Raw genomic sequence first — 1113614 nt, forward strand, 5'->3', positions numbered from 1 at the left:
TTTTTGGGCAGTGCCTCCTTCCCTGCTGGAAGAACTGCTCATATGGGTCAGTCCTGCTCTGAGTGGAGTCTCAGGGACCACCAGTCACCTGCAATATCCTCTGATTTCATGTGAAAAGTGAAAGGATATGGAATTTAGATAAAGAATTGGTTAACAAAATAATTTTACTGAAAGCAATAATCCACAAATAAAAAATATGTTTTCTAGCCCTAAGAATGCCCTTTTCCAGTTTCACCTGCAAGAAAGGCACAACTGGCTAATACAAGTTCCAGACTGGAAAGAAATATTTTCCTTTCTAAGCATTTCATTTGGATCCTGACAGTTCTTTCACAATCCTTTGGGTTTTCATCCCTCCACTTCAAATATATTACTGCAGGTAATAACTACAGTATTTAGAATTTTTATCTCCTCTCAGTGGTGCTGTGAAAGTACTTTTTGGAGGTCTAAAATGTTTTTTGCAGAGCATCTGAGGGGCACTGCAACCCCTCTCAGGTGGAAGTGGGTGCTCGAGACACTTCTGACCTTTTTACCCTTTTATCAATGAAACTTTTGTATACTCACTTTAAAACTGGACCATCCATACCAGCCTTATTTGTGTTTCTTCATAAAGTCTCTTTGCTGCTGAATCCCTTAGCAGTGATTCTTTTGCAGCTGGCCTTGCTTTTTTGGGCTGCATGTTCTATTTTCCTGGAATGAATCTCATATCACTTCTAAAATGTGGAATACTGTCAAAGGGAGGGACACTGACTGCATCCTCACAAAAAAAACCCAAAAAAACCCCCAAAAACTGCTGAGAAAGACACATAAAATGGATCTCACCCCTGGCTGAGGAGGACTTAGCCCCATCCCAAGACTACTAGACTAAACTAGGCCTACTAATAAAAAATGCCAAACTGCCTCCCTTTTAGGGGTTCTACTGCACGTTTATCCAGGGATGCTGCTCTTACATGAGCCTCCCTCAGCTGTTCAAATGCAGGCAGGTGATGCCTCTCTTCATTCAGTCTTCCCAGGTGAGATGCACCTGGATGTGGACAGGTCTAGGAAGCCCCAGGTGAGAAACCTGTGCTGCAGTGTGGGCAGCATGCAAAGGACTTCCCTCTTTAATATCTTACACTTGTTTATTTTAAGTGGATGTGTCCTTAAAAATTGAGTCATTGAAGGTGTCTCCTCACTGTACAGTTTTGTATCCCAGACACTCAGGAGAAAAGCTAGAATGCAAATAATTGAAGTCCACTTTTTGAAAAAATTAGGGCTTGGGTTTGTTGTCGTTTTTTCTTTCAGTTGTATTACATTATCATGGTAGGTCTCTTCCAAGTGAAAATTTTCTATTCTGTCCCTTTTAATGAGTTCAGTCTTAAGCAACAATTGCACTACCAGCCCCTCAGCCTGTCTTCACTGCTGAGTGATACTCTGATCAACAGGAAAAAAATAGAGAAATGGACAACTTCCCCTAAGCCATCATAAATATTTCCTGCCAGGACCCCCGTGACAAGATGGAGCTGCTGATTTCATATTGCAGCTGCATCCCAGAATGTCAAAAAGGAATTGCATGGTGCTGCTGCTTAGGGAGCCCATAAAGTCCCAGCTACATCTCTGTCCCCACACCAAGGAATGTATATGATAAAGCTTGGACCTCATCCAAGCCCTGCTTTCTGTCTCCAGCTTTCTGTTTGCAGCAGCCCAGCCTTTCAAATTTATACTGGAATAATGCGACCTCGGGAGATCTTTATTTAAACAAATAGAATTAGGTTGTATAGCTATGCTGTTAATGACAGTTCCTGAAACACATTCAGCAGCAATTTGATGTTATTATTACAGCTAAGTAGTTTCCATAAGGTCTCAGTTAAATATTTCTCCACTAACTCATCAAGACAAAGAGTTGACCTTAGCTTTCTTTCGGAGTCCATCAATACAGCTACTTGGGAAGCAGAGGGGCTGTTTAAAACAAAAATAAATCCAAGAACTTCCACCTCCTCCTGTTCCATATTAGCTAAACACACTGAGTCGGCAGGGCTGCCCATCCCCTGATGGCCCATAAGAGCTGTTTTCATTCTATTTTTAAGGGTAAAGTTCTCTGTAAAGGTGGGCTGCCTGCTGGGCTCATGATGGATTTAAGATGCTGGTATTCAGATTAGGGCAGAAGCAGCTAAAAAGGAAGGAAAATATGTTCTAGTCTTGCTGTTGTGTTCAATGGAAGTCTAATCTCATCAGGCATTTTTTTTCAAATTAGCATTATTTGTGTTTAGCCTTCATTAACACAGTTTAAATTGAACAGTTGGTTACAGTAAACCCTACAGAAACAGGGACATGCTTCAGCTTCTTTGCAAAGGGGCCTGGGGGTTGCATATTTATAGAGATCCATGGAAAAGATTACAGATAAAAAAACCACAGATGCCTTTGTGTGAATCTAATTCATATTAGTAATGTGAAGCTATCAACATGAAGGAAGAAGATTCTGTTAATAAGGGAGAATCTCTTCACTTGTTAGCATGACAGAACTGTTCTGTAGATGGGTATTTTCTTTAGAATATGCCTGTTGTAAAGCTCACCAAGCCTGACATTGCCCCAGAGTCTGGGTTCACATTCAGGGGCAGATGAAGAATGGTTTGGGTGGAAAGGAACCTTAAAGATCATCTTTGCAACCCACTGCCATGGTCAGGAACAAATTCCTGTCCCAGGGTGCTCCAAGCCCTGTCCAGCCTGGCCTTGAACACTTCCAGGGATCCAGAGGCAGCCACAGCTTCTCTAGGCACCCTGTGCCAGGGCCTCACCTCCTCACAGGGAACAAGTAGAAATACAGACATTTATTTCCCACAGAGCACAGCTACATGAGACCTGCAGGGATACTGGAGGGTGAAATACACAATTTTTTTTGCTGGTTGGCCTCTGTGGTCTTGGAAAGCTCTCCTGGATCCAGGGATTGGTGTGGGCTGCCAGGCAGATCTCATGCCCCAGAGGTGCCCAGCAATTTCTCAGAAAAGTTACCTGAGAAAGAGCTACCCGAGCTTTGTCCACTGTCTGGAAAAGTTCTCATGTCCTTCTGTCAAGTTGCCCTGTTATCCCAGATGTCCTTGTCCATGCCTTCTACTTGTCCTCTATACTTTTAAGCCTGAACTAATGTAGAACCTCATCCACCAAAACGTCAAGGCCCATTTCCTTCAATCTTCCCTTCATGAGCATTAACTCCTGAACAGTCTGGGATACAAGCAGACAGGCACACAGCCCTCTCTTCCAAGTCCAGATAAATTACCTGCATGAGCTGCTCTTCCCTCTGTTCAAGGTTGTGGTTTTGCACCACGCCCTCGATGTCTGGGGGCTGAAAAGGTCGGGGGATGTTGGAACTCTGATGGTTCACCAACAATGGAGGCAGTGCCTGTCCTGGGGCCCAAGGACAGTGCCAAAGTCTGCCAGAGCCCCGTGAGGTTCTGCCCACCCAGCAGCAAGAGAGGTGATGGCACTGCAGGAGTGAGCCCAGCACTGCAGGAGCAGGACTCACCTCTGTGTGAGTCCCCACTTGCTCTCCGTGCTTTAAAAAAGTAACTACAGAAAAATAAACAAGATTTTGCTTACAAATATGATCGAAGCACCTCAGTGGAGGCTTTTACAGCAACCAAGGGAGCACACTGTGAGTTTGTAATCAGGCCATGCTGTACTGTCAGAGACTGAGTCCTTTCAGCAGCCGTGGCAATGACGTGCAAGTGTTGAAAAGTGAAAAAACAACTTTATGTTTTTCCCCGTGGGGGAAAACACTGAAAGCCTTTTTTCCTTTTTAATATACTAAGAGGTGTAAAAGATTTCATGCTATCTTCAGATGTCAGTGTTAGATTAGGATGTGATGACAGAGGACATAAGGTATTGCTGGACAGTAAAATGCCTCTGGCCACAAGCAAGCCTGTCCTCGTTAATTTTATCTCAACCTCATCTCTCTGATTTGTCACTGGCTCTGAATTCTTCAATCCCTTCTCTCCATAAAAATGTCTAGCTGTCTCTTAAATTCATTTATGTCGTTGCCTTTTATGACCTTTCTTGATAACTTACTCTTTGTATTTTCTATCCTGAGTAAAAAGCTCTGCCTGAATGAATTCACTCATTGGTCTTAATTTCCTACTTTTGAGGGTTTCTGGCTGTCTGTCCAAGTTATTCAATTCTGCACCAATAAGAACTTTATATTTATGGAGATTTAGTTTTTTCACTATCTAAAAAGCTTGGGGAGTGTTGGGGTTTTTTTAATTTTTATTTTTCTTTTTTTTTATATAGAAGTTTTTTTTCTGAAACATCCATGGGCAGCCTTTTTAATATTTTTAATATTTTTTTTTTTGCCAGATGTAAGTTTGGAAAGAGTTTTAAACCTATATATATCTATACTGTACCTGGAGCAGGGACTCTTTAGCAGGGTTGGGTGTGAGCCAGATAAACACAGCCGTGACTCAAGTTGCTGACTTTGGCAAGTTCCTTCCCAACCTACTCTTCTCTTCCCCTATTCTATGGTTTGTGTGTTTTAAACCATCATCCTCTACTCTGTCAACTGTGAATGCAGCTTCTGCAAAAATGTTCCTCTTTGCTGTCTTGATAATTTTTGCAGTACTTGGAATATTAAAAACTTTGAGAAACAGTAAAAAAAATACAATGTTCACATGTATCTCTATTCATATGCATCTCTATTCTTTACACCTCAGCTTGGGCTACCTATAAAAGTCTCTCATATGCATTTTCCATTTCCAGACTTTGTGCTCCAGACCAGTTCAAAAGGCTTTATTATTAAAACTTTACCCATTTCATTTCTGTGCAGATTTCATTGTCCGTCATGGCCAATATATCTTCTCTTAATTTTCACAAAGTCCAGCCAGGTAGGTCATGACCAGATTCTTCTATAATCTTTTTATATATTTAGACACTGTAATGAGATCATCATCCAGTGTGCTTTTTCTTTCAGGCTAAATATGCTACACTTCTTGTGTCCCTTTCTCATCCATGGCATAAATTTAACTCCTTACCTTTACCACACTGCTGCAAAAACTGACTGAAGTCTCAAAACTCTGGGTGGCTTTTCAATTTTTTTGAGTTGGTACACTATTTTAAAATCTGGTGGGTCCAGCCCCTTCCCTTCCCTTCCCTTCCCTTCCCTTCCCTTCCCTTCCCTTCCCTTCCCTTCCCTTCCCTTCCCTTCCCTTCCCTTCCCTTCCCTTCCCTTCCCTTCCCTTCCCTTCCCTTCCCTTCCCTTCCCTTCCCTTCCCTTCCCTTCCCTTCCCTTCCCTTCCCTTCCCTTCCCTTCCCTTCCCTTCCCTTCCCTTCCCACACTGCTAAGTGTTGCAGAAGCTGCAATTTGGAAGCACTAGTGAAAAAAAAAACCAAACCCAAACCAAGACCCAAAAGTTGACTGCTTTTTCCCAAAAGCTGGCTGTTCCATGGGTTATTCTTACCAGCATCCAGCCCCTGGCTTGGAAAGAAGGATAAAGGATCAAGACTTTTTTGTTCCTGTACTATAAACCATACATGTAACAGAGTTGGGTAGAAAACTGTGTAAATTCTCAGCAAAACAACTCAAGTTCTGCTCTGGAATGTGCATAATGCTCTTTTATAAAGAGAATTTTTTTCTTCTGGACTTATTAATGAGAAGAAACTGTGAAACACTGAACACATGGATTGTTCTGCAGCACTAAATAATTACAGCAAGTTCTTCTAGTCCTGTCTGTGAGCTGGCAATGAAATGACTCTTTCTTTCCTCTCAGTGTTTAGCTATATTAATTCCTATGTCCCTGAGTTATTTGGCAAGAGTAAGCTGAAAATTCAGAGGAAATGCTGCATTTATTTTTTAGTACTGCCTTCAGTCTCATGGGGCCAGCATGGCTTGTACTGAGGAAAGACATAATTTGTTCTGCTTGCAAGGAAGGAAAAAAGTAATTGGGGGGTGTTATTTACCATTGTTGTATAAATAAGAGCAGTTTGATGTTGAATTTGGAGGAAGATGTGATTGGAATTGTCAGACAGGTAAAAGAGTGCTGGAGCTGATGCTCAGCAGCCAGGACAGGGAGCACCAGGGACAAGGTCCCACAAGTGCAGGGAGGATGGTGGGCTGATGCCTCTGTTGCCATCCCTCCCTGCAGGACCAGCTCATAGGCATGCACTCTGCATCACTTCAAAATATTTGTTTCCAGCTGCAATTCTGTGCATGAGCTGCTTTGCTTGCAGGCTGCATATCCTGCTCGGGTGTTTCCATAAAGATGGGAAAGTTTCTCAGTAGAAGAGGATCATGTAACAGGTAAAGCACCACAAGCAAATATATTTTTTAAAATATAATCAGACTAGGACTAAATGATAGATTAAAATGATAATTATGAGGAAAAATAAATGCCATGATAGGCTTGATTTGTTTGAGTCTGGCTGATCATATGAGCACAGAGCTACACTTCCTCCAAAGCATGCCTGAGATCTATTCCTGAAACTGGATCCAAGTGATATTCATTAACAGCTCTACCCTGCATATTTATTTTGCAATGCACATGATAATGTGTGAACAACAAAAGGGATAATGTCATTATGGAGGTGCAAGTAGCAGCTCTGTACTTGTGAGCAGCTTTATGTTCTCATCCTCTCATTTTCTGCTCTGAAGATCTGTCTGCATTATGTTTTTGGTTAAAATAGCAGACAAAAAAAAATTAGGAAAAAAAAATTGTTCCAGGAAATTTAAATCCAGATTAAACACATTTCTATGCTGATTATTAAAGCATCATTTAGGTATCATCTTATGCTGTGCTTTTCACACAGACCTCCCACACTGATGAAAATTTGGCAGAGATGGACTTAGAGCCTCTCTTTGCTTCAGGAGCAAAAACAAGAGATGCAGTTCAGGCAGCCCACCCTGGAGATGGCAGCACTGGCCAGGTTTCCCGAGATTATGAGTGCTCTGTCCTCTCATGCTTTACTTGGAAAAAGCTTTGGCACAAACCTTGGTGCCAGGATTTATATCAGAAAGTGTGGAAAGCTCACAGGGCTCCTCTGAGCTGCCTTTTGCAGCACTAGTCTGCTCATGAGCTCCACAGTTTCAGTAGCTCAAAACTGCATGAAGGAAGATGTGTTTTTTGAAGGAAATAAAAGTCGCACCTAGGAAAAAAAAATCTAAAATACCCCTGAAAATATGAAAAGACAGAAAAATGTTAGTATTTCAGGATGGCTCTGAAGCAGATTTTGAAGCAAACAAACAGTGAAAGAAAGTTACAGGGGAATTTTAGAAAGGTGTTTCTGTAAAAAAGCAGGCTGCTCCTGTGTTTGTTGCACATGAGAAGGATGCAGGAGCCTCGTGCACGCCCAGGCTCCTTTGGTCACAGCAGGACTTGTTCTGTCCTGCCTCGAGCAGAGCAACTGCTGTCACCCAGCCCTGAGAGCCAACTGCACAAACAAACAAACAAACGGGCTGGTACCCACCACACTCGGGAATTTCTTTGATGAATTGCCACCAGTGGAGAATAATTTATCATAGCTGAACCATTTTTTGGTAGAAAACACAGACTGAGCAATGAAATATGTCAGGAAATACTTTTTAGCTGGAGGTTCTGTTCAGGATGAAAAATGGCTTCCTTGAAGGAACCAGCACACTGATCCCTAGGGCAGGAAACAGGGATGTGCAGGGAAAGGTCCTTTATCCCAGGAGTGCACTGTAAGGCTCAAACAATGGAATCCCAAATGGAATCCCTTGTCTGCACAACCCCGTGGTGAGGGATGCTCTTGGAAGACACAGAAATGGCAGTGTGAGGACACGAGTGTGTGTCCTACACCTCCAAACAGAACTTGTCACCTCTGCCCAGGAAAATTATTCAAATCTCAATACTTCCTAGGAAAGGAAAATTCTCCTCATGAGGGAAATGTGTCTCTCTTAGGAAGGATGTGCTCGTTCTGGAGCAACAGCCAGCCAGCACTGCATTTCCACCTTTCACCAGAAGTCCTCAGGAGCCATTGTCTAATCACTTCTTTCTTGTGTCATGTGTGGTTGCAGACTTTCCTCACTCTAAAATTAGTTTGTGTGTCCTAGAAAACCTGGGCACCAGGAAAAAAAATACTAGCCTTTTGTTGGGGCTTTTTTGGGGGGGCTTTTTTTTGAGATTTAGGAAATATTACTATCTACCCTAGTGGTATAATAAACAAAGAACCTATTGGAACAAATGGACAGCTTTCATTTTTGTCTCCTCTCTCTAGTAAATAACAGCTCATTTGAAAGCAGCAGGAATTAGCTGAAACTAAATGAAACAACTATCCATGATAAAGGTTTGTGACAACCAGGCAGGAAATGGTTTTCTGGTTTCACCCAAATTTTGTAAGTCTGGGACATTTGTGGCTGCCTGGAATGGGTGAGGGCTGAGATCTCACTCTCCATTACAAAGAGGATGTGAAGCTGGTGGAGTTCTCATGAGTCCACCAAAACTTTTATTTTTCTCAGGTTTCATTTCAGTTTTGATTTTCTTATGTTTATACTGCAGTAAGGGAGAGCAAAGTATCAAAACAAAACTCATTTCCAGCCTTCAGAAAACGTGTAAGTGGGTTTAGAAAGGGTTGGAATGAAATACTTCAATAACATGCAAGCCTTTCTCTCTGAAGAGTTTCACATCAATATCTTTGTGGAAACAAACATTTTCCTGATTTCAACAGGCCAGTGCTTCTCCTCAAAACACCTTTCAAGGCTCTCACCTAATACAGAATGTTACACAGACACAACTCCAGAAATCCTATGACTTTCTTTAGGCTTTTTGAACTTCCCTAAAAAAAAGGCACGAGTTTCCATTCCATTTTCTGGGACAGAAAGACCTGTGGAAAATTGTAATTGTTTAACATTCACTGGAGTTTTGCGGCAAAAGGTGAAACACAAACCTTTATTCCCAGGTTCTCCAAACCCCTACACTTTACAGCTGGGGCCCAGAAGACAGCACCTGACATTTCCTCAGTGTCCTCACCTGGCACTGGCAAAAAGCTCCATGCAATTGGAATTTTGCTTTGAAATCCATGACCTTTTAGGGAAGCTGAACATGTATTGTTCAAGCTCCACCAGCAGAAGGAGGGCAACCAGCTGCACCCTCATTTTCCTCCCTGTTCACTCCTAAGGATCCCAGTGGGTAACAGAAATTTTGCTTTATTACAGCCCCTCTCTGTATGGATTAATGCACTCACTGCAGCCTTCTAGCACTCCACTGCTCAAGTAATAGACTATAATATCCCTGACATTCAGGATGAAAAAAACCAGAGTACAATTAAAACCAGAATACATAATATTCACTGAAATAAAACAGATTTCCAATCAATTAAAACAGACTCTCCTTCCAATAGCACCAGACAAATAATACATTTACAAAACTAATCGGTTCTACACAAGCTGAGATAATGAGTGTCATTTGGGTCACATCCTCAAATTGCAAATAAATGTTATCATTTATCAACCTAACACATTACTCAATAAATCTTCTGCACCACTGTTCATACTTATCAGCTGTGTCATTTAATATTCCTTTCTGGTTTAGAAAACTATTTCCTCTGGTTCCTGACCCTTTGTAATGAAAAACTCCTGAAAACAGACAGTAGCTAATTCAAGAATCATATAATTTGGAGCTAAACAGAGCTGTGGCTGGTGTTGAAATGCTCTAATATTAATTTTTCAATGGGTCTCCTCCCAGGCTGGAAATACTATGATCTGTTGAGATGAAATTTTCATTTAAGGAAGGTCAGACTGCAGTCAATGCCATAAGAGGTTTCACAGTATATAAAAGCATGAAAATGATTTTCTGTTTTTTCATTTATGCAAGAGCAGTTTGGACACTCCCAGTCCCAGGCATAAACCCTCTCCATGTCAGCCACCTGATGCACAGCACAGCACCTCACATGCAGATTGGTGATTCTGGTGATTTCAGCATCCCTGAATCCCTGCTGGCATGGAAAGGAGAAAGGGGGCAGCTTCCAAACACTGCTGACCAACTTACCTCCATCCCTCTCTGACAACCATGGGGAAAACAGGTCTTGGTACCTGGGGGGTCCTTTCCTTTGTCCCAAACTGCTTCCCCAGCAGTGGCATCCTGTCAGGCTTACACAGAGAGGCCCCTTTTCCCAACACATCCATTCCAGAGCTGAATTACTCAGATTCATCTTGTTCACTGCCAGCACATAAAGCACAGGCCCACAGTCACTGGGACACATCTGAGAGGGACATCCAGTGAGTGCCCTTCTCCAGGAGCGTGCTTGTGTGTCTCCAGAGCATGGCCTGAGTGGCTGCTAAACACTAAAGGAGCCATGAGCTGCTGTGTCCTCTTTGTGCACCTGCTTTAGAGCCCACAGCACAGCTGGACACAATCCACAGCTCCACATTTCACCAGCAGAGCCCTCACTAGCAGTGCTCGGGGTAGTAAATTATCTGTTTGATGTCCATGGCTGAGCTGGCCATGCTGATGGTCACCTGGCTCAGGTTACTGTGTGGATCTAACTCATTCCTCATTTTCAGTTCTCTTTTTCCTACCTCTTTCTGTTTCCTGCTATTTCCCCCATCTCCTGCCCCTCTGCTGCTCAGAGAAGTGCCCTTGCATTGATTCCACTCCCCCTTTAGCACCATCAATGCTCCTATCCCATCATCTTTATGGCTCCTAATGTTCTCATCAACTTCCTTACTTTTACTTTCAGCTCACACCCCACCCATTTCTATTTCCCAATGCACCACAGTCCATTTTCTGTCACCTCCTATGGTCTCTCTCCTTCATTTCCCTACTTTTCATTCTCCTCTGTCCTTACCTTTCATCATTTGAGCCAGATATGTTTTGTGATCCCCTGCCTGCCTCTGGCACCTGCACAGCTAAAAGCAAGGATGAGAACATTTTGTTGTCAGCTCCAGCCTGGTTGTGACAGAAACCCCCAAATGCAGAAAGATTTGACTGCTCCAGCAGCTGGAGACCCAAACAGAGTCACAGAATGGTTTGGGTTGGAAGGGACCTTAAAGATCACCTGGTTCCAAACCCCTGCCAAGGGCAGGGACACCTTCCACTAGAAATATGGGCAGGCTGTCACCCCTGAGTAGGAGCAGTGGAAGTATGGACTGTGCAAAGCTCTGCAAAGCTGGGACACACACAGAGGTGTGCAAAGATCTCCTCTTTGTGATTGCAAAGTCAGCAAAAAGCACCTCTGGTACAAGAGGATCTGCTGACAAATAACATCTCTCATAGCAGGAGATTTAATCAAAGTAATGTGGCTTAAATTATGGAGCCAGAAGCAAACATAAGTGTGGGAAGTTATAAACAACTGAAAATTAGAGGTTGATTATGGGAACTGTTAGACAAATGTAACTAAAATGTAGAATTCTCACTATAGATAATACTCCCATATTGTTTATAAACAGGCTTAGATCTACTGAAATATCCCATCACAAGGAATTCTGCATCATCAAAAACTGGCCACTTTTCTGACTTCACTGAGAATATATGGAAACAAGCAAATCTGCCATTCTGTATTTCCCTATCAACAGAACTCAGATAAACATCCCAACACCTCACCTGCTCCTTTGAGCTGTAGTTTTGATGTTCCTGCTTTCAGTGGGAGCCCTGGAAATTTAACGGCACTGGAATATCCAAACTGGATTCTGCTGTGCAGGTCTGAGGGGAAACTTTACACTTGACTGTTACATTTATTTTAATGTTTGTTTATATAATTTAATAAACAAATCAGTACTATAGATGGAATTTAGCAATGTGTAAATACCTCAAAAATAGTATGCATAACATTTATGGTACAGCATAGTCATAACACATCAACCACTATTAAAAACCCATTTACTTGAATTTTAGGGTTGCACTTCACACTGCTAAATGTCCTAGATAAGTTTATCCAGCCATTTCTAATGTAACATGCAACATTAAAGTAAAGGCATTTGCAGTGCCCATTGACCACTTTAACCAGTTTAATAAACCTTGAATAATAAGGTACATGCACAGAAGTGTCGAATAAGTATCAGGTGAATCTTCTTTTTTTAAATATTCATCTCCCCATCTAAAAGAAACACTTTTTCTTTGAATGACAGTGTGCTGAACTCCTGAGAGTTAAAGAGTCTCTTTGTGCTTTCAGTAAATATTTTCCTTTGTGAGCTCAGCCTGTGTGTATTGTGTGTGGGGGTGCTTCAGATGAGTATTTTCTGGCAGTATTTACATTTCTATAATCACATCACCTGTAGTGACAACGAACAGTTGTTAAGCATCTTGTAGAGCTTTGTCTTGCTCAGAACTACTTCTTCCTCTTGTGCATAAAGAGATGCCATAACTGTGTTAGAATGTTTGCATTTAGAGGAAACTTCACGTTTGTAATCTGGAAATGTCTTGACTGAGTCACGTTCCAAAAGGCAACTTTTAGGTCACCTGGCACTGGGTGGACATGCAGCCTGTTCCATGAGAGCACCTATTTTCAGAGACACAGCAGTGAGACCTGAGAGAATTCACAAACCACATTCTGCTCTCTGTGCACATTGCTGCACAGAAGTAGCAAGCAGATTTTCACAGGGATGTGAACTTAATGCAAATTCCTTGCCTGTTTATTCTGTGAAGATACATTCCATGCCTTTATTCCTTCACTAAAGAGTCCTTCATTTAACTACAACTTTGTGGCACATAATCCTTTCACCCATGCACAAACTCCTGTCTCTGTGCTTTCCCTTTGTCCTTCTCCCATTCAGCAGTGTGCAAAGCCCCAGCCTTTCTCTGCATTTATCATTCCTCTCCCTGCTGCAGCTCCTGCAGAACCTGGCTTGCGTGCTGAGGAACAGCCAGAAAAAAACACCACCCAACCATTTAACAAGACTTTGAGCTCCAGTCATCTGGATTTACTCTGTGGATCTTGCAGCTGGTATTGATCTCAAGGAATAACTCTGAAATAGTAAGTTCTGGGAAAGTAAATAGAAACAGCCACTAGGGTTTTTCTTACCCATGCTCCCAAGTATTGAATGCTCCATTATGAAAGCCATTCTGGTTATAATTCTTCCCTTATCCCAACTTCTTTCTGCTGCTTGCTATTTTCAGGAAAACCTAATAAATAATTTCTCTAGGGTTTTGTTTTCAAGAATACAGAATAATGGTTGTAACTTGCCTCAGGTGCCTGTTCACCATGGTTACCACATCGAGGTTCAGAGAGCTGCAGAACTTTGGACATCAGGGACGTGGGCTGAGGGAGTGAGCCCCTGGCAGGACAGGGAAGCAGCTTGGAGACTCCTAAGGTGGCAGAATAAATTACAGATTAATTACCACTGTCTAAGCAGCGACAATCATAATTTGTTTTTCAACAAGAGATGACATCAGAAGTCCTAAAAAAAGCTCCCACATCATTTTAAAGCCAGGCAAATTAGTACAGGTATGTAATATGTCTCATCCTATGGTTATTTATAATTGCAAAACTTTCTTGACCTTCCCTTGAGATGTCGAAACTTTTACTCTGAGCTCTGTCATTGCTAAGTTTTGCCCTTCTTCAACAGTATGCCTAGATTTTTAAAAGATTTGTCCACAGCACTAAGCAGCAATCAAAGGATGATGAATTTTAGACTTTGATTGCATGTAAAGTAGAGAGACAACAATGCATCAATATGCTGCTGCTCTGAGCAACAACTGAAGCCTATTCTCTCACCAGCTTTATGGCTGTAGGAGTCTGACTCATAAGAAGGTATTTCATTTAGTTATTATATCTCAGAGCAGGCTGTGCTCTGTATAGTGCAGAGTCTGCTGACTGAGTCTTCAAGATTAGTAATTATTCTCCAAAGATGAGGTTGAGAAAAGCATCACCTAATCAGTGTGCTGGCTTTATTGCACACGTTCGTTGACATTAGCAGTCTGTTTTACTCCAGGCTCTGCAGCATTTTGGACATCTTTTTTGCAACTACTTCAATAAAGTTTTGGTAGAGAGCTCAGGGTGTTAAGCACATGTTCAACATTAACAATAATGGCAGTAATGCACATATTGCTATCAGGACTTCATTTACTAATTACCTCCAAGGCTTTATATTCTAAACCACATACATTAAGTGTAGCATTTGCCAGAATGCACTTGAGTTTCTTCCATTCATACTTCTGTTCCAGGCTCCAGACAGACCAAATATTCTGATCATGTCACTCTTTGATGCTAAATTGGATACAAATGTACTGGGGTAATTAATCACACTCAGTGTTTATTGTGCATCTTTCTTATTATTATGCAAGCAGATTTCTCACAGCTTGTAGTTCATTATCAGAGTGCATGAAAACAGCTGATTACCTTTCTTCTCATATAATTACATTAACAGCAAGGCCAACTTCCTTTTTTCCATGGTATCTTTGACCATGTGAATTATTTGGGAAAGAATCATGGGGAAAAAAAAGAGCAGTTTTCACAGGTTTCAACTACCACCAACAAACAGAAATAACAGAAATACCCAGCATTCCCATCCTCATAGAAAAAAAAAGCCCACAATAATACAGGAGTGCAAACAAAAAAATGAAAATACCGAAGAATAAGTCTAGATTTAGACAGATTTAGCTGAAGAAACATTTTTAATGGATCTGTGGTTTCATTATAAAATGATTAAAAAATTACCATGACCCAAGTTGCATCAGTTCTCTGACATTTACTCATCAACCCTGACCTCTGGGTCACTGGGGCTGAGATTTTTTTATCTTATGCAGGTATTGCTTTACTCTGTGCCTATAGTCCCCAGAAAAAAACATCTTTTGGGACCCTTCTTTGGAAATGGGTGCTCATTTTCCAGCCATCCCACAGCTCCCTCTGTTGGTTTGGCATTCCCACCTTGCTCAGAGCTCTCTGTATTCCCCTTGGCCAGCTGCCTGTGTGTTCTGAATAAGATGTGGACATTCAGATCTGCAGCAGCTAAAAGAGAGGTGGATCCCGTTTGGATTTAAGTTCAGCCTTTTAATGATGGACAGCATCTAAATAGCTTCACCTAAACTTATGCTGATGATGGATATTTTTAAAACAAAGTAAAAGTGTTATTTAGTTAACATTATTTTTATTTCTTCTGGAATGGATATGCAATTTTTCCCATTAAATTACAAGGAAGTGTACTATGAGATCTTGCCTTCCTTTTTCAGTTCCTGTAGTAGATATTTTGCTTTGCATTGAATCTGTATTGCATTATTCTTCATAATTGCCCCATTTTGTCTGATAAATTACAGGGAAATGAAGAAGAGTGACTTAAATTCTACAAGGAAATTAGAAAATTTGCTGGCAAAAAGATTAACACCATATTGACTCACCTCAGTGTTTTTTTAAAGATGATTATTAGGGGAGAATTCATCATCTAAACTTCCCCTAAATATATCAAGCCTCAACCCGTCTCTGATATAGAAAAATACCACTCTTATGAAAAGTAATGGTAAACATAAACCAGAGAAACCTTTGTTCAAGGTGCTCTTATTGGCCCCATCCACTGAAAACAAACACAGAGCTGCTGTGTCCCAGAACAGGGGGTAAAATCAGCCTTGTTCTCCCCGTGCAGCTTCTGCAGGGCTGAACAAACAGGTGAGCAGATAGATTTTCCTCACTCAATACTTCCAAGGGGAAGGGCTGCCAATCAAGGAGCTGTTCCAGGTGATGGATGAATGATGGCAAGGGCTGCTTACATCCAATGCTTTTTGTGTGTGTAAGGAGGGTCCTCACTCCCGTTCTGCCCCACAGTGCAATTACAAATCCTCATTTTGTACCATGTACCTCCTTTTGTTTGAAGAACAGGACGCTTGAGCAGTCACTGTTCCTGTTTGCATACGGGCATTTTACAGCACTTATCATCAACCCTGCTCCCTTGTGTAATTACACCAGCCCAGCTTTTTCCTGGGGCTTTCTTCTCCTTCTCATTATGCCTTCACCAGCACTAAAATTCTCTGTGCCTGCCTCTAAATTATCTTCTGGACACAATCAGTGTTTAGAGCTTTAATCAAACTGAATTTAGACTCTGCATCCTTTCTCATTAGTTTGGTTACACTTTAAAAAGTGTAGAGACAAATAGCAGTATTTCTACTGTGCTTTGGAATTATTTCTATTATGCTTTAGAATCACTTCTGGGATCAAATTATCTTTCACATCTGGATGAAGCTGTTGACTTCACTGGGACTGCATGTGCAGATATCAAAACAGAGTACAATGAGACCAATGGATGCTTAATAAATTAATACTTTCAGAAAAATAGCTCTGTTCTCTGATGGGATAAAGCACTGGCACAAAATCAACCACAAACATGTACTTACAACACAGAGACCTCAATTATTTTCCTAACATTTATTTTTATTGTCTGTAAATTTACCAGGAGGGTAACTCCCTCTGGTAAACCTTACGAAATTTCATAAACATGTTATTTTCTTATTAATGACTTCCCTCTAGAATTTAAGGTGGAAAAAAAAAAGGGGGGGGGGAGGTAGGTCATGCACTGTACTGCTCTGGTGCCATATACATATTTAAATACTTACTGCTTGCACATGTGGATCCCACTCCAACAGCAAGTAAGGTAGAGAAACTTTCAATCAGCTTCTACAGTTCCAGGGTTTCTCTCATCACTGCTTTTAGACTTTTATGCTAGAAAATTTTCTTCACTGTTAATTTCACATATTAATTGGAGTAGCCTTTGAAATTTCTGTATGGTTCCTGTACACATTTCCTATGAATATGCACCATATTTTCACTGCTGAAATATTGGAGCTTTTTCAGATGGCGAATTGTCCCTGAGATTTATTCTTGCAAACAAGAGCATTATTAGTTCCTTCTTTCATTTTTCAAAAATTGGTATATGAAAAAAGAGAGAACTCTGCCCTCAGATAATTATTCAAGTAAACTGGTTTCATCTTATATCAAAAGCAAGCCAATAACTACTGTGCAACAAGAGACATAACCTAGCATAAATAAAAGGGGGTTTAATTGCTCCTATGATTATATGAGATGAAGGTAAAATCACAGGTCTCTGATGGGCAAAAGCTGCATCTCATCTTGTCATTTGTGGAAATTCAGGATGTTTCTACCTATGCTGTTTGGGGCCACTGTTTTAGCTTTCAGTCTTTTCCCCCCTTTGCTTCCTCCCATTTTTATTCCTATTTTATGAAGAGCCCAAATTTAATTTCTGCAGAAGGCCAGGTTAGAGCAGCTCACCCTCTACAAGTGTTTGAGTTCATATGCTGTGGGGCACTTTGGAAACATGAGATAAAAAACTTTTATTCTCTCCTGATATTCTCTGGGACTTAGCACACTCTGACAAATATGTTCTCAGCCCCAAATTATCCTATTTGGATCAGCAGAGCTTGCTGCATCCCAGAAGGAATGGAGGCAGCACAGACCTGTCCTCCTCTTCTTCCTGTGTAAGAAATAAACCCTGGATCAAACATCCTCACAATCACCACCCTTGTGAAAGAACAACAGATGGACAACCACAATTTAGAATCTCTCTGGAATTCCACTGGAATACTTAGCAGTGTTTCTTTTGTTGTTGTTGCTGCTGCTGCTGATTTATGGAACAGAACAAGATTAAAAAGTATTGTCTCACTGGAGAAGCTGAAAATTGTAATGAGTTTTGTGGTCAGCGGTGATCATATTAGCTTTCCTTAAAACAGGATATATCCAAATTCTCATCTAATTACAGTTTCAAAATGAAGTAAGGGAGAGAAAGGTCACAGCATTAGAGCCAGCATATTTTGTTTTCCTCTGGAAAGAGTACAAGAATAGTTTCAATGGAAGCAGTTTGTGATTAGGCTTGATAATTTGTAATTAACTCTCCAGGGTGCTGGTGAGGCCTAATTAATTACTTATTGGAAAGCATTTGGAGATCTTTGGATCAACGCTGTTATAATAATGCCAGGAATTGTTGTTATTGTTATCATTAGGTATTTTCCATCCCCAAATGCAGTTAGGTGGAAAATGTACCTTTATTACTTTATGATGTCTTACAGGCAGGACTAATCTGCAGAAAAGCAGTATTTAAAAGCTGAGAATCATTTTCTCTGCAGTGTGAGGCTGGAGATGTTTATTCCAAACCTGTGAATATAATTTATGAGTAAGGCAAACACATAAATTGCATTCAGGAGTTTCACAGTAATAACACACTTTATATTCTCCATCTGCAGATAAGCAGGTGCATCTATTTGCAGGATTTGTCTTAAGTTATGGAACTGTCTCCAGTGCTGTGAAAGTAGCATAACATGAATGCCTCTGTGTGTTCAGCATCCAGCATTCATTCTCAGGCCTGTCAGCAGGAGCATGCCACCTCTGCAATTAAACCAAATTAACACAGAAATGGAGGGTCGTGAAGAGATGAGGATCTCCATCCAAACCAGGATTATACCTTGCTGCAAAACACCAAGAAACCAGTCCATACAATATTTGTTTTTCACAGAGCTTGGGTTTGCAGGGTGGGACAGACTCACGTGTAAAAAAGATGACAGATGCTGGCTTTTCTCCCAAAAGTCAGAGAAGAGAAGGACAGGTCCAATAAACAGCACCTTGCAGGAGGCTTGAGCTGGAGGAAGGAACTGACTTTGGCAGTCTCTGCTGTTCAGACGAGCTGTGGAGGAGGGAGGTGAGCAATGGAACAAAAGCTGTGTGCAAGGACTCAGGAGCCTTCCGGTGTCTCCAGACAGAACTCCAAAAATGTTCAGTCTTGGTAGAGAAACTGAGGAATCCATAGAGAATTTTCTCAGAATTGTAGATATTTTTCTCCCCCACCCCAGATCTTATGTTTTATGGTAGGTAAATCTAAAGCAAATGGTTCAGTTATGCTGTGTGACTCCTAATCATAGCTGCAGGTTTATCTTCAGTATCAGAACCCCATGGAAATACCTGCAGTGAAAAAGTATCTAATTGTGTCTCACTGAAGAGTCCAAGAGATAGGAAATATTCCTGAGGTTTCGTCGCTGTGAAGAGCTAACAACCTGGGAGTCTAAAGCAGGATGCTTTGCTATACACTCTTCAAACAAAGCAAGGCTGAAGTCTGAAGATACTGAGTGTCTTTCAAGTACAGAGCGACCCTGGAGGAACCTTGACAGTGCTGGGAAAATGGGGGTAAAACCAGACACAAATATGCATATGATCTATGGAACTCATAATAATTACCCAGAGAAATATGGTTTACTCATAGTAAGTATTCATGCTTCTTTCAGAAGAAGAAAGATCTCAAAATATATTGCTTTCAATATTTTGTCCCATGCAGCAATACATTCATGAATAAATCTCTAGATAACTATATAACACTCCTTTTTTTTTTAATATTTATTTTTTATGGTGTTGAACGTGTAGTTCCCTCAAGCATTAGCTGTCTCTAACAAGCAGGTTGTGGTGGCTCTCTGTTTACCTTGTCAACAGTACTCATTTCTGTTATCACTCTTCTGGAAGAACAAAGTTTCTAGATATGCCTCAAAGGTGAACATAATTACGCTGTTTACATTGTTATTCCTACAGGGATCATGAAACAGTACTTAGAATGATGTTTACAGTCATCAGCGAGGCAGAAATCACTCTGTAGGTAGGAGAAAGGCAGCAAACAACACCCCATCACCAGCTAATTACAAATGGGACTGTGCTGTGCAAAGATCCCCTGCCTCACACAGGATCTAGGTGTGGGTACAGCAGTAGCCTGAAGCATCCAGCAATTAATCTGTCCATCAAAACAAAATTTCTCTGAGGTGTTTTCATTGGGGCCCTGCAGACAGTGTGACTTACCAGTTTCTAACCTGAGAATCAAGGCAAAAAATACCCAAAAAACCACATATAATGATGTAAGCTTTAATGTACCAAAACTCCCACATCCTTCCTCTGTGCCAAACTTTCCTGGTTTTCTGCTAGGCTCAGCAGCAAAGTAAACTGAAGCCCACAGAATAATTTCTTTTAACTTCAGAGTGGTTTGGGTCAGAAGTTTGCAGAGGAGCTCATGAAAAACAGCAGCGAAGTGGAAATTCTGCTGCAGGGGTGTTCACACCGAGGGAGCACAGCTGCTGCTCCTGCCCTGTGAGCTGCCTGTGAGATCACAGACACAGCAACACTTTTAAAGTTACTTCTCTAAAATATACAAGAAATACTGATTTAAGACAGCTTTGCAATGATCGTTCATGCTTTGCTTGAGACTAAAACTTCGATTTTTGCACAAAACCAGATGTTTTCCTTATTTCCTTGTTGCTAATCACCAACAAGCCTGTTCCATTCAACTGTGATGTTATTTGATATTCACAATCTTCCTGCTGTAATATGAAGTTTATCCTGGCTGACACTTTCCTTCCCTCATTTGGTGGCTTGGTAGTCAAACATTGTTGCTGTTTGTGGAGGAAGAGCACGGGGGAGGCATCAGCTCCATTGCACATCCGTGGCAACATCAGCAACACAAGTTCAAATTAATCAGCCAACATCATCAAATACCTATCATAAAAACCCAAAAGCTATCATTTTGGAGAGAAGAAAAATAATAAAAGAAGTACAGCATATGAAATGCATCGAGGATGCAGCAAAACCAATTTTTGTGGGAATCCTTGGACCTTGTCGACACAACTCTGTTGTTTATGGAGGCAATTATGCCAGTGTAAGCACACTGCTGAGAGAAAAGTGCAACTTTTGAAGTTAAAGAGATGGAGGATGTACCTTTGCCCTGGTTAACCTGGATGAAGGTCTGGGATAGTCATGCTGTGCTCTTGGTCACCTGTGGGTTGAACTGGAAATTCAGCATTGTCCTGGGGTGCCAGTGGAAGGACACCAGGGCACTTTTGCTACATCTGGAGAACATAACCCACAGAATCTGTTGCTCTCTTCTTCTAAGCCTTCTGATGTTTACCTTTTTGTAATGGAGTTCTCACACACTTTTATGTAAATAATTATTATTTTTACATTCTTCTCTGGAGGAGGAGAGAAATTTGATGGACTGTTGGTTTGACCAGTGTCATTGGAGACGTGGCACTTTCATCCTCCAACCCAGGGTCACTTTTGGAATTCTATATGTATCAAGGCTGAGAAATAAACTTCATTCTTTTTGCCTTGAAGGTTTCAGAGTGTGTGTTGTTCATGTCATGTCCTGTTGAGACAAAATCATGGAGTGGGGTGGGCTGGAAGGGACCTTCCAGAGGTCGCCCAGCCCTGCCCCTGCCATGTGCAGGATGCCTTCCATGAGACTGGGTTGCTCCCATACAGGCTGTCCTTGAATCTAATAATGCTCTGGAAATTGCTGTCCAGAGACCAAAAAGGGTTTTGAGAGGTTTTCAGTAATTTTTTTTTTTTTTTTTCCTTTTGATTGTGTGTAAGAATGAGAGCTGGTGAAGTCACTGAGCACATAACCATGGATGACAGTGAGGTCAGGGTTTCCACCAAGCTGTGAAGTTTGTTCTTAGCACAGCACTTCCAGCTGCAAAACACAGGCCAAACTCAGGGTTATTGCTGTCACATATATTTAAGAGGTGACAGTCATGAAAGAAAGGGCACAGAGTCCACCAGAGGTACAGTTCATACATTAACAATTTCACAACCCATCTGTTAAATTCTTATCTCTTTAGATTTATCACCAGCTTGACAAAATAAAGCTCTAAAAAGATAGAGGCATCTTCTAATCACTCAGAAGGCTGAAATAAAACATTTCCATATCTTTTTTGCTGTATCTTTTTTTTTTTTCATTTTTACAGCATGTTTCAGTCTCAGTTACTCATGGAGTATTTAAACTATTTAAAGTGAAACTGGGGACAGCATTGTCTGCTTTTCTCTTGCAGAGTTTCAAACTAAAGAACTTACCAGGTCTCAAAAATTTCAGTGTTGAATCTGGTCTCATAATATGAAAAAGAGGAAATTTTGGTGTTCTTATCTTTGTAGAATACTATTAATACTTTCCTCTGCAAATGGGGCGAAATTTAGAAGCCTGCACCACCTGTAAAGCATTGACAAAATTTCTGACATTTCTGGTTGACATGTATGTTTTTCTTAATTATTTCTTATTTTATCATAGCCCAAACTCTCCAGGTTCAACAGCCATTCATATATAAGGACTCTCATTGATTGTGATTAAATTCTTTCTGCATCTCAGTAATGAAGGATAAGTGCTCCAATTAATTATAGAATTAACTGTTCTCAATACTATTATAGAACTACTTTTTAAAAACTACATTAATATGATTTAGCAATTAAGAGCAACATAATTAAAAAAATTAAAATTGTGCAAAATTGAGAGGATCTGCTCACCAACTCTCAGACCCATGAACAAAACACAACTGGAAGCTGAGGTAGTGCAGATAGAAGGCTTCACCATGTTGCTTTCACAACTTGTCATCCTCTCTGAACAGCCATTCTGTTTAGAAAAAATGTTTTTGTTATGGCCCCAACCATATCTTCAAATTAAATTTGCTATTTCCATTCCTGGTTTAAATTCTGACTATTTTACTTTTCTGAGTAACTCCCTAAATTTGTTTATTGTAATAATCTTTTAATTTATATGTGGATAAATTCATGCACAATTTCTTAGGATGAGGAGGATGAGAATATATTTTAGTAATAACAATCAAGCCTGTCTCATTTCCTTGGGATTAATGATTAGCTGGGAGAGCTGATGGCCTCAAGTAGGAGTCATTATTTTATTAGAGGTAATTGTTTTGTTTTGTTTTTAATTAGGCAACAATTAGAAAAAATCCTGACTTCTCTGTGTGTAAGACAAATGAAAGCATCACAGGAGAAAAAAAAATACAATTTCTCAGACAAGGGAAAAGGTTTCTTTAAAGTGTTTGATAACCTTTGGTAAGATAAGCAGGTTAATACTGCAACAAACCAGTATTTTCTGTGGGTTTCATCTGTTCTCTCGAGTGTTTGTGTTTCTCTGTTCCCAGTGGGGTTTTTTGTTGATGTTTTGAAAAATGAAGCATGTAGATTTTGAGGAACATCTGTAAATCTATAGTGCATGCTTGGAAAAGGTTTTACAACATAATCTTTTATGATGAGTGGCTCTGTCTGACTTCAAGTCTGTCAGCTGAAATGCATTGTAAGTGGGTGAGGAAAAGCAAAACTGGAAAATGTCAAAGACCTTTAAAACTTAAAAACCTTTAAGCCCCTAGGGAGATAAAAACATAACCCAAACCAAAGCAGAAAAGAAGAGGCAGAGGTTTAAAAACCAGTCAATATAACCTCTCTTACCAAGAATAAAAAATTATAACAAATAGTTAACTATTTGCAACTACCCAGAAGACATTAGAGAAATGGGTAACAACCCACACAAGTTCATCAATAACTGTGACATGCTTGTGACAAATTTCTTCATTGTCAGTTGTGCCAACTATTTTCCTATATCACAGTAAAAGACTCCTGCTATTTTTATGTGCTTTTCTTACACTAACACAACTTAAATGAGCTTGTTGGGATGGAGAGTGAAAAGCTGCCAGCAAACACACACTGAGAGGGAAGGCAGGAGGGGCTGGAGTGTCAGAAGGTCAGACCTGGCAGCTGCAGCACCCTCAGGTTCCTGTAAGAACAGGTTTTATCAGTGACCAGGGAAGGTCAGAGCACAGACTTACAAAATTTACACCCAACATGAAGCAGAGGGGAACTGCAAACACATTCGAATATGAAAACAATTAAAAAAAATCAAGATGATTTTGAGTGGTGGAGTAGATCTGTAAAGAAAAATAAAGGAGGAAAAAATCAGCAGGAACTAATTTTGTGCTTAAACATAATTATCTGCACAACTACAGAATGGTGAAAAGCACCCAGTTATGGGTGCTGTAAGTCAGAAAAAGTTGTGGAGGTCAAGGAAAAATGTCTGAGAAGTGCAGAAGTTATGACCAGAGGTTTACACAATATGCAGTCCACACAGGCAGCCACACAGAGCTGCCATCCCTGATTGTGGGGAAAGAAGAGGCATGGCACTGTATGACAAGGTGATGCAGGGATTTCATAGATAAAGACAAGGGCAAAAATACTTGAGATCAGATGGATTCTGAAGAGAAGTTTTTCTAACTATGCCTGACCACGTTGCTCTTGGGTTCCTTGGCAGTTTTTTGCACTTCTCAAGAAACGTTGTCAAGAAAAGGGAAGGGAAGAAGCCTTCTTGGTGTGTCTGACAAGCAGGATCACACATCCTGAATAAGAAAAACCTGAACCCACTAGAAAAACCAGTGTGCAAAGTTCAGATCAGTTTGATCTTCATTTTCCAAACAATTTATAAATTAGCTGCATCTTGCAGGTTTTCACTCTCATTAAATGTGTCATTTATACCTCTAAGTGTTGTAGCTGAGGAGAACCAGTGCCCATGACAATGCTGTTTTCAGTTCAAGCACACTCTTGATGACTTTGTCTTTGTTAACTTATTTGTCTTTGCTTTGTGAAATTATCTGCCATTTGCTCATCATGTTCTGCAAATCCTCTGCAGTAATAACTACATGCAGCAGCCCTTCTGTCTAGTCAGTCGAGATTTGACAGCCTCTGTTTGTTAAAGGAATCACTTCACTGAGACTTTGGAACACACTTTTCATCTCCCTCCATTCTCATTATCCAGCTAAGGTCCTTATAACATATGGTCCTATTTTCCTAATTGCATCCTCCGTTCCACGTCAAACCAAGCTAATCTCTCAAACCGTCAGGCTAATCAGTACAAAATGCATGGCCACTGTTTGCACACATGTTGGAAACAAGAGGGGAACAGGACCTACACAAATCAGGAAATGCCACCGAGTCCCAGCTGCCTTGTTTATTCCTCCCTCATTTTCTAAGATTATCTGAAATGCATCTTCTTTCGCATTTACATTTTCCGAGTGATTTTCTCAGCAGAGAACCATTAGCACTGGTGGCTGGTGTCCTACCCAGCCAGACCTCCACCATAAAATACAGCTTTCACTAGTGATTCCCATGAGACAGATCATCAGGTGAAGGAGTAATGCTGCATAAAATGTTCCTATTATCCACAAGAAAAGACAACATATTATTTAACTACATTTAAGGTAGCAAAAAATGTAGTTTGTGTGGCAATTACCACTCAGTTGCAGGCTTCTTATTTGGTAAAAAATAAAAGGTAACATGCAGCTTGTAATCTACTTTATCATAACTTTGACATAATCCCAGCAAGCCTGATCATTCCTCTAAAGCTGGCTGGCTGGGCAGCTAATGCAGAGAGGGGCTGGAGAGATGTTGTTTTGTACATTTAAACACACAGCTATATACTAAATGAAACAAACTCCTTCCTTGCAGTTTAAATATATTTTTGGTATCTGAGCCAGCTGATACATCAGAGACAATTCCATCAAAGCTGTATGAATTCAGTAGACCTGATCTAACTCCTAGTGCATCTTCAGACTGAATTATCTTTACTCATGAATAAATGCAACAGAAACATGAAGACTGAGACAGTTCTGAATTAGGATTTTCGTCAACTTTGTTTTCACTCCTCAACATCCCACCTGACACATTTGTGCCCTGCGTCCTCACATATGTGTGGGGCTGAGCTTTTAACCACACACACAAATAAAACCCACCCATTTTCTGTGTTTGATCTGTGCTTGTGGAGAGCATTTCTCAGAGAGTTGTTCCACAATAGCACAGGAAAAACTGAGAGCATCTTCTCAGTGAGCAGCATAAGAGGTGTAAACCCTCATTAAATTAAAATATGGGTGCCAAAGGGACAATCGGTTAATATGATCCGAATCTGGACTATCTTTAGGTATTAGCAAATGTTTCAAATATAATTAGTACAAATCCTCATAAGCCTACCTCGAAAATTAGTTCCTGTAAGAGCAATTTAGCTGTCACTCCCCATTCCTGCATCGTGGACAATCCTGTGCAAGTCATTATGTGACTTGCTCCTGGTTACTCAGATTCTGGTTTACCTGACCTTGGAACATCAAGGTCTGTTCCTAATCCAAGATAATGAGCAGCGAATGAAGGCAAAGTCTGTATTTTCTCATACAAAGGGAAAAAATACAGAATTCAAGGGTCCCGCTCTCGTTTCATTTGCACCTTGTGTGTCTCGGATGTGTCTGAAACAGGAATTGTGGAACTGTCTCCTGTAAAAGACACCTAAGTGCTGCTCCATGGAAATGCATGTATTCACACTGGGGCCCTATTTAGTGCCTTGGTTTGATCTACAGTCTAAAGATACCTCTGAAGTAACATCAAAGCATGATTTTAGAACAGCTTTCCTCACATGTATTACACGGAGTTGACTTTATACAATCCAACTGATACAACTCAGACTAGAAACCAAGTAGGGAGGTATTAAATGTGAGACACATGGCAGTGCTGGGAGAGGCACACAGGAGAGGGAAAGGCTGCTGGATCTGTGTAGCTGTAGATACAGCCTCTGAGTAGGGAGAGATTAAATGGGCTGGTGCGCAATCTGTTTGGGAAAGAGATGGCTCAGGTGGGATGTCGCAGAGGAAAGTTATGAACAGCACAGGAAAAGTTAATAGGGAGCAATTATCTGCTGCTTCTCAACACAGAAGGGTTTGGGACAGTGCACTAAATTAATTTGTGTAATTTAAGAAGAGGCAAAGGGCAGCATTTTTTTCATGCATTCGCGATTAAACTGTGGAACTGGTAATTATAGGGTGTTACAATTATAAAGAGGTTCAAAGGCAATTAAACTAATAGAGAGAAGAAACACACTTCTGGGGCCAATCTACAATGATGTGGATGCTGTGTGGGTGAGAGCAGGGGAGCCAGGCTGCAGGTGTGCTCTCCTTCCTCAGGCAATTCCTGACAGCCACTGCCAGGGATGAAACCCTGAACGGGATGACTCCACAGCCCAGTCCATCACAGCCAATTTTCTGGTTTATATTCTGAGTTTTCCCATAGTTCCAACCCTAGCCACTCCAGAGCCTCTGGTAGAAGGGGGCAGTCACATCCCACAGCAAAAAGAAACCCCAGGCTACAGTGCTGGGCAGGCTGTAATGCCTGGCAGTAATTACTACAGGTCACATAAACAGAAAATAATTTTCTTCTAAACACATTACTAAATTTCACCTAATGGCCAAAAGAAAACAAAATGTAATTAAGTAAATTATGTTCTCCTCTATATTTCTGAGGCTTTCTGAAGAAGAGACGGGGAAAAGGATGCTTAGGATCTTGAATTTTCAGTTCCAGATAATTAAGTTCTGCATTTGAGGCTTATTAAAATATATTGCCCAAGAGACCAGACAGACTGTGAGATGGCTGGGTACAAAACTTTTAGAGATAAAGAGAACAAAGCTGCGAGGCCTAAATGACCTTTTATTATTCCTGAATACCTTATGATGTTGGGGAATGAGGACTGTGAAACAGATGGAGCTGTTAACGAGTTTAGGCAACAACAAGACATATGCTCAGAAAGACTGTAGCAAAAATGCTTGAATTTTGTGTTAAAAACTGTGGGTCATTTAAGATCAGTCAAATGTAGAAGGGAAAAAGTAAAGAATGATAACTTTTTTTTTAATTTTTAAAAGCCAGAAAAGCTTCTCTCCAGATGACTTGCCAGAGGATTCCCCAGCTGCCTCTGGTGGGCAGGATAGGCTGGGGATATCTCAGGAAAAGGGACCTGAAGCCAGTCTATACTGGAGCTACCTGCTGTGGTTTATGCCTAAATAAGTGAATTGAATCATTCAGCAGAAATCGATCAGCAGAATTCAATCAAATCCAGCACAAAACTATGGATGTTGCACCTGCAGACAATTGTTGCTTGAGAAAAATAAAAGCACTGAGTTTTGTTTGAAAACGAAGGGCCTACTAAGAGTTGAGATGAGTAGGACAGCCTGTGCCTATGCTTCTTGCACGTGTCTGAGCTGCTGAGCTTGGTCTGTCTCACCAAACTGCACCTGACAGAAAGGTTAGATAAGCTTTCTGTTACATTTCATACCCACCACACACAATATAGAAACGTTAATAATTTATTACCGTTTGTCATTAATATTGCAAAGTCAAGCATTCATAAGCTGGGTTGTCTGGGCAACCTTCTCTTTTGCTCTCTCGTGCACTGTATTGATGAGTTCTGTAATTACAGCAAGACTTGCCATTATTTCTGCAGGACCCTCGACTCGTTTGGTGCACGGATCAGCCTCAGCTCCTTTAATGAGCACAGCTCGTCAATATTTTATTTCAGCCCCGCTGTTAATTGTGTGCCTGCATCACATTTACTAGCCTTGTTTAAACACAGTGCTGAGGACTGACCTGCCAGGCTCCCCACTGACTTTTAAATCACATTCATGATTCCCCCACTTTTGTGCAGATCAACTGCTTGATCCCGACACCAACACCACAAGGACAGGGCAGGAACCTGCTCATTTCATTGTGGGAAACTGAAATACCTACAGATGAAGGTCAAAACAGTGTCCTAGTTTTCAATGTCCAGCCTGGGGCCTCTGGGAGGTGAATTTTTGAGAGTGCTCAGCATTATGTGACATGAGGTACATGTAGTGCACCCCTCCTATTGCCATTAGCTGCAGCTACAAGCACTCAACATTTCTACATGTCACAGTCAAAAACAATGACCAAATGGTAAAAATATCAGAACTTTAAGATGCTGCAAGATTTGCCACATTAGGTTAAATTAAATAGTCTTTCTTGTTGAAATTGTGGTGTGTTTTCTATCTTGTAAATATTTTACATTATTTGGACTTTCCTTCTCTTGTTCCCACACAATCCCAGGCACTGATGTCCTGACGCTGCTTTCATGGAATAGCAAACCTTTCAGTGGTTTCAACAGAGCCAGGCTTGGCCTGAAATGAACAATATCTAATGCTCTGTTCAATTTGGTCAATGATGTCACCTCACAATACTGGAAACAAGGATGGACTGACCCGTGCAGTGACCCGTGCCCTCCTCTCATTCCCCTGCCTTCCAGCACGCAGCTGAACAAATTAATACAACCTCAAGGCAGCCGAGTTCAGGAAGAACAGTAAATGGTGTGTTCTCTTCCAAACCCCCAAATAATCTACATTTGTTTTGGAACACTACCATGAATCACTTTAATCTTTCCTTTCTTGAGATATTTTTTTGATTTCTTTCCATGAATTCCATCCTTCCCCAGCTGAACATGTCTGTTCTGGGTGCATTTGAAAACTCCTCAGATGAGGGTTTTTGTCATTTGCTTTTTGGTGAGTAATTGTGCTCATTTTCAGCCAGAAGGCAGTTAACCTTTTGAGACAGTCAATTGCCCTCTCTGTGTACCTACTGCTGCTCTTATGGGTGGTGGAAGGCTAAAACTTAATAACCTAGAAAAGATGAAGCATTAACTCCGCTCTGACAAAAAAACCCCATTCTAAGTTTTAAGGCCAGAAATTTTCAAGAGAACCTGAAGGATTTGGTTCTCAGAGAACTATTGTAGAGTTGGAAACCTGACTAACTTAGTACTTACTAAATCACAGTCTGTATGACTCAGACAGCATCTGTGACATGTCCTTATGTTAGATTGTGATCACTTTGTGAGTTTGAAACTATTACTGAAAGATAATGTAAAATATAAGGATTGCATGTATATATATATACTCTTTATCAATTAGAAAATCTTGCTTTGCTTCAGAAAAAGAACCCTATGCACTTAAATTAAATGATGGTAATCTTTAACAAACACACCAGGAGACTGTGATTACCTATAAGCACATTAAACTGTGCATATCTCTGTAAAAATCCCATTTAAAAAGCGCTATATGCATTACATATGCAAAACAAATATTGCAACATGATACTCTTAGAGTAATACCTGTGATAGCAGCCAAGTTATAAAAGACTGGGCAAACCCAGCAATAAATCTTTAACGCTTTATAAGTGAAATTCTACCCCACTTTTTGGAAGGGCTCACAGTTATGCAGGCAAGCCCCAGGTGGCCTTTAAAGATGAGAACAAGGGGGAGGCTCTTTATCTGTGCCCTTGAAGGTGGGCTTTAAGCACCTACATTTCCTCCTTGTTCCTCCCTCTTTACCCTGGGGGCCACCAGAACTGGGACAAGTGGGACAGAAGGAGACTGGGGGAGGTCAGAGGGGGATTAGACCCATCCAGCATCAGAGATAAAGTGAGGGAAAAGAGAGGGCAAGAAAAGCAGGAAGGGACAAAAACCTGGCTTGGGGAGCTACCCTCTGTCAGTCTGGGAGTCCTGACACAGAGTGGGCACAGTCAGAAATCCTGGGAGGTGGTTTTGAGGGGGAGGAGGTGGGAGAAGATGATGTTGAGGAGACACACAGGCAGAGCTCTTCATCTGAAAGTCAAAGACAGAAAAATAACTGGTTGTGGCTTTGGGGACTGTTCTTTTTTGTTTTGCATTTATTTTTACTTGATAGAGGAAGAGGAAACAGGGAATTTCCATTGGGCTTGGATTTAAAGTGGAGCTGTAAAATCATTCTTCACTTGACAGACTTGGTCTCCTGGGTGGGAAACTTTCAGAAGATGGTTCAAAAAAAATAAAAACCAAAAAAAATCAACAAACCACCAAAACAACCCAAGACAAAACCTGCTAAATATCCCCACAAGTATGAAATCCAAATAGATCTGTGTGAGAGATGCTCCTACCCCTGGCAGAGTAAGCTAATGATGATGTTGCTATCTCAGAGAAGAGCAGATGTAAAGTTGTAGAGTGAAGGGAGTCTCTGACTCACACACTTCATTATTTCCCTGTGCATCATGAAAAATCAGGCTCTATCTATGCCATACAAAGCAGGTGTTCTTTCACAGCTCCTCTTCTGCCCTGGTCTGATCTCAGTGTCCTCTCCCCCCACCCCAGCTTTGCCACCAGGTGCTTTCCCTGCTCCAGCAGCAGGAAAACAAACCCCAAACTGGAACATCCACAGCTCTTTCCTCATCCCTGTTTGTAGGAAAAGGTCTCATTTCTAGAAGCTTTTGTGTGGGCTTGAATAACTTAAATACAAGTTAATTCTTTTTTGAAATGCTATAAATTCTTAATTCCTCAAATGCTAAGAACATTTGCTGCTGAGAAATGCTTTATAGAAAAAGTTTCTTACTGCAAATCCATCTGTCTGCTTAAAGGTGAAAAATTACATACATTTCTTGACAGACCCCAAAGGATATGCTCTTCTGAGGGGCCTATTTTCAGGTGTTCTGTATTTTGCTGCAATCAAAATCACAAAACTTTTTAAAATGATAACTCAGAAAATTATATTTTTGTGACTTTGTGATTTTCCTTCAACTGACTACAAAGTCAAAATTCTTTAGGCAGTCATTATCTGGCAATTTTTAAGCAATTTCCTTGCCAAAACTAAAAAGAAATATCCCTACAAAGATACTTAAAAAGAGACAATACCTGCTTTGGTGATGACTCCATGCAAAGCCTTTGTGAGAACTGAATTTAAGCAGACATGCTTGGAGCTGGAAGTCTGTCTTTGTTGAAATAAGAATGAACTGACCTGAAACAGCATTTTGGCTCCTTTTCAACCCCTCAGAAACTTAAAGGTGTAGCTCAAGGAATGTCCTGCATGAAAGAATAAAATGGAAGCTTTTACAATGCTCAATAATTTCTGCCCATACAAAGGAGACACAGCCACTGAGCTCAGGAAAAATTATAGCCCAACCTGCACATGTTACAGCATATTAACTAGGGATGACCTGCTCCTGCTGGCATGGCAATTCCATGGAAACACTGGGCAAATGAAAAAAAGTTAAAGGAGTGAGGATTTTTAGCAGCCAGTGCCTGGCAGAGGTGATGTCTCATGCTGTGTGGTACGTGGTGGTGCCAGGTGAGCACAAACATTTCTTCCAAGAGCCCTTGTTTTCATTGTTTTCATTGATCTGATAAGATTTAATTGAAAATTCAGCTTTGACCAGTCCTAAAACTGTTTATTTCAAATGGTTTAGTATATCAAGCATAGTTCCTGCATTTTTTCATGAAGTTATTCTGGGCATGGAATTCTTCTTGATAAATCCATGTTCCAGGAAGTGGGAAATTTAGTTGCTATTTGGTACATCATCTGTCTTTGCAAACCAATAAAAACACATGGATTATTTATTTATAAACACTTTTTCCTCTCTTAGATACTGAGCCAGGGAATGGCTTTCTATACTGTTCTTTTATTGAGAATGCTGTCACATTTTTTATTATTATCAGTTGGGTTTTTCCAACTATTCCTCCTCACCCAATGCCTGGAAATTCAAAAAACATGAAATATACTGGTTTCTCTTAAGAAGCTTCAAGTATTTCTCCAAATTCCCAGCAAATCAGGCAACAATTATTAAACACTTTTCACAAATCATAAACTATTCCAGAAAAGCTCCCTTCCTTAATACAACCATGATTTAAGAGAAGCAATTATCACTGCAAAGGCTTATTTTAGGGCTGCAGCTGTAACAGAGTGAGAGCACTGTGATTTCATTAATAATCAATAAAAGAGGCAATAGAAGCCTTCCCTTTAAGCATCCTATTCATCGTGAAGGAAACTTCTAGTTTGAAGCAAAAATGCAATGCAGATGGATGATGACAACATCACTGGAAATATCTTGAGGCATTTACATATTTTTCTGATTCCAAAATCCATTAGAGAAGTCAGGCACATTTTGCACTCACTTTTGAGCACTGTGAACACCAGGAATTTAATAACGAGAAATGTTCCAAGTCAGTGCTAGTGTAGTGTTAAATGCAACCTGTATTTCTCATATTTTTTTCTCCCCCTAAGTGACAATCTTGACAAGTCTAGACAGGCTTTTTCTCCCACATGTTCACTGAATTTGCCACTGAAAATTTCCAGCAGCCTCCACAGCACAGCAGTGCAGCCAAAACCAAACATAAAATGGTGTTACAAACCCTTGGTGGGGAGTGGTGGGGAAATAAATTATGTTTTTGCTACAGAACTGGTATTTGTACTTTAAAATCTTCTTTTTATGCATCCAAGTTAAAAAAAAAATCATAGTCCCTGATGGTATCAGGGAATGGTTTGCAGATGGATAGATGTTTACCTTTCCCTGCTAATATTATGATAGTAGTGTAAGAGCTGGAATATAAGAGAGATGAGGTTTTCAGGAAAGGAGGAAATACCTTTTATTAAAACATAGCTGGAAGAATCATGAATCTCTATCTGTGGTAAAAGTTTTGTATCTGAAAGCATCTATTGGGGTTTTTCTCTCTCTACTGAGAGCAATTTTCTTCCTACAACCACTTATAACTCATTTACACCACCTATGTCAGGGAATCCGCCAACCTTCACCATCTCTGACATTGCCAAAGACAGTAAAAATATTACTCCAAAGAGACGTTCAGAGCTCCTTCACTGCCTTTGGGGTGAAAATTGTCCAAAAAAAAAATGGGGAGAAAAACTGGACTGCAGTTCTCTGTCCTGCCTTACCTACCTCTGGAAGTGACTGCCACATAAAGAGGAATAAACAGAGAATCCAACATAGAATATTCTGTGTTGGAAGAGACCCACGAGGGTCCTTCCAGCCCAGCTGCTGGCCCTGGGCAGGGCAATCCCAAGGAGCCCCCATGTGCCATGGTGTGATCAGCACAGAGCACGGAGGAGGACGATGCCCTGTGCAGTCTCTGTGTCCTTGTGCAGACCCAGCTGAGCTGAATGCAGCCAGGCCTTTGCACAGAGGAACATTGCTCCAGCAGCTCCTGGAGCCCCCCAGCAGCCTGGTCCCCAGCAGGGAGCAGGGCTGGCATGGACCAGCCATCCTGGCTCAGCTCCTGCAAAACAGGGCAAGGAGGAGGAACACCACTCCAACCAGCACAGCCTTCCCTCGCAGGGAGGTCAGTGGAGAAGAAGACTAAGGGATCCCTGTGCTTGTCAAAAGTGCCATCTTTTAATGAAAATGGCAAGCACAAAGTCACTTATTTTTCGTGTACTACATGGCAACGCTTGTCTCGCAGTCAAGTATCGCAGGCATGCTTTCAGCAGGGCTTTTAATGAGGTGCTTGATCCTTATGTAAAATCAGCACCAGAGTCCTTATCCAGCAGGAACTAACAAGGAGCTATAAATGGCCCAATTACCAGACTGAAATGTCATTCACACATTTGTTATCTCCCACACCAACAAGGAAAAATAACGCAGAGACACAGTAGCTGAAGGGGAATTGAAATTACTGTTGATTGAACTAGAACTTGTGAAGCTCTTCATGCAATTCAAAGCTTTAAAATTTAATGTGAACTATATTTAGTTTCAAACATTAGCTGGGTTCATTGATATTTTGTTTTAGCCTTGCCAAAAGTCACAAAATCCTTATTAATAATATTAGCAGCTTTGAGTGTTGCCTACATGATGATGAGCTCTCTAGAGAAGTTCTTTAGAGGAGTTACTTTGGGAGCAGCAGCCCTCAGCACAGAGGATTTCTGGGACATGTAGTCTTTGAGGCCAAATGCTCTTCCTTCAAGCCAACATCACTTTTGTGTGAGGCATGATACCTGAAGAAGGGATTTTGCATGTTTGATTTTTTTTTAACTCAGCTTCTCATCTTAATCATTCTGTTGCCAAACCATTTGCTGGCTAATTTTGCAGAACAGATGTTAATCCCATATTATTTAGATCTTTATATTGGCAGTACTATAATAGTAGAACAACTAAATAATTAAATTATAGAATGGTTTGGATTTAGAGGGATCTTAAAGCTCATCTTCTGACTGCCTGTCATGGACAGAGACAACTTCCACTGGACCATGTTGCTCTGAGCTCCATCCAACCTGGTTTAGAGCACTTCGAGGGATGGAGCATCCTCCACCTCTGTGGGTGAACAGTTCCAGAGCTTCACCACCCTCACAGTAAATAACAATAAATAAAAACTACCATGAAAGAAAAAGAGAGCTGCTGATAACATCACAGTCTTTAATACTATAATATAATTTTAATAATTGAGCTCTGTCAGGCAGTGGGAGCGCCTTGGCCATGGCACAGCAGCCCTCAGCTCCTCCCATCTTCCCCTCTTTCACAGGCACATCATCTAATTCAAGCAGAGCTCTGAAATAAATGTTTCCCACTTCAAGTTAGCACAGGCAGCTCCCAGCAAGCAGACATCATCTAAAGCCCTCACTGCTTTCTACAAAAATAAAGCTGTTTTTCCTCCTTCCTTTCCTGTGTGCTGTGGGACACCTGGCTCCAAGCCCATGGGGGTTGCTGTGATCCCCTACAAAGCCCTTTGGATGAAACAAAGCTGAATGTCTCATTCCTGAGGTGCTCAGGGAAGACACAGGGCGTGTTCAGATCCCAGCACTGTCATGTTTAAAGAGCCTGCTAAGAGAAGGGAAGAGTTTTGCATTCCCCTTCTCACTTGGAGCTGTCAGTAAATTCACTAATTGGGGCTGTGAAATTGCTCATTTCTGGTGTTACCTGGAAGGCAAACAAGGGCTGGGGGTCAGGAGCTGGAATGGAGGGTGCAGGTTTGGGACCCACTCAGTTCTAGACACACCTTACACGGGTGCATATCACACATTTGCAATATATTTCTGTTGATTCCCAGCCAAGAATTTTCAAGCAGATTTAAATAAATGGGGTTAAATTTGCTTGCAGGAGCACGCCTATATTGCACTTTAAATAAAAACAAATTATGATAATGTGTGTTGCTGAATGCAGAGGGCTATAAGCACTGAAAAGAATAAACATGTCTTATCTTCCTGCCTTTGTAAGTGATAATACTTCAGGCTTTTAATAGTGAAATAGCTTTTTTTTTTTACCTTTGGCGTGGCATGTTCATCCATTAGATTTCACTGAACTTCAGTGCAGTGAAAGGAGACAGTTTAATTTTCAGTGATTTTGGTAAATCTCAATTTATCATGTATTTTACAGAAAATACTGAACACATCATGTTAGGGACTTATTTGAGTCACAAAAAGTGCATTTTTTCCTATTTTTTTTTTTTTAAGTAAAGGTATCAGAAAAAAAGGAAAAAAAAAGTCTGATTTTCAGCACAACTATATAAAACATGAGCATTTTCCATGAGAATATTGCTATAAAACATCAACATCCTAACACAAAAAAGGATCCCCAATTTAATGCTATTTCTTCAATTAATATTTAAAACACAAGGAGCTACTTACTTCCATTGAATAGGTCTTTCCTTCTTTTCTCTCATTTTTACTTCTGTTTTGTTCTTTTGGCTGTTCTTTTGGAGACTTCTCAGGTGATGAGGGGGTGGTGTTGGCTTTGCCTTTTTTCTTCCCTTTCCAACTATTAGGATGGAAGAACAAGATAAATTACTTTTTCTACCCATCATTTTTCTCCTGGAGTATCCTTTGCATCAGCATTTCCCTCCAGCTAAACTCATGCTTCACCAGCATTTTGAGCACAAGGAACCATCTCTGTGTTCCCACCAGAGTCAGCCCAGCCTGCAGGAGAGGATATTGCCCTGTGCTCCCCACCCTGCACACATCCCTCCCTTGGGAACATGAGCTATTTTTTAATTTATGTGGGAATATACAGCTTTTTCCTGCTGTTGAATGAGGGAAGATTTGGCCTTTGGGCCAAATGTCACTTGCATCACCCATTGGAACAGTTGTGCATGGTGGGTTTGCTGCAAAGCTCACTATATTATGCAAATTTTCCTTAGCAATACAGTGGTCAGAAAGAAAAAAAACCTAATAAACCACAGATAGAAACAGAGGAAGTCACTGGAGTGGGCAAAGCAACTTCACTTTATTACTTTTTAAAGATCACCTGGGTGAAGGTGCCTGCTTTTGGTTTGGGAGGGCTGGACACTGTGATCATGGCAGATCCTCCTGTCAAACTCTCCTGTGATCTGCTTGTTTTTGTTAGTTTGTTCTTTGGTGTTTTTTTTTTGTTTTTGTTTTTTTTTTTTTTTTTTTTTTTTTTTTTTTTGTTTTTTGTTTTTTTTTTTTTTTTTTTTGTTGGTTGTTATTTTGCTTTTTTTGATATCATAGAACCATAGAATGGTTTGAGCTGGACAGGACCTTAAAGATCCTCCCGTTCCACCCCCTGCCATGGAACACCTTCCACTGGACCAGGCTGCTCCAAGCCCCATCACCATGGACACTGCCAGGGATGAGGCATCCATAAGGATTGTCACAAGTTTTGCCTCTAAGCTCTGAGAGCTTACATAGAATTTTAGTTATAAGCAAACAAGCAGTAGAGTTTAAAGTACATCTCTGCTTGAGTCAAACAATAACTTAATCCCTGAGCAGGAGCAGTTCCTACACTACAGCCTGACTTGTAGATTAAATTTGCCACAGGACACGAATTTTCAAAGGGAGTAGATAATCCTATGGACAGCCAAGGTATCCAGAGACATAATTAGCAGCTCCTGGAGAAGCTGGAAGGAAGTTCAAACATTTATATTTCAGATATTAGTGGGCTGGATTGCTTTTTGTATCGTTGCATCCTGAATTTAGGGGAAGAGCTTATTTTTTACTTTTTTTCAGGCATCTCACAACTGACAGAGACAGATTGCAGAAATGTGTGGTCTTTAGGTCTCATTCAGTTCCTAATCACTGCATCCTCAGATGCAGTCAGGCAGCATTTTTCTCTGCAATCACATTACAATTTGTAGGTGAACTCAGTAACGCTTTCTAAACTTGTTTAATATTTCTAGTGCAGTTGTCAGCCGGCTTATGAAATGTTTACCTGTGCAGTGGTTTTCTTGTTCCTCTCACCGAGTTTCTTCTTTGGAAATTAAAGCTATCCATGATCTTGTGCAAAGATATTGCCAGTGCTGCTGACCAGAAGGAGCACGGAGTTTCCTGAGGCCACTTTATAATTGCATTTTGGAATACAAATGAGTTTACTCTCCAAAGCAGATATTTCATTTGAATTCTTCCCAACTTAATTTCTTTTGTAAACTCCATCATCCAGTGTTCCTGCAGTCTATCCACAAATTAAACTGCACTTTGTGACAGTGCAAAGTGGCTCCTGTGTGGGATTCTGACATGTGATTTTGTCCCTGGTTTATAGCCTGCTCTCTGTGAGGATGAAGGACGGATGAAGCAAAGTGGGCACAACCAAAACCCTGTGTGACGTGCATCACTCTGCAGTGATACTGAAATTGCAAATCCAGAGCCCCTGACTTGCACAGCTGTGAGTCAAATCAAAATAAAATAGGCAACAAATTGCAAGTGAATGCTCTCTCAGACCACCCAGAGACTCTGTGATGGAGCAACGCTGAAATAACGCTGTCAGGTGGTGGCAATTGCTATTAGAGCTGCCCCACTGTGGGGATTTGGGTCAAAAGTCTCCTGAAATGCCAGAATGTTCTCCATTTCATATTGCTGCTTTCTGATTTCAAAAGCTGTGCATGCTAAACCCCCCAGAAGTTTGGAAGGGAGACTTCTATAACTCGATAAATGTCTTGCCAGAAAAAATGTTGCCGCAAATAAGTGGTGATTCTGTCCTTCTTGTATTCATTGTTTTTCTCTAGCTTTTGTGGCATTTCCTCCCTCTTCAGTACTACAACACACACTTTTGCAACGGGCAAGAGCTGCTGAAATCCTTTGGTCTGTCTCCCTGCACTGTGGTGTCCCAACCAACCCCAGCTGGCCACCATAAATAAATACCTAAAGAGGGATTTTCTACTTTGTGCTTTGTGCTCACATTACCTGTGCCAGCCCTTCAGCAGAGTTTTAATGCACTGAACCATTCCTCTATCCATTTTTACAACCTTTAAATATTTCTAATCATGGTTTTCCTGCCAGTCTAGACATTGATAGCTCATTTTATCTTTCCACACAGTGCCTGCTTTGCCGACCTGCGAACCATTTTTAGAGCTTTTCGCTAAACTCCTTCCAAATTAGTCAACATCTCCCTGCTAATGATGCATTCAGAGTTAACACAAAGGTGAAAAAGCATCACTAAATGAGCTCCTTTCTACATTAGCAGTGACTTAAATGAAAGCAAGTTCAAGTGAAAAAGCTTATTTTAATGGTAGTGGTGTCTGAGCAAAGTCTGCTCGGATGGGGAGCACCAGGCAGATGAATGGCTGAGTGAACCTGAACAGGCCAACATGCTAATGTGGGAATGCCAATAAACAGAACCATTTGGATGAATATTTGATGGGTTCAGGAGAGCTTCATAAGGATTTAAATTTTATCATAAAGGTCTTGGAAATTAGAGAATGACTGAAATGTGTTCCCTTCCTGCTGCTTAAAGGGAGTTGTGGTGGTTTTTTTCCATTCAAGAATATAAATTTTTTTAAGAGAAAGAATAGGGAGCATGAAGTCTCTATAGCTGCAGACAGATCAGTCTTCAGGGACAGCCTGGAATATTGATTCAGTCTGTAGCAGGAGGGAGATTTGGGGCAGGGGGCTCGAGGTAGAGAAGGAAACTTTCCAGAATATCAGTAGGGAAAGCACTAAGCTGGGATGAACCACAACCACATGCTGCTCCTCTGCACTCACAGGCCACATTACAGATTCTTTGGTGTTTCAAGTAAGCAGTAGAATGGACTTGTGTGGAATTTCTCAGCCTACAAAAACTTGGTTGTACAGAGAGATACCTCTTAAAGTTAAAATTGCATATTTTCCTGTACATGCCTTGAATGTAGCACAGTGTAGAAATAGAAGAAATTAAGTATTAAAAACATCTGCTCATGAAACATCTTTTCAACAGAAAAGAGAAAACTAAAAGTTGGAGAACATTAAATGCCAGCAGCTAGATCCACAAATGGTAAAGCAAATACTTAATCTTTGCACCTTAATTGCATGAATACTAAATCCATGACAAAGAGTCTCTGGCTGGACTAAGAAAAATACAAGTAAAGCAACTTAGATTCAACATCAAATAATGAGAAAACTTGTGCTTCCCACAATTAAGTTAGGTTAAGCTCAAAGCATTTATGGAAATTCATAAGAAAATATAACTCAGTGAAAAGGAAAAAGGTTCTTGTAAATTTTTAATATGAACTATGCAGACAATTATATTAATAAGATTTAATTATACCATGAAATATTTAGTGTTTCTCTCTATGCTAAATATTATTTTGAACACAGTTCTAGAAAGATTATAAAGCTTAAGTGATACCAAGAAAGAAAACAAGAACAAGTATTAAAAAAAAATTTTGAAAATGCATTAACTGTAAAGACCATTTTTTCAGTCTTTACTTAAAACAAGGGAACATTTTGGTCAGCTATTGCATATTAATCTCTTTATAAATACAGATATAAGAAATACTTTGTGTGCTATGTTTAATTAACAGAAAAAAACAGCTCATGTCTTATAGGTCACATTTAACAAAATCTACAATTAACATCCAAGTTTTGGCAGAAATGCATAACTATTTATTAGTGTCAACATTTACTTTTTATTATGCCAGAACTAACCAGCCATATGTTTACTATCAACCACAACGTGACTGGCTAATTAACCAACTTGTGAAATATTTCCTAAATTGTCTGCTCTTGCTATCTTCATTCTATGGCTCTTTGGTCTCACACTACTTCATAATTAGTGAAGCCAAATTTCCTGCAGGAAGTGCACTGGATTCTGTCCATCCTCAGCCCTGGTTCTGCTTCAGGGTAGGCTGCATCCCTACTGACCCCCAGGATGGGCTCCCATTGCCACCCAAATGCCCTGATGCCCACACACCTGGTGCTGGGAGTTCAAATTGTCATTTAAACTTATTGCCAAAAGCAGCAGAATACCCCAGGACAGCTGCAATTGTATAAATAAATTATTATTCCTTAAAATGCACATTTCTAATGCCATGGAAGTCTCCCCTGTACCACCCACCTGTGCCTCAGACCCACTGATTTCACTGAGGTTCATAAGGAATTAGGTGCCAGAACACCACCAAGTGTGGTTTTTCACCCTAAACATGAACAAAATGCTTTATGCATCTAATAAGACCAATATTCAATAACCAGAAAGGGACTCCAAAGGTTTACCTGACTTCCAGGTGAGCATAGGGCAGGTGGAGAAGCCAGGGAAGTGTGCTGGAAACCTGGGCAGCCCAGAAAAACATGCAGAATAAGTTCTTCCTGGGGCTGCTGTCTGCTCCTGAAGGGGAATGAGTGCTGTGGAGGTGGGCCTGAAAATATAAGCATCATTTTTTGTAAAGGGGATGTTTGTCTTTACATTTCATAGAGCCAGAGAGTCACAGAATGGTTTGAGTTAGAAGGGACCATAAAGGTCCCTTTAACTAGTTAAGGGATCTTAACCTTTAGTTAAGGTTAAGGGATCTTAAACTAATCTTAACTACCCTTAAGCTAGTCCCAGCCCTCATGCCATGGTCAAGGACACTTTAATGGAGTTAATTAATGTGCTAAATCTATGCATATTTTTAATAAGGATACAATACAGAACATATATTTGCATATGGATACAGAGCTGTCTATATGTACACACACACACACACAATTTGTATGGAAGCAAAGGCTGCACCCTCTGCTCTGCCCTCCCCTCCCATCTGTATTTAATTTTTAAATACAAATTAACCTTATTTCTGCAGGGCATGACCACAGTTTGAGGAAGAAAGAGGTGAGGAGCCTGTGCTGCTGCTGGCACAGGGCGTGTCCCTGGGAGGACAATCCCTGCTTCCCACAGCCAGGGCACTGATTTAAGGAGGGTTTGGAGCCTGCTCCCTCACCAGTATCACTTGACATATGGAACAGGGAAGTGGCACTCTGTATATCCAGCCCCAGCAACTCCTAATGCTTTATTTAATAATTTGTCAGAGGAGGAGGTGCTATAATTAATTCTGAGTGCAGAATGCTCACACTGCTTCAGCATGGTGAGCTCTTTAAAGGATCTGCTAGAAGCAGACTCCAGTTGTGATTTCCCATCCTACCTGGTCTCACCTCAGCTGGGGCACCACAACTTCCAGACCAGCCCTTGGTGGGTGGTGTCTGCCCATGGCAGGGGGCTGGAACTGCATGCTGCCTTCCAACCCAAACCACTCCATACTCAGTGATGTCATTCTATTCTGTTTTAAATGGTTTCTCTGCCCTTCACCACTTTCCCTGTTTTTTTTTTTTTCTTTTTACTTTTAATTCCCTCACTTTTATCTCTCTTCCCTTTTGCCTACAACACCTTTTTAGCTTTAACACACTATTTCACTCTGCTGCTCTGCCAGGGAGCAGCTTGGATTTGTTTTCCATTTTATTTGGAAGCCCATAAGGGAGGGAGAGGAGCAAGTGGTCCCAGGTGCACAGGGGCAGCCACCTGCCCCTTGTGGGGCATGAAAAGCAAAGTTACAGATGGGGAGCACGTAGCTCAAGGAGAGAGGCTGCAGGGGGATGAGGAGCCAAGAGCCTGGGCCCAGAGGAGGGGAGAAAATGAACCTGCCCAGAGATGAGAGAGAGGAGGGCACACTTTGCTGCAGCTCAGAAAGAGAATTAACCAAAGCAAATCCCACAAGCCAGCACAGACCTGCAAGTGTGGCAGGGGAGACTGGAGGAGGTGCACAGAAAACTCTTTTTTGCTGTTCTTCTGTCACTGCTCAGCTCATTCCTTTGAAGATTTCTGTTTGTTTTAGATGGAAAATACCAGGCAAAAGTGAACTGAAAAAAATATTTTGTAGGTGTTTCTTCTGTCTTTTTTTTTTTTTTTTTTTTTTTTTAATTTAAAACACTCCTTCTGGAGATCTCAAAACCCAGAGGAGGCAAGTGCAGACCATCTCTGACTGGTTTGGGGTCCCATCACATCTGCCCTGGGAGACACAGATAGGAATGGGCAGGGCTGGCTCCCTGCATAGCACACCAGGCTGGAGAAGACATTAAATTTTATAAGATCAGAAAATAATTTTAGATTTGTATTTAGTGTTTTTTTGTTGGGGTATTTTTATTCCTGTAAGGGTTAGGAATATCAATCCCTCAATCTTTCCCATGTCTAAGCACCTGCTGGGGCACTGTGTCACAGCTTGTATTTAGTGAAGAATAGGATTTAGGTATAAATCAATCCTATTTCCACTTCTCCAAGCAGGAAACTGGTCACAATGGACCTCACCTTTTCTTTTTAAGTGTAGGAAGATCATCCATGCAGCTCTCCTCACTGGCATGCAGGAAGGTTGCCCACTCTGGACCAGAATTCTGTGGGTAGAAAAAGAGGCCACTTGCTGTCAGCACAGCATCAGGCTTTGCAACAAATGTCACCATATTAGGCACCCCCAGAAACTGAATTTTCTCACCTCAGACACACTGCCATGCACATGGGCAGGAGGAGGGAGGAAGAAGAAGCCTCTGCATTAGGCCAGTTCTGGAGAGCACCAGGTTAAAACTTATACTTTCAGAATATATTGATTTCAAATTAAGTATCAATTTACCTTGCCATCCTACAAGCTTTTTCTAGGACACTAATTAGTGTTACACACACACAAAATAGTTGAGAAGCCAGAAATAAGACATGCTGGTTGAATTTAAAATTATTTCTGCCAAAACAAAAAAACACCAAACAAAAAAAAAAAAAACAAAAAAAAAACAAAAAAAAACAAACCCAAAAAACCAACCCTTTTTGGGGGACAGATTCTCAGATAAATCTGCACAGCTCCTCTGGAGTGAACTGACCCATGATGTTTTGTACTCCAGCTACAGAGTTTGTCCATGTCAGATTGATCCTGATGGACACAAAGTCAGCCATCAAATCCCCTGTATTTTCAGCAGGGAAGGATTGGTTCCATTGTATAAACATAGTCAAGTTGCTGAAAATATGAAGGAAGAAAAAGACATCATAAAGTTCCTGGTTTCCTAAGCAGATGGGAGAAAGAATGCCAATTATAGTGTAAAGCATCATTTCACCAGGAGAAGTGTCCATGCTGGAAGAGCTCTCAACAGAGAGGATTTTGCTTGGCCATGTGTGGTCTCTGGGAAACAAAAGGAAGGGTGTGACTGAAATGAAGACAGACAGAATGCAATATTTCCCTCTGATGTGTAAACAGATTTAATGCAACAAAAATCAATGAGGAAACTCTCCAAAGGAGAGTGTTTTAATGTGTTATCATATTTCACATAGATTTCATAAAAATTCAATTTCAATTATAGCACAGTTTACAAACAGAGGAAAGCGCTGTGCCTCCCTGGAAAACATATGGCCATCAAAACTTCAAACAAAACACTGCCAAAGTCACTCGTAAAAAACAAATAGCCATAAGCCAGTGTGTTATTGTCCTTTTAATGCCTGCTGAATGCCCATAACTCTTCCCGTGCCCGCCTCGGCTGTCAGCTCCCTGACACTCCAGCCTCCCGTTCTCACAGCTCCCCTTGACGAGCTCCCGGGGCAGGAGCTGCATTGTGAGCAGGGCTGGATGGTTCTGGTGTTATCTCACATCTCCAGCTGGCTGCTGCAGAAGAGGATCCAATAAATAACCCCAAAGAGCCCCAGCGTGGCGGTGGAGCGGCAGCAGGGAGAGGCTGAGCCCAGCCACGGGCCAGGGATGCTGCAGGAAGAGAAATGGGCTCTGTCCCAGGCAGCAGCAGTGGTTTCCTGAGAGCTCCTGGCTCCAGCCACCAGCTCCTGCTTCCCCAAATTAAAAACCCATTTGGTTTGCCAAGCTGGATGGCAGGTCTCGGTGTGGGGCACCTCATTTCTGGCTTTGCTGCAGGTGTACGGAGGAGCTCTGGTCCTGTGCAGAATCAAAAAGAGTGCTGTGCATACAAGAGAGACCTATTTTGCACTTTTGCCAAGGGGCTGGGATAGGAATGAGAGGAAAAGTCCAGGCTGGAAGGCAGAGGTGGCTGTGAGACACCACTCCCTTGGCAGAGGTGCAGCTTTGTCATCAGCACAGCCTGTACCCCAATGCCCATTGCTGGGACACATTTGTGTGACAAACCCCTTTTTTCCTGCCACTGGGATACAGCTAAAGCTTCATGGAAAAGCAATAATGCTTTATCCCCACCTTTAACTGCTAGAAGGATCACCATATCCCTCTCTGAATTTTCCATCTGATGGAGAGAAAAGCTGCTTCTATTAGCAACCAAACTGCGCCCTTTTTTCCAATATTTTGTCCTTTAAGAGCTTCCTGCTGTTGGATGGACACCTGCAGGGTTGCCTGGCTGGGGGAGGAGAACGTGTCCCACCCCTCTCTGAGGTTTTGGCCCTTTGCAGAGGGAGAAACGGAGGGCAGGGAGGGGGGAACTTCTCTTGAGACAGGGCCAGGGGACAGCAGGGCAAAGGCAGCATTCAGGGAAGAGCCAATCTCCAGGGCAGCACTCCCCAGCCCACTCACATCCCAATTTAATTTGGAAATACAACAGACACCTACTGGTTATGTGGGTTTTGCTCAGGCTGGAGGGAAGTGAATAAGGAGCAAGTGCCAGGAATGGAGCAGAAGAAATGAAAACCAGAAATACACGGAAGAAGGAAGACATTATTGATGGCATTAGGGAATGTAAGTGTGGGGGAAGAAAACTTGATGTATGCTGGCAAGGGAGCTCACAAACCTGATGTATTTTATCTGAAGGAGAGAGGACAGGGCTCAGAGCTGACACTTTTCTCAGGGCACACCTGTCTGGCACAGCCTGGGGATGTGGTGGCAGCAGCAGGGCTGGCTGCACCTCCATGAGCTCCTACAGCTGCCACCTGCAAATTTCACTCTGCTTTCACTGGAGCACAGGACAGACACCCCACATAAATATAAAGAAGAAGAAAAATAATTTCTCCTTTCTTAATAGTAGCCTGCACCTAGGTTAGAGAATTCTTTTTCCAGAAAGACTATAAAATGTATCATCCCTACCCTCCCACAGGCATTAATGTCTTACCTCAAAATACCCCCAATCTCGGCTTTAGGATGTGTGGCCCTTGGAGTAAGGCCAAATATCCACACATCTGCCATTAGGATTTTACAGGAAACCATTTAGTGGCAAGGTTTTCCCACAGGCAGTTCATCTCCTCACTAAATGAGCCATTTTGACAGCTTCTGGACCATCTTTCTCTGTGAGCTCTTTGGGGCAGTTTGGTTTTAAGGCTCCTGAGCATAAACAGCCAACAGCTCAGGTTTGGTCACTTCTAGAACAATAAAGACAAAAAGGAAAGGCTGATTTTTTCTTTTTGATTGTTTTTTTTTCCTATTACAAGCAATAGTATCTAAGCTCGCAGTGGGTATCCAGGAATATTAAAATAGAACATTCTCCAAGGGCCTGAGAAAATAGCAACAATTAAATGCTAAATATAAATGCATGACCCTTTCAAGGTAGTTCAAGCCAGCCTCATCAATAAATAGCATTACAGGGAAAGATGAGTCTCACAGCATCTCCCAAAAGGAACTAAAAATGATGGGAAAACTTCAGGCACAGTCACAACAGCAATAGCATCAGGGTGCATAGGAATGCACGTTTCTGCACACTAAATATTCTCCTTACAACTTTCCATCTGGGTCTCTCCTGTGGGGGTAAATTTATTCCAATGAAGTCCAATCCTCTACTTAGAGATCTGTAATGGCAAGGCAGCCCAAAGCACAAATTCACAGAGACAAAAGCCCTGGAGAGCATTCACAGCTGTGTGCCTCCACTCAGCCTCACCAAGGAACACAAAAGCCCAGAATCTGCAGCAGTTTTGGATCAGATATACAGTATTTTTTAAGTTTATGTTGGTTGTTTTTTTTCTGTTTGGTCTTCTTTTTGGGTTTTTTTTGAGGTTTTTTTGGGGGTTTTTTGGGGCTTTTTTGTTGGTTTTTCTTTTGGTGCTGGCAGCGGTGGTTTGGTTTTGGATTATTTTTTTTTTGTTGTTGTTTTTTTGTTTGCTTAGGGTTTTTTTTTTACTTTTGTTTCCTCCTGCCCTGTTAGCTGGGTGACCTTCCTGAGGCTGAGCAGTGTGGTGGGGTGGGATGCTCAGGTGGGAGAGCTTTGGGTCTGTGTGCAGACAAGGCAACACATATTTGGAAGTGATCTATAAAGAAGCCTCAGGTTAATACCTAAATTCTCTTAAATATTTAACTAATGGCCATGAAGAGAAAAGTGGCCACCTTGTTTAACCTATGAAGCACTGGGCTGTGTGAACTGGCTCTAAAATGTGTCTAAAATGCCAAGAGAAAGGGGAAAATAAAGAAATACAAAGACAGGGGTAATTGAGACATAAAAGCACCTCTGCCAGTGGATAATTTGGTAGCTTTGCTCTGCATGGGAGGTGGGACTGGAGCTTCCAGGGATCATGCTGTGGGTTTGAAGGGTGATGGTGTTTAGAGACCACTGCCTGTCCCCAGGACAAGGCTGGAGGGGAGGAGAGCAGCTCAGACATGTCACCTCCAGATTTCCAGCTGCTTCTGGCTAAAGCAACAGAGAAATATATCCCCTTCCCTTCCAAGAAACTCTCCAAGGATCCACAACAGTAAAATTAGAAAGCTCTAACCTAACATTTATAAAGAAGAATATAAAAGAGGAATAAAAAAATATTGCACTGGTGGGTAAGCAGTTGGTTAAATCAGGCAGGAAAGCCAGGAAAATGCCATCCCATGTGATGAAGTGCAGCCAGGAGGACACAGCAGTGGGAGGAGGAGTGTGGAGCTCTGTGATGGAGCACAGGCTGCTTGCCTGGGGTGCTGCAGCAGCCTGCAGGCTTGGGCAGTGCATCCATGCCTTGGGCATGTTCAAGGGGAAGAGAGAAAGGAGTGAAGGATGTGGTTATGGATTTTCAGGCAGGGTAAGGAGGAAAAAGTGGCGAGACCAAAAGGATTCTGGTGAAATTTGCAACCTCTCGGCATGCTCAGGGATGACATTGCTTTGCTGCTGAGGGAATCACTGCTGGAGCTCCCCAGCATGAGGTGACTTTCAGAGAGCTGCAGTAACCCCAGGAGAACACTGGGCTGGTGAAGATCAGCCTCGGGATGGCCCTCCAGGAGAAGAGCAAATAAATCTGGGCCACAGCTTGCCCACTCTGCCCAAGGAGCTGGGAGAAGTCGCAGTGCAGGAAAGTTGTGCTGGACTTTAATGAGGCTGCCTGTGGGCGAATGTGAAATGAATAAAAGACAGCTGATGGAAACTAATCACTGCCTAAAAGAGCTCAGTACAGATGTGTTTAAGACACAGTTATGAAAGACAGGATTGAACATCTCCTCCAATAAAAGCTGTGTCAAATGACAGCCAAGGCCGACGCAGTTAATTAAAGCACAGCGTTGAGACACTCATGTATAGAAAGCAATAAACAGCTTTTGCAGTTGATTAAACAGTGAAGACTGGGGGTTTTAAATTGGCACAGGAGATATTTGCTGTAAGCACACCTCAGAGTCACAGGTATTCATGCTCCAAAAAGGATGGTTTGCTCAGCTTACCTTCCCCAGAGCAGGAGCAGCAAGTGCATGGACACAGGCAGATGGATTTTCTTCTCAGCAAAGGTGGCTGTGGTCATGGGGGAGGCTGGGGAGAGGCTGCTGTGTGGAGCAGAGATGACCTGAGCCTCCAAAAGCAGGTAAAATGCTTGATAACAGACACTCATTTTGTTGCAGTTCATCTTTTCCATTTCATGGATGCCCCTGTTGGTTTTTAGACACACAAAAGCCGTTCCAGAGCTGAAAATTGCTCTCACTGTGAGAGCACCTGGCTTCTGTGGCTTGCAGCTTGCAGCCATCCCCAGCAGCAGCAGCCAGACGTGCTGTGTGACACTCAGGATACACACACACAGCAAAGTGCCTCACCCCAACTTATTTTTATAGACAAAGCAAGAACAATAGCAAAGCCAGAGGCACATTATATGAGTTTCACAATGCCCTGCCATCAAACACAGCCTCCTGCAGCCTTTCCTCCTGAGCAAAGAGTTTTACAGAACAGTTTACCAGGGCCACAGAGAGCTAAAGCTGGGAGTGGGTGAATATTTTGCTTTCCACCTCACTGGTTCATTAAGCACAATTAACCCTGCACTCGAGTGTGCCACCAGCTGTGCCTTCCACTGCTCTGTCCTCTGCTATGCCACACCCACACCCACTATGCCACAGTGGCCAGGGATTTGTGAGCAAAGCTCATATTGGGCATGGAGAGTCCCACACTTGCAGAATATTTGCAAGAATCAGGCACTCACAGCCCAGAGGAAAAAGGGTAAGGTGGTGAGGCAAAATATTTGCTGTGAAATTCACTTTTCTGTTAAGTGGCAGCACCGTGTTTCCCAGCTGTATCTACATGACAAGCAGTGTAGGGAATTCAATCTGAGGAATTCTACTTGAAATATAATCTGAGAACTGTAAATAATGTAATTAATATAATGTAGTGCAATGTAATTCAATGCAAGGTGCATATAGGTGTCAGTTGACAGCAAAGAAAGAGAAGGTGCTGGATACAGGCTAATTGACAGTGCTAATTATTCTCATGAATGGACAACATATATAAAATATTATAATTTGTATAGGATCCTGAGTGCTGAAGGAAGATAAAACCATGAGGTTATGCCAGGAGAAGCAAAGGGACAGGATGGATTCCAAGGAAGAGACACAGAGGAATGCCCTGTGCTGCTTTCAGCCCAAGTTCTCCAGGCTCAGGAGTCAAGCAGGGCCCCCTGTCCATTCTGTACTGAACTTCACAGTGCAGGGAAAAGCAGGAGCTCAAAATGAGTTTCAGTAGTGAAACTGCACTTTACTTTTCATAACAATGGATTTTTAAAAGGTATGTCAAAAAGAATTGAATTTGGGCCCATGAATACAGCAGTAAGTGATGTAACTCAAGTTAATTGCATTCTCTGTCTCCCAAGAACTGGATTTTTCCTTCCTCCAGCAGATATACTCTGTGTATTGTAGGCTTGGTTAAAATCTAAGTGTTCACTTTAGATCAAGGTGCTTTCCTAGTGAAATATACTGAATACATTTTGGATTTATAAAATACTCTCATGAGCAAAAACTGTTGAAAATGAAGATGGGAAAGCAGGGACCGTATGAAACAGTGTGTAAATATTTTCTGTGACATTCTGGTGCATGTGGAGGAGTGCCCCTCCTGTGCTCCAGGGGGTAGAGTCCCTTCCCTTTGGCCAATACTTTCTATCAATATACTACCTATAATAATATCTATACTTTTCTAGAAAAAAGAAAGGAAAAAAAACCAAAACTCCTTCAATGTATGAAAGAGCCCCTGGGACCAGGAAATGGCCAAACTGTTTCTTGAAGCATTAAATCATGGAATGCCCTGAGGTGCACATTGAGAAAACAAGGTTTTCTCCAGGCTATGTGGAGAAGATGGTGCTGCTCTGACAGAGTGATTGTTCTTATTTCTTTTTGGCCTTTGGCATGTGACTATCATTTCACATCCTGATGCCCATCAGCAGTGTCCAAACAATGTTCATTGCTGTGACATTATTGTTATTGTTGTTGAAAAATGGAAGTAAACAAGGGGCCTGGACATATCCATAGGGCAACAGGATTTTACAAGCACTTTTAAATACACAATTTTTCAAATTTTTCACTTGAGTACTCTCAATAGCAATACTGTGTGCTCTTACAAGGGTTTCAGCCTGCAGATTTATGCTCTAGTGTGAACTACATTGCTACCTTCAGCTGTAAACCTGGTCCAGGAAAAAGAAATAAACTCATATGCCCAGACTGCACAGTGAACTTAAAAGAAAAATCCCTGTCATTAAGAAGCAGGTTTGCTATACAGAATTTTGAACAGCCTTTAATTTCCACTGAACATTCACACACACACACTGGACGAACTGCAAGCTCTCACAGGAAACATCCAGAAAGGGATTTTAAATTCTAGAGTATAAAGAAACTGATTTAATCAGCTTAAAGCATGTTGATAAAATAGTTAAGTAGATTAGATTAGATTAAAATTCAACAGTTTCAATGCTTCATGAGTAAAGCTGTTTAGTCCCTATGAGAGTGGCACTTTTTTTGCCATCATCTAAGGAAAGCAGTGGACACTGAATACATGTCACATCACAATAAACGCTCTTTCCTGGCAAACTTGGAACTCAGAGCACTCTTAAAGAGCAGGTTATGTAAATAATCCATTTCCTATTAGAAATTTAATTATGTGGTACCATGCTATGAAAATCAGAAATTCACTTCCTGCCCATGTACCTGGACTTTAGAAGACATCCATGTGTTTCTGCAGCACAATAATCTCAAATATTCTGAAATTCCTAAAAATTCCTAAAAAACCCTAAAAATCAGTGTCACCACATCACACAATGACACAAAAAATACTTACAAAAGTGATTTTGACATTCTAATAGGAAGCTATACAGCACCATGAGCAGAATCAAGTAAAGCAGATCCATCTCTGTGGTGGCTGCTGCCAAATTCCCCCCAGCTTAGCAAGCAGAACAGGTACAGAGAACTCTTAAAAGCAATCAAAACTGAAATTACAAGGGGAAAAATGTGGGATAATGGAGCACTTTGCTTTGCAAGGCTGCTGTAGGTTAAGTCAGGCAGAGTTTTCAATGGAAACAAAAAATCTCTATGCAGTGGCAGCAAAGAAAACTGAAATAGGCGATGCCCTTATTATCATAAATGCCTATTTCCCTCTGTATCCTTTAGGATATAACTTTTCATGGACCTCACTGCTGTGTAAGGTTATCATGAGCCCTGAGGGAAGCCAGCCAGTGCAGCCAAGCTGGCTGAGATGTCCCTGCTCTGGAGGTCGTGAGTCTGGTGCTCAGAGTGGGGCTGAGAGAGAGCTCAAGAGCCATCAGGAGGAGAAATGGCAGAATTTCAATTCCTCGGGGCAGAGAGCCTGGTGGCAAGGGTGAGGAGTGAGAGGAGGGAGCTGGAGTGCAAGGTGAGGGCTGCTGGAGAGAAATGCTGGAGAGAAAAGGGGTGTGATCATTGCAACTGCACAGAACAGACACAACGCCTTGCACAATTACTGCCTTTACAGAGAAGCATTGTTCTGCCCTTCATGAAGGAAATGTGGGGTCAGGGCCTTCCTAGGATTGCTCTCTGGTGTTCACTTCTCTTGCCTTCTTTTCTGTTTTGTGAAATCTTCCCTTTAGCAGCTAATAGTGCTGAAAGGGTAGGTAAGAGGAATCCCAAACAAAAAAATCCCACCTCACTAGTGCAGTTGGCAACATGACAAGACACCAGCTATTTGAAATGCCATCCTGGGGAAAGTCTCTTCTTCATTCTACCAGCACAGACCTTCCTTCAACCCAAAAAAAACTCAGAAGTTTCTTCAGCAGAAATGATTCAGAATGTTTGTAGGCTTTAACAGGCATAATGAAATTAGCTACATTGGCTACATTATCATAGAATCATAGAGCATCCAGGGTTCAAAGTAACCCACAGGGACTGAGTCCAACTTCTTAGATACATTAAATACTATCTGCAGGACTCTCTCCTGCCCAGAATTTTGCAGAGGTATGGATGCAGCCTTGTATATTTGGAATTTTTCTCTGCTGGAATATGAAGATATCTGCTCACAGTGCTAATTCAATTTGGGGGTTACAGATCATGCCTGGCATCAGCAAGGGATCAGTGCATGTCTTCACTCACAGAGCAAGATTTACCAGCAATGAAGTGACAATTCAGAGCTCTGTGATCACTTGGACTGCACTAAGGAGGAGACAGAATGCAAAGAGTCTCCTTGAGTATCCCTGCTCAGATATCACACACAGACCATGGGGTGCAGCAAAAGAGAACAACCAGACCCCTGTGGCCTTTGTGCTGCTCCACAGCCTGGCTGGAGGTGACATTCCAGCAGGACCCTCTGTGCTCAGGAGGTGTAGAGCAGGTCCCACCACAATGGGGTCAGCTCTGCTTCATTTTAACTCCTCACCTTCTTAAGGGCTGTAAAAAGTAGGGTAGTTTGTCCAAGCAGCTTTAAACTTCACCAGTGGAAACTGAGACATGTGCATTAAAAAAAAAAAAAAAAAAAAAAAAAAAAAAAAAAAAAAAAAAAAAAAAAAATAAGGACAGCAAGTGCTGAAATTGGCTGTTTAAGGATATTGCTGTCACTCTTGAAATTGGCTGTTTAGGGACATTGCTGTCACTCTTCAGAAATTCTGGAGAAATGCCTGTGGAGGCTGCCTGAGCTATAGCTGATGCTGTTAGAGAAACGTGGAGAGGGCAAGAAGAACCCCAAGGTACTGTCAAGCCCGGTGATTCTGTATTTCTTATTCTTAATTAAGTAGTTCCCTCCCTCGGTGCTGTCCACAGGGTTTCTGTCATCTGTAATGAGTATGATTCCATTTTTCTGTCATTCAACTCTTCCAAAACACCACAAGTTTTTAAACTGCAATTTGAACTCTGAAATTGCAGGAAGTATAAATAAAAGGAACTGCTCTGTACAAAGAACTCAATTTCATATTATCTGTACCCATGGAAATCCAGTTAATTTCCCTGACTTTTTTCAACCTGCCAGGGAGTAGGAAGAAAAACACCCTATGAAAACATTAAAGAAATAAAATTGCATTTGAGTACTTTGGAATAGGAATAAAGAAGGGTTGAAAACAATTTAAGAAATAAGAGGCTTCCAGTAACTGAGTCCTACAGACTTTGGATACACATAGTATCTATAGTGATAGTTACTCTCTGAAATAACTGAAAACAAGAATTCAAAGGATCCTATCAGATATGTAAGGTGCTTTACTAGTTATTTTCCATAACTTCCTGTGTGGAGTTATTATCCTGAGCTTTGACATCCCTCAAAGTCCTCTCAGCCAGCTAAGGTAAAATCTAAAGAGAATTATTTCCTCATAATATCCACATTTAAAATACACCACATAGCTGCAAATGAACACCACTCACCAAAACCCATAAGTCTCATTATTTATCTTTTTTTTTTTTCTTTTAATTTTAGGTAACTTACATGTAGCTTTCCATGTACCTCTTGGAATCTTCATCATTTTGCTCCACACCTCTGGAGACAGTTCCCTCTCCCAGCACTTGTTCATGGAGCCAGGCAGATTTTGTGAGCTCCCCAAAGGCTCGTCCCAGATCTAATCTTGCTCTCCATTACAAGACTGTGTAGGTGTTTTATTTTTTTTTTTTTTTTTTTTTTTAATTAAGAAGGGCCTCATTTCCTTCTCTCTGAGACACAACTGCTGCTTTGTTAGGTCAAGAAATATTTCCTCTCCTGATGGACTAATTAATTGCTCCTTGTCCCAGGGAAGGTAATACTTCTGTCCCCTCCCTTCAGAGAGTCACTGGGCTGGTCTGAGGGTGAAGTGTCCTTTTCAATGAACTTTCATATTTTACATCAAGCTGTACCAATAAACACACCTGGCCCAGCAGTGCAATGGAGTTTCAGTGTCCACAGGTTATCACCTGCTCCTGGCTGACATGGGAGCAATGAACCACCCCAGGCTGACTGACATCAGCATTTTTCTCTTTGGTGGACTGTAGCAATTGTTCTGATATTAATGATGCTAATGAAAATAGGATGTAATGCAGTAATATGTGACAAGATCCAGGTTGTCATACTGTATTTATGGGATATGGCTATTTGGACAGACAATACGATTGCTGCTTTTCAATTTTCATTATGGTAATTGATTTGCTGTTTCATTTACTGCTAATGGGCTTGTTAACCTAAATTATTTTATTCCTTCATTAAAATGTTAATTTAGAAAAGCATCTTTCTGAAAGTCTACTTTTAAAAGATACGTGAGAAGAAAATTCCTTTAAGGTATTTTCAAATATTGAAATGTTATCTAAATTTTAAAACACTTATAGAAGTAGACACAACTTGTAATGGATGTATGAATTTTTTACTACAAAAAAGAGGTTTGAGCTGCTTAGAGCCTTACAAGTAATTTAATATTGTTCCATTCAGTTTTGATATTCCTTAAAGAAATACACTGTTGTCAAGTCAGATGTGCTTAATTAGGACTTTTTCAGTGACAAGTTCAATCCTTTAAGACTAATTAATTCTACAACAAAATGCATGAGAGCTGTCATGTAGTTTGCCAGATATTCTTAAATCTGGGTAGATAATATTTGGGTAAGGATTATGGAGAACTGTAAGTGTTCAGCATGACTCAGTCTGGGCTAAGAATTTTGTTGGGTAAATAATATTTGGGTAAATAATATTTAGGTTTTGTTGGGTAAATAATATCTGGGTAAATAATATTTGGGTTAGGATTATGGAGAACTGTAACTGCCCAGCATGACTCAGTCTCAGTTAAGAATTTTGTTGGGCTAAAGAAGTGGGGCCAAACTCAGTGGTGGTGCTGGTGGTCCTTCACCCCACGAGTCCTTCAGTGGGACACAAGGATGTGTAATCCCTATTTCCCTGCCAGTCCTTCCATGCCTGACATTCCTTTCCAGCTGCTGCCACCGCACTCGGGGATTACTCTCAGCTCTCCCAGTGCTGTGTCCCCGTGCCCTTGCATTTTTAATCATAATTGGAAGTCAAGTGACTTTTACGAGACATGAATGTTAATTACCTTTCAAATTGCTGGAGAGGGTACTTTGTCTGGAGTTCCTCTGATTGTGGTAATTAATTAGTTGTGCGAGGTCAGCCTCCTGTCTTGCACAGTTCATTGAACAGCGTCTTTTCAAATATTTATAAAGATGTTTTAGTACCTATCGCTGAAAGCTGCATTAATGTTTTAATTTAAGCAGAAAAAAGCACAACTTAATCCTGTCAGACACAACTGTGGTAGTATATCTACATAACAGCAATCTCAAATTAGGCATTGTGTTTTATTTTACTCATGTTCATTAGGGCAGAAATGTATCTGATTCTGCATTGTAGGAAACAAACTAGAAAAAAATGAACTAGAGCTAAAACTGTAGAAAAATTTACATTAAGTTACTTTTCAGGGCAATGAACTACTAGGATTTCAGGAATTTCAAAATTATTAAAATAGCTAATATATGCAGAAAATCATCACAGATCTTCCTCTAAAGTTTAATATCTTCTGAAAGGTGTCAGACAACACACATCAGGGCAGAGCAAGGGCTGAACCCAATCATGCACACACTGACAAATCCCAAAGAAGGTCTATCTCAATGACAGACCAATTTTCCAGCTGCCTGTTGAGCTACAGAGCCCTACAGGTGAGAAAGGTTTTGTTTGCACTGCCACAGCTCACCACAGCCGGTGGAAAGGACACCAAAAGTCCTTGGGATCCCCAGCCTGGGGGAGCAGAGGCTGCACACCAGCCCTGGGGAGCTCACACATGGCTTTTATTGCACATTTTATCGACTCTGGTTCTGCTGTACAAAGAGCCCTGCTACACTCTTACTGCATAAAACAAGTTCCAATGGCTGCCAAGCTCTAACTGGAATATTGTGACTCCTGAAGTAAGGACAGACATGCAGCATTGCTAGCCCAGCAAATCTGATCACTGGGGAAGGCACGGGACGCCTTTACCCAGTTCTACTCCCCAGTGCACTCCTCCTGCTCTGAAAAGCAGCAGATAAGACCAGGCTTTTGAAGTTGAACAATTACAAGTGTACACAAAAATTCAAGATATACTCCATTTTTGTGTCAGGTAGGAGAAAAGAGATGTCCAGAATTACAACTTACCTGGAGAACCTTAACCTTACACATAAACCAGACCACTCATCCCATCTTGTTTTATACTTCCTAAAGGACATCTCTCCTGATGTATTATTATAAGACATGGCAGACTGCCTCCCAGTATGTGGGAATATTAATTGAACATTTCTTCCTATTCCTTTTAAAAAGAACAAATTTCCTTTCTAAAAAGATTTTTTTTTATGGACCTGTAGCACCTCAAAGTAACAGCACTATAGCTGCTATACTTACATTTCAGTAATCACTTCCTGATTTACCAAGCAGTTAATCTCATATTTGACCAAGTGTGCAGAATTTCTGTTGGGCAGCTCTGGGGATAGCTGGCCACACTCTGAATGTGTGAAGGAAAGGCAGTGTGTGATGTCCACAGCACAGCAGAGGGCAGAGCTGGAGGGCAGAAAGCTCCCCCTGAGCTCCCTGCTGCAGTTTTCTATCAGGGGTCACTGCTCTCACACCCAGCAACCTCGTGCTCTTCAGAGCTTCATTCCTGCTTTTCTAACCAACCAGGGCTCCACTTTGGGATACCCCAAACCTCAGAGTCCTCCATGGAATTAAAGCTTTGCCCTAACATTGGCTGCTGCTCTTTGGACAGAGCAAGCCCAGCGTGGCTCCTGCCCTGGTTCAGGTGCTGGTCTGACACAGAGCTCGGTGAGCTGCTCACACACACAGGGCTCACACACACAGGGCTCACACATCTAAACACCATCAGGTGGAAACTCATTCCCCGAGGCTCAAATGCAATCCTTGCCACCCCCTTGAGCTATTCAGGAGCTTGGACACTCACCTGTTGAGCAGGTCATCTCTTCAGCAAGGGTTCTCATGAATCTGCACACACTTACCTTATTCTCTTTATCACTAACAAATCCTCCAACACCAACTCATGTGACAGAATGCTGCCTGTGCATTACAAACAGTGAGAAACTATTGGACTACACAGCTTGTTTCCTGAAATCTTCTGAGGTGCCAACTCTTGTAACATTCAAAATTGTTTATTTAAGAAACATTTCAAGAAAAGGCCAGTGGGCAGTTTCTATAATCCTTATTTTTTTTTCTCTCCAGCATGAACAGACACTTAAAAAGAGCTTTAGCAGTAATCCTAAATTAATATTTCATTTGAGTTTCCATGGTAGTTTCAGCTCTTCCTATTCAACTGTGAAAATTATTTTTTACTCAGAGTAACTACAGATGAGTTCTGATACTATACTAATCACTGTATACATTTTGTATTTGTACGTATTGTGGTATTTTAAAGGTTTTTTTTTTACCAAAAAATGGATCATTAGAAGGCTCAGTAGCAGTAGTGGAGGTCAGCAGTATCATCATCTTCATTCCAGGGTAAACTGATTGAACATCCTTTGAGGCCAGCAGACAGTTCCCTCTATACAAGTTTGACTTTGAACATCACTGCCAGAGGTCACAAGAGGCACAACACATACCAAGTGATGTGCAGCTGGCACAGGGGAGCACAAAGATTCCTTATGCTTTTGTCTTCCTTTTTGTCACCTTAAAATATGGGCACTGAATGAGAAACCCCTGCCTCCACGAGATCTGTATTTCACATGTGGAGATGTGAAATACAGATAAATTAGTGACCTAGGATGATAAATTATCCTTCCTTCCATCAGCCATCCTTCTGTCCAGCATAGATTTGAAAAATTCCAAATGCCCCAGTACTTTTGCAGAGATGCCCAGGGTTGGACAGACAAGATTCATTGATGGTCTGCTTGTTCCACGTGAAAAATATTTTCACTTTTAAGGCTGACAACCTTGAGAACCTTTTATCATCACTGACATTGTTTTCCTAGATCATCTTCTCATCCTCTACAAAGGGGACGGCATTGGTTCTATTCTGATACATTAGGCACTTCCACAAATTGAAATGTTCACACAAAATTCGATTAATATATGTGGCTACACTGATTCTGATAAAAACATAACAATTGCTGCTACATTAGGAGTTTCTCAGCAATCTCACTGCTAGGTAATAGACTGAAGTAGGAATTTTAGGCATTCCACTAGGGAGCTTTCCTTCTGCAAACATCAAACACCATGACTGTCTCAGAAATGAGAAAGAAACAATTAGAATATGCTCAGCAAAATAAATATTCTCAAATCTGCTTCCTAATGTTCATCAACAGGACTGCATTGATGTTGGCAATCTCAATTTTGTGGAGTGAGTAATCAGAGTACCAGGAACATCACCCATCTCAATTTGTCATTTAGAGTTTTGTTGTCATCAGAGTTTATCCAAACTCTTGTATAGACCAAGAGAACAATCACAAGGCAGAGACTCCACTGCACTATCATGTAAATAAACTGGAATAACTTCTGTGAGGAAATATAAAATTGATTAGATGGAACTATAAGATTTTCAACACATCCTTTTTTTTTCTCATGTTTTGCATGGAGATTCTCCATTCAGCAAAGAATTTTAGAACCTAGTTTGTGATGGAGTACATCATGTCCCCCTTCAAACTTAGATTTCTTTCTGTTGTCTATTGAATGAAAACATGGGTATTCCTTAGCCTAAGAGCACAATGTCAATGAACAGTTCAATTTCTGTAAATAATTTTAATTCCTACTATTTGTGGAACCCACAGACACCTTCCCATTGCTAAGCAAAATCATTAGTACTGTGAGAGAAAAATTTTATCTCAATGAATTCTATGCAATAGTACAAGACTGGCATTTCACCTGAGTGTTCACTGGATGCTTTCACAGGAAAACAACCGGGAAAAGCCTTGCAACTACACTCTGAAGAGACAGATTCCTCTATCTGTGTTGAAGCCAATTTTTCTTTTTACTTCTAAGCTTGTGTCAACTTACAACACACATGAACCTGTGCCCTAAATAACAGCAAAAAGGCTGTGGGAATGTGAAAAGTTAAACATTTCTCTTGTCCCTTGTAAAATTTTATAGAATTTCCTGCCCAAAACCATTTTACTGAACTTCTGAGGATGCATGAATAAGTAATTGATCAGGTTCTCAATCTTTCACCCTTCAGCTCCTTGTGTGTTCTGCCCACCTACAGAACCTGGGGATTCTGGGGCTGTTGAAGGATTGTGGAGAGAGTTCCTGTGGAGAACCTTGGTAAAGCAAAAAAACAAACAAACAAACAAAAACCCCTTGTGGATTGTTACACCTATGTGTAACAATTAAGTATGGCAGTGGTATAGCTCAGTATCTCCATCAAAATTCTGCCTACGTACTTATGACCTCATTCTGATCCAATATAAAATATTTAATAGCTCCACTAACATCAACTGTGTATTTATAAGGAAATAAAAATATTATTTATAAAGTGATTAACTCTCAAGCAGGTGTAAAGTAAATAAAATGTCTCAGTGAAGGGAAACTGAGACATCACAATAAGTAAAATTCCTCAGGCCTGTGTAAGTATTCTTGCTTTAACTCATGTTACTTCTATACCCACCAGATAAAATTTAGATCTACCTGAGTTTTGAAGATAAGAGATTCTCTTCCAGAAAATTAATGGCAAGTTTCTGAAATTTCCAACTACTTACACCTCATAACAACTGCAATTTTGGGAAAAAAAAAAATAAAGGAGGGCCTAATCCATCTCTGATGATGTCAGCAGAACAAAGGCAGAACCTGTGGAATCATAGCTGTGTGGTATGAAACTATTTAATACAGTATTTTTATAGAAAAAATAATAGCTTTAAAATTCTATTGACATTAATATACAGCTATACACCTAAGTCATCCAAACACGTGCAGAGCTGCAAAAACATTCAAATAGAATTTGTATAAAAAGCAAAAATTCTCATTAAGAAAATGGATTTAGCCATTTGTACAAAGTAATATTTTTTTTGCTTCAATTTGCTCTTTCTTTAGCTTTCATTTTATAAGTTAAATTTAAAAATTAGTCAACACACTGAATTAAGTCTGTAGATTTTCATTTAAATAAATCAGTCAACAATTTTTTTTATAAAGTATTTAACACTTCATTGTAGAAACATAGGCAAAATGACTATTATAACCAAAATGAAAAATACTGTTCAATTTAAAAAAATGTACTTAAACAAGAACCTGAAAAAGTTTATGATATGCATAACATTGTTCAAGCAAAATTGCACTAGTATTACATAAATCAAGAGTTTTATAAAGGCCCCAATATGGCAAAGTTTAGAAATAGGTAGTATGCATGCACAATAGTACAACAAAAATCTCTTATAAAACAGCAGTTATTTTTGTAATGCTTGTACAAAGGGAATAAAGAGCAACCACAAACATATTTAATCTGTTAGGTTAATATATTATGATAGCTAAAAGTCAGTCATGTCTAGCAGAGGAAGGAAGAGTCCTCCACAACATATGTGTGAATACGTCTTTTGTGCCTTTAAAGTTATGTATAAAATATTTTGATTCAGTTCAAACCTGAAAGTAATTGTATTCTTTATTTCCATCAAAATTAAAAAAAGAGTCAGATTTTGCCTCTTAGCAACAACAGAAAACAGGCCAGGTCAGAGAAGTGCTGGAAACTGATACTGATGCTTTTCACTTTTGATACTTGGACTTTGATATTGAACCCAGACTACAGAAACTTAGGCTTTGCTAAGGTCACACTAATATGCAGCTTTTACCTCCACAATACCACAGTTTATCTTAATTTAAAGAAACTGCCGTGTTCTGAATCCTTTAATATCACTAAAGAGGTGTGAGGGGTTTTATTTATGATTGTCAAAACCGAATGCTGTGATCATCTGAGTGTGCTTAAGGTTTGGGGTCTGGCTTTTTCCCTACTGCTCTGTGTGAGCTGGGGAGTTATTAATCCATAAGAACTGCGTGTGATTAAGTGAATAAACATGTAAAGCATGTGTAGGCAATGCCCTCTTGTGCTCTAGGGTGGCTACTGTCCTACAGGACTGTTGGAGTTTGTATGCTTTGTCCCACAGCAAGTAAGGTTTCAGCTTCCAAGATATATTGTTACTATGTTCTATAAGGTTTTAATAAATACAAAGCTTGTTTACATGGTATATATGTTTAGTATATCATGTACAGTCACTGAATTTCTGAAACATAATCATTGTGTTCATGCAGATCATTAGATGTTTCACTTCTATAGTCTTGTTTACTTCTTGGCAACCTAAAGCTAATTCAAAAGCAAAGTTATGTTTGTTTGTGAAAAGTTATCTAGCTTCATCAGGATCTGAAGAGAAGTTCTAATGGGCACAAAGAAGAGAGTAGACCATTCAATCATTCTTTCACCATTTAAAATAAACAAAATTACACACTGTACTACAGCTTCCAGACTACATAATGAAAAAGTGCAGATACCATCTTCATCGATTAAGTAGAACCAAAAAAGTTCATAGAAAATAGATTGCTCATTTTCACGCTACAAACGAATATGTTGTTTGCCATTTTAACAAATTTAAAGGTGTGTTATTTCAGCAGCATTGTTGTAAATTGTACCGTAGTGCAGTTTCTTTTTCATAAAAATACCTTACAAATGGTCAGTCAAAAGTCATCAGCAAAAGAAAAACCCAGAAAACAATCAACCAAACAAAAAACAGAGGTAATGCTGATGCCAAAACAATTATAATACTGTTGGTACATAGAAAAGTAATCCTTATATTTTTATACATTTATACAGAGTATAAAAGGTAACAGCAGATTATGCCACAGTCTCCCTTATCCCAATATCTATTTTCTTTGGAAGAAGTTCTCTTCTTTCATCAACACTTGCTAAGGAGTTTCGACAGTTTTGTCCATCCACGTATAACTTTGCATATACTGGATTGGCGTAATTTGTTGGCTGCAGAGAAATTAAGCAAACATTAGACCAGTCAGACAGAATCAAAATTAGCATTTATGGAAATGGAAATGGCTTTGTTAAAGCAAGAACAAGTACACATAAAATACAACAGGACGTATTTAATAGATACCTGGACGTCTGCAAACCTGATGATGAGTTAATTATTTAGTTGAAAATTAAATTCATGATGGGACATGCTATTAAAGTAACCAATGACATGACATGCAGCATATTATGATATTAAAACCATAAAAACATTGACAAAAATTAAATTAAAAACCTTGAAAAAATGTCTCTGAGGTTGACTTGTCCACCTTATTACACTGGAAGATTTCAGAATAGATATGAAGGAGTTTATAGAGAAGGTGCACTGTGAGACCATGTGACAAGTTTAACAGTAGAAAACTGTAGCCAACAGTTTCCATATATTACCTGTTCTAAGACATCAGCATCCCATCAATAGCTGACCATGTTTTCGAATTCTGTGGCCCAAATACACAACATGATTTGACCAAAAAATTCAAGACTTTCGTCATGTAAATTAAACTTTAATAACAAACCAGCATAACTGTTAATATATCATAGCAGTTACAAATTGAGAAATCTTTTCTCAGCAATTTTGGTGGTTTGGACTGTAATGAAAAAACATCTGTTGAAAAGAGTGGCACTTCAGCATAGGACAAGTCCATTTTTAATGCCTCAAAGTGCTTCATTGTGTGAGAAATCCCCTGAGTCTCCACTGCTTCCTTCATACTTTGTACCTTTATTGTCTCTAGAAAAACTTTGCTGTCCAATTAGAGTTCAGCTTTTACCATGATAACATGAAAAGGCACCTTGTGATCAAAATCCTCCTCTTTTTATAACTAATTTATCAGCACTGCTCTGCTTGCACAGATACTGAGTGGAACATCAAGAAGCTCTAAAAAAGAGAAATTAATTTGTTTGGTGTAATTTGAAGTGGCTAAACTTTGAATTGGCCAAACCAGAACTGAGGAGGTTTGCCTGACTTGAAAATATCCTGAGTACACCCTGGGAAACAAGGAATGAAAAATGACTTTAAGTCTTAGTTCTTCCTTTCCTTGTTGCTTAATTCTGTTTCTGAGCCCAGGATTCAGATATTCCCCAGGCTGGACAGCTACAGCAGCTGCTCAGTTAGTGAGTTAAAAGCTGCCCATTCCATCTATTACAGATGAAAAAGTGATTCCTCATGGTCCAGACTTTCCTGGAATGGAGGCAGAACAAGTTGAGCCACATCTATTTAATTAAAAAACAGGAAAAAAAAAAAGCAAAAATAATAATAATAACAACACGCTACTCTCAGTTCTATCTGTCTGTCTGTCCCCATCGACCTTTACTTTTGTGGTCATGATTATAATCAGAAATTTAGGTCTCTTACAATTGTCAGGACTTTTTTACTTCATTGACAACCATTATTAAGGATGATAACCGCAACAGAAGAGAGATCTTTTGCATCTATGCAGTGCCTTATTGAGTTATTAAATTATATCTAATAGTAGGGTCTGCCTCATGATACCCCTTTGAGTACTGATTACACAAGGCAGCAAAGTGAGGTTCAGAAAGAAGCTGGAGTGACCAGAATTTAAGAGAAAAAGTTAAAGATGAGTGAATATTCTGGCTTTTATCATCCATGGTTCTGTGCTCCATCAGAAAAAACACACCCCATAACAATTATTACATTTCCAAATACAACATATTACAATCATGCAAGAACGTGAATGGCACAAAAAATGGATATATACTGAGGCACATGAAAATGAATGTCATATTGATGTCCTTTTTATATCTTAAATCTTAATGTTTGCAAACCTCCTGCTAAGTTGAAGTAAAAATTTTAATATTTGAGAAGTTCTTTTATGATACAAATCCATTGAAATCTGAGCAATTAAAATGTGCTTTGCAAATACTGAAGGAAATTGTTAATTTTTTATGTGCATCAAATTCCTCTAAAATAAAGTCACTTGTTTCCATTATTTGGGACCATCTTTCAGTTTGATAAGCTTCACTAAATGTCTGTAATTACATACAAATTGCAAATATATCAGGATACATGGCTGTGAAGGCCATGCTAAACTTATATAATGTTGTGGCAAAGCATGATATTGCTTACTGTTTTTTTTTATTCTTTTGCAAAGACATTTGCAGTTTTATATCATGTTAAGATGATGGGTACAGATGAAGTTTTGTGTGCAGAGGGGCACCCTTTATTTCAAATAGAAAATGTATTATTTACTGTCATTCTTCATTTCAGTAAAAGAAGAAAAACAAAATTAAAAACAAACAGAAAATGCCTCTACTCAAAAATGACAGACAAACTTTCTTTAGAAAGGGGCTGTGGTGGAATGGAATGGACTTGGATCGTCATTTCTCACCCCTGTTGATAGTGGTCCTTTCAAGTCAGAGTTTAAGTAGATTGATGGAGCTGTGTGGGGCAGCTTGAATGCAGTGGACCCTCCCCCTATGTATCTGGCCTGTATAAACAGAAAATTTCAGTTTCTGTGCTAATAGACCATTTTCCACGTGTACTTATCAACACTGTTAAATAAACAGTGCACCAACTGAAAACATTATTTTAGAGTGATCTACATTTATAAAAACCTCCTTCCAGGCAATCCTCAGCACAAAAAATTCTTACATTCAATATGTTAATAAAATTCAGCATTTTCCGACCATTTCCCACTAAGGATTAGGGCCAGGCTCCACAATAAGCATTGGCTCAGCCACTCTGCCTCCAGTGAGTAACTCCATTTTCAGCTTACCTCCTGCACTGAGCACACTGCCTGTGTGATGCAGTGGTGACATTCCTAGAGCTATCAGTAATCCCGTTATTGCTTTGTCAGGAACGCCACGGAGCGATGGCTGCCCTTTGGTGTGTGTCTGATTACGGAGCTCCGGGAGCGATGCCGCCGCATTACCCCGCTCATCCCGCGGCACATCACTCAGGCACTTCAATCACTGGAGTGCTGCTGCAGGACTGACAGCATCTCTCACAAGGAAATGATAATACTTGCTAGCTTTGTGCAAACATTTAATCTGTCTGCCCCGTCAGGAATCCCAGTTCCTCGCGCCTTGTCAGGTTTTCACACGTGAAGTAAGTTAGTTTCCTATGCATGCATGCACTCTTTTGTGCTTCAGACAGGACAATAATGTGTTTCCAGTTTTAAATATTTGCCACTAGGTTGTGGTTTGCCAGCTCATAGACACGTCTTCCTTGACAAAAAACCCCAATCATATTGTAGTTAATTTCTAACTCTATTTTGATAAAATACAGGCACTAGGAAAAATGACCATCAGGCAGCATCAGACTACAAAACAGCTGTTAATATATACATGACATTTATTCTAATGAAATCTAACTTGGTTTTATATTCATTGACTAAATCTAAATGTCATTGTTCTACATTTCTATTTGTTACATTTAAAGACAAAACCTTTGCAAGAGATAAAATGGCTTTGCCACCAGAAAGAGAAAAGAAATTACCTTTTCTGCATTTAGAGTAAAATCTGAGGCTAAAAGACCACCTTCACTGTGGTCATGGCCCACCTCATACATGTTATATGATGGATTGCCAATTTCTACATTGATTCCTCCATTTATCATGGGTTGTCTTCTGATAGTTTTTGTCCTGTAATGCAGAAACATACAAAAAAGAAGATAGTGAACTTTCAAGCAAGCTGTTGGGTATTTTGTTTCTCTTTAATCTCTAAGATCAACAGGATGAAAAAGCATTTCCTGCAGAGACAATCATAAAATCCTTCCATTTTCCAAGCAAAGTAGCAATCTGAGTCTACGTATAGATCTTACAGAAGCTGGAAGCAGAATTTGATTGTTTTTCTCCATTTGACTGTAGTGGTATGAATCCATACAAAGTGCTAACTCGCTGTCTACAACCCTGACTTCCTCCAATTATTTCCAGATTTCCCTCACTTCCAAGGAAAGCCTTGTAAAGTTATTGCCAATTCCCTGCAGGAATGAAGGCAAAGAGAATATGAGTCATGTCCTCTTGCTCATTCATTTCACTTTTGTTTCAAACCAGTTGCCCAAAGTCAGCTGTAAACTGAGGACAAGCAAATGTTTCCATCACGATGCATTAAAAATGTATGAACTTCTCCTCATTCCAGTTTGCATTCCCTGCCGGTGGTGATTGGAACACTGAAGTTCAACTTGAATTTTCTTTCAAGCTTTAATAAAAGACAGAGCCTTATTTTTAACCTTGAATTAGGTATCAGTAAAGATAAGTGATTGAGTTGAATTGTTTCTGTTGCTGAATTCATTTCTTTTAGCTAAGGAGGTGATTTCAGCCTGAGCAATTGAAATAACCTCAAGAGGGTAATTTTTTCCCAGTGCAATATGTTCTCTAGAATTACAAGGGAATAATAGGGAGGTCACAGTCAGGATGATAACAGTTGAGTCCTCTTGTTGGCTGAGTAAGATGCAGTCAGTATCTGAAATCCAATATACTAAATGATCTGTATTTTTCAGAAATGTCATTGAAAAAATATTTCCTAAAATAGGCACTTAACAGTAGCATGCAAGTGCTGAACAGCTATACCTGGTTTAATACTTGACAGTCTTCTCTGAAGAGGTAAAATAGCTCTAAAATACATTTTCAAATATAATTTTAAGAAGAAAGCCCTTTATTGAGGCTAGTTCTATTTCTCCACTGAAAAATCTATTATTTAACAAGTGATTCTCAGTAACCTAAATAATTTACAGAGCAGCAACTGGTTTCAGGATTTGGCTATCACTAAACTTGGCATTTTAGGTGCAGCAGCACATAATGACATCCATGGAGTCTGGCAGGGTCAGCACTACTAAGAGTATGGTCAGGAAATGTATTTATCTTATTGGCTTTACAAAAAAGGTTTTAAAAATTGATGCTCACTAGTTTACACCAGAGTTGGCAGGGGAGAGAGACGTTGCATGTGATGCCAGATCATAGTAACTTAAAAGATTCTTTCAGCCTGAAGCACTGAAATAGCCTCACAAATGGCCACACTTGCAGAAACAGCAGCTTCATCACTTATTTTTAAAGGGCTTAACAAAGAGACATTATCTTGGTTTCACATGTGGGGTAACAAGCCCCAAGAGGAAGGAAGACAGCTGCTCAAGGCCAGCAAGCAGGACAGCTACAGGCCTGAAGTAAATGGTTTGCTCTCTGATTCCCACTCCGCCTTCCCTAGTGGGCCACGTCCTTATTACCAGGAATCTCCCCTTGTAAATCTGCATCACCATCAGTGTGATGTTCTTTGAACATGTGAAGGGTAGCAGCTCTCTCAGGTGTCTCATACAGCAGAAACACTCCTGCCTCTCCTGGCCACCAAAAAAGGCCTTGGAAGAAATGCTGAAAGTCACAAAGTCGAACTCAAGCTCATTATCAGCTCTAAGGCAGGTAAATTCAAGAGAACAAAGTATTCCCTACTCAGTGCTGGAATTTTTCTTCCTGTGCAAGATACTAAAGGAATACAGTAATGAGGAAAAGGTTTGGGACTCTACAGTAAATATTTTGAGTATTTACGTCTTCAATATAACTTGAAGATGTAAACAATACTCAAAATTTTAGAATGTGGCTTCAATGAAATACATTAATTCTGTTAAGTTCTCTAAGTGTCTGGATAAAGTTAAGTATTAACACTTATACAGCCTTGTCAGGATTGAGCAAAGTGGGTAAGAACTACAATTTTTTTAACTACTGCTCGAGGAACTCGAGTATCAATAACAGATATGGTTGTTCCAGCAAGAACCAAAATGTAACTGATTTGCTGCCTCCAGAAACAAGTCATGGGTCATTTGTTGCATTTTTGTTTCTCACATAAAGGGATTTTTTGTATATCAGAAAGGTGCAAATACTTTAAAGATTTATTTTTTTTTACTACATAAATGAACATAAAATAACTTACCTTCGTTTTCTTTTGCAAAGAAATAGTCCAATTACAAGAGTAGTGATCAAAGTCACCAGTAGAACAAGAGGAACAATGATTGCTATGCTTCCTAAAACAGAAGGAAATATCATTGAATAATCATGGCTTCACAGTTAAATTAATTAAAAGAGAATAATTTCCCACACCAACAATGAAATTTCATGCAATGAGCTTCACTCATCAGTTTGAGATTTTAATGCTGATCAATAAAAAACCCAACTTCATTACAGTTAATAGTGTACACACAAGTACTTTTATAAACAAATCAGCAGTTTTCTCTTTTTGGATACCAGTATCATTTGGATTAATTCCCTGCCCTCATTTGCAGCAACAATCCATGAAAATCTGGAATTGCTGAACTATTTGGACTGGAGCAGCACAGCCAGGATCTTGAGCAGTTTATAGGTCATGCAATTATTAATTTAAAATATCCAGTAGGCCTAGCTCTGGTTGAAGAATTAATTAGTATTTTTAGGTACCTATTATCTTTACTTGTGGGAAAATAAAAAGCAGCCAGTAATCTTCATTTGTAGATAGTTGGTGCATTCCTGCATTTTGCTGCATTTTACTGCATTGTACTCGAGAGCCAACAATTTTGTTATGTTGATATAAGCAATCACAAAAACTACAATAATGCTTAATGCAGCAGAAAAACAGTGCACAGATCAGACAGCAATGTTAAAGGAGAGGAGGAGCAGGGAAGAACAAAATGGCTTCACATTATTTTGGCAGATAATTTCACTGAAATGAGACTATCTGCAAAAATAAGGTCAGTAACTGTACCCTTATTTCTGAGCCTTGCTTTAAGTATCTGCTCGTAAAGAAATACATGCAACAAATAATTTCATGTTATAAATACAGGACTTATAAAAGCAGGAATCCAGCATAAAGCCAGTGTGGAGTGGCATGTATTTTCTTTAATATCACAATCCTTAACTGGCGCAAAACAAAAATATTGCTGGTTGTTTCACTGACAACATTTATTGATTTATTAAAAAAATAAGCTGCTGGCAGTGTCTGCTCTACATTAAGTCTAAATAAAGAATTGAAAACTGCTTTGAATTCTGCCTGAAGGCTTTCTGCCTGAAAGCCAAGTCAGGTTGTCAGAGACATGAAATAAAGTACTGAATAAAAACTGGAAGCATCCTGAATTCACTTCAGCTTATAAAGATTCAGCGTGTAAAGGATATTACAACAAGGCTCTTTTAAGAAAACATTTGATAAATAAGTGTGTTAAGTTCTACTTAGGTGCCAAAAAAAAAAAAAAGAAAAAAAAAAGTTAATTTTGACTTGGCATGTAAACATTGAGGAAAAAAGCCCTGAAAAACATCCCAGCAGGCATGAGTTACCATTTGGTGGCCACGGTGCAGCCTGGGGTCTGGGAGAAGCCCCTTCCCCAAACTGCAGCTGTTATTCCCTCACAACGAAGCAGTGCCCCAAGTTCTGCCTGCTTTTTTGCCTATTTCCAGCTTGTTCTCTCTCTCGTGTGGATGGCTGGGAAAGTTTCATCCAACCACCAAGCTGACCTGAATAGCAGGCAGCTCATTGTGCTGCTCCACTTGGGCTAAATGTGACCAGGGCAGGTACAGCAGGGCACCAGCAGCACACTCAGCACTCTGCAGGCAGCCTCGGCCACTTTCAGCTGCCAACACTGCAGCAATGCCATCCTTTTATGCTTTCAGAGGTGTTAAAAAACATTCAGCAGGAGCTATTCTTACTTTCAGGATGATTTTCGCAGTAGGTAAAACTCACCCCTCTGCAGATGGCCAATACAAAAGTTGTGCACCACTTACAGGTCTATTTTTGATGCTTTCAGTAGGATTTAAATGGTCAGAGGTCTCCCACTAGTTCCCTGCACAGGGCTGATATGGCCAAATGCTTGTCACTGGATATTCTTTTCTTAAAAAAAAAGTGCAGGTAGTCCTTGGAGCAGGGAGTGCAAGGCCTAAGAACTGCCTTGTGCAACACCAAATGGCAACCTAAAAGTCTAGAAATATCTACATTTTGGGGTTTTTTTTTAAAGAAAAAGATACCAGTAATGAGCATTTTTTATGATATAAACTCACATTTTAAGATAGCACAAGGCTTATATTTCTAAAGTGAGCGAAATTTGCCAAGTGACAGCAGTGGCTGGAAGTACTTACTGGTGCTGATGTTGTCAGACTTGCTGCTTTTGGGAGCTGGCCTCTCACACTGTGTGCCTGACCAGTTGGCTGAACATCTGAAAGGATCCAGTTACGATGGGAAAGTTAATAAATGTCAGCTATTAACCCAGTAACCCATGAAAGAGACCACCAGCATCTTCTCAAGAGCTACATGAACGACAGAAGTGCTTCTACAAAACCAACAAGAATCCTCATGGAAGGAGTCAGCTGGACCCTGACACAGCACTGACAACATTCAGAGTAGGGATTTAGTTTAAACCTACACCTTTGTGTGTTTGATTCCTGTTATTATCACTGCAACCTTAATTCTAGAGTTCTTTTCTAATCTCTCAAATAACAAAACAAATTTAATCAAAGGTATATTAGCATTTTAACTTTTGAAACGTTGAACTTTATAGCCAGATATTTATTTGCAGAAATATATCCACATGTGTGTGTGTAAGCAGGCCAGAGAGTCAAAGAATAAAGAGTTGTCCTACAGGGACAGGAGCATCTCCTGGCCTCAGAAAGCCCTAAATACTATTTATATTCAGAATATGTGTTCCAGGAGCCAGGTGCCTGGATTATGCACAGCTATTCTGCTATAATTTCCTTGTGTGAATATCAATATGCAAATAGTTCCTCAGTTGGGATTCAGAACACTCTCCATGCACACAAGGAAACACAAGGAGACCATGGAAGCAGACTCAGCAAATCCATCAAAAAGGGAAACAAATACCTGAATGAAATTCAATTGCTTATTCAACCTGCTGTAAATATGATTAAGTTTACTACAGACCCTCAAACTCTCCTTGTGGAAACGGCAGGAAGTAGTCACTTTTCATCTGTCTCTCTTGCATATTGTGCAATGAATCATGTTTTTTTCTAAGTATTTTTGAATTATTTATGAATTTCAACATCAGTTATCTTTAGGGAGGTGCAATAGAGCGTTGCCCTCATACAGTTCCAAGAACTACTGCTATCTGATGCCTTCCTAAGGATTTAATAAATTGCCAAGTTTAGAGCTGGTTATGCTTAACAACTGATATTGTTCTATAATAAAAGAAATTTTGGAAAGACACCAAATATTCCAGACAAAACCAATGCCATTCTCAGAGAGGAGCCCCAGGCAGCTGTGCTGGTGATGCTTTGGGCTCTCTTCTGTCTTTGCAGATCACTGCAGAAGACTGGCTCTTCTCTCTCCTTGCTCCTAAACCTACTCCAGCACAACCTGACATTCAGATAAATCTCTTTACTGGGTTTCATATTAATCTTGAACTTCTTTAGGAAAGTTATTTTAATTTTTAGTGGGATACACTATGAAAGTGCTTAAGCTCTACAGAGGGAAGGCACAGAGGGTCTTTAGAAGCATTATTGATTTTTTAAATGTATTGATTATTATTGCTAGTTGATTCATATATTGCCACACACTAGCTAAATTGCATTATAATTTAGAAGTTCTTCATGTTTACTGAAATAAGTTTGTTTACTTAAATAAATATAGTTAGGTTTCCTCACTGCAAAGAACCCCCAATTCCTAATTACACACATGCTTCACAATGATATATTTTATAACTGAACCCAACTGACTTTTCCACCTGCTTACCATCACTTCAGCACATTGCAAGTCACAGGGAGCACAACTTTAATCTTTCAAAAGATGCATCTGTTCCTTTTTCTTTCCAGATTTCTTTTTAGCAATTATGTAAGATAAAAATGCTTGCACTGACAGCTTACCTTACTAAGAACTGTTCAAGGAATTTGCTTTTTAAAAATATCAATTTTCAACATACAGCTGCAAAATAAGTGTCTCAATTCTTGTAGAGAAACACTATACATCTTTACACTTAGAATATTCTATTCAGCTCCAAGCTGTTGGCACATGACAAACATGAAACAAAGTCTTTCTATTTCTTTCTGATATTTTACATCATTCCTGCTCAGCATTCAGCTCATGTAATTAAAACTTGTGATGACAGGCAATTTGCATTTAATACTACACTACTGAAGGCAAAAAATATTTTCAAGTTAGACATATCTAATTTTGCAACTAAATTCTTATGTTAAATGTTTCAAATGCTTCCACTGCATATAAAATCATTATGATAAATCTGTCACAGAAGTAGATATGGCAGTGAGACTAGCAAAAGGATCACCATGAAGCATTCAAGTACCAGCTCATGAGAAAATTGTATAATGTACAATTACATTCTTCAAAACCTTTCAGCAGACATGATATCACAACAGCTGGTGAAGAAAAAAATCCTAAAGCTAAATATGCAGTAAACAGAGGAAAAAATAAGACAAACATATTAAAAGTTCTTTACCTATCTTGTCATTCTAACTGCAAAAAATCAGCAATATTGAAACACCTGAGGCACTTGATAGAAGCCTCATAAAAACATTGTTAGTTGCCACTATATTTTAATTTTTTCCAAAGGCTTGCTTTCTCCAGTAAACTTTAAAGAGGCTGAAGCTGGAAGGATGGCAGTCATTTCCTTCTGCACTTTGAGGTGAAATGACTGCCTTTTGATGGTCCAGCAAGGTACTAAAGGCTTATCTTGGGCAGACACAGGAGGAAAAGGGATAAAGCCCAGGGGAAAGGGATGTTTCCTGCAAGGGAATTTGACACAGCAAATCAGCCATGAGCAGGCACATGAATAATGGTGGGATTGGGACATGGACAACTGTTCATGCAGAAACATGGGAAATGAGCAGATCTTCACCAGTTTTAATTCTCTGCAGAGAGAAATTGCTCTTAATAACAGCATTTTCTGGTGTCAGGACATTTAAGTTCAGACTGCTCAGTTCCTAGCATGGGAACTGGCTCCTGGTTGAGCTTAATGGGCAATGGTTTGTCCTTTTCCAAACTCTTTGGTACCAGGAGCTGTTCTGTGCCATTTTCAGGGGCTGGATGGTCAGACAGGACATTTGCAGTACGAGCAAACAAAAAGCAATTGACAAAGCAGAAGCACATAAAGCTGCTTTGTTTCATCAAAGACGTTCCCATCATCACAAACTCAGGAGAAAAAACAGTGGAAATGCCTGATTTGAGTCAGCCCCAGACAAATACAGATGGAAACAGATGGGGAAGCTGACAGTGAAGGACAGGCTGGAGTCAGCTGCGTGGTGCAAGGTGCTGCAGAGAACATCTCAGGTGCAAATCTCCAGTTCCCGGCAGAACCAGGGAAAGATCAAAGAGCAGCAGTGCCACAGGGGATGCCCACATGAAAACTGAGAGTCAACGTAATAAATAAAGGTTGCACACGTTCTGCTGCCAAGGTCATTAATAAAACTGCTACAGCTGTCTCTGTAACCATTTAGCTCCACATTTATAAAGAGATGAGTGCTTGGGAAGTGTCTCCTGAGGTGCTGAATTCCTGTGCCATTGGAATTATCTATTTTGAGAAAATAGCACTGCAAAGAGAGAAGTTTTAACAAACTTTCAACTGAGGTTATGAAGGTGTTGCACTTGGAGTGAGGAATGTTTAGAATGAAGATATTTACATTTCTGATCATGTTGTTGAACGGAGTCTGTTCATGACAGAAAATGTCTCTTTCTTCTACTTCTGTATAAGCCTAACAGGTCAGTGTGATCAAACTCTCTAAACTCCCTTATACAGGTACTTGACCATTTGACTAAAAAATGACTGAATAAATAAAAAAATAGTAAAAAAAGAGCTAATTTGGTGGCAGTGTGCAATTTAAAAAAAATTGTTTCTCCATTTTTCTCCCTTTTTGTGCCACAGGCATTGTCATAAAAATATAATGAGAAGGTGTAACATGCAGTTAAAAGTGCTTTTGTAGATAACTGTTTTCCAACTCAATATACCAGTGCAGATCCAAAAATGACAACACTGAAAGATTACTTTAGAGGTGTAACAGATACTGTGGAAAAGTCCTTACAAAACAGAGGTGGAAGGGGAACTGAAAAAGTTTCTTAGGTATAAATGATATTTCTTCATTATACAAAGTATTTTTTTTAACTTTTCCCTTTGGTCATGACATAACAATATATACTAAAATATCCTAATGAAAGTATCTAGCCTCACTATTTTAAGAACACTTAACATTAAAATTTCACTGGAACTTGTCTTATTATCTTCAAACTGCAAGACAAGAGAACATCTGGATTACAGTTATTTACTATCTATATTAAACTGCATTGAAAGAGAGAAATAAAAATTCCCTTTTTCCACATTAGTTTTTTTCTAATGAGCATCCCTCAACATCATAAAAGGAAAATAATATAGAAGCTAAGGGATACAAAATTTATACTTGTTACCTGAAAATGAAATACAAATTACCTTGCAATCCAATACATTCAGAATAGGACAATGACATCATTCAAATGCAGGCAAAACAATAAAAAAATTTCTTTTCAGGAGCACCAAAAAACCCCTAAAATTTAGTCAAAATATACATGGAAAAAAAAAAAAGAAGCAACTCTAAAAATTAATTTTAATTTGGGCATGAGATTACTATGCACAAATCATTATTCACAGCTGCATGAAGTTCACTGTAAGGAATTTCCATGTGAAACTCAGCCTCACTCATCCCAAGGTAAGAAAAAGAAACTGAGAGTTATTAACCACCATGCAATATGTGTACAGTACAGAAGCTATACAAATACTAAAAATAATAACAGAAAAATATATAAAAGCATGTCCAGGTGACTACTACTGCAGCTGAAATTACACTGAACAATAAAACAAAAGGAAAAGAGATTGAAATGGTAAAACTAAAAAGAAAATATGAGAAAGTAAGTAGGCAGATAAAAACCCAAGCATGTTTTTCCCAAGCAGTGGTACACAGCAGCAAATATTATACAAGTTTTATCTAAACAATTTTAAACTCATGGACAAAGGATATCTGCATTACAGCCTAGTTAGTAAATGCTCCATGAAAAAGATACATATTCCTCTTTTCCAAGATCTTAACATTTCCTCCTCTGACAACCACTCTTCAAACACCTGTTTTTATTTGGTTCTTGAACTACTACTAGTTCGGGGTACAAAGTGGATAAAAGATCTTTTATCATACAAAGGTATAACCTGCGGATTATATTCAGTTTCAAGATATATATAACAAAGATATTTTTAGTTGAAAAAGAAAGCTCTCAAAGGACTGGCAGAATGCTGTGACATTCCTCTTGTAATTGCAATTGGGGAGCTCATTAAATATACCCCAGGAAATCACATGGAAAGCATTTATTGCAGGATACTTGATAAAATTTCCTGGTTTGTGTTGCCTCTCAGGGTTACCAGGGCCTTCTCTTAGTCAGGCTTTTCAAACTTGTGACTGTTCTATACCACAGAGGCTTTTTCTACTCAGCCTCCAGAAAATGCCAGTCAGGGACTGCAGGCTGTGGTCCCTTTCTTGTCCACAACTGGACCATGGAAGTACCTGAACCCTTTCTTGAGCAGAGCTTTGGTTTAGCGATGAGTTTTTTTATTATAAACCTGTGTGTAAATGTAGAACCTGTACAGGTGCATTGGCACTTAAATAAAAACTGTTCATATTGGAGGATTTTTCAACAGGAAAGGAATGTCAGGAGGAAGGCACAGCATCACAAGCACTTGAGCTGCAGGGGAGCTCCTCCATAAAGAGGAATGCACTCTTTTATTTCTGAGTTCTGGGACCTAAACACACACACAGAGGTGCTCACCCCCACTCTCCCCTCACACAGTGTCTCTCTCCAGCCTCCTGGGTATAAAGCTGGCAAGAACAACCTGGCAACACTGGACCAGGCTTCCCAGAGAAGCTGTGGCTGCCTCATCCCTGGAAATGTCCAGGCCAGGCTGGGTGGGGCTCTGAGCAACCTACTCTAGAGGAAGGTGTCCCTGCCCGTGGCAGGTGGGTTGGAACAAGATGAGCTTTAAAGTCCCTTCTAACCAAAACTATCCTAGGATTCTGTAAGAATAGCTCTCCTGCTCGTTTCACTCCTAATTTATCCATGTCTGCACTTCCAGGTTCAAACTTTGTTATCAGTTTTAAGTAATTCCACGACTTTTTCTCTCCTCAGTTGTTCATGGTCCTTAATCTGTTACTTGACCAAAATTCTCCATTAAGAAATGAAGTTATTTACTCCTTCTCCACCCTTCACTTTTCAGTCTCCTCTGTTACCAAACTTAGGCTTTCTTCCAAGCTCCTGCATGGTCTGTGCCTTCTCATTAACACTCCAGGATGACTCGTTATTCATTACAGAGGAACTGATGTTTACTCTAACATTGAAATACAACACACTCTTGAATCCCTCTAAACAGTTAGCACATCCAGCCACAGGCAACTAATGTAATGCTGTGCTTTGTCTTCTGGTTTTTATATTTCTAGAATGCCTAAGGGGGTTGTGTAAGGGGATTATGATTTGATCACATTTATTCTCAGATAATAATAATAGAACACATCCATGTACAGGTACAAATACAAATAGTAATAAAAAAAAATAGATGGAGTTCTAGCAACTTATAGATATAGTGAAGGTATAAAAGAAACAAAGCTGAGAGAGAGAAATATTCTGTGCTAAAGATTCCATAATGAAAGCCCGGCCCATTCAACAACCAGAGCCACTTTTGAGTACTTGAAAGTTTTAATTCTTTCCAGTTCTCTTCACTGGTAACATACAAGGTGTAATCTCTCTCTAAACCCTGCTTCTCTTGCAGGAATGAATATACAGGTGGGTAATTAGTGAGAAGGAAACAGAGACATAAATAAAGGTATTTATTAAAAGACAGACTGATAGAACAGATGGAATGAACAGTTTGTGAAATACACAGAAAAAAATTTTCTTGATTATTTCCCATATGAATCTGATCTCCTGATCATTCTTTTTTTCAACTCATTTGTGAATTTACTGGGGCAATTCAGGCATATCTCACATGCCTCTCCTGTTATGCACATCACACACAGACCCCACCCATTACTGAGTACTAAAGAGATCCTTGAAAATGTAGAATGTGAATACTAAAATGGCAGTAGCTATACATAAGATTATGACTACTATTTAAGTAGTCAAGCTACTTTAAGACACCCTAAGTGGAACATTTTTCAGAAAAGGTCATTACCCCAAATTTTAAAATTCTGAAATTCTCTCACAACCTTTGTAACTGCGCAAGAACAATAATGGGGGGAAGGGGGAGTAATAATCATCATATATCTAAAAATAATTTGAAGAATTAATAATCTAGATTGCACAGAAGTCCAAAGAGAAATCACAGCCTATTCTGCATATTCGAAACTGTGACAGAGCTTTCACTGAAACTGGCAATAGCCTTCATAAAACCTTCTTTTTTTTTTGGTGGCTTATATGAAGCCACAGCAAGGCCTTAATTCATTCCTGAAATGGTTAGGTGAAAACCACAACTCCTCCTTCCAGAGTGCAACGGATATTCAGGTCATTTAGTGCATTCAACATTAAAAAGACACCTTGAGACAGGAAGATAAAATAAAAAAGTGTGCTAGCAGAAAGCTGTTGAAAGGAGAGTCTGTTCTTACAGGCTTAGAGTTGCTCTATAATTATGGCTTTAGGATTGCCCTTTGGAACAGCTAAGTCTTATTCTCTGTTGTCTTTACTGAATGATAATAAGGGCATGATTATGTGTAAAGTTTTCATTCTCAACTGATGCTGACTGTGAGAGAGAGCAGAGCTCCTGCTGAATGACAATAAACCCAGGCATCTCCTATTTCTTCTAAAAATCACCCACTCCCCAATTAGAGACTGGTTTAGAAAAACATTGACCTATGGACAAATGGCTCATGGAGCATTGGAGAGAAAAAGCAGGAAAGGTACATCCAATATGTGACTTTATAGGCAGCAGTATGTTCTTAGGGCTGCATGATTCTGAAAACACAAGTATGATACATGGGGATACAAAAAGTTCCGAGCACCCCTGTCCCACACACGCTGACCACTCCACGCTCTTCCAGCTCTCAGAAGTGGTAGTTAGGACACTAATCTTGCTTCCAACAGATTCATGGTACCTCAAGACAGAGAGTTTCATTGCATGAGAACAAAAAGCATCTGAGACCATGTTAAAAAAAATAATTAATTATTCACCCTAAGCAGTCACTGCCTTTGCTACTCACCAGACACCCACATCACATCCCCACAGCATTCTGTGTTTCCATAAACCATTCACTGAGACAAGTCAAAATCTGTGTAAATTTCACATTTTCTCCCAGGTCTGGGTCTTTGGCTCATGATTTCACTACTGACTTTTGCATCACAACCACTGAATGAAGCTTGTTCATCTGACAGGTATTTTGTATCTCTCTGTACATATGCCTTACAGGATTTTCAAAGGCTAAGGTTGTTTCTTTTCCTGATGAAGAGTAAAATTTTCTCTTTAAGAAACAGACCTAAAATCCTTTAGAGAAGTAGAGAATACAAATGTAATTTTCTTTTTTTACCAGAGAAGTCAACATTATGATGTAGCTCATATAGTTTTGTTTAACAGTTTCTGTTGTACAACATTATTTCTATAAAATTAACAACAAGACTTATAAATACAAGGTAAATTCCTGAAGTAGCACCTAAATACCTGTTCTGTTCCTATTTCTTATCTGAACAGGGAAAGGAAGTCAGACTTCAGAACATGTGCAATATCATTGTTGACTAAACTTTATGCTATGTAGGATTAACTTTGTAAAATATCTCAAAACATGAGCAATAGAGGCCAAGTGGCATTTTCAGTTTTCTTCCAATTTATTTAGTAAAATAAAGCCTTTTATTTCTTCCTCTGATGATACACACACTCCAAATGTATTTTTAAATACACTCATCAGTGCAACTCTCAAAGGGTAAGTGTGTATTATAGAAATGGTCCCCCAGATTAAGTATATATTGTGAAATGTATGTGAATGTGCATGACTTGAACCAATGAACTGTGGCCTGGAATGATGTCACAGAATGTGCAGCATTAAGTGGAAGGTTAAACCTACTTGCATCTCGGTTCATTAAACGTGGTTAAAGTGCAAATTCCCTCATTCTGACAGTAGTAATCACAAGGGTTCACTTTCTGGTCACAGCGCTGACTTTTAAACCCCACAGAGCATCTGCAGAATTTCAGTAAAATAGACCTACATAAATATTCTGCCTTGTGCTGGACAGATTTTAAACGCGTTACAGACAACGACGGCAAGACACGCACACACACACACGGGCACACACCCACAGAAGACAAAATCAATATTTTCTTTTCCTGGAAGGTCCATCTGACAACACTGAAAAGTTTGCTCATGAGTGATGATCAAACAGTTTTTAAAACAATGATCCTATGCTGCCTGAAGGGATCTCAGATTATTGTTGTCAGATGTACATTTCTATCGATTGATCCAGATTGCAATGGCCTTAAAAATGGTCATCACCATTTTCTTGGCATTGTTAGAGGTGTTGGTGTATGCTGCGGCATTTGTGTCTTGTAAATCCAAACAGAAAACACAAAACCTTTTTTTTTTTTTCCTTGAGATGCTATGGTGTTCCATATGAATTGAGAAAGAATATGAGAGTTTTATAAGAAAAAAATTAATGAAAAGTCGCAAGCTTCCCAAATAGCCATTCTAGGTGTTTAAGCAAATGAATTACCAGGCTTAGTCAGCATATTTGGGCCTTACATATCATAGCTATGATGAGAGTATGCTATGAGAGTATAGATACTCTCCTTTTCTCAGGATTTATCAGTCTCTAGTCCTCAACTAAAAACATTTAAGGAGGCACAAAAAACAGGCAAAATGGTAAAAACAGGTAAAAATAATAACAACAGAGAAAAATAAACACCTAAAGTATTTCCAAATGAATAAGGGCTACGATGCAAAACTAAATTGCATTGTCTTCAGCCCCAAACCTGCAAACATACATTGACAATTTTTCAATGGTAGTGCCACTACAATTGTGTGTCCTTTTTCTCAAGCAGAAGTGCTTCAGGTCTCACAGGGAGGAACCCTTGGCATGTCTCTTCCACTGGTCAGACTAATGAGATCTAGGCATTTATGAAACTCCTTTGAGAGTCCAAATAAAACTCTCTTTCAAGATCACCTGCATCAACAAAATGAAGGAATGACTGCATCTTTATTTACAAAATTGTGGTGACAGATTCCTTTGGGCAACCATTTGCTCATGTCACCCAGGGAATGAGACACTCATGTCCAATTCTGTCTTCCAACACCTCTCTCCTCCAGCCTGGAGGATGCTCTGAGCTCCAGGTTGTTTGGAGAAGCAGGAGATCATTGTGAAATGAATATTTTAAGAAAATAAATTAAAAAAAATAATAATAAAAAGAGTGTGACTAGGTAGCTCAGAGTAACGGAGAGCAGGAAAGAAATTAATTTCTTGCTACAGTGACTACAGTATTTTGTATTGAGCATCTGAAAAAGAAGATACACCATAGCTCTCAAGAAAGGAGTAGAATGTAGGCTTTTCTGCTTGTAACAGTATTTCACTTCTAAGCCACAAAACACATATTTCTTTTGCATTTTATGTCTGAGCTTAATAAAAGCACCCTGAATCACTCTCTTGACCATGACACAGGAGGGAGCACAACCTCACCCCAGAACAGCCACAATACTCTGGGCAGTGGGAAGGTTAGGGCAGAAATATGAAATACATGAGCATATCTCCTTAAGGGAAATAACACTGACATGATTTTTCCCATTCTCTAGCTACCAGGAGAAGGGTTTTGCCTTCAAATCTGACCATCTCTGTAGGAAAAAAGACTTAATCCACCTCTGAGAAACAGGACAGGCAATCTTGAGTTTCCATTCCAGAAAAAAATGCCTGAACAGATCTAAAATTACTATAAGTCTCCAAAGATATATCTTTGTATCTATATGTATTCACAATAGAGCCCTTAGTTCTAAAATTCAACACACATTTTGCAAAAAGGTATGCAAAGTATGAGGTTACACAAATAGCTAGAAAAAAAATACTGTAAGCTGAAACTGCAACCAGCACATTATTCATCCTAGAGAGACCAAAAATGCAGACACATGCACAATAATTGTAATATTTGTTGTCACACAGGCATTTTAGTGATCTGCAGGATGCAGGATACTCACAGACAGACAGGTATATTTGTCTCTGGGTCCAGCTGACAGGTGCCACCATTGTAGCAGTAGCCATCACACAGCTGACAGGTGGAGGCAATTTTTCCATTGGTGCAACTGCCATGGTTAAAAAAAGAAAAGCAAAGTGTAATCAGTATTTCAGTAACTCGGAGCATTTAGTTGTAAACTCAGTTTTTAAATATATTATTATAAGATCTACTGATTGAAAGAATTCTAGGTTTCTGGTTTGAAAAGCTAGCACAGACAATGAGATTTTTGCACAAAATATATTTTATCTTTCTTTTAATGAAAATAAACTATTATAATACAAAACACTTAGTAATAGAGCAGCACATGTTACCTATGCCTCCAACACTAGTTATTATGTCTCTATCACTGTCACAGATAATGCAGAATTTTCAACAGTGAAGAACAATGAAGACATTTCAACAGTATAGAAGAACTCCATTGCTAACTTGATTAATTTCAATGTTTCCAAGTGAAAAACCATTCAGTCTCCTACTACATTCTGTTTCCTCCAGCGAGGAGTGCTCCATGAGTTGGTTTTGAAAGCCAGGAGCCATGGGTTTGGTATGAGCAGGAGCCACACAGAGGCACTGATGTGACATGACCGCTCCAGGAGCAAGCTACGGCGCGAGACGGGTAAAGAACAACGCAGCGAACTGCTGTTAAACGTAGGATTTGGAGCAAAACCTCTCCCCCACACACACTCACTTGCACACTACATCACTGCTGCCCTTGTTTGTGATGCAGTGTCCCCCGTGGCAGCGGGTGCACTTGTCCACCTCGCACTTGGGGCCCTCGAAGCGCGCGGGGCAGACGCATTCCACGCGGCCGTCGTCGGAAATCGTGCACGACTCGGAGTTCACGCAGTAGTGGTGGCAAACATCTGAAACAACACCTGACCTAATTACTAAAAGACGTTAAGGAGCATTATAGAATTAAATAATACATTTCTTTCATGTTTTAACAGGTACTGTAATAAAAACAAAATGGAAACTGAAGCTGGTGACTCACTGGCAACCACAGGAATCGAGAATACCCCATAAAGAGATATATAATATATTAACAATGTAATCTTGGGAAGTGAAATGGAAGTATAAACTAATAAGACGGGTTTTTTTTCCTTTCTAGTTGTCTAACCATTTATAGCATCATTCCATATAACATAAAGACTCTTGATGAGAAAAGCAGAGCAATGTTAATGTATTTAATGGGACGTTGGCTGAATAAAAATCTTCTGATACATTCACATTACCATTAACAGCATTATGCTAAACTGAAATTGAAACGATATTTTGAAATAATTAAGTTTTATTTTCATTTATCCACATATTAAAATTTTATGAAGTTCTAATAATAATATATAAAGACATAATCCATAAGTTCTACAAAGTACTACAAACATGCATAAGCTTCACAGACTGTGCAAGACCCCATTATGGTATTTAACTGTTTAAATACCAATAGGATTGAGATTTCAAGGAGTGTATTGTTTGACTCTTCAAAATCACCAGTAACTGTCTCAGTTTTCATCCCTTTTAAAAAAGCAAATTGCCTAACTGAAGAGGCTTCCAAGGGCTACAATATACTGGTATCTTAACATTTTGGTTAATTTTTATTTACGTGGTAGTTACAACTTTATTTCACGGTTTGTTTTTTTGCTTTAAAGTAATCATTTATGCTCTTTAATGGGCAGGGACACCTTCCACTATCCCAGGCTGCTCCAAGCCTCATCCAAGCTGGCCCTGAACACCTCCAGGGATGGGCAGCCACAGCTTCTCTGGGCATCACCTGTGGGGGTATCTCAAAGTCAGAAACACATTTTGCCAATGTTACTCTGTGCTGTTTTTCCTCCTCTCCAAGAAGTGAGTACTGCTGGAAGAGTTTTGCTGAGGGACAGATCAGGGCTGTTGGAGGAGTTATTTCTGTTTGAATATTCATTTTATGTCTCCACTGTCTGTGCAGGCTGTAGGCTCAGCTGCTTAAGGAATTAGCAACAAGAGCGGCTTAAAAAATGCTAAATGAAGTTGTTGATTGTTTCTTGTTCCCCTGTTTCCAGGTATGGAATGGCAATTTGCAGCAGGGGGCCTGTTTTTGGAACAAAAACTACTGCAGTTTGAAAGCTAATACTGAGAGTGATTTTATGTAAGAGCAGTGCAAGGGGCATATGTTTGCGTGTACATTATGATTTTAAAAAAATCCAAAACTGAAAAACACAAATGCGTAGGAGTAGGAATGTCATATGTCAAAACAATTATTAGTTTTTAGGATTGATTTCAGGCACAAACATCTATAGTCATCTGCAGTATCTAAAATGTTTATGCTACATTTGGGTTGAAATGACACAAAATTATTTCTTTTTTCTCAAAAAAAAGGGATTTCAGTTGCAGAAAAAGTCACAGCTTGTGGGATCACTGTATCCACTTTGAATGATTGTAACTGCAAATGTTTCCTATTTTTTAGGTAGTTTGGGCCTTAAATGATACAAGAAATGAACTTTAGCTACTCTGTGTGTCTTTTTCTGGAATTTAAAACAGGGAGCTACATTCAAATGCATCAGATTTATGTGTATTTAATAACATGCACAGTGTTAGTAGAATTCTATGTAAATTCAGTCACTTAAATTTATTTCAGCCATGCCAGTGCCTTGACACGGAGCGCTCATTTAGGTTATTAGTCCTTATGTGAACTAATCACAGGAGAAACTCTGCATTGGGTAATTGGAGACGATAAGTGTGGGGAAAATGAGGTCTTTGCAAGCTGGTAATACTGCAAGCAAATGTCTTCTCCCTGCCATAAAACCCTACTAATAATATTTTAAGCTTCCGAGCAGGAGTAAAATACCTACACACATTCACGTGTCATCCTTTGCATATGAACTACCTTCAATCACAGCAAGGACAGACTGAAAAAGATATCTGGGAGGCAACCAATCTTTGTAATAATGCCATATTAAAGTATTCCAACTGGCATAAAAAGTGAAGGTAATTTAAAAAGCAAAAGATCATCCACATGTGTGAATAAAACAAAAGAAAACCCAGATATGGCTCTATATTCATATTATTAACTGTAGACTGCTATAATATCACAAAACTTATTGGGCAGCAAAAAATACTCTAAAAGATTGTGATACTTTTTTTTCCCCCAAAAGACTTAAGTTTTAAATCAGCAAAAGCTTAATTTTATTTTGTATTTTATAACGTCTTCGAGTCTCTGTATTGTGGCAGTTTCCCAGATAAGCCAAATCTGATAATAAGCACTGTTTAAAAAGTACCCCTAAATTCCTGAATTTACATTTAAATTAATTCTCTTAAAAAAAAAAAAAAAAAAAAAAAAGATGTTTGCAGAAGCATTCAACTAGAAACAATTTGTTTGGTTTTGGGTAAGCCTCAAGTAAATATTTTTCCTTAATCTGTGTGTCTGTCTGTGCATGATTTATGTGCTATACTATTTTCAAATACCCAATTGTGTTTGCAGATACTTATTTGTGGATTCATGCAGTTTGTTTAATACCAAGGGGGAGAGAATCACAATTACTGCTGGTTTTCCATTCAAAGGTTTCAATTTATTTCATAGTCTCCCAACTGGAAATATATTCAGTTTACTTCAGTACAAATCCCATTTAAGATACACACTATCCCTTTCCTTGTCTGACAGACCTTTCTCTAAAACTAAATGCTTTTTTTATATTGTAGATAATTCTAAACCAGTCCTTTATAACAGCTAATTTCCCATCCCTTTTTTTCTTAAATCAAGCCTTCTTCAACAAATTCACTGAAGGTATATAAGTGATGATGGCTTTCACATTTAATGTTCTATGACAAGCACTATGACAGTCTTACTAGGCTATGACAGTCCTTGCCTTTAGAATGTTACAGTCAAATAAAAGCAGGAGCAGAAAAAAGGAGATGATTAAAAAACATCAGTCATATCTCAGTAAAATAATTGGTTCTAACTTAAGGAAGGTTGCTTGTGAGTCATCATTTTGAAAAGACATAGGGAAGACAGACTCGTTTTTAAATGAGTGACCAAATGAAGAAATTCAAGATTTTGTTCAAATGGCTTGGGTTACTGAAAAGAGATAATGGTGAAAGAAAACAAAAGCATGGCAAGAAAAGTAATATAAATGAAGTAAGAGCAAAATGCTTATTGGTTGATAATCTACTTTTCTTATTCTTCTGTTAAAGAAGTGAAAAATTAGAGGAAGTTGTAGAAAGTGAGTAGAGCCTTTCTAAGGGCATGGAAACCTTCAGAAAACTATCTAAATGAGAAGAGACTGATGGGTCAGTGGAATAAAAAAACAGGGAGAAATGCAGACACAAAAGATAGAACCTAAGACCTGAGATTTAAACAAGAGTAACATCCAGAAATTCTTTACAATTCCAACATCAGGATGGGGCAGAAATCATATTCAGGGTGATCTTTAAGTAAGCTGAATGAATATAGCATTGTGAAACTCTAAGCTATCCTCAAAGTGTTGCTTGCTGGGGTTAGAAACAGAAAACAAAGGGAAAGGACCAATTTAAAAGACTTTTTTGTCTGCAAAGATTAGGGACACCAGAAGCTTCTTTAACCAACTGTGTCAATTCATTACCAGCATAACAAAACACATGACAAGTTGTAGTAGAAGATTTTAACACAATTATCTCATGGCTACTGACAAAGTCATCTGTCTTGTACCGCTCCACTCTATGGCTTATTCATGAAAAAAACAATAAATCATTCCCAAAAAAGCTCTTTCTTCAGCCATGTAGAAGGGGAGAAATCTGCTCAAAGATCACCTGAATACACCAGCATGAATAATCCGAGGCCAAATTTAACAACACCGCAAAAAAAAAAAAATCACCCACGCGGGCTTTAACCTTCCATTGCGTGGAGCTTTTCCTACAACCCCAGATGGGATAATTTGTGGAGATTACTTACAGTACTGGCACCTGTCTCCTGTGTACTCGGGCAGGCAGGTGCAGAAGGGCTGGTTGCCAGCAGTGACACTGCAGGTGCCCCCGTTCTGGCAGAAGCGCTCGCACACGGTCTGGTTGCAGCGCGGCCCCGTAAAACCCAGAGCGCAGCTGCAGGTCGGCCGGCCTGTCCAAAACAGGGAAAGCTATTTTATGATAAAAATAAATACAAATTGAAGCAATAATCAGCAATTTCGCAGCACAGGTTTATTGCAAGAGTAGGAGGTTTCAATGTTCCAGCCCAACTGGAACGTGGCTTTGCAAACATTGCTTGAATGCAGAACCTTTGAAAAACTATATAGAGTTATGGAAACTCAAAAACTGCATCTGTACATTTTTATGCTTCTGCATGTAAAATCGACTCCTTTATGAGAAAATAAGTCATTATTTAAAAATATACAATAATTTCAAACGTGGTCTTAAGCAGGAATTCAAGATATGACTGAAATCTTCAAGTCATCCTGCCATCCTGGGTTCCTCCTGTTGCATAGGAAAACTGTGTGATCACCATTGGTATCTCTGGAGAGTGCACTACATTATTCTCAAATCTACAAACCCTGAGATATAATCACATGAAAACAAATATTTAGTAATGCACTAATAGCTATACTTTACAGAACAATTTTTAATAAACCACAAGTCTCTGTGCCTGTTTGTTGTGCCACCCCTCTCAGATAATGAAGACTGTTACACAAAAATTGCTGTCTGGCGTCAGACCAAAGATGCCTGTAACACCAATATTCAATGTCTGAAAAGCAGCTAACACTTGGGGATGAACATTTGCACACAATGAACTCCTAGTCTACAGCTTCTTCTCAAAGGATTTTAAAATAGGCTTTAAAACCCAATGCATTTTCCCCCTATGATTCTTCTCTATTGTAGTTTTCCCATTTTTTTTCCTTATCTAAATCTCATGTCTAAAGGATTTATAGCTTTGTTACCATTCCACTGTTTTATTAAACCCTTCTACTTTCTCATCTTATTTTCTTAAGGGTTATCTTCTTTAAAAAATCTTCTAGATCCCATTAATGTTTTTCCATCTCCTGACTTTGCTTTTTTATCTCATTTATAATCTTCAGGCAAATGACCTGATGTGTCCAACCAGCCATCTCCCTTCTCACTTCCTAATAAACTATTCTCATTCTTGATTATCTCTTGCAAGACATTATTTTTCCCCCACCATCCTCTTTGCTTTCATTCAGCTTTAAGGATTTTCCCAAATTCACGGAGAACAAAGTTTAATGCTTTTATTTTTCCTGGCTTCCTGGGAAGGAAAGAGATGAAAATTAAGCAAGACCTGAGGACCCTTCTGAAATAAAAGGGCAGACAGGATGGATTGGAATAAGATGAGCATTAAGGTTCCTTCCAACCCAAAACATTTCATGATTTGGTGCTTATTAACTACATGTGTGATGCAGAATCACTGGACTGGAATTACAGGCATAAATAGGAAAAATAACCTCTCAGATTTTACCATTGACAACACAATGTATCCACTTTCCCACTTGCCTCCTGATGCTCACCACAGCTGCATCTGAAACTCGGAGATGTGCAACCCTGCTTACCTTGGTGGGCTTTCTTCTCCACTTAGCTGGCTGTGTTATTGAGCAATTAAGATTAAACTGAGTATTCCACAAACCCCACAATTTGATTTTTCTTCTGGTCTGCTTTTCTTTTAATCCTGTGCAATCATTTAATATCAAATTCCTTGGAGAATTTTTCAATGCAACTGAAGTACCCTCATTTTGTCTCCTCTGTCTGACTCATGCAGAATGATTTATTCAATCTTTTTCCTTCATGTCTCACCCTTCTAACACGACACACTTCATGTAATTCTTTTCTGTATTTTCTATTTTAAGCTATGCTAATTTAAAGTGTTTTGCAAATCATCCTAAGGGCCATGAGATCAGTTAGTCTCTTTCTCTAATGAGTACAGCAGGAACAAAACCATTGACCTAAAAATAGCTCCAACTCCTTTAATATGCATCAGCCTGGTTATTCATATCTGTCCCCTGTGATCTAAACATTAAATCAAAGATGTTGAACTCAGATGTTAGCACAGATTCCACTTGTTTTTCCCCATGTATACAGATGTATTTAAATTTCTGCCCCCAAGACAGGGGGTTTCACATAATCCTTCATCTGAAGCAGTGTTTCAGTAAAAAAAAAGAAAAAAAAAAAAGAAAAAAAAAAGGATAAAATAATGATAGAACCTTGATCTGGAGGTCTGAAATCATTTACATTATAAATACTCCTCTATCTGTTAAAAGGATGAGACAATGATATTTTTCTAGTTTATAGAAAAGATTATTCTGTTCTTTACTAAAGTAGACTTATAAATATGCCAAACCGCTGACAGCTAAATGAAAATTTAATACAGTATAGCCTAAACCCCATTTTTGTCACTCAATTTAACATGACTTTCAGTAATGTTAACAGTCCATTGCCTATTTATACACAGACTGTTGACACCAGAAATAATACTAATAATGACATTTTCATTTGCCTTATTCTCATAAATTATTTCTGATACAAAAAAAAAATGGTTCCAAGAACAGTTTAACAAAACAGCAGCATTAAACAATGCCAAACAATCCCATAAGGTTTTGTATCACGGAATCAGAACATAAATTTATGTTTACAAAGGAAACAGTAATGTAACCAAGATGTCACATAACCCAGCTAGCAGAAACTGCAGGATGAGCTCATGCACAGAGAGCTCCAGCACCTTCTCTGACCAAGAAATCTCAGGATTAGAACTCTACAGACACAGAATTAAAACTCCCTCTGAATTCTTGACCCTCATCACCACAGAAAGATTCACAAAACTTTAGCATGTAGAAAAATATTCACATGGAAAGTGGCTTATGGAATGCTAAACTGCTTCAAATGCAGAATGGAATTTAGTAGAATAAAGGAAGATCTATTCTGGTGAGTCTAAGACGTAAGTTATTTTTGGCAGTAGGATATGAAAAAATAGATGAAATTTTTGACATAGAAATGAAATGTAGTTTCACCTTTTCTTACAAAAAATAAATCATTGAAAAAAAAAAAAATTATCCAGGGATTAAATTTTTTCAATGTTCAATTATGTTTGGATACAGAGGCTGTAGCTTCTCCTGGTTTGTCAATTTAATTTGCTACATAATAACTTTGTCTATATAATAACTTTTCAAATAAACTTCAAAAATTTCAGAAATATCTTGGTTTACTTGCTTTGTAATATGTGGGTGACTTCTTTTGGGAATTCATTCATATATCTTAAGCTTATATTCATATATATTTTGCAAGGATTCTAAGGCGATAAATTTTCTTTGCAAAGAATTCTAAGGCGATAAATTTTCATTCACTATATTGCCTAAGCAACAGAGAAATACTCTGCATTTTCAATGACCAAATAAAGTTTAAAAAAATTAAAAATAATTAAAACCTAGGTCAATAGCATTATCTTTTAAGCTTTCTGCAAGTCTTGAAAACTGAGATCATCCAGGTGAATGTCTTCACCAAAAACTTACACTATTTCTTTCTTCCATTCACTGGTAAATTCACTACAAGAAATTTGTGTTTTGAACATACGTTGTGTTATGTGTGAATATGCACAATTAATTTCAATATTTAACTTGCTGTCACTAGTTAAGAAAAGGAAGTGGCTCTACATGAGCTTTCTATAAGCAATATCATGTCCTTGGGAGTTGTTATCAGCAGTCTGTGGGAATCACAATATTCATTTCTGTGTGGCTGATGAACCATAATTAGCTTTACTGAAACAATAGGAGTGGAGAGAAGCTGCATTATTGAAGATAATTAGTAGGTGAGCTGATTGGGATCTATCCCAACAGATACAGAGTCTCTCCGTGTTATTGGAAAGGAGAAAAGAACAATTTCTAAATATCTCTGAGGAGTCTCAGGGACTGCTTTTTCCAGTGCTGGTGGTTCTGCTGGGACCAGCTCCAGGGAAACACCACCCTCATGCTTCCTTCAGCCCCTGTCCTGGTGAGAACACCATGGGAAACTCCTGGGACTCATGTGGCATCAGCAAAACAGGTTCTTCACTGGCTGTTTTCAGTAGGCACCACATCACCTTGTTTTGCTCATAAAATAAGATACAAAATAATGTCTGCTTCATACACAATGATTCTTTCAGAATATTTCATACATTTTCATTTAAAGGAAAGACAATCTTTTTTCACTCATTTTGAAACAAACATCCAAATTCTGTATGATTAGACATACCTTAGACAATCAGCAAACTATTCCTGAAATATTTTTACTTTAAACTACATGGAGAAACAAAGTGTGTTTTATGGTGACTTTTTTGCCCAAATTCCCATTAATTTGGCTTACTGGAAAGTGTTCATTATTACACCCAAACTTTTAATTACATGTCTCAGATGTGTACTTTTAATTAACTGATGACATTTTCTTTGTTCAATTATTGTAGTTCAATACAACTGTCGTAAACTTATAAATTTTAATTAAAGCTGCTCCAATCTCTGGCTATATAACATTCACATAGGAATTTGCCAAAAGGCTTAGCAGTAAGTAAGCCAACAGTGAATAATCCCTGAATTGCCAGTGGGATTTGTTTAACAAATTAACATTTGTGTGCAGATAATGAGGTTCTACAACTTAACACATCCAGCAAAGATTTAGCACAATCATGTTTAAAAAAATTAGTAATACTCTGCAATTTACTTAATTAGTTATCACATTACTATTCTATATTAGGTAGGGAAAGAGAAGAGGATTTACACATTCGCTGGAACACACACATTCAGCACAAGAGTATTTGTATGCTGCATTATTTTATTTAGATCAGAATATGAAGCAAGGTTCATTCCCAGGAAATGTCCCCATTGTTTGAACCAGAAATGTTCAGTAAGGAAATTCCTTGACTCTGGGGAAGCTTCCAGCTGTGGGGACACTTTGGAAGCATCATCTCATGAGGCTAAATCTGCTGGCAGCCCCTAAGTTCTCCAGAGGCCACGTGTACAAAATGACACTTGTGAGATCGACTGCATCAAAGCTGTTTGACAGGGCAATTCAAGCCTCCAAGAAAGAGGGGGTCAAGCAAGCTGAAATGATCACAGGTCATTTGTATTTTGAAATGATAACAGGTCATTTATATTTTGCAGATGGGTTTAGATTGGCACTGGTACACATAGGGCTTCTGCAACTTCCAGAGGAAAAATTGTCATCATTTTGAACATCATTTTGAACAAAAATACACTTGAAGAAAAGGCAAAGTTGGGAAAACATGTACAACTTGATTGCATGAGTTTAGCAGGTCAATTTGATGAGTCAGATGTATAATGGATCAGAAGGATGACTCCTGCTTGTTGAGGAGGAGTTTGTGAGCACAGACAGCAACAGCACAGCAGATCAAAGTCAAATGATACCGAGCTGACTTAATTTTAAAATAGCAATCTTATACTTCACAGAGATTGAGGGAGTTCTTTACCAAAATCAGTTTGCAATGTATCTATTGGAACATGGGGATTTGAAGGATGTGCCACTTGTAGATCTGTTTTAGTGGGGCACGGGCAGAGCTGGGTTAAAGGCTGGACTCAGCCTCAGAGGTCTTTTCCAGTCTGAATGATTCTATGATTCTATTGCTGTCAGACAGACCAACCTGGTAGGACAAACTACCAATCTAGGCAAAATGTAATGCTGAAGTTCTAAAACCATTAATGAGAAACTGAACAATTCCTGGTGATAAAGGAAATTTTCATTCCTACGTGTAGAAATGTGCAAGACTAAAGTAAGGACAGACTAACAACTCTCACATGAGCCTGGCACAGCAGCTCAGCTTTGCCTGGAAGGCTGAGACAAGAAGTCTGGTCTGGATCTCACATCCTCTGTCCAAGTGCAAGGGGCTTGTCCATGCCCTGCAGATAAACGTGTCCTGCCCTATTCAAGGGCTGTGTATCCAACCGGAAAGACAAAATGGTTGCTGCAAAAACCCTTGAGGAATTAAGCTTTCTTGCTTTAATTACATTTTTCAATGATTTTGGGGAGACAAGTGTAACTTCTCTCTGTAAAACATGTAACAGCCTTAGTACATCATGGGCTAGATTAAATTGTAATAAGGGGCATCTCACTGGCATGCTGGTTTGTTTCAATACCCCATGATTTATGGACTGATAGAGATAAGAAATACAGCCTGATAAGAAATAGAGATTTCCTCTTAATAGAATATTTACCAGGTCCAGGGGCTAGGCATGCAAGGAAGATGAGATGCACATCAACCTGAACATTTTATCTGGAATATTGGATGGAGTCACTGTGATTTAGAAAGATACAAGGTCTTTTTTCCACATTTCCAGCACAGGAAAGTTATGGTGTGGGCTCCAAGGCACAGCTACCCTCATGAATTGGAAATGGCAGGTAGGACATCTGGTTAACTTGAAATATGGCTGTTAAAAATTTGATGAAACTAAAGGGAGCCAGCACAGTAGAAGAATACTCCTATCAGTGGGTGTGCACAGGTACAGCCATCAGAACCAGCTCTGTGCTCATCTCAGCTCTTAAAGGCCTACTTTGGTAATTTGGGACCAAGCATCAGGCTGATACCTGCCCTCCCCAGGCTGATTCCTGCCCTCCCCAGCCTGGTTCCTTCATCCCTATGCTGATTTCTGCCCTTCCCAGGCTGATTCCTTCCCTTCTCAGGCCCATGTTAAGAATTCAACAAAGTGTACTGTAGACCCTGCTCATATCTTGCCTCTACACACTGGTGGCAAAACTCGCTGCACTAATTGTTTTAGCAAGGCTGAGAGATTTCAGAGGCTGGATTTAGCAGGAAAATGAAAATTAAAAATATCCATGCGATAGCATAGCTGTGTGAGCACAGCAAGTGTGAGCTGCCTGGGAGAGGGAAAACAAGCTGCTGGAGGTGAGTGAGCCCTGTGGCTACTGCCAAAAAAAAAGGATTACATAAAACCCTGGGGTCTCTGCAGGACTCACAACAGAGCTCAGTTCCAGGAGCCAAGTTATTAATTTTATTAAGCCTTTTAACCCCACAAAAAATCAATTAGATGCCAGACATGTAAAAATGTGGGAATAAACATCCTCTCTTCAGATGATGAGGAAGCTCTGCACACCATTCAAACCATCACTTCCACTCACTCGCACGTCCTCACTTAGCATTTATTGATCTCACCACATTGATAAAAATCGCTGCTTATCACTTGTGCCAGTAGTTCCATCAGCTGTTAGGAGCAGTTTAAAGTCTAATTCATCAACTTCCAGTACGAGTAATTCTCATTTTCTGATATTTAGTCATTATTATGAACAACATTATTAACCCTCAATGACTCAGAACTGAAAGAATAAATTACTAGACTTGCCTTTATTTGGAATTTTGCCACCACGCCTCAGTCAATGGGAGGAGGCTCCAGAGAAGCCAGCAAGTGGAGCTAAATTAGCAAATTACACAGGCTTACATAGGTTAATTAGTAAGGAATGTAATGGAAATCTTTACAATCTAAGCCCTCTCTGCCACAGAGACTCAGATGCATAATTCTGCATTACAGGGAGGAATCTGTGATGAGCAGTCACAAATTTCTCAAGGTCAGGTGCCTGGACTTTTTTCAGAGGGTGGTGGCCACTTCATCACACAGGAGAAAATGATTCACAGCATCTTAGGCAGATAAAAGCTTCTGAGAAAGAAGCAGCAAACTCTTCTCCAGCTCTTGTATTTTGAGTATTTAAATATTCCTTGAAGCAGAAAATAGAGTTCTACTTCTCTTTTCTCACAGAATTGCTACATTTTAGAGGACTTCTTTTTACACTTTTCCACTCCAGCTCAAACATTAGACCAGATACAAAAGCTTATGTGTTAGGGACAAAGACCAATTGTCAAATTCCTGCTTTTTAACAGGATAAACCCCCTGAACCCGCGAGATGTAATTTCAGATTCCTTCAGGGAAAAGAAGGATCTGAGTTCTCATCTACAAAGTCTTCCTGAGAATTAGGTGAGTAAAATTCCTGTTTGGTGAACTCCAGTAGGACAAAGGTAAAGGATTGAGGTCAGGTATTTAAGCAAATATCTCTGTGTATGCACATATAAATTTAGGGCATGAATTGATATAAATGTAAAGAAGAAAATGTCTGGACTTGTAGATGTAGTTTGACTGGACATTTTGCTTTACAATTCCACTGCTACACCACAACACGTGTCATTACATTGAATATTTACTTCTATTCTTCCTTTTCTGATATAGATTTTAACTGTGCTCAAACACCCAGATAAGTGAATGAAAATCCCTATTGATTACAAAGAATACGTGGGGAATATGCTGCTATTTTTTTGTATATTAAGTACAGACAAAGCAAATAAAGAGAAAAAGAAAACAATTAAAGGGAACAAATTCAAGCATTTAATGCAGGTACAACAGCAAGATAGAGCTGTTCAGAAATCCTTACCAAGGAGAGAGGCCCCACAGGTTCCTCCGTTCTGGCAGTAGTTGTAGCAGTGGTTGGTTTCACACCTTTCACCAGAGTAGCTTGGCCAGCAGTGGCACCGGGCATCCCCCTTCTCATTTATGATGCACTTCCCTCCGTTCTCACAGGTTAATTTACAGCTGTCATCTGCAGCAAGAACACACACAGCTTCAACAACCCCAGCTCCGTGAAATGGCAAAACAGAGCCTTGCCTCAAACTCAGCCACGGATCTCTGTCAGTGAGGGGCAGAATACCACTTTTCAGAATGGAGAAAGTAAACTGTGCCTCCTGTTTGCCCAGTGACAGAAAAACCCCACAATCTGGGGACCATAAACCCTGGCAAGGCTGCCAGGAGCTGTAGGGCTGGTGGGAACTTTCACATGGCACACAGAGAGGTTGGCCCCCCTAGGATCTTAGTGAATAATGATAGTATGAACTCTTGTTTGAAATTAGAATTCCTAGTTTGAGAATTGGAAAATTGAAGGCTGGTTTCATCTGGGAGACCTTGGAAAACTTCAGTCATTTTCTTGTGACTTCAAGCCCCTTTTTGTTACCTTTTTTTGATTCTCTTCCACACTCTCTGCTAACTAACATCCTTCTTAACTAAGCCTTGTCCAAAATATTTAAAAGGAAATTATGTAGCCTGTCATTTCTCCTGTTATTTGCATACAAACTTGTTACTCCTAATTAATATTTTCTGCTAATTTATTTTTCTCTGCTCAGACTGTAAAATCCCTGAAAGGGAACCTGCCTGCTGCTCTACAATCACATTTCTTATGGTAGCAGTGCCACCCTCTTAGTGATGAGGCATAAGGGGACACAAACTCTGATGAGGCCAGATTCACTCTTCATATAAAGATCTTTTGTACTTAGAGTCGTGCCTCTCCTCGAAACACTTTGAACAGTAAACCTCTATTAATTTCAATGAACAAGGTACAAAATCACTCAATGATAACAACAGCAAATTAATTATAGGTAAACACACATACAATGCTCAAACACACAATCAACTGCAATCCTAAAGAAGCAGAAAAGCACCTTTCCAGCCCAAATCACACTTTCAGCAGTGAGACTTCATTTGTCACGTAGCAAAACAATTCTGTGAAGCCAGACTGCTTCCTAAGTAATCCAGGAATTTAGCCAACGTGGTTTTAAACAAGAGAGATGCCACAAGAACCAAGAACTTTTCAATAATACATCCACTGCAGGAGTGTTGCTGAATTTATCTGCTTTATTCAGACAAGTAATGAAAAAAAGCCAAAGTTCCTGTTTGTCCCTTTCTGGTTGAGGTCTAACATTGACTGGCACGGCACAGGCACAGCACCACCTTTGAGTTTTAAAGAAACATTGTTCTGCAAGTGTAGAGTTTAGGAATGTTGATACAAAACCTGAGAAAAAACCTATTTAAACAAAGCTTCTGGAAACTGTCATCTTTCAGATACCTGTAGCTTTCTAAAATTAAGCTGCAACTAGGCAGCAAATCTTTAATTTCCAGACTGACTGGTGCCTCATAATTTCATGATTTTACAATAAAAATATGAAATCCTGTTTTCATTTGATTTTTTTAGTATCCACCCTGTATATATACAATTGCTGTAAGAAAGCTACTTTGTATTTGGGAGTTTGAGGATGCTTCAGTGTTTTATTAATTTGGGTGGTTCATTAAATCCTTTGATGTTCCATGAACCGTTCCTCAGTTACTCATTACAGAAGTTGTTTGAATGGATAATGTAGCATATCTTATTGGAGAGAAGGTCTATTTTTGTTTTGCTTATCTTATCTGTTTTACTTATCATTAGTCATGAGTTTATGGAGCAGAACTTGGGAAAAACAGAATAAATAACAGTGACGTACAGACAACTGCTCATTTTTATGAACCTTTCTGATAGTGCATTAAAAACATGTTCTATTCCTCTTTTAGAGCAATTCCACAAAATTAGGATATAAAATTTGGGAGAGAAAATGGAAATTACTACTGATTTTGTTCTCTATGAAACATTTCAAATTCAAGAGTTTCAGTACAACTCTAATATGGAACGGAGAAATGGTAATACAGCAATTTTGGACTTTCAATAAGCTGAGAAAGAGGACTGAAAGATGCAATGGAAAAGGCAGTTTTAAAATAGTGTATTAGACTTGAACAATATATGGGCTTTAATGCTGCTGCTTTGTTGTCTGGAGGTAAATACAAGAAACAAATTACACTGATTCACATCAACTGAGTACAAAAAGGGGATGACATGCCTGCCTTTGTGTGGGAAACATGAGCAGAATGGTTCTCTAGGAGAAGACAAGAAGAAAAGGAATACAGGAGAAAATATTGAAGAATTGGTAGAAAAAGCTGAATACAATTAATTGGAATTACTGAATAAAAACCTCAGAAAGAAGAAGCGGGAACAGGTCTAGCAAGTACCCACCCTTGGAACAAACTTGTTAAAAAGACAAAAGCAGAAAAGTTTCTAACTCCAGTCATCAGTGCTGCTCTGAGCTTGCTAAACCCAGACTTAAACCTCTCTCAGCTGCTCCTTTCACTTCTGAAATGACAGAGGTATATAATTTCACTTGTTATCCTACCTCCAGTCTAGCCACTGAATCTCTCTAACATGAAATAAAAAAAGGATTACAGATCATGTAATTTTATATATTCTCCCCTAATCTGGATATTTAGTCTTCTGCTGCCTTGTTTTGCCTATTTCAATCTTAACATCTTTAATACATAATCAAACAATTTTGATTTGCCATTTCTCTTACGATTTTCTTCCCACTGAAATTGTTTGACACAAACATTAATAGACTTTGTCTTATCAGCTTCATCATTGATTCTTCCCTTTTACTGGAAGCAAAGCTGAAATCTTACAAAGAAGAAACACTGATAAAACAGCAAATCAAAGCTTTGCTGGTATTTTTTTCTTTCACTTCTTCAATTTTTTGATATTCCATTCCTCTCCCTCACTTACACAAGACACACCTTTTATTGGCATTTCTCTAACAACTCTATTCTTTCTTGAGAAAAAAATGCACCTTTTTTGCTATTTTCTCCTTTTGGAGAATTTCTGGACTAGGCAAGTTAAATGGGGAGATGATGTTATACAGCACAAGGTTCGGGACTGACATTCTTTGGGACAAAAACAGTTTCCACCACAGTGGGAAAAACTCATCCCATGGGGAAGAAAGTTCTTTGCTCTTGGCTCTCCCTTGGACAAAGATGTAGCTCATCCTTTACCGAGCTGAATGCACCTAATAAAGACAGAGAGCAGAGTTATAATGTTGAGGTGAGGTTCTATAAATCTTCCTTCAGATGAGAGTTGTACCACACCTGCCAATCTGCCATATGCTGAAAAGTATCAGAACAAGTTGTTCTCCCCAAATTTTGTCTGAAGGCTGTAAGACAGATGCTCCTCTTTGTTTTCCCTTCACTTTTTTTCCTTTTAAAACATCTGTTTTCTTTACAATTTTGAAAGGAAGAGAATGGCTAAGAAAAGAATGCAGAGTGTGAAAATCTAACTGGCATCCATTCTCTTCTGCACTGGGAAACAACCTCCCAACAAGGACCCCTTTGTAAATACAGAAGAAATGCTGTAAAGAGACTTTTTTTTTTCCAAACCAGAAGCAGATTTCTTTGTAACCCTTGTTTTTCTGAAATCTAAGAAGTCTGGAAAAGCAGCAGAACCCACAGGAAGATAGTATGGACCAAAGTGCTGTAGCTCCTCCTCCCTGAGGCAGACTTCGGGGTTGAAAAAGAAGGAACACAGGAATGAACCTTTCCAACCCCAGCCAAAGCACCTTCTCTGCCTGCAATGCAGTGGGCAAGTCCCCACTGAGATGTGCTGAGGGAAGCAACATAATAAATGTTTCATCTCTATTCAGAAGAAACAACAGTTCCGACTCTTTGGAATTCTTTCCTCAGGCTTTCCATTCAACCAAAAAGAACAGAAATGCTCCCCTCTTAAGAGGAAAGTGATAAGTGTGAGGCTCCAGAACAGGGAACTCTTGGAAGTTTTCATTACTCCTGCTCTTTCAGCTGTGGGACTCAATGTCTTCCTCCAGTGCAATTCTCTCCATTTTCATCCTCTGGGTACATTTTTAGCTTCATTGTGCTACAGACAATTAGACACAAGAAACCCAATGGATGCAAATGCAGGGGTCTCTTTTAGGAAAATGAGGTGCGGTACTCTGCTCTATCCTGTAGGAAAATTAAAGGGTAGCTTCTAAACTGAAGAAGTCCAGCCTGTTTCAGTCAATAAATAAACCCCAAAAGAATCTGGTCTGTCAGTCACAATCATCTAGGGAGAAATGAGATGGAAGCTTATCTCATAAAACACTGGAACTTGTACTCACTCTGTTATAATAAAACATTCTCAATTATGCAACACACCCATATGTTGTAATGACTCCAGCTTGAAAACTCCAGATCAAACCCAGAAGCTGTTTCTCCTCAGTTGCTTGAGGTACTGGGGAAACAGCTGTCTGAGACAATCTGGATTCAGTCCTACAGAAAGCCACTGAGGAGTCAATATTTAACATCCCTCATGTATGCCTCATGAAGAAAAAAAAAAAAAAAAACAATGGACCAAGCCAGGAGGAGCAGCATGCAGAATTTTAGGACATAGCTAATTTTCTTCTGATTAAATAAAAAATAAAAAAATTAAAAAAGAACAAACAGAGCAATCCATTGAACAAGAATCTGAGTCACTTTTTGGGATGTAGCGCAAGGAGCAGAGCAAGACTGAGATTACCTTGCAGTCACCAACCTTTATGTGAGACAGACTGAGAAGAAACTGAATTGAAATGGAGATGGCTGTCCCATTTTGGCTCTGCCAAGTCATGGGAATCTACCAGTAGTTTCCTTATTGCATTTAAAAAGACTTAAAAAACACTCAAATGGATTAAAAATATTATGATTATTCAAGATCCTACTATTTTCTATTGTAACTTGAATTATATATTATTCAAAAAGTACAGTTCAACCCTACAAGTTCTTGATATCCACAACTGCTATTAATTTCTAAGAGTAAAAAGCTTCTCACATGACCTAAAATAGCTGTGTGCAAGTATAATAAAACCAGAACATCTCAAAAGCCAGAATACCACCAAAATCAACAAGAATATTTTGACTGATTTTGAATCAGGATTTTATTGCAGAGCAACAGAAAAAAAAAATGTCTGTATAGCCTCCCTTCAACAATATACAGTCAAGTAAGGCAGGATTTTCTGTTTTGGGTTATTGACATCCTTAACAGTCCCAGAAATATTCTGAATATCTTTAAACAAGGTGAATGTGTGGGGTCTGGACTACTTCACATACATTTTCTATGTCTTCATCAGAAAAGGAAAACTGCAGCTCCTAGGTTTTTATTCCACACTGTATAACCTCTTAAAGGAAAAGGACCTGATTTATAAATTGATTTTTGGTTTGTTTTCCAGGCTATTAGTGAACTATTAATTGCAAGTGACTATCAGTCAGCCTTTAATTATAAACCTGTATCAGGTCAAGATGCTGATCTTGGGGTCAACACTGATCTTTCCAGAAATCTCTGCTGGTCTTTGGGAGCTGAAGTGGAGTCTCAGCCAGAGACAAATGTTTCACATCCCCTTACACTTAAAAAAAATTTAAAATAGCGTGTAAAAATTATTAGAGTACTACAGAAGTTTCAATTAATAATTTGTAATCTGTGATACTACAAAACTTGCAGTATACTATTACAAAAATAACAGAGATGAAAGAAAAAGTAAGAAAAAGCCTACATTAGGCATTACTTGAAATATGAGTGTAAACACAAAATTAAGGAAACACTTATTCAGCAGCCCTTTAAAAAGTCATAACAGATATTGCAGCCATGGGAAGGTACTGAAAATTATCAATATATTAAAAATGCTTCTCTAGGCATTTTCTGTCTGCCCATAAAAATTTATAACAAGTCATTTAAAAACCTCTTCAGATCTCTCTTTAACAAAAACACACATTCCTGAAAACGTTACCACAGCATAATCCTTTGCCCACCAGTAAAAACGGAGCATTACTGAAATTATGGGTACAAACTGGTACAAGTCAACAGTGAAAACCAAATTTCTTCTATTTGTCAATTCTTCAACACCTAAGTAGTGACTATGGGTAATTTGAATTAATTTTTAGGTGGTGCTGTAACAGCAGAAATTCTTGATATGTGTCCACATAAGATGGACAAAGAGCTGACACTTGGGCAGGGAGGGTGTTCAGACTGATTTGTGTCCAGAGGTGGACAGTTTTATTAATATCACACCATGAACCACTAAAACACAGTCCTGCTAATTCAATATTTAAAGCCTAGGCAGTATAGATCGGTGAGATTTTCTCCAGAGAATTATGACATTTCAGGTAAATTAACTTAATTGCTAAATTGAGCACTTTAAGCACTGAGGATCTCACCAAATATCCATCACTTGCACTTCTGAGCCTGGAATTAAACATCAGAAAAACATCATAATACACATAATAAACACAAGAAATGCTATTCTGTGATTTCTAGAACACTTATAACATCAAGCTGGCTAAGAAATCATTCCAGCTGTGTGACCAAGCTAGGTTTGGCCTAAATTAAAGACATTTTAATACTATTCCATGGAAATTATTTCCTCCCTACCCTTAAAACACATCTTTTCTCATGAATTCTGGTTTCCTGTGTCTCAGTATTAGTCATTACAGAGGTTCCCAGAATATATAATTTTAGATAAAAATGCCGAAGGTATTTTTTTCTTTCTTTGACTTACTTCAAAGTCATTATTATTTGCTATGTTGCTCTCACTTCCTTTTCACCATTGCTGCAGTGTTGTTTTTTTTCTTCTGAATGACTCACTTTTAATTTGGGATCCAAAACACCTCAGTGCTTTTCAAACTTCTTTTGGTCAGTATTTATACCCACTCACTTTTAATCATCTTGTATCAGTTAAACTGAAAGCTCATTTTTCATTTTGATGAATACTAGCAGGGGAGGTATTTTTTTGAATCAGAGATTATTTTTTCTTTCACCTTTAAGTTTCAGCTAATTAATGTGTTTATTGAACATCACAAAACTCTGCACTCACAGCCAGCCTGGCCTTTTGCAGTGACCATAACTGACCAGCTGTTTACTTTCTGGTTTTCCTGCAGTTCTCAGTACCTACCTAGGAGGCTCTGATCAATGCATGTTCCATTCATCAATGCCTTTCCTTCTGGACAAGCACATGTTGCACCAGAAGGGTTGAGTAAACAAATGAATTCACACGTCAGGTCCAAGCAGGGGTTAGGCACTGTTTAAAAAAACCAAAATATTAGAAATATTGATATTTATTATTTATTTAATAAATTCAGAGCTATGTTTTAAAGCTAAGAAAAGATAAATAATCAGATCAAAAATTCTGATACACTTCCACTTCCCAGGATATCAACAGCCTCAAGTCTGTTTGAATACATTCCCCCAAACAACAATGCAAGACCCACAGAAGGACAGAACTTCTTCCATTACCAAAAAATCTATTGGTAACATGGAGTAAAACATTTCATCTGCTTCTGGCTAGAGGGATTTTCATTCACCTCTCTTCTAATTTTCTTTTTATCTCAGTTGCAGTGCAGGTACAAAAGGCATTTCTGTACAAATTTGTACAGATCCTTTCAAATGGGTACAAACACGTCAAAACTCTATAAAGAAATATGACAAAATCTATTTTCAGTTTGTATAATCAGGCTCTGGTTTATATTTATACAACTTGGTTACTTTCCCCCACCCTGAGGTTGAATTTAAAGTATTTAAAGTAATTATGCTTACTCACAGTCCGTTTGTTTGTAGCGATGAAAAATCAAGGCACTTTTTGCTTTATCAACATCCACACTCAGATATTCTACAAGGCTCTTGCCAAATTTGTGCACTCTAAATGCACCATTTTTAGGGCCTGCTCCATATATGTAATCCTCAAAAATGTCAATTCTATGTGGATGCAATAAACCTTGAATAAAAATGGATAGTAAATACAAATATATATTCATATTCAAATAATGAACAACTTTTTAAAATAAAAACTTCATTACTGTGATTAACACCTAAGGACATTATTTTTCAGACAGCTTGTTTGGTCCTCACAAAAATTACTTTAAAAAAAGCAATCTTCCCCAAAGGAACCCTTCCCATTTTGCAGACAACTTAAATTGCAAGATTTTTATCAGTTTTCCACCCAACTGAGCCTCAGAAACTGGCTGATCATGGAAATAAAGGAAACTCTGCAGTAACAACTCACTAATTAGAGCAGACTTGTTCTACTTGTTGTACCTTAGGTACAACACTTTAACTAGATCTATGTGACAAGGAAGAAAGAGGTCATTTTGCTTCACATGAAAGAAATTATTCTGACAAAAAGAAATTATTCTGACAAAACATTTCTTCAGCTCCTTCCTAACATATTTGAAATGCTAGCTTTTGTACCACAATGTTTTAATTCATAATTATAGTAAATTAATGCGAAATGAATTGTTAACTCTACCAACTCCACATTTTTAAGAGCTCTGAGGGCCTCAGCCCACGAGTTGGATTTCCTGTGTACAACTGGCTGCAGAATTTCACACTTGCCCTCAATAAGGCAATGGCTTCTAACTAAAAGTTTTTTGCCTGAGGTACATCTTTTCCTGAAGCCGCACAGAATCAGAATGTATTCCCTGTGATACCTTGTGCCTTTTCACCATTTACTCTAAAAATGTTTTGTACTTCCCTTGTATTTACTTAATTTCATCAATCAGCCTTTATTTCTTCCTATTGTTCTTACATACTATCAGTGCTTGGTACTCAGTATTTCATTTTCATAAAAATATTAATGAATTCTAATTCATTATTTTAGGATTGCTTAATTTAATGGATTGAAGGTTTTAGTCTCATTGCAAAGCAATTTCTAAACTGCCCCAATTTTCCTTTGGTCCAGTGCTAGAGAAGGTTGTGGTCAGATCCCTATACCCAAAGTGATCTCTCTTCAGATGATTTTCTTCATGTATATTGACACAAATTGGGGAATAAAATGCTTTTAAACCAAAATAAGATGTTTTCAATCTTGTCCTGCCCAATTAGGGTTATGGGAGATTCCTCCTAGTATATTCCAGAATATCCTGGTGAATTCTGGGTTAAAACACTCAGTAGCACCAGGTATAATACCCTGACAATTCTCCAGAACCAGCTGCCCACTAAGCAATTCTCCCCAAAAGGCTGCTTTCAAATCTTTTTTTAATGTGTTCCTTTTATTTTCTATTCAAATTTCATACATTTCTTACTTAACAAATTGTTAAAAAGCCATAGTGCAATTGAAAACAGTTTGCTTCACCAGAATCTCCTTTTTTATCAAAAGGAACTTTCTTATTCACATTCTGTTAGCAGAATTCTGTGATTACTTACTGACCTAAAAGCCAAGCCCATTATTCTCCCAGAACTGATTCAGATCAACTGTTCTACAACCCCTAAAACTCCAGTTCAATGCAGGCAGCTCTAATAGAAGTCCAAGTGAGATCAAGCCTAAATATTAATCACAATGTTACTCAGTAATACCTATACTTGGAAATCTGACATATCATTGAATCTTTGTTCCCCTAAGGTAATTTTATTAGATTATCTTAAAGCTGAAATTATCTTTATCCTATCTAAAACACTTGCTTAGATAATGTTTGAAACATTGTCTAACAAAAGCACAAAAAATTACTCAATAATCACTGCTTTTTGTTAACATAATTTGTCTGAATAGTGAAACTTCAGCCAAAAAAATAAAATAAAATGAGAATCATGTTATGCCACGGCTCTCCATACCTTGTTTTGTGCTCACAGACACAACTGAGTCGGACCCATCAAAAAGAACACTGCCAATAACAGACAACTCAAAATCAGCCCAGAACAAGCGCTGGCTGAACTGATCAACTACGAGACCTACAAAGGAGACAAAGTTCAAATAGGAACATAAAACCTGAAAAAAAAATAGTATTTTTCTATAACTCTACATTTTTATGTCATTCATAGTCTTATGTGCACAAAATATTGCAGTAATGAAAAGATTTGACTGGAAAACAAAGAGAATAAATTATAACAGCTCTCACTTAAGCCTTCCCCTTGGGGCAACCATGGTTTTTTTACTTTCTTTACCTTACTCTGCCAAAGGTCAGCACCTTTTTCTAACCCATTCTCCTCAGCAGGTAGGGATAGAAATACCAGGTGGGAATTAAATACAGAGTCAACTCCTCTAACCTGTTCTCCCAACCAAAATTTAATATGCCAATTGCACCAGTGTGATCCTGTGTTAAAAACAAGGCATTCAGAATTCATGGAGACTTTGCACCCTGCTTCCACACATATTGAATTCTGTTCTCATTTTTATCACTGAGACTTCCCATGCAGTCTTGCAGAATTAAAAATGAGATTATTTTAACTACATTACTTCTGCAAGACTTAAACAGCAATATTGGAAGATATATAGTTATAAATATATTTTTTCATCTGTATATGAAAAGAAAACAAAAGAGAATAAAAGATCAATGACATTATAAATACCCAGCCTCTAGGCAATAATTAAATAGTTAAATCAAGTAGTCCATGCTTCACAGAGGAAGATTAAATGGTTAATATGCCATTTTAGGTCATGTCAAAAACTTCAGCCTGAAGAAAATATTGGAACCATAAAATAATTTCATTCTGAGCTTTTGAAGTCTCAGTGCATCTTTAATAAGAATGGGAAAAGGTATTTTTCTTCCTATTTATGTAAGTAGGTAAGTCAGAAAAAATACATCAAAAGAAATTATACATAACAGTGAAAATACTCCTCTTAAGGTCATAAATTAATCAGCTACAGATAGATGAGAGGAAGTGGAGAAAATCTGACTCACAGACCAGTGAAATATGTTTACATTTAAAACTCCATTAAAAAAAGCCCTCTTTTAAAGAAACACTGGCATTCAGGGAAAAGGCTGAAGACAATAATTTCAGGTAAAAGGCAATCACAACGTATCATTTCTGTGTGAAACATGGGACCTGTAAGGGGCATGCTTTAGAAGCAATACCCACTTTCCAGCTTCAAATTATTCTTTGCATTTTAATGAGAAGATTTAAATATAAATTAATACATAACTAGCATTCTCAATGTACTTTGATGATATCAGAGATAAAAGTATTTCTATTTGTTTTATACATATAACACTCCTGTGACAGCCATTTCTGTGTGAATCCTATGAAGTCAAGCCCAAATGCTCAAACTCTCACTCCCTCTTATTTGAAATAGGAAAGCCACATGTGGTAATCAATTTAAGAACATCATAAATAGTATTAGTAAAATCCTATTTGGGGAAATATTAAAGGTTTGAATTCTTTCTTTGCATTCCTTCTACATGGACCTGCGTTAAATATCTGGCAAAAAAATTTTAAAACTATTTATTTCCTACATGAACATCTACTTTCTACCATGAAGTAAAGAAAGAAAACACAGAAGGATGGTACTAAAGTATTTTCAGGCAGTAAATACAGGAAAATGCCCATTTCTTGGGTGTTTGGTCAGGTTTTGTTGTTGTTGTTGTTTGCTTTTTTGTTTGTGTTTTTGGTTGTTGTTTTTTTTTTAACTGAGAAACTGAAATCTTCCTGAGCTAGTGAGTAGCAGGTATTTGGGAAAAATAAGGTGTTTACCTGTAGGTCTTTGCAGGTTCTTTTGAACCAGTATCCTTCTCAGAGTACCATCCATAGACGATTCCTCTATGTGAGACCGATCCCCAATAACTGTCCAGTACATCATCCTGAAATAGTCAACACAAAAATTGAGCTGAACGCCTGCTCAGAGCCTCAAAACACTTCACTGATACTCAGCTGTTGTGAGCCTTTCAACATTCCTGGCAGAGTGGAGGTGTTGGTTTACATTTAGGTAAGTTGAGCAGGAAATTAAATAAACAACTTGGAAAAGTTTAGACAATTGCAGACATAATTTTCTTTCCCTTGCTGCATTTTGCAATTTTATCTGAATTACGAAATCACAGTGATGTTGAAGGATACATACCCCTTTTTTGGATTTACAGCAATTGCATATGGCTCTCCTGCAATGCTGGTGAGGAGCCTGGTGCAGTTGGGTCCCTTCAGCTGCCCCACATTGATGGAGTACCTGAGGCTGGTCCAGTGAGTTGTGTAGTAGCTGAACCAATGCATCCGGGAATGATCAGTCCAGTAAATGTTCCCAGCCACCCAGTCCACAGCAATGCCCCTGGGCCTTTTGAACTCTGGACACTAAAAAGAGCAGATGGTGCAGTCAGATTTGTGGAAATGGCCTTTCACAGCAGCTGCATAGCCACAGATTTGCGTCATTTTTACAGAAATACTGCGTTGGAAAGACTTAAACTGCACCTGCAGGAGTTCAGCTCTGAGGGTTCTGCTGACACCTCTATTCCATGCAGAAGAACAAGGCAATGCTTCCTTCTAATCTGTTATCTCAAGTTTAAGGCTACCCACATTAGGGACAAGTCACTTTGACATCAGCTACTTTAACTATTAACACTGAAGCAAACAAGTGTTTTGGATTGTAATTTGAAACCAAAGAAAAAGGAAAAGATTCTGCAGCTATTTTATTCCATGGTGTTCATCCCAAAGCCCTCAGTGAAAACAGCATGAGCCCATCCTGAGGAGTGGGTAGAGAAAATCAGTGCATTTAGAAAACTGCATAAAATTCCCTCTGTATTCATGAACGTTCATCTTCACACACAAAAGATGCTTGGCTGATTATAACATTAAATTTATCAACTGGAGGATCTCTATATTTATATTTTTTCCCATAATCATTAAGGCTTAGCTCTGGAAGATGGTCCCAAGGACAGGAGTTCATATTGCAAATAGGAGATCTATATGAACAACTCTAAAGATTACTGGAATTCCTGTGGAAATGAGTATTCCCTGTAAAACAGGATTACCCAACTCTTTCTAACATGAATGCAGTGTATCATAAAAACCTCAAGACCAGCATGATATAGATACACAAACAGTTGTTTGCCTATTTCCTTATAACTATATCAAGTTAAATTATGAAAAAACCCCAGATATTCCTTAAAAAATAAAGCAATGAAATGCTACTAAGCCACATAACTGAAAACCAGGAAAGAAAATCCTAAAATAACTTGTTTTCCCTTAAGTGTCAAAGTTCCCTAATACCACAAGACATTTGTAGACTATTTTCATCATAAAATAAAGGTAATTTCATTCTCTAGGTGAAATAATAGGACCACAATGGTGAATTTATTGAGTTCATTGCTCATAAACTTCTTGATTCTGCAAAAATTTCATAGAAGGTATGTGTTATAGATATATAGAACCTTGATTTTCTATTTAGGGGAATACTAAAGCAGCAAAATCAGTCACTGCATTTTAAAAACAGTAATTTTTAAAAATAGAGTCACAGTTGATTTTTAAAGTTAAATAAAATATTGTGCCATCATTCTTTGGTATGAAATGATGACAATGGTGGCATATGCTTCCACAAATAATACATTTTTTTAAGTGTGGCATTTCTATACAAATAACTTTTTTCTTTGTTACTACAAGCAACATTCATAGAAAGGACCAGATACCAAAAAAGGGGTATTTTCAGATAAGACAAACTGTATTTTTAGTCCAACCTGCTTTTAATTCTGGGCAATATTCAGGCACCTGAGTCAAGAAACCTCTTGTACCTGGAGATCTCATTGGATACCACAAGGATTAATGGCTTGCAATGCTGGAACCAAATATTCTTTTAAAAGGAAAGCAGCTGTCATGGCCAGAAAAACCTTGCCTTTTCTTTTCTTTTGACTGTTCAAACCCACAGTTCACCATAAGACTTTTTTGAGGGCCTGGAAAGACCAAGATGGGAGTTGCCAAGCAGACTGAGAGATGGTTCCCAAAAAAGGTGGTTCTAGAAGCAGATGAGACATCCTAAAATAGACATCCTACGAAAATTGGGGGGTGAGGATGAGGTTGTTGAGGAATACTGACCCTATCTCCTCAACTAGACAGAAAAGTGGAATTCCAGTAATGCTGGGGGAATATTAAAGATCAAATGAAGAAGGAGATGAACAGAAGAAATGTCAAGGAGCCATCTGGTGTAAGAGATTTTTAAGAAAGAATTTAAAAACCACTAGCTGATGCTGTGGCTGTGCAATTTCCAGTTGTGTTCATTAAGTTGCAGCTACATCATATTTCTGAGGTCTTCTGCATCTTCTCACATTGTCTAGTAAAATTGCTAACTGGAAATGAGCTCTGACCTAATAGCTTATTTGGATTATGTTAATTTTGAAGAATAATTCTGCATACAAAATAAGGATGAAAATACAGGAAGAAAATCACATTAATGTTTTCTACAGTGATTTTAGCACTCTTTGATGGTAATTATAATGTACTACAACTTATTAGAAAAATTGGGGTTTGAAAGCTAATTGCCTTTCACAGTTTGGAAGTCTCTGCACAGCTACAGACCATTTTTGATCAGAACTGCTGTCTTTTGTAAATTCTGTTTTCAAGGTAAAGAATTAGTAACAAAAAAAAAAAAAGAAAGAAAAAAAAAGAAACACAAACAAACAAACATAAAAAAAAAGAAGCTGCAGTAACAACTTGGATCTGGAAACCTTTTTCATATAATGGCAGATAACAGATTTTCAGCCCCTCAAGTGGAGTTTAACTGAAGAAAATATGTTGCACATGCAGTAGGAACCCACCCTTTGCAATGCTTAATAGGAAGAATAAATGACAAATCTAATTTGTATCATAAGCACAGGTGAAGCAGTATTTTATCCTATTGATTTTGCAGATATTATGGGTAAGGAAATGCTGTGGAACAAAGTAAAGGAGTGTTTTCTTTTGCCTAAAATGTCTTCTCTAAAAAATAATACATTATCTAATGTTATATTAGTAGAACAGTAAAAAGAAATTAAAAATAATGAAATGTTTAGAATTTTTACCATTGAAACACAAAATTTTTTTGATAGTCAAGTATCCCAGTGGATGCAGTAATTCACCCAACCACCACTGGTATTCCATAAAGTAGGATCATTTATAAACCCCAACCAGATGTTTCCAGAAAGAGTCTTCTAAGTATGTAAACTTCATCCAGACAGAGCTGTAGCTCTGAGATAAAACCATAAATTCCTGCTGTTTAGAGAAAATGGGCTGGAAGCAGTTTCCATTCACAGGGGTGCACTGGGGCAAATGTTGGGAAACACAAGAGGACTCATCTCAAGGGTGATTAAGGGTTCTTGGGAAGCTCTCAGAAATCTGGGGCTGGAGCAGGCTGCCAATAAACTGGATACAGCACAAAGCCTGTGCTTTTCTTCCTGTTAGCATCATCATTTTAATGTTCATCCTTTTGTCCTCTTCCATGAAATAAAGCACTTGAGCTGGAGTGTGGGGTGGCTCCGTGTTCATTGTTCACCTCAGATAACTTCTGCAGCTCCCTCCAAGGATCAGGCAGCAAACAGCTGCTCCAGTTATCACCAATTCACTTTGACTGCCTGAACTCCGTTGGGATGAAATCCTCTTCTGCATCTGTCAATAAACTCTGAAGAGCTGATATTTACTATTTCCTTTAATGCTTGAATTTGTACCAGTCTTAAACCCCTTTTCACAGAAAATCAGGAGAGCTACTTAAAGCTATTCTCTGAGGAAGGCTCTTGATATGCTAATTCCGTGGAGCAATTTTGGTTGAGATGGATTTTTGCATTAATGTAATTACCTGAAAATGCAGGTGACTTTGTTCAAGTTTACTGTCCTGATTTACATATCAAAGTCTAGATATAAAAGTTATAATGTAACCTTTGAAAACTTACCTATTAAAAAAAAGACTTGGGTTAAAATTAAGGAATTCTCAAGCCTTTTAAAACCAAATTTCGGTGACAATATTAAAGCAACATTATAAAACCAATTAACCTATTGATCAGCTGCAAATAAGGCAACAATATTTGAATATTAATGAGATAATGCTGGGAAAATAACTGAACAGTTAAGTACAATGAGAAGCAAAGGCTTCACAAATATAAATGAGAAGTGTCCAAGATATATTCAAATACAGTCTGTGCATTTTTCACATTCAGATTTGTAAAAATCTTTGTCTAGCTTGGATCAAGCATTGTCATAAGGACCTACCTGCACTGAAGAGACAGGGGAACATGGCATATAAAGAAAAACACAATTTTTTCAATATCTTTGAATAGAAAAGGAAGTGACTGAGATATATTCTCAGATAACAGTGAAAGGGATAGAAAAACTGAATACTATGTCAGTACATTAAGAAAATGTTAATTCTAAGAATATTTTATCTCTATTAGTTTAAACAGGGAGACAGTGACAAATGAGCTGTGAAAATTTCAATCCCTGGACTATGAAGATGTCTGAAGGAAGCTTATGCTCCATTTTATGGACCTCTAAGAAAGTATTCAATCTATTAGAGAGGCTGCAGGTCAGCAAACTGCTCTTGCTGCAGAATGCATCTGCAGATTACCCCCAAAAAGAAAATAAATAAATAAATAACACCACCACCTTCTCAACATTAACTTCACAAGGCTTTACAATTTCATTATTTTCTAATGAATAACTCAATTCAGAGATCTGTTTATCGGGATTTTTTAAACAGAAATGTACACCACATTGTTAAATGAGAAAAACTCCATAGTAGAGTTACTCCACATCTTCAATACAAGTATCCTTCTGCAAAACTCAAACGACAGAGCTGACCTGTTAGAGATCCTGGCCATTATTTTGTACTTCAGATCTGCTTTCCATACACTTTCTCTGAACAAAACCTAGATACTTCTGGGCAGGGGGAAGTGCTGCTTTTAAACCACTCTTATAAAGATGCAACAACAGATTCCAGGTTTCTCCAGGATCCATTGGTGTCTACATCAGGAGGCTTTTTGCCCTGCTGGTGTCAAAGGTCAGGAATGTCATTCATTTGGAGAGGAAATATCCTTGGCTGGGATGTACTCAGAAGTGGTTTCAGAAGTGTATGAATTATAGATGAAAGATCGGGCTACTATGGTAATCCTGTTTATTCTGGGTGTATAAAAGCAGGCATGTGATGGGAGGTCATCACGGTTACCTCTCCTAAGTTTAAGGAAACGTGAAAAAGTCAGAGAGGTGTTTTTTCTAACTGGCCAAGAAAAAATTAAAAACTCTACTCTGCTATCAAATTCAGTGAAGACTAAAAAAACCCAAAATCTAAATTTATTGCATTATAGAAAGAACAATATAAAGACCACATAATTATTCTCAGTTCAGCAATATCACTTCCTAGAGAATTTTGTAGAAATATTTTAGGCAAGATAACCTACATTTATTTTATTTTCAAGGAAAGACCACTTAAAATAAACCAAGCTTATGAAAATCCACATTTCTGTTGCAAAGTCCAAACCTACATTTATGCTTATTCAAAATCAGATAATATGCAGTTCAACAAAAATGGGAATAAATTCCAATTGTTCTAACATTTAAATATATGTCATAACTTTTTTAATATCATTGTTTATATGATCACTGTAGAATTAAGCTTGTGTTTAATCTCCATTTTCTGTCTTCCAAAGATTTGAAATTCATGGCTTTCCTCTTCTATATATTATATTCTTCCCTTTTCTCTGTTGAAATAAAAAATCTTGATGGTATACAGCCTTCCCAATGTTCTAATATAGTGTTTACTTCTCTGCAGGAAAGTTTTTTAAATCCTACAATTGTGTTGTCTTGGAGACTCTACCAAATCTGTCAGAGTCTTGAACAGGAAAGCTTTAGTAGCCATATATATCACTGAAACAAAATCATTCTCAGATAGACATTTTAATTTACTGAATCAGCCAATGCTATTACAGAAGAGTCAGAATAGAAAAATAAATTGAATGAAATTTGTGTGATTTAATCTTCGATTTTGATCACTTACTATCAAGCCACTGTTACTCTGCCTTCTCTCTCTGTCATGAAGTTTTCTGTAGAAAATCCCTCCTGGATTAAACTGAGTGCTCCAAACAATCATATCCCCTTGAAAATATGCATCCATTCCAGTTATCCTTGAATTGTGTTCAATATGTGATATTTGCTGATGAGCATCGCTGTAGTTGAATGGATATGCAAAACCCAGGATGTCAGTGTCATTAGCAACATAGAGAACTTGATCTTCAGAGCCTAGGGATTATTATAATGAAACAAAAATAAGGTAAATGTCAACTAATGCAAAAATCAGTGCGTTTTACTCAAGTAGCTTTTTGGTGCTCATCTGATATAATTTCTGAGGTTAAAATTATTTTCTGGTTGTTGAAGCCTGCAGAAACACCTACATTCTGGGCAATGAATGCAACTCTTGATATTCTGATATCAACACATCAACTTCAGTGCTCTCCAAGCACACAGTGAGACAACCAGGACTACATCTTAAGGTGTATGTAATATTAGAACTTGAATATTTTTAAGCAGTATACTAAAAAACCAGGATATTATGCATTCAGCCCATATGAATCCCATATTTTTATATGCATGCTGACTTTAGAGGGTCTTAAATGTATATATTAAAGGAACACAGAGCTGTCAATAAACATGTTTTTAAATTGCTCTATTGGAAATGAGAAGTGGAATGATTTTATCTTTAGTGAAGGCTGTGAAGTTTTGATGGCAACAGAACCTGTGTCTTACATCTCATTTCAGATAGCCAGATATCATCTTAATCCAGATGTTGTAAAGTATATTATTCATAGGAAAATGTTCCCTAATATCAATACATTGGGTTTTGAGAAAGTTAAAGTCAGCTTGATAATTTCAAATGAATTTGGATAATTTTTATTTCTCCATTCATATCTCATTTATCCATAGAGAATCAATTTAAAATGTCACACTTCCCCCTTATGAGTATGAAATATCAAACATCATTTGTTCCCTTCCTCCTGATAAATGCAAGAACAAAGAGGAGGTTGCTTAAAGCAAATATCAATGAGGAAAGAAGGCAGCATGAACTGTGTTACAATGGAATTGAAGCTTGTGGACGATTCAGATTTAGGACAATGACTCCCAGATTTTTAAATTATAAACTCTCAGAATTATGTCTGTGTTCCTAATAACAAACCATTACCTTCAATTAGCAACCCTATTTGTTCCCATGTCATAAACTGATTTCTTTAGTAACAGGCAATGATGCCAAACCCTGAGAGAGTCCACATTATGCATGAAATACTAATGACTCATTAATATGATCTTCCCATGGCAAATTTGCTTCAAAATTATGGACAATCTATACAACAAATGACAGCACTGTCTACTTTGATTTTTACAGCCTCACCTTTTGCTATGCAACTGTTGTTCCTCTCCTTGTAATTTTTCTCACAGGCACATCTGTAAGAGCCCTTTAAATTGTGGCAGTGTTGGGAGCACGTACCAAATACCATGCACTCATTGATATCTATGAAGAAAAAAAATTGTAATTTATATACCTGTAATTTAATGGACTATTATTTAAAATGTTCTTAAAATCATGGAACAAAGCAGATGAACAAAGAGAACTCATAAACATTTTCTTGTTAATTAGTATGGCACCATCTACATTTTCTAATGAAATTCACTTATTATCCGTTCACTTTGATTTCAATTTCATATTATGCATCTTTATTATTTTATGCATCTCAAAATATCCTCATATGTCAACTTCAACACCAATGTTAAATTATCTACTAGACCTTAAAAAATCCATTTAGTGCTTAAATTATTTAATAGCCATACTTGAACCTTTTAACATTCTAACAACTTACGTTCAATTAGCTGTTCTTAAAAACTAATGTTAAATCTTTGATAACCTCTCCAGGTAAAATGTATGAATCTACATTTTGTAAATACTTTCCGGTGTTTGGTTTTGTTTATTGCTGATTTTTTTTTGTTGTTCTTTGTTTTGTTTTAGGTTTTTTTGGTTTTGTTTTTTATTTCTTGATGCCATAGCTATCAAACAGCTTTTATTCTGTGGAAAAAAAATCCCAAATATGATATGCATCTCTTTCTTCAGCACAGAAAATTGACTTTTAATACTTCACAACAAGGGAAGATGGAAAATATTTGTACCTTCACATTGTCTATTCCTCCTGTTTCTCTGAAATCCAGGTTTACACTGACACAAAAGGGATGATTTTGTTTGATTACAGAATGCATCATCTCCACAAGGATTCACATTATCTTCACATGTATATTCAGCGGCGCCTAAACATAAACAAAATGTCTAAAAAATCCCTGGTAGAATTGTTCAAAGGGTTAATAATTATACCTAAAGTGACAACAACAAATAACAAATTCATCTTTCTTTTTAAAGAGGATCAGGTAAATTTTTAACATATAAATGACATTATAATGTTTATTTAAATCTGCATGATTTAATGTATTATATTTTATGTAATGACTGTATTTAACTGAGATACATTTCCCATCAAGAATTTCATATTACAATTTTTCTTGTTGCAAATATCAAACAATACAATCAATTTGTGCTTAAATTTTGGAAAGAACTCGTAACTACACCAAAAATCCTCTACAACTCAAATTGCTACCAAATTTGCCTTGCTCTTGTGGTACAGAATTCCATCCATTTTTAACTAAAAGAAGGAACTACATTCTGTATTGTTCAATAGGTCTTGCACAGATAAATGTCTTGGTTAATTGTTTCTTTTCTGCTACAATCAAGAGAACAGATCTTGCCAGCCCAACTCACTTATTTTGCAGTCTTGCTCATCTGAGCCATCTCCACAGTCATCAAACCAGTCACACTGCAGCTCCATGGGAATGCACTTCTTGTCATTGCAAGCAAACTCATCTTTTTTACATGGTCTGGCTTTGTATGTGATTTTATCTACATAATTACAGATTAATAAGAGAAAAAATAAATCAGTATTTAGGATTCTCAGATTATTTTAGACATGTACAAATGGGAATGACTGCCAAGCATTAAGCAACTAGAAATTATTTCAGGCTTAATTTCTTTGGGTTTCAAATTGTGCTTGGCTAAGTTAAGCCTTACTGAAGGACAAGCAGATCTGTGCAACAAAGTTTGCCTTCAAGGTGTTTTGTCTGATCTGAATGCCTTGAAAGGTGATATCACCTACCACAGTGATCCTCATCCGAGTTATCTCCGCAGTCATCGACCTCGTTGCAAATCTGCTCAGGCCGCAGACAAACCCTGTTGTTCCTACACCTGTAGGGCCTCGTTGGAGGGCAGGGAAACTTCACTGCACAGCAAAGAAAAGAAGCAGCTGTTAGCCAGCTATTAATCCTTTTTTAATGACACATCAAAGCCAGATATGTGTTGGCACTCTAAGTTCTTCGTTTAGAGGTTTTGTGTCATAAGGGTGATTTATAGCTTTTTTTTAAGAACTAGTAAATATGGCAGAAAAATAGCAAAAGAAGGATGAAGTGTAATGATGCTCAATATTACATCACACAAGTAACTTTTTCCTCCCTCTGTGGGTTTCCTACAGAAAAGTTTCATTTCTCAAAAATAGCAAACATCAAATATCTGAAATTACATGAAAAGCAATAACAAAAGAAAACTATATCCCCATATTTCAAGCTTATCTTCTAAAAGCAAAACAAAATTTAAGACACATGTGCCTTTATATATTTGTGCGTCTCAAATGTCATTCTTGCTTTATTATACAAAAAACTCTGAAAAATATAATGCCATACCACACATTTCAGCAACTTCATCAGAGTTATCTCCACAGTCATCCTCACCATCACAAACCCAAAAATGCAGTTTGCAGAGGGAATTGTTACACAGAAATTCATCAGCTCTACAAATATTTCCCCCTGGGAAGATGAAAAGACAACAGGGAAGAAAAAAAAAGGCAGGAAAACAAAAAGACAAAAGAAAGTCAGTTTTTGATAAAACCACTGCAACCACTTATCACACACTATTTGCAGAGTAACACAGGTAGAATAACTAAATTTACAGGTCCCAAAGGAACAGGTTGGAGAGGCAGAGGAATACTCATTCAAAAACTCTTCCTTGACCAAACAGCTCCTGTTCCTGACTGTTAGCTGGGAATTACCAAACCAGTGACCAGCTGGTCAAATGTTCCACTTGCATTTAGCCAGGAGACGTTGAAACTCCCTGTCTGCAACTCTCCTTGGTGATGCAGCCTCTTAGCAAAGGCCTGGCTGGCACATCAGGAATTTGGGCCATCAGAGAATGAGATAAACAGAAATAGGACCAAACATGTGAAAAGCCACTTCAGTCCAGGTTTGTTTCACACCAAGGTCTGATTCTCCACCTATTCCTGCTCCACTCTCTGAGCCACATGTCAGAGACAAAGTGCTTGCAGCCCATCAGCCATGAGGCAGCACCTTCTTCTTCTCCTGAGGAGCAACAGGCTTGGTCAGGCTTGTAAAACCCCCACCACCTCCAAATGCTGTATCCAGGAAAGGTCCGGCCATGTGGGCACAGAACAGATAAAATTAAGGGACCTCTGACAGGATCTTCCTTTCTGCAACTTCTGAAATGCCTCATCAGGATATTTATTGAGCACAGAAAGCAGCAAGGATAAAATCTTCCATGTGCTCTGAATCATCTAACAAAAGGGAACATGGGGTACGGGCAATGGTTTAGGACAGAATGCTCTCAGGCTTTAAAAATTAGTTTAAGATAGATTCAGTTTTAATGTGTGTTGTAATAAGAGAGAATTTGTTTCTCAATTATGACTAAATTTTATCACTACCAATCAACAAAGTTATGGAAAGTTCTTGCAATTAATTTCCTACAAAACTAATTTTTTTGCTAACTGGATTTTCAGTTTCCTGAGAGGAGTGGAGTATAAAATAAATAAAGCTGTGTACCTGCAGAGAAGGAAACAATGAAATTTTATATGATAATGCCAAAACTCTCACTGTGGTTTACCTCAATGCATTACACCCACACTAAGAGCTAGATCAGGCTTCAGTGGCTTTTTACTCATTCATTCAATGCCCTGTTCACCCCTCATTAAAATCAACAGAAGCCTTTCTTTTGCTATAAAGGTTCAGAATGGCTGAGCTTTTTTCCCCCAAAAACTAATTTCCATGAAATGTCCATTGCATAAAAGGATGTTCGAACTCTCACACGATGCTACCAGGTATAATTCACTCCCATGGCAAATATAACTTATGAACATTAACAGAAATATCCTGTATAATTATCCAAGGAAAATATATAAAATTCAAGTACTCTTCATGATGAAAGGCATGAATCCAAATAATAGTGTGTGCAATCACAATATAACCATCATTCTAGTTGTTTAATAAGATTGAAGAGAGTTATTTTTATAAACATGCACAGTGGGCCACAGATAAATATTATGGATATTATTTTAGAATCCTGTAGAATAAAACTTCATTTGCGTTTGCTGTATTTCCAAAGATGAAAAAATTAGTTATCAGTGAGATAAACTGGCATTTCTTTCATGTGGTTGCTCTGGCTGTCATAATTCCTTTATAAAATAGATTTCTGCAACAGAATCACAATTGTGACATAAATACAAAGTATTATAGCAATAACCAACTAGGAATAGGCTTCTTATTGTATTGTAAGCAATTTGCAGTTCACAGAAGCTCCATTATGCTGCCCAAAGAATAATGTGGGCATCAGATAAAATAAGTGTATTACTATTTACTTACAGTCCATTGGGCTTTAAAGAGATACAGTCCAGATATTTTAAAAGCAGTTTTAAAATGGACTAGATGGTTTATATTTATTTATTTATTTATTTATGTCTTATTGCACCTAAACATCTCTGGAATATTCTCCACATTCTCTGAATTTTCTGGTCTTTCTTTCAAACTTAATCATCCCCACATGATGTCTTTGTTTCCTTTTTTTTCCCTTTAGTCTTAACTATTGTGTAATAGACTCAAAACAAGGAAAGGGAAATATACTATGATTGCTTTGTACCTGATTATTATTCCATATAACTGTACTCCGTTATGTTTTGAATTTATGCACAGAACATGTGACTGTAGATGGCTAACCCACAGAACTATCCACTTAAAAAAGGAAAAGAAAGAAGAAAAATCCAGGAATAACCCCCAAAACAGAAGACAGAATGCCAATTAAAATTATTCTTTAGGAAAAAACTCCTTTAATTTGACTTAGAGGAGGGGCTGGTGAGGAATGTGGAGCTCAAGGCCAGCCTGGGCTGCAGGGACCATGGAATGGTGGAGTTCAAATCCCTTAGGGCTGCAAGGAGGGTGCAGGGCAAGCTCCCTGCACTGGGCTCCAGGACAGCACCCTTTGTCCTCTCCAGGATGTGCTTGGGAAAGCCCTGGAGGGAAGAGGGGCCCAGGAGAGCCTGGTTGGTGTCCAAGCATCACCTCATCCAAGCCCAGGAGGGATGTGTCCCAACAAGAGAAAGTCAAAATGTGCCAGAAGAACTCTGTGGATGAAGAACTTTCTCCTTGACAAACACAAAAAACAAGGTGAAGCACTGGCACAGGCTGCTCAGAGATGCCCATCCCTGGAAGTGTCCAAGGCCAGGTTGGATGGGGCTTGGAGAAACCCAGGATAGCAGAAGGTGTCCCTGCCCATGGCAGAGGGCAGGAACTGGATGAATTTTAAGGTCTCTTCAAATCCAAAGTGTTCTGTGATTCTCTGAAATAAACAGAAACCTGGGCTCTTAAGATGACTTATTTAGCAAATGTTCATTATATTGCACAGCTGTGTGATTTATTGTGCATGGCTTTGTAGTTTATTGGGGCCTGTAAAAGCCTGAATTAACCAGATTTACTGCTGATTTCCTTAATGAAAAAGAACATGCTTCCAGTAACAACATGAATTTTCATCACTGGGGAGGGAAACAAAGGAGGAACAAGTAATAAACAACCCAAGTTTTGCTTATTCCTGCAGACCACTTGTGAAGCTGCTCTACTGCCTTTGTCAGGAGAGGTCACAGAACTTTCCTTTCTCCACTCAGAATGGCCATGGTACCACTAACTTGTGTGTGCTCATAAAGCCCAATAAATGTTTTTAGAGAGGTGTCTCTTGCCTTGGTCACAGTTTTCTTCATCGCTGCCATCCACACAGTCGTGGATCCCATCACACAGCCATCGCACAGGGATACAGTAGGCCTTGTTCCTGCACCGGAACTGATCTTCTCTGCATTCTGTCACACAATCCATCTGAGGGAACACAGACACCAGCTAGGCATTAATCAATGGCAGCAGCAGCAACTCGTCCATGCTGCCAGGAGGGAGCAGTTCCTGATGGAAACCACCCCAGAGCCACGCTTGGGGGTTGACTTTGAGAAAACAAATTTCTGCACTCCAAAACCTGCCCACAGGGCACAGAAACATACAACCATGGGGCTAAGTTATCTGACAGCACTCAAAGGATGCAAGAAAACCCTATTTGCCTTTTCAATTATTTTGAGACCTAAAAATTTTCCAAAAAAAATATCAGGAAGAAGAAACAAATGACCAGAAATCTGTCAGGTACCTCATCAGATCCATCAGCACAGTCCAGCTCCCCGTTGCATTTCAAGGATGCTGAAATGCAGCCTCCACTTGTACACACGTACTCACTTGAAGAGCAGGTTGGAGATGCTGGTTACAAACACATATTTTAGCATTAAGAAAAAGACAATTTATGAATAAATTAATTTTTAATTTAAAGTTTCCTTCTGGTTAATAATGAACCAACTTGTGTCTAAGCACTTTCAGGAATTACAATAAATCAAATTGACAAATCTGAATTGTGGCATCTTAAATAAATAGCATAATGATAGTGAAAAGGTATTTGTGTTTTTTCATTTAGAAATTTAATTTTATTTTCTCCTTATGCTTGGTAACAAAGGCAACTATACAAATGCATATATTCATAGAATGAGTATATTTTTTAAATTGCATTCCTTAAAATGGTCTTAGAGTTTAGCTAAATGAAAAAACAAACAAAACAAAACAAAAAAAAAATCCCCAACAATTTAGTATACAAAATCTTTGAGTAAGGACTATTAAACCGAGAATGAAGACCACAAAACAAAACATGTCAGAACATGTCAAGATTTACTGACATTTTCAGAGCAGAATTTTATATGTTGAGTATTTATTATCAAATTACAATACAAAATAATTAAATACCTATGCCCCAACAGGCTTCACACTGCAGAGTTGTACATAAGTAGGATTTTCAAAACACCAGTAGGAAGAGACAATGATGCAAACTCAAAAGGTAAAGTTTCAGGTTTTTTGCACTTTCTCACTAGTAGTAGTACCCAAGAAATCTTGATTTGATAATTTATATTCTTCCTTCACTCTGATTCATTCCTGACTTCATTTTATAATTCAGAATTACTTAAAACAATACCTGGTTCACAGTTTTTCTCATCATCCCCAAGTTTGCAGTCCTCGTGACCATCACATTTCCATTTTGCTGAGATGCACTGACCATTGGAGCACTGGAACTGATCCCTAGAGCAGCCTGTTTCACAATACCTCTGGTACCAAAGAAACAACCAATAAACAAGATCAAGAGTTTATATTAAACATTGGTAAATATGCAGCTGGTGACAGAAATTACAGCCCATGATCCTCCATGTTATGAAATATGTAGTAATTAAAGTCTTGTGAGATGAAATATATTTGTGGATATGATCCAAAATGGTGGCTCACACCCTCTAAATAGCTGGAAACACCTGAGGTCCAGTATTGACAGGAAAAGAGAAAGGAAAAAAGGGAAAAAAACCCCAAAAAAACCAAAACCAAGAAAACCAGTGAAGTATTATCCAGTGAGCTTCTGATACAAAACAGTCTTCATTGCTCTCTCAAAAAAATCTCTCAAACCAAACCAGTGCTGTGTGTAAAAAGAATGGTTTCCCAATCAGGACACAAAGTATTTATGTGATGGGAAGAGGTTCAGATAACTGCTGGGACAAGAAAATGTAGAATACTCTTCAACTTTATTTGATTTATTTGTATGTTCTCTTTATTTAAGGAATAATTACATCACGAGGTTTGGTTTTAATTCAGTAATGAAATTTGCATACAGGGATTCATTGTGTAGCGTTCCCTCTGCTGCCTTTTAGAAAATTTCTCTGCAGGAATCCATTCTCCAACAATTTTAAACTACTAATTCTCTGAAGAAATACTTTTTCTGGAAGATGCCTACCTCATCTGAGCCATCTGCACAGTCATAGTCTCCATCACACCAGAATCTTGCTGAAACACAGTCTCCATTTGCACAAGGAAAGTCTTTCAAAGTGCATGTTTGAGGCTCTGAAGAAAGAAAAGAAAAAAACCACTAGGTTTATTAGCATTTCCTTTAAATCAATAAATATAAATAAATACAAATCCCCCAATCAATAGATATAAATAAATATAAATATCCCCCAAATAATAAATATGAAAAACTCAAAACAATTAGCTTGCAAATGATAAGGAGTGATTTTCTGTGAAATTTTATTCCACAATATCTTTTAACTAAATTTCATTTACATACAGTAAGATAGTAATGAAAATACTTCCATTTCTTTCATACATTTGGGTTCTACTAAATTTCTTTGCAAAATAACATGATGTTGAGTATATATATATATTTTATGAATTTCTACACATGTACGTCATTACAGGGTTTGTGAGATATGCACCAGAGGCCAGAAAAACATTTTGCATGTCAATATCCAATGAAATTGGAACTAAGCAGATTTCTGACTTTCCATCACACAGTAGCACATCATTTATCACATATCTTTTAGAGTGTGTGTGCCAAGAGTCAGCTTCCCCCGTGCTCACCATTCAGGGAAACAGCAAATGGAACACAAAATTTGGTGTTTCAAATAAAATTTTTCACTACTGCTGACGCAGAAACATTGGCAAGGGGGCCCTCTGGGGAGGAGACCCACAGGAGAACATCATGTGTTTTCCTCCTGAGAATGAGAACCACTCCAAAAGATATTTTTTGGATGCTGGAGCATCAGACTAAGCAAAGGTAAAAGGTATTGGGGATTTAGGAGATGGTCAGCAAGTCTCTATATGCAATTTAGATCTGCCAGTCAGAGGGCTTGGGGAAAAAAAGGACTTTAAAAGCAAAGATTATTGGTGGGATTATTTCCACCACAGGAAACAATGCATTATAAAACCAAGAATAAGGATTAATTAGTAAAACCTTTTTAGCAGAGAGATGGGAAACAGCAAATGACAGTGACTGAACCAAAGGAAGAATGGGGGGGGGGAAAAAAGAGGAGAGACAGAGCAAAGAGCAGCAATGGAAGCAGGAATAGACAGCAGTAAATTGAGAAATCCTGAAGGGCTCTTTAGTGAGTTATGGAAGGTGCAAGCATGAATGCTTTTCTAAAATCTACCAAAGTGGTAAAAGCAAACACAAAAGTAAAGGCCTCAAACTGAGAAAAATTTGGTAAATACCAGCATGAGACTATACCACACATGAGTCACATGGATGTAACAAACTTGACTTCAAGTGTTTTGTTTTTTGTTTTTGGTGGAGTTTTTTCCCCCCAGGATTTATAAAAATCAAAAACTATTCCAGGAAAGACGTAGTTTTAACCAACTTTTCCACTACCTTTTTTCCACTCATTACTTCATAAAAAGACTCAAAATTACTCTGTTTGAAATTCTTTAAGAGAAATTTCATTTTTCATGCAGGAACAAATTTTAATTTTGAAGTTGTAGGAAAATAATTTTAAAAGCACATTTACAGGAATTGCATCAGTTCTCCAGAAATGTTATATTTCAGCAAATCAAAGGTTGGCATTTATGTGGACTCAGATTATATGCACACTACCTCAAATTTTTTTTCCAAGTGTAAGCTCTAGCAAATCCCTGACGTTTGATTCTTTTTGTTTTCAACAAGCCAAGAAGGAGAATTTAATGATATGATAAAATATATAAAGGAAATAATTTGTGGGAAAAGTAATTCACAAGTAAAAAAAAAAAATTGTCATGTTTCTATATTCATTGGAAAAATTCAAGCAAATAATTTTTCTATACTACTAATAAATTATTTATAAGCAGAGATTTGATACTGGAAAAAACGTACACAAAGAGCTAAGTACTCAATTCTCTGCTTGCCAGAAATATTTTTTCTGCTGCTGGGATCCAGCTCTGTGATTTACGTATGAACACAGAAAAGTACTTTTTCCATAAGAGCTCAGATTGTTAGAAAGGAATAATTATTAATACAAAACAACATTAAAGGAACAAGCATTAATTGACTTCTGTATAACCCATGAAGGACAGCATTCTTTAGCTTCTGCTTTACCAAAACACTGAAACTCCTTCCCGAGAAAAGCATTTGAGATATAAACTTATCCTAGGACAAAATTAACTAATTTGTTTTCTTGGCAACGTGTAGAAGCAACAAAAGAGCATTAGGAAGAACTTGTAGCAGCATAAATATTTTTACACTGATTGAATTCACGTCTTGCTAGAACATTATTGTGCTTCCTTTGCTTCAATGGCTGCAGTATCTTAAATTTTCTTTAACTACATTAAATTAAAAAAAAATACTGGTGCCTTCTTTTTAGGTTAGATAGATAGAATAAGATTCATTCCTATGGAATTTTCCTTTTTTGGACTTTCCTGAAAGAGCAAACACTATCTTTGCGGTAATTTGTTTTTAAAAATACAAATCTGAAAGCAAATTCTCCCTTCAGACAGATATTACCTCAGAAGAGTTAGCAAGGTATCCTACATTTCTTATTGTGGACCTTTTATGTACCAATATCCAAGCTAAAAATTCTTATTTCAGTGTCCAAATAGAAATAAAAAAACAATAGACTCTAAGACAAAGAATGACAAACGCACTTATAGGAGCTGTATCAGCTATGAAAAAATGCCTGACCTCCCACTGCTTAATAATCTGGTGAATTAAAAATAAATATTACAATTAGTTTATCTTTATCAGTTAGTTACATATCACATTTCTTATCTCTGAAAAAGAATCATAAACACTGTTCAGAGGTAAAGTGATAAGCATTTGTTAACAAGGGATTCGGATGTTAAAAAAAATAAAACCTGAATGGGTGTGAAAAATGATTAGTGTTGTATCATTTAAGCCCTTTAAGACTTTGTTTTGATATGACCAGAAGAGTGAATTTCTTGCATGTGAAGAAACTACAGAGAAAAGTGCAAATGCTTGAGCTGAATTTCTGTAATTCAGTTGATTCATTCCACATTCTTGAGAAACAACTCATTTTCTGATATAGTTCTCTGACAGCCCTTTCTATATTATATTCATGGATGCCATGAACAATTTATCTCACTGTGCAATGTAACTTATTTTGTCAAATGCTTTTGAAGTTCTAATTTCATATATATTTGTTTCATTATGCTTTATTCTGTAAGTGGCTTGATGCTCTATAAAAATTTTATGCAACTATTTCAAACAGCTGAATGTTATGTACTGTCCCAGTGCTTCCAAGATTTTGGATTTTAAAACTATGCCAGCCTACTGTGTTTAATATAAACAGTAGAATCTATAGCTAGAATTTCATTATGCATATGACAAGCAAAAGTAAATTTTAAAAAACCCTAACACCTTTTTTACCTGAATACTGTCAACTCACTAATTCCATCCATTACAATTTATTACAAATTTCTTTATCTTTAAGTTTAGAGAACAATCAAGAACTGAATTTTTAACTTAGCTACTAATATGGACACAAAGTTGGCTAATGCCATGGTTTTCTTTTTTTCTTAGAAGCTCCAGATTATTTCTCTCATTATTTGAACTTTTAAATATCACTTTGTAGTGTGATGATCTGATCTTTAAGGAAGAGTATTGTTACTGCTGGATCATACACATGGCTAATTCCAAACACAATACTCAGCACTTATTTTGCCAACAGCAACAACATTTTGTGGAAGATTTTTTTTTTTCATTTTTTTCAAATGTTCAACAAACTGCCCAGTCCTGTAGATTAACATCACCACAGCAGAACTATCAGTCTCTATTTGATTTCTACATGAGAACAAAAACATAAAATATTTTCTTGCTACTTGCAGTACAGAAAACTGACACTAATATCAATTCCTAAGTAAAATCTGCCACAAATCTAAGAAAGCTTTTGTGTGCCACCCCCCCGGGGTATAACAAGAAAAGGCTCTGAGTGATTACTGAGCCTCACCACATTTTTGCTTTTTTATGTAACACTTGCATATGAAAACCACAGCACTGCTGCTTGCAGTAATAAAACTCACAACAATTTTCAAGTGCAGGGAGTAATTACCAGGCAGAGAAATCCACTTGAACCTCCCAAGCTGAATGAGCCACCCTGTACCCATGGACACCACATCTTGGACTGGAGAAAAGGGCAGCAGCATTCACTCAGCATTAGAATGCCTAATTTATCCATCTTTTTAGATCATTACCTTGAAGATACTAAATATACACTCATGGTATACAATCAGGAATGTGTATTCAAGGTTATGTGCAAGAAAAAGATATGAACTTTCCTCATTTATGAGTAAAAAGGAAAAAACAGAGCAATTGTCAAGAGAAGGCACTTCAGAACTATTTTGGGAATGTCTCTCTTGAAATATTTTATAAAGACAATAATTATTAGATAAAATTATTACAAATTTTTCATTTCCTCCTGAGAGGCAGATGGAAATTAACTCCTTGAAAGTGGTATTACAGAGATTTATTAGGCCTTCAGGTTCCTCATGGGTAGGAGAGAACTGGGTAACTGAGCTACTTTGAATAACCACATCTACTTCTCAATGCAATTAAATACTACAGAAATTGACTTCTCCATATGAAACACGGCAAATCATCTCAAGAATACAATGAATATAATGGCAGTGTTTGATCAAAATTTCTTGTTACAAATGTTTATTCACTTCTGAACAGTGTTTATGATTCTTCTTTAAAGATAAGAAATTTGATATGTGACTAACTGATAAAGATAAACTAATTGTAATATTTATTTTTAATTCACCAGATTATTGAGCAGTTGTGGGTCAGGCATTTTTTCATAGCTGATACAGCTCCTTATAAGAGTGAACAGAATTGGAGAATTACAGCAAGGGACATTTTCAGTTGTGGTCAGCTGATTTTCAGCACATCAGAGGGTGTTGAATGAAAATATACACCTTTGTTTTATCAAAATTCAAAAGTTTCCTCTTGCACGTTGCTAATCTGACTCTGTTCTAACATGGACCAAGGTAAAATTACTTACTACAGTTTTCTTCATCAGAATTATCTCCACAATCATTCTGGCTGTCACATCTCCAGTGATCTGGAATGCAGTTGTTGTTTTTGCACTGGAACTCATGAGGTCCACAAGTTTTTTTATCTGTAATTAGGGAGTATAATTACAGCATTGCAAACAAAGAGTCAAAATGAGAAAGACTCCCACTAAATGCATTATAAAGTTACTGGATACATATAAGGACAAGCAGCCATAATATTTGAAGTTTTCCTTTCACAAATAATTTATTTCTCATAACATTCTTTAAACTTCTATTTATACATTCACACATGAATCTTAAATTTGATTAATTTAAAATATGCAGTGTATAAAGTGTCATATATAGTTAAAAAATATAAAATTCAGAAAGGGTCACAAGAGAGGGTATTATTACACTGAATCTCAGGAACTGAATTCACTTTTCCTTGAATATATCTGTAAGATTGCCCCAAAAAAGATCAGATCACAGTAAACCACTAAATACTGATTTGAAAAATGTATAAAATATGTATTTCTCAAAAGTTATTTTTGCATAAAATAATTTAGAACAGAAATTTTGCACTTTGATTTCAATTTTTACCTACTGATGGATTGGATTGGATGTTGCTCATATGAGGTAAAACATTACAAAGCCTGTGGTGCTGACCTGAGGGACATTTCCTCATTTCATTCAGGTTCTATATTTTCAATGAGCTTTTCTATTTACAGAGAAGCATTAGAAGCCTTTAGAGATACATGAACACCTTGAACTCCTCCAGCAGGAAGGAGCTGCCTCTGTGTGTTCTGTGAGCAACTCTTGAATAATTTGTTCAGCTTCTAAGGACTGAGATGAAATGAAGTAAATTAAAAAGTTATCAGTGACATTTTCATTGGGGGAGGGGAAAAAAAGAATTTGCTTTGTAAAAGCTTCAATGACATATTTAAAATTACATGTCACTGTGATATTGCACTAGAAAATGTCTAAATTTATGTTGGGAAAAGTCAAAACTTGTCAGAGCAGCTTCACTCTGCTCTCATGGCAACCCCTGGGGTGGTAATGACTGACAAACAGCAGCTTCAAGCACCTGATTCCTCTGCTGCTGAACCACAAATCAGAGGTGCTAATTTCATGCTAGGGGCCAAATGTTGCATTTTCACTTTTGTTTTAGGTGTGGCTCTGGAACCAGACTGATAAAACTACATTTGAGTACCAAGACTGGTGTTGCAGCTCAGTTGTGTGCACTCAAAAATCTGGTCACTGCAATTCTGCCTTTTGTGCTTGTTTCTTGTTCTCCTTGTTCTTATTGCAATGTCACAATTGCAATAAGTTTTCTCCCAAAGTATGTTTTTTTCCATAACATTTTTTTAATATTAAAGTCTATGATACTTGCATCATAACATTTCAAATACTTGCACTGGTAAACAATTAAAAATATGTAACATTACAAAACATTAAAATATTCCCACCAAACTTATGACACCCTTGCATTTTCATTCTGTAGCTCTGCAAAGGATAAAGTTTCAAACCTGAAATCCATCCTATGTTTATTAAAATACTTCCAGTAAAGTCTGCAATCTCCCACTAGAGTACCTGCCCACAAAATGAACTGTCGCACTAATGACAGATAACATCACAGCAACATATACATATTCTATTTATCCCTCCACATTCAGTAGAAATACCAAGATGTAATCAGTAATACACAGAAGCCAGAGATGACACCCATTCATTTCAGTTACCCCAACATGAACTATATCTTTCCTTACTCTTCATAAAGAATTATTTAGTTCTCAAGCATGCTAAATCCATTTTGTAGCATTTCCTTTTCTAAGCATGTGAACAAAATGTAGATTTCTTTAATTTATCCAACCTTAACCTCTAATTGCTACTTGAATGTTAATCTTTCTCTTCATACTTGATTCCTATCAAAAATAAATAAATTCTTTTAATACAAAATATTTTGCATTTTTGTAAGGTTCTCCCTTCTTAAATCTGAAAACTTTATTTTTCCTCTGATCTCTAACAGCTGACAATGTCTTACAAACCAGATTTGCTTGCCTTGTATTTCTTTCTTTGCTTTATTGAGAACTGAGGGAAAGATTGGGATACCAGAGATAGGACATAGCAAAGAGGAAAATTTGGGAAAGTTGTGTAACAATTATCTGATCTTTGAGAACGATGCATTCGTTCACCTCAAATAAAACAGTGCAAGACCTTCATTATTGGGAATTGTGCAACCATGAAAAGCACATGGGGGCCCACGCTCTTTTTGTCATCTCTGCCTTCAACACTAAATTGCTTTCTCATTTTTCTTAAAATAAGACCCCCTTAAAGTGTGAAAGTTCAGCTAGAAACGGTGCAAAGGAGCAAGCAGTGATAATTCCATTTTCATATTGCTCTCTTCAAGTTGTCATTAAGAGATTGAATGATCTGCTGTAACAGGCACAGCCCTTCCTTAGAAATTTGTGTGACCTGAGGGAGCTGCTGCAGAGTTGGATTCACGTTTTTGTGCTGAACTGAACTAGGATTTCATTCTAGAAATGCTTCTAAATGATCATGAGGAAAATGGGATGAAGGCTGAAACAGGGAAACAAAAACAAAACAAGGCAAAAAAGCCCATCTGTACCCTAAACACATTTTCATTCAGATACCAATCCCTATGAATGAAACCACTAATTGTATGCATTGCTCTTTGGGATTTTAAATCCATATATTTTCATGAGTGTGCATTTGTGTATGTGTGTGTGTGTCTGACTGGGAAAAAAATTCAAAACTAAAATGAATTTGCTTTTGATCCATGATCAGCTGGCTGTCCTAGAGCTTGGCAGGCTGTCACCCATGCTGGAGACAGGAAATTATAAGCCTGTTGAAGGAAGTTCAAGATTATATAATGCATCCTCCAAGTGCCTCAAAGAAATTATCCTTTATCTTCAAGAAAAAAGCCTACTTTTTTACTTTCACAGCTAAAAATAAAATCAATATTTAAAAAGTGAGAAGGAAGAAAGCAGTCATGCCAGTGTTGACACATCAGGGAAATAAAGACCTGAAACACACATAACCTTTAAAGAATATTATAAAATCATTTTTCAAGACCACACACAGCTTTCTTCAGATTCTAACTCAAACTGGTCCATTTTGATGTAAAGTACCAAAGTTGTGAGCAAGGACTAGCATAATCTAAAGGCTTTCTTTAATTGCCTGGACAGTTAGCACCAATGAACTCCACCTCCTGTTCTCTGAGAAACACCAGACACTCCTAAAGAAACCCAATTTCCTGATTCTGCCTCAACTGTCTGAGTTGGAAAACAACCACAGAAGAATAAAGACATTTACACTGCTTCTAGAAACGTACTCAATGCAATATTTCCAATAACACACAGCAGCAGAAGTTGACTAAGCAAAATACATATGGCCATGCAGCACTCAAGCAAAAAGAGATTCTTGTACACAAGTTTTGCATTGCAGACATTTTAGAATTGAACTCCAAACAATAACAAATTAGTGTTATAGCAACATATGTAAATCCTTTTTATACTCATTCATATACTTCATAGAATTTAATTCTATCAAACTTTGTATATAAAAATAACAATCTTTAACTTGAAAAATAAAATGTAGAAGAGCAAATTGTGTTGAAACTACTGCCATTGTAAGGTCACTTAACCATATTTTCAAATGTTAAAAAATATGGAAAACTTCAAAATGTGATTAAACACACCCTGTTCTTGTCAAGGCTTAGCTGTTCCATGTGTACTCAAACTGTGTTTGGCACAGAGATTGTGACTATGGATAAATTATTCTGTTTCCTCCAACACAAAACCCAAGAGCAGTGTATGCAGCCAGGAGATTAAAAATAAAGATGTGGGTGTTTTTTCAGTAAAGTGTGTGGTTAAGCTGTGGGACACCTCACTGCAGCATGTTGTGAAAACTTCACAAAGGCAAAAAAAGTGAAATCGATGATGAATTATTGTACACAGAGACATATTTGACTGACAGTATCTCTGATTCTCCAGTTGTTAGAGGATGGAAGGGTATCCCAGGGAGGTTTCAGTATGGACCTGCTTTGCTCACATATTTCTGCCAGAGACAGGACAAAAGTCAAGGTGAATCTCAGATATGAACCAACACCTCCAGCTGGAGGTGATTTAAAGGTCTGATTTAAATGTTGTGATTTAAAGAAGCTTTTGAGCTTGGGACTGCACACAGTCTCAAATTTCTTCTCTATACTTTTTAGTCATATGAGTGATTTTTATTCTATCTATTGTAAAATGATGGCTCAGAGTGAAGTACTTAATTCTAAACACATTTTTTCCTATTTACTGTCAGTATTATTTATTTTTCTCTTAAAAAAAATAAAATTGTGACTCGAGGATATTATGACCATTTGTGCCACATCAGTTGGGTGTGCACAGGTTGGCCAAAATGTGAATCCACAGTTTGGAAGCTTGGAATGCTGTCCCAATTGGAAAGCCACAGCATGCTGGAGATGCAGGTGATGTGGAATGGTGGAGGAGAAAGTGGCTGTGATGTAGATCAGAAAGTGAGCAGTGCAGGGCTGCTTCAATAACAGCCCAGACATGGATGTGAAGCTTCATCTCCTTTTCATTCACTGTTTCTTCAAGACAAATGATTCCTTGCACTGTAAACTTCTCACCAGTTGACAGGAGTAATTATTTTCCCCATCCTGGCAATTCAAACAATGGTCTTGGATTTCCAGTGTTGAGAAAGTTCAATTTCCCAGCCATATTTGCCATCTTCAGCATTTTTTATATATGCTCATGTGTCAATTATTTAAAACACATCCATGAAAAAGCAGCTTAGTGCTTTGTCCTTGACTGCAGCCTGTAGTTTTGTTACTCTGTTGTTCCAGAGATAAACCTGTCCAGACACAGGTGTTTCATCAAACCATTCACTGATGTGTGGATGAATAATGGAGACAGCTTTAAATGTTCCATATTTGTCTTGTTCTCCTCCACCTCAGACCATTTTTCTGTATTTTTCTTTATAGACCAGTCTTGGAAGTTTCACAAGTGTTTCTGCACATGGTCAGTGTGTGTCTTGCACTGACACACATCTTCAGGGATTTTCCAGCAGTACTGATCCATTACTCTGCCTCTGATTGTCTGTAATCCATTTCCCAGGCAGAACATTTATATTTATTATTTTCTCTAATTACAACAATAAGAGCTGAGTCATAACTCCCTGGAGCTCACACAGCTATGTCAAGTTAGAAACTGCTCTGAACCTTTCTATACCATCAGTCTTAACTACCAGGATTTGCAAATTATTGTATTTTCACTATTTTCCCTACTTATGAACTTCAGCAGCAATTAAGTGCAGGCTGAACTGATAGAAACTGGTTAACACTGTGAGAAAAATAAAGAATATCACCTTATCCTATGACAGCCACTACATTCTGTGACACTTCCATGACTCTAAATGCCAAATGAAAGCCTCATTTGCAGCTCCTGCCAATAAATAAGTGGTACAATAGGAATTTTATGAAGTGCTCATACAAAGATTGCCATTCAGTAAGAACTGGATGAGCCAGAGAGGTTTCAGATAGGTATTACCAAACACTGAAAGAGGATATGAAATGTGGTATGATTATTTCCTTTTGCTAAAACAATTTAAAGCCACAGCAACAGATGTGCAGCAGAATCACTGGCATACTCACCACAGTTTGCTTCATCTGACCCATCTGCACAATCTGGGTCCTCATCACACACCCACAGCTTGGAAATGCAGTGTTTGGTTGTTTTGCACTGGAAGTGGTCTGGAGAACAACTGTTTTCAGCTTTAAATAAAAGAATTCCAGGTCAAAATTAGAAATTTCTGCTAATATTTACAATATGCATCTCAAAGAAAAAAAAATTAAGGATTCAAGAATCAGAAATTGGGTATTGCTAGCACAATTTATATATCTGTAAGAAAAAAAAAAAATTCAGGTTTATACTGCTTATAGTTTTGTCGTTTTCTTATATATTATTTTATATAAACATTAAGGTAAAACAAATGTAATGAACAAAATGTCTATTGTGATATTCTTTTAACAGCAAACAGACTTACTATTGATAGAATCAAACCACTTTAGCAAAAATCAGGCAAGTTTTTTACCTTACCTTTCTAAAATGCCAGTTATAAATTCTGAGAGTCAGTTTATAAGACTGAGGCAGCTCTGGATGCTTTGATCAAAAACAGAATCAAAATTATGCATGATTTTTGTGAAATTCTGTGTTCTGTTAAATTGGGCAAATGTTGAGAAAAGTTTGACAAATATTTCACTTTATCAGCTTGGAACAACAATTTTTGAATGAATCCTGCAGCAAGAAAAAGATGCAAAGATGCAGCTGAGCTTTCAGCCTGTTCTTTAAGGATGGTCTAAGTTATAGTTTAGCTGCATTAACCTTAGAACAGCCATTTAAAAACAAAACAGATCCTCAGAGCACACATGTGATTCTAGATGTTCTTTAGAGATATGGACTCTAAATAATTTTGAACTGAATTGACCACAGGGTAAAACCAGGAAATGTTTGATAAGGTTTTCGCACATTAATGTATGTCTCACCTTCACCTAAGGAATTTTCTAGTGCTTCAAAAAACTTTCCTACCCCTGTTGAAAAACAGTTTATTCTCTGATATTATCATTCTTGTTCCTCAGGTTTGGCAACGTGAAAAACTTTAGGTTTGCTAAAAGTTGGTGTATTATTTCATTCAATGTCACATTTCCATAGACTTGGGTATGTTCCTAACTGTACCACAACAAATAATTCTGATCCTCAGCTTGGACACATCACCAGGGGATTTCACAGTGCTTCACAAGAAGGACACACAATGGCCTCCATTGTACATTTGGAAAGAATTCAGTATGAAATGTGACTATGAAAAATTCACCTGGTAAGCAAAACAGAACAGTGGCAGAGCTAAAAAAACAAAAGTATTTTATGGATCCCAGACTGGTGACATTAGAGTGAGAGAGAATCTCACCTGTTACCTGTCTGTGCCAGGAGCCCAAGTCAACATGAACTCACAGCTCCTGAGCCTTAGACTCTGCTGCTCTGATTTAACTTCTGCCAGCTACACCTCAAGGTTTTTGGGAGCCTTCCATGTACCATGTGCAGTTCTTTCCAAGGGAAAAAAAAATAATCTCCCTTATCTTTCACAGGAGCTTTCCTGATCCTACTTAATCAGTTTTTAAAGAAACCCAACATGTAAACCAACACAAAGAGATTTCTGCAAAACTTGTATTTACATCTGTCCTGAGCAGTTTGGAAGACAGCCACTAAACATGACCATCCACAAAGCCTTTCTGTCCTTAGCAGCCCTTCTCCCCTTGGAGAAGGATTTGCTTTTTGCAGAAATGCAGCACATGCAAACCTTGAGAAAGCTGATCTGGAACAAGCAGCTCAGATCAGCAGCAGATCTGAGCAGTGAAATCAATAAAAGACAGAGCTACATTTCAAGGCAGCCCCATCATCTTTGTTACAAAATGATCAGACACAAACTTATTCAACAAATTTCCATTATAAATCTAAACATATTTTCTCCACTTATGTCTAAGAAATGTAAAGTGAAAATAAATGTGTGAAAAGTAAGTTGCATAAAAGCTGAGCAAATGGAAATCCAGTTACATAGATAAATTCATGAAATCCCCAGAGACAGTGGAACAGAAAAGGTAAAAATAATCAATGAAATAAAAAGAATGTAGAAGGAGCTTTGGATCTACAGCTTTTCCAACAAAAGATTCTGAAAAACATCTTTTTCCACTGAAATGTATTGCTGCAAGGCATGGCAGATGAAAGCCTCAAGAAGATGAGTCATTTGTGAGGTTTTTCAGAGTCAAATACGTGTTTCAACCTCAGTCAAAAACCCAATTAAATGCCTGAAATTTTATATGTTTATACCTCTCTCTTATTTACAATGACTTCAAATTGGAGTTAATAAATGGCATTTTAGTTTGCTCTTCTGTATATGAAGCATTGCTCACCAGTCCTGTGAATTAACTGTTTGCACATTCTCAAATTGTTTTAGATAGAGGACATTTACAGTGCTTTACTCCAGTTCCCTGCTTAAAACCAGCTACTGAGCAAAATTCTCTAAGCAAAACTTACGACAGTCTCTTTCATCTTCTTCATCACCACAGTCATCCTGGCCATTGCATCTCAGGTTTATTGGGATACACTTCTGGTTCTTTGTGCACTTGAATTGCCCTGACAGACACACGTGTGTGTCTGTAAATTAAAAGAAAACAAAAAGAACAAATTAAAATGATTACAAGTTGAAGAGATTCAAAGTTTCAAAGGTGGATGAAGAAAAATGCCTTTTGTTGACAGTGTGAAACATGACATTTAAAGAAATTTGGCCTGTTTCTGAAGCCTGCAGTGCATACAAGCACCTACCACAGTTCAGTTCATCAGAATTGTCCCCACAGTCGTTCTCTCCATCACAGATAAAGGCTGGGAGAGCACAAAGCCCAGTTCCACACTGGAAACGTCCTGGCTGACATCTGAATTCAGCTGGGAAAAGACAAAACTGCTTATGAATACTACCAGAGCAATGGTTAAAGTCTCACTATTGCTGTTCTTACCCTGTGGACTAATCCAAAATACCTATAAACTTGTATTTCCTTTATAATCTCAATCTGAGTAGACATTAGTAATTAAAGGGTACACATATGATTGCAAGACTAATTTCAAAGTCTTATATCTTTAATTTGTGCAGCTCTAGTTACAGTGCTAATGACACAGAGTGAAAACCCCCTGCAGGCTGAAGCTTACCAAAGGCTCAACAGAGACCTAAATGCTCAAGTCTGCTTTTAAGAAATTCCCTATCCCACTGTAATTCTATTTCCCAAGAAAGGAATTGTTCCTTCTCCAGCCACTGTCATTAGAAATAATGAGCAATTATGTACCTCTATAGTAATATTATATATATGCATAGAGTAACTTAAAATAAAAACTTATGTAGAATGATTACATATGGTAACATTTGCTTCAGAGGCCTTTGCAGCAGGAGAAGAGAACTAATTATAAAATTGTAAAAAATAGGGGTGAGGGATTTCAATACCAAAAAAAAAATCAAATTAACTGTTAATTAACCAGAAGATTGTAGAACACACAGAGCATTTTTTTTCAAGTATAAGCTTAAGGAAGGATGGCAAGGACGACAGGGAGAATATTGTTACTGCTCAGAAAACTGCACTGAAGAATGTGTATCTAAATGCCTACAATTGCAACAAAACACAAGCAAATGAAATTAGAATCCCACATTATTATTACACAGGAAAAAAAAAAAAAAAGCCAAATAAAACTGTCAGAACTTTGTGTTCGTGCAAAGAATCCCAGAACTTCAAAATTAAAATCTTTAGCGAAAACGTAACCGGGATGAAGTAAAGGTTTGAAAGATGAAAAACATGTATGATTTTCCAAAGCTCTTAAAAGACTCAGAGACCAAAGAAGATAAAGTAGTGCTGCAAACTAAAGTGCCCGCAAAAATCCTCTTCCTAAACTTATTTATAAAGTGTTCTATTTGGCTTGGGCCCTGGCGACGGAGCCGGAGCCCAGAGCCAGCGCGCACTCACGGCACTCGGCGGGCTCGTCGGAGCCGTCCCCGCAGTCATCCACCGTGTCACACTTCCACCAGAACGGGATGCACTTGTCGGTTTTGCAACGGAACTGCAAAGAGGAAAGGCCAGCAGGAGTAAAAGATTTCATGTTGACATTTATCCATTTATTTATTTATTTATTTATAAGCAGGAATGGCACAGTTTATGAAAATCAGCTACGGTGTGAGGGGCTTAACTTAAGGTAGAAGCCAATTTTGGATTTAACTGGAGTCTGCTGTTTGAACTTGTTAAGTCTGTTAACTTGTGCTCGTAACAGAGAAATAGATATTCTCTGCAGAGAAAACAATGGAGACTCAAAGCTACTTGGAAAAAAATGCAAGCATCCAAGCTGAAGAGAGATAAAGTGGGTCCCCACCGACCTTGGGGCTCAAGCAGACAGAAAAACTGAATCTGGGTTAAAAGCACCACATTACAGCTATGTGACTGAAAAAACGTGCAAGCTCATAAAAATTGGTAAGAGAGTTTAATACATATGCATATGTCTTTTAGGCATGTGCAATAGGCTGGGGGATAAAACAGACTCAGGAATTTTTGGAGGTACACATGTCCTTTAAAGGAAGCTATCCCACATGTGTCCAGCACTAAAATAAATCATATCGACCACAACTTTTACACGTTGTGGAGTGGTTTTTTCTGCAGATCAGCTGCTTGAGGCATTGATGCATTGAACATTTTCTGGCTGTTAATTTTACAAAACTTGTATTTTAAATATTGGGGTTTGTTTTTTATTTGGAGATGTTTGGCATTGAGGTTGCCAAAGTGATAAAAATCACTGAAGTTTCAATGACTGTGTTATGCTGGCTTGCAATGTCCCAACACAAACTGCTCATTACATTTTGCTGCATTCTGTGATTTCATTCTTGAAGGTCTTATTCAAAGCAAACACTTCAATTCTCAATTTTTGCAGACTGTTGAAGCAGACATCATCATTTTTCCAGATAAACCCAAACATCCACAGTTACAGAAAAGAACCTTAATGTTTGGTGTTGTGTACAGTATTGCTTACATTGTTTGAATTAAATGAACAAACCAAATGTAAAGCCTTTCAGACTTCAAAAGGATAAAATATCTGTAGAAAAAACTGAAAAATCCTTTGTAAGAAGGCTGTGCATTTCCTTTCTACTCAGGTGACTGTACCTTTGTTCTGACTGAAAGAGGAATACAAACAAAACAAACAGTACGAGCTGACGTAATTTTCTAGGGCTAAACCTAAAAACTGAGTACATGATGTGGCTAATGTCAGAGATAAAAATCTGGGTAGATTATCAGTCAGCTTTTAAGAAATGTTGGTTTTCCTACCTCGTGTCTGTGAGCACAGAAAGGAAGGAAACCAAAAAAATTTAGAAGGGCAAGATATTTCCTTTTCTGTTTCTGGGCAGCTTTTTTCACATTTTAAAAATTGTTGATTATTCAACAAAGCTGTTTTTAATTGGTATATTAAATTTGGTACCTTAGCTCAGTTTATATTTTCTGCCAAGAAAAATCAGGGTTTCAAAGGCATTTATGAAATAGAATTTATAGTTGGAGCTACATCATTCCTGTAGCACCTTGGGGGACCTGCTGTGTAACAGGCTGGGCTGAAGGGCAGCTGTTACTGCCCCACACAGATCCGCAGCTCAGAGGGGTCAGCAGGAGGATGCCAAAGGCAGGAGACAAACAGAAACTCAGACAATTGTCATTCTGTGTGTTCTCTACTTGTTCTGCTCACCACAAAGGGACTTCAGGCTGTCAAAATGGCATTAGAAACTTATTTCCAGGAAATAAGTACTAACTCTTAGATGTTACGAAGTTACTTGTATTGCCTTCTAAACTGAAGACACAAAACTCTGCAAAATCAGGGATCAGGGTCATATGGGTCTTAAATGGATGGAATTTTGATGTTCAGGAATCTAATGGGATTTGTATTAAAAAACTACTCATTCCAGATGGTCCATCACAGGATAGTCTGGAGAGGCAAGGTCAGTTTATGGACCATCCAACTCCTTTCCATCAGAGATAGCCAAGGGTGGCTGTGCTGTCAAAAATGATGACATCGTAGGAGCAGCTCTGATTTGACAGCATCATCTGAAAATCTTAAGGAGAAACAAAATTTTGCCACTGATCTCTGCGTCTGATGCCATCAGACTGATGAGTTATCAAACAGTAAACAGATTGCAAACCTGGAAAAAAAGAGATGAATAACCAATGTCAACCTCTAACTTCCTGTCTCTGTAAAAGCTACCTCTTTTACATAATTCTGCTGTCCACTCTGTGGATTCCATAGGTGATAAAATATTGCTCCTCAAGTATCCAAGATATGATGCTATTTCTTCAATTCATACTACCACTGAATTAATTAGACTGGAATGGAGCCATTCAGCCAACTGGTAGTATATAATTCACAGTGGAATAAGCTTCTAGTGTCATTTAAAGAAATATTTTTTTTAAGTGTGGGCAGGTCTCTTCCATCAGCCAGCTCCTCCCGGCTAAGCCGAGCAGGGAGATCACCGAGAGGTCTCAACCTCACAAGGCTCCAAGTGCCCCCCTGAGTGCTGAGCTCCTTTTGAAGCTCCCCATTCCCTGGGTGAAGCCAGCACTCCCTGTTCCAGGAGCAGGGCAGTGGAACCCCCTTCCCTGCAGTACCTGGCTGGCAGTGCAGTTGGACAGGCACGTCCTGTTGTCCGCGGCCAGGTAGAAGTTGGTGGGGCAGGCACAGGAGTGCAGCTTGTCAGGGGCCAGCAGGCACAGGTGGCTGCAGCCACCATTGTTCAGGGTGCACACGTGTCTGGACACTGTGGACAGAACAGGGAGGTAGATCAGAGCCTCTTAGCACACTTTGGGGTATCTGCTTTATGGATGAAGAAAATCGTGCTCCGTGTACTGTCCTTACAATGCAATGTCTCAAATCAAAAACTCACAGAGGCAAACTCTTCCTGCTGCCTTTAAGCTATTCTCTGCAAAAATGAATTATTATCATGGCTGTAAGTTCAATACTGAAAGAATAAGAGGAAGAAAAAAAGCTCTTTTTTTTATAATGGGAGAAAAATTAGCTTATCTAGGTCAATTGCCAAATAGCATTCAGTTACAATTCAAATACAGTGATATCAGCAGATAAGATACAATCATACCACTCACATTCTGACATTCCCTCATCGTAGCAGTATTCTTCAGCAATATTAACATTTTCAAAGAAACAGGTTAAAAGTTTTCATAACACTCTGTTCCTCTCTTAAAAAATAGTAACTTGTACTCTAATGCAACTTAACAGTTCTTTACTTTCAGCCAGTATTTGGCTTAATTTTTAAGCACATAAATTATTGCTCCACTGAACAAGTTTTGTTAGATGTATTTATTACTGGATGTGCTTAAAACATTAATCACAGATTTATGTTTAAAAACGATAATTTGCCAACTTCCACAGAACAGAAACAATCATTGCAGATAAATGAGCATGCAGTACCACAGCACATGGCTACTCAGTTAAATACATCCATGTGCTGCTTGGGAAGCAGAGACAGGATAATTACCATCAGGCTGCCTGTAAGAATGATACACCTGGATGTCTGTGATGGTGTGCCACGAGTTAATCAGGGAGAGCCTGTCTGAGCCAGAGGTTTTGTGGGCACGGCTGAGGGATTTGGTTTTCCCATCTGTCCAGTAGATGTAGTCCTCAAACAATGTCAGTGCAATCACCCCTGGGATGTCTTGATTAGGGACTGGAAGGAGAGATGCTCAGATTAATGTTCACCCTTGGGAAACTGCCAGTTAAAATATTCCCCACTGCACAGTATTAAAATATTCCCCACTGTAACTTTTCCCACTCTTTGCATAAGCAACATAAATTGGCTCTTCTACAGCAACACAAGTTATTAGAAAACTTCCATAACATAACATATACATCCCTGATGCACTGTGTTTAATATCCTTTCATACAATTTATAGCATTTTATTTCATCAAAATATACTGACAAGACAGGAAAAAAATAACAAAAAAATTGCATTAAAATAATCATTGCAGTAAGGGGGATTATTGATTATTTCTAGCATCACCAACCACACAAATAAATTTAGAAAAATCAACAAAGTGATGATGATAGTCCATATCTACAGTATCACAAAATTATGAACCACCATTATTTGAAAAAATGATGGAAGGACAACAGGGAGAAAAAGCTTTGGAGCATTCTTTATCCTTCAGTAACTCCTTAACCTGAAGTATTTGTTCTTGGTAAACAGTAACTGAATGCCACCTTTCTTTTTTTCTCCTTTAAACATCAATAGTAGCAATCATAGATGTCACAGGAGACTATCTGCCCACAATAATTAATTTGTAAATGATAATCTTTTGCTGCTGAATCACCTAATTACTGATAAAGGTGAAAAGGCAGAGAAGCTGACTGTCACATTTAACTAGCACATCTTTAACACCTTTACCTTGTTTCCTGCATCTTTTTACCTGAAAAGAGTTGACACAGAGTAGGTAAATCTCAAATTCCTGTTGGAACATTTTATAGCTCACTGAGATCTGATGACTGGTACTGAGTATATGGAACAACAACTTAGAAAATTCAATTTTCTATCCAGTAATCCTCTCTGTACTGAGCTCCAGTGCAGGACATGTTGCCCTCTGGTCAAGGAGACCTTGCTGCTTATGCCTGAAATTATTTTCCCTTCTTCTATGTCTCCATGAACTACATCTATCACAATGAAATAAGAATATGATATTTTTGAAAGAGCTTCAGAGCATTTCTGAGAAATCAGTCAAAGTCCAAAGACATTTTGGCAAATTTAATCTTAATTCTCACAAGAGAGGCAGCTTTGCCACAGTTCCATACATGGTACAGTACAAGAAAAGCTCTTATGATTTCTGTGATTTGTAGAGTCCCATTGTGTGATGTTTCCAATGAGAAATACAAACCAGGCTGGCAGGAGAAGCAGGATGGGACCTCAGAAGCTGCTGCCCTGAATGAAGCCCCGAAGCTTTCCATAAAACTAATTATTTTATTTTTGCTTCAGTTCTGAGACAGTATTGGTTCATAAAAATTATAACCCTTGCTTCTACTTTTGGCACCAAATTAAAGATTTCAAAGGTCCCACTCCAGTCTCTCTAAAGACAAAATATGTCCTATTTTATCTGTCTGTTTTCTCCTTTTCTGATCAAAGTTAAGTTTAAAATCAGAATAAAAGGGCATATAAAAACATTAACATACATGAAGAGATTTAAATAGAAAAAAGAATATTTTGATTTCATCATCTTTATTATTACCAACCAATGAAAAATAACCCAATAGTCATCCTTATTTTGGATATCCAGGAAGTAAACCCCATATCCTAAGCATAGATACATGAATAAATGCTTATTCTTTGGTTTTGTGGATGTTTGTGGGTAGCCAGACAATTTATCCTGTCTTCATTGGATTAGACATACATCAAAATCCAGATGAAACTTTATATTCATGAGCTAAAGAAGACTCAGGAGATTACCTTACACTGCCTGAACTGGCCCATCACACTGCATTAACAGGGAAGCCAAGTGAAGTGTGTGGCACAAAATATTAAATATTACAGTTAGAACACTGCACATCAGAAAATTGGTCACTGACTCAAGTACAATTTTCTTTTATTTAAAAGAAAAAATAAATTCTGCAAGTACCAGGTTTAAAAGCTTAACTCTTTCAAACTTCTTAAAAATAAACCAACCTTACCAGGAACAATGCAACAACTATTAGACTCTCTTCTTTTTATGTTCTTTAAAAGAAGAATGACAAAATTTATTTATTTCTAAAAATTGGGTTTTCTATTATTACCATTTATAGGTAGAAAGTTGAAACTGTCAATGGCTTAGCACTCACAGATTCAGGTTGCACTTTATCCTGTCACTATTTTTATTTCTGAGCAACTCTGTAATTTTAATGGGCTTCTGCATTAACTTTCCATTAGGTCACAATCGAAACAAAGTTGCACCATTTAAAGCTGTAAAAGCTAAATGTATTTTGTTGTGAAACAAGGTTATTAAACAATCAATTAAGAAAGCAATGAATAGTACACATATATGCAAATGAAAATCCATTTGAAGAAAATTGAATATAACTACAGAATCACCGGACAAATATTTCTGTCAAAAATTCTACACTGACCTTAAAAATATAAAATTCTTATAAAAGAAGAATAAAAATCACATAACAGAAAAACTTATAACATTCTTCTAAGCTGACCATAAAACTCAATGTATTTTCTTGTAGAAAATGAACCTGTAAAGCCTAAGAGAGTTTTCTAAAAACAGGCATTTTTCAGAGTGGCTACCAATTCTGACTTACTTTATTTTTAAGGAATAGTTCTACCGCAGCTGAATACAATTCTTCTTTGCTTTTTAATATGTTGTAAGCAAAGAAACATCAGAACAGTTGACATGCAAGAGGTTACAGAATTTACAGTTCCCATTACTTGTGAATGACCAAACAAAAATGAACAGAAAACTGAGGTCATTTTTACATCTGATTATCTGATGGAGCAGTAAAATAGTCTCTCATGCTCTTTATTCTTTGCCTTTGAGGACATCAGTGTTTCACATTTCCAAAACTTCAGGCAGTGAATACTGATTTTTTAGAAATTATGGAGTAGAAGAAACACTCACTGCCTTTTTCACTCTTTCCTCTAATTCCAAAAAAGCTTTAGCTGATTGATCTCATCATAAATGACATACAGTACTAATACTCTATGTCTAATACTAATTATTAACCCTAATTAATACTAATTATTAACCCTACAGCAAGCTGTGTGGTGTGAATTGCAGTTTTAAACAGGAGAAGAAGACACATTGCTCCTCTTTCTTTGGCAAGCACTGCAAAACCAAATTATTTTGTATGAGCTTGAATTAAAGGCAGGTTAGTCATAAAAAACACCTCTGTTTCCTCTGCATCAGCTATTTGAAAACATTTTATCCCATCTCAAACCCATTAGTAAGAAAGGAATATATTTTGTTAAAGCTAAAAATTTTACTTTGGTGATTCCTTTCTCCTCCACAACCTCCTCCTCTCAGGGCAAGTTCCTTACAATTCTTCCTCTTCCAACACACCTGCTGCCAACTCTGATTCTCTAGTGGTTCATTTTACGCACGAATTTTCTGACACTGAATGCTAATCCCAAACAGGGCTTGACCAAACGGGCAGATGAGAGAAGGGGCAAGAAAGAGGAGGCAGAAAGGAGAAGGAATGCACAGGCCTTCCATAAAGCTGCAGAAAACAGGAAGAAAAAACACAGGCTGGTAACAAAAGGAAAAAACAAGGAGGCTTGTCACAGATCAGAAGTGGTGGGAAATAAAACTTATTAGATACTTGAAGACAAAAATTACACTATATAACACAATAAAGGAAGAGAAAGTGCTGCATGAACTTAAGAGAAGAACCACAGGAGGGAACATGGTTATGTAGACACATAAGAAACATGACAGACTCAAAGTATATCTCTCTCTCCTGCATTTTGTATCAATTTTGATGCAAGAATATAAATTCATAGGCTGTAAGTCATATTTGTGATACAAATGTTTACTTTTCTCTGGAAAGTGAACTCTGCTTCCCTTATATTTTCTGAGCACATTTACTTAAGCATAAAAAAATGTTCATTTGATTTCAGGAATGAAATCATTCCATCTAGGATTCCTGAGCTACAGAACTTGAAGCCACACAGAAGTGAAACCCAGCTCCCTTGGCTCTTATTGAAACAGAAGTTTTTCCAAAAGTAAAAGCAAATACAATAATTCAAATAATAATTTAAAAGGTCTCACTGGCGGATGGTAAAATCAATGTACCAAGAAAAAGTGTCCTTTAAAGGACAAATGTTGACCCCTTGTAAGAAAAAATCAAAACCAAAATTATCAGTGCCCTATCATGTCCAGAAAATGGTTGATCACTTCCAAGACAGAAAGAGATGTGTCCCTTCCCTTCCAAAAACAAGGGACTGCAACCTTGCCCTGCCCTTGTGCAAACATTACAAAAACAGAAGGGGTGAAAGATCCCTGTTAGGCTCTTCCCAAAAATTCACCCTGCTAGAATGCTAGTGCTGGGAAGCTATGGCTAAAGGTAATTAATTATTGTTGAGCAACAATTTAAATTACTTTCCAGCTCCCTGTGGCATTAGAGCAGTTTCTGTTCAAGAATTTTGGCACCCAAACACAGAAAATTTACATGGGTGACCCAACGAGGTAAAACAGGCTACACTATTTTGAATTCCACTCCCTGAAACTTGATTTTCTGAACTGCAATAAAACAGAAATAAAAAGCCTACTGACATCTCGATCTAAATGGAACCAGTGGTAATCTCCTAGGAAGGATTACAAACCCTCCAAAGACAAATTACATCAAAGAACAACACTTAATAAGAAAATAGCAATTAAACCCACAAAACCAAATAAACTTGGAGATTGCTGATTTCTTCTGCAGCAATTCCTGGCCCCCACTGTCCTCTTGCCAAGTGAACTTCCTTGTAGCTGTTTCTGTCTCATTTTACATTCAACTTGGAGCCTCTCTGAGACACAGTCAATACCTTTTTATTTCCTATACTACTTACTTCTGATGCTTGTTCCCTTTGATAAAGAATTTGAAGTGCTTAGTCCATAAAATTAGTAATGAATAATGACAATAAGATTATCTTTATTAAGCTTGTGACAAAGTGTGTAGTTCTGACAGATATAATTAAATTTAAGTATATTACATTGTATTATATATTACATTAAAATACAGTATTTTAAAGATATTTTATAATCATTATTACATTTATGAAATTGACACTTGGTTTAGAAACCTAAACCTGTCAAACTCAATGAACAAAAAATAAATATTAATGGAATATATAGATTAAGTCTATATATAACTATACCGACTTAACTATATAGTTATATATAACTATATAGACTTAACTATATATAACTATATATATAGTTATATACTGAGAGAGTTTTATGATGTTATTACTCATATCTTTAATAACATGTCCATGCATAAATATTTCTTTTATACATCACACATCCAGCCTGGGTTAAGTATGGAAGATAAAAGTCCTAGCATTCAGTGGTGGGATATTTTGCCAGTATAAAAATGTAACTGAAACAATGAAAACTGAGAGTATTTCAGTACAACAAACTCACACAGAACTTGCTACACATCCCCAAACTATTACTAAAGAAGCAGGAAATTTAGCCTTAAATCTAAACATCTTAAGGCATTCATATATTTGAGATATTAATGCTCACTATTAGATATAACAACACCATTAGAAAACATGCATACATTTTTCAAAATATGCCTATAAAACCAATTGATAAAAACTAGGAATGCAATATTTTATTGACCCACTTTAAAATGTTTTATTACCTTCTTTAATTCACTGTGAGCAGCTGTTTATATGCCAGTAACTCCATGGCAGTACACAGCAGTAATAAATTACTCTCAAATATGCACAAGTCATTATTTGAGTGGAACAACTGTGTGTGTTAGTGAGTTTCAAAGGATTTTTTAATTATTTACAGAGACCTTTTACCTGCCCGCCAGCCCCTCATCTTAGACTCCTGTCTTGGTTTTGGTATCCATTCCAGTGACCCCCCCAAGCTATTCCTTTTATCTTTCCCTCTCCTGCCACCATCCAACTGTGAGGACATAAACCACTGGGCCACTTTGCTTTATCTCATTTATCTTCTACTGGAACCATGGGAGCTGTCCAATACTGCAACTCCCTTGATCAAAATCCACCTGTTTTCCATTGTGTTCATTGGAACAGGGAGAAAACAGAAAATCTGTGGTTTATATTCTCTGTCCTGATTGTCCCCTGACAGGAGCAGCTGCATGGAAAATAATGTCCATCCCTTAAAATTTGTGATGGCACAAGTCCAGCTCATGGAGAAGTTTCGAGTATAGTGAACTATTTTCATAAGTTTATAATCTAATTTAATTTGAGTACATTTCACAAGACCAGGGGAATATACAGAAACCAACCTGCTGACAACCTTTGATGCCTCAGATTTTAGCTTTTATATTTTTCAGATTCTGTACTGCTTCAGCATGTAGTTCTGAGCTTCAGGTTAGGGGATGGTGAGCTCTCTGCACAGAGTAGGGAGATGAAACAATCCCTTCTCTAGCTGGGGACCAAGCACAAATGATCCAAATCTCCGGCCCAAGAGCATAAACAATGGTGGGCTGCAGAGAGAAAAACAAGCAGGGTGGGACTGCAGGGGCTGCAGCTGGAATTGGCCACTGAACTGCAATGTGCACATGGAGCAGAGCTGAGCCCAGGGAGAGACCCCGGCAGCGCTCGTGCATTTTGGGGCCATTTGGGTTCATCCTGGGGGCAGCCCTGGCTGGGCTCTGCTGCTGCCCGAGGTGCATCCATGGAGGAGATCCTTTGAATAAAACCCTACTTTATTCTTTAGTCCCATCTAGCCTCTGTTCTTGGTCAGCCTTCACAAGGCATCACCTTCATAAACTGGAGATTGGGAACCCTTAGAGTAAAGTAACTGTGTGAACTGCCTGTAATATAGGTGAATCTGAACAATTTCTCCTGAATAATATCCTTTAAAAGAGAAGGACCCCAATAAAATAAAGTAATCAGATTTGGGAAGACATATAGTTTGGAGAATTTTATAGGAACAATTATGAAAAGTGAATCCAGAAGTCAATAATGGAGAGGAAGCAATTATCAGTTTGCGTTATCAGATGTGGCTACAATGAATAATTCTATAGACTCCTCAAAAATTGGGGGAGAAAATGCCATATCAGAACTACTTCTCATCTGCTCTGAGAAACAAACCCTCTTTCAGACTTCTCTAATTTTTCAGCTATGAAAACTTCCAATATAAATCTGGAAGGAATTGGCTTCTGTAATCTTTTAGATAACTTCTACATTAGGACAATTTTATAAACAATTGGGCATGTTCTCTTTTACAAAACTCTAGTGCCAGAGTTCAGAATTAGACACAAATACTCATCTTCTACCTACGAACTGCTGACAATGAGAAACTTTTGAAATTACAGGCACTAAAAATTAAAGTGGTTGCAATCTCCAAACCCCCTGTACTCATTACTTCAAAACTTGCATATATACTCTCCAATTCTGAAAATTTAAAACATTCAGGCAGAAGCTGTCTCAAGAACAGGGTGTTTTTTCAAATTGAGTGACTCCAGGAAAGCTATTCTCTGTTAACTATATTACACCTAAAGAAGTAATTTAATAATAAAAATTTAATTAAAGTGCAACACTTTTCCATTGCTTAATTTCCATCCCCCTGTCAGATGAAGGAATGAAGTGCCCAACTTTTTCTTTTTTTTGCAGTATAAACCAACAACTTGACACAGTTTAAGGCCTAACCTCAGAGAAGGTTGTCTACGTCCTAAACTGAAATGCCAGATTTCCTGTTTATAGTTTCATTTTACTGAAATGCTCATCTTCAAAGAGAAATGGGGCAATGCAGCCAGCTCTGGGATTTAGGAGCCCTGAAGGTTGGGAAAACCTGCATGGAGCAACCAGATACCCAAGGAACTGTGAAGCCTGCATCTCGTCTGAGCTGTGGGAACAGAAAGCAGCTAAGTCTGACAAATTCTTGAATTTTTTATTTTTTTTTTTTAATGCTCACATAAGTAAACCAGCTTAGTGCTTAGCCAGATTAGTGCTTCAATACTTGCTTAATCATTTACAGGGTATAACATTTGTGAATGCTGCAGTGCTGAATTGGCTAAGCTCTAAAGACAGTTTATATAACCAAGCATTAAACTTCAAACAGCTCAGCAAGGTCATCGCTGCCCCAGCACCAAGAAGAGCTCCCAAGCACTCTAAGATTTCTGGCCTAGTTAGCATGTTTTCAAAATTCTTACTAGGAGTCTCTTGGCAATTATAAAACACAATTTCTCTGCTGAAATGCAGAGGAACTTTACAAGAAAAAAGCAGCAGATGTGCCCCTCAAAAAGCTTTAAGGTTCAGAAGAAACAAACAAATTTTGAAAACTCCATACTTGCTGAAGAAATGTTAAGACCAAGATCTAAATACATGTAAACTCTCGTTGCATGTAATAAACACTCCCTGTTTAGCAGACAGCGTGTCAATAATTAGCCTAAGATTGTTGTGTTATCCTAAATTATCTGATGTGGAGCACAGAACACTGCACACTGTCTCATACCATCCCTTAATGATATGAAATCCACTAATTCTTAAAAGTTAATTATTTGCTGAGTCTTTTGAAATCCCTGTGGCATTTTCTGACACATTTTGTGTGTCAGAAATTTAAAACAGACAATTTAAAATCCAAAAATCATAGTGTCAGGAAAAAAACCTTAGAGCAAGCCAGCCTTATCCTCAGAGGTCACAGAAACAGGTGAGAAAATGATTAGCTTGCCATTAGGAGCGCTTCAGATTTCATCACTCACAGCATTCCTGTTCAGACTTTATCCTCTCCTCCATGAAAATGTATTTTGTGGTCACCATATCTGTGCCTTTATCCTTCTCCATTCAAAAACACAAAGGATAAGAACAAACACAATCATCTCCCCCTTAGTTAATTGACAATAAATAATGTCCAAAATGACAAAGGAAAACAGACCATGAAATCTATGTGAAAAACATTCCTTCAAGGAACACAGTTATCACAAGAGATAAAATCTAATCTTTCTCTTTTAAGTGCTCATCAGTGTGGATTACAGATATCAGAAGGCCAAGGGGGATCACAGTTCCAAACACTGAACTTGAACACTGAGTTTCCCCTATTAAAATAATTATTTTACAATGGATAAATTTCATTGTCAAAAATATTTCTAGTCTTGTGCTGAATCACAAAGAAATTAATTTTTTTTGGTTGGTTGTTCCAGGAGAAAGCAGGGAGAAAGGGAAAAGACTTTGATTAAAGGCAAATTGATCATTATGTGTGAACTCTGCAAAACTGTCAAAGCTCCCCTTGGAGCACCCACGGGGCTGTTTCATCTCTTTCAGACACCAAGAATTCTGCCACTGTTAAATCCAGAGAAACTTTTTACAACTTCATTTTGATTTGTTAATGATGTTTTGAGTGGAACTCCTGACAGCAGAAAGCGACAAGAGGCATTAGGTGTGGGCAGGTGGGAGAGGATCCAGACAAGGGCTACAAAGATGATCCAAGGCTTGGGAAGCTGCCATGAGAGCAAAGGCTGAGAGAACTGGGCTTGTTCACTCTTGAGAAGAGAAACCTCATTACCACATCCCAGCCTTTAAAGAGGGCTGCAAAGAAATGGAGATTCCCTTTTTACATGGAAAAGGTGAGGAGTGATAGGAACAGGCTACTCTTGGGAAGATTCCCACTGCAGACAAGAGGAAAAATTTTCACAATTAGAATATTGGAATATCTTCCCAAAGAAATGGTGGATTGGACACTTATAAGATGCAGCTGGACATGGTTGTGGATCATCTAGACCATGCTTTTCCCAGAAAAGATTGGACTAGGTGATCTGTGAGGTTGGACTAGGTAATCCATGAGGTCTCTTCCAACCTCATCCTCCACAATGATTGCCTAAGGGAAAAATCTGCTTTCACATCATTTAAATACCTCAGGATCTTTCTCCCAAAGCTCAATTCTTATGGCTTGAATATTTATACACCATCTGGACTTCAAAGAGACATGTCCTCAAAAGCAGCAGGATACCAGCTTTACACAAAGTAACTATTGCTTTTGGAGCTTGCCTCAGATACTTCACTGGTACCAAATTTGGAAAAAATTGCTGCGGCATTGTGACAAATTTCCTTATTCTACAGGATCAGATATCCTGAGGAGAAGACATGAACTCTGTGGATATAAAGCAGTTGAAACTGATTTTACCCAATTGTGCAGGAGAACCCCACAGGCTGGAGACTGAGGCAATGAAGATGACCTGGCTGGAATTTTGCAGCTATCTCCTCAATTTAGTGACAGGAGGACATTTTTAGGGAAAAAAAATTCTAAAACTCTCAGGCTGAAAGGGAAGACTGTGAAAGGTTTGACCACTGCAGTTTAGGGCTATTATTTACCTCTTTCCTTTGAAAGTTTCAGAAAGAAGAGTAGGAGGATGATTTTATGGGAATGAAAATAGCAGGATAGCAGCACAGGGAATGACATCAAGAGGAGTAGGGAACTTTGCTTCCTCTGTCAGAAGAGCAGAATGTCAGCAGGAATCCAGCTCGGGGCTATGTCTGAGTGAGTGCTGCTTAGGTGAGCAGGTTACAACTGACCAGTGTTTATCCAAAAAAAACCATGGACATTACGCTGAGAATTAATGGGAATGTTTACAGCTCTCATAGCTACTGCTAGAGTGTCTCCAATCTACCATCTCAGACAACTGCCACTGAATTATTCATGATGTATTTATAACCAACAATTCATGAATGTAAGGGCTAGAAAACTTGTTTTGCTTTCCTTTTTTTTTTTTTTTTTTAAATTTCATGATGAAGCTTTGATCTGAAAATGAAGTAGTTATTTCATCATTTGGATTTGGAGAAGACCTGAAGGTACCCAGTACGAGATAAAAGCCTAAAAACGCCCAGATCAATGAAGTTTTACCAGCAGTACAGCAGTGCTGAGGTTTGGGTAAAGCTTGAGGAAGGAGCTCAGGTAACAATTTTGTCTCAAATAAAGCCCCAACAAAAAACTTAGTAGACTGATACTATTTAATATATTTGAATTTAAATGAAAGATCTTTAATTATACCATTTGGAATATGAGAACAATTCATCATAGTGTAGAATTTTTTTTTGAATACTTTACAGATAAATGATACAAGCTTTTTAATTACCTGTCAGGTGAGAAGCAAAACACAGGGATAAAGATTAGTTCATTACAGAAGTATTTCAAAAGTTATTATTTCACCCATCTACCAGGAAAGCCCCAATTACATTTGACATACTGGTCTCATGCTGAGCAGAGTAATAGCATTTCCAGGCTTTCTGAAGTGGGAGAAAAGGCTGATTTTAGCCCCCTATTCTGACACATGGCACAGAGGATCTATCCCTTCTACTTTTACTCACTTTGTAACTTAATCAAGAACATGACTATATAGGCCAGAGTATGAAATTGAAAGGGTGCCTCAGATTTCTGAGTGTGTTCTTGGAGCTTCTTTTACTATTTGACAGTTTTCCCACAAACACATAGTACTGCATGTTTGAAAACTATTCATATCCAAAAAAAAAAAATAAAAAGGAGATTTTAAAATATTCATAAAAGGAAAAAAATAATCTCGAAAAACGTTGGAAAGAGGTTTGAAAGGACAGTTTTTATATAATTATATATAACATGGAAAGCCTCAAAAAGAAAAAAAAAACAACTGGAGTGTTCACCAACCTTTATGTCTGTGAGATCCATCCATGTCAGAAAACTCAATGTGGTTTTCATCAGCCCAGTACAGTCTGTGGTTGACGTAGTCAATGGTGAGAGCCATAGGTCTGGATATCTGTGTTTCTATAACCACAGCTTGCCTGGATCCATCCATCCCAACACGGCCAATGTGAGGGGACTCACAGCAATCAATCCAGTACAGGTATCTGTGGAACAAAACACAGCAGCTGAAAAACTGTGATGCCTCAGATTTTATCTTTTCTATTTTTCAGATTCTGTGCTGCTTTAGTGTGAACTCTTGAGCTTCATATTAGAGGATGGTGAGCTCTCTACACAGAGCAGGGAGACAAAACAAATCCTTCTCTAGCTGGGGACCAAGGACAAATGATCCAAACCTCAGGCCCAAGAGCACAAACAATGTGGACTGAAGAGAGAAAAACAAGCAGGATGTGACTTCATGGGCTAAAGCTGTGATTGGCAATTCACTCCAATGAGCAAATGGAGAACATATAAATGTGAGAGACCCCGTGAGCGCTCGTGCATTTTGGGACCATTTTGGTTCATCTTGGTGTAGCCCTGGCTGGGCTCTTGTGCTGCCCAAGGTGGACCCATTGAGGCCTTCTATTAAATCCCTACTTTGTTCTTCAGCTCCATCTAGTCTCTGTTTTAGGTCAGCCTCCACAAGGCATCAGCAGTAATAATTGACCAGAGAGGTTGTGGCTGCCCCATCCCTGGAAGTGCCCAAGACCAGGCTGAATGGGGCTTTGAGCAACCTGGGATGGCATCCCTGCCCATCTTGGGGGTTTGAAACTGGATGATCTTTAAGTCTCTTCTTAATCAAACCATTCTGCGACTCAATGCTTAAATTATTTAGTTGATCTCAACAACAAATCAGTAATTACTCTACAATATTTCCACCTTCCAGATAAATCTTTTCATTTTTCTGGGCCTGTCTCTAAATAGGTGTGCTGAATGTAAAGGGTTTGAAGAAGAATCCCCATGCTAGATGTGATTTTATGAAATTGATGATGGACTAGTAAAATGTGCATTTAAATGGCTTAGTCTTGATACCTTAGAATTTGAAGCATCAGCCAAACTGGACTTTGTAAATCTCATATCCTGCATAAATGGATCATTACTAAATTTATCAGAAATATGATATTACATCTACTTCTTTTTTTGACACATATTACAAAACTTTTTTTGCGGTTAACAGCCACATAATGCAAATTGAATTGCTTCAATAAGTACTAGCTCCAAAACATTAAAACAGTTTCTTGCACAGAGAGTTTAAAAATGTGTGAAACACTGAGAGACACTGTCAGAAAGCTGAACAGAAATTTCCCCCTCAATATGCTACTTAACCACAATGCAGAGCATGTTTGCCATAAAGAAAGAAAAATCCCATTATTTAGCACATGGATGCATGTGGCTGCTGTTGTGTGCCATTACTCAGAACCTCAGGACAGATCTTTCCAGCTGGGAAGCTGATTCTGCTCTACAGGCTTTGGACAGGCTCTCCAAAATCCGTATGCAGCTCATACTCTTAATAACCACCTGGAACAGAATTTGTGTGCAGGAGGAAATGGTGGCCCTAAGAACAGTTACAGGTGTCCTACAACACACAGGTGCAATATGCTGGCACCCAGCCTGCTCCACACTAGCAGCAGAGAGAGGAAACTTTCCCCACTCTCTCCAACAGAAAATGTTTTCTTTGGAAACAAACTGCATGGCAGCAGCAGGATAATTCACTGAGCATTTCTCATTTGTGAGGAGAAAACCACAAACCCAAGATACAAGTAACACCATTACAAATTATAACTCTGAATTTGAGTTCGTATTTTCAGTAAAATTCTCTTTCAAAATAAATGAACAAAAGCTTATGTTTAGCAATAAAAATGTAAAAAAAACAGCTTTGGAAAGCTGTCTATACACACAAAAAAACCCCCCAGCAAGTTATTATGTCTATTTATTTATATATCTAAGCCTTCCTGAAAGACTGGGACTCTGTGTACTAACTTTGCAGAGTGATTTTTGCATACTCAGGGATGCCCAGGCAACTACAGAAAGATCCCATGAATTCATCTCTTGAAAACATTAAACAAAGGTCTGCATCCTCCCTCCCCAATTTTACAGGGAAGAAATGGCACAGTTACAAGCAAATTAAATTCTAGTTCTAAGAAATAGTAGAAAACAGCTTTTATCTTGAAAAAAATAGTAAACTAGATAGGTTATATTTTTGTGCAAGGAAAAACACTGCTTTTCTTTGTTTAGGTAGAATCCAGACCAACACAACAATTTTCTCCTATCACTGAATATTAGATTAAAAAAAACCCAAACCAACAAACAACTCAGTATTATTTCCTATGCATTTTTTGAATAAAAAAATATTTTAATATCAAATAAGGATTAAGTAGGAAGTACTAAAACTGGCTGCTTCATACCCAGCTTGAGGATCTAAAGACAGATCTCTGGGAAACTTCACTCTCTTGCTCACGAGGACGGTTGGGTACAAGCCATTGAGTTTAGACACCTCAATAATTCTCTTTTCAGTATCAGACCAATAGAGATTCTTCCCAATCCAATCAACAGCCAGGGCATTGGGAACAGCTGTATTGTGGACTACCTGGAAAAGCAAAAGCGACATTAATTATTTATCTAAATAATTGGGAAAAGGAACAATAATTTGAGAGCTACTGATGCCAGGATATTGAGAGACTGGATATTTGATACGGTGACATAAAACATGTAAAAATTGGGTATTATTTAGTGCTAAACATGGACACTTTTCAGGTAATGACACTTCTTAAGTAGCTACAACAATGTGACACTTTTGTCCTAGTAAGGGAGAATGGAGTATACTATGGTATTGTAAAGAGGAAATTACCAATGTCTCTGTATTATGAACTTTTAAAAACTTTTTATCTTTCATTTTTCATCTTAAGCTTCTAGTTTTCTCTTAATGTAAAATAAATAAATAAATAAATAAATAAATAAATAAAACCAAACTTTTCTCCCTTTCACTATTTTATTTTTTTTCCGCAGAACACAGTGGAGATGAGGCTGCTCTCCCCACAGCGTGCCCTTGAGCACATCTGCTGCTCATCTCCCCATTTCTCTCAGCAGTCTCCATCAGCATATCCTTCATTTTAATGTCACAGTAGTGCCATATGTCATCGAGACAAAGAGACCATGAGAGCACTCAGAGTTGCTGGCTGGAAAGGAAATACTGTGCTCTTATTTCCAGCATTCATGCAGAAGAAGAATTAGAAACTTCCCAAGAATTTGTTAAATTTCAAAAGGACTACATTGTTAAGAGACAAAAGCAATTTAGTCACCCACTGGAAAGCCTACAGACTACTGATAGGGATGTGTTATTCTCAGGGTTTTTGATGACTTGGATAATTCTGGAACTTGAACAAATTCCTCTAGATATATGTGATTACAAATCTCATCATGGCATGAATCAGTCTGGCTTGTCTGGGTGTACTTCATGACAAGTGTTCAGTAATATTCGAATGTTCACAATCATTTGAGTCCAATTTCTTCTAGGCTTGAAAATTCTATTCCTGAGAAGATCTATCCTGACTATTCCATTCCTGATTAAGTCCTGATTAGGTTTGTGCAACTAGAACTTCAGGAAAAAAACCCACAAATCAGAAAGCAATACTTGCAAATGTATGAGATTTCTTAAGCACTAATAATGGGTTTATTACTCTGGTGTACATTCTAATTTACTGTTATCTTTATCACTAACAGCATGTGCACCAGAGTATAAACATGCATAAACCTGTATTATGTATAACTGAATGTGCTAGTTTTAAATTTATTTACCATCTGAAGACATGAAAAAGCCTTCAAGATAAGAAGGGATATGGTGAGATGCTTTAAATCAATTTTATAGTTATGAATATGTAAAAGCACCTTCTCAGGTTGTTACATAATTTATCACCTTATAAAATCTTTTTAAAAGTTAAATTCCAGGATACATTGCTTTCCTAATGGAAATAAGAGGTTCTGTTTTCTAAAACCTCCACACTACCAGCTTCACCAGTTTATAAATGAGTAATTGCAGCAACTGCTGCACTGGCACAAGGGACATTTCATGCAGAAATGGATAACTCTGAAAAAGTAGGTAGTGGTTTAGCTGTGTAAACACTACACCAGAGCACCAACCAAAATAATTAGTCTCTCTTTCTGATGACTTTTCCTTGGGAGAGTCACTTCAACCTGTCCCAGTCACTGAGACCACCAGTGTGGCACTTCATGTGCATGGTCCAGCTTCTGACTGCATTTCCCAATAACATTTGAATCTGAACTCTCCATAAAACACTGCTAACAGCTGACCACAGCCATGTGAAAAAGCTGTCATTTCAATTCTCTAAGTATCTCCTCCATGAGCAGAGCCAGAAGAAAAATGAGATGCCATCAGGCTCCCCAGAGCTGGTGTGCTGAAGAAACACCATCTCCTGCAAGGGGAACCCGAGGCAATACATCAAATAGCATCACTTACACTGAGAGCAGACCTATTTATAGCAAAGAATTACACAACAAGGGGGAAAATATTAAAATGAGAGGTTCATCAGGGGAAAAAACACAAAAACACTCTCATGAGAAAACAACCCCATTAGAAGATTCAAACAGGTTTGCTAGATAATGAATAAATAACACAAGCATTTAAATAATTAAATAAATAATCATAATAATTTCATTTGAACTAATTTTTAATAACGTCAGTTATTAAGTATTTCCTATAGCAACCTAATAAGAAAATCAAAGAGCAACAAAAATTTGGCACTGCCTAAAATGTTACTGACAGACCATTCAGGTTACAGACAGACTACTGATTAGCTGCAGTATATAATTCTTATTGATTTTTTCACCTTTTTTTTTTTTTTTTTTTTCTTTCAGAGGCCAAATCTGGGCCAAGTTTTTCACAGAAAAAACCCCAGGTTTTTGTATAAAAATTAAATGGACTTATTTTTCTGATTATTGCTTTCAATATGGCATCCTTTATGAACAAAATTTTCATCAACATTACACTTGTACAAATTGCAAATTGATGGAAAAATGAAATATCCTCCATGTCCTCATCCTAATTTTCTTCTAGTGATTTTTCAACTTTCTGATCCTTTTCTTAAAAAATGAAATTAGTAAATCAGTAGAAATCAATTTTTTATAGTCTTCTACCTGGTTATTGGAATGTTTTTAACTGGAAAAAATTCTTTGTTCTTGAAATAGCGAAAATTAGAAATAAAGAGTCTGAATAATCTCCAGCCCTTATATAATACTGAATCATCCAGAAGGGACAGAAGCTGAGGAGGATGCTTTGGAAACTGTTTAAAGACAATAAATATGATTCAAGGATTTAATGGATTTTGAACCCCACACTTGCTAGTCCTCTATTTCTTTCCCCACACAGGTAAAACTTCTGATTTTTTGCTGGGCTTTACTTTTGCCCCAATGCAATCAGATTGCCAGAAGCTGCTCATCCACTAGCTTCTTTTTTCTTTTTAAGAACAATTATTTTGGTGTGAAGGATGCAAAGACTCACTGGCTCCAAAGGTTCCCTGGAGCCAGTGAGTTTCAAACCCTGACTCATAAGGAGCAAAGCTGATGTGCTCTGAGGTTGTCAGTCCATGCACAAGCTGAGAAGGAAAACCACAAATCTTTTCTCTCTGCATGTTTTTTGTTCCCTCTTTGCACACCAATATTCACAGGCTATGTTGCTGCTCATTTAACTCTGTGTTTCAGAAGGTCAGACATAATAGAATAAACAAAGCATTCCTTACTGCTTATCATCAGTTCTGGGAAAACGTTCACACAAGTCAACAAATGTGCTTTATAGTGGATTTGTGAACTTAATCCACTACAGAGGCAGAACAGGCTGTGCAGAAATGGGAGTGCACTTTTACCCTTCACAGCAAAGACAGTGAGTTATTTTAATTATCAGTGTAGTGGAGGTGAAACAAAAACAAACTGAAGATCACAGGAAATTTTATATAGGAAGAAATAATACACCAGTGTATTTACACAGCTTACACCTAATTATAGCTACTTTCTTCTTTGGCATCCTGAAAGCCACATGGAACTGCCAATTCAGTAAACTGTCAGATAAGTCATAAGGAATTTAGCTCCTAAATACTCAGTTCTCCTTGTCCCTATCTTTACTTCAAATAAGATACAAATGCAATTAAATTTTACTAGGACTTGCTAGCTCATGCTGTGTTGGTATTCATACACCAAAGCCTCACAATCTGGGTTAAATGTATGAAGGAGCATTTCCCAAAGCACTCAAAAAATTTAATTCTAGTAGTGACATTATTAATCCTCAATTACCTTGATGTCACTTCCATTTAAAGACATTCTGTTTATGCGACTGCCATTTGGTCTGCTGGAATCAATCCAATAAATGAACTCTTCTCTGTAGTCAAAGTCTATTGCAATCACATTGTTCAGCCCCTAAAAACAGGAAAAAAGGTCCATTTATTCAAACGTTTGAACACAAACTGCTGGATAGCATTCAGAATGCAAAACATAGTTAATATTCCTAATGCTTTATTTTACTGTCTGCATATTTCTGAAGCACTTCCCTCTCATTTCCATACATTACTTGTAAACAGAGTCAGACAAAGACTGTAACAGAAATAAATATGGTGACAAATTAACTGTGTCACTTCAAAAAATGCAGATGATACATGAAACTAAGTGAGGCTCCTGTGTTTTTCTATACTCTGATTTAAATGAAATTTAGCAGTAAATACTTCTATTTTTTGCTCAGTTTCACTGCTGATTACTACCTTTAGCCTTTCTTTAGCAAACTAGATGGGAGGATCAGAAATAATATAATCTTTATGACATTTAAATAACAAAAAAATTTCCTTAATAATATAAATTAATCAGGAATTCAAGATGGTGGTGGTGCAAAAATACATTAATGTTAATTCCCCAATGAGGAGGTTTTGCCTTCTTAGGTGTATTATACACATACTATACTATATACCTATAGTATTATAGGCACACATTCTCTCTCTATATATATACATGTATTTATATATGTGTGTGTGTGGATACACGCAGACACAGTGGTAGATACAAAAAGCATGAAAATTGGAGATCCAGCAGGAACCTGGGAATCTCCTATGGCTCCAATTACAAAGCCAACACATTTTGAGAGAGTGGTGATTATATCTGAGGTACTCCAACACCCTGGGAGGAGCAGTCATACAATAATGGCTTTTCATCCCAAATGGCAGATAAGGAAGAAGAGGGTTGCATTCAGATGATGCCTCTTATTTCCTTATCTGCCCCATAACCTGCTGAATGTTCTGATATGTAGTGAAATCACAATTATCCTTAATATGCCAGGTTGTTGTTATCAATGAAATACGGAGCAGCAGTGCTGAAAGGAACGGATGTGGTCTGTATTCCCTCTATAAATTCAAGGTCAATTAATCAATTCTCTTATCAGCCCAATGGCATCCTGCTCCCAGGTAGATCAGCAGCCTCCCTGTTTAGTGTAATTCATTGCTGGGAAGGGTATGCAGGACCAGCCAGCTCCAAAATAAACAACTAAGGACAACAATATTTAACCATACAGAAACTGATACACGGCTTATCCGCCACCTACTGCTGTGTAATTACTGTAAATCTACTTTTTGATCAAAATGTACAGGAAAAGAGGAGTTAGGCTGCACAAATCATCATTATAAAAAGCCTGAAACAATTCAGTGTAGGAAGACCATTCTCATTTTTCAAAAATATCATATACATGCAGACACTTTTCACAAAACCAGCTGCAGCTCTCACTTGTAACTGGGCTGCAAAACACTTCTCCTGTCTCTTTTCCTCCTGTTAGTGTAATTGAATCTACAGAGAAAACACCACCCCAAATTCTTAACCAAGGAGACAACAGGTCAACGAACACAAAATATTATTTAATACTATTTTATAACATTCTATAAATCAAAGACAGCAATTGGTAAAAAATATGGCTTTATCTCTACATATTCCACAACACTGTAAAAGTTTCCTAAGGACCAAGACCAATACAGATAATTGGCTGCCTGCACTTTGGTTTCAAGTTTTATTTTGGGTCAGCTTAATTTCAATTTTTATCAGAACATCAACTGCAGATAAAAAATTCTGTACAACTGTAACAGAGTTTTCTGTCCAGACATAATTTCCTCTTTGTCATATACATATCTCACTTAAGCCATCCTAGCATAATTCTTTGTCATTTCACAAGTAATCTGCTTTTTAGAAGGGATAGGGAAGATTTCAAATGGCATCAGCTGCCTTCGTCTCTCATCTTAAACCTGTGGGTTTGTTTCTGTTACACACAGCACACAATATATCCTTGGCTGTGATTTGTGTTCCCTTGGTGCCCCACTTAAAAACATGGAGATAAAAATCACAAATAATGAGGACAAAGATTATCTACTCTGCCTATTGAAACCCTGAGGATTATGATGACTAGGAATGAAGGAAATGGAAAGCAAAGACGATACATGAGACACAATTCAAACAGTTGTATTGTTTATGTGTATTTGAAAAAAAAAAAAGAAAAATAAAAAGAAAATAGAAGAAAAAGCTGGCACATAGAGAAGACTGAAGGAGCTCCTGCTTTCAGTTCCTTTATTCTGAGTTTATATGAACAACTATTAGAATGGTAATCACAGATCAAATACACAGAGAGAAGGGTGGGTTTGCTCCTCTGCCAGAGCCACTCTGGTGTTTGCCAGATGTGCAGGAAAGAGCCAAATCCATCATGGCACGACAAGGACACAAGGATGTCCTTATGAGGGACACAACCCCCCTGTCCTGCTGCCTCTTTGGCTTTCACATCAAATGTTGCCTGTGCAGGAGCAAAGACCAGTGGGTTCAAGAGCAGAGGTGTTCATCAGCCCACTGAAGGAATGGAACATGGAAAACACATATTTTGTTCAGTGGCTGGAGCTGCTCCCTAATGCACTGAAGAGGAGCCCATGGAATTCAGGACCATCTGCCAGCACCAACCACGAAGAAAATTTCCTGTTGCTCCCCTCTTTTCACAGGCTTCTATGAACAGATACACCAGCAAAAGAGAGAGGCAGTGAGATGCAAATGAGAGGGAATCAGAAGGACTTCAGGAGAACAGACAGACTTTCACAATGTCTAAACTTAAATAAAGGCAACTTTTTATTCAAGCTGGCTAATTTCATAATTACAAAGTTACAAAAAGCCCAATGATATTGATGGGGAGTAAATAATCTCCTAGTTTTACTGCAATTGATCTATTAGTATTCAAGGAAATCAATATTTTTATTAAAACATATTTTGGAAATCTAATCTGTGGTAAATAACTACACTTGGGTGAAGCATAGAAGGACAGCAGACTGCTACAAATGGCAGCTCTGTATTTACTGGGTGACTTTCTATTTTTGCAGCTTTTCATTTTTTCTTTTCTCTCTTATAACATTTTAGAGTAATTACTTTCAAAATTAGATTTACACAAATATAAGAGTTCACATTTTGTAATACCATAAGTATTGGGATTGCCTGTCTGAAAATAGATTTAGATTATGACAGTAAGTGGCCCAAATTATACATGGCCAAATAGGTGGGGATTTTTTGTTTGTTTGTTTGGTTTGGTTTTTTTAGCTGAAATAGACAAATTGCACAAAACACATTGTGATGGAAGAGGATCACAAATAACATAATTTTTTAGTACATCAGAATGACTGACAAAACAACTGCCTGAGCTCTAATCATGTCAAATCCAGACAAAATAGTCAATTAAAAGTATTGTAATTACTCTGAAGGTACTGCAGTTGTTCTGTGGTGCACACAATGCCAATTATAAGATGATGATTCTGTCATTTGCAAACTTTAGAAAAAAATAAAAGTATTGAGTTAAACTTAGAGCATGGTACTATGGTTATACCTGTTTCAACAAAGTGTAGTTGGATCCATCAGTGCTAATTTTTCTTATTTCATGATGATCAGCCAGAATTAAGAAAGGTTCCTCATCTAAACCCCGGGAGAAAGAATATATTAGACTAGCTTTTACGTTAATTTATGGAAAATCAGGAATACAATGCTGAAATACAGATGGCTTGAAAAATAAATGTTACATGCTCTGATCAATGTTATGGATGAAAGAAATATTTAAAACATTCAAATGCTCCAAGAAAGATCAATGATGCAGTATAAAAATGAACAAAGCAATCAATTAGTATATCTTTCAATGCAATTTAATTCTTTTGCCTTTGTAATATGGGAACCACACTGTATTTTATCTTAGTTTAATGTCACTGATTAAATGGGAGATATATTTCATTCCATATGTTTTAATTTCAACATTTCCTTTCAATTTAACATTGACTACTAATTATGGTTGCAAACCAAGCATGTTTTGACCATTGCTTTTTGAGATTTCATTAGTCTTAATGGTACAGTGAGAAAGGAACCTACTCATAAAAAACTTGATTTTTTTAAGTGTGAACTGAAGCCAATTTGACTTTGTGTAACCCTGGCTTTCTAGTTTATAAAAAATATTTACTTTCAGATACTCATTCACGACACCACTGAAACATCTCTGACACTAACATACATAATTCTAAAAATATTTTTTTAAGGCTGTCTTTATTTTAGCTCTATTGAGAGACACCTTGACTAAAAAAAAAAAAAAAGAAAAAAAAAGATTACCAGAGATAACTAAAAATGTATTAAAGGCTTATCTTTGCTCTTGCACTCTAGAATGTAATGTGCTGCCCAGCCTACTCTGCTCCTGTACCGAACACATTTGCATGTTATAACAGAGTTGCATTTCCTATTTTTTTTCCTCCTCCTCCTCCTTTTCAGATGAGGAAGTTTGATGTACATTCTAATATTCTAAAGGTGATGAAATCTTATCATAACCATGCTATTATCATCTGACTCAGAAGCAGAACTAAGCGATGTATTTTAACTTTTCTAATACTTTTTCTAATAAAGTTAATTATTCACACTTTCGAAAACCACTGTATCTACTTGCTACAAGTGAGCTGAGGAAAACACAGCCTAAAAATATAACTTATTATTGCATTCAGACACAGTCACATTCCTATTTATATTAAAAAAGTATCAGATTCAAAGAAACTCTGCTTTTATCTTGCATATAAAGGTATCACAGACCTCGGGGCTAAGTTTTTTCCCCACAAATTATTTGGATACAGCTGTGGATAATAAAAGCATTAAATAGTAATACCTGAAAGGGATTTGCAGCCATTTGGGTTATCAGGCTGTGTTTCATACCCTTCTGCACACAAGCATTTGTAGGTTCCGTAGGTATTGATGCATTGCTGGCTACAGGGAAATCCAGATGAACATTCATCAATATCTACACACGTTTTGCCATCATCCTTCAGGAGAAATCCAGGCCAGCATTTGCACTGAGAAAGAAAACCAAACACATTCATTTTTAATTCTGTTTATCACCTGTGTGTACTTGCTTCTGAATATGTTAGCATCATAAACTTTTTATGCATCCCATTTTTTCAAGTAACATCCTAATTATTTTGCTGCTTGTATGGTTTACAGGAGGCATGCCTACTTTTCTTCTCAAATATTGCTGATGTGATCCTAAGCATTATTTCCTCCATAAAAACCCAAACAAAACCCTGTAGAACGAGTAATTATTCTTTCTACTTTAACTGAAGAAAAAGTAAAGCACAGCTTTTCAAAAATATAGAAAGGATTTTTTCTTGAAAATAATGATGGATGGACCCTTTGGAGATCTTAAGTTTCAATTATACATGTGTTTTTTGGTAAAGACAGACAGTTTTAATTATTTTCCCTGGAATCATTGATATCATTGAGCAATCTGTGTAACCAACACAGGAATGTGAATGAGAACTCTTGAGGCTGATTAGGAGCTGGACATGGACAATTCTTGTAGATCCCTTCTAACTCAGAATAGTCTCTGTTTCTCTGACATTTATTTGGGTCTGATGATGATTCTGGCAACTTTATCACTTGCAATGTGAAAGGCGCAAAATACAACTGCGCAGAGGGGTTTTGAAAAAGGGGCATAAATTTTATCTACAGAAGACTTCCTGTCATGTTCCCTCCTGTATTCCCTATTTCTCTCTGCAGAGAGCCAGGACGTGCTTTCTCCACCTCTTCAACAAGGTTTTTGTTGAACCCAACAGCTCCTGAGTCTCTGTCTCAACCCTCACATTTCCAGAGGGTTGAGTACCTGGGATCTAAGCTATGCTGCACAGATTTTATTTAGTTCTCAGTGGGCCAATGTTCAGCTGAAAAGATGGAACTTTGGGAGGGCAGTTAAGGTTACTTCAGAGTTAAAACCCTGAAAAAAGTATTTCTATTTTTAGCTGCTATTTACAGGCTACTGCAGGCTGTTCCTGTCTACTTGTCAAGGCCAAAGAGCAGAGTCAAAAAAACATCCTCACATGTAGACAATGAAGAATTTTATTCTGCTACTAAAGTGATATTACTTTGTTTAAATATTTCTGTAAGAGTCTCTGTCTTGGGGGAAAAAAAACCAACAAAACAAAACAATGGAGAAAACCACTATTTCTGCTGTTCATTCCTGTATGTTGTAAACTCATTGATTTTCAGTGTTCTGTATACACCAGTATGATTTGTTGCATTTAAAGCACTTTTCCATAGGTTTAAAATACGTACTGTACCATTTTTTAAATACAATTGGCAATTGTTTGCTTAGAGGAAATGAAAATTTGAATGTTCTTATTTTGGTACGCAAGCTACTTCACTACAAAGAGGTAGCACACAGTGGGGCTTTATTATAATCATGCAGTAGTTAAACACTTGAGAGCTAAAAACTTGCATTATATTAAACCACATTTTGCAATTTTTCACCTTGTATCCAACAGGAAGGTCCTGACAATCTTGGGAACAGCCACTGACTTTCTTACTGAGGCACTCATTAATGTGGCAGCTTTTCTCATCAGACCCATCACTGCAATCTTCTTTGTTATCACAAACTTCGCTTTGAGGAATGCATTTGCCATTTTTGCACATAAAAAAAGAGCTGTTACATGACTGCTCTGGAAAACAAAAAAAGAACACACAACTTGGTGTCATCTCAGTATTTGGGATTAGTTTTCTCATGGATCAGCTGCTGTGTGGGTACAAAAGGAAAAATTGTATAACAATTCTTTATTGATAGCTTTATAATAATGTCTCACTTTTCAATGTCTTTGAAGGTTACTTCTCTCTTGGAAAAATGGGTGAAGACATCAACTTATTACTCCCTCCTACATATTTTTTTTTCATATAATGGAGAACCCTCTACATAATCTCTGCACAAAATACACTTTTAATTTCCAAAAGTTAAAAAAAACTTATGGGTTCTCCCTTCTGTGTGTGCTGAGGTGTTTAGGAACACAACTGGCTGAATTCCAATGCATTCCTTGTCTAATGACCTTATGTCATATGTTCTTCCTTGTTTGGCAAAACTTCAATACATCATTTCAGCTACATTCAGATCCTTCAAATAACAATTGGAACATTTAAATAAATATAAGGTAGGTGTGCTGCCTCACTGCACAGCAGATGAGTGTTTTCCATCAAAACTGGAATAAAGAACCAGGCTACAGAGCAATGAAGACAGAAGAATCGGTCTTTCAAAAAGCCACAGACTAGAACAACAAATGCAGACCAGGACTAATTTCCCTCTCAAAAACCAATCAGACCTCATAAAAATTATTAATGTAAGAAGAAAATATCAATAAAACCAATAGCACTGGGTCAATAATTTACTAAAAAAAATTAAAGTACTGTTTATTATTTATAGTGGGATATATTATTTATATCCCCTTTTATATGAACTCCTGTGTGATGAATATCTTGAACACAATAACCATTATAAGAGAAAGCTAGAAACTTTGGAAATTACAATATGAATATAATCTTATTTTAGCATCAACAGGAGTTATGCATTAAGGAAGTGTCTGCTATTTTATGCCATAGGAACTGGTGGCTTGGACTTTGTGAATTGAAGTTTTGGATGCTCAGAACAATTTCTCCTTGCAAGACATGAGCAAAATAACCAGGAAAGCACTGAAAATTTAAGGCACGAGGTTTTTGCTGACTTAGGACTCTAAACCATCGCTCTCAAAAAAGAAAGATCACACGTGCTCTTCAAAAAATTACAAACCTGAACTTTTGCACTTGGTGTTGATAGGGGCTTCATCAGAGTGGTCTGGGCAGTCAAAGTCCCCATCACATTGCCACTGGGAATTCAGCAGGCAGCGCCCATCAGCACAGGTAAACTCACCAGGTCGACAGCGACGATACCCTACAAAACCAGCAACCACTCACCTCATGCTTGCTCTCATAGTTTCAACATAAAATTCTACATTTTTGAAGCAACAGAAAGAAAATTATTTTTTGCTTCATTTAGAGATGCAGAGTGTTATGCTCATACACCAGCAAAGAGAGAAATCAAAATAAGGAAATCAATAATATACAGATATTTTCTAGATATTTGCTGTTGTGGTTCTCATTTATGGAGCAAATTTAAGAGTAAATAACCAATATAGATTGTAACAGCATAAAACCAGGCATGATAATCACCAATTTGTCATTTTGAAGGGGATATTTGCTCTGCATTTTCCATAAATATTATTTACATAGATTAATGTTTTTGAGTATGGCCCAGATACTTTGAACAGACACTCAGAACATATAAGGAACCCTAAATTCATGCAAATGGCGAAAATTAAACATTCACATATGGTTGTAGTTGATATAATTTAAATGCAGTGATAATAATGACAGATGTGTGTGATTCCTTGATAGAAAAAACCCCCATATATGGAGACAAAGACAAAATATATATAATAAATATAAATTTATTAAACAATAAATTCTAGGACATACTTTTAAAATTCTTCTAAAGACTATTAGCAATCAACTGCAAGACTCTATGGAAAACAATTTGTCACTGTAGCCCCAGATTCAAGTTAATTTAAGCTGTATTAATTAATGCATAATTTAAAAGTGAGAATTAAAACAATTAAAAGAAAAATAACTTTCTTTTTCAATAATGCCTTAGAGTAGCAGACCCTGAAGAATGCCTTACAGTTAGCAGTGTGAAATTGTTTTATTTACTCTATTTTTGTTATACTTGCCACATTCCAGGGATTCATCTGATCCATCTCCACAGTCATCATCATGGTCACAAACAAACTGTTTGGGAATGCAGACTTTGTTATGGCACATGAAAGCATTCTCATCACAAGTGTTATTGGGAGCTAAGGAAAATACAGCACATAAAATAAAAAAAAGAAAGAAATTGAGAACAATCAGATAAACAGCCGTTTTTCTTGCACAAAGATGAAATGAGAAGTGAATTTGAGGGAATTCAATGGAAATAACCATAACTTTTTAGTCAGATAAAAAGCACCACGCAAGTCAATACCAGAAAAAGCTCCATTTCACTAAGAATGCTACAGAAGTTACGATAGCTAAAATCTTCTGTAATGCAAGAAAGAAAAGCTTCAGAAGTCGATGCTGTCTATGACTAAGCTAAGGTCTGGCTCTGAAGAAATAATATTTGGGAAAAAGAGATGTCCTTATATTGGTCTGCTCCTGAACAAATGCTTTTTGAAGTCCACAAACACTCAAAATATATAGAATATACTTATGTACCATTTTTATATATTCATAAAACAACTCTCCGAGGAAACTATTACTGAACTCTTGACACTGTTCATGGAAATGTGTCTCCTGGAAGTAACATTTTATAAGGCAAGAGATGCCAGGATCTGAACAATTAGCCAGAAAAAACTGCAGACAGAACTTGCATCTCCCTTCTTGATGCACAACCTCCGTAACATCAGCAGCAGCATTTTCTTCAGGAAGGGCAATAAAACTGCAGAGCCACTGAAGTGCTGATTTTCACCAGTGAACACTGCAAAATGCCTGTGGCGTGCCACACATCCTGATCTCCAGCTGGGCTGCCTCGCTGTGTCAGCCTGAGTAAAGCTGTGAAGGATCCTCCCCATGTGCTCACACATGCTGCTCTTTCAGCAGCAAAGTGGACATGAAAACAACATGAAATAGCATGAGAATAACATTTTTTTGGACGTGCAAACCTACCACAGCCCGCTGTGGAGAGCTCATCGCTTCCGTCGGGACAGTCGCGCTCCCCGTCGCAGAGCCAGTGCTGGGGCACGCAGGCGTGGGAGCCCAGGCAGCTGAAGGTGTCTGCAGCACACGTCACTGAGCCTGGGGACACATGGCAGGGGAGCCCTCAGCACTGAACCATCCCAAATCCCCAGCTGGAATACCCTAGCCCATGTTGGTATGCTGACTGGTAATGATTAAAGGGGTTTATTTTAAAATCTCAGTGACTATTTCATTCTGCACATCATGATAAACCTACTGGCTGGGATCATTTTACAGTCAAATTTTCACAGAATTCACAGAATCACTGGGTTGGATGAGACCTTCATCATCCAGTCCAACCCAACCCCAGCACCTCAACTAAACCCTGGCACCCAGTGCCACGTCCAGGCTTTGCTAAACACATCCAGGAATGGTGACTCTACCACCTCCCTGAGCAGCCATTCCAGAACTTTATCCTTTTTCCATAAAAAACTTCTTCCTAATATCCAACCTGTATTTCCCTTGGTGCAGCTTGAGGATGTGTGCTCTGTTTCTGTCAATGCTGTCTGGAGAAAGAGACCATCCCTACCTCACTAAAACAACTCTCAGGGAGTTGTAGAGAGTGATAAGGGTCGCCCCTGAGTCTCCTTTTCTCCAGGCTAAACAACCCCAGCTTTTGACCATCTGCTGTTTCTTTCATTCTTTTCATTAATACAGCCTCTTAAATTCCCCACACTTAATGGAAACCATCCAGCAGAACAATTTTTCAAACCAGTTTTGGTCAGTAACTTTGGCTGCACGTGTGGACTGACTGGACACAGGAACTGATCTTGCAAACCACATATTCCCTGCATCACGAAACTATGCCAGGAAACCAAAGGCACTCCAAGCTTTTGTTAATCAGTCCCACAGAGAAGAAAACAATGTGTACCAAGTACAACAGTAGTAGGAGCAAAAAATATCTGACAGCTCTGATCCAACTAACTCAAAATATTATTTATCTGACTAATTGTTTTTGGGCATTTTTTAGAAAATATTATACCCTAGGGTTATACTTCCTCCATTTGGAAGTAAAAAAAAATACTGATTTTTCTAAGATTAACATGAAGTTTAATTCCAGAAACATCAAAAATGGCAAATGAGTGTAAGAAAGCAAAAGTTGTCCCTTTTGCATAAGATAGAAAATAATTTTAAAAATATTTTAATATTTTATTGAATTCTAATTAAAACTAGTAGAAAACGCACTGTCTCCATTTTAGTGGAATATTTTTAACTTATCTACGAGGGAAAATAAGAAAGAGCTAGAAAAACCCCAAACCTAACACAAAAGTACAATAACAGTAGGGTCTTTGAGCACCTGGCATTCTAAAACTCAAACAGGGGTTTTGCATCAAGGGTAGGAACTGGAGAATAGGCTGGCTGTCCTTTTACTCAGTTTGTCATTCATAACTTTACTGATAATGATGCCTTAAGTTTTAGCTTATTTTTCAGATTTTGTGCTGCCTCAGTGTGTGACTCAGAACTTCATATAAAGTGTTAGTAAGTTCTCCTCACAGCTTAGTCAGACAAAACAATCCTGTTCCAGCCTGAGAACCAAGGACACCATTGCAGCTTCTGGCCCAAAAAATGTAAGCACCAGCGAACTGAGGAGAGCAATCTGGGTGGATGGGACTTCATAACTTGAAGCTGTGATTGGACAATTGACCCCAATATGTAAATGGACCAAAATGTATAAAAGTGTGGAAACTCCTGACTGATTGTCCATTTGTGTGACTATTTTGGGTCCATCTTGGGCAGAGCCATGGCCAGACTCTCGTACTGCCCAAGGTGTATCCTTTGAAGGCCTTTTAATAAATACCTACTTTATTCCTTTAACTCTGTCTAGCCACTGTTCCAGGTCAGCCTCTTTAGGCATCAGTAGAATTACACAAATCATACAGTTCCCATAAAAATGAACCTCTCTGCTGGATCCCTCACACCCTTTGGAGATTCTGTCCTTGTTCCCCTCCCAGCCTCTCCTTGGAACAGCTCCCCTCGCTCAGCACGACCTGACCCAACCCAGATCTGAAAAGATCCAACTCACCGCAGATGGCATCGCTCTCATCTAACCCATCTCCGCAGTCGTCCTCGCCATCGCAGGTCCACTGCTTGGAGATGCACTTGTTTGCAGAGCAAGCAAACTGATTCCAGGAGCAGGACGAATCTGGGGATGACACCAGGCCCTGCATTTGTTAGGTTCACAACGTCACTGCATTCCCTGCCGTTTCAAGGACAGTTTAGGCTTTTTTGCACTACTCCTTTCTCTCCTCCCAATTTCCATGTATTAAAATGTTCCAACTCTATACAATCCCAATCTTATTATTCAGCATATTATCAGTTTGTCCATGAGTTTGCATTCACCAACACATTTTTAAAACTAAACAGTGAAATGTTCCAAAAGGCATTCTGATATTTTCAAATATTTTGTAAGTGGGATGAGGATAAACAATTTAAAAACCTGAAGCCTGGTTTGCATATTTAACAGGTGCTACAACTATGGTGAACTGCTTTTTTTGGGTAGTAGGACAGAGAGGGCACAGATCAAATTTTCCAGCCCAGCCTTCCTCCTAGTATTTCAGAAGTTAACTCCATCTTTAAAAGATGTTGGGTCATTTTTTCTCACAACAAATATTTCTGTGTGTTTGCGTTATCTTATTTACACTTTTCTATGCACTGAAAATAAGAGCTTAGCTTCTACATTTCAAAATCAGACTGCAGAACTGTCCTAAATCAATGCTATTCTTTTCTGAAAAATTCAGATCTTGCATTTTTCCCAGGCTTCTTTCTTTAAGAATAAAGTTTATTTTGTTGCAACTGATTTTGATGACAATAAATTTTAATATTAACACTACAAATAATGTTTTTAAGTAATAATAAATAAATAATGTTATTTTAAGTAATAAAATCTGAATTTAAAGGAGAACACTGTAACAGGTATCTCAAAATGGGAAACAAGCATTGACTTAACCCCCTTCCATTTTGCCCATAAAAATCAGCTAATTCAGTTTGCAGTATTGTACACAAGAGTATAACACCTGGAAATGTAAACAACAAGTTATGCTTGAAAATGTGGCCAACAAAAAAGACTCTGATTGTCACAGTGCATAGCACTTCCTAATTTCAAAGTTATGAGATAAAATATACAATGTAAACTGCAAATCAAATATGGAAGCCTGTCAGTGGGAACTGGGGCATGAAGAGAGTAATAAAATAAGTAATAAAATGTTCACGCATGGTAAGAAGTAAATGAAAAAAAAACCACAAAAAACTGAAAAAAGCCCCGAATTTCAGCTCTTATTTAAATTGGGAATAGAAAAATTTCACACTGCTCTCTGGTACAATTCCATGACAAAAATAATCCATTCAGGTAATCCATACAAACTGAAAAGACCAGCTCTCACTAGGAGTAAAACCAACCTGCTTTGTATCTCAATTACATAAAATTTAAGAATATGAAATTATCTGAGACAGAACAGTCCCTTAACCCAGTTCACAGTTCATGCTGTATTTTATTTACATCACTTTTGTCATTACTTTAAACAATTATAACTGTATGGCCTCTGATGCAAAGCAATGCCTACTTTGACATTTGGGTATTTCCTGCTGGGCCCCAGACCCTGATTCAAATTCATTCTATGTGTAAAACTCTTCTAATCAGGAGTTATGAAGAATTAGTGGAATTGTTAAATATTCAATTAATAGAAAACCCTGTATAAAAATATATCTTTAAGAGAGAAATAAATAAATTAAAGGGCTTTCATTCTGGCATGAAATAGAATTGAAGGTTTTGGCAGCATGAAGTATTAGAGTGGAATCTGAAAACACAGCATTAAAGACTTTTTCATAGAATCTCTGAGATATAAATGCATACTTCTTTGTTTCCAAAGTGCATTGGTGACTAGAGAAATACAAATAAGACAAAATGCTCACCACAGTGCAATTCATCTACTCCGTCCTCACAGTCTTTCTGCCCATCACAAAGCCAGGTGGTCAGAATACATCTTCCACTAGGACAACCAAAATAATTTTCTTCACATGTGGGTTTGTTTTGAACTGTGATAAAATAAAGAATGTAATGTAAAATGGTCTCTACTAGTATGATTAGGAGCCTAATACATTTCTGCTAAATTTCTGAATACTGATGGACAAAGTGTTTATGTCTAAAAATGGAAAAAAAAATTGTGTTTAAAAAAAAATAAAGTGATTGCTAAGTAGTTTAGGGAGTTGAAATAATATTTTTTTATTTTTTCAGAGAAGAATCAGAGCACAGCTTCAAACTCAATCAAAAGGCCTAGAGAGGAAAGTAGTTCAGTTTACAGGTTTTGAGGTCAGGCAGGTCAGCATTGCTTGTTGTTTTACACCAGCTGAAGAAATTGCCCTTCTGAACTTTCTGCTGTCATTTACAAGATAATCTAATTGTGGCAGTATTTTTGTCACTGGGAGAAGCCACAAATCTCATGCATGCACTGACTAACAGGAGATAAACCAGTGATGTTGGAGCCAGAGGTTTAGACTTAGTCAGAAATTAAAAAGTTCTCCCTTGTCTTTTTAATTTTGTTGAGTCAGAAAGTAATTTAAAATTTTACTTTTATGAATGATTAAGAAAACAGGTGTGGGAAAGAAAACATGCCACATGTAGAGTTTCATGATGCACGCAGAAATATTAGTCTAATAACAGCTTGTTTTCAAAATCATAAGCAAGGTCCTGGGAAAACCCAGGATGGAATGCCTAGCACTGGAGACCACTAAAACTCTCTGCCATGGTTTTCATTATTCCTTCAGTGTACTGGATTTGTTTTCAGCCTCCTCTCTTTTAAAAGGAAAGGTAAAGTAAATATCTGTGGCTTCTACAGCTGTATGAATGAAAAAAAAAATACCAAAGAAAGAAGTGGAACATCTGTGATGACTTGGTAGATATTAAGGATTCCCTAAGCAAAGGTAACCTCCATGGGTATTTTGCTGTAATGTTCTGTAAGAACAATGATACTGAACCAAACTGCTAATGGGAATTGCAATATTCATAACAGAAACAACACTCAAAAACTTAATGTGCCAGAGCTGGTCAGTTTTGAATGAAATGGCAAAGGAAATCACGTGTAGGCTGAGTGGGAATGGTATTGCTTCCAAGTAAAGGGAGGAATGATCCAGGCAATTAGTCACACATTAAAATGATGGAACATTTTGGCACACATTTGGAATTCAGAGAGAATACAAATAAATGGACAATGGAATAAAATGCACATTAGTGTACTTATGCAACATTAGTTTACCGAAGCTGTAGAACACTGCTCTCAACATTTTCGTTGGTATGGAAAAAACCCCTTTCTTTGTCTAAAGATACAGCAAATTAAACTATTTTGACCTTAATGAAGTGTTATATACAATAAATTCTTCATAATTAAGAGAATCTAGAGAACATAGAGATTAGAATGAAAACTCTAACTTAATATGCATCTATTTTAAAGGACTAATGGAAGTTCTTAAAGACAGGTTGGCTGACAGTTCTGCTGAGGTCCCAGGTTCCTCTGGATCCTGGTAATATTTTTGTCAATAAATTTGGCACAATGTGTATGAGAATTCTAATAGAACCTTCTGGTGACACAACAGGATTATCACACAGATAAAGAGAATATTAAATAGAAAGAATCAGATTTTGTCCACTACTATGCAAAAATTTGATGGCATTGAACAAGAAAAAATTAGAAGTTTTAATTTTACAAATGAATAAAATTTATTATCTAGTAAATATTTATTTTTATTTAACACTAGTTCCTAGAGGAAAGGGAGTTACTGGTCAACAGGAGGTCAATTTCAAGCTACAATGAATCAATTATAAAAACAAATAGAAATAAAAAATGTTTTTGTTTTGTATTTAATATTCTCAAACTCAGATGAGGAGTTCTAGATAAAAATGGAGCAAACACATAAATGCCCTCCTTCATTAGATAAGAATTGAATATTATGAATAATTCAATGGTTAACATTAAATAGAACTTCAGTCCTGTGTCTGGGGCTAAAGTTGTCATGATCCCTTTCTCCTGGCTGCTATCATAAAAGCAATAACCCTGGATTCTACCCTGGCAGCCTATTCCAAGGACTCCACCAAATAAAAGAGAAAGTAAAACAAGTCAGCAAGAAAAGAAATACCACCCACTAAAGCAGCAGCTAATAAAAGTTTCTGAGTGATTATGCTGATGCTTGATGAGCTTGACATTTTAATGACTTGTGTTTTACTTAAATAAAAATGATAAATGGCAGGCCTAACCTGGAGGAAATGGAAAGCTAGACATTACCGTCTGCTTCAGAAAAAAAGTCAGTATTCATTTGTAATAATTTGCATAATCCCAGGAAACACAAAATAAAGGTGAATATACTGCATTCAACATTGTAATAATCTCTATGTTAAATAAATCAGTATTGACCAAATAAACATTTTGCAGCACAATGAGAAACATTCTGCCTCCCCAAATAGGACTTTTTAAAATTTGTTTAAAAGGTAAATTAATGTTTTGCATTTGGTTTTTTTAAAATTTCTTTTTACAGTTACCTGGGCATTTTAATTCATCTGTATAATCTCCGCAGTCATTAGAGCCATCACAAATCCATTCTGGCAGTATACAGAGAGAAGTGGAATTGCAGCTGATAAATCCTGAAGACTTTATCCCAAGTTTATAGAAGTAGGCACAGTTTGTATTATCTGGAAAGAGACAGAAGATTACCACACACCTAACGCAGCCTGAGAGCCTCAACGTTTAATTTTCATGTGAGGCTGAAGGAGCCCGCGCAGGTGTTGGAATCCCAAACAGCAACACCCAGGAACGAACCACTCCATAACAAGGAATAATCAGGGAGCAGCTGCTGGGAGGGAGCAGGAACACAAACTCACTGCAGTTCTTTTCATCCGAGGCATCTGCACAGTCAATGATCTGGTTGCACCGCGCTGATTTCCCCACGCAAAGCCCATCTGCACAGCGGAATTCTGTCGGGGCGCACGCCGAGTCTGCAACATATGGTTATAAAGGATGTAAATTTGTGTGCTAAACACACTCTTCAGATGCACATCAGACACATGATGATGCTTAAGCCTTCTGCCTTTCAGAATGAGGCATTCAGAACACACTGTTCCTTCCAGCAGACATATGATTTGGAGTTTATTATACCTTAAAAGTTGCTAATTTTTTAATTTATTTTTTAGCCTAAAACTGTCTCTAGGTAATTCAATTCATTTTGAGATAATCAATTGTCCTGGCTCTGCATGATTGCAGATTTCCCCGGGCGGCTGCTATTCATGAAAAAAATTGTGAGCCATGAGAGAACTGTTTATTTCTTGTGGAGAAGTCTCCACAACATTAACAAGAGGGACTTCTCTCCCTAAGAAAACTGAAGAAAGACTTTTCTAGAAATGGTAAACTTACTGAAATTGTAGGTTTTGTTTCTTTACATTGTCAGTGGGAAAGAAAAGCTTGTGGGGGAAGAAGTGCTCTGAAGGTTTTGTTCTGATTCTTATTACTCTTTCTTCTAGTTACTGCTAATAAACTTTTCTTTATACCCTTTTAAAGTTTCGAGCCTGCTTTGCCTTTCTCCTAATCCTAGCTCACAGCAGGAAGTGAGTGCAATGGTGATTGGCCAGCACTGAATCCACCACACTCATTGATGTGTTGGCCAGGAAATCTCAAAATTGACAAAATCTCAGATTGGTGAACCAAAACCACTACAAGAAATTGGTGTTTCCACCTGATTTCGAACTGAAACCACCACATCATCATTTGAGGGAGGAAGAAGCATTTTCAGGATCACCCATGAATCTCAGATTTATTTCTTGTAAAACCAGCTTGGGGTTCTTGCCTATATGTTTTTCGCTCTACTTACATCTAGATAAATTATTAAAAATAATTTGGTGCCTTCAGAAAATGCTTATTACTACAGCTATTTAGCTTTTAGTTATAAATCACGTGGAATAATATCCCTGCCAACCTTTCTGAATTGTAACTAAGGATTTGTGTGGTCTGCTTGCTGATCTACATGCATTGGATATATATGCATATATCCATTGCACAGATATAAATATTCATATTAAAAGATATAAATCAAAAAACAATTGTGATATGAAGAGGAAAACAATTCTAGCAAGAATTGCAAAGGACATGGACACTGTCATGCATTTGGGAAGCAGAGAAATAGAGCATTTCCTGTTTCAGAGAAGAAGCACATCCAGAGAAGAAATCACATCTTTCAATCTGTCTGCAGTAAAGTGACTCTCATTATTTCACAGAAGATACAGAACCCGTATTTTATATTTTATACATATAAAACATAAAATATTATATGTACAATGCACATGTATATTTTATAGTCAAAACCACTCTCCTTCTAGAAGACCGTAGGTGCAAACCAAAATCAGCCTTTGCATCAATCCCACCATTTGATTAAATCACACGTTATTTTCCAGCTACCCCTATTTGCATAATGAGTATTTACAAAGCAATATTCCGAAATCACCTTGAAAATAAGATGCCATTTACCTTTGCAGTCGAATTCATCAGAGTTGTCACCACAGTCATTGGCACCATCACAGACTTTGTCGCTGGGAACACAGCGGCGATTGGAGCACGGCTTGAAGCCCTTCCGACAGCCTCTGTTTTCTGGAAAGTTAAATAGCAGCTCATGATTGGATTGACACCTCATGAAAACAGCCTTACCCTCAATCCAAACAAACATTCCACAGCAATGTTTTAATTGGTGATGCATTCCAAGCTACAGGGGAAAAAAACCAAACTTCAGAAATAGTTCATCTATTATGCAGCATAACTTGGACTTATATAGGGATAAAGAGCAATAAATGAAAGCATGATGAGAAAGAATGACAAAAAAAAAAAAAAAGAAAAAGCGTGGCCTGATTCCCAGCTTTCATTACCTTGGTACAAAATGCCCATGTATTTTAAATGCATTTGTTTTGACATACTTGTTTGGGGAGAATGTTTGCATGTAGCAGCACTCAGAATGAAGCATACCAAATTTGGCCTAAACCAAAACAGGAATAAATGGAGAATAAAATAACAACAAATATTGGCAGAGAGGTTTCTGGATTTCTGAGCACCAATACCAACAGCATTTTGCTCAAGAACACTATTGAAGAATGCATGAATTTTACATATAATTATATGTTTGAAAATTCAGGACTGATTTACTAAAGCCCTAATTATTGCAGAAGTTACAATAATAATGTTCCCTGCATTAGTTATTCAAAATAATGAGTCCAGCACTTTGTTCTTTATCAGATCCAGAAAGTAAGACCCTGTATATGACCCAGCGCATGAAAGTGTGTAGCAAAATATTTGGTAGAATTGATTTAAATGAGGTAAAGTGTTCACAGTCACACTGCAAATTAATAGAATGTTCTTCATAAAATTATGTGGCAAATCCATGCAAAGACAAATTGTTGGTTCTCAGAATCACAGAATAATGGGCAGGGACAGGGCAGGAACTTCTCCAAGCTCTGTCCAACCTGGCCTTGAACACTTCCAGGGATGGGGCAGCCACAGCTGCTCTGAGCAACAAATCCTGTATTTATAAATCTATTTATAAATTTAATAGCTAGAATTCGTATATTTTACAGTACTGTACAATAAGGTATCTTCCATCTTTAAAAAAAGCAGTTAGCCATGTTTTTCCTTATTTTTGCTCTAGAGACAGGAACATGAGAACATTTTAGATGCTTTTTATTAAATATGTTATTTAATACATGAAGTTTGGAAGAAAAAAAATATTTTCAGGTAATCTTTTCTGTGTCATGTCAAGGTTTTCTTAATGTGTGTTGGCATTTTCTTCCTGGGCAGCTTGGCCGAGCAGTTGGTGTGAATAAGAGGAAGAAAACTAAGCGTGTTTAACACCAAAATGACAACAGGAAGGTGAAAGATATGGAAATACCTACCACAGTAGAAAAGTTTCTCATCAGACTTGTCCTTACAGTGAGCAGTGCCATCACAAGTCAGCTGATAATCAATGCATTCACCATTCCCACATTCAAACTCTGAATAGATGTTGCAAGTAGAATTTTTACCTAAAAATAAACCATATTAACACGTAATTTTTAAAAGCTTTTACAAGTAGTGAAAATAAGAAAACATGCCGGCTGCATTTCAATTTTGACCTACACAAATTTTGAAAACCTGAGTACAAAACAGTAAAGCACACCATGGCATCAGAATTTAAAACCTTCTACAAAGAGAACCTGTAAAAGAAAATACATTGACAAATACCCATGAAGGAACATGCAGTGAAACAATCCACAAGCACTCATTCTGATAAGGTAAGAACTTGGGAACTACTGTGCTCAGCTTCCTTCTACTCACCTATGCCTTCCCAATGCCCAGCTTGAATGATACAGCGTAAACCCCAAGGCAGAAAACCTGCTGCTTCCATTTTATTTTTTTCTTTTATCCACAAAAACCCTCCCCTTCTCATCTAGTGGATGTTTTATCTGTTATTTTAGAAAGGCCCAGGTGAACATTTAAAATTTTTCCTCTTTTACTTAAGAAACAAAAACATTTCACAAACTGGATACAAGAGTTTGGACATGAACTTCAGGATAAGTCATACATCTGCTTTGTGAGCACGGTTCTAACCAAAATATCAAAGTGAAGAGAAATGAGGAGCATTTAGGACAACTCAAGAAGAAGAACAATGGAGAAATTATATCCAATTGTTATGCTTCTTTCTTGTTTTCATTATAATCACTAGAGCAAAAATTCAGGAAGAACCAATGTTATATGCAATAGCCAAGCCAACATAAATTGAAAACATTTCTTGATTTGATTGAAACATGAAGAAAAAGTGTTGAAAACAGATTCTGAACAAGGTGATATCTGGTCTTGAAAATGATTTATTTAGTCCTTTACATTTGAAGTATTTTTATCCCTTTTCTCTCCATTTTCTAGCACTGTAGGAACTTATGCAGAATAATTATAAATTGCATTTGTAATTCATGTAGTTCAGCATCTTAGACTGCAATCTTCAGAAAAAACATTAAAATAGTAAAAGTATGTATAATATAACCTGCCCTCAGTTCGAGTCTAACTGGACACACTTGTAGAGATTGCTTCAAACTCCATCTTGCAGAAACAAAGAATTTAAACGCCTTTCAAATGGTTTCTTTGATGACAAGTAAGTAGTCGGAGTAGTCATTACCCATATCATCATCTCTCCTCTTAGAATTTCACTGCAGCTTTGTCTCAAGACTCTTGACTGGCAGTAAGTTATACAGCCTAATTACACTGTGAAAGGACAGTTAATTCCTTTTCTCAGCTGGAATTGCTAACTTTCAATTTTATTGAGTATCACTTGCAGTTCTGTTATGAAAAAAGGAACTTTTGATCTCAAAGCTAAACTGAAGTCTGTCTTGTTTCCATTCTTTCTGTGCTACTCTACCCCATCATTTAATGTCTTCGTTTTTTTCCTGATAGCTGAGATCAACATTTCCTGCAAACACTCTACAGAATAATTTAGCAGATTAAATCTTATTTCATGTCCTAGATGACAATTTCAACATGGTTTTACCTAAGAGCAGTTTTAAGAGTTGTGATGCATTTGGAAAATATAAATGCCATATAATTATAAAATAAATTGTTAGGCATCTGAATTAATCTGCTGAACCTCTCTCACTTCCACTGCCAATCACCAGTTTGACAACATAGAGAGGTAGGTGAGAAAGTGCTTTAATTAAGGTACAACTTCAGTAGCTTATCCCACATAACCCTAGGGAAGGATACATACAGAGATTTCTATCTATCTCAGCAGTAATTGTGATAAATACATAAAAATCCTATTAATAGGAAACAGCAACCCACTACCATAATAGGAGTTTAAGGAGAGAATGAACACTTTTTAACCCTCCAAAAAGCTTACAAGACAAAAGAGTTAAAAGCCTGGTTGGTGCTGAATAGCCAGATCAATTTCTACAGTATACAGAAGAAATAAAATTAATGGCTTGGGCCGTGTCCTATGAAAGCCAAGTGCCTCACAGCACAGAAAAGCATCGTGTCAGCCACCATTACTTACTCACACATCTGTTATCATCTATCAGGACTCTGTCCCCTCTGCACGAGCAGTTCACTCGTCCATCAGGCGTCAGAAGGCACAAATCATGGCAGCCTCCATTCATTTGTGCACAGGGAGATAACTCACCTGGAAGACAAATGACAAGAGATGAACTCTATTTTATTAAATTTGCTTCAGTGGCCAATGTCTTTGAGGGAGCAAAAGTCACCATATCTCAGATTCATGGGCAATTGATTCGGGTTTTATCAGTCAGATGAAAATGTCAACATCCCTCAGATGCTGGCATGCTAAAGGTAAACAAACACCTGAAAAATAATAATTTTAAAAACCTGCTACATTCAAAACTGCAGAAATTTGACAGGAAAGTATTTAACTGCTATCCACTGAGCTCAACGCCCATAGCAGAACTTTCCAAATAATGCTTATTTACTTGGTGTCCTGGGCCATAAGATATATCTGTATTCTATTTGCCATCTGTTAGAGGTGGGGCAGTTATCTTCTTAATTGGGTAGTTTTCTTTATCTCTTCCACAACCAAACCTCCCTCTGGGAAATATCTGCTGTTCATGGGCCATTGAGTGTCCCTGCAAGGTTGATAAAATTCCATCATCCCATTGGGAGATGCTCCGCCCAGGGGAGGAGCCAAGCATTCCTACCTGGATACAATCTGAGCCTGGAACACCATAGCAGCCTTTGCCCACTGCATTCCCAGAGGAGCAGCTTTCTTCTCCCCTGCATTCCCAGAGGGAGAGCAGGCCATCTACAGCATCCCTAGACATTCAGAGGAAACTGCAGACTTTTCCAGGATCCCTGCTCCACCAAAACCACAGCTGGCACTGCAGGAGGGCTGAGCCATCATGGAATGGGACCTGCTGCCACCACCCTGACCCACAGGGTGTCAGGTTGTATTCTAACTCTGTGAGTGGTTTGTTTGTTGGGTTTTTTTGTTTGTTTGTACTATTGCATTTGTATTTTAATTTTCCTGGTAAAGAACAGTTATTCCTATTTCCATACCTTTGCCTGAGAGCCCCTTAATTTCAAAATTATAATATTTTGGAGGGAGGGTGTTTACATTTTCCATTTCAAGGAAGGCTCCTGCCTTCCTTAGCACACACTTGTCTTTTCAAACAAAACACTTTGGAAAAAGTTATACACCATCTTTTCTTAATGAAAGAATTTATGAAACATCATGAAACACTTTTAACTCAGGTAAAACTAAGTAAAATCCCTGAAATGAATGATACTGGCATTAAGAAAACTGCTTTGTAGCTTACAGCTGTTGGTGTCGTTGGCAACAGCGATGATTCCCATGGGCTGGTGCGGGATGTCGGAGCGGAGAACTTTGGTGTCTCCTCCCGTGTATTTGCTGGAACGCAGGATGGCTCTCCTCACTCCATCTGACCAGAAGATGTACTCGTCATACACAGCCAGGCTAAGGAACGTGCCTGGGCCAGACTTGACAATGACCTAAAATGCAAAAGTGCAGAACAGAAACAGGAGTGGCTGTCACTGAATGAGAGGATTTTAAAGTGCAAACTTTGACTCCCGTCACGTTTAGGCAAAACACTTAATACTTTTATACCTGCAGCACCGGGGGAAATGAGATAACAGCATTTAAAATGTGTTAAAAGGATGCCACAGGCACCCAAATTTCAGGAAAACAGGCATCTGTTCCTTAATTAAAAAAAACACAGTTTATCTAAATGTGCCTGTAAAAATACCTACTCAACACTTTACCTGCTTAATAGCTCCAACAGAAGAGACAAGAGATTCTTTCACATGGCTGAAAGTCTAAAAATTCAGTCTTTAGGAATCAAAGTGAACTGAAGAGTGCTCACCACATCATCACATTAGAAACTTGAACCCTAGACAATAAATGTTTCAGGTCTCCCCATTCAGAAAAAAATATAATCTCACCACAGTAATAAGTAATTTAAAACCTAGAAGGAAAAATGAATGGAAGGTCACTATATAGTAAGGTTTGAAAAAAAAATCTAGAAATACAATGAATTTCATCCTAATCGAAACCATGGCACCTGTAAAATATTTACATATGTTCTTTTTATTCCATATATCAGAATTAACAATTTCATGTGAACAGTTTCCCTTCTGAAGAATAGGATGTATTTATATCAGTTTTTTAGTTGAACGTTTAATTTTGGCTGGACAGAAGTACTGGAAGGCAGTTAGCATTTCCCTATTAGATAATGGACGTAAATAATACTCTTCCTATTTTTATTGAATCATATTCTAAGTTTTTCTGTGAAAAAATAGTAAGTTATGTGTATTTATGAAGTGAGAACAGTTCTCAACCAGGCCATGGAAAAAAAAAATCCTGTGTCTAACTGCTATTTATCATAGGGAAATTGGGATAAAACTGGAAAAATAATATCCTTTAACACATGTACTTAGATCACCATGGTTTTCCATCTGCTTTGTGTGCTTTATCCCCTTTCCCAGAGGGAGTTTATAACAGCGATGAGATTTCATGGAAATCTCCATGAATCAGCAATCTTTTGTGCTTGCAAGGGGATGCTGTGTGACAGCTCTTCAAAAAATGCTGAAATGAGAACGGAGCAGTAATACTCAATCCCATATTTAATTATTAAATAACTCATTGTGGGTGTGTAGGAAGTCTTTCTCCAAATAACAAATGCACCGACTATAGAGGACATCCAAATTTCATTTTGTGAAACAAAAGCCCCCAATTTTGATACTGCAGCTATGCCTTGGAGAATAAGAAGGTGTCTCAGTTCTGCAGGATTCAATACCAAGGGATGCTCCAGGTTTGCTCCCACCTGTGCCAGTTCAGGGTATCTCAACAACCTGCTAACATAAATAATTCTAGTCCTGTGCACAGGAGCATTCCTGTCCATGTTTAAATTCACTTATACAGACAGAATGTCAAAATTGCTTACATTAATCAGATAATTATAACAAATTCTGATTCACTATGTATTTCTGCATATTTTAAAGAGGGTTAGACAGCAAATCATTTTACCCAGTAAAGATTTTTTCCCCATGATAAATATCCCAAGAGGACAACTTTTCTCTACCCAACATTTTTCCAGAACAAAAAGTATTAAAAGATAAATGGGAATAAATTAATGGCAAAAGATTTCTTCTCTAATTGTGCACATTTCCAGTAAGACACTTTTCATAATACACCCTTAAAAGCTTGCAGTATTAATATTCAGGCATTTCAGGGAAAAAAAAAATTAAAAATCATCTATGTTTCTGGAAGATCTTTATGAAATCTGGCCATGCAGATTTTGCAGCCCCATGTTCTTCTCCGTGATAGTGTGAAACTGTCCCAGTTGGAAAGATTTTTTTGTTAAAACCAAGACTAAAGCAATGATCTGCTCAGCTTTTTGTGCTGGGGAACACTGTCCTAATTTATCTCAGACTGTAACAATAGAATGCAAATTCACTACAGAACTGATCATTGCTGTACAGCCTTGGGAGAGCTGAGATCCAAATACAGTGCCACAAAACCAAACATTATTTTCACTATTGCTCATTGTGAGTCTCTGTATTATGTCACAGCCCCAGCCCCATCCAAGGACATTGGTTTTATTCAAGCAACCAAAATAAAGACTTCATATTTCTATCAGCTTTTGGCCACCTTTACAGCTCATTGAAATTCTAATTTATATAATAACACTGAAAGTTGTGACAATTTTTTATTTCTATTTTTTCAAGTCTGAATTTATACTAAAATTTGCAACAACACAAATACAATTTTAAAACTTTAAGGAATCATGAAAGGACATCCCTACTATCCCTTCCACCTGCAAGAGTGGAAGTCAGACACATCCAAGAGTACATCCCATGTATCTAAATGATACGAAACTTCTGTTACAGAAGATATTCCAAGCTCAAAGTAACAGATTAAATTTTTTCTCTGGTTTCTCTGTTTTTTCATAAATTCACAACCAAGCCTAAAGCTTGCACTTCTGCTGTAGACTGAAGAAGACATCTGATAAAATCTAATTGAATAAAACAGAAGTTGAACACCAACTGTGGAACTTATTGAATTGCATTAATACAGAAATTCAACTGAATAAAAACAAGCATTCTGGAAACTGAAAGTTACAATTACTGGCAGGTTGCAATTACATGAAGGTTATAATTACCAGAAATATCTCTTAACCCATATTGATTATAATAATCACACCTATAGGTCTTCAAAATTATAACTGAGAGCAAAACATTCCTCCAGCATGTTAAAACATAAATGTTTACAGGACATGAACAATGTTTCTAGTTTTTCACACATAAAATGTTACAAAATATTTCACACTGAAGAAGAAAAGGAAAAATAAATCAAAACAGCTCATGATTTATTAAAAAAATAAGTCCAAAACTGGAAATTAGTTTTATTTGCTGAAGGTTCTCTTTCTGTGTTCATTAAAAAAATGTTGGATTTAAAGCACTAAGCAGCCAAAACCAGGTGTAGCCATAATATTTAACCCAAGTAAGGGCAGGAGAAAAGACAGAAGAAAATGGGAAAGAATAATAATTTAAAAAAAAATGCAACTTCTGATTTTAAACCAGAAGATTTGACAGAACAGAACAAAAAATGTTAAAAATCCAACCCCCCAAAAACTTCATATATTCTATGTAATAAGAAGGAACAATAGTAAAAAAGAAAAAAATCTTCCAAACTTGAAGGAGTATTGCTGAAACCAAATACTGGTATTAAAATATCAGCTCAACACAAAAATCGATAAACCCTCACTTTAAAGAGTGAGTTCAATATTGCTAAATGATTTTCTACTAATTCATTGCACTAGATTATTGTGGTGAGCAGAATGAAGAAAGAAGCTGCTATCTGGAAGGAAATTAATTACGTTACCATTAGACTTTCATGTTCTGCTACCCAATTTCTACCCTTGTTAACCTAACTGAAACCAGAGAGCAATGAAGCAGAGATGCTGGGGGAAAGGCTAATCTGTCTAAACTATTTTTGACAGGTGGTTGAGGACTGAAACACCCCAAAGAATCTGAGATCACCAGAAGAGCAGAACAATAATTGGTTGCATTGATGCCACAGAAATCAAAGATCTCATCCAGCTGGACAGCACATGAGCAAAGTGAAAAAGTGCCCTGGAAATACTATTTTTCACTAGGTTAATAACAGAGCTAGCAGGCTGGATTCTGGCATTGCTTGTGTCAGTAACAATGAAGTAAAAATGATCTACAGCATGATCAGCCACTCTGCTGAAGTGCTTCTAGAGGCCAGGCAGCCTGCTGGCTTTTCCTTCTGCCATAACAATCCTCATCTAAGTAATGCAGGAAGAGTGAGAACCCAGATCAGTACTTCTGACAACAGAAACAGCTGATTATCCCACAACAGGTATTGGTGTAACACACCAGAGCTCCCAAAAAGCTTCAGAAGAGTGTGCTGGGTTCAGATCATTGTGTTCAGGAGGTTTTGGTTTTTTACTGCAATGGAGAAGAAGAGGTAGATTGTCAGAAAGCCAAACCAACAGGCAAGGTACTCAGAAAAATTGGAAGTTTCAATGTTCAACTGCTGAGAAAACTCAATGATCCCTTTCTTCTTGCTGCTGCAAAGTGAAAGCCAAAGACCTGATTAAAAAAAGTATTTTAGTAATGGTTTCTGTGACTAAGTGGCATCATGCCCTACTTCATGTCTGTGATGCCTATTTTGTTATACCTTATGCAATGAAGTTAAACTGTTTAATCACAACTTACTGATTACCTTGTACTTAACTAATCACCTTGTACTTCTGTTTTGTGTTAATGAGTATATAGTCAGAGACTGAAAACTTCAGATTCCATTTGGTTGGTTTGCCAAGTTTCTGATACAGTTACTGCATCTGAAAGCATTAGTGAGCTGTGGGCAATTTTTATAGAAGGAAAACAAAAGGAAAAGCACATGCCTATCCATGCTGACTGTACTTCAGTTCTGCTCTTACAAGCTTGGCTCTCCTATTTTATTCTGAAAAAAAATTGTCTAAAAATAGTGTGGGGAACTACTGGATAAGATTCCAAAAAGCCATGTGGTTTTCATTTAAGAAGAAAAAAAAATATTTCAAAGTTCATATATTGCATATGAAGCACTTTTTAAAAGTTAATAGTTATCAAAGTGAGATGATGAAAACTCTTGTAGAGCTGGGAATTGAATACAAGCCAGAACATGCCCTTCATTCATTATATCCTGAACTTTGGGAGGTATAAAGTCCCTGAAATGAAGATTTCATGAAATACGAGAAATGTAGTGCTAAAGATGTAACAAAACCACAAGCACAGATCAACTGCCTTCAGCACATTCCTAGTAAAAGATCTGCTTCAGCTGAAACTAAAAGAGTGTTCAAGGACCAAAATATATTATGATGAAATACTAATGGAGAGCAGTTCAATATCTGAAAATAATATAGTTAGAATATATTAGAAATAAGGTTTGAGTAACGCTCAAGCATTACACAAAAGAAATTCTGAGCAAACAAAGCATTATTTGTATTTCAATAGAGTTAAAAGTCTAATATACAACTAATATTAGGAGAAAATTAGGCAATTATTAATCTTTCTGTAACAATTTCCCTTTGAAGATGGTAATGAATGCAAACAAACATACAATGGGTATGCACTGAATTTTTGTTTTACTTACATATCTTTGTGATCCATCGTATTCACACCTCTCAATTTTTCCCAAACTGCCATCTGAAAAGTAAAGTTTCTCTGCCCTGTGATCAATGGTGAGTCCATTTGGTGTCAGAATATCAGTGCTAATGATAACCTGGGCATTTTTGCCTGAGAGGGTGGATCTCATGATGCTCGGGAGCTGCTCATTCCAGTTAGTCCAAAACATTAAGCTGTATTAAAATCAAAATAACAAACAAAACCATAAGATACATTTTATAATTTAATTCTCTACTAAATGAGCAACAGAGGAAAAAAATGCCTTCATAAACAACTCTGAATGGCATCTATAAATAATTGTGATAATCAATAGTGAATAACAAAATGCAACAGCTTATAAATAAATTATACATATAAATTATAGCAGTTTTGTAGTTCATTAATTTGGATAGAAGTACAATTTTTTCTCTTACAGATCTGTTCAATCCTGATCTTGTCTCTGTAGTAATTTACCATTAGAGAGAGATACAAGCTGTGTAATGGCATAAACTTAATTCAGCTAATGTGTGCATTAGTAATATTTAACAGTGAAATTAATCTGCAGCTTCTCCCATGTTAGAGCTGTAATAGAGACCCAAGGACTGGTGTGCAGAGAGTTGATAATGGGAAGAAAAGGACCTTAATGTGCTCTGCAGCAGGCTCAGTCAGGCCCTTGTTGCTGTTAACAGTGGCAGAAAATGTTATGGACTGGGCTGCTGATGGAATTCTAACCCATGGACTCACAGACCCTGCTCCTCCTCTCATTGCAATCTCCATCACAGCTTTGGGGTTTATTGGTGGTACCTTGGTAATTGTATTTTACAGTGCAGCATAAATTCTTGATTTGCATTAAGAGGACATGAAGTCACACATGGAAATATGCTCCACTATTCATGCAGCTTTGTACATTCAGCTAATACAAGTTAAAAATAGAATATGGCAGAAATGTTCCCCCAACTCCCCCAAAAGACAGAGACTGTTACACGAAGCAGAAAAAGCAGACTGCCTTCCTCCTAGAATTAACAGAGAAAATTTAAAGTACCTCAAATATGTAAGACACTGAAGTGAAAATAACAATCCTCTTGCTAACACAGTATTTTTCAGAGTGGTGGGAAGGAATGAAGTTCGGTTTCTTTGTAGGATTTTGTCCATTGTTACATACTTTTATACAACACTGATTTCTCTGATAAACACAAGGGCCTCTATGTTGCACACAAGAAACTCGGACTTCTTTTTGTAAGTGCTTTAATTTTGGGGTTTTTTTAAACTTAAGCAGTAAGAGTGATGATGCCTTTTGAGGGCTGAACTAGAACAGGCTAGAGGGAGTTAAAGAATAAAGTAGGTATTTATTAAAAGGCCTCCATGGAGGCACCTTGGGCAATACAAGAGCCCAGCCAGGGCTGCACCCAGGATGAACCAAAATGGTCCCAAAATGCATGAGTGCTCACAGGGTCTCACTTTTATATGTTCTGCTCCATTTGCAGATTGGAGTGAATTGCCAATCACAGCTTTAGCCCATGAAGTCCCATCCTGCTTGTTTTTCTCTCTTCAGCCAATGTTTGTGCTCTTGGGCCTGAGATCTGGATCATTTGTCCTTGGTCCCCAGCTAGAGAAGCAATTGTTTTGTCTCTCTACTCTGTGAAGAGAGCTTGCTATCCCCTAATACTAAGTTCAGAACTGCACACTAAAGCAGCACAGAATCTGAAAAATAGAAAAGCTAAAACCTGAGGAATCAGTGGCACGCCTGAGAAAATGACCATTCAATAATTTTCATTTAACTCACCCTTAAGAAAAGCAGCTTGATGTTTTTTTACATTCCATGAAAATGAAATTATTATTTGATCTGAAGCATAAGAATATATAAACTATTGAATCTTACTTCTGCAACTTCTTTATAAGAGCAAAACAACAAAAGATCTCAACAATAAAACATGTTAACATTTGCCTCCTAAACAGAGAAATCTAACCAGCCTTTGTAGGGTTCAGCAATATTGGCTGACTGAAAGAAAGAAGTGTTGCTTGACACCAGGCAAGAATTAGGATTTGCAGGAGGGATGTAACACCTACTTTTGGCATTCATCCAGGGCCAGCACGTGGGGATGGTCGTCCTCGGCCATGGTGATGACGGCCTCGCGGTTGAACGCCCCGCGGCGCCGCTGGTCCACGCTGTGCCTGGTGATGGAGGACGTGGTGGAGCTGGTCCAGTACAGCGTGTCCCAAGCTCTGTGATAAGCCAGGCCTTCCACTGACCCAACATCTGCAAGAGACGGGGACAGACAGAGCAAGTCAAACTCCTGCCAATGGGCTGGTTTTGTTTGTCCTCGGAGCTGAGCCTGCAGACTCGCAGGGTTCAGTTATTTCAGCTTATTATTATTTTTATAATTTCTTCTGTTTACTTTTATTGTAATCAAAATATTATAATTTTCATAAATTTAAATTAAAACAACATAGAGGGCACGACCACTTTAATAACACTTTACAATATTTATTAATTCTAACAATCATTAAACCGATAGTACCGCTACAGTGCCCACAGATAACACTTTAGAAATAACAAACATCTATTCAAGACAATAATTATTTATTCTCATGTTCAAATACCATTTAAACCAAGTCTTGGCATTTTTTAACAGTTGTATTATTTAGCACCATCTCTCAATGTATTTTGTAGCACTGACACGCTCTACTAATAGGGATCAAAGTACCCTGTTGTTAACAACTGTATTGGCTTTTGCTAAACACCTGAAAATTACTGAAAAAATATCAGCTCTGAAGGTCTTGGCATCAATATATAATTTTAATAAGCCATGACACCACGCTCATTCATTCAACACAAAAAAAAGTGAGCTAGGAAAAAAATATTAATAAGCAACTAAAACACATATTTAATGGCCTGAAAAGATAAATTGTATTTAATCCTAATATATAAAAGTGACAGACTGTGAGAAATAGGAATAATTATTTTCTACCACTATTTGTGAATTACTACAAAAATATGTATCTTGATAACTTCACTTATTATTTTGCTAGAAACAAATATTTTTAGACCAGAAGGTTCATGCAGCTTATTAATGAGCTACAGAAGGCAAAAATCTAGAAATATCATTAGGATTATATTATGTTGGCTATTACAATTTACATTCAGCTTGGTGAAAGATGTAATTTTTACTATGTAATTCATATACACAGAACAAAAAGTCCCAACTTTTTGACTTTCTGGTTGATCACTTTGAAAGAGCAAACACTGAATCAAAATTTTGAGGCACATAAATAAAAATAATGAGGCCAATAATGATGTATCAGTTTTTTGTATTTTTCTTGTTAAAGCATTTGGCCATCTTCTGATGTCACATTTTGTGACATACCTGTGCAGAAGTAACAATGACTTGTATTCAAGAAGGAACAAGAGAAAAAATAAATGAGATGACACTCCTTAAAGGGAGATGAATATGTGTAAAAAATAGTTTGCCTACTTATGAAACAGAATTTATGAAACAAACCCCATTTACCTTCAGCTCACCTACAAGTAACTCAAAATATTGAAATATAGTGAAGGTTTTAGAAATCACCAACTGAAATTCAAAGATAATCAGTTCTTTTAAATATCGTAACAGAGATTTCCATTAAATTTATATGCTGAATCCAAATTCAAAACTACATACAATTCCCTAAACTAAAACAAATGTTCTTACATATATGATTTAACTATTAGGTTTCCCTTCCCTCCCTCATGAGGACCATTGAGAACAAGAACAACTTGTTCTCAATGGTCCTCATGAGTTCTTTCCAACTCGGACATTCTGTGATTCTGTTAAAAAATGACATAGGTATTGACATTTTCTGACCAATTCTACACTGCATTTGTAAGGAACAAACCATCAAAGTATTGATTACTCATCATTTTTAAGATGACAGAAAAAAAATCAATTTCCTGGTGTAACTTCTTGAATTTCTATCAATTTTAGATTTTTTTCTTGTCTGAATCTGTCACGAAATTTGAGAGCAAACTGATTACAGAACATAGTCCAAAACTCTTTTGTAGCAGACAAAAAATAATGATGGTCTTCCTGTCACAGCAAGATGCGATCAACTAAAACACAACTACAGGGATGAAAGTGCTCTTCAATACCAGGTTTGTTGTTTTATGAGTAATTCCTGCACTAAAGAGTGAAACTCAATTTTCCCAGGGGTATCAGAAAGCAAGGTTCCCCCTTCTTGCATCATACTGCAGCTCCATGTTTAGGCCTGTGAATGGTGACAGAGGAAGGTTTCATTTCAAGTTACTGTTTACAAAATGGTAATTTCTAAATTTTTAGACAACAGCTACATAGGAAGTTATGGCATGTATGGAGACAAGTGAACTTTTAGCACACAGATGAAAAATGTCTTAATAAATTATCTCAAATGTACAGTTTTGCAAAAAAAGACCTTTGACATACAAATTATTTAATACATAATTGAAATAGAAAAACTCAGAGTAAAAAAAAATATGCTCTTACAAAAAAAAGAGAAGGAAAAAGAGTAATTAAATTACTACCAGACAAGAAAAAATAATTAAAAAGAAAACTGGCTGCTGCAGACACACACCAAATGCATTTTCTTAACTCCACCAAAAGCATTTATTCTGAAGGATTTACACCAGGCACACTCTTTTATTTGCTAATAAACTTTTAGTTTTATCATGTTCTGTACTTATGGAATTGACAACTCAACCAATATAGAAGTGACTCATCTAATAGCTTTAGAAATCTATAAATAAGGTGGCTTTAAAGTCAAGGGAAATTATTTAGAGAGTGATAGAACTTTTAGATAAATACTTACAATGGATAACACAAGTAACGTTTTTCTTACTAGCATGTAGTGTGAGCTGGATATGCCAGCAGTGCACTTTTTTGCTAATTTATATGTTTCTAGATTAAATTTGTTTGTTTTATGGCATTTTGGGGTCTTTTGTTTGTGCTTTTGTTTTGGCTTTCTTGTTTGTTTGTTTAGTTGCTGATGAATCTCCAAATTCCTGTAAATCTTGTTATCAGTGATAAAACAGTGACCAAGGACAGATTTATCCTAGAAATGGTCCTCTAGACTTTAGGCTGTTCCTTAAAACATTTCAGCAACTTTATATTTCTAAAGACAGGACACTGGAGAAGATTCCTAAGCAGTGTTATATCATTACTGATTTGCATAGATATAATTTATTTTTATTTATTTAATACTCCTTTAAAGAATATTCTAGAGCACTTTTTTCCTTAAATTTAATTTATCATTATATACTTAGTTACTAGAAAATACATCAGAAATATGTACTCATCCTCTCTGGTGCTGCAGTTGGGGGATTTAGTCCCAGGGTTGAAAATTAGCAATTTGTTTACGCAAAGCTTCATATTTCTGCAGCATCATGTAATATTCTGAATTGGTAAAGCATAAAGAAACTGGAAATGAAAAGAATCCCATTTGTTTCACTGACATATTGAATTAAAACACTGATGGCATTAGATGCCTACAGCACTGATTAAATTTATTCTATCCATGAAGCAACAGTTTATGATTTTCACATGAATAGCACACTTAAATGAAAAGAACATTAATACAATATGATATTAATATACAAATACTCACATTATTCACCTGCCACTGACGTTTGGAATTAAATCAGTAATGGGGTGTATAACTGATTAAATATCTACACAAGAGAATGCAACAGCCTATGATTTACAAAGGCAATGCCAGAGTGATCACATCATTACGTTGCCAAATGCTATCTATCACTTTTACTGAAGTTAACGAAGATAGATTGCATCCCACAGATGAGATGCAGCCTATAAATATTGCCATGCTGATCTTCAGCTGACTTTCTCGGGGAACAGACAAGCAACAAATCAATAGCTGAAGAAGTCAGAATATGCTCCCTTATTAATGCAACCAGAAAGTAAAAATACTAAAGGGCAAAGTTTAAATTATCCAAAAATAGTTGAGTTTGGTAATATATATACACACAAAGACACACTAGTTCTCCAGTTCCTAGATTTTTACCTCTTATCTTCTGTTTTGAAACAATCTAGAAAGTTTACAGTCAAAACTTTTCCAGCTGCACCACTTCAATTACCTTGTTCCTTTAATTTCCTATTTCAACCAACTCCTTTTCTTTAACAATAATGTAAAGCAAGAACAACTGTCAACATCATCATTTTTTTAACACTGAAATGCCATCAAAGTAATAAAATTGAGCATAAACAGCACTTTGCTATCAGAACATTGGCCATGGCTTTAACGATCAGTATTCATTCTCTGGCTCAGTTTTGCAATTTCCTTTTCAGGATTCAGCCCGTGGATGGTTGCAGCAGGCTGGTCACAGCAGGGGGCCGTGGTTTCTGTCACTGTGTTTGTGCAGGATTATGGTGACAGGGAACGGGTGGTCACCGTTTGATCTGGGCTGAAAGTGAAGCCTCACGAGCAACAAGGCACCTGAAGGAAAGTGTTTATTTTCACATCTCTCACTGGCTGCACAATCAGAACTTCACGACTCCCACCCTCGCTTTGCTCCTCAAGTAACAGAAAGCCTTTTGCTAAACAATAGTTCTAAGACAGAACTAAATTCATAATAAACTGCGATAACCAATTATAACATCATTCTATTTAGCGTGAGAATATAATTTAGTTTCAGAGCAGATGTAAAATCTGCTAAAATTATACCAAAAATGAGCAAATATCTGTATTATTTTTCTTTGTCTTGAAAAAATAAAGTACTCCTATAAGCTATTGCACATAAAATATTTCTAAATGCAATAAGACAGCAGGAACAAAGGCTTTGGGTTCTTCAAGGTAACAATTAACTTAATTTCAAGACACTACAAACATCTCCATAGATGCAACCTTACTATTCAAACTTCCTGAGATAATATTGGAAAGAATGAACATTTGTTGGGAATGATATAAAGAAATATAAGACCATCCTAAAAGCAGAAAAATCCCTCACTCTTTTTGTTGTTTTATGTTTTGTTGGGTTTTTTTGTGGAAAGTGTAATACCAATATCTCATATCTAGCAAAACATTTAGTGCCTGCCAAAACCATCAACAGCTTTTTGACAAAATATATATCTACCTCCAATTATGTCTTTCCAGACAATGGATATAGCCCTTCCACAAATGTTCCCTGATTACTTACCAAGGAAAATCACAAGAGAGATGCAAACCTGCAATACTCTGTGCTTTGTTATCTGAGATACAACTTAGCCCTTTAATAAATCTTGGGATTGTCTTCGGGTCAGCAGGAATAATGTAGCAAAGGACTACAAAAACTTAAGAAAAAGCAGGGAACTCAACCATTTAGGAAGCCAGTAGTATTTTGTATAACTGGAACCCTCCCAGGATGTTTCAACAAATCATTACTAGTTAGCAAGTGTTATGATATCATAACTTCAATGTAGTTAAAAGTATCCATATAAAAGAAGTTTTACAAGCAGAAAGAGATCTGGAATGGAAAGCTAACACATAAAGATGGAAGTGTTTTACTAGATTATTAAAAATATCAACAATTTTTGTGGAAGAAATGTTTTCCCAATTATAGGAGCTCACATTTTCTTTTTATGCATTACATGTGCACTATTTAAAAACCCCAAAACTCTTCACCCTTACCACCTTCAGAACAGTATCACAACAACCCTAATAAGCTTTCTAATAAATGTGTATAATCATACACTTTTACTGTTGCTGTTGAAAAAGAGCTATTTGAGGCATTAATGACAGAATAGCCTAGTAAAGCCTCATGATCTAATAACATTTGCTAGATCACATTACCCTTTAGAAAAAAACCAATAAAATTAAAGGGATGTTCCTCTGCAGCTTTTCCCTGACAATTCGCCAAACACATTTTTACCTTTTGTGCAACTAACTCACATCTGCTGATGGAAAAAATAGCAAATGTGTACATCAATATAAATTGAAGGGATATGTTTAAAGTTGAATAAGTCATAAACATTGTTAATTCTTCATGAACCATCTCAAGTGCAATATGCAGAAACACCTTTCCTCAGTAATGAGGCTGGGAATGCTCAGGACATACCGAACTACGAGATCAGTGTGAGTAAGCTCCCATCATGAATATTTTTCAGAGCTTCACACCAGGAACACCTAAACAAAGCATGAAAAGTGCAGGAATACATATTTCTAAAATTAAATTTTTTAAAGATTAATAAAAAATTAGTAAATTTCATTAACCTATAACAGCAACTCATAGATTTTACCCACTGATTTTCGTCTAGTGGAAGGTATCCCTGCCCTGGCAGTGTCTTGGAACAAGATGATCTTAAAGGTCCTTTCCAACCAAAACATCCTGTGATTGTCTGATTCTCTAATATGCAGCAACATACATAAAAAAAAAATTACATTGACAAACAACTCACTCTGGTTTCCTCTAACAATGTTGGCATTGTAATAATAAATATTATGTTTTACTATTTAAATATCCTAGACTTAACAACAGCCTCTCACTTTCATTCCTTTAAAAAGTGAAAAATCACTGGACCTCTATTCCAACACACACAGTTATCATGAATCCCATTAATTTATGAAATGAAAAATAGCAATATTCAAGTATTTATTTTTAACAGTTTAAAAAGTTCTTTTTTGGAGAAGAAAGCTCCAAAACTAAAGGGATCTCACACAATGTACAAAATGTAACGCTCTGTAAGAGAAATGGGAACATAAACGCCTTTTTGACAGTTAAATTGGACCCATTTAGTTGGGAAGAACAGTAGCACACATTGGAACATCTTTAAAAGATTCAGACTGTAAAAAGCCTTAAAATACATCACAGGATCTGACACTTTATGTTAGCAGTGAAAAGATTTTTGTGTTCCTCGGGCATGAACGCCTCAGGTTCAAAACAGGAGCATTTTTTTCACAAAACATTTCCTTTTTGTGCTGTGAAAGACACTACATTGGCAAAATGTCTCCGTGCCATTGTTTACAGAGGCAGGAGAAAAAACAGCTCACTGAGTGTATCTCATCTTAATACTTTTCCCCCTTTCTCATTTGATTTTTTTGGTTTTCCTTGCCTCCACCTTTTTTCTGTAATTTTTTAACTTTGTTGGTCTTCTGTCTACTGTTGTACCACTCTATAAACCTGTTGGAACACTGCACTGCTTTTCTAGATACAGTGAGACAGGCTTTGGCTAGTGAATATATTACTTCAAACTTCTCCCTATGATAATTAAATAAATAATACCACTAATGGACTAGAAACTGAAACTTTAACTTCTAAAAAGGCTGCTTGGTATAAACATAAGCTTTGAAACAACTTAGATCAGCCAAAAGATCATTTGTGGAAAACCAGAGGCAAGAACAAGGTTCTTGTTTTTAAAAAGTGGTAATAAGAAAGATTAACCTGAGAGAGTTACTTAGGGAAAAAAAACCAAAAAAAAAAAAAAAAACCCCAAAAAACAACAACGACAACAACAACAAAAAATAAAAATAATTTAAAAACCAACAAAAAAAGACAAACAAACAAACAAAAAAAAAAAAAAACCCAAGATAAATCACTGCTGATTGACCGAAGGAGTTTAGAGACATGAAAGAATCTCCTCAAGAAAAAAAACCCTATACTGCACAAAAATAAAAGTGTTAGGGCATGGCACTGTGCATATCCTGGACTGGTTTGTTGTTGCTGTTGTCATTGTTTCTTCCTGCTGAAGACAGGACCCCACCAGGTACAAGAATCTTGGTGAATTTGGAATCTGTTTTTAGTGAACCGGAACAAGTTAGATAAAGTTGTTTAGACGCTGTAAATCTACTTTCCCTGAGCCTAAAACGTGTTAGCTAATGGGTTGTTTATGAGTTGCAAATCTGTTCAGTGAGGTGAAAATTTGTCAGATAATGGCTTGTTTATGAATTCTAAATCAATATTCAGTGAGTCGGAACTATGTTAGATAATAGCTTGCGTATGGGTTGTAAATCTGTTTTCAGTGAACTGGAAACATGTTAGATAATGGGTTGTTTCTGGGTAGTAAATCTGTTCTCAGTGAGCTAAAAACATGCTAGATAATGGGTTGCTCGTGAGTTGTAAATCTGTTTTTAGTGAGCTGGAAACCTGTTTTACAAAGAGCTCTATGGGTCTTAAGGGTTTTTAGTGTGCAGAAAATTTCACGGATCTATTAGATTTGAGTGGCACATCTGATTCCAGGGAGGGAGAGATCCATCTGATAATAGATCCTTTATGAGGAGATTTACATTCAGGAAATAAAAATCTGGGACACCAGTGTCTTGGATATATTATACCCTATTTTCTCTACTAAAGTCAATTACCGAGTAAAGGTTTGCACTATTTGTAGACTTCCACTTAATGAAGCAGGAAAAGAATGTAGAACTGATATAACCACACCAGGGATATAACCACACTAGGTATTTCCAGTGTGGTTTTGAATCCCTTCCTCATAAAGGAAAACTTCCTACAGATGCATTCTAATAATTTTGGAGGAAAAATAGCAAAAATCAATATCAAATATGTAACTTTTCAATACTTAAATATTATTACTTAAATCTCTCAGCAGGATTCCACTTAATTTCTAGATCACATATTCTTAACACGGAAATAAAAAAAAGTTTAGAATTTTTCATCTTCCAGTGAATGGAATTTCTGGTGTCAACCAATCTTACCGCCGCTTTTCTCCTTATAGGTGGAGGTTGAACAAATACCTCCACTATATCAAGCAGCTTCATGAACTGTCTGCTGTTTACAGTGAGAGAAAAGTCACGTGCAGACTGTGGGATGGAAGGCTACAAAAATAACAGCTGAAAAAGAATGACTCAACATAAACTGAAGAGGTTTAAAACACATGAAAGAGAGCAATAAACATATTATTGTACATTATATCCCTTCTCACTTACAAAGAAGCATTTCTACAGAAGTATTTCTACAAAATGCCATAGTTCACATGTACATCCCAAGCATGAACAGTGAAGGTTTTTACAAGGATAAAAAATTTCATCTGACATTCAATTATTCAGAGTGCTGACTCTGCTAATGAAAAATGAAATCTGGCATATTAAGCTACAAGTAGAAATACTTCCTTGCAATTTCTTAAAACTATAATTCCCAGCTGTGCTTTATGGAATGTCTTTAGCCCTTGTAGAGCAACCTATAATGAACTAATGAGGAATACTTTATTGTTCTTTTAAAAACCAATTTCTATCTGCATTAGTCCTTCACCAGTATTTATTTCTCCTCTTTGTCTGTTTCAAATGTTGAAAGTTTCATTGGCTTTTCATATAATACTGTTAATCTCTTCTTATAAAAGAAGAGTTGAAATTGTGCTTCCATGTCATCACTGCATGCTTCTGTCTCTTGTGCAGCTAAGCTCAACCCTGAATCCCTGGGTGCTTTTCTGGGAGTAGTGGGAACATCCTGACAACATTGCTTAGTTTATCTTCAACACATCTCAATACAAATGCCATAAATTCCTCTAAGATATCCACACATAGGAAATCAATGGAAAAAATCCTCAACACCTTGTATCATATAAAATCACAGAATGGTTTGTCCACATCTAAAGGAACAAATGCTACATAGTACATAGGACATTTTAGAAAACAATTACTGAAATTGCAGCCTTCAAATAAACCAGACAGTATTAAAAAAGGAAAAGAGAACAAACAAATTACATATCGGCATCTGATAAGTGACTACAGATGAATGTGGTTTGTTGCATATTTTAGAAAAAACTAAGTAGAGCACAAATGAAGGAGAGCAGTTTTTGCAATTAACACATATAGTCATACAGATATAGTCACACATATAGTCAATTAACACATTTAGTCATACAGATTTATGCATGTTTAGCATTAAGGATGTATTCCTTATGTATTCACATTCCGAGTTTCCTCAAATTCAGATTTTCCCATACCAAACCTGGTACCTTCCTACATATGCATCATATTACAGTTGTGTCAGACTTGACTGATAAACATTTTATGCCAGATATTGAGAATTTATTGAGACCTCAGATGTAAAATATGTTTTGTATGATCCTGAAGACTTTGGTGAAGATGCTGGCAGAAATTTCTTGATAATAGTGCCAAGCTTCAAGTTCCAAAGGCTAGAAACAGGTCATATTTAATGAAATTTCTCCTACTACTGTGGTGAATGAAGGCATAATAAACATTAGGAGTGAATAAGTACATTGTCAAGCAAGCTTTTATTAAAACAAAGCAGTCCTGTATGTTGGAATTTGCCTCTGATTATCAATGAGCACAAATCCCTTTCTGGGGCTTTACTTCAAGAAGGCTGAATCAACTGAGCACACCAAGGTCTTAATATTTTATACTGAAAAATGGCTACAACAGAGAATTCACCCTCACTAACTAGAAAAATAAACAACCAAATAGTTTATTTCCAAGCAATTCATAGTAAGGTTTTGTTTCAACAGTAAAGCTCCTAAAATCACAGTAAAATAAATTAAGCATTGCCACCATCACTTCTGTTTTCTAGTAATACGCTTCACACCTCATAAGCCCATTTTAAAACAAATTATTTTGAGGTGGTTAATGTTTAAATGTATCTTACAGGGGTAAAATATAATAATTAATTATAGCAACATTTCATTGATTTTTTACTCTATAAAGCCAAGTGATCATCAACTTTTCACTCAAGTTTATTGAAATAAAACTGGAATTTTGGGAAATATGTTTGGGTGGTTTTTTTTTTACTTACTTTCAATTAGCACTTTTCTGCCAGTCCAGTTGTCTTTAATAACTTGGATGTTTCCATAGTGGGCATCACTGAAGAAGATGCGATTGGTGCCCCTTCCCTTCAGGCTGTAGTCGAAGGCCAGCGCTATCACATTTTTGAAGTACTCTGGGTTTTCGTAGGGCCTCACTGGAGAATTCAGGTTGGTCTCATCTGAAAGGTGGATGCTTTTTAATATTGTCCTTCCCGAGTAGAGCAGGTAGCCCTCGTGCCTGAGGCAGCTGACCCCATCCTCTGCCAGGTACCCATGAGCACAGGCACAAGTTCTCCGCGCGTTGCCGCGGTAAAGGCAGAGCTGGTGGCACCCGCCGTTGTTCTTGGCACAGATGTTGGTACCTGGGAAAAAGCATAATAAATCCTGTCTGTTATAAATAAAAATATACTTAGTTAACTTAAACAGAAATAAATTTTTTTTAAACAGAAATAAATTTTTATGTCTTCTGGGAATTCTCCTCTTAAAAATTATTTAATATGTTCACAAGGAAAAAAAAAAGGCCAAAAGAGCAAATAATGCAACTTTAATCACACTGAAAGATAATGTTGAAGAATAATTATACAATTCTTATTGATTTTAATGTCCTTTTCAATTCACAGCAGCACATATTTTATTAATAGGAAAAGATAAAATGGGTTATTCCTCCAAAACCAGCTGAAGACTTAGAAAATGTTTCAAGTCCCTTGAGCTTTAATTTTTTTTTTTTAAATATCTGTTACTGGCAAAATTCAAGTGTAGCTACAATCAGAATATAGTACTGCTTTAAGATATTTTCTACCAAGTTAAATATGCATGTATTGACTGGTAAAAAAACTGTGAATCCAGTTCTCTGTATTTAATGAAGACATTTCCCAACATTTTGTTCTAATTTAATTCAAAACCTGACTTTAAAAACTTACTCACTGACAATTGCACACCATTAAGGAATCACTGTCAAATTAGTAACTACACTTGTTACAAGTTATATTTAAAATAACTGTAATCATCAATAATTGGGAGCTATTTGTCTTTTTTATTTTGGACTATCTATGAATTACGATTATAGCTAGTTGAGATAATTCAGTTTCTGTTTCTGACAGCCCTTTCCACCTAACAACTCAGCTTTTTTAGTATAGTAATTTTCCCATTTCTGAAAGTTTTCCACATAATGAAGGTGAATAAAACATTTTAATAGAATGTTTTGAGGTACAAAACTGTAATTGTTGGGAAGATGTAGTGTCTGAAAGTACTGTTGATTGAAATCTTTAACTGATACATTTCAAGCTGAAAATCCTTTTATAAAAAAAAATCATGGCAAATGAGAGGTAACTTGTTCTTTAAAGCAGAAATATTTAATTTTGTTCTCCTAGGAAAAATTCCATGAGCTAGTCCTCTGGAGTTATGTAAAACATGTGAAGATTCAGGTACAGACATTTTTCCATTCCATTTGCTTAAAAAGATACTTTAAATGTTTTATTAGGCTAGAAAAGTTAATATCTGTTTGGAAGGATGAGAGGTCGAGAAGAAAAAGAAAATATATATGAAATAGATCCTCAAGCTTCTAAAATCTATTGGAAAACTTCAATGCTTCCATGGTTCACGAGCTGTGAACATCTTTAAAAATGGCCAGTTCTGAAGTCAGGACAGCCAGGGCATGTCCTTGCACACCTGTAAAATTGTACTGAAGGATGGGAATCTTTGCAAGTCCCACTGCAGGACAGATTCATCAGAAAGGGTAAAAGAGGTGTTTGAAAAAAAACCAAACCATCAATCACAATCAGCACAGCTCATTAGGGTGTTGGGGTTTTTTGGTTGTTTGTTTTTTTGGTTGTTTTTTTTTGGTTTTTTTGGGGTGGTTGTTTTAATAACAAAAGTCAGGAAACTATTTAATTACATTGTTTTTTTAAAAACACTTAACTACTTCTAGTTCAATAAACTTTAGAAAAAAAAAATAGATATATATATAAAATAGTGTGAGAGAGAAAAACATTCCAAAAATATTTTTCACCTGTTTTTTCCCTTTTGTCCTTCTGGCTGACTGACATCCCCTCCCAATGACATTAACCATTTGTACCCTAGTAAAATTTGAAACATGTATTAAAAAATCATTCAGGTATGTTTTTCAAACTAACATCAGTAGATTTTTAGCCTGAGTAACCATTTCTCCCATTCCTTATGTGATCAAGTCTATAAATCCATCAATAAAAATTACACCTAAAGAAGCATTGTTTTATCCCATTGTTCTGTTTTCCTAGTTCTATAATATAAAGCCCTTCCAAACCAGCAGACATTAACAATTTCTAGCCTAGTTCAAAGAAATGGAATTTGGTGTGGATTTTTATCCACAAAATATGATGTTCTGAAATTGCATGCAGAAATCCATAGCAAAATTATTATGCATATATGTTTGCAAATTATTTTTCTAAAAAAAAAAAAAAATTAAAGTGTTTTATTAATTCATAAATATGTTTCCTTTCAAATTGCAGATTTATTTAACATATCACATATAATGCAGTTATTTGGAGAGATTTAAGTAGAAGACACAGAATCTTTGGGTATATAATGCTGTGATTAAAGCAAATTTTGAATGCTATAAATATGTTTGCATTAAAAATGTATAAATATATCTGTATAAAAAATTTATATATAATAGTGTTAACATTATTTTTTCCCTCTCTTTTGAGTATATTTCTTGAAAATTTTGTCTGGATTACCCAGTAGCAGGTTTTTCTGAGGAAATCATCACAATTTTTTCTCAGTAAAACAAGTTTTTCAAGGTCTTGTCAAAACCAGAATTTTAGAAGTAAAAAGACAGTTAAATAGCAAGATTTTTCTTAGTCAGGTAGTGGAAAATAAAATTTAACCATCAGTACCATAAATCACAAAGAGTCTATAATAGCTTTTGTCTCTTGAGCTCTTGAGTTTGCTAAACTAATTGAATATAAAGGAAATCTGATTATTTACAAGGTCTTTTTCCACAGAAGGAGCAAAAAAAAAAAAAAAAAAAAAAAAGAAAAAAAGAGACTCAAACCCAAGTATTGTCAGCAAATATATATTGAGACACATAGGATGGGAATTTTTAATAAGAAAAAAAACTGGGTTGCTTTCCAATAGAAATCTGAAACTCCTGAATTACTGCTCTGTGAAGCACAGGTCAAGGTCTCCCAATCCTAAGACTGTCTTTTAAGAAAAACAAAACAAAAACCATAAAACCTGGAATGATAGGAAGTGTTTTGGTTTTAGGCTTTCTTTTTGAATCACTCTGAAGGATTTTAGTAGGATTTGTACTATATGTTTAGTACATTAATTTTAGTTTAAAAAAATACTTCAAGAGAAAAAAGTAGTGATAAAATAATTGATGACTTAATTTTTGATATGCTTTAATATACAGAAAAAGTAACAGGTGATATTAAAACAATCAATAGCATCCTTAAGAACAGCCAACCTTTCTCTCGTGCTCTATTAAAGATTTTCACTTCCTTCAGGTTTATTCCAAGGCCAGTCCTCATGGTCACAGCATCCGTGGCCTCATTCTTGTGGCCTCTTCTAATAGAGCCATTTGCATGTGCTCTGCCAAAAAAGTTGAAGATGTCTCATCAACAATCCTCAACTAATTCACACCAAACAAATGACTGAAGAGCAGAGTTCACTTAACAGGAGGTGGAGAAGCCTGTTCTCATCTATGGCACTGAGGCACTTTTCATCTTTCAGAACTCCCTCTCCCTGGAGACTGCGCGGGATTCCGCGATCCCGCCTGCGACCTTGCTAAGGAATAGCTAATCCTACAAAGGTGAGGCACCTGGCACCGAAACAACGTTTTGAGATTTTAAATACTTATGAAAAATAAATTACCTGTCAGACCAGTAGATGTAAGCTCCGAACACAGCAACTGAAAACATATCCACATTGCTCCCTGACAGCACAATCTCCCGACTCCCTCCACTCTCAAGGTCAATCCTTTCTATCTTGTCGGTACGAGCATCACACCAATACAATTTATTTTCCTAAAGATTAATTTCAAAGGAAACGTCAACAGGCTTGTCCAAGTATTTAATTAAGAGTTATTAAGATTACATCAAGGTGGAACACCAGCTGTCTTTAATGAAACATAACAAATACTGCACATTCTTAGGCATGCAGGAAGACAGAGGAACCAACCTCATAATCGATGGAAATCCCGTTAGGCCATGCAATCCCCAGGCTCACAAGGACAACCTTCTCAGAGCCATCCAAGTGTGCTCTGCCTATGCAAGGGCTCTGTCCCCACTCTGTCCAAAATAAATACCTAGAATGTTGTAGAAATCACCAATTAAAATTGCAAACAAAATGCGCTATTACCATTAAATGGATACCAAAAAAACCCCCATACGGCACTCATGTCTCTAAGTTGTCTTAAGAAGTTAAATGCATGATAATACTTGCTTATTGGACAATTTGTTAATATATTGTTTTCAAATTATATATATGAAGAAATTATTAAAATTGTATTTCTTGAGTCCATATGCAATTCTATTCCTTAAAGAATTCAGCTTTGGGCTTGGGGAAAAAAAAAAAAAAAGTGAGTTAAAAAAAGAAAAATAAATTCTGGAACAGAGGCTCTTACATCTAATCACTAAAAAATGCTGGGATAATACAAGGGATATGTAATTCAAAAATGTTTAAGATATGAAGAACTGAAAAATACTGTGGGAAATGGTAGAGAAACAGGACCTTTTTGAGAAGAAAATATTTTTCAAATTCTGCCAAATGTTTAATGGGAACAATCTGAATCTTACTTATCTAATCTCATGTCCCCTAACTGCCACAGTTGCATCATTAATTTGGGATAAGATGCTTTGTCAAACTTCTGCCTTGGTAAACTTTTCAGTCTTCTGCTTCAGGTATAGCAAAATGAGGCCAAAAAATCTACACAGATCACTTCCTTTATGAACAGTAACCTTAAAGACTACAAAATCTTCTGGGCACTACTAAACAGTTCTCCCCTATGTCTCGTGACATTACACCAGTATGCACTTAAGCAGCTGTATTTGACTAGATGACTACAGATATGTGAAATAATTAGGGATAATAATGTGATAAAGGTGAAAAAAATATGAATCCTATAATTTGCTCATCAAGTTCAGCTTCTGAAACAACCCACTTTGGCTCTCATTGTAGAGCTTTATGGCTCCAGAAAAAAATGAATCTGTTCTCATAGTTCTTGATATAACAAACAATACAATTTATACTAATATAAAACTCATTCAGACTAGGAAACAGAACAGCAACATGAGATAAAATAAAAATATGTTGAGGAATGCCAAAATAAGCAGTATTAATCAGCTAGATTCTAACAATCACTACATAAGTTTAACGCAATTTTAACCAGATCATTAACAGCACTGCTAAACAGAACTGAAATTGCTTTCAGGCATCTGGTCAGAGGTCAGAGAGTTATTTGAGACTTTCTTAATAAAGGATATGAACTAAATATTGACCACAGGAAAGCAGACATTCAACATAATCAAATATTCCTCAAATATTCCTTCTATATTCCTATACTCAAACTATTCCTTAAACCAACCCATAATTAGCAGGTTAAATGAATCAAAAATTCTCCAAAGAAAGCCATAAACATCTGCCAAAAAATATACGAATAAATATACCTGATGAGGGACAAAGACACCCTTTTGTAGGGCTACACGTTCCTCACTTTTTCCTCAGTGACAATAAATAATGTCACCAACCAGCTGAATGCTGCCTGCTTCCCATCTTGGCACAACTGGCAGATTCAACGAGCTCTAATAACTGCTATTTTCTTCTCTATTCTTACAGCTGTCAACTCCAGCTTCCAGACAAATGCAGAATGTGAAGTCAGGGCAAAGGGAGGGAAGAACACCTTTGAAAGTTTTACCTCAAAAGGGGAAAGAGATTTAACAATAATGCAAAGGGAAAAAAGGCCTTAATCTTGGCATAGAAAGGCAGCCCTGTACTTCCCTAGTAAAACGCTGCTGTGCTTCTCCTGGAAGAACTGACTGGAGACATCTCAAGTTATCACAATATTATAAAACAAATGAACATTTCCTTCCTTTGTAGAATATACACTCTTCTACCAGACACATAAAACTAGTCTTTGGTCCTCTAATTCTCCTTAAATTCTCCTTAATTCTCCTAAACAACCCCCACACCATGGGCAGGGACACCTTGCACTAGACCAGGTTACTCAGAGCACCATCCAGCCTGGCCTGGAACAACTCCAGGGATGGGGATTCCACAAAATTTGTGGAGGTGGAAGGGGATGGTACATTCCATATTTCTGTCAATGCTGCAGGGTAGTCCCTGCCCTCAAAAATCAGCTGGGTGAATACAGATGCCACTTTTGCCAGCTGTTACTCTCCAATCCACAACTTTAATCTCACGTGGCTTTCAGCTACCCTGGCCACTCTCCCTGGCTGTTGCACTGGGATGTTACATGATCCTGGAGTTCATAACTACCAAGGATTACACTGCTCTGGGATTTCATCATGAAGTCCTTCATCAGCTGACTTGGTTTCCTTGGATTTGTTGGGCACTTCAGATCGAAACATGCTTCCAAGCAAGGCCTAACCTTCCGGTAAAAAGGATTCCTCAGAAAACCAAAACTATTTTGCAAAGAACTTACAGAACGTTATGAATACAGAGAGCAAGGCAAAAGCCCTGTGTACTTTAGGAACAACATGTTACCCTTTCTCTGGGTGTACCGCGATAGAGCGTGGCTGGTCCAGCCCCTGGGAGATCACCACGTAGCGGAACGAGCCGTTCAGCCGCGCCACCTCGATCAGGTTGAAGCCATGGTCTGTCCAGTATATGTTACCTGGAAAAAACACCCTGAAGTCACTGCTTGAGGGAAAAGGGTACTTGAAAACTACTGCTTAAACAGACTACTTCAGAACCAGAAACTAACTGCTCTATTTTCAATTGCATAGGCATTATATTTGTAATTTGTAGTCCTAGCCAGCCTTATTAAAGCATAAACCACTATTGAAACTGTTCATCTAGGAAATTCCATCATACATATATATATACATATATATTATAATTACATCTATATATATTATTATAATTATATATATATATATTATATATATATACATACATAAGTAATTTCCAGACATTTACAATACTAGAAATTAGAGCTGAAAGGAATCAAAGTTATTTAACCTTGGGCTAAAGAGGCAAGCCTTTCCTCTCAGAAACGATGACAAATGTTGCAGTAAGATAGAAAAATCATAGAGAAAGGCTTCATAAAATTAAGCCTGCTCTCCTGGAATCAGTGGCTGGCCTTGTGAAAGCTATATTTTGCAAGCTCCCATGTGAAAGGAATCCTGTTATGAGCGATTCGTTAGTATAACCATCTATTCCTGGGTAAAAAACAGCTTGCACCTATATAAACTGTTTTTGCACCCTTAGACAGAAAAATGAAAACTATCTTTCACAAACAACTTCCCTGCACATACACACTGAGAGTCTGAGTGACCAATCAATACAGAGTAACAACTTGTTAGTAACCAATAAAGTAATTGGCAAGAAAACTACTAACCAACTGGAGTCCCACACGAGGTCTGTAAAACTGTATAAAAAGGAGTTATGTGAATAAAGAATGGGCCTTTTCCCACCGTGAAGAAAATGGAGTCCCATGTGATTTATTCCCCATGCAGACACATCCTGGAGCTCAGACCTACCTGCTATCCAGTCCACTGCAATGCCCTCAACTCGCCCCAGACCGTTTGTGACAATGTCTTCTTTCCAGGTTTGGTCTCGCTTAGCTCTGCTGATCTTGTTGAAACCCATGTCTGTCCAATAGATTGTATCGTTTCCTAGAAAACACATGCCAATGATTCTCAGATTAATTCACTTCAGTCCAAGTTTCTGAATTAACAACTGTAAATATTGCCACTTATAGCTTTAACATGTATCAAAATTATCAGGTTTAATTCCTCATTTGTTTGCCTTTCTTGAATTTTGTTTAAAATAATTCTGTCAGAATTCTAGGTTGTTTAGTACAGCACATGTAGCACAATAGGGCTATGACAGGAAGCTACTACCTCTGTTAAAAATCACAAGAAATATGCTGCCTTTACCTTTTCCCTAATGGAATAAATGCTTCAAAAACATACTATTTTGTTTGTCACTATTCTAAAATAGTCAGGAGTCTGAAAAGCTACAGTGTAAAACTGCTTGTACAGACTTTTCCTTCAGTAATCAGACACATTGAATTTTAACAGTGTAAGGGGAAAAAAATTAACTTGGGAAATAAAAAATGACATTTGACAGTGATATGCTGACAAAAGAATAAAAAAATATATTCCATCCACAAGTCAGTTTTTATTTTAAATGTCCTGACAAGCTTCCACTTTTTGTTTGGTGTTTCAAGACATCCTAGCTGTCTTTCCTGCCTTTCTGCTGCAGTGATTGTCCATAAAGTGGAATAAAGGGACTGCTTGACCATTTAAACTCAACAGCCAGATGCAGAATTTGAAGTGGCTCAAACACAGACGCAAACTGCCCTATTATGTGCCCTCTGTGGCACATAATAGTCTCAAAAAAGAGGTGGGGCAAACAAAGTGAGAACGTCCCTCAAGCAGAATTGTCTCTATTTTCACTGACAGGGTTCTGTAAATAAGCTGTAACCAGCATCCTGCTTGCAAAGTAATGAACTGATCACCTCCTTACTGAGATGCTTTGCAGAGAGATATTAAATATTTGTTCCTTTATTATTTTTTCATACTTTGTAAATCTGCTTTTAATTCCATAATAGTGTATTTATAGAATACATATTTCTATATACAGCATAGAAAGGTTACCTATATAAATATAAATATTTCATACCTACGTATTTACACATGTATCTATATATATGTATGTCTGTGTGAATATTTGTGTAGATTGATAGATATATTTATAAAAGAAGATAGTTATTTGTGACCAAACATTATTGGTATGCTCAAGAATCTTACCCTACCACCAACTAAACAAATGGCAATCCTGACTTCAAGCAGTCAAAGCAAATATGAGAGTCATACATTTTGCTATTTGCTAACTAGAATTTAGTTAGAATTATCAAAACATAGGGAGAAAAATGGTGTATTCATCTTCTAGCTTGTTCATCTCTGCAAAAACACTGTCATTAGACTTTTAATTATGATACACTGTACTACTAGCATATGTAAATATATTTTATACACATTTCATACCTAAATTACAGAAATAACAGCAAAATTTGGGAATCTTTCTTGATTAAGAGTGAAATGAAAGCAACATTCATTAAGTGGAAAGCAAAAAAAACCAAAGAAATCTGAAACTACCTCCATTTGCTTTCTGAATCATAGTTGATATATGTAGGTTTTAGAAATGAATTTATACAATTCAATGTAAGTTATCAAACTGAGAAAACCAGATGTTTTTGAAGCTGAAATGCTGTTGAAAGCTATAACATTTTTATAACACACTATCCCCTTGTGATTTCACTGCTGCACATCATTTACATTTATCTTTGCAATGCATTTGTCACTGCCAATTCTAGTCATGTTCCCTGTGCTGTGACTTCACCAAGCCAAATTGGAGAACCTCAATTTCATTCAGCCTCAAATTTCAATTTTTCCAAAAAGTCAAAAATTGCATTGTCTTAGTAGTCCCTCTCATGACCACGTGTGGTTACAACTTCTCTCTCACCTTTGTCTTTTTCCAGGAATAGATTAAATCTCTGTAACAGAGTCTTTCTCATCTCAGGTGTGTGTACAAAGGTTCTGGCTTTTAAGTGATTTAACTTTATATTTACCTGCATGGAAGTCTATGCCCACAGCAAATGAAGCCCCAGATATCGGCATTAAAGCATCCATTTTGTCATTTGGGTCAAGAGGAATTCCTCTAATTCCCTCATGAACAGAGTACATGAGAAATGATTCAATACCTAAAGAAAAAACAAAGCAGCCAATGAGAGCAAGGTGGAAACTTCCCAAATAATCAAGATTAGGGGAGCTAACATACATTGGACATAATTTTCCACAAGTGCTCCACAGTTTTTCAGAGTGACAACTCCAGATCTTTGAAAAGACATCCATGAGTTATTACAGTGCATTTCTAATTAAATTACAAATGTGGTCCAATCAAGAGAAGGGAATCACTGTCCATTTCAAACACCACCTTATAATCAGGTAATTAACAGAAATGAAAATTGCAACTTAGGAAAAAAAATGGGTTTGAACTATGAGAAATTTAAGAATATTTTCAGTGCACATCTGTGTTTTGTGAACATATTCAACAAGATATAATTTTAAAGAACTCGTGGAAAACAGGAAAGTAAATTGTCTTTTGAGGTACAGGTTTCATCTCACTTCAGTTATGCACATTTCCTCTGCAGAGAGAATTACGTGGTTTTAGTGATGCATTTTAAATGCCTACTTTTGTGTTTGATTAATCAAATTCCAAATGCATCTCTTTATTTTAAGTAGGAATGAATTCTACTGTGTAGACTTCTTCTTACATAGTAACTTTCGTGAATTACTTAGTTCTAATTAATAGTTATAAATAGTATTGAACTTATAAAACTATAAGACACCTTGACCATAAGGTTGTTTTGCATTATTCAGGCAAAGAGCAAGACTTTGTGAGCTATGTTCTGACTTCTGCCAACTTAAAAAAGAAAAAGATTTAAGGAAAAAAGTGGGTTTTATTTCATATTAAGAGCAATACAATAGCATGAGATACCCAACCATTCAGATACTTGTAGCCTGTAATCTAAAGATAAGTTATATGACCTTGACAAATATTTATGAATGATGGTTCATATGGTTTGCTTTTCTGTCTACATAAAGAAAAAATAACTGGAGTTACCACAGAAATTTATTTATTTGAATGATATTTATCTAAATTAATGAAAAGCTAAATTTAACTCTGTCCTAACCACAACAGACATTTCTGTGTTACTGCTTCAATCAAGCATATTAACCATAGTTATTTAACTGAAAATGACTAAAGTAAGTTTATTTACTCATTGCAATGTTCTCCTGGAACTTAAGGTGGTTAAAATAAATGCTGAAAGCCACTTTACCTTTGCAGGCCATACGGTTTTTTTGGAGGTTGTAGCCTACTGTGCACACACAAGTTCTGGTGGTTTCTGATGTTGGCAAACAAAGCTGGGAGCATCCTCCATTGTTTAACTGACAGGAATTGCTGCCTATGACAAGATAGAAGAGACAAGAGAAACCAACACTTGAGCAATGCAACCCTGGCTAAAAAGTGTTGTTGTCAATATGTTATTATTATTTCCAATTTTCTGTTCAGATAACCTATGTGAAAAATTGAGACATGCATAAAGTATTTCATCAATTCATATACCTTTCCATGCTTCACTCATGCATTCAATTCTGCATATTCATGCAGAATTTTAACCCCACATTTTCCCTCGGAACATAAATAATCCTGTTTTATGAAAAATCTGCCTATTTTAAAGTAAAAGCATATGAAAAACCTGAACATTCTCTGTTGAGTTAATGATGAAATCTCACTGACATTAGTGTATCTTAATCTAGACCACGAACAAATCATTGGTTATGTCCTATTCAATCATCAAATATTATATTAGCCTTGTTATCTTCATGAATGAGCCATTTTTAGTATATTTAAGATATATTCTAAAGTGGTATCACAAATCCATGCTCCTAACTGCCTGAGTATTACAATAGTTAAGTAATGGAAAATATATTTTAAAAGGATTTATAGCAGACATTATATACAGTAAACTAAACACATCTCAGAAATTTGAAACTTCATGAAGACAAATTTAAATTCACTAAGATACTCAAGGAATTAATTGATTACAAGTTATTGTTTTCTTCACATTGGGAGAACCACATAAGAAAAGATACTGTGCACTCTAAAAATAGGTTAAACATCCTTCAAATGTGACTTACCTTGCTGTGCTGCCTTGTCATACACTTTCATGTGAACCACACCTGCAGTTTTGTTTCTCAGGACAGTTGGGTTTCTTCCATCTTTTTTATTACAGGTGCCAATCTGAGCCAAGTTCTGATCTGCCCACCAAAGCTTTTTATCTGTAAAATTTAGTTTCAGAAATTAGGAGGATCACTATCAAACAGTATGTGGTTGAGACCTATGGTGGGAAAAAGCTTTTGATGTTAATTCTGAGATCTGTTTTAAGGGAAATCACCTAAAGAGGTTATAGAGAAAATCTGAAGAAATTGTGTTATTTAGATTCTGCAGACATGAAAGCAGTTTTCACCAGTTTTACTTTTGCTGAGACCACTGCTGATTTAAGGCTACCTGCACAGAAAAATACCTCATTTTTCATATATATATGGAAATTCTAGTGTTACCCTAGGGAAGAGATTCATTTTCACAGGCAAACAAAATTGATTGAAATATTAAATTGAATCTTTTATTTTAAAAAGTTACAATCAGTTGTTACAATCAGTTATTAAGAAATCCTGAAAAAAATTGAAAAACAGGCACTGCCTCCCAATGTTTCAGAATTACAATTTTAACAGCTTTGATTTCAAGCTCAAACTTCAGTGAACTAATGGCTGAAGACTGTAGCCAATCTTGTGATTGTCCCTGCCAGGAGTCCTCACAGATGAATAATGGGATGGGCTCAGGGCTCTTCATTTGCTGACAGAAAAGATAATTAATGTAGAGGAACCAATAATAAAAGCTTCAACTGAAAACCTTTAAACTTCAGGAACACTGCCTTCCCAACAAATATTGTGCATTAGCTTCACTTTGAGTTAATTCTCTTTTCAGTAAAAAGAATTTTTGCCTACACTACAGTTTTAATATTTAAATAACAGATTTATAGAGCCAGAGAGTCGAGTGATTTGTGATAGACAAAATCAAAGTGCAGATCTAAAAAATAATTTCCACTGTGGTAACTGTAAAAAGTTACAGCAAAAAATAGAATATCCAGGAAAAATCTAAAACATACTCTCCACAAGTATATAAGACTAGAATCTGTGGAATGAAAAATATTTTAAATACCAAGATTTGGAGACACAAATTGAACTCTCTATTAAAATTTGGATAAAATTTAAAGAAAACCTATAATTTCTTACATTGACTAGTCAGTCTAAAATTGACTGATTCAAAACATCATCATGCAATAATGATCAATGAACAGCAGCTTACATCTAAAGACAATTTTATCAGAAAATGCTTAAAATAAGTGCCTGTGTCCAATTTTGATTGTGTCAATTATAACAAAAAGGCACATTAAAGCTAAAAATGGGAAATCGTCTGTGTGCTATAATCCATACATGAAATATTGTGAATTGGAGTTGTTTTTTTTTCCTGTTAGATAATGACCCACAATCCTTATGGTTTGGTGAACTTTTTCAATGAAATGTTTGTATGTGAGGAAGAGTTTTTGTTCTTCACATCCTCTTTGTGACCACAAATTAGAAAAGGCCATTAAATAATTTTGGTTAATTTAATTAAATTAACCAAATTAAATAATGACTGGTGTTTTGTGCATAGTAACATGAACTTACGTTCTACATATCCAAATCCATTTATAAAAATGAGTTGTTTTGTAAGACTAGGGTACAGAAGAAAGCAAACTACATATGGTTTTGGTGTTTTCATCCTTTATTTCAAGTAATCAGACTGTTTTAGTAATTTCTTTAGTATTTCGTGCAAAACCTCAATTTTGGCTATGGTTTCAACAAACTCCCGGACCTGTCCTTGGCTGACCTGCCTGTCTCCTTAGGAAAAGAAAAGAAGCAAAAACTCCAAATAACCAACTTGTCATATTGTTTTACCAAGAGATGAACACATGGCATGTACTTAATCAAGGAGTTTAATTACCAATGACTATCTACACCACAAATATTTTCATTCCTCCTTTTTCGTAATAAATACAGAGCCAAACTGATTTTTACATGAGCAGCTGAATGTTCCATCAGGAACCTCTTTTGTTTATTGAGGTACTCAACGAGACCACATCTGCTTCCATGCACAGTTGAGAGTGTATAAACAATTTCCATCAATGGTGTCAGACTCATCAGATCCTGAAGTTGTTCTCCTCTGGTGACAAAAATAACACTTCATAAACTCATTACTAATCCTAAGGTACTCAACTGCAGAGGTTGAGGCATCTCCTACATCCCCTACACCAATATAAAGGACAAATCACAATTCACAAGTGAAGTATCACAATACTCTTCAAAATTATAATTTTACCTTCCACTTCCATTCTTGTTAAGGTGAAACCAGGATAAACCTTTAAATAAAAGTGTAACTTACAAAATCTTACTGAACTAGTGTTTATTCCTCTCTTACATGGAATGGCACACTATGACTTTTAGAAAGAGACAAAGAGTAGGGGGATTTATGTGAGAAAGGTCATACAAATCCTGAACTAGTATAGTTAAAAATAAAGAAAAAAACATCCCAAAAGGTAAAAATATATAATAAAATCAAAAAACCCCCACCAATCTAAAAAAAAAACCAAACCAATATGCCAGAACAAAACAACACACAAATTCTGAAGTACAGACACCTTGAGGTCAAACCTCTTATGACTACCAAAAACTTGCCAGTTATGCCCTAAAACTGAAGAAATAAATGTTTCAATTCTTCAGAAACTGCTAAGTGACCAACAAACACCACTACAGTCTCAAATCAAGGGAAAAAAAACAAAACAAAACAATTACATGTCTATTTTTGACCATAATTCTAAGTTAAATTTGGACTATTTCTCTCTGCATTATTGATATTCTGTCAGTAGACAACTCATCTATGATGTCTAGTATTGAGGATTAACTAATTATTTCTGTATTAATTTTAAAATATAGTAGATTATTTTACAAAAAAAACCCACTTCAGCGTAAGGACAACTTGCTTTCACACACAAGGGAAGAAAAAATGCTGTTTTGGACCTTTAAGCATCAAATGAAAGTGATTTATTTGCTTGATTATGCTAACAAGAATGTTGCTTGATCACTAATTACAATCTTGTTGCTGAAACTGGGTTATAATATATATTAAAATTGTTGTATTTATCCATTCTGTTGGGTAATTAGCATTAAGTGCAGCAACATATTGGGAAACAGCAACTTCAGATGCCAAAAATTGCTACCCTAGCTTTGTGGACAGTCCTTTGGAGACTTCAAGTAGCACTCCGAATGCAAATTGTGATGGGCCATTAGTTTTCATTAATGGTGGTTTGAGTATTTATGGAAGACAACTATGTACTGCACTTAGAACCGGGCAAATTGCCTAGATATATTTCATATATTAATGCTAACGTAATGAATGGTGTTATGGCAATTAGAAGACTGATGACTTGGAAAATTAAGGTGTGTGTGTTTGAAGTCCCCTGATCTGAGCAGCCCTTTCACTTTGCAAACAGGTCCAGCAAAGTCACAGCTCCCTCCATCTGAGCTACTAGGAAAGCATTGTGGTGTTAGTTTTGAAACTTTATTTAGGATGAAACAAAAATCAAATAACCAATATATCATCTAATGCACGATGAAAGTAAACAGGAGCATAAATATATTTTGGTAATATTAACCTACATTTTCTGTCTAAAATGAAATACTATAATTGTTACTTTCTTTTTTGATGGTTTGAAATACAACTTGATAGCTATATTTATATACACTTTTTGTTCAAAAAGTGTTCTCCTAATATCTGCATCCTCATTGAAAAACTATTATGTATATTTGATTTTGTTGTATTGCCGATTGAATTTTTTTGTATGAACTTCAACAGAAATAGCACTTACACATAAAATCATTCACTACATTGATTTACTCTTCTGTATGCTAAAAAAAACCCAAATGCACAACAAATTATATCCTCATTATATTCCTATTTTGTAGAGACATGAGCTGAATGTTGTGGTTTTGTGTAAATTGTATTTCTGTGAGGACCTGATACAAAATCCAACAAAAAGACTTCACCAAAACTGCTGACAGAAGCCTTCAGCATCCCTTTCTTCTCAGCTACAGACTTACAGTAACTAATCAATACTTTTCTAGTTTCTCATTGAGAGTCATTTGTCATTCAAGAAACAACACACCCGTTTGGAAACACGTCAGATGTTGCTGCGAGCTCCTCTGCAACTCAGCTTGTGTGAAATAATGTCTCTGCTCACCAACACAGAAATACAGCTCTCACATCAAAGGAAAATTTCTAACCAGTTTCAATAACAGTCAAGGGACCTTTTTCACTAAATAACCTGGAAGGCAGGAAATGAGACTTTATGCAGAATTCCAAATACATCTTTATCATTTGATCTCACTCAAAACACTGGCTACAAGGAAAATGGCTAAAATCAGATATTGAATGGTAGATTAAACTCAAAGACAAATATAGAAAGTATTTTATTATTGTTGAAAAGAAATTTGCTATACTGTATAAGATATTCAGAGATTCTTTCACATGGAACATGATGAATATCAGAACAGGGGATCTATTTGATACCAACTTATAAATTGTGCCAGCAGCAGGTGTTGAAAATTATGTAGGGCACAGGGTGTTGTGAATCAGATAAGCTTTTAAATGACTAAAAAAAACCAGCAGAGGTCTTTGAAGACAATAAAATGTCAAGTTTGCATAGTAAAGAAGAAAATTGCTATGACCAAATGGAAGACAATAACCATTGGGAGGTACTAGACAAAGTGTTCATGTGGTTTTTGACTGATAGATTAATTAAAAATGGCTGATGTTGCATACACTGACATCTTGCAGGGTGAATATGGATTTAAACAAAAAGTGGGAAGAGTAGAAAAGCACGTATGACTTCAGAGCTTTACAACAACATTTTTGTAATACAGAATGGCAGCAGCAAACTTTTTTTTTTTGTATGCTTAAAGGCATGGAAAAAATAGCCATTTTGTACATATGAAATGGAATATTATTTTCATCCCATGAAAAAATGGGGATGAAAATAATATTCCACTTGATATGTACATGTTCAAAAAGGTTTAGCAAAAGCAAGCACCAAAAGACTAGGAATTTTGCTCAGCATATTGGAAAATAAAGATGACTGACACTGCTGAGTAGAAAACCAATAAATGAAAGACCCAAAATACAGAAAGATGTGAATTATATATTGTTTCCATTCCCCTCAAGGATAAACCTGACAGTTACCTTGGCACCAGCTTGTTTGCTAACATTATTTTTTATGTCTTATCATTACCTTCTCTAAGCTTCCACTAAAGAATGCAATAGCAGGAAAATGTTAAACAGAGCCTGGAAAGGACCAAACAACAGCAAACATCTGAAACAGAAGTGGCAACTTCCAAATGGTTTCCAACAGCTAAACTGCAATGCTACAATAGAGAAATTGGAAGCAATAAAAACAATGTGGAGATTGAGGGGTTGTGCTAAAGGAGATCCTCATTACTGGTGAAGCTCTGAACCACTCCATAAATTGCATTACAAAGCAAACCAAAAACTTTACTGACTTCACTGGCAGTGTCTATAGAGTTCAAATCATAGAACACAACCATGGAGGGCCTAACTGCTTCTCTTTTCCAATACTGAAACTAACGGAATCAAAGATCAAGCAACTCAAGCTATCAGAACAGCACACAGATTTCCAAGGCAAACTGAAGAAGTCTTGGTTGGGCCAAGCCTCTCCCAGTCATCACTATTTTTATAGCTTTGAGAAATCTTCTGGAACATGAAGTGTAAGATGCAGCAAAAGCCACTGGGAACCATCAGATCTGTGAGTTTTCTGTGCAAAATTCTGTCCAGACATGGGATGGAAGGCATTAGCTCTTGACACAGGCTGTGGGATTCTTTTGGGGTGTCTCTGAGACAAGGAGACTGATGGCTGGGGAAGATGCTTTCCAAACTGATAAAAAAATTTTCAAAATTAACAGCTGAGGTGCTTGAAGAGGCATCACCGGTGTAGTAAATTTATCAGAAATTCATTTTTTCTGAAGATCTTTCCCCCTTCAGAGCACCTAGCCTTGGCAGGGAATGGGTGCACGGCAGCCAGGGCTACCTCAGACCACATTACCATCCCCTCAAATCCACTGAAGTGCCCTCCACTGTGTCCTTGTTTCAGCTCCTCAGTCCAGTAAAGGTCCTGGTGATCCACAAGTGACCAACTCTGTGACCTGGTGACACAACTGTACAGAGGGAGTCTCAAAATACCAAACTTCATCTCCTTTTTTTGTTCAGTGAAAACACAATGCAACAATATGACAAGACCATATAGTAAAATATACAAAAAAAAAAAAAATTAGCTGTCCAAACCACTGATTTTATATGGGAAAACACTAAATGCAAAAGACAGAATAATGCAAAAGAAAGCTGAAGATTACAGAACTCTCCACCACTGAGCAGAAATTAAATCCTACAAAAGAGTTAATGGTTTGGGCACAGGTATCATCTCTCTCTTCAGTCACTGATGAATTCAAACGGTACAAAAAAAAAAGCTCAGTGTATTCACAGAGGAGAAATTCTTCATTCATGCTTTATTGTGTTTACTGTGTTTTTAGATACAAGCAGTCAAGAAAATTTAGTAATAGGAGCGAAAATGATGCAATAAACACTGCAATTACTGTGATTCACCTGCTTAAACCTCTGATTAAACTTGTAGACAAGCAGATCAGCAGGGGTAGTAAATTTTCATACACTATCGCATTAAATCTTTCATTGGAACAAATTAGTAATTCTTTTTTACTTTTATATTATTAGTTATGACCATTTATCAATTAGAGTTCTCTTATCTTGCTTCACATGGCACTGGATTTTCTGTTCTGACCCACTACATGCACAAAAGGCAGCTTGTAAGAAGCTGAGGTGCATCCAGTCACTCTTTAGGAAAATAAATGGCATTTATATTACCATGGTGTGTTCCACAATATGGAAACTTACAGGAGAAATGAATGCAGGAACTATTAATGTTTCTCAATCAGCACAAACAATACTGCTGATAAAACTGTACGTGCTTGTGCTTTTTCTCCAGCAGATTTTTATGGGGAATCCCACTGCAACATCAAGATGCAGTTTAGCACAATTATGATTCTAAAATCCCAAAGCAAAACAAACAGAAAGCCCCAAACTCTTTGTAAGTTTTGTTCACCATTTTTTGAGGAGAAAGAGTTGACATCACCCATAAAAAACAAGCATCCCAAACTATGAATAGTAGAGGTACATGTGATAAAACCTACACAGCAGGTATTCTTCCATCTCCAGATGTGCAAAAATTCAATTACTTTCATGCACTATTCTTTACATGGCAGCTATAAACTCTTTATTCCCTGTCCCAGAGGGATCATCACTGTTGTAGATTCTGTGAATGGCAGGTGAGGAGGACCTGACACCACCACCAGCTCAGTACAAACAAACAAAACACACTTTACACCTCCTGGTAAAGACTTCCAACAGCTCCCCAGAGTAATGGTCATTTATTCAGTCTACTTCCAGTCACAATCCAATCAATGAAAAACAATTTGTCCAAATTAACATTCATGATTCCTTCTGACACCAAACCTGCTCACGGTTATGAATGCATATATGAAAGCATAAAATCTCCAACAGATACTGACAGCATTTACAGTTCAGTACTGGCCAAATGGGTGTATAATAAATCTAATTTAATAATTACCACTTTAAATATGATACAACTTACACCATGTGCTTAAAAAAACCAATAAATCTTATTTAATCTTCACTAGCATGCCACCTATATGTACATAATTATTATTGAATTAATCAAATAAATTATTTCCTAATAAGAAATATAAAATAATAATAAATATAAGCATTAATAAAAGTATAAAAATATTTAATAAAAAGACTGGTAGTTGATAACCCACTCATCCTAACAAAAGTCTGCTTACCAACTGAACTTTTTTTTTTGTTTGTTTTTAATACCCAAGATAAATACAAGTGATTTTTAAGTGAGTCAGAATAGAGGTCAGTAATTTGCAGGAAATATGGAAAGCTCTGAAGTTATCTCTAAAAAAGAAGAAGGAAAAATGTAAATTCTGAGTCAAACTGGAATTTCTTACTACACCCTGTCCCAGCTACAACAACGACCAAGAGCTGAAGGTGCATATGAGAAAAAGTCCATTTGAAGCAATATTTTTATAAGATTCAGTGATCAGCAATTCACTGGGTTTTTTTGGGGAATTTTTCCTTATGCTACCATTCTTTTGATTTTTCTGATAGGTATTTTTGAACATTCTAAAAATTTCATATTTACAAACTGTAACAAATAGAATATTTTTCTTTCAATCAATTTAATACATGGAAGATGAGCAGACATCTGAACATCCAAATCCTCAATCATCAAATCATAACCCAAAGAAGTCTTCCCAAAGTGCCAGGCAATCCAACAAACTAGGAATATTCTGAACTAAGTAGGAGGGATTGAGCAGAGGAAACACATCATGGATAATTCTGTGTAATAAACAGTGTAAAAGCTCCTTCCCCTTTCAAAGTTCTTTACACGTGACTATAGTAAATATAAGCCACCAATTTGTTACCTTCATTCCTCTCATTCTTTCTCTCTATATATATGCAAGTCTACAATTAGAAATATCCTTGTAATAGAGATTGCAAATTGTTCAATTGAACACAAAGAACTTTTCATGGACAACACAGTTTGACTTGTGAATGCACTGTATGTATAATTTACATAAAACCAACACTAACATCCCTAAGCTTCTTATGTTTCATTATTAATTAGCTTTGAATAATTAAAAAATATATTATCATTGGACTTACCCATAATGGTTAAAGCTGTGGCTTTTGTTAAGTCTTCCTTCATTGATTCAATTATTTCGAGATTACCACCATCCAAATTGCATCTACTTATAGTTCCATTTCCTGAACTGATCCAGTAAAGCTTGTTCTCCCCATAATCTATTGATAAACCTGTAATTAATGCATACAACTTTAACTGTGGCTTTAATGCACGATCTACATTTCTTGTTAGGCTGTTTTCATTATGAAAGTGCATTTAAGGAATATAATATATATATCATATAATATATATACACACACAATTATGTTATCTAGTCACTCATATACTTACACTAAAAAAAAAAAAGAAGAAAGAAATAAAAAAGAGAAAACCGTACTTGATCATTTCCAATGAAAAAAAAACAGGCTTTTGGAAAGATTACTGCCTTTTATTTCTTTCATCAGTTACCAAAACCAGTGACAGACTGATGAAAGAGCATTATTTGGCATGAAGAATTACTTGAATAAGCTGAGGTCCCAAGCAAGGTTATTAACAACTTGTAAATGCAAACCAGAAGCCATCATTTATATTTTAAAATTATGAATACACAGAGACGTGGTAAACAAGGTACTTTTTGTGATTCAGAACTATAAAAAAGTCTGGTCTCTCCCTGCTTAGGATGATGAAATAGCAAAATCTAATCCAAACTCCTGATAAATTTATAGTATTACTTTTCATTTTGATTCATAGTGAACTGACCTCATAATCAGTTCTTTGGAGCTTGAAGCAAAAGAACTGTCAACATAAAGATACTTGCAAAATAAGCTACTAAATGAATAAAGTACAGAGTTTTCTGAAAGTAAGAGTAAAGAACTAGGAGATAATGTATTTCAGACTTCTGTAATCCTTTAAAAATGTTCAAGTGGTAGCAGGAGATTTTCCACAGTGAAATATTCTTGGCATGGCAACAATACCCGCCATAACAATTTGCTTCGGTGCTCCAGCTTTCCCAGAACTCATGCTAAGTATCCAGCAGCAAGCTGCCAAAAAATAGTGTATTTCACTGCACGGGTCAAGCTCTGGATATTGTACTGTAGTCTTTTCCATCCTGGAAAAGCTGTTTTGGAAAAGCTGACAGGAGAGAGCAGTGCCATGAGCTGCAGCCCTTACGGCTGCCATCGTGTCACTACTTCTTCATGCACATTTGACACAGCAGGCCAAAGGTGTCTGCTCTCTGAGCTCCTAAAAAACACCTTCCCAGTCCCTTTGCAGGAACTGATATTTCCTTCCACCTCTCTGCAAGTGTTTCCCCCAGGAGGAAACATCACACTCTGGGGGGGAGGATCTGGAGCAGTGCCTTCAGGAGGGACTCCTCTCGCGGTTCACATCCTCGTGTTTGTACAACCAGCTTCCCTCCGAGCACAGAGCACCAGGGATCCTGGACACGGGCACAGCACAGGGAATTCCCAGCACAGGGAACTTCCCTGGAAATATCAGTGTGGGTTAAACACCAGCAGGAAGGCCCCCTGCTCCAAGATGTGCAGCTTTTGGGATCTGACACATCTCCTGCCCACAGATTGCCCCTGGATGGGATCAGTTTGTGAGGCACTACCAATACCAGCTGAGCAGCAATCACAGTCCAGTCCTGCCTGGTTTTATACTTCAGATATCCAACTGGTGCTTCTTCACACAGGCATTCCACCTACACAGCACCAACTGACATGAAAAACATTCCTGTCTCCTTCTACACAATTCTACCACATTATTCTCCCCCAAATACTTTCCACCTATTACCAACCTTTGCAAAAATACATTGTTTCTAATGTAGGCCGAGCATGTTTAATATCTGATCTTTTTCAGGAATTGTCCTGCTTTACTATGAAAACAAGTGGTTTATTGGCCATAAGCATCACAGGTATTCATGATGAATTCAAGTGTAGGTGACTGGTTTAAACCTTATGAGCTGCTAAAGTGAATCTGAACATGAGGACTGGACAACATCGGTCTCAGAGAATTCAAATGAGCAAATGATTTGCCCAACAAAGTATAAAATGAAGCATGAATTCCGAATTCCTAAGAATACAGATTGTTGGCACTCCAACGACCAGTTCTTTTATCGACAAATATATGTGTTAGCTAGCACTGGTGACTTTTAAAACTGCAGAATGGACCAGCAAAACATAACTAGTTTGTACTAGTTAAGATAAAAATAAATTATACCATCTGTCATCCTCAGAGTACCAGTTCTCAAAATTTCCAAACTAAAAATACTCTTGGTAATAATATAAAATACTGTAATTGAAAAATTGTCTGCTTGTTTTGATGGAGCTCAAATAGGAAAAATAAATCCATCAGCATAACTCAGGTCACAGACTGGAAAACTCCCTCATTTTATAAGTTCTGAAATTTTACATCAAGAAAACTAAACAGCCCATCAATTACCAGGATATCCAACTCTAATAAAACAGATATTTGTCTTTTTCAGCAATCTACTGAGAACTCCCCAAACACTCAAAATTAGCACTGTATGAACCAGAGCTTCATTAAAGGGAAAAGAGTTTTCTCAAAGCACAAATGAAATATTAAATTAAGGTTTTAAGACTGCTACTTCCTAAATCTTTAGAAGAGTTCTGTTTTTCTTAGCATGGGACTGTCTTATGATAGTGGTAAAAAAAAAAAACCACAAAAAAAGCACCCCAAAACATTTAAACCATTGAAACTGGCATTTTGCCTATATTTTAATTCAGAGTTTGATATTGGAAACCCTAAGCACTGCAATTTAGGACCTTGTGACCTCTGATCACAAAATATTCAGTGCAAAGTGTTGCCCACAACTGTCCTTAATATTTCTCTAATGTTATTACAAGTGCTTTTTCTTCACCTTAAAATTAGTTGGTTTGCTACTCTTTTCTCTCCAGATAAAAAGGTAATTGTCTCTTCAAGTGGATAGACAGATAATCTTATCAACAGTAAAACAGTTATCAAGTAATTTCTAGAAAATTCATTGAATTTAGGCTGTAAAATGCATGTCATGTTGCTCTTATGTCAAATTTGTTGAATTCTTTAAATCACTTTCAGTTCTGCTTGCTTGATGCATTCAGTTGTAAAAAAAAATAAATGTTTTAAAATCACTTTACTGGTGGGCCACTAATAAGGCAGCAACAATTGTCATATCCACTTTAACTCTCTAAAAATGAAATTATCTACCAAGAGAGACTTGAAGAAAACCAAAAAAATACACAGGGAAAGAGATTTTTTTCTTTTTTTTAATGCCATAATTTATCATCAACTATGTGAATCCAAAAATAATAAAACTGAGGCTAAGTCATGATATGAAACGGATGCTTCAACTGTGGCTTTTTTTCACTGTGTGAAAAGTTAAGGGCCAGTTTATATTTTGATTATGCAGCTGAGATTCTGGCCAGGAAGGATCCACATTTACAGTCAAAGCATCCTCTCACATATATCCACAACTTATTAAAACCCTGATCTCCACATTTTTGGAACCATGATACAAAAATTTACAAATACAGATGGGCTCTCCTTTAGTCTACTGTAGTCCTAGAAGTCAATAATTCTCCAATAAATCTACAGTGGATTTCAAAGGGCCAAAAACATCTTAAATTGTGAAACACAACAATAACACAAGTGTTGTTCATATCTTTATCCCTGTTCTTATCACTGTAAATGAAAAACATCCTCATACATTTGAATTAAGAGTTCAAGATAATGTCCATAATAAATCACTCTCAGTTAAAAAAGAAACAGGAAAAAAGGTATTTACCAACAGGATCTTTTTGGTTCTGAAAGAGTATTTTGCTGTTGCTGCCATCCATGTTTGCCATGTTGATTGTGTTGCCATCCGTCCAGTACAGCTTCCTGAAGAGGAGAATTTGCATATTAAATATTGCTTTGTGCACACAGTGTTACCAGTGAGCCAGTAGTGAAAACATTCCTCAGTTTATACCAGACAAAGTACACAACTAATAAATAATAAATAAAATGCTAGTTACATGATTTAATCAGATTTCTAAGGGAAGTATTCAGTCAAGATATTTTCAGTAAAATTTTAAAATTCGTTCTTTTAAGTTTGAAGGAAAGCAGAATGGCCAAACTTAAAATACAAATGAAGAGCCACCTTCTGATGAGCTTTACTGCAGTTTATTTATCACAACCATGGATACCTTACCCTTTTACTGGGTGAACTGCAAGACACTGGGGTTTGTCAATTCCATGGATGATTGAGGTTTTCAAGGAACCATCCAAATGTGCCACGTTAATTTGGGTTTCATCAAATTCTGAGCTAATCCAATATAAATTACGGGATATCCAATCCACTGCAAGACCTCTGATACTCTGAATATCTGCAAAAAGGGAAAGCAGTTTGTTTGATTTTCTTTCTGGATTGTTGTCAGTGTTAGGGATAAAAAAGAAAAAGAAAGAAAAATTTTACAGTTTAACAACCCTGTGCAATATGCTCTTCAGATGGATTTATTAACTAGTTGCCAAGAATTAATAATCTTTATGTTTCTTCATAGGCCTGATACACTAAGAACATTAAAATCATACTGAATATTCACAGCATGAAACCTATTGTCCCAAAAAAATTAATCAGAAATGCTGAACTTCTGCATTGTATACTCCTACTTCAGAAAGCATTTATTGCTCAATGGCATTCTAAACCAATGCTCTGCTGAAATTTAAAAGCCTCCTTCCTTCTTCAGCTCCACCAAGGCTCAGTGCAGAGGATATGGACTAAAACAACTGGTCTATAGCATAGTTCTGTAGCTTATAAGTACTTGTGTCACTGGTTTTACTTTTGAAGGCTTTGAAGACTTCAAGTTACTCCCCTGCCTTCTTCGATATGGCAAAAGATCTGTCAGCAAATGGGAAGTAGGGAATGAAGTCTTTATTTTGCTTTCTTGCTGTTCGCAGCTTTTACTTTTTGTATTAATTTGTTTTTATAAGATACACAAGACTTTTCTCACTTTTACCCTTCTGATTCTCTTCCCCATGAAGGAGCAGCTGTGGGGGGCTGGGGGTCACAGCACCACTCGTACCTGAGGCAGCAAAACAGGAATATTATTTGAGTGGTTTGGTAACTTGATGGGCTTCCTGAGCAAGGTATTTAAATAAATGTCAATCTGTGTTAAAATCTGCCTGAAATACCGGGTGTAAAGTCACTGCTCCATCTCTAGGTACCAATACACCCCTCCGCCCTGAGTTAATAGTGGTTGGCATCTTTGTGGAGAAGGGAACAGGGCAAGGGTGATTGAATGATTCATTATAGTTGATCATTTATACACATCTCCTGTCAAGTCAACATGGTAATTTGCCCTGACAGGATTATTGCCCTTGACAAACTGACATGGAAGTGGCTGAGCACTGCTTTGCACATCCATAAGGCTGAGCAGTGATTGGGCATTAGGAAGTTTGCCAACATCACAGAATGCAGCCAAGGACACCAAACACACAGTCCTTGACCCATTTTAAATTGCTCCCCTGCCCCTCTGGGTGTCTTTTTGTTTGTAGGAACTAGTAAATAAGATTTTCATACTCTGAAAAAGATTTAAGCATGACTTGGCATCTTTGTGACACTGGCATAAGTCTTCACCCAAAGAGAATCCCACCAGCACATGCTCACAAAGCTTCTTATGTTCTTATAAGAAGTATAAAAACATAACTGTAAGCAAATGAGGTAGTTTACACATAATAAATAGTCTTTATAATGTTTTGATATGCCAGAACATTGTCATTTTCTCAAACTTACAATAAAAAGTTACATCTGGAACTAAAAAAAAAAAAAAAAAAAAAGAAATCAAAGCAAAACAAACCAACCACAAAAACCTCTACCACAGAAGCTACCATAATAAAAGGAATATGAAAGAACAGTATATTTCTTTTGGTTTCATTAAGTTCCATGACAAGTTCAGTGGTTTTTCTATAATAAACAACTTTTTTATTCTACTACTTTTTGAAAAAAAGCAAGCAACAAGTCCCTCTGTTGAGCACCTGAATACCTGATATAAAGATCTCTAGGAGGCATTCTAAGCCTTGCTCTCATTACTCGGAGTGAAAAACATATCTGATTGTTAATAAAGTTGTCTCTGAAATAGCAGGAGAAAAGAAAAAGCAGCCATACAAAATAAATTAATTCACAGTCTACAAAATTGGAAAATTGCCATATTTGTCCAAACATTTCCCAAAATGTGCTTACACAGAAGTGATTTCTTCTAAAGTGACACAAGGGGCAGAGTTTGAACTATTTATTTCCTAAAGTCCCCAGACAATCAACTATATGATTTATTTCTTCTCCAAGTCATAAAAGGTCTGATCTTACACAACTGAGCTATTTCTTTTCTCTTCTCCCCACCAAATATTCATTTAACTGTTGGGGAACCAGAGCTAGCAAAATTTGCTTTCACATAGTCAGTTTTTCTTATTTTCAAGCAGGTAGGTGCATGACAAAGTAGAACAACAAGTGCTGCCAGGAGAGGAAGTGACAGTGGTTGGAAACAAAAACCACATGTCACCAAGGACAAAAAATGGTTTTCACTTCAGTACCAGGGCTACTAAATAGTGTTGAACCAATCAGATATAGACTTTATTAAGTTTGTGCTTATGTACATATTCTGTACAGAAAAAAAAAAGAACCACATTACACCAGTATGACCAAAATTACAAGGCTGCCATATTGTGGTTTCACCAGTGGTCCCAAAGCTGAGAGATTTACATGGACTGGAAAGAGAAAATAATCCTAACAGAGCCAATTGCACTGCTAGGTCAACATAGGTAGCCAAAAGACATTCCAGTGCAAAGCTGTGTCAGGATACTGTGCTTCTCCTGCTTTTTATCTTTATTCTTTCTACCTTCAAGACATTAATTTCCTTTTTCTACTACACATTTCAATCTTGCACAAAATCAATGCAAAATTACATCCCGATTTGTTTACATAAATTGAATTATCAATCAATAAAGTGAACTAGTATCCTAAAGAAAATTCTGCTCGCTTATTGTTTAGATCAATTATCCAATACCAGGGCAAGTTACACATCTCAACAACGTGCATGTTCCTATTTTAGCATGCTCATTTCCCTAGAAGGAATTATTTTTACTTCAATGCTGTACTGTTTACCTCTTGAAATGATGGTTTCTAAGCCAGTCCCGTTGATGAAGGCACGTTTGATGGTCTGTGTTTTCACATCAGTCCAGTATAAACGCTCCTCAACAGCATCAAAATCTATGACTGTCACATCATCAATGTCAGGAACAGTGAAGGCTGTGATGAAGTTGAAATATGGGTTCTCTATGTCCACCCCTCTTATTTCTGAACGCCTTGCATAAAGAAGAAATTTCTTTCTTTCTGTTAGAAAAAGAGAAATGTCATTCCTCATCCCCTTCACAACATCTCTAACAGAAATAGAAGTCATTCATTTGAGAGCACTTTACAAATGTGTAGATGACATTTATATATGTGATTAAACATCTCCAGAAAACCTTCAGCCTAGTGACACTTGAGAAATAATGTTATAGAGCATAAAAATCACAGAAAAAAATATAAGACTCTGTATATTGGACATTATTGCCACACCTCTAAATCAATATGGTCTTATGAATGCGAAAGAAAAAAAGTTAAAAATGTTATTTTAAACATATCACCCTCTTTACTCCACTCAAACAAATCCTGTTTCACCTGCACATCATAAGAGATATTAGCATTTGATATCTCAGGGTATCAGATTCACTGTGAAAGGGAAGTTTTGCAAACAGCAAATGTGTGTGTGTGTGTGAAAAGCAAACAGCTGGAAGAAAAAGGGCAAATTGGTTGTTTTAATCTACACCTTCACTAGTGAAAAAGGATGATAAATTAAAGGCAAAGCAGAGCTCTTTTTAATCTTAAAACTCTGAATGATTGGAGAAAGCGTCTGCAAATGAACAGTGAAAGTTACTTTTACTGCAATATCACTGACATGACAAAATATTATTTTCTTTTCTATTTCTTGAATGTTATTAATCAACAGTAAAAAGGATAATTCAGTACAAGGTTTTATAGATAATACACACAATTATTTGACATTTCAAGGGCTTTTAGAGCTTAAAAGTGCATATTGCATTTTTTTCAATAAAACTCCCCTGCAAGGATGCACTTCTAATATTTACTCATTGTTTTTTAATCCTTGAAAATGAAACTAAGACAACTCCAGAGCAGGTAGAGATTTAAGGTATTAAGCATCTTTTTGTTATTCAGCTTACCTGACTCAGAATGTTGGGAGGATGCACATTTCAGTATAAAGCTTTCTGTTTTGCAGAGATAAATTTTATGAACACATCACACACACCAGCAGCACAAAGGAACACAAATATCAAAGCACCACAGACCTCAACTATTAGAATAAGTCATCGATTCTCTAAAAGCAGCTTCTCCTTTAAAACACACCATTAAAAAGCACTGTACAGATTTCATTTTTAACATTAATTTGTTCATTGATTCTAAAATCAATGCAATTGCCAGGCTGTGGGAGGAAAACTTACCATAACATGTTTTTTTGTCTGAAGAGAGTTTCATCAGGTGTGGACAGGCACAGGCAGCACTTCTGTTGTGATTGATCAGACACATGTGAGAGCAGGGACCCCTGCCCTCGTTAGCAGCACAGGGGTTGGGGGCTAAAACAGAATCATTGAAACACACAACATGTAAAAACACTTATTAAAAATTAGGGTTTGTCAAACAGCTGGAAGAAGGCAAAAATTCTGTCTGAAGACAAACCCAATCTAAGTGATTGACTGAGCTTGTGCTCTAATAATTTTTTATAGGCTAATATTCAACACTAGTCCAAGAATATATCTATAAAAATATATATATTCACCCCATAGAAATACCTTTAGATATATCTATATCTATCTATACATACAATTTTGGTTTTGTTAATACAGCCACAGTTTTTAATTGCAACTTTAAGAAGTAACTGGATATAATTTTCCCCGTGAGATATTTATTTTGCAGCCTTTTCATAAGATTTAAATCATACATGCCTAATCAAGACACATGGGATTAAGAAAATGTCAATATCATGTGGACCTGAAAAACAGATTTAATTGTGTGAAAGCAATAGTCAAAGCTTAGATTATGAGATGAACTATGGCAAATTCAATTTTCTTCTTAATTTGATTTCCCTGCTAGAATATTAGTTGGAAATCTAACACAGAAAGAGAATCTGAAAGGGGAAAAAAACTCAAAAAAAAAAAAAAACAAACAAAAAAAAAAAAAAAAAAAAAAAAAACAAAAACCAAAAAACAAGAAACAGACAAAACAAATCACAACAAAACCACAGCAAAGTATTTCTGCTTTTCTCAAAGAAAACCTCTCCTAAGTGTAGGTTCCTATAGCTCACTGATTGAATAAGATGTGCCAAAATTGTTTTAAAGAGCGGGGGAAAGCTGACCAGAGAGGACCCCCCTTAGTCTTACAAAATCTGGAAATTGTTCTTATCATCTTCACGCCTTGTTATAAACCCCAAAACTGCAGAACACTGCTGAAGAGACATTTCAAGCATAAACACAAAAATAATGTTGATTCTTCCTTTTGTTAAAAAAAATACCCTTTGAAAATGAACATTGATGAAAAGGGAAGTGGGATTGACTGACTCAAACACAAACTTATAATTAACAAAACCAATTAGCATAGAATATATTCCTCTAATGCTGTGCTAGGCTGCAGTACAAGTAATTAGATAACCACAGCAATCTAATGTATGAATTTCCTTAAAAAATAAATTTAGCTCAAACTCAAGCACTCAATCACTACAATTTAAGGATAAAGTTTCCTTCATTGAACCATTCTTTTTTCTACTAGTGCATGCTTCCTTAAATTTATCCAACAGTTCCTGAATCCTTTAACTACATACTTACTTGTCTAACCTGTGGGAAGAAAGAAGCTTTCAAAATCTTGGAAAAATGGAAATTACAATCATAGTCATGATTCTATTAAAAAAAACCCAAAACCAAACAAACAAAAAAACCCAAAAAAACCTCACAAAACAAACAAAAAACCCCCACACTCACAAAACAGGCTTTTACTATTTTCTATAAAATCATCCCATTTGCCCCTTTTACGCACTGTCAGCACTGGAGGCTAACTCAGCCTTTCCCATGAACTAAAAATTAGGAATATTGATTTAACATCACTTTTATCAATAGGAACACAGGGAAAATCTGGGTGATCTCTTACAATAAGTTCACAATTTCATGTGGAAGACAAAAAAGATGTGAAATTGAAGAAAAGATACTGAAGTTAACAAGGCTCAGGAAGCCTTTCCAATTATTAATACTCCATTAAGAAAGAGAAGTCATCTATTCCTATGGAACGTACATCAGGAACACAACACAACTTAGAGTTCTGAAAATATTGTGAAGGAGATCACAGAATCATTTATGTTGTATGAGATCACAGGAAAGCAGCTAGAGATTCAACCTCCTGCAATTTTTTGGCATTTTTTCCACAGGTGCTGGAAGACTGTAAAAATCTAGTCCTGTTTTGGTGTGGTGTTTTTTTGGGGTTTTTTTTGTTTGTTTGTTTTTTGGGTTTTTTTTGTTTGGTGTTTTTTGTTTTTTTTTTTTTTTTCAGAGAAGCATTTTCTTTCATTTATTTGCCAATACAGAGTGGTAATTTCTGCGGAATTTCAACCTCTCTGTATGCATACAACCATCTGTGACAAGGATTTACTTTGAGCCTAAGAATAATTAATCCCTGTATTGTCTTTCCATGAAAGTAGTGTTTTATGGAATGTAATTTAAAAAGAACAGACAAAAGAAAAAAAATAAAAGACATGTTAGTTAATGTTTGTTTTAAATAGAGTGTCGTAGTTCAAGCATGCTCCAAGCATCCAGCAAGAGCAGTCAGTGCAATTTGTGTCCTGTTCAGATCACAGCTCCCTCCATATTGCACAGAACACAAAGCTGGTGGGAAAAGAAGTGTTATAAAGCAGATGTGTTTGTTTCCACCTGAGTGCACAACTCTAGGAGCAAAGTACCATGATCTAAACATTACTTCTAGCAACACATATTTATAGGTTCCTTTCATATTAATGGAATAACAGCTAAGCCTGCTCTTTATTTCCTAATAAAAACTAATTCTCCCGAGGGCACGCTGTTATTGCTCCGACTCTCAAAAATTTGGTGCTTTTATTTTCTTGTGCTCATTCTAACACTTCTATTTCTATTGTGAATAACCTCATAAGCATTTGTTACTCACCTTTTCTGTGCCATTTATTATTTCACAGACTGCCACCATACAGAAGCCTGTCTATAACTGGTATTTCCAGCAGCACCAGCCAACCTGTCCCCAGAGCAAAACCTGTCCCATCCTCTTGATCAGCCTGTCAGGCCTTCTTGATGTGCTGTATATGATCTGTATACAATATTCCAGCTGTGGGAGTGATATGGATTTATACAGCAACACAGTTCACTCCCTGTGCTGCTTTATTCCTTTCTTAATCATTTCCACCAATCTATTTTCCTTTTGATCACAGCAAGCCACAGAACTGGCATTTTCCCTGACTGGACAGCCTTTTTCATTATTTGATTGGTTTCCAGTGCTGATTGCTTGTCAATCTGTTTGTCTCACAGTGCTGTGCACAGGTGTACACATGTCAGCATTGTCACATTGTTTCTTGACTGCTCTCTAAAACTTCATTTAAACAAAATACTTATTTTTCTTGACCAGCAACCCTTAAAAACAACCCCCTCAAACATTCTATCACCAGCTGGCAAATGAAAACTTACTCTGACAGCCTCTCAATATGCATTTCCTATGGCCAGCTTATGCCCTGCATTAACTTTATACTGAGCTTGTCCTGTCATGGCACCTGATTTTAGCAAGACAAAGTTTGATCTTACACTTTAACAGTGCACAAAAATCTTTGAATTCTGCCTAAACCTTCAAATATCTGCACTGCATTCACATTAAAAAGTGCTTCCAAATTGGTGGCAATTGATTCCCACTCATATTTAAAACCAGTTACAGATCAAATCCTCTGCTCCCTGTCAATACCTTCAATTGAATTGCTTTTCCTAAGGCCAAAATACTCAGCCAAGTTAAATCTTTGTACTGCCTGATTATATCTGGTTACTTTAACAGCAATCTTTGAAATTTGCAAGTTAGGATTGATCAGATGTGTAAGTTCTAAAGTAAATATTTATTTTCTCTAATCACTCTGCTTCAGTTTTTAATCATTCATTTCAAAAATTAATCAGTAGAAAAATTTGCATCTTCACCATGAAAGTAAATAAACAGGAATACTCTTAGAACAAAGCAAAATTCTTGAAAAAGCTTAGACAAAACATATTATTTTATATATATATAAATATAAGTAAAATAATAATATACATTTTTGCATTATTTATAATACATATACCAAACTTTCTGCTCATTTTGAAGTAAAAAGAACATATACAAGGTTGAGATATGATCTCAAAGTAATACAATTTTTTAGTTCTCCTCATTTTCAGCTACATTTCTGTAAGGTTTTATTATTTTAAACAGCTGGCAATCTGGGCCTCAATAGAATATTGTAATAAGACAGTACTATGAAGTTAAATGTTCTTCATTTTATTAATTACAAAAGAGCCCAGTGGCACCAATATACTATATTTCTTATTGTACTGTTTGTCCTGATTTCTAAATAAAAATTTCATCTGCAGAAAGAAAAATAATGCCATGGCCATGTTTGGTTTTTAATTTTAATTCAAATTAGTACCTTGGAGAAATGGAAAAAATAATAAAGCGGAAGTGTGAGAAATTCACAGAATTGTGTTTTCAAGCTGTGATCCTTCCAATGCTCTATATTTACCCCTCTTACCACCATCCTCAGTAGTGCACTGCTATAACTTCTCATGAATTAAATAGACCTTGTTCTTTACAGCAGGTGGATTTTTAAAAGACAATGATAGCTGAAAAAAAAATTTAAAGTCTTCCTAGAAACCCTGTGTTTGCCGTCTTACCAGCGCTCCTGACACACAGCTTTGGTTCTGGGAAGACAAGTGGGGCTCAAGCCCACATTCCTGAGAAAATTCTGCATTAGGAGAGAAGCTTCCCCAATCCCTGTGGATTGCTGAGAGCTGAACTTATCATCCGTATAAATATCTCACTTTAACTTTGCTACCTTCAATTAGCATCTGTCCTAGATTGACTCAAATGAAATGGCTTTAGGCTAGGAGAGTTTATTTAGCTCTGCTCTACTTCATTTCAATCAAAATAACTTCCTTGATATATATATTAAAAGCTAATAAGCTTTCACCCACGTAGATGACCCAGATGGAGATGAAAATGCAAAATGTTCATCCTGCAGTGCTCTACTCATACTGGCAATTTGCAGTGTAAATCTACTCCTAATTTTATTTTAGGATTCTAACCTGCACACTGTCTTGATCATTTATTGTAAAATAGCTACAAATTGAAAGGAAAATTTAACAAGCAATCAGCCAGTATCATCATTTCTTCAGCTCAAATAAAAAGGTACTGCAGATTTGAAGTAAAAAAAAAAATATATATATATATATGCTCCTGCTGGAAGACAGTAATTTAGAGCAAACCCAGAATGCCAAACGTAAATCAGAATCCAATGCTTTCTACATCATAAAATAAAAGCTGCAATTACACAACTTGATCCTTGAACTTCTTGATTTTGGAAAAAAAAAAAAAACAACTGAAGACTTCTCCACAGCTTTTATTTGCCTGGGGGCCAAGATATCTGTGACTGTGGAATACTGCCTGATGTCTCCCTAGGCTACAGAATCCCTCTGAAGATGCTGTCTGGCCCCAGTCCAAACAGAAAGGAGCTGTTCTTTTTCTGAGAACAAGAAAAGGCAAATGGCAACTCTCCTGCCACTTTAGAAACATCAAATATGGAACACTGTTCCTCAAATCCCAAAGTTATGAGCGATTAAATTAAAAGAAAAATTGCCAAATTAATGAAAAGAAAATTTCCAAAAGCCCCCAAACAAACAAAAGCACCCAAAAACCTGAAAGAAAAGAAAAAGAAACAAAAAACAAAACAAAAAAAAAACACCACATCTGAAAGGTGTGTGCAGAGATGCATATTTACATCACTGTTATTTTAACTGCCTGAGCACACATATTATCTTCAGCAGAAGTCAGACAGCTTTTAAGAACCCTGCCCCAAAAAATAACTTCTGAAGAATATGGGAAATAAATGCCTTATTTCAGAAAGTGATGAAGTCCAAGAGACTTGACATCCACTGAAAACCTGCAACATTAGTCTTCAATATACATTCTTTACTGTTTTAAAATAAAAGTATCAGAAAAATGAATCCTGACAATTTCTGTCACATATTGAGAGGTCACAGCTGTCACCACACTTGGACACGCTACCCAACAATGAGTGGTGTTCATTGCTTTTCCTTTATTCCATGTGAGAACATTCCTCAAATCCTTGGCCTTCTAGTGTGCAGTGGAATGTTCCTTGCTGGTACTCACTTACATTAGAGTTTTAACCATGGTTTTCTATGTATAACTAATGCAGAACTGGGTTCCAATATATTTACACTATCCAAAATTGTGAGGATTTGATGTTTTCAAATCAAGATTGCTCACAACCTACTAACATAAATGTCTAATTTCCTTACTTAGTTCCTACAAACCAGGATGAAGAAAAAAACAAATTATCATTTCTCATTATTAAAAAAATAGAAAAAAACTATTTATGAGATAAATTCTAAAATAGTATCAACATCAACTTCTTGCCAGGAAAGTTGAAATGTATCCAGAGAACATGGAAGATTCTGTAACTAATTGGTGGTCATCCTCCAGTGGTATCTTTCACTTTGAAGTATTTCTCTATAAAATATTCACTATCTTTTGTTATATCTTACAACAAAAATTCATGATTTTTTTTTTTTAGCATTGCTATTTTGCATGGTGCATCCTAACCTATAGATATATATATATATATTTGTAGCCAATAAAAACTTCTGCCACATGAATTGTGTGATTTTGACTTCATCCAGTGCTGAATACAACAGTTCAAGACAAAATAATACACAGATATTTATGTATAAAAACAATATGGATTTCCCTCCTCAGGGGAGGAATATTTAATTATTCTGCTAATAATCCAGATATTTATATATAAAAAGAATACTTATTTCCCCCCTCAGTAATAAATTATTGTATAAATATTCACCTTGTGGCTGACGACTTGGATGATAAATCTGGAGATCAAATGGCTGAGCACTTGTTTTTTGTATTACACTGACATTTTGGCCAGTCCATTTATTGGCTTTGGCAAGGGTATTGGTCCTCCAATCTGTCCAATAAACTTCACTCCCATACAAAGAAACAGCAAAAGGGTGAGAAAGATATTCGTGACCCCGTATAATCTCTATCATGCTGGTTCCATCATACAATGCAGAATAAATGGCATCCGATCTACAAGACAACCCCAAATTTAAGATTACGTAAAAATAAAATAAAAATTTTATTTTATAAATAAAATTTTATAAAAGAAAATAAACAACCATTATGACATTTGGCAAAAAGTGTAAAAAACTTACTTGTAAGAGTGGTAAGACCAAAGAATTTTTGCAGTGCAATCATTAACTTTATAGATTATAAAGTTCTTATTATTCATTTAACTAGACACATGAAATACTTGTTTGTATAATGCTTTAATTTACCTCAGTGCTGTGAGGAATGCAACAGAAAATTCAGTTTTCTTTCAGATGAACTTTAAAAATAATGAACTAACTTGAGCCTTGCATGGATGAGTGTCAAGGAGGACACATGGAAACGCACAGGGAGCCAGGACTATGGGTGATCCCACAGCTGGCAGGGAAATTAAAGCAATGTACATTTTATACATGTGCCTGCCCAGAGCTCTTCATGTCCATAACTCATAATGTCCATAACTGCATTCCACTTAATGCAATTCTCATTTCTGCATGGAGGAACGAGGATTTCTCAGTGACAATAAGGATGCTGTGAGCACTTTACCTGGCATCTGTCCACACTATTCTTTTTTCAAAGTGATCCACAGTGAGGCCGTTGGGCCAGGCTCCAGTGTCCATGTCCTTGTAGATGATTTTCCTCTCTGCTCCACTCATGGAAGCAGACTCAATGCGAGGGAAATTTGCATCCCAGTCTGTCCAAAACAGAATTCTGGTGAGAGGAAAAGGAAAAAGGAAGGGGGATAGAAGAAAATATTAAAGCATGAAGAAAAAATCTGAAATGGTTTATGAGACAACATTTGGAAAAAAGGTTGAACCATTTACATGCTTTAAATTAAAGGATTAAATATAGATCAATTTGGGTCTCTATATAAATTTCTTAGGGTAACATGGAGGTAATATTTCATTATTATTTAGAGCCATAACGAAAATAGAGAATTAAAAAAAAAAAAAAAAAAACAAAAAAACCCTAGAGGTTCAATGGCGTTCCCTTTTCCATGTCCATTTACACAGTGGCAGCTTGCCTTGTCTTCCCTCTATAATTAGAAACCCAGCTCATTAAAAGAAATTATAATTAGAGCCTTTGAAAGCAATCCACAGATAGAAGGACGAGAAGGGGAGAATGGGAAGAAAGGTGATTTGAGGTAGCAGGGATCAAGGAACAGGATAAACAAGAGATTTTCAGCTACTCTTAAGAGTGTTCTAATAAAGACCCCTGGATTTTGGTATGTCACTAATGAATTTTATACAGATTAGACTTGCTAAGAAAACTTCAAAGACAGGTTTTATTGTTGTCTCTCTCAGTTTTGTACCATTTCTAATGTTTTTCTAATAAGGAGAACTTTCATTGTTATAACCAAAGAAGTGTCTTGTTAATTAACAGAAACAGCATCACCAAGAAGACAGAAAGAAACTCTAACTGTTCTTAGATTACTGAATTTTCAACAATGCACAGACTTGTTCAAGGAAAATTATACTTTTAATAGGGAAAACTTGTAGTTAGTTGCAAAAAGTTAATTGCAAAGAGCCAGACTGCAACAAAACTTCTGACAAGTTTTTGTATTTCCCACTACAACACCTTCAGCCTTGGCAGCCAGGGAGGTTCACAGGGGATGTTTTTATCTACAAATATTTATTTTGCACACATCTGTATGGGTGAGAATACCTGCTCAGCCCCACTGCAGGCTGGAGTGCAGCTCTGCCTCCACTGAGATACAGGATTTGTGCACTCCTAACACAGCCCTTTTCCTTGAAATACCAGTGTTTATTCATATTTGTTTGTGAAAGGATTGAGGAGCTACTCCTGTCTAGGTTTAAAGATTTTTTTCTTTCCTGACTTCTAACATAATGTATCATCAATTGCCTCTGGCTCTTCAAAAGGCAGATTAAGCCTTCAGTTTCAAGGAGAGTGGTGATTAGATTTTTTTTTTCCCTCCCAACCATTTAATTTGAGCAACTTCTCTGCCAATTTTTCTGCCAACAGGATACCTCTTTTTAAAGATCTTTATAGATAAGCGATGCACTCTGTAAATAAGCTTTCTAACAGCTCAGTTGAGAGGGCTAAAGCCTTAATGATTAAGGCATGCACATCCTAATTCACAATGTAGATCCCAGAATTTGGAACCTTTATCAATCTTTATTTTTTTATTCACAGCTTTGCTTCTGAGAGAAATATTCAGTGAAGACACATGACAGACCACAGCAAACTCTTAAACAAAATTAAATACCATGGCTTTGAAAACAGGTCAGTTATGTTATTTTGGCCACATTTAATTTGTGATTGGTGGCTTGTCGGTTTTGTTGTGTTTTTCTGAATGTTTTTGTTTGTTTGGGGTTTTTTTTCCCCTCTCTGAAAGAGCGGTAATTTTGGGAAGAGGCTGGAGCTATTGAATATACATAATATTCTGGTTGATAGCATACCCCTAATGAATAGGTAGAAAAAATACTGACAGGAGCTGGCAAGCATTATCTCCACTTCGAGATGAAAACCAAACACAGAAGGTGGCATTTACCTCACCCAGCCATTAGGCTTCCAGCAACATCTAAGCTGCATTTTTATAGTCCCACCAAAAAAACCCCAAAAAACAAACAAACAAAAAAACAACTAAAAAAAATTTTAAAAAAAGGCCAACAACAACAAAAAATCCCCAAACAAACAAACACAAAAAGGCAAAACATAAAACCAAAAAACTGGTCTCTAAGTAAGAAGAATCACCTAAATCTGTCCATTAACCACACATAAATGTTAGACCAAACATTCCAGTCATCATCCACAGCGAAAAAAAAATAAATGAAACAACATGGCAAGATAAGTAATTTGCCAACAAAAACATCCCTGTATCTCCTGACTTACCATTTTTTAATCATTTTCATTTAGAAAAAAAACACATTAATAATGGATTCTTTATTATTCAAATTAGACTTTCAAGAACTATCAGAAACTATAACTCACCACAAAAAAGGAAATGAAACAAATAACACATTTAAAAATTTTTAAGATACTTTGCAACAAGAAAAATAATGCTTTTGTAATTTACAATTACCCATATCTGGGATCCAAAGCAATAGCCCTCGGGTGCTCCATAGCTCCAGCTATTAACGTTGTCCTCAAAGTGCCATCGAGTTTTGCTACTTCAATTTGGTCCAAATTGCTGTCTATCCAGTAAATGTTTCCTGCTATCCAATCCACAGTCAGACCTTCAGGGGTGGCCAGGCCATGCTGCACCACAACCTCAATGGCACTAACACCTTAAAGCAAAAGGAAAAATAAGACGGAAAATTAATTAAAAATGGAAAAAAAAAGAGAAAAAATAGATTCTTAAAGAACTGATGTAGAGACTGGTAGAATGAATGTGGACATACAAGTCTATCAGATATTCTTGGAGTAATTTCTGGATTATTTGTGGTTTTTCTTTTAGATGAAAGCACTGGAACATACACTTCCGCAAAGAACATTTTGTAGAAAGTCTTTTGTATATATTATGAGGTTATATTGAGTTATAGGCCATCATGATGTCACCAGAGCAAAGAAAAAGTCTTTCTGGATGCTATAAAATTTTGAAGCAGAATCTTTCTCCTAGTGAGAGGAGATAATTTATCACACATCCAATAAATTCTTATACTTTTTTAATAAGGTGAAGATAAACTGCAAAAAATGAAATAAATCAATATTGCACTCATTGAACCAGGAAGAAACACCAGTTCTTTGCATTTGCCATTTTCTTCCCCTTAGAGCATACCGAAAAAAGAAACTTTGATAACAAAAGTCTTTTTCTGCTTGGAAATGAAGCACAACCTCGATATAGGCCTTGTGAAAGGCAGAATGCCATCATAAATTCTGTTTCTGAGAAAGGCAGCTCAGTTACGACTGACCAGGTCTCACACCCTGTAACTGCAGGTGCTCTAACTGTTAAGGAAATAAAGATTCAATCCATACCTCCAGTATCAGAGAGCTTCCCTCTGTAAATTTTGTCCTCCACCACATCTGTCCAGTACAGTAAACTCTGACTGAAATGAAAATCCAGGGCTATTGTGTTTCTTAAACCAGGAACTAAGAGGCTGTAGTCACGCTTGTGAAGATCAATTTTTCTGATCTCGTGTCGAATAGAAAAAATTATGAAAGCCTCAAATGGATCTGGAAGACGAAGATCAAACATTTCAAAGGAATAATGAAAAAAGATATTGCTACAAATTTATATAAATGACAAGTGGAAGGTGAACAACAGAATACTTTATCAGGAGAAAGAGATGATTAAAACAATTCATCTTTTGATAAGGAGTCTTTCAATTACTTTTTCAGTCCAACAGACTCCTTAATTCTCCCTTCTAGCATTATCTTTGATCCCAACTAGAGATATTAGACATTAAATTTGGGAATATCAGACTCAACTCTTGAACTGTATTTTGTAGCTCTAGCACTACGAGCCCATAATTAGAGCTTTAAAAAGTCACATTATCAAATTTAAAATCTGCTTCTCAAAAGGTTCAGAAAAAAAAACCCATTAGAATATACATTGTTTCAAAAGCCAACCAGCTGAAAGTATTTACTAATACATAAAACTAATACAAAAAGTACTTTTTGAATATACAGTGTACCTTGTGTTTTCAATTGAAGTGCATAGGAACTAACAAGCAAGAAAATGAACATTTATGTCATGTCATCACAAATCCAGCTACCAATGACTTTCTGCTTCCATTTTTAATGAATTAATGCTACATGATTTGTGCCAGTGAGTTGATATCAAAGTGCATAAAAATATCTGTAAACATGATCAGCATTGGTCAACCATGCTATGAAATTCATTTTATCTTTTATTATAGTTCTTACAAAGATCAGGAAAGGTTTTTCAAGCAAGGAGCTGTGTTAATAACACAAACAAGGAAGACAAAAAATTGCATTCTATAAACTGTTGAATCAACTCAGTATATCCACTTTGATATTCTTTTTCCCAGCAAGCCTTTTCTGTGGGGAAGTAGTTGTTCCCACCAAAATACTCTGAGTTCCTTCTCCTAGAGTGAAACACAGATTAAGGGAGATTTGCTTTCCATACAATTAAACTTCTTTATGTAAAAGATTAATGGCAGTTTATGGCAATGGGCAATACTTCTGCTTCTCAAGGCTCCTGAGAGCTCTGAAAACACCCAGTTTATCCCTTCTCATTCACTTGAACACTTCCTCCTGCAGCTCCTCTTCTCCTGATGCCCACTGCACACAGATATTAAATCATCTGTGATGTTTTAGGCTAATCAAGCACCTCAGCAGAGCGGTGTTTCTACTCTTGAAGCACTTCTTCACAACCTGCCTTGAACTTCCCCATGACCCTCCTATCTGTTAAAGCAATGAGTGACTTTCAGCAAAGCAAATTATTCAAACCTCTGCAGTGGTTAAATAATTTAGTGCAGAGCAGGATCACTGATATTAGGAGCTGTTTCACAAGAAACAGTTATCTAAACTGAGACACACTCTAATGGCACTTCCCAAATTCTGATAAATTGGCAGCTATTATGCTGCCAGTAGCAGGAGGCTACTGATCTCTTTGGTTTTTTGGCAATTCCAATACATAAGAACACAAGTCGTAATCCTCACTAGGAGCTTTTTTTTTTGTAATTCTCAGCAATTAACAACACAATAGGAGAAAAAGAAACCTAATAAATCTGTGCTATGTTAGATTGTTTTTTTTCATTCAAAGTAGAGGAAATACAATTTAAGATAAATAACCTACAGTGCAAATTATCTGTATGAGAAGTTCAATGGGATTTTGACAGGATTTAGAACTGAAATAAACATGACAAAACCCTAAACTTGGCTGACAATAGCCTGCAAAACTATATCTTCCTCTGAGCACAGCTCTTGAAGAGTGTGAATCAGTACAGAAATACAAGAGGAAATGAGCAGGTGTTCCAAGAGGTCTAGAAATCATGGCCTGCAAGGGAAGAATGAACCATCTTGAACTGCTTAGTCTAAAAAAATGGAATTAGAAGATGAGTGGAAGCACATGAAATTCCCTTAAGACATAAAAGGCTTATGAATTGAAAACAGGAAAAATCCTGTTTTCTGTATAAATAACAAGTAGGGCAAGGATTAAAGGCTCAAACTGGACCAGGAGGACTCAGAAAGCCCAGAAAAACAAAAGTCTTCAGCAGAGTGAGTCAACAAAACATTTCACCCCTGGGAAACTGGGAGTTTAGCACTGAAGGTGTCCTGAAGGTTTTGGAAAGCAGATAACAGCAGCAGTATTAGCTGGGCTTTGATCTTCCTTCCAACCTGATCACTCAATGGCTCTAAAACTCCAGCTACATTACAGGGAATTGGGATTTTCAGCCTCAATCAAAAACTTTTTTTTTTTTTTTAAATTATGCTTCCATTACCTGATAAACCCAAAATTTGATGTTATTTTCCTGATAATCTTCTAGAAATTGAGGTAAAATGCATTTTATTCTGAAAATTGATTAAAAGAACTTCTCTAAAGTCTCAAATCAATACAATAGTTATTGATCACATTCTTTGAAACTTCCAGGAAAATTAGCTGTTACCAATTTGTTGAGAAAAATCATACATTTCTGCACTCCGTGATTGCATAAATGCCTCAAAATTTTTTATCACAAAGGTTAGGATATAAAATATATGAGGCAAACAAAGTATAAACTACATGAAAAGCTGTAAAAAAAAAAAATCTCTGCTACAAGAAAACTGCCCACACAATGCCATCAAAAAAGATTCTATAAAGAATAATCCCTCACATTTTTCAGTGATTAAATTTAAAATTCTTTCTTAGGGAAAATTCTGATTGAACTTAATTGTTTGATTGAAGCTCACTGTAACAACAACAGCACAGCAAGAAATCTACAGTGTGCTTTTATGAAAATTACCTCAAAGAAAAACAATAACTTGATAAAGATTCGGAAAAGAAACCTTAATTAAAAGCTTGACTAAGCTCAGAGAGGATTGGAATATTCCCTTCTCCATTTTAGTATTGAAAGGTATCTGGAAATTATAGCAAAACTGAGCTTCAAAGCAGCTAAGACAGATCAAACAGATAGACACAACATCCTCTATTTAAAAAATAAATAAATAATATATATATATATATACATATGAAGCAATATAACAGTTTCCACTGCTTGGGAAAGACTGACAATCAATTTTAAACAAAGTGTTTCTGAGCTCATCTAACATTTATTAGACCAAAGTCTGAAAGGTTGAATTTAAACATGAAATTTAATTATCTTTTAAGAACAGTATTTTTTTTTCTGAATGCTTATTATCATTTAAAAGAGCAAGTGCAATATATCAGCACAACTTATTTTGAAATGTGTTTTAAGAGAAACCAGGAACACAAGTATGAAAACATATAATTTGTATTGACTTTCCATCTGAATAATGGAGCTCTGTAACACACTCTCAGTTCAATCAATACAAATTTAAATCTAAAGGAAACATTTAAAGTTTGGGAAGTCAGCAATGTCACAATGCCAGAAAAGCAACAAGCAAAGGAGATGAAAACAAGAGACATGGAAAGTGCAGAAGCTCTGGAGGACAAAAAAAGACAACATTTAAAACCCTCAAGAAATGAAGACAACATAAGCAGAAATGAGATACAACAAAGGAAACTAAAAAAGGCTTGGAAAAAGAAACTGGAAAGAGAGAAACTGCTCAATTCAAGCATTTTAGTTCTGTATAATTATTACTCTGTAACTCATTATATTTCTCTGGCAATTCATTAGATTACCCTGACAAGCACACTTTTTGATACAGGAAAAAAAGTCTGAATCACATAATTCCTGCATTTTCAGCACTCATATTCCCCTTCTAATGGGCTCACAAACAAATGTTTTTACCATATTCTGAAAACGTGTTGCATACTAACTTCACATGTTATTGCTGTGTACTTGTGAAATGTTTCTTATACATAGGAAAATGCTATTTCAAGTAGAGGAAAAAAAAAGGTAAAGGGCAGTGTTCTCATTTTCTTCTGAGTAATTCATTCTTTCTTCTGGAAAACAGATTACAAGTTACTGTTCTAATAGAACACATACCTGGTTCAAGGCATCTTAAATCACTATGGCTATTCTAAGAATTACTTCATAACAACTGAAATTGTTGAAATAGTAGTTTGGCATTTGGGGGACAGCTTGTCTTCATAAGGTCACTTTGAACTTTATTTCTAATAGTATAATACAAAAGTTTTTTCTTCATTCTAAGTTCATTCAAGATCTCATGCTCAGAGACTTAGGTGATGGGGACATTTTGAGTCTCACAGATTCACAAAAGGAACCAAAATGGTTCTCACTTTCCTAAAATGCTCTTCACACAGTCAGCAACTGAAGTGTCTGAGGACCTGTCCTCCAGAGAACTTCCCATGCCTTTTGAATTAAATAAACTGAAAAGGGCCAAGATGATTTGTGCCTTTAAAAGCAGATGCCATATTTAATTTGGAATAATTTTGTCACAGCTTTGATGGCATTAGGGTAGCATCATTACTGTTTGTATAGAAAAAGATCATTTTTCTTAATATCAGCTGACACCACAGGTCTCAGATCATATATTTAGTATTACATTCTTTGAAAAAAAATCTGGAGAAATCAATTTGTAACTTCAGATTCTCACTAACACCAGTAAACATTAAGCAGAAATATCTCCTGGGCTTAAGAAACCCAGGAAACAGTAGTCTTGCTTTTCTTATTTTATGCTACAAGTGAGTACACTTCACTTTTTCCCCATTTAGTTTCCAAATATCAGTTATTCCTACCTGATTTAAAGTTTGTTTCAAGCTTTTCTCATATGAGTTACTAACACTGTCTTAAATTCCTTTAATCCTCTTGGTTCTCCAACCTAGTAAGAATGCACTTTTTTTCAGTTGCTGGAGGTGTCCATAATATAGCAAATCAGATTGATCAAAAATCACTGAGAACCAGACCAAAGCACTGACACAAAGCAAGAACTTAAACAGCAATCACTGCAGAGTAAGAATAAATAAAGAATATCCTAATCATATTTACTGAAATGTGAAATATCCAAATAAGCAAAAGAGAATGTGGAAGATATTTCTGTTCAGAGTTGCTAAAACTCTATGGAAGAACAGAGATAATATAGAATAAAATTATCAAAGAATCCTGAACCAAAGAAAAGTGAATTATGAAAATCTAGAAAAGAAACTCAATATTATTTTAAGTCCCTAGCAGGGAGGTAAAGATGTGATAACAGTTTATATTGCACATGCATGTTTCTGTTTTGTACACAACACTGCACCTGAAAAACACACTCCTAACATGGTTTCCAAATGATGCCTCTACTTATTAACAGTGAACAATGAGGGGAATACATTCCCCTCTCCTGTTTTGGCTCATGTTGGTTTTCACCTCAATTAGTGAGCTGAGCAGGCTCTTACTGCTGTCAAAAAACAAGTGTCAGAATGCCTTAGGGGAAAAAACATCTTAAATATTGAATGCTAACTGGCAGCATGTAATTGTACATGCAAAATTAACCTTCTGAACCCTCAATCAATACTGATCAATATCATCATTGATCCGTTTCTTAAAAATACATGTTAAATCCCCCATATAGAATGTAAAATTGTGTTTATACGTGTATGCCCATTCATATTAACTGCACATGAAAAACTGTATAAAACTTCAAAAAGGTTTTTCATTACATTACTATATTTAATTATATCATATTACCATTCCTAGAAACACCTGGTATTAACATTCTTAGATTAGCAACAGCCTAATATTTCAATAGCCCTTTTTACATCAAGAATAGGGAGAGTTTTAATGAGTCCTTAGATTGCAATCAACCCCACATTTGGACAATCCCAGCCTGTATTTCATATACAGAACAAAACAAACAAAAAAAGTGAAAGAAGCTCTCAGTAAATTGCCATCACAGCTATTAACATCCTGAATATTGAACGTGCATCAAATTTCAACTTACCAGTACTAACACAGCTCTCTCCATCCTTACTGAGCTTCCAGCCTTCGTAACATGAGCACTTGACAGTATTTTTATGCTGTTCACAAACTTGGCTACACTTGAGGTGCTTGGTGCAGAAATCCATAATCTCACAAGTTTTGTTGTCCGTAGTGAGATTGAATCCTGCAGGGCAGGAGCACACAATTCTTCCTCCAGGAACCACAGAACACTGATGGCTACATCCACCATTGTTAAGTGAACATTCGTCTGAAATAACATGGAAAAAAAATAATTAAGGGCTGCAAAAGCTGTCAGTTAAATTGTATATAGCAAAGTCAACTAAAATACCTATAGAAGCCTCCAAGATGGGCAAATAAAACTTTGTATTTCTAAAACAGATTTCTATATTCATTATAAAAATTATCTGATGTGCAACCATTAATCTGGTAGCTTTACTGAACCCTTCAAGGTTTTAGCATAGCTCCATGTCCAAGTGGTGATCCTCAGGAGTCAGTGTTGGGATTGATACTGTTTATCACCTTTATCAGTGACGTGGACAGTGGGTTTGAGGGCACCCTCAGCAAGTTTCTGATCAGAGTTGCGTGAGTGATGCAGCAGGGAAAAGATGGACCAGAAGGACCTTGAAAGGTGGGGCCTGTGCCACCTGAATGTTGATGTTCAACAAGGCCCAATACCAGCACTGAGTCAGGGCAATCACGGGCACAAATACAGGCTGGGAAAACAATGGATTGAGAGCAGCCCTGAGGGGGAGGAAGTGGAGGTGTTAGTAGATAAGAAGCACAACATGACCTGGAAATGTGAGCTTACAGCCCCAAAATCCAAATGTGTCTTGGGCTGCATCAAACAAAGCTGTACCTCAAAAGGAGGAGATTTGTCCCCTCTGCTCTTGTGAGACTCCACCTGAAGGAGTGAATCCAGCTCTGGGCCTCAACATGAGGGGAGGATGGGGGCATTTTGGAGCAAGTGCAGGGAAAGCCACAAAAATGCTCTGAGGGCTGGAGCAGTTCTGCTCTGTAAACAGGCTGGGAGCTGGAAGTGCTCAGCCTGGAGAAGAGAAGGCTCCAAGGAGACCTTGGAGTCCTTTCCAGGGCCTAAAGGGGCTCCAACAGAGCTGGAGAGGGACTTAGGACACAGGTAGTGACAGGACAAGGAGGAGTGGTTTAAATTGACAGAGGATAAATTAGATTTGTCATTGGAAAGAAATTTTTGACTTTGAGAGTGCTGAGGCCCTGGCACAGGTTGCCCAGGGAAGCTGTGGCTGCCCCTGGATCCCTGGAAGTGTCCAAGGCCAAGCTGAAAGGGGCTTGGAGTAATTTGGTCTAACAGAAGTATCCCTGCCTAAGCAGGAGGTCAGAACAAGATGACATTTAAGGTGCCTTCTAAGCCAAACCGTTCTGTGGTGTGAACTCAGGCTTCTGTAGTTGGAGAGAACTGCAAATGAGCTAAAGTCCTTTCCTGCACATCGATGCCCTTTAAATTGTTTACTTCCAGGAATGTTTTAAAGCGTTTGAAAGACTTGTCTCCTTCACCTTATTCGAAGAAAGCTAAAACTTCAAGCACAAACTCAGTATGACTTTAACTTAACTAAAATCCTCACATAGGCTCCAGAGCTAAAATTTCAGTGCAAGAACCTTTTCCTCAGCAGGAGGCATCACAACAGGCAGTATCATGAGCAATCAGAAAAAGGTGTCTAAAAAGTACCACAAAGATCGCCTTCATCAGATCCATCAGGACAATCTCTTCTCCCATTGCAGAGCTTCTCAGGCTGTAGGCAGATGGAGGTATCATTAGCACAAGGGTATTTTGGTGGTCCACACAAATAGCCCTCGCAATTATCCTCATCAGACTGATCCTCACAATCAATATCGCCATCACATAGCCACGCTTTGCTAATGCATCTCCCTTGGGGAAAAGAGACAATAAACACAGGAAATCAGACTGGAAGCAAACTTTAGGAGGAAAAAAAAACCTTCAAAACAATGTACAGATTTCTTTTATTTTTTTTTAATAGTAGTATTCTTTTCTATTAATACTGTTTTCCTCTTTAATGAGCAGAAAGAAATCAACTTGCGCTTATACTCTGAAGCATTGTTCACAACACTCTGGACAATCTAATTTTCCAAACAACACCAACCCTGCTCATTTGTGTGCTGCACAAAAGTGCATACAGGCAGAACACAAACTCAAAATCTGTTAAACACACCAAATGATACTAAAATTTTCTAATTATTTTTAATTTTTGCTTTTCTTCATCTCTCATCTTCTGCTGCAACAGCCCTCCATGGAAACAATGTCTCAATATATGACTTTTAATTACCATGGGTTTGCAAAGCAAAATCTTCCTAGGAAGTAGACACAACCATTCCCCAGTGATGTCAGACAAAAGATCTCTTTTAGGCAAAATAACTGCAGCAGAAAAAAATTCTTAAATTACTTCAGTTTTGTCAAGTAAATGTTCAGATCATGTCTCAAAAGGGAGAAAAGGAATTTGTGAGGACCATCAATGTTTAGAGAGGCAAGAAAGCCTCTTGATTAGAAAAAGGGTTTCAATCTTTAAAATCATGGAGGTATTAAATTAGAATCAACAATGGAGGGATTTACATGAAAAGAGCCAAGACTGTGAATGCTGACACTTACAGGTGTGTGTGTGTGTGCTCCTGTCCCAACCTATTTTTCTACTTTCTACCTACAGCCAGGAGGGTTTAGCTGTAAATTTTGATAACACTGAGCTTGAACAGAAATGTCATGCACTTTATTTTCCAATTAATAGAGAGAGAACAAATACAAGCACAACTAACAAAGCTCATCTAGAATTTTTTTTTCCCACGAATTAATGATGCAGAGAAAAAATTCAGTTGGAATGGGAAGGAAGATCCTGGGAATGGTTAGTTCCATTAACAGCAGTTCTGGAGGATGCCCAGGCACTGACTGGCAAAGCCTGAGACTTCTAAGTTGAAACCTGCTCAGCATGAAGTGACAACTTTCTGCCCACCCTTCCCAGCTTATACAATATTACATTTCAGTTTTCTTAAAAGGACACATTTGTTGAAGATTGGTTTAATGCACTCAGTTTGACATTTTAGTCTTCTTTTGATGCAAAAATAATTAATGTCTCACAGAAAGTCAAGGGGATAAAAGACGTTGAAACAATACACTGAAAAAAACCATGCTTCTGCAGCACTCATGAGGAAAATGTGAGACTGTTCTCACTTTTGGTGAAGAAAAGCAAGAAGTGAAACTTCAGGATCATATTACACTGAATGTGAGGTTTAAACAACAGAACAACATTTTTCTAGTGCAAAATCAGCTTGAAAACAAATGTGGAGGGGTGGCAACTAGAATGAAAAGCTTCCACCATTTTCTTTAGTGGACGAAGTCCCAAACATCCCATACTGAAAAGACAGAACTGCACAGACATGAGGAAACAAAATAGTATGCACGATATGTATGCAGCTTATCATTGCATGTAATCACAAGTGTTTCAAAAAAGTGTCCCTCTTCTTTATTATCCTGAATGATCATTGATTTTATATATTACTACAACACAGCAGTAGAATGCAAGCTAATGGAAAATACCAACATGAACCAAACCAACCATAACCCAAAGTAAATTGAAGTTGCTTCCAGTAGTGCTCCTAATCTGTTATTTTAATCTTTAATGCATTCAAATGTTTACAGAGAAAATCAGTTTCCCTGTCTTCCTTGTACCTTAGTGAAGATATGTTTTATAATGAAAGATTCATCTTTCATTATGATAGATATGACAAGTTCTTAAGTAGAATATACTTTCAAGGAATTAATCTTTGCCAAGATTCTAAAGAGATGGACTTAATGAAATATTATGAGTGTCCTGAAATCATTATTTAAAATTCACTGAAGTATTTTTCCTTTATTGCCCCTCAGTGAAACTCACACTTCTGGTTTCCAGGAACCTCTTTAGTTAAATTCCATCATAAATTAATTGCATCAATAGCTGTATCTGCCCTTTTCCAAAGCACTTTTGTGTAACACAGGAGGCCTGAGCAGCAGGTAGGTGGGAAAGCCTCATCCAAACGCTTCTCCAATGTTTTTGGTTTTTTATTTCCTACAAATATTAGCAACAGAATTAACTATTTATACACCCCTTCAGTCTTCCTCAGGATATTGAACCCAGGAGGTTTTTTGACTGAATACATCTTAAACCATAGGAAAACTACTTTGGTGGAGCATTAATTGCACTTTCTCCCCTTACAGCTAATTCTTACTGCCTAAAGCTGTAATGTAACACCTTCCTAAACAAGAGCATGGACTCAATCTCCATCCCATCAACATTACAGAATGTTCCAACCTGAACACATTTTACAAAATGTTGTGGTGGTCAGTGATCTCACTTGTTCTGTAGAACACACATGGGACTTCGACTGAATCACATTGTTTCAAAAATATGGTCATTTCTCAATTTAAAGATTTTAGTACAAAGGAGATGTTTATAAATGACTCCTGGATGAGACAGGAGGAAAAAAAAAAAAAGAAAAATGTGGCCATGAACTAAAATGATAAATGATAAAAACTCTACCAATTTCCTCATCACGTTTCTAGAAAACCTTTCCTTTCCAGCTTTCCTCAGCAGCAGGTTCTTTGCTCACAAATCTAATCTGGACTCTGACAATACACATCCAGACAGCACCAGGGTTGCTTTTGTTCTATTCTTCCAGCATCACTGTGATCTGCACCCATTGATTTGATTTCCTCTATGTGTGTTCCTTATTTTCCATTCCAAACCAATACTGCTCCTTTCCTCAAAATCTTTTCTCCCCTCTAATATATTATTACATGTAAGGGAAAAAAAACAAAAAAAAAACCAAAAAAAACCCAAACAAAGTATAACAAAAAATCCAGAGTAGCATCAAAAATAGGTGAATAAAATCAACTGCTGCTTGAAAAGATTAAAAGAACATTAAGTATGACAAATAAGCATTACAGCTCAGATGTACTGCTTACTAAACTGAAGTATTCATGGCTCTTTTGCATTTGTCTTCACAGAAGTACTTTATTATGATCGTTACAGTAATTAGATGACATTTTAAGTGAGATTGCACAGATTCTGCTCTTGGTGCAGCACTATTAACTGAAAAGTAGGGAGAGGGAATAAAAAGGGTAAATTTATGTAGTACATAAAATTTAGCTGAAGTACATGCCTGTAATAATTTTTGGAGGACAGAATCAGAATTTAAAATAGAAAGTTGGACCTTTGTACAATTTAAATTAATCTAGTCTAATTTAAAAGAAGCCTAATCTAATTTAAAACTAGAAAATAATGGGCTAGCAGCAGCCCAAGAGTAGTCAATCTCAATCAGGTAATGACTCCTTCTCACATTCTACTGCTGTGCAACCTCTAGTATATTTTTCATCACACATCACTACAAACATGAGATGGTTTTGAAAAAAAAATTAGAAAAGCAATTCTGAAATCTGGTATCTCCAGTACCTGCAATATTTTGGCTGACTTTGGACACAGCAGCTCAAGGACTGCCCAGGCTGAACAGTTCCAGCAAGACCAACAAAAATAATAAAGGTTTAAAAACATACAACAGAAATGGAAGATGTGCAAGGAGAGAAGAAAAGTATTTTTTTTTATTCAACAAATAATGGTTTTAGGGACCCATAAGTCATTCAATATCAAAAGGAATCAGATGACTTGTTAGGAATAAAATGTTCAGCTACTAGAGGCAAATGACAAAAGGCCATCCTGTAAGTTTTAGAGTACACTCTGCCATAGATCCTTAACTGAGTATTGGAAAAGGAGCTGGGTATGATGGGTTCTTGAGATCACCATCCCTGTAAACAGGAAAATCCCTTTTGGCTAAATGCTGACAAATCCTGGTTTTGTAGCTTGGCACTCATCCCTGTGGCATTGTGACACATCAACCAAAGCCACAAAAGCCACAGTAAGGAAAGACCCTGCAGCTACTAATTACAGACATAAAGTGGAAAGAAATAAGCAAAAAATGGGCAGTTCCACCTCACTATCACTGTTCCCACCAGCTGCCACTCCCATCCTGAAGTACTGGCTGTTTCAGCTCCCTCCACACACATGCTCCTACACAGAGCCATCACATTCTGTATCAGATGTCACCACCCAGCAGTCTCTGAGGGGACAATTAGCCAGTGCCTCCTCTCCAGAACAGCTGCCAGAAACAAGCCAGACAGCATTGTTTCTTTAGAATCGTGCACAGAGAAAATTACACTTCTTCTGAAACATTCCAGTAACTATTTCTCATAAACACCTTATTACTTCTTTGTCCAAACCACACGGAACAAATGAAAAAGTGGCTAAACAGAAATTTGCTTTTGCTGTTTTCTGCTACAGTGCATTACTACATGCCTCCTCCAAATTTTGCTCCTTCCAGAAAGAAGCAATATTGCAAAAGAAAAAATATGACTATCATAACTGGTTGCTCCTGTGGTGTTTCCACACAACAAACAAGCACAATTGCATTTTCCCTCAAATCAAAGCCAAATACCCTTGAATTTAGCAAAGTTTTGATGAAAATTTTTGGTTTGGCCAGAGAAGTAACCTTTCACTTGTACATTGAGACAGTGCCCTCCTTTAACCTGACTACAAGCATAGGGAAGTAAATAATGAGGGAATGCAGCTTGGGCTGTGGACTTTGAAGTGGGGTTCTAGTTCTCTGTTGAAAAAACAACTCATTCAGACAATTATGCTGAACTAAATCCTTGCTATTTCCTGTTATTATGGCAGCTGTATTTGGAAACTCTGACCTTACCACCAGAAGGGGTTTCCATTCTCTCTATCTAAAAATCATTCAGGACAAGTAAGAAACCAAAGCCCAGCCTAAGAAGCAAGCTTTTCTGGAAGGAGTAAAGCCTAATAACTAACATCTACATTCCATTTTGTATTCCACACTGCCCCTAAACTATCTCTGCTTCCTCTTAACTGAAGTAGTAATATCTTGTCTTATTAGCTTTGCAAATGCAGCTGCTGAAAATAAACCTCATCTATTGTGATTTATTCACCTTTCTTCCCTCTAATATTTCTGCTCAGGACACTTGGACTGGTGTTAGCTTTTTCCCATTTAGGCCCAAGGAAATACACATGCTCCTGGTGCTATTTCCTGTATCTGGGTTTCCATCACTCAGTTTCAGGAAAGAGACCACTCTGTTGGAATTGAATAATCCATTTTTACTTATAGAAAAAGTTTCTTTTAACAGCTGCTTATTCTACACATCTTTAGGGACACAAAAGGAAATGGTCTTTTTAGACACAATTCAGTATTCCATATTTCTTTTTCAAGACATCATGATTTTTATAAATTTAAAATCCAAGTAACAGCAAGATACTTTTGGATAGAGATCACACAACCCCTCTGACACATTTATTGTGCTTAACTGTAACACAGGCATTAGAATGGGTTCTCCCTTCCTTCAATATTTGTAGTTGCCCAGTGGCAACAATATTCCTACTTCTTATACCCCTTAAATATTGCTGTGAAAGTCATTTTAACCCTAATATCATACAAAACTTTGATAGAAATCACAAAAATATTAATACTGTGCTGACATATTAATTATTTAACCGGACTTTCCATTTAAAAAAGGTTCTATCTAAACATTATAGTTTATGTCATTGCATATCCTCATGCAATGATTGCCACATTCTTATCCCACTTTTTAGTGTAGTATACTTAGAGAAAAAAAATATTTTAAACACAATCAAAGAATCTATTTTTCTTCCAATACTGCACCTCAAATTTCCAGTGTTGTAGTTTAATTCTTCAAAGTATTCAAGGTACTTTATACTATTTTATTCAACTTGTTTCTGGGGCCAGAAGGGGGAAATAGAAGAAAACACATGAACTTTGGATTAATATTAAATGCTTTATTTAAGTACTTGGTGTGATGTACTACCATAGAGAGTGGTCTCAGCTTTAAGTAATCTCAAAACTCATCCATTTCATATTGTAAATCAGAAAACAGGATGTGTAAACCAATATTATTTCCCTGGTAGGAATACAATGAGTAACCTCACCTCATTAGTATTAAGCATTCGTTAAAGAGTAGATATGTGATGAAACAACACAAACACACACCGAGTAAGTGAGAGGAAAATGCATCTGCAAGCCCCTACCTGTACTCCTGCAGGAGAACTTAGTTTTCTCATCACACGCCCTCAGAGTTCCATTGCAGCCCTTCTCATCACTGCCATCCTCACAGTCCTTCTCTCCATCGCAGCGCCACAGCTCAGGAACGCAGCTCCCGTCAGGACTGCACTGAAATTCCCTCCCACTGCACCTTCCAGGAGAGGGAGTTTCTTAGAAAAATAAGAATTACATTGAAGAATTTGCTCATGTGAGTTTTTTTCCCATTCCAAGTCTACACTGGCTTAGAATCCTCTTTCTAACCCAAGCCAAAATCAGAGTTCTCAAGTAGAACACTCAAAATGCCCTATTCCATCCTATAACTCATCACTCCAACACAGGCTTCAGACAAACTCTTTCTTATCCTCCTCACTTCTTTCACTCCCCCTCCAGCACATGCTCAATACTGATTTTTATTTCTTTTTTCCACATCTGTCAGACAGGAAGGAGTTTGGAGGTATAAGGAGGAGGAACAAGGCCGATGAAGTTTTCCCTGGTGTTTCATAAACCCTGCACTTAATCCTCAAGCTGCTTTCCCTCATTCTCCTTTTTTACCTAACAAGGTCCATCTCCTAGTGGACAGAACCTGAAAGGTCCCAGCTGTGCTCTCACAAGGCCCCACACCTCCTGGTTTGTGCTGCCACAGCACTGCAGGAGCAGCTGGAGCTGTTCCAAACCCCACGGCAAAGGGGCTGCACTCAGTGCAGCCTGGAGTCTGTGCTGACTGCTTCAAACAATAATTACTGGGAGGTTTTAATTATTCATCACATACATAAATTCTCTAAGCATTTTCTAGCTTATGGCCATTTCAATTTTATTCTTGCTTTTCTTTTCCCAAGCTATTACAACTGTATTTCTATTATTTAATAACCTACTAATGACAATAACATGAACTTTAAAGTAATGGCATACTTCCCTGCTTGTACCAAGAAGCATTATTTGAATCAATTCTTATAGCACTGTTTATAAATATACCTTTTATTTTATTTAACATTGCTTTGGTGGTTTTTTTCCCTTACATACTCAGCATTCTTGTATTCTATTGTAAAAGCTTACAGCAAGGCTTTAAGTTTAAAATGGAAATGAACAGGGGTAAAAGTGGGTTGTTCAGTTCCAGACTGATCATTTTGATAGAGATAGATAAAAAGTTACTCTTGTGAATATATAAAATTAATATGGTATTCTGATAATTCATGCATTTGTATGAGGTATCCAACTAGATTTAAAATATAAAGTTACGAAAAGGGACCAATAACATTGTGTACAATTACTTTGTTGTAGAAAAAATGTTAGGAGGGAAATATGAAAGATATTCCCTCATTGTAATCTGATTATTCTTTATCCTTTGCCATAAGCATCCTTCCTTTCTCTCTCCAGTCAAATAAATACAATGTATGGCATTTAAATACGGCTGCAGTTTGATAAAATGCTTTCATGTAAAAAAATGCACAAAGACTTGCATCACACAAAAACAAGAGTACCAAAAAATATCAATAATAACTTAAAGAATGGTTCTTACTGTCTTTTCACCTAGACAGCATGCATCTATGCAATAAGACAAACGTCACATCTATCCTAATTCCCTGTAAAACTTATCTCTCTGTAATACCTGTTCTGTTTCCAAATGCATTCCTCTTCATGATAGACTTCTGTGTTATCACATTGCACTTGACATATTTCCCATTCCAGCCTTTACCAAGGTTAAAGGCATCTCCTCTTTTCCCATTGGCTGGAGGTCAGGTATTTATAACAAATTATTCTCTGTGTTTATAACTATTAAAAAGTTGGAAGACAAAAATAAAAGAAAATAAAATTTTCTAACCTTCCCTGCTGCAGTTTGTTTTGGTTTCATCACTGAAGTCTCCACAGTCATTGTCACCATCACAGGCCCAGTGACCTGGGATACATCTGCCATTCTGACACCTGAACTGCTCAGCAGAACACGAGTGAACGCAGCCCAGCTCGTCACTGCCGTCACCACAGTCATCATCTGCAAACAGCATTTTAAAATATTTTGAAAGATAACATTTCTGAATGAAATAGGTAAGGAGGGAAAATAATTTTGAAAAAGGCAACAGAAAACAAGTAAATAATGTAGTATGTTTTATGCCCATAGGTATCAAATTATTTCTAATGCACGTAATGCTTTAAATGTTATTTACCAACAGGACTCAACTCAGTCATTTTGGGTAGTCTAACCCCTTACTCAGTTATTCAATCAGAGACACCAGCAAGCATGAGAAGGCTGTAGATTTTTTAAATTTCTTTATCTGTATGTGACTACACAGGCTTTCAAACACAGTTGGTTTACTTTATTCTCTGTGATAACCTAAGATAGTTAATCACAGACACAAACAGCATCATATAAACCAAAATGAAAACCTGAAAAATTTATTTTCAATGCTACTAAACTTTGTTTCCATGTGCTTACAAGAGTGCAAAGTGGAGAAAGCAAATAAATAATCATGGACTGCAGTTTCTCATTACTCTAATGTTGCAGTCATTACACCAGTCTTAAGGCAATTCCCGTAATTTGATTGTGGTCATCAAGGGAAGAGGGAGATAAATATGTTAGGTACACTCTAAAGGGTCTTCATACACCGAAATTCATCAGCACACTGTGATAATTTCGGGAATTTGTCCATTTACAGCTAAAAATTCCTGTCAGACAAATAAAATTATGGAAACAACAAATGCTTTGGACCAACCCAATGTTATTAGGACTGGAGCAACATCACTCCCACACCACAAGCTCTGAGAGGAGATTCATTTTAACATCCAAATATGTGCTCTTCCAGCCAAAAGAACTAAATACATTGTAAAGTTTTGCTGGCCTTCATTCTTCAAGGATGCTATTTATTTAACTGAACTTGTCCACAAAGAGCAAAAAATCAGATATATTGGTCACCGAAATCATGTTGTTTTCTAAGAACAGAAAACACTTTCATAAACAATAGCTTTGCTTTCCTTTTTTTTAGTAATCAATCATCATACTTCATTCTACATAATATAGTATTTGTACCCATTACAATATCCAATGCCTCATTCCTTATCTGAACCTTCAGTATTGCTGATTTCTATGTCAGGTCAGTAATTCTAAAATGCTTTATTTATTCTCTGACCACTTACAAGCCAAGGTGACAATTTAAGTCTCAGAGAAAAAGAACATCAAAGCAGTATTTATGTGATATCCCTCATATTTATTTCAGATACAGAGGACTTGATACTTGCCTGAATCACAGAGCCATTTGCTGCTAATGCATCTTCCATTTCTGCAGATAAACTGAGTTAGTGGCTCACATGTTGGGAATTCTGTGAAAGCGTTCAAAAATAAATAAAACTATTTAACATAATTTTACATTTCTCTTCAGTAATATTCTGTCACCTTCCTGTATGCATAAATTACACAAGTGTGCTGTAGCAAACATTTGCACCTTCCAGGTATTTAATCTGGAGAGGAGAAAAAGGTGAGAACCAAAAAGAAAATATAAAATGGCTTCAAACTTTAAATACTGTCCAAACCCTACTTTTCATCAACATGGAATTCATTCCCCTGTGATAAATGGTCTGGTCCTCTATTCCCATCAGATCAAGGCTGGTTTTCCCACTATACCAATATTTAAGACTAACCAGAGCTTGATGACCGATACAAACTCTTTTTTCCATGTGCTTATTTACAGAAGGGTTCTCCAATTGCAACAGCACTGCCAGGCAGAGACAGGAAATGGAGCACTATAAAATGGGAAGGTTAAGTACCCAGCTAAAGAACAGCCAAGAAATAAAGTTACTCCACACTGGCATAATAAAATACAAGATTAAAATGTCAGCCTTCACAAGCTATTCCTCCCAGCATTCCAGTAAAGCAGTAGAAATCTGAGATAATATAATTCACAAAGAATCATCTGTATTGAATACACATATTTGTTTCTATAATTATCTAATTTTCTTCTGAATAAAGTAACTTAAATGTAGTCTGGATTGTTCCGAGCTTCTTTTTCTTCTAAAGCAAATTACATAGGTAGATGTGTGAATTTATTACTAACCTGCTAAACACTCTGAGAAAAACTGAAGAGTTTTTTCTAAATTTTTTAAACCATGCCATTTAAATATAAAACTCTCTTAGGATGAGAACTGAAATCACTCTGTTTTTACTGAACCTGACAAAGTTTTGGCCTAAAAAGAGTCACACTCTGATGAAGCACTAAACCAAACCAGCTGCATCTAATAAGAGATTTTTTTTAAATAAATTTTTATTTAAAAATTACATAGAGAGCACCAAGAACTTGATTGAACAGAGGTGATTATCATGCTTCAAAGTTGAAAAGGTTAAGAAATAAAAGTTAGTATTGATGACAACACTTTGTCAGTTACGTCCAGAAAGTTCTTGCTTCTTTTTTTTTTTTGGTTGGTTGGTTCTGGGTTTTGTTTGTTTTGGGTTTGTTGGTATAGGGGTTTTGGTGGTTTGGGCTTTTTGTTTGTTTGGGGTTTTTTGCTAAACATAATCATTAAAATGACAAAAAAATCTGTTCCAAGAAAAAAATGGAAGTGTACAACTGCAGTAGTTCTTAGCCACAATGTATGCCCCATGTGCTTCAAGCAAAGCTGAAAGCAATTTTTAATTTTCCTTTTTCAAATAATTTTTCCACAAATTTAACTCATTTATTAAATGCAATTTTCCTCTTTTCCATATATGAATGCCTCTACGACTTAATTTTCTTTATGTTCATCTGCACAAAGGGACAGAAACTGTTTAAAATAAATTGTGATTACCCTCACCACCACCAGCCAGCTCACAACTCCCAGCACAGCTTTTCCAATAATGTTTTGTAGCATCTCCAGAGTCTGCCCCAGCCTGTGCGTCCTGCTCACATCCCAGAGGACCCCAGCACTTCCCCTTGTTGTCCCTAAGGTCCTTTCCTACTTCACAGAACAGAGATGCACATCCTGCAGCTGACCCACACCCAGCCCTGCCCCGAGTGCCCTGGAGACACAGAAATGAGCAGAGGGGACTCTTGAGCTCCCAGTGGGGTCTCTCACAGTGTATACACCAATCTCATTTCTCTCTTGTATCCTTATGGATACAAGAATTTTAAACTGTTTCACAGCAGGAAGTATCTCCCACTAAACAGAACACATGAGTAAATGCCATTAGCATGCCCATTAGTGACCAAATTATAGGGCAGGATGAAAAATGAAATATTTGACATATTTGCACAGCCACAGTGTTTGAAGATAACAAAGCAAGATGCTAAAATATAAAACATGTCAAGTTTGGCTACACGGAAAAACAGCCAGTGACATAAACCCTGATTAAAAGATCTGAAGAAATATTCCAGGTCAGCTGAGAGGATGCTGAAAAAATATCACAGGAAGGATTTCCAAAGATGCCAGTAACATCTCTGTGTTGCTGACATGCCTGAGAATATGGGGTAGAGGCAGAGAAACTTCTAGCACTGAGAGTCAATGCTGTTCTATTAAACTGAGAGTTAGAACTTGAGAGATTGCAAAATACAAACCCCCTGGTCACTCATCCTGCCTCTGTACACAACTGAACTTATTTGATTTGAAGCAAGGCAATTAGAACCCTACCTTAATAATATTATTATTTTTATTCATGTAAAGACCTCATTTATTGCCCCATCCCTGCAAGTGCTCAGGGGCAGTTTGGATGGAGCTCTGGCCTGGTGGGAGGGGGTTGGAACAAAATGGTCTTTAAGGTCCTTTCCAACCCCCACCACCCTGTGCTTCTACACTGCAATACATCATGATCTGTGATTCTGCATCTGCAGACAGCCCACTGACCCTCGTGCTCTCAGACTCACAGCAGCCACCAGTGCCCTGCAAAACAAGTGACTATTAAAATCCATAATTGTTTGGAAGCAGCTGATTAGAGAGAGCACACCCCTCTCTGCAGTATCTCAGCAAAGCAGCAGTCAGCACAGCTGCTGATACTCTCTCATGATAGAACCAAGTTTTGTTATTTTTTTGTGGTTTTTTTTTCTGAAAAATACAAGATCAAATATACTTCAGTTGAGGTTTGAAACAGGCTGATTTTATTGACAACTAGAATATGCTGAGGGGGCCCATGTGGAGAGGTATGTGGCAGAGATAAAGAATAATTTTTGAGAGTGACAGCATTTGATAATGGGCTGTAAATTAAAAAAAGTCTTGATTGAGCTGCGTATTTGGCATTGTAGTTAAAAATTCATTAAATAGAAAATGCTGCATTTGCTTTGGATTTATTTATCAACCAAACAAAGTCTATTTGCCATTTCAAAAACAGTATTATAATTTCATTTGACAAGAGATCCCTATATGCTCTATATGTTACAAAAGAATTTTTCCTTTCCCCCCAAAAAACAAAAATCCACTTACCACAGGATGTCATTTCATCAGTTCCATCTCCACAGTCATCCTCCCTGTCACACAGCCACGACGTTGGAATACACCGTCCATTCCCACAAGAAAACTGATTAACCTGACAAGTTCTTGCTGTCAAGACAAAGCACTCCAAAAATACAAGGGAAATGGACTAGATCCGTTAGGTCTCTTGGTGGGTGTCTGATTTTAGAAGCTGCAGGGCTGGAGGGCACCTCCTGGCCTGCTGCACCTTGCCCTGCTCTGACTAAACATCATTCACCTCCTTTGATCTCAGAGAAAACTGAGGTGATCTGCAGGGCTGTGTTCTACCTCTGATGTGTGGGATTATTAGTGGTTTCTCCTCGTAAAATGACATTAAATTCTAGATGCAACTGTGCAACAGGTGATAAGAAGAGAATTAATATGCACTAATGCTTGAAATAAACAAAAATATCAGGTCATAAAAATGCCCACCAGTTGGAATATTAACAACCTGTATTCCACAACATGAACAATGATCTTGTGAATTTTGTATTTACACAGGAAAATGGGAATTAGCCTGTGTGTGACATGCCTGGCCTCACTTTCTTGGAATCCTTGCCTTTGCAAACACTTAACTGCAATCATCCATTAAAGGAATCAATGCACATCTCTCTCCTGAAGAAATAAGGATAACTAAAAGAATTTTTGTTATGTAGCTACAGAAATTACTTTGAAAGCTGATGAATATTAAAATGTCACTAAAAAGCTAACATAGAAAACTGTCATTACGTATAATTTTGTTTATTTAAAATTTGAACCCATACCAATGCCAGAGATAGCAACACAGATTTTGATTCCAAATTTAAGCTTTTAGAGCTCACCTGCATGTTACTCTACACATTAAAAAATGGCTGATATGTCAAAAACCCCAGTGACTGCAATAATATTTCTTCACTTATTATTTTCAACAACCATTTTCCTTTTTCTTCTGAAAAGTAGCCCAAAACACAAAAGAGGAATCTAATTTTAAAATATTTCCAAGTAATTTTTAAACATTAACTGTGTTTGCCACTGCAGGAATAAATGGAAAAACAAGAATACAAAATTTGTTCCATTTCCAACCGACACAGGGTTAAAAAAAATGCTCTGCACATTAGACTCTCACCTTTCAAGCAAACAGTTGGATATCAAATAATATCAAGGCAGTAAGGCAACAGGGAATATTTTAATAGACAATGTGTGTTGTCTTGCACTGCACTTCAGTTCAAAACACTCATCAGCTTATTGATGGCTGGCATGTTGCATATTTGAGATTTAATGCTTGTTTAGAGTACTCTGACAACAAGCACTAAACACCACTTCCACACAAGCAAAGGACAGATTTGGGAATTCTGTGATTTACTACAGTGGAATCAGTAAACAATCTTCATCTTGCTATTTGCTTAAAAACCCACTCACCAGTTAATAACTCAGAAATGAAAAGAATTTCAAGGCACCGAGTGGAAACTGAATAACTAATTATGCATGAACTAAATCAGCATAAAATAAAATTTGCTGGTGACATGACACCATCACAGCACATTAATAAAAAAAGGTTCTAACTGCCAAAAGAGATTTGTACCTCAGAGTTTGTACCTGAGCATTGCTTTGACAGTCGACCCATATGGAGATTAAGAGCTGAATAATTTTGGAAAGCACAGCCAAGCACATGGATTAAGTAAAATATAATTTGTGTTCCAGCCTCAGTGGCATCAAAATCTGAATTCATTTAAAATTTCAATAATCAGGTTAAAAGTAGCAGCTTGGTTCAGTTTAGTTCAAATCAGTCTTGAACTATTAATGGAACTGAAGTTAGAGAACCTGTTTGCATAACCAAGTAAAATTTTTACCTGCACAAGTTTTATTTGATTCATCTTCGTTATTACCACAATCATTAGCTCCATCACAAAGCCACCTCTTGGGAATGCAGCGATTATTTTGGCACTTAAACTGATCATCAGGACAGCTGTGATTGACTGGGGAGAAAAAAAGAGAGGGTTTGTTTTTTTTTTTTCCCTAAGAAGATAACCTGAGAAAAACAGCTGTGAAATCTGTGAAAAGAACACATTAAATGCTGCTCCCTAGAGATGCATTTAGTGTGGTTATCTTGTACGTATAACTACCATGACATAAAGATTGTTCAGCAAACCAGTCAATTACAAACATTGCAGTGCTTCAATCATAAATTAAATAATATCTAGTAAAGATGCCAATACAAGGATCCTCTTCTATTAGGTGATAAAAGGTAGCAGCATTTTATAGAGTTGTTTCCTTAAAGAAACATGTTCTTAATCACTTTTGGGCAGTGTGATGAGGTTTGCAAACTAAAGTGCATATAAACAAAGGAAAACACCAAAGGGAACAGCTGCAAGCTGCTAAGTGCAGATCCAAAATATGATACCACAGTGAGCAGGGATTTGGGCAGGTCGTAAAATGCTTCTAAAATGAGGCACATTACTGTCAATGGCCACATATAGATCTGCTGTTTACTCACCATGAAATTGTAGGTGTCAAAAAGTGAAATATGCAACACGGTGTAAAACTAACAAAAAAAAATCTGGTATTCAGGAGTGAACAAGGTATCTCTCAAATATGTTTTTGCTGGCTACCAATTCTCAAGGAAAGGATGAAGCTGAGTGCACAGGATTTATGTAAATACTATTGGCCTGCTCTTGCAACTGTAGTAAGTGTTTATGTTCTGCTTCTTTCATGCTAATAACATCTATTATTAGCAGATCTTGCTCGTCTCAATCTAGCCAAGAACAGTAAACTGCACACTGTTCCAAACACTGGGTTAAAAATAATCTCCAGCTATTTTTCAGCTACTCAGCCATCCACAGGCTCTTTTTTAAAGTTTAACATACATCTGGAAACAAAGGGTATTTAAAATGAAAGGATGTCTTGCAGGCTTATCCTTGACATTTCAGTAGCTTTTTTCTTTGACCTTTCTGCCTATTCTTGCAATTGAAGACGACACAGAGCGAGGGTGATATCAAAAGCACACGAGCCCTGGTCTGTGTGCAGGGTGCAGAAGCACAGGAAGCAGAGATTAATTAATAATCTGAGCAGAAAGGTGTCCCAAAACTCGTACTTCCAAAGTTTGCAATGTGACTGGAGAACAAAACTGGGAGCATCCAAGTAATAAAATCACAAGTCAATGAATTAAGTTTTTTTTTTAATTTAATACTTGACATAGACATTGCTTTAAATGGTCGTTAAGCTTTTGCTAATATATATTTAGTAATGAGTATTCTACTCATAATTGCAAATATTTCAAACTCATAAAGGACTATTGGAGTTACCATGGCAACTGCTGAGAAGAGATCAATGTTATCACACTGGCCATGTAAACTATAGATCACGTTCAGGTTTAAGACCAGGTTATTATTTCATTTATATTTGTATAAATCCTCAGAGAATTGCAAGCTTTGATCAATGAACTGGTCTTCTTTACACTAATTTAAAAGACAATCAAGTCAAATCTGCTGAAAGATTTTCCTTCTCACTCTCTTTATTAGCTGAGCTCTTCAATTTAAGTGCAGGAAATGCTGGTTTCAAAACAAAATGGGAGTAAGCACTACAATTCAGAACTAGGAAAATATTTTAAAAAATAATACTGAAGTCAGCAATGGCTACTACATGGAGCCACCAAAATCCATAAATGCTGTAAAAAAAAACCCCAAAAAACCACAATAAAATAAAGCAAATCCAAAACCAGCCATTTTTCAGCCATATGGCAAAAGGTCTGGGCATTACAGAGATCACAAGATCAGTTTGTATCAGCAGAATCAGGCCTGTGTGAGGCAGGCAAGATTTACCCAAGGATGAATAAACAATCACCCTTCACAAACACATTCTCTCAGCCTAACCAGCTTCACAAAGGCCTCAGCAGAAATACACACATCCAGTTTTGGACATCCAACCCCTAGAATCACTTCAGAAAAGAGCAATCAAATCTAAAAAATACCTGCCATAATCCACTAGGGAAAAAAAAATAAACCAAAACAAACAAAAAACACAACAACAAAAAAAAACAGCAAAAGACAACAACAAAAATCTAACAAAAGCCCAGAACAGTTTAGAGTTGTTTGGTCTCAAAGAGATAAGAAAGAGAGACTATGAGAAGGGTTTTCAGACTCAACGATACTGCAGAGCAGAAGAGTGTTCATGTCTACAACTGATTGGGAGAAGTATTGTACTTTCATTTCAGTAAAGGAGACTTGGTTTAGAGAAATGATCTAAGGACAGAAATAGAAAGCATTGTGACAAACAGAGTAAGGAAGAGGATTCTCAGTGCTGCGACACTAATTTTAAAGCAGGCCACTTAAGAACCTTCCAGAAATGACAGGGATATAATTGGTAGATTTTCTATTATTTTTCATTTCAACAGTGGAACTCCTCTACAGCTAAAAAATACAGTTCTTGTAAAACTGTAACTTTAAAGACAACGTACATTAATTCAATACTCCAAGTCATGTAGGGATTTGGGTTTTGGTTTTGTTGCTGGTTTGGTTTTCTTGGGGGAGTTTGGGGAGGAGGTGGTTTGTTCACTGTGTTGGTTTGAATACTTGTGGGGTTTTCTGGTTTTGTTTGGTTTTTTTTTCCTTTTCTTCTTGAAGATTTTAATGTGGTTTTTTTTTTTTTTTTTAAGAAATGCATTGTACAATCTCAGAAATTTCCATGGTTGGAAGGAACCTGCTAGAATCCTCTGGTATAATCCCCTACTTGAGCAGGGCCAGGTAGAACAGCTTTTTCAGGACCATGTCCATAGAAATTTCAAGCATCTCCACAGACAGAAACTCCACAAGCAGTCTGGGCAATCTACTCTAGTGTCTGACAGTAAAATGTGTTATGTTTCAGATGTTTACATAAAATTAATGCTTTTCAGTTTGTGCCCATTACCTCATGTCCTGCTAGTGACATTACCAAGAAGAGCCTGGCTCTCTTTTTCCACTCCCTATCATTTGGTGTTATACTGTGACCAATATAAGAAATAGTGAAAAACAAAGCAAAACCCAACAATATTTAAAGAATCAGGAACGACAATGTCAATCCCAAAAGATGACTACTCTGGCCCCGTGCTATGCAACAAGTGCACCAGCGAAATGTGAAAGGGTGCCATTACTGCACGCAGCAAAAGAAGGAAATTAAAGATTTGCATGAAGTTAAGGATGATTGCTTTAGTTTGGCTGCACGGTTTGGTTTGCAGTCCTTGAAGCTGAGCATGGATTGTGGGGTAAAGGGAAGTGCCTACGTACAGCAGATCTCCGAGTGCTCGTCGCTGCCGTCCAGGCAGTCGTCGTCGCCGTCGCAGCGCCAGCGCTCCTGGATGCAGCGCTTGTTGCTGCACTGGAACTGCTCCGCCTTGCACAGCTGGGGCAGCACTTCTCCCTCTTTAACTGGGAAAACATCCAACAAGAACATCTCTTTATCTGCTTGATACACTCAGAATGCAATACTGCCCCGACATAAATACATATCACAGAACTCACAGAATCCCTGGGTCGGAAGAAACCTTCAGGATCATCGAGTTTAACCAGCCCCAACATCTCAACTAAACCCTGGCACTGAGTATTTTTTCAAACACACCCAGGGATGGTGACTCCACCACCTCTCAGGACAGACAATTCCAGAACTTTATCACTCTTACGGTGAAAAGCTTTTTTCCTAATATCCAACCTATATTTCCCTTTGTGCAGCTGGAGACTGTGTCCTCTGGTTGTGTCAGTGCTGCCTGGAGAAAGAGCCCAGCCCCAGCTGAGCACGGCCACCTTTCAGGGAATTATAGAGTGATAAGGTCACCCCTGAGTCTCCTTTTCTCCAGGCTGAGCACCTCCAGTTCCCTCAGTCATTCCTCACACGGTTTGTGTTCCAAGCCCCTCTCCAGCCTCATTGCCTCCTCTGGATGTGCTCAAGCATCTCCATGTCCTTCTTAAATTGAGGAAAATATCAGTTCTTGTTCTTGCACTTCAGAACATTTCTACCTAAACTCGGTGCATCTGAGGTAATCCTACCTGAAGCCTGTACTGGCACACATATCTGAGTGTGCAGTTGAAGGAATGAATTTTTAATAAACAAAAAAACTCTGAACAGAATGGCACTCAAACTGGTTTTCGAATTGATGTTTCGATCGCAGTGTAAAGTATCAGTTTAAATATTGCAATACCTCATCAACAGCAAACAGGAAATATTCTGACAGACATTGGCCAAATTCTGGTGCACATTTAGAGATAGGAAATGATTACTAAAAAGCTGATTCTTGTATCCAAGCAACAACTCAAACACCTGCATTATGTACTGGTACAGACTCGGCATAGAAGAGAGGATAAAATTCTGCTGGGGTAGAGTTAAGTAGCAAGCTAGAAGCTTATTAATAAATCCAGGCAGATGTTTTCCTCAATATCAGGTTCAGAATGCTTCACGTGTAAATGCCACACACGAGCCCAGGACCCTGTGAGGAATATCAGAGTCCTAGGAAAGAGCCAGGCAGGGATGTGTTTTGGGAAAAAAAAACAACAGGAGACCTGCCCCATTCCAATCTCAAAGTCTCTAAACTCTCTTCCTAATGCCTACATCTTACCAGTGAGGAGTTCCCATTCCAGTTACTTCTGCTAAAAAGAAAAATAGCTTTATTTTAAACCAAAGTGATGGCTCTGTCTGGTCATTGCAGGCTCCATAAAGTTCATCATGTTATGAAATAATACTTATGCTTTACTCATCTCTACTAAGCTTATTGCTGGAGACTTTCTGTTTAAGATACTTAGAATAATCTTAAAACTGTTCATATATATGCAATTTTATAATTATATGGAGCCATTTATGATATTTTTAAAATATTTCAGCGAACTATTTAAGTGCTTTATCATATCATATATGCTGAAATATTTTCCAATGCATTTTATCCTTACATAATGTACTTAATGTACGGTTTTCTTTGCAAAATCTTTTATATTCTGTAAACTGAAACTAGAATATTTATTCAAGTAATATTCCTTCATCTTATGGACCCTCTAGGAGGCCACAGTTTCTGGTTTTATTTTCAGGTCTGACGTGATCCCTTAACAGCAGCATCAACTCAGATATTCTGTAAGAATCTTACTCATGCAGGTTGTACTGTTTTCCTCCAAAAGCTGATTATCAGCGCAGGCACAAACTCTGCCTCCAGGAATGGCCAAACAAAGAGTGCTGCAGCCTCCATTATTAACACGACAGGCATTATCACCTGGGAAAAGAAATAAAAAGCAACTTCAACAGCCATGCTAGGACTAAACAATGGGGGTTTTAGTTGCCCTTTTTTTTTTTCTTTAGAAACATAAACAAATGAAGAATTTTTAGCAATTACTTTCCTCTTGTGTTAGGAGCACATTATTCTCATATTTTGGTTACTGTGGGTTATAATATTTAAACATAATTAGTTACAGATCACAATACTATAATAATAGTACCAACACAAAAAACTGCACCATCAGCTCTCAGCATTTTATCTGCCTGTTTATGAAAGGAACAAATACTGCAAAATATTTGGCACAGCTACATGCACGCAATGGCTTCAAGGAATCAAACAGCAGATAAAGGAATGTTCTGAAGTTAATTGGCATCTGTACACATTAAAACAACGTGGCTACAAACGCAGATTAGGAAAAAAAGAGAGAGGAAACAAAAGTATAAAGAGATCTATGGCAGATAGAATATAGGCAAATATTCCACTACTCTTTTCTGAGCACATCTGCCATTGCTGTGCTTTGCTTTTCTGTGTTATTGTTCCTTCCCCAAGCTGTTCCCATGAAAACACTGACAGCTGTCAGGTGTTTCACCATCCACCAAGGGCTGCTGCACCCTCACCACCTCATTCCTGGGAAAACCAGACTTCAGTCACTGAGAGCCCACAATGTCCCAATTTCTGTTTGTGTCACTTTGGTCACTTTGCTTAGATCTGCTCTGCTGGGGACAACCAGCTTCCCATGAGCAAAGCTCTGCTGATTTCAGGTGCTGCTGAGAAGTGATTATGACCAATAGAAAACTTCATGTCTGCTAAACCTTTAAATGAAAGCTGTTTTCCTTTTTTTTTTTTTTTTTTTTTTTCCCCATCTTCCTGTTCTAGCAAAAAAACAGTTCCTCCTTTTAAAGGTGCAGAAAACATTTACCAGCTTCCTGGCCTAAACCAGACTCCATACAATTCCCTCTCTTCAAAGCTCCTCACTTCACTTTTCATAGAAAATATAATATTAAGTTCTCATGGAGCTATGAACATGAATATTAAACTGTCCCACCAGAGCCCATCCTGCAGGTGCAGAGAAGTCTCTTTAAATTACCAAATGAACATCAGACAATGAACAAATAATTTAAGATTTTGATTTTTTTTAATATTTTAAGATGTACATTAATATGTCTCGCAATATTGAGCAATGTTTAATAAACATTTTCTATACTTTTTGTGATCCATTATACACAACATTTCTTAGAAGAAAATGTGTCAACAATCCATTAAAACCCCACTGAACTTTTAAATAAAATTGTGCAAAATGATTAATAGAGAATGATGTGAAAGGCCATTGTAGTACTTGTACTTTCAGTGGACAGGGTGTGAGTGAGATGACAAGAACACAGCTCTATAACCAGGGAAAATCAGAATTCTCTGAGAAGTCTGAGGGCTTGATCACAATTTTAGAAAGAGCGCAGACTGGATACTTAATACACATTATTAGATCCTGACTTCAAGTCTGAGACAGTGATTAAACCACTAAAAAAATGAACTGTTACAGCTATGCTCACCAAAATTGAAATATTATGAATGAAACATCAAAAACACAAGAAATGTATTTGAGTCTAAATTTTGGAAAACCTCAGGTAAAACAAAGCCTCAGAAAAAGTAGCCTTGAAAGTCTCTCCATTATACAGGGCCATCATTATACAAATCAAAGACTGTCAGTTACATGAAGATTTAAAAAGTCATCAGAAGCTGCCAAAATAAACAAACCAAAATACAATCTTCAAAAATTACTCCAAAATTACATGGCACAAGTCAAAACATTTGCAGTGATTTAATTAAAGCATGTACATGAGTTTGTCACCTCACTAAAAGAGAATAAACTTACAGAATAAAAGACTATTTCAGCCAAATATAGAAAACACATGATGATTCTGAAGCTCAATGAAAGCTGAAAATAAATACTATCAAAAATTAAATCATGAGATCAAAGTCAAATGGTCCATCTTGAAGATGAAAAGTTCCTACTTAACGTCACAATTGGGATGACAAACTCCTGCACAGTGGGTTATGTGCTAGGTAAAGTGATAAAAGAGGGGATGATGACAAGGAAAATAGAAGTACCAAGAGTTAAAGCAAAAAGATCCAAGATAAAAGGGTTTATAAAGTGCAGTCTTCAACCTGGAGGTGCAATGAGACCTTCAGTCCCATCAGTCTTGCTGAAGTGACTCCTAGCCTTAAATGTCTCCCAAAACACAGTACGAGTAGGTTAAGCCTCTTTATTGAACAAGCTGTAGAACCTGTAAAGCTATCAAGTATTTGGGGAATTAAATTTCCTCAACTACAGCTCCTAACAGCTATTTTATATGGTTGTTCTTAAAGTAGTCCCAACCTTTTAAAATACTTTCTAAGCTATTATCATATTTTTCATATTTTGACAGCTTTTAAAACAGTTGTTGCCCTGTTGATCACATATGAATAAATCAGGCCAATTCCATTTTAATTAGCTAAAAAATTAGTCTAGAGCTAAACCAATTACAACAATGTAATTGCATTTCAGTCATCGTTCTCAGAAAAAAAAATGTAAACCACGCACATCTGTTTAATTTTTTCATTTAAGCGATACACTGAAGTATTTATTGCATTTATAGCTTCTTATGAACCTAACCTCAAGTACTGTTAAATTGGGTAAGCCCACTCTTAGGATCATCCTCCACACATGAGGAGCAGCAGCCTGGTGCTCGAGCTCTTTGCAATCTGAGGAGTTAAAACATTAGCTGATTTCAAAAGAGGCTACTTTAACTGCTGTGAATGCACTTACTCCAGAATTATTTACACGGAAATAGCAATCCAACCTTTCAATGCAGTGGAAATACCTGCAGGGTCATATTCTGAGTGTAAATCCAACTCCCATAATTACTGTGCCTTACCCTCCCATATTTTATGATGCACAGAGACTCAAAAACTCAGCCTAAGAAAGTAAGGGAAATTCTAAGCTCTGAAAGCAAGGAAAGGGGGATAAAAACCCCCCAAAAAACCCCAAAAAAACATTCTTCCTCAAGAGGATCATGCCTCATGAGAGAGAGACAATGAAAAACATCTCTCCTTGAGAAGATCCCAAAAGCTTCATGTCCCTACAAAAAGCACAAAAAACAGGGTTTCCAGGAGCAGTATCCTGGAAAAGGCCCTCTAAAAAATGCCAGTCTGAACTGAACCATGCCCAAATGAAATTACAGTTTCTGCTTGTGTGACAAGACCAGCAGCAAAGCAGTCACCTCAAAAGATCACAGCCAAAAGTTTCTGAGATATGTTCACATAATCTTTAATATACATCTTGTCTATAAAGTGGTTTTCTCTGTGCAACAATTCAGCCTCGAGCCTGCTCTTTTACAAGGAAAACATGCACACACACACAAATAGTTTCTTTAAAAGAAATTTTTATGCTCCTTTGGGTGCAATGGCAAGATCAACCTCACTGAGCATGACAAAAAGGGGAGTTCCTAAAGGCTGCAGTCAGCTTACAAAATTCCAATTACAATTTCAAACAAAGAATATATTAACAAGCCAAATTCCCTCCCTTAAGACTTTAGCTCATTCAGCAAAACTGTCTAAGAGGCAATACTTTCTCTCTCTGGTGTTAGCTTATTTGGAAGCCAACAGCAACTGCATTAAATGCCCCTTTTTTTTGAAAAATAAAGGAATTTCTGAGTACCAAATAAAGCAGCAGTCATATTGAAAGCAAACACTGCATCTTTTATTAGCAGGCACAGAACTCTGAAATTTGGCCACCTCGAGGGTAGATTTGGGCCCAGATTTTGCCTAAAAACACCAACCAAACAAAACCCACACTAAATACAAGAAAAACCCCAAACAAACTATATTTTTACATGTGTTTGAATGTCAGAGAGAGTGCCTGAAAAGCAGCTGTGGTAAGAGGAATATTGTTGCAGCAACCCTGACATAGCACAGTGCTACAGAGACCAGCTTGGGTCAGGGAAAGGAAATTTAGAAGCTACAGTATCAGAAAAGAGAAAATTTAAACATAAAAAAAAAATAATTTTTTAAACAGTATTTTCTCTATATTTATTCCTGATGCTTATTTTTACGTTTGGTGGCAGACCAAACAATCTGGTAATTAGAAATATGTTTTAATTAAAGCAAGCAAATAAATAGTCAACAACTCCTAGGAACACTGCATGTAGTAAGTGGAATTCAAAGTTTTCTTCAGTAAAACACATTTTTATCTTTACCTGTAGAGTAGCAATTCTATTTTCAGAATTCTAGCCATGCAAACCTATGGCTTTTATCTCATTTCTCTACTGATACAAGTAGCAACAACTATGGATTTTTCCACTACTCTCAAACTACTTTTATCATGTGCAGCATACAGTGTTGATTGTAGACCAAGATGGGGGAGCAAATTAAAAAACAAATGCAGGCAGGATCTATAAGCTCATTTAAGAAAAGGTAAATGTAATCACATATTTTACATCTATGAATCAATGCAGATATGTTTCCCTCTGTAATTGATACTTGCACAGCATCTCTTGGTCACACAAGGAAAAAGGGCAGTAAAGGCAGTGTGAATGCACAGAAGGAATTCAGAGAGGAATAATGCTGTGATTCACTTTTTAGTATTTGTGATAGAATCAATTTCTACTTCAATGGACTGAAACTCTGGAGAGGAACTTTCTTGTGCCACAAGCCATATTTGTTTTTCTATTTTTGTTCATCCAGTCACCTCAAAATGCTTGGAGACTCAAAGGGAAAATGTCCTTCAACAACAAAACTCTGGAGAAACTCTATAAGTACCTTGCTGTTTGCGTGGATCATAAATCTGGAGCCCAAACAAAGGTGGCCTTTCACTTCTCAACAGTGTCACATTCCTTGATACCAAATCCAACTGGAAAATTGACCCATTCATGTAATCTGTCCAGTATATATAATTTCCATGGTGTGACAGTCCAAAAGGATGATTCAAATCTTTTCCATTGTAGACTACCTGCAATTAATTAGTGGTAGGTGAGCATCAGCAAGGTTAAAATAATCTTTAACTTTTAGAGAAGGCAAAACAGGAAATAGGAAAACTGAGACAATTACTGTCCAAACATAACAACCTATTGCAATAAAATGAAATGAAAAGTGCAAAACCCTTCTGTGCAGCAGAACCAATATCTAACTAAAAAAAACCCCTTCATATAAATTCACTTTAAGTGGCCCCTACCAGACAACACAGGAAGTGGTGCAGTCTCTAACCCTGGAAGGATCTGAAAGATTTACAAGTGGGGTTTAGGGTCATGGTTAGTGGTGAATTTGGCAGTGCTGGGTTAAGGGTTGGACTTGAAGATCTTAAAGCCTTTCCCAACACAAAAAATTCTATGACCCTGTGATTTTATCCTAGCAGATGCCATTTGGAGTCATTGGTCTCCTTCTGGCTGGGATCCTTGCTTGAACCAAGAGCCTTTTTTCTACCTTGCCTCTAGAGAGAAGGAAGCAGCTCCTCACATGCCCTACCTTCTCTACTTCCAGACACAAACCCAAGAGAACAGGGAGATAAAGACAACTAAAATACTCTTTTGAGGTGATTGACAAGCATCACTCCCTCTTGCCCATTAAATTTTCTCTTTGGATGTGGAATTCTTACAGTCAAAGCTCCTCATCTCTGATCTACTTTTGATCCAAATTCATCAATCAGTCAATAATCTGACAGCTAGTGGTGGAATTAAGTACCTCCCTATCCCCCAAAATCTTTACTGTATTAAAGAATTAGAGGTGTGACTGATCCAGTTCAATTTTGATCAAAATAACCTATAATTAAATACAAATGATTAAACATCAAAAATTAGTATCTTATAGTTATTTTCAGCTACATAAATTCAAGTCGTTATGCATTTTTAATTACATCTAAGGATTATAGAAAACTCACTTTAAAAAAGAAAAAAACATTCTGTGACACACTTCAAAATAAAACCTGTAGACATGTTTCTTATTATTCACCAGTCACTAATTTTATGAAGCAGATGGTAAAACTTCCCCAAATTATCAGACTCCAGTTTGAGCCTTAACCATTGTGAAAGTGTCTTATTCTGTGCTTGTTGTTTCTACAAACCCACACAGAATATCTGCACAGTCTTGTATCCAGCTAGTACAGACATTAGTAACAATTAAAGCAATCTCTGTCTCTAACAGTGTTAGTTGAGGACTGCCAATATTACAAATGCTGAAAAGAGGCATAGAGATTCAGAAAAACTCATCCAGCAAAGTTCAAGGAAAAGCCTATCTTTGGCAAAGCCAAAAAACTCGTGTTTTTTTACCAAAAAGCACTTTGTAGCTTCATGGCTTCCCTCAAAATATAACTTATTGCCACAAGAGAAAAAATTGCTAAAAAAGAAAAAATAAAAACCAGGTTTGGTGCCACTTAGGACAGAGGAACACCTTGATGTGTGTTTCAGCCTCTCACTCAAGGCTGCCACCATCACTCCAGCAGAAGTGATGCAGGACACGCCATGGATTCTGCAGACTTTAAAAACCTTGGGAAGCATTTTCAACACAACCCAATAAAATCCAGAGACCGAACACGCCTGAGGCAAACCAGCAGCATTTCTCTTTTACCTTTCTGTCAGTCCCATTCAAATAGATCCTTTCAATGTGATCATAATAGGCATCACACCAGTACAGCACGTTAGCACGGTAGTCCAGAGTTAAACCATTTGGCCAGAGCATCTTTGATGTGACAAAAACCTGCCGGCTGTAGCCATCCATCCAGGCCTTCTCAATCCTCCCCACGCTGGCATCTATTTCATCTTCCTCCCAGTCTGTCCAATACATCCATCTGGGGAATTACAGAAATGAGCATTCAGATCCCATTTTAATCAGGTGAATTGTACCGCAGGCTTTTAGCAGCAGCTCGTGCAAGCCAGAGCACTTTTGACTTTTTCATATTTCTCTCCATTGCTGTTTCTGCAACTCTATTTACTGTCCCTGACCACTGGATGCTGCTGAAGTGACACTTATGTTATTTTGCTCATATTGTGATAAATTACATGAATACCAAAGAATCAACAGACAAGAAAAGTGAAAGAATTAAGACCTTATTTATTCCCACCAGAACTATAGGGTTTCTTTATTTGTTGTTTTCTTTTTAAACCATTACTTGTATTGACTTTGTAAAAAAAACCCCACATCATTACAGTGAGCTGGTTCTGTCCAGGTCAATTTGCCTTCATGATGAAAATCTCCTTTTTATTACACCTAATTTATGAAAGAAGTTTCAACACAATAAATATTTGCACTCTAGTTTTAGAGCAAAAGGATAACCTTGGCATTCTGTGAACTTCATGAAAGCAGCTAAATCACTCAGAAAACAGTAAGGTGCACTTTGTCCATCACAAAAATGTTTTGCTTTTTTTTGTGAAAATTAGTTGAAAAAAAGCCAGTAGGCAATTTTAGCATAGTTTTATGGCTTATAGTGCAACAACATAGATTTTAAAAAAACCCAAACAAAGTCTGAAAGAAAAGCACCAGTATTACTTTGGAAAAGTTTAAAAAATCTATTAACTCCTCTAAAAGTATTGACTCAAAGGAATTCTATGGGCCATTCTCTACTGGAAACTATAGAATAAACCTTTGAATTGAATATTCTGAATATCATATTCTATTAATAAATTTGCCCTTGAAAACGGTGATTTTGACCATTTAAAATACAAAACGTGAACTTGTAAAAAACAGAAGGTAGCAAATATGCTAAGGAACATCACTTTTGTTTTTTCTATTTTTTTAACATGTTTTTCACTAAGGAAAATGAGTTAATGGGAATAAACACTTAGAAACCTGTAAGCACTCTGAATCATCTCAGATTGTATCACATACAGTCACATCATTTCATAAATGAAAACATTTGCCAGACAGCAGATGTTTACTTTTAGTCAAACGTAGGACTTCAATTAATAAGCATTAAAGAGAACAAAAACATCATGCCAACCTTATATCCTATTAAAGTTATCATGATTTAATTGCTATTAATGTACCTCACCCTTTCTTTCACCAGGTTTATGTTTCTGAAATAACTTCTGTGATCCTAACCCATCAACCATTTTATGGGCCTGTACTTTGAAGAATAAAGCCCTGGAATTTAAATACTGAATTTACAAAGGAATGGTACACTGAAATGAAAAATTATTTTATCACACCTATGCAAATTATATCAAATCTACTGGTTAAAAAATTATTCAAATGCACTTTTTTGTATAAGCATAAGTTGATATTTATGAGAAACTGAAAAAAAAGAAAAATTGCATTACACAAGGCTGCAGGTATGCACATGCAGCATTGTTTGCTTTTAATTTCTCTCAAAACACCCACTAGAAGGTTGTTTTGGGTTCTTTTAATGTTTTTGTAAATATGTGCCAAGGACATCAGTCTATTTTTGATCCACAAGCCTTACAAACTCCATTTCATGTTTGACTCTAACAGCACTAGGTTTAATCACAGAATTATAAACCTTGCACATGCCCTGAGGCTCAGGTCAATATCGCACTTATTTTATTGGGAGACAAAATATGTTTTACAAATATTTACATGACTTCTCAACAGCAATTACTGAGCTTTTCCCCATTAATTTTTTGTATGTCCTTATTCCATTTATCCTGTCATAAGCTAAAACCTGCTCATGGTGACAAGCATTTATGTCCATGTGCTTTAATTGTATCTCAAAATGCAGTTAATGCTCCAACACCGGTTAAATCAAGACTAAAATTTTGGAAACACAATTAAAAAGCCATAATAAATGCTATCCCTCAGGAAGAGCTTCCATGAGAAGTATAATCATGAAGGACACGCTATTTTATTAGAGAAGTGTTTTATATAATGGCCCTTTTCAGGCAATACATCTTCATACCCTGCTTCCTGTGCCATGCATTTACTGAGCTGGAAAATTTAACAAAGTAATTGCAGGTGTGGTTATGGCTCGTGGTCTCATTTTATACCCTCACTATCTGACCTTAATGAATTGTAGCCTTTCCACAGCCACTTCCACTCCTCAAAGGACAGACTCAGAAGGGAAAACCTGAGAGGGTAAATATTTTCTGTAATAGGAAAATAGCAATCAATCCAGCCACACTGAAACTACCTACCTACATCATTCTTCAGTGATTTTTTAAGTAAATTACCATCATACCACAGTAATATAATGTGGTTTTCTTTATTATGCAGCCTACCAAAATTAATTTAAGCTAATAAGTAATGAAGAGTACCTGTCTCAGTTTTATAAACCAATGTGTACAAGAATATGGTCATAATTGGCTCCAGAAATTGAGATTACAGAGAGAGAAAGACAGGAGAGTATCTTAAAATTCCCTTAATATTAAAAATTCATGCAGGACTTACACCTTCAATTTGTTTGAGAAAAAGGTGAGTCACATTCACATTAACAGGACAGACATGCAACAGTGACAGGCATACAAATTCTCCTGAAGGCTTCCGGGCAAGAATTCTGGGCAGGAATTACAGATATTATGGACTCCTGAAGGATTACAGATCCCTACATGACTCTACAAACCTCACCCTGAGCAAACTGAATCCTGTATTTATGCCACAAAGACAATCATCACAGAAAAGTCAGTTTGCTTCATACCCATTGACAGGATCGACAACAATTCCTCTGGGGTGGGACATGTCTCCCTCCAACAACGTTTTCCTACTCTGAGCAGCTTTTTCCAGTCTGGCAACAGCAATGGTTTTCCTGTGGCCATCATTGGTCCAATACAGATTATTTCCAATCCAGTCCACTGCTATGCCTTCCACATTATCAAGATCTGTTGAGAGAGAGAGAACAGTAGTAAGAGATTAATACTATTTATGCTCTACATGTACTTACCTTGACTATTTATTATGTGATATCCATGTCATATTTTTAAAACTGCTTTTTTCCCTTATCTACTGAAGGTCCAAAGCAAATTACAGATATTTGGTACCAACCAAAGGACCAACTAAACTTTGTTCACCTAAGAAACTAAACCTAAATTTTGTAAATCAATCACAGGTGTAGAGATGACAACATGTCCTGTGAGAAAAAAATATGAGAAAGCTATTTGGAAAAAAAAAAAAAAAAAAAAAAGTGGCATGAGCTCTGGATTACTGGAAAATGTGTTTTAACATTTTTATCCATATTTCTGATATACCTGAACACCACTGTACTTTTTGGAAACTATTTTTCTCCGTGGCTTAAGAAGCTGGAGGGAAGCAAAGGTGTCAGAACTCTCTGGGACATGAAACAAGAGGATCATGACACTTGTAACCCAGCAACCACCTGGTCTGACCAGAATCACCCAAAGCACAGAACAACTGTGGCTCAGGCCGTGTCTGAGAGCAGTGCCAGCAGCTCAGCCAGCTTCCCCAGGCTGATGGACACTGCCAGTTTTACTTTTCATCTCTCAGTGCCTTTGCTACAATCTTTGGAAAAGACAATGTCGGAGGCAGCTGAAAGTTCCTGAAAGAGGAGAGTAGCCTTTGGTCTTGGAGTGGACCTGGAGCCCAAGGCTCAGAGGAAAAAAAAAAAAAAAAAACCAACACCCAACAAAAAAACAAAAAACAAAACAAAACAAAACAAAACACCACCCTAAAAACTTCTGAACAGAACAGGCAACACAGGGAAACTTGAGCTGTGCAAGAAATGTCCTATTGAGCTCTGAGAGGCCTCAGCAGATTTTGCTCAAATCAAGAAACCACTGACATGAGTAAAATCAAGCTTGAGGACAAGGAGCTATTTTTTCAAAACCCATTTTATTTTTATCCTGTCTGATATAGGCAATTTGAGCTAAACACACTTTTTATATCAATAAGATCAGATTTTTTATATTAATAGGATCATCTTATTAAAGAAAATATTTAGCTGATTTTTTGGTTCTTTGGGAGTCAAACCAGTTCAAATATGGACTGTACTTTTATCAGCAGCAAAATTGTTAGATTAGAGTGCTGGATGCCTCCTAAAATTTCCACATCTATTCAGCTTCATATAATAATGTCTTTGAGCTACCTTGCCTTCTGCAGGAATTTTGGGGCAAATGTGATTCTAAACTAAATACAATTTATGTTAAAAAAAACAAAAAAAAACAAAAAAAAACAAAACCTCATAGTAACTAGATAGTAAATATATCAGAAAATTTGGAGTTTTTAAAGGAGAATTCTACAGCATGACCCTATAGAGATAACTTGCATTGGTTTTGTGGAGTTATAATTAAAAAGTCACTTTTATTTCACTAAAAGCTTTAAATACATTAATTACTCTTCAAATGGGTTTCACATCAAGTAGTAAACAGGAAGAAAGCAATGGTCATTGTGCCATTCTTGTCTTGATTTGACTACAGTAACTCAGTCCTTCTGCAGTAAAGCCCTTTCAGCCTAAAAGGGATGAGGTGATAAAATACCCTTGTGATCATTCTTCACTTTTTAACTGAAAAGTTAGCATTTGTAATTCAGGAATTTCCAGCAGAATTTTCCTAGCAACACTAATATGAGAGCTCCAGATACGTTGAATCTAAAAAGGAGGTTTTTAAAAACAGTTATTGAAGCAGCAGTTTGCCACACTGCTTTTCAGTATGAAACAGAGAACAGGCACAACATCTAATTTGGTACAGAATGGCCAAGCTCACCAATGCCATGTGTAATAAATAGTGCCTCAAATGCCAGATTAACATAAAACCTGGTGGGAAAATAGTTCTTCTATATACCAACCATCTAAACAGCTTCCAAAGAGCTCTACAGACTTACTTGGCCTTGTTTAAGCAACAAGTTGACCACCTTGACTAATATTTACAAGTAAATGTTATAAGAATTTTAGGGTTACAGCAACTCCCCCCCACCCCAGAAAAACAGGGGTACAAAGACAAGTAAAAAAAAAAAAAAAAATCCTGAGCTTTTGTTCCTGTTACATTCACTGAGCAGTATTTAGATCCATTTAAAAATGTCTGTGGTTTTTAAAATCACAGACATCAAAATTGTGGGGTTTTTTCCAATTTTTAATGTAAAAGACTGATTTTACATGCCAGTTTGAAAGGTTAATTATAATTCTTGTTGCTGGTGGAAGTACAGTACTGCTGCAGCTGTGCCACCAGCTCTAAGCCAGGCTGTGCTGGGGGCTGACAAATTGTTATCAACACTACCCAGCAGTTTGCTTCCCAAAGTGAAGAAACAGAAATCACAGCTGAAACTATATGGGAAATCAAACTCCAGCAGTGTGAGGTGCTCAGTGATCTCAATTCCCAGTGAACAGCTGTAGGATCAGGCTCTTATGTAGGCAAACTGTAATTATCTGAGCAGCAATACTGTCTGAACAAGTGTATACATTCTCAAAAAAACCTGATAGTCACCAAAAAAAGGCAATTTCTAATCTGAGAAGTGGCACCTACCACAGCTAGAAGCCCTTAGCAGCACGCTGCTCAGAGCAAATATTAAACCACCTCCTGACACACCTGATTTTCTGTAGTAGCCTTCCACCAAGGAATGATTTAATCTGTCCCTGCTGAGTTCGTGAGAGTTGACAAGAATAAAAACTGAGGTGTTATGGCTGGAGGCCATATTAAATTTTTAAATCATGAAAAATACATTAACAAGTGTTCTTTAAATATACTTTAAAGTTATGAAACTACACCAGGTTAGAACTAACAACATAAGCTCCTGGGGAAGAAGGAAGGGGAGAATGACAGTGACATATTTTTAGTCTTTGTAAATAGTAGAATCACCAATAATAAATCATCAGATAATCCACAGCTCTTTCAGTATTGCATTAATATTTTTTGTACTTATGTTGTTGTACTTATAAATGTTGTACTATGTTGTACTTATAAAGAGGAGACACTGCACTTAAACATTATTTACAGGAATACCACAAATTTTCTGGTTTGGCCTGCAAAGTTTATTCATTTTTGAACTGTTTGAACCCAACCTGTCTGACCACAACCTGACACCTTTCAGCCAGGATGCTCCTTGCTGTTCCTTTATAATGTTTTAATTTACATATTTCCTGCTCCTTCCTCTACTCCACATTTGAACTACTTCCCTGTCAAATGAAATGCACAGTTAGGAAAGGAAATCCAGCAATGGAAGATGTGAGATGTACATTATCTATTCCTGTGCTGGCAGTGAAATGAAGAATTACCAGACTGACAGCTGAGTATTTGTTATTTTCTGAGACAAATGCCCTTTATTAACCATTCACCAGAGCAGGGTAAAGAGCCTGTCACTACTCCTTGCAACTGCTGCTGAAGGGATCTTCGTGCAGACTCTGAGGAGAGACCTTACACTAAAAGAGCATCATATCACTGCACAGAGGAGATGGCTCCTCAGAAGTGTGCATTAAAACATGCTTATGAATGACAGGCAATGAACATCCTCCTGCTAAAACAATCGTATTTTAGTTACTTTCAGTGTTCTGAGCTTCCATTCACAAGTAAAGATATTAAGCTCTCTCTGAAGGCTAAGATAAATATTTATGTTTCTTAGACTGAGGACCAGAAAATAATTACTGTAGAATGAATTGCAGCTGAGAGAGTTGCTACCTCCTGCTGAAGCAGTATTTCAGAGAAGGGTCCATAAAGGAAAACAAAATATCAATTGACAAACTGGATGCTTTTTTCACTACAACAACATTTGGTGCAATGAGATATGATTCTAGACCAGGGAGATTCAGTGTAGTGGGAGATGTGGAAACTAAAGACTTGCTGGCATTTTCCCTTATTGCTATAATAAATGCTACAAGTATCTTAATTAAGGTTCTAATAAATGTTTAGGTCTAACTGTTGCTTCCACGTTCACAATGGAAAATGCATCAGGAAAGACAATGCTTTTTTCCTAATGAGTTTTCAAGCACTACAGACAGTCTCATTCTGCCAAACTACTTGAATAAGCTCCAGAATCCACAGTGTGATGCAGGCTGGAGAGAAGAAGTTTTGTAAAGTCTGCAAGGATTTGGGATGGCTCAACAAATATCCAGCTACTGGAAGGACACAGTGGAGAAATAGGAATTAATGACCAGTAGTGAGCTTAAATAGACACAGTAAGAATTCACAACAGAGTGACTTAACCAAACTTTATACTTCTGCCCTCAGGAAAAAAAAAAAAAAAAGAAAAAACGGGAAGCTGTAAAAAAGTATCTCCAATTCTTTTCAAGGTCAAATTTGTGTCTGTTTTCTATGGGAGATCCAAAAAACCTTTAAATTATCTGCAAATGTCAGTTCAGCTTCTAAGTAGAGAGCATGTCTGAATGCCACCACCACTGAGCATCACCCACCATCTTTGAGGATTGTTTCTCTCTCTGTGCCATCAATTTTCTGCCGTCCAATCAGGAAACTGGTGGTATCAGCAAAGTAAATGTAATTGGTTTCAGCGTGGAAGTCCAGAGCACGAGGATTGACCAGGTTCTCGATGGGGATCATGTACTCATCAGATATTTTGGTATTCAGGTCCATTCCCCGGATTATTCCCGGCCGTCCCTTCCCATAAAAAAGAAACAATTCATTCTTTGGTCCTGCAAAAGAAAGATTACAAACATAAACAATTGATGCTGCCTAATCTTCTTCACAGTGCATAATGTCCCTGTTTAATTAACTGGCATAATTAGTGGGGAGCAGGAGCCTTATTCAATACTGAAAATTAAACTTCCATATATTCTGAAGGTATCTAGATTAAAAAACCCCAAAAAAAAGCCAAAAAACAAACAAACCAAAAAAAGAGGGAAAAAATAGCTAATTACATTACCTTATTCAAAACACAAGTTACTTCAGTGAGCTGTTTACATCTAATTATTTTTTTTGTGTAAAAGTTCGCACTGAAAAAGCAGTTATCGATCGCAGAATAACTTTGCATCTGCTGTGAAGTGGACATATATAGCTCTGTAGACATTTAATTTTACAATTCATTAGGATCCATCAAGGTAATGTAGACCACAACTGAAGTAATCTTAAAATCTAAATACACCATGAATGCCAGCATATACAGAATGCTTTTTTCCACCTAAAGTTTCTCAGAATCAAACAAAAAAGATTAAATTTCTTTAAGACTGAAAGGAATAAAAAAACCCAACATACTCTGTTCTTTCTAGCTGTGGTAGAAAAGACAGATATCACAATTTCATATTTCTAAGATTTTTACAATTTAAATAATTAAGCTCCCTACAAACAACTGAAGCTTAGCAAAGTTATTTTCTTTCCTTAAAGATATTTATCCTTAAAGCCTTAATGCTATCAATATACTTCTTGGAATTCTCTACATATTTTTCCTGCTGGCTCTCAGGCTTTTTTGGTGGAATTGTCAGTGAAAACTGCATCAGGTTTGACTGAGGTCACATAAATCCATCTACCAGCATCCATCAGAGTATCTAACTGCATGTCTTTTACCTGAACTAAATCAACACCCTTTGATTGAAAAAACAGGCAATACCCAGGCATTCCCCAAAACTCCTGTTGGCTGCAAGTGACCAACAGATTGTGTACGTGTAACCTGAGGTATAACCACAGCTGCACAAATCACATTTGTTTTCACAAAGTATTCTGAGAAAAACCTCGACTTGGTCACATGAATGTTCTGCTTTTGCGCTCTAAGTTGATTGTATGGGTGGAAATTGTAGCAGTACCTGTGTGCTGTGAAAAGCCATGGCATATAAATAAAGAGTGAGGCTGATTAATGTACAGCTTGTGATAATTTTAGTATTCTTTGAGCATTCCAGGTTTAACCTGTCACTCCTGTGAACTGATCCAAATCAAATAACGTAAAGGGAATGAAAGAAGCATGTGAACAAAGCATCAGGTACCCATTAGAAATGTGTAATATATAGTGGAAAACTTAGAGTTTAAGGCTTTAGAATATAGTAATATATATATAAAGTAAGATAGAAGTTTTAGGATAGAAGTAAGATTTTTCCTCACCTTTTTTAATGAGTTTAAGTAGTATTGTAATTAATATATTGCAATTAAATTATAATAAAATTACCATTAACAATTGTAAATAAATTTTAAAAGTCTATATGATAGGTTATAAGTAGTTATTTATTAGGTTAAAAGTAAAAATAATTTAAGTACTATTTTTTACTTAGTTTATCTTTAAAAATGTTATTAAAAATATAAATCTATTTTTAATTTATTAGAGTATTGTAAAATTCACAGTTTGTGAGACTATAATATAGATAAGAATTAATAAACATTTGAATTTAAACAAAAAACACTGTCCCACACATTTAACTTGAAACCAACTTTACCCCAAAGCAGCCCATGTGATTTGCTAGAGAACACCCAGAACCACCCCCGGACGATTCCTGGCTGGCAGACTGATCCCAGTGACATACTTTTGCATGACCTGCCGTCACTCCCCAGGATGAAGCCAGTCCTGCAGCGACAGGTCCGTGCTTTGTGGCTGCTGCTGAGCAGGCAGAGGTGGGAGCAGCCCCCCGGCATTCCAGACGGATCCAACTCACACGCGTGGCTTCTGACTGTGGCGAGGGGAAAACAGCTCAGATCATTGACAGCCAGGCAATTCCATCAGCATGGAGAGAGGTTAGGAGGGAAAATATAAAAAAAAGGGGGTTTTTGTCACAAGAAATCTTTCCCCAGAATATAACTGTGGCATTCACATTCTCTGGAAAAATCCCTTCACCCAGGGGTTTTTCTCCTGGGAAACTGAGAAGCCTCAGAGAAAAGGCAAACACTTCTTATCTCATTTGTTTCTTCTCCATTTTGCTCATGTGCAATGTGTTTGGAGGTTATTTACCCACAGGTGATTGTTCCATTGGATTCTGCTGTGAGTTGTTTTCACTCTTTGGCCAATCAGGGCCAAGCTGTGTTGAGACTCTGGAGAGAGTCACAAGTTTTCATTATCATCTTTTTAGCATTCACTAAGTATCCTTTCTGTATTATTTAGTATAGTATAGTATTCTTTAATATAAAATAGTGTTATAATGTAATAAATTAACCTTCTGAGAACGTGGAGTCAGATTCATCATTTCTGCCTGCATCAGGGATCCCTGCAAATACAATAGATAACTTCTAAGGAAGGTGTTTTTTAAAGATGGCATCCAAGCCAGGCCAATAATGCCCAGGGCTATGGTGCCATGCCCGTGGCTGTGTGCAATCACCCCTTTGTGAATGAGCTCCTGCACAGCATTTGCTGGGCAGTGCTTCCCTGGGGGAGCTGACACTTCTCCCCTTTTCCATTTGCTGCTTTGGTTCACGTGCTTGGATGGGGTTTTCTGAGGACAGAGTGCATCCCATGCCCACACAGTCTGGTATTCCTTCTACTCCATTGGACAGCACCTTTCTGGGCAGACACATGTGCTGAAACTAAGGAACAGAACAAGCCTTGTAGAATTCTTCCATATTTATAGAATCCCAGAATGGTTTGGGTTGGAAGGGGCCTTAGAGCCCATCTTATTCCAAACCCCTTCCATTGGTAAGGACACCTCCCACAGGATGTTCCAAGCCCCATCCAACCTAGCCTTGAACACTTCCCGGGATGGGGTACAGATTTGTACAGCTGGGATATAAAACCAGCTGAAGTCAAAGAATTCCTTATCCTTGATTTCACATTTCCAAATGCATCGTTCTATATTAGCAGCCTAATTTTTTTTTTTTTTTTTAGCTGTTTAAGGCAATATACTGAGGAAACAAAATCTATCAGGCTATCTTACATTTATTTTCTAAGCTGGCTTAAACCAAAAAAGAGTAGTCTAGTTCAAAAAATGTTCTGTTCTTCCTACTTTACCTCAAGCTTTTCAGGTTTGTTTCTTTTAAAATAAAGCAATCAAGTGGCTTAGGGTCGATAAGGTTAAAGGTAATACAGCAACTCCACCAAGCTGAGACAGCTGTTACAGAGAATCTTGACAAGCAACAAACATGTCCATTCAAAACAAAAGGAGTAGTGGAGTAATCACAGGATGTAATAAAAGATTACACTGTGCTCATGTCTCTCCTCTACTCAACCTCTCCGACTCCCTCAGGAGTATGAGAGGGATGATTATAGCAAAGAAAGAGTCTTTGCAGCCTCCTTCAGACATTGACATCTGCAAATCAATGTCCTCAGCTCCAGGGTGAAAATTAGTTCACCCACTCTACATCAATTTAGAGTTTGTTCCCACTTCACAAACTTCTTCAGATGCAGCCATTCTGTTTAGAAACATCGACATTGAGAATTGATGTGTTGGCTTTTCTGTCCAAGCAGTCATGGCAACGATTTATTGTTATCAGTCATGCCAAAAACATTCCCATAAAGCGTCACGGTAAACATTTTGGATCTTGCTACATTTGCAAAAGTTCCCAGAACTCCCACTGATGTTCTGCATACAGAAAGGATGTGAAATTGCTGTTTTACCAAAAAAATTCTGAGATAAAAAAGAGTTTTTTCATTCCAGATGAAAATGAAGATTTCTTTCACTGATGGCAAAACTGATATTCACACAAAGCAAGGACACCCTGTCAGCATTTCCCTCTCTCACCAGGGCTGTGCTGGCAGCTCAGCTGCCCACACTCCTGTGCAAATTTTGGCAGCCCCAAAGACAGGAGCTCACCTGAGGGGTGGGTCTGTCTGAAAAGCAGGCCCAGAGATATCAGGAATCTCTGAGGTCTGAGACCCAAAGTATGTGGACAACACTGGACATCCAACAATCCTGAAGGTGTAAAATTCTCAGAGTGCTGAGTGCCACAATGTGCAGAGCAGGGCTCTTGAGCAGCTCTCCAGACTGAATTCTCTGAAAGTGTTGATTTGGAGCTTAGAGACATGGGAAAAGTGGAACAACCACACAAAACTCAAGGAAGAGAAAGCTGTGCCACAAGGACAAATTTTCATTCCGTCTTCAGATGCTTTTTTCTGGTAGGACCTTTTTGACTGTACAAACACTATTTGGTTTTGTGCTTTCTAGAGACAGGAAATTTGATCTTACCTGCTGCTTGAGTTCTCTTCTGGAACACACGGATCTCTTTAGCATCATCCAGCCTAGCAAGAGCCTGAACATCAGTACCATTGTATCTGTGTATTCGTAAAATGCTCAGGGTGTCTGAATTAATTGTATATAAATAGGTTTCAAACACTGCCAAACCACAGAGATGCCTAATCTGGAAAAGAATAAAATGGTATCATTGTTTTAGCTCATTATTTTAGGCATTTAGGTGAGTTGTAAATGCCAAACACTACTGTGGATTGTATGTGATAAACTGCACAAAAGCCTTTCTGAGTACTTGTAAATAATAAACACATATTACACTAAAAGTATAGTTCACATTCTTGTAGTCTGAAATTTATAATTAGAAAAGCTTTGTACACAAAAGGTAGAAAATTCAAATAATTTAGCAATCTAAATTCCTTTAGTCTACAAATTACCCAGTTTCTCTTTTTATTAAATTAAAGTCTTCTACATTCTTGAAGTGCAACAGCTGCATTAGTATTAACTAATGATCCTTAACTAATAGTAACTAAGATAGATTAACTATTATTAACTAATAAATATAGCAAAATTAGAAATTTAAAACACAGTCCATAGGTGTAATTGATCCACTTTTAAAAATTATTTTATGATCAAATCAGGGCAAATAGTGCAAGATATACCTGCTGAATATTTTATTGAGAAAATATTTTATGAATGATAAACAAATTCTGTCAGCTTTGCTGTGTTCCTTTTGTGTTGGTGCCTCTGAATATGGTGGTGGCCACTTGGTACTGCTTGTCAAAAAGTAAATTCTGAAATTGTGATAATCTCTGATGTGTCCGGGCACATTGATTAAAATTATTTAATAGCTGGTAGTAAGACAATTATAGATCAAATACAAAGTGTCAATAATTTAGAGGCTGTGCTTGATTTATAGATTTAGAAAATGTAAAATATCTCACTGACAATTCTGAAAACTGAACAAATTAAAGATAATTTTGTTGGCAAACATTCAGATATCCATAGGCTGAATATCTTATTACTTTAACCATCAATTGTTCACCACAAAGTATTTACTTATCTCATTCACTCCCAAATTCAGACATACATCACCAAAACCCAACCCAAACAAAAAACCCTGTTGTGCATCAATTATTTCAGTCATTCTGGAAATTACACCACAATTGGCCAAGTCTTACCATTGTATTCTGCCTTCACCCAGGAAAAGGAACAATTAATGACATCATTGGAAGAGTTTGATTAAGACCCAATAGAAATTCAATGCAATTACAGTAAGATGGAAAAGAAAACAGCCTTGAAAATAAAGCCACATCTGCAGCAAACTGTGGAATTCTCCCCTGAATTACAATCCTTTCTTCCCTATTTCCATTTGCACTCAGTTTAAATCTTTATCATTTAACTCCCATGAGAGATTTTCTTCATTAAAACTATTAAAGCTATGTGGCTCATCCTGCAATGTTTTTTATAATGATCTAATTATACATATTTATTTTTTAATTTGTTCGGTTTTCTACATCTCATGAAGCTTTTTAGCAACCCTGTACAAGAGTGAAAACATTACTGGCTTGTCCTTTTAAAGCCACCCAGGCTGTTAATCACAGAATCTGGTTTTGTTTGGAAAGCACATCTTTGATGCATTTCTACTTACACAATAAACTTTACTCCCTAAAAATTTTTGGGAACATTTTCGTGGTCTGCTGTTTCCTTGGACTAATGAGGAGTGATTTGGAGAAACAGTCATTCTAGGTCATAGCATATGCAGCACAAACACACTGAAATTACCAATTCTTCATTGGAGTGGAAAGACAATCAGTACCATTTGTGACAACAGGGAGAGGCCAAACTTCTTAATACCCTTCACCCATATCAAAAAACAGAGATCTCATTTCTTAGCTAATCTTGAGAAGAATCCCTCTGAACTTGATAAAGTATCCACTTTTGCACCTAAATTTCAGCAAGAAGAGGAAGAACAAGCATCTCTCCTACGACACAAGTACAGCTCAGTTAGAAGCCTGTAGAGGTTTTTTTTAATGGCTTCTGAAAATGATTTTAGCTTTTTAAGTATCTAGTCCAAAATGGTACTTTAAAAAAAAAGCAAAAACAAAAAACCCAAAAGTTTTCAAGACCTCTTGCTCCAGAACTGGTTAAAGACTGGAGAGATTGGCAAAAATAGGAAGGTGTTTGCTAAGCCACCACTTAGACTGCTTTTTGTCACATTTTCTGCCTATTTTTAGTTAACAGTCTCACCAGTTGCATCTTGCTAAACACTGATTTCTTGGAAGCAACGAATGACAGAAGAACAGGTAAAATGTTTATTCTACTTGCACATTTTTACATTCCCTGTTTAACCTCAGGCAGAAATATATGCAAACTTGGTGCTCACACCTGGCAGTCCAGGTAGTGACCAGAACAGTTTGGTCTTTGCTGATTTTCCCTGGATTTACATAAGATTCACAATTGCCACAGAATTCTTCCACTCTCCAGGTTAATGGACCGAAATGCTCCTGCTCTAAGACTCACAGGCTCAGAGTTTGTATTTATGACTCTGAACATCAGGATCAGCTGTAAAAAACATCATTGCCACCAACAAAAATAAGATTTAAGGGTGTCCAGATTAGTCTGAATGGGTGAAGAGCTTTTGCTATTCTATTTCACATTATTGTGCCTGTTAGTCTCTCCTTCCTGAGTGGGTAAGGACATCTTGTCATTAATGATTTATCTCCCTGCACCTTTCCACCCCAGATTTTCCCTCCTGAAGTCTTTAACAATGGTGACTTACAGGGTGCATTGTTAATGAGACACTGCATGGAAATATTGATAGGTTGCACAATTGCTAAATTGCAGATAAACCAAAGCATGTAGATGAATCTTCTAAATTCTAACACATCTGAACCAAAAAGGTAAAAAAAATTATTAAATTCCGGTAGCTGCTAGCATTATGTGCATTCATTCATTTATATTATTACTTTTTATTGATTTGCAAATAAATACCTACTTGTCTGCCTTTGGTTATTGTTTGCCTCCTTCTCCCCTGATAGTCAACAACTTCCACACTCTCCAGATATATGTCAAGCCAGTACACATATTTATTGATGAGGTCTAGTGCCAGAGCAGTTGGCTGTTCAATTTTCGAGTCTACTATCCACGTCCTGTTCATTCCATCCATGTCACATCTCTCCACCTTGGCAGCATTCCCGTAGTCTGTAAAGAAAAGCTTGCTGTTGAAAGAAAATAAGATGTTGTAAGTTTTAAAGGGTGTGAGCAGAGTGCAAAGCTCCTGCTGGCTCTGAAAAAAGGGAGTTTTAATTCTTGTGATTTCAATTTCCTATATACCCCATATTGATAAGCACATAATTATTTTTTAAAATTCACCATATCTTCTAACAAGTTAACAATTACACAGAATTATCTTTCAAATGTAAAGCACAGAAGTTCTAAATGCATTTTTCTTACTAAACAGATGCACCACATAACACTCCAAAATTACAGTCTTAAATTAATTTTTAACCATTATTTGTAAAAAATGGTAGGATAGTTACAGACACCAGTGACAAAAGCACAAAGCACTCAGGTTGTCTGGAGAAAGTTATTGCACATAAGCTATACCAAATACAGGGATCCCCACTGTCAGTGGTTTTAACATCCATTTCTAGAGGAGTTGCTTCAGTCTGTAGTACATTTGTCTCCAGCCTTGGAAAGGTGTTCAGGCTTCAAAATGCTTCCACAAATCCAGTGAGTCATTCCATGCAGGAATAATGGGAAAATATCAAAGACTTAAAATTGCTGCTAAAGCTCCCTAACCCAATGCTTGATTAGCATTCACTGGGTTTAGCAAATCAATTCTGATTAACCTGACAATATTTTAACAGGATTACCTATTTGTGAGAACAAATTGCACTTGCAGGCTGAAGACCACCTTGCCATGACTTTAACAGGCTGTAAAGAATAATCTGATTCCAGGCTGAATGTTACCAAAGCCACTTTGAGAACCAGGATTACATTACCCAAATGAAGTGAATTATCTCCTAGTTATTACCACTAATGGGAATAACTTTGGATCAACAGCATATAAAACTTCAGATATCTTTATGTGACAGAGCAGTAATTTATAGCCTTGTAACTTCTCATAAAAATCCAGTTTTAGGCTATTTGCTGAACAGCAGAATGAAACCCATATCCTTTACTTTTATTCTTCAAATAAATAAGAATATATTTTAAAGTGTTTCAAGTACAAATATTACAAATAAAATAGAAAAAAAAATCAACACAACAACTTTTTAAAAAAGTAAAGGCATTAGAATCATCTATAGTCTATGTGCAGGAGCTGTCAAATGCCAAAATGAATTGATCTTAGAATCATAAAATAGGGTTGGAGGAGACTTTGAAAGGTCATGTAGTCCATCACCAGACCATAAGGCAGAATAAACTTTACCTATAACATTCCTGAGGGATAACTTCATTCCTGACAGGGATTTCTATTTATCACAATAATTCTGAATTCCTGTCCTGCCCTTCATTATCATTCTTAATCTCAGCTGTACTCTAAGAAAATATTTTAAAACACACACTTAACATCCAGGTCTATATAAATCAAAATGTCCATAGCACAGAAAAAGTAAAGTAAAAATTTTGCAAAGTAAAAATCATGAAAAGCAAAATTAATTTGGAATGAAAACAGAAAGGAAAAAAAAAAGTGTGTATCTAGCAGTATATACACTTATTTATGTATGTATTCATATCATCAGAAATAACAACGCCAACACCTATATAGATTTAAAATAAGTTGTTAAAATGTTACATGTACTCCAGGATAAAATCTGTAATTCTGGGGATTTGATTTATGTTTTTAATGGAACTTTGTACCTCAAGATTCAATAACTCAAATAAAGCTCATTTTGGAATTATGGAACCAACTGGCTTTGCTGTGATCAGACACTCATATAGAAAAACATATAAACACACATTTATGTAAATACACATCCAGACACACAGCAGTTAAAAACATCTGAAGTTTGACTTCAGACTGACTCTACTGCATAGTGTTTGGTTTAATTAATAATTTAACATTTCTAAAGATTAAAATAAAAGTTAATAACTTTTACAATGAGATTATCTTTTCAGATCAGACAAGAAATAAAATATTTGTATGTCAATAACAAAAAGATCCAGTCGGGAATATCAAAGAATTAAGAATATTTAAGAATTTAAGAGGTTGCTCCATCTTTGTGGAATAGGGGGTCATTTCTCTTTTTTTCTCAATATCTGTTTTATAATAACATCATTTGTACAAGTTATCATGACTTCATGTGTAAATTACACTCTTTTTACTCTAAAAATCATTATTCTTCTCCTTGGGACTGACAAAAATGAAACTTTATAATTAAAGGAAGAGGTAAAAGACAGAACAAGAAAGTAGTTTCCTAAATGCTGTTGCATGATCAAAGTGCTCTGAAAATTAAATTAAGAAAATTAAATGCTTTACTGTTCAATCTTGAAACTCAATTCTGTATTAAAAGACTAATGCAGATTTTAGAGTGAGGTTTAAACTGGAATTGCATTTCTAACACAAGAAGTTGACCCACAATTACACTGTATTGCCTCTGCCTTGGGAGATCTAAAGGATGCACTGTACAGTATTTATTTCAGCTCTAGGCTTATTTTTGTGCTCACAAATGGTGCTGGGTTTGCCTCTCCACTTTCACCAGAGGGTAATGAAATGTTTTATCCATTCACAGAGCAGTTTTGGGAGGAAAACTGACCAGTGCATGTCCCTGCAGAGCCCAGCTCAGAGCACTGGGTTTGACAGAGAGAGCTGAGCCCATTCATTTCCTGAGACTGCCAGTGAGGCTAATTGATTGCTAATTGAGGCTGCTGCAACAGCAAAAATGTTGGCACTAAACTGAATTTTATTAAGGCAGGTTATCATTTGAAAAGTGTAGACTTCACATGTGGAAATTCTGAATTCTGCCTCTAATTAAACAACAACAAAATTTTCTTCATCGAGTCCTGGAGCTTTGCAGGCATTTAAACTCAAAAGTATTCAGTTGTTTTGACTCTTCCAGAATGGTTTCATTGTGCTCCTAGCAGTTAGGAATCTACATCTTATAACTGATGGTGATATCTTCCAGGCTGAATTACACAGACTGATTTCTGCAGCAGCTTATTTGGCTTAAACAGCTATTTTCACCTGTGCTCCTCTCCAGGGCTATTTCTAGATGGAAATCAAATTCTTTCACTCTGCCTAGCAGCTAGAGATAAGCAAGGCAAGGCAGAATTCCTCCTCTCATAAGACAGGCCCTTTCTGTTGCCCTCCTGTGCAGTTATTCCAATTTTAGGTCAGTGATTGAACAAGCATGGCCAGCACTGGGTTTGCTGCTCCAGACCGAGTTCACCGGGGTCTGCACAACAGCTCAGGAACCTCCCTGCACCAGCTGGGGACTCAGCCACCCCTGGATGACATTTGCTATTTTCACAGCTCTGTTACATTGCTGATATAAACTCATCCTTCCCTCTATTACGTGCACCCTCCTCAGTCTAACAACTGAGTCTTTAAAAGTTATGGCTGGAGCTTTTCCAGCTAGGAATAAATACACAGGGACTATTCCATCCACACCTGAGCAATGACAACTCTCCAGCCTTTTAAAATAATCCTCCCTGACAAACCCACTGACTAAAAAGAGCAATAAATGTTACCAAATAGAACTAATTCCAGAGGAAACGCTATCATGAGACAAAAGTGACAGAGAACTTCCCAGTCCCTCTTCTCACATTCATCTTTCCTTCATTATCAAATCTCAAAAATACGTAAGGAGTGCCTCAAAAGAGCTGTTGTTCTTTCCTTACAGAGACATCTGTAAGATAGTTTCTGCCTTAGCTCAGCAGCCAAACCCTTTATCACCACTGATTTTGCACAGAACTTTCTCTCTCCTCACTTCCTTTTGTTTTCCAAGCTTTCAGTCACCTCCTTCATAATACATCTATTTAATTAGCTGAGAAAGAATTGTTTTCCCTGTAAAGCTACATTTGGGCACTTTCATGACTGAAAACTCCTAATTTCTAATGCACCTAAGATGGTAAACACTGTACACAACAATCAGAGTTTGCAGGGCAAAAATACACACTTCTGGATCTCTTTGACAAAAAACCAATTAAATATTATAGGAAGCAAATTAGTAAAGTATATATAGAAAAAGAGGCAAAGTTACTGCTATAAACAAGACCTAACTAGAATACAGTAAAATAACTCCTAGCACACCTCAACAGCAGCTATGAGTAGAAAGGACAGGGTTTAATTTTCAGAAATTACACTGACAGGGTCATTTTCAATACAGAAGGCAACTAAAGATATTTAGTTGATCTTAGCAAAATGAACAAGTCACAAAAAGTTAAGAGGCTTTTTACCAATTTGGGAGCAAGACTATGATGTGGGAAAAAGTTTGAATTGGAATGAAAAGAAATGCTGTGTAATTTAATTGGTTTGAAGCATAATGAGAGCAGCATTGGCATTGAGTGGCACCATCAGATTTACTGTAGGACAAATAAGATAACTAAAATTGTAGGGACTGTGGTGAACAAGGAACCTTCTTCAGAGGAGTTGATCAAAACAGCTAATTAAAAGGATTGTGTGAAAACACCCCTGGGGTTCTCCTACAGCCTGTGCTGTGAGGTGATCCACTGACTGGATTCTCACAAGGGGACTGCCACACAGTCCTGTGCCTGATTTCTACTGCACTTAAAAAAAAAAAAAAAAAAGTGAGTTTCCATCCCATTTAATTAATAATAAGCTTTATAGCATGGTCCAGGGGCATTTTTAACTCTGATGATGTTTAGGTTGGTTTCTGGGTTCAGCAGTTTTCTTTTTCATCCACATCTAAAGCAAAAGAAATTGGCCATGCTCAGATTTGGCCCATTTTTGGGTCAAATAATCCATGATCCATGGCCCTCAGTGTCCCAGACAGATTTTAGGAACTTCAAGAACACAGTTGGCTAGAACACACAAACACACACATTGAAAACAATTCTCAGGTTTGGGGCAAAGGGAAATTTTTCCCCAGAGGAGGAACTCAAATACCACTGGATTTGGGCATTTCAGTTTCTCCTTCCTCTGCTTCTTTCCAGCACAAGGCAGCATCCATCACTTGGAGGAATTTCCACGCTATTTTGGGGGGGTTAGAAACTCTTTGGCTCTCCAGCAAAGTGCCTTATTTTTTTTGTAACTGATATTGCAAGGAAATATTGAGTGGATGTTTTTGTGCTGCACGGGAGTGAAATTCTATTAAAGTTCCTCTGTGATTTCTGCAGCGTAAAGGAGGACATATGTTCCAAATGTTCCTGGCATTTTGGAAATCTAGCAATGAGTGCCTGTGAGTAAAATAATAATGGTTTCTTCTCCTAGAGAGCTGCAGATTTAGTGCCAGGCAGGAAGCAGCACAGGGTCGAGCTGAAGATAAAAGTAAAACCCAGTCAGACAACTCATTCTCAGCACGCAGAGCCCAGCTCCACTCACTGCCTGCTGCACAACAACAGGCAAAAATCAGCAAAACTCAACCCCAGGGGGGACATTTGTAATGAATTACACTTCTCTTTACAGGGAAATCACCAATTCAAACCAAAGTTTTCTTATTTGAAGCAACAGGGGTGGAGGCCTGAGCAGCAAATGGGGAAAGTAGCTGAGAATTTGGGGATGGATTAAAATCAAAGCCAACCTGGTTCACTGCTAAAGAAAATACACTTTGTCATATTTGTTTGTTTGTTTGTTTCTATTTAAACTGTCCATCATCCACTTATAAAAATATGCCTGTTAGAAAGATAAATTGATTTGTCATCAACAGATCCCCCCAGCCCCCAGTTCCTTACAGACATAGAAATGTGAATTTTCAGGTGTTATAAAATGAACCTAATTTGGAAATTCAGGATGGTTTTTTATTATATTGTCATGATTATACTCCACAATTGTTTTAACAATCCTGCATGTTATTCTTCAAGTTTGATCCCTTCCACTACAGAAGGTATAAAAGCCTTTATTTTATTTGTCTTAGGGGTGTCAATCAAATATACATATTTAAAGTTCATAATAATCCTTAAAAGTTTTTACCCCTCCTTTTTCCACCCAAATATGTTTTTCTTCTGTGGCGTGAGAGTGCAGATGCCCCTCCTGTGCACTCATCTGCCATCTCTGGGTCCTGCAGGGATGATGTAGGATAGAAAGATGTACAGCTGAATTTCTGTCTAATGATGTTTTGTCATAGTTGCAATTTTCTCATACAAGCTCTACTTCTTCTTATACAGAGGAATATGTAAAATATGTAATATTCTATATGACATATATATATATATATGCACACACATATAGCATATTTATATTACATATTTTATATTTAAATATGTAATAAACGCACCCATCAATCCTACCATGTTCTATTTCTTGCTCCATTTATGAGTAGTTGTGGCTGTACGTGCTCAAAAAGCACATCTGGAATGTAACAGCAATAAATCAAACACACTGAGAAATGGAAGTTCAGATCCCAGGTTTTGCTCGTGGATAAAATTGCGGAGAAAGTTTGTCTTGCACTCTCATCACAAGAATTGTCTGGTTTTTCTTTTTTCTCATGTCAAGACTACAGCAATGGGATTTGCTCTTGAAAAAGTGCATCCCTTAGAATATATCAAATTCATACTTGCTTAAACCTGCTTTCTGTCTACGTACAATTCGATATCTTTTCATTAAAATAATCTAATTACCTTGAGTAATTTTGTGCACAAAGTAAATTTCTGAATAAAAAGTATGTTCCCTGAATTTTAAAAATTTATTCCCAATATGAAATTTTAATAAGTAAATCAAATATTACCTTTTCAGTCACATTTTTTCCATAAATACATGCAAAGTTTTAATAACTGTCAGTTTGAAATCAAAGACACATTGCAGATGTATTCCTAGATTCATTAAGGACCCTGTATCAGTATTAATTTGTCAAATTACTGCCATTTATCTGAAAATGTAAGGATGCAGACTTAAATCAGATGCAGAAATTTGGAATTAAGAGTCCTTTCAGACTAAATGTGTTTCTCCATGTGCAACTATAAGCTCATCAATTGGAACAGAAATGAAGAAACATTGATTATTCCCATTTTATCACAAACCAGCTGTGCCAAATCGATGTGCTGATCCACTGAAAAAAGTCATTTTATAAACAAAGTGCCATGTTACATGGCTTTATATCAACATTTAAGTAGTCTTTTAACGTGACAACCAAATAATACCATGAAGTCTCTATCATATTTTTAAAAAGTAGATATAACCCCCTCCCAAAAGTAAATAAAATATTTAGCAGATTTTATATAGTTATAAAATATATGTTTACATTCAAATATGTTAGAGATGTCAGAGATACTGAAATCTGGAACGTGATGATGGATTATCCTGAGAATTTATTTTTGAGGGTAAGATGGTTCATTTCCACTCCTTTACCAGATGTACAAGATGCAGGGAAATAATTTTGCCACAGAAAATTAAAATTCTATTTCTTCATTGGCAACTCAGGCTCTTATATGTTCATTATCCCTCAAACTCAACCCTAGATAGCTATTTTAAGGTGCAGTTTTTGATTATTCTGCTTTGAATGATTTCTGGAGCATCAAAATGGTGCCACATGACCTTCTATACTCTTTACATGCACACTTTTATGTACAGAGCAGAATACACATATTCATACACTGATTTGCAAAGATTTCCTGACTATTGTACCAAAGCTCTTTCACAGAAGAAATAAATGCAGCACTTTCCCTGAAGGTATTTAATTTTCACAAGATATTATTATGTGCAGTCAGGCTCTATTGCTTCTTCCACTTAATAAATAACCTTTTCCCTCAGTTGAAAAGCGACAATATTAAAAATTACTTTGAAAATAGGATTTTTTTGGGGGGGGAGGGGGGAGGAAGGGGAAAAGTTTTCATTAATTGTTCAGTGATTGTAGGGCAATAAAGGCAGAAATAATGAAGATCCCTGAAATTGTGTTTGCCTTGCAGCCTGAGGAGCTTCAGGCTAATGCAACGTGGAGTTTGCAGGGTTTAAGTTTTGTCCTAGAGCTAAGCTCAGGCTCAGAGCAAGTTGGGACAGCCCCAGCAGCAAGTCCTTTAAAAATGACTGTCTAGACACAGGAGACCATCATTTCCCAAACACAGCCTCACTTCTCCAGGGCCTTTTCCTTCCCAGAATTTGAGACATGGCCTTTTCAACCCAGCCTGAGAAATGATGGTTCCATGGAGCACTTGGCACTATGAAATGTGGAAAATGGGCCCACTCAGTTTGTCAGGGATTTAAAATCGTGTTTTCCACACCACCAGCATCAATCACAACACAGGATGCTTTGTCTTCAGCTATGTGATTTCTGTCAACCTACTTTTTTCCACTTAGGGACAAGCAATGAAAAGGGAAACATTTTTGCAATATTAATTTCTTTTAAATGTATTATTAATGAGAAAAAAATAAATTAAAACAGTTCTTCCACCCTGGTATTTGATGACCTATACCAGATTAAATGTCAGTAATAGCTGGCATTTGAGAACCTGTCTCATCCATCTTATGCAGAAAATGCTGCGATAATCATCATTATGTAGGATTACATTAAATTAATCAAAAATCCACAGTATCAAGCTTTAGGAATCTCAGGGCTCCATCCCAGACAGACCTGCAGAAAGGCCAGGATTACATAGAGACTTTAGATCCCAAAGGCTTCAGACCCTGAAAACTGATGATTTTAAGTTATAATGAGTTAGCAGTCAACAGGAGGAATGGGGATGTTTTTTTTTTTCTTTCCAGAAAATTCAAGGAAAGATGTATCAGTGCTACTAAATGCAATGATGTTTCAAACTCTGAAAATCCCAGCATTGCACACAGCTAGAGTTGGCAGGCTTGCTGTGGGAGCTGCTGCTGGACGCTGGGTTATTCTTTCTTTCTTTCTTTCTCATCTAAGGTGTGTTTCGGGCTTTTTTTTTCCTTTCTTTGTATTTTTGTTTGTGGTTTTGTTGTTGTTGTTTTGTTTGTTTTGTTTGTTTTGTTTGGGGTTTTTTTGGTGTTTTTTGGTTTGTTTTTTTTTTTTTTTTTTGTTTTTAGTTTGTTTTTGTTTTTGGTGGGGTTTTTTTTGTTTTGTTTTGTTTGTGTTCTGCTTTTCTCTGCATGCTGTGGGAAGCAGCTATGCTTGTACATCCCTTAGTGCCCCTGATCTCAAAGCTCTTGGGTTAGATTTAAGTCATTAAATATAATCAATGACATCAAAGCTGAAGATGATCTTGGATGAAGAAACAGGTGAGGCTGTAAAATAGACTATTCTGCCAAAAGATTACACCTGAAATTTATATTTCAAATAAATATAAAGAAATATTTTGCATAAAAAATACTTCAAATTAAGTTTATGCATGTTAATGATCATACCTTATGGCAAAGAGAAGCCAAACCATTTAATGTTTGATCTCCACAAGCAAACACTACTAACACAATAAATCCTTAAGCTGGTTTAAATTGTGCCAGTGGTTATTTATCACAGTGTGGAACAGAAATTTGACAGCCTGTGCTTGGCAGCAATGGACAGAACTGATCTGTGTCCTGGCTTTCCTTTGGGGTGATGCAGTAAACTTTGCAGAATTATTATAAACTGAATTATTCCAATTCAATTGATGATTCCAGTGGTGAACAGCAATCAGAAATACTCAGGGCTCAACAAGAAAAAAATGTATCTAGGCAAACTATAACTGCAAAAAATGAAATAAAACCAAGATTCTCATCCAGCACTTCAAAGCTCCTGTTTAGGAATCTCTGCTCTTTAATTTTTGTGGGGTTTTTTTTTATAAAGTAATAAGTTCTGAAGTAAATATTAGAACTCACATATTGAATTTCTGATGTTTCAAATATTTTTCAATATTTGAAATATTACAATATTCAAATATATTTCTGGATTTCAAATATTTTCTGCTGCAGAGGTTGGTTTGGCTGCTGCTGGTCCACACCAGGCTCAGTGATGGCACATCTCTGTGCAGAGATGCAAATCTTCCCACTACAAATTCCTACCTGGAGCATTATTTAGTGTCAGCAACAAGGGAATTGGCTGATTCCATGTCTCATCCTGGCATTTGACAGTAAGTAAAAATAAGCAGTTTTTCTTCCTCATTAACTACTGAATAAATGAGTCATTTTCTCCCCAAAACTGTACTTGCATATTAAATTTATAAAAAAAAACAAACCCCAAAGTCTTGTCTAAAATAAAGATCATAGGCAACAAGTTATCAAGTAAGTAGAACAAAAAAACAAAGCAGGATTTTTACAGAACTGTACTATTTGAAATTAAGTTGGAAGTATTATATTTGCATTATTGTAGGTCTTCTGAGATCACACACTCTTTAAATCTTCATGATATTTTTTCTTAAGGCACTACAAAACAGAACTCAATTTCAGTTAAGTGTCAACAAAATTGGTTTTATTCCACCACAGAGGAGGCTCTTCTGCTTTTGCTGTTGTTAATCTATTCTTGATCTGTTAACCTTTAATTTACAGCAGCAAGGCCTAGTGGGAAGGCAGAATTATTTATGATGCCACTAGTAATTAGTGCCTAATTAGTAGAACTAATATGAAGCTGCTAGAAAGCTGTGCATATATTCAGGATTTAAAGTCAAGGAGTGCTGATTTGTAACACAAACATATAAACAGCAGAAATATTTCCATTTTGACTTCCAAAAGTTCCCCAGCAGAGAGCTCATCGACGATCTGCCACATTACTTAATAAATTTCTACTTTGGCAGAGAAGTTATACAAATGATTGTCAAAAGGAGTTCCTGCTTTTGGCTCTAGTTAGGAAATATTTTCACAGACTTTTCCTGAGAGATTTACTGAGTGCCAAGAAGAACACAAAGACAAAAAAGTTTCAGTATGTGGTGGTATGTAATGATATGGAGATACTGACTGGAGTGTAACAGCAAACTGCTGGAGGTTCTGTATTTTGATGTTCAAAGTGATAAATATGCATATATTTATTTATTTCAGTCGCTGGTTTGAAATTTCCCTTTTCATTAGAGCGGATCATTCCAATAATCCTTATTTACTGAATTACCTGCTGCTACTTTCCACATGAACTTTGTGTCATTTGAAGAGCAGTGAATACCTGTGCTGGCATGACAAAGTACTTTATAGAAAAGCCGTATGTGTAATACACTCGCTGTGCTTGTTACAGAGCTGTGAACATAAGTAATGAATTAAATAAGAGGCTGCAAGAAGCAACGTGGGAATTGTGGGATTAAAGAGGCTGTCAGCTGATCCAGAGGCACAGCATCCACTTCTGCTCCAAACACATTTATATATATATATATATTTTTATTTTTTTAAGCAGTTGGCAAAATGTGGTAGCAAAAATTTATGCTTTGTTTACAAAAATGATGAAGGGATTAGTTGAAATCAAACAAACAAAGATAGAAATAAAATAAATAAAATAAATTCCCTCTCACCTCCCAGAGAATCTGCAAAACCATGGTAAAAATTGACCAAGATATTCAACAACAAAATAAATATTATTTCAGGGGATTATTGGGTTATCTATCTATCTATTCATATCAACCATAAATTTTCTGCTATGAAATTTTGACTCCTCCTTGTTCTCTGGGGATAAAAGCATGGAGCACACTCAGCATGGAAAGAATTCCAGAAAGTCACAAATCATAAAAGATTAACTGAACAGAAAAAAAAGGGCACTTTAGCCCTTCCCCTCCTGCCCTGCTCCACTCTGTCTGCCCTGGGCTGTCCATGTTCCTGAGGAATGGGACACACGGGACCATCCCACCCCAAAATTCCTCTGCAGTGCACACTGAACCCATTCCTGGATTTCCTTATTCAGGGAAGGAATTTCACAAGCAATTTTGAAGCCAGCAAACAAATCTTCCTGATTACTCTTCTGCAACACCAGAAATGTAGAGAGAGATGCATTAGCAGCCCTGGCTCCAAGCAGAATGAGGAGAAAAAGGAGATTTGGACACCCCAGTGATGGCTGCATGCACCATCTCTGTAAAAACGTTTCAAACACCAACCTACCCCACACAGAATTAGATAGAAAGACAGTTTCTGAAATTTACTAAAATGGAAAAAGGAAAAAAGAAGAAAGAATTGCAGGAAAAATAAAATAAACATACTTTTCTGGCCAAGAATAGGACTATGTTAATGCACAAAGCAGGCAGATTATGCCAGCATGAACTGATAGCTGGGCCATCCACACTACCTCACCTATTTTATTATCAATTCTGAGACAATTTCAGAACTCAAAGAATTAAGTTATGGCTGATGTCATTAATACCATATGAAAAAAGGAATTCTAACATATTTATGTTTCATGCCACTCAGTCTCACAGGCTTTTGGTCACACCAATGGTCACCAAATCACTTTTTCCTTGCTCAAAGTAGCACTGCTCCCCAAGTCTCCAGGCCACAGGCCCACAGTGATGAGTACAGTTGCATTTTAGAGCTGCTTAACTTATTTGTTTTATTAATTAACTAATTCTCTCATTTTAGGAGAAGAAGAAACAATATGAATCCCAATACAAATGCTGAGTACCTGGTATCTCAAGCACTGAGTGACAGCATGAAAGGAGGTGAAGCTACACAAGGAAAGCAGCTGCACCTGCAGCCCAAGAGGTATTGATGGAGATGCTTTTATTAAAACACCAGATACAGTCTGAAAAGAAGATTCCCTCTGCAGCAGACAGCCTGAAAGCAGATCATGGTGTGCCTGCCTGTCAGGAAGGCTTAACTTCTTTATTTTAAGACAAAACTGATATACAGTGACATGAGTGAGAGTGGATCAGCAAACAGCCTGGTGGGATTTGGAGGGGAGCAGGGCACTGCCTGTTTGCTTGATTGATTACAGGACAAAAGCAATAATCTATAGGCATCATTAATGAGATGTATTATTTTAGTCTGATGCAAGAAATATAATTAATACCTACTTTGCATGTTACCTGCAATAGAAATGAATTTACTCTAATCAGCCTGAGGTGAAGACAGCACAGATTGACTTGGGGCTTTCTTCCCCTCCCTTTGCTTCACCATAATTGTCCTCCTCTGACACACCCCAGTGAATCATCTCACAACCTCCAGCATTTTATAATCACTCACATTCCTCACTGCCCTCTTTGAAGAGGCAGAAGATAGCTTGGGTTGGGACACACAGGCACCACCTGCTGCAGAGCAGTCATTTCCTTTCTTACCTTATTAAAAGATCTGCTCCTGGTCTTTTCACATTTTTTTTCCAAGAGAGGGAAGACTGAAGAGCAGTAAGGATACTACTTTATATTCCTTAAGAGCTGTTCCTGTGTTCAGCAAGCAGTAATTGCTTGATTCAACCTTCTTGATGGCACCTGGCAAGGGAGGTGCTTACTTGTCAAAGCATAATGGGGAGACAGCAGCAGTGACAATCAGCACAGCAGATCAGATGGAGCCCAAATCCCTGCGAAACCTACACCAATAAAAGGAATAAACCCCTGGGATTCAGTTCTTTTTGGAAATCCTGATTGCTTCCCAAGTCACTGAGATCCAGTCCCATCCCTGTTAAGTCAGACAAGGTTTCACCACACAAGTGATGAACCCCAAAAACTCTGAACACAGAAGAACCACTCAATTATAATTCAAAACTCCATCCTCCCTGCTATTATTTGGTTCCTTTTTTTCGTTTTTTTTTATTTTCTTCTTAATTAAACTAGTAATTGAGGCTGTGCTATGAGCTGAACTCAATTAAATAAGTCAGGGTATGTTCAACACATGCTCCCAAAACTCTGCCACTCAAAGCCCAGGCTGGAACATCTAATCTGCAAGCATCAGACAGCTGTAAAGAGGAAATAAATTGCCATCTGAGCATCGTGCTATTGAACATGTCTAGGAAAAGGCAGCACTCTCCTCAGAATCTAAATAACAGCTGAAAATCTAAGGACAATTCCAAAGGTGAGGAGAAATTCAATCAAAAAGAGGTATTTACTAGAGAGAGCGGGGCATTTCTTTGGTTTATTGAGTAATTACTCTGCATTAGGGATTTTGCTTTAATATTTTATCAAGAACAGTGATTTCAACATCACATGATGTTTTCTGGTGAGAGGGTAGCAGAGTGCACCAGATACTCCAAGGGCTGAGATAAATCTGCTGCTGACTTGATGAGGTCTTCAAATCTCCATCAGAGATCAAGTCCTTCTACATCAGAGAACCTGGCCCAGCATTTCCTTCTGAAACTTTTCTATTACTATTTAAAACAGAAGAGAGAACAAAATCAGTAAAACCAGGTATGAGTGAGACAAAAAGTTTCTCATCTCTAATGAAAAGTATTTATTTACATGTTGAAAAAAAGCTTCAAAAAGATAATATTTGGTGGCTAAACACTTGTGTGGTGTGTTGGAGGAGTGGAGATACTTGAATTTAGAAGTACCAGACATTACATGAGGATCTCCTGTGGCCGTGGTTTTCCCAAGTTGTTTCCTTTTTTATGGTAACTGTGAAAGTTCCCAGGTTCACCTCAAAATAGAACAGAATATCTTTTGCAGGACAGAAAAAGTTCTCCCTATCACCTCAACTTCTGAAACATTAAGAAATAAAAATGATTCAACTTTCTTTGTAAACAAACAAAAAAAGCCTAATCAATTTTGATGCTAGAAATCCCAGATATCAGGTGATTCCTTACAGAAAATGTTCTCTTCATACTTAAGAGTAGCCTAAACTGAAGGGCAGTAGCTGTAGTGTTTAGTGTTTATTTCGTGTTTTCCTAATCTGTTAAGGATATCCAGCTATCCTCATATCCAGAAACAGAAAAGCTGCTTCAAATCCATGCTCAGAATGTTTTAAACTGCACACTGCGATCATATATTTGTGAAAACACCAGCTATTTATAGAAATAAATAATTGGACATGAAGCTTCTGCATTGTCATAACAGATCACTGGCCATCATGAGATGTTCATTAATCTTTGTTTCAGTTTGAACACATTCTGTTCAAGCACAGAAATGGAAGCAAAGGAGCAGAATACAATGTGCTTTATTAGCAGCTGTTTTTCAAATGCATCCTCTAATGCCACATAACAAAGTCAGTGATCCAAAGAAGCTAAGAAATTCACAGGGTAAAAGGACTGAAAAGGATGATATTATTAAGCCTCTTTTCAGGTTTTCCTAATAGAAATCCCATCACTAATCAGTCATTCGTAACAAATACTCATTAATTGTAATCCTTCTCAAAGCACTCAGCAACAGGCCGGCATTTTAGAGGTGGGGAGGTTGGAATGTAGAGCAGTGAGCTCACAAAACTGACAAGTATGAAAACAGGAAGAAAAATCAGTGTTTTTTTAGCTCTTACACCTGTGCCTTCCCCATCTGTCTATAGCTGGGTCTTTACTGAGCACGGAGCAGGCAGCGTGCCCGGAGCTCAAACACATCACGGGAGACAGAGACGTATTGGCATCTCCTTGTTTGCCACGTACAGCAAATATTTGCTTTCATTTCCCAAGCCCTGCATTGACATCAAATAATTTATAACTCTATTGAGTATAAACCTCAAAATAAGCTCATTTGGCTCACACAGAATTAAGCTCATATGCTGCAGAAGACGAGGAAGACTCTCTATGCGTGTGACACACCCCAAGAATTTAGAAACACAAAGTGCTCAGTCTTGCCTTCTGCTGAACACATGTCTAGAAAACTTGATAAAAAATCAGTTTGCTAAGGTTTTATGAAAGCCCCCTCTACATCTCTGGTCAAGGTTTTAGGCCTCTGCCACAGAGCCACAGTGGCAGCTGCTGTAATTAAGGCAAGATGCTTGATTTTGTCAAAACATTGTTTCAGTTTCTTTGGTTTCACCTTTTCCCAGACATGTTTCTGTACAAAGAATTCTCTCCAAGGGACTTAGATTTTACAACTGAATAGCCTTGTGCTCATAAGTCCTTGTTTCAATATTTGGTGAGATCCTGTTGGTTTTTGCATGCACGAGGCAAAGTTCACTTTTCAAGAACGTGCACTTGCTATGAGAGAAAGATGCACAGGCTCTCTGTGGGTTCTCCCACAAAACCACTGTCCCATCACTGGTTACAGTAAATATTCCAATCAAAATATTAATATTCCACTGTAAATACCAATAATGGGTGGAGCACAGTTTCCCAAGAGTGTGGAACACTTGAACAATCAAGCTAAAAACTGAGATTGTCCCACTTTGCATAAGGCTTCTTTTTTAAAAATTGTATTTAAATATTTAAATACATTTCTTTGTATTTTCTTTATAACTGTGACCAGAATAAAAAAAGACCCATTCTACTTTTCTTTTTTTCTTATTGTCCCCTTAATTCCCACCTTTTCTTCAAGTCTCTTTATCCACCTATTTTTCACACTACTGCTCAGCTCCTTAACTAGATATTTATCCTCACCTCCCTGTTTCAGAGCACTGCCCCTTGACTGGAAGCCACAAAGGTTGAGCAGTCTCAAATGTCCCCATTTGGGAAATAAAAGGTTTAATTCATCCAGTTTGTTTTTGAGATCTTAGGGTTTGGCATTCAATAAAGAATAATTGCATATTCTTGAAAGGAGCTCATTGTGCACGCAGATAAATACACTGTATTTTAAGCACACAATGAATTTTAAAATGCATATAACGACATGAAATATTTCTTCATTGCTGTCACAAAACTGTTTAATTTTTTTTTCTTTAATCTATCATGACTGTAGCTATAAATCCAGTGATGGAAAATAAGCATTTTCATTTGATTAAGCATTTTGAAGCAGCACTGAGTTTGGGGAACACTCGCTTGAAGCACAAAATGAGAAATAAAATGACACAATGAAAGGTAAATGTCACCAATCTTATGATTAAAAATACAATTAGGGAAGACTTAAAACTAATTCTGTGTATGATTTCTTTTATTTTTTTTTTCCTTTAAACTGTACCACATGTGCAAATATGCAACACAGACAGCTTCACCTACAGAGGCCAGCCCGAGGGCAGCCAGTGACCTCTGACAGGTGCCCTGCAAAACACTCCTGGTGCCAACAGAGCTGTGGTATGACCTTTGCTTTATTTATTGTGAGGAAGAACGGTGCTAGAAACAGAAAATAGGAGTTAAAAATCACATAAACCAGAACTGGAACAATCTTCTAAGCCTTATCTAAACTCAGCAGCAACACAGGAAGCATTCTCCACTGGAAATTTTACCAGGTTTTTATGTGTGGTTTTGGTTTTTTTTGGTTTTTTGGGGTTTTTTATTTAATTAAAGAAATTAATTACAGCTGGCTAAGTTTTCATGAGGCATTCTACCCAGAAAAATAATATATAGCCACAGAGAAGATATAATATATACCTGCAGGAAAACAGAATGGTTAGATTCTCCTCCCAGATAAAACTTCAGCATCTTTCCTTTTCTACCCTGATTTTACAGCAAATTCCTGTTAAAGTACCTTCCATGAACACCAAGTTCTTCAGAGAACCTGAAATTTTAACTGTTTGCCTAATAATCAGTTTAGGGAAAAGGGGGAAGCAGAAAATCCCCCAAAGCTTGAGGGTGAGCTCAGCATCCCCAGTGTGAGCCTGTTCAGTGCTTGAGTGGCTTGGACCTGATGGTGCTGGGTTTAAATAAAGATATTTGAATTAATTGTGCCAGGGGACACAGTCTCAAGCTGTGTCAAGGAAAATACAGGTTGGATACTAGGAAAAAGTTTTTTACAAAAAAAGTTTTTTACAGAAAGAGTGATAAAGTTCTGGAATGGCTGCCCAGGGAGGTGGTGGAGTCACCATCCCTGGGTGTGTTTAACAAAGCCTGGATGTGGCACTGGGGGCCAGGGTTGAGTTGAGGTGTTGGGGCTGGGTTGGACTTGCTGTTCTTGAAGGTCTCTTCCAACCCAGTGATTCTGTGATTTCTGTGAATATTTACTTTCACAGAGAGGTAAAAAGAAATGGGGAAACCACAAGGCCAAGCTCAGCACTGCACACAAAACACCATTAGGGCTGGACTGAGTGCCTGCACTACCCCAGCTAAAGGGGCTGCTGAGCACCCTGAGAGCCAACTCACCTTCCCTTCTGCTCCAGAATTCACAGGGCTGGCACTTCCCTATGTGCACCTTCCCTGACAATATCTGTCCCAGGATGGTGCTGGTTTCAGGAGTCAGGTGTATTGGTGTAAAAAGGGCTGGAGCAGCTCTCATTTTACTCATTTTGGTTGCAAACAAGCAGTGACTGGGAAGAGTTAAGTACAATTTCTTTCCTCCCCAGTCCCTCCCAGCCCAAATCGAAACATCTTTCCCCAGAGGTTTGGCACTGACAGTGATAGTCGTTACTCCTAATACTGAAAAACAGTATCATCTCCAAAACCTGTAAGAACTCTGCTTAGAAAAGAAAGATTCTCCAATCTTCATCTCAGGGTTTTCTTACCATTTACAGAAATCCATACTACACTGCAGTGGCAAAAGCTTCCTATCAACACCTGTGGATTTCAAACTGCAAATTAGGAGCTCTATTTCTCTGCAGTATCACAACAGCAAAATGAAGCACCAGCAGGACACCAGATGTGAAATAGTAGAGTTTGACTCGTCAAGAATAAATTGGGTCCCATCCAAGAGTAAGGGAAAAATCAAAGCTTCTACAATTTCTGTAATTCTGCTCTATGTGAAGTGGCCCATTCATGGCTCCTATTTTCTCTTTACCTAAACAAAAGCAGGTTGCTCAAATTAAAATATAATTCAGCCATAGACAGTTAACAAATGGAGATTTATGTCACAGCACTAGAGCAGTTATTTTCCCACCACAAAAACATATTTCTTTCATTTTCCTTTGGGTGTTCAGATAGGTGCACATTTAGGAACATATAATCTGTCTGACTCTATGTAGGAAGACATTGAGTAAAAATGTCATTTAAATAGGATCAGAGCTGCTTTTGAGCTGCTTGGAAGACTGAAAAAATGTTACCTAGGATTATTTAATACATGCACACTTTGTAACTGCACATAATTACTTACCTGACAGTAAGACAGAGCCTACAACTTCATAAACATAGGAAAGCTGCTGTCATAGCTCTTCTATCTCCACTATTTCTCCTTCAGCAGATACAAAATGGCTAAATTATCTTTCTCATCCATGGCAAACCTAATATGAGCTCTCAAACCCACCACATGCTGAGGAGAAAATACAGTTCAGGTGCCCCTGGTTATTATTAGCTGTCATATTTTTTATTCTAAGAGGTCTGTAAGACTTCATTATCTGATTTTACAGTGGTACTTTGCTGCTAACGAGTAAAACCAAGTAAAGAAGCACAAAGAAATGGAATTGTGCACTTGGGGAGGTGCAGTGGCCACCCTGGAGAGGCTTCTCCAGAGCAGACAGAGTTCAAACAGCGGCCAGCTCACCTTAACACCTGTAAATCAAACCCAAACTTGTGTCCTGGGAACCATCCACAGATTGCAGGAATTTATAGCAATGGGCAGGATCACAGCTTTTCTTTGTTCTAATACCTCTGCCTGTCTGCAATAACCTAATGATGTCCTTCATGCCGAAGCTTTCTTAGCTTTGTTCCTCCTTTCCTTTTTCTCTTCTTATTTTTTCCACAGCTAAGTTTGTCCACTCTTCACATACTTTCGTCCCCTCTCACCCAATTTGCTCCTTTTGCACTTTGAATTGTATCTGCTTGTCTGACCTCAGATTATTTTTACTGCCCTTTCTACAAGTTGGCATTTCATATTGTCTTTTCCACGTCTGTCCATACTCATTTTAAGCACTAAATTGTACTTTCCTTTCTACAGCTTTCCAATGTGATTTGAAATTGAAGAGAGAAGCAATAGCCTCAAGACATTCAAACCCATCCATTTAAACTTGATCATAGAGAAGGCTCTGTAACTGTGAAGTTCACATCTTTTTTTATGGTCTCTTTTCCCCTGGAACACCTATGCAGAGAAATATCATGGTAGAATAAAAAAACTCATCATTAAGCCCCAGTGTGTGTGAATATGGAGGCAAGCCAAAACATAAATAGATATTTGGCTTTTGGCAAGATAGTGTTTAGCATTTAATACATCAAGCAGTAATCTGCATTGTATTTATTCAGCTGAGTATTTAAGGTGCATTTGAATGTGAGAGTGATAAATAGAAAGGAGTTACACAAACTGCAATCAAACTGTGTGCTATTCTAAGCCTCAGAATTACCAAAATGAAAATACAAAGAGAAGAGCATGGGGGGTGTTTCTATAAAGGATGCTTTAGCTAATACCTATAAGGGTTTATTTGTAGGTGCAATTCTTTTTCTCTCAGTGGAAAACTGCACCTCTGAGGCAGCTCTCCCAAAATCTCATCTGAGTTTGGTACAATAGTCTGAGACTACTTTTCCCATTCAGCTTTTACAAATGTTCAAATGCAATCCAAAAATTTCCAAAGCTGCCTGGTAACGAGCCAGTTCAACCATCACAAAATCCACAGATCAGGCACTGGCTCAGGCAAAATTGTTTTGATTGTAGCTCATATTTATTTTTGGAGTGTTGTACTGTCATTTATCTCTGGGCCAGCCCCAGTAACTGGGTTGCAGCTTTGTGTCCCTCCCCATGGCTCCAGGTGAATTAATTGCCAGACATTTACTTGTTGTTTCTCATGTGTTTCTCTCATTACCTTCAGGGGACAGATGTTGAACAGCTATTGAGGTGGACAATCTTTTGTCTTGTAAGCAAATAGGTTTGCAATTCTGCCTGGGATTTCAATCCTTATTATTTTGTGATATAACATTTGCCATTTAATATATTAGAGGATAATCCATGTTGTATTTGTTCACAAATACAAGTTTGGGCTACTTGGAACAATAAAATGAAGGAACTTTTTTCTGCAACATTCTCAATCAGTTGCAGGGGCTGAAAGCAGAATTTTCTGGTGATCTTTTGGCAGCCGTTATTTCTCTGGTTTTCTTTCTCTAGCTTATTATGCATTGCAGTCAGTCCTACAACCACTTTTACTTGAATGAAAATGCCCACACTTGTTTGTGTGCAACTTTTTAACAAGTGGAGGTTGGAACCACTGAGGCAAAAGGAAAGTGTTGATACACAAATCAGCACTGTATTTCTCTAATGAGACAGAAAGGAAACTGCCAGCTGACTGGAATCCCAGTTTGTCCTTGCTGGTGCTAACAGCACCTGGATTTCTGGAACTCAGAGCTTTACTTTGCAGGAGCCTAAAGGTCAGACCTGTTGCTGTGGGAATGGAGCAGGCTGCTGGCTGCTCAGCAAGGTGTGAGACATGGATAAATTCAGCCCTGTCCACAAGACACTTCCATGGTGTCTGTGGCAATTTTTGCCACACAAGATGACTGCCCTGGTGTCAGTGACCTCAATACAGCTGTGGGACCTTCAGCTGTGACTTCTTACACCCTCCTACAGCCCTGTTACCTGGTGATTGTGTTTAGCTAATACATCTTAAACCAAACACCCCAACAGGCATCCACTCCATATTTAAAGCTGAGCACAGTTTGCACAGAAATGGAGAAAGGCATATTTGAGAGCAGCACATTGTGAGATGATTGGAGCTGGCCTGAGAGTGCCTGCAGGAAGGACGTGATCACTTTGCTGCTGCTATTTTTAATTGTATTCTTGCTAAAGCAAAACTCTACATTAGAATATGAACATTTCATCTACAGCATCACCAGCTGCCTTCATCTGGTAATGCTGATGCCTTCAAGGTGATATAGCTCATTGGTCATTGGGCAGTAAAATACCCCAAAACATTCAGCAGTAATGATCTCAGAGAAGGCCAAAGCAGCATCTGGCAGAGCCCAGAAAGTGCCACAGGGCACAGGAGGCACCAAGAGCCCTGCCTGGGGAGAGCTGCACTGGCAGCATCACAGAGCACTCACTGCTCATAAGTCCTTGTTTCAATATTTGGTGAGATCCTGTTGGTTTTTGCATGCACGAGGCAAAGTTCACTTTTCAAGAACATGCACTTGCTATGAGAGAAAGATGCACGGGCTCTCTGTGGGCTCTCCCACAAAACCACTGTCCCATCACTGGTTACAGTAAATATTCCAATCAAAATATTAATATTCCACTGTAAATACCAATAATGGGTGGAGCACAGTTTCCCAAGAGTGTGGAACACTTGAACAATCAAGCTAAAAACTGAGATTGTCCCACTTTGCATAAGGCTTCTTTTTTAAATATTGTATTTAAATATTTAAATACATTTCTTTGTATTTTCTTTATAACTGTGACCAGAATAAAAGAAGACCCATTCTACTTTTCTTTTTTTCTTATTGTCCCCTTAATTCCCACCTTTTCTTCAAGTCTCTTTATCCACCTATTTTTCACACTACTGCTCAGCTCCTTAACTAGGTATTTATCCTCACCTCCCTGTTTCAGAGCACTGCCCCTTGACTGGAAGCCACAAAGGCTGAGCAGTCTCAGATGTCCCCATTTGGGAAATAAAAAGTTTAATTCACACCCTGTAACTAGTTCATGATGTTAATTACAATTACATGTTCACTGCAGAACTTTATGGCTTGTATGGACAGATGAATAGAGACTTGATTAACAAGCTAGGGACTAAATGGATTTATTTCTGAGGCTGATGTTTCTGAAAACTACTAATGGGGTTTAGTAAAGTAATATTTCCTGTTACTAACTGGCAAGAGGGAAGCAGATCATACACAGCCATATCTCCAAGGAGTACGTGAGATGAAAGACATGAATGTCCTTATCCAGCCCTGTGGTCTGTGTGGGGGTATTTACAGTAATAAATCTCTTGTCAGAAAGCTTTTGCATTCAATCTCTCAGCATCTGTACTTCTGCTACAACAGTCTTATCCTGTATGTGGTGGTTTTTTTTGGTTTTTTCTTCCCTTTTTACAGAAGGGTCAAAAACCAGCTTACACATTATTCTGCTGAGAGGCAACTCTGCCAACTTCACCCTCCTCTAAGCCGTGTAACATTGAGGTGATGACAGACAGGAGTTCACACTCCCACACTCTGGCAGCTGTGTCCCTCTGTCCCTTCCAGGGTCACTTTAAAAATGGAAGTGGAAACACAGTAGAAATCATTTTCTGAAGTTCTGCTGGGCATCAGAAAACTATCTTTTAGAATAATGAATAATGTGTCGAACACATCTTGCTTTGAACAGCACCAAAAAAATAAGGGATGGCAAGGAATATGGGGAAGGGAATTAGACATCCCACTGTTCCAGCTGAAACAGGATGCAGTTGAGCAGGATGGATAGGAAAAGCTGTCTGTATAGTGTGATTTCAACAGAAGCTGAACCATCCCAATGGCTTCCCCTGTGCAAAATCCCCCTTTTATAATCCCTCTTTATAATGATGAGTGACTCATCTACACAGATACACGACAAGGAAGACCTGGATCTGCAAGAGCACTTCAGGAAAGGATCTAAAAGGTGAGGCAGTGACAGCTGGAAGGGCACAGAAAGAACAGGAGCAGAAAAATATGTAACAGGAAGAAGAAAATCCAGATCATTAAATCACTTTTACCAAGGTAACACCTGACCAGAATCTAGACTCAAGTCAGTTTTATCACAGTGCCAAGGAAAAAACTCCAGATAAACAGCAAGTATTACACTCAACTGTTTACAACAGGAAACAAACTTTCTTACTTCCATCAACTTTCCAGGAAAATGGAGACCAGAGACTATATAGAGTGAAGCAACTAAAAAATTAGAAGTTTGGATGAAGAAAATGTTAGTGGAGGGGAATATATAAAAAAGTTAAGTTGCAAGAAGTGAGATTTCTTCATCTAGGTTAAAAGAAGTATCTGCTAGTTGTCCTGAAGTAGCTAAAAAGTCACCTCAGGAAAAGGCAAATAAACTGTTCTTCATGCCAGCTCACAGGATAATTAGAGACAATAATCTTAAATTGACAGAGGCAAAGATGTATAGTTCATGAAATCGCCTCTCTGAATATTATGGATTATGAAATTTAGACAAAACCTGCTTGTAGAATGTCACAGGCTCATTTATTCTGCCTTCAAAGAATGTGATAAAATAAGCAACCTCTCAACCTCTACCTCTAATCTCTCCTCCTTTTCCATACAAACTGGACAAGGTAGAGTAGGTGTGGATCTATGCAACTTATCTTCAGGGTGTGAGATAAAAACAAAAATAAAAATGCACATAAAAATGTTACAAGTGCAAATCCAAGCATTCTCATGCTAGCATGCATTACAATTCCCTTAAATTTTCCCATGATATGAACAATCAGAATTCTCTGATTACATCCATGCTGGTTATTATTTCAAAACACCCTCCTCATGCTCTGAGGAGTGACTGCTGCTTCCTTACATAAGTGCTGCCTCACACCCTTCCACAGAGATGCATTTTGTTCAACTCCTGCTCAGAATGCAAAGCTGCTCATTTCCAAACAGGCACTTACCAGTGTTCACACCTCTGTCTCCCACTGCTTCCCAGACATTAATGAATTCTTCTTCACAAAATCCTCCCAAGCTTAAATGAAGTGAACCTCACACCGAATTTAAACCACAATTTCAAGCCTACCCAGTAATTATGACTGCTCAGCTTCAGCTTGATGCTGCAGAGCCTGATTCTGCCTGTGACTGAGACTGTTATTTTCAAAAACCTCATCCCAAATCACAGGCAGTTCAACACAGCCAAAACTTCTGCCTGAGGACACAGGTGGCTCATCAAATATTATTTATATATATACATATGTGTAATTATATTAAAAATACATAAGCAGTGTCTTGTAGAACATCAGGCTAAAATAATTCACCAGTAAAAGACAGGAATCCTCTCCTGAAGTCTTGGAAATCATAGAGAGACGCAACATGTATTATGTAAGCAGCCTCACTTCAGCAGTCTCAGCTGTTCCCTGAATTGGGTAAGACCTGTGGGCATTCAAACCTTTCAAAATAAAGCTGCCAGCATATTGAAAGTTTAAGCACGCATGCAAATTCCAATATTAAGATTTCACTTTTGAAAATGTTAGAATAGACATCAAGTTTTGTGAAGTGACAGCTGCATACACCAAAGTATTGTGATCTACTAAAGTATTACAGCATTCAGAAAACTCCCCGTGACAAGTAACAGAACAGTAATTTAACAGAGATTCATACATAAAACAAACAAACAAATAAATCCTTGAACTTTCAGAAGATGCAGTGTTTTCACATCAGTAAACCATGTCAGGCACTCAGGAATCCAAACAAGAGCTTGGCTTGGTGCAGTCAACCGAGTTCTGTTCCAATTTAAATATTTTGGTTAGAGGTCTGATTTTCTGTTGAAGGCAGTGTAATCCCTGTTGGGAATGCAGTTTGCTTTTTCTCCTCTCCTTCTGCTCAGCCCCAGGAGCTGTGCCAGCAGAAAGTACAGTGCATTTCTGTTCTGCTGGAGGAGAACAGCCAAGAGGTGGTGCTGTGCAATCCCTGGGTCTGGAGAAGCCTGTCAGCAGAACCCTGTGTTTGTAAAACTTACAAAGCTGTCCAACTGCAAGCAGTGGTTTCTCAGCATGTAAAAAAGGCAGTAAGGTTCAAATACCATCCTATTAATAGGGCATTTTCATTTAATATCAGTTGAATAAAGATCCCTGAGTATTTTGATTTGGGGTTTGTCGATTTGCTGTCAAATCCTAATGAATAAAAATGATCTAAACCAAACTGAAGCAGAGTCAGTGAGATTATTTTTTAACTCAATGGCCTTTTCCTAGATTTCCCTGTGCTAAAGGTTTGCCTCCTCAGTGAGCTAATTACCCATTGATTCAAAGTAAACAAGTTTTCAAGTGCCAGCCTGGACACTGCCCAAACTCCTAAATTCTGCTCCTTGGAAACACCAAGACTGAGGCCAACTGCAAATCTGGACCAAGTTTTTTGTGTGCACATGAACGTGTTGGTGTGGGAAAATGAACCAACTAACCGAAGCTAAGTGGTAATGAGCAAACTTCAAAAAGTTTAGAAGTTTCTAGCACAGATCATGTTCATTTCAGAGCCAAGACAAAGCCAGTGGTCCCACACCTTGAGGAATTTCGCTGGAGTTTTCAGGATGGTGAAGCAGAAATTGATTCTCCTCCCACAGTCGTGTTTCAATAGATAACTCTGGACAGTTTATTTAACAGCTCCGTGGCTGATCAAACACAGCAAAGAGATTGTGTCAGCACCTCCAAAGAAAAGCTGCTCCTCACCCCCAGTGGCCATAACTTTCTACCCAAGGCAGCAATTTGCCTTCTCAACCACCAGGTGAGAAAGCTGCTCATGCTCCTTTATGATCACAAAACTAAACAATTAAACTCACAATTGAACCACTCAAATCAAGGCAATTCCTAAAAAGCAAGGATGCAGCCCGTGGGTAGGAACTTATGTATGTGTTCCAGGATAAATTTTTGGTATCAAAATATCTTTAAAATGTAATTTTCAGTTTAATTTGCAGCAAATCCTCTAAAAGAAAAAACCAAAATTTCTCAGAATTTCTATTTTGACCCATTTTCCTTACATTCTCTCAAATTCCTTCAAGTGGAGAATAAACAAAACAAAAGGTTACTTTGGTAATGATTCAGCCATATTTTTGAAATAGCAGCACTGAAATGTTAGTAAATAGAATTATTGACATTTATTCTTCTAGCACACCATTCTTTGACATTATAAGCCTACAGACCTGCACAGGCATACATCCTGATGTGAAATCCAAGGCTGAACCTTGAATCCCTTCCAGACAGAAAACCCAAGTGTCCCTAATGACAGAGGGGCTTCTACATCAGTTAAATGCTAAGATTGCCTCAGACTTGAATATTTTTCGTCCATTTACCAATATGTGCTAATTAAATTTTTTTCCTGTTCTTTATTTAATAAGAATTAAAATCTACCTTGCTATTCTACCAATCTTTTTATAGGAATAGTATGGATACTCTTTTCTAGAATAGGTTACCACAGTTCCTGCAAGTTTTACACAGGCAATGAGACTTTTATAATTGTTTATTTCCTATTAATATCTCCAGATTTCCTCCAGCTTTTCTCTATCTTCCACCAAAAGGAGTCATGCTGCAGCTGAGCTCCAGCAAGGCATGTTCACCCTACTGAGCATAGCAACGAGGCCACTGACATGCAAGGAACCTCAGGAAAAAAATAAAATTGGAAAATCAATATATATTTAAAAAATAGCCATCCATGTAATCAGCCCTGAGAAAACAGCAGCTCCATCAGGATGATATCATCACTCTGCTGATGAATTAACTGAATTGACTGAATTCATCATTTTTGTTTCTCTGGGTGGTTCTGGTTAATCCAGAGCAAGAGTAATGGACTCAGTGATCCTTCTGGGTTCCTTCCAACTCAGAATATTCTGTGATTTAGTGGTTTTATGCTTCAAACATGGCATCTACACAGGCGGTTATTTATCTTGTGGGAAGAAGGAAAAGAATGGCATGGCAAGAGATTATTGGAAAATTCATGGTTTGCACAATTTTGCACTTCTTCAATGCTAAGACTCAGTTAAAAAACACAAGAAATATGTGGGCTGCACTAGGAAAACAGATTTGGAAAACTTTATAACAACATAATGCACTATCTGTGTTAAACGTGAGCTTTTTCTTCCTGTTTTAATTTTCTTCATTTTAGAGGGAAAAAAAAATCTCTATCAATATCTATCTATATACACATGGATATTTTTAAGCCCAGATTAATACACGAACACCTAAAAAGAAAAAAAAAAAAAAAAAAAAAGGATCCTGAGCAGCTATTTCAATTCTGTTATTCCACTTATGCAGTGGTCTAATTCAAATCAGAACATGTCTTCAACATAAATGACCTTACAGGAGCTGGTTAGATAATGAGATAACCAGGTAATAAAATGAAGGAGAAAAAAAAAAAAAAACCAAAAAAAAACCACCAACCAAAAAAAACCCAGGACATTTCAAATGGACATGAACATAATGTCCATGCATTATGGAGACTTAAACTCCCATTTATATTCTCATTCAGAAACAAAGTGGCCTCAATTGTCTCCAACTTAATTGCTTTCAACTTGAAGAAAATCACTGATAGGGAGACATAAATCATGTAGCTTTTTCCTGGACATCACTTCTATTCCAATGAGAATAACATGTCCATTTCTGGGTCTCCTTCACAAAAAAAAAAACAAACAAACAAACAAAAAAAAAAACAAAAAACAAACCCAAAAAACAACAACAACAAAAAAAACCAACACCCAAAAAACCCACAAAAAACAACCCACAAAAAGCCAAACAAACAAAAACACACACCAAACAAAAAAAAAACCCCACAACCAAAATTTAATTCATAGATCTATGGTAATTTCAGTACAAGAGCATTTTGAGCAGAAGCTTAATTAGTGAAGGGCTGAGGGTGAGGGGTGTGAGGAGCAGAGTAAGGACTCCAATCCCACAGGAGGTGTGAAGCTGGTGGGAGGAAGTGTTGGATCAGCTGTGGATGCCCCCAGGCAATGCACTCAGAGTTTTATTTGTGCTGTTCATGTGCTCAGCCTGGCTTGCTGAGCCACTTCTGATGTTTAGGGCCCAAAAGCAGAGGGCAGAGCTGGTTTGGGGAATGAAGATGCTGAGGTTTGACAGCTCAGCTCTCCAGGAGAACCTGAGCCCCTGAGAGAGGAACCATGCTGCTTTTGTGTTCCTCTGCACCAAACTTGGGATAAGTGAAGAAAAGTTTTACTGACTTACAAGCTATTTTTGGGATTTTAATATTTGTTTTTTTCTTTTAACAAACTGCAGCTATTTGTAATTCCATAAATGTTTTTGTATTCCCACTGTTTGGTTTTTTTTTCATACTTGCTGACACTACTCAAATGTTGTTTCTCTTAGTAGCAATATATGAAATCCATTAGTGGGCACATGCTGCATAAGAAAAAAGGCTCACTTTAGTTCATGCTTCACCAGTATTACTCTAGTTAGCTTTTTATTCTCCAGGCAGTGTTGTTATTATACCAAGTCTCAGAACATCAGTTCTGAACTATTCTAATAACATTGCCAGTGTTCACTTTGCCAGCTCTTTCACAAAGGATTATTATAAAAAATACATCCTTTGTCACTGCTATCAGTATTTTTTTTCTCTGAATGAAGCTTGGTTTGAGCACCAAATACAGCCCAACTTCAGGGTAGATACAGAAGACTGGATATTAATTATACTCATCCATCTTTATTTTCAGCAATGTTTGATTAATGAAAAAGTATGCACAATAGCAACACTCATCATTACTTGAGAACATGCATGTAGCAAACCTGTTCAAACCTATTCTATTTTTATTGTTTTGATTATATGTGTCACTTCAATCCAGACCAATAACTTGACACTGTTAATGAGCTCCTTTTTAATGCAGTTAGGGCACATGCTTGGTATTTTAATTCCTTTAGATTTGTCAGTGACTCTGAGTCCTTTTCAACTGAATTGTTTCAACAAGTCCTTTTCAAGCTGACTTTTTCATACAAGCTCATATCTTTGCATGTTCAAAAAACAAAAAATATTTATTTATTTTTTAATTTGCTGTTAAAAAGAACCTTAATTTCTCCTATCTTCAGTTTGCACATGAATGCAGAATTGTTGTATCACCTTATTTTGGGAAGGAGAGCACATGTGACAATACCCCTTGCTTCTTTTTCTTACCAAGAGCAGCAGCCACAAGGTTTCCAGTGAGCAGACCTGTGCTGCTGCACTGGAATTGAAGTTTCAAGGGATAAAAAATCCAGGGGGAAATGCAAAGATGAAAGAGTTTTCTGTCTCAGTTTAGTTACAAAAATTAAAATTAAAAGATGGAAGAACATGTAACTGGAAGCAGTTCTGTAAAACCTGAGATCAGAAAAAAATATTTTTTTTTTTCATAATTTTCTAGCAAGCATTTGAGCTAAAGGGATAAAAAAAGACGTGGAAATAATTTTAAAATGATGGGTTTGGGTTTTTTTCATCTGTGTAAGTATCTTTACTTCTCTCATCTTATTTTGGCTCCTCTATTACACCTTCTCCAACTGTTCACAGGCTGAAAGAGGCTGTGGAGGAAAGGATGAGCAATAAAATATGAATTCTTAATGAAAACTTTCATATTATGATTAGTTACTACAAAGTTTTTAGTGTTTTTTGGTTTCAGGGTTTTTTTGTTTGTTTTGTTGGGTTTTTTTTTTAATGATTTTTTTTTAAGATTCTTTTTCAGGCCATCTTTAAAACTTTTTTGAAGTGAGTAGGTCTTATATGTATCTTACAGCTCTTTGAAAATCTTTGTGACAAGAAAAGGAACTGAGCTCTTTTAATAATGGCATGTTATTAAACCACTAATGATTTGGCTGTTTAAAAGTGAGCGTTAATGATTATAACTCTCCTCTTTGATCAGCAGAAAATGGTGACTAATCTGATAGGGAAAAAAAAACCCAACCAAAACCAACCCAAAGTTTTAAGTCTCAGAGTCCCTCCTAAGCCCAATGGCTGCTATAACAGCTCAAATGCAAGAGAGTAAAAAGAGAATAAAATAGGCAGCAGACAGTAAGTGCAGCTGTTTTATTTTTATCCTGAACTACTCCCCTGTCTAAATAACAAAGAAGCAAACAAAGAAAAAAATAGATGGTTTGACCTCCCCTCCTTTTTGAATTTCTACTCCTCTTCTCTGCAAATTTTCCAGTTCCTCACTGATACCTCCAGGCAAATGTGAGCTGGATGCAAACTATTCATTGTGCCCAATACAAATTGCATTTGTGGTTTGATTTTTTTTTTTTTTTTTGGAAATGCATAGGTAGAGAAAGAGAAGAAAAACAAAATGTCTGTCAATAAATCTGTTTCAGAAAGGTCTCTCTCCACCCCTCACCAGCTGATTTGCTCTCTGCTGGCTCTTGTGGATTTATTAATGCAGAATTTTAGGGCTGGCCTTGGGTTCTGTCCCATCAGGGATCTCACCCATCTTCTGTCCAAAATCCCACCAAGCAGGACAGCTCTTGCTGGCTTACATGTCTACCCATGGTGCCAAAGAGGTTGAGTTGTCAGCCCAAAACTCTTTTTCATTTATATCTTCAATCTCTTTAACTCATTAATGGCTGTTTTCCATCCTCTGGGATGTCCCAGACCCCAGGCACCATCTCCTGTGCATGGCTCTCTAATAAGGAAAACTTTTCATTCAATGATGTGTACATTTTTTCCATTCCCTTCAAGTTTTTGTGAAAAGTGCTCAGTGGACTTTGCATTGCATTTTGGTCTGGCCAATAAAAGCAAACATCCCAAGAGGATGGCCACACACAGCTTAAGAAAAAACATTTGCAACAGCATCTGAACACCCTGATCACAGCATGGTGATGACCAACCCCCAATTTCTATCTCGTACCTCTACCAGGTTTGAGAGGTAGAATAAATTCAAAAGTAAATCTTAAAAAAAAAAATAGAAAGGCAGAATTAAACATTTCTTATGATTTTTCTTCTAGATCCTTCAAAAATGGTATTTTAAAGCTGCTGTTCCAACTCTGTTGTTATATGGAAGGATGAATTTCAAAATTTCTTTTTGCTTCCTCCTGTCTTCTGAAATTTTAGACTGTCTAAATTTCCCCACTGTGTTTTACACAATGACATTATGTATTTTTAATTATCATTATTGCTTTCATACTGTGGCTTTGATTTGAGCCACAGAAGAAATCTGTGCTTCCCATCTTCAGAATCAGGGAGGAGGTTCATAGAATAATATTTTTATATTTTTTCCTCAGAATAAATTGCTGATATGATAAAGTAGACAACTTCAGCTGTTAATTCTTCACTTGTTTCCCATTGCTCCCCTTTGTTAATCCCAGAGGTATCAACTGATTGCCATTACAGATTCAAAATACAACAGAGTATTTTTTTTTTTGCTGTTGTGCTTTTGTTTGTTTTTTCCTGACTCACTAACATTACCAAGAAATGGTACATAACACCATAACACTTTTATAGCTGTTGTTCTTCAATCATCACAACACAATCTCTTTTTGAATGCATTCACAAACGTTGTGTGGAAGAAATAAGCAGAGCCTGTGGTTTTTTTTGTATTTCTACACCATAGCAGAAAGAAAAGCCGATTAAAAGATTTATTCAAATATTTACATGACACACACTATTGCAGTATTAAAATGTGAGCTTGCTCCTTTTACAAATCTCTTTAGAAGTATTTTTTCCCCTTTGTTCCTAATACAACTTTTAAATGGCAGTCACAAGTTTGAGTGACTCCAGCAATGACTCAATTGTTCATCCCCTCTGGTTCTTCTCTTCTCCCCCTCAATCCACCATCTCTTTTATTGGCCTCGTGTGCCCTGGCAGCCCAGAAAGCCACCCAGGTCCTGGCTGCAGCACAAGAACAGTGGACAGGTCAAGGTGAGACCCCATCTGCAGAGCTGCCTCCACTCCTGGGATCCTCAACACAGGCAGGACGTGGAGCTGCCAGAGCAACTCCTGGGGAGGCCACAAAGATGCTCCCAGGACTGAGCCCCTCTGCTCTGGAGCCAGGCTGGGAGAGCTGGGGGTGTTCAGTGTAGAAATGGGAAGGCTCTGGGGAGACCTCAGAGTCCCTTCCAGAGCCTAAAGGGGCTCCAGGAGAGGGACTTCAGACAAAGGATGGAGGGACAGGACACAGGGAATGGCTTCATACTGAAGGAGGGCAGGGCTGGATGGATATTGGGAAGAGATTCATCCCTGTGAGGAGGTGAGGCCCTGGCACAGGGTGCCCAGAGAAGCTGTGACTGCCCCTGGATCCCTAGAAGTGTCCAAGGCCAGGCTGGACAGGGCTTGGAACAACCTGGGATAGCAAAGGTGTCCCTGCCATGACAGGGGGTAGAACTGGCTGAGTTTTAAGGTCCTTTCCAACCCAAACTATTCTGGAATTCTGTGATGATTCTAGGGAGGTTCATGTAGGAGGTGTCTAAAGCATTTCCTTACTCCATTACTGCTCCTCACATCCTTCCATGCTCCAGCCTTGCTCTGCACATCCTTTTTGCAATGTCACCCTGTGTAACCTCTAGTCACACATCTCCTCATGTCTGAACAGTTGTGTCAGTGGATGCTACATCAATATCATCCACATTTCAAACCTAACCCTCTTGAAGTTCATCTTTTTCCATCAGCCTGGGAAATAAAGTAGAAAGTTATGGCTGGCATCCCAAAAAGGCATCACAGCCATTGGTACAAGCTTCACGTTTCTGGAACCAGAAGCCCCAAGGCTGCAACCTCATCTGTTCCTCCTGTCCTTTCCCCAGTTTCTGGCATTCCCAAAGAAATCAGAAAATGGGTATGAAGAGAAATTAAGACACCCTGGTATTTATATTATTCCATATACATCAGATGTCTGAGCAGCATGGCCAGGACTGAAGTGTTGGGAGGGCACTGCAGCACATCCCCCTGCTCCAAGGCATTTTTGCTCTGTAAAATGGTGCAGCATGTTCCCCATGGCCATTGTGGTGCAGTGGAAGGCAACAATTTACCCAGAACACTGGAGGCAATTAAGTAGACATATTTACCTAAATATAATTAATAAATATGAAGATGTACACAGTTAGCATTCCACAATATTAGTTCCTAATGTTACTGAATGCATCCAAATATCAAAAAGTTTGAACAACAGGCATTGCATGCTTCTTATTAAATATAAAGAGATGCAGAGCCATAAAAAAAAGTAAAATGTGTGGAGGCATTTAGCTGGTTGTGGCAGAGCTGGGAGAGAACCTAAATCTGATCTATCCTCTTGTGAGCTTTAAATGTGTTACCTTCCCCATCATCAATGTCTGGTGATCAGAGTCTCATGAATATGCCAATGTAATACTGGCTGAAATACTTCAAAAAACCATTCCCTGTGAGTACAGCAGACCTGAACTGAGGATCTCAGCTAAACCCATTCTAACCCAGCTTGTATTTGTTTCATGTTGACAGTCAGCAGCACCATCATCAATTTTACACCAATTTCATGGACCAGCAAAAGTAATTGCTTCTGTTCCTTGACCACTGAAGAAAAGAAGTCCCGTATTAAAATTTATCAAAGCTATCAACTGCAGACATATGGAGCCAAACATCTTAGTTCAAAGGCATTTGATAGATAATATATTATTGTAAAACAATTTATTCTCCCTCTGTTACCAATTGCCACTTTATTTCCTACTCTCCTTGTCCCAGCTTTTCCTTCAATCCATGTTTCACTGCCACGTCTGGGCTCTGAAGCGCTCCCAGAGATCAGTGCAGGCACATTCTCTGCTCTTGGAAATGCTCTCCTTAACACAGCTCTGATACTTACACTGTGCTACCCTTAATTGATAATTAGTTGATGTAACAGATGAGTACCAGCACTGCAAAACCCCTAACTGGGTAAGTTACCAGCTCACTGGGGGAAGCAGGTATTTTTCTGGTGGTTCTGCATTAGATCTACTCTGGAATAACCAAAACGTCAAACACAGTTGTGATTGATAAAGTGCTGAAATCCTGCCAAAGTAACATGCTTGGAAGAGAAACATAACAAATGTGGCTCTTCAAGAGCTGTATGAATAGCAAAATCTTTTTTTTCCCTTCAATTTCAAATTCAGTTTTATGAGAATAAACTTTTATGAAACATTCTTTCACTCCCTGTGTGATATGAAAGAGTCTTAGTAGCTCAAATTCCATTGTAAGCTCACAGGAGAATATATCAAACATTACCACTAAACATCTAACAGAACTTGCAGGCACACAGATGTAAAATTAACCACACTCAGAAAATATATTAGTGAGTGCAGCGAGGGGAACCATTTGGAATGAGCAAATTTTCCACCATGACTTGGCTGTTTTATGGATAAAAGCAGAATTTCTGGTTCATGACACAACTAAACTCCTAACACATCGATGTGAACATGCAAGAATAGCAGGGCTTGACCCTGTGCTACTACAGGAAGTTTATCACAGACATAAAGGCTTGGGATCACACACTGAACTTCTTAGAATTGGAAATGATCCCCTCTGGGTGAGCAGCAACTCATTTGAAGCTCAACTTACAATATAGGTAATTTAGTATGGATGGTTTTGTGATTTTCTTAAATCAATAAACCCACCAAGTTACCCAGACAGAAATACCACCCTAAAACTCTGACACCAAAATAAGTCTCAACTATGATCATCATGAAAGGGTTAAAAGAAAAAAAGGACAGAAAACAAAAGACAAAACAAAGGATCAGATTTTTGAAAATAGCCAGAATGCTTTTTGTTTATCTGTTTGCATTGTGGATCAAAACCCAGTCAAAAACTAACATAATTAATATATAAATTGGGGGTTAGCAGTTAAAATGTGTGTTAGGTATCTTATTAACAGAACATACATCAGATAATTAAGAAAAATGCCCAAAAAAACAAGTAATGAAATAACTGCTGAACTTGCACTCTGATAAAATTTTACACAGTGTTTTCACCACAAGATAAATGGAGATTGCTTGTGGCCTTTCCTACAGGCCAGCTCTTCCCTCTCCCCACTCCTCCCCTTGCACGTGGCACTGAACAGGTGGCTCTGAGCAGGAATGGTTTGTAGCCAGCAGATAACAATTGAAATCTCTTATTTTTCTGTCCCTCCTCACAAAACCAAAGGCTTGGGCACAATTCCTCCATCCCTGACAGATAAGATTAGCTAATGACAAGCTTTGGATTCATCCAAAGCAAAGAATATACAAGTAAAGGCATAGAAAAAAGGCTGCTGTCAGCAAATTTGAAAGCTTCAAGTTCTTTCAGATCAGAACGTGCAGAAAATCAATTTCTACATGAATTTTTATTTTTCTTTTTAAACAACTCTGCAGTCAGATCAAGTCAAGCTTACCATCTGCTGCAGAGAGAAATACAGCTAAACTCAAGCTCACATTATCAAACTTCTTTGTAAACTTTACATGCAAGCTGTTCCTGTCAGAGCTGTAGTCATTGTGATAATGCTTCTTAATATTCGTTCAGGCTTTAAATAAAGACTGACAAAAGTCCACATATGGATGGCAAGCTGTTCTACTGTAAATATTTTTGTATTTGTTGAGAAGGGGCTTATGGCAGTTTAGGACATATTCCACCAGGGATTTTGGTCTGAACTACTTACTGACTAATAAAACCAAGTTAAAATGCTTGTTCAAGACCCTTACCAAAATTTAGTTATAAATTAATTTGATCCTATTTCTACTCCTATTTAGTAATGCTTTTATATCATTATTGTTTAAAAACTTTTCCCAGCTGGTGGATGTTATAAATTGGAGGACATTTAGTACTCTGTATTTTAATCAAGGCTTAATTCCGAACTGGCACTGAATGTGGAACAGAAAATGGTAATTTTACCATTTTACCATTAGAGCTGACCCTCTAAAGAATAGTAAAATTTCTTCCACTTTTTTTTGTGTAAATAACCTCAGTGAACTCATTTCCAATATTCCTGTAAATGAGGGGATAGAGCATAAAAATCCTTCAAAAACTCCTTTCCCACATCCTTTAGTTAGAAGCACAACTTACAGAAAAACAAACACAAAAGCAAATGTTGTGACAAGCAGGGATTAAATTGCTTTCTCAGTTTTGATTCCATTTTGAGAAGTCACAAGGCACATGCTGCAATAATTATTACAATTAACAGTTAAGTATTTGCTCCAAGTTCATTACACATTATTGCTTTAGTATAGCAACTATGCAAGTAACTCAATACAGCAAGATAAAAATAGTTATTAAAACACCTGCATGGAACAGATACATGATGTGCAGTCACAGAATCAAGTGCAATAAATCCTAGAGCAAAGAAAGAACCTTACCCTGACGTTGGATCGAGAGCTATGGCCTTGGGGTTGCTCAGGTCCAGCTCGATGAGGGTCACACACACTGACCCATTCTGGCTGCAGACAAAGATCCTGTCACTGACGTGATCCACAAAGTAAAAATTCCCAGTGATCCAGTCCATTGCTATTTGCTGCACATCTGCCAAAAAAAAAAAAAAGGAAAAAAGAAAGAAAAAGGAGCTCAGGAGTGCAGCTTCAATCCAAGTAAGCGACTGCTGACTGCTCTGCCAGCAGATGCTCCACTCACCTAAAGAGCTCCAGCTGCTTTACATCTATTATAGGATTTCTAATAAGGAATCCAATTCTCAGTATACAAATAAGGGTTGGAGAAAATTTTTCCTTTTTAAGTACAGACAACTGATTGCAACCACATTGGTATGAAAGATACACATTTGTTTTGAGCTCTGTAAAATATTTTTAAGTCTGTCGTGATTTTTTTTATGGTCTCCTCAGAAGCAGCACCACTGAATGATGGTGCACCTGTGAAGCAGCTGAAACACTGGTGGTACCAGATTGCTGGGGGAGGGCAGCTCTGAAGTCACTCAGATTCTGGATTTAGTGTTCTAGGATGTCTGTCAGACCCTGGGGATGGCACACTGGTAAAGCTTAAAGGAGTTTGTTGGTTATATTTGAAAGGGACTAAAAGCAGACCAGAAATATGTAACAGAAATTTTTAAAAATGTGATATGCATGTCTAAAACCATATTATCTATTCATTAATTTTCATTTAAAAAACCTCTTTCTTGTAGTTCTGGATGCTGCTAGATTTCTGATAGCTGCTATAAGAAGTAGCATCAAAGTAAGTTTTCTGTGATAATATTCACTAACATTCACTAACAACCAAGTTTTCCTTCTCAGACCTCTGTGGCAGCTTCACAGCACCCTAACTACTCACTCTGTTCTTTTCCTCGTGGGATCCTGGAACCACACTCTGTAAATGCCCTAAAAATCCTCAATTTTTCTTATAAACTAGCTGACCTGCCCATACACCATCTTAGTGTTACAGTAAGCAAAAGTACAGGAAAGTGCAAAGAACATAACTTTATCAATATTATTTAACTAAGATTTCTTCCTCTTCTTATTGACAGTATTGTATTGATACTACTCTGTAAGACATAATTAGTTATTCTTTAATAAAAAATGCTGCAATTAATAGACAATATATATGATGTTAAATGTTCAATATAAATGATTTTTTATTTAAAAAACTTAAATATGTTTATTATATTACAGCGTTTTCAAAATAGTGCTAACATAAGCCGAGATTCTGTCATGATGAGAGAAGCCAGATGTAATAAAATATCATTACACAGAGAAGCTGGTTTGGTTTTTTTAACTTCTAGTTTTCTGTATGCTTGTAATCCTTCAGATGGGGGATTTTCAGGTTTGCTTTCCACAATCAAAAAAAAAATACAAACTGTTGCCTCCATCACATCTACACTGCACTGGAGAATAGTAAGTAAACTTGATCAAATAAAAATTGTATTCATTGAGTTTTTGATGATAACTCAGGGCTTATGAGCCTTGTACTTAAAACAGACATGGAAGTTCATTTATTGTCCTTCAAAGTGCAGGTAACTTAAATAAGATTTATTCAGTGAAATACCAGGAACACCAACTGTATCCCACCTCAGCCACCTCATTACACAGTTCACTGCTGTCTTCTGTCTCTCCCATTCCTGCCCTTCCACCACTCATTTCCCTTTTAATTCAAAGTGAATATTGGGCCTGATAGGTCCTATTACCAAGATCTGCTGAGCCAGAATAAAGAAATGCTCTATTTAGTCCAATATCCAAACTCCAGAGAAGGCCAATGTCAGATGCACTGTGAGATATGTGAGATATTTATATATTTCAGACAATAGGAAGAAAATACATTTTTTTTCTCCTCCCTTTTTCCAAGTAAAATAGGACATGCTTTTAAAAATGCCAGAAGAAAACTCTGTGCCTCTGGAAATCAGTAATACTTAAAGCATTTTCAACGTGCCTGCTCACCATTTTCTAAAGTTGGACTCATGGAATGAAAAATTTATGGTTTACTGATTCAGGAAGACTTTTGAAAATTGCAGATAAGCTTCTGTGTTACAGAAACATTTCAGAAAATATCTTTTAAATGGGACAAAAGGTACAAAAGGGATCCAATTTCAAACATTTGTAGAAATAAGACTAGTAATTAAATTCCTGCAATGAGAGCTCTAGAAGATTGCTGTACACTGGGAAGTGGATGAAAAGGAACAAGGTTAAGTAGCAGCAACTTAGAGGAGTTTTTCTTATTGTGTGAAAAACGTACCTATTTTGAGATAAAAGTGATATATATGTGAAAGGCCCATCACACACAGGTTGTTCTATTTGTTAACATGACAGTACTTACAGTTATAAAATGTTTGCTCTGTTCTTTCCTTAGGTTTTTGGTAAGACATCCCAAGAAATTGCACCCAACAGCTTAGGTTGATTATGGAAACCAAGAATAATTCATTCAAGGTCATTAGGGATAACTATTTGCATTAGGTAGTTAAAACTGAGCTCAGCATTCCAGGAAAAGTGAGACATCCAGAAGCAATACCACACCATAAACAATTAAGAGTATAGCAAGAAGAAATAATAAGGGATAGTTAATTCTTAGCAGATGGGATAGTTAAAACTAAGACATAAATCATGTATTTGTTTTTACTGTGTTTAAAGAAACATAATAGGATGCTGATCTAATTGTGAAAAAGAAGAGGACCTGGGCTCTGAAACTTGAGCTACAGCCAAGGGGACCAAAGCCTGTCTACAAGGCAAAAGTAAAGGGTCACCTTGACCTCAGAAGAGCATCGACCCATTTCAGAACCCATGATCCATTTCAGAACCCATGCCCCATTTTGGAACCCATGCCCTAGTTCACAACCTACCGACCCATCTGAGGTGATGGACTGCACAAGTGTGAAGGAACTTTGGACTCATTTAAATACGTTTGAATACTAAGAGGGGGTAGGTGGGGTCAGGTAATGAAAATGTACTGGGTGTTTTGGGAATTATATGAATATGTAAGACTTTTTTAGATAAACAGAGCCCGTGATTATTCGCACACGCCTTTGGAAGTTGTTCTGCTTGTGCTTGGCGCTATAATAAACACACCACTTTTCAACTTTAATTAGTTGAAGAGTCATCTACCCATGCTTCATTCCTGCTATGCAAAGAACACTTCCCTCCAAACCAGCCCACCACTGTCCTTAGCAATTCACGTGGGCACTGAGCACATTTGGCATTTGTGTGTTGGAGGCACCATTGCTCTGCTCTGGGGTTCGTCTCTGTTCCTGCCCCTGAGTTGGACACATCCACTTTCTCATGAGAGAAGATTGTAAAGAATTTTCTGGGTCCATTCCCCCACCAAATTAAATGCTACGTGATAAATCCCCTCGGCTGGCAGAGAATGGGTGGTGTGAACCCCATTCTATCCCATGGTTTGGTAGCAGCTCTGCACGAAGCTGCTGTGAGTGGCTCCCCAGTCGCATGCATTGTAAACCACAGAGGAAAGGCTCTGGTTGAACTGGGGACTTTTAAAATATATATAAAACTTTTTGTACTCAAGAAGTTGCTGAATTCATTTCATGCCTATTTCATCATATATAAACCCCACTATGTGCAGATGTCTGGTCCACTCACATCTTTAAAGTAATTGATCTTTTTTTCTTTCATTTATACGGTTTCAGAAGTCTCTAAAAAGAAATGTTTCCCCTTGAAAACACACATATTTATTCTGAGCAATCTTCTATATAGTTTTGAGGGCTTTTCCTACATTAATAACAGTTTCCTTGGAGCATTTCTGCCAAATGTGATCATCTTTCCTTTATTACTCTCTAAAAACTAGGATTTCCTCTTAAGGACTTCATAAAGAATAGTTAAGACAGCATATAGGTTAAATTCTTCTCTACTTAATGACATTATGTAGACTGTGGGCACAGCAAAAGTGTGTCTGGAAGTGAACTTTTCCTATGTCTTTTAAACACACAGACATTATTAGACCTTTAGAGAAAATAATAATTTCATATAATGGTGGCTAAATCTTCAAAGGGTTCTGGAAATATATGTCTTATGGCCAAACCATAGTTTATGGAAATCTGAGAAAAAGAGAATAGCTCTCTTTTTTCACTTTGATTTTCCAACATATATCTTGTATGAATTATTACGTTTATTTCCATTTCAAATCAAGACTAGCACAAGACTTCAGATTTTTTGTAGAAGAGAGGGGAAAAGCAGTGACATATTCTTGTATTTCTGTTACTGCTGAAATCATGGACTATCTATTAAAGTCAGTATTATATTAACAGATTTCTTTTTTCCCAGATGTAGAAACAAAAATTAGCAAGATTTTTCCTGTTAAAAGCTTCAGTATAAACATTCCTTGTTTTTAATGTAAGAACTGATCTGTGCAAACTACTCAGTGGAATTCTGGAGTTGTTGGACTGTTTTTGATAAACTTCTGAGTAAACTGGGGAATGGTTTTGGATGAAATGTAATTAAAATTTGAAATATTCCTTGAACTCTCCATATGTTTCTTGTCAATGAAGAAAGAGATAGACCATTTCTCACTGTTTTAAGGGAAAGAACTTAGCTTCTACTGCATTATGTAGTCAATTTTTCCTTAGTCTGGACATTACTGCAATGAAAACTTCCCCATATATGCATATATAAATCTGTATTGGGTTCATATTTAGATTTTCCCCATATTAATATATATTTTAAATATATATATTTGAAAGTCCTTAAAACAATCTTTGTTTTGGCACAGAAATGTTAGTTGGTTTTTAGAGTTTTGTGGGGTTTTGTTTTTTCTTCTTTTTTTTGAGTTTGTTTTTGGTTTTGTTTTGTTGGTTTGGTTTTGTTCTTTTCAAAAAATTGATTATAAAGGAAGAATTATTTTGTTGGTTTTAAATTGCCAATTTTTCTTCTATAATCCCTACATCTCCTTTCTGAATACAATGTCCAAACTGGCATGGCTATACTTAGTTTAATTTATTATCTTGTTAGAAAGAAAAAAAGAGATAAAATTATGTATTTATCAGGGAACAAACAAACTTTATTGCAAAGACAAGCAGAAAATCACTTGGGAGTAGCTTTTGCCTCCACTGAGTAAAAAGCCAAGTTTGGAACAAGACAAGGAGCACCAAGTGTTTTTTTCTTCTTTTTTCTCCAATAGCCATTGATGGTGAGAGCAGGTAAGAAGTGTGAAAACACATAAATGACAAGCTGTGAAACCCTGCAGCAGCACAGCCTTTGCTGTGCCACTCTTTTGACATTAATGCTCCTAATTAGCAGCCCAGACAGCCTTGTACTGACACTGTGCCTTGGGAAAGTGAAGCTGGAATGGATTTTCTCTGTGCCTCTTACACTACCAAGAATTTGCCATAATTCTGTCTGCAATGCCACTTAAAAGTATGATTTTTATTAAAGATGTCAGCATTCAATAAGTCAGACACACTGGTGTCTCAACTTTTAACAGCCATGTCCGGAGTGATTATTACATAAGTTGAAAAATGAAAAATCAAGTGAAAAATATCCATCCATCTTTTTCAAATTACTCATCCTCAAATATCTGATTCCTCTGAATTAAATCAACCTTCACAGATACTCTTTGTTAGAAGCACAGTGCTGAACCTAAAATATACTAAATTTAAATAAGCACTTTAAAGCATCTAGACTTCAAGTTCCTCAAAAGAAGAGAAAGCTTTTCCTTTTCTTTGTGGAGTAAAAGCATTTCAATTTCAATCAATTTGGTTACTGACAAAAATATTGTTGGCTTTCTTTCAATCGTGGAGCAAAATATACTGCATTAAAAACCTATAAATGTGAACACTGAGACAATAGCATTTTCTCCAAGCTAAAGAATTTTCAAAAATATAAGAATAATCTAAATATTATGAATACTTAATGAAAGCATCCTGATGGCTCAGAAAGACACAAAGTCTCTCAGAGACGTATTGGATTCAGGTGCTCTGAGATTCAGGCATTCAGCTTCCCAGCAGGTGCAGAAAAGAAAAATTCTGGGCATTTGGTGAGGAACTGGAACAGGTTGTGGCTGGAAGTGGTTGTGGTCCATCCCTGGCAGTGTCCAAGGCCAGGTTGGAAAGGGCTTGGAACAACCTGGGACAGCAGGAGGTGTCCCTCATGGAATGAGATGATCTTAGAAGTCTCTTTCAACCCAAACCATTCTGTGATTTCACAATTCTGCATTGGCTGAGGTGGAATATTGAGCAGTTACTGAGAGAGGAACATGAAAGTGTGGCTTTAATAAACTTCCTTCTTCTACTGAGGGTCCAAAAAAACCAATATAACAACAACGACAACAACAATCATCAGCAACATCCTCTTCTAACAAATTCCTTTACACAGCACCCAGTGGAAATGTGATGATGCCCCAGATATATTTGTGCCTTTCCCAGGAATTTTACAACAGGGTAGCAAAATCTGGCCCTAAATTCTTAGGCATTTTTAAGCATATTTCTTATTTTACTTTTATTATAGAATGATTCTATCAGGAAATGCATCGAGCTTCTGGAACGAGTAAGAGGAGTGAAATTTCTGTTACTGGGCCTTGCATCACAGAGCTGGCTGTGATGCCAATGGGTTAAAGGAGCAAGGAGAAAGAGTGAAGCAATTAAATAAGAGCCCTGTGAGCGGCCCTATCTTTTAATCCTGGCTGTTAAGATTTTTGCAGAGGGTGAATTTTCTGACATCAATCTCATGTCAGAAATTTGTAAGAATAGCTGAAAACCGTAACATTCCTAATTTCTGCATTGCTGAGTCTCAAACACATTGCCCAGTGATTGCAAACCTGTAATGGGGTCCCAGTGGCCCATGTACATGCTGAACAATAAAGACAGATTTATAGAGGTACATAGCTATAACAGTCCTATTTTTTTTTTCTTTTTAGCTGCACATTCAACAGCTCCTTATAAATCTAGTGAGACTGTAAATCAAACCCAGTTATTTACTTCAAAGCAGTTAAGTCACCCACTGTTAAAATTAAAGCATAATTCAGCTGCAACAGGCATCCCACTGAGCACGTGGCCTCGAGAGCTGCTGTGGGGACATGGTGTGGCTGCTCCAGGCTGTGACATTCCCCTCCTCCAACCACCTCCCACCTCCCTAGGACTGCCCCCTGCATGGGTTATGAACCCCATAAACCATCATCACACAACAATAAAGCCACTTAAAGCGTTTTTCCACAGACAGCCTAAGCAGCAGATGATTACAATGCAAAGAGATGCCAATAAATTTATGGAGTTGCTTTCAAAATGCAAAGTATTTAAGAGAAATGACTTCCAGAGAAAGTTTGAACAGTTTAATACCAGAGGCAAGCAACAGTGCTTTAAGAAATGCTTTTTGGGGAAACATTGAGAAGTGAATTATGTCTGACAACTCTTAAAAAATGGGTTAGGCAACCCAGGAAAGGAAACTCACTCTGCATTTTTTTTGTAGAAGGTAACATTTGTTAGAGAACTCTCATTCACAGGATCCAGATGTGCTGTAGGTTCTTGCAGGTACTATGCAGGCCATAATTTTGTAGGATAATTTCATCTGCTGCCCACTCTGGTTGCTCTTAGCAATAAATGGTCTAGACAACATGAAATGCAGGACATGCCATGACCCAGTGGTGTAAATCAATCCCAAAGGACATTATTACACTCAGTTTTAATCAGAAAGTAATAGTGGTCCTAGAGAATTTAATTTTGTTATGCAGACACATTCACACTGGGCACAAAAGTCTTTGTCTTCACCTCAAACATATTATGGGAAAAATGGAAGAATAACTCTTGCAACAAACAAACAAACAAAACACACCACCAAAAAAAAAAAACCCACAAAAAAACCACCCAAAAAAACAACCAACCAATTAAAACAAAAGAAAAGAAAATAAAAACCTCCAAAACATTGTTAAAATAAATAGAACTTGCTTTAAATATAATTAAAATCTGCATACGGAGTCCATTTTAAATCCAGCTGGAGAATTACAACTTAGACAATCTAAAAATATTCTCCATATTAAAAAATATGACCTGTACAGTTTGCAAACATACACCTCATTTCTTCACACAGTATTTTGGTAACAAAACCCTACCATGTACTTTATTAGATAAAAAAAACCATCTTTATTAGGGTTGCTACAGGGAAAGAAAAAAAAAAAGCTTCTTATATTCAGGACATTGAGCTTTTTTTCTTCATCTTTTCCTTTCCCTCGAGCAGAGGGATCCTCACACCATGCCATCAGCAGGCTGCCACTCCTGCAAGACTCTGAAACCACTGCTCAGCACCTACAAAAGTCATCTGAGAAAATCAAATAAAACCCTTCCTGCCTACCATTGCTGCCAACAGACAATAATCAATGCAATCCATGCAAACATTACCTCATCCTCCCTTTCCTCCTCTCTATCCTTTTTTTTTCACCCATTTATTACATATTTTCAATATCAAAAGAATAACCTTTGAGGAGAAGACTGTTATTTATTATATGTGACCTGACCAACAAAACAGACAACTGCCCAGACTTAAAATATTGACATTGTTACTGCACTTAAAAATAATAAAACAATTCCCTGTGAACTTATTTCCAGTAATATAAGAAATAAAAATAAAACATGGCTTTAGATTTATACATAAATTATTTTTCTATTCATTTTCAACCAGACATTGGGACACTGCTTTTTTGTTGTTGTTTATTTATTTCTCTCATCACCCATTGGTGCTCTTATTGGTCTACCCGAGCATTATCTTAAACCAGAGTGGCACCACAGATCCCATTAAAAGTCTCATCAATCGCTCACACAGCCGGTGCTCCCAGAAATATGACTCCAGCTCAATGTGATTATATGTCAGAACCTGACCTTTGCTTTCAGAAGGCTTCCAGCCCTTCCCAAAACTGCCCACTCCAGGAAGATGTGAGTCCATAATCCCACCTGCCCACAACCCCTGAAGCTCCAGGTACCTTGTGCCAACCACTCCCACCTTGTGTATCCCCCAGCATTTCAGGTTCTAAACCTCACAGTACCTGTTATTTGTTATTCACAGAATCCCTGGGTTGGAAGAGACCTTCAAGACCATCGAGTCCAACCCAGCCCCAACAGCTCAACTAAACCCTGGCACCCAGTGCCACATCCAGGCTTTGTTAAACACACACAGGGATGAGGACTCCACCACCTCCCTGGGCAGCCATTCCAGACCTTTATCACTCTTTCCATGGAAAAGATTTTCCTAATATCCAATCTCTATTTCCCTTGACATATTCTACATTTAAAGGGGAAAAAACAAAACACAGCATATTGCCTTTCTTTCTACATCACTGTTGCTTTCATGTAAACAGTTAAAACAAATTGTCCCAACCCTTGCAAAGTGCAGACGAGAGACAGAAATCTGCACTGCAGCCTCCTCCAGGTCCACTTGGATTCCTCCTAGCAATAATTTTTACCTATGAAATTTTTGCCTACCCCGATGTGAGCTCAGTTCTGTGCTGAGGGAAGCCAAAGGCAGCACGGTGTGACACTGAGTGCAGCAGGGGCACAGCCCCAGGGGCTCCTCAGACCCTCGTCCCTCCAGCAGCTCTGCTCTGCAGAACACAGATCTCAACGCATTTGCAGGCTGTCATAAAATACATTTTCTATTGCTTCATCTTACTTGAGTTGCCTTTTCTCAGTGGGTTTGTTTCTGCAGGTAATGCAGGGTTATGACTGTTTAAAGAAAATCTGAATTCTGCAATCAGTTGTAGAGACTCAGTGACAAAACAATAGCATCTCTGAAGTATCTCTTTTAAAAGTAAAGTACATATTATCAGTATATGCACAGGGAAAAGGCACTAAGAGAAAAGACACTGATCTTTCATAACACATTATACTTATCTCCTTATATGTCAGTAGAAAAGCTCCCCCAAATTAAAAAATGTGATCATGCATTTAAGTAAAAGAGCAATAAATGACATTCAAGACAAGTCCAAAATTGTCAAAAAGAGTGAGGGTGTCCTGAACTGTCAGTTGTGGCACAGATCCCCACACACTCCTCAATCAGCTCATTATTTTTGCTTACACAGTGTGACAGAAAAGTTATGGAATTACACATGCACGGAGAGCCCAAACTTTGTCCCCAGCTCAGAACTGTCACAGTGAATGCCTGGCCCAGCACATGGAGTGGCAGCTGCTGGGTGACATGCTGATAACACTCAGGGCATCAATTTTATGCAAGCGAACTGACCCTTTGCATATCCTGTCCTTATCACTTCATTGCTTACAATGGTCCCAACATTTTATGTCCAGAACAAAGAAAATCAGATTTTGCCTTTGCCTTTAGCAAAAGTTATCTACTTCAGATAGAACATTTGTTGCATGCAATTTGTCAGTTTTAGAAACATGCCTCACTCAACCATTGAAAATGTGCAAGAAAAACTAAGATTTTATTATATTGAATTCAACTGACAAATGGTGAAAAGTGAATAATGAGAACTTTGTTGTTACATTTTATCTATTCCATGATGCTGACACAATCGATAATGTTTTCAGCATTTCAAGTTCTATTCCAAAGCTGAAGTCACAAGAAAGTTTTAAATCAAATTTTCTTCATTCCAATTAGAAATCCACAATTTTATGTATTGAGAGCAAAAACAATATTTCCATGATCTGAAGATATTACTTGTTGAGCCAGCCATTCCTTCTGCCAGTCAAAGGAGTTAAAAACTGAATAAAGCAATCCTATATTAAATCCCCACAATCAGATGGTGGTTTTAATTTGTCATGTCCATCACCATGTAAATAATAATCACAACTTTACAAAATATGCAATTCATCTTTTTGTAAGGGCTCCTGATAAAGTGATAAGGAAAGAACGAGTCCTTTATTTATTCTGACACACACACAAACTTTTTGGTGTGTCTCTGCCACAGACTCCAGTCCAGCACAGAAACACCCAGGCTGCTGTGAGGACAGAAAGCAGAATAGGCAAGAGCCTAAGGTGCTGTAGCAGCTGATTTTAATTTCATCACATATGTACCTTCTCTTTCAGATTTGCTTCCATTAATGCAATTATTCATTATTATTCCCTTCTGAAAAGCATGCTCTCTATTTACCCTTTTCCCTGCAGTAGAACAAAGCATCAGATCAAAACCTGAGTTTCAAAACAGCAATTTCCAGAGGCCACAAGTTTGATCAGGAGTTGCATATTTGTGATTTTAGTCTATGAAAAGATTCATAGACACAAACAGATCTTTTTTTTTTTTCTTTTCCTGCTGCTTCCCCAAGATTTACAGCAGGTGGAATGTGTGGTTCAGCTGTGCCATCCCCTGTGGGTCACTCCCCTGCAGATCTCTGTGCAGCACAGAGAATTCCTAACCCTGCTCAGGCTCATTGCTAACAAAATACTGTTCCCTCAAGGCTTTAGCTACTGATAAATCCCTCTCTGGGATGGACTTTGGTCTGCAATTGCTCAAGTGCTTCATTTTTATATCTAAACATGGTTCCAGTTATGATGTTGGATGTAAACAAACCGTATTTTGGAGTTTATAGTTTTTATGTCCCCTTTGGTCCTATAAAGACAAAAGTACTTTCAGAGAAGACACAGACTTTTTAAAGTTTCCTGAAATGTTGGTCTGTGCCTCAAGAAAAATCTTTAAGAGGCAGAAGAACTCATTTAACGACGCAATCCAAAGTGCATTACGAAAAAGATAAAAAGCCCAAAACCAAGAATTCTTGACTTCTTCAATTGAATTTAGTAGTGTTTTTTAGGTTTTTAATGAAGTCTTAATTAAATATTTGCATTAATAAATAAATATCTGTATGGAAAATTTGCTGTTGATTAGTCCAAATGAAGCAAACTTGGTTAGCAATGTATGTGAGTTGCATTTACAAAGATATTTTACCACTCAAGAAGACAACCACTGGCTAAATCATAAGAGATGTGAAATTTATAGAGACAATAATAAAGTACCAGTAGGAAGCAAAAAAAGTTATGCACATGTAATTAGCATATTGAAATACACTGGAATATTAATCATTTATTTTACTGCCATTAAGAAAGTTTCCAAGAGTGCATTTGAAGCCTCAAGTCCATAAACAACTTTACTGAAATGGGCAGCAAATAGAGAGATAAATAAGTGATAAATAAGATAAGATAATACAAGTGTTTGTCTCTCATTTATCTCCTGTATCTCTCCTCATTGGAAGAAAGGCAGAGGACCCTGTGAATACTGAGGAAATGTGGAATAATTCCAAGAACAGTTCAGTAGCTACCAAGAACAAAATGAAGCCAACATGGTGCATGTGGATGCCAAAGTTTTGTGGAAAAATGTGAGTCGAATCCCATAAAACATGCAATAATTAATGCCACATTTCAGAAAAAAAATAAATTACTTGTGAATATGTTTTTTGTTTAATCAGTACTTCACTACTGTTGCATATGAAAATATAAATGCTTTTGTAAAATATTCACTACAAAACTGTGATTTACATTAGCAGAAACCTAGTTATCTACACATTATATCTCTACAGCCCCCACAATTATTTTATTCCTTAAAAACATTGTTAACAAAATCAAAATGCTACTGTTTTACAAGAAGCATAATAATTCAATTTGACAGAGACAAAGAGTCCCTCAGAATTCTGATGGATAAAGATAAATTTATGTGGTGACTGCTACTTTGACAAAAAGTCCTTTTTTCTTTACAAAACCCTTCTGCTCTGTGGGAATTTGCTTGCTTGCTCTTGTATTTCCTCCCTGGTGCAAGAGCTTTTCTACCCAGGATGCATTGGATCTAAGGAAGACATAAAAAGATCCAGTCATGTCCCACTTTAGGACAACAACAAATCTGGAATTAAGAAGGAATTCCAAAAATGGTGAGCTAGGAAATTGATAAAAGAGGGAAAAGGGAATATGGCAATACAACACTGATAATTTTTGTCTCTATGCAGAGAGAGCATTCAGGAGACTGATCCAGGCAGAGCCTAGGAGTTTAGAGAAGGGAAAAAATACAAAACAAAACAAAAGCAATAAAAAATTTGCATGGAGAAATGCCATTGAGATAAGGCTTTTTATTTCCTGTACTCAGTCTGAGATGTAACTGTCCAGGATACAACTACTGAAGAGTAAATAAAAGAAGAACATACATCATGCCAGCTTTGCTAGGAACAGAAGCCAGACACAGGGTTTTGACCAATGTCAAAATGTCAGCAAGATCAGTTGTGGAAGCTGGATGAGTAACAAAGCTTGCAAAATAGTAACATCACATCTTTGAATGACTGAAAAAATCTGTTTGTGGCAATTAACAGTCAGTTAATAAGTAGCTCTGGTGTCAAAAAGGATTAAGTGCAGATACCCTAGCTTTGGAATGAAATGCCACCAATTCAGGCTCTGCCGTGGGATCTTGTGCCTCAAAGTGACACCACACAGTGTTGTGGTGACAATACTCAAACCAGCAGAACAATTCCCAAGCCAGATGGAGAGGCCTATACCCAAAAGATGCAGCAAAACCAGACAGATCCTTCACAACTAATATTTGGAACCTCTTAGGAAAAGAAAGGCCCTCTTAAGGTTTCAGCTATACAGATTATATCTTAACTTCTGTGCAAACACCATTGAGAATTGAGGCATAGACCTCATTATATGCATATTATTCACGTTAAAAAAAGATAATAAATTTGCAGTACACACCACAAAGGATGATGCCCAAGTGATTGTGCTTATTAGAGCAGAAAGGTTGAATGAAGAGGTGAACTACCCTCATCCTTCCACTAACCCTGAGAACAATCAAAAAGGGTGTGCAGAACGAAAAATCAGCAAAGACAAGGAGCTAAAGAGAGGAGCACCCTGATCAAAGGAAGTTTCTGTACAGGTCTAAGTCTCTAAAGGAGTCTTGGCATTACAGGGGACAGAAGAACTCTCTGAAAAAGGACAATTATCAGATAGCACCATTTCCTGCACTAAATGGAAGTCCATACTGCTCTAGGAAAGCACCTTATTGAGGCTGTATCAAATCCTGGAGCACATGGAAATAAAAATGTAAACAGGGAAACACAAAAACCCCAACAGACACTGAGGAGAACTCGGGAAATATGCAGCCTGACACGTAGGACAGAGGTGGACCAAGGATGACCCAAGGGGATCAGTCCTGGTTCTCTGTGGAACAGCACCAAGTTCCAGAGCAACAGGCTGTGCTGGAACCTGTGTGAGACAACATTCATGAGCCACCTGGAAGATGACATGGATAACAAGGTGATGAGGTCCAATAAAAATGAGATTTCCAGAACAGCAAAGAGGATGGTCTGTTTTGAAGAACTGCAGGACCTTAGGAGGCTGACTGGCTGGATAGTGAAAGGAGATGGGAAATTCAAGCTGAATAAACAGTTAATGAGAAAAATATTCTAGTTTTGTACATTTACTCATGGCTCTGTCTAGAGCACTTAAGAAGGAGATGCTGACACTTAAACAAATTAAAAACCTAAAGCCAAAAAGCAAGAAAGCCCACCTTTGGACAAAGCAAGAAAGTCCACTATCCCAAAACCAGCATTTGACCAGTCTTCTCAGAAATGCAAGGACAGCAATGCAAGATCATCCAGAGCTTGAGAAGCCCACATTCAGGAAAATTATTCTGTGAAACCCCCTTAGGACACTCTTCTCCTCTCCAATTTGGGCGCCCATGACTGATTCAGGTGCTCTGAACACCACAAAGGAACCATGTGAGGTATAGATTGCCTTTGACATGAAACTTTCTCCTTTCTGTGCATCTTCTGGGCTGTCTATCACAGGAGGAAAAGCAAACCCACATTCTACAACTGTGTGACAGCTCTTACTGCCTGTCTGGAGGCAAGTTTGGGGCAGACTTTGTAGGAATAAACACTTTCCCCCAGATCTTCACAGTTTTGCTCCTGCAGAGTAAGCCAAACTTTGCTCTGATTTGCCATGAATATTCATGGCACTTCAGAGGAATTGCTGACAGGAACACCATCTCCAGTGCTTGGGGTTTCCTTCAGTGACTGAGCCTCATCATTGCCAAGGGAAATTACTGCAGCTACTCTGAGCACAGCAGTGTTTATGGAAAATCACTGCTGAGAAGTGGTTCAGCTCAGGAGGTGGAGGAGCCATTAGGGGGACCAAAATCAGGGAAGGAAACAGTAATGTACCCAAACAGACACTCCTGGCTCCTGGCCAAATTCCCTGGGCCTTGATGTTCTTCATGGCACTCACATCCAGAAAGTGGGAGATCCAAAAAGCCAGCTTGGATTGTACCCAGCAGGTCAAGTAGAAGGTTCTGGGTCCCACAAGCAGAGAGGCAAATCCCTCTCTCTCCAGAGTCCACCTCCTCCTTACCCACCCCCTGCTCTCAGCCTTGGCAGGTAAAAACTGAATTACTACAGAAGGAACAAGATATTTCTCTTAATCCAGAGCAGTCCTCTCCAAACACAGCTGCCAAAAAGTCTGTGCCCCTTCCCAGGTGAGGTGTGATCAGCTGTGGGCACAAGGCACAGGTGGCAAAGCTGAACACAGGCACTGCAGCATTGCTTGTGGTGTGCTGAGATAACCGAGTGCCAAGAAAAGCTGAATCAAATGTCAGCCAAGCAGAAAATATCATGCATCATCATTGAGGCATCATCCCAGAAGAGATTTTGTTATATTCTGTAGAAGAATAGCAGCTAAAAACCAGGTTGTGCTGCCTGGTGCTGGTTTGTAGAGCATGAAAGGTGCTTGTAATGATGAAGACACAAAATGCCTCCTAAAATGAGGAAGAAGGAGATTCTTGCATCCAGAGGATGCTGCTCTGGCCACCTCTCAGCTCCCACACACAAAAGCATTAATGTAAGACTGCACATCATGGCTTTGAAAGGACAGAAAATTGGGAGATTTTCCCCATTCATACCATTAGAAAGAACTTTTGTTAGTTTGGGCCTAGAGATATCAGCTTAAATAAATGATTGTTCCTGAAAGTCTTGCTGTACTCACTGAAGTGGGCTGTGAGGTGTCAATGAGCACCCCTGTTACCATGGACAGAGGTTGCATCATCCTCCCTTACAGGAGAATCACCTCTGAAAGCCCATTTGGCTCCAGTGCTGTCTGCATAAATCTTCCCCAAGAAGAAAATTTCCAGCTTCTCTTCCAAAAACTTCTTGGTCTTAAAAAGACAAAGGTGAAACAACGCTGACAATGCCTGGCCTTGGCTGAGACCAAAATGCCTGTGCCTGCAGAAAGCTGTCCTTATGTAAGGGGATAAAACTTCCAAACAAGCCCTGAGATAATAAATATTTTAAGTGAAATTAGCCTAATTATGCAGCATGAGGGGGCATCTCTGGAGCTGCACCCTGTTCTCCAGAGCAAAAAGCACCCAAGGGCAGGCTCAGCCTCTCCTCAGCCTTTCCCCCTCTGCAGCATGAGACACCGACCAAGTTCCCCAGTGCTTCAAACGATCTGATTCCATCCATCTGGGACTCATCCTCTCCAAAGTGAAGTCACATTGGACTCTCCTGAGAGTGAATGATGGAAACTAGAGGAGTGTAATTTCCTTTCTTTTGTGAATCCAAAGCTTACGTTCAGTACCTGGAGCTGGTGCTGTATGACCCATCATGAAAACGAAGTCATTTTCATAGTCCCTGCTTTCCTAGATGGAGTCTTTCATCTTTAAAGATGATCCATATTCTTTGTTCCTAACTACAAGACTTACTTGCCTTCACTGAAGAAAACACTTTGAATAAATCTACTTCAAGCAGTCCCAATCACTTTGTTTAACTGACTTTTCTAGCACTTTTTGTGTCAAATGCAGATTTTTTTTTTTTCCACTAACAAAATGATTAGAAGATTGGAATAAAAAAGATAAATTCTACAAACACTGCTAAGAAAGCCTTTTATGGTTTTGTGGTTTTTTTCCCTAGTACTTTTAAGAATAACCAATTTCATGCAAACACAAAAGAAAGCTTCCTATGAATAACAGAATATACAATTTTATGTAAATCACCCCATGGCCCTGACCATTTATTTGGCTTGAGGTGGCAGAGAATGCAATTACATTGGGAAACATTTTCCTTGACAGAGTTACAAAATTAATTTGCCTCATCAGGTGTAGTGCTGTATGATGAAGAGAAACAGCAGAAACGACCTGACAGGTAACAGAAGGTGGAACAAAGAAAAAGGAGAATTTAAAATTAAAACTCAATTTTGCAGCAGCCACAAGATTATCTGGCAGATATACCAGGTAGAGCAACCTGAGATTCCTGCCATGCCCTGGCAGGAATAACTCCAGGGGTGTCTAGAAGATCCTAATTAGGTGAACAAAAGCAAGTTTCGTGCTGCTTCTTCCTGTGAGGAAACATGCCCAGACCATGGGGATTGCTGCAGCTCCACTGAGCAACACAACAGAAGTGTCTGTGGATGTGTGTGCTTGGGAAAAACACTCCCACAGCTACAGCTGTGAGAGTGTGTCAGTCAGAGCTCCCAGCAAAGTTGTTTTATTGAAGTCCCTAAGCTCTATTTCCCAAATCAAAATCAAAGAAAAAAGTCAAAGCAAGTCTCTACAGTCAGTTCATGTCCTAGGGAATTGTTATTCTTCATCTAAATAAAATTGAGTGATTACCATGAAGTTTGAGAAGAATATTAGAGACCACAGGCTGGTGTGTGCTGGCATTATGAAAAATGAGCAGCTCATTAATTCCAGCACTGAGTTCATTTCAAACCCATGCCAGGGACTCGGTTTTTCAAGCAGATGCAGTGCTGCAGATCTGGCCAGCACAGGATCAGAAATTCTATGGACATGAAGGAAACAGAGGGGCAGGAACACAAGGGGAAGGCTGAGGTCCACTCTGATTGTGCAAACATCATGACAGAACACACACACACAGAGTTCAAAACAACATTTTGCCCAGGACTGTGGTTAATTTGATTTTTCTTGCTAAAAGGAAAAATAAAATATCAATGGCTAGGTGAATTGAAAATGCACAATGAAATACTACCACCATGATCTTTAGGGTATTTGATGTCTAAAGTATAAAAAGCCCTCTAAAATACACTTAAAACTTGTTTAAAAAAAAAATCCCCAACCAAAAAAAAAACCCCAAAAACCCCCAAAAAAGACCAACTGAATTGAGGAAAAAATAAGAAAGAAAAAAAACAAAAAACCCTTCAAATACATATATTCATGCCTAGGATAAGAGTGCTCACTAAAAGTATATTCACAATGAGTAGTGAATAAAAAGATCCCCAAAACCCAAACACTATTTTCAGAGATTTTTTTTAAAATTCAATTTACTATTATAATACATAAAAAATCAGGAAAATAGGTTAAAAAAGACCCTTACCCTGCATCAATGAGCATATCTAAAACCAGCTATCTTGATAGTCCAAAGCACAATCTCAATGAAGAATTTATCATTTTTGCACCTCTAAGAGTTATAGCCAAATTTATGGTTTAAATATTCCTGAACTGGTGGTCAGAGGGTTTAAGATCCTTTCAGAGATATTCTTTGATGCACATCCCACCTTAAAAGGATTTTTCCAAAGCTTAGATCAAATTTTAGTCCATCTCTGTGAAAGAGGAAGAAAATCCCACTTTTTTTTTTTTCATTCCCTGCATGCCATTTTGCAGTCTGTTCACATGTTAATGCTGATGCCTAGAGAGGCTAGCTGGAGCAGGGGCTAGACAGAGTTAAAGGAATAAAGCAGAGATTTATTAAAAGGCCTTCAAAGGATACACTTGGGCAGTGCAAGAGCCTGGCCAGGGCTACACCCAAGAGGGACTCTGAGTCACGAGTTTTCACACTTTTATAACTTTTGGTCCATTTCCATATTGGGGTTAATTATCCAATTACATCTTCAGGTTATGAAGTCCCATCCTCCCCAACTGCTCTCCTCAGTTCACTGGTGTTTACACTTTTTGGACATCTTTTGCAATGGTGTCCTTGGTTCTCAGGCTGGAACAGGATTGTTTTGTCTAACTAAGCTGTGAGGAGAACTTACTGACACTGCATATGAAGTTCAGAATCACACATTGAGGCAGTACAGAATCTGAAAAATATGAAAGCTAAAACTTAAGGCATCAATGTGTCTGTGGATGAACACCTTGCTCTTCAGGTAACTGTCCCACAAATTGAAAAGCTGACTGAGGAATAACGCTGTAATGCAAAGATTAATTCAGTGTGATGACTATTAAAAAAATAGAGGCAGCAGTTTTTTTGCAGTAAGTCAGGAAATATTTTGGTATTTTTAAGAACTAACATACCTGATAGTTGGTGTGCTAAATACGACTCCATTTCATTATTAGTATTGTCCCAGTAACAAAGAATGACTCTCAAGCTTTATGTAGCACTATTTTGCCAGAGAAAAAGAAGCCTTTTACATTTCTTCTTCCATTGCACTGCTGGTTTTGTAACTCCCATGCATAGTCAGTCTATAAAACCACACATCTTAAAAACCTTTGCACAGATACAAACACTGCAGCTCAGGCTGAATAGATGAGTGAAAAACCACAAAATTGCTTCAGTGTGAGCTGCAATATTTAATGCCTCAAGACTGTTTTCAGCTGCAAGCCCAAAAGCACTTCTGCTTTTGCCAGGACAGACACCACTGTTGTACCAAACACTGACAAATACTCACTGTGAAGGTTCTGGGCGATGTTCACTGCCCACTCCTCTGGTAAGGTCCCATCTCTGGAGATCTTGGAGCACTTGAGCTGACTGGAGAGGTCTCGGGACTCAAGCCAGCACAGGGTGTCCTCCCTGTAGCTGTAGTCCAGGGTCACCACTGCAGATCCCTTCACAGGGCTCCGGGCAGACATTCTGCTGCCATTCAGGTACAAAACCTCAATGCTGTCAGGGCTTGCAATCAGAAGAAGAGGAGGTCTCTCAGCAGGCTCTGAAAACAAAGTGAGGAGAGTTTAAAGGATTAACAGGCTGTGTATTTCATTTTTATATTTTCAGTTTTAATGTAGTTTTTAATGTTCTTACCTGCTTGTTTTAAGATATGTAATAAATTGGTTTTGTTTTTATTTTCATAACTATCATATATTCCCAATTATTAGTCTATTTTATCCTGCTGTTCCAACGGTTCACATCATTAAAGAAAATTAATTACCCCAGCCCCACAACCTCTGTTTAATTCCAAGTATCATTATTGCAACATTTTTCATGCCTAAGTCATAAAATGAAATACAACTTATGCAAATTATCTGTATCCAGATTACTGGAATTTCAAAAAGAATTAAGGCCAGAAAAACCTGCAGAACTCATGAGGACACATGAAATTGTATGATGCTGTCCATATAAAAAAAAAAAAAAAAAATTGTGTTGCCACATCAGGAGCTCTCACCCCAATGTAATCTGCTTGTTTTCAAAGGAATACATCAATGTTTGAACACTGCAGCACTGTCAATCAACATTTCACCTAATGGAGTTCTCAAATTTTCACTAAGCAGTTACAGATGTCTAAATTGTGGGAAAAAATGGCATAAATAAAAGGATTTGACAAATGGTACTTCATCAGCAGGTCTGATTAAAGAGAAAAGAATATTTCAGTGAGTACAGTGATCAGTGGTCTCACCCAAAGCCACAGCAATAGCTGTTCTGTTCCTTGGTAATATCTGTTTTTATTTAAACATCTTGCTTTAGCTAGATATTTATTTTATCATGTAAAAACCCCTTATTTTTAAAAAGTTTCAGTGCATATTCTTTCTAATGTAAATTTCATTTACTCCTTATTTATTCTCATTCCATAATGTATATTCTGTCTTGTTACACTTCTTGTCCCTCTCCAGTAAATCCCACATGAACATTTGTAAATCCACACTTCTGCAGTGTTACTTTTGGAACTTACTGCCTGTCCTCATCCTCACATTCATTTCCACCCATCAGATCAGATCCAAGCATTGTTTTTCTTTGAATTTCAGAAGATACTCAAGAACTGCAGGGATTCAATTTCTTTGCAAAACAATCCCTTGAGGTGGAAGCCATGAGTGAAGCTCTCAAGTGTTGTTTGTTTTTCCCTTTCCAAAAGATAAAGTAGTGGGGGGAAGGGGGTTTCTCACTAAGCAATTTTTTGTTTGAAATGTGCCAGGTAGGTCCCTTTGCAGTCAGTGCCTGTGAATCTCTCTTTCCCCTTGTTCTTAGCAACTTTTGCAATCCTTGAGAAGAAAGGCAGATTTAGGAACTTCTGTCCCTATCACCCACTCACCCCAGACTGGTACAAAAGCAGAGTTTCCATCTGCATCCTGCTGAGTCTGGGGATTTATTTTTACATCCAACAGCTCTGTGCCCAGCTTCTCTCTCCCCACAAAATAACACCACTGCCTACCTCTGGATTCAATCACTCTTTCCCCAGCTCCCAGCAGTGTGGAAAGACCTTTATTATGATTTTTTGCTCTTATTCTGTGTGTTAAGCCGGATATTTCCACATTCTGCAGTATCTAAAGCCTCAAAGAGAAGGCAGCTCACAGGAGCTGTTTGCAGTTTCAAAGCCACCAGGTGGTTTAGGGCTGGGAGAGAGAACCAGATCTTCGCTTTGAACTGACCTCTTGAAAACTGTAACGAGGATTTAATACCTCACTAAACTCCAGAGAAAGGCTGTATTTTGGTATTAGGGTCTAAGACATAAAGGAATTCTTGAAAGGAATTCAGTTCAAACCTCTTGAGCAGCAGTTGTAATCAAACCTGGCTGCAGACAAAGGTGTTGTAAGGACCTGTGGCATTGCCAAGGGGTTCTGCTCAGCAGGCACCATTACACATTAAAAATACAGACTGGATTACTGGGCTTGAAATTGTAGTTTTAAAGCATAAATACATTAAATAATTCAATGGATTAAAGCAGTTAATCATGGTTTTGCACAGTAGGGTAGATTACCTTTTTTTTCAGTGTTACTCAGATAAAGGTTGATTTCATAACTTGAAAATTATGATGTATTGATAATAAAACTGTAAAAATATTAACATTTCATAAAAATACATAAATCAATTTACTGTATAGCATAATGCAGATGAAAACCAGGAGATACTAAAAAAATCATGTCTTCACTCCCACAAAACCTGCTTGTCTGTTCCTGGAGAACAGATTCTACACAGTTTACAAGTTTACTGGACAAATTTAGGGTGCGTTCCAGTGAGTTGACAGCAGCTTTTCAAACAAGTGGACTTCATGTGTGTCATTTTCACAAGTTTTTCTTTTTTTTTTCTTTTTTTTTTTTCATTTTATAGGAAAGATAAGATGTGAATAGCTCTTTAATCTGGGGAAGTTTTATGATTCATCTTTCTTGACTAAAATGAAAGCATCCTCCTTTGAATTATGTTTAAGATAGAGTAGTGGAAAAGATGAAAGGCTTGCATTTCCCTCCTACCTGATCTTGTCTAAAACACAGATCAATAAGTGATGCCACAACAAATCAGAAATGAAGGTGTTTTGCACTGCCAACAGACTTCTCATCTGAAAAAACCTCAGAAATGCCAGCATTTTCTAATATTTCCACCACAATAAACCCCAGAATTCAGGGTTTACAAACAGCTTCAACCTCGTTTTCCTGGGGTATACATTGTAAATCATAACAGCTTTGCTGTCACCAATGTAAGTATTGTATAAATATCTGAAAAAATACAGAGAAGTCAATTTTTTTTTTTTCATTATTTTTAATGTTTAACCATAATGTACCTCACAAATGGGCTGTTTTATTTCTAAAGTTTTAAAACTTGATTTGGTGAGATTTTACAAGAAAACTGTATTATTAAATCAGTTAAACAGGGCTGACATTTTTTTTTTTTCTAAAAGCTAATTTTTTTTTTCTTTAGTCATTATCAGTTCATTCCACTTTATCTACATGACAAATGTTTCTTACCACACAGCATTTCTCTCTAGATTGGCTTTGGAGATATACCAGAAACTTTTGTAAAACAGGTGAATTTCTTTTCCTCAGCTATATATTCCCAAATCTGTAATTTTCTTTCATTAAATATTCTTCTCATCACATGTAGACTTTGCAATTTAGGCATAAAAACTTGGTAAACAAGTAAGTTCTTAAATTCTGTTCAGCAAAGCTGTATTTTGTTTCATTTTCACCTCAGAAGAAACCATTAACTGCCTCTTTATTCATAGAAGAAAATATGCTTTAAAAATCTGGAAAAAAACCACTGTGAGCCCCCAGCTGTTTTGATACCCATTTTAACATCCTTCCCAAAGGGAATGTGCAGCTGAAAGCTTTCAGCTCTGGAGTTATTTAATTATGCTGAGGAAGAAAATGCAGAATTTAATGAGGGACAGACCTCACCACCTTCCCAGCCGAGTGTTTGGCTGCCTGAAGGGCAGCAAAGAGCAGATTTTGGGGAGTTCTCTGCTAATTGTGCCACCCACACGGGCAGAGATGGTTGAGAGGGGACAGGCTCCGAGGCCACCCACAGCTGATGGACCTGTGGGGTCATCACTGTCCTCAGGGCAGGGCTCCTGCAGGTGTCCCCTGCTCAGCACCTCACTGCTCCTTGTGGGAAAAATAGGAAAGGTAAGATTTCCAGAAAGCTGTGAAAGTAACAGAAACAGAAAGAGTAAAGAACTTATAGCTAGCTGTAGTTGTAGAGTCTGAAAGTAGAAAAGTTACAGTAGTACAGCAAGCAAGAACATAAAACAATAATTTGAGTTTTAGGCTTGGCTCAGATAGACCTTTAAACTACAGAAAAACAGTCTACAGAAGAGTAGAGAAAAAAATTTAGAAAAATATGCTCAACAAGATACTAGAAGGTTTTGAGCTTAACAATGGAGTATTATATACTGTTAATAAAAGGCATACAAGCAAGCATTGTGTGAAGGAGGTGCACATGTATTTTAGTGATTGGCCAGAGAAATGATCTGTAAATTTTAGCAATATGCTATTGGCTAGAAAGCATTTTAAATGCTCTAACAAATCTTTGAATATTTTGAATCTTTGGCCGCTTCTGGCAAGACGTGAACTTTTGCCATCTTCCTATTGTCTCAACCATGTAATGGGGCTGATGCCACAATAAAGCTCAAGGAACTTATCCCACCCTGTTTGTGCAAAGCTCCAACACACTCCTCAGTGCTCAGAAACCTCCCAGCTCATTCCCAGAGCCAGTTGGGGTGTTTGGTGTTCTGGGTTGTGTCATTGCCAGGATCTCAGCATGGATGGCAATTCATATTCAGAGCAGATCTGCTGTTATTAATGTTGAAAGCTCCACAGAAAGCCCAGCCTACACCTCTAGTGCTGCTTCTTATCTCTCACAGCTTTTGCACACAGAGCTGAATGTTCCTCAGCTCATTTTCTTCATCTGTTTGACAACTACTTTTGCCAAATGTCGACAAAGCAGAGAGGTTGCTCTTTTTCCAACCTTATTTGCTTTAGGTTCTTTAAGGACAAAGATTGATAGGTTTTCTAAGGGCTGGGTTTCTTTTTTCCTTAGACACCTCATTTTGTTTTTCTTGGATTTTGTTCTTCTGATCCACAGCTACCTTTTTTTCAAAAAAACTCAAGTAATGGGGAATACTCATTTCTTTGCAGCCCCATGACCCTGGTTTTATTGTCATACAGGGATGTCTTTGATTAATGAGTAGTGATTCCTTTCTGAGAATACCAAAAATGTGAAAACTTCCGTCAAATAAACACATAAAGTAGCAAAAACTACCGAGAAGTTCCTTATTAATGAGATTTGTTTCATCTTGACACCAAGAGCTAGCTACAATGCTCGGCTGTTACTCAGTTTTCTGTGTGTAAAAAGGGAAACCAAAAGGGTCATCTCATTTCCTGATCTAGAATTGCATTTTTGATTTTTATGAGCCGGAGAAAGAAGAATAATAAATTATTTTGACTTTGCATGGGCTTTCTTATCTCACAAGACTTCAGGGTCTTTTTTTTTTTTAATGTGGATCAAGAAAAACCACTATAAGCAGGGAAACACTCTAACTCTTAGTGGTGATCAATTAAGGACACATGTAGTAATGCTCTTTAGGTGAGGAAGCCTCAAAACCATCACTAGACCTTTCTATTTTCTGATGGCAAAATACAAAAAGGAAGCCTTAAAATGATATACAATAAACATGACTTCATACTCAGCTGCACATGCTTCAGTATTGTGGCTGTTGAAGAATTCCTTAAGGAACTTTTTTTGTGTTTTAATATGAAAGCATTGTTAATTCATTATGCTGAATAAGAAAACACTGTGTACTATATTGCCTCATTAAGCACAATTGACTAATTTCCTCAAATACCCAATCCACTATAAGTAATGAAAACATGCACTAAGCAACAAAAAGCCTCATGTGAATATGTATATCAGGAAATTCACCTCTTGGGATGATGCAAGGACAAAGCAATCTCATGTCTTTTTTCATCCTAAGGGTACAATTACCTCATGATCATTTCCCCTGTCTCCATTGTCTTCCCAGAGTAAACAGCCTTTTTTGTTTGTGTGAGGAAAATCTTTGATTTATTTATGAACGGGGAAACTGGGAACTCTTCTAATCTTGGCTGAATTGAGTATTTTGCTTTAATTAATAATATCCAGATAATAACTTTTGATATTTCCCTTGGAGTATTGTCTTAATAAGTGAAAAGTTTTTTTCTAAGCTTGTTGTGCAGCTCTTTGTAGTGGAGTGAGGAAAGTTCATCTCACCTGTGTTCATCTCTGTCTTTTCACACGAATCCTCCAGGACCAAACCACAAAATATTTTCAGAAAGGTAAAAAGAAGTTAAAACTTACTATTTTTTGCCTTGCAGGACTTGTTATCAGGCTGAAGCACATAACCCTCCACACAGCTGCAAGTGTAGGATCCATCAGTATTTACACACGTCTGGCTGCAGCTTCCATACGTGTCACATTCATTCACATCTAAAGGGACATTAACAAGATCTAGTTTAGGGATCAGGAAACAAAGAAATTCAATAAAAATTGACAATTCTAAGAGAGATTTTCAAGTCATGAATCATTTTGGTGGGAGGCCTGATGTTTTTCCTTTCTCAAACCGTGAGTTTATCAGGGATGTTGGCTGTTGAAATCACTCAAGTAGCCAGAAAGAAGGGCAGGGTTTTCAAGTTCAATAGCTCTTAATTTTGAAAGATAAAACCTTCATTATTTCAAGTAGTCTCCAATGCCTGCATCATGTTAGGGAGACATTTGGGTCCTTGTTAGCAATAGAGATCACTAGTTATCAGGGTTGATGAATGGAGCAACATTTCAGGAGAGGAAGTAATTGATTACCCCTCTTAACCCATTTATGCTGGCAATGTCTTACAGTTCCTTAAATGAGCTGTCACCACATCTCCATTAAACCACCATCCACCATCAAAAACTATATACTCCTCTAATAAATACAATGACTGTTTTTCTCAACTAGGGTGTATAAAAATAATACCATAAAATCAAGATATGCTATTTAACAGTGGCTGAGGGTTTAAGTAATAAATTGACATTCTAAAAAACCTGCTGTTTAAATTATTTCCTGAGATATATTTTTAATCACAAAACATGACAACCATAGAGAGAAAGAACTTATAATAAATTATATTTATGAAGAATCTGGCTCAATACTTTTAGTTGCAGAGAGAAGTTATTGGTAGTGAGAACATCCATAGGGTCATAGAACTCCAATATGATTATTAATGGAGAAAAAAAAATCAAGAAACAAACACCTGGATAGAGAATGAAGAAGTCATATATTTCAAAAATGGAAGAGAACAGTCTACAATTTAAGTCTACAGTTTCAATCTACAATTAATTACTCCAAGATAACATTCCCAGCTAGGGTGCATGACCTTGGGAGGGTTTGTTTGTCAAATTCTAATCTAGGTGTGACTTTATGGCCATGAGGTGAAACACTGCAAGTTTTAGAGGCTCTCCTGGTGGGGAGGTGTGGAGAGAGAGCAGCTCACACAACTGAGCTGTAGCTCCAGAACTGCTCCAGTCCAGCTGAGCTGTGGGAAATAAAGGTTAGATGATGCTTAAAGCAAGCATTGTTTGAAGCAGGTAAGTTGTACTTTTAGTGATTGGCTAGAACAATTGTCTGTAAGCTTCAGCAATATGCTATTGGCTAGAAAGCTTTTAAAATACTCTGTAACAAAACAAAACAAACAAACTTTGGCTGCTGTCAGTACGTGAGCTGTTATCTTCCCATTTTCTCAACCATGTAATGAGGCTGATACTACAACAAAGCTCAAAGAACACATCCCAACAGCCCCATCCTATTCATGAAAAAACTCAACACACTGATCCTTCAGTGACTTCAGGAGAGCTGCTGCTGGGGCACAGGAGCATCAGAGAGTCAGGAGGGAGGTCCTGACTTTCATTTTAGGGGCACTCATTTCCTGCCCCAGAAGCCCATGCTGCTCCCTGACCAAAGCCTTTGAAGAAGGATGAGGAAGCAGCATTGCTGTTCTGATTGCTCACCAGCTCCCTGCCCCTGAGAGCCAGCAGGGAACCATGGAGATAGCTGGGTGTTGATGTTACACTGAATTTCTTGTTTACCTGTGCAGCTTCTCCCATCACTGCTGGTTTCGTAGCCATCCCTGCAGTAACAGCGGGTGCCGTTCCTGGTGATGGCACATCTGTGCTGGCAACTCATCTGCTGGCACTTGGGGAGCAGCTCTGGGAATGGTAACACAGCAAAATGTTACTAAATATTTGCGTTATTCCTAAATCTCAGACTTTAGAAACACTGAAATATATTTAAGTGCACGGCTCAGGAAGGAAGCACCACCACCATTTACATTAGCTGGAAATATATCTCACACACGCCCTGTAAAGAGCTTGTTATGAAAACTGCATGTCAGCAAGTTAAACATTAGAAATCAACATTTTATTTCTATCAAGAGTTGGTCACAAGTTTATAATTGAGGTGTAATGTTTTTCTGCCTAAACATCCGTTTTTTGCATGTTAGTCATAACAGTTGGGAAAAAACCAAACCAAACCAAAAACAATCCTGAAATGGTAACAGTTATAAAAAACAGATTATAAGAAATGTTTCAACATCTATGTCTTTATTATTCTTCATACCAATTGATTTTGTAACTTTTTTAAACTTGTTTTGATTTAATGATGCACACAAAACCTTCACACCAAACAATGGGGATACATTCTAACTCAATAATTTAATATTGGACATGTAGGCTGGATAAACCCGTGGAGATTATAGATGTCATTACCGCAGACATCCTTCATAGAATCTGCTTAAACACACACCATCAGCACAAGGCATGATGCAAACAAACTGTAGAAATCATGTAGAAATACAGACTGCAATGTTTTCCAGAATGAAACAGCACCAAACCAAACAAAAGCTACTCCAACTCTTCCCAGCCTCAAGCTGCGTTCCGTGTTTCAAGAATTTTGCTGATCAAAAAAACCACACTATTTTAATGAACAACACTTTTTTCCCTCCAGGGAAAAAAAAAAAAAAAAAAAAAAAAAAAAGAAATTGAGAAACCCAGCTTAAGGAGATGCTCTGAGGGTATTTTTCAAAACTATGCAGATGAGTCAGAAAATAACCTGCAAACAGACAGAGAAATTTCTGCTACAGGGCTGGCTTTAAGTAACTGGGTATGACCTAAGGAAAAAGAGAAATCTGTATCCTAATATGTGAACAGTTTTAATCCATCTGATCATTATTCATCGAGTCCTACTTGGGAGTAGAACGAACATGAATATGAAGAAGAGTCTCTATCAGCATCTGAGCCCTGGAGCTTCCACTCTGGAGCGACTGCCGCTGTCAAAATAAAGCTGAAATTTTGGGAGAAAAGTCGATGTGGCTGGCACACAAAGTTACTACTTACTCTAATGAAACTATCCTAAAAAGAAAGTGGTTTCACACAATTTTCTCAGAGCATTCCCTAGAACCCTGTGCCACACAATCTATAGACTGCCCAGAGGTCAATAAACCACACACTGTCTAAATCTGCCCATTTTCCCTGTGGTTTCTGGTATCTTTCTCTAACTTTTGGGCCCCTGTGCATAGCAAGATAATATATTTTGTGGCTGTAGATGGTTTTGTTGTTTTTCTGTCCCTAGTCCAGTCCTTAAATCTGCTACACTTTTCAAAGAACAAGTCCCACATAGAGGATAAACCAGAGAACTTCCCCAAAATTCCCTAAAATGGGTCTGCATGCTGAGATGCAGAGCTGTTGATTTAATATATCTATCTGAGCAAAATCAACACATACACCTCATTTTCTGAGCAAAAATGGATCAACCATCCTTTACCACCCATAATTTTCTTCCCCCAATATTTGTCCGATGCTGCACAGCCAGGAGCTCCTGCTGGATGAGAAATGTTTTACTCACAAACAGAACTTGGTTTGTTTGCGCTCTTTCCTTAATGGGTGCAGACAGAGAGCAGCTTTAACCAGAACAGACCTGCACATGGCCAGGATAGCTGAAGAACTGACAATAAATTGGGAAGTGAAGTCCGTTTGGGGAAAATTAAAACAAAAACAACCAACAACAAAAAAAGTCTTTCTGCCCTTTTTTCCCCACCAAAAACTGTTGTATTTCATTGATTTTAAGTTATTGCAATATCATGTGAGTGATTTTTAGCAGCAAAAGGATTGCATTTTCCTCACAAAACCATTAAAGAACCACTGTTAGCTGCCACTTCTTTCTGACTTCAGACTGACATTTTTTCCCCTCCTCCCCTAAATTATACATCAGATCATTTCAAATACATTTTGGTTTTTTTATTGTGACAGACATTTTTTGGCCTCAGAAATTTTTGCTCTGTTGCTGATCTGCTAACCCTGCCAGGGGAATATGTAAGCGAAAAAGCAAAAAATACAATAACAATTGAGGGTAAGAATAGATAAAATATAACAAAATAGAATAGATTAGGAAGGAATATTTCATTTGAAAGGGACTTACAATGATCATTTAGTCCAACTGCCTGAGCCCTTCAGGACTGACCAAGAGTTAGGGCATGTTATTAATGCCTCTACCTGATGCCTTTAATAAATAAAACATGAAACACTAAAACAGCAAATGTATTTTCTGCTTTACTAGCTAGTTTGTAATAGCTGCAATAGTGATCCTGAAAACCTTTGGAAGAAAACAGAGTTTGACTGCCTCTGGCACTGTTTGAAATATTGAAGGACAAGCTATGGAAGACAGTGTATACATTTAAGGCTTGGTTAGATTTGTAACAGGTTTCTTGGGAAGTGAGGAGGCAAAGAAAAATCATGAAGCAGAACACTGATATTTTTAATGCTCCAGCTAGGACATTTAAAGAGATAAAAGCCAGGGACTGTCATTTCTTGTCTTTTCTAAAATTCTGCACCCACTTTGATCTCCCTTTCTCAGCTAGAACTGGTTTACAAAGTACACAGGCAGTGAAGAATGAGCATCACTGAGCTTTCCACTTTCATCACAGCTACAGAAACCTCTGCATTTGTCAAAGCCTGGTATTTCTGCTGCAAGATTTAAAGGAAGGAGCTGCACTGAAGGAAAAAACAGGAGAGAGCTTTACAGCTATCTGGCAGAGCCACAGTTCAAGACAAGGAGCTGCAGAGCAAGCCGTGAGATTTGCAGAAATGCGGGGTAGCAGAAGCAGCTGTTTCCTTAGGATGATCTACTTTCCCCAAACCCAGGGAGCAGTGACAATTCATCCAACTCTGATTTAGGTCATTGTGTTCAGTGTTTTCTTTCTTCCACGGGAGACATGAAGGGCAGCATTTTTTACTTCCCTACATCTCCATGAACTCTCTGAAGTTGTGGTCCAGGTCTGCCACAAAAGCCACCCTGCTTTCTCAAAGACACCCATGCCAATCTTGTGCTTCCTGACTTTCATGCTGCTCTAACTCCCAGGCAGCTGGTCCCACAGGAGAGCAGTCAGTCAGGGAAAGATGCTGCTGATCTCATCTCCCCTAAAGTGATACACCTTTGACAATGACTCAGAGGAGCTGTAAGCTTCCCGGACAAACTGCTCCCACAGGAATTCGCCATAATAAAATCCTGCCTTCATTTATTCCTTCTGTGTTCAATGAAATACACTGCTTATCACAGTTCATTCAAGATGAATGATATAAGGAACTAACTTCTCCTGAATGGCTTTTTAATGAAAGACTTAAGCAATTGATCTGACTATCCTTTTTGTCAGCTCCTCCTGAGCTGACACGAGGTTCACAAAGGGTTCACATCAGGTTCTCATGCTCAGATGTTTTGGCTGTTTCTACAAAGGGGAAAAGAAGCTCAGCTTACAGCTTCTTAATATTGAATTTGTTTATTTGGTGGCTATTGGGGACTGCCAAAAAAAAAAAAAGCCACAAAAAACCCCGCATTTACCAATGCACCTGTTTGCACAGTTGAGACAGCCACAATACAGAGTATCACAATTCCAGAAGGCTTCCACCCATACAGAGCAACACCACAACTCATCAGAAGGCTTCAAGCATCTGCCCTTCCTGTTCTTTAGCCCAACCTTTTATACCCCTCATGTTGATGCACTGCCCCTGTGTGCCCTCTGCTCCCTTTGTGGTTGGTCAGTGCCCCTGGGCACTCCAGGGCTCACTGCTGTCAGTGCTGCTCACCTGCTGCTCACAGCTGTGCCCACTGGGGATGAGCCTGGGCACAGACCATCCCCAATCACCACAAAGTGTGTGCCTACGCCTGTTGGCTTTGTCTTTGGGAAAACAACCAAGGCCAGGTTGAGCAGCCTCATCAAGTGGAAGGTGTCCCAGGCCTTGGCAGGGTGGTGTGGGAAGCAATGGGATGGACTGTAAGGTCTCTCCCAACCCAAACCTTTCTGTGATTCTGTATGACCGTATGACCACTTGAGGCACACACGCAGAAAAATATATTTAGCTGTCATTATTTCTGAACCTCCTGCAGGATAATAAAGCCTTTTAGCTGCAATGGGTTCCCAATTATGTTTCCTATGTACTTCTGTAATATATAAATCCTGTCCTGCTCTTTTTGTAATGACAATATATACTGGAGAGTACTAACAACTTTTCAGTACTCTGTGAATTAAAATGTACTGACTATGCAACGTTGATAAACATCAAAAATACAGAGCTGGTGCATATAAAGGAAACTGGCTGAAGTTTATATGTTGAAAGTGCCAGACAATACACCAGAGGGATGAAAGCAGAGCTTCTGTTGTCAGTTCAGGACTTCCCAATTTGAAACAACAAAGGATCCTTGTCACATAGTTCATCAGAGAGTGACCAGGAGCTACCAGTGCAATGCTGCCTGGGAAAATGGGAAATGCATCACTGAGAGCACTGGGGGGAATGTTTCCCAAAGAGAAGTGTTGATGTCAAGGCCCAGGATGCTCCTGAGTGCTTCCCTTGCAGGAGGCATCCTGCTGGCAGCTGTGCACACCCCGATGGATAAGAGGAGAATAAACTCAGCTTTAAGCAGAACCACAGCCTGAGGGATTAGCAGAGGAATGGAGAGCTGCAATCTGATGGGGAGACTGTAAATTTTCATCTTGATTGGTGCCAGGGGATGAAAATGAAGAGGAATTAGGACTGCTGTCTATGAATATATCAGAGGATCAACAGCAGGGAAAGAGACAATTTAAACTAAAGGGCTATTGGCAGAAGTACAAATGAGTATAAATTGCCCATTAATAAATTCTGGCTGAAAATGAGAAGGTTCTTAGCTATTACCATAATCAGGTTCTGGAACTCCTCTTTGAGCAGGAAGAGCAGGGACAGAAAAGAAGTGTTTGCTTTTGACATGGATCATGATAGACCAAGGAAAACCAGCATATGGAAAGGGCCCTGAAAGATCAGAAACCATTTATGTGACCCAGGAGGCTCTTTCACTGTGTTCCTCAAGCAACATTATACCTGATGCTAAAACACAAGTTTCCATGATGGAACTAAGATAAATATTTTTTGTCTTTTTTTTTCTTTTTTTTATTTTTTTCTTTCTTTCTTGTTGTTGTTGTTGTTTTTGGTTTTTTCCCTTGTATCTGAAATATACTAAAAGGAAAACTTACAGGATCTTGTTACACTACCATTTTTCAAATTGAACTCTCTGCATTCTCTTTTTTTTCTTTTTTTTTTCCTCTTAAATATTCAAGTTCTTTTTGGCACCTTTGTGTTTCATAAATTTACTTGATTTTATCTCTCTGTTTTATTCAGTTTTTGTGATTCAATATTCATACACTGATGTCTAGACTATTCTTATCACACATATGCCATAAGCCTTGTTTTTCTGGCTTATGTTTTGAGTTTTTGAAGAACAACCCTTTCATAAATTAGACTTTGTTGTAATCTGCTGTAAGTTTTTGTTTGTTTGTTACTGTTGATGTTAGAGAGACAATATAAAGCTCCATGGATTGCTTCTCTGGCAGAAAAAGGGTGGCTTGATTGATAGAATTCAACTGCTGGACTGAAATAATGCAGCATGCTTTTATCTTACATTTGCTGGTCATGTTATTAGTTTTTAATATCTTACCATAAAAACAAAAAAGACAGAACTGTAAAGAACTTTGTCAAACACCTCAGCCCATAACTCTGCTATGGTAGATGCAGCACAGAAAAAGAGACATGGAAATCAGAGATCATGACCTTACAGCCCTGCTGTGGGTGACCTCTGTCAAATTCAGCAGAGAAGCACAAGGAGTCAAATTTTAAAATGTTGGGGTTTATTAGCTCCTAAGGAAAAAAAAAAAAAAACAAACACCCAAACAAAATTAAAAAACCCCACCCATTCAGAAAAATAAACTGGGAATGTTAAAGACTCAGCCATTTACAGCTCAAGTCTGTAGCCAGCCCCAGCTGCCCTGCCCCAGGATCCATCAGGCAGCACAGGATTTCTGTACAATTCACAGACAGGGCAATCAGGCCCCAGAATGACAAGTTAAAACTCTGCATCCTGAGCTCTGACAGCAAGCCAAAGCAAATTCTATGTCCTGGGTATAACCACAAGCCTTTTCCTTCACACTGCTGGCATGTCTAAGTTAGGACTGCTGATAGGTAATTCCATGTGCTCACACTCCTGAGGGCAGAATCTCTTCCTAAGGCTGGAGTGTTACAATAATATTTTTAAGACATAGGGAAAGAAATGATGCTTGAGGATGGTGCTTTGTCCTAGGTACCAGGCTGCTTCTAAATTTTCCACAAAATATTTCCTGGATAAAATGTATCAACAGATTGCTGTATTTCCACCCTTTTTCATTGCTATCATCATCATGCAAGTGAGCCTTTTTCCCAGCAGTATTGATTCAACCTGAGAACACATGAAGCAACAACTGGTGCATCCTCTGGAGGAAAGGATGATGGGCTGTGATGTCTGAACACCCCTGAGGCTCAGGAAACACCTGAGCAGTCGTGGTTGCCCCCTCCTAAACAACTGCTGTGAGGACAATGCTGTCACATAAAGGCTGAGCACCTCATTTTGTCATGTTAGTTATAATTTATCTGTAAAAATGACCTTAATATATTGTGTCAGAGCTCAGCCCCATCAGCAGGAGAACCTTGGCCTGCAGCAACAAGTGATGCGGGAAGTTTTCCTTGGAAAAGAGCAGCTCAAGGCAAGCATGGTGGATTGTGCTTCACAATTCTACCTGATTTATCTCAGCCCTCTATTGTATCTTTCCCCACATCACTGTCTATGTGTTGGCAATCAGTCGCTGAACAGCTTAATTTGTTATTTTAAATAGACATTACAGCGTGTTTGTCTGTTTTATGATTACAGGAAAATTACATATCTTGTTTAATCTGCCTGTCAGTCTGCACACAACCAGAAATGTCTCACTGTGATTATTGTTCAGTGAAAATGGGCATGTCTTGCTGAGTAAGTTCAGGCAGCTTCTGAGTAACAAGGTATTACTTACAAAAGACAGATTTTTTTTCCCCTATTTTTTTCCCCTGCAGTCATTTCCAACATATCAGAGAGAAGAAGGAATGTTGCAGGAAAAAAAAAAAAACCCAAACAAACAAACAAAAAATCCCCACATTAAATAATATGTTTCCATAACATTCGGCAGTTCTTTTCAAAGTATAACTACTTTAAAAATGATACTGAACAGTCTTTCCCTACCCAGTTCATGGATAAATGTATTTTTCAAGGATGTACTATTGAAATTTCTGCCTGCCTAAATCCTGACCTACAATATTTGGCTCAGCTTCAAAACAATTTGTTTTATGTGGTGCTCTTCAACCATAGCATCACACAACACTTTAAAAGATGAGATCAGCAGGTAGGGGGCATGTAGAGAAATATTGGCTTCACCCATGGAAATGGCTCATTATCCTGACCTTTTGCTGTTTTAGTTATACCTTGGCTGCGATACACAAGCATAAGCTGAAGAAAAAGTTCACATGGGAAAAAACAAACCGGGTAAATGATTTCATGGCTGAAGAGAGTAATTTAACTGTTTTTTAACCTGGATACAAAGTATAAATTTAAAGAAAAGCTATGAGAAGAATACACATTTATTTAAGTTTATATAAACCCATTCTTAGTTTTAGGCATATTCAATGCTATTTAATATACAAATCTTCATGGTATTGAAGAATTATAGAGGTACAGATAATAATCTTTAAGGGTGTCTAATGAGATATGAAGCCTGACAATACTGCACATGGTAAAAGGCCAGAGATGAAAGCAGGGAGTGATAAAGTGTGTGAATGGCAGAATGGACAAACTACAGAGGGCTCCAGAAGTCAGCAGGAATAGATCACCTGGGCATTGTAGTAGTCTGGACTTAGTTGTATAAAACTCATTTCCAGAATTAGTTCATAATTTCTCAGCCTTGTAAGTAAATAGCAGTTCAGTGCCTGAGGAATGCTTGGACACCAAGCAGCAATTTGCTGGCAGGAGCAGAGCAGGCTCTGTTGGGAAAAATGCTCAGGAATAGCTTTTGGCAGTAAAGGATGTTAGGAAGCCTCTCAGGGGGAGCTCTGGAAATCTAAGTAATTTTGGGGAGACTGTCCCTGATTGTCTCTCCTGGGTTGTCCCCTCACCTATGCAGCATTCACATTTTCTGGAAAAATCCTTTTGGCCAGGATTTTTCTCCTGGGAAGCTGAGAAGCCTCAGAGAAAAGGAAAACAATTATCTCATTTGTTTCTTTTGTGTTTTCTCATGTGGAATGTGTTTGGAGATTATTTACCCACAGGTGACTGTTTCATTGGATTCTGCTGTGAGTTGTTTTCACTTTTTGGTCAACCAGGGCCAAGCTGTTTTGGGACTCTGGAAAAAGTCACCAGTTTTCATTATTATCTTTTTAGCATTCTGTAAGTATCCTTTCTGTATTATTTAGTATAGTTTAGTATAGCATTCTTTAATATCATACAGTGTTATAAAGTAATAAATTAACCTTCTGAGAATATGTAGTCTGATGCATCATTCCTCCCTGTCACAGAGGCCCCAGCAAATATAATACACCCAGGCACACAATTCCACCCAGCTCATCTGGTCACTGGATGACAAGGACTTCCAAGTGGAAAAAGTGTGGCTTCCTGTGGTTATATACATGTTCTCCAGCTTTATTTATGGAAAGCCAGCTCACAGCACAGCATGACCAATGCTCAGTGTCTCTCTTAAAACAGTCTCTCACAGGAGCCTCTCACTCCCTCGTGAGCTCAGCTCACCCAAAACTAACAGTGTGTTTTCATACGTGGATTTCTGGGCATGGCCCAGTCCAATGGCCCACAAAGATCAGCTAAAAATCTCTAATGTGCCTCAAGTGAATACACCCCAGCCCGGCAATGCCCTGTCCCCATCATGTGGCACACCAAGATGTCTCAGTCCTCTTCTGGAGCAACAATATTTAGAGATAAATAACAAGTTTAGACTCTCCTTGTTGTGTTGCCTTCATCTAGTGCTATAGATATAATGGAGCTGGGAAGGGTGTGGAACTTTTAAAACATTGCAGAGAGGCCAAAAAATTATTAATTTTCTTTTACTGATACTTGATGGGGAAGGAGTTGAAGGAAAAGGGGAAAAAAAAAAAGCTGGCGACTTTATTTACTTTGCTCGGTTTGTAGTTATGTGGAAAAACATAATTAAATCATTCTGAAATCACAAAAGTCACCTATAATAGCTTTTCCCAATGCCCAATTTCATGCCTCTTCATGGAAGTAGTACCTCAGAAATTGGTTCTCTTCATGAACACAACTACACTTGACAGATAAAATCCTCAAAAAATTGCCAAGCAGAAACCTCAGGCTCATGAGGCAGAGCCTTCCTGGAAACTCAGCCAAGGACTTGGAATCAATTACAAAAATAGCAGCAGGTTCCAGGGAACCAAACATGAAATTCAGTAAGTGAACATTGTTTATGTGCAAACTAAACCCAGTGAAGGCTAAAAGAAAGAACTTTTAAGTTATAAGCAAAATTAAAAACTGGTAGCAAGGAAAAATTATACTGGAGAAATAAAATCCTTATTCACTTGTTGACTGGTTTTATCCCAAGGAGACAGACATATGCAATCCTGGACTCTGGCATGGGCTACAATAAGTGATACTTTCCCTCACAAGCAGATGGTCAGTCACCTAAAGAGGCTGAATATTTAAATTTCCCCCTGCAGCAAGCAGGGTGGGATTCAAGTTGACTTTTGGAGCGTGTTTGTCCCATTGGAAGTGAACACTTCATGACAAATTCTACTTTAAGGTGTATATTGCTGCTGCTGCCTGGAACCACTCACAATTGCCAGTTCTCAAGGTAGTGCTGGCAGTGTTTTCCTGAGCATTTCTCACCCATTTTATCCAGTAAATATCTGTGTCACCATCTCACACACGTGTGTCAGGGTACACAAATGGAGATGTCCAGAGAGCCAGGCAATGGGATCCATCAAATCCCAATGCTGAGGAAATCACTGTGACTCAAACCTGCTGTCCCGGTGTTTGGGAGAACACTCACAATTCCATCTTTGATGATTTGATGTCATCTCACCTGGCATCCAGCTGGGATTGCTCAGCAACAACTTTTCTGGAAGCACCAAACTTGGAGCAGCAGCTGCAAACACGATCAGCAGCACCACTGCAAACCATGGCAACATTTGCTGCATTTCCCCATGAGCCATCTTCCCTTGCTGCACTTCTTATATTTTAGCCAGCTAATGAGCCCTTAGCCCTTGGCAATGTGTGACTGACTCAGTGGCACTGAGTTTGGAGGCAACAGAAGGCCAAGAACTGCTTTTCATTCAGTTCTTCATGCAGCTGCAAGTCAGACACCTACCCTTGCATCCTTGCCCATGCATGTTATTGCCATAGCCACACATAATATATGCAGGAAACCTTAATTTTACTGACTATTTTACATAGGATTACATCATTCTGTATTTTTTCAACTCCAGCAGTTGTTTCAGGATTTTTTTTCCCAAAGCATTTCAATCTTTAGAGCCCAAAATAAAACCCTTCACTTTTCCAATCCTATAAATCAAAGAACTGGTGAACAGAAAACTCCAGTGATGAATCATTTCAGCCACCTGTAGCTTTTATGATCAAGTACAGTTATATTTTTATGTAGCTGCATGTACCTTTGCATGTAAAGGAAAAGAAAAATGCAGTTTTTCACAGGAGACCTCATTTACACATTTTATTAGTGGCCATAATGTAAATAAATGTAATCCCTGTAACCTGCCCCTTGCTTCATCCTCCGGGCCACAAGCAGAAAAGGCTGAGAAAAAAGTTAATAAAACATGGTATTTCTCAGTGCCAATTTCAGCATTCCAGAGCCTGAGATTATTGGAGGCACAGCTGCAAAGGATAACATTGAAAATGAGAGAGTCGGGTGATGTGCTTTGGAGGCTGAAGGGCACAAAGATCAGCCCTATTTTCAGCTCCTGAGAATAAATGTGGAACTGCCAAGGTATTTACACAAGGGCTCATTGTGTTACTTTATTTATTTATTTATTTATTTATTTATTTATTTACTGACTTATTTATTTACTTACTTACTGCCTTACTGACTTTTAATAAAAGCCATTAAATATCTGAATATCAGAATGATCTATAAAGAAAAAAAAATCTGAATAGATGATTACTGTGGAAAAAAAAAAGCAGTTAAAGAGGGAATGAGTTAGAATGGGTTCAGGACAATTAAATTCTTTGTGAAGAAAACAGAAATTGAAAATTAAATTGAGAGAGCATTTATGGCAACAGCAAAATTTAAATGTGTACACTTCACCTTCATTTTTTCTAACAGCCAAAATATAAAAAATGTACTCAAATTTAGGAAAAAAAGTCTTGCTTTATTCTGCAAAGTCTATTAGCATTTATTTATTTATTGCCCTGTTTGACCATGCCTTTTTGATATCTCCCAAGCTTTTAATTTTGCTCCATGCTCCTCATTGTCCCTCCCTCCACCAGACTACCAAACATTCTCCATTTGGAACACATTCAATTATTCTTCAAAAAGCAGCATTTTCTACTTCTCACAAACTTTTTCACTGCTCTCAGTCCAGCATACAGAATAAAGAACACCAGAAACAAAAGGCTTTTCTTTCAACTGCCTCTAAAAGACAGGGCATGTCCTACGAGAAAGAAAAATACACAATACTTGCATAACTGTGAAAAACAATTCCACTGCCACATTTAAAAGAGGAGAGGTTTCAGAAGGCAAAATTGTTGTTTTGCAGCATTTTTCCTTTCTTGTTTCTGTTGAGGTTGTAGAAAAAGTCAGATTAGAAAGTTCATTACTAAAAACTTCTCACTGTTACCTGACTACACCTGTACCATTAATTGAAACTATTTAATATACAATAAACCTGATGTATTTTTTTTTGTTTCGTGCTTTAATAAGTGCTGTGAGTGAACTCCAGCCACACCTGCTCCTGGCCTCCCTATGGCAGCTGTGTGACCACATCCCCTCAGAGCAGGTTACCACCAAAGGGTTCCATCCTGCCATCATCTGAAGCTTTGCAAATGCCACAGTTTTCATTAATTTAATCAGATTTTTTTTTCTGTGTGTTTGTACCAGTGGTGATTTCAGAGCAATGAGGAGACAGCAATTCCCATTTCCTGCCACAGCTTTTTCACAGTCCTTCCACATATCTCTCTCCAGAGGGAGAAGGACAAATCCAGTGGCCTTCAGTGGTTAAATGCCAGTTCACAAGCAGCTTTGGTGATTTCTTTGGTGTAGTGTTAGTAGTTGTTGTGCATGCATTTCTATTAACATGAGACAGAAAATTGGGTCTGGGGTTGGAAAGTAAAAGTTGCTGGTTTGTTACTCCAGTTTTGGTGCTAACTTGCTTTTTCAGCCCTGCCATATTTCCCTTTCCTAAACTGATCCATTTTCAGAAGCACACAATGGGAATCACCAGGTAAGAGACCCACGTTTTAAGAGAATACAGGAGATCACAAGAGGAATCTGCATCAGGCACAAATCCACAGAGGGTTGTTTTCTTCATTTGACAATTAACCTGATTGTGGCATAGCACAGCTTTTACAGTTTTAATAGTACAACTTAAAGTAATATTTAAAATATCTGGAGAAAATCCTCCACCTCTGTCCCACCAAGCCATCCCCTAAGGAGCTGTTCCAAAGTGATGCCATTATCAGCTCTCTTCTGCACCCCTCAGGTCTGTGCTACAACACACGGTGTGGCTGTGCCCTGTGCAGGCAGCAGTTCCAACTTTAATGAGATGAATTTTGAATTTACATAAACCCAGCCATACATATTTAACACACAGCTCCAGAGCTCCTTCCCAAGCCTCACTGTCTCATGCAAAGTCAGCCCGATGTAGCCTGCAACACGCAAGGAATCCCAAGGCAGAACACAACCCAGAAACGAGTCTGTATCCTCACAGTCACATCCAGTTTCAAGTATTGTCCTTTAAGTGGCTGATGAATGGACATTATTATAAAGATGTCTACAAGACAGGTCTATTGGAGAATCCTGAATAAAATAAAGACTTCAAATACCATTAAAGTTAATGAATTAGGTCAAGGCAGGTAATTTATCACCTGTCTGAATTGGAATCCAATCTGTGGCATCCTTTAAAAAAAGACACATTCAAATGAGATGGTGTTCCCAGGGAAGTTCACAGTGAAGATAATCATAATTTAAATGAGAAAATGCGTCCATACTTTTTGCAAAGCCTGACAAGGGACTCTGTGCAAAAGCAGCATGGTAAGCAAAAGCAAATTTCCTCAAATTAATTTGACCTTGATGAAAGGCACATATTTTTATCAATCAGCCTTAACAAATATTGACTTTAGGCATTAAGTGAAGATATACATAAACATTCAGGTTGTTGAAACAGTTGTCAAGTTCATTTTCCTTCTAAAATCACAGTTTGCTGCTGAAGATCAAACTGAACTTAGCCTCTTAAAAAAACCTGTGGTGTCTCATAAAGCAAGAGTCGCATGGATTGGTCTTCTCTGTCTATCAGCTGCTAAAAAAAGATGTGTCACAGAGGCAGACTGAAACCTGGAGCCAGAGTGCTGACTAGGATACACACAGATATGACACTTGGAATAACTAGAACCACACTGGGCCCTGTGCCACGGCCCATCCTCCTTCAGCAGCACCAGCTGGAGGCTGTGAGGACATTTCCCCTTCACCATGGAGGTTTTATAGGAGGGGCAGCAAGGAAACTTGCTTCCAGGAGCATGATTTATGGGTCGCCAAGCAGAGGACTTGCTTAAGGAATGACTAGCACACAGGCACTTCTTAATTTTGCAAACATCTGAAAGATGAAAAAAACAATTTAACTTTGTATTCTCTCTTCTTGGACGAGGGAGGGGAGAAGAGCAGCTGCTGTACAACGGTGCTGTCTTCTTTCAAGCCACTCTAACAGAATGTGAATGAAGAATCAGCCCTCACCCTGGGAGAAACAGGATTCCCAACACGTGTCCCCAGTGCCCGGGCAGGTACAAGGTCTGTCCTGCCAGGCAGGGCACAAACCCCAGGCTGAGGCTGGAAGTCCCTGCAGGAAACACTCCCCACTCAAGAGCACCAACACATCTTCCCTCCTCTGAGCCCAAAACCTTCTCTGAACTGTTAGATTCCCTGGGAGAAGGCAAGAGCAGGAGCCACAGCAGCAGCCAAGCATTTGCAAACATTCCGTAAGGTGAGCGCGAGACTGGACTTGAGTACAAAAAGGCTTTTTCTGCACCACAGTATTCAGGCATGTATTTTGTGTCACACTCAGACTTCACCAAAGAAACACCTTGAGGCATTTCATGACTACGTTGACATTTCAATTATGCTGCATTTAAATAGATTTTGTTGTGCTGTGTCTTGTGTCTTGCTAAAATACTTCCCCTTCTAAATATAGAGTTACAGAGTTATTTACTGAGGTAAATTCTGACAGGGAATGTACCAAGGAAGCAGAGAAGCAGAAAGTCACAGTATTTGCCTCCCCTTTTTAAAAATCCTCTCTGTCTCTCCATTTTTCATCTGCTCCATGACTGTAGGCTGTGCACAGAGAGCACTCCAAAGATAGAAGCAGGGCTCCGTAAGGAATCTTCAGAACGGATTTCACATGAGGAATAGCAAAAGAAGGTTTCTTTTCTCCTAGAACTGGCTGTAAAATGAGCTGGAGATCAGCCTACCTGCTGAAGTGGCCAAAAAAGGTCCAGGCCAACATAAGAAATCTGTGAACAGCCTGAGAATGAAAGGCTGTAAGTAACTCAGGGAGCCACTCAGCCAACCATGTATGCCAATACTTTTCCTGAAGCTTATAGGAAGCAATAGAAGTGAAGAACTGGCAGATAAAAATTGCCTCCATAATTTAGCAGCCTGTCTGTAATGACTGACTTCTCCATGAGCCCTAGAAACGTCAAAGGCTCTGCTAGCAGGGTTTGTAGAGCTCCCTTAAACGCTCGTGCACAGCGAGCCCTCCGGAACCTGCGGCTTCCTGAACCACGGAACAGCCTCACACTCTTTGAAGAGAGAAGAAAAACTAAGACTCAGTTAAGTTTTATCACTGTCTCCTCTTCCACCTATTCCTGGCTCAGGAAAGTGACAGTTGGCTAATTCCAGACTAGCTAGGTATAAAGGTTTTTTTTTATTTCCCCAGCAAAGGCTGTGCCTCTCTGCTGCCTTAGCTCTTCTGCAAGTGACAAATGGTACAGAGCCTGAATATTTCCCTACATGTACATTTAAGATTTGTGCTAACTGCTGTTTATCCAGAGAAAGTAATGGCTTTCAATCCTGATGAAAATTATAGCAGATTCAGGCCAAGTTTTTACCGAATCTGGTTTTATGAGAAAGAATAAAACAAGTGTGCAGAGCTCTTCAGCAAGTTATACTGCTCACTTTCTTCATGTGCCTAGAAATATTTGAGGCAGTGTGAAGGTGATCTCTGGAGGATATATCCAATACCCACTGTTACCCTTACAATCCCATGCTGAAACATCACTGCCAAAAATAGCCTCATAAAGGTGACACTTCCATATAAGATGCCACAAGTTGCAGCAAGAGGCTCAGGAGTATATAAATTATCTTTACAGTGCTACTGCACAGGTATTTCATGCATTTTCCTTTTCCTATTTGATATCCCTTCTCCAATTTTAGAGGAAGTTTTTAGGCTTGGAGCTTATTTTCAATACATGCAGTTATGTATGGGGTTTGCTTGAAAAACCTCATTATTATATGGATGCGAATATATCTACAGAACAATGGGCTTGAGCCAAAAAAGGAATCTGGATATCAAAGAGCAAGTGACCACTTTGTACATTTACAGGGCAAAGAAATCAGCTATTGCAAAAAAAAAAAAAACAAACAAACAAAAAAAAAAACCAAACAAAAAAAAAAAAAAAAAACAAAAAAACAAAAAACAAAAAAAAAAAAAAACAACAAAAAACCCACCCCTACAAACCAAAGCACAAAACCAAAAAAAATTTCCCCATAATTTAATAAAAGAAGCAAAAATGAAACCATTCCTTACACAGCTTCAAAAGAAACAAGCAATAAATGGATGTTAGCAGAGATATTTGGGCAAAAATTTTCACTTTTTGAAAGCATCAACACCATCACATTACTTTTATTGTAATATTTCCCAAAAACTCAATTTTCTCTACAGTGACCATTAATTCTGCTTTGTCTTGTCCTTCTCAGCACAGCGGAGGCTCCAGACCTGATTCAGATTTTGAGGAATAACATCTGTCCACCAGTGAAATCCGATGGAATATTTACATAGAAAATGCTTATTATTATTCAGGTGACATAAAGGCTGTTGTGGGACCTAGAAGTGATGCTAATTTTAGGTCATATTTCCAACTGCAGCGAGCAGCTTCTTTTATTTTTTATTTTATTTCACTTTCACTTGCTCTACTTGTCACTGCAGTAGGTGATTCAGGTACAGGATGCAGATGAGCTGCAGGATATTAGCTGCTGGTGTAAGAAATATTTCTACACTTTTACTACAATGCTTCAGACTCATTTCACATACACAACCATTACAATAAAATATGAGGGGAAAAACAACCCTGAATGGTTAAATTAATAAAAAAGGAATTGTGTAAATGAGGTAGTATAAGCATATCCTACCTCCTACCCTTTCTGCAGGGAGAGAATTACAATTTTTTAATAGCTTTTAGTGAAACTAAGGAAAAATAGCTTTTTTTTTTTAAAAAACTTGACAAATTAGTCAAGAAAGAGAAATTTTAGCTTTCCTTCAAACAAAAGTTGCTCCATTATTCAAAGAAAATTATGATCCTACTAGAAGTCCCCCTCAGTCAAAGTTGTTGTGGGTTTTTGGTTTTTTGGTGTTTTTTTTGAGATACGAAACATTTAATAAAAACAAACAAGGAAACAACATCAAAAAAAACTCCACATAACCAAGCAGGTTTTTTTTTCTACACTGATGTTAGTTTAGGGTAGTTAATAGAGGCTACTTTTGAGGGGAAAAAGAACAAATTCACAACTTAAGACACAAGTAGAATTCATACACACCCTCTTGATCCTGATAAATAAAATTAACTATCATCAAGTTCTTTGTTTCTGACAGGGCTGGTTTGCCAACAAAAAGTGCAGATTGTTCTGAGGGGATGCAGGCTCTGCAGTGACAAAGGGAAATATCTTCATATCTTGTGACAAGTGGATATATCCGTATACTCTGCTGAAATGCTGTGGTATTAAAGCCATGTCTGTTCACTCTAAGGTCAGATTGGCACAGTTCATGTGCTTTACACACCTGGGGGTGAATGTGATTAGTTATCCTCTGTCCCAAAACTCTACCACTTCCCCTCCATCAGGATCCTGGAAGGACATGTAATTTTATGCATATAATAATATTTTGGCACATGTTCCTACAGTTCTCTCCTCTTGGCAGAGCAATTCTTATCTTTAAAAAGCACAGCAAGTCTTGTGACAGCTACACAGGCATTGAAATGGAGGGTAAAGAATGAAATGTTCTTTACTACTCCCTCTACTACTCCTAATACATCTACACTACATTGCTGCTGCCATCTGTGACTGCACTATTGTGATCCACCCACTTGTAAAGAAGGAGAACTTGGCTGACCTCTGGGATTTACCCTAAAATATTTAAACAAATTGCTAATTACCATAGTAATTTTAGCTCCTAGGAGTAAGGAAAACATAAAAAGGAAAGTCAATTTCCTTGTAGGAATGAGGTAGAGTATCAAGCAGAGATGTGCCAAAATTCATGCTTCACCTTTTAAAAGCAAACCCAGGTCTTTATTCCAATATAAGTGAGAACAAAACTGGGATTATACTTGGATGAAAGGACTGGGAACAAGACTCCCAATTAAAATCATACCAGCAAAACCCAGCAATGCATCAACCAGTAAGAAATCCAATTGTTCTGCAGCCCCCAGCTGCCTACCAGGCTCAGCTATAAGAAAAATAAAACTATGTCTAAAACTATTTCCAAAAATTCGTATGGAGAACTTCTAAGGGACCTATGTTACTTTTCCTAACTTTTTACAATGTATCATGTTCTCTGAAGTGCCTTTATTAGTGCATTCAGGGTTTTAATAAATTGAGAGACTATCCAAGATCAGAGATCTAGTTCCTTTCAAGCAGCACCTCCAAAAACCCTTCCAACATTCAGAAGTTCAAACCGAATGCTGACTATCACAGTGTGCTCTTCCTGACCTGAATATTTCAAATTCAGTTTTCTAATGAAAATCTCCCATCAAACACTTTTTTTTTTTTATTGACAATGGTGCTCTCCTCGGAACAAAGAGAACGACACCTCGAGAATAAGAAATGTGTATCTGCAACCCCTCCATATTTTACTGGCGACAAAAGTTCTCTGACTTCATGCTTTCTCCATACAAAAAAAACCCTACAGGGAAAGCTGAGCCATTAAAATCATAGGAGAATCAAGAGTGCACTAAGAGCCCATTATTGCTGCTAATGAGGCTGATACCGCTGCGTCGAGTTGCTCTTTGGCGGCTGCTGCTCCACAATTGAGGCAGCCTGATGGACTCGGAGCCAATTGTCAAACACCCAGAAGGCAGCACAGGGAGGTCACGGGTCTGTGCAGCACCAGACACGTGGGGAAAGCCAGGAGAAGGAAGATTGTTTGGAAAATGGGAAGTATGCAAATGCCTTGTCTTTATCATAGCAAAGTGTGTGGCAGAGGAAAGCTCTGCTGTTAAACCCCAGGATGGCTCCTGTGCTCCACTCAAGTCTCTGCAGCCTATTCCACTGCAATGGAGCAGGAGGATGACTTAAAGGAGCTTTCAAAGTGCCACCACTTCCCATGAAGGTCCTGAGATATGGCACACCCACATCCACATCCACCCAACCTGTGCCGCGCCCAGCTCGGCGTAAAACCGCGCGGTTTAAAACACCACAATCATAACTCCACATTTTCAGATGGCACCGTTTGTTACAGGGTTCCTGTTTTATCTTCTGCAGATGGAAAATCTATGGTTGCTCTTGAAAATGTTTCAGAGAAATTCAAGGAACTCGCTACCAAATTCCAGGGTACAGCAGCTCCCATCAGTTCCTGGCGGTGACACGAGGACAGCGGTGCTCGGTGAGGGGAAGCAGAGTTCTCACAAGCAGCCACTGACTGTGCTCACAACCAGCACACACAAAGCAAATCAACCAGCAGAGTATAACCACTTGGGCAAGGCTACACTGAACTCAGCTTTCCTGTTTTCACTGGAAGAAAAAGACAGGACAAGCGTGGCTGTGTCAGGCAGGTCAATGAACTAAGAAAACGGATTATTGGATCATACATACTAGTGCAGCACCTGTATAAAATACTGCTATTTATAACCAAAGCATGACTCAAAACTGGAAAAAAAGAATCCATAAATGTTTAAGTCCATTTTAAAGATACTCATATCTCCCATGATTCCAGAAATCACTTCACCTCTGCTTTTATGTTCCACATCTAATGGACATATAGCCATTGATAAGCAAGTATTTGTTAGCCAAGCTTACAATTTAATTCCATATTTAAATGAATTACCTTCAGATTAAATTATTTCTTTTCATTCTTTGGAGATAGAGACAGCAAATATAAAATATTGATGTTCATAAAAATCTGTGGGAAAGCAACTGAAAACTGTAAAAAAACAACTAGTAGAACACCAAAAATTCCAAGTTAGGAGACCTAGTAAGGTGACAATTACAGCTGAAAAATAAAGAAGCTAATGTATTTCCATGATCTCCCATCTCTTGCAAGAATTACTGTATCCCTCAATACAATCTTTTTTTCTTCCTTTAATGAAATGCCATTCAAAAGCCCTTCAAGAAGTACAACTGCCAGCAGCTGCAATATTCTTTAGATTTTTAAAAAGAGATGAGATGACCTGATTGAAAAATGCTGGTCAGTAACAATAGCTTTGTCCCATCTTTCTTTTTTTTTTTTCCCCCAAAGGAGAAAAGTGCTCCCTGACTGAGAAGAGTGGGCACAAAGTGTGTTCTCCTAATCACTCAGAGGTAACAGGTCCCAGCTGAGCTCTACCAGGCAACAAGCTTTCTATTTTCTTTCAAAGAAAGGGAGGTAGACCTCATTTAGAGAATTTAGAAGTTGGATGATTTTTTTATTCCCTCTTGTGAATAGAAATGGCTGCAAAATAGGCTGACTAATGCTTCAGTGGCTCTTCAGAGCCATATTGGGTTTATTGTGCAAAAAAAGAACTTGGTACCTCTTCTGCAGGAAACTAACATGTGGACATCCAGGGGCTCTTCTCAAATTGGTCAGTACTCTTAATGTTACAGTCAGTATGAATAAACCTGATTTTTGATCTGTTTAAAGTTGTTTCTAATGAACCATCAAAGTTGTTGGGTTTTTTGTTGGTTTTTGTTTGTTTGTTTGTTTTTGGTTTTTTTTGTTTGTCTGTTTGGTTTTTGTGTGGTTTTTTTTTTTGCTTTGGTTTGTTTTTTTGTGGTTTTTTTTTCTTCTTTTTTGTTTTTTTTTTGTTTGTTTTGTTTGGGGTTTTTTTTTGGAACAGATGAGAGATATAGTTCTATCCCTGTTTCAAATACTCTAATCTGTAAGGAAAAAAAAATAAGCCAATGGATAATTTGGGCTGGTTTCCCTTGACCCTGACAAGGAATGACACAGAACACAGAGCCTGGGGTAATTTGGATTTCATCATTTAATGACTGGGCCTGTCAGTCAGAGAGGAAATGTGTTAATAAAATCCACTGAAGTGCTAGGGGGGATTAGGACTCCTTTCTCTGTGTGGGACTGTGGTGGCCAAAGGTTATCGTGGGGAATATTAAAACCAAGAGATGCTGATAAAACAGCTTAGCATGTTTAGCAGCTGCTGCACAAACACAATAATCATTTCCACACTGAGCACAGAATCGATACAGAGAATTACTTCCCAATGCCTCCCAGTTTGTTCTCAATGTCACCAGGGAAGGTCTGTCTGAAATGCCAGAGTGCCCATCCAGCACCTCTCCCACCCACTGCCCTCCCTGACACCCTTTTCTGTCTCTGAAAACTCTGTTTGACATCCTGCTCTTCTTCAGCTGCACTTCTTCATCTGCCCTGGTCTGTCCTCTCCACCCCACAGACTGAACCAGCAGAATTATTTAGTTCTCAGGCTGCTCACAAAAACAGAGACACAGGTATTGTCCAGAAGATTTTCAGAATAACTTAGTCAACCATCTTCTCTGTCACACACATCCCCCCCTTAAAATGAATAAAGAAAATTTCTGGCCAGTTTCTACTCCTCTCTCCAGCTTTGTAATTTTTTTTTCAAAAGTTTTCTTTCCAGTAAATAATTTGAATTTTTTCTTAACTTTTTATGCTTCAGTGCTTTGCCCTTACAGAACTTCTGGGTCTGCTTGTGATTTTGTCTGAGTCTTTTATTTTTTTTTTTTTAATCTCTTTGACTACCATATCTTGACTCTTAAACAATTTATTTTATCTATTTTTATACATTCTTTCAAATGAATATGCTGCACTTAACAAATCTACAACTCCGTGTTCAGTGCCTCCCAAAGCAAAGCATCAAGAGCCAACAAGTCAAGCAAATAAGAAGAGTAATTACAGAATTAATCTACTTTTACTTTTGATTTGAAGTAAACTAAAGCAAAATTAATGTGGTAAATAATTCCAAAGGAATGTTGGATGAGCAAATTCTAGGTCAGTAAGTTAAAGAAATAAGAAAATGAGACATTAAAAGAGAATGAGTAATTGAGTGGAAAACCACTGGGCATCTACAAAAAGAAAAGAAATGGGGAGGGTTAAAGAACCTGAGCAGGGATAATGTGCTTATATCTAACACTTGTTAGCAGAACTATTATAATCCATATTTCATCCTTAAGGAAAATATAAAACCAAACCCGTCACCATTTCCATGCTATGTTGCAACATTTAATTGCCAACTCTAAACTGTTTACAACAACTCATTCCTTAAGATCAGAGGTAAAAAATTTGAAAAAATAAATAAATAAACCACAAAGTCTATAATATCAGGTGGCATGATATTAAATTTCTTTTTTAAAAATAGTTATAAACCTTTTGTAAAAATCTTTAAGAATATTGAATAACTTTAAGTAAGTCTCTTAATATAACCATATTTTTAGCTTTTTATAGATTTTTATTCCACTACATCACTACATCTGAATCATGCTGCAAACAATGCGTGTTCAATAAAGAAAATCAGGAGAATATTAATTCCAGAAATCCAATGTGAAGAACTAGAGAAGCTGCAGAATAATGTAAGTTCTAATGCTTAAATTTCAATATCTTTTTAAAAGATAGAGAATATGTTCACTTGCTTGAACATCATTTATTGAACTCTAGATCACACTATAAGAGCTACAAAAGATAATAATTACTGTTGAAGATACAACAGTGGTCCTGAAATAGGAATAGAGATAGGGAGAGAGAGACTGCTCAGTCTGGGAAGATCTAGTACACAATTTGAGTTCTAGTGTGAAAACTACTGTTTGGTGACTCTTCAGCCAATCCCATACAAACTAACTGTTAAAGCAATGTTTATTGTTGGCATAAATCTGCTTTTCTGCACCTCTGTACGACTGAGTTTCTAAATCAGAGGTATAAAATGTACAGTTTCTCAGCCAGCAGCTTCCTATTTTTAGGAAATGTGCAAGCTCCTGAACTTTTACTGATTTTGAGATCCCTGCATGGTCCAGGCTCGTAAGTCAAGTCAGACTGCCTGGATTTTCAAAACATTTATAATTTCAATATTATTTTAGGAGATCAAGATTTAGATTTGAGTGTGATTTTTTTTTCCCCTCACAGAATACCCTGTCCTTCATGGCTGGAATGGAAAAATGACATCAACCATCCAGCTGGAATATTCTTATAACCCTAAAAAATAAGGGGCTGGACAAACCTATGGAAAGAGGTAGAGATAGAGGTGGGTTAGAACTGGAAAGAAATGAGATTTAGAGGATAAAAAGGGCAACTTTAATAGTCAGAAAAATATGCAGCAGGCAGAGGAGGCAGTTAATACACACAGATGCAATCAGAGCCCTGTGGTGTGCTGATACCTGCCCATGCCTCCTGATAACATGAGCTCATCATCAAGAATCCTCCCAGGAATCTCTATTCCTGGGATTTTGAAGTCTGGGACAGTGGCAGTGCTCTGTGACAGCTGTGATCCTCTGGGAGGGTGACAAAAGGCAGCCCTTGAGCAGAGGCAGCCTGGCAGGGCCAGGGGCTGGGGCTGAGCTCAGCTGGAAAGGCACAGGAGCTGCATCAAGGGAATGTCACCACACCCAGCATCCCTGCAGAATGGCTCTGCCCTGGACCCCCCTGAGGATTGTCACTCTCCTGATGAGAATTCCCACAGCCCTCATTCCAAGCTGCTGTTGGCATTTTTCTCCTGGTATTTCAGGAATACCAAATGCCAAGTCTTTCCCGCCTCTATCAATATGTTTTTTCTGCACATTCCTTTGTTTCTTCATTTGGCTCATGGTGCAACTGGCTCCAGCCTAGACTCAAGCCCTGTTTTTCTAACAGCTTCTTGAGTTTTGATTTGTTTTACTGAAGAGTAAGATTTCCTTAAATATAGGCATCCATATTTCACAAATGACATGAAATCCTGGAACAAATAAAAATACCTGCCCAAGAAGATAAGTGCTGAGACCCAGCTTTTACCAGGAAAAGCTGCTGCCACTACAAATTCCTCTTTGTCACAGGATTCCAAACTAAGAAGCCTAAATAATTAAATACTATTTTAAAATTTTTAATATTTTATTTTGATAGCTTTATTGTAAGGCTTTGTGTTTAATTGGTATCAAAACCTAAAAACCACAGAAATATTCTTTAAACACTAATAAACACTCCCAAAGGTTGAACTCAATAGTCTTAGAGGTCTTTTCCAACCTTAGTGATTTTACTATTCTATATCACATCACGTTATAATTTTTTTTTACTATATAATATTTTGCTTATATTTGTCCTTGTGGTAAAATATTTTCCCAGCTGGCGTCACTAAAATAATTGTCATCTACCAAGAAAAGAGTCCTTTATTCTGAGATGGTATTTTGGGTTTTGTTTCAATAATTATTCTGGCCACAAGTTGAGATCCTTGCAATAAGAGCTCAGATACTGGGTGAATTATGCAGGAGCCTCACCAGCACAAAATATATTTTCCCATAAAAGAATATTATAACTTATTATCCACGTTTCTCTAAATTTTAGTCTTTGGGCAAGGAACACTTTGAAAAAAATTAATTCTGTGTAGTAAATATTTTAAAATGTGTAATGTGCGCTACCCTGTGGCTACTCAACATAGATATAAGCTTATTATATAAATTATTATTTTTTCTGCCAGTAACTCAAGGCAGAAATCCCTTTTACTGTAATTTATCCATGTTCTTGTTGATGCATGAATAACTCAATTTCTCTTATGCTGAAAATATTCTGGAGATGCCCCTCGATGAAAAAAAAGCAGCAGGTATTTTTTCTTGACTGTATTGAATGTAGGTAGGGGGCAGGTTTAATATATAATCAGAATCCTCTTTTACAGACTTGGATTTTATAACAGACTCCCTTTTGAAGTTGGTACTCTCTGATGAGGCATGTTGGATCTACCAAAAAGTGAAGTATGAAGTGTTAATTAACAGAGGTGATGCTAATGAAATATAAATATTCTAGCAGCATAACGATAAAGAAAATTACTTTCAGATAATTCTTGGATCATGCTTGCCAGTACCACATTAAACTGTGCTATACTTTAAAATTGCCCTTTTGCTTGCCTAGATGTCTGATAGCAGCTTAATTAGTGGCTTACACCCAGTGAAAAAAACATAATTTCTTATCATTTTCTTACTTCTATTTTGTGAAATGTTACTTGTATTAAAAGTTCCTTTCTAGTTTGGTGTTTGCAGCCTGGAAACTGAGAAGTTTGACCCAAGCTCCAAGTGGTTGGGACTGAAGATGAATGAGGAAAACAGGAAGAAGCCCAACCAGAAGAAAAACTATCAGGAAAGGACACAAAGTGCACGTTTTTCCTCCTCTTTCTTCCATTCACACAAAAACCTGTTCTGACATTAAAAGAAATCATTGCAAAAAAGCAAAGGGTCCTTGTTACTTCTGAGGTGTGAGCTGTCTAAATTTGGGACAAATGAGCAAGTTGAAGACATTTCAATTTAATTTCAAAAGGACTAAGGACACTCTTTAAAAAGGTCTTCTATTATTTGAAAAAATTCCCTACTTTGCTAAAAAATATAAAAATTTATATATCATTATGGTTTTCACTTGGTACATAAGAAGCAGTGAAAAGTAAAGCCACTTCAGCAAGTTCGCTTTTCCATCTGCTACAATTTATGCCAGTATTTTACAATCTAAGGGAATTTTTAAATGTACCATTAATGGCTATTTCATTTTCAAGTGAAAATGGTGGAAGGCTCATCAAACTTACACTCCTGGGAGCAATCCTGAACTAAAACACGGATGACCAGAAGATACCACGTAAATATTTCATCTCTAATTTCTTAGAATAATTAATAAATAGCTCTATGAGTTGATCACAGTAATTGTTAAGAGTTCTTTATAAATGAGCTCAGCAGTGCCATGCCCATAATAAGCCAGTAAAAGAATTCTCTACCCTTAGATCAAAACCCAGAAATTAAGATTTATGCTTAATAATAATTAGTGGGGAACCACAGGTTCTCACCCTGCTTGATCAAAAATGGTCACTATCATTTTGAGTGAGGAAATGTTTACCTCTGTACTGGCTGCAGTAGATTACAGAATAAAAAAAAAAAAACCAAAAAAAAAACCAAAAAACACAAAAAAACAACAACAACAACAAAAACCTTAAAAAACCCCACAGAATATTTGATAATTTTCAGTTTTTAATTGAATATTCATTTTGCAATTTGTCCAACTCTTTGGCAGATATACTAAATCAAAATTCCTTCTGGAGTTCTACTGAGTGTGCTTAATTGATAACACCGGCTAATTAAATTTACAACTTCTATGCATATTAATTCCTCATTTTTATTTTGGCACTCTGAAATTCCATCAAGCTCCTGTTAATAAAGGATGCAAACATGGGTATGTAGCTGTTTCTGTTGCTTAGTGCATACGTGGAATTTCAAAGCACAGAATTTAGAACTTATAATAAAATGGACACCTTTTGAACTCACTTGGAATATAAAAGGCAGCCTCAAAAACCCAGACGTTTCTGAACCTGTAGCAATCAAAGTTGTGGTTTACTTAGGAAAGATAATTATTCAAAAATCTTTTAGATCAAGGTACATATATTAAAAGCCTTAGGGATATGGTTTAATGTACAATATCCACCTTACAGTTTCCTTCCCCTACACAATTTACAGAAATTATAATGCACAATTTTCACTGGCAGTGATGGGCACTGTCTTGATTGACCCAAGTATACTCACTCAAAACATTTTGTGACTTTGATTTTTAAATCTTTGTACATCATGAGATTCAGAAAAAAAACTTCCCAATCTGTGGATTTGTCCTTAGAATGCATTCACAGGTGGTTGAATTATTTTTTCCTTATTGATCTGAGGCTTCTTGTATAGAGAAGAATTCAATGAAGAGGGCCACATCTGTATCGCTATAATTGTCACAATCACTCTCATTTTGCAGCCACAGATCTGATTGCACAAATTTCTGTTGGATAAAAATAAAACTTTTTTTTTTTTCCTTTCAAAAGCTCATGCCTATTTGATATCAGCATCATCTCACACCATCTTGAAGGAAAGGAAAGTAATAAAGACCAGAAAGGACAAGGAACTCTTGGGTTCAGAGCACTACCAGGACTCCCTCTCACTGGTGCTGTGCATTTGGCCACCCACCAGCACAGTCCAAATCTGGGATTATATTACTAACACAAGAAACAGATATTTTACAGCAGTTGAGGAACAGAAAAAAACAAAAATTGTAGGGTGAGTGGGAGATTCAGTTTTCCTTGGAATATTTTCCTCTTTGATTTATTTTCCTATTTCAAAAGATATTTTCTGGGCATTAAAAAAAAGTATAACTACTACAGCATCCCAAAGCAAAGAGATGTTTTCAAAACTGATTTAGACCATTTAATTCAATGAACTACTTTATCTGAAGTCAGAGAAAAGTGGCTTTGACAACCAAGAATAAAACTTGGATCTTTCAGAATGTTGTGTTAATAAGACTTGAATTTGATGGATGAATTTCGCTGACCTCACCGTAAACCTTTTACATTATGGGGCTGTCACAAACAGCACTCAGCAAATGTGCTCGTTGGAGAGGGGGATTGAATGTGGGTATATTGGCTCCTATTGGCACATCACTGCATTGTTAGATTTCACTTTTATTTTTGAAATCCTGATGCACTTCAGGTCACTGATAATAACCAGCAGTCATTCCCAAAGGATTTCTCACAGTGTAATCCCAGTGAACTCGTGCTGCTGTCTATTATCCACTCCAGATGTGTGCCACTAAATAAGCTGAGATTTACGGCCTTTGGAAGTAGTTAGTAAGTGGAAATTAAAAGCAAATAAACTGTGTAGTTTTCTGTAGGATAAATTAAATCTAATTGAAGGAAGACTTTCATTATGACCAAGATTCTCCAAGAATATGGCAAAATATACAACTGTTTGTCAAAAAAGCTGCTTCCTGTCTTGGAAAGGATGAGGCCCACCCTGTGTCAGCTCCTGAATTAGGCAGCTGTACTAAGCTATAGTTAAAATCCTTCTGAGAGCCACCAAAATTCACTCCTTCACAAGGGAAACCAAGTTTAACATAGGCAAGGCAAAAGGACAAGGAGGAGAAGGAGGAGCAGGAGGACGAGGAGGATTTTCCTCTGTCTCAGAGGGAGCTGCTGCCAGCTCCTCTAGAATTTCCACAAATCCTCCCTGAGCTCAGGGATGCCACCAGTGCAGAGCTCGACATCTCTCACTCAACTCCATCTGTCAGGTGGCACAGTCCAGGCCCTAAACACAAAGCTGATGAAGCCTGTGGATCCTGCAGCTGTGAAGAAGTGTAGCACATTTAGTGTGGGTCTCTCCTGTGCCTGGCCTGGTTGGAATTATTGATTGCATTACTAGGAACTAATAGACAACAAACAGCACGGCCATGGTGTGGCCACGGAGGAAAAGGTTGTGATTATGGAGGTCATGGAGGAAAAAACATAAAATTTCACAAATGGATGAAAGAAGTTCATAAAACTAGGTGTAAAAGGACATCCAGACTCAACACTGTGGGAGATGCTTATCTTCCCAAAACAAAGGGCACACACTCCTTGTCTCCCCACCAGCTCTTTTTCTAATATTTTCCCCAAACAATGACTCCTGGCTCCTGGCAGAGATTGGATCCTTGGCCAGCTGGACCTTTGCAGAGAAGTTATTTTGGGGTCAGAATTAAAAGGGAAAGTTTCTCCCCTTGCCTTCTAATCCCCCTTACATTTACCTTTCTCGGTTACAGTACATAAAGCTATTGAATTAGCCAATAAAGGCCAAGTATTAAAGCTATTATTTCTGCTCTTCTGAAGTTACACTTGAGAATAGAAGGCTTGGAAGAAGTTCTGCTTGATCCTTAGGGGGAGAAAAGGCTTATTTATAAAAAGGAACAGATGTAGCTAGATGAAAAGAAGCCAACCATATCACTTAAGAAGAAAAAAAGAAAGAAAAAAAAAGGGAGAGTAATCCTTCACTCAGCAAAAAAAAAAAAAAAAAAAAAAAAAAAGAATACTTGCAATATGTGAAGATGCTATTAAAATGCTTCTTTTAATAGAATTCTATTATGCTTCTGAAATTTTCAACTTAATGCTCATAAGTAAAATGAACTTTTTGGGGAAAAAAAATCCTAAAGTCACTAAATCACTTGGGCACAATTTTTTTAGAGAATCATGAATGTAGAAGGCTTTCCCTAGTTTTATTGATAAATGTTTCTTTTCCTCTTCTATTATAATTCTTATATTCATTAAATGAGCTTCAAAATTCTCAGTTTATGTTCAAAATTGTTTATTCTGCACCTAATAATTTGCACTAGTAGGCCATGGTAGGACATGGAATTGCCTGCTGGCCCTTACGATGTATGCCTGAGAAGAATTTAGGCTAAATTCAAATGGTGGGGAAGACAACAGAATGGCACATGGCTGACAAATGTTTGCCCCTCCTGCTCTCTGGGCACGTTTACAGCCTGATTTGGAGCCACATTTCTTTTTGCACGAGGCTGTCCAAGTACCATGGCATGGCAGCATGTTCCCTAACAAGAGCCTTGTGGCTTATAAACCTTAACATATGAGCTTATTTTAATTCCTTCATCTAAAAGCAATTCTCCCAGGTGGCTTCTAAAGACCAAGATAACTTATATTTGCGTGACAGAGAAGCAGAGAGGAAGCACAATATTTTATTGATGATTTGAAAAAGTCATCAGCAAGCTGCAATTTGTATCCTAACTAATATAAACTGTGTTGTTGCCATCCCTTAAAATAACTTATCAACCAGCCAAAATTATCCTAACTCTGGTCTCTTAAATTCTAGCACACATCCATAGTAAGTGGAGCTCAATGGGCCTCATCTAACACTATTTTTGCTAACAATTTGGTGAGCAGTACAGAATTAATTCACAGCAGTGTCACCACAGACTGTGCTGGAGGAAATTCATGGTGCTAAGGATTAAAACCCAATGACAATGATTACCACAGGTATGGGGTTAGTATTTGCAAACTGCTTTTTGTGTTTATCTCCTTACAGGAATAATTAGGCTTGTTCTTGGAAAGGCTGAATAAAAGCCAAAAAAGGACATAAGCACAAATAGCTGTGGGTGGATATTAGGAGGAACAGAACAGCTATGCCACTTGATTTATAATAGACAAGGCATGTTTTGTGGAATAAATAGAAGAAATTTGAATGGCAGGACCAAAGGGTTGAGAAAAAAGCCTCTTCCATTGCTTATTCCAGGATGCTCAACTGCAGCAAATGTTACCTATGCTGCATTCAGTGAAAGTAAAAATCCATTTCCCTACATTCAACACCAGTATGCCTTTCAGAAGTTGAGAGTTGATTTTTTTAATGTTTTTGTTTCTTTTCTTTTGTTGGTTTCTTTTTTTTTTTTTTTTTTGGTAATAAAACAGAAGAACGTTTAGGACATTTGAACTAGGACAGTAATGTCACTGTAATTCTCCAGTTTCTTACTCAGTTTTGGTCCTGTGTGAGCACCACTGATAATCCTCCTCAAAAATAAACAAACAACTAAAATCTTTATTGAAGTCATAACACCTCTGACCCTTTTTGATCAGAAGGCTCCAAAGGATGTTATTAACACAAGCTTTACATGTTTTTGTGCAACAATTTTGCAGAATTTAATGTTTTCTTCTGCATATTTACAATTTAGAATTGATCTGGGTGCTGGAGGTAATTTTCCTCTCATCGCATAAGTACAGTATCAACAGCTACACCCAAGGGAATATTTCCTTCAGAAGGGAAGCCCAGGCCCATCCATTTTCTGTAAGAGCTGAATGGGAATGACTACTCAAAGTAATAGGTTTTAAAATGTTTTCTGAGATAAAGCAGCAGCACTCCAGCACTTTTTTTTTCATTGTGATTCTGTTAGGAAACAGGTAGGCAGCAAAACTTCAGGATGTAATTCCATTTACACACAGATCTGAATGCAGACTTGAGACTCCTTTGTGTAATTCAGCGCTCTGGAATTGTCACATTGGGTGTATCTCACTAAAGCCTTGTATTATAGATTGCAAATGCAGAACAGTTGTTAAGTTCCTATCCCTGGGGAAAGTGCAGGCACTGCAGATTTGGAGTGCTCTGTCTGCAGGCGAGAGGAGCCAGCCAGAAGCTCTGTGCATCAGCTTTTCTCCTGGCCAAGGAAAAAGTGACCTTGTTCCTGTCCTTCTTAGCAGGTCTGAAAGACATGCAGGAAGCTGCATGAGAAGTGGGCAGCAGCAGAGGAGAGGAAGGGGATATCTCACCCCTTGGGGCTGCAACACAAATAAGGCTGCAAAATAAACACGTGTCTACATTTCACTGTGCTTTTTTCCTCGTATTTTTTCATATTCACCTTCTCTCTCCTGCCTTTGCTCCCAGGCAGGCTGTTCCTGTCTATCACCCTGCCATGGGACCAGGTGGCACTGACACGTAGGAGAAAGCAGCAGCAGCACTGATGAAGGATGCAGGAGCCACAGGGATAATTATGTGTGGCACAACAACTGGCAACCAGCTCCTGTGTACCCCTCAGCAGCTGCAGCAAGAATCTGTGGAACCAAACCCTGGGAATGCAGGGGCAAAATGATCAAAGGGCAGAAAGGCTGGGCAGCTTCTCTGCTGTGGTGGTGCTGCTCAGCTGGGCACTCTCACATGGGGCTGAGCTGATGCATGCTCACACACACACTGAAGAGCCCACAGGTGCACTGTGAGGTTGTGTTATGTGTCTGATCTCTATAATAAAGTCTGCCTTGCCTGAATCCATGTGTTCAGGTCAAGCTCCTGTCCCTGAGTCCTGCAGAGATGCTCCTGTCCTCTCTAATAACACAGCTCCCAGAGCAAATGTTGTGTGTCTCATGAGCTTCAAGATCACGAGGCATTTAGAAAAAAATGTGCAAGGAAAACGCTGGGATTTGACATGATAATCTTTTCAAGGCAGAGCCACTGGACATACATTTTTGTTCATGTATAATTCAGAGTGGGAATTCAACCTGAAAGGAACACATTGTGTGTGCAGTTAGGCACTCACAGTAATGAAGAATTTAGGAATAATGTTAAAAATGAGAAGAGTATTGCTTTTCAGAACACAGCTACACTTTTGAAGTGTGTTTTTCCACTTGAACAGACAGTTTACAGCTCTTGAAGTTGTTGGACTATTTCAACTAAGCAAAAGGCTGACTTTTAAAGATATTATATTCTGACAAGATTTGTGCAAATCAAGAGCTTCACATGAGAGAAACTTATTTCCAGTCTCCATTACTAGGGAAGCTGTGAAAAACCTCTCTCCTTGGTTTGCCTCAGTGACTTTGGCAATTACCTCACACACTCTGCTGTGCCAATGAACCCAGGACAGGGCTTTTAGGATAACCCCATACAGGGCTGCCCACTGGGGACAAGGGAGGGGGACAAGGGAGGGTCTGGGGGGCACTGCAGAGAGGCAGGCAGGGAGGGAGACTGTGGAGGGAAGGATGGCAGCAGAGTCAGGCCTGGAAGGAATGTCTGAGCTAGCTTAGGAAGGAGAAAGGAACACTTAGGGGTTTACAGCAACCTGGCTTTTCTGGGGGAAGGACAAATATGCAAGATACTATTCAGTTTTTTAATGTATATTCTGATTATGTAAGAACTCTTTTTTTTTTTTTCCTCTTGGTTCTTGGTGATTAAGGCTATTTTCACTTTATTCACTATTTCCTTGGTCTTTGCACTGTTTCCAGTAGTTGAATCCTTCTTTTCCCCCTTTCCAGAAGGCTGCTGCATTGTTGCCTTTGAGAACAGCAGCATCTCTTCTTACTGATTCCTGCCTTTAATCCCTCCAATCCCCCTACAGTGCCTTGATTCACATCTTACATTCCTCTCTCTGGTTTCCAGTTCTAGCCCCACATTCACCTTCAATTCCTATCCCAGGTGTTTTCCTATCTTGTCCAAAGACCAGACACATAATTTCCCTGCCTCTTGCACTGTGTCTTATTCTCATTTCTGTCCTCTGCTCTGTAGCATGAAAGGCACAGTGCCCCTGCTCTCTTTGTGTAAAAGCAGTTTACAGGCACCTCCAGGACTTTCCCTGCCATCAAACCCCTTGAATGGCCTGCAGCCGATTTTCAGCTGATTTTACAAACGTCTTGAGGTGTTAAAGTGAATACAATTCCCCTCAGCTTGAATGGCTTAGAATCAGATATTTCTGCTCTATACCAAAAGGCAAATGTGTATTTGATGTCTCTGACGGGTGCCTTTGTTCAGGGATCTATATGTCTGCTGCTGTGGCATGATAAAAAACCTAAGAAGCAGTAAAAACATTACCTGTATTTCAGCTGACAGCACATACATCTCAGTATTAACCATGAGCACATAAAGAATATCAGCTTGTTTTATGAACAGGCTCTGCTGCAATTGCAGTAATAGACCTGGTGCTATTAAGGAGTGACAGTTTGTTGTGTTTGCATTACAACTGTCAGTTCCAGGCTTGCACAGACCTCACTCGGCTGCCTCTGCCACGATGAGCATGAGAGGCAGAGCGGAAAGATTAACTGCAAATCAGACTCGAGGAGCTGCACAGGTGAGGCAAAGTTTGTAGGAGGGTAATGGCTCTGTTCTTCTCAGGAAGAGACAGGCTGTGAAGGGGAAAGTGTTGTTTCCCAGCCCCAGATGACATCAGGAATGTCAGAGATTTAACACACAAGCTATTAACTTGCACATTCTCCAGCGGGATGTGATGAAGTTCAATTAATACTTGCAAAATATTTGAAAATGAAATGCTAAGAATTGACCTTGCTATCATAAAAATCAGTCACAATTATGGTAAAATCCTGTTTCTCAGCTGTTGATAATTTCTCCCATAGATTCTCTTTTAGAAAAGAGCTATAATCATATCTTGCTTGTGATAGTCTATTATCCAGCTACCAGCTCCTTTTTAACAAAATCTTTTTAGTAAATGGTTCTGGTTTTCACTATTTAAAATCCCTAATTCTTATCCCTCTCTTATGTTGTATAGCACAAATCCAAACCCCAATTAAAAGAAAAAAGTAATTGTGCTGACAGATTTTTATCAGTATTTTTCAAGGAAAAAAAAAATCCTTAGAAATGACTACAAAGTGCAAATATTGTTTACAATTAAAATGCAAATCCTAGGCCTTTAAGATGAAACTCACAACATTAATTTTGTACAACAGAAGCTGGTCAAAACAATATTACATTTTGTTTATCACTTGACATAAACAGACAAGAAGGAATCTGGTAGTCAAGTCTTTCTCTCTCAGATGTATGAAGCTTTCTGCTGAGATCTGACACCCATCAGGACGCCCCAGGAAAACTCATTGTAGTGCTAGGGATGATTTATAGTGCGCTGTGAACATTGTTGTTTCGTGTGGTGAGGTCTTGTTAGAATGCTGATATATTAAAAAAAAATAATAAAATGTATCATCACCTCTTAAACTCTGTGATAATGTATTAAACCTGTCTTGGTGGCCATCCAGCCTCAGCACTGCCAGCTGTAAGAACCAGCAGCTTTCCTCTCCGAGGAGCTTTTCTAAACACAGCATTCCCTCAGTCTGAGGGTTTCTGATCAATCCTGAGCATCCAAAACCACATCAAGGGGAGACTTTTTATACTTCCATCACCAAACAGAATAATCCCTCCGCCATTTAAACCATTGTGCTTCCTGTTAGCCCAATTCTTGTTTAAACATTTCTTCCTTAATACTTAAGGACCCAGTATTCTGGGTCCTTAAGCAATGAAGAATAAACAGTTCAGCTGTTGTGACTCTGCAGTGGTTTCCAACTTGATAATTAATGTATTAATTAACTCACAGAGCCTTAAATGTAGGGGATATTATTATGGCAGCTAAAACTATACAATGTAGCGTTTTGGCCAACTTGTATTTCCATGATGGTTTAAACCATAAAGTAAGAAGAAGAAACAAACTATAACAAAACATTCCGAGTACTTATGGCAGTACCCAACCAAATTTCCCTTTCCCAATTACCCACATCTCTGATATTTCATAAACAACTACAAAGCAACATAAATCTCCCTCTGATGCATTCAGGAAAATTACAGATTTCAGCCTCACTGCATAGCAGATATTAGAATGCAGATCAGCAGACACTGCTGAACTGAAGCAAGAAAAGAGTTTTATTCCAAAGAGATGTTATATAGATGTTGAATGTAGGCCTGAATCACTCTCTGCTGATGTAGAGGCTTACATCCAGCCATGGAAAGTGTCTGAAAAAGCCTACAGCAAAGAGAGAAATAGGAAAGCAGCCCAGATTTTGCTCACTCCCATTAGTACAGCAATCAATGAATGGGATAAGAAGCTTTTTTTGTTTTGTTTGAATTTAGCAATCAGACTGCCCCAGCCTACGTTCGAGCGTATATTTAGCAAAATTACACACAAAGCTGGTCATCAAGTAGCTGAGAGGGATCCTGCCATGCATCCAAGGAGGCACAGAGGTTTCCACCTCAAGGAGTTCATGACAGGATCTGTATGCACTGCGGGGAAAAGCTGCTGCAGGGACAGACACCATGATCACCCGTGCCTGCAGGGCCAGCTGATCAAAGGAATGGCTAATTGATGGGTTAATTATGATTGGGTTGCTCAGATCTTACACATTTTTAGTTAAGTAAGCTTCTGCCTTGACAGATGGACAGTAGCTTGGTGTCTCTGAGAGCTCAAAGGGTTGAACTTCTAATGGGGGTTATAGGAGGAAATAATGTTCCCATCTGCAGCATTAAGCATCCCAGATCTGATACAGAGCAGGGTCAAGAACATTTTTTACATGGATGAACTATTATGGATGAACTATTATGGATGAACTATTGAGCAATATTTTCAAAAAATGCATAATTTGATGAAAATTAGTTTGACTTTACTATTAAGGTAGCTGATGAAAATGCCTTAGTGCCAAAGTAAAGGAGGGAATAAAGATATCAAAATGGGATTGGTTGGAAGAAAGAAGAAAGAGGTTACAGGCAGTAGATCTTGCAGTCACAGGGTAATAACACTCATAGCTGAATATTTTTTACTGCCACTTTAAAAAGTGGTATCTTACATACTGACTATTAAAACTACTCTGTGATTAAGAAAAAGAATCAGAGTAAAGTAGTTTTACAGAAATAAAAAAGAAGTCCTGAGTAAGAGGGATCTTCTATTGGATTTTTACTAGATTGTTAAAAATTGAAGAAAATGGAGTGATATTTTTTTCTTCACTGGTTGGTAGAATGAAGTTCTCTTGAACATTGAGGAAAAAAGTGAACCTTTCACTGGCTTTACCAGATGAGAAAGAGCTTCATGGTAACAATTTCCCTTTCTTGTTTAAGATCACCTCATCCAGGCAGCTTCAGTCTATCAGAGCTCCTTTGAAAGGCCTTGGCAGCACACCCACAAAATTCACCAACGTCCCCTTTGCCCTTCCAGCTGCTTTCAGTGGAAGTTACAGCTCCTGTTGTGCAGGATTTGACCACTCTGACATGAAATTCCTGGGGAAGTTACCACACATTCCTCCCTAAGAGCATCTGAAGCCTCAATTTCCACCACTTTTGGTGCTACAGTAAACAGTGCAAAAACAGACAACAGTAGGAAAAGATGCTATGAAGCAGGAAGTTACAATGGGATTTCAATCCATAAGTATTCACATTTTAATTGATCATTTTAACAAATGCCCAGATATAACTGATTTTCTTAGCCAAGGGCATAGCCAGACAAATTAAACAAAGCTGAAGGAACTGTTGTTATTTTTATGTTCAACAAACATGTAAGAAAAAGACCCTGTTCTAGGAGAAGCTACAGAAGAGAACATGATCATTTGCCCTCTATTCTTACCTCCTGTAAATAATTACTTGTATTAAAGAATAAAATTTAATGACAAGTGCTCCACACATCCAAATCCAATTATTTTATTCTCTGATGACTGTTTTTTTTTTTTTACGTACTTGTTAAAAGAAATGTGTGAGGTGAACTGTGATCTTTCTCAGATGCAGCAGGTCTGATTGCTGTGTTTCTACAAGGTGTAGCCAATACAGCATTCGTTCAAGGCCACAGCAAACCAAATAATCTTATTATTGTCAGTCAACTACAATCTTTTATTTACCTGGACTTGACACTAATTATAGTAGAGCTTTCATAGTAAGAAATGTCTTCTGATACATTTAGCAAGGACAAAATAACAAATACTGTAATAGGAGAGTAACTTTGGGTCAAATTAGAGTAATTTACATTGATCTAAATCAAGATGAATTCTTTGGATTTCTATCATAATAATGAAACAAAAAATGTTCTTGTTTTATTTTTTGATGTTGTGCTTCCTGCATGAAGCTGTACATGTCAAAGCCTTTTATGTTACACTTTTAAATACAATAGTAACCATTCCCACCTCAAAATAACCTGACCAAAAACAATTCCATGAAACAATAAGGAAATCAAAGTCCTCGTTGTTTGTTGTCAATGCTTCAAAATGCCTTTTGAGAATGGAATTTTCAAGAACAGCTTTTAGATATGCAACAAAAATAACTTCTGCAATTGTACCAGCATTAAGATTTTTAGCTGAGTGCTCTCACAACAACCTGGCCTAGCTCAAGCCCCTGCCAGAGCTCTCCTCACCAGATGTGCCCCAGGTGTGCTGAGATCCAGCTTTTGGGGCAGATGCCTTCCAGGGTGAAGAATCTGATTCTTGACAGTGGCACAAGAGTCTTTTAATTTCCTGCACCTGATGTTTCCCAAGGCCAACACCAAAACCTCTGAAGTGACTTTCAAACCCACCCTAGAAATGTGATGCCTGGGGGTTCAGACTAGAGAATTTGAGCTAGCACGTGGTGTTTGCACTAAAATCTAAAGAATCATGTTACAAACACAGAGATGTTGTTATTATTGCTGTCAACATTTTCAAAGTTTGCTGCAGACAGTTATAGTAGGGGTAAAGGAGATCTGCTGCTCCTTCTGGCTCAACTTTGGGTGCAGCTCAAGGGGCATGAGGGAAATCCAGGATTCCTGTACAAGTGACCAATACGATTAAGGAGAAGCCATTTATGATTTACATTACACACATATTTATAGATTCTACAAATGACTAAGTACACCAAGCACACACTTCTTAATTGGTGACTTTTCTGCCAGCATTTCTCAGAGTTAAAGATTGGTTACAGTCCAGGTGTTTCACAGTCCTCTGTTATCTAGTTCTTGCAGTCTTAATATTTGGTTTCTCAGCCTCTTCTTTCTTAATTTAGCACAATTTATGTTCCAATAGCCTTGATGAATTCCTGAGTCTTTGATAACAAACTTAGAAGCAGGCTGTATGGTGCACACTATGACCTAAACCTTGTAAATACATTCCAACAGGGGCACTAGTCCCTGTTCCCAAACAAGGATTTTTGAAAGGTGTCTGAGTCTGCCCCAGCTCTGAGGAGCCCTCCCAGCAGTGCAGAGCACAGCTGATGGCAGCAGGCAGCAGGCAGCAGGTGGGCAGGGTGGTGGGGGGTCACCCCAGGGCAGCCAGCCAGGACATGGAGAGCAGCCCTGTGTGATCAGCAAAAGCACCAAACAGCAGAAAGGCTTTGGCTCTCCGGTCACCATGAGCCATTTATCACACCTGTTGGGTTTTGTGAATGTCTCTTTTCTAAGGTATTTTGAGGGCATGGCCAACCCTTCTCCTCACTGACAAAGCACAGCCTAAACACTGCACATTCCAGCAGTGCCTTTTTGGAAATATAGATCTTAACTTAATCCCGTTTGAAATGAAGGTGTGGCTATTGTACAAACTAGAAATTGGAAAGAATTGCTGAAGATTTCTGAATTGCTGTGGCTGTGGCTGTAATGACCATTGAATTGAGCTGTAAAAGCTGGAGACAAGAAAAGCAATGAAAAAACTTAAAAGAAACACACAGGTAACACTCCCCTGTTGACTGTCACTTGTGAGGCATCCAGCTCAAAATATGAAAGACATGAGTCCCCTAAAGTTTAGGTTTTTTAAATTAATTAAAACAGCACCATTTTGTTTCTATGAAAATCATACTAATGGAATAGAAAATCAATTTTATCTGAGGCACTTCAAATCCTAGTTGTTGGTTGGGTTGGGTGTTTTTGCTAAAGCACAGCACACAGATAATCTGGTACTGGCTCAAAGCACAGGAACTAAGGAAAAGTATACCCGAAAATAAACGGAATTCTTATGCATGACTTTGGACTTGAGCTCCCATGTCATGCAGCATTTGTTTTTTTTCTGTAGAAGTGCACTTTTGCATTCCCTGTTATACAGAATATTTCATCTAGTTTTATTTGAGTTTTCTTTCTTGGTGATACTTTGGAAAACTGAAAAACTTCACATCAGTGGCACTTGGTCTATTTTAGACAGCAGACATTAATTCAGACAATAAGTGTCTAATCTGCATTTTATCAAAACAGAAAAAGAGAAGAAAACCTCCACCAATTCAGTTTCTCTGTCTGCTCCCAGCCTTCTTCTCCTCTCTTGCTGCCCTTTCAGACCTTTCCCAGCACCACTGGAATTAGTCCATCTCCATACACACCTTGGACAGACAGAGGCTCTCATCATTTGTTTCTTATCAAATTAACAGGAAAAAATTTAAATTCTCACCAAATCTCATTAGGGACCAACCAATTACACTCACTTGAACTCCCAAGAAGAGATGGGTAAATAATTAACAATTTACTAGATGATTTAAGATCTAATTTTTACTTGTAACGAGATTGCAGAGGTTTGGGGTTTTTTTCAAATATTTTTATTATTGCCTTTGGAAACACCCTGTGAACTATTTCTGTAAATAATTCTTTGTGAGCAGTTTCTAGTTGTGTTTGACTTTCTCTGGGGGATTTGTTACTCAGCACTTACAGGCTGAGATAATTGTCTGAAACCACAGATCCCATATTATGTTTCTATCATGTTTTTGCATGGCTGCATTAACTATAATTATTTCCTGACGTGAATATTAAATCAGTGCATCTGAAGCAATTCTTCACTATTATTTTAAGAACTGAGTTTCTACAATCATTCTTGTAGCTAAAACTCAAGATGGTCTTGAGAACACCCCCAAGTTCATCTGAGCTACTGGAATTATGTGTGTGAGAGTGGTTTGCAATATTTCTGCGAAGTCATTGGAGAGCAAGATATGAAACAGATCCATCACTGCATTCACTGAGGGCTCCTTCTATTCTGGTACTCTTCCAGCCTCGGGGGCAAGAGAGTCAAACACCAGGCTCAGATCTGGAGTCTGAATGAGAGAAAAAAGGAGAAAATCTCAATAGGCAAGAAGCCAGAGCTGGGATAGGTAGAGAAGAACAAGGAGCTGTGTTAAGAACAGAAAAAGATATGGAACTGACAAGGAATGAAAGCCAGCATCCCCTGATAACAATGTATGGAATATTTAATGGTTTAGTTCCAGACCTAAACAGCTTTTTCTATCAATAAAACATGCCCCCCTCTGCTGCAGACATTATTCTTCCTGGTTTTATACTTTTCACAAGTCTTTAGTCTGTCCAGAAACCATGAAAAACAAGAGGGAAATAAAGATATGGTTATTCAGGCACATATAGGTTAGAAAAAATGAATATATGTAAATTCAGAGGGCTCTCAACTTGTACAGCATGAACTATCAATGAGTGGATTTAACCCATATTTAATTAACTCTATTTTTAATTATTAAATCACCAAAACTAGAACAGTATAAAAAAAATTTCAAAAAAGGTGTCTGAAAACCATCCTTCTTTCCAAACTGTCTAATTACAAATTCCACAATATTGAACTCATCCTAATATACTAAATATATATATATATTTATCTACTAACAGAACATGGTTTGAATATTTCTGGATAACTAAAATTGTGCAAAACTAGTCACTTATCAAAAGAATTAGGAAGATATTCACACACATTGCTCCTGCTAAAGAAAGGTCAAGGCAGACTTTTTTTCATGGGGAAAAATACCAAGAAATAAAAAGATGTACTAACACATCAAAGAAAAAAACAGTGAAATACTTCTGGAGAATAAACAGTGTTAAGAAAGGAAACCTCAGCAAAATTTTTGTTTGTTTCTTCTAAGACAAGGATTTCTTTTTTCCCTTATAGCTAAAATTAGAAGGGGGGAAAATCTGTTGTAAATATACATCAAGAATGAAACTAATTCCCACACTCCAAAAGAAATCTCTTGTTTTGAATCTTTCTCTCTAATGTCTTTGAAGACTTCCTTGTCTGCAGCCTATTTCCAGTGGAGTTAAATGCCAAATAATCCAAAAGTGAACTGCTTTGGTTATAACATTTCTGTGCTCGGCTCCTTGAGTGCACAAGAGGTGTTAGAATTAACTGTGAATTCATTAGAAACGCTGGTCAAAAGCTGGGAAGCTCCTTTGGGGAAGCAGGTAGCTGAAAAAAAACATTGAGAGTTCCTTAAAAGTCTGGTAGCTGCCACTATTCAGCCTGATAGGGCAAGGACAGGACATTTGGGAACAGGAGCTTCACTGTGCATTATTTTGGGATTGAGAAAGAAGTACAAAGACTGGTGAAGAAGAGACCAAAAAAAATAAATAAATGAAAAGCTGCAAATAACCTGGGGCACAGCCAAGGAGATTCTGGAAGCTCTGCCCTTAAAAACAAACAAAAAAACCCAACAAAACAAAGCTAAGCAGAAAAGCTGCTGGGCTGAATGCTGGAGAGCCAGAGACATCATCTGTGCTGCAATTCCTGGCTGAGGGAAAAGAGCTTTGCATGTTCTGTGTGACTAAATAGGACTGAGTAAAAACCAAAATACAAACTAATTAAAAAAAACCCAACAAGCCCAAAACACGCATAGAGACCAAAAAAAAAAATTTTCAACATCATTTTTTTTAATTCCTTCTGGAAAAAAAATTCTTTAGAGATTCTGGATCCAGTTAACAACTTCAAATAAAAAGGTGGAATGTAAGTAACTGTTGCAATGGAATTCAGTTTCCAAGGGAAGTATCAAGGAACTGGTCCTCCTGATGATCCATGATGGAACAAACAGTGCAGGTACTTTCATAGCTCACAGATGTCTCAGAAAAAATGAAATATATGATTTAAAACAAAGGCTGGACACATAAAAATGAATTAAAGCTGTGTCTGAAAGGTTTCTAGAAAACAGCAGAGGGATGTCTTGCTTTTGGAGATGAAACATCTGTTAAAGCAACAACCAGACTGTCTAGACAGATTATGAAGTCCATTTGTCTCGCAATGGTAAGACAAATCAGGACAAAGTGACTAGTAATGCAATTACTACTGACAAAAATATTTTTCATTGTAAAAAGGTAGAGAAGTTAAAGGATATTCTTAATGGAAAAGAGCTGCAGCAAGGACTTCAGCACCTGGGAGAGGGCCGAAAACACTGCAATGGTAATGTTTGGAATGTTGACAGAAAAAAGATACAGCCCAGCTCTAGCTCCAGCAAACAACCAAAAGTGCCAAGAACTTAAAACTTCTATCAGTTATATTACTCATTTATCCCAGTTTAGAGCCTGGTCTTCTTACAAGGTTTCATTGCAGTCATTTGCCAGGGACAGGTAAGGCACAGTTCAAAGCTGAATAAAGATATAAAGAAGAAATTCTATCCAGGCTGATGTGGGACCTTGGGAAAGTTGCCTCCTTGGCATAACAGATTAATTACCTCTGGCATAAACCAGAAATGACCTGGTTTATAGCTCCTGTGAAATTTGTCATGAAACTTGCAGTGATAACCAGGAGAGGCAGAATCTACCAGGGCAGGGAAAGAGCTTTTCCCAATAGTCCCCAATACATCCTGATGTCTAAGATGTCCATAGGATAAAGGGTTCTCATCTGCTCCATGACACTCCTGAAATATCATCAGTTTGTAAAATAAGAAAAACAAAAAGTAGTGAAAAAAACAGAGGAAAGTGGCTGGGGGAGATGTATGCAGTCCCATATTGGCACAGTCACAAAATCTATCAGGGCTGTGTCCTCTTCCTGAAAATTGCCAGGAGCAAATGCTTAGGAAAATATACTACCAACAAGACATGTTCAGAGTCATCTTTCCTCTGGTTTATCTTCCCAGGAGCTGACAGCCAGAGGCCAGTGAACATCTCCAGCTGATGGCTGTGCCAGGTGTATTAGCTACTGATCAATAGTGCTACCAGGAATGTGATTATTCCCTTTTTTTATTGTTATTATTTTTCCTTTAAATTGTAGGGATAATTTAGCCATATTCTGAGTAAAAAAACATATGAAAGGAATAGCCACAAAACCCCATGCACCATAACTATTAACAAATCCAGTTACACAGCAGATCCAGCACCACATACAAAGCAAACATGAGCTGAAAGTCACTTTCCTGTCGTGAGAACAAGAGGCAGCACAACTTGGAGGCAGGCAGCAGTCTGTAAGTGCTGTTTACCTCTGCACCTTGTTTTCTTTGCTTACTGCAAAGTAATAATAATGTTAGTAATGCAATTATGTACAGGAATGGTAGATATTTGCTGAAATGTAATAGTTATCAGATCTGACATGCTGAGACAGCCCAGGGGGGTATTAGCTGCTAAAGTTCCTGTGGATCTGGAGGAGAAATGTTGTACCTACCTATCACTGCCTGCTAAACATTTTAACTGGCAGAAAATGGTACACAAGGAGCAAACCTGAAGTAGAAGCCTTTGAGAAAGAGAGAATGCAAGAAGGTGGCATTTCACTACAAATGAGCAAGACTTTCCAGTCTGGGACAGCCTTTGCACTCTACAACAATCAAAACTTAACTGGTCCAGCCAAACACTGAAACTGGAAAAAAAACTCAGAAATATTTCTGTGAGACTCTACTTGAGTGTCTAGTAAAGACAGAAGAAATTTCTCAGGCTGATTGCTCATTTAACAAATGGGTGAGTGAGCTTTGGGTTTTAGAAGTTTTTACCCCAAACTAAAAAACCCCACACTTCACTCAAGATACACTCCAAGAAAGTAGGCAATGCATGTTGATCTCAGTTGATCTCTGATACTTCTGACCTATAATTACTGATGTAAAAAGGTGTCTAATCTTTATTTTGCATCCAAGTGATTCATTTCTATTTACGCCACTCAGTATCAATGCCGCCTGTATTTCTAACTTGCGTAATTTCTTACACTTGCTTTATTCCCTGATCAACAATTTAAATAACCTTTGTGGCTTATCCAGTAACTTGTTTATATCAGCATTCCCACAGTTCGATCCACTTGGGTCAGGCAAGAAAAACTTCTAATTAACTACATTCCTCGAGCATCTAAATTGCTCTGCTTGAATTTCTGCAAAGTTAAAAACCTCAATAGGGTCAACAGCCTTTTAAAGGGCTCTTAAGTCACCAACACCCTGGATGCAACAGCAAGTTCAATCATTTATTCCTCCCCACATTAAAGGCCAGTATTGGCAGCTGGAAGTGGATCTGAAGGAGAGGGAGAGATTCTTGCAGAGAGAGCCAAGGCCTTGTAATTTAAAGTCATGGCTTTTGAACCTGGCCACACTTAGCAGGCTAATGGTGGTGACAGTGCATGACCTTCCTCATCACTTTGTTTGTTATATTAGCCCATAGATTACTCTTCTATTGCATGCTAAAACCCTTGGAATGTCTGAAAGATGTGTGAAAAATCTGGCAAAACCCTGAGCTACACTGTGAGCTGAAGCTGTGAGTGAGAATTCCCAATTCTCTCTCAATAAATGAAAACACAGATGCTGTGGAACTGTCTGTGGCCAGACACCAGCTGCACTGAGGTGACCCTCCTCTTAAAAACAACCACAAAAATGTTAATTTATTGCTTTCTTGGTTCAGATAAAATATTCACTATATGCACTGATAAAAACCTGTATTTCAAAGTTTGCAAAGTTTTGGCATTATGACAAAATCTGCCATGAAAATATATAAAGCTATTTTCAAAATCAGAACTCCCAGTGGAGCAAAGCACAACAAAAGTGCAACATTTTGAAACTCCACAGTTGAGACACATTCTCTATATGTTTTTAAATGAATGATGAAGTCAACTGAATTATTTTAGCCGAGATCTGATTATCTTCTCTTAAATTTAATCAAATCTGAAGATCTGTTGTAGATTTACACTGGGACACAATGCTACTGTGTCACTTAGTCGGTGGCACAACGGTAAATTAGTAATTTTAACTATTTTCATGAGTTATTCAGCAAGGTGATGAATACCCAACCTTTTTTCCCAAAAAGACCATATTTGATAATATTAAGAAATATGCAGCAATGGCTGAGTGCACTGAAATTCCCAGCACTGCTAGAAGCATGAGCAGTAAAAACCTGCCAAATCCAAACACGGTGAAAAGGTCAATTAAGAAAGGCTGGTTCTTAAAATAAAACAGGCAAAGGTGTTGTGTATTTGAAATGCAAATAAAGGAGAAATGAAAAAAAATAGTGCAGATGAAAATTTCTTACTGGTAAACACAGATTTTTAATTTTTTTTTTCTCTTGGAGGACACAGTGGACCCTGCTAGAATTGTGAGCTCTTGCAATGCATGTATAATTCAGCAGGTAAAGTGCTAACTGTTGAAAGCATTAAAATCCAAAGGGTATGTTCCACTGGAATAAAGGGAACAAAATTCTTAACCTCATACACATCCACTCACAGAGTTTAACTGTACTTCCCCTAGAATATGTTTTTAATAGAGAAAAGCTCTCAAGAGAGTTCTGGTGACTAAATACTACTTTGTAAAGAAGATCACATTTCATTTATATTGTGCACTCCTGAAAAATTATGGGCTCCTCGTACACAACATAAAGGTCAAGTCATTAGCCTGGAAAATTTCTGCATTCAGAGGTGGAGAGAGGAGCTGTCTGAGGCTTCTTATTCTCTGCTCAAAGGTCTGGCTTGGTATTTCATCAGATACCTCAGAAATCTTCAGGCTGGCAATATGTTCCCTCCAGCTTCATCATACAGTGATCTCTAAAATACAATATATTTGATTCTCATTTTGTTTGCCCTGAGATGTTTCATGTTGAGCACAGTTTCTGTTCCAGCACTGTGAGCACGTCTTTCTGTATTGCTTCTATTGACAAATTATCTGCATACAGTGATTTTAACGTCAAGATGAATTATGTGCAGGGTCATCGATGGCTTGCACCCTTTTCTCCCCTTAAAGAATCATAAAATTTTGACCTACCAACAAACTTTCCAAACTTATTTTCACTGAATTGTTTCAACCAATCAACCAAACAAAAAAAAACCCAAAAAAAAACCCAACCAAACAAACAAACAAAAAAAAAAAACAATCCACCAAAAAAAACCCCAAACCAAAAAGAAATCCCCAACATTTCTGGATGAACTGGTTCTGTCAGTTCTTTAAAATATTATATCATTATCACTATCTGAGGAGATTTATGTGGCACAGCAGATAGATGGGGACATATATCAACTGGGAGATCTATGATGCATGTTTGCCATGTATTGTGACAAAAAAAAAAGATGGGACAATAAAATATTAACAGGTGTGGTCACTGCAAAGCACGGAGGTTTTTTTGTTAAATGTTTTAAGGAATTCCACAGAGCAAAAGAATTAATCTTCATTCTTATTTGTCAAAATCAGAAGCCAGCCAAAGTATGTATATTCTAGTAATTCAAATAACTTGTGCTGGCACCCAATATACAACTTTTTTAGGTTCATTCCTTCATAGGAAACTACATGTATATATTTAAATAAAAAGGAAAAAGAAAACCTAACTTAGTAGAGTTCTCTTTAACTCTCTATGTGCAATAAATGGTGCATTCCTTGCCATTTTTACTAATTCTTAAAAAAAAAAAAAATACTAGTCTGTGTTTCCTGCAGTAATTCATAGGGATAAATAAATAGCTTATAGGGGAAAAAATAAAAAGTCTCTGAGCTCTGTTCCTCCCTATCTTGTTCTTTGACAGAGTTTGTTTTTTGGTTTTTTTTTAGTTTCTTTATCACTGATGACTCAGCTCCTGAACTTTCATTTCCAGTTAATACCTGAGCTGGGGTTGGTCCTCAGCCTGGGTTGATTCTAGAACTGAAGCTGAAACTCTTCACCTGGAGCTTAAAAGCATGAAGAAGCCAAGACTCTTGGATCAAGGGGATATTTTTAGAGCAAACCTCTCAGAGCTGCAGATACCATACCAACGTCTCAGGTTTTGGCCTCTCTGTCTCAATGTTTTAAAAATCTGGGATTGTTCTGTTCCTAAAGGAGCATGGGAAAAACAAATCATGCAGGCTCACCAATTTGGTAGTGCAGAATGCAGATGTTTACATGCTGACTTTGTACCCTTGCTGTAGTTTCATTCCTGTTTTATTTTCAGAATTAATTTATACTGCATCTTGATTACATCTCTGTGTAGTCCCTTAATCTCACTGTGTAATTTGGAACATTGAAATTTCCTTTGAACTGGCTTCTCCCAACTGCTTAATGTCATTAGCAAACTTTATCATGTTACTGCATTGTTCTCCTTGGAATTAAAATGCAGAAAAAAACCCAACATTATCTGAAGGCACCCTTTCAGTCAGTGGCTTGCTTTGGAAAACCCATCTGTCATCAATATCTTTATCCACTGAAGTCCCTCCTAGTTCTACCCTTGATGCAGTCAGCAATTATTGTTTTGCATTGCACTTTAACAAAGCTTTCCAAGACCATTTTTTTGTTGTTGTTATCCTTTGGGGTTTTTTCCCATTTATATAAATGTTACTGTCTGGAAAAAGACACTTCATGATGACCAGCTCACAGACCTCTTTAACATGTGCTGATTTCTAAGTTGTTAACAAGAGTCTCGTGTAATCCCCTCAGTAATTAATACAGCTACACACTCAGCAGAGGTGAGCTCCTGCTTGAATGAGTAAGAAGGAAGAATGTGGAATTGCTGAATTACAGTCCCAGTGCTCCAGGTTGGGATAACAACAATACAATGAGAAAATATAAAACAACCATCAAGTTCTGTGCTAATTTTGTAAATAACACAGTTACTGCAGGAAATAGAGAAAAAAGAGAGTAAGACATAAGTTGATGCACAAACTACTGCTGAGTATTGTGTTGGATCCATGTCTAGGAGCTTCCCTAACATCAGAACGTTGGGACAAGCAGTGGGAGCTGAAGGGGTGGGACTGGACATCCCACAGAGACATCCCACAGACCCTGAGCTGGTCCTGATCTACATCCCCTGAGCATGCTGAGATCACACATCTGTGTGTAAATAACTCCATCCTCACCCTGGGAGCAGAGTGACCCTTGGAAGGCACACAGGGAACTCCCTGCCCTTCACACTCTCCTTCACACCCCTGCAGAGAGCTCTGCAGGCAACTCTGTGCACGGGACATTGCTGAAATTGAGCTGACTGATTCCCCAGGTTTGCTTTTGTGTTTGGATACAATTTACTGCTCAACATAAAGCAGTGTATCACCAGTTAAAATCACTGACCAGGCAGCCTAGCACATTTAAAATCTGTCATTCTCTCATTAAAAAGAACGCTTGATGAACATGAAAAATTTTATTCTAATAGATTCTTCTTTAAATTTTTTTGTATTTTTAATAAGCTAGCAAACACTGTGTTTTATATTCTGGAATGTTTTAGCAGCTCAACTTTAAAATGCCAAGCTTGTATGTATAATGGAAATGCTCACACACATTTATTGTTGCCTCGTTAGCCGAGCCGATATGATAAAAGCAACTTCATCTATCCTGTGATTTTGACCTGATTGTTTGTGTCAGCGAGCCTTGTAAGAGCAAGGGGGAGCACAGCGTGCTCTCCTGGTCTCTAAATGGCAACATGAATTGTGGTCATTAGAGCATTCATGACCTGTGTACAAAACAAGGCATCAGTGTTAGCACAGGCTGGAGCATCCTGCGGGACCAGATAATTGTTCCTCCTGCTATGGATCAAACTCTGCCCCCGCTGCAGCTGGGGAGCTTCAAAGCTGAGGGATCTCTCCACTCTGAGCTTCAGGACTGATACATGTTAGAGTCTATTTTCTTTCTATAAATGTAATTCATTGCTAATCCAAGGATAAAATAAGCGTGATAACAACAATGGAAAAACAAAACAAAAAACAAAGGGAAGAATTATCACAGCTCAGAAAAGGCCTAATCTGACCACTCTTAAAAGGAAACACATCTCAAATTATGTATCTTTCTCCTGAACAATGTGCCTTATTTATTCATGAATACACATCAGCATGTGAAACCTATAAGCCTGTATATACATTTAAATGAAGTAACTGTTACTATATAACATTCATTTTATTTCTTTCACCTAATCCCCTGAGCAAACTGAAAACAAAGGAATTATAAAAATGTCTAGGTCAGCCAAAAATGTGTATTCTCAGGCATTGATTAATTTATTTTTGGCAGAATCACCTTTTCTCCAGCTATTTTCTAATTCAGAATTAATAAGGCACTTGACCAATGGTGGATTTGGCTCGGTTGCTGAGAGTGGTCCTGTCAGATGTCCAGAGAAGACCAAGCTTGCTCCACTAATCTTAAAAACACATAACTCCACCATTCTTGTTCAGTAAAACTTGCTGCCCTACACTCATTTCTCCCCAGTTTTGCAGAGTGGGGGAAGCAATCTTTCATTCCCCAACTACATTGACTGAAATCCACTTTGTGGGAGATGAAAACAGAGATCCTGCTTGCCTGTCTTGGAATTACATCTCACCAGGACAAGTCTCGGCTAGGATTTTCTACTTTACAAGTCAAATATAAGTTTTATGCAAAAGATAAGAAGATAATTTCTCTAGAAGTCAGTACTTACCCTCCCGAGATACAAACCTAGGTTCCAGTTTGTCGCTGAAGAATATCCCATATTAAAGTATTTTAGGATAAATCAGCACCAATGGAGATTGAGAGCTACCTACTCAAAACACTTCCCAGAATGACAGTCTAGTCAGCTGTAAGAAATTCAGGGAAAAGTTCACATTGACTCAAGCAGCCAGAGTTTGAAAGTGTCTCATGCTTTGTGATGAAATTTGAACCCTTAAGTTAAAAAAGGGGGTCTTCTCCCAAAATTCTGTGCATCTCAGGACAACATGTTCTGAAAGTGTGATTAAAACTCACCACCACTTTCAAATTACTCAGAAAAACCTGAAATGTTAAATAAAAACCACCAAAACCAATCATCAAGTCCTAGTCTGTTAGCAATCTCTGCTTTTCAGGAAAAAAAATGTACTATTTTTTTAAAATTCAGATCAACACAGCAGATGCATCCCTACAATGCTTTAGAGCTTTACAAACCTCAGTTTGTAAACCACAATGTTTTCACACAAAGCCCTTTGCAGGGCAGCAGCCAAGTGAAACAAACACTGTCTCTGAACAACACATCTCATCTGGTGCTCAGAAAAGGAATGGCTTACCAAAATTGAGTTTGGAATACTGGGTGACAAAGAAATGAGTGATCAGGATATACAGTCATTACTGAGGGATGAGTCAACTGACACAAGAAAATGAAGAAATATTAACACCAGAAAAAAATGGGATAAAATGGCTTTGGATGGACACAAATGTCCCCCATTGCTTGGATCTGGTTTTCCATTTTTCTCTTTTCCCCTAACTGGGTCAACAGCACACAACAAATGTCTCTTTATGGGGCAAAAGACACAGGTAGAAGACACAGGTAGAAGTTTAATGCTGTTTGCAGGTTTTCTATTTCTGTTCATTTCCCTGTATCTATTCCATGTGGGTGCAAATGGATGCTGGGTGTCCCAGAGCTCAGAGGATGTTCCATGCTTGTCCAGAAGTACTCCCACCACCCCTGTAGTCAGTGAAGAGCTTCCTTGTGTCATGTTTAGAAGATGCTTTAGAAAAAATATCTAAACTGCATGAACTGCTTCATTTTCTTCCTCCTTGTTCTGCAGGAGTATTCTTGCACAGCTTTTGTAGCCATGAAGAAAAAGCAAGATTCAATAATATTTTATTTTGCTGCTCTTCCAAAAACCTTTTCAAAGTGTTAATTTGAATGCAAAATTTTTTTAGAAATAGTTCTAACAGCTTGTTTTACTGCAAGTACTTTCCAGAGATCAATAGTGAGATCCCCACAACTCATTCTTAGGGAGTCTCTGTCCTGCAATGTTTCAAATGCCAATGCACAAAAGATGGAAGGATTAAGAATATACATTACATCTATCATGTCACTGGGAGGAGGTTAAGACTTTTACTATAAATAAGTGTAGGAGTTTTACTATAACCAATATTATTAAAAATCATTTTGGATAAGAAAAGAAGGGAAAATGTCATGATTTAGGTCCATCTCTGTAAATGGGGTCCTCACCTGTGACTTAAGGGATTTGCCTTCAGATGATGCAAGTTCAAAGGAACTATTTGAAAGGAACTATTAGTTCCTTTCAAAAAGGAACTATTAATTGTGCCAGTGTCTGGTTACCCAGCTGTAATCACACCTGCCTTCCTACAGGTAGATGTATAACCATAAAACACCACATGGATATTATTCCAAAGTGTTGCTATTATTATTAAGACAAAAATAACACTGCATGAATCAGCTTATTTTATCTGTGGAAGCTGCAGAGTGAAGGCAGACAAACAGAAATACCAAATGTCTGAGGCTGTCCCTAGGCAGAGACTGGGAACACGCAGGAGTTTGTGCAGAGCCTCAGGAGCAGGATGCTCCAAGTGACACCGCTGTCGTTATGGCAGAGGTCACCAGATGGCACTGTTAAACATTCCAAGATTCAACCGATAAAGATTTATTCTATTTTTTTTAATTTATTTTTTTTAGACGAGCAATGCTTTAGTCTTAAATAAAATGCTATTTTGTCGCTTTAGGGACACTCGAGGTAAATCTCTGACAATTAATTAAGAAGTTTTCTGTTCGTCTTGATTTGTCTATTTAGAGTCAATAACAGAGAAGGAGTGATCTGAGAGCTCTGGCTTAACTTCTGCAATGAGAGGCAGCTCCATGTGGGATGCTTCTGGCCTCTTTGTTTCCAAGACCAACACACGTAGTGTAAAATATACTAATCATACAAACAGCATAAAGCTCTAGAGATGCAGAGTCTTTTTTTTTCCCCCCACCCATTTGGAAACAACCCACAAAGTTTTGCTGTCCGGTACCTTGTGTCAAGAAAGGGAAAACTACAATCTCCATGGAAAGGGGAGATAGGGAGACTTCTCCTATTCCTTAACAATGATTTCCTCCTATTTTTGTTCATATGTACAAATAAAAAAAAAAATTTTCTGGAGTCTCCATGGGGCCTTTTGTAAAAAGAGGAGAACACACTTTGTCAGAAACTTCTTGGCAATGCTTTATATTAATTGATACTTTATTCAGCAGGGAAAACCATGCAGATCACCTCTGAATATTACTTTATCCTGTTGGGAAATTCAAAATCTTCCCAATAATGAGGATCAGTGGAATTCCACCAACTTGTTAACCTGAAATCTTTATTTTCTAGCAAGGGAAGATATATTGATCAGCACTCTTGCACAGGATACATCGATCATACCTGTCTACTTAGATCTAATAGCAGTGGGGAGGAGTGGGAATGTGTACAAACTTGCACATGAAATGATAAACAGCACAGTCGTGTCTGACACAAATTTTATCACCTGGCTGGATGCTGAGGAGATTTATGGAGACAAGTTGTCTAACTGGCTGAAACGACACATAAAATCTCTAAACTGGTCACTTAGGCAGGGAAAGCTCTGAGGAATTTTGGCCCATGCTTTTATATTTAGTGAATTCTCTTGTCACTTAACATGTTCGTATAAATAATATCACATTTTTAAAATTTCGACCTCAGGAGCATAAAACTGTCAGCCTGTATAAATTGCTGTAATAATATATGACAGCACAGTTTGGGCGAGTCAGCAAAACTGGGGTTAGAATTAACCCAGTGATTAATTTCATTGGCACCAATTGAAGAGAAAGTCAGCAAATACAATACTTTTACAGTGCCTTAATCATAAGGGAGAGGAAGGACTTATACCTACAAGCTTTAGGTGCTTTGAAATTTCAGTTTATTTCCCTGTGAAGCAGCAGACTTCATGAAACACCACTAAAACTCTTTTGGTTTTCATATTTATCTGCAAAATCCAAATAAAAATATTGCCTGATGCCCTTTCAGCTGTGGTTTGAAGCTGTGGTCTGGCTGTCATCTCTGTCCACCCAGTGATGGTACCACTGAGAAGGATGCATTCAGCTTTTGGGTGTTTTAGGGTATCACTATGGTTTTTTGCTGAGAGGAAAAAGTGAGAGTCTCAAAGACATTCTAACATAAAGCAGAAACCTTTTAGAAATCTCAAAAAGCATCCTTAGAACATTAACAGGACCTTGTGCCCTGCTGATGTCTCTAGCCTAGATAAGGCTATTTATTTACTCCATTTAGTAAATAAATAGCCTTATCTTAACTTTTGCATTGTGGAACATGCTTTCTCTTTTTTATTTCAAATGCAGACATGCTTTAGGGAAAAAAAAAAAGTGTATTTCCTTCTTTGTAAACTTAAATTTGCTTCAGCAATTAGTTCCATCTTCATTTGGAATTCTGTCAAGAGTCCAAATAAAAGTGGCAAATACAATCAACTGAATATTACAGAAATAAATACAGACCATGTAATAAATCTCCAGCTATGATAATCTCACTGAAATCCACTGATTTACACCAATTCCCAAAATTTTTAATTTAAATTTTAAAAAAATGAGATCATTACAGATTTCAGTTTTGTCCCATGGTGTTTTCCTGTGCATATTTTTTTGTTAAATCAGTGCACAGCTAAACAATAAAGCCTAAGGAAAGAAAAGAAGACAATGTTATTTTAATCTATTAATTCAAAGGAAATGGTTTTGGGTTTGTTTTTTTGTTGCATCCTAATTAAGTTAAATGACATTAAAATAACTAAAATGCACAAATTTTTGACCAGGGAATAGTTGGCAAGAGTCTAACATCTCTTAAAGCTGGGGAAATAAACTAAATTTAGTTTATATACCTATAATTGTCATTTAGGGGGAAAAAGAATCATACCAAAACCATACATCCAAAACAAAAACCAAAAAAATAAAACAAACAAACAAAAAAATCCCCTAATACAAAACCCAAGAAGCTCAAAGGGAACATTTTTATGTAGGACATCTATTTTTTCTTTACTGTCCTATGTAATATTTATTTATTACAGACCAACAGGAATGAAGACTAAATTTAAATTAATATTATGGTAGGTGTCTCAGCCTTTCATCCACAACCAAAGTTCATAACCCTAGTCTGATTTTTAATAAGAAATCTATGTTAAATACATATTTGCTGCCTTCCTTACATTAATTTACAGCTATTACTGGCACTTGTCAGCTTCCATTGTCAGAAATTTATTTTCATGGACAGAACACTTGTGGGATTCTTGTAAAACTAAGTGGTGCTAGGCAGTGTTGTGGAAAAAACCTAAAACCTCCCCTTAAAACCAGCTCTGTGTATAGGATTTACTTCTGAACATGCACAAATTCCTGGCTAAAGCCACTTCTGAAGTTCACTTTTGAACAGGACAAGAAACACATCAAATGGATGGTCAGGGGACAGACTGGCATTTGCTTGTGATCTAAATAGGCAAATCTGCTTTGCAATCAACTGGAAAACATAAACCATGATGTTCTAAAAAAGTATTTTTCCTTGTGAAGAAATGTATTATTCACCAAGGTTTAGCAGTATGGCCAAGAAACTCCAAATGAGAACGACTGGACAGTTGGCACCCAGTAGGCACTGCCTGGAAGTGTGAAAGCAGAACCTGGATCATGTCCAGCTCAAGGGTAGAGGTCATGGACTGGAAAAACCTCCTTTTTATTAAACAAATTCAGCGTAGACACTCCAGTCATAGTAGAGTTCTCTGTTCAAGAACATGGGCATGTTCCAAGGAGTGCTCTTGATAGCGCACTTCAATCCTGTGCCCTTGCCCCCAGGAGTTTCCCTTAGCATGAGCAGCAGATTGCAAGATTTTCCATAGAGTAGGAATAGTGAAACAGGTTTGATTTCCCTTCTAGAGTTCCAGCTTTGTACTAAAAACCGTCAGAACTTGTGAAGAGGAATGACCCTGCAGCTTGGCCTTAAAGAAATCACATCTGATATGATGAGCAAGTGTCAGGGTGGACACAAGGAAGAGGGAACATCATTAAAATGGATTCTAATTCTGTGCAGTATGGAATATTGGAGCTGCACATTCTCCATTTGTTCTCCCCTTTGTGCTGCAGGGGTCACCCCCAAGGTCACCCCTCCTGCTCAGGACAGACGGTGGCTCCCTGCTGGTTCCACTGCTCCACAGCCAACTGTGACTGTGTTGGTCACTCAGGGGCAAAGAGTGTGAAATATGGAATTGTCAAGTTCTTTTTATGGAAGCAAACAGTCGGGAAGATTGAAAAAATCAACACAGAGATTCTCAGTCGTTTAACTGCTCTTCTTACGGCACATAAGTGTCTCTGGGAGACTGAAATGCTTTTCTGGGTTGTCATGTCACCTTAAATTTTGGTGACTCAAGCATCCCAAATGACTTCCCTGAAGTACATAAAAAACCCAGCAGGAAGTGTTGAAGTAGCTACTGAATGTCTTTGGATATTCAGCACAATTTAGACTCCATGAAATATAGATTTTTCAGTACACCTTGTCCACGGCAATAATGTGCTGATGTTTATAACAATACATTTGATAATTTGTGAGCACTGCTGTAAAAAAAAGGAACAAAAAAGCCAGGAAATCTGAATGTCGATTAGATGGTGGCTGTTTTCAATGCCTTGGCTGTTCTCTGCTACCTTTATTATGCAGCTCAACACAGTGCAAGATCAAGAAGTCTGTTTCCACCTTTAGGCTGGGGTAGTTGGGCTCTAGGAGGGTGCAGTTTCTTTAGGCAAGCATGTGAATTCTTATCACAAACTACAAATCCTTCTTTTGTGGATTATTATTATTCTCCCCCAAATCAATACCAAGGAGTAGGTGGAGAATGCAGAAGGGACAAAAGCACAGACAGTGCAGTAATGAACAACAATTTTGTTTAAAACTGTAAAAATGGCCTACTTTCATTTATTGTCTTCCTAATATGCACAGCTGGGCTTCTCTCATATTTATGCACTTTTGCTGATATAAACTTCTTTCCATTGAAACTGTACACACCTTTGTTGTACTGCTTCTAATGTGCAATTTATTTTGGCTATAATAATCCTCAGCATTAGGCTAAGTCAGAATACAAATAAAACCAACATAATGAAAGTAATTCCTTTTCTGTTTGATTTCCATGCATAAGATTTAAACATGTTTTGGGGAAATGCATGAGGACTGAAGAGACTGTTCAGAAACCATCGAAGGGAAGGTGCAGCAACCTGAGAGTCCTCTGTGCTGAGCCTTCCTCCCTCCAATGTGTGCCAAAGGCTGCCAGGAGGAGAACAGCAGCTCCCATACCACACAAATCTTATGGCTGGGCACAGGAGCAATGCATCAGCCTCCGAAACATCAAAAGTTATGAGCAGCACATTAGGATTTCACAACTGTTTCCCAAAGCCACTTCATACTACAGCTCCTTGGTGTGGGAGGTTATGCTTTTTTATTCCTCAATTTTGCTTCAAAGTGCCAAGCAGTTGTATTAACACATAAGAAAAATATTCAGGTCAGTGCTGAACAGTAATAATCTTCCATGCAAAAGGATCATAAAGTAATTGTGAGCTATCCAAGAGTCATCCTCAAACTGAAATGCATCCATGTCTGGGATGGAAGGAAGGGAATTTGTTACAGCAGCCCTGGTGCTAGTAGTAGCAGCTCAGGATAAAGTAAAATAGGGCATTTAATAAGAGTTCAGTCTGTGCAGGCCTCACAGAACGAGGCCTGTAGCCAAGATAATGAAATCAGCACACTGTGACTTTGGGATAAAACATCACCAAGTGCTTCCCTAACCTGAGCCATGGAGCTCTGGCTCTGTGGTGGACACATCCAGAGTGCTTGTGGGAGAGGCAGAGCAGTGCCAGGCCCAGCTCCTGGCTCCTCCAAGGCCCGCGGCATGACCATCCCTCTCCATTCCCCCTCTCCCTCCTGGCAGCTCACCTTTAGCATCAGGAACAGGAACTTTTTGGTGCCCTTTCGGCAACCAAGGCCATTGATGCCAGGTACCAAACTGCCCACCCTGCACACAGCCTTAGGAACCAAACTGTGTAACATGCACTGAATCACACTCAAGTTGCCACTGTATCAATAACTGAAGTTTCCTAGACTACCTACTTTTGGATCTGCTTTGGCATGTCAACATTCCTACTTCAGCCATTACATGAATGAAATAAAGCAAAAACTTTAAAGCCCTGGAAAGAAGAGAAAAGAAGAGCTGTTAAAAGCAAGCATTCCTCTTTCACTGTGCTGTTAATTTTGTCTTTAACAGATCACATTCCCAATGCCCCCTGAGCCAGGAGAGGGTCTCAGTGGTGGTGTATTTTGCAGAGCACTCAGGAGCACACATAAAACCCTACCTATGTAGGACACAGCTGCTTGAAATTTCCATGCAGCTGCCACATTTGTTTTTGTTTGGGAGGTTCTCGCCACAGTTGATGCACAGATGGAGAAGGCAGCTAACTAACAATGGTAATAATCCTCCTCCATGACAGGCCCAGAGCTGGGTCCAGATCTCTAGTGAGTTTTTGAGGCATGGAGTCAATGCCCTGGCCATTAGTGAGGGCACAGTGTAGGAGAGGCACAACCCTCTGTTCCTGTTGGGGATGGAGGCTCTCTTTAAGCCACTAAGCCCAGACAGAGCTGTCAGGCAGAACTATTTATGATCAGGTTATTATCCTGCTGCAGTGCAGGACACACACCAAAGAGAAGCCACTGTTTGAAACCACTATTAACCTTGGTGAACAGGTGAGTTCTCTAATCATAAAAACGTGTTATCTTGGAGGCATCAGGGCAGGGAAGGACAGTCTCTCTCATCTCCTCATCTCTGCTGTGATTCCAACAGGAATGATACAAAATCCCTCAGAGGTGAAAGGTTTTGATATTTCTTTTCTTCTTTTTTACTACACAGTTCCATTATCCCAAAAAAAAGTTTATCACACGAATGTTGCATCCATTATCTTATTGTCATTATTGTAATGTTAGTTGTGGGTAGAAGGATTGAATAGTTTGGTCTGGGTTTATTCATTATAATATATGAATATATTTAACAAATATATTTAATTTGCAGCTGAAGTGGAAGCCCTCTGAGGCAGACTTTACAGTATGTCTGGCTTCGCAGAAGTGTAAAATATGAATAGTGGGTGAAAATTATATCAATGTGCCAGAGTAACCATGAACTATTAAAAATATTGGAATTCAAACACTTTGAAGTGCACTAAATTCCTGTTTTCAAAATGTTACATCAGCTTTTTACTATGTAGTAGGAACTAGGGCATAAAAAGTTCTCCCTCACCCTATGAATACTTATTCTATAGTATTAGTTTTGAAGTGCTCTAAAATAAAATAATCTTAAATTTTCAGTCTGTAGCACCAAATTAGGAGAGGAAAGGTGTAGCAGACATTTTGCAGTTAAACATAAGCAAATTCATTTTGCTGTGAATAACTTTTGAGGCAATATTAGAAATATAAAAATATGCATGCATATATACAACATATCTGGCTTTTCAGTTTTAAAACAATCCAGACCTCAACAGTCCCCGAAGTGCAGTTTGGGTGAATTTATGATGGAGGAGATGCCTGGCTCGTTGTGCTTTCTACCCACCCAGACACCCTCCAGGCTGGATTGTCTCATTGTTTGGTCCCTTGCAGCAGTCATGGTGCAACCACAGCAGAAAATCAGCTGAACCTAACTGGGATTTTTGCTCCGTGCAGCTTCACTGGAAAACAAAAGTTTGGATTGTTTTTTATTCTGTCCAAATGGCATCAACCACCCTTACACTGCAATTGCATGAGCAGAGGACAAAGAAGGTCAAAGAATAATGAAATTATATCTCAGTGACAAAATAACAAGCAACAAATGAATGCATTGGCAAATCAAGCCCAACGACAGAACATTAGTCAAACAACAACAAAATGATTAATAGATTTAAGTATTCCTGGTGATGATTAAAATACCTAAATCCTGTACTTATGGACTTGATCATTCCCGGGCTGTGAGGAACAAAAGCCACATGGTAATTGCCACCTTCTTAAAGCCACTGGTGCAGATTTAATGTGCTCAGACTAAAGTCCTTCGCCTTTAAAGCCATGAGGAATGATTGCAACCTTTTCTGGCACCTATCAATAAAAAATGTGTTTGTAGTGATATTAAAAGATGAAAATCACTTTATTTTACTTACTGACATCTCCTTTTTGAAGTTAACTTTATGATTAAAACGAGAGCAGGCGCTTTTTGTCACCTCTGAAAGATGGATGGATTAAAAGCACATATCACCACTGCAAAGAGGCTCCAGATCTTCATCAATATAAATCCACAAAGCATTTGACTGTGCCAGGGAAACATATTCTCAAATTTTCATTCCACCAAGAGATTACAGGGACTTAAAAGGCAAATAGCCATTGATTCTTATTACACAAACTGCTAAAGCAAGGAGAAAAAGCAAACATTTAAACCATTCTTTTAAATCTCTTCCTTAACTTCTGCTTCTTCTCACTGAAGTGCTAAGCACTGTTAAATTTTTTGTGCAGTCTGTGCTATGTTTTCCCCCTTGAACTTTCTTTCATTTTGCAGATCAATCAAAACTCTTAGAAAATATTTTGTTTTTCACTGAGACAGAGGAGGCAGCATTTTCCCTACTCTTGGTAGGGTATTTTGTCACTGAAGGGGCTGTTGAGTGTTCTGAACAGCCAGGGTGCTTGTACTCCACCCTAAGGTCTCCTCCAGGCTCATTGATCCCAGCTCCATGGAACAACCACAGGTTTCCCTTCTGCACACACTTCAGTGTGTGATAATTGTCTCTGGGGTGATTAGCCATAATTATTATAAGGTAATCATTATTACCTCAGTGCCCAGGAGTTCAAACTACACAACCAGATCCCCTCTATCAAGTGAGGTATTCCTCTGTCATGGGGAACTTCCTGAAATTGCCTTCCAGGTAATTAAGGAGGGAAATAAGGAAATTACAGCCAATACCACGGCCAGTACAAGAGGCAACTCCATCACATGCCAAGGACTCCATTTCACATTAGGCACTTCCATGTTTCCAGAACATCCCTGAGTTTAAAGGTATCTAGTATCCACAATTTTTAACACAAACATTCTTTTTAAAAACATTTTGACAAGAAATGTGAGTTAATATTATGATTCTAAAAAACCCTTGAAAACAGTTATAAAAGCTTTATCCTGAAGGCTTTGGATTGATTATCTTTTTATCCTTGAAAACATCCATATTTAGATGACCCTCTGAGGAGACTAAAGAATTTTTTGCATGATATTCTGAAAGTAAATTACACTGCAGCTGGTGACACACATCTCTTTTTTTAAAAAGCATATATAGATTGAGGTAAAAACAATTTTCATGCTGCTTTATCTGGCTGTTTATTCCAGGCAACATTAGATGTGCTTTCAAAGCTTCTGACCAGCCCTACTCATCCACCAGCTCCAGGTGATTTCCTGCTGCTGGAAAATCTGTCCAGAGCACACAAGAGGAAAACATCCAGGAAGAAAATATTTGAACTCTGTGATTTTGGAAAGCACAGTGCTCTCCTTCTCCCTTGGGCATTTTCCTGCCTGGATCCACAGGTCTCCTTCATCTCAGCACCAGCTTCACCTCCTCCACATCCAGAAAGTTCTTGATCAACTGTTGTTTTCCCAATTTAATCAATTATCTGTGCTTTGCAAGCAGCACAGAAGAGTTTCCGTCATAATATCAAAGGGACAAGACACCTCTCATCCAAATGCAGGGACTTTTCAAATTTTAAATTAAATTTTTGAAGAATCAAGTATTATTTGCTCTTAACTTCCAGTAATTATTTTAGATTTTTATCACAATCAATAAAATCTAATTTTTAAAAATTCTTAACACTAATTCTAGAATGTATTGTCTGACCTTTCCTAAAGTACAGCATGGATTTAGTGGAGGTTTCTGCAACTCTCTTCTTAAAATACATCAGCATGGGAACACAACAAAACCTATGCTTGCAATTAAATCAGGCAGTGTCTGTGGTGTTTTGCTAAAGTGCTAATATCAAATTGTTTTTAAGATTCACCTTCGACTTTTTAATTTAAAAATATTCTAGCTTTCTGTACACAACAAAATTAAAACTATCTAGGTCAATTTGCATTAAAAACTCCACAATTTGTTGGCTAATGGCTCTTAAGAAAAAAAAAATCAATTATCACGTTATATTTTGCCACACATATTTTTTCCCCAAAAAATGTCCTTTTAAACATCCAGATGCAAGTACAAGCAATGTTTAGCACTATAATCAACATTTCCAAGCTACCTGCCAGCAGAACTCACAGTGCTGAACATCAGCATTGTCAGCTCCTTGGAAGCCTCAGACATATTTTACATAGTCCAAACAAATTATGGTCTCCATTTATAATCCTTGCATGCAGGGAGGGGAGCTCCTGAGCAGAAATTGAAGCTAGAATGTGCATTACAGCTGAAGAAGATCACTGCAGAGCAGGTTCTGTGCCCAGAATCAGCACAGGATGCTGAGCTGAGCCCACCTCTCCTTGAGTCAAACTCCACTACCAGGGATGAGACAAGAAATGGCCAAAAAAATTCCAACCAAAACAAAAAAAAAACCCAGTAATTTTTATTTCAACTAATGTTTTCAGATTTTACAGAGTCCCACCTGCTCATCCAGACCCCAACACCAAATGAAGCAGGATACAAACTCTGGCCAATGCAAAGATTCACTGAACTGCCACAGCTTCTCTGTGCTTCTACCTCCAGAAATGCCCTGAGCACAAGACAATAACAAATCTCTCCAAGAATTAGTCGCTAACAACAACTCTCTTTGAAGGCAGATAAACTATTCTGGAAGTCTAGAATCCCTAATCACACTCTTTGTCACTCCCTAAATGCACAGCTGTGCCTTCATTAGGGGAACAAGCCCTGTGTGAGCAGCACTTCCACAGCTGAAGCCAGCAGCAAAGGCCTGCAGATGTGTCCTTAACCACAATTGTATTTCACTCACAGTCCTTTTAGTTAGATCCTAACACAGCAGCAATTCCTACTGTTATTTACAGTCCATCTATTGAAAAGAGCTTCCTGGGTGCTTTGGTGAGTGGTGAGACCCACAGACTGATTTTCCATATGCCAGTACTGGAGGGATCCTTGCAAAGCTGTCTGCCCCTGTTCTCAGGATGTACATTTTCACATTTGGGGTTCAAACCCAGCCAATTCCTGTCCTGTGTGCCTTTACATCCTGGTCAGCTTCCTTCTCCAGCTGCCTGCTGAGAACTTGGTATGATTTGTGCACATCCTCAGGGATGTATCATATGGAGCACATATATCCTTCAGATGCAGCAAGGGATCTTTCTGACTTTGTGATGAGTTTTAGAAAACCTGAGGCATTCTCCAAATGGCTCCTCTCAGCTCTAGACACCTTTGGCATCCTAAGGAAAAAATAAAACATCCTGGACTGTCAGAAAAAAATATATATTACAAGTAATGAATGGACTCTTTAAGAGATATAAATAATGAGATTGCAAATGTCTGCATTTAACACGAAATTCATATCCCAAAATCTTGACTGTTTTTGAACTGGAATGATTCATGTCCTTGCTGCAGCTTCCAGACAATATCAAGAAATTGGTGGACTTCAAAATAAAAAGTTTTCAAACAGCAGAAAGGCTGTTTCTTTATGGGAATCATGTAAGGGCATTTGTTTTGCCTTTCATCTGGTTCTCCTTTGGAGACCCAAACAGGACACGTTTGTAGGACCCAGCAACCTTTTCAGTCAGAGAGGGACCCTCCATGATCCCCATTTTCCTCCAGCTGAACTGTAACCCACACCATGTCACTAAAAGCCACACTGCTATTTAAAGCTGGGTTTTTTTCCCTCCTCCATTAAGCTCAAGAGAGAGAAATTACAGTTTGAAGAGCACAGTGCTTTATCCTTTAATAGCAGACATTATGACCAACATCACATTTGGTTTGGGTTTGTTTGGGTTATTTTTTCTCTTCACTAAAAATCAAAACATCCAGCTCTCATGGGAAGGGCAGGATGTATTCCCAGGTTTTCCTGAAGGGCTCACTTCACATTTTTTTGAATGCAGGACATTCAAAGTTTACCACAGAACAGAAGTATGAGCTCCAAACTGTGTCCACTTAAATGTATAACTAATTAATTCATTGTTTTTTAACATAAATTGGAAGTGTCAGCTCATGGCAGAAAGCAGAAGAGTTGTGCCTCACAGAAGTATTTTTAGTGTCCATGTACCTTAAATGCGAGTCCTCAGGATGTCTGAATAATTTTGTTTTAATGTAACTGCTCATTTTATGTAACATTTTGCAGAACAGAACTTATTCCCATTCTTTTTTATCCTCCTGATGCCACTGTGTGCCATTAGTCTGAGAATGCAAAATTATACTCATGTCTTTCCTGTAGGAACCTAAAAGTTACCTGCACATAAATATTTTGTGTAGCTCTGCTTCCTTGTCTTTCATAGATTTAAAAAGCTCAATTTGTTAAAAAACAACCAAATGTTCTTCTACTTCAGTATTGTGAATTCTCTTTTTCTTTTTTATTTGTAAGCTGGAGTTATCTCTGCTAAAATTCCAGTAGATGCACATCATTAAGAGAGGAAAAAAGTCAATTAAAAAAGTAGCAGGTCCTCCATCTGATGCATGGTTTTGAAAGAGGCTATGAAATATGCAAGACCATTAGAAAAAAGAAAAAAATTACCTTAGACAGCAACTAATTGTGCTGAATTGCCTGCTGGTAATTAAACAGGGCATTTGTTAAAAAGACCATATTTAGTTCTTAATGAGTGAGGATTTTGACCTTTATAGTTGGGCTAAAAAATATGTTTGGGGCTTGAATCACTATGAATGATTCTTTTATTGCAAAACACAGACATTTTCTTCCTTACTGATCTTGCTCAGAGAATGTGACATCAGCTCTTGTGGAATCTCCCTCATATGAGTGTGAAAACCAAGCTGAAAAGTCAGAAAAGTGTCACTGTGCATGGGATGAATCCTTTGTTGGAATCATAATCTGGACTGCTGCTAATTTTTCCTCATTTTCAATCCCAGTGGCCAACACTTCCTTGGAGAAAGAGGGCACTGGTACTTTGTTCCACTAATCCATCCCATGTACAAGATACCCTATCTCCCAAAGTGTATTTTTGGTACTTTGCTGCATGTTAATGGATTTTAGGAAGGATTAGATTGACAGAAAATATTTTAGACAGATGTTAAATGTAGTCTCAAAAAGGATTGATGCTACAGGATTTGTTTCACCAGGATATCCCACCCTTAGAAAGAGATGCTCAGAGAGAAGCCAATGCAACTGCAGCAGCCTTTTTCAACAGCTGAGTGTCAGAAAATACTGCTGATTTGCAGAGAGTGGGTCTGGTCACATCTTGAGCTTTAAATATGGCTTATTTTTTCTCAGATAGAACAGTTACCTAGAGGGTTTTTTTCTTCTTTTTTTTTTTTCACATGTAAATGTTTAGAGTACCTGAATAGAAGGGATTAAAAACCAAACCAAACCAACCAGCCAACCAAAAAACAACAACAACAAAACACCCAAAAACCCCAATTTTTTGTTTAGGTTGTTTGTTTGGATAGGCCCAGTCCAGAAGCCCAAACCCATGGAAATGCTGCCATTCATTCCACTAGGAACTCAGGTCTCATCATAACTATATTTTTTTTTCCCTTCTTCATATCCTGTCACCTGAGCACAGCAACAATGCTTTCAACACACTCATTTTCACAAGAGGTAAAGTTTTTTTAGATTATGGAATCTCCTGGAAAACTCTTTACTTTCATATTGGAGTCAATGCACTGGGAACACGTTCCTATTCTTTGATGGACATAGTCCAGAGAACACTGATTTAAAGTAGTTCTGTTTGACAATCCCTCAAATAAAATATCATACTGAGCCTTGATATTGACTGGGCTCTGTGTTCCCACAGTTTTCTGTTTTACTTAATTGCTTCCAGGTATTTTTTCCCCTGTTGCCCACAATTTTTAACTTATTCTGTTTCATCTCATAGTATTTTAATCTGTACATTTGTCATATAACTAATATCATGAGCATTACTGCAGTGAGTTAAAGATTAAGTTACACTTTCATAGAGTTTTGTGGAGAAAAGATGACTGGAATCTGAGAGGGTATAATGAATTCTGAAAATCAGTTTTTGTACGCTCTGTGCATGTTCCTGCTTCTGAGTGGAAGAGCAAGAGTAATTTCTCAATGTGTCAAAGCAAACTTCACACCACTGAGTAGTATCAATCTCACTTAAAACTGCTGGCGACATCTTGACTTGTTTATCATAGTCTCAGAAATAATGGCAAATTTTAATTTTTAAACTATATTACACAGTTTGAGAATGACTTAGGCTTTTGGATTTTACAGTTCCATGAGCTTAAAATTGAAAAACGCAAGAAGCAGGGAACAGTAGGGAAGCAAAGCCCTTGTCTGGAAGAAAAAAATAATGGTTTCTCCTTATTTCAGCTATGAATTGGAGTGTGTGAAAATGCAGAATCTGCTGTGCTCTGTGTACAGGTGGTCAGGCAGGTGGATGCTGTGCAGAGGCATCTGCATTCCAGGTAGGAATAGTCCTACCCCAGCTCCCAGAATTTACCACTCTGGTTAACAACACACAGCTAATTGCTGAGATGGGAACAAGTGAGAGATCAGAACTCACTCTGCAGATGCAAATGAACCCTCCTGCAGCTTCAAGTATTTGTAGAATAAATGTTTAACTGTTTATGGCTCCTGGAAAAGAGCCCCGAGGAGCAAAAGTACCCCCTTCACAGAACAGATGTAGTTTCCTTATTTGTTTATTCACCTTGGGAAGATCGGGAGCTGGGAAGTCAAATCCCCCCAGGCAAGGAGTGGAAGAACTTGAAACCAAGTCTTACAATGTAGCTTGGCTGAGGGCTCCTGGGGCAGAAAACTGACAACTGCACTTCTGACAAATTATGTGATGCTAGCCCCAGAATTTGCTCTTTTCTTTCTTCTTCTCTGTCTCCAATTTGATACCATTCTGTAAATTTAGGCTGACATTATAAATTGCTCTAGGAGGACCAAAATCACGTTTTTCAGCACACATGCCTGTCACTTTTTTTTTTTCTCACTTCAAACACCAGGTTGCCCAATTATTTTAACACTGTTGAATGGAGCAATGAATAGGCAAATAATGTCACTGGAAAAAGAGTACATGGAAATTTAATGACATGTTTTATTGATGGGCAGATGCCTCAGATGTGTTTTTCTTCAGCAGATATAATTTTACTATTAGTTAATGCAGGAAATAGTAATTAAATTCTCACACTAAATTCTCAGTGTTATAGTTTATGTATATCCTGGGAAAAAAAAAAAGGAAAAATGTCCAAAAGGAAACTGAAAAAAAGCATTCTTCTAAATAAGATTTCAGGATGTCTAAGCTATCCCATCTCCTCAAATATAGGTGGTGATAGCTGAAGACAGATCCCGCGCTGTCGTTCTCCCTACGCCTCAAGGTTACCAGAGCTTCACAAGCATTTGGTGTCAGGTCCCAGTCCATGCTCGGTGAAAAGCTGTCCCTGAGGCCGGGATATTGAAAATACACTGAAGATTTACTCTGTGATGTGATCTAATGGCAGCCAGGCAGCAGCTACACAGCTACAATTCCTGCTCACGGGCTGAGTTTAGGAGCGTCAGGGTTTTTTTTGCCATGCAAATATGTCTGGAACTCCTGATACAGAGATTATGCCCAGAGTATTTATCTTCATAAAAATCCTTTGAGATTTATTCATACAAAAAGCTTGCTGCATTTCTTAGTCCTTAAGGAGTTTTATTAGATTATTTGTTTGTTAACAGGGACAAATTAACAGGTAACTCTGCACACTAATCAACAGAAAGGTAATAAAACATCTTGAGTAAAACTGGAAAGGAGATGCTCATAGTATGAGTTTAAATGTTTGTTTTCTCAAAAAAGGGCAGCCACAAAACAGTACCAGCAGGCAACAACAACAGCAGGCAACGATAAATAGCATTTAACCTAAATCCCTGGCAAGCAGAATAAAGATTTCTCAGATCATTCCTTGCCATCCCCTGAGTCACTGACTGTAGCTGCTTTCCTCGGGTTTCTGCAGCCCTGTCCATGAACCAGTTAACAACCAATAACTGGCCCTCTTAACCACCATCATCTCATCTCAAATATGATACATTAACATCTCTGCTACACTTTGTGCATTTTATTGGGCAACAGGATCATTGGAAACATAAAATATTTGAGTTATAATCTTTACTCCTCTTTTTCATAATGCAGAATTCCATGGATTAACCATCCAACACTGCATTTGCTATTGCATGGTTTCTGTGCCCTGAAGAAAGCATATGTATTTCAATGTGTGTGCTAAAAATACTGATCCAAATTTGTATTCAGGGACACCAGACCTGACCAACACTTGATTTCACCAGCAAGGAACAGTAGCCAACATTTTCTCTCAGGAAAGTGGACACTGCAACTGAAATGGGAGCACTGGCTGGGAGCAGACAGGACATCCACTGCTCCTCCAGTGGACAATATCAGAACACTCTCTACGAGCCATGAACCAATTAATGATCTGCTGTCACACATTATCATCATAAATGGCCAAACATTTAAATCCTACACTTAATTTGCCACAGAGATAATGCTGGTACCTTCACAGCAGCCTTCCTTTGTGAATTCTAGCCTAAAAACTCCTCAGCAGCAGCCCATCAAGGTAGGGTGAAATCACATCACTCAAATGTCTTCCACTGCTCATTCCCCCACCAGCCTCCTCTAATTTGCTTTGCTGCAAAAGGATTTTGTGATGGAAAGTTATTAAATCACCAAGCCCATGACTTCTTTGTCTTGACAGTAGAATAGGCTAAATGACCTTGGCTAATTTAAATGAGCCACATCATGCTCTATTGAGGCAAAAATATAGGAAAGACAGTAATATACAAGAAATTGGATGTTTGGATGCTGAAATGAGAAGAAATCATGATACTAAACTATGCAAATTGAGCCTTCAGCCAGACAAATAGAGCTCTTTACTAGCAGCTCTGTTCCAAAGCAAAAACAGAGAGCTTTTTTTTTTTTTTTTTTTTTAATACCCCCACTTTTTCCTCTTGTCTGCCTCATAATCCAAATGGAAACCTTGATGCAGAATGCAGAGTGGTCACAGTGGAATCATTCCAAATGTTACCTGATGGTTTCAGCAGCCCCACTGGTCCATCAGGAGCTCTGGGAGATTTCCTGGGGGTTCAAGGATTCAGTAACCTCATGTGAGGCTTTGTACATCACAGCCTTAAAGGATGAGTGATTTAAAGCTTGTCAGAATAAATCAAATGAATTTACAGGGAAGTCTGATGCAGGTGAGCATTACTTCCAGAAAACATCTCATGAGAAAATGGAGGGACATTTATAAATCCTGACTGTTTCAGGGGGTTTCTGTTACCTTGTTACACAACCTCACTAGGACAAAAAACAAAACAAAACAAAAAAACCCAAACAAACAAACAAAAAAGACTAGGACACTAGGATCTAAATGTAGGTCCATATCTTTCGGTTTTATACCTTTGCATCATTCTTGAAAGGTCTGAATTGTCCTTAAAATTCTGAAATTTGTATTTCCCCTCTGGCAAACACTATTTAAAATTTCCCACTGTTTCAGCTGTAGAAAGACCAGAACAAAACATGATTGAGTAACAGCAGCATTTATCTTCATCTTCTGATAAGAATTCATTCAGAAAGCCTAAACAGAAAAATAATACCCTGATTACAGGCTGCTAAAACAGAACAGCTTTTGGCCAAAAATTCTCAATGTGTTATCTGCAGTTTTTTGATTTTTCTGGATCATCAAAATGATCCAAAGTTTGCCTTTGAATATTTTATTGATTGGAGACTTCAGAGATTATGGTTCAGCTCACAGTTAATAAAGATCCAAATAATCTGGAGACTTGGAAGGATTCTATTTGCACTGGTATTTTTGCAGTATTCTTTTAACATTTTCTGTCTGGAAAGCTAAAAAATTCCAGGAGCTACTAAACTTAAAATAATACCTTAAGATAGTTAATTAGAAAAGGAGATCTCCATATTCTGTACAAGTTTTAGTTCCCTATAACTCTAACTCAGACCAAATCCCAATTTTGGCATGCCACTTCAATTGTGTGCCATATACAGCACTGATTTATAAAACTGCACAGCTCACCTCTGCAGCCCCATTAAACAAAACCTAAACAAAACAAAACAAGCCATCTTTACTAGATTCATGTGATTGTGACCGCAATTCTCTAGTAATTATCTTAATAATTATATCTAATGGTGATAGATGTGATACTCAAGGCCAGGTAACTCTAACTACCCCATGAAAGACATTTACCTGAGCCTTTAATAAAACTTTCAGGAGGAAAAAAAAAAGGTATTTTAGCCTTCAAAAGACCTCAGAATCAGTCCGGGACAAGCTGCAGCCACATGAGCCCAGCTTTAACCAACCAGAGCCAGCCCCAGCCCCAGCCCCATACTGGGATAAACCCTGTGAAGGAAAGACTTGGAGCTGAAAAGTTCAGTTTGCAATAATTTGGCAGCTCCCTGGGGCAGGAGAGTTCTCAGCTCATTGCTCAGCTGAGCAGTAGAAGTGGCTGCAAATGCAGATGAAATAAAGGCCTGGCTCTCCAAAGAAGCCTGGAGAGGTGTGTCAAAGAAAGAAGCTTAATTGCCAAGAGCAGATCTGGAGCAGTCCTCAACTAGAACTACTCAAGTTTGGCTCCAGGTTTGGCACTGGTAAATTCTATCTGAGCCTCAGCAACCCTCCCAGGAGCTGATGGGTGTGAACCCCCCACTCAGCAAGGCTGGATTGTGCTGGAATTGTTGGGATTTTCAAAAGGATGAACAGCCCCAGTAGAAGCTTTATAGGAAGGCTTAATATATATTTTGATTTCTCACTTATTCAGCCTCTCTAAAGCATTCTTCAATTAGATAAAAAAATGAAAAGAAGTCCAAAATGACCAAATATAGATGTCTTATCACTATTGTATGCTCTGAGGTTCAAATCCAGTGAATCACACACCCCTTTCTCCTCTGAAGGACATTGGAACACATAATGTGAAACAACCATGCGTAATAAAACATTTTTTATTTCATATTGCCACAACCTCTCCTGAATTTATGCATTACATTCACCTGCAAAAATGCATATGTGCCTGAAATAAAAGATGATCATACAGGAATGTCATTGTATTTACTACCATTCCCTTGAAATTTCCCATACATTACCATTTCACACTGGAGCAATGACCATATTTCCCCTTGCCAGGGAAAGGTGCAGGCCAGAATACAACTCTAAAGGTCATTAATAATGAATTAACGTGAGAATGTTACATTTAGAGAAAGAAATTAGAATAATTCCACCTACTGAATGCATTTTCTCCATTAGTTCTTAGAGATTTCACCCCTTTGGAGTTACCTGTGCCCTGAAATAGGCTTTGCCCTGGTGACACCCATATTTCAAACCATAACTGATTTTCCTTAAATCAGTTATAATCAGACTGTGATTTATTTACACAGCACTGTCAGTGTCCCCAGCAAGAGGTGATTTTAACACAGCTCTGTGACCAGCTGGGCTCCTTACAATTCAATACTGAAAATTGCTGTTGTCTTCCTCAAACACAAATTTCACATGACCACTGTTAATTACAGCACAATTAATAATGCCACTCTTGTGAGTAATATAAAGAAAAAAACTAATGGTTTGGGTGGATTTCTGACGTAACTTTGCAACTTTTGGCCACAAAAATGAGTTCAAAATATGGCTTATGTGTTCAAGACTCAGAAAGTAATGAGGAATGACTCAAAGGTCACCGAAATATTTTTCTAATAAATATATGTGTGTATATATATTTATATATATATATAGAGAGAGAGATACAATTATCACAACTATAAGGAACTCATACCAAATATTTGATATATAGGAATGTAGCATAATGACACTCTAGTTGCAGCTGTTTGCAATAAACTGCAGGATCATAATGTAAAATTATGGTTTTCTGTATCCTTTGGCTCTGTTGACAGAAATGTGTCCACTGATATTTTCAATTCTGCCCCCATTAAGCAAGTGAAAATATGAAACTGCCAGAAAAATTAATATTAATGAGTTGTTAACCATTTCCTAGACAGTGACATTTCATTATGTAGGTGTTCCGTGTGGTCTAGCAGAAATATTTATTTCAAATGTTTTACCAAATTCTATGGTGATTTATTAAAGCAGACATTAATTTTTCCGCTGGGAAGCTTTCATATTCATGTATGATAATAAAGAAAGGAGTGGGAATCAACATGAACCTTACAAAGAGTATTTGAGCATAAATTAAAAGGATGTGAATACAGATTGGGTATTTTATGTGCTATCACATTCCAAAAGACAGGACACACATACAATAAGAAAAACATATTTGTCTGTCAGTAACATAGGATTTTACTTTTAGTCTATACTTTTTTTCTGATTCCATTAATCTTGTGGTTTAATGACTTAAAACATAATAAAATTATAAGAGAGTTATAATACAATAATTATTCAGCACTGAAGATTTTTAATCCTCTGTCACTTAATCCAGAGTAATTTACAGAAAAACATGAAATATTGAGGAATGCAAATTTAAACAGAACTTAATGAATCAATACTATTCTCTGAAAAAACACTCATCTGCAACTTCAAGAAGTTTCAGTATAGGCCAAAAAGTGCTTTGACCAGTTTAACTTCTGGGGTTTTTTTGGATGCAGGGCCCAGTGCTAAATCCAATATGCTGGCACAAATTTTGATTTTGTGTAATGCTCATTGAACAAGGACTATAAAACAGTTGAGCCTTCAAGAAAAGAAATGATTCCTATCACTGTGAATAAGAATTTTCATCTATTTTATGACAGCCTGTATCCTCACCTGGTTATATAAAAATAACTATTTGTAGTTTTGTGAAGTCAGCAGTATTGCACTGATTAATTCCAGATGGCTTTTTTTTTTTTCTAATTTTAATTTCTTTTTTCAATGTGGCTTATTTTTGGTGTGGGCTTAGATTTTACTCTGACAGCTCTGAAAATATGTCCACATAAAATTTTAAATTCTAATTTAACTTTCTGAACTCTACCATTAATTGTATCTTTCACTGTATATTGTCATTTTGCATTGCAGCAGAAGTCCCAGCACCTGTCTTCTGGTTTGGAACATCAGATCTGTTGAACATCACCAACAATCATTCATCTGGAAATCTGCTGATTAAAAATAACTGATTCAAGGTATCCAAGATTTGGCCCTAAAGCTATTCCCAATGCAGACCTCAAAATTCATCTCAGTTGAGCTATCAAATAGTTGACCTTCACCAATTTCTATTTAAGATTTTTCATTGTCAGAATTTGGTGAGTACATTATTAGACAGTAGATTATTTGCATAAAACCCTCTTGAAACAAAGTTTCCATGCAAAATACTGCTCGTAGCAAATTTGATATATTTTATTTATATATTTGATGTATTTATTGATATATATTGATATATTTCATTGATAATGCTCATAGAAAATTTGATATATTTTTCAGTGGTTTTCTTTGATTTTTTTAAAGCAGAAGTTATAAGGAAAAGAAAATTCATCATGGCAAACACTGTTTGTGCTGCCCACCTTTTGTTCAGTAAGTTTCCTCCTCCTTCTTTTGATAGAAGATTTCCATCATATAAACTTAGTAAGTAATGCAGTAAAAGTCCCAAAAACTGTGTGTTTTTTGCTTACATTTCAATCACACAAAATATTTTTAAATTAACTTGAAACAGGCTTTAAATTTAAATACACTTCTCTCATTAAAATACACTTCTATCATTCTATCGGTTTGCTTTTGGATGTTTTATATAAATTCACACACACATATACACCTATATGTATTCCCAAGGAGTAAATTCTGGCTCTCTTTGAACTCAAAAAAGAAAATGCAGTGGAAGATTTGAGGTTTTTCAAGGATTTAAGTAATTTTCACTCACCCCTGCAATGAACTCCTTCGTCGTAGCCATCGGAGCAGTCGTAGACCCCGTTGCAGAGCTGGGACAAGTGGATGCATTTGTTGGTACCAATGCAGCTGATGAAATTCGGGCTGCACTTGAAATCTGATTCCTCAGGACCTAAAGAACACATGGAAAATTTCTTACACGTGTTTTTACATTCACCACAAGGCAAAGAAAGTTCTGCACCTTGTTTCCTTTTTAAAGTTAAGGGTGACAGTCTGTATTAGTTCATTTTGAAGAATTTCTTCATTTGGCAGATTTTAGGGCCTTGTTACCACACATAAAGTAATCAAAAAACAATTAGTGTAATTACAAATGAAGGCTCAGAGGATTATTTCCTAAAATACAGATGTTTTGCAGTTGCTAAAATAATCTTTGCAGACACTAAAAAGCATCATAAGATTTTCAATTGACCTGTGAATATCCTATCAAGAGTCCTATCAAGAGTAATAGGTACCAGTATTACTATCCACTGTTGTGCTGTGCAGATAATTGTAGATATTTATGAAAATACATATAGTTGTCACATCTTTGTGGCTGCATTAGATAAGAGAAACTGTTGCTCCAGCCCAGGAGACTGCCTCAGAAACTGCACAGTCCAGGATGGAAGTGGGAGGACAAGGATGCTGTGATTGCTCCCTTTGGGATACCACCCCAGCTGCAATCACTTCTCTCTGTCCCCTTTTCCCTGAAGTGTTTGGTTCAGGGAGTTTTGAGGGAGCTTAGGGACTCCTGAGAATCACTTTTGTTATCTCTTAGAAATGGTTCTGACTGATAAAATTCCCCCATAATTCCACTACAAAGACTTGGAGAGTTTTAACACAGCAAAGAACATTTAGAGGTCTGAAGGGTTTGGCTCAGTTAGAGGTTGAACCATAATTTACACATTGTATATCATTAGCTACTCACAGACCAAAGGGGTGGAAATTTTTTAGGAAAACTACTTGAACCTCCTTGATTTCTCGTGTTGGAGCCTTGGGTCTGTGCAGCTTGTCCTTTAGGGAAAATATATCCTTGGATGCACAGTGCTCAAGTGCAAGATGCGTTCACCTCCCTCAAGGCACTAACTCAAGGAGGAAGGACAGAAATCACTGGCAGTAGCTGAAAGCTCTCTAATTAATAAGCTGGAAAATCTCAGCTTTCTCAGGTCTTGTCTCTTGGAGTCAGCAGGACAAACCATTTGAGGGGAATCTACAACTTCTATAACAAATGTGCTGAGATGCCTCTCAGCACAGACCACTAAATAAAAATCTAATATACAAAATTTCTCCTAATTAGAAAACCCCCATCAGCACAGGGCAGTGCTCTCTTTCCCCAGGCAAAGCAGGAGCCCCTAGCAGGGCCCATCCCTTGTGCAGGAAAAAGGGATTTGGTGCCCTGCTCCCTCCTCTGACCTTCCAGCCCCACACCTGGTACCCCTGAGGGACACCAATGACATCCTTGAGGAATTCCTGATTAACAGGGACACAGCATGCTGGCTCTAGGCATGGAAAGGTAATGCCTGTGGGATTGAATGTGCCCTGTCTCAAAGGATTTGTGTGCTCTCAGGATGAAGCACAAACTCTCCTCACCATGCTCCAGGTTAAATACACGCAACTCAAATGTAGATGGATTAAAATGTTTCACAAAGAAAACATACTCCCTGCATTTTTCAGAAAAATATGTGAAGAAATTAACAACAGGAAGTTGGTCAAAATTTATCCTAGATGTCAGGATTTGCTGACTATGGTAATGAGAAAGAGAGAACCAGAGAGTTTGGGTTCTAGGCATTTTATTCCTCATTTTGCACCCTGTAGGCAGGACACTTCAAGCCATGAAGCATCCCATGTCCTTACAGCACCTGCAAGCCCTGGCAGTGCCAGGCACTCCTCCAGGACTGCTCTGACCCTGCAGACCTTTCAAGGAGAAGCATAAAAATAGCAGCCAGCCCAAAGCTCAGTGTCAGGTGGGTCATATAAAACACAAGGTGGAATTTGATTCCCATCTCAGCTGCATCAGTACTTGAAGGCACCTGACATGTGAATAAAACAAACTAATTCTCTGATTTGCCAGCAATAACTTGCTTACTCTTTGTGTTAGAGAATCTGTGATAGAATGTGAGGAGTGAAAAAGTCTTTTCTTCTAAAACAGAGAATATTCTTTGAAAAAAAAATTAGATCTGTGAAGCAGATCAACATGGTGCCTGCCTGACTATAAACCTTAGATGACTCGTGGGTTTTCATACTTTAGCAAACAGAAAAATTTGGATCTGTGATCAAAACTACAAAAACATATTTACATTTAATGAGTGAAAGAAGGAACTTCTTATTAACACTTAAACCTTTAATAGACTAGTCTGACACATTCCTGTCTGTCACATTTTTGATTTGATGCTACTTGCTTTTAAAACACAAGATTCCTCCAGGACACAAACATTGTGAAATTCTAAATATATTCTCTAACTCAAAATACTAATAGAGGAACTTCCTAATTAAGATTTCTTTGATTGGGAACATAGGATGGGACAGTGAAAAACCATTACAGGAAGTATTACTCTAGTTGTTTTGGTTTTGAGAGAAACTTTGTGCACCACTTGTGAAAGGAGAAGACTGGAAGTGATTCCCTTATTCATGTGATAAATTCATTTGTACTTTGACTTGTGACAAATATCATGCTTTGGAAGGCAACTTGACTTAAAAATGAAGATGAGCTTCAGTCCCAAAAAGTCCTGTTTTGTAGAAGCTTTGTGACTTATTTTGTCTGCCTAATAAATCTAAATGGTAATAAGTCTCAACCATCAACACCAGTAGAATAGGACAGCAGGCCTCCCTACCCACAATTTCTGACCCCTATTGAAAAAAACTAAAAAAATTAAAAAGTCAAATCAAGCTACATGTTGTGATGCCTTTGAAGCAGCATTTGCTTCTCCCACTGAATCCCTCCCAGCTGCTGCACTTTCTGAAATGTCTAATGCAAATAAAGAAGAGTAGCTTTTTATCTTGTTTACTCCTCTTCACTCTCCCTTTAACAGACAGCCACTTCTGGCAGTGTTATCAAGTCAACTTCAGGAAAAGGAATTTAAAAGTGTTCTTCCTCAAAATAATCTCGGTGTATTTTACATCAGTGCAAGAATGCTAAGAATATAAAAGACTGATGGTGTCTTTTCTTCCCTTCAAAAGACATAATAATTCTTAGCCTTGCCAGTTGGTGGAAAAATAGTCAAAACTACTGGCTGCAATTATGGTAATACAACATCTCCATGTTTCAAACATTCATCCTGGGACGCTGCTTGGAGGGCAAAGAGGATGCAAGCAGCTCAAGAGAGTCGGCTCAGCCAGCAGAATATCCAAGTGTTTCTGTGAGTAATTGTCTGGGAACAGATGGCTGAGGAATGGGAAAGGAGCTAAGCTGCAGAAGCTGAGCCAGGGGTATGGGGGAGCCCCCCAGGGTCACAGGGGAGACCCCCAGGGCTGCAGGCAGGGCTGTCCCAACCCTAGGGAGGGTGTTTGGCCACTGGGTGCTTCCCTAGGGGCAGGGGGTGATGGTCAGGATTGTTGAGGGTGCCAAGGCCAGGCACATTCCATGCCCAGGTGCACAGATTGTTGCTGCTTTCCCTGAATCTGCAGAAAATAACCTGTGCCCAGAGGCAGACAGGCTGGAAACAGGAGAGAGATTCATTTCAGATCCAGATTGCTTTGGCTGTCAAATCACCTAGGAAAGCCATTTCTGATTTGGTCACACCAGGTCACACTCACTGGAAGGAAGCTGGATGGTACAACATTTCCACTGTGGACTCAGAGTGTGGAATATGACATTTAAATCTGTAGAATTGATTTCAAAACTTTATTCTTTAAAATCACTCTTGGCAACAAGAAACAACCTCCAACTTGCGGTCAAAGTTAAAATATCTGACACAATTTTAATTGAGCAGTCTTCTCACAGGTGGGGTTTTTAATTTATTTTCTGCCCAGTTCATTGTCAAAACCGAGGAATTTCAAAAGTGCTTATCTTTTAGAAAACTTATAATTACAACATCTTAAAGTAATGTCTCTGCCCCTGCCAAGACAAGACATTTTGTAGCTTAGTGAAGACTTTGTTTTTATGGGAAAATTAGATGGCTTTGTATTGAATTTTGCTTTTTTTTTTTTTTTTACTTAAATGTTTTAACTCTTACGAAAGCTTGAGTTCTATGTATTAATTTCTGTAGTTATGAGTCCATGTAAGTGTAAACTAAACACATAGGGGATATCTAATGGTATCACAACTGCTTTATAAAGTCAATTTTTACACAGACTAGAGACACATTTCTAATACCAAGACTTTGAAAGACTGAGAAAAATGTATGGAAGTTACTTAAAATCCTTAGTCTGTGCTATCTTATATATATGCAAAGAAAGAATTTCATATTTAATAAGGATTTATGCTGCATAAGTAACCCCTTATCCATAGTTACTTTTATCCATATGCTTCATTCAACCATGCAGACTGATAATTAATATAAATTTGAAGTCACCTTCAATCAAATCAGGTATTCAGCTGCCCATGTAAGGAGAATAATAAACATTTACAGCAGGATGTGGATAACTGAAAAGAAGAGCAAAGCAGAGGTATTGTGCTGTAACAGCACAAGAAGTGTAAACTGTGACCTCGCAGACACAGCATTTTATCTCCAAAATAACACTTCAAAGAAACAATAAAACCAGTGGCAACCAGTGGCTTTGTGAGTTGGCAAGTGAGCAAATGCAGCTCCAGCACACAAAAGTCATGGCTTATGACAAAGCTAAGAGAGGAGTTAAGACTCTAGAAACCAACAACAAAACAAAGAGAAACAAAAGAGAAAATAAAGAACTTCAGAAATCAGAAGATGCCTTTGAGTCACCACAGTCTGACAAGCAGTCATCTGTGATGGCTCCACTTGTCACACACCTGGTGACAAGTGTCTGCTCTTTACCTGGGGGATGTCAGCAGCTCCTTCTGCTCTGCACAGCCAGCAGAAAAACAGCTACCCCAGCCAAATATCTCAAATTCAACCAAAACAGCTACCCCAGCCAAATATCCCAAATCCAACCAAAACAGCTACCCCAGCCAAATATCCCAAATCCAACCAAAACAGCTACCCCAGCCAAATATCTCAAATTCAACCAAAACAGCTACCCCAGCCAAATACCCCAAATCCAACCAAAACAGCTACCATATCCTAAATCCAACCAAACAGCCACCCCAGCCAAACATTCCCAATCCCATCAAGGACTTGCATGGATCAGTTTAAGCCTCCTCTTGAATCCTGTGCTCAGTTTTGTGCTCCCCCTACACAACAGACTTTGAGGGGCTGGAGCATGTCCAGGGAAGGGAAGAGATCTGGAAAGGGTCTGGAGCACCAGGAGAGGCTGAGGGATCTGGGAAAGGGGCTCAGCCTGGAGAAAAGGAGGCTCAAGGGGGACCTTCTGGCTCTGCACAACTCTTGACAGGGGAGGACAGCCAGGTGGGGTCTCTCCCTTCTCCAAAGTGATAAGACAATGGGAAATGGAGTGATAAGACGATGGGAAATAGAATCAATTTGCACAAGGGGAGGTTTACATTGGATATTGAGAAAAAATTTCTGCCTCAAAAGGCACTGGGACAAGTTGTCCAGGGCAGTGGTGGGGTCACTATCCCTGGAGACATTTAAAAGACAACGTGACCCTTGGAAACATGGGTTAGTGGTGAACACAGTGGTGCTGGACTCAATAATCTTAACAGGCTTTTCAGACCTAAATGATTCTGTGGTATATAATTTGGTCCGTCAATAACACATAATAATAAAAAAATTTTTAAAAACCACATTAAAATTCCCTTCCAAAGGTTAGTTCCCAATTCTGTGCGTTACAGCAGGCAAAACAGCTCAAGGTGTTATCTGGCTGTAAAGCTTAACAAGGCTCACAGTGGCTCACAAAACTCCCATTCCTGGACTCCTGTGACACCCTTAGCACCAGAATTGTGCTCAAATGAACTCACAGGTGCAGCAGACAGCAGATGGATATTGGCTTTATGAGCATCACACTTTTCCTCTGTGTGGATTTATACACACCAGACAAGCAAACAGCAAGACAGTCTAAATCTAATATCACACAACAACTTTGATTTTTTAAATACTTCATTTCAAACCACGATAAAAAAAAAAAAAAAAAAAAAAACAGAGCTCTGTCAGCTCTATTTGAGATGGCTTTTCAGCAAACACTTCCCCTCTGGCTCTGTTTCCTGCTCACTGCTTTCTGTGTGTCAGACACTTGCTCATCTTCACTGCACAGATGTAAATAATTAACAGAGCCACAGGACTCATCCTTTCTCCTGTAATGGAGCTGATGGCCACTGGAGACGGGGAAAGCTGCGCTGAAGGTTGCACAGAAGCTGATGGAGAGGAAAAAAGATGCGGAGGAAATCCTTCTGAAGCAGCTCAGTGCTGAATCATTACCCAAAAATCCCTCTGGGCAGTGTCAGGCTGCGGTGGGGCAGGAGGCAGAACAGAGCTCTTGGTAGGGTCAGGACAAGAGCCCCCAGAATTGGGGGCCTGAATGAACTGGGGTTTCCACCTAACATTAATGATGCCACCAAAACTATAAAAGCCATGCAGGTATTCAGACTGACAATAGTTAAAATCAACTCATTAACAGTAAGTCCATCTATACTCCTAAATGAAGTTGGATGTTTTGCATCCTTAAATTGTCTCAAACTAGAACATTTACCTAGCAAAGGGAGAAAAGATCATCTCCTCAGCCAACCTCCATCTAATCCTACCATCCAACAAGACTGGGGTATTTTTTCACTGAACAGCTCTGAATGTAACCATTTCTGGATTAAATACAGTGACAAAGTGGGTTTTTTTAGGTTTGGGGTTGGGCTTTTTTTATTTTTGAAACAATGTTCAGGGTGATCAGTGAAATCCATGACCACAACTGGAACACCAAACCTTACCTCACCCTCACTGCTCTGCAGCCTGTCTGGTTACAGAAACAAACAAAGAACAAGTGATGGCAAAAAGGAGAGGAACTAAAACTAGTGTAGCCCTGGGAGTTCCAATATTCATTCCCTCAGTGTGAGGAGATCAATGTAATAAATAAATTAATAAATATATAGTGCTGAAACACTGCAACACTGCACCAGAATTAAGTTAAAATTAGAATTAAGAATTAAGTTCAGAATTAAGAATTAAGAAAATTAAGTTCAGGGGAGAGGGTAACACAACACCTAACTTTACTTTATAGAGGAACTGACAAGCACCAAAAGTACACAGTATGTTTGTGCTTGCATTTTTTTCTGATGTCAGTGAAACTTCCCACAGAGATGAGAGAATTTGTGCTCTTTGCCACAGACCCTAAAAATTAAAAACCTAATCCTAAACTCTTGAATGTAGCATGTATCAGAATATAAAGGGAGGTCCTTGTATGTAGCAACATCAGCAAAGCCATTGCTAATTGATATTCCCTGGTTATTTTTAAGGAATGGCTTTGCAAACATTTGTCAATGATGAGGAGAAAGGAAAAAAAAAAAGTGTGTTCTCAGGAAGGAAAAATAATTAATATTCTTTGTACTTGCAGGGACAAAAAAGCTTTGCTAATGGATTTTTTGGTGATTTACTACAACACACCACAGCAATAATTTATGATCAATGAAGTAAAAAATGAATATTGTCTCATGTAGATGGTCACTCCTCATTAGTTATAAGGAACCTATTTTTAATTTGGAGATTTTGATTTAATTAGTGTCACACATCTCGAGGCTGCCTTGACTTGAAGTCTGCGTGTGGCACAGCAGTGGCTGCTGCTGGGGTCTCACTGAGAAAATGGCACGAGGTGAACGGAAGTGTTAATTACCTAAACAATTAAAGTACCCAGCACCAGCTATGGTGTAACACATCAGCGCTCACGTTAGGGATGTTTACACAGCCAAAGTGGATAAATGTCACTTGTAAATGTTCTTTGTAAAGCAGCGTAATCGTGCAATAGAAGAGCTGGATGCAGCAGCCACCCAAAGCTCTGCAGCAGCCCAAACAGACATTTTAAAAAGTCTGTTTGACATTGTAAAATGTGTGTGACACATTTACACACATCATCCCTGTCTGTACAGATCTTTCCATCGAGTTCCAGCTCAGCTCTTCATTAGACACAGAAGTTGTATCAAAAGAGGATCCCCTCAGAAAAAGATTTTCAGTGGATCATAGCAATTCCAACTCTGATGGAAACCCAAGGCCTGCATCTTACGAACATTGATGCACTCCCACACAACCTCAGAAATGTCCATAGACTGAGAAGGAATTTACCAAGCTCACTTTTCCATCAGCAGAACTGGAATTCAAACACACAAACAGTTTTCAAGCCCTACATTACACAAAATTTCACATGGTTGGATGGAATTTGTAACACAAGACATTTTTAAAAACAAGACAGGAGTAGAACATGCATTGATACTTTAACTCCTAACTTTAAGCAGCAAGACATAAAGTTTTCATCTAATTTGCAATACTTTAAGACTTTACAGTACATGATGTTAGTATCAACATGCATGTTTTATTTATGATTTTGGGATAAAAATTTACCATCAAAATGCTGTGTTCTATAATCACATGAAAATTAGCTTTGAGGGCCAACACTGTCTAAGCATTTGAGCTTTAAAAAAAAAATCTGTATTATTAATTTTAAAGATTATCTTATATGTTTAATTCAGCTTTAACACAGAAACTCCAAAATAGTTCTCATGCATTTTTAAACCAAGCTAGGCAGTGTGCAATCATAAACTTATTCATTTTTATTTTGTACACAGACATATAAATTGCATCCAATTAAAGTAAGTGTTTTACTTGTTTTTTTCTTACCTAGTCATGCACTGAAAGGATGAGAACCAATTTCAATTGCTCTAAGTACAAAATATAACACTGTAAAAGATTTAATCAGCTTTGTTGGAGTCTACAGTGTGTCAAAAAGAGAAATGGCAGGGCTTTGTTTTGTGTAGACACTGAGAGTCCTATTTGATTTAGTATTGGCCCATAACTAGAAAGTGACCTGGAATTTCTTTCATTTGGAACAAAAAATAGCATATGTTGGTGTGTATGTCACAGCAAAATTTCCATCTCTCACAACATCTCTGTGCTTTCCCTTCCTTAGTAACAAAAATAGGAGAACAACATCTCAGATGGGAAAAAAAAAAAAAAAAAATTAGAACAACTGGTAAAATAATGCTGTATTGGTTACAGGACATGTGAGATTAATGGTTCTTAGAGACTTCTAAAAGGCTTTGTAGTGTTATAGGTGCTACAATTCAGAGAGAAAAATAGTTTCACATGTTTACCAGCAAAAAATTAAACAGCTTTCCCTGCTCATTTTTGTGCTCTTAGAATAATTCTGAAGAGGCATTATTGAAGGTGATTCAGTCCTGGCTGTATCACTTTCCCTACACAAAACCCAAAATGCCTCCTGCTAACAGCAGACAAAGAGCCTGTGTCAGACACAGCCACGGCGTTTTTTAGCCCTTTCAAGGCAGATCTTCCCCCATTATTGGGCAAGTACTAATGAAATTCAGGGGGAAACCTCCAGCTCGTCCATAAACTGAAAGAAGATTCTGCTGAACTCAGGCCAGGAGCAGGAGCACCTCCAGACCTGATCTTCACCCACCTGCCCAGCAGCTCCTGCAGCTTTCTGCAGGTGCAAACTGCAAAGAGCTGGAGTGCTCAGGATGTGTCTGAGCTCTAAAATGTCTTTTTCAGTCCAATTCTGTATGTTTTAAACAGAAATTGGTGTTTCACCACTAACAGAATAGCCCAGAACACTGGAATTTCCAGGAATTCATGCCTGGCTTGTAGCAGAATCCTCACCAAGTGAAGGAGACTGGGGCATTAAATCTGAAGAAGCAAGAACAATTTCATGTGAAATGCAAAGAGAATATATTGGGGTTAAAACTATTAATTGCCTGCTGAGTTCTGCAGAGGCACAGAGACATTTCCCCCCTCATCACCAACAGCACAGCTTCTCAGCTGAGCATGTAGATATTCACTATTTATCTACTGTTTGTAGATATTCACTCTTTATAGGATATTTTCATCTTTCCATCATGTCCTAGAAGAGCTGAACACTTCAGAGGACTCAAGAGTAAAGGAAGTCCAGAAGTGCAGAGACTTTGACAGAGAAAAATGAATGCAAACATCCAAAATGTTAGAAGACAATAATAAAAACCACATTCAGCTTTCCATCTTTCACCATATCTGGCACCATTTTCTCTACAACTTATAATGCCAAAAAACTATTCTATGATCTCAGTCTTCTGTCTCTCCTCTCCTCAAAAAATAGTGCTGCTAAGCCATGAGATTCATCATTTCTGACTAAGGAAATCACTTCCATCATGGGGAGCTTCAGAGAGTGTTTACCAAGAAATCCAGACTTTATTGGTACTCATCAAGGTCTATCAGAGAGGTGTGTGTCACAGAATAATCTTTAAAAATTATACTCCAAGATGAGAAAACATCCTTTTGGCTTATTAAAAAAAAATCTTCAAATGAATCCAAGCCCTTATTAAAATCCTGTGTATAACTTAAATCACCATTAAAACAAACAAACAAAAAAAAAAGAAACAAAAAACAACAAAACTTGTTATGAAATTGAAATAAAATCAAACCTCTTCCACATAAATCTATGAAATGGTAATTACAATGGTAATGATATTACTTGTAAAATTACCAAGTAAAATAGACATGGAACAAACACAATGTTTTTGTTCTATGTACACTATTTTTAGAAAGTATTTCACGTACCTGAACTAGAAGTTTATGGTAATAAACTAATTGTGAGGTAAAATTAGTGTGTAGAAAATAGAAATGAAGATATGCTTCTATTTCTAAAAGGGATAAAAAACAGTTTATGGAAAGTATTTCCTCTCTTTCACAATAGGACTAGTGGTGGAAAGATTTCCAGATAATTGCAACAGAGTGTACTGAGCTGGACTGATGATTGCTGTTAAGACTATTTCCTCCAATATTGGGCTTTAACTGTCAAGACTCGAGATTTAAAACTATATTCAGGTGAATAGTTGTAATGTTTTCAAATATCAAACCCAAGAAAGTGTCAAAATGGTTTATAAAGAAGATATATATTACACTGGTTTTATATATAATATTCTAAACCTTAGAACATGCTGCTTTGTCAAAATGAAAGTGGAGTTTCTGTCTAAAACTTTTTTTACTGTCTTGTGCTAACACGTTGTGGCTCAATAGCTAAAGTTCAATACAGACAAAAAAAAATATTCCTGGTCCTATATTTAGCAAATATTCTAAAGTTCTTATATAGATCTGTTAAAAAAAAAAAAAAAAAAAAACAAAACAAAAAAAAAAAAAAAAAAACACCCAACACCAAAAAAAAAAACAAACACACAAAACACAGATCTAGACAGAAAAATCATATAATTGTCCTTATAATTTCATGATGGTTAAAAAAAACCACAATCCTTTATATTTTTGTTGAATAGAGAGATAGCAACCTTTCCTCTGATTTACCTGTAACAAACAGACCTGGACCATGTTGGTATGGAAATTTCTGGTATGAACTTGGTATTTTCAAGTCCAACTTTGTAATGAGTCCTCCTCTTCCAAGAAACAGATTACATGAATGACATCAAACTGATTATTTTTCTATTTTATATATAAAAAAGCCTTACAAAAAATTTAAGACATGGTTCCAAAATATTACCAGTGACTCAGTATTCAGTAATTCTTGCTGAGAATCAGCAGTGCCTAAAAAAATGGATAGGCTCAGTGCAGCTGGGAATAAGTGCTGCAATTTAAGTATCTTTAGAGTAGGGACATTTATTGTTCACTTGAAATAGAAAGCAGAAATTTTCCAGGAAAATGACAGTACATAACAGATATTGGTGGGGTATTGGTGTTTTTTGGGTTTTTTTCAAGTCTACAATGGTTGACTAAATAATGACAGAAATTCTATATTTGATAACTACAGAAGAGACACGGGTGAGTCTGAGTGCTGTCAGAATCATTTACACCCTTTACAGACAGGTTCTAGGAGAAGAAACTCATTTACTTGAATATAATCTCAAGAAATTCCTTTTGTGTTTAGTGAACCCATCTGCTGTGCTCTGGCATTTGGTGAAGCACAAAAGTCACTTCATTCTGATGAGAGCAGCTCAGAAAGAAAAGACTGTAATATTCATATTTTACCTGAATACATTCCTAAGCACTTTTAGGACACATATATTTAAAGGATTCAATTTAGAGCCTGCTACATTGACAATGTTATCCTGTTAATCTCCACAGTTTGCCTTTGTGCTTTATACTTCTGGGCTAGAACCTAAAAAGTAACAGAATTGTGTTCGTTTTCTCAGCACTGCTTAGTTTTCATCCATGCTCAACTCCTATCAACCTTAGGCAGCTTCCACAAGAGCAGGATGTGATTTTAGTTATCACCCATTCACATCTTTTTAACATTCAGCTTCTCACAGATAAATGTATTTTATTTCTTTCCTAAGTAAAGCACTCAATGGTATCCATAGATATTTTGCTTTAAAAAATATATATCTATATTTTGCAAATATTTATTTTTCTGTCTGTTTATTACCTCTCACACCTACAAAAAGTTCTGGGTCTAGATCCAGAGCATGTGGAGTGAAACTGGATGAAATTTGGACAGCTAAATTCAATGTTAAGACTAGAAAAGTCTCCTAAATTCCATGAGTGAAATTTCCTTTCAGTTCAAAGCACTATTATGCAGAAGCACCTTGAGGAGCTGGAAAGGGAGGTGTTTGCACAACACACAGAAGCATCATGGAATAGATGAGAACTCAGCTGCCACAAACTAACTACAAAATAATTAATTTCTCTTTATCATTAATTCCAGCTGGGATCAAGCTGGGCTTTGAGGGCTGTATCTACACCAATGGCTCTTATTGCTCCAAGAGGAGACTGAATATTGTTTGTTTTTTGCAGGGCAAAGACCTGAATTGCAGGTTAAGGAAGCTGGAGTGTAGAATTTGTACTGTCCTTCAGTGTTTGACTGCAGAAGGAGTAGGTGCATTGCCACAGTCTCCTTTTCCAGACCTCTCCCATTGCTGCACAAACACCCCACAGCAGTTTGCTCTGTGAAAAGACCTCATTTGCAAGAACAAAGCCTGTAGGGATCCAGAGTTGTGCCCAAATATCCATTTTTACCTTGCTAGTCTTGCTTTAAAAAAGGAAAAATGTCATGGCCTCTTCATAGTGAAACTTGCATTTGTCCTCTGACTAAAACCAGACCCAAAATCAATTGTGCTGGTTTCACTGTCCATCAGTGACGGTGGAGTCACCCCTTCTGTCTGAGATTTTTCTGATGTCCTTCTAAGAAGATCAGTAGCTGGGATAACATTTTATCCCCGTTTTGCTGGTTCAAAAATGATGTTTCATTCTAGTGCCATTGAAATTTGTTTCAATTTTAAAAGAAGTAGGAATTTTTCTCTTTTTTTTTTTTTTTTTATCCTGATCTTTGACCCAGATGTCTCAATTATAAAGAGTTTAAGTAAACAATGGAGTTGGAGGGAAGCATTTTAAATGTATCTTTTATTCATGCCCTTTCTCACAGATGCTTTTTTTCATTTTTTTCCCATGCTAGATATGATTAAAAAGTAGAAGTCTACACCATAAAGAATGGTCTCTGTCTTGGGACCTCTTAACTACAACAAATATTTAAAAGGTGATGTTTCCCATTCTCTCTGCTATTGTGCCTTGGATGCTTTTATGGAAGAAAAAAAAAGTTTTTATATATATTCAATATGCTGTTTGGAGGACCTTTCTCCCATTTTTGTTATCTCTGCCTCCTGGTGGTCTTTGTTTTTTTGAGTTTTATTTTAAAAAATGCACTTTTAAGCATTTCTTTAGTCCTGACTTATGTTCTGCTATTCGCATGCCTTTGCCTGGCAGTCACAGGCTTTACCCTGGTGCATTTATTTTATACATTAAAAGAAAGTTATTGAAGCTGAGATCACAATATCAAAGAATTGGCCCCGTTTTTCCTAGCAGATATATTGCCTGCTTTTCAGATGTATTCCTTGGAATCTTATTCATCAACTTTGCCTGTCTCAGGTTTGCTCAAGGTAATACTCTCTTGTCAGAGGAACAATAACGAGTGACCTTCCCATGCTATGAGCCAGTGTCCAAACCCATTTCAAGGCCTTTATTCTGCAGTTAAACAGAAGTGCTTTTCCCACTCACTTTCATAAAACAGTTGTGAGGCTCCTTGCTCCAGGCAGTGCCTCATGTAAATATTAGTTTACAAAGTTTCTCCCCCTCACACTGCCTGCAGAGCAGCTACAGAATCCATCAGTCAGTACAGACATCAAGGAGAAAATAAAATGAAAAATGGTGTTACTTTGAACATATCTGCATAGACAAAGGAATACTGGAAGCATAACCCAGGATCAGAGGCAGAGAAAAATCACAAGATGTTTTGGGTTGAAAGGGACTTTAAAGATGATTTAGCTCCAACCCTCCTGCTGTGGGGAGAGATGCCATCAAGAGACAAGAAATTAGGCAACAGACACATGCAGCAAATGGGGAAAAAATATAAAAACAAAGCCAACCCCCTCAAGATCTTCATCTGCTATAACATTTTTGTGCACTTTTTTTTTAAAGACCTATAGTGCTTGCTGAAAGGCTTTGATTGATGAGTAGGAAAATAGTTTCTTTCCTAATTTAAATGAGTTGAAAAAATAAGGTCTGACATATCTATATATTCAATGGATGTATTTGTATGTCCACAAATAGATAAATGGATCATTTATTTCCTTCCATGAAGGCACCTTTATGTGTTGGAAGATAAACAAGAGGGAGATTTGTAGAGCTCCATAAAAGTCCCAAAGCCCTGTCAGTACTCACATTGTTTCCCTGTGTATTTACTGGTGTGCAGACACAACCAGCTATTACCTGAAAGATTTTCAGTCACAGGTCTAAGTGAACTTCTTTAGTTCCCAGTTGAGCTTTTAGAGAAATTGTCATGGCTTCTGAGCAAAAAGAAAAAAGTCCTAGACTTAAGTTCCTCAAAGCAGAAACCTATTTTTAAGCTACTTAAAGTCTTGAGGCATTCTCAGTTCCCAAAAATCCATTGTTCTCAAGAAATTATTCAAAGTTTAAGTTTTACATCTTCAAATTTAGTTTATCAGATTATTAGAATTCTGTACATCAACTGCCAGGATTTGAACTGGTTTAAAAGGTGGATTTCAAGACAGGCACAGCTTTTGATTCATCACTGGGCTCCTTTTTTGGGGGGGTTATGTTACTTGCTGACTAATTGCTGTGCTGAACATCCTCCTCCCTGTTCCACACTTTGACTTTTACACAGTTTTGGGCAGTGTGCAGCGAGCTCTGCTTTCCGTGCCATGGGGATAATGGAATTCATGCTTGGCCTATTGTGCAGAGCTGCCAATTTCGCTCCTGCCCGGCTGTTTCATAGCATGACTTTTAATTCAGAGCAAATCTCTCCCTTTTCTGAACATGAACTGTGAATTATACAATTAGTGTCCTTTTATATCTGAAGAAAGAAATCTAAATGTTAACTAAATACAATTTTCCTCTTGATGTGTATTCACAATGGTGGCTCAGTCTTCTCAGTCCACCAACCACACACTATTAATAGCCCTTTTTTATTTTCCTTCAGACCTATTTCATCTCACTTCTAAAACTCTATTTACTGCTAAGATTTCATTTTTTTTTTCTGAACACTTTCGCATCTTTGTTTTCAGCAGCTTCAGCTAGTGCCTGTGCCACAGCAATTCCAGGGAGACTCTGCATTTTACCATCATTCCCTCATCTTCTAGAAAAGCACATTTCCCAACTGAGCTTAGTAAAAGCAAAGGAGATTTTTGTAACAAAATGTAGGCACACTTTGGTATGCCCCCTTTTGTCATTTATAGAATTGTATGGCTTTTTTAACTTGTCTATTTTTAATGAGAATTTTACTAGGTTTTCTGTTGCTAATATTCATTAGCCGATTCATTATAACATTTTTTTAATTATTATTTTCAAGTAGAAATGCAAAAGGAAGAAACTTTTTGTTTTGTTTTGTGAACACTGTCCACAAAATGCTGTAATCTAATAGAGCTGTCTCAACTGGAGCTGAAGAAGCACATGAACTTGAGTTATCCACACCTTTGATGAACAGTCACTGGATTATTCCATGCTTTCTGATTTCATCATTTGCTCAGTAACATTTAATTAAAACTGATATTTTCCATGCACAGTAACTACTTAAAAATGCAGCAGCTCCTGTTCACTGAAGCCCATATATTCCAGCATCCCAATGTAATTTTCTCTCTTGCACCAGTTCATATTTGTGAGACTATACCCAAAGTGCCTTCACTGCTCATTACTGCAGCTCTAGGACAACCTTAGTAACATCAGCAACTAAAATAATTTTGTTTTGCTTTGTTTTTAATGGGCAAGCTGAGACTCCTTCAGCCTGTAGCTTCAATTGTTCAGCATTTCAGATACCATCTGGTTGGTGCTGGACACATGCCACAGACAGATAAATACTCTTAGAAAGAGATGTGGTTGTTATTGCTTAATTCATCCTTTGGCTCTGCTTTATTTACACTGCAACTCTTTCCTGGTTTAGAACCATATTTTCTGTCACTTTGCAGGAAATCATCATCTTTTAATGAAGTTTGGGGTTTTTGTTTGGTTGGTGTTGTTTTGTGGTTTTAGTACAATATCAAATGAACTTAAGAAAACAAATAATCAATTTTCACAAGGGCGAGGAACCTTTTACCTCCCATCACTTCTGATACAAAAGCAGGTGCTGTTATCAGGTAGGCAACTTTCAGACCAAGAACAAGTGATGTTCCAAGAGTTATTCCAGCCTTGACAGACAACTCCAGCTCCTGGCCCATCACAGCCATGTTACAACTCATTGAAATGAAAAGCAGTTTTCAATGGGGAGAAATTGAGTTTATGCCTGCATAAAAATTTGCCTGCCTTGGCAGAACTGCCTCTTGAAGAAAGGAGTATTGTCTTTTTCTTCCAAGTTTGGAAAATTACTTAAAACAAAAATAAGTTTTTCTTCTCTCTCCCAGCTGTTTGCTTGTTTATTTTTTCTTTTTTGTTTTTGTTTGGGGTTTTTGAGGTTTTTTGCTTTTTTTGTTTGTTTTAGTTTTTGTTGTTGTTGTTGTTGTTTTTTTGGGGTTTTTTGAATGGAAGAGTATTTCTTCCAATCACAGCCTGTTAGAAAACCAGAGCACAGTCATGTGTGTGCACTCCCAGAGCTGGCAGTCAAAATCTCCTCAATTCCTGTTATGTCTTCTGAGAGTTCCCCAGTAGAAAGCTGATTAATCTCCTCCTCCCTTCCTTGTGCAGTTCTGTAGGCACCCTGCCTACTGGTTTTTGGTTTGTTTTGGGGTTTTTTGTTGGTTTTTTTGTTTGTTTGGTTTTGCCTTTTTTTTTGTTGTTGTTGTTTTGTTGTTTTTTTTTTTTTTTAACAGGAAATTGGTAGCAGTGTGGTGATGCTGGGGAGTCAGGGCAATCTCAGACATCCCTCGAGCATGACAGAGTTTGATCGTGTTCATCCTGGAAGGCAACAATGCCCCACGTGTTACAGAAATGGATTATCACTTCTGATTTGTGTAAGCATCTCCAGCTCAGCCAAGCATGCCATCCTCCAAACCCACATCAGGTTTTTTTGGTGGCAATGCTATAATCACCAGTCCCATCCCTTAGATGAAAATTTTTTTAAGCAAGGCTTCTTGTTTGAAGGCAGCATCGTCACAACAAGCTTCAAAAATTCAAGTAGGAAATTTTAAATTCTTTCTAGTTACTGATGCTGTGAAGGAATTGAATCCTTTACAAGCTGCTTTTCCAACTCCTATCTCACTTTTTCACCTAGATCTCCCTGTGCCCTCTCAAAAGTGGTTTTGGTTGTTTTTTTTTCTCTTCACCTAAAGTGATTCAGAGCTTATCTATGTTCAACAACTGGGAAGACTGCTTGAGTGACCTGACATCAGCTTCCATCCAGCCAGAGATGTCCCTGTCACCCGTGACCTGGGGACAGCTGCTGCCATGCCCAGAGATTCCAGTGATTGTCAGATCTGACTGGAATCACTCCTTGGCAGAGCTTCAGTGAGCTGCTGAGCACACACAAGCTCAGGAGAACAAGTCCCTCAGCTCTGACATTTATTCCTTAGGCCAGCAGAACAATCAGGCTTTGACCTGTTTTGGGACTTGATTTAAAGCCTAAACAACCCTGAATAAAAACAAGAAAGTCAGTAAAGAGGGAAAAACATAAACAAAAACAAAACAAACAAACAAACAAACAAAAAACTGAGAGAGAGAGCAGAAAAACTTATCTTTGTTTTAAGTCATTTTCCAAACTTGGAAGAAGAAAAAATTACCCCTTTCTCCATGAGGCAGTTTTGCCAAGGTAGGCAAATTTTTATGCTGACATAAAATCGATTTCTACCCATTGAAAACTGCTTTTTGCCCTTCTCTTATCTAAACCCCACATCTTCAGCAACAAATAAATGATAAATAAAAGCAAACTAAAAAGGACAACATAAAAGCCAAATGAACTCTATAGATAAGGTGCATCTGATCAAACTTAGTGAGTTAAAATTATTCCACATTCTGACAAGACTATGAGACTTGATTCTTATTGAGTTCATTAACCCAATTTTATCAAAACCCACGTACATCTGACACAAAATGAGCAAGGCAAATGTTAATCCTTGCAAAATCCAAAGTGTCAGTGTCACAAGATATCACAGTGGTCCTGAGGACTTGGGATGAGCCCTGTCCCCACTGGTTAAACTGGTACAGGTGGGATATTTGTTACTTGTGAAAGGAAGGGAGAGCACAGGGTGGATAAAGAAGCACACTCACCACTGATTTTTCTCTTTCTGCATTAGCTAAGGCATGAAGAAAGCGTGTGAAAAACCATTTTACATTGACAGCGACTTCAAAAACAGAAAAGGCAAATGCCAGCAAAAAGATACATTATAATATATGTGGAATCATTTTAAGAAGACAGAAAGAACTGGAAGGCTGAAGAACAGTATTTACATTCACAACAGAAAAAAGCTTGAGAGCACTGGTTTGATAAGTGTTTCAGTGGATATAAGAGCAACAGCTGCTTTTATGCTGCTGACCCTTTAATGAAAAGCTACCAACTTTTAGTGAGAGAAATCTTTTCTGTTACTAAATCACTCAGCAAAAGCTGCTCCTCGTGTATTTGTAGTTGATTTTTTTTTAATGCTTTTGTAGAGACACACCTGATCTGGGTTCTTGGCAGAAAACAATCTTTAATCTGAACGAGCAATGTAATCAAAGGACAAGCTGAGAGAAAAACAATAGTAAAAATACCAGCAGACATCCAAAAAAGCCAGAGTGGAGTAGCAAGTAGAAGACACAACAACAAAATGCTGCTGTGATGGCCTGATTAATTATTCTACTTATGCAAAACTATTTAAAAGAAGTTCAAAATAACAACTTATCAGCTTGAAACAACATACACAACTCCTGGACAAATCATTCACATCCATGTGGAATACACAGATTAGAGATGAATGCCTGCAGAACCACAGCGCATTTACCTTTAAACTAAATGTTGTTTTAAATTAAAGATATAAATTAAAGTACAATTAGCTTTAATTTTTATGGAATAGAACCTTTCTACACTAAGGTTCTATTGAAATAAGAACATGAAATAAGGACAAATGGTTTAATACATTTATGATACTCACAGTTGCCACTTGCTTCAAATAAAATGTTTACTGTACTATGACACCCTGTAATTCCCTCCACAAATGCATATAATTATACAAATCGTCCAGAAATATTAATGGAAAAATGTGAAAGTTGTATTTGGGTAAAATCTTCCAACAAAGTGTAGCTGGAGATTTCAATGTGAGTTTTATTCCAAACCCTGAATTCCAGGAGGAGTTGTCAATATTGGTTGGTCCTTCTCATTTTTCTGAATTATATATTTAGCTTCATTTAACATAACCAATGAGGCTTTAATTTGGGAAACATCACATGAGGGTTCCCAAGGGTGTGTTGATGGAGAGTACGTAAATTATTAAATTCAAGTAATCAAATATAGAGGAAAAGCAAAAAAATGCCTGCTAGATCATGCATAATTCACTGCATACTAAGAGCACACACAACACAACTTTGGGTAATTTGTTTATTAGGCTCATAATTGAATTTTTTCTTCTGTTTCGAGCTATTCATATTCTCTAACCTTTCTGTAAAACACCTGATGTTCTTTAGTCCAGACTTTCAAGTGGGATGCTGAGAGGCTAATCCAGCTCACATCTATATAATTGCATGGAGATTGTCTGGCTGTATTAGTTAATATTTGTTCTTTATTTATTTATAGCAACATAAATCACGAGTAAGTTGACAGAAATCAAGGCAATTATAGGGCTATAAAATAGATGCAGGTAAAGATGACCTACACCATTAAAACTGAGCCTCATTAAGGCTGCTTTTCAAGTAGGAAAAGCTGATGGATGGCAGGGGGACTGTTTCCCAGGAGCAAAGTATCCCAGAAATATAGACCCTTTTACCTGGCTGTAATGATCATATTTAGTCATTACTCAAAATCAGAGTAATCATTAATGCAATGCACTTGCCAGCACACGCCTCTCACCAGCCATTTGACTATTTATGCATCCCGTGGTGCTGCACAATTAGGTCCTCAATTCCAGTGACATTCCTGCCCTGATCTGATCTCTCCTCAATCAAACCACCTATGAGTATCAGGTAACTGGGGTGTTCCTGCCATTCCCTATGCACAATTTTGTGAATAAAAGCATGATATTCTTATTGTGGCAAAGTGAAAAAAAAAAAAGGCAAAAGGAGAAAATAAAATAAATTTTAAAAAACAATGGATTTTCTTGCAACTTGGACCAGTAAAAAACTTTTTTGCAATATTTGCTTTGCTCTAATTGCTAGCATACCATGACATTTTTACTCAAACTAAAGATCAAATCAAGGTAATTTGCAGTAATTAAAGCTGCAATCTCCAAACACCTACTGGGTGAGGGGGAAAAAAAAAAAAAGGTGTACTGCTGAAGGAATTGCCTTCAAACTTCCCTGGGCTCTTGGCTGTTCATTCTGTAGCTCCACAGGTGGAGTAAGCAGCCCAACATCCACCCTGTGTCTGAGCCTGGAGCAAGATTCTGTCCACTATTATTCAGATTAACAAGAAGACATGTAAAAATACAAAAAAAAAAAAAAACAAAAAAAAAAAAACACCACCACCCCTCTATCCTCCTTGCACCCCCCATTTCCATTCCTTCCTTCCTCCCAAATTTTGTAAAACCTCTTCTATATGATAATCACAAAATATTAGTAAATTAAGGAACTACGTAAATTTGTACCAATTCAGCATAATGTCTATTTAAATGTCCAGGGCATTGGAAGATCTTTATTTACCTAGGAACTGCACCATAAACCTTTTTGCTTTTCTTTTTCATTCAGTAAAAATGTAACCTCATCTGTTTAATGAGACTCTAACTAAAAGTAACAAGGTGATATTTTCTAACCATATTTTCAAGCGAATGCTGATTTTCAGTCTATACTCTCTCACACAATTTGTTTAACCACTTTTAAATACAGTTCCTGCCACTGAAATCTAAATTCTTTGTAGAGTATCCATGAAGTAATAGATAACTCAAATTTCTATCCATGTACACAGTGACACAAGATTCATCAAAGTCTTACTTCTTGCTTATTTTTCTTAATTCAAGTTAGAGACACTAAGACAGGAAGCTTTTTCTGACATTGGTAGCTGTCAAAAAGCTTTCCTAAAAAAAGAACCTGGGAGACAGTGCTGCATTTTAATTTCCATCTGATTTCAAAACAAGATATTTTTCTGTCCTACAGGCAAATTGAACACAATGGTGTGAAAGTGCCATTGTTTCAGCCTGATAAATGCTCTGCTCCCAGATACTTTTTCCACTCCTTCACTTTGGCTTTAGTGTTTAGCTCCTGTTGCTTTTGTTACTATTCCTTCAAGCTCAGTATTTCTCAGATTCTCCTGGTCTAGGCCTCTGCTCTTAGTTTTGATGTGGTTTTTGTTTGGTTTTGTGGGTTTTTCCCCCTCCTGCTATCTATTCTCTTCTTTAATATATGACCAAGCACATTTTCTCTCCATAATCCTGTTGCTTCTTAGGTTTTTCCCCTTAGTTTCCACAACAGAATTTTAATCCAAGTTCTGGCAGTAGCTTGACCACTCACTTTGTATTGAGGACCATATTTCAAGGCTATTACTGCCCAGTTACAAAGTCCATATTAAATTTACCTAAAATATACTACGGGCTAAATAGAAAAATCTTCACAGGTAGGCCCCTGACTTATATGATAATCATTCACTCTAAGATTTTGTGTGAATAAACTCAAAAAGGATTCAAAACCTTGTCTTGAAGAAACTCTAAAAATTGCATCTGACAGTATTCATCTCTCATTTTACAGTTTTTTTCTCTCAAGCATCAATCTGAGTAGCATTTGGTTTCCACAAGTGTTTGCAGAGAGAAAAAACTTTTGCATCTTTTCAGTGTTTTCTAAAAAAATTATTTGTTCAACAACTTTAAGGTGCTCTTTATCTTCCCTCTATTCGTGAAAGTGTGGGATTTCACAGGAATTAAAACTATTCACAGTTCATTACTCTGCCAACTAACAGCGTTAATTGGTCAAATAATTATTTGCTAAGAACGTTTCAGCCAATTATCTTGAAGTATGCTGCTGGGGGAGAGGGAGGGTTATTTGTCAAGAGCATGCAGCTGCCAAACACATTCTGCATTATCATAAAATAATCTGAGTCTGGATAGGCTGAGGAACACTTTTTTTATAATGCTTTCTTTGTTAAAAGGAATCTAAAGGAATCCTTATGCCAGCTCTTCTTTTTATCCAAATTTCACAATAACTTTTCATCTTACAAATAGGGAAGAAAAACCAAACACCAAAAAAAAAAAAAAAAAACACAAAAAACCACAAAAACCACCACCCACAAAAAAAACCCTCCAAAAAACTTCTATGGGAGGCAGTCCTACTAGAGTAGAAGAGGTAAGAGAAAAATCTGTTTAACCTTTGTGTCCTGCAACACGAAACAGCTGTAATTGCACCACAGCTCCACTGTCCACAGGAGAACAGAGAAATTCTCAGCAGCTGGTTACAACCAGAATTAAATTTCTTTAGAATAGGACCCATCTCTAGTGGCAACACAACCTTATCTCTGCAGCTTTATTTACTTCTCCCATTGATTTAGATCCAGAAGATAGGACTTATTTCAGTGATAAACTGTGAACAACGTAGGCATACTATTTATCCTCTTTTGTGCCATCTTTTCAAAACCTCATAAATCTTTTTATTACGAGCACACCTTCAAAATGTTACTGATTTCCTGAGATGTGCCCCTCAGTGAATGTGTCACATTTCATGAGACAAGTAGAATATGAAAGTTCAGACTTAAAGAAAACATGCTCCACGTCTCAACTTTGAAAATATTAAGATCTTGTAAAGGAATAATGGGGGGAAACCAATCAGAAGAGTATATACTAATCTCAAAAGACAATTTGCCAATCATTTACTCAACTCTCAGCTTCTGTGGGGAAGTTCTCCTAAATAACAATAATTTGACTGGCAAATTGTAGAGCTGCAAAAGCTCATCTTTGGCATCCCCATTAAAAGGCTTTCAGCTACTCCTTAGCTCACTGAATGTAGTTTTATTTTGTTTACTTGTTTGGCTGTAATTGCATGCAATTTGTAGTTGTGCCTTCCCTCTAATTACACATGCCACTTTTCCTAGTGAAAAAATGATGCAGCAACGTGGCAGTCTAAAGATATATGTGGTGAAAATTGACAGATTTTCACTACTACACGTTTTTGATGTGTATAGGTGTCATGGAAAAGAATGAAGTCCTAGCAGTGCACACAGATCAAAGATGCTCAGTTTTGCAATGGAAATCTAAACATGCATTAAAATTCTTTTCATCTTAATGATCATAGTGTAATAAATACTTTGCTAAATGAAAACCCTTTCATTGTTTCTTTTTTTTCAGATAACTGTGTAGACTCACAACACTATAATTAGCTGAAATAAAGATATTTTGCAAACTTCTATAAGTTGCCCAGTGACCCGAGGGTTATATAGTGCAGCACTTCATATGCTGTATTTCATTAATTTCTAAAAATAGGGCTAAAATACCCAAGTCTTTCAGTCATCAAATGGATGCTTTTGATAATCCTTTCAGAAATAAATGGAAGAACACTTGGTTTATACAGAAATGAGGATGAGTTATATAGCAAAATTGTACAGCAATACAAACAGATGTTAATGCAGTTCACGGAAATGAAAACATAATCCAGATTTTAAGAATTCCAAACCTAAACAATCCAAAATTCGACTCTGAACTAAGGTTACTGCAACTGTGGATGAGAAATGATGAGAAACTAGAGGAAATCCTCATTGTCCTTGCCCCACGAGATGAAGAGAAGACAACACCCTAAATGCCAGCTCATTAAAAGCATTTGGATTCCATTAGGGTTAACAAAAGAGAAGTGAAGGAGTAACACATCCCAAGCAAGTGGTCACACTGACAACACTTCAGTCACTTAGATAAACAGCTACAATTTTAACAGCAGCACTGCTAACTGCATAAAAAGGCATGTGCATGAAACCTGCAGTGTGAGTGTATTGCAGCCCAAATGCTCTCCTCCTCCAGTACACTGGATATTGGGAAAATAAGGATTCAAAAGCTGGCTCTACTCACGAGTCACTGGCCATGTTCTTGTGATGACAGCTAAATTACAGTTTATCTATCACATCACAGTCACTCTTCTGCATGTGTGTGGATATCTGGGTGCAGGCAAAACACACTTCATTTCCCAAGGGTAATGCACATGGGTTAAGTTTTCACATTTTACTCTCAGAAATGATGGAATATTCATGCTGTTTTTGCTGCTCCTTTGACAAGCAATAACTGCCTGAACTATTGCAATTTGTGTACGTGACCATGTTCTGACCAACCCACCCAACAGACTGTCCTCATTTTACAGATAAAACAGCTGAAACAATGGTGACAGATCAACTTCTTGTTCTTCATCTCAAATCTGCCCCTGCTGTTTCCACACTGTCTCAAATTTACAGCCAAGCTTCAGTAGTCTTCCACACTTTGCCTTTTTAAACAATTTTTAATGATCTTTTTAGTACTGTAATAATTGTAATATATGTCTGTGTAGATCGTTGTGGGAAGTAAAACTATTAAGAAATTTTACTAAAATAAAGCATGTCGGGTATTATAGAAGCCTCACTGATGTGACTTTTATAATTTTCCAATTTTATTCATATATTTTATCCCTCCCAACCCCAATTGTTATTCAGAACAGACTTTTGTAATTCTATGCACAACCTTTTACTGTCTCCATCAGTAGCTGGAAATGCTCAGAATGGGTAAATATAAAAATGCAGATGAATTTCTAGGCAGTGCCAGTCCATCAGTGTCTAACATTTCCATTGGCCACTTATTCCTGTTGACTGGGAAGGTGGAGGGAAAGAATGAAAAAGCCAAGCCTTATTCAAATGCCTGAGAATATTCCCTTCAGAAACAAATCTCAATTTATTTCTCCATCAGCATTTCAACTGATCTCACAGAACAAACCTATTTCTGATTCCTCTGTCATCGACTGAGCATGGGAACAATAGATGTGATGGACAATGAGCATTTGTGGGCAGGCAGGAGAGGAGAGCAGGAGTTTCCTGCTGGGCTCCATCCCCACTTCCCATCCTGTCCTTTGCAACGCCTGTTTGTGAGCTGGGCACAGTTACTACTCCAATACTCCTGCTCTTATTCAGGCAGTAACTTAGTGATGAGCTGAAATGAAGTTCCACCCAGTGTGGCACCCTTTTCCCCTGGCTCTACCTCCCTGGCACAGGGCACCACCCCTGCTGCTGCTGCTGCCAGCTGAGAGGGTTTGATCCCACCCAGAGGTGGGGCTGTGATCAGGGACTCCCCCCTTGTGCCCACTTAGGGCTGCTATCCATCCAAAGATGTTTTTTGCACTAATGAAAAACATTTCCTCTGAGTGGCAACTCACCTATGTTCTAAAAACTGGCATTACAACAAAAAAACCCTCACACATGAAACTAGTTTAAATATATCCAAGTTTTTATCCCATATAGTCTAGTGAATGTGTAAACAAAAGTAAACTTTTCTCCATCAGATCGTGGGTGTTTGGCATTCTAAGCTCAGCCACCTGCGGTGCCTTTCTCAGCCCATTCTTTTGCAGTTGTGGATTTGCAGCTTTCAGAGCCTGTAACCGATATCACAGAATGGTTTGGGTTAGAAGGAACCATAAAGATCATCCCATGGGCAGGGACGCCTTCCACCACCCCAGGTTGTCCCAGCCCTGGCCTTGGACACTTCCAGCCTCACTGAGCCACCTGTGCCAGGGCACCTGCCACATTCACAGTAAGGAATTTCTTCCTGATATATGATCAGGAATATTTGAAATCTGGATAACTGAGACAAAATTTGTGTGTTACTTCTCTTCCACGCCAACAAACCCACTGTGGGGTGAGCTAGCTCTTCTCCAACACGTTCTACTGCTGCAGATGGCCACAACCTACTGAAGGTCCCCATTAAAAAATCAGTTTGCAACAACAATATCACAAGACTTTAGTCCCCGATTTTCCTCCAGGTACAGACATGTGCAGCTATGACTGTGGGAGTACCGATGGAAAAGAGGAGTTGCTAGTACTGTATGTATTTTTCATTTAAACTCAGTAATTCCTTAGAAGGCTTATTATGTCAAAATAAAAGTGTTAGTTTCATTTATATCCTTCGAGAAATATATTACCTTATATATCAAGAAAACTAATTAGAGCCAAGAACATTGTTTTCTGGTCCTTTCTAAATTGTACACAACCTTTTTATTGGCACAGTGAATTGTCCCTGGTTGAAAGTGATGATTCCTTCAGAGCCAAACACTTAAATCTTTATTTAATAGTGGAGCAAGCCCTGAAGAAACAATATTCCCATGTGTCAAAGTAGTGTATTTTTGAAAATACAACCTTCTGCAGCAACAGATTTCAATTACACTTCTTTCATGCTTAAAATACAGTTACCTCATTGACTAATTTTCCATCTAGCATATAACTATGGAATGTATAACAATTTCAATATAAATGTAGCTGGCTATAACAAAAAAAAAAATTACTTGAGAAACAAACCACTGCAAATCATTGCTTAATTGACTCACAAATGTCACTAGCCCCAACCATGTCACAGCAATGACAAGTTACTATGGAAACTAATGTATAAATTATGCTTTGGAATAATTAAAATGTGCATTACTTCAGCATTGCAGGAGCTATGTAGAAACAAACCATCTTGCACAGAGGCATCCACCACCCCAGAACTGACTCCTGAACCCCATGGAAATGAGAAAGGATTCATTTTCCTGTTCATGACATCCTTGAGACTTGAGCTAGCTACACTTGTACTCTTTCAGAGGAGCCATCATCTGTGTTTTGTATCTCCATCAGGCACCAAACTAAATGTAGAATTCACAAGCTGTGTACTCTATTTCTGCTTTTTCCCAGGGAGACAAGGGCAAGGCAGACTGGAAGAAAAGACAATCGTGTTGGATGCTCTGAACATTAGATGGAAAACAATTCTGAAGTGGATGTAGGTGTAAATGCATCCTCCTGATCTGTGTCTTCACAGACAGCAGCAAAGTAACTCATTGTTTTCCCTCACATGTTAACACTGTGATAAGCAAATGAGAAAAAAAAGAAAAGAAAAAAAGAAAGAAAAACATTCCAGCAAATTATGTTCCCCAAAGATCAAATCCTTTGTTCTGCAGAGCATGTCAGTGTATCTGAAGAGGGATCCATGAGAGGGGAGGGAGTTAATTGACTTGTGAGTCCAATGCTCTGTTAATAGAAATTTCTTCTGAATAAATAATGTGGAAACAAGAATATTAAACAGCTCCAGAAAACACACAGGCTCTACATAACACCATTTCAGACAGCTTTGTGTTGTGAGAGCTGCTGGGTTAGAACACATTTCAGTGACAGAGAATCATGATTTGACACTCATTTGCAATTTCTCATTGCTGGGAATTTATCTGAGAAAGACAATGTACCAAAACCTTTTTTTTTTCCCTGGCTTAAACTTTCCCAGAGAAAAAAAAAATCAAATTTTGCTGTTCAAAAGACAGTGCAAATGAGTTTGGAAAGTTGGCTTCTAGACAGCAATGGGAAATGTTCCTTAAAGGAAAGCCTAGCAGGACTTTCTTCTTCCTGCTGTCTTGGGGTCTGCACAATGTCACATTTTAACTGTTAAATATTGAATTTTCTTAATTTTCTTTCCCCCATATAAGTTGATTATGGAAAACTTCATTTAGAGATGGATTGAGAGTTTCTAAGTGAGTTAAAATTCTGTTTCACTATATTCTAAATTTAATCATGAAGGCTAAATTTATATAGAACAATTCTTCAGAGGCAAGTCATTATCATAATGTGAGCTCAGTAAAAACCCAGATTAAAAAAAATTGCTAAGGGAACCTCTTTTTTTCCTCTTTATGTAAACAAATAACCACAATCCAAACATCCCCCAAAGTAAAATCAATGCAATGCACTACAAAAATTAAAGTATTTCTCTCGATGTCTTTTTTTTTTCAGGACTAATGAACAACCTACATGTGATAGATCATACTCACATCCCTTAGTAGTAGGAGCAGTATTGCAGCAATTAGTGGGTTATTAGTATTTACATAAAACAGAAGTTGTAGAGACAAAATGAGTCTTCCAATCATAGAAAACAGGTGGAAATTGTATTTTAAAAAAATAACTAAAAAACACATGATAAGATAATTAATAAGATACAAAGAGGAAGCTAAAAAAAGACATAGAATTAAAATAGAAATAAAGTGTCTCTCAAGTTTACACAAGCCTATGAAGACAGTGAGAATCTTCTGGAAAAGAATAATGACTATAAGTCATATCTATATGATAACCTTTTTTACTAGCGTCCCTTACCTAAATATCTTAAAATAACTATACCACGACGGGGAAAGAGAGAAGGTCATCCTGTGAATTCAAGAGTTTCTGAAAGATTAAAAGCATATGGCAGAATTTTTATTTCCCCCCCCTGTAATAGATGTAGGTTGTTTCAAGGATCAGGGCCCAGAGCTGTGCTATTCAACATTTAAGTAAATCATGTGGCAAGCTGGAAGGTTTGTACATAAGTTTGATGGAAAAGGCACAGACAACACAGACTGGTGATAAAATGGCAGATCCATCTAAATGGCAGCACAGAAGTAAAAATAACCCTACCCAGAGCAATAATAAACCCTAGATAAGACATTGCCACTCATACAAGACATCTGGTGTCGTGTCAGACAGTTCCCTAAAAGTGTCAGATTAATGCTCAGTAGCTCTCAAAAAGGCAAATAGAAACCTATTAAGAATATCTCAAAACCATCATCACGCCATTGTGGAAATTCATGATGCACATCTGGAATTTTCCATGCAATCCCAGGCATCTCACCTCAAGAAACCCTTAAGGCAGAACTACGAAAAAGAAAGAAAATAAATTAATAAATAAAATAATATATTTTACAGATGTTTCTAAACAGGAAAAAAAAAACACATGTAATGGAAAGGGAAAAAAATACATGTAGAACAAAATTTTTCAGAACAATAAAGAAACAGAAACAAAACCAGACAAAATAAAATACCAAATCATATGAGGACATTAAAAAATTATATTTAATGTGTTTCAAAGAAACAAAAGAAGATAAATTTAAACAGAATCTTGTAAAACTTCCATTTGAAATCATAATTTTGCAACAGTGCTGGGGATTTGATTGAAGTCAATGTGCTCAAAAACAGGTCAGGGCAAAGTCTGTCACTGCCAACCAGTTAGGACAGTGCAGATACAAACCCTGGCTCAGGAGGGGTTTTTTGTTGTCCTTAACTTATCTGTTAAAATCTGTGAAGTATCCCAAGGCTGGGTAAGTTTCCCTGTGTCCTGGATGCTTTATGTTTCCCTACTGGCCACTTTCCAAAAGACTTTATTGAATTATTTGGATGCTCCATCTTAGAAGTTTTTATACTTCTGAATCCTTAAGCTTATTTGTTGTTAATGCACACCTGATCCAATTAAACTTTGATTTAGCTACTATTTTATTGGATGTTTTATTTGGATGTTTTATTTGGCTGTTTTATTTTACTATTACTGGATAGGAGTTATCTCGTTGAGACACGAGATTCCTCTTTATAACAATTCATTACAAAGTTATTTCCAAGTATCACACATTTTTCCCCTTCCTTATTTTCCGTTTACTTTTTTGTGGTTGCATTCTCACAGCTTTCCAAAAAAAAAGTTATTTAAACAGCCAGACAGCATTTAAACCAGTGTGAACCTCCTCACACTGAACTATTAGCTAACCCAGAGCTGAAAATTGGTTGGAAATTTGCTGTACTGCAGAAATTGAAAGACAACTCCATGGCAAAGGTCAAGGACTGAAATAAACAGGCAGAGATTCTGTCTGAGTCAGTGGACAGTAACATCTGAATTTTTTTTCTAAAACACAACAACTTACCCAGCAAATTGCTAAATTGCTGCCATTCAAGGCACGCAGGACTCAGAAAATACACTGGGACTGCAGTTTAAAATATCTGCTCCTGCTCTGCCTCTGCTCCCCAGGCTTGGCTGCTCTCCTCCTCTGCGCCAGCACTGGCACTTGTGGGATCCCAGACTGCACAGAAAGCTGGAGTGTGCCAAAATTATCCCATGATGGAACAGCACAGGCTGCACAGAGCAGCTCCCAACACCAGAGTTATCCCAACTGATGGAACAGCACAGATCAGCTCCCATCATGGCTCACTCTGCTCATGGGTAGATTTTAAGTGATGGAAATGAAGGGAAAAACAGAAACTGCTTCTGGAGGAACCATATGCAAATAGTCTGACTCAATCTATTTTTATCATCATCAACATTGTTATTCAGCATAAAACAAGAGCAAATACTTCCATAACATCTTATTTCCATTAAAAAGTCCTTACTAAAGAGGAAAAAGCAGGAGTTGTCCTCATCTTTTCAGAGGACTATTCACTTCTCTCTACAACGATCTTTTGCCAGAGAGATTTAAAATGCTTTCAGTCTATGGATAAATAAAGACCTGCCAGCACTACAAGGAGATTCTAATGGATTACCATTAGCAACATGTCCAGATACAGAAAAATAATTGAATTGGTCAGTGAGCAGTTCTGCTTCCTGTGTGGTGGCATTAGGGAGGCACAGGAGAACTGGGAGGATGTGCTGCTGGTAAAGAACCATGTCAGCTTCTGTACTCTCAGCATTATTAGCAGACCAGATCTTGTAAAATCCCAGCTGATAAGCAGTTAAATGTGGTGAGCGCTGGTACTTCCCATGCACGGCACCTCTGGAATGTTTCTGTGGGATGGGATGCAGACTCACAGTTTGAGTATGAGCTCTAGAAACCCATCCTGAAATTGGAGAAATGACTCTTCTATCATGACAAGCCATGGGACACCAGAGTGAACAACAACCTCTTAAATCCATTTTTTAATAGTTCTTTTTAGACAAAACCACAAACACAGGCAGGCAATGAAACCCTTGCAAGCCTGTGCCAATACTTTACCGTAACATTTTAGTATTTCAAAACCTATGGTTGGTCTAAATTGAGAAAAATTAAGTGTTTTGAATGGTTACCCAGACCTGGCAGGTTGAAATATTATTTTCAAAGTTATTCTCCTTTCAACATCAATATTCAGGATGGTATTTGAGAGGAACATAAAGCCCATCAGAACCCCTGCCCAAGGTTCTGCTCTCCATGGTCAGAACATTCAAACATTCAAACACAGTCATTTTAGATGATTTCAGCACAGTTCTTACACAGTATTTTGGGAAGTCCTTCTTCCCCTTCCCCTCTTCACCCAAAACATCAAACTGACAGATCCCTGCAAAATATTTTGGCTGTACAAAGCCAACAAGCTCTACATGTAATATTTGCTGTTCACCAGCACCCTGTCATGTCAGAGAAACAGATGTTTCCCTGCTTCCCTTCTGACAAGTGTGTACAATGTGCAGCAAACCTCCATCTCCCCTCCTTGGCACCAACCACGCTGTCAGTCACAAGCACAAAGTATTTAATCACCTCCAAACAAACCTCCCAGACACGAGCCAGGCTGAGAAATAACAAGAGTGCCTCGAAAGGGGATGCACTTCTTTCAAAAATAATAATCTCTCATCCCATCATTTTTCAATAGCTTAGATTTGGGATTTCTCTGCCAGTTCATGAGGCTTCCAGATTTCCTTTCACATCTGCTTAGAGCTGGAAATCCTACATGTAATGAATTTCATTCAGCTTCTCCAGAGGGAATTTGTGTAATCATTTAATTAAGGCTTCCTTTTGTTCAGCTGGCCAGCCTGGGTCAGGGGCTGGAGGGATCCCAGGCCCAGGCAGGATGAGTTTGAATTATACTGATGGTGAATTTCACCAGACTTTTTAATATCACTTTAAGGAAAAACGTAAAAAAAATTGAAAAAAATACTTTTATCAAAATATTTGTTCAATACCAGCTAGAGACACAGTTCATTGAGCCTGTGGCTAATTTATGAGAAGGTCCTTCATGTCTCGGATGTTCAAAAGAATCTCCATTAAGAGAGAAGATCTGGAAAGTCAGAAATCCACTTCCAATGGAAGATTTCAAGCATTCCTCACACTTCTATCATAGCACAAATGAAAACTTGCCTCAGATTATATTCAACAACTTTCCCCACAATCCAAAATGAGATCATGAACCAAAGGGCAGAGTTCTGAAAAAAACAAAATACATTGCCACTCTGTAAAGCATTTAGGAATATTGAACCAATATTAGCTTTAGGTTTATTTTAGTCTGGGGTTTACTCATGTTTCTGTTTTATTATCCTGACTACCTTGAAGTTAGAGTAATGCACACTAAACAATGAGGCAGTTCAAAATATCTATATAAGAACAGCATGGCTGCCTTGAGGATGAGCTCTGCACACACCTCAGCACTGATTTACACCTCTTATTATTTAACCATATCAACAGTGAGGGAACTCTCTTCATTTTTATGAGCTCACAAAGGTAGCAGCAGAGAAGAAAAGCAATTTTAGGTGTGCTGAAAACCTAGAATTATACTATTTTCTAGGATCCTTTCAGAGACATATTTCAGTAAATTTAGCCTTTAAAACAAAAATGAATTTGTCACAGAAATTCTAAGTCAACTCTATATTAAAATTAGCACAAACTTTCCTAATGCCAGTTTCTCCAGTCCTCCCTACATGATCATCTGCTTTTTCCCTTTCCCAAAAAGAACTTCTCTTAATTCTACACCAAAACTGAAAATAAAACTCCATTTCATCTCCTCTCATACTCTCAATGTAGTTTTACCAGATACTTCCAAAAAAATTATACATAAAATTATGATTTTTTAAACTGAAACATTTAATCACCTTTTTCATTTGACAAATGAATATGTGAAGACCACTTCCTCAAGAAAGATCAACTGTAATGGCTTCTTTTCATTTGCATTATGAAATGCTGACAAAATTTCAGCCTTCTCTGTCCTATTTCATTATCCTTTCTCAGATTTTAACAACATATGCTTTGTCAGCACTCTTCATTTATAGCATATTGCTCTGTTCCCTACGACTGCTTTATCTTACTAAAAATAAAATTGGGAATTTGTCTTGCTTAACTTGGCTATGGGGCTTGTTCTGTCTATCTTCCTTTCTTTCTCACCCTCCAAAAATCCACTTACTGTCATCCTGTCTTGAGGCTTCTCAAATAATATCTATACCAGTAAGGTATATATTGGTCTTTCTTGACAGCTGATTCTTTAGTTTGATAAAGATTTCCCCAACCTTACACGCAGCACTAGAGCAGCCAAAATTTACTCACCTTTCTGTTTATGCATGGAATTTTATAACATATCTTTAGCTAGAAATTCCCACTTCATTGCTATGAAGACAGAAATGTGACAAGTATATTTACCCATATTACTGTGAGTGGAAATTTTGGCTGAAAAAGGTTTTGATTCCCTCACTGAGCAAAGCTCCAGGGTCCATAATTCTTGAAAGTTTTGGTGAACAGCGACCTCACAAGTACAGCACTACCACCAGACTGGTCATAATCCTTCAGAGTGAAATGGAGAGCTTCACTGCAGTCAGATTGTTCAGTCAGCTCGGTAATTAAGGCTAAAAAAGGTTTGGATTTTGTACTCTGAGGTGCCCAAATTGTTTAAATCTGAACTGAAAATACATAATTTGGTTATTGTTAACCTCCAACCCTGTGTTCCTGAGGTAGCTGCTGCTCCTGAGGTAGCTCATGCTACAGATATTTTTTCCAAGGCTCATGACTAATGTCAACATCTTTGTTTTATCTATCAACTTTTAATCTCATCAAAACCAATACCAAGGTACCTTGGTAGGATCTATTTTCCCTCAGCCAATGCTAATAGGCATTAATTACATTACATTCCTTACATTTTTATTAAGCAAGCCTTGCATTAACCACTGCATTATTTTCTTCTGGATCAATACCAGGCTAACAGGCCAGCAATCACCAGGACCAGCAGTGACTTTTTAAATATCAGCACAATGTTATCCTTCTGCTGGTATCTGAACCTTCCCAAGATGAATTATTTTACTTATTACAAAGAACAATTCTACAAAAAAAAGAGAAAAATGCCATTGCTGAAGTAACTTTAATTTGGTATTTTTGGTATAAAACTATAAAATACATTTTCAAGAAGCCTTGGGCATCTAAACATAAAAACTTTAAGATCTCACATCCAAAACAATGAGGACCAAAACTGTTCAAGTTTATGGTCAAGACCCATTAGGGCAAGATGACATTCAGCCCTTTCACCTGTCAGGTTCATTGTATTAATGAGCTCTGGTTATTTCAGGAAAAAGCCAAAAAAAAAGGCTCCCCTTTTCCTACTGCTGCCCCCCCTGCTGCAGAACATTCCTCATGGGAGATCCTGCTCCATATCCTCCTCCAGCTGAGCAGACTTTAATCCCTGTTTCACCTCCCTGGAGGGTTCCCCACTGTTCTACTCTCTGTTATTGGGCAGCTCCATCAGTTTCTGCCAGCACGATTTCTATGGACTTTGTAGGCAGAAATTATTGATTAAAAACAGTATGTTGAAGGTATTGATTTAAGAACATCCAGGGGGAAATTTGCTCTTGAAATTTCTTAAACTAGGTTTGCAAAGCTGCATTCATATATATATATGTGTGTGTGTGTGTGTGTGTGTGTGTGTGTGTGTATGTATGTATGTATGTATATGTATTTATATATAAATACACAATCACACAGATATTTATATATTTGAAATTAAAGACCACACTGAAATAAAAATTAACATCCCTATAGAACATGAAGAGTTCTGAAAGTTCTGGAACTTGGAAGTTCTGAAACAAATAAAATGTCATTTCATTTTCCTTCTACTTCTGCATATTGGGACATAGAATATGCACCAATTTACTGTCTTAGAAAAAGTTTTTACAGCAATGATTTAACATAGTTTATTCATCTCAAAAAAAGAAACAAAATTGTGAAGCAAAAATGTAATAATGTGGATGTCCAGAAGAAATTTTAGATACTGTCAAAGACAAAATGAGGAGCTTATATAAACTGACTGAAGTGAAGACAGCTGGGAGCTAATAAAAGATTTAGGTCTTGTAAAAGTTCATACTCTGGTCAAAAACACTGGACAGAAAATTGGTGTAATTATATTCATATCCCTTTTTTTTCCCTGGGAAATAAACAATCTTCTATAAAACTATACAGTATTTTGAATCAGTACAAATTATTTAATTGCTTTTCCCCAAAATGTTCAAATCAGTGACATAATTACAATAGTTCTTTTATCAATATTTTTTTCCAAATATGGACTATTTTGCTTATGACATTCAACTCTACAGTGCCCAGCAGATTTCCTTTTCCTCTTTACAAAGCTTTTGAAGCAGCAGTACTAGAAAACCAAAGTACACAGTACCCAGAGGAGCAGTTTCTATTCACTGCCTTTCTACTTCCCCACAGAAAGTAACCATGTTCTTAGGCTAATCTATGCCTAAATATTTTATTATTTCTTTTATTCATTGAAAAGAGCAGCAGAAGTGTATAATAACTCTAAACCACATCAAATAATGTTCTGCCCTGGCACAAAGAACACAGCATCTTTGAAACTTGTTTCCCAACTCTGCCTCAGAACATCTGAAAGAAGCATGAGGTGATGCGCAAGTCTCCCTGGCATGTCTCCCAAAGTAAGAGAACTGCTCATTTTCTAAGAAATGCCCAGTGGTGTATCAAAAAGGAAAATTTTGTATTGTTTCCAAACCTTTTCATCCACACAATGTAACAATGACAACTTTGCATTGAAGTGAGTAAGTGGCACAGGAGCAATTGCAACACTTTTGAATCCTCTTCTACATGACTGTGCTCAATGCAGTGGTAAAACCCTAAATGCTTTTCCATTTCATTCACCACCTTAGCAAATACACATAAATAATGCACAACAAAAGATTACAACAAAAGATGCTCCATGGAAACACTCTGTTTAATAGTTTGGGGCTTTTTCCTATTAATTCTTAATGCATAATGAAATAGTTGGTGTTATAGAGTAATATAATAGCTGACTCTCACAATTAAGGGGCGAATATTATGCGTATGTTGAGATGTTTAATGATGTTATTGTCCTCCCATAGGCCTCTCTCCCCTCCCCCTTGTAACAGCCTCAGCAGTCAGGGCATTTGGAGAGAGCCAGTTTGTTACCAGGAGGTGCAGCATAAAAACACTGATCTCCAGTCAAGGTGTAAGAAAGTGATCTCCACCAATGAATGGTAGAAAAAAGAGTTGACTGACAAAAGTTTGGGAGGGCCTCAAGGTATAAAAGGCAGAACATCCACTTTGTAGATGAGCCCATTGCTGGTAATCCCAGTGCTGCAATTTTCCTTATTCAGTCCTTTGTTGTATTTTTGGTTAAGGTTTAACAAACCTTTTAAAATGTTAAATGTGAGGGTCGTTTCTCACAGCTGGCTTCCTACAGAACACTTTGTTCATCTAAAGAAAGTGGAAGGTATGACCTGTATTGAATCATGGAATGGTTTGGGTTGGAAAGGCCTCTAAAGATGATCTTATACCAATCCCTGGTATTGCCCAGGACCCTTTCCACTAAACCTATGATGTCAATCTGCTGCCTCATTTTGACACATATATTCCCACCATATTCTGAGCAATTCAAAATTTGGCTTTACAAATCCATCCAATTTTGAGAACATTCTTATTTTGAACATCCTGACCAGGCTGGGAGGAGGCAGAGATTTAAAGAACATCTCTGGAGGCTGTGCAGCTGGAGCTCTGCAGAGGCAAACCTTGTCTTTGTGCCTGATACAAACACATCAACAGTGACAATATTCCATCTGGGCTTTCTGTTTTCTCAGTCTTTCCATTAAAGCCTCTGTTTCTTCAAAAATATTTCCATTTGCCTACTGTCAAATAAACTGCAGCTGAGCTATGGGAATTCCAGGTATTTGTAGCTACCCAAACTGATTCATTAGTTCTCAGAATAGTGTGGTAGGCAGCTTTAAAAATTACATTTTCATCAGATGAAGGTTGCCTGAGCTTCAGGGGGTAGTTATATATCAGAAATAAAATGTATTCTAAGGCATAGTTCCAGAAACTACAATAGAGAATTAGTTGAAAATTGCTGAAAAGTACAAATTAAATGGCTCTTTTGGTAACACGATTCTAGAAATAAGATTGCATTAAAGGAAACATGTCACAGCTTGACTTTGGGTGGTTTTGATAACTCAAGAAAAGAGTTTTTAGAAGATTACATTTCTTAAACATTGCTCCTCAAATCAGAAACACCATTTTTATTTATAGATATATATTTAAAACCCACGTGAGCTTTGATACAGGTTCTGTATTTTGCAGAATTCAGAGCTGGAGGAGAGAGGGCAAAGAGGAGATAGACTCCAAAACAAAACCCAAATCATGTTAAATAATGATGCTTCAGTGGCAGAAAACCATAGAAAATTAATATGCCTTTTATCTGAATAAGCTCTGTAAAGAAGAAAAAGCTGTAATTTAAATTCCTTGCCTAATAATTATATATGATTATAACCAGAAACAAGACTCAGATCAAGTTTTGGTTGTTTGCTTTTTTTTTTTTCCTTGACTCAGCCAACCCTTCTTTCCAAGAGGCAAAGTTTGGAGAGACCCACTCGCAGGCTTGGTGGCAGCTCCATGTGCAATGAAGCACTAAACAATCCAAAAGAAAAGTACATGCAAATTTTTGCCAGCAATTAGCGGGGTTTATGAGCTCACTCAGAATGTTATTCTGTGAATTGATGGAAAAAAACTGTTATTTCTTTCACGAGCAGTTGACATTTGTGAACAACAAGGCACCAGACCATCAGGTGGCTAATTTAAGCATTAACAGTCCTTGGCAGGAAAGACAGCCAGACTGCATGCAGGCATTTATGACAGCATTTCTAAATGTAGGTTTTGGTCTGTAATCCTATAAATGAACATTCTTTTGTGCAATATTTTGACAAATCAAGGGAAAAAATGCCAGGAAAAATCCAGCAGATAGCATGAGTCACACCTTTCCTAAGCCATTTCAGGCATCTGCTGCTAGGGAACCATATGGGTAAAACAGAAGATGCAGGTACCTTTTCCAGTCACAAGTATTCTAAAGATAAACATATGGGCAGAAAAATGCTAAAAAAAATAAGAGACTGATTTAATTGTTTGTTAATATGATGTACTATGCTTGCAACAGCTTTTCTTTTATCACTGTTACAGTTAATTGTGATTCACTGTTGCTCTTGGCACTCTGACATCCAAGTGTCAAAACCAAAAGCAAAACAATTTTAAATTTTAAAGTTGTGGGGTTTTTTTTGGTTTTCAGGGTTTTGTTATTGTGGTTTTTTGTCTTTTTTTTCTAATTGGGAGTGGGTGTGTTTCTCTGTCAACTCTAACCTCATTCTTCACCCATAATTTAAACTTTTCTCATTCTTCTACAAGTTTATTGTACTGTTAGAAAATGGAGCAGCTGAACAGACTAGGCTGTAATTGTATTTATTTTCTCCATATCAGAAGATTGCTGAATGATGAATGTGCAAATAGCTTTGGCACCAGGGGTTAATGGATCATTACCCGCATTTGCATAAGAAAGACTTAATAATGGTTTGTTCTTTTGTTTTAGGGTAGAAGAAGATTCCAAGATATATCACCACCAAAAAAAAAAAAAAAAAAAAAAAAAAAAAAAAAAAACCAACCCACAAAACCCATCAGACATTAATTGCTATAAATAACATTTGCTTCCCTCATGTGTTTCTATAAATGGGTTCCAAAGTGCTGGCAGACCTGTGAAGACACAAAATCCTGGATCCTGGAGGCAGAGTAGCCCCTGTTGGCACTGCATATGCCCAGCTGCACTTCAGAGAGAGCTGCCACAACCAAAATCCCACCTTTTAACACAGATATGTGAATCGAGGCACAAACCATGTCAGGGTAATTTATCTTGTTCGTACTGATCATAATTAAGACGTGACAGTGCATGAATTGATCAATATTACTACTTTTGCACTTTGTTCATAATATGATTTCAGATTAAGATATGCAAAAGTACAGGTTACTTTTACTGTATTTTCCCATTTTGGGTGCCAGAATTTCAGACTGGTAGGTAATTTTCAAGCTGTTCTCAAGGTGTGAATGAACTTGAGCAACTTCCAAATCCATGATAATTCATAAATTTGAGGACAGTGCAATTTTCAGGCACCTAAACAGCTCCAAAAACTAGAGAGCAAAGTCTTAAGTAATATGCCTTTTCTAATGAAAGATGACCTGTATTTTTATACATATATATATATGTATGTATATATGAAATATGTATATACACATATGTACCATAGAATGGTTTAGGTTGGAAGGACCTTAAAATTCATCTACTTCCCCCCTTCCTGCCATAGACAGGGACACTTTCCACAAGACCAGGTTGCTCAGAGCACCACAGATATACATATATAGATAAAATTCAGTATATCAGATTTTCAGTTCCATTCAGCTCAGTTAAACTGACTGCAGAAGGTGAATTGGACAGCAACATTTAAAGATTTTATCACAATTTTTTGAGGAATATCCAAGCCTTAGAATAATTTACCACTATGTTGTGGGTTTTATATGCATTTTTTGTTAAAAAATGTTGCTTTCTTCCGGATTTCAGCTCTTTAGTTTGTATCCATGCTTTTGGCCCTGCTGCAGGACTCTGTGCTGATTTGTATCCAGCAGAAATGTTAACACTGTCAAAGCTTTCACCTTCCTTCCCTCTTCTCTTCCTTCCATCCTGAAGATTTTTTAAAAATACAATATTTCCTTATCAGCAAACCATATGCAGAGCTAATCATGAAAGCTGTGTTATCACCTCCGCTCTTCCAATGACAGTTCTAACAGAAATCAGCTTTAAATCAATTACAGCATCAATCAACCTCCCTGCACTCCAAATTCAACAGGACCTTGTGTTTGAAAATATCCACTCCAAAGGAGGGTCTGACAATATGCACAGCTGACTCTTCTTTCTCTCAGTGGCAATGTCTTTTTATCATAATGATAAGCAATGACACTTGAAATAAAAGTGCTGGAAATCTGAATATCACAGCCTGAACAATGTTAGTGTCTCAGGACATTTAAAATGAAAAAAGCTCAAATCAAAGCCTAATGCTGCCCGTTTTATCTTCTCTGCTTCTTCCTGTCAGGTGAAATAAAAGCACGAATCCACAGAATACACAAGGATTATGAAATGCTCCTGCCTCCCCTGAACACCCCTTGCTGGCCTGCACTGAAGGTAATTGCTGTTGAGTCAGAAACTGCTGAAAAATAAGAGAAGAAGCTGCAAAAGGCAAGTGCAATTGTAGGCATAACACAGAGGTGACAGGGCCTGCCTCAGAATGTGCTCTGTTGCAAGCCAGCATCCTCCCATTTGCCCTTCCAAATCTGGCTAGAAAAAAGGATTTCTTTTCTGTTACAGTTTTTTTTTTTTTTTTCCCAGATCCAGTACACAAATACCACTTCTCTACATTGAAATGTGCATTTATTATCTGTCTCTTAAATTCATATTTCATTGAAATTTTATTTCTGTATTTTTTTAATTGGTAAAATGTATATATCAACAAATAATTTTGACTTGCACACTGCTCGGTGTCCCACCATACCAGTGCTAGCACCAGTCAGGTTTCAATTACAATCTCAATACTGCTGAGAATATTATTCACATGACCATAGAAATCTTTCAGGCAACCTTCACAAGCTGCTGTAATGATATTTTACTTTGAGATTTCCATGTGTGTAGCCCAACAGTAAATTTTAAGCAGAAAACAAATACAGTACTGAAACATATCCTAACATGTGTATGGAGGACTATTTTAGTTTGGTTAAAAGTGGACCCAGACATACATGAATATAAATGCAAACGGGTTGGCTCTTTAAAAATCAAAATAAATTAAGAAAGATGATTTTTATTCCTCTTTTTGTTTGCTCCAGAGGAAGTAATCAAGATTCATTTTCAAAACTAAAGGATATTATAGCAAAATTATTTTACTAGGTACAATTAGAAAATAATCTGATTTCAAATTGTCAGTGAGAAACATATGCTCTTACTAAAACATTAATTACAGATAATTTAATTATTACTTAGTTTTTAGGGGTTTTGTTAAACTTTTGTTTCTATTTAAAGCAGTTCACAAACCTTACTCTCATAGTGGTTAGAAAATTTCTTTTTAGACACAAGCAAATAATAGTATGAACACATTATTCAGTGAGAGCCTTTGACCAAATCCAATTCCCAACCTGAACTGAAGGCTTTGTAAACATTCTCCAACATTTCATTAGGACTATTTGCATATCTTTGATCTTCTTGTTTCTCTCTGGGCTGAGTTTTAAGTGTCAAAATAGAAAGAATAGAACAAAATACAGACAAGTCCAAAGTTGGAAGTGTCTACAGTGACCATCAAGTTCAACTGCCCAACCACTTAAGGGATGACCAGAAGTTAAATTCTATTTGTTATTCAGGGAATAGTTCAAATCCCTCTTAAGCATGGACAGGGATGCAGCAAACTCAGGCAGTATTCCAGTGATGGTCCCAGAGAAAGAGGACCTTCTTTCTAACAGGAATATCCAATTATATTAATTTTCTTCTGGGAATACAACAAAAGAGTGGTCAGTTTTCTTGTTAAACCTTGTAAACAATTAGTGTTTACACTAGTATTACACTTAGTGAAATAAGAAAACACAGTTTGGGATAAGAAATTAAACTTTGTATCATGGAATAAATATTTTTTCCTCCCCTTTATATATTCCTCTACACAGAACACAAACTCCAACAGCCTTTTTTTGTTCATTTAACAATTTACAATAATTCTTTGAAGACTTTTCCCCTTATTTTACCTCTGTGTATGTACACTGCCTCTGTAGGCACAAGATCTGCTCAAGTCAGAGGCAGAGGTGATCATCCTGTAACAAGCAAAAAGCCATGGATTTAACCAGAGATGCATGGGAAAATCTTACAAAGGGCATTATCCCCTTGGGAAAGGCTCCATTTCCTGGTCATTATCCCAGAAATCTTTCCCTGGTATTATATTTAGCCATGTATTTAGGGCAAATCAGCAAAGATCTGTGTGCCTACACTTAAGGATGTGTGGAAGCCTTTCTGTGCTCAGCACAGGCCACTGACCCCAGCCAGCAGAGCACTCAGACATCTCTGCAGAAGCCTGAAATCACACACACACTGAGAAACTGCAACGTGCATTGCCACCAGTTTTGCTTAAAAGCAAGTAAATTGCCTACAAAATACTTAAATCATTGCCATGCATGTAAAATACTCTTATTCTTGTTCAGTGTGATAAACCCCTCTCCCAGGAGTTAATAGTTTTGCTATATTCAGAGCTCTGCAGACAGGCAAGTGCACAGAAGAAAGCCAAGTATGAGTTACTCCGTGCTGATAGCAAATGTTGCAATTTTCCCCAATTTCTACAGTCTGGTCCACAATGCAATCCTAATTGGAATATGGTTAAACATTGAGCAGCTCAGTGTGTTTGTCACTCAGCCTCTTGGCTCTGCAAAACCTGAAGAGAAATAGATAGGCCACTTGAGGGATTCACACTCTGTGTGTGTGGTAGAGAGATAATTACTCTGGACACAAAAAAAGATGTGCTGCCCTGCACCAAAGACACTGACACTGCTGTGGTGGCATCCTATGAGTCCTAACCCTCCCAATAAATACCAAGCTTTGAGAGAAAATACACAAAGGAGAGGAAAACAGGCACAACAAGGCCAGGTTGGATGAGGCTCTGAGCAACCTGCTCTGCTGGGAGGTGTCCCTGCCATGGAAGGGGTGGAACTGCAGGGTCTGTAAGGTCCTTCCAACCCAAACCATTCCATGATCTTAAAATCCAGCTCACAGTTGTGAATGACACCACACAAATATCACAATGACAGTCTTGACCTTTTAGAATCTGCTGAAAGACAAAGATCTCTGGGAAGGCTGTAGGTTGAGGGGTTTTCACAGAATTTCCTAGGAAATTGATCAGAAATAGATTCTATACACTATAATAGATTGTGCTTTGCTCAAGGCTCCTAAGTTTGTACGTGTTACTATAATTCAAAGGACATTTACAAGATCTTTTCTTCAATTCCCAATACTATGGACCATTTGTTTGGATTTTTTTTTCCTGAACTTGTTTCTTGGTAAATCAATAGATCTTAAAAATAAAAATGGTCTAAGAAGTTTGCTTTGAAAAATTACATCAGTAAGTTAAAAAACACACCAAAAAAAACCCCAGACTTCAAGCACAGAATTTCCTAAAGACTCTACTGGGAAGACAAAACTGCACTTAGTATGTGAGGTTATTGTATAGAAAGCCCTGGGGAATTCTGTATTTGCAGATCAGACAACATTTGAATGCTGCTTTAGGAAGGCTGGTTTCTGAGAGGCAGTTGTCGCCCAGAGGCTCTCTGATATTAACAGCAAATCACTCCTGATGGTGTGTTTTGAATCAGAAGCAAGAACATGGTTATGGCATTTTGATCTTATGCTAAATATTCATGTAATAGCCACGAGGGTGAATAGTAACTATTCTCCAATGAAATCACTCTTTGGATACAGGTGTCAATATGAAAGAGCCAAAGATTAATCTTTCCTTTTGGATGCCACAAGAGAGCGTGGCCAGGATAGAGGAGTTCTTAAAACTCCCAACCCAGAGTCCCAGGTTAAGCCTGGTTTGTGTTGCCCTGCCATGAACCAGAGCTAAGGTCTCAGTGTTTCTGAGTGTCAAAATGCTCCTTTTGTGTTCCATTTCTGTTTCAGCAACTGCAGTGATCTAACACCACTGACTTTTTGAACCCTCTCAGGTTTTCTTCTGTAACATTGAATTAACATGGTGTTAGGTAGAAGGCAGAGATTTAAGAAGCTGTGATTCCATCATAACATGGTTAAAAGGGTTTTTTTTTATCTTCCTTTCATCTTGTTTTGTGTTATATTTAAACAAAATAAATCCAGCCTTTGCTAATCAACCAGTAGAACACAATGGTCTTCACCCTGTTTGTCTGATATGGCTTCTTGATGAGATAAAGGCTGCTAATAAGGAAATTATTACACTACATTTGTTCTAATTTTGGATATTAGTATCTTAGACATGAAAATAGAAAACATAATGACCTGAACTGTAATTAAACCCAGTATTGAAGGTGTTGTGCAATAATGAATGACTGATGATGACCCTGCTACCACTGGCGAGAAAGCAGACTGCAACCTAAAGCTCTTTATCTCCCTGTAATGGGAACATTTCCTTTCCCTTGATGCCCTGCTAGAGGTTTAGCCTTTCTGACATTGTGGTTTGAGTCAAAGCTCCACACAAAGGCTAAAGAGAAGAGCTGATCTATTGAGCTTGCTCTGATATTCTCCTTCACTGCTTATATTCCCTGATAAGCATTTCGACCTCCACCAGTGTCACTGCAAAACACCTGGAGCTGAGGAGAGAGAAAAGGTGAATGAGAACGGGCTGGGTGTGGATTAAACTGAATCTGATCCTGAGGCTCCTGGCAGCCTGTCACCACAGGGCAGTGACAGAGATCAGGACCACTGGGCAAACCACAGAGCAGGGCTGGGGGTGCTCAGGGTGTGCAGGAGAACAGGGACATCAGGAGTGCTGATCTTCCAGCTGCCACCTTCTTCACAAGAGAACAACAACCAAAGCCTCAGAAATACCTGAGCAAGACCAAAAGGAATCTTTAAATACCTTCTAAGGTGATTTTAAAGAGAATTAAATACGAGGCTGTGCTCCTGGAACAGTTCATACCCCAAAGCTAACTTACTTCTATTTCATGCCAAATAAAAGCTTTATGAATCACATAATAAAATGTTATGGCTGCTGGCACAATTAATTAGAGATGGAGGACAGCACAACTTTCACCTCAAACAGAAGTGTCATATTAAAGAAAGAAAGCTGTTAAAATACTATGACCATTTTGAACTGATTCAGTACAGAAATTAAGAGATGCTAAGAAAATATTAATTTAAAGGAGATAAGGACAATGTATCACCGTAATGTTTGTAAAACACCTGGAGATCATATTGAGAGGAGGGTGGATCAACACTTCAGATGACAAACCTCTAATTTCCCTACTGCTACTTATGGCTGCAAAAAAAAGTGTATCAGCATCTGTACATGGGCCAATAAAGTCCATTTACACACTTGGCAAAAGAAACTTTCACAATTAATGCACTGATGTCCAGCTTAGTACAAGATTCTGAATCTTCCTTCTAGACTTAGACAATTATACTCCTTCTAATATTTCAGAAACAAAAATCAAGAATTATTCAGGATTGCTCAAAACTGATTACCCTATTGAAGGATGGCACAAGTGCTCATGGAATGGAAACCCCACTGTGTATTTTATTTGTGGCTGGGCTCACAGGGCATCATCTTTATGCAATTCAGTGCATGAAGTCCATACACTATATGCTGTACTGACCTGCACTGCACAATAAGCTAGTAAACACCTTAAAAATACAGCAAAGCAACTGCTTTGAATCAATGGGAATAAATGTGACATTTTTTAGAGGATATTCCTATAGCAAGCATAGGTATAACTGTCTATTAACTACCCCTTTAGTTACATTCAAAAAGTTTCAGGTGTGACCACTTAACCTGAACAGAAAACTTGCAGTCCTTACTCTATATCTCTGAAGTGGCATGGATGGTTCTTTCAGAAGAAATGTAAATATTACATTACTCAGGTACCAAAAAAAAAAAGCTAGAGTGGTGAAAACATTCCTTCTGGTCACCAAACATGCTCAGTCACCGCTCCCAGAAGAAATGTAGATTTGGAACCCAAGTTTTGGCACTCAAGGATTACCCTCCCCACATCCCACTCCTTATACACAGAATGAGCAGTCACCCTTTGCAGTAAATCATTGTGTGTGACTGCACAGTGACAGCTGAGATGTCACTTGTAACCTCTGATGCCTGATTATGTCACTTAACAGAAACACTATTTTAGAAGTGTTTATGCACACAGTGCAGTGCAGCAGAAATTGGGGATCCACTTTTGACAGAAGCAGGCAGTGGTGACACAAGGGCTCATTAATAATCTGCCTGCATGTGTCAGCTCTAATTTTTAAAAATGTCTATTTGGAAGACCTAGAGATTATATATAAGTGTTTTGATTATAGGTCATTACTAAAGATGTCCTAAAAGTTTGTTTCAGCATTTTTAAGAGTGGTGCTCTTTACTAAACAATCTGGGAAACTTTCTGAAGAACAAGTTGTTAGTAAATAAAACTTTTCTTAGTCTTTGGCTTTTGTTTTTTGGGTTTGTTTTGGTTTGGTTTTTTGGGTTTTTTTTTTGTTATGATGGTTTGTATGGTTTGTTAGGCAGGAGTTCTGCTCTACTGGTCGATGCAAATTGCAGCTCTGCTCAGATGCAGAGTGCCACGCTTCTGTCTGCACCAAACCTGATTAACAACGAGCATCCACCAGGAGCTCTGCCTCTCACAAATGAAACTTAACTAGGTTGCCTTCTGTGATGTTTACCCACAGGGAATGAGGAAAAATTTGTATTCCTACTTAGAATTTCTTCCTCTTTCCATGTAAGAGGAAGCAAGTTTCCCCTAGGTATACATCCTTCTATGTTTATGAACAGATGTAGGAAGGAAGCAGGGTTTATAGTATACTACTTTTAAATTGACTCATTTGTGATTTCATTAAAATGCAGAATAAATTTGATATCCCCAGGCAATATTTCCACAGAATTCTTTAGGTTAAGATTTCCTATTTCTCTAAAAAGCAAAGGAGATTTTCTAAAGCTTGCTGATTTTATATATCATTAAGAGGGCTGTTCAAAGAGGAAAGGAGAAAAGAACAAATTTTATTCCTCAAGATTCATCATTACTTCTTAAAACAGCATATATTTCATGAAACTTAGAAACTTAGTCAGAAAGTTAGAGAGCTTCCACTTGTGGAGCACCTATGAAGAGTAAATATCTTTGCATATCTTACACTTTTGAATTCTCTTTTTCTGTCTTTCTGCTAATGTATTTATTCTGGATTAGATTAACATGATTTTTAGGCACTAAAAAATGAAAGACAGCTGTTGGTATGAAGTTACATAGAGCAAGAAACTACAATATTTTTGCCTTCATCTCAGGAGTCTGTATTCTCATACATGAATATTTCCTAAATTCTATGATCAATAAAAAAAAGTTTCTATAGTTTAGCATTCTACATTCTATATAAAATTTATTCTTACAAACTACTTTGATGATGAAAAGTCAACTTTGGTGAACAAAAAAAAAGTATTAATGTACTTCTGGTTAAATATTCATTAGGCCTAGAAAATTCTTATCTTTAATGACATGTCTAAAAATGCCATTAGTGACCCTATATGCCATCCTCAGCCAATTTTTGAGGTTTGAAGATTTGGCACACGCCGCGTGCATCTGAAACGCCAAGATGAAAAATCATTTCAAAATTTTGTCATGGGAGATTTAGTCACAACCAATTATAGCGAGGTTCTACACAGGCAGTAAAAGACAACCCCAGACCTGTGCTGCACGTGATCAAGGGGTATAATTCTTTGAAATATATCCATTTCTGCAGTTGCAACCACAGTAATGAACTGAGGAAGTGACAGGCAGATACTTTTGATAGAGCGACCAAGTCTCGCAGCAGAGGGTTTGGAGTCCTTCAGCTGCCAGCTTGTGTCGGCCTCCTGGCATCACCTTTTCTGGCTGAATTCCTCCTGACTGGAGTATTCCTTACACTACAAAGCACTGAACTGTTGGATACATGGATTTTAGTGGAAATTGTGCTGTCTTTTAAATTTGACTGTCTTACTAACAGCTGGACTTTTAGTTGAGTACCAGGAATCACTTAATAAATGAACAAATTGCTGCTTAGGCAGGAGACATTTTATACAGGTTATCTGAAATACTTCTCTGTCAGTAAAGCCATAGGGCAAGCAACACAAAACAGTGTTTATTCTACTCAGCTTATGGTGAAGATATAATAGAAATGTGGGGGGAAATAATTAAGAGAAAAGCACCTTTATTTTTGCATAACTTTCCCACCTTACAGATCCATCATTACAGCTATTATTCTGTGAACAAGGAATTAAACCTAGTTTTGAAAGCTTAATTGAAGCTTTTTGGCTTTGTGACAGAACCAGTTCAGGTCTGCTTGCTTCAAATAATCTCACTGCTCCTTCAGAAGTTCCTGGACTTGAACAACACCAGCAGCATAAGTGATGTAACAAATTCTACCACTAAAACCCTCTCCAAAATTAGGAGATACTAACATGAATGCCACATTTCTTAGTCTCACGTGCTACTATAACAAAAAAAGTAGAATTATTTCCATGAAGCATTTCTTGTTAGGGTACACTGCTTATTTATAAAGCAGCTATTTGAAAATCCTGATCCTTGGGCTGCTGCAAACTATTCAGGGACAGCAAGAGAAACAAAGACTGAGGGATGAGGAAGATCATGAAACTGGGTCAGGGTTCAGTCCCAAATTAATGTGATCTGCTGAGACTCTTGAACTTTTCAAAAAATTGAAATTCATGGGGAAACATGCAGCATGACCTAAGTATCTGTGACTGGCCTGAATTAGACTGCAAAAGCTGTGGGGACAGCCAGGCAAACACTTTTCTGTCCTGCATAATCCAGGCAATAAGTGATGTAAAAGAAGGCAGCATTTCCCAAGTGGCCACCAGAAGGTAAGTATTGTAACGCAGGCTTTTATTGTTTCTGTCTGAACTGCTTATCTTCTGAAAAAGCATTTCTCTCAGAAAGAGATGAACACTTCATTGCAAAGTTAGCTGGAGAGGCAAATGTGGGACCCACTGGGAACCCGAGGCTGGAAATGGAAGGCACTGTCACTAAGTAATAAGTCCTATTTACCACATTAGGGGATTTTCTTTCATTTTGGTTTTGTGCTAAACAACTGTAAGAGAGGGGAAAAGCCAGGCTCCAAAAACCTTAATTGACAAACATTCATGTACTCCAGGCAGGGTAGGGGGAAATAGATGTATTCCACTTGATTAGGTTAGAACTGCTCTGAGAACAATATAAATTGAGTAGAAAACAACTATGGGGTACAGAGTGATGCAGAGAATATCACTCCTCGAATGTTAGCTTCCAGTTTCAGCTCAAATCCATAAATTCCTTCCTACTAATAAGTGCATATCTTCACTATTTATCTACTTAATGGAATAAATTTAACTCTTCTGTAAACAGATGTTATACCAGGTATTTGAAGAATTCAGAAGACTATATTTGGCCAAACACACACACTCAGTTTCTCTCTGACCTTGCAAACATTGACATTCTTGTGAAAAACCACCTTTTCATGTCTTGTGCATTGCTCACTTCCAGCTCACCAAGTCTAATTAAAGATTTGTTACTTTTGCAAGGATTCAGCTCTGACTAGCAACACTGAAAGCACGAGAAGTTTAAATCCTCCTGTCTAATAGGCAAAGTAATGTATATCAGTTTTGGTGAAGAATCCCATTATGGCAGGAGACCTTCCCTGGGATGACGCCTGAGGCTGTGCTTTACATAAAGCAAGCCTTTAGAGGTGTGCAGCTAGGAAGGAATCTGTCCTGTGCTGATGACAGAATGGGAAACAAAAATCAAAGAGAGGGGAAAATAAGACTGCACTATTTTCATGGGTGTATGGAACATGCCCTGTGAAAAAAGGCAAAGGACCAGCAAAAAAAGTAGGTGCTAAGATGTAGGAAAATACAGTAAATGGGAATTTTTAGATGTTTATACCTTGGCAAAATACAGACATGAAGAATACAGATACAGGTGTACATCATGGGCAGGAGTAAGAACAGAACATGTTCTTCATTAATGTTTGAATGAATAAGCTCATAGGCTACTAAAGGAATGGAGGGATAAAGGAAATTGGGAAATGCTTCCTTGCTTCAAGGAACCTTTACAACACTCCCCATGAAAGGCTGTACCATTTGTATGTAATAATCAGGCAAAGAATATATTTTCCTTTAATCTCTCTCTGAAACACTGGATATATTTCATAGACTGAAATATCCTGGTATTTAGCTTAGCTCATTTAACTGACATGAAAGTTTCTGCAATACATGTAAAGCTCAGCAGAAGAGAAACAACCCCTGAGAGCAGGGTTTGGTCAGGAAAGGCAGCAAACAATCCCCACAGGAGCCCCTGCTGCGAGTCCTGCCAGGAACAGAGACAAAGCAGAGCTTTTCCCATAAGCCTCCAAAGATATTACCTTGGATTCTTGTCAACTACCAAATTCTGAAGCTGTCTGTGACTGAACTTAGCTGCCACCTGCCACATCTCACGTGGCAGAGGAGACATTGCTTCCAAGAGCACCGGCAGGAGCTGTGACTTCTGACATCTCTAATGCTTGCTTGGAAGAGTAACAGGAAAATTGGTCTGTCTGAACAGTATTCAATTCAAAAAGCAATTTACATAGCAAAACAACACACAACAACAAAAAAAAATCACTTTTGAAACAGAAAGGGCACTTGCAAACCAAGTAGTCCACAGAATTTCTGTTTTAATTGTAGCTATACATAAAAAATCCACACTGTAGGCATAGTGAATGGCAATTCTCAGTCGCTCTCATCTTTGACCCAATTTCAAAACATCAGATAAGATGTCAGAAAACCACTTTGAGGGATGGTGAACATTTGCACCTCAGGACTTACGTAATACTATTTTCTTCAATATTTCATCTGCCTGTCTTATGCCTTCTTAGTTGGAATGTTCTTTATTAGGCCTCACATAACATGACTGAGTGTCAAGAATACAAGCACTCTAAATGCTCAGGATATTTCTCTCTTGAAAATGGTAAAGGATAATTGAATACTACTTGCCTGGGGAGATTAGACTTGCAATATGCTTTATATATCCTAGTTGATTGGGTAATATACTTAATGGAACATACCTGGGAAGATGAGCTGCTTATCTGGCCATAGCATTCCTCCAGGAAAGATAAGACAATTGACTTTTTTTTTCCCTCCTGAACCGATAGTTCTTGATAATTCACCTGTTTGTTCATTTGTATGTACCAAAAGTTTTATGGAGCCTTTTACATCCACTCATCAAGAGGAAAATGTGGAGAGCAGTAGCAAGCAAGCAGCAGCTCTCTGACATCTCTGAGCAGGTCTCTGTGGGTGGAGCAGCAAATCAGACACCTGCACATGCCATGGTCTGTAAAAGGACTGTGGCAGGAAAAGCTGCAGCCCACTGAGATCAATCAGCCTTGAAAAGGGTCTTGCCTGAATTTTTAGCCCTTAACATAACAATTAAGCATCCTGGTATGAAGCTAAATCAGATCCCTTCTTCACCCACAGCCTCCACTGCTTGTCAGCAATGCCAGAAAGACACCTGTGGCCAACAGGAAAAGTGCAGGTAAAAACAACAGAGATGCTCTTCAATTTCTTCTGCAAGCTCTCCTTTACCTGTCTCATCTCAGATCAAAAGAGCACCAGGCATTAGCAGTTTGTTTTATGATCCTTCTTTTCAGAATTTTTTTTTTATAGAGATGAGATCTATTTTTCTGTGACAGGATGCAGTCAGCCACCCCTGACTTTGGAGTCATTACACCCCAGAGCTTTCCTGAAAAAAAGTGGGAACAAACAGCAGAGAAGTTGAAATGGTACTTGGCAGGCCAGTCTTTGTTTTGAGAAGGAATTTTAATCACAAGTAATCAGAGTGGGGGATCCAGCTTGGAACTCACCCTTCCTTCTGGTGGATTTCTGTGGAAGCTGCAGAGCAAAGGTTGTGCCCTGTTTGGCTCTGCCAGCTCAGCAGGTGGGTGATCACCAATAGCAGTTTTCTCTCAGGCAATAAAGTCAGCACCTCTGGTGAACTGTGGTAGGAAACCAACTCAATAAACACCATTTCTGCAGTCATTTGGCTGACTCATGGCCAAAATCAAGAAAACAGTTATATGAGCAAAAAGATCTATAAAACTTCAAAAATTCTGCAGGGGCTTTGGTGCATTTTGCTGTGCCACGTGTAAATCCCAAACTACCTATGCCTCTAAGGGTCAGAATTCCAACCTCTCACTTTCAGTACTCCACAGGAAGATCTACTTTGGGAAAGCAAAAAGGCTCCAGAGAAAGATGTTGACAAAGGACAGAGAAAGAACATGGCTTTTGCTAAATTCCTTTTTACTTTCATTACTAAAGCAAGGGAATGGACACCTTTTACTGCCAACAACTCTGCTAGCCAGTAGCTCACAACAAAATTACTTAATAGATTTAATAAGTGAATCATTTCCTATATTAAGTTACCAATAACTATAAATACAGTTATGACAGCTGAAGTTCCATAGTCTGGGAGAAGCAGGTCACCCTAGGGCCATGGTTTTTTTTTTCACAGTAGCTGGCTTCTGATTTAAAAGTCAGTTTTAAGAGCTCAACTTGAAAAACTCACTGAGTCACCATTACCAAGGCAGGAACAAAAAGTTCTTGGTTCATTACATCACTTAAAATTGCTGATGCTGCTCACAGCTGAAAAGTAAATAAACAAACAAACAAATCCAGACCAGAAAGAAGTGGTATAAGCTTACCTGCAGCTCTTCATTTAGTCAGACTAGGTGTTACTACCTTCTGTCGTAAAATATTGGTGTAAATCATTATAACCCCAAAATAAATTCAACAGTGTTCTCTTTGAGTTTAGTGAAAAATTGGATTGAATTTATACTACATTAAAAGATTACCAGACTAAGAACATTCATAGAATCATAGAAGGGTTCGGGTTGGAAGGGATTTAAAGATAGTCTCATTTCAAACCCCTGCCATGGGCACCTTCCACTACACCTGGTTACTCAAAGTCCCCTAAACAATCAGGGAATGTCTTCCTGATACCTAAAGATCTCTCACCTTTAAACATTTTAAAATAGTTTATTTTTATTTGCAAGCTATCAAATGTTGTGCACAAAATAGTTGGGAAAGGCCCAGTACAAGATGCAAAATGCCTTCCTACTTTTAATACAGGTCAGTCTTTTAAAACAAGGTAGAGTTTATGAAAGAAACCCTCTTTTCTTCTGTTCCTTTCCTCACTCCTCACTGTTGTTTTCCTTATCTTTGTGGTGGTTTTCCACATCAATTTCTATCAAAAGAATTGTTAAGTTTTACTGTCTACATCTCAAAATGCCTTTCAATAAAATGAACCCGCAGGTGCAGTGCTTTGAAGGGAGTAACTTTTCCAGCTGGGACAAAATGATACCATTTTATTGACAATAAAGAACAAAACCAAAAAGAATGGGGGAGAGAAATAAAAACACACCTAAAGCCATACCTTCAATCAAATAATCGTGGCACTAAAGATGGGACAGTAAAAGAGAGCAAAAGCAGTATTTAAGGGAAGGAGAAATCCACCTACTTTGATATCCCTTATTTGGGGTGATATTTGAGGAATTATTCCAGATATTTTGCAAATGGAGAATTTAACTGGACTTTTCTCTGGGAAGACTGCTCTTCAAAACATGTAATGCATTTCTATTTATATTCTTTAGTGTCTAGCAGCAGTGTGACAAATGGAACAACTGATTCACTAATTCACAAAAACATATTACTCAGAGTCCGACAGAAGGCAATAAGTAGTTCAACATTAATTGCATTTATGAAAATGCTTCAAAACCAGTCAAATTGATACACAGCCCTGATACTCCTAGACACTTAATGCCAGCATAAAATGATGAGCACCACACCAATCCATCCTCAAACCTACTATTCAGATTTTGGATTTCAGTATGGCCTTTCCACCATCTAAATATAAAGCCTAACTGAAATATAAACTTTAAATTAACAATAAATAATAAAATAATTATAAAGTAGTTAAGAGTAGTTTTGTGTTTGCTTGGAATGGTCAACTGCAGAAGCAACACAAGTCAATGCCTGCCAATAAAACATTTTGAATATAAAGTGCAATGAATGCTTTCAGTCTTGTTCTATATATTTCCCCAACACTAAACTGCATAACAGCTTTATACTTTCAGTCCTTTGTCTTTCACAATAAATCTTTAAAAATGTCTAAAGAACAGAAGTTCAAGGTCCAGCTGCTCTCACAATCAACTTTATCTTTCAAAACAGTTGAAACAAATTAGATTAAATTGATTATCTTGAATTTTATTGTGATTGGGGAGCATGCTGTTTCCAAGCATTTGGATTAATTGCATCCCTTTGAGGCCTCCTAGGCCCTGCTGTGGTACCAGGAACCCATAAATACTAACTAAGTTTGTTTTTATAAGGTGAAATATGCCAAGCTGGAGGAAAAAAAGAATACAACTGGAAGGATGAAAGCAAAAGAAAAGTATAAATAACCAAATAGTTTCTGTTCTATTGACTGTGAAGCATGTTAGCTGTCTGGCCTCATACCATTCTGCAACCACAGAGAGAAACTTAGGCTTCTGTTCTCTTCTTTAAGAGAAGTATTAGCCAGAATTTGTAGTTGAAAGTCTTATTCAAGCCTAGATTCTCTGCTCCTGGTTAAAAACAACAAGATCACATGGATTCATATGTCTTGACAGAGCTTTCAAGTAAATGAAACTAATTTGGATGAGTTTACTTGATTAATAAAATCCTCAAGCTTTAGAATGTTTCATTTTGATGGACAGGAAAGAAAACACACAAAGCTGTGTGAGAGAAGAAATGTTATTGAGCTGGCAAGAAGCTTTGCATCACCAGAGTTGTGATAACCATGCTCAGGATGTCACCTTGTGTTTGCCTGTATGTGGAATATCTTGCCCCTCCCTAATTCAATGGCATGCAATAGAAATAAAACACTTATCAAAGAGGTGCCATCAGTTAATTTTTCAATGGTCTACCTTGAGTTACACAGTAAAATCTAAAGATTTGTAAAAAAACTGAGCTCAATAAGAAAATGTATTAAAAATTCCAGATGAAAGAGCAGAAGGCCAGATTTAGAAATATCCATATCAGGATATGGCACATGACAGCTCCCGAATACTGATAGTGAATAAAAACATAACTTATCTTAATGACAACATTTTAAAATTGGTTTTGAAGTACTACTGTATCTCCCTACGTGAAACTCAAAAATTGAAAACTGAGTGAAGTTATATGCTAACATGTTGCATATTTCAAATCTTCCATCAGTTTAGCATGCACATTCATACATCACTGACATTCATTCATAATTCATGAAACATTTCCCCACATTATCAGATTCAAAAACATGTTTCTCCTTTTGTTTTGCAAATGCTACAATGAGACACATGGAAGGATTTGAGAAACTGCAAAGGGGAAATCACTGAACCAAATTTGTTACAATAACCAAATCCTACCTGCAAAATGTGTCTGACTGAGCAGTTCAATTGTTCTTCTGCTGCTCCCTTGGCAAGATAAACCACACAGAAACAGGTCAGGACTCCAGAAACTCTTATCACTTGTCAGCTTCATGCAGGGATCAAAGCTTCACAGCCACACACAGATTTGAGAGAAATGAGAAGGGGCTCCCTGGATTTACAGCAGCAGTGCCTACAGGATCACCAGAATGATTTAGGTGCCTACACTTGAATGATGGAAATGGTTCAGTCTGCAGCTCTGAGGTGCTCTAGGAACACCTTCCCCTTCAGACTCACAGTCTAGCAGCAGTGCTAGAATCACCATGGGGTTTAAATTTGCAGTCTTTTCTCACCTACAACTGGCTCAAAACCTGTTTTGACACACTACAAACTTGAAGGACATCTGCCTTCACTAAGTCACTTCCAAGGGACTCACTCATTTGGCATCAACTACCATTTGCAGTAACAGAGATGGGAAGAGGCAGGTGACAACAAAGTATCTTCACATCATCCTTGGGAAAGGTTAAAGCCAGAAAATCTGATGTTTCCCCTTTTCAAAGAAACCTCGTGATTTTAGTGGTAGGAGTTATTAAGGTTGCTCTTTGTCTTTGTTTGTTAGTAAAGCACAAGAATAAGAATAAACAGAGTAAGAATATTTACAGAAGTGTGCTCATTAGAATAAAGTCACCATTCCTTGAAAATTTCCATCCTTCTGTGTAATAATTATAGCTCAAACCCCAAGATCTACCTGAGTAGACACATTACAACAAACACAACACTTTAAGGATCAGCACCAAATCTCTCCCAGTGAGCACCTCCAAGCTGAGTATGGACCAAAATGAGACAATCCACAGTTACAGAAAGGAGGAAATGGAAAACAAAAGCAAATTGGGCACTAAAAGTATAGAGAAAGATGTTTTCTTGTGAAGTATCTGTGTGGCCTATTATTACTCTAAGAGACACCTGCAGACAAACCTCATCACTAGAGTCACACGCTGCTGTTATTTCTGGTTTGAATTTTACACAGCAAATTACTCATGTAAGATGCAAACTGTTTTCTCAGTAATGTGATTTTAACCCGTCTTTTGAGGCTTTTTTCCTTGATTAATGGTAAATTACTGTGACTATTCAATGTCTTTCAGTAGGCTACTTCTACATATTAACAACAAGATAATGATGGGTAATTCATTTTAACAAAATTAAAAGCTTTCACATGTGCTACTTTCAGCCCAAAGATGATTTGCATTTATTCCAATAAGACTGCAGCACATGGACAGGTGCCAGTGCTTTTCTTATTGCCACTTTACTCCTGGATTTTTGCGTGGATTCTATTTCTTAATTCTGAAGTCCTTTTCTTCAACATCCACACCCAGAACAACTTCTGGAGCTTTTGAAAGGAAGCCCAACATCATCAAAATCAACGCAAGCAATTTCTGTTCCAGCGAGGCAGGCTGCACCTGGCATTCAGCAAATACCCTGGGAAGGCCTGGCAGGGGGTGCAGCGGCTTTTTAATTGCTCCAACCTGTCCTGCTGCCTCGCACCTGAGCTGGCAGCAGCAAAAGTGACTATTCAGCCTCCTGGAAGACCTTCTGTGGTAGGATGTACTCTGTAAGAAATGCCCACTCCGTGTTTCCTCCTCTCTTAAGCTTTTGTTCACAGTCACTGTTCCGTGTGAGGACCAAACCTTGCCATTAATTTGTGCACAGCACTTCCCCATTGATCCCAGGAGGATCAATAAAGCAGGAGCTGCCTGCTGAGCCAGCAGAGCACGGGGAGCATCCACCCCCTGGGAGGCAGCAGAGATCTCAGGGACCACAGAGCCACCCCTGCTTCCCACAGTGCTCAAATTGGCTTCCAGGAGTCCCCACCACCCTCAGTTTCTCTCTGCGGAAGAAACACACCACAGAAATCAGACATATAAATCATGCGCTGAATAAAAGATGCTTTGAGGGCAGGCTTGGCAGAAAATAATCCTTTAAGGCCCCCGGCTATTTTTTATTTTTACTGTGTCATTAGACTCACATATTCCTATCCTGGATTACCTAAACAGAAATGCACACACACCTGCATATCCCATAATCAGTGTCTCCTGCTTGTTTGGGTTTACTGTGGAGCACAAGTGCTGATCTGTTGACCCAGTGTGGCTCAAGAGCAGACCTGGATTTTTCCAGTCTAACCAAGGCACTGGCTATGGCACAGCTACAGGATGTCTGTCCTGAAATTTTCCAGTTCAGCCAGAAAAGATATTCATTAGGAAAGTAAACACATCTGGGAAATACAGTCACACATCAGTTCTATTTTGCCCAGTTCTGCCAAACTAGAATGCAGAACATATAAAAATAATTAAAAATAAAAATTCAAACATACTTCTGTGGTGAATCGTCAAATTGCGCTACAAAATGTTCAGGAAGAAAACCAGATAACAAAAACCAAAATCAAGAACAGAAAGAGCTGAAGAATATGAATTAAAATAAATTTAAACCCAAGCAATGGAAAAACTTTATGTATATCAAATAATTCTCTGCCACAAAATGTAATTGAGACAGGCTGCTCAGTAACATTGGCATCTATATGATGTTTTGGCATCTATATGAATCCCTAAAAGATTTCAAAGTCATCATAACTATGAGTTGCAAGTTTGACAAAACAATATAAAAAGCATCTACCATCAGCAATAACTGTACTCATTTGTACATAATGGTAGAAGTGAAATAGCTGACACTTCATTACAATGTTCCCGAACTATCAATTAGAAAACTACTAATTTCATCAATAAACAGTTACCAAGAGATGACACTTTCTTAAAAGTCTCCAACTCATATTGATGCCTCAGGTTTTAGCTTTTATATTTTTCAGATTCTGCACTGCTTTAGTGTGTAGTTCTGAGCTTCATATGAGGGGATGGTGAGCTCTCTGCACAGAGCAGGGAGACAAAACAATTCCTTCTCTAGCTGGGGACCAAGGACAAATGATCCAAATCTCAGGCCAAGAGCACAAGCACCATGGGCTGGAGAGAGAAAAACAAGCAGGGTGGGACTGCAGGGGCTGCAGCTGGGATTGGACAATGAACTGCAATGTGCACATGGAGCAGAGCTGAGCCCAGGGAGAGACCTCATGAGCGCTTGTGCATTTTGGTTCATTGGACCATTTTGGTTCATCTTGGGTGTAGATGTGGCTGGGCTCTTGTGCTGCCCAAGGTGGATCTATTGAAGCCTTCTATAAATATCTACTTTATTCTTTAACTCTGTCTAGCCTGTTCTGGGTCAGCCTTCACAAGGCATCAATGTGGGCTGAATTCTGTGTCATTTACTGGTTTTTTCACACCTTTTGTTTTTAATGTCTATTTTAGCTGTCTCCAGATGCAGCAGTTATTTTTAATTTTCATAGAATTATTAAGGTTGGAAAAAACATTTAAGATCATTGACAGCAAGCAGCAACTCTGCACTGGCAAGGCCACCACTGAACCATGTCCCCAAGTGCCACACCTACATGGCTTTTAAATCCCTCCAGGGACAGGGAGTTTGCCACCTCCCTGGACAGTTGTGCCAGGGCTTGACAACCAGTTCAGTGAAGAAATTTTCTCCAATATCTAATCTAAACCTTCCCTGGTACAACCTAAGGCTGTTTCTTCTTTTCCTATTGCTTGTTACGAAGGAGAAGAGACAGATCCCACCTGGCTGCACCCTCCTGTCAGGGAGTTTTTGGGAGTGAGAGGGTCTCCCCTGAGCTTCCTTTTCTCCTGACTGAAGCCCCTCAGCTGCTCCTGGTTCTCCAGACCCTCCCCAAGCTCTGTTCTCTTCTCTGGACACACACCTGCTCTTCAATATTTTTGTCACCATGATGGACCAGAACTGACTCTGGGATTGAAGTGTGGCCTCAGCAGTGCCCAGCACAGGTGACAATCACTGTCCTGCTCCTGCTGAGCACAATATTCCTGACACAATCCATGCTCCAGTTCAACATGACGAGTCAATCCTGTACACTCATGCCATGACCACCTCTGGTTTTGAATCTTTCCACTGCAAAACCAAGCTTGACCTTCCCAATCAATCCTAATTGATGTTGTTGAGTCATTTGCAAAGAGAAGGCACTAGGGAAGCCTAAACCTTGCTAAATAGACCATTTATGAGAGAATATCCTGAGGAAATAAAAGGTGAAAATGCATTGTTTGGGAGCATTAAAACACAAAGTGACAAAATCCATTGTAAGGATATCACCTGGAACATCATTGCCCTGGAGGGGAGATTAACTCCTCTGTCTTCTCTCCAGCGAGCCCGAGCTTATTTGCTCTGTATTGAGCTCTTCCTCATCTGCTATTCAAAGCAACTTGGAGGCAAATCACTTATCACTAATTGCTATCTGTTCACCGTGCTACAAAAATGTACACATCAGTTTTTAGGGCACTTCTCCTGTATTTCATTTGTAATTTAAATTAACTCTCAAGTCAATATGAAACATCCCTCTTTAGCTCAGTGAAATGCTCTTAATTATTTTTGTAGTTATAGGAGCTATAAAAATCAATGTCATTATAAAGACAAATACATTTTATGCGAGTCACAGAGACTACTGTTACAGGCAAGTCCCCTTTTCAACATCTATTTTGTTTTCTTTGTAAGAAAAAAGCTCTTCTATTTAAAGCACAGTTCTGTCCATTCATAAATCACAAGGTAGCTAGAAAGTTTTCTAAGTGAATTAACCAGACCTTGCAAAACTCCAGATTTAGGCAGTGGAAAAAATGATTTTTCAAGTGAAGGCCATGCTTTTATGCTAAAGCAGAATTTAACTGCACAAGTTTGACTAATACCCAAGCTGTTTATGAATCAGGACGCACAAAGCACTTCTGAGTCAAACTCATTGAATAACTGTCAAAAAAAAAAGCCCCACTGATACTTCTGAATATTTATGCCATGTCACACTGATGGGCTGCAGAAAAATCACTATTAGTTGAGTTAATCTACTATGGTTTTATGAACCAAAGGAGAGATACATTCTATGCCATGTTCTCAAAAACCAGTTGTTTCCACTTTTACACAACTGCACCACAGTCCCAAGGAGCCAGGCTGCAATGAAATGATTCATAACATCTGAAGAAATAAAATCATGTGAATGAGAACAATAGAGACTGGGTGAAGACCATAATAAAGGAAGAGAGGAAAACCATACCACCATGGACTAAAAAAAAAAAAAAAAAAAAAAAAAAAAAAAAAAAAAAATTTAAACCTTCCATTTTAAAAATAGAAAAATGACAAAGTGTAAAGAGTCTGAACCATGGTGGAGGAAGAGAGTAGGGAAGAGCTTTGGGAGAAAGAAACTGTTGTTGTAGTGATCAATCTGTATCTGTCCTAGGCCCTCACACTGACCCATGCTTTCATTGAAGAGGGTTTATCCATGAGGCTGAAAAAACTTCAGAGGAACAATTTTATGTATTTATTTCTGGGCAAGCAGTGACTCAAAATTCAAAAGTTCCTAACTTCCCAACAAACTGGAGAGTGAAATAAGGAGCTGACATTTATTGGGATTTGCCTTCCCCTTTTTGTTGCCTGGTGGTGACATTATCTCCCTTGTTCTGTTACAATTTAAATGTAAATCTATTTGGTGTGTTTTGTGGTAGTAACTCTGCAATTTAGTATTGTAATACAGAGAGTCCATTTAAAGCTCTAAGTGCTCCCAAAAGGTATCTGTCATACTGCCACGTTTTATTATTCTCAAACATCATTGAGAGCAGGGAGAGGGCCAATTCTCACACATTATGCTGCTTTACACCCATTTTTTCCCCCTGGTTCTGCAGGAAACTGCAGATCTATGCACTTTTGGATATGCTCTTGATCGTATTGATGCTCATAAAAAAAGAAGAAAAAGAAAAAAAGAAGTAATTTTACTTTTAGGGTCATTAATACTGAAATGTAAAGGATTTGTTTCAAACCACCTCCTTTAAGATACCCAAGTCATTTAAAAGGATCTCTTTGAGCACCCCTTTTGTCTCACAAAAGTTTCCCCAACTTCAGCATTGTACATAAAGCTGGTGCACAGAGGCAGAGCAGCCTGCCTTGAAGGGGTCAGGTAACTCCCCATCAGCCAGGAGCTACCATCACATGCAGCCTCTTATTAGTGATTCTAAAATCCCTTCAGCCACCAGGGTCAGCAGATAATGCTCACAGTATCCATTTCAATGACAGCATGTACAGGGTGATTTCAGCACCTCCTTTGACTGAGGTCCAAGGCTGCTTTGGGGAAGGATGACTCCCCTGCTCCACACAGCATCACTGTGGGAGATGGCTAATCAAAAATAACTGCAGTAATTACATGATCAGCAACACCGTTGTGACAGAATTTGTAAGATGCAGTCTCTGATTTAACGCCAAGTATCACATAAGTATTAATGTGCAAATAGCAGAGCATTTATCCCACTTGGTACAAACATAATCTTGGGAATAAAAGACTCAGGGAGGAAATTTACACTTAACAGAATGCAGAGTTTGAAATTTCTCCCTATGACTGCAAATTCTACTGTTATTTCCTTCAGACCACATTAGGCAATTGTGGGGAAAAAATGTTTCTGTAGTTGATGCATGAAGCAAATTCTCAAGAAAAGCTTTTGAGAAGATACTTCACAAATTGGTAGGTAGTAGGAAATGCTGGGATGTTTATGCATCTCCTTGGAAAATACATAAATTTAGAACAGGAGAACAACTCAGGAGGATATGCTCTTACGAATTCCTTATACAGCATTTTAGTCCTATATACAAGTTATAAACCCATAAAGCCAAGTTTATTTTCTGATATAAAATGCCTGTGGTCACATGATGTTCTAAATTGTGTGGGATGACCAAAACTTGCAGCACCACTATTGCAAATCAGATCAGTTTTCATGTTCTTTACCATCCAGAGGATGGCAGATCAACTGATATTTTTTATCCCATATAAACATTTTCAATTAGATTATTATTAAAATTATTTGGTATTCTGAAATCTGTCCTTCCAACCCAGAGCATTGTGGTTTCAATAAATACTCACTAAGACATAAACAGGTTTTGCAGCCCCAAGGTCCATATTTCATAGGCTGTGCTGAGTTTCCACCTAACTTTTGTTAAAGTTGGATTTAGGTGTTTCAGTGCTCATGCAACTCAAAGCAATATCTTCTCATTTGTATGTGTCTGACCTCATTGAATTCCATTTTTTTCCAGAACCTCAGAGGTAAGATACAAATGTCAATACAAATTAAACTCTGGCCAGTGTAAATCTCTTTAGTCTTTTATTTCTTTATAAAAGAAAACAAGGTGCAAGAAAAGAAAGAAACAAAGAGAGAAGCAGGCTTCAATCTCCCGTGACTTCAGTTTGAAAATAACCATTTAAGTAAAAGTAAGTATTATCCTGAGTATAAGCAGCCACATTACCTTCCACTAACTGCTAAATGTGAAAATTACCATTAATGGTCGAATGCACACAACTGAAATTTCCCTAGCCTATGAAAATTCTACCTATGTCTTATAAACAACCAGTCCAGCTTCTCATTTAATGCCTTTAAACTCAGTGAGTCTATAGAGGAGATTTGTAAAATGGAAATCTTATAATAAACATAGATTCAGTATCTTTATTGACAATTACTTAAAAAAGGACATAGATTTTCTGTGCAGCTAAGAGAGAAACTGATGGCATTTTCTGAAATGCCTGTGTAGCATTTCAGCCTTCTCACTGTTTACTGAAATCAGAACTAAAAGGTATAAACAAAAATCCTATCCCCATCTTTTTTACCACAGCACTCCCTGCCTCCAATTCATAAATATGTGGGATGCATTTAATGCACATTGGGACAGGGAGGTTTTGATATCACTTCTTCCAATTTTTGTTCAGCTTCCAATAAACCTTAGCAGAACAACCAGACCATGACAGTGAGAAATCTGGGACCAGCATTATTCTCTTCTTCCATCCTCCCTCTTGCTCTCAGATCTGCTGTGCTGCCTCCCACCACCCTCTTGTGCCCACAACACAAACCAGACTCATCCAGGCTCCTGTATTTATTTCTCAAGCTTTTTAAGAGCCTTGCAGGAACTCTTCCCTTTTCCCCCAAGGATTTAATCACACTACAGCAGACATTCAGCAAGTGTCAGCTGCCATGCTCCAAGTGAAGGATATATTATAGGGTTTTTATCTTTATAAAGTTTTACAAAAACTACATGCAAATTTGCTGCCTGCCTTTTCCATCAGTGCTGATAAACAAACAGGGACAAAGCAACAGCTTTGTGCTGTAGAGTTTACAGCTGGAACTCTCTAATGAATGAAAATTAAATGTCTGCGCTGGCAAAGGACGAGACCTTCACTTCTGATTCCCCTCAGCTTCAACTTTGAGCTGAAACCTCTTCAAACTGAGCCCAGCAGAGCACTGCCTGCTCCAAGGCTCAGAAATCCCCACTGCTGAAAGCTCCTAATCCTCCTGCTTCCCCTCTCCTCCCAGCTACCTCTCCACATGGCGTTATTTTCATAAAGAGTTGAATTTAACAGTAACAACTGCTGAACCCCACTCAGTTAAATGCCAGGGCTGTTCTTAGTTCCAGATTAAATCATATTTTCAATTTTTATTTCTTGACATTGGGGGAAGAAGAAAGAAAGGAAAGGGATGAAAATATGCTCTTAGCGGATTTTTCTAAAATATGTGAATAACATTCATTGCTCAGAAAACATGAAATAAATTACATTCTACAGCAAACTGTTAGTAGGAGCTTGAAACAAATTCTGCTAATTGTACTTTTCAGAAAAAGCCCTGCGGTTAAGATAACTAATCAGCTGGGAATATTGTAATCTGGCAAAGAAAGCTGTCAATTGGGGGAGGAATTTTTAGCATTGCTTATGAGCCAGAATTAGGACAGCTACAAATGGTTCCTAGTATTTGGAAATATTTGAGGAAAGTTTAAGTAGGTTATAAAAAAAAAAAAAAAAAGGAAAGAAAGAATGAAATTTAAAGCTATGACCAGCAAAACAAGATGGTTGGGGAAAATAATATATATTTTTAGCACTGCACACAAGCAGTGCAGACACACACTGTACATATATTTAATGATAAAATCCAGGTTTCTAATATTCCACTATTCTCATTTTCACTGCAGAAAACCACATTACTTGCTTGTGCCCCAGTGTAAAATCAAGTAAAGAGCGAGGAAAATAATTGTTTCTAAAAATTTGAAGGGCACTTAGAGATTTCAGTGTCTAGGAATTCTCAGGAAACTAAAGAAAAAGTGACTGATTGACAGTTAAAAAAACAGCTCAGAAAACTGATGAGACATTATACTCAAATCTTTTAAAAAAATCCCTACTGCTGTTTTCCTGTCCCTGGTTCCAGCTCCTATGTCCTGTTCCATGTTCCATTGAAAGAAGGATGGTTCAAATTTGTCACAGGGGCTTTTCTGCCATGTTATAGAGCAATAAAAACCTGAAAATAATGTTTACCCTGATAATGAAAACAAAAACAAACAAACACCAAGGAAAGCTCACATCCCTGTTAAGGAAATTTCCCTGACATCACTGAAGGGGATGAACCCATTCTCACACAGAGATCACACAGCAGAGACCCAACTGATGAACTTCTGAGAGCAAAATGAAAACTATTGAAAAGTGTTATCAAAGCTTCTGGGTTCTAATTTATCATTTTCATATGCTACCTAGTTATATATTATTAGCATCTATCATCACAGATTGATAAAGAAAGTGTTCTTGGACTACACTCGGTCCTTACTCTAAACAAAATACAGTTACAGCCCAAGGAATTCAAATGGATGGAAGCTGTACAGAAATTTGGTGTCTCTTGCTTGACTAGTTAATATAATTTTGGGGTAAAGCTCCACAGCAAACAGATAAAATACAGAGATTTTGTCAGATAGCTGGTATGTACAAGGCTTGTATTTTCTATCTATATCAAACTAAAGACATTCCCTATTCCTACAAAATACGAGTATTCAACCTTAAAACAGTAAAATTAGTGAAGATGATGGTATATGACAGTGTCACTTCACTTTATTTCCTAAGAAGAAGAAAAAAAAAAGGGAAATATGCATATTTAAGGAGTTCCTCAGACTTTTAGTTCTTCACTAGGGTAGATGAAGTATTTGTACTCAAGGCTAATAAGCTCATCAGGGGAATAACCACTAATGATTAAAAGTCAGAAAACAAAATTTGCAACATTGAATGGCACTCAGGCTGAAGTGATCCGGCATATTTAGGAAGGATCACATCCCAATTAAGTAGAATATTTAAGGCATTTATGGAAATGTGTAGTTCTCAAACGTTAATAAATAGATTTCATACGATTACCAACTGGAGCATTTGCCTGGGTATATGTTATATGATATCTTTGTTAAAAAAGAAAAAAAAGAAAATAAAAGAATTTTTATAGGATCTATACTAAGACTGAAATATTATTGAAAGAAATTTAGAGCTTCTAAATTAAAGGTAATAAAATAATGGCTAACAGATGAGAGAGAAAAAAAACTAATGGATTGCATTAAGTAAACGATGTGTGTTGGTACAGGCATAAAGCAAAGGAGGAAATTTACTTCAATTGACTTTACTCCAATCTAAAAGCAGTAATGCAGATCTATAAGAAAAAAAAATTACTCAGACTGGAGTGAGGACAGTGCCAAGCAGCACTGATGTAACAGGGAAATGCTGATTAGAGAAAGAGTATCAAGGTCATTCTCTAATTGAAGACTAATTGATCCCAGTCCACTGGAATCAATGAAGCCTTTCCCAGTGACTTTTGTGGCAGCCAAATGCCAAAGGAATCCCCCAGGGCACACTGGGAGCCCAGGGCCAGCAGTGTGGGCTCCTGGCAGGGAGGGGTACCAGGGCTCCAAACCCAGCCACAAACCATTCCTCCATCATGGATCACACCAGGTGGCCCCTGTGCTTGGTAGATTGACTTACTAAACATCACAGAACTGTAAACTTCCAGTCAAATCCAAAAATGATACGGCATTCATGCTGGAGATTTAAATAAAGAATCTACAGGATATCCAAAGAAAAAAATCTGTCAGGCTACCATGAACAAAAAGAGAATGAGGTGACACAGCAAAAGAGGTGTGATGCACACAATGATTCACAATTACCCCTAATGAAAGATGGGCCATTACAAGCAGTGTCTTCTAAATGCAATGTTTTTGTTCTGGATTTCCCATACATTGGCATAGTCATCAAAGACTTAGATTAGGACTGTTTATTAAAAAAAAAAAAAAATTAGTCACTTCTAGACCTACTACCAGAACACCTTTTCCCCCCGTGTAATTATTTTTAAATCCATCTCCTGCTTTTCCAGCAATTCATTGCTTTGACTGTGACTCAAATGGTATTTGAGTGACTCGAATTTGTGACTCAACTCAGCTTTTTCTGAACACACTGAACTGAAGTCCCATTGTGGGGATGAGTTTGTTGCTTTTGTTGCCTCTCTCAGCGAGTCCCCTTTAATCTCTCACTCCGCTCCTGGTGACAATTTGTGGTGCAGCTGGAGGTGCATTGAGCCGTCACCACAGGACTGTCAGTCACTCCACTTCCCAAGAACACCTCCAGCTTACTGAAGGGAAATACACCGAGCACAGAATTTAGGAACTGCCCACTGACAATAAAGTTGACACTGCACTGGACAGGAAATGTATTTGACATTGCATACAGTGACACTGGAAGCACTTTGGCCATTAAAGGAGGGTCTATGTCCATTAATGCTCCATCCATCAATGGGGATTATCTTTACTGTATCATTGTGTTTCATCTCTTTCTGATTTTCTGTCACAGCAAAAAAGTTTCTGTAAAGGCTGTTTCAGATCCAAACTCAGAACAGGTAAAAATGCAATGTCAAAAGAAAAACCAAAGAATTAAACCCCAACACTGCACAACAGTCAGCCCAAGATGAACCATTCCCACCTATATGCTCTGCAGCCTTGTTTTTCAAAGAATTTGATTCCTGTCTCTGTTGAACAATTACAATTATTTCTAATCCCATCTTCCACTTAGTACCCTTAATGGTGATACAGAGATAATTGAATCACCTCGGAAATGTATTCAGGTTTTACTACTAATTCAACATGAACACAAGAATGTATATTCTGAGTCTTTTTGACAGAAACATCTCTGTTCTATCAGAATTAGCAGGTTTGGATCTTAATACGTACAAGATGTAAACTTCCTCATCCATGTTCCAGGTCAGCTCTATAGAGCAGAGCCCTTGGCATCTCAGGATTGCATGGAAAAAGTCCCCACGTTCTGAGGGAACAGAACTGGCTGAAAAACCAGTAAGAAACTTATGAAGGAATTGGAAAACAACAAGAACAAAATAACCAAACACAGGGACAGTTAGAGAGATTTAGAGCAAACTCTTACAATTAACATGTTCCTATGTAATTTCTAAATATCTGTTCTAGGCTGCTAAGAAGTAATTAAAACAGGAGATATTACAAACCATGGATAAAGTGTTTATACAGAGGCTACTGTTCACCCTCCTAGACAGAAATAATTTCTGGAGGGACCGGGGCATGCAAATGTATGAGCTCTGAATCCAAAACCACAGCCAGATGTTGCAGACTTGTCATTAGAATCACATGAAGAGGCACTGTTTGCAAAACATTTTCATCCCAGAATCTCTTGACTGATGCTTGAACAGCAGCCCAGTTTGCCAACTGGCACCAGGTTAGGGAGGCTCCTGAGCAAACTCATTTGTGTCATCTGCTGGTTCTTATGGATGCAGCACACTCCATTTCCCCTTCCCCACCCCCAGAGCACAGGGACAAACACAAGCTTTTTCTGGAAACAACAGAACCACTTTAAATTTAATCCCTTTTCACCCTTTCCACTGTCTCCCCAGCAAAGCCCAAGTTCTGAATGTTTTACAGCAGGAGGAAGGCAGTTCCTGATGTGCCCTGTACCAAATCTCTGTGTATGACAGCAGCCTCAGCCTTCCTGCTGCTCCTCCCCAGCTTGCCCTGGTTTGCTTTGCCTTTCAGGACCTCAACTTTTAAAGCATCATTGAAGCTCTCCCAGGCCTCTGTGGACAGCAGCTAACAACCAGGGAGTGGAACCTGCTATGTTTTATCTCCACCCTGTTCTCCTTCAGAAGATCAGCTTTTACAATTTTGTACAGCAGATGGACTCTGGAAACTCCTTTCTGCAGGAGGTCATAACTTATTTTACACAACAGAGTCTGTGTTCAAGTCCCAGAGGTGAAGAGAAATTATTGTGTGCCCTTTCTAGTTTAGTGGGGACTCTAAAACTACTTGTGCTTTGTTCTCCACAACCTTCAACCAGAAGTAATAGATAAACAGGGCCAGTTTGTTTTGGAAAAGCCATCATCTTCAATAAAAACTAGATTTTACTGATTTGGAAGAAACTATAGGATTAGTCCCAGCCAGGATTTTCTTTTTTTTTTTGAATCATTGTCCTTTCTTCTTTTTACAAAATGATAGCTGTAAGTGATATCAGTATGGCAAAGCCACCAAGAGAATCATTATCCCACAGATAAAATATTCAAACTATGTCTTTAAAAATGAGAGACATTAGTTGTACTGGAATAATAAGTTTTCTCTGAATCTAATATAATTCCCACTGAAACAGATTTCCTGAACTGAAAAATATGTAGTTGAACACTATTCCACTTGAAAAATTTTTGAAAGCAATTCTGTAAAAGGAATTCCTCCATAAACCACATTCCTGCTTCATTAACCCTCATATAGTTACAAAAAATTATAATGTAATTATTAACCTTAACAAAGATTAAAGCGTGTCTGCAGAGACCCTACGGTATTAAGTGTGGTACAACTGAATTTTTTTCATTTAATAGGTTCAATTCCTTTTCAAAGATTTAATATCTGTGATACAGACACATTACAGGACACAAATACACGAAAGGGATCTACGAAAGGAAAAGCCAGAGGATGAAAATATTACACTTTGCAGTTTACAAAGTGAACTTCTTTTGTTTCTACATTACATTGAGAAAAGCTGTTTTTTACTGAAGCACTGATCCTTCTTTTCCCTGAGCACCCCACAAGCACATTGGGTCACCCAGAGCCATTGAAGGGGCACGATTTGGGCTTTCAGTCCCAGAGGGTGAAGGCACACACCACAGGGTGTGTCAGTAATTGCCCCAGCAGAGATGCTCTCTGGTCTGCAGCAGCACAGGCTTGGCTGGCCAAGATACTCTGCAGAAACCAAATTTCAAACCTTCCTTTGGCCCATTCCCATCTCCTTATCCTGACAGAGCAGGATGAAGGGGAAGGCAGGATCAAGAGATTCCTGAGTTAAAAGTTGAAAGGTTCTAAGTCTATCACAACTGAAAGGAGATCAGTAGAATGTGAACTGAAATGTTGAAGGAGGTGAAAAGCCATTTATGATTAATAAGCTTTTTATTTTTCATCTTCCCATAACTTTAATTAAACACAAAAAGCAGATATGAAATGCAGCCCTTTACTTTGCGGCACTAAGATGAAAGCATGCTGCTGCTTTTCATTCCCAACCCATGGCCCTACACCACACCTCTGCAATAAGTCTGTCTTTCAAAAACTGTCCTGGGCCACATTAGAAGGGTCGGAGTGTGCATCTCCTGTTCCTTCCACTCCACAGGCTGCCCTGTGCAGCATCTCTGAGCACGGCACTCTCCTCCTGCTCGCTGGCACTGCTCCATGTCACAGATAATATTCACTGGGTCGGCACCAAAAGAGTCAAAACTCGCATTCGAGACCCAGCCAGCCAGGACAGTCAGCTAATGATGACTGCCTCACTTGGAGTCCTGCTCCAGTGAGTGCCAAATACTTACTCTCCAGCTGCCACCAGCGTTTCCTACATAACCCAATCCGTCACGCACCCTCCGCAGAGCTGAGCACGATTCCTGCGAAAGCAGCTGGGGGAAGCTGCCAGTTTGAGTGGCAGCTGAGCTGAAGATCTGAAGCCTGGACTCACACTTCTGAAGTGACAGGCATCTGTCTTAACCCTGTGGATGCAGCCTTTAATGGCTGTGGAGCCTGGCAGCTCAGGCAGACAGGAAAATGGCAGTGTCAATGTCCCGCTCCAGCGGAGCCGCGCGCGAGGGACGGGCTGGGAAGCACAGCGTGCCCAGCACGGAGCAGCCAGGGAATTTCCCTGCCAGCTGGAGCTGCTAACCTGTACACAGCAAGGAAAGGGAGTCCTGGGACAGCAGAGGGAGGATCATCTCTGCTGGAAGATGTCCACTTGTATCTCCAGAGGATCATCTCTGCTCGAAGCCGGGGAGTGGCTCCAGTTGTAGTTCCAGAGGGTGAAAAAGCAAACAGGGATTGTCTGGAGGTGATGCTCTCCCCACTGCTCCCCGTTTGTGTAATTAGATTGATAAAAAACTTACTAACGCAACACAAGAGATGTGCTAAAAATGGAAAGGTAAAGTTCCAGAAGACACATCTGCAAAACCACTCAGGTCCTGTGACCCATCAGGGCCTAGGGCTGCAAGCCGAACTTACTTTTCCCAATCCAGTCTGTTCCTTCTGGAGCCAGGACACTGGATTGGGAGACAAAGCCATTTTTGCAATAACTTTCTTTTCAATTACATTAATAACTTTATTTTCAATTACATTATCCCTTGCATTTTTCAATAAAAAAGAGGGAGCACCTTGCTGATACATGACAATTCTTTTTGTAAACCTGAGGTTTTGGCATTGTACTTTCAACAGCAGCACCTGGGAGATCTGCATAAAAAAAGTGCAGGAAAATCAGAGTTCCTCAAGGGAGCTTAGACTGCAAATTACTGATGTGCTAATAAGATTCTTTATGTACAAACAGGAATAAAGAAATGAAGAATATAGGCGATATCAGTAGGATATATACAGATAAAATTAAATAACACTGTGGGAGTAATCCTCTGTAAAAGACATAATTTGGGACATTTTATTTCTCTCTGCTTAGTTAAATAAATGAATTGCCTAATAGAAAGTCAGAATTATAGTCTTTTTTTTTTTTTAATTTAACTAATGCTTCATTTTTTTTAATTGCTTAAAGAGTCTAATTTTTTCCAAAAGTACCTATGCAATCAAATATGCTGGAGCTACAAAAATTCATCCTCATATTATTTTAGAAAGTTCTCCACATATGATCTAAAATTTAAAAGCTAAAAATATGAAAAAAAAGGGCAGGAAATGCTGCCTTTTAATCTACTGCAACATGCTGCATGCTTAGTATTATTCAATGTACTTAAGACAAACAAAAAAAAAAAAACCCAAAGGCACATTTGTGTCCTTTTTAAATCTGGTTTCTCAGTTCTGTTGTGTTTATTTTAGTTAATCGAGCCTGTTCATAATTCATTTTGGCCTTCTGTTAAGAATATCCACTTTTCTAAGAGCACATGGACTCGGGATACTGAACATGTAAACCCATTTTTAGTTTTTGTGGTGCAGGGCAGAAACCTGTTTCCAAGCTTAAGCAGCACAAACCCTAAAAAACTTAGTTTTCATTCTGAAGAGTATATTTCTCATGTAGAAATAATGAGGAGAAAAAGTTCTATATTGATAACTAAGAGGAGTTTCAGACCAAAAAAAAAAAAAATTTGGAAAAAAAGAACAAAGAAAAATCACAGTCTGGGCTTAACACCAGATAGAATCTGATGCACAAGTTCAAGGGGGCAGGTTCACCCAAAATTCTGAAAACCTGAGATGTTTCCTCTTGCTGCATCCAAAGTGATCTCTCTTTCTGCTTTTAAGTAACATCATTTTCCGGCATTAAACATTAAAATAGTATAAAAAAAATAAAAGAATTAAAAGACTGATTATGTTGTGGGTTTTTAATCAGCATAAGTGATTTAAGTCATCCATTGGCATCAGAGAGAAAAAGAAAAGAATAATTTACAGGACCTTTCTTGTGATATTTTTTTCTTTTCATTTCTTTCCGGAATCACACAAAGATTAAACCAGGAGTGATTGGGAAGTTGAGGCTATATTTCAAAACAGAGGAGTTTTAATTTCTGAACTAATGTTTCAGTCACCGACTGTTACATAAAATCCAACGTGCCAACTCGAAGATCAGAAAGAAGTCTCTCTTTTTAAAAAGGTTTTCTTCTTTTTCCATATAATTTCAATTTTTTCCTCTTTGGAACAGTGTAACAAAGAGGGAGTATCTCTTATTTAATTGGAAGCTTGAAAATAATGGATACATTTTATATGTTACATAAATCAGAGCAAGAGATTAGAGTTCCTCTCTACAAGATTTTTTTCCAATTTCCAAGTGTTTCAAAAGATGGAGTTTTCTAATATATAAAGTTCTTAGAAACTATCTGACTTTGACAAAAGATATTTTTTTTAAATTCTGGGATAGTCTAGAAGACAAATAACTTTTAATATTGTAAGAAATTCAGCATAATTCAGCACACTAACCCACAGGCATATGGTCTTTCATAGTATGCTACACTCTACTGATCTCAATGTACTTGGGACTCATGTCTGAGCACATTCCTCCAATTTATTGGGAAAAAAAATATTTTCCCCCTTTTTAAAATAAACCCCCAAAATTAAAAATCCTACTAATTGCATTTAAGTACCTGGTAATATTTTCCTAATTATTCTCCACCTTCAGTCCTTTGTAGCCTCATACCATTGCTAGTAATGAGTCATAATAACAGCATAAAAACGGTATTAAAATTTCCTTTAGATAACAAGAGCTTCCATCCACGTGGACAGTTATTTGGTTATCCTGTGTGGAGCATTTCCTGAAAAATATATTTTTTTTGGTTCCTCAACCAAATACTGCAAATCCTGCTTGTGCTTTTTCTGCCTAATAAAGGGCAATTATCTTGGTGGAAGGAAGGCATCTTGGGCAGAAAACAGACTTAAAAGTCTTGCAAATATCACTTTTCTGAATTCACAGTCTTGACTTAATGCTGGACTGGAGATTTTTTTTTTTTTTTCTTTCAATTCCCTCCCACAGCCAGGTTCCTTTTTTTTCTTTTCTGGTCTTGAGAGAATCCTCCCATTTCAGCATCCTGTTCCTTTTGCACCTCCTTTTTATTTTTTGGGGGAAAAAAATAAAAGAAAGGGAAAAAAGCAGTTATGCAGTAGTGGGATTTCAACAGCTACTAAGTGCGTGAAAGCAAAGAAACAGCAAGCAGGCAAGGAGCCAGAAGTGAATGGATTTAGGATTTGCTAGAATGCTGCTCAGGATCAGCTGCTGTTGGTGTGGGCTGGAGGAACAGGAGTTTCCAGGCGGTCACTGGGGACAGGGAGCTGCCCATTCCCTGTGGGATGCTCCAGGCTGCAGGGGCTCCCCTGCAGCAAACCTTGGCAGGAGCCCTGGAGGCAGCTCAGGAGCCTCACACAAGAGACACAATTGCTCATTTGCCTCCCTTGTCTGAGCTCAATATCCCTCTCCAGGAATGCTGAGAGCTCTCCCGGTTCCAAGGCAGTGTCAGCACGGTCAGAGCCTCTCTAACACAGCCTTGTTCTTGCACTGCAACTCTCCTCACTCACTCTGCCTTTCCTCGGGATGGACAGGGGCTTTATCCATTATTCATTAGAATGAGACAAGGACTCCCCAAGGCCTCTCCAAAAAGGACAGGAGATTAAGGGAACAGGAGAGGAAAGCTGGAGGTGCTAAAAGAGCCTCTCAGAAAAACCAGCAGGATCTGTGTTTGTCTGCACGGTTGTTCAGAGGGATGAAATTCCTGATGCATTTTCCATTTTCTTACATAGCTTTGGGATGCAACTTTCTGTGTAATTAAGAGATCCAAAAGCACTGCATCACTGGTTTCACCAAAATTTAGGTCAAAACCATTATTGACCAAAATACCCATCACACCAACAAACAATCCTCTGCCCTCCTGTGCTACAATGTAGTGTAAACAATGAGTAGCTACAATTAACAGCAGAGCATCTACACAAGACTTAAAATTGATGTTTGGTTAACACGGCACTGGAGCTGCAGATGATGTATTAAAGACTATTGTTACAAAAAATTCTGTACCAATCAATTTAAAATAACCTTGTAAAGCTTAATTGCTATCTTACAGGAGTAATGAATTGAACAAATGTCAGATCCTAGTAAAAGTGCCTTTTATCATAAATCAGTATTCCACATACAATAATTATCCCATTAATGCTGAATGAAATGCTTATTGAGTTTGTTTAGCATGCACTGTAAGTGGATAAAGTGACCAGGAATACCTAATAATTTCCTGACAGGCATATTCAAATAAATATTACTTTGAAAGGGAAATTATATTTTTTTAAAAGTACTATATAGAATATCATTTAAATAGAAGCAAAAGTATAGTGTCCTAAATTCTCTTTAACATGTTCTGACTTTAATAAATAAAAAAGACACCACCAAACTCCAGCATCTTCCTAAAGCAAGAAGGCTCAATGTTTCATTCTGGTTTAGTTCTGTCTTATGAGATAAAAAATGGAGCAGTTGCCAATTTATCTAACTTAAAAAGTCCCAGACTTGCCAAGAATGCTGTGATAAATAGTTTTAACTACCTTCTGCTCATATTTTATTATAGGACATGACAAAGGGATTTGTAGATTAAGTCTTCTACTTTACTTGTGATACTTTGCAGAAGATAGATAAGAAGGGCACTTTAGAGGTCTAGCATGAAAAACACAGTTTAAAAGGTAAACAAACAGCAAAACTATATTTTACATTGAAAATATCTACAGGTTTAGAAAAGCCTTTAAAGAAAGCTCAGTGTTGTTGCAAGCACTGAGCAATGCCCTAAATAACCATGATCTTCTCGCTTTCTGAAATCCATCTGTGCAGATCCTGTCTACCTGAGGAAGCCACTGGAAGTACACGGCTGTCTCAGCCTGGGACTCTGAGGGAAGCAATCCTCTGCTGTGATATGTGAGAGGAAATGTAGGCAAACACACAAATGCTCCAATAATCCAATTCAATGAGCTCTGCACAGCTGGAACACTCCTACACAGCTGGAACGCCCAAACACAGCCTCCCACTGCCACAATGAAGGGACACCATCAAAGCTGCCATCTCCTCTTCCCTTTCCCTTCCCAAACTCAAGCCCATCACACAATTTTCTTGCGTGGGTTTCAAAGTGAGAGCTCCTTTTCACATTTTTCTCTCTGAAAATCACTGTGGCACGAGCCTTGCCTTTCACTGAACCAGTTTGCCTGCAGGCCATCACACACCCTGCAACAGCCTCTTCACGCTGCTGTGACCAGTGAAAGAAACCCATGCATCTCTCTTTGCTACCTTGGAAATTAAAGGCTTTCTAGAAAGCCCAGGAAAGCTTACAAGTGTGCCTCCTGGTTCATTAGCAATTTGTGTGCACCAGTGATAACCATCATCATTAAATCATTAGCATAAATCATTACCATTACATGGTCCTTGCCCTCATACTCTCGAGCACCTGAACTGATCCTGCATCATGACAGAAAGCTTTTTGAACTGTTATTATATTTTGCAGAACATATCAGGTAGAACACTTCATGTTTTTGCCTGATATAGCAAACAGTGTCCAAGTTATTAGGCAGCTTAGTTTACCTTTTACCTGCTACAAGCTGCAACCCTTCTCCCACCACCTCAAGCAGTGGTTCTTACCTGCCAGTTTTAACAACCCCATGTCCCAAATGATAAGTCTGGAAGTACATGATGATTGCAAGACAAGAAGAATAAATAATTTAATTATCATATTATTCTGTCATCCTCATGACAGAAGCCTGGCAGTTGCTACAGAACCATCATCTAACAAACTACTGTTCCTGAATCAACCCAGATTTGAAAAACAGTGAAAAAAAACCCTCAACATGTTTGTGTAAATGTGGAAAGAAATGTAGATGGGATAGAAACTTGCCAAATATGAAGTCACCACAGGCTCTACCTCTGCCTACAATTTCTGGCACACAACATACTTTGCTCCCCTTACATATGCTTAGATCATTTTGAAACCTGTTTTATTTTACAAGATAAATATCACTGTGATCTTATACATTATAAAATAATAATTACTGGAAAAACATTGGGCAAGTGTTTTACTGATACAGTTTATTACATTTCTAGGAAAAAAACCCAGAAAACTGCCTTAGAGAGTAGTCCTGTAACAGCAGAGGAGAAAGGTCTATTTGCGCAGAACCTTGTGCAGGGGATGGAAACAACCCCTTTGTCTCACCAGGACGCATTTTCATGGCTGTTTTTCCTGGTCTTGCTTCATGGACTTCAGTGCTCTCTCAATGGTTACACTGCCATTTCAGGCTATGGGTACAGGCAGTCAACTTTTATCTTTCTTGAAACCCCCAAATACTGAATTTGCTCAAACAATTACGTGATTGTGATCTACTTGCAAAATAACTCATCACCAAGGGATAGAATCATTCTGAAATATATTAGTCTGCTGACTCAACTCAGAAACCTCAGTGGTAGCTCAGCTCCTGTGACTCCCTCGAGCAGCAACATCACTTTTTTCACACCTTGCTTTCTTCTTGGTGTTCTGTTAGAATTATGCCAACACACCAGACAAAGCACCTGCTTCTCTTCCCACACCCACACACTTCATCTGAAACACCACAAAAAACTTTTCCAGGTTTTTTAAAATAATAATAATTATTTTATAAGCTACCAGTACAAGAGACAATTTTTGTATGTAGGTCTGGCTCTTGTGTGCCCACATGTGTGTATCTGTCAATCTGCACCTGAATAACCTATAAAAGAAACTAAATTAACTTTGCCTCTTAGCTACACCTCCCATGTGATATCTGTGACATCTACTGGCTAAACTCCACCGAGGTTCCATAGCTTTTTATTTCATATGAGATTCTTTTCATATAGGATCTTCTCCAACAGATATTTATCAAATGCTGACAAGTTGATAAACTGATTATTCCACTGCTCACCACAAAAGTTGTTTATATTCCTTCTTTCACCTCACTGCTAAACAAAAAATAAAACAAAAAGGGGAAAACATCAACCTTTCTTCCTTCCAGAAAAAACCTGGAAATAATAAAATATCAAACATTGTTCCTTTATAAATTTGTTTTCTAGACAGAACAATATTCTTTATGTGCTACTTTACATTTTGAAATCTACAAGTTATTTCTGTTTCTTGTTTTCTACTCATGCTTCCACACTTCACAGATAAAAATCCTCAATAAATGTGGGACTAACACATTTCTTGTCCTCCCACAATTTGTGGAACTTCTCAGAGCATCCTTAACTTGTGAGAATCTGTGTAAAAAGTCTCTGGGAAGAGTGTGAAAGCTCTGGTTATGTTATGCCAAAGCTAATATTGCAATATACTGGCCACATTTATATGGCCACACCTAGCCCACCTTCCTTCAGGCCCTTCCTGGCTGAGTGATTAAAGAATAACATTTGTAACTCTACGAGGTTTTTAATGGCATGACTGAAATTGAGCCTGTCACAGGCTATGCTCTCTCTCAAAATGGTGGCATGAAAATTCTGTTGAAACAACAAACATTTTCCAGGTGACTCACATTAGAAAAACAAACTGTAAAAGTCAAGAACCACAGAATCAATTACATTGGAAAAGGACTCTGAAATCATTGAGTGTAACCTCTGACCAATATCAGACCACAGCACTGAGTGACACATCCAGGCTTTCCTTAAACACCTTCATGCACCCTACAACCTCCCTGGGCACCCCATTCCAATGTCTAAACACCCTTTCTGTGATGAAATTCTTCCTAATGTCCAACCTAAACCTCCCCACTGCAGTCCATATAAATGTGAAAAAATATGATCACTATCCTCTGCTACAGGTTGTACAGAAAGGAAAAACATAGAAGAGATTCAGGGTAATGCAAGACTAAAAGGAGCACTGATCATGAATGAATCAGCCCTAAAAAATAATTAAAAAGTGTTAAATTTAAGGACCAGAATTCACATTAATAGACAATGTTGATAAAAATGTTGGGGGTTACACAATATTCAATCAATGCACCCCAGGCATGTCTTGAGGCTCTGCCCTTCACCTCCAAACAACCTCCCTTGGAGAGGGGTCCAGGCAGCTCTCTTCCAGAACTGGAGGTTTTCCACATTTCCACCACTTAAAGCACAGCCCTGGGCTCAGTGGTTGCCCTGACTTGCAGAAGCATTCTGGCCCCCAGGCCAAACCCACAAAAGACAGTAGAAGCTCTGGAATTTGTCAAAAAAAGCAACGTAAGAACCAGAACTGCATCACTTTGCAGGAGTTTGGATGGCATGGCAAAGCTCACAAAACCACCTCCTGAGAGACGAAATCCTTCACAGAAGTAACTGGTGATATTGCAGCACATAATGAATTGACTATTAGCCTTCAGCAAATGGAGTATTTATTATTTTTAAATCGTGCATTAGTGCTCAAGCAGCAATGATATTTATACTGCACATCAAACCACAAGAGCAGGAAAGTGGTGAGCTAAAACTGAGGACTTAGATTAGTGATCTTGTATGCCCTGAGGGAGCACGAGACCTAAACAGATGCACACATAAAGTAAATAGGATGCAGTGATATGGGGAAATGATGCCAACTGAGTCAGCAATATGAAAACCCTACTGCACAGAAATGTCCTGTGGACATCAGACTCCAATCTGAAAAGACAGCTTGGGAACTGGAGAGATGCTATCAAAAGAGGGAGCAATGCTGAAACAAGAGCTAAGAGCACCTCCAGGAAAAGCACTGACTAGTTCCTTCACAGTGCAATGTCTAGAAAGCAGCACATAAAGCTGCTTGCAGAGCAGAGTGAGCTGGCACACACCAGAATGCTATACCATCATGTTATATTTCTGTCTTCGGAAGTTCTCCTCAGAGAGCAAGCCGAAACATCAACATATCACTATTAAAAATTCCTGTTATCCTCCTACAGCTTTTAGGTTGTGGATATTAACAAAGATGAAATGCTTATCTGTTCAAATAGAAAGGCAATTTTGACCTTAGTGCATTAGTGTAAAAACAAAATGTGCTGTTTTGATATTTACAAGATGCCAGAATTAGCTGCAGTTCATAATCAGCCTCATGGCATCCGTGCTAAAGCAGCCTTCCAAAAGTCTCTCTGGAGGAGGAGAGAAGAGAAAAAGCAAGAAAAAACAGTTACCAGTAGAGGATTTACAAACCAGACTTTTAAAAGACCAAACTGAGCACTTGAGCTCTGCAGACAAAGGATTCATGAAGCCCAAACTAAGAGCAGGCTTTGCATTTATGTCAAACCCTTCCCAAGCCCAGCTAAAAGCCTGTGATTGCCAGAGCTGCTACGGAGGATGAATCCTGCTTTCCAGGGACTACTGGAGGTGCCACGAGGATTAGGGAGAAAAAGCTGGTTTGCACAGGCCACATTTATCCTGATCTGTCTGTACACCCTCCCAGTCCTCTGGCAAAACACGAGGCAGAGGATGTTTACCTGGAGATTTTGGCCAGCGCTGCTGTCAGTGAGCCACCCCGAGCACACAGACATGCAGAAAAGACTGGTTTTAACTAATCTAAGTCCTCAGCTACAACAAGCAGCAGCACCAGGGTGAGCACTGCAGTGCCATCAGTGACTGGCTGTGCTGCGGGGGGCTGGAGGAGGCCCTGACACCCAGCAGGGAAACCATTCACACCAGTGCCAAGCTTTTTATTAAACATCTCCCAGCAATACACCTGGCACAGCTCTGAGAGATTTCTAGTTTTTCTTTTATTCACTCCTTATTTCATCTGCAAAGATCCTGTGTGCCTTTAGAGGAATATTAATGAGCAGAAGACCCAACCCTGAACCCTGTGAAAGCTATTACTGTTTGCTCAGAGTAACTGGGCTGATGCCAGCTCAGTTGATTATATCTCCTTTGTTTGTTTCCCTGAAAACACGATGCTACAGTGAACCAGGGGATGTTAATGTATTTCCATGCCATGCTGCATTTGTTTTTATAGCCAGGACTCCTTACTTAATATAGCTGATACCTTCTTTGAGGCTGAGACATCTTAATGAGCTCAGCACAACCATGCACGGAGGCCACACCAAAGATCACTGCCTCGCGAGCACTTTGCTGGGGAGGGCATGGATCACTTTGCAAATACTACTGCTGGCTGCAGACTAACTAATGCAGCTCTAACAAGCTAAAAACATCCTGCTATAACCAATCTGTCATTACAAATAAGTGACAATAAAGTGGGCACACGGGCAGTGTGTGTGCCGAGGCCGTTGCACAGCGATGGGAATTATGTTTGGTACTTGGCATGGAGGGTTTTGCATACACTCTTTATTCTGGTAATTTCAGTTAATAAAAGAGATCTCACTGTCAACCTGATGCATTATAAGGCAAAATCCTTTCAGCACCCGAGGTTCATTAAATGGTAGCACTAACAAGGCTGTGCCTGAGAGGAATCCTGCCCACCTGTGTGCCCTGGAGCAGCAGCACCCCGGGCACACCCTGTGATCTCAGCCTTTCAAAGATCACACAGTGCCGGGCTAGGGGCATGCCAGGTGAGCCCTGCTCTGCTGACCTGCAGGGCTACAGGTGCACCACGCACAGATCTTTGATCAGGACAGCGAGATGCTCTCCCTGAGGGATGGGGCTCAGTCCCAGCCCAGCAGGGCAGCAGGAGATGTGCTGTGAGGTTTAACTGAACCCTGCACTCTGCAGCTCCAGGAGCGGGGCTCCTTACACGGGTAGAATTGTCATAGGAACATGCAAACACACATTAATGACAAGGCTCTTCCACACTGTTCTAAGAGAAAGAAACCTTTAAATTCAAACATAACTAAAAGTACATCCAATGAAGCGCTGCTCTGCACAGCCACAAAAAGATAAACAGAGATCAAAACCAAAAGAGACATCCCAACAGATACCCATATTAAATCCACCTTAAATCCAACACCTCCTCCTGCCCTCAGTAACTTTTCACATTGATTTTCCAACTATTAGGAGTTTTGCAGTAAAAAAAAAAACCCTTTCAGTGAGGGTCTTACATGAAAGGAGTCAAAACCTTCTGATGTTCAAGACCAGCTTGGACAGGGCTTGGAGTAACCTGGTCTAGTGGAAAGTGTCCCTGCCCATGGCAGGAGACTGGAATTACATGACTTTTAAGGTCCCTTCCAACACAAACCATTCTATACTCCTATGAAACATGGATTTCTTTTCAAAAAAATGGAAATTTGAGGTAATTATGGGTGCTGCATCACTGTCTTTTCCTCACAATACATTCCTCAGGTACAATTTTACATGTCTCTTAGCTTTCTTCTCCACAATGGAAAAGAAACATTTCCCTTGACTGTGCATGAAGTTTGTCAGCTCTTTACTGTCATATAAAAAATCAAGCTGAAAAAAGTAAAATCTCCCTAAAGAATCTCACAGTAATTTTTTATACACTCAAAATTATAAGCCTGCTGGCAGCTAAAATGTAGCCACAAATGCAGCTGAGTCACAGAAAAAAAACAGAATAAACACACCGTGATTTATAGCTTTATGATTTACCCCAGAAAAGCCACCGGGCTGTCTGGATGACTGCAATTTTCTCTTCCTTTCTCCACTTGGATTGCTCCCAATTAGAGCAAACTATTTTAAGGCCTTTGAAAACAAATCCTTTAAAAAACAAAAAAAAAAAAATACCTCCCCCCCCCCCAAAAAAAAAACAAAAAACAAACAAACAAAAAAAAACCACAAAAAACCCCAAACCCAAAAAAAACCCCAAAAAAACCCCAAAAAAAACCCAAAAAAAAACCCCAAAAAACACCTGTACGATATAGACAGGACAAGATAAAGCTGTTTGACTGTAAGAAAAGGAGCTGAAAAGTGCTCAGTGATGGGGCAGTGACTCAGGAGTGCCAGGCTCTGTGAGCTGTCCCTGCCTGGCAGCAGCACTTCATAATCCAGGCTCAGGTGTGAAGGCTGCTCCACTCTCACTGACCTGTGTAGGCTGTGAGAAGCCTTGAAAACTGCTCAGATCCTGCAGCTCCTCCATCTCCAGCCCGCCACGGGCTCCTGCTGAGCCATTTGTCCTGCTCAGCCCCAGGAGGGTTTTCCAAGGGGCAGCAGCAGCAGATCCCTGCAGCAGCAGCAGCTGTGCTCCCCGCTCCTGCCTGTGGCTGCATTATGGATGCTGGAGGTGTAACCACGGCCTGCTCTCATCTTTCTGGGTGCTGCTCCTGACAGCAGCATGCCAAGAAACAGAGCCCAGGCCTTAAAGGTCAAGGAATATAATATGCATCATTTCAACCTATCATCAGCTCAAAAAAAAGCACCAACCACCGAGCCTCTTATTCTTTAAGCTTGGATTAGTCAAAGCTGACCTTCTTCTGGCTTATTAAGAAACATTTATCTATTTCATGTTTCCAGTTCTTGTAGGAAAATACAAAATGTTAAAAAAAGTTTAAATCCATATACATGCCGAACCAATTAACACCACACTTCACAGAAACATTAAATTAGCCAAGTCCTTCTTCCAGCATCCCTTTCTGTGGCAGACTAAAGAACAGGGCTGTGAAATGGCTTCTTTTAATATTCTTGCTCATCTGCACCATCACTGTGAGCTGTGCTGGTAAACAAGGAAAGGAACAGTCCTGAGGCAGCCCTGTGCCCAAGCCCAGCACAGGACTGTGCTCTCTCCTTCACCAGCAGAATGGAAATCAAAAATGGTCCCATCTTCCCCACAGCCCTGCACCCTACCTTGCATATACATGAATTCACTCTCCCTCTAGCTAACTCCCATTCTTCCTGCTTTGGTGACTTGACCCCAACAACCCAATCTGAAAACTGGAGGAGAAATTCCCTTTTATCTAAAAAAACCCCAAAAAACAAAAAAACAAACAAACAAACAAAAAATCAGTAGCAATTTGGGGATATTCAGCAGTGTGGAGAGGGTACTATATAATACTTCCTGTCAACAACAGCAGATGTGTTTCTAGTAGAAACAATTGGCTGGATATTTATTTATTTATTGACATTTAGGATGACTGAACATTATCTTTTGATATTAATAATAATTTATACAATTTGCTATCTGAGTGAAGATGAAGGACCTTCCCTGACCCTTTTTAGAGGTATCAGCAGTGTTTATTGATAGGTTGGAATCCTGAATATGATTATGGAATATGGATATGTGGAATATGAAACACCAGCTGAATTAATATGGCCCAACAACAACTAAACAGTAGCAAAAGCTGCTGGTTCAGATCAGCATAAAACACTTTCAGAAAGGAAATAAGCGCACAGCTAAATCTGTACCAAATTATCAATTTATAACAACTTAAACCCTCAATGCATCAACTATTCCTGCAGAATATATTCCTAAACTCCTGCTCCAGGCTCTATAAAATGCTTCCAGTGAATGCAGGATTTTTCTCTGTCACACAGCCTTGGGCCAGTTCTGGACAGGTAATTCACAACAGCCTGTTCCTCTGGCCTGGGCACAGCAAGCACGGCTGAAAGGCCAGAGAAAATAACTTCAAGGACCAGCATTTAATGCACAGGGACAGAGGAGGAACTGTTCATCACTTAAATTGTTCCAAAACCCATCCTGCTCCTTAGGCTGGACACAGTGGCTTGCTCATACAGAGCAAATTTAAAGATCAGGGTTCTTGACATGGTAGATTAGGCTCTCCTTCCACGCATTTTGCTTGCTGTGTAATTTGATCGTTAACAATCTTTGTGCCACTTCCAGATAAGAATGTATTTAATGTCTGTTAAAGGCAGCATTTTTTCTCCTGAAATAAAGAACCTTTTCAGGTGATTTTTTAAAGCACAAAAAACTTCTTGCTGCTAGTATCAGTAATGTATTAATTATTTAACTGAAATAAATGCATCTGTTAATGTGTTTAATTAAGCATACAAAGCTCTTTATTTGATGTTATTTGTATTGAAAATTTCCTGTTTTCCCTGAAGTATTTATTATCCGAGGCATGATTTTTCTAATCTTAGACATACTCTGGGACTGAAGTACTATTTTATATCAGCATTTCTCAGCTGCTTTTATCATGAATAAATATATTACAAACCATGTTAATGAGCTGTTTAGCATTCATATATTAGACTTTTCCTCATTTTATATGGAAATACCACTATAAAAATTCTAAGAATACTAGTTTTATGTGCACGATAATGATGAGATTCAAAGCAAATAAGGAGGAGAAAATCTGTGGTGGCAGTGAATATGAAATGGATTAGTGCATCGTCAATGTGCTTTACATTGGTATAAAATTATTAAGCATGTAATTAAGTAGGATCAATGGTATTGTTTGTTTTAGGGGTAATGTTTTAGCTATTTTAGATGTGTCATCTTTAAGAATTTAATTTCACACTTAATGATCTTCTTTGTAATTTCCTCCTCCTGCCACGAAGTCACACAGTCAGGGTAGGCACGACATCCACTGCAGATCAAGGAGTGACTTGGGTGGAAGGCCAGGCCAAAGCCACCGTGAAGGAAGGTGAGAACAAGGCAAAAGAATAATTTTGTAAATACAAAGGTAGTTCATTTCAAGTGATCTTATTCATCAGGCACATTCAAATCCCTGGGATTGTTAGCAGGAAAGAGGTTTTATGGTTACTTGCAGAATCTGCAGCTTTGACCTGGCTGACCTCGGAGATGTCTCCAGTGCAGCCAAAAAGAAATGAGACTTGGTGTTAGAGGAGCCTAATGAGTCAAACCACAGCCTTCAGCACACTGACATCTGCAAGCAAAAATTAAAAAAAAAATAAAAAATCCCAAAACCCAGCTTTGGGCAAAGAGGAACAAAAGAGAGAAGATTATTCTCTGTCTTGGACAGAGAACTTACTACTGGTCACTGAACAAAAACCCAATGTGAAAACAAGGCTGCTACTAAACTGAATTGTCTCATTTCAAACTTGGAATTCCAAATCAGTGGAACAAAGCCTTTGTTATTATGGAAAACACAGTGTCTGAACATGTTCCCTTATGAATTTTACATGCTGGACAAAGCAGATGCTGATGCTGTGGCCGCAGCTCATATCCTCCTGCATTTGACTTGCAAGGGACTGACAGCAGAGCCAGGGACTGAAAAGGGTTAGGAAGGTGGAGACAAATCCATTGAAAGGCAAAATAGCAATAGCTGCTATTTTTTTTCTATGAAAATACAGTCAGATTTCAGTAGAGAATAATGTGTTTTTTACTTTGTTATTGAACCAAACAGGTGTTATACTACATAACAGCTCTTTTCATAGCAGAGCAGGCATCCATTATTTATGCTATTCATTATTTGTACCTGGGTTTTGCTACCTGAGCTCATTGGCTTCAGGTTACACAGCACACTTTAAAGGAAGCCACGTCTTGCAAAAAGAAAACCACCTTAGACAACTTTAGTCTAAATAGTTTTTAAAAAATGCCTCAAAGATCAATAGCCTGGTGTAGAAGCAGAGCAAAAAAAATAGGAATGAGTTAGAAAATGCCATCCCAATATTCTCCACAGCCTGAGCACAAGGGCAGCAAGAGACACTTCTAGCAGCCCTGGCCTATTTATGAATGCTTAACAAGTGAAGGAAGAAGAAAAACTTCAGAGCTAATTTTATTATACTATGAAAAAATAGGTTTCTCCCCTCACTCCTAGATTTTGTTACAACAGTTAAATAATGAAAAGTAAGTTTGCCACATCTTTAGTGTGAAGTAACTCATGTTATTCTACATCTACCATTAACAGCTATACCTGTGCCTTTAATGAGGTTATAAATGACAGATGGTAAAAATTAATTTAGCATTCTCTGTGAGGAAGTATAAACACAAACTTGTGCCCAGTCCTATAAATGGCTGCTCTCATGAGTCAAACTAACTTGAAATCACCTCATAGTGGGCATATTCCAAGTTTTACAAACAGTTTAAGTCCCAGTTCTGAGGGCACAGCTCACAGTCCTCCAAAGTGGTTGCACATGCATGCCAATGCATCTTTGAATAATGTGACACAAAGGTGTTTAGCAATACAGGCTTGAAAATGTTTCCTCTGACACAGCTAAATTTCCCCCAGAACTACCTGGACATGAGTAAGAGCTGCTAAAACATGGACTCTCTGTATTAGATCTGTACATCTGTAAGTTAACATAAGGAATAAAATGCTTATTAAACCTCAATTTGTTTGAAATTATTTTTTATCTTTTCCTTTTCTGCTTTATTAAGTTCCACTCCTCTGTCATATTTATACACTCCTCTTTGTGAGCAGAGGTTTTGGTCTTGCACTCTTTCTTCATCTATGGCAAAGTGCCCTCTTTGCTGACTAAAATTACTGTGCATGTCATCACTAAAAACATATATAAACTCTTACTTTAAATCAGAGCCCTATTTTCAAAAAAAGCAATTTTACTTTTCTTCCAGAAATTCATCTGCTTGCTAATGAGAGTTGTGTTCATGGGTAATTTCGAAGGAGAAGAAGAATGATTATTACCCTGGCAATTTCAAGTGACAAATAAGAAATCCATCCAGCCTCTATTTAAGTCCATGACATTTCTCCCAGTGTAGGATCTACAGGCCAGATGCATCATTATAATTATAAACATTTCTAATGAGCCTCAGTGCAATTGGGTGAAGTAGCATCACCTCAGATAAAAAGCTTTCAACAAGCCATTTCATACCCAAGATTGCTGTAATTTCTAAATCCCTGTGTTATCAAAAATTACCTTTTGATGTCACCAGAGCCAAGAAGGGGTTTGATGATGCTATATTCTTATGTTTTCTCCTAAATATGTTTCTACATTTTGTCAATGTCTATTGATTAGACATTGCTGTGATACAGCAATTTCTCCACTTCCCTTATACCAGAGCTATTCCTGGCAGAGAAAGCCTAAATGACAGCCTAAAAATCAGCACCCTCACAATCAGCTCTGGGATTTGGCTGAATTACCCTGCAAAAGGTGCATTCCTCATTTGCCAAAATATTCTCTTTTCCTGATGCTGACTCTTGAACAACAGCAGCATCACAGGGCAGCAAGGCACACAGGACTGTTAATGGGAAGGTAAAAACTGAGACAGAAAATGAAAGAGTAGGTTTGGGTATCAGCAAAGTTCATGAGACCTATGAGAGGGAAAAGAGATCCTGTGGATAATGATGAGAGAGAAAAAAATAAAGGAACATGGAAAATGAAAAATAGTTTTCATAGCAGTTTTAATAGTTTGTCAGCAGAACTAAGCAAAAAGCAAGAAAAGTGTGAAAGTAATGAATAAAGCAACAGCAAGGATTAGGGAGAAACAAAATACTGAGTGAAAATGCAGTGCTACAGTGAAAGGGCTCAACTGATGTACAGAAGGCCTTGAGAGATTGCAAGAACATAAATATGAAAGAGGAGAAAAGAAAATAAAAAAATAAAACTGTTGTTAAAGAGAATGCAAATTAAATGGATTGTAAATAAATGTGCATAGAAATGGGGACCAAAATATCATAAAGGGTTTCTAAAAGAAGCCAAACAAACCTCCCACACTGTAACCTCACATCTCTGGTCCCTGACTTGCCCAATGACCAGTCCTGGCCCTTTTGGGGGCATTTTCTGCCCCAGTGCATCTCAGAGGTGCAGTGCTTTGATCCACAGAGCTCCTGTTTAGCTCGGAGACAGACACATCCCTCCTGTGAAAGCAGAGAGCACAGCCCCTGTACCTGACAGAGTGCCCACACTCAAACCATGCCTCACACTGAAACAAGCGTCTTACTCGTGGCCAAATGCTGTCAAGAAGGTCAATTCTTAGAAAGAAAAACTAAAGCCATGAGGCTCAGCTTAACAGCCAGCACAATCTCAGGAAAGACAAACCGTGCCACGTCTTTCCATCTCTTCTCTCCCCATGGGCAATTCATTTTTAGGGTTTTTTTGGGGGGTATAATTTATAGCTTAGCTATGAAAATAAAATTGTTTTGGGTTAAAAAACTTAAAAACAAAGTCTTCCTCAAAGTATGAATTAATTTTATAGGTTTTTCAAAAGATTGATCTTTTAATTTTCTCGTCTTATGAGCATATATCACATTAGGTCTGCTTCTGTGTAGGAATTGCAATTTTAGCAAGCAATTAATCCATAAATGAGCTGTTTCAGAGTTTTAGGTATTGGGTATCACCCTTCAAAGGCTCTGTGCTGGCCTTGGATTACATCTCCATGTTTCCACAGACCTCAAAAGAAGCTCATTTTGCTGGCAGTCATTTAATTGAATTCCCCATAAATCACTTTGGAAAAATCATGCTCAGGATAATCAGGCACAGGCAAGAAAAAGGAGGTAGTATTTCTAATAACTGTGTCACTGAGAGATACAATGACCTTTACATCCTTCAACACTGAACTTCTTGTTGCTTACTTTATTCCAAAGGAAAATGCACAGCCATGGAAATTACACTTATTTGATCCTGGACCTCTTGCCAGGGCTGCCGAGTTCCTGTGCAATAACAGGTCCATGATTCCCCACCATGTAGTTCTTATCTTTGACACAGAGTAGGAAAGTTGTGGTTCTGACATCATCAAGCCCCCAAATTCATAATTAAAGGTTTTGAATATTTTTCACCATGTGCAAAAGCAAAATGAAATCTAATTTTATGCATTACACTGCATTTTGGGTACTCAGATGGTGACAAACTCAAGCACTTTGTTGAATAGAAGTGAAAATCTTGTAAAAGGTTATTCTCTTACTATGCACTGAAAGCATTTAAAGAACAAAGGAACTCTTCTTTCTTAAACTTTTTGTGCACCATATAAATCTTCTGCTATATATTTGCAAGGAAAAAATCATTCCTAGCACACCAGAAATGAGCTCACCTTACCAAAACCATTTCACTACAATAAGAGTTAATGTAACAGTTTATATTTGCAAGGTATAAATAACTGTCTAAATATCTGCATATGTAACACACCAGCTTTGGAATGATAATAAAATTCAAAGTCTTCAACTATTTTTTAAGGTAATTATATTTGGCTAGAACAGGTTTGAGTGTTTGGATGACGTAAAGGACAATGTTAAAGAACTTTCAGACTGGAAACCAAACTGAAATGAATACACAGAATAGAAAATAAAGTAGGAAGAAATAAAACCAACAAAGCACAAAATGTAACTGAGCATTTTTAGTCTTTAAAATGCTTTAAAGAAAATTAGCAGAAGCAAGTAATTCTATTCCCTGCCAAATTCCAATGTATACCCGAGTGTAGCAGGACTTATTATTATTTAAGAAAAAAATGCTTTTTGTTCAGAAAGCTGAAATTGTAGCCCCTTGCTTAATGAAGCTGCTGGGGGCTAGGCTGCTGTTGAGCCTTTTAGAGCTCAGGCAGCAGAGCCTGACTCACCAGGAATGAGAATCTCTACATTTCTGACTCAAGTTGCACAGACTCACACACCTTGTTCTTCCAAGATCCTTATGTTCAATCTGATGTAAATTTTAGTTCCCATGGTGTTACCTGACACTATCTAATCCCACCAAGTATTTAAAGCCACTCCTCCTGAAAAAAGTGAATAAACTACTTTATGTAGAGAAGGCAAATGTTGTATCCCAAGATGGGACAATGCGCTCATGCTTCAGAAGTAGCATTAGACCCCACTGGGAAATTATAAAATGGAATTGCCTCTAAATGTTCTCCGGAGCCTCAACAGCTCTGCCTATATGCTGGCTGTGGCAGGAAGTAAATGTAAAAGCATCAAAGTTATCCCCTGGCCCCAGGCAAGTGCTCCCCAGCAGCCAAAGATGGGGAGCCCAGAGGGAAAAGGAGCAGCATCAGTGGAGAGAAAGGCAGGAACATCCTCCAGGAATGATCCCCCTTTGGATGACAACTGGGCATCATCAAGAGCAGCCCAAGCACCCCAGTGGAACAGGCTGAGCTCCTCCACACTGATGGCAGTGCAGGATTTGTCTCACTGGGGTGCTTTGGGTAACCTTCCCAAAGGGCTTAGAGGGCACCATGGACACCCATTCTTTCCAGGCTGTTTGCTCTAATACCCTCAGAGCATCAGCCATCCCATCACACCAGCAAAACCACATTTCCTGGAAGGGCTGAGCTCTCTGGTTTTCCAAATGATGCAGTAAGGAGAAAAAAGAGAGGTCAAAAGCTGCAGCCCAGGTCACAGTCACTGAGATATTTTCCAGCAGCAATCTATATGGATAGGATGAAGCCAGCAGCCCTGACAGGCTATGTGCCAGTAAATAAGGCTGTGGCAAAGGCTCCAGACAGAATAAAAGTGCCTTTATAAGTATTTTTTTTACCAGTATTCACCAACCACAGAAGCATTGCCAGGGTAAACTGCAAGAAGAGACTAAATGGGAAATGTGTTTTGTTTCAGGTCTGTAAAAATTGTATCAGGAAAGTTAATATTCCTTCAAAACATTCATCTTGTTCTGTCAGAAACACTTCTCACCAGCTAACATAAAAGCTGGCAATATTGTATTGCTGCATTAAGCATTTAACTTAATTTTACGTAAACTAGCAGCAGTTGGATAAAATCTGTTGACATTTGTCATTTTGCTGTGGTTCATTTCCTACAACAGCTTCAGGAGTTTTACACTACTGATAGGAACAATCCTGATGCAGAGGAAAAAAAGGGAATACCCATTCATCATCTCAAACTGGATTAAATTAATATCTGGCCAGTAACAAGTTCAAATATCTTGCTGAAAAATAGGTGTAAAAAGGTATTTTATATAGCAGATTCCTTGTTCAACAGTAACTACACACACCAAAATTATAGTGAAAACACAAGACCACATTTCCCCCTCAGGTCCAGCATTTCCTTCATTTACCTTTAGCAGCCTCATGGCAGTGCACCTTCAATGTATGCACATTATTTATTGAGCTGGGATTTTCCAAAGATACTAAAGAGTGGTTTGGGATCCCAGCTTCTATTGAATTTCAATGAATCTACTCATAAAAGAATTAGGAGCTTTAGGAAATTTTATCTTTATTGTTTCATACCACAAGAGCAACATTGCATCCAATTATCTTATCCTTTGCTGGTAAAAGAACTACAACAGAGGTACCCAATTAACAATTTTTAAGCTTCTGAAACTAGTCTCCCATAATTAGCATCCAGAGAATGAAAGACACACTTTTAGCAACCAAAGTGAGACTCAAGCTTTTTAACAAGGCACTTCTTGTTGCTGCATTTCTTTTGCTCCTCCAACTTCAGTTTAATCATGATTATAGACACTGACATTCCCTAAAATCCCAGAGGAACATAATTATCAGAAATACTTTCAACATGTTACAATAAGGGTACATCTACTCAAACTACCAGAGACAGGGACCATTCAAATTTGATGATTTATTAATGGCAACCAGAATTGCTTCAATGCAGGGCCACAAATAAATTGTGTGGGTGGAAGGTATGCAAACAGTACTTGGATAACATTTAGGAAAGCTCAAATACCAGAGCAACAGTGTCAGGATCACAAACAAAGGGCAGCTGAGGACAATAGGAGACAAGAGTTGCAGTCTGGCTATGAGGAGTGAAATGTTTTCAGGATTTTGTTGCTGCTAAAACAAATGAGCATCAAGAACTTTTGGACTTGGCAGATCCTTTTAGAGTGCTGCTCTGTTAATGGGAGATCTGATATTGTAGGATTTTATTCCCTCTGGGTGGGAATAAAATGGCATTCAAGCAGTATTTGGGGTCATAGATGGCTCTAATGGGAAGCTGTGCTGCTGCAGAGCTCAGCTGCCTGTTCTGCCACAGATGGAAATGAAAGGAGCTCAGGGGAACCTCGTTCCAGACCTCAAGTGTCTCCTCACAGGGCAGCTGTCAGGTACTGTTACAGCATCTTTCTCTTCTATGGCTGAGAGACAACAAACAGCCTTTGCTGGAGCTGCTGCACCCAGCACTACAATACCCAAACATAATCAGTGTGCACAGTTTCAAAAAGAAGCTGCAGGAAATAAGCAACTTCTCTCCTTGCTCCTTTGTTTCACCTCGCCCTAGCAGAATGCATTCTGACAGAGAGGCATTGGCGAGCTGAGATTTGAAAACAACATGCAAGCCAGATGAGTTCTGAAGCTGCAAACACACAGAAAAAGCCTTAAGTACTAAATGGAAGGAGTAATTTGCCAATGCACCTTTCAGATCTCAGCACTGTTAGGAAGAGGCTGAGGAGAAAAGCAGGTAATAGCACATCACATCAAATACTTGTCTGCTTTCAGAAACCACAGTATTCCTCAGGCATGGCTTCCTTAGGATGAATATGTTATTGAGAGGTACAATTGTGGAATACAAAAGACACAGGTAAAATACATGTTAAACTGGATCTTTAAGAGACAAAAAAATTAGTGAAGTTGTCTACTTACAGTTGCTGAGACAGGCAAATACTTATAGCTTAAGACCAACACAAGTGGCAAGAATGGTAAAATAAACTAAAAAGTCCAATGAAAACACCAAAAAGAAAAGAAACAACCAAAAAGCCCCGCAAAAAACCACTAAAACCATCCCCAAGGAAATGAGTATTGCATTGATGTTTTTAAGTGGTAACTGCACACAGTAGTGGAGTCAGTTGATGATACAAATATACAAATTGTTGTCAATATTATGTTTTTTAACTCAATGCTTTTCAACAATGGATTTGAGTTTTGTAATTGTCCCACCAAAATCATGTGTCAGGTGAGTCTGCAGCCAGACATTTTATTTTTCCCTGTAACAGAGCCCTGCCTCTGAACATTTGCATCAACCTCCAGACTCACTCACAGCTATCTGTAAAAGCCAAACTGTCTGGCCAGATTCTGGGCTCTCTGATAAAGTTCTATTGATTTTGAGTGAGCTTGCTGATTTAGCCTACTGAAGAACCCAGCATCATCTGATTAGGTTGAGTAAATTGATTTTTGAATCCTGACTATTTGCAAAAAACCCATGAACAACTGAGATACCACCCAAGAAGGTGTAAAAATTACTTGGTCAAGAATTTTATTAATAATTTTTTTTTTTTAATCAATTTTTTCATGAACAACTCTGGAACAGAAAAGCAACAGAATTTGTTCACTAAATTATTCATTATAAGTTACTGAGGTACCTTGGTACTGTAAAAAACATCTTCAGAGAGCAAAAAGAACTATGGCTGCTAAGAAATGGGAGAGAACATGAGTGTAGGTGCTGTAGGAGTTCACTTATGATTTTACCAAGCTGTTTGTGAGACCATTTAGAGGAAGGTGGGAAGTAGAAGGGGAACAGACTGGTGCTGGAAGCTTTCTGCTGACTGAAAAGAACACACAGGCACAGCCAGGACACCCAGCACACCCCTGACAGCTCCAGGAAGTTGTGCCTGCACAGAGCCCTGCCAAAGCCTTTTCCAACAGACACTGAATTCAACAACAAATAAGGATGCCACCATTTCCCCCTTTTCTGTCCCGTGCCAGATCTCCTTACAAACAATAATAACTTACTAGATTGTAGGATTTCAGGTAGGTTCCTAAGGGAATTAGTTGATACAGGCATATAATGTGTGCTTGTACAACCAAATAACTTTCAGGTTCCATTGTAAAACTTGGTTGAAATGCTATCAGGAGACTGCCCACAAAGATATTTAGTTCCTGGATATTTTCTGTAAATAGATGCTTGAGTGATGAGACTAATAAGACTTCTCATATTCTCACCATGGGAAAAGCTGCAGCTTGAGACTTTCTCTCCTTTTCTGTACTTTAAATCCCCACAGGACAGAAGTTAAGAACTTCCACTTGCAGAAAAAGCTTTGATCAATACCTGCACATTATTAGAACCCAGAAAACCCTATTACTAGGCACAAATCCACAGAAAATCAATCAAAATCCATTTGTATACAGCTATAGGAACAACTAGCAATATCTGTCAGGCAACACCAAATAATTCATCATATGCAAGTCAAAAAAGAGCTGACAAATTCATCTAAAACAAACAGACACATGACTCTGTGCACAAAAACTGAATGTGCTGTGTCCCTGGCATTAGCACCAAGGATCAAACATATCATAAGAATATTTTTGATGCAATTTATAAGTTTCTACAGATACCGCGGTGCAAAGTATCAGCACCAAAAAAAAAAATTCAGAAGCATTGTATTAATTTTTAATGAGAAACAACTTACCTGATGAAGCCAGACTAGGCACACATATTTCAACAATTTGACAAAAAATTGGGCTGACTAAAAAATACAGGACCATCCAGTGCAAAACAAAATTGTGAGCAATTATGTAACAGAGTTTCACCCAATGCCCCAGCGCTGTCACTTGGTTCTCACTCAGCGCTGGGCTGAGTTACACTGAGAGGGTGAGAGAGGGCAGCAGACCTAAGGCAATTATTGTCTCTCACACCCAGCAGCTCCTCAGCAAAGGGCCATGGAAAGTGCAAAAGAATAAAGAACACCTTCCTTCTCTATAACCAGAAAGGCCACGGTGCTGACTCCTACCTTTGGCTTAGGACAGCCCAAGGAAAACATCTGACACAAACTGTTCACATTTGCAAAGGGAAAGGTCTTTCCAAGAGGACTGTGCTGGTTGATTTTGGGAAAAGTGTGGACTCTCTTTCCCAGTACCTCACCATTTCCTCCAGCCATCAGTAAACTCCAAATGCCAGGTTTTTAATATGCCACAACTTTAAATGGAATTGCTGAATACACATCTCACAAACCATGTGAGGTTCTCAAGAGGAAAACACCTGGGCATCCAGCAGGCTGTTTGGATTTGGAACTACATGGAGTTCAGGAGGCAAGTTAAAAACTCTGTGTGTGACCATTTGTGTGCTCCTATCTCGATATTCATTATTAGAAAAACTTTTACCTGCACATACTAACACCGTGCTTGAAAACACATCGGAGAAGGGAGCAGTCAGCCAGCAGTGCAGTAACAAAATCCCAGCTGTACCCAACACTTCCCACTGCAGGATGTTGTGGCTGAGAATCCCAAAGTGTGTGGAGGGTGGTTAATCAGAGCACCCTCGCCACAGCCCCCGAGGCAATTTTCTGATCAGTAGCAGAGAACAAGCTCTGGAGCAGGAAGGCTGCAATCAGCACTGCAGTGTTTGCCCAGACAGAAATGGCTCCCAGACATCTTAAGCTTCTGTCCTTCATTTTAAAGATTAGACTCCTAAATACTGTCTGATGTTTGATATTTTCTTTTCTTTGAGCAGCAAACTCCATTTCCAGCCTTCCTGATTGTCAGTATTGCTTTGATACAAAATACATGGTTCTTCTCTTACATTAAGTGATTATCCTGGGGATAAAATCAGGAAATTCCCTCATTTTCCTCAGAACACAGGAAACAAGGGAACATTAAGATTTAATAACACCTCATCAGTAGTCTACAAGGCTGATAAGAAAAAAGTCTGTAAGGTTGTTACTCTGGTGTTCAAAAGCTCTTAGCCACATTAAAAACCAAAAAAAACCAAAAAGGTCTTCACTATAATTAAATATGTTTTATTAAAGCTTTCCATCATCTTCCTTTCTTTGTTTATTTCCCCCCTCACAGCTCTCACATAGTCTTTCATTCTTCCCTTTGATGTTTGTATGCTTTTCATATTTGTATTGAAAATATTTTGCACTCTTCCACCCCAGCTCCCCCTAAATGTACCTAGAGGAGCAGATTTTCCTGTGCCTGTCCCCTCTCAGCCCACCCACAGCTCGGGGAGAGCAGAGGGCACACATGCTCCAGTGCCAGTGCTCATGACAGAGTGGCACAAGGACAAAACACCTTCCATTTCATCCATTGCTTCTGTCTCTCACACACACTAAGAATGCAACCTGCTCTCCTCAACAAGAAGATTCATACAGGATTGATAAAACAAAATGGAATCTGTCCTTCCAGTTGTATAGTCAGTGTGACTGAAAATGTTTCAGTTTAAAGAGAGATAAAATAAAAGAGCAGCTCCTCCTTTACTTACAGGTGTCTAAGGACTCATCAGAATCATCAGGACAGTCGGGCTCCCCGTCACACAGCCAGTGCCAGGACACACAAGTGACACCATCGTGGCACAGGAACTCCCCTACGTCACACAAGGGATGCTCTTCTGGAAATGAGAATGGATTAGAGTGAAATGGTTGAAGGTGAAGGGAAAAAAAAATGGCACAATGAAAATCAAAAGTGAAGATGATATGATTCAAAAAGCAAAAAATCAAAGCAAATGATAGGAACAACATGAAGCAATAATTTAGTGGTATCTGATACCCTCACTTAGGGAACTCTAACATCCAGCTGAGGGTGGAGTGGGAGCTGCCCATCACCCTTCCAACATGACAGGAACAACATCACCATGAACTACTTGTATGGAATAAAATTTTAAGAAAATCTGCTTTTTTTCTAAATATTTCACCATGAAGTAAATTTGCTCACTAGATAGAAACCAACAAGCTTTAATAACCTGTTACCAGCAGGGAGGTTCCTGATTCACCTCTCCTGCCACAGAAAATAGTTTTAAATTGTTTCAAGTAATCAAATTTTCAAAGATGTAGTTCTGCAAGTAGTCAAAGTTCTACTTAAATAAACATATCTATTTTCAACTATTTCCTTAGACACCTTTTAATGACCAAATCCTTCCTCCATTTTGAATAAAAATATTTTACAGTTCACATGACAAATTTGCAAAGAAAGAATTTAAAGTCAACACTGGGGCACCTTGAAAACAATGTTTTTTAAAAGAGGGCATTCTGGAAGTTTGGCACACCCACACGATCTGCTGCATTCAACCACCACAGGCTGATGTCCTTGAGATCTAGAGTTAATTAACTCAAGACTATTCCATCATTATTCAATGTAAAACTATTCTAATATTAATTAAAGCTCACAAAACCTCTGTGCAATATATTATATTCATTTTATCAATATATAAATTACAGTAGTGTCTTCCACAAGGTTACATTGCAGATTGCTGGGAAAAGGTTTCCTCATTATTCTTACACTGGCACAAGAGAGAAATAACTTCACTGGAGTCAATACTGCCACAAAGACATAAAACCAAGAATAAAGGAGGAGACAAAACCCAATCCACTCATAGATCTCTCCATTGGCTTAGTTCCTTCAAAAGCCATGGGATGTATTATCACTAAAGGAAAAAAACAACAAGAGTCCTTTACTAGACTAATAATTTAATAATTTCCTGTGTGCAGCTCTTATTTCCGAGGTCAGGTTCTCAACTACTGACATCACTCAATTTTACAACAGGCCAAATGTACAACTATGTAGATATATTTCCTATTTCTTAAAATAACTGTATCCCAACTTCTTTTCAGCCTGCAAGAACGAAAGGATTTTTGTTATATCTTAATTCCTTCCCCTCAACAGCAAAAATGAGCAACTGGATAATTAAGAGTGCAAGTTTACATGGACTGGTTTTGCTTAAAGCTTTCAGGGAGATGATTAAAGGCCCTGCTTTGATAGCACATCTTGAAAAACCATCCTGGAAGTCAGAAAGAGGGAGAGAGTTTGGCAAGTTTTAGCATTTCAAAGATGTAGAGTAGTGTGAGAAACACACAGAAGAACTCTATAATATTTGGTTTTCGAGTATTCTTGAAACCCATGATACATTTCTGCTTTTACTACAAGATGAACTGCAATTTTCTGTGTATTGCACATCTGCTTCTAACAGACCTGGAAATATTAAAACTAGCATTGCCAAACATGTCCACTTATTTATTCAGCTCAGGAATGATTATTCCTCAGAGCAAAAAAATATTGAAAATGCTTTCATTTTTAAGAGTAACAATTTTATTTATTTAGAGAGGTTTCTGAACTGACAGCTAAGTGAAAAATATTACTGAATAAATATAGAAATGTAAAGTTGTGAAAACACTTCCACAGTCAAGGTCACACAAGTGTCTGGCTGTACATGAACCTCCCCAAATATCTCCATGTCCAGCACCTGTGGAACAGAAATCTTGTCTGAAACAAAACCTGGCAGGGTGATTATCCCTTCCTTAGTGCAAATGCTTCTTCCAAATCTGCAGATGGTCACACATGTCTACACAAAAAAAATCTTGCATTTGCTTCTCTTTTGGGCAAAGATTATGAAAACAGCCTAAGTTACTGCATGTACAGGAGTTCTAAAAAGCAATTTCACATTGAGCTCAGAGCTGAATATTTGTTCTTGAAAAAAGGCTTGTTTGCTACCTTTTTTGAAAAATGGAAAAAATTAAGCTATTTCCATACTATTAAATTCTTGCTTTCAATTTTATGCAACAATACAGAAATTACGGAGATCTAAGCTTTTTATATTCTCTACCTTGAGAAAAACTTAGCAGAGTGAAAAAAAAAAAACTTATAAAACACTTTGAAAAATAGATTTTGTTTAGAATAAAGCAGTTTAATATTACCTCAGGGTTTTATTGGCTCTGAAAGTGCTTTCTCAAATGTTTTTATTTTGCATAACCACAGAATTATTTTTATTTTCAGCTGTTTTCTTTACAGAATGAATTTGACCAGTTAATTACGAACACACACTAATTAGTGGGCTTTAAAAAACAAAACAAAAATCACAACAACCCTCTTGCTGAAAAATAGTCATCTATGATGGCCCAGAAGTAAAACAGCTCTTTTCTGTGACATCTTTTTCTTTCTGCAATACGTGAGCTGTGCAGGAAAGCTCCCAGCGGATGGGAAAATTCACGTTTTTAACATCCCATTTCTCTGAGATACAGAGCAGATGGTGAGAAATCATCCCTCTATGGGTAAATGAAAGCCTTGCCTCCCCAAGGATACTACTCCTATGCTCCCATCCTATGCTGCAAACACCTGGCAGTGCCTCTTAGAAGGAAAGTTTAAAAAAAGGAATAGAAAACCTGGTGTCTTTGTTTAAAGTCAATGTTCTCACAGCCAAAAATGTGTGTTTTTTTTTTTTTAAGATTAACATTTTTTAAAGAAGATGGAGCTCAAAGTCTGCATTAGGAAAGCAACTAGAATTACATTGTATGAAATTACACTGAACTTGGAAAACCAAAATTCCATTATGATGATAAAATAAAAGAGAAAAAAGGGAAGAAAACCAATCAGCTGACCAGCACACAAGGCAGTGAGTGATGTCTGCCTGGACCAGGAATGCTCCTGGATTAAAAAGGCATTTGCCCCTGTAAACTTGCATTCAGCTCCTAAATAAGTAGGGATGAAGATCGCTGCCTCTGATCACTGTTTGGGGTCAAAGGGACCTGGATCCTTCTTATTTGAGGGAATGCAATGAAGACAAGCAGGTCAACAGGGCTCTTGAAAAGAACCAAATGGGAGATAACATTTATGTTATTGAGTGCTCTCCAGCTCTGTCACGAGACTGGAAATATTCACTGAGAATCTAATGAAGAACTGCCTTGGTCAAGGAACCAGGTGCCCAGAGAAGCTGCTGAAATCCAGAAATGTGCTTCCCACTTCCAGCAGTCCCCTTGCTTGGGCGCTCTGTGGATCTGCCAGGCTCCTGCTGTAGTCCTGGTGACCCCCAGCCGCTTGCATGGGAGTTGCTTGGTGCTCTGTCTTCCGAGCGCTTCCAGCTCCATCTGCCAAGAGCACCTGAGAGAGCCCAAAAAAAACAAACCTCCCATATGGCAACGCTCTTCAAAGGGCAAAACTCAGCCTAATAAAGTCTTGATCCACTAGAGCAGGGAGCCTGCTCATTAGGCTTTCACTAAATACTCAGAAAAACCACATGTGCACGCTAACCCAAAAAGCACATTCCTAGAGAAGCTTTTGAAGGATATGATACAAGCACGATGGGAATGAATGCTGAAGGATTAGAGATCATCAGAACATCATATTTAAAAGCTTCTATAGCAATACCTTAAGATCAGTGTGAAGTAAGAATACCTCACTAATTGATTTACTTCAATTTCACACTTAAAAAAATTTTTCCACTGTATTTCAAGTGAAACAAAGCTGAAATTTTTAATTCCCTCTCAATTTTCAAGGAAGAGGGCAAGAAAAGATGCACATGGACTGGGGGGGATGTATGTGAACATACTTTCCTTTTCCACTTGAGAATGGTTAGATCAAGGAATGCACCATGAAATCCATGAATAAAAAGCGTTGGACCTCAGCTGGTTTGTCCCTTAGCTACATACCCAGAAAAAACTCCTAGGAGAGAAAAGGAATTTCCTGCCAAAATAGCAATTTTTGTTGGTTTTTTTTTTGTTGTTGTTTTTTGTTGTTTTTTTTTTTGGTTTTTTTTTTTTTTTGTTTTTTGTTTTTTGTTTTCAGAAGGAAAAGAGCAGGAATAGTGAGAAAGAGCAGAAAGCCCAAAGGAGTGGTCGGAAAACTGCAATCCAGCTGTACATTTCCATTGGGATCTACTGGCATAATCTGTCTGTATGACCAGGAATTCTGGCGGTGATAACCAACCCATCCTGCCATGTTTCAGGGATGTTATGCAACCAAAAAACTTCCACTTTTAAGTTCTTAATTAGTTTTGCTTTGATTTTAATTAAGTTATTTTCATTGCAAGAATTTGAAAACTCAGAACTATTTTTCCCTCCTCTCAAAAGCATGTTTTCCATTTGGGATTTTCTTTGATCTCTCACTGAAACATGGGAGGGATTCCATATTAATTTCAGCAAAATTTACTCCAAAGCTGAAAAATGTATTCTGGTAGTAATTTATGACAGAATTCATCATACACTAAAACCTAAATTACTGTAACTGAAAGGGAGATGTGAAGAAAAAGCATGCACAGCATTTCCTACTTATGAATTTCAGACTTTATGTAATACTTTTGAAATCTTTCATACCTTTGGAGTTAAAACTACATTTTAAGAGCCCAGCACAGAGCAAAACATTTACATTTTGGCCACACTAAACTACAGACAAAATCCTTGAGATTTTTCTTGCAAAACCGTAAACAGAGTTTTACATTCAGGGTATAAAAACATTATTATGATACCATTTATTTCTGCCCTACCTGGTTCAGTGTAATGCTGTGTTCAAAGTAATGAAATTTTATTTACAGAACCCAAAAATCTCTCACAAGATCTACCAAACCCTGATTTGTGCTTCCACAATGCAAAGAGGCTTAAAGAGCTGCTGGTATGTTCACATGTAGCATTCTAAACAGGAACGTGGATGTTTTATGTGTATTTATTCAGCTCTAGCCACAATAGTTATCACTTAATCAGCATTTACTAATCAGCTAATTGCTTTCTCCATAAGCAAGGCACACGCACAGCTACCTGTCAGTGAAAGCACCATATGCTCAGTTTAAGCCACACATGTTTAAATTCCATGTGCAAACTTTCCTCAGTCTGCACATCTCCCACCCAGGAAGGTCACAGGCATCTTGTTTGGAGTCTGCGGAGTGACATCAGGCATCCCAGTTCTCAGTCCATAATATTGATGCTCAAATTCCTTATTTACATCACAGAGTTGCAAGTATTCCTCATATTTTCGGACTTGCTGTTGGCTACTATAATTTATACATCAGACTAAGCAAACATTGAGAGAGATCAGTACTAACAGGAAGCTGAGAAACATCTACTGAATGATGAAAATCCTGGAACATTTTTGCTAAGTTTAGGGACTGTCTTGTTTCTTGTTCTTTTTGGCTTTTTTTTTGCAAAAACATATTTCCATTAAGAGCAGGGACACCAAGTTCCCTCCTGGATTTGAGCAACAGAAGGTTACTCAGATTCAAGAGAAGGTTATTTAGCTTGGAACAATCTATGGACAGAAAAATTTAAGAAATACTCAGATAATGAGAAACACCCAAATATTCCTGAGCCAATTTTTATCTAATCAACAAAGGGTCACAGAATAATACCTATCTCAGCAAACTACAAAATGGCATGATAGTTATGTTCCTTAATGGCACAAAAATACCACAGAATAGCCAGGTGCCTTCTCTAGCACAATAGAGAGCCCCTAATAGAAACACATTACCTGCAATCCTGCCATTTGCCAATCCCTGCTCCCAGGAGCCCTACAAAGAAAGGGGGCCGGAGGCCAAACAAGCTCCCTCTGAACCTTTTCTTCACAATTATCCTTCACCTTCTTGAAGGATGGAGGAAACATGCAAAGACATTCCCCAGGGTGAAGTGGCCCTTCTTTCCAAACAGCCTGACGTGGATTCAATGTAAATGTCAGGGTGGAGGGTCAAAGTGACCATCACTTATCCCTCTGTGTGTGAAGAGTGACAAGCCCTGTACCAGAGTCAACAAGGTGCCCTTTCAGCTGCTGACAGCCAGTGCCAGGGTGAACATGAGCAAAAATGTTCTCACTTGTGGAAAGCCTTCAAAGGCTCCCACTGAAACAACCCTTCTTTCTTTCCCACGTCAAAGAACAAAATGACTTTGAAAAGAGCATTTATATGGAATGTGAAAACCTCTGAGCCTCTCCACTACCTTAGCCTGTATTATCATAGTGTACTCATAAGACTGTAATTTCATTTGTTATTTGACAGGAAGAAATGGTTGCAACAAAACTTGAAAAAGTTAATAAATATACAGGAATAGGAAACAGGTTTTTATAAGGAATTGCAAGCATCTTGGAAAGACCCTTCCCAGGAGCTCTTGTATAAGAACACTTCCTATACACTTGGATAAGCAACACAAACTTTCACATGAAAAACGAATTCTAGCAGCCATGACTTGAATAGCACGTTTCTCGTACACAGACGTGTTCCCTGCTTCATCAGGAGGCTCAGTGGAGAAAAGACTGAGGTTTTCAGCTGCTCCCAGGATCAAACCTCCAGAAGGTCTGACAGGCAAACTCCTGAAGAGCACAAGAAAGGAGCAGACGGGTGGGGACTGAGGACAAGTCACCCAGTGCCGATTTCAAACCCAGCTCGCCGCAGTGCGCCACTCACTGTGCCTCCAAGCAGGACTTCAAATGAACCTTTTTCATCTCCCAGCTCTTGGAATTCAGATATTTCCAAGTTACACTTCTTCCTTCACTGAGCTGTAAAGCTTCCAAATTCAATTAAAATGTTTTCACAACAAAATTGCTTCTTTTTCTTAAAGTGGGATGGAAATCCCAACTTGAGACAAATTATTTAAATAAATGCTACACAAAATATTTTCTCTTTTGAAAGCTGAAACATACATTACATAGCTTATTACAATACCTTTGATAAGCCTCTGCTGAGCAGATGTTCTATCATTGTGAATTTTCACAAATGAACATTTTTAGCAAATACTAAAAGATAGTTAATTTAGATAAATTTCATCTATCAAAGGGTAATCAATGATGTCATTGTTTTAATTTGGTAGTTTTCTTACCATGTAAAACATAACAAAGCCATTTCACTTGAATATTGCAAACTGTAATAGAATGACATCTGTCCACACAAGGAAGGAAAAGCACATAGACTGTTGAGATATTTTAAGATACTGGGAACATTATGGGAATATTAAGAAAAAAAATAGGCTCTGCTTATCCTCACTTTGAATAAAAGTAAAGTCTTCAGTTTTCTTTTAAAGCACAGATAACTTCATGAGGGAAAGATACAGATAGGTAAGATCTAGGTAGCTCAGATGATTGCATAACAGGGAAAACACAGTTACACTGAGAAAACAGAGAAAATAAGTTACCATAAAGGATTAAAAAATTAAAAGCAGTATGGAAAGAACTATAAAGTATCTGGATTGAATTGAAGCATCTTCTTTACTTTTTTTTTTTCCCTGAAGGAGGATGTTGAGGCTGGGTCAGCATTGGTGCTTGATTTGCTTGCTTGTTTTAGGACTCAAGAACAAATTTTATTCCTTTTGCCATATCCAAAATTACATCTTGGACAGGATACCAAAAAAGGTTAATCCTGAAATCAGATGATCTTCTATTAACTAAATGGTTTGTTCTCATGAAGTTCCCCAGCCCAGCTCCCTCCGAGGTTGTCAATGCAGCTCTTGGATGCAGCAGTGGAATTCCCGCCCTGCCTGGCTCCTATTCCAGCAGATCCCGTATCTGCCCCGGCAGGCTCTGATCCCATTTACCCAAATCCTGCTCCAGTGCAGCAGCACGGGGCCATCCATCTTCCCTGCCACTGCAGTGTCACTCCACTGCCACCACTGAGTGCTGCCTGCTCTGCTAAGCACCATCAGTGTCCCCAGACCGGTGGGGCTGATGGATGGCAGCGCGGAATTATCCCGCAGGAATCAACACACAGGGCTGGGGGAGACACGGGAAGGACACTGTGACATGCACACAGTTTAACAGCACAAATGAAGCACAGAGTTTTGCAGAAGATGGCAAGGCTGGAGAAGTGAGAACCAAACTCTTGGAGAAAACCTCCTCAGAAGGCAAAGCATTCGTTTTTGAAGCTAGCAAGGAAGGAAGCCGTGTCCTACCCTGCTCCCACAGCCAGGAAAGCCAAGCCTGCTGTCACTAAGCATTTCTCAGAATGCTCCCACTTAAAATGACACAAAATAATGATGAACAGGTTTCAATAGCAGATGGAAGCCTATTACATAATTCAGTTTTAATGACCAGAGAAATCTTAAATATGACGGGTTTGCTTTGTGCAACAAGAGACTTATATTAAATGGAACAGCCAGATCTGCTTCTGTAAGCAACTGTATATGTTTAATACACATTTGTTTCATATTAGGATAATTAATCTACAGGGAAATGGGGTTAAATACTAAGATAACTTTAAACTATACTCAGTTATTAAAAGGATGAGAGAACTAAGGGAAAACCAAGCTAAAATTCCTTTTTAAATAGTGTCTACATAAAGAGCTAAAAGGAAAATCTTATTACCAGGGTTAACTATTTTATTCAAGTTGGATGTCACCAAATATTAAAAATATAATAGTAATATTAGAAACTTGTAACTAAAACAATCTGCTTCTCATATAAAGCTTTAAAAATTGACTCTAATCCTACAAATGTCTCCTCATTTGTGCTGGGCCGTACTGAAATTGTATCCATCATTTTAAATAACTACAATCAACAGTTCTAAGTTAAATTGTAAGAATTAAGAAAAAGGCACACCAAAGGGCCACTTAATATAGGTTTAATTGCAATTTAACAGTTGGCAAAGTAGTTATAATTGTGATCTTCTGCAGTTCATGTCTGACTTTCTTGACAGCATGATCCAAGACCAATAATTTAAGGTGTAATTGGAAATGCATACATGGAATAATAATTTTCACACCACTAGAGAGCAATGTATTGTGATATCAGCTGCTGCTGTCAGTAGGTCTTCAATGTGATTTTCTGAACAGGCAAGCATATTATTCACAGGCAGCAAGACACAATATTTAGCAAAAGGTTTCTGCTAAAATACTTAAAATGGTATTTCACAGGGAAGCTTGCATTTCACCTAAAAAGTCCATGTTACAAAGAAGGATCAAAGTAAAAGATATATGTGACACCAGCCTGGTGCCACCCAGCCACCTACAAACAAGTGGTGAAACCCTCTCTGCGTGAATTTATTGCCCCACTGTGAGTGACCACACAGAGGATTAATGAGCTCATCCTCCCATCAGCTCCTTGGAAACAAGGAGGAAATGGCCAAAGCCTCGACACTAAGGAGAAGAGCTGGATTGATAAAAGGATGAGAAGACTATTACAGGCTTCAAGTCTGGACTGATAACAAAACCCTTTTTTATTTTAATGGAGTCAAGAGTCACCTTTCTCTGTCAAGAGCTTTGCTGCAGGAACAAGCTCTTGTCCTAAGTTGCATTCTGCAGTCACCAGTGTTCATCATGCAAGGAAAAGCAAGTACTACTGCTCAAAATTATCAAAGGTTACTAAAAAAAAGTCAAAACATTTACTTATTGAATGTTTTAAAGCTTTTTAAAAAAAACAATTATATCTAAATTAAACATTGAATTATTCAAAGGCAAACAAAATCTAAGGAACCATCAGTTTAGATAATTACTCCTTTGATTTATTAAGGTGATATTCTATTATGATTCATAAGTATTGACTACTATTTTAAAAAATACTGTAAAAAAAACCCAGAAAATCAGCTATCAAAACAGATACAAGGGAAATAAAGACAACTTTGGATATAATGTTATCAAACAACTTGGTCAAAATAATTTTAAAAGTTTCTTGCCAAGACATTTGGACACTTGACAAAAACCAAAAGACCCCCACATATCCTTATGGAGGAAGCATTTAATTCAAAGACAGCATTCCTGTGGGAAGGCTTTCCTCAGCTATTGCTTTTTCAAATCCCTGCCATCCCTGAGGGTATTTGTGTCACACAGGATAATCAAGAGAAACAGTCAATTAGAAAATTAAAGACAGCATCAGGAACAGAATCGATTGGATGGTATGCAGGATTACACACACAGAGTAAATGTTTTAGTTGCACAAAAACCAAGGAAGAAATAATTTAATTTTTAATGTAACTGCTTTCTTCAATCAATCCTAGAGTCTGAGGACTGAAGGGTGGCCAAGAAAACTCTAACTTTTAGGAAATTTTTAGGAAATCCACCGCAGTCATGGAAATGAGGCTCATAACCCTGATGTGCTGAACAAGGAGTTGGTGGACACCTGAACAAATATGACATGCCTGGATTTCACAGGGAAAGTCTCACCACAGAATGGGGTGGAGGAAATTAATCACAAATACAGACTCAGCGTCCTCTTTGTACCCTCTCTATCCGAAAAAGTTCAAGTTATTTTTGAGACTTTTCATATGTGCAGAAAAGAGAATTACAATTTAAATAAAGGCTGAGGAGGCAGGAGAGGAAATCAAGAACTTCATATTCAGAAAAAATCAGTCATCTTTAAATAGAAACCAAAAGGCATGGGACAGGTGGTAAATTCAGGATCAAACCTGCAGATGGAATAATTTTAGCAGGTCAAAAGATGATGGATGTTTAACCTTTGTTAGCAATAGCAGATCTGACTTCATCAGCAGGGGTGCTGAGGATTTTATTACCAGCTTTGTGAGCTGCTGAGATTGTGAAGAGAAAATTAAGCCCTGGTTTTACCACACAAAAAAGTGAACAAAGACTCTTTCTGCATTGAGCTACTTTGCCTCTAAATGCTGATTCCAGCTCCCCCATAAGCGATTTCATGTGTATCAAAGGTGAGCCAATGCTTTATACTGTAAAATAGGTAAAATCATGTCAACTGTCACTTCTGTGGCTGTCCCCAGCTACATCCAGGTGATGCAAAAACTCAAACTATGTCTGCTGGGATTATTAAACAAACAGAGTGCTTGGTAGACTAAACCATAATTAGGTACAATGTTAGTATTGTAAAAGCACAGTAATTATGGCCCTGCTTGTTCTACTAATTTCCTCAGCACTAAGAATGTAAATTCTCACAGCTAACATGAAAGTGGTAGTTTTCAGTTCAGAAGTCTCCTCTCTTCTGATGGGGAAAAAAATGCTTCTGTAAAAATAACAAAACCAGCAGACTCCACTGTACATACATATATATATGTGTGCATATATATATAAATTTAAAAACTCCATGGGACTTTGGATCAGGCCACAAGTAAGGAGCTTTTATATCCCTGTGCAATATGGACCACTTAATAGAGTTAAATGACATTCATCTTTATACCATCTCCTCCCCTGAGAACAGAATAACAGCAGCCGCCTACACACAAAAAACAATATCAGAAAGCGTGTATTTTTAGCAACTTTAATTATATTCTAGCATATTTAATTATATTCTAGCAGCAGGAAAGAAAGAGATGCAGAAGCGTACAAGCAGGCAATTTTCCCCAGAAGACAGACACAGCTTCAGAGCTCTGCAGCAGAATGATTTCACTTGTGAATGGGCTCGAGTCAGATTTACTGAAGGGACTGCTCTCTTGATGCTGCACTGGTTTTTCCTTAACGATTCCTGAAGAATGTATGTACACACACTCCAGAAAGAGATGGTTTGGCCTGATCTATGACCACAGTAATAAAAATACTTATACTTCTTAGGTGGTTTTTTTCAGTGGCATCCCATTTCTATGTTTCCCCCAGCTGGTGGTTTGTTAAGAACGGTCCTCTGTACTTTAGGGCACAGGTAAAAAACCAGTTTTACCTCTCAAATCCACTGTTGTTGAGAAGCTGTAGACCTGAATGCCAGCCTAGATTGTGCAATATTAATATTTTTAATAATTATCCAAAGCAACTGATATTCCAGCCATGTAATAATCCAAAAACCCAGGGGCGAACCAGAGCAATGGGGTTCTGAAGTAACCCACCTGATGAACTCAAGGAATTTTTTTCAATACACTAAAGCAGCAGCTTTTCTGGGCAGTAGGCTGAGGGAAGATACAGGACAAAACATTCAAATCACTACTGCTGCTGATTACATGTAATCAGACTTTCATCATACCTATTGCTTTTGCTGTGTGCAGGGCATGATGGATCATTTAGATTGCATTTAAGATGCAAGTGAAGAAAAGAGCTTCATCCTATTCATAAAGAACACATTTTCCTGCTGCAAAGTCCATGCCTCTCGCTGAGCAGCGCAAATAAGGGCAGGATTTGAAAGAAGCTGAGCTTAGGAAATATTTACGTCACAAAGGTAAATGTTGAGTTTGGTGGTTTAGTGCCATATTAGTTTGGGGAAATAAAGCCTCATTTCTTGACTGTGAAGGGAGGTAGTTGTGGAGGTGCTGAAGGGCACCTGCATTGCTCAGCACTGTTGCCTCTGTGTCCAGCCCAACCTGAGAAAGCTCCACATTTTCAGGATATCAGAGATTTAAAACCTGTAGTAGAAAATTACTTTTGTAGCAAGCAACAGAGCATCCCATGCATGTTACATTTTCAGGGTGGATGTTATCAGTGTAGACAAAATTATACCCACACCAGAGACTTTCTATTGTAGAGATAAATAACCAGTGAAAGAAACCCTTGCTCAAAATGCCATCGCTTTAAAGAACTGCATTTAAATGCATGAGTTTTACAACCACTATTAAAATAAGTGTTAATAAAAACCACACACTTAGAGCATATGAATATACATTCTTGTGGGGGTGTCTATTAGAGCTTCAAGAACCAGGACCAGAAGTAAATACTCCCCAGGTGGCTCAGCCCACTTGCAGCTGAGACAGGGGAAGGATCTGTGAAGATTCATTCCCACTCTTATTTAAGCAAAACAGAAAGAATTTGAAGCCTGGCAATCAATAACCCAGACAGAGGCCTCCTGCACGACGGGTATAAACATTTTACAGTGCCATTAACACATCCCTGTGCACTTCAAAACTGAACCTTGATGTATTCTTTAATAATCCAGGAGGATTATAACGCTGACTGCAAGTTCTTAGCAAATGAAGTTGTGCTCACTCAGGAATACTTTTTGTCTAAAACTCTGCCAGGAACACGTGCTCTACAATATCCAAGATGATCCCCTTTGCACACTACTGCTGGGGCCAGATGAAGAACCAACTCTCATATACCAACAACAGCAAAAAATAAAAATATCAAATTATTGCTCATTTTAGGCTGACAAAATCATACACAACATCATCCGCTGAATTTATTACTGGAAGACGTGTAATAAATATTTTAAATACTTTATTTCTCCAAAATAATTGCAATAGCTCACATTATGGTGTGACAGTCAAAAATATTAACTTTTGTTTCACTTCCTGTATTTACAGAACAAATACAAGCCTGAATTAGGGCTCAGGGAATGGAATATTTAGTTTGTACAATCTAAATATATTTCCCAGGGAAAAACAATTAATTATCTTTGTTACTGCCACTACTGCTGAGAACAGCTGCAATTTCTGGCTTGCCAAGTTCACGTCATTGAGGGTTATTCCTATTAATATCAATTAAGATCTAAACTGTTTGAGTCTGTACAATAATGATGTTCAAGTAGATTTAAAGTGCCATCTCACAGAAAGCACACCTGTGGCAGATATTCTGTTCTATCTAAAAAAAATTAAAAAATAAAAAAATATATCAAGAATTATAGCTATGACCCACTGAAATGTGTTTGAGCACAGGTGAGGCACATGAATTCATAGGATGGCCCCAACGACCTGTGTACTTACTTTCGCTTCAGAAAGTGGTAAAAATTTAGTTCCTGGGATGAATCAGAGACACCATTACACCTTCACTTCACTGCCACTAAAGCAGCCCCTAAAGCCATGTCACACTGGCCATGTGTTTATGTGTTTAAAAAGAGATTGGATGTGTTTAAACAAGGATTGGATGTGGCACTGGGTGCCAGGGTTTAGTTGAGGTGTTGGGGCCAGGTTGGACTCGATCTTGAAGGTCTCTTCCAACCCAGAGATTCTGTGAAATTGAGTGACTTCACTGCTGAGTGCTCCTGGAAACTCCTCCCTGGTCATCCCAGTCCTGCCCCGAGACCATCTATTTGTAAGATATTTAAATCTATTCCTCATTAAGCAACTGAGGGCTGATGAGTAAAAAGAACAATTCTCTCATTGCAACAAGTTCCTTTAAACTCTGAGAAAACAAGTTCACATAGCAGAACACTGGCATTGATTGAACCAAGTCTAACTAAACTGAGCTCCAGGAATTAATAAACAAATATTTTTTTGTCATTTGCCTTTAACTGACTGAAAACATACAGCTTTTCCCCCCCGCCCTTAGATCAATTTTCTTCAGTGGCATTAAAGGATGGGGGGAAAATGACCAAAACAAAACAAAACAACCCAAACAAAAAACAAGAAAACCACCACAATGATTTTGAAGATATTTCTAAAGATTGCATTGTGAAACTAAATTTATGGTGGCTTCGCAGGCAACTTTAGTTCAGATTTAGAAACAAGCCAAGGCTGTTTGAAAGCTGTATTGTGTATCTGCACAAATAAAAAATATTTTTTCCTGTCATTTACTTCTGAACACTATCATAAGTATTGAGATCGTTTAAGCAAAAAAAAGCCTTCCAATCCTGGCAGATACAAATACCAGAAAAAAAAAAAAAAAATCCAAGAGATTTTAAGGGCAATCTGACAAGAAAAATAAACCATATGCTTAATTTTGAAGAAAACCACATGTTATCACTGAGGACAAAACCAGCATTCCAGGTAGAAGACATGAATATTGAAGATGACCTAAGGTGATGAATGCAGATGGATACACAGAGGAAAACTTTTTTAAACTCACACCACCTGTTTAAAGATATTTCAATGATCCCTTGAGGTATTCATTAAAATGACTGGATATTTGAAAGCATTTTGGAAACGTGCCTTTTGAGGAAATAGAAAGATGACATTGTAGTATTGTAAACAGGCATCAAAATTGTGAAACTTTTGATCAATGAAAATCAGAAAAAAGCAGGATAAGGTGCTCTAGTCAAACAACATTTTCTTAACTGCTCTGCTAAATGGAGTGAGGAATATTTTTATCATAATTACTAGAATTTGACAGAAAATATGGTAAATAAAACTAGGTATTCATGAATTTTCCAAGATCTCCAGCTGGGAACACTGAGGTGTTTTCACCCCCTGAAAGGGCAGGGTGAGGCCTCCTGAGGACCAGGAGAGCTCTGTCCCAGAGCCCCAGCAGGATTCAAGGCTCTGCTGAGGTTTCTGCACACCATTCCCATCACACCCATGGACCGAGGCACCAACAGGCAAACTACCACACTGTGCTCCACAAAACAAAGGATTTTTCAATTGGCATGGACACTGTTTCACTTCTCTTTCCATCTCCTGCTGTGCTGATGGAGATCCACATCAGAAGAGCGTTTTACCCCAGCCCACGCTTTCCCTTGCTTTTGTTCCATCAGAAACATCCCACTGGGAATGATTTTAGCTAAAAAGGGACATGACACAATGCGGTATAAAGAGTGAGGAGGTAGAGCTGGATCCATAATTTCCCTCTTTAGGTGGACATGTGAGTAGTTTCACCTCCCACAGAGATTAATCTGCCAGGCCAAACAAACACTGCCTTCTGCAGCAGAAAGATTTGTGAGCACTAAGGGAAAACTGTACAAGCTCTCACAATTTACAAAGATGAATGAGTTACAAATCCATGTTTCCAGAGCTCATCTGAACTCCACTGATCTTACCTATGAAAAGGCCTTTAAGGTTTTCATTGGACACTTTCACGAAAACCACTTTTCATGGTTCCACTCCCTGACTGTGCCTGGCCTCAACAACGACATTGTTTGCTCCTCATGCTTTTATGTGCTGGCCCAAACATCACTGGACACCATCTCCTCTCTCATTTCTACCAAGTGACACTATTTGTCATTCAGGTGCGGTCCAGAGGAGACCACAAAGGTGATTGACAACTGGAGAACCTCTGCTAGACAGAAGGGCTTGAGAGAGCTGGAGTTGCTCAGGCTGGAAAAAAAAGAGCTAAAGTAGAGGAATTTCTGACAAGGGCCTGGAGTGGCAGAACAAGGGGAAATGGTTTCACAGTGACAGACAGCAGGGTTAGATTAGATATTAGGAAGAAATTCTTCCCTGTGAGGGTGCTGAGGCCCTGGCACAGGTTACCCAGAGATGCTGTGGATGCCCCATACCTCAAAACTCCCAAGGTCAGGTTGGAAAGGGCTCTGAGCAACCAGATGCATTTGAAGATGTCTCTGCCCTGTTCATGGCAGTGGGGTTGGACTAGATGTCCTTTAGAGGTCTCTTCCCCAACCTATTATGTTATCTCAGGATTTAAGAATGCCCCAGACAAATTGATGGGAAGAAAGAGCTCTCCCTCATCTGAAAAGGGAAAAGGAAGCAGTCAAAGGGCTGCTGTTAAGGAAGCAAAAACTAGATGAAATTATGTTAAGATAGACAAGAAAGAGATAAAAATAGTCACAACTAAAAATATTAAAAATTAACAGCATGAAAGCAAAACAAAAATCAGATCAAGGAGTTACTAGCTTGTGTGAAATGAATTTCATACACTTAGAAACTGACCTCTGCACATCCAAATCCATGGAGGGACCAGGTGAGTCAAAGGGATCCTTTTATCAGTGGTACACTGAGTTTGCATCAAGTAGACAGAGAAAATAACCTTTGGAAGTGAAGCCTTATTCATCATTCAAACCCAAATGCAGGATTGTTCCTGTTTAACTCAATGCTGCTTCTAATAAAAGCAGGGGAGACTCACTTTATTGGCTTACAAGTCCATTTTTATTCTGATCAGATTCACTGATAGACACTGTTGTGCTGCCACAACTTGTCAAAGGAACACAGGACCAACACATTCTCAAGGCTGGCATTTCAGTATATATCAGGACATTTATCACTCCAAAGCAAACTTTTTATTTTAAAAATGTTCCAATAGTATCCTGTGACTGGGTAAAATCCTTTCCAAGTTTTTTCTAGTCATGGTCTGGTTGAACAACACCAACATAAAAGCGACTACTTCATGCAAAATTCTGATTTTTTCCCCCAACCCTGAAGGTAATTGCCTTAAGTACTGCAAAAATTAAAATTCAACAACACCAATTTTAACACAGATAGTTACTTTATATAACTTAAAAGTGACAACTAGCAGAAATCTGAGGAACTACAAAAATTATAAGAAAATAATTTTATGAGTTACCTAGAAGTAATGACCTCTTTGAAAAGTTGCCTTTTTTTCTTTACCAAACCCAAGCTAACATTTCCATCTTCTCCATTTTCTGTTATTTTTTCTAATAGCTCATGAGAAATCCTGTTATCATTTTTCATAATTCCTGGCCAGACTGTTCCTGCTCTAGGCATGGAAATACATCATTAATCCAGGCAGGCTGTCTTCCCTGAGTTTTCTGGTGTGCTTCCCAGAGAAGGAATTCTGTTCCTACTCCACCTCTATTTCTGCTTGAAATTATGCTACACTGGTATCACTCAACTGCATTTGTATGAACAAAACTCATCCATGCACCAACATGAAGCATAACTTCTTCCTTATATTATCACACCCACATAAATAATTTAGAATTCCAGCCAGCTGAACTATCATCTGGGGAATAAAGATCATCAAGAGAAGAGATCAAGTGAAAGTTATTTATTTACAAAATGAAACAGAGGTTGATGGGAAGATCATCAGCTCTGAAGAAGGTAGAAGAGAAGCAAGCAAAAGGAATGTTTATGCAGGTGTCCTTGCCTTTAATATCTAGACTGACCATGATTTAATGTAGAGAAAGTTTCAAAACCTTAATTTGGAGAATTTTTTCCTAATGACCAATAAAGGCATGTAATAATAAAATACAGTGGAGCTTTAAAAAGTGATGATTAGTATATAAAGCTATAAGTTGTGTACAATACATTCTCAACATTCCTCACCCATAAAGCACAGACAGTATGACCAAAACTTTCCTAATGACCATGTTTATACTTTATTTCCATGTGTTTACCTCGACCCATGATCAAAAGCATTTTTTCACTGCAATGCCAAGACCAGGAGCTGGCACCTGCCAACTTGCATTTAAAGACAGCAGCCAAAAAGGAAGTGTAATGGCAACCCTTGAAAAATCTCTGTCCTCCACTTAATTGCAATGACCCCAAGGTAATGAGCATTTCCTGGAACTTACAAAGTATTCTTTTCTGACGAGGACAGAATATATTTGTTTCCCAAATTAGGTAGAACCCTACAGATGTTGGCATTAAGTGTACTGATGGGAATCATGATCATCTGTCAGGAAAATGTATAAATCCTCTGGGCTCTATAGCAAGTTGATGGCATTCCTGTGAAATATTAACTAGGCACAGTGCAGACATTGACATTTAACTCTGTTTCCACTGGATTTTTCTTCCAACTCACCATTGCTGTCTCCAGTTTCCTCAGGCTCTGTATTTTAGAGAAATGGCCATATGTTTACATTTGTATTTGATTACATAATTGCAAAACTGCAGCAGCTTGAGCCCTGCAAAGGAGCTGCAAAGCTGCAGAAACATTCTGCAATGTGGTGAAAGCCACGTTAACAGCTTCCAAATATCAGCAATTAAATGGATATTTACACGGGTAGTTATAGCAGAAGCAGGAGACCAGGCAGCCCTTTACATAAACCAGGCTACATTTACAAAAGCACCAGAGGAAACGGCAAATTTGAATCTGTCTGGGTTTTTGGGTTCTGTGGAAAAGAGGGGTTGGCCTTTCTGTTAGATCCGTCATCATTTACAAAACAGCAACATAGGAAGACAGAAATTTTATGAGTGTTTTTTGAAGTTGTAGGTAGTAGAAAACAGCTTCTGTCTCAAAAAAGAAAGAGTCTAACTCCAGTTTTTCTCCTCAAGAATTCCTTCATGACCCTAAGGACTCTCTCCTTCAGGAAAAACTTTCACTGCAAGGGGTATGGCTTTCCAGATATGGCCAAGAATACTCAGTTTATAAAATGTCTGGGTTTTTTGTGATTAATCTACTTAATTGAAAGATTTTCCAACCAGCAACTCCTGAAAGACCCAAAAGAGACTCAAGGGACAGCAGCACAGGATGGGCAGGGGAGATCTAACCTCAGCTCCATCCACCTGTCCTGATGTCTCATTCTTCCCTGTGTGGGTGGTAAGGCCTTGGCACAGGGTGCCCAGCAGAGCTGTGGCTGCCCCTGGATCCCTGGAAGTGTCCAGGGATGGAGCTTGGAAGAACCTGGTCTAGTGGAAGGTGTCCCTGCCCATGGCAGGGGGTGGAACAGGATAATTTTTCAGGTGCCTTCCAAGAGTGCCACCCCTTCATAGCTGGGGACCCTTGAGCATCTTCAAGCTGTGCTGGACATCAGATCATGCACACTGGGCTCTCCCACGTAGGAGAACTCCATGCAGTACTAGAAAACTTTTGCTTGAATTGATTTATTCTTTCTATATATTTACTTTCTATATTTAATAGACTTCAAGATAACAACTGAAACCAAAGTAAGTATTTAACTTGATGTGGTTGTAAAATACCTTTATACATTATGGTAGGAAGCGCCTAATTGTATTCCAATGCTACGGAAAGCCAAACTCCAAAATCTGACATAGGACAGAAGTTCTGTCTCATTCATTCTCCTAATCAGAATGTTAAAGTAAAACTCATCCAATTGAGGTAATTATCATTTCAACAAAAGCAGAGCTAAGATTTAAAAAGGGAAGTCTATTAAAAAAAATACAATCAACAAAATCTTGTATTCTCTAGAAAAACATAATTGTTCTAACTTGATATAGATGTACATTATTTCTTGGATGCAAAAAGCAAAGCTTGATTACAGCAGTAGAGAAAGCTACCGTGATTATCCTAATTAAAAATTTGCCAAGTTATTTATAGTATAATACAAGGAAATGACATTCATTATCCTATAAACTATTCAACAAACCATTAAGCACTGTAATAAAATCAATTGGCAAAAAGAAGTGCAATTATATATATACTCATGTAAACTCCTTAGCAAACTAGAACCAAATCATCCTTTAGACTCAGCAGTCCGTCTGCAAGCAGTGCAAAGAGATTTGGAAATACAAAAGGAGTTCTTGATTAGTATGTGAACAGTTGTTTAACTTGTAATTCAGTAGCCAACTGCAATTACAAAATAGGTTTTCAGACCACAGAGTTCAGAAGAAGAAAAAGAAACTTCATAAAGCAGGTACAGCTCAAGAACCATAAACACAAGTCGAAAACTATTTTGCCACCTTTTAAAATATGTTGATTTACTCTTAATTAACTGATGAAGCAGCATTCTGAAGTCTTTCTTTCACTACACACACAATTAACTCATAAGCAATCAGGGAAATTAGAGGAAAATTACAAACAGGGTTGTCATAAAGGGTTGATCATCCCCACCTGCAATACACACCTGCTGGAATTTAACTTGCATCAAGAAACAACTGGTTTGTAAAACACCACTTTATTAATTTCTTTAACATATTTTAAGCACAACATCGTCCACAACCTGGACTGTTTAAGCTACAGAAAATAACTGCCCTGTAGGCCAACCTTTCTGATTTGTGGTAACAATAAGAATGCAATGAACATTTCCCAAAGGAAGAAGTGAACACGCCATAATTTGCCAACACCTCTCCAGAGCCAATCCTATTTAGGCCAATTTAGAAAGGCATTGCACTACATTTCTATCAGCTCTGCTGCCCCTATCAATTTCTCAAGCTAGACAATAGAAGTTGATCACCCTTATCTCTATCAGCATGTCCTACATCAGCCTCAACACCCAGCAGCACTCACAGAGAACTGCTACCTGCCAGGCTCTGCCTTTGTGTCAGCTGAGCTGCAGAGGAATCCCTCAACCATTCATTTGGCATAAAGTGCAATAAAACAATTCTTTTTTTTTTTTCTTTTTTTTAAGCTCAAAGGTTAGTTAAGCACCTGCAATAACACAATGAAGTTCTGTGACTTTGCCAACATACATATATATTTTTTTTTTTTTGAGAAGCAATTAATACCTTTAAGGGAGTGTGTTAGTGGAAGGGTAACTCTTGTGCTTTGATCTCATTAGTGAGACTGAATCATGACTGGAATTCACCAGGGTGAATAAAACCAGGAGACTAAGCTTACATCCATCTCTCCTGCTGAGGAAAAACATGAAACTAACTAACTAGAACTTCCTTACAATAGTGTAGATTATTTTGCAGAGTCATCCTTCCGCCTCTTAAAAGGACTAATAAAATAGGAGCTTTGCTATATTTTCAAAGTAGCTTATCTCTTCTTCCTTTGATCTAAGAGATGTTTGACAATTCCCATGTATAGGAAATGTCTGTACCACTTCTCACACATTCTTAGTCCTCTGAATAGCAATACCCCCAACCCCGATGCACATATTTACTAAAGACTTTGAAATGAGCATTACCTGCAGTGTAACTTCCATTTACAAAAGCCATTAGCTCAAATAAATCCAATATCCTGCATTGAAGGTATCATTTACCCACAAAGGCCAGCTCACCCCACACCATGCACTCTACAAACCACTGGCATTTGCAGGCAGAAAGAGTCTCAACACAGCAGAAAGATTACTGGAAATGTGGACTTGGAGCTCATGGAAACAGCTGTTTTCTCCCTGGTAATGCACAAACTAAGTTTCACATCACTCCCTCTCTCATGAGAAATGAGAGCAATGAAAAATCCAGTTTGTCCCTCTGCAGCAGGACTCTGGTTGAGAACAGGAACATCTGTTAGAGCTGAGAAACCTCTGCCAGCTGACAACCTGAACTGAAAAGCACTCCAAGGACCAAACACCAAATTTTAATGTTTTCTTTCTCTATCATTGACATTTCTTCCCTTACAATAAGGTTTTTGGTTTTTTTTTTTTTTGTTTTTTTTTTTTTAATACTCAACATAAGAGTCAACATGAGGAATTTTAGAGGGAAAAAAAGCAGCACATCTTTCCACTTATTTGTGATGCCCTTCAGGTTTATACCATAAGCAGTGATGCATATTCATGCCAGCAAAACAATAATTAGAGGGGGGAAATCATTCAGCATAAGAAATTGAGGCATCAGATACAGAAGTAGGGCTACAAGTAAATCCAGGAGAGAGCTTCAAAGCCCCTGACACCCCCTCAGAAATGTACCTGCTAGTCAGCTCCCTCCTTCCTCCATGCCCTGGCAAATGACTCAGGCACAGAGATGCAGTTAAAGATGTTTTCCTGACAAAAAAGTTAAGGATTTTCCAGGAGGAATTACTGACCAAATTCCTACATTCATATACACACACACTTTTATGCTGCAGCTGGGGGCAGTGACATAGAACAGTTCACTTGGAAGAGACCTACAGCCCTCATCTAGTCCATGTACAGCACAACACAGCCATGACCAGCTGGGCTTAAATCCCCACAGTGCACAGGACTCAGGGGAGCAGGATTTGGCCCTTCAGAGCCATCAGTGGGGTTCGTATTTCTTGTCGTGCATCTTCCTGTGTGTATTTCAGCTTCATGCCCTCTCCTGCACTGACAGCACTGTTAATTTCCTGGAGAAACACAAGGCAATTAAAATATTACCTTCTTCCTTAAGCCTTCTGGGACTCCTGAACAGTGCCATTTTGGAAAGAAGAGGAGAAAAGTTCAACCCTGCTTGCTTCTCCTCTCACCAGCTTCAGACTTACATGTTTTAATATCCACAGTGAATATAAGCGAGTTTAATGGCCCTACAGGACTACTCTTTACAGGGCAGATACAAAGCAATGTGGGAAAACAGCAAGGACACAAATGAAACTCCAACAAGCAATTAAATCTGTTTATGATCCCTCCTTTCTGAATTTACACAGTCTGGGACTTGCAGATGCACCCAACCAGTGCCCTGGCTTGAGGGGAGGCAGGGTTTGGAGCACCCAGGGGTGCCATCAGCACAAAGCTGAGAGAAGAGGATGAATTTGGGACATAGGACAATGAGAAGCCATGCTGCCTTAATTTGTAATTTTTATTTTTTTTATAATACAGGAACTAATATTTAGTATCACTGAGAGAAAAGATGAAGGGGAGGATGAAGAGGAAGAATGTGGTACATGAAGAATTTATTAAGAACACACTAGAGTGAAAAATCTCACTTTCCTCCAAATTCAACCTTCACAGTCCCATAGAGCCCTGCCATTTTTGCCCCACGCAAACTTCATGTCTGCTTTCTGGACAACTGATGACCTGTTTGCAATTGCAGCTAATTGTTATAAATCACCAAAGGGATCATATAATATTTTCTGAAACTAGACTCTGGAAAGGACTTTCATGAACTCTAAAAGGAGGATTAAGTGCACACACACAGAGTGCTACAAGCACACACTCCTCCTGTTTTCAAACCCAAGTTTGCCACCTCTTTTTACTTTGTGCTGGACAAGTGCAAAGCCAGGCAAGAATGTGTTTTTCTCCCTTGAAGTAGCCCCTCCGGTAGGATTATGTCTCTTCATGTGTATTCTCTGTTAGCTGAATTGTATTTCCTTTTTGCTTTTTGGCTTTTTAGTTATTTCAGTTCTTATTTAAATAGAAGATAAAGACTAACAGCTTTTTTTTTTCCCTCAAAAGAAGGCAGTTCTTGTCAGACATCCTTATGAAGTGACCACATTTTTCTGAAATCTTGGTTTGGTAATGGGAACAGCTAGGGGCTGATGTTCTTCAAAAATGTACACCCCAAATTACCTGCTGCTGTCTCTAAGCCTTCTAAAGAGATAAAGAAAATGAAGACAGGGAAATATTTGATCTTTCACTCTATCTCCTGGTAGAAATTCCTTCCTATCTTTTAAACACATTTAAGGCAAGTCCTGGAAGTAAAAGCGCATAAGCAGTTGAAAGTAATTGTATGATACTGCAGAAGATCTGGCTTTGAAGAAAATTGGAGTTTTTCAGTGTATAAATAGTACATGTGCTGCATTTTGCCTGGTTTTAGTGTTCTGTAAAACTTGCATGTGTGTACTGAGGTTTAGTCAAAGTCACAGAAAAATTTTCTTTTCTTGTACAGTTGATACATAGAGGGTTAAAGGCTGAACCAGTCAATGGCATTTTGCCACTGACTTCAAATGGTTGGGATCTTCCCCTTAGCAAAATTACATTCAGAAGAGCCACAGAGTTGTTACTTTTCTATAACTTTCACTGGATTAGCATAAAATAAGCAGAGCTTTTTGCTCAAACTGACACTAACCTTTGCAAGCTTTCAGAGCAAGACCAGCAGTGTCCTGTTTCCAAAGAACAGAAAAATACATCTGGCTTCTCAGACTGTTTGTCACAAGCTTTATGAAACCAAGGGTGTCAGCAGGGCACACACACTCACATTCAGTCAAGTGCAGCAGGTTCTGAGTCCCACTTCCAGCTCTGCACCGTGCCTGGAGCCAGCACAGTCATTCCTGCTGTATCAGGACGGCACAGCAAGGTTCCAGGAACAGGAGACTGAAACCCCCAGCAAATGGAGCAGGTCTCTGCCCAGGTACACCTAGAAAAGGCCAGCACTCTTGCTCCAAAGCACACATGCTGGAGGAAGACTGGCCCAGGATCAAAGCTGATGGAATGCTGCCTGTGTGGGTTTGAAATCCTGCTCCTGCCAGGTACTTCTCTTGAGTCAACTGGTGTGTACCTTGATCCTCACCACAGATTCAGACCAGATCGCTCTCCTCCAGCCTGGTACCAACATCCACCAAACTAATATCAAGAATTATCTCACTGTTTCCCTTCCAAACCACCTTTTTCTTGGGAGCCTAATGGATAAGAGCAGGTACATCAAAGCTTTTGGCCAACTGCACAGATTCCTCAGCTAGAGCAGACAGTTCACCCAAAATTTCCATTTCCCAGGAGACCAACCAAAGGAAGGCTTTTGCCTATGGACCCCACACTCCCCCAGTCAGCTGTGAAGACCTCTTTCTCCAGAGGAGAGAGCTTTTGCACCAAGGATCCCATCAGACAGGTCAGGATGGGCTGCAATCTCTGTTTCTAGCAGGGCTCAGCCAGTTTTGCACTGAACAATTATCGAGCAACAATAAAAACAACTCAACAGTCACCTTGAAAAATCTAACTTCTTTTCCAATTACACCTCTTCATCATTTCTCCAGGAGGATGCTCAAACCTCCCTGAAAAAAGTTAATGGAAAAGTTTAATAAACCTGTGAAATCTATCTTGAGAAATCACCCAGAATTAATTGCCAACAAAAATCATCTTCTGTTCAAGATGGAAGGGAACAAACCACCTGGGCATGGCATTATGGACTGCTTGCAATAAAAGATACTTGATTAATCCTTCCAGAAATTAAAATGAGGGAAACACTAGCTGATGGTAAATACTAGCTGAAGAAAAACTCAACAAATGGTTTGGGATTTTTTGGTGGGATTTTGATTGTTCTGTTTTCAAATCTTTCAATCATATCATGTTCTTCTAAAGAAAACCTAAGTTTATGTTTTCTTCTTAAATTTATAATATTGGCTGGCTGTGACACACCAAGACCATGATTCTGTGGAGTCACTCTGTGCTCTATATCTTCTAGAAAAGTAAATAAATAATTTTAGCAGTTTAGCCATGTGACAACTGTTGGTAAAAAAGTGCAGGTAAAGTGCTCTAGAATAACTGAACTACACCACAGAATGATGTTATCAGCTTGTTTGGAATTGCCACTGGATACAGGCCAGATACCAAGATTTTAATTAGCAGCTAATTAGAGACACAGTCTTATCTTGGAGGTTCTCAGTAATCTCCAGATCTCTCAGTGGTGGTTATCACACCCTTTACAATTGTTTAGAGCAAATTGGAGGGATCCTTTGTCACGTGTAATGTTCCACCTTGGTTTTTGTGAGCACACCAGTCTCATTAAGGCCAACAGGTAAGTAAGATCAAAAACGACCTAGGGGAAAAATAATCAATTTACTTAAAATTAAAATCTATTGAAAAGGCTGTTGCATTCTTTATTTAAAAAAAAAAAAAAATATCTGTGCTTCCATTTTCTGAAAAGGGAGTTTTGAAAGTTTGATAAGCGTCCATTTTTCAAATAAATAAAGATACTTGTATTTGAGGGATGTTTCTTTGCAACAGTGCACAAAACAGGAACTTCTTACAGATTTCAGATATTTCTGTGAAGGAATGCTCCCGTCACTATTTATATAAAAATTTAAACAGAAGCAATCAGTCAAGCTTCTTTAAAAGGAAGGAAATACTTGATACAAAACTCACCCTCTCCCTTGGGCAGACACATTTTCCATTAGCCCTGGCCTACAAAACTCAGCCCTGAATAGCACAGGTAGGAAAAGAGAAGAACAATTTAGATTGTTCTGGGACTTGAGGGAACACTACAACATCCTGAGACGTAACCCTGGCATTTTAAATTGCACAGCAGCTCTGGGGCTGCCACTCAGCCTCCAGCTCCATATAGTGCTTCTCAATTCAGATTAAGAAGGGATCCACTGTGTGATGCTGATTACATGGACACATTTTGCTGACATTGTCAGGAACATTCATTTTAATACAATGGAGGAAGTGGCTGAGGCAAGTTTAATTTTGACCTTGAAATAAGATATTATGCAACAGAGAGAACGCTGAGTCTATGATGAATACACAAATATGGGAAAACTAAAGCAGGTAAATCATAATGTTGAGCTATGGAAGTCAACAAGATTTACCTTATCTAACCAAATTTGGGGCAAGGCCCCACCTGTGATCCAGATTGACTAAATAATGCCATTTCAGCAGCCTCTTTGCCTGTTCTCCAAATACAGGGAAATATGAATGAGATCTTTGCTGAACTTTGCACAGAACCAAAGAGTATCCCAAACTGGAAAAGCTGTAGTTATTATCTAGGCATGTGGATACAGAGCGCTGTGCCTGAAGAGAAGAAATATTCTATCTTTGCTTTCCAAAGTGGCTGCATCAAGCCTCAGGGAACACAACTGATAAAACCCAGACACACTTCTGTGTGAAATCACTTTCAAATAACGAGTCAAAACCATTTCTCCATCCGTTTACATCCAAGAACCTCTATGATTCTCCCCTGCTTTCACCAGGGACAGGGCCTGGCTTGCCAAAAGCTCTTGGACATGGCAGAATAACACATGCAGGTATTTTTCAATCCAAGTTGCTCTAAGGGTTATATACCTTGCATATGGTTTATTCCAATTGATAGAAAGACAGCACTGTTTATCAAAAGGAGCTTTATCAATACACAAATAAACCTCTGAGCTGGTTCATGCCATGAAAATCCACTGTGCTTTCACATCCAATGTAAAAGAAACTGTGAAGCATTTCAGAGGTTCCAAAATCTCATCAGCTCCCACCCAGGTTTCCCTCGTGGCACCAGGGCAGGGTTTTCTCTTCCCTTTTGCCCTCCTGTGTCTCTCAGTCCTTGCAGCATTGCTGTGCTCCCATTTCTGTAGAGCAATTAGCAGTCCCAGTTCAACCATGGCTAATAATACAACACTTGGGTGTTTCTCTATTCTCTATTTAAACTTGCTTGAACAGGTTTTCCATAAAAATAAACCAACTCATTTCACCCCCTACATATTCTCTTCCACAGACTCCAAGCAAGCAAACAGCAAATTTCTTTTACTGACCGACCTGAACAACACTTTACTGGTTCTGAACACTGAAAACAATCCTTGCTCTTCCCCCAAGTGCAACCCAAGACCCAGTAGCAAGAATAATTTATAATATGGGCAGAATCAGTGCATAAATCCTCAGCAGAACAGCTCACACACCTGACATCCCTGGAGCCCCCAAGGGCAGGAAAGCTGGAGACCAGCCCCAGGGACAACATCCCCTGCCTCCCTTCCTTATCTTCATACAATTGCATATTCCTTCAGTGTAATCACTGCCTCAGGGTTTCCTGTTGTTTCCCTTTCCTCTTCCCTGCTCCTTACCAGCCTCACCCTCAAGAAGCATAAAAAACAACAATTTTTCCAGGCTCAAAGTCCCCCCTTAATTAAGATAATTTTCCCCTTTCACCCCCAAACTGTGTATTTTATCTAAATATAATTATCACTCACCCAGTTCATTCCTGCACCGCTCCATATTCTAGATTATTCCTTCTTCCTAGATTAAATCCCAGAAGCTGCTTTCTCTTAGAGCACCATAAAAATGCTGCTTTTCTTTGTCCACCCTTGCCTCCTAAATCTTTATTGGGTTCAGGTGTTTTCTACCAAGTCCAACGAGGAGGCAAACGAGTCATCACTGCTGATGTGAATTCTTCTCTTTAATCACACCTGACCTGAACTTTCATGATCTTTACAAAAATCTGAAACCCAGCTATATGCTCTGTAGCTTTATGTATGGTTTTGGGGGAAAAAAAAAAGTATAATAGATCATAAATAAAATTTAAAATGTGTAACTATAGCTTGTTCTATTGCAGTGGTGTATTTCTGGATATGGGGATCTCAGGGGAAATCACTACTTCTTGTAGTATTTTGCTCAGAATATGCAGTGTCCCCTCACAGCCAGGTCTTAGGGATTTCTGGCAGGAGAAGAGGCAAATAAACCAGTTCCTGGAATGATCCTAGTATGTTTTATAATGGTGTGGGGTCCCAGCACCTGCATGCTTCAGAAAGCTGGGCAATTCTTACATCCCCTCAGAGCCTAGTGTCTCTTTCAAAAATAACAGGGGGTTTCTGCAGAATGTAGGTGTCTGGGTAACCTGTGGCCAAAAAAACAGCAGCTGCAGGGTGGTTGTTGGATCTCAGTTCTAGAGCAAGTACTTAAATACTTCATAAATCTCCCATTAGTGTCTGGGTCTCTCAGGGAGGATCCAGTGATGGAGTTTATAAAGTTATAATTACTGCCATCAGACGATGCTCAGAAGGAAATGATAGATATGTGCAGGCTCACCTGCCAGGGGGGCTATTAAAGAACAAAACAAACTGGACTGGAAATTATATTAATATATGGTGTTAAAATAAAACTGATTCCAATTTCACCCAGCTTTCCAGTAATATTACCTAATGCACTGCCTTTCTTGTGCTGTTTTACTTACCTCCCAAAAAAAACCCCTTTTAAGTAACATGTCAAAGTCACACATCACCAGGATGGGGTTTTGTGGGTCTGCACATTTGAAAAAGCAGCAGGTTGCCAGAACCCTGGTTAATGGCTGAATTTCCACTCTTGATTTTGACATCACTTTTTATAACTGCCTATTGATATTTCCAACAAATTACTTTTACACCACAGCCTGTGGATTCATAGAGCCCAGGGATGGACAACTCAAATTAGCAGTTGGAAACACTGTTCCTCCTCTTCATATTTTTTCAGGGGTTTTTTTTGCACATGTTAATTCTGTGCCATCTGCACTCATTCTGCGCATACACCCTGTCCAGTTTCCTTGAAATTTCTTTTCAGTGATTAAAGATAGGTACTAAGTTAGCATTTATCTGAATGCTTTAAAATTTCATGTGTATTGAGAAGTTAAAATTTACCAATACAAATATTATAGCAGACTGTGTGTTACTGCCCTAGACAAACAGGAGTATTATTTTAAAACCAATTTTATTTAAATATATTGCAAAGTAGAGCAAATCAGACAAAATCACAAATCTGAGGGTCAATATGATCTTCTGATTCAATAGAAAACAAATACATCACAAACTACTGTTTTCCAGGGATCCTATTGATAAAGTTTTGCTGTCTGAAAAAGACCCTTGCCAGTGGCTTACCCAGAGGACAAATTCTTTTTTCCAATATTTTTTTTTTCCTTTTCTCCTGTCTTTTGTCACTGTTTTGATGAACAACAATTAGGCTCATAATTTTTTATTCATATATTTTTTTTATTTTTTTTCTAGAATAGTAGGAAATACCATACACAAAGTAGAATATACTGATTAGATCTATGATTTGACATCATAATTTTGTATTCTATTTGCATATTAATGGTGCTGATGGGAAGAACAAATTGAAAGCAGTTATTAGAACATGTAAGGAGAATTTTCTTGCATAAGCCATTTTTATATCATGTCGCCATTATAATAAAAAAAAAAATTGTGATGAATGTTCCCCCTGAAGCTGACAAGTTACAAGGGCTTGTACTGAGGGAATAATAACTCCAAGATTCATAAAAACGGTAATTACTTTATCAACCTTCTAGTCACATTGCAGACGCACACACTGAATCACTCCAAAATAACACTGACAGAAAAATTAGACTTTATGTTGATATTACACTTCTTACCTGAGGTTTCCTTCTAAAAACATACAGGCCCAATATATTGCTAATTACCCTGAAACCAAGAAAATCAGGTTTATGTCACGGATCTTTAAACACCCAGGCAAGGCTGGACAGGACAGGGAGAAGGAGGAGTAGATATCAGGAGGAAGGAAGCATTCAGGTTCAAGGATGACACTGCCAAGGTGTAAGGCGCCATATATTTCCTCTAGGAACAGCAAGGCTTAGCTTGACAGCTCCTTGTAAGACACCATCATCTTGGACAGTGTCCCAGGAAGGGCAGCAAGAGACAAAAGTACACCATAAACTGAATCAGCTTCAGTGATGTTTCATGAATTAATGAATTTATTAAAGAGATTTTGTGCTTATGACACAACCAAGGAACATCCACATCCCTCTTGGCTTCGCCCATTACCACACCCACTGTGAATGAGATCCAAAAATGGTCCCAAAAAAATCCAAACCCTACACCTTATTTCTCCTATGAAACTGCCCAAAATACCTACAGCTGTGCAGGTTCAGCAATGATGAGGAATAGCTCCATGGATGGAAGTAGGTATTCCTGTGTCCAGAGGCACAACTTCCCCTAGCACAGCTGGATCCCCCAGAGCAGACAGCTGAGAGAAGCGCTACTCTTTGCAATAAAGACAAAATTGTGATCCCAGAGTTCATTCCTGAGATGGGGATTCCTGTGCTCCATCCCAAGCTGCTTTTTTGTAAAAATGTGGCAGGGTCCTGCTGACCCTTTGCCTCCCAATTTAATCCTCATCCCTGGAGCAGCAGAGCCCCTCTGACTCCATTTCCAGCTCTTATCTGTCCTCGATGATAAGGACAGGGAACCCTTCCCTGGGGCTGTGGGTACCAAAGGATGGGGGGATTCTGGGCTGTGCAGCACTCAGGTCCTTCTGCATCGGTATCCCTGTGAGATAAATAATATTACCATTGGGGTTTGCAGGTAGAAGCATTTAATGTACTTCTCAGAGATGAGTGGATAAGCAGCATTTGTTCTGTGTTCCAGTAAAAGGGTGCAACTGGACAAATAAATGCTCATTACTTCTTACCTAACTCATTAATCACTATGTGCTGTTGGAGCAACCTGAAGGGATGATAACATCATTAGGCTGGAAATTAAAGGGATAAAGGGATCCCTCCGACTTTTTTTTTAATTATTATTTTTATTTAGGTGAGGTTTTTTTTTTTTTTTTTTTTTTCCCCCCAAAATTTTAACACGCAATTTGTCTCATCCATCAGACTTTAGAGGCTGGAAGATTCAGGGTAGTTCTCCCTTTAAAAGGTGTCAGTCGGTTCTCCATCAGAGAATCACTGGGTAACCAAGCATAGATTCTGTTTTAGGAGGAGAGAGTGCGATTAAATGTATTTCAGTGTTTCATGTCCACGCAAATGCATGAGATTAGAAATGTGCAAAATTAGAAATGTAAATACTATTATGATTTTTTTTAAGAATGCTTTCAGTCTGAGGCAGAACACCATCTTCAAAATAATGCTGCAGTGTTTCTCTTAGATACACACTGCTTGTTCTCTCTGTAAGAGCCTGAACTACTCATTTTTAAACTCTTAATCACATTATTTTAATTTCTAATGAGTTCTTATGTGTGGCTGGACATTCGAGCCCTTTAAGAAGAGTGCCTTGCAGATGGAAATCTCTTTGCAGAGGGACTGCATCCTCCCTGTGAGCTCCCAGGCTCAGTGTAGCCTGAAAGGAGGCAATAGCTCAGCCTTTGTTCCAGCTGGGTCCTTGACCTCCTTGTTTACAGTGCTAATGGGGACAGCAGTTAGTCAGAGTCAAGATGGCATTTCTGAGATGTGAATAATCCCACAAGAAAACAGGCTGGAACAGTCGGCACATTCACAGCTCGGCCTAACCCAGCCGCTGGCTCGTTGTGATGTTCAGCCACCACCACTGATCCGAGCAGGAACAGAGACAGTGACCTATAGGAAATATAATCTGTGTCCCATTACCAACTCCCTGAGACATTTTTCTCCTTCTAAAGCCCAAGATTGTCAATGCCATCCTTCTCAAAAGACCCTCTTTCATGTCGCTTTTATCATCCTGACCTTGTTCTAGTGGGAATTTCCATTCTGCCTTTTGAGACGATTTTGCAAGCGATGCAAAATTTCACTCCTCTGTTGCTGCACAAAGCTCCAAAGAGTAAAACCCCAGCTTGGGATGTGGCTTGTCTTGCCCAGCCCGTGTGGCCAGCACAGATTGTGTGCTCCTGGTCACGCTGCACAGGCTGCCTGTTCCCACCATGGAGCCACAGCTGGCCCGTCCCTGGAGCACCAGCTGTGCTGCCAAGAACATGCAGTGTAAGAAGATTTGATCTATTAAATAGTTATTACATACAAACTCCATTTACAGAACTTATTTTTGCAGAAGAGTGAATCGTCCTGTTTGACAATACCATCTTTACAAGTGGGGAAATGTGTCATTCAAGACATCAAATACCCATCTCGACGTTTTGCTTGGCAATCAAAGTCCCAGATACAATCCTTGAGAATTTATTTCATCTCTTCAGCAATTCCTTGTAATGCTACTTGAGTGAGCATAAAACACTCTGTGTTGAACCACTGTGGCCTGGATTTCCTTAATTATATTGGAATAAGATGAAGATTTCCCCAAAGCACAGCTGTGACTCAAATGCACTCAGCTCTGCCCAGCTAATGGGGTCACACCCTGTGCAGACACCAGGTTCATAGGTATCATGGCTCAAGAGCTGTGGCCTCAAGCCCAATGCACTCAGCAGAGTTGTAATTATAACACTTAAAGCTATTCCAAAGACTGAACCCACACATTAAATAAAACCAGTAAGTATAAAACATTACATGGAGAGTACTGTTTGCACAAGCTCATGGTTTTAAGCTTCCCAATGCAAAACCTTCAGCTTTTATCACTTTACATCTGACTGTTTTTATGAAAAAGCTGTGTTTGTATCTTGAGGCCAGTAACACACAGGAAAAAGGAGAAGAGTGTCTGAGGAGGTGATCGAGGCTGTGTTAATCTACATTTTTCATAACACATTCCTTACTATTCTTTAATATGTCTTTTAGAAATGAAGGCTCTGAGGAGAATTAAGAAACCCTTCCAGGATCTAAAGGGGCTCCAAGAGAGCTGGAGAGGGGCTTTGGACAAAGGTCTGGAGGGACAGGACAAGAGGGAATGGCTTCAAACTGACAGAGAGCAGGGGGTTAGGTATAATAAAAAATTCTTCCCTGTGAGGGTGCTGAGTCCCTGGCACAGAGTGCCCAGAGAAGCTGTGGCTGTCCCATCCCTGGCAGTGTTCAAGGCCAGGTTGGATGGGGCTTGGAACAACCTGGGACAGTGGAAGGTGTCCCTGCCCATGGCAGGGATGGAACAGGATGAGCTTCAAGGTCCCTTTTAACACAAAGTATCCCATGGTTCTGGGATCCTTGGTAGGTGGAGGACTTTAACCACCAGTCTTGGGGTGATACAGGAAGAATAGTTTTACAATAAAGGGTCCCAAGTATTGCATAAAAAAGGGATTCTTTTTTACACTTTGCTTTTTGAACTTTGATCAACAAGAAACAATCTCATCTAGAAACCTCAGAAACCACTTCTCTATGTTGGTGGAATCACAGCCCCTTCTAACTCAATTCACAGCCTTAATAGGTTCTGTCATCTGTTCTTCTGAGTCTCACTCCAATGTGCAGGAGAGCCTTATTTTAATTTATCTGTGGAGGAAATGCCAGAGTGTAACTTGTACAGTACATACAGCAATCGATTCCCTACAACAGTGCTACGATTACACAAATAAGAGCTATCATTTCCTGAATTTCACAGATGAAGAGAGGAACATCATTCTGTCTACTGCACCTTTTAACTTGTGAGCTGTATAGAAAAATCATAAATAATATCCATAGGAAAAAAAGAGCCATTGCTTCACCCTCAATTTTCCTGTAACTTCAATGCATTGAATTTTCAAATTAGTTTGATACAAAGAAAGGGACATCAATGAAATGCTATTATCCATCTGACTTTCTAAGTAGAGCTGCAGTCATGAAAGATTACTGGAAATGATGTGGTTAAAGCACTGCAGTACATGTAGAAAATGTAGCAAGTAAGGTCAAACTTGCAAGCAAATTCACAGATAAGAAAGAATTGCTTTGATGATTTTTAAAACATCATAGTCATACTATATTGGGTCATCCACACTAGCTTGAATCTTTTTAAAAGTCATAATAAATTGAAAAATCCAATTTCTTGGATGAAATATTTTTATTTTTAAGTCAAATTCAAGCTTGATTGAAATGTACTTGCAGGATTTGCAAAGTAAGCCAAGTCTGTAAAGCAATCAAGAAATTCTGATGTAGGTAGCTGGAATAGTGTCATCCGTGATCTCCAAGTTCCCAACACAAAGTTTCTCTGCGATGAATGAGGGAGGGGAGCTCCAGGGTTCAGAGTGCCGGGTAGATATATTCTGTTCTGGTGGAACTAATGCATTTAGTTGCTAAAACTAAATGGGAAAGTTTTAAAGGTGAATTTGAAAATGCATTAGCAAATCCCCTAGAAGACGTTCCTGATCAGACGAAGTTGAAATAAAATATTAAAAAATTTCCAAGTAATTTTTTGTGTTTCACCTACTTCTCCTACCAATTAATAATATTATGTTTGCTATGGAAACTCTCATTTAGGCAGAGAACTATGTAATTTGCTACAAACAGAATTCTTGGACCTATTTTTCTGAGCCATGTCCAGGAGTGGATCTGTATCCACGATTGCACAACCTGTTCTGCCTATGACACAGAGGTAATACACACAAAGTGTTTTCTGCAGAATATACCTTGGGAGGCCTGTCAGTACAGTGCACTGTGCATATAATTTCATACCACTATTTGTTTTAAATCCAGCTACCTATAAACTAAATAGGCAATGCCACGTTTCACCTTCTAGTGCCTACTGGCTGCTCCTTGAGGGTTTCTGGATGGCAGCATATAACCAGCATAGTCAGACTTTTTTCTTGAGAAGTAAAAGTATTTTGTTCTCTGCTACCTTCTGCTTGAAATGTGATTATCAGGCCAGGGACTCATTGTTATTTTATTGTCTGACAGCTTCAGAATAGAGTTAAGATATTACATATCTGTTGCCCTGAAAGCCTTTGCGAGATTTTGTCTTTGAGAGCGTGTGAAGCTGCATTTCCCTTGGATCTCTGGCCAGAAAGGGCTCTGACCTGTCTCTGCAGCAGCCTCTGTGCCCTGTGCCTTGAAAAGAGGCCGTGGCACAGCATCCTGCAGCCCAGCCTGCAGGGTGCTCCAGGCCAGGCCTGCAGGAAAAAAACACCTGGCAGATTTAGGATCTCCCCCACAGAACCAGGGCAGAATGTTAAAATAGAGAGCGGAGAGCTGGGCTAGGAAGGACTTTAGACAGCAGGCTATTTCTGGGTGACATGAACTGGAAAGAGCTTTTGTTTCTCTAACAGTTGGTAGAGTCACAGCTCGCTGTCAGAGAAACCCCAGAGCAGGAGAGGAGATTCTGGACAGAGGCAAAACTCGTGCAGAATTCCTGTTTTCCACAATGCTGTACAGAGAGGGGTAAAGGGAATCATCCTCCAAGGAGACCCCAGCTTGCTCACTCGTACAGGTTTTCCATGTGCTGTAACTCTTAAATAATATTGCTCTGTTTTCTGTATGATTTTAGGAAGGTGTAAAAAAGTTGGTTTCACTCACACTCTCTGCAATGGCACTTCAGGAGGCAAAACCACCCAACTTCAAATGCAATTCACATATACCAGTGTTGTTTTCCTTGGATGGGCTACCAAAGCATAAAGCAGTATTAAAAAAATCTTTCATGTCATCAGAGAGATCCTCATACCATTAGGCATTTGCTGGGATAAAAATATCTATATATTGCTAGAGGGAATTTTTTCTGCTCTTCCTGTAAAAAAAATTACTGCCAGAAGTTCAGAGAAATGAAAACTTAGTGGAGCTCATGGCAGGTATGACATACAGGATCAACACAGAATCTTCACTGCTTTTTACTCTTAAAACTATTTTAAATTGTCTTGGGTATAAACTGATTTTCCTCAAACCATGTCTCCAGCTCTGCCATAGCTTTGAAAACGAGACAGTTGGCAAACAGTAGGAAAATGCCTGCTGTGTCCAAGGCTTCCTGCAAGGCTGGGAGCCAACTCCACTGCTAGAAACCCACCTGGAAAAGGCTTCCTGAGGGATCGTGTTTGGCTTAGGGCAGAATAACTTCTGCACTGTGGGCATGGAAAAAAAAAAAAAGGTTATTACACCTCCCTAGACCTTCCTGTCCCTAATTACTCCTAAGAGGGAGAGTCCTCTGGGAAGAGGCTGGGATGTTTCTCACATCCTCATCACTCCCCAAGGTACCCAGGGCAGGGAACTCACGTGCCAAGGCCATCAGTATGTGGGCTTAGCTTTAAATTGCCTGTCACTGCCACAGGTAATGGTACAATTACTGGCATCCCTTGACATTAAACTCCGTTTCATATTGATGCACATTGCTGTGGAAGGATTTCCTCAAGTTCTCTTTAAGGCAGAACATTACACTTTTTCCTTTAAATATCCTGATCCTAAATGCAACTCATGACAACATTATTACATTTTTTAATTTTTTTTTTAAATCTACCTGCATTTTCTTTTTTCTGCTATACCACCACTCCCAACCCCTGTACTCCTTGGCTCTTGGACACTTGCACCAGGAACAAAGGAGGTCTGTACTGGTCTGAATTTGCTGAGAAGCTTCAAAGGCAGATTTTCTTACTTAAAAGAGGCTCATTTGATTTGATGTCAGGGGATTGAAATGAAATGATATGTAAGGTCACTCCCAACCCACATCATTCTATAATAGCTAAAGAGCTACAGAATCAAGAAGTATGAGATCAATTAATGTGGGAAAAGTTGATAATGTGACTTTTTTTGTTGCTGTTAAACAGCAAAACAAAGTTAGTATTGAACAGCCTACTAAAAACATGAAAGTGAATAACTAAATGTGAGATTTCAGGGAGCATTTATACTGCTGTTAGATATTGCACATAAGAAAGAAAAGGCCATTGACAGAGGTGACTGATGTATGTAACCCTGAAAAAAATCTTAGCAACAGGTAGAAAAGATTAAGAATACCTATGAAATCAGAAAATGGATCAGTCTTATAAATTTTGGCTTAAGGTGCAGAAACTTTACTCTCATATACATAAATGAAAGAGTGAAACTTTTTTTTTTTTTTTAAATGCAAACTTTTAAAGATATTATCTCCATACACTTGTATTATACTGGCAGTAAATAATTAAAATACTCTCTAAACATATTCCCCCATCAGTATTATGGGAAAGGCATAAGGAGAATTTCTGATTTAGATGTCATGTTTGTTTTTATTTCCAAGTAAGACCATGGAAACACGTGAGGAATGGACCCTTGTTGGAGACACAGTTTAGGGATGGCTTCTTGTGTCTTTTGATTATTGGAATCTTCCACCACAATCCCACCTAGCATTGAGACACCTTATGAAGGACTAGAAAGCTCCTACACTAAACAAGAGGCAACATTGTTAGATATTGTTAATAAAAATTTGGTGAAATGAAAGCTCTAGTACCCCCTGTAGTGAAAAACTCTATCCTATGATGGCATAATCTCTGTCCAGATAAACAATAAGTGAGCTATGATTTATCAGGGCAGTAAAAGACACTCCAGCTGTTGATTCCTCAAGCAAACTGTGTAAAAATGGTGGGGAGACATTTCAAGGAGAGGGACTCCATCTGAGAAAACTGCTCTGGTGTTTTGTGGAACCAAACGTGTCTGACTTTGGGATGCAGGGCAGGTACATTTGCTCTGGCAGCCTTTTAATTGAATCTCTTCTCTGGCAGAGAGGCAGTTCTTGTGTGCGACAGTAATGTAGATTTATGGAAAATAATAAGGTGATCAGCTGCCCTGCAGAGTTATTATTTGTTTCATTAAAAAAAAGGAAGGCACTATGCCTAAACTGATGGGTTGATGAATGCGGTGACATGCGGTGCCTGTTTCATAGTTCAGTGCAGTTAATGGAAAAACTCCCATTGCCTTCACTTAGGAATCAACCAGCAAGTGTATAAACAAGGCACAACTGAAACAGAGAGAAAAAACCCTAAAGTTAGGTAAGTGCCAGAGCAGGGACTGTTATATAAATATCCACATAGTTAAAAGAATTTCTTTTGACTCCATTCTTGTCCCTTTGTGTTCCCTGGGTTTCATATTTTGGCAGATTTATTTAAGGCAAGATTAATCACTAAAGCAGTGAATTTAAAATTAATATCCCAGAATATGAAAATAACATAATTAGAAACATTAATTTTAAATTTATAATCATGTTTATGCATAAATAAGTATTAATTTTTTCACTTATCTACCTCTTCAAAATTATCTCATCCTAATAATAACTCTGTGAGATCAATGGAAGTACTTTCTTTGACTTTGCTGGGCACAGGAAAGTGCCCTAACAGATTCTTAACCAGAAATAAAACACCCTACATGATCCAGTGCATCCAAGTAAAGCTGCTTGGGTTTCAAATTTCAATCCACAAAATCACTCAACCCTTGTATTTTGTCCTCTGCAAAAAAATCTCTGAGAAAACTCTTCAGTGCAGTGAATACTAACAAGAAATTGCCTGGGGCAGAAATTACTTACATGTACATACCCCCTTCTTTTCTGTTAAAATTTCAGCTAGACACAGCACTTTGTGTCCTTCCCCTTTTTGGTTATCAGACCAGAAACATTTTCAGGAAACCAAACATTCTCAGTTTTTCAATTAATGTTTCCAAATCTTCCTTTCAGGGACTCAAAATTATGCTGAAACAGCTGGAAGTACCAGAAGAATCCAGCTGGCCTCACAAGAAATGAAACTGTGGTTTTCACCACATACAGTATCAGCTAAAAAATATCCTTTGTTTAACCACAAGGAAAATATCGTGGTGGCAGGCAGGCAGGCCAAGCTGAGAAGGATGCACTTTTCCACCAGGATACAGAGGACAAGATGCATCCCAGTGTGTCACTGTCAGCACCCAGAAAACTCCCTCAGCTGAGCCCTTCTCCAGCCAGAGCAAACATTTCCATCGCTCCTTTTCAAATGCAGTAGTGTGTGAAATGGTGATATCACATCCTTTTAACCAAGAACTCCAAATTCCGCTCCGTCCTTTGAGCCTTTTTATGGGTAAGAAAGTTTCTAACTGAAGAAAGAGCAACCTTAGTGGTTCTCCAGCTGTTACTTCAGCTTGCCTGCAAAGGTTTTTCTCCTTTTCCCCTCAGAACACACACAGCACATTTACTGTGAGTTCCAACACCGGATTTGGTTAGTCTTTGTACACTTAATTGGGGCAGATAAGACAAAGTAAAGAGAGTAAAGTACATGAGGCAGAAGGGTAGTGGGAAGAGGAATGGTGCTCCTGATCCCAGGGGCAGAGCTGTACCAGGTTATTTCTTGATATTTTGTCCCTTGTCTCACCCTGGGAACATCAGGCCATGGCACCACCACAGAACTGTGAGACAGAGACCAGAACTGAAGAGCCATCATTTTCTGTTCACCCTTTCCCATCAGTGCATAGCTTCTTCATGGAAAAATCCACTTAGGAATGTCTAACATTGTTCCCTGCTCCTTTTTAAGGGATTGTGCAGCTGAAACTTCTCTGATGAAGAACGTCAGGGATGAGCAGCTCCCTGGAGCACACTGTGACGTGAAATATTTTCCCCCTCTCCTTTGCCTGTTTAAAAGGCAGTAATTATTTGGGATTGACATATGGCACATTAACTTATTCCTGTAATTCTCACACAGTCAAGCACCAGCAAAACGTGGAGGTTGACACTTGAATGCTTTGCTTGGTGCAGCAAGTCCTACTACACAATAAATTTTCTCATATTCCTCGTGGCAGTGCTACTTGTGGGAGAGGAATAATTTCTCTCCCTTTTCACTTGGCTTTTGAGTCCAACCCTGCCATTGATCAGCTCACCAAACTCCAAGCGACTCCAAGACGAGTTCATATACAGCTTCCTGGAAAAGTGGGATTTATTAACACTCTGCTGGAGCTCCCAGGCTGCTGCTGCTGCCTTATTGATCAGATTCTGTGAAATGGCATGTCCACCCACAGAGATTATGGGTAGAATCAGCTAAGGGCCATCAGGCTGACTGATATTTTTAACAAATTTCATGTTGCTTGTTATTTTCCTGGTGCTGCGTGTGGGGAAACAAAGGTGCTAACAACGTAGGAGGGAAATAGTCTCTAAAAAGGGAATATCAAATGAACTTACAAATGTAAGTGGCATTTACTTTAGGCAAGAAAAGATTTTATCTGTATCTTTATGAATTCCTACAATGGATATTCCTGGATTTGGTTTTTTTTTTGTGTTGGTTTTGTTTGTTTGTTTGTTTGTTTTTTTCTCTCTGAGTTTTAATCTTTCCAGCTAATCTTACCCTATTTCTTTTTTATTTTTATAAAAAAATCCCAGCTGACCCATGCCCAGGGTCTACCTAAGTCTTCTGGGATTTAAAAAACACGTTTGCTTTCCCATTCAATACTCCCAGGCTCAAGACTTTGGGTGGACTTTAATCAACTGCACATTGCCCTTTGCTTGATCTGAACAATCAGCTCAGAAAATTTCTCATTATGGCTTTTGTAAGAAGAAATAATAGCCTGTCTTCTCGCAAGCAAACACAATTTGAATGAGCAAAATTAATGGCTGCTTCTTATTTTTTTCCTCCTCCTGAAGTGATAGCTTATATAAGAGGTGTAATAGCAATAATGTCAAAGTCGCTGCAGAAAGAGTTAATCTGCAAGGAAAAAATCCCACCAGGAAAAATAAAATAATCTTTGGTATGCAGATGAACTGTTTACTCGATAGCTCTTGTGTTATCAAAATGAAACTGAGCTGAACTGCTGAAACAATAAAAGTAAATTGTTACTGGGGTTTTGCAAACCTCAATTAAATAAATATTATGCAGTAAACAACACAGTGGATTTTAGTTAGGATAAAACAACTGAAAAAGGAGTTACCAACCTGTTGTGTTATCTCACAGTAACCTTCAAACACTTCTTTCAGGAGACTTTTCCATTGTAAAGAGATTTAACGAAACACCCACTCCCACTTTATTTTTATAAGTATCAAAAGTAATTTCATTATATATTTTCCCTCCTAAAAAAGTTTCTATAAAACTTTAAATTAGATAAATATGGGTATTGATGGTGGTTTTCTGGTCCCAGCTTTTCAATTACTTTTAAGAAAGCAAAGCATTTTGAAAATAATGTGATCAATTTGTTGCACTTACTCTAACAAAACGAAATCACCATCTAATTATCCAGTCAAACAAAAAACGAGTGCTAACTGGGGGGGAAACTAATTTTAAATGGCAGGTACCAGAATGGAAATCATGCCTCATTTTGCTTTTTTTTTTTTTTTTTCTGGTAGGTCTAATGCAGTGCAACACAGTATTTTTATTATTCATTTGCTTTTTTTTTTTTTTTTTTGGTAGTGCTGTGCACTCTGTAACAGAGATGAATTCCTTGCTGAGCTACCAGATCCCGGGGTGCCTTTGGCAGTAAAGCAGATTTCTACAGAAACTGAAGCACAATCCACACTTCCACTCCTCACCAGTCTGTCCCAGCCCTGAAACTGGGTTCCCACAGCAAACCATGAGTTTTTCATCCCAGAGCACAGCGTGGAGCACGTGTTAGTATGGCTTAAAGGGGAATAACATGTCCTGTTACTTCTTCTAAAACAAACTTCACCCCTGTCTCCAGCAGCCTGGAGATCACCTTCATAAACAAATATATTTATGTATGCAGTCTGTTTAAGTGTCAATTACTGTCAAATTAAGCTGTCTTCAAAATGTTAAAATTGCAGCCTTCTTATAAACATTATTCCATTAATCAGCAGAGAAATAGCCCATTCTCAATGGAGACAAAATTATTGGTCTAAAAATGAAAAGTTGAGCTTGTAAAGAAATAGCAATGACATTTGTAGGTGCTGACATTTCTGCACAACATGGTGAGTTATTAATTTGCTAATTACGCATGTAACACTATTTCAGTGCATATTTTAAGGAACAGTCTCAATTGAACCTGAAGATTTAAAATCTCACCCTAAAGGCTTGGATTTCTCCCTCCATTTTGCACTATAATCTCTGAAGTAAATTAACAGGCTGCTTTCTTTGTGACTCTCTCAGGAGGGAAAGTGAGAAGCTCAAGGGTCAGACGGCAATGCCCTGGGGGAACAGTCACCACTGCCCTGTAGTGTCCTCTGTACCTGCAGAATTTGTACATTTGATTAACCTTCCTGCTCTTGAGAGTTCCAGCAGTGCCCAGAACCACAGCTGGGCTTTGCACCTCTCTCCTTTTCCCCTGCTGTTGGCACAGCTGCATTCACACCTGGAGTGTGGCAATGGCTCAGGTGCTCTCAGACATCCTCCCTGGCAGGAGCTGCGCAAGGGATCACACCTGGGGGTGTCAATACCTTCTGCTGCTGCTTCTTTAGGTGATGATTCCCTTAATCAGCTCTTAATTCCACTTTATTAAAGAGACTATGCCTTACAAAATGTCATTACCTCCGACCTTTGCTGCCAGGTAATTTTCACCCACTCAACATCCTGATAGGGAGTGTTCATGTAGAAAATAATTATTATTTTTTTTTTCCCCAAGAAAATGTCAGAATGACCTGCACACAGCAGGCTAAAGAATCAGTCAGATTTCCAGTGCCATCTCCAGCTGTTCTTCAGCCAAAACTCAGAGGCCATCTGTGCCAAGCTGAGTAAAGTCTTACCTGATAACAATCCTCCTGGCTCTCCTTTCACTCCCTACATCTTATTTGCTCCCTTTACCCTGCCAGGCTCCTTGCTAGTTTTTTGTTCCTGCTCAGAGAAAGATAATTTCCTTAAACAGGGCTCTTGACCCTATTTTAGAGATCTCACCAGAGACTTTGGCCATTCACAAGACCTCAGCAGTTTTATTCTGGTTACTCAAAGGACAACTCTTGAAGGTCAAAATGAAAATTTTCCACTACCCTCACACATCTGGCCTTCCCTTCCATATGACCAACAGCTTCCAGGTTCACAGAAGGAAGACTGACAGCTCTGTGATGTGGAACGCACAGAAATCCAACCTAATTAATTTAAAAGAAAATCCATCTTTTAATGCTTCTGTTGGTTGATTTTTCTACCAGCAGAACACAAAGCTCAGCTCTTAGTCAAATTCAAAAGTGACACTGGGCCTGTTCCTTTCTCTCTTTGTCCCCACCCCCTCGATATCCAAACAAAGATAAAGTGTGTAAAAAAATAACTGAAAAAGCATCAAGAGAAATCAGGGAACTTCAAGTTACCTGGCAGTATGGTACATGGCACTCTCTGGAAATCAGCTCTTCCTAAGTTCCTGTTATACCTCTGTCTTAATTTCCCTGAAGACATTAATCATTAGAAGAAGAAAACCTATGCTTAGAGGATTTAGAGCCCTTCAAGTATTGTTTTTTTGTTTGTTTGTTTGTTTTTAAATTTTTGTCTCACCTTTGAGGAATGCTGTTCCCTGTGTAAATTATTTTCTCCCCCAGCAGCCACCTCCCACAGCTCAGCACTCAGACAGCCAAAGGCTCCTCCAAGCTCCTGAGAAGGGGCACTCGGTGTCCCTGTGAGGACACACAGGCTGAAATCAGTCACTCATCTACAAATGGGGTTTTAAAGGCCTTATTTGACCAAACTCCTCAACTACATTCCTTAACGGAAAGCTTATCCAAGCATATATGGATGTGTATATATGTTTATGTATGAGTGTATTCTTTCACAAGTTTTCACTCATCCCCAGCCTCATCCCCAGCCTATATTTTCTCTCCATAGTTACATGTTTGGGTTCCATTAGAGAAAGGGATGAGTCTGAAGAAAACCTCCTCTATCCAAGCTATATTCAGCTGGTCGAGGACACCTCCACTGCTGTAAATTCTGCTCTAAGAGAGTTCTTTCATAATGTACCAGAAAACTGGGATGTAACCAGGCTGTGACCAGCTGGCTGATTTTTTTCCCCCAAGATTCTAGCCAAGCACAAGCTCAACCAAAACCTTCCTGTAAAGAATCCCAGAATGCTGAGATGCTGAGATTAACAGACTCTGAAGAGCAGATGCACAAACCTTGTTTATGAAGACAAAGAAGAAAGTAGTTGAGCTTCACATCAAATGCATCTAAACAGCATGGTAGGAAAAAAAAAAGGTGTTTACAAACTCTAACCTGTGAAAAATTACTGTTTAAGACAAACATGTGGAACAGGAAGGTTGGGTGACTGTGAGTATGGAGAAGCAGGAATGACAAGAGTGTGATTTTGGGAGAGAGCAGTACAAATTTTTAGAAAAACACTGGAAGCTCACAAAACTGCATTTAAAAGTTGACTTTTCAGTCTCTCCGAGGAGAGAGTGAGATGTTGCTGTGACATCTCACTGCTGCTAAGTGAACAAAGAAGCCCTGAATATGTGGTTAAATCACACACCACAGCAAACATTAATTAATTGATATTTGAATAGCATATGGAGAGCTTAAGAGTTGTACAGCTGGGACATGGGAAGCGTTCACTCAAATGTGACATCTCTGGTATTCCCAGTTCTCCCTGCAGCTCCCAGGTATGGCAAGAGCTGTGATTTTGGTGAGACACAATGCCTGGTGTCCTCGTTCCTGTGGCTGGGGGGTTACGGTGGGGATGGTGGTGCCTTTGTTTTCCATGTCACTGCTCTCTGTGCTCATGCTCTCTGTGCACAATGAGAGGATGTAGGTGATCTTTTACTTTCGAAAGTTTCAAAGCATGTGTATTTTTATTCAATTTTTCTGAAAGGTCAATATACTACAGATCACTTATCAGTGATCCTTCCTTGCCTAGGCATCATTTGTACACTGTAGCATCGGTTTTCCTGGTTCAACAGTCAGCTCCTAATAAAAGAGGATGACATGTATAAGAGGTAAAGAAAAATAGCTGTAATAATAGCACTCCAATCCTACTTACTTGTCTCTTAACCTCTTTCTTTCAAAGGCTCCCACGCTGCAGTGCTCAGAAGAAAGTTGCCATTGAATTATCCACCGGAAATCCATTGGCATCTATTGCTGCTCTGGTGCAGCAGCATTCAGGGCAACAATAACTGATAACACTTCTCACATCCCTGCCCCTCCTCCGGCTCAAACTGCGGCTCTAGAAATAAAACCCCGTGCAGACAACGAATATTTTTTAAATTAAGCTCACAGCTGCAGACAGAAATCAGCTCCATCTGACAGCTCAGCCCCCCAGGACCCCGGTGCTCGCTCACTGCCCCCCTGCTCCTCACAGCATTGTTCTGGGGAAGCACTTCTACAACAATTCTCACTGATCATGAAAGGCAAATAAACCAAATCCCAGAAGCAAAAGCAAAAAGCATCAATTCAGTTTTCTCCAGCAGCCCACTGCTATTTATACAGGTGACTGTGAACATTCACACATCAAAAACAGTGGTATTTTGGCATCTCTTCCAGGAGCAATCATCTCCCTAATGGATAGCACGGTAAATACACTGTCCCTGATGAGGAGAAGATGCTTGAATCATTACAGCAGCAGTCTGTAATGAAAAGGATGCAGATTCAGTTCCCTGTCAGATTTCCTGATAGGAGATTTTTTTAGAAATCTCACAGGTACCTTTGGATTTCAGTACAAGGATCTAGGTGGCTTTTAATGCCACAATTAAAATTTCTGTGCTTTTCCTAACTTCACGGAGGAATTATCAAGATTGATACATTAAAGAACAAGGGATTCATCAGGGAGCTTGCAGCACACAGCTTTGGTATCTAAAGTGGATGGAAATTCAAATTGGGTGAACAAACCCTCCAGCCTAAAACTGTACTGGATCCACCAGTGATTGGTTCAAGGGGACAGAGGAACAGCCATGATCTGCTCCCTTTTTAGGACACAGTAGCCACATAACTGCTGAGTTACACCTCTGTCCCCCAAATGCCCTCTGAGAGGGGCCCAGAAAACTTCCCAGATGGTGATGTGGTCTGTCTGCATGGTAAAATCCCAGAGTGGTTTGGGGTGGAAGGGACCTTAAACACCATCCAGTTCCATCCCCTGCTATGGACAGGCACATCTTCCTCTGTTCCAGGTTACTCCAAGCCCATCCAGCCTGACCTTGGACATTTCCAGGGATGGGGATCTTGCTGTTTTTACTGTAAAAGTGGCACAAATACATTCATCCAATATTTTCCTTGGACAGGCAAGACAATTTCAAACACTTTTTTTTTAAAGCACCTCTTGTGCTGATCTTGCAGCCCAGGCATTCACACAGCAATCTGGGCTATCTCATTTCTAAGATTAAGCAGTTAAATAGTCTTGGCCTGGATCTTCTTAATCACACTAATACCACTTTTACAGTGATCTGGGCTGAAAGGTTTAGTATGAAGGACAATCACCCTCCTTTATTAACAGCCAATGCTGAGCCAGTGCATTTAACAGGAAAGTCATTGTGGGCTTCAGAAAGAGTAAGATCAGAGTTAGACTCCTGTTGACATGGAAATACTCTGAAAAGTCTCTCAGAAGTGTCCCAAGCACTGAAGTTCTCTGTATTCCTCATGCCCTAATGAAGTTGCTGCCACAAGTCTGAATTTGGAGCTTTTCTTCCTGTTGAATGTTAGTGTAAAGAATAAATAAGATCTATTAGAGTCATTTTGGCACTAAAAAAAGCCAGTGTACTCCATGTCCTTGCCAGGGCTCCCCTGTGTATCTGACAGGAATAGCTGCAAGGACTGGAGAAGCAGTAACTTTTGGAAAGGACTATATCTCCTACAGAAGCACCACATTAAGTAGACCATTTCCAATGAATCCCAAATGCTCATGTTCATTACCTTTTTGTGAAAGCAGAATACCATGTAAAATGTGCATTGCACAGCATGACTTGTACTGGTGCCCTATCCGGAGAAAGAAGTCAAATGACATCCCCAGATTAAACATTTAAAGGCAAAAGAAATTATCCCCAGATTAAACATTTAAAGGGAAAAAAAATCTGAGCAGAAGAAACATTGCTCTGTAGAACTGCAGTCAAACAGAACTGGGAAGAATACAATTTCTTTACACCAGAGCATGAAGTACATGTATCTTAAAATCAGCTAATATCTACTTACTAGACCTTTAAACCAGAAAAAAATGTATTTTGCTATTTAGATAAGCAGCACAATATGAGTTTGGGGACTCTGTTCAGCATGGAATGAGATATTAAACATCAGTTGAGTCAGTTGTATTAATAAATCAAAATCCCAACGTTTATATATTATCACTTTTCTTTTGCTTCTTTTTTCTTTTTTTTAACCTGAGAGGCAGTGCCTTAGACAAACAGTTTTCTCCATGAGTAAGAGACTGTGGGAGCTCTAAGGCTCTGCTCAGACATGGGATCTGCTGGCAGCTCCAGTTCCTAAGATGTATGTGGCAGGATGAGGCCTGCCCTATCCCCCTCTGGTTCACAGCTAAAGAAACTCTCACCATGTGGCCCTGAAGGACCTGCAGCTTGTACACATGCTGGGAAACTTTGTTCTGTGGCAAGTGTCAGGTATTTCTGCTTTTTACACAGACAAATCAATGTGTCAGACATCAAGGATTTCACAAACACCACTGTGAACAAGTAAAGAGATTGAGTTCACTAAATGGGATATGACAAATGTCATCGTTGACTGGAACAATTACTGGTTTTCCTCATATCTTTATAAAAGGTGACATCTAGCTCATAGCTAGAAGAAATATTATTTGCCATGTAGGTGAGCCAGATCAAAGCAGAAGTGGATTTAAACTGGAATATTCCCTTGTTTTTAGTACTGTATAAATTTTGCACGTGATGTGCATCAGGATGCTCTTGCCTACTGTGTGCTTATTGCCAGTTCTTTTGGTTCATTTATATGAAAGTAAAAATGAACAAAAGTATTATCTAACTCACTGGGGAGTTATGAACTGTCACTGCTATTGATAACAACAGGAAATGAGATCTGTGCCTGTTCCCCTTGCTCAGCATCAGCATGGTAAAATCATAAAACAACTGAAAAACCTAAAAAAACCAAAAGCCATGGCTCTGTTTGCAAGGCAAGGTGAGGGAGCAGCTTCAGCACTGTGACATCTCTGTGGCTCCAGTCACTCCAGCTGGCTCATAATGGAGCAGTCAATCACAGCCCTGGGGCAATTCCTGCCCCTTCCTCATCTTCAGCTCCCCAAAGGACTTTGTCTAAAGCAGTCCAGCAATACATTTTTGCATGTCCTGACTCCAATAAAACACCTCAGTGTCTGCTGAGCTGGTGTCCAGATCAGAGCATCACTACACAGTAAAGAAGATGTAAGTCATCTATTTAATCAAATCCAGGCAGCCAGGATGCTGCACTCGATGGACCATGGCCAAGGACAAATGCTTCAGACAGAGGCAGACTTTGCAAAAGCAGATTAAGATCTGATTATCGATAAGAAGTCATGCTTTAAGTGTGGCAAATTTACCTACAAAAATATTTTTTCTATTAGTACTTTTGAGGGGGTTATAAATCTTTCCCAGCAGAAGTCCAGCAGTGGGTTTTCTGTGGAGGGGAGACAGTGCTGGCTACCAGCATGGCCCATTGGCTTCTCCCATCTGGACACCTCAAGGTGCAGGACAGACCCTGCTCTCCCTACAGCTACCAGCACCATAGACCTGGAGCACATCCTGCACATTCCTGCTGTGATTCCCCAGGAATCTGTTGAAAACATCCTCTCAGCCCCTGGACAGCACTGCAGACCCATCATGAATTCCAGAGAGCACACAGCAGGGACAGAGCAAGGAAAAACACAGGGAAAGGACAGTGAGAAGGAGAGGTGTGATTTTGAGAACAGAAGGAAGCCAGCACTGATGAAGGGAGAAAATCCCTTTTGAGTCATCAGGTGAGACAACTGCCAACACGAATAGCAAAAATCAGTGGCTGCTGCCAAGGACTAAACACTCCACACACACAGGATATTGGCCAAAGTCCTCAAAACAGCCTTTAAAAGCAGCCATTCCAGTTCCTTGATGCCCTCTTGTTTTCCAGAAGGAACTGTCTTAACTTGCCCTGGACTACTGAAAATACCTGACAAGTAATACAAGCTCAAGACAAAATCTAATGTCGAGTCCCTTTAGGTTATCCATACTTTGCAGCAAATTCTCTTGCCTCTAAAAAGATCAGAGAAAAGCATCTTCCCTTGGTTCTGAAGGGCTGATCACCTAAGCAAGATTTATGTCAGGCCATGGACTCAGAGTGATGGAATTTTGCAGTTCTGGAAGGAAATGCTATCGGACAATCTGTGGCAATCCAGGGCAAAAATCTAAAGATGAAGACATACACAAACCTTCCCTAAAATGTTAGTCCTTTCCCTCACTATTTCCTTGACTCCCTTTCCTTATGATCCTCCATCAAGCTGAAAGCCCACAATGGGAACAGGTTGGTTTGCTTGCAGGCAGAGCTACAACTGTTCCTATCAAGTTTATGTCTTGATCGAAGAAAAAAAAATACATTTTATCTCAAATTCTGCCAGAGGACTACATCCTTCAGCTTCCATTTGAGAAGGTTCCTTGTGGATCTCTCCAACTGTTCCAATGCCCATAGCCTGCATGTCTCCACAAGGATGATACAGGAATGGCACGAGTGTGGGTGTGTGAGGATGCTGCCATTCTGCTCCACAGGCAGAATGAGGTTCAGCTCTGCACAGCAGAAAGGGAAGCACTTTGCTTCAAGTTACATTAAAAAAAAACCAAGCTTGGAAAGCTGTGCTGCCAGACAGCTCTAGGAACACAGCTTTTACCCTTGTGTAAGTACAGCTGAAGAAAGGAATCAAGAAACACAGATAAAATGGAACAAGCACTAGATGTTCTCAGCTGCTGCCTGGTTCTCAAGCACGGCCACTCCAGCAGGCACACAGGTACTGGGCTGGGCTGGTTCCAGTTAGCAGGGTCCTCACAGCAAAACTACCAGTGTCAGCTTGAACTAACTGCTGGAAACGTGTGAGGTGGATTAAATGCAGCAATTTCACCCTCTCCAGCACCTTCCAGCACCTGCAAAGTTCTTTGTATCCACATGAGTGAGGGGAAAGGCGCAGATGCAGCGCGTGCTGGTCCTGCCATGATGCTGGAGTTGGAGCACATCCTCTGCCACATCCCTTGGCCTCACAGAGGGTTTTGGGGCCTTGCTGCTGTGTCCTCTGACAGCTCCAGCAGCACGAGGCTCTTGGAGGATGATGTGCTGGTACTCAGCAGCTTGTTCAGCTGTTCATCAGGGAAGCGAAGCACTGGTGTTGCTTCTATGTGTACTTCAGCCTCTTGAAATCAAATATTGCATTTTTCCCTTCAAATCCAACTCCCTTCAGAGAGCCCTCAGTTTTCCATTTCCCATCAAAACCACAGCGACTCATGCATAAAAATTGGTCACAAACTCATGCAGTGTTAGTGTAGTTACACTTGATGAATGAGGCAAGAATTTGTGAAGTTATTATTCCATAAGCACAGTTTGCCAGGTAGCAACTGTAAATTCAGAAATATTTATTCAGATAAGATCTGATATTGATCTTCATTGCATTTCCTTTCTGGCAGGTATTTTTAAGGATCCTACCAGCTATCTCCTCCCAGTGATACCACCAAGGCTCCACCTATAATGAAACAAATCCCCTCCATTTTAGCAAAAGCACATGTGAATGTGAATTCCACAATAATCCTTGAAAAATGAATACAGTCTATGCAGTGTTAATAAGGCAATTATCACACAAGTGGCACAGTTTTTTCTGTGATTTCCTAATTAACATGATTATCAACTGCTTGTTATTAAAGCAGTTTCCTATGCTTTGACTTACAGCATACTGTAAACAAATTTAAGATGCCATTTCCTGCTCCATCGTTTACATCACACTGTTCATTCACACTTGCATTTGTTTTTCCTATCTGTTAGTGCATTTCAGAGAGAACCCTACATTGTGATGGGGAAGAAAAGCGATATTAGAAACAAAGCCACAAAAAACAGACTGGTGGATTATTTCCAAGTAAATCATGTGCCATGGATTTTTTTAAATAATTTGTGAAACTACATATCAATAATCTGGAAAAACTACCTCCTTGTGCATCAGTGTTTTATTTGCCTTTCTCCAACAGATGCCACTGACAGTTTACTAAATGGTACACTGCTTAATAGATTTAGTGGAGGAAAAAGAGCACTTATTTTCATACAAATTAAATCCTGCACGAACCTAACTGGAGCATTCAGGAGAAAAAGGCTTCAGTCCAGTAAAGTGGGGGAGCAGAGTGGGAGAGCAGAATTTCTACTCTTTCTGAGGTTAACATCAAGCAATTTCCAACACGGCACATTCTTCTGGTTTGCTGTTTCCTGTAAATGCCATCCCGTGGCTAAATTTTTCCAGAACCAGCAATTTAAATATCCAGCTCTTTGAAATGACATCTCTGTGGTGGTGCAGCTGTCAGAGAGTGCTGAAACCCTCAGGTCCCATAAACATCCACTAATGAGATGAAACAAGATCTAAAGTGCTCAAATGTTGATAAGTACAGAATGTAGCTCACGATGTACTCCTCACAAATTAGTGAGGGGTTGCTATGACTCCTTAATGAAATGTTATTATGTTTTAAAACTGAAACCAGACATCTGGGGACGGGGGGAGGAAATGGGAGCAAGTGTTTGAACACCGTTGTCTAGGCTTCCTTTCATCAGCCAGCTGAATTTGCTTACTTGTCCTGAATGAGTGGATCCATTCCTTCAGCTGGTGCAGTGCCTTGCAATAAAGCCGAGCAGTGTGTGCCGAGTTCCGCTCCCTGGGAAGTAGAAATCACTGCTATGGGAGAGGAGGCTTCTGGAGGAAAGGCTACAGGAGCTGCTCTTTCCCGGCTGTAAAAGTCTCCTGTCTCCCTGCAGCATCCAAGGGATTTGACAAATGCAAACATGCCAATGTATGTAGCACGTTCTCTAAACAACATGTCAGATCTTCAAAAAATTAAGCACTAAAGTGGTGAGAATTGCTTGTTTCATTCTAGACTCAGATGGAAAAATATTTAATTTAAAGTTCTTTATATGAGACTATGACAATTTCTTTCCTTACTAACCCTAATATACAAGCAGAGAAAGACAGAGAGAGAGAGAGAGGAATACATGTATCTATATACACCTACCTGAACACAAACTTAAGTGACAGACAAGGATGGATCTGGCTCCAGCTACAGATTTCTGACCTCATGGTAAGCACTGGCTTTTTCAACAGTGCCAAGCACTCACAAAGCTATTTCCCTCCTGAGTCACAGAGCAATCACTGTATTACCAGCCACAGTAAGAACTAAATGCTCCATCCTTGGAGCTGGAGATGATTCCAAAATCACACATGGAGAACCATGGGTTAAGCTAGAGCTAGCATGCACCCAGGAACACACTTCCTCCAGCGAATCCTAAAAACATTTCTTTAAATGCATCCTTTAAAACTTTCTTTTGAGCGGATGAAGTGAGGGAGGACCATGCTGACAGAGATTAAACGAGCTGGCACTCACTCTGGGCACTCCAGGACGCTCAGCCTGCTGCTGGCACTGCATATCAACACCTCACGTGGGCGGCCGGCACAGCCCCCACGGGTGGCTCTGGAAACTGACCCCATCTTTCCTAACAAACAAGCACACAAATGTATATCCATTTAAAATCAGATTCAGCTTAAGTCTGATCCACTGAACCAATTTAACTGTCCTGCTTGTCTTGTCTACCTTTCATGTGGCAGTACCTCCAGGCTGAGGGCCCCTCGCCCCATGATGGGGCTGTGGCTTGAGATCCTGCATCACTATTACCTCCCCAGGGTCCCTATTTTCCAAACCAAGGGTACTTTTAATATTGGCAATTTTGGTAATAGCTCTTGTGGGGAATTTTTTTTTAAAAAGGAGACTAAAGACATGCAGTTCAGACGCCTGACAGCTACTCCTGGCCTTGGCAGACCTACAAAAGGCACTGGGGCCCGTGCCGCAGCCAGCGGCGTCAGCCCAGCCTGCAGGGATGAGTTCACACACCTCCTTATCCATCACTCTGGCTGCTGGATCAATTGAACTCATACATCAGAGCAGAGACTCAACCTGCTTCTTAGTACAGTCAGAGAGATATTTCTTACATTAATTACTGAACACAGAATCATAGAATCATTTAGGCTGGAAAAGCCATCTAAGATCGACTCCAACCATTCCTCCAGCACTGCCAAGCCCAGCACTGAACCATGTCCCCAAGTGACACATCTACACAGCTTTTATAGACCTCCAGGGATGGTGACTCTGCCACTTCCCTGGGAAGCTCATTCCAGTGCCTGAAAACCTTTCAGAGAAGAATTTTTTCCCCAATATCCAACCTGAACCTCCGCCAGCACAACTTGAGGCCATTTCCTCCTGTCCTAGTGCTTGTTACTTGGGAGCAGAGACCGACCTCACCTCACTACAATCTCCTTTTTGGGAGCTATAGAGACTGATAAGGTCCCCCTGGGCCTCTTTTTCTCCTGACTGAGCCCCTCAGCTGCTCCTGGTGCTCCAGACCCTCCCCTAGCTCTGTTTCCTTCTCTGGATACACTCCAGCCCTTCAATGTTTTTCTTGGGACAAAACTGACCCAGACTCAAGTGTGGCCTCACCACTGCCCAGTACAGGGGACAGTCATTGTCCTGGTCCTGCTGGCCACACTGTTGCTGATATAAGCCAGGTGCCATCAGCTGGCTCATGCTCAACCTCTGCCAACAACTTCCCCTAATACACTTCAGTTGGACATTGAACAACCAGATGACTTTGGCTGAACCCTAAGAACTTGAGTATGACTTTGTCATTTGAATATAAATGTGAAATTGTAAAACACCAGTCAACCTACTCAACAGGACCCAGCTCTCAGTGCCTGGGCAGGAGCTCTCACCCCCAGCATCAACATTTGCAGGAGGATTAGCACATCAGAATCACAGAGGCAGTTCATCTGATGAGGCTTGAACAGAGACCTTCCTGAAGGAAAAGCTCTGTGTGAACACAAGCACTTCAGTATGTAGACGGAGGAATAAAATCTTGCCACTTAAAATTCATGGTAAAAGTAATAGATTGGATTAAAACCAGCTTTACTCCTTGCTAATTATATTATTTCCTTCCCCTAATTGCTATGTTCACATCATAAAGTGCCATGCATGGATTTTAAACATTTTAAAAGAAGAATAAAGAAAAATGAAGGAAAATGTATGTATGCACACACATATATGTATTTATAAATAGACTAATTACTTTCAAGCCATTCAAATACTGATTTCAACAATGTAGTACTGGAAATCCCAGGCTGGTACTACAGTTCTGTAATCAATACTCCCAGAGTAAGTACTTTACATTTCCACAAGAAAAAAATAAAAATTAGAACACTCAAAGTGATTTAAAGGGAGTGATTCAGATGATATATTACATGATTTCTGTTTATTACTACCTACTCTTTCTGATTTTTAATACCAACATAGAGGTTTCAGGACAAGATTTCCAAACAATTTGGTCTTCTTCCATTTGGCAAACACTGTGTCTAATGGAGCTTGAAATTAAACCAGCTTTTTTTGGTAATTCCCTCTTTGCAAAATCCCAGCAGTGATGAGGGACTCTCCTGTTCACGGGCTGCAGCAGAGGATGCTCGAAAGAAAAGAGCATCTCTCACACAAACAGCTGAACTACTCTGTGAGTCTCCAGTCCATGAACGAGGTCAGTAGGAGCTAACACCTTAAAAATGGATAAAATGTAATAGCACACTGTATTTTGATTTTTGCTGCAAGTACAGAAGAGTGTGATTTATGTCTTTGACCGCCTATGCTGGGACAAATGCAAGTGATAAACGGCCACTATAAATGACAAAGCAGTGGATGCTGTTACCACCTCACTGGGAAACTGACAATATCCCCTTGGAAATCCCTGTCTCACTAGATTAGGAGTGCATGCGACTTAATTAAAGAGACTTCTTCAACTCTTATTGAACATTTCAGTGACTCAAATAAATGCACTCACAGGTCTGTTTGTCTTTTTCTTCTTAAGGGTACTTGATCTTTTCCTGCATTTCAGAATCCATTTGGACAATCTAATCTGCTTTAAGAGATGAGTGGTTATGAAAGCCCTGTTTTGAAATGTCTTGGAAACACTTGACAGCCACAACCTGAACTTCTCCTTGTCCATTTGGGAAATTAAATATGTATTTAAGTTGGAAGTTTCTCATGCTGAGCCTTTAACACATTAGTCTTCATCCAGACTTTTAGTTTCCACCTTCAAAGTAACAGCCACATCTCCACATCCATACCAGCTACAGCTACTCAGGATATTTCATTTTGATTTATAGTCTGGCACTAGGAAAAGTATTTTGCTAATTTTTCCATTTGTTTACTCTGGGCCATCTGTTAATTCTTCAGGAGTACTTCATTCCAGTGCTTCCTACACTGCAAATGTCCTCCCCTTTTTCCAGTGTACCCTGTGTGTCAGTGTTGAAAAGGGACTGGGTTTTACCAGAGCCACTCCTCATGGAATACAATCAGTGTCCTGAACTGATCAGCTGTGCTCTCTCAAACCATACAAATCTGCTGTAGGGCAGTGACAGATTGACATTGCCCAAGATTTATGCTCTATTTTCCAAACAATTCCTGGGAGATCGTGACCTTGTTGTGGATTTTCTTTGAGGAGAAACTTAGAATTATTAACTTCAGATGATATGTAAATATATGGATCAATGCTCCTCTCAGCAGGTGATTGCCAGAGTATTCAATGACTGCTTTTTTTTGGTACAAAAGACACCTTCAACTCTCTCCTTCCCTGAAAATCTCCTCGTAAATGTCTCTGATGGCAGATCGTTAAATGCTGAGCTGTGGCATTTCCCTGAAGATATAATTATAAAGCTGTGGGAGGAAAAGAGACAACTCTTTAGACCACACTCTTCATTCTTTTATGGCTGTGTAGTTCAGTGGCTAATGTGTATATTGAATTTAATTTAATCACTTCTGTTATTCTACCAGTTAGATAGCAGCCATTTCATCCAGACATATTATTAAATTATTTATATGGGATTTTCTACTAGCTCAACCTCATTAAGATGGAGTTAAAAGTTTATAAGCTCCAAAATAGCATGGCTGGCTGAGGTCATGGCGAGAAAGCCACAGAACGAGAACATTACATTTCCATGTTGGAATTCATGAGCCTGTCTGTGAGCCAGATGCCTAAAATCTACTGCCACTGGAGATCCAGCATGGAGACACAGGAATTTGCAGAGGAACACAATGGGCCAGCCACTCCCCAGGGCTCTATGGCTTCATCAATCAAGTCTCCCCTGGCATGGTAGCTGAGTACACTGGCTGCATGTAGATGCTGATATTTAGGTTACTCTCATATTGAATCCCACCCAGACAACCTGGAGGTGAATCATCTCTTAAGAAGTTTTGAAAAGTTTGTTAATTTATTTTATTTTTTTTATTTTTTTTCCTGGTAAAGAGTTACATTTTTTCACAGAGTTTTTCTGAACTTGTTTTTTCTCAGTATTTGCTTGAATAGTGTTTGATTCCATGGAGGATAGTTTGGGTATTATTGTGCTCATTTTTCCTAAGGGCATCACAGCTTGGTTTTAGACACTCAAAAAAAAGCCAGGGATGCTAATCCATCCTACTCCCCAGTACCACACATTTAATGTAATGCCAGATTCCCAGTTTTACCTGTTCAATAATTACCTGTCCCACAACCACATTCTTCCCATCACATGCTCTAACTAGACAAAGCACATGTACATTTCCATAGGAGAGTGAACTTTGAATATGAACTTTCCACCCACAAATCACGGGACTCGTGCAGCAATATTATGGTGCCAACCTATTTCCCTTCCCAAATGTTGTACTGCTGAAGTCAGTTAGGTTTCAGCAAGTTATCAAAACATGAACATAAATTAAATCACTGTGTTCTGAATTTCAAAGACTGAGACATTTCCTAGACATTTAGCTGACTGGGCATGTGGGGAGTTTCCATGAGCCTTAGGTACTACAAGCACTATTTTTACAAGAGCAAGTTGCAACTATCTTCTTTCAAAAACCTGGCCATTTCCTGCAGCTTGCATGGAAAAAGCTCAGAAGTTCTTGCTGTCAAATTATACCAAAATATGTCATGCAATATACATAGTCATAAGAGATTATAAGAACAAGGGACATGTGAAAGAGAAAGATAGGGAAAGAATAAGGCCTTATCTACCATAAGTTGTTATTTGACTTAGCATGATTTTAAATTAATCTTGCTAAACTAGTGGAAAGACTTTGTAAACCCCATAAATCATTTTTACCACGGTTTAAATCCATTTTTTAAAAAACAGATTAAAGTCGTGGACACAGGAACTCGTTACTACGAGTAACAGATTTGTGCACCACAGGCAATCTGCAGTAAAGTGGAATATGTCACATGAACTGAAATAACACTGTCTGTGGAGATGCTTGTTTTAATTTATCTGAATCACCTAAGCCTGTAGGAAATGGAGACCTCCTGTAAAAAACACCACGACTGTGAGAGGCAAAGCAACAAATGTGTGAGAAAAGAGCATGGATTGTGTTTCGAATTATACACTACATGCATAGAGGTCTGGAGATAAACATTCGTGTAACACAAATTTATAGCACTGCTGAGGGCTTTCCATCACATCATAACACCAAAGAACAAAGCTGGAGTGTTTTCTTGCCAAAATGGGATTTTCTAGCACTTTGCTGATTGCTTGTTTTTATAGCACAATCGGTTTATTTGACTTGTTTCAGTCTTCCTGCATTGCAGCTTCTGAGCCTGACCTGCAGGAACAACAGCATTTGAAAACTTGGTTAAATATTGCCAAGCGCATCAAAGATCACTGCAGTCAGCTGAAAAATGACTGCTGACCTCCATGATCTCTGGTGCATGTGCTCACCATGCTCCGGTGTCCAGCATGGAAAGATGCTGTTTTATAAAACATACTGAAGCTTGGGAAAAAGAGGCAGGAAAATTGAGCTGCTCTCCATCCTAAAGACAACGTTGTCACGTTAAAGATAATCACATTTACCATTAGAAATGTACAAAAGAAATCAAAGTGAGGTTCTTACTTAAGGATCAAAAGGCTTCTGTAATTCTGTATCACCAAGACTCTGTTAAAGTCACATTAATAATGGTCTTAAGAACTGAGCAATTCAGTTTAGAAGAACTAAACTAAACTAAGACCCTGCACAAATGTCTTCAACTACTGAATGCTTGCCATTCATTTCCTCTGCTATTTATATTCCTAATTTATAAATAATATGGATTTACAAATTCTTTTAGCACAGGTGGCTGGTTTCTCCCTGCTTTCCAGTTGTACTACAAGTTGGAAGAATTAGAAACAATTTTCATGACAATGCAGTGCCGCGCCAGCATGTGCCACTGCAAGGTTTTCTAAGCAATCTCTCCCTCTCCTTTTGCCACAAAATTGCATTAAAAAAAATACTAGGAATCCCATCAGATCAGGTTCTGTCATACAAAAAAGTTTGCAGATATTTTTTTCTAGTCTGATTCCCACTCCATGGAGTTCAACTGGACTTCTTGGAAAAAAGCAGTGAATATAGGGGTTTTTTTTTGCTATGGTCTGGCTCCCAGCCACAAAAGCAGGGACACTGAAAATTAAAAATGACATGCATGGCTTTTATTCACACTACCAGTTTCTTTCTTGATCTTATGCAGCAGCCTCGTTTTTACTGACCTTTGTGGTGCTGTAAGAAGAAAGAAAGGTTTGACACAATAAATCATGATGTCACTTTTGCTGTAATTGTATAATACGTGACCGGGATTTTTTTTCTTTAATCAAGGTGAAATATAGGGTTACCCTCTCTTCAGTGGGCTCAAATCAACTCTAAATCCCAGTAACAATTAATTTTCTTGTCCTAATCAAATCCCCAGTTGATCTGGGCTTGTTCATGGCCAAATTTAGTTTAGTATGATAATACTCAGAAAATTGTGTGTTGGGTACATTACAAAACAAGCTAAAACTTTGCATTGCTCGAGCCAAACCTGTCAGGTTTACTTGCATCTATTTTTAAGCAAACCCCTTATGTAGGGTTTTAGCCCTTAGGGTTAAATGAGCAACAATTTCAAAGCTTATTACTTTATTTCTGACTCACAACTCTATGGTAACTCCCAGGAGAATTCCACCCTTCCGGGATTAAATGAAGTTGGAAAGGATTGGACTGGGACTAAGTGTTCCGTGTCCTTTAACATCTTTGTAAGTGTTTCATTCTATGAATATTTCATGGTGAAGAAAAGCCTACTTTGTGCATGCCAGATAAGAAAGGTTTCAAGGATCTGCCATCTAGCCAAGAAAATAAGAAAATCCATCAGAAATCCTTACCAGGGAGAAAACAGGAAAATGCAGCTCCAGGAACAAGAGTCAGACACTTGAAAATGTTTCATCCTCCCAAATTTACATCCTTAGCCAGCAGAAAAATGGGCTACTGCTGCTGCACATTACCGAAGCCTGAGATCAATAGTAAGTGGGTAATTAAAAATTTAGTTATGTTTAAGGGACTTCTGTTGCTTGTTTGATAAGCTCAAAATTTTGTCTCTGGGTTTAAATCTCATATTTTTAGTTGATTATGAACAAATGAGCAGTAGAAGGTAAATTCCTTTTTGTTGGTTGACAGGGAACTCTTATAGACACTGGGATCCAGGCCTTGGAAAAAAGGAAGGAAACAATCCTAAAAAGCCCAAAACAACCAGGAGCAACTAAACAAGAGGAGCAGGGCTAACAACTGACTTGCACCACGGGCACAATGATGTTTTCAAAAAGCCACCCCAAGGAGTCAGATTATAATCCATTTTGCGCAGATTATTCTTCCCTTTGCTTTCTCAAATTTATTGAAGTGGATCGGTTTATTCTCCAACCTGTGAACAGAGCAATGATCACATGAAATCCAAACTGGTTTGTTTAGGAAAGTAATTAGCAGTGAAGAGACAGAGCTGCCAGACTGCCTTGGTCCTAGGTTAGGAATTATATTTTGATGAAAAATTCCTCCACACAGGACTGAAATGAGTTGTGTGCATGGGAAAGGCTGCTCAGTACTGAGAAGTGATTCCAGGTCTCATTAACTTGATCCTGGTGTGATACTTAAATACTACTGCAGCATTCCCACATCCCCTTCCTAATAATCACAAAATAAATATATTTATACTTATTAGAAAGGAGATGTGAAGATTTATGGCGCATTTTTTGAAAGCTATTTATATATTTGCAAAACCAACAACCCTCATCATTTTTTAAAATTAATAATGTGTGTCATGGCCTTGATATTTATAGGTACAGGTTTTTAGCAAGAAAATGTTAATTACATTCACCAGACATGAGCAGAATGTATAAGAAGCAATTTATAAATTAAACACAGTAATTTGGGGTTTCAGGAAATCAGAAGTAAACTGAAATTATATTTAGATTCAAGGAACAGAAATAGGTAGTGATTCACTACATCACAGTAAAACATAATCAACAGATGGCAGAACAGTACTGGTCTTGGGGGGGTTTGTGTTGGTTTATTTATTTATTTTTTCTTAGTACACATTAATCTACATTAGGTTTATAAGACAACAGTGTCAGTGCTTAATAAGGGTTTGAGAACAAATTTGTGGGTTTGAAATGTAGCAATTAGAACACCTAAGAAATACAAAAGGGGTAAACCCATGCAACTGGTGATTGGAAAAATAAAGTTTTAACTTAGATCTGGAGGTAACAGTCCTCGAAACCAGAGAGATTCAGAAATATGAGATTAACTTTTAAATGAAAACCACTGGCACATGAACAGAGAAAAAACACAGAGGACAAGCCTAATTACTGTTAGCTTGTGCTTGTCCCAAAACTGAAGTTAACCTGAGACCATTAACCCAAAAAACTGTTCCACAGCATCACAAATTAAGAGAAAACCAACTGTGGCACCTGAGAAACCACCAGCAGAGCTAAATTCCTTGCCTACGTGTTCATTGAGGAAAACAAATACAAAACCAAACCAAACCATCAAACAAAAAACCAAACACCAACAATGACAAAAAGGAAATAAATTCACCTACCCACCTGCTTTGAACAACTCAGCATCAGAGAAGGACCTGCAGGTAAATTGACCTTCTCATAGGAACAAGGCAGGTTAATGAAGAGAAACACTTTTTGTCTCCATCTATTGGTCAGAAACCCCTTTAGCTGCTGGTTGGGTATGTATTTTGCAGTACTATTCCAGAAAGGACATCTGTGTAGCAAATACCCCCATATCCCCATCTTTTCTATCTTGTGATGAGTCTTTTTGATGCCCAGGAACACATTCTCCATCTGCCTGATCAAAGCCTTTTTGTACAGAATGCAGGTGTCTGAGTTCATTATTTGCTTGTAAGGCTGCAATAATGCAGCAGCCTCTGACAAACCACCTTCCTCCCGGAGAAATAAAGTATGTACCTTCACAAAAGGAGAATATCACAGAAAGACCAGAAACTGAAGAGGCAATTTGAGTTTTTAACTAAGCACAGGAGTTAGAATAGCATATTGACATGATTTCTCGTGACCTTGAAACCAGAATGGTTCAAGGATTTTTTTCTTTTACATAATAAATAAAAATGTAAAGGTTTGAGCTGAAAAAAAAAAAGCTTTAATGTTTTAGGAATTCTTCAGTCAGGGAAGTGCATTACCACTTCAGGAGAGAAGATGCAAAGGGAATAAGTAGCTATTTAAATGTGAGCAGCATCCCTTGATTTTTTTTCCTTATTTTTTAACATTAGCTTCCACAATAAAACAACCTATATATAAGTTAATATTGGCATACTGTCCCTGCTCAGAAAGCATTCCTGCTGCATTACAGAAGGCAGCTGGGCGGCACAGTAAATGTGTCATTTGCTATTTAACATCTCTGTGACCTGGATTTAAATTCAGAGTCACACAAAATGAGACTTCAGTTCCCTCAGAGGACTATTAAGGCACACACAGAAAGACTTGTGAGGCATCCAAATCCAGAGGGAATGCGCTCCCTGCGCTCGCCCCTGCGGACACACACCCTCAGAGCCCACGGGGGAAGAAGGAACTGGATAATTTTTATTAAAAGGATGCCTTCAGTTTGGAACAAGAGCACCCAACTACTGTGAATAAATCTTCTGTTTATTTAAAAGTTTACCCACAAGGCTTCAACCTCCCCGTGAGAAAAGGCATTTGATATGTCGTTTTATCCCAGAGCCTCACACAGAGCTTTGCAGGTCTAATTGTTTTCCTGTCCACAAAGAACAAAAAGGAGAGCTGTGAAAATTCAAAAATGTTATATTCACTCCCTTACAGCATCATTACCCACCATCTACTGCATAATACTCCCAGCCTTGCTGCTGCTTCTGTGAACAGAATGAGCTGTGTGTCTTACCTTCACAAGGCAGGGCAAGTGCTTATGATGAGGCATGTCTTTAAATTCAGCTCAAAACTCACCTTCTTTACTAGTTTTACATTCCCCACCTCAAAATAATTAAACCTTCAGCTTTGGCATGAGTCGGTATTTTAGGCTCAGTTGTTATCTTTTTGAGAACTGGCCCAGCAAGACCTGGAGACCAACACAGAGGTGAGGTGGCATCTGTGTGCATCACACAGCCCAGGTGATGTGAGCCCAGCACCTCTCACCCCACTGCTGTGCCCTCTGTTCCTGACCCCACACCAGTCTGGATCCCTGCAATGATCCTGCTCTGCCCCTGCCTCCAGCTCCAGACTCCTGTCCTCTGCAACCAGCTACAAGCAGCAGCCCTCCCAGCTGAAATAGATTCTCTTTTATTTTTTTCATTTTTAATATTATTTTTTCTTTCTTTTATTTTTTTGGATGGATTTAAACAGATTAATTCCTTGGTCCCCTGACTACCATGGTAATATTGGCACAGAGAAGGAGGTACAAAGGTATCATCTACGTACAGACTTAGATTAAATCTGACCTCCTAGACATGAACCCCAGAAACTCAGCTGCAAGAAGAGATACTTATATCTAATATCTTCCATAGAGTTTGATTTTTGCCATTGTTTCTTTGAAACACTGAAACAAAAAAAAAAAAGTTGCAGAGAGCTAAAGTTTAACAAAAGCATCCCAAAGTGTCAATCTAAATCAAATCACTCAATATTAATGCACACCTGTCTGAACCTCAACATGGTCTTTTCACTTTCCTTAAAAAACAAAATATTGTCAAACCTTTCTGAATAAAAAGATGAGGATGAACTGAGTCATAAGTAATGCTGAAAGGTTCCTGAGAAGGAGCAACCAGAAACAGCAGTATCTTTCTGCACACTTTAAATGGTCCTTTTCTAGGCAGAAGACAGATTCAAAGTTGAAATTTAAGAAGGATACCTGTCTGGTATGTGACAAGCCAAAATTAACTTTTCAAACCCCCTTGGCCCTCTGATGGTTGTGTCACACAAAGTACCAACGGCCCTGCCAGTCATCACTCCCCCTCACTGCCACCCTGCCCCACTGCAGGGACAGGACATTGTCCATTTTTAGCATGAATCTCCTTCTCCAAACCATCTTATTATTATTTTTGTTATTATATGAAGGGCCTTGCAGAGCTCAGGCAGGTCCCAGAGCAACATGAGTCTGAGAGCACCAGACCAGGCTGTGACCCAGCTGTCCTTGTGCCCCTCTTCAGGTATAAAGGTGCCACCTCCATCCTCTGTCTCACTCTCCAAAACTATTTTCTTATTTAATTTTACTAACCATTTCAGAAGGACACCTGTTTCCAACCTTTGGCCATGCCAGGCATTTTCTGCTGGCAGCAGCAGGAGATCCCAGTCCCACAGACTTCGAGTGGACCCAGTAAAGGCTTCTGCATCTCTCCATAGTTTGAGTCATACACACACAGAGTTAAACCATGTATTTTTCTATTTACGTTCTCAGTTTTATCTGTATTTTGTCACTGTCACCAAGAGTTACATGTGCTAAAACACCTATGAGCCCCAGGTTTCATCAAGGATCTCTTTTTGGCAGAATTTCCTTTATTTATCTTATTTCCCTGCAGAAAACTCTAATTGGGATGTTATCTGCTGGCTTTATTCAATTCCAACAGGACTCTTCGGGGCTAGGGATAACTATAAATCGAATGCTTCAGAATAAATCAAAGCATAAAATTACATTGTCTCTGGCAAGAAAAAGATTTGATTATCTGCATTTCCGTACGAAGAAATTACAGAAGGACTTGCTTTGGAGTTTAAAGGCCTGACTTGTTCCCAATTGAAATGTAGCAAGCAAACAGGTTTGTCCCTCCAATCTTATCCTGACAGGCATCAGTTTGAGCTGATTTGTCCCCTCCCTGGTGACAGGGAGGGAATGCAGAGCACTTGGCATTGCAGATGGAGCTATTCCGGTCCACACAGACCGGTGGGGATTTTATGTGTAGCAGGAATTGAATTGTGCATCTCTCCCAAATGATGGGAAAATCACTCCCCATGAAGGTGAGGCTGTGGAAGGAATCAAAGAACAGCACAAAGCACACTACAAATAAAGGTCAGTTTCTTGCTGTATTTTCTTCAGCAAAAGACTAAACCTGGGGATATGTTGGAAACAGGTTTTCATCATTATCTGATGAGTATTTGTCGTCTATACAATCTTGTATCCCAAAACTGTCATCAAAAGCAAAAATGGGCAATATAAGGATTAGCTATAAAAGTCAGTAGTTAATGATTCACCATAATGCATGACTTAGCTGTAAGCTAGGAAAGAAAACTCATAAAAATAGCTCAAGAAACTAATTTCTTATGCTTTTTCAGGCATACAGATGATTTAAACTCAGGCATTTCCATATTCTTCAGATCCCTGAGCAATGGCATTTGATGAGAAACCGATCTGTTTAGACATTCTCTTTTAGGGTGAATAACGACACTTTATGGCATCCTAGAAAAGATTGTGTAGTTCCATAATTGGTAATTTTGTACAGCTTGCATGAGGTCCCTTGTCATTTCACAAATTTCCCAAAGCAACTGCTGTGACTGGGGTGCTATAATTGATTACACAGAATTGCTGGGAGAGAGAAACAAGCACACAATCAATTACATTGATAGAAAATTGGTGGGGCTGAAGAGTGATTTATAGCAAGCACAGCTGAACTCCTAATGGCAGAACAGGTGCCATGCTTACATTACTGTGTTAGATTACAGAGCACCTCAGGAGTGATTCTGGATCACCCTGGGTTAATTCCAGCAGGACAGCCCAGCTTTCCTGTGAGAGAAAAGGCAGAGCTCAGCATTTCAATGCCTGCATTTTGCTCTGTTAAGCTGAACCCTGAGTTGTGTCCTTGGCTCTCTACAGCCAATGCCAACCTGATATGAGATTTGCTACTGGTGTCTTCACACTCCTGTTTACTTTTCTCAGGATTACAGCCCTCAGTCATCAGAAAAACTTCGGGGAACACAAGATCTGCTTTCAAATTCCTTAACATTTCTCTTTGTGAGCAAAGCTGGGTTTTAGCCATCAAGTGCTGCTTGTGTCAGACTTATCTCTAAGTGAGCAGAGTGCTGGTGATTTCACGGGCTCAGCTGATGAGGCTCAAATGAACTCAAATGGTTTTCCATGTGCTACAGTGAGAGAGGTTCTGTCCTGCCCTTGCTTCACCACAGCAGCTCAGATCCTGTAAGGATTCTGCTTCCCACCTACAGCAAAGGGAAGACTGGACTGACGACGTAACAACAAACCCTCGGTCCTCCTCATGTCTTTTGGTCCTCCTTCTACATCCAGTATTCTCCTGGGGTTTGTCCTTGTTTCTGAAATTTCACCACCTAATGCCATTAGTGGTACAAGAATGATAGATTTTCTGTACAAATAAAAAAGTTCAGCTGAATTCATGTCTGACCCTCTGGGCAGAAACATTACTGCTTGTGTCAGAGCACAGACCCAGACTCCTTCCCTTGCCATTGCTGGGAGCCTCATGTGCTAACTGAAGCAGCCTTCAGAGAATTAATGAGCAGAACTAATAAAGAAAAATCTTAATGAAAAAAATCTGTACACTTTTTTTCTTAATATATAAAGTGGCTATGTAATTTTATGGTTTTGTACATATACACACACACACACAAGTACTTCATACTTATGTATATGTGTGTACTTTATACTGGTGTCTTTCAGACTAATGTCAGCAGTAGATGTGCCAGTTCTTGAACTCAGACCCCAATGTTTTTGTAAACACCACAAAAAACAATCTGAAAGTGCTTGTAGTATCAAATTCCTACACTGAAACCTTTTATGTCACTTCAGAGCCTCCCATAAAGACGTTAAGCACAGTTATGAAAAACAACAGTCTTCCAGGAACTACACTACAATGACTCTTTTCCAACACCAGCCATCAGAAAAATCTCTTTAAGATGTTTGATGTGGTAAAATATGTAAATGACATACAGTTGCTAGGAGATAAAAAACTACATGAACTTGTGAAAACATTGCAATCTGCTGCCTTTGAATCTGCAAGGTCAGCTGTATTTTTCATGAAAATAACTTATTTATATTGTCTCCTTGCTAAAAATGAGCCTCTATGCAGGTTACCTCTTTGCTTAATACCAGCTGACCTACTGTACCTATAAATTGGTATTTATTACAAGGCTGGTTAACTTCCTCACAGAGTTTATAGCCCATTAATTACATTCACCAGACTAATTAATAAATACACCATACACTACTCTTGGAACAAGCAAAGGGTATACTCAACACCTCTGTATCCAATTATTTATTTAAGCATTTCATTAAATGTTAGATATGTCTCTTTTTAATGAAAAACACTGGAAGAGGAGAATGAAAGTGTGGTTTATTGTCCAATTAACAAATCTAGTAGCTTACTCTGTCACTCAATGAATGATAATGTCTGGCTCATAAATCAGGAAGAAAACTACTTAGGCATAGACCTCGTAATCAATGCTACAAGTATTGGCTGCTTTCCACATAATCCAGCCTTAAATGTGCAGCATGATTTTATTCCAGTAACACATTAACAGAATGTACAACCATTTTGACTTTTGAAAATGGGCTAACGGTGTCGCAGCAAAAAGCATTTGTCCATTTTTAAAAATAAATGTGTCCCAGTGATGAATGTGTTCAGCAATTTTAGTGATGAAGCATGAACATGAACTAACTGTGGCCTCACAGCAGAGGCTCCTTCATCACCATGTTTCAGATGGGATCTCCACCAACCAAAGTGTGCTGGCTGGGATTCAGTTTTCACACGGACCTTAATTGTTCTGTGTTCCCATGCATATTCTTGGGATTCGCATATTTCGGTATCTGCTTTTCTGGGCAGCATCACTTGCTCTCTTTGAACAAACGAGTGCCAAAGCACTGTAGGTTGTTGAGGCAGTGGCCAGAGGCTTTGTCATACCATTGTGCCAGAAAGCTCGGAATGAAACCAGCAGCTTTCCCACTTCCATCCCACTACTGACTCCGAGGCATTGTCCTGGTCCAAGGACTTGCCACTCTGCTGTGGAAAGATGGCAACATTTCACTGTTTGTACTTGTTAGAAACCTCTCCTGATGTAAAGCTGCCGTCTTTTGAATGCTCAGAGGGTATTAAACAGGATAAGTGCTAAAAGCATCTCTCAAGAAACATAACAAAACCTTACTAAAAGACTTCACAAATGCATCGACAGAAAGCAAAGGGCAAGATCCATGGCTTCTGTCACTTCTTGGTTGACAACCCATTTTTGCTGACGCAGACACTGCAGGAAAGCCAAGGAACTAGAGACCCCAGCAAAATGACATGTGGCACTGATGTGTCAAACATAAAAGCCTGGTGAATCCACAATTTTTTGTTGTTTTTGTCGGGTTGTTCTTTTTTTTTTCCTAAAGTGAGCTCACTTATTTGTTAAGCAGCTTTGCCTGAGCTTTCACAGCTAGAGTTGTGGAGCAACGGTAACAGAATTATGAAAGATCCCCCTGGGATATTTGAAAGGGTGAGAAGGTTCCAGAGTAGTTGAAGAATAAATCCTAATTCTCATCCAAAAGAGAGATAATGGGATAATCATGAAAATATTAGCAGAATAAGCAAGTTGACTAACAGCCAGAGGATCTTTAAGAGAGTCATCCCAAGCAGCATTGAGGAAACACTTAAATTAATAACATGTGGATTAGTACAGTTTTAGGATGAAATGGCGTTTATGTACCAAATCCTTCTGATCACACAAAATGGGGAAATAGAGCCATTCTGTGTGATGTTTTCTTGCAGAAATTTCTTCACTTAAAGAAATGATCAAGATGTGCAATAATGGAAAATCTCTGAAACAAGAGAAAACAGGTTTGACTTTGTTCCACTGTAATGTCTACACATGTACTGAAGCAGATGATTTAGATTGTTTTAGAAATATAATGGAAATATATATTTTTTCCTGTTTTCTTCTCTTCCTGGAAGTTGTAACATCTTTCCTAAGGGAAATAGTTCATGTACTGCCATGATGATCTTGGCACTACCAGAACAGAACAATCAATGCATGTTATTGTGAGAATTAATGGGAAATAGGACAGAGGAAAGAGATGGATCTGAAATATATCTGAAAAAAATACTGACAAAGAAAATAGATACTGTGCTAAAACAAAAACAACAGATTATTTTTGAGATAATGTGAAATGAAATCAGAGAAAATTTTCAACAGAAAAAGCCTCTAGCACTGGTGAAGGACTAAGCCTTCCTTCCGCAGCAGAGGAGCTGTCATGCAGACAGAAAAACTCACCCACAGTTCAGTGAAGTAGCAGAACTGAGTCTTATCATCAGTGACCAAACATGTATGCGATGAAATACAGGCTTTCTGCAGTGTTTTAACAGCTCCAATACTGTTGGAGTGTTGAGGAATGACCCCATGCATGTGTCTGACCTTCCCAATCTCAGGCCTTATTCCAAGCTCTGGTTCAGAGGGCACCATCATGGATTGCATTGGAACAGCCCAACCAGTGCACTATTTCAGAGAACTAAAGAGTTCTTGGGAATGAGATGAGCCTCCATTTGGCTTCTCCAGCTGTCTTTGCCACCCTCCCTTCTCTTAACCCTGCTAAGGTATCATCAGGCTGGCTTTTAGAGTGCTCTCCAGTTGCCAGATCTGATGGACATGGCTACACAATGAAGGTGTGTCATTGCCTCTCTTCTTCAGACTATGTAATTAAAGAAGTTTGTAAATATTATAAGCCAAGGGTAGGTGGTTTATTCAGGCACCGGTCTTAATCACCTGCAGTTTTCAGTCTTGTGACTGGATGCCTGTGAGGAGAATATGCTGGGGCTGAACGTGTTTGGAATTAGTCTGCTTGCTTTAATGGGACAGCCAAGAAGAAATACAACGAGGCAGAATGGTAAAACTGGAAAAAAAAAAAAAAAGAAAGAAAATATCTGCCAAATCAATTTAATTTCCATCACAAATATCATGAGCAATCAAAACCAGTGGTCCTGCACAGGTAACCTCTGTGTCAAAGGCTTTCAGCAAGTTCTAGTTGGAAGCATCTTCTCCAGTGTACCACCACAGGAATCCAATTCACAAATGGCATAGTGTGCAACACTCGTAACGGAGCACTGAGGGCTGCAAATTAAACCCATAAACAAGAAAGGACTCCTTAGACTTTCTGACCTTGTCTACCTCTGTGATTGCTAAACTGGCTGTAAAATTCATGACCTCGCCTGATTTCACACAACCATCCTTGCTTCTGTCTGCAAAGGCCTGCAAAATATAAAGATATCATTTTTGTTTGCCCCCATTTTTTCCACTTAATAATTTAACTTCTGCAATTGAAATTGTCAGTATGCTTGGAAGTACAAAGCCTTGCAAAGTTTTATGTAATTACGGTACTTTTGTAATCAGGTCATTCACACCAATGAAGGTTTTTTCCTTACTACACAGTAAGAGCAGGTCTGTTTTTCTTTTTCCTATTTTCAAACAAAAGACAGATTTAATACTTTACCTAAACAGACTAATTAGTTGGTTAGATGTTTGTAGGCTGACTGCTGAAGGAATAAGTGGATTGCATTTCATTAATCAAAATCAGCTTTAAAACCCTATTACTCATAAAACATTTACATTTTACTAATCAGCTGACACATTCCCAGACTATCCATTAGAGATTTGCTTGTGCTTATCTAGGATTCTACTCCTTCCCAAGGCTACTGTGTATCTAATGAGAACAATGTGTTCCAGTGACCTCCACAATGTAAAAAATGCTGCCCTTGTTTAGACACAAATTATTTCCCTCTACTTTACTTGGTGAACATGAAAGTGTTAGTGCACTATTACACCATGCATAATTTAATGTTATATTTATTATTCTCCTGCTTATATGGACTTGGGGTTCAAAACTTCAATATTTATGTATTAAACTCTAAAATAGCACAAGGGGGAAAAAAACCCCAAAAAACCCCCATAGCACATGCATATGAAGTAAGAGAATGTCTTTGAGCAGTGGACTAATATATATGGGACTAATATGTATTGAACTTTGCAAACGGGGGGAAAAAGTTGTTAAGGGTTTTAAAGAAGTTTTTTTATTAATTGAACTGAAACACTGAATATTTCCAAATAGCAAAGGTAGAAAAGGCACAACTTAAAATGGCAGAATAGTTCAAATGCAGTTAACAAAGTGTCCGCTGGATTTCCTCTTTGCTTACTAACAGCAGTGCAATGCTCTGCCTCAGACTTCCCATGAGCCATTTCCGAATTGCTCAATCTCTCTAAATCTCTGAAATGAGAATAATAACAATTCTTATCTCCTGCTCTAAAACTCTGCTAAGGTCTCTTGTCAGGTGTTTGTGCAAAGACTTCCACAGCAGCTCTGAGCTCAACTGAAGTCTCTGGGCACTGCTGAATTTTAAATAAAATTATTTCTAGTGACTATTACCAGTGATCACCATCTCACAAAACTTAACCGTCAGCTGCCATACGAATGGTCGGTCTGAACACGGCAATTGTAATTTTCCCTATTCCAGAAGTGATTTCCATCTATAATTTATGTGGCTATAAAATTTAAATGGCTCAGCCTCTCCTCCTCTGAGTTTGTGATTCACCTGATCGAACAGACACAGTGTGCCTGACACTGAAGGGATGCTGTCTCATCCACATAATGGACTTTTTTCCTTCTTTCCTTTTTTCCTTCCTTCCAGAGCACAGTTCTACAAGGATTTGATCCCACTCCTGAGGAGCTCTGCTGCTGCTTTCAAAGGGTGAAGGAGGAAGCAGTGTGGGCTCTATCCACAATAGCAGAGGCCAGAATAAGCAGCTGAACGTTATATCCAACTGCTACCTGATATATGCAGCTTCTCCCTCAAAGCCAAGCAAACCCTGAATTCATTACAGTATCATGAGCTTTAAATAAATTAACACCCAGCTTGTGTCAGGACTCTGTGCGTGCTGAGAAATTTGCATTCTGTGCTTCCACGGATGTTTCTTCTCCTTTGCAACTCTCCTGTTGGCAGAAATCAAATCAGGACACGATGGATTGCACCTAATTCTAATTCTTTACATATTTTCCTTGAACTGTACTTAAAACTAATATGAAAATTGTAAATTGAAGTTTCAATAAAAGTTTATATTAGGGCAGAAATTAAATCAAGCAAGTGTGACAGAACACCTGTCAGACTGGACTGAACTTGGCCATCCTGATGGCCTGGGTTAATGATCAGTGCCCCTCCCCAGGCAGGCTGGGTCATGCTCTGAGAATCACAAGGAGTTTGTGACTCTCCAGCAGCATGGAAACCACAAAAATTCAGCTCAGGGATGAATGCTGAATGCCACTGCAGATGCTGGGACCATTCCTGCAGCACACCTTGGTGCAGCCTCAGTGTGAGGTGTACATCTCCCTTTTTCAACCAGCAGTATTTCCTCACAAAGCAGCCCTTGAATACTCCAGGTGTGGTTTAGAACTGAACACATCTTGCTGCAGAATTTTTGTATTTATGATACTCCAGTTTTTCCCACTTCAAATATTTTTTACATGCTGCACTAACTTGGTGCAGTCTTGCAGAGAAGGGAAAAAAGCATGAAGAGTTTTCACCTGCAGGTACTTCTATGCATCTCACATGTTGCACACATGCACAAGCATCTTGATCCTGTCTGCCCTCTGTTTCTTATACAGAGAACTTGACAGCTCCTATTAACTTTCTGAACAATGTTATTAAAGAAAATTACTTCCTAATTATGAAGAAATAAAAATAACAAGGGAATAAAATAATATTTAATAGTTTTGTTAATTTAGGACCTAGCCTGCATTTTTGTAATAAAATCTCAAAATATATAAAATCATTCCTTCTTAATTTTAAAACCAAATACAACTGTCCTTGCAACTAGCAAATGACCAAATTACAAAATTATGCAAGGCAGTTTCAGTGTTCCTCTGACAACTCATCTAGGACACCATGCCCAGGACTTTACTGATGAACGAACCACAAAGAGATTGATCTCCAAAAAGAAATAGATGTTCCCAGTTATTCATACTATTAGGGATAAAAACTGAACATACCTTCCTTGCATGTTAAAATAATAAAGGTATTTAGTGTGAGGACTTGTTTTACAGCCAGCCCTAATTTCTTATTGCATCACAATCCCTGTGTGCTGTGTACTACTCCTGCCCCTCCACCTTCCACCTCTAAGTGGTAAATTCAGAAAGGAAGGTGCTTCTTCGTGTCCTGCCCCCTCCTTCAGCAGTTACAGAACCACCAAATAACCTGAGTTGGAAGGAATCCACAAGGACTGTGGAATCCAACTCCTGAATAGCCACAGAACAACCTCAAATTTTTGGTAAAATTCTACCACTATCAAAAAAGTTCTGCCATGGCACTAAAACGCCTCCTTGATCATTAAGTCTTGAGGTTTTGGAGAAACATTTTCTTCTTTATCTTAGTTTGAATTTAATTGAATTCAGTTATTTATAAACTCTGTTACCTTCTACCCTGCTCGCCCTACTGTACCACGGTCTGTTGATTAAAGATCCATCTATGGCACAGCAAGGTCGTCTCACCCATGAAAGCTGTTTATGTATGGGATGCAAGCTCAGGGCATATTGATCCATAGGATGAAAAGAGATCATAGGGCAAAATGCCCTGACTATTTTTAGTTGGGTTAATTTTTTTCCGCGGTATCAGATAAAAGGAGATGGCTGCTTTAATGCATTGTGCTGGCTCCCTTGCTTTTCAAAGGAAAAGCCATATATGCCTGTGTGTGCTGCAGCTTCTCTGTCACTTCTGTTCTAGTTCAGTTTGCATTAGTGACACTAAGAGAGGATCTGAGTGCTGGCCATCAGGTCTGATTGCTGGCCCACGCTCAGGAGCTCAGTCCAGCTCTGTGGTGAAAGAACACCAGGCATTTCTAGCCCCTGACACATTCAGTCAGGGATGCCTTGGTTCATGATGTTTAAATTGTATCTAAAAACTGTTTGCAGAAGCTACTCAACCATAGGGTGAATCCATCTAATAGAAAAAAATATATTTAGAAAAAAAAAGCTTCAGTTGTCCCATTTACCTTCTGTTTGCAAATAAAAAAACACTTCAATTTATTTGCTGAACAAATTTCCATAAAATATTAAAGGAACCACTGGCATCAATTTTTCTCCTATTGCATAAAATATTTTGCAACTTTATACAACTCCAGTCAGAAAGCTTTTATTGCATCTATTTCCATAAGATAAAATCAGAATCTGCTCTCTTTTACAAATCTGATTGCTTTTGCCTTCTGGTCTGCTTTATCTCTTTAATGTTTATTCTTTCAGTCAGCACTTTGCAGTGCTGATTGCTTCAGCTTTTTTTCCCCCATTAGACAAAACTTTTCCCAAGTCATAAGCTCTGAGCTGGGCTTGGCTCTAGCACGAGCTCTCACTTGCATCTACAGGGCAATTCCAGCCATGTTCAGAGCAGGAGTGCAAGGGCTCTGCGCGTCCCATGTGCCAGGACGAAAAATGCTGGGTTTGGGAGAGGGGGATTTAAGAAAAGGATTGTCAGACAGAGTGACTGAAGGCTTTGGATGAGGAATACCATCCATGCCATCCTCTTCTGTTTCTCTGACTCTGGTTACCTGCCTGCTTGGACTTCAGGCTTTGCTCCCTCAAGGTCTCTCATGCTTCTTATGAAGACAGCTGACATGGACCAAAAAGTAGCCTGAAAAAGCAATCCTTGGGAGCAGCTCTGCCATGAATCAGCCAGGAGGAAGAGACACGGAGAAACTTCCAGGTGAAGGAGCGTAGAGAGATTGTCATGTCAGCCCTGGGGCTGACTTGCTTCCAGGCTTTCGGGCACGTAATTCTGAAGAAGTTGGTTGCAGATATTGTTTTATGCTCTGCAGAAAACCCAGCAGAGGTTTAGATTTCCTTTGAGCACCTTGGTTTAGAGAAACAGTAAATACTGCTTGAACTTGAGCAAAGAAAGAAGTAAAAGAGAAATGACTTATCAAGAGTGCTGAATACCTCAGTATTTCAGTCTGGGAATGGGTGATATGGAGCTGAAGATGACACTGCCTTCCTACTAGTGGATGCTAACAAATGTTTACAAATGGAAAAAGGAAAATCCCCCCAGCTTTCCCAAAACCTGAGCCTATCTAGAGGCCTGAGCACAGGAAATCACTGAAATTGTGTTCAGCACAATTCACACATGAAATATATGCACATTTTCTGGTCTGAAAGATGTGAAGCAGAATTCCTCTTCCTATTTGTCTTTTATCTATTGCAGCTATTTAGGGAAAGTCTTTCGAGGATGAAAGGTTAATTATCTTTTCTGCTATTAGCCCCAATGATATTATAAAAGTTCTTGAGATGTTAAGAATTAAACCATCTGTGCTTTTCAGGCTCATTGCAACCTCCTGCTCTCTCTGCTTGTGGGGGGAGGATTTGGGAAATGCTTTGTAAAACATATAGGAAAAAGGATGGAGATGGATGAAGTGGCTGGTGCCCACTCAGCAGACACAGAGGGGACTGGTGGTACTCAATGGAAATCAGAGAGGTTCTCAAGTTGTGATAAGTGCTCTAGGAAGGAGCTAAGACAAAAGTAAGGAATAAGAAACCTTCTGCTATGCTGCAAGTCTCTGAAACACAAAGGCAAGAGGCACTACAGAGGAGTTTGCTTTGGTTTTTGAGTATAAAAATACCTGACATTAAGCAGCTGAGCAACCACAAAGGGAAAGTCAAAGAGCATTTCAAATGCTCTGCTAAGTTATGTACAGCAGAGCCTTCTGCATTTATTACAGACCACCTTTTGCCATGCATCTGCTTTACTTATTAGTATAATGAATCCCTAATTTATTAAAAAACCCCCACAGAACAATCCAAGTACATGACTCCCTTTGCATTTGCAGTGTGAAAATCACGTAGCTGGTGTATATTCAGTATCAAAGCTCTCTCTGCTCTCTGTGAATGTATCTCAGAAATCATCCCTTGCATCACACAGCCAGTGATCCTGATGCAGAACAGTCTCTGAAAGATGTTTTCATTTGTTTCCATTTTCCCCTTTGTGTGTGTCAAAGCTGCTGCTTCAGATGGAACACACCGAGTCTTGTTTGACTTTTTCTGAGCTCCACGTTGAAGCTCCCATTCATGCAACAGCCTTGGAGAGGGGGGAAAAAATCACTGACAAGACTATGCATAATCAAATTGAAACAAACACAGGAACGTGGTGAATTGTACCCTGACAGCCCACGACCCTTTGCCAGAATCAAATGCACATATATCCTGATGTTCAGAAAAGCTCCATTATCATTATTCTCTGTATTTCTGCCTTCCAGCTCAATTTTGAGCCAGAAGGGATGGAATGATTGCATAAGTCTTGCTGCACAGTGTTTTAGTGTGCAGCTGGATTAAGCTGCAGCACATTTAGGAGGCAGCTGAATTCTATGCCAGAGGCAAAGAGGGCTCCAGGACTTGTGTAGGAATTTGGGGTGAGCTGTGGAAATGCTCTTTGCTGGTGCCTCTTAGTGGGGAAGGTCCTCCTGCCATGGTGAATCTTGGTGAGGCTGCTCCTTGAGCAGAGGCTGTCACCACTGGATGTGTTTATGCGCACGCAATTCAGAAAAACACTCAGGGATCAGTTTCTGAGCAATTCAGCCAAATTCCCCCAGCAAAAATCTGCAAAAATAGGAGCCTCTGATCTTTCTGATAATTGCAAAATGAAAAATAGATATGTTTTCTGCTGCAGATTGTGCCAGAACTTGCAATCTGTTCATAAGCAGCATAAAGTCATAGGATGGAAAGTTCTTCTGTTATTGTCTCTGCATTGCCCTCTTTCTGTCATAACATTTCCAAACCACTATGAATTTACTAAACTCTAAATTCTTGCTCCTCTATTACCAGCCATAAAGAGCTCAGCTTCATTATGCAACTGTAATTTCGTTTAATTTTTTGAGACTTCAACGTGATTTTCTTCATGCAGAATAAGAAAAGTTATTGAAAATGACAACATTTTAGTTAGGTTGAATGAGCTTATCTCAATCACTCTGCTAGGATAATAATTTTTGTTGCCTAATGTGAAAACCTACCTAGTTTCTGTTTAAATGCAAAAAGAAAGGAACATTTACTCTGGGTTTCGTATACAGATTTTAGGTAAAACAACAAAACATTCTAGCTATGCTCAGATATTTTCAAAGTTAATTTGTGTATGAGCTTCTGTATGGAATAGTATAAGCAGAAATAACTTTATGTATATTTTCTAGCAACTTCTAAGAGAACCTGCAGGTGTTTTCAGAGAAAAACAGATCTTTGCTCTTTGTAGAAAATAATTATTGTAATTAGCTTCTGTTATTTATGGGGACACTTACATTTCACAGAACCCTGGGGCCAACCCAGCTTGTTTTAGGGTGATGGTCTAGGTACACAGGGCACAGTGACAAGGACAAGAGTGTCTCAATCCATCTTTTGGCCAGTTCAATTCAGGCTCGGTCTGCAGAATGCTTTTAAGGTGTTTTATGAATGCTCCATGCCACAGGTAGAGCTCCTCTCTCACAGCACAGGGTGTGGACTGGCCACAAAAATGACAGTGGTCTGTGTTTTGATGGAAACCTTGCCTTGAATCTTGAGCCTGTGGCTATATCAGGATTCATTCATAAAAATAAAGATGAGCTGATTAACCTGGACACCTCTCAGTGCCAGTGGAGTGATATTTGTGGGAGAGAGCCTGCCACAACCAGTGCTGCACGAGCAGCCTGAGAGCCTCTACATCTCCCCAAAATCTTGCTGAAGTGTTATTAAACTCTCTCCTTCCCCAGAGCAACCTGGCAGCTGAGGATGTTTGTCAAAGGGGGATTGGCTTCAGCCAAACAAGTCACCTCTCAAACTGGAAAACTTTTCCCGAGCTCTGCTGGGGACACAGAAGTTAATCCCTCAACTGCTCACAGTGGTGGCCACCTCACCTTCCACTGCTGGAACCTAAAGCACAGCGAGACATTTTGGTAACTATCCCACCCACTTACAGGGAGCTCACACCTAAGGGAGAAGCAAGGCTTTAACGTGTTGTAGTGTAATGATGAATTCCTTTTTTATTATCCATCACTAAAAAACAGTACAGGAAAATAGAATTTTGTTTCTTAAAACCACACTGTTCCCCAAGTCTTTTTATTAGAAGCTACAATTGCTCATTCATTATCATCCCCACAGAAGCAGGCTACAAGTAAATACCAGCTTTTTGGAACACACACACGTGCAACATCCTAACAATTCCCAGTGAATAAAGGGAAATGCTGAAAACATGTTTCATAAATAGGATATTCCCCAAAGTCTTAGTGGTTGTTGGTTTAGTTTTAACTTCCCTTAGCAGCTCGTAAAAACTCCTGGGTCTTCATGTGCAAAAACCTTGCAAACAAAATGTTAAAACATTTCGAGCTGGGAAAAAGTCAGGAAGACAAAACAGTCACAATTCTAAAGTGCCAGCCTTTCCCTTTCTCCATGTTCACTTTGCTCATAAGAGAACATGAGTTTCAGGGTAAAAGGAAAGAGAAAAAAAGGCTAAAAGTAGGCCGAGATGTACAAAGCAAGATAAACCACTTCAGCCTAATGAAGCCAATTGAAAACTTGGAAACTGTCTTACAAAAAGGAGTCAAATGAAGCCAAACTGTTGCTCTCAGACTCCCAGCGCTTGGCATGCCTTTCCCTGCCTCATCTCCCAGTGGTTTTTAATCTATCAGACCACATAAGCACTGCTTCCCTGTCTTTAATATATCTTTATTTTTTTTCTCATGAAAAAGACAGACAATATATTGTGAGTAAGTAAAGTCTAGAATTTTAACTCCATTCGTCTGCTTTGGTTTTTGAACTAATGTATTTTGTGTGAGTATCATCTATGACTACGCTGGCAAATTGAGACAAATGACTCTCAGAGCCAACAGTAGAAGGGCTGGAATATTGGATCTTCTTTTTCTGTATCTTGCAGCTCTTCAGAGCTCACCTGGAAAAGCAGTAAGACCTAATTTACATGTATGCAACACGCGAGGTTCTGTACAAGGCCGCTCTCCTGCAGACCTCCCAAACATCACTGGGTGGACACAAATACTTCCATGTCCTCTGCAGTTATCTTGACTGCCTTATTAAAAAACTGCTACATTGCAGGAATGCAAGTCTGGCCCCTCCAGTCCATTATGCTTTGAGTGTAGCATACTTGCCAGCAGTCAGCATTTGCAAGCAATTAATATAAAGCACTGCGAGGTTCGAGATCCCATTACTCTTCCTTCATTAGCCTTAAAATCTTTCCTATGACAAGTCTGTGGTTGGCAAAATCTGACTTTTAAGAGCTTCTGTAGCCCGCAGTTTTGCCTTCTAGCATGTTGACATCTCCAAGACAATCAGTAACAAGGAGCATCCTAGGATGCTGAAAGGATTTCTGAGTGAGCATGGAGGGGCTCACAGGCTGCATGGCAAGACCTGACACATGTAATTAGGGCAGTCCTGGAATACTGTGCTGGTAGGACACACAAACCTGACATTTCAGAGAGATGGATGTCTCTGAAGAGAGTAGATGAAAACTTTAAAGGTAGAAACTTAAATAAAAATGACTCTACTATTATTTTCCCTATGTATTTTATACGCACATATATATATATGTATATATATTCCTATATAGACAGCACAGTTTCACTTACTTGAGTCCATCACTACTGACATAAAAAATTGTCTTGGAAAGAAAAACAGAGAAGCACAGAGAACAAACACAGGTCCATTATTCATTCCCATCCCAAGTAATGGCTACAACAGATAAAAGTAGCAAAAGATTTCAACATTTCATGCCACATTCACCCCAAGCTTGCTTATACTTTCTATGTTTTTGTTAAACCTCCTAGAACCAGTGTGTCATGATTAATTAATAATGAAAATTTGTTGAAATAAGTCCTTTGGGGAGTACAAATACTCCAAAAATTCTGTTCCAATCAGCACATTTCTAATTTGAAGTACATGGTTATTTACAATACAAATTTATACAATTTATAGGTCACCATGCAAATGGAAATATTAGATTTCATTAGTTTACTGTTATTAAATAATGAAGGCATAGGTTTCAACAGATAACTCAAGTGGCACTGCTGCAATGGTCAGTGATTATTTCTGTGTCAATATTCATCAGGTCTCATGTCTCAGAGAAGGGCACTGCAGACCCTCAAGGAAAACAGATGAATAACACCTAATTTAGAAGTCTGCATTTATTTCCCAGTTGTTTACTTAAAGAAAGCTCTTTCCCAAAATTAAAACACAACATAAGCAAAGCAGAAGGATTCAAAGTCTTATTTATTTTTCTGAACCACCATGAAAAAGGCACCGAGATTGCAAAGGCTGGCTCTGTGCACAGGGATGCAGAATAGAGTATCAGGCAGAAAGAGTGAGGAGGAGTGAGTGAAATGCTGATTACTTGACTGACAACAGGGGCGATGCTGATGTGTGACCTTGAAATTATGTCCAGAAAGCTCAAATTGCTGAAAGAGCAGAGCCTCTGGATGTTACAGTGAGTCTCTGTGCTGCTTCAGAAAAGAGTTATTGACACATAAGAGCATTTTTACATATAAAATTACTGTCTCCTGCTCTTTTTCAAAGATTTGATGAAAATCTGTGATACTGCTTGAAACTTACCTGCATGTATTCTGCTGTTTTCTGACTCCACAGCTGATTATGCCCCGTGTTTTTCTCTGCAATAATCTTTTGCCCATAAACATGGCTTTATTTACTTTCTTTAAATCATCCCAGCAATGATATAGCAATGTCTATCATTACCAAGTGACAAAGTTCATCCTAATTCTCCACTGCCTTTCCAAAAGACAATGCTGAGGTGCTTTGCAAATTTTGCAAACAAGCACCATCAGGTCGCTGGGATGCAGCACCCATCGTGAGTGACTTGGCAGCCTCTGAACTGGCACAGCAACACCACACAACGCTGACAGCAACAACAACAACAAGTGCCTGAGCTCATTCCTGATGGCTCTATGCAGGCAGAACAACAGGAGGAGTTATTTTTGGATTACCACTGCAAATATGTTTGTGTTATTATGCTCTCCTTTGAGGCGCAGATAGATTATGATCAAAGACAGTCTCGGGTGATTTCTGCCTTTATCCAGGTTCCCATTTCATCACTTATAATAGAGATGTCCATTTGTCCACAGTTGAACAGGGTTTTGTTGAATCACACTAAGGCTGATCAAACCTAGTCTGTAGAGGAGTATTACAGATAATAGGTCACTGCCTTTTCCCCATCCCTGAAGAACTTGATGTTTGAGATAAGAGATTCTCCTCATCTCATCTTAATAATACTTAGCACTTTACAAGCTCTGCTTCAAAGTGTTATACAGACATGAATTGTCACAAAGCCCCAGTGAGATAGCAAGGCATTATCTTCATGTAAAAGATTTAAGGAGAAAAATATAACCCAGACCCAGCGAGCTTTAGTGACATCTCATGATGGACAGAAAGTCCGGGTCAGAGCTGGAATTAGATTGCGGCGGTTCTTTGCTTTATCTTTAATCTCTAAATATAATTTTACCCCATCTGCCTCCTCTGGATATTAAGTATTTATAGAAGTATTGTCTCTTTCTCTCTCTACGCAGATTCTTCATTTTCAACATTACTAGCATAATAATTACACAAAAATTGAACTATTAGCACCAATTTCTATACAAATCTATAAACTCTGAAGCATAGCCTCAGTGTCGCATTGTCTAGAAGAGGAAAAGGGCATGATTTAATTGAATAAGACTTTTCTTCTTTATCTAATTAATTTTGTAGCAACCTCACTGCACTGGCAATAATTCTTCTCTCTAACAGGTAGATAAAGTGCCCATTCCTCTGATCCCACCATTTTGCTTTCCTCTTGCAGCAGTAACTTCGTACAGGATTGAGGCTGCCCAGCCAAAGCAGACAGGCCCTCCTTGGGGACTGGAAGTGATCAGAGGAGATCCAGGCTCCCATTCCCACAGCTGGCCCAATTGGCAGCATCTTGCATCTGGTGCCCTGCCTTGGCCACCAAATTTATTGGCAGTAGGGAAGAGAGCAACAGGATGATAGAATTCCCCAGCCATCTGGCTGTGGTGCTGATTTTCGTAACCTTGTATATGCTAAATAGCATAATAAATTTTGAAATAAGATTTTGAGAAGGCTCAAGGGAGCCTTTATGATGACAGGATGAGTCTGTTCTAAACAAACATGACCAGCCATGTCTCACATATCTCCATGTACCTGCACGCTGTTATTTTATCTGTAGGTTTACTAGCTAAGTAACACCTTGTGTAAACTTTTGTTGCTGTTGCTGTTGTGTAACCCTGCTCTGTGCACTCAGAGCTGTGGCTGTAAAATAAACACATCAGTCTGGGAGCTGTAACCACATCATATACAGAGAGCAGCCTTCTCAGGGAGTCAGGAAACTTGAAAGTAATTTCTGCTTTCCCCACTGATCTGACCCTATTACTTCAGCAGATGAGAAAGCAAGTGAAATGAATTCTCCTGCACGGTGAGACTTGTGTTTTGGGCCGTGGAAAGGGGGGAGGCTGTGCCCTGAATTCCTTCAACTTCATCAGTGGCAGAGCGTGCCCTCCACAGGCTCTGCAGCATCCCTGGGGGTGTCACAGAGCCATGGTGTTCATGGCCATGCACTGCCCAGATGCCAGGTGGGCGCTCTCAGCACCACCAGCTCAGATGTTGAGATCATGGAAGGCAAGAGGCAGAGTATTGAGAGAGGGAAGAGCACACCAGCCCAAAGGGAGAGGGTTCTGGGTTTGTTTTTAACTCTGTCACTGACTTTGGCCTTGAAGAAATCAATCTTCAACTGACTCCTTTCCCCACCTCATACACTGGTGAGCAGTCTGGGCTGAAAACTCACATCTAACATTTGCCACAACATTTTAGGATGGTGCTTCTTAGCACTTCTTCAATGCTGATAAACAACTGACTCTTCAGAGCATGGAACCGGAGAGAGAAGGACGTGGAAGAAGTGCTCCCAGTCTGACTGTCTCAGTCCTGTTCCTGTACCACAGGACACAGACCCCTCTGAGAAACCTGCCAAACCAGACAGGTCTATTTCTGAACAGTTTCTTCAATAGCAACTCAAGAGGGCAAAAAAAAGAGCCTTCCATTCTTTTTACTAGTGATTCAGCATCTATTTTAATCTAAATAAAACCCAAAGTCATGGCCCAATCTCATTTAAAGTCACCCTTTATTTGTGAAGTGCATTGGGATAGTCTTGCTCCCTTCATCCTGTACAGAACTGCTGGTCTCTACTTTCCTAATGAAAACATTCTGTTCTTTCCACCACACCACCCCAAATGAATTCTCAGCTGAAATCATATTTGTAAATTGTCTGAGTTAAGTTTGCAAACTGAACCTACTCAGAGGGGAGAAAAAAAAACACATCTGCAAGCCCAGGATTGTTCCATATGAGTTTTTCCTTTTTTTGGTGTTTTTTTTTTTTTTTTTTTTTTTTTTTTTTTTTTTTTTTTTGGTTTTCATTATCAAATTCAAAGCTACTGTTCAATGCAACAGCACTTCACAATTAATTGCAATTAATTAACCTTTGAGAAAACCTGTAAGTTGCTACTATACGCTCCTTTTTTCCTGGTCTGTTTTTCTTATAAGGCTGTTTTGGGGAGATGTTAGGCTAAGGAAGGATTAAGAAATCACAAATACTAAGGCTGAATACTAATTCATTGCATGTTTCATCTGAATTTCCCAGCTCTTTCTGAAAGCATTTTAACTCTCAGAAAGCACAATCATGAAGAAAAAAGAAGTAATTTATTTTTGTTGCTTTCTTTATCTTTCCATAACTAACACACCTTATGGGTTCACGGTATTTCTGTAACTGCTCTTTTCCTGTGAAAGAGCCTAATCAACAAATACAGACTTGGTGGAAACCTGGCCAGGAGCAGAGATTTGAGGGAATTGGTGCCATTTACAGATAGCAGAGCCCATGGGGAGAAATCCTGCTCAACACAGAGCCCATGGACCTCTCTGAAAGTGGGACATGATGACCTTTCCTCATTTGTCCTGTTGTGTGCTGGGCTGCCCTTCAGCAGCACTGCCGGCAGATCCTCACAACCAGAACTTTCCCGAAAATCTGCTGTCCTGATGAGCTCCCCCAGAGCTCAGCTGTGTGCACAGCCCTGGCAGGGGCTCTCACCACAGGCACACCCTGAGTGAGGACACAGCAAGTGTGAGGCAGCAGAGTCTCTCACAGCACAGAGGAGAAGCGTGATCCATCCCATAACGGGTGTTCTACAAACCCTAATCATGACTGGCATTAGCTGGCATCATCACTTACTGCTGCCGTCTGTGATATTCCTCCAGGGGAAAAAAGTTTCCTGTTCTTTACTCTAAAGGCTCAAACCTGCATGTGTGATCCCTGTCAGTGCCCACACAAGTCAAAAGGTGCATGGGATTTTCTACGGTAGTGGAGGGAAGTGTACAGCATTCCAAAACTCCAATATTCCCAAACTTCCTCTACACTGGCCCATCAACAGTCTAAGCTCAGGAAAGCAATTCCATTGGAACAGAGGACACTGGAAGATCATCAGTTTTCTACATAAGATTGCAAGTGGGGACACTTCTCATTTGTCTTTCCAAAACGGATCATGACTTGTGGCAGAACAATGAGAATTTAAGAGCTCCCAGGCATGTTTTTATGTAAATCAGACTTTGTGTTTTATGTAAAGACACATTTTGTAATGTAATTTATTAGTAGCTATATTTTTTTCCTTAAAGTTGAGATTTTATTTCATAGAAGACTGGCTTTTCTCAAAGCCTTTTTGTGTATCTCAACTTCCACTACTGTTTTACCTCCCTAATATGAACAGAAGGAGATGAAGGCTCATTAACAAACATAAAGAAATTACAAGAGACAATGCTCTCAGTTTTAAATTCACCAGCCATTCCAACTAACCTTTTCAATTATGGTAGCCTGCAAAGGATGCTTCAAAACCCAGGGGAAAACAGTTACTATGCACTTACAGGTGCACAAAGGAAAAGGAATCATTTACCCATGATTGCTGGTATGAGGATTATCCATCACAACAGCTCCACTTGTCCACAGCATCTCCATGAGGTTTGCCAAAGGTGTTGAAGGACAAGGACCCAAGGATTCTTCTGAACCTCCGCTGTGCTTCCTGGCTTGGAGACATCATTGCACAACGTGGAGCACCAGAAATAAACTACAAGATTAAGATTAATCTAAGAGAGAAGTTGCTAAAAGCCCACAGGGCTGTAGCACTGGAGACGGGAAGAATCATAGAACACTTTGGGTTTGGAGATACCTCAGAGATCATCTAGTTCAAATCCATGTCCCATTGCAGGGACTCCTTCCACTATCCCACGTTGTTCCAAGCCCCATCCAGCCTGACCATGAACACTTCCAGGGATGGGGCAACCACAGCTTCTCTGGGTCACCTGTGCCAGGGCATCACCACTTCCACAGGGAAGAATTTTTTCCAGCTAAGGGCACATAAACAGCATTTCTCTCTGTAAGTGAAGGGCACTGGCATCAACGCAGACAGACGAAAGGTGGCTTTAATTTTCATAGCATCTGGCCTGACCTTGTCAATATATTTGTACTGCAGCAACAATTAAAAGCTCTGGTTTGGGATTAGGACTGGAGCAGGCTAAAAGTGCTGTACAAACAGCCATCCCAGGCAGATGATCCCCACAACAACCATTTCACAATCACAGCATAAGGTGAGGCACAGACAACAGATGGGTATAACAAAAGGTTAAAAGCTGCACACCACGACAGAAATGATGATGATCACTGCCACCATCAGCATCTAAAGCATGCAAATGCACATTTCTTATACAGGATGCTGCAAATACTCCGCCCCAGGCAAGTGAGAGGAGTCATACATACATGAGTATGAATCTCTAATTGTGGCCACAGGTCTGCAGAGCAGCCAAGGTAAAAGCTGAGAATTGCTTTAAGAAAAACTGAGTAAGACTTAAGGGCAATGATATATAACTAAAGACATAAGAGGGGGCAAAGGGAGGCAATGACAGTGCATGGGGAGTAAGAAAACCCCTTAACGATGAATAGTTGGTATTCCATTACCTTATTTCCTTCTGCTGTCAGTGTTTCTGGAACATTGGAACACCAGCCCAGGAGCTATCTGGTGTCTTTTATCCAGGAGGTTTTCAGTGGAAAATACACCACTGTCAATATTCAGGAGAAAGTTACCACTAATAACAGAAAAGAAAGCCTAACTGCTGTAGTATATTGGTTGTCATTCTTTGACACTCACATAACACCTGACCAAAAAATCCATCTAATAGCAGTGTATTTTAGTCCAGAGGAGACTACAGTGCCATATAATCAGTGTATCTATGCTTAGAACTCAGTCTGTCAATACGGGCTTTCAAAAAAGTATTTCCAGGGGCTGCTTTCAGCCTGAAGGCTTTGGCACTTAAAGCACAGATGCTTTCTGTAGAATTTTTCCAATTGTAGTTCCACAAAGCAGCCTTCAGATGTATTAAGCACACAATCATCCACGTGCATCTCTGGGGAGGTGATTCCAGGGACTGCAGTTATGATCTGGAGGGGGGGAAATCCATCTTTTACTGGTGTTTAAGTAAATGACATCATCTTTACCTATAACAGGCATTCTCTTGTCTTGCACACATCAAAATGTCAGGGATACAGGAGAAAACAGAACCATCCATCAAGTGAATCGTGCTGATTTCCATCTCCAACATATCTCACCTTCAGATATGTGTTTACAGAGATTTCTGTAACTGTTTTTGCTCAACCAACACCTACTGCCCTGCATGTCCCAAAACACCTTCTTATCTGCATTTATAGCAAATGAGATAGCAAAAAATTCACACTTCTTAAGGACTTCTGAGGCATGTAGTATATGATTAACTTTATCAAAACAGAAATCCACTGCTATAGAAAGCACCTTCACTTGTACCTCCTATTCAGCTAATGAATTTTGAATAAGGGAGGAATTTCCTAATCAAGAGTGGTTCCAATTTCCTCATAACATGTCCTACAAACAAATTACAGTAAAGTGGCTGCTTTCAGACCGTTTAAGACAAGAGTTAACGCCTGTTGAAAATTAATGAGCATCCTTCCACTGACTCTGCACAGCAGAGAGGACAGGGGATGGCAGGGAAGTGGCCACTTGCCATAATGGTGGCATCCAAGCCAGGTAGAGGGAGCCCCAGCTTCGTGTTGAAAATGCCTCTGCTCCCAGCAGCTGACAGGTCAGGACAATCTCTTGTGGCCTCTCACTGGTACAGAACTGTATTGATATTAATTGGCATGTATTGGCTCCGTCTGAAGCGCTAAGGAGTAGTTTATTTTTGGCAAAGCAGCATTCAGCTTTTGAAAACACAGATATAATTTAAAGCACTTTTTCTATCTCTAAGGGCATGAACACAAAGGAGAGCTTCACTTAGTGCCCATCTCTAACAGAGAAAAAGAACAGAGCAAAAGAAGAAGAATCTCAGTAATTCTATACCTGTACTCAGTCACCAACTATCAACGGCTTGTGGGTGACCTTGTGGTTGCCCACAGCCACCTTCCAATGCTCCCAGGTGTCCCTTAGCCCAGCACACAGGGGCAGACAGTCCATGACACTGAGACAGACCTGCCCCAGAGGAGGATCCAACACCTTCTGTTCATCCCAGAGGTCACTCCTTTGAATCCTCCTCTGAGCCCGAATGGAGCCCTGAGGAGATGCACAGCCAGAGGTTAAAGCACAGGGCTGGGAGTCTGAAGACATTTTTATATAAAGACCTGCCTCATGTCTTGGGGCAGTATCATGAATCTGGCACCCCTGCAATGTGCTCCTGCAGGAACTGATAAAATGCCCCATATTTGCTCCGAGAGCCGCTCGCCACGATAAGCTCGACTTTAGCACAAAGAGCACCGGGGTCCAGGTGAAGAGACCATGAGTTATCATCTCAGCTCTCCCACTGACTGCCTGCACTATTTCTCTGCTCTTCCTAATTCTTAATAAGCAAGGTCCCTCGCCCCTGCCAGGGCCCAGATAACTGTAATTTACCAAATGTGCAGCTGCGGTGACGGAGGGGTTGGGCAGGTCATGGCAGGCAGACCTGCAGCCGAGTCCTCACTGCTGCCAGACAGACTCGCCTCTTATCCATTTGCTCTTTCAGGAGCTGACAGAAAATGATAAGATCACTGAAGGGCCGTCGAGCTGGCTGGCAGGTCACCTAATCACCACCAAATGAGGGCACGGAAGGAGATTCATCAGTGCCTTTTTTTACGCTGTACTTGACATCTGAGATTTTAATACTCATTCACAAATATTTATGCAGTCTGGAACAATATAAATGTTTTCTTGCACTGGGTCAAATCCCAGAGGGCAAAAGCAGGACTACAGTGAATGCTGTCTAATCACCCAATTAGTAAAAAATTGTATTTAAATAAATTTGATGAACCAGGTGAGATGTCAAAAGGAGCATAAGATGCAAAATGAGCAACAAGGAGGTGAAATTGTAAGTTTATGGATCTTATCACAGGCTGAAGAACTTGTACTGTGCCATGGCTGATGAAATTAAGGAGGACAGCACAGAGTTGTTTTTCTGTTTATAGCAACTCTAAGCCTGCTTAGGATGGCTTTAGACCAGTCATATTCAACCTAAAAATTGCATCCCTACGATGAAGATGCCTTTTTCTGGAATGGAGAGCGATAAAACTAATTAGAGAAATTTGGGTTCTCAGAAGCTTTTGCCTGTTTGAATGCAAAGGCTTGAGTTTAACCCAAGCAATTAGGTGGTAACAGGCACTGCCATCAAACAGATATTCAGGACTCCAAAAAGAAATAAGTTTTTAAAAATTAACTTCCAAGTACTTTCTCTTATTTGTGAAATTTGGTAACAGATAATTCCTGCAGGTAAGTTTTAAGCAGAGGCTACACTGCCACAGAAAGCATTTGCAACATGAACCATTCATTGGTTTGTGAAAGTACAGCCAAGTCCCGGTAGGATGATTAAGGAGGAGGAAATTAAAAAGAGCTTGGACTGTTTAGCCTAGCAAAATGAAGTCTGAGAGGGGATGCAATTATTCTTTATAGTTACATTTGGAAGTAAACAGCAGAGAGGGAGAAGAATTATTTAAGTTTGAAGGCTGATACTTGTACAAGACCAAGGGGCTATAAATTGTTCATGAATAAATTTAGACTGGAATTTAAGAGATTTCTGACAATTTGCAGACTTCTCAGAGAAGGTGATATAGGCAAACTCATTTGAAAGGAAGCTTGGTACATTTCTGGAAAAAAAATAAGATAGAGCAGAGAGGATATTGGAGGTAGAAATTAAAGTTTTCAGTAGAGGATTCAGGAGTTTGATTTGTTGTGATTGTTCAGATTTGTCTAAAACAGACTTGAAAGCCTTGTGTGACCCTTTATATGGAAGTCCCTGAGAGTCTGATTTTCTTGACCACACAAGACAGCTGCTGTGAGTATCAAATGCTCAAGATCAAGAAAGAGTTTTCAAGGTGAAATGCTGTTTCTGGCATGAAAGTGGCAGGTTAGTTTTGGAAGTCATGTTTCCTGGGATTTAGCAAGCCAACTTTCTATCTTTGCAAAGATGTATTTTCCTCTACTGCGTATGAAATTTTTCTGCTTTTAGTGATAAATAAAAGCAGACTGGACAGTTCTGTATTGGCCATTTGTGGAACAAATATAGGTTTGGTTTGGGTTTTTATTATGGTTACGTGCACCTTTTCCACATATGTTAATTAATATAAGGAACCAAATAATAGCAGCCAATGCTACATTTGCCAACAAGAAATTTTAGGATCTAAGAGCTCATTTACTCTGATCCTGTGCTTTGTTCCTCTCTAATTTCTGGACACAAATTATATAAAAAAGCTAATTTTTCTTCTACAAAAATGGTTGCATGTAGGATATTCAGGACTACTCAGCTCTAAGTACTTCTAAGCAGCTCCATGTTTTAAATTTACTGACAAGCCATTTAACTACCTCTTCTAAAGGCTTTTGTGTGCCAGACACCACTAAGGCTTTTCCAAAGACTGTCCACAACACATTTTTTTTTTGTTATAAAATACAAAAATTGAATTTAAAAGTATGCATTTGCTTTTTTTTTTTTTTTTTGCCAACTCCATACAGGTTTTGCTCTCATGATTTACACATTTGTTCAAACATATGCTTTTTTCCTAATATTCCCTCATCCTCTACAAACCCAGCATGTCTCACCACAACATCTTTAAATATTCTTGCATACCCTTGCACTAAACCTGTTTTCTCTTCCAGCGTGTTTCAAAGTGCACCATTGCCACAGCAAGGATTTTAGTGCAATCCATCAATCTCACTACATTATGAACATCAGTAACGACAGAAAAACCTTCATAGAATTTCTCTTGCTTATTTGGAGAGGGGAATTGATGAATACCATGATATGTTTGAGCACAGTGTTCAGGAATTGATTAGGGCAGCCAGACAGAGGAGGCTGACTCAGGTACGCGATGCCCCCCATGAACCTCCAGGAGAACTCAAGGACTACTCCCTCAGCTAGTGGAAATTCTGGCACTACAGCTGAAATTCATTGGTTAATCTAATTTATATGGCATGAGATTCCTCTGTAACTAAACTTGAATGGAGAAAAAACAACAAAAATAAGAGAAACTTAGGAAGAGGGAGAGTGACATTGACTTTGTGCCATTCCCTCCTCCGGCAGGAATGTGGGTCACATTGGGCTGAAGAAGCCTCCTACGCGAGCGTGTGCTGGGTGTAACACCCATCTGTCTTCCCAGGTTTGCACAGCCATCCCCTGGAAACCTTGCTCTTGCTTCCTCCCCCCTCTCATTCCTCCAGCTTATTTAAGGAGCACGGAGGCACATAATGATGGAGATAACTCTCCCGTACCCTGTGTGGCACGTTCGGCAGACGTCAATGTCAGCCCCTGTGTGCTCAAGGACTGCGGCTCAGACACTGAAGAATGAGTCTCGTGGCAGGATCTAAATATAAAATTATAAAAACCTAAAAAGTGTTAGCATATTGATAGCAGAATCTGACTCTTGCACCTATGAAAATGTAGTAAGATTACTGTGAGTTTAAAATGTAGGCATGCCTGCAAGGTTTATTTACAGATGACCAGTAAATACACAGACTTTTATTATTTTTAGCACTGTAGCTGAGAAATTCAAAATAGAGTAGAAGGAGAGAAAAAAATAATTGTGATTCTAACTTTTGTTTCAAATTAGGTATAAACGGATGTCAGTCTCACAAAAGAAAATAAATCCAACATCATTTACTACTCCACTGTAGAAAGAAAAGCAAACTAAATGCAGCAGTAACAACATTAAAACAGCAACATTTTCCTAGACCTTATCATTACAGAAAGCACATCCCTTTCAAGTATCAGCCCTCCAGCACTGCAGGTCCTTCTATCACGTTGTTACTACTAACCTCTGATCCTCCTGGATGCAGCAGCATGATAAAGAGAGCTAATTAAGTAACAACAGATCCATAGATTTTTTCCCTGCTATCATGTTAAGACGTGACATCATACCATCACTGCACAAAACCATCACTAAATAAGCACAGGGAAGAGCCTCATCTCCCTGGCTCTGCGCACTTAGTGGAGAGCAGAGACCCCAAATTCCCTAGGAAGGATGATAGGAAGGTGGAAAATACGAGTGTTATTCTACCTGCCTGAATAGGTACAGGCACACCAGGTTTTATTTTTTCACACAATTTTATTGCATCTTTTTAGTTTCATTAATATTAAATATCTAATAAGCTGAAAGTTAATGGTTGAGACTCATTTACTTTAAAATAACCACTTAAATAGTTTTTCTCATTCTGCATAATTACAAATTTCACAGAGCTGTATTTGAAGCTTTTGTATGATTATTAAGCTTACAGAGAGCCCTGTGCAGAGAATCACAGAATCGCAGACTGGTGTGAGTTGGGAAGGACCTTAAAGATCATCTTGTTCCAGCTTCCCTGCCATTGGCAGGTACACCTTCCACTAGACCAGGTGGTTCCAAGCCCTATCCAACCTGGCCTTGGGCACTTCCAGGGATCCAGCTTCTATGGGCACCCTGTGCCAGGGCCTGCCCACCCTCACAGGGAATAATTTTTTTCCCCAGTATCTGGTCTAAACCTAATGTCTGTGAACACCCCCAGCTCTCCCAGCCTGGCTCCAGAGCAGAGGGGCTCCAGCCCTTGGAGCATCTCCACAGCCTCCTCTGGATTCACTCCAGCAGCTCTACATAGACACAGTGCTGGACACAGCACTGCAGGTGGGGTCTCAGGAGAGCAGAACAATTATCATCCAAACAGAACTACTCAGCAGCAGGCAATCCATGCTCAGAATTCATATTTTCTCACTGGACACTAGCTCTCAGGAGACAGTCTCCTGAAAAAACTGCCAGTTATCCAAATCCCAGCAATCCATCATTTGTTCCAATACTACAAACTGCCTCCCATCACTTAGATGTTGCTGTGACAAACCACTAGAAACTGCATGTTTTTCAGTTGCCTATTAATATCATATCACAGACAAAAAGGCATTAATCTAGAAATGGTTTCAAATGGGTAGGACTATAGGATCTGAACTAATGATTCATAAAATCATTTGCAGCTATTAGTCTACAAGGATAAGTGAAGCTACTGCTTTTATTTCAGTGCTTGGTGTGGTACCATCAATTTAAAATCTATCTCTTCTGCTGTGATGGATTTATGTATGCAGTGGAACCCGGAGCAGCCTTGTCAGGATTTTAAAGTCTAGATTGCTATATACAATTACAGGTGTCACAATATGAAATAACAATTGGAGGCACTGGGAGGAAAACTCAAAAAATTCCCGTGCATGCACCCGGGAAGGCAGTTGTTTAATATTCCTGTATCACACTGTGATTATTTCACTTGATGGAAGTGATGTATTTTTACATAGCTTGATCTAAGGTTACATCTCTCATGAAAATGATTTGCAGTCTTGAAATCCCCAGGGATAAGGAAAAGTAAGAGGGATATTTTTAATGGGCAGATGTCATTTTTGTAAACGTTTCACCAGCTGTCAATACAAAATGTGTCAGCTGGACTCTATCTTGGAAAAACAGTAGAAAATACCTTAGCTGGCAGATATTTTTGTTCTTAACCTTTTTCTTTAGCAGCAGAAAGGCAGAAATATGCAGCGCTAGGCATAACTAGCAGCGAACGCATTATGGAGGTGAAAACAGTCACCGAGCTGAAAGGAATGAGCAGGTTGAAGGACAAAACTCTTGGAGGACATGGCATGGTCCCTCTGGGTGGAGGTTGGGTCTCTGAGACCTCACAGCACTTTGCTCCCTCTCCCCTGTGCAGCAGTGACAGCAGCACTTCATTTCTGTCTACAGAATAAATTAGATTAAATGGTTGGGGTGTTGGGAGACCTGTGAGCCCCAAGGGATTGCCAACTTGATGAAGGCCTCATTTTTAAGTTACTAAAAGACATACAATCATGGGGAGTGTAATGAAGAAATCAAAATTGTCTGGAGAGCACACGGGGCTGACTGACAGGTTCAATCCATTTTCTGTAGGACAGATGTGTCAAACACAACACAACAACACAATACGCACAGTTATTTGGGGCAAGGGCAACCTGTCCAGGAGAGCACTGAAGGGGCAGAGGGTGACACAAATCATTTCAGGCTTTTCAAAATTATATCCATCCAACACTTGTCTTATGGGAAGAACACTTGACCCCCTTCTTACATGTGCAAAGGGCTCTCACCAGGGTTTGGGTTTTTGGTGGCTGTTCACATTCTCTGCCACTTCCTTGCGCTGAGTATGCTGAAAAAATAATCTCCAGCGAAGACAGAGAGAGTATGTCTGGCATTATGAAAACAGCAAATGTGCTTTATGAGGACTTTAATTCAGCAATGTTTAAACTTAATTAAATTATTTGTATTGTGCAATTAATTATGCTAAACTGCCTAAGCCTTGAATGAATGTACTTTGCCTTTTAATCTAAATAAAACACATGCACAGAAAACCAGCAGCAGCAGGGAAGTCCACAGCTGCTGCCAAGACCTGCAGAATTTGAGACTCACGTGACCTTTCAGGAGCACTGCTGAAAAAACAAACCAACCAGGGGAAAAAAACTTAAAACTGCTAAGAAAGGAGAAAGTGAATATGACATTTTGTCAGGATATAAAACACCTTGTTAAGTCGACAAGTTAAATGGGCTTTACCAAATCCTTCAAGCTGCCCAGAAAGATCTTTCCAGTGTCAGTTAAAGAAGTAGTAAAGAAAACAAACGCTCATTTTGAGGTTCATCAACTTTGTGCCTTACAACTTGACCAGTGAAGGAAACCCAGAAGGCCAGAGCCGCTGAGCTGCCTGGTTTAATCAGCTGGTTTGTTGGGAAGGAGCCACCAGTGATTCACAGTTCATCTGGATTATAACAAAGGACTCAGGTTCTTATTTTGGGGAAAAGAAAAGATTTGGGAAGTCTCCTCTTTTTTGAGTAGGTGGAATGAATCAGTCTATGCAGATCTGTATCCAATTTGAAATTACAGAAGAGCTTTATACACACGCAACCTCATTAGCCTTTTACAAGAGTAACTGTCATTTTTATTCTAATATTATGACTGTAATGCTGAGGCTGGTTAATGCTTCTGATATTTAATCACAGAGTACAAACCATAATTGTTCTATTTCTAATACGCCTCTAACCTCTGGCCTCCAATGATAAACTGTGTGATTGGTTTTCAAAATACATAAATGTGCATAGATTTTAACAGTCACTTACTTAAAAATAGATATTTGAAAATACTAAGAACTTAAATTAAGCATTTTTGCTAAGAGAAAAATATTCCAAGATTTTGAGCTATATATGAGGACATTCTTTCCATTTTTTTAAGAATACTGGCAAAGAAATTGAAGTACTATTTGCATATTGAACTGGCCATTTCCATACAGGCAGTGGGGGGATGATATTAAAATGCTCCCTGGTAGCTCTAAAAGAGACACCAATGTTAAGATCCAGCAAAGTCTTTCATTTTCTTCGGCACATTTGGATCTTGCAACCAGTTCTGAATCAATGTTTGTGTAAAAAGCCTCTCAACATCTCATTCATTTGATAGGTCCTTTGGGGCATAATATTGTTCCTTCTGCTATAATGGACCATTGCCTTCAAATACTGTAACATCTGTGGTACATGATTACCAACTTCCTGGGCCAAATTAATCTCTGGTGTAAATTCCTCTAATCTGATCAAATCATGCCAGGGTGAGTCTGACTCTTTACCTCACCACATATCTTCTCAAACTTTAAGAGTGTAAGTGGTGTAATCCTTCACCTATTTTTTTTTTCAGTCCTAAATAAATAAGCCAAGAAAATTTTAGAGGCCCGGGAAAGATCATTCAAGTAAAATGCATTGTTGTTGTTGTTGTTGTTGTTGTTGTTGTTATTATTATTATTATTAATTTTGTATTTAATTCTCTGTTTTCTACATGGGAACAGTCGTAATTAATTTTCTCTATGTTGGAACATAAAACAGGAAAAAATCAAGAAGTTTCAGACTAATTGGAGCTTGATATTTCTTTAACTCTTTTGGAAAGTAGCCTAATACCCCAACTGTGCTTGTAAGTGTAGATTCTTTGGGAGGCAAAATGAAAAGCAGAAATCCAGATGGGAAAGAAGAGGAGATGCTTTGTGCAGCCTTAGGGAGTCTTACACATCTCCTTAAAGAATACCTTGGGAAGAAGGCTGTATTTGGAACCAGACAATGATTTAGGTTGTAAGGACCTCAGGAGGTCCAACCCCCTGCCCCTCCCAGAGCTGACTTCCCATGAGATCAGGCTGTAGGGCTTTGTCCCCGTGTTCAATCCTACCCTAGGGTTAGACAGCACAAACCTGCAGGGAGAATCCTAAACAGGGATGTAATTGTCATTAATTGCAATGGCTGGCTTATCAAGAGGACTGTTTTCCACAGCTGGAAAAGCGGCAGAAAACACTTTTGGGATTTATGGCAAAGCTTTGCCATGGCTGCAATGGAAACGGACCATGGTGAAGGGCAGGAGAAAAGAAATACTGCCCAGGGCCGAGCACAGCCTTGAGCAGTTCACAACTGGAGAAAATATGAGAGGCTGAGGAAGGCAGCATTCATCCAGAGGAGGAAGGAAAAATGAGAGAAATAAAGCACAGTGGAGTGGAGAAATTTGTCAGAAATGGCAAAGAAGGATCACAGAGGAACTAAAAAAACCTGGTTGTAATGGTGGAAAACAGATTCTCTGCCACACAGTATCTGCTGACTGCAAGTGTCTCATCAGTCCTGATTTCTACCAATTTAGAGCATCAAAGAAGGAAAGAGAAAGGGAAAAAACCTAGAACATAATTCATATGATTAATCCAACTATATGTATGTGTAGAGCAGAATATATCAGTGATAGCACAGGCAATCATAAACCTGCCCCAGTCAATGAGATCCAACTGGACCTTTCGAAGATCTCATTTGTATAATCCAGCAGATACCAAAGGAGAATCAAAACCTTTGGATGTGAAGAGGGTGAAGGTGAGTAAATGGCAGGGAGGGAAGTGGACAGAGATGAGCCAGGACTTTGCACAGCAGGTTTTGAGCTGCTGCCACCAGAGCTCTGTGACTCTGTGAGGAGATTTCTGTCTGGAGATAAATTGTCTCCATTGCCACAGGCACTGAGAAACTGCCCCTTCTCCTGCTACCAAATGAATATGAATGGAGTTACAAATGAGCAGCACTGACGAAAAAATCAGACTGATAATCGATAAGACTCTTCTGTAGTGGGCACACAAGGAAGGCTTATAAAATTCACCCATACTGCAGTTTATTGCTCCATAAATTGCCATAACGATTTTTTTCCCCAAATAAATACATACTAAACATTGTAAACGATGCAATATTTGAGAAATACATTTTTCCAGCAAGTATATCCCACCTTATTTCCAGCAGGTACAGTTTGTAGTCCCCATTACTGATGCGAGATTCAGGGGTCTCTTTAGGCTACTGTGATATTTTAAGTGTTATTAACATAAATGATGGTTTCTCACCATCACTGACAAGACACCAGCTCCTTGTTGTCTCATAAGAGTGCCTATATTATTCTATAAATTATTTAATGCTGTCAGATACTCTCATAGAGGACTAACAATTATTGCACTCTTGTAATGATGGATAAAAGTAAGCTATGATTGATTAGGAATTACAGAGTTATTGATTAAATCAGGCTACTGAAATCCCATGACTCATTTTCTTTTCATGGTATGCAGAAAATAATTTATCAGTCGCCCAATCTTGTCTTTTTAATACCTGTAGCGTAATTTAACTTTCATTGTTAAGCAGGAATCTTCAAGAGCAGTTTATGACCTTGGCTAGCTATAGCTAGAAATAAAACCACTTAATAAATTCCTAGAATTTACATTTTTTTTTCCAAAAATAGGCTATATGCTATATAATATGCAGATAATATATGCTGAAAAAGATTAACTAACATAGGGAGAAGAAAAGGGGGGAAATGAGAAGAGACTTTCTTTTTAAAAAAAATAAAATGGGAAAAATTATCTTCTCAAAGATATAGGACATAGAACAGAGGTTCATAACTTCCTCATGTTTTTTTTTTTTTAACTGATGCTTCCATTAATAAGTTATGTGGAAGGCACAAGGACACAGAGGAAATGAGACAGAACTGCTCTGCTGAAAATTCAAACCTCTTCCAAACAGCAACACTTCCACTTGCACCAGTGGATGCAGTCAATTTTTCATTACTAAGAAATGATCATAGGTCTTTCAATAACATTTTTTAAACATTATTTCCTTGGAATCAAGTAAGAGTTAACAAAGTAATTTCAATAAAAACATTATGCATTTGCTTAAAATGCAAAACTTCTTCATGACAAGCTGTTCGTCATACTTTTGGCAAGGTTATCCATGATTGCCTTTTTATTTTTTGGCTATTACAGAGGCTAATGGCATACTAAAAAATCTCCTTTCATGTACAAATTAATTGTGTCCTTTTGCAATTCATATCAGCCTGCCTTACTTTTCGTTCAGAGGCTTTTAAAAGGTTTATATGGAACCAATGGATGTTCTCCTTTGTTGTGCACACCACTTCAATTACCCACTTTCCACGAGTTGAAAGCGAAAAGACTGTAAATGCTGGATACAGACCATTGTCAGCATGCAGTAATTTGGAAGAAAAATTTTAAAAAAAGTTATCTTCAAAATAATAAAAAAAAAACCCCAGTAAATTTAAACTCTCAGCCTTGGAGATTGCCGGCAAATTATTTTTATATTTAGCAACTACAAAGATGTGTGTGCTCCCTAATGACGGAACAGGATGTTAACTATTTGCAAAGGTCTGAGTTTCACTCCTCCTGTTCCTGAGAAAAATATATTATCCACTCTTCCCTCGCCATTAAATGAAGTTCAGCCTTCTCTGTTCTGTCAGTTCTTTGCAGAAGTAAAAACTTGTGTGTGTTTTTTTTTCCTTTTTCTTTCTTTTCCTTGTTGAAAACACTGTTGGGCACAGAGCCGAGCATGGCTGTTCTCCACACATAGCCAGGGACCCGAGGGACACCCTGAGCCCCCATCACCCCATTTGGGCTTGGGAAACAGAGACATTTGGTATGAACTTACAATTCCTGCAAGACCTGATGGCATTTCAGCAAGCAGACAACAGAGGGGGCGCAGGAAACAGGACAAGGAATGACTTTGCCACCACAAACAATTTTGAAATCTGAAATTTTAAAGTTGCACTTTAAGTTGTCCTGTCTAAAACACCTGCAGGAACACACACACGGTGTCTTTGCAGGTTCACCTCTATCACTGTAATCAGATTGAAATCACCCTTTATTTTATGCTGGTCACTGAGATACTGCATCTTGTAAACACTGCTAGAAAAGCTAACAAGAAAAAAGTCTATGCTTATAAGATATTTTTTCTCCTTGGATTCAAAGCACAAATTCCTCAGGCAGATACTGGCTGTGTTGTAAGCAAGTAAAAAGAAAATAGAATAAAAAGAAAACGAAAGTTTTGGGGGTTTGGGTTTTTTCATTTCCTTTATTCCTAAACAATACCTTTTATGCTCTATAGGACATTACTACTTTTTCAGCAATAGGCTATGTTTTTTTTCCTGTGTTTGATATTACTATTACCAAGCAGAGAGTTGCAAGAAGAGATGCAGAAAGTTTCCTTCCATGCAGCCACCACACCTGCAAATTCATCAACAGATTTAGTGAACTGAATTCATTTGGGTAGAAGAAGGCATTGCATATCAACACTGGCAATTACGTGTCAGGGTATGAGATTCTGAGTAATAGATATGTGTGATTCAAGGACTCTTACATTAATATCAGCTAGCACTGGCTTGTCTCATTTCCTGTGCTCTGGAAAACAAGAACTTTTTAAAAAGTAAACAAAATTTGTATATATATATATAACCTCAGCTTCTTGTTCTTATCTCAAAAAAAAAAAAAAAGTAGGTTTTTGTACAAGAATGCTGACATTTTTAAGGAAGGAAAAAATAATTTTCTTTTTCCTTCCCTTTTAGCATTTCATGCTTTGTGTCATTTGATAATATACATGACTAGGTTTAATACTCAATCGTCTCCCAAATCCAATTTGACTACCTAACACGGTTTAATTTACATGATGATACAATTTCTCACACCAGAAAGCATAGTAACCCTTCTTCTTGGGAGGTTAATGGTGATCTAGCTTAAAGCCCAAAAGATAATTACAAGGAATGTGCTTCAGGTGACAAAGTATTTTTGACAACCCCAGACTGTTGATAGCTTTTTAATTATACTTCTTCCCACTATAGGAAACAGTATGCTTTTTCCTAAATAGTTTGCAGGCATTTTGAGTTTATTTATTTATTTTTTAGCAAATTGCTATGCACTGTAATCAATATTTTAACTGACTGCTACCCCAGGCTCTGCTCTCTTTCTTTCTTCTGTTTGGAGCAGAAATTAAACTTGGGGTTATTTTTTTTTTCCATAGAAAATGAAATACAAAAGAGCATCAAAAGAAGAATACAAACATTTATTGACTTGCTTCTTATCTTCTCCACCCATTTGATATTTTGTGACATTTAGAAATTGAAACTTTGCAGGATTTTTAGGTGCGAGCTTTACTAACAGAGAAGGTCAGGCACTTAAGCAACAAGGAAGTTTATTATTATTAAATATGACCAACTAAAAAGGAAAAAAAAGGAAAGTCCTGTGGCTGTTTTTGCATTTCCTGAATATTTTCTGCCCCTGCATTACCCTGTGGGTAATAAAAGGGCTGGTTTGGTTGAGAGCAGAAAGTAATTGTTGTAAATAACTGTGATACACGGCAGGAGCAATAATGTGCAGGGGCACTTGTTTTCCATTTACTTTATATGCAAGTGTTGATTGTTTTTTATGCCACTGAAATTAGTTTCCCACTAGTATTTATGTGTCTTACAACAAATTGTTTGTCACTTTCCCTGATTAAATGTGCTCTTAATAACACCCAACTTTAAAAGTCTTTTCAGTTTGGAGCCCACAGTTCAATCATGATGTCTGCCCCTCCCAGCACTTCTCACTTGTCCGTAAATAAACACCTCTATAACTTAAAGAGAATGGCAGAAAAGTAAAAAAATGAGACCTGGGTATAAGTGCTCCAAAAAACCAACACAGGTTCTTGGAATAGAACCAAAAAAGCAGAAAAACTGTAATTGCTGTAAAAATTAATTAAGAGTGTAACAGTACCTGTGCCCCCAAACATTCCCTCATTTTATTAGTCCACCTGCAGGTTCTTATTAACATGCACAGAGAAGACTAAGTTCTCTGTCAGGGCAGATAGGAAATTATGGAACTCCAGCACAAAGTAAACCCTTGGACACACAAGGATTTTCTTGCTTTGGATTTACACTTTCCTTAATTTCACCTCTGGTTCAGCTCAGCCTCAGATCTATTCCCAAGCCTCAGTTGGATGGAGCTCCCAGCAATCAGGTCTAGAGAAAGGTGTCCCTGCCCATGGCAGAGGCTTGGATGGAGATGACCTTCCAACCCAAACCATTCCAGGACTGCACAATTCTGTGAAATACATAATTTTAAGATAATGCCAGAAATTCTGGCAGCTGAAACAGTACAGCTCAATCTATTTTTGTCCTATTAATTGTCAGTCGATGTAATTAATCCCTGGGGTACCTGACACCAGCAGGGAGACCCTTTAGGTTGGGTTTGGGGGCTTTCCACAGGGAAGCTGTGCAAGCTCCTGTGCCCTCATTCCTGTGCTGGAGCAGCTTTACAGTGCCCAGTCTTGTTAGCAACAATGGCAGTGGTGCAGCTCTGCTAGCAAAGCCTCTAAACATCACTTTAACTTATCTAAATTCTGTTCTATTTTTCTTCCCCCCCCGCCCCGAATGTAGCTCATTTTGCCTCACTGAGTGAAGTAAGTGCTCCTGAAATAAAGAAGTTTAAATATTGAAAAAGCTCAACCTCCCCCCAAAAACCATTATCCATCTAGGCCAGCTCTCCCTATGCTGGGATTGCACAAGATCAGCTTAAAGTGGCCACAGACAGTGTCTGCTTGTGCAGACAAAAAATAGGGAGAAAAACTTCAGCATAGTATGAAATTTATGAAGAGTAATAGCTGTTGATAAACAAATCTTTTAAGCTACTCTACCCTTACAAAAGCTAGACTGGAATGAACTCCCCTAACTAACTCCAAGGCATATTTTTGCTATGGATTTACCATATATTTATATTCTTGTCATAAATGACCTTTTATTTTTTTGTGTGATGTTTGCTCTTATTAAAGCCTAGTAACAGCGGAGAGCAGATACTAAAAGCACGTCATACAGAATATTCAGAATTTTTATTTCTTAAAAAAAAAAAAGAAGCTTTGCATCAGCATTGATCACACTTCAAAAGATGTGTTATTGCCTAGGGTGTGGTTACAAGGCAGTGCATTATCACTGATGCTACATTTTAATCTGAAAATAATAAAAAACCGCTTTTGTAAACACATTGCAGCTACTTTGAATGCCTGCAATGAGAGCCCCACTACTTTCTCCCTGTGAAACCCAGCTCTGTGCAGTGCTAGTGGAAATCAGAGTGGTCTTATTCTGTCTGATTTATTTGAAGTTTCAAGGGCACACAGAAATAGCAAGTGGCAGATCTGCGCTCTTTTCCCCAGTATGGACATATGTAGGTTAATAGATAGATAGAGCAATTGGGACTGAGACACATTATGTAAGTTTAAAAAGTACTGAGTGCAGGTTTTTTTCAGGGCCACAACAAAAAATTCAGTACAGAGGGCTGATACTGGAGTTCACATTTCCCCCCTGACTGTAGATCAGAGCAGCACCTCTGAAGTAAGTAACACTTAAATTAGTCTCCACTAAATTGCAATAAGTAGAGCAAATGAGATCCAGTTTAGGCCAGGCCACTGAAGCACTTTTTTTTTTTTTTAAATTCTCACGTAGTCCTTGGCTTCTCCAGCAAGCTCTTTATCACTACTGAATCTTAAACAGACTGAATGTAATATAAGAATTGCAGGAGTTAGGAGTTGGGATTTGGTTTTGGTTTTTTTTTTCCCTAACCAGTCTAATCTAAAAGCAGAAAGTCAGAATTATAAGGATTTCCTAAAATCATTCCAGTTCTCCTTTCCTTTACCCCTCCTCTAGGTATCATTTTCTCTTCATATATCACATTGTCAAACACTTTCCTGTGGTCATCACAAGAACTACACTTGATTTACTTCCCTTCAAGAGTTGATTTTCTACACAGGTCAACATTTTCACATTTATTTTTTCTGTCACATTATCATCATGTTTTCAAATAACTAAATGACAGTATACTCAATGTATCATCTTGCAGCAACAAAACTCCCTTCTAAACCAGACTTCAAATATGATGGCTTTGAATGTCACTTCTCCCGACACCCAGCAGCTGTGAAATCTGCACAGGATGTTTCTGCTCTCTCCAGACAGCTGTACACTTACAGAGCTCCATAAATCAAAGCAATACACAGTGAATTGTAAGACTAATACAGATTTCTAACCACTACAGGGATTTTTAATATCAGGTATTTGTGTAGCTGCTTTGTCTTATTTACACGGAAAATAAAATTTGCATTATCTGAGCTGTGAGGGATATAAAAGATGCTGACAATTCGTCCATTTACTCAAGGTCCTGCTGCAAGCCCTACATTCAGCTCCAGCACAGCCCTTTCCTTTGAGACCAACTGCTCCTCTGATCCTTACTGACTTGGAACTTTGCCTTCCAAAGGTGCAGACAGGCAACAAGCTACAGAACAAACTCCTTCTAGATATTTCTCCTTTAATTTGTGTGGGTTAGGTACAGGAGCTGTACCTGTTGATACAAACACTGCAAGACAGAGCTGCAGTCTTACTAAAAGAAGTTGTTTTATCTGTGACTAAATCATGAATGGCATCAGCAGCACAGGTTCCATGAAGGAACAGAACCCCTCACACCCAACACGACTGATCCAAGGCAGCTGGACAAACTCCGGTGATGTCTGATTCCTATTTTCATCCCTGTTTCCAATGTAGGGCTCACATCTGTTGAGCTACAATCCTTATGCCTGCACAAATCCATGTTTCAATCAAATTACATCTTTTCTATTCTTTCTTTTTTTTCTTCTCTCTGCCATATGCATAATGATGGGTGACAGCTGAGAATAGGCTGACATGTTCATCACTGTGAAGGATGGCCTCCTGTCACCTCAGCTGTGACAGAACGGTCACAGCCTGAAAGGGCCTGATGAATAAGGAAGGCTGGATTTTGTCCTTCCTCCACGAAAAGTTGCAATAGTGCCTTTTTCCTCCTTCACGCAGCAACACAATGTCACAGTGAGCAATCCTGCTTGGATCTGCTTCAGCCAGACACTCAGTGTCTATTTTTACAAAACTGAAGAGTTTAGTAAAACAAAAGCAGCACATTTCAGGCTGCCCCTCGGCAGAAGAGAAACATATAGCATGAGTATGTCACAAGGTAGTTTTAACCCACACCACCCAAAAGGCCAGGAGAAAGGTGCAGTGCTTGCCCATTCAAAAGGCAACTGTAAACCCCCACTTACTTTCAAGGATACCCTTCCTGGAGCTGCTAAAGCCTGGGAAAGGTCATTTGTCAGGACACAAGCCAGCAGCACATCTTGTCCTTCTAACAAGAAGGACTTCTTTCCCCTCATAGCAGCGAGAGAGAAACGAGTACTGAGCTAAGTTCCTCAAATTGGCAGTAACTAGAATGTTTATGGGTGTGCTAAGAATATGATCTGCACACTGGTAGCAGCTAGAAAAGATTTTGCAATTCATTTGGCAGTGCAGAAGGTCACCCCTTTGCAGATGGAGAGCATTTGCTGTGTCCTTATGCACACAGGATGGTAACTGTGCATTTGTTTGCCTGTGAATGCATTCTGATTTATGTGGTTTATATGTACTGTGTGCACGCTACCCAAAACTGGGTTCATTGCCACTGTTAATGACTCATGATGTGCAGCTCCACGTATAAATCATGATTAATTTGTGACAGAGGGATGGCAGGAAAGAAAACCCTGTATTACCTGATAAAGCAGACATATGATTCTTCATTGAAATATAGGAACATTCTGAAATGTTTTTATATGTGCAATTTCTTATACTTTTGCTTTTTCAATTAAGTAGCAATTCAGTCTCAAGGCTACAATGAGTTTAGATGGAAGTCCAACATGACCATGACCAATGAGTTTTCCTCTTCTTGATTAAAAAAACCCAACCTAAATATATAGCATATTCAGTAAAATGTTACAAATATATAAGGCTCAGACTGTTTTATTAACTTGCGTGGTTGGAGGGACATAGAATATTCTGGACTCAGCATAATATAATTTATTCTGATCAGATACGAAGCACAGAACTAATACCCTATATAAAATAGGTACTGTTTTGTTTGTTTGGGGTTTTTTTTCCAATTATGAACAAGCCCTAAAACTTCAAAATGTGCATACATGAACATTCTAAAAATTATTAAGTGGTTCCAAATAATTTATTTTAAATCAAGGCTGTCCTTGTTGTCTTATATCTTCTTGTAAACACAGAATAAACCACTTAGAAAGTATAATTTCCAATTAAAAACCAATATCAGTTTAAAAAAAAATTATCAATTATCAGCTGAGACTCACAGGAGAAATTTCCAGAATTCCCTCTGAAACAGTGTCCCAACATAGGATAAATCCACACAGCCCAACTGAGCAAGTATCATAAAAACTGCTTTTGGAGTAGCTTTCAGCAGTAGCTTGAAATTAAATAAAATTAATAAAGCAGTTGTTTGGAGTTCTTAGCCTTACTGGTCTTTCTCATTTGAAGTAGTCCAGGGCATTCAGTGTGAAGGGTAAGTTCTTCACCACACAAAGTGTACTATAAACACACATTGTGCTCTAAATTACAAACCTTTAGTGTAAAGATCTGAAAATCCAACCTTCCTCTCTTGCAGAAGTTTGCACCAAATGCAGGGGATTTCAGTAGGAACATGGGTATGGTGGATCACTATGAAATACTGCTTTAAGAGTGTGAAAAGGTGGCAACCAACTAAAAGGATAAAATAAAAGAGTCAAATTTTATTTTGCAACAAATCATGGAAAATATGCCTATAAAGAAATTACTTGCAGATGTTGCTTTTAGGATGGGAATTAAAAAACAGAGGGCATGCGGGCAATATACTGCTCAATGTGTGAATTACATATGTGTAATTTAGTAACTTGCTACTACATAAACTATGTAATTAAAGAGTTAAATTGCTTCCAAACTTACACAATAAAGTCCAAGTAACCCATATATCTCCTGAGCTGAAAATGCCAGGGATTACACAGTACTGAAAGGTGTTAATGTTGATTTATAAGTGCACACCAGTTCTATGTACAAGCTCTGTACAGAGGGGGCTGGGTGCTGCTACAGTCATTGGTTCTTAAACATGCAAGAGGCTGTTTTGCAAACCTTTAATGTGGCAATTACATAGGAGCTCTATGAAAACTCCCAGACTGATCAGCAAGTCAGTAATTTTTGCTGGAAGACAAAATTATGATATTTAATCGCTCTGTAGTCTAAATGTGCAGAATGATTCCCTTCCCTAAGCATCTCCTGTCAGAGACAGGGTGGGTGATGCTGAGGGATTCCCATGCTCCCAGTAGACAGCAGCTCTTCTGCTGGTCCACAAGGAAATCTGGGAGACACTGCCAGAAAGCAATTGCTTCTGTCTCAATTCCACCTCCATTTCCTTGCAGTCAAATTACTGCTGTTATATGTTTTCATCCTGACAGTTCAGTCACCTTCTGCTAGCATAAAACACACTAAGTGAGTAAATTCCCAGCTGCATTTTGTCAGGACTTGGAAATCTGGATGATTTGGAAGTTACCCTTTGGGATTACACTGCTGTTGGCTTAGTAGGATGATTAATTTAAAATAAACAATGTGTTTGGAAAAGCGTGTTTGGCATCAGGAATAACCACTGCTGGACATCAGACCTGGGACAGCAGAGATTTTTGTTTTCCTTAAGAGTTAATACTGCATTAGGGGGAATATTTTGAATTACATGAGACAGCTTTCTGAAACACTCTGAATTTATTGCAATATGGAATTTGTCCATGGATATTAACATACTGATACATCAGTCAATTATTTTGGGGTCAACAAGCTGACTGGAGTCCAAGACCCAGTTTAGATCCTAAGTTCTTTTATAAAGGAGACCATAACTTCTTTTTTCTGTCATTTTTATTCTTTATTTTCCCTAATCCTTCTTGATGGAGGGAATGATTTATTTTTTTTTCCCACTTCTTGCAGAATACTGGTAAACAGCCTATCTATATAAAAAAAAGAGAGGAAGAACCTTTTGATGGGACATATGGACTGTCAAAAGTTACTTTGAAAAATCACGCTGCAAATGGTTTAGTATAGAAAGTTCATACACAAAGGGAAGTCTGCAAATTAACTGCAAATTAGAATATTCCTATTATATTTGTGTACAACAAAAATAATCTTATGACATTTCACTCTTATTTGGAACACGGTTCTAAAAATTAATGAGGGCAATAGATGACAATAATCCTCAGTGTACTTAAAATTTTAGAAAATATTGACAACACTGGTTTTCACAAGATTATGCCCCAAATTTTGATAATATTATAATATTGTATAAACATCTAGTATGCACCAGACTGAAGCTTTAAGATTTGAAAGTCACATTTTTAGCAACACCCAGAACTGGTGTTGTTACCCACATCTCTGCAGGTGTGTGAGGTGGCAAGGTAAGTGAGACAGGAGCTTTTTAAACCCCTGATTAAGAGCAAAAAATGTTGAATCCAACAGCAGCTGTACTGGAAACAGTGGCATGAAAGCAGCAACAGCCATTCCTGCAATGGGCTTGGTAGGAACAACATGAAACTGTCCTCTCCTCCCACACTGCAGACAAAGGCTTGCAGAGAACCTTTGGCACAGCGTTGCAAATTAAGCCTGTTAACAAGTATGTATCTGAGCTTTTGTGGCTAATTAAATGGAAAAAGATTTCCTCGGGAAGCAAAGAGCACAGAAATGCAAATGGAACAAACAGACAAAAAAAGCTAATATGCTGTTTCCAGAAACATCAAAGAGTTTCCTAAGTGACATTTTGTACACTATTGAGATTTTGTGCTGGTGCTATCAGAGTTTTACTGCTGTTTTCTGCTCTGTTTTAGGTACAAATCTGAACCTAAGTTAGTATAGTAGTATAGGTAGTACACACTACCTACAGTGAAGAGCAGGAAGTCAAGAGACCTAATTGTAGCCAACACAGCTCAGACTTTTATCAGATCCTTGATAAAACAAGTACAAGTCTTTAACTAGTACAAAAATCTTGGGCTTTTGTAAAGAGCAAATTATTCCCTTTTTTTCCATAAAGCTCATTCTAAGGAGAATGTAATTGTTATTTTTTGCACCACTGGCACAACAATTCTGTAAATTTCAGAATTGAAGTTTTAATTTGGCAATTTCTGGTTTGTATCTTAAAAAAAATATATAAAAAAAAATTCTTGAAGTGTAAGTGCCCATTCCTGGAAGTGTCCAAGGCCAGGGTGAATGGGACTTCAAGCAAACTGATATGGGAGAAGGTGTCCCCACCCATGGCAGTGGATCTTTAAGGTCCCTTCCAATCCAAACCATTCTGTGATTCTATGAAAAGCTGATGACATCATGTCAGTGCTACCTAGTCTTTAAAGAATACTTTTTAAACAGTTAAACATTAAATAATGGAATTTTGAAACTCCAAAGTTCTGTTTAAAATACACTGTGAGCTTTGAGAAGTTCTTTATCAATTTGCTCTGCATCCTGTACACAGGGATTGGACTAAAGTATTTTGACCTACAATGAATTCTGTGCACTACCTTCCCTGCAGGTTAATAACCAGATCTGACTGACAGTTCTTTAAATTAATGGCATTTTCACAACAGTAGTGAAGATGATCCAGCTTCAAAACAATATAAAAATTAACTGGCAGAAAGTTCAGGCTGCTGTAGAAGCCCCATAATGGCCAATATGGACATCCTTGCTTCTGCTGGTGCTTGAGCTCACTTGCCTGTTATTCTACAGACCATTCCGCAGCACCCTTTTGGCCAAGATCTCTCTCTCTCAAGGGCTTTCCTTCCACAGCATCTCTTATTTACCATTTAATAAAGCCTTTGTAACATTTGACAACCAGAGGCCAGGGGGAACTTTGTTGCTGCCACCAAAATCTTCCGCAGGAGCATCACCTTTGACACAAAAGTCGAGAAGAAAAAGCAGAGCGAGACCTTTCTCAGCGCAGCCGCCCGCCCCCGGCCGAGATAAGACAACAGCCCCATTACTGCTGACTGTGTAGGGCCTGCAGCACAGGGAGAGCAGGAGTTTAACATCACCTCACTCTGCTGGGAGAGCCCAGCCTGCAGCGTTGGCATTCAGCATCCCCGCTTTGATCTGCATGGGAATTCTGCACGGAAAATGCCTCATCCCCAATGAACCCCAACATGAGCACCTCTCCAGTGCCCAAGGGGATGGATCCCCCTCTGTAACTCAGGTTCCACCTATGGTTTGCAAGGAATGCTTCTGTTGGATAAGCACTGTTTGACATTCCCCTTTTCCCCCCAGCACGTGCCAGCCCATCCCGCTGGCAGCATCGATCGCAGCTGCCGTGGACGGTTCACGACTCTGAGCCGAGCCCCTGCTTGAGTCATTTGCTAAAACACGGTAAGCAGCACACTGGAGGAAACAGCAAATCCAGACAGTTCAGCCAGAAGTCAGGCTTTTCTTCCAGCCCTTTGGACAGACAGGGAAAAACAGCTTGTATTGACTTTTTAAACTTGTTTTTTTATCTAGTTCATCACTTTTCCTAACTAATTCAGCCTTCAGAATTTTATAAGCAAATTAAGCTCTGTGAGGTCACTACTTCCTAAAGGGATTTTAATTTTTAAAATTTACGGATGGTTATTCAGTTCAGACCTGTGAGTTCATAAACAATATTTGAGCTATATGGTTTATGGTTGTATTCTAATTATAGCCAAGATGAAAAAGGCCTGACTTCCTTTTTTTTTCCCTATAGCTTCAGGCAGAATATTTTTCCTTTCAGCTATACATTTCAGTCTTTCTAAAAGCATCTGAAAGGTAAGAGAGCTAATATAAGAAAGATTTTCCTCCCACAAGTAAAGTAGCATGTCCTTCTACCTGCTGCGAGATGTGTCATATTAGAGTTTACAGATATTTTGAAAATATAGCATCACTCTCTCTCTTCTCCCTGACACCAGCAGACACCTGGATTTGTGGGTTAATTGCAAGTGCTTTCAGTTTATGTCAGCGTGTAGGTGTGAGTGGGGATCAAGAGCTTTAGCACCAGGAGAAGCTCACAGACAATCCTTATTCCAATTACACTCTCCACCTCGCCCATCTTTGTAGCATTTCAAAGAAATGCTGACCAGGAGACAAACGATCCAAGAATGCATTAAAACATGTATCTACATTTACTACACTTGTTACTGGTTTATTATTTTTGCTGAACTTGTAATATCTTAATTAACTGTGGTCACTTACAAAATTCTCCTTGGGTTCAATTTCCCCTAGTGGGAATGCCATTGCTCAGTTACTGCTCACCAGGGATGACATCCAACCAGCTGAGGCACCCCAAAAAGATCCAACCACAGTGATTTATGGGCTTTAATGATAAACAGTCTTTTGCTGCTACTTTTCCTGACCAACTGCACCCAAGTTGTTATATGTGACACCATTTGGTGTCCACTGAGTGGAAATGTGTGGTCCTTTTGCCAGCAGGCCGTGCAAGGCTATCTCGTGTTTGGCAATGGAGGCTGGTAGCACAGAACTGAGTATTTTCATTGTGAAACATGCTCATTTATGAGAATAACCTCTCTCAGCTCTACAAAGGATGTATCTTCTTTAAGAGTACTTAATTTAGGGCTTCTCCCCAAATTATTTTTTCATTTACCCAGATTTGCCTTGATCTCATAATCAAAATGATCAATCCACTCTCATTCGCGGCACTTATTCCAATCTCTCGCTCAAAAGCACATCAAACATTCCACATTTTTTCACCTTTTTTCAGACATTTCCAAAACAATGATCTCCACAACTTGAACAAGTATTAGTGATGTAACCTACTTAATTTATCTTCTGGTACTTTCAAGAACTTCAGTTTTTTGAAGAAGAAATTCTTTGCTCAATAGCTACAGCACTTTAGTTTTTTTTCTAATGGAAATTTAATACTCTTTATTTTTAACTGTATTTTATACATTTATTACTGCATATGTTAAAAATACATTCAAAGCAGGATTCTGTCAGCAGTTTTTGCAGTGAGTCACCAACTTCACAGCTGCTGTTCTGAAATAATATATTTAATCTCCAGTTTTTCCAGCTGTGTCCAAACAGACCACTGCTCCTGTGCTGAAATTTCTTCATTTTAATGGATACTCTGCACATATTCCCATCAGGAGCAGACTGTAGAATTAAGTCTCAGTCTGGCTGCCAGTTGCACATGTCAGGCTCTCATGGAGCTGTAGAAGTGAACATTTAGAGAAGGTGAAAAAATTACATTCTTGACACCCTGGGCACAGTTATAGCACATGCAAGTATGTGCAGAGTATTGAAAAAATATAATTAATTAATTTAATTTCTGGCAGATGATGTCTTTTAAAATAGAGGATAGAATCACAGAATCATAAAATCACAGAATGGTTTGGGTTGGAAGGGCCTTCCAAGACCACCTAGCTCCACTACCCTGCCATGGTCAGGGACACCTTCCACTAGAGCAGGCTGCTCAGAGCTCCATCCAACCTGGCCTTGGACACTTCCAGGAAGGGGCAGCCACAGCTTCTCTGGGATACTTGTGCCAGGTCCTCATCACCCTCACAGGAGAGAACTTTTCCAAATATCTAATTTTATTCTACTGTCACTTTGAATACATTCTCCCTTGTTCTGTCACTTATACCCTCTTGTCAAAAGTCTATTTCCCCTTCAACCAACAACAAGGGGGTGTCCTGATCCCCTCTCCACCAAATTCCTTCCCTTGCTCTGCAGAGCAAGCTGCATGCACAGACTCTGTTTCCTTCCTGCAGAGGATGAAATACACCCCACAATAAAAGTCAATGAGGCTGTGCAGCACAAGGCCAGTCCAGGGGGGTTGTGATTGACGGAGGCAATCGGAGATGCTGATGGCAAAAGGCTTACACAGTCCACTAGGAATATTTACTCTGCATTTCATATCTGCCACACAAGCCTTAAAACCTGTTTGCTGAATGTCACTGTTTCACTCCATCAACACCCAACACAATGGTCAAACTCTCTCCAGTGGGGATCTGGTGTTTGCTCTGCCTTCCCTCCACTGAGCAGCACAGGTAAATAAACTGAGAAACATCTCATGGCATCCTATCTGTGAACAATAATCATCTCTTTGCTTTCCTGAATTTTGAGTTTCAAAATTGGGCATAATTATAAATCAGTATTGAAGAAGTGATGCTTCCATCCAGGTTTAAACATTCTTTTTTTCTCAGCTTCCTTCTAAGTCATTAGACTTCTTAGAAGCCATATAAAGGAGACTGTTTCAATAGTTGCAATTTTAAAAACAGCACTCCCTTTTCATTTCTATGATTAAAAATTTTGAATATTTAGACTCCTAAGCTAAATAGAATTGTCAAAATATCTGCTGCTCTTTAGGAAGTTCTACAAGATTAAAAATAAAGGCATTTAGAATATTGATTATTGCTGTTTTATTTACAGTTTCCCTTCTTATTTACAATTTCCCTTCTTATTTACAGTTTCCCTTCTTATTTATAGTGAGTGCAGTAAGAGTTCCCTTCTTATATTACAGTGAGCTACTTAGAGAAATCTGGAATCAAAAATCAATTATTCTTGAATGTCTATTGAAAACAAGAATGATATGGTCAAGAGGGCTGGGTTTCATTCACCCAACCTTGGTGTCACTCCTTCACGTGGTGATTCAAAATAATGTTACTGACACCATGTCTCCCTTGTGCAGTCAATGCCATTTGTTTTTAATTTGGGATCTGGTAGCTACAAGCACATGTTTGCTGCCAGCAACCCCAGCTCCAAAGGGATCTCGGTATGTGCTGGTGCCCATTCTGTATCTGAGTGCCAGGAGAAATGTGTGGGCTTCACTGCCCATCAGCAGCTTTTGCTTTGTGCCTTCTTGAACTGGAAGACTTCCTGTTAATAAGCATCTACAGGCAGATAAATGGGAATATAATTGACTTTTCATGGAAAAAACTTGATTTATTTCAGTGTGGCAAGCATATACAGACCGCTTTGTGAATCTGGGCCAATGTGGGCAAAACATGCTGGAGGCTTCAAGAGAGGTTCCCGAGAGGATGTAGAGCTGCTTCAAAGCAGGGACAGAAAGCCCAGCACAGAGCTTGGAGGCACTGGGCTCTCCTGCTCAGAGGAGACCAGGCCTGGGGCCACCAGGGCCCAGAACCAGCTGAACTGGCAGCAAATGAGAGAGATGAGCCCAGCACCTCTCCCTCACCGTGCACACACAGCTATTCCAACACAATTCTCCCCAGGACATATACATGTCCTAGAGAACATCCACCTCTTAACAAAAGGAGGAGACAAAAGAAAGAAAAACAAGTTGCAAGTGCTCATAACAACACAGCCTAGAACTAAGCCTTTTGGAGCCACTAATTATACAAATAAAGCAATGATGCTTTCCTTTCCATTAACACTATCTTCCCCATCAATACCCAAGGCTGGTATTTCTTAGTGTGGGCTGTAAGAGCAAGTTTAAAGGCTCTGAAGTCTCAGTCCCCAGCTCCTCCCCTGCTCTGGTGCACTGACTTGGCAGGTTCCTGCACCTCAGGAACCCCCTGTGAACCGAGGCACTTTGTGGATGCCAAAAGCTCGCTGTGCCAGTACCGCTCCTGGGGAGAATCCTTGAAGAAAAAAGGTAAGGAAACCCCAGGAACTGTGCTAATTGATTTTCCATATAAACAAATAAATCATTAAATAAGCAACTCAATGGCTTTACTCGCATGAAGTTAATAGCTAAATGCTCAAAAGGAATTATACTTAAGTCCTGGTTAACTCTTAAATCTATATATGCTGCTTATGCTGAAGACTTTAATAAAATAGTAAGGAATAACCACAGCAAATGAAAATATTTATTTCCTGTATTCATGTGAAACAAAAGCAAATGGAGCTATTTGTCCTAACAAACCTACATGTTTCAGAATAAGCAAAGCCAACTGTTTATATTTTAGGATTGTTGGGGGAGGTATTTCAATAAAACACACTCTGCTTTTAAGTACACTACACATGAAAAAACATATTAAGTAAGTTAAATGTTGTCTAGCAAAAAGGAGCTCAATGGCACTCTGAGCCAGGGCTGTCTAATGTCCATGAGATCTCTGGAGCACAGAGATATTCTGCATTTACTCCCCCAGGCAAACCTCCAGCACTTGGGAGTTTTCACCAAAGCATTGGCTCGATCAACTCACTGCAAACACAGTCACACTAAAATGCTTTTCTTCCCAACCCCTCCTTTCAGTCTTTTTCATCCCCACAATTTTCCAGACTCTCAATAATCATAATTCTAATTTTCTATTCTCTAAGCTTCCAAGACTCTCTTGGACAAACCACAAAATTCCAAGCTACTAACCCCTTTGCTGAGCACAGTGTTTTCCTACTAAATGCTGTTCTTCTCCAGTTCTTTGGCTTGCCTCCAGTTACCAATCTGCATTTGCAATGCCACCTATCTCTGTTTGCAGTGGCCCTCTCTATCCCCCAGGCAGTCCCCTCCTGCAGCTCCAGCTCCAGCTCTCATCACTTCGAGCCTCAGCATCCATGACCAGCTTTCCCACATCTCTTCCCCAGTAGTATTTTATTTAACTCCAACGTTTTGTCTCTGCCAAGATCTAAGTAATGACTCCCTGGAACTAGCAACAGTTTTGCTCTTTGTTGTAGGATATGGTAGCCAATGTTGTATGTAATTTTGGGAGTCAGTCTTGTAACTCTTACCAACAAGACAGGAGATGAACCAAAAGAAGCACAGCAACTCACAAACACACACACACACATATATATATATATATATGAAATACATATGTAATTTTAAGAGATAGCTACAATCCCCTGATATCTGTTAAGAATATCAAGCTCAGTCTGTGCAGCCACTAGGGCAATATTTTGATGCCAGGGGGCAAGTACTGAACTTGCTGATCTGAACTAAAGTGTCACAGTCCAAGTGAGAGCCAGTCCTGTCCTCAAACACTGGGAAAATCACACCTTTTCCACTTAAGAAGTAATAAAGGAACAAACGGAAGCAAAAATATGCGTACATTAATAATTCACATAAGTAACACTTGGCTGAGATCACATATTTCATCACCACTGAACTTTCAGCACTATTGTTCCTGCACCACCACTATTTGTAAGACCAACATATTTCAAAATTGCAAAAGGCAGTCACAAAAAAAAAGAGAAAAAGCAAAATGTTTCTTCATTCTAATATTAATAATGTTTCTAATAACTGTTTTCATTCTAAGTATCTTGAGATAGTAACTTTTATACAAAACTCATTAATTTTATGAATTTTAAATTAATGCAATAACTTCCAAATATCTATCTTTGCTAATTTCTACTATATTACCAGTATTTCATTACTTTAACATATTTTTTCATTGACTGCAACAGCAACAGGCTAAGATTATAAATTTTTAAAATACTGGGTACTGGATTTTGAAGAATTAAAACCAAATGGAGAAGCTTGGGAATTCTGATGAGATTGTTGCTTGGGCACTTCCTACAGATATTCTGTTCCAACTGTAGGCAGTGGGAGGATTATTTTCAATCCAAGAAAGTTATTATGGTGAGTAACACACAAAATGTCTGTCTTCAAAAATCAATGTAAATTCCTGCAACTCCAAAAAGAAAAGAAGGGAATGTGAAAACCCCAACTCTCTGTAGCTTGGGCTTGTTGCTCAAACACAACTCTGAGACTTACAGAAGACCTAAAATAATGATGGTAGTCCAAAGCCATAAGGTAATGGATACAGAAGGTATTAAGAAATAAATTGCATCTGAGCCCTAGAGGACTCCCCTCTGCTGTGAAATTTCTAGGACTGGCTTGCAGAGAGCACCAACCATTCCCAGCCCAGAACAGCCTAGGATCCCAACAACCTGTGCTCAGTGCTGCTCACAGAGGAGACCCTCAAGGGCACCTGGATGTGGATCCCAGAAGACATCTGCTTATTGCAGGATTTCTCACAGGTTCACTGGCCTGTGGCATTTTTCACTGGACTCAATTCTTTCAGATCACTTATTTAGGCAGAATGTGAATGTCTGGAACCTACTGAGGTTCACCCACCATTGCTCTCAGTGCTTTTCAAGGATGATGCTCTAAGGCAATCACTCTTAATTTGACAGGCAGGGTCTTTCTTGTATTTTCCAGTAAACACTGTGTGTTACAGGCCTTCATGTTCCTGGCAAAGAAGTGTGGCATAAACCTTGAACAGACCTTTCACTTTTTTAGTCTTTAGTACAAAAATGGGGGAAATACATATTTTCTGTGTGAAAAGTTGTATTACAGCAGCAATACTAAAGCAAAAATGGTGATAATACATCAAGTTTAGTATGTCAACAATAAAATCCAAATTCTGTTCTCCTCGGAAATTCTGCAGTGCCTAATTGACTGGAATGGTAGAAGAGGAACCATGAAGAGAAGAATAAAAAATAGAGGTTTAAATTACAGTTCAATTTATTACAAATTCTGTTTTATTTAACAGTCTATAAACTCAGGCAAAAATTCTACAACTTTGGTTCTGTACATTTTTAAAATTAATTTCTAGAAAGATTGTGTTACATAGAAATTCTAATGAATTATTTTTTGGTTGAGCTCCTCCTCTGTTACCTATCAGATTTTCTGATCATTAGGTATTTCTCATGCATGTCGGACCTTTCATTTTTAATGCTCAGAATGATCAAGGAGCCTGATGTTTTGTCATTTATTTTAAATTAAGATGACCCTGAAAACTAGCTCAGTCAGTCATTTCTGTACAGCAGTCCCTTATCATTAAAGCAGCAACATTTTCCCAACCTCCATAATTAACCTTTTTGTACAAGCGAAAGCAATAGCAATCTATCCTTTGAAAGCCCTTCTGGGTCTATTTAGCACACTTCTCTCACAACTGAACAGAAATAAGCCAGCAAAGATGAAAAAAAAACCCAAAAACAAACCCTGAACCACCCTGCTTAGAATAAAATTAGATACTTTGTTCTATATCAGTCATAAAAATATTGCAAATCAGAATTAAAACCTCATTTAACTTCTTTTTTTTTTTCCCCCAGGTCATAAATGTCCTGCTTTATTTTTCATCTCTACGCACTCATCGGTTCCTGGTAAAATGTGTATTACTCAATTGCTTTCAGCATACGATTATTTCCCCCTTTATGCAATTGTTTGCTTCTACTCCCTATTCAAAAATCAATTTTTATTGATCCAGTCAGTGGCACATTGTTTCCCACAGAAAAGGAGAACTATGTCATACTAATTCATACACAGAGGCAAGTTCCATGGCTGTATCTGCCCTTCGTTTTCGGAAAGAATATCTTGGGTTTTTCTGTTTGAAACAGAGAGCTGACAACAAACACTCTTACTCCATGAAACTGGATGCAACACTAAAGGAAAAATTACAGCAGGAGCACTTGGGCTTAGGTTGACAGGCCTTAAAGCAGAGGGCTGATTTACCCCAAGAGCTTGGCTCTCGTGGAAAGAGGCAGGACAGTGTTTCTGGCAGAGGTTGATGCATCACTTCAGAGCTCTTGGTGCCTGAGACTGCAGAGGTGCTCTGATGGAAACACGGAGATTAACGCCGGGCAGCCCAGAGCACGGCCATGAGACACTCCAGCCTCATTCCACAGACTGCAATCTTGCCCAAATTTTCAATTTTCCTCTTGGAAAACAAGCTACAAACACAGGAAATTATACCTACGACCTATATTTTAAAGTTAGTATTTGAAGACCTATCCATTTCATACAGTTTGGCTGCGAGCCTCTATTCCTGTTGCTGCAGGGAATGGAAATACCCAATGTATAAATTTGCCACAGTGGCAGAGATGAAACCTGTGTTTGCAGGAAGAAAAGGAATCAAGGTCTTGGCAGAAGGGTTTTTATTTGTTTGTTGTTTGCTGTTTTCATTTTTCTGGCAGCCACATGAATCAGTTGAAGAGTTTTGAACGCCAGAATAAATCTCAGCAGAGATACAGTGAGCAAAAGCAGGTGAAGTGAACAAAGCTGAAATTTAATCACATTTCTATTATAATCAAATATGCATTCACAGTTGTGTACAACATATTATACAAACACACAATGAGCTAAACTGTGATTTCAGCAGTGCAAATAGCAGAGAAAATGCGTTGATCTCAGGGGAGTACTTGTGGCTTCTCACTGGTATAACCGAGAAGAATTCTGAACAACAAATGCTAATTACATACAATATCATATGGCAATCTGTACAGCCATCACTGAAACTCAGCTCTGATCACCCTGCCAGGAGGCTCATTGTTCTGAAACTTTGCTGCAGGAAGAAATATAACCCTCGATTTTCATCAGGCAGCAAGTCAAACTTTGAGTCCTGCTAAAATAAAAACCATCAATAAACATGTAACAAAATATCTGCATTCTAGTTTGCCTTCCCAATTCAGTTTGTGGATAAAGTATGATTTTGTAACATAAAGACTCACCAAAACCATGCAGAAAAATATCCTGAGAATTTATTTTTCCATTCTCAATTTTACATGATTTGCCATTCTATTAGTAGAAGCATGCAATTTAAAACAAAGCCCATGTAATTAAATTAGGAGCTGATTAATTTCTAAATTGTATTCCTCATTGTTATAAAGCCAGCAACAAAACTCATCTGACATATAGAGATAATACCCCTAAGGAACAACACCCATAAGGACACCCATTAAAAAAATGTAAGAATAAGTGGGAGAGTGAAGGCAGGCAATACACCCAGTATTTGGGATTTTTCCTTTTCTTTTTTCTGAGCTGTAATATGCATTTATTCCCAGTTTATCAAGTGCTTAACAGGCAAAACCAGCCCAAAATATTAAGACTGAGCCATCCGTCTTTTTCTCCTCAGTCCCAATCTGGCTTTTAACACACTTAGTAGAAGTGAGTGCCTTGTCTCATTTTCATCAACTCTAACAGCAATCACTGTGCTTTCACTGATACATGAACTACTTTACCACCCAATCCCTCTTACCTTTAGTAAGAAGAAGGGATGTCCTGGCCTGTGGAGACTCCTGCTCAATCCTGTGGAAAGCCTCTCCCTGCCTCTCCCTGCCCCATTCAGTTGGCACCTGGCTGAGTCCAGCAAACTTGGAAAATTGCTTTTTGAGCACGCTGGACTGGAGATTTCAGGTTTAACTGAAATCTGAAAGTCAATTCTAATATTCATATTTCCAGATGTTGTCCAAGGCAAGTGTAGAAAACCATCCTGCAAGCATTCTGCTTCAACATCTACTAACTCTAATGAGCAGAGTCTCAGTATCACCCCTAAGGTTGCTATGCAAAAGTGCCTCCTTCCATAAATGCATTTTAACATCTTTCCAATGAACTCTTCCTCAAAATCATCTGCTTTGAACCCGAGGTCACAAGTAAACCATAGTACATGTGATAATTTGTTGCTCCTGACACCTTCCATTTTGTCCTCATTTGAAAAATTGATCATCTAAATACCAAATAAAGTTTGTATTAACGTAAATCTATTTTACTTAAGCACTGGCTTGGACAACGAATTATTAAATCCTGACAAAAAGAATATTTATGAGATACAGAAGAGCCTTTTGACACAGAGAAATCAATATTTTTTTTTTCTTCAGAATTCTCAGAATCATCAAAAAGATAATATTTATAGAGAAAAAAATCCTAAGGCAATGACAAGCGTGGTATTGTATATTTTTTAAGTCAGTGCAATAAAATAAACAAGAAAAGAAATTAACTCTAATGAACGAGCCAATAACATGTCACAAGGGCATGTTATGTTATATGCTAGGGAAAAAAGGAAGAGTTCACATGTTTCCAGAGGAGATGCTGGTACAGGCACACGGAGTCACACCCACACACTCAACTTCAAAAATCACATTGTCATGGGGCACACAAAGCTGCTCTTATGGGATTTGTACCACCACGTTTTGGCACTAGGCATCAGCACAGATCCCTACATGGATGGTTAAGATATGTACAGAACGGTCTAAAATCTCTCTCATTGATAGCAAAACCTCCCAGAAAATCCCCCACCTCATGAACAGACACGTGCTGAGGCCCCATTTTGCACCAGACCTGGGACAGCCACCTGCTGGCTCTGTGCCCCTCCACAGCTTGGGAAGATGGATGTCTCCAGGGATTCCTTGATTTTCTAGGATGTCTTGCACACAAAGCTGCGCCCCAAGATTTGAGCACTTGCCCTTCCTTGTACTCCAAATGAACCCTTGCAATTTTTGAAAAAACCCAGCCAAGCTCATCTTCCCATATTTTAGTTACCAGAAGCTCTGAAACGGGAACAGTATTACTTTCCTCATACTTATTTTTAAAGGTTAATTAATGTTCATACAACATCCTTCGACGACTAAATTCCATTATTATAGATTTGCTCATAGATCAGTGCACAAGACAGCAGATTGGCATTCTTTGCTTCAAACTGATGCACTACAGGAGTCACAGAGTATTGATGGTCATGGCTGAGATGCTGTAGAAGACGATGTTGAGAACTGCATATATTACCTTGCTAAAGTAAAGCTGACCCTTGCCAGCTCTATTGATCCTCCATTAAATTCACCCCTTAAAAATCAGAGGTGAAAAAACCACCTAGTTTCCTCACTTCTAATTCATTTTGCTCTTATTTCCTTTTGCCTAATATATAGTTTAATGATTTTAAAAGGTACCAGGTACCCAGATTATGGCCATTTTTCAAACTTATTGATTTACACTCAGGTGAAAATTTACATCCAACTTCTCTTAGGGAGATTTGGGCTTCTGTGAAATGCAGGACGACTCCCAAAATGGAAAGGGCAGAAGAACAGCCCGCTGAAAGCACTCACCTACCAGGAAAGGAAAAAGCCCTTTTGGGAAATGACAAGATAAATATTAGATCAGGCAGCCTGTGGCATTTGTAGTGTTTGAATTTGAACGAAAAGAAAATTAATTTCTCCAGTTTCCACACGCTAGAGTGACTGACGACACCTTGACTTTATTCCTAGATTTACCATTCACCTTATTTCTAACCAGGGATAAATAAGGAAAAAGAAACAAAACAAAAATACCACATGTTTCTAGCACTTACAAAAAGACAAAATCCAATCACCCTTGAAAAGATATTAAAATTAGTTGCAATGTTTAATTATTATTTAAAGAAAAACTCTTGGAGATCTTCCAGTGACAGGCAGTAAATACCAGAGAACAGTATTATTTTTACAGTATTTGAGTGCATTCATCTGCCACTGCCTTTCCCTTTAGCCAAGAAAAGCTCAGAGGAGCTCAGCTGACCTAAGTGTTCTGAATTTTCCACTTATGCTCTGTGGTTCTGTTCAGGTCCATTATGTAATTGAAATGCTAGTTTTCATTGTTCAAACAAAACTGTACTTCTGAGATGCTGCTGATAGGAGATTATTTTAATTTCATTTTGTGGTAGTTTGAATTCTGGTCAATCTTTTGTGTCCTTTCTGTTCGGTGCCAGCTGCTTTGTACCTCAGCTGGCAGTGAGTTTTACATTCCAGGGTTATGGGAATGGACTGTAGGAAAAAGCTCATCGTCCTTTTGTACTGCAAAGGGAACAGCATTGCAACTGAGACAAAAAGAGCACACTTTAAAGACAAGTATCAGTTGATAGTGTAGCAGAAGATCCAATTTTTTTTTTAGACATCGACAAACCAAGCCCCTGGGAGCATGCAATACTTTGCATAAGAGGGCAGTAAATAATTTTGCACTGATTTACTCTATCTTAATGCAATACTATAAATAGAAAAAATAATGCCACTGCATTCACCAAGATTGATGGAGTAACATAAGTATAAATGGTTTAAAAGCCATTCTAAAAAGAAGAATTAATTTATAAAATTAAGAATAAAAGATAAGGAAACACTCCAAATAGATTCCTTTTAACTCGATGTGGAGCTGGATGAAGAACAGCACCATGACATTGCACCTGTAAGGGGTGTCAGAAGAAAGAAGGGTTGTTGGGGATTTTTAGCTCTCTCTCTGAAAAACATGAATTTTTATATCACACAGGCAAAGGTTTACAGTGATCCTATTGTTTGCAATTTCTAATATGCTCAAAGCAGAGTGTCACTAACTTCAAAAGCGTCATTCTGGACATGACATTAAAAAAACACATTAGGTACCTACCCAGGCACCCCTCCAGGGCAGCAGCAGAGTCCTCTCACTCAGTTCATGGACCTTCCTGCTCTGTGCCCCTCTGGGTCTTTAAAAACCTTCCCCCTGAGATCACTCACTGCCGCTATGTTCTGAACTGTTTTCAAACTCCAGCCATCATTCTCTGAATCAAAAAGCCATATACACAGAAGAGGTCCATGGAGAGAACAGTCTGTGAAATCCTGACCTTCTGATTTCCCCTTCAAAGAAAGACTTGGATGATGGGCAACAACTCCAAAATAAGCATTTGATTGATAATATCATGAAAGCCAAGTTTATTTTCTTTAAATGCTTTGAGGGAGCCACAAAACAATCCCCTTTGACTCCTTTGAGAGAATTTCATACAACACCTTAAATAAATTCTGGTTTATCATAATTGTATGCAAAGAGGGGAAAAAACCCCATAAACACAATTGGATGCGTGATTTTGAGTCTGTCATTAAACACTAAGATGTATCATCTGGAGTTTGTAAAATGCTGCCTTTCATACATCACTGCTCTTACTCTTTAGATGTCAATACTTTCAAACATTATTCACACAAAGCTTGACAATGAAGCAAACACAGGTCAGAGGAGAAGCAAAAGGGCATCTGTGGCCCTGGCAAATTCAAAGATGTTCCATGTCATCTGAACTAGCCATGACCCCTTTCCCTGCCCACTGTCCCATGGGTGAGAGGACAATCCGCTTCTTTGGAAAGATCATTTTGATCAGCTTGCCAAACTCCTCCAAATACATGAGGGTTTAAAAAATTACTGTTTAGAAATCTTCTTCCCATCTAATGTGTTTTGCCTTAAGCCACTCTTGGTTTGGTAACGGGGTTTAACGACACTGGCCTCTAAAATCCATAGATGGGAGAACAACACTGGGATGTTGAGATGGTTTTATTGTCAAGCATGCTGTAGATGAAGCAAATGCCTTAAAGAATAAAACCCTATCATTCCCCCACAGAGGATAAATCAGAGCTGTCTTATTTAGACTAAAAGCAAAATGCAGGGGTGAAAGGAGAAATCTGTGCAACTGTTTTTTCTGCTTTACTTTGCATTAGAAATTGTGCCCCTCCAGCACAGACTGGCAGGGTGGAGATCTGCATACTGCAGATACAGAAGCCTCCCAGATGTTCAGAGGGTGCAGCCACTCTTGGCATCACCCAGCAACCCTTCTCGGATCCATCCCATAGTGAACAACATCTGAGATTTCACAGTGTAGGCACTTTTAAAAAGGCAGCTTTCTTGAAAGGCTGTCTAAAAATTGTGAGAAAAAATGTTTTTCTGTTCTCCCATGAAATGCATCCTTTCCATGGTTATTAACATAATGAGTCCTCTGCTCATGGGGAGCAGAGCTGGTCTGAGGGCACCAGCCTGTGATCATTCATATTTCAGGAATCTGAAGAGGAGTGCAAACATGAAAAACTTCACTGAAGCTGCAAACTCTGAAGCTATCAGGGAAAGAAGCACTCAGTTTGCATCAGTGCAACCCTGCAGCTTCCTTGAGCTACCCCTAATTTACACACAGGGAATTGGAGAAAGCAGAATTCACTCTGTGGAAGTTAAGAGGATATGAGATTTATTCTACCCCAGCACTAATACTCCACCCCACAAAACAGCACAGGGCAAACTCTTCACCCTCTGCTCCTGCCTTCTAGATTAAGTCAGAGTTTGCATGTTTATTCGAGGCCTGGGAATAACAATTAAATCAGAACTTTAATTTAGATTAATCCCACACAACACAACAGCCCTAAAGCAATCTCTTATGCTGGTCACAAAGAACTGACAGATGTTGTACCCAAATGTGACCCCCACTGTTAAACATGATCATCACATTTCTATATGCAGTTTTGTCATTCATATGCTAATAGGCAGATGTACACATGGTGTGTCTGTTTTGATGGTAAAACAACAAACATTCCCATAATAGGGAAAAAAAAATCCCATATTCATACAAAGGGGCCTGCAGAAAAGATGTAATTCTTCCTAGCACTGAGCCACTCACTCTTCTTCAGGAATAATGATAATGAAATTAGAAATAAAAATACTTCTCATTCACTCCACAACAAGCCTGCAGATGTGGCAGCTTCTGATCTTCTTTCTAGTTACAACACATCACACAAATCTTCTTTCCTTAGCTGTTTTATTACAATTCTGAGTACAGTTGCCACACCACAGGATCCCATTTTCTCCCATTCCCCTCCGAATGCTGATGGCAAGTCTGTATTTTATAAACACTTCCCAATTATTTCCCTTGGGCTGGATGAGACACACACCAGTGAGCACTTAAAAGTTCAGCGTTTTCTCCAAGATCTGCAGCAAGTGCCTACATGAAAGCTCTCTCTGCAGGGCACAGGGTATTTGAAACATAGATTTCCTTGGCTCCCTGTAGGATGTCACAAACACATCTGACCAAGGAGCTCAGCTCTCCACCAACTGACAAGGTTTAGGTGTGCCTGTGAGGTCCCCCAGGTGCCTCAGCTCTGGTGGCTGGTCACAAAAGGAAGAAACCCTCAACCACCTAATTACAACCCTGGAGCATTTGTGTGCCTCAGGGCTCTGTATTCCTGGAATATTTTAATAACATCATCATCCGGTGCAATGAATAGTAACATCATGTTATACTTAAATAGTCATTTCAATCTGCATGACCCCGTGTGTTCACACCAGACAAGGAAAGCACACCCTACACAGGTGTTTCAGCTGTGCCACACCAGGCCTAAAAGCAAATGTGGATCTGGAAATACACTGCATATCAGAGGGGAAAAAATGCTGATACCAGCCTCAATTTGCACCACTAATTTACATTCTGGTTTTGCAAGGTGATTTGAGGAGCCAAAATTAAGTATTTTAAGAAGTCATACTGTGAAAGTTAAATAGGTGAAATCCATTTCTGTTTCACAATTCAATTACTCCAAGAGCAGCCAGAGACACACCTCAGAGCTCAGTGTTCTTAATGCTCCATTCAGACATCTCTGATTAACTGAAGTAACTGCTGAAACCCATATATCAATACAAAAATGTCTGGGAATGTAAGAAAATGTTTACAAACACCCAGTCTCGTACTCCCACTGTTCTGAAAGGCAACATACATCTTGCAAAAATAAGTGATCTGCAACAAAAGAAACCTTTTTTTTTTTTTCAAATAAGACAAATCTTTGAAAAATACTACCAGATTGTAATGTGTATCCTTATCTTCAGAAAAATCATATACCAGATGAAAAAGGGTGTCTAAATGTGGACATCTCTGTTAGAGTGCCTGAGCTTACTACAACAAAGAGATCAATGGTATCACTAAATCCCATTCTGGGACTCATTTTTTGGGCTTTCAAATTATCCTGGAGCATTCAGTAGCCAGAGTTCAGAGCTCGCCTTTGATTCTTGCGGAAATAAGCAGCGATTGTACATTCAGAACAAGTACAGCATATGCACAAATTTATCTTCATTATCAGTCTCTTTTCAATGACTCCAACAGTTGAAACATGCCAGATTTTGGGCTTATTTATGATACTCATGAGAGTGCAGATATGCAACTAAATATTCACATCTGCATCACTGAGACATTGCTAACTGCATTTCTTCAATTGTAAAATGGGAATAATAATGCTTAGCAGTCCACGTTGCTCATTTAATGAAATAATTAACCAGAGACAATTTATGTTCCAGTTTAGATACTCCTTAAAACTGCAGCAGAAATAAGAGACATAAGTCATAGCAAGGTATCTCCAAGGCCATTAAGTGCCACTGGCATCTGCTGAGGCACAGTGCCACAACAGAGGGGTTCATGATGCCTAAAGAGGCTGACCTGGAACAGAGGCTAGACAGAGTTAAAGGAATAAAGTAGGTATTTATTAAAAGGCCTTCAAAGGATACACCTTGGGCAGTGCAAGAGACTGGCTGTGGCTCTACCCCAGACAGACCCAAGATGGACACAAAATGGACGACCAGTCACAAATTTTCACACTTTTATAAGTTTTGACAAATTGGGGTCAAATGTCCAATTATACCTCCAGGTTATGAAGTCCCATCCACCTAGATTGCTCTCCTCAATTCGCTGGTGCTTACATTTTTTGTACCAGAAGCTGCAATGGTGTCCTTGGTTCTCAGGCTGGAAAAAGATTGTTTTGTCTGACTAAGCTGTGAAGAGAACTTACTAACACTTTATATGAAGTTCAGACTAAGGCAGTACAGAATCTGAAAAATATGAAAGCTAAAATTTAAGGCATCACTCAGGTTGTGACTTTGAATCTGAGAAGAGAAAATGAAAAAAAAAAGCAGCAAAGCCACTTGAGTTAGCACAGAAGCTTTTTCATCTTTGTGAACACTTGAATGTGTTAAAACAGCAGAGGCTAAAATTATTGACTGGTTGACCTTTATGCAGATTAGAAAGTTTCATGCAGACTCAACTCATTAGGCTACAAAGCTCAGCCTGTACAAGTTATTGGACACTGGAATGTTTCACATTAATCAAAAAGTTAACTGTAATCAATTATATTTCTAAAAGTCTTCAGGGAGTCACACACCTCTGCAGAGCTGTGGCTGCCCCATCACTGGAAGTGTTCAAAGCCATGTTGGAAGGGGTTTGGAGCAACCTGCCATAGTGGAGGGTGTCCTCAACCAGAGAAGGGGATTGGAACCGAAGAATCTTTAAGGTTCCTTCCAATCCAAACCATTCTATGGTTCTATGAAATGTGGCTTTTGTCCTGAGAGACTTTGGTTGGTTTTAATATTTAGCTTGGCAATGAGAGGAGAGGCTGCAGAACCCTTAAGGGTACCACACAAGGAGCATTAGAGAACATGGACCCTCATGGCAACCCATGGAAACACAGCATTTCCTGGATAAAGGTCACTGCTCAATGTCACCTCCACTTTGGCTTCCCAAATCTCTGCGGAGCCCATTAAAGATGTGTCCATGCACATATTCTTTATCCTAACCATCGACAAAGCACTTTGCCAAGACTAACCTGGAACTCATCACCTAACAATTTCTTCTTCTGATTCTTTGTGAGCCATTTACAGCAACAAACATTAACACAGGAGTTTAGGGATATTTCAGGAGCCATTAGCACAACACCCTGGTTAGGATCCTCAAATACTAGAGTCCAGAAATGGCCTTTTTCAATTGTAAGGTCAGAACAAACATGCAATCAAATTGCTAAAACTGTCATGCACAGGAGCTACACATCTGTGTTCCTATGGAAACTGCTTTGGTAATGCTTGGCGTTGACATTTATTCATTTTTCTATTGTTTTACCAGTTCTCAAAACTCACCTGTTCATCCAAAATTTTGAATTTCAGAGGCTAATCTCAGTTCTGGAAACAATTTCCTTGAAGACAATTTAAAAAAAGGCTTTTCATTCATGAATATGGAATGCACAGTGGTTTGGTTGGGATTTGTGTTTGTCAAAATTTGTGAAGAAACAGAATGCCTAAAGTTGGCGATTTACAACATCTTGCCTGAGTCAGTCTTGTCCTCACACTTCTCATCTGCATTTTCAAAAAGGATGTTGTGCTACTTCAGCCATTAATTTACACAGCCTTTATTTCTCTTATTTTTATTGCAAGCTGACTGCTCAGCCAGGATTTTTCCCCTTGATGTACCCATCTTGTCTGATTTTCCTTGCCACATTTACAGAAAAGTCTGTAGACATGTTATGCTTCACAAAGCTTTTTCATACGTGCAGGAATTCATATTAGTGTAGCTTGAGAAGACTGAACAAATAGCTAAATCCAGAAACTGACCTAAAAGTGCTGTCAAAACTCAAAAACTGAAATTCTTTATTCTTCTAGATGAACATACTAATTTAATGATGAGCTGCATTCTTCTGAACTTCCATACTGCCCAAAAGAAAATGAAAACTGTAGGAGATTACAGGTCCAAATGAGGAAACAATCATTTCAATGGGTGCAACAAAACCATCACTCATTAAACAGCTCAATTTTACACCATCATTTTTGATTATTGGAGAAGTACTTCTGATATTCAGATTACCAAGAAGTATTCATTAAATAATTTAATATTTTCCAATGACTACTACAGTAATATATTAGATAGGCATTTCTAAACAAGGAAACAAACACATTGAAACAGATAAATTCTGTAATTAGATGTTAGTTATGAGATAAATGACTTTCCAACTTTTTAACTTAAAATAAGAAGCAAGAAGTCAAAACAAGGCTGCTGTTATTCCAGACTATAAATACTATATACTACATGCAGACTATTCCAGAAGAACATAAAGCTGGTATTTCTTAACCTCTACAGGATTTCAGAGAAATTTATTAAAATTTGCCCATCTCATTAGCATTCTTGCACTGGAAAGAATGATATAATTTACAGACATTTTCCTACATTTCTGACCCATCCCAAAGAAGTTTTTCCTTCTCCAAAACATTGTGGTCCTTAAGCAGCCCCTGCAACTAAGCAGAATTGTCCATAAGCTTATGGGTATCTTATTGGTTGACCCTGCCAAGCACTGTTTAGGAACTGTTTGCTTTTATTCTCCAATTTCTCTTTTTATTTCTCCCCACATCAACCCTCAAGTTAATTGCTACCTCTGGTCCAACAAGAAAGTTGGAGACACCCTTTAATTTTTGTTGTGCAAGTGCATCAGGATAAACATTGCTACACAGACTTTAATACAGACCCAAGTTCACCACTATTCTGTGTCACATTCGGAGCATTGGCAAGTGAAATTCAAGGCCCCCTGTGCCTGGAGGGTCAATCCCACTTCTGACAAGCCCAGGCTGAAGTTACATTGCTGAAGCTGAACTTTTCCTGCCACTCTTTTTATTCTTTTCCAGCTGTTTTTGTGTTTGCAAGGCTCAGTGGCTTTTGTAACAATTCCTGCAAGGATCAATGTCACTGTGTAAAGAAAAACCTGCCTTTCTCCACCTTATCAAGCCACTTATCATATCCACCTTAACCAGCTTAGCAACCCAAAGCTGGGTTGCTGCGAAAACCCACCTCTGAGGCTGACATTATGATGCCATCACGGTATTAGCAGCTACCCTGTGTGTGTTGTAGCAATAACTGCACTGGTTAGAAACACTTTCACAGGCAAAACAGCTTTTCTAAAGAAAAGCCTTTTGTATTCTGAAAACTCCCTTTGCAAATTTACATTGTGGCTCTTTCTTGAACTTTTGATATTTTGTGCTATGCAACAATAATGGCTTGCTCAGACACCATAGCTTTCACAAATCTTTTTTCAAACAGACCGTGATTTAGGCTAACTGTATATATGTGTATATCTGGCCTCAACTATGGGACTGTCTCTTCAAGGAGCTCATTATTTTGGTGCAATTTTAGGCAAGTTTTAAAGGCTTCTTTCATAGCTCTTGCATTTTGCAGTAGCTGACTGATGTACCTTTATCTTTTAAATGTATAATAGGGGAGGTGATTCAAAACCTTCCAAGACTATAATACTACTTGGACCCTCCTGTTTTCCCCCTGTAAGTTGGGACAGACCTTCAAAGGTCCTGGTCCAAACCTCTTGCTCAAAGCAGAATTAAATTCAGAGTTAAATCTGTTTGCCCTGGAGCAGGACAGGTTTACTGCTGGACGTTGCTGGACAAGGATGGAAATATCACAGCTCCTCTGGGCACCAGTACTAACACTGAAGATTCTCTCATGATGAAAGCTTTTTTTTTATAGCTGGAATTTCCCTTGCTGCAAGTCATGACCACTTCCTAAGGTCACCAAAACCAGAGAAAGTCTCCTCCCAAACACAGGCAGAAACACTATTCCTCTCTATCCAGTTCCTCACTGCCCAAGGGCAGCATTCAAACCACTGAACTTCATTTTTCATTAAACATACACATTACATATTGGGAGACTGGTTAACAGTTTTATTGCCTTTTGTTAGTGTTTTTGGGGTTCTGTTTGTTTTTTATGAGACCAGGCACAGGTTACCAACAACCATACTGATAATGCTTTGAGACAAACCATCTCCACTCTTCTGCTATCTTTGAGGCAGATGGGGAAAGCCCTTAGTTAAATTTTCCTTTATCTTTTTAATGAGCTTTTTACTAATTATTACACTGATGATTCAGAACTTTCAAGATAATTTGAGGAGTGTTGACAAGCAGTGGTAGAGTGACTGTTATTACTGCCAACATAAAGTAAGAATAGACTCTGCAAGACTTCTAGGCCACAGTGCCAGCCGTTGGTTCCACAGGACAGCAGAATTGTGTCACCAAACACCAAAACATCATCAGACACTGCAGGTACCCTTTGAGACAGGACAACAGACAGACAGCCTAAGTCTACTGACCTGGCAATAGTAAGAACCTGGACCAAGATTTTTAAAACCAGAACCCACCTACCCCACCCCACAAACCCAAATAATGCACAACTCTTCTCTGACTTTGCAGGAAGTGCAGACAACTTTGCAACATTGATGATTAATCTAATCACTTATTCTGTGAACTCATATGCTAAGTCTTAGAATAAATTTCCAAAAATTCATGTTCCAGATCAAGTGATCCAGGTTACTTGTACGAAGACAGCTGGCTTGGGGTGTAAAGACAGAGAACTGTGATGTCTAGGGGGAGAAAAGAGAAGAAAAAGGTTTAAATGTAAAACTTAATGAGCTGTACTGTAGAACAGCAGAGGGCTAACTTTGTAAATAGCATAGAAGATAACATTGGCTCTGAAATCCATTTGACAGGAAAACAGAGGCACAAAGAACATTAAAAATATGTGTTGATATGCTCAAAGCAACATAACAAGTTTCCAGAGTAACATACATATGGATATGTGTTTCCTTAGGATTTAAAATTAACTACTTGATAGATTGAGGGGAATAACAATCTGTCATAAAGAGATCTTTTAAACAAGGCACATATGCACTGTAATAATTTAATTGTACATCTCTGTATTTTAGAAACACATCTGACCTTCTGCACACTAAGAATTTATTGATTTTCAATAATTCTTAATGCTCAGCAGGATCCTTGATTCTCAGAGCAAGCCAACAGCAAGTGTTTGTAAATATGTCTCTTAAATTATAACTGCCTTAACAAAAGATGTCTCAGCTCTTTCTTAGCAAATTTAACTTTTGAAAATTTAGCAAAGTTACGTGTGCATCTGTCAATGTTGTGCTCCATCCTTGTGGTTACAGTTTTATGAAAATTGCAGCCAGGCAGCCACCCAATTTCTTCCCTAAGAATGGAGGCAGAGGCTGGAGCTGTATGCAACAGAGGGGCTGGAATGTGTGGAGCTGGCAGTGGCATGGCTGAGGGTGTCTCTGGGTAAGGACTAACTCAGGCACAGGAACGGAGGGAACCAGCCAGGAATGGTGCCCTCCTTGATTTGCTGCCTGTTAGCAGTGAGTGCCTCATGAGTGAAGTGTGGTTGGTGGCCATCATGGCCACAGCAGTCATGAAAGAATCGAGTTTAAAACATGGTGACAGGAAGGAAAGCACAAACGAAACTTGGGCACAAGGAGAGCAGATTTCAGGCTGCTCAGGGAGTGAGTAAAGACCCCTAGAAAAACACTTCTGCTGAGGTCCATCATCATTGGTTGCCTTTCTAAGAACACTTCCCAAGAGCAGAGGCTATTCCAAAATGTCAAAAGACAAGCAGACAATGCAGGATTTAAAGCCTACAGCTGGTTTGGCTGACCAAGGATGACTTTCTGGAACTAAGGCAAAAAGAAAAAGAAGGGTAGAACCAGTGGAAGCAAGGTCAGGTGACATGAGAGGAATGAGATGCTGCTCACCACTGTAGGGAGAAAGTTTGTATGGCCAGGGTTCAATTATAGCTGAAGTTGGCCAGAACTGTGAGGAACAATGAGATTATTTAAATGCATTGCTAGCAAAAGGCAGTGTCAAAATAACATTGACTGTGGGAATGGTAAACTCCCAGTCAACCCTGAACTTGTGTGGGATCTGCTGCTCCAGCTGGATCCCTGTAAGTCCATGGGGCCTGATGGGATGCAGCTGAGAACACATAAAGAGCTGATCACCATAAGGCCTCTCTCAATGATTTTTGATCAGTCTTGAGAATGTGGACAGGTCCCTGTTGAGCTGGCAAATGTTGTCCCAGTTTTCAAGAAGGATGACCCTGGAAATTACAGGTCCTTCAGTCTCACTTCAGTGCCTATTAAAGAGGGCCTGCAGAGAGGCCTGGACAAATCAGAGGGCTGGCAAACAGCAGCTCTACAACAAAGATAACAAAGACACCTCGAGTCCTGGGGGCAGCTTTGGGCATCACAAACATAATAAAGAAATTAAGCCATTAGAGATTGTATAAAGGAAGGTTACAAAGAGGCTCCAAGGCTGCCAGAGCTCAAAGAGTGTTTGGACAATGTTCTCAGGCACGTGCTGTCATTCTTGGAGCTGTCCCATGATAGACCAAGAAGAGCTGGACTTTGACGTTCCTTAGGGTCCCTTCCAACAAAGAATATTCTATAATTTTATTCTACGATTCTAAATTATTTTCCTTATATAACTTTAGGATCAAGAAGTGGCTTAAACACACAGGTTGTTCATAATGAAGCAGAGATGGAGTCAATAAATTAAATAAAATCAGCCCCATGCATGGTTTCTTGAATTCTACTGAAATACTCTTCGTTTCTCAGGCTGGGCATCCCATTGCAGTGCGCATGGCAAAGGAAAAATGACATCTCAAAAAGTTCTCCTTTTTGTCCTTGACAGAAATGATGGGGCTACAGGGGATGCATATCAGCAGAATCAGCTCTTGCCTTCAAGTTCAAGGGTTTACGATGACTGGGAAGAGGTTTCTAAAAGATCAAGATGTCAAAATACTCCCCTTGCTTTTCTTATTTTGCTTATACCGTTCCTTTGATTGCTTTTGTCAATCTATTGTTTGTCTTCCCCTTGGTTTGATTCACCTCCCATCATGAATCCCCTTGTATTTCAGTCTTTTAAAGAGAGTATTTTGCACCAGAGGGAACATCTCTTCAGAAAAAAATTTTGTTGGATTTAAAGCCTGCATATTTTGATTTTTGAATAACACTCAGATCTTGCTTTACACATTCTCTTTGAACAGTTACATTGTTTTGTTCATTTTATTTCTTATTTTCATTTTAATCTCCAGGTATCTAAAAGTACCTAGAAGTCTTTTTCTGTAATCATGCATTCATAGTGCTGAGCAAACACTCCATGGTGAACATCACAGTCCATTTTCCCAACCAAAATTCAAAGAAATGTCAGGACTGGGTTCAAAGCCAAAGGACAGGTACATGCTTTAACATATAATTTCCCAGTGGACCACAGCACACACTGCTGTCTCACCAGTAAACACATCCTGGCAGATATTTTTCCTTCATTAGTAAAATATCACATTTTCCCACCAATTAAGAATATTGCTATGCACTTTTTTTTAACCCTATTTATCGACTGGATGAAGCATGAACATTCTGGCACTGAGAAAATATAATTCTCAAAAAATTGTAACAACACTACTGATTTTTTTCCTCTTTCTTGCCTTAAGAGCAGCATAAATTATTCTTCAGCAAATAACATCAATTAGCAACAGAAGTAAGATGTGCTTCTATAAAAGGACATTATCTCCCCTTGGCTAATATGACCTTTTTAAAACCAAGGTAAAACTTTTAATTAAAATCTGAGTTGCTCCTAGGACTTTTTAAAACTAGGAATTTTTCATTTAATTGAGGTAATTATGAAGTACCAAACATGCCAGATTGAAAAGTAGTTTATACATATCGCATATTGATTCATATAGGCTACATAAATTTGTATAACAAGCAGATTGATGTAACCATATTTTATTTAAAAAGTGAGACATTAAATCTATGTCCATTTGCTTTGCTGCATATTGGTTTATGAATAAAATATGTTGTTGCATGGCTGTTTTATTTGCTTGTATATAAAACAGACGTTCATTTATGACAAATTGATTAATGCATATAATAAGTTGACTTCTAGTTGCAGAATATTAAATGTGGCAGGATTGCTTTTGGTTTTGTAAGTCATTAATTTTTTGATAGCCATACTAGTAGGATTTAAAACACATAAAAGTCTATTTGCCTTTCTTTAACTGCAAGTAACAACCATTAGAGTTGATAGGACTTCTGTATGTAGCTGGAGTCTGAAAAAATATTCTTAGACTTATATGAATTAAAGGGAGAATAAACAGAATTGGAATCTTACATGAGATTTTGGGGTAGTTTGACAGCCAAATGCGGAAAAATATTCAAGTTCATAAGACAGATGTTAGGTCACAGGTTAGATAACATTTCCAGAACAGGCAAGTGTTGTACATCTTATCCAGGTATTCCATCTTAGTATTAGGCACAAATGTTGTGGTTGGCCTAATTATGCACATTTTAAGCAGACTTTGAATCTCATGTCATTCTCTTCAAGCTCAGGTCACAGACTGATCAGGGGGATGGGTATTTGGCAAGAGAAAGAGAACAAGAGGAAGGTTTCTCCTCCCTCCCACACGTGGTCAAACAGCAGAGAGCACAGCAGTTTGCAGCCACCTCACAGATACAGCTGATTACAGAAATATTCGCTTTATTGCATATTGCACCACAGCCTGCTTGCTCCATCTGTGGCAGAGCTGCTTACATCCAGTGTGGAAAAGAACAACCCAAAGAACACAAATAATGTATTTAATTTATGAACCCAAGACCAGAGTGGCAGGCATGGGGCTCTGCCCAGGCAGTGAGGCAATTTCAGTGCTGGCAATGGAGCGGAGGTCCATCAGAGCTCCATCTGCTGACATGAACAGCAAGCTCAGCCAAAGCTCATCCAGAATTATCATATCCATAATTTGCACAGATCTTTTAATTCTGTCAAAAACTCTGAGCTAGTGACAAATCACAGAGAAGGGAGTAAGACCAAGGTTTTTTCAATGGGAGATGACCAGAGCAGAACTAAACGGAGTGGGGGGAAATGTGGAAGAGGCACTCTCCGAAAAACAAGTAAACATTTTCTCTTTGACAGCCTGATGCATGAATTTCAACATGGTAAGAGAAAATATTATTTGTATATATGGTTTATATATACTTTAGTAAGAATATTACGATTTTATACAGAATACAAAATTACAAAGAAGATTATAATTGCATACATTAAAGATATGATGACCAGAGAACGCTCTTTCAATTGTCAGAACATTTCATGTTAGAAGTAATGGCAGGTTTGAAAATACAGCACCTGACCAATTAATGCCCATTTAATCTTTTCAAATGTCACATTTACTTTTAAATAAAAATGTATTTGCTGAAACACAAGAGCTCTACTGACTCCAGTGCACTCCTAACCAGAACAAATGTATCTACCCCGAAGCCCAAATATTTCAGCCAAAAAAATCAATGCATTTTAACACAAGCCAATAAAATTACATCTGAGACAAACTATTCTTATTATAACCAATACATTTCCCCTGGAATGTATGTAACACTGCTGAAACCAACCTGGAATCATTGCAACTGATTTAAAACTGGTTAAAAGGCTAGTGAGTAGGAAAACACATACACAAAAAAAATTTACTAGTGCCCCAAATCTCACTATGCTCCAGAAAACTTGGAATATTTCTATTTTCTTTATCATGACTCTAACCTCATTCATCTTGAGCCATTTAATGCACTGTCAACAACTCCATGTCCCTGCCCAAATGATACTTTAGATTGTAGCAATCTCATTTTAATCAGGCAACACACATCCTTAATACAGGGGACAGAAAGCAGGATGGTGCAGACGGTGTCATATTACTACTTTTTTTCTTGTTTTCCTAATTTCCCTTTTTATTTACCTGTGGATTTTAGAAATTTCATTTAAAAACAATCCCCCAATTCTTATCTCTGTTGCCTGAATGGCATGTTGTGGCATTTCCTGTGATGGGGCAGGGAAAACACCGAGCCCAGTGGGAATCAACACCTCGCCCAGCAGAGCTGGCAGATGATGTTGGTTCCTCCTTCTCACATCCACCACTGCTGATTAAATCCAGCCTGAAGCCTGTCTGCACTGCCTGGCCACTTTGCACCTGATTTGTATTTTAAACTATGCTGGAGAACACACGGTGCCACTTTTGCATCACAGAAAATATTAGAAAGTTTTTTTTTTTCTTTTTAGAGGGTTTTTTTGAAAAACCTGGCCTTTATATTTTTTGTGTTTTCTCCTCCATAAATGACCCAAGATATAAAAACGTGACTACTAACATTAGCTATAACATCAGATCTAGCTCTGTAGTGCCTGATTAGATCATCCTGGTTTGAGCTAAAACTTCCTGAAACAATGTGTACTCCCTCTAGTGTTCACAAAAATCCACTCCAAATGGTGACTAAAATGTATGAAACCAGTTTTAAAATAAATGCAGATGAAAATTAATATATCTTGAGAATTAATAGTCACTGAATTAAATCTCACCCATTCACTTTTCAAACAGGAGCTGAAAATTGATGAAGAGTTAAGGCTGAATGCAGATCTCATGTGGAAAAGACATATAAAACTAGGAGGAGTGTTTCACTGTTAGGCCAAAAAAAGTATCTGCTAAATTTCTCTTTGGTCACAAATCAGTGCGTTTACCCTGATACACCAATCAAGTAATTTGCCTCGGAGAAAACCACTAACACTATAAATTCACAATTAGATTAAAATCAATTATTTAAATCAAAGTTTTCTGCTTGTTGGTTTAAATCAGAGTTAAATCACTTTGATTTATGCCAATTCACCTTATTGAACCCTTTAATCTTTCAGTCGATGACAAAGCTGCCATTGACTGGGAGTGGATGGTTCAGGAGGATTCCCTTAGGCTGCACAAACCAAACTCCTGCCTGCTCTGCCAGAATCACGTTCAGACAATTATCAGCCCCATCTGATAAATTAGTTTTATAGACTGACACAGACCATGTCAAGAATTACAGCACCTCGTGCTGTAACGCTCGAGTAACGTGCAGCAGAATCTTTGCCCGTGTCAGCCCCTGCATGTTTATCTCTCCACCAGCCCTGCTTCAAAGCTAACTTGTTTTTCCTAGGCCTGGAAACCCAGCTCCAGCTCCATGTACATCACTGGTTGAACCAGTGCAGAACTCTGTTTCCATCAGATCAGGCCCCATCTGTCAACTCCTGGAATACTGGCAGGTCAGGGTCTAAAAGTTTCCTGCATTTGATCTGTTGATTTCTAGGGGGTAATTAAAAATGCAGCACTTTTAATAAAAAGCTGGATAATGTTATACTGCCTTTGCATTGGAAGAGAAAGATCCTGCATCCGTTATTCACAACCCTCTCTGAACTCATGCTGGATTTTGCCAATATATTAATTTTCACCATTTTTTTTCCTAAGGAAAAAGAAAAGACCTTTGGAAGAGAATCAAAGTAGTGAGCATACAAAACAAGCACACATGCAAATCCAAATCTGAAAATGCTTTCGGCTAAAAAAAGGGCTGCAAATAAAAACAGAAAGGCAATTTAAACAATCAAATTAAATAATCCAATTAAAACAAACTAATTCATATATTCCCATGGGTGTCTTGATGAGCTCTAAATGGAGGCCCGAACTGAAATAGTACCATTAATTTAACAAAACAAAATTATTCTTGCACTCCCCTTCCCCAAAATGGCTGTTTTGCTAAAAATCCCATCTTTATCTATTTGAACTATTCAATTTTTAATAGCCTTTTCTGGGCATCCAAAGGGCTTTTGTGAGTGGTTACGTCTTTCTGGGAACTGCATGTAGTTCTGATTAACACTGATAAAATAAAATCAGAATCTACCACCCCTAATGAGGCAATTATCTTGCAAGCTAAAAATAAAAATGAAAAATCCAATTAAATTACTTCATTCTCACTAATACTGACCAGTTGTTTTTCCCAGCACTTTTGACTCAGGAAACATGCACAAGTGATCATGTAATTTGCACCCAGAAATATGCACTTATGTCACTCTAGATATATATATATATCTAAAGTATATGTAATATTGAATCTATAATATTATAATGTATAATATATATATATATTACATAGATTATATATATTTCACACTTCATGGATAGATATTTAAGAAAAATGGAGCTCTATGTCAATAAATATTGGGTTTTTGCATTTTCTTTACCTCTTTTGGATAGCATCAGCAACAACAGCATTACCACATGGCCAAGATGGTCAAGAAATCAGTAGCTTATTGCCCATGATCACACCAAATAACAGATTAATTATATAATTTGTCTTTGTAGGCCACATTATGATGACCACACTGGCATTGTCCCCATGGTTACACCTTGATTAATTCCTGAATTATGTGCAGAATTTCAGCATAAGCAGCTGCTGGGCAGGAACCCAACGCAAACACGGTACCCTGCTTAACTGGGCTATCCTACTGAATTATCCTTTATTGTGCCACCAGGATGCTATTAATAGTGACACTTTCAATAAGCTGCATTTTTGAAAGTGAACTAGAAATTACCACAGTGGTAAAGCACTTAGAAGTTATTGCTATACCACTAAAGAAATACAAACACAGTTATTAGATGTATTTTTAAAGGAAGACTTTTTTTCTCCCCATATGATTTACTACACTCACAGTTCTTACGTCTTAAGGTGTTGCCTGAACAAAACAAAGGTTTTGCTTACTTGGCAAGGAAATTCTAAATTGCTGATGCCAAGCAGAGCACACTAAAGACAAAGCTATTAGGATTTTTAAGAGTATAGTGGGAAATAAACAGCTAAACACAAAGACAACAGCGTGGGATGGAAGAGGTTCATCAACCAGTTCCAAAGGCAGGCTGGTCCGGAAGCAACTGAAAACAGCAAAGAAGGAATGGGAGTTTGCAAAGACAGAGCTTTCCACCATAAAATCATGGGTGCTGTGTTAGAAAGGGATCCTTTTCAGAGCTGCTTTAAAACATCTGTCAAGAAGATGTGAAGGAGGTTTACACCAAAACCACCTCAGAAACTTCTGCTGCACGAAAACATAAATAAGGGTATGCAGAGGTAAAAGAAAACAAGAAAACAAGGACAAAGTTCATCTGGTGGCTGCCCTCCTTGTCTTGCAGCAGGTTTTGCTCTGCATCTGTGCAGAATCAGACACATGGATTTGGGCCAAGGAATACAGTTATGATTTTATTGAACAATCTTTATTGGAGGAGAGGGGTTGCTAAACTTCCACTTAGAGCTTTTTTCAAAATGTATTTCAGTAAAAAGGCTGAAGCTCCAGGGATGGTTATTCCAGGATAAATGCAGGAACTTTACAAAGTGAAGCTGTTAATGTAGAACAAGGAAAGAAAAAGAAAATAGTATTAAGAAATTAAGGTCATCTCCCACCTATCATTCATGCTTTTTTCCCTAAAAATACCCATCTCACCCTGATATTTTTTTGATTCAAGACTTAAGGACTCCTCTGGCCACTTTACCCACTACAAATTGAGTAAGACTTCCCAGTCTTCTTTGCTATCATGCTAAAAGAAACCTGCTTTTTTTCATTTGTTTAAACACCTACTCCAACAGTTTTCTGGTCTGTTTACCTTTAGACCCCCCTTCATCACCAGTTAAGAGGTGACATTTTAAGTCTGGCAGTTCCTCACATTCACAGAGTGGGTGTCTTGATCTCATCTGAGAACAAATTTTTATTTATCTGCATGTTCTCTTCCCAAAAGCATCATTTTTCCTTTACCAGATAACCCATAAATCGACATACACCCAATATACATCTCACACTCTTTTGGTAACTAGTCCTCCACTTAGGAAGGAATTCAATTTTGCAGGTTCAAGAAAAATCAGCTTGTAAAGGCAAATTAAGTGAAAAATGTATTATACTTGAGAATGCAATTGTTAAGCAACCCCCTCATTTAAAAGATTCTTCACTGAATAATGACTTGGGGAATATCTTGTGAAGATGAGTTTTACGTGTCTATTAGCTGCCAATCCTGAACATTTTCCTTCACCCCATTCCCTAATAGGCAATAGCTGTAGTAGCAGATTTGTCTTTAGTTTTGGTTAGTCCTGGCTTACCATGCAAAGGGAAGAGGAAGCAATTGTTAATCTGCTGTCTAGCTAAGAACAAAAGGAAATAATACAAGTGAAGCACAAGCGAGTGAGCTCTAGAGCCCCAGTGCCCTGCCTGTGCTCAGCAGACCAGACATAAGGAGACCAGGGGGAAGAAAATCCATTTCCAAGCAGGTTGCAGGAATAAAGATGCCAGGTGGAGGGATGGCATGCTCTCACCGTGTTTGTTTGCAGGTCTGTAGCAAAGATGGTTTAAGGACTTGGCATGGGAAAGATGAGAGCTCCCCCAGGAGCCTGGCTTTGGGCTCACCTGGGCACAGGCTGCTCCAGAGAGGGCTCTGCCTGGCCAAGGGACAGCTCACAACACCACCTCACCTTGAGGAGTGGTGGAGCTTGGACTGTTTTTAGCAAGGAACCAAAACAAACTCAATTTCCATGCAGGCAGACTGCCTCTCCTGGTGGCCAGGGCCGGGAGAGGCCTCTCTTGCCTGCAAACAAGTTATAAATAGCAGTATTATTCATGCACTGATAGCAGGTATTCCAACACGTCTCAAAGACACAGACTGCAAACCAAGGCAGGGTGATGCACACCAATCCATAGCATTCCTAAAATAACCTCTTGTTTGTAGCTCTTGGACAAGGCATGGCTGCATCCTCCTGGTGCAGCAGAAATGTCAAAGGCAGCCTCCTCTTTATCCATGTGGATGAACTTGCTAAGAGAAGCCGTGCTGCCGGAGCAAATCAGGTACAGTTTCAAACAGAGATTAAGTGGCTTTCACAAGCTGGAAAGAATAAGGAGAATGAAAGGGAGGAAAGATTAAAAGAAAGGTGAAGAGGTGACGTCCTTTGATGAAAAAATGAACAGGTTAAAAAATATGAAGAAAGCACATCCAAAACCCAAAAGCTCAAGCCCTTTCAGTAGTATTCAGACAAATAGGAACAGATTGTTAAGGCTTCTGGAATCAAGAGATGTGATTTTTGTGAAATACTATTTAGTGATAGTTAATATTCTAGACATATTTGGCAAAATGTTTTTCCTCTCAGACTTTAAAAAATACTCTTTTTTAAAACCTAACTATTAGTATACATTTTATATAAGCGAGACAGACTTATGAAAATTAGTTTCTAATTAAATAAAAATCAACAGATGGCACACTATAGGCATGTCTTTATTTTCCTCATTAATTATATGGCTTTGCCTGTAAATTCTTGTGTGATTTAAAGAGTTTGCAATTTGGACACAATAACTCTGAAAAAGTCACCTGAAATCTGTTTAAACTGGATTGTCCCTAACAGTGTCATTAATGACAGATGAAAACTATATATACAAGGAAAAAATCTGAACAACTCATATTTCTTAATTTTTACACGAATAACAATTTTTTCAGTCTTGGAGATTGTAATTACCTTCTGTCAACAAGGTATTTTAATTCACATACACAAACCAAAGCCTTCCTGGTGGCAGCTACATGTTGCAGCTACATGCAACTTTGCACAGGGAATCACAGGATTATTTCTTGTTAGGTGTGAAGTGCTGGAACTCTCTGTATGGAGTATCATAAATAAAAATGTCAGTAAACTAAGATGCACACAGACTGCATCTTAGTGAGGAAAATATGAGTGAGTCTTCCTCACCCCAGCCCTCCAAAGCAAGTTAACCTCAATGCACTTTTCTTACATGACAAGTACAACTTCTGTCTTGCTAATTTTACCTTCCCTAACCCTTGGCTGGAAAACGGGATAGGCTGGGCCTGACTTCTGGAATACAGGACTCAGACACAGAGGGAGTTTTGTTCTGGGCTGCACAGGACACGATTTCAGCAGTGTTTTCTATCCCAGGAACTGTCAGAGGCAACTTCAGCCACAGCAGCACTGGCAGAAGCCATTCTGTACAAAAAAAACCCATCAAAGAGTGCTTCAGACCATACTCTGGGAATTTTTAACTAGCACTAAATTAACTCCACACCCCCCTGGACTCCCCCACAGCTGTTTCTGGGGGTAAACAATGAGTACAATAACTCAGCAATATGTTTTTAGTTGGTTATCACACATGAAAGGTGACGATGCTGAAACTCAGAGTAGACTGACATGTAAATGCAGGGGTTTTGTCCTTGTGCAAATACGGCACAGTTTACTGTAGGCTGATTTTTCTCTGTGTGATATCTGGATTAGCAATTAACATTTTAATTAAAGATGGATTAACAAATATTAGGAAAATTATGTCTGGAACTGTTCAATTTAAAATCTACCATATATACACAGATAAACATGTCATTAAGTGCAAGTCATTTTCTGCTCTGTGTAAAAATGATGCGATTTATGTCTTTGAGAGACAGCATAATAATTTGATTTTATTATACATGGAGATAACTACTGAACAAATATAATACATGGTGAATATTTTTTGAGAAGCTATATAATTACCATTAAGTTTCAGATGTTCATTTAATGGAAGCTCTGACTGCAGTTCAAGCTATAGACTAGTTGAACTTAGCTATGTTCAAACAGAGCATGGTGGTGAAGGAGGACACACTGTTCTAAATGTAAATTGTATTAGCAACAACATATTGAGATTTCTGTACTCTTTGTTCCATTTACGAATTTTTTGCCACGAGAATAAATCACAGCGTGCTTTCTGTTCTTGCAGCAATCTTTGCAGGGAGAAGCCAGAATCTGCACCATGTGCTTTTCACTCTGCATCTGGTCTCCTTTTGTCGAGGCACCCTGGGTGCTGGGTTTGCTTTTTCTGCTGTGTTTTTCTGTGAGGGTAAAAACTCCTAATCTCCATCTCACCTTCTTAGCAGGCAAGGTAACATTATGATCTGAGAATAACTGGGACTAATGGCCAAGCAAGTCAAATAGAGAATAGGAAAAAAGAGCATAATGTGAGGAATATTTGGACCTATTTACTAGTCATTAAAATTACACTTTCAGCATGGTCACAGAAAGGAACTGGAACAAGCACAATTATGGCAAACAGTATTATCAGAACCTGCAAAAAACTTAACTGTTCTCATCAGCACCTTTTAAACCAATCTGGATACAGCTGAATGATTTTGCATTTGTAAAATTTTACTATACTTGGATGAGTAGTAAATAGCATAATACATACAATGAAGCATTGATTTATAAAGCCAGCCTTTTACTCTTTAGTCCCAAGGTGTTTTAGCTTTCAATAAAACACTCAAAAGAAATGAATCCAGATCATTATAGTGCACAGTTTCTAAGGCAGTAGCAAACAAAACAAAAAAAAATCTTTTAAGCCAAATAGCTTCAAAATGGCAAAGCTTTCTGGTTATACAGTTACTGAGCATCTCCCTGGGTTTAACTTCATTGACATGAGCAGCGACAAAGAAATTTATTTCCGACAGGTGCTGAGGAGGCAGAGCACCCACTGGAGGTAGAGACATATCCAATGAGAAGCAACTGCAACAATGCACAGCTAAGCAAACAAGAAAAACTGAATACCTTTGGAAAGGGAAAAAGCCTTTTCATCCAGGCCAATGTTTAAGGCAGTATTTATATAGGTCATGTCAGAATTGACTATGACTCCTTTCTGTATGTCAGTGTCATACATCTAAAAACTCACATTCAGAGCTTGGAAGGAAGAGAAGACTCAACAATAAAGTCTCTTGTGTCTACAAAGCAACTAGAAAACACTGAGGCAGCAGAAATGCATTTTAGAGCTGCTCACTTATGTTTAAACATGACATTTTGTCACTCCATGGGCAAGCAACAACAGAGCAATACTCACAATACAGAGTGCTTACTCTGACACCATGTGTCCTAAAGGCTGTTCCAACATCTTCATGGAATAACTTTGTTAAACTGTGGTTAGGACTTCTGCTATTTCTTTGGTTTTTGGTTTTGTTTTTTTTTTTTCCGAAAACACTAGTATCAGTCTTTGTCTGTACCACACTGAAGTTCAAAGCCTTGAGCTTGGAACTACCTTATCCACATTTAACTGTGCAAAAATTGGCACTGGACAAGAGCAGAGCCCGTGTAGAAAGGTAGGGAGGGGGTGAATTGGTTTCTGAGAGGAAAGACTTTTCTCGCCTTCCCAAGCAGCCTCATGATTCTAGCAGACAGCGGTGGCAAAGCAAATACAACCTCAGAGTGTTTCTGAAAAATACAGCTGTGTGATTTAACATGTTTGAGGTACTGAGAGCCATTGCACAGCCTGGCCACAGACCACAGCCAGCTCCTCTGCAGAGGCAAATCCCTGCCGCCACCTACAAGGCTGTATCCCCACAGGAATTGTATTCCTACTGGGTGTCCAAGTAGGTAATAAACAATTTCCATCCATTGTGAAGTTCTTTGATGTGAATTTCAGAAGCGCAGGCCCCGTACATTTCCAGTGTAAACACTGTAGTGTTTGCACCTGTTCTTTCTGTAAATGTTTTGACTTGTCCTCAGAGCATCCTTTGAAATTGCCAAAGAACCAACACCTCCTTGTTTCTTTAACTTGTCAAGTCATGCACTGCTATTAACATTGCAAGAATAAAAGCAGAAACAAACACAAAACCTCAGCTGCATTATTAGGAGAAGAGAAATAAAAAGTGCTGGTCATAAATTACACTGAAAGGGAAGTTCTAAAATGCCCTCACAGAAGTTGCTGCAATGTTTTGAGGAGAGAGAAGGTATTCTGAAGTGGCACATGTGCTACCTGAAGCTGAGCTGTCATAGCAACAACCTCATTAAAGCACCCCTCTTGGGAGTGCTAACCTGTATTCCAACTGTGGAAAGATGTCATTTATAATGTGACTTAATTCAGTTAAGAGTCAAAGTATAGTAGACAGCAGAAAAGTGAAACTGTTAATTTAAGGAATTCATAAATGAACACAAATACCATATCAAACAGCTGTGAAAAAATCTAGCTTTTGCACTCATCATCTTCCATTCCCTGAAACCACCACACCACTATTTCAGTCTTTAAGCCTATGATTTACAAGTTACTGGCAATTCCTCTTTCCTTGCCACCAGGGCTTGGAGGGAGGGGTCAGGGATGGAGCTGTGACCAGGGCTGAGGATGTGGCTCTTTTCTAATCCTGCCATCCCTGCACAGAAGGCATTGCCATCTCAACTGCTCACCCTGATTGTCTCCAGCTCTCACACCGAGCTCTTACCCCAGCAACTCACACCCCACAAACAATCCCACAGCAGGATCTGCTTTGCTCCTCTACTGCACCACCCTCAAGGTGCTTCCTTCAGCATCCATCCTTCCCCCAGAATCCCTCAAAAAAGGACAATTCAAATGAACATTATGATCCTTATTAAGAAACATCTGCCAATATTCAGAGCCGCCTGGATATGATACTCATCATTTCTCTAATGGAGTGGCTGTGCAGCAGCCGAATAAATTCATGCATATTTGGATTTCACTTTTAAAGATCTATGATTTAATAACTAATTGACAGCAATAATGCATCAGTACAATATGTTTTGGAAGGGCCTTTCAGTTTTCAGAGGAGTAGAGATAATTGCAGATGAAAAATGAAAGAAAATGGCACTGCTTAGTAAATGAGTCGTTAACCTTTCAACCCGAGAGCTCCCACTGGAAGCCTGACCAGAGGGACTGCAAGAGCTCCAGCAGCTGCAAGAGAGAGAATAAAGTTAATTCAGCTTTGCATTTCTTTTCATTTTTTTAAACGCTTACAAAACTTGGTCTCCATCTCCCCAAAACAGTTGCTTGCCACAGCATTTTATGCATCACGAGGCAGGCTCAGATATTTTCCCCTTTGGTAGATCTCACAGTCAAGGTGAGCTTTACATATCCTTGCCCATAATGTGCTGTCTGCAGCATTTTAGGCTAAAACACGAACCAGTCGTTTGGTGTGAGTGCTTTGACCTTGAGTGATAAAAATCACAATTTTCCCTTTGTGCTTGCAGCTCCCCAAACAGCAGGAGCAAGCTCCTCAAAGGCCAGGGAGATGCAGCCTGCAGGGCAGCATTCCTCCCATGGGAAGCTGGGAGAGGAACCAGCAAAGCACACAAACTCCCAGTTTTAACTTCTGTGGATCCCAGAAAGTGTCTGAAGTCATGATCCATAGTGCGATCTCTCAGTCAAGATTGCTTGGACAAATTACATGAATGTTTACATAAATCAGCTCTCCAAAAAATACTTTTCTTTTAACTTCATTAAATCTTGTTAGGCCTTAATCCACAAACATGATTTTGGATTTTGGTAGAAATTTGAAGACTTGCAGCTCTGTATTTGGATCACAGCTTACAGTGCTATTGCTTAGAATAACAACACAATACAGAAATGAAGCAATAAAAGTATCTGGGACTTGCAGAAAATAGGTTATTTACATCAGGCTCCTGGTATGGCTTCAGTTAAAAAGAAAACACTGCTCATATTTGCACTGATTTCAGTTATCCTGCACAGCCACATTTACCAAGATTACACAAAATACAATTATTATCTTCTGGTTTGCTGGTTTGTTACAACAAGCCATCTCTGCAGTTCAAGGTATGGTTTTATTCAGTATACATGGATCTCTACAAGACTTTCTGTATTAATGTGTTTATTTGTTAACTGTTGGCAGAGTTGCACAAGAGTACTTCTGCTGCCAGTTGCAACTTACAGATTTTACAATAAAAAGGGAGAAATATTGGCCAGATAGTTAATTAAATGGCACCAAAACAGTTTTTTTCCCCTTTCACAAATTCCAGTTAGTATTCCAAACCTGTCTTAGGTGCCCCAATGACACAAAAACCAATAAATCTTCATTTATTGTCAGTAGATTTCTAACCTGGCTGTTTTAAACAGCATGATGAACACATTTTAGCAGAATATATTAGCTGTGCCAGTTTAATAAGAGGGAGATTGATGAAGCCTTTCCTTTCTTCCTGTGTACGAAGCACAGCACTCAGGGAAGAAAATCTTTTGGATTTTCCTCCTTCAGCAACACTGTTGCCTTTCCTGGGACACCATTTCTCATCCTTGGGCTATTACTAGCCAGTCTTCTCCAAAAGAAATTTCCAATAAAACCCAGGAGGGATCTCAAGCTTTATCAGCACCTGATTAGAGAGTGGAGGAAGAACGACCTCAGCCTCAAGGACTGTATTGCCATGTCCAAGCTCTGCACAGGTTTCCCCTCCCTGTTGGGTTCAAATCCAACACAAAACTGAATGTGGTCATCTGGCCCTGACAAGGAATGAGGTCTGAGGAGGGGGCATCTTCCCCTGGGGAAGAGCCAGGGTACAGCCCAGCTGGGCCAGGGACAGAGCTCCATCCCTGACCCCTCCCTCCAAGATCAGCATAGCGGCACCACCAGCACAGAAGGCATGTCTCAGATCAGATTCCCTGGCAATCAAAGGCTTACTAAGGACAAAATAGAGATTTTCTTCCCCATTCTACAACACTCAAGACTATCCAGAAAAATACAAATATTTCCTGGTTTTAGGTTTGTGTTTTTTTGGTTTTTTTTGGTTTTTTTTTAATTAAGGATAATAGTTAGCTCACATTTAAAATTACACCAGGAACTAATTCTGTTCTTGATGCCTGCATCATTCACATGAAGAAGCAGAAGACCACACCATGAGCAACCCTTCTCCACCACCATCACAGGAGAAGCAGGAGTCCAACCCCACTCCTTCCAGATGTATTTTACCTACTCCTAACTGCTCAGGTATTTTCCTTGCAAAATAAAGATAATTTACCAGTTTTTCCAAAACTTTGCCCAGGCCCCTGTGTAGAAAAGTCTGCAGAGGGAGGCAGGAGCTGTGACCTTGGCAAATGTACAAGCCCCAGAGGTCCAGCAGGAAAGAGATGTTTTGAGAGGTGTTTCTCCCCAAGTATGGGTATGCATATTGTTACTGGCTAATGAAATTCATACTCATACCTCCCACTTACTCCTTCTGAAGGATATCCTTTTGGATGCTTTGTGGTCCAACAGACTTTGACATCTAAGAACCTGTTAGTCTGCTTTTTATTCCTCTTGTAATTAGAACAAATGTTCAGGTTATTGAGAGAATTAAGAAAATCAATATTAATGAGCTTTTGGACTATGTTATTAGATGGTTTCAGCCGACAGCTGCAGTGCTCTGGCTTACTTTGACAGGGTTTTGGGATTGTCTGTTGCTTTTAAACACTAACAGACTTCTCAGGGCAAAAAAATGGTAAGACTGTGCACCCAAGCTGGCCAAATTGTAAAAACTCAGTTTATACCAGTCATTACACAATCCTGCCCCTAAAAACAAAAGAGCTCTAAAGACCAGAGCACTCCACCAAATACAGTTTTGAGGTATGTACTTACATTAAATATAGCCAATTGCTTTAAAGGGCAACCATTCCCACAGCACAAAGTTCACATAAATTTTCCCACAAGTCTCAAATGCAAACACTATCTGCAAAGTCCACACGCTTTGTATTTCACCAAAGCTTTGCAGAATACATTTAGCATAAGAGAAAACAGAGTTAGGTTTTACTCTTCACTTCATCTTTTCTGACAGAAAGATGTCAATAGAAAGGTGCTGGCAGGAAAGCTGACTGCAGCCCATGCAGCTTTATTACTGAAGTATGGGGGGATTACGTGGTGTTATTGAAACATCACTGCACTACTGCTGACTTCTTTTTTTTCCCTCCTTACAATGCTAGTGATTCCTATTGGGATGAGTTACTTTTAAACTTCACTTATTTATCAGTGGGGAAAAAATAAAAAAAGAAAAAGAATTCTTTAAGTCTAGAATAAGGGAGGTGAATGTAAAATACACCCACGCAGACTTGAGGTCCCACAGTGGGTAACCCTTCATTTCTATAAAAATTAGATCTGGATCATCCATGAACTCTTCACTAATACACTCATTCCCAAAAGCAAGTGCTTCAAGAAGCCTCCTGTATTTTCAGGAAAGAAAGAAAAGATGTTGATTTCCCCATGGCTTATCAAAGACAATACTTGCACATACCAAATGTTGCTGCTTAACTCTTCATGTATTCAGCAACACAAGTTCTTTTTGGTTCAGCACTGTGGAGATTGTTAGGGGTTTTTGGTGCTGGACATGTCTTTTTAGCTTCCCATCAAATAAAATAATGCTGTAATTTAATAAGTAACCCTCCTCCATTCATTTCCAGTTTGTATTTTTTCCCCATGGCTGCAAACTCCAAATGAAAACACAGCATTCAACAGACACCTATACCATCAACATCTGTGACTCTCCAATGAGCTCAGCAGCACCTGGCCTCCTGAAGCTGTAAGGGAATTTCCCAGACATGAGATTTTATAAATTTGATTGGGAAGAAAAAAAAAAAAGGAAAAAAAAAAAAGAGGGATATCCTACTTGAGATGAAACCAGAATTCATAAGGTGAAAAATCAGATGTAGGAGTCACTACTCTGGCAAAACACCCGTGGCCAGCTTATGCTTCTCAGGTGTCCCACAATACACAACCCAAGATTTCCACTCAGGTGGGGCAACTTTTCCACTCAACAGAAAACAGGATATGAAAATAAATGAAAGAAAGATGGTTTTTAATACTAGTAAGGGGAAATTACTTGTGTGCATGCATAACCAGGCAGTGGCAAGCAGTTCAAGATGACCACCCACAGCAGACAAGTCTTCCCTCCCCAAAAATCAGCACAAGAATCAGCAGCTGAATTCAGAACAAGCACTCTGCTGTGTTAATTTACTCCTAGTACCACACCAAGGACATGCTGTGCTATCTTTAGAAAAAACTGGCTACTGTGGGGCGAAGCAGACTGTTGATATATTACGCTCTGACATTTTTCATTAAGATATATAAACTTGTGGAAGATGCGCTCTTGAATTTGCATATTTGCATCATGCTTTTCATAGCCACGTAAACAGCCTTTAATGCACTTCAATTTCTTGGAGCTGCTGGATTAGCAAAAGGAATGCAGCGGAAGGATCTGATTTTTGCCACACCTACTGCATCTCAGCACTCATTTTATGCAAATGCTTTTAGTTATGCTCCTAAGGCTCACAGCCACTTATTAAAATCTCCTGAATTTTCAAGTCTTTTGCTGTTAAGTCTTCAGAGCAGCAGTCAACAGCAGAATGGCAATCACTGAGAGTTTAGTTATGTTACAACTTTTTGTGAGGCACTTCTGACACAGTGTGATGCCATTGTGGGAAGACAGGCCACCAATTAATGTAAATCAGCATGGTTTCATCAAGGAGCATTTAACAATTCTAACTGACATAAAATCATAACATGGTTCATATACTCATTACTGAACACCACTAATTGGTGTGGGGAGTTATGCTGTTTTCAGAAAAAAGTATGGAACTTATGAATTGTTCCGAGAATATTCTGCAGCAAAGGTAGCAATAGCATTAGAAACACAAGCAGGCTTTATACACTTGAATGTGCTTCAAACAGGCTTTAAATACTCAGCCTCACAGTTTGTATCAGAGCCGTATTTCAGAATTTTGTCATCATCTGTTGACAACCATCTGCTTCAAACTTCTTACCGCCCTAAGAGTGGCCAAAATTGGATACTGACAGAGAGAATTTCTGCACAGAAAGCAAACGATTCACAGGACAAAATAAGTGTCAAAGGCTGGAGACCTGGACACAGAGGCCCAGAAATCCGAGGTAAATAAGAAAATTATAGAAATTTAGATCTGACACTCTCCTGCAATACTACTGGAGATGCAGTTCACAGGGCTCTGAAAATGCAGAAGTAGCAGATTAGCTGACACCAATTCTCCAGAGGAGTATAATCTACAGAGTAAACAGGTAATATTGTGTACTGTCAACTCTGTTCAACTCACAGCCACAGGAAACCCAGAGAAAGAAATGTAACACAGCAAGTGCAAGCTGAGGAATTCATTCAGGTGGGTCTGTACACACACACTGACCTGAATAGCTTGCTCCACTTTGAAGAAATGTGATAATGGGCCACTTGGGTCAGGGCATCAGATTCTATCTGCTGAAAAAAAGCCCTGGCACTCCTGGCTTTGCTGTACTTAGCACAGCACCTTTCATGGCTCCCCCTCTACAGCCAAGCCTCTATATACACATTTATATATGTGCAATCTATTCTCACAGAAGTGGTTAACAGCAGCCCCACAACATCACCTGCTCAGGTGAGCCTCCAAAACATCTTTTTGCTCCAGCACAGAACATCTTTGTTTCCAAAGGCATATTCAAACTGTAGGCCTGGGATAAAGTTTAAGTTTTCACACTTCTATAATTCAGACCTCCCCTGCACAGGATTTAATGTTGCAGCCTCAAGAGTTTTGCCTAAGACTCCTTACTGTAAGGTACCACTATGGAGAGCCCATTTGCTGCTCACCATTCTTTCTGAAGTCTAAATACAAAAATAAAAACATTTGGCTTAGGAGTTGGGCCCGAAGAGCAAATTCCATTTTACAGCTTTCCTCCACTCCTTGTACTCTTAAACTCCCACTGCCTCAAACATCCCTCAGAAAAAAAACAACTTCAGTAGTTACACAAAATAAACCTATTTTAAACCAAGTGTTTCTGGTGAATTTGGAAGGCAGGCCAGTTTCCCTCCAGGAGATATATGACTCTCAGCACTGGAGAATACACAGGCTTGACCTACCCCTCATTATACTTTACTAAATACTGCTGGAAAAACAGCTGCTTTAGGACAGGTTCCAAAAGAAGGTCAAGCATGCTCATCCTTGGATAAATCTGCAAAGATTCATAGGGAACTGATGTGCAGAGTGAGAAGGTGCCACCTTTATAATCCTTCTACATCTCCAAAGCCAATATACATTTTTTTATGAAGGGTAGTGCATCATGTAGAAAACCAGCAGATCCTTCTGTATAGCAAAAAACTAGGTTTAACCAAGCCAATGACTTGCAAGTAGCAGACCATACACATCTTAGCATATTGAGCTGGATGGAATTTCATTTCTGGAATTTTCTCTGGTTTTCTGACCTCACAGGAAAGCAGTTTCCTTGCAAAAAACAGATGGTTTTAAAAAAATCAAAGTAACGTTATTAAAATAATTCATGCAATAACTCCTCTTCTACAGGATTATTACAAATTCTGAAATGAGAAGTAATCATGCATGTGATGTGCATAATTTAAAATTAGATATGAGAAATATAAACATGGGTTTAGTTTAAGAAACCCCACAAAATTGAACCAACTATTGGAATATAAATATTTCAAGAAATAGGTATTCTTGTATAAAAGTCATAGTGCAATACAGACAACATAATTTAATTAGAAGTCCTCTAATAAAGAATTTCCAGTGAAATTTTAATAAAAATTTTCAAAGTTCCTTTACGCTTAGATGCAACCTGATTCTATTACATCAAGGACAAAAGAAAGAATCCATTGACTTCAGTGGTCCTGATGAAGGTCTGAAATCTATTTGTTTACAAAACATAAAAAATGTTTTGCTCCAGAGAAGAAACAGTCTCATTGGCAAATGACACACTTTGATTTCCTAAGCACACAGCTTTACACAAATACCAATATACTTTGGGTAAATCAGTGTGTGTTTGCATATGCAAAAGAGCATCCAACCAGCAATGAACTTACTTTGCTCTCTCCCCTTTTATCTTCCCTGTATTTGCAAGCAAGAAGAGGCAGGTGTTTTGTGGAAATCTACCTATCATGTAGAAAATTGCTGTGATTTTTTGTGATCTTCTGGCATTACTGTAACTTTTTCAAACTCACATTTTTTTGACAACACTACAGCATTTCTCTAAAAAAAAATTATACACTAAGAGGGATGTATCAGAAATGGTGGGGTTTTGGTACTTCCAGTGCTTTAGAATTACTGAGAAGAACTTTGCTTGAGGAAAACTACCTTCCTGCATGTTAAGGGAGGTGGAGACCCAAGTGTTCTACACTGTATTACAGCCTCTGAGAAAATTATAAACAGCAGCCCAAACTATTTGACAACATCAACATTGTATTTTACAAAGTATCACTGACAAGATACTTTTGTTAGTTTCCAGGCAGGTAAATTACAATCACAAAGCTTTATAAGAAAGCCACATGGGAATGTTCATGGGAGCATGTCCATGAAACAGAACAATCTTCTAGACAGAGCACCTCAAATCAAAACACTGCATTTGCAGAGCATTGCATCAGCGTTTGTCTTGCTTGCACATGACCCGTCATCAAAAAATACCACTGCAAAACCAAAACTGCACCTTTTCATTCGCTCTGCTCATTCGAGGAAAACGAGGAGTGACTCTTATGAACTGCTGTTAAAAACAGAGCTCTAGAGCAGTGAAAATTTGGAGGAATTGTAGATATTATTTTGAAAGCTTACATTTTATCTTCTAGCACTTATTCTACTGCTCTTACAGTGTAAGTCACTTAAGAGTGCCATGCCTAAAAGTTACCAAGGGATGTCCTACAGACAACCAGGCAATAGATAGCCCAAAATACATGGATATTTCCAAGAAAAGGAGATAGGTACATCCTTGTTTCTGAAGTGAAGCTGAGTTTCAGCTGTCTGGCTCCTCTGGAAGGCCTCATCACTCAGCAGGAAGCAGCAGGAGAGGTGTTTAGGAGCATCAGGCGGGTTGGGAAGAGCATTTCAGGACGCAACGTACCATATCTAGAACTCGTAATGCTGTAATCTGTTTTTCCGCCTCAGAGAACTAGGCTGTATTTCCAACTGCATGGAAATAAAAATCTCCAGGCGTACCTCACTTCCAGACTGGCATTACATCATCTCTAAAAAGCCCTATTACTTAGCAGCACACTCTGCATATTGCAGTGTTTTGTTATTAATACACCATTGCGATTTATAGCAAAATGGTCAATAAAAATATGGTTTCTGAAGAGACAAGCAGCCTTCTCTCCAGCATGCAGCCCTGCCCTCAGACTGCCAGGGTTCATAACCACCACACACAGAGCCCAACCCCAATTCTGGATTTACACACTGCTTGGGAAGCAATGACAGGTACAACAACAAAATATAATGGGCTCATATAACACTTCGCAGGTACAGAGAAAAATCTTACTCCTCCAATGCGGATCTTGCAAATTAAATCAGATTAATAACATGGTGAACGTATTACTGGCAAAAGCATGTGTTTATCTCTAATGATCCTTCCCAGTTGCCATTAAATCTAATTAAAAGGCACTGACTGAGTTTTATTGGAATTCCATTACCGAGGTCCAATCCTGCTCTCCCACAGCCCAGCACCCATGGGAAAATGCCCTTCCCTCCTGCAGAGGCTCCAGAGCATCCTCACCAAAGGAATCCTGTCAGCAGAACCACGGCTGGGCTGGGAAGCTGATCCTACAGCAACAAGTCCTGGTTATTTCACTTTACCAACTGCTTAAAAAGGAAGATTTGTATCACTTTACAGCATTATGTTTTGGTACATCTTGGGAATTTGTCCCATTATGGTCAACAACTGGCTAGCTAGCTGGGATAAATTTACAAATATTTTCATCTCTTCGGTAGAGATAATTTAAGGGGGAAAAAATTCAACTTGTTCAATTAAAAAGCAAACTAGTGGGTTGGACAGAAGGTGCAAAGTCATTATTTGACTAATTATATTTTTAAAGAAACCCAATTAGTTCCTAATTGCACTTACAAATTTAAGACCTAGTTCTCCAATGTCTACACTTAGCCCAAACTGACATTAAATACAGACTCAATAGTCTGTATGACTTGCTTAGAAGTAGCCAAGTTCTGCTATTTTCATCTTCACTGTTCATCATTAAGAATGTTTTAAGGAAGTGCAATTAAAATGAGTTCTCTAAGCAAATTTTTTTAATTGCATTTGAACAAGTCTATTAAACGACAGATTAATGCATAAAAACTAGGAAAAAAGCAACAACACGCTGGGATTCCAAATATGCTACTGTAACAAAAACAATGTTCTATTATCTAAATTGCCAGCCTTTCTAGAGAAAGCCATAATTCTAAATTCAGGAGTTACAATTACGTAAGTCCTTTGAGCCAGTGAAAATCAGAGAAACCAAATTTCTTCAACTGCAAATAACCAGCAAAGGACCTGCTGGAAGGTGCTGGAGGAACACTCACTTCCAACCTGCAGACTGAAGTCAATGTGAGTTTTGTGAGGTTAAATGCAGAAAGATCGGGGTCCATATGAACCTCAAAGGTATGGCATAGAGTCAGATTGACATAGCAGCCGTCACACAGCTCTTCAAAGGAAGCACTGTGTGAAGTGAGTGGGGGCTTCTCTCCAAGCCTTTGGAGGACAGCTCCTTCAACCTGCCACAGCTCCAGCAGAACTGCTGTGATAAATTAGTAAAAGGCTTGCTGCAGAACAAGTTTACACATAGTCTTTTCACATCAAACACCTAGTTTTGAACTTTGAAATGCAGCTTAGCCTTTAAATAGTTAGTGTGTTTCTACCACTTTCCTTTTACGAAACTACAGCTCTCAGAAACCACTGAAAGAACAACCCAGGTAAGAGAGAATGTGCATGTCAGCTCACAGAAACCCACACACAGAGCTCAGGCTCCAGCAGTGCCAGGGGTTTGTGTGTGCACTCAGACACTCAGCTGAGGGGAGACAGACAGCACTGAGTGCCTCCAAAACCAGCCAGCCACTGAAACTGCACTTGTGGATATCTCCCACCATTCCTGACTTTAAACAACCCTTATCACACATCCTGAAAAAAACGGTCCCAATTTCCATTATATATTTTCACCCTCCTCTGTAATTTTGCCTCTCTAATGATAGGCACGTTTATTAAGTAATAGGTTTTTTTTAGGGTAAATAAATAAACAGCAAAGTCACTATGACATTGGAAGCATCTCTTTTGCACATAAGATACTAATACTTATTGTGTATATTCAAAACATAACAAAGTTAACTATGGGAACACCCACCTCTGTAATACAGCACAGAAAGAGCTTTTGTGGGTTTTTTCAAGAACATTTTCCAGCAGATGGCCAAGCTGGAGCTCAGTCTAGTGAATTACAGCAGTGCTGGTACACCCAGTTTCCAGCATTAAGCTGCTAATAATGACAAAGTTGCATTGTAAAGGCTCCCAGTGCACAGTCACCTGCTGTGGCACCTTACTAGGGAATGAAGGCCATCAGCAGTTGTCCCAAGGAGACAAATTTATTTTGCCTGGTTTGTGTTTCTGCCACAGAGTGAGAAATCCAAACTCCCACCAGCCTGACCTTAAGCCTGAAAATTCCATTTCAAAGTAATTTGCTTCCAGATTTCACTTAAATACAGTCAAAGGACACTGTGAGAACAATAAATTCCCTGCTAAGTGGGATGAAGACAGAAGTTTTGGAAGTGTTTTTGGGACTTCAGAAAAAAGTAAAATTCATGAAGACTTGTCATTCCTTTGAAAAACCAGTTTTCAAACTAGTAAAAAAAATATAAAAAAATAATGTGTGATATGCCATCACTCATGAACTTGAGTTTTAAGTTATGTGACAACATTTTCCCATCCCATATCAAGTCTCCCTTTGCAGGAGCATCTCTTGCCTGCAAGACTTTGCTGAGAAGCTGTTTCACCATGCCAGCGCCTGCCTGGGAGCTCCAAAACACTAAAACCACACATGAACGAGTGGGAGAAGACAGTGGCTCAGCGCTGCTGACAGCAGTGACGTGCCACCAAAACCCAACACAAACAAGCCTCAGCACAGACAGCAAGTCGATTAATAACGAGCAATGCAACTCATTAATACTGGTGTGGATACACATCTCACTGACAACACCGAGATTATCCAGTCAAACTCCCGTTATCCGGGCCATCTCTGCAATTTGGATCTCTAATTAGTGCAGTGGATCCATGTAACGACGTTCACAGGAGCAGACACAGAAATCCAGGATGACAAAAAGGATGTAGGAGCCCAGGCAGGGAGCAGGGTGAAGCTCCAAGGCTGGGAAGGAAACACCCACAAGAACCAGAGAGCACCGATGGGACCTGAGAAGTTCCCTTGAGCGTCTCTAGGGAGAGCAGGTAACAAATGTTTCCTTCTCAGCTTCCCAAACTGTTTCCAAGGTTTTTTCTCAGGCTCCATAAATTCATTTGTTGCAGCTATACCGTGAAGGAGTTGCAAGTGTCGCAAGGAATCTGGGTCCATCCATTTCCTGAGGAAGAACTGACTGACTGGAGCAGAAGGAAAGGGAATCACCTCTTTGTGGCTTCAGTGGCACAACCTCAGCTGCAGCAGGACTTGGCCCTTATCCTGCCACACTCTCCTGGCTGGATTCCCCTCTGCTCACTTCCCCTTTTCCAGCTCCCCCTCTCCATATCATTTTCTCTTCACAATTTTTTTTAAATATACACGAATTTAGAGGAGCTGTAACCTGGCTGAGGACAGACCTGATAAGACTGAAAGAATTTAATTGTATTTCAACACCAGAGAAAAGGGCTTAGATAATTCAAACTTTGGTGGGGTTCCCCCCGCCTCTTTTTTTTCCTCCTGATGTTGCCCACTGATCTAAGAGAAAGTGTTACCTCTCCCTCCAGCACCTCACTCGTATGTTATATTACCATGGCTACCACAACAGTGCTATTAACACAAGCCATGACATTTTCCCAATTCTCTTATTACCTATGGCCAACCTCAGTGCATTCCAAATTTCAGTGCCTTTCACATACAGTAAGCTTAGCATGCTCCAGCGACTCAGAATTTCCTCCTGTAAAGGAAAATCAGCTTGGTATGGACAATATTTTTTGCACTGTATCATAAAGTTTATCTGATGTGCAAATGTAATTCCCTTTCTGGATGCCTCATCCTGAATCCCTTTTAGGTTGAGACCACTTGACTTTTTTTTTGTGAAACAAAATGCCTTTTAAGTCATAATTTGTGCAGTGCTCAGTTTTGATAAGACATGACATTATGATATGATGAGTTAGTTGATTCTAAGTAAATTTGATTTATCCCACTTTTGGGGCTGGTTTGATTTACAAGGATGCTGCCTTTTAAGATAGGATTGATTTTAATATAAGCTGGCAGCACCTTTTTTTTTTTTAACACTAAATCAGAGCAAGGTAACTATAAAAAAAAAAAAGGTAACATTAAACAAAATTTAAACACCAGAAATTAATATTCATGAATAATTGGCACTTGCTTACCGCTATGAAGGAATACAAAGTGACAAATCAGTTTCCAAAACAATTCCACAAAATGTTTGGAAGTTTGATTTTTATTCATAAAATCAGATACAAGCTACAGTTGCTGAAATCTAATCTGACCATTCTGTGACTACCATGGAAAGTTCTTGAAATATTTTCCATCAAACAAGCACTACCACGAGCACGAATCTTTGTGAACCAAAGCAAAAGCATATGTACCCTTCATAAAGCTGAAAAGATTTCCTGAGACCCTTTCCTCTCTGGCTGTTCAAGCGCCGTTCTGGGAAACACTATCCTCATTTCCTCGCAATGTCCCTGCACCTTGTGATGCAGTGCTTTAAACATGCAAGTTTGCGATGCTGCAGCAATACTTTCCTCCTTGATAGGTAGTTATTTCTCATTTTCACAGCATGAATCACCTATGTAATTCTGATGGCTACATGGGAAAAGGGACGGGAGAGGTTTGGTACTTCGATTGAAGCAGAAATCTATACCCCAGACCGACTGTGCAGAGGCATCCGCACTCACCCAAACGAGTTGTAAGCAGTTAGTAAACAATTAAGTAGGTAATGTGTACGTGATGGAGAAGAGCCGGGTGTCTAACAGCGAGAATACAAGGCTTTAGAGAGTTACATTTCTACTGAAATCTACTAAACCCTCGCAGGGTGCGTACACCACCCAGAGCATCTCATTCATGAGACCACGCAGTCTGGGAGCTGAAGGGCTACAACAAGGCGACAGACAATTTTCTGGTGAGCGGGGTTTTCTACAGCGCTAAGAAAACCTGAGTCAGAGCAGCGCACCGCCGTTCCCGCACCTGAGCCACACAGAAGGCGGACTTGGGCTATACTTAGAAAATATCCAATTCAAACACCTCGCAGGAAGATGAGAGCGCTCTGGTGACTGTGCAATAAGCGACACGAAACCCAGAGCCCCGCTCGGGCTGGGGAACCGCAGCCCTCTCGGGTTAGGGACTTCTCGGGGCAGAACAGAGTTGGAAGTTCCGTGACCGCCCGCCCCGCGGCTGCGGGACCCCGAGCCCCCGTGCCCAGATCCAAGTTCGGGTACTGGGCGAGCGGCAACTCGGGGACATTGAGGAGGGAACTTTTGGAAGGCTGTGGGAAGCGGAGGGCGCTCGCCGTTCCTGCGGCACATCTCCGCCGGCCGCAGGGCTGGCTCGGGGACCGCGGCCGGGACCGCGGGGGTCGCGGGCAGCAGCGGCTCGTCCTCCCCGTGGCGGATCGCACCCCGTGTGCTCCGTGCCCGGCGAGGCCACCGGGACCACTGGGGACATCATCCCGCTCCTGGCTCCCGTGTACTCGCCGCCGCCAAGGCTCGCCCCCAGCGCAGCGCAGCGCAGCGCGCCCGCAATCCCGGCGTGCGGGAGCGCGGTGATGGAGCGCGGTGATGGAGCGCGGTGATGGAGCGCCGTCAGGGGTGCGCTCCGCGGCCGCGCCCGTCCGCGCAAGGCGCAAGCGAGCAAAACTTCCCGAGCAGAAGCGGCGGGAAGTTCCGCGGCTCCGCACCCCGCCGCGGAACGCGCCTTACCTCCGCGGGCTGCCGCTGTCAGCGCCTCGGCGACGGGCGGTAATCCCCAGAGCGTCGCCAGGGCCAGGAGGAGCGCGGACATCGCGGCGGGCGTGCGGGAGAAGAGGCAGCAGGCGAGCCTGGCGGCCGCGGGCGCGGGGCGGCAGAGCCCGTGCGGGGAGGAGGCGCGGCGGCACCGCCGGCACTTGGCGGAGCGCGGAGCGCGGAGCGCGGCTGGGCTCGCCGCACGCAGCGAGCGGGCAGCGCGGGGCGCCGGCGGCCGGCAGCGCCGCGCTCCGCCCCGCACCGCCCCGCGCGCCGCCCCGCGCCGCCCCTCACGGCCCCGCGCGCCGCCCCGCGGGGCCCCGCGCGCCCGCTCGCGCCGCCCGCTCCCACCCCACACACACAGACACACACACGCGCGCGCGCGCGCGCACAGCCGCGCGCCCCGCACGCGCGCGCCGGAGGCGCGAAGCCGCCTCAGGGGAAGGCGCCCCTCACGCCTCGCGTGGGAACGGGGGGTGTCTCTGAAATTTGAGGGCTTGTTTCGGCTTTTTTTTTTTTTTTTTTTTTAATAATTCGCAAAGGCGAGTGAGGGTGAGAGAGGAGGAGTGAGTTAGCAAAAATTAAAAAAAAAAAAACCATGTATTTAAAAATAACAAATTGAAAGTCCACAAGCCCTTTTGCCGCGTTGCTGAGGGATGGCGATGCTGAGGGAAGGAGGTGCACGCCCCTCCGGCTGCGAGCGCGGAGTCGTCGTCCAAAGATGCCCAGGTAAATTTGGCTTCGGCCGATGATGCTCCACGGAGTCGCCGGATGATTTGTGGTAAACACCAAAGCCCAACCAGTTCCAACCCTCCGCCATGGGCAGGGACGCCTTCCAGTAGAACAGGTGGCTCTGGAGACTCTGCCAACCTGTCCTTGAGCAGGGCTTTGTTTTTAAGCAATTCACAGACAATGAAAGTAGGGGAGCACGCTAGTTTGACAACACAACCAATGACCGCTCAATGTTCTCTAAGTGTTTGTTTTGGTTTTTTGATGTTTTTTTGTTTATGGGGGTTTTTTTGGTTTTTTTTTTGTTTGTTTGTTTGTTTTTTGGGGTTTTTTGGGTTTTTTTTTTTGTCTTGAGGTAAGTCTGAGTTCACAGTCGATACTGTCTGTTTAGACTTTATGTGACTTTAAGTAGGAGTATTACCTTGAAATGGCCCAATACGAAAACTACAGTTTATCACGTCTTCACACATTTGTTTTCCTTTTTAAAAAAAAAAAAAACAAAACTAGACCCTTTAATAGGTGAAAGGTGATAAAGCTTCTACATCATCCTCAGATATTAGTTTTCTCCAAAGACAGCCGGGTGCTGATATTGATGGCTGAGACCTTCACATTCCAAGGGTAAAGCCTCGGCTCCTTCACCTTCACGTTTATATCCACAGCACAGAACCTAAATACCTTTTATATGAAGCACTACGGCCAAGAGGCTTCCAGGACCAGACAGACCAAGCAATGCTGAAGGACAGAAAAGTACACAACGTAGTATGTCAAATATTTCATTATATCTGTTGAATTGGGGAAGTTCAGCTGCCCAAGAACTGAAGAGCCCAGTCTGGGTCCCAGAATCGCCTCTGAGGTCAAGGACTGTCAGGACTCACAGAGGGTTGCAGGTTTGCTCGTTGGCAGCAAAGAATTTACAGCCAAAGGGGGAAATCCAGTTGGATCAAATTCTGCTTTCATCTACTGCCTTTAAAGCCTGTGTAATTCACCTACAGTCAATTAGTATTTATACAGCCATAACTGAGCAGAATTATGGATCCCAGAGTAGAAAACCTTTGCTAATACAGAAACAGGTCTGAATAAAGATGAAAAAATCTGGCAGTGTCTGTGGTCTTGGAAATCGCTTTTATAACCAAAATGAAGTCATGCTGAATGTCACACTGGAACATCATTCCAGCGGGTTTATGGAAGAGATTGCTCTTTGTCCTGCCTCAAACACCCCCAGCCACCTATACGGCTCTTAGGCATTAATTGTGGCTTTATTCGAGCAACCTATTGCATTTCAAATATGAAAATGTGTAAACGCTGGAGCAAAGTGAGAAAAATGTGTGAAGGAAAACAAGGGAATTCCAAGTTTTAAGGAACTCCTCATTAAATCAGTGACATTTCCCCCGTGCCAGGACTGTCACATGGTATAAAGGCACACATATTCACAGCGAACACGCTGTCCCGGCATTCTCAGGATGTGGAACTGTCTTTGCAGAATAGCCTTCCTTCATCTTCACTTCTCGCATCCTCTGCAAAATTTTCAAGGTCTGCAGGGTTGCAAGTGGTGATGCTTTCTCCCCAAACATTATCTGTTAATTGGCGTGCTGCCCTTTCGTGCCTCCTTACAAAAGCACTAACATCAGCTAACATCCTGCTTTTCAACCATCTAATTTACTCCTTTTCATTCTTATTCCATACTTATTTAACAACAGTCTTCACTACTGTCCATGAATAATTTCCTTTAATGATACGGTGCCATTTAGTGCCCATTTTAAACATTAGCATTTATGAGAGACTTTGAAGAACTGATTGATCTTGCTTTCAATACTGCTGATCACATATGCACATAAGCTTATTAAAATATTTAAATTATATTTATAATAAAAGTCAATGGCCTCCTTGTTTACAGGACATAAAGTTTTGATACGGAGTATGCAGTAAGAATTATGACTTAAAACACAATTACTGATAAGTAATTATTTTTCAAATTACCTAAAAATGTAACTTGCTTTAAGATAACACCATGAGGCTAGAATTCTTATACAAGTCTCATTTTTAAAATACAGGCTGTTGAACAAATAAAAGTTGACCTTTGATAAATCATTCCCCTCAGCCTCATTTCCATGAAACATCAATTGCTTTGAAGTGTTGGAAGGATGGTGCATCTCTATATGATGGAATGGGATGACCTCAACAGTACAGTAAAAATACACAGAAGTAACTGCCACTCTCATCTCTCCTTTCCACATCCAAAAAAAGGCTGCACCAAGAACTGTATGAAAGTTTTAATGTATATATTCTATGAATTAAAGAAAAAAAAAAGTTTGCTGAAATGTTTGCTGAAATGACCATAATCCAAGGCAGTATCTCTACATGTATTATACTGCAGGTCCTTCAAGCCATCACCTGCTGTATGACAGGCTTTTAAGCCTCAGACTTGAGTTAAAAAAGGGAATGGCAATTTTAGCTGGAAGTAGTTTCTGTATTCCTAGCCTCGCTGTTGCTGTTTGAATGCACACAGCTGTGCTCAGATTTCTGTGTGGTGTCTGAATGTCGAGACATGCAGGACCAGTGCAGGTACACAGCTCAGGAACCAGCCTGGCTTGTCAAATATTTATTGAAGTCTTCACTCAGTCCCTCTTGCAAAATCCAAATCAGAAGCACTGGGGAGTTACACAGAGAGCAGATACAATGGAGAGCTACAGAAAAGAATCCAGGGAATCTCTTTTCCTTGCTACAGCCAAAAAAGGAAGTTAATTGCATAGGAGACTAGACTTAAATACTTGTCAGAATTAAATTCAGAGTTAAAACTGCTGTTAGAGATCTGTTTGCACTTACGGTACTTTATAACTTCTTCCTCGTAATCAGAGTTATTAACACTGACAAGTTAAATAAATTAATTCATCAAGCTATAGAATATTATGAAATCTCTTATTTAGATAAATGAAACAAAGTAGAACCAATCATTCATACTTGCCGGTATAATACAACGCAGGAATATTAATTATCACCAGAAGGTAACTCTGGCATTAGTCACTATGAAAATGCCTGGACTGCATCACTGAGACCTGCGTCGTGCTCTTGTTTGTTGTGTGCCAGCCACGGCCTTCGAGTGGTTGTGTGGGTGGGCAGGGATGGTGGCATCAGTGACTCCCCCAGTGCCTGGTGTGGCAGGGGCAGTGGGGACAAAGGTTGCTGGCTGGTGTGCAGCCCTTTGCAGAGCATCACAGCGCCTGGCCTGGTTGCTAGGGGATGGGGCTGGCAGCCAGACCAAAGGCGGTCGGGTGCCCTGCCCTGTCCCACCACACAGAGAAAAGTTGCCAGGCAGCAGCTGACACAGGAGAAGAAAGAAGGGAGAAAGTATTTGAGAGGATCGAGAAGAGAAGAAAGACCAAAGATTAAAAACAGAACAAAAAAAACTCACCCTGTCTGAATTCAGAAGGTTGCATTACACGCTATCCCTGCTGCAGAAAACATCCCTGAAGGAATTTTTCATTATTGCAGTGCAACATTGGTTTCATTATTAAAGACTTTCTGAATGTGCATCTCCAACAGCTGCAAGGAAAAGTTCTCCATGTGTGAGCTGTAATGTGGATATTTGCATACCAAGTGTCATGGATGGGAGTTGCTGCCTGGCATTCCAGATGATTTGGCCTGGCTTTAGTACATAAATTGGGAGGTATTAAAAACCACATAAAAACACATCAGTGTGAAGACCCTGCCTCACAAGTGCAACAATAAATGAGACACAAAGCAAGACACAAAGTCCTGAACCTGGAAACCACGACCTTGATCTGCACTAAACTCCATCTTCCAGCTATTGTAAAGAAATCCTGACTCTTTTTTTCTTGCAAGACTCTTGAAAAGTGATGCTGGCCCACACCAGGGGAAATGCAATGAACTGATGCAGCTCTGCTAAAGAGCAGCTCAATGCCAGCTTGTGGTACCCAGACATCTGCTCAGGACAAGTGACATTTTGCAGTTAACTGGACATGCTTTAGCGAAGGCATAAATGGGAAATCTTAATGCTGATTGCAAGGTTTGGTTCTCATAAAAATAGCCTCATAAAAGTTATTAGAACAGAAAAGAACTCATCACCTTTCAAGTCTGTTTAAAGGACAATTTTGAGACACACACACACAAAAAGTATTTCTTTCAAAAGAAAGTTCCAAATCATTCTATTATCCAATAAATTAAGATGTTTATATAAAACAGGCCAAATTCCTTACCCACCATCCTGCTGTACTCAGAGGTGCTGCATCTGCATGCAGGGACAAATGAAATTTATTTCCAAGGAGTGGAATAGAAATGCCTTGTCCAAAACAAAAGAAAATGTTCACAGTCACTGCTCAGAAAAAGTATGAAAAGTAGAAAAAAAGAGAAAAATATCTGGTTCCATCTGTTTCAAACTCCCATGGTAAAATTTGTGACCAGATCATGTTACATATTAGCCAGTTCAAAGTACTTCCTTCACCAGTTTATCTCAAAATAAGTATACTAGAAACTCTGAATAGCACAATAAAATTACCTTTGTTTAATATAATGTGATTTTCTGAGACGGGGGATAACTAGTTCATCTCCCAAATACCCATGAGCATGTGCTTGATCATGAATTTGTTCTACATCTTTAGTCCTGAAGGTCTAGTTACTGAAATTGTTGAGATTTGGACAACTAAGTGCCTCTCCAGTAGGACCAAGGGGTAGCAGAGACAACCAGTCCTACCATTAGTAATTTAGGATTAACTCCATAATTTATGGAATTCACACAACACCTTTTCAAAAACTCACATGAACATTGCCAAAGGGGAGAACTCATCTTTTTTTCTTTTTTTTTTTTTCCTTTTAAAATTAGATCTCGATGCAACTTATTTATTAAATTTTCAATTGCATCGTGCAAGTGTTGTGAGGTAAAATGTACAGCTTTATCTCCCTCTTTTATTTTTCTAAACACGGCATCAAGAATAACCTACTAGGATCTTTTTTAGTGATGGCAAATGATTAAAATAATAATAATACATAATGCATAATGTCATTGACAGAAGTCATTATCCATTTCCACAATCTCCTATTATGTTCCCATATCTTACTGCTCTCAAGGATCATATATTTGCCATTTGCCAGAAGCACAGAAGGGATATCTAAAAAAAAAGATATACCTGGTGGTGCTGAAATTGGAGATACTTGTGTTGTAAATAGATGCTATTTGACAAATATCAATTGTGTATTCCCAGTCATGCAGCCTAAGAAGAAAAGATGATATACCTCAGAAACAGTGGGGTCTCTCTTGACAAACCTGGGGAGCTCATGGTTGTTTGGCATGCTCAGGAAACACATAAACCATTTCTCCTAATGCAATAAAATCAACTATAGTAAATGTATCTATTATTTTAAAAAATACAGTTGCCACTCTGTGTTGCACACTGGCTCTTCATGCCAAAATGATCCCAGCTTGAAGCAAAAGAGTGATGATGCTTCACATTTGTATTTTAGGTGATTTTCCTGAGGGAAGAGCCCTTCCTTTGCACTCCAAACATACCTCCACAATACTCAATTCAGCAGCCTTATGAACGCAGAACATTTTCCCTTCTTGATAAACCTTAGACACTCACATTACTGAAGGAGCCTGTACGAACGCTTTCCTCCTGGCACAATATTTTTCTACAGAGTAGTGGAATTTTACTATTTGGATGAGGTTTAGCCCCGTGGCTGGTGGTGCATCAGGCCAGGCTCTGTCCCACCCCTACTGCAGCAGCATCAGCACTGCCTGGCCAGGCACGAGAGCTTCTGTGCAGAACTGTTTGCTATCCAAACTTCCTTTAACTTTCCCTCTAGGAGAAATTAGTGCTATTTACCAGTCTGAGATGTTTGGAAAATTATCCTGCTGACAGCTATTATAGTGACTTTTTACTCTCTTCCTCCAAAATGTATCAGAATGAAAACTTATGAGTCTGCACCACAGCGTTTCAAAGGCTAAACGAGCCTCCCCCCCGACTACAAAGCAAATTATTGTGCGACGGCAGCCAGGTGCCAGAGCAGGGTTTTCATTCTGGTTTTGGGCTAAGTCTGATTAATCATAAAACAGATCAAATAAAAGAACATCTGGTACAAGATTTTTGCCATCAGATAAAGGCTTTACGGTGGCGGTCCAAATGACTGCTGTGGCAAACAGCCACCACTACAACAGTAGGCAAAATTTTCCTTCATGGCAAAAAAAAAAAAAAACAACCAAAAACAATTTGCATAAATAATTGTTTCACTCCATAAAGCCAAGAACAGAGCATGCAAATGCCATTAAAGTTTAAAACAATACCAAAAACTCGGTAGGCGAACAATAATTGTCTCTACTATTGAAACATCATGTAAAAGGTATCTTGTTTAGAATTTAAAAATGCAGACAAGCTCCACAGTCTGCACGATGCTCTTACGCTTTTAGCATAATCAGAGTCTGAATGCCATTTAAATGCACCTTTTAATATAATTTTGTCTTTCATCGGGGAATAGTGAGACTGCGACAAAAAAAAATGGTTTCGTTTATTTTCCTCACTTTTCTTCCTTTTATAAAATGTAATGTGAAAATGTGCCCCAGGGTCTGCCCCATCCCGGCGCAGACGAGCTGAGAAGTTTGGGAGGAGCGGGATCTGTTTGCAGTCCTTGAGTGCCCCCCATAGGCTACTGCTCAAATTGTCGCTTTAAACTAGGCTCAAACCCAAAAATCTTTCAATTTTGGGGGAAAAGCAGCGTAAAATCTTAAAATCGAAGCCGTCCCCCTACCGCAATAAAATTATAGCTCACAAAAGAACATTACAGTGGTTTACACAACTGTAGAGCCGGTCACTATTTACATTGCATTTTTTTAATGTGTTTAGTAGGGTTAAGGCTTCAGATAATTCTATCATAATTTATTTCAATGTGGCCATTCAAATTGAAAAAAAATCGATATAGGATATTTTAAGAAGCATAATAGTTACTTTTCTAACAGAATTAACAATGAATTCAAATTTTTATGGGAAAAAAACTGCAAAAGCATTCTGTAACTTGAAATTACATTGTTCTCAAAATAAGATAACATATAAATTCATAAATTCTATTAGAAATTTTTTTAAAAAGCTAATTGTGATGAATACTTAGCAAGTAGGACTTTTAAACTTCTTTAAATAGTATCTCTTTTTATAATTGGCATTAAAATATGTTTTCCTTTTATCTGTGGTTGATGTTAAAGTAAACCTCACACTTTGTAGATAAAGAAACTTCACAGATATGACCTTGGCAGGGTCAGACACCTCCTTGTCACATACCCACCCACCTTTGGAGCATCTCATGTCTGCACAAATGCACTTAAGGAGCATGAAGCAGGAAAGTGGTAGAAGAGGAAGGAAAGGAAAGGAAACTATTGAGAGAAAAAAAATAACTAGGATATAAAAAAAAAGTTCAGTGGGTGCAGTCATTGAATAATATGTTAGAAGGTGATTCAGAATGGAGCATAAACCCTCTGAGGGGTTAATTCCCCCAGGCTTATCTGGCTAATGCTGTTAGGGAATCACAGCATTTACTCTGGTGTCTGTAGATGGAATAACAATGAAATGCAGAAATTGCTACATGGAGGAGAGGGAGAGTTGAAAATGAGAAACTATAGTGAACAATGCAGAGGGAAAGTCCAAATTCAACTTCTAAACAAAGATCACGTTCATCTTTATTTATCTCTTCCTTGTAACAGAAGCAGGTAGATCTGCTACCAGTGCAAATGCACAAATCAGAATAACAGAGCTCTGTACATTGAATTTAATCCCTGACCTAAAACTGCAGAGTAACTGCTCCCATGGAATGACTTTGACTCTCCTGAGTGTGAAGTCCAGCTCATTTGCTGTTACCCTTCTCTCACAGGAGAGACTTCAGCTCAACTGAGAGACATCAGCTGTAAGTGGTTGATGCAGTGGGACACTCAGCAGCCTGTTTGTCCTCCCAAGCTCTGCAGTGCACATTGAGTAGGTCTGGAAGAAGTTTCCTTAAACATGTTCCTAGACAGATCTTAACTGATAATGGTTTTATAGTCACTGCTTGAGCTTTTAGAAGGATTCCTCTTGAAAAATATTATTCTGATTCAAAATGCTTATTTGCTCCCTTTCCTCTCTCTCTGTCTCCTCTAAAGGATGGGTATCCCCCTCCTCTGGCCAGGACAAATTGTGACGCTTCTTTACCTGGAATGAGGATACAGGTAGTGCTGGTGGGGGGAAAGGAGAAGACAGAGAGACTGAAGACCTTTATGTTGAAGCAACTCTGTGTCGGTGATCCTGGTTAAGGTGGGAACTCACGTCAAAAACCTGAGCAGCTCTTTCATGGCTGTGTGCTACCTTACCCATCTAAAGGGGGAGCAGAGCAAGCTGTGCACTCATGCAGAAATGAAAGGGCACTGAATATTAGGTAATGTCTAATGACAGTTACATGTGCAAAAAAAACTTCAAGGGCTTCAACATCTTTTTCAATACAAGCACAGCAGCAAAAGAGAGCAGATGATGTCAAAACACACATGGATGTCTGTGGGTGTGAGGGACCTGGCCTGAGGTCATTTTCAGCTCTAATCATGAGGATAAGAACATAAACCTCTTCTTCTCCAGTCCTTACCCCTTGATAGGAACATACAGTTCTCTGCACATGTAGAAAAATGGACCTCAGCTCCTCTTCTCCATGCAAGAGTTCAGCATCTGCCTGTACCTTTGCAAAGGACTTTCAAGGATTCTCTCATATGAATCTGAAAGGCGACTTGCAGCGGGATGAGAGAAGAAATTTCTTCATGGATAAATAGCCAGATGACTAGAAACAAAGGGTAGCAGTAAATTATTATTATTTTCTCAGTAAGGAAAGTGGAAATCATTCCAGGAGTCCCCAAGGATATTTCTGCAGCATCACATGCAAGCCAAGAATATATCTCTTACATTGGGGTTTATACTTTGTCCTAATACATGCAGAAGCCTTGTGTAAACCAGTAACCTGGTGCCCTTCCTCTGAAAGAGAATGCAGAGGATTTAAGAGTGAGGAAATGATACAGGGAGCAACAAAAGACTGAAAGGAAAACCCAAGAAATGCACAGAAGAGAAAGTCACGGGCAGCTGGGCCAGTTGGGAATAGTGTTCCTGAGGGAAACATTCTCCAGCTGATCTGAAAAGCTTATTCAGATTTTTAAAAATATTTAAAAAAAAAGGAAAGGAGAGGAGAGGCAGGAATGGGAATTAATTATCTGATGGAAAGAGATATTAAATACCATTGGTCCACAGGAGGATTATTGAATGAAGGGGTGCTGCAACTTTCAAAATCAGACCTTATTTACCTATTTTCTGTCTTTTTCTTTGCAGCAGAATACACCCTGAAGCTGGCACTAGGCAAATACTTTCAGATTATAAAAACAAACTTAAACTAGCAGATTCCTCCCATTAACTTGCTCTGAACACTATATTTAAGGGGTACAAGTGTCTGCAAAAAAACCCAAAGCAAACAAGCAGAAAACCGAGACACGAGGGATGGTACTTACATCTTTTTTCAAAGTAAACAAAAGTATCTCTGTAAACACATAAACTAGGAAGGAGACAAAACCATTTAACAAGATCTCATACTAAACACACTTTATAGAAAGCTTAATTCCTTCTTTCTGGAAAAAAAAATCTACAAGGGTAATGCTGTAGCAGGACACGTGGCTGGAATTATTTGAAATGAAGGCAGGAAGATCTTGTAGTGCCCAATGGCAATCCATCTGGGGAAGATTTCAAGAATATCCAACACTTACTTTAATATAGTCTGTCCCAAAGGCAAAACTATTTGCTTTTCACAAGGATTTTTATGAGCTACATCTTAAAAGTAATCACTGGCAGAGATAATTTATTGTTAGCCAGGGAGGATATTGAAAGGCAGGGGAGCTATTAATCATCTATGCAGATATGGGTGAGATGCTGGCCCTATGGAAGTCAATAGTAAAATTCCCATTGACATCTGTGAAGCTGGGCTATTACTCTCCATGCTGGAGGTTTAAGTGTTTGCTCTGTCTATTAGGTCAAGTTTCTCGTTCGCATAATTTTCTGATTTACAGAGTTATGCCAGGGTTTGACCGAGGGAATATCTCAAGTTTGCTAGAATGAATGTTTTTCTGCAGGAGGACAGCTTCAATATTTATATTAGGAATTGTTTCTGTGTTACAAGGTGCAAGCATGCTGTAAACATCTGGCTGTAGGGGTACAGTCAGTCTTTGTTCAGAATTGTGAGGAGGCTGTGGCTGAGATTGTGTTGAGTGAGACATTGTCACACTCTTTTCCTGGCAAGTGCATTGGTGCTTAATTTTGATTTCCTTGGGAGGAGTTCTCAATGGAGCTGTGAAGTACAACAAACCAACAGCAAGTCCAATGAACAATCCCAGAAATACCCACACTCAAAATGCTTTCATACTATCACCAGTGTCCTTCAGGATAATCCATGCCTTTTCTGGAAAGTGGGTATATGCGCCTCAAGAGTTAACTGCATAAAAAATGAAGAAAAAAGCCAGAAAAAATGCACAGTTTTAAGCAAAGCTCTTCCCTTTTCTGTTGAAGAGTGTGATATCTGATATGTTTCATAGCAGATCACTTGGTGACATCATGCCACTTAGATGTCATGATCAACACACTCTCACTCCTGCTCAATATTTAGATTCCTTGTGAAATGTGTTGCCGATGCTTCATAAAGCTCCATCTCCTCTGCAGCCATAAAGGATGTGATCAAATTATTTCTACCTGCTTGTAGACAAAGTGCTCTGGAGGCATCATTTTTAGTCTCAGCCCATGGGAACAGAACTGATTAAACAATTGCTGTTTAAAAATAGCATCACACATCACCAGCAGTCCATCGCAGAGTCAGCTGTAAACCAGCAGCAGCAGCAGAGATGTTTGTTTTTACCCTCTTCTGGGCTGTCATTTCAGACAAAATATTCTCTTTCTCCAAATTGATTTGTTCTGAAAGCCCAAGTATATTTGTTTTCCTGAGCAAATCCTTATGATTAATAATAGTAGGTGAGAGTTATTCTGTGTGCTTTATTTTAATGAATAAAACCCAAATCACAGGGAGGTTTGTGTTCAAACAAGGCTGGAACAAAATTCAGTGAGAGATTTTTGCTTTTCGCATGTCTTCTCTTTGGTGTTCAGGATTCAAATCTGTAGCACCACACTCTAAATCCCTATATGGGAAAAGCAGGGTCAGGCCCCAGTGATGGATTAAATCTCACTATCCAGAATATTTGAAATTGCTGTTTTATTCAGAGGCATGGGGCTGATAAAAGGAACGATAGCCTTATCTATGTATTTGTTTTCATGTATATTCAAAACAGGATGAAAAGCCTGGTCTCTCTTAATTAAATCATGAATAAATATGAGATTTCCTCCTGTTAAAGCCCAGCCTGCTTCCTGAGCTCAGACTTTCCACACCAGGAGGGTTTGGATCGTGCAGGTTCAGCTGGCTGAACCCTGTTGTCAGCAGTTTGAGTGATACGTTCAGAGTGCACGATCTGGTTTGGCACATAGAGAATGAGATCTATTGAACACGATCCTGGTGCCTCAGAGCCTGAAATTCAGATTCAGAAGATGCACTGGCCTCCTTCCCAGGACTGTGGGATGTTAGTCCTGGCATTCAGAACAATGATCCCACTTCCTGGGACCCACATTCCTTATTTCTACCTCAGAGGGGATTGTATGCTCCTCTCTAAGGAGTCAGGCAGCACAAGGTGAAACCCTCAAATTGGGAACTCATCTGAGCTTCCTAAAAATACAGCCCCACCTCATTATTCCCTGGGGGAGCAAGCACATGGAGCAGCCAGGAAGCTGGGACAGCAGATCGGGATCAGCAACCAAACCCACCAGGAGCAGACCCAGATCTCAGAGGTTTTAGCAGGAAATGTTCTCCCCACCCTCAGGTTCCATGCATGAGCTGCTTTCTGTCTGTCTGTCTGTCATCCTGTGGCTGGCCATCCATCCACCCCCAGTTTGGGAAGGGAGATGCTCCTGGGTATGGAGCACATGCTGCTCTTCCCTGCACAGGGCAGAAGGCAGCCAGCAGCAGCAGAGGAGGGTGGTGGATGGCACGGGAAGGAGCAGGAGGACAGTCCAGGCCATGTGATCAGTGGCATCAGATGAAAGGCACGCAGAAAGGCATCAGATGCAAAAAGCATCTTAATTATGGCAATTCAAGACAGAAGTAAAATTGCCTTCCTAATTTTGGAGAGTGCTGATAGGAAACTCCCACCCTGCTAAGGCTGGAGCACAGATGGAGCCGGACTGCCAGCGATAAGGTCATTCAAGGGGGAACGTGGAAAGGGCAATGCCTTTGGGGCAAGGTCCTGCTCTTTCACTGAATGCTGGCTTTCTGCTAAAACCTTCTGCAATGCCTTCCATTGCCCCGATTTACCAATTCCTTCAGGAGAAGAGCTAGTGAAGAGCATGCTTTTCTGGATCAAATAATTCCCATTTGTCCAAGCTTTTCCAAAGAGCAGCTGATTTCATTGCCTGTGTGGCTCCGTGAAAAGGCTGTGACAGTTTGTTCCTCTAGCTTTTCCATGCAATGCACAAAAACCTTTCCCACTTCCCCAAATATCCGTATCCCCAGAAGTACATCACAAGCCAATATTCATGTAGACTTCCAGAGCACTGCAATATCCTTAGAGGTGAGGGAAATGCCCAAGGGAGATGACTAACCCTGATTTTTTAATCAAACAGCAGAGGGTTGTAATGCAAACAGAAATTCAGATGCCATTTTCACATCCCATTCCTCTCTGTGTTAACCGTCAGTAACACCTGATCTGCCCACAGGCTGTGGAAAGAAGGGCTGGCTGTGTCCTGCCTGCACTGCCCTCAGCTATGGAAGACAAAACTCGTTCTACTGGATGGCAGGGAGAGGTTTCTGAGCCTGCCATGAGCCCATAAAAGCCAGCACCTGAGCAAGGGACCTGGACAGACTGAAGAAGACATGATGGCAACCTGAAGAAAAAGACTGAATCAGGGTAGGAGCTGCCTTTTGAAGTGCATTGAACACACAATGCATGAGGAATAGTTATAATTCTGAAGCCAGACCATAAAAGCCATGCTCTGCCACTTGCTATATCAATTTGGGGCCCCTTAAATTGTGCTGGGGAATCAGTGTGCATATGGTGAAATGTGAGCATGCAACCATGCAAGTGCATTTTTGGTAGAAATGGAGGCAGGGGGTGGGGAACCAGCTAAACATAATTTTATGCTACACTGAAATACTGAACACAGGAAAATGAAGGTCATATTTTTTTGTGTGCATTTGTCAAGTCCAGGCCAGATTTAATGGTCCAATTTTGAGTTATTTTTCTCTCTCACTGTTCCTGTGTTAGAAATCTCACACACATGTTGCAACAGATTGTGTAACGGCTTTATTTTCCTGTGGACAGAATCACTTTGGTGCTTTGAGCCCCATCTCCAACCCCCATCTCCTTATCAGGTGAATCTCCACCCTGTCGTGATGCTTCTACATTAAGTTGCATCTCTTGGGCCAATTCAGGACACTCGCTGTCGGCAGCACAGTACACAAATTTCAAATTAGCTTTCAAAGTAATCAACAATTTATCATTTATTTATATGTCCTTTTTATATCTAGCTTAACATTTAAGCATTAAGATGAAAAAAATAGTCTTTGAATTTACTATTACTTTTCACTCTGCATAACTGGGTGTATGAATCCTCTTTTGTTTGATATACAAAACTCTTGTGATGGGGTGTAATTCAGCTAACATTTCTGCTTTTAGTACATCTTTCTTCCTGAATTTCACTAAAAGGAATGGAAAAAAAAAGTAGATGTGTGTCATACAGAGCTTTTTACATTATGGAATTCATAACCCTCAGAGGACAATAACATAAATGATGCATCATCGAGTTCTGCATTGTCTGAGGCACATACCTGACACTGACAGTGAAGGAGCTTTTCTGGGTAATGCTTTCACACCATCAGCCTTGGATGGGCTCTGCTGCCCTGGGCAAAACTGCACCCTCGCCAGTCACCTGCACAAAGGGGTCCTGAATGTTTTGCAAGAGTCACTAACAAGACTTCATAGTTCAGCCTTTTTCTGTCACTCTTGTGACATCTACTTTTCAGAAGAAAGCCTGCTGCTATAGCTATTTTTTTCTGACAATGGAAAAAAACCCTTTAGTTTTGTGCTTTGTTACTGGTGGGGTTTTCTTGTTGTTTGTTTGTTTGTTTTTAATAAAACTTGTCCTGTTCACACCCCATTTCCCATTCTTGTTCCCATTCTGCTCCCAATGGCCCAGCAGAGGCTGGCAGAGCCCCTGCTAGTATGGAAGGAAGAGGCAATGACTTGCCACCTTGCAGAAATCAGTCCACCTGAAAATGTCAGGCCACCAAAACTGCTCCTTGTCAGCTGCAGCAGGAACCATGAGCTGCTCAGCTTCACAAAAGAGCAAAAGAGAAACAAGAAAGAGTGGTTTGTTGTGTGTCTTGGTGGCTGTTTCTTGACAATGAAGGAATTTTATTAAATTCAGAAACTTTGAAGTTAGAAGGTATCTGGAGAGAAAATAAAACCTTGACCCTTTTACAGGTTAAAAAAAGAAGAAAAAGGAGATCTTGGAGAACAATATCTAAAACAAACAGCTTGGAATACTGGGTATTAAGGATTTATTTGGTGATGGAGAGGAAAACTTACTAGATATGAGTTCCAGTAATAGCTTTCTATAGCAACCACAGAAATATGAGATCTGGGCAAAAGGAGAGAGAGAGAGAGAGAGAGAGAGAGAGAGAGAGAGAGAGATATTCCTTTTGCCTCTGCTGATGAAGACAACAATTTTTCCTTGAGTGTGTCTGGAGAAATATATTAAAAGCCTTTATTCACCACATGCTCAACGCAGGAATATGAGAATACCTCATAATGTGATGTATAGGTGCCTTGTTCTCTCCCAATATTCTTAGCTATCCCACCTAATGATAGTAGTGAGAAAAAGATTATTTTAAGTTTTACTTCTTTGAACAAATATTTGCTTACTGAGTGGGATTTGCATTTTGTTAAGAAGCCAGGGCACACCTGTACAATCATATACTGAAGGTCTTAGATGAGAAGATTAAAATGTTCAATAATTTCAAGATGGAATTTACATGCTTTGGCCCTTAAATTACAAGGCTATAGGCATAGCTATGGCAATTATAATACCAAACTAAACAATGAAGGATGCAAAAAAGTCAACCTAAAAGAGGAAAAATTTATGTCAAAGCTATCCGCTTCAAGTTTAAAGATATTTAAATTATAGCTGTGTTTGAAATTTCTTTTATAGTCAGAAGTAAGCTGATTTATTTTTGGTTTACTTACAGACAAAACCTACTTAATTTGGCACTAATGATTATTCGTTACCTTATGCTTCCTTTCAACCATATTTTAAATGTCAGTGAAATTATTATAAGTTATGAACATGGAGATGAGAAAAGGAAATCTGGAATTCAGAATTGTTAAATGCTTTGCACTGATTGTTTATTGCTCAGACACACACGATTTCTGTTGATCCTCTGCTGCTGTGGAGGGATCCTGCCTGGTTCTGTCAGCCTCTTCACCTTAGCACCTATATTTGTACTTCCCTGTTGCTGCCCCAGCCTGTTCCTCTTACTCCTTTAGCCCAACCCTTGCTCAAGCCTAGGAGAAAAAGAGTTTCCAGCCCTAAAATATTTGCTGCTACCTTACCCAGTCCTGTCTGGCACGACCTTGTGTAAATTTTGTATTCCATATTTATGGCATCATTCCCCTCTTCCTCAGGTCTTGAGGTGCCGCTAGGAATAGACGTGAATCCTGACGGTAAAAATGAACAATATGAAAGAACAAGCTTGCTCTATTTTCCCCCCTCTCCATCTGAATCTCTGTTCTAGCCAGCAGCACCAAGGGCTTTGCTTTCCCATTGCAAATGAACCTGTCTCGGCTGAAAGGAGGCGTTATGTAAGATTTATATGTTGCAATTATGAAGTATTATTTTTAGATGTTTCTCTGGCGTTACAACATTTCAGCCAAAAATCTAAAGTTGCATAGAAGAGCACTTGAAGTGTAAACTTTGAAATGCGGTTTTAATAGTGCCCTAAGCTTGGCAGCAACCCAGTATTTCACCAGTCCTGTACCAGGAAGAGCAATAAACTCCCTAAAGGCTCTAGGCAGGGAACATCAGTCAGGGAGCACCTAAATATTAATACTGGTTTGCATTCAGGAATGCCAAGGACATCCCATTCACAATGGGATGGCTCAAGCTAAAGATTCAATCCTGAAAAAAAATCTTTAATCCACACTCCAGTGTTGGGGGGCGTCAGGATATATGTCTAAACTGGCTTGGTATGTTTCTTTTGACCTGATGAACCAAGAATTACTAGGTTTAAAACTGGGTTGTGGTCAATGTAAACACAATGAATCAGAAGTATATTGATAAAGGCAGATTACTTACAAAAAAATGGCAACCTTGTTGCCCTATATCACTTCTCCCCTAAAGGTTCCCTGTTCCTACAAAAAATGTTATTGAGAAAAAAAAGGGGGGGGCAGGGGGGTGTGAATCTGTTAGTCCAAACCAGAATTCCTCAGACTTTTATCCAGTTTCTTCTGTGTTGCAGAAAGTTCTCAGGGATGCCATCAGTGATGCCATTCGTGCAGAAGTAATAGACTTACCTTACAGTACCCATCTCTTTCTGAGGAAATAAGCCTTTCAGACATCTCAAAATTATGTCTTTTTTTTTTTTTCCCCTGTAATGGTTGTGTCCTTCTGTTTTATGTCTGATAACGCTCTGTTAATCAGAGGTATCTCCATGTATCTGATAACTATTTATAGTATAAAGGGAACAACACATGGAGCCAGGGCTCCTTTCTACCAGCCAAGAGCCCTAAATTTTAAACCCAGAAAATCTTGTTGCTCCCCACTTCTGGTCCTCTGGCAAGTAGAAATGGGAGATCTGGAAGGTGTCCCTCCAGCCTGGCGCCCAGAGGCACAAGAGTAGAGGATTCACATCTCCTTAGAGATGCTTCATACTTCTGAGGCATTCAACTTTTAGTCCAAGTTCCTAATTCCTACATCTTTGTGTTCTGCTATTCCTGACCATATTTTAAACCTAGACTGAGGTTACTTGTGGCTGTTTGGTGTGATGTGTTTGCATTTCCACAGACCTGCTGCTGAGCCATCCTCCCTCACCATCTCAGGCAGAGAGGCCTTGGCACTGTAGCAGCGCTCGAGCACTCCCAGGTCTCGTGTGTTTGCATGTGAAAGCAACTTCCCTGAAATTCATCCTGCTCCTACATAATGGCTGTTCTGCCTACTGCAGGATAAAATTAACTTCAAGGTGAGAGATTAAACTGTGTGCATCGTCACAAAAAGAACTCACCCTAAAGTTACCAGCAGGAATGTATTTCAAGGGATCATGCTGCAAGAAAATTGGTTCCATCCCATTTCTGATCCAATCTCATGTTGATTCATGTAGCTCAAATTTGTTTAAAGGAATGAGATAATATTGTGCCAGTGATATGCAGTCATGATTCAACTTACACCTCTGTCTTCTGCTCATTGCAAGAACCTAAAAATGTTTGCAAATTAATCATTAGCATGGATTCAATTGTATTGATTTATTTTAAATTTATGCAAGGTCTTGCTACTATGGGCCTTACAGATGTTATCCATTCATAGCAACACTAAATTCATGTAAGTCTGAATTTCAGGGCAGGACCAAAACTAAAAGATATTATTGCTTAGAACAATGTTAAATTTAGAAGTAGGAAAAAGGGACCCATAATCATCACAAATATTTTTAGTACTTTCTTGGACAGGATGAGTATGTGGAAATAAAGAAAATAGGTTTGGTACTGGTGATTTTGAGAAGACACATCTTTAGTTTTATAGAAGTGAAAGACTCTACTGAGCAGTATCAAATATAGCTCCCTACATAAAGTGTTGTTAGTTTGCCTTGTCAGTCTGCGGATGCTCCTGAGCTGCTGAGCTTGGCATGGAGGGGAGCTGTGGGTGTCTTGCTCGAGTAACAGAGCCACAAGTGAATATGCTCACAGTTTTAAAGTGTTCATTTTTATCCCCTTTCTCTTTAAAGCTCTCACTGGAAAGATCTGATGTTTCTCTGAACTTTTTCAAAGCTGACTGTTAGGACAATAGGGGGTTTTAATCAGCTCCATGATTCTCTCACTCCTCTTTCCTCTCTTGTTCACCCTGTTTGTTAAGCAGAGATTTCAGGATATTTTCTTTTACCTCTCCTTCTTTTTGTAATGATTTTAGATTAAACTCCAAATCAGGATAGTCTTACTAGATAAGTCAATAAATATCTAGTGAGTAATATCTATTTTGATCCACAATGCAATGGGCATTTAGATTTACATCAAATTTATTCATGATAACCAGTGATCTGCTGTAAAACTCACCAATATTTGAAATGGAAAACTGGGTTATTTTGCATATTTTTTCTTTAAAAAACTTAACAGTTGTAAAAACCCACATCCAAGACAATAATTTGATTTGAGCCATTATGAATACAGATATGGTTTCTTTAGTTTTGAATTTAAAATCCTGTCTATTTTTACCTCAAAATATTATTCCCATAATTTAGGAGTTATAAAATCAGTGGTTAATAGATTTTTATTTTCCATTCATTTAGTGTGAAATAGAGAGCTGTGGGCTAAGCCCATTAATCCAGGATAGCTGCTGTATGAAAACTACAAATATTCTGAAGTTTCCAAAACAAACAACCCTGAACTTAAAAATTAACTTAAAAACTCAGAAATCAGCCTGAGGGAAGCTCAAGGAAATGAATAAAAATATCCAGAAATAATTAGAATCAACCGTGGAGAGAGAGTAATTGGGTTGATTTCAGGTTGACTAATTCACACACTGAAAGTCAATGATTTTGGGAGTTAAGATTTGGGGTTTTTTTAAGACTTGTCTTGTCTTCATCCTCATTCTTGGCCTTACTAGAGAGAACCACAAATGTATGTATTTCTACCTGCTTTTCCTTATTGCCACAATATACACACATATAGGTATGTACATATGTGTGTATACCTACTATAAATTTCCAAATTTCTATGGAAAAGACCTTCTTTTAAGTGAAATACACCACAAGCCAGCCAGGAAAGTAATTACTGCCCGTGGTAGGCAGGCTGCAGTGCTCCTTTGTGATACTGTGCTGGAAATTGTGTGACACAGGAGCTAAAACGTCTACTTCAAATGTGGTGCTAAGGCCTCCTTCTTCATCATCAAAAAGTAATTTGTGATATCCTTCCTTTTTAGTAGGGGAAAAATGCATAATGGTGGTATGTGGCTGAATTCTGAGCATTTAGCTCAAGGTAACACAAAAATAAATTCACTTAATTCAATGAAATAATTTCAGATGTAAACCAGAGTAACTGAAAATTTTTATTTGATCTCAAACTTCTTTCCTAACTGAATTGTTCAAGGAGATCCCATATTCTCACCCAGCACGATGCAGAGAAATATTTTTTTCCCTCTTTGAAAAAATAAAACCTTCCCTTGCTGTATTAACCACCTAGATATTCATATGGTCAGCACAAATTACAGGGATGACTCTGCCAAAGGGAGATGTTTTTGCAGTCAGCAATCTTTCCTCCTCAGATGTCAGTGGACATATCAAGAAAGTAAACAAAATTAGATATTAGGCTGAGAAGAAAAAGAGCAGCAAACATCTCCAGTTTTGTGCTTCCAGTACACTAAGTCACTTTCCTATGAAAAACTCTGGGCTATTTGTGCAGTTTCTTCAGGATCAGAGAACCTGACACTTTTTATATCTATATATATAGATATATATGCATATGTATAGATATAGACATATACAGATATGTACAGCTCATGGTCCTCAGACAGCCAGTGCTCTGCAGAAAAACACACCAGCACAGCCTTAAAAAAGAAATGAGATCCAAATTTGGCCCAAGGAATGTGAGGAGTCAGATACAGAAGTGAGACCTGTATCTTGATTTTGTTAGTGCTGCACTGCTCTTCCAGAAAGAAATGAGGGGGCACTCTGCAGGACATCTGGAAAGCTGAAAGTAGGAAGGGAAAAGGTAATGTTAAGAAAACTGAGCTGAAATTTATCCTTTGCTGTTAAACAGGAGGTTTCTTTCCCAGACTGGCTCGTGGAGTCACAACTTATGGTTTGCATTCCTGGATTTTGTGGATGAAATAGATTCAGTGGAAGCCTCCATGTGAACTCCCATCCATTCAAATTACTGCCTTCCTCCAGGTTCTCCCATGCAGCAATATCCTGCCCGTGCAGGCTGACACAGCTTGGCCTCTGCATTGCTCCAGGAGCTCTCTGAATGATTATGAGCCAGTATTTCCACTCCTAAGGTCTGGGAGAGTCAGGGTGCTTATCAGCTTAAATGATGCTACAATTGCAAAAGACCAAAAAGAATCACACAGTCTGCACCTTTTAACCAGAAATACCTCTTAAAAGCATTCTAGTTTCTGGTGAAAGTACAATATCTACTTTAATTCATTCTTGCAGATGTTTTGAGTTGTGTAGTGGAATATTTAATACTATCCCTGCCCATAATAGTAGAATAAAAGGCAAACAAAATACTTGACTATTTTTCTACTGCATCTTTTACTCCTGAAGAGGTTACAGTATCAGCAAATCATCTCAGTGTTATGGTCTTACCTGCAATTATGTCTTCAATTTTGGTTATTTCTTAGAATGTGTAACATTAATAAAGGGATATACTGAGCAAAAACATAAACTGTAAAAAAATAAAAGAGAAACCTTGAGATAATTTTGGTTTTATAATACAGGCAGTAATAATGGTTTAACTTCTACAGAAATGATGAAAAATGAAGCAGTAAATAAAATCCTAAGTGCTGTATATTACTTATGAGGAGGTAAACTCTGTGACCGTATCAACTTTCTTAGTGTAAGAGGGATAAAACATTCAATAAAACTGAATACTCTCTCCTTTCAAACATATAAGAAAATGAAAAATTATACATCTCCTCTCGCCTCTCTTCTTCTCCCACTATTGACCCCTGAAACTCAAGGTTAGTGACTGTTCGGGTTCTAAAGAGAAGAGTAAGGGTTTTTATCGATAGTAAAAGCATTGCTGACAAATGTACAGTGAAAACTTCTTAAAATTCTCACACTTAATGGAATTAGTCAGTCACATGGTGGAATAAGGAAAATGCTCCCTTACTGTCCCTTCTGAGTCGTTCTTGTGTCTTTCTTGCAAGTGCTTGAGAGAAGAAAACACCTGTGCTTTGACCATGCCAAGGTCCATAAGTGCCATTACATCTCCCAAAAAATAAAATACCCTTTTACTTTTCCTGCTTCCAAACTAATTAACAACATTGCAGAGGGAACCTCAGCCCCTGTGAATGTGAATAATTTCATATTTCATAGAATTCAGGTCTTCTGTTCTAAAAAATCTTTCCTCCTAACTTTTTCCTCTAGCTCTGTTTCTCACTGGAGGTCACCAGGGTGTTATCTCTGCAGATGAGGGGAAAACCACAAATAAAGAGGAGCTGAGATGCAGTGTTTGAGTGAGAGAGGTCTGGGCACTGCACTGATACAGGCTCTGGCTCCCACATGGATTGATGGATCTTTCACTACTCTTCAAAATACATCGTACTCTATTCCTTAATCCCATGTGAATTCGTGCCCTGGTGAAATAGTTCTCCATCCACTTGCTGGTTTTGCTGTCAAACCTAACGTGTGCTGTGAGCATCCTGTAAACAATTCCAAAAGGCAGGGCAGGGAGGAGGATTGTGCATGTTGTAGTTAAACAGAACTTGGACCATTTAGAGGTTTTCCAGTTTTTCCAAGCCGTTGGTTGTGGTAGGTCAATGTGATATGCAGACACTGGGGTACACCGGGTCCTGTCAGCTTCAGAAATGTCACGTCCGTATTCACCACACCTGAGTGGTGAATGTTGTACACTGAGCCGTTGGGTCTCTGGTGCCACAATGACATTGGCATGGTGTTTTCCTGACATACAGGGAACAGGATCAATGGCAGCTTTGGGTTACAGGTGCCCCTCCCTCTACCTGACACTCATGCATAGCAGGGCAGATGCAGAAATGTCTTTAGGCACACATAAACCTCTCACAGTGAGCACCCAGGGGCAGTCCCCTTCCCTGGAGAGGGCTGCACGTAATTTATTTTCATTCATGCTCTTTTCCATTCATGCTAGCAGATAAGTAATCTTCCTCTTCTCAAATACATCCTTAATTATAGCAGACAGAATATTATTTACCACATTGAAATTTCTTTCAGATCCATTAGTTTGCTCAATGTACAGCTAACCATGGCATTTTTTTCTTTTGACAGTGTTCTTGCAAAAGAGTTTGCTAACACACAACAGCAACACATTTGTCTAACAATGCTCAAAACACAGCATCCACACTGGCTGTGTTTTAAAGGGTTAGGGAACCATAATAATATCTCTTGGATTTGAACAGTCCACCCCCCAGGACCATCAGAAGGCTTTAATAAGAGTAATTGATACAATAATCTTGGAAAGCACTTTTGAAATGGGAAGTATATTAACTTTATTAGCATATAACAGAACTATATAATAGATCAAGTCATTAACTGGAATATTGTTATAGACTGAAGAGAGAATATGATTTAAAATTTTAAAAAAATCCATTATTTTTACTTTTTACTATTATTTTAATAGTCAAATGCCTGTTATAAAATGTGCCTTGAAGTATTTGAGGATGGATTTGATAATCCATCCAAAGTGGGCACCTTCAGCACCCATCAGCTGGTTACTTTCATGTATTTCCTTGCCCTTATTCATGGCCTTGATGGTTACCGAAAGAAAAAAAAATCCATTCACTCTCTTCATTTTAAAAGAAATGCTTTTCACATCATTCCCCAAAGTGGGGCATTCAAGTCAGAGACTGAGAGAGTTCACACCACTCCATATGAAGCAGCAAAAGGTGGATAGAGTGGACAAGGAGTACCCAGGCAGTGCTCAGAGGCAAATGGACTATTTCAAAGGGCTGGAGCAGAGCAGAGGAAGAGGAGGAGGAGTGGGAGAGGAGTGTCAGCACTTGGCCTTTGCTGGGTCATATCATAAAGTGAATAAAGGATTAGAAAGGCTCCTTAGGGTCTGTGCCACAGTGCCAACAGCCAGTCCCAGCCAAACCTAGCAATCAGATTGCTGGGCTTTTCAATCCCATTTATATTTTCCAGACAACTTTTTTTGCAGGGGACTTCATTCCTCTCTACAACTACCTGGAAGGAGTTTGTAGTGAGGGAGGGGCCAGTCCCCTCTGCATTATCTAAAGGAAAAGGACAAGAGGAAACGATGAAATGGCCTTAAGATGTACCAGGGGAGGTTCAGATTAGATATTACAAATAAGAATTTCACTGAAAGAGTGTCCAGGCTGGTGGTGGAGTTGGTGTCTCTGCCAGTGTTCCAGAGGTGTCTGGGTGTGGCACTTAAGGATATGGATTAGGCATATTTATGTTGGAACTAGGCTTATAATCGGACAGGATGACCTTGAAAGCCTCTTCAAACCTTGATGATTCTGTGATTCTGTATATGTTAAAAATTGAAAACTGCTAGAAATTTTTACAAATCCTGTTAAAAACTCAAAAAAAAAAAAAATCCCTGAACACAGCAATAAGACCCCCACAGGTGATACTCTTTAAATTGACAAAAAGAAAGTTGAAACAACTTTTGCCACCCTCAGAGCTTGTTCTCCAAGCAGGGCTCCTTTCTGGTGCCCCCAGCCATCTTGCAAAATTATTCCCTGGTCTCGGAAGATCATTCAGTTCTTTTTGCAAAACCCCTCACGAGTGCTGAGCTGTTCCATGAGGAGAAGCCATACAAGAGGTTTATCTGTTCCACCTTCCAGCTGGGCTATGGAAGCACTCCCCTGCATTTCTCAGAGCAATTCCCTCCACTCCATATCCTTGCTATCAGCCGAGGTTTTGCTGCCTGGAGAAGGAGGATTATTCTCTCCGGGAAGCACAGCCGGCATCCTCAGGCAGAGAGCGCATCCCTGGCGGCGTGTGATGATGTGCTGCAATGCAAGGCACATCCTCAGGCTTTTCCCACTATCAGCACTGACTCTCCCTCATCACTTGGTTTGTTTTATGTTTTTTTCCTTTCCAATGCTAGATTTACTTCAACAAATTAGAATTTTTATTTTTTTTTCTTAAACCTGACAACAAGCACCTATTCTTCAACACCACTTTTGATCTTGCATGTAGAAGTAGTTCAGGTGATAGATTAGTTATTGAGGCAGTAAAATGAATGAAATCTCTGCTGTTTAGTTTCATGATAACAGGGATATGGCCAAAGGGGAAGTGGAGTCTGAATGGAAAAACAGAATATCATGCAGTTACAGCAACAATTGTGTTACATATTGATTTGGAATCCATTGTTTCTTTAGATCCCCACACATCGAATTCTCTTACAGCTCTTACTCGAGGGTCTGGGATTTAATGAGCCTCTCAGATAAATGCTTCATTCCTGCTTCTCCCAAACTCTATTTCAGACTTTGAAAACTCAGGGATATGTTCTTACACTGTCTTACCTTCAGCTAAGTTTTTCAAGCTCTTCTGTGTAGCCATCGCGATTAGTGGCAGAACATTTGAAAACCACAGCCTGAGATACAGAAGATAATTTCAAAGTGAAGAACAGTTTGCCATGCAAATTCTAGAGCCGGCCTAGGCTTTGTAATGTTCTATTCAATAGTTTTGTTTGCAGCTTCTTAAAGTTATTAGGGTGACTTCAGGTGACTTCTGTAGCCTATGTCTCAGGCCTGTGTATATTAGCTACCTCTATGAGTAGCCAAACTCATGTTAATACTAGATACCCTCATCATTTGCAGTGTTAAATAATTATTGACCCATTGGTTAAGTTAAATCTAAATCTGAACTTCTTCTAACATCTTAATTGAAGAATTAAAAAAAAAAGGAAAATCTAATCGGAGCAACAACAGCTGCTGTTAAAGCTCAAGAATAATTTTCAGGAAAGGTTTTAAAAAAATACACTCATATTATATCTGACTTCTGATTTTTTTTTTCTTTTTGAAAATATAGCTTTCTTTTCAAACTTTTCTTTCTTTGATAAACCTCAGACCACTACTGTTAACAGACATTCTGAATCAACATATCTGTCACTGATTTTTTTTAAACATGAAGCAAATAAATTAAAGATCAAAACGAGTATTGGAATAATAAAACACCTTTCTTTTGCATGAAGGGGTGACCTCGCTTGCCACTCTGCTTTGCAGGAGCGATGTGCCAGTAATGCTAATAAAGTGCTATCAATTCATGTGCTTTCTCAGTTAAATAATGGTGACTTTGAGAAGTGACACATCTTGAATTGTGTGGTCCTGTGTGGGGCACAACACACAGAACCTTGTGTGATGCAGAGCTTTGCCTGCTCCGTGCAGGAGTGACCTGGCAGTGGGATGGAGGTGGTGCTGGGACCGTGGCTCTGTGCTGGATGATGCTGCAGCTTTCTCCAGGACTTGCTTCCTGTGGCAGAAAAGGATTGAAATTTTGCATTATGATTCATGAAAAGAAAGCTCCTGCCCATCGTCACTGAGGTAAAATAACATGTGGCTGCAAAATGTGCATGAACTCATGTTTAACAGGTGAACCCTGGCAGGAGAGCCGGGGCAGGTTTCAGTGGGAACTGGGAGATTTGGGCTCCCAGTTACCAGTCCACATTAGGTTGTCTTTGCTCCTGTTGCTATCAGTGGCTGCTAAAATAGAGTTAACCTGGATGCGTCTTCTTTGCTGAAATTCTAATTTAGCTTTTCTGTGTAAACACCCATTTAGTATCTGTATCTTGCTCCCACCTTTGTAAAGTGAAATAATAATATTCTTCTGCCTCATATGGTGTAATGAAGTTTAATACATTAAAGATTGTGAGGCACTAGTTGCTATAGTAATGTACTATTTAAATAACTGAGGGGAAAAAAAGCCCCTCAGAAGTGTTTCAACAAATGCAGCTTATTGAGGGCTACTTATTTTTCCCAGAACATCTTTGGGATGGTGATCACACCACAGAGAAAGTCTCCGTGAGGCTATTCAGCAAAAGAATGGATAAGGGCAGTGTGGTGTTAATCAGTGCTGAGAATGGAGAAGGCTTTCCCAGCCTGCCACACCCAGGCTTAGCTGTCTGCTGGCCAAGTGGTGGCTGAGGTGGGGGAATGGTTCACCTGAGCCCCTCAGCCTGGGAGAGGCACCTCTGACCATCCTTGCACATGCTGACAGGGGTTTGTTTTAGAATGGGCCAGCAGCAGGCCCAGTGCCTGTGAAGCTGCCAACTCTTTGATCATTTGTACAGCCACAGAGCCTGGAGTGCAGCTCCCTTCTCTGCTGGAAGCAATTAAACTCTCTGCTGCTAAATTAAACTGTCTTTGGAAAATACCTCTGGTCCCTAGATGAGAAACCCACCAGCACTGCTTCAGGAACTGCACTGTGGGGCTGGGAATGTGGGCTTGCACCTTCCCTGGCAGAAGGTGAAATCAAATATATATTCTCCATTTCTTGGGCAAACACTGTAAGAAATAGCGTATATAACACATGAGCACTGCCACCAATCATTCTCTCAAGGGCCAAGTTTTAAAAATAAAGCCACTTCATCTGTATTCTTCACATGTTTGTTGGCTGTGATCTCTGAACAGCTATTAGATCAAATTCCTCAAGAGACTTAAGGAAAAAAAAAATCTGATTTCTGAGTTCTGATCAGCTTGATGGGTGCAGGAGAGAAGCTGTGGGTAGCAGAGGAGATCAACCCCAACCAATGCCCAGGGCACCTCACAGCTGGAGGACATTTTGAGCAAAATCTTCAACTGAGATGATTCAACTTCATAATTTTTACGTCTTGTCCACAATCACACTGAATAATTTCCTAAGTCAGGGAGACAATATTTGTAAGCCTAGCCCATTGTGTTAAGATGCCTCTAAATTATGATTGCAAGGATACTAATTTTAATTCTATTTCTGATCATGATACAGAAAAGATCAATATAATAATAAAAAAGGTGGGTCTGGATGAACAGTTTAAAAATTGCTTATTTTCTAATTTAGCTTTAAATAAGAGGGATTTTTTAAAAATGTGTAGATATATATAATTAGATGCTCTATTCCTTTGTAAAATTTTGTTTGAATTAAAATGCATGGTCAGAAATAGAGAATATGGGTAAAAATGTATCTTGGTAATAGGTCAAATGTAAAATGTATAACTTGCAAATCAAACCTTGAAGCAAGTGAAGCTCTGTTGGAATCAATAGAAGCTGAGATGGTTGACTGAGCAGAAGGTGGGAAAAATAATAGTTTGTTGCCTCTCTGCAGCAAATATAAGTCAAGTCAGTCCATCATGACCTCAGTGTGAAGCAGACCTTATGCTTAAATGGTTTATTTTACATATTGACAATGCTCTTCTGAACTTTACTTCAGATTGCAACAACTTCCACCAGCTTTACTGGCGGAAAAAAATTACAGTATACTCAGATGGGATTTTTTTTATTTTTTTGCAGAATGTTTGATTAAAAAATTCTGACTGTAACTAAGCAAATTGTTTTATGGGAAAGTAACAACTTTCAAAAAACTTTTGCCTAAAATGTTTTACAAATTAGGAGTGAAAATTCTAATTCCAGTAATATAAAGAGAAAACTGCACCTATTTTTGTCTCATGCAAACTACCTGAACACAACCTTCCTCAAATATATGAACTCCTATCCCCACTGGGGTGTAGAACCATAAGATCATTAAGATCTCCAAGATTCCTTTTCCAATATAGCATTTATACCAAGAGGAACTACAGTGATAAAGACTTTCTGAGTGTTTTGATCCTCACTTGGAAAGAGGATCATGCCATTGTTTTGAGTCAATTACTTCTTCAGCTTCCCTTCCTCAACTTACACATTTATTTGTACAAAACCTATTTATTTACTTGTGAAAAGCAGCCCCATCCAGCAGACGATCAGCAGAGGAATATGCAATAGGCTGGGAGGCACCGATGTCCAGAAACCTGAAACCCAAAACCAGACAGGGGAAGAGCCAAGCTTGACTCGGTCACACCTTGTGCAAATGCCTCCAACGAGTTTTTATAATTTTGTTTTATGGTGAAAATTTCTGAAACCTCTTGGTTCTCCCTCACCCCAGAATGGGACTTTTGTAATCTGAAAGTGTTTTATGGCATGAGAAAAATGCTTCCTGTCTCGGGCTACTTTTCAAATTGGACCCAAACTACCATTATTGAATAGTTTTCAGGTTGTCCTTGTTGGTAACTGCAGTGACTCCATCATGATGAAGCTTTCAGGCCTTTTAAAAAAAATTTTGGCAGTGATTGCCTAAATTAACTGAAGGGAATTTCAGGCCTTGTATACTCCCATATTCAGTGAATTATAGGACTTTTTTTTTTTCCAGCGTTCTGCAGGTATTAATTAGTTAGGAAAAAAAGCATTAACACTTTGCTCACATTCTTAAATATCTGTTCGTGCAAATCAGTATCTGCTCACACAAATCAACATATTGATCTCCTTTCAGCATTTCAACTAAACAGTTAACAAAAACATCTCTAATTATTTTATGGTCCTTCATGTCAAACACGTGTTCTCCCTTTTTTAAGATGAAAGCATTTGAAACATCATGGGGTAAAATTAAGTTATTTGACTGAGACCACAGAAAGGCACTTTCAAAGGCCAAATCATAAAGCAGCAGACTTTACTTAAATCACCTCCATAGAGGTTTAAGCTAAAGTGTTGTGCTTGTCATTGTAAAAAAACTCCAACCTGTGTACAAAGTCAGCTGCAGTCACTTGGCTAATAAGTATAATCTGTTTTACTGCTCTAACTCAGCCTGGTTTAATTGTGTGCCCAGCAGTGGCGACTCTAATGCTTTTTAGCTGGGGAAGGAGGGGTCAGCAAAAACCCTCTAGAGACTCTGTGTGCATGGAGGAGAGCTTTGAGAGAACAGGACTGTGCAAACAAAATCACTGTGAATGAGTAATTTTCATGACATTTTGAACAAGACAATATTTAGTTATATTTGAGAAAACAGAAGATGGCTGTCTGTAAATATCCTTGCAACATCCTTCTCTGTAACATCCTTCTTTGCAGCACATTTGGGGTAGCTGGAGTTGCCCTATGCTTGCCTTTGTAAGGTTGGGGCAGCCCATGAAACCCTGTGTGTTTTCCTGAAGACACCAGGATCCACTAAAGCATTCTCAGATCTTGTTTTCCAGCACAAAATATCATAAGTAACAGGATTCAAGTGCAAAACTGCCCAAGGAATTTGCACAAGTGGCCGCACAAATAAAAGAGGAGTGTGGAGGGAGTCCTGCTCTCTCCCAGGTAAGAGCTCAGGCTGGTGCACAGCCTGAGTTCAACACCCACCTCACACACTCTTAGAAATCCCACCACGATCCATTTTCTGTGGAGCAAAAAAGGAGGAGGGGGAAAACAGGAGAAAGGACTGCTTGTGCTTGTACTGCTTTCACCAGAGGTAAAGTGACTCACTGCTTACATGCTCACAGAAAATTAAGGTGTGTAATGTTGTATTTTTCCCAATTTCAGAAAGGTTTGAGCTAATTTTAGGTGCAATTGGAAGCTTTGAGCCAGTGCAATCACTATATATAGAACAAGATGGAAACTTTTTTAAAACTGAAATTATCATTAGGCTTTATGATCCATGTGTCAAAGGCAGGAAGTTGCAGCTACTGGATCTTGGCTTGGTGGGCAGTGCTGTGAATTGGTGTTAGTCTGGTTCTGAACTGAGAAAAACCCTAAAGGTCATCAGGATTTAATGATATATAATTCTTCTTCAAAATGCATAAGCATTGAGAATAAGTGATATTTATCACTATTATTATCATAATGCATGTCTGTTTTTGAAAGATGCTCAGGTGGACATGGGAAATATATCTGCTGTGATCCCTCCAGCCCCTCACCTGCAAAGAGGGGGAGGTGACACAAAGGAGACTAGTCTGGGTACTTCTATCACCAAATAGCAAATTTTCTTTCCCTTCTGGAATATTGTGGGTCAATTTCATGCTGAATTTAAATATCTGCAGAATCATAGGTTTAATCTAGATAATGTATTTTGTAAGTTTTCCTGATTTAATTTCCTGGCATTATTTCTCCATTGTGCACTGTAGTCTTTGTTACATAGAGCCACGAGATGATTGATAAAAATAATTTTATAATGAAATGTGAATTAACACTAATTCAATTTGGTGGGTTTTGGAGATGACAACTATTGATATATGGATTTCCTTGTTCCTCAGGAATAATAGTCAATAGCACTGAAATTGGGATTGATCAAATGGATTTTCTTATTTGTGTATGCCGCTCCTTTCATTACTCACAATTTTCCAAAATATTCATAACTTTTAGGGATAACACTTGTCACAATAACTTAGGATCAGTCCACATTTTGTCCAGAGGAGCTGTGGCTGCCCCATCCCTGGAATTGTCCAAGGCCAGGCTGGGCAGGGCTTGGAGCGTCTGGCATAGTGGAAGGTTTCCATGCCCATGGCAGGGGGTGGAATGGGAGCTTCAAGACTTTTCCAACCCAAACCATTCTGTAATTATATAATTTCTTAATTCTATATAATTGTCGTTGTAGTTATAGTCAGCAATTTAGCTCAGGACTTACAGTTTCCAGTGAATACCCAGAATCACCCAAGGAAATGCAAGATAAACTTGGAACACCACCTTTTGGTAGCTGAACTTGTGAATAGCTTTATCAGTTTTTGGAATCATTAACACTGGAAAACCAACATAATTCTCAGAGTAACGTGCACATAAAAGCAAAATTTGGAAAAGGAGAAAAAAAAAGAAATCAGGTCTAATTAACAAGTTGTCCCAAAAAATTGCATGGGAAATTCATACTTAAGAAGGGTGCAAAGCCATTTAAAGAATGCATTTATCCATGAAAAAAAGAAAGCAGAGTTAAATCCAACCGTGTCAGCTGCAACAGTAAATTATGAACAAGAGATCATCTGTGCCATTTATACAGTGAGTACCAAAATGTGTTTCTGTGATGGCATAACAAGGTGTTCAAACTCAGGATTCTATCCAATGTCCTCTAAACTCAGATTTAAAATAACTCCTCTAAAATCTGACTTCCTTGAGTCACTGTGGTAAAAAGCAATATAAGAAAAATATATTAGCATTTAATAGTCTAGTTAAGAACAATAACATGCAACAAAGCACAAGAAATATGTTATGATCAAGGGAACTGAAATATTTTTAATAAGGAGACTATGGGAGAAGAAGGAGGAAGAAGAGAAAATCCCACCTGGTTTACTTGATTTGTTTTCAGTGGAACCTAAATAACGTACAGAACAGTACACAGACAACAAAAATCTTTACTTTTCAGAGCTCCATATGGTGAGACACTGCAGGAAAGGAGAAGCTTCCCACCCCCATCAGTAATCCATGTGCACCAAGTTATTTACCTGAACCTTCATCCTCAGATAACTTTGGCAATTACTTGGAAGTTGTTAAAAATATAAGCAAACCCCAAACTGATCGAATGATGGCATTCACTGTGAAGTGAATAATTGGGTCCAGGCAATGCCCCACTTCTTATTTTGTTCCCCATGTGATGTGATAGTGTCAGTAGTGGTGCTGGCCTGGCTCAGGGCTCCTGGGCTGGGCATGCCTTCTGGCTTGCCCTTTTGGACTGATGGGAGTCAGGGAATTGCTGCTCAGCTCTATTTCTTCCTTTTTCCCCAAAGAATGGGGCCAGTGAGCCTCTGAAAAGGCTTCTGAAAAAGGAAGCAGTTCTGTAAGGCTGGAAAAGAGAAAGAACATGGGACTTACATACACTTGTTCTCTTTAAAGATACACTTTTGCATGCCTCTCCTCATCCAAATAATTTTCCATTTTTTTGGACGATTTCCCAAAGTTGTCACGACAGAGGAAAAGCCTGAAGGGGATTTAAATTATGAGATTTTTTGTTGCCAGATCAATACAGGGTTGTCATTCAGAATGTAAGAGGAAAAGTGCAAGTATGAGACACTTGTGAGGGAACTGGGCAGGCAGAAAATAGTTGAGGGGATAGGTAACAGGAGAAGAATTTGATTTTGTAACAGATGTCCCCATCTTTTTATTTGCATAGGGCTATAACCTAAAATGTAACAAATCTGACAAATTTATGGCCAAGAAAAAGGCTTTAGGTAATTTTATCTTACATGACAAGGAGAAAGGTGAAACTGGTCAGTCCAACACTTGTGGTTTGGTTTAGTTTTTTTTTATTTCTCTTTTTCTTTTTTCTTTCCTTAATGTAAATTATAGCAGTCCAGAATGGATATCCATGTTCAATCGTGTATAGGTGCAATTCACTTGAGGTCTTGCTCCAATCTGGTCATCTCTGTTGCTGAGGGGAGGCTGTTATTACCCCATCTCAGGTGATCCTCCGTGCTCACTGCTGGTGTACACAGCCTGTGTGATGATGGAGAGGTGTTTACACCATATAATCACTGGTGGCCAGCCTTGCAGAAAAGGGAAAAGGCAAGAATTTCCTAGCCAAAATTACTTTCTCTCTGCCTTTGAGATGGATCCCATCAAATCAATGTTGTGAGAGGTAAAAGAGCGTGGGTGGCCTTTCAGTGTCACTGAGCAAATTGTTGCTATTCTTTGTTGTAAAATGACAATGCCATTTCCAGAGCTCTCAGTCAAGGCAGCATCGTTCCCAGACACTGAATCCTAATTGTTAGATTCCTTCATTTTATTTTGAGCTAAGTTGATGACAGTGAATAGACAGGAAACAAAATATGGTAATTTCATTAGTAAAAAAATGCATATTAAAACTCTAACATTTCCACAAGTGGGGAAAAACATATATCAGACACTTGTCAAACTACCATGATCTCATGATTTGGCTATAGGGAAGGACCATGTAGTTCATCCTACTCTCACTTCCTAAAAGGAATGGGCCACAGACCTGGTGCTGAGCACAGAACCTGGTTATAAACACAGATCCATGCACGCACTTAGTGGCTGTCTCTGCATCAGCCTGCAGTGACAACCAGGAGCAGATCCCAAAGCAGCAAATTGACCTCAGCTGAGGGAGAGGAGCTGCTGGAGGGTGAGGCTGCAGCAGAGCTGCTTGGTTCCCCGTGGTGCTGGAGCCTCCCTGGCCTAGCAGTGAACCCAGAGTCCCAAGGGCACTCCCTCATTTCGGGTCCCACTTGAACATGCGGCTGGAGACACTCTTGAGATCAATTTTTAGATTAGCTGAATACTTACTCACTGAAGCTGATTATGAGTGGAGGCTGATTATAGTAATTTTGACATCTCTGAACAAGTTTTAGATGCCTCTGATGAGTGCACATCCCTTCCTCCCCAAAATGGAGGCACTAGAAATCAGTGAGCACTCAACAGTGTGAAAGATCTTCCCTTCTGTAGTTTGTTTTTAGATGTAGGCTTTAATGCACTTTTATGTCTCACAGATGTTGAAAGGATTAAACAAAAACAAGGCCTGGACCAAAGTAACCATTTTAGGCCGCAGAGAAACTTCTGATGTGACCCTATATCATATTGTTCTTCTGCTGTGGGTCAAAATCTAGTACAGCCACTGAGTTTTTAGAAGGATATGAATGATTCAGAAGGCCTTCTCCTTCCTAAATATCTGCATTCTATGTCTCCCAGAAAAATTTCATTCCTAAGTATTGACATTCTGTTATACAAAACAAACTATTTGACAAAATACCCAAAAAACCCCTCAAGCAAACAAAAAAATCTCAACAAAATATTTTTAAAGCCTTGATCTAGATGCATCCCAGTCCTGAATCTACCAAAATAATAATGTGCCACTAGAAGACTAATTGACATTGCTTCCTTATAGATTTTTGTCCACTAGACATTGAGCAGGCAGATAAATCATAATATCCTTTTACACTGTGCAAAAATATTCTGTCACCAAATAAATAATATATTTTTATCCCCAAAACATCATTGCAAGTTGTTCTACATTAAAAACCCGTTTGTCAGACTCACCTTACTTCTTACCTCCTCACAGGCACAGAACATTCTCCAAAGCCTTCCTGCCTGCAACCAGTTATGCAAGATTGGGGAAAATATAAACAGTTTCTCAGCTTGAGAATAAGGTGTGAATCCACTACTTAAATCAAGTTTACTAAATAAATTTAGAAAATTGCACAGAAGTTCAAGATTTAGAATAACTTTAAAATTTTGAACTGGTTCATTTTCTTCGTGCTGGATTATTGAAGGAAGTTGAAGAGCAGCTTGACAGGTGTTAGAAAGGAGAGAGATAACCTGTTTATTCATCACGTCTCCCAAAGTCCAAGTATTGACTTCTGGTTTGCCATGCTCCCTGAAAAGATCTCTAGAGACTGAAAATATAAGGATGGGCTATAAAATCTGTAATCTTCTAGGACTGATTCTAATCTTCTTATCCCTGATTAATGAGAGGATGACATGATGACTCCTAGGCACAAGAAATTCATGTTTTATATTTCCCATCTGCTCTGCCCCAAAAGGAAAGAAAAGTTATATAGATAACAATACTCAACAGGTTTTGGAGACCTTTAATATGTGCACCATGGAAATGAATGTCCAGAGATCCCTGTAAGCCTGGTCGACTGCACCAAACAAATGAGAGAGAGTTTCCACACACAGTTTGGAATCTGTTTCATGCACAGATTTCTGTGCATGGTTCATTTTATATTGTTTCTGTCTAACTCTTGGAAAATGATCCATAGTGATTTCTATCATGTACTTTGTTGTCCTTAAATTTAGACCAGATATAATATTAGATATATCATGTGTGGTGATTAAATTTACTCTTTTAATATTGTGGGTATAAGAAGTGAACATTAATTCAGGAATACAAAACTAACATTTTCTTCCTTTATGTTGCTGTTTTTCTTTTGGGTCCTTTCATTACATCTACAGAATTAATAAAAACAAGCTCTTTACTTTTCCTTTTTTCTATAACATCTGTTCATATGGAATTGTGAACCACATTTTGCAGAAATGCTCAAAATATTCCAAATAGTTGATTTAGCTTCTTCCACCTAAATTAAATTTTTAGGATTTTATTTTTTTATGTATTTTTTTTTACTATTCTTGTACAATGTTCTGCTCCAGAGATTATTACAGTTTATCTTACTTATCAATAGCTCACTGACATTTATTGAGCTGGAAATATTGTTTGCTCCTCACTGTCAATCAAAATCTTGACTCCTACGTCTAGCTATCCATTCTGCTTTATGTTTCTGATTGATACTGGGAAAAAATCATTACTGGATATAACTTAACACAGAAGTAACTGGTGGGTTTGCTGAAGAGACAGCACATGTAGCAACTACTGTCAGAGATTAAAGAAGTAACCCAACAGCAAACAGGCTGTGTTACTTAAACTTACCTACTTTCAATTAAAATGAAAATTTAATGCTGGGAGAGAAGCAAGGCAAAAAATATCTAGAAATAATTGGCCCAGTTAATTTACATCTGATTTTTATGGTGTCAGTGAGGCATCCCTCGGCTTTGGTTTGAAGAGCATCAGACTTTCTGGTTGTTAATATTTCAGCTGTAAGAATAACAGAATAGATCAGGAATGGTTCAAAAGTGTAACGAGACAACAGTGGCAAAGCTGAGGTGAAGGCATAGCTCTTCCCAAAGTTAGAGAATTTGGGTGGAAAGAGTAGTCTATGCAATTAATCGCCTAAAAGATCTAACAGGATGTATCCTATGAATGCTAGGCAACATCTGCTGTTCCTCAGAGTTATCCATATAAAAATGCTTTAATGCTTTAAGGTAGCCAAGGAATGCACCAAATAAAGCAACATCAGAGAGTGAATGTGGAGCAAACTTGCTGATGTGAGAGCTGAGAGTGCCCACACCTCCAGGGAAGCAGGAAACACCACCCCAGCTCCCCATGCCTTGCTTGGGTACTCTGAGCTCTCTGCCATTACTGAAGGATTATCCCATGGACACTCAATAATCACCTGAGCTGAGCTCAGTGTATTTTCTCACTCCCGTGGGCCCAGCATTGCTGAGTGACTTTTACACCAGCAGATGCTGATGGGACAACAAGGGGGAATGGTTTTAAACTAAAAGAGGAGAGATCAGATTAGATGTCAGAAGCTCTTGCCTGTGGGGGTGATGAGACCCGGGCACAGGTTTCCCAGAGCTGCGGCTGCCCCATCCCTGGAAGTGTCCAAGGCCAGGCTGGCTGGGGCTTGGATAGTGGAAGGTGTCCCTGCCCATGGAATGAGCTGGTATTTAAAGTCCCTCCCAACCCAAACCATTCTATTATTCTATGATTATGTATACAAAAAAGCAGTTAATTTTCCTTTTGGGTATTGTATGTACAGTGCGCTTGATTGGAATCCTCCTAACCTCTCCTTTAAGGCTCATGGACACAGGGAATAAATAGGAGCAGCCCTGAGCTGGCTGGCTGGAAGGATAAGCAGGAGAGGTGAAGTTAGAAAACAGATATTAAGTTAACTAAACATGGCAGATCAAGACATATTTCTCTCTTCCATACCCACTCATCAAGAAAACTGTAGTGCTTTTTGTAATAAAGGCATCTATTCAGTTGGAGATGGTCAATTTAAAAACAAATTGTCAGTCTGGGAAGGGCTCCTACCTATGAAAAAGTGGGACCTTAATTTTTTCTTCAAATCAGACAGCTTTTTTATGCAGCTCAATTTCATTACCACTGAGATGACTTTCAGGGTCACTCTGAGAAAAAAACTAGCAATTATATTAAATAGGAGAAGAAAATAAAAAACCCTGACTGTTCTGTTTACTTGAATCCTGCCATTCTGTCATTCCAGCATGAAAACTGTCCTTGAAGTCTAGTACAACCTACAAAGACAAACAGTGGAGGGAGTTTATATAAATCAAATTGGTGTCATATGATCCCTAAGCCCTGATGTGTTTCTATAAAGTTAGAAGCAAACTCTATTTTAAGCACCAAAGGACTGTGTGGCATCTCTTCTTTTTGTTATTTTCATTGCTAGGGGCATGTTTCTAAATAAAAATAATATCTTTATCAATAAAGGCATTCACCACGTGGTGAGGCACAGCCCAGGCTGAACCCTAATAAATGACCTGCTTGTAAGTGGTGAGTGCAAAGCCTGAATTGTTCACTTGTCATACTTGGATCCTTCACTGAGAGGAAAATCCTCATCCATACAGTCTTGCAAAACACAAATCCTAAAAACTCAGTGGCCAAACTCACTGTGTTATCCCAGGGAATGGACTTGGACCACTGTTTGTATTATTTCTGTCTGGATGCAGAAAAACCCTCAACAAATAACCAAAAATGGGTACTTTTCTTTGTCCACAGTGATAAGGTGCTAGCAGAGGGTTCTTTTGAAAGGGAGAGATGTTTATTCAGAGGTGAATATTTCTTCCAGTACTTCTGGGACCTAAGTTTCAGGTGGAAGAATTAATAATAATGACAAAAAAAAAAAAATATTTTTATGGTCTTTCTCATTCTCTTTTGTTCTGCCTTTCATTCTTTCTCCTCCCATCTCAACATTTATTTTTAGACATAAAAATATTATTTTTGAAGTCTTCAATTACAAAGAAGAACAAAAGCACTAAGAAGCCTAAGTCACTATTGCTTCTGAATCAAGTTGTGTCCTTAGATGTGCATTGAGAAGAAAGCCTTCCTATGGAAAAACAAAAAACCCCAAAAACCTAAAAAAACCCCACAAACAGAGCAAACAACAACAGCTACAAAAATAGGGGGGAAAAGCCTTTTTCTATCAAAATTTAAAAAATAAAATATCCAGCTTCCTAGCAAGAGAAGTGGAGGCACTAGACTTACATTTTTTATGAAAAACAAATATTCTAAGCACAGCAGCCTATTATCTGCTTGGCACTGGTTTCATTGTCTATAAAATTATGTGACCTTGGCTATAAAACCCCTATGAGCTGGACCGCATATAAAAATCCCCTTCCCTTAAAAAGGATTTGTGTGCTGTTCTTGTAGAAGGTGCATTTGTACTTTCTGTTTCAGCATTGCTCCAAGAACTCTTCTGCAATGACTTTTGTACACTGAGTGCACTGGTTAAAATTCACATTTGTTTCAGAGGGACTTAGAATTAAAATTCACAGGTATATTATTTTTTTTTTAATATTTACCTGCAGATAGCATCAAATTCACTCTCAGCTTTAGTATAAAGAGTCTTTGCTGGTAACCTTTCGGTTACAAAGAATTCAGCATTCAGACCTATCAATCTTACACTGCAGAGCTGCCAAGTCTCGTAACAAAAGAGTATTTTGTTTGAAGGGCAAACCAAATTGACTTGTGTTTCCAATAACTGTAATGTCCGGCTTCTTATCAGTATTAATAAGAAAATGCAAATTGCATTCCTGTCAAAAAAAAAAGAAAATGAAAAAAAAAAAAGTTGAAACGAGCAGTACAAGCAGTAAATTGCTTGCAATATGCTATTATATTCAGATTCTCATTTTCAGCTATACAGTAGTTTACTTAAGGTGAGCAAAAAGAGCAATCAATGCAAAAAAGGACCAAAATGTTCCAAGTCTTTTAAGTATGAGCAAACAGAAGAACATAATGGATAATTGTGGCAGAAATAATAGCACATAGCAATATGTAAATCATCAGCAGGTTAACCGTTAATCTCTTTATTGGAATTTTTATTTAAACTAAAAACAAAATTCCTATTACATATGCAGTACTTTAGAAATTCTGAAGTACCCTTGGACAATGATCAACACTTAATTAATCAATTTTCTGTCTGCGTTGTAAAAACAACTTCTGCTTTATTGCTTTTTGGAAACAAAATTAAAATGAAGCTGTATAAAAACTATTATACGGGAGAACTTGTGGCTTGCAAAATGTTCTTCTCTTTGACTAAATTGTGTCATCTCTGTTTTTTGTTTGATTACCTAATGTTAGTCAGAAAGCAATGGGTTTACTAATTTTTTTTCTTGTTCAAGTACAATATCTGCTAGATTAAAATACATGAAATCTCAGTGCACCAGTATTGGATACAAGGGTCACACGTGGGACAAATGGAGCTGTCACCAATGTGTGACAGGAACCTGGAGATGTGCAACCCAATGATGGGTTAGAGGCTAGCTTTAAAATCTTCTAGAATTGATGATGTTAAATAAAATGTTCAATTCATTAACTGTTTACCTTCTTTTCAGGTTAATCTGCAATTTAATTTGCGTTAGTTACAATCATCCTGGTTTGCAGAGTAAGTGTGGAATGAAACATCACTGAAATATCTCTCTGATATCAGCATTACTTTGGTAAATAACCCATCAAGGGGATCTGTGTTAGACCTGCTCTCTGTTACTTGTGAGGAATAATATCTGGGTACATTAAATGTTCTTAAACATGGAAATTATTAGGAAGTCCTGGTATGAATGTGAGCTCAGAAAATGACTTTTGAAGGGTTCTATCCTGTAGGACATCCTCTCAGGAGGAGCTGCAGCCTTTCCTATAGGCAGATCCAGTAGCATTTGGGAATTAATAGATGAAAAAAATTCCATCCAGGATCCAAGTCAGAAGCCATTAAAAAAACCTGTACCAGACTCATACCACTCAGGAGCACATGTACCTTCTGCAATTCCGTCTCTTACCCAGGAGACTGAAGGAACATTTGCATGGGGAGACCTTGTGGCAGTCTAATCTCAAAGTGCTCATGGCAGAGAAGTTGGAAACCTGGATCTTACTTCATAGTAGTGTGATGCAGATGTGAAAAACCCTAAATTCATATCACAGAGAACCTCTGATAAAGCCTCTGTAAAGGCTCTTTAAGTCACAGAAGAGAAAAACTCACTAAATTCGGCTCAAGCTATGGCATCAACTATTCAAAGTTCACTTTTACTACCTCTGATTTTTATGCTGTCAATGGTGTGGCATCCCACAAATAGCTTTGACTAACAGTGCCAGCACTCCAAATGACACTGGCCACCTGCTGCCAGCCTTTGCCATGAGTAGGAGAACAGAATAAAAGGCATTTTTGGTCAGATCACAGGTTTTGTTGATCTTCACACAGAAGCCATCCCATTTATTAAACCTCCAGTCATCTTCAAACATTTCCACTCCAAAATGCCTTTCCAGCATTTGTTCAGGACGTTAGTGCTGTGGATTTGTGAGGTGACATAGCACTGCATGACTTTGCTTTTTCACTTTCTGTGCCTTCCCTAACACATCCTGGAACTTTGTTGGCTTTCCTGACTCTGAGTGAGTAGTGACTTCCCACACCACTTCTGCACCTATAGTTTCTTTAGCTATTTTGTTGCTGTTACTCAGAGCTGTGAAATCTGCTCCCTGCAGAAGGCATTCACATTGCCCAGGTCTGCCTGACCGTGCTGCCACATTTAAATTGACAGAACCCATACTGTTTTCTATTATTTCCATTATTTGAACTTGATTTTTTAAAAAGATTTCTTATTCTTTCTAATTATCTCCTGTGCAGTGTTCTTTAACTAAGCCCCATGATTTTTTTTTCTTGACCTTTTCTGTAGATGCTTTTGCTGAGGGTTTGCCTGATGTCAAAACCAAATTTAGTTTTGTTTTTTTTTTTAAATTAAAAGTTGTCAGCTCACTGTAAATATTTCACTATTTTGTCTTCTCCTTTTTGTTACTTTTAAAAGATTTTCTTCACTTTCTATGATTTCCCTATGTCATACATTAATTTGAGATCTATTGTATAACATTTAATTATTAATTCAGTACGTTGCCAGTACAGGTAGACATCCTATTACACGGTGGACTTTAGGACAGTTGGGAGTTGTTGTTCTTAACTATCTAATCAATTAATTTTTTTTGGTTTGCTTTGTAGCAATGTTCATTACTTTTCTTTCTTTACTTCCTAGCTGATATGTTTAATATCCTTTTTTGTGTATTTTGTCTCAGGAAGGGCTGATCCCTCCGTCTCAAATATCTGACATTTGTTTGATCTCACAAGGCCAAAAGGACCTTGATTTTGTATGAATAGATTATAGATGTTAATAACAAATCTGAATTTTCCTTAATTGAATGAAATGGGTAGTCAAAATTACTACTCCTAAAATTAATCTTCTAACTGGTTTGAATTATATTCTGTGTAAAACTGAGGTCACTCTTTGTCTGTTTGTATTTTATTTTTTTAAGACCTTAATGAGGAATAAGCTTCTAGAAATTCACAGTGATCCAAGTTAAAAGAAAAAAAAAATAGTTCTTGCTTTAATTCCAAGTAAGTGCAGGTAAAAACCACTGTCAGACTTTCATAAACATGTGAGCCCCCACTCCTGTCCCATTCATCCTCTGGCCAATTTTTATACACGACTAATTTATCTAAGTTAGAGACCTCTAAAATCCACTGTGATAGAGCCCAGTAAAATGAAAATGAATTTTACCTTGGAAAATGAACCCAGATGGAAAACTTGGAAAATTGAAACCAAATGAGTATTAGTGTAGCTGAAAAGCTAAACTTAAATTAATTCATTTATCCCTCACTCAATTCTTATTCCTTAAAAATAACAGAGTATAATTGATATCTTGATGCTTTTGAAGTCAGTGGATTTAAGTGTGCTGAGGGTTTTATTTTATGTCTTTCAAAATAGCCTAATATTAGATAAAGTGATTGAAAGAGTATCAGGTAGTTATAAATAGTTTAGCTACATTGGCTTTTTAATTCCCCATGCCCTGTGCCTTAAAGCTGATTTTAATGAGGAAGGTATTGTCACATTTCCTCATCACTTGTATATTCATGACTTTAGAATGTTCAGATAATTCATTTCTCACTAATCAAAAAGCCCAGGAAAATATCAATAGAATTATTCAAATCCGTAAAATTTCAGGAGCATTTCCATGGTAAATGCCAAAATTAATGGCAGCACTTCACAAGCAGAGGTTAATGACAGCTCATTGTTCAGCTGCTCCCTGCAACAACAACGCTCATTCCGAATGCATGTGTAGATGGAATCTGGAATTTTCACGGATCCCCTGCTCAGGTATTGCAGTGAGATGCTCACAATCCTTGCTGTTGATTTCTGTTTGCAGAGGAACCAATTAATGCACCAAATGCTAGAAACCATAGCTACAGTGGATTTCTGCATCCACTGAAATAATTTTTGAAGGCTAGTTCCTGCAAAGGCAGGCATGGTGGAGTGTTAGGCATGACTCAGAAAGGGACAAAACCTCTCAATTCTGTTTGAAAATTATTCCTTGGAGAACCAGAGATAGAATTTGGAACTACATGACCCATTGTGGCATTTTGCATTTGTGAACTTGTCCATATACAGGGTGCTTTGGGGGCTTGAACTTAGTTTCATGTCTAGCATTAAAAGGGAATTTATCTTATTCTTTAAAGGTAAAATTCTCTCTACTGTGGCCCACACAAAATATTTGCATTCATTTGCATCACTTACCATGAGTGAGTAATAAGCCCTGTGCTTCTCTCAACATTGCAAAGAAAAAGTTCTCCTTAGAAAACCTAAAAGAATTCATTGCTCTCTGAACCTGTGGATTACGCAAACCCGCTCACCCCTCGATGATTAACTGTGCCCACAACACATCCAGAGCCCAGTCCATTGGGGCTATTTGCTGTGCTTGTTCACACATCAGAAAGCCTCCTCTCTGCAGCCTGAGAGTAAATTGAATTTTAATTTCAGTTTTGATGTCTGGTCCCCTATTTCATGTTTAGGATGAATTGTAGATTTTACTGGTCAAAATATTTCCTGCATCCCATCAATTGCAGTGATGGGATCTCAGGATATACACTGCAGTCACTGCTGTCAGAAAAAAAGGTGAAAATATCAATTGTCCTACAAGAAGCTAATGCACAATCTGTGACTTCATGTGAAATTTTCTAGTAGGACCTATATTCACAGGACATATAAACTTAGTCCAAGCTGGTGAATCAAACTGTGTGAAGTTACTGTGCATCTCAGCTGAAGATTTATGCTTTTATTATTTTTCTTTATAAAAATTGTGGATGTGACACAACTGAGCATTGCGTTGAGCACTGGGGATCCTTGTGAAAGAGACCCATGGTCTTACAGGCAAACAGAGTTGATGCTTGTTAAAACCCTAAATAATTCCAAGCAATCTCTCCATTCAGCTCATGTGCTGTGCAGTGCTAAAGGACATCTCACCTCCTTTAGTGTCCCTCCTGCTTCTGCCAAAATGCCCCTGTCAGCACAAACGGCAGCGGGCAACCTGCCCTGACTATCTTGGTGACCAAGGGGAAGTGATTGATTACTTAGAGAGAGCTCACCATTCCACAATGGCCACAAATATCCCTGTCCCTCCACGTTGACTAGTAAGGGGGAGAAGGTTCTCTTGCCAGAAGGGAGAGCCTTAGAAAAAGGAAAAAAAAGAAAGAAAACCAGAAGAAATAATGCTCCTTGGTACTGCTAAATTTTTTATGCAGTTGTCTTCCAGAAGAAGTCGCAGATGTCCTCAAATATTAATACTTGTAATGAAATGCCCAGATTAGCAATTGCATAAATCCTTCTCTCGGACGGAAGTTGCAGCCTGTGGGATCGCAGCCGATTAAAAAGATTGTTCTAGCCACAGTCACCTTTGCCTTAAGCTGATGCCAGGTGCTATCAGCCAAGTTAGAAGTCAACACAGTGTGCAAAATATGATCCTCTGTGGGGCAAAATCTGGCTCATCTCGCCCTCAGTGTCCCAGCGTGGTGGATGTGAGTGAGGCACTGTGGGACAGCAGAATGAAGGCAAATTGCAGCAGGGAGGATAAAACTGCTCTGTGATACCTTTTAATACATTTTAACGAAGAGACTTGGGGCTGTATCTTGTTCTCAATTTTGTATTGACCTTTATGGGGTTTTAAAAGAGAGCAGATTTTCCCTGTTCTTAATTTATGCCACTTACCAAAGATCCCTGGAGTCAAATCTGTACTAATTTACACAATGTGCAGATCCTCTAAAGGCAATGGGTTGCAGTGTAAATTAGAGCATAAATCAGGTCAGAATTTGGCCCCTGATGAAGAGCCAATGGAAAGATGTTGTCTTAAATGATTCAAAAGAAGCAGCTAAGCCTATTGATTTTTATTTAAATGAATCACGCTTGGAATAGATCTCAAAACGTTATTAAAAACTGAAACAGAACGCTCTTTATTCTACAAGATGGAAATATTTAGCATATCTACTCTCTTGTGACCTAAAGGGAGAAGCTGTACTGACAGCAAGAACCAATTCCTAAACAGCCCCTAAAAATTAATATATTCCATGAATAACAGAATCAAAATTTGGTGCTAAATACCTACCTAAATTGGAAATAGCTAAGTAAAGGGAGCATAAAGAGCACCTGTATTTTCTTGTTTGTTTGTTTGTTTTTTAATGCTAGGATCTTCATGATTTACTACAGCATTTCTTCCAAGGCCCTGGGTATCTTTGCTATCTCCACATATCCATAATATATCATTTTGGAACAAATTCATGGTTAGTTTTCACAGGTGCAGTCACATTAATTTCACACCTCTGAATTTAGCTCTTTGCTGTGTATCTGGAGACCATTCATCAATATTCTCTGGAAACTAGCTTGCTCCCTTCTCAACAAATAACCATATCAGCCTCTGATATTTCCAGCCAGAACAAATTCCACTTGGTGGCTTTCATTTTTATGTGTATATTATTCTAAATATAGGAAATATTCTAGCAGATGGGAGGCAAGGCATATAGGAGCTTCTATGGCAAACTTTAAATAAATTGGCTTTGTGAGGAGACCTTCTCAGCTGGTTATTACATCAATAAATCAAGAAGTATCGAATGTGGAAACATTAATCAGATTTTGATAACGTCTTCTGGAGTCATTCAGAACAGCTGACATAAAATAGCTGTAATTACATATTGTGGTATTGTGTCATGTGTTTCATATTTCATAACATTTATTCTTAGGGAATGTCTCAACAGTCTCCTATTAGTAGGAGAGCGTTATCCATTGGCAAAGGCCTATTTTTCTATTCTATGGACATTAACTCTTAATTATCTTTTTTTTTTTTTTGAACAACAATAAATTAAAGTAAATGAGGATTATGGAAATCTCTCTGACAAATACCCTGTGACTGTTACCTTAAATGCTCAGGGCTAGAGAATGAAATTAAGTGTGCATGAGCTCAAAGACGCTATTTACTACTTTAACATTTTACAAGTCATACATTAACATTTAGCAAGTCATAAAAAATTTACATCTTTAAGCGATTTGTACTTAATAGGTTAGTGATATGCATTTCATGCAGGACGCTGGGGAAAGAATCTATAAAACAAAGGCATTTTGCATTGTCTGCAAATAGTTTATACTGCTGGAGGATCAAACCATCAAACCCACAGAAGTCTGGTGTGCTGCTCCTCTTTAGATGAGAGATATTCTCAATATCTCAATATTCTCAATATATACCACGGGCAACAACATGCCCATGGTAGCAGACTGGTACAAATTCTCTTAAAATTACTCAGCTTCTATTAGTGTGGTTGCAATTTGAGGAAAAGATATAAAATAATCCAGTGACCACTACAACAAAATTAGAGAAGTAGATTATTGTGATTCCACCAGGATAAATATTTCCGTACGATACCAGTGGATATTTGCCCTGTTTATTTTCAGAAGATTCCTGCAGTTATTTTTGCTCACATTTGATGTGCTCTGATAGATCAGTTGATGAAGACACAAACTTCGCGTCAAGATCCCGATAACCAAACCCTGGCTCTGTGAATCAGTCACATCCATCCTTAACCAAGCTGGTGCCACTAGGTGGTACCCAAGAATGTGAACCATAGTCACTTTTCCACGATTTCCCTAGTTTTGCAAGGAAAGGAGCTTCCTCTGGGCTTCAGGAAAAGACTGTCACATTCTCATCATCTTTCAGGGGGATGTCAGAGGCACAGAAGAATTGATGCCAAATCCCTGCCAGATGTGATCCTGTTCTCCTAGTTTCCAGGCAGCAGCACTGAGTGCAGCCACAGCCTTTCCCTCAAACACAAACTGCTAAAACCTAATGAAGAGGTATTCAAGATGAGACTACAAGCTGGAAATTCTCCATACAAAACCAAATGGTGAATTAATTTATATAAATTCTGAACTTCTCTCAAGTATATTCTGAATAAGAAAAACACAGAGATAGGTTTTCCAGATACATAGTGCCTATTAAATTATTTACTCTGCTCTATTCATGATTATATAAGCTAATTTGGACATGCTGCTGTTTCACTATTTGCATGTCTCTGGCAGTGACAGCTGAAAAATGAGAGTGATGACAGTACAGAGTAGGATGTTTAGACAGCAAAATACAGCAACAAGAACTGGTGAAATGTTTCCTTCAAAATATCCCTATTAAATATTGTGGTTTCTTTTAAAGAATCCATTTTAGACATAACCCCTACTTCTCTAAAGTTTCTCTCTTCTATGATACAGCTGTTAATTACCTATCCTTTAAATAAAACACATCTTTAAGCCTGGAACAGGGCTCTGCAGGATAGTGTGGCTTTTCCTTTGAGAGATCTCCTGGGGAGCAGCTTGGTGTTACAAAACCTCTTCAGCGTTTACCCTGTGGAGTTTCTGTCACGTTGCACTGCTGCAGAGGGATCTGCCAGCATTCATGGCATGGAGGGGAGCAGGCAAAAGTGTAAAATTACTGTGAAATCAGGGAACATGTGCTCCAATCCTGCTGCTGTCTCAGGAGGAGCATTAAAAAGTGTTCATGGAAGAAATATTAATATCTTCATGTCACAGACTTTAAGAGATGTTTTTCTGTTTACTTGATGATATTAATGCTTTTGAAAACTAATTTTTTCAGTTAATCTTTGAAACAGAAATATTGGTTAAATCATTCCCCATCTCCAAAATGAAACCCTTTATAAAGAACTTGGATCAAATCTAATCTTGTTCCCTTGTTTTTTAATATGAGTTGCTCTCTTCAATCTAGTTCATCTTTGGAGAGGAGAGGAAAAGGATTTTATAAACACTGTATATTTTTTCCCTGTATCGCTGACACCTTCTGGATTAAAAAGTGCTCTGTGTCATGAGTAGACAAACACAGAAGTGCTTCTAAGGTTTTGAATGCCATCAGTGCTGTTGATGCTTCTGCAACAACTTTGTCAAAAGTGTTGGGTCCTTCCTAGGTCCTCTCCAATCTTCTCCATCTTTGATAAAAAAGAATTACAGAACCACATATTTTGGAAAGGACCTTTAAGATCATTGAGTCCCCATTCCCCCAGCACTGTCAAGACCACCATAAACCATGTCCCCAAGTGTCTTTTAAATGTATGTGACTTTTAAATCCCTCTGGAGATGGTGACTCTGCCACTGCCCTGGGCAGCTGTGCCAGGGCTTGACAACCCTTTCAGTGAAGAAGATTTCCCAATATCCAATCTAAGCCTCCCCTAGTGCAACTTGAGGCTATTTCTTCTTGCCCTGTTGCTTGTGACTTGGGAGAAGAGATCAACCCCCACCTGGCAACACCCTTCTTCCAGAAAATTTTATGAAACAAGAAGATCCCCCCCTGAGCCTCCTTTTCTCCAGGCTGAGCCCCTCTAGACCCTTCAGACTTATGCTCCAGACCCCAGCTCTGTTTCCCTTCTTCAGGAAAGGAGTGTAAATTCCAGCCTTTCCAAACTATTCCTTTATTAGAGGGGTAGGAGTGCTGTTTCATTGCTCCAAATGCTTGAAACAAATGCTGTTCTAAAATGTTTCTAAATAACTTCTTTTTCCCCTACCAATTAGAGAACAAGTAAACATTTGCATGTTTTGATCTTGATCTAGCCTTCCAGCTGCCAAGTCTAGATATATATATATAGATAAATATTCATTTATCTATATATGTGAATTAATATCTGCAATCTCCTTTAGGGTTAGAAAAACTTTTTGCTCAGCTGATCCTTTTGGGCATGGCCTGAAGCACAGGCAAACCCAGGACACAAAAATCCCGCTGCGTCCCATTGAGAGCAGCACACGGTGCCATCTGCAGCGCTGCTGTTCTCCAGGTTGCTCTTTTCCCTGGGGTGCCATCCCCTGCCTCCTGAGTGGATGGCAGAGTTCAGACCTGTCACTCTTTCATCCCTCGTGGGCAATTCAGCACCTGCAACTCCCAGTTTAAAAGACCGTGGGGACTTTGAGCAGCCCGCAGAGGAAGAAGTATCGCGGTTAATGTTCCAGCTGATATCAAAGCTCCTGAGGTTAAAGCTGCTCATTTGAAATGTGGGAGTAGTAGCTCTGGCTCTGGGTGCTTGCAACGTTTTTTATGTCTTTGTGTAAAATGGAGGGGGGGGGAAAGGGCATGGAAATATTCTATTTGGCTTGTTTTTAGTAAGGGGTTTTAGGATACCCTGATTGTACAGTCTAAAAAGGTTTTATTTGGTGGGAGTTCTGTAAAATTCAGGCTTGAGGAAATAGATGTAGCTATCTGCATATCTATTTCTGTGGTGTTAGAGAGAGGGAAGAAACAAAATTATTTTCAATAAATTTTACACATAACTTGACATCCAATCAAGCGCATCAACATTAGCAATCAATTAGAAGCTCAATGCATGGTTCTGAGTAGCTGTAAATTACTGCACACTAATGGCTCTTAAGAAAACCTCCAGAGCAGGTTCAGCTGGTTTTTTTTTTCACCAATAAATCAGTGAACATCATAAAGCCACAACAGGGGAAAATGTTCAAATTAATCTATTTTAATTTTCAAATAAACAAATCTTACTTATAGAGCAAATAGCAGCAACAAAAGCAACATGATACATTCCAAATCCCTCTGGACCATTTAGAATTATTCTCATTCATAGTATAGCACAGGAATTACTTTTCTGCATCCTTTTCTCTCTCTCTTTCATCTGAAAAGGCTGTCACTCCAGTTGTGCTGGGAGACTTCTGTGGATTTTTTTCTGTTTGATTCTGTTTTCTCTTTGCACTAAAACTCTACCATATTTAAGGAGTAACAGGTCTGTTGACTTTTCCATCCCCATAAACTTATCTCATTTTCACTAGAGTCACTAGGAAAATATACTATGAAAAAATGATGTTAAGACCTTTTATTTATTTACTGCCTTTCTACAGCTCTGTATGAGGCACCTATGTTTTGGAGTCAAACATATTTCTGACAGCCTCCCTGAGATCATCAGGATCAGATCTGCTAAGTAAGAGGATGCAATTTTTAAGCCTTTTCTCTAAGCTTTATCATCATTAATGGTACATACTTTACTAAAAGTTTCTTCAGATGTATTATGTCAAATGCTGACTTCATTGCACATATGTCACACACTGATATCATTATTATTACTCAAGTCTTACTGGAAAGAAGTTGGGGCCAAAGTACTTAATTTACTTAATTAATTGTTAACTGTTTGACCAAGTATGTCTTCCATAGAGAAGATGGGAGTACAATGAAGTGAGAAAAATTTCCCAGGGCTTTAGATCAGGCATTAAGTAAAGCAGTTATATCTTTTGGAAAAATGAGTGTCAGCTAATGCAGAACTTCTTTCCTTTATTCAGAAGATTCATTAATATTCTTGCTTATGATGGAATATGAGCAAAAGTCGTTCACACAGACACTCAGCCTTCCTTTCCCCTGGATTTCCAGTATGCATAATTCACCTTTAAAACCGGGTCTTTTAGAAAAACATCATGATATTGATAAAAATTCTCCTGTCTTGTGCACTGTGATAGTAAAATCTGAATGAGTGTCCCTTGCAGTGGTGCTGAAGAGAAATATCAGGTGCCCGATAACACTATTTTGCAGTTATTTACAGAGAAAGTCATTCTACTTTCTCTGAGGATTAAATGTTTGCATTTATTCAGGCAGTTTTACTGACATATAGTGAATTGTGATTGTGAATGGAGCTTTAGCACATTTACATGTTTATGTCTGTCTATTCCTTTCTCTTGTCTCCCTAAAACGGCATTAATCCTCTGTCTATCCAGTCAATATTAGTTTACTCATATATTCTTTTGTTAACTTTAGGAAGTGGAAGAGAATGCGAGTCTTCATTATTACAATGTATAATGACTGAAAATATAAAACTATAGAAAGGCAAAATCAGAGAATCATAGAATGGTTTGAGTTCCAAGGGACCTTAAAGATCATCCCATTCCAATCTCCTGCCATGGGCAAGGACACCTTCCACTATCCCAGGTTGCTCCAAGCCCTGGCCTTGAACACTTCCAGAGTGAGGCATCCGCAGCTTCCCTGGACAAATGGTTCCAATGTCTTATCACCCTCACAGTCAAAAATTTCTTCCCCATATCCCATCTAACCCTGCCCTTGTTCAGATTGAAGCCATTCCTCCTTGTCCTGCCACTTAATGCTTTTGTCCAAAGTCCTACAGCTTCAGGCATTTGAAGGGTCTCTAAGACCTCCCCAGAGCCTTCTTTTTTTCCAGACTGAGAAGCCCCAGCTCTCTCTCCCAGCCTGTCTCTGGAGCAGAGGGGCTCCAGCCCTCAGAGCATTTTCATGGCCTCCTCTGGACTGATTCCAACAGCTCCATGTCCTTCCTGTGTAAGGGGCCCAGAGCTGGATGCAGGTGGGGTCTCACAAGAGCAAACAGAGGGACAAAATCACCTCCCTTGCCCTGCTGGCATTCAGAATATCCTAGAAAGACAAAAAAATAACCAAAGGCTCCTTTTCCCTCTTTTTTCTGAATACACATCCTACCTTCTTTTACAGCTTAGGGGCACAAAGATTCCAAAAATGCAACTGCTGAGACACATTGGTTTGCTTATTTAGAACCTGCAAAGGATCACATGGGGACAACGGGGCTCTATGTAGGTAATTTACACAACATCTAAAATGCATTGGGAGCCAGTTCTGCTCCTCGAGGCAGCAACTTTGTGCTGTCTTGAGAAGCATGTGTGCCCTTTAGCACACGTCAGTATGCAAAAATATGGAGATGAGCCACTGAGTGAGCTCATCCCAGGAGTTTCTCTTGGTTTCTCCAGTGGCTGCTTTTCTCTGTGCTGCCTGGGATGCCCAAGGCACTGGTGATGTGAGGTGCTCCTCGCTGCCTGCCAGTGTTCCCTCAGCATTTCTTACCTCTTCTTTCCATTTATTCCCAGAGATAAAGCTGTGTGAAGGCTAACTTAGCCAAAACCTCCTATTTTGCAGTTAAAGGAGAGGAAGTTCACTTACAACATGCTGCTCTATTTAAGTTCTCTAATCTGAACTATGAAGAGGAAATCGAATTAAAGGTTGAGTCAATCAGAATTATGCATTACAATCACAAGAAATAAAACATCCCAAATCTCTATATTACATTAAAAATACACTAAAAGAAAGTTAAGTTAGCAAAATCAAACACTTAGAAGCATGAAAATACCATAAAAAATCATTGCTACCTTATGCCTCTTCAAACTAACCCTCCCTCTGCATATAAAATAAAATACTGTCTTTAACAGCAGATTTGCATTACTTTTTCCACAAAACTTCTCCCTCGCTGCTTCACGGTATTAGTCTCCCTTTGCTTTATCTCATGTGCTCTTAAATCTTCTTACTTCTTCATTTACTCCTACTTTTCTCTCTTTATCCTTTCTTGTCTCTGAAGCCACTGAAATCTCCTTTTCCAGTGCTGGTCAGTTCTTGTAAGAATTAATTTTTTTTGTAAGAATTATTAGATGTGGAGTTGTTGTTGAAGGGCAGAATTCAAAGCCATGGGATGTGATGTCCCATGAGGGATTAGGCTGATGCTGTAGAAAGTTTGCTTTATAGTTTATCCTTTATTTAAACTACAAAAGAACATCACCTGGACAGGCAGTCATTTATGTAAAAAAAAAAATCTGCTTAGAGCTGGAGAAGTTACATTGCAGCCCAAGTTCCCCATGGGGGCATCAGTGCATGTCTTTGGCCTGGGCAATTAGAGAGAAAAACAGTGAAAAGATGATACTTAAAATACCCAAGGAGATCTATTGTCTCTTATGCCTTTCAAGTATCCAACCTTAGGGATCACTTCTAACAACAGAAGGTAAAACATTTTTAAAAAGACATGCAGTTTTGAAATGGACAGTGTCCCTTTAACAACTTCAACATTTGGAGGATTTTATGTAGGTGGGTGAATCTGATGGTAAATAGTTAAACCTGTTTTAACTAAGAACTTGTGACTTCCCAAATAAAATCTTGCCTGTAGAAGAAAGTAACAGCAATTGGGAACAAGGCACAGAGGAATGGTCCAGCTCTAATTTATGCAGGTCCAAGGAGGCCCATCTATGTGCTTTACTTTTTATTTGTTTTTTTAATGTGAATAATTTAGCCAAATTTCTGATAACTGTCTCTGTTGGAACAAAAAGTTCCCAGTACTGCTGCGCAGCAAGTTCAGCCTCTCATGGGTCAAAGACGTTGGAAAACATCTACTGAGCACAGTCTGAGGCCTCCAGCACGGGGTATCTGCCGCGTTCTGCATTGACCAGTGTGTCCTGTGCTGCACCAGCACATCTGTGTGCACCCTGTAAAACCACTGTGGGCTGTTTCTTGGCTTGCAAAAGCTGCTAGATCTGCAAATGCAAATGTATTCACATTAATTAGAATAAATGACCACGTGGTTGCATCGTTAACTAAGTTCCCAAACTCCCAGGGAAGGAAGCTTCTGCACAGTCAAACACTGCAGAATTTGCATCTGAGGGAAGTGTTTTAGGTTTCTGTATATTTTACCAACAATTAAGCAACTGAGCTGGCACTTTCTTTGCACATTTGCAATTTAAATCTAAAATTTTGGGCCACCCCAACATGTTTTAGTTCCCATCTTGGTGGTCAGTTCACTGGGGTGAAAAGAGTGACCTTGTGTGTGATGATGGTAGAATTTAGAACAAGAATTAGCTACATTGCCTCACAGAAATTGTTTGGCTGGCAAGGATAATTTTTTGGGCAGCCTCTGCCACTGTACAGCATAAGGTGATATTTGATGTATCTCTGTGTGTAACCAAACAGAGAGAAGAGGGCAGCAAAGGAGCCAGGCCAGCAAAGCCGGGTGAGGAAGCCACGGGGCTTGGATTCAACAGCACACAATCATCTCCTCCAAAGGAGAGTGCAATTAAAACCTGGCTTGAATTTTTACATATCACCCTGCAGCAGATCAGCCAAGGAAGGCTGGTGGCACAAACAGCAGCACTGCCAGAGACACGCTGCTCCTTCTAGGTCAACAACAAACCCCTGCCTAAATTTTCAAAATATTTTCAGTAATCATCATAATCCAAAATTACAACAGGCAGTTCTATTCCTTGTGTCAGAAAAAGAGCCCAAATTTCTGTTCATCCTTGCTATGTGTACTTGGGGAATTACCACTGGCCATTGGGGAAAGCCAAGAGAATAAACAACCACTGAGCGCAGGCAGCTCCTACAGCAGAAAAAATGATCATCCCCAGGAAGGGAATTGGAGAAGTCTTTAAAAAATGGAAATTCTCTAGACCACGCTTTCCTTGGGGCCAGTGCTGCAGGCGGTTTGATCTGCTGTGTACAGGCTCCCCTGTGCAGGGATGTTCCTGTACACAGCATTAAGCCCTTGAAAATGATCTGCCCTTCTTACATTTAATAGAAGAACTATATATTTATATCCAGCTTTTTAATCTGCTTCATCTCTGTGAAAGTACTGCATCTAGAGCTCTCATGTCCATACTGTTTCTGCTATACACTTTTTGTATACTTTAAAATCTTTTGACCAAATTGCATAGAAGAATATATATTAGGAACAGTGTCCACTTGAGAGCATTAAAGATAATTATGATTTCTGTGTTTCAAGATTATTGGTTGTATAGACTTGTGCTGTGTCTTGGTAGAGCCCATGAACAGTATGGGCAGAGGTGAAGTACCTAATTAAAAATATGAAAGCAATAAATTATATGCATTTGAATATTATGGGCTTTGCTTGTAATCTACAACATGCCAGTGGTTTTAATGTAGCTGAGATAATATGATTTTTAACCTTCCACTCAGACCAAATTTAATTTGTATTTCTCAAGGCTGGCTACCAAATCCTCCCCCTTTCTTGGAAGTCTCCTAAGAGTAAAAGTCATTACTACACTTTTAGCCAACCAGATATGTAGAGCTATGAACTTATTTGAAGGTGTGGCAAAAGTTATGCTTATTAGTAGCATGTTGGAATATTGTAAGTAAAGAGACCTTATTGAGTTCCCTGCCAAAATGTAACATTTTGGTGAGATGTGACAGAAGGTATCTGTCTGAAGAAGAGAATTGCTGCTGTTAGTTTAGCTTTGTCCCTGTTAGAATAATTTAATACTAATATCAGAATATACCCCCCCATAGTAGGGATATCAAAATGATAATCCTTCCTCAAAGAAGGAAATCTTGCAGCCCTAATCCTGCCTGCTGCCTCAGAGGGACAGGACTTGTGCCGCCCCACGTCCATGCACACATCCCACTCCAGCCCAGGATGAACCTCCACAGAGCAGCTTGGCAGGAGCAGATTTAAAGCTTTTAAAAAAAACAATTGCATGACAGCTAATAGAAAACTCAATTATAAGTCACATCACATTAAAAAAAATATGACAAGAGGAGAAAACAACTCATGAGACAACTATTATCCAAAGATGTTTCCAATTACAAATCGCAGCACAGCTTGAGCACCTGGGCTATTCATCCTGAGAGCTGATTACAACATCATGATATGAGTGATACAATGACTAATACAGTATCAGGACCAGCATCTCCCACTCTATTTTTTCAGTATCATGTAAGTGGAAAGTGTTTAATTAGAAAGCTTTCAGTATTCATTTTCTATCTTAATAGGCTTTTCTGGTTGATAACAACCTTATTATGTGTTGGGAATAGATGCTTAGCCAACCCAAAAATATCTTTTTTCCCCCTTCTTGTCTTTTAAGAAAAACAAGCAGATATCTTTCCTATCCATTGAAACGCTGTTATTAGATTTGACTCATTTTAATAGAGCTGTGTCAGTTCAATTAGTGTAAGGGCAAGAAATGACAAATTATATTCTAGTTTTTGTGAGTGTAATATCATGGATAAAACAGTGTAATTCCAGTCAATAGATGCAATTTTTCTGGTGCTTTATGGTGAGTCTGGGGAAATGTGTGAGGCAACGAATCTGTCTATAAAATTCCATTTTGTATACAGCAATGCTTGACCAAAGTATTAACATTTTATCCAAATGAAGCTCTCTCATTGCTATTAAATAGATGTACTAATTTCTTCCAGTTTCAGCAAAGTCACTGGTTCCCCACCAGGTACTTCCTGAGTAAGTTACAAGTGTTGCAGTAAATTACTGGAGGATTTTATGCCAAAATTCCTCTTTTTTGTTTGTGTGACATGAGATTTAAATTATATCACATAGAAATTGAAGCTTCTGGTGCTCATCAAACATAAAGCTTTCATTTTTGTTCCAAGGAAACTTGTAGTGAAAGTGATGGGGCTTGCATCCTTTATGTTCCAATAGCTTTCCTTTGCCTTTCTTAATAGCTACTGGGAAGAAAGACAATTTACGTAAAAAGGACTCCTTGTCTTCTTAAGTGTTAATTAACATTTTCCTCAGAGTTTCCATTCAAGATATGGCCTTATTTTCAAAATTGAAAACCTGGGGCTTGCTTTGGGTTGTTCTTGTAAGTAAAGACAGAGAAAAAATATTATCTACCTTACTTTAGAGGAAAATTTACATAGTACATTTTTTAGTACTTTAGGAGGGCTTTAGTATTTCAGAGGATTTTTATATAATACCTGAATCAATTTAGTTAGATTTTGGTTTATGTGGTTCTAGCAAGCTCTGGAATGTGTAACTTCAACTGGAAATCTAATCCCTGCCAAATACCATCACTGAACATTTAATGTGTAAAGTAGTTTCAGGTGCCCACACATCAGCTGTGATCCTACGGTCATCACCTAGGAGTAAAATCTTATAACATGAGAATAGGTTTGACTTTCACTTCTCTTTCATCTGAGGATAATTACTCTCAAATTTTGCAGTTAAATGGCAAAAATTGGTAAAAAACCAAACAAATAAGAAGAAACCTTTAAAAACTTTTAATTTTGTCAAAGCAACATAAGGTGCTAAAAGTGTCACGAACATATAGGTGCAGGCCAACCTTTGATAGCTGGAAGAATTGGAGCCAGGCAATAGGGGAAGGAGGCACCAGAAAAGGGGGAAAAATGCCTTTTTGAGGGTGAGATAGGTTTTTATTTAATGACTGACATGCGCTACAGACATTGTTTTGTTAGTTATAACTCCCCAATCTCAAACTTCATTATTTTCTTCCAGCTGAGTCATGGTCCTGACAGTTTTTCTAACTGAGAAGCTAAATAACGTTCAGTTTCACAAGGATCTCAAATTCTCATAGTATCTATATGTGGAATTTTGGTGGTGATTTTCTTGAAGAAAAATCATTACCCTTGTTATTTTTTTTTCTTTAGGGTCCTGGAGGAACATGCATATTGGTTTTCATCTGCACTCCTGCACCACCTCCTCCTTCCTCATCCTCACCCTCAGCCTTTCCTCCCTCTTCAGCTCTGCTTGGCCCTGTGAGTACACCTGCACCTTTGTAATTCCTCTTTCAGCACTATTAGTGCCTAAAACACTGAATTATCCCCATTATCAGCTAGCACTCTGTGTTTTCCAGGGAAACTTTGTGTGCCAGAAAAAGGGCTATTTTGGTTGCAGTTAAAATATTAAACCATAACTTTATGTCTGTAGGGTGAAATACTCCTTGACAAAATCTGAAAGCAGTGAAAGTGAGTGCAGTTGTTGGGTTTTTGTTGGCAGTTTAACTCATAGGAGTGCTTTGCTTATAAGAAATCAAGGGCAGTGGTGATGAAATGTTCAATCCCTAATCTCCAGTAAGAATAGAATGCATAAGGTTATTTCTCAGGTGTTTTTGTTTTTTTTTTTAATCTGGAACTATTTTAATGTCCTGTTTTCATCATCATTATTGGGATGGTAAAAATATAAATAATACTCCATACTTCTTATGTTGCTGTTACCTTAGTGTTAGGAAAACTGGTCTTTTGGATGTTTGATCTGTATTTTCAGGGCAAACTGACAGTGGGTCAAAGTCCGAATGCTTTTCCTAAGAAGCATATATATATTTTTATATCCTCTGAAGCAGGCAACAGTAGATGTAATTAACTGTGGGTTTGGTGTTTGTTTACAATGCACTCTGAAAGCAAGGGCTGAAACCATCTCAGTTCTGCTGGTTTGCTTGTCAAGTGCTTGTTCTTTGTGATCAGGACATAATATGACTAGATGGGTAAGGTTTCTTGAGCTCCAAGTTCACTGTGCATGAATATGTAAAGATAAAATATTGTAATTTGTGTGGCACTGAAGAGTATGTATCTCCTTACAACTGCACTCAACAAATGGAGAGATCTCATGAAAACTCCATGTTGCTGATTCTTGCCTGTTTATTGTAACTCTTGCCTCAGTTGATACTCCCCTTAAACAAACTTCCTTTAGGAGCTATGGTTGCTTATGGAGCTGAGTTTTTCAAGAGGGAAAAGAATGAGAAAGAAAAAGGAGAAAAAGAAATGCTAATTTTAAGTTTTGGTGAAGAAGATCTTGAGAAAATTGATCTGAAAGGTTTAACATCAGACGTCAGTTCTGAGAACTCACATTTTTAAGTCACTGTTTTCAGGCTAATGTAATGATCAGGCCTGGCTTAGCATTTTAACAGCTGCATCTTTCCTGACACCCGTGGAATTATTCATAAGGCTGACGTCAGACTATGCCAAGGTAAGGAACATCAGTGGGATTAGACCATTATGAGCCAATCTTATGCCTACTGGAAGCATAATTTTGCCATTAGTATGAAAGGTGTACAGACAGGCCTTCTGATTACATGGAAAACATTCAGGTTTGTGTTTATAATTTGGTGTGTGTATGTTCTACTTTGTGTAAATCAGACCGTTTTGTAGTGTCTGTCCCTGTGACTATGATGTGCCTTTATGAATGAAACATAATATTTTGTTTTGAATGCATGACAGTTTGCATATTGATCTATAAGTTTGAGATTTTTACAAGTCAACATTGACTTTCCTCATGAATTCTTCTGAATATATTAAAACACGTAATTTTGTATAAGAATCCCACTTTTTTCCACTTGATTTTTTTTAATTTCTTCTTGTTTTCTTTTGCATTGCTCCCCATTTTTTTCTCTGCTTTTTGTCTGCCCTCTGCATGCAGGCAGTCTCTGAAGGCAAACAGCCCTGACACCCAACCCTGGAAGGTTTCAGAGTATCACAACCCATATATAGGTAGCATTATAATAGAGCAAAAACCTGTGATGCATTATTATTGTCTGCATGACCTCCCTCTGAAGAAAAGCTCAGCTCCAACTTTGATATGATTATTCCTGAATGTGCCAAAGCAGTACTTTCTGAAATAGCCCTGGTGTCAAAGATGATGAATGGCCAATTCTGTAATGTCAGTCCCAGTGGTAACTCCAGCAGTGACACAGTCCTGGGCTGTCTGGAAACCAGGATGGGGAGAGGGACTGGGAGGCACTACGGGAATCAGCTCCTCCTGTCTGCATGGCACAGGGAGCTCCTCAGCCTCAGTCCAAAGCTGGGGCAAGTAACCCATGTGGAGCTGCTTTTACACCTGCTGTCAGGTGATACATGTGCTTGTCAGACTCACCAGAAGGCAAAAGAAGTAATCAAAAAACGTAGCTACTATATATAAAAATAATAAGCACCAAAATATAACCAGGTGTGAACAACTGCAAAATTCCACATCTCTTCATGGTGTTTTAAAAATGTCTATGGATATTTTAAATGGGGTTTGGTTTTTTTATGAAGAACTTTACATAAAGTTTAAAATCCTGCATGTCTGAGGGCAATGTTCAGTAGTTTGTCTGGCTGCAAAGACAAAATTTCCTTATTCAGCGGCAGCTTGCTCTTCTGCCACTGAACATCTACTGCTGCAGGGTCCCATCTCCAGACTTACTGCACCCAGGAGCTAAATCCCACAAAATCACCTCTGTGCTGTGGTGGGAATTTCTGACAGAGTGAATTAGTGCAGTGCAGCTCTTCGTCTGTCAAAATGCACCTACCTGCAGTGACTGTGCTGCTGCTCATCAAAGACACCTCCCATGGGGTTTAAAAAATAAGGTATTCATCTCATGGTGATGACTCACCTTCATCTTTTAAATGTGTATGTTGTCATGAAATTTCTTTTTTTAATCTACTCTGAGCTCCTGTTTACAGTTTTCCACTCCAGCAATGCCCCATTTCCCTTTTACTTCACCTAAAAAAAACTTTGTACTTCCAGAAAAACACACAGGATATGTGAAATATATGGTGCCTAGCAGGATTCTTAAAAAAAAAAACAAAACACCCAAAACAAAACAAAAAACCAAAAACTTTCTCAGTCTTGGCTTGGTATTTACTTTGAAAATTGTTCTTTTTTGTTGTGCTTTAAAAAAAAGTCAAGCCCAGTCACAAAAATATTGTATCTTTATATGCTGAACTCTTTCAGCTTTATATTTCATAGGAATTGCCACACAAAGCATATAATCAATTAAACATTAAATGCTTAATGCAGTTATGTTTTTGGAAAGTTGATTTTTTTCATGAATTAAATCTTCCAAAGCCTCAGCTTAAAATACAAACAGAAAGGCATCATAATAAAGCTTTATTTGGAGTTTAAAAGCTAAAACTCTTCTGTTCCTCAAATCTAAATGAAAATATATTTCTTTTCTTTTGCTTACATGTCCAGTTTGCAAATCTCAGCCTGAAGAATACCTGTTCCCTCTGCTGTTCTCCTCCCACTCTTAACCAATACTTGAGGACCATTTTTAGACTTGCACATTCTGACTTGGAGGTTTTATTTAAAGAGTGAAAGCCTTTCAAGGATTACTTTCTCCATAGCCAGTGGTAAATATCACATTTGAAGCCTGCCAGTCAGATATAACTTTTAATATAATATTTCAATCTTAAGCCATCATTGTTTCAAAGAACAATGTAATTTATTAGAGTAACAAACCAGGCTATAATGGACTCAAATCAATATAATACAATTAAAGCACATAAAATATGCAGAGCACAGTGGCATTTTGGCTCTTCTAACTACTTTATTCTCATGCCCATATGCAATCCTGTCTCAAAGCATGGGCCCGTGGGGACCATCTCATGGTCCCCTAATTTGAAAGGGATCCTGCAAGCAGAGCACAATATTTAATGTACATGCATCAGTGTCCATCTCAGTTCTCCTGGTGTTGAATATGATATGCAGCTTCTACAAGAACTCAAAATGCTTAGGAGAGCCATTCTTGGTCATATAAACAGAAGAAGATATTGCTATATTGTTCTTTGGAATAATGGATTAGAAGCAGTTTGGTAGATGGGTGGGAGGAGAAAGATTAAAAACAAGACAAAACCCATTTCCAGCAGTACAAAAGCAGTTTTAAAGGCTTAAAAATAATGCTAATTATTTAAAATAATGCATAACACTTCCCACTGTCAAAAACCTGCATAAAGCAAGTGGTTCATGCACAATAGTGAAATGAAGAATACTCTTATCTGGTTTCCAAAGGCACTTGTAGCACCTCATGCTTTTAGGTTCTGGTCTGGAAAGGTGCACAGGACCCACAATTGCTAACAACACACCAACACTGAGGATCAGCCCTTTTTTCTTTAATTCCCTCCTGATCATAAGACTGCTTTCATTTATGCAGATTACTCCTGGAGTCTGATAACTGCGCTGTGGGATTTTCCAGCATGAATAGCTTTAATTCTGTCAGTTTAGCTTTGTACATATGAGATGCTAAAGCCATAGATACAGTCTTCTGTTATAAATCTACTTAAAATATCTGACAGATTTCAACTTTTGGTAATTCTTTAAAGTTTCTGGATATAAAAGAGCTTTCCACTACTTAATTTTACCACAGATGTTTGTAATCGATGGTAAGTACTTCACAAATATATTTCTTTTTCTTTTGATAGAAAGCACATTTGAACATTATAAAAGGAGAAGCTTCTGCCTGAGTTTCTTCTGGGAATAAAGATTGGCATATAAATTGTTCATGGCAGCTTCTAGTGGTAATCCAAAGGTTGGAGGGCAGTGTTATATTTAATGACAACCACACAATGGAGGCATTATGTCCATTAAATATGAAGGACCAGAGAGTACACACTACCCAAATAACTCCTGCAGATTTGAAAAGCAAGAGCTGTTTCTCGAGATGAGTGTCTCAATCCAAGTATCATGTTCTCACAAGTTTCTAAAGGAAAACATAAACCTCTCTTGAACTTAGCCTTATCTTGAGCTGGCCTAAAGGCTCACTCAATTGGTGCAGCACGGCTGAGTCACCATGCCTGAACTTCCAGTCACTAATAGAATTTCCCAATGTCCCTAATGCCACAATAGAGCAGGGGACAAGGGTCCCAGAGCATTATCTTTTTTTTTTTTTTTTTACTAAGTTTGAAATTTTTTTTTGGAAGTTGTACTCTTTTGTAAAATAAGTGGTTCTCAGAACTGTTAGGAGTGGCTTAACCTCGCCTGGGTTCTGTTCGTGTGTTTGGCATACTTGCAACAGAGCTTTGTTATTTAGTTTAGTGGAGATAGAACTTTCTCATTTCACCTTTTTCATTAATTTGAGGCAGTGTATGTGGTCTGGCTTTGGTTCAGAGCTGTCTGACAGGTTCAGACAGTGGAAAAATTAGGAAATATGCTGCTGATGAGAAATCTTTAAAACCAAATTAAAAATTGAAAAATCATGAACTGAAATGAATACCTATCATTTTCCTTGCTGCCTAATACATTGGTGCCTTGCTGTGATAACCCAAACCTGACAGTTCAGACCCTCAAAATAGGTCTTTACCTGAACTCCTGACCCTTTGCTCTCAGCAGAGTTGGGGATTTGGTGCTCAGAAATTTGGAGCCTTTATCCAGCACATGACATTTCAATATTTGCTGCTTTTTTGGGTTTGCTGGAGGGCAGCTTTGAGAAGGATGTGTCTGCATTGCATAAAGCCCAGTACCACTATGCTTGGGCCAGAGAAGGGACTTAAGGAGATCAGATTAAGCTCAGATCTCATTAAGCTCAGATCTAACATAATCCAACACATCAGTGACCTGACTGACACCCATATAAATCCACACTGATGCATCGTTTTGACAGACTCAAAGCCACACACATGTATGGCCCAGCAGAAGCAGGAGAAGTGGCTTGGTCCTGGATCTGCCCTGCTCTCCACACATTTTTGCAACCACAAACTGCTTCAGAACTTCTGCAGAGCCAAGAGCTTTTGCAGTGTTTAGGCACATTATGTTTATTCCTTGGGGTTTGTGTCACACATGTAGGCAAAGTCTTTTTTACCACAGGCTCACATATTTGTTCCCTTCCCATGATTGCTTTTGTGGGGTCTCTTATTACTCTGAGACTTCTGGCTGAAGGGGCTTTGCCTTGCCTGGAGCTAGCTGAGCCTTCCCTGGTGCTTCTCCTCTGTTGCTGAGCTGAATCATGGCGTTTGTGCTTTGCTCTAACTATATAAATTTCAATCCTTCAAATTATTTTTTTATCCATTCTATTCAGTTTTGTGGTTTGTTTTATTTTTGTATGTGCTTAGGTCTCTTTTTCAGCTTTCCTGAGGGGAGAAAGAACAAACATAGGGGCCAGGGGAATGGAAATTATTTAGGGAGTTTCCAAACTATTTGAAGGGTGAGACCTTTCTCTGAAGTTATAAATTTTTGTAAGGCTTATTGTTGTGGCACTAAGGGTAGGGGTCCATGATTTTTAATCTTCTCACATGTTTAATTGCTTATTTGCATCTGTTTATCCTTGTATTACAGGGTAAATATGCACTGCCAAGTGCCTTTGAATCTCTTCTCTGCCTTAATCCAAACTGCATCTGACTCCCCCAGCATGGGGAAAATCCCAGCCAATTATTCATGATCCCATTAACATTACTGGAATTGCTTGATTTCATATTGTACTCATTTGGTAAGAAAAAAAAAAAGAAAACAAACCCAAGCAACCAAACAAAACCCAAAAAATTATGTTTTACTTTAATAAGTTCACAATTAGAATGCTACTCCGCTTATGCTAGAATGTTAACATCTGATGGCTCAAATGTGAAAATGAACATTGTCCGTAGCTGGGGTCAGGTTGTCAGATGTCTTTTAATGTAGCAGAGGGTTTTCACACCTTAATTTCACTAAGAAAGGTCAATTTTCAGAGGCAAAGTACTGGTGAACCGTGTTGGCTTCTCTTTAAGCACTGGTAAGCACAGTTTACTTCAGGGCAACGTGACATTTGTTCTCACTTCTCTTACTTTGTTAAAATAATGGAAAAATATTATCAAAGAAAGTTTATAAAATAGTTATTTCTGTTTTTCTTCTTCTAGTTTGTAATATTACGGGGCATTTCCTCTCTGAGTGTGGAATTTCAAACCTCACTTCTCTTTCCCTACAGGAAAGGAAATGCTGTCAAGGCAGCAGCATTGAGGGCAATATCATGATTTCCTATTGTGCTGCACTCAGACTTCATTAAACAGCCTCTCCTAGGTTTAATTTGTAACTTTTGGACAATATAGAAACCTGCCTGATCTGTCTCACTGCTCATTATTAGATTTGGAGGTATGACACGCTCGAAAAGAAATTTTCCTTCCTTCTTTCTCTTTTCCCTATATTGAAATGGCTTGCTGAAAGATGGGATCTGCTGGACTCAGGCCAAAAGCACTTTGAGGCCATATATTTATAATGGTTTTGTTATGAAGAATGGCATCTGGCTAATGGACCCGTACAACTGCTAGAAAAATATTGATATACATGCAAATCACAGGTCATATACGAGGGAATAAAGCCGTGAAGAACCCTGCAGAGGTTAGTTTGTTGTGTTCAGGCATTTTCTTGCCATTTGTCTGTTTATTCTGTTTGCTATTTTAAAGTCGGTTTGGTAACAGAGAAGATATGTACTGTATTTTTCTGAGATCTTTTCTGTTCCCTCTTTTGGTACAAGATAAACTTCTTGCAGCTCTGTCATCCAATTCAGGCTTTCGTTGAAATGTTTTAAACCTTTACACTGAATTCACGTCTTCTGCCAAGGATGCTTCTGTGAAGTACATTTTCACACTTTTTCCACCATGGCTCTTCGTAAAGATTGGGTCATTTGTGTCAACTTGTAAACAGTCTTTTGGCTTATGATTCTTTTCTATTATTACTATAGATTAAAGTGGGTTTGGTAGCACAGCACTGTATTGTTGAAAGATAATTAGAATGTCCCAGTTTCAGGAGCACAGAAATTCTCATGTTAAGCTGGAGCGATGCTTAAAGTAGGATTTTGACAATAACCCATACCAGATGCTTCAGAGAAAAACCCTATACAGCACAACAATATAATAGCAAAATGGGAAGTTTCTTGTTATACCTATTGGCTGGCAGCTTGAATGCCTTCAAGCATAATACAGGAAATGTTTGAATTCTTATTCTACCAGCAGTTGTTCTTATATATATTTGAAAACACGTACTAATCTTTATCCTGCCTTTGCATTACAGCATGCCAGCTTTTCCTGAGGGGCTCTCAGTGCTTTCCCCAAGTTAGAAACAATTCTGAAATACTAAGTAAGCACAAATCTCCTTTGATTATTCAAAAGATTCTTCCTTCTCCGTGATTAGGAACTATTACCTGCTACTTACCTTCGTCACAGAGGGCCTATAGCACATCCTACTAATGCTTTTTTAAATTTTTTTCTTTTTTTTTGAAAAGTGCCCTATGACATAGGTTTGATATTAGAGATGAAACTAATGTTATATTCTAAATTCCCAATGTGTGCCATGCATCTCTTTACAAAACCACCTTGTTTATGTACATGAAAGAGCTGTTCATCATTAGTACATAACAAGTGCCACATAACTCCCTGCACCTGCCAATAAAAAATTGTAACCTGAAGGAACTAATTCAAAATCCCACTGCTTTGTCTGCTTTATTAGGGCATGTACTCTGCCTGGGCACATAACTAAAGCCCCAATAGTCTGATAAAAATGTCCCCAAACACAGATCTTTTTCCTTCAACTGCATTTGTTCCATTTTCCTGATAGATTGCTTTCACTTCCTTCTAATTTTTTTGTGAGTGGCACTCAATAGAAAACCAGAAGGAGAATGTTTGGAAAATATTTCAGCAAGTTGTTTTCTGTGCTTATGACTAGAACTTTTGCTGAAGAGCCAGACACACTGATAGATCTCATGTCAAGTATATATATTCCATAAAGTAATATGACAGGAAAAAAATATGCAAGGGATGACAAACACAATGTAATAAGTGCAATGTAGGAAAAAAAGTTTGCTAGGCATTTGGATGCATTGCTTGTGATTATTTTTTCACAAATTGCAGTTGTACTGGATGGTAAGAAACAATATAATCCTGGAAGCAATGGGAAGAAATATGGCCATGTGATGTGTAATAGGAACATTCTGAGAGCAGTTCCCCAGGAAAATCCAACAAGGTGGTTATTTGAACATGTCTTGGCCTGGAATATATGCAGAAGAGAAGAGTGTATTCAGTGTTGTGGCAATGGGACAATCTGAGTTGTGGGGTTTACTGACAGTATCTGCAGTTCTCCAGGTGAGGGGAAGAGTCACCCTGAGCTCACAAAGTGTGCCCCTACCTCAGGGACTCATAGAGACACAGCAAGACCCAAACTTCCCTCACAAGAGCCACTTGGAACACAACAGAAATAAAGGCTCCTACAAATTCTGTTAAAATCCATCAGGAAGGAAGCTGGAAATGTACAAGGAGAAGGAAAATATGTCTACTGAAGGTATGCAAAGCAGATAGTTTTGTGGGTGGGCTGATTGCCAATTCATCCACTCTCACAGGACACAGAGCAAACAAAAATGGCTATTTGTTATCAGTTTTAGTGCACAGACTGTCTGACCTATGCAGAACAAATATATTTGCTCTCTGTGACTTCTGACATATGGATTTTCTGGAGTAATGGAGCCCCTGTACAGGATTTTTCAGGATACCTTACTTCCTGATTGCCTAGGGTGTCCAGGAGACCCTGAGAAAGTTCTGAGCTGGGAGGACTTCTACTCCCCTTGTAGTTGCTAGTTAGTGTTGTCCTGATTGTGAGGAGAACAGAATACAACACAGGAATCTCACTGATTCCTAAAGAGATCTCCTATGAAGGACATCATCTGAAGGGCTGTGCTGAGGGTCCAGAAAACACAACAAAAGCATGAAAAGAGTCTTGTTCCTTCCTACTCTCCAGATAGATTTGGTACATACACAATTGTATGCACACAAACTGAAAAAAAAGCCAGAGATATAAAGAGGAATTTGCAAGGATGAAGAAAACAATAATTTTACCACAAGTGTCCCTGCTGTCACTTGGGAGGTCGGTGGCTTTAGAAAATGAATCTTCATTGAGTTATGCAGCTTTTGTCCCCAGCAGACCTTTGTGTCAAATGCAATCAACAACCATTCAAAAGGAATTTGTATCAGTCAACAAGGAGCTCGAAGAAGAGCACAGTCCTAGCAGAGAAGAGAGGTTCAGGGGAATGAACACATCTCTGCATTGCATGTGGAGTGCACAGCTCCTCTGTAAATAGCTAGTGGAATACTAAAAATTGTCTAGTTTTAGAAACATGGAGTCAATTCAGGTTGTTATTAAATGTGTGGTATGTGAATCTTCAGAGGGAATTACAGCATAATGTCTTCGTTTGGGTTTGAACTTTCATTCATATGGAGATATTCTTGCCTTCAAAACTCTATGAATCTGTCTAACTCGTCTAAAATGTGACATCTTCTAGTTAATGTTCAGATTATGGAAGCATGCTAAAAAAGAGAAATAAGGATGGAAATGCTTTTTTTTTCTATATATGGCTTTTGTGAGAAAACAAACTATAAATAATAAAAAAAATCCCTCAGCAGCAGTATAAATCTAGGTTTGCTTTGAGACTTAGGCTAAAAATTCTTTGGTAGTCTTGAAAAGATAACTGGATGACTTCTAAATAGGAAGGATTGTGGTTATACAATTTCCAGCAACTTTCTGATTCATAATCCTTTCTTTTTGATTCTGTTGCTTTTTTTCAAAGCTTTAAGAACTCAATAAAAATCTATTGGTAGTTTAATTTTGTAATTGTCATGTCCCCTGACTAATTAGGCATGCAATATAAATGAGTACAACACAAAAGTAAATGTGTGGGAGGCTGATGAGATCATAGTTCTACTGCAGATAGTTTGTTTAATTCTCAGCGAGTCTGTAGTTTGTGGAGCTGTCAAATAATTCTTTTATCGGGTCAAGGAGAAAAAATAAATAGTTGGAATTCATACAGAACAAACAGTATAAACAAAATCTATTGATGAAACTTTATACTTCTGTTATCCACTATTTATAATATCCAAGTGGCATTGTAGCTGGATTGCTATTTGGGAATTGGATGCTCATCTTCCAGAGGAGAAATGGATTGTGGCCACTGGATATGAGAACTTGCTCTGGTCTCCAGGCTGTCCTCAGAGAGGAAGGGAAAAAAATTACTGTTATGGACGCTCAGCAGTAGCACATCCAGCCTCTCTGATGTCCCTATGGAATAAGCATTGGTGGTCTGGAATAAAGGATGGAGTCCCACAGTCTGAGCAAGATGGAAGGGAAGGAGAGGAAGAGAAAGAAGCATTGGTGCCATGTTTCAGTGCTCAGATGAAGTTCTGCTCTGTCGTTTATTTGTGTGGCACCCGATGTAAATCTCAACAGTGATCTCAGACAAATCAATGGAATGATTGTAGAGAAAGGTGTTACCAATGGGACTAATGATTGACAGCATTTTGCCCTTAGAATTCAATTAAAGTTATTTACCAGATTGCTGTTTTCAGCATCTTTCTTATGAACTAATTTCAAGAAACAATAGCAATTACATATCTGTCAAGAAGTGTGATTTTCAGAGCAGTAAAGAGCAACAGTCCATGTGCACTCTTTTGCACATCTGCAGGAATTGATTCAGTGATTAACGTGGGGGGATGGGATCCCACCAACTGCCCTGCCATGACTTCTAGAGGTGTGTAATGCTTACCTGTATGCTCAGGAATAATTAGCAAAATCTTGATAATTTGTGACCTACCTTGTAGAACTGCTTTTTCTTGCCTCAGCTGAATAATCCCTACCTTTACACCCAAGGTCTTTCCCAGCTAATTAAACTGGTTTCTTAGGAAGAATGTCCCGGCCATTTGGCACATCTGTTTGATACAACACACAAGCATAAAAGTCACTTCAGTAAGCCATGGTCATGGAATCTGGGAGAAATCTTCTAAAATGAATACGTGTTTAAAGAAGTGATTAAAGACTGAAATTATTCAATGGAAATTCCATATGCCAAATGGTGAGATATAATAGATATCTGATCTGTTAAAAGGAAAAACCTTTTAAACTGATCGATCTTCTGCGCAACAATTTATGTCAGTGCCTTTTAAGATGATCCCGTCTTAAATGGGTGGCTGACAAAGAAATATGTCTGATACAACTGCTAAATGAATAGATTTGCAATGTACTAAGGCCATACATTTTAAGAGGTCTCTCTTGCATTTTGAGATGAGGTTAAAAATCCTGGCAGCTTTTAAAAAGCAGATTCTTAAGTAGTGTATTTTTTGTGCCATAATATTATGGCTCAATAACATAGCAGCATTACAGCAAATATGGGTTTTCTCATTCTTCTTCTCAAGCCTTTGTTTTCCAATGAACTAGACAAAAAAAAAATACGAGGTTGTGTATGCAGTCTGAAATAATAAAAAAGGGACATTTTAAAAAGGGACAGTCTACAGCCGTTTGACAAAGCCTGGAAGCAGTAACTTGTTCCCATTCCTTCATCCAGCCCTTCATGGTCTTGTCCAAATTATCTTGCTGGCCTCCAGGACAGACTGATGAAGGTTTTGTTTGCATGATTTTCTATTTCATTCCATCATCTTTATATGTAAGGAAGTATTAAAAAATATCTGAGCTTACCACTTTTTTTGCCCTAACAATAAAAAGGAGGTGGTATCATCACCAATTTAACAGGGGCATTTTCATCAATAACACAGTGTAAAGTTTTGTCTCTAAAATGTATTACAGTGATGCATCCTGTGTCTCCTGCCATGCCTATCTGTATTAGTTATTATGCAGAGCAATGTAAGATAGGAAAACAACCACAATTTTTCATCCTAATGGTTGCAGACAGTGACTGGTTAAAGGTGGGGAGCCTTGTATTACTTACTCTTCCATATTCAAGTACGTATGCTACATTATATGTAGTATTCAACCAGGAAACATTTGTCCTGAAGAAGAGGGAAGAAAAGCATTTTGGGAATTTGCTTTCTTGTCTGCTTCCAGAAATAAGCACTAAAGTATGACCCCTTGTTGGGAGAAATGTTGGGCTCACAGAGACAGGAATATTTACCTAGAGATGAATCCTATAGAGGGTCTGTGCTTTTCTCCTGTAAAACATGAGTCAAGTCATAGCTATAACTCAAAGTATATCTCTATACTTAATGAAAAACCACATGCTGCTCACCAGTACATCTCCATCTGAGTCTGGGTGTACCATCTTTTTAAAATTAGAGAACAGTTGAGATTTAATGTTCACCAGTAAATTTCCACTCTGCTCCCTTTAGGAGAGTGCTTCTGATTCGCGGACGTCTTTATAAGCCTATAACTCTTTATTTTTAGTGTCACTATATTGCCTATGAGACCTCATCATAGAGGTGGGCAGCTATCTAAATAAGGTGAACATGCAGGACATAAAGATGATTTTCTAATCTCAAAGTAAGACAGGCAAACATGTAGAAATAAATAAAAAAGAATGGTGAATGCGAGAAAGCAATGAGGTAATATTGATTAACACGGTGTGTAGTATATCTCAGTGTGGCCCTAGCCAATGAAAAACAGTCACTTCATGAAAAGAGAGGTTTGAGGGACATTCTGGAGGAGGAGTAGTTATTTTTTCTCGTGTTTATGGGAAGCTCCTGCAAAGAGGGAGTGATAGTATGGGAGAAAGCATCAAAGTGCCAACTTGAAAAATGAATCCTTTAAAAATGGAGTCCAGCGGTACGATCTGGTCAGAGATGGGGATACAACATGGCTTCGGAGGAGGAAACAAGAAGTTTATGTTTGACATAGGAGAGAAAGCAGGAGGAGTAAGATGAGAAAGGCAGGGGATTAAGAACAATATTCTGCTTAAGACAGGCATGTACTCATAAAGGCAAAGAGGAGAGGGCTGCACAAGCTGAAATTCATTATTAAAAAAAAAAGTCTGGGTTAATTTCTAGCTGTTTTGATATTTATAAAACCTATGCATACAAGACATGCTGGGTAGAAAATATCTGCAAGATTTCATCAGAAGAGCTAGAAACTGATTAACTGATGGTGTCACCCACAGTGCTCCCAGACAAGAAATGTTCACTCAAATCTTCACTCAAATGAAGAGTGAATTCAGGTTAGGTCATCTGAGGCCAGAAAGTGTTATAAGTTAATAGAAAATTAGAGATGGAACATAATGTGTGGGTAATGTGGTTAATGCCAAAGGAAATCATCAGCAGCCAAAAGGAGAAGAGCCTGTTGTTCCCCAGGCACACCCTAATGAATGGAAGTTGCATTTGTCAGCTGCTGAGTGAGTTAGCATGTAAAGTGATGTTTAATAGCCCAGTTTTTGCTGTTTATCACGTTGTTTGTTGTAAGATCTCTGCAGAGGTTACTGCTTTGCCCAAGCTGGTCCCAGTGTCATGGGAAGAGGCACCAAGGCTCATTTGGTGACAAAACCCCATTGCTGTCTCCTGACCAGTTGTGGTCCCCAGGAGTCTGGAGGTGACCTTGGCCCAGCACTGCTGCCCTCAGGCCTCATCCTCGGCGCTGTCATGTCTTGGCCAAGAATAGCAATGCAGATGGTTTAATTTTAATCCATGGATAGGACAGATGATGCAGCACTTTGAAGTGCTAGGAACACCTTGCCAAGGTTACGAGGACTTACAGGCTGAGGAACAAGTGGAGAGATATTCCACATAGCATGGATCATGCATGAAATTCAGATAACCCGATGGACACAGCTGGGAGTGTGAAGAGGACACTGCCAGGAGAAAATTAATAGAGAGGTTAAAGATAGCATCTTGATTACTAAATATACTGCCAGCATGCTAGAGAGAGGCATTATATAAATTGACATAGAAGATAGTGCTGAAGAGCAAAGTAAATTTAAAAATAGAACAAATAAAATTTCTCACTTTGTATTTACAAAATTATATAGGAGACCACAGATTTCTTCACCTTGAAGAACTCAGCTCATATTAGCCGACAAATGGCAATGCCTTGTAGTGAGATTATGGGAGCAAGAGGAAACAATGTGTATTCTTAGTGGATTAACCTTGATATTTGTCTTGAAAGAAAAATTAAATATATTGCAAACTCAGGAGTATCTGTTTTACCTGGAATAGAATGGCTTGGTCTGGAAGGTGATCTGGAAAGATCACCCAATTCCAACCCCCAACTCCAAGTGGAGAGGGAGGGCATCCTTGGTCTGAAATTTTTGTCCAACACTTCATTTTTCAAATACTGCATTATATTAGGCAGATGAAATGTGGGAACAAAGCAGTGCCTAGATGATGTCTTTTATTTTCAACATTTTTACAGGACCCAAGTTGTATTGTAGATGTGTGTTTCCACTGCATACAGGTTTTTCCATCAATACAAAATCCCGTGTTTAACATATTAATACACAGGCTCATCATGCAAGCTAATAGTTGTATTCATGCCAATAAAAATTGATTAACAAGCCACATTTATTTCTATGTGAGTGTTTCCACCTTCACATGGAGATGTTATTTTGGTGTGTCACTGGACAGGGGAAGATCTCTATCCCCAACAACACAACATTCCACCACTGGAACCCATCTTCCGCTGCTACCTTTGGAATCCATAATGCAGAGATGTGGTTAAAAAATATGGGAAGGGGATGGTTCCCAGTATTTGGTTTGGAAATTTTAGCAGACGCCAGGCACCTGAGTAGCCTGTGGGCACATATCTGTGTGGGTAGGTGTGCTCAGCCATGAGCAGGCACTGGGATGCCACAGGAGGGATGACAGGACATCCCCCTGTGTCTGTCCCCCTGTTGTGCCATTGATCACATCCCGGAGCTGCTTCAGCAGGAGCTCTCAGGCTCTGTCTCTCTTCAGGGGAATCAGGCTCAAAAGCCCACATATGAATATTTAAACAAAGGCATTAGCAAACCTGCCTGGCAAATGTAACAAGAATGTATTTTTGAAGAAAATACACTACCAAAATGACAGATAGCCACATTTTTCACTTCTTCCATTCTAAGTGCTCTTAGTGTTAATATGTGAATTAAGTTCCTAATGAAAATAGTGCTTTATGCAGTAAGGGTGGTATTATATTTTCTTAATCTATTTTACAGAATCCCTTTTGCAGTTCAGGCTGTTCTCATTTAAAAGCTAAGGCTTGTTTTGTATTTCACTGCTTGTTGCCAGCTTGCTGACAAAACTAAAGGCTATGAATTTGTTAGACCCTACTTTATAATATATTCTGTTTATCATCATTTCTTTTTCATTATGGTGGTGTTATTTTCACTGCTGTACTGAAGGTGCTGTCAAAATTTCCATTATAAATACTGTTTCTGAGGGTTTGTGAGTCTAAGAGTTCTGTATTAAAATCCTTTCTGGCTCAAATTTGGCATGCAAGTCTCAGCAAAGAACTGTTTTCTTTACTTTCAGTTTAAATTGGCTTCGTCATCTTTTTAAAAGAAATTTGCATGTAAGTATCAGGAGCCACACATAGAGTACAGTCTCATATATTTAAATAACAGTAAGATAAACATATATTTACAGAAAATATTTCTGAATTTCAATAGGTTTCAGTCTACAAGCACTAAACTATGTGGAAGAAAAAAGCCCTGATAAAATAGACCTATTCCATAAATACACATTGACAATTTCATGACTCCTGGGTTACTGCAGCAGATTTATAGGGTAATGAGTAAAGATGCTGTGTTCAATGTTTGACAGAGACGCAAAACAAAAGTGTAGAAGTTGCAGTGGAGGAATAGATATATCATCCCACCAGCACTAGGCAGGTGTTTGTGTTTGGTGGGATCCTATCAAGAGAATCAAGAACAATCTTTCAGTGACCTCTTATTTCATGAGACATTCAAGATGCTTAGTAAGAGTTTCTCTCCATTTGAATTTATAGAACATAATTTGTCCTGTCACTCCTCTGCTTTCACTGACTTCTTGGGGATGATACACCTGTCTGATGATTCTCCCTGCTGTAATGCCTTGTAACAGGGTCTTTTTGTGGTTTAGTTTATCTAGTCACCTCAAAAGTCTTATGGTTACTGCTTTTCCTCCTGTAAACTTAAAACATCTTACAATGGCAGGAAAAGTAAGCAGTGCTTGAAAATTCTACAAGAAATATCTTTCAATTAAAAAGGTGCAAACAATTTTAAAAAAAAGCGTGGGATATGCATCAGACAGCACTCAAATAACAGTTCTAGAAAAATGAAAAAACACAGATGTTTCTCACGCTTTCATTTCTGGCAGTGTGCAGTTTTCTTAAAACAAAATAAGGACTGAAAAGGGGTGATTTTCCCCCTGATTTATTTTATGCCTCCCCTGCCCCACACTGAGGCTCAAACTCTGGGGGCACTGTCTGCGGAGCAAAGCTCTGCCTCCCTTCAGTCTTGGACACTAAACATGTCTAGAGAGGACCTCTCTGGAGCTGTGTTGTGCTAAAACCTCCTGAGAAAAGGCTGCAGAAAGATTCCTAAGCACATTTGCAGCTTTTGTTTCCAAGCAGATCAACAGTTGCAATTCCATGGGATACTGGTTTGTGTAGCCTCAGTACCCCTCAGTGCCTCCTGAGTGTGGCACACAGCTGGGTGGAGGGAGCACTGTGTGTTTCCTTTGAAGGCACCCCTGCAGAAGCTGTGCTCCCCATTGCCTCCCAGAGACCTCCAGATACCCTCAGAAACCTCTTTCTAAAGCCTTGACAGTTTGAGGTTCTTGTTTTCTTTTTTCTTTCTTTCTTTTCCTTTAATAATGATCACAACATCTGTAACTGCCCTTGGAGACTAAGACATTTCCATGGCTCGGAGCATATGCAATATCTTGTCTGATTAATATCAGTAGATATCACTGTGTATGTGTGTGAGTCCAATTTTTTTTTTATTTTCAAATATGGTTCATTAGAGAAAAAAATCCCCAGTGATTAAAGTATGTAAGAGATATTATGTTTGTTAACAGAAGCAGAAGAGAATATCGTGGCAATATCTGTAAGGGCTGACACTACTACCCATCCCTGTGGTCTATCCCCCTCGTGTTCCTGTAGCCACAGAGACACCCAGCAGGTAGAGGGGTAGAGCCCTAAGGAATCCAGCAGCACCCAGTGGGGTGGCAGATGCTGTTTTTGCCTTGTGTGCTTGCTGAAACAGATCCAGAAATCATGGCAAGACATCAGACTCCGTTTCGATATTCCCAGCTGAAATACCTGCAGGAGCTCCCAGGTCCTTCAGTCAAGTTATATTTCACTGGGTATGAAGAAGAGTAACTAAAATAATCCTTCAAGCACAAGAAGCAAAATAGCAAAGGTGCAAAATTGCCCATTTGCTGAATATTTATTTAGTGGAAAACAGTTTTATATAATGGCCCAGTATTGCAGAGATGTATTTTGCTTCATGTATATACACAAATGACTGTGCTTCAGGGAAATGCACAGGTGAATCTTAATCTTTCCCCAGAACCATTTTGTGGAATGACTGATAGTGTAATTCATTTTTCGTTATATGTCCTAAAGTAAAAAAAAAAAAAAAAAAAAAAAAAAAAAAAAAAAAAAAAAGTAGTCATATGCACAGTCAGCAAGGTGTGCTGCTGTGGTACCCTTTTTATGGACTAGATAATAATAGAGCATTAGAGAGTCTTTCAAGTTCCTTCTCCTTCAAAAGCCTTTCTATATTAACATATCTTACAAAAAAAAAAAAAGGCAAATTCTTTTACTTTTAGAAACTACATTGTAGTATTGAGTTTTGGTGAGGAGCCTGGGAGTATAAATAGAATTGTAGTGTTGCCTTTTGAATAGCAATTTATTTAATCTTTGAAAGATATTGCAGCAAGAATATAAGTAAAGGAAAAAAAAGAGAGCAAATGTGCAAATCTAAGAGTAACATTGAGGTGAATAAGTGTGGAGCTGTAGCTATTTCTCAGCAGAACATGGCAAGCTTGTGGGACTGACATTATGTCAATAGTGCATTTCTCTGATTCATTTTTTCATTTTAAAGAAAGGAATGAAAGAAGTCAGATAAATACAGCAGAGGCATCTCTAGGAATGATTCTGCTGATATGTAGACTTATATCCAAACATGTTTTTATAACTTCACTCCTGTAATAGTTAAAATCCTTCTGATTTTCAGCTCTATTCATTAATGAACATTTATTCTGTTTGTTTTCCTCTTGTGCTATGATTAAGTTCAGCAGTTCCTCCTCACTCCCAGTGTTAAGCTCCATGCTGTATAGAAGGTGGAGATCATGTCCCCTCTCAGTCTTCCAGAAGTGGTGAATTGTTCCATTCCCTCACCTGTGGGCATCCTTTGAACAGGAGTACAATGAGCTTGTCCCTTCTTTCCAAGCACTCACTGAAAAGTTGGCTTCCTGCCACTTGTCACTCAAGAAGCAAAGAGTGGTTGAAATTGCACAAATGTCTCTATTATTGTTCAGCTTGCTTTGCCTATCCCTCTGGTGACCAGAGCTGCACAGTAACTCCTGATAGAGCTGACAAAAAGCTGCAGTACACAGGAAATAATGGTCCAAAGGTAACACTCAGGTACACTTGGGCCCACCTTAGCAATCCCATGGATTATTATAAAAAAGATTTTCACTATTTCCACTATTAATCATAACAGTATGGACCAATCGGTTTTTTATTACCTATGGTTTCCCGTAGGAGGCCAAGATTTCCATTTGGATGTTCCTACAGGGAAATATCTGAGTGATGTCCAGCAGCTCTGGAGGACCCAGTGGAGGGTGCAGAGGGCATCATTTTCTCTTACTACAGGGGAGACATCAATAACACTGTTCCCCTCTCCAGGCTGCTCTTTCCTTCATGGAGGTTGCTCTGCTCATCCCCACAGAGGCACAGGGCAGTAAGTTCAGTGCAAGTGAGTTTAATGTGGTGCAGTAAAGTCAGGGCAAAACAAATAATCAGTTTTGGATGACAGACAAAAACCCCTCCAAGAAACACAAACCCCAGGCCTCATTTACACAGTCCTCATTGCCATCAATTATATATGTAGCATGTTAAATATTAATTGCTGCTGTGAAAACACTTCACTTCTCTTTATTTATGAATCACAGATAAAATGGCCTGGGTTGGAAGGGACCTTAAAGACCATCTCATTTCAATCCCCTGTCATGGGTAGGGACATCTTCCACTAGACCAAGTTGTTCAGAATCCCATCCAGCCTGACCTTGAAAACAAGGAAAAAAATTAACATAAAACTACTTTTGCTCCCCACATAGCAAAGAGGTGCAAACCAAAGTTGTTCTTCTGCACAGAGAAATTGTGCATCTTTAGGTGAATGAAAAATCAAGGATCCAGATCTTTCAGATGGAAGTTTGAAATTCATATCCAAGAGGAACATTTTTTATGTTCCACTGCCCTTGGCTCTTAGAGGTAACTTTGATAGCACCAAACCTGGATTCAAAGCTTGAGTTTCACATCCAGGCTTTTTGGCTTGAGACCATCTTTTAATAGTAAAAATTAAGTGACCCCAAAATATACAACCTCTGTTTCTGCCACATGAGTTACAACAGGAGAGAATCCTTCCCTAATGACCCTGACCTAGAATAAGTGAGAGCCTGTTTAAACACTGCTTGCCCATTTAGGAAAATTTATGACACCCTAAGTGCTGAACATTTGGTCACAGCGCTTTCACTACAGGTTGGCCTAATGAGTCTGTAATCATCATCTTCTTGTTGAGGGTTTTCATCCCATCAGGGTTGGTCTGACACTCACCAAAGTGCTCACATTTTTAAGGGGGAGGAACCACCAAAGGAAAGAGGTGCTCGAAGCAGCAATTTGGGAATGGTGGCAGGAGGGTGGGAGAAGGGATGCAGCGGGGGCTCAGCACAGCCCTGGGACCCTCTGGAAAGGACAGTGGGGCTGGTGGGAAGAGCTTTTATGCTACTACCACTCATATAGCTCACACTGCCATGTGAAACTGTATCTAATATCTAATTTTGAAAAAAATACTGAAGTTCAGTGAAAAAAAAATATTCCATTTTAGTGCATGTAGATATGCAACTGGGTAGGAAAAAGGATATTTAAACTGTGATGTTCAAAGATGGTGAGGGTGTCTAATTTACTTCCTCACAGTCCTGACTCCCCTGAACTGCTGCAAATATATTCCAAATATTTGGGAAACTGCATAGAATTGTTGAAAGTAAATTTTGTAGAAAGGTGACCTCAAAGGTAAACCATTGCTACAGGCAAAATCATGTTACCGGGAACTCTTCAGATATGGATGTTGAATTCTTCCCTTCCTTAGTATGGTTTTACACCAAAGCATCTCTATTTCCTACTGGGGTTGTGATTTGAACCAGTGCAGGATGGCAGAGACAACATCCCTTGGTAAGAAGGATGTGCATAAAATAGGAAAGTTGTGTCCCTACCCTCATGCACCGGGTGCCATTTCCAGTGGGAGGCACAAAGCACAGACAGGGAAGGGAGCACTCCTGTCCTGCCCAGGAAAAGTTGCAACATGCTTGTTCATTAGGGAGAAAAGACGACACTGGCATCCCTTCTCCACTAATTTTTAAAGACAATTATCTTCTATATGAATTGTAATTCTTCTATTCTGCAATGGTGGAGAATATTCCAGCATTCGAATGTTATTAGGAAAACATTCTCCACTGAGAAAAATGCTGTAAGAGACAGGGGGTTTTTGTTGTTGTTGTTGTTTTCTTTTGTCTTTTTTTTAAATCTAGGTATAGTGTCTTTAAAACATATTCTTATTAAATATCTTTTGCCCACATGCACTTCCATTACACAACAGTAATGCTCACTAAGATGTCATGCTATGATTTTATTGCTGTAAAGTCAACACAAACCTATCTGCTTTTATGAAATTTGTTCAGCACAAGTTCCTCAGAGAAAGCAAAGTAAATTTGTTAAATGTTTCATGTCACCAAATTTGATTCCTCTTCCCCCCAAAAAAAACCCATTCCTGTCAAGAAAATATCACCCAGCTGTCAACAGATGTCACATTTCATGTTGGAAAGGAAGAATGTAACCTGCAAAAAAATTTATCCAAATTCACATCAGCTTGAAGGAAGTGGAAGAAAAAGAAAAAAAAAATCTGTTTCAAATAATTTCCATAAAGTTTCAGAGAGGGTGGCCAGGATCTGAGTTCAGCATGCAGAGAGCACAGCACACAGGGCATTGGCTCTCCGTGGGTCCTTGAGCTGAGGGAGCACAGTGTGAACATTCTCCCCCTTGGACAGCCCTGGGATTTTACTTAGCAGCACCCACAGGATGTACAATGATTAGAATCACAGAATTATTTAGGCTGGTAAAGACCTCTAAGATCATCAAATCCAATCCATGAACCCTGCCAAGCCCACCACTGAATTCTGTCCTCGAGTGCCATTGACAACTCTTTTAAAGTTTTAATTTTAGAGGATATTACTAAAAAAGCCCTTAAATAATCATCCAACACATTTGATATTTTAATGGATTCTTCTGAAGTCTGTATCAGAGTAAAACTCAAGATGTACAGGCGTATAGATTAGAAATTTAGAGGATAGACAGGAGCTTTAGGCTACCAGCTTTAAACAAAATCAAGGCATATGAGAAGTTGCTGAGGATCAGCTCCTGTGCAAACACGTGAGGAGGGAGCTGAGGGCTGAGCAAGCCACACTGAGAGAGAAGAGATGCCTCAGAGGGTGCCAAACCTGTAACTGGGATGTACAACACCCCTGTGAAGGAGATGATATTATTCCCATTTTTACAGATGGAGAAATATTTTAGGTGTGACTTTTTTCATTTACTCACAACATTAATTTCACAAAGAAGAAAAGCAGAATGAACAGCTGTGGCTGCCCTGCTAGAATGGAAAACAGAGAAATACCTCTCTGAAAACAACTTGCAAGGAGAACACACCACTTGCCCTTTCTGGGTTTCAGTTACAGAGGTGACTTCCTCAATGGCATCAATATATCCCAGGAGCCCCAGTGGTGAAGGTAAGGAAGGAAGTCAGTGTGTTAGGAATTTACAGCTTCTTCTTTCCATTTATGTCCTGTAATATCCTCCCCCAGTCTGGTCTGTGTCCCCAGTGGTTTACCTCTTGGGGTCACTTGTCATATGGTGTTGAACAATTTGAAAACAAACAAACAAAAACAAAAAAAACCCAAACAAAAAACCAGAAGAAAACAAAAATTAAAAATCCAGAGCCTATGTGAAGAATAATCCAGCAGGTATACTGGGCTGATGGAAGTTGAAAATTAGGTTAATCCAGTTTCTACAAAATTGTGGGGCTTGGTTGAGTTGTTAATAAACAACTGAGCTGATAGTTAGTTCCAAGTTTGCAAGACCACCCCATCTAACAGGAATTTGACATTACCACAGTGTTGTACTGGCCCCCTGGAGGGGTCAGAACAGACTTCAATATTAACATGTGAACTCACATCATATAATGAGATTTGGGTCCAAAACCATTCCAACTAGACTTTCACAGTGGTCTATCCCATTTCAATGGATCTCCACCCACAAAAGCCTCAAAGGCAGGCATCCACATCAGCTACAGGCTGCCTCAGGGTTTCTGCAGAAAAAGAAATCTAGTGCTTTTCTACACTTTTTCTTGGTTTGCTTATTTGTCTATTCTTTTATTTTTGTCAAAAACGCTTCCTGATCCTACCAGTCTTGCTGAGGAGAAACCTTTTCCCACAATTCTTCTTTGTTTTTTAAAATCATACTAGAAAATTCAACATTTATCTCTGTCCATTATTCAATTTCTTCTCTTTTCCAATATCCAATAGAAAGATGCTGTGACTATCAATACATGTTGGTGCTTTCAATGTTTGATTTTTTTTTCCTCCTTCAATACAATTATCTGTGTCAACTTCTTTCTGTTTCAAAGCTTTGACTGCAGGATTGCCACATTTACCACATTTGTGCCCTCAGAGCGAATAGAGCAAAATATTTCTGGATAGCCAGGGAGCTACTAGATGATCAATTGCTCTGTGTCCTTTTCCTCGAAGTCTAATTGCAGCCTACCAGCAAAATCCTCCTTCCTCATTGATTACCTCTCTTGCTTTATTTCTTACTGATTCGTTTCTCCCAGTCCCAGCTTTAATTAACAGGGCTTACTCTTCTTTTCCCAGACATTCAGAAACTCCTGGACCAGCTACAGGTACAACCTGTTCCTGGTCACATCAAGAGATCACAGCTCTGCTGGTATAAATTCTTGCAACTGAACTTTTTAGCTTTCTGTCACCCTTCTGTGTGTGTGTGTGTGTGTGTGTATTTTTACAGCACTTCTAGAGAAAGCCCTTTATCTTTTCCAACCAATAACAGGTCAATGAAATTATTTTACATTCTGCAGCTGCAATCTTCCTATCTCTCATGGAGTGGCAATCATTTGCTCTCATGATTGACTCTTTTTCTCTATTCTTCTAGTTTGTTGGAAAAATATACTAACAGCTTTGCCCTTTTTCTTTTGTTTTGGCTCTTGGCTGTGGGATGGTGGCAACTGATGTTCTCTGTCTGGGTGCATTTACTGACACAGGAGCTTGTTAGAGTGTAAATATGCTGCAAGGAGAATGATATAACCAGCTCTCATGGATGATATAAATGTTACTGTAGAAATAGTATGGGGAAAAAAATAAATCTAATTAAAGACTTTTATCTGACAAGAGTTTTGATTGTACTCAGCTAAACCTGAAATCAAGTACTTGTGTTCGACACTGACTTAAATCTTCCTGAGTGCATGCATAGACCTATTGACTTTGAGCCAGTTTTTCTTTTCATATTGGTGTGTGAGTCTGGAAAAATCAAGGCTGGCTAAGTTGACTTCAAGGTTGGACAGCTTGACTCTGTTATTTAGGCACCTTGGGGATGTCAAAGAAAAGTTGAAAGGTTTCTTGAAAGCAAAATATCCTTTCTTTTGGGTGTGTGGGAGAAGGTCATGGTGCTCTGTATCACACAAAGCCAAGAGAAGCAGATTTGGAGATAGATGATACCCTCAGAAGTTGTTTTTGCTGCATTTCTGAATAGAGCTCAGCTTTTAATTTGTTGGTATAGAAGCTCCTTCCTTAAATGCCTAAGAACTGCATTGGACTTGATGAAATTCACAGCTGAGCAGACAGCAAACATAAGAGATGCTTGCCTTCTCCTTAAGACCTACTTGAAATTACAGGAATAGAAATAAACCTTCTTAGAGTGCTGATAACAGCATTGCCTATCTAGATTGTCAGCTGGTACAAACCCCTGTGTCTCAGGCTTTTTGCCCCAGGGACTCTCCCAGGTTCACTAACACTTGCAGGAATTTATGCCAAGTTATTCAGCTTTCCTGTTCATCTTCTCATTTTCCATTTACCCATTGGCCATAAACATCAGGGCAGAAGTCTGGAACCAAAGCTAAGCACACTGGAAAATATCTCACCAGCCTGAAATAATCTGAAAGCAGATTTAGGAGCCCCCTAAAGTCTACTTTGTCATAAAAACAGTGCTGTTGGTGTGGCTACTAATATTTCGGTAATAACTAGGTGCATTTTTTTTCCTGATACATTGGTATTGAAATTCTGTACCTTCATGAGCAACTTTATTACTGCAGGGATGCCAAGCCTGTGAGAGAAAAGCCAAACAAGGTAAACAAGAAGGTTCAGGGAATGGTAGATCCATCTTAAAACGAGACAAGGAATGGGAAGGGCAGTTTAGCAGACTCAGAAGTGAGTAGTCATGACAAAGAGCTTGTGGAGTTTGCACTGTGTGCACGATGCACAGGCAGACAGCTGGGTTAGACTGATTTGTTTCCAAGCTCAAGCATAATTTCCCAGTGTAACCACATTGTGCAGATCATTGAGCAAAAACTGCAGAGCATCATTTCATCTCTAACTCTGCAAGCTCTTGCTGGGCTAATTAACTGCACCAAAGGCAAACTCTTTGGACTGTTCCTACCCAACAAATATGTCAGTGTGTTGAGGTGCTCTGCTCCTGGGGTTACTCACAACATGATTTGACAAATTTTTTAGTTTACTGTGAAAGAACTCCTAGGAGAACAGCACCCACAATTGTCATCCCACATCAGCAGCTCACAGTTACCCTCCCATTAACTCCCAACAAGGTCAAAACCATAGTTTCTAATACGTCCTTGTTTCTTAGGTAATGTTATCAAAGCAAAAACAACCCAACCAACCAACAAAACAAAAAAAACACCAAACAACCAAAAAAAGCCAAACAAAAAAAAAAAAGATTCCTGGCCTTATGTCTACCCAAATGTTTTTCAAAGGTGCGTTTGCTGACTGGTCATGATTGTGTCACATCATCTACCTGCACTTTTTGTCCTCTGGGCAACACTTTCTGCCTTGATGTTTCAGAAATGTGGGTCCATTATACCTTACTGTGCCACACTGAGAATGGTTTGAGTTTTGTCCCCTCACTGTGCATTCAGAGCTGAAACAACGCCCAGTTGTCCCCTGTGTACAGTCTGAAAGGGCCCATTTCATGATGTGAAAATGCTCACTAAGGATCAAAACAGAACAGCAAAGACTGAGCTCATTCTCCCAGTGTAGCAGTGAGACGAAGCCTGAGAAGCAAAAATGTCCTTGCTGATTTCAGAAAACAGCCTTCAGTTGATAAAGATCTTGCCAATATGGATCTTTCTTTTCAATTTGGAGAAGTCAAGCAGGCAAAATCCTTTCTTGTTGATAAACTTTTCTCTTTATCTGCTTTGTGAGACAATGAGTACATACATTATCTATTATTTGACAGCTTTACAGGTGTAAGATTCTCAATATTGCTGTGTGCTGCCAATCTTTTTATGATCTGGCACCATGGACTCCCAAATGTTGCCTGTGACAACAGTCCCTACAGCTGATCTACCAACACCAAATTAACAGTGCAATATCAGCAATCCGAAGTGATGCACTTTAATTAAAGAGCCAGTGATGATTGTTGGTTGGTGATTGGCCATGAGCTTCTCCAAGGTTTGGACAGGTGTGTGGATTGTCCACAAAAACAACTGGGCAACCTTTTGCTGAGCTCTTCCCCTGCTCCGTGTGCTGCTGCCATTGGCACAGCTGCGCTTCCCCCACGCCACCATCAGCTCTGCTTTGCCACTGCAAGCCCTGACTGAAGTCCAAATAATTCCTTTCTTCAGGATAGGGAACTGCTGTAAACCACAGGTCCCAGGTGCTGAGCACAGCGTGCATGAGGTGTTTGGCAGGGGAAGCTGATGAAGGGAAATTTTCAGTCAGTGAGCATAGCAATACACGGGTACTTCTGACTAAAGACATTTTAATTACAAAAGTTGAGATAATAGGCAACCTGGTACTATCAGGCCATGGAAAAAACCTACAGCCAGCTTACAGGGCAACCAAAGTTCCCACAGTGTTGCACATCTGATACCAATTCTGTCTTCCCTTTCTTGTTGCTATCTTCCCCCTGCTGAAGAAAAAGGAGGAAAAGAAGTGAAGCATTTTTACAATTCTGCCTCTTTGTGCCTCCATGTATGGCAGGAAATGGATTCTAAAAAGCTGCCAATAAAACTGTAAAAATGACATTCAGAAGTACTTCTGAAAAATTCTGATTACACTTTACATCTGGTGAAAAGACATGAAGGCTTCACTGATATCAGAACAATCCATCAGCTTTCACTCTGCATAATTATTCCTTGCCAAAATGGTACTCAGGGAAGAGGCTGAAAAATGCCCTTAAGTTCTTATGACCTCCAGCTGTGGCAAGTGTTGCTCTCTGTGCTAATATTGCCAGCAACTATTTGTTTGAAATCCCAGTTACAATAAGATTAATTGCAATAACTAATGAACTTAATTAATGGAAAGAACATATATTTGTTTTTAAATGAGATTTTTAGATTGCACTTTCTCCTACTCTTTCAATGTGCTATTTGCTAAAGATGAAGTCAAGCACCACCAGTAAATTTTTACTTTGCAGCTCTTGTAACATTCACATCCACGTTCCACTTCACCAATATTTTTTAGGATGCGCTGTCTGAGAGGGAAAATTAGATCTTTCCAGAAACTGAATATTCAGAATGAGATAATTGCTCACCTGGTTCCCATCAGCTCATGTTCTGGACATCTCAATGGCTGCTGAAGGGTGAGAACTGTGTCTTCCACATCTGCTCCAGGAAGAGAGGGAAACTGTAAAAACAACAAGGGAGTGATCCTCATTGGCAGAGGCTGGTTTAGGGCATGCACTAGTTTGTCCTGCTTTTGCTTGCCACTGGAATGGTGTACATCAGCTCAAATCCAGAGGCAAGAACAGTTCCCATCTCTGGGGTGGGAGCAGAGCCTGGTGGCATCTCTGTGCCACCTACTTAGACATGCTTGGCTATTGGATATTGCGTGTGTTCATTGGAAATTTCAGGTCTGTCAGCTGAACTACAGGAGGGATTTTTGATTTTTAATAATATTCTTCATTGTTTTCAGAGCAGCATGGTCTTCATTTTGTGTTCTAGAAGTTTTGATTTCATCTCAGTGTAATCAGGAGACATTTAATGCATCATCCCACTGAGGGGCCCATCCCACTGTGTGGCTGCTCCTTTCCCCTGCTCTGACTGGGGAGCTTCTGCTAAGAAGGAGAACTCCCTGCAGCTGTAATTTTGGAACCTACTTGCACATTAGAGAGAGAAGTGAGAAAGAGGTTTCCTTTCAGGGTAGAGTCTCTATCTTCAAGCCGCATTTGCTCACATACATTTTATACACACTCGAACACAGATAAGTGTTTATATACACTGAAGTGTAACTGCAGCACTTATCTCCCCTCACTGACCATCCACTGACCCTGAGCACAGTTACATCATTCCACAAATTAAAGATAGATCATTATGTCATCCTTTCTCAAACAGATAAAGAGAAAACACCAAACCCTTAGCAAGTCAATCCTACACATTTCCTTATTTAAATATGTAACCTTAAAAGTATACTGAAAATCCTATTGCAGTGTTTATTTGATGTGAGGAATTTGTGCTCTGTGTGGAAGCTCCTGCCTGTGAACCATCACGCCCCAGGCTCTGGCACTCCCCAAAGTGTTCTCTGCACTCAATCCATGTGTCCATGCCCTGTTGGAAACACAAACTTGTACCCTGGGTATCTGTTTGAAAGGCCTTTAGAAGCACAGCATGTTGTATAAGAAAACACAAGTTCCACAAGCCAGAGATATTTCTTCATTTTATAATTTTCACTTTATTTATTCCTATCTGATTATTTTGGCCAAGAATGTGTTGTCATTAAGTGCCCAGAAGGAAAAGTATATTTTACCCGTGTCAGGATTTTTTCATTTCCAAGATATTCCAGATACTTTGTAGAGATTTCCAGAATCAGATGCAGTATCTGTTCACATTGTCTTATCATTATTATTCTCTTTTTTTTTCTTTTCTTTTTTTCTTTTTTTTTTTCCTGTGGGACTACAGACATCTATTTACAAATGATCCGCCTACACATTATGCAATGTATAGAAGAGGGAAGGGAGCCATGCAATTTAGACCAAACTACAATGTTTTTGATGATTCTAAATCTGCACAGTTGCTGAAACTGTTGCTATGTTACATGAAGACATTTTGTGGCACCAGAAATTATTGAAGAGATTGAAGAGCAATGCCAGATGAAACACAGGGCGTTGAAATTCTAGTACATCCTCTTATGGCTTTGCAAAATTTGAAAAGGTTACTACAGAAGTTTCCTTCAAAGTAGGGAGAAATCCCTTGCTTGCAGCTTAATTGTGAGAAATGTAAGTGTCAGGATATTCTCTCAGTGTTATTTTTCAGTAGTTTGTTTATGTTTGGTAGGTTTTTTTTTTTGACCCTCAAATACTTTTCTTTCAAAGGCTTCTCCTTAAGAGCCATGCTAGCACAATTTATTGTATATGTAAGAATGCAATAACAAGTGATTTCCCTATAGATTTATCAGAGTGGGCTCCAGTGAGCCTGTCAAAAATCCATTGTATAATAGCTCTCATGTTTTCAATGAGACTGAAGCTTTCCTGGTATAAAAGATTATTTATCAAACAATTTTAATAACAATTTGGATTAGGCTGTTATTTGTAACCCACACTAAGAGTAGCACACAACACGTGATTTGAGAACAGTTTAGAAATCAGAATGAAAAATGGGAAAATCACAGTTCCTGCTTTGTCCTGTTTGGAGATACCTGTTCTGGAGGTCATGTCTACTCACTGTGACGGCTGCCTGGGCTTGGATAATAGTTCTGAACATTTGCCTTGGGCATTCTGCCCTCATCCTGCCTTCTCCTCCTCATCCTCTCTCCTCTGCTCTCTCCTTCTTTCCCCTGCCTCACTCTTCCTACCTAAGCAAAGTCTCCTAAAGGTCAGAGTTTAAATAAGAGCAGGGACAGCAATTAAAAAGAGAAGGACAGACATCACAGGATCTGATTTAAAGCTGTTATCGCAGGATTAATAATTTGGTGCTATGTCAGTCACCAAATGCTCCAGGCACCAGACACTTTAGGCTTCTCCCTGTTTGCCTGTGAGATTTCTGCACTCCCCTGCAGCATATTGGCCTCAGGTAAATACAGCAGGGAGTTAAAATCATAAACCCAAGGAAACTCTGCTCTTCCCAAATTCCCAGGAGAAATTTGAAACCATCTTACAGTGCATTTCAATTTTCATATGAATTTCCAGTGGTACTACGAAGGGATGAAATTTGAACAATGCAGATTGTCAAATAATTGGGATTTACATGAAATGTTCTCATCTCCAGAGGATATCCACATATTATATGTCTTGATTTAGAAGGAACATGTGAGCATTCCAGAAGTACTGATGAAGGTCTGTGAGCCTCATACTGATGTCAGGAAGTCTTGGAGGTGCCCAAGAAACCAGAGGATTTACCCATGGGTTTGTGGCCTTAAGAGAATGGCATGGGACCAAATAGAACAGCTGCTGTGGGCTCTTGTAAGGGGCTGCAGGAGAGCTGGAGAGGGACTTTGGACAAGGGCCTGGAGTGACAGGGCAAGGAGGAATGGATTCACTCTGAAACTGGGCTGGTTTAGATTGGATAATGTGAAGAAATTCTTCCTTGTGAAGGAGAGGGAGCCCTGGCACAGGATGGATAGTGGAAGCTGTCCCTGCCCATGGGAAGGAGTTTGGATTAGATGAGTGCTAAAGCCACAGCCAAACCAGACCCTTTCATGAATCAATGATTCTGTGAAATCAGCAAGGACCTGAAAACCTTTTCTCCTCTATTGCCATCACCAATGATTGACCGTTTCCAAATATAGAGTAAGACAGTAAGCTTTTTGTTTTGTTTTGTTTTGTTTTTTAGCTGCATAGGAACATAAATAATTCAATTCATTTTCCTATGTTAGCATTAATAAAGGCTTTTCCCCTCACAGAAAACAAATAGCTGCAATTCACAGGCAGTGGAGATAGGGTGAGAAGAAGAGTGATATTGGTCTGTATAGATCCTTATATAACCACTCTGTGCAGAAAGTGCAAAACAAAAGTTGTATATATGTATTAAAAAATCCTTTGTGGACCAGAAATTTTGCTTTTGATGTACTTTAGATTTACAGTGCTTCTTGTAAGTTTTGTTTGTTCTGTTGTATTTCTTAATGATCGACTTGCTGCAGTAAATAATTCAGGAAATCATCCTGTACTCTATTGTTCTTCAGGCATATGGATTTTTTTTTTCCTCTTCAAAGCTCCAGTTTCTACTGTATGTTGAAATTTCAAAGCTCTCTGAGGAACTGAATACAGGTTTGTAATTATAACAATTTCTAGCCTAGTACCTGTACATCTGCTGTACCCTTTGGGGAATAGAGCACAACAAAATGTATCAATTCCCTCTGGAGAAAATGTGACAGCCTTTCTATTTCCTTGCTTTCCAGACCACCTAGGCTTATTATTTTTAGAACATTATGGATTGTTATTAAGCAGTAGTGGATTGTTGTGGAAACACAGGCAGACAAGGTGCACAGCATCGCCCTTCTGAAGGAAACCAACCCCACGAGCACAGCTCCTCCTTCTGCAGCGCTGCAGCTGCATTTCCCTGGTCTGTAACAGACACAGAGACAAGGACTTTACAGCCTCAGTCTTTTATAGAAAGATAGCTGGAGGTCTCCAGCAAAAAACTGCCATTAACAGCTTTTGGTCACATAGAAACATCTTTCATGGGAAACCGCTTAAAGGTGTTCGAGTCTGATAAGTGTAACAAATACTGCAAATTTCCAGTTTTTCTTGGGTTTTTTTCTTTTTTTTTTCTTTTTTTCTCCCTGAAATAAACCTTCCCCTGTGCAGGCACATATGCATAGCCAATATAAGCCATTATGAGCAATTGAACTTTGGGAAATGTTTTTTAGCACACTGTTCTGTATCACTCCATTGCATACATATTATTTCATGTAGAAGGCTGAAATGATGCTCTGAGATATCAAATAAACATTATGCTCTAAAATGAAAATATTATGTTTCTGGAAGACAACTTTATTGCCTTTTTTGAAGGTATCACACAATGATGATGATCTAATTGATTTTTACCTGTAGAGCTCCTATTAAATAAAAAAATTAGGACACCTAGGCAGATGTTAAACTTGTAGGGAAAACCCAGCTTCAGTAAAGTTAATGGCAAAAATCCCATTTCACCTTGGTACTTTCTCAAATCACCTTTGAAAACCAGTTGCCTTTCTGCCTCCGTTATCATTTTAATTATGCTGCTACTTTTTTTAATTATACCCACACACTGGGTTGTGTCTCTTGTGCTGCTTCTTCAAATCCCTCCATTCAGGATTTGAAAGCTGGAGAGGACCACCTGATTAAAAAAGGATATCTTAGTGATGCCTTCACTGATCCCACTCTGGTTCCTTGAACATTTCATTGTGAGGGTGCAATGGGAGCATGAGGTTTCACTGTAATTTGTGCTGTGCTGCTGCTTAGGTAAGAGCAGGAAGAACATGGGCACCACACCAGCCCTTCTCCCCTGTTAATCCTTGGCCTAACCTGCTCACTCTGACCCAAGACAGCCCAAGATAAGACCAGATCAAACTGGACACATTCATGATATTGTGTGGGGGCACAATTATGGGTTTTTTTCCTCTTTTTTTTTTTTTCAATTACATATTATTATTGCAGACTAAATCAGTAGGTCTCTGAGGTGGTGAATTCATACAGTTACGGGGGGTGACCAGCAAAACAGGGATCACCAACCACACCAAAGACATGAGCACACTCCAAATCTAAAAATACAAATCTAAATTTGGGGCAGAATTTATGCAAAATATTATTATTTCTATTTCAGATCAACCCATAATGTTGCAGAAGTTTTCTTAAGGTGATTGTGTGATGTTTAATTTATACAAAATAACTGGACAGACCAAAGTTAGAGGGACAAATATCAATCTAATCCTTACAAGAGCTGTTGATAATTTTCACCACAACACCAGAATCTTCACAGTTGCTTCTCCTCTCCAGGTGCTCCCCTGTGTGTCTTTAACCAAACAGTTGATGTTTTTTAACCCTGGATCAGGCTTAGAACTCACACACATGGAGGAGGAAGAAGAGCAGCTGCAGTCACATCCAGCTGTGCCACCACTCTTTCAAAGTCCTGTTCCTCCCCTGCTGCCAGAGCCCCTGGTCCAACCCTCATATTTCTCTGTTCTTTAAGTACCTTTTTTTTTTTTTTTTTCCCAAAAACCAGAGAATTGGCCTGAGCTGTTCCTGAACAAGAGGCAGTTGGATGGTGGATTGAATGACAGAGTTATAAAGAAACAAGGAGATAAGAATATCTAAAAGCTAAGAGGTGTCAAGGACAGCTTTATAAAGCTCTCCTCAGCTGTAGCTGGTATGACTGTAAACTTGTATGACCTAATTCACTCCAGTTTGGTTTAAATGACTGCTGAAGAGTGGTTTAAACTGCTCTGCTCACCTTTGCCCTGAGCTGGACTCTCATCCTTTACCCAGTCAATCACTGCACTGCAGCCAGCAGTGTGAGGGGTTCAGGGCACACCCCAAACCCAGACAACTCTCCGAGCTGCCATTAATGCCTCCATACAAAAACATAAAATTATCCACCGCTTGATAATCCAGTCCAGAGTCCTCATTTTCAGAAGTCTAGAAATTGTTTGCTTATATTGATGATTTGATATGATGATCTTAGAGGTGTTTCCCAACCTTAATGATTCCATGATTCTCACCCACTGGGAAGCCCTGGGATTCCCATGGTTGCCCACCTTGCCTGTGTGCTTGCCTAATCCTGTGATCTTTTCTGGAGTTTAGGTTATTTCTTGAGCTGTGTGGATGTGCCCACAGTGAGCTCAGGTACTGCCTAGAATACAATAAAACCCTGTAGCAATGGTTGCATGGACATGGCTTGGCTAAACTCTCCAAATGATTGCAACATCTTTGGTTATTTTAATTATTTCCTGCAGAGAACAAGAATTGAAGGTGCTGAGTCCTTTTGCAATATAATACATAACTTTCTTTTAAAGTTCAGTGAAAGTTATTTGTAAAAACATTTTCCAAGCAGCACCTCTAAGAGAGAAGAAATCAGTGTTATTTACAAGCGAGTGGGATTATGCTGGTAGGTTTGCTGCAAAACTGGGTGCTAAGACAATAAAGAACTGGCTGCTGGTTTTATATACATTTAAAATAGATCATGTGGCTGTGCAAAGAACGATTTTTTGAATGCTTTCTCAAAAAATCACAGAAATTTGTAGAAGCTTTTGATTTATGAAAATGCTTATTTGCTTTGTTCCAAACAGGGTCTATGTTGTCTGCATCCTGCTTTCTTCCCACGATCTCTGCTTGGCCACAGGAGTCATATCCAACCCATGGGGTTGCAAACCAAGCATTCTACCATTTAGACCTTGCCAGTCTGCTGCAAGGAGCAACAGCTCTGAACACCCTGGGAGTGAGGTCACCCACCTCCATGACCCAAGGTCAAGGGTCTCTCCTTGGCATGATCTGTCAAGACAGGGAGAAGGAATTTTCTCTTTCCTCCATTGAGGTGAACTCCAGGAACAGCCACGGTTGGCATGGTATAGACCGCAGTTGCTGCTTAGAACAAGTAGGGTAGAGACATCCTGGGTTTTAGCAGTGCTGCTGTAGTCAACTGTCTTGAAATGTGGAGAATGAAAGCACTATCATGTTCCTTCTCACCAAGGCTTCATAAAGAAACTCTCCTCTCTGCCTCAGAGGACACTGCACTTGAGCAATTGCTTTCTAATCTATGTTTTTCATATCATTCCTGTCACTTTGACATTTGGAATAAAACCCCAGGACATTGTAAACAAACATTTTTGCTAAAAGAAGATGGTTAAATGGGATTGATAGTATCAAAAACTGGTCTTACAGTGATGCTCTTTATCTTTTCCCTTCCTCTGCCTCACAGCCCTTTATCTCCTGCCTACTTAGAGCACAGAACTTCTTCGTTCCTGCTATCTAAATTGCAGGTCTTTCTGCAGTTTGTTAAATGTGGGGAGCCATGGATCTTTTGTGAGGTGCAGTAAAGCTCTCATTCTGTTGGTTACTAAGTCAGCACTCACAGCACACTGTGATTTAGGGCTTTGTCATGGTGCTGCAACATTTACAGGCACAGCAACCACAGCACCAGTGTAAGAATGAAATCTATGACTACAGAGAGCCATCTGGGTAGAGGGAGGCTTGAGAATGTGCAGAATGTTTGTACACAAACTCAGAGAAGATGTTTTTAACCTTATCACTCATTTTGAAATGTTTGCCACAGATTTGTGGTCCCTGACAACAAATAGAAAGGTGATGCTTTGGAGAAGTGCATCAGATCAAGAGTACAGCATTGACAAGTTAGTGATGAAAGCTTGTGTTCTTTTCAGAAATGAGAGATGCCTTAGACATAATTTGCCATGTTTTACTAATTGAAAGTGTTTCAGAAATGAAATGCCTTCTAAAAATCAAAGTGGAAAATAATACTGTTCTGTCCTCTCTTAAGCATTCAGACAGAAAAATTTGCTTGGAAGGAGGACGGGTGGAGATGGACCATTAACTCAAGGTTAGAAAAGGCCAGCAGAAATGGAATTTGATGTAGGATATCAGGGGTTAGATAGCAGCATGCCAGGCAGAAATGATTTGCGGATTAATTGTTGACATAATTTTAAGGTTTTGTTAATTTGTATTCCTCTTCCTGGCTTGTCAGTGGACACAAAATAATTATAGGTAACACAGGAACTCTCTCCAGCTCTGAGGCACTGGAAATCAGAAGGACATGGACCTGCTGGAGTGAGTCCAGAGGGAGCCACAGAGATGTTCTGAGGGCAGGGAGCCCCTCTGCTCTGGAGACAGGATGGGAGAGCTGGGGTTTTCCAGCCTGGAGAAGAAAAGGCTCCTGGGAGACCTTAGAGCCCTTTCCAGGGCCTAAAGGGGCTCCAAGAGAGACAGAAAGGGACTTGAGACAAAAGCTTGGAGTGACAGGACAAGGGGCAAAGGCTCCAAACTGACAGAGAGCAGGGGATTGGTTATTAAGAAGAAATTCTTCCCCATGAGGGTGATGAGGGCCTGGCATGGGTTATTCAGAGAAGCTGTGGCTGCCCCTGGATCCCTGGAAGTATCCAAGGCCAGGCTGGATGGGGTTCTGAACAACCTGGAATAGTGGAAGGTGTCCCATGGCAGGGGATTGGAATTAGATGATTTTTATTGTCCCTTCCAACACAAACCATTCTCATCTGAAGAAAACAGCCTCAGGTACTTCACCAAGAAATAAATTAAACTTTCCATGCCATTTCTATGTATATAGAGAAGAAAGGGCAGAGGATTCCTCCCCTGGATTGTGTTGGCAGCAAGCGGATGGCAATCACTCTCTCTTTCTGCAGAGGATGATGGAAGTTAATCCACAGTTCAGAAGTTCTTGGATAGTTTTAAACTGATTATCTCATTCTGAATGCACACAATGCCCTGAGTACAAAGCACATCTCCCCCAGACCGGCTTAGTGGCTGAGCACATACACTAATATTCAATCAGTGCTGTGCTCCATTTTTATTAATCATTTTCCCTGTGTATTTGCAAAATGGTATCCTTTGCAAAAAATAGAAAAGCCTGTAATTCTCTTATTGGGGTTTTAAAATGCAAACGACTGCACGATGATTTTGACCAGTAATAGAGAAAAGAAAAAAAGTAATGTTTTATGCTGAATTCCTTCTATTTCTTTGGATTTAAGAGTTTAAGAGAAAAAATATCACATCCAGGAAAGAGCAGAAAAAAATCTCTGTTTTAATTCTACCTAAAACAGAAAAAAAAATGCATGTCTCCAGTATAACAATCTCATTTAATTTTAGTTTGATCGTGGTAAATGTGATTCCAATTAATTTTACTTAGCAAGTGCAGATGGAGCCAAAATCATATTGATACATCTGAAGATAAAACTCAAATTTTATGTCAGGAGAAATAATAATGAAATTGCCTTGGCATGTTTGATAAAGTCGCAGTGAATAGTCTAGAGTACAAAAATAACTTCAGACTGCTCGTATTTAGATGATCAACAGATACATCTGATGACAGCAAAGAGAATTTAACATTGTTTTTCTTACACACCAGATTATGAAGATGAGCTCTTAATGAATAAATTCTCAGCATTTCCAATTCCTTTTCAAAGCCCAGTGGAATATATTAATTGAAATTTTTAACAGAAGTCAAGTAACTGAATTAGTTAAGCAATTATGTAGGTCCCATTAGTACTTGTGTATATATTTTAGGCTGTTGAATAACTTCACAAGTCTGACCCTAGGTCATTTAAAAATTCAAACTGGGGCCAAGAATATGTGGAAATATCCATGTGCTTTTAAAAATCTACTTTGATCCTTTTGTATGTGTTCAGTCACTTGAATAAATTAATGGATTTGATCACCAGGTGATCAGTTTTTGCAAAACTTAGGGTTTTTTTTCTGTGTAGCAAATGATTTGTCTCAATCCCATTAATAATCTGAATTACAAACCCATTCAGTCACACCTGTGTTTGAGATTATTGGGTCCATTTCTTGGGATTACCTTCAAAATTTGTTGTGCTTTCATTTTCCTCTGTTGTTTATTGGCTCTTTGCTGAACTTTGCTAATGCTTCTTCTTTAGCAATGAATTCGTATTTTTCATTGACTTCTTTGAGAAAAAAAATCCTTTGTGTCTGTTTTTTCTGCTCCCTGCTCTTAAGATTTTTTTTTCTTTCTACATAAACAACCTGTATTGTTCAGAACCCATTGATCTGGAGATAAAAACCCCACAAAAATCTCCTTCCTGGTTTTCAAGGGCACACTTCTCCCCTCAGTCATAGAAGTTGTAAAGGTTTTTGTTTTTTCCCCTTCTGTGGTTCCCACCTCTGTGATCCAGAACTTTACAGGCAGCAGCAGGGCTTAACTCTTCTCGTCTGTAAAGGACCTGCCAAGTCTCACTCACTTCAAATGAGAGATGTCCTCAATTTGATTTTTAAATTGCCTTAAAATTGAATCACTCCACTTTTGTGGCAGATGATTGTGTAGTGTGTTTCAATAAGACATCCAGAATAATGTTCCTAATACTCTGAAATTTCATATATTTCAACTGTCACATTTCGAGTCACGTGTCAGGCTTCCCAGACTTGGAGCTCTTGCCAGTAATAAACCATCTTCCTCTCATTTCTCCATCTTCCTCTTTTGCTGTTGTTTGTGAAGAAGAGCTGTGAAAAAAACTATGCTGGCACTGTCTCCTTTTTGCTGCAGCATGGATAATTCTTGGTATTCCATGCCTTATCCTTCATGGTTTAAGGTGCACTCAGAATTACACGGTAAAATCTGAAGTGAAAACCATGGACTTTTTGTTATCTCTTTTTAATATGGGAAAAATAATAAAAGAAAAAAAATCCACCTTGGAGCCTTGGAGTAGAAGTTTGCTATATTTTTTTTCCTTTTTATGCAACACTTCCTGTGTGATTATGTTGTTATAATATACAAAATTAATAATATTCTCAGTGGAATCCTAACAATGTAATTGAATTTATGAGCTGGTGTGTTACTGTTAGCACAAACTCTGCTCTTCCCATGCACTAGTGCATCCCCTGAAGATGGAACTACACTGTTTTGCCAAGACCTGAAAAAGATTGTGCCAAATTCAGAAATATTCAGAACTCAAGTATTGATGCCCAAAAGTGCTGTCATAATGAGAGTCTTTCCGACTTCTGCTGACTCCCATCATTCACCTGTACATTAAAAAATCTAGGTGCAGCAATATACAGCTTTGCACTCCAGAGTTGATCTAAAAATAAAGGAAATTAAAAACACAGAAGGCACAATATCAGCAAATTGTTTAAGGTTTCTTGACTTTTTTGTGTCACACAATGATGATACCCAGCCAAGGCAACCTTTGATGTTACCAGTCTTTTTTTTTTTTTCTATTTTTCAAAGTTTAAACCATGAAAATTGTCCATGAGACTCCAGTGCAGAGGGCTATATTCAGGCAATAGATGCTTTCTTTTCCTTTCCCTTTATCCTAAGGAGAAATAAAGTTTAGGTAGGGAAAACAATCCAGTTCCTTTCAGCTTTCTGATAGCAAACCCCATGATTGCAAAGAGCTGGGGAGAACAATTTTCTAATGCTTGTGACTGTATTAATGAAAATTTGGCTAATCCAGTGACCTCCAGACCTCCCCAGAATGGGAATGGCTGAATCCATTTCAGGTGGGAGCAGCAGTTGTTCGAGAGCTCACCCTCTCCTGGGTCACAGCTGCCCTTGCTCAACCAAGAGACCCAAAGATTTCCCAGACCCAGGGGACTTTTCCTGTTGTTTTACACAGAGAAATATGGGCATGCCAGAGGCTTGTCTCAGAACCACTATAAGATAACAGAGTGCTCATTTTTGTCTTAAAGTTCACAAGACAGCTGTGAGATTCCTGACTTTTTTTTTAAACAATAAAATATTATTATTATAATTATTTTGAGATAGTTTGAATCAGGAAAGACTAAGAGTTCTAATTTGGGTAGCAAAGCTGATAGCTTTGACTATCTCATGCTCCCAGGATAAGCCACTGCAATGCTAATTACAGGATTAAAAAATATACACTATAAACCCAGAGAGATTCTTCTCTCCCTTTTTCATATTTCTCCCCCTCAAGGAAACTAATTAGATTAGGTGTTAACTTCTGCTGAATATTATTGTTGTGGGCAGCTAGAGAGTGACCTGCAGAGTTCCTGCTGTTTATCCACAGGCTTAAGTTATTCCAGCCCTTGGATTGCATTAAAAAGTCCAAATGCCCAGTAGCTTCCTTAGGTAGTTGTTATATGAATGAGATTAGTGTTCATGCTGGTGATAACAGTTCTCACATAACAATAACAAAAAAAGTATATTATGACTAGGTGACATTGTGAAAAGCTTTTTTATTTTTTTATTAGTTTTAAAAGTAGCTTTTCAATGAAAGTTTAAAAAAACCCAGGTATAAGTGCATAACAACAGCAAATATAGAGACATATGGATCTTGGATGAGTTTTGTTCATGTCTGAAAGATCATGAGGGATACAAAAGAGAATTGTGACATATGGAGGAAGCAGATTAATTAATTTGAAAACAACCTTTGTTCAAGGAACAGTTTCAGCTCAAGTAATTAAATGTAAAATGTTGTATGGTTGTCAAGGTTTGTGTAAGGAGAGGGAGTCAGGTTCTGGGAGAGCGCTGTAAAACCTTGTAATCTAATAAGGTAAGAAGCACTGATGTGCAATACTTAACAGCCCATTTTGCTTGCAGAACTATTCCATGTAACCAAGAACAAACACATCACCTCGCCTGTAGCACAAGCAGTGATTATTTACTGTTCCCTCTGCCCTGCTCCGAGTTCAGCTTTGGGGAAACTTTCATCACTTTCTCTAGCACCAGAATGATTTTCGCTCTTCGTCTCTGACAGCACATTTGAAATCCTGTTTTCCATTGCTGATAGACTCAAACTGTGTTGTCTTTCTTTGCTGCCACATCTGTCACAGCTGGGGAAGCTGTGGCCCAGCTAGGTCCTGTCAGACACTTTGCTGGACAGTGACAATGTTATAATCACCTCTTTGCGTATTCTGCAGTTTCATGACTTAATCATGGGACTGTAAATAACCCTAGAATGAAAAGCTATTATTTTAGATCTTCTTGACCATTATTTATTTTGAGGAAAATATCCTCAAGCTGTCTAGCGAGGAGATAGTCCAATAAAATATTAAGAACAATTTTGTCAATGTAAACTCTGAAATATTGAAAGGGTTATGGTGTCAGGTTATTTTTTTACCTTTATAAATCTCAGATGCCAAGTAATCCTGGACTGGAGCAAAGAAAAATTGTTGTCTGAGCAGAATGGTAGCTGGGGCACAGCTCTCTCTGCATTAATAGTGCTTTAACTGTGTCTCACTCCTCTCCAGCAAAGTGAGATTTGGATTTTTTCCCTAGGATTTCAGGGAAAAAACAGCACCCCATTAAGCAAATATTGATGGGTCTTTCTTGAACACATCTTGGAAAGAATTTAGTCTGCCTGTGAGGGAAGGTAAAGAGAGCACTTTGTAGCACCTACCATGCTCAGCAAAAGCGATGTTTAAGACACAAAGCCTAGAAGCCTCTTGGGTTTCGTTTGGCATGTAGTTGGGACTTCTTGAAACCAATTACCAATCCAAATCAAAAAAGAAAAAATTCCAAAGTCCTAGTATCTGAATACATAAATTTTATTTCCTCTGAATTCCCTGCCAAAGTCACTTCAGTCATCAAACACACCCACAAATGATATGCATGCATTCTTACAAGCAATTGCCTTTTCCTTTCAAATATTCCTGAAGAAAAAAGTAAACTTTAATTATGAAGAGATAACCAGAGGTGTTACCCTCAGAATTTAATTATTATTTGATTAAATTTCAAAAAACCACAACTAAGCTATGACAGGGGCAGAAAGAATTGTAAAATGGTAATTATGAAATAAGAGATATGAATTAAGATAAGTTAGAAAACATTTTTGCAAGTGTATGCTTGTGGGAAGGGAAATAAAATAAGTGAATGTTCTCTCAGTCTTATAAAATATTAACATTTGGGGTTAGAAGGTGTGTTAATTGATGCCCTCTGGTGAAAGGACATGGAAACCCTTCTGCCCTTTACCTTCTAAAATAACTTTGTGAGAGAACTGGGACTGCTGCTGTTGTAAGGTGGGCTGTGTTTTGTACTTCACAAAATTTGACAGTAATGATCAAATAAATAAGGGTGGGATGAAACATCAATAAAAGATGGAGACCCAACTTAGCAGCACAGAAGCAGCAGATGTATGAATCCACGTGGCTTCTACAAATTCCCTCTCAGGGCCCTGCAGTTGCAGCCACTGCTGACATACTTTGAGCAGCTGGAATCTTGGGCTGCTGGTTTCCTGAAGAAAGCAAAATTAAACATTCTTTCAAGTCTTCATATTCATGATGGATGGTCCTATACACTTCTTTAAACTGTCAAGCTGTTCCTCAGCACACAGAGCTGCCTGCTTGCAGTGTGAAGGATGGAGAGCTGAGAAGTGGAAGTGGGGGAGCTGAGGGTTTTTATGTTGAGGGCAGCCCCCCAGGGAGGAAGAAAAGCAGAGGATGAGCTGAGCTGGGGAAATTGCTGAGCTCTGGGTGCAGGATGGAGCAGCAGGGATTGCAGTCCTCACTGTCTCCTCCCTCTCTCTGGCATGAGAACCGAAATCTGTGTCTTGGCCCATCTGCACATCCCTCCCTCTGACTTTTGCAAATACTCACTGTGGGTTCCTCAGAAACCCCCAAAATTCAATATTTAACTTCCAAAACTTGATTTAAAGGTACTGACTTGGGAATATGTGCTGGGAGCTCCATCTTGCAAACCTTTACCCCAGTGATAATATACACACACTGAATATTCCCTCTAAAATTGGGATTAATTGCACACAAAGTCCTGCTTTTGAGATGTAATTAATAAGAAAACAAACTTCTTTTGTTAGATTTTACTTTCTTAAGAGGAGTAACCCCTCAACGAAGCACTTATCCTTGTTTCTCAGTTTTTTAGCACTTTAACTTTTTCACTTTGGAATCTGCATTCTGCTGTGGTCTTAATTTTATTCCCAGACCATGAAGATATGTCTAAGGGAAGCATCTAATCCTGAAGTCAATTCACAAATCCATCTAAACAACAATTTTATTAGAACTGAGGAGAAGACAAATACCTTTGTGTGTGTGTGTCTACTGAGAAACCTTTGTATCGTCCTTTAATTAAGGATTTAACAGCTTACAATTATCCAGGTGAATTTCCCTTGGATTTACTAGTTGGTTTACTACCCTTAGGAAAATACCAGCTCTTTCCTCCTAGCACTCCTACTGGGAAGTTTCCTTGAGTGCAAAGACAAACCTGCCATGGAGGCTCCACCTTTATTTTTCCAGAAGGATGCACAAGTGCTGCAGTCTTCTGGTACAATTTTAATTCCAATCACAGATGAGTTCTACTGATACTTTGTGTTTCAGTGGAAGCATGAAGCTTTTTTGCTAATGACACTTTTTCTCTGTAGGCACTGTGCCTAATTTTTAAAGGAATAGGCTTTTATGGGCTGAAAGGTAGGAGGGAATAATGGAAATGATGCATTTATTATATTTTGTCTTATTTAAGTTGCACATTAAAAATCTGTGAGGGTCACATTCTAATATGAAATTTTCTGGTCATATGAGACAGGAGCTCAAACACATATTTGCAGGCAATTTCTGTAACAGTGGAAATTAATTGTAAATACAAATGTTCCATGTCCAAGAATGTAAAAATAAAAGTCTTACCTTGATTTTCACTTTTCCTTTGAGATTTGCCTAGAAATTTACAGAATATATCCTATAAATTGCTAACATTGGACCTGACATCCTTTGAGAAATGTTTTAACCAAGTGATCACTGTGAGTTTCAAAGCCAGTTGCTAGAATTTTAAGAAATTACTTTTGCCCTCCCTTCTGTCATGCCACAGAAGCTCTCCTAACCCAGTTACTTATGTCAGGAATGTATGTACAGAAAAGTGACTTAATGCCAGAGACCTCTGTGTGCACTTACAAAGGGGAAAGTAAAAATCCCAGTACTTGACACCACACAACAACAAAAAGAAGTTTCTTCTGTGGCAAAGTGCTCATGGTCTCCCTTCCTTCATCTGTTGCTGAGAAACCTTTCTGAGAATTAATCAGGGACACATCACAAATGCTGCTAAATCATGCACCACACTGCAGATCGAGCTGCTCCAAAGAGATGAGAAAACTCCCTTTTCCTGTTAACCCAGCACAGGCTGGTGTGCAGAACATTTCCTCCAGTGAGTGCACTGCTGTACAAGCGCAAAACATTTAGTCTGTGTCTCCAGCAAGGCTGACAGTCACGTCTCACCAGGAACCACTCGTACAACAAGGACAAACACAGGCACACCGCACACTGAGCATGGGAGGAGATGCTCAGCCAGCTTCAGGGCATGCTGGAAGTTCAAGGTTGGACTGTGGATTTAATTTATTTTAAATAGACTTGTGGACATTATAACAGAGGTTTGATGGGCCCTGTCCACCCTGGAGTGGGGGTGGGAGGTGCTAAAGGCGACCAAAGCAAAGGTGGAGCTGTCATGGCAAGGAGGGATGCAGCAAACTGGAGAAAAGCACTGCCAGCACCAGGAAGTTGCACCACTTTACCTGTATTGGCATGGATTGGTTATTCCAGTGGAAATGTGCCTTTTAAGAGCATTGCAGTCCCTGTGTGGAAGGGGAAATAAGTAATTCCTGTATCAGACACTGCAAATCAGTCTGGCACGTAAAGGGATTGCGGAGAAAAAGCGTTCTGGTTAAAACACACACAGACTTCAACCAAATGCTTTCAACACTGCCAAGCTCATATTTAGAAGGGAGATGAGATTGGGGCTGGCATGGAAAGGAGGGAAAAGCTGGCTCTTTGTGCACAAACTGGGACCCGAGGGCTCAGGGAAGGATGCCGGGGAGCAGGAGGCTGCAAAATGCTGGAATGGAGGGTCAGAAACTCTGTTCTGCATTTCACAACATATGCTCCATAGCTGCTCAGCCTCAAATTGCAGAGATTACATCTCAGATCCTGCCATCAAAAGCCAAAGTCTTACAAAAATAGCTTCTCTTGTGTGAATTCAACCCTTCCTTACGTGAGGAATACATCCATTGTGGGTTTGGACTTAGGGCTGGGTGTGTGTTCTGATGCGAGACGAATACTTTGGCCCTACATTCCAGTTTCAGGAATAATTATGTTTTTGGCTTTTTTTCTTTTATTCAGAAACTTAAAATTTATATTTTTTGTCAGACTGTGACTATTACAGGGACTGAAGTTTGTTCCAAAATCGTTTAGGAGAAGACCTTGGAGAAAAGCCTGTGCATAGGCTCAGTGGCAAGAACTGGCTCTTTTGCTTTTAAAGCTTTGTATTGCATTCTGGAGCATTTATTATACCAAGTGCCAAATAAAGAGCAGTTTTTAGATACAGACAGGAAATTTCATACCAGTGGTAACACAACTGAAAAAAATCCCAACTTCTCCTTTAGTCCATGGCTGGCAACACCAGCTTGATGTTGGCACGTGGGACTGTGACTCTGCTCTGTTGCTGGTCTTGGTCACGTTGCCATCAGACAGATGTCTCTCCTGCAAAGCCACCACAGTACCTGGCAACCTGGCTGGAGATTGTTTGCTGCTATTCATAAAGCTGGTTTTGTTTTGCTAGTTGGAGATGCTGTTAAATACAAAGGGAGGAATTAATCTTAGTGAAGGAGCCAAAAAATGAATTGGTGTGGAAAGAGAATCACTTGCACTTCTCAGTAGGTGGTCTGTCCTCATCAGGGCAGGGACACGTTCACAGAATGAGCAAGCAGAGCCTGCAGCAGCAGCTCATACTCCCAATGTGCAGAAAGAATTGTTTTCTGGGGCTTGCAGCCTGCTCTCTGGAGTCACTAAGTACATTTTCAACCAAACAGAAAAAAAGCTCTCCCAGCACAATCTTCCTCCCTTCCTCTTCTGTCAGATCATTCTTTTGGGGGTGTTTGGTGAATGGAATGGGATAAGATGGGATGGAATGGAGAATAGAAAGAATATTTTCAGTTGGAAGGGACCACCAGCAATACACAAATTCAGCTTCCTAACATTTGTCCTGGCCTTATGATACTCTGCAGGAGCCTCTCATGAGCAAAGTCACCAGAGAACAAGAAAACGAGGTTCCATTTCCCCTCCATGTGCTCCAGGTGCTTTCTTCTGTGGGCAGAGCAGGGGGGCCCTGGATCCTTTAGTTTGCTTTATCCAGCATGTCAGTGGGAAGAGGAGCAGGTAGGAGAAGAAGGTAGTTCTTTAGAGGATATTTGGAGCTACTGCCACTCCTCTCCTCACCTGTGCCTGCCGTGCCTGCCAGACATGCAGCTCTCTCTTGCACACCTCATGCTCCATGGCTTTGATCATGACTTCCTTGCACCTTGCCCAGAGCTGTTAAAATCCACACCCTCAGGATCTCCTCTTTGTCCCATGTTCAGCACCAGCAGCAGTTCCCTGATGTCAACAGGAGCAGGAGCTGATGTCTGTGCTCTGGATTTGCAGAGCAGTGTGTCCGGCTTTATAAAAGTTGTTTTCAATGAAGCCTTCTAGGTAAACACATGGAGCTGCAGTGACAGCAGCTCGGCCTAAGAGTTCATCATAGCAAAGATCAGTAAGATCCAAAGATGATGAGAAATTGCATTTGAAAATAAAATAAAAATACCCCAGTAAAATATCTGCAGTTACACTGAGAGAATGGAAATATATAAGCGTCATAAATCTCTCTTGCACATCAAGAGAGAAGTTATCTGGTTTCCCAGGGTCAGGGTGAGCAGTTGTAGACTGCTCAGCCAAGAAGTGTTTGACAGTATCAGACATCAGTATTGGCCACTGTTGTTAGACAGATCTTGTGCTGGGCCAATCTGATCTGCCAAGGTGAATCCCATATTCATAAATACCTGAAATAATATTGGCTGTTCATGTAAAAACCTTCAAAACTAAAGCTATCTCCCTTGGGCTTCAGCGTGAAATCTCTTCATTTCCATTGGTTAAACCATGAATCACCATTAAGACAGAGTGCTAAAACTGGAAAAAAAACTGGAAAAAACCCTGGAAAAATGGCTCTGGCCATTCACAGACAAGGAAACCCCCTTTCTGCCATCAGGAAATCCAACCACTCTGCTCCACCAGCATCCCATCCCTCACCAGCACAGGCTCCATTTTCGGTGGTGGGTTTTGCTGTGTGCCTTTCAGGAGGATTACTTTCTAGTTTTTGGTTGAATTTCTCAGTGTTTCTTTTTTTTCTTTCATGCTGGTCTGGGCAAACAGATGTCTGGAACACCTTGGAGTGCCCATTCTCACGCCCCATCCTCCCTCTTTCCAGGCAGTAATTGTTGCAGCATCCAAAGAGATAAAAAGGCATTAAAGGAAATGACCCTTGTTCTGATTTCACATATGGCTGGGCCTTACCCAACAAAATCCTAGTCCCTATTTTACAGATAATTATGTATCAAAAGTGATAAGTGTTCTGTGACAATATATTACCCAAAAAACAGTAAAAGCCTGCTGTAGCTGGGAGCAGCCAGATGTGTATTCTGAACGAGGTGCTGTGACAAACACACACACCTAAGGCAAGATTTGCAGAACTATGTCTCCTTTTGGGAAGTGGATAATAATTTTGGATAAGTCTCAGCTTATTTTGAGCAAATTCTGTGTGTGTTCAGCACTATTGCATTTCTGTAGCTAAATCTTTGTGATGACACATGACCCTTAGATATCTATTAAAAAGAATTTGCAATTGGTTTGTTGAGAGATGCCCACAAAGATGGCACAATGCTGCTTCAAAATGATTGATTAAATCAGTAAAAAGACATTAAACGTAAGCATGAATAGAGAGCTTATTAAAGATGTTGCCATGCCTCTTTCAGAACCAGCTCCTGAAGTAACTTTTAAGAAATGTAAAATGCATTAACACAATACTAATTAAAAAAAAAAAATAAGAAGAGAGCCCACTTTCAATTCAGAAGGAAAGCTGATCAAAATTAACAGGTTGTGGGGGTCAGGAACCAAAAGATTCTAAATGTGAAAGCAGAGAAAAACAAGAAAAAAAAGGAAGTTATTTCATTATTTCAGCTTTTAAAGCCCTTTAACAAAGCAGAGTTCAATCTTAGAAATTATTATTGTTCCAGAAAAATAATTGACAACTATAACTTCAGCATATTTAAAACAGTTTGAAACCAATTAGCTTCTCACCTAGACTTGAAGGAAGGCCAGTGCTACTTCTGTAACATAATGTAATCAAAATCACATTGAAGTATAACAGGAACTATCCTGATACAAGTTGGTTTTTATTCACATTTAGGAACAAAATTAATTGGACAACTGTAGAGAAAGAGTCACCATCCACCAAGTTCATAAGTGGAAAAATCCTTTGTACAGCAGTTCAAACTCAGCCACATAAAGCAACTTTGTAAAAGATTTAACTTATTATACAATAATGCACTGATATCGGAAGAGAGTGGCAAGTATCCAAAGAAACCATAAAGGTTGGATTAAAACACATTAAAAATTACTAAGATTTTATATGCAATTCTGTATGAGGGCACACGGCTGTTTGGCTCTGGGAAAAGTTTTGCTCTCAAATTCTTTGATTGCGCATGCAATTGTTTCAGCTCCACAGCAGACACACACCTACACCTTTATACTTTTGTCTTCAGAGAATCTGTGCTTCTTAAAATCATTTCAGCTTTTATTCTTGGGGTTTGTCCAATTGATCTCCCCCATGCTTGGGTTTGCAAGATGCAAGGTGAGTATTGCCCCAGTGCATTGCATTCTGACAAGAGCAGGAGTGATGTTTTGCAGTCTAGGAGAAGGGTGAGACCATGGATATGGCAGATCATGAAGATCCCCACTCAGAAATCATCTGGCAGGGCTTCTGCTACGTGGTTACAACCCCTGTGGCCCCCTCATAACAGAGCCTGGTCTGAACCCATGCAGCTGATTCAGGAGGTTTTGATGGGTTAAATTTATATGAGGAGATGCCCTGCTCATCATTGCCATTGGATGCTGAGACTTCCAGTCTTTCTCCAATGACACAAAATCCATGTTGTGCGCCCACATGACTGAGAGAAATGGAGACACCAGATCCAACCCTGGTGAAGATCTGGCATTGACAGTGCTGATGTGAGCCTGGCAAGACCCAGAGTCCATCACCACTTGAGGGATTCCTCTGGCAGGACCCAGAGTCCATCACCACTTGAGGGATTCCTCTGGCAGGACCCAGAGTCCATCACCACTTGAGGGATTCCTCTGGCAGGACCCAGAGTCCATCACCACTTGAGGGATTCCTCTGGCAGGACCCAGAGTCCATCACCACTTGAGGGACTCCTCTGGCAGGACCCAGAGTCCATCACCACTTGAAGGATTCCTCTGGCAGGACCCAGAGTCCATCACCACTTGAGGGATTCCTATGGCAGGACCCAGAGTCCATCACCACTTGAGGGGTGCTTCTGGCCCTCTCCACCCAGTACCAAACCCTTGGGACCATCTCAGACAAGAAGATTCTCCCAGGCCCTGCACAGGCTGCAGTATTTAAGGCTGATTTCTCTTCTGAAACATTTGTAACTCTTTTCCATGTGGTACAAGCTCGGCTCGTTCCGTCTGTGCCTCCGCTGAGCTCAGACCACCTTTCCCTGCACAATGACAGATGTCTTGAGACCGTCGATGGCAACGGGGCTGGGAGGCAACACCTGCTTCCCACAGGCCAGGCCCACTCCTACAAGCATTTCATGTCTTCCCCACAGCCACAAAATTCAGAAAGTTACTTTTATGAAAAATTAACTTTTTTTTGCTGAGTGAGTCCATAGAAGAGCAGCCCTTTGCATTGAGCTCATGTTGCAGCTCCCAGCACACTTATGAACAGCACCATATTTTACCCAAAAATAGTGGGGATGTGGTGGTTTGGGAGTGCTGCGGCAGCCAGGCAGGTGTCTGCTGTCCACACCACAGCAGCTTTTATCAGCTCCCCCTGATTGTGTGCCAGTGGATATGGGGACATGAGGAGTCCCCACTGTGCTGGGAAGCATTGCTGCTTGCTGGAGCTGGAGACTTGCACCTTCCCAGGCATTTGGGCAGGCAGGGAAGTGAGGCAGAGCTAAATCTGCTCCAAAAACAACTCAGAAGAAAATAATATATAGAAAAAGAGCAGCTGCAGTGCTTCCTGGGTGGTGGGGATGCACACAAGTGCTCCATGGCGCACTTCTGGGGCTGTCATGTCCCCTGCCCTGGGATATATAGGGCTGAAAAAGATTTTACCAACAGGAATAAGGATAGTGGTGATGGACTTCACTATCCCAGGGAAGAGCTGCCTCTGCTACACTCCATATTTAATTTAAATGCTGTTAGTAATGTGAATATTACATTTGTATACTATGTCATAGCTTGGTGCTATGAATAAATATGAAGACATAAACAAGGTCATTTATGGGAAGCCAACAGCAATATTACTGCTGGAGAAAGGCACACACAAAAATAGAAACCAGAACTTTTAAGTGGCTAGAGGATGTTGCTAATGAAGAAATAAAACATTTTTTCCAGTATTGTCAGTGATGCTTTAACTTCTGATATCTTAAACATATCTTCCCTTGAATAATATTTTCACTTCCTGAAAACAATTTGTTATCCAGAAATGTTAAACACCAGCAAAACCAGGCAGTACTGACTTTGATGCATTATCTACAGACTTACAAGAAGCATGGATACTCTAGATGTCAGTAAACAAAAAGATGAACCTTCAAAAGAGTAGCTATTAAAACAAGCAAAAAAAAAAAAAAAAAAAACAAACCAAAGTGGCATTTGATAGATAAGAATAAAAACACAAAGAAAACCAACCCAATGAGACACGGAGCTTCCTGCTAGGAGTTGTGTGCCAGTTTGACAATTAATTGATTCAGACTGATTGGTGACTTGGCAGGTACCATCAACACAGTTTCCTGCAATCTGCCAGTCCAACCATCCAAAGGATGTTACTGGATTCTGCCCCACTCTGTTCTCTCTCCCATCTGCTGTGTTATGCAAGATGAGATACAGCAGTCCTAGAGAATTCAGACAGCACTGCAGAGGAGAGAAAAAGCTTCTTCCTTACACCTTACACTCAGCATCACATTGAAGGATGAGGATATATTGAAAATGAAGACACAGTAAGGGAAATTCCTCTGGATATCTTGAAAACTTAAGGAGATTTTACTGTACAGAAATTGGAGAGCAACAGCTGCACTTTTTCAATTCAATAATCAGACAGTAATGCAATAATTAGTTGTGTAAGAATCCCTACAAATTAGTTGTGGCTTCTTAGGGGAAACTGTGCTTTACATTTTTAAAGTACATTAATACACTCTTTTTCTTAAGGTGAATAAATATCCTCTGCACAGATTTTTAACTACAAGGTGCATGTGCAGGTCTCAAGATCATCATGGTTCTGAGAGGTCCCAAGGAGCAGGTACCAATCTGCTCCAGGACACCTGGAGAATCCCACACTGTGTCAGGGCAGTGCAGAGGGAGGCAGGACACTCCAGAAGTGACCTCAGCCCCTGACCTGTGGGAGTCTGATGCTGCAGCCTCTCCTGGGTGATGGGGACCACTTGGGGGTGCCACTAAGGACCAGAGTCACCTTAGGCAGGAAGATTTTCCATCAGCTTTTACAGCTTGATACTGCTCAAACATTATTAATATTTATTTTGGAGGATTTCCTAGGAGTCTAGAAAAAAATATGGCCACTATCAGCTGCAGACTGATATTCCAGTTGTATAGATAATGGAGTTTAGGAAGGAAGAAATGAATTTGGCATTTGGTTTTGGCTAAAGTTTTATCCAGCATAGATCAAAGATCAGTTCAGAGAATAATTCACCCTACCGATCTTTATTATTTCTTGCCTGTCCTTGTTGGCATTTGTCTGGAAAGTATTTTCCATGGACAATGTATCTAAATCTTGTTTTTCAAAGAGTGAAACACTGATATCTAAAATTATCCATGAAACAGCTGAAAATGCAAAATGGGAGAAATTTTATTGGTAAAAGGGATGGGTGGGTGGGCAACACTTGTGTGGCTGATGGAAGACAGCACGGAGATCTTGGCTCTCTTCCACTGAAGGGAAGACACGGCTCCTTCTAAAACTCCTTCTCTCATCTACTCATTTCTTGTTTCCAGAAGATGTTTTTGTACCTTCAAGAAGTTCATTGAAGCTGAAAGGAAGCACTGAGGTGCCACTCTCAGTCCTGGGCTGAATGAGCCTCTCAGCCTCACAAGAGGTGCAACTATAGAGGCACAAATTTATTTAGCAGAACAGGCTTAAGATCTGGGCAACTCTTGTCATAATTACTCAAGCAATTACCCTGCTAATGAGCAGCTGAGATGGCTGCTGTGTCTGCATGAGCAAGGATCAGGATGCCCCATCCCTGGAAGTGCTCAAGGCCAGGTTGGACAGGATTTGGAGCAGCCTGGTCTAGTGGAAGGTGTTCCTGACCATGGCAGGGGGTTGGAATGAGGTGTTCTTTAAGGTCTCTTCCAAACCAAACCATTCCATGATTTTATGATCACAAGTAAGCTTTAGAGAGCCGCTTCTTCCTACAAAGATTTTTAGCTTGCAATTCTATCCTTCTGCCTCCTCCTGTACCGTTTCACACATGTGTGATCCTCATTAGTATTCAGTTCTGGATTGTTTGCTGATTTTGCTAAATACATAATGAAGTGTAATAAGCTGCAGCAATCTTCCTGCTGAAAAAAAATGGGATTTGGAATTAAAACTTGCTGTTCTACATTGCACATCCTAATGGACAAAGTCAACATTTAAATGACTCCCTGCTTTATGTTATTTGTATTTTTTGTACAGAATTTTCAATGTCCCTACAGAAAAATGATGAACATTTCAGCCTCTTCAGCCATGTAGGCCCACAGCTTGATTTAATACATTAGTAGATAAATGGGCAACTTTTGAGCTCATCCGTTTATCCAAAGAACTTCTGTGCCAATAACAAAGATGGAAGGCAAGTATTCCTTCTGTTACAAAACTTTTATATATGTGGAGTAAGCTTAAAGCTTCAGCCTAATTTAAACTTTTCTAACTATTTCCACCCAGGTCTGGGCATCACCATGTCTGGTGATGTTTGTATGTTCTCAGTCAAATGTTTTATTTTCCAATTAAATTTAACACAAGACTTAAATGCCATTGAATAACTATTTTAATTTTTTTCTTTTTTCTTTTTTTTACTTCTTATCTGTGTAGTCTTCTATCATTCTGTCTGTAATCAGATGGAATCACCAGTTTGCTTCATTGAGGAAGATTTTCTCAGAGAGACAGAATCCATCATCTTTCTACTTCTTGAGCAGCTGAAAATCTACCAAGGGAGAGAAGTCACCATGCCAGAAATTAAATCAAGCAACACTCTGCATAAAAAAAATCCAATGCCAATTCCAAAAAGCCAGGAGAATTGGTCCTGGAGAAGTAATTCACCCTTATCAAAACAGGTGCTTTATATTTTCCCTAACAAGATCAGAGATTGATTCAATAGGACATGTGGAAAATCTAACTACATCTCCATTATTTTTCACATTTTGCAGAATTAGATAATTAATTTTTAAATGTTTTTTCCTAATGAAGGTCTGCTGCTTTACCACCCAGGCTCAGTGCACTGAAATCAGTGCTTTTGGCTGTGCAGCTCCAAGTCACAAGAATTGCAGCACACAGTAGAGGCACATTTCTGCTGGAAAAATCTGTCATTGATAACAAAAATTACCTGAAGAATACCTGAAAAATTACCTGAAGTTGTTCTCTAACAATTTTATGTAGTTGTTCCCTTACAATTTTATCTTGCTACCACCACAAATTTACCTCAAAATGGTCTGAATTTTGGGCTCTGCCTAAGGAACTCAAGGAAAGAAAGAAAAACATGCACTCGTATCCAATAAAAATCCCAGTTCTTCAAAGATGTTTTTATCCCTAGCCTGTCACTCAACAGGAAACAAATAAAATTGTTATGAGTACATGAAATTGAACTTTACTAAAAATTTCAGAGGATAACTGAAAACAAGATCCCAGCCAAACCTTCAGTTTTGTGACAAATCTTCAATGCTGCACAGCTGAGGTTTGAAACCCTTTCAGAGACAAAGCTCGTGCAGTATAGTTAAATAAGAGTGAAGAAAAAAAAAATCAAAAAAAAAAAAAAACCACAAAAAAAACCCAAAAAACTCTATGCTTTTATATCATTAACAGATCAAAATCCCTCACACACCCCTCTTCTCCCTTACAGAATGAAGCAAGCATGGACTTGAGCACAGGTTTCTTGCTCCTTGAGGAGCAGACTCTGCCACAGCTTGTTTTATATCCCACCCTGCTCATTCTGCCTGACTCCTGCCCTGCTGCATCCTGTAACCCCACAGCTGTGCAAGTACTGCCTGTCTGTGATGCTTTCTGGGGTGAAAAATGCACATTCTGCCTGCTCACCCAGAGCAGGGCGTTGAGTCGTGCTGCTTTTGCTTGGCTTTGCCACTGAAGTTGGGACTTCTGCAGAGTTAAACTTTTTGAACTTTTGATTTAAACCCTCGGGAATATACTGCAGGCTGGGGAGCCTGGAGGGAATGGGAATGCCTTTTTTTTCAACCTGATTCAGCCTGGCATTTAATCTCCAGAGAGAGCTGAGGCTTCCAACACAGTTATGTGTTTAGCATTTCCTAATAGCTAGTTGCTAGTAATGGCTCCACAATGTGAAAGCCTTCTAGATTACTCTTACAGCCTTTAGCTGTCTAAACTCTTAGTTTCTTAGTTTTGATTCTGAGTTTTAAATTCTGTTCTCAGTCTAATTCTTGTTGGTTTCTTTTTTTTTTCTTAGGTGATACAGTATCTAATTTAGACCTGATTTCTTCTTTGGAAACAGAGCCTGGTCTGCTCTAATAAGAAGCCAACTCTAAAACTGAAATAATGCTTTTTCAGAAAGGTTAACCTATTGCCTAGTCCAGGCCAATCTTATTGACTGATTGGTTACTCTTCCTACTTCTAAATATACACAAAACCAGGATTTTTGTTTATTTCTGGGTAAAATCAGCAGTCCAGTTCAGCTAACGTCCACTGATGATGTCTGTGTTTAAAAAAAATAAACAAATATCTAGGAAAAAGCTGTTTGGATTTCAGGATATCAGGCTTCTTGTAAACATAATATTCCCAGTTTCCACTTCTGGAATTCTGAGTCTAATATCTGCATTAAAAAAAAAAAAAATCAGTTCCTTCCCCACAATCTCCACAGAGATAGTTAGAGAGATGTTATGTGGTGTAAGATGCTCTTCCCATCTCGAAGGATCAGATATTACTGACAGTAATATACTCTTAATTCCCTAACGATCACTTCATTTTTAGGAGCTTAAACAGTGATTTATGGCTTCAAATTACTGAGCAGAAAACATATCAAGCAATCAAAGCTGGAGTTGTTAATGAAGCATCTGAATGCAGTAGTTTTAATGCGAGAGCCTTCCAGAAACTGTTGTAGATATTTCAGCAAGATCTGCCTCTGAACATGTGACAGAGTGACTTTACAACCTTTTCTCTTTCTCCTTTTGCACCAGGACTGGCTGCAGAAGTCAGACTCGATGATCTCAGAGGTCTTTTCCAACCTGAATGATTCTACAATTCTTTACCCTCAGTTGAGCTGTAAGGCCCTTCGTGCCCATCGTGACCTCATTTTACCAGCCCTGGAAAAGCGAATTTCATCCAGGATAAAAACACAGCCACATTCCCTGTTGCTTTCAGAGAAGGTGGTATGACATCCCTTCTCTTCATAGCTTATGGAGAGCACCTGCCTGAGGGAAAACAACATTCTGAATTCCCAACTTTGCCTGGAAAAACCTGGAGCTGCCATTTGTGCAGCACAAGCCAGCCACCAGCACACAGACTGTGCAGGTTGAAGGCACCTCTCGCTTTCTCGAGCTGCCTCACTCAGCATCAACTATTCAAAATATATTGTGAGAAAGGATAAAAAACATGAAAGAAGCTTTTGTAGGCTTGTGGTTGGGATGTTAAGGAGCAAGAGACCTTGGAGTGCAGTCCTTGCCTCAAAGAGCAGCTATTTCTGCTGGGGAGTTTCATGTAAAATGTGCAATAATCCTCCTGGAGCAGAGATTCATGTTCAAGCCTAACACAGGATGCAGAGCTGTAGCAGCCAAGCGGAGACCAGGCTGTCTCTGATGCAGGTGATTAAAGGCATGGAGCACCAGGAGTGGGAGCTACTCTGCATTTTGGGGAGGAGCTGTGACACGTCTCTCAGCAGGAAGATGGGTCATTCTATCCTGACTGTGATTTTAACAGTAATAATAATAGTAATAGTAATAGTAATAGTAATAGTAATAGTAATAGTAATAGTAATAGTAATAGTAATAGTAATAATAATAATAATAATGTGAGCTTTTGCTGCCCTCCTCAAGGAATCCAGCTGAGGTCCCTGCAGAGGAGTGTGTGACATTAATGACACCAAATGGGGAGCCCTGGCTGAAGGCAGGGTGGCTCCATTGGGGATATGTCTCCCTCTTGGCAGCCTTAGACTAAGCACAGCAATTTTAGGCTGCTCTGCTGTGCAGGTTGTTTCCAACCCTAACAAAACAGCTTTAGGAAGGAGCAGAGTGGAAGGTATTCCAGCACCCATTAGATGTCTGTGGGAATGAGGTGGTGAGCTGACAAAAGAGCTTATTTCTGCTGGAAAGAGCAATATTACCTGATATTCCCATCTCCTGGTTACATCCTCCATCTCTGCATTTTATACTAGCTTTGCTGCCCTGCAGACACCTCCACGAGGTAATTCTACAATTCTAATCCAGTTATACATGGTGGCAGAAAAAGTACCCAGCAAAAGAGTTGTTTCTGCAAGGTGATCCAGAGCAAGCTCACAGAGAAGCCTAGGGGGAGAAGAGCTGGCAGGAGGGATGATGGATCCCAGAGATGGGAAAAGGCAGAGACCAGACCACCCACCTGGGAGCACCAAAGCATCACAGCCATTAACTTGTGCACAGCCACAGCCCTTAGTTATTTTTTAAAATAACTCAGGATCCCATAAGCAGGTGATTCAAAGCACTGACCTAAAACTCTGCTAAGTAGGAGAGCAAAAATCTCGAGATCCCAGCGCCAGACTGGCAGTGATGAGCTCACAGCTGCATAGAAGCAGCCACAGAAGGGAGGGGAGTGAAAAAGTCACTGCCAGGAGTCAAACAGCCACTGCAGCTCCTTTTGTTAGAGATCTGATTGGGTTTTACTGAAATGGTTTGGAGGGGATCAGCTCAGGTTAGGGTAGACTGGACTTGCTTGTCTGTATGAAAGCAGCACTTCAGAGCTCACAGGAATGCGAGTATTAGCAAAGATTTTGTTAAGAAACTGAATTACAAAATCATAATCTTCTCTGGATGTCCAGGACACTACTTTTAAAAGACCTTTTTTTTTTTTTTCTTACCTTTCAAAGTTTATTTATTTTCATCAGTTGTTGTCCTGAAGCTGCCTGGTTTATCCCATATCGCAATGTTATACCCTACCTTGTAAGCTAAAGATTCTTTTTGTGGAAAGAACAAAGCTTGAGCAACTACCACAAAATTAGAAGGCCTGTTCTTAACAGTTTTTATGTAAGGATGATCCTCTCCCATAGGAGTCTCTCAAGACAAGCCATCAGCTCAGACTTACCTCGTTTCTTTTTTTACCAGCTAGCCACACAGTGTACTCTTTCTCTCGTATCACTTTCTGACTCCTATTAAACATTTTCTAAAGTCAGTTGCAGTGAATAGGAAGACGAACACAAGCACTTTCTGGATCAGGCCTTATAATGAAACAAGTGTGATTTTCCAAAATATTCCAAGGAGCTAAACCCTGGTTCTGCAGTTCATGAACTATCCTATGGCTAAAGAAGAGTCAGGATAAGTCCAAGACTTTTCAGGACATTGTTTAACTGCAATAAGACTGAATAATTTGACCTCACATGTTATAATTCCTTCCTTCAGATAAAATTCTGAATACAACCCTGAGGCAGGTGACTGCCAGCAACTTCAGTTTAGTGCAAATAAGAAAGGTAAATTCAGGTGGATTACAAATATTTTTTTTTATTGCATTAATTTAAACAATACTCATTTTCATCCTTAATAATTGTAAAATTCCTATTTCCTCTGCATTTGAGCTCAGGTCCATATTTTTCATGTTGTATTTGTAGAGTGGCAAAGTAGGAAATACTCCTGTAAAATCAGCCACAGAAACTGAACCTCCTAAATGTGAGTCGCACCAATGTAATGGGGTGCAGGTTCAATTATTTTTTTTTCTATTTCAAAGAGTATTCAAGATGCCAGAGAGTCCTCAGAAACTCTGCTTCCTCACTATATTATTTCCTTGTTTTCTGGAAGTAGTGCTAAAAGGTAGATTAGAAGGAAACTGTTTGGAAATGAAGTCAGGGATAATGCTGGATCCTGAAGGCACCGACCGAGGTGTTGTGCTTCATTTGCTGATTGCAGGAATGTTAATAATGCTTCAGTGTGCCCTGACAATTGCCAGGAGCAGAGATAACAAAACCTTATTTGTGAACTCCAGTTAATATAAAGCTCATCTGAGTTAGCACCTCAACAGAAACGCTGCTCTTAGAGATACCTTTGGCATATCAGCACATGCTGTAATCACAGAACTTGATAATATTTCTGCAGCATTTTCACAGGGAAGGAGGGGATAAAAAGAATCTTAATGAACATATATGAAGCCACACTTGTACATCACCTACATAATATTTTAAATAGCTCCTTTGGAGTTTGATCCTTTACCACTAAAGTCAATGGAAATTTTTCCTGTTCATTTAGGTAGGATCAAATTCAAAGACTTAATGTCCCACTGTGTCACTTTGGGGAAAATCTCTCCTTATTATAAGAGAGTCTTGTAATTTGGTTTCCAGCTGTAGGAGATTACTTCTTTCCCTTTCCTTTTGTATGCACTTTATGACAGAAATAAAACACTGCACAATCACAGTGCAAAACAGAAGCCCCAAGGGCATCTTACAGACACTTGTGGCTCCTTAGGAAACCTTTAAAATCTCTAAAGCCACTGTGATTGCTTTGTGCTGTTACTAAAGAACACTTTCCCACAACTGGTAAATAATGTGATATTTTGAAGGGTATTGGAATTGCTTATGGAAGGTCAGCTGCGTACACTCACCTGGAGTCACTTGTTACACTGCAGCTGAGATATAGTGGAAATATTACATCTTTAATAGCCTATGCTTCACGGAGGGATGACAAGTGCATGTGCTGTCCCACTGTCTGGTTAAAAAAAAGCCTTTTTTCATATGTGGTTTCCTTGGTTTATGTGTAATCTTTAGTAGAAGCCCATCTGGAGGAAAAATAGAAAATGAAAGCAAAAATCTGCAAACATTGAGAACTATACAGAAAATCTCAGGGAAAACAACAACAACAACAAAAACCCTAGAAAAACCAGCCAAACAAACAAAAAAACCCCAAACAGACCAAAATCCTGGAGGCCTTCTCCTCCCTTTCCTGGGGCAGCAGAGGGCTGGGTGGATGCTCTGAGCAGCCCTGGCAGCACGGCTTTCCAACCCAGGAGCTGGCAGCGCTGGTGCAGGAGCTGCATCCAGCCAGGTAAATCATGCATAAAACTGGCAGCTGCAGGAACAGATTGGCTGATTCCTGTGGATGCCACAGAGCCTGCACAGAGCTGCTGCATCCCAACAACAGCTCCTCCCTCCTCTCAGCCCTGGCACCAGGGCTGGCACTGCTGCCATGTATTTTCCCTCCCCACCACACGGGTCATTATAAAAAAAGGACAAACCCAGAATTCTACAGACAAACTTGGCAGTCTCCACTCCCTCAGAAGCTTCTTGCTGCCCATGTTCATTCCCGATAACAGAATGCACTGTGTAGTACTCCAATTTTTCTTCTTATGCATGAAGATTTTGCATGCAAAACTAATTTTCGGCATATTCTAGCCTTTAAAAATGGAATGTTTGTTGAACATTGTTCTAACAAGCAGTGTACATAAAGCATATGTATTTGACAGGAAAAATAATCTCTTCTTTCCAATCAGAGACAGTTTGCATATCTTGTGTTACATGACATCTCAGAAAAAAAGCATTCTGCTCTTTTCCTGCATTCACTTTGGTGAGATGGAAGGCATGGATTGCATATGATATTAGCAAGTCAAGATGAGCCCAAAATGAGGTATATGCATATACTGAGGTTTGAAAGGTATATAAAAAGCAAGGCTGGGGACAGAGAGAAAGAAAAATAAGGGAAGGGGAAAAAAAGGAAAAGAAATTATGCAAGGGGTTCATTTCTCATTCAGAGAGTTCTGGGTTATTCCTCATTTTGTAGCATGAAAGTGAAGAACTGAGGGGTTCAAGCTGCTTCCAGTAAAGGCACAATTCAAGTTCAGTCTCTAAACTTTGTACAAATTTTAATGGGAGCAGTAAAACATAAGCAAATGGAACTGTGAATATTGTGTCCCTGGATAACACCTGCAATAACTTGGGAGTTTCACTGAAGGGAGGAGAATAAAAAGGAGGATTAACTGATCATTCAGTGGGCAAGAAATACATCCTTGGAAGGAAATAGGTTATATTGATATTTAGGTCCAACCTCCCTGGTGTTCACACTCAGCTTAACCACATAAACTCTTTCCTCTTCTGCTCTTGCCTCTGCTTTTTGTCAAACCTACACTGTGCAGTCCTGCTCTGCAGAGTCAGGTGTCCAGAAACTGAATGAGGAGGTTCCAGCCCCTGTGCAAAGCATTGGGCTCCTGTCACTGGTAGCAGTGACCAGGAGTGGGGACTCCCTGTGACTGTGACTTGCAGGATGCTCTCACAGTTTAAAGTTGTCCTGGATGAGCAGGGAGCTGACGGCCCTGAGGAGCTTTGCTGTTAGGAGTTCCAATTTCTTGCAACACTGAGGTTTCCCTCACTGTGTGGATGCTGGTTTTGAAACTGCTCCAGCTCAGATGTTGCGTTGTCAGGCAGCAGGGACTGACATGGTCTGGATGAATTCCCTCAGTGTGTTGGATGGACACCACAATGTGGCTGCTGGGATAAACCCAGCTCATCCAGATAATCCAGTTATTTCTCTCTGGAAACTAAGAACCTCTACTATGAGGTGCTGGAGTCTGCATACCTGTCTGCATGGTCTACTGTGGCACCAAAAATGCCCAAGGTACAAAATTAATGTTTTTCACCTAGATGGATTTATGTAGCTTACCCCACACAGTTGTATTCCTTTCCCATGAGTTTAATTCTTAGAGGAGATCTAAGATTTTATCCATTACTTGATATTCATGATAGAAAATATCTTTTTTACCTGGTCTTTACCAGGCTTTTACCTGGTTTAACTCATCCCTCCAGCTCGGTGTGCAGGCAGTGTCAGCCTGAGACACACTCCATCCTGCTGTGACACCACATTTATTAATGTGATGGCTCTTTGGAGATGAGGGTGGGACAGCTCTGTAGGACAGGGGCAGGAATTACATCTCTGATGGCAGCAAAGCATTTAACAGTGAAGGAGAGGAGGGGTGATTGCAGCAAGCCTGGTGGTGAGGCAGGTGTGGGCTGAGGGTGGTTGGGCTCCCTTGGAAACACACTGCACATTTTTAGCCTTAATTGAGGAAAATTGGCAGTGCAGATCCCCTGGTGGGTTGTGTCCCCCTCCAAACTGTGATTGCCCAAGGACAATACAGCCAAGGTCGTGTTCACCTTCCTCCTGCCCTTGCCTCCTGGGGGTGGAACAGGGGCACAGAGGCTGCAAGTGCATCCTGGGTTACTTGGCTCTGCTGTGCCTTTATCCTCCGCTTTTTGCCAGAGGCGCTTTTAAGAAAGAGACACTTCGGAAAAAGCTGCATCAACTAAGTATGTTTAAATCAAAAACTCCAAAGGACAAAATATTTCCTGAGGAAAGTGCTCAGTTTGCCAAGCAATAATGAATTCACCCAAGCAAACCTCTGCAGATTCTGTCTCACTGGTGCTCTGTGTTGCCTCCCACTGATCCTGATATTGCTAGTAAAGAAGCTTTAAAAAAAAAAAAAAGCTTTCAAAATGTATACACTTACATATTCTGTTTTGTTTTTATTTAGGAGAGAAAATGATTGTGGCTGCTTGTTTGTTATGAAACTTGCTTTAGGTGGATTAACATAATAAGGGCAGTTTAAATGAATGAATTGTTCCACAAAGAATAAGGTTAAGAATTACTTAGTTGATCTCTATATTTCACAGTTAATTCCCCCCAAAGGAGTGCCTATACCTCTCTTAACATTAGCAAAGTCTACAGCCACCTGCAGCCTGGCTGGCTGAGCTTGGCTCACAGGGATGAGGATAAACGTTGTGGAGGTAGGGATATGGAAAATACTTCATTATTCTCCAGTGCTCAAAAGTACAGGTTGGCTGAGAAAAGCTAATTATTGCTTTCCCTGTGGTGCTGGAAGAATGCTTAAACCCTTTAAGAGCCCTTTGAAATTCCCAATTAATCCTTAAAAAAGGCATTTTTATCCTTTAAGGCGCTCCAAAATTATTTCTTAGTGTATGACAAGAACTTGCCAAGTGAAATGTGAATATTTCTAGTTTACTTTTTCTGCTGGTCCACCTGGTTATGGGTCCCTCCCTTAGAAAGACCTGCTGCATCTTGGAGCATTTGGCACAGGATTTTTCCCAAGCTCTCTGCCTGCTTCTTGTCAGCTGTGACCCTCCAGCTGGAGCAGGGGGAATTAAAAATGGAGATTCTCCAGAACCAGTGTGACCTTCCTAGTCACACTGGCAGGTCCTTCTGCAGCTGTTGGTAGCTTGTCTGCATAAATTATTTGCATTAGTTTCTTTGTGAATGCAACGATGGTTAAATCAGGAGACTGTTTCTTCAGAGATGATAATGCCTTCATCAAGTGGAGCTGTGAGGTATTAACTGCTTTTGAGGATCTGTTCCCTTCATGTAGACACCTGGCTCAGACAAAGGAGCCTGAGCAACACAGAAAATATGCAACAGCACAAGCATAATTACTGAGTGATGTTTTCCAAGGACACACAATAAAAAAAATAAAAAAAAAGAAAAGAAAAAAATATTATAAGCTTTTCCTATTTTTCAGAAAGCTGCATTTTCCTGTGGCTGTTACTGGCAGAACCAATGCCTCATTGCTTTTTTTAAAAAATCAGTTTAAAGTACAGAACTTTATACTTTGGAGTTAAAAATGGTATTCAGAGAGGTTTGGTGTCTTTATAGGTTAGTTGCCACTATTTTTTGTGCTCTCCCTGGGATCTAATTCTTGTATTATTTTTTGTTGTTTTAAATATAATGAGGGCTAGCTCTGATTGCCAAACACTCTGTTGGCAGGTTTGCATTCTTGTTGTATACTTTATTTATAGCTGCTGGTTCTGGGATGCATGTGAGGGGAGTCAGCTCCCTAGAAGCACAAGGGGGAACAGGGGCTGCTCCAGATCACACAGATTTTTTGGGACACAGCCAGAGTTACAAGCCGCTTTTTTCCACTCCAACATGTTCGTATTTTCCTTATCACTTGTCAGAGTCAGAACTGAGGCTTTCTTTTCCTTTTTATAAAGGAGAAAACCTTGAATAAGACAAAGGTGAAATAATCTAATTCAAGAGTGATGAGAACTTCCTTTATGCAATTCTGCCTCTATTATCACAATTCAGTCTTGGCCATTGACAGCTGAATTGCAGCCCTGACACCTGGTACACTGTTTATGAACAGGCAGAAACTCTTTCCTCCAGCATTTATGGCTCAGTACAGTGAAAATCTCACCTAAATACACACATAAATACAGAATAATCTAAATAAATGGGAAAATAGGCTGGATAGACTGAGGAAGAGTGCATGTCACCCCCTCCAGTGTGGGGATTAATTTCTCCAGCTTTGATTAAGAGAGGTCATGTGTGTCTTGTAGCATCATTGCACTGACTACTTAAGACTTGAATTAAATTAATTAACTCCAGCTCTTCTGGTTCTTCAATACCTTGCCAGATATGGGGAACCTTGGAGAAGATAACAGCAGGAGCTGAAATTCTACCTTCTTCACCCAACCTAAGTTTCCCTAGGAGAAACACCTTGAGGTTTGTTTTTTTTAAATTCACATTGGATTTTTTTTTAATCTATTTTTTTTTCTTTGCCTTGACATGCTTAGAGCTGCTCCATCTGCTTGCATTTCTTTCCCCATGTCTGAGGTTCTTGTGCTTTTGACCCCACTTGCTGTGTTTCTGAGGTCATAGCACAGCACAACAGTGCATTACTTCTTTTTATTACATTTATTGGAGGCACAGTGCACACAGAACAGTATTGGAAATGCACAACAGCAGCTTGATACTAAAGCTAAGTATTTTTCCCAGGTGTGAACACTTTTATTGTGAGAAGGAATCAACTCCAGGCTTAAACAGAACATCCAAGGTCTCCTCCCATGGCAGTAGTGAGCCTTGGTGAGTTTTGTGAAGTACTTTTGCTATCTCTTTAGGATTCTTCTTTTAAAGCATCTATTAAAAGGCTGTGCAGACTCTTTCTTAGATAAAAGAATTCTAAACCCAAGGAATTTTGAGCAACATGTTAATCTGGGGTGTTTTTCAGGAATGCACAAAAGGGAAGATGTTTTAATGAGTGAGGTTCCTGCTAATGTGACGACAGGAGCAGCTGCTGATACAAGGTCAGTTGTGCTGAGCATCAAAATAGGAATTCAGTGTTGGTTTGAAAATGTTATCATGTCAACCTGTAGGCTGCAAGAGGTGATTATTTCAGTCTTCCTCTCTTGGATTTCAGTGGACTGACAATGAAAAAGGTCTCTTTATTCATGCCCACCTTGCACAATGGTTTTGCCCATTTTAACCAGGATGTGGTTTCTTGGGGACCTGGGGTTAACTTCAGTCAGTGCATCCCCTGAAAGGGTCAGGAATTCTCTGCCCTCCTGCTCCATCCCTTTTCCATTTTCTTTTCTTGTACCTGCTCTAGGCTAGCTTGGGTCACTGATACAAAGAGATATTACCTGGCTTTTGTGGGATTGGTTTCTGACTTTTATCTTGTCTGTCTTGCTGGCTGTGTAACCCAGGATGAGGAAAGCACAGATTGTATCTGCTGGGAAGGATTACACAGCATGTGCAGCCATGAAATGGAATGGTCAGAAATTAATTCTTTTCCATGTGTCTGAGCTTCTTCATAGAGTTAATTACTCTAATTATCCACATTGGTCTGAACTTCAAAGATTCATAAGCTACTCTTGCTGAAAACAAATGCAGCTCTGAGATAGAGTTTAACTTCTTGATCTGTTTTGTTTTTTTCATTAATGCATTTGGGGTAGATCTCAGGATTCCTGCCTTCTCTTAGATTGGCATCTTAGAAGAAATCCATAAATTATGAGTGTTCCTTGGGAATGTTTAATATGGACAACTCCTAAAGTCATCAGAAAAGAGAATTGATTGCAGCTGTCACTTTTAAAAGTGTAAGAAAAAGCCAAATACATTATGTGTGGTGTAGAGTTAGTCCTTATATTTTAAAAGCTGCAGTATAAAAGTGTGGTGAGACACTTTGAAAGCAGAGTTTAGCAGGGATACTCTTTTGTCTCCCAACATTTTACAGTAGATGTGAGTGAAGAGCTTGGTCCTGAACTCTTAGTGTCAGCTCTAGTTCCTTTATGAGTTTTTAAATTTAAGGGAGTTATTTTGAACCAGAAATTATTCAATATTTGTTGAATACACACACTTAATGTGTTACACACATTTCTTGTGTGTAAATGAGAGGATGAGTGGCAAAATGTATGAGAGTTCCTACTGAGTATTTTTAAATTTCCCCTAAAGATTAGTTTCCTAAAAATAGCCACAAGAAGATGGGTGATAACTCTGAAGGGTCAAATGCAGGAATGGCATTGCCTAGTTTGACTAAGAAAATAAAAGAAGGGTGAATTGGCAGAACAGATATAGGGACAACATGTGAAACCACACAGGGAAATCCATTCTTTGACTTTATAATCAGCCTCTGACTAATCAAAGCACCAGCAGAGCTCATGCTGGTGGCCTGAGCTGCTGGGTCAGGGTTTATTTTACCTCTCTTTAGCGTAACTTCAGGGGCAAAAAGTCCTTGCACAAAAGTGTACAGCAGTGCAATTGGAAAAGCAAGCGTGGGCCTGACCTGGCGACACCGATGTTTATTTCCAATACTCTGCTTGTTCTTTGTGGAGAATGGTTTATTGATTATGTCAAGACAGGTTTGAAATGCCCCCGCAAGGCTACAGCTGCACACCACTGGTGTGCTCAGTGAACCAAGGCTGGATGTTTGACCAGGAAGTGGGATATGAGCATTGAGGGTTTGACTTGGGAGAGTTTTGATATTCAGACCAAATTCTATGGTCTAGAAAATGCTGACTTGGAATGAGTCTCTTTGCATGCATCTCATTTCTGTCCCGTGACAACTACAGAGCTGAAAGAGTAAATTAATTAGACCAGACAGCTGATAAACTAACTTTTCTAGCAGAAACTCATGTGTCTAGAAAAGCAGTGTGGATCAGCTCACTATAACAGGCTATGCTGTTAGAACCCTAAATACTGAGAATTTTAGACTTTCTATACTGACAAACACTAACTCCCCAAAGAACACTACATTTAAGCCAAGACCATAAAAAAAGCTTCCAAAACTAAATAATAAAACTGAGTCTGTAATTCAAAGAAAAGTATATTGTCTTATTTATTTAAATTTAAAAATAAATAAAATTTAAATAAAATTATTATATCCTAATTAATCAAATAAAATATATTATCACATAATAAAAAAATTAACATTTAAAATTTTGAAATCTAATAATATATATGAAACAGAATAAAATTTTTAAAACAAAATTAATCCTCCTTCTTCATAAGTTTAAGTAATATTATATAATTAAATAAAAAAATCCACATTACAAACCACAAATAATTAGTCATTAAGTTAAAAATAAAAATTATTTAAATATAATTTCTTAATTAAACAGTTTATCCTTTTAAAAACTTATATAAAAATAAAACTCAATTTTTAATTTATTAAAACAAAATACTGGAAATGCACCCACTCCCCTTGACTTGACAATGCAAATACTTCATGTTGGAGCTCTTTGGTGAAATGGCTTGTTTGAAACCTGAGCCACTGGTTCTTCTGGCATTGATCACTTGACTCTTTGGACAGGGGCTCAATTTCCTACCTAAATCCATTCTGTATCACAAGGATAACTTGTGTACCTGCTTGAAGGCTGCACTGCTGCATGGTGCCTCTATGACATGAATATACAAATGCACAAAGGGTGTTTTGGATTGTGTAAAGTACCCAAATAACACTCCAGGGTTTGCTCAAGGATTTCTTGTTCTCCTCTGTAATTTTATTCAGGATGTGTTTACTACAGTTACTGGATTATGACCCATACATATATATGTTTATTTGGAATTCCATTTTGGTCTACTCCAGATCCCATTAGCATAAAAAGATCCCCAGAGCTTGCTAGAGTAGTTCATGGCATGTAAATTAGCAAACGCTGCAATTCTGTCAAAACTCCTAATATTTTACACCATGAATGTTATTACACATGCCAGCTCTCTTTCAGCATTTTAATTCTTTGATTTGGTTATGTCCAAGACTAAGATTATGCACCATCCATTTTCCCCAAAATCATTAATCAAAGCTCATTAACTATATAAATGGGTTTAAATTTTACAGATTTCTAAACTATGATTTTTAGTTTCCATGTCAAAGTTTTCTGTGGCTGACTGGAACCATTCAGCACTTAGGTTTGTGAATGGCTTTAACAGGTGAGGGAGCCTTTTCTGGCTCAATGGAATTCTGGTTTTCCATCCATTTGAATATGGAAAATGAACTCCCAAAGTGAAATCTATATTTTCAAATAGGTGAAGCTTTGAAGGGAAAATAACTTTCTGAACAAGTCCAAGAGTAGGAGAGATAAGATGTGAATGAATCCCCAAGAAAATGGCAAATCAATCCAAAATGTGTGCCTTTGAAAGCAATCCTGAGGATAGGGATTAAACCTAGGCTCCCGCCTACTTTAGATTAAATTGGAGTCTAAAGTTTGGCTGCTAAATTCAGAAAAGAAAAGGCGTTTTATGCTTACGTTGGATTGAGCATATTAAATAAGCTTGGTTGTATTTCCCATTTAAATTCTTCTGAAATTTTGATTTTATCTGGACTTCGAATGCTTCCTTCATTTAACCCAGCCTCATTAAGATAGGAATAAATGGATTTTGGAGTGTTTAAAAGAAAATATTTGAGGTTATGGGATTTATAAGGGATCCTGCTTGGTATGAAGGTGCTCCAGGAGCTGGTACCACAGCTGGGAATGGAGGAAGGGCTTTGCAGTGTCCTGGTGTAACATCTACACCCAACAGCATCAGGGGAGTGGGAAAGGTGTTTGAGCTCTAAGGGGCTTCAGAAAACCTTCAATTCCTGAACTAACTTGAGGCAAACTTGCCACACAACCACTCCTTCATATCTATAAATAATTTACGTAATCTTCTTTGAAAAAGCATTTGAGGAATTTGTCAGGGTTGACTGTAGAGCTTTGTTTTCAGGTACAACTTTTTCAGCTGCTGCAGGCATTTCTGCTCACTGCAAAGCTTTTGGATGACATTATTTTTATATCTGTTCTAGCTCAGGTAACACAGCCAAGGTGCAACTCTAGGGCTGGACTTGTGATCTCCTGGGCTGCCTGAGACATGCTTATTCTGGAAGTTCATCAGCATAATTAATTGCTGTAAAATACAGTGTGTGTTGGCTGGTGTGAGATTGGTTTTCAGCATCTCATGGACAAGAGTAAGAATGAAGATTTCTTATGAGGAAGAATTCTTGTTATATTAGTAAAATATATTGGGAGATTGTCAGCAAGAGCATAGATAATTTGGGATTGAACCCTGAAGTGGCAGATTTTACTGTATAACTATAACTGGTGGATGAAGTATGTGACTCTCTCCCTGTTCTGTCTGAAATTTGCTTTATTTCTCAGCATTTTGTTGTTCAACACTCAAAACTGAGCTGATGTAACAGCAAACAATATCTGTGTATTTTATATATTGCATTCCAGGCGAGAGGAGAGGAAAACAACACTGGGCAGACTGTGAAGCAGGCAAATAGAACTGAAGAAATATGAAATAGCTTTGATAGCTGCTCGCTCAACAGATGTAAACTGAGGGCTGCTATCTGAACAATTGTATGATTTATGCATTGTGGAATGGTTTATGATTTAAAGTTTTCACAAGCCTGTCTTAAGATCTTTTCAATCTTTCTGTACCTTGGTGTAACTTAAAAAAAATAAACTTCCTGACAGCATATGGTATCTTTTCACATATGCCCAGCTAAATAATCCAGCCCTCAAAGAAAGAGATGTTAAGTGAACAACGTGAAAAATGGTTCTGGAGACTTGCAGTGTGCTGGTATAAATTCGGTCAGCCCATTCTGACTTGTAAATTCAAAGCAACCGACAAGTTTTGACTTCTTAGGAAACAAGAACTTGAACTGAAATAAATTATTCAGGATGCATCCCATGCTTATCTTTATGTACATAATTTTCCCTGTCCAAATAATTTAACAATTTAAAGGCCATGCTTGTATTGCTGTTTTTAGGACATCATCAGATTTTTTTTCCCTTGGTGTACCAGTTAACCTGCTGTGCTTTTGATGAGTTTATCCCAATAATTTATATACATGTCTATAAAAATGGATTTAGCCATGCTTACTGCTGTGTGCTTCCCACTCAGGTAGCTGTCATAAAATTGGAGGCAGTTCAGTATTTTTGTGAACCTACCAAATATTACCATTATTATCAACTTGTCTACATCTTCTATGACCTTACAGCAAGAATTATTTAAGCACAGGGCAGCCCCCCCTCCAAAATCTAGTTACTATTCCAAGGTGCTTCATAGCAGGTGAATTATGATGAGTTTGGAAGGGGAATAGTGAAGTACTTTTAAAGATATTTCTAAAGTGTTACTCCCAAGAGTACAATGTGATCTAGAAGTGCTTGTTTGGAAAACCCAAGTGGTGGCAACCAGTGTTGTGGAGCGAGCAGGGTGGGTTAGTGAAATGTCTTTATAGCAGCACTGTGGCTGTAGATCAGTGGAGCAGGAATGCTTTGGGGGCTGTGCTGTACCTGGGGCCCAAGAGCTGGGAGCATGGCCTTAGGGCAAGAGGAAAAGTCACATCCCCAAAATATCCTGTGGGTTAGTTTGTGCAGAACTTTAATTTTAAGTCTACAGCTGGTTTCTAAGCACATTATGAGGTGGAATTGCACTGTATATTTGAACCAAATTAATTTCAGAAAATACTAGGCTCTCTTGCTTTATCATCCCAAACATCTTTTGAGAATAAAACTCTGAGTCCTTCTAACATGTAGAGTAGCCTTTGCCTTGGTGTAAATCACCTCCCATGCTGTTACTGAGCACTTCCCACTTCTGCCAGGCATCCCTGCAATCTGCAATGGACAGGAAAATAAGGGGTCATATTTTGTAAATAACTATTTTTATTCTTTAAAACTTCTTTTAACCATTAGTCTGATATTTTTAGAGAGCAAACACTCCTGTCAGCAAAGTAAATCAAAGTTGTACCTTGATACACTCCCTACTTTCTATTGAGAATGCTACAAAGTCACTTTTTTGTGCATGATAGATGAGGAATCTGAATATCTGAATCCCCATCTATCTTCAGTGTTTACAATAATTGTACCATTATTAATAGGTAATGACATACGTTGTGTGCACTCAGAATTTCTTAAAAATTGGAAAACCAATGCAAGTAAAAGATGTACTAAAAATGAGGAGTTTGGAATAGCTCTGGTGGCAGGGATAGAAGGAACTGTGGCTACAGGCCAATTTTGAATAGAAAACAGCAGTTTATAAAAGGGTTTTTTCAATCAAAATGTGAATATATCATAGCAAGGGAGAGAGTTGTTGGGGAAATTCAATACTGGAGTAATTTAATGGTTGAGAGAAACTTCAGAAAATATTTAGTGCTGCCTCTGAAAAGGAAGAAAGGATACTGGTCCTATCACTAAAATAACATTTTTTCTCCCACTTGTATTTTCTAAATACGATATCACTACAGGAATAACATGGGTGTAGCAAAGGATGATTCTTTCCTTGTGGATGACTTGATATCGTGGCTAATTCGAGATGTTTTCAGCCAGTATTTAACATCTCATTATCTAAGCCTACTGCAGAAGATCAAAGGAAACACTTAACAGCTAAATGAAATGCTTCCCAAACAACAGCAAAAATAAATCCAGCAGAAAATGAACGTAAGACATGATATTTCTGCTTTAGAAAGGAATCAGGAAAATATCAGTTTAATGAAATACCACAACTAGAGTGCTGAAAATCACCCTCACTCAAATCAATGTTGTCTGTCTGCAACCCCCACCGACACTTCTTCAGCTGCAAACATTTTCCAGAGTGGCTAAGGAGCTGATTAACAGTGCAGGTTTATAGAGACAAGCTCGTGTCAATTAAGCCCCAGGAGGGGCCATCAATTAGTGTCAGTCAGGCAAACCATTTACCACTTAAATTAACATAATGAAAAATGGTGCTCAGTCATTCAAGGTTCAAGAAACTTTTTCCATCCAAAAGACATTATTTTTCAGTAAAAGCCTTGCAGCCATGAAGAATACTTTTTCTTGCAAAATAGTAAAATAGTTGTATGAAGAGTTGTCTTTTTTTTGTTATTGTTGTTGAACTATTGTTTTTATAATTTTGCATTTTTATGTCTTAAGAGAGTGTTCAAGAAACCTTGGCCAAGTTCTTTTTGTTGGTTAACTTGGTTCTCCAAGGTATAATGAGGTGCTGGAAGTCACTTTGGTGACAGGATTAAAGCAAATAACCTGGCAAGATGAAAAAAAAAGCAGCAATTAGACCAAACTCTCAGCACTCGCATTTAACTAAAGTTCAGTGTTTCATAAGCAAATATTAAACAACCAGAAACTCCAGTGCTTCTTAATTCATCATCCCCCCCAGCTTCTGTCTTTGCCAGTTGGCTGGAATAATGAAGATCAGTTTTAAGTAGGAAGATACTTGAAAAGGAGTTAGCTGGACTTGTTGCAAGAGAACAGACTAAGCGTTTTGAGATTTCCTTTGAGAAGTCCATGATGTATTTTTAATTTATGTGCAATATTGAGGGATGTGACTGTCAAAATCACATCCTCCCCTACAAATCACATGCACCGGGGGATTGCTTTAAAAATCAGATGGTCATCAAACAGACAGTGAGGATGGATTTGTGTTTCCTTTCCACGCTGTGATCGGGTGAACCCTTGGCCATGTTGTGTGAAATTAGTCCCGAGGTGACAGTGAACAGAGGTGAGAAGTGCAGGAGGAACAAGGCCCTTTGAAAGCTGTCAGAAATGGAAGTTGTACTTTTTTAAAGTGTTAGTTTCACCTTTGCACTGCTGTTGTTTGCTCTCGGAAGATCCTGGGCTGTTGGAGGGATTTGCTCCCCTTGGGAAGCTCCTGCCCTGCCCCCGGACTGGGAGGCTCCACTGCAGTCTCCCCCAGGAACCCCCCAGGAGGTTCTGGAGCTGCCCCAGCCCTGAAGCAGTGTTGGAGAATACGTTTTTCTTAAGTTAAAGTAACTAAAAGACGTTTAAAAAACTTTTATTCCATTTTCAGTCTCATTAAAAAAGAGTGAAACAATACAAATATCATAATTCATGCCATCACAATCAAAATCCATTTACTAATTACAATACACTATAAACATTTCTTAACCTATCAATTTTTTACCACATTTTATTATAAATACCTTAAGACCAAACATCATCTAAAACAACCCCTCATAAATCCTACTACAATACATCTTTCATAATTCTATTTCTCCAAAATATCTAACCTTATTTACAAAATCATCCTTTGGAACTTTTTCCTAACTCTATTTCTCTCTCAACACTATCTATCCTATTCCATAACATTTCTAAATCAACATTTCTTATCTCAAAATTAACATACAAATACACGCTGTATAAACTTTCTATCAAACCCTAAAAACTCTCTAAAAATCTATTTCCCACAATGCAGAAGTGCATCCCCTGTCAGCACTGCTGAGCACTTCTAGTGAGCATCCCTGGGCTGCCTGGTCTTTCTGCAATAGAGGAAACTTTACCTTTTTTTTTTTTCCCAAACGGCTTTTTTATTCCAAAGCTAGCCTTGAAGATATATATTATTGTATACTCACTGGTGAGGTTACATGGATTTTCTCTTTTTTTGGGGCAGATATTATGTTTTCTGTTTCTTTGGGGACACTTTATTTTTGGAATATCTATCATTTTATTGAACTGTGTTGCATTGAAGATGTTTACCTTATGTATATTGCATCCCATGCTGCAGCCTGTGGCTAAGGCACATATTAGTAAGCATATTGCTATTGATTTTTCTTTGTCCCTGTTTTTCTGTGTGCATAAGAAGTTGAAAAATTTGTTTGGAATCTGTCCCTTACAGTGATCTGTTTGTGACTTCTATGGTTTGTGAAAACTGATTGTGATGTTAAGGCACAGAGAAAGTGATTTTTTTTGGGTTTTTTTTTTCATGAGTTCTGTGAGATGCAGAGTCCCAGGAACTGGTAGGGGGTAAGGATTTGGTACAAGAGGAAATGTCTGAATCTGGAGAGCAGGAGCTAGCTCAGAAATTATCCCTATCTGTAGTGCTGTGACCTTCATTCATAAAATCAGAGTGGCCTGGGTTGGAAGGGACCTTAAAGAAAATCCTTTTCCAGCCCCTCTACTCTGGACAGGGACAGCCTCCACTAGACCAGGTTCCTCAGAGCTGACACCAGAGTGGAATCCAAATATTCCTAGCTTTTAATTGAGTCCCATAGAGAGCAAAGGGGAGAGACTGTGTATGTATATATATATATATATATATATATATATAAGTAGCCAAAACCACTTCTGTCATGAAAGGAAAGCTCCTCACCAGGAGATGGTAATTAGATTTTCACCTGGATACACTTGTATGCAACTTTTGCACTCAAAATGCCCAAACCCAGGTTTACCATAAGGGTATAAGTACATTTACAATAGCCCCTGTGCTTGCAGAAGGCAGTGCTGCAGAGCAGGGTTCCCCTGCGGGCAGGTAAGGTGACTTCTTGTCCTTCTGAACAGCCCAAAACCCGCCCAAGCTGAGCCTCTCTCCTGCTCCTTAGTGCCTGCAGTCATGTCAACACAGTATTGATATAACACTCCTAAAAGCATGCACAAATTTAGATTTTTCTGCACAGCTGTTCAACTACGAAGGTTATTAAGTATTACATGGCTATCATCAAAACATTTTTTTAATTAGCTTCTTCAGCACTGTGTTTAATTACAAGCACTTAGCCACAGGGAATGTTTGTGCCTCCTAACCTCTGGCTGAGGGAATACACGAGCTCTAACAGGACACAGCAACCTACACGTGTCAAATCCCACCAAGGGCCACCAGTTTTTCCCCACTGAGAGCTGTGTTGATGTTGAACATCACAGGGCAGGACCTGGAGGAACACCCCTGAAGAAATTCCAGTGTGAGGTGTCCAAGCTCCTCACCCAGCAGATATTTGTCTCAGGAAATCCTAGGAGGTAGCAGGCTGAACTTTATATTCTTAATTATGGCTTGGTGAAAATGATATTTGTGTTAAAGTTCAAAATTGAGGTGTCTTGTTTCTTTAGGCACTCGTTTGTCCCAGGATTGTGGGGTGGACGATGAGTCTTAAACTTGAGTAGTACAGAGAATAAATAGTTTTTTGACAGCCTTTTGAGGCTTCAGTGGAAAGTCAGTATCAAAATCAATGATGTGGTGCTGACATCCATGCTTAAGAGTGGGAACTAAGTGTAGAGATTCAAATGCATAAGGCCTGTAACACATCCCCCACCCGATGTGAGGGAAAAAGTAAAAATGACTTCTTACCTTTTCTCCTTTTCTCCTTTTGCCAACTGTTTCTCCCCTTGACTTTTGCCAGATTCCTGAAAACTTAAGAGCAGTGTTGGCCGTAATTTGAGTCTATTTTTAACATGATATTATCTGTTTAATGATAGGAGGTAAATATGCCTTAAAAAAAAATCATAAAAACCTACAGTGACTATTTCTCAGTTTGAAGCTTCCCTTTTTAACTGGTGGTTGTGGAGGAGATCTGGGAAATGGATGACTTTTCTGAGAGGGCTCCTGGGCAAGAGCCAGGTACAGCACTGATTATGCACGAGCCTGAAATATATTGGCTGGGAGAGTAAAGTGAGGATTTTCTCATTTTGTTCGGGGTGTAAGAGCTGCAGCATTGTGCTGGAGTCATTAGTCACAATTCAGTGAGCTCGGGTAAAAACGCGAATGTGGGAAGTGCTCACTCCAGGTTCTGCTCCCGGAGCCCTGGGAATGCATTCCTGGGGCTGCATGGCTTGCATGGGTGTGGCAGGAGAAGCAGTTGGACAGAGATTTCTCGTCCCCAGAGGGCATTTGTCCTGCTCTGACAGCTGTGAGGAAGGGGCTCTGAAGGTGAAGAAATAATCATCTCAGCAGTCCTTTGTGAAAAGATGTGGTGTCTTTTCCTCTCAGAAGCACCAAATCTAGAAGTTGTGTTGTGGTGGACAAGATATCCTTGTTTCTCTACATCCTGTTTCGGGTTATTTTTGTGTTTGTTTGTTTGTTTGTTTGTTTTGGTTTGGTTTGGTTTTGGTTTTTTTGGTTTTTTTTTAATATGAAGAGTAGAGTTCATGACACCTTAAATTTCAGACTCCCATTTCAAGGGAAAAAAAACAAAACAAACCCAAAACAAAACACCAAAGAAACCTTCAACTCTGTTGCTTATTTCCTTCTGTCTTCCAGACTGTGATAGTGCTTGTATATTCTTCTTTATTATTTCATTACCTCTTTCAACAAAAGCGTTGAAATCTGCCCATCATGACCTTGACTTTCCTCTCTGCCTTGGACAATACAAGTCTCTATTAAATAATGTTAGGATGTGAAATATTTTGGTTGGGAAATAAACATGTTGTTTGCACATTGGAATAGTTGTTGTATTTATGTTTATTAAAAAAGGCCTGACAGATATTCAGTCTTATCCATTTTATGGATTATATCTAGCCACATTTGTTCTTATTTTTATTTCTTCTGATTTTGCTTTCTCTGTGCTTTCTCAAATAGTCTACTTTGTCTTTAATCTCCCCTAGAGCACCTTATGAATTACATGATGTTGAGTGGGCAATACAGGCTCTGCTGGAGCACTACAGGTGGACAAAGCAAATTCTGTGTAGATGTAGACTTTTTCTCTTACATGACAATTTTTTTGCATTTCACTGGTGGAAGTGGCCAGGTGAGGCGTAAGGTGGATGAAAACTGAACTCTTTTTTTCAGACATTAGGTGCAGTGGGTTTTGCACCTGACACCAGGCAGTCTCCTGTGCTTTCCTGATCCTCCCCAAGCCCTCTAACACATCTGTCAAAACAGTATTTCAATGAAGCTGGAACTAATTTTTTAAATTTTTCTTTTAACATTGACCTCTTATGTGAAATCAGAACTTAGCATTTGCAATGGCTAATCATTTTTCCTTGCTAAATAGCCATTTAATTCCCATACTGTTTCAGTTCTGCACCAAACCTTGCTGTGTAATCAATTTTCTATTAGAGGAAGCACCTGCTTAGCCCATTACCATGGATTGAGGGTTTAGAATAAAGTGCAGCCTGAAACCATCAGCAATATCTAAAAGTTGATCTGCGAGTTGATAGGAAAGCTGTGTCCTGTTCTCTTCTCATGTTATGCACAGACTCTGGAGGTTCATCAACCCAAGCAGAACCACAAACAGGTTGATTTTCAGTCTGCTGCTGTTACCAGGAACTGTTTCAATAAGCTTTGTTCCTCCTTTGATTCCCTGAGGCTCCAGCAGGCTTCGCCCTTTGCCACTGCCCCCTAAAAAAGCCATTTCTGATGCTGTGAGGCAGCAAAGACAGTGTGAGCCTCGTGGGCTCTGACACACACAGCTGTGGGCAGGTGTGGCTTGACCTGCTCCAGAGGAGCCCCGGGGCAGGGACCTCTCAGGGTGAACGGGGCTGAGGGGGAAGCAAGGATGGCTGAGGAGAAAGGGAAGGAGAATCAAGTGCAGTGCCTAAAACACCCTGCTTTGCTTCTCTCTTCACCAAGCTCTCTTTCCTGTATGGTGTTTGTTCGCCCTGGAGGTGTTGGAGTGGTGTTGAATTCTGATGAGGAAACTTGAAACCCCAGCACAGCTTTTCTGTGTTTGAAGATTTTTTTCCCCAGTGGAAAAGAACACCTGTCTACATTCAGCTTGCTGTGTCCTGTCACCTGTGATAGCACTTCTTCCTTTAGCAAGTGAGTACGTGGGGCTAATTTAGGATGAAATATAGAAGCATCACCAAACCAGCACAGCTGCATCCATTGGTGGCAAAAGCAAGGCAGACTCACCAGAAGTATGTGCTCAGATGTGTGGTGCATAGTGGGCAGCTTGTCCAATGCTCCTGTGGTGCAACTGTGCTGTAAATTCTGTACTGTTGGGGCTTTTAAATTTTCTAAGAGGCAAAAATCAATTTTGAAGCAGGAGGTTGGACAATCCTCAGTGGCAGCAAGCGTGCCCTGAGGGGTTGATTTGTGTATGGTGGAGAATAAATGAAGCATTTCTGGGCACTGCTGTCCAAGCATCTTAGATGAATGTGAAGAATCTATTTTTCAAAAGGACAGACACAGCCACGAGCCATCCTCATGGCAGCTGGGCAACAAAGAGCTCCCTGGGGTCACTTGATTGACACAAACCTCCCTGATTTCTGCAAGAGCTCCATCACCACTGGTGTGTATTATACCATCATCTACCTGCAGGAAAACGTGCTTTGTGCAATGGAACAATCGCACAAGTTGTCTGTAAGTGACAGTGAAATGTTGAAAATTAAAGGAGTTGCTGTGTGTTGGGAATTTGAGAGGTTAGTTGTAGATTGTAGTGGTGTAATGGGAAGCTTTGCTGATGGGGAATAGGAGATTGTCTTGAGCATTTTGAAAATTCTTATGAAGTTATGTGTGTCCAGCTGTCTTTAAGGCAAATTGATCTGGCAATACTCAAATCAGAAATTATTCCCCCTCTTTTTACCAGTACAGGAATCAGAAATAAGGTAGAGTGACAAAACAATGTGGACAGGTCAGTCAGTGGGTGAGTGGCTGAGGTGGAAAAGAGCTGGAGTTTCTCTACACCTAGTCCAGAAAATAATGTTTTCCTTAAGTAAAGCAAATTACAATTAATTGTCATTTTGCTCCAATTTATGCTTGTTCTAGTCTTTGCAAGGAAATTATTCAGGAGACCACTGATAGAATTTCATTCATTGCGTCCTTAAAGACAAATGAGGAGCTGTTTTTTTCTTATAAGTTAATTCCTCACACATCTAAACTCGATGTAATTCTGGACATCCTTATCAAATAACGGGTGTGTGCTCCCATCTCACCTGTGAGGGACAAATTGCCAATCCCACTGGGTGCCCACATTTGTGTTTCAGCAGGAGTTTGGCATCACTGGACTCCTGAAGATTTGTTTGAAGAAACAAACCTGGCCTTGATGAGAGATCTGTAGTCTCAGAGGTGAAAAAGGCCACCAAAAAGTGTTTTCAATAGCAGCTTTTTATCTGTGAAAAGTGAGAGCTCCTGTCTGCCTCTGGGGTGGGGGGATGAGGGGCATAATCAGCTGACTTTTATGTTCCTGTTTTCCAAAGTATGTTTTGTTACGGTTGTTGTTATAAAAGAAAGCAGGAAAACACTCTGGAAATGAATACCAAAACAGCCTGGGAACCTGCCGAAGAACTCTGGTCCTTGAATATATGTTAGCATGACTTTTCTATAGAAAAATAAGTGAGTATTGCAGACAGATGTATTTTATTTTTTTTCAGTCAAGTAAACAGATGCAGATAGGGCTGATCTTGAAATGGATTTTAAATATCATTAGCACTTCTTAACTTTGACCACAGAAACTATATCTGCAGTATGATGGCAGCAGAGGTGAGTAGAGTACAGTGTACTGTAGCACTGCTAGAGTGAGAGGAGAAGATGCATCTCTGCAAGAAATATAGATTTTCAAGTTTACTTTTAGGTGTCAGACCTCTGTAGCTGCTCTTGGTTTGCAATTCAAGGCTGTGCTCAGGAGGGAAGTATATTCATCTCTTTCTTAATGGGTTTGCACAGCTCTCCTAAGCGTTGGTGGGAATTATAAATGGACTTTGAAAGAAAAATATACCTTTTAATGCTGTATTGCAGTTTGAAGTCTCGGTGCCCAGTGGGATCTGTGCATGTGTGTCTGTGTATACAATGCCAGGGGGATGTGGCTTTGGAACACTTCATTACTTGGACAAAAAGGGATGGTGACCTGGCTTGATGCTCTGTGTCAGGGCTGCAATATTTCTGCAGGATGGGGGGAGAACTCTGCTCCTGTTTACACCAGAAGTTTGGTCTCAGTTAAAGCTAAACTACTCTGTAGTGACAGAATAGCTGCTGCGGGGAATAACACTGATGACAAAAATAGAGCATTTTAGGCAATAACTTAATGATTTTTAAGCAGTGTCAGAGGTTCAATGAGTTTGTAGAAAATACATCTTGCTAAAGTGAACCTCTCAACCTGCCAATCTCCTTAAGACAAGAGCATTCCTGCTAAACATCCTTGTTATTCAGGCAGACTTAGGAAGGCTAATCTTAACTCCACACAGAAAGAATTTTCAGAAAATACTTTCAGAGAAGGAAAGAAGCACAAGCCCATTTCCCTCCTTGCTGTTTTCTTTCCAAATATCATGTGCATGTACCCATACTGGCTTGCTGAGATATCTGCAGGGAAAAAAGTAATAGCCTTAATCTTATCCATTCTTCTTTTTTTTTGGCTGGTTTTGCTGCTGCTTCACTCCTGGTCCTCGGGCTTAGAGTGAAAGAGCTTTGGTAAGGAAGAACTCCTTTCACACTGTTCATGCCCCTCTGTGTGAATCCAATTTAGCTCAATATGGAAACCTCAGCAACTCTTTGGTTCAATGAATATGCAACTATCATATCAACAATTTAAATTTACTGTGTTGTCCTTAGTTTTATCTTCAGTTCTGCTGCCAAGGTATTCCTTGAATTAATATTCTTCTGGGTCAAGCCATATTATACATAAAAATATCTGTGATCCCCTTGGTAGGGGGAAGAGGTGTACAGGTTTGTTTTTAACAGTAGACATGCAAGGAAAAATACACCAGGAACTGCAGTGACAGGACAAGGAGTAGTGGATACAAATTCTAGGAGGGAAAATTTAGGTTCAATATCAGGGAGAAATTCCTCCCTGTGATGGTGGTGATGCCCTGGCACAAAGTGCCCAGAGAAGCTGTGGCTGCCCCTGGATCCCTGGAAGTGTCCAAGGCCAGGGTGGAGCACCCTGGGATAGGGGAAGGTGTTCCTGCCATGGCAGGGGGTGGGACTGGATGAGCTTTAAGGTCCCTTCCAAACCTTTATCCTTCTATTATTCTACAATATCTAACACTGGGCCCTTTAAGGTGCATAATGTGTTTTATTTCCTTTTACGAAAGGGCCAATCTCAAGAGTTATTTTTCCTTTAGGAAAAGACAGTTGTAGAGTCTGTTTCCTGTGCTGTATTCTCTTACTGTGACTCATTGGTCTTTTGTTACTTGTTGTGACTTTCAAACTTTAAGGTTTTGAGGAAGCACCTTCAAGAGGTATTTTGATTTCATGAGGGAAAGTGTGTCCTTTATCTTTTTCTGCAGGGGTCTGTGGAGGAAATCTAACAAAAGGGATAAAATATTTTCTGATTCCGTAGTAAGATGTGCTTTGAGTACCAAGAGCAATATTGCTATATTAGATGAGCACCCCCTACCTGGTCTGCCTGGTCCTTATACTTGGCTGATCTCAAGAAAAATATTCCTGCATGTGTTGTGTTGTTCTGTGGTGGTGGAGACTCTAAGCTCCTTGTATTCCCAACGTCAGAAATAGGGTTTGATCAAACTGCATCAAAATGGCTGCTTCTTTGTAATGGCTATTAATATTTTTATTTTTCTCTCAGAATGAGTTATAAATACAACTGCATTGCTAGTGCTTAGCTTGGGAGTGAATTGGAGCTGATGATAAATGCAGCATTCCCAGCCATTTGTAGCTTGCTTTGTCCCCCCTGGTGTGGAGGAGGAGGAGGCAATGCAGTTGCTCAACCACAGTGACTGTAACTAATGAGGAAGCCAAAGCCCCTTATCTCAGCTGATAAATCCTCATCTCCTTATATCTGTCCTCAGCACTGTCACTCAGTGCCTGGCTCTGCTGCAGGATTCCTTTCAGAAGCAGGAGGTAACTTAGGCTTGCTGAGCACAGTAACTACAAGCAGCATTTCGTGGAAGACAACCTTTCCAGAAATGCCTCCAACTTAAAATAACTGTTCCCAGTCCTCTAGCAAAATGCTACTCTATTATCTGTTTGCTACTTTGGGACCACACAAACAGCTGTATTTGTCAAAACATGCATCTCTTGCTAAAGAACTGTTGTTGCTTAGCCACAGCTGCCAGCTAAGCCCTGCACAGCCACTCACTTTCCCCACAGTGGCTTGGGCAAAGAATTGGAGAAGTGAGAACCTTGTGGGTTGAGATAAAAGTTTAATAGATAAAGCAAAAGCTGTTCATGCAAGCAAAGAAAAGCAAATCAAGGAAATTCCTCCACCACTGCTCATGGGCAGGCAGGTGTTCAGCCATCCCCAGGAAATCAGGGCTCAGAATGGTCCCAGTTCCCTCTTTTTTCCCCCCCAGGTTACATGCTGAGCATGATGCCAAATATTCCAGGATGTTCCTTGGGTCCACCGGGGTTTTCTGTCCCAGCTGTGCCCCTTCCCAGCTCCTGGTGCCCTTCCAGCCCCCTTGCTGGTGGCTGAGGAGCAGAACTGTCCCTGGCTCTGTGCAGTCCCTGCTCAGCAGAAGCAGCTGTGTCCCTGGGTCATGCACAGCTTCCAGCAGCTCCACACGGGAATCAGTCCTGCCCCAGCCAAAGCCAGCACGAGAATGCAGAACAAAATCCAGACCAGACCTTCCCTGGAAAGTCCCTGGCAGCATCTTTCCATTTTAGAGGCTGGTCAAAGGTAAAAGCTTTGAGTGCTGTTTTCAAACCAGCTGTCTACACGCTTCACAAGAACTTCTCTTAGACCTTCCTTTCTGAGTTTACTTATGAAAGTGATGAGAGTTGATTTTGCTATCAGCAGTCTCACCAGACTGCATCTGCAGCTTTCCACGTGCTCCTCAGTGTCAGCAGTGTCTCTTGTTGGTGACAGGGTTAATCTGCTTTCCAGACATTCACACACTAAATGTTCACATTTTTATCTCCTCATTTTAAGCACAGTTCTAATAGACTCCAAAATACAAAAGCAAGGTTGTATGATCTTTAAATCCTTGGACCTTCTTTCTGTCTTCTCTTCGCAGAGCTGGTGCTCTCTCTGCCCTTCCCCAGTCCCCCAGGACTTCCCTGCCCTCTGAATTCTCAAAGATAATTGCTAATGGTTCTTAGATGGCTAAAGTTAATTCCTTGAGTACTTTACAGTGCATTTCATTTGTCTTTAGAACTCAAATATGTCTAACTTAAATATTCTTCAACCTTTCCTTTTCATATTCCTGTGCTATGCTTTTAGCTCCCAGTTAAAATTAATTGTTTTAGTATCTGGCTGTAATTACTCTAAGTGAAAACTGAAGAAAGGCAGGTTTTGGCTACTTCAGTTTTCCTGCATTTGCCATTATTATAACCAAAATAAGGGAACTTGTTGGCTCTTTATCTTCTCTTATGAATGTTGCATTTCTAGAACTGTTTTCCTGCTTTTGTTTACATTAGCCGGTCATAACTTGCTTTGTGCCTCTGTCTTTTCAATTCTATGCCTACATACTTGTACTTTTCATTTACACTTGTCCTTAATTATATATCCACTTTCAGCACAACTCCACTTTAAATACAATTCCTTTTTGATTATCTGGGTTGTTAAAGAGGTCCTGGATCTCTATTTCTTCCATTTTCCCTGCATCAGGATTATTTGATACTATGCCCTGAATAAGCTGTCCTTTAACAACAGCTGTCCTGAATTTTAAAGAGTTTTTTTGTTTTGTTTTAATTCCACAGAATGTCTTGACAATTTCTCCACATGTGCTGACATTTCCTTTTAATGTAGATTTTCCTTTTTCTGTTCCTTTGGAATTATAAACATAATTGTTCTGTGAATCTTTACATCTTCTGCCTTCAGGTTTTTTAGCTAACAATTCATATTCTCATTCTTTTGTTTACCTTATTGTGAGCAAAAATAAAGCCAGAAGTCCTAGGTGTACCAATTCAAACTGTGGCAGCTGAGACTGCTAATGGTGACCTTCAAAATCTGTTTTGAAGGGCAAGTTCATCTACAGCTTTGTCATACTTGCCCATTGATAAGAATCTTCATTTTATATAATTAAATTGGTTGAGAAACATGAGTGACAGGTGGGTCAGCACACACAGGGTGTGAAATGCTGTCCCATGAGTTCAGCAAGGGTGGCACCTCCTCAGTGTGATGCTCACCTTTATGATTGCTCTGCACAGATGTCTTTGTTTTGCTTGTTTTATGAGATACTGAGGCTGCTGGTTATGCGTAATTCTACACAATATCTATTGGAATTATACCAAATATATCTGTGTACAATAAATGTACAGAGGACCATGAACAGGTCAAAGAGCAGGATGGAGCAGGAGGGTGAACTCTCAGCCTTGGCTCTGACTTAGACAAGATTTCTTAATTCATTAAATAGGAACACAGTGAAATAAAGCCTGTGCTGATGTGCATCACCTCAGCTTCTCTTGGGGGCTTCTCCTGATGTGAAGTCTCCTTGTCTTTCCCTGCCTTTTTTGTGTTTGTCTCCAATCAGCTCCTCTGCACTGCAGCTCCTCCTCTCCCCTTCCTTCTCCACCTCGCAGCCCTCACCAGCAGAGACAGAGCTATTTCAATAAGTGCAGCTGTGCTGCTAAATTGCAACTTTCCTATTTTTATTGGAAAACTGAATTGAGATATTTGTAATGATCCCAGGAGAAGGCTGGCCCAGCACAGAACCTCAGAGAGGCAATGTAATGGGGGAAGCAAATGAAGCAGTGCTGGGAATCCACGGTCACAACAACAGCTCAAGTTTCAAACATGTCTGGCTCCCTGCATCTGCATTTCACACAGCTATCAGTATTGGCTTGTTCTGTGGGCTTAGCTGGCTCTTCTTTATCTTTAAAATCCCTCCTGGAAGCTCCTTGCTGCAGCCCTGTTTCCCAATTAGCCTCCTGTTCCTGTGTGTGATAACATCATTTTAGGAAAACTCAATGCTTGCCCAGGCAGGGTCTGGACCTGCCAGGGCCTCAGTTCTGCACGGTGGGCAGCTTGACAGAGCCAGTTCATAGTGGGCCATTTCACAGTCAGTCCTTCCTGATAACCCACCTAAACAGGGCTGCTCTGCCCCTCAGGGGCTGGGACAGACACATGGACACAGCTGCACCCAGATGTGGATGATCAGATCCTTGTGGATCCAGGGCCTCATGGTCTCACCAGCAGGAAGAAGTTGGACCAGATGGATGGGAAGGGGGAATATTAAAATAAAATTTAAAAAAAAAGTTTTCATTTCTATAGGCTGGAATAGAAATAAGAAAAAAAGGCCTTTTTTTTTTTTGTTAAATCCCCTAGAAGGTGAAAAACCTTGTCCAGTCTCAAATTATATTAAACCACAGAGCCAACCATATATCCTCCTGTATTCTGCATTTTTTTTTACTTTTCGCTCAAAATCTTCAATCCAGTGTTATTAATCAGCTTCCCAGCTGGGCTACTGATAGGTAAATTTGTAGCTGTAATCCCTTGGTGTTAAAATTATCTTTCCTCCTTGCACCTGCATGTCATCCAGCCACATCCTACAGTAGGCTGCTACCAGTAGGCCTGCATCTATAATCTGCATGTTGAAAGATAAAATAGGAACATGTTTAATGTTCTGTTAGGTTTTTTTTTTTTTTAATTAACAAATGAAGATGGCAAGCTAATATCTGAAATATGATGTCTATGCTAAATACAGATGGAAACTGGTTTTGAATTTTTTTTGTTAACTCTGAGCCCTGTATCTTTCCCATTGCTGTCAAACAGTCCTGGAAACAGTAATGTACCTGCAGGATTTTACTTAGGTGAGAGGGTTGGATTGATTGGAATTGACACTGCATTAATTTAGTGAGTCTGGAGCACCAAGTCAGAAATTCTTGGAAGTAGAACAAATTTTACCTTACATTTGGGTTTCACTGATGTAGGAGACATAACTTTTCTTACCACCTTTCTGAAAAACAGTGTTAATTTTTATAGTTTAGTTTGTTGTGTTCTGTATTAGTTTGTTGGTTGGTTGGTATTGATTTGGGTTGGTTTTTTTCCCAAGCATAGTCAATATTTTTAGATGGTAGGGCAATATAGTTTAGTATTCTTTGCATCTTTTCTAGGTTTTCTTATACATGTGCACTGAAAAACTCCTTCTTAAATTCTAAGCTTATTATTCTTTTTTTTCCCCCTATAGTCTCTGTGTCGATGTAAATGTGTGGGAAAAGGGAAACTTGTGAAATTGTACATGAATTCATCTGGAGGTGCCTGAGCCATACCAAATCAAACTAATTAGATTCAACCTTCTAATTATCTGGTTTGGTTTGGTTTATGACAGAGAACAAGCTGGGTGTATTCACTATATCTGAGAAACAACAACTATTGGTTTTGGTGTCTGCAGGTGGAACTATGACACAGATTTTGGAGCATGATCACATAGAAAATTTTACACATGCTGAGACTAAGCTTTCCAAGGAGACTTTCTAGCATAGGTGGCAATTGTCATTATAGGTGACAAATAGAACCACTTAAGCCCAGAAGTTGGTATTTTTAGCATATTTAAATTATTCAAATCTAGTTACTTCTAACTTTAACCTGCTACCATGGCAATAGTGGTAAGTATTAATAGACTTAAGTGTGGGGCTGACTAATCAGCTCCAAAGTCTGTCTCCAGAGTGGAAGGGTTTTGTTCAGCTACCTCCTTCCACCTGAGAGAAAGAAGACACCAAGGTCAGGTTAGCAAACCACATGGTCATTCCGGCCATCACAGAAGTCTGTGGAATTTGTAGGGAGCAATTTCCAAATGGAGATACCTTAACTTCTCAGCATATTAAAAAAGAAATAAAAAAGGAAAAAAAAAAGAGATAAAAGTTCTTCCACTACAAACTTTAAACAGTTATTCATGCTTTTCACCTTAATGGGAGTTGCTTTTACGTGTTCATGAGTAAAGGGCACCTGATAGAAAATCAGACCTGCTTCTGAAAAAGTCCGTTTTCAGTAGGCTTTATCTTTAAAAATGTAATATTTTGATTACTATACAGAGATGTTGTCTTTATATTTAGATATTGCATGCTTAGCACCTGCTGTAAGGTTCTGCAGCTCATGTTTGTACTGTTGGTAAAGAACTGTCTGGGTATTGAAACCAACTTACTGATTAAATCCCTGCCCATGGCAGGGGGGTTGTAACTAGATGATCTTTTAAGGTCACTTCCAACCCAACTCATCCTATGATTCCATGGAGAAAATTCCAATGGGTCTTGATTTTTAAATTTTTTTTTTCCCCATTCAGATGATAAAAAATACTCTTTTTCTTCTTGTGCCTCTTCCCTTCCTATTTGTTTTATTGACACTATGGTCATATAAAATTTAAACAGTCACTAAGGCCATAACTTGTACTGAAGAAATTAATCCTATCCTTGACCTTGCTTGGTTTTAGAGCAGAAAGCTGAAATCCAAGTTGAAATTGCCTCTTTACTGCCAATTTAGTTTCATGGATTTCTGAAATATTAATTATTGCAAGCACTGTTCTATTTAGTGCATATCTTCACTAAATGTTTGTCCTCTTGGCTGTCTCTATTTCCATTGTAATAATACCTGTAAGAATAATCCCCAGTGTAGACCCAATTAGTGTTAAATCCTGTCACCAACTTAAATAGCTCTCTAGCCCTTCTCTTCATCAGAAACATGCCATGCATTCAGGAAAACCATAATCAAGACCTTAATCTGTGAAAACCTGAGAATATAGCTAAACTAACAATGTTTTTCTAAAAGGAGAAAGACCTGCTTATTTTCTTTCTTAAAAAAATCCCACAAATGAAACCACAAGTCAGTTGAAGTCAAGAGATTAATAATAAACTCCTGAAAGACCTGACCCTGAAGTCTTAGGTCATTAGTTGGAAATTATTTATGCCGTACACTACTCTAACCTTTCTTTCCTTCTGTAAAAAATAACAGATCTAAAGGAGTGCAGTCCTTAAAAATCTTCCAGTGTTTTACCTAGTCCTAGAAAAGCTTCTTCACAATACTCAAAATCATTTGTCAAGTAGGTGGAATCGGGAACTTTTAATTTCAAAATATGGGAATAAAAATTAATTGGTGCCAAACAAAAGGCATCAGTTTAAAAAGTTTTTTGAACTTCTCCAGTGGTGATCAATATTTATATGACCTTCACCAAAACTAAGGCACTAAACAATCTCTTTAGTTCAGGCTGTCCAGGGTATGGGAAATAGGGGAAATGTATATGAAGAAAAAAATTTTAGGGCTGTTTTCCAAGTGATATCCCTGGTCTTTTCCCCAGGGAGACTTCAAAGAGCCTGCTTGACTTCTTACCTGCTCTGGGCTCTCAAACTGAGCCTGAGGCTCTCGCCCTATTTACTTTAATAGGTCTTTCATACCAGCACAGATAAAAGTTTATGAACTAAGGCATTAGCTGATATTTGTGGCTTCTCTGTGAATTGATTTCTTGCAGGCCACGGCCAGATCTGGTTATGCTGGGAAATGTCAAGCCAGCTCTGATATTAAGACATTTCTCCTCTCTTGTTTGTTCCAGTGAATAGCTGCATGATTTTTTGACAGCTCCTGACTGCATATTCATATGTTCAAACAGTGAACTCTGCATCTCAGATGGAAATCTGGAGGTGGTTATGTGAATGTTCCCCTCTGCCCAGCTGAGGGACGAGGTGATCTAGGCCCTCATAAGCAAATCTGGAGGTGTTTAGGAATGAAAACACAGGTTCTGCTGCTTGACTGAAGGAGCCCTTGGAGTACGTGGTGGCAGCAGGCTGGGTGTCAGGAGACACTCATGATGCTGAGTCACAGCCATAAGTGGCTGTGCTGTTTTCACCAGTCTGTGTTCACAGCCAGTGCTTCCTGAAGCTGCTCCAGGGCCACGCTGGTGGCACACGTTCCAAGGCTTATGCAAAACAAATCCAGGCTTTCTAACATTTAACTTCGTTTTCAGATGAATATATTGATGTTTCTCACCCACCTGCCTCTGAACTTTCTATAACGTGTAGGTTTATTGATGATAATACTCTCCAGAATAAAACCTCTGTCATAATTTAGCAATATATGCATGAGCTTCTCTGTGGGATTTCCATTCTGTATTCAGCATGGGAACCTTAACTCTGAACATCACCCCAACAAAGCAAGGGAACAACTTCTTTTATGTTTTGTGCCTAAAGGAAAGGGAAGAACTTTGCCAAGTGAATCAAGAATTCTGAAATTTATTGCATGAAAAATAATTTCAGGAATTCTTTAAGGCCCTTTACTGTATTATATCAGTAATGTATTGTCTAACTGGGTGAGAGCAGCAGCCTTTGATTTAAAACTGCAGAGCCTTTGGACATGCACAGCCCAAAGAAACTGGCTGTTCTCTTTGCTGGCAAACACAGACCCATGGCTTGTGCTCCTCACTGAGCATTTGCTCTGCTGTTCTGCAAGGCTGTAGACCAATACACTGGCCTTTATTTTTGTCTCCTCTGCTATCCTGTTTCTGTACAGTTTTTTCTTTAACCTTCATCTTATGGCACTGATGCTGAATGCAGATGAGCCATTGCTTCGCTCCTCTCAATGATTTTTTTCAGAAAATTAGCTGAAATCCCAAATAAGCATTCCAGAATTTTGTGAATTTTTTTGGCAAAGAGTCTATCCCTGATTCAGCTCTGACCGCAAGAAAGTATTAAGAGGCTGCCATGCAGTTGATTCAAAATCTGTATTTTAGCTGCTTTTGAGTAAAAAAAAAATTAAAAATCCACAACTAAGGTTTTAGATTCATTTTATTCTAGTATCTGAATCTTGGTGCAGTACAAGTGCTTGGTGTAATTATTACTTGTGAAGTGTTGGTAGCAAGTATAGGAGCAGCAGCAAATTCTGCTGGGGGATGTTTGACTCCCTATACAAACCACAGGTGAAAAAATGTTGCTAATTAATGCCTGTGAAGTATTTACTTATAATTATATCTGTCTCCAAAGACTGCATTCTCATTGTGCTTTGCAGCGCTGGCTCTGACTCTAGAAAGGAAGGGAAAATGTGCTCTTTATGGCTAAAAGTGCTTTTCTAAAGTGGATATTTAGTGCTGCTCTTGACAGGAACTTATTCATCCAGAGAAAGTCAATAGGACAACTGCAACAGACCCAGCAGGTCCCTCACACTCAATACTAGTGGCAGGGAGGCTTATTTGGGGAAAGCAAAAACACAGAGAAAGCTCTGTAATATTAGCTCTGTAATATTTAGCTCTGAATTTTGCCTTTTGCCTCTTCTACACCCCCCTGTACAAAGCTGAGTGTGGTTAAAAGCAAAAGAAGAGTAATGAGTGTAGAAAAAGGGCAAATGTGTCAAAATTCCCATTACTGCCAGCCACAATATATAGTTAAAGGGGCCTTTCCATTAGGGAATGGTGTGTGTTGAATGAATTTCCTTTTCCCTGAAAAAAACTTACCAAATAAATCTAGAAATATTATTCAAATGCTATTTTATCCATTCCAGTAGAAGAAAGCTCTCTAATGATTGTTGACTTTGTTTCCTTTCTGTGCTTCCCCTTGCCTCTTTCAGTTAACAGCCTGGCTTAGTTCTGCTTCTGGGCATGCAGCATGGTCATAGCAAAAGCCAAATTTCCCCTTTCCTTATTTTTCCCTTGTGCTTGTGGTGATGGAACCATGCTCTGCACGTTCCACTCAGAGCTTTGAGAAGATAAAACTCCCAACACGAGCATCCTTCCTCATGATTTAAACTCCAGGAGCCTGGAAGGAAGCAAAGGGTCAGAAATCAATTCTGCAGTCAAATGGCTCAGGGGACTTGATTTCTCTGAAAGAGGTAAACAACTCTTCCTCTAGTGGGGTTCTTGTGGTGGGAGGGTTCTGCACAGGAGAATGCAGGGGTCTGAAACTTCACTCCTTAGGAGAAGTACCCAAACATTTGCTTATCCAGCCCATATATTCCATTCCACATATTTCTTCTTTCTTCTCCTGCAAGAAGAGACCAGAGCTGAATTTTTGCTTTTTTTTTTTTTTTTTTCACAGTGGGTTAGAGCTTCTCCTCACTGTTGCAGCCATTGGGATTGGCTTGTTCCCTGCTGTGCAGGGACTAATTAAATAATGGGCCTGTGCAAGGATGGTCACACTTTAAATATCACCAATTCTGGTTGCAGGGATTCCTTATGTGCTTCAAGGGAGTTTGCACCCCAAGGTATGAGGGGGTAAATGGCTCAGTGGTGCCAGGGTTGCCCCTTGGAGCCAAGGAAAACATGGGGAGAGGGAAAGGGAGGGAAGGAGGCAGTGGAGATGAGCGTGAGGATAACGGGAAGTGGTTTCCTTAGCAACAACAGCACTTTGGATGGTTTCAGACAAGAGTACAACAGGGTACAAAGTATCTGATTAAAATTTATTGCAAGGGATAGAAGCAGCGCGAGCCATAGCAGATCCAGCGTGTGTGCTGGAGATGTGATTTGAATGATTGCTGCATTGTCTGGGCCATCTTCTGTGCTCAAGGAGAAGAAAAGAGGTTTGGGAAGTGGCAGGTGTGTGAAGGTGGCGTGACCAAGATCTGAAGACACAAAAAAAATCAAAATTAAATGCATACCTTGGGTTGACACTTAGGGAAAAGATGCCTCATATCTAAAAAAAAAAAAAATTATTTAAAAATGTCCTGTTGTTATAAAAAATTACAAAAATTTTCTTTAGTAGCTATAAGACCTATATTTTTCATCATGAGATGGACCAACTATTGGCAATAGTAGTAGGTAAATGTCCTATGTGCTTTTATTTGTGAATTGAAGTTTCTAGCTTTTTTTTTTCTCATTTACCAAGGTGACAAATAAACATCCCAACCATACACTTTTAAGCCAAAAATAATCACTTTTCTTTATAATAATAGTAGGTCCAGTGGCAGAAATTCTGTTATTAATATTTAGATCTCTGCTTTCCCCCAGGGCTGCTGTTTGGAAAGTCACCAGGTAGAAGTTGTAAGTCTTTAAATCAGCCTAAGATGTTAACTAGGTTATTTTTAGAGGTTTATGTATTTTTATACCTGACAGCTCCTTTTTTTTTTTTAATTGGAGCAAAATGCTCATTTCTGAATGTGACTACTTAAGCCATCATTTAGATGCCTGAGAGTCCATTTTAGACACTGAAAGTAAATGTCAGTTTCTTAGTCATGCACTTTTCTCTGTGCTTAAGTTTCCTCATCTGTAAAATAACTATATTTAAGTTTCTATCTCACACAGATGTTGCAAGATTTATTTCTAGAAGAAATGTAAAATGTTATGAGTTGCTTGTCTGGCTGTGTAAATATAAATTACTAACTACAAGGAAGACTTCAAAATTTTGAGCTTTTATCTGAAGTCTTGAGTCTTCAACAGTGGTCTCAAAACCTGATGACAACACCCTTTCATGCAGTATTCCCATCAGATTTGCCTTTTGTGTGTGTGCAGTGGTGCATAGAAAATCTCTGAAGTGAAATGCAGCTCAAAGTCAAACATTTCTTTGGTTCACATTTGGGTTTAGAGCTCTCAAATGTTGCAGCTCAGAGTGTACAAGACAGGTAGATAAAGAGCTCAGCTGACCTGTGAAGCAAAGGCTATAACGTAAAGGTCTTTGTGTATTCACTGTACCAAACTCTCCAGAAATTGTAGAAAAACTCATCTGGTCTTTTTAAGCTCTTAACATTCAGTGTGAAAGGAAGGTGGGTTTGTAATGCTGTTGTTGTCCTGATGCCAAACCATGTGTGCTTAGAGAAATATAAATTATTGGGAAGCTCCCACAACAGTGAAAGTCAACAGGTGTAAGGAGAGACCACCATCCCAGCCAACACATGTTGGAATTTCAGACAAGGAAGGGGAAGGTTGCACAGCCAGGAATACTTGGAGATGGCCAGAGGTGTAGCCCTTTATGCTGTCCCACTTCAGGCACTTCCTTGGAGTCATTATCCCTCTTTCCTTTGTGTTAGTGGAGAAACAGCCTCGGATAATGGGGATCCAGTACAGTGGATCAAAACCAACACCTCATTTCACCAGATGGCAGTGAAGTTAAGTGCCTGAATCCAGGAGAAATACATCAGGCAGAAATGTAAAATAGTAATGGAATGGCCAGGCTTGGATCTGAATGTTTTCATTGTATATTGCTTGCATAAGAATAGTTTGGTTAAAAAATAATTAAATAAATGTTCCTTAGAGTTGCCACTTCCTTTTTTTATTAATTCCAAGAGCTTTGAAAGAAACTATTTTAATTTTCATTATTTAGGAAATAGCTGTGAGCATGCTCCAAAAAGAGTTCATTCTTGTCATTCCCTGAATTAGTATGATAACCATAAGCGAGCAGAGTTCAGACTTAGCAGTGTGCCAGCAGCAGACTAAAGGGTCTCTGTGCTTCTCAATCTTGTTACTAACGATGGGATAACTAACAACTGTAAATATTCCCCAAACTGAAGGAGTATCCTGTTCCTTCTGCTCCTCAAAGTAACTGGAATGGACTGCTCCTTTCTATGGCACTGTCAGCCTCTGTGCCACGATGGGAACCTTTATCAGAGTCCCTTTTCCCAGCGAGGTGCCAACATCTGGTTCTTCCTTGCACAGGAGTTGTGACCTCTCCCTCCTCTGTCCCCTGCTGCAGCTCCTCTCCCACCCGCTGAGCTCTGAGGGAGATGACTTTCATAAAGCTTTTAGTGCTGCTGCTCGTTGCGCTGTGCCACCACCTATGATAGATTGATACATCAGGATTAAGAAATAATTTATTATAATCTCCATCAATTTAAAGTCGCCATTTGATTTAATGGATTGAGGGTTTATCGGAAAAGCTTTTATCCACGGTCATTGACTCGAGTTCCCTTGGCCTGGCTGCTGAAGGAGATGCACTCTGATAACTGGTTTGAGATCAGAAGTGGCACAGGTCAATTCTTGTTTGCATTTCTAACTAGGGAAAACAGCAGGCAGGGCTGCTGTCTGACATGCCTGCCATTTATCTTCTGGGGTTTTTTTAACTGATATGATATAGGATAAGATCTCTTGGGAATGCATTGGTGTTTGAAAAGCTGGAAGATGCATATTCAGTCTGGATCTTTACCTCTGAGTTCTTAGATCCTCTTGGGCAATTGAGTTTTCTGTTAACCTGTTTCCCTTGTATACAGTGATAAAGAAAAATAAAAGAGCATTTTGAAATAATTTCCTTGTCAAGGGCAAGCTAATTTTTGAGGGCATGTCAGTAAAATCAACCTGGTATAGGACACACATCAGAAGATGCTTTGTCTATACATTTTACAAGTCATCTTAAATTATATCTCCTGTACTGAATGTCTATTTTAAATAAGACAAGTGCTAAAATTCAATATAAGTGAAGCCTAAAAATTTAAAAGCTTTAAATTTTATGAAGTGGCATAAAGTATGTGAGATAAAATTAATGTTAAAATGCAAAATTAATGTTTTATGTTTTACTGTCCTTTATATATAAATGCCTTAATTTTGGATTGTCACGTGAACTGAATATTAAAAAAAATATTAACAACAGAAGTTGAAAAATATTAGGATATACAAAAAAAGTTGATCTGTTTTGTGTGTCTATTTATGTATTAAAAAAAGTAGAATAAAATAAATTCCTTACCGTGAGTGTTGCTTACATGCTACATTACTCATGTGTCATTTTGACTGTAGGTCTATAGATATTGCATAAAAAACTATGGCTGTTATTTAAAATATGCTTAAGGCTTTCCAGTAGTTATTTAGCAAATTTGATTTCTGAGTGAGGTTTGAGGTGTGTTGCACTGTTAAAACATAACCTTAACGTCATAAGTTAAACACCTTAAAATTGTAGAAGTATTTCTGCTCCGTAGGGAATATCACACTATTTTAATCAATGACTATTTTTAATGTCTTTTTTTATTTCTGGACTCATCTGCTTGGCCTAACAGCACTCTCCTTTCCAAAGGCGTACCATGGCCTTCCCTTTTCCTGCCTGTGCGGTCCAAGGAGAATAGATGAGAGGAACATATTTTCCCTCCATCAAAGCAGGAGTAACCACACATCCTCCAGTTTGCACCAGGGGTCTGTGTTGCATATTTTATGCCTCTCTCTACCCAAAGTCAGCAGAGAAAAGCAGAAGTGTAGAACAGGCAGAGCTGCTCTAAACCGCGCCTGAATGCGGATGAGAAGGAAGATTTATCCTCGTCTGTGGCCGTGTTAGTGATGCCAAATTTAACAATGACTCCAGGGTGGGTGAGGCTGATCCTCCCTCAAGTACAGTGCTGTTGGGTATTAAATGCATTCTTTTCCACTTCTGATTATTGTTGTTTAACATATGAAGAAAATTCGGGTCATTTTGTGGGGTTTTGATGTGTAGCAGGGAAAGTCCTGTTTAAATTTAAACAAGATCCCTCATTCTTTAACAGGCTGAGTGAAAACATCCAACCCAAATTGTTTTGTGTCATGGCAAAACTCAGTTTAAAGGTAAAACATAACTCTGAGCGTGTACCAGAGGTTCTGCCTGATGTTTGGGAACCAGGAGTATTTGGATGATTCCCACAGGAACCGCTTTATATGAGAGGCATGGAAATGAAATGGAGAAAAAGTGGCTCAGGAAAGGTGTGTTTTGGCAGGAGAGGAGGGAGATGAGGGTGAGAAGGCGTAGGTAGGAGGGAGTGAAGCCTGCCAAAATAGCAGAAGACAAAGTTTTTCAGTGCAGCAGAAGAAATACCTCGTTAGCAGAGGATGAGCAGAGCACCTGGCTGTGCAAACAGCGGCTGGGGCTGGCAGCTGAAGGAGAAATCCCTGAGCCAGGGAGCAGGAGCTGCCCCAGAGCAGGAGGATGACCTGCAGGAAAAGCCAAAGGGCAGCTTGGGTGGCTGAACTCCTGCACAGTCGATGTGACTTGAAGGGACTGGTTATGCTGAAGCTCCTATTTGAATTTTTATCTTTGCTTTTATTAATGCAATACAATCTCTCCCCTCAAATCACATTTTTATAAGTCTGTGTGGCTATGTATTAGATATATGCATATAAATTGCCTCCTGATTAATTTCCAAAGGGGAAAAAAAATGTATTTTCTCAATTTACTGGGTGGATTTATGATATTTAAATGAAAACTTGCAAAATAAGTTTGAAATCAATGGCTCTTCAGGCCCTCTCCCTTCTGAATAAAATAGAGGAGATCGTCCCTGTACAGCTCCTGGTTTGTGCAATACTGTAAAGTTACTGTTCAGTGTGGAAATTCAACTTTCAGGGTGTCACTTACCACCATCAATAGCCCTAAATATTGAGTGGTTTATTTATAATTCCAGCATTAATCCTGATATTAAGGCAGCACTGTACTGTACATCAAAATCCTAAGGGATGGAAAGCAAAGAAATTTTTCATGGGACTAGGAAGCATTTGATATGACAGATACTTCATAAAATTAGAGAAGTCTTATCATTTAAAAGATGAATCACACTGAGTTGTAACTGCCCTGCTGTGCTTTGCATTCTGTCTGCTGATATCTGGTATTTCAAGTGTATATATCATCAACCTCCTTATCTGTACTTTACAATCTTTTTTATTTTTTTTTCTTTTGGTGTTGTTACAGAATTTTTGCTGATTCCTCATCTTTAAATTTAGTTTTAGAAGTGTAGGGTGGTTAATTTAAAGTAGGCTTACGGTAACATTTAAGCTCAAATTACTGCTTAGGGATTTCTGGGGAGGGAGGAGGAAAACTTTATTTTATATACTGTCTCTCCCTCCAAGAACACCAGGGAAAACAGATCTGTGGTACAAGCCACACATATGACAAGAAAAGATACTGTGTTTTTCTCAGTAATTTATCACCTTCTGTATGATGGAAAGCCTAGTTTTCCAAAAGAAATATCACGGAGGAAAAAAATACCCTGAAACAAACTCATATTTAGTACAGGTGAGGAATTCAGTGGCTCAAACCCAAGCTTATTTCCTGTATTTCTGATGGGCTTTGGTCTGCTAGTTACAGATTCTAAAGGGGATGCTCAGGAATGACCCTGCTGTGCAACTGTTGCCTAGTTTGGGCTGAGTTTGGGGGGGAAATTTGTTGTTCCATGACAAATCTGTTTAGATGTTTCATACATATCTCAAATGAGCACCATTTTATAGCTGTTTTCAGCCAAGCAAAATGTGATATGTCATTGTGACTGTAACAGAGAACCGAATTTTTAAACAGATGTCATTTTTTCTCATGATTTTGGTATTCCATTATGAATCACTGCTGTTGGAGGGAGGAAAATAATCTTCATCTCTAAATGTACAAAACCTCATACCTGGAATGCACAGAGTTCTGGAAACAGCAATAATAGGACACAGTAGTCCTCCTCCTGAATCAGCCTCGAATGCCAAGAGCTCTTCAGAAAAGAAAAGCTGAGGCCTTAAAAGATATTGCTGGGTATTAAAGATATGAATTTTTATATCAAAACCAGCATATTGTAATACCAACAAAGCCTTTCAGTATAAACAAACAGAATTGATAGCATTGGGTATCAAATTATCTATAAAGTACTTTATTTCATGTAAGATGGTTCTGGAGGTTTAATATCCAGGAGAAAGTTGCTATAAAATGCCATAATGTTGCACATAAGAGAGCTGCTAATTAGAATTGTCAATCAGAGATTGATCACTGCCTCATAAACTGCATAAGATGCTGTGCATCCAAGCAATTGTGTTATCTTAAGGGGACAAGGAACTGCAGCATTCCGCTCGGAGCTGTCAGCAGGATTTCACAGAGTGAAGGTCTGTTCTATCCCTGCAGTCTGTTGAGCAGCCTTGCAGAGAACACCTAGAGCAGCCTCAGCTTCACAGCCTGCTGATAAAGGAACACTCTGCTGTAATGTAACAGATACTTGTAATGTCATTCTTTTTTAATGCAGAAAAATATATTTGTAGCGTTATGTTCGCTCGCCCATTTTCTTCTTTTGTATTTCAACACATACAGGGAAGATGTAAATGGATAGATTCTTCTCAAAAGTCAGACCCCCACTCAGGGCTCTGCACCCAGCTGGGGGGTCCCCAGCACAAGAAGGTCTGGATGAGCTGGAGGAGGTCCAGAGGAGGCCACGGAGATACCCGGAGCGCTGAAGCCCATCTGGTCTGTAGCCAGGCTGGGAGGGTTGGGGTGTTCAGCCTGGAGAAGGCTCTGGGGAGATCTTGGATCCCCTTCAAATACCTAAGGGGGCTCCAAGAGAGCTGGAGAGGAACTCTGGAATATGGGCATGCAGTGACAGGGCAAGGAGCATTTGTAGTGTTTTGCAAAGCAATTCTGAAACTGTAAGTGCTAGGAAGGTTAATTTAATACAGAGTTAACAAAGAGACTCCATAACTCATCCTCCCTAATACTAATCATTCAAAACATCTTTACTTCTTAACTGACTACTGTCAATTACCATCTCTTAGAGATGCTGAATAGGTAATTTCTTGTATACTGATTCTTGTCAGTATTTTATAAAACAGCATCTCATTCAGAAAGCTTGAATTTGGAGAGAACAAAAAGCCCTGTTAGAACAGATGGTTTCTGTGACTGACGCCCTAATGCACAGTTTCAACTCTGTCTAGTCTTTAACAGGAAAGTGTTTTAGGATTCACCAGTTGGCTTGTCAAATTAGCATCAGGGATTGGTTTGGATGTAAAATCATAAATCATTTGGTGACCTGAGGGTGAATGAAGTCTTGGCTAAAAGGAAACTTTTAACCACCTTTAAGTGGGAGGTTGGCCCCTATGAGCTGACCTCTCCTCTGCAGGGTCTGCATCCTTTTACCATGAAGCCATGGAGGTGCCTACTGAGCTCCCATGAAACAGCAGCAAAGAAAGGATATTTATGAGTCCTTAATGCCAGGGTCTGATGCCCCCACTATCCAGCAACTGCAATGGTTTTGACTCCAGACCATCCTTAATGGAGAGCTGCTGAGAAAACCAAGTTTAACTGAACTGACAGTGGGGTAACACCTCACAGACAGATGTGTTCATTAAATCAATCATCAGGTCCTTTGTGCTGCCTCCACCACTTTGTTCTCAGGAAATTTGACTTCTGTATAAGTGCTTGGCTTAGGTCAAGTTCCATTTAGGTCTTTCTGTCATGTGAAAAGTCTTTAGCAGTCAAAGATCAAGGAAAGATGTGGCAAAGAAAGGATGTGGCAAACCATCCACTTCACTGAAGAAAGTGTTTAGGAGTTTACTCAATACAATTCTGAATTTTGAATAGTGTCAGAAGATTTGTCTAAATAGAATAAGACATGTAAGAAATCCTGCCTCTTAGGGAATATGACTTTCCAATTCCTCCTTAATTTTGCAGACAATATTTTTATGCCAATATTGCGTGCCTGAAACAAGAGAGAGAGCTGTAGAAACTGGAGAGAAAAATAAATGTAGAGAAGAACAGGGAAATGGTTAGGGGTAGAGTGAAAGAGAGAAAATGTAAGCAAATAGAAAGGAAAGGGGAAAAGGGCAAAATAAAAAAATAAAATTTTCAAGTGATGGGAGATAGAGGGTTGAGTAGGAGGTGGCAGATTCAAAACAAATAAGCTATGGAGTGTGGGATAAGCTTTGAAACTCCTGCTACAGAATGTGGGGAAAATTTGTGCTCTCTCCATTGCTTTTTCACAGTCACTATTACTTCCATATGTTGTACATGCTCAGCTTAGGTGCCTTCAGCAGAGAGGAGAATATAAAAAGGCACAGAAAAGAGACTTTAAGTTCAAATAGAAGCTGGACACATTGATTAAAGATGAATCCTCTGTGGGCTTGGAAAGAGCATCCAAGCTGGGGGGGTGGGATGGGATGGGATGGGATGGGATGGGATGGGATGGGATGGGATGGGATGGGATGGGATGGGATGGGATGGGCAGAGGCTTTGGCTTTTCCCTGCTGTTGGAGTTGGGATGTGGGATCTGGCACTGCTGCTCTGGGCCTCTGTGGCTGCTCCTATATCAGGAAAGAACCAGGCTGGAAAGTTGTGGTCGGTGCATGTTGCAAAAGAAACGTAGCCCTCAAAAAGCTGGATGTCAGCAGAGAAGGAAGATTTCCAAAGGGTTAATATCCATTTGCCTTTGCCCTTTTCATGGCACTGGACTTCTCTGGCTTTCATCTCTCTCCCATCCTCCCTATGCAAAGGTTTCCTCTTGCTGCCTTCTTTCTGACGCTGCTGAAAGCCATCATTCTCTGTAAGCACACTTTGTCCTGATGGCTCCCCAGGCAGGTATTATCCCTCACCACTCACTATTTAGACTTATGCTCTGCTCAAGTACAGTATGTACTAATCTCTCTCACTCTGAGGAACTCCTAATATTTATCTAGAGCATATGCAAGGATTTCTTTGGGAAGATGAGTTCTCTAAGAAGTGAGGTACATCTCTGTTCAGATGGGTTTTGAACTGCACAGTTGAGCTGTGTGAAATGGTCATTTGGAGTGAGAGGAACTTGTAAAATTGCTGTTTGCTTGGTGCCACAAGGCCGTGCTGGTGGGATTTACAGCACATCCTCAGCAGAATGATCACTGGAAACTGCATCATTCCCTGATGTTTGGCTGACCACTGCAGAGGTGTGAGGTGGGACAGGAGAGTGGGTGCACATCCCAGGGTGAGGGTGGAAAGGACTCAGTCCCTGACTTTGTGAATCACGGTTTTGCTTTTTCCATGGTAGTAGACCAGCTCCCTTTTTATGCATCCTTTACTAAGGAAAACACTGTTCCAAGTCCTTTTCTCCCTCTTGTAGTTCTTTCCCATGGTGCAAGGTGTTGCCTTGCAAGTAATGGCCAAGCTTTCTTTTAGCCTGATTAATTTTTTGGTTGGTGAGCTATTGAAAATTAATGAACACATTACATAAGAATTTTAAAAGTCCTCCTACAGTGCTTTGCAAAATGTCACCCCTGCTTAGACTGAGAAAAAATTTACAATGCTCCAAATACACTGAAATGTATTCCAAAGTTCCATATCTAAATGCAATCAAAATTGGGAGATTATATGTGCCTATAAAACAGAAATACTTTTATCTGCTTCTCAAAGATAATTTTATATAATTTAATATATAAGGGATATAATGATAAACTGGGTGCTTAATTTCAAATCTGAAATGATAAAACCCCACACAGTTTTAAAGTGAATAATCCGTGTAAGTTGGCAGTTTGTAATCCTTTCTAGCCACTTCTTTGAACCAGCATTGCATCACAGACACAGCTTATCACCCGTTGCATAAGGGAATTAAGTCAGTTTTACTGAGAGTATAGGGGACTATTTACCTCTGACAAAGTTACAGGGTAATAAATACAAGTAATGTCAAAGTTTAACTACCCAAACCATTGTTAATTACCCATTTCCAGATGATTATTAGAAGAAAAAAAGAAATAAAAAAAAATTACTTTTTCCCTACGTGAAGAGCTTCTGAGAAACTTCAAGTAAGAATAGTATAAGAGTGCCTCCAAGTGGCATCTATCTAAATTAGAAAAACAGTTAAAGCAAGCTTTAGGTATTAGTTCAGAAAACCAAGCTAAACAAATCCAGCCTTTTTTGATTTTGGTTTGTTGGGTTTTTTGTTTGCTCTCCTTATTCCATTTAATTCTTTAGGTGTTTATGTTGACTAGTCAGTGGGGTTTGCTGTGTGCTATCAGAAAACCACAAGAGAAGGATATTTAATCTAAATCACTGCTCTTAGAGGCTTATATTTATATCCTACCTTTGCAGAGGTCATCCTTAGATTAATTTTAATGGTTAAATTAAATTTATTGACACATCATGTCACTGCATTGGTGTTTCCTGGGAACTGCTGCTTTGACGAAATAATTTTTTCCTTTGGTTTTGTTGTGTTTGCTGCTAAAGGGTCTCCAGCAGAGCCAAGTTCTGATCCACACCCCACACCCCCCATGGGTTCTCTGCTGCAGGCAGAGGTTGCACCACTGCCATGGATGTCCTTGCAGGGAGAAAGGGAAGGCTGTGCAAAGGGTGGGAGACTTTTTACTGTGGGACTGGAGGTAAATGGAGAGACTCAGAGAAAGAGAAGATGTGAAAATTCTGTGATTTGATAGAGCTGGAAGGACTGGAAGAGTCTGTACCCTCACACAGGACAGGGGCTTTCATGAACACAGTCATGCGCTGGAAAACCCCAGGAAAAGAGAGAAGTGCTTTGCCCTGTGCTCTTGGAGTTCTGGGCTCTGGAGAGACCAAAGGAGCATTTTAATACAAGGCACACTTGGTTCTGAAACTCATCAGAATGAGAAGAAAATCTTCCAAACCTACAAAAGAAAGGAATTTTTTGGTTGCTGTGCAGGTGAGGTCTGGAAGTGGCTGCCTCTGGAGGTCAAGGAGACAGACAGCATCAGCCTGCTCAAAAAGGGTTAGAAAAATCCATGTTCATAAAAATATACTGATGGAAGGAAACAGGCAGAGATGTCAGCAATTATATCCCTAACCCAGGAAATGTGGATGTTGGAGAAGGCTGTGAACCACAGAAGTCATGCAGGCTCTCCCAGTTGGATTCGATGGATCAAAGGTCTCACCTAGTAGGGAATTTTTTGCCATTAAAAGAGATTGCACCCCACATGTTGAAGACAATTGATTACAGAATGGTTTCTTTTCTTTTTTTCCCTGTGTACTAGAAAATTTGTAACTGTAGTCCTGAAGTTTTAATCACCATAAATGAAAATAACTCCTATAAAAGAGACTTTATATGGAAATTTAAGAATAACACCAAATTATACATGGGAACAAACCCACAAGCTTCATAATCTTCATGTGTTTTTTTCCTACAGGTGTCTCAAGTTATTGTATCCTTTTTAAGAAGGAGATAACTCGATATCTGGGAGAAAATCAGTGTCTAAGAAACCTACGAATTTAAATTATCTTGCATGATTGACAGGTTTTAACACCCACAACTAATATGGAGCTACTTGATGGCAGACTTCACAGTTTACAGATAGATTAAAAGGAAGCAGAAAATTTGTTCTTACTTTAAAGCAAGCCTGTGTAGCACATAGCCAGCCTTCCTTTGAATAAGCAATCTGCTTTTGAGAGAGAAAACCCACTGATGCACATTTAAGAAAAACAGAAAATAAGAACCAGTATTGCAGTCACTGGTTTGTGTTTTTGTAGAGGTCTTTATAAAGACAGTAGCATTTAGCAACACCTATTTTTACAAGTCTGTCTACACATTAAAGAGTGGGGACTTAGGTTTAGACACGCAATTAATAATAACTATAATCCAGCCTAGGAAAACACAAGCACAAATATCCAGTGCTTGTAACCTGCATTGATATTTCCCTTTGCTCCAAATGAATGCCTGTTCTTTGTTTTTTCCTGACTGTATTCTGTGTCAATCCAAAGACTGTTGGGGTTTTTATTTTTGTTTGTTTGTTTGTTTTGGTTTTGGGTTTTTTCTTTTTAAAGATAAATCATGTTTAGCTCACTTTGAGGTTTAGGCGTGAAATACTTTCAATAGTGATTTGCAGTTTAGTAATCCTTGGAATGGCTTTGTTGAGAAAAGAGCTTTGTCAGAGATCAGTCAGCAGGAAACAGAGATTTAAGAGACTAGCTGAAATAGTGGGGAAGTTTGGGAGAGCAAATCTGAACAACCTATCTGAGAGGAAACTGGTTAAAGAGAAGAAGCACTGGCAGAATTTTCTCAGATCATAATATGCAGTTTATGCAGCTGGCACAGAATTATAGAGTGTTTTTTAGGTTGGAAGGATCCTCTACTTCCAATTCCCTTGCCATGGGCAGAGACACATTCCAGTTATTCTAGAATAACTCCAGATCTTGATCCACAGGAAGAACAAAGGGAGTCAAACATGGGAAGGCAGAACTAAGCTGACAGGAGCTGAAGTGTGTTGGAAAGAATGTGTGCTATTTATCACTGTCATGGGGAGTACTGCCCCAGATTCCAAATATTTTAAAATTATTTTCACAGAAAAAATGTTAGTAGACTCCTATTTTTGCCCTTAGTTCTCTTAAAACTTTAAAAGTAGTTTTCCTGTCTTTGTACTTCACTACTAGTTGTTTTTTTTCCTTGCTTTTCCTAATGAAGGGCCTTTTAATTATTTTAATTCTTCCTGACCAGTGGTCTGTCAATAAATATGAACAAATTATATCATCTTAGCAGTATGCAATGTGTTTTGCAGGAATGTCTAAGTGCATGTGAGACTGCATTCACTTTAAGGACATCATCAGTTTAGCAAGAAAAGGAAAGAGTAAGCTCCATAGCTGGTGAGCTAAACCACATTTTCAAAATTCATCCATGGGAGCACAGCAGTGCCTCAAGAAATGAGAGCTTAGAGGAGAACTCAGGTTTTGTGCAGGCACAAGCAAAGAAGCAGTGAAGTTGTGATGGAACAGCTGCATCTTAAGCTCCATGCAGTACATTTTGCAAGGTAAAGACAATGCTATTTCTCTTGCAATTTTTAAATTAATTTTTCACTTTTTCCTTTCAAGTCCCCTTCAGTAAGTGTTTGCTGGTATCACCCCATGCTCATGATTCAGTGACAAGCCAGGGGACACATGGAGCCAGGATGGTGACATAGCTGATGGCAGTGGCCATGGCAATGGTTTGACATTTTATTTAAAACCTTGAAGCACAATGAATCATAAGAGCTTTGGGCCAGACCCAGCACAGCTGATTTAAGGCAATGGGATTTATGCCCCTGTCAGCACTTGTCTTGGTGTGCCTGGGAGGACAAGAGTTTTCTCTCTCTGGATGTGGAATCTCTTTGGATTATTGTCTAATTGAAATTACTGCAGAAAGAGAGAGAATCTGTTTCTCAGTGGTTAGAAAACAGGGAAGACAGGCCACCCATTTGAAGCCATCAGATTTTGCCCTCCAACCTATTGTGGAAGAGGGAAACATTTTTACCATCTCTCAAAGAACAAAAAGCAAAGAAATTTTTGTGATGGTTGCATTCCACCTCCAGCCACTGAACTCACTCCTCTGGCTTTTAAATCTCTGTATTTCAAAAGCTTTCTTTTGCTAGCTTTAGCTACTAACTACCTGTACCTCTCTAAACTTGCAAAAATCAATTGCTCAGAAATGCTTTAGGAGGTAATAATTCAGAATTAGGTAACTCTTTAGAGGACATCTAAAACTCGGAAGTATAGAATGAGTTATATTTTTGTTTTGTACACAAATTGATTTTAAGTCATAGTTTGGAGAAAGTGTTGCTTGTAGCTTTTCTGCTAGAAAATTATGAAACAGCATTGCCAGCATGATTCAGCATTAGTCAGGAGTGACATCATTGCCAAAAAAGTGACTCAGGCTCTACCAAGTGTTGCAGTTACAGAGGAAATGGACCTGTAATTCTGAAATTCCATTAAGAAGTACAATAGTTGACAGGCCATGACATTCAGAGATGCTTTTTTTTTTTTTCCCCCTCTGGGCAAATAGAAATGTAAAGATTAGTTAAAAATATAAAGAAATAATTAAAAGTAATCTTATAAAAAATTAAAAAATTGTGGTCCCTTAATATTTGGTGTTTTAAGATGGTTTCACAGCCAGGATAAACACAAACTTCTAAGTGTTGGAAATAGCAACAGCAGATTGTCATTCTTCCAGATTTTCTTTAGTGATCTGTTCTCTCAGACAAAGGGAGAATTCTCATTTCTTCCCCCAAAGAAAGCAGTCTCTCCCTGGATTATCTCTGCTCCTCCATGAAAGTGAGTGGAAGTTTCAGGCCTGAGATTTCTCTCCAGCAGTGCCCTTGACTTCAAGTGAAGCTTGACTTCATCTTCCCATGTCTGTTCAGCCCTTCTGTTTGTTTCACTCAGAACGTCTCAGGGATGAGGGGTGGATATTTCCCCTGCCATGGCAGAAGGGCTCTGGCAAGGTCGGATGTGGCTTGTGCAGAGTTTTGGAGGCAGCACTGACAGCCAGACTGGTCTGTCACCTCTCTCTTTAACAGGAATTGATATTTTAAGGAGTGCTCAAACCTCCTTCCCAGGTTTTGTCTTGTTTTTTTCAGGTCTGTAGAAGATGAAAGATTCATAGGTTAGAATCAGAATCATTGACATCAGAAAAAGCCTTTAAAATCAGAGTCCAGTCATTAACCCAGCACCAAGTTCACACTAAACCTTGTCCCCAAGTGCCACTTCTGTCTCTTGAACACCTCCAGGAATGGTGATATCCCTGCTTCTCTGGGCAGCCTGGTCCTGTTCTCCCGTTCAGAAGACATCTCTTCCCAAAGAGAAATCCACTCGAGCAGTTTGCTTAGGCAGTCCCACACATTCCATGCCTTTCCATATCATCTCTGCTCCACCGGTTTGTGACCATCTGCTCGTGCTGTTTGCATCTATATTTATTTGTATGTGTTTTTGTTGGTGGATACATCTCACATGGGCACCTTTTCCTGAAGCAACGTCCCCCAAAAGGCGGCAGCAGGAGCCTCACTTGTTGAGATAATTCTCACCCACCAGTGTGGAGGAAGAACTGGTCCTAGTCCGTTGCTATAGCAATTTTCAGAGGTGTGAATGTGGCTTAATAGTGTCATCCTGGAGCACTATAAATCTAAAGTAATGCCTGCCAAACTATTACATTCTGAAAATTCCATACTAAGGGAGTTAATAAAATTGATATGTGTGCAAATGGCATTTATAAGTTGCACATTACCAATACTGTGCTCGGTCCCATTCCAATAAAAATCAGTTGCAAAACTCTCGTTGATTTTATGGTGTTCAAGATGAGGCCCAACATCCAGCTGTGATTAAGTATGCAGTCTTGACAATTCAATGAAGAAAAGATAAAAAGCAATGTTCCTATGGAAAACAAAGCTCCTTTTCTGTTTATCAACATATGTGTTCAAAATCTTCCATCGTTTAATAATACATCAATAATATTATAAAATGGAACGGAAAAAAGCAAGTGTCAAACTGAAATCTTTGATGCATAAACCTCTGTGAGATGATGAAAACCAGAGCCCAATATAGCTGCCTAATAAAATCTGCTAGGTGTATAAAATATGTGTACTTCTCTACTATATGACTTTATAATTAATGCTAAATCATTTATTGTTATAATTAGCATGGTTAAATAATAGTCTTCAGCAAATTTGTAAAATATCCACTGACAACGCTTCTGCAGTTTTTATATATAAGTGTAGTGAGACCAAAAGGGATGTAAAAACATGTTCAGCCCATGACAGTTTTAAGGCAAATGCAAATCACCTCAATTGTTTAGAAAACAATAATATTATGGGCTATTGTTGTGAAGAGGGAGAAAACTGAGGACACAGTAAGTTAGACTGCCACATCTCTGTGGTCTGTTTATAAACAGAGAGCCCAACCTAGCAGAAAAAGGAGAATGAGTTGTTTTTCTTCTTTTCTTGTGCATAGTTTTAAAGTAGATGAGAACTCTGTTGTATTTTTTCATATCTAAGGGAGGTTATTCCCTGTTAGTTCCTTTAGAGTGATTGTTTTCCCTGTATGGGGCTCAGAAGTTTGCACTCAGTAACTGAGGTGTTCCAGGAATGGTTTTCACTCTTTATGAAGTTGATGGTACTCACCAGCGTGCTCCCAGCACAGTGCTGTGAAGCATCTCAGTCACTGTAGGTGGGTGGGGATGGGGATTAGCTGGAATTAATGACTATTTTCTGTAGCTTTAAGGGTAGAAAAGGTTATTTGTGTTCTCGCAGAATGTGTTCAGTCATGTTTCCATACAGTGAATATTGCTGCGCCACCAATCAAGTTTTTCAAATTCAAAACCATAGAATGGTTTGGGTTAGATTAAATCTTCAAAATAATCTAGTTCCAGTTCCCTGCCATGGGCAGGAACAACTTCTACTAGTAGATGCAAGACTTGTGATTTTAATCTAAGAATCTAAGAAAAAACAATTTTTCTACCCTACATTGCAACTTCATGTTAAACTACCAGACAACCAATATATTTGTTATGTATCAAGGTCATTCTTATTGCAGCAATCAAAGACTTCAAATTAAAAAAAAAAAGAAGAGAAACTGAAAGCCTGAAATATTTTGAACAGATACTTTTTAAATATATGAACTTGATCCTGTCTTTTAAAATTATCTGTCAATGCATCATGGTTGCTTTGCAGTGTTTGCTTTTCAGGGGATGGAAATTGAGGACATGGCTCTTGTTGCAGTGGAAAATGAATTCAGAAAAGAGCAGCACGAGGCACGGGGGAGAAATGCTGTGACCACCAGTCCTTCAGCAGGGAGGTCCAGGGTCACCAGAGTGGGGGTGTCTGCAGCAGAGAGTGAGGAACTTCATCTCAGGAAACCCTGAAAGATTTTGCAGCAATTTCAGCAGGAATTGCCTGCCAGGTTGTGTGGTTTAGTTCGTGCTCTGCAGTTCATATAAATAACACAGATTTGCTTTCACTCAGTTTTCCCTTCTCATCCTCTTTCTTCCTGTGCAAGTACAAACCTCAGTCTGCCTTTGTTTCTCCAGAAAGGGCTGGAGCTCCTTTCCAGCAATTATTCAGATGTGAAGCAGTTCAGCATAGCAAAATTCAGCTATAAAAATAACAGCACAGACAGGAAAAATATTGCATGATGGATTCTGATCTCCTGTGTTTTAACATTAATCACAGTATTGATTTTAACAGGGATGACTTCTCAGCATAGTGACTGTAGCTGCTTTTTTTCCTCCTTATTTTACTGTGGCTGATTAGTTTCTGTCTGATGTCCAGTGTAGAACCATCCTCTGGAGAGAGCACTTTCAGAAATACTTCTATTTTTTTCTTAGTAAAATAATTACTTGAAGAGATTAGACCTAATAACTGCAGTTGAGTCAGCTTGTGTTCTTATTGGATTATTATGTAAAATTAAAAGATAGCAAATTCAGGATATATTTGTCTAAGAGGCCTGTTCCATTGCATGCCCGTAAATTGTAGATGATTTCCATTCAAATAATTTGGGAAAAAGTGTTGCAGGAAAATATCAGGCTGTGATGTAGGTCACTTTTCTGTTCATTCATGATCCTTGTTAAGCTTTTTTTTTTTTTTAAGAACTTTCTAGGAAATGTCAGTCTCATTTTTTATTGACTTCAGTGGTGCTGCTCAGAAATCAGATTGCTCAAAATCTTAATGTTTGAGCTGGAGCTGGATAATCAAACACTGCTTTCTGCAGGTTTCATTGCAGCTTTACCTCTGCTCCTGATGTTTCCTCATTCCCTGCACCGCACTGCTTTGGGACAATGCAGGAATTTTGCTGTTCAGCAGATCTTTGGGGACGAGCGTCACAAATCAGATGCCCAAGGCTGGGGGAGGGATGCAGGACATGATCCTGTCAGTGGCACTGCCAGCTTAAGCTGAGTGCAAGCAATGATTTCTGTGTATGTGAGATTTGCTGATGCGTATGAGGGTAAGTTTTTGCCAAAAACCTGTTAATCCTCCCAGAAAAGAACAGGGGACTGACTGGGAACTAGGAGAGTTGAGAGGGTACACTGAACCATGCTGGATCTAGCAGTGGGTTCTGGGACAGCTCCCCCATCTCTAAATTTATTTAGTGTAGAAGATAACTGTGAAAGTGATAGTTCTTCATACACAAACTGCTAAAGTTTCATTTCCTTTACCATAAGAACAACCACAGCCCACTTCAGTAAGGTGTATTTTACCATTATTGAGGCTGCCCATCTGTGTTAGCTCTTCTGCTGCCTAATCACCATTCTAAATACTCCTGCAAATGTATCTTAGTTTCCCTGAACTGGTACTTTAACCTCTGGAAAACTATATTTCTTGATGTAATGTGCAATTCTCATTCCATCAGGGGTGACTGGGCTTGACTTTGTGACCTCTTGACTGCAGTAAAATCACAATAGTAATGCTTAATTACACACAGGGTTGAAAATGTATTTTTTAAGATTTGCAGGACCGTTACTTTCTCAATTTCAAATTTATCAGACAATTAAAATAATTAAATATTCAATCTCTGTTTAACTTAACAGAGAGAATGGGCCTACTTAACAGACTTTATTAAGCTCACGGGTCAAAATTAATTTGTTAAAACTACTCAAGGCAAGAGATAGTGTCCTGTAATACATCTATTTAATGCTGGCCTACAATGAAGCCACATACCAGATTTCTAATTCAATGCTTACCAGCCTTTAGAACATTGTTTCAATCCATTTTACTGAGTAAATTTGACTGGGGAAAAATCAAATAACAAAGACAAATTAGTTGCATCTTCTGTTAATCATCGATTATAAATTAGACATGCTAGCTCAACTGAAATGTCTCCGAGGGTGTGAATATTAGAGTTAATTGTTTAATTTGGAAAGGAGCTGGAAAGTTTGTTTCCATTTGCACTGGTTGTAATCCTCTGAGATTAAGGTGTTTGGATTGTCTCTTTACTCAGTAAGTGGCACTGTCTTTCAAACCCTCCCTGATTTCATGGGCCGCTGTTCAGAGAGGAATTGGTACCTGGACAGCCAAAGTATTTTTTCACTCTCATGCTCACTCTCATTTCTTATTGTTTTCTCCATGATCACACTTCTTGCATAGAATTATTACACAGAAAAATATTAATTACTATTTAAACATGCACCATTCTTTTCTTTTTTTGTTTTCAGCCATCTTGAAAGTTCTGCACAGAAAAATTTTGCTTTAATTTTGTGTTAATATATGCCTAACACTGTGGAAATCAGGTTCTTGGCTGATAGCCCTGGGTGGTACTGTGCTATAAATTTAAACACTTACTTTATATATAGATAATTTCTATATATAATATATTAATAATTTTGAATTTCTATAATTTTATAATTTATAAATATTAGAGAAATTAGAATGGTTATAATACTTTATATTATTTAACTTTACTTAAGATCATCAAAGGTTTTGGGTTTGAAGGACCCTAAAAATCATCCCATTCCACCCCCTGCCATAGTCAGGGACACCTTCCACTACCCCAGGTTGCTCCAAGCCCTGTCCAGCCTGGCCTTGGGCACTTCCAGGGATGCAGGGGCAGCCACAGCTTCTCTGGGCACCCTGTGCCTCGTCACCCTCAGAGCAAAGAATTTCTTCAGTTCTTTTATGTTTATATGTTTTTATGCAATATATGAAATGTATCTACATTTTATAATTGTTACAGCAATTTTGAACCGTTTTAGACATGGTTTCTTATAGTTCCTACTTCAAAGACTTAGTCAGTCTTCCTCCAATCTTTTAATTAATAATGGAAGGCAATAGGGCTCTTGGAAACATTATTGGATGCATGCAGAGCGTTCATCCATAAAATTTTAATGACAGGAGTGATAGTCAACTGGGGGAAAAAAACTTGGAGGAGTCTTTAATGCAAAGAGATGGTGGTGGCTTTGTTGACTCAAGAGCTCAGTCAGGGGAAGCAGAGAAAGGAGGCATCAAAATGAGACCCATCACCAATTCAGTGGCAAACTCATGGGACAGACCTTTTCCTTAGCACTTGAGATGAGGAAATTCTCTGAGGAATCTTATGAAGAGCATTTAGCTCTGTGAATCCCAGAGGAACAGTACAAAAATGAAAAAAAAAAAAATTGTGGAGCTCAGAAAGGAGAACGGGTAGCAGCAAGAATCAGGAATATTATTGAAATGAACTTTACTCTTCGGTAAATAGCAAAGTTTTCCCTTTTCCTCTGCTATTTCTGGCAGTGTTTAGATGAGTGTAGGTTGACATGACATCTGAGTGTACCAGCCTGCCAAGAGGCACCACTTCTAACTTTTGATAAACACATCTCTATAAATGTTATATTTTCTAAACAGCTGTATAATTAGGACAAAAAACTTTTGGAGCACCATTTATTCTGCTGCATAGCTGGAGCACATGCCACCCATTAAACTCTGTGAAGGGGCTTTGTTCTTTTTGTGAAACACAACAAACCAGCAGATTCCATGAAAGCAACATTTTTTTTTTCTGATTGACATCATGTTTAAGACTTTTTTCCAAATATTTTTCTGTTCTGCAAAACATACCTTCAGTTTTACTAGTGCATCTCAAACTCAGCCTGTAATTGGAAGATGTGAAGGTAATGAAGTGCATTTTTTGATGAGCTGTACACATTTTTACAGTGCAAGGGGGTACACGACCTGGTGAGGGTGGAGGTGGCTGGAACAGGTGGGTTGGGTCAGAAACTGCAGGTGACAGCAGGTCCAGCTACAATCAATTCTCTAAAAATTGCTGATGTTGAGGCAAAAGACATTTAAGTGCATTATTTAAATGCTTAAACTCAGAGTAAAGTGAGTACACGTTTAACGCCACGCACAGATGGCTTCCTGGGCTGGCGCCTAAACCTGAGGGGAAAAGAAATTAAACATTAAACAATGCTTCTAATGGCAAGAAATATTGTCCTGGTGAAATCAATATAAATATTGGAATAGTCACAGTCAATATTCACCAATGCTGGACACTTTTAAGAGTTGTCTGGACAGGATGCTGGGCCATGTCTAGGATGTGCCTTTGCCAAGAAAGGTTGGACCAGATGATCCTTGAGATCTCTTCCAACCTGGTATTCTGTGATTTACTTTGGCATTTCAAATTATTATAATGATCAGAATGAACAAGCAAGTTTAGAAAATGTAACCTATCTGTGCTATGATAAATTGGATGGGCTTCAGAATATCTGGTCAGCCTTTCTGGTGATTTATGAATGTCAGAGGCCTAATAACTGAAAGAAATTGGTTGAGTCTTTCTATCTGATCATGTTTGCTGTGCTTTGTGGTTTAAAATAAACTGTGTATTTGTATCAGGATTACAAAACATTGAACTAAGTGCAGAGATAAATCTATGTTGATGTAATTTTCCTCCATTTTTTGGCCACTTTCCACGCAAGCTTTTCCAACTCAAAATCCAATAAAGGCTTTCTACCACAGTACATATATGATTGCTTTTGTATGACATTAATTTTTTCTTAATTGTATACTTGAAATGTACATTTCACTCCGAAACTCTAATCACCTCTAACAGCAACAGAAATATACCTATAAAACAAGCATATGTGATATAAAAAATAGGAAAATGAGAAATTACACTGCAGATACATGAATCTCCTTCAGTGTATGTGTTCAAACACAAAATTGTTAAATTGGGTTTTACCCAAGCTGTGAATGATACAAAATAAACTTAGTGGAAGATTTCACTGCATTTCTGATAGTGAATATCATGATTACTGATAATTAATCAAGATTTAGTCAAAGGTTTGATACTGCTGTTTTCTTGCAAAAGATCTTTCTCATAACTTCTACAGGAATATTTCACTGGCAGCCATGCACTCCATCTTAATATTTTTTGCATATAAATATTTATATGATATTAAGCAATATGTGAATTACATTCAACCTGCCAAGGTGTACACCATAGCAGAGTGCAAAATATGTGATCCAACATTTAAATAAAATTATCTCTTTATAAAACTTGAGAAGATGGATTTAAAAAAATAATAATAAATTTACCACCAAAAAAGATTTCGTTTGGGTCACTTTCACCTGTTGCAAAATTGGGGTAGTTAATAGTCCTCTGTCTAGACTGGAAAATGTGGCTACAATAGTGCTGAACTCTGAAATGAAAATTGCATAATTGTAGCTAGGAGATATTTTAGTCTTTGCAATATATAGGTGCTGCAAAGTCAACATCAAAATGGGAGTTAAATCTGATGGCATCGTGTCTTCTTCCCTACTTCTTAAATTTTGAGGATTTTGCATAAAGTTTGCATTCGTTTTTATATATTCCTCACAATCTGATATGCTCTGCCACTTTTCAGGAACTGAGATTATTTCTACAGCCTCATGAAGATCGGCCCCATATAATCATGTCACACCATAACAGGTCTCCATAAGATTATTTCCATTATTTCCAAACTTATTTCCAGTTTTCTATACAAAGTTGAAGCTGATCCACTCCTTCTGTAAATTAGACACAAAGCCTCCAGGAAATCAAACTGAATAATCAAGCACTTAATAAAAAATGCATCATGGTACGTCAGCCTATGTTATCAACTTGGAAGAAAAAAGCAGTATAAAATGCTCAGACAATAATGATTTTCATGCATATAAACATTAATGCTAACTTCAACCTCATTGTACTTCTGAGATGTTTAAAGCTTTTTACCAGACTAAGCTTTCTTCAAACCTTTCTGACAAAATATTTTGTTAAAAAAACACACGAGCTGATAAATGATTATGAACGAACAGATTGTGAATATGGAGGGAAATTAGGTCATGTCAAAGATATCTGTTCCATGCACACTTGTAAATGTTTATCCCAACCTCACTGGTAGGTCCTGGTCACTGGTGGGGCCCACTGAACAAGGTGGTTCCAGATATTCCTGCCCCCACTTGCAATTATTCGTTTTAAAACAGAAAAAAGAGCAAGACATAATCTCTCAAAAGGTTTTTTTTCTTTTACCTTACTTTTCAATAGAAGTCTTTCTGTGTTTCTTCCACAAAGGAAGACAAGGACAAAGCATTTAGAATTCAATGTGGTGATTTATGATAAAAACCCCCAAGCAAATAAACAAACAAACAAAACTAAACATGTACTCTCCCAACAAAAAAACAAACCCCAAAATTATTCTGCTTACTTTGGCAGAGAAAAAGGGAGTTTTAGTCATTGAAAAGTCATTGTTGTGTTTAATCATATAAATTTCACAAATATGAAATGTGAATATCAGATTGGTACTTCTCTCTCTCTCATCTCCTTAAAATATTTCTCTTTAGAATCAGTTTATTTTCAGATTTTGACTTTAATTCCCGTTATTTTGGATTGTTTATGAAAGGACCAGAACCTTACCCAATATATTGCATATATTTATATGTATAATTTAGATATACATTTATAGCAATAAATTTACAGAACGGAGTCATATGAGCAACAACAAATTTATCTTTATATTTGCAAAGTAAATATTGTGGGTTTATAATATTTGCCTGCTCTGTAATAGTTTATTGAAGCACAAACAATTTGCTGATCTTGTCAGGAAATGGCTGAAAATGTTTTTAACAAAAGACACCATGATGATGCTTTAGGAAGTGTGAGAAATCACTATGAAATTAATACATTTTTGTACTCTATACATGACTTTTACACCCAGACCATCCCAGGGTGGCCCTTACCCTTTGCTGATCTGTGGATAACAACTGTAACAAGGAAACAAGGAATTTTAATTTATCTTTTCATTTCCTATACTCAATGATGATGGCCAACCTTTAAAAAAAAAAAAAAAGACAAAAAACTTATGTATGACCCATGTGCTGGAAGGTCATTTTCCTCCTTAATACAAGGTTTAATTTTCTTATGTTTAGTCAAGCCAATTTCTCAAGGGTATCCACGGAAGCTTAATCCTACTGAGGATCTAAATTGCAGTGGATATCCCATGTATAATATTCAGTCTTGCATTAACTTTAATGCAGTGTTTTATAGTGCAGTTTTTTTACAGGATATAGTTTAGTTAATGTGATAAAACATTAAGTTAATGCTCTGCTCCTCGGAATTTATTTTACAACTGTTTTTTTGTTAAAAAAAAAAAAAGTCACTTTACAAGGATATGAAACTTGAAGCGCCTGGCTTGGCAACTACATTTAAGATGGCCAAATATCAGTGGCCATCAAATGACTGGTGGTAAATGTTGCTTGGAAAATACTTGTTTTACAAGGAAAAAGAACTGTACAAGCATAAAAGTTGCTTTCTACTGCACTGTTTGTTGTACCTGGCAGCACTTTGATGCCTGTCATGCAGCCCCTTACAACAATAACACCCAAGACAACGTCAAGTGAACAGGTACACCATTAAAGCACTAATAAAGTTCCCCTATCTTCATTAATGTACCTTGTAATAGACCAGTTAGAAGACAATTTGTTCTTTCTTTCATGCAGATAGTTCTATTAATGGAGCAGAGAGAATGATGACAATTTAAAAGGTACACTAAAACACTCTGATGAATATATGGGCTGAGTGGTGCTCCTATGGCTGGGATGTGAAGGAAAAGAGAACATTCCTTGATGTTGCAACTGCTGTGAGTCACTTCAGCCCTTGATCCTGGTTGGTTTAGATATTTAGCAGAATAAACTTACATTGCCAAAAAATAGTTTCCACTGTCAATGTACAGGTACAAAAATTATTTGAGTATTAATCCAGATTCAAATACATAGTACACATTGGATTTAATTCCATCCAGTTTAATAAATTTGCAGTGATGTGGAAGAGTGTGGGGTTTGACAAATCATTTCTTCACCACAGGGTTCACCATGTATTTCATCACATTTGTCCACCATGAATACATGGTTCATCATGTATTTCATATTCTCTGGGCATTTAACTGAGATAATTTAGCTATCCAAAGCTAGAGCCCCAGCAGGCTGTACAGGAAAGACAGGTATTTAGACAGTGATTCAAAGCACCTCCATGAGATACCACAAGTTAAACCATGAGGAAAAGCCCATGGTCACAGGTTTCAGAAGTACAATAATTGAGGGAATATTCCAGTGTCCAGTCCAGCAGATCATTGACGCTTTCACTTACCTTTGAATATGATTTTGAAGTAGTCATTCTGAGTCTCCCCATTGTGAATTTCTTAATTGTGAAAAGGAAGTTGATTGGGGGAGTTCTACTGGTGTTTTACTGATTAACATTTAGCCTAATCTGGAAAGGGATTTGTATGCATAATATAGAACTATTTGCACACTTAAAATTCAGCACTGGCTTTATTATCTAGCTCAATCAGGATTAAATAAGTCAAAGTCTAAGTTCTTACTGCCTGTAGGTAAGTTTGGATCAGGACCTATGCTATCATCACCTCTCAAACTTATTAAAAGGTTTTAAGAATATCATTGAATAGAAATGAAATGAGAATAACTTTGTGGTGCTCTTGGTGTTAGATCTTTAGTGAGTCATCAGCTCATCAGCATGGGCCATATCAGGAAGGAACCCTGCAGAGATAAAGCTCTCAAACTGTGACAGAGTGTGCAGGCTGATACCAAAGACCTGCAAAAAGAGTTGTGCAAAAACCTAAAGCTCTTTCTTCTGGGATTTCCTTCCTGGAGATAAATAGAGAAGTACTGGTGGCTGGATGAAGGAGCTGTTTCACCTGCCTATTCTCTGAACAGCCCTGGTGCAACACAGGATCTCAGGAATTGCTTTGGAACTTTAACACTTAGTGATCTCAGACTGTCTGGAGAAAAAAAACTCCTCAGCATTCCAGTATTTTCCATTTAATATCATTTTCCCTTTTGAAGAGTCTGGACACCCTGGAAGAGTCTTCCATGAGTTCTTTGGGAAGCAAGTCCTCCTCTGAGGGCTGAGCTTTTGCTGTGCTTTTATGTTCAGAATCACAGTGACACCTTCCCTCCCTCAGCACCTGTTAGAATATAACACAACCTAAGTAACAGCAAACAAGCTTTTTTACCTTTTATTTTTATAATTATTAGCCTTCTTTCCCTAGAAAGAAAAGCCCTATGGAGGTATAATCACTTTCTATTATATCTGATGGTTCTTGGAGTGATTTTTGTAGACTCCTATTACAGTTTCATAGTCTCCTATTGATTTGGTTTCTCTTAAGGGCTTTCCCACCAAAAGATTGTATATAATACAAAGGACAATAAAAGAAATTGCTAAGCATAAGGATTATTATTCTCCATGTTTACTGCTGTACCAACTATTTAGAAAAAAAAAACAAAACCAGAAAATAGGCTGAAGTAACGAACTTATGACCACTGGGATTTGTAGTATTTCCTGTGTAAATGCATGATGACCTCCAACTGCCTGGGATGGTAAAATCAATAACAAGAAATCCACCCACCGTTTATTACACTGAAATTGTTATGCAGGTTATATATTAAGAGAAGGTTTCATCTGCAGTGTAGTGTATCATGTTGCATAGCTGGACTTTTCTGAAAGCACCTATCATATCTGTGGGGATATTATATTACTCTGGCATAATAGCATTGCACTGGCAATCCAAATTCAGTATTTTTTCTTCTTAGAGGCTATATTTATGTCCAAAGTAGCCACAATTTTCTTCACGTAAAATATGAAGTGTAATCTAATGTTTCTCTTCCTGACAGAAGAGTATTGTAATTCTAATCTTTCTCTTCCTGACAGAGGGGGTCATAATTCTATTCAGTCCTCAGCCATTCTTTACAAAGATTAATGATGGAATTTTGGAAAAAAGACAATAATTTCTTTTGAAAATAAAACTGAACAATGTTTTCTCAGTTATGAAAGTAATTGTACCATGGTAACAAATATTACTGCCAGCCTTCCAACTTGTTTTAGTGACACAAGTAATTCTTACTTAAGTAAAGAATCTCGCTCGGTGTGTACTAGCATCAGTCTTGCATGTAACAAATATGATTTTGTGTTTCTTTTGCAACAGAATATTGTTGGATAAGAAATCCTTGAAAACTCTTTGTTATTCATCAGTTCATGATTGATGACATCGATGGAATTTAGACTTTCCAATATCACATGAATTTATAGACTTGAGCGTGGTACCACTGACACGACAACAGAATCCAGGCTGACGGCGGTGATGCCAAGAAAAAAAGGAGCTTGGAATCTGAAAACTGATGAACACCTCCAGTTTTAAATAAGAGCAATGAATGTCCTCCACAGACGTATCCAGCATGTTTGGCAAACAAACAGTGATCAAATAAACCAAAAATAACTAGATATTTTTGAAAATACTGTTTTTAGTATGAAAATATTCCTTTGGGTATCTTATGAAAAAAATAATTTTTTTTTTAATTGTTTATAGGGCTTTGCAACTTTCACCCAGCTAAGAAATGGAATGTACAATGCAATTAAGTAACACATTGTAATGCTAGAGAAAGAAGTTCTTTTAACTAGAAGAAAATGTTGCATTTACGTATGGGCTACAAAATTTAAACCCCTGTGGCTGTTGCAAATTATGATGTACACAGAATTTGCCTTTTCAGTCCTTCAGAAAAGGAAGTAGGGATAATTTAGTTTCAGAGTTCAGTACCCAGGGAAAGAAAGAATAAAGCAGAGTGGAGAAATCGCAAAATGACCTCATTTACTGAGATAGAAATGAGTTGTTTACTCTTTGATGTAAGGTATCTCCTCCTCCTTTCAAACCAGGACATATTGCTTATTTCCAGGTTTATGAAGACAAGAAAGTAAGAAGTGGGCAGGAAAACTCAGGTATTACATAACAGGAAAAAATATCAGTTTCATAAAAAGAGTTGTTTATCAAAAAAGTTTAATTCCAGTCAGAATATTTTTTCAGAAATATTGTGGCACTTAGAATTTTTGCTTTTGAGGGCCTCATTGTAGCCTCTGAATAAGGTGTAACTCAGTTCAGGAATCAGAGGCATCAAGATGATATTGCTATGGATTTATACCCATTTTCTTCTCTCTCTCTCTCTCATTCTTTCTTTTAATTGGGTAATTGAGTACCTACTATAACCAAACTGGTATAAAAGGTCAGAGCATGAGTTAGTCTCCTCTTGGGACACTTTATTATGTGTCCTTGCAGTTTTTAAGGATAATTCCACTATGTTTAAAGAAATACATCACTAACTCGGGCATCAACCATTTATTTTTGAGGAATCTGCCTCCTTGGTTTGTCCTCCACAACACATCAGGAAACACAGGCTGTTGTTTGCCTACAAAGGAACTCTGATAAATAATGTTTGCTGAATTTGCTTGTTGCAAGCAGGAAATGCAAAATGAATAAAGTGTAAAGAAAGGGAAACCTTTAGAAATGAAGATTAAAATAGGGCCTAAGGTTAATGATCTATTACCCAATGTTTCTCTCTATTCACTAACTCATATCTTGGCTTGCATACACTGCAGTTATTGAAAATATAATAGAAGAAAATATTTTGGTAGAGAGATTATTACCAACATTTAGATTTAGAGGGAATGCAAAGCATAACATCAATTTAAAACTCATTAAAATTATCTTACTAGTTTATTTCTTTTACAAAAGGATTTGGGCTGGATTAATTATAGCATGAGCAAATGTAGAGACACCAATGCAATGTTTTGCTGATATTGTCCTTTATAATTATTTACTAAGTCTTGACTTCTGATACTCTGTATCCATCCTCTTCTGAAGTTTTTGCTTTGAATCATGGCTTTAGTTTGTGAATTCTGTAAGTAAGAATGTACTCATTATTACTATGCTTCTTTCTAGGAAAGAATTCTCAGAAAGACAATGTGTTTTTATTTATTGATGTGATGTTCATTACAGGAGTCCACCTTCCCATACAATGACCTGCAAGGCTTGATGAAATCTGGCCTATGACCTGCATCCAAGGCCTTCCTTGTGGACTGGACAATTCTGTGAGTATTAGGAGGACTTTGCAAACTCGTTAATGGGTTTTATTGTATCATCCCCATGTAAAAAGACAGATGAAAGAAAAGGAAAAACATGGCTTTGCTGCAAATGCTTTGGTAAGGAATGCAAGTAGGAGTTGAGCTGGTGGCCAGCAGAGATTTCTAGAGAAGCTGGGATGGAGGAGAGCTCAGGAAGTTGGCCAGGTTTGTCTGTCTGATCTTCCCTCAGCAGCTCAGAGCTGAAGAGCCTAAAACTTGTAACGTCAAAACCTCTTCACTTTGTTACCCAACTTGTTATCCCAAAAAACATCAAAATCTTCAACCTAAGAATAAATCAGGTTAAAATGTGGGGAAAACTTGTGCTATACAGCTGCTTCCATGTAAAACCCAAGCAGCATAGATGAGTCACTGTGGAAGTCTTGTAATTTTCTGCCAAGCGATAAATTATTACCTTAGCCTGCACTGGAAATGGGGGAAAAGTTAGCTAAAAGTGTTTGAAAAAGCAAAACCTCCTACCTTTTTGCAGCATAATAATAGATATAGTTATCTCTGATGACTCATGTTATGGGAGGTCATGGTGGGAACTGCAGAAGCATTTTGGCATGGAATTTAAAATGAAACAGCTCAAATTGTTCTAAATAAATATGCTTTTTTCCCCTCCCATTTGGGAATATTCTCAGACATTCTTTTAAAAGCAAGTATTTCACAAGAGATTCAAACTGCATGAATAATAAGTTGTCATTAACTTTATATTTGAAATCTGAATGGACAAGAAAATAAGGCTGTTATTATTCAGACTTAAGTTTAGAAAAACAGACTTTAGGAAAGAGAAATAATCTACCACTGGAAGTGGTAATGTGTGGCTGGTTCAGGAAACCATGGAAAAAAAATTGTAGTAACTTTAAATGTTCATGAAATATTTATCTGCTATAAAAATAAATATTATTAAGTTATGACATTATGATTTGTCAGGGAAAGTTCTCTACGCTGTCATTCAGAGTTTAAAAATATATATTTTTTGGCAAAATTTTACCATGATGGGGTTGATTAGTTCTGAAAGGATCCTCATCCAGTTTAAAAAAAAAAAAATTGAAAAAATGAATATACTTTTAATAGTTGAAGTCATCAACATTTGAGGTGATTAAAAAAAAAGGGAAAGGAAAAAAGACAATAACTCCAATGATGGAAAAATTAAGTCCTTTATCTTCACTTTCACATTCCTGACTGACTGAAGAAAACCCAGAGTCGGATGCAGACAGTGCCCTTTCCCAGCACTGATACCCTGTTGAGGCTCTGCCCTTCCAAGCATAAATAAAGGAAAGAGCATTGGACTGTGACACTGAAAAAAGTTTAAATGTCTTTACAGAAGGTATCAAAGTGTGCAGTGCAGGCTTTAAATAATTTTTAAAGTTGTCAGGAACATTCAGTTCAACAACAAAAATTATAGAAGCTCAAAAATATCTTGGTTTGTACATTTGTGCAAGTTTATTGGAAAAGCAATATATGTGCTGTCCTCTATCGTTAAGAAAATTGATGATTACAAGGTAACTTCTATGGGATACAAAAATTTGTGTAGAGAGTGAGTTCAATTATTATTCAGCACATTGACCAAGCATCAAAAAAAAAAAACAAACCTAAAATGCCAAGCAAACCATATTGGACATCTGTCTCAAAAATGTTTAAATCAATAGGAAAAGCAAACTTTATTTGACTTGTAGTCACAGTCTAATTCCGTTCCCAAATTTTCCACAGGCTAAGTAATTACAATTAACCAATGATTAATGCTTTCACTAATAAGAATTTTCTTGAGGAGCTGAATGTAGCATAATTTCAAAAAGCACAGAAAAAGACAGGTTAAAAGAGTATGTCACAGGCAAACATATAGAGAAATCTATAGCAGAAAATGAGTTATTGTTTGATCAGTTCTGAAATTTGTTTTGTATTTGATTTATGACTTCATAGTTTACACTTCTAGTTTATCAGTTTTTCAATATTCATAGAAGAAATTATTTCCTCATTTTCTGAGAGTAAAATCAGGCAATTCTTTTTTGAGCTGATGGACAAAGAAAATTGATTTTTCTTCAGCAATACTTTTTGTATTTACTAATATTTCTTAAATATTGCTATGCAATTTTATTTAACTTTGTTCTTTACAGCTAGAGTTTCTTGTTTCATTTTTTTTTTCTTAGAAATATTTTGATGAAAAATTTGCTGCAACTTAATAATATAATATTTAATTTAAAATGAGGTCAGAGGTCTCTAATTTAATTCAGATAAAAGCAGAGCATAGAAATTTTAGAATTTTTTTTTCTTGGTCATCCAATTTATAATGTTCTCATAAAATCAGAAAAAGTAGTTCAAAACAATGAACAGATATATGACAGTGCATTTGACCTCATAAATATAATGGGGTTTAATTATTTTCTTTCTTTTTTATTTGTACAGTTTACTCAGAGTTTACTCACAAAATGCATCGATTTCCAGAACTGAACATTTTTTCAATAGAAAAGCATTTCCATTACAAATCTTAATTGATTTTATTGCCTTTCTATAGAGTATTTCCTGTAGTAACTGGCTTTACTGTCTTTCAGATACAGAAAACATTCCTGGATGTCAAATAAATGCCCATGTTAGTAGTTTACTGCGTCTGTCAGCCATTTTTCACTCCTCAGGAACTTGCCAGAAGTTTTTATGCATCCTAGAAATATTCACTCTGGCAGGAAAACACATTGTCTAGAAAAATCAAAAGCTTTGCCATGCAAAATGGACAAAAAAGGGGCAGTTTCTTAGCCATTATCTCTGCCTTGGGAGGCTTTAGGACTTAATGTTTAATTAATTGAGGACTCAACATGACAAAAAATCCGGAAGGTGAGGGACTTGCTCACCTGGTGAATTAGGACTTGAGGTCTGTGGCCATGCTTTGTTTGGATGTGATGAACCCCAGAAGATTTTCCAAAGGAAAATGTCCCAGCTCCAGGCTGAAGGACTCTGGCTCTCCTGCCCTCTTCCCTGCCCGCTTTCCCTTGCAGCCTGGATTTCCCCTGCCAGACGTGGGTCTTGCAAGCGGCCAAGAGGATCCATCCCATTTGCACACACCAAAGGACACGTGGGGACAAAGCAGTGGAGGTGAGATATTCCAACACTGGTGGTTGAAGTCCACCTGCTGGAAGTCCTGAGGGAATTTCCCTGTTTAACTCAGGGATTTAACAACACTCAGTCCAGTCTGTCATCTCTGGGACTCCTTGAGATAATGCAGAATTCTGGAACTGGGAGTTCATTAGGCACAGATAATGGGGCTAAAAGGAAAAACACATGGACTGAGTTCTGTTGTCTTTGTTTCATGGGAGATCAGGCAAAATTAGCCCCTGCACATGGTACACTGTGCATTTACTCAGATATTTTATGTGTAATAAAATAGCAGTTTCCAGTGGCGTGGGCAGGCTTCCCTATAGACAAAACAAACCTGCTGGGATTCTTATTACTTTGGAGCCTACTGCTACTTCTGAAACAGTTAAAATATTCTACCTTCTGCTTCCAGTAATTGCTTAATATTTACAGTAATTTTTATTATTATTATTTTTTAATTCTGTGCATACTTTGAAAGTGCAATCAGTATTCTAACGAGTTTCCAGATTGCTGATTCCTCTGCTACAGAATAACTTGCACTGGAGGACTTAAAAGGCATCTCTAATTTCCCTCACTGTCAAAGACCAGGTAGGTCCAACATTTTACTTTGAAATTATGTTCTTCTTATGAACTGCTTATTAGGCAATTAAATGTGCTGTTTAAGCTAGAACCAGCTAAAATTGAAATGAAATTATTTCAAAAGACTCGGTGGTAGCTCTTGTTGAAAGACAGTTACGACTGTGTGGCTGTCAGATAGGGTTTAGAGTAATGAGACACACAGGTAATCAGCATGAGCTGGCAGGAACAGTTTTTCCATGATTTCATTCCAAGGGGACCTGATTAGAAAAAATATTGCACTTATTACTTCTGAGCGAGCATTTTAAGTAGGCTTGGCTAGAAAGAGAATTACATATGGCATTACTATTTCAGGCATACAAAAAACTCTAAAGTATGTGTAAAAAGAGGAAAATTGCTATTTCTGGGATTAGCACTTTAGAGGCCCTGCTAGCCAAATGTTACAATTTACAGCTTAAAGGTGCTACTCTCCAGTTGTGGAAGAGTCTCCAGATGTGACAGTCTCCAAAAGTGGTGAAACAAATTATATAAATTAAATATGTGAATTAGGGATAAGGTTGTGATTTCCGTCTTGTCCCTACAGATTGGTGCTTTCTTGTGTATTCTAAAACCTTCAGGCTAGCTTTTAGCTATTATTTCTCATTATATAAGGGTCCCTTCATTGAAGTGGACCTCAAAATACTCCACAACCTTCTTTGTGCATTGAACACCACTTCTCTGATGTATTAGGGAGTTCCTGTTATCTTTGAGAAAACATAAACCAGATTAACATAAAATTAAATAATTAGAACATCAAAACAGACATCTGACTTTGAAAAATGTGGATAGTTACACACAGTACAGCAGAATAGGGAAGATGGACTTATCTGCAATCTCTTCTTCCTCTCACCACTTGTCTTGCAGTGGAACTTAGAAGTCCTAGAAGAAATAACTAAATTATATTAGAAGATGAAATTTTTGCATTTCAATAAACCCCAGTTTAGACTCTTCACCCATTTTTCATTTCTGAAATCTGATTAAGTTTTTGCAAGTAGCTACCAGGTACTGCCTTATCACCACAGTAGGTCCAGTTCATAGGCAGAGATAATTCTCACTGATGTAGGTAACAAAAAAGTCTGATCATTCTCTTTTGACTTTTCAAAGAAAAAAAAGTCATGATGTAAGGAATCACAAGAGCTCCCACAGATTCTCTTGAAGTAGTCCATGACATACTTGGAAAACATAAAGCTGAGCTACAAAGCCATACACTTTTTAAAATCTGTCAGTGGAACACAACAATGCTTTTAAAACTGAAATTGTAATTATAAACTAAATAATCAGCTCACAAAGGGGAAAAAATTGGCTGTTCAGCATTAGCTAGCTACCTGGAGTTATGGTAAGTAGTGCCATCATTCATTTTAGGACATAATGAGATGCCAGGTTTGAAGGCATAATGAGATGCTGAAGTTGAAGGATATTTATTTGATAGTCATCTCCTATATGCTCCCTGATTAGTTTAAGCTGAATAAACCCAACAGCCCAGCATTAGTGACAAGCCAGCAGAGCTCCAGCTGCCTGGAGCATCATATGGGTAATGGATTATAAAATTCATCTCAATAGGTAAATCTGTCGCCATTCCACATTTTGTCTGAAAAACTTGGTAGTGTCATTGCTAACAAAGAGCTAATCTCAAAGAACAAAAGAAGAACAAAAAAGAACCCAAAAAAGCCACAAACCCCACTCCAAACTAAAACATAGGTCAGGCTTTGGAACAGGCTGCCCAGGGCACTGCTTGAGGGGTCACCATCCCTGCAGGGATTTAAAAGAGGTGCATTATGAGGCACTTGTGGATGTGGGTTAGAGGTGAGCTTGGCAGTGCTGGGTTAATGGGAACTTGATCATCCTAGAGGACTTTTCCAATCTTAATGATTCTATATTTCTTAAATTTCTGGAGCAGGACACTTGGGAAAGAGGGTCTGACCTCCCTGGCAGAGTCAGTGACATGCTTTGCGCTGTGGGTTGTACAAAAGAGAATTTTCAGACCCCAACTTCCTGACACACCAACAGAACACATTACCCTCTGCTTGTGTGAATGAACAAGGCTGAAATCACACACAAGAAAACACTTTGTGGCAGCTGGACACAGTCAGGACACTGTGGATTTAAAAATCCCATGATTTGGGAACTGTGCATCCAGAGAGGAGCAGATGGATAAACTACAAACTCTTCTTAAGCAGGCAGCACCCTTTGGAGAGCAAGGAGGGCTGCTGACATCTAGTGTTTCCCACTCAAACACATCTCCTGCTCGTGCTTTTCAGGAGCAGAAGTGCCTGTGGGAGGTGACAGCCCCTGGGCTGCTCGGGGAGCAGGGCTCCAAGACATCTGTTAGGTGAGGGGCTTGTGGAAGATGCTGGGTTGAAATTCCCTGACCCTGCTACCTGGGATAGCTGTGTCTCCAATATCCTGATCCGGGGCAGAGGGGACTGCAGGGGGAGCTGCTTTTGAACATTTACTTTATTTCTCCTCCAGTCTTATTTTCTTGAACCGAGACGCAATTTCTAAAATCAAGATCAAAAATTATTTCAAGAAAATGCCAAGAAAGGGCAGTAGGAAAATGGGGGGCCTCACTTCCTAAATCCAACAACAATCAAATTTACAGTGTTTGCTTTTCATACAAAGTAAAACAAACTAAAAACCTGGGAAAGAAGGCTTTCACTGGTATCGTAGATGCAGTCAGAGCACATAAATATTGCATGTCCTCACTGTGATTGTCACTATGCTTCCTTTTAACCAAACATAATTCTTCTATAATAGTTTCATTGGAGAACATGTTTTGCCTCCCTACACAAGTTCATTCTCTTTACTCTGTCTATTTACAGTTTGTGCACACTGTCTGATTACGTTAGGACTGTCATTCTGTGCTGTCATTATTATCTGGATTGTTTTGTTAGCTCTGTTGCTGTTAGACTCATTATTTTCAGCCTGCTAAATGTCCTGACCTAGATTTGATTGCCTACCAGGTGACTCATTATTTAAATTAACTGGTAGATCTACATCAGACATTACAATCTAATTCCTTGAATTAGATTGCCTGCTGATTCTTCCTCTCCAGATGATTGATAGTTTGAATGATCGCCATTTATGGAAATAAAAAAAGAACTAAGCTTTTGTGTATGAATCCGTATTTAACTATTCATTTTCTTTTATATTTTAGACTCAAATTTGTCCTTGAGGCCTCAAACAAAATCATAGAACAATTTAGGTTGGAAAAGACCTCTAAGATCATTGAGATGTAGGGACGTGGATGACAATGATTTTACAGCAGAAAATATTTTAATATTTTGCCTGCAATAGCCTTTACTTAAATATTCTAGAAAGATATTTTCTGGCTACTGTTGAGGTTGTCTTTACTTATATTGCAGATCCTTTGACATGGCAGCTGCAGGGAGACCTTTGTGCTAAATGCAGGAGGAGATAGTGACTTCCCTGAACACCTCTTTCAACCTAAAGGTTACATTGAGAGTGTCTTTTTTGCAGTGATGGATGAGTGCCTGCATGAGCTGTATCATTATTTTGTATGGGGCAACTAGTGCAAGTGCTACTCATCAATGAGAATAACTGGTTCACAATCTGTCTCTCAAAGATAAGACACGAAAAGGACACAGACCTTGGGAGTGACTCCCAATCTGTTACCTTACCCACAAGACCATTATGATGAGGATATCAGGGTTTTTCTTCTTGTGTTTGTCTAGAGAAGACAGTTTGCATGAGGAAATTAACTATTTAAAAAACTCTGTAAGCATTGCCCTGAATAAAATGAATTCTGAATTTTTTGCCTCTATAATTAATATTGTTTCCAGCTGACAGTGGGTTTTTGCCTCTGAAAGAAAGAGTTAAATTGCTGCAGTCACACTGAGCTCTAAGCCTGTTAGTGTTTAGCAGGATGGGAATTTCTTCCCTTGAGTTTTTGCTTTTCACAGTGGAAGGTGTGAGATTTTGTGACTCCGCTGAAGTTTGCTCTACCTCTTCCTTTTCACCAGAGCATTTGTTCTCTGGTTTTCAGTTTGACAGTTTTGACTGAGGTTAGAAGAGTTCATCTTGTTTACAGCTTCTCTGGATGGGAGTAATGCATGTATATATTCATGTACCAAAGATGTAAAAGGTTTGTGTTTTGGAGATGGTTTGCTCACCCTCTCATTGAGACAGCTCTATCTGTTCACTGTCACAAGGCACTGAGAAAAGGAGTAATGGTATTTTTATTTTTTAATCCATCATTACCATGAGGCTAAGAGAAACCTCTCAGCACTGCCAGTGGAGTGACTTCTGTAACTCCAAAGGAGGGCAGGGCGGAGTAGACAAGCACGCAGGTTCATTGCTGGTCTCAGCTCAGTGAACATGCAATCACAGGCCTAATTGTAATCAAATCAGTGATCCAGGCCCCAATCCATAAACCACGTAAGGGTGTAATTAACATTAAACAAGTACCGAATCCTATTAGGTTTAACAGAAGATGAGCACGGACTAATGTTAAGCATACACTCACCTACCCAATCTCCTGTACTTCAGAGCAGCAGCCTTAAATCTCTCGTGTGAAAAGTGGGCTGCTTGAGTGTGGATTCTAGCAGACAGCAAAGCCCGGGGTGTGTAAGAAGTGTAGGTGTTTGACATGTACAGCTGTAGGCAGAAATATGAAAAATGAAGAAAAGCATGTGCTTAAGCCAGCCTAAATTCTCCTGGGGACGATGTATCAGTGCATAAGGCACCCCATGGTTTATTCTGTCCTACATGAAGGGTGAGAGAGGCTGAATGCATTGTTTCTGCTTGTTGAAACAAGAACAATCCCTGGGTGAAGGTCTGCTCTGTGGGACAGGAGCTATTCACAACACTAAGGGCTGGGGGGGCTAAAGCCCTTGGTGCCCAAGGGACACCCCAAGGCCAGGCTGGATGGGGTTTGGAGCAGCCTGGTCTAGTGCAAGGTGTCCCTGCCCCCAGCAGGGGCTTGGAACTGGTTTTAAGGTTCCTCCTAACCCAAACCATTCCATGACCCACAGAAGAAAATAAACCTGCCATGCCCACAGGTGCCCTGACCATCTGATTCAAAAACATCTCGAGAACTCCAGCATTCAGTGAGGAGCCAGAGATCCTGTGTCCTTCAGCATTTTAATTGCTGGCTCTCAAAATTACTTATTAATGAAAAATCAAGTATCTTAAACCAGGTAGAAATTAAGGGGGAAAACCCAGGAAAAAATTAGAGTGTGAGAGAACAGCAACTTACTATCAGTACAGTGGAGAATACATCAATGTATGCTAACTACTGATTGCAAAAGACATAAACTATCAAACTGTTCTGCACAGCCAGGGTAAGGGCTGCAGAATTAAACATTAATGCTAAGCTGCTTAAGATGAATGCTGTGACTCCAGATTGTGTACATTAGAGAGGTTGACAGAAGACTAATTTCTAAAGGAGAAAATGTTTTAAAAATTAAGCACAGCCATCAATAAATCAGCCAAGCTTAAAATAAAAATAAGGGTTTGGATATATTCTGACATTTGAATATAATATAGCTGTGAGAATAAAGGTTTTAGAGAACCATGTTCTAAAGTAGTCAACTATTTCTTTCACTTAATATCTTTATGCAGGAGATAGTGTTTAAAGAATTGTAACCAATGGTATAGTTCATGGATTTATATCAAACTTCATATGGTACTAATGCTACAGTAATAATTTCTCCCGGAATATATATACCAGTGCAGATATTCAGAGTGCTTTCCCAGCACTATTTAATGACAGGCACAATGGCCCTTTGAGGTATGTATTGTAGGGATGGAAAAGCTGAGGCACGCCAAGATATTCCTTAAAGCTATTTTGTGAATAAGCAGCAGGGTAAGAATTAGAATTTAAGAGGACTTAGTTCCTCAAAATGACTGGGGATCGTCTCTGCACAATGCTTTTCAAAAGTGATTAAATTCTTAAAATGCTTTCATTCCAAATGCAAATAACACATGTGGGCTCAAGCCCACTCTGATGTCTCTGGCCTGAACTGTTTCTTTTCAGTGCTCGGGGCTAGATCCTCAAAGAAGCTTTGTAATCTGGCCCCTTTTAACCAAGTGCTTACATCAATAAGACTACACTCGTACAAACTTTAAGTACCTGCACTAATGCCTCGGGGGATTAAAGCCATGCAGTTCAGCACCTTAAAAGAGTGAGCTGCAAATTTAAGTTTTAGTGTCACGCTGCTTGAGACAATTAATTTTTAATAGAAAGGCATTGGTTATGACACACTTCCTCCAGCACAAAAAAATTAAGCTCTTACTAGTCCAATACTTTAGTTTATGGGCTCATTCAGTACCACCAAGCTGGTTTGGGTAATGCACAGGTGTTTTGGAACATCACCCGAACAAAAAATGTCTGAGGATCTTTCTCCAGCTGGGCTGAGCCACGTCCCTGGGGACTGGGAAAATTCCTGAGGGCTCCTGTGGATGGGCAGCTAGACCCAGGTTGATGCAATTGTTCACTCAAAGCCTGTTTGAACAAAACAAGGTGAAAAAAAGAAGAGGAAGGGTGGGATGAAGAGTTTTCAGGTACAGCACAGAATCCCTTTTATCTTATTTATGGCTTCCTGTCTCCAGGCCACTCTTCATTGTACTAATGAAAAGTGTTTATATATATATATATATAAACACAAAAAAATGTAATTAACTTATCTATTTTCACAAGTAAAATGTATTTGTTGCTGTTTACACTCAGTCCACTAATGTATCAACTGAATATGTGTGTCAGCATTTCTTAAGCAGCTCTCAACCTGGTACCTAAGCAAACATATGGGTTCTGGCAGGCAATGAGAGCTGCCTCGAAGGCACTCACTCCTGTGCCTTGAGTTTTAATTACAGCAAGCAGACATTATTTCTGATGTTTTGATTTAATTGTGGTTTTAATGATGAAATGTTGCGTTTGGTTGTGATTTTTCTTCTGTTTTCCTTCTCTCTGAAAATTAAACAGCAGAGAAGTGTGCCTTTTCCTCTGACTTGCAACTTGAGCAATTAATTTCTTATTTCCTCTTTCGGTAAGATTTTTTTTTCACAGCTTGTATCTTGCATTTGAGAAGACTTCACTTAAAAATTGAATACACTTAGGCTCCCACTGCAAGATGTCCCAAGAGTGACAGACCTAGCATACAAGATGACAGTAGCTGTCTTTAGCTCTCCACGGAGATAAAAACTAAGAAAACACAGAGTCATTCTGCTCTTCAATCAGAGATGAAAAATTCAATTCAACAGTACATGAACTTGAGCACTTCAGGAATGATTTTATTCACTGGCTCATTTAGAGGATGATCAGCTGTGTTGGAATTTACAAGTTTCCTGTTTAATATTCAGCAATCTTAATATTCAGTAAACTCTAGTCTAATTTAGGGTTATTAGCATGTCTGCTTAGATCCTGAGTTCAGTAGGCTCCTCTAACGCTCATGAAGCTGGTGTTTGCAGTGATCCTTACAGTAATCACTAATATTTGATTAAAAAAAAAAAGAAATTTATCTTTTGATCAGGGATTTACACTGTTGTGAGGAGCTGTGTTTCCATGTTAAATGCAAAGAGTTTGCCTTTGACCGATGAGCAACTTTTTTTCCCTGTTTTGTAGTAAATTCTTTGTACTTGAAATGAGTTCCAAATCAAAGTAAGAAAAGAAAATTCAGATGTTGAAGTGAAACAAAACAAGAATATTCAATTGGAGACTATCAAGCTGTATTGCTGCTGCATTTCAAGACACATTGATAATATTATTCCAATGAATTCTATTTTATTCATATTTCAATATTGCACTGAATTTCCTACGTACATAACATGTTAGTTCTCTGATAAACCTCTCTGCGAGTCTGATGGGGTGCTCTGTGTCTTGCCTGTTGCAATCTGGAGGACAGTGATGAGCAGTCATATTCTGAAGGTGGAAACTCCTCTCCTGGGAGCTTCTCCTGGCACACATGACCTGCCATATGGCCGTGTGTCCAGATGATCACCATGCTGCTCCTGGAATTCAGGACATCAATTCCTCAGTACAAAGAGCTCTCCCATGTCTTTCCCAGTGCAGGAATGTCAGCAGACAAAGTGACCAGCAAGACTCCCACTTTTCCTGTCCATTACACATGTTTGCAGTGAGCTGTGGCCCACATCTGCTTGTGGAGCAGGGGCTCTGCTGAAAGATTCTCTGGGATGTTCCCAGATGCAGTCCTCATTAGGTTAGGCATAGCTACAGCTGAGCATAATTCCATTATAAATTAATGGAAGTATTTCCAGGCTTCCATGCCCTCCTTGTTCCCTGTGAATGACAGGACAAGGTTTAGACACTCAGCTGCTCTCTGCCCCTTGACCTTCCATGAAGGGAAACCTGCACACGCCCTTTGGAACGGAGTAAAGGAGAATTCTATTTTGCAGTTTGAATGATGAGGAAAGCCAGATCCTGGGCACAGCAGCACTATCAGCTTCTTAGTGACCTTTTGCTGGATCTGGGTTTCCATGAGGCAATCCCAAAGCTCTCTGTGCTCCATATAGGTGTGATCTGCTGGGACTATCCTGTGAAAGCAGCTCAGTGAGCTTTGTCCTGGGGCAGGTCCAAAGTGCAGGCTTTGCTATACACAAGTGCTAAGGGCACAAGGAATCCTAGAGGTTGTCCCTTATTTTCTTGGCTGTATCTGGTCAATCCCTGCTATCTCAATCTGCTCAGGAGTGATGATGCAGTGCCAGACATGAATCCAGTGAGATGTTGTCCCAGTGTGTTGCTTTCTCTGTACAAGCCTCAGCAACACCAAGCAGAAGCAGTTTCACAACACATGCAGAAACAGAAGGACTTAGGAGGAGGGAAAATAGGAATATTTCAAATTTTCATAATTTTTCTTCTCAGACCTAAATCTTTCTGTAGCATCCACACCTGGCAGTGTAATTAGCCAAAGTCTGCAGCAGTAGCCACTTAAGCTATGGGGTTTCTGAGGGCTGAATGTTTTTTAGCCTCCTCAATCCATTTCTGCAAATGTGCAAAAATGGGATTACTGGGAAGCTTTGTCTGGGTTGCTTTAGATGTAATTCCTGAAGAGTTTTTAGAGCTGCTAATCTAAGAGCTTGTCTCCGAAGGCTGATGACTCTTAAATCTATCTTGCCGATTTAAATACCTCACCCTTAATATCCAGCGTTGGGGTTAGAAATGCCACTTACCCTTTCCATCCCCTCTCTGCTCTCTGAGAAGGATGATAAAATTACCAGGAGAGACAGATAAAGATGAGCAGAAGGGTTAGGAGGAAGGAGACAGACATTTTTCCTTGCTCAGCTCAGCTTGCACTCTAACAGGTATTTACAGTCTCTGGCTCGTGGTGCTTGTACTCAACTGTGTCAATCTGCTTCTATCCACAGGCTGACTGTAGCTAGGAGCAAGATAATTTATCTTTCTTGCTCTTACCCTTGTCTGTGTCCCCACACATTAAGGATGTTTCTCAGGCAGCACAAATATGTGTGAAATCTCTTGATTGCCTTTGCCCCTTGTGAAAAGACATTGTGTGCTCCGTCCTTGACCAGCTATTGTTATGCCTTCAGAGCTGCCTGATGGATTCGCAGAGCACAAGCACAAATCCTGATGGACTGGAAAAAAAAGTATATAAATATATTAAAAACATCTATGCTCTGTAGTGGAAGGGCACAGCTCCTGGTGACATTGCCTGGCAGAGAGCTGCCACTGCTCCGTGAGCTGGGTTCTCATATTTATGGGCTACTTTCTAAACAGCTGGCTCCAGGTTTATGGACTCTGTGTGTTCCTCCTCTGTCTTTCTAATTTAGTGTTTGTGGGTGCTGCTGCTCTTTGCAAAGGTCACTGCTCCCAAAAGGACCAGCAGCATCACTGACACCACTGCACTTGCACAAGGTGTTCCCAAATCTGCAAAGCATACTGGCTCACAGTCATTTCTTCCTTGTCAGCTGCAAGGATAAAAATCTGTGATTTTTTTCCCCTCTTCTTTTCAGTGTACAGAACTTCCGTGAGCATTTTTCACAATAGCTAATTATTTTTTAGGAAAAGACTAAGACTAAGTAGAGGCTGGGGGAGAGACACAAATTATTTTCAAGTGGTCAAGTTCCTCATTCTCTATTTAATTCCTGATACAAATGGAGCCTTCCACAGATATTTTTCAGGCTAAAGAGAATTTTTGGTGCTGCTAGACCTCACACAAAGCTGAATAATGCAGGTTGCAATTTTATATTCAACATCTCTCAAGTGATAAATATAACATCTTCCGTTTTCACTACCAGAAAAATATTTAGCCATTACAAAGGAATAATCTGTAAACAAAACTGTGACTGTAAACCACCTTTGGGAGACCAATATATCATTCTGGAATTGCCTCAAAATATTTGTGTTTAAGGTTACTGGGGTAGTTTGTGCCATGTCGTTTGTGCTTCTGGCCCTCATGCATAACCGGGATTCGCAAAAATACATCAGAAAAACTAACTGAGAATCAGAGTGAATCTGTGATTATTTTAGCTCTCAAAGTAGTTATTCAAAACAAAATGGGTCAAGTACAACCAAAGCTAGGAGATAGAAAGCTTTTTTTTTTGTCTGTATCGATGTCAGTTAAATGTTATTTTCTATCAGGGGAACATCCATCTATCAGTGACTGGAGATTCAAAATCCAAGTTTGATTAAATTAACCATTTTTATTTTGGGGAAAAATGTCTGTGAAGTGTCACATAACACAGACATTAGTATGCTTTATATCTCTGAAATTCTCAATTCTGCCCTTTTCAAATGTATTGGGAAGAGTGTTATAGATTAAGTCCTAACACTGTCTTCAAGAAAATTGAGAGCTAATCTGTATTTTACAACTGTAATCAACGGATTTATAGGAATACAGGAAAAGTATTGGGAAGCAGCAAAGAAATACCTTTGCATATCAACAAAATATACAGGAAAATAATATTGAGGCTGAATAAATTCACCTTCTATTTCAAATACTTAATACAAATATTAAACTTTTAATTAGGAGAAAATCTTGTAAGTTCTGCACAGCCCCTTCAAACTTTGCAGGCTTTTTTGTCTGGCACAGGATCTTCTTCAGGAGGCAGTTTTGGAGAGCAGCTGCTGACAAATGATGCTGCATGAATTCCCAGAAAATCCACTTTGCAAATGTACAGCCAGAATCCAAATTCAAGACAAAAACAGAGCATAATTAATGCCAAAGCAAAAGCAACAGGAATATGTGGAATGCCTTTTTCAGTTAAGCAGGGAGATAATCAAATGTATGGCAGCTGAAGCCAAAGAAAAAGAGAAGAAAAAAAATGAGAAGATGTGTGCTAAGCAATGTAAAAGGGGTAACAGATATGGTGTAAGGTCAGAGAGAAAGAGCCAAACGGCTCAGGTCAGCTCTGGGACCTCCCTATCAGGGAAGTCAAGGCTCACAGCATGGAGGAAGTCTGTGAAATCTTCTTTTTGACTTTATCCATTGCTGTGACCCTACACACAGGCTGAGTGCTTTGCTGTAAGTCAGTGAGAAGCTGATCTCAGTCCTGTGCTGCCTGTGATGCTTCATTATTGCTTGGAGGATCATTACTGCATTCATTTGCCTTGGAGGCTGGAGGTTGCTCACAGGCCAGAAGATGATGCCAAGGCAGCAGAAGAGGTCCTGCAGCACTTGCTGGATTTGCAAAGAGCTGAAATGGGATCCACCTGTGTCTGCCAGAAGTGTGTATTCCAAAAAACTCTTTATTCAGGTTGTCATGAGAATTCCGTCATCTCCCTATGGGAGATTATTAAATTGTATAAAACCCTTGACAAGCCTCATTTTTAGGTCTGGAGGATGTCAAAGCTCTTGAGCAAGCAAGAATATCTTGATGTAGCAGCAGTTTTCTTATTCTTTGGACAGGAACAAAATTTAGTGACCCAAGGAACACTGAATTTGAATTCCGAAAGTTCTATGAGTTATATATAAATATGCATACAACTTTCCTCATCATAAATGGTAGAAGATGAAGGGCTACAGCTGGTGAAACATTCCAGTACTTTGTTTTTGCCCAGACCAGACCTGAACAAAGGGGGACTCTATCTACAAAGCAGCACCAGAGAGAGTGAATCACAAATTTCCACCCAAGCTTTTTATTTTGGAAAAAGTTTGGTCACGCTGAAAATATTTTAGCTTCAGTTTATGGTTTGTTTGTTTGTTTGCTTTTCACCCCCGATTTTTTATTGTAACCTAGAGCTTTCTTTTCCTGTTGTTCAGAAATCTTCTGCTTCCACATCACCTTATCCAGGCTCTGTCAAAAGCCTGTGTTGGCTTCAGATGTATGTGCAGCTCCTATTGAACTCAATGGCTCTTCTTAACCACAGGTATTCAATTATCTGCTGTTAATGGCCCATCCATTTTGAAAACACCTATTGCTTTCTCTAAGTATTCTCTTAACTCATCCTAATATTGACCAGATTCCTCTGGAAAAGGCATCTGCTGAGCATGTGTCAGGACATCACTTACCAGTGTAGTCTTTTCTTCACAGGATGCTCTCTAAGTCTTATTTCCACAATTTTTTTCTCTCTTCTACAGTGGTGATTCTGTCTGTGCATGCAAAGTCCAAAAATGTGCAAAACTTGAATTTCAACGAGAACCTTTAGAAAACAGTGTCAAAATTTAAAGTTTATCTCTGGGAGAAGCCAGGGAGGTGGTGGTGAACTCCAGCTTGTAACCAAAGCACCACCAGCTCTTAAATGGAGCAGACAGGATTTTAACATTTCACCCCAAAGGGTGCCAACACCTGTAGGACAGAGCCTTAAAGGATTTTCTGCTACAGAAAAACTAAAAGCAGATCAAATGCTCCTGGGTTTGCAGGAGAGTTCTTTTCTGTTCAGAGAGTTCAATCCAATCACAGTGGTGCTGTGGGTACCTGAGTCCCAGGTAAAGAAAACCTGCTGGGTGTGGGACAATCCTGGCTCTACAGAGCAAGGCATGATTTTTATCTTGCCTTAGCAGCAGCCCCTCCATGCGGGTACCTGCGGGCAGCATCCTCACAGGGCACAAAAGGTTGAGTAAGTTGTGTATTCAGGAAGTTTCCTGACTCCCTGGCGGCAGCAGCTTAGCACGGACAGCCCAGACTTCTCCTCCTCCACCCAGCCTATGGAGAGCTGAAGTCTCTCACATGTTCACCTTGACAGATCTGGGTTAGCAGCATCCCTGACAGCCCAGCTGTCTCGTGTCCCGATGTCTCTATTTGGACGCAGACAGCATATTTTAGGAGGGGCAGGAAGAAGAACAAGAACAGCTAATTTGCCCTTCTGAAGGAGCTGTGGTTTGATGAAATCCTGCCAGCCGAGCGGTGCCACGCTTTCCGCTGTGCCTTGTCACTGTCAGGCAGGTTCTCACTCCCGATCCGCGGCTGACAGCCTGAGATGCAGAACAGGAGATGTCCCTTTTTCTCTGCTTACCAGCTTCGTGTACTTGCTAATTACTACAGAGGATCGTTAAATTTTATCTTGCAAACCATATTATGCCAGGTATTGTTTTTGCCTTTGTTCCTGGTAAATGCGGTGTGTTGTTTTCTTTGGCACATCATGATGACAGTAGTCTTGGGTCTGGTTGTTATTTATTTATCAGTTCAGTGACTTCACTGTGCTAAGGCAAATACAAGGTATTGTCTCTGGCCATAGGGGACAACATTGCATTTGGATGCTTTTATTTACTGAGTGATCCTTATTAATATAAATTTCTAGGGTTTAGTCAGGTCATTTTCACATTCATTAAAAATGCATGGTTAAAAAAAAAAAAACCAAATTGCACGTGGTACTTCAAATCAGAAATTTTTCTGATTTATGTTTACAAGGCAGGCAAAAGTTTTCATGGAATATTTGTTCACCTTGTGGATACCAAGTAGGTACCTTAGGTCACAGTACACCTATATGACACACAAAGGTTTCCTTCTGAGCAATATAACTCTCACTGTGAGCAATGAGCAGTGTTAATATAAACTAAATCTAATTTTGGCCTGCACAAGGTTTCTGTACCCAGATTAACCAGGGCTGTGAAAATCTCCATTTTTGGCACTGCTGGCACAATCCCAGGGCATTACACTCACCCAGATATAAAAGTCCTTTATCACACAGTAGCACTTCCCACACAGGAATAAGCTCTTCCAGAACATGTATGTGGCAGCTTCTGTTTGTTTGCACTTTCCCCACACTTGTTTTACTTCCCTTTGAGAAGGTGTGATAGAGGCACGTGAAACCTGCTGGGGAGAGGGGAGACAGGCTCGTGTCTGCAGGGATGGGCGCTGGGAAGATTTAGGAAGTGCTGAGGGTGAATTTTGGGTTGAAACCACGGGCACCAAGGACTGATATAGATGTATCTTTATCTTAACCTCCATGGAAATATTGCACGTCCTTTTAATTTTTTTTCCTCTCTAATTGCTGTAATAGATGGAAGTGAGTAAGTCTCCTTTGTTATTCTAGCATGAAGTGTATCTCACATAAATCATTGTGTCCCCATGGCCCACTAAAGTCCCTATGCTAATTTGAATTAATCGCTCTGTTCTGGGCAGGTATCTCATGGCACAGTCTTTCATTATTCATATAATTTGTTTTGTTTTCTTGTTGTTTGGGTTTGTTTTTTTTTTCCTTTAAATAGATGGGAGATGCCAAACAGGAGCTGGGGGTAAACAGGCAGCCATAGAGCACACAGGTATTAGTCTCAGAGCTCTGTTTATAAATTGCCAAATAACCATCTCATGCAAGTGAGATGGTGCACAGGTGTTCGGGCTCAAACAAGAGGATGAATTTCTGTCTGCTATTTCAGCAGGATGCTCCAGCTCTCTACCTGTTGTAGGAATGGCAATGGGATGAGATAAAGATGTTATTTATATTTTTGATAGTGCTGATCTGAGGTAACTTATTGGGGAGACAAAATGGCTGAGCTCACAGATGTTGACTGGTTGGAAAGAATGATGGCACAAACTCTCCACTGGTGGTTGAAATTAGGTCTAAGAAGGTCTGTTTGCTTAAAAGACCTTTGCTGAGCTCATCTGTGTTTTGTAGCAGCAAAAGGCTGACCTAAGGCTTCACCTCACATAAAGCAGGGAGTTGCTCTTTTCATCTGAAAAGAGATTCCTGGCTGCGTTAGTAGGAAACTGTGTTTAGAGATCCCAAATGGGTACAATTAGGTGAGAAACTCAGCAGCCTGCACTGATCTATGGGTTGCAAGGTAGAAAAGCCTGGTGGAAACATCAACTCAGCTCTGCAAGGAGCTGCTGTAGGTGTTGTGGTTGTGCCCTTTCTCTGGAGTGAACCCACATGGAAATACAGCCTGGCTCTGCTTGCAGGGCAAACCACTCTGTGCCCAGGTGGAGCAGGAGGACGGGCAGGTTCTGGCTGTCACCCAGAACTCTGCCAAGCATCTTTGAGCCCCCAATGGCAGTGGCCACCACATTGAACACCCAGAAGTATTATCAGTGTGTCAGGAAGCCAACAGACCTTTCCAGTCACATTGCAAAGCACTCTCCTCAAGATGAACCTTGAGGTCTGCTCTGAAAAGCCTTCCCAGCACAGTCAGGGCTATTTTGCTTTGTAAATTTACTGGCATAATGCTGAGTAAATGTGAAGCAGATTCCAGTGTATCTTTTCTACCTCTTTATTCTCTTCTCCTAAGGAAAGGGGTCTCTCCTGTGAGGTGTTTTATTTGTGGAATGATGTACCTGACAACTTGCAGGAGGGTTTAGGCCAGTGTGCTGAGTGTGAGACCTGGAGAGGGGAAATGAGCAGGAGCAGCTGGGAAAACAGGAGGTAGCCCCATATCTGTGAGGGAACAAGGCAACCACATGGTAAATGAGGGGATTTCATGGGTATATTTAAATTCAAGCTCTGGAAAAGAAGGAAATCAGATGTCACATATCTGGAAATGAGTGTCCACATGGATATTTTTGTGCAGCATTTAAATTTGGTGAATCACACAGTTAATGACTGCGTGGGATATTTCTGGTGTGGGCTTTGAAGGCCCGTGGCTCTCCAAAATTTTACAGGAACAAATAGTTATGGTGAATTAATGCCTGCTAATTATTGCATGGGAGGAAGCAGTCTGTCAGGGAAGCATCCAGACAAGGGGATTCTCATACATTTCCTCATGTCTCCTTGCAGAGGTGGAACTTCACTAGGACTAAGGACATTTCATGTGCATCACTGAGGCAGGATGTGAGCTGCAGAAATCATGGCTGAATAAAGCTGGGTTTGAGGATTTGGCCCTCAACTTGTCATGCTCTTCACACTTTGCACCACCACTCTTAAATCACATTATATAAAACTGTTAGGATTGTCTTTGGAGAACTGGATGAACTTTTATATCTGTGTTATCTAATCCTTGCTCAGAAAGATCTGGCAGTTGTGATTATGCAGAAAAGTTTTTAAAGACTTTCAGGTGACAAACTCCACACTTTCTCCACCATGATCTCTTCACAAAGGTTTGTTAAATAGGGCACTGCACTTTCATAGCCTTTGTTGTTCTGACACTTCTGAGTAATTCAGATTGAGTTTCAGTCTACTGGACTTAGTGATTTGCATTTCAAAGCCCCAGAAAGTGAGCTGCAGAGCCAGAGTCTTCTTGAGTTTGGGACTTAAAAAAAATACCCAAAAACTTTGGCAATTGTTAGCTGAAATGCTGACTCATCAGTTGTGTCAATTTTTTTTTTAACCTGCCTCAGTGGCTAATTAAGGATTTCCAAAATGAAACACGGTGTGAAATGGAGAAGAGCAAGGAGAATTTGGCTGACAGGAGATTAACAAAGAACAGAGTTGGATCTAAAGGGAACATTATCCTCTGTGCATCCCTGAATTGAGCTGCAGGGGTGTACCTGCTGCCTGGGACTGCTGAGGAGTGCACAGGATTTGTAATAAACTGCCAGGTCTACTATATCTTTCATGAGCTGACTGAATGTTTTTTTGGTCTCAAATGAAGATGACACGGAGCTAATTCCCTGCTAACCTGTATCCTGCCTTGGAGCTGCAGATAAGCTGCCAAGACTTGATGAAGGGCTACAAAAAAACCCCAGTTAAGCCTATGTTCCAGTAAGAAACAAAGAAAAATGAAGGCAAAAGACTTTAGTTCTGTTAATTTGTTTCTTTTTACCTTTTTTTCTTTTTTTTTTTTTTTTTTTTTTTTAATTTGCAAAACTGAACACGAGCCCTCACTGTATTTGGGTTCTTTTAGGTCTCTGGTCCCACATCTGTCTCTTGGAATGTACTGGCTTCATAGGAATTCCCACAAGTGTAGGGAAAGAATTTGCCTCTGGATTTCTTAAAGATTAAATAGTAAAGACATTCTTATTTATGCATTTTATTATTTCAAATACCTTCATGGACAAAGGAAATCAACCATATTTGAATTTGTCAGCATAGATATTTAAATGTGTCTGGCTATTGGATCTCAGTGCAGTGTTGAGCTCTCATCAATTTCTTCACATTATCATTGCTACAGAGGGATGGGGACTGTATTAGTCAAACCCTCAATTTCGGTGTCATTAGAGAATAAGACTGAGCCTAGAATAAAAGGCTAAGAAATAGAATTACACAGATGATCTTGTGCATTCTGTTAAAACATTGACAAGGGGGTGTTATCAGGTATCTTCTGATCATTTGGAACATCTCCAGATTATTCCAACAATAATTTAACAATTAATATTTACAAATAAAAGCTCTATTAATGGTTATGACAGCTGTTTTTCCAGACATTTGGAAGTTCCAGTGTGGAATTAATAACCCCCCATTTTTTCTAATTTTCTTGTGTACTACAGGCATTAAACAATTTGCAAATAACTTTCAGAAAATCAAAGGATGTCTAATCTTAGCAATAGTAGACAAAATTATAGCACTCAGAACAAAAGCTCTTTTCACAATCTTCAGAAAATGAGATGACTTATTTTGGAAAAAAGAATGTTTACTAAAATTCATATTATACAACTTGACTATCAGTGGAAGTTGTTCTTTCTAGATGAGGTATACTTTTTTCTAATCTCTTTTTGGCATGTAAATTAAAAATAACAAATGTCTCAAGAACATTTACTTTATATTAAACTAAAAAATTTACTTCCATGTTTTTAATACATTTGTTTGGAGTTGATTTTTTTTGTTTTGTTCTTTTTCTTTTTCACTTTTTCAAATCCTTTGTTACAGTATAAAGCTTAAAAAGGTATTATGAACTAGAAAGATGAAAGTGAAAAAAGTTAAAATACCTGGTCTTCCTTATTGCAAGCTTAAAACAAGTGTTAAGTTATTAATAATAAAAGCACTCATTTGAAAATACATTTGCATTTTTGATATCAGAAGATAATCTAAAATATTTTAAAATAGCAATGATATGTGAAGAAAAACTGGACATATATTTAGATATGAATTTTCCTAAACTATATTCAGTATCTTCTCCCTTTTTTTTTCCTTTTTTGTTTGATTGTTTTGGGTTTTTGATATTCCTTTTGCCATCTCTCTGGTATCTGATAATGAATGTACAGACCCATCCACTCTGAGCATGGATTGAGATATTCCAAATGAGGAGACAGGCACAAAACTGCTGGGGAACTGTTTAAAATTTAATTAAAGAAGGAAACTTGAACTAGAACAGGTGCTATAATTTTAAAGTGGTATTTAGAGTTCACTAACTCAGGAAGTTTAACTAAATCCTTGTAGAAGGCAAGATAATCCAACATTCAGTAACTAGACCTCTCTTCTTGAACATGAAAGTACTGAGAGAGTGACTTAGGTAAAAAAAAAAGTCACTATTCAAGTATAAAAAGACTGTATATGAGAAAAAAAATATTCCTTTATGCTTCTGAACATCATACATTTATTTACAACATGTCATTATTATCTCACAGTCTCATGTACTAAGCAGGAGAAGGAGCAAACTGAAGAGGAATCAAAGACATGCAGTAGTAAAATAATTCATCTTTAAGATTTGAGGGGTCTGGCTGGGAGGTTTATCCTGACTAAAAGAACATTGGTGCTACTAAACTCTGATTGTTTCTGGCCCCCAGTTCTGAGCTCTGCCACCCCTGGAGGCTCCACCAGGAACCACCTCTCTGTCACCACATTTCTGTCTGGTTCCTTCTCAGATAACAAAATATTTAAGGACTCTGGTTTTATTAGCATTGAAATTATTGCTTTTCCTCTCCTCTTTCTGGCTTGTTTCTTGAAACAACAGTAGAGTGTATTTCCAGCACCATTGCCTTCCACTTCCCATGAATTACCTGGAGAAAGCCAGTTTAATTATTTCTGTCTGCACATTTCTTGTCTAAATTATGCCAACTTTTACCCAGAATCTCACCAGTTCAGGAAGTCCTTTCCAGGGCACACCAAGCACAACTCACAGACTACAACTGATTTTCCACAGAGACTTTTATTTGGTTGTTTAACTGCTGGAATTCTTGAAAAAACCCTCCTTTTTCAAGTACAAATGTGTTATTAATATTAAAGGAAAAAAACATCCCTATTATGTTGACATAGGAAAGATGAGTATTATGAAGAAAGCATTCATGAATTTGCTTAATGGTCTTGCTGCTCCGACTTTTGGATTAGGTTGCTCTCATGGTGGGATTAAGAGACAGCACAGAAATAAAGGGCAGGAGCACCTGATGAATATTAACAGAGCCCAGACAGCTCCAGGTATAAGCAATGATTAACCTGCCTGCTTTACCTATGCCAAAGCCCCAGAAAGCTCAGCTTACTGCTCCTGCCACCCAGGTGTCAAGGTTTATGCAGTATAAATTACCAGTGAAATCATAGTCAGACTGCATAAAATACAACATCAAATGAAACAGGGGTAGAGTGCCTGCAGTGCCATGTGAGGGATGGCAGGAATTATTTATTTATGAGTTTTAATCATTAACCATGTTATTTTTTTAACTATAGGTTAAGTAAAAAATTGTAGAACAGAAATTTAGGTTTATCTGTAGCTTGAGTTCTTTTAAAGGAACCTTTTTCTTTGTCAACTCTTTTTTTTTACTTCATCAATTTAATTTTTGCAATTTATTTGCTAACAAAATTAATAGTGATTCATAGACACAATTCTTTCTGCATGGGACAAGTGGTTTTCCTGTTTTATGCACTGCATTACAACTTTGCCATAAATTTTTATTTACACATACAATGGTTCTCTGAACTAAATTATAATTTTATGCATTTTATCAAAGAAGCAAGGAGCTGGAAAAGGACCATTTTCTGAAGTTATCTGAAAATATCCCCACTGTCACTGAGAATTTGGCTTTGAGTTTTTGAGGTATGTAGAGTGAAACCTTCACTTGCCAAGGGACTTTTGGTATGGAATTCAAGTCTTCTCCTTATACAGCCCTGCAAAGGGACAAGAGAGCTGGGATTGTTCAGCTTTGAGAATGCTCCAGGAAGATTTTATAGTCCCTTCCAGGCCCTAAAGAGGTTCCAAGAGAGCAGGAGAGAAGCTTTGGACAAGGGTTTGGAGGGATAGGACAGCGGGGATGGCTTCCCACTGCCAGAGGGCAGGGTTAGATGTGTTTTTAGGAAGGAATTGTTCCTAAGAAGGTGAAGGTGGAGAGGCCCTGGCACAGGGTGCCCAGAGAAGCTGTTACTTCCCCTGGAAGTGTCCAAGGCCAGGTTGGACAGGTTTCTGAGCACCCTGGGATAGTGGAAGGTGTCCCTGCCCATGGCAGGGGCTGGGATGAGATGAGCTTTAAGATCCCCTCCAGCCCAGCCTGTGATTCTGTGATGTACATGAAGAGAAAATTAGAAGAATAGCACATCAGGCTGATCTGCATGGGGATGCTGTAAGGGAAAGAGTAAAGAGGTGAATGAAGAGCCTTTTCCCTCATGGGGTGCTGAACTGCCTCACCCCACCCTGCAGAAGGCCCTGCCTGAGCTGTGTTTGTGCTCAGGGTGCCTCGCTGCAGTTTTGGGTAATGCGCTCCTGCCCCAGCCCCTCTCTGTTCCTCATCCACAGGAACCGTGGAAGAGCAGCTGCCCCCCTGCACGGGGAGCCAGGAAAAGTTTCAACTGCACTTAAAATTCATAACAGAGCTTGTTCTGTGCTGACCTCCCCGTGTAGACAAGCCCTTTATGAGATCATCTGCAGTTTTGATGATAATGGCGGCTTTATTTTCTTCTATTAGGCCTTGGGGTGCAAGAGCTATTGTAAATCCTCTTGCACTTGTGCATGCTGTTGCTCCTTATTTCCCTCCTAATTCACAATTCCTATCCCCTAGACCAAAATACTGATGTAAATAAGCTTTTTATTTTCATTTTTCAAAGTTATAGCTCTGCAGAGTAAGAGACAAAAAAATCCACACATTTTGTTTTTTTCGGGAAAAGCGTTTTTTTCGAGGAGGGGAGCTTTACATAAGAAAGGTCAAATGCTCCCTCTCACATTTGATTCATTTAATAGCAGGATGCTCTTTCTGGCCATCTGCTTATTGTTGAATTAATTGTCAATTAATTGTCTCTTAATTGAAGCATTTGTTTCCAATTTTCAATGATTAGCAGGATATTAAACAAGAGAGGTCAACACAATTTAGGAGAATGTTTTAAATTTTGCATATAGAAGCTGGGAATTGTAGCTTTCATTAAACATCACTCTAGTATAATTTGTGTCATTAAAAGTGGCAATTTCAGCCAATTACCACAGCTGTTTTGAGCTTACTTGCTTGAACGATTCCTGATTCCAGGATTTAAGAAATGCTGAACTCTCACTGTTCTTGCTGCTGCTATGTCTGTTTAAAAATTGAAGTAGTCATATAAAGAATCATTCAGAAAGTTGGGGTTTTTTTTAGTGGAAAACATAACTCTTTAGTAATAAAAACCACACAGATACCTATTTATAAAGGCAGACACTAAGCCCTAATTAAGTTTTAAACTAAGCCAGGCTAAAAGTGAAAGGCTAATGGTGGTGGAAGCAAGAGCCAAGCCCTGACTGCACCAAGGATGGTAAAAAGGTCTCAAATGCCTTAAGGTGATCTGTAGGGTCCAGAAGTCAGCACAGAGAGAGCCTGGGTGCCATGGAGTGTAATTACAGCAGGCAGGTGATGAAAACTCACAGACTTCACAGAATGACTGGGTTGGAAGAGACCTTTAAGATCATTGAGTCTAGCCCAGCCCCAACACCCCAACTCAACCCTGGCACCCATTGCCACATCCAGGCTTTGTTAAACACACCCAGGGATGGTGACTCTACCACCTCCCTGGGCAGCCATTCCAGAACTTTATCACCCTTTCTATGAAAAACTTTTTCCTAATATCCAAGCTAAATTTCCCTTGGTGCACCTTGAGGCTGTATGCTCTGGTTCTGTCGGTGTCTGGAGACAGAGCCCAGCCCCAGCTGAGCACAGGCACCTTTCAGGAGTTGTAGAGAGTGGTAAGGTCACCCGAGTCTCCTTTTCTCCAGGTTGAGCACCCCCAGCTCCTTCAGTGGTTCCTCACAGGGTTTGTGTTTGAAGCCCCTCTCCAGCCTGATTGCCCCCTCTGGATGGGCTCAAGGGTCTCAATGTCCTTCCCAAACTGAGGGCCCAGAACTGGGCACAGCACTGGAAGTGTGCCCTCACCAGTGTAGGGACATGGGCAGAATGATCTCCCTGCTCCTGCTGGGCACTCCATTCCTGATCCAGGCAGGAGCCATTGGCCTTCTTGGCTCAGAGCAGCTGAGCCCTGAAGTGTGTGTGGAGCCCTCAGGGCTGGGCTCTGCACCAGGCACTGAGCCCCCCTCAGCCCTCGGGTGTGGAGCCCGGCTGTGACTGATGGATATTGCCCACAGAGAGGTCGATTAAGCCCATGGATGCTCAGGGCTGCCATCAGCTGAAAGTTTTGCTTCTGTTTTACTTTCCATTAAGTAATTTAAATGCTTAGATTGAATAAGGCCTTGGTCCCCTAATGCATCTGCTTTATTGAATGGAAATACAAGATTAGGAAGATATGCTTTTTGAAAGACCCAAACTATTGTGTTTTATTCCCTAGAAAGTCAGATACTAAAGAAAAAAAATAATGCTTTAGTTTAATTAAATCTATAACTTTATTAATCAGAGATTGAGCAGGTTCTGGGGAGAATATTTTCTTTCACAAGTCGGATTTGATATTACATGTCTGTTTGTACTGAGAAATTTTAGATAAATTTTGGTAAATTTAGAGCTGGGAAAGCAGCTCTAATTCAATGTTGCTTTATTAACACTGCCTTCATCCCAGATTTCAGGATGGCTACCAGGAGGGATCTGTTTTCCCAGTATCAATGCTAAGACAGAGGCAGTTGTGTACATGCACTGATACAACCATTCTTTTCTTTTGACCACATTATCCCCACTCTCTAATCACAGAGAAAAATCTTCCCAGGGCCAGGCTAACAGAGTTTAGGAGATCAGAAATATCAGTGCCTGAGCAGATAACACTGATTACTCAAAGAATACAGCATTCTCTGTCTTATTTGATAGAGGACAAATGAAATTTGATTTTGATGTTTGCACGCACTCGAGCTGTACGAGGTTGGATGTACATCCATCTGTCACTGTGTGGGGACAATTTACAAACTCTGCCCAGGCCTAGCCTTGCTCGTCTCTTCTCAAAGTATAAAATGTTATATTCAGAATAATCAATACAAATGTATAGGATAAATAAGGCAGAAATAAATGTAAAGTGCTGTTTGATGCTTCCATCATGCCTCTTCTCCAAACTCTGCCAATTTCTGGGACAAGCTGGAAAAGGCAGCTCTGAGGCAGATGGTGGGACAACTGCAGTGGAAGAAAGGACCAGGTACTTGGAGGTGCTCAGAGTTTGGAATTTCGGCTTAAATCCCGAGGAAATGAGTCCAAAAGAATGGTAAAATTGCTTCTCCCCCGGCCCCGCGGTTTGTCAGTGAATTGCCGCTATTGTGTGTGGGTAGGATAAAGGGAAGGATGCTCAGGGAGAACCGAGGTCTGAGTCAGAGCCTGAATGGGATCACAACTCCTACTCACGGTAATTAGCTCTCTGTAAGCATTCAGGGAAGGACAAAGTGACAAAACCTGTTAGAAACCCCCAAATTCCAGGCATGTCCTGTAGCCAGGAGCAGAAATAAAGCTGCTCTTTACTCGTTTTAGCGCGAACCACCGAGTCCAACACATCTTTCCTGCCTAAGCCCATGCTGAACAGCTGGGAACCTGTTCTCACTGGTCACGCCGGCTGGCTGCAAATGATTTATTTGTGATTTACATAAGCATGAGTGGAAAATACGGCCTGATTGCTCTCACTGAGCACTGCTGAGGAGGTGAGTACAGTAAAGACAATTTAGTGGTTCTACACCAAGGTCTTAAAAAAAAAAAAAGTCGTATTTTAATGACATCTTCACAAATTCAGCAGGACTAAAGCCCCGAAGTAGAGGATATTTGTTCATTTTTAAACAAAATGTTTTGTGGAGGTCCTCATCAAATGCTGCGCACAATGATCTTGCAGAGAAAGAGGAAGACAATGCAGCTGAAAAAGAAGCATTATTTAAACTGAAAAACACATTTTCTATTTGGTTGAATAGTCATAAAAGTTTGTGTTCATTTAGATATTTATTTATGTAATACAAAAATAATTTTATATGATATGCACCAAAGTTCAGGATAAGCCTTCCACTACAGAAAGTTTGTTTAATTTAATTATCTATCAATGTAATTATCAACATTGTATATTTGTCTCTAGAATAATTTCTTCCTGAATAATTTTATAGCTTAGAATGACCCTTTTTGTTAATGGCTTCCAAGTAACATTTTGTTACATTTAAGAATTAGAGTGGAATAAAACTTTAACCCCAAAATCTGACATTCTTCCTAAAATAGTGGGTTCACCCTCTGGATTAGTTCAGATGAGAGAGACAGGCTTGACTGCCAGCATTTCATTGACTAATTACAAAAATTTATATGTTCACCATGAAAAATATCTAAATAATTGTTTTGCACCCCATGTACTAAAACCCAAGCTGTTGTTTACATCAAGTCGTTGAAGGAAGCAAATAAGATGAACTTCAGGTCTTTTCTTTTTTTTTTTTTTTTTCCATATTTACGCCATCATCTGGTCTACTACCCTGAGATGCTGTTGTGTCGCTAGAAAAGCAAAGCTGTGTCACCAGGAAAGCTCCAAAGGACTGCTCTCAGATTCTTTCATTAGCTCAGTCCAAATAACTCTTATATTTTACTCAAACTGATATCAGCAATTTTCATCTTATTAGTGGAGCTTTAGCCTGGAGACAGTTTCTAACAAAGGCAATTCCTGCAGGTACACTAAATATCCTAAATGCTTTAAAATATCATTGTTTTCCTTTAAAACTTATCAGACAGGGTTATTAATAAATTCCTTATAGACTTTGATTAATGAATCTCTACCACTCATTCCCTTATGTCAAGCAAATTTCTGAAGCCTAGTTTTTTCTCCTCACAATTTTGCAATACCAAATCTTTCAGAAAATCAATGCACACCGCTGTTAGTCTAATGTTGCTTCTTCCTGACATCCCTTTGAATTGGCAAACTGTTCAGCAAGATACAGAGACACGTAGGGTAATTCACTTTAAATGTTTAGGACCTCACTGCATTTCTTGGTAAATTGAACACAAAAAAATGTGCGAGTTTTACCCAGGATGATATTAAATAGGTGTTTTGCTCCTGCTGTGAGTAAAACCCTTGCAGAAGAGAAAAATGTGGGATGCGCTGCCACAGTGTAAAAATTGTCTGGCTTGTGTAACAAAGGGCTTTATCTGTTTCAAAGCCATTGAGGAGAGAAATAGTTTGAAATTATTGTACAGCACAGTTCTAGTATATGAAATCAGAAAAGTGTCAGCTACAAACTGCTGGATGTAACAAGTGACTTGCTCTTCAGACATCTGTCAGTAATATCAGGGCTGTGTTGTCATAAAGTTTGAGTGACACAATAGTGGTGGCTTCCTGCTGACAAGTTTGAAACGTCCTTGAAATTTACAAATCTTATCAATGGCAAATTCCTATTAAAAAATGTTAAACTGGGAGACATTCTATAAGAAATCTCATTTTGAGAAAGAAATTGATATTCATCACAAATAAAAATTAGTTCTGGGATTGCTGAAAATAATCCTAGCTTCACTGTCCTGAGTATGTGCAAAAAAGCCAAATCCTGAATAATGTTAATATTTTCAAAAACTTAATCATAACAGACACTTTTCAAGGATGGACTTCCTGATTTTAATCAGTCATGAGCCTGATCAAAGCAGGACAAAGAAATAAAAAATAACCAAGGTGGATCATAAAAGTGAGATGAATAGCTATACACATAGAGATTAAAAGATCCACTGGCTTCATTTAATAACAGAAACAAATTAAATATTTTTGAGAAGTTTACATTGATTTTATTACCATAGCTCCATATATATTCATAAAGCATATATCAGATACAAAATAACCTTATTGGATAAGCAGTATTTTAATTGGGAAGGTAAACACTTCAGAATTAAGAAATGCTAAGTGCGTAATTGTCTGTAATTTAACTTTGTCCTTTACATATCTGTTCTATAATAGCTCACCAAGGTGATGCTGTGGGGCAGCAGCAGTGGTCAGAGTGTTTAAATTTCAAATTGGAGGCTTTTTCTTAATTCTGACATCTCAGGTGCTGATGATAAGGCTTCTTTAGAAGCACCCTTATGTTGATCTTTCACCTTTCTGCTTTTGTGTTCCTCCTGTTCATGATGTTCTCAGTCTTGGGAAGGATGCTGAGAGCTACAGCTCCTCTGTGGATGCTCAGGTTCTGCTCTGGGAAGAAAACCAAATCAGGTGAAGTTGCCATGGTTTTTATCTTTTTTAACATGTTTTGTTGGAGAGTTGTACGCCCAGTGAAGCTGCTGTGAGGCAGCTGCTCTTCTCACTGTTTGGGTGAGATCCAGAGGATCACAGATCCTTTTAGGTTGGAAAAAACCCTTGAGACCATTGAGTCCAACCATCCCCCAGCACTGCCAGGGCCACAACTGCCCCATGTCCCCATGTGCCACATCCACACGGTTTTTTAATCCCTCCAGGGGTAGGGATTCCACCACTGCCCTGGGCAGCTGTGCCAGGGATTGGCAACTCTTTTGGTGAAGAAATGGTTCCTAAAATCCAACCTAAACCTTCCTTGGCACAACCTGAGATTTAGATGGATAAGCTTAGATGGATATGGGGATAATATTGGGGTAGTTGCATAATTCCTCCCAACAGCTCATCTTGGAAAGGGAACAGTGTTGCTGCTGGTTCAAGAAAGGGTGCAGAAGCGTGTGGGACTTTACTGCACAGCTCTCTAACTCCTCCTGACTCTCTGATGCTGTCACTGTAACTTGTAGATGTGATTCAGCTGCAGGCTGTGTTGTATGTGCTGGCTAGGTACGAAGGTAACATGCTCTACCTAACGTGTACTGTACAGAAATTCATTTTTTTTCAGAGAAAGAGGTGCTGTTGCAAGCCGCTAACTAATTCCCAATAGGATTTAACAAAAATGTCAAAAATACATATTTCTTATATTTTATTTAGTTGATAAGAAATTTTATTGTAATTACCGCTGCCACAGCAATAAAAGCACTGCATTATAAAATAACTCACCATAAGGAAAAAACCACCTATGAAATAAAGGCCCCATAACAGCACAGCTCTTTCTCTCTGTCCTGAGTTGGATCACTTAGATTACACAGAAGGCTCTGATTTAAATGCATGTTTATTGTGTTTCTTTAATGTCATTATAAAGTTAAAGAAAAAAGTCCAGGAAATTCATTTGGATAGAGCCAAAGAAGACCAACCTGAGAAATGGATTCCTTTGTAGCCCTTGTGATTGATTTTAAATTATGCTAAAGGAATCACCTCCATTCCCTTCATTCAGGAGTAAAGACTCATGTTTCCATCACAGACACCTCAGCAGTGACTGAATTTTTAAATTCCCAGACCCAGAAGGTAACAGGGAGGAGTAGGCTGATATTTTTAGCGAAATCCTTTTTATCTCTACTGAGTGCCAGGCAAAGACATTGTTGGAAGGATTTAGAGACTCTGAGAGGAGTGTGGTTATTAGAGCTGTTCACTACCTGCTTTTGAAACTCCACAGAAAGTTTCCTCTGAGAAGAGTGTGAGTCTCTCACACTCACCACCCAAACTGGGGAGAAGTGGAGAGTCCAATGAACAAAGAGGTTCTTTTAAGATGGTGTTAAAACCTCATTCTGTGGCATGGTCATAATAGACATCTATGGATATACTACATTTGCAAACTTACAGCAAAATATAGTCCTGTCAGCAGAGGATTTTTAAATACGGAACGGAAAATACCTAAAACCTTGCAGCTTCATTTAACAAATTGTAAAGAATGAATCCTAAAATGTTTGAAAATGTTTAAGGGTAAAATAAAGAATTTCTCACTGCGGTAAATAATGGGGTGTTTCCTCTGAGGCTGCCTGGCAGCTGCTGCAGTTGTTTTCTGTTTTTCTGGTTAATGCTAAGCCAGTGAGTTCCCTTGTGTCAGTAAGATGGAGGGCAGGGAAATATGGCTGGGGGCTCCATCCAGCAATCTGTGTTATCCCTTGCCCAGCTGGCTGGAGCTTGGGAATGTTTTCTGCCTGTTTTGAGTGTGATTAAACCCAAATTTCACAGTGCCAGTCAATGTGCACTTAATTTCACACACAGAGAGCAATATAAAACATGGAAAACTCTTCATGTACCAACAGAGGACCCACATGCAGAAGTAGCATTAAATAGGTTGGATTTTTTAACCTTGTCTCCTGCAAATTTGGCAGACCATAGTTCTCAGAATGTGGTTGCTGAGACTCAACCCTTTGCATTGGCCCTGGGAATACAGAAATCTGAGTTATTTGCTCTGAGTGTGGCTATGTGAATCCCAGAGATGAGCTGGAGCTATGGGTTGTCCTCTGCATTATGGTTTTGCCTGATTTTTATGGATCAGTGGTTTAGTGGTGATATTATATAAAGAAGGACTTACCTGGTCCTGCAATTTAATAAAGAAATGTAAATAAAAGTGGCTATGGACAAAAAGTGATATAAAAAGTGATTTATCTTGCCAGTTAGTAAGGAAGTGGTCTTTGATTTCATTGCTATTTGCAAGACTCACTTTTGGAAACACATGTTGGAGGAATGAGAGAATAAGTGTGCTTAAAAGGCACATCAGATGGTAGTAAATGCCATGCAGCATTTTGTCAAATCACTTGTGGTTTATTTTTCCTGTATTGCTTTCTCTCACTGAACACTAAAAATTCTTTTTTTTTTTTTTTTTGAGCATTTCTGGGAATCTCAGAAGTTCTGTGCACTCTGGGATTGTGTTATAAAGCAAAGTGGCGCATAAACACCCCATTAAAATCAGTGAGAGCACTGTATCTCACTTTCCTCCCACCTGTTGGATGTTTTCTTTTGTGTCCTGGTTACACCAGGGTAGCCCATATAGCCCCTATTTTATACCTTTGCAATTAATGCCTTTTGATCACTAAAATCACCTGAGCAGAATATGTTACTTCTGAAGAAAATTAAATAACATTTTTGCTGCATCTTAAAAAACCTCTCAGCATGTGTCTCTGTCTATTTCTTCTTCCTGTTCAATAACTACCCCCAAAGTACCACGTGAAAAGCTGTGTTGCAGATATATTACTGTTGTTCCTGCAGGGTAGGTGATTGCAATCTTTTAGAGTAAATTCCAAAAAAAAAATAATTGCTCCAAAAAATTTGGTGTTTTACAATGAACATACTCAATATTTTCATCTTTTACATTGTCATTGTCTAGAAGAAATATCTGTGGTGGGTAGTTAAGACACTCCTGTAAGGCACTAGAGCAATATGCTTTCTATTTCAAGTTAGGACAGCCAAGCACTTTTATTCTTTAAGGCTGATGTAAAACTTAATAAAAAAAATCTAAATTAAAAGTATTAAATGGTGAAGTTACATAAAGGTGTGTTTCATTAAGATCTTACTGGAAAGTGATTCTGTTTTTTAACTCTTAGAGCATTTCTGAAGGTGTGGTATAAATCTGAGGGATTTCTACTGGCACAGAACAAGCCTTGCACATTTATTGCTTAATTGAAGATAATTGGCCTGGCTGTAGAAGTGTACACCTGGCCATTCCAGGATCATGACATCTAAAGGTTAAGTATCACTTCCAGTAAAATCCTCTTAGGGAATTCAGAAGTTGCAAAGCAAAGTTTGGTAAGATATCCAATTTTCTTGCTGACTGTGATTTTTCTGTTTTTTAATTTAAGGTTAATACAGCATTTGAATTTATTTATAACACATCTGCCCTGACCAAAAATGATTATTAAAGCACTTAATGTCACTTTAATAACTGCATTCATTTTGGGCTTTTTTTCTGAATGGTTTGTGAATTGTTAAAGCTATCTCAGTATAACATAATTATTTGAAATAGAATAGGACAATAAGGATATTCTTCCATTAAAACAGAAGTAATAGGAAAAACATAAAATGTTTCCATCAGCAAATTAATCAAAGTAAATTGTGAAATAACTATTATTCAAAATCACTATTCTAAGAAATTCATAAATATTTATTTAGCATTGCCACCTCAAAACTATAAACCATAATTTTATGGCAATACAGATATGATTTAATTTATTTTCTGTGCTGCTGTAATAAACATTGGGACTGAGTTAATTCTCAGCTGGCACTAGATTGAGCTTGATCCTGTGCAGGTAAACTGTATAAAAAATAACAATAGCAGCTTCCAGCTGTATGTTTGCCATGGGGACACATCGGATTTTCTACTTCTTCATGTGCCACCTAGAAACAAAATATATTAACTCGTATCACAGTTCTATTAGAAAGCAAGATTTTTGGGTATTTATGGCTAAGCTGTAAAGCTTGTTTCTGAGTGAAATGCAGAGATTTCCATCTTCTCTAACAAGTTTATCTCACCCATTTGCAGACAGAACCAATTTGTTTTATGATATTGTGTGGTTTTACACTGCAGTTAATGGGTGCAAACACACCATGAAAGATTGCAGGGGTCCTTGTGTAATATGGGCATCTCTGTTACCTCAGGTGAGAGTAAATCAGCAATTTCTGGTTTGCAATTAGATTGAAAGGTCCAAGTTAGTGCTGAATTTGTCATCTCTTCACCCCTCTTCTATCTGTGCAAACATCCACAGTTCTCCCACATAATCCAGCAGCCCAACTTTGGAGTGATCTTCTGGACACCTGGATAATAACCTGAAAGCTAAGGTAGAATAAATTTAAAAAAAAAGGTAGAAGATTAATTTTTAAACAATTTTTAAACAACTTGATAACCGGTATTGGCATGAGAGAGGTGCTGGAAATATGTGGCCAACACAAGAGAAGACTTTAAACCTTCATAAAACTGTGTGTTCAATTTTATTTCTTTGCCATAACAAGGCCAAAAGTTTCATTTCAAGGGAAACGGGAAAGGATTTGCACTCTTTTCCCAGGGGCATGTACTGTTTATCTTCAGTTTTCATCACGTTAGGAGATGCCAGGGATCCTTTGCAGCCACGTGAATAATTAGAAAATGTTCCTATGCAGGTGTATGTGTTTTGTGCTAATCACATTTGTCCTTCTTTAGTCAGGAGAAAGAGAGGATTAGAGAATGTCATTTTCACAACATGCTGTTAATTGCTTCAGCATCTGATAGCATACATTTAAAACCAAAACCCCCCTCATTACTGAATTGGTGTTAAAACATTCATATTTAAATATTAAATTCCATTTGTATGCACATATACATGGGCTGTTTCCATAATGAATATTTCCCCAGAATAGAATTTCCTTACTTATTAGTAGGATTTTAATTCAGAATTTATTATCCTATGGACTCCATGACTCAATTTCTTTGTGCATGGGGTCACTGCTGCTTCCTGATGGGAACCCGCCCCTCTGCAGGGCAGTGTCTCCTGCAGGAGCAGGGACACCTGGCTTTGTAGCTGTGCTGAGTGCTGAGCAGCCACTCCACCCTCAGCACAATCATGAGTGGTATCACTGCAGCCCTCAGTGGTTTCAGACTGATATCATGAGTAGTGCTTGCTGTGGTATTGAAGATTTTTAGCTCAACATATATATAAATATATTTATTTATTTATTTATTTATTTTATTTTTCCCCCATAAAAAAATAACCTTCTGGAGGATGCAGGGTATTACTCCAGCAGTGAAATCCCTAAGACTTGCACTGGGAGGATATGAAAGAGTTTTTATTGGTGGTATTTATAGATCTTTTGCACTAGAGGAACTGCAGAAAAAGCCTGTGGTGAGGCTGAGAGCTTGGCTGGCAGGACTGGCTCTTACCTGGCAGATGCTGCATCTTAGCTCTGCTCTGAGAGGCTTGAAAATAGTAATATTTCTGTGTGATACAGAACAAGATTAGGTATTGATTAATAAGAGTTAGGGATAACCTGCAGGGATGTGTTTTTCCAATCAAACCTGAGACATCAAAATTATGGTGCTGTCTTTAGTAAAGCTCTAATAAACTCTATTTTCAGGCTTTTGTAATGGAGCGCAGAGGAATATCTGAGGACATTTTTGGGTTAAGCCTGATATACTGTAGACATACCTCAACATGCATCCAGCCAGTTTTCAGATAACTGAACAGCAGGTTTTTTGGTCTTTTTTAACTTTGGTTTTGTTTTCTTGTTTTTTTCTTTTTCTTTTTTTTTCCTCTTAAATGGGAAATACAGTAAGAATTGCACCAGCCAGGTATTTTATTTTCAAAAGTAGGTTAATACATATACCAGAGTGGGACAACTTGAAATCCCGACCAGAGCTTCACCGCCTTTTATTAATGCGATCATTCTCTTTTATTTTTTGTCATAGCTTATAGAGGCTGTGGGGACATATTGGGATCCTTTAGGATCTGAACTTCCATAATGACAAGATGCACCCTGCTGCAAAAATTTTCTCTTAAACTTAGTTCTGCAACTGAATGTGACTTCATGGCCTCATTTTTTCAACACTTATATAGGAGAAGGATGGTGGAGAGCTCACAGCACTACAGGTAAAGCTGGTGGAAACATACACGTGGATGAGCCCTTGGTGTTAAATTGTTGGAAACTCTTTCCTCCAAGGTCAAGTGAGACTTGCTTTCTGCCAGAAATGTGCAGCCTGTGCACATATGTCAGTAAACCATTTTTATGGGCTCTGGCTCTCAAAATCTCTGTCTGGTATAAACTTCTTCAGCTTCAGTAGTAAGCACATTCTGCCTTTACTTCATTAAAGTAAAATTGTAGAGTAACAATAATTTCTGGGGCAAAAACTAGCAGGGGAATGAAAGAGGCTTTTGTTTCTTCATGTTTTAGCAAAGTGTCCTCCACTACCTCTTGTGCAAAAGATGTTGTGACTGCATGGAGAGCAGCATCTTCTGGAGCTGGATGGAGGGACATGACAGAGGGAAGGGGCTCAGCCTGGAGAAAAGAAGGCTCAGGGGAGACCTTGCGGCTCTGCACAGCTCCTGACAGGAGGGGACAGCCGTGGGGGTCAGGCTCTGCTCCCAGGGAACGGGGACAGGAGGAGAGGGAACAGCCTCAAGTTGCACCAGGGAAGATTTATACTGGATTTCAGGGAACATTTATTCCCTGAAAGGGCTATCAAACACTGCAACAGGCTGCTCAGGGCAGTGCTTGAGTCACCATCCCTGGAGGTGTTTAAGGTGTGTGGTTGTGGCACCTGGGGACATGGGTTAATGGTAGACTTGGCACAGCTGGGGGAATTGCTGGACCCAATGATCTTAAGGTCTTTTCAAGCTAAATGATTTAATGACTCTAAAAACCTAGTTTGAATTACTCTGGACATACCTGGGGTCATCCTAACCTGACCAACAAAGGATGGGGCCTTGCAAGGAGAGAAGGTCATCCAGGAGAAGAAAGCCTGTATCCAAGTTCAGGATACACCTTACGAAGGAATAAAGACATAAAATAACTTTATTGTGGCCTGAGTATGGGGTTGGCCAAGAGGAAAAAAGTGTCTGTGTAAGAAAATTATCTCATAAAGGAAACAGCTTGGGCCCCCAGCCTGGATCTACATCTGTGTCTGGCTGTCACTAAAGAATAACTGCTGGGACACGGTTCCTGAGAAGATCCATGAGCAGGAATCAGGTGGTGGACAGCTGGGGCTGTGGTCACCAAGCATTTTTCTCCCTCCCAGGAGATGGTTGGTGAGTGTGGCAGGCACAGGCTGACCGGTCTGTCCCTCAGGAGCAGCCAGCAGATGGCATTCCCTCAGAGCCCTGGGAAGGCTGGAGAGTGTCCGTGGGGACAGGAGGTTTTAGGGATGTTTCAGCAGGGACCTGCCCTGCTCCAGCTCCTCTGACGATGAGTAGCAGTTGTTCCTGCTGAACCACAACTGCCTGGACTGCAGAGTGGTCTCAGCAAAGCTCTCTGTGCCCCGTGTTAGCCCAAAATCCCTGTTTGCAAAAGGCCTTTCCTGTTCTCTGGGTGTATCTTCTCCCAGCTCTTGTCTCAGCTGTCAGGACTTACAAAAGCCTGTGCTGATTTGGTCAATGGTGGCCACCAGGCCAGGGAAGATGTCCTGGTTTAGGGCAAATTTGGGAGAGAATTTCCAAAGAGGTTCCTCAAGAAAGCAGATTGAAGCAGCCTCTCCTCTAACTTGTTCGGGAAAAGATTTCCTTGAAGAAAAGTGGAACAAACCGGTTTATTTAACAGCCAAAGCATTCACCAGCACAAAAAAATTGAACAATATTAAACAATAAAACCTTTTGCTGCTATAAAAGAGATGACAAAGTCACAAAGTCCCCTTGGTGGGCTGTAGCTTGGCTCACTCAGTCTCTCATCAGAAAATGTCAGGTCCCAGGCCCGGCCTGCCGGGCCACGGGTGTGAGCTGCCAGTGATCTGCAGTCCAGAGCAGGTTTAAACAGCTCCAAAGAAAAGAAAAACCACACTCCAGGGAACTTCTCTGCCTCAGCTAGCTAAAAACTCGCTAAAAGCAAAGGGGAGCTCTGTCCTGCTGTCTGTCCATGCTGCAGACAGCACAGCCCAGGAGCAGGAATGTGGAGGAGTGAGTGCAGCTTCTGAAAACAAACTCTGCTTCTTCTCTCCTCTTTGCTCTCAGAACCAATCCTGAAGGTGCAAAACTTATTTCTGGGTTAAACAGAAGGTAAAGCTGACCCAGCCTCCAGCAGGTTGTGCAGCTCCCATCTGGAGCATTGCCCAGCATTTTCTGCCCACCAGCTGCTCTGATCACTCCTCCTGTGCCTGCTGGTGTTGCTGCCTCCCACTCGAGGTTTTGGATGTGCTCAGTTGTTTGAGAATCTAAAACTCAGCCACCTACAAATTCAATCTAAATCTAACATCAAACCCTTGGATCCTGCCCCAGGCCACTACAGTGCATGGGATGCTCCCATCTTTCCCTTTATTACAATTTGTATTAAAATAATTTTTCCAGGTATCTGGACATCCAAATAGATTAATATATTAACCCAATAGATTTAGCATATAAAAATCATCAGTTGTGCATCTTCAATGTAATCGCCTGAGTTATGCAATTTATGCAATTTCACTGTTACCTATTTTTAAAAATATTTGGTCTTTTAGGTTTAAAATCATGTTAAAATTGAATGTTCAAAACCTAGCAGCTTTCAAAAAGCTCCTGCCTTTTTTATTTATGTAGAAGAAAATACAAGGAACTGTGGCAAATAATTAAACATTCTAATTTGAGATAATCTTTGATTAATGAAGAAGCTGCTTTCAAATGCTCTTCTCTGGCTCTAATAATTGATCTCTAATTGTCTCATCTAAAGGTTATATATTGCCTTTCCTCCTGCTTGTGTCCTCCTAATGCCTTATAACTTGGATCAAGCTATTAGCAATGTTCATTAATTCTTCTGGAAAATGCTGTGAACTTTCCAAACTGAAAAAAAAAAAGTTCTTTCTAAAACCAAGTTTAATTTTGTGCCAGTTTTGAGACTCTTGAGAAAATCACACCAAATGATGTCACAAACATGATGTGTAATTTTTCAGTTCTAAATTATTTAAGAATTTACATCTAAACTATTTGAGGATGTTGGACAGAGGAGGTGTAGGAGGATAAACTAATTAAAAATAACAGAACAGATGCTTTTTGTTCTCTTACTGCACGCAAACAGGTGGTGGATTTGCAATAAGTGCCTTTATGCAAAAATTGGAAAACTGTGGAATTTAGGATCTGGTGAAGTGTTTGTGAGGGTAGAAAAACTCTGGGTTGTTACAAAGGAATTTTACTTGGATCTCTAACCAGTTAGAACATGTAAACATTTATTTCATTGTTTACCTGAGAGATGAGGCTTTTCATAAACTTTAAATTCATTTCTGGAATAAACTGCACTTTAATCTTATTCTACTTTAATTATAAACCCTTTTCACCTGTTGTTTAGCAGAGTTCTTTTTGTAAAGCCAAAGGAATATAGCTAAACTTCTTTGTTGTTCCTACTAAATATTAAATTATGTTCCCTAAATATCTGTGTGTGTCTGGTGCTTGACCTCAGCAGGACAGCACCAAAGGCTTGTGATTATCCAGCACATTTTCTTCATCATTTGATATTAAAATATGTATAAGGTACTTGCATGAGCACAGGTTTTTACAAATCTGTCTAATTAATACAATTTGAAAATGTTGTTGCTTTCTTTGCTCCTGAAATTTTCAGTCTAATTTCATTGAAAAGTGAAATACTTATTCATGTGCTGCTTTCTCCAATTTTGGCTTAATTGTTTCCAGTCTGTACAGCCTGGCTGTCTGGAGATGTTTATTACCAAGTAAATGTATTCTGCAAGGAGAGAGCCTGGCTAAATTGCTGGAAAGAAAAATTCTACAGCCTGACCTTATCAAGGCAGGATCCAGAAGGTTCTTATTTTTCATTTTGACTGCGGACTGTTAGTGAGACAAAAAACAATCCAAAGAAGTTAACTAAAGTCTATCACAACAGTCAGTGGTTCTGGGGGAAGGGAAAAAAAAGAAGGGGAAAAAAACCCAAAAAAGAGTACTGTCAACCACTTATAATCCATTCAGCAGGATAGCAGAAAAAAGCATTACATATCCTGAATGATACAAAGATATTTTCTTCTGGCTTTGGAAAACACAAATCTCTTCCAGGCAAATGCACTTGGCATTTAGGGAATCTTTTAATATACTTTAAGTATATGATAACACAAAATGAAAGTGCAGCATCAAAGTGTTCAATAATCTATTTTGAGTGATCTTTAGCAACTCTCGTAAGCATTTATAGCTTGCTAGAGGGAAATGCATTTTTCAAAGATCATGAGCAGTCCCTATGGAGACCTGTAACCTTCCTCAGAGCAATTCACCACATCCTGATAGGTCTGATCACAGCACAAGGGAGACAGCCAGTGGAAAGGAAACGCTCTGGGAATATTAATGGAGCCCCGTGCCTGCTGAGTCACAGCCTGGAACCAGGGAGGGGGCAAACAAAGGGTTATCTGGGGATTATAAATATCAATATGCAGTTCAATGTTGGCTAAAGCTTTGTTTAAACCTTGGCCGGTTTGTGGTCTGATCTGCTGCCTAATCAGTTTATTAGTGAATCAAGCAAAGATAAAAGCTGTGCTCAGGGAGGGCTGGGAGGTTGGCCTCTGGGGCTGGGGGAAGGAGGAGTGAGTGTGAGGATAGCAAAAACCTCCTCGGAGCAGCACAAGAACCTGCTTGTTCCCCGGACAGAGTTTGGTGCTGCTGTGTCCCGTGCAGCCTGCTGGGTTTGTGAATAAAGCTCAAGGTTTTCTCTTCACCTCTGGCCCTTTGCAAGAGCCGTGCTGTGCCCTGGTGGCCTTAAAGCTTGTTGCTTTTCTCGTGTTATTTGGCGTTAGAGTTTCCCAGGATGTTCAGCTGTGCCAAGGAGAATGCCGCTGTTTCTGTGTGTGCTGTTAAACCCTCTCGGAGAGAAAGCTGCAGAATGAGTTTCTTATCACAGGATATGTGTGACTATATCCCCTTCCTAAGCCACTGATGGACTCCCTCAGGTATCACACACCGCTTTGTCACCATCCTTTATGTGCTGTTGGTACCTCTGCTCATTCCAGGCCATCCAGAACAGTAGCATGCTATTTAAATCAGGCAGAGCCCAGCCTGACAATTCCAGTTTTTGGAGGGACCTAATCGATGTGATTAACCTTTATTGTGCTATGTGTGGCCTTTGGATTATATTTTATTATTTTATTTTATTTTATTTTATTTTATTTTATTTTATTTTATTTTATTTTATTTTATTTTATTTTATTTTATTTTATTTTATTTTATTTTATTTTTTATTCCACTTTTCATAGACCCTGCATGTAGTACAAGCTCAGCTTGTTATTTTCTGTCCTGCCCTTTCTTCCTTTCCCCATCTCTGAGCCTTGTTCCTGCTGCAAGAGCTTAAAAACAAGAGTGAAAAGTGTGAAGTGCATTCACTTTTATGGAGCTGCAAACAAGGGAAGGGGGAAGGAGGGGAAAGGTACAGGATCGTTTGTCTGCCTCAGCTCAGTTCCTGTCCTCAGCTATTTGTCAGCCTGCAGTGGTGTGAAGAGCATCATAAAAGACGTGCTACACAAACATTTAGGATAAAAGTAAAGTTCTGGTGTTGTGGGAAACCTTTCAGTGAGGTGTTGTTGTTTTCCTATTGCAGCTGGTGTCTGATTTCCCCTTTCTCAGAAGCCCTGTGACCACAGGCAGGAAATGTGCCACAGGCAGATGGAGAAGTTGGTGGTTGTGTTGTTCTGTGAGATCTGGACATGCAGCTGGTCACTTGGGAGATGAGCAAACTGGCTAGGTAGAAAGAGGCTACATCTGATACGGAAACATCTTTGGAAGCACCTTGCAGAAGGAGCAGTTAGGAGGTTTGCTGGAAATCCATCCCCAAGGTGCTCTGTTTGATTTTTAGGGTTTTATAACACACAGCAAACAGCTGCCATGAGAAAAGGGAATGCTGCTGCCTAATCATCCCCCATTTTTCTTTCAGTCTCTCAAATGCCTCCTTGGCCATCACACTACTGCTCCTTCAGGAAGGGACAGACACATTCCCCCTCCTGTCCCTGCCTTTGGTGTAAACCGCTCCAAATGTACTTGCTTGTCCTTATCCGGAGCAAACATTGAACCAAATATTTGAGCAGAGGTGGGAGAAATCTCTTATTCTTTGCAAAATATTAAGATCAACAACAGTGATAACCCATTTTTTATAGCAAGAGGCTTTAAAAAACTCAATATGCGTGTGCATCCAGCCTGGAAATGCAGGTGAGGGCACCCAGGCTACAGTCATCTTTTATTAGTAGCAGCTAACTTGGAGACACACAAGGAAATTTCATCTATTCAAAATGTGTTCTCCTGCTGCTGCAGCTACCATGGAGTTATCAGAGCCGTGGGGAGTTACTGCTCTTGTTTCCTTTATGTGGAAATCACTTGACTCTCATTCCCTTATTGTCCCTCTCTGGGTATTACTATTATCAGTGCAGCAGTGCAATAGTTCTCCTTAAATGTTACTGCAGAAAAGTAAATAATTTTGTATTCCTGTGATTTTTTTCTTTTTTCTTTTTTTTTTTTTTCATAGAGGCGCTACTTTGCAAATAGATTTCAAAGGACAAATATTATGTTTAATGACTCAGAAAGAAATGAAAATTATTATTAATACAGAGCCTGAAAAAAAACAATACTAGGAGCAGGTGACATAACAGTAAAAACCCATATCTGTTTAGATAAGATGTGCCTAACAGTCTGACTGAAAAGAAAATAGGGAAAATCCACTCAGACAGGGAGGAAGGTTTCAGGAGCTCATTTTGGCTACTCAAAGAGCAATTAATTATTTAGCAGGAGCTACTAATGACTGCTTCATAAATAAATTAAAAAAGTAAACACTGGATCATCATTATAGGGTGTGAAGTCTCTATAAAGTAAAGTTTAATGGACTGAGTGAGGTTTTTTAGTCTTAATCAGAAGACCAAAACTTAAAATCAGATGGCCAGAGCTATCCACTCCTGCAAAAAGGTCAGATATACATGTTCCCTTCAAATAACTTCAGAGGGAAAAAGCAACTCAGCTGGGGCTGAGAGGGCGGGAGGAGAACCAGTTAAGTGAGGTGCAGGTGTAGGGCATCCTTATCACACAGGGTTTAAATGTGACATGAGGTAACAGCGGAGTTTTCGGTGGGAGCAGGGCTGTTGATGGAGTGGAGAGAAAACAAAAGTGATAAGAAAGTTGTTATAGCAAGCTCAGCAGGGAGGAGACCAAAGGTTTTATGCTGTTGTTTACTGAGCGATTGCTGTGAAGCCTGAGGTGAAATGCATCGCGCCATCACACGGTGCAGATGGCATGCTTTAAAAAATAGCTGTGGGGCTTGCCTTGTAAATACAGACAATCCTGGTTTTTCTGAGCATCTGTGCCTGAGCAGAGTCCGTGCTGCAGGTGCAGCGTGTGCTGCTTGGACAGTCACTGCTTTGCTGCTCCTTTCCTGACTGTAAGAACCACAGTTTTCCTGCCTGAGGGTCTTCCAGGCCGTCTCATTGTGGGTAAGACCTGCCTGTTCCTGTTACAGAGAATCCTCCTTTTTTTGCTGGATCATTTTATCCTCTTGACAGCAAGGAGGCTCAGGGCTAGCAGTGCCAAGACAAGCTTTCATGACCTGGTGGACCCAGTGTCCTGGCATCCCATCTGGCACGGGCTGACTTTGCTTTAGGGTGCCCTTGGTTATTTGTTGTTGTCACATGCCTTCAGAAGAAGACATATGTTTTGTTAAATGAATTTGTTACAACTTTTACTGGTGTTCCTACGGAAAAGCTCACACAGTTCCTTCTGGTCAAGGGACAAAGCTTGAGTGGTCTCTGGTCAGTCTGGGAGGGGCAGTGATGGATGGCAGATGGGCAGAGTAAATAACTGGGGGCAGGCTGAGGTAAAGCACTGTCAGCCCACCCAAGGATGTGGCTGGCAGTGGGTGCTCAATGTGGTTACAAGGCAAGGGAGCTGCTGGTATGGGAAATGTGTTTTCCTGCCCACCCCTCAACCCCTTCTCTGACACATGCACCTTGCACAGCCCTTAGTTACAGACACACAGAGCTCCTTTTATTCTTCTTTTTCCTCTTCTAAACTGTCAGATGTCCCTGCCTTCCCATCATGCTCTTAACAGCTCCTTTGAGAGGGTGAGAGCTGAGCTGCCCTCGGTTTCATTCTCTGCCTCATAGACCTGAGCCCCCTGGGACTTTGGCCATCTCGTGTGGCCTCACTCCCCTGTACATTGGTCTTGCTGTAATTTACAGCAGGTCCTTCTCTTCTTCCTGTCCTCTGGCTGCTTCACAGCAACACAGGGGAAAAAAAAGGAAAAATAAAAAAAAAACCAAACAAACAAAAAAAAACCCAAACCCCAAAAAGCAACAAGAACAAAAAAAAAAAAAAAAACCAAAAAAACCAAAAACAAACCCACCAAGAAAAAAGAAAAAAAGATCCCAGACCATTTTACTTATTCTGCAGCTAAAAAAATATGTATCCAGGCTATATGTTTGCTGATGTTTGATCCTTGAACTTAGGGGCAAAGGATTTTCTCTCTGTTATCCTTTCATTCCAGCAGAAGGGTTGAGAAGAATAGTTGGGAAAAAGGGGTCAATATTCCAATTCTCATAAAAGTCTGCCAGCATATGGGCTTTGCCAGCACAGCTGCTTTCCTGCCACCATCCACAATCAAGATTCAAATGCACGATGCTCATTCAAAGGGAAATGCAGTGTGGAAATTTTCACTCCACTGTTTGTGCAGTTTTATTTCCAAAGGCAAATTGAAAAGTTGCAGTGTATTTCAGCTTGGTTTGACCTAAATGGCCAACCAAACAAGAAATAGAAACCCCTTTTGGGCTGTGTTTGACTTTGGTTCCCTTTTGCTTCAGTAGCTGAAGTGCCCCAATCTCCTGCTTCTTTCCCAGACCGGACTCCTGGCAGGATAAAGTTTCTTGAGCAGCAGTCCCATTGTCTTGCTGGTGGAGTAAACAAGCTGAGTTAGTGAGAAGCCCCAGAAAAAGTCATTTGACAGTGCAAAAGAGGGCAGTGATACTCCAGGAACTGATGGATAGAGGTCAGCTCTATTTTGGGTCAATATTAAGTGCTCTGTGTGGTTGTTTTGTTGGGCTTTTTTCTAGCAAAGAAGATGAAATGTTACAGTTCAAGAGTGTCACATCTATTGGTGCTTACTGAAAATGGAAATCCAGATAATAAACAAGCATTACTGCAGGGGTCTGGGCACACAGAACTCCAGGATGGAGATGTATCTCTGAATTATATTGTTAGCCCACAACTCTGACCCTCCTGCCCCTATATCTCTCCTCACAGTTCCGTTATATGTTTTGGTGGGTTTTATTGCCTTTTTTTTTTTTTTAACCCTCTTCTGAAGCTTGACAGAGGCCGGATGGAAACATTTTTTCTTGTCCCATATTCCTGTGTTCTAGCCGCGTGTAGCAATAGGTGTCACTCAAGCTTGAATGGAGGGGATTGAGCAAACACGTGGCTGGGTTGAGATAATGTTTATAGAGAGAAAAGAGAGATTTCAACTCTTTTCACTCCTGATTTCACCTTCAGTTCTTATGTTTTCCACCCTGGCAAATCAGCATTCCATGTAAATTCCCACCACTCCCTCTGCCATGTGGTTGCAAACACTACTGGCTCCTTGCTGTTCCGCTATTGATTGTCTCGTTCATGAAAGTAAAAGAGTTTGGTCTAAAACCACTTTCATTACAGCTGTGCTTATTTTCCCATGCCCATATGGAAGAGGGGTGCCTTCTTAATTTAAATTCCACCATGGTGGCAAAGGAAAAGATAATAATAGGACAAATAATTATTGATACACCTGGTTTTTGGTTAACTCGGAGATCATGTGGCTGGTGGGGTCAGAGTCTGGGGAGCCAGGCATGTGACTGTGGCTGTTTCTCCATGCAGCAATGAGTGTTTGCTCAGGAGTTTCATCACCCCTCCCAGGAGCGGTTGCCAACCACAGGGTAATGTGGTTTCACTGTAGAGGAGAAAAGATGAGTTTTCTATGTAAAATTACTTTTAGCACCATAGCGCTTCTTGACACGAAGGTCAATAAGTGCCTAAATTACTCTAAGTAACTGAGGTTATTATAATTCCTCTCTGTCACATTCCCTTGCTGCAGCTGTGACACTGTGCTGTATAACTTATTTAATTATACAGTGGTGGTTGCTGCTGCGTGTCTGTTGTTGGGGATGTTCTGAATATTTAGATTTTTCTTTCTCTCCGATTCCGTAATTTAAACAAATTCACTGAAGTGTATTTAACCTGAAGTAATCTAGGCTGCATGCTGTTTTGGGCTGTGCTGTTTCAGAAACTTCTTTCTGCACAATCATACTCAAGCAAAGCAATTTCTTTGGTGTAAGGATGGGAAGAGGATCAGCCCTTACGCTGCGCAGCTCTGGAGTTCCTCTTTTGTTTGTTTTCCAAACCAGCCTCAATTACGGTGCTATTGGTGCTTTCAGTGGGTGTATTTTGACAGCCTGGACCTGTGCTGCAAACTTCCCCGCTCACACGTGTGCACACCCCCAGTTTTCCTCCCCAAAGTGTGCATTAGGACACCAGCCCCCACATATCAAAGGTCTGTGGGCTGAGCTGTGTTTGCCAACCCGGAGAGCAGCTATTGGAGGGCAGAAAGGGCAGGACATTTCCATGATAAACCCTTTTCCCTCGAAGACACAGCGTAAAGTAGGGATTCATTGTGTGCCTGTCAGCACTGTGCTGGGTAGGAAGACTGTGAGTAACATCTTGGAATATTTAAAGCAAATGTTTTTAAGGGGAGGGTTAAGGCAACTTTACTTTTTCTTTTTTAATTTTTTTTTTACAAAGACATCAAGACAGAGGGGAGATCCATAAAGATATAAGTGGATCTAAACCAGGACAAATTATCATTCTTATAATTAAGCATAATGGACCTTCCTGAGGAGGTTTGATAAGATGACTTGCTCACTTTTTTTTTTAATTTAGTCAGTAAATTATGCATAAAGGACAAAACTGAAATAATCACCCAGACATTCGTGTCACTTGTGCCTGACTAATTCTCACCCATTGTCTTTCATAGCTTTAAAATGGGAGATAAGTAGTAGAGGCCAATGTTTGATTTGGGCTGATAAATTATGGAAAAATTACTTTTTTTCTTAATATAAGTTGCATGTGATCTTTTTGAATATGAAAGGTTGCCTACAGTCATAGCTGAGTTTTTACATTGAATCAGGGTGTAGTACAAGCAAGTCCTGTGGAAGGGCAAAAGAACAAAGAAAGAAGAAAAAAGTAAAAATATACTGACTTCATATCATCTGTTAAGTCAAAAATTGTAATAAATTTTCAAGGAAAGAAAACCTGGTCTAGTGGGAGGTGTCTCTGCCCGTGGCAGGGGTTGGAGCAAAGTGGCCTTTAAAATCCCTTCCAACCCAAACCGTTCGGGTATTATGTGAAAACACCTGAACAACTTTTTTTGGAGTAGGTAGTGGAGACAAATTGTTTCTCTTAAAATATTTGGTTTTTTCTCTAAGTTGCATTAAAAAAAAAAAAAATCGGTTAGGAGCTATGTTTATCAAAGTGGGAAGTGCATTTTCCTCTGATGGGTCTGAATTTTAGTTTGAAGATGTTACTGAATATTGTTTTCAGTTATAAGGAGATAAAGTGTGCTGTTCTTATACAAATGTGTTTGTTCTACATGTGGAAAACAACAAATGACTCATTAATTACTGTAAAAGAATTGCACAGGACTCTGGAAAAGAAAAATACAATAATGTCAGTCAGAGTTAAGTGGGGTGGAAAAAGACAACCCCAAGCATTTCTGGGATTTCTCTCTGAGAAGCCTAATTCCCACTCAAAGGGCAAAAGTACTTTCTTATGCTGGTCTCAGAATTGGATCTCTGGGATTTCATTCCCCAAAAGGATTTTGATTGATTTTATTTTAGTAGATTTACCTTATTTAATAATATTTGTATTAAATCAGATACCCCTGAGCACTTAATCTTCTTTTATCTTCTCGATCTCTATATTTAATATTATATTTTTTGTCAAAATCTAATATCAATATGAATCACAATAAATTTAAGTCATTGATCAGATGCAGCAATGACAGGGAACCAAGAGCCTGATCCAGGAATTGCTGTCTGTAATAGAGACACTTACTGATTTCAGTGAGGTTTGGGTCAGGCCTCAAATGGAACCAAAACCCACCTGTGCTTGCCAGGTGGGTCAGTGGATGACCTGAGAGATGATGGCCACAAATCCACTGCAGTAACTGGGTGTCCTTGCTGAAAAATGGTAACTCCTGAGATAAATCATAGGGAGCTGTGCTGTGTTCTTGTGGTGTAGAGCACGGATTCCACAGGATGGATGACAAGAATGGGGTTATAATAACAAACAGTCCTTCAAGCACCCTTATCATCCACCTCCTGATCACAAATTTCAGGGCAATTGCCTCAGTGGTCCCAGGAGATGAACGCTGGAGGCTCTCAAACCCCCTTTAGGCTGTTTTCAGAAGAGGACAGAGGTGATGGCAATACTTCCTAGGGACCGTGGGGGCTGAGCATCACTTAACAAATATTCTTAACTCAAGATTGATCTGTTTAGAGAGCTGAAAAGGCTCCTTACCTCCAGGAGGTATGTCACCAGGGAGTAAAATAAAAAAACTAAAAAAGGAAAAATCCAGGCATTAACTTGAGTCGGAAGGAGATTTTACAGAAAATACTGCACTGGCAATTATTTTACCTAGAAGGAGACAGTCAGGGAGACATGGGTTTCAACCCCTCATCTAAGGATTTTTTTACATAATTTAGATTAAGTCCTTGTTATTAAAAATAGAGGGCTGTATCTTTATTATGTATGTGCTGGACATGCCTTGATAATGGCATCGGGATATTCATGCTGGAGTTGTAAATCAAATAAACAATCTTTGGAAACAAAACCTAGTTCTGCTTTCCAAGTGCTGATCCAAGTATTGCTTGGAAAGACGCTCTCATTAATCCTGTAATTTGGAGAAGTGAAACTTAAGTTACTTTATGTGTACAATGAGGTGATTGCATTAGTGATGTGACCATAACTTGCTTTACTTGTTGGTTCACAACATCTGGAGGAACTAGAGATCCCTAAGCCATCCTCCCTGGTGTCTGCCAAATCAGGCGCAGAAGGCACATCTGTGACTGACATCCCAGCAGGGAGCAGAGGTCTTGGATCTGCTGCTCAGCTGTGGAGGAACTGAGGAGCAGTTCCCTGGGGCACAGGGAGCCTGGTCACACCTCCCTCAGGGCTTTCAGTAGGGTGGCACTTTGGGAGTTGGGGACACTTGAGCATCACACACAACTCCCAGTCTGAATGTAGCCCTCTGCCTCCTAGAAACCTTGAAAAGCACTCTGAAAACCAATATGCTGAAATATCTTTTTTTTTTTTTTTTCCTTTTATTTTCCTTTTATACCTATAATGATGATTAGGTAAATGAATGGAAATGAAAAATTTGGGAACAATAGGATAGGATGTGTCCAATAACTCCCAGGGGAGGGTGTACATTAGCTAAATGAAAATTTATTGTTTTAAAGAACTCTGCTGCTATTATTTTTAATTTTTTATAAATCTTCATGCTGGCGGGAGGGGAAAAATTCTTACTGTGTAAGATATCAGATCTGGAGAGGTAAAAGATTATGTTCTCGTCATAAAACCAAATGATAGCAGATTAAAGCAGGTGAGTAGCATCATGCTGGCTGTTTGGTCAGAGTATAAACAGGTTTGGGTTAACTAGCACTGAGGAGGCTGTGCTGTTTGGGGAGTTTATATTTAAATACCAACCGTTGTCCTTCCCATATGTGTTGACAAAGCTCTTCTCAATAGTCATCTGTTGTTCTATCCACAGCTTGTTTCTGATAGCTATATGTAGGATATTTTGGCTTTAAGAAATGAGAGCTTATGGAAGATTAGTGCTTGAAGAGTTTTCTTTCTGAAACAGAGACAAAAAGTGATATTCTCTAATGGCCCTGCGTTCCTTGTTATGTGCTAATCTATCCTATTTCAGTTTATCCCCTCGAGGATTCCTTTGCACCAAGACTCTTGGGGATGTTAAAAAGGCAGAGAATGTTGTGTAACTACACTTTCCCTAAACTGGGGCAGCCACCAAGAACCTCCCTGAGCCTCTTGGCTGCCTGCTGCCACAAAACACAGCAGGGAAGTCTTGCCCCAAAGTGCAGACTATGTGCTGCAAACCTTCTCTGCCAATTGTAAAGCCAAGTGCACAAGTGTTGTCTGGAACACAGTGGTGTCTCTGAGCATTACAGCTACAGGACTGTTTTCATATCAACATCAACGAGCTTGTAAATTTTGCAGTTAATTTTGGGTGTTCTCTTAGAATTGATGGTCTGTCATATTTCTGATTTCACTTGGGCTTCTCTCATTTGCCAGAAGAAACAGATCTAAACCAGCAGGATATTTGGTGTAGCTGAAAGGAAATATTAATTCAAGGCCCTGATTTTGAAAGCTGTGTTTGCCTGACACCTGCATCCTGCCTGCTCTGCCCTTGTACACGAGCACGGCTGTATACAAACACCCCCTCCAATTTTTGAGGCAAAAAATGCTGAACATTGCACAGCCTGGAAACAACTTCAGTGTATGTATGCACCTGCTATTCTTAGGAGCTCAGACTGCAGAAACAATAATGCTGCCTCTGGCTTTGACGTCTCCAGACTGTGAGTGACACTTCAGCATTTGGAGCTGCTGTCAGTCTGGTGGGAGAACTTAGAAGAGGCTGATAAAGTTTAAAAAGGGAAGAGCTTTGTGTCTGTAGAAGAGAAGGAAAAAACCCTTTGGGGGTTACAGCAATACGTTGCCTTGGAAATATTTGATCAGGTTTACCATTCTATTCAGACACTTCACTTTTTAAAAGCTTTAAATCAAGTAAGTTTGGATCTTGAACGGTGCAGCTTTAGTGGCTGCTTATCAGCCACTCGTGACTATGCAAACTGCAGAAGCTAAACTGCCATTTCTGATTTTCAGGTGAAAGTGAATGACCTGAAAATGGATCCGTCTTCTTCTATGCACCCAGCAAGCATTTTGGAACAAACTGCCTTGCAGCTCGGATGCAGTCCCACGGACAAAAAACTTGCTTTCCACTTAGATGAAAAAGACGAGTTAAAGCATTTTCGGGAATGTTTCTATGTCCCCAAAGTCAAGGATCTGCCTCCAAGTGAGAGTTGTAATTGCTATTGAGGGTGAGGGAGGGGGAAAGGGCTGGGCTTCACATCTTCGGCATGTGTTTATCACAAGTCTTTGGAAATCATCGTCACTTATGAGATAATTGAGCAATTGTAGTCATATCTGAGCACAGAATGTCCCCGCTGTTGCTAAATCAATCCATCAGCTTATTCTAGCACCAAAAGCTCTATGTTCTCGTTGCCATCCTGAATCAAATGTGAGGATACAGTACTTATGTGGTGCTTATGCTGTCAGTCAGCAGCTTTGAACAATGTAGTGACTGATTGAAAATTATAGGCAGGAGCTTTTCTGTCTAATGGCTCGAAACAGCAGCCTCGCTTGGGTAGTTCAGAGCAGTTGCTTCCTTGGTGTGATTCAGCTTGGAATTATCTGTCTGGTTACAATTATTTTAGTTAATGAAAGAGGCAGTATATATATTATGTGAACATTTATGTCTTATTGCTGGTGGTGGAGCTATTTTCTCACTGAGGCCAAATGGAAGACTGTGCCTCAGAACAAATAATTGATCTGAGCAAATAATTCATAATGAAGCCTTTTATTTGAAGATATTTTCCACTTTCCTCATGAATTGCCTAAAAATAGACAGCACCTGACTTCAGTGAAGCTATGTGAAATTGTTCTGGACATTTTTCTCCTTCTTTCCTGTTTCACAGATTGCTTTGAGGAGCCTGTGGCATGTCTGGGCATGGGGAGGGCTTGGTGTGGAGGCAGGAGGGGTGGAAAAGGGGGTGGCAGGCTGAGAGGGAAGCATTTCCTTGGGGTCAGTACTCCCAGACCATCAAAACAAAAACCCAACTCCAACTTTTTTTTGGTACCTGCAATAGCCACCATGTTTAGCCAAATTAATGCAGGGACACCTGGGAGCAGCCACCTATGGAGGCAGCAAGGTCCTGGTCTCTCCTCCTGCTTCCCAAGCCCTGTCTGGGTTTATTTTTATCTCCGTTACCTGGAGAGCAAAAGCTGTGCTGGCTCTGCAAGCCCTGGTCACTGCACAGTGGAGAAATGTCAGATTATTTCCTTAGATGATGAACACACACAGGCACAGTCATTCTCCTTCCTTCCTTCCTGCCTTGGCAAAATGTATCTCTTGAAAATGAAAGGAAAAAATATGATAGAACTTCCTTGCAATTTTTTTTTCATTTTCCAATGAATGCAGACAGAATTTTCTGCAGATTTTCTTTTTCTGAAAGGACATTACTGATGGTAAATGAGAAATTACAGGTGCATTCACCAAAGTGTGTCCAGAAAGGGATTATGATAGAAAATTGTGTCAGTAGTCTGAATTCCTGGACATCTTTTGAAACAGTCTGTCTTCAGTATCTTCCTGCTGAGCTATGATGAGTGTTGGGAATGCAGTCTGCTCCTGCCCTCAGGACACAGGGATGATAAATCTTAGTTCTCTGTGTTCTGGTGTATTGACTTATCTTTCCCTACATTTAAATCCTTGAGTTGTGCTGTTTCTATTATTCAGAGCAGGACTGGACACTTTGCAAATATTTAAACTATGTGTTTCATCCGTGCCCCTGTAATTTTTCTTTTTCATTTTTTTTTTAAATTTTTCACATTTTTCAATTTTTATTTTCATTCTTTTTACCTGGGTCACTTAAGAGTATTTCCTAAACTTCTTCTGTTTGTTTGGATATTTGACTATTCTGTACTCAGAGCTCCTTGAGCTGCCACCACGGTGCTGCAAGATGTGCCACTAAACCTGGAAAGATGCAGGAGCACTGTTCCCATGGCAGTGGTGCTGCTGGAATCCAGCCCAAGCAGCAGCAGCTGGATCTTTGACTGCAGAATGTCAAATGTCTCTACAGGACATCAAAGGTCACTTTTCAGTGTAGAGTTGTAGCAGCTTTAGATTAAAGAATCTTCTGAGAAGTAGATGTAGAGGTTTTGAAACCCATGTGACAGTTTTGGTTTCTTCCCTTTCAACTTCATTATTATTCGGTTTTCAATTACTGCAATATTTAGACCCAAAGATTGCTGATGTGGGGTTTTCCCCCTGCAGTTACAATAACATTAGTCCCCAGACTGTGGGTAGATATGTTTTAGTGAAGATAAACAATGTACAAAGCAGTTGAAAAGCACTGAGAACCCATCATTTTGGTGTTCCTAAATTGAGGGGTTTTTCCCTCCCCTTTTTTTCCTGTCCTTCCTTTCTGTGCTTCAGCTGTCATCAGGAACAGCTTCCCTGCTGAAGAACAGCAGGGGTGTAAATATATATATATTTACATTGTGTGACTATACCATAGAGACAGATCTGCCATGACATTTATCTGCGCCCAGGAGCGGATGCCAGATAACACGTTCCTGAAGATAAATGTCATTCCAGATATTAGCCATCAAATATTCTTTATATATTTACATAAAGCATTACAATGAGGCTTTAAAATGAAACCTTACAAGAAGCAGATGAGAACATCCATAGGAGACAACAGTAAGATGACGTACAGGAAAATATTTAGGAAGTCATTAGAATAGTTTAATTTAGTTATCAAGTTATAATCTGTCAGGGCTGTTTATTTGCTGTATCCATCAAGAGGAAACCAGTAGCAGCCTAACTCCCTGCAAATCTGGGAGGTTTTATGTACAAGCATGAGGGGCAAAGCTCAGGTGAGCAAATGAGGAAAAGAGGACAGCAGAAGATTTAGGGAAATGTTTGGATCCCGTTGCTCTTCTCCGAGCTGACAGCAAAGTCTCTTTAACCTCTCTTAAAGGGAAGGAGGAGGCAGAAATGCCTGGACTGCAGCTGGGCACCAACTCCCCCATCTGATTAACGCTATGGCTCGTGCTTTGTCACCTGCTAAAGGAGTAGGGTGTTGTTTGGGTTTCTTGGGAATAAAAAGATGCCCCGGAGTGAAAGTGCTGAGCTGTATGTGCAGAAGAAATTGTTAAAAGTGGTGGTTAACCATAAAAATCTGACTTTTTGGAGGGCTGGTGAGAGGGGTACAGGCAGGTGTGAAAGTGGAGATCTTTTATCCTTCAGCTAAGGACAAGGCTCATAAAAGCAGATTTAGTCCCTCCTTTCTGGTTAATGAACCCATTACATTTTTCCCTTTTATTTGGACTGAATATTTCTGACAATAAACTTGTTTTTCCTTTTAGGTTTAAAAAGTATAGAAGTGCATCTTTAATGTAGATGAATGAGTATAATTAGTATGCAAAATAATGTATGTGATTAGATTTGGCCAGTTTGCAGAAATCTGAGTAGGTGTGTGAATATATAATATATTTAATTAATCTTAATGCAAATGTATTTTTGATCCAGGGTACTCTAAGAACACATTTCAATAATTGTTTCTTTTTTTCTTTATTTCCTCAGTTGTGTTTATTTCCTGTGAGAATATTTCAATATGTATTTCAAATCAGCCACAGCACCTTCAGGAATTAAAACGGCCAATACTGTGAGAAATAAATGTAATTTGGGGAAAGACAAGTGCTAGGAAAAAAGAATATTACAGTGAATGTAGAATTGTTGGAGCATGAGGAGGTGCTGATAAGGAGAAATTACAAAGATGGTGAAAAAATGAGCAGCAAGGGTCCAAAATGAATCTTTTAGTGGTGTCAGAGAGAGGGAAGTAAAGACCTTTTTGTCTAAAGGGAAAAAGTTAATCCAGATTTAGAGTTGATAATACATCAAGAAAAGAATATCCGAAGGAACAGGTATAAAGGTGTTAAAATAACTTTATAAAAAAGGCAATGCCCTGTCTCTCAAACAGTGAACAGGGCTGTTTTTATTTAGAAAGGACTGTGGTGTAAGAAAAACTGCCTTGCTGATAATTCCTCACCTCTTTTACTGCTTGGTGAGATCGAGCTCCAGATTCTTGAGCAAGGATCCTTCTCTCTAACCCCAGGGGGACAGTGTTATTGTGTTTCTTGGTAGGAAAAGAACTTTTAATAGAATCAATTTGGGGGCATGGATGATATTTATGCCTCTCTCTTTTCATTCATATTACAATGGAGATGAAAAACAGACAGAGTATCTGCAAAACAGATTAGGCTGAGATTGCTCCCTGACTTATGCTTTTCAAAAGCCTCTAAAACTTTAATTAAGAAATTACCCAAGTTGTCTATACTCCTGAAAAATGTGTTTATGGGGAAGTTCAATGAAATTGGTAATTGTTAGTGCAAAAGGTAGTAAGAAACCTTTTCCAGGCTGTTTTTTTACAGGCCTTACAAAATTTTCATAGACTGAATTGCAATCTTACAGTTCATTTTTAGCATGTATCTTAACATGCTCATTCATTTGATCCTTATTCTGAGGGATATCAATTATATTTATCTAAATTATATGTGATATTAGCTTTCAGGGTTATTGTAAGTATGGGTATAGACAAATTCAAATTACCACTTCTAGAAGGTCACAATAACTTGTCCCACCAAGAATCTCTAGCATGAGAAATAACAGAAGAGGGCTGTGTTTGGATTGATAGATGATGACACAGGGTAATTAGATTGTTCAGAACCTCACTAGAGCTATTATTTATAAATTTCTACTGCCTTGCTTTTCTCCTAATCATTGAAAGGGTTTGTCAACATAGATTTCCTCCTTCTCCTCAGATGATGACATGAAGTGCAGCCCACAGTATTTGCTGACAAGAACTTTTAAGACTGCTTTAAAATACTCTCCTCAACAGTTACATTTTTTTCTAAATAGAGATTTAATCATTCAGGGACAACTTACATGAAAGACACAAGATTTACCTAGTCCTAGATTTTGTTAAATGCATGATTCCAGTAGGCTTCATCACTGAGAGTAGGCATATACTGGTGGTGGAAGAAAAGTGGATAGCCTGATTGGGAAAATACTCACTGTTGGTTACATACCTGATAAAATCAGTGCTTGTGGCTGCTTCTTACACAGCCCCTGAGAGCTGGGCACTTAGTGGTGCCTGAACTCTCATCAGCTCCAAAAATTGTAGGAGGAAAAGGTGAATAGTTGCTTGCAAATTGTCTCCTTAGGTGCAATTCAGGGTTACCTGAGTGATGTTCTGGGAGAGAGGTCAGGGTCTGACACCACTGTTTGCATGTGGGGACTGTTATGTGCCTGGGGATGGAGGACAGAAGGAGCTCTGGGGGTGGCACAGGGGTTTGGGGGCTGTCCCACACCTGCTGGCCCTCCTGTGCTGTGTCCACGTGTGCTGTGCTGACCCTGCTGTGCTCAGTCCCACATGCTGACCCTGCTGTGTTCAGTCCCACGTGCATTCTGTTTCTCCACAGCTGACCTGACCCTGGTGAACGGAGAGGAGAGCTGTGTGTACTTTATTGGGAATTCTCTTGGGCTCCAGCCAAGAAAAGTTAAAACTTACTTGGATGAAGAACTGGACAAGTGGGCTCGGACGTGAGTACCCTGCAGGGTGTGCCAGATGCTGACCTGTGCTTCAGAGGAGCTCTTTATTCTGGGATCTTCCTTGGAACTGCTTGAGCAGCAGAAGAGTGCATTAAAAGTGCTGCAGCCCAGGAGTAAAACATGTTCAGTGTTTTCCTAGTGCTGTTTATATCTCTTTTAAAGGCAGGAGCAGTAAAACAGGTGAATAGACCCTTTCAGCTGTGATAGCTGTGCTGTGCGTGGTGGCTCTGCTTGGCTCACCTGGAGGACCTGTGCAATTTAACCCTCCCCACCCTGCAGTGTTTATAAAATGTCCTTACAAAGCACACAAACCTATTTGGTTGCTGCTGCTTGCTGGTGAATATGGTGGGGTTCCAGGTCCTGTGATTTTATAATTAATGTTTTTAACTGCATGTGATTGACTCCACAGGCCTTGCAATGAGCAGTTCCCCTTGAAAAAACACTAAATGCAGGTGATGCTGCAGCCCATGCTGGCAGGTTTTTGGCTCCTGTTAAAGCAGGTCTCTGCCTGACAAGTTAATTTTATTTAGAAAGAAACATTCCTGTCTTCTCAATATTATCTCAATAAGGAGCTGAGTGTGAATTGCAACAAGCTTTGCTAAATCAACCTGATGTAAAAGAGACAGGATAAAAGAAAGCCATGTTGCAGGAAAGGCACACTGTCATCATAACAAATGGGGAACTTTTTGATATACATGGGGGAAAGAAAAAGCTTTTTTTGCTCTTTATTTAGGTTTTTTTAATATTATGTTCTGTTCCATTAAGAGTTGGTGCTTTGAGATCTCCAGCACCTGCCTGAGCAGCTGGAGCAGGGATGAGTAAGGAAAATGATGAGTAAAAAACAGGGAACTGAAGGTGGGAAAGGAAAATAACATCCAGATGAGTGAGTGAGCTGGGCGAGAGATGAACTCTTTTATAGGGTGCGGGATATGAGTGGAACAGATGTGATTTCATGGTGAGAGAGCAGAGGAAATATGGAGAGGCAGAAGAGGAAAAATGAATTCTGCTAAGTGGGCAGCCTTGTTTCAGCAGGAGCGGTCGAGATGGAGGCTTCTCAATGCAAATGTGAGAAATATGTAGCTGCTCTTCCACTTGTAAATGTATGAATGCTGGGAGCTCATCAATATGCTTTATTGATTCCTATTTTTCACCTGTATTCTTATAGGTGAGAAGGCTGAGAATGAGTGGGAAGGAGTGGAAGTTTGGGAAGAGCTCGTTCCTTCTGGTTATTCAGGCAGCACAGCAATGCAGTTTCTCCAGTCGTTTGAAAAAATTGCAACCCTGTCCATTTCTGTGCTATTATGCCACTTTGTCAGGGAAACAGCTGAGCTCCTTCAAAAGGCAGAAGTCAGATAACATTCTTAGAGTGATGCACTGGGACTGCAAACCTATTTCAGCTCCTCCACTGTATCTTTACACCGCCTCACTTCTTTTCTTGTGTTTGTCTTTGCTGCAGCGAAAGATGAGTTTTTCCTCAGTGACTGTAAAAACCTGGAAGAAAAAGGTAGGCAGTGTGTTCCTTCAGATCAAAAGTGCCTTCAGGATCTGTGTCTAAGGGGGAAAAATGGCTGAACATTGGTTTCAAGCCACTACAAGAGAGGGAGCAAAACTAGAAAGGCTGTGGGCCAAAAACACAGCTTGGCCTCAAAAGCCTTACCCAGAATAAATCAGAAAGTTTCAAAAAAATTAAAACCAAAGTACCAACTAAGCAAAACCCCTCAAGATCAACAAAGAAACAGAATAAAATCCTGAACCTAAAGAGCTGAGACAGCCAGGATAGGATCAAGTTCATTTTGAGGGGAACAGTGTATGCTTAGAGAAGGTGGTGAATGGAATGTAAAGGAATAGGTGGCTGAAATGGTACAAAGTAAGTACTTTTATTCCAGTCACCAAGGACAGCTTAGCAAAACCCAGTCTAAGGTGGTAGCTGCTCCCAGCTGAAGGCTGTTCAATGGCTGTTGTGTCAGCAGTGTGGGATGTAGTGGCTCTGGCTTAGATAAATAAGTAGCAAGAATCTAGGAAATGGCATGCAAATTAGGAACATCCATCAAGTCAGCAATGGTATAGATTCTGGCTTTCTTATAAATTGGTTTATTGCATTTTCTGTTTGTTGTGTCTTGGGACCCCTCTCAAAGAGCTGTGAGTCTATTTAAATGGCTTTCACTGCTCGTAGTTAAGGCCAAGAGTGAAAAGGAAGATTACTCACTGCTGGTCAAGGGCAGGGGAGTTGTAGCTTTATCTCCAAGTAGTGATGGTAACTCTCAGACAAACAGATGGGAGAGAAAAGCATGGAAAAGCCTCTTTCTTGTTGTGTTTCCTCTTACTGCTTAGTTCCATTCCCTCACCTCCACTTTAACTGGTGGGTTCCAGCTCTCATCCTACATCTGCCTCCCACATACCTTCTCTGGGTTTGTATTTTGTATTCTTCCTTTCCATACCCCTTTCCACTGTTCTTTATGCTAATGTAGCAAGATTACAAATCCAAGCCACTGGCATTCTTAGTATGGATTTAAAAGCAGACTCTGAGGCTTCATCTTTCAGTTATGATTTCAGCTATATCCAAGATTTATTGAATAAGGGGTGAAAAGGGATGAAGAGTTGTTCACTCATGTTTAGCCTAGAGTAGCCAATAACCCAATGTTTTAAAAGTCCAAACTTGAAGGGACTTTTTTGGTTGGATGAAGGCCAAGAGATGCTCTGCAGTGCCTTGTTTTCCCCTCTGCTCTGCCAGAACTGGTTAAGTAATTAAAATATTTTATAGAATCATTACTGTGTGTGAGCATACTCACTGCAGCAGGCAATGTCTCTCAACTGAATAACTCATTAAAGTGGAACAATTAAAACAGAAGGGAGCCTGCTGTAGCCAGTTGTGCTCCTGTGAAGGGCTGGCAGGGTGACTGGGGAGTGGGGAACCTGCTGCACGCAAGTCTTGAGGACTGGAGCTGTTGAGCAAAATTAAGACTGAAAGGAAAAATTATCGTTCTCTGTGGATGTATCAGTGTAGGGGAGGAAAGGAGCCACTTCTATGAAATGTTGGCATAGTAAATATCAACAAGGAATTAATAAATTGAGGCTAGAAATAAAACATATATATACTTTAAGCATGAAGTGGTGTGGCAAGAGGCTGACATGGACATAGGATATTAGCAACCTTCCAGTTTGAGGAAGGCTTTATAATGTAACACTTGCAGTAGCAAAGACTATTTTCAGCAAGTCAGAAGGCATCTTTGGGTCTGTGTGCTGAACTAATCCTGCAAGATATGAGAAGGCTGCAAACAGGAGTGCAGCTTGGCCAAGCCCTGTTGGACATCCCCACCTCTCCTGCCATTCTCAGGACTCTGCCTTTCACCGGGTAGTGTGGTAGAGCTGCAAATTCCTGTTTTAATGCCCTGGAATTCTTAGTTTTTTTTCTTTAATCTGCTGGTCCACACAGTTCTTTTTCTTTTGATATGTCTTCCCTTTCTTTGGCTGTTTCTTTGCCTGAAACCTTGGTCCAACTTAGGAGTCTGTACTGGCTCATTAAATACCTTGCATCATTTTTGGCAAAGGAGCAAGAAGGAAATTTGCACTTGTACAAGATTTGGATGAGCGCAGAAGATTCCTGAAGATGGCAATTAATTTAAATTCCTTTTCTCACCGCCTTTGAAACCCTGGGATCATCTCAAAAAATGTGTTTCTAGCTCCCCTAGCAAGCTTTAAATCAACCAGTCCTCAGCGAATAAAATGTGGAATTGTGATTTCCTGCCAAACTGAAAATAAAATGGTAACTGACTAAAAATTAATTTGCACAATGAGAAACTCTCATAGAAGTTGAAGAAATATCTGTTTGTCTGATGCTCTGTGATTTGACGGGTGAAATTTTGTATTCATTAATTTGGATACCTCAATTTAAACCTCTTTTGCTACCTAGGGTGCAGTGGAGTGGGGGAAAAGGCTCTCCATGTATGAGGGGAATGCCAGGAGCACTGCACTTGTGTCCTTATAGATTATTACCCCCAGTGCCTACCAGAGCTGAGAGAGGGGTGGCATAATATACAGAGATATAAATTCTCTGAGGCAGAGCATAGAATTTTACAACCTAAGTGTAATAGGATGTATTGTGCCATCAGCAAAGTCTACAGAGTTTCATGTGATTAAAATAAAAAAAAGGGTCCAAGAATATGCTTTTAACTACCATTTTAGAGGCAATAATTTTTGTCTCTTGGCATTTATATTGGCCATCAAGAGGGAGGCAAGCTGTAAGCTATGCCATAATAATAATAATAAGAATAATAATGAATGCTGCCTCTCCCTTCTTTCAATACGGTTAAATGTCCATGTTTTCTTCTCAAAATAAAACATTCTCATGACCAAAATCTCACAACTGTTTTCCTGATAACTTGGAAATTTATTCTGAAATTCTGATAGTCCTGTGTGCTGACAGAGAGAACTTTCATTAGTAAATTCCCGTTAGGATGACACTAATGGCTATAAAATCAGGGAAAGCTAATGAAAGAGAATCCCATAGGTAGTTAGGACTTATTTTCCCCATCTTATTATATTTGCTATCCTCTTTCAGAAATACAGATTCCCTCAGGCTGGGAGCCACTGAAAATCTTTGGGGGTTTTATTTTAACAGTCTGTATTATCTTAAAGTCCCTTGATCACTCTATTACAGTTAAGAATAAGGCAGGAAATTACCAATAAATGTCTTGCTGTTTGTGAAACATAGACCCCTGTCTTCAGGGAATGCAGCTGCATTGTGGGCTGATGGAAGGGAGGAAATTTTAGCACTACTCCTGCCCCTCACACATTTTCTCCCCTCCCCACCCACTGCCTTTATTCCTCATCTATGAAATGCTCTTGTAAATGAGGGCTATTTCACACTGCCTGATCTCTGCTGTCGAGGACTCATCAGAGAGCCATTGTAAAATGGAGGAAAGCAGTCAGCTGCTGTACCAGGACCTCATCCAAACCGAGGAGCAGGGTCCTCCTTGTCAGCGTGGGATTGGACTTGCTGAGCATGAGGATGTTATTTTATCTGTAAGAGATGTTCATTTGTACCTTTGCACTCCTTCAGCTGTTGACCTAATCTAGCCCAAAATTTAATGGTGCTTTGTAAGGATGAGAGGCTCGAAATGGTTAATACAACTGTGCTTTTTAAAAACATCAGATCCCTTATTTTTTAGGATTGTAGTTATTTTTTGGGAATATCCCTATGAGGCAAGAATTAGACCCAAGTCAATCAAAAAGGGTCAGACTGTAAAACACCCAGGTAATTTTTGCAAGAGACAGAATGAAACTCTACCTGAGAAGGAAAAGTATGAGGTGGATAGGGGAAACCAATCTTTTAAACAGCCTTGAGGATGGGGTAGTGTCTCATGCATCCTCCTTTCTCATGCCTTAATCTGCCAGCTGTCCTCCTGTGATTTTGAGTGAATGTTGTGGGCTAGTTCTTCTTTAAAAGGTTTACTACTTTTTTTTTTTCCTTTTTTCTCACATCAAAGCTTTTAGGTCTTCTGCTCTCTACTCGGCTTCCTACTGGCTTTGTCCTTATTTTGAAACAGCTTTATACTCAGCCTCATGCAGCCTGGTGTTTCCAACTCCACAAGTACCCCATGGTGTTCAGCAAATATGAAAATCATCCAGTGTGAGATGGGAGCCCAGAGCAATGTTTCCCTGGATTAGCACAATTATTACTTTTCTCAATCTGCCTCCATTTGCATTTAAATCTGTACTCTACACCCTGCATGTTTAAGAAAATAGGCAACTTTTATTTATATATGCATAGCAGATAGAAAACTTAGAAGTTTTCTTCTCTGTCAAAATTGAAGGAAAATTTAGTTCAGAGCACTTAATCCAGAACTGAATTTATACATCTGTCACTTTAGAGTAGTAGCACACTTGAGCTTAAGGTGACCATATGATCCCTTGCAGACAGGAGCAGTTTGCAATATAAAGTTTAAAAATAGCCTTTGTCAACCCAAAAAGTTTTGTGCACACCGAGATCTAGAACAATTTTTCAGGGAGAAGAGAAGTAATAAAAATTAGCAAGCAGCTCTGTGAATGCAGCAAAGCACCTGCCCCTGCATGAAATACCCTCCGGTTTATGCAGAAGAGTGAGCTCAGACAGGAGATGCAGAAGGATGGAAATTGTTTCTGACAAGAAATATTCCTGTCTGGGTGCAAGGCAGTATTTAAGTCTATCATCCTCTGCACCATGTAATGTCCAGCCAGAAATGCAGGTTGGGGAATTCTGTGGGGTGAGCTCTGCTCTCTGTGCAGTGAGCCTGGCTTAGCAGGTGCCATCCCACACTGGGATGCCCTGTCCCAGCTTTCCTGTCCCCAGAGTCTTCCAGAACCCATGCAGCCACTTTCAGGGGGTTCATGAAAAAGCTATCATCTTTACTCTGAGGAATTTCTAGAGGAATTTTGTGGGCCAAAATAAATAATTTTCAAGCAACTGAAATCCTGTCATAAACCAATAAATTGCCTTTGCTCTGAGGTTTAATGGTATGAGAAAAAGTGTTGTGCTCAGCTTAGGTAAGTCTCACCCTCCAAATGTGGAGTGTCCAAATCAGATGTGATTCTTAGGTCTGATCCAAGTAGAATATCACACATTTTCATCATTTTTTCCATTCCTTTTCAGAGGTGTCCATGGCCATTTCAATGGCAAGCGCCCGTGGGCTTTGGCAGATGAGTGCATCCTGGACCTGATGACTGAGCTGGTTGGTAGGTGTGACATGCAGGGCAAAACCTTTCTCCAGAAATGAAAACAAATTTCGTTTCTTTTAAGACTCAAAAACCTGAAACTCTGTAGGCAGAATTTAGATCCTTTTATTCTTATATTTGAAAGCAGATTTTCCTGTGCATGGACAAGGACAAGAATTTTATTTTAAGGCTGAAAGTGTTTTAGGGGGTGAATGTGTTTGATGTGCATATCATGAAACTAATTCCAGCAGAGGGTTTTCTTGGAGCATCATAAACCACTTGGACTAACACGTGAAGCCCTTTTAAAGGCATTTGGTATTGCAGAGTCTCAGTCGCTCTTCCAGAAGTAAAATTATGAACCTTCCCCTTTGATAAATTATTTCTATCTAGAAATTTTCTGTTTTTCCTCTTTTCCCTGCCACTAAATCCAGACTCATATTTGAGAGCTGCTTATGGCAAGGAAGCAGATAATTGGGGCAGGATGTGCTATTGATGTGTTCCCATGACCCTGCTGTCCCCCTTGAGGAGCCTGCAGTGCTGCAGGACTTTGGCAGGAAGTGCTTCTGGTTATTCCAGAGATCGAGGAGCTCTAGAGATTCCTCCTGGTGAATTTGCCATGAAAGCAGTCGGCTGAGTGGGAATGCAAACCTCCTCCATCACTTCTTACTCCATTGAAGTTGTTGAAATAATCTTCACTGGGATTTCCTTCAGAGTTGTCTCTAAAGGGGGAAGAGAAATTATCTTGGCAGGGTCTTTTTCTCCCCAGCCCTCCCACCTGTTGTCAAGGCTAGGTTAGTAGATTTTGGGGAGATCTGGCCCATATTTCAATGTAGGTGTTGAAGGCAACTCTCAATAGTGACTATCAGAACTGAATTATCAGGCATTCATTTGTGCTATCACTAAGGAAAAATATTACCCTTATGTTGACCTGCTGTATTCTAGATATTGTATCGTAATTCCTCCTCCAACTGCAGACAAGTGTTCAATGAGAAAATTATGGGTTTTCTCCTTCAAGAAAAGCAAATGGGGTTGGAACAATTGGGAGCAGAGACATTAAAGAATGTTTCATGACAAGTTTATTTATAAACTTATAAATAAAATCCCTCTCTGAATTCTTTATGAAGTTTCCAAATAGCTAAAATTGTGGGTGTTATTATTGGAGCAGAACAAATGCAATAAATTATTGTTGTAGTTGGTCTGTCCATGATGTAAACTCTGAGATAATACAAATATAAGTGTGTCTACACTGGGCACCACTGAGCTATGTAGAAAATCCCATCTGCACAATGAAATAAAAATCTCAAAATGCAGATTGGGAGGTCTGATTTTGTAAGTTGCTGTTGTTGTACCTGGTGCTGCTCAAGAGGTTAAGAAGTTACTTCTCTTGCTTTCATTACACTCAAGGGCAAGCTCAGCACCTCATCTGGTAAGCATCATAGGACACAAAAATGTGGAAATATAAAGGGAATGGAGGGTGTTGAAATGCTGAACACAGCTGATTTAGGGGTTTCTCCAGTATGACCCATCTTCCTTGGCCAGTGGATATTCTTGTTCTGGTGGGGTACAACTAGGAAGATGTGGAAAGGTGCCTTGGAATTTTCAGCTGGAAACCTTGAATTTAACTAAGCAGGCAGACAAGAATTTCTCTTATGTCATATTCCCAGGCACCCCAATTAGTAATCAAGGTATGACCACTGATGTTCTTCACATAACCAGGAAAGAGAGAGCCCAAAGGACAGCTGGAAACTTCTGAGTTATCATCTTTCTCTGCATCACCTCTGTGGCTGTTTGCCTCTGCTTTGTTTGCAGAATGTGGAGCCCTGAGGCAGGCTGAGCCCTGACCTGCTGCCACTGCCCCTGCCAGGGTCCCTCTGGCCTCAGCTGTAGGTTAAGAGTCACTGCAGAAAGCAGAGAACCAGGCTGGCACCCTTTTACCCTTAACCATCTGTCTTGTAGAGGCTGCCAACTAAGTCTCTATTTTAATATTAATTTAACTACAAGATGCACTGTAAGTGTAAGGAGATGGAAATGAGAGCTTTGCTTAAATTTCAGCTAATTGCTCATCCATCTCCTTACTTTCCTTTTATTTACCAAGCTCCATGTGACACCAGTGCTTTCACATCACCATTGCTTAACCACAGTGAACTTATTATAATTTTCTTCATGGTAAAAAAATATTCAGTTAAAAATTATGACTGAAGTTACCTTAACACTAATCTAATTTTTTTTGTTTTAAAATTATTTCCTGGGAAGTGCTTCCTGTTGTTTTTCTCAAAGATAAAAGGCATGGTTTGGATTCTGTTCTCCAGAATTTTTGGGGTTTGTTTGATGAAATTGTAAATTGTGGTCTAGGCTCACATCTGGCCCTCAAATTTGCGTGCAGGGTTTTGTTTAGAAAATACTCTCATGGCTCTTTTTTCGGGACACAGGTGAGTGATTCTTAGAACACAGATGAAAATATTTCTCAAATAATGGATGTATCATAGTAAATTCCAATTTTTAAAATTGTAGGCAATGGTGAAGAGGCTAGAAGGATAAATGGAGGGGAAAAAAGCTATGTTAACATGCTCTTTTCAATGTAGTATTCCACAGATTAATGAAGTGATGTAGGTTGGAAGGGATCTTAAAGTTCCGGCCCTCACAATTTATGCTTAAGTACCATTTTCCAACAAAGAATAATATTGATTATGTACGAGTAGGTAGCTGAATGAATTCTGAATTACTTTCTTATTGACATTAATGTAAGAACAATAATAGAATTTTATTGTGTTTTTTATTCAGTATTGAATGTGCTTTGGAGGAGGAGGAGGAGAAGAGTTGTCATTTCTCACCCTAAGCAGTGGTAACAACTAAAACTTATTCAGGAATGGGCCCAGGACTGTAAAACACCTTTGTCTGCTTAATGGTTTATAGTGCACGAGCACCTTGCTTATTAAAGGCAGTCACATTTTCTTGTTCAGTGAAAGTTACAGTAGTAAATACGTTGTGAAATGAAGAGTCAAGGTCAGTGGAGGCCAAAGCTTTTTTCCTGCACTCACACCAAGTGGCAGGAGGCAGTGAAGGCAATCTCTGCCTCTGCTACCAGACTTTATTAAAACATTACAACCTTGGCAGGATCACCTTCTGATGAAACAAGATTAACTGTGTGGCTGCTGCTCCACGATGGGCTCGGGCAGGTCTCTGTTGAGGGAAGACTGAACGCTGGGCAGATTTGGAGTGACTTTGAGTGATAAGGATTATTTGAAATAACCAAAATGTTTTCAAAATTGGGGCCCTTAGCCTTTTTCCAATCATTTTACAAAAAGCTTTTTACTTACTCCAGCGAGGATCAGACTTCCCCAGCAGTCAGAGAGGAGAAGGATGGCAGTGTCTGCCTAACGCAATCATAATTGTCTCTGAAGTTGTACTTTGCAAACGCTGCTTCCTTTTATTAAAGAGGAGATTTATCATGCAGAACATACAGGTTTTAGCCTGTCCTGGAGATATGGTACAAAGTTAGGAAATAAGGAAGGCAAACATAATTTTGTCTCCCGTGTGCCGGGTCTTTGAATATTGTAATAGGTTAATTGGATCATGGAAAGGTTGTTTTCTGAAATGCAGTGCAGGTTATAAAGGATAACAGTTTTCCAATGACATGGATGAGGTTTGTTTTGTGGGCATGAAATTCAATAATGGAAGGCTTTTAATAAATATATAATTTACGGAAGACCAAGACTTACATGACAAATGTAGTGTCATATTTAATTTGGGATGCTAACATGCAGCTAAAAGTGATCTACAGATTAACCATTTGTTTTATACAGAATCAGTACAGCAGGCTGAGGGTTGCTTGTGCAGAATTTGCTGTGAAAGCCACAGATTTCACAGAAGGAGCAGAGGGACAAATAAGAACAATACCATTTCTTGATCCTGTCCCTTTTTTCAGCCTCAAGAGTTCCATAGAAATATTAGGACTGCAAAGAACACTGTTTTGAGCTGCAATCACTCTCTCTAGCTGTCTCCTGGATCTGCAATAGAACAACCCCAAGGTGACCTTTTCCAGCAGTATGGAACCTTAAGATGCAGAGGGAAGAAAATAAAGCAAAGGGAGAGTAGTTTAAGTGAAGAAAAAAGCTTATTTTTCCCTATGAAGAACTAGTCCTTCATATATTTCTTTCCACAAATTTGATGATGTTCCTGGTGTCTGAAGGAGGAGGGAGCTTATTCATGACATCTTATTTTTGTGTGGCTCATCCCCAGGGACTGATCATTCCCAGTCACTGACCCTGTTTTCCAAATCCTTCTGTCCAAAACCTGAAGATTTCAGCAACAAGTGGAAATGTCCTTGAACAGCTCATTGAGAACAGTGTTTGGCTTTTCCTGGGCTGGCAGAAGCTAAGGCCTGCTTGGGAGGAATGTATGAATTAATTGTAATTATAGGTTTCCCTGTTCTTTGGCCATATTTGCCTGTATTGGGTTAAACCCATGGTTATATCTTTTTTCCCACACTGACAAAGCAATCACTCTGCAAATTTCAACTGTTTAGGATACGGTGGCAGTGTGTCAGGTGTCCCCCAAGGCAGGGACAGGAGAAATTCAGGATTCAGCTTTCCTTTTCTTGTGGGTCCCTTACCCTTTTATATCCCAAAATCATCTTTTCCTTCCTCTCTATTGATTCCAAAAGTGGCTGTTGCCCTCCCTGCCTGCTTACACTTCTCTTCATCCTTCCTCTCTGCAACCTTTCCTATTTATGGTGAATCTGTGTCTTAGGATCAGGACCAGGTGCATGAACACACCTCCCATCTGAAGAAGACTCTCAAAGTATTGGTTTGTCTCAAGATTGAATTTCTCTTTTTCAACAACAGACAGCAAGCATACCAGAAGGAAACAGGAACTGATTTTCTCCATGTCTTGGTGCTGCCCAACACACAATTCCCTGTCCTACCTAAAACCTTTCACCAGGGCTTGACAAATGCTGGAGAATTTGTTACTAAATACTTGCTAACAACAATTAGTTGTTCCTAATTAGCTCTGCCTGTGATTAGCTGTAGTCTAAAGGCATCTGTTATTATCCTCCTTGGAGTAATGCGGGTATGGCTTCTTGTGAAGCTGCTACATTAATAATGGTCTGTTATATCCAATAGGTCAACTTTGCTTATTGCATTTTTTAATTAGGAATGAGATTTATCTTGACATTACAGTAACCACTTACAACAGATGATTATCTCAATATGTTTTCTCACTTGTGTTATATATGAACTTTTGACAAAAATAAGTCTTCAAGTCTTGCTTTACATATAGTTTTTGTGACCTCACTTGTCTGAGGTATTCAAGATAATAAATCCACTGGTGGTTTGCTGGGAAATGGAAAGATTTAGTTGTGGTTTTTTTTGTTTTCTGTGTCTGACCTGAAAAAATAAATATTTTCCTGCCAGTGCAGTGTAGACAAGAAATCTTTTTATTTCACTTTGATGACACCTCAAACATTTGTTTCCTTTCCAGGCTTTGGAGAGACATTGACTGAATTCATGCTTTTGCTTTCTCCCCACTGTTCTATATTTCTCTGAAATTTTAAAGAAAAACTCCAACCATTTTTCAAACTTTTTATCTTTTTTTTTATTATTTCAGGAGCCAAAAGACAAGAAGTAGCCTTAATGAATGGGCTGACTGTTAACTTGCACCTTCAGATGGTATGTCTTTATGATGAATATTTGATCTTGTGTTGACAGGTATTTTTCTCCTTTCTTTGTGTGTGTGTAAGCAAAGTGTTTTCTGAGGACCTCACAGAGACAGCACTGGGAGACAGATTAAGTTTTTAAGCCTTGGGGGTTGTATCTTGAATAATGTATGTGCAAGACCCGGCCTGAGTAAATACTGAACAGGAAAGCTGGACAGAGAAATATTTTCAAGGACTCTGTAGGGGAAGTTTCAGCTGTTCTCATGTGTGTGCTGTGTCAGTTGCCAGAGGAAATCTTATTATTTAAGAAACATTTACAAGTAACTTCTCTAATTTCAATTCCATGGCAAATTTCAAAGTTAAGGAAACAGGAGCTCAACTGTGAGCCAGACAAAGCTGTAATCTCAGTAAAGCTTAAAATGCAGCTGCATACAAGAGATGACACTTAGAATTAGGCTATTTGATATGTGCCTAAAATGTGCTAAAGCATTTTGACTTCCATGCCATAGCAACCATAAATGTGTCATATTTATGCTCAGGTGTCCCTGTGGCTGCATAGAGCCTGTCTCTGGGTCTCCAATATTTCCAAATATTTGGTTCAACTGAGTGTAGATGTGAAGCTTCCCTTTGTGTGGCTCTCACAACACGGTTTATCACTCGGATCTGCTCCTCTGGACCTTTTAAAATTAATGAACATGGAGCAGGGTGGGGCTCAGTACAGTGAATTCAGGTGGCTACTCTGCCCTGAATTAGGTGTGAATTTCTGGAGTACACAGACCATGCAGAGGGCTGTGTAATCCAAGCTAAATTGAGCAGGAGGGCATGTAATTCTTCACAGTCCTCCTGGCACTGTGGCCAGCCCAGCTTGCCAGGACCTGAGAAGAAAAGATCACGCACCTGCAGGTGCTGAGATCAGGTCTTTGGTCAGCCTTGTTTTGGAGTAAAGGATGATTCCATAACAAAACTTAAGGGCAGGGATGTAAATCTAATTCTATTTCACTGCCTGCTACTCTTCAGCTGCTGCTTTTGATTTCTGGATGGAGCTGGGTGAAATCCCAGCTTGCCTGGCTGCAGTCAAAGCACTGCCATTGATTCCTGTAAGCGCAAGTTTTCACTGCTGGGTTTTGGTGGCCTTTGTTATGGATATGTGAAATACAGTATTATAACACTTTGCTACTTTGATAAATGTTATATGGACGAAGAAATATTTGTAATTTCTGGGGGATTCTCTGTAGGTCTGCATGACAGTAAAGCAGTCTTTATTAAGTTATATTCTGGGAGCATCTTTCTCATCTCTGCTTAGATAAATTTCAATATTACTGTCTTTTTTTTTTCCTTAACAGCTATCTTTCTTTAAGCCTACTCCAAGACGTTATAAAATTCTTCTAGAAGCAAAAGCTTTTCCATCTGACCATGTAAGAAATTAATATTTCACCATATTTGTATTATTAATCATATTTTCCCAAAGAATATCAGTAGTATGATTTGAATATTTATTAGCTCATCTTGTCCAAGTAACATTACAATAAAAAAATCTGTCAGAAACTTTTGAGCTCAGCATACTTTACAGATTGTAGCTTTATTCCTTTTGTTCAAATAAGAAGTATTGCATGAGGAAAAGAATGAATGGGTGCATTGATTTATTAGTCTTTTTAAAGACATCTAGCAAACTACTGGCCTAAATCAACTAAAGTTGTAAATGTTTTATTAATTCTTGTTGCTGTTTTACTTTATGAAACCAAATCAATACAAACTCACAACATTAACACTTATATATCCCCAGACAGAGATGGAAATGTTTGTTCTTAGCAATTTAGATTACTAGTTCAAACATAATTTGTCTGCTATAAAATAAGAGACAATAGCCTGTGCATCAGAGCTTCAAGCAAATTAATCTTTGGGTTTGTGGGGCACTGCTACTTTATCATCAGCACCGTAAACTCCTGGAAATTGATAACAAATTTGATCTCTAAGGTGCAATAAAAGTGACTCGAGCTACTAACAGGTTTATTTGTAATGAAGATGCTGGCACAGATGTATACACCTCAAATTGTTTTTATTCTAAGTAATGTTCAGATTAATCCTACATTTGTTCCACATGCACTTGTACATTTACACTCCATCCTCTTAAATTTCTATGGCACTTCAGTAATAATCCCTGCAACTGCCATCACTTCAGTTCCTGTCATGAAATTTTAAACTCTTTTATACTGCTATTTGATGATTGTTATTTGATCTCCAGGACCATTATTTATCGATAAAATCGATAGTTAGGATTTTTTAAATAGCTTGAGAGTTTAAAGCTCTTATTTCCCTCCAGCTGTGCAGCAAATAGAAGAGGTGAGAATGCCACAGGGCAGGATGTCTGTGCTGGCCAAACCTCCTTTGTGTTGGCAGCAGGGCATGGGGGTACCCAGGGCTCCTGGAGAAGGGATGCTCAGTCCTCCTTGGCTGTTATCCCAAGGAAGGTTTGGCTTTCTGGCCTCTGGTGAAGTGCATCCATCACACCACAGAACCAGGGAATGCTTTAAGTTGTAAAGAACTTCAAAATCATCATGTTCCCACCCCTGCCATGGGCAGGGATGCCACCCACTGGATCAGGTTGCTAAGGGCTCTGTCCCCACCCTCATTCTGCTCCATGGATTTATCCTGTGGCATTCAGGCTTTGACTTTGTCTTTGCAAAGGCATTAAATTAATTCTTATGTGAATTAAATTCAGATGTTTTTTAATCCAAAGAAAATCTGTGAATTTCTCAGTGGAGTTGGATTATGCTTTCAAGCATTACTTTTAGTGAAAGGCAAGGCATCTTAACAGCTTTCTCAAGTTCTGATGTGTTTGTCCTTTTTTTCCTTGTAGTTGTTTATCATGTTTTTGAGTTAATGCTGTCTGCATGGAATTCTCTTCCAGTATGCTATGGAGTCCCAGCTCCGACTGCATGGGCTGGATGTGGAGAAAAGCATGGTCCTGCTGCAGCCACGGCAGGTTGGTGAGGAATCTGTCACTTCTGCTCTCTGCCACCAAGGGCAGAATCACCTTTCATGTGAATATTCTCAAATATTCTAGTGCAGAAGTTGTAATCTGTGCATTAAAATGTAGATAAAATTTATGAATCATAAACAGATGTGCTTCAGCACATATTTTTGACATTAAGACCCCACTTTATAATTGCTGATTCAATAGTTAACTTTCTCAGAAGAACAACAAACACAACAAAAAAAAAGCTATTCTCTCTATTTTTCCTGTTTCCAAAAAAAACTGGCAGCATCCTGAGTCACCTGCAAAATATGATTTTGACTCATTGAGAATTCCCAGTGTCCTTTGAATGTCCTGAGGTAAGAGATTGCCATAACACCAGCACCACTGTGTCTGCATCAGCACAGGCTGAGGGAAAGGTCTGCTCTCGGTAATATGCAATTCAGATTAATTTGAAATGCTGCCTCGCTTCACTTCTGCAGCATTAAGAACTTTGTCACCTAACTATAAACCGAGGGTGACCTTTTGCTTCTGAAATCTGAGTCATCTTGTGAGTAAAGAGCCCACTCCTGAACGCTTGATAGATTTGCAGAGATTGTTGAGATAATAACAGTCCCTCGCAATTCAACCATCTTGCCCAAGCTTTTTTCAGTAACAAGTCTAATTTAATTCTAGGTTTTCACTGCCTAATTGATCCCTAGGTGGTGGTATGTTTTACAAGATCCCTTGCTAGGAAGACAGGAGGAGGATGGGGCAGTAATTTTCCTGTAAAGAATCAAAAATGAGGTTATATTTTTTTTTCCTTGTGGTTGAAATTCTTCTATATTTAATGACCACAGGTTTGGGGATTTTTGTACTTTTGATGATGTGAGACATTGTTTTTGAAATATGAATATGTCAGGTTTATAATAGCTTCCTGTGGGATACCAAGTTTATCAGAAAAGTAAAGAGTGAAGCTGATAGACAACTTTCAAACCTTGTGGGTGTCACAAATTTCAGATGCCACTTAAAAATCATTAGATATTCTGTCTGCACCAGGAATTTCTGACTGTAAATTAAAACTGTCAGAAATACTAAAGGGTATGAAGCATGTTAGAGTATGAAGTGAAGAGATGTTTTATAACAGGCACCTCCAAGGCTCACTTGCTAATGATTGTTTTTTTGAGGTTACTTGCTCGTAGGCTACTTCATAGCACTGCCTTTGTATATCATTACCAAGAGAAGGGTTTGCTTTTGATCTCCCTTCATGGTAAAATATAGATTTTGAAATAAGGGATGGCAATGCCATTTCTGCCAGAGTTGATGTAAAATGTGTCCTTTAATTTTGTTTTAGGGGGAGGAGACCTTGAGGACTGAAGATATCCTGTCTGTAATTGAGAAGGAAGGGGACTCTATTGCTGTCATTCTGTTCAGTGGGGTGCAGTACTACACGGGACAGTTGTTTGACATCCCTAGAATAACAAGGGCTGGCCAAAAAAAGGTAGGACTGCTCCAGATGTGTCATTTCCATACCAATTTTACATCAGTTTTCTCTGTGAAATCAGTTGTTCTGGGTTGGTTTTGGGGTTTTTTTTTTGGTTTTTTTTTTTTTTTTTGGTCTGTTTTTGGTTTTGGTTTTTTTTTGTGGAACAAAACACAGAAATTTGTAGGTCTCTGGTAAAATGTCTGTGCCCAGGCCTTTTGGGAATGTGTGCTGCATGAAGAAATATCCCTGTGGGAGCAATCTTTCAGGCAAATGAATGTTAAACTATTTGGAAAAGGTAATTCATGACTATTAACTTTGACATGGCTTTTCTTGAAGGGTAGAATGCCAAGAGCCTCAATGAAGGAGGAGGAGGAGGCAATCACAGCTCTAACCTGTCTTTGAAAGTTAGTTTGTGTAAGATTTCTGAGCTTTTTTCGAACTTTTTCAGCATGAGACTTTTCTGATTTCCCTCCTTTCCTGTAGCTGTGTTATGGCAGATTTTGCCCCCCTGAGCAGGGGGGTGAGATCCCCACGGAGCCAGCACTGCTCAGACTGCACTGATGAGTTTTCTGGAGACAGGCACAATGTGGAGCACATCAACATCACAAGATGAGTGTATTTTAGTGATGACTCAGCCTTCAGAGCTTGCAGGCAGTGTGTTCTGTGGACACAGCTGTAAAACTCTTTAACCATCTCAATTGCCTTAGGAATCCAGGAGAAAATAGTTTTTAATTAAGTTGTCTTATCAACAGGAGGTCACCAGACTTTCTATGCTGGCAGCCTTTTACTGGATGCAGCTTATCTCATGCAAGATTAAACCACTGAAGGGTAAACTTATTTGGTATCACTGGGTTTTTGGCAAACCAGCTAACTCTTTATATTTAATGGTTTAACTCGCTGGAGAGGTTCCTGCCTCACAGCACACTGTACATCTTCTGTAGCTGTAGGTTTGGCAGTGGAATTTTTTCTGGACGTCAGGGCGTAAGTTATGCTGACAGCAAGAGATGGTGAAGTGCCCCCTGGGAGAGCAGAGCAGGTGTGAGAGCTGGTGCAGGGCCCGTGGGATGTAAAAAGGGAATGTTCTCACAGAGCAGCACCTGGTGTTAAAACCCAGTGTTAAAAACAGCACAAAACAAAACCAACTTCTGACAGGGATGTAGAAAAGCAGGGTGAAAAGAAATGTGGGGAGTCAGCTGCAGGAGAAGAGGGTTTGTGCAGGAGCTCCAAAAGCAACACCATCATGGTGCTTTCCTGGAGTGTCTGCCAGAACTTTGCTGACCACAAAAAAATCACAATCCACCGTGCTGGAATGTTAGAAAGGGAAGACAGGTTATTAACAGGACGATGCCACCCACTGCTCTTCTCTCTCTCTCTCCTGGTGGCAGCAGAGCTGCCAACACCTACATGTCTTCAGTGCTGCTTCCCAGAAAGCCACTCCGTGATGTGTCTGAAAGGTGTCTGAGATAGAGAGAGAGAGAGAGAGAGAAATCTTCCTTCCTTTCCATAAAGATGAACAACCTGGGAAAAACCTATTGCTTTACCACCTCTCCCAAGATGCTCTCTGGACTGTGGGCTGCAGACTTGGATATGTGGAAGAGATGTAGTTTCACTGATAGCTCTAAACTGCCCCAAAGTGGTGTTCTGGGAGAGAGTAGTCACTCACAGCTTATTATACAGAGGGAAAATGGATCTGATGTTTAGAAAATCTGAGGAGATAACCAGGACTTGGTGGAGAAAGATTAAAATTTCTGCAAGGCAGTGCAAATAATAATAATAATATTAACTCAGAGGTATGGGCTTCCACAGGGATGCATACAAAAACACCACACACTTTACCCAGAGTCTGTATCATGTTCCTGAAGAGGAGAACAATTTGTGACAGCAATTCAGCATTCCAGCGGGAACAGGTAGATGTCAAAGGCCTGTTTCCATCTGAATGCCTGTTAGAAATTACATAATGTAGACATGAATCTCTTCCACAGATTTTTCAAGAGAGAGAAAAAAAGCCCATTGAATTGAATTTCTAGTGGTTTGAATATGCAGGGTCGAGATCCAGGTAGATTAATGAACTAAAATATCATTAGTTTACTGAAAAAGCAAAATTAATTCAACCTGAAGAACTGTTTGAGTACCCTTAAGGCTTGAAAAACATGAGCCAGCCGTGTTTTTATTTCCCTCCTGTCGGATACACTCAGCTCAATGTCCTTACAGATTCTGCCCACAGGTTAAGTGATGTTTATATGTTTATACAAACCCTCTATGTAAGAAACTGTTACACCACACTTCAACATCTGGGTATGACAAATATTTACTTGAACAGCCACAAAATTGTTGATTCATGAAGTGTTTCTGTTGGTAAGAAGCATTTCTGTTCCCTGCTGCTTATCTTGGACTCAGGGCTTCTGGTTATCAAAATGCCTGAAAAGTGGGGGTTTCCAAAGAACTGGCTCCTCTCCTCTTTTCCCAGGCCAAAGCTGGGGTTAGGAGCTGCTCTTGGATTAGAGGAAAACACAAACAACTGCTGAAGCAGAGTCATTAGCATCTAGGTATCTATACATGTCTTTAATTGGACTTACCATATCTCCTTCAAGAGCTTCTGGACCTGCTGAATCCAGAATAGTTTTCTAGTCAATATATTGTCACAGACAGACTGAAAGTTCTTTTAAAAGCAGACAAGACTGAAAAATCATGTTTGTAGCAAAAATGCAAGGCTCTCCTTCCCAGGGATGAAGGGTGGTGAATGACCCTGCACTTCTGAACAGAAAATAGGCTGGGGAGAGCTGACAAGCAAATGAGTCAGAAGGGGAAAATACAAGGTGAAAATGCTATTTGAGAAGAAGAGAGGAGAAAAAAAAATCACTTGTCAGCCAGTATGTCAGAGAGAAAAGTCCTACGCAGATGGTCTTAATAATTCTTTTAATGTACTGTTGAAATAAAGTCCCACAGTGTTGTGCCCTATCAGGGCTTGGCTAGAGATTTGAGCTGTGAGCTCTGGAGGCCTGGAAAATGTCCTAGGATTCTTGAGGTCAATCATTTATGAATTAAGTTACTGATTTCCTTTTACATTTTTTAAGCCAATTTCCTAAGTTCTCTGCGTACATTAAGATTCCTCCCAGAGTGAAAGCTCTGCACATAGACAGCTTCATTAAGTCATTAAATATTAAATGAACTAAATTAAGCTTGAAAAATTACCTCAGGCTATTTTTCCATCTAAGGTCTCTCAGATAAATCGAAATTACTACGTATTGTGCAAGAGACTCATCAGCAGGCTGAGGAGGATGTAACAGTTTTCCTTGTTTCATACTTTCAAGCTTGCTCTAGAGGATGGAGGATACCGAGTTGTTTTATTCTTCTACAAGTGAAGAAATGGCTGACTTTTAGGAGACTCTACCTTTCAAACACAATTTTCATTTCATAAGTTATATCGTACTTTCCACTGACTCTGTACAGTTATGTAAAATATTTTAATCTCTTGAGTCCCAGTAGGAAGAGCTTTAAGATCCTTCATCTTCATTTCTTTTCCTGTCTCTCTTTCTAAATGTCCCAGCTTTGCTGGCGTGAAGCTGTCATTTCTCTCCCTCTCTCCAAATGTCATTGTCCATGCTGAGTTGTTACCTGCTGGTTATCAGCAGCTACCCAGACACTTGGCAGAAATGACTTTTAGATGTTAGAATAAAACAGAAGAGGCAGGGGAGAGCACATGTCCTCTCCTTTGCCCGGAGCAGATGGAGAGCTCTGTTTCCCCCCAGCCTGGGGAAGCGCCGTTCCCACGCAGTCCTGGTTCTGCGTGGCTTGTGCAGGGAGAGCTGCTTCAGTTTGTTTTACTTTTTCCATGCAATCTGTGTGGCTAAACATTTGCTGTTTGTGTGACTCAAGTGCCAGACACCTCCCTGGGAAAGCAAACCAGCACAACCCATCTTGCAGATGACGACTCGAACAAACTGGTGCGAGTGGGCGTTTCTGAGACGATGCAGGAACCCTGCCAGCACTGAACCCGAATTTCCCATGCCTCAATATTGTTAAACAGTGCCCAGTAGGATCTGCCAACCAATTTCGAAGTGGTGAGGAGCAGCTAAAGTATTTCAGGAGGATGGTCCATGGGTATTATGTCAATGACCTTCCTTTTTGTTCAAGCTGATCTGTTGCTGCCGCTGTCAGTGCCCAAGAACATTTGCCCATGTCAAGGTCACAAGTGTGGATGTGGTTATGGAGCCTCATTACTGTGAGGGCATCCAAGTGTCCCAAGGTGTCTCCTCCTCTCTTCCACGTACTGTATTTTCATAATTTGATATTATGTGGTTGAACATGATGTTTTATAGAGTATATGGCATACAGACAAGGGTAGGACACCTGGTTTTGGCACATGATTTATTGAATAAATTTTTTACATGTTTTTTCTTTATGAGCAACTTCCTTTATTTTTTTTTTTGGCGGGGGGAGGTGGGAGGTTGAGGTTTTATGGAGTTTTTTTTGTTTCAGTTTTGTTAATGTACAGCCAGACGCACACATTCTGCAAGATCCTCACCTGTTATTCCTGGTTTCCACTGAAACCAGTGCATCTGTCATAGAATTGCTTCCAACAGTTTCTGTGGGATGTACATACCTGTTAAGGTTTAAATCCAGTCAACTGAAGTTTTGAAGTTAATGCCTTAAAACCCTGTGAGAACCTCCTCATTCATTGGCAATTGACTTTACTTTGCTGTAGCTTATTTCTCTGATCCAAAGCCATTTTGTCCCTGAATGAGAGCATTCCCATTGGAATTCAGTGTGTCCCAGCCTCTCTACATTAGCTTCACCATGTCAGTTGATTTCTCTTAACTCAGTTCTCTGTGTCCCTGTGAAATCAAGCCACCACGGCTGTTTATTGGGACTCTAGTTGCAACATTTAGATCATGCAAATGCTATGACAATGACTTTTCTTCCCATCGTTTTGGAGTAATTTTTCAAGCTGATAACTTCACAAATGTCTCCATTAGAATTAACGTGTCACATCTTCTTAAAATGCTGCTCTGTACAAATTGTTATCTAGTTTATACAGAAGATTAAATATACCAAAGTACTGCTTAAATAATTTAGTTAAGACTCCCTCCATGCAAGAAACAGCAGGAGATTCTTAAAAAAACCCTTTGTTTTATTATTGGACGTTGATTTTTCTGAAGCCTGTGCTCTCACTCTTATTCCTACCCTGCTGCTTGCAAGCAAGCTGTTTGTGTTTTAAAAGCAAAATGTAAAATAGCATTTAATTTGTAGTCCAGGCACAAAAAGCAGTTTTATTTCTCTGCTCTTAAATAAATAGCAAAGCTTAGAATAACTTTTTAGTTTAAAAATGCTGCCATCCAGTGGTTATTTCATGCGTAAAACTCATACTTTTAGATCTAAAAATCTCTCAGTCCTTCGATATTGGGGTTTTCCCCCCACTTTTTCCCAGTGTCCTGTGAAGATTGTGGATATGGCAAATACAAGGCTTTTCACAGAGAAAAGACAGATTCCTTCTTTTTAAAGACAAGTATGAAAATTCTTAAAGATCAAGGCATTGCATAAGCTGCTGTCTCATCCATTTGGATTCCCAGAGAGCAAGGCCCTCCTTGTTTAAATACCAGGGACACCTTGAGCAAGAATAAGTATTGGAATGTAATTGTTCATGGATAACTGGCATCATTATGACCATTACTGCTCTGTCTCTGCCTGGGGGTTGTTGTGCCATACAGGAAGTATTTGTATTTATACATTTGTTCTCAATACTTGTTTCAAGTGATTCTACTTCCCTGCACAATCAGAACCTCAGAGGTGTAAACCCTATCCAAGCATCCTTGAAGAAAAATCGCAGAAAAATTGGTGATCACTTAGTGTATCTGTGGTGTAGAAAACTTATTTCTAGTAATCGCTAAGAAGAGATGGGACTTGATAGATTAATCATAGAAGGGTTTGGGTTGGAAGGGACCTTCAGGATCGACTTGTCCCACCCCTCTGCCATGGGCAGGGACACTTTCCACTATCCCAGGTTGCTCCAGGCCCAATCCAGCTTGGCCTTGAACACTTCCAGGAATGGGGCATCCACACTTTCTCTGAGTAACTGAAAAGAAGAAAAATTTCTTTCTAACATCTAACCTAAATCTCTTCTCTTTGAGTTTAAATCCATTCCCACTTATCCTATCACTCTCTGTTTCTGTAAAAAGACTCTAGGTAGCCTGCACATACTGAGAGCAAGTTAAGCTTTGAAGGACTTATTTCAAAATAATATCACAGTGATGATTATCTTAATAAGTAACCTAATAATCATCTTTTTCCTGCAGGGATGCCTTGTTGGATTTGACCTGGCTCATGCTGTTGGGAATGTAGAGCTTCATTTGCATGACTGGGGAGTGGATTTTGCCTGCTGGTGCTCCTACAAGGTAAAACAGATTCATGGCTGGAGACTGCTTTCCATAATGTCACTTATCTCATGGGTCAGCACACAGGTCAGGGGAATAAGAGCTGCACCTGAACAGCTGAGCAAGACTTGGCTGAATCCTTGAATTCTCCACAACAAAGAGACGGACACTGACTTTAATGGTGTCTTTGTTATGAGTGGTTCCAAAAAGTGGCAATGACCTACAAGGTCTTGTGGATGAGGGATGGATGCTGGTGGTGGTTAAATATCTGCCCTGTGGACAGATCAGGGATGGGATCAGGGTCTCTTCTCTTAATTCTCACACCAAGGTCTCACAGCTATAATATTTTATGAAATGGTCCCTAAATAAGAGAATATTCTCGTTTAACTTTCATAATTTCAGATCACAGAGCAAGGTATCTTTAGTTCCTTTGACTCCTAGTGAGATTAAGACTTGTCAGACATAGTCAGATAAATTGTTTGATGACTTTGCTATATATATATTATACATATATATAGCAAATATATATGGACCTGTTTCAGATGTACTTTAATTTTCTGGCCTCTTAGACTTCAAATACCGTACATAAGCCAAGAGAGATACTTTTAAAACTAATCTGAAAAACGATATCTGCTTTTATCTCCATCAGCACTTTGTGACAAATGCTAAGATCTCCATCTAGAAACCACTAGAAATGTTAAAATTGGTTGTTTTATAGATCAGGGTGAGGGAAGGAAAGTGATATTTTACAGATAATGAGCATGAGATATACATGTTGATTTATTCTTTGCAGTATTTAAATTCTGGAGCAGGAGGCCTTGCTGGTGCCTACATTCATGAAAAGCATTCCAAGACTATTAAGCCAGTGTAAGTATTTTTTGTAATAATAAATTCCCAAATAAAAGGTTCTGTGAAGTTTAAATGGAAAAGCAGCTTCCCTTTCAGAATTGAGATATGAAAGTGAAATTGTGTAGATTCCTAGCCATAGAATATGGGCATGTGCATCTGTGCATATATTTATAGAAACAGAAGAAAACTCCTGTTTCAATAAGAACTCATTGGGGTAACATTTGTTAATGATTTATTGCTTCAATTAAAGGTGTAGTAAACATTTAGACAATTTGGTTATCTGGCTTTGTTACTTCAGATGGGTTGCTTTACACTAACTTTAGTAAATTTTGAAATTGCTAATGCACATGCTCACATCTAAAATGCATTTCCTCCTTTAAGTCTGCTATCTGTTCTTAACTAAATAGAACCATAAAAGAGAGTGTTGGTAATATTTAAAACAAGCATCCTAAATCATGTCTATGAGGCTGCTTAATATAAAGAGAATATTTAACATCTTCCTTTAAAAATGGATTTTAAATAATCATTGAAGTCTTTGGTTGGTGAACAAAATCAAAGACAGTTTCAACTCTGTGCCTAATAGCTCTTTAGTAGTGGCATGTTTTCATTAAAATTATATTCCACTGGTAAAGCTAGGATGTATTACATGGAGATCTGTTCTGAAAGACTGTATAATCCATGGAAAGCTGAGCTATCAGCTGAGGTTAGCTGCATTAACAAAAATACCTGTTATTTAAACCATTTTATGGCTATACTCTGTATATTAAGAAAAGTGGGATAAATAATTTTAATGCACTGACAAATGTAAACATTTCTGGCTGTAATGCTTGGAGAAATTGCTGGCACTTCTTTTTATTTTAGCTTGAAGAACGCAAACTAAATCAGGTTCCAGAGACAAATGATATTATAATAAGCAGCTTTGCTGCACTGTGTGCTGGTTTCAGACTGTCTAGACTCCCAGGAGATAACAAAATAATGCTGATAAGTTCTTTTCAGTCACCCATAACAGAAAACTCATTAGGATGACATATGACCTGTTGTGAGCCGATTCCAAACTTATATGTGAGCACAGGCAAAACTTACTGGATATCTGGATATTTCTTCTGGAAAGGCTCTTTCCTGCTCCCCTGTTGCCAGGTGCAGGCATTGATCCCATGGCCACACCTGGTTGTGTGGCTCCCATGGATCCTGGTTGTGGGGAACTGGGAAGATGCTGAACAGTGGAAAAATATGAAAAATTACACAACAGCTATAGGTGGAATGAATTAAATATCAATAACCTTCAGTCTTTTTTTCCTCCTTGATGACATTTTGGAACTTTTCTGAGGATACTAGCTTGGTATTGTAGGTAGGAGTATAGATTAGTTTTCCCTGAACCAGCTCCTTCATACATAGTCATTAATTTGTGCACTGAATCTGGATACTGAATATCTTAAATGAAATTACCTATATGGAATAGGCTTTTCCAGCTTGGGGACAAATTAGATATAATTCCAAACTTCCTGCATCGACCCTCTGCATTATTTAATCATAGTTATTTAATATTTCCCAAGATTTGATAATCACTCATCAAATTGTTTGTAGTTCCTATGCCCCTGTTGCACTACTATTCTTTCTTTCCTGCAGCAACCAGCCATTTCAGGTCTCCAAATAAGGCACTGAGACAATGGAGAATTTGTCTATGTCAAAGTATTCAATTGTATAGCTGATTTAAATGCAGAGCAATTTGCTGTATGTTGTACAATCAAATAGAGTGGAATTTAACTGCTGGGGAAGTTGCAGGCTCTGCGCTGTAGCTGCAGAGTTTCTGGCTGTCAACTGAATCAAGGATGACACCCAGTGGCCACACAACTTCAGACAAGAATAGAGGCACCAACCACTTGTTTCTTTGCACCTCAGCCCACACATGAGCAGGAAATTAAATTCCAATCCAGCTGACACCCTTTTGTTGTGTGAGCTGTCTGAAAAACTGTTCTAACTCATGGCTGGTTTTGTGTGAGTCACTTTATACTCACCTATATAAATTTTTCTGATTTGTCTCATCCTTCATATTTCCTGCAAGTTATCGACTAGGTAGTTATTTTAATATGGAAATAATCTATTGTGTCTTAATGGGAAAATGTGTGTTCTGACAGTAATTCAGGGAGGCAGAACATTTGTCATTTACTCTGTGAGGCTGGGGCAAAAAGGACTTGTTGAAAATAAAACAGCCCGGTTCAATATTTCATTTTTAATACCCCCAAACCCAGCTACTCCATATCACCAAAGGAATTTAGGTATTTTGGTTTAACTTCTCCTAAATTTGTGAGTATGCTTTGTCTTATGTCAAATTTAAGAAACAGGGTTCTTCTCCAGTTACTCCGTCCAACAACAAAACATTTATTTGCAGCTTTCTTTTAAAATGCAACTTGGGATAGAATTGTTAAAGTATTTAATAGCCTTACCATCACTACATGAGGCCATGCCAGAGCTGTTTTCTGCTTTGGAGCTGCCTCTCTGCAAACATCCACAACCCAGACCTGATGTAAATCAGTAATACCTTGGCATGTCCCGGTAGACAAAAGGCAAACCAGTCCCACTCTTCTTCATGGAAGTGCAAGATTCCCACAAGTGTCATAAAGTTGGGAACTCAGTGTCTGGGGAAAGGATTTATGCCTGAGGACATGAGGTTGATCTTTAGATCAGATGGAAACTGAGGGTGATAGAATCTCCTATACCCTGCTGTTGTGTTGTGTCATTGCAAACACTACCCTGCAGTTCTGCAAACACCTTGGCTTAGCTTGGCATGGTTCTCTAATTCACTGCAGGGGCCATGGGTCTAAAAGTGACATGTTGTAACCAGCCCAGTTAACATCTCTACCCAAGCCTGTGTAGTGCTTTGCTAGTACCCATCTTTGTCCTTAGAGCAGCAAAACTGAATCAATCTGACATATATGGGCCTGATCTAGCCCCATTCTCCCGTGATCTCACCTCCTTTGAAGTCTCTCTTAATACTCAAATAGCTTTTTTAATACCTGCTCTATATATCACAACGCAATATATTCCTAGCTAATTGTGTGAGAGTGATTTCTTTATGGGAAGGTTTCAAATAAAAGAAAAGGACCTGGAGGGAGCAGAGCTATGAAATACTACTGAAACCATCAGGTCAATGCAAGCTGAGCCTGTGCCACCAGGTTTCCATGTAAGTGTTGCAGGGGAGAGGTTTCCAACACAGAGAGAGCACTGAGGTGACCTATTAATACTGAAGTTTTGCCTGTCTAGCTGTTTGAGCTCCAGAAAAGTTTCTATTTTAATTTTTGAAATTTTTTGCTCCCTCTCTAATTCTCCATTTATAAAAAGGGTAACTTAAATTCCCAAGCAATTTGGCTGTAATGAAATGTGAATGTTTGTGAGCACCTGGGGGAGAAGATGTTTGAGTCAGGTGTTCCCAGCAGGGTGTTTGCAGCTGTAGATGGGCAGTAGGCTCAGCTCTGCTGTCAGGGGGTGAAAGGGACAGGAAGTGACAAATTTGCAGAGCCCTGAGACAGCAAACTAAGTAAAAATAAGGCACAGTTTAAACAGATGAAAGGGAAATAAATGTATGTAAAGCAGTCAGGAAAATACTAGATAAATCCTTGCAGAGGATTAAATGAAGACTGTGCAGTGTTTAAAATGAAGGGATTTATCAAGACTTTAGCCCACACTAGCAGCAGGTAGTGTTTAACAGTAAAAAGTTTCTGTGATGTGAAGAAATGCTGCATGTGCAGGAAGCAGCCAATGTCCAAAGAATGTGTTGGCTTTTACCATAGGATAAAAAAAAACCAAAACAAACTTTAAAAGAGAAAGAAGCAAAAAGGTAACAATTTCATATTAGCTTTGAGGAACAAAAGGCATCTTCAGCCAATTTCTTCACAGACAGAGGTGAGATATCAGCTCTTTTGCTTACACTGTTTCCCCTTTTAGTATTTTGATGCCAATGAAAATGCCAGAGCACAAACAGCTTCCTGCTACTCCTTTATAGGAGCTGCATAGCTTTTTTGGTATGTGAACTCTAACCCTGGTGTCAAACAAACAGAAATATGCTACTCCAGCTCTTTATACTTTCCCCTTCCCATTTTCCCCAGGTGCTCTGGATCCCCTTCCTGCTTCCTCCAGTTCAAACCTTCTCTCCCCAGTAACTGTTGTGCAAGAGGTTACTCTACACCTTCTAGGACTGGTAGCTCCCACTGAGTTTTTCTTTGCTCATTTTCTTTGATTTATGAGGAGATATCACATTTGTCTTTTTTTGAATTAGAGTCACATAATCCCCAAAATAAAGATCTGAATCTTCTGTAAAACTGCTGAAAATAATGTAACTTTGGAGAAACGTGAGTTGGAAGCAAAGGACAGTCATAAAAGGATTTGGAAGATTGTTTTACTATACTGGAAAGAACTAATGCTGATCTTTAGAATGCTTCTAGGAATCATGGGATTATAGAATGATTTTGGTTGGGAGGGACCTTAAAGCTCATCTCATTCCAACCCCTGCCATGGGCAGGGACAACTTCCACTATCCCAAGGTGCTCCAAGCCCTGTCCAGCCTGACCTTGGACACTGCCAGGGATCCAGGGGCAGCCACAGCTTCTCTGGGCACCCTGTGCCAGGCCCTGCACCCTCACAGGGAAGAATTTCTTCACTCAGACTGAGTCTTCTACTCAGACTTTACTCAGATAATAGGCCAAGATGGTCCATTTCTGACTGACCCCTTGAATTTGTCTCCTCTGAGCATCTCAGCACTACTGGAAGCTTTATCAGAACAGAGCACTTTGTCCTGATCAAGGAGAGGATCTGGAGAAGCAGCATAGAGACTCGTAGGGAAGCTGTGCTGAGTGCAGACAGGTGGGGAAAGTCAGTGGTGACAGATGGCAGTGACCATGCTGCTCTTTCCAGAAGGGTTCTCCCTGGTCCTACTGGACTCAGATTGAGGGCTAATGTAAATAAACTACTCGTGCAGTGAACACGTGTCCCCCGAGTGCATGAAGTATCCTGTGCTAAGGTAGAAATGAACTGTTGCTTTGCCAAGGAGATGAGAGCAATTTAGCTCCTTGAGCTAATTTAGAAACCAAAAGTTAAAACCTCCCTTGGGAAGAGACTGTTTAGGAATAAAGCTATCGGCTAATTAGGCTTAATTGCATTGTCTTGGGACAAGTGATTTATTAGGCCAATCTAAACCCATGATGGGCCTGCAGGGGTGTGTTCTCGGATTCACCAACTGCATGGCAAATATCCAAGAGCATTTTTTAACTTTGGAGTGAGTCTCTGGGAGAAAAAATGAGAGGTTAATGTGCACTCACATCATCTATTCCCATTCTTTTTCTTCGGCTCCTTTTATGTGGCTCCCATGATTGTCTCCTTGTTCTCTATCAAGCATTTTCTCTCTCTCTTCCTTCAAATCCTTCCTTGTAATTAAGCTGTATCTTCAAGCAATCTCACATCTTTTCTCATTATAAATATCCTTCTTGTTCTTTCCTTCTTGAAGGTCTTCCTCTTTGTTTTGTCACCTTTGCCCTGGTTGGATTTTGAGGTGATTGTAAAGGTGTGTGAACTCCGCATTGCCTGTGGGGTGAGTGTGGAAGAAATGTGCTGCTTTCATTCCCTAAGTGCACTGCCATGCATTTTTCCTCCTGGATCACTCTGAAGGGACATCACTTGGTGTGCTGTGCCGTGGTCCTGTCCCACTCCCAGCCTCGGGAATGACAGGGAGGTGGCTCTGTTCCTTCCACCTTTGCTTTCCCATCTGCAGTGCCTGGAGCTTTCTCATGGATGGTGTAAGACACAACTGCACAAACACATGAAAGGAACCAACGGCTTAGCCTGATGGAAAGGTGAATGTAGCCTGGGGGAGACTCTTGCATCCTGCTAACTAGCAAGGAAGGGATCCTGGGGCTCTCCTTGGAGTCTGGGTGGTTGCTGTGATTTTCCCTTGCATTTCAAAGGCCGTGTGCTGTTATCTGCCTGCTCAGTGTGCCTCAGTTCTCCACTTCCAGGCAGGTAGTTTTGAAAGCACTTTGCTGTGTCTTGATTTTTCCCAATAATACAAAGCATCAAACATCCTTCCTGCTGAATTAATAGAAAGAAAACCTTCTTTGCCTGCCTTTTTAGTAAGTCACAAAAGAGGAGTTATTTATGTTCTTACCTATTACTCTGTGTGTTTCTGTAGCCACCTCACAGAACCTTTCTATATTAGGGAGGAAAGAGTTGGTTTTTTTAATGAAAAACACCTCTAGTAAATCTTCTGCTGTTTCCACTAAGAGCTAGCTTACCTCTGTGCAGAAATGTGCTGGAACTAATGCAATTTTGCATCTGGGATTTCCTACGAGATGTTGACTCACTTGCAGTGTTTGATAATTTTTCACTTTTTCTACTTCAGAAATTTTGGAACTTTCTATGAAGCTTTCCTCCTAAGATTCTCAGTTAAACCTGTAGTTTGCACATGCCCTTTAAAAATGAGATTTGCTCATGCTTTTGTATTGGTTCATTAGACCACAGTGGGAAAATGTGTCTAATTTCTCCTTATAGAATGTTCTTTGAGGTCATGGTATGGCATGAAATTGCTTTAAGCTGAAAGCACCAGCAAGAGCCTTTATGCTTTTGTGCCATTAATAGCCACCAGTTTTCTCTCCATTTCTGTCCCCTGGAGTATGTTCCTGTAATTCTCAGCTACGTGTTTGGATGGGGTTTTGTGCCTGGGATGTCTCCCAGAGCTGTTTGTGTCCCTGACCTGGCTGAGCACCTCTCTGGCTTTAGCTGCAGCTCTGGGGTCACACACACAGCTCATGTTGTGATTCATGTCTCAGCCAGCACCTGACTCAAACCATAAGCATTTTCAAAGGTCATTGCTCAGGTTAAGGAAATAATTCAGTCTTGTTACTTTTTGCTAAGCTGGCATTCTGGATTTGTGCATGGGGGCATTATGAAAAGGTTTGACTTTTTTTTTTTTTTTTTTTTTTGTCCTTGGTTTACCACTTGTGCCTATTTGTTTCCACAAGTTCATGGGGTTTCTAGTCCTCATACTCCCTCCCTCTTTCTCCTGGTTAAAACTTCTTTCCAACACTCAGCCAAGATAAGGTCTCACCAGGTCAGAAATCTTCATATTTTTCTTCTTCTTTTGTCTCCCTTAATCAAATCTATTTTATCTTAAAGTCCAGCAAAAGACATCCACAGCCTGCTGTCTTTTATTTCTTACCCATCTCTGCATGTCTTTCAATCACGAACTTCCCAGAGGCCTTCATGACATATATTGTCTATTCTTGCCCACTCGCTGTAAGCCACCCTTCCTCTCACTTTCCATTTGTGAAATACTTACTTTCACACCTCTTTGTCGCTGCTGGTAAATTTTTACTGTCACAGTGACTACTCCTCATTTTTCACCGGAGTAATTTTCAGTGCTTGTTGGCAGCTGCCTCTTGCTGCCTTCCACTGTGTGGAAACTGCAGGGCAGTTCCAGCTGTAGAGAGCTCACTCAAGTATCTGAAGAGGAGTTTCTAGGGAGATGCTGGGAGAAACACAGAATCTTCCCTTTCCTTTTCCTTTCCCTAATTTCTCAGTCAGCGTGACATCAATTCACTGATCTAATCACACCAGTGCAACAGTTTTGGGAAAATGTTAGGTTCTTTCTGTCCCATGCCATGAAAAACAGCTGCTCAACGTGAAGAATTACTTAGTGTTTTCTTTAGCTGTGTACAGTTTATTGAGCAAAAATGGAATAGTTTCCTACTGAAATCTAGTTTTTCAGCATCCCTCTGTTTTCACTGACAGCTTTCTAAGATGACTTTTGAGCAACACATTGTGGCATTTTGTCAGTGTGTGTTGAAGGTAGAGTTGCAGGTACAGTCTTTTCTGACAGGAGAATAAGTCCATATAAATGTCCTTGTTTGATGCTTCTCATCTGTTTCTGCAGTGAGAAGAGCCTGGAGCTCATGTCAAACATGACATACTTACATTGGACTCATGTCAAATGTGTTTTAGACCCCATAAAATTCTTAAACGTATGTGCAACTGAAAATTTGGACAACTGCAGCACAATAAAGAAAGGCCTCTAAGTCATATTGTTCTTGTTTCATAGTGATGGATGAAATTTAATCTTTTTGAAGAGCAACTCTTTAAAACAACTCTGAAAGATGCCCATTTCTGTTTTCCCTTAATTATTTCATGTCTTAGACTTCAACAGAGAAGACTACATCTGAGTTTTCCTCCTTCAGTCTCACTTAGTAAATGTTTTGTAACGTAACTACTGGATTCTGTGGCAAATTTGCTGGCACTTGAAACTATGAATTCAATCAGTTCTAGCCACTGCTATAAAAAAAGCTCATTTAATGTGGACTGTTTCTTGTTTCAGGCAAAGAGCAGAGGTGATACCTTACATTTTAGTTAATAAGGATTCTGATATGATAAAGGTCTGGCATTAATATTGTGATCAAGCTATTCAAAAACAAAAAATACTTCCCAGATCTTAAAAATTTTATATTGTATTTCAGTCAGATATATTTATTATTTAGAAATCTATCTAGATATCCTACCCTGAAAGATTTATTCAAGGAATTGCAGAGACTGTACAGTTCAGTAAATGTATCATAGTAATCAAAACTACCCAAGTCTCCTTTAAGTCAGAATTCACATTTAAAAGTAGCTCTAGGAGGGATTGTTGCTTTCACTTGTTTAATTTAATCTATTTGAAACAGCCTATAAAACAAATTATGGAATTCTTAAAGAATATAACATGTCTTTTTTTTTATCACCATAAAATAATTGAGAGCTATTCAGTACTTTATAAAAATCACTGAGAACTTTATTAATATCTCTATGAGTAAATTGGCTCCCTGCTTGATTTTTAATTTCTGGTGTTAGGCAGAATATTCAATTTCCCCTTACTAAATGTGTGAACATACTGTTGGCTGTATTCCCCCTTTTCATATATCTGATATTTGGCCAGTGAAAGTGTTATATGAGCACTTTGTGATAATAGTTGTTCGTAAGCTGATTTAACAGTTTTTAATTCAACTTCATTAGCCTTAGGGGGTTTGTTTTTTTGTGAAATCTTCTCCTGGGATTTAATTTAGGCTCCCATTTTGTCTGCTGTTGGATCGTACCTTTCTTTTGCCTAATCATGGCGAATGAAATTATTGTCCCTTGTCGCAAGCGCCTCAGAGGTTTGGTGGAGAGCTCTGTGAGGCTCCAAAGGGCCCTGATTGGATTGGCAGCATTGCAGCCATTCCTCTTCCTCATGCCCTGGCCACAGCAACTTGTTTCCTGCTGCAAAACTGAACTCAATCTCCTTTTGTTTTGACCTGGAGGGGTAATATGGATGGACGTGCTGAAATTGGTGTGTTCCCACTTGTGTCGAGCCTAAAGCACTAACAAGGTAAAAATCAATCCAGGAAGAGTGTGTGCACCCTCTGTCTCCAAGTACCCACGAGCTGCAAATCACCTTGTGCTTCACTGACCAAACAACCCAGGTTTTTCACCCGAGAGCCTCTCTAATTGTGGCAACAGTTTTGTTAAATCACCCACCCCGAAGAACAGCAAAGCTCAGGGAGCTGAGAGCTGCCCAGCTCTTTTGGAAAGAGGGTGATCACTCAAATCTAGAAGTTTCTTAATTCCATCCATTGCAGTTGCATAGTTAAGTGTCATTGTTTAAATTATGAGACTGTTTTTCTGGATTTGGGTCTTTGCTGTTAAAACTTGCTGCTAGGCAGAAAGTGAGTTTAGCTATTTTTTAACCAAGACAAGCCTCAAAATAGAGGAGAAAAATTGTCTCCCTTTAGATGGTACTGAAAGTGCAAGCCTCTTAACAGAAGAAAAATGTCATGCTATTAGCCTCTAATACAATCACATTACTTTGGTCCTTTGACAAAGTAAAGCCTCATTGATATTAAATATGAAAAGTTACTACTTTCACAGTAGCAACTTTTCATAAGGAGTTTTGATTTTTTCCACTGAGTTCTAAGAGACTGGCCCATTAATAATATATGGCGCCGCTCACAAGTCACATATGCTTAATAATTAGGAAACATTTGTAATGAGTTGAAAAGGGTAAGGAAAGCAGCAGAGTGTGAGCAAGTCCTAAACTACAGAAGTCTGAGGCTAATAATTACCTGGGCTTCAAAAGCTTTTCAAATCCTAACAACAGATCCTACTTAAAATTAACAGGCACTGCACAGAAGAGAATAATGAAACAAGTCCAAGCTTACCATTTGGGATAAAGGATAGCTAAAAAGATATAAAGGAAGAAAAAAAAAAAAGGCTTTAAATATAGCTTCTGGCAATCTTGGCAAGGTTTTCTGAAGGAGACTGTGAGAGTTAGGTTGGAAATATTGCTGAAGTCTAACAGGGGTAGTTGCTATAAGTCCCTTAATCCCCTGTGCAAATCCTAGCCCTTATAGATATATACTGTGGGGATACTCCATAACTGACAGCTTCTCAGTGTGGGAAGAATTTCATCCAAACAAGGGGGTTAAAATCACTGAATTTTTGATTTCAGTGATGAAACCAGGAGTTATTTTTCCATTATTCTTTGTTTTGATTAAACAGACCCCTTGTCATCTCAAATATCATTTGAAATGTCTTTTCTCCCTTTCAGTGAGCTGTCAGCAGGGAAGCTCTGGGTGAGAGCAGGACCCTGCTGGGGTGCTCAGTGTGGAGAGGGTGGGGTGGGCTGGAATAACATTGTCCATCCACTTGGGTTTGCTTTGTTTCAGCATAGCTGTAAAATACCATGTGGAATTAAGCAATAGAAATATTGATTTTTAAATTTTTTTAAACCTTATCAGAAATGCCAGTTAAGTGATCTAGAGCAAGAAAAATATTAGATTCTGAAATGAATAGAAACCTAACACTGGCAACAACTTTGGAGGGTGAGGTGCTAATTTGGGGAAAGGCTGACAGGAAGGGAAAAAACCAAGTGACATCAGCTTTACCTTCAAATCCCCTTTTCTTATCTGCATATCAAAAAGTCCTGTATAAGATGCTCCACATAAATCCTTACATGGTCCTCATTGTTAAATATATGAGTACATTTTAACAAATATCTCATCCCTCACTGCAGAGTTAGAGCAGTCCTGAGCAGAATTCCTAGAGATGAGGGCTTGAGGCATGGAGAGACCAAATGACTCATCAGTGATCCGACAAGTCTGTGATAGCAAAGAAAATTGAAACTCCTTCTCAAACTCCAGCCAGTGAGCCAAAAACATGCCATGTAAAGCAACGAGCAGGTTTTTCTGTTTTCTGAGTTGGTGTGTGTATGTGTCACTCTATTTATTCTGAGTTTTGGCATTGAATCCAAAGAAACACAATCAGGCTCATGTGCTTGCAATAAAATTAATGCCATAGACGTTAAATTAAAACATATAAAAAATGCAATTAGAAAGCTGCAGTAAAATTAATGCAGAGTAGAATGCAAAGAGTTGAGCCCAGCTGTTGAGCCTGGAGACCAGGTCTGTGCTCAGAGGTTCTGCAGAGCTGTTTGCAGGTCTGGGTGAGAGCAAGGTAGATTTGAGGGGGAGAAAGAACTGTTTCTGTGAGTTTGGTTTTTGGGATTGACCTTTGACTGAGTGCAGCAGCATGAGGAGATGCTCCCGCTGAGGACCTGAGTGCTGGGTACTTTTTCTATCTGTATTGCATTACACGGAGCCCAGGAAACTGGAGGAATTTTCCTCAGAATGTGGAATTAAACTTTCAGTTGAACTGGAGATTCATATATGGGTATAAGGCATGTTTAGAAATGTTTTTGGGTTTGAGGATCTGATTGTACCATTTGTTGGTTTGGGGTTTTATTTATTTGGTTTGGTTTGGTTTTTTTTTAATTGCCGAATTTGAAATATGAAAGCTTGGGCTTTGGATGGTACCACCATGTTCTCCTAGGCAGAATGACGATGGTTCAGCATGGTCTGGTAAGGATTGTTCCTAGCTCCAGGCTGGCTCCAGCCTCCAGGCATTCTATGTCCTTTTGTAGTTTAATTTCTAAGACCTCACCGTTGCTTTTGTCACACATTTCCTGCTAAAAGAGTGATATTTAAATCACAATTAACCTCTTTCCTCTAAACTTGTGACAGTGTCTGTTGCATGCCCATCTTAGGTCTTCAAGGTGCCTTTGAGACACAGATGTGCTCCTCAACCAGCCAGCTGTGCCATGGACATATAGGATTGTAGGAAACTGAACTTAATTATTATTTTTGGCCCTTTCATTCTTTTCCCTGCACAAGGCTGCCTCTGCAGACATGGCATAGGATCCGCCTGGCTCTGTGTAATGAACTTTGGGAGCAGTGACAAGTCTCATTAACTCCTCAGAGCTGATTCTTTCTCATGGCTGGAACAGTAGCATGAAAAAAAATCAAAGAAATCTTTGCCAACACCTGGATGCTTTTGCAAAATTAAAGCAATGTGTGAATGAAGAGCTTAGCTGCCACCCAGCAGCTACATCAGCTCCTTTGTGGACACAGCCTGGCCCCAAACTGCCCATTTATGATTTGGCTTAATCCATCCTTTCATAAACATAACATGCTTTGCTGGTATATGCTCCTAATATAATCTAAATAATGACTATGAAATTTCCAGCTCTCTTTGTGACCTGATAAGGGAGAGGAAACAAACTGCTCCATGCCCAGGGAAGCTGGAAGATGTAAAATCAAGTATTACAAATTTCACACTGTATTCCTGTAGCTTTTCAACTTGCTTTCCTCTGGATGTGAAATTATTATCTCACACAATATAATGACAGGATACTTCAACACATTGCCCTGAACTGTAAAAGCTGGGCCACATTAATGGCATTTCCATGTTTTCTGTATCACTACTCAAGAGTTTCTGTCTCTTTTTCTTGCTGAGAAGGGAAATGAGACCCGTGTTGCTCCAGGCTGTAAATTATAAATGAGTAGCATGATCATCTGTAATGCTGAAGCAAAGGTCAGAAGAATTTTTTTTTGTATTATTTCTGTGTTCTTTAACTGGATCTTCTTTGATGTTTACAGTGCACATACATCACAATCATTATATCCTGCACTCCTGCATCATTAGTACAACTACAAATGAGATGACTCAAGTTATGAATAACCAGTGCTTCAGTCTAATGCAGACAGATATGAAGGATGAAAATGAGCTAAATAAAAATAGTTATTGAAGGGATTGTTCCCTGGTGTAAATGTCCTTAAAGAGAGTATGACTAAATAAGAGGATGCTGCTCCTTTCTGCAGTCATTTTCCAGCTCAGTAAACCTTTGTTCATTGATTTGTAAAACAAGAGAACATTTTGGAGAAAAACAAAACAAAACAAAAAGAGTTAAAAAACCTTTCAGCAACATTTAATTATATTCTTACTTGTTTCATGAAACTGAGCTAATAACAGTTTGCTTTAAATTTTATGTGGCACAGGTTGGATGGGTCCTTCAGGAACCTGGTCCAGTGGAAGTTGTCCCTGCCCATGGCAGGGCTTGGAAAGAGATGCTTTTCAATGTGCCTTCCAACCCAAGGCATTTTCTGATGGCCATGGTTTTATTTGAGGCACAGAATGGAACAATCTATTTAAAAGGTTATTTTCTAACAGAAGTGGGCTTGTAAGAACATGCTCACCTTGCAGAAAAAGACAGCTAGTTTGGCACTAATTTACTCTCATTTTAGGCATGATTTCTTGATGGATATCAAATATGCTTTGCTCCAGGATGGAGAGATGTTCTCTGTGGAGGTGTTCCAGGAGCATCTGTGCTGGCCAGCCTTGGGGGGCTGCTGGGGATACCTGGGACTGGCAGCAGGGTGCTGCAACCAAAACCTATCACTGAGAAAACGATTTTTATTAATGATGTGTTAAAACAAGGGCTCAGTTTGGATAAATTTGCATTTTTTAATTTGTAGTGGAACATTTGCTAAATTAGACCTTTATCTCCCTAGATACTGATTTTAACACATTTCCCACAATGGGTTTTATCTGCCATGGGAAGCATGTAACTTGACAGTCCCATTGCTAGCATGTTTAAGGTGGTTTTAATCACAGGCACATCATATATGGCTTTTCAGAGCCTTCCCCTTTACATATTTTGCCAAAAGTTATGGGTTGGAATTCAGAAACTATTTAGATCTTGGTGCCTTTGTTTTTGAGGCAGGAACAGTTGAAATGGCGACTGCAGTTCAAAATGCTCACTTTGCATGCAGAGTAACAACTCTTTAATAAGAAATTTTACTGCAGTAAGTTAATGTGCAGTTTTATTGCCTATTATTTTTAGTGAGCATTTATAAAGCGTTATGTTTGGGGTTTAACACCTTAGCTCTCTCCCATCACAACAGGTTGAAATTTGGCATAGCGGTGGCAACCTTCATTTCAAAATTTTCACAGAAAATTGTAAACAGCAAATCGCTATAATTTGTGAAGATTTTGTTAATTTCCACATTTTGAAGCCTGTCAACTTAAATGTCAAATAACGTGACATCCATATGGACCATTAGATCAATGAGAGTGTAGGACCAGAGCTGCCTCAAAGTGCACATCCTGCAGTGACACCTCTGAAATTCTAGAACAGCCAAAAGAGAAAAAATAAAAAAGAGGAAAAGCAAATTGTCAGATTATGGTAGGAAAGGGCAAAACAGCTAAAACTGTGTTTTTAAGAAAAATCCTTCATTCTGTCATTTTGGAAAAGTTTTGAAATTTCACTTTCCAAGTTGCCTCCGTGGTGCTGCAGCTGAGATCTGGGTTGAAGCCAACTTCAGAATTAGTGAGTTTTGAGCATTTGAAGTGCAACCAGGGAGCTTTTCATCAGCCCTGATCTGGATAATGGTCTGATTGATCTGTATTTTGTCTTTGCTTTCTGGGTGTGGTCCAAGTGGAACATAGTATTGTTTTCTCCTTCACACAGACTATTTATCCAGATGTTTTATTTCCTTTTGAATATCTTTTCTGCTTCAAACCTTTGAAATTCATAGAATGTGTGTAGGTATTGATATCAGCAGATTGTTGCAGGAACATGCAATATTCAGGGTTTTCAGTACAATGTTATCTATATATTATAGAGTTCCTATAAAATAACTGAAATATCTTTTATGATTCAAAGCATCAGTAACAGAGTCACTTGGGCAGAGGCTCTGTTGTACTTTATTTGGGGTGTATTCATTTTGGCAATGTAATATCTCATTTAAAATGGATGTATATTGCACTATTAATTTTCATGGGTCTCAGAATAATAAAAACATCATGCAGCAATAAAGAAAAAAACATCCTTTTCTGTAGAGCCTCTGTTTAGATGCAGCTCACAAAAGTAAACATAAAACCTGTGTTGTTATACAGAAATACGAACTACTTTATTTTACACTCTGCAGTATTCATATAACAAGTTTCTAACTCAAATGTGATCTTAATTCTGCAGAGCTCAGCTCTTTTAAGCAAACTGCAAAATGCTGCTTTAGGGAGGGGCCATGACTTTCTTTTCCCTGTTTGCTTCCAGGAAGGCTGATCTACTGTGACCTTTGCATACAGATTTTTTTATCATTACAAGTTTTGTCAGGCTTCACCCCTAAAATTTTGCTATCTGGCATAGGTAAAAATGAGCGAAGCCTTGGTAGAAATGGTGTCCAACATGTCCAGTTCTGGAGAGCTGAGAAATTCAGGAGGGAGTCTGTGATGGGGACTTCTTGATATTGTAAAAGTATTGACACAGGGGAATCTCAAGTAGTAGTGGCATTATTAATCACTGATATCACTGTGTGATGAGATAAGAAGTGGAGAACCAAAGGCAGGTGGGGAAAAAGTCCCTGATTTTGCAATATTGGTTTTATCTGCAATGCCCTGGCAGTAGGTGATCCAGTGCATCCAGCTGCTTTAGAAAACTGTTTGTAGCAATGCTCTCATACATAGTTTCCATTAAATATGAGTTAGTAATGTAGTGTTGTTTTAATGTCCAAGCTCAGACATATTATTTTTTAAATAATTTTATGTTTTTTGGTTTTGTTTTTTTTTTCCAGAAGATGATCTTAAAAAAGGGAATATAGCATTTAACTGGTTTGGTTTTTATTTTAAAGAAAGTTTTTTGAAGAATAAGTTTAGTTCAGGAAAATAAAAGTGTATGCAGAATTCACACTGGTCTCACAGTAAGGACAATGCCCACACAATCTTCTTTCCAAAGTCCTGTTTGCTTGTTGTTCACCAAAATGTCCTTTTCTTGGTGAAACTAAGTCAGATTTTATAACTCATTTTTGCTTTCAGTATTCATTAAGTTTAAGAGCAGGGGAGAATGTTTTGAATTTAATATCTTGGAACCAAACAGTGGAAATATTTCTGTACTATTTTTTGGTTTTTGTCGTGAATTCAGAGAAAATGGATATTGTTAAAATCAATAGTTAATTGAAAGATGTGATGTGTTTTATTATTTGCAGTAAAAGAGAAATTCTCAATTGGTAATGTTAAGTTTTTAGTGCTAACTCTTTATAGAATTTATTGCATTTTTATGTCATTGTTAGAAATAAAATATATTATTAGAAATTTATATATTGCTCAATCCTATATAATTCTTAATACTGAAGCTAAATTAAAAGATATTAAGATTGCTATTAATTTATTTTCTTTAAAAAATCTTAGGCTAATAGGCTGGTGGGGCCATGACTTCAAAACACGATTCCTCATGGAAAACAGTATGTATTTATACACTTTCAATTTTACCTTATTTGATTTATTAATATATAAACAGCTTCACTTCTGTAGCAGTTTGAGGAGGACAGAACTTTGCATTTCCTCATTCTAAATATGTGAGGCAGTGGAGTTAACAAAATAAATGTTGTAATAAATTTGTGTGTGGGCAGAAAGGTTTGACTGTCTGCTCCTAGACATTTTGCTGAAATACCTTCAAAAAGCTGATATAGAATATGGATGAAACTTTCAAAGTATCTCAGTGAATTAAATTCATAAGTCTCTGAGGAGCAAGGATCTGCTATCAGTCACTGGGGTAATATCTTTCTTCAGCATTATTCTACTGGAATTAATGATAAATTATACAAATTCAGGTAAGGCAACCTGACAGAAGTCATGAAATTCCACTAATGTTTCAGCATCTCCAAATTTCCTGCACTAGGGACGGATGGGTTGTAAGACAAACCTGCTCTGAAATAGTGTTTATTGTCCCAACACAAAATGAGAACTTCTTTCCAAATCTGACAGCTAGACTGTTCAGCTCCAGTTTAAACTATGGCAGAGAGAATATCCTGAGGGATCAGGATGAGAAAGGAGCTTTTTGGTTTGATTGGTTGTTTTGTTTTTTAATATATTTTTAATTTTCTGTGGCAGCGCCTGTTGATGTGGCTTTGGCTGGAGAGCACCTCTCTAATAGCCTCAGTCTGCTCTTTGTTTTCAGACCAAATGCAAAAGAGTGGCACTATGGAAAGCCAGCAGGAGACACAAATTGCCTTGAAATACTGCTAGAAGAAGAAAAAACGTTGTTTATTCATTTCCATGAGCAGTTTACAGGGGAGAAGTTGGGCATTATAAAATTAGCCAGTCTGCTGTGCGTGAAAAGCGTTTCCTCCGCCGCGTCCTCCCGCTCTGGTGCTGGAGCATGAAATATCAACGGTGACACAGAACTTACAGCGAGGCTTTTGTAGATTTATTAAATGGATTTTGTGAAATTTCACAGCCCAAAGTTTAGGCAGCTCCTCTCCTTGGCCTGAAGCTACACTTAGCTGCATATGCAGCCTCCCATGTGTCTCATCAGCTCAATAAAGTGAAGGAACGCGATTCCCTGCTCCGCGTGAGCGTGCCTCTGCTGACTTGGAATTCCTCTGCCTCGTGCCAGCCTTAAAAGAGATTCAAGTGTAAAGGTGGTTTTAGCACACACCATTTAAACAAATTAATTGCAGTTCTCTGGTTCCCATGAAGCTGCTAATGAGGTCTTCTGCTGGATAAAATTGGGCTTCTCTCGAAGTTGAAAGTATTAGCTGGGAATAGATTACTATTTCCTTTTAATGACCGATTCCTACGGGCCACATTAGGGAAATATTTTACTGCGTGAGGACAGACTTCAAGATAAGGTCCAATCCATTAAAATGAAGAAATCAAAAACACTAATATAAGTTATTCATTTTCCAGAATTACAACTAAGTGAAGGAATTAATGGATTCCGGTTATCAAATCCTCCAATTTTACTGGTCTGTGCTCTGCAAGCCAGTTTAGAGGTAAGTAATTGCTTTACTTTGAGGCTGAATTTAAGAGTATAAAAATGTTTAATGAATGTTACGTGTGTTATTGCTGTCTCCCTTAAAGAAAACTGTGAAATATTTGAACATGGAAGGGGAGAAGTAATGAAAAGCAAACAAAATAACTCCACAGCCCTGACAGACCATGGCCTTTAATGAATATGCTCATCTCCCCATGTCTCTCACAAATTCTGCTGGAGAACCCTGAGTTGGACTGAGAGTATTTTAGGTTTACACCTCCAAACCTGAACTCTGGCAATGTGTTTGTCCCTGCTTTTAGGAGCTCAGTACAAACAGCACCTTTATCCCATAGAAATATTCATGGCTCAAAATCATAGAATAATTAAAATTGGAAGAGATCTCTGAGATCACCAAGTCCAACAGTGCCTTGTCTCAATACTACTTACGGGGAGGATTATGCTCCGCATCTTCCTATGAAGGAATCATGTAAGCCTGAAAAGTTGCATTTAGAGCTGTTGTTTTTTATATTCCACCAGCAAAGCAGACTTATATTCTTTATGAAAGAAAATTAGGTGTCCTGGCTGTACTGTATCAACTGATCCAGTGGCTCAAGGAACCTGTTCTGCCTTTGGTTACAAGCAGAAGGGACAGAAACTATCTGCAAATGTTTCCTAAAAAAAGAATCCATGAGTGTGGCATAGCTCCAAGCTGTCTTTTTGTTCATTGAATCATTAGTTTTCTGGTGGTCAAAGGAGCAGAGCCCACCTCTGACTTATCTCTGCATGAATCACTGACACTGTGGCTGTGGGAAGGGCAGTCCTGCCATACAGAGATAATTCCTCCTCTGAAGGTGTGATCCATGTGCTGAAATCCTCTGATCCATTTTGGAGAGCACAGCCCATCCCTGCTTGAGGGCATGGAACTGTTCCCCATATCAAGATATTTTATATCAAGCTGTTTCATATCAAGATATTCCAGCATTTCTCATAGGGGTGGCTCACCCCTGAAATCGGACTTCAGTCTCTGTGTCTCAAAAAAGATGGTGTTATTCAGATTTACCTGTTGTATGCAATATATCCTACTATAAAATCATCCTTAACTGGTTTTCAAGTCAGCCTTGGGTAGCAAGGTTTTGCCACCAGCATAGAAATGGCAGAAATTTATTTCTGGTTAGCATTCCATTAATTCTAGTGGAATGGCTGAGACGATGCTGGAACAAAGAGCTGTGTCCACATCTCTCTTCTGTATTTACTGAAAAAAGAGCATCTTAAGCAAACAAAGTCAGAAAATTGCCGGTTATGATCTCTCCATCTTACATGCAACACTGAAGGACTGCAAAGGGCACAGCCATGCTTCTTGTTCCGCCTGACAATTTATTTATTTTTTTTTTAGTCCTTAAACATCCAATATATTGTTTTAAACTTTATGTGACCTTTGAGATAAGCTGAAAGCTGTTCTGCCATGACCCAGATTGTGAGTGCTCGGGTTTGTGTGGGCTGGTGTCATTTAGCCCACTGCAGGGAGCCTGGAACAATGAGGGCTGAGCAGTTTCCACTGCCTCCCCTTCCCCTGCCCACATTACCTTTTGGCACAGCCAGGATTTCCCAGTGCTAATTGCTCTAATACAGTGGGAAACAAAGTAGTTTTCATGTCTGGCAAGAGCTGGCTAGTGAAATTGCATGCCACCTTCACTGGGACACATTAAGCAGAAGGCAGTGTTTCCAATGGAAACAATGAAAACTGCAAGTGTTAATGGATGTTATTCCTCAATAATGCTTAAAGTGACTGTTATGGCACTAGCTGCTGCCTTTTATGGAAAAAAGGGGAGCGCTCTACAGACACATTTTAAAGACCTTTTTCAAAAAATTTCACCCAGGAGACCAAGTATTCCTTGCACAAAGCCTGTGGAAGCAGATTTTTGCATGCAGCCTAAGGAGATCCATCCCTCACACTCCTGCAAATCCTGGAGGAATAGAGGCAGGTCTGTTTTCCCTCTAGTAATGCACTGAACAGTTCTGTGCCTGCTCTGCCTGCCTGGGTGGAGAGGGAAGCATCCTAGATTTTTGTTGACCTGTGCAACTGCTGACTGCTGGTGGCTCTGGTCCCTGGCACATTTATTCCCATGCAAAGTCTGTCTTACAGCATCCACATTCCATTTCACAAGCACAAATGCAGGGGTACTCGGTTTTGTGCAGCATCTAGTGGTTGTGATAGCATCAGAGAGTGAGATTTGGGACCTTCTACAAAACCATTATTTCCACATGCTCCTGGAAACCAGAATTAGTTATATTTTGAGTAGGATTCCTCAGGTAGCTATCTTTACACTTTCCCAGGTAATGATATATGCAACCTTAAAATTGTTACGTCTCTAGTGTGAAACAGTGATTTCTTGAGAGTGAAGATCATGGATTTTCATCCAGGGCACTGCTTTGCCTCTGATTTGCAGCTGCAGTCAGTGCAGAAAGAGCTGTCCACAAGCACTGATGTGCCAGGATGTGATCTGAAGTGGCTGTTGGGCACTTGCATGTCTGTATCCTTATCATGTCCCCCTGCAGCTAATTCCATGGGAAGAAGGAAAGGGAGATTTGAGGAAGCAGGGGTAAATTGTTTCTGGGGTTTCATTTCCATCATTCCCTGTAATGGAGCCTTTCCAGAGCAAAAGCAGAAGGTGTCTCACCTTCTGCTCCCAAACTCCTCTAACACATTGGTCTTGTTTGTGTGGCCAAACAGCACTGCCATTTTCAAGCAGTCATTTTTGCATGCCTCATGATATTTTGAGTGTCTGAAACTCACTGGTTCTTGTAGCTGTGCAAGAGCACAGAGCTATTGAAAAATAATTCAGCGATTTTCTTTTTTTCTTCATGTGGGTTAGAGAGAGGAACCCTGCACAAGACTTAAAGCTGTAAAGTCAATCTTAGTATGCATTTTGTGCTTTCACAGACAAGAATTTCTACACCAGTCGTGATGTTTCAGTCTTGGCCCTTGGATTTGATTAGTAGAATCATTGTGTCCAAGATCATTGTGTCCAACCATTAAACCATCACTGCCATGCCCACCACCAAACCATGTTCTCAGGTGCCACACCTACATGGTTTGGAACACTTCCAGGGACAGTGATTCCTGCCATGGACAGCCCATTCCAGTGCTTGACCGCTCTCTTAGTTAGGAAATTCTTCCTAATAACCAAACTAAGCCTCCTCTGGTGCCACTTAAGGCTGTTCCCTCTTTTCCTATCAATTGTTTCCTGGGAGAGGAGATCAAACCCCACCTGGCTACACCCTCCTTTCAGGGAGATGTAGAGAGGGGGAATGTGTGTATTAAAGGTACATGCAAGGGAAAATTTTCATGAGATTTTGAGTTTCATTCGGCCCTGTTGCACCTACAGAGGATTTATGGATTCTCTTTAGACATGCAGAGGAATGCTCTCTGTGCAAACTGGCTTTGTATGCAAGTTGTTTCTGCAGACACAGATGTTTATGAAACTTCTAAACAGTAGGCACAAATATCTGTCATTATCTAAAACACATTATCCTGTGTTTTCCAAAGCCCAATCCTGCCATATTTATGTAAAATGTCTCTCTGGTGTTACTGCTTGATTCCAGTGATAATGTATATAGAAATCTATCTTTATTTCCTTTTCATTTTCTACAGCATTCTCATTCTAATGATTTCAAATCATCACAGGTTTTTAGTCAAACTACAATGAAAGCATTGAGGAGGAAATCTGTTCTACTCACTGGTTACCTGGAATACCTGATAAAGCACTACTACAGTGAGGATAAAACAAATCCAGAGAAGCCCTTTGTAAGAATAATCACACCCTCCCAGATTGAGGAGAGAGGATGCCAGCTCACTCTGTCGTTTTCCCTTCCAATCAAATCTGTGTTTAAAGAGCTGGAGAAGAGAGGAGTGGCTGTAAGTAAATAAAACCTCATCTTCTTTACAAGTAACAAACTATTAATTTGCTTTTATTCAAGTGTAGTCTCATATAAGGGAAAAAACCCATTAGGACTGATGGCGATTTCTTACAATTTCAATTTTTACTTGTGCAAGCAATCAAATACATAGAGTTATTTTATAAATTATTTGTTAGGCACTGTATTTCCCTTTCACTGTTGACTTATTTCCAGTAGTTCTGGAGTCACTGCTAGGGTTAGAGCTGTATCATGGGTGCATTAGGACAGAAGGCACAGCTACAGATTTACATGACAAGGAACTTTGAACCTACATCAGTCCCCTTCATGATCCACAAATGACCAAAGCTTTGTGAAGCACTGTCATGGAGCAATGGAAAAGGTGCCATTTCCCTAGAGATGTGTTTTAGCACTCAGAAAGAGCAGCCACTGAGCAGCACTTCCTTGTGATGGCACAGTTACCATCAAGCACTGCTCCAAAAGAATAAAAGTGTAATTTAGGGCCATACATTGGGTGATTTAGATGTGCTGGGAGGTGAGGCTGATAGCATAATGCCATATAAATGAGATAGAAGTTTTATTTCTGCTGGTCACTTGTCTCCCCAAAGGGCACCTCTGTTAGGTTGCGTATGCTGCTGCTGCTTTGGTGCTGCCAGGGAATTCCAGGAACTCCTGCTTTTAACAGGGCACGGGGCCTCACACTGTTGGCTTGTCTTTGCAATGCAGTGATATTTTTCAAATATAAGAGATTATTATATTCAGGAAAATGTTCAAAATCACAATGAGAGGAAGAAAAATACTGCAATGCCTGTGCCATTACTTGTACCTTTAGAACAAGACACTCACATACTGGAATGGGGGAATTTTGTGCTTTTTTTTCTTTTTTTGTCACCTCTGTGCCTCTTCAACTCTGGGTTGCTATAGGCATTAAAGTGAATTTTGGGGCTACATACTTGGTTTGTAGCCCTCAATGGCACTGCTAAATTCCTGCCCATGCTGAGCTTTGCATCATTTTTTAGGCAAAACTACTCTTCTTACTAAATTTTTCACAATCATGCTCCTCACTGTAGCTCCCTGAGCATCCCAAAGGTTTTTGCATGTGCTTCCTTGTCAGTCCAGTCATTCTTCCTTGAAGACAAGTTGTGGCATTTAAAAATAGAGCCTGACAGATAGACAAGAAGTGACCTGAATTTACTGAATGCTCCCTCTCTGTTTTGCAGTGTGACATGCGAGAACCAAACGCTCTTCGCATTGCTCCAGTTCCTCTCTACAATTCCTTCCTTGATGTGCACAGATTTATTGAAATCCTGGGATCCGCAATTACATCTTCAAAACAAACAGCAAATAATACTGTGCTATCTGGTTCTTATTGATGGCTCAGCTGTACCTTTTAATCTATTTCTGACTAAGATGCATTTATCCTGCTGAGTGATTCTTTGCTTCGAGTAGACCGAGCTATATCCCATGCAATTTGCAAAAAAATGACTGTGCTTGAATAGTTATTTACAACAGACATAGTTTTATTAAAGCTCATATTTCCACTCTGCTTTGACTTTGACTTCATGAATTAGTATGCTTTGTATATTTTAATGGGGCTCTTCTTAAACATTTTATGTAGTTTTATTGCATTAGCCTTGAGAAGCATGGAAAAATTGCTATCAACTAGAACAGGGATGAAAAAAATCCCTTCTTTATTATAAAAATTATGCATAATAAAATGTGGAAAATAGACAAATTGCCAACTGTTAAAAGATACAGTCCAATTTACATTTTTAATTTAGTAATTCTATTTAAAGTACAGGGTATACTTGAAAAGTAAAAGTTGAACAATTGTTTCAAAACTGCTGCACACCAAGTTTTTCAAAGGGCCCAATATTTTGAAATTTTGCTTTAATGAATGATTTAATTGAAGAGTGAATTTACATTGCAGATACCTCCTTTGGTGTGACACAGTTGGCCAAAACAAAACATTTTATCTTGCTAGGAAGTTCTGTTGGAGAGGAGGAGCTGGAGGAAGCTGAGGAAAGTTGTAGACCCGTGTAAGGCAGCGTGAAGGGCTGTACGAGCACTCCCTGCAGCTTTAGTGAGGCTTAGTTGGGATTAGGCAAAATGAACCCTGAGCTCTTTAAGCAGCAGCAAAACATCTCATTGTTAGCTCACCGTGTGGCCCGAATTTTTACAGAGATTTGCACCAGGCAGACAAGAGCAACGTAGAAAAACTGCTTACATTTCAGCAACTCTTTATCCAAAGTTGTTTTAAGGCATAAATAACACCTTGGCATAATTGGCAATTAAGCCCTAAAGTCTGTAGCTATTCACGCAGCGTTTTCCAAGAATCAGCTGAAACTTCCTCTCTGATGATGTTCAATGGGTCTCATTTTTGGTGTGAAACATTTAGAAAATTGCATCCAGTAGTGCTTTGAATATGTGAAGGGAGCCTGTAATAAAGACAGGGACAAACTGGTGTGGTAGGACAAGGGGGATGGTTTTCAGCTGGAGAAGGGTGGATTTGGGACAGATATAACAAAGCAGTTCTTTACAGTGAAAGTGCTGAAACACTGGAACTGAGGGGTGGTGGATGCATCCCTGGAAACATTCGAGGCCAGGTTGGATGGGGCTCTGAGCAGCCTGCTCTGGGTGCCCCTGCCTTGGCAGGGGGACCCCTTAAAAGGACCATTCCAACCCAAAGTACTCTGATTCCATGATACTTTTTATTCTGCTTCAAGAGTGAGGAAGGATTTTGGGGGGAGTGAGGTCTTCTCTAGTTTCTCTTGGAGTTGCTTTTGCTGGTGAAACTTTCACACCCTTAGAGCACCTCCTGCTGCACAAGGAAACCCAAGGGCCTCCACAGCACCTACCTGGTCTCTAAAATTCCCCAAAAATGTGTAGTGTTAAAACCCTTGCTGCACTGATGCCTATTTCATTGGTTGTAATACGCAGGGGAAGGCTGAAAGAACTGCAAATACAGCATTTGTTAGTATTTTTAGCACATGTGAAGAGAAAGACATGTAAAGAGCTCCTTTAACCAGAATATTGTTATAAAGAATAGCACAGGAGTCTTAATCAGTTGGAAAGCTCTCTCACTCAAGAGGTTTTGATTGCACTGACGTCATCTCTCCTTGGTTCAGCTGAGCTGGGTCATGATGCAGGCCAGGTATCTGTATTTTTGTGGGTTTATTTTTATCCTTGCACCTGCAGCTCAGCTACTTTAGCTGATATTAGAGAAGGACTGTTTTTCCATGAAGTGACAGTTGATGCAAAAAGCACTGAATGTAAAAATGTGCAGGTCCACAGTGTTGAAAAGGAGTTGGACTCAGTGTCAGTGCCTTTGCAGCACTTGTTTACAAATGCCAGCTCACTCTTCCACCTTAAAGTTAGGCAAGCTTAATATAAATTCAGATCTAGATGTCGATCATATTATAAAATACCTTATTGTGGTATCAGCTCAAACCCAAGAGGAGTAAGAATTCCAAAATCTCTTTCTAAATAGCATTTAGACCTCAGGTTTGGACAAGCTGTCTTGGCAGTTCTGGGGAGATAAACAGTGATTTTTGAGAAGTTTGAGATCTGCCTTTGATTCACACACTGTGAAAATAATTGTTTGTGTCTCAGAGGAAAATGAACCACATAGTAGGTAACTACTGAATATATGCACTTCTGGTTGCAAAGGCTAATAGATTAATAATAATATATGTTTGATAATATTTTGTCTTTTAGTATCATTTCAGGCTAAAGGTACAAATATTGACTTTACTAATATGTATTTGTGTTCCATTTGATGGATTAGATTAAATTCAGTGCATCAAAACTCACTTATTTCAACTGTTTTGAGTTTTTATCTCTTTTTTATCTGTGACTTGTGATAATAAAACTGAAAGCTCCTTGCGTTTATAGGCATATATATATATAAATAAATTCAGAAAATTATTTCCAAAAAGTGAGGCAAGCTTATATTGCAATTTAATCATTTTACAGAAACAAAATTGCAGCATAAGCACCAGTTTCACATGATCTTTCCCTACCTGAGGTAAAAGTTTTGCAAAATGAATAATACTGGAAGTTAACATTAGGTGTCAGTATTTTACATATTATTTAGCAAAAGAATATCAAGGGAAAGAGCTTCAGTAGAAAAAAAAAAAAGAAGAATATTGCAGTCTGCTTTTTCAAATGCTTTAAGTTATCACAGTTAGAGTAATATCAGGAATAATTATGTGTGAAATAATTAATTGTATATACCCCGAATGCTTCTTGCTAGTTACATCTCTGATTTAAAATTCAGTACTAAGTACCACGGCTTTCTAATTGTGATAACATTTCATTCTTGGATTGTCTGAAGAAATTACATTTTCCAAATTGAACTGCAGGACATGAGGATCTGTAGATGACAGAAAATTGATACCCAGGTAGAGTGAAAAAATGCCTACAAAATGAAGGCAAATGTGAGTATGCAGATCCCTGGTTGTGTGTGATCTTTTTCAGCACAACAACATTTAAAATGTACAGAACTCTTAAGCTCACTGCAACTGTTGAAAATATGAGGAAGAAATACTATGTGATCCATCTGTGTGTTTTTAGCCCTGTTCTGCCATGGGAACACCAAAGACAAGGCAAAGTCTCCCTTCACAAGCAGCAAAGGATGCCTTTGTCTTCCAAAAGAGAAATCTACTCTGAGTGAAGGAAAAAGCATGACAGTAATTTTTTCATCTGAGCTTGTGGCATTACTGAGAATGGGAAGGATGTGGCTCGTTTGAAGAGCTTAAACCCCAAAATGTCCTTATCTGACAGTGACAGGACCCATCTTGATTTCATTTTACCAGCAAATTATTATACATTGGTAGATTAAACAAGAAAGGTGCAAGAAAGGATGGAAGAGACTAAAGCAAAATAATTAACTTTTTAACCTGTGTTAGATATTCCCAAACAGAATTGGGTGCAGTGGGAATTCTCTGTGAAATTCCAGCCCCTGGGTTCAAAGAGGTGAAAAGAAACATTTTGGGGCTAAATCCACAGAGGGGCCTGACAATGTGTTGACATCAAAGCAGCCACATCAATATTTTATTTTAATACCTTTCCCTGAGTCACAGAATCGCTGAGGTTTGCAAAGAACTCCAAGATCCTCGAGTCCAACCACCCACCCAGCACTGCCACGTTCACTGTTATAATGAAGCCATGGCTCAGGCAGGTGTGTTATTTCCCATAAAACACACTTCAGGAGGAGCTGACCTACCCAGAGACACCCCCAAAACCTCTGCAGGTTCCCATCAGAACCTCTGGGCCCTCAAGCTGGTGCAAATCTATTTCTGAAAAGCTGCTCACTCTCTGAGACCAGCTGAGAGACAGTTTTGCATCGTAAGCTTAAACTTTTGTCAATATTTGTGAAATATATTTAGACAGCTTATTCAGAAATGAGTAAGTTATAGATCAGTAATTCATACTTTTTATATCCCGAGTTTTTATTTCCTAAACTTACTCTTCTAAGCATGGTTTTATGTTTCTAGTTAAATATAAGTGAGAATTGATTGGGGTATTTCTCAATGGAATTCTATCTTTATTTCATCATAATTGCTTCATATTTGAATAATGACAGATGAACTACTTCATTCAATTGCAGTTTTAAGGCTTTGAAGTCACAATAGCAGCAAAGGATTTAAATCCTGAAACCATTATTATGGCAGAGAAGACATCAGGGAAAAGGAAAACTTATGGTAGTGTAATTTTCTAGACAGAAAAATTCTTCTGCGGTTGCACTTTTTTTCTTTTATTATTTTTTTCTCTGGACATTTTATTAATGTTAAAAGAACCCTGGAAGAAGAGATTGGAAATGCTGAATGAGAGTCCTGCTGTAAGTAAACTTCTGTAGTTATTTGGCTTTGGAGCTTGCTACAAACCTTTTAAAATTCTGGGCAGCTGCAATACTGTATTTCACCAATAAAGAGTTCATTAGATCTTTTTTCTCTCTGACATTTTACATCTAGTCCTGAGTACATGTTAATACTCCAAGGTATGAATTTCAAAGTTCCCTTTATCTTTGTGTACAGTTTTTAGCAATTAATCAAATGATAAAATACAGCTTTAAAATTAGGAACGAATTGTGAATTTCAAGTATATGTTCAAAAAGTTGCTACATTATAATTTGGGGGGGGTGGGGCCTCATCAACTGAACTTAATTCTGATGCTCTTTTTTTATTTTTTTTTACCTTACATTTTACTGAGGAATTTTGAAGTGATCCTCAAATTGTTAAAACATGACCAAGTGGTCTGTCCAGGATAGTTCCTTCTCCTCAGAGGCTACATCAAAGTGGCAGAGACATAGAAAAATCATTATTCAATATGTTCAAAATTATTCCCATGTGGAGGAAGATTTATACAGGCTTCTGAAATGACCGTGGGGGCAAACAGCACCGGGACCCCTTCGTCTGAAATAAAAGTGAGTGGCAGTTGTATCATCCCTGTGCAAGGGATGAATTTGAAGACATGAATGAAGTGTGGTGGGGTGGGGGTTGCCACATAATTTTGGCAGCAGGGGCCAAATCCAACCTCCTGAGTTCAACCGGCAACTTTTCTACTCCAAGGATGTTCCTGGTGCCTCAGTTTTGGAAGCCTGGTGTGGGGTGGCTGTTCCAAAGGTAATTGGGAAAGGACATCTGCAAAGTTCCCTCTGACACCTGAGCACAGATCATTAAGAACTTGGAGTTTCTCAGTGTCACCAGTGAATCTCAGCAGAAACATGCTTGTAATATTTTTTCTTGTATTTTCTGTTTTATTCACTGAGCACACAGCACCCTGTTTCTTCTTAATGAGTGTGTTATTTTAATTTTCACCTGGGAGGTTAAAGGCAGTATTCAGATATGGCCATTCTTCAGTCAAGAAATGGAAGCAGTTTTATCATAGCTGAAGGTTTGTGCAAAATGATCAGATGTTGTTTTGTGATATCTAATTTAAACCACTGAGACCACAATGGCAACAGATGCTGCCAATTCTTCTCCTCTTCTGTGGAAAACACCTCACAACTGTTTAATCTGTGGACCTTCCTTTTTAAGGATGCTTCTGGACTTTTCTGTACTGCTCCTGCTTATAGAGAAAAAACGTCAAGTTCTCATTTAGAGGAATTGTGAGTGAAAGAACATATTCACCTGCTTCTGAGTTCTCTTCATTGACCCTGACAGTGTGGTTTTTTTTCTTATTTTTAAACTGATGTGAAAATCCCACTTATTATAGAATCATGGAATCATTTATGCAATCATGGAATCAGTTGGAAAAGACTTTGAGGGCACTGAGTCCAACCTTAGACCTGATGCTGCCAAGTCCACCACTAAACTATTTCCCTGATTTTTGTTTGACTTCTAGTTTCAATACAGTACAGTGCCAATTTAATGACTTTATAAACCTCATTATGACATTTAAGTTTTATTTGATTTTGAAAGAACTTGGATTAGAAAAGATAAATTTTTTCTACATTAATACAGCAGTGACAAGTACACTGAATTTTGAGAAGTTACTCTCAACTTTTCAAATGTAACTACTAAATGAAATATTCTGCATTGCTCTGTATGAGATATGGATGAAGGATAAAGCTACATGTCAATTTTTGGAATATCCTAAGTTCTGTGGAAGATGATGTGCATATGACTGCTTGATTTTCATTAGTATTCTTATTTTATTCAAACTTTCTCTCTTTAACTGGATATTAAAGCCGAAGTGATAAAATACCAGAAGAAGTATGAATCACCAAAGTTCTCTGTTGAAGTCTGATCTTCTGACATTTTTCTGAATGAATATTGAAATGCTTCTCAACAAAAGATCTTGAAATTGTTCCATCAGTAATCAGACCCAGACTTGACTTGAAAAAAATTCTTTTTATATTTAGTTATGAAAAGCATGCTCTTAATTATAATGATGATCATTAAAACAAATGTCTTGGAAGGCTACTATTTTCAATTCAAAGTCTCTTCAAAAGCATATGAAAAACCTGATGACATATGTAACAGGTCCATCCTGAAAAAAACATTAGAAAAACATACTAAAATAATGTATATGATATACATGTACTTGCATGTGTATGTATATGTGTGCTCCTCTCCAGAGAAGCATTTGATTCTGTCTTTAATTTTTTTTTTTTTCACATTTATGGGAAGTGTAAGAAGTGGTTTAATTTGATGAAATCAAACATTCAGTGAAAACAAAGGCGTTAGCTCTGAAATAAGACATCAGCTTTGCTGGGCTATAGATCCTTTGAACTTGGATGACATTGTCTCTGAGGACAAGATGTTTGATGAATTTTAGACTTTAAAGCCTTTGGTAGGAAAAATTAGTCCAGAATCTGTTCCTGTAGGATGGTGGGGGGAAAAAAAATCATTCTTCAAAAGATCAGGAAAAAAATGATGTCATTTTCTATTTCCCTTAAGTACCTTTTCTTCAGATGCTTATATTGGAAAAGGCTCAACAGCCATGAATTTAGGGGCTTATGCTGCAAGTGATCAGGGCATTTACGTCCTCTCTGCACAGAATATTGAGGAGAAACAACAAAAAAAAACCTCTTAGAATTTAAGGATAAAGGGCTCTGCGGGTAAGATGGCCTTACAAAACATCACTGACTAATTTTAATCTATTAATTTAAAATAATGAACATAATGATTTGTGTAAAATTACTTTACCCCTGTTATATGCCAAATCTGTCAGGAACAGCTGCTTTGCATTCAATATATCATAATGACATATACTGCGGAGTTATAATATTTAAATTTCTTTTCATTAAGGCCCTATTTTAGATTTGCAAACTTATGCACAGGGGGAGAGGGGCTGGTGCCTCCATCGACTGTCGCTGTTAAAGGTTATCAAAAAGAACTCTTGGCTCTGTGAAAAAATAAGTAATGAGTGCAAGTTGGTTTTGCAGACCCCGTTACACAGGAAGAATAAACCACGATTAAAAAGCCTCATGGAGAGTATTTTTCCCAACAGGCCTAATGTTTAGTGGTTTTTTTGCTCAGAAGAATTAGAAGGGTCACAATAACTGCAGCTTGAAATAAAGGTGAGCTAATGACACAGGTGGGGAGGTGGACTGAAAGGTTTGTAATTAATTAAGCCTTTATAAAAACCCAGAGGATGCAAGAGAAACTCCTTCTCTCACTCTTTCCTACATCCTAAATACTCCTAAAATTATTACATAGCTCTAAATACCATTTTCTTTAGAACTTCTGATGATACACTTTGTCATGTCGCAGGGCGTGCCTGGACTTATGGAAATAATGGGTCTGGATGAACATTTCTCACAGCTCAGAAGGTCCAATTCTGGCTCAGAAGAAATTAGCATTGCAATAATTCTGCTAAACACCCCCCACACACCTCATGCAAGAGTGGAGATGTTGTAAAACATAGCTCCAGGCTCCTTCTGCTGCAGCCTGGAGGTGATTCTTCCATGAAAACCTACGGAGGTGGCTGCAGCATCAGGGTAGGACACTCTTGGGTATCTGCTTCAGGAGAGTCTCTATCAGACTTGGCAGATTAACAAAATAAAAAGGGGCCCAAAAAAACCAATATTACCGGCATGGGCCAGAGCAAAGAGGACAACATGGCCTTGAGAAACAAGAGAAAAGGAAGTTTCTGACTTCAGAGACCACAGACTATAGAATTAAAAGGAACTGAAAAACTGGAACAAGCTCAAGAGCTATAGAATGAGGGCTATCTGTTTTCTATTTTTGTGTGCTTGGAGCAAGCTGAAATTCGTTGTATTTCCACACACATTTTGAAGTGCTCTGAGTAAGGGCATTCTTATTTTCTGTAGGTGGCTGCTGTGACTAAGTCTTCCAAGAAGTGCAAACAGCCAAACATATCTAATGCTCAGCTTGGTGGCTATGAGTTGCTCTGAATATGCCCTTCTTATTTTCTTTTTTTTTTTCTTTTTTTCCTTCCTCAGATCTGGATTCACCCATTCACCAATAACCTGATTTCCTGACATGTCCCAGATCCTGTGAGAATACAGCAATTGCCTGCCAGAAGGAGGGAGCTGAGGAAAAGGGCAAAGGGGTAGAGCCATGCACACAAACTCGAAGGATCTGTGTATTACATGAGCAAATAAAATCGCAGGAAGGGATTGGAACTGACATACGGAATTAATTAATTCAACTAACTGCTTCAAGTCTTTGATAAACTGATTTATTTGATGTTTCCCAGTCCATTCCAAGCAGCACAGTCTCCCCTGAAAGCTTCTGGACACAAGAGAGGACATTCATCTGTCTGCAGAGGAGTTTGACATCCTGCAACTGACTCTCCCTTGAATTTGTTGCTTTCTTTTTCCTGGCACCAGTGCCTGGACAGTTCTGATGCTCTCTGGGAGGCAGCATGGGTGAGAGCAGAGCTGCCACTTGGATAAAGCCTCTGTTAGCAAGAGACAGGAAAAGGCTTCAGCAATTCTTATTTCCACTAGATTGGATGGGGACACATTGTTTTTGTGAATAGCTTGTTTGGCTGCTTGCTTATGTTTATTTGTTTAGTTATTTATTGTGAATGGGGACTTTGGTACTGTAGAAATGAGACTGATTTTCCTCAAAGGCTGAAGCAGAAGGACAAAATATCTCAGAACATCTTATCTTTCTTCTCTGTTCATCCTCAGCATGGGATTTTACAGAATTTGGGACTTTCTCCACTGGAAACTATTCACCAGATAGCTGAAACTCATTTAACAGAGGTAGAACAACACTGGCTGAGCATCATTTTTGTGCTAAGGACTGACATATTCCTTCCAGAATCTTCCTTCACCATGAAAACATTGACTGTTTTTGTAGCTCTGTCTTGATCATGGGCTCATAGATCAAGATATTGTCTCCCAGAGAGCACAACCCTTTTCCTTTAAGGTTCCTTATTGTGTGATAAAGTGTGTAAAACCACCTTTCTTGGCAGTTTGGTATTGTAGTACTTTTAGCACTCCAGAAAATACATTTACACTGCATTTCAAGCTTGCATGTAACTAAATCCTGTCAAGGAAAGTCTTTACATAATGCATCAACATATGCTGGGGTTTTGTCTCTTTTTTTAGTACAGTATGGCTATACAATGGATTGGAGTGGCTTTTCTAAGTTATTAAATATAGCCCTAGGCAAGGCTGGCTTTTAAAATAAATGGTAAGGTCTGTAAAAACACCTGGGAAAGAGAGAGAAAAAGACTTGTTTGGATTTTTATAGAACTTTCTTACCCAGTAGTTTTCGTTAACTTTAGTGTCCTATTTTTTTTCTTTAACAATGAAAAGATAGCAGTAACTAAGCTTGAAAAATAATGAGGTTAAACCAAAAAATGCATGTTTTCTTCTTAGCTGTGAACACTCCTAATTCCAAACCTCATTTTAAGGCAAAATAAAGTTTATTTGGAGTAAATGTTCAGAGAGTTCTATCCTAAACTTCTCTGCTGCTTTCCACAGTCTATCTGTTGTCAAAACTTCAGTGGCTCAGCTATTAAGTGATTTAATGCAAGATCATTTTTCTGCTAAAATGTGAATGTTCTGGGTTTTAGACCTCAAGTCACAGCACATATGTTCCTTCCACAGAGCCAACATTAAAGTGCTGGAGAATCTCTAAAGATCTATTTCCTACCACCTGTGACCACTTTGTTAAAACATCTCTTGCACTTTGTGGTAAGTGAAATGGATTGTTTGGGGGGAAAAGTCAGCTCAGACTAAAAGGGTTTGGAAGATGGCATCAGAATGTTTATAATGCACATTGTGGTTGAGAGGACTGTGTGAATTCAGCCATTTCTATATATTTACATTGACATTTACATTCAGGCTCCTGCATAATGAGCACTTACAGCCCAAGCAGGTGATAGCAGAGGGCTATGAGCTGTTGGAGCTCATGGCCACAAGCTCAGCCTTCTTGACACATCAGAATGTGCTTCCAGAAACATTTTTGCTGGGATTAAATATTCAAGGCCCTCGTAGCAAAAAAAGTAAAAAATAATGGCTGCTGAATGGGCATCAGCATTCTGAGCAAATGATTGCTATGAGCAAGAATATGAATTACTGGCCATGCAGAAAATAAAGTATTTTTTCTCCTTTTAAAATGTTCTAAAATTTATGAAAAAATGACATTTCTCTGGTGAAAGATGTGGGGAAAAAAAATCATTATTTTTTAACTGTCCAATGCCAGGCTGAATGGGGCTTGGACCAATCTGGTTTAGTGGAAGATGTCCCTGGCCATGGCAAGAGGTTGGAACTGGATGATTTTTAAGGGCCCTTCCAAACCAAACCATTCCATGATCATCACTGAGTCTTCTGGTTTCCTAGGGTTTTTTTCCAATGAATTGAAAAGTTTTGGCTCTTTAGGCATTTTAATTAATCAAAAATTATTTTCTTCTGCAACAAGGCAATGAACACATTCATCCAACAAGGCACAGTTGTCCTTCCAGGCCTGTGCCTGTGTGCTGTCAGGTTTGTATTGTCTGTTATGGCTTGATTTAAGCACTGAATTAGTTTTGCTACTGGGTGTCTGCTGTACAAGCCAGACACCAGGCTGCCTGCCAGTCATCACAACAGGGAGTAAAGGCTGAACTAGGCTAAAAATGACAGAAAAAGTCAAGTTTTCTTTCCCCCTCAGGAGACTGCTGGTCCAGAATGTCTCAGAGTAGCTGCTTATGCACCTGAGGAAGCTCATGATACCTCTTGAATTTGTTATAACAGATTTGACAGCATTTGCTGGGCATTCAGCACCTTCAGTCAACAGTGATTTTTTAAACCAGCTTTTTTAGCTTTAATTCTCTGAGGTATGAGATGAGGCAATCTGTATGCTCACCAGCCTGGTGACACGTCTCAGAGGCAATGACGCCATCAGCCACTGAAGCAGGGACAAGAAATCAGCGCCTCAGAAATGATGCTCCATCTTTAACTTGCACAGCAAACACAAGGGCCAACCTATTGCACAGCAATCTGCTCCAGGTAGTGCCTATGCAGCTTCTGTTTCCTGCTTAGTTTTACTTAGATTAAATGAGCGCTTAGATTTTGTTCAACTGGCTTTTTTTTTTTTCTTTTCCCACATCTAAAGTATTTTCAGCCTTTCAGAGATCACACAGGAAGCTTGTGCTGCATAAGTTTGAGCTGTATGCAAAGCTGCCATCCTTTTATAGAATTTTGTCACTGCTGACATACTGTCAAATGGATGTGAAGGAGCTCAGACGCAGTCTGCAGCTCGAGTGAAATGTTAGGTGTGCGGTGAAAGATGTTTTCATGAAAAATGTCATGTCCCCAGTCATCTAGGGTTTGGACCAGGTAACACAGGCAACTTCTGCTGCAGCATTTCACAGGTTTGATGATGGCTCTTCATATCTTAGTGGTTAAGTTCTGTTGTCCACACCGCTCACAAATATTTTGTAAAAGTGCTTCCATTGATTTTATTTGAGGAAAATCTTGAGATCCACACAGCAACAATATATTTTTAAATTAAAATTTATTTTGTATGACAAAATCAGTTGGCCTATATACTGCTTTAAAAAAAGTTAGCAGTTAATTAGTGCTTCTGAAATGGTTACTACAAATGGTTAGTTCACAGAAAAATACTGTATTGCTCTCTCACCTCCTGAAACCTTGTAGAAACCCCTCATCACGATTCACAGACATCATTCACATTTTTATTTTGAAAGTCCAGCTTTAAAATACATCCCTGAGATGCAGTGCCTCCAAAGAAATGATAGCTTAGAACAGTGAAGAGCAGCTGTTTTGCTGTTCAGCTCCCTCTCCTGCTGGTCCCTGTGTGCTGCCTCTCGGCACACATTTGGAAACAAGGAGAGTCTTGGTTCTGGCTCTGTGTGGCCTTTGGCAAAACTGGATCTTTGGCCATGAAATGGATTTTGTAGAAGTTACTAAAAAATAAATAATAATAAAAGGGTCACTGTGTAGCCTAAGAGCTCTACCATCCCTTCAGCAGGGCTGTGTCCCCCTGTTCATCGCTGGATTTATCTTGAGTCCCTGAAACTCTTGCTTCCCCACTGCTTCAGTAAATGTATGGTGAACTAAAGCTCCTCTTTACAGGAACTTTTTTGCATCTTTTTTCTTGCTGCAGTAGGAAATGACCTGCCTGCAAATCAGACCTTTCTTTGCAGCCTTGTCACAATCCCTTGTAGGGCTCCCCAGGCTGCAGTGCAGGCACAGAGCCCACCCCTCGTTTCCTGTCCCCATTAGGATGGCTTTGCTCTCTCCATTATCTCTGTTTCCCTCTATTACAACCATGGGTTCTTCTGTGGGATCCTCCTTTAGGGGGACTTTGTTGCTGGACCTCTGCACAGATGGGACAGAGCTTATTGAGGAGCTCCACTTCTCAACAGAGCTCATTTTACCTCGCTGTCGGGACAAAACCCTAAATATCAGGACAGCCATGATTTTCTCAGGTTGTATGGTGTTTGGTGTTTGTTTTTTTTTTTTTTTTTGGGACACAACCAAAAAAGGACCCCTTTCTCTACCAAAGCATGACCAGAGAGCTCTTCAGCCTGAGCAGCACCGTGATTGTGCCCACAGCACCACCACCCTGCCCTGCACGGGAATCCCCGCTGCTCCAGTTTGCAACATGACCTAGAAATACCAGAAAAATATGATTGTTCCTTGCTGAAAGAAAAAAATAGCCACGTGGCAGATGCTGATGAAGACATTTACAAGGAAGGGGCGTTTCCAGAGGCCCAGAGCTGTGCCTGAATCTGGTGGTTCTCTGGGTTCCCCCTGCCTGGGAGGGACCATTGGGGTGTGGGATGCTGTGGGAAGTGACGCAGGGCAGCAGCTGTGTGTGCCCCTGCTTCTCCAAGGGCTGCTTCGTGCAGAAGTCTTAAAGCAGAAAGTTCAAGAAACAGAAGTGTTTGCCCTGTCTGACCTCTGCCAGGCTTTTTTTTTAGAAGCAAACTCTCTGACTGTCCAGAACTTGCTACTTTATTAACCTAAATAACAGTACAGTAAGTGTCCTGCTTACTAAAGCTATATTTCAAAATAGCAAAGCAGATTTGTTGCAAGCTATTTATTTCAGTACTCAAAGGGTTTCATTGAAGGCAAGAAAAGGGAAGTTGTCTTAAGGCTTAGAATCGTAATTCCTTTCAGCATTTCCTTTTAAACCTCATCTTTACCTTTTACAAAAGCTAACCTTCTCTGTTTCCTGCAATTTTCACAAAGAACCTGCTTTGCTTTATTTTCATACTTTAAAATATCTTTTTCTTTCTCCAATCCAGAAGAATTTTACACTAACCTCTAGCAGCAAGTTGCTCATTGGTGAGATGGTTCACTTCTGCTCTTGCAGGAAGTGGTTTTATTTTACTTTTTCCCTGCTTTTTTCACTCTGTATGAGCTGTGGGACTAACTCAAGTGCTGTCTCTAGACATGTGACCTTGATCTTTTCCGTTCTTTTGAAATAGTTAAAACTGTTGCTTGTTGATGGCGGCTTGAGATGAGATGACAACGTCCCTGAGGCTGCAGGTAAGGAGCCTCTGATCCATCTCAGTGCAGTTTGGGAAACCTGTTGCTGAAAAATTTTAAAATAATGATAGCTACGAGCGTTTTGTAGGCATTCAAATCAGGTTGGTTTAATTGCACAATTACTTTATTTCTATACTCCTTTGTGAATTTGAAAGCAATGAGAAAAGTGTAGAGGATACAGATGAGAAATGATGTTTTAAATAAATGCTCACAGTTTAGCAAATGTGAGTATTCTCTGCAAGCGGCAACTTTACCTGATCTTGTCTAGTACCCCAAACCACTAATACCTTCTCCTACCCCAGCTGGAACTAACTAGCTCTCCCCAAAAATGTAGAAAAGTTTGTGGCAGTGGCTGGAAAATGAGATTAGATCATTTTTCACAGCATTTGCCCTTCCTGAGTGCAGTTTAGCACTGTCTGATGAACTGGCTCCTGTGCTGGTGACCATGAGGGATGTGATTAGTAGCCATGGATACTGTAAAAGTCAGTGCTAAAGGTAGGTATGTAGTTGTTTTGGTACTTCTAGAGTCTGAAGATGTTGATAGAGGGATTTCTTGCCCTACTCAATATCAAGAAGTTTGATACTACTCTATTATTTGTCAGGTAGGAAAAGATCATGGGGCATAAAGGATATTTTACATAAAATATCCTGGGTTTTTCTATGGGCAGTTGATGGTGGAGCTGTTTAGTGGAGATGTCATGGCTGTGTGTTTCCTGCATGGGCTGTTTAAACCCAGACTAATTCATCCTTCAGAGCTGGCCAGAAAAGGGTTGTATGTCCTGTCCTCAAAGCTTTCCCTCAGCAAAGACACCTTTGCTTTGCTGTTGGTAGGCAAACAACTTTTTGGCCTGCACAGCTTTGCAAAGAAATAGTAATTCAGGAAGATGCTCAAATAACACAATAAAGCACTTTGATTATGGGCCACATAAAGGAGAGCCAGAATTAGCAAGGCTTGTTTCATGCTGAAGGTTTTTTATCCCAGTAACACATAGCTTGCTGCAAACTTTGTGACTTGTGCTCCTGTTTGTAACTGATTGCCTTCTCCAAACAGGCAACTTGGGGTTTTTTTGGAAATATGGGTCAGAGTTGAAAGATATCACACGTGGCTCAGAGCTCATTTTGGAATTGTGCATACTAATTGGAGACAGATTTTAGTGTAATGTTGGAAGATCACATTTCATATTTTCTGTACTTCTTGGAGAAAAAAAAAAAAAGCTGTCCTGCCTGCTTACACAAATCAGCACAGACAGGGAAATTGTATAAAAAGAATATGTTCTCTTCCTGGGCTGTGTTTGTCGTGATTTTTATGTTTCTGCTGCAGAGTCTTAGAGTAATTTAAAATGCATTTTCCAAAGAGCTGTGAGATTTGGTGAAGTAGTTTGAATTCTCAGAGTTTTATGTCTTTATTTTCTCCCTTTCTCTGCAACTTACCTCTTTGTGTCCAAAGCAAATTCATTTTAAAGCAGCATGTCTTGTTCAGTTTACCTCTCCATGCAATTACATCTGTGATGTACATTTGTTCATTTTCTTTTCCAAAGAGAGTGAACAGCAGAAGCACTCTGTATTTTAAAGCTCCTGCTATACTCCATTATTGAATTGTGGTTTTTTCACAGCATTTGTTGTAGAAACTTCTTTTTTGCTTTGACACAAAGACCTCCTGGTTTGGAAGAGGTTCTCCTTCTTCCAACCAAGCTTGAGTGCATGACTCTTAGTAGTCCCTGTCACCAGGGGCTATATCCTGGCCTTGGGTATGTTCCTCCCTACCTGGAGTGAAACAGGAAACAGAAAATAAAATGGTGACAGAGGCATGTTTGAATTCTCCTCCTGGTGTGAAAACTCCACAACCTCCAACGTGGTGCTGGAGAATTCCAACAGCTGTGGTTTGATTTCTCTTTCTGTGTCTGGTCCCATCAATTATTACTTTGCAGCGATGAGCTTCAGGAAGGGTTTAAGAGGCAGCATGCCATGCAGTGGGATGGATTTCCCTTTGTGCCCTCCAGTGCTGCAGTGAGAATGGCTTTGGCTGTGCTGCCCGAAGTTTGGGTCTCTGCTACTAAGCTGTGAGCCATGGTAACTGCTGTATTGGGATGTGTTTTACTCAGTCACATCCAGGACAGTGGGCTATAGGCAGAGCTTATGGGTTTTTTTTAATGCTCACTATGTGTAATTCTGATTCTTATTTTTCTTTTTTTTTTTTCTTAGATAGCTCTGTGCTGTATCAGATCAAGCAGTGTGAGTTGTTAACCATTTAATGAGCTGTTAACCATTTAATGAGCTGTTAAAGCCTGTGTGGAGCTAAAAACCATCTCTTGTTATTGAAGAAGTCTGTCAGTACTTAAGTGTGCTCCTAACTTTTAACCTGAAGCACAGCAGTTGTACAGAATGTGTGCTAATCCTCTATTGGTGCTGTTTGGGCTGATCGCTTTTAAACCAAAATACAGCATCACCTGAGCTGCAGCCTAAGTCTCTACCTTCCACTCACCTCCTAAGAGTTCCATATGGGATGCACGAAACCTGTTTCTCAGTGCTACAAAGGCAGAAATCAGTGCTGATGGATCCTGTTATATGCAGATGGTTTTCCTGATTTCATTTTTTGGTAGTATAAATATTGAGGAAAGCAGATTGGATGCAATTTAGGCCCAGATTTTCCATGGTAGTTCTAGTGCCTTTCAGAGCACTGCAGCAGATTTCCCTACCTGGCTACACAACCTGCACAAAACTGTCCCCTTTCATTCTGTGGTGGCTTCCAACAGCTTTTGACACCATCAGACTGGTGTCGTGACCTCTGAGGTCAGGGTGGGCTGAAAGCCTTGCTGACTTCAGCAGAATTTGGGGTTCTGGGCGAGGTGAGGAGGTTTTGGTGTTATCTGCTCTGAAACCTTCTCTTAAGGTGGGTCTGCTTCCACCAGTGAATCTGAATTTCACTCTCACCTGCCCCTGAAGGACAGAGATGGTTTCCTTGCTGTGCTGGGTGTGAGGATGGTGCCTTCACGCCCTCAGCATGCCTCTGTCAGTCCTCCCTGCTTTGAGAAATACTATAAAAAGGTTGTTTTGGAGGCTCACTACAAAACAAGCACTGCTAGCTCCTCATTTACACTGGGACTTCCTCAATGCTGAGCTATTTTTTACCTAAAGAGTGAGTGTCACAGAGTCTTGCATCATCTTTGTCACAACTTGAAGCTCCCTGGGTTACAAACTTCCATGCTGGCTGAGACAGGATCAAAAGGAAAGCACTTGGATTCATTAAGAAGGTTAGGAAACAATTTTCTGGGCACAAATAGTTTAGATGTTGCAAACTGACAATGAGGCAAATCTAGCTGTCAGTGGAAGCAGCCAGGCCATGCTGGAGAAGTTTCTCACGGCATTCTTGGTTCATATTGAGGTAAACTGGAATTGTTGACATCTGGCACATGTAAAATAAATCATGTTTGCAGAAAATAGGAACCAAAATTCATATATGCTTAAAAAATTTGATCTTTTTCTCTTAATTTGTCTATATTTTCACTCAGCTTACTTATGAGGAAGAAATGTTTTCAGAATTAAGTAGGAAAGGTAACAGAGGTTTAAACAGATATTTGTGTTCTCCAAATTATCTGCTAAGCTACTGTGTGTGTTGCATTAACTCAGGGAGTGCTCAGGTATTTACTGAAGCATTTCTTCAATAAAATAACTTAGTTTCATGGTGCTGTGGTTGGTGGTGGGTTGTTTAAGATCCATATAACTCTTCCTGCCATTGGAGATTGTCAGATATTAAACCATTCACCTGAAGTTAAGCTAGGTATTGTGGGTTTCTACTGTGCTGTTCATGAATATTTCTTCCAAACCTGATACACTAAGCAGTCACAGTCCTTGAGCAGATGAACTTAAGGGACTTAAGATTCCTTCTGCAAAGCATCCATCAGTTTTCAGTACACCTGCAATTTGAGGTGAGGAGGAAGGCAACACAGAAGTGAATGTGGTTTAGACCTGTTCTTTGTTTTGGATTTCTTTGTCTGCCACACCCTGAGCTAAACCTCTTCTGTATTTGTTGCTGAAGCAGATACCAGTTACCGAAAGTGCTCTTGGGCAGGACACAGCCCTGGCACCTGAACTTGTTTATTTGCTACTCAGGATGTTACAAATTCTCTTCCTTTCGGGGTGAGGAAGGAAATGACAGAGATATTTTGTGAAAGCAGTTGAAGCCCTGGAGCTCTGTCTCTGAGAGGGTTCTGCCACCTCCATGGCTGGTGGGTCTGCCCCCAGCCTGCTGGTGTCAGGGGCTCTCAGCCTTCTGGTGTCTCTGCTGCAGCTGGGGCTCAGAGCCAAGCCCAGACACATCACAGGAGGGCCCCACGGCCACACCATGGTCACCCACAGCAAGTACCAGCAGAAGCCTCCTCAAAAATGCATTTCTCTCTCAAAAATGTATTCCTAGCAAATAGTTTTGTTATGAATTAATCAATATTTTACACCTGGGAGGGTGTCACCTCAGCCTTTCCATCTCCCAGGGTTCTGGCACTTGCTGACATTTGTGTGTTGGGCTGGGTAGTGCTGAGGTTTGATCCAGAGAGATTAACATTATCAGCAGTACATTGCATTCTTGGTTAATTTATCGGGGGAAAAAACAACAAAAAACACCCAACAAAGTATAGTAACCAGTAATCAAATTCTTGTGATGATTTTTAGATTTAGAATTAACCCATTTAGCATTAATCCATCCACCATTAATCCATCTGCTCTTGGAGTGCCAAAGAAAGTAGAAACAGCCCAAGTGAAAGCATGTCAGTTCCTCCTCCTTGATTAATCCTGAGCCCTGGAAAAGGCAAGGAGTGCCTCCAGCTTTAGCAGAAGCTTAGAGGAAGTGGTATCTTCAACCTATTCTTGAATTTCCTTTGGACAGTCCAGCTCCTGCTTGAGTAGGATGCAGTCACAGACACCTGAGACATTCAGAATTGCTGCACAGAGTTTGAATTTGAAAACTTCCTTTCTAGCTTTCATTTTCTTCTGAAGTTTGGGTGTTTTGTGAAACCTTTCTTAGAGTGGGGATAGCTGAAAGGAGGGAATCTCTTAAGATGTGGAGCGAAAATTGTATAGAATAAAAGAATGAAGGAAGTTAAATGAAGATATTTCTTATCAGAGTTGTACCCTGCAGCAAGATTCAGGTATTTAGGGAACAATGTTGATGCAGTCTAAGGACATTTTAACTCAGGTGCACAGGACTGCAGAGGTTCATTTGAGCTGAGAGCAGCTGTTTCATCCAAAAGGGGTTTGAGGATGCTACCTCATAAACCCAGTGGAAAATGCAATAGTCATTAAGTATTTTTGCTATTTTTTGAACAGTGCTGGGGCAGATGAATGTCTGTGACTGTCTCACTGTGAGTGTTGGTGCTTGCAGGTGGCTCTGCTGTGTTCCTGGTGCCATTGGTGTTTGCTTTGGCTCTGTGTAGCACATCTGGGGTAGGACACAGGTGGCTGTCACCTCCTGGCCTGCAGAAAATGTGTACAAGGTTTCCTGGAATCACCCTGAACCACCTCAGTGAGATAAAGTTCTCTAGTCCCTCGCTAAAGAATTTCATTTGCAGCAAAATATTTAAATATAACTGACAGAGCCTATGCTCAAACTACGTGCACCATCAAAGCAATCATGTCAGGGGAGTTGGAAATAGATGATCTTTAATGTCCTTTGCAGCCCAAACCATTACATGAGTCTATGAAATTGACTTTTTTGGCAGCACAGCACCCTTGGTATTTCCCAGTGCAGACATCTCAGCTGCACGATGTGATATCAGATGTTATCACCAGAACAAGGGCCTTTGTCTCCTCCTTGCCACATAAGCTGGGGAGCAGCCTGCTGGGGCAGACACTCCTGCTGCAGGAGAAAGCAAACTGGGGGCCCCGTGAAATGCAGAAGAGGGGCTTGCTGAAAGCAAACCACAAAGAATTTCCCCTCCTGGTTCCTGCCACAGCTCGGAAGTTTTCTCCTGGAGCTGTAGGTGCCGTCTCTGCTGCATTTCACAGCAGCGTCTCTTGGAAGTGCAGCACCAGGAGCTCTGCAGGGGAAAGTGGGGATGGAGTGTGGGAACAGATTAAAAGTGTCTGGAGGATTTTTTTTTCCTCCCTCAGATGGGAAGTGGGAGCAGTGAGAAGAAGCAAGGGAACAGCTGCAGGATCACACAGCACAAAAACTGCTGCAGATATAGCTGATGGGAGATGGGGAGAGGGTGGGAGGGACTGTTTCATGTGCACAGCACAGGAAGTCAAACATCATCCGGAGGAGTGGGAGGGAGGGCATCTCTCTGCCCGGGTAAAGGACAAGTCTCCTCTCTGTAGAACTATTGAGGCAGGCAGGGTCAGCCAAAAAAAAAAAAATTTAAAGAAATTTATTGTAAGTTTTAAACAAAAAGAGAAATAAGTTTATCATAAATTCACGTTATTCTTTCATTTATTTTTAAAGTCTGAGAAGATTTAAAGCCTTTGGTATTCAACAATCTCAGTATCTCAGTTTGACAGATGTCTTCTGTGGGATGATGGGTATATGGAACTGCAAAAAGCATTAAGACATAGCAAATGTGCATTGAAACTGCTAAGCTGAGGAACTCTCAGATACTCTAAGAGGTTAAAACTGCTGTTGCTGCTTCACCAAAGGCATTACAGAACTGAAGAAGGCATTTTCTCTGGTGCTGCTGCAGGAACTGAGGGCTGGAGGGGTAAAACTTGTGTGTAGTTTTACTCAGCGATGAACATGAAATGCTTCCTCCCAGTGAATCATCCAGTGGAGCTGTGGGGAGGGCACAAAGGGGCTGTCACACCCGACCCAAGCAGGCCTTGTGACAGTCCTGCCCCTGTCAAATTAAGCCCAAAATTTCTGGTGGCAAAGCTCTGAAGTTTAGAACTTACAGCAAGTTTGTTTCTTTGGCTATTTGCAGCAAGCTTTCAGGTGTTTAAAAAATATTTTTCTAATACATCAGTTTGTCTTGTGGTACAAACTCTTCTACTTCTCCAGAGAGTTTGGGCTGTTCCAAAATTACCATCACCACATGTCTAGTTCAGGTAAGCATGGAAAGCTTGGATGAATATCCAAATCTCTGTGAGGAGAAGTTCTGCAAAATTGAGCTGGAAGTATTTCAAGCAGCCTTACTTTGAAATTTCTGTCACTTCTGCTTCTGCTTGTATCTGTAAATACTGCAAGAATAACCTTTCCCATAGTATCTCATCACTCCAGATCTGGCAACATTAAAAGTAACAACACTTTTCTGAACATTTAGGCTATAGGAACAGATTTCTTTCAAGCACCGGGGAAAATTTGTGATTCTTATGTGATCTTCCTAGAGAAAACATTGATTTTTTTTTTTTTTTTAAATTCAGAATTAGACAGCTTTAAACTAAAAAGTTACCATGAAACAAGCATCAGGTGCAGGTGTGAAATGAGTTTAGACTGGTCAGTCTTGAGGTGTTTGCAAAGCCATGGCTCTACTCTGTATTTATCTGCAGCAAATAAAACTTTAGAGTAAAGGATGGAGGTAGAAGAAAATTTTTTCCTCCTTATGAATAGGACAGGTCAGGAATAAAGAAGCATTCTCCTCTCGCACTTATTAGGTCATATTTAGTATTAAACTGATTAAATGCATGAATTATAAATTGTTACTGAATTTTATGCTGCTGTAAATTACTTAATGCCATTGGTCTAATGTCCAAACCATTCTAGCCCTGCTGTTCAGGGCCATAGGAAGCATTGGAAGTGCTGTGCATGGGATGACACTCAGATTGGTTTTTAGTACTGCATCTGTGGAACCAGTATTCTCCAAAAGAAGGATTGTAGTCTAGCTTGCACAGCACAGAAAATAGAGGCAGGTGTCGTGGATCAGAAGCAATCCAGAAAGAAATGAAAGGTGTTGCCAGCAGGAAGACCTAGAAGCAGCTTTTTTTTTTTTTTCTTTTTTTTTTTTTCCTCAGGCATGTTCTTTTACATATTCAACTGAATTTCTACTATGGACAACTGTTCCCAGAACATATGCAGGCCAAACTGTACACAAAGGATACTTTTAGCTTCAAGTTCCACTGGAAGCTGAGCTAGTGAATTGACATGGGAATGGTGAAAATAGACTCCATTATGCTATCCCATATGATAAATTGGGACAGAAGAACTTTTGAAACAACTGCTACCTTTGCTGAGAGTTTCCTATGTAACATAATTAGGAAACTAAGTGGTGCTAAGAGGAGGCATGACCATAAAGTCACTTGATGACTTTGCTTTACCCTATTAAATGTGGTTTTGTTGTTCTCAATAATATCCCAGTGATATTTCCAAGAAAGTTTTATTTGTGCAGGGAAGACCTGCAGACATCAGGTCATGGAGCAATACAGGATTAGAGTTGGATCTGGAGTCATAATATGTGGATGTGAAGGGTTTGTCATTGTATCCACACAACTTTGGAAGAGTAACTCTCCCATTCTTCTCTCTTTTTAATTCTCAGAACATTTCCAGCCAGACAGGAAAGCATTTCCAGAGGGAGCAGGTCTCTGTCCTGTAGAGACCAAGCAGACTTTCCCTGTTTTCCTTTGTCATCTGTCCTGCTCTTTTTAAGGGTTTATCTATGTATAGAAGGGAACAGACTCTGGGGTTATCATCTATGAAATTTCAGAATAACACAAAGAAGGTCTTTAGGCCCTTCATTGAGAACCATTGTCAGTCCAGAAAAGGCACATACATTTTCTTTCTTCATGTTTCTCTCCATCCAATCCTGGAGAAAAATCAAGCAAAAAATTTGTAAAGATTAATAATATTTCCATTGAATATATTTGGATAAGACATTTTTCTGCCACTTGCTAGAAACTGCGACTTGATATAAGCCTTTTGTTATTATATTTTATCCTTTTTGAAAAATTATTTTGTAGTGTGCTATTACTTGTTGAAAAAATAGAAAAAGGCTGCAGTCAATCTTCACATCAATAAGCCACTCATAGTTTTGGCCCATCTGTCAACACACAGGAAATCATTGAAGCAGCAATTATACAAGTCTTTAAGGTATTGTGGGGTGCAGACTGTATTTATGTGGGTCTGACCTGCTGTAATTAGAGAATAACATATCCCTAATTTGTGTGGAAAACCCTCAGGAAAGAGAAATGAAGCACCATGCTCCAATACTTTAATTCTTAGGAACTGAGTCATCAAAAAACCAAACTTTAAGTATGTTCTTAGACCCAAAATTAAACAAAACCATTGCTTCTGTACAGTGGGGCAAGTCTGTGCCCTTCCCTCTTGTTACAAAGTGCATTTCCTTGCCTGATCCATAATGCAATGAATGTTTTGTCTCTCCTCCTCAGGGGTTCTTAATGTTGCTGTTGCTCAGCTGTAATTCCATCAGCCTCAGCTGGTTCACTGGGAACTCAAAATCACAATCAGGCCTGTAAGACCTGCCTGGAACCCCCTTTTCTGTATTGCACAAGCCAGAAAGGAATTATGTGAAAAGACATTTTGTTCCTACTGGATATTAGGTTGGTGCATGAGATTTCTGTGGTGAGAATGATGTAGCTGCTAAACGAGAGTTGTAAAATATAGCTCTCTTTTAATATAAAAGAATAAATCAGAGAGGTTGAAATTGTCATCACACCAAGGATCAGGTTAAAATCCCACAGATAATAGGTTTTTCAGCCTAGAGACTTGTTTAATGCTTTACTCTGAGTGACTACTATTGAGTAACTACTTAGATGGTCTTCTAACTGATAGGACAAGAGGAAATAGCTGAAAGTTGTGTTGGGGAGGTTTATATTGGATTTTAGGGGAAGTTCCTTCGCTTGAAAGGGTGATCAAGCATTGGAACAGGCTGCCTAGGAAAGTGGTGGAATCACAGTGCCCAGAAGTGTTCAAAAACATGGAGATGTGATGCTTCAGGACAGGGTTTAGTGATGGACCTGTCAGTGGATGATGTTTGAGGCATTTTCCAAGCTCAATTATTCTATGATTCTATGATTTGGGTCAAGCTGTGTTGAGAAATTTGCCTTTAGGTGCATCCTTCATAGAGACTGAATGATATACCTCAAAGCATAAAAAAATGTGAATAATGGTTCAGGCAGCTTAAGCCACACATGGTGACAGAGAAATGCTGGACAGTGAGATATGGCTCCAGACAAAGCATAAAAGATGATTTGCTCTTCTCTTTGACCACAGCAGAGAGTTGGGTGACTGTACATATAAATTGGAGTGGGCCATTTCTGCTTTTATTTGCAGAAAGTCCACAAGTACTGGACCAGAAAAGAGAAATTACAAAGGCAGCTTTTAGAGGACCTCCATGATCCTTGCTCTGTGTGTTTTCTGTTCTGAGACACCAGCAAAACTCTGATATGGCTGCAACAGGGTAAAAAATTAAAAGAGAGTGTGATGATTAATGCTGATGAACATGGTTTTTGTAGGGTGCATCAAGTTAGAGATGAGATTGCGATTTTGGGTGATAAGGGAAACTGAGCTGCTGAGTTTAGGACATTTAACACTTTACAGCAGGCTGAACCTGTCACTAAATTCTGGTTTATTGTCTATCTGATATAAAGAGACAAAAGTGGGGTAAAGAGCAGTGCTGATGTTCTGTCATAACTGATCTCCTGCTTTGATTAAAGGAGTGAGGGTTGAAATTAATTCTGCTTCCTGAATACCTGATCTTTTTTTAATTCTTTTTTTTTTTTCAAACGAAAAGGCATAGGAAGGTTATATCTGCTTTGTATTATCAGTCCAATGGATTTCTCTGTTTTCCAGTACTCAGATAACTGGCTTCAGGACACCCCTGGGCACCAGCCCAGGACAGTGTATCCCTCAGCAGCCTTTCCTGTGGGTGTCCCTGCCCTGGCCACAGGGGGCTGAAATAAAATAGACACAGCAAAGTGCAGATAGGAATTATTAAAAAAAAAAACAACAAAAAAACCCAGAAAAAAACCCCAAAACTATGGAGCAATTTACTAGCTATCCTCTCTCTTTACATGTAGTTTTTTTCATTTGTGCACCTTTATTTTCCATCGTTGTGTGTGTTCAAGCACTCGCTGCCCTGAGCTGTGCCTCTGCAGAGATATCAGCATGGCACAGGCCAAGGGCAAAACCTAACAGCAGCACTATTTATATAGGTGTGTTGATTTTGGTGATAAGCACTTTCACAGACACGTTCTCCTTAACAAGAGTGCTCCAACTCACCACGTGTCTGGCATTCTCTTGTTTTTTTCCGTTGTTAACTGCAACTTCTGCTTCCATTTTTGTGGTTTTGCAGGCTCACAGGTCTGCTGTGATGCTGAACCTAGTGCTCATTTTTATTCTTCTGTGATATTTTGCATTAGGTTTTGTCCATGCTCTTCAAGTACTGTGTGTTCTTGAGCAAAGTACTTAAATTAGTCAATGCAACAAGATGCACTTCAGTTTTGCAGTGTTTGCACTCTGCTGTGTCGAGAACTTTCATGCTCATTATGCTTCTGATTTGACAGTGGTGCAAGTCATAAGGAGAAAACATGGGATAATTAAAAGCTTATTTAGAAATACTGAAAAATATATTATTTTAAAGTCATAATCCTGAATAACAAATTTGAGTTCTATTAATTAGCCTTTTTTCCCCTTTTTTTGAGAAAAGTGCATGTTACAACTGTTTAATTATAGAAACCTAGAATGATGTGTGTTGGAAGGGACTTTTTAAAGACCATCTTGTTCCAACCCCCAGCCATGGGCAGGGACACTTCCACTATCCCAGGTTGCTCCAAGCCCCATCCAGCCTGGCCTTGGACATTTTCAGGGATGGGGCAGCCACAGCTGCTCTGGTACAAGAGGCTGATTAATTGTCATTTCCATTCTGTCTTCTACTGCACGTAGCTGAAGGAAATGTAGGCATAGCTCAGGCCAAAATTTGGAAATACTGCTATCTTCTTGTTTTTTGAAGAATTAATTCTCTGCTTTGTAGAAAATCTACATACTGACTTTACCAGTACTGCAGTAAAACTCAGGAAATAAAGTTCTTGGCTAATACAAGTCAGTCCACTCATTACGGGTTCATTTTTTTGACAAAGCAGCATGTATAAAATGGATTAAAATGCTGATAAATTCAATATGAAACTCATTCTAGGTCCATGGCATGCTGTAGGAGGGCAGTACTTACAGACTGTCATTCTGAGACAGAAACCACAGTTCAACTACAAGACATGCAAGTGTGGTAGGGATAAGAGCAATTCACTATCTTAATTTTTTCAAAAACCTAAAAATTTTTTTTTGGTTTTTTGATAGAAACTCTAAATAGCAACAGAAGGGTTTGGTTTCGTTTTGTTTATTTTGTCATCTCCTTTCTCTTTTCAAAAGAAAAAATATTTTTTCCCCATGAAAAAAAAAATTGACATATTTTCACTATCAAACATAATGATTCTGTGAAAGCTCTACTTTTAAATGAAACATTACAGAAAATCTTCTTGTGAATAGTTTTGGTTATTCCCACTACTTTGTGGGGAAGGAGGAGATCTGATCCTCACCATTTGCTGTTCAATTCTCTAAACCTGGGCTGGATTCTCAGAAGTGGGATGGCTTTACTGTCTATGGATTTGTATCCTCAATAACCTTTCTGTTTTTCACCTCTACAACCCTCATCATTTCCACACCATGTGTTTGAAAGTCAGCTGTACATTTAGAAATTGGAGTTTTAAACTCTTTAGGAACTGTCAAATGCCACTTGAATGTTTATCAGCCAGCTCTCCCCTGTAGCTGGTGCCTGAGCTCTGGCTTAACTCAATCTGCTGCACTATGAGGTTGCTATGCTACTTGCTGGAGCAGACTTACATCCTCCTGGAGCATTCCAAACACATGGACCCATCTGTGGGAAAAGTCATTGCGAGAGTTGGCCCACTGAGGCTGCAAATTTTATTAAAGGATGAACCAGTTCTTCCTTCCAAGAAGGCTTTTGACCTCCTGAAGTACCTCCGAAACTGACTGGTTGTGTAGGACTGAATTGGTTTTGCTGCTGCAGCCAAAAATGTGATTTTGTTCCTTCAGCTTGGTGGTGTTTCTTACCCCATAAGTAAGTGATTCACCAACTCTCCAGAAATTAAATTTCTCCTTTCTCATTCCTACTGCAACCTCTTTCCCCCACTCTATGAATCAGTTTTCTCTCCCTGCATCATCCATCTGTCCTCATGTCAAGGATTCTTCTTGCCCCTCTATTCCTCACCCTTTTCCAGCCTGCCCCTTCTGTTCCACAGTGCACCAAACCACGTATTTCCAAGAGGAATTTTGAGTGTGTATCCTTGCTTCCCTTCTCTTACGTTAATGTCTCAAAGTTGTCCTGCCCCTTTACTGCAGGAGCACTCTAAACAACAAGGTAGAGAGGAGGAGAAATTCTGTCTTGGTTTAATGCCTTCCTCTAGCAAATCAACCGTGGGAGGTTTCAAAACTGAAATTTATATCCAGATGCTAACTATTTGCCAAAAGGCAAATTAGATAATTATATAATGGACATGGAGTGCCACACAAGCAGTTGCATGGGGCTTGGCAGCTCTGCCTTCCAAAGGAAGCAAAACAAATTCCCCTGCAAAATGGGCCCAAACTTGGCCCTGACGCTTCTAATAACAATTTGGAAGCACCAACTCATAAATGCAGAAGATAGGTTCCTTTTTATATTTTCTGACAATATTTTATCTGTTTCCTGATGGTCTTCCCCTCTGTTATAAAAAAAAAAAAAAAAAAAACCAAAAAAACCCACCAAAAAAACCCTCAAAAAAAGAACAAAAAAAGCAAACAAACAATAGGGGCAGGGCAGATTACGAGGATTACCAAACCCTCCTTGCAAATGCAAATGACATGCTGTTGCATTTGTGGAGCTCATATTCAGGGTGCCATCTACTGGCACGTAGGGCTGGTAACGCTGTCAGGAGCCTGCCTGGAGCTTGGACAGCAAAGGATTCCTACCTGAAAATCCTAAGGGCACAATTTTTGTAACTTTCTTCCATATTATGCCAGACCTCCTTCATATTCTGCAGGATCTCGCTGTGTTTTACACTAAGACAAATCTAATGGTGGAAATGCTCCATTCTGGGTCTTGTTTTTGTTTTCTTTTATAGTAGTTCCTGTAATTTTAGTATCTTGGAAAGACTCCTTGTAATACTCTGAGGTATGCAAATTAGTTCAAATTTTCAGGAAAATTAACCAAGGTTCAATGAGATTAGAATCATGAGTTTCAGAAGTCTTCACAGCCCTGCCTTTTACTGACTGTGTCCCTACTTGTGATCCAGGGCATGACTTTGTCACACTATTAAACTTTTTTATGGCACGTCGTGTACTGACGACACCAGACAGAGACTACCTAATTAAAACTCATAATGCTCCCGAGAAGGGATATGTCAGAGCTTTATAGGTGGGAGATTTCAGAAGAAAATCTGAGCAATGTGCTCCAGCCAAACATTGGATCCGTGACAGAGCCAGCGCTGCTCTCGTCTCTCGAGTCTGATCCGCTCTCCAGCCTGGAGCCTACTGAAAATCTGTTGAGAAGCAATTTTGATTTGATACCAACATGAAATACAAAATGGTTTGACTCTCCAAGTTTAGGAGGAGGAAAAAAAATAATTTCCTTCTTGGAGCTGCTGCAGTCCTTCCTGCCAAAATGGCAAAGTATCCCTGTGACATGGATTTGGGTGCTGACTGCTCTGAAGGGTGGTGAGAAGTGTCTTGGGGAGGCAGAACACACAGTGCTGCCCACCAAAGATCCATGAAAAGAGTTTTCTCAAGTACAATACACCAGCTTTGCAGCAGTCATAGGCAGGCATGTCCTAAGTAACATGAAACAGTTTTAATCTAATTTCTATAACCTGAGATTCAACTTCTGTGGGGATCCTTGAGTAACTGAGTCAATGCAGGAAACAGCCAATGGGCACAAGCTTTGTTTTTGGTGTGGATTCTTTTGGATTAAGTTCAGTGTTTCTATCATGGCACATCATGTTGAGTGAGTAATGGGCTAATATTAAAGCACTTCCTTTCTTTTATCAAGAGTGCTATCATGAATGCATATAAATTCCCCTGAAGATCCCAGCCCACGCCAGGGGAGCTGGAAATGTGTGATCTTTGATCTGATCCAATCCCCCAAAAAATCTGTGGTTCTATGAAAAGCCTTCTGGACATGGGCCAACCACTTCTAGGTGTTCTTGCTTGAACAGGTTGGACCACATGACCTACTAAGGTCTCTTCCACCCTCAGCCATTCTGGCTGCACGACCTGTTGTTATCATCCTCTACATTTAGGGCATTTTCCTGTGAAGGATGGTTTTATCAGTGCTGAGAGGCTGAAGCTGTGGGAGCTGTGTCCTCCCACCTGCCCAGGCTGAGGTCCTGCCCAGAGATGTGCAGCAGAGCTCCCCATCTCCCTTTCCCACCCTCACACCAGGATGTTGTGTTCTCTGCTCTGACGTCTTCATAGTAATGGGCTTTCTTGAAATCAAGGAATTTAATCTTCAGAAGTTGCCAGGATGTTGCTAGAAATAGCCATGCTCTCCAACCCATTTGGAAAACGCTGATTCTTCAACAGTTTATACTATAACTGCACTTAAATGGATTTCCATTTCCCTGGCTCCATAGTTGGGAAACCAGCTTTTTCAGCTTGTATAGTATTTCTTCCTTACACATTTTCTCATGTGGTTACACAGCAATATAAAGAGCCAGTTTTTTTGTGACTCTCAGTAGATTGCTGCACCCACGAGCTACATGTAGTAGTACGAGGGTGAGCGAGGGGGGAGGAAAACAGAGCAAGTGTTGTACATCACTGTCTTGCTGTTTTCTACAGGAAATATAAAGCAACTTTTGCCTACAAAAAATGTATTGAATAGCTAGAAGGGAGTTAGTTGAGTTGTTCTAACACTAAAATGGGAGTTTGAACAGCAGCACTGTGATCCCTCTAGGTCCACTCCCCATCCAAGGGCTTGAGAGCTCAGCTATTTCTCAATTTCAGATTTTAAAAATGGACAGAGAAACAAAAATCTCATCCATGCTGCTGGTGGATTGTGAAAATTAAGGGCTATTTTATCAGCTCCAGGTTTGGCTCTGGGACACTAGCAGGGTTGCAGCATGGCCCTGAGATGCACTTGTAGCTGGCCCGTGTGGGACTGTGGAGGTAAGATATGTTAATTGGCTTCACAGCGTGTCCTTTCCCTTTGCAAGATTTAAAATGTGTCGTGTGAGCAGGGCCAAAGACAAAGTGGAGTGGCTGCCAGCTGGACGTGGCAGAGGCTTGCAGGGAGATTACACCATGGAGGAGAATGGCTTTTGAGATAAGGATAATCTTTTACATAAACTAACTCTTCCAAGGCAGTTTGGATGGGAGGGTGATAAGGACAATAATAAAACTGCAGGCTGACACAGCTGATAGTTATCCTGGTGTTCAAAGATGATCAAGATCTTGCCAGCAAGACAACTCAGCTTCTTCTCCTGACTGGTATGACACAGACCTGGCACTGATACGTTTTTGTATGAGGAGTCCCTAGATTAATGCTCTTATTTCACATTCTTCAGGTCAACCCAGCAACCATGGAAAGGTCTTCAACTTCTGATACAGCCTCTGAAAAGCCTAATCCTTCCCACCATAGCACTGGGGCTGTTCAAATGAGGATCAAAAATTCCAACAGTCACCACGACAGGCTGAGCCAAAGCAAATCTATGATTCTCTCTGAGAATGTGAAAGTCGCCGAGCCCGTAAGTAAAACACTCCTAATATTTTCTGAGTTTTTCAATTTTTTAAAGAAAATCTACAGTTTTATTTATGGTTGTTAAGACACTGGTTCCACTCTCATCCTTTGAAAGGAGGGATTTAAAGTCACTAATACATTTTTAGGAGTATCTCTAGGCATTGGAATAACAATTTTCCTTCACAAAATACAGAATTTGGCTTTGGTGGCCTTGATCATAACATCTACTCAGCATTTCAACTCTCAGTTGTAACAGCACTTAAGTAAGGCTTAAGTAAGTAGAGAATGGCACTTTCAGATACATATCACAGTTTCTCAAAAGGCAAACTTCAAAAGCAGACAGAAGAAAAGAAATGGAAATTTCAAACTCTGCAAATAACTTTGTAACAAAAAGAAAAGTCTTGCTGTAAGACTGAATGAATTGTACAAAAATCAGACACTGAACGTATGCTGTTATTTCAATAGTAAACAGTCAAAGGAGTTGAGTCGTCTTTTTATCCATTAGAATTTTTTTTAAATTAAATAGTTAGCGATGAACTCTATTGCCAGTTGCATCCCTGCCCCTGTACTCCTTGTGAGCTACTAAACAAACTGATTGGTATGAGTCTCCCCTGGTTAATTTTCTTCCATAATGGTGGCAACTTGCAGCTGAGGCCATATGATGTTACAAAATTATTTATGCAATGTTAGCCACTTTTTTGGACTCCAGATCCATTTTGTTCTCAGAGAATGCAAATGAGGGGGAAAACTCTGTTAGCTGGGGACAGAGTCCCAGCTCTCAGCCACTTCTCACAACCATGCCAACCATTATTTTTTTTGCTGTTGATGTAATGGATTCCTATGAAATATTCAGCTTTTTGACAAAGTTATTAAATGGAGGAAAGCCACAAGACCTTCAGTATTTCCATTTAACTCAAAATTAAACCCCAAAATTTAGACTTATTTAGAAGTATGTTACTCTAGGGATTAATTTTTCAGGTGTAACTTAACTCATTTCTCCTTATATTTCTAAAGTGAAAAATCTGGTTGGATCTTAACAGCTGATAAGATACTCATTTACCATTTATTTAAATTATATTCTTTGCCCCAGACACACTGCATATGTTCCCTCCTTTTATCTGACTTGCAATGTTCCTCCACCAAAAACTTGGAACACTGCTTACAATAATTCACTGGGAATACTGTAATGTAATACCAGGAAGAACTGTACCTTTGAAAAAGTTTAAAAGTTAAGTATATTTAATGGTGCCTAACATTTTATTGGCTGTGTTTAACAAAAGGCACTAGGCTGCAGTTGTTTTTGACAAGCATGAAAACATCACAGCATGAGACTGCAAAAGGAATTATGTAGAGAAATTACAAGTGATCCATCTCTCAATGAATTATCCACCTCAATAGCCTGCAGAACTCAGCTACCAATTAACACCTACTTTATTACATGTTGGGATGTACTTAATAACTTTCATGTGTTTATGCACTATTACCTTGACTGATGCCTCTTGTACAATTAGGCATAATTGGCATATCAATATGCAAAAGTTAAAAGGATTAACCCTCTTAAAACTAATGAGCATTTCTGTATCCAGCTGCTAAATGAGACAAAATTAGCATTTTTCACTTTTGGGCAGGATTTTATCATGCAGTTTCTCATTGTTGATATTACCTTGTTACATAACTTTAGTTTGGGGGATAGTATGCTGGACGGTTACAGAGCAAGGGCTCTAAAAAGTTAAATTAGACATAAATATTCACTGCTGTATCCCAACAACCACACCAGGTGCCATATATGTTCACTGGCTGGGAGCTGGAAAGTTGCTTTGTGTTGCATTTGTTTAGTAGCTAATTACATAAAAGCGGAATTTTACCGAGTATATGTCATTTTACCAACCAAACTTGGCTCCGACATAATAGATTGAAAGCTTGCCATGCTACTAATTTCCTTTCTGTTTCAATTCTTTTCATCTCTTTTTGCCATGCAGAATTTTCTGACTAGATATTGACAGGCTGAAAGTGTTTGGGCGTATTTACTTAAATAAGCCTCTTAAAGTTGTTTGCTAACGCCCAAAGTAAAAGCAAAATTCCTAAGGATCCAAATGCTTTCAACTGTGGGCTTTAAACGCAGCGAGCTAAAGGAACAGTGAAATACCAATTGTGTGTATCAGCCGTGTGCTGACATATCTGGGCATGTGACTTGGGAAGGATTTGGGGGAAAGTAACGCAGGGGAGTAGCTCCTATCCTTCCAAGTGTCTTGAAAAAGAAGGGTCCAGCTGACACAGGCATATATGTGTATATATATATAAATTTATTAATGTTGTTTTAAAAATCAAGGCTCTCCTCCCATTGCACTTTTCTACACAGTCTTCACTTCTGCATTTAGAGGCACACAGATCTCTGCTAAAAGACACATATTACCAGATTATTAATCAAAGCTAATTATTTTGTGCTTGAAGAGAAATAGGATTTATCCTCATCTTTCTACTTGGAAATTTTCTGTTTTCACGGTCTGCCTCTGTTTAGATGATGGATATAATCCATGAGGCATCCATTGATTATGTTTATTTTCTATTTCACATTGACTATTTTTTGTCCTGTTATTGGAGAGATTTTTCTTTTGAAAAAACTAGAAGCAGCTGAATAAAGGATTCCATACCACCCTTTTGCTGTCCATGTTTGGTGTGCGCAATACACTCTGTTCTATTAATAAATGGGTCAAATCCTTTTTACTCAACTTATGCAAAACCTACTGACTTTAGTGGATTAAGGCAATCAGCCTTTGGCACATTTTGAACAATCAATAGAAATATAGATTTCTAGAACTTATTTGGAAAGAAGAAATGCCCACTCTGGACAATAAAGGCCATAAACCAGGCACAAAGGTAGAAAGATGAGTGGTGATTTATGGAGGAGAAAAATGCCTAATTTTCTCTGAGGGATTTGCTGCAGTCTGAGGCATGTGCTGTGGTGGTTTTGAACACACCTGGGGCTATACTTTTGAAGGTGAACAGATTATTTTCCGTAGGGTGACAGGGAAGGATGTGCATCATACATCAGCAGGGCCATATGCACGTGTGAATTTTATAGTGGTGTAGATGCAAATGTGGGAGACAGGAACTAAACAAGCAAGAGATTATTGGGGTTTATGTTATTTATTTCAATGGAAATGCCTGAGCTTTGTACAAAGGTTGAAATTGATATTAATGTAGAGTCTAAAGAGCACAAATCATGAAGCTGGACACAGGCTGTGGCAAGTGAGGGCTCTTTCTGTGCTTAATGGTATTGTCTGAACTAGCAATGTAAATGAATATTTGCTATTTTCATCTGTTAAACCCCGGGAAGTGCATTTTGCTTCATTCAGAACAACTTCAAACAATGAAATGTCTCTTTTATCAGTGTCTATATTAAGAATTAGAACCTATTTAGACATTCCAAAATGTTAATGTATTAGAGCTTTCTCTGATTAGGTTAAACAAACTGGTAGGTTTATTTATCTCCCTAATACATTATCAGAGAAATGGGAAGCAATCTTCTTTTGTTTCTTACTCCTGTGATCATAGAACACTTGCCAAAGTTATGGCTAGCCAAAAAGACAGAAATAAATTTGCTAAAAATATAAACCTTCTGTTTAGCAGAGTTTTTGAGCCATATTTTGAAATTGCAGGGCTTGTACATGTTTACTTCAAATCAAGCTTATAGTCAAGTTTGAGGCTTTGTTTGTATAGATTGTCCTGAAGTAGATCCTGATATTTAATTAAAATGACACTAAATCACATTGAATTGATAAGACTTGGCATCTCAAACAAAGGTAATTGCCCGTATTGGTTTTGTACAAAAATAGAGCTGCTTGGAAAATGTGCAGCCAACACAGACTGTCAACTCCATTTATAGATCAATATGTGAAAACCATTGATCAGGCAGGCATGTGTAACAGTAACACTTTGCATTTATTTGTTGTTTTTATACCACGTTAAGGCTTACAGGATTATCGGCTTCCAAAATATTTTGACTTCCTCGTAAATATGTTATCTGTTTAATGTTAATTACAAGACAGTCTCCAGCCCTCTTTTAGAGTATTTTCAGTTTCATTGCTATGGGTAGTTTTAGCTCAAAAAGGGATTATTTCAATCTCTGCGAGATCATCAGAGCTTCTTTTATAGTGTAGTTTATTTAGGGAAAGTTTTTGAGGATAGCTCTTTTTTTTCTTCCCCAAGTTTACTTTTTTTCTTGGAGGAAATAGCAAATCTTGACAAAATATTTCTAAAAGCAGAAAACCTTCTCCTGATGCAGATTTGAATATTCTCTTTACTGTGATCTAATAGTGACTGCCCAGGCTTTATTCTCTGCAAAATTTGTCATCATACACTGGTCTGTTATAGATGCAGCCACGTTTGTCTCTATAAAAGAAAAATGCTGTTTTCCCTTCAAGGTGTACACAAATCTTGTAATAGCACTGGGACAGATACTGAAAAATATATGAGTTTCCCATGACAAGGATGGAAATTGTTAATAAATGCAAACTTACACCTTATTTGCTCCAAGTATTTCAGGGTAGGTGTGAAAGCTGTGGGTCCACAAACACAGTCCAGTTTCACTTCTTGAGCACGAATATTGCTAAAATAAAACAAGTCTGTTTAGCAACATTAGTCATTATCCTTTCCAGGGCAGGAAAACGAGAAATGAAGTGTGTCATATGTGCCCCTACTGTATTCAGACTGGTTTTGTGCTGTGAAAATGTAGATGTACTCTCTGCTGAGTGTGGTGCTCACAGACTGTCTCCTTCGGCCCTTGGCTCCAGTTTTTCACCCATTTCAGTGCCTGTGTCCCTTGCTTCCCTATCTGAGGAGCTGCTCTGGCTCCAGGGCAGAGGCCCTCAGCCTGCACAGATGTGCCCCTCTGTGCTTATGTATGTTCTCCATACCATAAAGTCCTCTGACTTAAAAGCTGAAAGTGGAATATTAATGCATGAGCCTATTTTAGGGCTCAGCTGACCTTCAGTAAGTGATTTTTCTCAGGTTTGCCTCCCAACCTTTTTACAGGACCAATACTTTGTGTGAACCTGTGTTTTCAGGTTCAAAACAAGCCTTTTGCTTTTGTGAATAACATTTTTTTCATTTCTATTTTCTTAAATATGCCCTGTGAGAAGTTACTCTTTATTGTATATTTACATCATAGCACTTCAGCTGAAATAATCCTGGCTAAAAAGGAAGAAGTTAATTTTATTGTTCAACTCCCCATTTATTTCTCCTCCCCACAGTTTCACTGTACAATTTCAGCTGCGTTGCTTGACAGGCAGCATCATAATGAGATCATAGAAAAAGGAAATAACCAGCACCTATTTCTTCTTGAAAGCAAGGATAAATTCATTTCAGCTCTATTAAGGGAGTGGTGAATGTAACTGGTTTGGCTTCCTTGTTAAGCCAAACCGAAGTTCAGACAAGATATTATAGGGGTCAGAATTGCTGATTTTGACTTTTACTCAGTGTGACAGAAGGGTAGAAAAAAAGGTTCAAAAACCTCCATTTTTTTTCCTTTTTTTTTTTTTCAATCTTACATTATCTCACGCTGTGAAAATCTTTACTCTATTTACCAAGCACAAATTAGTCTTGCCAAAGGTTCTGAAAGTTTGCTACTTCAGCTTAGATCCTAAAACTTCAAAGAGAGCTGCAACTCCACAAATTAGTGTATGTGCTCTGCCATGGCTATTTTCACTTGAACTTAGCTAAATTCGTTTATAATTTAGTGCTGATTGAACGCTGCCATAAACGTACACAAGACACATTTTTTAAAGTTAGTCCTCTGATTACTAATTTGAATAAAAAACTCTAACCTTGTTAGCATCTGGACTTATTTTCATAATAACAACCCCTTCAGAACCTACAAAGTAATGAATAATTGACAACAAATGAAATGTTTTGATAGTTGTCGGCACAAAGCATGTTTAATGTTTTGTGTTGCTTCCTAGCTAATTATGTAGATGACACATTTGTCAGACCTTGACTGCCATTAGAAACGTGTTTCCAGAGGGGAGAAAAACAGGCTATTCATAGAGTAATTAACTAGAATGCTCAATGACCTGTGAGAGATTCAAATGGCTGCCAGTTCAGACATTGTTTTGTTACAGAAGCAGAGGGGTAATTAAAATTCCAAATTACAGTGCTATGATGAAGCATTTGTTTGTTGACAGTATACTCTTACTCTAGTTTGTTAATTCTTTTTTAAATTGCTTCTAATCCATTTTATAGCTTTAGGAGCTCCGTCTTTGAATTTACTGACAACTAATATTATGGCAAATTGTTCCTCGGCGGAGCTCGGCGGGCTTGGCAGTTCCATGGGAGCACAAGGTGGGTGGGATGGAATCGCTGCTCTCCCCCTAAACCGACGCACCATGTGCTGTCACCGAGACGCGGCTAACGCGGCGCATCTTGTGAAATGATATGTTCATAATTCTGCGTTAGGGAAGATGTCTGCTTAGGGGAGGAAATGGTTCAGATAAAGCAATAATAATCAGACAAATTGAGGGAAGGTGTCCTAGAACGTTAGGGGGAAGAGCTGTGATGGGGCTGGGGCCGGGGTGACCGTGGGTTAGGTGAAGCACTTTGGGAAGCCGAGGTCCGCTCGGTGACGGAGATTTGGAGGACAATCGTCTGCTTAAAGAAATCAAGCACAAAATATGAGGAATGGGGTGTTTCATAAGAGTCCACTGTATCTTTGCCAGTGCCCTTTGCAAGCAATAATGGACCTGACAGGGTAAGCTGTCTTTTCTCCTCCAAATGGGGACTCTTTGCAAGTCCAAAGTGTTAAAGTTCTCCAAACAATGAATTAAATGCAAGCCCAAGTGAAATATTTATTTACTTTGCCAAAAGTGAGACTCTGGTTTTGTTAAGGAGATGTGACAGAAGTAACATGGTGTTTGATGCAGGAGAGCTGACAGCGGCATGGAGTGAGCGCTGATTATCCCGAAGACACTGTCAGCCGGGATTGATTTCCACTTTCTCCGTTTATGTAACGGTTCCTGTAATACAGCTGACCCCAAATCACGTTACCTTGTCATTTCTCTGCATGGATCAAGAAGAGATGAGCTGAAAATAGCTAGGCACTGACCTTGAACTTGGCGGAGAAGTGAGAAGTGACAGCGGGGGATGCTCGGCGGGGGATGCTCTGCGGCCGCGGCAGCACCAGGGGGCAGAGCAGCACCAGGGATTGCAGCTGGAGCAGCTGATGCCACGGACCCACAACCCCGTGCCAAACGCCTTTCCAGCCCCCCTTTCCTTCCCCTTCCCCTTTTTATTTTTTTTTCCCCTTTAAAAATTGGGGACATGCTAGCTGGAGGATCAGCTGTCTCTAAAACATTGGCGTTCCCATCATGCGCTGCTTGAAAATGGAATTCTTTGAAAGGATGTTCAATATTAAAATACCCTCCTAACTGAATGCTCTGTTACGAGGCATTGCATCTCTGTTAGGAAGTTTTGTATCCTCCTTATGAATACCTCCCCCCACTCCGTTGTTTTCCTAACATCTAGTGAAAAAAATGCAACGTTTTCTTTATCATTAATAGAGTTTTCTACAATTTGGGTGGTTTGTGAGAAGATCAATGTAATTCCTCAAAGTCTGCAAATCCCTTTTAGTTTCATAGAAAGCTTGGTGTAGATACATATAAAAATATTTTTAAGCTGATAGGACATCTAAAAAAGGGTAAAAAAATTAAAGAGTGTTTTTTCTTTTCAGATGACACACTTCTCTCTGTTGTAATGTATGTCTTGAGGGGGAAAAAGTGAAAACTTGGTTATGAAAATATTATTTAATTTACCATCTAAAACCCATGCTTGACTTCTTTTGTTCCATATTTTCTTTTAATCTCTTAGCAGCCTTTTTAGTGTCTGATGCTGGCAGTGTGGAGACATGAGATGGCAGTGCTGGTTCTTCTCAAGGATCTGGGGCTTTGGGGTGTCACTGCTCAGGGCAGGACCTTGTGAGAGCTTGAGGCAGTACTAGGAACCCTGAACTCACCCTTCAAGATATTTGGCCACTCTCTCACTCCCACCCTCATTTGTTAACATCAAGACACTGATAGGAAAGTAGACAGAGAAACACTCAAAAAATATCTTCTAAGGTAGTGTTGGTAGTTCTTCACAGAACACAGGAAAGAAAAGGTGTAAATGGGAGTTTCTGGATTAGTAATTATCGATTTATTATAATCTATAGAAGAGCAGTGGAAATTCGTGCTAATATAAATTTTGGTCCACATCATATAAAATGTGATGTCTTGTTTAAGGGCAGAGCACTTGTTAAGGGCAGACTGAGGCTCTCATTTCTCACTGACAGCTGGGGACTGGGGCTGTGGAACCAACAGGAACTTAGAAGGAAAAAGGAGTAACAGACACTTCTCTTCATTCTTTCCATCAGAAATGGGTGAAAATGGGGAGATGAGGCGAACTCTAAATGTTCCTCTCCTTCACCTTATCTTGTTCAAACCCAAGGAACCATCATGGAGTTGAATCAGGAGTTTGTAGCTCAAAACTTCCTTGCTCCAAATCTCTGCAGAGTGTGGCTTTGAGTTGTCCTGGTAAGGCAATGCAGCAGACTAAGAAAACTTGGACATGAGGTTTGAAACAACCCTCCAAATAATAGTGTTTTCTCTACCTTAACATCTGATTCAAATAACATTCATCTCAGTGCTTTTGTATTACCATCATTTCAGAGTCCATACCAATATATCCTCGTGCTTTTTACCAGCAGGAAAATTTTATTTCATAAAATCTCTTTTTTGACTGTTTTATCCTCTAAGAAGTGGCATCCAAATACACAGACACATTAATGACACTGAAGTTGCCATCATGATGCTAAACAGACCAACACAGTATAAAGCTGCATCTTTTTGATTCAGGAGTGAGACAGTAACATGCCATGATGTTAGCAAGATAATTTTATACACATAATATTTCACTTGGCTTCCAAGACAGCCTTCAGTTGGATTTATTCATTGCAACCAAGTGGAGAAGGAGCTGGACTGGAATTTGTCATTTTTCCCTGGTCCCAGCCTGGACATTGCCTGCCAAAGGGATTTTTTAGTACTTTTTTCTGTTTCTCTACCTGTAAAGTGGGACTGTGGAGAATGTGTATTTCTTTTCCATGCATTAAAGAGGCTGCCTCAAAGCTGGTTCAACTGTAATGTTTCAATCATGCTCTTTATGTAGATAATTCCATTCTCATCATATTAACTCTAGTAATTAAAACAGAATTATTCCACAATTATGCTAGTGTAACTGAGAGGAGAACTTGGCCCCAGGTCCTGTACATTTTCCTTATCTATATTCTCTGTGCTTAACTGTTTCACTATTTTTCATCCAAAAAAACCTTATTTTGGCTTCATCATTAATCAGTTCTCTTCCCTTGATTCTATACCCCTGTGCTTTCAGCAGCGTTAGGTTTCTCTGAGGGCCTTTGTGTTCTATGCTGTATATTTCAAAAAGTATGCTTAAAAAGTGTTGTTTAAAGGAGTCTCTCTGGAAATCTATGTCAGTGCACACCGTGACAGGGAACATAAGCTGTGGAATTATATTCCTTTTACGCTATCTTTATTAAATACTGTGTTACAGCTGAATTGTGGCATCTAACACATTTCCTTTCAAAAATGCCGTCAGATTTGAAATATGTAGGTACTGAAACTGAGATTATATCAAACTTCCCATAGCTAGTCTTGGGCACCTGACCTGCATAGCTTCCCACAGGGGAAAAGTAAGCTCCATTTCTTTAAATTTCCAATGAGAAGGGACATGTGTCTCCTTGCATTGAGCTACATGATATCACATCATGTGGCACCGAGTGACCCAATGCAACATGACAGGAGAGGTAAAGAACCAGGGGTTTTTTTAGGTTTTATTTTTTTTGTCTGTTTTATTACTGCAGTGAAACATTTGCAGTACCAATGAGATGAAATGGGGATCGAATTACTTTGTGCATGCCCTAAATACATGTGCTATTTCACTGTGTATGCACACGCTTAATAAATGTTGTTTAATGCGATGAGAAGGGGTTTTAAAACAGACAAGAGTGTCCTTGTTAGGCAATGTGCCTATTCTTAGACAAATAGTTGACAGCAGAATTCTCCTGCCCTAAATCAGATCAAATTTCCTTTGAAGTCAACCTTTCTTTATTTTTTTTTTTTTTTCAGGATCTGATCCTGTCATGTTAACATGGTAATATTTTATTTTCTGTTTGATTTCCTGTTTGGTGTGATTCATAGCCTTAATGGAAATAGGTCTTTATCATCCATGATTTTCTAGTTAAGGGTGTGCCTGCATAGACACACAGCTGGATTGGAACCTCTCTCTTCAAAGGGCCCAGAACCCAGCACCTTGAGTGGAAGAAGGAGCTTAATTTCTCAATATACAGCCTTTAAAAAAAAAAATAAATTAACTTACATGTCATAGAACAATACAACTAAGTTATGTTTGTTATTTTAGGACAGTACTGAATATGCCTAAACTTTAGAAGCAGTTGCACCTTTCTTTTTTTGTGATTATTGACTCTGAGCTGCCACACACTCTGCCAGTTGCAGTAAAAAGTAGCATTGAAGACTACAGCCAAAACCCAAGTAGAGTAAAAAATGTGTTTTCCTTTCTAATCTCTGAATCTTACCTCTGTTTTGGAGTCAAATTGGAAAGACTGTGAAATCCCCATCCTATTTTCCCTTATTCCCCTCCCCTGCCCCAGAGCTCTGTAAGAAAGATTGTTCTCCTGGATATTCCATCCAGGGCCAGGACTGGAAGTGCTGCAGCTGTGATGAGAGAATCTGTTCTCATGACATCTCTAGCCCCAAGGCAGGTAGAAAACCCAGACAAGCATCCAAACTTTTGTTTATTTATTTGGACCAAACCTGGATTTTGGACCAACTGAGATTCCCATCAGTGATTCTGTCATCTTTAAGAGCTCATTCTTCTTGATTGTGGTCCTGAAGTCAGACTCTTACTTTATAACATCATTACACAAAACCCCCCCATTGTTTAAAAATTAAAATGCCAGGTGCCAACTCTTTCCAGTAGTTGGCTACTTTAACTTTGAGCTTTCCATTTTTTATCAGCAAATGATAAACCGAAAATTCAGTGTTCCCAGTTTAGATCTTTCTCAAAATTAAAGTGTAAATCTAAAGTAGCCACCTGTAAGCACTAAAACCTGAAGACATTTGGACAGAAGTTAAACAAATTGTTTAAAGAACTGCCAATTGGTTGCGTCAGGTTTTAAGAACAACTTTGCTGGGAGGATCCAAAATTTGTGGTTTAACATTTTCAGGCCTGATTTTCTTTTCTTCTTTTTTTCCCCTTTGGTGGTGTGTTGAATTTTGCATTTTGTTTTTTTAAATTTAATTTTAATCAAGAAATTGAAGAGCTGGGAAAAGAAATAACATGGTTGTAGATAAACTGTTGCAGCAGACTAAGGATGACACCACCATGCAAATATCAAAAACCTGGAAAAGGTTGGGGCAACTGGGTCCATTGTGAAAAGGGAGCAGAGGGATTTGGAGACAGGTGGGTGGGAAGAAATGGGGTGGGAAATGCAAATTTTCTGGGTGGAGCTGTAAATTGTGGTTGGAGGAAGGGTTGTGCTCTTGGTCTCTGGTGCTGGTGCTTTATTGGCAGCCAGGGGAAAAGCTCGTCGTTGGTTTTGGGTTTAGCTGACTGTACATCCAGGTAGGTTTTGCTTTTTGTGTATGGTGGTTTGCATAAAGTATTTAGTTGCACTGAATTTGGCTGAAATTCCAGTTTTGTGGATCATATTTGTGTTGGTATAAACAAGAGAGACATTCTAGTGCACTCTGAGCACATGAACCACTAGCTCCTTAAAAATGTCCATCCTTTTTCCAGAAGCTGTTTTGGTTTATTTATTTCACTTTCTTCATGTAAATTCTTTCATGTTTTTATGGCAGATGAGCCTGATTACATGAAAGTTTACCTTTCAAATACTTCCCATTTATCACACAGTTTTCTTACCTAGAAAATCCCAACGCAGCCACTGCTAATGTTTGATAAGATTTGTACCTGGTAGATTCTAAATTACATTAATGCATAAAGCCTGCAATGCCAGGCTCCCTATTGTTACAGTTATTAAAGCTGTAACTGAAATGATATCTTTCATATTGATCTTCAGCTAGCAGCTCTTATCCAGAAGCTTTGTTTCACATTAAAGACACTAATGATTGTCTCCACAAAATGAGCAGCTTAATAGTTAAAGTTAAATGGAAAAAACCCAACTTTGATAGCCACCTTTGATAGCTCTTTGCTCCAACATCTCTCATGGCCACAAAGTGCAAGCCAAGCATTAATAGACCTTTTAATAAAATGACTTGAAAGGAATCAATGGTATTTTTCACAAAGTCTAATTTCCAGCAAGTTATTTAAATGTTTGTATTCCTTCTGGACAGATCATGTCCTTCTGTAGCTGCCAGTTTTTTCCTGGAATTTCTCAGGCTGTCTTCCTAGGGTTTTTAATTTTTATTTTGAGGGGTCTGGTTTTGATTTGCTGCTTTATTGAAATTTTGTAAAAAATGGAGTAAATAGAAATCTTGTACTCTTCCAAGGCTGGCAAAATTTCCTGTAGACTTAAAGCCAACAGCCAAGTGTTTGTGGGGTGGAGGGTGAAGTCTAGTTAGAAATGTGCCAAGAGCCTTTTTGAGTAGCTTGCTTCCTTCATGGGCTGTAAGAATTCCATCTCTTTCCTCTCCTTCAGGTGAAAATGGCATCTCCTAGCAGCTGGAATTGTGATGAATGTTAATGCAGGTCAGGAGGCTCTGGCTTAGGCTGGAGTTTGTGGGTGAAGAGAATAGAATCATAAAACCAGGGAATGGTTTGGGCTGGGAGGGACCATAAAGCTCATCCAGTTCCATCCCCTGCCATGGACTGGGACACCTTCCACCAGACCAGGTTGCTCAGAACTGCATCTAACCTGGTCTTGGACAAGTCCAGGAATGGGGCAGCCCCATACTATTGCACCTGCTCTTTTCCCCTTTTCATTTTTTTTTCCCTGGGATTTCTGTGTAGCTTTTCTGTTAGTTTTTAGTTCACTTATTTATTTTGGCTCTGGGTGAGGAGCAGCTGCTGGATCTTTTCTTGTTTTCAGCTAGAAAATTATTTTCCCCCATTTTTGGTTGCGACAGAGTGCAGCCTAGGTGTTTTCCATGAGACCATGCAGTGTAAGCAGAGAAATACATGTGGAATTTTTATGTTCTCTAAGCTTATTTCTTGAACTTGAGATATGACAGGTATCAATTTAAAGACTGGTATTCCAATGATGAATATTTTTTTTGATGACCAGCAGCAAATACACAAATTGTTCTATTTGTGTTGATATTTATTATATATCAACATGTTAAGAAACAGGTTGATATTTATTATTTTACACAGAGAGAGTCATGGTGTGCTCACAAGGTAGGATGCAAGGGATCAAATTAATTTGTATTACTATAAAATGTAGTTCAGCTGAGATCACACCCTCTGTGTTCACTGGGGAGTGGCTTTTCCCTGATGGGCTCTAGTCAATCCACAGCAATGATTAAGTCAAATATGTTGATAATCATATGTTAAAAGTTCATATATGAAATCATGGGGGTGAAAAAAGAGAGGGAAAGGAAATAATATCAATTAAAAAACAAAAACAAAAAAAACACCCAAAATAAACCAACAGAAGAGTACACTATGAAGAGTCCACAGCTACAAAATATTTCCCTCTTCTCTCAATATCTCATGAGGAGTCAGCCCTTATTTCTGCTGTTTTTTTTCCCAGGCTCCACTGGAAGAGCCTGGATTAAACTAATTCACGGACATGTTTTGGCCGCTTATTATTTATTACAATTTTAGTTCCAGGTTTCAAAAACAATTAGGGAAACTGCTTAATAGGAAAATGACTCTAATTACTTGTTAATTGAGGTTATCTGCTTCACATTATTCAAAACGTAAATTGTGTTGACACTTGTACCCAGATATGATTACTTAATAAACAGACTGAAAATGCATCATGAATGAATTCACCCCCACCCAAAAAAAAAGACATTTTAGTTTTTGACTCTGATTTGCTCATCTGAAAGATATTAACAAGTATGTATACAGTTTGCAATAAGCTCAGTTATAGCATGTTAGTACAAAAAATAAATTATATGTTTCAAACAGTGAAAAAATGAAGGACTGAAATTGAAAAGTGAAAAGGTTTATTAAGGTTGCACATAATATATTCAGGTAAGGTTTGCACATAATATGAAATGGGGTTACATGAAGTATGGTGTTACCTCTTGAATAAATAATTTAGCTGATAAATCAAGTACCTGGATCCAGATAAATACCAATGTTAATATTTGACATACTATCATTTGTATTTGTATTGGATTTTGGCTACTGACAAAAACAGGAGTGCTATTAAAAAAAAAAAATAGCTCATTTGGGGGTGAGAGATGCAGGTTTCTAAACAATACTATATTTTCTAGAGCAAGATAATTCTACCATTTAAGAGTAAAACTGAAGCATCCCATTTTTCCTTTGCATTTATTGCAGCCTGGGATTTCTGTTTTTTTTTTTTTTTTTTTTTTTTCCAGAAAAATACAATCTATATTTTTTAAAAAGTCTTAGGCCATGAATTAGATTTCACAGTCGCCAAATATCTAATGATATCCAAGACCTTGATTCCATACAATGGAACTTGCCAGCCATGTCCATGTGGGTAGGATCAACCATTTCTAGAGTACTGGGATTTGTGGGGTGTGTGGTTAATTTTGATTTTTATGATGTGGGTTGCAAACATCATCATTTCCCTGATAACCAAAAATTTTATTCTAGAAAAAAAACCCAGTGAGAAAAGTTGAAAGGCACCATATTTGTTTTAAAGACATAACTAGCAAACCTGTTGACAAGAGAGATTTCGTGTGTGTTTCTCCTTGAAATTTCCCTGTTTGAAATGAGAGCAAGACCTCAGTTCATGCAGAGGAGCCATGATTCCAGCCTCAGGGTCTGTTCCTGTGTGTCAGACTTGGGACTCTTTATTACTGAGGCATTTTTGGAAACATGAACCTCTGTAAACCATGGTGGTCAAGCAAGGAAAGAGGGACAGCAGGAAAATTATGGAAAGTGGAAATAAATTATTTTTTCAAATTAAAGGGCCTGATTGCACATTTACAAGACTATCTACTTTTTAATATGCAAGCATAACTTCATATTTTCCTTAACTAAATACCTTTTTGAGGCATTTTCTGTAGAAATACCATTACTCCCTTCTCCTTCATATTTTGCCAAGAAATGATGGGAAGTTGCAAAGCCCACAAGGGTGGAAGTTTCAGAGCTGTGTTTGTGCCCATTAATTTTCTCTTCTATGATATTTTCCCATTTTCACTCTGTTTGACATTGAGCCTGAGCTTTGTTCCTGACTCGTAGCCTATGGCAGTGGAACGGGGAGATGAGACATCACGGAGATGTAGAGCACACATAAAAAGAGAAGATGTGTAAAAACTGAAATGACATGGCAGCTGAAGCAGCTTGTTGCTCAGCTTGGTTGCATGTTTGAGTGGAGGAAGCGAGGTAAATTGTGATATGTAAGAGAATAACACTCGACAGGGTGTATGGTTGTAAGGTATATGGATGCTCAATCATGTGGTGAGGCAGAAGGCTGAAGGACAAGCGCCTTCAGTATCCACAGTCTGTGGATATCCGTGTGACCTACAAAACAGGGGGTGTTAGGCTTGCAAAATATCACTTGCAAAGCAGTTCCAAACCATTTCAAGAAAATTCCATCCACGCCATTTGGCTACCTCCTAATCTGTCAATAATTATTAAAATAATGGCGTTTTGCGGAGCGGGGGAAGAGAAATCACTGTCACACGTTTCTGTGTGCACTCCCCCCATAAATTATGAACTCTCACAGTAGTCTATAGGCAAACAACCATTTTCACTTCCCACTGGTTGTACTTATTAACCTATTAGAGATACATGTGCCTTTATGCTAATCTATCTGAACATTTGCAACCACCACTCTGTCTGTGCCTGAATGGCTTTGTGTAATGGATCTGATGATCTTCAGATCTGGAGCAGCATTTATTTAGGTCAGACTCCATTTACAGTATTTTGGGTATTTGAGCTGGGAAGTGAATGGCCCTTTGTATACCGACAGTAAAACGTTTTAAGATGAATTTGGATACTTTTAGAGCCACATGGAAAATAGTTTGCGAATTCGTTTCTATGGCAATGTGTAATAAGTGACTGAAGGAATTATAATTTAGGTGGATTTATCTTCCCTTATGCTCCACTGTAACCACACACATGCATAAACCTGCAAGATGTTTAAAAAATCAGTGTGACCCAGTACGCAGGAATGCCTCTGCATTCCTGGTTGTATGTGCACCTGTATAAATGAGAGAAAATATCCCATTTTTCATTTGGCAAATCAAAAATATCCGTTTTTGATTTTTCCTCATAGAAAAAGAGGTGATTGTATAAAACACAGGGTACTGTAAAATCAACTTCATTATTTTAGCATGTGGAAGCTGTAGAGTCCAGATAGTTTTGTTCTATCAGGTGTACTGTGCATTCAGCAGTTTATAAATCTGTAGTTACTGAATCTAGGCAGTGACAAACTGGGCTATATTGGCTAATTGACTGGTTTTTGTGATGGCACTTGTTACAGGCAAAGACAGGTCCTTTACACAGTGGAAAGCAGCCAAATGTTAAAATGTGTATAAAACCTTCCCTACAACCAACTTCAGCCCAGGTATTGTACCCTGAGAGGAATTCTGCAATCCCTGCATTGCTGGACACAAGGGAGGCATTCCCTGAGTCCTGAAGGTTTCCAAATTCTTTAAGTTCTGAACTCTGTGCACAGGAATAATTTCAATAAACTTGTTTTATCTCTATTTTTAAGAGCTTAATTCTGTGCTGCTACAGACTCACTGCTAAGACGATGAGGCTTAGAAGAGTGATGCAGGAAAAGCCAGAATAATGAATAAATATTTGTGGGGTTTTGTGGTTGTTTGTTTGGTGCTTTCCTAAAATCACATGGTTTGATTCTGAAAAAGTGATGATGAACTTTGTATCCTATTGATGTCTCAAAGCCTGTTGAATGTTCATTTCAGAAGAAACTAGCAATATCTGGCAAAAATTTAGGAAACCTAAATAAATGTCTTACTACAACCTTGCATAGTTTTCTGCGGTGGTCTGTTCATTTAAATTGTAAATATTTAGTTGTCATGGAAATTAGAAAATTAAAAAAGGGGACAATCATTATGCCAGTAGTCAGAAAGGGAAAATGGCATGACTTGGAAAATTTCACAGTCAAATTATCCTGTAAGAATATTGGGTCAATTAATGGAAAAGTGTTCCAGGGTTCAGTTAAAAAATAGGAATATCATTGATGTCAATCATAATAAATGAAAAAAAATTAACAAATTTTAAAAATGCAACTGAATGGATTATTTTTTTGATGTAAGTCTGGTTGGAAAAGGAGCCATACTTGTGCAGTGAAAGTTTTTAAGTCACTCGGCTTAATAGTATGTGACATTCTGATTAAATATTAGTTATGTGCTGTATCAGTGAAGCACACATTAAATGGATTAAGAACTGATTAATTTACACGTTTTGGAAAGTAGTCCCTGGGGAATCATCATCAACTGGGTGAATTTTTAGAGTTGTTCTCCAGGGACTAGTATTAAGCTTGACACTAATCACTCTTTTTATCCATGATATGGAAGTAAATAGAACAGTTCTAATAACATTTGAAAATAAAGCAAAGATTGATGGACTGGCAAATAGGTCTGGGTAAAGGCACTCGTGGAGAGTGATCTGGATGGCTTAATGACTGAAAGTACATTTTAATTTATCCAAATGTATGTATATATGGGAAACAGGCCATGCTGCACCCAGAATTAGGAACTGTGTTCTGTGATTTTGCTTTTGTGGGTGTTTTGGGGTCAAGAAGTTTGAGCTGACCATTGTGAGTGAAAATGAAGCAGGGAGATGGCAAATGTTCATATCAGTGGTACTGATGAGTAGAAAGTCAGAATAGTGATTCTAAAATAATTAAGATTCTGCAAGGAAGAGGAAAAAACAACAACAACAAAAGTGAGGTTAGGAAAATTGTCTTGACGATGAAGGACCTACAGACCTCTGCATGTTTAAATTATTGAAAGAAATTGAAAGGCAAATTATTTCTCTCTTTCCTACGTTATTGGACAACATTGGGCACCAGAGTTCTCTAATGTAGTGGGAAATGGGTATACAAGATGAAATGTCAGGAAGTTGGAACCCCCCCAAAATAAAATGAGAATTACAGCACATTTTGCAAAAGACTAGTGGGAAACTACCAAGAGAATTGGTAAATTCATTGTGTTTTCATGCCTTCAACCAAGAAATGTGTCCCTTCCAGGGAGATTTCAGAGAGAAATATCCAGCATATGCTAAGTCCAGCATAGTTTGGATAAAATATTTATATAAACATTTTCATAAGTGGTGCCATCTTGATTCCTCATCCATGTCGTGGGGTGGAGAAGCAAATCGATTTGGTGGCAGGTGCTGTTTGAAAGCCTCTGTTGAGCTGGGGCTGAAAGAGGAAGAAACCAAGCACAGAAGTGATAAATCAAAACCTTTTTCCCTACATTACACGATGTATATTTGTGACTTTGCTGAGAGTGTGGTATAAATATACGTACAACATGATATATGCACGGAAATATGCAGTTAAAGTCCTGGTTTTGTGTGCCACCAAAGCTTCTAACAATGTTTGGTTCATTTGTTTTCTTGAGTTGCTGGATGGTTGTTTGGGGTTTTTAAATTAATTATATAGATGTATAATTTTGGGGTTTTTAAAAAGGTAAATTACTTCTCTGGGGCAAGTGCTGCCTTTGTACACTGCCCACATCTTGGATGGCAGTGGATGATGTCTGTATTGCTGAGAGTATTTTTTAAAACATTTTGAAAAATAGGTGACTTTTTAATATCAGAACAGAATTAGGAAAATCAAATGAGGGGCAATTTTCAGTCTGTCTAGACGCTTCAGAAGTTTCAAACAGGATAATTCCATTTCTTCCTTTCTTTATCTGCTGTGTTAGCATTATGTGGTTTGCTGTCAGTGTGATGCCACAGGAGTAATACCAGGAGGTTCAGTGTGGATCAGGAAAATTCCCTGTCCCCAGTGTTCTCTTCAGGACATGGCCCACGTTGGGGAGTAGATTTTTTGAAATGTCTCTATGTCTCTGAAGGGCAAATAATGAAATAGCACTTAAGCAATATGAAGAATAGAGTTTTGCAACTGTAGTTCTAATTTTGCCAAGACACAAATAGATGGTACTTTTTTTTTTTTGGGAATGTGTATGACAAAGAATCTCCTCATGAGTCCTGAAGTCTGATACAAATTTGAAGAACTAACTTTGGTATTTGAAAAAACCCCAACCTAGCCCTAACCTTTACATTACCATAGTTTTACTGTGTCAGCAGGTTGTGGTAAAAATGCTAGGATATTAATTTTGTGTGAAATGAAGGCAAATTGTAAGTGGAGAATCCCTGAGCTGGGTAGCAGCACTAGCAATCACTGCTGTCCTACCTGGTTTGCTGCAAGGTTGTGATTAAATATAAAACTGAGAAATCTCCAAGGAAGAGGGGAGAAAAGTTAGGCTTTTAAATATTTTCATTCTTTTCCTAGCTCAATATTGTGGTGTCAGATCTAATAGGAAGGAGTCATCCTGCTAATTGACCTTTGCAAAATTAGTCATTTGCTTAAAAAGCTACTTGAAGTAGATCAGTTATTATCTTGATTACTCTTTCTTTCGTGTTAATGCTTGTAATGGCACCTGGGAAAATCTGTTTGAAAACTTTGCTTCATTCTTTCTTGTGCTGCAATCTGTAATTTGCTCCTCTGAACAATTCTAATAAGCAAAACTGACTTTTTAAAGAGATTGCAGGTCTTGACGGTATGAAAGACTAATATGAGCCAACAGGACTGGGGAAAAAGTATTCACAAGCTTATTCAGGTTATTAGTGCAAAGGGAAGGGAGAGCAGGTGGCAAGCTAGATGGTCATCTAGATATTATCAATCTGACAGGTATCCAAGTGGTTCTGTATTACAGTCTCTAATTTTGGTCTCTGAACAGTTTTTAATAAGATTTAGCTATGGGGCTGTCAGCTGTGACCTGTGTTAGAAGATACTCCTTTCAATCACACAAAAAGGTTCTTTGTGAGAATTTCTGCGCAGAGGAAAACAAAGGGCTTTGCATTGTAAAAGCCAATGTTTCGCCCCTGCTTTGCCTGGAATCAAGAGCCTAAAAGCTAGAAAGGAATTGGTCTTGGTGGGTTTTTTTTCCCTTTAGATTAAAGAAGTTGAACTAAGCTTGAGAGTCAGAGCAAACCACTTTTTATTCTGATTCTTTGATTTTTGTCACCGGATGTTCATAGCGACTATTTTGGCTTGTGTTCTGTATAAATCTAATTCCATTCTGAAGCCAGGACTTTTTCGGCACTGCTCCCATGGAACTTGGACACAAGGATTTGACAATATGTCCAGACCCAAACAGATCAAGCAGCCACACATGAGTGACTCAGTGGAGCATGCTCAAAGTCAAGACTGATGTCTCCGCACAGCAAACAGTTCTCTGGGGTAGGGACAGAGCGCTCAAATCCAGTCACCCCAGAGTAAACACTAAGTTAGACACAGCTTAAGTGTGCCTCCAAGCTCAGCACACTGCTGACTCCATGAGAGCCCTGAGCCAGGCTGCAGATCCAGCCTTGTAGATTCATCTCTCTTTCCAGCCTGCTCGCATGCACCCAAAATTGTTGGAGCATTGTTGGAGCCTTGTTGGGGTGCACTCAGCAAGGGGAAGGGGAAGAAAAAAGAGAAAAAAACCCACTTGTTGGAATAATTTTATCAATGTGTTTCATGGGTATTCATAACTCGGTTTCTTAATTTTTCCATGTATATTTGTAAGACTGATAGTTTGGTCACCGCAGTGTTGGTAGGAAGGAGGATTCCTGAAAGACTACAATGGAAATACTCTCTGCTTGAGCACCCTTTGATTTCCCCCTCCCTCCTTCTTCTAAAGGTTTAGTTTATCTAATCAAAGACCAGAGTCTCTACGACTTTTCTAAAGACTCCCACACAATGTACGAAGAACAACTAAAGAATGGCTGGCCTGTGGACACCTGGGGATTTATAGACACAAAGTACAAATAATTTCAATAAAAATGTAAATAAAATATATCCTTTTGGAATAGTTTAACAAAGTACTAATTTTTTGAGTATCTTATTCCAAGCAATAAAATTTTTGCTGTATATTGATTTACTGTTAATTGAACAAGGGAAGAAAATGATATTTTAATTTAAATTGCTGCTTTGTCCTAATATATCTGTAATAAGGTTGATTTTTGGACTTAGAAAAAAAAAAAAAAAGAGAAACTTTCTTATCTACTAAATTATGTGAAATAATCTCTTGTTACCAAGTACGATTTTCTCAGTTATTTTTCTAAAGGGCAATGACACAAGTTAAAATGGACCTTTGTTAAAATGACTTATTTCCTATCTACCTTTACTGGTGCCATGGCTTCCCATGGAATATTTTGTGCTGTGTGATATATATAGATGTGTGTTGAAGTTTAGACAGGTCTGGGTTTAGTTCACACTGGTTTTGGTAGGATTTGGTTTCGGTTTTTATACACTTTGTGTAGTGAGTGGTGTGCAGTACCCAAGGTAGTGGTGAGGGAAGTTGGGTATCAGAAGTGGGAATCAGGGTAAACCAGGCTGGGCTCTGGCCAGTGTGGCCACGGCTGTGCTGCTCTGATGCTTGAGCCTCCTTGTTCCCAGTTACCCTGGGTGTCCCTCCACTGCCAGGGCAATGGAGAATATATTCTTACACAGGAATCTTTGCAATTTTTTTGTCTCATTCCACTTTGTATTTCCCCCACAAGCACGTTCCCCCCCTCCCTTTCCATTCCTGGCACATATATGTCCACAGGTGTTATTAAGTGTAGGGTAGCATGTGGTGCCCATGCTTCAGTGCTATTGCAGAGGAAGGACTTCCTACAGGAAAAAAATGATCACTTTCAGTATTTTGCAGGCTGCCCATCTAAGCCCATCATTGCCTGGCATCTACACACTAAGGGCAAGGATCCAGCGAACTTGTGAGTGGGCACCATGCCATCTGAACAGATGGGCATGGAAGTAGGCAGCCAGTAGACCATGTATGTGCATCAACTGTGGGTGTTGAGGGCAAGATTCCCAGTGGAGAATGTCCAAACAGCTGTCTGGCCTGAGCCAACATGCCTACGACCAAGCAAAAGTGCCATCCCTAAATCCTGCTGAGTTGGATTAACCTTCAAAAAATAAAAATTGCTTCTGCAGTAGCATAAGGTGAGTTTTTGGCTTGTTTAAATCCGAAAGAAGGAATTAGGTAAGCAGGATAAAGCAGTGTGCTAATGTGGGGTCCACTAGAGAGGACTGAGCATTTGTCTAGGAATATTAATATTATTTTCTACAAGGGTATTTATATGGCATACAGCAATGGATGACTTGCAGGAGTGTGACATCAATGTTAATTACGCTTTTCTGTAAGACAGTCCTTTCAGGAGAGAGCTGTTCAGAGAATTTTGATTGTAGTGTATGTGCTGGATGTGATTTTGTAAAGGAAATTCTTGTAGATGTTTTTGCACATTTACTTAGTAAGTTTTAATGATATTTTTTTGCTTTTCTTTTACCCTGAGACTACAGTTCTGGGGTGCAATTTCAGGTCAGAGTTGCTGACACAGTTTGCTGTCACAGCTGAGTTCTCACATTTATTGTCTTTATTTTTCTAAGATCCAGAGGGGACATGAAAAGATAATCTATCATTACTCTATGTCTGTATTAGCTTTGATTTTTACCTTTTATACCCATAACATCAAAGAGCAGTTTTGCAGACGTAGATGTCAGAGGCAAAGAACAGTGAAGCTCTGATAGTTATTGCATTTTATTCCTGCTGTTTTTACTCCATATTTTATCTACCATTGCTGCACTACTCATCTGTAATTTTACCAAATCATCTGCAATAATTTAGATAAATATATTAAAATATCACAGTGAACCAAAAGTAATGGCTGTGTGATGAATAGAAAAATCAGAATAGGAAACTTATCAATACATTAGATTTCATAATATACCTTTTTATGTATAGCTGGATGAATGCTGTCACAGTGTGTACCTTGCTGCATTTTGTTGCATATTACAGGCTGTAACAGAAAAGGCAAATAGAAATACATCAGAAGTCCCACTTTTAATGTTCTTTGCTAGAATCAATGAGGATTGTATTTAATGCAATTAAAGCATATTGAAGCATAGAGACCGGGTTCCAGTTTGATTTCCAGTTGGAAATCCTGCGGATTAGAGGCAGCACAGCTGTTGGTTCCTTTGTGATGGTTGGATCCCCAGGTACACGAATCCGAGTGACCCGCAGTCGAATTTAGAGCAGCCCTAGGATTTCTTGAACACATATGGGTGGTAAGGACCTTTTGTAGCTGTCTCTTCTTCTACACAGGCTTTTGGCACTTCTCCTGCTCCTGAAAATGCTAAAAATGAAGCCAGCTACATCAGCTGGGACTCCCTCAAAGCAAGGATCAATTGGACAAATTTCAAAGGCCATTTGAGTGACTAGAGAGGAACAAAAGGGCTCCCACTCTAGGGAAAAATCTGCTCATGGGAAACAGCAAGCCATTAACGGAGAAAAGTACCAGGGAAGGCTAATTCTTGCACTGAAATATTAGCCTAAACTGGATACCTCAAATTTAGAACACCCCTTCAATAATTTGGGGAAAGACGGCAACATAGTTTCAAACAGGCTCTGCTTGGTAATCAAACTCATGATTAATGATTCTCTGATCACAGAGAATGAGCTCATCTTAACACTGGGCTGAAATTTAAACTAGGATCTGAGTAATTATTTTGCTCTTCTTTCATGAATGAAGATAAATGGAGATACTCCCCCAGCAGAGGCACCGTGGTGCTCGTCTACAGCAAGTCCTGAAGCCAGGGAGCAGCACGCCCACGTGGTTATATTGCCTTGATAAAAAATACCCACCTTCACAGGCTCGGATACAAAGGAGGACCCTCGCACTGTGGGAAAGGTCTATAGGATTCTGATTTATAAGGGAGCAAGGGGTCAAGGGAAGCAAAACCATTATCATTATTTTCAGAGGCTCTGGAGAAGTGAGCTGAGTGTAGAGGGCAGTGTGCTCAAAGGGAGGCGCGCAGGGCGAAGGCAGCACGATCCTGCTTGCTGCTTTTTCTCTTCCCCCCGCCGATTTCAGGCTGCAGATTCTGCTGAGAGTATGTCATATGTAACGTAGGCCTGTGAGGACTGTGAAGTGGTTTTCTTATTAAATGATGCATGGAGAGATTATCTGGTCTGTAGCCAGCACACAAAAGCTCCATCCATGCAAGTTCCTGCTCCTGAGCAAAGCGTTCGGTCACCTGCATGGTAATGAGTTTTCAGGAGCCTGGGGATGGAGGGTGAGGAGCAAATCTGGGCTGGTGGGGGCAGGACTGAAACTGCAATTTGTGTCTCTCTCTCTCCTGCAAGACTTGGCATAAAGGTGATTAGACTTAATATCATATTATACTGCCTTTAGTCTCGTTACCTTTTTTCCTGAAGAAACTTCTTTGAGACAAGGAAGCGGGGGAAAAACCCATAAACTATATGGTTCTAATGTAATCCTCAGGAGGATGGTATTAGGAGAGCTCCAGAGCAAGGCAGGAGTGCCAGTGGCTGTGGGCAGGGATCCCACTGGGACATGGAGCTTTCCCCAGGGCTGGAAGGGGTCTTTTACTGAGAAATGGCACAGCTTGGTTGCACTGGGAGCATCTGCAGCAGTGTTGGGGAGGAATGGGAAAATTCATGCTGTTTCTTGACATCCTCTACTACTTGATAATGGACAGAAATTCCTTACACCTTCCACTATCCCGGGTGGCTCCAAGCCCTGTCCAACCTGGCCTTGGACACTTCCAGGGATGGGGCAGCCACAGCTTTTCTGGGCACCCCATGCCAGAGTCTCACCATCCTTGGGTGAGGGGAGGATTTCTTCCTGACCTATAATCTAACCCTGCCCTCTGTCACTTTGAAGGCTCTCACAATTTTCGTGTCATGAAATGCCCTTGAAAATGACAAAGGGGCATCTCTGAGTGGGGAGGCCTGTGGGATTTCCTCAGTGCCTTTCACAGCTGACATGAAATCATATCATAGCTCAGCTGTTTCCAAATAATTTCTGTAGATAACGATGGACTTGCCATACTGCCCAAGAAGTCACTTTGAGCATGGCAGTGAGTGAGATGTTACAGGATTCTCCTTGCCATTGCCTTTACATAGGTGTCTTTCAAGGGATGTGGCCATTAAGAAATGCTACAATACATTTCTGTTAAGTTTCTTTATCTAAGCGATTATGAGCTGTCACTGCAGTTTGGGAGTGACTGGGGACGAAATGACCACAGACATCACTAAATCAGGTGTCACCCCTCCTTCTCTGTTGAGGGAATGGTTTCCACAAAAGTTTATGTGACTAGTTTGTACTTTTATTGCAAAACTTTCAAGCTGCCACCAGTAAGTTTGATCCTGTAAAGAATGGAGTGTTCTGGCCCTGATCCAGAAAAACACTTAAAGCCACTGCAGAGTGCTTTGCTGGATTGGGTCCAGAGCAGAGCATCGGGCAGCAGTAGGGCTCAACAGTAGGGGATTTCTCTCTTTTTTTTGGATAATTATAAAGGAATCTCCACATACATGGTTGCAGTGTCGGCAGGATGAAACAAAACAACAGTTAGAGCCCTGAAAAGAAAGGTCAAACCATGAACAGCATGAAGGGGTTTTGGTAGAAATCTATCAAACCCTCCATGAGAACCATCTCCTTGGCACAGTAATACTGTGAATGATGGAGAAAAACAGCAGGTAGATGCCAGTTTAGGGTTTCCCATCCAAAGCAGAGCTCTGTTGGACCAGGTGCTGCTTGTTTGAGAAAACCATGGTTTTCCCAGGCTACTTGTAGGTGGTGTTTGTGGATAAATAATCTGTGGTGAATAACTTACTTGACAATCTCGAAAGCCACCTAGAAAGGTCATACAATTATCTTAATTACTTAGGGATACAAGTGAATTCAGAATGACATTTCAGGAAATAATTAATTGTCTGTGCTTTGCACTGGAGCCGCATTTTGAGTAATGCCGGTTGGTTTTGTTAGGTTTGGTGGAAATCAAAAAGAAGTCTGCTGCTTCTCATAGACGAGATGAATTAGGTTAGAAATATGCCTGTAATGGGAAATTAAAAAAAAAAAAAAGTAAATGGATCTTCCAAGTTTCTTTTTAAATCAATGCCACACTGTGTGAAGAGTAGTGCTGACTTAGCCATGATGAATCCCCAGAAAAAGAGGGAGAATTTAAAGAACAAACGGGAACACAGAGAGAAATTAAATGAAACATCAGGTTCCTGTGTTTTACCTCCCTGTTCAAACAACAGCTGTCAGATGGTTGTCCCTTCACACTGGGGTACCAGGCACACGGAGTGGAGGCTTTGCCTTTGTGGGAAGGATGATGACGGATTAGTGCTTAGATGCTGAAATAACTCTGGTAGGAGATGGATCCCCTTTAGCTAAGGGAAGGGGGGGCAGCTCAGGCTGAATTTAACAAAACCAGACTTGCCCACAGACTTGCCAGTGCTCGCAGAGTGGATTTTTAGTGCTGCAGGTGACATTGTTGCTGACTGAAGAATGTTCATCAAATCAGAAAACTGCTGATAAGCTGCCTTTCCCAAAAAGGGATCTCACGAACTTCTCCTGTAAATCTCTGCCTTTCATCGTACCCTGGGAGGTGAGGTAGAGGACTTGTGACAGATATTATTTAGGTTTTTCTTGAGTTTATTATGGTAATCAAATGGAGCTATGGAGGAAAAAACCCCTCAACCCCTCTCTTTTATGCTCTATATATTAAAAGCTGAATGAAAGAATGAAAATAACAGAGCCTACACCTCCCTTTGAATACTTTGGTACTTATTGAAAATTGTGAGTATATTGAAACATGGCCATCTTGACTGCTGTCACCCAGGTTCTGCTGAAAACATTTTAACTTTCAACTGGATTTATCTTAGGAGAAGTGATACAACTAACCCATTCACTGATATTTGTAAAATATATTTAAGACCAAATTTCCATCAGCCCTGTTGGAAATTTATCAAATCAGTCTAAAAGAATGTATTTGCTCTGATGATACTGTTTCTTTTTTTCAAGTAGTTTTGATTACTTTTCTTTGAAGTTCTATTTCTAAACCAAAAGGCTGGTAGAAAACAGAAATAACTTTATTAAGTTTCCATTAATTTCACTTGTGAACAAAATATTTGGAGTCTTTTTCCAGAAGAGCTGGATCTTGGCCTACATAATTGTGGATTTTGGTTGTATAATTGTAATTAGGTTCAGACTTTGGAGCTTGAAGACTTTCTTTGCATGAGATTGCATATTAGTAGGCTACCAAAAAGAAACACCTTTCTAGCAAAAGTATCAAATAATTGTGTAAGAGTTTTACTCTTTTCCTTGCCTTCATGCAGTTTTCCCTAATATTTCTTCATCGCATACATAAAGAGGTTTCTTAAAGGACATAATAGCATCCACACCTGGAATTTTATTTTCCTTAGTTGTTTCCTATTTCCTGGAAATCATGAATAGTGTCCTTAATTACACCACCCCAATAATTTTCTAGGCCTGCAAAAAGAGGACTTTTTACTAATTTCTTCATTCTGATGTGAATGGATTTAGGATAAATTCTCTGGATAAATTCTTTTTTAGCAAGTATCAAACGTGAGCATTTCTTTTGCAAATGCTCTGCTCGCTGAACCAGAGAGCGGCCGAGAGCTCAGCTCGGTGCTCCACACTTCACAAAGTTGCACACAGGGCCCCCAACAGCCACGTGGGGCTCCTGGAGAGAGCAGCTGAATGCTAAAGCAGGCACTGTGGAGTGGTGGTGTGCCTTGTTATTTAATTTGGATGAATGAAGAATATATTTGAGAAGTCATCGCCAGGCAATTCACTCTGTTGTATGTCGAGGAATAATTAGGATGTGGGGGATCTGGGTGAGAAAGAGTTCCTGTGATCTAGACCTGAATAGTTTAGCTATATGTCTCAGGCACTACAGAATCTTCAGAGTTGTCTAACAGTAAAGATAAAGAAAAAGATAAATGGAATTAATTTATTTTGAATTTATATACATGTCTCTGCCTGCATTAATATTAAGCTCCGTCCAAAATCTAAATAGAAGGACTGTAATCTTAGAAGTTCTCTCAATAGCATCAGCAAATCATTCTTGTTTACCCTACATGCTAATAAAACAGGAACATGACACTCCTGAAAACAAGATTGCAAAATACAGAAAATGTGGTCTGACATTTTTTTTCTCCCCAAAGGAGGGACTGCCACTAACTAAAGTATTTCTTATGAAAGCTCGATTGCTTAAGATGCAGAATATTAAGAGAGAAAAACACTTTAGGACACAGCCATGTCACCAGCTGTTACTCACCCTTAATGAAATTGTTAAGTGATATTCTTCATAAATAGGTTAGAGAAACTTTTGAATTGTGAAGAATGTTTTATCTCTTTCTTTGAAATGTTTGTATTAAATTTAGAACTGGTAATTCATTAAGCTCATTAGCTCTGACTAGGAGAGTAGAGCAATATCTAGGATATAGATTTCAAGGCTTAAAAACCTTAGTGCTTACAAATAAACATGAAAGCAATGTGTGGAGAAAAAATATGGGATCATAATATGTTTAACTGTTTTTTGAGCGTGGCCCTCTGGATTAATTAAGAACATTTTCTATATTCAGGCACTGAATATAAACAGAATGCATTATGACTTTTGGTTAACTCTCTTTTAATAGGGGAAAAGAGAATGCATTATGATGAATACAGTGGAAACTAGTTGAGACTATATTTTGTTGTTTGCTTTGTGGCTTCAGCTAAAAGAGGAAATAATCACTAAATTTTACAGGATCTCATCTCATAATTATATATTTTTTGATTGATACTGAATTTAAACAGTAAAGGTTTTATGTCTGTGTGTATATATATATGTATTCACATACACTTGCACATGTGTTTGAGTGATCTGCTCTTTGCTGCAGATTTTCAAGGAAGTAAAATTCTATTGAACTCTGCCAAATGCTTGATTTGTGAAGTAACTTTTGTTTTAATAATTTCTGGAATAAAGCAATAATTTTTCAGAATTAAGTCTCAGTTGATTACATTGTCTTCCTCAAAGAAAAGGGAGAATTGGAGGAAATCAAGGACTCGGTATTTGGGAGCAATTGTAGAGTCAGAGTCCAGTATTGCTGTAACCTTTCAATCATGGAGACTTTAGAAACAGCCTTTAAAGCAGTTTAAACTTGTTGGATTTTTGTGTGTTTGTGCCCAGTTGTTTTCTGGTTTCTTCATTGTTTTGCTTTTTGTGGCCTTCAAGTTAAAATCACAGCTTTCCTATTTCTCTAAAATGGGTTTAAGAGCACCTAAGCAGTTAAACCATTTTTGAGGTTCCTAATGAGAAAAAGCCCCACATAATTTAGGTTATTATTATCAGCTGATTAATTTTTGGGTAAATTTTCCAATATGACATCACAAAGAAACACATTTATAACAGAGTTTTATACCAGAGTGTATCATCTGTACATCTTAAATACCCAGGGCTCAGAGGAACACCAGAAAGAAACCCCAAACCTCCACCCAATGCACGCTGTGTGTGCCCTGTAATTAAATGTGTGGGTCCACCTTTACCTGGATGTGTTTGAATCCTGTCTGAACGTAAATATTTCTTATTCTTTTTCAGCTAAACCGTCACAGAAGAAATCTTTCCCAGCACAACTTGACGTTTACAGACATCATCAGCACCCAGGACCCCACGGTAAGGAATTGCTCTATGGAGCTGATAAATCACTCTGGTTATTTATTGATAATGTAAATTTTGCACTTGCTTTTACTAAGGAATGAATATGTGAGGATCTGGATGCCTCAAGATGTTAAGGGATGTGAGGGACTTTGATTAATCAATAAAAATAATAATTTTAGAAGGTGAAAAGTCATTTATATGATTTGACTTTGCTGTTGATTCTGTTGTACTTGACTAAGGTTTCGTCTGTGTTAATATTTGGCATAAAGGATTATGATGAAGTCTTTGACCTCTCTTTGCCCTTATTAAGGTGTTTTTAATATTATTATTCATTTGTATAAGAAATATTATAATGAAATTAAAAACAATAAATTCTTGACATTAGAAGAATCTAGAGGGAATGAGAAACAGATGTTTTTCTGCTAAAATAAAATGAATATGCAAATACAGATTAATTAAAGAAAGTTTGGTATCAGCAGTACTGTTACTTACACAAACTTTTCAGGATTAGGTACATTCAGGAGGTTTGAATCCTACTCAAGAAAATTATGAAACCTGTGACACAGTGATAATTATGTTTCCTTATAGTTTCTAACAATATTAGCCCATGACAATGAGAGTATTTTTTTATTTCTTATTTAGAAACTCAAATATTTACACTATGTACTTTCATCTGTACTATTCTTCTAAAAACAATTTAAAAATAAATCAGTACAAACTCCACAAAATAATTACATTTTCCTATTTCTATGCTAATTCTTCAGGGCATTTTGGGTCATTTTATCAACCTTCCACATGTTGAAAAGGTGCAGGAAGGGCAGCAGCTTAACAACAGATGATGATGTTTATTGAGACAGAATCAGAATGTATCATTAGGATATATTTGGAATTCTTTTCAATCCAATGTCATCCATTTGTAGAAGTATTGAAAGTTGATCCTGAGCTGTCCTAGAAGGGTTTTCTTGGAAAAAAGTAGCATAGAAAAGGGGGATATTAACAGATGTTAAACAAGGGGAGTGCAGCACCCCCCAAAAAAATTATAAAAATATTGGGGTCATCCTAGATATATTTTTATTTTACTTTGTGGTAGTTTTTTGATAATTCCATGCATGCCCTTTATATTAATTACAGAGAAAACTGTGCACGTTATCAATTACAGGAGGCCATGCTAATTTAAGTACAGCACCTGTACTAATTTAATTAAAGCAATGTATGTGAAAGGAGTTTTCTTAGCATTGAGAGGGCTCATGATAACTGCAGCTCTTGTAGTTTTTTACTGTTCAATTTCGAGCCATTTAATTTATAGCAAATGGTGGATTTGAGCTATGTAATTTAAGTCAGGATATTTTATATACCCAATATTTGTTAGTGGATTTGATATCCTAGCTGAAGACAATTATAAGGAAAATATGACTGAGCAGCAACATTTTCATCTGGAAGCACATCCAGTTCTTAACTTCCCAAGATTGACAAAAAAGGTGATTCGGATCTGATGTTGAAAAATAATATTTTTCAACCAATGGATTGGTTAAGATAGCAGTTTGGGAAAGTGGTTTGTAAACTTTGAAAACATGAGATTTGGGATCTGATTCAGAGAAGCAATCAACAGCTTGAATGGTTAGCCAATGCTCCTCCCAGTGTCTGTTTCCAGATGGATAGAAATATTAAAAATAATTTTTCTCATATGGTGTTTGGCATCTCTGGCCCTGGCCAATGACCAGAAGTTTTATACCACAAAAAAGAAAGGTTAGAAGGGGAAGAAAAATACAATGTAAGGGGGGAAAAAAATGGAGAAGTAGGTGGAGATGAGGATTAAACCTTATTTTAGCTCTGCTAGTTCACCCATCCATCACTAGATAAATAGTGACATAACTCTGCACAATAATCCCTGCACACTTTCTCTCTGGGTTTTCTGTGGTAATGATATGCATGACAGGAATTTACATGAGATAAGTACAAATTACAGACAAAGCACACGCTGATCCTCCTGCACCCGTTTGAAAATGTCACTTAAATCACTGTCCAAGGGCCTACAGGCCTTTCCACAGGTACAAACAGATATCTACACAGTATATATGTCTTTACATGTTGTATATCAACCACCGCCAAAATCTGAGGAAACTGTGAAATATACTACGCTGTTAAAATAATGCTGTTTTGTACAGTCAAAATAACAGACATGTTTGATTTAAAAATCCTTATATTGCCTCTTAAAGCATGTTTTATTGCTATTTAATGGCTTTGCAGACAGCAAAATTCTATTGAAATTGTTATGAAATTGCGTTGTGATGCAATTTACTACAAAGACCATGTGGAGTTTCTAATATCCAAGTCGGGCACTGGCTCAGTAGTGTTTGAAAGCAAAACCAGACTTGCTCTTAATCACAATTTTGTTTCTTTTTCTCATTAGTGACACAGTTGAGACATCCTTAGTTGATGAGACCTGATGAGATGGAAGTTTGTTGGGTTTGGCTGAAAAACAGTCGTCTTGATTTCTTTGGGCTTTAGCTTTTAAATATAACTTTATATAGACAAGAATAACTCCTATTGCAGCTGAAAAATAGGATGTTTCAGCCAAGGGTCTGCAAAGGGTCTGGCTTAAGGAAGGTGTTCAGAGAGGTGTAAGAGCATGAATTGAAATGCAAAAAAAAGAAAAAAAATCAAGCCTAGGTCTTGCTTCTAATACACCAAAACTCAAGCATGGTGTAGTGTGCTGTGTCCCTCACAGCTAGCAATGAAACACAATATATAAAATGATATTTTTAACATAATTTACCTGCAATGCATTTAAAATCCTCTTTTACTCATAGCTAGAAACTTTGCCCACACTTACATAATTTTTTTCTAAATCAATTGAATAAAATAAAACTTTATTGGATTTTTATTGTGGTTAATTTTGTGCAGTAGTTGACTTTAAGTGTTGTTTGAATATTGTTTGCAAATATTCAAAAGAATGGAACATATCAGAAAAACGAGGTGATTAAACTGAGAATTAGTGGTAAGATCCCCCACACTAGAGAATCTGGATGCAGACTCCTATGTATGTATTAAGTGGTTTTATTCAGCTCAAGAAATAATATGGTTATGACTTTCCTTCTTCCTTTCTTGCAGGTAGTGGCGAAGGAAGGATATCTTCTAAAAGCAAAAATAGCAGATGGTGGCAAGAAATTAAGGTATAACATGGGAGTGTGACAGAGCCAAAGGGGATCCAAGAGAGCTGGAGAGGGACTTTGGACAAGGGACTGGAATGACAGGCAAAGGGGGAATGGCTTCAAACTGGCAGAGAGCAGGGTCAGATGGGATATTAGAAAGAAATTCTTGCCTGTGAGGGAGGTGAGGCCCTGGCAAAGGTTGCTCAGAGGAGCTGTGGATGCCCCATTCTATCCATAACTGGGGTCATTTGGTATAAATTGGTACTGGATTTAAGATATATTCTAAGATGTATTACCATTGAGTCCCCTGGTAATCCATATTCATCCAGCCTATCCAACTCATAGGAAAGTTTGTTTAAATCTGCACATAGAACACTTGACCACTTACACCTTTGTACACTTGCAAGACCTCTTTTAAATGGAAAGAAAAAATACAGAAAAATTATGAAGATCTGAAGTGGTGCATACCAATAGACGACTCATATTCACCATGTGAAGTAGATCAGTGGTGGATTTATGAGTCGTGTAAATATCAGATGTTATGACCCCTAAATTCAAAAGTTAAACTTGAGCTGTTCATCTAAAAATAGCTTTTTATCAGATCAGGTTTATGGTTATGTAGTGGTTTGAAACCTGTTATAGATAACATATATAATAGCATTTTCCTCTGAGTTGAATATTGTTTTTCCCTATCAGGGGTCATTCTTTCACATGTCCATGTGTATTTTTACTTCTCCCTAGCCCCAGCAGTTTGTCAGCTCTCTAGGGCTGCACTGTGAACTCCTGATATTTAATGGTTACTCAAACCTTGCTCAGATATTGTTCTTATCTTCCTTGCACTTGTGTAAACTTTTAATTTAGGGAAAGGAGACAGCATTTGGGACCTTTCAAAATAGACCTGTTAATGAGCTCTGTGTAGTCAGATCAACATTTTTCCTTCTCAGTTTTATTTTAAGTATTAGGTACCAGAAGGGCACCAGCTATTTCAGAGTCCTCTTCTTGTGAACTTTGAGCATGTGTGAATAATCCCACTGTTTTCATTTGACACCATGGCAAAAAAGAAACACAAATGGGCTTCAAAATGTGAATGAGGAGAAAGAAGCCCTTCAAGCTTTGATAGGTTACATTTTGGGTATGATTAGGGTGATGCAATTCCATCAGTGTTGATGGAAGTTTGTTGACAGTGTTGACTTTAGACCATTTTTGTTTCTGACATATACATATTAATATGTATTATGTTTTAATAATTAAAAGCCAAGTCTACAAATGAAATATCTTTTACCTCCTGCAAGGAAAAATTGGTCCACCTCCTGGATTGTTCTTACTGCTCGGAAGATGGAATTCTACAAAGAGTCCAAGCAGCCAGCGATGGCCAACCTGGTAGGCAATCAACCATCCAATACCCTCAGTCTCCTGGCAACTGTTATTTCAATAGAAAAAAGTTTGGTGTTTACAGAAGACAAATTTAGACTGAGCTGGCAACTTCAAAGGTTTGAAAGCAGCTGAAGGAAAAATGCCTTGATAGACTCTTAATCAGATGTAGTGTATGTGAAGAAATAGGACACAGCATGTTCTTTATTAAGAGGTGCATTTCAAGAGTAATTGCAAAGTGAGACAAATGGTGAGTGACTACCCAGTAATGTGAAGGTAACACTTTAAATTAAGGTGCCACTTATAAATGCTTTATTCTTATTTATGAAAATGATCACTAAATGCAGCTACTTCCTCAAATAATGTATTATAAAGTATGTTATAAAATGCATTAGTAATAAATGCTGAACAGATGATGCGATGAGAATCTGTTGCAAAGGATATTGTGAGGCGTAAATTGTATTAAACCATGCATGTGCATCTTTAATACATGAATTTAAGTTGTTATCTACCATCCTATAAAGTGGTTTATACATTAATAAATAATAATAAATTATTTATAAGCGGCACCTTAATATAGGGTGTTACCAAAGCAGAAAACATTATAAGTTAGCAAAGTGATTTTTTATCGCAGTATAAATGTGACATCCACCATATCCAGCTAACCTTCCTGAATATTTCTACGACTCCATCTAATGCAGCTAATGCAATTTCTGTAGCCTGTAGTTACTACAAAGTGAAATTTGCAGTACCTTTTTATTGTGCCCCAAGGAAAGGCCACCAATCTCCGTCTGGGGACAAGTGACAGCTCCGCTGTGCGAGCAGTCCCTTCAGTGCTGGGCACAGCCAAACCTCAGCGTGGGCAGCAGAAGGGAAATTTGGTGGCTCTGTGACACTGTGGGCAGTGAAGGGACAGGTTTGACAAAGCCCTGTTGTGAAAGGCTCTCAAGGCCTGATCGAACCTGCCAAATCTCATTGGCTTGATGGGTGGCCGCCAAGGTGCTCTCTTTGGCAGGAGTCACAAACAATAAGTTATTTTTCCCTGTGGCAGGTGATGCAAACCATTCTTCTATAAATCCTAGATCTATCAATGCCACCTGTCATAAAATCAGCCTTGAAGAGCACCTTTTCATGCCTTACATTTTTTGAGCTTTGTTGAAAAAGAACCCCAGAACTAAGATATGAAACAATACAAATAAATAAAGGGTGAAATCTGGCACTTTCTGCTTGTGTTTATGCTATCCAGCTGGAAAATACAACTTCTCTGCAGCCATGAAAACAGAAAAGCTTAAATTATTATTATTATTTTCAGAATCACCTGTTTTTCTTGAAGTTGATTTTTATGTTATTAAGAAAAAGAAAAATGTCTAAGGTGAACTTATTAGAACTATTCCTATAATTTACTGTCTTGCACCTCTGTCTTCTACCTCTTCCCTTCCTTTGCAAGTCATTACCCAAATTTCAGGGGATAAATGAACTGGTGGAAATTTAACACACAGGAGGCTTGATTTTGCTCTGAGACTCCTCAGCATGGTTAAAATCCCTATTAGTTCTTTAGAGATTTGTATACTAAACTAGACTTGCCTGGAGAATGGGGTTTTTGGCCCAGATCTCAAACAGTTTAACTAAAAAAGTGATGGTGGGTTATGAAACGGGACCTTCTGAGAGGTCAGTCCCTTTCCCTGAAGCCTCAGTCACCACCAGTGCTCATTTTATCAGTGAGATAAAATCTCCTGTGTTAGGAAGAAAATACACATATTGAACCTGCATTTTTCTCATTATAGGGAGGGCAAAAAATTTTTTTTTTGTTTGTTTTATTCCATGCTAGATTTAAACGTTGGGGCTGTGAGCTTAACGTTCACTAGGTGAGAAAAATCTGTTGAAGTTACATTTGCTGTCTGTTGCATAAAACTTAAATGCAACAGTAAATAAACAAATTGGGTAAAGCTTGAAAACAACAAGAGCTGTCAGTGTTCATAATCTTATAACTCAATTTCCTAAACTCAAATTTTGCGTGTCAAAAAAAGCTAAACTGCCATGCTTATCTCATCTGATAAAGTAAATGCAGTGCTTATTTCCTTTGCAAACCACTTAACCAGATATAATTTTGATACTGGAAAGGGACTAATACAAAAAAAGAGATTCATTAGAAGCCATTTGTTTTCTGATTTTATTTTATTTTCCCACTTTTTGTTTACTTTGGAAATGGGGGAGCTCAACCATTAATTAAATAATGTAAGAGAAGCTATGTTCATCCATGATAGTATGAATTATAACAAAGCATTTTTATTGTTAACAGGAAAATGATGTGACTTAACAAGAACATTAAAGTCCCTTTGTATTCTAAAGATATTAATTCATTAATTATTAATTATTAAATACTGTACTTTGAGTAAAATTTTGGACTAAGACAGCATCATTAAAAGAGGAATGATACCTCACAAAACAAAGGCAGCAGGAGAGAGGGAAATGAGAGCACCTCTAACAGCTCTTTTCATGACAGTGGGACTAAATAGCATTTAGAGGTCATCTAAAACTATTTGTCTAAATATTTACTAATGTTTTAATCAAAGAACTGGTGATATCTAAAAGGTTTTGCTGTTCCTGTGTATGACTGTAAGTGCAGGACTCACTGTGGCCACTTTGCTCTTGCTTTGCATGGAGTGGACTGGGATCCATTGCTTTGCATTCTGGTGAAGTTGGTGACAAAATCTGGAGTTATTGGAAGTAATAGAGCACAGCAATTAAAGCACACAGAGGAGAGATTCAGAAAATGAGATTGTTTACAAATACTACTGAAAATTTAAGTTTGCATCCCATGTAGCTAAATCATTAGCTTTTGCTGCTGCCTTTTTTTTTTCTTTTTTTGTGGTCCTGGCTTTAGTACTCTTTTTTTTTGTTTGTTTGGGTTTTTTTAACCATTCTTATGAATTTGACTAGCTCTTTATTTTAAATTAAGGGCACTGTGGTCTAAATGAATCACATCTCCATTCTTCCTTACCAGCATTTAATTCTATCATCAGTTGGTCTTTCTGACCAAGAAAATGTAGTCAGTTTATTCCCTCAGATAGTTTATTCAACAGAGGTTATTTTAACCTCAGGTTATTAGCCCATCTGCAAAGTAATTTAGTGAGTGAAAATGCTGCTGAAATCCATATTCATGTTTAGGAAGATTTCATCTTAGCAGACACTTGTATCAATTTACAGCATAACCCCCTGCAACAACATTGATATAACATAATTGCTCTGACTGCAGAGCACAAAGCAAGGACATGGAGAGCTCAGGCTTCCCAGTCACCTTAACTCGCTCTCTCCCAGGGTCTCTGAGTGTTGCATAACCTGGGAAGCCAACTCTGCAGCAGGGAAATGTTTAGGCCAAAATTAATTTCTTTGTACATTTTCTGGAGTTCTGTTGGATTTCAGTGGGTGCTCCCCAGGTGTGCAGCAGAAGAATGATGGGCAGTTTCAGGCTCAATGACTCTGAAAAGGGAGCTGGGGGTGCTCAGCCTGGAGAAAAGGAGACTCAGGGGTGACCTTACCACTCTCTACAACTCCTGAAAGGTGCCTGTGCTCAGCTGGGGCTGGGATCCTTCTCCAGGCAGCACTGGCAGAACCAGAGGACACAGAGTCAGGCTGCATCAAGGGAAATACAGGTTGGATATTAGGAAAAATATTTCATAGAAAGGGTGATAAAGTTCTGGAATGGCTGCCCAGGGAGGTGGTGGAGTCCCCATCTCTGGGTGTGTTTAACAAAGCCTGGATGTGGCACTGAGTGCCAGGGTTTAGGTGAGGTGTTGGGGTTGGGTTGGACTGGATGATCCTGAAGGTCTCTTCCAACCTGGTGATTCTGGGAATTCTGTGAATGATTTAGCATGAAGTTTTCATCAGAAGCTTCATCTTTTATGCCATACTGATGAGTTCTTAGACACATTGTGGTCAAAACTGATAAATTCTCCAAAGGATAAGTTTTCATAGAATCATAGAGTTTGGGTTGGAAGGGACCTTAAAGATCATTTTGTTCCACTCCCCTGTTGTGAGGAGGGAAACCTTCCACTAGACCAGGTTGCTCAATTCATATTTATTTCCCCTAGAGAAAGACTGACCCAAATAATTATTGCACATAGCAGAAGCCTGTTCATCTTCCCCACACCACAAGCCTGCATCCCATCCTTTCTGGAGAGGGACATGCACATGCTTGTACTTTTCTTCTGCTTATTACAAAATCAGAGCTGTAAACAAACTCCAGAATACTGCAACAGCAGCAAAATTGCACTCTATGTTCACTGGGTGCACAGAAGGGTCCAGCTTCTGCTGTTGCATATATTTTTGTACAATAATAGAAATTAGAGATACTACTGAGTTCACTGTTCCATCTTCCTGCAACAACTCTCTAGGCTTTTCATTGTTTTTTTTTTCTCCCTTCAGTGTTCCAGTTTTCCTGAGGAAAATGCTCTGTAGCCCTGTAATGTTCATTATCAAAAAACTATTTTTGTTTCTTTGTCTGCATGTTAATCTCTTCTTTTAATCTCATAATGTGTTTCCAAAATTTCGCAACTCTTTCTGCTGGTGGAATACAGCTGCCCCTCTTTGTGAAAGTATTTTCCAACTCGAACTACCCATGTGGGTAATCTTTTTTTCAGAGAAAGCAAGATTGCCCACTTTGAGAAGCCTGTCTTGTGTGTTCCTGATGAGTTGCAGACCTGCCTGTGTGGTGCAGATCTGGGCATTGCATGGAGTCCTGGAGATGATCTGAGCCTCATAGCCCTATTTATAAAAGTATTGGAATATTGAGAACTCATTCATTTCCTCCACAGTTTGAATATATTTTTGCATTAATATATTAGTGCTTGGGGTTTTTTTTCCCAACTTCATAATTTTTGCTATGCAAATATTAGCTGACTAAATTTCCCAACATTTTTTGCAAAATCAAGTCTCAATGCTGCAGTTTTGATCTGCTATTAAAAATTTGGAAAGACTAAGCTCTTGTCAGAGGCCAGGCAGGAAATTTGAGGCAAAGGTGGGGAAAAAGAAATCCAAGTTCTTTTCTTCCAGTGGTTTAACCACAAGAACATCCTTCTGTTTTGAAGAGTATATTTCTTCTATTAAAAAAAATTAATAATAAGAAGAAGAAAGGAACAAAGTCACACAGGACTGTCAGTTTCAGTGGAGCTTAACCACTGTGGTTTTATGGTCTGGCAAATGGAGAATATAATTACAATCCCAGTACTGAAAACTTCCAGACACTATGCCTGCAAATCACTTGACCAGGATCTCTTTGCTTCTTTTAACCTAAATAGGTTCTCTTCCTCCCATCTCAAAGGCATCCTGGAGAACACACATATTTTAGCCTTTAATAACAACATCAGAGAAATCCAGCGAGTAGTTTTTGGAAAGCTGAATCTGTGGCTGGTGCTGGACTGGCCATTCTTAACTCTATAAAGTCTGTTTTTTGTATCAATAATGACATTTTTAGGGTAACTACGGCTTAAGAGCAGCAGAGAAAACAGCTGCATCAGGCTAATTAATTAAATTATGTGGATATCACTCCATCACCTACCCAAAAGGCAGTTAGTGGTGCTTTTTACTTTAACAGTAGTATTTTTACTGTTGAGTAGGATGTGCAGCAACCCAATCTACAAAGCCTACTCTGAACTACACGGGCTTTGCCAGAACTCTGCACAGGCAGAGTCCCTGGAGAAGGAGCTTCGATGGCAAATGAGGATTATTGTGCTTTACACCAACTCCCAGCAACGTAAATGATACAGGCAAACAAATCTGCTCTTTGAATTCCTTGCATCCATATGGAGGAGCAGGGGAGGCAGAGCTGTGTCACTCCAGGATGCGTGGACTGACACTGAGAAGTATCAGCCCTTGTGCTGAGCTCTTTCTGGGTGTCACACATGCCCTCGAAGCCTTTTCTTCTTTTTTTAGGAGCAGGAAATGATAATTTGTTTGGAGAAAGGAGATAGCTTGTCTTAGAGATACGATGCATGTTCTTGTCCAATTTCTGTCCTTTCCAGTTGCATCAGTTTAAATTTGCATTTGGAAAACCCACAAAATTTTTTCCTTTAAACTCAATGACTCTTCAAGAGGTTTGGCAAAGTAAGCATTGAAAATAGCAGGTCCATGTGTCTGCATCTGTGTTTTGATCTACTATATGTTACACCAGACTGTTTTTTAAACCATTTAATTGTTTTTAAGGTTATGTTCTAATATAAGAACCTTGTTTCTGAACTAAGACACCCCAAGAGTGGTTATTTAACAATACCAGGGTATATAATGAGCTCTTTTCAGTAATATCAGCAGCTGTGCTACAACAACCTGTCACTTTAACGTGATCTATTCTTGTTTCATCTGATAACTGTCCCCATTTGTGAGAAGTCAGGCCATATTCATGTTGATTTTTTTTTTTCTTTTCCTTTCCAGAAGCCGGGATATAAACCTGAGTGTGTGGATTTGTGTGGTGCTCGCATAGAGTGGACCTCAGAGAAATCCAGCAGAAAGAATGTCTTTCAGGTAAGGGGCAAAGCATTCCACGTCTCATTTGAGTCTGAACTCTGTGAAGAGGTAGGCTTTATTTCCTTAGTTTTAATAACTAGATCCTGATTTAATACAGCATTTTTCTTACCAGTAAAGGAGTGTAACACTTTATCCAGCATCGGTTTACTATTTTTCTAAGAGAAGGATTTCTGATGACTGAGTCTCCTAAACACTTGAGAACCTGTTGATTTATTGATTAATGCTCTATATTCAATTTGTTTTTAAAACTTAGTAGGTAATTGCTTTGGGTTCAGGCCTAGAATCTTGACCTAGAGGACTTCCATAAACACAACTTCTTCAAACTGCTTATACAAGCACGGCTCCAGCGCAGTGCGGTTTCTCTGTTTATTTTTATTGCTGCTCAGGGTCCTCAGACGGTGATGACCCAGGTTCACTTCTGCAAGGGGAGGGGAGGATTTTAAAAGCTTGCCTCTGTCAGGGCCAGCAGAGAGGGACATGTATTTCTCACAGGACTATTCTTCATTGATGGAAAATAATATTATTTAATTCCTTCGTCCAAATCCCATTGAATTGAAAGGGAGGATCAAGGCCCAAGAAGATGAAAGGAGGGGAAAAGCATTACTGCAAGGTTAACATTCCAGGATCTAGGGGCTAAAATAGTTTATTGCAACATCTTCAGGTTTTGGACATAATCCAGCTCCCATGAATATCAGTAGAAAGGATTTGTTGTCTTTTTCTGTTTCACTAAATGTTGCATCAAGCCACATCAAAATATTATTCTCTATGAGCCAAGTTGTTTCCCAGAGTTCTAACATTTAAAATGGTATAACAATACAAGCAATAAAGTGGGGAGAGATGCAGAAAGGAACATGTCAGGGTCAAGATCCTGTTAGTTACCAGAGAGTCCTTTGGCATCATGACCAATGAAACATGCTAGAGGAACCAACTGTGTCTGGGTCTGGGATGGAAGGAAAAAAAAACCACTACACATAAAAAAACCCCTAAGGGCCTCTACATGGCTTTTTAAAAAGAAATCTCTTTGGGTCAACTGGGTGTTACAGAGTTTTTTTCAAGGTTTATTTTTCTAGACATCTTTCTAAAGCACATGCAATATTTAGAAATGTTCCTCTTTTCTGAGACAGCGAGACTTATGCTTCTATACCCCCCACATCTTTCAGGTTGTCTTGAGACAACACTTGGGGCTTTGTCATTTCCTAGGTATTTTTAGAATAAATATTTTGGTTTTTGCTGTCAATCTTCAGCTTTTTCACTTGGAATGTGATTAAGTATAACCTTAGCCTTCACTCCTGTAACCCCCTGAGCACACTGACAGATCTTCTGAGCTTCTAGGGTTTATTTCTCATTTTTCAATAAGCAAAATTCCTGTTTGGAAACGCGTTTCAGGGCGGTGATTCATTTGAGCTAATACATTTCCAAAGTAAAGACAAACGAAGCTCTGTTATTGATTTACCAAACTGGTGTTACGAAGGCTCCGCAGTGCATTTTCTTCTCACTTCTGTTCGTGTGAGGTGTAACTGAATCAGAATAATGTGAGAAAGGAAACTCATGCACTACTGTTTGAACCCATTAAAATGTGTCTTCATCAAGCCAATAAGTGAGTGGGAGAGACATTAAGAAGTAAAAGCATGGGAGGAAGGACATATGTTAAGACACATTTTGAAGAGGGATGGAGCATTGTTTAGACAGAGAGCTACAAGAAGATTGTGCCAGATGGTAAGAGCGAAAGAGGAGAAGGCTTTGGCACCAGTAGTGGTGACATTTTGGGAGAGGAAGGGACTGAACAAGACTGGTGCTACATGAGCAGATAGAGTGGGAAGGGGACTGGAGAGGGAGCGAGGATTTGTGAGATAGTCTGGAGGGAATCCAAGGCCAGTTCGAAAGCAGAGAGGTCAGTTTGTACCTGGGAGCTGAATATTTCAGGAAACACTTCTGATCTACTTATTCCTCGTGGGTGGGAATAAAATTGATAGTGTGTGTCTACTTATTCATAGGTTTGTTCTAATGAAAACATCATGGGTGTCTTTCTTTAATGCTTTCTTTATTTTTTTTCAACCTAAATATAGATGCATTGCATTGCTATTTGATTAAATACATTAACTGCTTAACTCTGAAATGATCAGAAATAAGTATAATTATATCTTCAAAGCCCATCAAAACATAGTTGGTGTTTTGTTTCATTACCTTCTAATAAAACCTTCTTTTCTCATTCCGTGGTTGCTTTGTGCTAATGTGTTATGTGAGGAGTAGGTGCAGAATTTTGAGTTTGATTTAGTCAGGGTACTCAATTTGAGTTCATGAATTATAGATCATAAATGGAAAAAGACTATTGAAATTTTGGGTTGAAGAAAAAGAAGGAAATCTTGGATTTAAAATCTAAGCAGATGACAGTTAATGGATAGCAGCAAGAAGATGGAGCATAGGAGTATCATAAAGAAAAACTAATTGGAAATGTGATCGATGCAGGGAGAAAAAAAGAGGGAACTGCAAGTGAATGATATTCAGGCAGGAAGATTTGGGTTTCTGGTCTTGATCATGATGTTTTCAGCAGTGTTACTCCTCTCATTTTAATTGAGCTACTCCCTTTTTAACAGGATAAGTCTGATCTGTCTCACACTATCCAATTTGTGCATGCAATCTATTTCTGTTCTTGATGAACACATTATGTAGGGGTATTTTTTTTTCCCTCAACAGTAACTGAAAATATGCACATCTCATAGACTATAACCTCCTGGTTTCCTTTCATTTATTTAATTGATGGTGTAGCTGGCACCAAGGAAAAGACCTGGTTAGAAACAGCTTCCCATGGTGTGGGGTAAGGTAGCAGCTTGCAGTGAGACATGGTGCTGTTTGTTCTTGCTGGCTGAGTGATGTGATGCACTAGGTCTTCATCGGAGGAGTGCTGAATAAAAGAAGATTTATGTTTAAATCACATGCTTTAAATATTTCTGCTAAGTGCTAGTTTGCTCTTTGGTGTTTAGCCTGAAATTTAAAGCACTGAGGATTAAAAGGATTACAACATAATCTTAAATAATCCTAAGTGTCATTTACAGAGAGATGGTTGTAATAACTAAATAAAACCATGTTAAGGGATGGCAGTGTTGTCAGTCAGCAACTTTAACAGAAACAGCCCCTGTGTCACTTTGTTGTTCTCCTCTTGCCTTTTTTTGGCTTAGTTTGATATTGGGTAGGTGTGTTTTGATGTGAGTTATCAAAAAAGAAACTAACTTAATGGGCTGCTTTTCAGTCAGTGTTGATATGGTGTTGGAAACACCAGTAACTAGGCTAGTTTGCAGATTTTTTTTTTTTTCCAATATGCCGAATTTCCTACTTTTAGTAAACTTTTCAACTGGGTCTTATTCTTCCCCCTGTTTTACTGAACCTCTTCTCTCTGTCAAACAGCCTTTTAATTTGAAATTCAGCCCAGACTCCATGGAAGATGTGCTCTTGACCTCTGGATTTTTAATTCTGGGGGTTCATTAGCACAAAGTCCTGTGGTTGTACACTATTTCCTTGAAGAGGTTTTGGGAGATTTCTCTCAGATAATTCAAAAAAGAAGAGGAAATCTAGGAGAGAGGTGAAAAGCACAAAAAAGGTCGCCAGCAGCATATTTATAAATCGATGAAGCTTCTTTGTTCTCTTAATAGCGCAGTTCATTTAACTAACAGGCACTTTTTGGTTTCTTTAGTCATAATTTTACCCCGTTCACCAAGTTCACTTTTAGGAAGGTTTCATATGAGGAATTTCTGGAGTTCTATGTCTGGGCTCTTGCCACAGATGTGGTGTGATACTGTTTTTTGTTTCAATGCACCGCAGCTGTAAGGGGTTACTCAATCCTACACAACTAAGAGTATTTTACAAACAGAGAAAGCTCTATAAGCCCTGCACTGCTCCACCAGCGAGACAGCTGAAAGTACAACTGCACCTATGTGTAATATGAAAGAATTTATCTTGCAGCTGTTTCATATATAATAACATTTATGGCGTTGATCCTGGGTAACTCCCTTGTCCTTGAAGCTCTCCAGCTTTTGTCCAAGCGAGTAATCTGAATGATAAGCTATTTTGTTCTACATACTACAGGATCAGGATAGTGTCTGGATGCCTCCCAGGAATGGTTTAAGTTGCTGCTTTTTGCCATGGGAGGGATCATTTTTGTTTCTCCGATCTCTCTAGAGGAAGCACTGAGAGCGCAACGTGGAGGGACATGGGTTGGGATTGGTGTTTGGGTTTCTTTGTGTGTTTTTGAACATAAATGCTGCACAGAGGAGGGAAATCTAAAAAAGCCACCTTACAGGCTTGTGGTGGTCCTTATCAGCAGCTGGAGCCTGTTCCCACCCAAAACCTATCCCAGAGTTAGTCCCATTTCCTGAGCCTGAGAGGGCTCTTGATTTCAAATCCAAGTTGTGCAGGACCCTTTGCTGTTTTTTAATCTGCTATGCATTTGATGGATGTCTTGTGATCTTAAAACACCATTTTGTCCACTTCTGGACCTCACTGCTGTGGATGAGGTTTAATTTTTATCCCAGAGACCTGAATATGCTATTGCCTAATTAAAAGACTTGGCCACATCACAGTTGTTAGGTGGTGTCAGAAAGAGGTTCTTAAAATAACAAACTTAAAATTACTTATTTTTTTTAAACACAAAACCAAGAAATGGTTTTCATCTTCAAAAAGAAGCGTGGCCAGCAGTTTGAGAGAGGTGGGACCTGCACTTTGAGCACCTGGAGTTCCAGGACAAAGGGAAGTTGTTTCCCATTGCCAGAGGGCAGATTTAGATGGGATATTGGGAAACAATTTTTCCCTGTGAGGGTGGGGAGGCCCTGGCACAGATTGCTCACAGAAGCTGTGGCTGCCTCTGGATCCTTGGAAGTGTCCAAGGTCAGGTTGGATAGGGGTGGGAGTGGAAGGTGTCCCTGCCTATGGAACGAGACCAGTTAAGGTCCTTTCCAATCCAAACCATTCTCTGATTTTACATAAATACTTTTTTTATTGTTGTAAATGGGAGATCTTGAACACAGCAATGTGGAACAGCCTCACAATTATGGTTCTAGCTCTCTCTTCTAACTGGCTCTTTAATGACCTTACTGGCAAAGCTCCTGCCAAAATATTCAGTAAAACCAGTAATCAGTATTCAGTAATCCATGAATGCAGTTAATCTTCTGACTTCTCAACATATCTACTATTTTCTGTTGTAACCTAAATCCAACAAAACCCATGAATGATTTTTTTTTCATGTATTCAGTTGTCCTTTTCTTAATTTCTTTCATTTTGAAGATCTTGTAAGTTTTAATGTATTTTCTTGGTGATCAAAACAGAAAAGTAAGAGTGATAGTACATAGTGAAAGAGGAAAACCAGCTTTGATTGTGAGGAAAGTTTTGCAGAAAATAGAAAATTTCACACAATATGCATTTTAAACTTTATAAAATTAAGAAGTCACTTTGTCTTCTAAAGGCTTTAATATAATATTCTAAGGTGATGATGAGGAGAGACCTTTAGATATCCTTGGTAATTTTATTTATTGTCATTGAATTTATTTTTTATGTATGGAAAAGGCAGATTTAACAGTAACCACATCACCTGTGTTGACAGTAGCTGCTCTTGGGACCCAGGGAGGTGTTCCTGGTTAGTAAAGAGCTGAACAGGCAGAAAAATCAGCTGAGAAAAGATATTTATCTAATTGAGAATAAGCAAGAGCCTGGTAACTGGAGCACTCTGGAATATACAGTTCCACCTTTGTTTCAGAATTGTTGGGTGAGAAATGGTCAGGCTTTTCTCACCAGTGTCTCTCTCTTCAATCTGATTTTACTCATGTTAGCCCAAAGAACATATGGAAAATTAACTGGAATTCAGATTGCTCAGTAATTACTCAGTGATGGACACAAATGCTTGATGTGATTCATGTTCTAAGGAATATCATTAATAAAGCCTGTTTCCCTCAAAAAAAAGTGACAGAAAGAGGGACAGATGTCATTACTTCTGTGATACAAGCAAAGCTTTACACAAGGACAGGAACATAGAAACTGTAAGGAATTTGGCTTCATTTGCATAGGAAACCTTAACAAAAATGAAAAAAAACTTTTCTATAACATATACAAAAATATTTCAGTATTTTGATATTTCAATATTCAAGCTATAATCAATTTGGAAATAGAGAAGTAATCAACAGGAGGGCACTCAAATGACAACTCTGTGCATTTAAAAAGTTTGGGAAACTGAGTCTCTGTAATGGAATTTGAAGGAACTTCTCTATCAATTTAACCTAATGGAATTTCAAGGATTTCAAGGAACAGCAACTTTATTCATAAAAAGGACAAACCAAGCAGTTAAGTTAGAGGTGCCACAAAATTATAGTTAATCTGTTTCTCTCCCTTGCTGAGTCTGCTTTGGGGTTAAACAAACCCCTCAGTTATGTCGAAAAGGCCTTGTGTATTTTGTGGCAACAGTAGCAGAACATTAGTATTTTGTTGTTATCATTATTAAAAGAAGAAAATTGAAATCCTAATTACCACTTTTTTAATTATGTGAAAAAGTTGTTACTTTTCAGCAATAGTAAGGTCCGCTCCTGATAAGCAATATTTTGTTATAGTTGGCTTCATGAAATAAGAGTCCAAGTTCTCAAAAAACTTTGGCTGTTTCGTAGCTAAAGATGATCTTACCTGGGCAGGTACTCCTTTTTTTTTTTCCCATTATTGTCCTAAAAAAAAATTCAAGACAAAAAATATCTCTTGAAAAGTGAACTTCAACAACTCATGGAGATTTTGGAAAGGCTTGAAAGCCTGGCTGGAGCAGAAGCTGCCCTGAGCAGGGTGCTGTGCTGCTGCTGTCTGTACACTGCACATCACCTCTGTGTGGTACCCACTGCAGCCCACGGCTTCGCTAAATGCTGGACAACTCCAAAATCCAATTGAAAAGCCTAATTTTCCATGAAAGCAAGCTGATTTTAAAAACTCATGATCTGTGTTCCCCCAGTCTGACATAACGTGTGTGTAGAAGTCTGTCTGCTGAAAGTGATGGTTATAATAGCTCACTATGCTTTTTAAGAGCCCATCTTTTGGCAAATCCAAGTGCTGATATGTGAGTGCCTGTGATAGGTACGAGTGCCTGTGTGTGCTCATACACATGTGCTTCTCAAGAGATTATCTGAATCACTTAGCCTGTGACAGCCACGCTTGCAGCTTTCACCAGTGCAGATGTTATTTGTCCATCAGAAAAGAAAATATTTATTTCAAGCCACAGGCATTTTCTGTGCTGCAGGAATAAAACATAGCAGCAGTTAATGCTTAATGTGCGTGTGACATAATTTTGTCAGGGACAGAAGCACGGCTGAGCACAAGGACCTGGAGAAATCTGTGAGAGCAGAGGAAGCACCTTGTGCCTTGGAAAATGCTGACCCCACATGAGAAAGCAACCCGGGCAGTGTGACAAAAGAGCAGCTTATTTTTTCCCATTGTTTTTTTTTTTTTTGGGCCCAATTCACAGAGGGTTGTGCGGTTGGGGAGGGGAGGAGGGGGCTCGGGCGGTGTTATTTTGTTTTGCAGCTGAAGGAGCGAGCGGCGCTTTGCAGCTCCCGCATGCGAAATGGGGCTGCAGCCTCTGCTGCATTATTCATAAACATATTGCTGCCATCTCGTGGGCAGCGCACGGGCGGGCAGGGATGCAGGCAGGGATGCACCAGGGTGATGCAACAGGGCTGCATCCCAGGGGATGAGGGCAGTGGATGCAGACAGGGAAGGTGGGCAGGGATATGGACAGCGATGTGGGCATTGGATGTGGGCAGGGAAGGTGGGTAGAGATGTAGGCAGGGATGCACCAGGGGATGAGGGCAGGGGATATGAACAGCGATGTGGGCATTGGATGTGGGCAGGGATGCAGGCAGGGGTGTGAACAGTGGTGTAGGCAGGGATACAGGCAGTGCAAGTGGGCAGGGATGCAGGCAGGGATGTGAACAGTGGTGCTGGCAGGGAAGATGGGCAGAGCATGCAGACAGTGGAAGTGGGGAGGGATGCAAGCAATGGAAGTGGGCAGTGGATGTGGGTAAGAATGTGGACGGGGAGGTAGGCAGGGATGTGAACAGCGATGAGGGCAGTGGATGTAGACAGGGAAAAGGTGGGCAGGGATGAGGGCAGTGGGAGTGGGCAGGGATGCAGGCAGGGGATGTGGGCAGTGGATGTAGGCAGGGAAGGTGGGCAGGGATGCAGGCAGGGGTTGTGAACAGTGTTGTGGGCAGGGATGCAAGCAGTGGAAGTGGAAAGTGGGCAGTGGATGTGGGTAGGAATGTGGACAGGGAAGGTGGGCAGGGATGTGAACAGCTATAAGGGCAGTGGATATGGGCAGTGGATGCAGGCAGGGATGTGAACAGCAATGAGGGCAGTGGAGGTGGGTACTGGATGCAGCAGTGGATGTAGTCAGGGATGTGAGCAGTGATGTGGGCAGGGATGTGGGCAGCGGAGGCAGCCAGGGCTGTCCAGTCTGCTCCCGGTGCCACCAAGGCTCTCCCTTTCCCCATGGACTCATCCTGCAGGGCACTCTGGTGACACTGAGCATTTTAAAAACATCTTTCAGCCAAGGTCGGTGCCTGGTTGAGTAACTCAGACCAGTAGCTGCTCTAAAGGAAGGTGTCCCTGCCCACAGCAGGAGGTTGGAACAGGTGACCTTTCCCTTCCAACCCAAACTATTCCGTAATTAACATTCATTTAACTAGTTTCTGAACCAACCAATATTATTTTTTTTAAAATAATATCCCCATAGATCTGTGTTCTCTAAATTATTCCTTAGGTAGTAAATTTATGCTTTAAAATAGCAATTCTCTTCTGATCAGCTGGTAGGGAAAAGGTAAATAGCTTCACAAGGACTAGCTGGTTCAAGATAAAGCATGTAATGAGAATTATGGCTACAGATAGTCAGTAGGGTGATAACTTGATAAAGCACCTCTGATGTGGGTGTGGCCCTTGGTGCTCTGTTTTGTGCATTTATGACCCAGGGAAAATGGTATTTTCTGGCAATCAACAGTTGAAAGAAAAATGTAAGAAATGCAAAAGAAGACTGGATTTCCTGGTTCTTTAGTATTTTAAGGTTTAGTGCTTCTCCTAATGGAAAACAGTTAAATTAATTTAAGAGCATTATGATTTTTCATGTTTGGGGGTTTTTTTTTAAATTTAATGTAAGCTAATATGAGCGGGAAAAAATAGTATCTTGATAGGTGCCCAAACATTCCCTTAATTTATCAAACTCTTGGAGAAAAAAAAAAAAAAAAAGAAGAGAAAAAGAGAAAAACGAATCCTAAATGAACTCGCTCAGAGATAATCAAATCTGACTTGTTTACATGTTTGGGACTGGTATTTCTGTATTCAGCCACTACATTTTTTAAAATCTTGGCGAAGCCACTTGACTCCATTTTTTTGTGTTTCTCTTTAATGGCTGAGGCAGATATTTGGAATTGGCTGGGCATGGGGAGCCTTGGCTGTCCTCTCTCTGAATTTGTGTGCAGAGGGATGCCAGAGGAGAGGTTTGGGATTCACATTTTTTGTGTAGGAGTGATTTCTTTGCAGACAGGATGTTTTTTTGGATGCTTGAAGGTGTTATATGGACAATGGGAGGCAATTTAAATTCAAGGGGGGAACTGCAGGCAGTGACCTGCCCTCTTTTAGATACAACACCTCTGGTTTTCAGCTGAGCAGGGAATTCCTAAACTGTGATTCATGGACCACTAATGGGATGGGGAGACTTTTTTGAAATGGTAATGCAAGACCAGTGGGCCTGAGAAGACATTTAAGGTGGTTCCCAGATGAAAGGAAAGCCCACAAGAACGTTTTCCACCAGGGACCCTGACTTTTCAAACCTCCTCCTCAAGTTTATTGATTTTGAGGATGCGCCTGCAATTGATCCCAGTTAGAGACTATTTTTATATGGATTATGGGAGTTGGTAAAAATTTGAGATTGAGTTCAAGGGCTGGATTTCTTGAGTTCTGGAATGTTGAGGTTTTTTACTGTTAGGATGTTTTGTTGGAATTTTTTGTTGCCTTTGTATTTTTTAAAAATAATTTATTTTTAATTTTTATTGTTACTTTCATAACCTCTGCTCTGATTTGGGGTAAAAAAAATTCCTAGGAATTTCAGCCACTACATCTGCAATTGCATCTGTAAGGCACAATGATCCAAGAAGTTTAGCAAACATTTTCTTTGGCAAACAGAGTTGCAAGGGGGGGATGTGGTTTGTTTACCATTTCATTTAGAAATAGTCTATCAAACTTAAATTATCAGACAATTTTAACACTTAAAATCCACAGCACTTCAGTCACACCCCCATTTTTTTTAATTTCGTCCTCGTAATAGTTGTGATTGCTACAAATATATTATTTGAAATTTTAATCTGCTTAAAACCTGGAATGTGTTTAGCCTCCCTCAAGTCAGAGTTTGCAGGTAAATTGTCACAGATTGAGCTTTAAACTAATTTTTCTGGAGGCAAAGTGTGCATTTGTATATGTGAATATTTGCATGAGAGCACATTTTAATTTGGTAAAATGGGAGCCAATTACTGTGACTCTCTTAAGTAATAGAATAATTATTATTATTTTCTATTATTTGTACATAGTCATCACTAGGTGGAGGCATACTTTACATATTCTATTGAACATGTCATCTGTTATGGACTGAGATGAATTGCACTGATACTGCAGAGTTAAGTGAATATCCCATTTTTACCCTGAACTGTTGAAATAGCCTGTTACTACCCATGCCCAGCTCTCAAGCAGACTAAGCAGAATTCAGTTTCAACCATTGCTGCCACTGAAAAACAATTAAAATGGATAAATTTGAATTACGTGCTGCCAGAAATGCCTTGAATTAATTCAGAAAATTTGTTAATGTGTGGTAAAGTTAAAAGGAGAAAACAAAACAGGGGCCATGGAGCAAGAGGTTGAAAGGACAAATATCTATTTCTTTCAATACTTCATCCTGCAGTACGTAAATCAATATGCAGTGGATTGGCTGGGGTTTTTACCTCTAATTTTAGTTGTGGTAGCAAAGTCCATTCCCATCCATCCATCTCTTCCTTATGGGGCTGCCTGTTAAAGACTGGGCATGTTGGATTTTGGCTGAGGGTCACAAGACTTCCTCTGTTGATGTTAATGCACCAGTTTCACCCAAACTCTCCTGATTTACACTGAGTGTAGAACACACACATCTGTGCAGGTGCAAATTGTACCATGATGATTCTTTTTTCCTTCTTTTCACTTTATGAGCTGATAGGGCTGGCTCTGTGTGAGGTGGTCCTTGGCTGGCACAGCCCCAGCCCGCTCTGAGAGGCCACAAAAGGAAAATTTTGGGTGTGAATGTGGGAGTCTGAGATAAGAACTGTGTTTCTCCATACTTGGAATACTGTGTTATGACTCTGCATCTTTTAATATCCCTTGATTTTACTATTGGAGAGGGGAGCATGATGGTACGTAGATTATAAAGAAAAAAAAATACACTTTATTCAGAAAATTTTTGGATATAACACACATTGTCTTCTGGCAATGCTGAGAAAAGTGGGGTGAATACATTTTCACATCTTTGCCATTTCAATATATTTTAGGGAATGGAGTCAGGATTGTTGGGAGAGCTGCTCCTGAGCTTTGTAGCTTCTCCTGCACCCCCAAAGTGTCACAGTGGCCGTTGCTGTGGCTCCCAGCTTTGTCACCTGGCTTGGGATGCTCTGCTCCTGATGGGCCTGAGCTCCTCCATCCCCTGGGACTGAGTCAACCAGTTCCACCCTGGAAACAGACCTTTCCATGAAGTGCAACAGACAGAGGTTTAAAAACATGTAATACATCTGAAATATGCTCCCCTTGTGTTTGGTTTGTCGTTTGTCTTTTTTTTTTCCTTTTCCCCTGTACATTCTTTTTTTTTCTTTTTTTAATGATTTTGAATCACACTTTTAATAATTATATTCACAATCTAAAATTAAATAAACATTGTGTTTAGTGCTCGAGGAATTGCCAACCAGCACTCAGGAAAGTATGTCCAGCAATTTATCAGCGTGTAGAAAATAATTATAGCAATATTTTGAAATGCATTGGTTGTAGTTTTGTTTTGATTTATAGAATGTAAATAATCAGTTTTGGTTCTTCTGTTTCAAATGACTTTTTTTGAAGTAAGGCTTTTGAATAAGAGTCCCTCAAACCAAGCTGTTACTCCTGGGAAATTCTGTAGTGGTATGTTACTGGCATTTGAAAAATGCACACCTTCTGAGAAAAAACAGGAAAATTCTGTCAGACAGACTGATGGGAATTCCCAAGTTTGGAAATGCAAGTTCTGTTGGAAAACAATGGCAGCACAATTCAGCAAGGGCTGCAGTTGGAGTGAAAAGGAACATGTTTTCACCATTGCATACATTTTTCTTCTTTTTCTTCTCTTTTTTTTTTTTCTTCTTTTTCTGTTTTGTTTGGATTTTTTTTTGTTGTCATTCTGGAAACAAATATTCTACATGATCAGTTAAAAAGTGCAAAGTAAGGAAGGAGAGAGAGTAATGTGTGTTGGAACATAACATAGGCTTTACCCATGTAGAAAAGTGTGAAGAAATATGGTAAAATTGAATGTAAACAAAGAAATGGGGAAAATGAATGTGGGAGTGAAGAACTGTGTGCAGGCAGTGGGAAGAATGTAATCCAATAGTAGAGATCAAAGGAAGGGAAGCCAATTTTTTCAAATATTCCATAATAACTTCAATGCAGCAAGGTAAAGGATCCGAACAAAGGGTCAAAACACCACAAATGGGGGAGAGGAGAAAACATTACACGCAGCGAGGAGCGCGCAATTTATTGTCATTATTTTTGTTTAGGATCAATTATTCCCTCCCATCTCCTGGCATTTCAGGACTCTTTTATAATTACCAGCAGTATTTTTCTCTCCCTCTCCTGCACACACGCTCCGTCTCGCTCCCCCTTGCAGGCAACACTTCTCCTCTTGCGCAGATTTGAGGGGGTAGGAGGATCTCAGGGGTTCTTTGCAAGATGCTCGTTTCCCACTGCAGACTGTGGCATTGCCAGGACTCTTCAGGGGACTCTCTGCCAGCTATCCTTAAAAGCTTGCAGAGGAGTGGGAGAAGATTTGCATACTGCCCAGGCAGGGCCAGATTTGAACCCCCCTCTCTGCTGAGTAGTTTGTTACCGAGTAAATAATGACACCCAAATCGCTGCAGCTTCTGCACTGGAGTGGGTGCTGTGCTGTGCCAAGCTATTGGGGTCTGTCCCTTATTTCTTTTCTCTCCCCAGTCCTAAGATGCTCCGTTTTTATAATTCAAACTGAGATTTCTTTTCACCTGCATTCCCCCCACTTCTAATTTTACCTTTCTCTGCTCTTGTTTTCTTTTCCTTTTCCCTTTATTTGTATTTTAACAACATATTTTAAACCATTTTTTTTCTCCTGTTCTCAATGTGATGACAGTGTATCCTGATGGAAAGATAATAATGCCCAAGGAGGTTTTCTTTTATGAATTCTGCTGGTGTTACTTTCACATGCACAAATATATCATCTTGATTTCTAGCTCTGGGTCATTTCATTGCTCTTGTATGTCTTGCTACGAGATGTTTCCTGTAATTAAAAGATTAGGTTAAATAGATTATTTGTGCTGCCCTGTCTACATAAATGTTCTGTTTCTCTGCCTCTAGATACTGGCTTTTGTGTTTTAAGGCAATGTTGTGTACATGGAGTTGCATCATGTCTCCTTTGTCTTTAAGCTGCTGATTTATTGGTAAGAGAAGCAATCAAACAAGACATTTACTGCCATAGCCTCGTAGGGTCAGTGAATTAACAGGTGCCAATAAGTTCTAAGGAAGTGTTTTAATCGTTTCTAAAGTATTTAATTAATGGACTTTCTCAGAGGCGTGGTGACAGAACAGACATAAGGCTGATAAATATTTAATGCTTGTATCTAGGGAACTTTTTCTCCCTTTCATGTAATTTGAGGTGTTTACTAATGGAAAACAAAACCTAAATTGTTGTGTAGCATGCAATCAATGCTAAGCTGCTATTAGATTGTCCAGGGTTTGGATACCTATCAGGAATTAATCTGTATGTGCTGTGATATTCTGCATTTAGAGCCGGTTTTCTTTAGAGGGGATTTTGGAACTGGGTTACATAGCTGGTTATCTGTGCATTAGGTATCTATGTTAATACTTACAGGCTATTTCATGTGGCCTCTATGAGCAAAATTTATTGAATATTTAGTGTGTGCATGGCTGTTTGCTTGGGCTGTCATGGTTTCAGCAACTTCCACTAGTAGGGTGGTAGTGGAAAAGAGACTCCAGGTCTGAACATCCTTGTTGCTCTAAGTGGTGTTCAAAAAACTTTATTTAAACCATGACTCTGGAAATGCCGTAATTATGCTTAAAAATTTGAGAATTGTTTTTACTTACAATAATCTTGGTTTTTTTCACCTTAGAGGAACATTTTCCTGCTTGTTACTTTCTTAAGTTTTCACTACTTTCACTATTAAAAAAAAAGAAAAAAAAAATCACTTGTGTATAAGCTACATTTGATGGTATATAGTTCCTCTTGCTCTTGAATTCTCTTTGTTCTATTCCTATGAATATAAAAATCTTCTTTTTTCCTTAATATCCCCCCAACCTTAAGGAAGAAAGTTTGTGGTACAGCAAGTGTGGCTCCATTAATTAAAGACCCTTTCCTTGCTTTCCCTTGCTTGTCTGAGCTTTGTGTGGCAAACTGGAATGCAGAGCCTCTGGAAGGAATTGATTCTATCTCTTGTTGCAGTTCAGCAGGGCTCTGATCCGAAATGCTTGAGCACACCAGGCTGCTCCAGACACCTTTTGCCATTGTTAGTGCAGCAGCAGGCTGGTTATTAGGTTGTGAGAGTTAATTTTGTCCTGTCAGGAGGGGGAAGTTGTGGTGTCCCCAGGACTGGGGACACGGCACTGACCAGCAGTGCTCTCACCGGTGACAGCAGCTCAGCTCTGCTGATCATTTCTAATTATAATGGCACACTGCTGGAGTGACAAAAAAACCCCCATTTCTGTAGTGCCCAGGTCTCTTGACTACATGGAAAATGCAACTAAGAACGTTGTGATATAGTGACAACATTGTTTTATGAATCCCTGAGCTATTAATGGGGAAAAGATGGAAAAGATGTGGTGCCTGTAGCACCTGAGGAGGGAGCAGGAAGCTTCCTTGGAAGTGGCTGATCCTGGGAGAGTCACAAAACAGCTTTCTGAAGGTGTCTCTTGTGTTGTCCAGAAGTTTGAACACACAGATCTATGGAAATGATGTGATGCAAGGGGCAAAATATGTATGGTAAAAAAAAAATATTCTTATCAGAATTCAGCTAATATGTACTATATACTACTTGCATGGTATAGTATATTCCATAGTGCACTTTTTTCCTTCCCTCACTTTTTAAACCCTTATTTTTACCCCCTTTTCCTCTGTGTCTTTATTAATATAATTGCTATTTGAAAACCTTTTATTTGGCATATATGATGTGTCCATTTATTAGGGCTAGGTTTGAAGTCATCCACATTTTCTTTCCAGCTCTGTAGCATGTAGAGAAGGATTTGCTTATAATCAGTCAAGGCAAAATAATTGGGAATAGGAATAATAATACACCAGTGGGGTAAAATAATTGGAAACAGGAATAATAAAGTAGCAATGGCCAATGTATTTGTCAGCTTGCCTGCAATGGTTTTGGTTTTCCACTTGACTCAGTGAATGTGTACATGGCATGTGGAGGGAAGAAGTAATCTCTGTGAGTCTGATGTATGCAAACCTGGAAATGCAGCTATCACAAATGTTGATTAGATCTGCCGATATAATTAAAAATACACATCTGCCTCTTTGAAAATGCAGCTCCCTTCTTGGGTTCTTGGTTTTAGGCTTTCAGAGACAACTGTGCCAATCTGAGCAAGTTGAACAGCAACTTCGTTTGGACAAACTCTCACTCTGCTACTTTTTGTTCATAAATGCAGTTAACAAGTTCTTTTGTACTTCTTTGAGTGTTAATTGATGTAAACAAAGTCTGCATTTTATCTAATCCCACTGAAGCTTGTTAAAATTAGAGATGTGCCAAATTATTCCAAAGCAGGTTGTAAAGTAAGTGAACCATTAGATCCACTGGCTCACAAATGGCATAGACAATGTGTGCTCTGTTTGCTTCTTTTTCAGGGACTGTTTATGTCAGAACTTTCAAATCACAGGTTTTTTTGCATCTCTTAACATTGTGTTTAGTTAATCTGTATGGCAGAAATATAGCACAAGCAGCAGGGCTGAGCGTGCCTAAAGCTATTCCTAGAAAAGTCCATATATACACTCCTAATTGAGCATACCTAGCAATCAGCTCTGCTAATTTCTATATCCAGCATTTTCTTTCTCACAGGCACGTCCATTTGTTAGCATTTTCCCTTTGCAGGACTGTGATTTGCAAAATTGGTTCTTGCCCAATGTGTTATTTCAGAGGTGGTAATCCAACACACAGGGCTCTGTGCTAACCTCAGCTAAGCCTCCAGGGTACAGGGTGAGCACTAAGCATCATTTCTGTGGAAAAATTAGTGGGATTGATGTAACTGCATGGAACTGATGGCCCTTCTGTCCTTTCCTGGTCACTAGGCTGTCCTCACCAGAGGCTGTCCTCAAAATCTGGTTGTTCAGGGTTGCTGTGATTCTGCTCTTCTCCACACCTTTATCTGCTCCTTTGCCTTTTGGAAAATTATTCTTTTCCATCTCCTGCCTCCTCTCCAGAGCTCATGGTCTCTGATATGCTGGGCTTGTACAGGACAATGCCCAGAGCTGTTGTGCCTGCACTATGAGCACAAAAGTCTACACTCCTGCTCCAGTCCTCATCCCTTCCTCACTCAATAGCATCTGGGTTCTCTCAAGTCTTCTGACACTTAACCATGAAGACAAGTTCAACATCTCCTCTAAGTCTTTTAGAGCTGGGTGTGATGTCACCCCACTTAGACTTTCACTGCAGGGTCCTGCTGATAGAGGTGATGGTATTGCTCCATACATAATTTATGATGTATGACTGGGGCCTTGTGTTAACAGGAGTAATAAAACCTTATAAAATAGCAAAAAAGTACCTCTCTGACTGGTTTTCAAGTTTTGTTTCAAGTTGTAAATGATCACCAGGGATTGGTATCCTCCAACTGCATGTTTTACAGCACCTCATGGCAATTAGTCCTACCAGAAGTTTTGCTTCTTGACTGCTAAATTGAGATGTTGTGTTTATGCAGCAGGAACATTCACTGCTGCCCTCAAGGTGAAGGAGAGCAAATCTATAGAGAAAGTGGCTACTGCTGGGATTTTCCTTGACTTTGGGAACTGGCTAGAAGAGCTGATGTACCCAATTAGGAATCAGATCCATAAACACCCTTACTGTGACTGGTTAGCAGCATTTTTATTTTTGCTTAATCACCAGTGCTTTTTTCCAAACAAAAATGACTTATGGACAATTCTTCTGTCAGGTAAAGCTGGGATAATCTGGTGAAGCATGTTAGAAAAGACGGATCTCAAAGATCAGTATATATAGATGTTAACTTTCATAATTCTCTGTTTTTTTCTAGCTGCCAGCACTATAGTATCTAATCTTTCTAGCAAACAGGTGGCTCTTGCAGCATGCTTTACAATCAGTCAGACTTTGCCTCAGCCTAATTTGCTTAATCATATTAATTAATTACTTTTGTAAATGTCAGAAAAGTTCAGCAGACATTTTACTTTTTAAAAAGATTTTTGAAGATCTTTCTAGTAAATATGTAACTTTGAAATATCTGCAGTATTTTTACTGAAATTGCATAGTTAGATAATTCATTTCAAGTAAACTATTCAACTTTTTTTTTCTCAGTCTTTTCACTTAGCAAATTGACTTAGATTTCTATGAATTTATTTTCTATTTTATCTCAGTTTAATTAGGTGATGCCAATCAATTTCATCCTGTGATCTGTTCTGCTAGTTACAGTGTGGCATTTTTCCATTTAATATACCCTCTGATTGGAGAACAAAGTATTAGCGGTAGGTAAGCACTATGGACTAGAAATTATTTGGGTTTTTCCCAAATGTCTTTTATTTATGTATACCAAGATTTGTTTGCTGAGGAGTGAGGGATTTTTTTTTTTTTTAAGTACTGGAAACTCCAGAAGTCAACTTTAAAGTAGGAGATGGAAAGGGTAACATGCCTCCTAAAGGTGGAGCTCAGAGAGGTGTTGTAAGCTACCCATCTTGCCCAGGGCTATTTGTTAACCAAAATGATCACACTATAGTCTTCATTTAATTAATAATATAAATGACAGGTTGAGAACATTTACAGAATGATGCTTGATAGTTTTGTGTCAGTTTTTTATTTGGTTATTTTTCTCCTCCTTTTTTTTTTTCTTCTCCTCCTTTTTTTTGGGGCTGTATCAGTGGTGGGTGTTATGTGGTTATTTACCAAGGCTCAGAACAGAGGTCAAGGCATAGGTGATGCTCTGAGTGACAGGTCTGAGAACCAAAATATTGAGACTTTATAGAACTCTGCAGTCACTGAATTGTAGCAGGCTTAGGTGAAATGAAGGAAAACAAATGCTCCTACCTCAGGAAGCCTTGGGGGAATCACTCAAAATAAAGCCTAATTGACTAACAAATCTACAAATGGTGCTTTTCCTTACATCTGACCGTGTAGCACACTTCTCATAATTTCTTTGTGCTAACACATTTTCTGGCTAATGGCATCTGATGCACGCAGTCCCCGCTGCCACTCAGGGTGCAGGAGATGTGCTCCAGATGTGCAGTGTGGGATCACTGTCCTGCAGCAAAAAGTCCTTCTGTTCCCATCTGTAACAGTATTTAACTTTGAGGAGGGCAGTGATGGTTACAAAGAATTTGTAATTTCTTTTTTCTTTGGTGCCTATGAAAGCCAGAGGCTTTTATGTTAAAAATAAGTACACCTGAGAAGCTGAAAAAAACCCAATTTTCTGCCACGTGGTATCTTCAGGTTAGTCACCATCTCTTAACTCAAGGTCAAGCCAACAAAAGCATTTGGTTTGTTCCTGCACCATGGGTGCTTCCAGCTTAGAACCCATCTTCAGTTGTAAACCTTTAGGATTTCATTTTTGTGCTGTTGTACTATTAATGCTGCTCAAGCTTCTTGTGTGGATAGGAGCTGCTGATTTCCCAGCTATGCATGAGGGTAGCAGACACTGTACAGAGCAAAAGGAAGCTGAACACGAGCACGAGGAGTTGTTTTAATTGTCTAGGAATTTGTCTCTCATTCTGAGATGTCTGTGTGTGGTATTTTTTTTTTAATGAAACAAAATGAAGGTTGCACCACAACTTGGCCTTGTTGACTTTAAAGTGCATGAAATCTCACCAGCCCTTCAGTGAGCATGGGGTACGTTTAAGCAGAAGAAGGCAGATTTTGTGTGGATCTGGACCAATTGATGTTTTTTTGGCAGAAACAATAGAAAACATATTACACTGTGTTTTTATGTTTGTTTCCTCACACTGTGTGGTTTTGTCTGGTTTCTCTGCAAGCAAGGTTCAAGCTGGCGAGCCACACAGTTTCCTTTTGATTTCTTTGTTGTTCGTTTATTGGAATTTGAGATTGGAAGCAGATACAGTGGATGTAAACCCGAGCGAGCCAAAATGTTTTCAGTCTGCCTGTGCAGCCCTGCCTGAAAGCTCAAGTCATTGAATTTTATACAACGATATTAAGCTAATTCTTCCAACTCTTCTGGAATGTATATTTCCATTAGGATGGATGTATTCACATAAACTAGTTATTTTAATATTCTTCTGAACTGGAATGCAATTACTCACTCAAATTAGCCTTTCAAAATATTGACTAAAGGGGTTATGACATTCTGATCCTTCATGAAGCTATGGTCAAAAATTCAAAGTTTGTCAAGATTCAAGATGCAGGCACATGAAATGGAGTATAAATGCAGGTTATGTATACTCCATCTGCAGCAATAATATTTAAAAAACTTAATCAGTATAATACTGCTTGACAGAATAGCACAAGATAAACTAATATTTTCAGTTCAATTGCATAAAGGCAGTTTAAAAATAGGCCTTACCATTTGATCATGCATTATTTTCCCTATGAAAGAACATGTGGAAACAGTAAGAAATGATAATCCAACATAAAATATACAAATGTACAAATTTTATCCAAATGCTCCAGACAAGCCAATATGGCAACCAGTGTTACATACTCTGCTTCTCACTAGCATGCTTTCAGCATAAGTTCTTAAGGGTTTTTTTTAATGTTTAAATATATTTGATATATATTTAATCCACATACGAGTCCAGACAAAGCACTGGGGCACCAGTGCCTTCACATCTGAAGCTGTTCTTTAGCATCTGGCTCCCACCTGCCCACTTAACATAATTACTCAACATCAAACACTGTTTTGCTCATCTCCAGACTTCAAAGCCTCGAAGGAAAGGCCTTGTGCTTCTCTAAGACCCTGCCATGGCCATCACTGGCATTGGTGGTGGCACTGGCACCATCACCCATGTGGTGCAGGAGGGTGAGGGGGAGTGCTGAGACTCAATCCTTCCCCTCCATGTACGTGTAGTGGGAAGTTCAGGGTATTTTTCCTGGTTTATTTCCTTTGAGAGGACAAAAAAGGCCCTTGTCATAGGTAAGACCAGAGTGCTTGTGTCTGTCCCACTTTGTGCACTTATCCCACCTCCTTGTCCAGGTCACTTGCTGTGAACAAAGGTACTGAGCCTTACCTTTTGTTGAAATGTCCATCCTTCTGGCTTGAGACAGCTTTGCTATTCTCCTCCCCTGGGTTTGAGTTGTGCTAAGGAGGTGTGTGCTTCAGTCAGGCTCATCCTTCTCCGGGTTGTTGTGACATGGAGCTGCTCTCACTTGTATCTCCACTGCATATTCACCATTTGCAGTGGGATGCCCTTCCTCAGCTTCACAGGAGCTGGGGAACACTCCTAGAAATGCACAGGTGGTCAGAGGAGAAAGAGAAGTTTCTATGGCCATTCTCTCTGAAGTGTATTTGCTCACATCACAGCCCTCCTCAGCACAGAATTCCTGAGCTTGAGCTCTCAAAGCTCTTTCCCGGGTGACGCAAAAGCTGTGGGCACACCTGGCACACCTGCTGTGAGAACTGAGAATTAAAAACCTTCTGAATTAAAAAATCTGACTTTCAGAAACTAGGCCCAGGCTGTGAATATATGCAGAGTAAACAGGTCTCAGAGAACAGAAGACACAGGTAAATCATCTGGTTTGTGTTTTTTCTAGATATACTGTGCTATGGAGGTGTTACTCTTTCTTGGTTTTGTAGCTTTCCTTAAACTCATGGTGATTTAGAGATATTTAGATGTTGTTTTGTAATGCAAAATGTGTAATCCTCAAAAAATGTGGAAAGCAAAACTTTCCTAAAAAATGTTATACTTTCCTACATAGATTAATGTGTCAGGCAAATGATAAATATCAACAGTGCTTTCAGAGCAAAAAATACTTTAGATAAAGGGCAGAAACAAAGAAAATGCGTGTCGGGTGCATTAGAATGGGAGTGAATTAAGAGTCTTTGATAGCAGTTATTCTGCTAGTCCAAATAATGACTAATTACCACGGCAATCCTTATGTTCTGTGCCATACGGACCCCACCATTCCCACTCAAAAACACTAATGGCAAATATACATTGCAAACAGATGCCATGTGCACATATCATCTGAAAAGGCTTTTAGGAAAACAAGATTGCTGGTCCTTGGATAGAAGCAGAGCAGTTGCGCTGCAGGATGGCAGAGCACCAGTGATTCCCATCCCACAAGACACTCCCCATCTGTGCCACCACTGCAGGAGGATTGGGCATGGAGTGAGGGAGAAAAGCCTGGCGCAGGTTTGGACACAAATTGCCCTCTCCAGGTACAGCTTTTCTGTGCCACGAGCACACCTGGCTCATAGAATATTACATCTGAGCAGACTGAGATGCTTCTCGTTAGGTCCAAGCCTGTGTTGGTCAGCTGGTGGGGAACAGCTTTGGAAACCAGGCTGGGTAGTTTGGGGGTCTCTCTCGGAGATGTTGTCTGGAGAAATGGTGTTTCAAGGTCTTTCCAACCCCGGAAATTAATTTCCCTCTGCCTATTTCAAGGTAACTTCCATGGATGTCCCTGACATCTCAGATCACCTTTGGGGAGCTCTGAATTAACAAATAAAAATTGCAGATTTGTAATCCAGGGCTTGGTGCAGGTGCCCTGGGAATAGGGAGGAGGAGAGGGCTGTGAATTGCCACAACTGGTACCCTGGTACAGCCCTGGGATGGGCAGGTGTTCTGTGGATCAGAACTCCTGCTGGGCTGCAGCTGCTCCTGTAATCCCACCCTTCTGTCATTCCTGCAGAGGCTCAGTGCAGAGCTTTGGCTCTATAATGAACCACTTTTGGAGGGGAAATAGGCCTGTAGGCAACATATTTTGAAGTGCAAAGGGCCATTATTTTCAGTAATTTGAAAATATGGAGTTACATTTTGGTAAGCAAGGGACATCCATACTTTTTAAAATCCTTTGCTAGGAAAGGAAAGGAGAAAGGAAAGAAAGAGAAAGGAGAAAAGAAAAGGGGAAAAAGAATACTTTGGCCTACAAATTATTGCTCTGGATTTTATGACTGCATTCTGTGTCTAACCATCATGAAAACTCACACAAAACGAATACAAATGTCTCTTTAGTCCTGATCCTGAAGATGAGGAGGCTTGGTCCACAGAGACTCCATAAGAGCTGAGCCTGCTGAGGACCTGCCAGCCTGCACATCCTGTCCCATGGCACAGCTCAGCCGTGCTCAGCAGCACTGGGGGGTGCCAGGATCCCGGGATCCTGTGGGCACAGCTGTGCCAGGAGAAGTCCAGGGATGCATTTGTGTTGGCTCGGCAGCTGTGGCCAGTGGCACAGCTCTGCCACTTGACACATCATGAGACAAACATGTCAGGAGAGAATTGATATGTTTGAAAATCAGTCTGGGAGCAGCTTTCAGCATTAGCGAAGTTTCTTTCTGATATTTCTGCCATTTTGTCGTGTTGTGGTGTTAGAAGGCTTGAGTTATTCTCTTTTATAGGCATCCAATTCTAAAAAAAAATCCTTAATAATATGAAACTATGTATCTCATAAATGCTGATGAAAACAACTTCTAATAATTTTCCAGTTAATTCTTACTGCCTGGTAGTATGTTGATGCAACCACTACAGTGTCATGTATAACCCTGAATCCTTGGCAATTCCTGAAGCGTCATGAGATCTTGATTAATGAAACATGGTAAATAACTCAGCAGCCTTGATGGAGTAAATATCTAAAAGAAAAGGTATATTTTCCTTAAAATATGAAAATTTCAAAGCACTGAAAGAGAAAGGCCTATTGTGATCTTGTAATTGCATGAAGTGATATCTTTAGGATATGAAAATATTTTAAAATCTGATCTCAGAATTCCTCCAGCTACCTGCCTGTCTGTCCTGCATATTAGTCCTACGTTTTTATTGCTTTATTGCTCTTCTGCTTGCTCCTTCAGAATCATGCTTATTTTACACATTCCTCTAGACAGTCTTTCACACTTCATAAGGCTCTGAACTATCATTAATTAGGAGGCATTTCCTCCTGAAAGTCCCCTACGTCTCTCTGATGGTGCATGAAGAGAGAGATATATCCTGACCAAATGAATAGTTTCTCCCTGTTGGTCATTATCCCTGTGGGACAGTGAAATCTGTCCTGGTGTCACTGACCCTGGGCATGTAGAGTGAGCTTACAGAAAATATTTGTCCAGAGGTACAGAGGTGTTCATTTTTTGTATGAGTTTACATATGGAATATCTCTGCTCACTCAAGCCCTGCCCATAATACTTACAGCTGCAATAATCTCTCCAATTATTTTTTTTCAGCAAATCCCATTATTTATATTTCAAGTTTAGCCTTTTTTTTATATATAAAAGGCACAACAGTGAATATGATATGTTATTATTTCCAATGCATTCAGTGCTTAAGCTGCATTCTTTTTTTTCTTTTTTTTTTTTCCTGGCTTAACTTCTGTGTGAAAACAGTGCTGGATAATTTACATTATTAAGACTTTTTTTAATGCTTCTCTGTATGGGTGAAAAGCACCTGGCCTCATCACTTTATGCATAGGCTAAAACCCAGTGTGGAAAGCTCAGAGTTCCTTTTGTAAAGCTCAAAGACATTAATCTATGTTATGTGTATTCGGATACTTGGGAATCTTTTCTATCTCTCCCCCAGGGCCTTACAGGTCATTTTCCATGTATATCTTAGTGGGACTGTTCAGCACCGTGTCCATTCCATCTACCTCCAACTTCACCTGAAGGGCAAAATCCTTAAGATCTTGACACAATACTGATAAATACATGGAATTATTAAAGTTGCCATCTCAGCAGAATAGGATTGCTGCCGCCTTTGTTCTCAGGGGAATACATATTTCACCCAGTAGCAAGACACCCAACTGCTGCAACAATCAAAACTCTCTGAAATGCCTTTAAGCTAATCATCTTTGAACATAAGCCTTTGTTGTTAAATCAGGGACCTTCTAGATGCAAGGCAGAGAAACCTTTTTTGTTTTTTCTCCACCTTGCACAAAACAGCTTTAAGCCTGTCACCGCTGACAGTAAGGTTCAGTGATCTGTCAACATTCACCCCTGATAAAGACAGTGAGAGAAATCCGTGGCTCTGGAGAGTTCAGTAGAGACCAAACAGTATGTTTGCAAAAGAGCATTTTTATATGTTTTCTTGTGACAGCACTAGTTTAACAGAAAATAGTTGGAGTGTGCCAAAAAAAAAAAAAAGGGTAAAAGAGAAAGAAAAGAAAAAAAAATAGAAAAAAAGACAGAAGTAGTAAGTTAGGCTAGCATGACATGATGGATCTGGGCTATGACAAACAGAATTGGAAAAAAACTTCCCTGGGGACCAACTATAGCAGGTTTGCTGAATTGTATTTCTTGATTTCTTACTGTGCAACAGTGCTTTTTAGTGTTAGATTGACTAGGCTTCAGAATATTTTTAAAATTGTACAAATCAAAATCCATGTAGCTTAAAAATGAAAGATGTAAAAGGTTTAGGAGTTTGATGTATTGAAAGGCATTCTGTATTCCCTCATGTGAGTATTAAATGTACACTTTGTCTGTTTGATGAATTTTAAATCTTTGTGGATTGCAACAAGCACTGCAGCAGTTTAGGGGTATAAACCTTGTCTGAAGGAAAATGTAAAGGATGTGCAGTGGTGAGGCTTCAAACTAAGCAATTCTTCAGTTTCCCTGGTTTTCCTAGGTGCTGCAATCCAATTTATAGTGAGCTAAGTAAGAGCACTTGGGGAAAAAATTCTTGAAATATTCTTCTTGGAACCAGCTAACCCTGACTACATTAAATGCAGGGAGTTTTCATCTTGTTTTAATTTTAGTGCAATATGAAAAAAACGAGGAGTTATTTATGATGAAAGGACAGGCTGAAGGGATCAGAATATTTTGGAATAATAAATGCCTTTATTCAAACCTACTGTCATGTCAAACAAGGGTCTTGCTTGGTGACAAGCAGAGTGAGGACAAAAGGCTTTAGGGGCTTGAAAAATGACATTAGATGACATTGATCTCAAAACCTCTGGTTTCTAGGTACATCAACAGAGAGCTGGCACAGCAGGCCAGCAACACAAGGCGTGTTTGACTAGGTCCTGTCATCCCTCTCAATTCAGTTCTGCCTCCTGGTGATGGAAATATCTCTGTCCACCACAGCAGCATTTTCATAACACACTTACAAAGTACTCATGAAAAAAAGAAAACATTAAGATATGAAATGATAGTTATGAAATCTAAACAAAATATCATATCTATGCTTTCGCTAGGATGGATTTGGATGTGTGTTTTGTTGTATTTCAACTACAATGAAAAAGATGGAATTGTTTGGGGGGAAGGGACAGCTGGATTGGTAGGAATAGAGGGTGAGGATAAAATAAGGAAGATCAGCCCAAGCCTTTCTGTGACTGTTGTTTGTTTGTTTTTTTTTCAAACCAAAATAAATTAGGTCCCATTCCCTTGCTCCTCTTCAAAAGTTACCTATCCTTTCTCCTCCAGTATTTAAATGTTTACCCCTGCTTGAGGTTCTGTTATTAAATTTTGAATGCTTTGGAGATTTTGAAGAAGAGCTCATGACTGAAAAAGAGCTCTTTTGAACCCATGACTTGAATTTTCTGACAAAAACTTTGTGATCACATGGGAATCTAATGGTAGGTGCAGGGCTGAGACTGGACAGATATCAAGTGATGGATGTGTACCTGTCACTGTGAACATTAACTGATTATTCTTCAGAGCAATATCCAGAAAGGCTTCACTATGTTATTTTTTTTCCAATTGGGGAAATCAAAGACGTAAATAGAAAGTCAAGAATCAGGTAAAAAGGGAAAGTTACTGTTTCTACATCCAAGGCCATGCAGCCCCTACGAGGCAATGAGGTTTGTGCCTGCAGCTGATGGGGCTGCTTTAGTTCAACTTCTAATAAGGCATGAAAAAAATAGATAAATATACCAGCAACAATTTTTAAGGGACATAAAAAGTCATCTCCTTTCCATGGCCTTCCAGCCTGTATCATCAAAGGTCACCTGTGAGACTAGAAGCAAATTCTGGACTCTGTGAGGGGGATAGTGGTGCTGTTGCCAATTGCTTTGACTCGCATTATCAGCCATGGTACTGCCAATCACTCTGCTGATGCCTGTCAGGTTTCCACTGCTGCCAAGCAGAATGTAAAATTGACAGGGAATATTACAGTGCTCGTCAAAAACTCTGAGATACCTCTGCCTTGGGGAGAGCAGGCACCTGTGGTTGCAGATAAGGATCAAGGCTCGGGAACACTTCGTTGCTCCCTTTACATTTTTTGAAACTTAATAATTTTAGAAGTGAAGTGCACAGTTCGCCCATATTGAGATTCTGATTATGAAATTGATATTTCCACAGATTGAGCTAACATCCAATATGCTTTTCAATGCAAGCCTTAAGCAGAGATGTGAAGTAAAATCAAAATGGGATTAAATTTTTGACAGTGGGAACAATACTTGTTAATTCTGTAGTCTAAAGTTTTGAGTGGCTGATCAGTATCTTTTTATAATATGTACTGTGGTCAGTTCCAAAAATCTGTCTACATGTTTCTTTTCTATTTGACATGGTTTCTCCAATTTCAAGAAGTTCTCTTCCACCTATTGCTGTATTCCTGGGTCTTACTGCACAAAGCCGGGGTTTTCATTCGTACAGCCATCTAAAATGTGGTTCATTAATCATCTGCAAAGTGTAGGGTTTCACAAAAAACTACAGCCAGCTGGACTTCTGGGTTTCCAACAGGACAATGACACGCCAGGAATGCTTTACCATTACAACCTGACACTAGGTTTTCTGCTGAACAGAGAAGACTCATGAATACATTCAAGAGAAGTCAATAGCTTGTGCAGCTATCGAGAATTATTTAATTAAATCTGGAAGCTTTTGAGGAAGCCATAAAGATGAGGTTAATATGTCAGACTAATAAATTCTATATAATTAAGCTCCCCAAATATAGAAATTTCAGCATATGATGCTAAACATATCACAGTAGGGACATCAATTTATTTAATCTTAACATTGTTGCATTGTCTCCATGAACTTCCATTGGTGTCACAATAAGATTATTATGACAGCACCATTAAGCCCCATTCAAATGAATGGGGAATTAGTGTCACGATGGAAACAGCTGCAGCTAAGAGCTGCTGTCTATGATCAGCAGCTAATTTCAAAAAGTCACATATTTTGCTATTACAACAATTATATTTTTCTTTAAATATATATATGTATATATATATATAGCACAAGGAAGAAACCTGGGTGTTCAAGGCATGGTCAAACCCAACACAGCAAAATGTGAACTGTGTGGCTATTTAATTTAATCCACAAAAATCTTCACTATTCCAGATCTATTTGTATATTTTTCCTCATATGCAATGTCTTGACTGAACAGACATATTGCTAGATTTTAGGACTGTCAGTCAATAACTTGTATGTTGTCAAGAGTCTCTGCTTAGTCCTTTGTCCACCTTCCTCTTCCCAGAGGATGGAGAGTAAAAGACTCTTTGTCAATCACAGCAGATGCACCAGGGCAGGATGGGGATCATACCAGTGACAAGAAGTGAATTTAATGACTTAGAGTACTCTGAGCTTTTTATTTTTTTTACCTGTCCACCTTATGCCCCCTCAGACTCCATTTGCCTTTCCATGCTGGTGTTGAGAGAACATTTCCACAACAAGCTCCCATCTCCTAGCATCACATATCACAACTTTTCTTAAATTCTCATGGATTCAGTAGCAACTTTAGGATTTGAAACTCTTTAAGCAGGTTTTCACTCACATATTAAACACTGAGATCTCTGCAAATTTGCAAAGAAATATATTTAGATTAGTGGTGGTATGCTTCAGATATATTCTGCTGTTTAATAGAAAATGAAAATATTTTATTGATAATGCCAAAAAGAAAGTTGAGAGCTCACAGAGATGCATGTCTGAAGCGTATCTGTCCATATCTAAAAGATAATTCTCCATGCTTTCCAGGGCAGATTTAGTTAAGTCTGCATGGTTTCAGGACCAAAGTGAAAGGCTTGAGATATTTAATATTTTTTAAGCTCTAGGCTGGGGGTGTTGCAGAGTGGTTGTTTGGAAATCCATGTTGGTATATGTTTAATATTATAAGTAGCTATTCAAGTGACATCACTGTCTTATGGATTTTTAGTGGTGTTTAAGTAGAATAATTGTTTTTATTCACCATGAAGGTTTCAACTTTTAATTTAAGTAGTTGGAAATACTTGGTACCTGCATGCCAGTTCCCATTCTGTCCTGAAGAATTCAGAGATTACAGTGGTAATACACAGTTTCATGGTAAAACCTTTTTCTCCTCATGCAAGGGGTTTGCCCTGTCAGTCATCACCTATGTAAATCCTTTCTCACACATCCAACTTGCTGCAGTGCTGCATCCTGCACTTCAAATAGTTCAGATTGCTGAAACTTGGGAGGTCAGTTCAATCATTCCTGCTGTGCTCCTAGGAGAAAACCAGTAACGTGAGACTTCCAGTCCTGTCCCGGGGCCTTGGGGAACAACGGCTCCTCTGTGCCAATGGAAAGTAAGCACCTGTTGTAAACAAATTAAACGCCGTTTTTAAAAAACACAAATATTAATACCTGCCAAAATTGTGCCAATCAAAGGGAACCAGTTGGTGGCAGAAAGTACAATAGAGGATATGTTCTGAGTAGGTATGCTGTGTATCTCTGGTGCAAGCATTCTTTGATGAAAAGGCAGCTTGTTCGGGACACCTAGATTGAATTTCTTGTAGGGCAGCTGCTTTGGAGGATATAAGATATTTCTCTCAGCCACCTGTTTCCTTTTATTGTGTTAGCATTTGAGTTTGTGGGGACAGCCCATGTGAGGAGATAAGGCAGAGTTGCTGTATTTTGTTTAGAAGGGCATACTTGTTCATGCTTTTCAGTATTAGTGGAAGGAGTTCAGCAGGGCAGCCCCGTGCGAGCTGAATGTAAAAGCTTCTTTTGTTCCAAGTTTCAGTTATTTGTGGGTTTGTGTCCTTGCTTTGACATTGGAAAAGAGTTAAAATAATAGTATCTTTGCAAACAGTTGCACAACAGAAGGTGGGAGGGGAAATCTAGGCTTTACAGTAGAGGAGTATCCACCGATGGTCTTCAGCCCAGCACTGCATCTTGCTTATGTGTTGTGTGGCACTTTATACCAAAACTGATTATTTCTCTTCTTATATCTTACATTTAATATATTTTAATAGATAATGTGAGGGTGGTGAGGTCCTAGCACAGTGTGCCCAGAGAAGCTGTGGCTGCCCCTGGATCTCTTGAAGTGTCCAAGGTCAGCTTGGAACAACGTGGGATCGTGGAAGGTGTCCCTGCCTGTGGCAGGGGGTGGAATTTTCAGTTCCCTTCCAATCTAAACCATTTTACGATTCTATGACAGTTTTCCCCTCAGGCTGCCTTGGTGAATCCTCATTTCAGGTGTGTTGTAAGAACAGAACAGGTACTCAGTGTGAGGGGTGGGGTTGGGTCAGCGTGTCCGTGGCTGTGACAAAGGAGCTCAAAATGCTGCACAAACACCTGTGTAGCTGCAAATAGAAATTCTTCTATTTCTGATAACTTAAGGAGTGTTTGACAATTGTCCCCAGAATGTTAGACAGAGAAGTAGTTAAAACATATTTCCTTCTTTGTAGGAATATTAGGATACATTACTGAAGTGTTCTGAGGCAAGAGAATTGCTGAGTAAAATAACATTCAAACTCCAGTGAAAATAGTCCTGCCACGTTCATCATAAATTCACTATACAGGGAGAAGATTAAATGTTCACTATTTATTTAAGTGGTGCTTAGATTAATTTTCCAAACAACAACAAAAAGACCCACCATGACAGTTGGACATTTGAAAATATGAATGTTGCAACACTATTGCAATTACTTTTATAAGGTTACCTGATCCTGCCGTGTGATTCACAGTGATGTCTTCTGACTGAATTAATGCTCATTACCTTAAAAAATATATAATCCCCCCAAATAAACAACCAAAACAAAGAATAATTTATTTTCTCAAACTGTTTTAAATGCTTTAAAAATCTCAAAGCCTTTCCCTCTACTGCTTTTGATTCTTGATAAAATCATGCAAACACAGCCAGTTTGATGCTATTTTTTTGTTTACAGTATTGCTGTGTTGTTTTGGTTAACAGAATGAAAAACAGCACAGTTAGACTACAAGTAAAAATGTTTTATTCTTAGTTTGTTTCATCAATAAAAGCTGACATTTTTGCAAGAAAGATGTTATACTATTGGAATTAACTCTTAGTCAATTGTAAATAATTGTATTATATTGGTATGTTATCATGAAGATTAGAAATCATTTCCTACAGAATCATGTTCCTGCTTTCTCAGCACTGTTTCAATTGAAAGGAATTTGAATGAAGTGCATCTCATTACTAACATAAAGTAGATGGAGCTTGAATAATTTTTATATTTATTTTCCATAGATAGCTATTACGTTTCTTATCCTATCCATCCAAATTTTATAAAATAAATTGTTTTAATCTGTTTTTTGGAGAGAAGCAATGAATTTGTTTTTGCAGAAGTAATACATCTGAATATATTGTAATATGCATAAAAATCTGTTAACACAGTTATTTATACAAAAAGTGTAGCTGCCTTACCTTTGATTTAATTTACATACTTTATTTGCCTTCTGACAAGTTCTTCCCTTGCCTTTTTTTATTTATGTGCCAAAAATATGTCTTTTCAGATAAGTCAACTAAAACTTTAATGTATTGTATATTTTAAAACTACATAAAATGTTTTATGCATTCGCTAGTTTTTTTCCCACAAGCATTTGTTAAAGGTGATGCTATATCAAGATTAGACATGTTTTACCACTGATAACAGTATAATGACATTGTATTTCTTAAATATTATGAGCAAATAGATGTGTTCTATTTTAAAGCCGAAGCTGACATTTAGGTTGAATTATCAAGCATTAAAAAAAAAAAAAATAAGAGAAAGAAGGAGAAAAAGAATCTTTATTACATGAAGGTCAAAACTTTGGCAGCCCTTTTTTTTTTTTAATATAAGAATTCAGGCCCACACCCTGAGAAAGAATTTGATGCATTTACTTTAAGTATGTGAAAGATGTGAGCGACATAATTATTTTTCCATTCAAATGTGGAAAACAATAAAAGTTTCCCATATGTAGTTCATAGGCTGTAACTCACATCACTCAGCACTAAAGCAATAAGCAATAGAGTGTTGATACAAAGAGCTCCAGCTCTGGAAATATCAGCTTAACCCTTGCTGGTCTTTCCCTGCACTTTGCTACTGTAAACATGGTTTGAATTTACATAAGCCACCATTCATATTCTTGTGAGTTCATAATATAAATAATGCAGAAAATCTCATTCACTTCCCTAAATTATGCTAGTCATTACAGATGATTCATGTAAGTATTAATCTCTTGGATGTGGCAGAAAACTAGGGAGGAGAAACTACCTATCATATCATTTGCAGTTAAGAACCCGCTGCGTATCTCTGAGCTTTGCTGGAAATGCTTTGCAGTAATTGGGTGTGCATCTTTCCACTCTCCCGCAATCCAAGTGGCAATATGGGAAATATCTGTGATTTCCTCCTGCTAGAAAACTCAGTTTGTGGAAAGATGCTGAAGTAACAACAAGCCTGGGGGCAGGGTGGTGTCCTGCGTGCAAGTTTGAGGAAAAAAGCCACAAATCTCTTTATTTGTTGAATCAGGATGTGTGAGGAGGGGATAGACTGGGAAACAAAATATTTAAGTCATAGATTCACAGAATCCTAGAATGTCGTGGGTTGGAAGGGACCTTAAAATCCATCCAGTTTCACCCCCTGCCATGGGAAGGGACAGCTTCCACTAGATCAGGTTGCTCCAAGTCCCATCCAGCCTGGCCTTGCGCACTTCCAGGGCTGGGGCTGCCACAAAGTCAGTGTTTGTCTCCTAAGATAATTTTAGTGCAAATTGATTTTTGTCCCTGAAGGCTGGCGGCCTCGTACCTTGGCACAACAAAGACTCCTATGTGCTCAGAATTAGCTTTATGACTTATTTTTGAGAAGCAATGGACCAAGAGAAAGGTCATTGACAGTTTTCTTTACATTTCCACATCGTTGGCTTTCTCCTTCATCCCTTTCCATGTGTGATCTTCCTCTGAGCTTCTGCACCTTGTCACCTTCCTGAAAAAGGGCTAAGGGCAAATTATTGAATTTAAACAGTTGAATGTCATAAAAAATATGGACTGGAGCCATAACCTTGATGTTTGTGAGTGAATTCTTGCAAGATGTTCTCCAGGATAGGGCAAGTAGTGACTGATAGAAGAAATCAGTTGTTGAAACCAGGCTCCAAAGAGGGCAGGAATGGGATAGGAGAAGCACCAAGGCACAGCAGGGAGCAAACACATAACTGAGCATTTCTCTGCAAAGTTCAGAAAAGTAAAGACACTAGGAAATATATTGCAGTCATTAGTCATATATACTAGGAGTTGGACATTTATACCTGATGTTCATTAATAGTTGATGGATATATATAATACATTGCTGGGCAATTATATTTAAAATGCTTTAAAAATATTCTCCCTTTTTTTTTTTTTTTTAGAGCAGTAGTGCCATGAAGACTTAGGTTTTGCTAGTAGAAAATGCTAACTATGGAATCATTAAAAGCTGTCTTTAAAGCCACATTTTTGTGCAGTGGGTTTGCAATACTGACCATCCAACCATATTCCAGATTCTCCTTCAGCTCAGGAGTATGACAGCTTCCAGGGAGAAGGGAAAAACGAACAAAAATGGGGATTAGAATAAAAAGCTTTGAATACTACTGTGAAGAATCAGAATTGTAAAATAGGAGTTTTGGGGGTTGTTGACATTCATTCTCACAAGGGACTTTGAGGTATGGCACGTTCATGGGGTCTGTGTTGCTGCACAGATAGGACAAGAGCTTTACAGGTAGATACCAGTATTGTGCCTGGAAATTTGCATTCCAAAGATCTTGAGTATTTGAATACTCTCAAGGTAGAATAAAGAGATTGACTGTAGTTTTTTATTTAAGCCAATTCATAATATTTTTCTTGCATTTTCTCGTGACACTGCATTCCGACTCGGTTTTGAAAGCCTTAAAAATATTTTTTTTTGTGTTTGTGTGAGAGCTTTTAGCTTAATTTTATGGATTATATGGTATTCTTCACTATGGAGTTTTAAAAGATACAAAAGAAAAACCTTGCTCAAATGTAGAAGTTATTTTTGCAGTAACGTATGTCATGATTTTTAAACATTCAGGCCTTTAAACTTTTTTTTTTTATAGTGTATGTTCTTGCCAATCCCAGCACAGTTCTACAAAGTAAAATATTTGGCAGTGAATTCATATTAACAGATGGAACAAGAAATTAACACGTTTTTGCTTCGCTAATTCACAGTTCTTTTAATACGCTAATTCTAAATCACCTGTTCTGACTTTGACAGGCTACAGACACCTGTTTGGGGTAATATTCCACAGCTAATTATTACATGAGAAACTCAGTTTCCAACAAAAGGGTTTCTGTGTGAAATTGTCATAGCTAGCAAATTAGTAATACCAACTTTATACAAAAATAGCTTGCAGTTTTTAATTTACATGTGCTTAACCTTGCCTGCAGAACTGGGAGCAGTGGGGTGCAGGGGGCAGCCTCTCCCCAGCACACCACGGGGTTGGTGCCTCCATCCCTCATCCTCCAGATCTGGAAAGTTCCTCATGTAATTCCTGGTCCTTGCAGATGAGACAGGGATACCACATCACAAGGAGCATGGTCTGCTCACCAAAAAACTAAAGAGAGCAAGTTTCTCCCAAGGAGAAAACTTAGAGTAGTTTCCATTTCTCCAGGGTTGGTGTAGTTTTGAGTTACAGTAAGGAAAGAAAAAAGTCTCTTTTTTTAAAATTTATTTTATTTTAACTGATAGCCTTGCTGCAACATAAAGACATTACAGTGCTGCTACACTTTGAGTTTGTGCTGTTTACCTCTATAAATCTGATACAGCAGTTTAGAACTGAGCTTCATTGTAGGATGTAATGTTTAAATATTGCCCCAAAAGCTGGCAGTGGATAATTTAATCCTATATCATTGAATGTGTGAGATTTTTTTGGGGATTTTTTTTTTTTAATGTATCTGTGCCTGTCAGAAAAAAATACATGTTTTGTGGTTGCCTTTTTAGACGTTTATTACACTTCCGTCATAATGAGTCATCATGTTCATATGGGAAAGGGGGGAAGGGAGGGGAGAAGAAGTTATTCCCTCTCATTGCTCTTCTCCCCTGCTCCTTCACTCTTGACACAACAGAGAAGATGCAGCTCCCAGCCTCTGTCCCAGTGCACCATGTGGAGGCCAAGGGGAGTCTGTAGCACTAACAACTTTGTTGATAATGGTGGAAAACCCAAATCTGGCATGGGAATGAGGGGATACACAATGATGCTCAGTGAAATAGGATGAGAAAAAGTGCTCACTATGAGAGAAAAGTTTAGAGACAGAGCCATGTCACAAGCTACAAGGTCTTAAAAAGCACCACAGGCACTGCCATGATCTCTATACTTTGTATTTCTCTACACCCTGAATTCTTTAAACACAAAATTAATCTAAAGTCCTTTGCTCATCTTGCTTTGAACTTTCGTTAATTCATCTCCAACTGCTTTATCAGGAGTTTACTGATGGTAACTGTGCCTTATTACTTGACTGTAAGGTACAAACTGCTCAGTGAATCTCTTTCCTTTGTTCTCTCTGCTTTTGATTCTTCCTTTCTGCTGTCTTTTCCCCACCTTTGCATCTACTACTCCTTTTGTTTTTATAGTGTTCAACTGTCTTGTCAGATAATCTATTGCAAGCTGCGATACAAATCCCACAGCCTTAAAAATATCATTGTTATGATAAGCCTAATGAAAAGAATGCAGTTCAGAGGGAAAATTCAAAATTATCATTAGTCATCCTTGCTTAGTCGTGCTTCCTTCAGGGATCTGAGGCAGCAGAAGCTTCTAAAGAAGCTGCACTCAAGCACGTGGCTACTCCTTGCCATTCCTGAGCACCTGGATGCTTTGGAGGGACAGTGCCTTTTGTTGCTGACTGGAGTTGTCTTTACTTTTCCTGTTCCCTGAGGAAAATGTGTGGAATCTCTCAAATATTTTTTTTCATGTTTTTGCCCACACCTGCATGTCTTTCCCCAGGAAAATAAATATAAAAAGATCAAGGAATGTTAAACAGTCCTGGAAAAAAAATAATTGCAGGTTTACCAGTTATCCCAATGAAATTATGCAAATACTTATAACAAAAGGATTGTAAGCATCTTGTGACATCTCTGTCTACTGAGTTAAATTAAGTTTATTTAACCTCACTGTGATCATTCTTATTCTTCAGGAAACTGATTAAAATTATGGTACCTGGTGTGAGGACAGACTCTGTGACTGTGTAACTCCTCTGATTAGTGACAGCAGTTTGATATTCAGTTTTACAGGTATAAGTCAGGAAAAAAAAAACATATACTGTCTAAAATTCCCTTTAGAGATAGATGTAGGAGTGTAGCTACTCAGAAAAATGTGCAAACTGTTAAGTCTCAGACTCAGTGCTGACTACTGTTTGTATGGATTAAAAAATATATATATATAAAAATAAATTAAAATTACCCATTTGCAGTAATCTTCCACAGCTTGTCAGAGAGAGACAAGGTAGAATATCTATCGTGCAATTCCCTTTCTGCTTTCTGCAGGACAAGAAATATTCTGAATACTGCATCCTTCTGTGAGCTAAGACACCCCACAAATTTTTAAGTGGACCACAGGTCTTTCCTATCATCAAAACTATACTGAGGGTCTGTAGAAGTTAAGGCTGACACTTGTACTTTGGGGATCTTTTCGTTTTTTGACTGTATTTGCATGAATAGTGTTTCGTTGCTAATGTCTGTGTCCTTAAATGACTCTTACTTAGTGTATGACAGTAGTTTTCAGTTGTAGTTTCTGCGTGCTGCTTTGTAAGACTTTGTTATTGCTTTAATCAGTTTCATTACACCTCGGTGTCTAGATCCTCTCCTTGTCAAAATATCATAGTCAGGCATTAACCATGGAATGATGATATGAATCTTAAGGCAGTGGGATCTGGCATTGATGCCGAGGGATTTCTGCTCTTCCACTTGTGCACTCACACGCTCCTGTCTTTTTCTTTTGGTTTTTTTATGCCTGACCTAAGCAGAACTCCATCTAGTTAAAGCTCTGTAAGAGATTTTGCCTCTTTGGTTCGCAATGGATTTCTTAAGAATCCCAGTTCGCACATTTTGGTTTTGCTTATCTGACCCTGGGAAGCAATAGGACGTGAACCAGGGGGAAAAACGTCCCAATGAACAGCACCAGATGAATGATGCCTTTGCCCACCATGGCTGGGAAATCACTACCAAGTTGGTTGTTATAGACAGTGATTGATCCCTGCTCCATCCACGGATACGTGATAGATAAGGGAAATAGGCAAGTCTGGAAGAAGCTATTTTGTGCTCCTATTAACTGGAGGATTTTCAGCAGATGTCTTAATAGTTGGAAATCAGCAATAGTATGTGGATTTATTTGTGTGCCATCTGAACCATTTGACTTGCCAGATGCATGTTGTTTAACAGCCTTTTGTACATCATTTTCAGAAGATAGTTCAGTAAGATTTTCTTTTATTGTGTGAAATAACCCATTTGTGGATAGCGTTTCCTATTGTTAGGCTGTGTGTTGAAGAGACTAATTGGGTGCAGTCATTGCAGAGAAAAGAGGATATGCAAAACGCGAGCCTGTGCACCAAGAGGCACAATAGGAACTTGTGATGAAGTCATCCTTTATATCCTTTTTGAACATCACGCGTTTTTCTGCTTTTTGGATGTCTTTTGCTTGGCAGCAATCTTATGTTTAGGTATTTAGAAGCCACTTTAGTGCCTCAGTGTTTAGATTGTTTCAGTCATTCCTATCTTGTTACTGTCAACATTATCATACTCTAATATGGTTTAAATTATTTGCAGACATTTCAGCCCTCTACCTAACATGGAGATAGTTTCAGCTTTCTGTTGTTCTTGTATTAAAGTGTATCTGAAAAGATAAATGAGATCTCAGCTCTTACACTGACTTATAGTATACAGCCCCTGCCAGTCACTCTTTGATTCCTTGAGCGAGAAATACAATTGATTAATCACTAAGAGCAAGTTTGGTTTATTGTTTCTAACTTTGATTACCCCTCAGTGTGTCAATGATACGCATAAATATCCCTGGTAATTTGGCTATGTGTGTGTTTAAAACATAATATTTTGGTATTTACTGTGGCCAGTAATGGTGATTCACTCAAAATTATTCAGATTTCAGTGGCAATTCCTGTCATGATGCATTAGATTCTGGGAATGGGTCCTTGTATAGCAGAGATAGTGAATAGCAAGGAAAAGAGATGGAAATTTGTCAGATTAGGCTGATGTTACAACTTCATAAAATTCAATTTGTTGATCAATTAACATCAAAATCTACAACAGGACTATTTTTATGCACAAAGACATCAATCAGAATCCATGGAAAAGAGTGGCCAAATAGTCATGAAGAAGCTCATCCAGCTTTTTTGGAAAATCTGCTGTGGACAGATATGTAAATTACACTAAAAAAAAATCTTTAAGGGGGACAAGATTATCAGGCTGAAGGTGCCTCATGACTCCTCTTACGGGAGAAAAGTGCTGTCTACCAGTGACAAAGGTCCCACTGGAATCTCAATGCAGGAATGTGTAGGATGTACACTCAGCAACTCCAGCCACCAGATGGTAGACTCTGCTTACTGGTTAAGTCAGCTCTAGTGTCTGGTCACCAGTTGGCAGAAACAACAGTAGACAAATTACATCACCTTAGAATCACAAAGCACAATATCACTCCTGTTTTTTGATGTGAGTATAAACCTCCTTTCAAATTTCTGCTAAAGCACACACACACAAAAAAATGACCAGATCCCTGTCAATATTACACAGCATCTATAAATATTCTCAGATGGAGACCAAGAAGGAAAGTATATTTTTATTAGGCTGTTTATTATGTGAGTGGAATTAGCAAGAGACAGTTGGTGTAGAAAATTAATGAACTAGAGTTTCATGGCTGGAATTTACTCCAACCTGCCTTATGTTACCAGTAAAATTTGTTTGGGGAACCTCAACATACTCTTTAGGAGACATTTGTCCATTTTGCCAAATGATCACACAACTGAGCACATTCTAATAGCATTCTCTGTTATATTTTAAATTCTCCTTTCATTGTGCAGAAACAAAACATAGTGATAGAACACAAATGTTTGCATTTATAGAAGAACATTTTTTGAAAACGCCTATGAATCATTTGCATGTGTGGGATATATATATATCTGGTCTAGAGTCATACCAAATATTTTAAAAGAGCAAAAAGGACTAATTGGGCAAAATCTCAATGATTTTGTGCCTAGTAAGGTATGAACTGTAAAAGACAGCTGAAAACACTGGGCTTTGCAAAGAGAATGAAAACCATCTGTCAGAAATACTTTCCACAGATTATATCCAGCCCAGCTATTAATTAAGTTATTTTGCATCACTACTTTCAAGAGCAGAGCCTTCATTACCAGGAGCAAACCCAAGGTGCACATTTGACCTTCCATGTCAAAGATGGTCGTGTTCCATCTCCTAAAAGAGAACAAAAGGGACAGAAGGGTCATGCTCTGCACATGGATGTACTGCCTCTATCTCAGAGTCAAAGCTGCAGCAGTGATGGATTTTAGTTTGCAGCCTGAGAGGAAGAAAATGTTCATGTTGATGCCCAGGTGTGTCCTGTCCCCCCCAGTGCCATTGGAAGGGGCGTGGTGTCCTCCAGAGCCACCTGAGGGAAGTGTGGCTGTGAACCACAGCCGCCTGCCCGGCTTTGCCAGTGGGTTTTCAGCTGAGTGTCTGACACACCAGTTGCCAAGAGACAGATCCAAGTTTCATTTAAATGAATGGGATTTTTTTGGTTGCATTTGCTAGGCTTCAGTTCTGGCTTCGTTTCTTTCAGTGCCACCAGCCTGAGTGCCATCCTCCCCTGTAATGCCCTGCAGAGAGCCTCTCCCCTGGGCTCCTGCTGGACCTTGGCAGGTGGAAGAGGGAGATCGGACTGAGGGCGGAACATGAGGGAAAATTTTGTGCTCTTTATTCTTTTTCACAGTAATGAATAGACCAACTCTCTGATTTCCGAATGGAGCTGTAAATGAGGGTTTGTCACACCCATTGACGTGTCTTTGTGTCCCATGTAGCAGTATGCTCCTCTCTGCCCTCAATATCCCTTGCTCTGGGGCAGATGATGTGGTGAGCAGCAACTTTCATGCTGAACTACATAATGAAAGCTGTACAATTTCCCGTGAGAGAGAACTTTAATACTACTTAATTATTACAAAGGACTGACAGTCTTGGCAATTAACGTGTTCAGTGGAAGGCAAGCATCCTTGCAATATAATTTCTGGTTCTACTTAATTCAGATCTTTCAGCGTCCCATTGTACCTGACTCAGTCCTATGCTACTTTGTCTTCCAGTTCCTTGAACAAATGAGTTCTGTCCTAGGGCCAAAATCTGAAAGTACAAAGTTCAGATCTCTAGAGTAGGCCTCAGCTTGGAGGAATAAAGTACTAAGAGTCACCTAATCTTCTTTGGCACGAAAAATTCAGCTGAATGCCTGATAAAAAAATTGCCTGTTAGCACCTCTAGTACTTTCCTCTAAATTCAGACTCCTGCATAAAAGTCCTTTAATAAGTGGATTTTTTTACTTATTCTGACTATTTCAGGAAGCATTACCCATAGGTGCACAAAGTTAAATGACTGTTTTGTTCAAAGCTTATTGAAATATATTTGACCTGTTAAAAAATCTGTTCAGAGTTTAGTTTAGCTTTTTGTTGAATCCACGTTTTTCAGCTTTAAACCTATGAATCAGAATGTCTAAACAATTGCAACTATAATCAGCAGTGGTGGTGGTGAGTGTGCAGGGGGGATGCTTTAACACCATGGTGATGTGAGCCATGCAGCTGAACAGTTGTGTAGGGAAAGAAGACTCGAAGTGTTATGTGGTCACTGCAGATTATTTCTCCCAAGACCAAGCAAGGAATTGCATAATACTGTGGAGAAATAAAGCCAGTTTTATGTGCTCCCAAAAATTCATAGAATTCATAGAAGGCTGAAAGAGACTTCGTAGATCACCCAGCCCACCCATTAACCTAACTCTGCCTGGTCCACCACTAAACTCCCTAATCACCACATCCACACATTTCTTTAACGCTTCCAGGGATGGTGGTTCCACAGCTTCCCAAGGCAGCCCGTTCCAATTCTTGACCACTCTTTCAGTGAAGGAATTCAGTGAATTCCTTGCTGCCATGACTTGATCTCCTCAAGTACTCAAACTTGCTCAGATATTGCTGGCTTTGTGTGTATGTACGTGGATGTCTATGAACAAGATCACAGGGTGGGTGGTAAACTTGGGTTCAATAACAGAATTCCCTCTTCTAGAGGACTCCTAATTTCAGAGATTATGGAGAACCCAAAAATTCAGCATAAATCCTCTTCCTCTTAATCTCTGTCCATGCATCTTTGCACTAATGAAGACCTGTTGTTTCACGCCACACAGCTTTAGTGTTGATGAAAAAAACCAGAACCAGGGACTTTAATAAGACTTTAAATATGTATGGGTAACTTTCTTTTCACACAAAAACTTCAGATATGTGGGGGTTTTTGGTAGAATACCTGCATATATTACTGCACCCTGGAAAATTGTTAAAATCTTTGCTATGTGATCCACCTCTAGCAAATTATAGATCTCAGTAAATTTGATGCTAGCAGAAACATTTACAGTTTTAAAAATCAAAGTGGTGCCAAGAAAATGGGGGTGACTGGGATGATATATCAAACTGTGAAAAGACAACAAAGAAACGTAAACAGTGATTGGTTCATCTGGGTTATTTTGTTCCATTTCCTCTTGTAATTCCAACTACATATACCTAGGATACATTTATAAATGAACATGCCTGCTTCAATTCTCCTTTTAGAGTGTGTACCAATACATTGTGTAAATAAGAGTTTTTGAAGCCATTTAGTGCTCCACCAAAGTAGCAGGGCATTAGGTTACCCTTCATTCATTTGAAAACAATCAGGACAAAACACCACTTATCTTAAATAGTATTTGTCAGATTTTCTTCATCAAACCTGGTAAATACATATCTTTTGACATTTTGATGTATAATCATCAGACTAGGGTAAACCTAAGTGACTGGGTTTTGGCCCATGAATAGCTTTCATTGCTGTGTGACACTAAAATGTTGTGTTAGGGTTTTCTAAAAAAAAAAAAAATATAATGAATATTCAAAATTAGAGTTATTCTCCATTGTGCCCACAGCAGGTCAAGTGTCATAACACAAAGAGAATACTCACTATGAAATCTAGAGGTTTTATTAATGTTTCTGCTTTTTTTTTTTTTCTTTTTTTTTTTGCTTGGGATATGTTTTAGAACTCCTGTCAATGAGAAATATAAATTATCAATTTTCATTCGAATTGACAACTGGTTTAAAGGGATTTATTTTGCTTTACAGATTCCGTGCATTCATAGGTATTCATAGGCATTCATCCTTTGAACTTACTCCCTACAATATCAGTATTTCCATCCCCTATCCTTATGTACTGTAGTTTATTCCTCAGTAAAACATTCAGTGCTACCACTTGAAGACATGCATCTTTTGAATACATGATGATGCCACATGGGCCATCATTGGGACTGTTTATAAATTTTTGACATTCAAAATTTAGGATGATTTGCTAACATTTTTGTAGCAGCTTCTTCTTTAACTGAGAGCCAGGAGCTGCGTTTGGAGCATTGCCTTGCAGTCATTTTAGAATCTGATAAGTATTTTAGTCACAGATTCCTGACTCAACCATTTGCCTGTGATCTGCTTAGACCTGTGGAAGTGCATCTGGGTTGGTTATGATTCACCTGCTCAGCAGCTTTTAGTTTTCAAACAAATACCTCAATATTCATAAGCAAAACTATGTGCAGTGAAACTACATGGAAAGATGGATAGAAATTAGTTTATTCAGTCTTTTTTTTTTTTTCAATAAGGGAAAGAAATATGAATTTAGCTGTGGCCATTCCACCCCTGGAAGTGTCCAAGGCCAGGTTGGATGGGGGTTGGAGCAACCTGGTCTCTAGTGGAAGGTGTCCCTGCCCATGGCAGGGGTGTAGGAACAAGACTGATCCTTTCCAACCCAAACTATTCTGGGATATAACATGATTCTCAGAATGGAGATGGAATGGAGGAAAGGGAAGGATTTTAGTTGCAGCTGAGGGAGGAAGTGAGGTTGGTTGTTTTAATAACTTTTTTCCATGTATACCTGGAGTTAGTCTGACCTTATCTGTTTTAAGTTTCCTTTTCCCTCTGTTGCATCCTGGAGGGACTGAGAGGGAAGGTTTTATTTGGAGCTAAGTTTGAGAAGTCTTTCTGGGCAGAGGGAGGGGCAGTGCAGTGGTGTTCTCTGAGGGTGTGAAATAACTGGTGTCCTGCAGGTCAGCGTGGGTCACACCTGCCCTAAGCGGGCAAGTCTGGCAGCTCTAAGGAACAGCAGATTTACCACGTGTGTGCAGAATTGTAACAGTGCTCGTGTATGGTAGACCTTGTGCTCCTGGAAAATGCAAAAAAGGTTTATTGTCTGCCCAGAATAACCTACACAGCCACGTTAGACTCAAAGGCTTCCTCGTGACTCCAGGAACCTTAAACTGCAGCAGAAGCAGGGCTTCTAGGAGTCACCAACCAAGTGCTCATGGCAAGTAAACTGTGGGACAAATATCAAAACAAAGCATCCATTGACTTCCATTCACTCCCCAGGCTCTCCACAACCAGCTGAACCCTGTTCTTGAGGATCTTTTGTTCTTCATCATGTTTTGTGCAACATGATGACACTCTCCCCAAGGCAGCCATTCTTCCAGTGGCTCTCATCCAGTGATGATCCAATGTTTTATATTTTATATATATATAAGTGCTTGTTATAAACCAGTGCAGTGGTTATAAAAGGCAGGTCATAAGCAAATTTTTTCTTTTCATGAGCTTGATCACACAGAATAGCAGAATATTCAGGGTTTAGAGGGTTGTTAATCTGGTATTGCACTGCAGTTATTGCATTGCATATCTGCCTAAATTGATAACTGCAAGAGAGGCTACCTGTGTTTTGGATTAGTTTAGGTAAGTTTTGTGAAAATCAGGCATTTTTTATAGTCCATACATAAGCATACAGAGCTCCTCTGAGAAGTGATAAGCATTCTCACAGGAAAGAGAAGTAAAGTTTCAAAGACTTCATCTTACTTTCCCTACTCATGTGAAGCAAGCAGAGCATCTTTGTTTCAATAAAGGCTCTAATGATAAGAAGATCTCCAGATTTTCTAAAAAATAAGAAGGTTAATGTAGTATCTGGAGTCTGACCTCAGGTCTAAATTGTGATTCTAATGTTAATCATTATGAGACATAGCTTCACACCTCATAAATCCAAGCAGCCTGTTTCAACTATCCTGTGCAATATTCAAATACAGAGCAGTTTCACAAAGACATGCATCACTATAGATTCCCTTTTTGCACTTTTTCAAATTATGTTGCTGCTTTATACAAGCCACCTTTCATAAGCTGTCTGCCAGAAAGCTCTAAAAATAATAGCACAGACGCTTGCAACAACAAATTGGCTACCTCACTTTTAGTGAATTGAATGTTCAAATGAAAAGGTTTTTGCTTCCAAGTGTTTGAGGCATACCTTGAATATGTTACCAGGCTCAGATGTACTGCCTATAAAAATAAAGTGAAAGATAAAAGAGTTGTTTACATTCATTGTGATTACCATTTTTTAAAATATAAGGTTTATTGAAATGGAGGGTGAACAGAGACAGTTTGTCTGGGTTAGCAATTGCCTATAGATGAGGCTTAAATATAGGCTGTGGTTGTTTTTAACTTGAAATTGTACTTTCTACATCCTCTGTATGGATGCGTATCTATGTGTACATGTAATTGTGTTGGCTGCCCCATATTTGGATGGCTATTTTCATGCCATGTCCAGAAATGATCATGAAGTTGTGTGGTAAGAGCAGAGCTCATCTGTGCATACCTGCACAAGGAGAGAGTTCCTGCCTGGCTGCTTCCTATCAGCTGGAATGGAACCAGCCTCCAATAGGACCAGAGTAGCCCCAGGATTCCACAATTTGCAGATGTCACTAGCTGCTTTGTTGTCTTTGTGGCTGAGCAGGAATGGTTTCTTCTTTGTTTTCAAAGCTGGAATGAATTTGGCAAATTCAGGTGCTTGAGGAAAGGATGGGATTTATACCTGGTTATCAGCCCTACACATAGTACTTGTGTGGACCAGTAGTGCTGCTAACGTTGGTCAGAATATTTGTGAATGTCCTCAAGGATGTAAGAACCATTAAGGTTGGAAAAGACCTCTAAGAACATTGAGTAGTCCAACCATTAACTTTCCACTGCCATGTCTTCCAGTAAAATACATCCCTAAGCACCACACCTACTCATTTTTGAATACTTCCAGGACCAGTGATACCACCACTTCTCTGGGTAGTCTTTTCCAATGCCCGACCACCATTTCAGTGAAGATATTCTTCCTAAATTAAATTTAAACCTCCCCTGCTGCAACTTGAGGCTGTTTCCTCTCACTCTGTTGTCATTTGGGAAAAGAGACTGATCCTCAACTGGCTGCACCATCCTGTTAGGGAGTTGGAGACAGTGAGAAGGTCCCCCTTCAGCCTCCTTTTCTCCAGGCTGAACAATCCCAGGTCCATCAGCCACTTCTCTCTCTTGCCTGTAAAGAGTGAAAAAAAAAAACAAAAAACAACCATGAACTGGGTTTGTCATGATACTGGATTTGGTTTTTTGTCCAAACCTGTGAAGACACCTAAGTAGATGGAGCTTTTTTTACCCATGGCTACTATATCCAGTTATCACATGCCTCCAAGTGGGACGTGGTGGCACACTTGTGTATTCATGAGATCACTTCTCCTAAGCTGTTCACGTATGATGTTTGCGAGCCACACGGCCTGCTTTCCTCTGGGAGCTGGAGAAAAAGAACAGCTGAAAACTGAGCAAAAACTACGCAGGCTTTTTTTAAACATCCATTTCTAAAACTGAGTTTTTTTATCGTTTCCCCCCCAAACTTCCTGGGACAAGTTCTTCCCGCTCTTCATGCCGTAAGTGATAAAATGCAAATGTCAAACATTATTAGTTCTGTAGCATAAGTACTAATTTTTGGTTTTTCTAAGCAGTTTATATAGGAAATTCTGGAACGTTTCCAGTCATCTTCATTATCATTTAGTCCTTAAAACCCAGAACAGACATTTAAACTGAAAAACATTATATCTTGTGTGCAGATGCACATGCAGCGCCATCAGAAGATGAATAGTTGTAGTCTTGAACTGGCGTCGCTATGAAATAGACTCTGTATAATTACATAAGAAAGCATTTCAACAAAAAACTGCATCTTGGGCACTCCTTTGTGTGGAGAGAAGTGAGCTGCAGAAGGAGAAAAGTCCACAAGTGATTAGCAGTTGATTTCCATGAGAAATTTCCAACACCTCTAATTTGATTTTTCTTTCTTGTCTTTAATGAATACTTTCCTCAGTGAAGTTGTTTGTTGTTTAAGATACCTCCCAGCATCATTTTTAATGTCATTACAATATGCAGGCTCTGCAGTTTGGCGAACTTAAATACCAGACAGCTCATAAAAAACTGTGGCTCTTATGGCACTACAGATAGCAGCTTCTGTATTAGATTTGTACTACTTTAATGCTGAATTTTCTATATCTCAAGGCTGTTTCATGCAAATATTTAAGCTTAGGTGTCCTCACAAACAAGCAGCCATAACATTTCAGTAACTTTGTTTTAAAAGAAAGACTTTTGAACATGCAGGAAATATTAGTACATCAAACAAAGTGAAAGACAAGGTAGTTTAACTTGTTGGTTTGTTTGCTGAAACTCTAAAGTAAATATACTGTAGCTAAAAGTGTTCCATTTTTATCTGCCTGCTGCAGTAATGGCTGTGTTACTTCAGGGCTTACACTTCAATAATTGATCAGGGTTTGTATAGCACCGGCTAAGAGCAAAAATAAGAGTGTTGCTTTGAACAAACTGCTGCAATGTTATAGCATTAGGCACAGAAACAAGATTCTGGAAATATAGATATATAAAAAACAGGAAAAAGATGGATAAGTTGGAGTGGTAAATACTGCTTCAGGCTAGAAAGTAATGAGAATTTTTCCATAGAGAGTTTTGACCTGCTATTCAAAAATTGTTTCTTGTCTTAATAAATCCTAAAAGTGTAATTTACTTGCAAAAGGGAAAGAACAAAGGCACCAAAATTCTTTTGATAACAACACTTGTTAAGGTTGATAAGTTGGGTTTCAAATGTGTGAAGAAAAATGTGTGACAGTTTGTTTTAAGGTGACAACCTAAGTGTTCAGATACTTCCATCTTGTGCTGTTTATAAAGCAGTACTCTAGTAAATGCTTTACACATGTATATTAGAAGTGGAAACAATAGATAACATATCTTCCCATCAAATTTTACAAAAGCTGTAGTATCTCTTTACAATTTTACAAAATCATTGGTATATTTTATCTATTAAATTAAGGGTATTTCAGAACATGATCACTATAAATCAAAAGTACATGTATTATTTCTTTCTTTTTGTCAATGAATTATTTTGAGCCTTCATTCTGGAAGTGTTTTTTATTAGTTTCAAGATTTTATATTGTCTTCCACAGACCCAGCGTTGCTACTAAGTAAAGGACACATAGAATATTTACTCTGCTGCTAAAAATTAGTGTTGAATTGTATAAAGCATAAGAAATTCTCAATAAAAGATGAAAATGCCATCTTTAATCTGTTCTTCACAGAGCAGGTTCCTCCCAAATGGATAATTTTGAATAGCACAGGTACCATAATGCCTTTTAACTTTAGGGATTTGTCAAATATGTTAAATTATGGCTAAATGATAGGAAACTTAATTTATATACAGTTCAGTATGGTTATCTCAAACTGAGTGTACACAAAGGAAACCAGGGATGAAACTGTATTTGAGGGCACTTCATGTTTAACTACCTGATATAGCTGTTGAAAGTCTGTAGGTTATTTTCAAATGTACTCATGAATAAATATTACAGTGTTTGATTACTACAGCAACCTAAAATTTCTGCAAGAATGGGAAAAAGAGCTTGATAGTTACAGCCTTCTCCTCCTCCCTTCATGTACATAGCAGTAAATGAAAAAGTATTAACTGGTTTTCAAATAGTGTAGGCAGGGTTGCATGACATATGGTAGTTTGTTGTTATTGAGTACTTCACAATATTACATGGATGTTGGTCTCAAATTCAAGACATTTTTATATGGATAAAAGGAAAAGAGCACGATTCATGAACCTCTGGTCGTCTGCCCATGGTAAATCCTAGGTACCTCACCTCCTTGTAATTACTGCCTGGCAGTGGTGCTCTCTGCTCAAGTCCCTTGGGTGCTAAAAACAAAGCACAAAACCAAACAAAACCTTGCCTAGTGTTGTTTTGAAGTGACGCCACTTCAGTGGCATTTAGCAAAAAACCTGCTCAGATGGCAGAGAAGTTGCTCCAGCGGAATTTGATAAAAAGCCAATTGCATGGTATTAAGCCACATTCCTATTGAGAATTTGTATTGACAATGTATTGCCTCCTTTAAGAAATATTACTTGAAAAAGTAATGAGAAAAATATGTAAATGTTCAAATTCCAATTAACATCACCTTCCGCCATTTTAATCCAGCTTCATTCATTCTGTTTTCTCCATGTCCATCTAATGGAGCATAAAGTCTAAATATTTTCATGATTTAAAAGACAAAATTCCTATAAAGCCCTGCAAAGGGATTGCTGTTCAGGAGAAACATGGTGTATTTTTTCAGTATCTGTTACTGTGATACTCCTAAGTGTGATGACACCCCCGTATTTTGTATAAATAATTAGCAACTTCTATGGAAATCCAAATTTGACTCAACTACGGTTTTAAAACCGCTTGAAGTTCAATACAGTCAAGGTTAAGATCTTGTTTTGTCCAATTTCTGTTCCTATTTCAAGTTGTAGCTAACAATATCAGAGCTAAAATTAAGATGAATAGAGGAAAAAATATTACTCGCTTTCCAGAAGGCAAGGCCGGGTTTTTGGAGAAGGAAAATGGGATTATACTTGCAGCAGATTGGGAAATGGTGTTTTGGAGGGTGGGTGGTCCCTGTGAGGCAACCCCAGCCGTGCTGCTGTCCTTGGAGCTCAGCTGAGCCACCATGGGCTCGTCTAGGAGTTATGACAGCAGCAGGTTTACATCATAATGCCAGAATCCTGTCCCTGGAAAAAAGGAAATTTCAGTATTTGTGGGGAAGAGCAGAGTCTGGAAACATAAACAGATCTAATGACCTGTGTCCGACATCATGCTGCCTCCATTAGTGGGAACCTTGGAAAAATAAAAGGAGCCATTGCTTGTGCCAGGGGAATCAGATTTATGGCACAGCCAGAGCAGAAGGGATTTTAGTGCTCTCTCTGGGATGTGGAGAAAGGAAGCACCTTTGGGTGGAGTGCAGGACTCCCTTAGGTTGTACCAGAAGCTGCAATTCCTTCCAGAAACCACCCCAATCTACTAAGAGAAGTGTATCAGAACCAGGAGACCTGCAGGTCTGAGATTCTCCCCGTCCTCTTGAAATCATTCTGAAAGATGTGAAATGGGAAAGGATAACAATGTCACAATTAAATCGTTGTTTATAGGTGTCTAAACTGTTTATCACTAAGCACCGGAACCAGTAAATCAGCAGCCATTTTTAAGATTCCATTGTAAGCTTTGAGCCTTTGGGCAGACACTGCTTTATGGGTTAATGTTGGCTTCATGTTTTCTAAACCCTTACCCCAAGCAGAAGTGTTTAGCTTGAAAAATAAAGGTGGTTCACTCTCTTCAATGCAAAAGAAAATCCAAAAAATGTATTTGTAGGTTGTAGTTCTTCTGAATTTGAGCCGTGGGTGCTATCTTGAGTAGAGATTCATTGTTTACAGTCCTCCTCAGATCTGTACTGTTGTCTAAGTTAATGGGTTTTTGAGTAACATTTTTTTGCCTTTAAACAATATCATATTTGAGAGCTACATACAAATCAGATATTGTGCTTTTCAACAAATTACACTATGTTTTGCCTCTGAGGCCAGCCTTATCCTGGAAGACAAAAAAAAGAGTTTGATTTTGTGTAGAAAGAGGCTAAACATAGGAATGTCTAGTAAATGAATGATATTTTTTCCAACTCACTCTTAAAATTGAATATAAGTCTGAAATCCAGCAGTAACCATGAAAATGTCCCTAGCACACGTTGTTTGCTCTGATCTGTCAGTATTGTAAAGCACCAGGAGCAGGTGGCAAATGCTATAAATGGTCAGTCATGTTTTTAAGTGCACTGCCCTAGAATGATGGATAATAATCTATCAATTAAAAAAGAGAACCTGATCCATTGATGGTCCTCTCCAACCATTGCTGTTGATATCAAAGCCAAATTATGTTGCATAGGGAAAAGCCTTTTGTCATAACAACACATTCACACAAGTAGTTGCATGCATAACATGAGAAATAAACCTAAATAAAATTACTGTTATTTATATGTAGTTTTTATCTAAAAGTAAAGCATAAAACATGCCAGGCACTTTTAAGATATACATTTAGAGCTCAAAGACTTTCTTTACCCTGAGTAGTTGCCATCTGAACAGAGCTGTATATGTAATTAAGACAAAGGAGAAACATAAACAATTAAAGACATAATTTTAAAGCTGTGTATTTTCTTTTTGGTTTAAATCCTTTATTTTGGGGATAAATGTAAAGTTTAGGAAAGTATCATGAGGAAGCTTATTAATAGAAAGGAGAAGGGGTGTAGAAGATAAGACAGGCATAAGAGGAAGGGATGGCTAAAAAGGAAAAGAAATGGTGGAGCAAGAAGTGTGCATCATACAGCCTCTCAGCTCAGGCCATAGGGTAGAAAATAAGTCACAAACACAGCGTTTGAAAAGGTCATTGTGGGTTGAACAAGGCAGTTGGGAAATATCAGATCTACATGAATGTAGATGAGCACTGCACTCATGTATGGGTATCATGATAGAGCCTTCAGTGATGGGATCACACTTGGCTTTCATCAGAGCACTCCTACATCCTTCATTAAGCAGAAAATAATCTTTGGGTAAATCAGGGATTTGACTGTGTCTTCCATATTCTGAAAGTGTCCAATGAACTAGTATGGAAACTGCAGGGGAAAAAAAGCCAAAACAAGTGATATTGAAAGAAGAGACAGTTCAGGTCTGTCTCACAGTGCTCAAATCAACTCTTCCCATCCCCAGTCCTTGCTTTTGTCTTTATGGTTCCTCACTACTGACATGGTCCTCATCTGCTGGGGGTCTGACTTGAGACCCCAAGAAGTCACAGCATAATGACACCAAGTTAGTAGATACTTCAGAACTTATCTTGTCTCCTAAAATTTCCCACTGTGGACACTTCAGCTGAAGGAATGACACCCTCTGTTTCCCGTGGGTCTGTCACAATACCCAATAGAACCTAAGTGCTGTGGCACATGAATTAGAGAAAAGTAAAATGAAACATTGGATAGTTTTGCAGCAAGCCAGTCATTTGTGCCCCAAATGTAAACATCTATGTCTATGTAAAATGTTTATATGTGTCCATGTGATGAAAGATACATATCTCTCTCTGTGCATGTAGGGAACGGATAATGAACAGAGTCATTATGCAAACTTCAGAATAATTTGTTTTCCAAACTTCACAATGTTTATAGTAGTTTGTATGTAAATATATCTATATATATATATAGATATAGATATCTCACATATGATGGTACAATTTATGTAATATAAATATTACTTGCATTTTTATGCTTGAGTAGTCTGTGCTGAGGATTTTTCCCAAATTTATAAAAATCTGTTTAGCCTTTGTCTCTTCTAAAAGGGATGTTTTGAGGATGTTTTTGGAGGAAGAAAGTGTCAGCCGTCTCTACAGTTACATCAATTTACTTGTTTAACAGACACATTAAAACCTAATGCAAAACGTAGCAGGAACCATTTTCACCCAGCCTCAGACTTGCTGAAGCAATTCACTGTTTACATTACTGGTTCATACCTTCATTTTGCACAAGAGAAACTATATCACTTCATCTGCTCTGGTGCAAATCCTGCAGCAGTCTGAAATTCAAAAAAGGCCTGGTATTTAAAATATGAGGGATCCCTATTTGGCATCAGAGAGGCAGTAACATGAAATCCTAATGGTGCCTCTGTATTTTGAAAATGTTGGGGCTTAGGACCAAAAATAACCTGCTCTGCATTAAGTACTGGTTTGCTTTACTGCTTGTGCTTGTTTTTATTTTTTTCCTCCCTTCAATTCTCCCCCTCATCCAGGCTGGCCTCCTCTCTTTATTTGTATAAATAATTGAGGATGCAATTATTTATGGCTGCACATAAGGATTCTAGATGTCTAACTATCTATCTGTGCCCACAGATCAGATAGTTTGTTATCTATATCACTATTTGCACCTGCAAGTCATTGTGCTTGGAAATTATCTCCTCATCTAATTGTGTGCACAAACAGAGGTTGAATTAAAGCTGCTTTAGAAAGAAAGCCCCTTCTGTAGAGTGCACAGATACAGAACATCCATGGTTTTTAGGTTTTTGTCTAGAGTAATGAAAATATCTGCTGCTATCTAAAATATTTTGGTTTGTGCACCTTCTCCTTTCAAGTCCACATGAAGGAGTTGGTAAAAAGTGGATGGGTGTAAGCACTGAACGGCCCTTGGTGCTGGGTTGGATCATGCATGTGATGTGTAATTTGAGTTTTTTGCTACTGTTGCACTGCCTTTAAGGAAAACAACACAAAGGCTGACCGAGACCCTCTTAAAAATGAGCACATTTATGATGTGCAATACTTCTTGGAGCAGAAACCCAGCCCCGACTCTGGTCCTGGCACCTCCTCTTGCTTAAACCCCAGCCCTCTATCTTGGGCATTTTCCTTCTGAATCATAATTGTGCAATCTGTTTCTCATTTTAGCACAAAAATCTTCTCGAAATGGAGCAGGCTAACTTTAAACAAACTGCATTTTTCATGAATCAGGTTGTAAAGTTCACTCTGCCAGAGAGGAGGAATGTCCTTGCAAAATTCTACATTTCAAAAAAAAAAGAAGGTTATCTAAAGATAAATGGTATGATATGTCAGGCTTACAATTACATTTTTTCTGTAAACAGAATAGGGTTAGAAAAATGGATCTCAACTGTTCAAAATACTTGTGAACAGCCAAGAAGAAATGATGTTTACCATTTTACGAACGCTACGGATACTTTATTGTCTGAGTGGCTTCCATGCACTCCAATAAATTTAAATTGGATATTTGCTGTCCAAATTGACAGTGGGTGATTAAGCCAAAAATAAGAGCATTCGCCTTTAAATTTTAGCTGTGGCATCATGTTATATTCCCAACATTATGTTACGTTGCATCAAGCCAGTCACTACAGACCAAAATTTTGATGGATATAAAGCAGATCAAAAGGGTATAGTGATTTTGAAGTCAGTGACAATAGATGCCTCAATATTTGTACATTTCTGCTAAAGAGACTTGCATTATTTTGTCAGTTTGTTTCATTTTTGGGGTATTCAGAAATGATATTCATTCTTTGATATAAGCCTTAAATTGTACAATTTAAGAAAACTGACTGAAAAAGATAAATTAAATGGGTAGAAATATTTTCAAATCAAAGAACAACTGACATATATAAAAATGATGTATGTTTCTTACATAGTCCACAGGGAGAATTCTGCAGGCTTGCTATGATCTCTACAATTTGCCTCCGGGCAAACGAGGCTTTGGGATATTCTATTATTCCTTTGGTCTGTTTATCATGGAAACTGATGTACAAATCGAAGGTTCTTTTGGACCTTTCCTTTCGGTTTCCTGGATGTGCTGAGAATGAACTTATCACCTGTCCTCACCTTCAGCAAAGTGCTTTGGGGAAGGTTCAGTGACCAATAATCAATTATTATTGAGAAGCAATCAATTGCTAATCTCCATAATTATGCACATCTAAACACTATGAACAAGAAAGAGAAACAAAGCTGCACTCCAAGCATTGCCTTGTTAGCAGTATTTTGTTAACACAGGCTCTAAAAAAAGCTGCCGCAGCTGGTAGCACAAATGTGTTTCCAGTATTCAGGCCATCAACGTGATTCGTCGCTAAATGTATAGAATCAGCTTCTTGCTAAAAACTACAATTACAGGTGATATACAGATTGAAATCACAGGGCTGGTTTGTCGAAGAAAATTGTCCTAATGATGGGTTTTCGGATCGGGAATGCAGCTCTTTTCTTCCTCTGTGATGGGTACTGAAGGCAGCTGCACCTGCCTCTGTGCTGTATTCTGCCGCACTTAATGATATCTGATGATATCATTAGGCAAAGTGTTCATAAACAGATGTTGAGCCTGTGCCTAAATGCTGTCAGATGAGCGGTTGCTGGCCTGAAACAGTATTATTTATATAGAACATTTACGTTTGTTATGTTAATAACCCCACTATTAGCTCTCTGGATGTTGCGATAGGAATGTAAATGTAGTTAATATGAATAACAACCTCTTTACTCTTTGTGCTGCAGTTGAGTATAACTTTTAGGCTTTTAGAGAGAAACAAAGATTCCCCCCACCAAGTCCTTTTGACTTCATGATTTTTTTTGGCACCATTCGAAATTTTGATCAGCAGATAAATGGTAAGAATCTGTAGGACAGATGTTAAAGACTGGAATTTGTTTCTCTTAACACTTCATGTTTTCAAGAAATTCGAGTATTTATGTGTTTTCTGGTAATTCCCAGACCCAGTTCATTACCCTAATATGTCAGAGTTTTGATTTTAGGCACTAAATTGACAAACACCCGTTAAAAATAAAAATAAAAAGTACTATAGCAACTAGAATTATCATCTGTATTTCTAAAGATTATCGTCCTCGACCGTTTAATTTATTTCACAACAATAACTAAATATTGGGGAGACCTCTTCACTCAATATTCATTGTTTTTTGTTTAATCTTGCAGTCTGCTGTTATTCTAGCGGTGCTTGAAATACTTGCTGAGGGTTTATTTAGCCAAAGTTGCATTTTATACCTCATAGTTAATTCATGTAGAGTAAGTTATGTAAATTTTGACAGTCATCAAAATGTGCAATGTTTCTCTAAAATACAGCTTACTCGCGATAGCTCTGTTATAAAAATATCATTGGTGCCTTTATAATTTTATTTCATATTTTAACTCTTTCTGAATAGGGCTTGGGAGTAGAGGTGCATGTTGCAAGGAGTGGTTTCACGTTGGTTTTATAGCAGATGATGCTGGTGTTTCTGCCTTTACATGTCTAAAGTGTGATTAACTGATGTGCTGTTCTAACCATGCTTTGGAACTACAGCAAACTGTTCTCTTTATTGTGTGTATTAATGCTTTGTAGCCCTCTGTGTGCAGGGAAATGTTAAACATATCACTGTCAGAGCATGCCTTAGCAGAAGGAGAGATTTTTTTTTTTTTTTTTTTTTATCCCTGCATGAAATCCTATGTGATTTTTCTCATTTACCCCTAAAATCTGTAGTGTTCTCCTTTATTTGTGTGGCTCCTCAGATGAGGAGCCAAAAAGTGCATTTAGGTGGCAAATAAATGTTTGGTGTTTCTTACAAGAAGAAATGAGATAGGAAGTCCCAGTGTTTGACTATCCAAGAGGACAATGAAAGAGCCAACTGGACCCTTGGAAGGGAATTGAAAGATGCATGATTAAGAGAACTGGCTGCTTGGGAAGGGGAAGGAATAAGAGGAAAAGTGAGGATTTAGGGACTGTTCTTAAAGAAGAAACCCACAGCCGTTCTCAGGTAGTATGCCAGCTAGGAACCCCAATGCCTCCGTACCATTAAGCCATCCAAATTTCCTTCTCAGGTGGAAAAAAAATGTTGGTAGCTGGTTAAAAACATTAAAAATTTGTTTGCTCTGTATGTTGGGACTCAGCTCTTGAATGAATTGAGGTACCACCCTTGGGAACATGGGGAAGGGTTAAAGATGGGAAAACCAATCCTGTGCTGTTGGGGGTTTTTTTGGTTGGTTGGTTTTGCTTTTGCTTTTTTTGGTTGTTTTTTTTTTTTAGGTTGAAAGCACCCCAATGCTTTTGCAATCTATGCATTCAGTGATTTTATTTTCATTAGACTTGTAATGAGGATACCAGAGCATGTCTAAAGGCACATTTGTACTTTAAGGACCTGAAGAGTGTGTGTGTACCTAAAAGGAGAATATTTCTGTAGCTCCATCTTGTCCCATCTACTGTTGTTCTTGTACATAGCTATTGTAATCAGTGGGAATCAAGTGAATATTAAGGCTAAAGAATCATATCATGAAAGAAAGATACATTTTGTAAAATAGACCCATTACAATTTGTGAGTAATCAGCCTTTCAAGAACAGACTTTAGAAAGCACAATGTAAATTCATTGCTATTTCCCCTTAAATATTTATTATATGTTGTATTATTAGGTTATCTGATATTAGAAAGAAATAAAGAAAAACTGGAAAACAGGATATTAAAATTCTTACTTTTTATCTCCTTTCTTTTGCTGAATGTTATTTTTAGATAGGTCTGAAAGAGACAGCAAATGTAGACACTACTGGGCTTTAAACAATTTAAAAATCTGGAATTGGATCTGAACTTTCTGTTGCCTGTCCGATTGAAATGAAAAGCAGGAATCAGTAAGCCATTTTAAGTAGAACTGGTTTAATTGTGCTCAGATTCGTGGGAATTTGCTTGCTTTGGAGAGGTACATTTTGTGCAGACCTCCAGTGTCTGATGGCCTGAAGGAAAGCTGTCTAACCGAAGAAAGAGAAGTGTAATGCTGGCGTGCATTGGTGGTGATGTTAACATATCACACTATCAGTTCATGTTGTGATGAGAACTGTTATAAGTGCTTGGCAGAAATCACAGGTTACATCACAAAACATGCAAGACCAGAGAGGTCACCGTTTTAGTTATCAATAATAAATCCTCTGAATTTTACTTTTGCAGCATTCAGACAGTTCCCCACCCCCAGGTGAACGCAGATTTCTGGCTTTAGTTTTTGTTTGATTCTTCCTTCATGGTATCCTGGTTATTGCACGGCTCTATTTATAATATCTGTGGACTGGATGAGATTCCTTTGTTTCAAATATCACTGCTGATTCCTACAAAAAGTGTCATAACTTGTTCTATTTCTCAATAAATACCGGTTCTGTTTCTGTTTGCTGCAGTGCTGGCACTCAGAAGCTTCAGGTGTCTAAAATAAAGCCTTTAGGTTAAAACATTTCAGTGGTTTGCGCCAAATTCTATGATTTTACACTGATAGAAAAGCCAGACAAGATTTACTTAAGCCAATCCATCAAGGAAATTCACTGGTATAGTGAGTGAAAGACAGCCTGGATCATCAGATTATTAATGAGATAAATCTTATTTCATTAAAAAGAGTGTGGGTTTTTTCAGTCAATGGTTTTGCTGTTTATTAGCAAGAATTTAGTTAAACTTCCACTGATGTACTCATAGCAACAGTGCAGAAAGCAACATTTTGAGAAGACAGAGCTAAGATAAATACAAGAATGGCGATTCCTGCCTGAATGAGCCAAAATTTTATTTGCTTCTTCCATGAATTTCAGAAGTCTGATTTTATAGATGTTACATATTTATAAATGATATAAAAGGTCCTTACTTCATCAGGTAAGGATTTGGTGCCACTAAACAAAAGTAAAGTCAATTCTGAGATGAAATCTGCTCAGAAAAGTTTCTTTTCAGTACAGATAGAGATCTTCACTTACAGTCAGTGAAGGCAGAAAACCTGGTAACCATCCAGAGGAGGCTGTAGCCTCTGTAGTCCAGAGTTGGACCTACTGTGAAAGAGAATTCATTAAAAAAAATAAATTTATGAAGCTAGAGGATAAGAAATGCTGTTTCATATTTTTGGTGGGTTTTTTGTTTATTTTTTACTTACATCTTTCTAGGAAAGGAGTAGGCAAGGCTATTTGTGTGTTGGGTACCAGTGGCACAAATATTTTTCTTGGAGGGGCTGGTGCAGCAAAGTTGAGCTCAATGAGCTTAGTAGAGGTAGTGAATAAAGGGAAGAGAGAGAAAAAAAATTGTGAGCAAATAGGTGAAGAATACATTTCTCTATAAGGCCATCAGGACTTGGTTTTGCAAAGCCTGTTCTCCTGCAGCAGTGATGTGATGGCAAGCTCTGCAAGGTGTGGTGGGTTTTTGAGCCCTGAGGAAGGAAACTGCCGCCTGGCTGGGGAGGCATTGCAGCAAAAATATGGTTGTGCAGGGCCTGAAATAAAATATATATTTTCTTAGAATTGCATCTGCTGGCAATCATGGGCATGTCCACAGCTCTTACTGTGATGGGCTGTCTGCATCTAAAGATCCATGTGTTGTCAGGACCTGCAGGGCTCATTCCACAACATTTCCATGCATTTATTTGGCAGTTAGACAATGGAACGTGTTTTTTGGCTAAACCAGGTAATGCATAGTAAAATACCTTCTTCTCTGCGTGTTGACTGTTGTGCAGAGCAGCATTGCAGCCCACTACCTGAGTGGTTTTGGGTGGATCGTGAAGGTAAAACCAGGATAAAAGTGAACAGACCAATGCGGTCTTCCAGAAAAACACAAACCCAGCCTAATTAGAGCTGAGTTTTTAGGAAAACAATGACAAGTCAGACTTGTGGAATTCAGTGTGGGACATTCTTGATTCCTGAGTTGCCTTCCCATTTCTTCTCAACTCTGATATTTTTTCCATTGCTTCCCAAGGTTGTGGAGACTGACCATGGAATGATAGTTCTATTGATTTAATGACTATTCCCCAACTAAAATGTAAAATTTTCAAGGACTCCATGTGCTTTTGTGAATACGTAGAGTGCACTTATCAGAAGTTAACGGAATATTATATATCCATATTTTGATGTTGAGCTGTGGTGTTGAAAATATTCCCTGCACAGAAAAAATAATAACATTTTTCAAGAAGGTCATAAGATATTCCCACTTTCATCTCCTTTGTTTTCTCTTAATTTATTTTGAAATGCCATGTTTTATTCAAATAGAAGGAGATTCTACTATAAACTTGGATGCCATATGTACCGCTTCTAAAAGGCTCTCTGGTTCTCATTGATTTCTACAGACATTTATTATAATAAATTTTGTTTTATAAGTGAGAGTAGAAGATTTCAGAGAGGTAAACACTAATAAATTCTCCACTACCTGTTTCTAGGTGAAAAGATACTTCTTTTTTTGTTTTGTTCAGATTTTTTGAGTCCAATATGAAAGCAAGCCTTTCAATGGGATGACTTCACATAAAATATTTGAAAACACTACATGAATCATTATTTTCTGTTGTGAACAGAGTGGATTTTTAAAAGTTAAAATATTAAAATGTAGGCCTGTCAGTGGATGGTATGTAGCATTTACTCAGATCTTTTGAGTGCACAGTTGGTCATTTCTGATGAGGGGATACTTTAGAAAGAAAGGGATCTTTAGCAAGGTAGACTAAAGTAGATTGTGGTGTTTTCATATTTGAATGTCCCCAGTGATGTCTCAATTTGAGGTAATGTAAGGGATAATATGGAGTTTAATTTTTTGGTTTTCTGTTTCTGCTGTAATTAAAACAATATCTTGTCATTATTTCATATGTGAATTTTCTGTCAAACAAAATATGGGAGGATGTATGATATACACAATGCTTTCATGTTATTTTCTTGAAAAAGGGAGGGATCATTTCAGCACCAGGATCTACAGATAAAATCAGTGGACCAACCTTTCTTTCCCTCCCTTCTGGAAAAGGCACTTGGTTCAGATCCAGGCAGGAAGAGATCAGAGTGGAAGCTTCCTGTGGAGACACACAGCAATTTCACTCCTCTTTTTCCTCTGTTTAGCTCATTGAAAAGGTGCAACCTAAATTATTAACGACATTGGCAAGTTCTTATCCTCTAACTATCCTGTATAGTTTTAACTTTTTGATATATTTTTTAATTCATCAATAGCTAAATTCCTGATCCCTTGAATACTTTTCAGATCATATTTTCAACAATTCTACTCTTATCAACATTAGGTTCATGCACCAAAATGCTTGATCTTCACTGTTTTTTGTCAGACTTTTTTTTTTTAAGAGATTAAGCATGATTTGAACAGGAGATATCTAGGCTCATGGGTTTGATCTAACAATGAGGGAAGTTTGATAGCTGAACACAGATGCTTTAATTGTATAGGCATAAATTTTAGCAAGCAGTTCTCGATCCTTGTGTGTGGTGACTAATCTCTATAATTAATGAAAGTGAAATTATAGACAGTGAATTTGCAACTATTGATATGGGGAATATATCAAGGTCTTTTGCTTGCTGCTACTGGTCTTAAAAGATAGTTATGTGAGCAATAACATAGAAATATATTTCTTCACTATTTTAAAAATAAGAAAACTGAAAAAATTACAGTAGATTAAAGATGGCAAATGAAGTTCTGTGTGGTTAAACCAAAGTGATGTACCCATCTGTCTCATCAGTATTTCCCTCAAACAAAAATAACTGGTTTTTCTGACCTGCTGGAGAATATGTCAACCCATTTAAAGTCCTCCAGGCCTGATTGCTTCGCTGCATCCCACCAGAAGTTGCTCTCCTCTGTAGTTCAAAACGCAGAGAATTCGATACAAGCCTGAATTCCTGTATGCTAAAAGGTAGAGCTGGAGGGCGAGAAAGCTCTGTGTGAGATAGGCAGAGCGTTAGACTCGCCACCTCCCCTGAGCCCTTGGTTCGTCTTTACCCTCCTACAACACATGAGAAACAGCACAGAATGCAGAGCAGCAAGAAATCGCCGTCCCCAAAATGTACTAGCAACGTGATAATGCTGGCAATATGAGCTATATCATCAGCTGATGTAAATCAATGTAGCTGCAAGAGAATTTATAATCCTTTAGAGCAGTTGAAGATCCAGCCAACGGTTTATGAAAGAAAATGCTCGGCTTTTTTTTTTTTTTTTTTGTAGACATCAGGGAAGCTAGGGAGGTACTCCAGGTGGGGGATGACAACACTGATGCTTGGGAATAAAAGAGGGATACCAGGTAGACCAGCAAGGAAAACGCAGCTCCACTGGCTCAGTAATCCTTGAATACTATGGCATTGGTTTAATGAGATCTCTTCATCTTGAAATTAAAGTACAAGGAGTTTTTTACAGAGAACAGTATTCAATAACAAAATATTAAATGATAAACACAGATTGCTTAAAATCAGATGGGCCATTTTAAGAAAAAGCATTTTAGCTCATCATGATATGTAGCACCTTATTTAAATTAGGAGGTGTTAATTCTTAGCTTGAATAATATATTAATATAATATGTAAAGTGAATGGCATTGTTAATCACAGTCGCGCCTGGAACGACTTTGCTTCTGTGCACTGAATGTTAATTTTGCAAAACATTAATTTCAAAGATTTTGCAGCAGTGCTTTTGTAATTAAATATTAATGTCACATGTTATTGCAGTAGCATGTTTATGAAAGCCGGCAACACTTCAAGTCAACTCATTTGTTTTTATATTTATTCTTGTACATCTGCAATCCCTTCCATTTCACAATTTCAAAGTGAAGGCCATTTTGAATAGTCAATATGTGAACATTTTTCATTGTAAGCGTTTTTTAACATCCAACAGGGTAAATATTTAATGTTGTGTTTTTAGCTGGTATAATTTTTCAGAAAATTGGCTATAACTTTTAACAACTCAAAGGTACCTAAACTGTCTACATTTTTGGCGAAAGTGATCTGAAAATAATATAGCAATAAACATGATGAAGCTGTGAAAAAATACTTAAAAAATTAGAAGCTTTTTTCTGAAAGTTTGACTTCCAGAAGTTGCGATTTTCCAGCCAACTATATTCTGGTGCATTTTATTACCTGCGGTGTCGTGACTTTCTATCCACGTGAGTCATTTCAGCAAACATGGGATTGACTTCAGAGTAACTTTTCCAAGTCGTGTGTTTGCATTAGTGCTGGAGAATTCACATCTGCAGTAGATTGCTTAATGATTGTTGTTCAGTATTTTAAAATAAACATTTTCTGTTTGTGCCCTGAGCCATTTCACGAGCACCGGCAGGATTCAGACTCAAACCATTTTCTATTAGGGCCAAACTGTAAGGGCAACTAGAGTTTGTCAGTGGCTTTTATTGATATGTATACAATATATATGTGCCTGTATTGGTTTGCCCAGGTCTGTTTTGACCAATTTACTGTATCTCATGATCTTGCCTGTGGCTCTTCCAACCTGTGAATTACATTAGTCTGAAAAGAAAGTAATTTCTGTTTCAGTAGTTGGCAAGAAGAAATTTGTTCAAGGTATCATATTTTAAACCATTCTTAATCCCTTCATCCTCCTTTAGTATAGATACAGCAAAACAATTTGGCAGAGCAAATTGTATATTATAAAATATGTTATTTATTCTATCACAAAATATATGAACAATCAAGATGCATTGTTTAGTTACAGGCACATTTAATAGTTAAAAATTATATCTGCACCTGATGTTGCATATTAACAGCTAATACCATTTGACAGTGATGAAATTAAAGGATGAAGAAGAGATACAAACTACATTTTACAAGCATGATGGGTCTCCAACAATGCCATTTAAATATTATTTGTCACTATTTAAAATGAACCTTTCCCCTTTAAGCTATGCCATTATGCTCATTTGTCCTGTCACCACTGACAGGCTCTATGAGTCACACACAAAAATGGTCATTAGGTACTGCATCTTCATCTTATTTAAAAAAATAGAAAGCATTCTGATGCCTCTAAAAGCCTGTAATTATTTTCATCCGAGGAGATAGTGTTGCTTGGAAGGTAATTTAATAACCTTTTGCATGTACCTGGGGAATGCCTCTCTGGGGAACCAAGGTGCCGACATGCCATTCAGTCGTCAAAACATGACCTTTAATGGTTGCTTGGAGAGAAGTTAGCCTGGAACGTTGTACACAGCGCGATGCTAATTCTGCTCTCTAATGTATGCAAAATTTAGTTCTTGAGCAATGATCTTTGTAAGATGAATTAATATAGGTACTGCTCCAGGAAACAAAAGAAATTGCAGTTGTGAGAGCTTTTCCCCACCACGATCTTTTGCTATATTGTTTTGAAGGAGTGCCCGAGCTGTCTGGTTTTTGGTTGTTGGTTTTTTGTTTTTTGTTGTTTTTTTTTTTAGGAAACGCTAGCAACAACAAAACTGTACCTGGCAACGTTTCCCAGAATTTGTGGGTTTAATTCTTGCTTCGGTGAGGAATGCCCAGTATCCCTCGCAGGGAAACTGGGACAGTGTCTGTGTGATGGCTGTACAGGCTCTGATGGCTGAGCAATAAAAGAGAGTAAATATAAACTATAAGAAAGTAAAATGACAGCTTGTAGGAAAATGAGTACACATCGAGAATGGCTTTGAAAAATTACTAAGACAGTTAGGGGGTTAAAGCAGAAAGCACTGGGTTTTCTGTGGCAATCACATATGCCAGGCACCTACAGGATACAGTAAACGAGGCACAGACTATGTCCTGTGACATCAAGGTCCAGAAACTCTTTATTTTGGTGCACTGCTATTAGATCCCACCCTGGTTAGAAATGCTGGGATTTCAACTCATACCCCTGACATGCCATCCGTCAATTTATTAGCACGCTGGTGCAGTAAGCCACTGAACAGGCTATATCAATTCTGTTAGGGGCTTTTTTTTTCCCCCCTCTTCCCTTTAAAATGTCTGTAATCCTCAGCTCTGCTCTCTCAACCGGTCAGCATTAAAGATTTATGTTGCACTTTTTTTTTTTTCATTGCCACACCTGAATATGGATTACTTAAATGGGCTGTAAATAATTCATATCTGGGAATAAGTTTCCATTACTGACCAATGTTGTAATTTAATATACTCTATTATGGGTTATACAATTTTAGATTGTTTTCTGTGTGCATTCAGCAGTCGGCAGACAACAGTTTAAGTAAAAAGGGCAAGATGTTTGTTCAGCTTATTTTCATGTTCAGGGCTGTACTGGAGGGAGGAAAATGCTGGTTTTAACAGCATTCTTTGTAGCTGTTCATGAAAATAAAAAATCTTAACCTGAATCAGCATAAAGAAAACTGAATGAGTAAAAGGAGGAAGGGGAGGGGGGGTGTATTAATCTAGATTTATATTCACCAAGCAGATGTCAGGTTTTAATGTAAAATACAAACATATTTTTCAGTAACACAAAATGTATCCCCCTCTCAATATGTGTGGGATTTTTTTTCCCTTTCCCTTAACCAGTACTACTGCCTGTCACATGTGGTACTTGATAATTCTGTCAAAAGTACCTATAATAGGAGAGAACATATTTAGCAAGAACTTTTTGAATAAGGTTACAAGCTACAAATAGAAATACTCCAAAATGTTAAAGAGCATCATATTTTTAAAAACTGTCCATGTTCAAGTGTTTACACTTAAAAGAGATTTAAACAATTTAAGATTAAGTTGACTATGGTAAAAAAAATTAATAATAGATTAATACATGAAAATCTATGAAGTCACATAAGATAATGATTTAAAAAGGAATAATTTAAAAAGATGAATTAAAAAGTAGAATCAGAAAAGAAGGCCAACATAAACTAGGGAAAAACATGCTGTGAATAAAGTCTGTTAGATCTTGAAATAGGAGAACTGCTAAATAATGCATAGTTTTATTTTTCTATAATTTGCATAAACCTTAAGAGAGTATTTATTTGTGTAAAACTTGATGTATCGAGGAAGGAGAATTAAAAAAAATGGCATTCATTTTGTTTTCATTTTGGTATTTAGGAAAAATATTCTGTTACATATGGACTACTTAGACCTAATCATCTGACTGAATGTGATGTGTTTCTTGAGCCAGGTTGGAAAGGGCTGGCTTGAGAACAGTGCCCTGGTCTTGCTGCAGGCTATGCAGGTTGGCCCAAACTCTGCTGGGGAGCAGATGGTGAGCCAATGCTTGTAGTCACACTTACCTTCCTTGCTAAATCCATAATCCCTCACTGGACACGCAGCCAAGGCAGGCTTTGGAGGCAGAAAGGAGGTTACAATCTGGACTTGGGTATTGACTGCCAGAACTGAGAAAACAGCTCAGAAATTTCAAATGCTTAACAAGTTATCTGTCTTGTCCCTAAGCCAGTGCAGCATTTTTAAAAGTAATTAAGACATGATTGAAAATGTGTGTGCCATCTAAATACAAAAATCTTCAAAAATAATCAAAACCAATAATTAAAACCTACATTTAATATACTAGTTAGTAAAAAGAGACTTATTTAAGCTGAACTTGCTTTTCATTTTGTTGCACGATGCTGGTGAATTTTTTTAAAGGATGCTTATATTCAGGGCTGGGAGAGAAAAATATTTTCTCTGAGCAAGGCATTGAACAAAACTGGAATTTTTAAAATATGCCACTCTATGGAATTTTAGCTAACAGTATGACGATGATTAATTTAATTAATTATTTAATTAACTTCATACTGTGGGAATATTAGCCATATTATTATATATTACAAGATACCTAATATGTAATGATAAGCACGGTGCTCCTGCACAGAAAAAATAACAGTTGCTTATAATAATCACAGCATGGCTTGCCTTTCTAAATATTTAATCTATTCTAAATCAAGACAGTGATCCTCAAAAATCTATAATTTCAAAAAATATTTAGTAAACAGCCAAATTGTGGTCAACTGCAGTAAAGGGTGTGCCATCTGTCTAATGTAAATATCTGGGAAAAGGGAATGTCATATACAAAAGATTACAGAAATACAGTGAATATATACAAACCTTACTCTGTGTGTGTGTATGTGTGTTTGTTTGTGCATGTGCTGTAAAACATTCAATTTATTTTTACCCAAAACATAAATGTAGACTCAGTCCTTCAAGGTGAACCTCTGCACCAAGATGCATCAAAGTATTTAACCATGGACTTAATTTAAAGCACATGCATCATTGTATTAAATTTTGAGAGATTAAGCTCTCGCTAAGCATTTTATTAATAAAATAAAATATATCTCATAAATCATTAATGAGTTCTATGAAACTTATCTATCACACCATTTAAAGATGTAAAGTAATTTTAAAAAGGAATAGTTAATTACATAATCCATTTTAGTCGGAGCACAGCTAAAGTTGTATTTTGATCAAGCAGAAAGACATGCTCAATTTATGTAAACACCATACCCTTAACTCTGACCATCGCCCTCTTGGGATTCTCAATATATTTGTTTCTTTGTCCAAAGCAAACCTGTATTATTCTAGAGGACGTTGCTGTTTGGAAGCACCAGTTAATGGATTAACCAAGTGACACTTAAAATCACTTATATTTGGAAACATTATTTATTTGTAAAGAATAAGGGAGAAATGTATAGCATTGCTCATTTGCAGTACATTAGAAGTGTATATGTCCATTCCCTTCTGTCAGAGACCAATCACTGTGTGCCAGTAATGGGTGCATACATAATGTTAACTTAATTGAAATTCCTTCTGAAAGATTTGTGCATATGAAATTGCACTGATACAGAATCAGGTTTATTTTTACACTAGAATTGAGGCTACTCAGTTGAATAGGACAACGTGTATGTTTTATATTGAATGAGAGCAAAGGGCCGGATCCTCAGCTGCTGTAAATTGGTATAATATATGTTTTGGGTGAGATTTATGAATGTCCTTAATATTAATTTGCTTGCCTTTAAGCACTTAGGTTTGTTAGTGATGCGATAAACAATGGCATTATTTTCACTTAGCTCCTTAACTGATTTATGAAATGAAGTACTTTGGGCTTCGGAATTTTGCAAGTTGTCCTTTTTCCAGGGCCAGAGCCACTGGCTCCCTACACTGCAGAGGGACTGTGCAGCTGGGGGGGGCACAGCCAAGCCTTGGAAAGCTGTGTCCCTCTGAAGATTTAATTCTTTTCTTTTAACACACGCAAAAAGAATGAAATCAGGTGATTAAATGTGATGAACAAAAAAGGAAATTTTATTGCTTCCTCGCCTTATTGGTGTGAATAATTAAATTTAAATTAATAGGATTATTTGCAAGAGTAAGAAGGGTGTGATTTGGACTTCAGGTTCACTCAGGTTGTTGATGATAAATTTGCTTGTCATTGGGACTTTACTGATATTTCTCAAAGCTAATTCCACTAGTACCTGGTTTGATTTCAAAGATAGTAGATTAGTTCATTTAAGTAGCTCCTATAATTAATTTATCCCTGCCCACATGCATTCAGGTTGCTCTGCTTCATCCATGGGAACTGCTCATAAGCGTGGGCCCCAAGTTTGGCCCTGTGTTTTGATGTGGTTGTTGCTTTGCAAGCAGCCTTTTAGGTATATTGTAATAAAGATTTTCTCTTTACACACGGCAGAGCCCTGTCTGTCCAGAGCATTGTCAAACTATAGGCAATCACCTATTCTACAGTGATTTAATTTCCTTCAGTGTGTCTTTTTCATCCCCTGGGAAATGTGCAGTACGTCTGTTTCTGCTGTGCTGCCCCCAGCTTGCATTGTGAACAGTGAGGCAAAGAATTCATTTTTATATATATTTTTTTTATCAGTTCCTACCTCTGCTGTCAATAAATTACCCGTGCCATCTCTTAGAGGACCTTCTGTCTTCCTCGCTGACCTCTTGGACTATATGTTCTTGAAAAATGTCTTTTTATTTATCTTTATCATCTTTTGCAATCTTCCTTTCATTCTCCACCTTTGCTTTTCTTATCATTTTTGTACACTCTCAACTTCATCCTGTAATCTTTCCATTCCCTTCTGTATCTGATATTGCACAGCTCTCACTCCTCCCTTGATCATTCTGAGCATCCTTGTTCAGGCTAATTGGCCTTTTTAACTGCTGTTATATTTGCTGCTGGATGGATGGACAGCACACACGCTCCTGTTGAGATGTTGATTTATGTTTGGAAGGTTTTGAGTTTGCCATCCGCTTCCCTTCCTCTGGCTCAGCCTTTCTTTTTTAAAATTTCCACTGGAAGGAAAGGATTTATATTGTGTCACTAATTTTACCAATTCTAGATATATAGGAATGCTTTACCTAGTGCTTTCAGATTTTATATATTTTTAATATGTCCTATTTTATTACTCGTAAATAAAATTCAAAAGATAATTCTTCCTTCACTTGTAAGATGGGAAAAGGAAAATTGTGCCAGTTGTTCTCTTTGACATAGAAAGCTGTAGGGATTGCATTTCTATTTTGAAACCCATTTTTTGCAGATATTTCCCTGTCACTTGGCAATGGAGAATGCTGGGGATGTTCAGCATCCCCAACATCTGTACCAAAGGTTCTGCTTCTTTCTGAGGCACAGCACAGCCCTACTATGAGAGACTTTCTGCAGGACAGGGTTGCTTAGGAGATTGCAGGTTTGAAAAAAAAAAGAAAAAAAAAAAAGAACATGTTTAAATAAAGAAAATTAAACTTTGAGATGAAAAATGACCTTATGTTAATAAAGCAGTACCTGTACGAGGTCATTTTTCTTTTCAAAAATCCAAATTATTGGAAATCAGCTGTTGTCCTTCTGTGCATGGCCCTTTGGAGTCCCCAGATTCCTGTGATGTTGCTGTGGTGCTTTTCAACTTCCCTTGCTGCTGTATCCTGTGTGCTGCTCCCAGAAAGGATTGGGAGCAGGGTGTTCCTCTGGTGGATGCCTGAGCTTGGTTTTTGCCACTGTTCTTTTTACTCTCCTTTCTTTTGTCTTGGTGTAGAGGAAAAATACAGTGATTATTCCAAGTTTTTCCAGAGGAAAAACAAAAGCAAACAGAGAAGGTTAATAGATCTCTTGTATTCTCCACCTTCTTGGGAGCATGGTCTTGGTGCCATTTACTTTCCTGTTACTCTTTGGTGTTCAGGAAAACAGGAATTATTACGAATGTTTTCAGTACCTCTGGCAATATTTTTACTTTAGCTTCTAAACAGAATTTGATCGCCCATTTCTTTATAATTCCAACCTTCCATGTGTTCAGCAGTAGTCATTAAAAGGTTTGTGATCTCATAGTGTTCCCACTAACCAGGGATTAGTAGAAAGTATCTACCTGACTCTCAAGTTCTTTCATTTTTTCTCTCCATGGATAAAAATAATTTCTCTGTGATACTTTCAGAATCCCTTGCTGCATAAATTAAAAAAGTTGAAAGGTTAAAATTGACTTGGTGCCAAGTTATTGCATTAGACAGCAGATTCCATTTACTTATTTATCTGTTATTTTTATGTTTTTAAACATTTTGGCATGATTTCCATATTGTGATTCTTGCATGCTGCACATTCAGACTGTCAGCCTTTGATTCCCCCCAAGGAGATGTAAGAAGAGGTCTCATTTCAGACTTGGAAGTTTTTTATCTTATTGTTTTTTTGCAAAAGACGAAGGGAAAGTTTAGGAAGGATTTTTAAGTTTGATTGACAAAGTGAATTCCTAAAAGTGATATATCAGTGCAGGACTCAATAAGCCAGGACACATGCTACTAACAGAGAAGAAATGGTTTTATTTATTATTCACCAATCTCCAGGGTTTCTATGCCAGTCAGAGTTGGCTTACTTCCCATATATATTATTAAATGTTTTACAGTTCAGCATGCATACAAAAGGAGTAAATAAGGGGATACATACAGTTTAACCTACATATGGAATAACTTAAATTTAAACTGTTTAGGAGTTTATCACACAGTATTGATTACCCAAACCAATAAGTCATACATGGATTGGGAAATAGTATAGAAGATTACAGATCTCTCCTCAACATTTAACCAACTTTCCCTAGATTCCTCCATTTCTAACCACTCAATCTTTTATTTATTTATTTATTTTAATGCAGAATTATTAGTATAACAAAGCTAGGCAGAAGGTACTGTAGGCGTTTGTTAGGAAAATCATTTAGGTGAGGTCAGGGAAGAGCTGTAGGTGAGCAAACCCCAAAGATAGTCAGGATGTGCCTCAGTTCCTTCAGGAAAATCAGAATAATAGAATGTAACACTGAAGGTAACATGTAACCCTATAATTTCATTTATTTCTCTTCTGAAATTCAGTCTGGGGGTTGTCCTGGGTAATCCCACCCTCCAATCAAACACAATTGCTTTGTCACCTGTAGTTTGCACCATCCAGTGGGATTCACGGTAATCTCTGGAGTAATTTGTCAGCAACCTACTCAGTGTCTGGCCTCTGTGGAGTCAGGAACAGTTAAATTGATGGGAATTTTTGGTATCTGTTAGATCAGAACTAAAATTAAGTGTAGTCCTAATCTAAGAATTGCTAGCAACAAATTGCTTGCGGTCTTGGGAAAGAAACCCACACCATTATTTCATCATTTAGACTGTTTCTGCTCCTTGGATGCTGTGCAAAGAAAAAAAAAATAGGAAATTTACTTCTGCAAGTCAACATTATAAATTTTATTCATTCATTATTTATTTATTTATGTATTACACATTTTGTGTGTTCTTTATTGCAGATGCATTTCTACGTTGCAAAGCAAGGGAGGAAAAATCTACCGAGGTTATAAATTAAATAGGTATTTTTAACTGGTTCTGTCACTAAAAGCTAATTTTTGCTTGGCCAACTAGTGGTAGCATTCTTTAAAAAGTTTCAGTCAAAACCAGGGTTATGAATAGAAGGGGATATTGAGGAAAAAGCTGATTTTAATTGATTGGTGTGGGTGATAGTTATGATCACATCCTGTTTCTTTAGACTCTGATTATCACAAAATGACATACTTCAGCTAAATCAGCGAGGTGATCCAAAAGCTATAAGAAATGCATGTATATTAGCACATTTACTCTATTTTTATACGTTTTTCTTCTTCACTGAAGCTGAGGCTTTAAAATATTTTTAAATTTCTTGAATTACTTCTGAGTGTAACCAAATGATGTTACTAAATTCCAGAACACAGCTAAAATAATTTCTGGATGCATGAACTTGTGCCTGTTGGTGGTTGGGTAGCTGCACATCCTGAAGATGAAGGTTCATATTTGCCATGTTCTTAAGAGAAGCTGCCCTGGTGCTTTCAAGAGGACAGAAACAAATTCCATCCTGCATTTCATTTGCTTTGGTTCCCCAGGAACTGACCATGATCCCAGCCCAGCACCTACTCACAGATTCAATAGGGGGTGTGTTAGGAGACCTGCTAATTGAATTGGTATTACCTTTGAATAAAGTTGTCTGTTACTAAATATATTTTTTAGAATCTTTAGGATGCGTAGCCTGTAGTTGATTCAAAAAACTTACTTTTATGTCATTGTTTTTGACAAAATAAAAATGAAGTTTATAGCAGGGTTAGTAGATCTTGGCTTTAATCAGAGTCCTAAGGGGCAGAAAACACATGAAGTACAATGTTCTTTCATACCCAGATAAGATCCTTTCCATTTCTCTCTCAATTACATGGCCCTTACAAGATAGGCCCTTAAAATGTCCTATTTTTAATTTCCTTCTCTGAGTCTTTTAATTAAATTAGACAATACTGTGCGTTAGGCTAGAAAGAAGTTGTGAATACCTGGAGCTTTGCAGCAGCAAGGAGGTAAACATGAACAATATTGCTAAGAGATTTGAAGAAACTCTTAATCTCTGTGAAATTTGTCCATGAACAGGATTATTAAGAAACAATACTAATATAACCATGAGTGAAGGTACTATTATTGTCATTCAAACAATTTATTTACAGGTTAATTAATTCTGGAATGTTTTCTGGTACCTCTGAATTGCAGCACCATGTCTTTTCAGTTTGCTTAGATGCATCCTCTTGATATCTGCTCATTTAGCAACGTTGTGGAAATGTCTGTTTGCTGAGACAAGATTTCATGTAGGTTATTGATTTTGATTTGTATATCTGTATATACATTTAAAGCGCTTTTCTCTAGAGCTCAGAGATTTGGAATGGAATCCTGTAGCTTATCCAAACAAGAATTTCATATGCAGAAATGAAACGTGAGATTCCATCTAAGTTCCTATAACTTTTTAGCTTCTTGGCTGCAAACAGACATCCTGTTAGATAAGGGTACGACTGGAATGTGACAATGACGCAACCCGAGTTAGAAATCTGATGCAAGACAAATGTCTGAAACAATTAATGAAGGTTTGTCTTAAACAGAGCTTTCCTAGGACTGGTACTTCTCTGCAGTCACTTTTCCTTGCTAAACCTACAATAGATGAGTATCCAGTCCTATCTTCATCTCACTCAAGAAATTAATCCTCTTGCAGTCAAGTGGATTAATATAATCACTGGCATCATCAGACTACTTAATTCATAAACATCAGCTTGCTGTTGCTGAAGTTGAGTGCTGACTCTAATTTCTTCTCCTAGGTATCCCGGGAAAAGCCTTAAAATAAAGTGAAAATGGAGTGTTTTTATTTTATGCCCTTTATTGCATATCCCAATTGCTACAGGGACATGGTGCTGAAACTTAGAGCAGTCATGTAGTACTTTGTGAATAGAAATATGGCATTGTTTAGATTTGGCAAGTTGGCTCAAAAATAATGTGTATTCAGGACAGAATCATTATTTTTGGATAATGAGGGAAGACAGAAAGGTGTATTCAGTGCTTCTTCATTATTCCTGCTGCCATGGGTGCAGCATCTGGCCATGCCACAGGACCTGCTTTGGTGTGTAGCACAGTACAGTACAACATCACTTTGTCATGTTCATATCATGGCAAGGGGTGTGGCTTACACCTGGTCTTTGCCCAGGTGACCCAGATCAGGCCAAGATCAGACCTAGACTCAGATCAAGAGAAGTTTACACATCTAGTTCATTGGCTGTGTAAGCTCTTGTTTGAGGGTTTCTCTAAAACATCTTGGTAAAACACAACTGACTTGACAACATGTGTAGGTGAGCAGCTCTAACCATTGTCCTCCAGACTAGGAGGAAAAAAACCCTAACAATGGGAAGAAAACAGTATTTACTGTGACATTCCTGGAATTTAATAGCCTTCTTTTGTGTACTGGAGAGGAAGAAACTGAGTATAGCACACTTTAATGTCCATAATTATGTCCTACAGAGGCTTTGTGTTATGCAAGCTGCAAAGGTGGGAAGAAACTTTGCATAACTTGATGTATTCCATACAGAACTAATCAATTCACTCAGATGTATAAAGAAGAAGCTACAAAGACACCATAAATAAGAATTCACAAAGGAAATTATGTATTGATTTTAATCAAAGGAATTTTCTTCTATGATATAAAAATGCAGTTTGGTATCTATTCAGTGAATATTGTGTTTTACCAAAAAGTACTTTGTGATTATTATAGTCAGTTATCTCATTAATGATTCCTACCTAAGCCTGCTTGCATACTTCAGGCAACTTGAAAAGAAATTAAAAAAAAAAATTAAAAATTGGGTGTCTGTATCAGTATTCCCAGAAAAGCATTTCTCTTGTAACATAAAACAAAGGGGTGTAAGCTCTTAAATATGTTAAAAAGTTTCAAGGCCCTTTCATTTCTAGTTATGAAGAACAAAAGAACAACAGTGCCGTGCCAAGGGGAAAGGAGGCGTGAAGACCAGTAACACAAAAGACAGAGTTTGTTTGCAGACTTGAGCTGAAAAAATGGTTATGAAACCCTAACTCACGATGCATAAAGAAACCAGCATGACCTAGAAATAAGCATCACAGAGCTATGACACTTAGGTGTTGCTCAAACTGTAAGACACAATACGGCTGGGAGATCCATATGTAGTATGTGTAGAGGAGCACAGGATACACCCAGGAGCTTCCCTCTGCTTTGAACAGGGCTTGATCACATGGCAGAGGGACTAATAGTGCTAAAATAAATGACATTTATCTTTGAAGAGTTTTTTGTCGGTTTTTTTTTGGTTGGGTTGGTTTTTTTGTTTGTTTGTTTTTTGTTTGGTTTTTTTGCGGTTTTTTAGTTGTTTTTTGGTTGGGTTTTTTTGTTTTTGTTTTTGTTTTTTTCTTTTTCTTTTTTTTAGTGTAGCATTTAACTCAGCACTGTGGCCCATATTGCTGTAAAAATAAGGGACTTAATTCCGTCTTGGACCTTATTATTCTTTCATGTAGAGGTATTTGGAATCAAATTCTCATAATCAAGGAAATAATAGTGTTATTGCTCACTGCACACCCTTCTGAGGTTGTCATGGTCAAGAAGGTGTTTTCCACAGAATAAAGACAAATTCCCTAGTAAAACAGGCAGCCATCGTCTCCTGCTCTGAGTGGACCTGTAACTTAAAGATATTTTAGAAAAAATAACATGTCCTCTCATTACAGCAGTAGCATATGAGAAGTCTGAATGCATTTTCTGCAGCCTTCCTCCTCCCTGAAATTGTCTTTATTTCATTGGTCACTTACTGGCTTTTTTTTTTCTTGGTCCTAATCCTGATTTTTCTACATATAGTTTCTCATCTGGCTCCCATTCTTACACCACTCAGTCGTTCCTTGTGTGGCAAATGAGCAAAAAACTTGGCAGTTGTTTCTTGGGTTAATGTGGAAAAAATAAATCTCACGTAATGCCAGTGTGGATTTACTTCTCATTCTGAATGGCACCAGCAGATGTTTGAGGAATCCTAGACTTCCTGAGTGCCTCCATCGCACAGCTGGCACCTCTTGGTGAGGTCCTGGTGGTGGGGGACGTGGGTGTTGTATCCTTACACTTTGATTTACGGACACTTCTGCCTTGGATGGGGATTATTCTCACCCTGCTCACTCAGCCCTCTCCACATCCCCCTGTATTAGGTTCGGTGCTTTTGCCATTTCTTCTTCTGCCCTTTCATGCCAGCACCTTGAGGGGGTTTCGGTTTCAGTCAAGCTCTCAGCACCTCTCTCTGTTGGGAAGGTTTACTCAAATATCAGGGATCCCTGACGTATTCAGCATTTTCAATGTGTGTGCCAAAGCTCTTGAGATGCAATCCTATAATAAATATTGTGTGGATTACTAGCTGTCTCATCTGTAGTGGTGGGAGCCACCTCTCTTGATACTGGCAACCCAAAGCACATCCTCAGCCATGATGGGTATTGCTGAATATAAAATTAATATTAAGAAAACCTGAAGTATGATCCAATCAACTTGTACAGTCAATGCACATTACCAGGTGAATCAAGGGGCAGGAGGAACATGAACTACCCAGCACCAATTCCCTGTGGTTTTTGCTGGGACATAGAGACAAGTTCATGAATCTTTGAGATATTTTGGTTTTCATAAGCCATTTCTTTCATGATGCTCAAGATAGAATTCCTCCTAGTACTCCTCTCTTTCTTCACAAGGAAAACACTCTACTAATATCTGCTTTAGATGCTGACTACTTTAGACACTGTAGGTTGTTTGTGTTTAGGGCTTTTTTTAGTAGTAGCCCTTAGTGGCACTAAATTTAACAACTAAAACCAGCATGTGCCTCACACTTGATAGTTCAGGCTACGGTGACAGCTTTTAGCAATTTGGAAAATCCCACAGGACCCAGAGTGGCACTGGCTGCTGTCTTCTTTGTTTGCATTTACTTTTCTGCTTTGTCAAATTGTTCTGTGGTTGCAAAAGTAAATCAAGAGATCCAGATTTAACCAAGTAAAGTAGTCATACCTCCCTCCTATTCTTTAAAGTAACCTCCCCAGCAATAAGCTTGTTAACTGATGATAATCTATTAAAAAAAAAAAAAGTGTGTGTGAAAGTCTAAACTGAGAAGGAAAGGAAAGATGATATAGATATTCAGCACTGCTTGGAAGAAATGACTATTGTAACACAGTCACTCAGGGTTATTTTCCTCTTCTTTTAACTTACAGTGCTCAAGGCACCCTCCAAGGGCCTTGAGAGGGTGTTGTGATGCTCTTCTCACACATGCTCTTCAACAGCCCTGTTACTACAATCAATCATTGAAAAATATTTTTTTTGTGATTCAGTCTAATGCTTGGAGGGAGCTGCAGAGATAGAAAAGGCTATTGGCACTTGAAAATATTAAATGGAGTACCCATGTGGGAAAGCTCAAAATGTAATAGGCATGGATAGGGGTTTTTTTTTGTATTTCTCCACGTACATGAACAGGGAAAATGTGATGTGAGAAAGCTGCAAGAAATTTTTCCCTTTCTCTACATATTTATGTTATCTGCTGTCACCAGGATTTGTAAATAGCTTAAGGTGAAACCTGTGATATGTTACAGACCAAAACGTGCATCTTGGCCCCTCCTGTGCATTGACCATAACTGGCCAGGGTGAGGTGTGCACTCAAAGTCTAGAAAAGAAATGTGGGAGATTTTTTTATGAAGCTTTGATCGAGGTGAAGAGAATTTTTTTTTTCCTTGCCTAAAACCAGGTCAATTAGCAAAAGCATTGCAAAGCCCTTCCTATCGCACGTTATCTTCATATCTATAGACAGAATTCATCGTCTCAATAGTTAAATTTGAAGTTTTACATTAAAAATTAAATATGTGTTTGTGGAGATTTGATGTGTTGGCTTGACTCTTCAGTCTTTACAGTTTTTCTCTTGGTGTTTGGGTATTTATCTGAAATATGGCATTGCCTGTTGCTTTTTCCTGCAAGACATCACACATCCATTAGGGGATGCTGAGAAAACCATCCCTTTCCTCTCTCACAGGTAGAGAAGAGAGGTGTTTTAACCTGGGCATGGGCTGTGTGAGTCCTTGTGTGCTCTCCTTTCTCTTTGTCTCCTTGCTGCTGCTGTTACCCTTTAAATGAAGTGATAATACAGCCTACAAGAGGTTCCAGCTTGAAATTATCTGTCTCTGATGCTGCTAGCTAGGGACACAAGGGAAGCTGAAGCTGGTGGGGGGAGTCAAACACAAAGTGTTGGTTCATCTCCAGGAAGTGGGAGACTGTACAAGGAGGATATCTAGGACTAGAACACCCTGGGCTGGATGCCTGAGGTGACAGCTTCCAAGCAGAGGGAGCTGCCAAATGTAGGAGGTGAGGATGTTATGTGCATAATCTCTTCTCTTCCTTAGCAGCTATGCACTTTCCTGCCCTAAAGCTGGAAGAATTGGTTTTCCTTTCTGCTTCAAGCAGACCTTTTCGAGTAGATAAATCTACTAGAACTTAAAAAAAAAAAAAAGAAAAAAAGGAAAAAAAAAAGAAAGAGAAAGGAAACAGGGGAAAAAAAAAAAGCAACCAACAAACACATGCAAATGGACTAAGTTAGAATTGCATATCCCATCTGCTTAGTTCATTTTTAGAATAAGGTTTTCATACCTTGTACTTCTCTTTTTTCATTAGTTGAAATAGCACTGCATTGTTGGCCACCTCAGTACCAGAGACAAACTAAATAACTATCCTGAGCATATGGAAAGTAAAATTTAAGGAAACAAACCTGGTCCTGCCAGAAATATCTTTTGTCTGTCTAAGGAACAGAAGAGCTCCTAACCTGCTTTTGCAGTATAGGGAATGCTTTAAAATTTATTGGCATTATCCTGTAACCTTGTATCATTACGTGTACAGGAGCCCTGTGACCAGGAGTGGACATGGTAGCACTGCTGGGATCTAATATGGCTCAGTTCTCTGCCTAGCAGGGGAAGGCCCTGAGGGAACAGCTGTAGGAAACAATTAGCAATTATTTAACCGGAGGATGAACGCACTTATTGGAAATGACCTGGGAGTCCCAGCTGAGAGGGGGTTAAATATGAGCCCATGGTGTGCTCATGCTGAGACATCAGCACATCGTGAGCTGGACCAGGGGAGAGTGGGGGGTTGTTGTTGTTGTTATCCCACCCCTGCCCAGGGTGGTGATGCCATCCCAGGTGTGCTCCCCAGGCAGGGTGGGGCACAGAGGAATGGGAGATCCAGCAGTGGCAGACGGAGCAATTGTCACAAATTACAGCTTGAGAGACACAGACTGGACATCAGAAACAAAAAATTACTGAGGCTATAGTGCAACATCACAACAGGGTCTTGTGGGACTGTGGAGTCTCTATTCTTGGGAATTTTCATGACTTGGCTACACAAAACCACAGGTGTCCTGATCTAGCAATAGTTCTGCTTTGTGGGGGAGATGGAAAAGAACATTTCAGGTGTTCCCTTCTGCATAACGTTTCTGAGGTTTTCTGGTGATGTCTGGAAGTTTTGAGATGGGTGTTTTTTTGGATATACAAGGAAAATATGTCTTTGGTTAAGGCACTTTAAAGTTATCAGGTATCCTACACTCCCTGACAGTAACAATGATTTTGGAATTTCTTCTCTTTTTGTCCTAAAACATGGTTGAAGGATGGGAAAAAAGCAACCAGTTATTAATTTATACAAATAAATTATTGTTTGAACCATTTGGCTTCAATTTTTTAATCAGTACTCTGGAAATAGAACAAATTTACCATCTTTCAGATTGGTTGGCCACTGTTATATGAACAGTTTAAACTTTTGCAGACTTTCAGTCATATTTTACTACCTGTTAGCATTTTAACAAAATTTCTACATATTGTTTTGGATAGTGCAAAATTTTTCCTGACATCCCTTAGAAATATAGTTTTCACTGGAAAAGATGAGTTCTTAATTTTTTTACTGGGAATGTAATTTGCATCCTTATTGAGTAAAGTCGGGTGAAGGAGCTAAGAAAAGGAACAAAAGACAATAATTGTGGGAATGGTTGTCCTCTGTACTCCAGACAAGTCTGGTGGATCAAATCAAAGCATTTTTTACCTAAATAAAATATGCACCACTGAATACAAGGGGCATGAATTCTTTGTATGATCTGGGTATACCCTGGGAAGAATAAGAGCAGATTACAGATCAGGATTTAGATTACAAATTTAAGCATCAAACATCAAACAGTTTAGTGATTTTTTTTTTTATAGAAAAGCAATCAAGTCTCTTAATGAACTTATCAGTAATCAAAATACATCTTTGGAGTTTTGAACAAGTGTACATATACTTTCTAGAGCATATTTTTCAAATGAGGGCTTGGAATGTCTGATTACTACAAATTATCCATATGTATGTAGGATTTGTGTCAGTACTTCTCATGCCACTGGAGAATGGATTTCCATTGAGATTTCCCCTGTGGAAATCATAAGTCTAAACATCAGTATTATTTTTATTTTGAGATAAAATTAACTTTGTGCTTATAGGATAGCTTTAAAACTATGGTGTGTTCAAACATCAGTAGCAGACCTGAGAAACACCCCATTGTTCTTGTAATTGGGACAGCCATAGCCAATTAATACAGCAGGCTGACTCAACAAATCAAAGAAAACAGTTTTGGCTTGGGGAGTATAAAGGTCCTTATGCAAATATTGACTTACATATCTGTATGTATATCTTATATACATGCAGAGATTTTCACTGGGTATCTCTATTAATAATAACATTTCAGCGAGGAAAAAAAAAATTAATTGGTGGGATTTGGAGGCCCTGCATCTATCTTGACAGCTTAACATGGTTGTAGTGCTTTGAACTACCTAAGTGTGCACTTTCCTTCTGCTCGTTCATCAGGCTCTTTGAAGTTGCTGTTAAACCAAAATCTTGTTCATAGGCCAGTTTATGCCTTTGCATAAAAATGCATGGTTCCCTTAAAACACACATGTTGGAATTCATGTTGCTGGTGAGGAGATGAGCTTTTCAGTAATGCTCAGTCCTTTAAAAACTGTCCATGGAACCACGCAGCTCCCAGTATGCAGGTGGTGCACAATCTGTGTGTCGTCTCACATTCTAAGGTGGAAATCATTGAAGTAATTTTAATTTTTTTTTTTTTCATATGAAAGATTGTAAATTAAGGCATTTTATATTTTGTCTACATAAAATGTCATATTAATTCAAGCCTCAGAAGTTTATATGAGATGAAACTTTGGAAAAAAATCTGTAATAAACACCTTTCCCCTGTG

General features: G+C 38.8%; 3 protein-coding genes and 5 long non-coding RNA genes across 20 annotated transcripts in view; 6 read left to right on the forward strand and 2 right to left on the reverse strand.

Annotated features, from left to right (window-relative positions):
• Positions 1 to 59767: 59767 nt before the first annotated feature.
• Positions 59768 to 681996, reverse strand: LRP1B (LDL receptor related protein 1B). Of its 5 annotated transcripts, XM_064435268.1 has the most exons (93): positions 681718 to 681996; positions 522555 to 522680; positions 425941 to 426078; positions 352967 to 353086; positions 351206 to 351334; positions 345120 to 345377; positions 325509 to 325671; positions 288804 to 289026; positions 285806 to 285977; positions 283220 to 283363; positions 281171 to 281407; positions 276518 to 276698; positions 273499 to 273718; positions 271699 to 271888; positions 266779 to 266901; positions 264938 to 265078; positions 261530 to 261655; positions 259674 to 259790; positions 256530 to 256610; positions 255121 to 255288; positions 253289 to 253471; positions 246862 to 247062; positions 245161 to 245406; positions 239164 to 239361; positions 238271 to 238475; positions 235774 to 235938; positions 234965 to 235209; positions 228297 to 228428; positions 226900 to 227127; positions 223954 to 224128; positions 223549 to 223643; positions 219806 to 219955; positions 211012 to 211152; positions 210150 to 210275; positions 208878 to 209009; positions 206782 to 206916; positions 205784 to 205913; positions 203240 to 203366; positions 202934 to 203085; positions 202527 to 202651; positions 199072 to 199443; positions 188436 to 188625; positions 186358 to 186562; positions 180998 to 181190; positions 179725 to 179850; positions 177599 to 177727; positions 176190 to 176309; positions 174554 to 174667; positions 174215 to 174364; positions 171598 to 171720; positions 169712 to 169831; positions 167620 to 167748; positions 166650 to 166772; positions 165674 to 165814; positions 164374 to 164561; positions 162740 to 162923; positions 161435 to 161520; positions 157849 to 157971; positions 153954 to 154135; positions 151516 to 151715; positions 139724 to 139912; positions 138840 to 138988; positions 136173 to 136266; positions 134992 to 135108; positions 134704 to 134823; positions 132270 to 132389; positions 126601 to 126717; positions 121572 to 121678; positions 120771 to 120900; positions 119904 to 120010; positions 119455 to 119587; positions 116126 to 116248; positions 115546 to 115668; positions 115155 to 115292; positions 114515 to 114649; positions 113745 to 113864; positions 112359 to 112600; positions 106479 to 106702; positions 106115 to 106221; positions 104258 to 104374; positions 102252 to 102425; positions 101607 to 101732; positions 94448 to 94612; positions 85989 to 86150; positions 81777 to 81951; positions 81054 to 81158; positions 78942 to 79055; positions 70002 to 70078; positions 67837 to 67927; positions 65417 to 65561; positions 64308 to 64406; positions 62350 to 62399; positions 61780 to 61917 (listed from the first exon to the last, which is right to left on the reverse strand). In XM_064435268.1, exons 1-92 carry the CDS (start codon positions 681797 to 681799, stop codon positions 62355 to 62357), a joined length of 13818 nt encoding a protein of 4605 aa, XP_064291338.1. In that variant the 5' UTR covers positions 681800 to 681996; the 3' UTR covers positions 61780 to 61917; positions 62350 to 62354. The 5 variants fall into 5 exon arrangements, with proteins under 5 accessions (XP_064291336.1, XP_064291340.1, XP_064291339.1 ...); XM_064435266.1 differs by lacking the exon at positions 62350 to 62399 and having other exon boundaries at positions 59768 to 61917; XM_064435270.1 differs by lacking the exons at positions 62350 to 62399; positions 78942 to 79055 and having other exon boundaries at positions 59768 to 61917.
• Positions 421132 to 427984, forward strand: LOC135309234 (uncharacterized). Of its 2 annotated transcripts, none has more exons than XR_010369528.1 (4): positions 421132 to 421293; positions 425106 to 425329; positions 425535 to 425597; positions 427758 to 427984. It is a non-coding gene; the product is annotated as an uncharacterized LOC135309234 (long non-coding RNA). The 2 variants fall into 2 exon arrangements; XR_010369527.1 differs by having other exon boundaries at positions 425106 to 425209; positions 427758 to 427980.
• LOC135309235 (uncharacterized) lies at positions 452147 to 469385 on the reverse strand. Its single transcript, XR_010369529.1, has 3 exons — positions 469360 to 469385; positions 468449 to 468514; positions 452147 to 452242 (listed from the first exon to the last, which is right to left on the reverse strand). It is a non-coding gene; the product is annotated as an uncharacterized LOC135309235 (long non-coding RNA).
• Positions 681997 to 682322: 326 nt separating the features above from the next.
• LOC135309481 (uncharacterized) lies at positions 682323 to 858193 on the forward strand. The gene is made up of 4 exons (XR_010369737.1): positions 682323 to 682470; positions 695271 to 695461; positions 738751 to 738858; positions 857883 to 858193. It is a non-coding gene; the product is annotated as an uncharacterized LOC135309481 (long non-coding RNA).
• Positions 802842 to 807608, forward strand: LOC135308489 (uncharacterized). The gene is made up of 3 exons (XR_010368907.1): positions 802842 to 802930; positions 803076 to 803151; positions 807553 to 807608. It is a non-coding gene; the product is annotated as an uncharacterized LOC135308489 (long non-coding RNA).
• A 3290-nt stretch (positions 858194 to 861483) lies between the features above and the next one.
• KYNU (kynureninase) lies at positions 861484 to 962742 on the forward strand. 6 transcript variants are annotated; one of them, XM_064435274.1, is made up of 14 exons: positions 861484 to 861682; positions 909572 to 909761; positions 915011 to 915131; positions 921769 to 921851; positions 927438 to 927499; positions 928830 to 928901; positions 930395 to 930469; positions 931794 to 931940; positions 938219 to 938317; positions 939090 to 939163; positions 955715 to 955767; positions 957215 to 957300; positions 960967 to 961197; positions 962417 to 962742. In XM_064435274.1, exons 2-14 carry the CDS (start codon positions 909593 to 909595, stop codon positions 962567 to 962569), a joined length of 1425 nt encoding a protein of 474 aa, XP_064291344.1. In that variant the 5' UTR covers positions 861484 to 861682; positions 909572 to 909592; the 3' UTR covers positions 962570 to 962742. The 6 variants fall into 6 exon arrangements, with proteins under 6 accessions (XP_064291344.1, XP_064291347.1, XP_064291349.1 ...); XM_064435277.1 differs by lacking the exon at positions 861484 to 861682 and adding an exon at positions 895667 to 895756; XM_064435279.1 differs by lacking the exon at positions 861484 to 861682 and adding an exon at positions 896493 to 896617.
• LOC135308743 (uncharacterized) lies at positions 875600 to 877864 on the forward strand. The gene is made up of 3 exons (XR_010369098.1): positions 875600 to 875806; positions 876289 to 876342; positions 877791 to 877864. It is a non-coding gene; the product is annotated as an uncharacterized LOC135308743 (long non-coding RNA).
• Positions 962743 to 976032: 13290 nt separating the features above from the next.
• The window catches only part of ARHGAP15 (Rho GTPase activating protein 15), a 320750-nt gene continuing 183168 nt past the window's right edge, over positions 976033 to 1113614 (forward strand). Inside the window, exons 1-7 of one of the 3 annotated variants that reach the window (XM_064435287.1) lie at positions 976033 to 976112; positions 976566 to 976626; positions 993109 to 993288; positions 1023106 to 1023180; positions 1026277 to 1026338; positions 1027610 to 1027697; positions 1034115 to 1034204. In XM_064435287.1, coding sequence (XP_064291357.1) covers positions 976603 to 976626; positions 993109 to 993288; positions 1023106 to 1023180; positions 1026277 to 1026338; positions 1027610 to 1027697; positions 1034115 to 1034204 — 519 coding nt within the window. In that variant the 5' untranslated portion in view covers positions 976033 to 976112; positions 976566 to 976602. Of the gene's footprint in view, positions 976113 to 976298; positions 976627 to 993108; positions 993289 to 1004926; positions 1004967 to 1006002; positions 1006053 to 1023105; positions 1023181 to 1026276; positions 1026339 to 1027609; positions 1027698 to 1034114; positions 1034205 to 1113614 lie in introns of those variants that run through there. The other 2 variants (XM_064435286.1, XM_064435288.1) reach the window with 2 other exon arrangements.

This window comes from Passer domesticus, chromosome 10 (assembly GCF_036417665.1).
Source record: "Passer domesticus isolate bPasDom1 chromosome 10, bPasDom1.hap1, whole genome shotgun sequence".
Classification (NCBI taxonomy): Eukaryota; Metazoa; Chordata; class Aves; order Passeriformes; family Passeridae; genus Passer; species Passer domesticus.

Bases quoted from the DNA above. Each gene is read 5' to 3' on its own strand.
- KYNU (XM_064435272.1), top strand. From the start codon at position 905,234: ATGATAAACCCTTTTCCCTCGAAGACACAGCGTAAAGTAGGGATTCAT. The intron at 955,768-957,214 runs GTATGTATTTAT...TTCATTTTCCAG, and splicing joins ACGATTCCTCATGGAAAACA to AATTACAACTAAGTGAAGGA. The intron at 961,198-962,416 runs GTAAGTAAATAA...TCTGTTTTGCAG, and splicing joins TGGAGAAGAGAGGAGTGGCT to TGTGACATGCGAGAACCAAA.
- LRP1B (XM_064435266.1), bottom strand. From the start codon at position 681,799: ATGTCCGCGCTCCTCCTGGCCCTGGCGACGCTCTGGGGATTACCGCCC. The intron at 188,626-199,071 runs GTAAGTAAAAAA...CGTCTCTTGCAG, and splicing joins CAGAAAAGTGCTAATTGAAA to ATGTTGGGTCAGTGGAAGGC. The intron at 119,588-119,903 runs GTACCTGACAGA...GTGTTCCCTCAG, and splicing joins GTGCTGATGGATCTGATGAG to ATGGATTGTGTGACAGAATG.